Genomic DNA, 1,137,172 nt, shown 5'->3' on the forward strand with positions numbered 1-1,137,172 from the left:
GCCAGGAGAAAAAGTGGCAAAATGCTTGAATCAGGCGCTTGGAAAGGGCTGTAAGGAAGGCAGGCTAGCTTCTCAGCCATTTTCAGAAAACGCCCACAGTTCTTTTTCCAAGGCAGGTGAAATGAGACTATAAAAGTAATGAAATGTTTGCAGGGGGTGTGTCCACACCTCGGCAATCAATAAGGGGCTGCCCTCTGGGGTGGCGTGGGCCCTAACAAAGGAGAGGCTTCGTGGGGCACCAGGAAAGATGAGGCCACGAGGGAGAAAGGAGAACAGTGGCCTGGGAGAACGTAGAGGGTCTCAACGGCTCTTTGCTCCCCAGCAGAAGCCCCAAGTAGGCAGGACGGGGTTGGGCTCCTGACCCAGGAGCACCACCTTTTCTTTGGGGCCCATGAAAATGTTGTAATTTCTTTTAAAATCAGAATACATAAACGAACTTTTAGGTTGAAAAAAATGTTTTAATATGTAATATTAATATGTTTGTCTTTATGCCAACAGTCTTAAAATAATATTTTTACATATATATGTATATGTAAATTCTCCATTTTTTAGATGGAGAATGGAGTCCACGGAGGCAGAGCTGTCTAGTGCCCAGTAAACTTTAACTGGGTCCTGCAAACACTAACAGGCTCCTTCCATGGTGAGTGCTGGTCCTGCTCGTTCGTCTGGGCCACAAGGGAGGAAACCTCCTACCCTTCTCTGTGGCTCCCTCACCGATTTTCCGTTTTTCTACCCTTAGCAAACAGAGCTCAAAAGAAAAAAAAAAAAAAATGGAACAAAGAATGCATACGCCTTGGCACCAACTTCACTTTCTCAGCCATCTGTAAGTCCCAGGCCTCCCTTTTGTCTTGCTCTCGGCCCTGAGCGGTTCCAGACTCTTGAAAGCCTGACCTGGGAGGGGAAACTGGAATCAACCAGTTGACCGACCCCCTCTTCCCAACACACCCTCCACTGGTGTCAGGGGAAGGGTGGTGGGGGTCCGGGCTGTGGGAGAGATCGGGAATCAGATGAGGCCTGCGAGAGAGGAGGGGTGCGGGGCCGGGGCTGGAAGGCAAGGCTAGCCGAGAGGGCGGAGGGGCCCGGTGCGCATCTTTTCCCCGCGCGGCGCGAGGTTGGCACTGCCGTCCTCCGGCGGGTCCCGCGGCCGCGCTTGACGGACAGTGCTCCTGCGGGGCTCGCTCCCGGGCCTGGCTCGGGGCCGCCGCCGCCGCCGCCACCGCCGTCGCCGCCCCCACCCCTCCCCGCGCGCAGGCTGTCTCCAGTCGCGGCCACGGGGTAGCGCTCGGCCCCCCTCTCCGCGTCTCCGCCTCCGCCGCGCTCGTCCCCGGCTCACGCGGCCCCCGCAGCTCCGGCTCGGCGCAGGCAGGAGCGGCTCTCTGGACGCCGAGCCCGGGAAGCGGAGGGCGGCGGGCTCGGCGAGCGGCGGCGGCTGCGGAGGCGGGCGGCGGCGGCGGCGCGGCCCAGGCGCCGGGGCGGGCGCGGCGGCCGCTGCTCCTCGGGCCCGGGCGGCCGGCGAGCGCCGGGCGTCCGAGGAGGCGCCGCGCACCCGGAGCCGGGGCTGCCCGCCGGGCTCTCCGCGCGTCTCGCCGAGAGCTCCGGCCAGGGCGCGGCGGACGGCAGCGCCGCCGGGCTCCATCCACGGCCGGCAGGAGGCTCCGTGCCCGGACGCCGGCGACAGCCCGGGCCGCCGAACCCAGCAGCCGTCCCCGCCGCCCCGCAGCCGGCGCGGACATGGGCGCGCGGAGGTGCGCGCCGGGCCGCGGGACCCGCAAAGTTTGCTAGCCCGCTGGGCGCGGAGCCGAGGGCGCGCCCGGGTCCGGCGCCGCCTGGAGAGACCGAGCGTCCCCGGATTGGGCGCCACGGCGGTGGAGCCGAGAGGGGCGGCTCGGCCCCGCCAGATGCCGCCTGCAAAGTTAGAGAAGAAAACTTCAGCTCCAGGGAGATTCGGACCGCTATGCTAACCGCACCCCCCGAAGCCCGCGCCCCTGAAAGAAGACCCGCACCCGCGTCTACCGCCGCGCTCGCTTCCCGCCTGACCCCGGGGGCCCGACGCCTGGAACGGCGGTGATTGCGTCCGCCCGCAGAACCCAACCAGGGGGCGGGGAGGGGGCGGGGGGCGGGCAACGTGGCCACGGGAGGAAGTTTCCTGAAGTTGCCGGTTTATTCCGGAGCCCGGCCCGCGACCCGGCCGGATTGCGGAGGCCGCCCCGCCTGGGAGAAGTCGGAGTTCGGGTGCTAGGGGAGGGAGGAGCCCCGAATCCGAGAGCGGGCTTTTCCTCCTTCTCTTTGCTCTCCCTTCGCCTTCCGGGCGCGCCGCCGGGTCGGACTTGGACAGCTGACGAGAAGGAAGGTTGGGGTCGCTAGCGTTGCCCCTCCCGGGCATATACCGGCCCCGGCCGGAGCCGCGTGGACAGTCTCTTGGGACGAAGCCGCGGGGTCCCAGGACCACCCCCCCGGATTATAAAACAGTGCGGAGGACACCCCTCCCAAGGCTGGTCACCATGTGGGGGCTGCTGATGTGGACTCTGCTGGCCCTGCACCGGATCCGTGCGACCGGAGCCCAAGGTAAGGAGGTCCACCCCCACGTGGGGTTGGGGAGGGGGCTGAAGGAGGGGACACTCGCTGGCCCCCGGTGGCCTCCGGGACACCGGGTTTAGCCTGGGCAGAGCCCTCTCCAGGGAGTTTTAAGACATCCCCCTTCTTCGAGTTTGGGGGGCTCTCTTTTGGGGGGTGGGGCCGTTTTTCTGAGACTTGTGGTTTCCTGAGGAGGGAAGGCGGGGGGGGGGGGTCCGTGTTGGGAGGCGTCGTCCGGGGTGAGGTGAGGGGTAGCGACCCCCAGCCGCCCTGGGTGCCCTCGGGCCGGCGTGGGAGGGCGCGCCGTTCGCTGCCGGGCTCAGCGCCCGCCGCCCCGAGCTCCTCAAGCCGGGCTCGAGTCCTCGCCCGGTGTCCCCGGAAAGGGCCAGGCCCTGCCGGGCAGGCGCTGGCCGCCCCGGGCCGAGGGAGCGGAGCGGGAAGGCGGCCGGCAGGAGCTCGAGTCGGGCGCGGGGAGCCGGGTTGGTCGCCCCGGGAGGGCAGTTGCCGGGCCTGGCCACGTACGGGAGCCCGTGCCTGGCCGCCTGGCCGCCGCCGGGGCTGCTCGGCGGAGAGGGGCCGCGAGCCCATGTCGCGCGCGCAACTCGGGACCCAGCGCGGGGTGGTGCGCCGGGAGGGTCTGAGGCGTCGCCCCTCCCGCCCCCAGACACACGCAGCACCCTGTCTTCGCCTCCCCCTCCACCGGCCGCTCCTGTCTCTGACCTGTAGCTGCCTGGAGCAGCCTCGCGGTGGAGAAGGGCTGCTTTGGGGGTGGGAGCGTTAGGAGGGATGAGGAGGCGTGATCCGCGCTCCCCCCTCCAGAGGGCGGATGCCCAGACACCCCCGCCCCCAGTCCTCGGGCAGGTCCCAGCGGGGGAGGGCGGCTGCACCGGCGCTTCCTCGCCTTTGGGGTTCGCAGATCCAGACAGTGGTGCCAGTGGTGTCCGAGCGGCGCCTGCTGGGGGCGGAGGGAGACGAATCCTGGACCGGGCTTCAGGACTCGCGGGGCTTGGCCTCCCCTTTCCAGGCTCGAGAGCATGCCTGGACGCACCGGGCCGCCGGAATGCGGCGGCTGCATCTCGAACTGGCCCCACCCCAGCTCTGGGGTCTCCGAGCGGCGGGGAGGGGAGGGTGGAGGGACCCCGCTGCGCCCAGCGTCAGGCAGTCCAGAGAGCCAAGATCAAAGAGATGAGAATAATCGGCTCTCACTCACAGGGTTGAGGGGAGGATTTTACAAGGTGATTTACGTTAAAAGCACTTAGAAATTTTGTAAGGGGCCCTGTAAATGTAAGGTAATAAAAGTTATTATTAGTTTTATGATCATCATAAAATCTTCCAGCAGGCACGGACCTTAGAAGTCGGCTTACTCTAGCAGCCATTTAACAGATAGGAAAACTGAGGTCCAGAGGCATTAAATGACTTGCCCAAGGCTGCTGGGTGATCTGGGGGCAGAGTCAGGGACCAGGTGAGTTCTGGGCCCTTATTTACAACCCTTGGGAGCAGGATCATCCGCAGCTGGAGTACGTTTGCTTGCGGTGGGCCCTTCTTCTAAGGGTCCTAAGAGGACCTTGAGGCTGACAGAATAGGAACGGGGCGTAGCCTGCCCTGGGGCACTTCACAGATTTGCTCTGAGATGCCCGTGGGGCTCTGGGGGTGTCAGCCCCTGTCTGGAGGCATCTGTCTTAATTTCTGTATGGACTCTGGCAGTGGCATGATTTCCCCGGGGCATGTGGCTTACTCATTCTTGCCCATGCAGGCCCAGGCCCATAAGGAGTCCCCAGAGCACCAGAAGTTCCTTCCTTCTGGGTCATCAAGCCTCTTCCATGTCTGAGCCAACACCGTCCCATCCGCCTGAGGCCAAGACATAACAGCCCAGCTGAACTTAGGTTCGGCTCCCTCCTTTCTCTGTCCTCGTGCTGGAGGGGCTCACCCTGTCATCATCGCTGAAGGTCTCTGATTGATTCCCTCCCTCTCTGGTTCTCTTGTTTGCTGCCTTTCTGAATGAGGCTGCCCAGGTCCCCTGCTGCTCCGTTTGTGTTCTCTGGCTCCGAGAGAGTGTTTTCCAGCGGCCATGGGTATTCTCCATTTGTCTCCTGGCGGCAAACCATGCAGGGGATTGTGGGAACTTGGTCTTGCCCGGACTTGAGGGCAGTGCTGTGTTGTATGTAGGGGGCTGGGTGGGGGTCAGGGACAGGCCGCAGAGGGCTCGGGGGTCCTTTCCTGTCTGCTTTGGGGTTAGAGGGTGAAGTGTTTCCTTAGCTTCTGAGTTTGAGTCCATGCCCTTCAGCCTTTGGGGTAGTTGAAGCCACTGGCACTGTTTGTCCCTTCTGAGCCCATGAGCCCCGTTCTCCAGTCATGACACAGAGTGAGGGACCAGGTGGCGTTCCTCCGTGGGACAGACCTCACCTTGGCCACCGCTGGATTTTGTCTAGACTTTGGCTGGTGTTTTCAGCTGCTGGACCCGGGCAACATCATCTGTTTATACTGAAAGCCACTGTTTGACCATTTTGCCTGAAATTCACATGCATTTCCTAAAGTAAGTGCAGTGATGTTGTAGAAAGGGCAATTCCAGGTATTTGGGAGAACCCTCAGCAAGTGCCTGGCACTTAGAAAGTGCTTAATAAAGGGTAATCGTTTTTATGATGACGATGATGATTGTTTTTACACCGTAAGCCGGAGGACCATGAGGAATAGCCCTGGCCACCCACCAAAAAGGCCTTGCATGCCTTTTCCTCATCCAAGATGCTTCTTTTACTTCCTACTTCCGAGGCTGCATCGCTCTGTCTGCCGTGGCCCTCCCGATGTGCTGGGCTCCACTCCCAGGTACTCTGCCTGGAAATGTCTGGGTGAGCCTGGATGTCTGCATTTTAGCCAGCTTCTCAAAAGATTTTTCAGGTGCCATGAAAATTAATTGCTGGTGGACATCCCGAGGAGGCCCAGGGGCTGGAAGGAGGGCAGTAGCAGCCCAGCCAGCTGGTCCAGAAGGTTCTTTGGAGAGAACGGTGCCTGGGGGGGGGACAGAAGGGAGTGTTGTGAGCAGAGTGGGGCAGGCAGTGTGGAGAAGCCCAGCTTTGGAGGCTCCTGAAGGCTCCAAAGGGAGAAAGTTTAGTGCTGGGAGCTAATCACAATAAAAGCCAAACAGCACGCGAGGGAACGGGATGAAAGTTTAATTACATGGTGTGGCTAAGCTGTAATTATTAATTACTGACAGCAAAAAATAACTTATTGATCAGGGCCTCTTGCTAATTACCACAAGGCCGAGTGTCGTTCTTGCCTGGGGCTCAGCTGGTATGTGTCAAAGCCCTACACATGAGGGGCCAGGGGGCATCCCTCCTCCCTTCCGTAGCTCTCTACCCTGCACCCCTCTCTCCCTCACCCTGTGTGCCCCTTAGCTTCAGCTGGGGAGTCTGGAACATTCTGGCTCTGGCCAGATGGGTGACACAGTTTGGTGTTTCTCCTGGCTGCGGGATATGGCCCCTGCATGGGAAGAGAAAATTCGGGACCCCTACCCAGAGGCCAAATCGTGCTGGCAGCCTGACACCTGCCTCAGAAATCCTCCCTCTCATGCATTTGTTCGGCAAATAGTTATCGACCGCTCTCTCCCTTATGTCCTCTACTGGAAGGCCAGAGTAGGGGCCAGCAACCTTGTTCCATCAGGGAAGGGCGGCTGGGAAAGAGGCCAAATCCTTTACAGCAGTTCTCTGTTTAAACAGTGCCTGAATGGCCGACTTTAAAATGATGTGTTAAACTGCATATTGGTATGCATTTGACTTTGTACCACAGGACGCAGTCGGGCTGTAAGTTAAACAGTAAGGGAATGAACTTGTTCTCTGTCCTGAGGACTAGAATGATTCAGTGCATCAGACTTGAAAGAAAGACAAAAAGTCATCTAGTGTTGTCCTCTGCGCATAAACCTGGAACAAGTGGTCGTCCGGTGTCTGCTTGTATACCCCTGGTGATGGAGGACTCACTACTTACAAAACAAGCTGGTTGTTAGTCTCTCTGTGGCTGATTTTCCTGGGATTTGGCTGTGGTTGAAGAAGTCCTCTGATTGGCTGGAACACCTCCTCCCCAATCCTTCGGACTTCCTGCCCCTCAGGGAGTCAGGAGCCTGAGCTGGGATTGATGTTGGGTGTTACAGTGCTGCCTGCGGGATTTCCACCCCGGCTCCCCTCGGAGCACACTGCCACAGAGGGCCCTCGAGCTGCCTAAAACGGTGGGAATTAGTCATCATAATTCGGGGCCTTGGGATGCCAATAGCAACAAATGGGCCAGGAGTGACTGCCGGCAGCAGCCCCACTGCCTGTAATGGAAAAGAAAACAAGCCGGTTGCTGAGGCCTCCCGGTTGCTCCTTGTGGCCGCCGCCTCTGCTGTCCACATGCTGGGCAGAAGGCAGGGCCACTGAGCAGTGTCAGTGTCCAGCAAGGGGTCATCTGGGGCTGCTCAGGGTCCTGGTGGGGGCTGCGGAGGGCGCTGCACAGCTGGTCTCATCGGACTCCCCACCCAGGTGTCTGCTCCAGAAAGCCCCTCTCTCAGCCCTGGGAGCCCTGTGGGGGCCCCTCTCCCACGGGTGTTGGCAGGGACCTGGTGGGGGGCTCTGGGCCTCTGCCTCCACCACTGAGTGACCCTGAGCTGAGACTCTTCTCATCTGTGGAATGTGGAATCGGCTAAAAATCCCTATGTCTACTGTGTAGGGGTTTTTTTTGTTTTTTTTTTTTTTTTTGGACATTAAAGGAGATGATCTTAATCACTTCAAACTTCTCTCAATGACTGTTAAGTGCTTCTAATGCGTTGGCTGCGAGGCTGGGAGGATATCTTAACCCACACCTCCTGCCTCCCCCCTCCTCTCCAACGTCTCCACCCACCCTGTCCACTGCACAGGCCACCTCCCTGTTCCCAGAGCTGCCCTGTCGCTCTCTGGCTTCCCACCTGGCACCTGAAGGCCCTGCCATCCCTGTGGCCACACCCAGTCCTCCCAGCTGTCTGCAAGGCCCACTCCTTGTTTCCTTCAGCACTTTCCCCTGATGTCCCTAATCTGACCCTAAACCCATGAAAACATGGCATCTCCAAGCATGAACCCCCCCCCCACTTTGCCTTTTCCATGGCACTCAGCTTCACCTGACATATAGTGACTTACTTGTTTACCGTTGGTCTCTCTCACGGGGGCAGGGGCTTGATTTTATTCACTGCTGTATCCCCAGTCGCTAGGGCAGAGCCTAGCATAGAGAAGGAGCTCGAGGAATGGGAAAGGGCAATGAAGAATTAGTGAATGAACACATAGCCAAGGAATAAAGCTGTTTGTCTTCTGGCCTCTCCCTACTCCTCCAGCTTCCTCTTTGACCAGTTACCCTCTCTGATGGGCTCCTCCATACATCCCATCAGCCCCCTGTTGTGGAGCCCTCCTTGTGCGAGCTAAGCACCCCGAGGGTGGGAGCCCTGTCCTGCAGAGATGCCAGCCCAGGCTTACTTAGAATGGGGTCTTGTTCTCGAGCCCAGAGCCCACCTGCTGAGACTCCCCTTCACTCCCCTGTCTCTGGCCCTACAGGTGAAGTGGCTTCTGGAAGTCTGGCCTCTGGCTAGGGTGACCCTTCGGTCCTTATTCAGTCCCTGCTGCCTGCCCTGAACCTTTATGAAATTGGGAAGACAGGTAGGGGGTTTGGGGAGTAAGGCCCATTGTGCATGGAGGCCTCACTCGATATACATAGGAGAGGGAGGAAGACTTCCACCAACAATTAAATGCTGTGGCCTCCATCACTTCCCCTTGCAGCCCATTGGTCAGAGCTGATCACGTGGTCCTTCCCAGTGGCAGGGGGGCTGGGAGGCCCAGGCTTCCGTGTGCTGGAAAAAGAGACTGGCATGTCGAGGCTCACTGGTGATGTCCAGCATTCCTTCATAACCGCAGAGAGGACTCTGCGGTCTCTAGAAGTGCATTTCATACAGAGAATTACTTTACACCAGACGGGGCCATCCCTAAAGCATTCCCGAGTTAGCCCGGCTCTGGGCGGTTACTTTCTCTGCTTTCTGGGGGTTTTCCTTAAGCTGTTGAGTAGTGTCTAGTGTCTCGGTGGGTGCCTTGGCATTGGGGTGACCCGGGTTCAAGCTCTGTCACTTTCAAACTCTACCATGTCCCTGGGCCACTTTGGGGTTACTTTCCCAGCGCCCGATTCCTGGCAGGGACGGCAGGGGACGAGCAGGCAGAGTGCTCACGTGGAGCCTGGCCTATCACAGGCACTCAGCAAGCTGATGTGACTAGCTGTGCCTCTGTGGTGGCCCCTCCAGATGGTCTCAAGATAGGATCTCCGGTTGCACGGAGTTTTCAGATCCTTCCCCACCCCCTGACCCAGGTATCTTTATAATCCACCCACATCTTCCTTTTCCACTTTGTTTCTTCCCCGGTTTGAATGATCTGGTCTTTTCTCCCCATCCTAGGGTCACCAGAGAGGAGGCACACTCACATTTGGTGTGCAATTCTGTGTGTCAGACAGTGTTAGGTACAGTGTAACCATTCCCTGCCTCCGCCCTCCCTCGACCCCAACATGCAGGTAAACTGAGGCTCACAGGGACTGCCTGCCCAAGGCCTTAGAACTAGGAAGTCAGGATTTGAACCTCGGGCTCTGTGACCCCAATGCCTGTCACCTTTCCACTCACTCTGGCTGCGCTGGCCTCCATGGCATCCTTCACTGGTACCTTCCCTGGGAGGAACGACCATTTGCTGGTGAGATGCCCATCCCGTTGGGCTGTCGGAAGACCAGGGCTGGCCCGGGGACGTGGTAGAGCTTGAAAATAGCCCTCAGAAGTCTTCCTCCTCTTCCTCCTCCTGATCCCCCTGGCTCTTGCCTCCACCCTGACCGTGTCCTCACTGGACCTCAAATTGGCAGAATATGAGAGGTTAGGATGGGAACCCGGTCCTCTTCTGTGCTTCTCCTCCTTTCCCTGCCATCCCCCGCCCTTCCCCGGGGAACCTAGAGATGTTTGACGAGTCTCCTTAAGGTCACTTGGGCATTCATGACTAGATGCCAGTGACCAGGCCACACAAGAGTCTTTTAAACTGAATGGGGCGGGGAAGAGGCGAGTAAAGTTTGATGCCATGCAGGAAGCTGTTAGTGACCCAGAGGAGTAATGAAATTTTGATGATAGGATAATCCTAAGGGGAGGAAATAGTATTTGCCATCATGTGGCCCACTGAGGGAGTTCAGCTTTTGGGGCAGGCACGAGTGAGTCTCAAGGGCCTGCTGCAGCCAGGACCCTAGAACCCCCCACTCCCAACCCTGCTACCAGGACACCTGGTCCCGTAAAGGTGCTGGCAGGCGAGGCACTTGTGTGGCCCAGAACCTGAGGAATGGCCAGAAATGTGGCTGGACTCCTGGACGCGTGGGTTGTCAACCGCAACATGGGCGTCCATCACGAGTCTGCGACAGGCGCTCGGCTGCCAGCTTTGGGCCATGAGAGCCAGTCCAGAATGTGCCGTCAGAGGGCCCCCGCAGGACAGTAGCCCTGAGAGCCCGAAACGTGGATGACTCCCTGGGTGCAAATCCTACGTGTCCTTGACTGTCCGGGTGACCTTGGGTGAGTTACTTACATCGCCTGTCTGTGCCTCGTTTTCTTCATCTGCAAAGTGGGGAGAACGGGAGTCCTTACGTCATGGCGTCGTGGCAGGGTTTAATAAGATCTGCTAATCGCTTGGTATTCAGTGTATTCAATGCTTGTCATTGTCGTCATTACCGTCATGGCGTTGGGGACGCAGGGTCAGCTTTGGGCCTGCGATTTGGCACGTGCTGTGCCCCCGAGTGCCTCTGCCGTCTTTAGCTCTCACAGACCTGCTGGTGGTGTCAAAACGTCTGCTCTCAGGGGTTTATTTATTCGGTTAAGACGTCTTTGGCTCCAACTGAAAATGCAAGCACACCACGGAGAATCCACATATTAAGCTGTTCTTAGCTGGTCAGGCCTTAAGGTGAATGTTTTGATTGGATCCTTTCATAAAACCTCAAATTTCTGGGTGTAGCTTTCACAGACAACTCGTTAGGCGCCTCATCCCAATCTTGGAAGGGGTTTGGTCAGAAAGCATTCACATTATTAACGTTGTTTGCACTGAAGTTCGGAAATACTCACTTGCCAAGGTCACTTGATGTGTAAGAAAGTGGCAATGAATGTGGGTCAGCTGCCTTCCAGGCTGCTGCCTATGGTCTGGTCAGGAACGGCTCACCATACTGCTTGGTTGGACCACAAACTGGGTCCCAACTTGGGGGGACAAACGGGGTAGGGCTCAGGGCGCAGCCTGCAGCGGCCTCTCCTCTGTAAGGGAGGTCAGACCCCTCCCTGGATACCCCGTCTGCTCTTCCACGGGGTCTTAGTGATAGGGTCTAAATGCTGAGTCCTGTCACGTTAGCCCCTACGGATAGACCTTCGCCCCCGTGGCTTTGCCACTGTTGTGGGATCTGCGCCAAGCCCCCCACAGTCTGGCCCTACACACAGCCCCAATCTCCCCTCCCCAGACCCCCCCACAGCCCTCCATGTGCTCAGCTATCCTCAGCACCCCGAACCCCTCAGCACCCTCCCCCTCTCTCCCCCGCTCCGCACCCCTGTTCTCCCCCAAGATCTGACGGCTAGAACACATCCTCCCAAATGCCTCTCGGCTCTCAGGATGCCGACGGTCTAGATGTCTTGTTTGGCACTTTGGCCTTGTTGGTTCTGAATTCTCTTTTCATGTGTGTGTGACTGATTTCTTTAATTATAAACTCCTTGAATTTAGATAATAACCTTCATCAGCAAGGTTAGAGGCATTAGACATAAATTATTGTTCCCAATTAATGAACTTAACCCTTTGAAGAAGGGCACCGGGGGTAATTGTAACGTCAGGGGAAAGGTAACAGGCGTGATGCTGTGCGGGTCTCGGAAGCTGAGACCAATCCTCACTGGGTCCCTTTGGGCTTCCATGTCCTCGCTGGGAAACTCGGTGCCATAAACGCACGGTTTCCCAGCTGTAGAGTGATGGACATCGATGGTGGAGGAAGATGGACATGGGCCCTGGGGGAGCTGGCCGCGGGCCTGACGCTGCCCGCTAGCCGTGTGACCTTTTCCTCCTTTATATGTTCCATTTTAAATATATGAAAATTTGCATTCCATTCCATAGTCTGTCTGAATTCTGTTTTAACACACAAAGGGTATTTTAAAGGCAGTTGGTGCTGCTGGGAAGGTGGTGTATCTGCCCCACGGCTTCCTGGACCTCCTGGGATCTATGTCAAAACTTGGTTTTGAAAAACTTGAATGAGATGTTCTCTTGGGTCACATCATCTGTACGATTCCAAGATGCTTTACATATTTCAACCATTTGTGTTTAAACTTTTCTATATTGTTTCATAGACATATGTACTTCCTAAAGCAATTGTGCCCCAAACATCATTGAACCTGGGCCACCATAACCACCCGCCGTGAGTGGTCTGTGGCCATGCCTTCAAGGGTATCGGTGGGAGTGTAAGGCTGTCAGCCCCTCCGTCGGTGACCCTGTTGCTTGGGTGGTTGGAGTTTTCAGGGGCCCGTCTCCCGGCCTCTCCCTGGACTGTCCCCCCTCTGCCCCCCTTTTCATCACCAGCCACCGAGCCCATCAGCAGCACTGTGGGGCAGGGCACTGACTAAATGTTCCCCCTCCGTTTTGGTCACTCCCTTGAGATCTCTCTAGAGGCTCTTGGGCTTCTGGAAGCTGAAAGCATCCGTGCACTCCCAGGCTCCATTGGGCGGCCCGCCATCCCCATCGCCGCTCATGTGTCCCACTGCCCTGGCTCAGGCACTCAGACACCTAGAACGGGGGCAGCGTTGCTGCTCTGAGACCGTGCCCAGCACTCAGTCCTTCTTGCTCAGTCAACCTCGAAGTCTCCTGCCCACGGGCAGCCTGCTTTTGGCTTCACACAGCTCTGGCTGGCTCTGCCCAGTGGCCCTTGACCTTCCCACTTGGAGCCCCTTCTCCCTGGCCTGGCAGAGTGAATGGAGGCGGGGGGCGGGTTGGGGACAGGCTGTTGTGAGGCCTGGAGCTGCCAAGGAGGGTCGGGGGGAGTTCCTCATTAGCTCTGCCCCAAGCTCATTACGGGGCTGTGCCTCACTGGGTGAAAAATGGTTGTCATCAGGGCAGTAATAAATACGCTGCTGTCAGTGTTGATATGATTGCACTAATGAACAGAAATCAGCCAGGCCGAAGCGAGGGGAGATGCTTCTGGCTGTGGCTCTGGGTGGCTGGAGAGCTCTGTCCACTGCTTGCTGTCCCTGGCCCCAGGAAGACAGAAGCCTGGGCATGAGTGGGAAGAAGACAGGTGTTGGCATTTAACCCCTTTCTCCGAAGGCTTTGGTGGATGAAGAACCTAGAAGGTGCTGGAAAGCTTCAGGCAAAAGGACCATTGTTAGGCCCCAGGGAGTGAGGTGGGTGTGATAGGGGCCCCAGCCTCAGCCTGGGCCCGGGGCAGAGGCAAGCAGGGCCAGTTGGGTGGACCTCTGTGCTTTTGATGGCTCAGCCTTCCATGGAGCCCCGGTCGAGAGCACCCTCAGGAAGGCGTGGGGAGAAACACAGGGCCCATTGTCAGCGCGCCTCGCCTGCCACCTCGCCTGGAATGTTAGGCCTTATTGTCTGTCCAGGAACTTGGAATGTCCAGCCTCAGGGTGCAGGGAGCAGGCCCCCAACTCCAGCTACACTAGCACGTCTGCTGGGGAAGAGCTCAGGGAGCCTCAGCTCCCCTGAACCCAGGCTCAGTGTCAGAGCTGAAGCAAAGATGTGCCTCCGAGATGTGGACACACAGATGGGGGAAAGCGGTGGCCCCGTTTAGGGCCGGGCCTTGGGGCACCTGAGGATTGAGGGAAGGCCAGATGCTTGAGGGGTGCCCTTGCAGCTGGAACCCCAAGAGCACATTCTGGGAGCTCAGGTGTAGCCTGCCTTGCAGTGGATGTGAGAGGGTGGTCCAGAGCAGTGGGGCTCACACTAGACCCCACATTCAGTCCCCTGGAGGGCTTGCCAGAATGCAGATTCCTGGGCTGCACCCCCAGAGCTTCTGATGGGGCGGCTCTGGGGTGGGGCCGGGAGTCCGGGGGCCACACTTTGAGGAGGTCTAGCCTAGAGGTTGGAGGAGAAGTCGGGGTGCTGTGGTGGTGGCTATGCTGCTCTGGTGGGCTCTCCCTGCTTCCACCGCAGAGGGCCGTGGTCAGCCTCCTGCATGGCCTCGCACACGAGAGGTGTGCGACCACCGCTTCTTCCTTTCTTCCTTCCTCACCACCAGAAGCTGCTCTCAACGTGTTTCCTTAAAAGAAAACAGCAACAAAAACCCATCCCAGGGGTCTCCTTCCCGGGAAAGGAAGGGCGGACAGTGAAATTACCAGTGGCTGAAGCAGCTTTTGCTCGAAGCTTCAGAGTAACCCTACTGTGTCTGTGGATACCAAAAGCCCCGAACCTCAATCTGCTCATCAAGCATTTTCTAAGCACCTACTGCGCGCCAGGCACAGTGCCTGGGATCCAGTGAAGGCCGCGGCAGGTCCCTGCTCTGCCTCTTCACAGTCAAGGGAGGCACCGGAGGCATCAAGCATGTGGCCGCTAATACGCACAGTGTGAAAGGCGCTAAATGCAGGTGCAACCAGGTGATCTGGGGGCCAGCGGGGTGACCTGAGAATGCGGCCCCAGAGGAGGTGACCTTGAAGCCTAGGTCTTGCAGGGTAGGAGGAGCCCCTATCTTCCTTGGGGGACCCCGGAGGCTTTGTTTTTGTTTTGACGTAATAAACTGTACATATATAAAAAGTATATAACTGGATCCTTTTGTAAAATTATACCAAAATCAAGATAACGACAGCTGCATCACCACCCAAAGTTTCCCTCAGCTCTTAGCAATCCCTCTGTGCCTGGTAGAGAGCTCCCCCCCCCCCAAAAATGTGTATCTGTTTGTTCTAGCATCATTTTTTGAGAACTTTTCATTCAGCACCGAGTTATCTCTGTCCCTTTGTTGAAAATCAGTCACCCGTAGACCTGCGGCTCTATTTCTGGACACTGTATTCTGGTTTATTTCTCTGTTTATCTCTATGCCGATCGTGCTTACTATCGCTTTAGGGTCAGTCTCAAAACCCAGAAGTGTCCATTCTCTGCCTTCCTTCTTTTTTAGTATTGTTTTGGTTATTCTAGATCCTGGATGGCTCCAGGTGAATTTTTGAATCAGCTGATCTGTCTTTAGAATTAGCTTGTATTTCCCTGTGCATTTTAGAATCAGATTTTTCCCCAGAAAACCCGCTGCGATTTCTGATTGGGATCGCATGGTTGAAACAGATCCACGTGAGAGCGTTGCCTGCCTGACCACGTCGAGCCTTCCGGCCGTGAATATGGGATTTTCACTCTGCTCTGTAGCTCTTTGCTGTCTCTCAGCAGCGTTTTGTGGGTTTCAGAGTACAGGTTTTGTACATGGTTCGTCAGATGTATCCTGGAGTATTTCCTGGTTTTGATGCGATTGTAAATGTTATTTTTTATTTCAACTCGCAGCTGTTTGTCTCCAGGACAGAGAAAGGCAGCTGACTAGGACGTGTTGATCTTGCACTCTGTGACTTGGTCCGACTGAAGGATTCGTTCTAGTAACTTTCTTGTAGACTCCGTTGGATTTTCTGCATAGATGACTGGGTTTTCTCTGAATGCAGACAGTGTAACTTCTTTTCCAACCTGGATCTGTTTGTTTTCTTTCTTCTTGACCCAGTGCACTGACTAGAACCTCCATTTTCGTCCTTTTCTGTTGGTAAGCTGGCTCACGGGCAGCAAGCTCACACCTTAGTGGTGGCTGACCACTGAGGTCGGACTGTGCTCGGCCACATTCTCCAGTGGCCTCCTCACACGTGGCCCCAGCCCTAAGGGTGCTTCCATTCAGGGGCATCATCCCTCTCGTAGAAGCTGTGCGAAGCTTTGGCAGGGGAGCAGCCGACAAAAGCACAGTGACTCTCCCGCCTGTCCGCATTGGGGATGGGCACATGCATTTAGGGTTTGTGGTCTTCCTCCCATACGCCTCCTCAGCGCTGGGTTGGTGAGCTACAGCCATAGGGGAACTCAGAGAACCACTAAGGTCAGATTATAAAGGGCTCCTCATTTTTTGTAGAGGAGGACATGGGGCCAAGAGAGCCAAGTGAGGTGTCCCAAGCCACAGAGCTTGGGAGCTCGGGATGTCATGCCCCCTTCACAGGCTCCATCCTGCTGCATTTGGTGGCTCTTTGGTTTTCACCTGAATTGAGAGCAAGCCAGTGGCAGGGCTGTGATCTCTCTGAGCCTTCTTTCTCTGCTCCATCGGAGCGATGGGGATGGTCACATCGGCTGAACTGACAGCTGAGAGGACTGCTGTGCCATGAGCCACGGAGCAGGCAGCTGGGGTGCTGGGAGTCAGCCACGGAACAGCCAGGGCCTTTGCTGGGGGAGGGAGGGTGGGCCAAGGGTCAGCCCCTGGGCTGTGGATTTGGAAGAGGGGCCACCTGCTCACCTTTCCTCTATAGGCCCCAGGGTCGCTCCGGAGTGTTGGTGTTTGAATAGCCCTTTGCAGGGTTGGGACTCAGGGAGGCAGCACAGATGGCCACCACCATGCCCCCCCTCCTTCTCCTTTCCTTACAGGGGCAGCCGATTGCTGGTTTAGGCACCAGGCTCCCGGGCCCACCCCCAAGAGGTTCGACTTAGGCTCCCCTCTGCTTCCCCAACTTCTAGCCCCAGACACGAGGTCATGAGTGCGGTGGGGGGAGCCCGCTGCTAACTCTGGACAATTAGTGTAATTGTCTTTTGTGTAATAAGAGCTCCCGGGGACCGACACTTTTTCTGGAGCCAGTCGTCCTTCTAAATGCCTTACGTGGATTATCTGGTCCTCTGAACAACCCTGGAAGGAAGTATACTTTCCCCCGCGTACGGATTAGGGAGCAAGCCCAGAGAATTCAAGCAGCTTGCCAGGAGTTCCATAGCTTATAAGTGGTGGACTTGGGAACAGTCCTGGACCCAGAGCCTGGCTTCTCGACCACCACGCCATGCTGGGAGGCCAAGGTCCTGTCCAAGAGCCTTCTCTCTTTCTCCTGCTTCCCCTCCAACTGTGGATGAACAGAACAGCCTGGCCCCCTTTCCGTAGTGGGCCCCTAATTTGGCCTAGCTCAGCCCCTTCTAGGCTAAATGAATTTGGCCAAATTACTGAACTTTTCTGAGCCTCATTTTCCTTTTCTGTTAAGTGTGGTCGTAATACACACAAAACTCCCTCACACTCACGGGGCTGTTGGGAGGATCGTCTGAGATAGTACGTGGGAGCAGACCTAACACCAGACCTCCCGGCGGCTGGAGGATTACTGTGTGAGTCACAGGATCCCTGCCCCCCCAACCCCCAACCCCGGCACCACCACGCTCCTGGCCCGTGGGCCAAAGACTGTGCCAGCCCGTCATGGCTCTGCCCATGACTCTGCATTCATCCCCACCCCCGCAGCATCTTCCCTGGGGACCCCAGGTGCTTGCCCCATCCAGCAACCGGGACTTTTCCCATGGAACAGGGTGCCCAAGAGCACCCCAGAACTGCACTCAAATGGAGGGGTGTGGCTGGTAGAGATGCAGGCCTGTGTGTGTGCTCATTGTCATCACCGTCCCGTGTTTGATTGACCTTAAGACCTCAATTACGAGACACATCATTATTTTCTGTGCTATTAAGAAAGAAAAAATACTGCCATTTAATCTGCAGTAAGACGCGTCCTGACTCCAGAGATGTAAAGGTGCATTTGGAATCCAGAGAGTGGCTAATAGCACCGTGTACGTAGCGCTCAGCCCTTGCCAGTCTCCGTTCAGAGGGTCCTGCCTTTATGAACGCATTTGTTTAACCCCCATGAGTTTGGATTCGACCGTCCCCTCGGCCACAAAACAGGCTGGTGGAGTTGATTCAGAAAAAATCCAGTGTCACGGACATTTCCTGGAGATCCCCGGCCTCTGGCCAGTGACTGGTCGGTTGGGCCCAGGAAGGGCAAGGCACAGAAAGGCTGACGGGTTAAGGGGCCTCCCTGAACGCTGCCCTTCTGTCCCCAGTCCCAGGACCACCACAGAGTGGCCTCTGGGGCTCAGGCTCAGACCCCTGGGTGTGCCCCCAGCGCCCCCCAGGACTTTCCCCTCCCCCATCCCTGTCTTCCTGGAACGTGCTGGACTGGGCCTGCCTGTCCTGCCTTGGGCTCCACATTCCTTCCTCAGCTCTGCCTGATGCCAGCACCTGTCTCCTGGGGGACAGTGGCCCCAGAGGAATGAATGTCTGGCGTTGCTTCCTCACCAGGCCTCCCCTCTGAGCTGGGACTTCCGGGCCAGGCCAGAGCTTCTGAATCAACTCTGCTTGGCTCTTCTCTTCTTTGGCCAACCCTGAAAGCCAAGACAAGGGCTGGCCTCTAATTACATGGGGACCCTGCGACAGGCTGGCACAGCTGAGCACCCTGCATCCGCCCAGCCCTCAGGGTTTGGGCACTGTTGGCGGTGGTTTCCTTGGAGAGGCCAAGGCCCTAAAGACAGCTGGCCTCTCTCCTCCCGTCCCCAGCCCCGGCCAACCCGTTCGTCTGTCACCACAGACAGGGAGGACATGGAAGCTATTCTAGGCGCCCCTCAGGCACCGTTCTGGGCTATTACTTTCTTGGCCCTCGGAAGGTCCTGCCTCTCCGGAAGTTTCTGTGTGTGCCCCAGGCCTTCGGGCTCCGGCCTGCCCTCCCGTACACAGCTCTGTCTCGCTGCACGCCACCCCGTTACCACACCATAGGAGCGGCTCGGAAGCAGGGCCCAGCCCGGGCACGATCTCTAACCCACTGGCAGGACGGTGACATAATTTGTGGGGCCCAGTGCAAAATGAAAATGGGGGGTCACTTGTTAACACATGAAAAATTCCAAGATGGTGACAGCAGAGCATCAAAGCAGGGGCGGGGGGAGCGGGGTGGTGTGACCCTCTAAGCATGGGTCACTGGCCCCGGAGTCCAGCCCTGCCCACTGGCCGAGACCCTGGCCTCGGTTTCCTGGTCTGTAATAGCAAGAGTCTAGACACCTAGGATCCTGTTTCCCTCCTGCTGTCTTCCCTGGGCCCCCACAATCTCTCATTGGGCCAAAGAGGCCAGGGCTCCCTTGTCTCAGGCCCTGGGGGTAAGATAGGGTGAGGCAAAATGGTGAGCAAGCTCGGAATCTCCCCTGTGAAGTTCTCCAGCTGTGTCTGGGAGATTGTCTCCATCATCACGGGCAGGCAGGAGAGCAGTGGGGAGGGCTCTGGAACTCAGCCCCGTGTCTCAGGGGCCTGCGTGTCTAGTCCTGCCTGGTATGTACTCTTCTCGCTGCCTCTATCTGCTTACCCCAGAGAAGTCATGTACAAAATCCCACGGTCTTCAGAGCCAGAGCACACGTTGGCTAGAATCCTGGCCCTGCTCCTTGCTAGCCGTAGGACCTCAGTAAGCTACCAAAGCTCTCCCAGCCTCAGTTCCCCCATCTGTAACATGGGACAGCCATATGTATTGCCCAGAAGATGTTAATCCTCCTATGTCCACTTTCCTTTTTCCCTGTCGACTCTTTGAGGGAGATCAGGAAAATCCTTCTGCAACACTGGACAGATGCTCCTTCCTCGGTCGGTGGTGGCCTGGATCGACTGGCACATGGTAGGTGCTCAGTAAACACTGGTGACTACTAACAGCATTATCCCCACCACCGCTGTTGGGGTTGTGTCTTCCCCACAGTGCAGCCGGCTTCATTCAGGGCTTTTGGATACAGCTCTGCGTTGAGGGGACCTTCCACCACTCCGAGTGGGTTAGAAATGCGGACTCTCGGGCCCTGCCCCAGAGCTGACAAATCAGAATCCCCCAGTGAGATCCCCTGGTGATGTTAGTTTGGGACACTGGCGCTCCTTTGTGGCCGATGCTATCTCAGATCAATCTTAAGAGGACAGAGGCCCTCCCAAAATACGTGCTATGGGTTCCGTCCACTTTCATGGTGTAAGTGGGAGGTTGCTGGTTGCCTAAAGCTGGTCACTTTGGAACCCCCATTCTCTATGCTCAGAGGGCAGATGGCCTCCTAGCCCCCGGCGGCAGACAGGCCTGGGAAGGGTCTGGGGCCTGAGCTGGCCCACCCAGCCCTCCTCCTGGAAGAACAACCCAGAGGCCCTACTTTGTTAATGGTCTGTCTGTACAAGAAGGAGAGCATGGAATCACCCCCTTAAATAAATGAAAATAGAATTCTCCAGGGGACAAGTACAGGAGCTCCCCTGTGGGAGCTCCTCACTTTTTTAAGGGCTATCCCTACACAGCATGGATTCATTAAACTTCACGGAAGAGCACGGAGCAGCCCCACCTGACCCACAGGCGAGAGGGGGCTAAGAACATCAGGGTCTGGGAGGAGGTAGGATGTGGTGGAGCTGACTCTGCAAAGCCCTCTCTACTCATCCCTGCTCTTTCGGAGCAGAGAGGGAACTGAAGTGGGTGAGTCTGTGGTCTTACTTCTTCATTCGCTCTTCCCACTCAAGCTCTGTGACTCTCCAGGGAGATGGCAAGGCCTCCTCCCTCCTTCCTGCCTTGTCCTGCTATGGGCCCAGGGCAGGTGGCTGGGGTTCCCTATTCCTCTACTCAACGAATTAATGGGACCTCCAGCAGTTTAGTCAAGAGAGAGCCATGGAGAACTCAGGTTGCAGATAAGAGGCAGGCCCTTCAGGCCAGACTGCCTCCTTGGCTGTAGGCAAGCAACCTAACCTCTCTGAGCCTCAGTTTCCCTATCTGTAAATTGGGGGGGGTGGCAGTACTTGCTTCTTGACGATGTTGTGAGGATTACACAAGTTATTTTTTGTAAAGCTCTTGGAAGAGCTTCTGTCATATAGTTGGTAGCACGTAAGTGTTTGTTAAATAAATCAAAATGAAATAGGAAGCAGTAATGAAGTGGGGAGGAGATGCCTTCCCCCTGAGGGAGTCAGGAAGGGTTTTGCGGAAGATGGAGCGTTTGAACTGGGAGCGTGAAGATGCGTGCTAATTGGGAGGTGGAGAGCCAGCTCAGGAGGAGAGATCCAGGCAGAGGGCACTGCCAGGGCAAAGGCCTACAGGTGGGACCCTTAGGCAAGCTCAGGGTCGGGGAGGTAGAGGGTCGGGTCCCTGCTGCCTCTCCTGGGAATGACAAGGGAGAAGCACATCAGTGGTCAAGGCCCTTGAATTTCAAGCTGAGGACTTTGGAGTTCAGGGTCCCCAAAACTGAAGGCCAGAGCCAGCACCCTCCCTGCCAGAGTGGTGCCCGTGCTCTTGGGCCGTCCTAGATCTAAGGGGTCCCCTGAAGAAGCTGGTGCTTCTGGGGCCCTTGTCCCATGGGAGGAGTGGGTGAGGCAGGGGAAGAAAGGATCGCCTCTCCCTGCTTTGTCCAGGTGTCCTTTGCAAGTCACTCCCCTCCGCCGCCAGGTGATGTAATGGCAGGATTTCAGCCTCGGCACCTGTCACAAGGCCCTCTGCCTCCGTCCACTCAAGGGAAGAAGAGGAAAAAGACCGAGAACTACTACTTTCCTCCCTAAGCTAAGAGGACTTGTCCTAGCCATAGACACAGCCCCAGTTCCTATAATCCAGAGGGTCGTGCTGCAGGTCAAGAGGGAACCACGGAAGGAGTAGAGCCCTCTGCCTCTGGCTGAGGAAGTCAGCCTCAACACGCACATGGAGACAGTGGGGGCACGAGGGAGGGTCCTGGGTCCCCTTTCCAGTGCATTGCTGACTTTTGGGTATCCCGGCGATAAAAGGCTTTTTTCCCCCTGTAGTTGACCTCTCTGTTCAGCAGAGAGAAAGGTACCGACTGGCAGTGGCTGGGCAGAAATGAAACTGGGAGTTTTCTGAAGTTTGGAGATTTGGAGCACAGCACCCCCTGAGCAGCACAGGATGTGGGCAGTGGGAGGCTGACCCCAGAGGACAGGTGGCTTGATCCTCCAGGGCTGTGCCGGGTGCTCCTCCTTGTTCCGTTTCTGGGACGCACACACCAGTGTAGCTGAGAAGGGGACATGAAATCCTCTGTCCCCTTTATCTTTGGTTTTCAGAAGTTTGACTATGCTGGGTCTAGGCATGGTTTTATTTTCTTTGTGTTTATCCTGCTTGGGGTTCACTGACCCTCTCAAATCAGTACATTTGCCTTTCACCAAATCTGGGGAAATAGCCGTCACTCTTTCTTCAAAGATTTTTGTTTGGCCCCATTCTCTCTTTTCTCTCCTTTTGGTCTTGAGTAACACTTATCTGAGATGTGTTGATATGCCCCATGTGTCCTTGAGGCTCTGTTCAGTTTTTTCCATCTTTTTTCTTTCTGTTCTTCAGATTGAAGAATTTCTCTAGGTCTGTTTTTCAAGTTCACTGTTTCCTCTATTGTCTCCATTCCACTGCCAAGCTCATCCATTTTAAAATTTCATATATTTTATTTTTTTAAGATTTTATTTATTTAGGGCACCTGGGTGGCTCAGTCGGTTAAGTGACAGCCTTTGGCTCAGGTCATGATCCTGGAGTCCCAGGATCAAGTCCCACGTTGGGCTCCCTGCAAGGTGGGGAGTCTGCTTCTCCCTCTGACCCTCCCCCGTCTCGTGCTCTTTCTCTCTCTCTCTGTCTTTCTCTCAAAAAAATAGATAAATAAAAATCTTTTTAAAAAATTTTATTTGTTTATTTGAGAGAGACAGCATGAGTAGGAGGAGGGGCAGAGGGAGAGGCAGAAGCAGACTCCCCGCTGAGCAGGAAGCCCAACATGGGACTTGATCCCAGGACCCTGGGATCATGATCTGAGGCGAAGGCAGCTGCTTAACCAACTGAGCCACCCAGGCACCCATCATATATTTTATTTTTTGGTTCCAAGATTTCCATATGCTCTATATATTTTAAAGAAAAATACTGTATTCTAGCTCTCTAAAGATTTACAGTCTTTTCATTCACTAAGAGCATATTGTTATGTATCTCATTGAAAATTGTTCTAGTAGCTACTTTACAACCAATGCCAGCTAATTGCAACATCTGGTCATTTCAGGGTCAGTTTCTGTTGATTATCTTTTATCTTGAGGGTAGGTCGTATTTTCCTGGTTCTTTGTATGTATGGTAATTTTGGAATGTATCCTGGACATTGTGATTGTTAAATTATGGAGAACCTGAATTCTGCTATATTTCTTCAGAGTGTTGATTTTATTTTTGCTTTGTTGGGAATGAACTTAGTCGATTCAGACAACAAACTCTGTCCCTCTTGGGGCAGTAGCTCAAATATCCATTCAGTTCTTTTGGCTTCAGCCGGGTTACTTGTAGTCTGCCCTGGGCATGCATGGCTAAAGGCTCAGAGGTTTGGTCAGAGTCTCTACATGGAATTTGGGGGTTCTTCCTTTGGCTCGCTCCTTTCCAGGATTCACCCCTCACTTTCCACTGGCTGTCGTTGCCCCTTCTCTATTCTTCAGACCAAAGAGACTCTTGAGTTTTCTCGTAGAGTTCACAGGACATAAAATTAACTGTTTTAAAGTGAATAATTCAGTGGCATTTTTGGTGCCTTCACAATGTTGTGCAACTACCACCTCTAAGTTTCAAAAGATTGTCATCAGCCCAAAAGGAAACCTCGTACCCACTGAGCAGTTGTTCCCCATTTCCCCTCCCTCCAGCCCTTGGCACCCATCGGTCAACAGTCTGTATCTAGAGGTCTATCTATTCCGGATATTTCATGTAAATGGAGCCGTACGAAATTGATCCTTTGTGTCTGGCTTCTTTCATTGGGCATAATGTTTCTGAGTTTCATCCGTGTAGTAAGTACACGTACTTCATTCCTTCCTGTGTCTGAATAGCGTTCTGTACGTGTACACATTTGTTCATTCATTAATGGACATGTGGGCTGTTTTCCCCTTTTAGCTGTTGTAAACAGTGCTGCTATGAACCTGTGTGTACAAGTGTTTATTTGGGTATCTGTTCTCTATTCTTCCAGGGGAGTGGAATTGCTGGGTCATATGGTAATTCCATGTTTAACTTTTTAAGAAACTGAGAAACTGTTTCCCCTTTTCCATTCTCACCAGCAGTGTACGGGGGTTCCAATTTCTTCGCATCCTTACCAACAATTATATTCTGTTTGTTTGATTATTTGTTTCATTTGTTTAATTAATTTAATTACGGCTCTCTTAGTGAAGTGGCACCTCGCTGTAGTTTTGATTTGCATTTCCCTGATGAGTAATGACGTTGACCATCATTGTATGTGTTTGGTGGCCATTTGTATGTCTTCTCTGGAGAAATTTCTATTCAAGTCCTTTGTGCATTTTTAAAAATATTTTATTGATTTTTAGAGAGAGAGAGAGAACATGCGTGAGTGGTGGAAGGGGCAGAGGGAGAGAAAGAGAATCTTAAGCAGGCCCCATACTGAGCAGCCCCTACCTAGGGCTCGATCTCACAACCCTGAGACCATGACCTGAGCCAAAAACAAGAGTCAGACACTTAATTGACTGAGCCACCCAGGCGACCCCCCCCATTGTGCATTTTTTAATCATATTGTTGAGTTGCAAGTGTTCTTTATATATTCTGCATACTAGACCCTTGTCAGATAAATGATTTGCCAATATTTTCTCCCATTCTATTAGATGGCCTCCACTTTCTTGATAATATCCTTTGATGCACAAAAGGTTTTGATTTTGATGAAATTCAACCTAACTTATCTTTCCTTTTGGTGTCACATCTAAGAATCTACTGCTAAATCCGAAATTATGAAGATTTAACTGAGCTTTTTCCTAAGAGTTTTATGGTTTGGCTCTTATATTTAGGTCTTATATTTTAGGCTCTTATATTTAAATTCTGTGTCAATTTTGGTATACGGTGTGGTGTAGGAGTTCAACTTCATTCTTTCGCTTGTGAATATCTAGTTGCCTTGACACCATTTGTCGAAGAGACGTTTTTCCCCATTGAGTGTTCTTGGCAGTCTTGGCACTCGGCCATAGACGTACGGATTTCATTCTTAACCCCCTCAGTTCCTTCAGTCCCTGTGTCTGTCCTTACTATTTGGATGACTGTAGTTTTGCCCTGTGGGGGCTTGAGGTGTCTGTGTGGTGCTGACTTGAGCCTGCCCTCAAGTTAAAAGCCATAAAAAAACTAGGAAAACTTATCGCACCATGTGCTTCTTCCACGTATCACATTCTCTCCAGCTCTGCCCACTTTGGTTCACTCTCCAGGGCCTGCAGGTAGCTAGCTGCTTCTGTGGGTGCATGCCAGAGTTTGTCGTCGTTAGCTGTGGATGGTTGCTCTGGCCACAGTCGACCTGGCTGATGCCAGAAGCAGGATCTCCTCTCACCTGTCCCTTTTCCCACCATTGCTTTCCTTGGCTTTTGGTGACAATGGCAGAAGTGATGAAGGATGGAAGGCACCTGCCCAAGAGATTTCTTGCTTGGCCTGTGTCTCCTGGAACATGAGTGTAGAGGCAAGGGGTGGGTGGCTGCTTTCCTTACTCACACACCTGCCTCCCCATTCCTGGGCATGAAGTGGGTGGTAGATTTTGGAGAGAACTGCCCTTTGTGTTCAGAGGACAGAGGTGAAGGCTCCTCCTTGTTCCTTTCCTTCCTCATCCCTGTGCTGTGCACACAGTAGACTTTTAGGAGCCCCTCACTGAAAAAGTAAGTGTCTGTGACTCTAGCAAGGGCAAAGGAGCGATGCTTCCATGATTCCTGCTGGCTCTGCAGCCCCTGAGATTGGCCTCATGCTGCCCCCCCAGGAGGATCTCGTTTTGGCAACCATAAATGAGCCAGCAGACGCATCGACCTCTCCCTTTTCCACAGGGAGAGGCAAGTCGGTATGAATGGTCATTTCTGCCCCCAGCCAGAAGCAAACCTTTAAATGTGGCCGGGCAAAGGTCGGGGGCTAATTAAGGGGGGCATACCCAAGTAGCTGAACTGCGTCATTTGCAGACTAATGAATAGGTCTCCTTAGCAAATTACCATTTTCCCTACTTGCAGGTGAGGAAACCTGCTTATTCGATCAAGGTCTCCCTGGATTGCCTTGGATTAAACTAACCACGGCTCTGTCCCTTCGCGGGCTTTGCTCCCTGACCCACCACATTCCATGGGCCTCTCTGGCTTCTTGGCATGCTGGGCTCCGTCTAGCGGTTTACTCATCAGAGAGCGGTTTGCCGTGGTTAGGACTTGTTTCTCTTTGTTCTGTTTTGTCCTGGCCATTTCGATCTTGATGGTTTCTCCAAATAGGGTTGCTTGTCAGCTTGTTTTCTTTTTTTCATACAGCCCTACCCAGAGGCAGGGGGATGGAGGAGATGACTTCCAGAGGTCGTTTCAGGCTCCCTGTCCTTTTCTCCTGGAAATGCATCAAGAATTCTTTAGTTAATGGGCATAAAGTGCTTTGAAAACACAAACTGTTAAGTGGCATCGAGGACGGGCTCACTAATTATTTATGATTTCGGAAGAGCCAGTTAATTCACCAGGAGGAGTTACATTGCCAGGGGCGGTAAATCATTCAGGAGAACAATGCAAATAGCAGAGACGACCCCCCCCAAAGCTCCATGTCCCCCAGAGAACGGCCAAGCTGGATGTGGGGAGCCCTCTGCAGCCGGGTGGATGAGGTCTCCAGGTGGTATTACTGGGACCTTCCTCCCCACTTGGCCTGGACTTTGAAATCAGAGCCACGAGCTGGAAGGGACCCCAAGGGTCTCTGGGTTCATCCACTTGCCTTAGAGCAAGACTGAGTTTAAATGACTGTGGTCCCCTGAAAACTCCCCAGAGAGGAGTGTGGCCAGAGGCCTCCAGAAAAAAGCCCCTCCAGCAGCTCCCAGGGCGAGTGTCAGAAAGACGACCGGGTCCCTCCTGCGTCCCTAAGAGCCCTCTCCGTGCCCTCTGCAGCCCTCCACCTCCTTCTCTGGGTGCGAGGCCAGCTGTCTTGCTCACCCCCGCCTGCGAGGCTGCTCGGGCTACGGGCATCCGTGCCTGCCTTCCGTAAGTGTCGGCGGGCACCCGGTGCCTATGCAAACCCCCTTTCTCTCCACTCAGCCCGCCCTGCCCGCCCCCTCCATTCTCAGCTGTCCCCACTTGAGAAGGCGCCCCGCTGTCCTGAGCCCTGGAATCTGAGCCCTTCCCGGGGTACCCCATCGCGTCCCCTCAGAGACCTGGAAGGACACTGCCCTGCCTGCGCCCCCAGCTGAGCACCGCCCACCAGCTCTTGGGCACCTTTTTAAGGACTGGGTTGAGGGAGAAAGGAGCTTCGTATCCTTGCGACTCCTGTTTTTCTGCCCCAAGTAGCTGTACTTCAAGGCTAGTTAGTTTCTTATCTCCCTTCTTTTATACCATCTTGGAACGTTAATTTTTCCCAGCACCAAACACCCACGACTACGACTCCATTACTCTTAGAAAAAGGATCGACTGCCACGTGGTAACTCAGCCTGGAGAACAAAACAAAACAAAACAAAACCAAGACAAATACATGCTCGGGGCTAAAAATTACAGGCCAGGGCCCAGGAGGCAGCTGGTCAGCCTGCCCAAGTGAAATGAAGTCATGCTGGCCAGCCTCTTTCCTGCTTCTCCTCCTGAGCTGGCGTGTGTGCGTGCCCCCCTGCGCCGGCCTGAGAAAGCTGAGTGCCAGGGCACGGGGAGGCTCCCCACCCCGGGAGGGAAGGGGCCGCATGAGGCCAGGAAGCAGCGCTGGGAAGCCCGGGGCAGCAGAGCGCGGGGTTTGCGGTGTCCTGGGCGTGCTTTGCAAGGGAACATCCAAGTGGCTTGCCTTTCTGGTCCCTTCATAGCATTCCCAGGAGGGCCTGCTCTGTGCAGCCTGGCAGACTGGGATGCAGAGGGAAGGAGCGTGTGTGTACATGTGTGTACGTGCGTAGGTATGTGGGGGGCATGGGTGTACATCATGTGGGTGTGCATGTCTGTGTGCATGTTTGTGGGGTGTGCACATGTATGTGTGTGCATGCACGTGTGTGTGTGTGTGTTGCTTATTTCACATGACCATGGCTTAGAAACGTGGCTTCTGAAGGGTGGCCTGACCACCTTGCCCACTACCCTGTCTTCTCCCATCCTGGCATCACTGAGCTGCTGTGCTGGGAGCTTTATTCCAGACCAATCCCCGCAGCCACTGATGAGGCCCTGGGGTCATGGGTGGTGGAGAGTGACATGGAGAAAGGAACAGAGCCTGGGGAGAGTGAGTGTTTTCCCGCATTTCGGTGAGTAGCGTAGTCGCAGGGGATCTGCCTCGTCCCCTAACATGTGCTGAGTGTTTTACAAAGGGCTGAGTTCTGCAAAGACACCTGTGAAGACTTTGCCCTGCAGGAGCATATGGTCTGCGTGGACTTTGTCTTATGGTGAGGAGGGCATCCGGGCAGTGGGCAGTGGTGGGACGCGAGACCCTAGGCTCTCGGCTCAGCTCTAACAGACCAGCTCAGGGGCCTTGGACAAGTGACTTTCCTGCTGGGGCCCCAGATTTGTCCTTTACAACAGAGTGTTACATCAGTGATTTTTAAGGCTTTTTTTTTTTTGCTTTATCTTCCTAGGATTCTGACTAGAATCCCACACCACTGGGTCAGCAGTTTTAATGTGTATCAAGTACATACGCAGTGTGTGCCAGGCACGGTTCCAGGAGCAGAGAAATAAAAATGAGAACAAGAATCATAGCAGTGAGAGAGGTGGCCAGTACTTAATCGAGCACTCATCCTGTGTCAGGCAAGATTTGACCGGTCGACATCCAGCCTCTATGAACCCTGTTTCCAAGATGCTACGATACGTCTTGGGGTCCCCAAGCTCATCTGGCCTCAACTCAGTCTAGTCTGGGGTGGACCAGGTACACCCAGTTAAATCCTGTAGGGTATTTCATTCACATGGTAAGAAAGATGCATCAGAGGGTCCTTCAGGACAACCCCATGGCCCATCGTGGGGTAGGAAAGCTTTCTGGAGGCATGCGGTCTGTGCTGGGTTGTGAGGTGGGTAGGAACTAGACCATCAGGGGAAGGCAGCCGGGCACGCGGGGCTGAGCAGAGGCCTGGAGGCTGGGATGGCCATGGCTCCCTGGCTTGGGAAACCATAAGCAGTTGAATTTTTAAAGCACGGGGTGCAGAGGACGGTGGGGTGGGTGGGGAAGGGCAGAGGCCGGCCTGGAGGCCTTTCTGGGAGCACTGGGCTTTATCTTCTGCACTTTGTGTGCCAAGGGGGTGGGGGCAGTGGTTTTTCTTTTGTTTCGGTTTTAGTAGCCGGGATCTCTATGCTGTACTAGGGAGAGTAAGTTTAGTTAAGTATAGGTCCCTTTGCTTCTCAGAGATACCCCCCCCCCCGCCCTCACTTTCAGAAGGTAGCTAACAGTTAATTCCTTCCTTGGGAAATCTGAGGTCCCCCACACCCACCTCCAGGGTTCCCCCTCCTCCTCCTCCTCCTCCTCCTCCTCCTCCTCCTCCTCCTCCTCCTCCTCTCAGGGGGCTTGATCATGCATCCCACCCCTGTCCTGCTGTGGGCCAGAGATAGAAGGGAAGGTGGGGCAGCTGGCAGGGGACGAGGCCCGAGATGCCATTGGATGGGGGTTGGCTGGCCAACAAAAGGGTCCAGGACAGCGTGATGGATGGAAGAGCACATGCCAGCGGGGGAGGGGCCCACGGGTGGGGGGCGCACACAATGGCTCCGATTTCAGAAACCTGCCTCTCCCAAATGCCTGCAAACAGCTGACAGCCATGGAAAGCGGATGAAATGGGATTAGAACATCCTTTCCAAAGAGAGCACGAACTGCAGAGCATGACAATACGGTCCCTGTCCTGCTGGCTTCTCGGCTAATTCCTCCAGCCTCGAACCATCTCTCTCCAGGGGCCTGGGGCCAGGGGCCAGGGGGAGGTGAGCTGGAGACTCGCTGGTGTCTCCAGGGAGACAGGCTGGGAGGGTGGGTTCCTCCAAAGGTCGTCCTGTGCATCTCCCTGCCCCCTGCCCAGCCACAGGATTACGGAGATCTTTTTTGGGGAAAACTAGTCTTGCTGTCTTTCGCCCAGTCCTCACTTAACTAAGCAGGAGAGTCTCCTGGGTATCTAAGTCTCTTATGCCACCGTGTAAGCCACGCTCAGGACTGAGTGGGTCGGGGGGGGGGGGGCTCCCTAGAGGCAGAGCCTGGGAGCCAGGGTGGTACTATCCGCCGGCTTGCACCCCCTGCTCCCTGGCATGACCTGGAGCGGGAGAAAGGATTCTCTGTGCCTCAGTGTTTGCATCTATAAAATGGTTTTCACCTAGAAGATTATTTCGTATGCCATAGGGTTAGTGGAAGAACAGAGAACACGGAGCAGAGTCTGATCTATAATCAGCATCCAGTGTCCGTCGCTTCTGCTACTGTTTGTACAGTACACACCCCCCGGCTCAGGAGTCAGGCTGAGAGCAGGGCTTGGCCCCCGTGATGGGTGGTGGGATCCCGCCTGGGCCAGCTCCAAGCCGCGTGCTACCGCGTCAAGGCCAGTGGACACTCGTGTGGCTTTTCCCTGCTTGCAGAGCCCGCAGCAGGGGTGAAAGGCATTGATGTTTATTTTGATAACAACTCTTCAATGCGTTTGCAAACTAATAAAATCAACTCATTAGGCTGCATGTTTAATTCACAACTGTACTGTAGGGAGACTTCCCTGGTGGCTGATGGGTAACACTGGCTCCCTCCTGAGACGGGTAAAGTGTGCGGTATTTAAACTCTCCATGACCGGCAGCACGTGTCGGGGTCCTGCTCCCCGCTTTCCTTGACAGGGGCAGTGGAGACCAGGTCCTGCAGACCCCAGTCCTGCCTGGGGACACCTTCACCTGCACCGGGGGGCTCTGGGGCTGCTCCCTCTGCATAGCCATAGCTGGTGGGAGCCAGGGAGAGGCTGGTGGGACTGCCTCAGGGCAAGCAAGGACTTGGTCCCAGCGAGAGGGGTGTGGAATAGTGGGTCCCACCGAGCTGAAGACAGGAGACCCCCTTTCTGAGCTCTGACAACATGCAGACCCTTGCTGGGGTCTTTCGAGTCCTGCACCTCGGCGGAAGCAGCAGACCGCCCAGTGAGAAGTCGTGTGGGGACCATCAGTTTATAGATGGGGAAACTGAGGCTCAGAGGCCTTCTGGCAATTCACACAAGCTCTCACAACTGTTTAGCACACAACAGGGCCAGATCTCAGACTCAGGCCTCAGTAACTCCATCTCGTCCCACTGACCATGTGAACAATGGCATGGAGGGGCTGGTGTTGGGTCCCTCGAAGGCATCCGTCCCAGGGGGCCTGGTGTTCAGCGGGTAGGGGTACAGGGGCTGGCCCCACCTCTTTCTGTGCTGCGTCCTGGCTGCGTGGGGCTTTGTCTAGACATCTCTGAAGAGTACCTGTGGTGGTCCGCGTAGGCGTTGACCAAGCCAGAGAGAGAACTCTGCCTTCATCAGGTTGCCGTCATGGGCTAGACCCTCCGAAGGTGGCCGTCCTGCCCAGAGGGAGGTTCGGGGGCAGCTGGGGTCACAGTCCCAATGCCAGGAAAGGGAGGGACAGAGCCCAGAAGCCTGAACCCGGGTGAGGGGGTCTTTGCCCTTCCCCAGTGTCAGGAGACAGAGAGAGAGAGAGAGAGATGATCTGTATCCCCCTCTTTGGGGACTGAGTGCAGGGGGAGGGTGCTGGGAGAGAGCCAGAAATTTAACCCCATTTCTACCCATCTGCCTCAGACCTGTGACCCCAGGCCACACGATAGCCACCAGGACCACCACATTTGCTGGAGCACGATTACTTGGATTTCTAGTAAAATGTAATTTCTGTCTGTGCAGAAAATACAGAATTGAGACCCATAGCTGATTTCGCCTCTTTGGAGAGTTTTCCCACGATACTGACAGATCCTCACGCTCATCCCCAGAAGGAGGGGGGGTGCATCTCCCCTGCATGCCCTGTTGATCTCCACGCTCCAGTCCCGCCCCCCCCCCAGCCCCTAACACACACACACCCTCTAGTCCTTCCTGGACACACATAACACACACACACAGACACACGCTGTTTACAAAACGGCGTCAGGCACAGAAACATCTCACACACTTGCCAGCACACACCAGTTGCATGCACGCACACACACATTTGTGCATAAACACAGACATACGTCCACACGCCTGCTTTCCTCACAGCTGCTCTGGGGGAAATTAACCATGCCATCAGCTCTCCTGGCTGTCAGCGTCCTCATTGCACCAGAGCAGCCCTGTGAGTCACAGGGACCCAGAGAGTGACCCAGATACTGAGAATCACACTGTCCCTGGGATTTGCAGCCGCTTAGGACATGTGATGGGACAAAATTCAGGCTGGTAGCGAAGAGCCAATTGATTACTTTTCCCCTTTCTTCAGTGGCTGGGAGGGAGCAAGCAGCTTCTGGGCTTGGAGTGGGGGGACAGGGTGCCTCTCGGGGTGCCCCGTGTTCCTGGCCGGGCCTCTCTTTCTCTCCAGGGGACATGGACAACTTTGAAGGGCTGCTGAGGCCTGTGGTTTCCGGGGGGTTCTAGCCCCTGTCTGGAGCTCCCTGGCGGGCAGTGGGTCCAAAGCACCCTAAGCTTGCAGTGCCCCCTGGAGACCAGTGTCCTTCCCCAGGACTTGGAGGAGGGAGATGGGGTGGCTTCCCACATCTCAGGGCTCTGGAGGTGCCCGGGGAGATGCAGGCACCCCCTTCTCCTCATGCCCATGACAGTTGTTTCTAGTGCAGCTGGCTGGCCGAGCTGTGTGCCTCCTGTCACACCCACTCCAGCCCTGCTCCTGGCCTTTGGAGCCACTCAGAGCTCCGAACAGCTGCCCGTGTTGGCTGGAATGGGGCACATGCCCTGCCAGCAGGGGCTGCGTCCTCTGTGCCCTCGGAGGCTCTCAGATTTCCAGGGGGCTGTCCGTGGCTTTGGCCCCTTTGGGATATGGAGAGCCTCTGGCACATAGAGATGAGAGGGCCTGTCACCTCTCTCTGAGGTCATCCCCATTAGCAGAGAAGCATGATTTCTCCCACCTTGAAACACAAACCCCTCGAGCCACTTCCCCTGGGGCTCAGTTTTTCAGCTCTGTCCTTACACACGTGCTGATCTTATCTGGTCTCTGCAGCCCAGACGCCCACATGTATCCCTCCAGACTCCAGACTCTTCTGTCCAACTCTGCACCCGCTTGCCTGACCAGTCGTTACCCCAGACTCACACTCTACACCAAAGTCCTGATCTTCCGCCCCAAATGCCCTCCCCCAGCAGCCTTCCCAGGCTAAGTAGAGGACAAGGCCAAGGTGTGTGTGTCTACAGCTGAAACCTTCAGGCCATCCTTGCCTCTGCTCTTTGTCTTACAGCCACATCGAATCCGATAGGATAATCTAATTAACGGAATATATCTTATTAACGTACGTAGAATCCAGCTGCTTCTCACCACTTTCTCTGCTGCTGCGCTGGTCCCAGCCACCATCATCTGTGCCCTGGGCTCACCTCTAGTACTAAACAGTAGCCACAGTGATCCTTTCAAAATAAAAGTGATACCCCTTGGGGAAGTTTAAAGGTAACTTTACAGTGGAGAAGCCTGGTACCGCCCCCCCCCCCCCCGCCACCTTAGCCAGGTGATCAAGGTCAACGTCATCAGGCATAAGTCATATTGATAACACATCCTCTTGATACGATGTAGTGATAATGGCACTTTACCTCTGTGGTAAGGTAAACCCATAACCACAGCCTAACCATGAGAAAAAACATCAGGCGAACCCACATTTGGCAAACACTCTACCAAATACCTGACCGGGGCTCCTCGACACTGTCCAGGTCCTCAGGAAAAAGGAATGTCTGGACAGGTCAGGATCTAGAGGGGCCTGAGGAGACGTGACAGCTAAATCCTGGATGGGATCCTGGAACAGAAAAGGGACACTGGGGGAAAACGAGTGAAATCTGCATACACAGGAGGGACGTTAATAGTAACGTACCAGCCTGGTTCCTTAGCTGTAACAGATGTGCCATGGTGTGTAAGACGCCAGGAATAGGAGACCCCAGGTGATGGGGCGGATGGGGACTCTGTGTTCTAACTGTGCAACTGCTCTGTAATCTAAAACTGTCCCAAAGTCACATATTATTGAAAAAACAAAAACAACACAACAGCAGAAGCCAGAGCCTCTGTTCTCTGCTCCAAAGCCAGCAGTGTAAATAAAAGCCCCAGAGGAGGGGCGCCTGGGGGGCTCAGCCGGTGAAGGGCTGCCTTTGGCTCAGGTCATGATCTCTTGAGGTCCTGGGATCGAGCTCCGTGTCAGGCTCCCTGCTCCGTGGGGAGTCTGCTTCTCCCTCTCCCTCTGCCTGCCGCTCCCCCTGCTTGTGCTCTCTCTAGTGCTCTCTGTCAAATAAATAAATAAAATCTTAAAAAAAAAAAAAAAAGCCCCAGAGGGATGCCATCATCCTTTCTGTGGCTTGTGAGGCCATGAGATCCGACTCTGTTGCTTCTTGAACCCCTCAGCATCAGCAGAGTGGTCCCCAGCCTGTCATGTGTGTCCCACGCACCATGCAGCCCCCACCGGGGCACCTTTGAGCTAGCTGGTCTGGCTTCCCTGAACGCTCCTCCCCCCGAAAGCTGTTTGGTTCCATCCTACGTGCTTGCTCAGGTGTCACCTTCCCAGCAAGCTCTAGCCTAGCTGTCACCTGTCCCCAACCCCTGCTCTCACACCCCCAGACCCCTCACTGGTTGCTTGATTTCTTTCTTGTTTCACATCACGCATCCCCTTGCAACATACTCAATCACTTGCAAAGGTAGTGTGTGTATTGTATACTCCGGTCCCTGTCACTAGGGTGTCAGCCCCTCAAGGGCCAGGGTATTTTCTCAGGGTCCCTTTGTGAATCCCAAATGTCCAGAACAGCGCCTGGTACATGGTAGGCATTGGACAAATGGATATCTGTTGAACAAATAAATGAATGAGTGTGACCCTCACCTGCTTTGAGGTCAGGGAGTAATTAAGATAGTTAACAGTTGGTTAGTAAGTTAACAGCCACTTGGAGTGGGCACCTGTGACACTGGGATTTATAATAAGAATATGTATTTGGTCTTCATCTCTGTTTCTGGCACAGAGCTCCTAAAACCCTTGGAATTTCTGAAGGGATGAGAGCGACACAGGTGTCTTCTGCTGTCTTGATGAGGTGACGTTGGGACCGCACCTAAGGATGGGGCTGATGCCAGGGGAGCCGGTCTTGAGATTGGAAGGTTGGAACTTTCAGTCCCACCCCTGACCTGCAGGGAAGGGGAGAGGGGCCGGAGGCTGAGTCCCTCACCAAGAAGAGCCCAATGATTTAATCAGTCATCCTATGTAATGAAGCTTCCATAAAAGCCCAAAAGGACAAAGCACGAGGTTCTGAGACCATCCATGGGTGAACACATGGATATTTGGGGAGAGTGGGCGCTTGGAGAGGGCAAGGGAGCTCCGCTCCCTAGTGATCTAGTAACTGAAATGTTTCTCTGAATTCTGTAAGGTGCTCTGGCAAAGGAATCGAACCCAAGAAGAGGGTTGTTAGCACTGCCAGTCATAGCCGGTGGTTCAGAAGCACAGGGGACAACCTGGCCTCGGGACTGGCATCAGAGGGAGGGGCGGGGGACAGTCTTATAGGACTGAGCCCTTCCCCTGTGTGCTCTGGTGCTGTCTCCGGGTGGATAGTGTCAGAATTGAGCTGCACTGCGGGACACCCAGCTGGTGTCAGAGAAAAACCCCACACAGACATGGGGCAGAGTCCTTAGCACCTTCCCATGCTCACCTGCAGCCCTGCCTTCCTGCTTGGGTCCGTTCACGTCAGGACTGTCCTGGTGGGGAGGACAGCCCTTCCCTCCCTTCCTGAAGATCTGGAGGATTCCACTAAGCACTCTTGACCACTCCTTGTCCGCCTCTCTTATTTGGCATTTGAATTAGTGGTGGCTCTTAGGGATGTATCTTCTCTCCCAGAGAAAGTGGGACAAGAGGCTACTCAGGGAGAGTGTTAACAAATAAGGGAACCGGGGGCCGTCCTTCCCATGCTGTAGCTCGGAGCCCTGAATACGGGAGACCCTCAAAAACGTTGGCTGTTGAGCCAACCCCCTGCTTCCCTTCGTGGCATCCTTAACTCTGTCTTGGTCCAGTTGCCGTTCCGCTGGACTTGACCTTGGGAACCTTCCCCTTAACTTAGTCTTCACCAGCTCCTTGGACGCTCAGCCTTGGCGCTTTCATCACGAAGAGGACTCTTGTTCTTTACGGACAGAATCTATTATCTCTTTCTTTGATTTCCCCTTTCTCTCCCTGTTCTCTGGACTGAAAATCTGGATTCTCCATGGGGAGTAGATAGTGGCTTTCCAAAAGGAAATGGGCTCTGGAGTGAGCCAAACCGGGGTTAGAAACCTAATTTGACCGTTTGCTGGCCACATCACGTGAGTCAATTTATGGTACCCCATCAAGCCTCGTTTGCAAAACAGAAACAGCCACCCCCGCCTTCGCAATCGGTGTAAGGGCTGGAGGTGACGTGCAGAAGGGGACCGCGAGGCAGGAGGAAACCCCAACATGCATCACCGCCCCCTCCACCCAGAGCCCCTGTCAGCTCCCTGCTCCCCGGCCCTCACCCTTAAGCAGCCCCCCCAGCCCTACCTCAGAAGAGGGGCTCAGCGGGCCGCCCCTCGCCCCCTGCCACATCGCCTGCCACGTCTCACTTCCCCAGGAGGCTGCCTCCGCCGGCTTCCTGGGCTCCTGCTGCTGCCTCTGAGAGCCACAGTCTTTCATCACGAGTGCATCCGTGGTAGTCGAGGCGTGAAGCAAAGTAATAATAAGAAACAAGCATGACGTGTCCCCCCCAAGCACCCCACAAATAAATAGGATGTTTGCAAAGGAAAACCAACACAGCCCCATCTCTGCTAATTAGACCTCATCAGCACTTCACCAGGGCCACCTCATTTTGTTTGGTGTGAGTGGATTTTTTTTTTTCTTGTTTTCCTTAAAACACAGGAACTAAAAAAAGCAAACTCCATAATTTTCTGTGGTCTCGCTGGGTTGGCAGGGAAAGGGGGTGTCAGCTTTCTCAGACTCGGTGAATCCTGGGAGTCTGAGTCTCTAGGTGGAGAGAAGAGGCTGTGGTCTGTAAGTCACTCAGCAAGCATTTTGAGCACCTATCATGTGCCAGGCGTGTCATGACGGGCTGGTGACGTGAGTGTGACCTGTCAGCACGTGCTGAGGGTTAGTGAGGCACCCAGACGCCCAAACAGAATTGGGTTCTGATGCCTGCAGGTGGGGGCGGGGGTGTGTGCGTGGCGTTACTGGAACTTAGGGGAGTCATGGGAAACCCACCCAGGACTAGGTAGCCGGGAAGCCTTCCTGGAGGAGGTGATGCTGGGCTGATGCAGGAAGGGAAAGAAGGGAAATCTGGGACAGGGTTAGGGGTCACTCTTACTACCTCTGCCACCTCCTCCACCCCTTAGCTCACGGCCTCACCTGCCTTCTCCAAGAGAAGAGAATCCACTTGACTCCCAGCAAACCTCTTCTACCCCCCGTGTCTCTCTTCCACTCCCTTTTCCTGGGGTCCTGTCCAGGCCCTGCTGCTGAGCCTGGATCCTGCCCTGCTTACCTGCTCAGAGGCCCCCTGTCATCTGTTCCTTCATCCTTTCCCTCTCTCTGCTGGGTCCCTCCCAGCGGGGCACACCTGCTAATAAGTCTCTCACATCTTAGCAATTTCTCCTGACTGCTTTGGCTCCTTCTCTGTGTCTTTCCTTCATGCCAAGCTCTCTCCATCTGTTTGCCTCCCTCACTGCTATCATCACCCCTGCCCCACCCCCCTTGGAGCTTCCCAGGCAAGGTTGCCCATGATCCCATGTCACTAAGTCCAATGGACCTTTTGCATTGGAGTTGACCTTGCCTATAGTTGACCTTTCCCAAAGGTGACCTCTCCATTCTTGGTTTCTAGAACATCACGGACCTCTGGAGAGGGTGGGGTCCTCCTGCCTCTCTAATTCCCCTTCCCAGGCCCATTTGGGGGCCGCCTCTTCCTGTGCGATCCCCTAAATGTGTGCATTTCCTATTGTTCCACCCCTCACCCTCACCCCTATGGCTTTGGTGGCCATCGCTGTGCCGACAGCTCCTGCCAAAATGTCTGTGATGAGCCCCAGACCACCTGGACAGCTCCATTTGAATGTCTCCTGGCCCTTTTCTTAGCACCACCCCAAACTGAGCCCCCAAAATCTCTATACCCATGTGCCTGCTATCTCAGTGAGACACCCACCTGTCACCCTTGGCTTGGGCCAGCCCTCTGGCCCTTCCCTTGGAACAGCTGATCACATCCTGCCCATTCTGCTGGACTTCTGCACCAGTCAGCTAGCTGCCCTGGCCTTCAGACTCAGACTCAGCAGGGCTAGAAAAAAGAGGTGTCAGGAATACCAAAGCCACCGCTTGCTCCTTGAAGCCCAGTGCCCGTGGGGCCCTTGGGATGCTGTGTGTTGTGTGTTATTGGGACACTGTGTGTTGGGGGCCAGTGACTCCCGCAGAGCCAGCCAGGTCCCTTTCCGGCGCTCTTTGTTTGCTCCATCCTGCTGGGGAGGCTGGGAAGGATGTGGCGAAGGTGGAGGGGGGCTGCCTCCGACAGGAGCAGGCATTCGTCTTGGAATTGACTTTTCCACCCTTCCCGGAATGCGGGCTGTCAGCCACGCAGGCGGGTTCACTGGACACGCTGAATGGGGCTCTCTGTTCCCGAGGAACAGCCGAGGGCAGCTTGAGAGAGAGTGTGTGTGAGCACGCTCTTTCCACGGACCCCCACCTGGAAACCGCTCCCTGCCTCGCCCTGGAAATAAACACGGCCGTGGCCAAGGAGGCTGACGTGTCGGCGCCCGTGGCCAGGAGCTGACCGGGGCGGGCACTCCCTACATGTGGCAGTCTCCGGGGGACCTGCTGCCCATTTGGCCCTGGATTCTGAGACAGCCACTCTGAGACTGCCAAGGGACATTGTTGGTAGCTTCTGGGCCTCCCTCCTGGTCCCCGTTCTCCTCTCTTTGACACCTCTTTCCCAGGGCTGCTGTTGAAAGGAGGCTCATTGTGATCACCCGAGAAGGTGGCCAGGGTGGGGGACGTCGTACGAGGGTCTTAAGTGTGCTGGGGTCTGTGTCGTAGGAGCCAGACAGACCCTGCTGGGAGTCCTGATCTGCTACTCACAAGCTATGTGGCCTCTGGCAACTTTCTTTACTTCTCTGAGCCTTGATTTCCTCTTCTTTAAAGTGTGCTAATAATACTTCTCTAATAGGTCGTTTTAAGGGGTAAAGATAATGAGGTAGTGTTTGAAATGTAGGTAGCACAGAGCCATACAGCGTAGTGGTTTTTATATTCAGAGCTGGGGGGCGGGAAGGGTAACAGGGGCCCAAGCTCCCGGAGACTCTGGGAAGGCCATCCTGCCTGGTGTGACATCACGGACGTCCCCGTGTGCTGACCGTCTTGGGTCCCAGCAGCAGCTGCATTTCAGAGGAGAAAGGAGTCATTTCACTGTCTCATCAGCAGGGTAGCTGCTCAGAGCATTTTTTAGAATCTTCAAGGGGAAGAGTGAACCCTCCCTTCCAGAGCAGGAATCTTCTCTCCAGCAAAGGGTGGCCCAGCCTCCACCTGGACAGGCCCTCAGACAAGAAGCTTCTCCTTTGCAAGGCAGGTCCCTAGATCACCGGGCAGCAAGGGTCTCCCCTCTTCCAGGATGCATACCCGCTGTTCCGCCAACCCCTTCCTCTGCCCAGATGGGGAGGCCTCCAAGGCTGCACCCACTGGGACCAACACAAGGTGGTCTCATCAGAGGGTGACTTGCCCCCCCCCCCAGGGACATGGGACAATGTCCACAGACATTTTTGGTTGTTGTAGGTTGGCAGAGCATGGATACTCCCGGCATCTCGTGGGTGGAGGTCAAGGGCGCTGCTGACCGCCCTGCAGTGCACAGGACAGCCCCTACCATAAAGAGTGATCCGCCCCAACTGTCAGGATGATGTCACATCAACATCCCTGGTCAAGGGCTGTACCCAGACCTGAACACAGAACAACTTGTATGGGTCCCTGGGATTTAAGAGACGAGAATGGGAAGAAAATCATCCAGCTTCATTTCCAGTTGGCATCCAAAAGGAGTCTGCAAAGAAATGCCATTATAAGATCTAAGCCCCTTTTCTTCCCTGTATTGGCTTATTAGTGCCTACTAGGGCACAAGCATCCTGTGTCGTGCTAGGGAATCCGAGACCCTCGCTCAGAGTCTAGGAACTTTTGTGGAGGCCCTCTTCCAGAGGCTGGGCTTGAGGCGGGGGATACAGTGGGGGGAGATGGTCTCCACTCTTCCCATGCTCGGCCTTCCAGCCCTGGCCGCCTTCCTAACAGCGTGGCTGGAATGTGGGGCCTGTGTTCCTTGTTCCTTCTCCGTCTCCAGGACACGTAGAAGGATTCTTGGGGGAGTGGGGGGTGGGCTTTAAACTCCAGGCTCCGTGCGGTTTCTGCCTTGTTCTTGTGATCTCAGGGGGAACCACTCCAACTTCTGGGCCTCAGTTTCCCAAACCCACCTGTATTAGTCAGGGTTCTCCAGGAAAACCGAACCAATAGAATACACAGAGACATATATTTATTGAGAGGAATTGGCTCACGTGATGATGCAGGCTGAGGAGTCCCACAGTCTGTTGTCTGCGAGCTCCAGACGCAGGAAAGCCAGCAGTGTGCTTCCGGTCCAAAGCTGAAGGCCTGAGAACCAGGAGAGATAAAGGTGCAACTCCAGTTCAAGTTCAAAGGCCTGAGAACCAAGAGTGCTAATGTCTGAGAACGGGAGCAGATGGCTCTCCCAGTTCAACAGAGCAGATGCACCCGTCCTCCGCCTTTTTCTGGAGCTGGGGCCCCTAATAGATGGGAGGGTGCCAACATACTAGTAAGAACCATGTGCTTTACTCAGTTCACCAAATTCAAATCCTGGTATCTTCCAGGAAGGCCCTCACGGACACAGCCAGAAACAGGGCTTCACCAGCTGTCTGGGCAGCCCTTAGTGGTCAAGTGGACACAGAACACTAACCAGCCCCCTGCCGGACCCACTACCCACCTGCAGGGGTTTCCTGTAGCAGCCACAGCAAAGGAGCACACATTGGGTGACCAGAAGGCCACAGTCACGGTGTGGGCAGGGTTGGTTCCTTCTGGAAGCCCTGAGGGACAATCTGTCCTCTGCCTCTCTCCTGGCTTCAGGACGCTGCTGGCACCCCTCCGTGGTCTTGGCTTGGAGACACGTGCCTTCCATCTCTGCCTCCACATGGCCTCCTTCCCTGATCTCTGTGTCTCTGTGTCCAGATTTCCTTTTTCTTAGAGGCCCCACCTCATCCAGAAGGACTTCATCTCAACTTGATTGCAAAGGCAATAACCCCATTTCCAAATAAGGTCCCATTCTGAGCTTCTGGGCGAACAAGAATTCTGGGGACACTAACCCAGTACAACACCTCCAGGGGTCGATGTGGTTAAACTCAGGTCGTTACTAAAGGGACACGGTCTGAAGGCCTGGAGGCCTTTCGCTGGCGGGTTACCATGCACAAGACCCTGCCTCCTGTCCTGTCCCCTGGTGGAGCCAGCCTGCTTGGACAGAGATTGGAATGCACAGGAGTGAGTGGCCCTGGAGGCGTGGGTCTGAGCTGCTCCAAGGACAGGTGAAGGATACCCGGGGTGGGGGCAGGGAGGAAAGGAGGTGGGAAAGGCTAGGTGCTGGGGGAGGGGGCCTGTTTGTTTTCACAACAGTAAATGCCTCTTGATGGACTGTGGTTTGCACAGGGACTTCGTGCCAGATCAAGTTGTCCACATTGATTGGATGGCCACAAAGCCCTGTCACAGAGGGGGAGAGGAGCTGGCAAGAGCCGCCTTATGGCCTGTCCCCAAACTGTCCCCAGGCATCCTTGGAGTCACTTGGGGAGTCAGGGACTGAATGGCCAGAGGGGGTGGGGCTCTGCCCTGGAGAGGCCCTTTGTGGGACCCCGGGACGGAGGCCACTCTGCCTCCCCTCCTCCTTCCCCAAGGGCAGGCAGCAGCCTGTTGGGAAGGCAGCCCATTTTTAATGAACAAATTACTGTCCTTGTTAACAGCACGAACAGGGCTTTGGGGGATCAAGGGAGCCAGAGCTTGGGAAACAGCCACTAATTTAATGAAGAGGATGGATTCCAGATGTGGCCTCTGGCCCAGCAGACAGCTGCCATCCTTGGATTCCTGGATGGGATGGAGGATGAAGTGGGGGCGTGGATGGCAAGAGGGGGTCAGGCTGTGCAGGACCGTGGCTCTCCTTTTCGGGCATGAAGACGCACTTCCAGAGAAGGTCCGGGATCCCTGCTTGCTAGTGTCTGTTCATTTAGCAACCGCTCTTTGAGGAAACACACAACAAAGGGCTGCTGTGAATTCAGTATCACTCGTAAATGGATTTGAAGTATGTGAGGCATGTCGATTCTGCCAGCGGACAGGGTTTGGGGTACACATGCTCTGGAAGACCCCCTCCCAGGGGCTCAGGGGCCCTGGGCCCCCAAGTTGGAGACCCCTGGCTTAGCTCGCCAGATCCTGGAGCAGGCTGGGTTCCTCGGGGCAGTGGAGGGGACACCAGTTTTATCCTGGGCCCCGTGAGCTAGAGGATGGCTCAGGGCGGAGGAATGGTTTTGAGCTGTGTTTGAAACTCGAGGAAAAGGAAGATGAATGTGTGTTCCCTCCCCTGTCCTTCCTCCCTCCGTCCCTCCCTCTCTCCCACGCCTCCTTCCAGATACACACACGTATGAAGCACAGCTGGGGACACATCACTGAGCCAAGCTCATTGTGCAGGACACCACAAAGCAAAAGGCCCACTCATAGCCTTCCAGAAGCTCCTAGACTTCAGTTGGAAAAACAGGAAAAGGGTAATTGATCCGAAAGGAGGCATCTGCAGTTCCCACTTGCTCCGTAGCCAGAAAAGTCTGTTCTTAGCTGTCTTGTCTATTGAGGATCTTGTAAAATGTTATCCGAAGCAAGAGTCCACCACTTCAAAAATATAAAAGACGCAGATGCCACTGATGCTGGGTCCCCTTCCCTTCCTGGGTAAAATGGAGCTGGACAGCCCCCCGGGTCTTACAGCTCAGAGTCTGTGGCAGGCCGGGGCCAGGACCCAGCTCTGCTCACCACCCCATGTGGGCACCTCCCAGCCTCCCCGCAGGGGTGGGACCCCTGTAGGCCACGGGGCTGTCCTTGGAGGGGTCAGCTGCTCCCCGGAGGACCATTTGAGTCCCTGATAAAGGCAGAGGCCAGTGATGCATGTTACGTACCCGGAGCTTCACACTCCAGTTGTAGATTCTTCTCTGGGAGGGTCATTTACTGACAATGATGGGTTTAAAGTGGGTCCAGTTTAGCAAGTGGTTTCTATAAAGAGCAGAGCCGCGTCCCTGGGGAGTGCGCGCCAGGCAGGGGGGTGGGGGTGGGGGGAGCAGGCACTATCTGTGTTATGGATTTTATCGAGTCATAAACAAGGCTGGAGAACAATTAAAACTGGCTGATGCATGGGGCTGCCTCGCCAGCTGGCTGTCAGGGAGGCCCTTGCCGCCTGAGCTGCCCCGCCCAGCCCATGCAGCTGCTACGCTGAGCTGCCTGCCCCAGGAGAGCTGGGGGTTCGATTCCAGGGCTCCTCCCTCCCCCGTACCCAGCAGAGCTGCCGCGGAGCACCAGAGGACCCTTTCACTCTGCAGGTGCCTCGCTGGCTCCCACACAGTGACGGGGTTAGCCCCCTCCCCCGGGGGTACCAACTGGCCATGTGATCTCAGAGGAGCGAGGAGCCCCAGTGTTTTCATAGGCAAGGCTGGATGGAGAATATTTAGCCTTGCAGGGATATGATAAAAACTAAGTGAAATCATAAGCACAGAGCGCAGGAAAACACGCCTACGAAAATGCACCTCTAAGATGATGTCCGAGGGAGACTGCAAGGGGGCGGACGCTGGATGAGAGGCATGGCCAGTGAGTCTGTGGTTCCATGAACTCCGCTCCTTCCACGTGCCATATGTCAGCCAGCTGCGTACGTAATCCCAGGAAGTCCTGTAAGCCAAGCCTTATGGTCTCCTGGTTTACAAAAGAGATCACAGAAGTTAAATACTTTGCCCACAGCCTGACAGTTGCAAATGGCAGGGCTGAGATTCGATCACGGGTGTCCGAGTCCCGAGTCCAGAAATCTTACTGCATCAGACTTTCACCTTCCACCCTGGTCGGCTTTCTCTCTGGTGGCAGCAATGGGAGTGGCCGGAGGCCCATGCCAGGCAAGGGGGGGGGGTGCGGACCAGGGAGCTAGAATCAGGGGAGTCCCCACCTTGCAAGCCCCCCGTGAGATGGGAGAGAGTGGAAGGTACTCAAAAGTCAGGAGAATAAGTGTTCAAGGGAAGGGTGAGATGAGCAGTCGGCTGTCGGTAGGAATGAGCACAGGTGTAAAGCAGGTGAGCTGAGACCAGGTGCGCCGGGCATGGCGTGGGTTAGGAGAAGGTTCCTGCGACCCCCACTGCCCACCAGGGGCCCAGGAAGAAAGTGGTCAGGGTCCCACCGTGCTTTCCTGGGCAAGGAGTGGAGGGAGGCAAGCCTCCAGCCTCCAGTGATAAGGTCAGCCTCCCTCGCCCCAAACTCATGTGTCTGCCTCCTTTGCTCACGTGCCCCGAGGCTGTGATGAGCCTCTGTCTTTGGAAGCTCTGGAAGGAGGATTAGGGCTGAAGAGGTCCCAGATCCGAGTGGTGGCAGGAGGGTCTGTGGAGGCTGACACCAGACTGTCCCTGTTCCTCAGCTCCCTGTGGGGGTGGGGGCAGCAGAGTCCGCTGTGGCCCCACCGAGTGCTGGGGAACGCCGGAAAGGGAGTCGATCCCAGGCCCCCGACACTGCCCTGCACGAACCAGGTTCATCGTCAGTCAGAGCCCTCCCCTCAGAGGCCAGGATGGGACAGGGAGGAGACGCATAAATATAAAACTGCATACGCATGTAAATGGACGCAGTGCATCAGGATAGGTGCTTTTGTACAGGGGACCTCCCTTATATGCCTGCCCATCCATTTCACAGATGAGGACACTGAGGCTCACAGGGGTTGAGTGAAGTGACCCGCCGGAAGGTCTCCGGATCAGGTGTGGACCTCCCCTGGGCTTTCATTGCCATCCATGCATGCTCTTCAGGTCACCCAGCTTGGTGCAGTCAGAGTGGGGACGGGGCCAGGTGTGCTGAGCCCCGTTCTGATCCCTTATCACCGTGCTGAGATGCCTTCTCTCGTGGGTGCCCCCCTCGCCTGTACACCCACACCATGGGCCCCTGCTCTGGTTGTCCAGTGGTTCCGCTCCAAAGACCCATCTTGGCAAACTTCTTACTGCCTCTGGCCTGGCCTCCTGACCTGTGCATCTGTGCCCAGAACAGACCAGGTGTGTTGGGACAGGCAGGGGCTGATGGAAGGCCTACTTGGAACATGAAGCCAGGAGGGTCTCTGACTCAGTGGGCTCCCTCTTTCCCCCCACAAAAGGCCAGGTCTGTGATTTCTTCAATACCATGTCCCAAAGGCTTCCTACGCCTGGGCTGTGTCCCTCATGCCCCCAAGCTGCTTGGAGGCTGGTCCTGAGCGGCAGGGAAACAGACAGGATGGGGCCTGTCTGCAGCTCCCGCAGCTCCTCGCTCGTGGCTGCATCCCTGCATTCTGGGGCAGATGAGCCTTTGCAGGGCCTTTGGGAGAGCTGGGGGGGCATCAGGCCGTCACTGACACTGCACCCCAGCTTCCTGCCAGTCCCTGGGGCTATCGTGAGCAGCTGGGGCCATCTGGGGCTGGTCCCTTGACTCCACACTTCATTAAGAAGCAGCTTGCGGCACTGGCCATTTCGCTGACCCTCATAGACTACCCTGGCAGTGTCCTTGTAGCGGACAGTGACCAGGGACCCAGTCACACGCAGAGCTGAGAGCAACACGTGCGGCTACTGATACCTACGGGGTGTCTGGCAGCACTGGGGGCCATGCTGGCACCAGGAGGCCCCTCGTTTCCAGCCTGTCCTACTACCTATGCTCCTGGGAGCCTCGTCATGGCCCCCAGACTGTGCCCCGGTGTCCACAGGGCCCACCCTCGGTCAGGAGCCAAGGGCGAGAGAATCACACAGCCAGCGGCATTAACTCGCTGCTGTAGGCACTCGACACCAGCCACTCTCACGAGCATGGCTGCATTCTCGTTCATTCTGCAAATGCTAATTGAACATTTGCTAGATTCCAGGCACTGTGCTAGGAGTTGAGGATGCGGTCGTAGAAACAGGCAAATAGTCCTGTTCTCATGGCCACTACATTCTGGCTGGGAGATTACCAGCAGAATAGCTGGGTACAGTTTATCTGTGCTGGATGCTGGTAAGGGCTGCGGGGGCGGGAATAAAGCAGGAAGGAGGAGTGGGCCTGTTGGGTGTGTGCCTGCGTGTGTGTGTGTGTGTGTGTACATCTCTGTGTGTGTGCATGCATGTGTCTGCATGGTTGTGCATGGGTGTGAGTGTGGGTGTGCATGGCTGCCTTGAGGTGTCTGACCTAAGACAGCCTGAGGACACGTGACTCAGACCTCAGGTGCCCCACAGGGAAGGCAGTGCCCCAGCCTACTGTGGGTGGGGGTCCGTTGGGTTCAGGGGACGGGGGTGTCCTCAAGCAGCTTGACCCCTCTACTGAAGCCCACAGACCTGCACCAACACTGCCTCCCCCTGCCCAACATTCAGCCTCAGAGGCTGGCAAGTGGGGACAGTCCACAGCTGGACCCAGAAGTTAGGGGATTGCCCAAGACTAGGTTTGGGGGGACAGTGTTTGAGATGGAAGTAATATCAGACAGACCTGGATTGGAATCCCAAACTTATTTCTTAAACATGAATCACAGAGCATTTCTCTTAATCTCTAAGCCTCTGTTTTTCCTTCTGTTCAGTGGATATGTTGAAATGGAGCTTGTAAGTTTTCTATGAGGTTAACGGTTAAAATGCCCGGTGTCTAACACAGAGCTGGCCACGTGGTCCGTGCTCTAAGAGGGAAGGACACTGAGGTAGGGCCGGGGTGGGTATGTGAGGGGATGGGGACAAGTTAAGAGGCTGAGGACCCAGGGACCCCAGGCCCCCCCCCCCCAGCACCCTGTCACCCTGCTCCACCCCAGGAGGGAAGGGCTTGGAAGCTGGCCTCCATCACATGCCCAGGCCCCCGGGCTTGCTTATTGACTCGCCATTCGTAGCCAGCGTCCCTTGGAAGCAGTCTGCTTAATCCAGTTAACGCCTCCCGTGATCTGATTATTTCGTGTAAGAAACCCCAGATCTGATCAGAAGGCACCATGCGAGTGGTATGGGGGGGTGGTGACCCTGCAGAGAAGGTTCAAGTTAGGGTGCCCATCTGCTCCTCCCCTGAGGCCTCCAATGCCTGCACACTGGGTGTCCACCTCTGGCAGGCCGGGCAGGTGCCACCACTGTCCTCGCCGACGCCCCCGGAAAGCACCTGCTGCCCCAGTTACCCCTCATCCCCAAACACCTGCCTGTGCCCCCTACAGGGGCAGCTTCCCCCGTAGCCTGGCCCTCCAGAGTCTTCCCCTTCTGTGCAGCCTCCCTGCTCAGTCAGGAGGAGAGTCCCCATCTGGAAGAAGGGGATGGGCTCAGTTCTGAGGCTCCTTTTTCCTGCCTTCCCTAGTGTTTTGGGCTTCAGAGTTGCCCAGAAACTTGAACATGGGTGTTCGGGTTTGAAGTACGTAGGTATTTGGGCCGCTCTGTATGGACCCTTGGGAGCAGCCCTGAATCCAGGGCCGGTGGAAGGATCCCCAGAGCCCTGCCTTTGCCTGGGGAGTCAAGGATGTGGGCCTAGCAGGAGGACGAGGATGGAGGCCACTGGCTAGGGAAGATCTGGGGGAGAGACGTGACTGGGCGGGCGACTCTGCTGCGGCTCGGGGGGGCCCCTGCTGCTGTAGGTAGAATGAGCATTGCAGCAGCTGAGCTGCGAGCCCTCCCCACACCGCCCTGTGACCCTGTGAATCCACGGTTCTGTGGGTTGCCCCGTGTGCTGCAAGCACGGCGCTCCTGGGGTGAGCTGAGGATTTTAAGGCCCCACAGTATGATTGGGAGGAAGGCATGTGGACGAGGCATGAATCCGTGACCCTTTGATTCTGTGCCTCCACCGGAGCTCGTGGTGTCAGGCAGTGCTTGGAGGAAGCCCTCCGTGGCCATCCCTTCTCCCCTGTGCGTCCTTGGCCAGCTCCTTGGTCCGGGCCCTCCCAGCCTCCCTCTGCCCTCCCAGGCCTTCCTCCCGCCCAGAGCAGGACTCCTCCTGAAGGCTCCCGGTGTACCCCGTTAGACTCTAGACAGCCACATTTCTGGAAGCAAGCTAACCAGGCGGGAAGCTGGCAGGGGCAGATGGCTGGAGGTGCTGGCGGGGGCATAGGGAGGAGGTCAGCCCATCCTCCATGTGGCTGGCGTGCTTCAAAAATAAAAAAGCCTCAAACCCTTTCCCTCCAATGCTCCCTCTTTGGCTGGGTTCCGACTCCATTTTGATCATTTTTATTATTCCGATAAAATCTGCTCTTACATATTCTAATCATACAGGTTATAATCCTGACGGCCGGGCCAGGGCATCAGCGTGTCGCCAGCCTCTAATTCCCGCATGATGGGAGCTGAGTGGCCTTGGTCATTCCAAGGGGAAGATGGTGCCAAGCTCATCGAGGCTTGGCCGTGGGCTGCAGGACATGGTCCTTTTTTCTGGCTGCAGATTTACCTTTCTCTTTTTGTGGTGAGGGGACCATTGGTAGGACAATTGCGATTCCGTGAACACGTTCTTTGTGACGGATCGAGGCAGGAGCCCAGAATCATCGTCCAGCTTTTATGTTGAGAGGGGCCATCACCCTCCTCTCACCCGTGAGAAACCAAGGCTGGGCATGTTGGTAGTGCCCACCCTGTGTCCTTCGAATGGTGAGTGTGCTGTTGGCAGTCTGTGATCCCTAATTAGATGTCAGCTGCATTATCCCCTCGCTGTTGTCCCCAGATATCATCCCCATTTTGCAGATGAGCCGTGGCAACCCTGCGGAGAGCCAGAGGAGGCCCCAGCTGTCCTGGCGTCCGGCACACTTCGTTCCATGCTGGGTTTTAGTTCTTGTGCACCTGCTATCTCCGGGTGGCTAGGGTACCAGGTAGGATACAGGATGCCCAGGTAGATTGAAGTTTCAGATACACATGGACTCGTTCTCTGGTGTAAGTCTGACCCAACATTGCATATGCAAATGCTTCATTTCCTGCAGGCTTGGAGTGCGGGCCCCAGCTCTGCCAGTCTAGGGGCTGAAGGAAGTTCACATTCAGCGGGGCATCTGGTGTTTTGCCAAATCTGGCAACCCCAGCATGGGGCCCAGGAGGAGTGTGCTGGTGAGTTAGGGAAGCAGAGGCAGCGCTGGGTGTCCACGCCCCCCTCACCAACCATCCCGTCGTCACCCGTAGACTCCCGTGACCTCCGTAGACCCCTGGCCTGCCCTCTGGATGTGACCCCAGATCAGGAGCAGTAAGAACCCGCTGCCACCAGGCAAAGAAGAAGTGGGCATGGTGGTCGTGCCCAGGAAAGACAGAGTTGGTCACACCCTCCAGCCCCTGAGATTTAGAGCCTTTGATCCATATCCCCCCACATTTAGACTGGTGAAAACCTCAAGTCACAGACCGAGGTCTGAGGGGTAGAGCGCTCGTTCTCTCCCGTGGATGGTCTGGGTTTCGGCACGCATTCTCTGTGATGGGCAAGGCTGTTTTCGAGTCCTTGATGGGGAAGCGAATGCCTGAGAGGGAGGACTCGCTTGCCAGGCCCATTAGTTCTCCCGTGATCCTGGTGCCCAGCCACATTAGCTCACGCCCGGATGACGGTAATAACCTCCTAACTTCGAGCTCCGATCCAGCCTCTCGTCACCCCCCATCCTGCAGACAGCTGTCTGATTCGTCTCGCTAAATGTCCTCTTGCATCAAACGCCTTCCCCTTCTCAGAGGACCCCACTGGCTCCCTGTTTCCTCTGGAGCCAAGACTTCTGTTGCCTCCTCTTTGAAGTCTGTGATCAGCTGATCCTTTCTGTCCACCTGGCTTCCCCTTGGCCCTGAGGCCATGTGAGAGCAGCCACCTTCTGGAGAAGGGTGAGCACCTGTGCAGATGTTCCCGCCAGCAGCTGCCTGCTTTCTCTTTAAGGCTGTCCCCTTTGCAGGCCCTTTCACGATCACCTGATTAAGGCAAGGACAAAGGCGTAATTAGGTGCTAATGGCACTTAGCACCTCGTGAAACCTGCTAGTCTGGGTGGCTCTTTGGGGGGATGGGGACGCCTGAAGAAACAAGCTGCTCTGCCCTGCTGGCTGGGGATGGGGCTCTGTTGTTGCCCAGACACACGTACTCTTGTTCATCTTGCCCAATATCACAGCCCAAGTAGGGTTGCAGCCTCCAGCGCCCGGACCAGAATCATCCGTGACTCGGGAGCAGCCTGGTGAACGGGGTGAGCGTGGAGTGCTGAGCCGTGACTTCCTGTTTCTTTCCCTGCCAGCGCTGTGTGGCAGGTGCCTGTGTCCCCACGTTGGCAGATTAGGAAACTGAGGCTTGGAGAGGAAGTGACTTGCCCGAGATTCCCGCCCCTGGTAAATTGTGCAGCACGGGACTCCGAGCTGCATCTGACTGCAAAGCCTGGCCGCGTTGCCCCGTGCTCTTCCTTCCGTGTTGCTGGCCTCCCCTCCCCAGCTTGCAACTCTGACCCATATTTCAAGGCCCAGCTCCCTGACCCCATTTTATTTCTCGTAATGCGCCAAGCACCTACAGATGCACCTCAAGTGTGTGTATGTGTGTGTGTGTGTGTGTGTGTGTGTGTGTACATGTGCTGATCTCTCCCAGCTGGAGTGTGAATGTTTGTGGTGTGGAACTGCACCGTCATACTGTAGAGCAACTGGCTTAGAGAGAAGCATACAGTAGGCACTTAATAATGACTCCTAGACAGACAAAGTGAGCAAGAGATTGCGATGCCCGCATTTTCCGTCTTTGCTTAAATAGATGGTATAACAACATCCCAGCATCTCCAGTGGAAGGGACCGTGCATGGCATCATGGTGAGGACGCAGCTCTGGGCTCCTGTCCCTAGCCTACCACTCACAACTGAGACCTGTGCTGTAGGCTCCCCGTCTGGAAGATGGGTCCCCAGGGGAGGGCCCCGCTCCAAGGGCTGCTCCCTGCATGCATGCTCACTGTGACCATCCAGAGCTCTTGGGTTCGGGAGCTGCCCTGGAATTGTATTACTCTGGCCCTGGGAATGCTGGGGGACACTGTGACATCCCCCCACCCTTCTCAGATGCTATGGCAGGATAATCCCAGCCTGGATGGGTCTAGAGCAAGATTTCTCAGCCTCTGCACGGGGGCACTTTGGGCCAGCTCACTCTGTGTTCTGGGGGGCGGGGGGCGGTCCTGTGTACGGTGTATAGCAGCCTCTCTGGCCTCTACCGCTAGATGCCCCTTGTGACAACCCTTTCTGTCTCCAGAAACGGCCACATGTCTCCTGGGGGGGGGCACTCCTAGTTGAGAACCACTCACCTAACACATCGGCTCTTCCCCCTTGAGTGCGGGTCAAAGTCCCCTGGGAGGGCTTGCGAAACACAATGGCTCAGCCCCACCTGCAGTTTCTGCTTCCTTGGATGGGTCTGAGGCAGGGCCCAGAACCTGCCTTTCTACCAACTTCCAGGAGCTGCTGCTTCAGGGGTTCCTGGGGACCCCCACTTTGAGAACCACTGGGTGAGCCTACTCTACCTGGCCAGGCTTTAGAGACGGCGTGGTTAGCAGCTAAGGTGATGCTGAGAAGAGGTAGGACAAGAGAGGCATTTGTTAGATGCCTCCCTGCGGGCGTGAAGGATTATGGACAAACTCGAAGATTATGTAGAAAAAATAAAAATAAAAACAACAGTTTCCGCCGGTGAGAAGGCTTTGAAAGGAGAGCAGCTGCACGCTTAGGAGAGGAAAAGCTCACGGCACAGAAATTCTGTAAGCGAGACCTAGAGAAGTCCAACGGAGGGTTCGGTGGTCAGAAGGAGGGCTGTTTGCCCGGGTGCCCAGTCCAGGGGAGCTGGGACCTGGATGGAAAGCTTATTTCCCAAAGGGCCAGTGGAGCCTGGGGGGACGGCGACGCTCAGCCCTGAGTAGGGAAAGCAGCTCTAGGAGCCCCGCCGGAGTCCTGTCTCATCTACCAACGAGCATGCACTGGGATGGCACGCGCCATCCCAAGGCTTCCCACGGCCAAATGGAAATTGCTGGAGACTCTCAGCTGCTTAAGTGGAGCAGTGAGGGGGTGCCAGCAGGGCACCAGGGGGGGCTGCCTCTCAGAGTAGCTTAACACTGCAGATAGGCTGGCCCGCCCCATGTGCATGGGCCGCGCCTGACTCCGCCTCTGTCCTGGGGCTTGTGGACGCACGCTGGGGTGGACCAGGAGCAGGGAGCAGGTCGAGCTGAGCCTGCTCAAAGGACTTAGCCTCGTGACCCCAGACACCAGAGACTCAGGATGAAATTCTGTGTCCAGGCTCCTGTATTTGTAGCTGGAAGAATGGCCTTGGGCGGGATCCTTGAGTAGAAGAGCTCCTCCCGGTGCAGCGTCTATAGCCAGGCTGTATCCCATCTCACGTCAAAGCTGCAGGAGGCATTATCTTCCCCCTTCGGACAGATGAAGATACCAAAGGTCCGAGTGGCAGCTAGAAAGTGGCAGGGTAAGATTCCCATCCAGATCTGACTGTAAAGAACGTGTTGGACTTAGTTCTTCCATCTCTGAAAGGAGGTCCATCCCCTCATAGAGCTGTCAAGAGAATCAGATGGGGTAGAACATATCAAAGGCGTTCTAGTGTCAGAGATGATAATCGTGACAATTAAACTTCTGAACCTTCCGGTTTCAAGCGTAAGGCATGCTCTGTCTCCTAGTATCGGGGGAGGCAGCTCAGTAAACCCAGTTGGTTGACCAGGGGTCTGATGCTGGGACTCAAGGTGGGCAGCCCCCCAGACAGGTACCCACCCACCCCACCAAGTCTGCTAAAGCATCAGAAATTAAATTTCACGGTTGGGTGCACAGACATACCAAGTCGAGCTCCATGTTTATGGCTCGAGGAGGAGATAAGATTTGATTAAGAAGACCGCTATTAATTTATGGCAAGTACACTCGAGCTAAGGGAGAGGCTGCTTTTAATTAATAGCCAGAAGGAATTTACGCTCTTGGTCTCAGCGAGGGGGAGAAGGGGTGGAAAGAGGGAGGCAGTTGAGCAAAGCGAGTGATGTCGATGAATTCATTTAGCCACACGCACGCCTTCCTTTCGAAGACATATAAATAAATAAAGGACAATGGGAAGATGAGCAGTGCCAGTTCAGGAGACTGGCAGGTGGGCCAAGAGAGCCAGCCAGCTGGAGAGGGATAAGAAGGAGGAGAAGCAGCACTAACAATTTTTCGAGTGCTTACTATATGCCAGGCATTACGCTAAAACCCTTTGCGTGGATCACCTTACGACAGCCCCATAAGCAGGTAGAAAATCTCTTTTAGAAGAATACTACGAGCACACAATAAGAAATGCAAATATTCCCAAAGGGTATCCAGTGACTGGTAAATCCTCACCTCCACCCCCACTCCCACCCACCCCCCACCAGTGACCTTAACTTCCCTCTAAAGATCCAAATGCCCGTTTCTTCTATTTCCCAGTGATATCCTGCATATGACCGAGCCTAAATGGATGCATGTGGGTATATGTTTTCTGAATGTGGATGGTAGTTCCACTCTATCCTTTAGATTAGAGACAAGGAAATAGGGACTCAGAGGGGCCTAGTAACTTTCCCAGGGTCACACAGCTCCTAAGGGGAGGAGCCCCATTTCCATGCCGCAGTGCCTGGCTCCTGAGCCCTTTCTTGTTATTACTGCCCCCTATGGGCTCACACTGAGAGCTGCATTCAGGGTGTGGCAGAGGGGGGGCTCCCTATGGAGTGGGGTGGGGTGGGGGAGTCAGTCCTGGTGGAGGGCGGGTGGTGGTGAGGATGGGAACATCCCGATTGATGGGAGACTTGGGATTTTTGCCCAGAGCGTGCCCTGATCCGTGTCTTGGCTTCCTACTCACCCTTCCCCCATCCCAAGCTTCTAAGAGTCATTGCATTTTGAGATCCAAAAGGACCCCAAGAGTTCTGTGCTCCTCAGAGTATAGTTCATAGACCAGTGGCATCAGATTCATACCACTCTTGATCAAGTGAATCAGAGCATTTGGGGGTGGGCCCAGGAATCTGTACTTTAATACCTGCCCCCCCCCAGGTGATTCCTGTTTGCATTAGTTCGAGAAGTGCTGCGTCATCCAATTTACAGATAGTGCGATTGAGACTCATAAAGAGACCCTGCGTTGTCCAAGGGCACACAGCTTGTTTATGGTGGTTGGCGTGGGGGGAGGAGCGGGAGGCTAGCCTTGGACAGGCTCCTGATTCCCAGCCCCATGCCCTTTTCACTGAAGCACCCTAGACCCTCATCCTAGATCCTGGTACCCGGGGCAGGAAGTGCGTGGCATGGGGGAAAGAGTATGTCTTCTACATCGGAAAGATCTAGGTTCAGATCCTGGCTCTGCCATTAGCAGTGTGGCTTTGGGCACATTACTTAACCTCTCTGGGCTTTACTTCTTCACATCCCCAATGGGAATAGCACCAGCTTCCTTGCTGGGTGGCTAGGCAGACTCAGTGAGCTGGTGCCAGGCAGCGTGCTGGACACAGAGACAGCGAGAAACCAGTGTGGCGTCCCTGCTTCCTGACCCCTCTGTGCCTGAGAGCTGGACCAGACCCCTGAGCAGCGGGTGGAGACACTGGCCGTGCTGCTGGCTCTTTGGTCATGCTGTCTCTTTCTCTGCCCCCTTCACCCCCACCCCTTTATCTTCCCTCGGAGACTGGTTTCTAATCAGCAGTGAGCACAGACGAGCAGCCGCTAGCATCCATGACCTGTAACAAATCAACAGGCTCTGTGATCTTTGAACCCTCCTTTTGTAAATCACCCTCTCCTCTTCTATGGAGACCCAAAGGGCAGATGGGGTGGCAGGAGGGGCAGCGAAATTCCTCAGGCAGGAGGGAGTCAGAGAGGGCGAAGGACCCCTAGAAGGTCAGATCTGGGGGCCCCCATTGGTGTATGGAGTGTGATCCTCAGATTTTACAGTTGAGGACACGAAGGGTCAGAGGGGGACACGTTCTGTCCCAAGGCACACTACAAGTTGGTGGCAGAGCCAGAGTAGAGCTCCGGCCCCCGGAGCCTGGGTCTGGAGCTCGGGGTCCTCAGGCCAGCACATGGCAGGCACACAGAGGGTGCCCCGTGAGTACCTGCTGGTACTTTCCAGAGCCTCGTGCCTGCCGGAGAGCAGGACAGCACAGAGGTGGCACGCTGCTCCTGAGCGTCGGCTGTTGCCCTCTTTTGGGGGAGGGGGTCCTGCAGCTGGACATTCGGGCCTACAAAGTGGTGCCCTTTTTCTCCCGAAGACACCAACGTGTTTGGGAAAGGCGACCCTGAGTATGGCTACTGAGGTGGTTTCCTACTCCCTAGGCCTGGTCAGCCCTGCCCAACCCCCACTCCACCCACACCCCAAGCACCCCCACTGTCCTGTCCTGGAGCTGGGAGAAGGCTGAAGCTGGGTCTCCATGCCCAACTGCCAGCTCTCCAGTTTGGCCCATGTGCAGGACACAGCTGGGGAGTAAGGGCTTGCATACTTGGGGTGCAGCCAGGGGCACCCCCTCCTTGCCAGCCTGGAGGTGGGAGTCCCACTGGACTGAATGGGCAGTTCCCTCTGGGTGGCGTCTACACAAGCCCCGGAACTCATTTATTGGTAGGCTGGTCCCGGTGTCGGGGACTGTCCCCACAGTCAGGACACACCGCACAGGGTGGCCCATCTAACTTTTCCTCCCAGCCTTTGAGGTCTGGGGGGACGGCAACCTGCTGGGTCAGATCCCTCCCTCCTCTGCTTTGGGGAGCTGAGCGTGTCTTAGAATGGGGATGGGTGTGGTACTGAGATACAGGGACTATTCCAGAAGAAGGGGTCACTCCATCCCTACTTCAGAGCTCAGCGCACCAGCAGCCCGAGATCCCGCTTGAGTAGGGAGAGATGGTCACTGCTGCTGTGCAAGGTGAAGTCTGCGTGCATCAGCGCTGCTCCTGGGACACCTGCTTATTCTTCCCAGGAATATTGAGTAAGTGACTTCTGTCACTGATCGCTGAAGGGTGTGTGGGAGTTGGTAGGCAAAGAGGTGCATGATGAGTGTCCTGGAAGAGGAGATAGCATGTGTCAAGGTCCTGGGGCAGGTGGGAGGCAGCTTGCTATGTTCGAGGGACTGAAAAGAAGCTGATATAGAAGAGAATGTCTCAGCCCTAAGGAGCTCAGAAAGCAAGTAGGCTAATGATACACAAGCCTTCACCCCGACCCCCCCCCCCATTTCTATACATAAAGGTAGTGCAGTGCTGTGGAAGGAATGGAATCTTCTAGAAGCTTTCTAGGTGGATGGCTCTAAAGCCTATATCTGAAGGATGAAGGAGGCACCCAGGAGGAGAGGGAACTCTCTCTGGCCTGGAGGGGCCACCGGAGTCAGAGGAGCAGGTGAACGCCCAGTCAAGGGAGTGTGCAGAGCCTGTCCCTCCCCCAAGGCCACCAGGCAGGGTCACAGGTGAATGGGCAGGTGAGCAGGACCCCAGCCCCGGTAGGGCAGTGAAGACCCTTTCTGGCCCCTCGGTTGTCACGCTCTTTGCTTCTGAATAGGAGGCTGGCGGGGCTTCTACTTTATTAATAGTGACACATAGTAAACATTTTGATAATTGTCACAGCCACAGGCTCTGAGATCCAGCACCAGCTGTTGCCGGCATGAGAAAAAAAGGCAAAACGCCTGTGCCTGCATGACGCACGCCTCCAGACGTGCCTGCGCACCCCGCTCTCCACCTTGTATTCCCCCCCCACCCCAGAGATCAGACACTGCTGGGGTTCGGCCTGATGTCGGGTGCTGCTGAAGAGGGGCTCAACCCATAAGAGCCCCAAGTTAGGGTTCCTGCCCTGTACCCTCCCCCCCAGTGTGGGCCATGCAGTACCCCAAATAACCCAATCTGCTCAGCCCAGGCCCCGCCCACTCCCACTGCACTCAAGAGGGGACTGGCCTGTCTGCAGGGTCCTGAGTCAGGCTGGGGACAGGCTGGAGAGGTAGTTTCCCAGAGGGAGACAAGGAGGGGCACATTCCTCGAGGCCCTCGGCAAGGCTGGGATTCTGGGAGTGGTGCAGGTGGCTGCTTCTCCAGGGGTAGGGGGCCAGCTGATGAGCAGATGTGTGTCTGGAGGGAGCGAGGTCCACATGGTGGCGGGAGCCACCGTCCTTGGCTCTGCCTGTTCACCATTTCCGTCAGCCATCGGGGGAACATGTGGGAGGCGTGCTGTCCGAGCTGGGGTTCGGGGACTTCAGATCAGAAACTAGGTTTCTCCACAGCCCAGAGCTAAGGTGATAGGGGGTGCAAGAGTGGATGTAAAGTGCCCCCTACCCCCCCACCCCAGGAGGCTCAAGAAACCAGTGGGGAAGAGACTTACCTTACCAGCAGTGTTGGGGGAGATGACTTGGTGCCTGGCTACATAATTTGCAAGTCCCAGTGCAAAATGAAAACGGGGGCCCTTGTTTGAAAAGCAGGCAAAAAAGTGCCAGTTTACTGAAATCCCAAGCTTTTCCTTTCTTCTGCATACCTCTCCTGCTCTTGTGCGTGGGGCCATTGTTCCAGTGCTCTTCCCTTACAAGGCGCAGGTTTGAACATGACATTACTGTGCATTTCAGGACAGTGACCGCAGAGCCTTAAAGTGTGTGTGGCCTTCCTGTGCGGGGCCCCACGTGACTCCAGGTGTCGGCCCCTCGGAACTGGCCCTGGTTCCGCGTGAACCACGGTGTTACAGAGAAGTGAGTGCCGCTGTGGTCAAGAAGACTGTCCCAGCAAGGAAGGGGACAGACCGTGACACCTGGTCAGGATGGAGTACAGGGTGCTGAGAGATGCTGACACCCAGGAGTGGGTAGGACAGATTTCAGCACAGAGGACAAACCCTGTTCTAGGAGGGGCGGTGGAAGAAAACAGGGCTTTGTGGTCTGGCGAAGAGGACCGTGTGAGGACAAATCTGTACCCACCAAGAGGGAGAAGGACGGGGTGAGGCTGGAGGGTGATAGGAAGCCCGGCCACGGCCAGTGGTCAGGGAGGGGAGGGCTGCTCGATCACCGGGCTCGGCCTGCTGTCCCCATGCCGCGGGCAGGGTGGCTTAATCACGCGCATGGATTGTCACCTTTGGGGAGGCTGGAAGTCTGAGACCAAGGTGCTGGCTTCTTCTGAGACCTCCATCCTTGACTTATAGATGCCATCTGCTTTCTCCCTTTGTCTTCATGTGGTCTTCCCCCGTGCGCGTCTGTGTCCTAATCTCTTCTTATGAGGACATCAGTTATATTGGGTTAGAGCCCACCCACATAATTTCATTTTACCTTAATTACCTCTGCAAAGACTGTCTCCAAATGCAGCCATGTTCTGAGGTCCTGGGGGTAGGACTTCAACATCCGAAATCTGGGGGCGGGGTGACGCACATTTCAGTCCAGAATGGCTTCCCAGAGGAGGTGCTATTTGAGTTCCCATCTAAATGATGGCTAAAAGGTATTCAGTCTCGAGGGAAGTGGGAGACTTTCCAGACAGGGGGCATCATCTGAGAAGCACTGAGAGCAGGCTGGGCACTGTGCGCGGGCTACATGGCGGGCGCTGGAGAAGATTCCAGCAGTGACGCCTGGTGAGGTTGCACAGAGTGGCAGGGGCCCGACCCCACAGGCCCCGTAAGAACCAGGGTCTCTATTCTGGGAACGTGGTAGGATTTGATCTTGGAAAACTCATTACGGTGTTTGCCTGTGTTGAGGACAACGGACAGTGTTTTAGTCTGGATTCTCTGGGAGAACAGAGCCAACAGATCTCTATCTGTCTGTACACATGCAAAAGGACAAAGACCAATGTCCCTGCTCCAACAGGCAGGCAGGAAGAAAAGGGGGCAGCGAGGAGGCAAATTCCTCCTAGATCTGCCTTTTGTTCTACTCAGGCCCTCAGCAGGTGGGAGGACACCTGCCCACACTGGGATTCAAACGCTAATCTGATCTGGAAACACCCTCCCAGACACACCAAGAGATAGTCTTTCATCTGGGCAGCCGGTGGTGCAGTCAGGTGACACACAGAATTAACCTTCACAGACTGCAAAGGTTGCAAGAAAATGTGGGGCCAAGAAAGAGATCCCGGAGGGGGCCAGACAAGAGATGGTGGCCGTGTGGGTCGGGCCGTGGCAGCTGGGGCAGAAAGCCGTGCCAGGGCGCCAGGAGAAGAGGGCTTGGAGGTGTTATGGTGGCTCTTGAGATGGCCCACCTGGGGAGCTGCCCCCTAGGGAGCCCAACTGAAGAAGAAGCCTGAGTTGGGGATATGGCCTGGAAGGGGAACGAAGGGGAGAGCTTGGTTTGGGACATGGTAAGGCAGGGGTGGCTTGCAGACCCCAGAGAGGAGATGATTAGTGAAAATAACGGCCCAGGCAGGCAGTGATTACCCCGGGGTACAGCTCAGTATAGATCAGGGGGCCTGGCTTGGCTGTGCCTTGAGACAGGCCCGCATTAATGGCTGGCGAGGGAGGGCGAGCCCACCCTTACCTGTCCCACTTGCTTTAGCTCCGCTCATGCTCGCCCAACCCCATCCCTCTGGCCCTCTGCCTAGTGTCCCACTGTCTCCAAGGCTCCTGGATCTTCTGCTGTCTCCAGTGCGAACCCCACCCGGTGGGACCATGCTCGTGGTTCCCTGGATAATAATGCCCAACCCTGGGTGCATTTGCGCTGTGCCCTTAGGCCCTCAATTTGCACGACCACCCTCCCAGGTGGGCAGTGCTGCGATGCACTTTCCTGTGGCTGTTGGAGCAAATTACGGCAAGCGTGGTGGCTTCAGACAACGCAGATTTATTATCTTACCGTTTGGGAAGTCCAAAGTCCAAAACGGTCGCACTGGGGTAAACTCCAGAAGGTCGTGGGGCTCAGGCTCGAGGGGACAATGCATTCCCCTTACAGGGCTCTTCCACCGTTAAAGACCCCTGTAATGACACTGGGCCCACCTGATAAGTCAGGGTCAACTCCCTATTTCAAAGTCAGATGATTAACAACCTTCTTTCCATCTCTGCGATGTAACAGGACATATTCATGGGCTCTAGGGATTAGGACGTAGCAGTCTTCAGGTGTGTTAGTCTGCAGACCACCTATGATCACCATCCCTCCTTTACAAGTGGGGAAGTCAAGGGAGACATAAGAAGATCAAGGAGTTACTCGGTGTCCCCGGTGAGCAGGAGAGGAGCCGGGGTTCGCCCCCAGGCATGTTGGCTGCCCAGCTGTGCGATAACCCCCCACCCCTGCCTCTCCCAGGGAGGGCTGGTTGCAGAGCTGGGGTAACTGGCCTCTTGAGAAACAGCGCTGTAGAGTGGGGACCACCACCCTCAGTCTGCCCACCAGCCGCAGGGGCCTCTCCCCTCTGCTAAATGCCAGCGTGTTGAAGGCAGGGGCTGTGTTACTTTGTGCCTTTGTGTCCCTGGCAGGCAGCTCAGTGCCTAGGATGGGGCAGGTTTTGGGTATAGGTTTGTTAGGTAAATGAAAACATGAAAATCTAGGCCTAGCTCTGGGACTTTGGTGCCACCAGATGGCATTTAAGAGTCTTTTGGATAAACTCAGCTGAAGACTTTACAGGTCTCCAAAAAACCCTAAACCACTTGTGGACATTATTCCTTCATGGCGCTCGGTGCACCTCCGGACCTGGATTCCAGCCCCGAGGAGCCACTCTTGGGAGGGTCATTCCAAGTCTCCGTAGCCAGGCTGTCCTGTCCCCTAAGCTGGCCCTGTTGGAGGGGGAGGGAGAGGATGGAGGGGATGGTGTTCTCGTCTCCTTGTGTGTCATCCCTGCACGCTCTGCCGTGGGAAAGGAAGTAGGCGCGCAGGTGGGGTTCGAGAGGCCTGCAGAAATGGGGCCCGCTGCACTCAGAAGCCCAGAATTGCATAGAAGGGCAGGACGCCAATGAGGTGGCATTAGTGGTACCCCAGGGCTGCTGGCCATAGCCCAGCAAGGTGATTATGGCTGCAGGGTTTATGGCACTGGCTGTAAGAACCGACTGTCGGAGACAGCTGGCCAAAGCCCCACCAGTGCGTGGGAAGGACCCACAGGTGCTGGTGGCCCTGTCAGGAGGAAAGGAGAGCGGAGGAGGGGGACCTGTCCCAGGGAGCTCACAGCCCCTTGCCGGCTGGCACCTCTGTGGCCTGTGAGAGCCAGGAGGGGCTTTGGGGATCACATCCATTCTCTTCCTTTAACTCAGAGGAACTAGGGCAGCCAGTAGCTCAGAGTCAATGCAAGGTGGCCCGGGGCCTAGACTGGGACCAGTGCAGGGCTCTCCTGTGAACAGCCCACAGTTTCCAGATGACAGAAGCAAGGTTCTGACCCCCTTGCAGTGCTGTGGACCCCTCCTGGGTCATTCGGACCTGTTCCAGGGAAGCCAGGTCCCTGTGCAGAGACTGCCACCTGGAGGGGGTCAAACAGGGTGGACCTCACCAGCCCCTGGGCCCTGAGCCTCTGTCCTCGGGAGGCTTTCCTGCCCGGGGTCTCCTGGGCCGATCCAGCCCTCTCTGGCCTGGCCCCACCAGGGCTGCCAGCAGGGAAGGAGCCCGAATATCTGGGAACGTCAGCCGCCTCCTGTCTACCCAGAGAAGAGGAGAGACCAGCAGTTTTCCCCAATCTTTGCCCCACATATCCCAGGAGGCCCCTTTGCCTTGGGATCTGGCTGCTCTTACGTTCTAAGAGCCTGGCCCTGCTGCGGTCCTTGGTGCAAACTTTCTCATCCTCCCAGGCCCCCCGTTCGGTGCCTGGCACAAGATGGGCACCCACTGTGGGGGTTGACCTGTTCTTCACTGTGTGTCTCCTCTCTAGGCGGCCCCTTGGAATGGAGCCCACCTCCTTGTGAGCACCACGGCGCCAGGCTGGTCCTCGTGTTTCTCCCATCCAGGTGTCACAGCAACGGGCAGGGTGTGCACGCTCTCAGTCCCACACCGGGCTGAGCTCCTTGAGCACAGAGCCTGTCTATTCATCCTTAATTCCGTAATTACAAAGGCAACACTCATCTAGTACTTGCCGAGTGCCAGACACAATCCTAAATGCTTTACACACATTAACGCATCTAATCCTTAGCGCAACCCCGCTCGATGATTGCGGTGGCTCCTGGCTCTGCAGAGACGGCCGTGTGGCACAGACGGCTTCTGTGTTCGCCCCAGGCTGCCACACTAGCAGGAGGCAGGGCTTCACCCCAGACAGCGCCAGCATCCGGTTTCATGCCCACATCACCACGCCGCCTTCCGTGCTCTTGCGCAGTACCTGGGCCTCAGCAGGGGTCCAGGAAATGAGGGATGGATGGACGGATGGACAGACGGACGGATGAATGGAGTACTTGATTTGGAGTGGCTTCTCCTAAGCGGCCTGGGGTGGCCAGGTCAGGTGCAGAGTCCACAGGGCGGGGAGACTTACCAATTGCCACAATCACCCATGTGGCCCAGGACAGGTCAGAACTTAGCCGCCGCTCTGGTCTTTGCAAACAGCACGAGAGGGAGGGACCTGAGCACCTTCTGCGTGGTGGAGCCTGCAGCCTGGAGAGCGTTAGTGGTCGGCCTGGGTCCTCCGGGGTAAGTGGCCGAGCCACCAGGTCCCCAGCCTGGGTAGAGCCCAGCCTCCCACTCCAGGAGCTCAGGGAAGGCCGATTATCAGAGACCGTGGGGGCAGTTTATCAGCTAACCCCCCATGGAAACCTTGAGCAGGGAGGGCCATCCGCTTCCCGAGGCCTCCGGCTGGGGCCTGCCAGGTACAGGACCTGTACTCCTCGTCTGCCGGTATTTCCTCCCGTCCAGATGCCTCTCGGGGTGTGCTGTTGGGTTCCCACTGGAGAGCTGTACTCCTCCATAGTTGGGACTTGTCCTCTTGGTTAAGTGTTCTTTGGGTCATTACTGGAAGCGTCTGATCTTCCGGCACAAGCCGTGCTCATGGAGTGTCCGTCCAGAGCCGGGCGGAGAGTCGGGGGAGGCGCGCATGGCTCACAAGTTCATTGCAAGGGCAAGGTACTTAGCACATTGGGTCTAAAGGGGAGGTAGGAACACTGTGTTCATGGGGACATTGGCCTCCTGGCTGATAGCGGGGCCTAGGGGGAGGGACTGGCCTGGAGGGACAGCCCCACCACCCTCCCCCAACACACACTTACACACAGGTGATTTTCCAGAGCTGGTGCTGCTGGGTAAAGGGAGAGAAAGGAAAACTGAGGTTCATAACCATGGTGGCGCCAAGGGGTCGAAGGTACAAGGGGTTGAGGTCACCTCAGGGGGAGGTCAAGGCAAGGAGTGGGGAATGATCAGTAGGCAGACTGATGTGTGATCTCAGGTGTGATCTGGGTTGCGATCAGATGTGCCCCTCCAGACAAATTTGGCCAAGGGGTTAACTGATTGATTAATCAGTTAATTGACCCAAAAAATTATTCATGCATTTAATAAATATGCACCTTCTGTGTACAGGGCATTGTTACAGTCACTCTGGATAGAGGAGTGAAACAATACAGACAAAATCCCTTGTCTCTGTGGAGCTCACATTCCCCAGGAAGGGCAGAGACCAAAGTATGGAGACGGAAGAGGTAGTGTTGGGAACAGGCAAGACCCAGCCAGTGGGGGTGGGGAGTGGCATTAGGTTGCCATGAGGTTGGTGTAGATCTGGGAGGGCTTCTCACATTTGGACAGTGACCCCGATGAAGGGAGGAAGAATGCAGAGGGGCTGAGGGCACTTGGCCCTGGGGAAGGGCTGGGCTTGGCATGTGCTGGGACAGAAAGGCCCAGGGCGGCCTGTGTGAGTGGGGCATGGGAGGTGCTGTCCAGTCCTCGTGGGGCCTTGTGGGTCCTGGTACAGACTTCTGCCTTTATTCTGCATGGGAGTGGGAACCACTGGAGGCTGTAAGTAGGGCAGTGGGGTCGATCCAGTTTATGCGTTAAATTGATCCCTGTGGGTGCCACGTGGGGCAGAGGCCAGGGGTGGTGGTGCTCCGGGCCAGGGGCCTGGCAGCAGGGTGGCAAGAAGTGGTCGGATCCTAGGTTCATGCTGGAGGTAGAGCTGGCGGGATGCCGTGCGGATGGCTTGGATGTGAGGGAAAGATCAGAGTCAAAGACAGCTCCAAGCTTCGGGATCCTGCATCCGGGTGAATGGTGGAGGTGACCCAGAGTGACCCGCGGGGCACTGGGGAAGGCAGGGAACTTGCCGTCCGCTGGTCCTGGGTTACTGCTGCCCAGTACCAGTGCCCCCCTCCTGGTGAAGGAGAGACATAGGCATCACTGTCTTGTCATAAAGAGAGACCCTGGCCACCTGCTGTACCCACTTCCCATCATCCGACTCCTCCCTCCTGGCCTGGAACATATTCTTTGGAGAGTTCTGCTCAGGTTCTGGAAAGGTATCTAGAGGGTCGCTGACTGGGAGGAAGCCGGAGGATGGAGAAGGGCCATCCCGTGGCCAGGTCATCAGCCCAGAGCAGGTGGTGCTTCCCCTTAGCGGCAAGGCCATAGACAGTGTCCATTTATTCATCCAGCACACCGGCGTTGAACACCCGGCAGGTGTGGACGCCAAAGAGGCCACACCTCTCCCAGGGGGCTCAGAAGCCAGAGAGAAGGATGCCACTAGGGGCTGTCACAGGTGAGCATATGGGACATTTGAGGGGGCTGGGCAGCTTCCTGGGGGAAAATGTCTCAGCGGAAAGGTGAGGGGCGAATAGGAGCTAGTCAGGTTTGGGGGTGGACGCAGATGGAAGAAATGTTGGTCATGAGGATTGGAGAATGGGGAAGGTCATTGACAGTAAGATGTAGATACCCCTTCAGAAGGCTTTAAAGCAAGCTAGACATCATCTGCTTGGACCATTCATTCATTCATTCATTCATTCATCAGGTCTTTACTGAGCACCCACCGTGTGCACACACTGGGCTCACACTGAAGACAAGATGACAAAATGGACATGGAACCTCTCCCTCGGCAGCTCAGAGAAAAGTAGGGCAGCAGATAGTAGGCGAATAGAACTCTGATTGGAGAACGTGGTTTACGAAGAAGCAAAAGAGCTGGGTGATGAGAGAGAGGGAGTGGCACCCTGGTGGCTGGAGGGGGGGGTGGGAGGCTCCTACAAGGCGTGCCCCCAGGGTTGGAGGCCGATGGTGGGAATTAGCCATAAAGAGTGGGCTTGGGTTCCCCTGGCAGAGAAAACAGCACGAGAGGGTAGGTCTGTGGTTATTAAACAGTGTCCTGAGGAACCCGGAGTCCACAGAGGTGGCTCCACGCTCCTGGCAGGTGGGGGAGGGAGGAAGGGAGGCAATGAGGGCACAGCAAAACAGATAGGCCTTGGACCCCACCCTCACCCCAGCTGGGATGGAGTATCTGCCCTTTGCTCTGTTTTATCTGTTGGGACCCTATAGAGGATTTTATTAGGATCAAGTCAAAGACAGTTTGAAAGCTCTGATTTGGAAGAGACAGCACATCTGGACCGAGCACCACCCACGGTCTCAACCTGCTTGAAGTTTAGGCCCCAGAGACATACCTCTTCCCCAACGATGATTGGAATGCCCCCCCCAAAAAAGGAAGGGACAGCCAGTATTTCCAGGGTGTCGGGTGCCCCCCTCCCCAGGGGAGTCTGTCCAGCTGGCTGTCCTCCTGGTGGGATGTCAGGCCAGCTCGGCGTGTGGAAATCCTGGCTCGTGGTGTCACGGGGGCAGCTCGGGTTCTGCCCCAGGGAGTAGAGAACCACTTGCAGTGGGGAACCCTGGCCGGAGAGGGCAAGGCAGCTGGCGAGGCCCCAGCCAGCTCCCCTTTCCTGGAAGGCAGGCCAGCGGGAAGCCGCGTTTCCAGTAAGAAGGCACAGCCCGCACTCATTCGGTGTACACACCCCCTCACTCCAAGAGGAGTGTGCTCTGAGCTCCTCGGTGGCCCTAATGAGTGCTGCGGAGAGCTGTTTACAGCTAAGTGAGCTGTAATGGTTTTCTGCGGTCATTAGACACAGGCTGTTGCGAGTGCCTGAGGGACCCCGCGGGCTGGGTTCCTGCATGCTCCCCACCCCCCGGACCCAGATCAATAAGCTGGGAATGGGCCTGGGTGGGTCATCAGCTCCCTGAGCATGTGCAGCCAATGTGGACTGTGCTAGCACTCACGGTGGCCACCCTTGACCCCCAGGCCATGAGCTAGCACAGAGTGTGGAGCTAAGGGGGCACAGAGCACATGGCTGCACCACACTGCTGGAGGCCCCTGGTCCTAGTCGGGGGGGGGGGGGCATTTAGGATTAAATTTGATTCAGTTCAGCAGGGGTTTTGAGAAACATGGGAACAGAAGAATAGGGCTACTCCTGAGAGCTCTGCCGTTAGAGACAGACCTGGCTTTGGTCTCAGTACTAGCTCAGGAAAGCTAGTATTACCTCCGTGAGCCTGTTTCCCCATCTATAAAATGGAGCTAAAAGCGCACTTGGTGGGGTGGTTCTGAGAATTTGGTAAGTAATGTATATGAAGTGCCTCTCATGTAGAAAGTGCTCAGTGCAGGGTGTCTGCCATGTCATTCGGTGCCGTTGTCATCGTTAGCAATACCACCACCTTCATCATCACCGTCACTGCCATCACCACTACCATCACCACCGTCATCACCACCACCATCACTACCACCACCGTCACCACCATCACCATCACCACCATCACCAAATCATCACTATCATCACTGCCATCATCATCACAACCACCATCACCACCACCACCATCACCATCATCACCACCACCATCACCACCATCATCACCACCATCACTACCATCACCATCACTACTACCACCACCACCATCACCACCACCACCATCACCATCACCAAATCATCACCATCATCACTATCATCATCATCACCACCACCATCACTACCACCACCATCACCAAATCATCATCATCACTACCATCATCATCACCACCACCATCACTACCACCACCACCACCATCAGCACCACCACCATCACCACCACCACCATCACCATCATCACCACCACCATCACCATCATCACCACCACCATCACCATCATCATCACCATCACCACCATCACCACCACCATCACCACCACTACCACCACCATCACCATCATCACCACCACCATCACCATCATCATCACCATCATCACCACCACCATCACCATCATCACCATCACCACCACCATCACCACCATCACCATCATCATCACCATCATCACCATCACCACCATCATCACCATCATCACCATCATCACCACCACCACCACCATCATCACCATCATCACCACCACCATCATCACCATCACTAACTCATCACCATCATCACCACTATCATCATCACCATCACCCACATCACCACCACCATTACCATCATCACCATCATTATAAAATACCTAGTGAGTCTCACTGTCTTGTTTTTGTTTTTGTGTTTCTGGATAATCCAGTGTCAAATGACAGTGCTAAGCCAGACAGCAGTGGGACCCTGCCTCATTCATACTTACATGCATTCAGCGACTATTTATTGAGCAGCCACTCTGTGCTGGGCTTTGGGGAAACAGAGCCAGGATCCCACAATTGATGGGTCACATGGATTCAGGGCTGGGTGTATGGGGTAGTAGGAGCAGTGTCCTGAGGTGGGTTGGGTTTAGGAGGCCGGGTGTGAGCAGTGGCAGGGAGGAGAGGTGGAGGTGGCAAGGCTGCACCCATGGGCACTTGCCCAATGTCTGGCTTGCCCAGAGCAGGCAGGACTGTGGGACAGTCCTGAAGGGCTCAGAGAGAGTAAGGGGGGCTCTCTGATTCTCTGCCTTCCCTCAGCCAAAGCCTGAAATTAGGGTTCTGAGGTCTTACTCTCATTCTTCACCCAGAGTAAGTGTCCTGTGTCGGCTGCTGTAGCTTTCTGTAACCCAGGCCATGCCATAGAGAGTCTCCTTGGACACTTTTACCACCCCCGTATCTTCTGGAGCTGAGAGCTGGGGACAGCTGTGTGCCTCCTAGAAATCTGGGGAAAAGGCCAGGGATGGAGGGTTACAGACGTATAGGTCTGGGTTAGAGCTTTGTCCCAAGGGTCTTTCCCAAGACTTCTAACTGCCCAGCCAGCAGTGCAGGCTGGTCTGACCCAGGTCTCTTTCTGTGTCTGGTATTTACAGCCTAGTGTACAGGGGGGTTCTCAACCCATGCTGCACCTTCCAGTCATCTGGAGGGGCTTTAAAAGTTTCCAGTGCCTGGCCCCCCATTTGATTCTGATTTAATTCTCGGGTGGGAATTATTTTCAAAACCCCCCCACACCCATGAATCCAAAGTGCAACCGTAGCTAATAGGCAATAATATAAAGGAGAGAAAACGGGCTTTGGAGTTGGACTACCAGCCCTGACTCTACCACTTACTGTGTGATCTTAGGTGAGTTGCTCAACATCTCTGAACCTTATTGCTCGTGTCCGGTTTTTTTAAGTAATTAAGAAATTAATAAGTGAGGGGCGCCTGGGTGGCACAGCGGTTAAGCGTCTGCCTTCGGCTCAGGGCGTGATCCCGGGGTTATGGGATCGAGCCCCATGTCAGGCTCCTCCGCTATGAGCCTACTTCTTCCTCTCCCACTCCCCCTGCTTGTGTTCCCTCTCTCACTGGCTGTCTCTATCCCTTCAACAAAATCTTTAAAAAAAAAAAGAGTTCCTAGTGCTTAAGGAGGTATCTGTGAATGTCAGTTAAGGTGTTAGCCCATTTTCTTTATATGTATGTTAGACCTTTAGTCCCTGAGGCTCTGGGTGTCTTATTTTGTTTTGTTAGTCTTTTTTCTATCTGATCTTCAAGTTGGATATTTTCTATTGGTCTGTCTTCACATTTGCGGACTCGCTCTTCTGTTCTCTTCAAGGCACCAGTAGGCCTATCCAGTGAATTTTTTTTTTTAAGATTTTATTTATTTATTTGACAGGGAGACAGCCCGCGAGAAAGGGAACACAAGCAGGGGGGAGTGGGAGAGGAAGAAGCAGGCTCCCAACAGAGCAGGGAGCCCGATGCGGGGCTTGATCCCAGGACTCTGGGATCACGCCCTGAGCGGAAGGCAGACGCTTAATGACTGAGCCACCCAGTTGCCCCTATCCAGTGAATTTTTAATATCAGATACTGTGTTTTTAAATTCTAGAATTCTTACTCAGTTCTTTTTAATAGTTTCTAGTTCTCTATGAGATTTCCTATTTGTTCACTCATTACAAGTATATTTTCCTTTATGTCTTTCAGGACAGTTATAATAGTTGTTTTAAAACAAACAATCTGTACTGTTTTTTTCCTCTTATGCAGAGAGCACATTTCCCTCTTTCTTCAGGTACCTAGAAGTTTGGAGCTATGTCTAGACATTGTGGATGATACATTGTAGAGACTCTGGATTTTATGTTATCCTGAAGTGCATTGATACCAAACAAACAAAACAGTTAACTTGGCTGGACTCTGATTCCAACCTTTGTCTCCCCTGTAGTGGCCAGTAGCAGACATCTCTGGGCAGCTCCCCCGGCCTGTGCTGGGGGGGGCTTAAAGCAGCCCTTGCATGCGTATTTCAAAGGTCAGTCTAAGATTTGGGTGGAGTTTATATACAGATTTTGAACCTCCTCTCTCCAGCTCTTGATTTGCTGATACTCCCACCTTGACAGTCCAGTTGCCTTGGTCACTCCCAACTCTGGACTGTAGTTCTGCAAGCCAGTGAGAGTGTGGGTTTTCTATCCGGAGTTTAGCTGCCTCACTTAGTAGAGGCTGGAGCCTGCCCTCAAGCAAAACCCCATAAACACGGGAAACTGAGTGCTGTTCCTGTCTTCTGAGTGTTGAGTCCCCTCTCATGTCGCCTGCTTCTGGTTTTTCTCCTATGCCTCAGGCAGCTGATTATAGCTGTTATCCGTGGGAGGGGGGGTTGGGCTGAGAGCAGCCACCCCACCCTTACCAGAAGCCCAGGCCCAGATGTTTGGCTTCTCAAGGCCATGGGCAGGGAGGACACTCAGCATCCCTCTGGGTCACACCCGCATCCAGTACAACAAGTTAAAACAGTTGTCCACAACGACCATATAGCCCAGAGGCTCAGACGGGGAGAGAATGCAGACGAGCCTCACTTTAAGTGGAAACTGACTCAGAAGAACTTTGCACTGGAAGCCAGCACGGTCGAGTAGAACTTCCTTCCATCGTAGACATTCTCTTTCTTCTGCAGGCCCAACACGGTGGCCACTAACCACGTGTGACCGGTACAGCTGAGAAACTGAAATTTTAAAGTTTAGAAAAAAATATAGCGTGAGAATGAAGAAGAAAAAAAGAACACTCACCTAGGGCATTTGGGAAGTAGGATTTTATTTATTAACCTCCTCCTCCCTCACCCCCCACAAATGAATACCTAGAATTGAACCTTTCAGGACCCTGCTGCAATGCAAAGTGCTTCATGGTACTCGAACCTGACAGGTGTATTAGGGAGTAATTACAAAGGAACACAAAAGAAATGTTTTAAGTTACAAATTCCCGTAAGATATTTGAGATATGATGTGATTTATAAAAATTAGATTTGCCTGTTACTTCGGGGGAACACATTTCTGGCTAAAGCTAAGTTGCCCGGCCCTGGCTTTGTCTTGGCCCAGCCTTGCTGATAAGCCATGGGGCTCCTGGGTGGAGGGCTCTTGCCCAAGCCTCCCTGCCAGCAGGGAGCTGAGCACCAGGATGGGGGCATGGCCTCGCTCCCCACCCTCCCTTCCCTCTACCTGAGTGGGGATTCTGCTTTCACAGGGCTCTAGGGCCCTCTCTCCTCTCTCCGTGCTTCTGTGTGCCTTCATTTTCACATCTGTAAAATGGGGAACGTAAGTGGACCCACCTCCTTGGGCTGTTCTAGGATGAAATGAGCGAGCCTGTGTTAAAGCATCTGGAACATGGACATGCCATTTACAACAGCCCTTGGCACTGGGTAACCTGCTCAGTATGTCTTGGTGGTATTTTTCCCTTTTTTCTTACTCTGTCCTCTGTGCTCACGTTCTGTCCCCCTCTCCCCATTCTCTCTGATTGCCCCAGTCCCCAAAGCTCACCCCTTGTCTCCCCAGCCCTTGTCTAGGACCCTGGACAGACCCTGGCACCTGCCCCCAGCCCTCCCCACCGCCTGCCTCTCCCGTTCTGGTTCTGTTTCTCTTTGGGACGCTTCTGGCCTCTTGATGCCTCTGATTCTGCATATCTGTTGCTCTCCCATACTTTTGCCTGCCCTGATTCGTGGAGGGGTGTGGGCAGAACAAGTGAACTAACTGGATGTGAAAACAGAACCGAGCAAGAGCAGGGGGAGGGGAGGGAATAGGGTTAGGCAAGTAAGGCACTCGTCTCTAGTGCAAAATGGAAAGGGTGCCCGCAAGTTTGGTAATCAAGATAAATAACGTTTCAGTGCAATATTTTTTAAAACCCAAACTAATGTTACAGTTCCACAACAAATAAGATAATCAAAATGGACAATGAGGAGGAGATCTGACCCTGCACTTGCACGGCTGACCGTCCTCACCTCCCCAGTCCTGGCCCTGCTGGAGCCCGACTTTATGTAACATTTTGATTTTTTTGTTCATTGTGGAATTTCTTATGTTAATTTGTGTTTTGTGAAATGTCACATTAAAATATTATTTATCTGGATGACTAAGATTTTCAGCACCCCTCCCTTAAATGTTGCACCCCTTCCTTACTTTCCTCACCCTGGTCCTGGCCCTGGAAGAGAGAGCCCTTATGAGCAGAGACTCAGTCCAGAAGCAGCCAGCCCAGGGGTCTCGACAATCTCCAGGCGGCTGGCTCTCTGGCTCCCATCTCTCAGGCCAGTTGCTACTAGTCCAGCCTTGCGGCCATTGGAGGCAGGCCCTGAGCCCTACACACAGGAAGAAGGTCCCCATGACACAGTGATCCCAAGTGCTCCCAAATGACCCCTGTGACGTGCCCCTCTCAGGCCCATGACAACAACCACGCAGGACGACCTGAAGAAGGAAGCCGACTTCTTCTCTGTGGCAGACCAGAGAACCATGTTTCCCTGGCTGTTTCTCTGCAGCCACCTCACCATTTGGGGACCTCCCAGGTCCTGGCTTGACTTCTCCTCTCCCTAGCCCAGCCCCTGTTTTGGTCTCTCTTCTCCATTTCCTACTTCCCGCTCGACTTCTTCATCATTTATGCTGAGGCCAGACTGGGGACTGACCGCGAGCAGGGTGGCTTGTGTGGGTGGAAGGAGCCAGAAGGAGGGGCCCCGCCCTGCCAATCCCGTTCTTGCCTCCCTTGCACACCTACCGCAGCCCTCTTCCCGGACCCAGAATAGTTCTCCAGCCCCTCCCTTGGCCCCATCTGGGGGGTGGCTAGAAATGCCCAAGCCGTGGAAGGCCAGGGCAGAGCACTCACCAGATCCCCCCAAAATCGGGCAGAGTAAGCAGGTGCAAAGTGGAGTCTCCATGCTTCCGGACCTGTGGGCAGTGCAGTGAGGCAGGGGCGCCTGACGTGCTGCTGTGCCCCGCCTGGCCTGTTGTCACCCTCCCACACACCCCGCCTCCTGACCCCTAGGGGTGTCCTAGCTCCTGCAGCAAGGCCTCACGGGCAAGTGGGAGCCTTGGCCCAGATGCGGGGCAGTGGTGGGGGAGCTGGGTGTTTCTGAATCACAGCCAAGGAAGAGTGGGAGCCCACGATTCGGGAGCAGTGAGATTAACCATGCACGGCCACCCTGTAAGCGGGGCGCCTGGCCGCCCAGAGCCCCCCGTCAACACGCTGGATGTTCTTCTGTATTCACACAGCCAGTAAACAGCTGCTGTCCTGACATCTCCGGGACACCCCATGTTCCAGCGGCTAAAGGGGGGGCCTGAGGCACAGCCACCACACAGGGGCACCCAGCCTGCTCCACCCTGTTGCCCGTGTCGTTCCCGCCTGTTTCTGGTTATTAACAGTTTTCCTGGCCCCTGTCTGTGGTTTGTCCTCATGCCTTTGGGCAGTGGGACTGGTAGGGGCTGTGTCCTACCGATGAGGGCACCGAGGTTCTCCGGGTCTGAGCCACTGGCTGCGGGCTGGATTCGAACCCAGGTCTGCGTGGCTCCGGAGCCCATCCTTGTTCTCCCTGTTACTCTACCTTTCAAGGCGGGGCTAAGGCAGGACTCTGGGGGCATTGATCTGCCTCCCCCACATGACAACCTCAAGGACCCCCCCTCCTCCACGCTGACAAAAGACTAAGAAGAAATGCTCATGAAGGGGCCATGGCGCTTAGCGGTGCCCAGCCTTTGAGGGCTATCAGGCCCACGACTAAAGGGTTTGAGCTGTCTTACCCTCTCTTATGTTCTCTCTAGGCAAAGTCTTTGTGGCATCATGACTCGAGCACAGACGCTTAGGGGCACCTGTCTCTAGTAGGGCAGGGAGGTGCGCACAGAAAGAAGGGCTGAGAGGCCGACCTTACCTGACCATCCCCCTGGGTCCACCCACCAGGCCATGGGGAGGCCCTTGGCAAGTGGGAAAGCAGCCAGGCTAACACGTAATTTATAGAATAAAGAGGAAGAAGGGGAAGGGGGGGCGAGCTGGTGCTGGCAGAGGACAGGGAACCTGCCTCCTCCCACCCCTTCCTGCAATCCCACTCAGGGCACGGGGCTCTGGGCTCTCAGCTGCAGGTCCTCCCACCCGCCCCTTCCCTCCGCCTGTGTCAGCAGAAAGTTCTCAAGCTCGAGAGCCCGCACAAAGAATTATAACGCACATTATAACATAATATATTATATGATGTTGCATTATATTATATTATATCATATTAAATTATATTATTTTCCATTTATCAACTCCTTGCTCTGTGCCAGACAGTGTGGCAGCTGCTTTACATACGTTATCCCCTTTGGTCCTCAGAGACACTCTGATAGATGGAGTGTTATCCTCTGTCCTTCACCAGTGAGAAAACTCAGGGCTCTGAGAAGGCAGATCGTTTCCCCTGGGGACTCAGGGTGTGCGCTCCATGGCATGCGGTCGTCTTGTTGGGGTCCCTCTGCCCCCCGTTGGCCTTGGCCTCCACCCCCAGCCTCTGCCCCTCTCTGCACCTCGACGTCGCTACCGTGGGTCAGATGCTCACAGAGGAAACAGCCAGCCACGTGCCTCAAGTGCCCTTTGGATTGGGACATGTACGTTCTGGCCCCAGCCTTCGTGTGCGGGACATTCCCGTTGAGCCACAAACCAAAGCACCGTTTGACTTCTCTGTCTCCCCACAGAGAAGAGGAGGGGAACGGCTCGCACTTAACTTCTCACACGTGTTTTCCTATCTCGCTTTCTTGGCTGACTCTCCGTCCTTTGAAATGAGACCCCGTCCCAGGAGCCAGGCCACAGGCTAGAAGAGGGAGGAGGCAGGCGGCCTGGTCTCATCTCATAGGACCCATGAGTCCTGGAGTCGGGGTCAGGAACCCCCATTGTGGGGAGGGTGAACACCCCAACCAGCAGCCTTCCCTCCGGAGTCTTGGTGGCAATGACACATAGTTCAACGCCAGGCCACCCACGTCCTGTGAACTTGGCCCCTGATGCGGCACGCGGCCATGGGAGGGGCGCCTCACCCCTTCGGGCTTTGGTTCCTTCCTCTGTCTGATGGGTAGAAATTCCCAAACTGCGGATTTCACGGGAGATAGAGGTGATGTCAAAGTGCTTGGATGCTGTAAAGCGTGATACACATATAAGAAGTGTGCTTGGTTATAGTTCTAGTTTTTCCTTCCATTTTTTCCTTCCCTCCTGCTGAAGTTCATGTCAGAATAAGGCATCCAAGTCCTTTTCCATCTCTGCCTGGACAGGGTCGTTGTCATTAACGGAGATGTACTGGAAGGTTCCAGAGGAAACGTGGCAGAACCATATGCAGAGCTAATCCCACGCGCACGTTCTCAGATCACCAGCTCCTCCAACATCTGCCCGGTGAGGCCTGGGCTGGAAGTCTTTCCTCTTCGGTTCCTGGGCGGGACTTTGGGTTTTCTCCCTTCACGGCTGACCTGCACCGTTCCCGCCTTGATGAAGGTGTTTCCCTCACACGCTTGGAGCGGGTGCTGCCCAGTACCCCTGAGTCTCCCAGCCCCCTGGTCTGGAGGCCGGGGCAGGAGGCAGATGGATGGAGCGTCCGGCAGAGGGGGCCTGTGTGAGAGAGAGCTCGGGGCTTGGTTTTCAGGGGAGCTCTGGGTGGGATGGTGTGAGAGGAGGGGAGAAGCCACGTCGACCCCTGCTGCCATTTCTTCTGAACTCACAAAGTTCAAGGGACTGCTCTTAATGAGAGAGATGAGAATGAAGAGTGACAGGGCTTTGAGGCTTTGGGCTCTTAATAGTCTCCATCGTCTGTTGGAGGACGAGCTTCTAATGAAAAGGAAGGAGGGGAGGGGAGGGGAGGGGTGGAGGAAGGAAGGAAGGGAGGAAGGGAGGAAGGAAGGAAGGAAGGAAGGCAATGGAGAGAAAGAAAAGGGAAAGACCATTCTTTCCTGGTCCAGCAGCGCCCAGCAGGCTTTGGCTCTAAGGCTTGGCACGCTCAGGCCTCAACAGCTAGTCCAGCTGGTTTTCGTTGACCGTATACTTTGTGCTGTGTCATTTCATGGCCTTCAGTCACGTGGCCACGTAGGACCATGCATTACTGTTATTCCCATTCTACAGATAAGGAAACTGAGCTCAGAACCCCCCCCCCCCCAGAGGAGGCAGTAAATGGCAGCGCTCGGGTGTGAACCCAGGCAGGCTGGCTCCGCAGCTGGTCCGGGCAGCCTCCCTCCTCTGCTCCTTGGCAGGCACGCTGAGTTATCACCCCTTACTAAGTCCCTTTCAAAACTGGGACCAGGTTGCCACAGGGGACGAAAACGGAACCACCGCACAAAAATAACAACTGCGTAAGAATTAGCAAATATTTTTCAGCAAATGCATGTTTGAAAGAAAAGTCCTGTGTCAGTCAAACGTGAATGCCCGTCCGAGAAATGAGTCATGGTTGTAAATCCGCAGCCACAAGTGCCACTCGCCCAACCAGCACCCCGAGACGGTGTCGTCTGTTCCGGGCCGTGCCCGGCCACCCCTGGCTCTTCAGATGAGCGTGGCCGGGAGAACTCTTCTGCTTTCCTGTCTGGATAAGACGAGCTCGGCCTCATCCAAGAATGCCGTCTTCCCTTTATTTAAAAAAAAAAAAAAAAAAAAGCTGGTATCGTGAAAGCTCGCTGGCCTCTTGGAATTATTCGTACTATTTAACTAAAGCTCTGTGCTGTTTTGCTCTGTTGATCTGTTTGTTTGGAAAGAACCCGCCGCTTCAAATCCTGGTGATCCGCCTCAGTGGCTGTCCCTCCATCCCCAGGGTCTGGCGTCATTAAGAGGGAGAGGAAGAGGGGCCCCCAGGATGGCTCAGTCGTTAAACACTTGACTCTGGATCTCAGCTCAGGTCTTGATCTCAGGGTTGTGAGTTCAAGCCCCGCATTGGACTCCACGTGGGCCATGGAGCCTACTTGAAAATGGAAAAAAAAAGAGGGGGAGAGAAATGGTCCCTGAATGCATCATTTCCTGGGGGGTTTTCTGCTGAGTGCCATCACTCTGCCAACCGTCTGCCCCACACCAGGCCCCACGGGCAGCGGCCTCGCATCCCAGAGCCCTAGGCATTTCCCGGGAGCCTCTGAAGCTCGAGGTCCCCAGCACCTGCACAGCCTCCCTCCCTGCGGGGACTGCCCGCTGCTTCCAGCCGCCAAGAGACCTGATTCCCCCTTCTCCCTTTGCCCTACGCCTCATTCCCTGGACCCCCTTCCCGAGGTGCGAGGTGCAAAGCTCCAGCCCTCCCCAGGTGTTGGGGAGTCTGCGGCATTTCAGTGTTTGCTTTTTATGAACGGGAAGCAGTTCTGTCTGCAGAATATTAAGTGGCTTGGGCAGCTTTGGGAAGCAGAGCCGCTAATCCGCCGACATCTGCTGCTTCTGTGATCTTGGCGCCTGGCAGCCCCACTCCCTCTCCCCCCACTTGTGCCCCTCCTCGCCCCCCTCAGTTGAGCCCCAAGGCTTTGAGGCAGAGGGAGACCAGGAGATTGGGGCGAGCCCAGCCATGCCCAACTGATGACGGGCTGGAATAGTGCCCTCCAAGTGCCCTCTGAGGCCCGGGGCACTGGCCTGGCCAAGCCCAGTGACCTTGGGCGAGCTCTTTCCTCTGGTGGGCTTTAGCACCTTAAGGAGACAGAGGAGGGAACCGGCCGCATGGAGCCCACGGTCTGACATACCAATCCCAAAGTGCACCTCCTCCATCCCGGTGCCACGCCTTCCCACGAGCTGCTGTCCTCCCCGGATGTGCTTCCTCCTGCCCTCACCCAGTTGAGGTCCCAACCCCTTCAAGGCCAGGTTAATACTGGTGTCCTTCATGTGACCCTCCCTGGCTCGTGTCTGCAGACCGGGCCTCTGCTGCCCCTTCTACTCTCTCTGTCCCCACAGTGTCACCTGCTGCATGCAAATCTTCTAGGGGGCAAGACCGTGTGCCCCCAGCCCCTAGGTCAGGGCTGACACACAGCTACGTAGTAAATGCTCTTGTGTTAACTCGGGGTGAGGAGGGCATTGGCGCTGTCAGAGAGACAAACCAAGAAAAGCTCCCCATTCCTTTTTCCTCCCAGCCTGGATCCCCAGCCAGTCTAGGGGCCGAGCCCTGGGCTGAGTTCCAAGCACATGGAGGGGCTCCTGAAGAGGAAAGAGACACAGGCCTGGCGGGAGAAAGCTCACAGCTTCAGCCTTGTACTAAAACCCACACCCGATGACTTAGCAACACAGAACAACCCAGGAAGAAGTATGAATCCGTACCCCACAAACATGACACTGAGAGCCCCACAGCGTTACAGGACAAGAGTGGCTGTAATCAGGGCAGACTTCCTGGAAAAGGTGGGCTTCGAGGCAGGACTGGACGTGTAGAGCTCACATTGGCCGAGAAGGAAGAAGACAAATTCCAGGGAAGGGAAGAGAGAGAGGTACAAAAGTGTGTGTAATCGTTTCCTAGAGATGCTGTAACATCAGCAGAAATTTATTTTCTCCCAGTTTCAGAGGCTCAAAGTCTAACATCAGGGTGTCAGCAGGGTTGGTTCCTTCTGGGGGCCAGTAGGAAAGGATCTGTTCCAAGCCTCTGTCTTTGGTGTGTAGATGGCCGTCTTCTCTTCGTGTCTCCACATGGCCTTCCCTCCATGCGTGTCTGTGTCCCAGTCTCCTTTCCTTATAGGACATTGATTGTATTGGATTAGGGTCCATGTCAGTGACCTCATTTAACCTTAACCAGTGCTTTAAGGGCCCTGTCTCCAAATACAGTCACAATCAGAGATACGGGGGGTTAGAGTTTCAACATATGACTGGGGGGGTGGGACTAATTCAGCACATTCCAGCATGGAAGTTGTTGTGCCCTGCTGTTATGTATTGATTAACTGCTCCTTACATGCCTAGCATCTTGCAAAGCGTGGGGCTTCCAAGGGCAAGGACAACTTGGTCCCATCCAAGGTCGTGGGGAGAGCCCCCTGGAAGGAGCAGAAGACCTGAGAAGGGGCATCAGCAAGACCAGCCTGATGAAGCCACAGGCTGGCATGTGTCCTCAAGGCATTTTTTTTTTTAAGATTTTATTTTTATTTTCTTATTTGAGGGAGAGAGCGAGTGAGCACGCAGGAGGCGGGGAGGGGCAGAGGAGGAGGGCGAGAGATCCCAAGCAGACTCCCCACTGAGTACAGAGCCTGACGGGGAGGTGAGGGGGCTTGATCTCAGGACCCTGAGATCATGACCTGAGCTGAAACCAAGAGTCAATACATTGAGCCCCCCAAGTGCCCTGCCCAGGACATTTTTGAAGTCCTCTGAGCCTGAGGCCCCAGGAGGCCCCCACAGCAGGAGGCCCAGAGTCAGAGGCTATCAGGAGGCGAGGAGCAGTGTGGCTGTTCTGCAGGGAGGCCTAGGTGGTCCCAGCCCCACATGAAGGACGTAAAACCTCTCCCTACATGAGTTCAGGGCTCCAGCCCTCCTAGTAACCTACCATGTGTCCTGCTGTCCCTCCCCCACTGAGAAGGAGCCAGGGTTCCAGGAGAACATGTGAGGACCACCAAATGTCTCCCCCAAAAGAGGGCCTCTGGCGACTAGACCACACTTGGGGTAGGACCTGGGAGCCATCCTGAGAAGTCACCACTCCTGCATCCCAGCTCTTCCTCCCTGTATTGGAAACTTCCTTAAGGGCTCAAGGAAAACTGAGGCTTCAGGCCAGAGCGGGATGCGCCCCTGCACCTGTACCCCTCAGGAAAGGGGTGGTTGGTGTCCCTGGGTCAAGGCCTGTGCTGTAAGGAGGCAGAGGGCTGGGGCTGCACCTGCAAGCAGGGGGCACAGGAAGGAGGTCGTGGGTATGATGGGTGGTGTGGCCAGTGCATTGGCTCCAGGGCGAGCCTGACGCCCTCCTCTCTGTACTCGCATGTCCATCCTCCTGCCATCCTTTCTCTTTGTAGGGCAGCTCTCTGGGGGAGAAACCCCACAGTATAGAGGGTGTGCACCCAGCAAAGGCTTGGGGATGATCTCCACTAGGTTGCTCACTAGCTCAGTGACCTTGGACAAGGCTCATTTGAACTTTTGGGGCCTCAATTCCCTCGTCTTTGTCAGGAGAATAATAATATCCCCTTTCCAGGGTGGCCATGGGGATTAAACAGGTAATGTATGCGTAAAGCCCTTGACATGGAAGAGTGTGCACCCTTACCAGTTTCCCTACTGGAGGCAGCCTCAGGTTCCCGCGCCGGCCCCCAGTGGCCTGTCTCTCCCCTCTTGACTCTTACGGAGTTCAGGATGAACAGACACCACGGAGCGCGCTCTGTGCCCCCCTCTGCGCCCAGAGCTGGGTACCCTCTGGCCCTTCCCTCCCAGCCTCCACCCTGGTCTGCAGCCGTCCATCCACAGGAGCAGCAAGGTGCCGGGACCATTGGCCGTGGCCTGGATTTGGGACACTCCAAGAACCCAGGACGCAGACGGCCCCGAGCTTTTCCTGTAGAGCTACTCTGCAGACGGTCAGGCTGTCTCTGAGTGCCAGCCAGAGGCTCAGGGTGAGGGCTCTTGAGCTGAGAGCTTGCCAAGGGGAGAACTTGGAGAACAATGCAAACAAAGCCGGAGTGAGAAGCGCACACGAGTTGATCCTCTGAGAAGCAACCAACCCGAGGCCAGCTGATGGCCGCACCCTCCAAGGCTCTGGGGTCAGGTCAGGCTGGCTGGGTGCAAATCCCATTCCCCATGTCCTATTGGTGAGATCTGGGACAAGTTGCTTCATCTCTTTGAGCCACAGCCGCTCCTGTCCAAAGCGGGTGCCTGCTCTGTTGAGTCCGGGGGACGTAGGAGAGGCACCAGTAAGTGTTGGTCATTGTAATTGTCTGGCTGGTTGGTGGGACGACAGAGACAGAGGCCCAGGGGTCCTTAAGTGAAACATGCTCTCAGCTCTGTAGCAACAGGCTGTCCTCTGCATGCAGTCTCTGCCCACCTTTAATCTCTCCTCCAGGTGGCCCTGGGCTTTGGCTGTGTTACAGTGTAGCAGGATGATTTTTTTCGGAGGATCTAAGCTTCTGCTTCCCTCCACTGGTGCAGAAGGAGCTGCATCTCTAGCCTCCCTTCCCAGTGGCCATGGGGAACTCAGCCGAGTGGGCGCTGGATGCTGGCAGGAGGGGTTGGATGAGTCTGGCAAAGTGAACTGGAGTGCGCTTCTAGAATGTTCTCTGGGGGGCACAAGTTGGTGCCCTGGCAGAGCACTCTCGGTCATTGCCCGGCCGTGTGGACGGCCACCTCCTCGCGTCCCTTGCCCACTCCGATTTTTACTCATGACACAGATGTCCTGAGTCCTCTCCAAGCTGCCCTAACATGAGGGAATTCTATCTCAAATATGTTGCACAAATGAATAATAAAAACAAAGGAAAATTACCCTCTTTATTGAAACTCATTTTATGAATAAAACAATTATTCTGGTAATTGAAAAAATGTGTCGTTAAATTAAATGCAGTGGTTCCTATTAAAATTTTAGTGCGTTTTTGCTGCTGCCGGCTAGAGGGTGGTAATTATAGTCGAGAGTTTCGCTTTCTCTTTATTGTTTTTTAATCTCTCTGTGCTGCGGCTCTCTGACAATATTTTATGTCAGAGAGATTTAGAGCCGTGCTCCTGACGGGCAGGGGGAGGCTGGCCGAGGGGCGGGGGCGGCCAGGGGGGACCGCCACCACATCTGCCTCTGACACCGGGCTGGCATGCGCTCTGGCTGCCCAGCGGGCTCGATTGGTCTCCTCAGGCATCTGTCAGCCTGGTGGCGGCCAATCACAGTCCTCTGAATCTAGTGCCCTCCCACCCGCTCTCCTCTCTGATCCCCTCCTCACTTGGAAGGGAGATGGGAAGCCTGGAGGTGGGTCTGGGGATGCCTGGGCCTCAGCTCCTTCCTGAAACCTGAGTTTGGAAAGCAGCAGGGCGGGCAGACCTCCTGAAGTTCTTCCTGACCTCATGGGGGCAATCGAGGAAGGTTGTGTGGCTGTGCGCGCAAGCACCGTGAGGGCAGGGACCATGCCTGGCTCGCTCCCTGTTGCAGTCATAGCTTCCAGCATAATCCGTGGTGCATTGGAGCTTTTTAATTCTTGTTGAGGAAGGTTGGGAGGGAGAAAGGTAAGGCTCTGATAGAGTTAGGTAGGGAGTAACAGGACCAGAGAATGGAGAACAACCTGGAAAAGCTGTGGGTTTCCTTTCCAGGCGCCCGCCCATACCAGGCATGGTAGGAAGGGAGCAAACCAAAGACAGCTCCGTCTCCATTCCTGGCAGGAGCTGCAAGGCTCCTCGGCTGACTTAGACAGTTGGTACCTGCCCTTGATGGGTTATATGTCTCCCTGGCTCAGGCTGCATTTCTGTTCTTTGTCTGGGAGATTAAGCTTCTGGTGGGCAAGGTCTCTGGCTGTGCAACCTGCCACTGGGAGCCTGATGGATCGGGCTGGGGGTGGAAGCTTCGAAGCATTTATCACCAAGGCACCAGGAGCTGGGAAGGAGCCAGATGCCATTGTCCAGCGTTGTCAGCTGAGCCCTTGGCACTGGGCAGGAAGGAAAACAGGAGAGCATCTCTCAGACTCTGGCTTGCCCACTCCGTGGCTAAAGGCGACCATCTTGATTTGTGTCATTCCTATGGCATTCCTGGGCTGTTGCTCCTGGAATCCCTTCCGGTCCTTCCTCTGTTCTGTCCTGTATCACAAGGGACTGTCTTGCTGGTTTCCCAGGCTCCCAGGTCAGCTGGCTCAGGCTGGGTTTGGCCAGTGGGAGGCTCGGGCAAGAGATAGCAGGTGGGAGGAAGAGAAGCCAGGGTGTATGCCCTTCTTTCTGCCTCCACTGGCATCCCTCAAAGCAGCTGCGTTTCATTCATGACTCCAGCTCCTGGTGGACAGAGTGCCCTGTCCTAGCTGCCTGTGGTGATCTGCAGTGTGCTCAACCCCCCTTTTCTCCTGGACCCTTCAGTCCAGGATGGTAGAGTTTTCCTGGGTTGCTACTCGCTGGGTCGCTCACTGGTCCCCATTTGCCTTCTCCGCTGTCCTATCACCTGTAGCAAATTCCTTCCGTGCTAATACACCAAGTCATTTCTGCTTTCGTGGTTGGACTCTGGCTATCCACCTGCCCTATGAACATCCCAGGAAGAGAGACAGGTGGCAGAGGCACCATGGGGATGCAGGTGGGTGAGATTGCTGCCCAGGAGAGGTTGCTGTATCTGGCCACTCTCTGCGTTATGCCTCTGTCTCTCCAGACAAGTAGCAGCTCATGTCCAGCCCACTCTGCTGATCATTTTATGCTGGTCCGTCCACATGGGACAGTACCTCATTTTGTAGTAATTGAGCTATTTTCCCAGCGGGCCAAAGGGTAGAAGGTTAGGGCCCTTTCCTGGGAATGCAGCATCCAGCAGAATAAATTACAGAACCATTAACCCTAGAGCAGAGTGGCTTGGAGGCCAGGGACAGCCATGGCCCCCCACCCCTTCAGCCTGCCACCTCCCCTCCCCCTGTCCCCTACTGTGTCAGTTTCAGCTTGAGTCCTCTTAGCCACATCTCCACCAGTCATATTTTTAAGCCAGGCTGGCCCACCTTGATAGAGAAATAACCAGGGCAGTAGACCAGAAAAGAGCTCGGGCAGGTCGTGGAGGAAAGGAGCCGTGGCGAGAGGGGACGGATAGTGCAGCGAAATGCCAGCTGACCTGGCATCCGGGAGACACAGGGCGCGGTCCCACAGTAATGCAGTGCAGAACAGCAGAAGGGTGGGTGTTAGCTAAGCACCTACTATGTGCTAGGGACTTCGAGCTTATCCTGTTTAATCCTCTACACCCTGCGAAGTAGGAATCATCATCCGCGTTTGATAGATTGTTAAAACTGAGGCTCAGAGACATTCAGTAGCTTGCCCAAGGTCACACAGCGAGGACCCTGGTCCTGCCTTTCTTCACTAATCCTCTTCCTGAGCATCTCCTAGAAGACTTACTGAGTAGCCTGCGCTGGCCCCTCGCTCTGTCAAGTTCTAAGATTCTGGGTGCATGGAGTCTTAAGACAACAGCCCACCCCTAGAGGGGCACAGGTGCACGCGTGTGCTCGTCATTCATTCACTTGTTCATTCATTCGCTTGTTCGTTGTTCCATTTGTTTGCCAGACATTCACTGAGTAGCTCCTGTTTGCCCAGCACTGTCGGGGCATTGAGGGTAGAGCTGTGAGTTAGACATTTGTTTTCATCCTCAGATAGCTTACAATCAAGCAAGGAAAACTCACCCAGGAAGGCACATGCCTGGTGAGTCATGATGATAACGAGGGTTAGGCGGGGCGAGGCTTGGCCAGTCATCCCCACAGTCTGCTAGTTGGCCCCTGGCAGAGTTTGGGATCCTTTAGGGCTCAAGCCTCAGGCTCTCCTTGCCTCACTTCCCCCCCACTCCCCCCCCCCCCCGGGTAGCTCATCTCCTGCCATCACTACATTGGGTCTCTCTCTCTCTGTCTCCCTAAAAAAAAAAAAAAAGAAAGTTGGGGGAGCACCTGGGTGGCTCAGTCGGCTGAGCATCTGACTCTTGATTTTGGCTCAGGTCACAATCTCGGGGTCATGAGGTCGGGCTCCGCACTGGGCATAGAGTCTGCTTAAGATTCTCACCCTCCCCTTCTGTCCCTCTCTCTGCCACTGCCGTTTCTCTCCTCTAAAATAATAATAAGAAAATAAGCCCTCTCTAGCCAGCTTACCGTCCTGAGCACAGAGCCATCGTCCACCTTCCCGCTGCTTCCCTGCCACTTGACCATAGAGCGCAGGGAACGGGCCGTACTGGGCTGCCGAATGTCATCTACCAGCTCTGGCTCATGGGCTCATCTGCTGGTCTCTGTGGCGGAAGTGCCCCACCGTGGCCGACATCAGGCCACCACCCTGATGTTACTGAGCACAGAGCTGGGAAGAGGCGTGCAGGGTCTCGAGGTTTCAGTAGCCAGGACAAGCCGGCTCCAGCACACGCCGGGCAAGAGCACATGGACTCCCTCCTCGGGCGGGTATTTCGTCCGGGGTTCCCAGTCTCAATGGCGCCAGCAGCTCAAGCCAGTTCAAGCCAGAAGCCCAGGAGACATTCTCCTCTCCTCCGTCTCGGGCCACTTCCAGCCAGTCACCAAACGCCATCAGTTCTACCTTCGTCACCTTCCAGGTGTCGTGAATTCATATGCCTCCCTCTGTCCTCTCGGCCCTCACCCACCACCTCACTGTGGTCACCACCACCTCCCTGCCTGGTCATTGCCACAGTGGCCTGCTGGCCTCCTCTGTCCAGTCCACATTGCTGCTGGAATGATCTTTCTGGTGCAGGAATCTGGTCTGTCACCTGCTAAAACTTTTATTGCTTTCCCATTACCTCGCCTACCTCCTGGGCCTCCCTTCTCCCCACTGTCCCCTAATCCCTGCCTGCCATTCTCCCCCACCACACACCCCGGCAACTGGGACCTGCCATGTTCCCTCTGGCCTTCAGGTTGTTGCGTGTGCCTGCCCTCCCTCTAGAACATGCTCCCATCTCTGCTTGGCTGACTCCCATCTGTCCTTCAGGGCTTGACTTAGATACCCTCTCTTTCAGGAAGCCTTCCCTGATGCCTCCAGGCTGATTTACCCTGCTTGCCCCCACCACCCCAGTAGCACTTCATAGTGCTTTATCCAGATCCTGTTTATGTTCACCCTCTTCCCCGGTCCATTAACAAATGGAGGGCAGGGGCTAAACCTTTGCTCACAGTGCCCTGCACTTGCTAGGCTCCCAGAGAATGGTTTTTGGGTAAACAAATGAAGGATCAAAATACTTAAGTAAAAATTGATTAATCGAGTACAAGCTAAAGGGCAAAGAGCAGCTACAGAGTCCTGCGTGATGATGTTCTCCAACAGTCAGCAGCCCCCGGTGGCTGCCCACCTGCTCTGTGGTAATCAAAGAAGGCTGCCCGGTGGAGGCGGCCACCTCCTGTGTTCCCATCCTCTCTCCTTTGCCCCCTCCCTGCCCCCTACTCTGCTTCTGCTGTCAGCCTCAGAGCTTCCTCACCAAGGAAGACTGCTGCTTGCTTGGTTTTTCCTTTTGGCAGGGAAATCGCTCCTTTATCAGCCAGCAGCAGGGCCTGGGCAGGGCTCCTGGCGCCCAGTATCTCCGCGAACAATGAGAAGGCCGAGGGCATCAGGGCGACAGGAGTCCTTGACACGTCTCTTTAGAAGGCAACTGGGGTCGTCATTGAAAGCCAGAGTGCTGAGAAGGGGAAAGCTGGCAGCAGCTGCTGGCGTGTGTGACACATCTCGGGGCATCTGGGCCAGTCACCGAGGCCAGGAGGCGGCTGCTGGGCAGGCTGTGGGGGAACCACCTTCCAGATGCCCATTCTCCTCGGGACGGCGGCAGAGCCAAGTCTACGGGCCAGAGGCTTTTGTCACACGAAGGCTAAATACTTGCTTGGTGAGAGGGAAGCCTGATTTCCCTCCACACTGGTTCCCCGGGACAGGGCCAGGCCCTGGGCCGTGTCTGCCCAGTCCTGTCCTCCCCAGGGAGCAGGCACGCTGCCCTCTGGGCGCAGCGAGCCAGCTGTCGGGAGCCCCAGCAAGCCCGGGCTGCAGAGGGCTGATGGCAGGGTGGTGGACAGACAAAGCCCAGCCCTCCTGGCCCTTGTGCCACGTGGACCTTGGGCATCAGTTTCAATATTCCAGAATATTCCAAAATAGGATGGTGACGATGTGCCCGCCCCAGGGGGGTTGATCGCCCCGTGCTGTGGAAGCTGCTGGGAAGCTGGGCGTGATGCTGGGCTGGCAGGAGGGGCTTCTCAGGGGAGGGGGAACCAAGGCCGGGCAGCCGGGCCCTATGCCTGCTGGCAGGAGCCTCATTAGAATCCTGCAAGCTTTGGGGTCGCAGAAAGGGCACAGGCCCCAGGCTCGAATATCCCCATTACCACTTCCTCACTCTGAGACACCGGGCTCGTGACTTAACCACTCTTAGCCTCCGTTTCTTCAATCTGTAGAATAGGCCAATAATACTTGAACTGCTCTGATTAATTGAGATTTTAAAAATGTAAACAGCAAACATCACAGTCTCTGGCATGCTGAATGGCTCAAAACACATCTGTTCTTTCCTTTCTCTCCCTTCTGACCAAGAGTCTGGAGGAGACCAGTGAGCCTTTAGGGACGTCTTCGTGGCCTCTGCCCTCCTGTGGCAGGACAGGCAGGCCTGGCCTGGAGGGGAACGGGATGCAGGGACCCGCTGAGCTTCATCCCCTCATCGGCACTCTTTGGGGGCTCCCCTCACTGCAGACCTGCCCTGTCTGAGCCCCTGTCATACCAGCAACACGAGCTTGTGCTCCCTGCCCCCCTTGCCTCTCCCTCCCCTGGTTCAATGGTTGGTGTCGCTTCAGAGCCTTTTACCCAACGGGGCCCAGAGTCTGCCGCCTGTCTGGGCCCCGAGGGAGTGGATACTGAGGGACTGGCTGCTTCACTCAGCAGCCATGTCCAAAAGAGGACCCTTGGCTGAAGCCAGACTCAGTCCCCTAAGGTGGGCAGGAGCCCCAGCATAGCTGGACAGACTGCCTGGGGAAATGCATGCAAGGGGGGTGGGGAGGTGAGCACCTGGGCCCCAGGAGACAGCCCAGGGAGGTGGCTTCGTGCAAGCTGTGGGACCAGGGGACTGGGTGTGCATCCCAGCTGTGCCCCTGATAAGCTGTGTGACCAGAGATGATGTCTGCCCCTCTCTGAGCAGTCCTGTTGTCTGGCATGAGACACTTTGAGTGGTTGGGCATTTGAAAACAATCCACGGGCTCCTGGGGGGCTCCGTCAGTTAGGTGTTCGACTCTTGATTTCAGCTCAGGTCATGATCTCAGGGTCATGGGATCGAGCCCCGTGTTGGGCTCCGTGCTCAGCATAAAGTCTGCTTCTCCCTCTCCCCCTGCTCTCTCCCATGCAGTGTCTCCCTCTCTCTCTCTCTCTCTCAAATACATAAATGAAATCTTAAAAGAAGAAAGAAAGAAAGAAAACAATCCATAGATTCTGACATGTGAATTCCGCTCAAAATTACAGATCCTAGAATATCAGAACTGAAAAGCAAGGCCCCTCTACAGTGTTCAGAGGCTGGAAGCAGGTCTCCCCACCAACACTGACCTGCTCCTCTCTGGTCATCCTGGGATAGGCGGAAGAAGTGTGGCCCGAGTTGTGACCCGGGCGGGAGGCGGCCGGCCCTTCCCTGGCCCAACGATGAACACCTGGCCTTGTGTTCCCACTCTGCCTCTGCCCCTCTGCCCTGGGGAGCCGACCCCACCGCGCCTCTCTACATCTTTAAGCTCATCTCGTGCCACAGAGGAAGCAGCTGGCCCAGGTGTCATTTCAGAGTGAAAGTGCCCATTAAACCACCACTGGCTGCCAGGCCTGTCGAGTCCTGGGAGCGATGTTCGCAGACATGTCAGCCTAATGAGTTAATTGATTCTTTCCTCTCTGCCTGTCATGAGAGGGAGAGCAGGACTGAGCCCAGCACCTCAGCCTGCCCCCGCCCGAGTCTGGGGAGGGAAGGGTGAGGACCCAGGCTTCCCCCATCCCTTCCTCTCCCTTCCCTTAGGACTCCCCCCGACCCTTGCCTGAAACATTTTCTTGGCCACTTTTCCCCAACCTGTCTCCAGTTGGCATCTTTTTTAAATTAAGACTTTATCTTCGAGTAGTTTTAGGTTCCCAGCAAAATGGAGCAGAACGTACAGAGCGTTCCCATGCGCCCCATGCCCCCACACGTGCACAGTCTCCCCACTATCGACATCCCGAGTTGGGGCACGCACTGGTTACAATCCATGAACATCCGTGGTTGAACCAGTATCACCCAGAAGCTCCAGTTAACGCGAAGGTTCATAGTTGGTCTTGGACATCCTACGGGTTTGGGCAAATGTGTCATGGCGTTTTTCCACCGCGACAGCATCACACAGAGTAGTTTCACTGCCCTCAAAATCCCCTGTGCTCCACCTGTTTATCCCTCCCCCTCCCCCCCGGCAACCATTGATCTTTTCACTGTCGCCATAGTTTTGCCTTTTCCAGAATGTCATACAGATAGAATCGTACACAGTCTGTAGCCTTTTCAGATTGGCTTCTTTCATGTAGTGATATGCACTGAAGGTTCCTCCCTTTCTTTTCATGGCTAAATAGCTCATTTCTTTTTAGCCTTGAATAATATTCCATTGTCTGGATGGACCCCGGTGTATGTATCCATTCGCCTCCTGAAGGACATCTTGGTTGCTTCCAGGTTTCGATGATTGATTAAAGCTGCTGTAAACATCACGTGCAGGTTTTGGTGGGACCTAAGTTTACAGCTCCTTTTGCTAAATACCAGGGAGCGCTTGTGCCGGCTCGTGTGCTAAGAGAATGTTGAGTTCAGTAAGAAACGGCCCAGCTGGCTTCCGAGGTGGCCGCGCCATTTTGCCTTCCCAGCAGCCTCCGGTGAGCTCCCTGCTGCTCGGCGTCCTCACGGGCATGCGGAGGGGTCAGTGCCCCGGGTCGAGGTCATTCTGATAGGCATGTACCCGTATCTCATGGTGGTTTTAATTTGCGCTTCCCTGATGACGTAAGATGTGGCACATCTCTTCACGTGCTTCTCCGCCGTCCGACCGTCTTCTTTGGTGGGGTGTCTGTGAAGGTCTTTGGCCCGTGTTTTTAACTGGGTTGTTCGTTTCCCTAGTGTTGAGCATTAAGGGCTGTTTGTATAATTGCAGCACAGTCCTTGTGCAGATGTGTCTTTTGCAGACTCTTCCTCCCAGTCTGTGGTCTGTCTGTTCCCATGACAGTTGTCATCCATTGAGGGGGGTCCGGGTCTCTGGCGTCAGCCAAGTCCCAGTCACACGAGATCCACACGCTGCAGCCTGTGTCCTCCAGAACTCCTTGTCTGACCCGCCCAATCCTGACAGGCAGAAGGGTGCGACCCCTGGCCCCTCTCCGAGACCCCCTCCTCTCCCTGAGGCTGTTCCCTCAGCCCACTGAGGTCCCAGCTGAGAATCCCTTTGGTGCCTCCCTGATGTGGTTTTAAGACAGCCCCAGCTTTAGGGAAGAGATGGGGGTGGCCTGGAGGCTGCAGGGGCCCTCCAGAAAGGGGAGCAAGACCTAGAAGAATGAAGCCAGAACCAGTCCACACAGCTGGGCTGGTGTCCCTGGGGCAGCCCTGCAGAGCCAAGGGACACCCCCCGAGAGCAGCTGGTGGTCACATGAGCCTACTCAGTGGGGCTTGCCCTTAATTGGCACTACTCAGGTTGGGGGAGCAGCAGGAGGTGGCAGTGCTGTCCCCTGACCACCTCCCAGTGGGACAGTCATCAGCCTTCTGGGGCTTGGGACTGGGGTGATGGTGTGTGGTGGAGGGGGAGTCTCTGCTTCTGGGCTTTTGCCCACTTGAAGCAACAGCCTCTTTAGCTCAGTGTCCTAGTGCCCTCTGTCCCTTCCCTGGTCCTTGTTCCTCCCTTCCCCCCCATATTCCCAGTAGCCCCCCATCGTCTCTAATGCATATACATTAATGAATTAAGGAGAAGGTCTTACTGAGAGGATGACAGCATCAGCTCTCTAGAGGCCCCCCTCCTGGGGATGGCACAACCTACAGACAGTGGGGGTGGAGGGGCAGCTGGGGAGGAAAGGGTGGGAAGTTTGGGGAGTCCAGTAGGGGTGCACTCCCTGCATCTCACTCCCCAAAGTCAGGGGTGTCTTGGGGAGGGGAACCCCAACAAGACATAGAGGGTGTGACATCCAGCCTTGAGAAGAGGATGTGGGGTCTGGAGACCTTTCTCGGCAGGAGGACAAGGAGGGAGATTGGGTGGGCTGAATCCGTGGCCGTGACTTGTGACTCACTCCCACCTTCTAGAGGCCTGCTGCCCCAGCGTCCTGGGCAACTGAGAGGCCCTGGCATGGGGACCTGGGCTCCGACTCTGGCTGTTCCCCGATCTCCTCAAAGGTCTCATGTGAGCCATTTCTCCCCCCATCCCGGTGAGTCTCTGTGGTCCGCCTGTGAGATGAGGGGCTTGGGTTAGATGGTATCTGAGATGATTCTTGGAATGATTCTTGGCGTGGTGTGACATGATGATTCTGAGACTGTAGGTGTCTCCATCCAGCATGCATACATCATCTGTCCATCCTTCTGTCTGTCCATCTATCCATCCATCCATTTACCCACTCATCTGTCCATCCATATATACCTCCATCTGTCCAAAAGCTCATCCGTGTGTGCATGCATCATCTGTCCACCCCTCTGTCTGTCCGTACGTCCATCCATCCATCTCTGCATCCATTATCCACTCTTCTGCCCATCCACTTATCCATCCATCCATCCATCCATCCATCCATCCATCCATCCATCCACTTATCCATCCATCCATCCATCCATCCATCCATCCATCCATCTCTGTCCATCCATTAGCTTGTCCTTTCATCTCCCCACATACCTGTCCGTCCATCAGTCCATCCCTCTATCCGTCCTTCCCTCCACCCTCCCTCCATCCATCCGGTAGAGAAGCACCTGCACCGTGCCAGATCCTGTTGCAGACTCTGGCGATGACACAGTGATGTGTGAAGAGAGGAGACTATGTGAACACACAGGACGGGCCCCAACCCACCCGCTGGGGAGGAGCAGGAGAGGCTGTGAAGGAAGTCAGTGAAGCCTCACCCTTCAGGCTGGGGGTGCCAGGCAGGCCTCAAAGTTTGTTGTGTGAATTTAGATGAGTTCAGGGAGAGCAAAGGAAGTGGAGCGCCTCTCCGTAAGTGCAGGTGGCCATCATCACGGGACAGACCTTCTGCATCTCCTGGTCTCCGGGTGCCCTGACCTCCAGCTGCATCAAAGGACCTCCCATTCTCCACATGCATTTCTCTCCTTTGCTCACCTTTCTGTTCCTCTTTAAGACCATGCTAAAGTGTGACTTCCTCCATGGAGCTTTCCTTGTGTCCCCCGGAGGGTTCTCCCTACTTGCAGCTTCAAAGCACGTGTGTGTGGCTCTGAGGCACAGCAGGCAGGTGGGCCGTGGTGGTCACATGGGTCCCATGAGTGGCCTCACCCAGGAGGCACCCAGTCCATGCTTGCTGAAGGGCAGTGCCCAGGGTCCAGAGGCTGCCTCCCTCCCCTTATGCCCTGGGGCTCCTGGAGGATGGGCCTGGCTCTTGTACCCCACCCTCCACTGGAAGCTGACCAGGCTGGACTCTGGAAGGTGGCAGGAGGCCAGCTGACCCCATCCCCAGCCTCCGGCATGCAGAGGGCAGGGGAGCAGGCTGAGTGTGCCCCTCCCACCAGCCTGAATCAGTGGCTCTTTCTGGGGGTCAGGTGCACGGCCGCTTCTCTGTCCAGATGTACTTCCCAGCCCATGTCATCTTCCGTAATAGTAACTCCTGCATGGACAGGGGGAAAGGTTCGGGGAACCCACTCCCGACCTCTGCAGGGCGGTTCCCTGTGCAGTGGGAGCAGCGAGGGAGAATCTGGCTGACTGCTGCTGACCCGGGGCTCTGGTTCTACTCTCCGGGACTAGGGGGTGGGGCAGGGAACAGACTGTGCGGGGAATCTGTCCTCGGAGTGTGAATCCTTTCCCAAGTGCTGGGTGTCTACTGACCCCCACACCCCCTGCCAGCATCCTCCTCTGGGGACATAGGAAGGACACCCCCCTATCCCGTACCTGGGAGGTACCTTGGCCCCGAGCTTGCTTCCCCCTCATCCCTCCCTGCTCAGCCCTCTGGAGTCCCGAGTCCTGGACAGGAGGACAGGGGAAAGCGGGGGCTCCCTCCTCGCCAGTGCCCTCGTGAACCGCTTAAAAATATTCATAAAATCACAGAAGCAATAAAAACTTTGAAGAAGGATCACCAGGTCCTTTTCTGGGATGTGTGGCCGGCCCGCCTGCGCAGAGCTCACGCCAGCCCCGCTGCACTTGCAGGCCGTGGACCCCTGGGGCTCTGCCCTCCGGGGGCACAGAGCAAGTGTGGGTTTCTAATGAGTGTCATGACTTCTGGGCATGTGTGGGAGTCCCTAGGACCTCCTGCGATCCTAGGCAGTTTCCCACCAAGCTAATGAGGCTTCAGGGCCCCTCACCTGCATGCCCCTCTGAGGCTTTTATACATAATTTTATTTGATATTTTATATCTTAAAGAGAGTCACCAAATCATGGCTCTGCAAGCCTCAGGCCCCTTGCAGGCTTGGGGATGGAGGCCGAGTGTCCAGAGGCCCAGAGCCCAAGACCCCTCCATGGTGGGGGAGCGGGTCTCAGTCTCCCCAGCTGCTGAGAATCCAAACACACACCCTCCCAACTGTATGGCACTCGACAGTTTGCAACAGGAGCTTCACAATCTCACTACACCCCCTAAAAGAGATGCATTTGTCACCATTTAGTTGCAGAAGCTCAGAGGGTTTAGGGGTTGTCCTAAGGGCACAGAGTGAAAACCGGCCAGGACTTGCACCCCAGGCCTCAGACTCTAAGCCCCACTCGATCTCCACCAAACCATGAGCCCCGTTGACGAGGATCTTACTGTCGTGTCTAAACACAGCCCAAGTGTTCCGTGGGTGGATTCGTTAGTGACAGGCTGCTTTGAATTCGACGTCCGCTCCTTCCTGCCACTCAGCACGGGGCCACCCTGCACCCCCTTCCCTTTGCCGCTATGCATTCTGGGCCAGCTCATTTTCCTATCAAATCAAACAAAAGCAGACTAAATCAGGAAGGTAGGTCCGTGGGGAGAAACGCACGGCCAGCGGGGAGAGACAGGGAGGGCGGGCCGAGGGACGGGGCCGGCCTCGGTCTCCTCGTGTGTGAAATGGGGGTGCTGGGCATCGCCTGCTGATATGGGTGGGGATGCCCAAGGCCGTGAGAGTGAAGGAGCCAGCTGTGTACCACACCTGCTAAGGGCATGGTCAGGGTTCACTTGGGTCCTTCCGGTGTCATCTGCAATGTGGAGACTATCCGCACCTCTGCGTCCATGCCCCGGCGGGATTGCTAGTGTCTTTGGGAAGGGCACAGAACCCTGGGCAGTAGCCTCTGCACGTGCTGCGGCCTACCCCTCCAGATCCCCTTCCCCGGCGCCCCCAGCCCTCTGGCCCAGCTGCCTGTCCCCGGCCAGTGTTGCCCTCACAGCTGCTCTGAGCGTGCCCACACCACCTTGGCCAGGAGCAGGGAGGGGACATCAAGAAGGGGGTGTTCCCACAGCAGGGGCTGGGCAGCAGATGGCAGGGGCCCCCTCCCAGGGCAGCTGGCGGCTATCCATTGACGGCTCGCTCAGGCGACACCACACAGCACTGCTCTGTATCCGGGTTGTGCCATGGGGGGCTGGGGCGTGAACTTGGCAGCCAGAGCTTGGCAGCTCCTGCTGGGGCCGGGGCAGGGCCTCAGAGGGATGACCCTTCCCCCTGCTCTGGTGAAGACGCTGGACTCTGGCCTTATTGCTCGTCCCCTGCCTCCCAGAGTGGGCTTGACTTGAGGGGTAGGTGAAGTCCCCTGAAGCGAAGAGGCGCAGGGAAGGACCCTGGCCTGGGGCCCAAGTCCAGGGCCCTGCTACCAGGGATGCGTGTCTTCAAGCATCACCTTGCCAGCTAGCGTCCGCGTCCTCATGCATAAAGTGGTTGCTGTACAAAGTGTCATACCTAGTGCCACATTCTGTGAGGGACGTCAGAGAAGTTATCGCAGATAAAGCCCCACTGACACAACAGTGGTATCATCGCTGCCGCAGGAGGGATTGAAGTTAGACACAAAGAAGCGTGTGTATTTGGTATGTGGTGTGCGTGTGTGTGTGTGTGTGTGCACGTGTGTGTCAAATGTTCCTTCCCACTGGTCTGTAAGGATCACAACAAACCAGGCCACCCTTGTGGAGGGACCGTCTGCAAGTACCTGAGGTCATGGAAACTATCCGCTCATCAAAAACGAGGAAGTCGGAGAAGTTGGCAGTTTGTACGAGCCTAAGGAGACGTGATGACCAGACGTAGTGTGGCGTCCTGGACGGGATCCCGGAACCCAAAAGGACGTGCGGGAAACCCTGGAGAAGAAGCTTAATAGATTATGTAGATGACATCGTGTACTTAATAAGGAAGCGTCAGTATCGGTCGCTGAGTTTCGGCAAATGTATCATCGTGCTGTAGGATGTGAGCCCTGCGGGCGGCTGGGTGTGGGCTCAGTGGGAGCCCTCAGAACCCTCTTCGTGACTCTTCTGTAAATCTGGAGCTATCTTGTCCTAAAATAAGAGCTTCCTTCAGCACCATCTCAGGCTCGCTTCTCCCAGGACTGAGTGAGCGCTTTCTCTGTTTCCTGTCTCAGATTCGTATCTGACTTTAACCTGTGTGTGACACAGGCACGATAGTGTTTCCCCAGACCTTGCTTCCATGTCTGGTGGATTCCTGACTGTGTAGCAAGGCCATTGGGAGCGGAGGAGGCAGGGCGCCTGGTAGCTAGGAGTGGGGACCCTGGCTGCTCCCCATCTCGGCAGCTGCTTACCAGGGGTCTTGCTGAGCAATCCACCTAACCTCTGTGAGCCCCAGTCTCATCTGAGCCTCAGTTTTGTGTGGGAAGCTGTAAGGGGCCCAGCCTGTTGTAGATATGTGTTAGATGGAGATTGTGGGTCTCCCCTTATGCACGTGTCCACTTGTGTGCCCAGGGCCATGTCTATGTAGTCCCCGAGGCCTGCCCACCAGAGGGAGTCCTAAAGGGCTTGGTCAGAGTTCTCTGGTAGCTACAGGCAGCCCAGCCCCATGCCGGAGAAGTAGCTGAGAAATTCCTTCCCTTGCTATAATTCAGCAGGCTGGGAAGTTGCTGGGCACCTGCCTATTGCCCTGAGCCCCTCCTTCCACCCTTCCATCCTTCAGTGGAATGATTCATGCATCTGTCCATCCATACATTCGTCTGTCCATCCGTCCATCTGTCTGTCCATCTATCCATCCATCCACCTATCTATGCAGCCATTCATCTGTCCATCCGTCTGTCCACCCGTCCACCCATCTGTCTGTCCATGTGTCATCTGTCTGTCCATCCATCCATCCACCCATCTGTCCATCCACCCATCTATCCATCAGTCTGTCTGTCCATCTCTCTGTCCGTCCACCCATCTATCCATCAGTCTGTCTGTCCATCTCTCTGTCATCCGTCCATCTCTCTCATCCGTCCATCCATCCGTCCATCCATCTGTCCATCCATCCATCTATCCATTTGTCCATCCATCCATCCACCCATCTGTCCATCCACCCATCTGTCCATCCATCCATCTATCCATCAGTCTGTCTGTCTGTCCATCTCTCTGTCATCCATCCATCTCTCTGTCATCTGTCTATCCATCCATCCGTCTGTCCATCCATCCATCCATCCATCCGTCTGTCCACCGTCTGTCTGTCCATGTGTCATCTGTCTGTCCATCCATCCACCCATCTGTCCATCCATCCATCCATCAGTCTGTCCATCTCTCTGTCATCCGTCCATCCATCCATCCATCTGTCCGTCCATCTGTCCATCCATCCATCTATCCATTTGTCCATCCATCCATCCATCCGTCTGTCCACCCGTCTGTCTGTCCATGTGTCATCTGTCTGTCCATCCATCCACCCATCTGTCCATCCATCCATCCATCAGTCTGTCTGTCCATCTCTCTGTCATCCATCCATCCACCCATCTGTCCATCCATCCATCCATCAGTCTGTCTGTCCATCTCTCTGTCATCCATCCATCCATCCATCCATCCACTTCACTCCTTTGTTCCCTGGGCACCTTCTCTGTGCTAGACCACAGGAGGAGGTTCTGGTTTTACTCCAAGGGCAATGGGGAGCTGTGGAAATGCGGGGTTTTTGAAAAAAATTTCTTGTGGGATAGAAATATACATAACCTAAAATTTGCCATTTTTATCCTTTTCTTCCTAATTGGAGTAGAATTGCCGAACGGTATTATATTAGCTTTAGGTGGACAGCATGGCGATTTGACAATTACACACCCTACAGAGGCTCACCACGGTACGCGTAATTGCCGTTTTAGCCACTCGTTACGTGGCCACGTCAGGGGCATGGAGTACTCACGCTGCCGTGCAGCCATTCCTGCCATCACCCCCGGAGCTCTTCTCATCTTCTCCAGCCGAAAGTCTGTCCCCATCAACACTAACTGCCCACTCCCTTCCCCGCAGCCCCGGGCACCCACCGCTCTCCTCTCTGTCTCCATGAGTGTGACGGCCCTGCGCCTCCTGGGAGCGGACTCGCACAGTCCTTGTCCTTCGGGGATGGGCTTATCTCACTGAGTATAATGTCATCCTCGAGGTTCATCCATGTTGTAGCAGGTGCCACAATTTCCTTCCTTTTGGGGGCTGAATAGTATCGTATCATACGGACAGACCACATTCTGTTCATCCACTTACCCACTGATGAACATTCTGGATCGCTGGCCGCTCTCGGCTGCTGGGGATAAGGCTGCTGTGAACGTGGGTGTGCACACGTCCTAGACACCCTGCTTGCAGGTGTTTGGAGCACACGCCCGGAGGTGGAGTTGCAGGACCGTGTGGGAAGTGGGATGGTGTGAAGCAGGGGAGTGAACTGGCCTTGCTTGCTAGCTTGTTACTGGGCTCGGAGTTTATTGGAGGAACCAGGTTGGGGACAGAATATGGTCTTGGGACTTGTAGGGGTTTCCTGGGGCTGCCGTATCAAAGTACCACAAGCTGTGTGGCTTAAAACAACAGAAATTTCCTGTGTCAGAGTTGTGAAGGCCAGAAGTCTGAATTCAAGGTGTCAGCAGGGCCATGGTCCCCCGAGACCTTTTTCACCCCTTTGCCGCTTCTGGGCAGCCCTTGGGGTTCCTTGGCTCGCAGCTGCATCCCTCCCAGGCTCTGCCTCTGAAGTCACATGGCCTCCGCCGTGTGTGTCTGGGTCCAGACTCCCCTCTTCTTATAAGGGCACCAGTCACACTGGATGAGGGCCCACCTCAATGATCTCATTTTAATTTGGGTACGTTTGCAGAGGCCCCATTTCCAAATAAGGTCACAGTCATAGGTACCAAGGGTGGGGCTTTCAGGATATCTGTCTCCTGGGGACACAATTCAACCCCTAACACGACTCTTGCTCCGACCCAGGCAAAAGGCTTTGTAACCCTGGGGCTGTGATGCTTTTTTTTCACTGAAGGGGCCCTGGACCTGAGGCCCAGCCATGCTGTTTGTGCCCCCAGCAGCTAATGCCCTCCGGGTTCCCAGCTTCTGCCTCCTCCCCTCCCCCGCCCGTGGCCCCAGCACCCTCTCCCTGAGTCTTCCGTGCTCAGCAGAGCCGGGTTGATCTACGGCAATGGGCAGGCCGAGTGTTTAATCTCCCTTCCTTCCCGCTGACCCTGCCTGGCCCTCAGGGGCTGCCTCCCTTAGACTTCACTTCCCTTCGATGACAAGCGAGTGATTTCTCACTCTCCCATTTATGGTTGTTCCCCCCCCCCCCCCCCGTAAGAGGCCTGCTCAGCCTGTCCAGTGAGTGATGGCCAGACAAATTTCAAGCAACAAGGAAATGTCCCCGAGGCTTCTCCTTAGTTCTGGGGCAGATTTGGAGGGGAAGGGGCAGAAGCAGCCTCCTCTCCTCTCCGGGGCTGAGGCAGAAGCAGCCTCCTCTCCTCTCCGGGGCTGAGGAGGAAGTGAGGCAGGGAAGTGTGAGTGGTGCTCGGGAGAGTGGGGCCAACCCACCTGTCCTCTCTCTTGTCTTCTTCTGAGGTCACCTGCCCCTTTCTTCTTGGGGGGATCACTTTGCTCCGGGGTGTGCAGCGAGACCAGAACGGCGACTGAGGGATGGGAAGCCAAGCCTCCTGGAGGTTAGAGCAACGATGGGGTGGCCGCCAGAGCGTGGCAGGGGTGGGAGCGCAGGGAAGGGGGTGGCCCGGAGGCCCAGCGTCTAGCCCTACTGTGCTTCTCCTGGTTGATTCCCCCATCCAGAAGATGGGGACCCCATGACCAAAGTCCCGCACTCACCCAGTCATTTACATTTGAGAAGAGGTGGCCCCAGTGGGGCCCTCCTGGGCCTGGCTGTTCCTGAGTGTAACCTTGTTTGACATTATTCATTAGGAGGCCAGAAGGTGGTTCGCTTGGCTACTCATTTTCTCACGTGTCACCCGTGCACATTGACTTATTTATGTATTTATTGAAAAAGCTATCCTTGCACATTTTAGAACCGGCATCCTGGTTTGAGGCCCCAAGGCCCCAGCATCCCATGATGAGTTTCTGGCAGAAGGCCCTCAGTGATCCCTTTCAAAGGGGGCAGAGAGACGAAGGGGGAAGGGGGGGCCGGTGTCAGCAAAGGAGAAATGCAGTGAGCCTGGTATAGGGGCCACCAACTCGGGAGCCTGACAGACTGCTCCACCGATTATTAGCTGTGACTTCGGGAAGCTGCTTCACCTGTCCGTGCCTCAGTTTCTCCAAGTATAACATGGATACTGTCATGGCACCTAAGACAAGTCTGTCTGGCTTCTGACCCCTTCCTGCCAGGCCCAGCATCCCCGGGTGTCACGAATCGTCATCATCCAGGTACCAGCCAGTTGCCCCCCGGGCAAGGGACCTGCCCCCACACCTGTCACCTCCAGGATGGGAATAAGCCACGCGCCTGCAGGGTTCAGTGGGACCACTGCTTACCAGCAGCACGTGCCCTGTGCCAGGCAGGGGTGAGCAGGCCAGGCCCACGTCTTCCTTCCCTTCTCTGCAGCCAGTGACACGTTCGTGAATGGAGATGCTGGGTTTTTCTCCTCCAGGGTCGTTTGCACTTGTGAGACTGGGTGCCTCCTGGCAAGACAGTAGAGGGGTGAGGGGAATTTAAGGAGGGAAACTGAGTCAGTGCACCAGGGAAAGATGCTGTAGGATTGGCACATTGAGAAGACCTCTACCCCTGCTTTGGGGACAATTTTCCCTCCCTCAGTGGGTTTCTCTACCTTCCTTCGTCCCCGGTGGGCACGTGCCCACCTGCCTAGGCCTCAGTCTACTGGGGGAGAAGACCCTTCTCCCCGGCAGAAACAAACCTCCCTTTCTCTCCCAGCCTCTACCCTCGAGGCCACATGGCTACCCACTCCTCCCCTTCCACCCCCGCCTCCTGCTTTCCATTATCAGATCTGGAGCCGATGAAAGGAGCCCTTATGAGTTGGGTCAACAGATCCAACTTTGGCAGATAAAAGCATGGGGGGTGGGGAACAAAGTAGAGAACGGAGGCAGCAGTTGGGGCAGGAGGAGGGGAGCCATGGAGTTCTGAAGGCCCCAGAGCAAAATCATGGACAGATTGAAAATCTGCTTTGATGGGCTCTCCGTTTATCTCCCTCGTTAACAGGCGGGTCCATTTGGCAGGGGTGAGGGGAGCAAGGCGGGAGGCTGGCCGCGTTTCAGTTTGATTTCTCGGGGCTTACGATCCATCGTCTCTTTGCATAAAAAGGGATTAATATCTGGAGCTGAGTATTAACTGAACATCCAGACACACGCGCGCGCACACGCGCACACACACACACACACACACACACACATGCACACGCCTCGTTATCCCAGGCTGCCAGCTCAGGTGGGCACCCATCCAAGATCCAGCCCCTATCCGTAAAGCCTCAGGGTAGACCAGTGCTCCTGCACCCCAGATTTCACTCCTGCCCCCACCCCAGCTGCCCTCTGAGCTCTCTGGAGGCCTCCCTGTCCCCATTATGTAAATAAAGTGCAGGGCAGTCTTGATCCCTTTGGGAGGGATTAGTGTGTCAGGAAGGGGGAGGTAGGGACCAGGGAGAGGAGGGGGCTGGGCTGCAGTTACCTGCAGGCTGTTCATAATCTTCTAACATCAAAGAGGCCCCAGCAGCCCCTTGTCACCTGCCCCCAACGAGGGCAGGGGTAGGAGCTGGGAACTAGCTTTGCGCCTCTGAGTTCCCCTACTTGTTTGCTCCTGGAAAGGACACCCCTGTAGGCCTTGGGTAGGAGGAAGCAGAGAGGAAGTGATGAGTGATTCCGTGACCCCCTCATTAGTTTGGAGGGGGGTGTCTGTCTCTCTGTGATCTACCTAGGCCATTCTCCCCTTGTCCAAACAGACATCAGCACATCTGGCCCTGTTGCAGAGAGAGGTGGGATGTCCGGGTGGCATACACCACCCAGGGGGCTTGGAGAGCGTGCAGGGGAGAGGTGGGAGGTGGGACCTATACATCCAAGGCCTGTGATTGTCTCTTAACTAGACTGGGGGAACTTGGCAGTGGAAGGCCAACAAGAAATCAAGTCATAGCCTTTGCTGGGCTTGGAGAAGGGCCTCTGAACTCCGAAGCCCCCTGAGTCTTTCCCAGCCCAGCGCTGCTTACCTTCCCTGGGTAGCAATTTCCTGCTTCCTTCTCTGGCTCTCCCCCCCCAGGCCAGTGCTTCTCAAAGTGGGGTCCCTGGACCAGTGGCAGCAGCATCACCTGGGAACCTGTCAGAAATGCAGATTCTCCCTGCTGAATCAGGCACTCTGCCGATAGGGCTCAGCATCTCTTTCTCTAACAAGCCCTCCAGGGGATTGAGATGCTGCTGAGTCCATAAACTGTGTGGGGCCAGGATTAGGGCATGTTGGCTAGGTCGGCAGAGCGCCTGGAACATGGTATGAAGTGAGAAGATGTGTCCATCCTGTGTGAACAAAGGGAAGGTGTCAGGATAGAAGGGGAGGAATCAGGAGGAAATGGTGTGTCTGGTGGGTGGTGTAGGCCTTACAGGGGCGTCTGTCAGCCCTAGCTGCCCTCCGTTCCTCGCCCCTCCCATGCCACACAGAGGCCTAAGTCCACTCGTGGACAGTGGCCACCTGTGGGCAAAGCAGCCTTGTGTGTCCGGTTCCAGAACAGCCGACTGCCAGTCACACCCACCGACAGAGAGATTTCTGCTCCGGAGTCCTACTTCGGTGACCTGCAGGCGGCAGGGGGCCAGGGCTGGTACTCATCTTCCCAATCGCTGTTCAGTGGTGTCCCATCAAGAGCTTGGAACTGGCCACACTGGGAGTGTTTAGACCGCAGGAATTTGACAAACATGGCAAATTGGGGCTTTTCTCTTTTTTCCGGAGGGAGGGCTGTGAACAGTACAGCAGCACAGTACTGCACACGAGGGACGGCAGGGGAGGAAGGAAACCGTCTGTTCTCTCCCGGAGGCAGCCAGCCTGGAGCACACCTCCTCGCCCCCCTCCTGCCCTTCACTCCAGTTCATGTCCGCTACCAGGCACCGTGCTAAAAAGAGGAAACCATTGTCTTTGTCCTGACGGCCACCCCGTGAGCGAGACATTGACAGCCCCATTTTACAGATGGGTAAAGAAGCTCAGAGAAGTTATGCCATGTACCTTAAGCCACACCGTAAGAAAGTGGCAGAGGGGAGGTTTAGGCCCAGGCTTTTGGGTCTCCCGGAACCCTCCCTCAAGGAAGGCCCGGGTGAGACACGCACACGGCCCGTACACCTGTGAGAGCAAGCCCAGGTGTTTGTCACACACTGGGGAGGGTTTTGAGTTGAGGTAACCTTTGGTCCCCTGGCCAGGGCTGCAAGGGATGGCAGCATCTTTGGGGATGCCACCAGGAGAGGGGTAGAGATAAGGTTCCACTCTTTCCCCTTCAGACCCCAGGCTGCCCCGCGGCTTCCCTCGGATGAGCCCAGCTCATCACACCAGGGCCTGGGCTGGAGACCCTGCGTCTCGGAGGCTTCTGGGCTCCGGGCCTGCAGCCAGCTGTTCTCATGCGGTGGCAGTCCCCGGGGACGCCCAGAGGATACAAAGGAGCCGGGCAGCTGGCCCCAAGGCCCCCAGCCTAGGAGAAGGGAACTTGGGGGAATAGCAGCTTCTTTCTCTAAGATGAGAAGAAGGGAGGTCAGGGTCCAGGCTCTCGGCTCCAGGCTATCATGAAATGGATGGTTTCAACTGAGGCTGCCCGTGGGCCACAGAGATTTCCCTCGGATGCAATCACACCTCCTCACCCCGAGCCAGGGCACCAGCGCCAAGACTCCTTCCCTCCAGCCCCCTGCCGCCCTGCTGCCCTGCCTGCTCCCTCTCCCTGTGCTCCTCCGTCTGCCCCTGGCTTTGTGACTTCATCTTCCGACGTGCAAAACCTTGCCCCTGCACCCCATCACCCAGTACCCCAAAGGCCTTGCCAAGGTCCGGTCTGTGGCCTGCCTCTCAGGAATCCCCTCCCCAGGGCCCCACCCCATCCAGTGCCATCCCCACTGAGTCATGGGCAGCTCCTGGTCCTGCCCTCCTTCCCCCAGCCACACACCTGGTTCCGTCAACGCTTTGGTCCTCATTCATGCCCTGGCTCCGTGAGAATTTACTGAGTCTTTACCCTGAGCTGTGCACCGCACCGGACTGGGGTGCCTGATCAAAGAGGAGATACCCCCAGGCCCTCTGGGGCATCTGGGAAGAGGGGGAGGGAGGAGGAAGAGGAGGAGGTAGGAAAGGAGGCAAAGGAGGAGGAGAGGGGCGGGGGAGGAGCAGAACTGCACCTTGGCTCCTGGCTCCAAGCGGAGGTGCAGATGTTGCCCGATCGCCGCGCTCCTCCGGCTGCCGTGTTGTGTTTGGAAAGTGATGAATTTCAGCACCAGCTAATTAGTCTCTAATTAGCAAGTGGAGTGTAAACAATCACAACAGATGGGGGAGAAAAGGCATTAGCAATAATGACCCTTCTTCTGGGGTGCAGTCTCAGGCACTTCCTTGAAGGTGCTGGAGGGCAGGCTGGAGGCGGGCCCGGGCAGTGCCTGTGGGTGTCAGGTGCCCAGGGATCCGAGGGGCCTGCGAACAAGGTGCTGGGTGGTGTCTGTGGCGGGGGGCAGGTCTGTGGCACCGATGTGTCTGTACCTGGGGGAGCCCACAGAGCGGCACAGAGCACCCTGGGACGTGAGCTCATGAACGGACGGGAGCTCCTGTGGTTAGGACGATGGTAGAGAATGTCAATTCAGAGCTGGGCACGGTCCTTAGAGGCTTGCGTCCAGGGCCTTGGGGTTTCCTGGACCTTTTACACTCTTGCTGGGGACACAAACCTGGGTCGCTGGCCACGGCCCACGGACCAGACAGACTGCCAGGAGATGTGCTCACCTATTCTGGGGATGTCATCCTTCCAGGCTCGGCAGCCTGCCTCTGGAGCTGGGCCAAGCCACTGTGCCAACGGGCCCAGGTCGGCCGTGGGGGCCCAGAGCGTGCCCTGGCTCCACGCCTGCCTGGGTCTCGGGGCCGCAGGGCTGGGGAGGCTGAGGAACCGGGCTGGGAGGTGGTGGCTGGCACAGCCCCGTCAGCACTGCCAGCAGTAAGGGACGCTGAGGGAGGACTGGTCTGTGCTTGCTCGGCAGAGTGCCCCTCTGCCTGCGTCCGGTGGGGGCACCAGGGTCCCCCTGGGGGCTGGAGGGGGTGGCTCGGGCTCTGAGAGAGGTGACAGTAAGGGGGGGACATCCAGGGAGATGGCAGGAAGGACCAACACAGAACCTGAAAGGGGAGAGAGGGCCCTTTGATTTTATTTTCCTCTTTATTAAATGTCTTTATCAGGGGCCTGTCCGGCCAAATGTGGTGCTGAGGGCGCACGAGAGCTAACTGGTCTGCCCCCGTTCTTGGGGAGCCTCGGACTGACGACAGACCAACCAACAGCCCCCCCCACCCCCCACCCCAGGCTGCAACAGTCTTCCTCCTCCTCTGAAAAGTGACAGAGCCAGCCTCGGGCTCCGTCTCTGATGGGACAAGGGAGAGCCCCCAGCCCTCTCTTTCCTTGGAAAAATTGTCCTCTCTGCAGCTGCCATAAGGGGCCTAATTAACAGCCTTGTTGTCTCATCAGCCTGGCCGTCAGTGTTGGTAAGAAGGGCAATTTCATTGTCTGGCAACATTATCACAGCCCTGGCAACTTGTTAGCTGAGTGGGTCGCGTCTGCCCTTCTCCTGGAGGAAGCAGCTTCTCTCCGAAGGGCTGCCTCCCACCCCACAGCCGGATTTTCAGGGCTGAGAGACAGCTACAGCCTTTCTTCATGGCCTAGGCCTCACGCTTGGAGATGGCACTGGGTGTCACTCGGGCTGGGGCCCAGTGCAGTGATATTCCCTCAGCCAACATGTGTTGAGGGCTTACAACATGGTGGGCACAGGGGCGGGCCCTGGAGTATGGACACGGGCACATGTCCACACCCATGCGTGTCTAGACCGGGAGTTCTCAACCTCGGGATCGCTGACACTTGAACCGGGTCCTTCTTTGTCGTGGGGGCCCTCCTATGCAGTGTAGGATGTAGTCAGCGTCCCTGACCTCGCCCACAGGATACCAAAGGGACACCCCTGCCAGTGTGACAACCAAAAATACCTGTAGACATTGCCAAGTGTGTCCCCTGGGTGTGGGACCCCTGGTTGAGAACCACTGGTCTAGAGAGAGAGACAGATGCATAAGGAGATCATCCCAAGGCCACACAGTGGAGGTAATAACATTGAGCTGGAGATGGGCACCCTCTGGGGGGGCTGGGGCAGCGGTGCCCAGCGAAGGTGGGCGGGGAGGAGTCAGACAGTGGGTTAATAGGAGCAAAGACCCAGGGGTAAGGCTGTGTGGTTTGGTAGGAAACCACAAGTTGCTGAGCTCTTCCATTTAACCAGTATTTCCAGAACACCCACCATGTGTCTGGCATGACAAAAAGGGCCTTGTATTCTTGTAAAGGAGTATTTTATCCTATATGCAGTGGGTTCCACTGAAGGAATTGAAGCAGGAAGCACATGGTTAGAAATCCCTTTAATTAAGGAGATCAAGCTAATGACGGATGGCCAGGAGGCCAGTAAGGGTTTGGCAGATGAAACCTAGCTCAGAGATGAAAGAAGATGGGACGGGGTGGCTTGCAGTCAAAGGAGTGTCTGGGCGGGTGATGGGATGGGGGATAGGGAGATGAGGAAAGCGAAGGTGGCCACCATTGCTTCCGGCACTGAGCGTCCAAACACTGCTCCTCACTGTCCTAGAGCGTGAGTACGCTACGCTCTCGCAGCAGAGACCCGAGTTCAGCTTCGGATGTTTGAAACGTTTGAACCTGGAGGTCATCAGAACACAGCTGGTTCATTCGGGCAAGGTCTGAGCCGCACGAGCATCCAAGCGGTAGCTGCTGCAGGGAGAAAAAAGTAGGTGTTTTGACCAAAAGAGGAGAGGAGGGGAATGGCAAGGCTCAGCACGGAGACGCAGGAAGGCCAACACTTCAGAGCCCGAGGAAGAAGAGCAAAAAAGCAAAGGAGGCAGGGAAGTCAGAGGAGAACCAGAAGAAGGCCATGGAAACCCAGGTTTGCAGAGTTTCAGGGAGGGAGTGGCCAACGTAGGCAGACGCCATAAACAGGTCCTGTGAGACTCTGGGGGTGGTGAGGAGGGGGGATCTGATAGCCCTGGTCAGAGAAGACAGACAGGGCTACCTTTTCCCATGGGTGGTTGTTAGCCAGAAGCTCTACCCGGAGTCCCAAGGGGTGTGGTGGTTCCCACTAGCGCTTGACAAACACAGTTCTGTTCTGATTAACATGGCGCCATGACATTTGCTGAGAGTCTGACGGGGAGGGGGTCCAAGGCAGCTACGTGAGAACAGGACTGTGAACAGGAAGGAGTGCAAGGCGGGCAGATGGTGGTGCCATTTTCACACCACTGTTGTCATCCAACCTACAGTGTAGGCTCTGCCCCCACCCTGCCCTGCAGCCCCTCCCCCAGTTTCCAGGTTACGGGTATTCCCCGGATGCTAGAGACAAGAGTATGGACACCAGAGAGGTCAGGAGATGCTGGAGCAAAGCATAAAGGAACTCGTTCCGACCTCTCTTCAAGTGTTGGTCCAAGCTAGAATGGGACACCGTGGAAGGATGGTTCTGCTCCCTCCCTCTCCACCTCTGCACACCATATAGGTAGGGGTGGGTCCAGTGCTCGGGGCTGCCATAACAAATTACCACACATTTGCTTAAAACAACACAAATGGGTTGCCTCACAGTTCTGGAGCCAAACATCCAAAAGCAAACTTGGTTCCTTCTGGAGTTTCTGAGGGATAACCTGTTCCATGCCTCTCCTCAGTTCTGGTCATTGCCAGCCATCTTGGCCTGTAGGCATGTGACCCTGACGTCTGCCTGAGTCTTCACGGGGACTTCTTCCCTGTGTGCCTCTCTGTGTCTTCACATGGTCTTAGGAGGACACCAGTCATTAGACGTAGGGACCACCCTAATCCAGTATGACCTCAACTTATTATACCTGCAAAGACCCTATTTCTAAATTAAGGTCACGTTCTGAGGTTCCAGGTGGGACATGAATTTGGGAGACAAGCCTTCTCGAAGCCAGCTTCCTATCCTGTCTTACTTAACTCTCATACCATTCTTCATCTAGAGGTCACGACCTCCAGTTTCAGACAAACTGTCTGATATTCCAGAGTCTCCCAGCTCAAGGAGGTGGAAGCAGGCCCAAGCGAAATCTCTCTGCATTCCAGCCCGGTCTCTCCTCTGGCACTCCTCAGCGGTCTTCCTCCTCCTTGCAGGGCGCCCTACAGCTAAGCCACTTCCTCTCGCCAGAATCATCTCTCTGGCCAGGGGAATGTTTTCTCTCTATGACTGAGAGAAAAGCTAAGTCCCCAAAAGGAGATATTTACAGAAAGCTCAAGTGGACACAATTGTATAGGAGGACTCAAGACAGAGAGAAGAGGGAAATGGTCAGCAAGGCCCAGGAGAGCTACCCAAGGGAGCTGCAGAAATTGGGGAGAGTTCAGGGACCCCCAGGAAGGCACAGGTGCAGGGGCGGGGCTGCTCCACCAGCTGCCTGCACCTGTGCCTGGGTGCAAAGGGGAATGGAGGTACTGATTGGCCCATGAGTTATCTGGGACAGGGCCTGGCCAGAGGGGCTCTCCTCTCACCCAGAAATAAAAGCTTTGACCTTGAGGGGGATGGATGAATGTGGTGTGCGTGGGCGAGCCACAGAGAGATTGATCCGCAGCTGCTGTTGCCCATGATGGCTCCACAGCGTCCGAGATCGGCAGAGGGTGGGAGAGGGATAGAGGAGGGGAGGACTCCGCCACACAGGGAGAAGGAGCAGAAATGCGGGGCTGGGGGCAGTGAGTCCCCTGCTGTCCCCATTGGCGCTCTTCCTCTGGCTGCCCCTGTGGACTCTTCCAGGAGCAGTGGGGTGCTGCTGGGAATGTGGTCGCCATAGCCCTGCCCTCTGTGGGGGCTGGTGCTGGGGTGCACCCTCCCGATTCTTGAACGGTCTTGGGAGAACACGGTTCAGGCAGCCATCCCTGTTCCCTTGGGACTTAAGGAGGCAGCAGGTCTCCTTGGGATGAGACTTGGCCAGGCGTGGGTGTGGATCCCTCCTTCGCCGCTCAGTCTCGTGTGATCTTGGGCAGATCCCAGCCTCGCTGCACTGCTGCTTCCCCATCTGCTAGAGGGGCAGTAATGACCTTGAAGGGTGATTGCGTCGATTGGTGGAGATGTGCGCCTACAGAACCTGGGACAGCCTGGCAGGATGCAAGCACTTCGGCGTGCGGGCGCGTGCGCATTAGCTCTTCGCGGTGCCGTGCTTTGCCTGCCTGTGAAGTGGCCGTGTGAGTGCCGGTGACTCTGGAGCTCAGCTCAGCAGAGGCCACATGGGTCCCTCCCCACTGCTCCGCCTGCCTCTCTGAGGCATGCCCGCCACGGCTGCACTCCCCCTTCTCCAGCCCTGGGTTCCAGATCTGGACGCCCACCTGCACATCCAGCAGGCCACAGGACACCCGAAGCAGGAGTTAGGGTCTTTCCGCCAAATTGGCTTCTCCTCCAGCGTGTGGGTCTCAGGAAGTGGCACCATCATCGCTGACCTCCTCCTTCAGACAAAGCCATTCTACCTCCCAAGTAGCTCCCAAGTCCCTGTACTTCCCTCCACCTGTGCTGCTGGCACCAGGGTCCAAGCTAAATCCTCTCTTCTCTCCTCCATATCCTCCCTCTCTGGGCAGGAAGTATTTTCCCTTAGGCCCGGAAGAAAGCTGAGTCCCCCAAAGGAGGCATTTCTCCACAGAGATCATCTCTCCCTGGACTCATAACCAACACCCCCCACCCCCCACCCCCCACCCCCTGTCAAGCTGGACTCAGGCATCCGCTCTCACCTCCTTCCTCCCACACCCCCTGCACCACCCGAGACAGACAGAACTGCAGGGCTGGCCAGGTCGCTTCAGTGGGGGGAAAGTCTGGGTCCTGGACATGGCTCCCTTGCATGGCTAGCACGTTGCCCACACATTCCCTTCACTCCATCTCCCTCTCCTCTTCTCCTCACCTCCAGGGCTCTGGCCACAAGGGCCCCCTTCCCATTGGTAGCCTGACTTGAACGGGCCAGGCCGTTTGTCCCTTCAAACTCTGGCACACCTGCTCTCACTTTTGCTGGCTTCAGTCTTGGCCGGCATGTCACCTTTGGGGAGGTCTGTCCTTTGTGTCCTGTGTGCCCACCACCCCCTACACCTTGCTCTCACGAACCTTCATTCTTATAGTCCCTGGTTTAACACCTGCATTTCTTGGTCGAATCTAAGCTTCATAAGCTCAAAGACGGCCTGGGCTTTCTCCCCACCGGGTCCCAGCGTGTCGCAGGGTAGCCGGTGCAGAGCTGACGGTCCAGTGCCTCGGGATTTGTCAACAAGCAAATGACTCACATGATGCCTCCTTCCTCCATGGAGCTCCCTGACTGCCCACCCAATCCTGGGCCCCCCCGCCCCCATTCTGAGCCATGCGCCCATGGCACCTGGTTCTCCCATCCACAGGTGCTGCGCTCCTGGATGCCTCACGCCATGAGTCATCGTTGCCCCTGTGAATCCTATCTCCCCAACCAGCCTGCAGGGCCTCGCAGGGCCTGCCCACGGTCAGTGTTCCCTGAGCGGGATGGGGCAGCGTGATGAGTCATGACCCTGAGACCGTCTGTGCTGAGAAGGCAAGGGTCCTTCCTCCGTCCCCATCAAGGGTCGTTCAACACCACCTGCAACTTCTCTGTCTTCTCCAGCTGGGTCTAACTCTTCTCTGGGAAACTGGGAACAAAACGGACTAGAATTGGGAGAGAAGCGGGGGGGTGGGGCCACAGGCAGCCAAGCGAGCCCCCAGTGCCGACGCACACTGCACACACGTGTGCACATGCAGGGAGTCTCCCGTGCCCCTCTACTCGCTCAGGGTGACACCCAAACTCCTTAGCACGATGTATAAGCCCCTCGTTCTCTGGGACCCTGGCCCTCACCATTCAGTCACTCAAAGCCCGGCAGCTGTGCCAGGAGCCAGCTCTGCGTTTTCTCATTCTTCCCTCGACGCAGTTCCGTGAGGCAGGTGCTCTATCCCACGTCACTCCCCTCCAACGAGGAAACGAGCTCGGAGGGGCTAAGTGATTTGCCCAAGGTCATGCAGCTCCTCATTGGAGACGCCAGGGCTCAAATCTAGGTTCATCCCACACAGGCCCGCTCTGCGGCCACTGTGCCAGCCAGCCTCCTCTCCCGCCTTGCAGCCCACACCCCTGCACCCTCTCTCCCCATCGTGCCGAAACACCCAGAGTTCCCAGAAGCCACAGTTCCTCTGTCGCCTGCCGGGTTTGGCACAAATGGCACCCTCTGCCCGCGAGTTTTCCTGCAGCCCCCCACCTGGTGCACATCCTGCCTTCAGAGGGCTGCTGGGGGCACCTTCCTGATGGTCCTCTGTGGCCTGGGAGCTGCAGCTGCGCGGGAGGCCTGCTGTGTCACGGGCTTTGCTCTGGTGGCGGGGGGGGCTCATCCTCCTCCCAAGAGCCTCCGGGCAGCTGGAGATCAGAGGTTTTCTTCTTGCTCACCATGACATCTCCTGGCACATAGTAGGTGTCCAGACGGCATCTGAGGGAGGAGTGAATGAGCCTGAGTGAGCGCATGGAGTGAATGAGCGAAATGCACGCTCTGCGTTGTGACTGAGGCCAAGAGCATTTGGGTGAGGTAGGCACGAAGGGCAGCAAGAATCTAGGGAGGAGGTGGGGGGTTTGGAGCCAGGGGAAGCAGGGAGGCAGTAAGTGCTAGGGGGCAGGGGAGGGGGTGGAAGGGAGGCGAGGGGATGGCAGGAGGGTCAGGAGGCCCCCCTCCCACGCCGCAGGCCACCTCCTCCCGCCTCCTCCTCCTGCTCCTGGCTCTGCAAGCACCTTTCCCGCTCTTTCCCCCTCTGTCTTGCCTTCTCATTCATCCTTGTGACCATATGCATGGGGCTTTTTTGGACTACATGTTTTATCCCTTGTCACCAGCCAAACAGCCCTATTATATTAATTTATTGTCCTTTCCGATAACTTGAAGCCTTCCTGGAAACCCCTCCTTTCCCATGCTGGGTTTGCCCATTGCCAAACCACAGCCCCCAGCTCGTCCTCCTGCTCCCCGAGCCTGGGCACGGCTGGAGGGCAGTTAGAGGTCTCCTGCGACCCTCCTGGCCTCAGCCCTTCGATGGCGGCTTCTGGGGCCCACCCCTTCCTTGGGACAGGGTATCTCTTTGGGAGCCTCTCTTTGGTCTCACCCTGCTGGCGACAAGACCCTCACGCCTTCTGGTTTCCTGCCTCCACTGCCATCTCTCACTTATCCCTGAGCTCCCCAGGGGCAACGGGCAAAGATGGGCCTGCTCGTGACCTACTGGGAAACCGAGGCCTGGAGAACTAACCTGGCCCACCCAGGGTCACATAGGTCCTGGGGAAAGTGAGTCTCTTGATAGCCCCAATCAAGTGCTATGTGTCATGATTTGGGACCTGGCCCTGCCCTTTTCCCTGTGACCCCAGGCCAGCTCATACTTATGGGAACTTTGTGCTTATTGTAGAAGATGGAACTCTTGCCCCTGCTTCTGAGATTCGTGCCTGACAATGGAGTGCCCAGAGGTGGCTTTGTCACCTTTCCAACCCACCTTTCGTGTTCTAGCGGAAGGTGCATGGACTTTGGAGACGGACAGCCCTGCATGCAAATCCCAATGCCCACCCTGGCTTTTGCCGTAGCCAAGGCTACACTTCACGTCTCGGAGCATCTGTTTTTCTGTCTGTACAATGGGACGGTCGTACCTACCCGGGCTCGGGGACCACACACAGAGTGCACAGAGATCCTGGCCCTCACAACCACAGAGACTGGGCCTGGGGGTGCGGGACCCTGGCCAGGGGTCTCTAGCCAAGCCAGAAAGGAGAGGACAGTAAGTGTGTGACTCACAGATCACCCTCTCTTGATGGGGGTGTCCCTGCAGGAGAAGGGGACACAAGGAACATCTCTTCCACTTTCTGAGCCCGTGAATGCTAAACATCCCATCCACTGCCGTGCCCCAGTCATCAGGAGAAGGAGGGGAGACCGCGCAGCAAGCAGGGAGGCTGCTCACGTGCACGGGTGGGCGGTGGAGGGGTCGTGCTGCTCTCCTTCCCAGAAAGGCTTGGCTTCCGGGGAGTGAATTGGAAATGGCCACGCAGGGCCATCAGTCATGACGGTGTCTCCTGCCAACATGCCAATCCTGGCGCGCAGGGCGTCGTCAGTCATCATTAGCGGAGCTCAGCCCCGCAACAGGGCAGCTGGCACAATGTTGCTGCGGGGCCAGGGAGGGCACGTGGAGGCCTGGCATTGAAGTGACCAGAGAGACGGGGACGTGACAGGTTGGGGGCGGGGCGGGTTGGGGATCAGAACAGAGACCCCGGAAACAAGAAGATTCCCTTTCATTCATTCATTCCTTCGTTCGGTGTCGCATGCCCCGTCTGTGCACGAAGCCAGGTTAGGGACTGAGGACGCCATGGTGGCCAGCATGAGATGCCCCCTCTAACCACTTCGAGCCCCGTGGGGCTCTCTGACGTGTAGGGGGTGCCACAGGGGTTACTGGTGTGACGATGGTCATGCGTGTGGCTCAGTGAGCACAGGGGAGCGTCTGTGAAACCTTCAGAGAGGATGGGCTCCGAGCCATGCTGGCTCTTTTAGGGTGGGGGGGAGCAAAGCTGGGGAGGCGGGGTGAGTTGCCCGGGACTCATACACAGTGCCACCAGCCTGGGGGCTCAACAGCAGAAACGTCTTGTCTCACACTCTTGGAGACCAAGTCCAAAGTCACGGTGCCGGCTGAGCTGTGAGAGAGGGAGGGAGAGCCCTTCCTTCCCTCTTCCGCGTCCTGGTGTTGCCCGCAGCCCTCACTCCCTTGGCTGGAGCTGCACCCCACCCTTCATGCTCACATGGCATCTCTGTGTCTCTGTCTGTGTCGGTCAGATCAGGGCCCACTCGGACGTAATGACCTCATCTTAACTTGATCACGTCTGCAAAGACCTCATTTTACAACAGGGACACAGACCAACACGCAATAGGCGGTAGAGGAGGAGTCCATGAGGAACATTCCAAACCACCCCGACATCACTCCATGAAGAGGGGCAGCTCAGGCTCCCTTGGGGAAAAGAGGCTCTCCTAGCATCAGCTAGTCCTCCCCAGGAAAGCCCAGGTGTGGAAGCGAGATATGGAAGAGTACAGAGAACGTCTGTTCAGCCCTCAGCCCATTTTATAAAAGGGAAAAATGAGGCCAAGAGTATCAAGGGATACGGGGTGACCTGGTATCAGAAAAGCTGGGCTCAAGTCTTCCCTTAAACTCCTCTGCCTCAGTTTCCCCTTTGACCAAGCAGAGGGGTTGGACTAGGTGAGTTCTACAAATGCTTTCTGCTTGAAATACTTAGAGCCTGTGGGAGGCCACAGCAACCAGGGCCTTGCTTGCTGTCTAGACCCCACACCCAGGAGGAGGGGTGGGGCCCGGGTCGGGAACACAGACCGCATGTCCGTGTGAGCCATGGTGCCATGGACACACTCTTGGTTAAACTTGGCCTGTCTCTCATTAGTATGACTCCTGTCTGTGTCTGTCTCATTTGTCCTGCGGTATTTGCTGCCAGGCCCAGGTTCCAGGGAGAGCTGGGAGCCCCATTAGCTCTGGGGAACATGGTGTCGAGCAGGGGAAGCCAGGGGTGCTACTGGCCGGAGAGGAAACCACCTGACCTCCCAGGAGGACAACTGGCAGGGGGTCAACAGCAGGGCACCAATACTGTCACCTCCTGCAGCCTTGGGTCAGCCACCATAATGCACAAAAACTAAGCTCTTGGTTTTCAAAGCAACCATGCAAAGAAGCAGGGTGGGGAGCCTGGCTGGTTCTGTTGCAGGGGTGAATTATGGGGGGAGCCTGACCCTGTCCTCTGCCTCTTACCTCCACCTCCCCTGCTTTCTCCAGGCTCCCTCTGTTCCCCCAAGCAGGACCGCTGGGTGCTGCCCGGAAAAGCCACCTGCACCAGGGCACGTGAGCCCAGCAGCCAGGCCGAGGCGAGGTGGGCAGGGGGGGTTAGACAGCCTATAGTTGAACCTCGTGCCCCTTGAGCTGAGCCCACCATGTCTTTCGCATCCTCAGAGCTCACACTCTGGCCTGGCCTCTGGTGACACTGCATTCTATGGGAGAAGCAAGGGAGGGAGATCCTAGTGTCCACCCAGGCCACTTGTGGGTCACCGACCGTAACAGTGACTCAGCTCCCCCAGCCTCCATGGCATGGCTAGTAGTCCACGTCCAGGCCGATGAACGCCAGCGCAGAGGCCCCACGTGTGCCGAGCACTTGGCCAAGACCTTGTGTTCCCGGTGTCTAGGTTCTGTCACAGTGAATCCTAAAGAACCCCAGGCAAGGGGGGTGTTGCAGGACCCCTCCCCTCATGCAAGGGAGGAAGGGACAGCACAGGAGACCCTGGTGCTGCCTCGGTGCCCAGCAGTTTGTAAGCCCGGAGATGGGGCTCACACCCTGGCGTCCACCTGCGAAGCCAACGCTTCCTGCCCTCCCTCCAGGTGGCCCATCAGCTTGGGCAGCGGCTGGGGAGGGGGCTTCACGTATAGCTGGTACAGGCTTCTAGCCCTCTGCCTGTGACACTGCCTGCAACCCCCCACCCTCAGCGTCCCAGAGAGGACCCCGACGCTGACAAGGGAGAGGCCCTTGAGAGTCATGGCACATGAGAGAAGGCGGAAGGGGAGGGAGGGAGCCAGGTGACTTCTGGGGACAGGAAGGAGCCCATACAACCTCTTGATCTTCTGAGCTTCCCCCTAAGGACCGGCTGGGGCTGGGGAGACAGGTGCAGCGGGAGCCCCGGAGGGGGTAAGCAGAAGGGTGAGGGCCGGGGAAAGACCTTTTGTACCAGATTTCCTTGTTTGTTTGTAATGGAGACCAGACTCACAGAATATAGAATCAACCAACTTAAGGCAAACAATTCACTTGCCTTTAGTACCTTCACAGTGGTTTGCAAGCACCATCTCTGCTCAATTCTGAAACACTTCGATCACCCCAAAAGGAGACCCCATACTCATTAAGCACCCACTCCACACTCCCCGCTCCCAACCGCCCGGCAGCCACCAGTCTCTGTCCCATGTGTGGGTTTACCCATTCTGGATAGTTCACATACGTGACACCCTGTAACGCGTGACTTCATTTTACTCTTCTGACGGGAAGGAGCCGCGGCCGGAGCCCCTCCTCCTGGGTGATCTCCGGGCCTGCTCAGGGAGGCCACCCAGTCTGCCCCAGGCCCTCGGTGGGCCTCCCCAAGCAGCTCCCAATGTAGAGCCCCCAGGCGAGTGACCGCTCCCCATGTAAGGGGCCTCAGTTACTACTGCACCCCGACAGCGCCTGTGAACTTTGGAGGAGAGAAACAGGGCTGCTCTTGGAGACCAAGGCACGCTGCGGATCCGAGGAGATCCAGAACCCTTTCTGAACCAGGAGGAGGGACTGTGGCACCCACACTGGGGGCAGCAAAGTCTCTGCCAGGCGGCGGGGCTTTCTGCTAGTGAGTGCCAGTGAAGGGGGCAAGGAAAACTTCGGGGCAGGAGCTGAGCCCAGCGTCCAGGGGTGGACGAGGGCCCATCGCCTTCCAGATCGGGCAGAACCCCATGGGGTGGGGGCAGGGGGTGCCAGCAGGGAAGGCGGATGGCACACATGCCCACGGGAGGGCCCGGAGGGGTAGGCACGTGCGGGCCTGTGTGTGTAACGCAGCTTGCGAATTGCTCAGGGCCTGTGTCTGCTGAAAGGGCCGGACAGCCGCGTGGTGTTATTATTGATGATGAAGCACACGGGTACCTGCCAGGGAGTGGAATGGGCCGGGCGCCGTGCGGCATGGACGGCAAATTGAACTCCAATTTTCTGCTCCACGGTCTTTGTTACACGCCACAAAGCGCCGGTACACCGGGGTCACCAGCCTGATGAATGTGAGTGCTGCTTCTGCAGCGGCGGGTTCCCGCTCTTAGCCTCGGCTGTGGAGGCGGACCCGCCGCTCTAGTTTTCCCTTCCCCGGGCCCAGCCTCAGCCTCCCTTCCTGTGGTCTGGACACAGCACTGACCTCAGTGGCGATCAGAGGCCTCGCAGGGAGGCAGAGGGCTGTGGGTTCGAAACCCGGGTGACCTCGCGCCACTCTCCTCTGAGCGTCAATGAGAGAAATACAGGGGTAGTAATGATGCTGTCCCCCAAGGTGTCGGGTCGGGGGCTAAACAAGAAAACACGGGGAGGTTGGCATGGAGGAGGTCTTCGGCAAACCCCTTTCCTTTCCTTCTCCCCGGGCTGAGCTGCCCTCCCCGATGCCAGTGAAGGAAGGGCAAGGAGAAGCCATTAAACTTGGTGGCAAGCACCCATCCAGGGATGGTGAGGCTGAGGGGGAGCCCCCAACGTGCCCACCATGCAGCTCAGCTCAGACCCCCGCTCCTGTCTTCCCTCCTCTCCTGTCCACCCTTTCTTAGGGACGGTGGACTGTCTCCTTTAGGTGATGACCTTTCTCAAGGGCGGGAAACGAGAGGAGAGGGATTGCCCTTGGAAAGCTTGCTAGCTAGAGCTCGGAACCGCTTGCCCACTGCCCCTGGCACAGGCCTCGATGCCCCATGTCTGATGGAGCTATCACTGGGCAAGCTGGGCACTGGAGACCCCCAGGCTCTGGGCCCCTGGAAGCATCCATATCTCGGCTTTTTAAGTCCTGTGGGAGGTGGATTTTTCTCTGTCACCAGAGCTTAGGAGACAGGCTGATAGTGGTGACCCTATGACAGAGCTCATCCCAGGACTCTTCAAGACAGTCCCCTGCGGGAGTGCCAGATGCCAGTGGGACGAGTCTCCATGGGGCCACCCAGGCCTGGCCAGGAAGCTGACCCCCAAAGTTGAGCTGTGGCAAGTCCCTTCATGGCCAGGGGTCTCAGGTCCCACCTGTAAAACCGGAGAATTCCTCCAAGCATGTGTCCCGCCCCGGGGTCACCGAGGGGAAGACGAGCATCGTCCACGCAGCATAACGAAGCTTCTTGGGAGGAATTCCAGGAGTTAGTGAACATTTTACTATCACCGCTTTTATAGCTCAAGTGAATCTGAATACAGTAACATGATAATAGCACCGTTAGGCAAAAACATTCTAATCAATGGTGTAAGTTTAATCTCTTAACGCTCTTGGTGAAATGTAAGAAAAGGTTCCCTTCCTCTCTGTTACTTGCAAGATAAACCCGTCAGAAACGAGAACCCTCTTTCTTCCACGAGAGGCTGGGGAGGCTTGGGCGTTCTCTACAGGCGTGGTGCAGCGGGAGGCCCTGGCTGTGACGCGGCTTGCAGAGGCCACACCAAGTGAAGGGAGGATGGGCCATCTGTGCCCAGCGCTGGTCTGAGCGCACGGTCTTCTCACCAGGCCTAGGAGGCGGCCACTCCCCGTACCCCAATTTTCAGGTTAGGAAACTGAGCTGCAGAGGGGTTTCGGAGCTGCCTGGGGTCACACAGCTAGTGAGTGGCGGGGCGGAGTTTGAATGCAAGTAATCCCACTCCAGGACCCACAAGGTCATAACCCACACCACTACTCAGATCCCGCAACACTGGAGCCGGAAGGGAATGTAAAGATCCCCCAGCAGTAGCAGCCGACGAGAGGGAGGTGGCCTGGCCACGTTCAACAGCAAGTTCATCTGTCCACTTTCTCATTCATGGATCTGGGCCCTCCTGCACGCCAGACTCAGGGCCAGACCCTGGGACCGGGGAGGCGAGGGGGCCGCTGTCCCAGTGTTCCAGTGGAGACTAGCCTGGGGGCCAACACACGTGGAGCTATGATGTGTATCTTCTAGGCTAGGGGAGGTAACCTTAACAGTCTGAGGGATGTGGAGGAGGACATCTGGAGAAAAGTGAGAGAGGACAGGACATTTGAGCTTCGAAAGCACAAAGGGCAGAAATGAACACAGATTTAATACCTACATTTTCCCAGCAAAGAAGGAAAGAAGGGGCTCTCTGGGGAAAGGGGATGGCATAAGCAAAGGCCCTGGGGCATGGCAGACATTGAATGTCTGAAGAAGGTTGTGGTCCAGACCAGCAGGACTGAGGGCTCCAGACTCACTTCCTGGTGCTCTTTGTTCTCTGCCAGGCTGACTTATGTGGAACAACAGATTAAGCCTCTGTAAGGCATTGTATTAGTTTCCTAGGGCTACCATAACAAAATACTGTAAAGCGAGTGACTCAGACAGTTGTGGAGGCCAGTAGTCTGAAACCAAGGTGTTGGCAAGGCCACGCTCTCTCTGAAGGCCGGAGGGAAAAATCCTTCCTTGCCTCTTCCAGCTTGTGGCGGCTCCCGGCAATCCTTGGCGTTCCTGGGCTTGCAGATACACCACCCCAATCTCTGCCCCCTCCACCACATGGCCATCTTCTCCCTGTGTCTCTGTTGCCATGTCTGTCCTCCCGTAAAGGCACCAGTCACATAGGGCCCTCCCTGCTCCCTTCGGACCTCATCTTAACCAATGACAGCTGCAATACCCCATTTCTAAATAGGGTCTCATCCTGGGGTTCTGGAATTGACAAGATTGGCATCCCTTGGCTTCCATGTTGGGTCTCATCATCATTTATTCACCACTCATGAGTTCATTCATTCATTTCCTGAGCATCTTCTTCGCCCTGGGCTCCGTGCCTAGTGTCAGGAGGCACCTGCCCAGCCCTGGTGGGCTCTCCACGGTTCATAATCTTTTCTCTGTGACGTTTCGGCTGAAAGTACCATGGGCCAAGCGGGTTGGGTGGTGGGCTTGGGGCACACACACTTCCTTCCCCACACTGGGCCCCTCCACCCCACTCACAGTTCCCCAGGGCCATGTCGGGGCTCAGTCGCCCTGGCTGCCCTGGTGGCTAGGCCCCCCTAATCAGATTAGATGTGTATTCAAACAAATTGATGATCCGTTCTATTAGATGCTTTTTGAACACGCTTTTCCGAGCGAGAAATCCATTCGGCAGCAGCTGTGGAGGCCGAGGCATAATTGATTGTCCCACCCTCCCAGGCCCCAGCATCAGAAGGTGCCTGGCTCCTGAAGGTCACTGGTGAGGATTAGATTAAGGAGGGCGAGAGCCTTCTTTCCTGGCTAATGAAGCACTTGGCATGCAGGCAGCACTGGGGCTGAGCTGGGCCAGGCATCTGCCAGGAGACAGTGGAGGGGCATAAATTAGCATCTCATTTGTGGGAGGCAGAAGGGAAGCCAAAAGGGAGGGCCTGCGGGGCTGGGGTACCGCTGCCCTGGCTGGATGGGGTAAGAGCAGCCTTGGCCCTGCAAAGCCTGAGGATGGGTGGGGAGAGGGGAACATCCGTGGGTCCTGTGGTCTTTATCAGACATTCAGAGAGTGCCTCTAGCACCTGCCACTGTGTGTTCTCCCCAGACATTTCTGGAGGGCAGGGGCTCCAACAGGAGCATCCATGGCAGCCTCTCCTTGTGCCCACAGCACTGTATTCCTGAACCTTCCCTGGCCCAGGCAGTTCCAGGCTTAGCACCTCCCCATCTGAATTTGGGTGGAAGAGGGACATAGCAGGAATTTCTGACATTGTGCCACACGTCCTGCAGTTCCCTTTTTTCTGCTTCGTCCTGAGCCTTTGCTCAAGACCTTACAGGCCATCCCTAGCAAGACTCAGTTCTTGAGCGAGCTTGCAGTGGCCGTGAGGCAGCTAAATTTGGACGGCTCAGATTTGGGACATCTCTAAGATGCAGGAAATGAGGAGGGGGTGGTGATCATAGCACCCCCACCCCATTTCCCCACGCCCTCCCCGTTCGATCACCTCCAAAGTTCTGTTTTACAGAGGGAGCACCCTGGAGGTGTTCTGAACGTGGTATGCGTTAGCTCACTTGGCCTTCCCAGCAGCCTCTGGGGCAGTCATTGGAAGCTCTTCTACCGACAAGACAAGTTAAGGCTCCGAAGTTACTCTGCTCAAGGTCAAACTTTAGTTAGCGTAGGAACTGGGATTGAGACCCAGATTCTCTTCTCCCGCCGGGACTTTCAAGCCAGACGCCTGGGAAAGGTTGGCACCCGGAGGCTTGAGTGGTGAGCAGAGCTGTGGGGCGGGCGCCCGCTGAGCTCTAACCCTGCTCTTCTTACGTGATCTGTCACACCCACATCTGTTCATCATCTGCAGCATTTGGCCTCCCTTCTTCCCAGGCTTCACTCCCTGCATCCCACTAGCTCATACGCCCCCACCCCGAGGTGGCCAGTCTCCCCTGGCATGTTCTTCTCCCGACACAGTCTCAGCCAGCATGCCTCTCACCTCTGGATCTAATTCTGGGGCTGTGACATTCGAAGCTGGGGTGGGAATGGCCCTGCCACACAACCAGCATGACTGCTGCTTGTGGCTTCAAAACCAGTGCCCAGAGACAGGCACCATCCCTCACTCACCACCCACAAGGCCGCAGGTCGGGGTGTGAAGAGCAGGACAGCTGAGCATCAGATGTGGAAAGATCTGGAGCTCTGGAATCCACCAGATCTGACTTCACGTCTGGGAGGCAGAGTCAAGTGACCTAACCTTCTTGAGGGTCAGTCTTTTCATCTGTAAAATGGAGGTAATGACAGCACCTTCCTTGAAAGTCCTCATGACTCTTAACTGAGATGATGGACCTAAAATGCTCCCCATATGGAAAGTTCCAAGAGAAGCACGAAATAAAGGCAGTGGGAATAGAAGTGGGGGGAAAAGTGAGGCTTGGTGATGGGGGGGGCTGCCCTGAGTCCCTGATTGTTATGACCCACGGCCTGTTCAGCTCCAGGGAGCACAGGCTTTCCAGCCAGGACCAACTAGGAGGCCATGGTCAATCCAGAGCAAAGATGATGGTGCAGAGACCAGGGGATGGTGAGGAGAGAGGTTTGAAAGAATCCCAACCTCCCCCCGGTTCCCAAGCATTCCAGAGACGCCCCATGACCGGGCAGTTACAGTTCCTGTATGCTCAGAGAGGAGCTGTCAAGAGACAGGCCTTGGCGCGTTTCAGAGCAGGGAGGGGATTTGCCCCTGGAAGCTGACTCCGGAGGGTGATAGCCATCTCCTGGCCAACAGGCTGGTAGGCGGAGGTCTTCACCCTGGCTGTTGAGATTCTGGCTCCAGGGGAGGTGGGGTTCCCAGGCCTGGGCTGGCTTGGGAACTTAAATCCCAGGAGCGATGGAGGGACTCCAGAGAAAGAAGACGTTATGTTGCTGGGGAGGAGAAGGGAGGGAAGAGAGGTTGGAGTTGAGATAAGCTTCTGTATGGGGCCACAGAGCCTGGAGCCTGGAATGGAAGGATGACAATGGGGGTATTTAGTGGGAATATCAAGGGCAAGGCGGTCAGGGGCCACCGAGCTGTTACGGGAAACGAGAAGGAAGCCCAAGACCGAGGCCTCTTGTCTGCCTCTGAAGGCGGCTCTTCCTTCAAGTGTCTCAGACTCTTGGTGGTCAGGGACCCCCAGCCATGCCACACCCCGTGTCCCATGCACACACAGGGCCTGCCCTTTCCTCTGTCCCTGGCAGGACCGGCCTGTGACTGCTCGCCCTGCACGTTCACATACGTGGACGCAGACGTGGGCATAGATCTGATTATAAATAAGTAACGCATCCCTGTGCAACACAACAGAAGTTACCAGAAGGTACAGAGTGAAAAGTGAGTCCCCTCCCACCCAGTTCTTCTTCCTAAAGCCTCACTGAGCCCAGTCTCTTATGTAACCCCCTAGAAAAAGCCTCTGCCTAGACAAGCAAATATATTTTTATGCTTCAGGGAAAAACACACAAATGGTGGCAGATGACATGTCTGTTCCACACCTTGCTTGTTTTCACGTCACAGTAGTTCTCAAAAACCGTCCCAGAGCCCGATGCCGCACAGAATTCTGAAGTTTGGAAGTGCGAGCATTTCTTTAACCAGTACCGGCTTGATGGACATAGACGTCATTTTTGAGCTTTCTCTGTTACAAAACATAACGCTGCTATGAAGTGCGGTCCCTTCGCCCATGCACGTGTGTGACTGTGAAGAAGTCTCCAGAAGAGCTGGTGGATTGGGGGAGGGAGAATGCACGTGTGGTTTTGGTGGCACTGCTGCTCTCTGCAGACGCCGTCCCGAGCTGCAGTCCCACAAAGCCATGTGCACGCATGCCTGGGTCCCCGCGGGCTGCCTGGGTCCCCGCGGGCTGCCTGGCACCAGGCGCTATCTCGCTTTCAGATCGTGGCCCAAGTGATAGGAAAAAACGCTATCTGACTGAGTCTCGTTTGCCTTTCTCTTATCATGAGGTTCAGCATCTTTGTCTGGGTTTCGGAGTTATTTGTAATTCTTTTCTGTGAACTGTTCATATCCTGTGCCCATTTTTCTGTTGGTTTGTTCATTTTTTTCTTACTGATTTATGGGAATATTTTTTATATCGGGAAAATGAGCTCTTTGTCCGTGATAGAAGTTGCAAATATTTTCCCCGAGTTTGTCATTTGTTGCTTTCTTGTTTATGGGTAGTTTTTTCCATGTAGAAGTTTTATATAGCTGAAGGCATCAATCTGTTTTATGACTTCCTGGAGTTGGTGTAGTACTTAGAAAGTACTTGGCAAATACTTCACCTCCTCGAGATTATATATTTTTAAACCTCTGACTTTCTTCCACTTCTTTTAGAATTTCACTTTTCATGCTTAAAACATTGATCCATCTAGCATTTATTTTGAGGAAAAGTGTGAGGAAGAAATTCAACTTTTTCCCCCCCCAAATGGCTCCCTGGCTGTTCTAAAACCGTTTGGTGAATAATTGATCTTTTCCCCACCGACTTGAAATTCTGCTTTCATCATATATTAAATAATCCCATATGTATTGGGGTCTATTTCTAGACTCTGAGTCTGCCGTTTCATCAGAACACACTGTTTTAATTATTGCAACTTTATAATATAGTTCAGTATCTGGCCTAATCTTCTCTACCTACCATACTTTTTCAGAACTTCTTTGTTATTCTTTTGTTATTTTTTTTAAATGTGAACTTTACAATCACTTTAATTTTTAAAAATCTGAATTTCGCGTGCATGTGTGTTTTCAAAGTGAGGGAAAGTTTAAGGGAATGACACCCATGTACTATGGATTCTTCCTATCCACAGTTCTCTTCCGTTCTCAGTTAGCTCCTTCCCACTGAGAGGGTGGCTAATAGGGTTGTTGTGTACAGTTGTATAAGTTGTGTACTGCACAAAGGAGCTGCTGGTGCCTGCCAGCTGGGCACAAACTCTTCTCTCTTGTAGTCTGCCCATCTGCACATACAATCAATAGTAACAGTAGCCACACCTCCTATAGCATGTTCCAGGAGCTGTTCTAACTTCTTTGTTCTTAAATTTATTTAATCTACACCACAAACATATCCCCGAATTTATAACTAGGAAATTGAAGTGCAAAAAGCTTATGAGTATGTTGCCCAAGGCCAATGATTTGTGTCACCCACCCTGCATTCATGGCTCCTACACGTACACACACACACACACGCACACACACACACGGCTGTCCCCCACCCCAGTATCCTTTCCCTATCAGTGTCTTGCCCCCTAGAACACCCACAGTGCCAGCCACCCTGCCATCCCCTGCTTTTGGAAGATGGCAGGCCTATCAAGGAAAACCAGCTGGCTGGACTCCTGCCATTACTCAGTGTTGAATAGGGCCTCCCTCCCAAATCCCTGCATCAGATGGCGGGTGGTGGCGAGGGGGGAGGGGAGAAGAGCCCGAGTCCCTCCCAGGCCTCCTTGTGAGGATAATGTGAGATGGGGGATGCAGGGATGCTCAGGGCTCCGTGGTACCCAGCAGGTTCTCTGGGGAAAGGGCAGCCCCACCCTCCTCTTCCCAGCCTCCGTATCTCGGGCAGCCGCTGGACTCAGCCCATCCCCATGCACCTCGCTGGCCTCCCGCAAGCTGGTGCCCAGAGAGCCTGAGGAATGAGCTGGCACATGCGGGCCTGGGAGCAGATTGCCCAGTGAGCCGCTGTACGGAGGCGAGGGGGTCTGGGGGCAGAGCGCGCGTGTGTGCACACGTGTGCGCGTGCAAGCGCCCGCCCCGCCCACCCGCCCCTCTGCTGTTCTGGCTCTGAGTCAGCCCTGCATCCCAGGGATTGAATCACTGGGGGCTGGGAGTGTTATTGTTTTAAAACAAACGGGTGATGACAGGAACTAACAGAGGGTTTTTAAAAACGCGATTCAAAGGGCTCTTGAACACTGCTGGGGAATAGGAATGTGCCTTTGAAGTGCGAATGTGCCCATTTGTCAAACAGGGGGCAGAGCCGCTGCCTCAGCAGAGCCAGCTCCCAGCTCCCAGCAAGTGGGTGCCTGCTGGCCTCTCTGCCCTCCGCTGCCACCAGAGGTGGGCTCTGGCCAGGGACCGGGGGCTGGGGTGGGGGCTGTTCCCCGCCCCCAGCACACTCCCCAGAGAGGGCCTTCTGATGGGCTTTGTAAGGCGGTAAGCTCCGTGATGGCTGTGAGGAGCCATGCAGAGGGTCGGGAGCAGGGCTGGGGTGGGGTTCAGGGAAGACCCTCCCCAGTCGTCACAAGTTATCCACTCAGGAGATTGAGACCAGGGGTGTGGGGTGGGGGGCGATGCAGTCCAGCCAGTTGACCGGGCCCCAGGTGTGCATCATTGGTGCTGAGTCGTCAGACTGCTTGGGCCCGGGTGAGGCCTTGACATGAATGTGAACCCACCCGCGGACCACAGACGTCTAATTCTGACCAAATCAAAGCGTAAGAGGACAGAAGGATCACGCAGCCTGGTGGTGGAGGGAGTCCACCAAATGGACTCTGCCCTTGATGCTGTTGAGGGGCTCCCCCAGCCTCGGGGGCAGGACTCAGGACACCTCTGTCACCTGTCACTTATGTCAACCCACCCCCCTGTTTTCCTTGTGACGTTTATATTCCCTTTGACTGAAGTGCGGCAATTCCCCCCCTTCCTTCTGTCCTGGAGGGAGGAATCCAGAAGCACAGGGTATCTAGTGGATGGGGATCCAGAGGGGAGAGAGACAGAAAGTACTAGGAAGAGGGAAGGGGTGGCAGCAGCAGGACTGAGCCTGGCGTGATCTGGGAGGCGGGAGGCGGGGAACTGGTTGGTAGGCGTGGGAGACTCACTCTGAAGATCAAGCTCTGAAGTCAGACCACCCAAGTTCAAATCCCTGGGTAGCCACATGACCTTGAGCAAGTGACCTGGCTGCACCTGCTCTGTCTCCCCAGGGGCGTTAGGGCACTGCGCGAGCAACCACCCGAAGGTGAGCAAGTGATAACTGGTAGCTTTGTGTCTCTGTTTCCCACAGATGACGTGGCCCCCTATTTCAAGACGGAGCCGGTGCGGACGCAGGTGCACCTGGAGGGGAACCGCCTGGTGCTCACGTGCATGGCCGAGGGCAGCTGGCCGCTGGAATTCAAGTGGCTCCACAACAACAGAGAGCTGACCAAGTTCTCCCTGGAGTACAGGCAAGCCTCGCCTCCCCTCCCCTCCCCTCCCCTCCCCTCCCTCCTGGCTGCCAGGGGAACCAGGGTGGGGGCCTGTCTGGCAGTGTGGGGGCAGGAGTCCCCACGCCAGTGCTACTGCGAGGCTGGGGTGGCAGAAGTTGGGGGGCAAAGACAGCCCTGCCCCAGGAGTAAGAGGCCCTGCCCTGCTGAGTTCAACAGAGAATTGGGTTCAACCCAGACGGGTGACCCATGCAACAGGGAACAGAGCAGAGGCAATGGTTGGGGTAGGGGAGCCCACCACCAGCAGCTGGGCTGTGGTCCTACCTGTGACCAGAGCCCCTCCTCCCCAACCCCTGAGAAGAGCTCTGCTATCTCCTGCGGGCACTGAGGTTGGCCTGGGTCCGACACACGGCAGGGGTGGGGGCATGTGGCAATGTGGGGTCGGTGAGGGAGTATCTTGTATTTGGGGGCAGTGCAGGTGTGACATGGGGGTGGCCTGCCCATGTCCTTTGGGCTTGTCCCCACTCCATGTTCGTGCCCATGCCCTGAGCTCTGGACTGGCCTTCCCTCCCCAGGACACTGCCAAGTGGTGAGAAAGGAGAGGAGGGATAGACGGTCACAGGGTCTCAGTGAAGCGGGCTACTGCTAGAAGCCTGAGCTACCCCCCAGGCCCCGCCAGGCCTCCAGCACTTTCCTCCCGGCAGACCCTCCCTCCGGCTCCTATCTTCCCATCTCATCTCTGCCTGTTTTTACTGGCTCCCAACCCTGTGGCTGGTGATTAATCCCCAGGCCTGATGTGCGTAATCGGTTTTGTTGGGGAAACAAGATTGTCTTGCCCTGGGGATGTTGATACGGATCTGCCGCCAGGGACCAGAATGCAAATGAGCAGAGGGTATTTAATTGCTTAAGGATCTGTCCTTCCCCGAGAACCACCCTTTTCTTTGCCAAACAGAGAGGCCAGAGTCTGGGGTGCCCTCGCCCTCCCACCAGCCCCCAGGTTCCTTCTGCCCCAACCCTGGACTGGATTGGCTGGTGGGTGTGGATACTTTGTCAGAGGAGGGAACAGGAGGGTCTGGGGCAGGAGAAGCACCTCCCCTCTGGATGGTGAGAGGCCAGGAAGCAGGAGGCCCTCCGGTGCTGGCCACTCTGGACGTTGGGTCTCCAGGGAGCCCAGGAGGGAGACTAGGGGTGCTCCCATGAGCAGCCCCTTAGCAGTTTTCAGATGGGGGCCCAGAGCTCTCCTAGCTGCTGCCTGGTGTCCCTGGGGCAGTTTTGACAGCCCCTGTGAAGAGCCCCTGTGTCCTTTGGATACATGGGAACACCAGGAGCGTGTGGCTGGCACACCAGAGGTATAAGTGGTGTCCAGGCCTCTCAGCCTGCCCCTGACTTCTGGCTGGCAGGGAGCTGGGTCAGGATCCAGGAGGAGGAGGGCGGTTGGTTCTTTATCATTCAGTCCTGCCAGCAATCCTATGAGCAGGTTTAATTAGTTTTCCCATTTGACAGATGGGCAGACTGAGGCTCAGAGACATTAAACACTTCACCCAAGGTCAGATGGTCGAGCTGGGCTTCAAGAGAAGTCGTCCGGCTCCAGGGCTGGAGATCCTTTACACCCAGCGCCTCCTCGAGCAAGGAGCGCTTCCTTAATACGCATCCCAAGCAACCTCTGCTCACTGTGCTCTGCGGATTCTGGAAAACAGAGCAGAGTGGGGAATGCAAACACCGTCGACCCTTGAACAACATGGGTTGAGCTGCGCGGGTCCGCTTACACGCAGATGTTTTTGATAAGTACAGCACAGTGCTATAAATGTGTTTTCTCTTCCTTATGGTTTTCTTAATAACATTTTCTTTTCTCTAGCCTACTTTCCTGGAAGAATACAGTATGTAATGCATATAACATACTGAATCCGTGAGAATTGACTGGTTATGGTACCGGTCAGGCTTCCAGTCAATAGGAGGCTGTTAGGAGTTAAGTTTGGGGAGTCCAAAGTCATACGTGGATTTTGTATGGGGGGTCGGTGCCTGGCTCCTAGGTTATTCTGAAGTCATCTGGATGCTGTTTCCGACCTTGGTTGGGTGGCAGTTTCAGGGGGACACAAATAAGCTTCCACCGGGGGACCTCCTCTCCCTAGATGGCCTCAGAGCTCTTTAGGGTTGCTCCTGATGCCACGCACCTTACCCGCTGCTCTTCCCATCTGAGGCGACACCCCCACCAAACAGGACCCTCCCACCCTGGGCCCCATGGCAGCCCCCTGCTCGTGTCCTCTGTGCTGCTTTTGTTCAAACTGTCCTGTCCCCTCTAGTTGCAACATTACCTCTTCTAGAACCTTCTTTCTCTCCCTGCAGGGCCCCAGCTCCTTCAGAAAGCCTTTCCTGATAGTACACACCTGTGTCCTCAATCAGTATCTCTCTGTCTCTGTCTCACAACACGCGCGCACTCACGTCTGCCTCTCTCTGCCCTTTGTGATCGTCCACAATACATCCCATTACACCTTTTGCCTTCTCATCATTTATACACGACGCTGCGAGTAAGCCACAGACCTGAGGTCAGGGCTTCTGGAACCGTGGCATTTCTGGGGGTCTCAGGGCTCAGGACCAAGAACTTGATTCTGCCAGGAGCTCTCTCCCCACCCCACCCCCACCCTGGGCTGCTCAGCAGCACCACCTCTGCGTGCAGACTTCATTCTCACCGGGTGAATAACACTGAAAAGTTCACGGTCACAGGCTTACAGCCCCATGATTTCAGGACAGAAGGAGCATCCCTGGAAGTTCCACGTGAGAAGTCCTGGGGAAAGATTCTGATCAGTCCCGCTTGGGTTGTCCCACTTCTTTTTGCTAAGTTATTTAAGAATTTGCAGACATCATGTCACTTCACCCCAAGGAGAAATTTCCCAAGAACAAGGCATTCTCCCACAGTACCACAGCACAACGTTCACGCTGGGGAAATGTCACATCAATACGGTACCACTATCTCATATGCGGCCCATATTCACATTTCTCTGTCCCAGTGATGTTCTTCGTGGCCATTTTTACTATTGTTTGATACAAGATCTAATCAAGGGCCATATATTAGATTTACTTGTCAGAACTCTTAGACTCCTTCAATCTAGAACCATCCCTCATTGTTCCTCCCATCTTTCATGGCATTGACATTTCTGAGAGCCCAGCCAGTTTTGCAGAATGTCCCCCAGTGTAGATTTGTCCAGTGCTAACCTTATCATTAGACTCATATTAAGCCTTTTTTGGCAAGAATGTTACCCAGATATGTGTCCCAGTGGTGATGTTGGGTTTGATGATCGGTTGGTCAGGGTAAAGTACACCAGATTTCTGCATTGTCAAGGTATGGAGATATCCACTTGCCTTTGGGGGATAACTGGAAACAGTGAATATTCTCCCCAGGAGTCCTTCACCCGGTGATTGAGTCTCCATTGAGGAGTCTAACCTGGCATCCATTATTGCCAGTGTGGTGGTGATAAGCAGATTTTCTACTTCTATCTTTTTCTTTTTACTTGTATTTGTCATTCTTGTATAAAAGAGATCTTCCCTTTCTCATCTCCTTTAAAATAATATAGCATCAGGGCGCCTGGGTGGCACAGCGGTTAAGCGTCTGCCTTCAGCTCAGGGCGTGATCCCGGCGTTATGGGATCGAGCCCCACATCAGGCTCCTCTACTATGAGCCTGCTTCTTCCTCTCCCACTCCCCCTGCTTGTGTTCCCTCTCTCGCTGGCTGTCTCTATCCTGTCGAATAAATAAATAAAATCTTTAAAAAAATAATAATAATATAGCATCAGTATGAACTGATGGATAACTTTTCCTATTCAATGTGTCTTAATCTGTCCCTGTCATTCTTCATTCTGATGCTCACTAGTAACCCATAATTGGCCAGGGGAGCTTCTTCAGGTTGCATCCTGGGTCTTTTGGACGTGTCCGCACTGGATTTCTAGAACTCTCTTGCTTTTTTGGCTCAATAAAATGTTCCAGATTCGCCTTTGAAATACATGCACACCAGAAATTGCATCCCAGAGGAGGGTGGCCAGCTTCTCATCCCATGGTTCTCTGACCACTGCTTGCTGCTTCCTTGCAAACCCCAGGCTTTGAGTTGGGTGATAATATCCAATTTTCAGGCAGAAAGATGGCTGAATTTACTCAGCAAGTCAAGAGAAAATAAGATTCCATGTGCTGCCATAAATTTCACTGTTTCCTACCCGTCTCCAAAGGAAGAAGTTTGCATTCACATCCAGTCTCCACCGGTCTTTATTCTCAGTGGGATCTGTAACCAAATGGGCATGGCGTGTGTGTGTGTGCGTGTGTGCGCACACGCGTGCGTGTGACAGCTACACAAAGGACACCCTGTACATCCTTCTGAGCACAAGTTTCTGGGGCGAGTTTGTGGGGCCACATCCATCCCAGGGGGGCAGAGTGCAAATAGCATGGACTTTGGATTTCGGGCCACCTAAATATAATCACTGTCCTTCCACGCACTAGCTCTGTGACCTTGGGCAGAAGTAGCCACCGTGCACTTGTTTTCTCGTCTTGGAATCGGGCACATGCCTCCTTTAGAAGGTCCTAGTAAGAATTAAATGAGATTCTATGGTGTGAGCCCCGTCCCTGGTGCAGTGGAGTAGATGGTACTTGCTAGGATTGTACGAGGTGTTTGTCTCGACGGAAGAACAGGACAAGTCTGATAGCAAACCCACCAGATCTCATGTGCAAGCAAGCGATCTCTGAGGTGGTCGCGGGGCTCTGTACACATATTCCAGTGCCACTGTTACGGTCTGGGACCCTTCTTAGAATTCTTTTTTGGTCAACTGCTCTAAGAGCCCCTCGTTGGTGACCTATCTTACCTGTTTCGAAACCAACCTTGAATTCCTAGTTTGAGAAATAAAGTGCCTGTAACAGTTGGGGGTAGCACTTGGGTACAAAGCAAGATCAGTCCCTAAATGAGATCTCTTGTCCCATGTGGGTGGGGTACTGCATGGGAAGACCCTCCCAAAGCCCTGGGCGCCATCCTCACTGCCCACCTCTATCCGTGGAATAGGTGTGCGGCTTCCCGCAGTGACTCTCGGCGTGTGTGTTGGGGGGTGGGAGGAAGTTGAACACAATACTCAGTTGGAGGTCTAAGGTCTAATGTGTTTGTTGGCCTCTGTGCGTGTGTGTGCGTGTGGGGGTGGGTAAGTGGTGGGTGTGATTCTGTCATGCTCTTGTATGCACGTGTAACCGTTGCAAGTCTATGTCTGTGCAAAACACATTGGCGTGTTAGCCCAGCTTCCTGACCAGGTGGGATGGTAGCACATGGAAGGTCAGGGCCTCCTGTGTTGCCCCTGGAACTTCTTCCATCGGATCATTCCCCCCCTACTCCCTCCCCTCTGCCCCCATCCTCTGCCCTGCCTCGGTCTCCCCTCTCCCCACTCCAAGGCCATCTCCCCAAGCTGCATCTGTTCTGCCTAAGTTTGCTTCCACTGAACCAGCCAGGGCTGCATGGCTGGGGACAACCCACCAGCTCAAGACATGGCAGGTCAGGCAGGAGCAATGGGGGAGGGGGCGGGGGGCGGGGACCAGAACCACCTGTCCTTGTGACCACATCCTGGCAAAGCCATCCACCAGATTATGCTGTCCTGCCCTGCTCGTGCTTTCTCCTATAATTTTCCTCACCCTTAAAATCGTATCAGAAAAACAAACCAACTGGGTGGATCTCACACGCGCCCTCACACAGACACACACACACACACACAGACACACGCGCGCACACACACATTCCCACACATGGTTAACATACACCATCTCACAGCAGCACTAGGCCAGTGTTATTACCCTAATTTTGCAAATGAGGAGCCTGGAGCTCAGAGGAGTTCTGGAACTTGCCTGCAGTCAGGAAGAGAACAAGAGGCAGATCCAGGGGGTCTGTCTGACCGGAGTGTGTTCTTGAACCACCTGTAGAGACACACACGGGGTCCCGATCGGGCTTCTCCTGCCACACTCCTGTCACTGTCTGTCCTTCTTCTGCCCTGAGAGGCAAGAAGCCAGGGGCCCCCTCAGACCCTCTGACATGAAAGCGAGAGGGAGTGAGACCAGCAGAGGTGGAGTCCCGCCCCTGAGGCCCCAACTGGCCCCTGGCTGGCGTGGAGAAGAGCAGGTGTGTGGAGGGGAGCCTCAGACGAGCCAGGCAGGGCATCGGGCCTGCCCCAGGCTGGGTCCCCAGCCCCACTGCCAGGCTGATGTGCCTCTAGGGGGAGCCGTGATGTTGGGGCACCGCACACGGGCTCAGCAGCAGAGAGAATAAAGCCCCGTGGCTGAGGCAGAGACCCAGGCGTGCCACAGCCCTTGCTAGGGGCACAAAGCAGGGGACACATGTGGAGAGGCTGCAGCCTTTGAAATTCTTCAGAGGAGAGGATAAAGAGAAACTCTCCGCACCAGCTGCCTTGTCTCTGGCTTATGCTCTGGCCTCGCCTTAGAAGTGAGAGCAGGCAGCAGCGGCCGGGGACGCAGAGGCCAGCGGGCTTCCCAGAGGGCACTGCAGCACATGCCACGTGGGTGCCCGGAACAGAGCCAGGCTCTTACCAACAGCAGTTCTGGGAGATTGGTGCTATTATTATCTCTCTCTGCCCCAGAGCTAGGAGTCATAGCTCAGAGAAATTCAGCAACTTGCCCAGGGTTACACAGCCAGACCTGGGGAGTCAGGTTTTACCCAGGATCTTTTGGACCCCAAGCCTGCATTTCCCCCCTGTCCGCTACAAGCTGTCTGGCCACGTTTGTCCTCCCCCAGGACCCTGCTTTCGGAGGATGGCCCCAGCCAGCCTTCTAAACCCATGCAGGAGAGCCAGTCGCGGCTAACACGTGGACGTACGCGGGCCCAGCCCTGTTAGAGGGATTTCACATATGTGAACTCTTGAAAACGAGCACTCCAAATGATCATCTCCCTCGTGCCAGGCCCCGTGCCGGCCCCTTTCCCTTAGGCTCTGTTCTCCATCCCTGAACATCAGCAACTCCTGCAGGAGAGGCGTCTTGGTAGTGAGGGATGTGAGGCTTCATGGCTTCGTTCCCTGAAGTCGTGGAAGATCTTCTCCGTCCCGGCCTGATGGACGAACGTCAGGAGAGGCCTACCTTTGCTCAGTCACGGGATGCAGATTTGGGACCTTCTGCCCGCTGGGCATGGAACTAGGCCAGGACGACAGTAAGGAAGGGCAGTGCCAGCCAAGGGGCAAGAGGTACCCTCATGGGCCGTAAGTGCCTGGACTAGGGAGGGACAGCAGGTGTAAAGGCCAAGAGAGGGTCCCAGAGAAGTTTGGGGCAGCCTGTAGAAGATGTCGAACTTGAACTGAGAGGGGAAGAGGCATTGGTGTAGACGCGGCGTGAATGGGCGCCCCCACCCACCCACCCGGCACGTAGACACTGGGCTCTAGGTAAGCCGGGAGAGCCCTTGCCCCCAAGGAGCTTGCAGTCTGGAATGAGAGCAGAACACAGTCATTCTGCACGTACCAATGGACCCCAGTTTCAATGCATGCTATGAAAGCACAGGTCGGAGAAGATGTCACCAGGGATGCTGAGACCTAGAGGATGGGTAGAGTTAGCAGGGGCAAGAAGGGGCAGAAGGGGGCTTGTGGCCAGAGCCGTGTGCACAGACACAGAGGCTGGAGACCAGCACGGACGGGAGATCAGGACCCTGGAGGAGCGGATGGGGTCAGTTAGGTCAGGGCTTGCTGGCTCTCTTCGGGAGCTCTTATCTCAAGCCAACAGCAATGTGGGGCTCCTGACTGGTTTGTCACAGGGAAGGGACACGATCAGGTGTCCGCTTTCAAACCATGTAGCCAGGCAGCCAGGTGGGGAGTGGGCTGGAGGAGAGCAGGTGGGAGCCAGGCTGCGCAGTCGTGGCGGGAGGGGGGTGGCCGGGCCATCTTGGAGACAGCAGGATCGGAGGACCGGATGGGTCCGAGACCTATCTGGGAGGCAGAACTACAGGACTCGACGATGGGCTGGTTGTGCGGGTGAGGGAGGAAGACAGGTGGGGAGGCAGGTGGCGGAGGAGACGCTGGAAGGGACACTGTGGAAAGTCTCCATGCTCCCTTTGGGCACTTGGCGAGACTTCGGGCAGTGGCATCCAGCAGGAAGGCATGGGGGAGAAAAGCCCAAGCTGAGGGTCTTGATTTAGGTGTCACTGATGTCACCGTGACAGCTGACGTCGTGGGAATGAGCAGGATGAGAGAGTGGACACGGCACGGGGAAAGAGCCTCAGAGCCCCAGGAGGCAGATAAACAGAGGTGAAAACCTGCCCAGCAGCACAAAGCCATGAGGCCACGATGGAGATTGGGGTGTCACGGGGTGGGGGGGCTTTTGAGAAGGACCAAGTGGCCAGCTGTGTCCGCTGCTGGGGCACTAACAGCTCTCAGCTAGATATAGGGACAGAGGTGACCTCAGGGAGAGAGAGGAGGGCTGAATGAGGGGCCTGTGGGGGGGCCTATGTGGAGGCAGGGTGAACGTGAGTGAGAACATTCTGGGCTGCATCCTGCAGGTGGTGGGTGGTCTCTGGAGGATTTGGGTCAAGGGAGCTCAAGACCCTGTGTTCCCTGGGCCTGCCCTCTGTCCGGTCTCCTCTCTCACCAACACCCTTGGCTCAAGGGCAGAAGGAGCTCTTTCCCAGTGCTCTCTGCTATTCAGGACTCTTTGCTTTTCCCTCTCCCCGACCTGGCTTGTCCGTACAAACCTTTGCTGCTGGATCTCTCTAGACTCGGCACCGGCGTCCCCCGAGTATGAATCCCAGTCCGGACCCTGACTCCGTGTGACACCTGCCTCAGTTGTCCGATATGTCAAATGGGAATAATGACACCAGTCGCTACCTCCCAGAGGGTTGTGAGCGTCCTGTGAGGTTACGCGTGCAGAAGGGTGTCTGGTCATCGGTGGCTGTGTGAGTGGACACGGTGGCCCGGATCCAGCCTGTAATCACCACCCACGCACGTCCACGGCCAGGCTGTCCCCACTCCTTCTGCCTGGCCAGGGTCTCATTCCAATGTTCCAAGGAGATCCAGGCTCCTCTTCCATGACAAAGCCAGACCCACCCACCCCTTGCCAGCCTCTTCGGAGATGGCCTCTGATTTGGCCGTGAGTTTGGGCATCTTGTTTGAAAATTGAAGGCTGCCGGTGAGAAAGCCGGAGTGTAGGAATTAGTTATGATGGGCATAAATTGAATTTTAATAGAGATGTACATGGCACGGAGCCAGCGTACTCAGGCAGAGGGGAGGTAGTAATTAAAAGTTAACGAGTTTAGAAATGTCGTAATCCTTGGGGAGGGATGGGGGAGGTGGGCCGGGAGGAGGAAGAGGCCCCCAGCCAAGCGTGCTGTCCTTCCCCTGACCCAGAGGCCCTCCTCCCACTCCTGAGGAGCCCAGGAGGGGAGGAAGGCTGCGGGGAGCCCAGCAGGCCCCACGTCTGCACACGCAGGGCAGCCTTCCAACAACGGAGGAGGTAGAGTTAGAGGGACCCCCGGACGATGCTCGTGCTGCCCCCGAGGAAGACCGCAGTGGGGGCAGGGCTTCTCAGCCTGGGCCTGTTAGCATTTGGGGGCAGAGCATTTCTTGGTGGGGGAGCTGCCCGTGCCCTGCACCGTGTTTCCCAGCATCCCTGGCCTCCGTGCCAGTAGCCCCCTCCCCCCTCAAATGGGACAACCCCAAATGTCTGGAGAACTGCCAAATGTGCTCTGGGGGGGGCCACGTCCACCCCACTGAGAACCAGTGGTCGAGAGCGAGGCACCCATGCCCCCCAGGCCCTTCCAGCTGGAGCCAGGGCTGCCCCTGTGCGTGCAGGCATCCTGCCATGCTAGAGTCAGCGGCTGGCTTGGTGTGAGCACAACCGGCCGGGAATCGGAGGACCCGAGGGCATAACTGGCCACCGTCTTGGGGGGGTCCCTCCTGCCCCCCTTCTTTGTCTTTTCCTGACAATCCAAGTAGCAATCCAAGAGCTGCTTCCTTCCGATGCTTTATTTGATCCCGGGCATGGGATGAATGGGTGGGTAGGACAAGTCCATGGCACAGATGGGAAGACAGAGGCTTGAAGAGACCCAGAGCTTGGCCCAAGTTCATTCACTCAGCGGCAGAAGGGTCCGGCTCCCCTGTGTCAATAAGGCACCCTCGTCGGCTCCGGCAGTCCTGCTAAAAGCGCTGGTGAAGAGCTGGGGGCCCCTGCTGGGAGAGAACACAGCCTCTCGGTTATGGATAGCAGCCCCGACCCCATCCCCACAGGTGCCCAGGAACACTGGGGTGCAGGCCTCCCCCTGCTTTAGGATAGGTTCTTCCTGGACCTGAGGGGGCCAGCCCTGGCCTCAGGGTTTGCTGGTGAGTGACAGAAGCTGAGAGAGAGGCGACAGGGAGAGCCCTGGAGGGTCAGGGCAGGTGGTGGGCGGCGAGGGGCACAGCTGGCTCCCTGTGCCTCAGGCTGACGTTGCAATAATTATGTCAATTAAGATGAATAAGTTCAAAATGTAAGGGGAAAAAGGGAAACAAGAAGCAAAAGTCTCTGAAGCATTGGCTGTCTCAGTTTCCATAGCAACCCGGTTCTCACGTTCTCATTACTGGGTCCTGGCTGGGGGAGGAAGTGGGCCCCCCATTCCCACGGAGGAAGGAGATGAATGGGGGGGTGTCACCTTGCCGGACCCTGACGTGAGGTTGCGGGGCCTGGGCGCACACGCTCAGGGCCTTGACAGACTCACACGGCCCCGCTGGCCTCTGGGCTGAGCCCTCAGCCCTACAGCTGGGACACCCCGTAGCTAAGAGAGGAAAGTGGCTTTCTCCCAAGACCAGACCGGGTGTGAGGGTCAGAACGGCCACTCCACCCCAGACCCTCTGCGCCCCCAGGCAGTGCTGCTTGGGTCTGACTGGGCGCCTCAGTTGTGCCGTGTTCTGGCATGATCCAAGGCAGAGACTCCACGATCCAGCTTGATTTGGTGACGTTTTCCTCATCAGGCAGGCTGAACCCCTCAGGACATGGGAGGGATGTGCTGTGTTGGGGGAGGCGGCGCTGGCCTCGCCTCTCTGTCCCCTTGGATGTCTGCTGAGGTCTCCTAGTGTCCCCATGGGTGCAGATGGGTTCCGAGCATCGCTCCGAGGCATCATGGCCCTGAGAGCCCGTGCAGCTGGGGCAGGGAGGACAGGCCCATGTGTCGTGGGTCCCCCCGAGGCTGGAGCAGGCAGGGAGGCTGCTGTGTTCCTTCTGCAGACACGCTCAGTAGACACAGCTCTGGGTGTCCATCCACGGCCCGTGTGTGGGTACCCTGCAGGACCCATCACACAGGCGTGCACACCGTGTACTCACGCTGGCACTGCTGTGGTTGATGCCCACAGGCGGCCCGAGGAATCCACAAAGCAGTTACTAGGCTTCCCATTTTATAGATGCAGAAACAGTCACCCCAGGGATAAAGTGACACATCCCGGGTTACACTGCAAAGTAGGGATGCAAAGTAGGAGGTACACCGGCTGCCAGCTTCTCTGCTGGAACATTCTAGAACACACAGGTGTGTGCACACAAGCTATGTTCTCTCTTCTCCGCCTTCCCCTCCTCCCACTTTGCAGTGACCAACAGACGCTCCAGAGCCAATCCCAGCAGCCCCGGGACGGGTGGCCCAGGTACCCAGACTCCCCCGAGTGCGGAATAGAACACGCAGGCGAAGCGCTCACTGCCACTTTAATGAAAGGCTCCCAAAGAAAGCTCTTCTCTGATGAACTGAGGCTGTTTATTTCCACCACAAGGAAACTTAACATGCAAATGAGGAAGGGCTTGATCATTCATCACCCGAAATTGACAGATTTGAATCTGGCCCTGATCCCTGGGAGCCAGTGCACAGAGATGGGCGCGAGGCGGGCGTGCGCGGCCCGAGGTCCTTGGGGAGGCGGGGAGAGGGGGTCTCCGTCAGAGGCACATATGTTTTTTATCTGGGAGAGTCCAATATATGGAAATGAGATGTTCATTCTTTCTCCCCACACAGCTGGACTGGAGACCCCAGCGTGCCCCAAGAACTCCCCCTCCCCAGATCTTCCTGTGGGCCTCCCCCTCTCTGGCTTTCAGCCAGGACACAGAAACTAATTAGATCTTGACTCAGTTACGCGCTCAGGCAGGCAAATGGTCTAGACAGATGCCTGGGGAGTTGGTAATGACCCCTGCTTCCTGGGGGCTGCCTTGCTGCCTGACCCCCCTCTCCCCCACCATACACCTCAGAGCCCCTTTCTGGCCCTTGCATGGGATATCGCTATGTGGAAGGGTTCAAATGGTCTCTGCTCTGTGTCTTTGTCCTCCCAAGAGGAGTCTCTGCCATGGCGCACTTTTCTGCTCTCTGATTAATGGGGTGCCGAGGTGTTTGTGACTTTGAATTTCCCACCCTGGCCGAGGGAGAGGCCAGCTGCCCAAGTCTGCCACGCAGAGCTTTCTGGGAGTGAGAGGAGAGCAGGGGGTTGGAAGTAGGGGTCTCAGCTCCAGCTGGCAACCTCTGGGGACTCAGAGTCAGCAGGGAGCAGGTGCGGGCTCACAGAGGGCTTAGGGAAGGGGGAGGCCGTTCTTCCTGCAGAATGGAGAATAGTAACCAGGAAAGACAATCTCACCTGAGATCGAGCACAGACCCTAGAGGTCAACCCGCAGCACGTCCAGAAGCTCCACGCATTGTACCTGCTTCTTTACCCCTGACCCCTAGGGAACATACGAAGATGGGGGACCCCCACCCATTGGAGCATGCTCAGCCTGACCTCGGCCACAGCCTCTGGTCAGGTACTTACTGCTGCCCAGAAGAACATTCCAGAACTTCATGACTAAACAACCATGATTTCTCATTTCTCTGCTGGTCTGTGCTGGGCGCACATGAAGGTCCGTTTCGCTGGCCATCTGCTGGGCTGGGCTGGGCTGGGCTCAGCTGGGCTGGACAGCTGTGGTGCTGGTCTTTCTGCCTGTGGTTTACCATCCTTCATGGCCCGGTGGTCTTGGGGCCTGGTGGGCTGAGAGGTGAATGCAGAAGCTACAAGGCTCTCGAGGCCTGGCCTTCAGAATGTTCCACCAGATTCTGTTGGTGAAAGCAAGTCACAGGGTCAGCCCAGATTTAGCAGGAGGCATAGACCCCACATTTGATTGGAGCTGTTGCAAAATCCTAGAGCCGTGCTCTTCAGGCCCGCAGCCTCCGATCTGGCGGTGCCTGGCCATGCACAGAGGTTACCTTTTCCAGATGGCAGCTCGCAGGCAGGTCCTCGGGGCCTCATTTACGCCGTTCTGGCCCGATTCCCCCACCACGTTTCCCTGAAGTCACTTCTGAGGGTGACTTTAGAAAACCCAAAGCGAATGGGCAGAGGTGGCCATGAGTCATGCTGGACAGAGGCCAGAGAAGTCCAGGCCGGTGGGATGGCGTTCTGAGGCAGCTGCCTGGGGTCTGGGCAGGTGTTCAGAAGAGGGGGGAGCAGAGGCGGCTCTGGGCCCCCCAGGGCTCAGGGCCACTGCCATCACAGCTTCTAACATGAGATGCCATGGTCGCCCCAGCCTTGGCTCTGCTCTCTGGGCAAGGACTCATCCTGGATGAGTGGGCTTTGGGCCCCGGGTTAGGGGGCTCTTAGAGAGGGCAGAGGGCGGTGCTCCCTCCTCACAGGATGGATGACTAAGTGAAAAATAAAACATTAATAATCCCAGTAGAGCTCACACTCAGCGAGTGCTTAGGACACATCTCACACTGGCCCTGTCTTACGCCCATCACAGGCGCCCTGTCCTGACATCCGTACCACGTGCCTTCCGGGAGGGACTAGAGCCTGGTGGTTAAGAGCACAAAATCTAGAGGCAGCCCCCTGGGGCTCTACCACCTATTGGCTGCGTGATCTCAGACAAGTTACTTAACCTCTCTGTGCCTTGGTTTCCTCGGCTTGTACAGCTACCAAATTTGGATAAAATTAATTCTGACCTCACAGAGTAGTAAAGAGGAAAAAATGCATTCGCATAAAAAAAGGTGCTTAAGATAGTACCTGGTTTAGGTTATTGTTAATTATTATTATTACCTCTATCTTACAGATAAGGTCATGGAGGCACAGAGAGATCAGACAACTTGCCCAAGGTCATACAACAAGTAAAACACACTTACAGTCAGAAACCCTCCTTCTCCACCAGTGCCCACCGGCCCTGGGAGCATTTGCCCCCGAAGCCTCTAGCACAGCACTCGATGCGGCTGGTCGTTGGGGGCATGTTTCTGACCTCGGTGGAAGGGCAGCCAGGACTCTCAAGAGGGGAGATAGACCACGGAGCCAGGAGCGCCCTGCCTGGGTGCCTGAGCCTTGGGACTTGGGGAGGAGAATCGCTTTGACATCTGAAGCCTGGACCCAGGTAGAAAGGAAGAACATCAGCCCTGACCTTGAGCCAGGTCTCCCCAAGGACCGAGGAACGGAATGGGCATCTCATCACATGCCCCCCCCCCACCCTGCCGGACTTGCCAACAGCAGGCACTCAGGATGGCCAGGGAGGCTTCTTCCCAGCTTCCATCCACTTGGGGGGCCCCCGGGGAGACTGTGGTACACCCTCCAGCCTCATCAACATTCATTAATGCCACAAACATCTGGCCTGGGAAAATCAGGCACCTGGTGAAGGCCAGGGAGCAGGACGCGGCTGGGCGGGAAGCTCCAGCCAGCTGGGCAGAGCCTGGCAGGGTTCACACCATCACCCCTCCGTGCCCACTCAGGGCTCCCCCTCCAAGTGAGTGCTTCCCGTGCCCACGCGCCCCACCCCCTTGGTGTGAATTAGCCATTATCCTTTGTGGTGATTAAAGGGGCCGTAATAAAGCCCTTCTCGCTCAGAGATGAGGAAGTCCCTGCTCCCTTCTATTCCCTGGGACTCGGAGATGCCCAGGGGCCAATGTTTCACTCCCAGGGGCAGCACGTTGTCTCGGCAGATAGCAATAGGAGCGGATGGACTGGACGTGGAGCTGGGGAGCGGTGCGATTCTAAGCAGCGGGCGGCAGTGGTGGTAACATCTCCATCTGAACACAAGGCAGCACCGCGGACGCATGGTCTGGCTGTCGTGACTGTTGTTGCTGCTGACCCTGGAGCCTCACCCAGTGCCTGGCACGTCACGGGCCCTCCAGTCTGGGCCGAATGACTCATAATAATAGTACACACAAGGACACATTTCTTTTTTTTTTTTTTTTTAAGATTTTATTTATTTATTCTTCTTTTTTTCTCTTTTTACAAGGACACATTTCTTGAGTCCTTCCCAGGCGTCAGACACCTTGCAGTCAGTTCTGCTATCACGTAAAAAGCACGCTATGCAAAATCATGCACTAAAAACCACAGGGCTAATGGGGGAAAGGGGGTGAGGGAACAACACTCAAAAACTTCATTAGGGACACATAAAAAACAGAGCAGCCTGCTCAAGACAATCACAGTCTCCCGCATGCTTGGTGGGTGAGAAATTCGTAAATACTGCAATAAACCTGGCACTCCGCCTAGGAAAGGGCCCCGCAGCCGGCCTGGGGAAGTGGGAGGTGGAGGGCTGCAGCTCCCCCTGAGTTACTGTGAGCTGGGGGAGGGAGCGGTGTCTGGGATGGAAAGGAAAGTTGTGAGACCAGACCAGCGCAGGGGAGCTGAGGATGCTTGCGGGGGAGCGTGGCTCTGCGGCAGGTCAGCTGCGTGCGGTTTGGTGCATTTACTTGGGGTTTCTTACGGATGAGTCTCGCACAGGCAAATGCAGAACTCAGGCTATGCTCACAGTGTCCCTGCAGAGTGGAGGGGGAAGGCTCCCGGGTGGCCCTCCAGTCCTCCCTCCAGCCCCGGATCTAATTAGGAGGCCACTTCTCTGCCACGGGGGCAGAGAGGCCATAAAGGCAGCTTCTCCCCGGTGCACCTGGGAGGCTGGGGAGGCTGAGAGCAAAGCAGGTTGGTTAGTTTGCTCCGCCAGGCCCTCCACAATTTGGCCACAAAGCACAAGCAGCTTGGTTCCTGGAGGCTGGATTTCCTTGCAGCCTCTTACCAGGTGTAAAAATAAAGGGGCGGGGGCTGCAGAATTTCAGCCAGGTGCCAGCAGCCCAGGACAAAGGAGCCTCCTTTTCTGCCCCCCACCGCAGGCGGAGGAAGCAGGGAGCCCTGGGGGAAATTCCTGAGCATCCCTGTGAGCAGAAGACAGGCCCCACTTATGCCTTTTTGTTCTTCCTGTCTCTTTTCTTTCTAAAAAAACAAATAACCGCACTGGCTCCCGGCCCCCCTCAAACCTCAGGATTCCTTCCACCCCCGTCATTTTTTGAAAATCCACTGTGAAACATCTGCAGGTTTGAACTTCTTGAGCCCAGACAGGTCTTCTGTCTCTCTGCTCCCGGTAATCAAACCTGGTGTCCTGTCCTGCTCTGCACTTTGCGAGATGATCTCAGATCTAGTGACTCGTGGCTCTTAGATGACTCTCTCTGCGGGGCTGCTGGGTCAGGACAGGTCCTGGCAGCTCCCGGGAGGCATTGTCTCTCCGGAGTGTGCCTGCTGACCAGGTCGGGGGCAGGCGTGGGGTGGGACGGGTTTGGGTTCAGATGGGCCTGACATTGAATGTCGCCTTGCTGCCCTCTGGCTCAGTGACCTAAGGCATGCTCAGTCGTTCTGAGCCCACGGTCTCGGCTATAAAATGGGGTAGGGGCCCTTTCCCCTGCAGTGAGTGTGGAGGTGAACCAGATAATGTCTTCGGGTGTTTGCTTGGAACCGATGCTCTTATTGTTCGAGAGAGTGAGGGCGGTCCCCTCTTACTCTCCCCACAGTGACAGTCCCACCTGTGTCTGCTGAGTGGCCACATTGAGCCTCCCTCCTCCCCTACCTGTCTTCTTGCTCTGAGTCTGTGGGGACCACCCCGCTGATGGCAGCCCTTAATGAAGTCCTTTCTCTTGTTCATTGAGAGCAGTTAATTGGCCCAGAAGGTCACAGGGCGGACAGACACCCTCCCCAGCCAACTCTAGCCTGGGCTGTCATGGTGTCAGCAGCCTCCAGCTCAATAATGCCACCATCCTTCTCATTGACCACAGGCCCCAGGACCAATCTGAGCATCGCGGCGTCTCCCGGTGGAGCAGGGAGGCTTAGGGCCGCACACAGGGCTCAGGAGTAGCAGGGAGGCCTGGGGCAGGGAGGGGAGGCCCTGCAGGGGGTCCTGAGCCCCCCAGCCGAACCATCCATCAGAAAGTGGTCGTCCAAGCCCACAGGCTATGTCTTGTCTAAGCAGCCGCCTTGGGCAATTCGGCATCTAGCCCAGCTCAGCCCTCCGGCTGCCTGCTTCTTAGGCATCCAGAGTCATCCCCCCCCCTCCGCCCCCCCCCCCACATTGTCCAAGAGACCTTCCCGGCCCGGCTGCATCCCCGACCTGTAGGGGATCTGGCTGCATGAGTTTCCCACCAGCTGCTGTAACGAATAACCATGCACTTAGTGACTCAGAACAGAGCACACGGATCCTCCTACAGTTCCAGCGGCCGGAAGTCCTAAACTCGAGGCATTGACAGCGCAGCATTCCTGCTGGAGGCCGGAGGGGAGAAAAACCCTCACCTCCTCCCCTTTCCCTGCATCCCTTGGCTCTTGCCCCTCATGCCTCCAGCCTGTTTTTCTCCTCACATCACCCTTTCAGCAGGATGCTTGGGATCACGTCTGGGCCTGTCGAATCACCCAGGATCATGCCCCCATCTCGGGTCCGTAACTAAATCACAGCTGAGGAGTCCCTGCTGCCATCTGTGTGAATTCGCTGGAGCTGTTGTCCCAAAGTGCCACAAACTGGGGGGTGTGGAGGGGGTGGAGAGGGCTTAAAGCAATAGACCTGGATTCTCTCTGAGTTCTGGAGGCCGGAGGTTGGAAATCAAGGTGTCCACAGGCCCCCCTCTCTGAAGGCTCCCAGGCCCCTGCCCAGGCTCCATCGTATGGCTCTCTTCTAGCTTCTGCTGTGGTCGGTGCTCCTTGGTCTGTGGCCGCGTCGCTCCAGTCTCTGCCTGCAGTGGCCCATGGCCTTCTCCCTGTGTGTTTGTGTCTGTGTCTCTTCTTACGAGGTCACCGGTCACCTTGCATTAGGGCCCACCCTAATGACCTCATCTTAACTCATTACATCTGCTAAGACCCTGTTTCCAAATAAGGACACATTGACACATATTGGGATCAGGATGTCAACATATCTTTTGGGGGAACCCCATTTAACCATCATCTCCTATAAGGTGACATACAGGCTTTGGGAATTTGGATGTGGACTTCTCTGGGGGGCATTCTGTGGCCTTCTACACTGGCCATCTCATCCACTCATCCAGAGAATGTTCACTGAGCATGTGTTGTTTCAGGCACAGTGTGTGGGGAACATGGGGCAGTGTATAAGACATGACCTCAGGGAGACACGTACAAGTACATAGGACATTACATTCACTTGTGACAAATGCACCAGTTCTGGCAGGAGAGAATTCTGGGACAACCTTGGGAGATATTCAAGAAGGCTTCCTGGAGGGGACATCCTGTTGCCGAAACCCCAGTTCCCAGTTCAGCTGCCCATTGCTCAAAAAGCCACTACTCAAGAGACAAGTTTTGATTGTAAAGGAGTATGAGCTTTATTCAGGAGGCCAGCCACCTGGGAAGAAGGTGGACTCTTGTCCAAAGGCCAGCTCCGAGGTTCCTGCCTGGCCTAGAGATGTTTAACGGGTTTAATCAGTTAAGGGAGTAGAGCGTTCTGACGTTTCTTGATTACATGCAGATTTGACAACGCCACGTACAGAGTTGTCTCGGTTCCTGGGGGTTGTGCAAGCAGTTCTAGTTCCCTAATACCTGGGGGGGCTGGGGGGTGTGCAAGAGAGCCTGGTGATGTACACAAGTGCTCTGTTCTTTCTGCAAAGGAGGGCAAGGTCTTCAGATGCACCAAGGGAGGTCAGTGAAGTCATAGCGTGACCTTAAAAAAGAAAAACATTTTGCTAAAAGATCGTTGGACTAATCAGAGAGCCCAGGAGGCATCAACAGACTTGCCCTCCTCTGTGGCCTAGGAAAAGTTCTGGTCTTTCATTCTCCAAGGCCAATGGAAATCTGCATATCTTGAAAGAAAGCAAATTAACTCTGTTACGGATCAAGGTCAGCAGGCTAGGAGTGTGTTAACTGGCCGGAGTGCACTTACAGTCCTAGCCAAAAGTGGAGAGGGACCCTGTGGGCTGAGGGGCTGCCCGTGGAGAGGCGAGGGGCAGCTTGTTTTCATCAGAAAGCACCAGAAGTCTGGTAGAGCTGGAGAATGGGGCCAGCAGGGATCTTTCTACTTTCTGGACGCAGGCATCTTGCCAAGGCCCTGCACCCAGCCCCGTCCCTGCAGGCTGCAGGTGCCACAGATGTGATGGGAGCAAGTCCCGGCTGCTCCCACATCTCTGTCCCTTACCTGCACCCAGAGGGGGGACCCGGCGCCGCTGAGGTTCCAGCCACCCCCGTGTGGCCACAGGGGAGGCCCTGAGGCAGGAGAAGGGGTGAGCGCATAGCCCTGCACCTGTGAGCCAGCCTCCATCTCCCCCATATTCTGTAGTCAGAATCAGGGGTTCTCCCCCTCTGTCTCTTGTGGCACCCTCCACCCTGCAGCCCTCTAGGCGGTGGGGGCACCCACTGTACCCAGGTCCTCCACTATCCAAATGTCCGCGGTCTGTGAGGGGTGAGCCCTTGACCCTCTCACACCTTCCAAGGACCCTGGGGACAACGTTGCTCACCTGGCCTGGGCCTCAGTGCCACCTGTCCTACTCCTGCTCCAGAGGACCCCCAGGCCTCACTCAGCACCTCCCCGCCCAGGCTGCCACCTCCCTTCCAAGGGCGGCCCCTCCCCTGGTCGGAGCACAGCGGCTCCCTTCCTTCCCTGAAGCGCCATTAGCACAAGCCAGTCGGGTGCGTAACACTCTTACCAAAGGTGTGGGAGGGGAATTACAGCACAGGACAGAAACTGCTTAAAATAGAAGGAGAGAAATCACTGTTCCTAAATTGCCCTGCCAGCCCTCACCACGGGGTGTATCTTCCTGACATCATCCTCCCAGGACCAGCCGCCCTCGAGATCCGTCTCTTCCTGTGCGGGGGCAGCTTGTGCCTCTGTGTGTGTCTGTCTGTCTGTCTCTCTCCCCCGCCCCCTACCAGCCCATGAATTCAGGATTCTTCAGGCAGCTGCCAAAGCTGCCAGAGGGAAAACGCGACCTGCCAGTGAGGGCATCACACAGAACAGTTCGGCTGTTCCCGATGCTCTCTTACTGGATCCCGTTCCAGAACCAAAAGCCCCACTAAAGAGTTTTCCTGGGCAGTCATGCCCCAGGCCCCTGCATCTCCACGGATACTGAGTGGCCAGCACTCGGCACCAGCTTTCTCTGCAACGTGCCGCAGACCAAATCATCAGGTCCTGCCCAGAAACCCCTCTTGTCCCTCCATCAACAGTTTCTCTGCGTGTAAGAAGCAGAGTGTAGATAGCACTTCCTTCTTCCAAGCAAACCCCAGAAAGGAGAGACCCCAATGATTGGGTACGCGTCTCGGTGAGGTCCATCCTGTCTGTGTACCAGACCGCCCCTGTGCGCGAGGTACTCGTTCGCTCTGTGACCTGCAGCAGGTTACTTAATGACTCTGGGCCCAGTTTTCTCGGCTATAGACTGAGCTTCCATTAGCACGAGCCTCCTCCGGAATCGTGAGCATTAGCTGAGCTGATATATGTTAGATACATGACACTTTTTATCCTCATGCTAATTATGTTAATTATATAATGGTACATTACTATTATCTCTTTTCTGGTACATGTACTTTCCCCTTTATATCACTCTGGATGGAGTTTTGCTTTCTTTCCTGAGGAACCTTTGCAAAAGCAAACCCACGAGGTGGGGCCCCTTTCTAGCCTGCTGCGGCCCCGGTGGCCAGTGCTTGGAGGGCCCGCTGTCTCCCTGCTGCAGGAAGGGGAACGGGGCGTGTGTCCGCAGGTCTGGGAGGACACAGGCACACACTAGGACTTGCTGTGTCTCCCATTGCCCAAAAGTCCTTGGGAAGAGGGAAGGAAGCCTGCGTCCCCAGAGCTCAGCCTGTGTCAGCCTCGGCCGTCTGTGGTGACACCGGCAGGCAGGAGGCCCAGAGCCCTCGCTCACCCCCCAGTGGATGTAGAGGCTTGGCTGCTTTCCCCCCACCCGTCCCCCTGCCCCCAGCACAGCTCACTTGAAGAAAAGAGGCCTAGCGGGTAAGTCACGGAGAGCCCACACCCTAGTGAGGGAGCCCAGGGAAGGGGCACGGCTGGGGGATCTGTTTGCCCCAAACCTCAGTTCCTTCCCTGTCCAGCTTCCCTCCTCTCCACACACAGTGCCTCTGGAGAGAAAAGCCCTAGCACCAAGGGGTCAGTCCCCGGGGGCTCCCTTGCCCCTGGAAGATATGGTTTGGTGGGAGAGAGTGTGTGGTCTGTGACCGGACACCCGCGTGTCCTGAGCGCATCTGAATGTGGCAGCCCAGAGCGCCCGGGGCTTTAGTGTGAGAGCGCAGAGTGCCCAGGGCCTCAGTGTGAGAGCAGGGTGGATTGGGGTGCCCTGGGTGACCTCGGATAGGAGCGGCTGGACATGGGTTCACCCCAGAAGTGTTACCCGTGTGCATGAGTGTGTTTGCATGAGTGTGGGTGGGTGTGCCTGTTGTGTGCACACAGGCACGCATGAACACACGAGTGTGTGTCCATATGGGAGTGCGTGCACATGTGTACGCACGAGTGTGTGTCCAGGCTGTGTGAGCGTGTATGTGTACGTGTGTATATACACTGTGTGCCTTGTGTGAGTGTGCACAGGTGTGCATGACCATGTGCACGGTGTGTGTGGGTGTGCATGTATGCAAACGTGGGTGTGCGTGAGTGCTCATGTGCTGGGTGTGTGTGCACATGTGTGTGTGTGGAGTGGCATGAGTGCGCTTGTGCGTACACAACTTTGTTACACGTATGCATAAATGTGCGTCCGTGTGGGTGTAAGCGTGCACGTGGGTGGAAGCACAGGAATGTGGAGGGGTGGGGGAGCAGTGGTGCACGCATGTACACACGTGTGCACGCACACACACCCCCCCTTCCTCTGCGTGAGCACCAGCGCGTGCATCTCCAGGCAGCTGATTTATTAACGAGGACAATACAAGGAGAGTGTGCCTATTATTTCTAGTGTCCGCATCAGCTCCTGACAGCTCCGTGGAATTGAAATATCTTATTTAATGCGAGGAAGAATCATTTTAAATATCAACTGTGACACTCAAGGACTCGAACCAAAAAGGGCACTGTGTGTTTCCTCGTGTGCCGGAGAAGATGCCACGTTTGTTAGGGCCTCCTTTCCTCCCTGCCCAGCCCGTGTCTCCGAGAGTCCATCTCTCTGTCCTGGCTCCTCCCCGGCTCACCGTGCGCCCTGCACCCTGAGCTCTTCTCTCCATCTCGGAGGAGTGGACTGAGCCGGTGGGTCCTGCCGGCCGAATCGGGACACTGAGGGGGGGCAGGGAGAACCGTGTGGACCCTTAGTGCGTCTCCGTTTCTTTCCACCCTGGCCAAGCCCTGCCCCAGGGCTCTCCCCCCACCACCACCCCCCCCACTCCCCCCGCCTTCTCCATTTGACCATCCAGTGGGGACAAAGCAAGGCTTCCTCGCCACTGGCCACTCCGCCACTGTTAGGAAGCCTGAGGAAGGTCAGTTACGTGCACACACATGCGGTTATGGAAAGATCTCCTTGTCACACGCACAAAGGAGGGAGTAGAACTGCCGAAAGGAGGCCCTGAGTCTCCTGCTGGAAAGGGGAGGGATCGTGAACTCGCATGTGCTTGTGTTCGCCTGGAGAAGTTCTGAAAAGCGACCAGGAAGCTAGTCGCCGCGGTTATGTGTGTGTGGAGCTGGGAGTGACCGGGCAACTGGGGCACGGGGTGGGAGAGACGTTTCCTGTGCACCTTTTCTTCTAGTCTTTATGTCCCGTGCATGGGTTTCCCAGAAGAAATCAATAAATAAGTGGTCCTTCGAGGGGGCTCAAGGTGGGTGACTCCAGGTGTCCCTCAGTCCCTCAAGCCACGCCCCTGGGACTTTTTGTCATCAGAGGGAGAATAAAGCTGCAGGTCAGCCAGGAAGAGGTGCCCCTTACCCACCGTCGCTGCTCCTTGTCCGCAGAGAAGCCCGGCTCAGGCTCTGCACCCAGAGGACACAAACTGAGATTACCAGGAGGTCGGGAGGTCAGCCTAGTGGCAGGAAGTTCACTGGGGTCAGGAAGCTGAGAGGAGCAAACTTTGGAAGGGGGTCTGTCATTTTCACTGGCCTCGGGGTCCCTGAGGAGGCAGAAGAGGAGGGCACACCCTCTGTTGGCAGCTGAGGGGCTGAGGTGAGGCCCCTCTACCAATAAAGAAGATTGGGTAACCGAGGGGGCATGGCAGGTCCTTTGCCGGTGGCTGGGCACTGTTGGGGTTCACACGTCCATGGGAAAGCTGAAGGATTTGCCAGGCAAGGGAATCTGATGCTTGGTGTGGAGCCCCTCATGGATCCGCATTCCGGTGGGGGGTTCCGCCACACTCCCTTGTCCTCCTCTCTGAACCTCCCCACCTCACCCCATACCTTCCACTCACCGCCAGTGACTCATACACCTGCTCCTTCATTTGCCAGGTGCTTGTGCAGCACCTGCTGTATGCCTGGAGTTATATCCAGGGCCTCTTATAATCAGCCTATCAAAGATGGCCATCATTGTCACCATTTTACAGATGGCAAAACTGAGGCTTGCAAGGCTCCATAACAAGCCCAGCCCACATTCCTAAGAAAGAGTAGAGGGGAAAGTCAAGCCTAAATTTCTGAGTCAGAAGCTCCGGTGCTTTCTCCAATGCCATGCTCCCCTTCGGTGGATCAGGTGTAGGCCCTGCTGTACAGGGAATTCCGTCCATCCCCCTGCCCCTGGAGGGGACAGGGCTGGGCTCATCCACTTTCCTGCCAGGCCCGCGGCCGCAGGTGGGTGGGGCAGACGGAGCTGGGGGCTGAGTGTGTCCAGAGGGCCCAGAAGGGAGCATTTCAGGGATAATGAGCGCTGCTACTATCGTTATCAAGGCTGCGTACAGCGCGCTAGATTTGCAAGCTGAGATGCTGGCCGGCTGCCTCATCCACCCGCCTAGGAGGCAGGGAGACCGAAGCTGCAATTGGGGTGGAGTGAGGCGGGCTTCCCTGGTAGGAAAGGCAGTGGGCGGAACTGTTACTTTAAATAATGTTTCCATCCAGCCAGAAATAGGTCTCCCATGTGGGGAGGAGAGGGAGGCTGGGGGATGGAGAGGAGGCTGCACCCCACTCTGCCAGGCCAGGGAGCACCTGGCCTCCACTGCAGGGGGATGGAAGGGAGGCCCAGGGCCAGTGCTCCTCTTCGGGCCTTGGGGGAGGGGCCGGCCTGCAGCCAGTTGACCTTCCCCCGGGGCCTGGGGGATTCCTGGCTGAAGCAAACAGACATACAGCCTTGTGCAGAAATCTACTTTTATTAAAGTTTAAATTTCACCACGCATCACTGACATCAGCAAACAAACCCACATCCAATGAGTCCCTGGTGTCTGTTCTATAATGTATACTTAAATTATATGCTCAAAGTGCATTTTTACATTTTATTTTTAAAATAAAAGCAATATATGCATACAATGAAAGAAATTCTGATGACATAGAAAGACATAAAAAGTAGAAGTTTCCCTCCCTCCCTACCCAGCACTTCTCCCAAAAGGGAGATAACAGGTATCCATCGAGTATCCCCATCTAGAAAACGCTTTATGTACGTGTATCATGTTTATGCAAATATATACATTTAGGTACTTGTATCATATGCAAATATACACATTTTACGTACGTGTTTTCATACGTATGCAAATATATACAAATGTGTATTCTGTCTCATTTACCTACATGGTATCATACCATTTACACTCTTCTTTAACTTTTTTTTTTTTTTTTTTGGTCCACAAACTGAAATTATTTTTATTGGGTCGATTTGCATGATCCTAAACATCAGACGAAGGGCCTGGTAGCCTGTGTCCATACGCAGCAGCTTACTGAGAGCCAGAACCGTCCGTTATCACTCTGGTCCCTGACGCTCCGCCGTGGTACTGCTTGGCCGCTTCCTTCCTCGTGTTGTTACTTCCATAAGCATCTCCCCCTCTCCAGCTTCGACTTCCTTTCCGTGCTTTGTGCATCTCGGAGACCATTCTGTCTCATACGGACAGGGGCTCCTCATTCATTCGGCGGCTGCAACGTTGGTAACTGACCCAGTTGCGTTCTTGACGGATGTCTAGGTTGTTTCCGGTTGCATGTGTATCTCTGCCGTTCAAAGGAATGCCACCTTGAGCTCCTGGTTTTTTGTTTGTTTGTTTGTTTGTTTGTTTACCACATTTTTGCAGTATATCTAAGAGGCCAGCTCGCAGGAGTGCGGCCTCTGGGTCAAAAGGCTTGCCTGTGCTCATTCTGAAAGATTTTTCCCCAAAGGCTGGACCACTCTGCACTTGCACTGGCTGACCTGAGGGTACATCTCCCCTCCCCCCCACTCCGGCCAGCGCTGCGCGTGATCGAACACGAAAGTCTTCGGCAGTCTGAGATGTGAACGTTGTCTTGTTTTGCTTGGCCTTTCATTGTGATGGGAGTTGAGCATCTTTTTGTTAGTTTTGGGGGCTGTTTCCATTCATAGTTCTCTCCCTGCAGCTTTTTAATAATTTTCGGATTCCATTTTCAAAGATAGAGAGCTGTTCCAGCCAATCTCGCCTTCCATCTCTCCTGTCAGGTCACCCCATCGCTTTCGAGACCCAAACAGTTTCCCCAAAGCTATCTCCCCTCCTTGCGGTCGAGGCAAGCGAGAGTGGGAATGGGCTTGAGGGTGGGGTGGAAGCAGAACGGGAAATTTGCCAGAGCCTGGGCGCCCGCTATCTCCCCTCCATCACACTGTGCGCAGTCGCGAGGGACAGATAAGAACTGCAGCCGGTGGCAGAGATAAGAGGCTTAGACAGCCAGAAGGTTCTGAATCACGGTGCAGAGCCACAGCCAGAACCAGAGCATCCATGAGTCCCAGGACAGAAGGGGGGCCCTTTGGAAAATGACGTCTGTGTTGAACTGGTTAGCAGCTGGGGTCACGCAGCCTCTGTGGGACCCTGGCCCTGCCTCTTACACCTATGAGACTGCCTGTCAGTGAGGAAACATTTCTGAACCTCAGTCTCCCCACCTCTAAAATGGGGATACTGATAAATGTACCCGCTCAAGGATTAAGTGAAGGACTCTCATGTGTAGCCCCGCAGCTATTCGCCCTTGTTCGCATACGACAAGGAAAGTGAAGCTAGTGTAACGGGTTTGCATAAAATTTAAGTTTAAAAATTTGTTAGAATTGCTTTTATGCTGAGATTACATTTCTGCTCTGTGACCTCAAAATGTCCTTTTTAGATAAAAGGCTGACCTTTTCTGTTTATTTTTCTCTCCCTGCCTGGCACTTTTTAATATTATCCATTTGTGTTTTTTTTTTAAGTTTTTGGTTGCTGGATTGTTTGTCTGTTTGCTTTTTGGTTGGTTGGTTTTAATGATCTTACTTGGCAAAGTAAAATGTTGACAGTCTTATGTCAAGCCCCATTTTTTTAAGTGTTACTAGTCCATGATATCCAATAGTCTGGGAACTGCTGTGTGAAATGAAAAAATGTAGGGAAAGTACTTAAGACCAGGCCAGAGGCATAGCCGGTGCTCAGAAAGGGGCAGTGCTTGTTTCACTGTCGTGAGATGGTGACGGTGATGGTGATGGTGATGGTGATGGTGGTGGTGATGGTGATGGTGGTGGTGATGGCAATGGTGGTGATGATGATGGTGGTGGTGGTACTAATGGTGATGTTGGTGTCGGTGATGATGTTGGTGTCGGTGATGGTGGTGGTGGTGGCGGTGGTGGTGGAGATGGTGGTGCTCATGGTCCTGATAAGCCCCGGCTGGAACTTGTGTAAAAGGAAACTTAGCAACTCTTGAGAATAAGGTTGCTCTGTCCCAGGGATGGCATAGCCTAGGGCCAGGTGGCAATGAGCTTGTCCACCAAGTCAGCTGGGCAAACCCTAGGACACCCAAGAATGGAGAAGATGTCGTAGGCACAAGCCCCCTGATCCTCTGAGGTCCCTGCTGGGCCATCCACTGGTCTGGGACAGGAAAGGTGATCACAGAGGGGGCACCAGGGGAACTAGCCCCCTCCGTATCAGAGAGCACCACCTGCCCATGTCTTACCAGCCGGAAGGCCCTCTCACCAACTTGGCCTGGCCTCCTCCCTGCCTCTCAGCCAGGTCAGTGCCCTGCATACCTGCGCTCCAGCTACCTGTCCCCTACCACCAGACTCTGCTGCCCTTTGGGCCAGTCACGTGCTCCCAGAGCAGGCTCCCAACGGTCCTCCTTGGGTTCGTGCATCCTGGCCTCAGGGCCCACACATACAGAAAGCCACCCTGTCCTGCTCGGGAGGCTCTGCCTTTTCCCTCCACAAAGTGGCAGTGGCGCTGTCTGGAGTGTTAAGGGTGAGTTGATACAAAGCATTTGGGGAAGCATAGGAAGGTTCCTGCCTCCGCCACCCCCATCCATTTCGATTCATATTTACAGTACAGTCCTGGGCCTGGCCGAAACAGAATGCCCCCACCTTCCCAGTTATGTGAGTCACAGGCAAGGGAGGACAGCAGCCTCCAGCAGAGGACCTCCAGTCCCGGAGGCCGGGTCACCACCAGGGTCAAGGGCTCAGGCATGGCGCCTCCCGTCTACGGGAAAATGCAGGCTGCTCCCTAAGCACCTGAGCAAAAGCCTGGCTGCCCTCGGGAGGGACGCTTCCATTGATGGGGACCTTCCTGTGACTCCAAGACATGGCAGAGAATCCGGAACTCCCTGGTGCTCTCCGTTCAGGAAGAGGGTGACCTGGCGACCGTCCCCCTCTGATCCCACTCTGACACGTGCATCCCTGCACCTGCCCGACTTGCTCACTGGCTGTCTCGTCTGCCCCCAGGTACATGATCACCAGCCTGGACCGCACCCACGCAGGCTTCTACCGCTGCATCGTGCGGAACCGGATGGGCGCTCTGCTGCAGCGGCAAACCGAGGTCCAGGTGGCCTGTGAGTAGTACGCTGGGCGACTTGGGGGCAGGGAGGGGTGTGGAGCAGGGGAGGGTCTGCAGGGTCCTCACCCACCACCATGCTCTGGGGAGAGCCAAATCCAGCCGTAGCCTCCCCTGCTCATAGGGTGCTGATGGTGGCCCTTCTCGGCTGTCATGGGAGTGCCCTCGTTTTGTGGTTGACAGGTGCTCTCAAGGCGGCACCACTGACCAGGGACACATACGTCTGTCGGCTCAGAGTTCAGCACTCTTTACATGGGACCGGCAGCTGCTTTTATAAAGGGGGCCCTGTCACCTGGTTCAAGGGCCTTCTCTAGGGTTGGCTGGGCCTCACACTTGGGGCTCTTCTTGGTGGCCCACCTGAACCTCTTCAGCTCTGACGCTCTTCTCCGCAGACTTCCTGGTGCCCCCCATGACCTTAACCTTGCCATCCTCCAACTCGCTCAGCCCGGGAGCTGTAACAGCGAGCGGGTCCCGTGATCCGCGGGGTCATTGGGGGATGCCTCCTAGTGGCACCATGACCCTAAGAGGGAGGGGTGGGGATGACGAGTCTGGGTTCCTGGAGGAGCCAGGTGAGCAGACAGTAAAGTGTAGGCCCCTGCAAGTCCCTCTACCAGTCCCCGGAAGGACTTTCTCAAATGGAAGAAGGGAAGGCAGTTTCAGAAGATCCCAGGTGCATCTCAGGGACCAGGGCCCCAGAGCACCCAACAACACTCCCCTCCTGAGACTCAGCTTCCCCTTCCCGGGCTGCCCGCCATCCTAAAATAGCTGCCGTGTGCCACAAATGAGCCTCATTATGGGCTGTTTCATCTCGGGTTCTTCCAGGGGCAGAGGTCCGAGGTGGCACAGTGGGACATGGGAGATTGGAAAGCCTTAGTGAGCCTTGAAATAAAAAAATAAAAAAAAAAAGGGACACCTTCTCACCCGGAGCCTACAGGGGCTCGCCTCTGAATTAGCACAGGAGAGAACTTGCTACTTGAACAGAAGCAGGGTAGAGAAATCTAAAAGGAAACCTCAAGTGAGGCAAAGAGTGTTGATAATAATTATGGAAAACAACCGTAATCAAAAGTGGAGGACGGATTGTCTCCATAAATCAGCACTAAAGGCAACTCAGCTCACTCAGAGGAGCGGAAAAGCCCTGAGTTAAGATGATGGATCAGGGCACTGCCAGCGGCTGGAGAGCTCCCGGGGAGCTCCATTTAGCCAGCGCCCGGAGTCCCGCGGGGCAGGGGCAGGGGCAGGGGCAGAGCCACAGGCCAGCCTCCAGAGAGACTGCGTGTGCATGTGTGTGCCCATGTGCGTGCAGGTGTGCGTGCGTGCGTATGGGTTCCTGCACGTGTGTGCGAGTGTGTGTGTGTGCGCATCAGTCTGCTTCTTGGTCCCCTGCGTGTGGGAGAGAACACGTGTGCACGTGTGTGCATACACACGTATCCACATATCTGTGTGCAAGCATGCGTGCAAATGCGCATGCCTAGGTTGGTCTGCCCCTTTGTTCACCTTGGTGCTGGTGACGACACACGCGTGCGTGTCTGTGTGCATGCAGTTGGGAACGCCATCCAGGACACGATGTCCCCGACAGTCTAGGCTCATCCAGAGAATTCCTTGAGCTCATGTGCCTAGCGCACCCAGCCGGCACCTGCACGTAAGACGTCTGCAGTCAGCGAGCGTTCCTGCTGCAGTTCGTTTTCTGTAGCTCGTGGTAAGGAGAGAAGAAGCAGGCCACGGAATGGGAGGGCTCCTGGCACACACGGTTCTGGCCAAATGCAGAGCAGTGAGCTGACACTCGCACCTGGGCCGTGCGGTCAGCCCAGCGTCTGCCCCCTCAGCCGCCTCTCCCAGGGCATCGCTGTGCCCTCAAAGCTACGTGTCAGCTGGGCTCTGGGAGCCTGGGCACACGGTCACAACCGTCGTTGCCACCAGGCTCTACGGGGCTGCTGCTTAGCTGTGCCCGTGTGGCCACAGGTGGTCCCTGGCAGAGAACGGGGTACCTGGAAGGGCCCGAAGGACTGAATGCAGTGGGGAGGCCCAGGTTCTCCCCCTTCCTGACCACCAGCTGCAGCGCCCGGGCCAGCCCTGAGAACCACTCCTCAAATCACATCGAGCCGCCTTGCTCTGTAGCATCGTAAAGGAGAACCCACTCTTTGCAGCCCTTTGGACCTAACGCCAGAGGAGTGAGGGGAGCCCTGGGGACTCCAGCGGGCGCTTGAGAAAAACACTCATCCTAACAAGTTAATGACAGTTTCACCCCACCCCAGTGGCCACAGCGGGCCAGAGAAGGGAAACTCACCTCCCCGTCCCTTCCCTTGCTGAACACAACTTGTCTCATCCAGGGGGTCTCTCTCTCTAGTTATGGAAGTTGAAGAATTTGCTATCCAACCCGTCCCCCCCCCCAATCAAAACACTCTCCAGGGTCCTGGGTGTGGGGAAAGGGGAGACCTGGCAAAACCACCCCCACCCACAACCTCACTATTTACACCTGTTGCTGGGCAGTGCACACCATTCTCTCCCGTCCTTATCCCGCAAGGCTGATGGGGGCGGTGGGGGGGGGGGGGTGATGGCCGAAGTCACACAGTGAGGAAGTACCAGAGCGGGACTTGAACCCACAGCTGCCCGATTCCAAAACACCCCCCCCCAACCACACTGCCGTCTAAGGTCAGGAAGAGATAAATCAAAATGCAGTGGGGGTGGGGAGAGGGGGCTTACGGGCTGAGGTCAGGGTTCCCATGGAACCCGGTGGGTGCCCTGGACTGTCATGTCCCATGTCCAGACAGCGCTGCAAAGGGATGCTGTGTCCACCTAGGATGAACACCATCTCACACCGTGGGGTGGGAGTCACATGCTCTTCTTGGCTGTCAGCAGAGGCGAGCAGATGAAAATACTTACAAGTAGTTCCCGGGTTCTTTTGTGCCTAAAACATGGCCATGCCACGGGATGGGGGGGACGGTCAGGAAGTGTGGTTTCCAGCCCCAACCTCGGCGCTGAGTAGCTTAGGACTCTGGGCACCTGGTGTATGCGTGCAGGGTGGGGGCAGACAAAGAAAGAAGCACGGCCTCCATCCCCCTGGAAAGGTGAGCACGTGCCCCAAGACGCCTTGGAACCCACACAGATTCAAGCCCATGTCTCTCAGGAGACGCTAAAGGAGATATGGCAGAGCCTCCAGAAGGATCCCTCCAGTGTAATTGTGTGCCTGTCTTTCCCCCGTGGGTTCCCAGGACAAGTGTGGGAGCCAGGAAGGCGTGTGGTACAAGGCACATCTCTAGATGGGGAAACAGAGGCTCAGAGAAGGTAGAGGACAGCCCAAGGTCCCACAGCCAGCATTTCTACCTTCCATCTTTTCTTGCCTCGCTACTGTCACACTGTAGGGTGTAGCCATGAACTGCCCTCCCACCCCCACCCCCGTTCAAATCCAGGCTCCCCTCTCGCTAGCTGGGTGACCTTGGGCAAGTTACTTAACTTCTCAGTGCTTTTGCTTCCTCTTCCCTTTGCGTCCCGGAATAAACATTCACCTTTCTCACTCTGGCCGCCTTCGCAGGCATACTCCTCGCCACCGTGTCTGCTCTCCAGAGCTGGGGCTAGGGTAAGGCAAGTGAGGCAAGGAGGATGCAGAATTTAAGGAGGCGCCCCCCCTCGGGTACTCACCGTGCACTCTCAGGATGCCAGTAGCAGTGCCTCCTGAAACCTTCCACCTTGCTCACCCAATCCCAGTCCGGGGGCTCTCCCGGCTGTGTGCCCTGCAGACCTCCTGCGTCTGTCTGTCTGTCCACCTGCCTCTCTCACACAGTCACACAGATGCCCACAGGTCTAAGGATGGGTGGGCAATGGCTGCCTCTGCAGACCCCTCCGTCTCTCCCAGTGGGTTTCTGCATCCCAGGGGGCAGAAGGCTTTGCCCTGGGGCTCCAGGCAGCCGGTTCCTGGTGATGCTGCCCTTCCGGGCTCCTTCCGGGACTGGGCCAGGCAGGACCACCACCCCCTTCCCAAAGACGGACTCTGAATTGGGTTCTAACGAGAAATTAATAAGGCAGCTGTGCTAACAACTAATGATAATGGCAAAGTCGTTACAAAAAGATTCTTTACATGTTTTTAATTACAGCAATTAAGAGGAAGTCAATAAAACATCCACCCCCTCCCCAGCTCCCTTTCTGCCTGTACTCTTCACCATCACCACCACCCCCCGCCCCAGTCTCCTCTTTGTCTTTAAAGTTGCCATAAATTTCTGGCTTGCAGTAAGCTGGCTGAACGGCTGAGGGGTTAGGAGAGGCTTGCTGGGTCAAGGATCCTTCCCGGCTGTCCACATCCACATTCTGAGAGCAGCAAGCCCATCCATAGGCCCCAGGGCAAAGCGCCCTGCCGTATCCAGAAGCCACCTGTACAAGATGGGACATGAGGTATCAAGACTGTGGTTGGGGTTGATGCCCATAAGGCCACCAGTGGGCCCGTTTTTCTTAATTCTTGACCTGAGTGTGAGCATTGAATGCGGAATATTGAGGGGCTGTGCTACAGTTCTAGAGAACATTATTGTGTCTTTCTGGAGCACCCATTTTGCCTGAATGATTCAATCACTCGTGCAACAACTCCCGCTGTATGCCCACTGCATTGCTGAGCTGTGTTCTAGGCAGGGAGGACACGGGAGACGAAACCGGGACACCTGTTCCCGCCCTCAGGAAAGGAGTAGGGTGCCGTCAAAGTTAAAAGGTGAATATATGATAGAATACAGAACATAGAAGGCCCATGGAGAAAAATAAAGTACTATAAGGAAAAATGAAGCCAAGTAAGAGGAATGGAGCCTGGGGCAAGGGTCTTGTTTGCTGTAGTGGCTGAGAGAGGCCATCTGGGGAGGCGACATTGAGCAGAGTCTCAAAGGAAGCAAGAGGGTGAGTCACACAAAGGGATAAGATCTTTCTGGCCAGGGAACGGCAAGTGCAAAGGCCCTGTGGTAGGCTTGGGTGTCTGAGGCCAGGGTAGCTGAAGCAGAGTGAGGGAAGGAGAGAGTGGAAGGAGATGTAGGTGAGGAAGTGGGGCACTAGAGACAGATGGTAGCATTTGAGAGGGGGTCGGCACTTTTGATGTTACAGTGCAATGGAAATAAATATGCATGGTTGGGGGAGAGGCATGATACGATCTGTTGGAGGGAGAAAGTACTGTTTCCCTAATAAACAAAACCACAATGATCCACCATCTCATGTCCACCAGATTGGCAAAAACCAACGAGTCTAGCAAGACCAAGAGTTCTCAGAAACTCCCATCAGTGCTGGCGGGAGCGCGAAGTGGTAAATTGGTGATTTGGAAACAGTTTAGCATTATCTCGTAAAGGTAATGTGTGCATGCCCTAGGACCCAGCAGTTCCACGCTTAGGCTCATGCCCTAGAGACTCTCTTAGCCATGTGCGCCAGAAGATCCACGAGACTGTTCTTAGCAGGACAGCAAAACGCTAGAAACAGACCCAGCCTGCAGGTGGGCTGTGCTCCCTGGCCACATGGACATCCAGGCAGCATAGCTGGAGGTCAAAAAAAAAAAATTGCACCAAAAACAAATCGCAGCAGACATACAAAATAATTCCAGGTATAAAGGGCTTGGAACTAAACTACATTAACCCTAAATTGTTTAAGGATGCATTTCTATGTGGCAGAACTTGGGGGGAAAGCCATGTGTGATTGCCACAGTATTCGGGGTGACAGTTAACCTCTGGAGAAGGAGGGGAGGTGCCTGGGGGGGCCAGACACCATGGTGGGAGGGGGGAGGTTTGTTAGTGTTCTGTTCCCAAAGCTGGGTGTGGGTATGTGAGTGTTTGTTCTAGTCTTCTGTAAAGTGTACATATAATTATATGCACTCTTTTGTACGCATGACATATTTCATGATAAAAAAATGTTTTAGAAATAAATAAAAGCCATGAATGTATCCTGAAGTGGAATGCGTACTTCACAAGACCTTTTAAGATGTTAACAAAGACATCAGGAATTTGGAGGCCACTTCCATCTGTGCCCCAGGCTTACACTTCTTTGCTCTTTGGGGAATCCGTTGGGAAAGGTGGATCAGTGCTGCAGGCAGAACACGGTGTGTTAACAAGCCGGTACCTCGGGGAGCAAGTGCGAAAACTCTGATCTGTTTCCGCCTTAGTGTGTGTGCATTTTCCCAGGGGTTCCTGGGGCCCCAGGCTTTGCCAGCGTGTGGCCTCCCTCCTTCTAGCCTTCCTTTTGCACTGGCCGGCTGAGTGGACACCCCCTTGGCCCCTTGCTGCTGCTGTTCAGTGTGTGTTTGACTGTGCCTTGTGGCCTGTGAGCAGAGCTGGGGGCTCCTTGAGCATGTCCTGGAAACCCACTTGACTCCAGGCAGTGGAGAGAATGGGAGGGCGCCGGGGGCCTGCGAGCCATGGTGAGGCGGGGAGATGTGGGATGGAAACGTGGAGGAGAGCATCAGCTGCAAAACATGGGCCAAGACCAGCTGTGCCCTTCCTTCCGTCCCTCTCACCGTTCATACGTACATGCCTGCACCATGTACAGTCATCCGTCCTCCTGCCCGCCTTTCCTCCATCCGTCCCCTCCTCCCTCCATCCGTCCCTCCCTCTTCCCCATTCCTCCATTCATCCCTCCCTTCCTCCCACCATCCCTCCCTCCCTCTTCACCCATCCCTCCATTCAGCCATTTCTTCCTCCATCTGTCCATTCCTCTACTCATCCATCTATCCATTCATCCTTCCCTCCATCCATCCATCTCTCCATCCCTCCATCCCTCCATCCATCCATCCATCCATTTCTCCATCTTTCCATCCATCCATCTCTCCATCTCTCCATCTCTCCATCCATCCATCTCTCCATCTCTCCATCTCTCCATCCATCCATCTCTCCATCTCTCCATTCATCCATCCCTCCATCTCTCCATCCATCCATCCATCCATCTCTCCATCTCTCCATCATCCATCCATCCATCTCTCCATCTCTCCATTCATCCATCCCTCCATCTCTCCATCCATCCATCCATCCATCTCTCCATCTCTCCATCATCCATCCATCCATCTCTCCATCTCTCCATTCATCCATCCCTCCATCTCTCCATCTCTCCATCCATCCATCCATCCATCTCTCCATCTCTCCATCATCCACTGAACAAACCCGCTTCCCTGCCCTATCGATGTTCTTTTGTTTCCTCTGCCTAGCCCTTCTCTCCTGTCTCCTGGCCCTCACACACTCTCTTCCATCTGAACCATCACCCCACCACACACGCGCGCACACACACACACACACACACTCTTAGCTAACACCTACTCTTATTTATGTTTCTGCTTAGAAGAAGCCTCACCACCACCGCCCCCGGGCTAAAGTAGGTCTCCTGCTGCTGCCTCTCACAGAACAGCCCTGTTTCTCCTTCCTAACGGTTGTCACAGTATGTCACTGAACATTTGTCTGTGGGTTGGCTTGCTTGTGCCTGTTTCCACGAGCAAACTCTAAGCCCCACAAAGGTAGGGACCAGGTCTTTCTTCATTACCTACCAAGACCAGCTGTGCCCTTCCTTCCGTCCCTCTCACCATACATACATACATACCTGTATATGCGTGTACAGTCATCCATTCGCCTGCCCTCCTTTCCTCCATCCATCCCCTCCTCCCTCCATTCATCCATCCCACAGTAGGGGCTCAGTAAGAGTCATTGCGTGATGGCATTGGGTGAGTTTTGAGAGAACCTACCGTGTGCAGAGTACAGGGCCAGGTGCCTTGTAGGGACTTGCTGATGAACGCGATGCCTCTTGAAGTTTATGGTATAGTAGGGAGAGAGAAAGGGTGTGCATGAAGCATGTTAATGTGGGGGATGAGTTATGAAAGAAGCAGAGAGGAAATGCAGGGAGGGGGCCAGGTTTGAATGCTGGCCCTGCCCAGCCCTGACTGCTTAACGTTGGATAAGCCACTCTATCTCCATGAGCTTTAATTTCCTCACTGACGAAATGGAGCTAATAAAACTAGAGAGGGGAGAAAGAAACACTATTACCATGAAATTGCTTTAAATTGTTCAAATATATCTTCAGAGTTCTGTGAAAAGTTTTTTAAATAGATAAAATTATTGTGAGAACTGAAATCAATGTGATTTATTAATGCAATTTTTTTATAGACAGAGCCAAGTAATGGAAATTAATAAACAACTAAAAATGTGTATTTAGTAGAGTCGAGCTGGCCGTGGTAGCACGAGGATTACATGCATGTGAAGTCCACCCAGAAAGAAAGCTGTTGTAGGGTCAGTGTGCAGCCGTCTGTGTTCTTTAATTCCATTTGGTGGCATGGGGTAATCTTTGCTGAAGAGGTCGTTGTTTCAACTAAGCTGTGAAAAATGTATACGACTCTAATATTTTAATATTACAAACATTAGATATAATTTTTAGCACTTTAATATGCTCTTCCAGTTTCTATGTCTGCGTAACAAATTACCCCAAAGCGTAGTGGTGTATGGCGATCATTTATTAGGCTCACCGAGTGTGTGAGCCTTGGATCTAGACAGGGCACAACAGGGATGGCTCATCTCCACTGTATATGACTGCGGTCTCCACTGGAAGACTTAAAGGCTGGGGACTGAAATTATGTGAGGGCTCACACATCGATTCACATGTCCAGTGTGGGCGCTGGCTGTCCTCTGGGGACCTCACTTCCTCCTTTCATGCACCCTTCCCATGTCTGTGTGGGCCAGATTGAGCTTCCTTACAACATGGCGGCTGGATTCCAAGTAGATGTGTCTGGACAGAGAAATGGATCCAAGGGGAAGCTGCATCCTTTTGATGACCTAGCCTTGAAAGTTGTATACCGTCACTTCCAGCACATTCATAAGAAGAGCATGTTTGGATGGGAGATAAATACTGGTGCAGCCGTCTTTGGAAAGATAGATTGTGACACACACGTGTAGTATCTCCCGTAATCCTGACTACAACCTATGAGGAAGGTACTCTTCATAATGCCATTTTACAGAAGAGGGAATTAAAGTTCAGCAAGGTCAAAATTTTGCCCAAGGTCATGCCTAATAGACAGAACTAGGATTTGAACTCAAGTCTCAGGGACTCCAAAGCCATTACCATTACATTTACTGCCTGCCAAATATAGAACAAGGATGCCAACAGCACATCCTCTTTCTCGAGAACCTTCATTGGCTGGATCCCTCTGAGATGCTGTTGAATCATGGCACCTTGGTGAGTCATAGCTTGTTCTCATGGCATTCTAGGCAGGGACCCCACACAAGGACAGGCCTGAGATGAGAAGCGGGGTGTAATTCAGTGTGGCGGGAGGGCACGTGATGTGCTGTGGGCATGAAGACAGGAAAGGTTGATTGGGGTCAGATTAGGGAGGGACCTGAATCAAGCCAGGGGATTTAGACTTTCCTGGGACAATGAGGAGATCCCAAAGTTTCTGAGCAAGTCGGCAATATGTCCAGAAAAAATTAATTAGGAAGAGTGTGAGAGATGGAGGGGTGGGGTGGAGCTTATGGGGACCTTGTTGGGGGGTGTTCAGAGCAGCTGGAGTAACGGGATTCGCTTGGTGGTGGGCCTGTGGGAACTGGGGCCAGGGGGGGCTTGGTAAATGAGAGGGATATCCCAGAGGAAGAGTCAAAGGACTTTGTGGGGACAGGGAAGGAAAGCAAAGCATCACAAAAGGCTCCAGGGCTGGTGCAGGTGGGAGCTGTTCACAGAAGAGAGCAAGGAGGAGGTAAGAAATGCCAACATTTTCTGTTGGAAATCGAGTGTTGGGTGTTGGAGCTCAGAGAAGAGCCAGAGCAGATATGAGAGTCTTTGCAGAGGGCCCGTGGTCAGAGCCATTCGATGAGGGGAGGCCTCCAAGAGGGCAGTGTGGCCAGGAGGAGAACAGACCCCAGGGCTTTGGAAAGAGAGAGGATAGGCCCATGGTTCTCAAACTTTGGCCTGTAGCAGCATCCTGGAGAGAGTGAATCAAAAACTCAGAGATCCAGGTGCGTTGAAGCAGGGCCTTTCCGTGCCCTGGGGAGGGGGAAGGGTGGGAACAAATCTGCAGGCTTACCACGTTCCCAGGGGATTCTGAGACCCATCAAAGTGTTAAGAGCTGCTAGCCTGAGCCCAGACCGTCGTTCTCAACCTTGGCTCATGTTGGAACTACCTGAGCAACTTTAGAAATACCCACACCTGAGTCCCACCCACCCTTCAGCGGACCTTAAAGGCCCCTCGGGGGATTCTGAGGTTTAGCCAGGCTGGGGGATGCCTGGTTGAAAGAGAGGGAGAAGAGGCAGCAGTATTCGAGGGGTTGGAGAAATAACAGTGAAAGCAGCAGGAGACCAGGTGGCTTAGGACGTGGCCCCCTTGGCCAGGGAGGGGACGGCAGGCAGTGGGGACATGCAACTAAGTGTTCAGTGGTCAGAACCTGATTGCACACGGGAATGCTGATGGCCAGCTCACACCCCAAACCAGTGGAAACAGAAGTCTGCAGGTTCAAGAACTTGACATCAGCACTTTTTCTAACTGGAATGTGGCCAAGTTGGGGGCAGTGATGCTTCTCACACTTGAACATGGACAACCTTTACTAGGGGTCTGTCGAAGATGCAGTAGGTCTGGGGTGGGGCTTGAGACGGGCTCCCAGGTGACACCCATGCCGCTGGCCCACGGACCACACTTTGAGTAGCAAGGATGTATGTTAGTGTTCAAAGGTCATCATGTTCAGCACAGACCCCTTCCTGTACCCCGTTGTAACCCTCTGCTACTAGAATCAAACCCCACCCCAATTCTAGCAGGCAGGTGAGCAACCAGAAGTTTCCTGCCTTCATCTCTGCCGCTCTCTTCCCGTCCTGGCTGACATGTGAGAGCTAGGATAAATGTTCCCCTCCTTATCTGCCAGCGGGGAGGCATGTTTTTAAAAGAGCAGTATGGTGTTTCCATTCACACTTGCACGCAGCCTCATACACTTCCCACCCAAGGCAGAGGAGGGAAGTCATCTCCACACTCTGTGAGCATCCAAGACCCCACTCTCCCCAGTGTGCCCAACCTTGCCTCCATCAAGAACCTAGGAAACCATCCCCAAGATGTGCCTCACGCTGAAACCCCGAGTGCCCTGTAGGGCAGACTCCAGACTCAGATCTGAGTTCAAATCCAGGCTCTGCCCCTTCCTAGCCATGTGCCCTTGGACAAGTCAAGGAACTTCTCTGAGACTGTCTGGGCAGTTTTTCCCTTTGTAGAATGGGTGATATCATGACCAACCTCTTCGTGGTTGCTGGATGAATTGATTGGTTCATGGATATATGGATATCAGCCCCAAAAGCACGAAGCGGGCCATGTCATAATGATGGGCTTAGGGGGTGGGGTGATGGGGTCAGGTGGGTGGCCTGAGCCCGGTGGCCTCCTTCCCCCCACAGTCATCCTGCCGCCACCACTCCCAGCCCAGGAGCAGGCAATCTGACCCCCACGTATGCTCTTCCCTCCCGCAGACATGGGGAGCTTTGAGGAAGGCGAGAAGCACCAGAGTGTCTCCCACGGAGAAGCAGCTGTCATCCGCGCCCCACGCATCGCCAGCTTCCCACGGCCACAGGTGACCTGGTTCCGGGACGGCCGCAAGATCCCACCCAGCAGCCGCATGTGAGGCCCTGCTCTGGAGGGGGACATGGGGGGGGCTCGCCCTGTGGGAGAGGGGACTTGGGACCTCCCGGATGACAAGAGAAGGGTGGCTTCTGGGAACACATGTGTGAAGACTTAGAGACGCAATAGCTTGGTTGCCTTCCTGGGGAACCCCAGGGCGTTGGCCCCAAAGCACTTAAACCCCCAACAGGCAGCGACAGAAGCCATTCCCATCTGCGGCAGATGCGGGCATATCCCCAGCAGGGTGGCCACCCGGCGGCTTCCCGTGTGGGGTGCGGGTGTGGCTGAGTGTGTTTTGGCTGCAAGGAGGCGGGAGGCCAGGGCAGGCCCGGCAGGGAGAGAAACACATGGCCCTTTCAGCATGAACAAGGACCCCTCTGTGTGGCCCAGGGCGTGGGTTGTGGCAGCCGGGCTTGTGGGCAGGAGCCAGGGAGCCAACACCTCCAGAGCGGGCGAGGGGCAAAGCATTTCCTCCAGGGACGCTCCCGGCCCTCCTGCTCCCTCCTCAGGGCCTGGAGCCAGCCCAAGCTCTCCCCTTTGGACTCCAGCTCTCCCCACCCCTCCCAGAAAACAAGAAAGACCACCTTTGTCCTGGTCTCCTCGGGCCACAGGTCAGCTGTGGGTGGAGCCCGTCCTGGTCTCTGTGGGAAGTGGGAGCCGAGGTGGACGGTTCTTGCCTTTGGTGAGAGAGAGGCCTCATCCCGACACGAACAGCGGCTGTCGTTCATTGAGTGGCCGCTGCGTCCTCGAACCTGGGCTAAGCACACACACACGTCATCCTCTCCCCCAGGATGGGTGTGCACCTCCAAGCAAGAGACGCTCTGTCTCCTTCCCCTTTCGATCCCCAGAGCGCACGCTCAAAGAGCGTCCGTCAGAGGAACGACCCTCACAACAGTCCAGGGAGGGGGCTGGCTGTGTCTCCACTTTGGGGACCGTAGAGCCCCCAGAGCTGAACTGCGTTGCCAGGTCTCACACAGCTAGCTCCAGGCTGGCCGACTCCAGAGGCAGGGTCCTTAATTCTGTCTTATGTGGAAATTCTGTGACATCGGGGACAAAGACAAGGAGAGAAGGAGGATAACGTGATTGCTCGTGTAGGGAATTGGTCCTGGCAGTGCAGTGATTCTCAACCTGGCTACCTGTTAAAATCGTTTGGACAATTTAAAATGTGTTGATCTTTAGATCCTACCCCCTGCACATTCTGAGTTTGTTAAAATGGGGTGTACCCGGGCGCTGAGTTATTGGTTTTTTTTAAAGCTCCCCCGTTTCTGACGTGCAGCCACCACTGAGAACCGCTGTCCTAGAATATATCCGTAATGCTGCCTAACGAAAGGTCCCAGGGACCTGAGGCAGTAGGCTTGACCTGTCATAGGAATGTGCAGATTGGGACCTTGGCTCGGGCTCTCTGATTAGCCTGGGGTCGGCTCACTGTTGACGGGTTAGAATAACCGGGGGGCCCTGCTCCGCACGTCCCAGCCCCCAGCCAGCGAGCCATCTCCCGGCAATCGCAGAGGAACAGGGAGGAAGCAGAAACGTGGGTTTGCCAAGCCTCTGCTAACATCCCGATGGTCAAAGCGAGTCACCTGCTAGAACTCTGCCTCTTGAGTGGGAAGACCCGCAAAGTCACATGGTAAAGGGTGTGGCTCCGGAGCCAGGGGAGAATTGGAGTCGCCCCCCCCCCAGGTTAACAGGTGGACGGACTCATGCTGTATGAGTCGGCTCAGGCTTCCTCGCGCCTCACTGAGGGTCAGTAAAGCCAGCAGAGCCTGGTTTACCCTTAACACAGACAGTGAGGCTGCATTGCAGAATGGGGGGGTGCTCCCCGACACAGGTGCTGAGACAGGCGAGTCCTCAGCCCTCCCTAACCCCCTTCTCTGAGGTTATCACACAGCTCCAGGGGTATCAGTGATGGCAGCCTGCAGGCCAGTCGGTTGGCAGAGGCTGCCTGGAATACTGTGTTGAGAAGGATGCCGAGGCCCCATCCAGACTCTGAGGCAAGAGCAGTGCCATGACAGTTCCACAAGAGCAGGTGCCGTGGCTGCGGGCGGGCTCGTGGGCGCGTCTCTACTGCGTTCGCTGTGGCGGGTGAGAGCCTCTCTCCACCCTCACTCCCGTCGCCCCGCGCCTGACACCTTGCCACCCCCTTTTCTCACTCCCACCCTCTGTCCTCACCCCCTTTCCAATCCCAACAGCCTCTGGCACCAGGACAGAATGATCTTGGCGTGCGCGCACATGCCCGCCTTTACGGTCACACCCGCCACCCTCCCACCCGCTCCACACTCCAGCCAAACACATGGGGGAAGGCTGGAGAGATTGTATCTCAGCAAATTACAGCGGATTAATATTCATGGCTGAGAGGAAAGGTCCCTGGAAGCAAATTCTCCGGCGTCTGTTTGCCAGAGATATGTATCTGCTGAGCGCTATCAGCCGGAGGGGTGTGCAGGGGTGCCGACGGCGGGCGCTCTCTCCGCGAGGCTGCTCTCGCTGCCGGGACAGGGACGCCGATTAGCTGCGCTCCGCCGGTGCCCCGGTGCTCGCTGTTGAAAGGGAGACAAGATGCCTAACAAAGACACATGCTGGGGGCTTTGGGCAGGTTCTAGGGTGATTTCTTTTATTCTTAATTAAATTATCAATTGGGCCCCCATGGACCTGAGAAAAAAAGGGCTGGCTTGATAGGAGTGGGTGGAAGGTGGGGCGGGAGCTGGGCCAATCAGAGAAGTGGGAAAAATCTAGTAAATGGGAGCCTGAAGAGTGTGGCTGGAAAATGTAACCCCGCCCCGGCCCGAGAGTTGAATCCTGACCTCCATGCCCCGAGAATTCCAGCAGCTTCTTTTCAAAGTGGGTCAGTCTGGGGTGTAGCAGGTCAGAAGCCCTTCTGAGTGCCAGAAACAGCTCTGTGCACTTGGGAAGTGAGGTGTACAGGGTCATTCCAGAACCATCTATTGAGGGGGTGGTCATCCTGCAGAGGGCCAGCAGTCCAGGGACCTTCCTTAACCACCTTCTGAGGGCAGAAGGAGGGCAGGTCGAAGGCCATGAGGGCTTCCCAGTCCTTCTGCCACCTTCAGAGCTCCATCCCTGACTCTGAGGGTCCCAATCCAGAGTGTTCTCCTTGCCTCTAGTGCTAGTCAAGGCAACGCCAGCTGCAATTACAGACAGACCCCCAAATCCTGGGGGCTTAGCACCAGAGAAGTGTATCTTTGTGCTCATTTAAAGTCCTAGCAGAGGCGAGGAAGGGGAGGGACACTCCCCCACAGTCATTCGAGGGCCCCGGCTGGTAGGAGCTCTGCCGTCCTCAACCCAAGCTTCAGAGTTGCCCTGCTTTGACAGCGGGGAGAACCTAGGAGTTGCACAGGGGGTTCGTAGGGTCTGAGCCTGGAGTAGTGCACATACCTTCCGCCATATCCCACCAGCCCGGCCCCACTGCCCCACCTGGCTTCCCAGCTGCTTACATCTCAATGGAAGGGGAGCCTGAAACAGATGGATGAACTCCATCCACTATGCCATCCCACCTAGGACAGGGCATCTCCACTGCGGCATAATCCAAATTTGGGGCCCAATAAATCATTGTTGTGCAGGCTGTCCAGTGCATTGTAGGACACTTAGCAACACCCCTGACCTCTCCCCACTAGTTCCTATCACAGCCCCCCGGCTGTGATACCAGCATTTGTCCAGACATTGTCAAATGTCCTGGAGGGTGAAGCCATCCCTGACTGAGAACCACTGACCTAGAAGGATCCATCATAATGTAAATAAAATAGAGCAAAAGGAGAGATTGGGGGGTGAGGTGGGTCTTCCTGGTCAAGGAGAGAAAGCACTGGAAATGGGAACCCTCCCTGGAGGCAAGAGGGGGTTCAGGGCAGGCAGATGCACTGGGGAGTGGGACCCGGCCATGCCCAGTGCACCCACCCTCCAGAGACTTCATCCAGCCGGCTCCTCCAGTGCCGTGGTGTTGGAGAGGGTGGGGAGCTCCCGTCAAGTGGTCCGGGCGCACTGCTGGTCACCACATTAGTCCTGACATTGGACTGTGTGGCAGGTGAGGGCTGCGTGAGAGGCCAGATGGGGACAGGACCGAAGCAGTGGCAGGAATCAGCATCCCTCCATCTCAGGGTTGGGAGGGATCTTCAGAAGCATTTCTTCCGCCCCCTTCACAGATGGGGAAACTGAGGTTCAGCATGGAGGAGGGTATGTGCTCCTCAGAGGCTGGGGCCAGAGCTCATTCCAGGGCTGCCCCCAGCCCTTGACACAGCCCAGCCTTCCTCCCCTCTCCTGGCCTGCCCCACGAGCTACACTAAAGGACAAGGACCTCTGCAGGAGACTTCCGTGTAGGGAAACGGTCCCCGTTCCTGCCCCAGCTCATCACTTCTAAAATATTTTAGCCTGGCTTTTTCATACTTTCCATCAGCTCATTAGCTGGAGGGGGGTTTTCCTCCAGGAAAAAAAAAATGGATACCATTAGGGTAACCAAGAATTGGGGCAGGAGGGCTTTCCCTTCCTACTTCCCAGAGCTCCGCTGATGGTGTGAGACTCAGCCCATGAACCCCCCAAAACCAGGAGAGAGGGGACACCAGCACAGCCTAGCTAGAGAGGCATTAGCAGGGATGTTTATTTGAGAGCCTGTTTAAAACTCTGTAACATTCACCTAATGGGAAAATTTGAAAAGAATTCAACTGGGTCTGTCCTTGTTAAACTAACATTAAGGATGTTTAACAGCTGTCTCGGGCACATCACATTAAAATCCAAGATAGACTTGACAAACTAATGGTTTTGTTTGTCATCGAGAGAACGGGTGAGAGGGGGAGCCGGGCAGAGCGGGCGTGGGCAGTGCTCCCGGTGCTGTCTCCCCCACGTTGGGTGGGGTCCCCAGCTTCCCGCCTGAACCGGCCCCTTTCCCTGCCTGCAGACCAGGTACTGCGGGGCCGCATGGTGGGACCCCAGCAGAGGGAACCTGCACCCCACTGCCCGGCCGGACTCCTTCCTCAGCCCGCAGCCAGTCTCATCCTTGTTGACCAGCTTCAAGAAGGGAGCACCTGACACCCTGAGAAGGGGCTGGGGGGACAGATGAAGCCCCCGACATCGGTGTTACAGGCCACCTGTGGCTTTGGAATCAATCCCAGCCAATGTAGGATTAGGTTAAGGCATTGATTCTGGAATGATCCTGCTCGTTTCTAAATGCACGAGCATCACTCGTCATCCGTTCCTCATTCATTCATTCCACTGAATGGGTTTCTTTGGTGCTGGAGCCTCCAGTGCAGAGAGGGTCACACTCAGCATCAAAGCTGTGCCATGGGAGAGGACGGAAGGCCGCGGGGGCTCGGACGCCGGGGGCCAGGTGTGGAGTGGGGGCCGGGAATCTTCACGGGGATGGTCTCGGACCTCTGTGCACATGCTGAATTTGGGTCTGACCCCAGCACTGGCAGCATGTTGCGATTCTCTGCAGACGAAGCGTGCTGAAGTTGAGGCAGTGAGTGCTCTCGGGAGCTGGGCTGGAGGAGGGGCTCTGAGGGCCGCCAGCTTCTTGTCCCCGCGCCCATCCTCCAATGCTCAGAGCCCCTGGGCCCCTGTCAGATGGATCCTTTTCCTCTTCGCAGAGCCATCACCCTGGAGAACACCCTCGTCATCCTGTCCACGGTGGCTCCCGACGCAGGCCGCTACTACGTACAGGCTGTTAATGACAAGAACGGGGATAACAAGACCAGCCAGCCCGTCACTCTTGCCGTGGAGAGTAAGTAAGCGGCCGGGCCTGGGACGGATGGAGGAGCGCATCATTAAATCTTGGGAACGGGGCTCCAGGGGGTCGTTGGGAAGATGGAATGGTGGCAGAGGGGGGAGGCTAGAGGAGGGCAGCGGAGGGGCCTCCGAGGAACAGGAGGAGGAGTCCCAGCATCGGGAGCGTGAGGGTGGAAGCAAGGAGGGAGCCGTGCAGGACCCCGTTCCCATGACAAAGCTGAGATCCTGCCTCAGGGGAGGGGACGCTGAGCTGGCTGTTAGCAGGGCTGCCGGCGGCCCAGGGAGGGAGAGAGTGTGCGTGTGTGGGTTAGGCCACCTCCGGGGCTCAGGTGCCGACAGAGCACGCAGGAGCTGGGGAGCTCGTTTCGAGAGAACTACGCTCACAGCCTCTGCTCAGCTGGTACGTACACAGCACGGCTTCTGCTCAGAGCCAGGCCGTCTCCGCTCATGGGAACAGTGGTTCCCCGCCCAGGCTTCTGCCTGAAAGTGCCCATCCCAGAAACCACCCCGCACCCTGGAAGAGACGGGCCAAGCTCTCCCCAGTGGCAGAGAACAGATGGTAGCAAATGGAAAGGGGTGGCTCCTTGGGTCTCCTTTGGCAAAGAGGTATTTGTCCCGCCGAGACTGAAGGCAGGTGTCTCATCCCTGGTGGAAATGCTGGGACGCCCTCCCTGGCCTGATTCTCGCCAGCCAGCCTGGCCCCTCCCTCTGCGCTCCATCCCTGGGAGAGAGAAGGTGGGTGGGGTGGCTCAGGCAGCCGGCCCAGGCCCGGAAGCACCGAGTATGTGGGACCAGAGCTTGCCGCAGCAGCCGAACAGCCACACAAGCTGGGGGAGCCAGATGTTCACGTCCCTTCACATCTGTACCACTCCTGCTCCAAAAGCAAGTCTCATTTATCATCCATGGTCGCGTGGGGACACAGCTGCCAGCAGCAAGATGAGGGTGTGGGTCTCCATGGGGCCTTCCTGTGTCCTTCCCCTGATCTCTGCCTCTGTCTGCCAATGTCTGGAAAGCCCAGATCATTCCTCAGCCTTACCGTGTCCATTCCTGGGCCTTCTAAGCACCAGCAGAACCCCTTCCCATATCCCTGGAACTCTCTCCCTCCCTGACCCCAGATTCCAGTCGGCCTAGAAAGACACCTGAACGCACAGAGGAGGGTTCCATTCAGGATACTGACCTATTCTGACATTGACCTGGACCAGGGTCTCAGTCTGGTTCCCGTAGCCTGGGGCCCAGCCATAACGTGGGGCTGCCGTTTCTATAGGGAAAGGATTAATCATCAGAGGGAGATGTTTTCCCCCCTATATTCTCCAGTGATCAGAAACCTGGAGTCTGGTAGAATTCAGTCATTGGGAAAGAGGCAATGTTCACGGTCTGAGTCAAGGCCAGGCATCTTCCTGGGTGACTCAGTTTACCCTGGGACCAGAGGTTGGAGCCCCCCACTCTGTGCTCCTCCCCCACACCTCACCCACTCTTCACAGGCCTTAAGCAGCGCCTCTGCGGGCAGACCGTGGATGTCATTCACTCTCTGCTCCATCTCAACTCCCCACCCCAACCCTCCATCTGGCCCGAGGGAGGAGGGTCGGACCCTTCCGGACCCCAGTGTCTGCCCAGACCTCCCCCCGTTGTCTGTTTCTCCCACCCCATCACCCCTCGCCTTCTGCTCTCACGTGGTGATTTGTACTGGATTAAGAGCAGAATCATCTGATTTTCAGCTAATTTCTCCTCCCACGAGTGATTGCACTTCAAAACCCTGTTCATGTCACTGACACAAATCCCCCAGCCTGCCTGTCTGCCAGCCAATTTACCAGGAGCAATTGCCACTTCACCCAGCTCCAGCCCCCCTCACTGATCTCGGGGAGCCTGGCTCCTTCCTCTGTTCCCCCTCCTTACCCCTTCATCCCTCCTCTGCCCCAGGGGGCAGTTCTATTTCTTAGAGGCCCTGGGGCAGACAGGCGGGGGGTGCCCATGCTCTTCAGAAACAGAGAAGAGCAAGGCCAGTGCCCCCGTGGAGTTGGGAGCTGACTCCTGCCCAGGGGTCACCCTGGTGACCTCACACAGACTGTCAACCCTGGACCATGGCCCCACACTCAGGAATCAGCATTGCACTGTCCAACAGAAACTAACATAAGCCACAGGAGTAATTTACAATTTGCCAGTCGCTTCATTTTTAAAAAAGGAAAAAGCAACGGGAAATTAATTTTATTAATGTATTTTATTTGCCCCAACATTCCAAAACATTACCATTTTCACATACAATCGACAGAAAATATTAATGAGGTACTTTACGCTGGGCTTCTCTTTCATACTTAGTCTTCGAAATCTCCATGTATTTTATACTTCGAGCACATCTTCTGGTTGCTCAGTTTTCATCTGAAATACGTGATCTGCATTTAGACTTCATCAAATTTACAGCTGGAAAGGTGATGTTGGGTACCCGAGTTGTTCTACACATGCTTAGAAGTGTTCTAATAACTGATTTGGGGATCCGTTTTTAATTAAATGTAAATTAGATCAAATTAAATCCCATTAAATCAAAGGGGCGCCAGTCACATTTCAAGAGCTCCTAGCCACCTGTGGTTCGTGGCCTGCATGTTGGATGCCTGCCCAGGAGAGGGGAGCAACTTACCTCCCTTCCCCACCCACATGCACTTGACCTGTGGCCCAGGTGAGTCACGTGGTCCTTGAGCCTCTGTTTCCTGGTGCCTACGGCAAAAGTGTAGTTGGGAGGATTCGATGAGGTGACCTAGGGAGAATGCATCACAGTGTGTCCCTCCTGGTGCCTGGTATCATCCCAGGGCAGCAGGATCCAACTTTGCCTCTGTGTAGGGAGCCCTGTGCTTCCTGAACTCTGGGTCCCGTCCACGGCAGGAACTCACGTGGAAGACACCATTCCTCCTTGCTCTGGTTTGCATGTGATTTTTCTGGCTTGACCTTTGGGCACCCTTCACCCCACTGCCCAGAGCATGAGTCCAATGAGGCAGATTTCCTGCATTCCATCCCCGAGCGTGGTCTGCTGTCCTCCTCACCCCAGCTGGTCCTCCAAAGACCCGGCGGGCAAGGAGCTGCCAGCCCAGGGCCCCCAGCAGAGAGCACCTGTCAGCATGGTGTGTCCTGCTTAGGGCCAAGTCCGTGCCACCAGGGTCGTTTTGACATCCCCAGTCCACCCCGAGCTGTCCTTCTCTGCCTTCACACCACATCAGAATAGGAGGCTGGTGAGATCAGGGGGAGCCAGGGAACCAGGGGTGGGGGTGGGAGGGACAAGGGCCATTGACTTCTTCACATCCGGGGACCAGAGATGGGGAGAACTGTGTGAGGCACAGTGTGGGTGGCGAGTCCTGGACTCTCAGAGACAGGAGTACCGGAGAAGGGGGTGCATAGAGCTAAATGTCCAGAGCAGTCAAAGAGAATCAGAGCGGAGAAAAGGGGACTTGTAACCAGGAGGTCACCGGCGACGGGAAGGAGAATGCATACGTGGGGGCAGGGGGGAGAGGGACCAGGGTGCCAGTGGCAGCCAGGAGCTGGGGGTGAAGGCTGAGTGGGTGCTTCAGACGACTTCTGGCAGAGTGGATGGCAGCCAAAGGGGAGATTCGTTTCCCTCTGTGCCCGAGCCAGGACTGAGCCAGAGAGATGATTTGGGGAGTGGTAAATGGCTTTGGTTTGCAGCCCCGGAGACCCGGTCCCATTCCTGGTTGTGTCCCTCATTAGCGACTGTCACTGGGAAGTAAACTACTTAATGTCTCTGGCTTTCTCGGCTTTCTCATCCGTAAATTGTGGATGACGATAATGACCGGCCTCTGGTGGCGGGTGGTGGCTGTAATGAGGGAGGAGGCAGGTTCAGCAGGGTGCCGGGAAGGGGCGGGACGGGTGGGACCTCTTACCCTCAGTCGGAAGGCCCTGGAGGGTCTGTGGCTTCCACCTTCTGGTAGCGTCTGGGTCCATCACGTGGTTTGGGCAGGTGGGGGGTGGGAGACAAGGAAGCTGTCCCCGAGCACAGACAGGTACACCCCAGGGAGGACAGACTATCTTTTATTGAGCACCTACTCCACGCCAGGGACTCTGTGCTCACCCCAGACCAGCTTGGCAGCCCCACCGAAGCCCTTCTTCCCCGCATCCATCCCATCAGCTCTAATCCAATAAACTAAGCACTGATGTGAAATCCAGACCATGAGGACAAATCCCTGCCCGTCTCAGTGGGGAAGTCCTGGTGCCTGCCCCAGTCTGGCAGGTACCGAGCCCTCACCCAGAAAAGATCTCAGCCAGGGGCTGACCTCCCAGAACCCTGCGATGCGGTCATTTGTATACCCTTACTGCCCTGGAGAAAATCAAGACCCAGCTGAGGCTCCAGGCCCTCCTTCGCTGGGTCCAGGGGTTCCCAGCTGCAGCTGGTCCCTCTCCTTGAGCCCCAGGGCCGCTGCCAGGACCAAGGCATGACCTCCAGGGTCCCTGGGTAGGTGTCAGTCTCCCCCGACCCCACGAGTTGCCCCGAGGCCCTGGGGTGGCCCTCCTATTTTTCAACTCTGAGCTCTGTTTACCTGGCTCCGCAGTGGGGCGCGTCGCTTGGGCTCTAACTGTCTGTCTCCTCCTCCTGCCCCATTAATCTGGGCCTTGGTACCTGCACGCCCCGGCATGTAATAAACAACTTAGAGCACACTTTTATGGATTCAGCTATATCAGCAGCTTTCAATCCGATCGCGCTTTATGGCACCTACATGAGGCTTTTATATTGTTGCAATTATTTTGCTTTATACGCTTCCTTTCTTCCCTCTTCATTTTACTTTATTTTTTACATTTTATCCCCTTTTCTAGCAAAGCCTGGAGTCCAGGCAGGCAAACGTGCCCAGGGCTGACCGGGGTGGCCCAGGGCTGACTGGGGTGGCTCAGAGTGGTGGTGGGGCCATGACATGCTCTCCCCATAAAGGATGTCCTGTCACTGTCCCCCACGCCACCCCCCTCCCAGGGCCATGCCGGTCATTGTAGTTGGCTGTCTCCAGAACCTCCTGGGAAGGAGCCCAGTGGATGGATTTTGCTTGAGAGGAAAAAGCCCCCTGTGGTTGTATTTCCAGGAGCCCTGGAGCAGGTGGATGGAGAATATTGGAGCTTCTGCCAGTATGGGGCCTGTGCTGACCCACAAAGAGCCTGGCCACTTCCTTAAAGAACTCAAAAAGTACAAAAGGCAAAGCTACCGCCTCTGTTAGAAGAGTTCTGTGTTCTGTGCTGTGTTTATAAAGCCGTCTCGTGGTATGTTCTCTTGCATTTCAGTCACCAGTCCCGAGGTGGCGTAGGGATAGCGCCGGGTCCATTCGGTGCCTTCGCCGAACAAATATACGTGAGCCCCTGCTATGTGCCGGACGTCTCTCCGGTGCTGGAGAAGGAGGCGTGAGCAAGGCTGTCTTAGCTTGGGCTGCCCTAACAGGTTACCCGGCCGGGGGCTTCAGCCCAGGGAAGTCCAAGGTTAAGGGACCAGCATGGTTGGGTTGCACTGAGGCCTCTCTTCCTGCCTTGCAGACAGCCGGCTTCTCACTGTGTCCTCGAGCAGCAGAGACAGAGCTCTGGTGTCTCTTTCTCTTCTGATCGGGGCACCAACCCTGTTGGATTAAGGCCCCACCCTTATGACTTCATTTAAGGTGATGACCAACAAAAGACCCCAACTCCAAGTACAGTCACAGGGAGGTTTTAGGGCTTCAACATACGAATTTGGAGGAGACCTAATTCAGCCTGAAGCAAGGATCCGTGAGGTTCCTGCCCCGCGGATGTATTAGCCTCCTTGGGCTGCTGTAACAAAATTCTGCAGACTGGGGGGCTTGTAACAACCGAAGTGCACTCTGGCAGTTTTGGAGGCCAGACGTCTGAAATCGAGGTGTCGGCAGGCTGTGCGCTCCCCGAAGGCTCCGGGGGGAACGCTTTCTTGCCTCTTGGCTCCTGGCGGCGGCTGGTAAGCCTTTGCACGCCTTGCCTTGAAGGTACATTGCTCCAGGTTTCTGCTCCGTGCTCACCTGGCCTGCTCCCCTATATGTCCATGTGAACGTGTCTCCATTCACTCCTCTTGCAAGGACACGTCGTATCGGATTTAGGGCCCACCCGCATACAGAAGGACCTCATCTTGACTAGATCACACCTATTTCCAAAGAAGGTCACGTCCCCAGCTGCCGTGGACATGAGTTTGGGGGGATTACTATTCAACCCAGTATAGGGAGTTTGCATTCAGGTGGAAGAAGGGCCGGTGAAGAAGCAAGCTAACAAGATGTGGATGGAGGGAAGGATTTTGAAGGCACGGACAGGACAAGGGGCTAAGGGGGAAGGCATGTTTTATGACAGGAAGGTGGGGAGGCTCTGGAGGTCTCCAGTGGCACTCGCGGGACACCGCAGATAGCCGTGACCAGAGGTAGGAGGAGAGGTGAGAGGGACCCCGGGATCATGCCTGCAGGTTCAGCTCAGCAGAGGGGAGAGGGACCCCCAGGTCATGCTGCTTGGGTGGCTGTCCCGTGGTGACCTGCCCCACTCCATGAGGACCAAGGTCTCCCGAGTGGAGACAGGATTTCCGCCCTCTGTCTCCAGCTAACCCCTGACCTCTCCCCAGATGTCGGGGGGCCTGCAGACCCCATCGCCCCAACCATCATCATTCCTCCCAAGAACACCAGCGTGGTGGCCGGGACCTCGGAGGTGACCATGGAGTGTGTGGCCAATGCCAGGTGAGTAGCACGTCCCCCCACTCCCCCGCACCCTTAACTCCAGCTGGCGCTCCTGACCTGTAGGCTCCAGGGGACCCGCCTGAGTTCAGGAAGGTCTGCAAGTGTCACGTGAGGGCCCAGGAAAGGAGTTGGGGCATTTACCCTGGAGGAGGGGTGATGCGTGGATGGGCTGGCTCGTTCTCTGTGGCCTAAGAGGAGAGACCAGGCCCGAGTGGAAGTTACGGGGCAACAGATGTCCGTGCAGGATATCAACGCCTCACTTGTGGCCCTGAGAGCGACCCAGAAGGGGCAGGTGCGGTCCCTGTGCACAGGCAGCTGTGACAGGGACGTGGGGCTGGCAGGTGGCTCGTGTGGTGGCCTTGGCCGGAGGGCAGACCTGGGGTCGGGCGCAACTGCAGCCCCTTCCTGGCCAGGTACAACCCTCCCTTCTCTCACGCAGGAAACAGTCAAATAATTACTGAGCCTCATCACGTGTGGCCCTATGCTGTGCTTCCCACACGATTTCTGTTCTTCTGACAACTACCCCAAAGCCCAGAGAGGGCAAGCAACCTGCCCGAGGTCACCCAGCTGGCCAACAGCAGGGTGGCAATAGAACAGGCCACCTTCGAGGCCCAGGCCCATTGCCATGCTCTGGGCCTCAGTCTCCTCGGCTATGAAATGGGAATGATTCGAGCACCCACCTCCCCGGTCGGGTGTATAGGTAGACTACTGAGCCCACCTCCTAAGTACTCAGGAAAGGTGCTCGGATGCAATGGGCGGGGGGTCCGACCGAGGGCCCCAAGGTCACCTCCTGCTGACGATTCCCCGGGGAGCAGTCCTGTAGCAGCGTTCCTAGGCGTACGCTCCTGGAGACACAGGTTCCCCGCGAGGGTGGGAAAGGCCTTAGCGTGAAGCTCGCTAAGGGCACAGAGAAGACCTGCCTAACGGCACTCGAGCCAGTGTTGCCCAGACTCCCTCGACCACAGCCCTTTCCCAGAGGGCACACCCACACACCCCTTGACGCTGCGCCCAGCACTAAACAGGAGAGAGGCCTGGGGCGCCTGGGGGCTCAGTCGGTTAAGCGTCCAGCTCTCGGTTTCGGCTCAGGTCGTGATCTCAGGGTCGTGAGATCGAGGCCTCCATTGGGCTCCACACTCAGTGCAGAGTCTGCTAGAGAGTCTCCCTCTCCCCCTGCCCCTCCCCCTCTCACCGCCTCCCCGTGCTCTCGCACGCGCGTGCGCTCTCTCCTTCTCTTGCAGATAAATACACCTTTTAAAAATAGAAAAATAAACAGAAGGGCAGGCCTAACCCAATCTCAGGGGGTCTTGAGGGGCCGGGGTCGGTGATGGGGGTGCCCGACTCACCCTCTAAGTCGGGGGGCTGGTATGTCCATCTGCCTGCCTTTCCCTCTTTAACCCTTGGGTGTTCCCCCCGCCCCCGCTCCTCCCCATCACATGTCCCCACCTCTGATGCTGTGCTGCCCGCTGGCTTCTGTTGGGACGGGGCAGGAGAGCGAGACGCACGGCTCAGGCAGCTACGGTCCTCGGGAGGCCCGTGCACCAAGTTAGTGCCGGGCGGGGCTGCAGCTGCCTCCCTGCATTAGAGCGCCCGCCCTCAGCACAACCCCTGGGCACAGCTGTCCCATTTTGTAGACAGGAAAACCGAGGCCCAGAGTGCCGCCCCTCGAAGAGGCAGGGGCTGGGGTTCTGGGCCTGCACTCCCACCCACGCCTGCCCACCTCTCGAAGTCCCTGTGGCTGAGAACCTGTTTCCCTCTCGCCCTCCAGGCCCCTGATCAAGCTGCACATCATTTGGAAGAAAGATGGGGTGCCGCTGTCGGGCGGCCTCAGCGACTACAACCGCCGGCTGACCATCCCCAGCCCCACGGGCAGCGACACCGGCTACTACGAGTGTGAGGCTGTCCTGCGTAGCAGCAGCGTCCCCTCCGTCATCCGTGGAGCCTTCTTGTCTGTGCTGGGTGAGCTGGGGCAGGGCTGCTGGGGACCCCCCCCCCAGGGGTAGGGGCAGTAGGGCTGGGGCCTTCTTAAAGGTGACCCGCACAGTGGCTGTATCAAAAGGAGCATGGCTCTGAGCCCCTCCCTTGGTCCTTTCTGCTACAGAACCGCCTCAGTTTGTCAAGGAGCCAGAGAGACACATCACTGCAGAGATGGAGAAAGTGGTGGACATTCCCTGTCGGGCCAAAGGTAACACAGCGGTGGGGTTGAAGGGGAGCAAGGACACCCCCCCCCCCACAGATCTCCAGCCTTTCCTGTCCCCTTCACAAACTTTTCTAAATTCCACTTCCTTCTCCAGGCAGCATCACTGAGCAGGGAGTCAGTCTGGCCGTGAGCAGACACCCCAGGAAACAAACAGGCCAAATTACCATAATCTCAGGACTGGAAATCAACCCACGTTACCTTAACTTGAGGGTTACAAATGAATCCAAATCACCGTAATTTCAGGATAGGTGACAGACTGAAATTGCCCATAATTTGGGAGTTGTAGACAATGCCAAATTACCGTAATGTCAGAACTGCTAGAACTTGGGTACATCTCACCTGAGATGGGTCCTCAGGAGCTCCGCCTGGTTTCTGGGCCATTTTGCTCCATTTCCTCCCCTACTCTGTCTACTTAACCCCCCTTGTCAGAGCTCCTGAAGAATTTCCTCTTTCCCCACCCCCAGCCTCCCTCTTTCTGGCTCAGCTGAGCTACGGGACAGCGCAAAACCGGGGTGAAGTCTGGGGTGATGGGACGGGAGGTAGAGAGCATGCACCACGGCCTGTGGTCTGATGGTGAGCAAAGAGGCAGCACGTCGCTCAGGCAGGAGGAGAGGCTCCGTGGAGGGTGTAAGGACGCCCCTTCCGAGACCACACAAGGGGAAGGCAAAGCTCCATTCATTCACCCAACAAACAGTTTTTGGAGGCTTTACCAGTGTTCCGATGCTGCTCTCGGGCTGGGGAGGTGCGGACTGAACCCAACAGCCAAATCCTTGCCGTTACAAAACTTACATTCTTAAGAGGAAGGCAGACGAACCAGTAAGCAAACAAAGATACCTTATTTCATCTCATCGAAAATGCCGTGAGTTGTGAGATGCCCCATGATTTTATGTGCCACTAAGAAAGAAAAAAGGCTGTCAATGAAATTAGGACATGCTTTTGATAGTAAGACATGTCCTGATCGCAGAAATGTTACAACGTGGAAGAGTGTGCCCTGTGGAACAGATAGAAGAAATACAGCGTCCTAGAACGTCAGAGTGGAAAAGGGCTGGGAAGGAGAAGGGAGAAGTGAACAGGCTTAGGGGGCTTGGAGGGATGGGGTGCTCTTTCGAATGGAGTGCAGGAGCTCCTCTGGGGAAGTCACCTTTGAACAGAGAGAGAAAGAGCGGGGAGGCTGGGGGTACCTGCAGGATGACCATGCCAAGCCAGGGGTGTATGACTTGGGCAAGGCTGAGAGACAGGGAGCCCCCATTCACCTCCCCCTGCACAGCAGGTAGGAGGGGGCTCCCAAGCCGCCCCAGGAACGCTAGCGTCCTCTGCGTGCTCTTTGACATGGGACTCTGCGGGCGTGTGAGTTTGGGAAACCAGGCCCCGCCTGGAAGTTCCCAGAGCACACCACAGGCTCTGCCTTAATCAAATGGCAGTTAAAAAAAATTAATTTGTCCAATCCAGCATTTCCAAGCTAAACTAGTCCAGCTAAATTTTCTTGGAACCCCTGCTATTATAAAGAACTTGAGAAGTGCCACGCTGAGAACATCTTCCACCTCTTCCAAGACCATTAAGTGGCACCTCTGAGAATGCTCTAGAAACTAAGACACACAGGGACCGCCCACCCCCGCCCCTCGCAGTCTTCCAGGCTCAGAGGTGGGAGGGAGGGAGCCAGGATGTGGGCTGACTGTGGGCCCACGTCTGTCCTCCCAGGCGTACCACCACCGTCCATCAGCTGGTACAAGGACGCGGCCGTGGTGGAGGTGGAGAAGCTGAGCCGCTTCCGGCAGCGCGGCGACGGGGGCCTGCAGATCAGCGGGCTGGTGCCTGACGACACGGGCATGTTCCAGTGCTTTGCCCGCAACGCAGCCGGCGAGGTGCAGACTTCCACCTACCTGGCCGTCACCAGTAAGTCGGCCCTTCCCTGCCCTGCCCCTGAGGCCCTTCCCGCTCAGGACTCCGCTTTCCTCCAAGCCCGCAGCCTCTTGAGAAAAGATGCTGCATTTTGCAGGGATAGGATGCCAGAGGACTCTCCCCCGGCAGCCGGGGTGGCTGCCTCCAGCTATGCCCCCTGCTTTCACAGCCCAGGTCTGGCGCTGCAGAACCCAGAGCCAAGGACGACTGCGCTGGCTCTTTGAGAGAAGCAGCTGTGAAACCACAGGCCCCGCTTTGGCATCCGAGCTGTCCCTGGTTTCCAGAGCAGGGTGAAGCCGCCCCGTCCCAGCAGAGAAGGCTTGCTTACTTCTCTGAAGGGAGCCAGAGCTTGAATCTCAGTCCCCACTTCCAACTTTTTGCCCTCTCGGAGTCTCTTTTGATGGTTACAGCAGCTCTCCTGCCCTCTTACTGGAGTTGCCGGAGCGTGGAATGCTCCATGAGCGGCCACACCGTAGACGGCAGGTCACCCGTCTGGGCTCATCGCTCAGACCCACGGAGGTCCCCAAACAGGGCAGCCACAGAGCAGGGGGCAGGCTGGGTTTGCCCCAACGGGGCAGTCAGGGCAGCATCTTGCTTCTTGCTTCTGATAAGTGCCGCTGAAGCTGGCGCTGGTCCCTCCCTAACTCTACCCCCGTGCACGTCTGACCGGACAGTTCCCTGAGGGCTGGGCTAGGGAAGGCAGCCCAGAGCTCAGCCAGGCTGTGGACTGTCCAGGGCCAAGCCTTGTGCACAGGGGGTCACATTCTTCTATTGGCCGTTAGCACTCTTTCTTTTAAGAAACCGAAGCCTCAATATTCAATGAAGGACAGATCCCATTTACCTTGTCATGGAGGGCAGGAGCTGCCCCAGGGGTCCTCAGTTTCCCCCAAATGGAGGCCTAAGAATCAAGGCTGGGGGAGTAGTGTAGCCTGGGTCCTTCCACAGGGCAGATGGTACAGGGAGTCTTCTGGAGCCTTCTGGGCTTTTCCCCAGTGTCGGGCCCCATCAGGACACCTGTTGCCTTGTATGGCAGCAGCCACAGTGGCAGGGGCAGGACGAGGACCTGGCCCTCTGGCTGGGAGGCTCCTCCAGGATGTAGCTAAGAGGCTACTGTCTCTTTCTGCAGGCATTGCCCCCAACATCACCAGGGGCCCCTTGGACAGCACAGTGATCGATGGCATGTCAGTGGTGCTGGCTTGCGAGACTTCGGGGGCACCCCGGCCGGCCATCACTTGGCAGAAAGGTAGATGGGACTGATCTCCTTTGGAGGGTGTGGCCCTGGAACCGTCGAGGGCAGTCCTCAGAGCTCTGTGCTGGAGCCAGCCAGGTTGGGTTCCCTATGTACAGTTGTGAAGGTTGTGCACTGCACACCCCAGGAGGGCATCCATCTCTCACACCACAGTATGTACCGCATGCTGCCCTGCTGGGCTCAGGGCCCAGCTCTGCATTTTCTGACACCCGTGACCTGGGATGAATTATTTACTCACTCCGAGCCTCAAGGTCCCTATCTGTAAACTGAGGACAATAGTGCACATACCCCAGTCTGGCACAAGGACGAAACGAGAGCCTGCACTGTGCCAGGCAGCAGTGAAGCCCGATGAAGGATAGCTGCTTGGTGATCATATTGTGGTTGTGGCCGTTAGTGCTGGCAGGGGGGACCGTCCCTCCTCCTCGGAGGCACGGAGGGCTCCAGAGGCCTGCACCAGAAGAGCTCAAGCGGTCCCGCCCCGTGTGCCCTCTCCAGCCTTGGTTTGAAAGCTCGCCTTCCCCACTCTCCCCGTGCACACACACACGCACACGTGTGCAGACACCCAGTCACTCCCCCCACCTCCAAGTCTGCTATGATGAAGCTTCTCACAGGACTCACCTGCCCCCGACCCCCAGACCTTCCCACGACCCCCCCCCACTGCTTTATTTCTGCACCTCCAAATACACAAGCTAAGCTGCCTGTTCATGCCACCGACTGCCTGACGCCCCACGAGGTCAGGAGTTTCAGCTGTGCCCGCCGCCGCCTCCCTGGGGCCTAGGCCAGGGTCTGGCACATGGTCTTGCTCAGTAGGTATTTATGGAATGAGTGTAAGCACAGCCAGGCACACGTATGGACACAAACATAGGTGAGGACCTGCCACACTCACTGGTTCGATATTCCTGGCCATGCGTGCAGATAGACACCCCCACAGCCTGGCACGTGGAGATGCCCCTCTGCACAGACAGGTGGGATTTTCTTTAAAATGGTTATCATCGGGGCGCCTCGGTGGCTCAGTCGTTAAGCGTCTTCCTTTGGCTCAGGTCATGATCTCGGGGTCCTGGGATCAAGTCCCTGCATCAGGCTCCCTGCTCAGTGGGGAGCCTACTTCTCCTTCTCCCTCTGTGCTCTCTGTCCCCCCCAAATAAATAAACAAAAATTTTTAAAAACTAGATACAGTCTCCAAAACCTGCACTGTCAGGCTCCCGCCCGGGACAGATCCCCACAACCCCCCCCCCAGGCACCAGGCCTGCCCGGGTCCCACCGCAGACGGAGGGCTGCCCCCCACCCCCGTCCCTGTCCGCCCTGCCCCCGCTCCTGGCTGCTCCCACCCATCACTTTCTTCTGCTCTCCTGAAGGTGACTCTCCGGAAGCATCCTGCGGCAGGATGCCCGTCACCACCTTGTCAGAGCTGTCTGCCCCCTCCCCCCGGCCCGGGTACCAGCTGTCTCCAAGAGCTGTGCCTGGCTGCATCAGGAGACAGTCCCTGGCCTTCCCTGGTGAAGGGCAGACAGCGTGGTGGGTGGAGAGACGCCAGGGGACCCGGGCTCTGTGACCTGGTGTCCTTGTGCCCGTCACCGTGTCAGAAACCTTCCTGGGCCTCAGCCCCGACCCCGGCCCGGCCCCCACCGCCCCGGCCCTCCCAGCATTTCTAAAGCTGGGGGTCTGCCTGAGGGCACCTGCCCAGAGCCACCAGGGAACAGGAGATGCGAGGTCCCAGAGAGCAGGGGGCTGCGTGCCGCCGCCTGAGCCCACCCCGAGCCCGCCCCGTGTCGCCTTCAGGGGAGCGCATCCTGGCCAGCGGCTCCGTCCAGCTGCCTCGCTTCACGCTGCTCGAGTCGGGGAGCCTGCTTGTCAGCCCGACGCACATCTCCGATGCCGGCACCTACACCTGCTTGGCCACCAACTCGCGGGGGGTTGACGAAGCCTCGGCTGACCTGGTTGTGTGGGGTGAGTGTGCGGAGTGGAAATGCTTCACACGTCCGTGCGCACATGTGTGCTGAGCACGGGCTCTCACCGCCAGCACCTCCTCGTCGCACGGCTGTCTCACCAGGGTGCGTCTTGTAAGAAGGACAGGGACAGATGAATCCAGAGGAGAAGGACCGGGAAGGCCAGGGTTCTGCAGACGGTGCCATGTGAAGGGCCAGATAGGAACTATTTTGGGCTCTGTGGGCTAGACGGCGTCCGTCCCGACTCCTTGACTGACTTGTCTCTTTCATCAAGAAAGCGGCCGTAGATAATACGTCAGCCGACAGACAAGGCTGTGTTCCACTGTGTTACCCAGACAGGCTACCGGCCAGACTTGACCCTGGACTATAGGGGGCTGAGCCCCACTTTCCAGAAACTTCTCAAGCCCCTTGCATCATCAGATTGCACCGCTTGGGATCCGCACCCAAGATAGACATGCCCGTGGGCCCCCCGTGGGCTGGCATGCGAGGCAGCAGACCAGGAATCAGACGATCCTATTTTTACCCTGGCTGGACCACTCATGTGCTGATCATTCTCCAATTTCCATTTGTTCATCCCTCCCCAGGGTTTCCTGGGAGAAGATTAAATGAGTCCCCACTCTGAACGTGGCTTCCAAGAACGCAAGTACCATGGAGGCACACTGTTCTTGTTACCATTCTGGGTCAGCCACCACGGTAGAGCCGTCCACACGCTGGGTCTGCCTTCTCCTGCCCATAGAATTCAGCCACATGGGCCCGGGTCACCTGAAGACGCCTTTCCCACACCTGCATCTCACCTGTTACTCTGCATCTAGTCCCCTTCTCAGCACCCTGTCTCCCTGCTGTCTTTCAGCCCGGACCCGCATCACCAAGCCTCCCCAGGACCAGAGTGTCATCAAGGGTACCCAGGCCTCCATGGTGTGCGGAGTGACCCACGACCCCCGAGTGACCGTCAGGTACTCCCTCTGCTGTGGCCCCATGGAGGCAAAAGGGGAGGGCAGCTTTAGGGATAGCTGGGCGAGTGTTGACACCAAGGAGGTAAGTGTCGCTGTGGGGCCTTGGGGGGACCACCTGCAGAGCGGGTGCGGGGCTGAGCTAGCTTGAACTGAATTGGGCCGTGTTGGGGGTGGGAGCGATGTGGAAAAATGGAGGATGGAGGGATGCAGGAGGGAGGAGGGGAGAAAGAGGCATTTTGGTTGGTGACACGTGGAGACTCTGAGTTGCTCTAGCCATGAGACAGGACCCCATTCTAGCGCAATCTCAGACCCAGATCTTAGACCCTCTGCCCACCGTGTGGACAGCAGACGGATCTGGGTAAAGAGGCGTAGGAGCAGAGGTAGGCCAGGGCAGGAGACACATGTGAGAGGAAAGCACCCCAAAATGGGGCCACCCCACCACCCAGGACTTTGGTGAGCTACTTGGCTTGAAGGGAACCAGGTCCCCGACCCCCCCACCCCGGGGAAGCCACTGGAGACAGGACAGCAGCAGCCAAGCAGGGTGTAAAGGCCAGAACCCCTCCCAAGCATGGGCTGCGGACACCTGGACCAACCCCAGGAAGGGCTTCGGGAACTAAGACCAGGAGGAAATTGTCCCTTCGGGGCTCTCCCTTGAGCTCCGGGATGCCGAGTGAAAAAAATTAACTGCTTCCTTAGAAACAAATATTCCCTCCATGTTGCTTCTGTGTTTTATGGCCAATATCACTGCCAAAGCAACGGGCATCGAGGCTGGAAGGGGCCGGGCGCTGATGCCACTTGGGAGGCTTGGCCCCCACCGCTCTGGAGGCAGCTGCGTCCTGCGGCGCCATCTGGTGGCCATTGGGCATATGACAGCCTATGCCACCGCACAGAATGGGCCCCCGGAAGCCAGGGTGGGCATAAGGGGTGCTAGACTTTTCAACCCACACCCATTCTCAGAGAATCCATTGTGGGCCCCCAGTTTGAGAAACACCTCCTTGAACATTAAACATTGACCCTTTAGGACAGTCATGTGTTGCCAGCAAGCAGGAGCCTTGAAATCACAAGGCTCGTTAAAGTATTGTCAACACAAGAAATAGAATACACTTATTCCTGGGATTATTAAATTTTGTCAAAAAAAATGTCAACTATAAAGCTGTTCTCCAAGAGAACCCCGCATACCCCCCCCCCCCACCACCAGAGAATACCGCTGTGGGTCTCAGACCCACACATAAGTGGTAGTTATGATTTTAGCACGTATTAATTGAAAACTTTATAATAATAAAAAGCTACATTAATTCAGCAACAAGTTAAAATAAATTGGTGTTTTGGTTATTAAAATATTATCCAGCCAGCATTTGGAAAATACTGCACGTTTTATTCATTCTCTAGACAATTCTTACTGAACAAAGGGATTCAGTGACCTCTTGCGATATAGCTGCCCAAGGACCCCTAGGAACCCACAGATGGGAAACCCTATTCCAGCTCACTGAGGGGTGTTCGCCTGAGAATGGAACTCCCCATCTAGGGCAATCTTTTCTTGATGAGGAGAGAGAACAGAATTGGTCCTCTAGGCCCCAAAATTGTCAGTCTATGGCCAAAGCCACCCCCATATCTCCCACCCCTCCCTTGGACTTGAAAATCCTGTTGGAGCTTTAGGGAACACGCTGGGAGTTCCCTGACCAGACAGGCTAGAAATGACCCAGCAAACAACCCAGTCAAATTAAAGTGATGGCCACTTAATTCTGTGCTCTGTGCCGTCCTCAAAATCAAGCCAGGGTCCAGGGTCATAGCCTGAGCAGGTTTGGGTTGCCATCCCAGAAATCTTCCAGAACTGCCTTAGGAGAAACTCTTCTGTTCGGTATCTGAGCCCAGATCTACACTAACTCTGAGCAGTCCACTTGTGTCCACTATCAATACTAGTGAATATTTCCATTGGCTTTTTTTTTATTATACAGCTTATAGATATCCTTTTCAGGAGGAAAATACAGAAAATGCAGATAAGCCCCCGAAAAATGGGGAGGGAGGGAGAGGGAGAAAAAGAAGAAAAATAGGTTTATCTGTTTCTCTCAATTAGAGATAATAATATTAGAGTGTCATTTATAAAACACCTAGAAACACAGTTTCTGTGTCTGCTTTTTCCCTTAAGAACCCATTGTGAATGTCTTCCCCTGTCGATAAATATTCTTGCACAAACTTCATTATATGTTATTCACTCATCCATTGTGTGGATGTAACGTAATTTCTGTTACCAGTTCCCTAATGTTGGATATTTGGATGGTTTCTCAATTTTTTTCTAATATTAAGAAACATTACGGGGCGCCTGGGTGGCCCAACTGGGCATCTGACTCTTGATCTCAGCTCAGGTCTTGATCTCCGGGTCATGGGTTTGAGCCCCGTGTTGGGAAAAAAAAAGGAAACATCATGATGAATGTCCTTGTAACTAAATATTTTTATATTTCTTTGATTTCCTGAGGACTATCTAATATTATTTAAAGCTGAAAGGAGGCCTGAAAATTGCTCATCAAAATTGTTTAATAGCCAGCTATATAATTACAGATGATTTTGGAAAGTGTCTACCCTGAATTGAATGGACTCATGAGTTGTTTCTTTCTTTCTACTTTTTTTTTTTTTTTAACTTTCTACTGTGGAAATTTTCACGCATAGCGCAGAGAGACCCAGATCATTAAGCCTTACGCACCCATCTCTTTTTTTTTTTTCATTTTTATTTTTTTACTTAAATTCAAGTAATTAACATATAGTGTATAATTTGTTTCAGAGGTAGAGTTTAGTGATTCATCAGTTGCATATAACACCCAGTGCTCATTACATCACATGCCCTCCTTAATGTCCATCACCCAGTTACCCCATCCCCCCCACTTACGTCCCCTCCAGCAACCCTCAGTTTATTTCCTATGATTAAGAGTCTCTAATGGTTTGTCTCCCCCCCGCCGACTTCATCTTGTTCTATTTTTCCCTCCCTTCCCCTATGCTCCTCTGTTTGGTTTCTTAAGTTCCACATATGAGTGAAATCATATGATAATTGTCTTTCTCTGATTGTCTTATTTCCTCGCTTAGCATAATACCCTCTAGTTCCATCCACATCAGTGCAATGGCAAGATTGCATTTTTGATGGCTGAGTACTATTCCATTGTGTACATACACCACATCTTCTTTATCCATTCATCTGTCGATGGGCATCTGGGCTCTTTCCACAGTTTGGCTCTTGGGAACATCGCTGCTATAAACATTGGGGTGCAGGTGCCCCTCTGGATCACTACATTCGTATCTTTTTTTTTTTTAAAGATTTTACTTATTCGACAGAGATAGAGACAGCCAGCGAGAGAGGGAACACAAGCAGGGGGAGTGGGAGAGGAAGAAGCAGGCTCATAGCAGAGGAGCCTGATGTGGGGCTCGATCCCGTAACGCCAGGATCACGCCCTGAGCCGAAGGCAGACGCTTAACCGCTGTGCCACCCAGGCGCCCCTACATTCATATCTTTGGTTAGGTACCCATCTCTTGGACTCAGTGATTGTCAACATTTGGCTTAGCTGGTTCCTCCTACCCATCCCCCCACCACACACACACGCAGACACTTTATTTTTCACTGTAGTATTTTAAAAGCAAATCTCAAGCGTGTCATTTCACCTTCAAATATGTCAATGTGCATTTCTTACTTAAAAGGACTTTTCTTTAAGCGTAACAACCATGTCCCTGTCGCACGGAGCACAATGAGCCATCCCGTGGTGTCTGCTAATACCATATCACAGCATCCCCGATTGTCTGAAAGATGTCCTTTTAAAAGTTAGTTGGTTTAACTCAGAGCCCAAACAAGGTCCACACGTGGCATTTGGTTGGTGTGTCTCCTTAGTTCTACACAGTCCCCTCCCCCTCCTTTTCATTTTTGGTTTCATTGCTGCTTCATTTACCTGCGATTAATTAGTGGGAGAAACCAGGTTCTATAGGACAGCGATCCAGCTAACTCTTTTTATAAAGGGACAGAGTAAATATTTTAGGCTTTGGGGGCTAGATAGCTTTTGTCACAGCTCTCCAAGTCTGCTGTGCTATGCAAAAGCAGTCACAAGCAGTGTGCAAGCAAATGGGCATGTCTGTGTTCCAATAAAACTTTATTTACACAAACAAACAGGGGGCCGCAGTTTGCTGACCCCCTACTGTAGAAGACCTCACATCCTGGGTTTGGCTAGCTACTTTTTCTGGTGCCGTACGCTTGTTCTTCTATCCCTTGTATTTCTGATTAGATTCAAGTAACTGGCTGGTTAGATTCAGGCTTAGCTGTTTGGGTGCAAAGGCTCCACAGGTGGTGATACACCCTTCCTCAAACACCACGTCCTGGGGCAAAGAACGTCTGCTTGCCGTGGGCTGTTTCTTAAGCAGGAATTGCTCTCTGCACCTAGATTTGCTTTTAAGTAGAATTCTACGCATGCCATCCGCGCTGGCAAAGATGATTGTTTTCTAGCTACGGAGATGAATTGAAGGTGATTACTTCTGACAATTTGTAAATGTATATAAAAAGGCTTAAAATTTAACTCAGCAATTTCACCGCTGAGAATTTATCCTCGAGGAAATGATTTAGAATGTATGAAAATATGCTGCAAGGATGTTCCTCGCAGCATTAACTATAATATCAGAAAACAAGGAGCTGCCCCGGCCGCCCAGCCTGGCGGGAGCAGTCCCAGAGCGACGGTATGTGACGCACTGTGAGCCGATAAAAACCAGGGCGTGGAAGCGTCCCATTACAAGGAGTTGATGATACTTTGTTGGGTGGGAAGAGCAGCTTTGAATCAGGACGGATGGCCGTTGTTTACCTCCATGTGCTGGAACAGTTGCAGTACAAAATGATGACTAACTTCTACCGGAAGCATTTTATATGAACTCACACGATCCTTAGAGCAACCCTAGCAGGTGCGTGGTCTTAGTTTTCCTTGTACCACAAATGAGGAAACAAAGGCACAGGGAGGCTAAACAAACATACCCAGGATCACGAAGTTGCTAAGTGGCCAAGGCAGCACTGGGCCAGGGAGTCTGAATCCAGAACAGAGCAGCAGTGTGGTACGATGCCCCTTGGAGCAGGGGAGAAAAGTCTGGAAGGGAGATGTTCAGATGGTACTCCTGGTTACCCATGATGGGAAAGCTTTTCAGTTCTCTTGCCCTACATTTTTTTTTTCCTATTTGTAGTTGCAATTTTCTGATTTTTTTTTTAACTTAGCTTAAAAATATTACAGGCCCATCCTCCCTAACAGTCTTAGATTCTCTGACACAAATAGTTCTAACACCTCGTGGCTCAGGCCACACAGTCCCCAGCTGAGCGAGGGACGGGTCGTGTGCAAAGCCGCTCGGCCCCTCTCCTGCTCCCTGCGCTGGCTCCCGGCGCCCTGGCTGACCTTGCCCGGGGCAGGGGGCATCAGCATGGCGTGCTCCCCGGAGCTGGCACCCCACGTGACGTGGGTGACAATAATAGTTGTATTTCCTCCAGGATCATTCCAGAGGAGATATGTCTTATTGTCAGGCACGGGCATGTGTGTAATTTCTCAAGTCCCCCTTTGTACTGACTGACCGAAGCTAAAGTGATTTTTTGGACACTAAAGTCAATTTGGCACAGTGATGCATTGATCTCATGATTCCCCTCATAAAACTAATTCCAAAATGTAGTCTGTGCGGAAACTTTCATTCTTTTTCCAGCTGTAATCTTTTAACCTCTTCGGAAGATTACCTTTCGCCGGCTCTTTCATGCTGGCTGCTTGGCCGTGGCCTCTGGCCAAAAGCAACACGGCTCTGACCTAGACCTGAAGTGGAGATATAATGGCTTCGTGCGCTAACCCTCCTGGACAGAGCACCCTGCGACAGGGACGGAGGGCTGCGTGGGTGCCCCCCCTGCCATGCTGCCGCCCAGGATCAGCCCTGGCGGCCCGTGTCTCCTGGGGAGTGCCCTGCCACCTCTGGGCTCTCTTCCAGATCCAGCAGCGCCCCCTGCTTCCCGAACTCTCTTTACTGACTGCTGCTTACCCTTAGGTACGTCTGGGAGAAGGATGGGGCCGCCCTGGGCACCGAGAACAACCCCCGCATCCGTCTTGACAAAAACGGCTCCCTGCACATCTCGCAGACGTGGTCGGGGGACATCGGCACGTACACCTGTCGGGTGCTGTCCGCCGGAGGCAATGACTCTCGCAGTGCCCACCTGCGTGTCAGGTGAGGGCACCCCCCCCCAGCAAAGGGGGTACAGGCAGCAATGGGAGACTTCTGTTGGCGGATGCCCGGGGCCACGTGTGACCTGGGTCTGCTCCCCTCTGGGGACACACCCAAGCCTCCTCCAGGGCCTTCCCCCCAGGTCAGTTAAGCCCTCTGTTAAGATCAGGGGAGTCTGGGTATGGCTTTGGACAGGGGGCCCCCAAGCCAGAGAGAAGAGCCTCCAGGTAGATGGCCCGAAGGCCGAGCTGTATGGCTGAGCACAAGGTACCGTGACGTTCCGTCTGAGCCCTGGGCACCTGTGTGTCCCTGACCCCAGGCCTCACAGGTGGCCCCACCGCATCTCTCTCCTCCAGGCAGCTGCCTCACGCCCCCGAGCACCCCGTGGCAACCCTCAGCACCGCGGAGAGGCGGGCCATCAACCTGACGTGGGCCAAGCCCTTCGATGGCAACAGCCCCCTGCTCCGCTACGTCCTGGAGATGTCGGAGAACAGTAAGCCTCCCCGCCCCAGCCAGCTGGGAGCACAGATTCTGGGAGTCGGCCCGGGGCCAGGCTCCAGCTCCCCGGCTTCCCAGTTTCGTGCATTTGAGCAAACCTTCTGGAAACCCCAGCTTCCCTGCGAAATGAGCATTGGCATGTGTCCCCCCGCCCCGGTCATTGTGACAGTTGCACACGATGGCACGTGTGAGGGGCGGGGCTCAGGGACCTGCCACTCCAGAGCCTCCCAGCGGTGGCGATTTTTTGCTTTTTATCCTCCGAGACCCCAAGCTGTGAACTCCAAAATTAGCAGGCCTTGTTTGAATGGTGTTTTAAATACAGTTTGCCTGGAGCTCATCAATTTGAGGGGAAAAAAATAAAAGCTAGGAAAGACACGTGCATCTCAGTTCCTATGAGCCCTTGCTTCCTCCCCAGGGCGCTGCAGCCGCCTGGGACAGTTGGACTAAGGGGACCCAGAAAAATGATGTGATCAGCCTCTCATGGACCGAGTGGGGGAGGCTGTCCTCTGCTGGCCCAAACTGGGCTGGGCCCCTGCTGGAATGGGGGCAAGGCGCATGGCCTCCCAGGATGTCCACCTCCGCCTCTACCCTCTGTCCTCGTAGATGCCCCCTGGACCGTGCTCCTGGCCAGTGTGGACCCTGAGGCTACGTCAGTGATGGTCAAGGGCTTGGTGCCCGCGCGCTCCTACCAGTTCCGCCTTTGTGCAGTCAACGACGTGGGGAAGGGACAGTTCAGCAAGGACACGGAGAGGTGAGGGGAGCAGGTGTTCTTCCAGAAGGGGTGTGGGTGACTCCATCAGAGGGAGGGGCTGAGTCCCATGTGGCAGCGTGGGGCTGGCTGTGCGCAGACCCTGGCCACCACCTCCCTGGCCCTGTGGGCTTCCGTGTCTGCATCTGTAGAATGGGGCAGCGTTACTCACTCCTCCTCACAGGGACGCCGCAAGGATGACAGGAGGTGACACGGGAGGCACTGTGAGCAGTGCCTGTTGTGGGACAAGCACCCACCAGGGTTAGTGGTCCCTCTCCCTGGGAGCCGGGCACGTTCAAAGACTACCTCATTTCCGGTCTAGCTCCTCAGGGGCGCCATCACTGTCACGTGGACCCGAGGTGTAAGTGTGCCACGGGACCCACACGGGTCTCTGTATGCAGTGACTTGCACGATGTCAGGTCCTGTTAAGCGTTCAACAAAGATTTTACAAAATAATGAAAAATTAAGTGAAAACAGAGGGTCATCCATTTTCAAACATCACCCGGTAAGACCCACTTATGTAGGAGGCCATTCTGGCCACCTCAGCCCTGTAGGATGAAAGGTCAGAGTGACAGCAGCGCAAATCCCATGCACCCAAGCTGTGTGCTCCTCTTTCCCCTTTTAGGTTTCTTCTTCTTCTTTCAGATTTATTGAGATACAATTAACGCATAACATGGTGCGAGTTTAAGGTGGAGAACGTGCTTTGATACACTTAGTGCAATAGGATTACCGCCGCAGTGTTGGTAAAATAAAATTACCATTTCTTTTCTGTGGTGAGAACATTTAAGGTCTATTTTCTGAGCAACTTTTAAGTATATGATGCAGTATTATTAGCTACAATCACCGTGCTCTATTCAGATTCCCGAACTTACTAATCTTATTCCTGAACATTTGTGCCCTCAACCAGTATCTCCCCATTTCCCCCACCCGCTGGCCCTCAGTAACTACCACTCTCCTGTCTGGTTCTCTTAAGTCCGGTTTTTTCAGATTTCACGTATAACTGAAATCATACGGGACTTACCTTTCTCCATCTGACTTTATGTCACTTAGCATCATGCCCTCAAGGTCCATCCATGTTGTCACAAATGGCAGGATTTCCTTCTTCTCGTGGCTGAATACCATTCCACTGTATACATAGACCACGTCTTCCCAGTCCACTCATCCATGGACAGAGACTCCGGGTGTTTCCATGTCTTGGCTGCTGTGACTAATGCTGCAGTGAACATGGGGGTGGAGATATCTCTTCAAGATCCTGTTTTCATTTCCTTTGGATGGATAAATACCCGGAAATGGGATAGCTGGATCCTACGGTAGTTCTATTTTTAATTTTCTGTGGGACCGCCGTACTATTTTCCACAGTGGCTACACCAGTTTGCATGCCCACCCCCAGTGCCCTGGGGTTCCTTCTCTCCACATCCTCACCAACATCTGTTATCTCTTGTCTTTTTGATGATGGCCACTCGAACAGGTGTGAGGGGATATCTCATCGTGGCTTTCATTTGCCTTTCCCTGATGACGAGTCATGCTGAGCATCTTTGCACACGCCTGTTGGTCATCTGTGCGTTTCCACGGGAAAAATGCCGTTGCAGAGCTTCTGCCCATTTTTAAATTGGGTTGTTTTTCTTTTTTTGCTATTGGGTTGTATGTGTTCTTTATATATTTTGAATATTAGTCCCTTACCAGATACGGGGTTCGCAGGTGTTTTCCCCATTCCATGTGTTGGCTTTCCGTTTTGAGGAGTGTTTCTTCTGCTCTGCAGGAGCTTTTCAGTTTGCTGTGGTCCCACTTACTTATTTTTGCTTTTGGTCCTTGTGCTTTTGGTGTCATATCCAGGAAATCACTGCCTAGACCAACATCAAAGAGCTTTTCCTTATGTTTTCTTCTAGGAGTTTTATGATTTAGGGTCCTACGTTTTAGTCTTTAATCCATTTTGAGTTCATTTTTGTGAGTGGTGTAAGATAGGGGTCCAGTTTCATTCTTCTGCATGTGGCTGTCCAGTTTTCCCAGCATCAGGTATTGAAGAGACTGTCCTTTCCCCACTGAGAAGAATTACTATTATTAAAATGTCCGTGTTAACCCAAAGCCATGTGTAAATTCAGTGCAATCTCCGTGAAAATCCCAATGGCATTTTTCACAGATTTAGGGGAAAAAAATCCTTAAATGTGTACGGAGCCCCAAAAGACCTTGAGTAGCCAAAGCACTCCTGAGAAGGAGCGGGGCTGGAGGCATCGCAGTTCGTGATTTCACACTATACTCGAAAGCTGTAGTAATCAAAACAGCATGATCCTGGCATAAAAATAGACACTTAGACCAATGGAACAGAATAGAGAGCCCAGAAATAAACACTCACATATATAGTCAACTGATATTTTTACAAAGGAACCAAGAATGTACTTGGCTCTTTAAAAGATTCTCTTAGGTGTGTGTATGCAGACCTCTGGCTTAAATCGAACATTTGGTTCTGCCACAGTTCCAGTGAGCTTGAGTCGTTCGGCTCTCACGAGGGGGAATGCCACAGGGGTCATGACACCCGAACAGGAAAGTGAGGCGGCAGGGAGGGCAACAACAGGATTTGTTCCCTTGCTGTTTGTCGAACGCCTACTATGTGCCAGGTCGTGGGTAGACCAGCAGGGGTGCAGGGAACAGAGTGGACGTGGCCCCAGCCCTTCAGAACTACAAAATCCCAACAACCGAAAGCCTCCAAGTGTAGGGAAACCCCCTCCACTTTCTCCAGGTCTTTGGGCTTCACTTCAAGCCCCAATTCATCTTCCTGATGAATCTTCACACTAATAGCCCCGAGTCACAAAGAAAAAGGTTATATCCCCCTCGCTCACCGGCTTTACAAAGACATGGGAGTGCGCAGTACATTTTGGAAAGCTATCCGTCAGAAAGCAAAAACATAAAAATAAACTGAAAGGGAGAGACATCCATCAAAAATAATTAACTTCTGGTTCTAATGGATGCATGTCAGTTAGGCAAACAATACACCGGAATGGAACACTGCGTCCCCTAGCAAGGCCAGAGAAAGAAATGCAGGGATGCTCGCTTCTGGAAGCGGGTGATGCACGCCCCCTGCCCCTCCCCCCCGCCCAACGTGCCTGCCCAGCCTTACCCGGCCTGCCCTGCCCCACCCCGGGTCTCAGCTGGGCAGAAAAGGAAGCCTCGTCACATGGCACCACCAGCCTACAAGTGGGAAGTGACTATTAACACTCCTGCTTCTGAAATACCTGAGGACTCAGGACGTCATCAGCCCCCCATAGCAACTTCTCTGACATCCAGGAAACTGAGGCATGTCCCTCAGCTGCACAGACGACATACACATCTGGGGCTTCGCGGTATGTTAAAAGAATTCATCCAGGGGCGCCTGGGTGGCACAGCGGTTAAGCGTCTGCCTTCAGCTCAGGGTGTGATCCCAGCGTTATGGGATCGAGCCCCACATCAGGCTCCTCTGCTGTGATCCTCTTCTTCCTCTCCCACTCCCCCTGCTTGTGTTCCCTCTCTCGCTGGCTATCTCTGTCTCTGTCAAATAAATAAATAAAATCTTTAAAAAAAAAAAAAAGAATTCATCCATACATGGTGTCCTTTGAGCCCCAACCAGTCTTAGAAAGCAGGCAAGTGGAGCTTTATTATACTCCTTTAAAAGATAAAGGAACAAGTTCAGAGAGGTTAAGTGACTTGCCCAAAAGCACACAGCAGCTGTGCAGAGTACTCCGGGAACAGAGCAGCCTCCTTGTATCCCATCAGACTCCTGTATTTGCCCTCGAGACGAAGAGTGGAAAGGTCCACCCACTCTTATGGTTTCATGTCCAGGGTCTCCCTCCCCGAGGAGCCCCCCACAGCCCCTCCACAGAATGTCATCGCCAGCGGCCGGACCAATCAGTCCATCATGATCCAGTGGCAGCCACCTCCCGAGAGTCACCAGAATGGCCTTCTCAAGGGCTACATCATCAGGTAGGTGTCCCCTCCCCTCGCCCCGGGAAAGGAGGGCAGCCCTGACTTAAAGGGAGCGTCGGGAGTAGATCAGAAAACAGCCAAGTCACGGTAGGTCCTTTTCCATCTCACAAGGACCAGGCAACAAGAAATGACTTTGCTCTGGTAGGAAGGACTCAGGTTAGACATAGAGAGGAACTTCCAGAAGGCAGAGCCTTGGGAACTAATGGGAATGCTTGAAAGAGGAGGCACGGTGTGATGTCCTCAAGGCTGTGTGGATGGGCAGGTTGGCCACATGTCAGGGCTCCACGAATAGGGCACAGGGAGACGGGTAACTCTCCAAGGGTCCAACCACCCGGAAAACCAAGAGCACTCCATCTGAAGCCAACTACTGCGCCAAGGACTGGTCAAACAGTGGACCTCCTTTCGTCCTTACTACAAAATGAGGCCCAGTTATGAAGACTTTCATGTCTATACTTGACCGAGGGTACTTCCCTGGTAACCTCAAACTCCGTTATGAAGTGCTACTAATTTGGTGTCGTAAATTCAAATTAGCATAAAATGGAAGCTACTGAGCGTCCATCGATATTCGGAATTCTGGCTGGCTGCAAAATGCATGTTTCTTTGCCCGTATGTGTTCGCTCTCCCAGCACTGGGATGCCCCAGATCCGGAAGGAGTTGTTGTTGACTTTGCTTCGTGATCCATTAATTTTGTTGTGGGTTTTCGGTGAACGCTAATGGGGAGTGGTCCTCAAAGGGTGGTCCCTAGACCAGCAGCGGCCTCCATTTGAATGCACACTCTCAGGTCCAACCCCTGATCATGGGAAACTTTGGGGTGGACCCAGCAACCTGTGTTTCAGCAAGCCTTCTGAGTATTTCTGAGGCATGGGAAGACTCTGAGAACCGCCGCTATGGGGTCTTGTAACACATTAAAATCATCTGGGGCCTCTAATTTTCCAATAACGCAAGCGTTGTGGTTCTCCTATGAGCCGCCCATCCCCCCAGATTTTGCCCATACAGACCCCACTTGTGTATTACCACGTGTAGAGTGTGTAGCTCAAGGTTTTTCTCCCACTAAAGTGAGTCACTGTCAAAGGAGGGAGCCACTCCTTTGGAGGGACAAAGAACATGAGCCCAACCCTGGGACGTGGCTCTCCATCAAGGACCCCTCCAAGGTGAGACCAACGTCATCTGCCCAGAAACTCTTAGCGTCCGTGGTCAGCTAAGCTCTCCAATGTCCAACCCCATCAAAAAGAACAGACAGTCCTCTAGACCTGTGCTGTACGGGGAGGTAGCCGTTGGTCACCTGTGGTTCTTTAATTTAAGATAAATAAAAGTACACGTTCCCAGCTGCACCAACCTCAGTTCAAGTGCTCAGCGGCCATGCGTGCGAGTGGCTGTCCTATTGGACGGCACGGGTGTGGAACATTCGCACCATCACACGCGGTTTCCTGGGCCCGCACCCAGCAGGCTGACTCCGGTGTGCCGTCCCGCTGCATCCTGCCTTCCTCCCCCCAGGTACTGCCTGGCCGGGCTGCCCGTCGGGTACCAGTTTAAGAACATCACGGACGCTGACGTCAACAACCTGCTCCTGGAGGACCTCATCATCTGGACCAACTACGAGATCGAGGTGGCCGCCTACAACAGCGCCGGGCTGGGTGTCTACAGTAGCAAAGTCACCGAGTGGACTCTGCAGGGAGGTGGGTGGGGATCGTGACCGCGGGGAGCTGGTGCTTCTCTTTCTCCCTCCCTGGCCTGCGCCTGTCGGTCCTGCACCTGTCCAGTCCCGCACCTGTCCAGTCCTGCCTCGGCCACGGCACCTGTTTCCCCGAGTCCTGAGCTGTTGCCCGCTGTGCCTGGCCACCCCGTAGGACGAGAGGGTACCGAGGGGCAGAGGAGTTGTGGGGGTGCATGATGAAGGCAGAAGCTTCAGGGGTACAGGGACCTTCTGCGGAGTCCGTGTTACCTGGATCGTGAAAGGGCTCACGTCGAGCGTTGTACGTAACAACCTCCCCCAAGCACGTTCCCCTCCATCGCTTCTGTTTATTGGTACCCTGTGAGATGGGTCAGGCAAGTGTTATTAAACCCAAACTAACGGAGAGAAAGAGGGGGCCTCGAGTCCACAAAGCAAAGGGGGGAGGGGGTGGGGCAAAGCAGGGTCTGCAGACCCCATCCCTGTGTTTTCTCTACTTAACTGGGCAAGACTGACTCTGCCCCCTGCACCACCCCCCACCCCATCCCTCTGCTCTCCTCCAGTCCCCACCGTCCCTCCTGGCAACGTGCACGCCGAAGCCACCAACTCCACGACCATCCGCTTCACCTGGAATGCCCCCAGCCCCCAGTTCATCAATGGCATCAACCAGGGCTACAAGGTACGTGAGGCCTCTCCCTGTGCCAAGAGGAAGGCTGGGGATTCTGTGAGGGAGGCCGTAAGCCGAGGAGCGGGGAGCAGGTGAGGGAACCCCTGTGCTTCTGAAATCATTGGTTCAAGCCAAGCAGAGGACACGTGATCAAGGTGAAGCGTGTGCGGGCTCTCTTTCTGGCCCCTTCCAGGCTGGGGGAGGGGGGTCTGGACACCGCCCAGCCTGTGACAAGGTGCAGAGGACCTTTCTTGGGGAGACTGGGTCATAAGCAAAATCGGATTTGTTTTGGGCTCAGGAACAACTGGGCACAGCCATGGCCTCAGAAAAATCCAGAATCCACTTCTTCCTGCTAAGCTGTGGCTCTGTTAGAGCACACGTGTCGTTGGGCTGTACTCGACCCCACAGAGAGTGTGGTTAAGGGCACGGGACTGGGACCCTGACAGGTGTGGGTTAGAATCCTGGCTCTGGCTCTGCCTCTCGCTGGCTCCCTGGACACATCCTGCAATCTGTCTGAGCCTGGCTCCTTCGATAAATGTTTATCGAGCGCTCCTGTGTGCACCGTTCTAGCTGCCGGGGAACCAAATAAACTCCCCTTCCCTCATTTGTGAGTGAGGATGGTAATAACACCTACTCCTTAGGGTTGCGTGTGGATCAAATGAGGTAACATTCGTAATTCATGGAGCACAGTGACACACATGTGAGTGCAGGTGATCGTAGTGACGGTAGAGATGTGTTCGTCCGATCGGCGGCCCTAACCAGGGGCCACGGTCTGGGCAGAACAAGAATCTCTTTCCTCCCACTTCTGGAGGCTGGAAGTCTGAGATCCAGGTTTGGGCAGGGCTGGTCCCCTCTGAGGCCTCCGTCCTTGGCACGCAAGTGCCCCCTTCTCCCTGTGCCCACACGTGGTCCCTCCTCTTTGTGCGTCCCGATCTCTTCTTGTAAGGACGCCAGTCATGCTGGACTATGGCCCACCTTACTGACCTCATTTTAACTTCACTGCCTCTTTAAAGACCCTCTCTCCAAATACAGTCACATCCTGAGGCCGCGGGGGCTAGGACTTCAACGCATGAATTTGGGGGGGAACACAGGTCAGCCCATGACAACTATCATAGCAGTAATGGTCGTAGGTGTCATTCAGTACTGCTGGTATTGGTAACGGGGGGTGGGGGGCGGCAGTGGTAAATCTGTTGTCATTGTAACGGCGCTACAAGTTAGGGCTTCTCAGCCATCCCCTCCGAGATCCCAGACCTTGCTCCCACGCCTGGGTCTCTGCTCCCTCCCCTAAGAGAACAGAAGACAGATTGTACAGCACACGCGGGGTGTGCAGCTTGGGGCAGGTGGGAGGATGCGGTCGGCCCCCTCCAGATGTGGGAGAAGAGACAGTGCATTTGGGGGGTGTGCCACTGGGAAGCGGGCCGTGAAGAAAAAGCACAGGCTTTGGCTTTGAGCCCAGGGATCTGGTGACCTGGTGATGACCGCCGACACTTCCAGAAGGCTCCTGCACTTGCTCTGTTCTATGTGTGCACGTGCGGGACACAACCAAGATGATTTCTAGGACTCGCGGCCTTAGCCGTTATTCCTGCGAGAAGGGGGTGGCTTGAGCAGAAAGGGACTGAGATTAAATCACTAAGAGAACTTTCTGCTGGTGTCGCAAATAAAGGGGGGATGGTCTAGAGCCCGGTACGGCCGTACTACAGCCCCCTTGCTCCCAGGAAGGCAGGGCGCCAGGGCCAAGCAGGGCTGTCCTGGGGCAGGGGGCTGCAGCTGAACGCTGGCTGGCTGGCTGGCCAGAAAAGCCTCCTAATTGGGACTCTGGGGGGAGGCAGGGGAGGGAAGGAGTCTCGCTTAGTGCTGAGAAGCAGAGGAGCTGAGCTGGGAACAATTAGCTTCTTGCTGCCAATTCTAAGTTTTCTTTCACAAATTGGGGGTGGGGAGGATGGGGCTGGACTGCAAATGTCTAAGGCAGACGGCTTCTGGCAGGCCAAGTGGCTAGAACCATCAAGGCAACGACCCAGACGGACCAGGAGGAGGCTGCAGAAGCCCGCCTGATTTCCAGGTCTGCCTGGTGCCCAGCACCAGTGGCTGGTCCCTTAGAAAAATCCGCGGGAATGAACTGCCCAGATATTTTGAGCGCAGGAGGGCACTTTCACACTTGGCAGGGCGCTCGCTGCAAGCCCGGCAGGATGCTGAGGCTTGACTCACATTCTTCTCTCAGAAGAAGGAAGTCTTTTACTCTCATCCTATTTTACAGAGGAGGAAACTGAGGCATGGGAGGCAAGTAACTTGTTCAAAGTCAGAGTAACTGCAAAGCTCAGATTCAAACTTCAGAGCCTACACCTGTTCTTACATTAAAAAGAAAATGCATCAGGGGCCCCTGGGTGGCTCTGTTAGTTAAGCGTGCAACTCTTGATTTCAGCTCAGGTCATGATCTCAGGGTCATGGGATCAGCAGGGAGTCTGCTTAAAGGATTCTCTCTCTTCCTCTCCTCTGTCCCTCCCCCTGCTCATGCACTCTTTCTCTCTCTAAATAAATAGGTAGATAGATAAAGTTAAAAAAAAAAAAAAAATGTGTCCTATAATTTAACTGTAAAATAATAACTATGCCTTGATTTTTTTTTTTCCTAAGTACAAATGGATTCAAGCAGGGATTTTGTTTCTTGCTTCTTTGGCCTTTAGCGTCACAGAAAACAGCAATGCGTGGCCTTTGCATTCCCTCCAATGAGAATGGACGCCCCAACCCCTTTGAATTGATAAAAATTTTCAAGCATCCACCAAAGTAGAGGGAACACGATAATCACTTTAGAAGACCCTAATGTCTCCCAGCTTCAGCAATCACCAGCTCGTGGCCAAATGTGTTCTGTCTCTTCCCCAACCCTCTGCCTTTGCCCTGGAATATTGTTAAGCAAATCCCAGGCCATCATATCATTTCATCCATAAACACTTCTGCCAAGAAGTATTATAAAGCCTCTGTTTCAAGCACAACCACAGTCCCTGCACTGTCATCATCGTGCCTAAAAATATCAACAGTCCCCTTGATGTCATCGGAGATGCAGTCAGCACTCACATTTCTTTGACTCGTTGCTTTATTTGCTTAAGGACCCAAATGAGGTCCGCACAACTGCGATTCGTTGGGTATTTTTTAGGTCTCAGCTGATCTATAGATTCTCTCTCTCCTTTCTCTCTCTCTTTTTTCTTGTGATTTATTTAGTCAAGAAACTTAATCATTTGCCCTATAGAATTTTCCACAGCCTGGATTTTGCTGATTGCCTCTCTGTGGGGTCATTTAACACATGCCTCTGAACACTATATTCTCAGTAAATTAGAACTTAGAACAAGAGGCTTGATCAGATTCAGGTCTGATGCTTTTGTGTTTTTTCCCCAATGTCATTTCCTAGATGGTGCTGTCCATTGAAATCAGAAGGCATAAAGTCTGGCTGGCTCTCTTACTATCATGCAGTGACCATTGACCACCCTGTGTGATCTGTTATTTCAATAGGGTTGCAAAATGAGGATGGTCAAATATTATAATTTCTCCTTGATATATTAGCTGAAACATTTTCCAATAAAAATAATTTCCCCCTTACCAACTCTTTGGTTCCTAGAAGGTTCCAGTTCGTCTAGGAAAAGCCTGGTCAAAGCTTAGTCCTTTTCCATCACTTACCAATTCTCAGAGTAATGAATTTGTTCCTTAGTATCTTTTAAAGTGACAGATGAGTTTGGATGGGGGAGGGGGTATCTTTTTGTTTTATTCTTGGTATATTTTTGTGTACTCAAGGATTTTTAATACATCTGGTATGTTTCAACCGACGGCTGTTATTATTTGTGTTGATGCCAGATTGACCCATCGTTGTTGGCCTCTTTGGTTGCTGAGTCCTTTTGACAGGGCCCCGGGAGGCTGAGAGCTTCCTTGCAGTCTGAAAGGGTGGTCCAAGCTGTCCCTGGGATCAGCCGTGTCTTCAGGGAATCTTGTTCTTTTCAGTCGGGAATGATAGATACCACAGTCTAGGCACTGGAGGTGCTCCTTATGCTAGGAGAAGGCCATTTCTAGGCTCTGTTTATGAACAGCTCGGAAATGCTTCTCCTTCTCCTCCTCCTCCTTCTTTTCAGATAACACACATACGGTTACTTCCAACTCAATTTCAGGGCTATAAACTCTTTAATCATCTTACCGGTCTTTTGTCTCTCTTTTCGCCCTACTGAAAATCCAGTTCCTCCAACACCAACGTAATTACCTGCCTACTTTTTCCCCAAAACACCCACAACAGTCTCAGAACAGTCATCCCACCATGGGGATGACCGAAGATCGTGTCAGATTATTTACGGCACTTTCCTTTCCTGGGGTGTATCCCGCTAAGGGTGTACTTCCCCTGGCTGGGCTACAAAGTCTCTTGAAATAGTATCTCTCCGTGTCGAGTTTGCCACAGCTCAATACACCGTTAGGTTCATTTGTTTCATTTTGTTTCGATTTTTAGGGATTGATTTTTTAATTTAATTTTGTTCTATAATTATGGAACGTATTTACATGGTTCCAAAGTTAAATATACAAAGTAAATTCACAGAAAATCAGCCTGAATTCTGGTCCTTTCCCTCCCCTGTAGGTTTGATTTCTTTTTGTTTAGTTTGGTTTTTCCTTTCATCTCTTTAACAGAAGCAAATGCAAACATATATAAATGTGTGTCCTCCCCTCCTTCGGTAAATGACAGCCTGCTCTATACACTTTCTCCATCTTGCCTTATTTGTTATGTCCTGGGGATCACTCCATAGGAGCATAAAGATTCCTGGTTCCTTTTTGACATCTGTATTGAACTCCCATTATGTGGCTTTCCCATAGTTGGGTCAGTCAGCTCCCCAGCAGTGACATTTGGGTTGTTTCCAGCCTTTTACTATAATAAACATTCCTGCAGTGAATAGCTTTGTGCATATATCTTTTCATATTTTTCACATTTCACTTTGGAATAGATTCATAGAAAGGAGATTGCTGGATCAACAGATAAATGTAAATATAATTTTTCTACTACTGCCAAATCCTTCCATTATTTTTTAACTTTTTTTAATTTAATTTTTCAAATAGGAAGCCTAGTTACATGATTAAAAAACCAACAAAAGTAAAAAGATAAACATGTAGCAGAAATCCTCCATCCCACTCCAGGTCCTCATTTGCCTGGTTCTGTCCCACCCAGGCAACCCTGAAACTCTCCGCACTCCTCGTAACCACTGTTGTTAATGTCCTGCATATCCTTCCAGAATGTTCTATGTGAATCCATGCACATGCAAAGAGATAGGCAGAGAGAGAGGGAAAGACAAAAGAAGAAGGAAAGAGAGAATTTCCTCTACTTTTTTGTTAACTTCAGCAGCTAGCAGGCCATATATACCCATCCCCGTGACCCTCTCATCCCCATAACACGTGGCCTCCACCAGAAACAAAAGGCATATCACTTCACCCCTCCTCCTGGCAGCCAGCAAGGCAGCTCTCACTGATAATAGCCTGAGGCTCAGAGAGGCTGAGTGACTTTCCCAGGGTCACACAGTAAGTAGCAGAGCTGGGTTCTGTTCTTCTTCCCCCCCTCTGCTTTCCAAGGCGAGTTGCCTGGCCCAGGAACCTAGATCTGGTGCTGCTACCCACACCCCCCAGCCATGCTCAGAATGGCCCAGTCTGCTTAGGCTCTGAGACTAAGGGCCTGATAGAGTAAATCAGTGCTGAGCCTGGCTAACAAGGACAGGCATGCAGACAGCAAAGAGAAACCCCGATGCTCACCCCGCAGCTGTGCGTACCTCGGGAGGCAGAGGCCTTCATGCAGGGTCTTCAGGAGGCGGGGGGCAGGGGTTCACAGATCCGAAGCCATCCCCCGGCAGGCCCATGTGCACCAACCAGGCCTCAGCCTTTATAGTCCTCAGTTCCCTTCCGGCAACCGCACAGGGCAGTGATGCCCGTCCAGTCCTCACTGTGTTGGTGCAACAGGACTGCTCGGCGACGGGCATACCCCAGTGTCCGGTGCAGAGTATGAGCTCATCAGACGGCAGCCCTGCGGTGCGTTCACTGGAGCACAGAATGCACCCCAGGGCTGCCCGAGCCCACTTCCTTTCCGGGAACAGAAGGTGCGGAAGGCAAGTCTGTAGTCTTCCTGGCCTGAGGGAGAGGCCTCTTAACCGTACGCCTCCTCTTCAGACCCAGCTGGAGGATGACAAGTGGCTCACAGCAAATATTTTGAAGCCTCCTCAGTCCTGCTGCCCTCTTGGGCTTCGGGCCTGGAGCCCGAAAATGATGAAGCCGTTATTCAGAAAAACCACATGGCCGACACCCTGTGCCCTTCTGGGTCATTTTTTGAAGCTAATTCTGGTGATGTTGTTTTAAGGCACCTGTAAAGATATTCTTTGTCCTTTATTCCTGCAATAACGGTAGTGATTATAATTGGCCTAAACCCAATAAAATAATATTTACCCAGATTTTGCACATGCTGGGGAACACACCACACAATTAATTCTATTGGCGTAATTAATTCAAATTTACATTAATTAAATTAAATTAAAACATTAAACTTGTTTCTTAATCTACTCCAAAGAAGTTCGGCAATTTAATTGCTCTGAAACAAGATAACCAAAATAAGGAGGATATTTAACATCCTTATTAAGTGCCACTTAGTATTTCTGATTAGTATTTTTAGGGTCTAATTAGTGTCTAATTAACTTGCTATAGGCTATCTTTTCACAATACCAATTAAATTTCCAAACATCCTTTATAAACATGCAGCCCCGAAAAGGAGAAGATGAAGCATTGTTATAGGGGCGAGTTAATCAGGAGACATCAACATGGTACTGTTTTATATCTGTGAATACCCGTGCTTATTAGAACTCATCCAGTGTTGCTTTTCACCATAATTGCTAGTTAATCAACTTCAAATGAACAAGGAACTCTCTGAGACCAGCTGTCATTGTTGGAGACAGATGACGGGCCCAGAAAGCAGGAGTGTGAGGTGACAGTTCAAGAGGCAAGAAGAGCAGGGGAGGCGGGAAGCGTGTGTGTTACAGGTGGGGCGTGCGGAGCGGAAGTCAGACGGAAAAGCCATGCTGCATTTCCAGACGGGGCTTTTCTCGCCCACACCCCACCTCCAGGTCGGGTCTCAGACTGAAATCCCAGCTTGGAACAAGTTGAAAGGACTAGCGGAAGTGGCTGGTCTATGGGGAAACCCTGAGGGAGACCCTGCCTGGCCCAGACGGAGAAAGCCATAGGAGCCCCAGTGTTGGAGTCAGAGCCCCTCAGCTCCCGGCTAGCTGTGTGGTATAGTGGGAGTCGCTGAGCCTCTCTGAGCCTGTGCCCTCATCTGTCACCCACAGGGTGGGCTCCACGCTCAGAGTGGACCCACCACCACCACCACCACCCTGTTCTGTTCAATGCTCGGCTGCCGTCACCTTGAATTTCTTAAAACATTTTTGAACGAGGGGACCCTCCATTTTCATTTTGCACTGAATCTGCAAATTATGCAGCCGATCTTGGTAAAAACCTCCCTGGCGAGAGACCCCTCATGGGGAGCACTCAGCCCAGTGCCTCGCTCTGAGTAAGTTGATGGGTAAATGACCAGCACACCGAAGGGAACGCCCAGAAGGACGGGTGCGCCTCGCTTGGGGGCGTCTGCACAGTCATCCCTTCCCTGGGAGGAGGGACCCTAGGGAGCTGGGCTCCTAGACTCTCTCTGTCGGTTGGCCCAGCCTGTGGGAGAGCGCTCGGCCTCTTCTGGAACATTCTTGCTGCCCTGCCTGAATTGCTGGCCTCTCCCCAGCTGATTGCCTGGGAGCCGGAGCAGGAAGAGGAGGTTACCATGGTGACTGCCCGGCCCAACTTTCAAGACAGTATCCATGTGGGCTTCGTGTCTGGCCTGAAGAAGTTCACTGAGTACTTCACCTCCGTGCTTTGCTTCACCACTCCCGGCGACGGGCCTCGAAGCACCCCCCAGCTGGTGCGCACCCATGAGGATGGTAGGCACCACCCAACCCCTGCCGTCCCTGCGCCCCTCACCACCCACCCACCCAAGAGCCAGGCTGAGCTCTCCAGCTCCGGGGCGATCCCCGCCTTGTCTCCCGTCCCAGGGTGCCCCTGGAGCCCCGTGGGCTGTCTTGCAGACAGTGGTCTCTGTCTGGCTCTAATGTGCACCGGGTGGGGCGGGGGCCCTTTTGGGGTACAGTGCCTGGTCCTGTGGGACACCTGAGCTTCAGTGAAATCCTGGACACCTCGCTGAAGGTCAGCTGGCAAGAGCCAGGAGAGAAGAATGGCATCCTCACAGGTAAGGGTTCCAGGTGGGTGTTCCTGAGCCAGGGGGCGAGGCAGGGTCGTCCGGTCCATCCTGTGGACTGATGTCCATCCAGAACCTCCCAGCAGACCGCTCATTCTTAGGAAGTTCTCCGAGGAGGGTCTCAGCCCCTCTGCGCTGTAGCACGTCCCAGGTCCTCCGCCATAGGCCTCAAGCAGCCGCCATCATGACTTGCTCCCTCCTACAGTCTCCACCCAACCGGGGCATCCCACCCAAGTTACACGTGGGGCCCCAGCACGAGTTCCCAGCTCCCTCGGCCCCATTGCTCCCTACCCAGACTAGTGAAGAAGGGAGAAGCAGGGCAGAAGGGCCAAAGCCAGTGCTGGGTCACAGCCAAGCTCACACCACCTCTGGGGGCTCTCCCCAGGGTACCGGATCTCCTGGGAGGAATATAACCGAACCAACACCCGCGTGACCCACTACCTGCCCAACGTGACCCTGGAGTACCGCGTCACGGGCCTCACCGCCCTCACCACCTACACCATCGAGGTGGCCGCCATGACCGCCAAGGGCCAGGGCCAGGTGTCCGCGTCAACCATCTCTTCCGGGGTGCCTCCAGGTGCGTGCCCACTCGCAGGGCAGGACTCCTGGCCTCTCGTGGTCCCCCTGACCTAGAAGGTGCCCTTTTTCTCAGGAATACTGGCTTGCTTCCCCCAGAGCTCTCCCTGCCTTGGGCCTGTGGTCCCTGGAGCTTCTCCCAGAGCAGGCTTACATCTCATGATCCCAGGTCTCTGGGTGGAGGCTCGTGGACTCAGTGCTGCTCCCTCCCAGGGCTCTCAGAAAAGCCTAGTTCCCCAGAGGACCCCCCCCCATCTCATCCACCCCCATCCCACACCAGGTTCTGCATCGAGCAATGGTATCTCTGATTCAGGGGAAGAATTCTCACTGTCGCCCAGAAAGTCCAAATGGGACCCCAGCCAGTGGAAGTGTTGGTTGGGAAAGGGATACAATAAGATGGGAATCATCTTAAAGCTGGTGTGGTATAAAGAGCAAGCTGAGAACTACCTCAGCCCTGCTTCTGCCAAGCTCTGCGACCTCGAGCAAGTCAAGTGTCCCCTCTGTGCCTCAGTTTCCCCATCCGTATCTATGGGAGGTGGACTAGATCACCACATGGTCCTGGCTGGGACTGTAGTCTGTGCTTAGGGGACCCAGCCAGAATCCCTCAACCTGGCCCCCCACCCCGCTCCCGAGATGGTTGAGACACCCGAGCTGACTCCGTCATCCGCAGCTGATAATAACACATTAATCTACATCGGTTCATTTAGTCCTCACAACATCCCTGAGGTAGGTGATATTACCATCGCCATTTGACTGACGAGGCCACTGTGGCACAGAAGGGTTAGGTGGCTTGCCCAAAGACACACAGCATGGAAGCAGTAGGGTTAGATTCCAGCTCAAGACAGTCCAACTTCCAGAATCTATCCTCTTTCTGTTCATCCTGAATCCCAGGGTTCCTGGTCAGAAATTAGGGGCTGCCTCCTCCACGCAGCCCTCCTTCTGATCTTCTTCAGCCATGATTGGGTTTGGGAGGGCTGAAAGGGGCTGTGTGTGTAGATGGAGAGGAAGATTGCTTCGGGAAGCCCTTGCATGCCCAGCTCCTATTCCCCCACCCGGTCAGCCTCCCTGTGGCCCTGGGAGGCCCTCCTAGTCCCCAACCCTGCCTCAGGCCCCTGGTCTGGACACAAAGAGCCACAGATGCAGGAAGAAGACTGTCAGAGGGCGGGAGCCTCGGCCCAGCTCCTCCTACCAGCCCTCTAGAGAAAGGGTGACACAGAGCCCCCCACCCAGAGGCCTAGTCCACGTGGAAGGACCTTCTCAGTGCACCTCCTTTCCCACCCTGTTTTCCAGAACTCCCAGGGGCGCCCACCAACCTGGGCATTTCCAACATCGGCCCCCGCTCCGTGACCTTGCAGTTCAGGCCGGGCTATGATGGGAAGACCTCCATCTCCCGCTGGCTGGTGGAGGCCCAGGTAAGCCCTGCTGCCGGCCGCAGGCACGCCCGTGTGCTTGAGAGCACACCATACATGTGTTCACACCTGTGGGGGTTTCACATGCAGCTGTCAGGTGGCCAAATACACCGAAAATGCCCACCGTGGCCGGTTCTGCCTCCACGTCACCTGCGCACTGTGCACACACGCACGTGCATCACAGACATGCACACATATATGCACACGTGCACACGCACACACCAGTTCCCGTGGGGCGGGTGGGGACTGGCCGGCCTGCAGAAATACACAGGCGCAGCCCACAGCCCCGTAAGTGGCGAGTCTCCACTTTGGCTGCACGCAGGGAGCGTCCATAAGTTCCAACGCCTGGGCCGCACCCCCCAGAAATTCGGATTCTGATGTCGCTGAGGTTTGAGAAGCATGCCAGCGTGTTCAGAATCCCCTGGGAAGCTTGGTAAACACCCAGATTCCCAGGTACCACCCCCCAGGGGTTCTGATGGGCTAGGTCTAGGGCAGGGCCCTGGGGTGGGTTTCTAGCAAGCATTCCACCAGATTCTGACACAAGACGGCTCGGGGTCATGCTTGAAGTCATGTTTCAGGGCCTGCAAAGGTGGTGACCCCATTTGGGGCCCTCCAGGTGAGCCCTGGGGTGAAATCAAGGCTTTCCATGGGAAGCGCTTCATCTCCAAGAACCTGGGGCACAGAACATCTGAGCCCCACAAGCCGAGCAGGTCTAAGAGTGTCTCCTTTTTCCAGGTAGGCGTGGTTGGGGAGGGGGAGGAGTGGCTGCTGGTTCACCAGCTCACCAACGAGCCCGACGCCCGCTCCATGGAGGTGCCCGAACTCAACCCCTTCACCTACTACAGGTACGGCAGGGTGCGGGGGCTGCCCAGACCTGGACAGGCTTTGGCCCTGGGGTCCTGCCCTCATCACCTTGCTCACTCCCTTCCCCCACCCCAGCTTCCGAATGCGCCAGGTGAACATCGTGGGCACCAGCCCACCCAGCCAGCCTTCCAGAAAGATCCAGACCCTCCAGGCACCCCCTGACATGGCCCCAGCCAACGTGACCCTGCGCACGGCCAGTGAGACCAGCCTGTGGCTCCGCTGGATGGTGAGATTCCCACGAGGGCAGTGGGGGTAGGATGGCTCCTTGGTCCTTGTCACCCTGTTATGGTCATTGCCTCCGAGGGGCCACATCAAAAGCAGGGGTTAGCCAGAATACCCACAGCTCCCTTCTCTTTTCTTTACACCTAGCACCTTTAAGGTGCCTGATACTCAGTCTCAGCGAGTGAACAAATGCCTTTTGTGAGAAGGAACTAGAAAATGCTGTTGAGTGAGCATTGCCAGGTGCCAAGCGTTTTATGTGTTTTCTTCCATTTAATCCTCCCGGTCATCCTGCAAAGGGCACATTGCGACCCCAATTTACAGCTAAGGCAATGGAGGATCAGAGAGGTTAGGAACTCGCCCATGGCCACACAGCTCCCAAGTGGTGGGCCTGGGGTTCAGATGTAAGTTGTCCCCTGCACCAAGTCCGTGAGTGAGGGGTTGTTTCTGAGGTTGCAGGGCAGGTGCGGGAGACCATCCCCACAGGTCAGGGCTGCGTGTCGAGGGCCGTTACCCCAGGTGACCCTGCACCAGGTAATAATATGAACATCCTGAGGGCTTTCTCCTGCCAGGCACAGTTCTGAGCACTTTATTCAAAGTCGGGCCTGGAATCCTCTCCACAGGCTTGTGACAGCAGAGTGATCCTGGGCCCCTACTTTACAGCTGGGGAAACTGAGGCAGAGAGTGGTCAAATCACTGGCCCAAGTCCCACCCACCTGCCGCTGCCAACATCCTCCCATATCCTCTAGTTAACAGCAGGGCTCGGTTTCCCAACCCGGGGAGTCTGGTCCCCCCGAAATCCACAGCCTTACCCACTGAGCACACTGCCACCCCGTCTTCTGGGGATCAGGAACGAACATGTCTCCCTGGTGCCGTTCCCCCCAGGACAGTGTTTTCCCGACTGCTGCCCCACACAGCAGCCATCCAAGAGGTGCTAGGAGCATATGGGAATTCGGAGACAAACGAATGTGGGGAACAGCACCCCGCAGCCTGGCTCCTCTCCTTAGAGAGCGCTAGGAAGAGCCTGCCTGACCCCCCCCCCCCCTTCACTGGCCGGTCTGGCCACGCACAACTCGGTTTTGTTTCCACATGAGATCTCCTACCACTTGGTACAAAACACCATTTGCAGAACACCATGCTGTGGGATTGACTGGAAAGCCCTTTCCCTTTCGCTTAGGCAGACGCCTGGTAGAAGGAGCCCATGGCACCGTCAGCCCTGGACAAACGGTCTCACGATTATAAGTCTCCTCCCGGGGGGCAGCGCCGGGCAGAACCGTCCTTCCGTCGGCTCGGTGGCCCCCACACCACGGGCAGTGCTCCTATTACTGCTCGCTCGGCCCCTTCCCTCCTAGGCTCTGGCCCCCTCCGGGCCGGCTCCCTGCCCTCCTCCTGCAGCTCACTTTACGGTTTCCAAACACTAAAAGACTGGAGACTGACGGATGCCCAGGGGGCTGGAGCAGGAATAAAAAGGCAATTGGCACACTGCTCAGGGCCCCAGGCACTTCCAGTCTTGCTTAATGGTGCACGGCCCGTTACCTTTCCCTAGCAGGTAAGGAAGCGTGCGCTCTAGGCCCATCGATTGCTGTCTTAATGGTCTCTGGTCGGCTTCACTAAGTGTCTGTGGGAGCAGGGCTGGCAGGAGGCAGTGAGTACGCGGGGAGTGAGGCAGAGGCCGAGGAACGGGAGGAGGTGGGTCAGAATGTGGGGAGCCTGTGGACCATGGGCCCTTTGGAGCCCCCGGGGACACAGAACGCCCCAGCGCCGGCTCTGCCTCCTTCGGAGAGAGTCTGAAGGCTGAGTCCGCAGCTCACACCTGCTCCAGGTCACAGGTCCCCCCAACACGCACACACCCCCATTGCTTACCAACACTGCCCAGGTTCATCCAAACGACCTTGAGCCAGTAGCCGCAGCCCCAGCAGCCTAGGAAGGGGATCTGTCTTTTCTCGTGGCTGAAACTCCCCAGAAGGAGGAGGCTGAAACGGAGCAGGAGAGATTCAGGCCTCCTGCTGGAAGGACGGCTGCCAGTGACTGGTGCTTCCTCCAGGCTTGAGACGCTGTGCCCCCACGCTTGCTTCTCCAAGGGCGGCCGTGAGCTGAGAGCAGGCATGTTAGAGGCAATTAAGTAAGTGTGTGGTGGCAGCCCAAGCAAGGGAGTTAAGTGGTAGAGACAGCCAAGGCCAGAGGTGCTGTGCTCACCAGCCTGTTGGACAGACGGGCTTTGTGGGTCACCTCTCCAGTCTGACTGCCCTAGCCGGGTAGTGAGTTTGCCATGTGCACAGCAAAGAATGGGTGTTGCCTCTCCTCGGAGCTTGGCACAGACAGTCAGGGAGACAGGGGGAGCCGCCGGAAACACAGACTCACAAATTCTGAGCCCCACCCGGCGAGAGCACCTCCCATGGGCACGGACGGGGTGGATGGTGGGGGTGATAATCCTGTAGGGCTCCCTGGAAGAGAGTGCACAAGCCAGATAGTCCCCCGCACGGGGCGGGCCTGTCCTCACGGCCGCTCTGGACCCCACCTTCCTGCAGCCTCTTCCGGAGATGGAATACAACGGGAACCCCGAGTCGGTGGGCTACAAGATCAAATACAGCCGGGCAGACGGCCATGGCAAGACGCTGAGCCACGTGGTCCAGGACCGCGTGGAGCGTGAGTACACCATCGAAGACCTTGAGGAGTGGACAGAGTACCGCGTCCAGGTCCAGGCCTTCAATGCCATCGGGAGCGGGCCCTGGAGCCAGACGGTGATGGGCAGGACCCGGGAGTCAGGTACTGTGGCCTTTGCGCCAGCCCCCCAAATCCCCACAGCCTGTGGTGGGGATCCCCCCACCTCTGTCTCTCTGCCCTCACGGCCTTCCAAGGGCACAAAGGCTGGAGCTGTTGTTCAGAATAAGCCCAGGCTTACTTTCCTGTTCGTGCTCAACATCCCGGCAGAGTGCCCGACCTTGTTGCCGTGTTCCCCAGCTCCCAAAATTGGGGGGCTGGGGCATCCCCACCCCTTCAGGTTAGCCAGGCAGTTTTTCCCTGCAAACTGCCCCTGTGTCTGTGCCCTCACCTTTAACCCTGACACCCAGTAGTGCCTGAAAGTACCGGAGATGGGGAGGTCGGTTCAGCTCTCAGAACATTCCAGAAGCAGAATCAGCAGCTCATGGGCCCCTGGCAAGGGGTCACCCACAGAATATGAGCCCCCAGCCTTCAGGCAGCCCTCATGCATCCACATGTGGTTCACCACTCTGAGGCTTTTTCCTGGCCCCTTTTAAGGGATGTCCCTCCCCATCCCAGCCCCTCCCCCCCTCTCACTGCTGCGCAGACAGGAAACGGGGCCTCATCCTCACATTGGCCCAAGCAGAGGATAGCAGGGAGGCTACTCGGAAGCCAGAAGCAGCATCTGCGATGTTCCAGAGCCACCAAGAATCACTGCAGGATAATTTGCTACTTGGGGACCAGGTGTCACACCTTCTTCCCCTGTAGGGCCAACTGGGTCCTGAGCTCCTGCTCTCCGCTCCCTCTCTCCCTCAGTCCCGTCCTCTGGCCCCACCAACGTGTCTGCGCTGGCCACCACCTCCAGCAGCATGCTGGTGCGCTGGAGCGAGATCCCTGAGGCTGACCGCAATGGGCTCGTGCTGGGCTACAAGGTGAGTCCTGGCTCCAGGGTCGCCTGCGTCCCCATCCAAGGTGCCCTGTCCTCGTGACCCCTGGGGCCCACGTCTCCGCCTTCGGGAGTGGACACCCAGGAGATCCTGGCGTCTGTGGTCCGCACAGCACGGCAACCAAGGAATCCTGCCTCAGGGCTGGAGGCTTCCAGGGAGCCCCAGGTCCTTGGGAAACGCCCCCACCCATCCCCGTAGCCCCCAGGAGGCCCCGCTGGCTGCCCCAGCCTCGCTCAGCCCATGGGCCCAGTACCCGTCATCTTCTAGAACTGCTCCCATAGCTGCACCTAGCCACAGGGTTCAGCCTGGCCTACAGGTTTGGAGATGTGGCTTGATGTCCTGGCTCCGTCACTACTGGCTATGTGACCTTGTGCAAGTCGTGCCCCCTCACTGAGCCTGTTTTCCTAGCTGAATGCTCCCTAAGAAACCTTCCAGCTCCCCGGCCCAGTGCATCTTTGTGTCCCCTGCTCTCCCAGAGCCCAAGCTTCACCACATCCCATGCCCCTCAGGTTCACTTTGAGTAAAGGTCTCTGCGAGGAGCCACTCCGAGGAGCCACTCCAAGGAGCCCAGGGTCCACCGGCTCTATTCCTGCCGCCTCGCTCCAGGGATGGGACTTGGGAAAGGTGCTGGCAGGCAAGACCCAGACCCCAGGCCCTCACTCCCTGTGCTGTGCTCTGGCAGGTGATATATAAGGAGAAGGACTCGGATTCCCAGCCCCGGTTCTGGCTGGTGGAAGGGAACTCGTCCCGCAGCGCCCAGCTCACGGGCTTGGGCAAATACGTGCTCTACGAGGTCCAGGTGCTGGCCTTCACGCGCATCGGGGACGGCAGCCCCAGCCACCCTCCCATCCTGGAGCGGACGCTGGATGATGGTAAGTTTGAATCCCTGTGCGCCTGGGGAGGCTGGGAGCTCTTCTTCCTGCTGCCTGCCCGGCCCTGCCCCTCTGGGCTCAAACTTTGCCCCAAAGGGAACGGTGGCATCAGGCTTCTCCTGTGGGAGGCAGGTCACCGAGGGCCACCGACCCACCTCAAGGGGATACACATCGCAGACTGTGCATCCCTGAGGAAGAAGTGGAAGGCAAGGACAGTTCGACATCGGTTTCGGTCTCTTGCACACTCTCCGGAGTGTGCACGGAAGCGCACGGAATAGAGACTCGGCACCCGTCCTGATTTGGGTTTTGCCTGGGGCAGCTTCACTTGGAGTAAAGGTCTGTGCAAGGAAAAGGCTTGCTTCTTCCTGGGCACGAGCCTCCTGGTCCCATTTGCAAAAGAGCGATGCCAGTGGGGCGCCTGGCATTCATCCCTGCGGCAGAACTTTCTGTCAAAGGCTGACCGACAGGCCCTCGGCTCCCTCCCGTCTCCCCACACACATACTCTGACTGCCCACCACAAACATTGCTGGGGTCCAGGCAAGAGTGCAAAAGGAAGCACAAACACCATATGTCTGCATATTCTAAAGTTATAAATCAAGCTAATGACCCATTAAATTCAATATGTTTGACCCTCCTGCCTTGACCTGGGAGGCCAAGTTCAAGTTTAGAAATCTCAAGACTTTTGGGGGTTCTCTGTTCTGAAGAGGCAGCACAGAGAGAGTTGCCCGTCCTCCCCTGTGCCCTGTTCCCTTCCCCTTCTCTCCCCTGACACATGGCACTCAGTCTCCATCCACATGCCCCAAACAGCTGCCCCCTGGCCCTCCCTTGGTCCAGAGGTGCAAGTCTGGAGGGTGGACCTGGGGAACGAGCCCATGCAAACCCGGGAAAAGGAGGTTTTCGGGCGCAGGGTGGGCCCCACAGCCGACTCACCCTACGGGCGGAAGTCAGAGTGGTGCCTTGTAAAGCACAGGCCCAGGACAAGGCCCCTTGCCCAGTTCTGAGGGCAACCCTGCCCGTACACATGTGTGTGCGCATACGTGTATGTGCACACGGACACTGGGCCAAAGGAAGCTGGAGCCTGGTCCCTTCTGGTTCCTACCAAATAATGCCCATTTTTGAGGGTAGAAGCCTCACCGATAGCATCTCTGTGTCCCATGTTGGATCGCGGTGCCAGGCACAGAGCAGCCCTCCACAGGAGATCATTGAGCCGAGTGTGCCCTTCCCCCACAGCCCGCCCCCCTGCTTTGCTGGAGCTGGGCCAGGCGTGGGGTGGGGCTAAGCCGCAGCTGCACCGCCACCTGCTTCTCCTTTGTCCCCTCCAGTCCCGGGACCGCCCATGGGCATCCTCTTCCCAGAGGTGAGGACCACATCCGTGCGACTGATCTGGCAGCCTCCCGCTGCCCCCAACGGCATCATTCTTGGTAAGCCCCTACCCTCTCCGGTGCCCTGGCTACAGGTAGAAAGAGGAGGCATAAGGTGTAAGGGAGGCCAGAGGGAGACTAGGCCCAGGCAGTGTCCACATCTCCTCGAGAATGATTTTGAGTCTTATTGCTCCCACTAGAAGTGTCGTTTGGAGGGCATGGTCAAGGTTGAGGTTCCTCAAGGGCTATTCATTAGCTATGTGTTCCTAAATACTCCCCGATACCAGCCGACTGGCCATCTGGTAAACCTCAGCTGCGATTCCTATGTGTGGCCAGGTGAGGGCGCGCTGGCCAACTCAGCGCAGCCAGTCCGACCTAAGGCACAGAAGGAGCCTGCAGATCAGAGCATTTCATATTCAAGGATCCTCCCCTAACACACACACACACACACACACAGACACGCAGCCCCTCAGGGGAAGGCTCACGGGCTTGAAGTCAGCAGCCTTGTGAACTTGAGCAAGCCGGCTCCGTCACAGCCTCAGCCCCCGCACCTGGGAAACGGTGGCCGGCACGACCTGTGGCTGGCGTGGGGCCCTCAGTGGTGGCACCCCGCAGCACCCGCCCCAGAGGAAGGCCACACCTCAGAGGGCAGAGGTGACTGCCAAGAAGCCCTGCAGGAGGGCCTGGGGCAGTGAGAAGGAGGCCGGGCATGGGCAGGGCATCCACAGAGCCCCACCGGGGAGGGCATGCGCCTTGGACTTAGAAAGACGGGGGCTGGAATTCCAGCTCACTCACTTCCTAGCAGGTGGTCTGGCCCCTCGGAGCCCCTGTTCCCCTCACCTGAGGCTGCCATGGGGGTCACGGACTCTGTGTGTAGAGTGCCCCCACAGCCACACTCCCCACGTGGCAGCTGAGGACACAAGAATGACCAAGAAGGCTTCAAGCCGACGAACCACAGCCGGGGGAGCCCAGGGCACCGGGGACAGCTGCCCTGCCTCCCAGCACAGCCCATGTCCTTCCTTCCCACAGCTTACCAGGTCACACATCGGCTCAACGCCACCACGGCCAACACGGCCACGGTGGAGGTGCTGGCACCCAGCGCCCGCCAGTACACGGCCACCGGCCTCAAGCCAGAGTCCGTCTACCTGTTTCGCATCACAGCCCAGACCCGCAAGGGCTGGGGAGAGGCCGCTGAGGCCTTGGTGGTAACCACCGAGAAGAGAGGTGACTGCCCACCGGGGCTGGGGAGGCCTGGGGGCAGCTGAGGTGGTGGGGAGGGGGTCCCAGCCAACCCAGGTGCTCTTACCCTGTCCTCGCCTCACTGCCCTGACCTGGAGTGGCAAGTGGGCTGAAATCTGAGTCAGGGTCGGCAAGGGCTCTAGTGGACTTCCAGAAGCTGAGCTGGGAGTTGCCTTCCCGAGGATTCTGCTTTGCCTCAGCAACTGGTTTTCTGTAGGCGGAGGGTTGGTGAGGCCAGCTTCGTTCCCCTCTCCCTTCCCCTTATCAAAGATGGTGTCCAGTTGGGTGGCGGGTGGGGCTGCAGCCCGGAGCCCCGGCTGCCACTGGCCTGCTGCTGCGAGCCGGTGCCTGGCCAGAGGTCGGGCTCCCCTGAAGCAGGCTGACACCCCAATTCCTGTGAAAGTGGTTCATTGGACAGTGTTCCCAGGAAAAACCAATAGGGCAGCAGGTCTCCACGGGGAGCTGCTTTGCCGCCCCAGAGAACGTTAGGCAGTGTCTGGAGGTGTCTGAGTTGTCACAGCTAAGAGGGAGCTCCGACTGGCATCCAGGGGGTGGAGGCCAGGGTGCTGCCACACCCTCTAGTGGGCAAGACGGTCCCATCGACAGACTCGGCCGCCCCACGTGCCAGAGTGCCGAGGCCAAGAAGCCCTGCAGGAGGGCCTGGGGCAGTGAGAAGGAGGCCGGGCATGGGCAGGGCATCCACAGAGCCCCACCGAGGGAAGCGTGGGCTCCGTCCCACTCAATCAGGGATGGCGCAGGCCCCATCTCAGCCCTGGGGCAGGCGGGGGCAAAGGAGCTGGGTGTTTGGACCTCCTGCCTGCCAGTCCCCAGTTGGGCTGCCCTCAGGACGTCTAAATTCCCAGGCACCCAGGCCTCTAATGGCCTGAGGACAGGTCGTGGGCCAGGAGCCCCGGGTGCTGGCTGTGGGAACCTGTGTGCGCGGAAAGGGGGTGGGGCCGCGGGCCTCAGGCCTGAGCCCAGAGCACCTCCTTCTCTTCCTTGCAAAAGCTCACCCCCACGCCTTCCTGGCTCCCCGCCCCTGTCCCCCTGCCTCCTCCCAGACCGCCCGCAGCCCCCCAGCAAGCCGGTGGTGCAGCAGGAGGATGTGAAGGCACGCAGCGTGCTGCTGTCCTGGGAGCCGGGGAGCGACGGCCTGTCCCCCGTGCGCTACTACACTGTGCAGACCCGCGAGCTGCCCGGCGGCCGGTGGGCGCTGCACTCGGCCTCCGTGAGCCACAATGCCTCTGCTTTCGTGGTGGACAGGTGAGGCCGGGGCACCGGCAGCTCCGCTCCACCCCTCCCAGCCCAGACAGCACCAGCGGGGGTCCAGGTGGGGGAGGCCGGAGGGGGGAGTGGGGGGCTCCGAGCATGCTCCTGGAACCGCACCTCCCGGAACCCCGCCTCCGACTCTGTCCTGACCTCCCTCCCTGCTCTCTGGAGCCCTGCGAGGGTTGCCTGTTCATTATCCATTTCTGGAGCCTGGGAGCCCCCCGTAGTGAGGCGCTCCCCATCCCTCATTAGCAGTTCCTCCCAGCCAGACAGCAGCTCCCTCTCCATCTGGAATAGGGGAGCGGAGCCTGTTCCGAGATTCTGGCTTCGATTTAATTCCTAGTGGGTCGTATTTTTTCTATTCCGGTTGACGTGACCGAGAGTTTTGAGCTATACTTCCTCTCCTCACCCCACACTCCCAGTAAATCTAAAGGGAAGACGTTTGCCTGCAGAGGAACAAGGCTGATAGAGATGAAGGGCTGGTTAACTCTTGAGAACCGTGACCCTTCCTAAGTTTACTGAATTCTAGAAAGGGATAGCATTTCTCAGAGAAGGAGTTTGCTCAGAGTGGGGATTATCGGTGCTCTCATAGCAGCTTGCCCCTGTGAGGTAGGAGACGGGTAGAGAGAGCCACCTGGGGCTAGAGGTGAGGCCACACCCAGGCTGGCATCAGGCCTGGGAGGGCCTGCTGGGATACACCTTCTTTTTGAGCCTTGATGTCCCCATCTGTGTAATGGAGCAGCACCCTCTGCCCCGCCCCCTTTCCCTGCACGGAGATGGCCGGGTGAGGCATGAGGGGATACCTCTGCTCATTGAACCCCATCGCCCCCATAGGCTCAAGCCCTTCACGTCCTACAAGTTCCGAGTGAAGGCGACCAATGACATTGGGGACAGCGAGTTCAGCGAGGAATCGGAGCCACTGACCACTCTGCAGGCCGGTCAGTGCCCCCCCACTCGGAACTCTTTCTCTTGGCCCACTTGCTCTTCCTGGGCACTGGGCATTCTCTTCGGAGGGGAGGGGCCCCCAAAGGTGGGAGGGGCAGAGGGCCCACTGGCCCTTTGTCTAGCTCTCTGGGCAGGTCCCAAGGAGGTTTGGGCCAGAGGGGCCTTTGCTGTGGGCTCGGGCCCCCACGCCAAGCCCAGCAACCTAATGTGTTCCTTCTCTGCTGTCCCCAAGCTTGTGGCCAACCCCAGAAAACCAGCGAAGAGGCTTGGGAGGGGGGGCCTCAGCAGCAGCAGCATCAGACACCTGTGGCTGCCGGACCAAGAGGAGGGGGCTCTGGGCTCTTGGGTTCAGACTAGGGTCAGGGCTCCAGGCCCCCTCCTTCCAGACTTGCAGAAGAATCTACTCCCTGTGGCCTCCAGGGGGCCTAAGCCCCAGCCCCCAGAGCTCATGTGCCTGTCTCTCTCTCCAGCGCCCGACGAAGCACCCACCATTGTGTCGGTGACACCCCACACCACCACCTCCGTGCTGATCCGATGGCAGGTACGGCCCAGCAGGCAGGGAGGGTCCCATGTCCCAGGAGAGCTCAGACATGCTCTGTGTGGGGACCAGAAAGGCGACAGCCCCCAGCAAGGCTGGAACATCTTACACACACCCACAGACATGCCTCTCATTCCGCTCTCCAGATAATTCTCTCGGGCAAGCACTGCTCCAGCCCCCTGCAGACAAGGACCCAGTCCTCAGGGAAGTGACATGAATGGGCCTGGTGATACAGCTAGTAAGTGGCAGGGTCAGGCTTAGTGCCCTCAGAGCTGCCAATCCTGGGACAGAAAAGTGCGTGGGGTCCCCAGGAACCCTGTCCCACCGTCAGTGAAGGAATTCCTGATCCAACCAAACCAAACACAGCTGTACATGCCTGGCCGGAACCCTGAGCGGGAACCCATCGTCCGGGGACAGAGAACCCCCTTCCTCCACTCCTCCCCCCGTTGCCTGCTTTTTTGGTGGGCACGGTTTTGTTTTGTGGTTTTTTTTTTTTAAGATTTTATATATTTATCTATTTATTTATTTGAGAGAGAGAGAGAAAATGGGCAGAGGGAGAGGGAGAGGGAGGAGCAGAGTCCCCGTTGAGCAGGGAGCCCAACACGGGGCTCGATCCCAGGACCCTGGGATCTCAGGACCTGAGCTGAAGGCAGACGGTTCACCAGGTGAGCCACCCAGGCGTCCCTTGGTGGGCACTGTTGTCCTGCCATGGTCTGAGGAAGACCACCAGACATATCTGAGACCAGGCTGCCAGTCTCTGCCTGTGGGACCCTCCTGTATGCTCCCAAGTCCAGCCTCTGGACTCGGCAGGTCACCCACAGGGGCCCCAAAGCAGCAAACCCTGGTCTCCGCTTTTTGGAATGAGAGGGGCAGGCCTTTGTCCACTGGCAGTGTCCCCCTGGATGGGAAACCCCTTGAGGAAGAAACAAGAAGAGGCCGCAGCCCCTCCCCAGCCCGAGGCCTCACTGCAACAGGACACTCCCTTGAATGAAAATGACCTTGTGCAGCCAGAAGCCAGGACCAGGCCAGCAGAGCCCCGGGCCATCCTGGGGAAGGGTGCCGGGAGGCGCCAGCTGCAGTCAGGGAGACAGTGCAGGAGCTAATAAAAGGCTGAACCACTTCAGCGGGATTTTAAAAAGAGGTATCCTAAAAAGTAGTTTCCAGCTTCTCCTAAAGCCTGTTCTGTGGATGGGAGCAGAAAGCGAAGAGAAAACAATAAAAGGCGGAGCAGGGTCCGCGCATCCCAGCTCAGGGAGCGGCCTCGCAGGAAGCCCAGGAGACGCGGGTCAGGTGGGGGGTGGCGGGGTCGCTAGACCCAGGGAGGCTGCTGCTGTGGGAGGGTGCCCCTGGGCAAGGACCAGTCTAGGAGCAGAGCCCAAAGATGCTGTGTGCCCTTGGGCAAATTCCTTACCCTCTCTGAGCCTCACCTTGCTGTTCTGGGAACGGGAATGACAGGGAGATTCCAGTCCTTCCCTGCCCCACAGGGAATATTGCAGAAATGAAATAACCTCATGAGAAATGCTTCTTAAATTAAAAATGCTCAGGGTCATTTTGATTTCTTTTCCCGGGGGGGCTCAGGCTCTGCCCTGTGGTCACAGGCAGCAGGATGGGAGGGGGGCAGAGTGGAAGCGGGTGAGCCTCGGTGTTTCCTGCCCCTCCCCATTCTCCGCTCCCTTCCCTGCAGCCACCGGCAGAGGACAAGATCAACGGCATCCTCCTGGGCTTCCGGATCCGGTACCGGGAGCTGCTCTATGAGGGGCTGAGGGGCTTCACGCTGCGTGGCATCAACAACCCGGGGGCCAAGTGGGCCGAGCTTACCTGTGAGTGGCATCCGCATCCGCAGGGGTCAGGGGACAATGGGGCGGGCACACTCTCCCTGCCCTGAAGCTCTCAGCTTCCTGGAGCCACCCTGACCTGAAACCCGCTGCCCTCTCCTGAGCGCGCCTCTCCCCACCACCCCCATCCCGTTCAGTCACTGGGTGTTTATTGAGCACCTTCTGCATGCTCTCGGACACTGGGGGCACACCAGTGAACAAGATAGACGGCCCCTGCTCTCTCGGAGCTTACGGGCTCAAGGAGGAGCCGGTGCTCAAGAAGTAACTCAGAATAAATGTCTAAGACGGTTGGCATGACGGCCTCGGAGGCCTTTTCCAGGGGAGCCAGTGTCGGGTCAGGGAAGGCGGCCTCCCTGAAGGTGGCCTTGGCGCTGACCCTGGCGGATGATCCTGGGTCAACCCATCCAAAGCTAAAGGGAAAGCCCAGCAAAGGGCCTGAGGTGGAAAGGACCAGGAGCCAAGTCCGCTCACCCCAGTGACTGGCTGGTTGGAGGTCACTGGTCTGTCCTGGGGTCCTCGGAACCCGGCCTGCCTCTGAGCCCGTAAAGAGCCTGGTGGGAATCCTCCTTCCCAGGAAAGAGCCAGGAGCCTGGCGGGAATCCCAGGGAGAGTCACAGTCAGGGGAATGACGTGCTTGCCCTTTGGGGCAGGAGGCTGATGACTGGCTGTGGAGGACCAGAGGCAGGGGTGCCAGTGAGAGGCTTCTGCGGTCACCGAGAGACAGCAGGCAGCTGGGGCCAAGGCAGCAGCTCAGGATGGACTTGAGGGCCAGGATGGGAGAGGCCGTGGGCTCCGTGATCAGTTCACGGGGGGGGGCGGGGGAGTAGGCAGGAGAGAGGAACTCCAGGGGATTGGGGTCCCCGGGCGGGTGGGAGACGATGAGCATGCAAGGTGCTCTCCCATAATTCTCTGAAAACTTTTGTGCCTTTGCTTCTGACGAGTATTAGCAGACAACAAAATGAATGAACACAAAGCAAAGGAATATTCATAGAAAAACTCAGATGTCGCTGATCCAGCAGCTTGCACTCTTCTTATTTCTTGGCAGACCTGCGCTTGTGGTTGTGATTGTATATGCCTGTGGATAATGCAGTCCTATTTCCTGGCAGTAGAAGGGTTTCTGGTTCAGAGGAGAAAATTAACACCTCCATGGTTTCGGGATGGTTCTCTTGAAGTCCCACTGCAGTCAAGGGAGCGACTGGGGACCAAGGGTCCCCCAGAGCTGCCCTCAGGGGTGCTGGGCTCCAGGGGCTCGCAGTACCCTGTGTCCCCTCAGCCTCGTGTGCACCCTCTCTCGCTCCTGCCCGGGACCCCTAACTCACCGTCAGGCACCCGGACCCCCCTTCTGTCTGCATGTGTGCTGCTAGGTCCCGCCCCCACCCCACCCCTGTCCTGGGGTCTTTGCGGAGCAGGGTGTGTGTACTAACTTCCTCTGTGTGCTGTCTCCCTCTGGCCCCCTCGGCCTCCCGCCCCGTAGCCTTGTACTCCATGCGGAACCTGAGCCGGCCCAGCCTCACGCAGTACGAGCTGGACAGTAAGTCTCCCTGCATGGTGGCTCCCGAATCGGGCCCAGGCCTTCCACAGGGGTGGGGAGCGTGGGCCTCTGAGGCCACCCGAGCCCAGGTTGAATGGTGGGCGCGCCTCAGGCCGCTTGAAGAATGGGATCGCCCAAAGCACACGTGACTTTCTGAAACACGCAGAAACGTAGAGGGTGACCAGGGAAGTGTGCGTCTATCGGGTACAGAATGGAAGAGGGAGTAGCTCGGTCTCGTGCTCCGTGGGGTGGCTTCAGCGGGGGGACAGGAGGTCTGTGGGAGGAGCTCGGGGTCTGCTGCCTGGAAGGGCAGGCATCCACGGCAGTGCCCCACACCTCGTCCTGTCGGAGGCACTTTTCCGCACAGCTCTGTATGCCAGGCCAACTCCCACCCCCAACCTCCAGAGTGAGCAGAACCCCCACCGTCCCCCCAGGGACTTGGGAAGGTTCCTGATGGGTGCTGGTCCAAGTCTCACTCTCCTTCTAAAGTCTGTGGTTCTCCCTAAGGCTCAGAGCTTGGGCAGAGGGGCCCCATTCTCTGTTCAACACTAAGTGTGAGACTGTGTCGTCCTTCCCCTTCCTTCACCAGCCAGTGGCCCACATGGGCTGTGCGGCTGGTTAAGTTAGGGTGACTCCCCCACCCCATTTCAGGTGAAGGGCAGAACTCCCCCTGCCACCGAGGAAGGGGGAGAAGGGCAGGATGCCCAGGGAGAGCGGTTGGAGAACCTTCTAGCCTCCTTCACCAACCGGGGATGGCTGGCAACTCCCATCCAGGGTTTTGGGGCCCATTTTCTTTCAACTGCCCTTGTCCCCCAGCTTCCGTCCAGGCATCTCCACCCAGGACCCCCAAACTTGGCAAAAACATGGCGTTTCTTAGCCCAGAATTCACATCCAATAAGCCCCTTCCCTGAGGGCTGAGCTCCCTGTGTGAAGAGCTCCTTGATGGGGCCTGGGCAGCTGAGAACTTCAGGCATCTGCCGTGCTGGGGACGTGGTGACCCGTGACCCAGTGTGCCCGGGACAGGCCCGAAAGGGTGACCCATGACCCGGTGTGCCCAGGAGAACAGTATTGGTTCACACTAGTTGTCCCTGCATTAATATTAATAGTGTCTCTTTCAGTCTCCAAGTGTCTAGTAAGCTCAGCCTTGTCCGGGTAGGTGTCCTGTGTCCCGATTCCCAGGGAGGAGACAGAACATCCCCCGGCCACCCTACTCCTTACCTCTTCTTTCCCGAACCTTCAGGCAGGAACTAGAACCACATCATCACAGCCTCCGCCCTCCATGCTGACTCTGTCCCCTGCGGGGCAGTGACCTCTCTGTGCCCCTCCCCCCCCACAGATCTGAACAAACACCGGCGGTATGAGATACGGATGAGTGTGTACAACGCCGTGGGGGAGGGGCCCTTGAGCCCCCCCGAGGAAGTCTTCGTCGGGGAAGCAGGTGAGCCCGCCTGCCCTTCCAGCCCCAGCCTTTCCCAGCCCGGAAGTCCAGCCAGAGGACATACGGGATTCGGGGGCCCCAACCTACCCGCCTCCTCCCTAAAGCCCACTTGTGCCCCTCACTCACGACCTCTCACACGCTCCAGTGCCCACGGCGGCGCCCCGTAACGTGGCTGTCCACGGCGCCACGGCCACACAGCTGGACGTGACATGGGAGCCACCACCGCTGGAGAGCCAGAATGGAGACATCCAGGGCTATAAGGTACGGGGAGCTCCGGCAGAGAAGAGGGTCCGGGGGCAAAGGGCCAGCTTGGGGGTGGGAAGGAGAGGTCGGCAGGTCGACACCTGCTCCCTCGGCTGCTTGCACCCAATCCACTGGAATATTGTGCAGCACTGCAGAACGGCACCCATCCTCTCCAGCATCCTAGCCAGGCTGAGCTCAGATACAAGAAGCTCGGGCCTTGCTTCAGGCCGCACCCCCCACCCCAGTCCCCAACTCCCAGTGCCAGCAAAAGACCCCTCGAAGTGGTCACTCGGCCAACCCTAATTACAATATTGATTTGGCCAAGCAGCAAAGACCCCCGGCTAAGGACATGGAAATCTCTGTTTAAAATTATTTCCTGGTCCTAGACGATGTCCCGTGTTATAACAGAATTCAGTTCCTCTCCAGTGTTCTCAGAACCCTTTAGACCTCCTTCATCCTCTTGAATGCTGTGTGAAGCAGGCAGATTATAAACATTCGCACCCATTGTACAGATGTGGAAACCGAGACCCAGTTTAGGTTGTCCAGCAAGATCACAGAAAAAGCAGGTAGCAGATGGTCAGACGCCAGGTCTGCCAGCCCCGACCCTGTGCAGGGCAGGGGGTGGGGGGCACTGAGCGCAACTGCCAGAGGAGGTAGTGGACAAAATAATAATAATGCGTCTCCTGGGCCGGAGCCATTGGCGTGTCCGATGCCTGCCTCCTATGCCAGTACCCAGCGCCACTCTGATTCCTGGTGGGGAGTTGTTATTCCAGAGAGGAGCCCAGCGCAATGGTGGGGTGGGGAGTGCGAGACCCCCGCGGGGCCTCGTGGCTTACCCGGCTCAGCCCCCTCATCCCACAGGCAGAAGCCGAGTTCCCACAAGGGCCAGGGGCTTGCCCGGGTCACAAAGCTTGGTAAAATAGGTGGCCCCGGTTGAAGACAAAAACCCACACAGGAGTCTCTTTCTGCCTGGGGTGAAGGAGGCAGGAGAGCAGAGGAAAGGCGTCTTGCCAGGGAAGCGTAAAGGTGGGTGACACCCTGCAGGCCTGCCCAGAAGTGCCAGCTGGGAAAAGCTAAATCTCGCACCCCTCGCATAGGCCTCCCATGAGAAGGAGGAGGAGCCGGGGTGCAGCCTGCCACAGTCTGGTAGCCCCCGACTGTCCAGGTGTGGAAGCATCCGGCGAACGTGCAGCCCCGGGAAACGCGCGGACACACGGACCGCGTGTGTCACACGGCAGATGTCTGCGTGCTGGGAAAACATGGAGCTGGGGACACGGGGTGGCTGCATGCCAGACGTGCATTAACGTCCACGGTAATGAGCACGGACATTAACGATGGGCGGACGTCACCAGCCAGCGAGCACAGTCCAAGGAGCTGGGTGTGGGTCAGACCGAGCTGGGACGTGTGCACGGGCGGGCACGCCCATGCAGCTACAGTCTTTCGGGGACGCGTGTTTATGGAGCTGTTATTTTGTGCCCAGCAGTGTTTCTCAGTCTGGGAGTAAAGCAGTGAATCGAGAGGCAACATGAGCTTAAATTTTAGAGGAAGAAGACCAACAGTGGGCAAAACAAGTACCCCCTCCAGAGGGTGGCAGAGGAAGCCGACGAAGGGCATAGAGAAAGTGAGCCGGGGGTATGTTTGAATTTTAAATAGGGTTGTTAGGGAAGGATTTTAATGGGAAGCAGACACTTGAGCAAAAATGAAGAACAGGGTGAGAATCACATGTTCTTCTGGGAGAAGAACATTCCAGAAAAAGGGAAGGAAGAGCAAAGGTCCTGGGGTCGGTGGGTGCTTGGTGTTTACAAAGCTCAGCAAAAAGCCCCATGCGTCCCAGAGTGTGTGCAGGGCAGCACGATGGGAGACAGGTCCAAGCAGCGACCTGGCCTACATCACCCAGGGCCCTCAAGGGCTTTGGCTGTCACTCAAAATGAGAGGACAGCCGTGGAGGGTTGGGGGCAAAGGAGGGCCACAGGTGACTTGGGTTTTTAAAGGACTGCACTGGCTGCTGTGCTGAGAGCAGTCTGAAATGTGGAAAGCAGAAACCCCAAAGGGGACTGAATTATCTGGGTGAAGCGTGGTGGTGGCTTAGGCCAGGCAGTAGTGGCAGTGAGAAGTGTTTGCTTTCTGGCTCAATTTGAGCAGTGGAGCTGGTAGAATTTGCTGACCTGAATGTGGGGTGGGAGAGAGGAGAGGCAACAAGAATTTATAAGCAATTGGATGATGGAGCTTCCAGACACAGAACAGGAAAAGACAAAAGAGGGTGGAAGGAGGGGGCTTGTGGAGTCAGCTCCACACGTCTGTTGGACTCCCAGGGGGAGACACCAAATGGAGCTGGGTTTACGTGTCTGGAGTTCAAGAGAGAGAGTCTGAGCTGGAGATGTGAACTGTGGAGTCCTCAGTATATAGATGAAAGCCTGGAGATTAGACACATATACACAGAATACACAAGAAGACTGAACACTGAGATCTAGGACCAAAAAAAGGGACTGAAATCTCAGAACCTACATAAAGAATGTGCTTCCTGAAGAAGGGAGGACTCTGATGCACCAAATATTACTGAGAGCTCAAGCAAAATGAACTCTAGGGAGCAACTGTGCAGAGATTGTCAGACTACAGCCCCAGGGCTCAATCTGGCCCCCCACTTGTTTTGTAAATAAAGTTTTGTTGAAACACAGCCACACTCATCTGTTTATAAATTGCCTGTGGCTGCTTTTGAGTTACCACAGAGATGTGTGGCTTGCAAAACCTGTGATATTCATTACCTGGCCCTTTACAGAAAGCTTGCTGAGCCCTGGATTATTTCATTAGCCCCTCTGACAAGGGTTGGGGGCTGGGGATGCCGGTTGGAGGGATTCGAGAGAGAACGAGGGGAGGCAGCAAGTACAGGTACCCCTTTTAAGGAGTGTTGCTCGAAAGGGAAAAGGAAACGAATTAGAAACAGTCAACAGGGGGTTTTAAGACAGAAGAAGTGACAGCTAGTGAATCTGCTGCTAATGGTCCCAGGAAGAGGGGAAATGCGGTGATTCTAGGAAGAGTGGAAGCCGTTGGGGGTGAGGTCCTGGAGGAGGTGAGAGGGGCTGGGATTTCGTGCTCGAGTGGAAGGAGGTCTTACAGAGGAGCCTGCGGTGCAGCCAAGGTGGAGGGAGGCAGGCAGAGGGTGTGGACGCGGGCAGGAGGAGGTATAGACGCCGCCGGGAGATGGTGGAGAAAATCTCATCTGATTGCTTCTGATGAAGGAGCCGAGGTCGGAATGAGGAGGGGAAGGGCAGTGGGGAAGGAGTGGATGAGACCGGGTGTAGGAGATGCACACAAGGCCAGGGGACCAGACGGTGTAGCACCGTGAAGACTGGAAGTGTGAATTCCCTCCAGTGGCCGTCAGCTGCGGCGTGCGGCCGTGGACCTGATTTAACCGAGGCTGAAGTTGGCCTGTGGGATCTGATGAAGCCCAAAGGGCAGGGGATTGAAATGGTAGCTACAGGGGGGTGATGGTTCACTCCTCCACCTGCTCCCACCTGCAGGACGTGCTTATTCGTTCGCAAGCCTCTGTCAAGCACTGGCCGTGTGCCAGGCACGAGTCTAGGTGATTGAGACGCAAGGGAGCTCAATCTACCAGGACGTCAGCCCCCTGCGGAGTGTGCCTCCTCGTGGACACCTGACTACCTGTTGGCATACGCTGTGACTCGGCTGTGTGCCCCTTGGGGGCTGGGGTCAGTGCTCAGCCCTTGGTGCCATGTGCGCAAAGGCCAGTCTGTGGTCATGTGACAAAGGTCTGCTGAATTCAAGTGCTGAGTTCAAGCAGGGTGCCCTGCCCTGGGTCCTGGGCCCCAGTCCTCCCTCCACCCAAGAACACGGCTCCAGCACTGACCCTCTGTCCTGCACTATCGTTCTCTCCCCCTGGGCAGTGCACAAAAGCATTCTGAACTATATTTCCTCTTTTGAATGCCTTTTCCCGACATCTTGTAATCTGCCAGCTAGCAGCCATGTCTCTAGTTGGTCCCTTTACAGCAGAAATCCTCCAGTCTTCTGGACCCACCACCTCCAATCCCTGTCCTCCTGGTGTCTCTTGAACCCGCTCCAAGTGGCTTCTCACCCCCGATGAAAACCTTTCCTGTCTAGCCCTCAGTGATTCCTATGTTCAGTGGAAGTCAGATGGAAGCCTCACCCTATCTGGCTTAGCACCAGCGTTTGACCCGGCAGACCTGTCCCTCCTCTGAGAAGTGCTTTCTTATTTCCGCTTCCCTGTCTGGCTGTTCCCCCTCTCACCCTGGCTTTTCCAGCCTCTCCCCATTCCCTGAACATCGAAGCCCCCAGATCACCTTGGGACTCTTTCTACATGCATTGTTTCCATGTGCAATCAACAAGTCCCATCTGTGTGCTGATGTTCACCCTGGCCTTTCCCCTGCACCCCAAATTCAGCAGGACCTTCGTCCATGGTTGTGTGCCCATCACTATGAACGTTACTTAATGAACAGCCATATCTCTCTCTGGTATCTCCTCGTGTCGGAAGAATTGTTTTTAAAAGTGGGCGGAGTTAGATAAAAGCAAGCATTTCTGGGTGACAAGATGTCCTGAGTGCCAGGTGGGGACCCTTATATTAGCTTCCTCCAGGCAAATGGAGAAATTGACTTCTGTGGCACGCAGAAACCTCCTTGGCCAGCAGGTGGCGCCAAATACTCGCTGATCGTCCCGGGAGCCTGAGGCTTGCCGCTTTCCTGTGGTCCTCTGTTCAGAGTTCCTGACGCTAGTAAGGAATCCGAGCTTTGAGCTTCGCCGCCCCTGAACGCTAAGTAATCGGCAGCAGGTGGACTAAAACCTTCTTCACTCCTTACCACCTTAGCTCCTCCTCACCTTGGTCCTGGAAAGTGGGGTGTCTTTAGCCCCACTGGTCAGCCCACGAAACCGTGGCTCAGGGGAGTCACCTGGCGAAGTCACCGTGCTCGTGAAAGGTGCGCTGGGGTTCAGCCCCAGGCCGGCCTGCAGGTGAATTCGCGTGCAGGTAAATCGTCAAGGGCCTTGTCAGTCGGCAGGTGCTTTGCGGCAGGTGCAGGGCGGGCCTGACTCTAAGCAGCCCCCAGGTGATGTGGGCCCTGTGCACTCTCCTCTGGGTTGTGACGGAGTCTACGCACCCTGCACCTCCCTCCCCGGCTCAGGGTTCGGAAGCGCAGAATTGGCATCTTCCCCCGGTAACCATAGTCCGAGGGCTGATGTGCCCGTGCTGTGCTAAACCGTCCAGGCACCTCGGCTGTGCTCTCCCGGAGTTTAGTCTGGCAGAGACTGAAGTAGTCACTGTGAAAAGGAAGGTTCTGGAAGGGTTTCTAAAACAGCTCTTAAATACTTCTGTACTGTTCCTGAGTGACCCGTCCAGGGTGTGTGGACGGTATGCACGAAGGTGTCTCCGTGACCCTGGGGCTGGCAGGGGCAGGAGGAGAGTCAAACGTGTCCCCCTTACTCCCACAATTGGCTGTGCCCACAGATTTATTTCTGGGAAGCCCAGCGGCGCAACCTCACGGAGCGGGTGAAGACGCTTTTTCTGGCCGAGAACGGCGTGAAACTCAAGAACCTGACCGGCTATACGGCCTACATGGTCAGCGTGGCAGCCTTCAACGCCGCGGGCGATGGGCCTCGGAGCCCCCCCACCCGGGGCCAGACCCAGCAAGCAGGTGGGGGAGAGGGGCAGCAGGGGAGGGGGTGGGGGGCACCTGGCAGCTGTGCTCCCGGGCTGGGGGGTGTGGTGGAAGCACCTTAGCTGGGCTGGGCACCTTAGCTGCCGAGATGATGGGCTGGGCACCCAGGCCCCACGAGATGGTCTCCAGAGGGGGCGAGCACAGCCCAAAAAGAGGGGCCGACATGAGAGGGCTCAGAAGACAGGCTGTCCCCAGAGAGCCTTGGAGAGAGCCCGCAGATGTCCCCTGTGCTCCCCACATCTTGTAGCCCACCAGCCCATTTCTTCCCGTGCCTTGTTCCCACCTGGCTTTCTCACGGGGCCCCATCTTTGCTCCTTCGACGAGTATTTACTAAGCATCTTCTAGAGACCCTCACTGTGCTAGATGCTGGGAACACAACAATCCCGGTCCCCGCCCTAGGGAGCGAGACAGATCATAAACCCATACCTAGATGAAACGGCCTCAGGGGGCGGTGACTCTGAGCAGTAGAAGGACGAGGGCAGGAGCAGACACGTGGCCTGGGACAGGTCTGCCTGCAGCAGCCCCCGCGGGCTGACAGCTGAGACCTGAGTGGGAAGAGCCCAGCGTGGGAAGCTCTGCAGGAGGAGTTCCGGGCAGAGGGAGAAGCAGGTGCAAAGGCCTTGAGGCCGGAGGGGATTAAAGGAACAGAAAGCCGGGTGGCTTGGGAGGAAATGGCCCAAGAGGGTCGGGGAGCCTTGGAAGAAAGTCTGGGATTGGTTCTCGGTGTGGGGGGAGTCATTGGTGGGTTTAAGCAGTTGCACAACAGGATCCGGTGTATGTTGTTTTTTTTTTAAGATTTTATTTATTTATTCGACAGAGATAGAGACAGCCAGTGAGAGAGGGAACACAAGCAGGGGGAGTGGGAGAGGAAGAAGCAGGCTCCCAGCGGAGGAGCCTGATGTGGGGCTCGATCCCATAACGCCGGGATCACGCTCTGAGCCGAAGGCAGACGCTCAACCGCTGTGCCACCCAGGCGCCCCTGGTGTATGTTTTTAAAAGCTAGCTCTGACAGCCTGGCAGAAGACACAGTGACAGAGGGGTGAGGAGGGAGGCAGGGAGGCCAGTTAGGAGGCTGGACGGTGATGGTCGGAACCCTGCTGCCTGCACATGCAGAGCTGGGCCTATATATAGTGTCCAAAGACACTTCTCGGGCAGTGATACGCTAGCTCCTTCCAGAACCCCTGGGATGGGTGTGGCAGGTGTTACCCATTTCAGTGAGCAGGGGTGGCCCGGGCAGTGATGCTTCCTGCCCAGGCAACCCCCCTGGCCCATCAGTTGGGGGGGGGGGGCGCAGAGGCTGGAGGCCAGGACAGGTGAGCCTGTCCTGGGCTGTCTTCACTGCACGGCAGCTCCTTCGCCTGTAAGAAGCTCTCTCCTCATGGATTTGAATACAAGCCTTTTGTCCTGAGCCCCCTGGAGCATCGTTCCCAGCCTGTGCTTCCCATCCAGTAAAATACCTTCTCTCTGAAAGAGAGGGCCGGACCGTGGAGTCAGTTCCTAAGCATTGTCCTCTTTGGGGACGGGCCATGGCTCCGGGAAACCCTTTTCCTCCCGCTGGCTCCCGAGGGTCTGGTCTGTCTGCCTGCTCGTCCAGACCACTCTCCGTCAGTGTCATATGTCTGATGTGAGCCCCTGGAAGCCTGGAAGCTTCCGGCAGCAGAACAAAGTGTTCTGACCCATGTCCCCCTTGCTTAGGGGAGGCAGGAAAGGCCCCCTGAGCTCGCCTCCCTCCTTCAAAGACTGTGGGCTGGGGCTGCCTCCCAGAGCTGGAGCGGAAGCAGGGTCCAGATTAGCTTTGGCTCTGTGGGGGGGCGGCCCCCGGACAATAATAACAGCCTGGTCATCCCGCCTGGAGCCAGCTCTGTGCTTCCTTCCCTTCCCCTCTGGCCTCCCCAGCAGAGTCCCCCACGGCCCCCATGCTTTCAGGGTCGTTCCAGACTTCTCTGGCCAAGAAAGCATCTCTTCCAGATGGTTTGATTGTCCCTATTTTGGGCTGCTTCTGACAGCGTGGTCTCTCCGTGACAAACCCAGTGGCCCTCACTGGAGAAAGGCCACAGTGCCGAGGTTCTGGTATCTTTTTCTTCACCACCTGCCTCATGCTCTGAGGCCCAGATGGGCCCTGCCTTCCCCAAAAGACAAGCCCTACAAAGCCAGGACCTCTCCTGGCCCCACCACAACCCTGGAGGTTCAGGACCACTTAGCAGGAAGAAACGGAGTTCTCTAACTTTAGGGAGAGGATAATTCTTTTTCCTCACCATTCTTGGACTCTGGTATTGAAAAGAGAGTGCTAGCAGTGTCAGTGGGGGAGGGGAGGGGCACAGATGACCTCCGATGACCCCCTCCCCTCTCTCTCTTCCCTGGCCCAGACCCAACCGCCCCTGCTGGTTCCTGGAGGCCAAGCAGGGCTTTGAACGTCCACGGGAGGACAAAACAAACCCTTTGCTGTCTCCCCGCAGCCCCCAGTGCTCCCAGCTCAGTCAAGTTCAGTGAGCTGACCACAACCTCGGTGAACGTGTCCTGGGAGGCCCCGCAGTTCCCCAACGGTGTCCTGGAGGGTTACCGGCTGGTGTACGAGCCCTGCACCCCCGTGGACGGTGAGTGGGGCTCTCCCAGCTCGGCTCCCAGGGCCTTTCTCTCTTTGGGGTCACTGCACAGAGTTAGCTAGGCGGCCAGACCGTGCCAGACTAAGGAACGGGAAGGCCAGGCACTCACACCTCTCAAGGTCTGGGAGCCCCCTGGGTAGGCCAGGCAGAGGCCACGATGAGGAGAGCCTGTCCTGTCCACCTGCATCTTGTCCCCATGACCTCTGCCCTCTCCTTCCTGTCCGAGGGAGAGACGGCCCCTTTCCTGGGGCCTGCACCTGACCACAACTCCTGGCCTGCCCCCCGCCAGTGTCCCAGAACACAGTGCTGCTTTGCAGAATGAACAGGCTGCTGGCAGGCAGGTGATGGTGGGAAGACTGAGGGCCATTGTTAGCTCGGCTGGCCCAGGACTGCTGGCCCCCGCAGCTCTCCCAGGCTCCTCCCTCTGTTCTGACCAGGCTCTGTAGTCAGGGAAAGGTGAGCGTGAGGAGGTGACCTCAGGCCATCAGGCCAACACCTGCGAGCCAGCTCTGGAACTGGACCCAGGCAGCCAGCAGCCCCTCTAAGTAGATGGCCATGCCTTCTGGGCTCATTCTGGGCTCATTCACATCGGCGTGGGGGCAGAGAGCTGGCAAGCGTCTGACATCCACGGTCAGGGTCAGCACGGCCTGGCCTGGAAGCCTGGGAGTGGGCAAGGGTCCCCAACCAGGGCCCGGAGGAAGGGGTGGGGCAGGGGCCGCTGGGGGCACTAAGGATAGCTAGACGAACAGGGCTCTGGGTGAGAGGAAGGCAACTTGCACATCGGGATTCTTGATTGGAGGTTCACAAGGGAACAGGGGTGCAGTAACTCCCCCAAACTTGCGCTTTCCAGGGGGAGGCTCCAAGGCTCTTATCAGATTCTCAAAAGGGTTCCTGACCCCACGAGAGGCAAAGACCTATCCAGAATAAGGCTGACATTCTAAATTTTGGGGGGCAGGCACAGGAGGGGCCATCAGGGCCCCCCCCTTCCTGGGCCCAACAGCATCCTAGCCACTGTGGGACACCACATCTCCTACAGGCTCCCTTCCTTCCCTCCTCACCTTGGTGGGACTCGGGAGACCTAGGGCACTGCTCAGCTTTGCCCCCTGCTTGCTGGTGGGGAAGTGCTCCCTTCTTGTCTGGCCAGCTGGCTAACTTCATGCCCTCGCCTACTCCTGTGCACTGCGATGGCCAAGCTGATGGGACCGTCAGGCCCGGGGCGTGACTGCGTCTGCACCCCCAGTTCACGCCTCAGCCCCAGGTTCAGGTCAGCAGCAAACAGGCCTCACAAGAACCCAGCGACCCCTGCCCCTTTCCTGTTGGGAAAACCACAGCCCAGCCCGATGAGGGATTTGCTCAGAAATGTCAAGGAATGGGTCCCCAGCGCCGCTGTTCCAGGTCCTGCATGGGTGACTTCCTTCCCTCAGAAGGGCCGCTCGAGCAGCCCTTTTTCTGTCATTGGATACTGACTTATTCATAAGACAGTCTGGGCACATGCCAGGTGCCAGGCGCTCTTTTATTTAAGCTCGTAACCTCCTGTCCATGATGCTGTCGATACCCTCATTCCGTAGAGGGACAAACCAAAGCTAGGGGCAGGGGAGGGCCAGCAGCAGGCTGCGACCTGCAAAGCCCATCTCCCAGGGGTCACCACCATGCTCGGGGGACACGGGAGAGCACCCCCAGGCCCGACCCCTGGGGAGGGGCGGTCGGGAGGATTTTGACCCGTGAAGTACAAACCTGAAAACCATCCCAGCCTCCCCTCTAGTTGCCGTGATCTGGGGTGCAGTTGTTGGAGGGCCCGCTGAGAGCCCCCAGTCCTTGCAGGTGGACCCGAGGCTGTCCTCGGCTGTAGGGACTCGCTGCATGTGTCTCCCCTCCAACTCCGGACTCAGGTGGTGTCTCCCCAGAAGCCCTTCCAGAAAGGTGATCCTTGGGATTCCAGTTCTGTGGAATTCGGGGGGGTAGAATTCATTTGGGGTACAACAGTTCAAGGAAACAGGATGGGGGGTCGTTTCCCACCTGAGGCTGAAAGACCCCGTGTGTACTCCCTGGACAGATAGACCATAGCTCTTCTCAGACTTCTCCAGCCAAGGAGCCCTCTCTCCCGAGTACGGCCTGCAGAACTGTGTGTCGGGAAACACGGCTGTGTGGCCTGACATCAAGGCCCCCCCGCAGCCACCACCGGCCCCCACCGCCCCCCACATGCTGTGCTTCCTTCCCAGGTGTCAGTAAGATCGTGACCGTGGACGTGAAGGGGAACAGCCCTCTGTGGCTGAAGGTGAAGGACCTGGCCGAGGGGATGACCTACCGGTTCCGCCTCCGAGCCAAGACCTTCACCTATGGGCCAGAGATCGAGGCCAACGTCACCACCGGCCCCGGAGAAGGTAGGGGAGCACGGGGCGAACAAGGAGGCTGCTGCCCTCCACTCACTGCGTCCAGCCCCTGCGTCAGAAGGGGGTGTCCAGAGCTCTGCTAGATCCTGGAGGTGCAGCGGTGAGGGGGACGGGGTCTGGTGGGACACGTGGCAGAGCCACAGCCCGAGAGAATACAGGGGTGGGGCCTGGGGGGAGGAAGGGGGACGTCCAGGCCACAGCCAGGGGGACCTGCCGGGCCACGTCCTCCCTAGACAGAGGTGACAGAGGGAAGAAAGGAGCAGGGCGGTGAGAGGCGCACTGGGCCCGAGTGGGGAGGGGAGGGAGACGCGGGGGACCAGGGACCGCAGAGTGGTTCTGTCTGGTTTATGACACTTCCTGAGGTCAGCCTTGGGCCGGGGGAGTTTTTCAGGTACCCGCTGTGGTTACGGTTTGTTCTCCAAAGTCCTTGTCACCCAGGCAGGGCTCCTCTCCTGAACACAAGAGCCACCGCCCACCCACTGCTCCCTCCTTCCCTGAGAAAGGACACAGCCCATCTCAATCTTTCCCTGAAATCCCTCTTCCTCCCCTTCCTCCTCCTCTTCGGCCTCCTCCCTCTGTTTCCCCTCCTCCTGCTCCCTGCACTATGGGCCAGAGCCCAGCTGAGCTAGGCCTTGGGGGGGTGGGCAGGGCCTGAAGAGGCCACTTGGCCTTGCCTCTCACCTGTCAGGCAGGTGTGCTCACCTGTGCTGGGCTGGGCTGGCCCCCTGCCCTCTCTCTTCGTGGGCACTTTCTGTTCCTCGCCCCTGGTTCCGCAAAGAAGCCGGCTGGCTCCTGGGCTCCTGCGGACAAAGCCTGCAGGGCGGCAGGAGGAAGCCGCCCCCCCTCTGCCCTGCACCTGCCCCCAGCCCCTCCTGTGCCGCCTCTTCACCTGAGCCAACTTCCCTGGGAAACAAAAGCAGGAAGCGAGCTGGCAGGGACAAAGGGAGGCGGAGCAGTGGGGACAGGAGAAGGCTGGAGGACAGGCTGTTCTAACCTGAGGCTTGAAGTGTCCCAGGACGGCGTGGGAAGGGGGCAGTCAGGAAGTTCAGAGGAGGTGGTGGGGGTCCCTCTGAAACAGAGCTGAGCTGTGCCTGGTGAGTGTGGGTGAGGAAAGGACGTGCCATCATGCATCCTTTTCTCTCCAGGCCAGGCAGTCACTGGAAGTGCTGGAAGCTTCTAGTTCAGGAGTTGAGGACAGCTCTCAGCCTTGAGTTCTGTGCTGTGCAGAATGAGAACTCGGGGTCCTGAGAGCACCCCCACCCCACCCTTCACAGCCCGCTCCAGCTTGGTCCCACACCCCCTGACCCCTCAGCCGCCTTTGCCCTGAGCTGTAGGCAGGATGCACGTTGAGGAAGGAAGGAAGGAAGATGAGGCTCTCGGCGGTCACGGGTCGGGACTGGACACGGGCCGGGCGGTGGGCAGCCAAGCTCTGGCCGTGAGTCTCCAGGCTCCTTGCCCCTAGGCGTCCATAGCAGACACTCGGCACTCACTCGGCCCAGCGGTCACCCCCCCACCCACTCACCAACTTGTTCCCCTCGTCCCACAGATGTGTAGGGAGCACCTACTCTGTGCCCAGCCCCGGGGGTGCAAGGCTCTGGGTCTAGTGAGGAACAGACACATAGAAGACAGCACACAGGGTCCCGGCTCTGGAGACAGTAAGAGCTTGGGGGACAGGCACCCCCAGAGAGGAGGGCTCAGGACCCTCCTTAGACAGACCTGGCTCACTTCTCTGACTACACAAGCGGGCTCTCCCCTGCTTGGGCTCCTGGGGCTGGTGTCCAGGTGGCTGACGTGACAGGCCGCCACCTCCACGTACTGCCAGGTCAGCCAGCAGCAGAGCCCGCTCCTTCTTCCTCCCGTGCTCCCAGCCTCCTCCCTGGCTCAGCGGCAGTGGGCACATTTCAGGCAGGAAGCGGGGAGGACACTGCCATCCTAGGCCAAGAGACAAGATGTCAGGGAGCCCTTCGGCCCCCCAAAGTCCAACTCCCCACTTATTCTAGGCCCACTCCACCACCATCACACCCACCTCTACTGTCTCCCCAGGACACATCCCTTCAAGCCTTGCATTCCAAAAGGGCCTCACAGATGGGGAAACTGAGGCGCCGGTGGGCTACGTGACTTGATTAAAGTCACCCATCTAGTGAGTTCGGGTCTCCTGACTCTGCTCCAGGGATCTTTCTGGCATTACCCTATATACCTCTCCTGGCCTTGAATTTGGAACAGGGAGGCGGGTGTGGGTGACCCAGAGAGCATAGTTGGTCTAGCCTGAGACACTCTTGGGGCCTCGGCGCTCTCAGGGTTTCTGGAGACCCTGGCTGGGCTTGGAGGTTTGGCTGCCCAGCGCCCCTGCTAGAGCACAGGGGGCCGGGCTGGGGGCCATACGGCCTCTTGCCCACCGTGTGCCGTTTGCAGGTGCCCCCGGGCCGCCTGGAGTGCCCATCATCGTGCGGTACAGCTCCGCCATCGCCATCCACTGGTCCAGCGGAGACCCTGGCAAAGGGCCCATCACCCGCTACGTCATAGAAGCCAGGCCATCAGGTACGTGCTGCCCTGGGCTGAGCGCGTCCCTCTGGAGCGGGTTCTGGGTCGCGCCTTCTCCTCCTGCTGGAGTCCCTCCACCTGGCGGCCTTGTGTCCTCCTGAGAAGGCCCCTGTGCCACTCCAGATGAAGCTGAAGGTGGCCCTGGGGCGAGTGGGAAATGGAGCATTGCACCCTTAGGTGGGGGACACCCCGGGGTCCCCTGGGGAATGGCACTTAGCACCAGATGAGGACCAACTCAGAGGGAAGATCATTCAAGAAACCAGAGGAGCAAAGAGTCTGCCTCCCCCCTTGATGAAACACCATGTTTTTCAAGAAACCCCACTGACCAGTGTCTCGTCAGGAGGCCACTGTCCCCAGGGACACTGGCCGCCTCCTTGAGGTCCGCCTTTGCTACCCCGATGGTCTCAGCAGTTCCTGTAACTGTACCAGGGGGGTGGGCAAGCCTGAAATCGCATCACAAGAGCTTTCGGAGCCCAGGAGACCAGCGATGGAGGAGTCGCTCCAGGGGGCTGCTCTCAGCGCTCCCGTTTCACCTTCGCCGTCCCAGTGACATCTGCTTCTCCTGACTCCCCTTACCCGCAGGAGCCCTCGGCCAGCTCTCCCGGCTGCCAGGTTTCCCAGTGCATCAGAGGTGCCCGAGCCGGCCGAGAGCTGGAGGCTTGGTATTCCACAGACCTGTGATTCGCCGGTTGAACTGGAGAAAGGAAAACAGCACGAATAGCAAATAATAATCAGAATGGGAGGTAGTCAGACATATCAGTAGCTAATACTTCTAACGACAGCACCAAAGCATCCCAATGGCAAACTTAATATCTCGGTAACTGAGCGCTAATCATCTCAAGAGCAAAGAGTTAATGCCAGCTGTTCCAGGAAGCAGCCACCCCCCCCCCCCCCGCCGTTGCCCTCATCTTTTGCTAATAATTGCAGTGGCAAATAGCTATTTCATCTAGCAGCTCCCATCCAATGTGTGCCTGGAAGGTATATGTGGGGTTGGCTCTCTCCCCCACCCCAGATGGTCCCTCCCCAGCCGTCCGGTGCCATGCGTGAGTTGGCCAGGAGAGCGCCATGTGCTTCTCCCCACCAGGGCCCATGCCTCTGCTCTCCATCCAAGTGGGCCGGCCGGGATGCCAGGCTGCGGAATGTTGGCTCCAGACTCCGGGTCTGCTGATTCTCCAGCCTTCCCTGGGAGGCCCAGCATGGGACCTGGTGTTGTGGGCTTGGGGGCTGTGCCTTGGTGCACACAGGTGGGCTCAAGGCAGGACCCCCTAAAGGGTCGGGACGGGAAGCAGTGCCCGAGAGCTGCGACATCAAGGGCCGTGAGGATGCAGTGAGGGTGGAGAGCAAGGGGGAAGCCGGGCCACTCCCTGGGCTGCTGGAGACATCTCCCCGCCTCCGCGCCCCCGGGTCCTACATCCTCCTCCTCTCCAGGATGAGACTGCTCTTGTCCCGTGCTCCCCCGGCATTGCCGGATAGCATCGCCACGCACGCCCACTTTCTACAAACCGGGACCTGGCAGGCGCTGCAGGGCGGGGAGGGGCTCACTCGAGGTTTCTGGCCCGTGGAACCCGCCGTGCACATCAGCCGACTCCTGGGGCTGGAGGCCAGAGCCCCAGCATGGCTATTCCAGCAGCTTCGGGCCTGGCCCCGCTGCCAGGGCCCCACCCTTTGTTTCTGTGCAGGCCGAGCCAGGTGGCTCGCACAGCAGGCAGCAGGGTCCTGGCCGAGCCCGCCCAGCCGGCTCTGAATCCGCTGTGGATCTCACAGGGCACCATCCTGGACACCCGGCGGGCGTTCGGTGCTGGGGGGAGCCCGACAGCTCTAGGCCGAAGCCCCAGCTCTGCCTCTTAGAGCTGCCTGACTTGGGAGGATGGGTTCTCTGTCTCTCTCTCTACCGTCTGTTAACATTGGCACAACGGTTCTCCTCCCCGCCACTGCCGTGGATGTGAAAAGTGAAGCCCTTAGAACCGCAGTGCTTGATGAGGAAGGAGAGTCATTGCTGTAGTGTCCTCACCGTCATCATCGTCGTCACCATGACTGTCATTGAAAGTGAATGAGAGCTTTCGGGGCCATGGGAGGAGAATGGCTTTGCACCCCAGACCTCGGATCTCGGGGCACGTAGCACTGAAATCAGAGCATGTGATGTTCAGAGAAGGTCGGGGAAGAAGGTTTGCATTCAGTGAGGACCCCAGTGCTGGGCGCTGGGCTGCAGAGGCGAATCGGGCACGGTCCTCGCCCCGGAGGGACCGCACAGCCCAGCAGGGGAGAGCCACAGGGTGGGAGAGGCAGATGCCCAGAACGAAGACGGAAGATGGTAGATGAGGCCGAGCCCGGAACCCCGCGCCTTTGTGAGGACAGCAGGACGCAGACGGGCCCACGGCTGCCTTCCGGTTGGCGGGATCTGGATGGGGAGGGCTGAGAGGTGGCTTCGGAAGGCACCGGCACAGTCTTGGTCCCCAGTTCAGAGGGGACGAGGCAGGTGAAGGTGCCTCCGCTAGAGCTCCTGGCATGAGTGGATCGGTAACAGGTGTGGAGAAGGAAACAATCCGTCAGCCCCTGGAAGAGGCTGGAAGGGCCACGCTGGAGCTGGGGGGTAGCCCAGGTCCCAGCAGGAGCTCAGGAACAGACAAGGAGAAATAGTGCCTGGCTGAGGCTGAGGCAGGAGCTCGTCGGGGCCTCAAGGTGACCTCCCTAGAGTCCGCCACGGGATGGTGGACCTAGGAGCTCAGCCCACCGAGGTCCTTCTGAGATCTCGGGCCCCCTGGACCGTGTGAAAATGGTGATTTGACACCTTGGTTGTCAAATCAGCCCTTCCCTGGCCCGGGCGGGGGACTAACCGCCCTTCCAAGGGCCACGCCAGCCCCACTGGCCCTGCGTGGAGCCTCCGGCCAGGGCCCCCCTCAGCCTCCCCATCACGGGACCCCAGCAGGTGCTTGACCTTCTCTTGTGCAGGGTAGCACGCTCACCGCTCCTTTTGAATGAGGTGGAAATGAATTAGGTCCCAAGGGGGTGAGACCCAGAGAGCCGTGGACAAAGGGGCAGGCCTTGAAAGTCAGGAGCTGAAAGGGTGGGGTGGTTGGGGACGACGTGGGTGGAGAACAGATGGGGCCCCTCTAGGCTTGCCTGGGCTGCTCAGATCTGTGTTGCTCAGCCGGGAGGCCGCTGGGGTTGGGCCCCGTCAGTGCACCGCTCACAGGCGAGCCCAGCCCCTCCCGTGGCAATTTTAGGAAGGGTCTTCTTTTTTATCTGATGCCACTACTGTGTGTACTTTGACTAGGAAGGGGGATGAGAAAAAGAGGGGCCCAGGTAAGGAAAGGAGGGTGTACCCGCGTGCTACAGTCAGAGGCAGCCTGGTGAAGTCACATTGACCAGCACTTTCTACGGGTGTGAGAGCCGGCGATTTGGCTTCTACAGCGGCCGAAATGCTGAGTCTCCTCCTGTGGGTGGCGGCATGGGGTTGGCTGGAACCGTGTTTTCTACAAACCACACGTTTTTTTAATATTTTACAGGTGCTTTAATATAGGGAACAGAGGGTCAGAGACTCCGAAAAGGCACCTCCTGAAAACTGTCTGCCGAGATTCCATGTTGACAGGGCAGAGCAAACAGGCCCGGCGCTCAGGGGGTAACAGGTGGGATGGGAGGGGGCTCCCCCTCACGGGGCGTCTCCCTCTTAACACTCTTGCAGACGAGGGGCTATGGGACATCCTCATCAAAGACATCCCCAAGGAGGTGACCTCCTACACGTTCAGCATGGACATCCTGAAGCCAGGCGTCAGCTATGACTTCCGGGTCATCGCCGTCAATGACTATGGCTTCGGTACCCCCAGCAGCCCCTCCCAGTCTGTGCCAGGTACTGCCTGTGGCGGGGGGAGGGCACCCCATTGAAAAGCCTTGTGGCAGAGGCTGGTGGCGGGCAAAGAAGACAGAGGCGGGCAGCAGAGCAGCAGACGCATTGGGGTGGGGACCAAAATGTATTACCCTCTCCGTTCTCCAAGCAGTGAACTCTGGGCCAGGGCCTGGGTCAGCTTTGAGCTCTGGAAGAAGCTGGGGGCTGTGGGTCTTTGGGGTTCCTTTGCAAGGATTCCAGAAGCCCTGGGCAGGGGGCGTAGTGGGGCTTGTGGACAAATCAGTGGGCCCAAGATGAGACCTTCTATGAGCTCATCACCCAGGGGATTCAGCCGGGCCGTAAACTACACGTTTCTATGGAAACCACCCCAAAACACAGAGTCAGCGGCCTATGAAGCAGCGTCTGGGGATGGGGGGGATAGGACTGCCATCCTCCCCTTTTCCCTCTCATCCTGTCCATCGGCCCGTCTTGGAGGACTCACAGAGGACTCTAATGCCGAAACCCATGACCCCAAATCCAATCACTAACCAACTTTCAATACCAACTCCCCTTCCCTTAAGGCAGAAACATAGCTCAAAACTGTAACCCACTGGGTGAGTCTCGGAAACCTGGCTGCCTCTCTCCTCCCACACATGTTCTCCCTTGTCCAGATTAATAGAACCAGATTGTGGGAGATAGAAGAGTCAGCCCCTCGTCAGGCAGCCCCCTGGATTAGTAGTGGTTACATGCGAAAAGCATGGTACTGAGGGCTTTGAAGGAAGGAGAGGCCTGGCTGGAGGAAGCATTCCAAAGACCCACTCACGTCCACCCTCCTGGTTCCCCACTCTCTCTGCTACCAGACAAAGATGGAGTCCTGTCCCTGGGGAGAAACTCTCCCAGGCCTGCCACAGGCCAGATGGGTACTTTTCCAATACAAACCTGGGGCCTGCCCGTCAAGGTAGCCGGCCGTGGGTGGCAAGGAGGGGGGGAATACAGGAAAAATAGCACGCATACTGCCACTTCTCCATCCTGTGCCTTTGGCAGACATCACTAATCAATCCCCGCACTCTTTCCTGGTGAGTCCAGAAGCAACCTCAGAACTCAAAGCCGCCCTCCCTTTACCGAGGGGTGAGAGCCGGCACTGGGGATTCAGCCGTCCTTGCCAACCTTGTCTTACGTTCTACATCACTGAGACAGCACGGACCTGGCCTAGGGTCTGTGGTAGGCTCCCAGCTGGAGCGGGAGATGTGGAGGCAGGGGGCGGCTGAGCACCCCAGACCTGACACCCCCATTCATGTTGCAGCCCAGAAAGCCAACCCCTTCTACGAGGAGTGGTGGTTCTTGGTGGTCATTGCCCTCGTCGGCCTCATCTTCATCCTCCTCCTGGTCTTTGTGCTCATCATCCGAGGGCAGAGCAAGAAGTATGCCAAGAAGACCGACTCTGGTGAGCTGGCACCGCGCCCTGCCGCTAGACGGGTCTGCCTCCCCCGTGGCAAGGTGGGGGCTGGGGGTTCTCTCTCTCCTGGGAGGGCACCTGCTCTGCTGGGTCGGGCAGCCTGGGCCCCTACATACAATCTCCTTCTCCTGTTTGGTCTCACCTGTGACAAGAGAGAGAGGGCAGCCCGGCCAGGTGGGGTAGGGGAGGCCAGCGGTCTAAAGGGATGACATGAGTGACTGGATCCTGTCCCCACCCCCTGCGCCCCAACCCAGGGAACAATGTCAAATCTGGTGCCCTTGGCCACGGGGAGATGATGAGCTTGGATGAAAGCAGTTTCCCTGCCCTGGAACTCAACAACCGGAGACTCTCCGTCAAGAATTCCTTCTGCCGGAAGAACGGCCTGTATACCAGGTAGAGGGTGGGGGACAGAGGATGGCAGTTTGGGGGCCAGCAGCGCCCAGGGTGTGGAGGACTCTTGCCAAGGCGACAGAGCAGTGCCCACTTGGTCTCACTGTCCTAGAGATGGCATTCAAGCTCAGGGGCTGGGGACGGTCAGCAGGGCCCAAGCAGCACAACCAGGCTGTGGGGCCACGGCCTGGTGTGAGAGCGCGGTGGGGGGAAAGTCACAGGGAAGTAGGGACACAGGGCCTCTGCCAAGGACAACCAAATGCAAAGACCTTGTGCAATTTTGCAACCCAGCCCACTGCCCTTTGGAGCCAGCTGCTTGGTGGGGCAGGCCTGAGGCCGTGAGAGCCGCCTCTCACGCGGGCCAGCAAAGGTAGGCTAGGCAGACGCACTTGAGTGACAGGAGCCAGGAGTCCCCCTGCCCCCGTCATGGCTTATGCCTTACCTGTCTCCTCCCCATTCTGGAAAGAAGGGGCACGCAGAGTATGGCACCCTCTCCCCTGGGTCCTTACGCACACCTCTTACAGAGCAATGTTCTCGTACTCTCCCCACAAGTCCGTGCTCCCAACATCGTCCTCAAAGGGCAGCATCTGAGAATAGCCAACCAGGGAAGGTCCCGGCTGCTGGTGCCCCCGACTCCTGTTTCTTCCTGACTTCTGTCCTACCCTAGGTCCCCTCCCCCTGCCCCACTCCCTGGGGTGGGCTGGGCTGCCCATTTCCAAGGGCAAGGGCAGCTGCTGGGGCCCACCTGACCCTCCCGATGTGACCGGCAGTTTTATGCTCTGGGGAGCTCAGGAGAGCTCGGAGGGCTACAGCCCGGGAGTGCCTTGTCTGGCTGGCCTCAGCCCTATTAACATTCCCGGTTCATCGGAGGGGCACGCTGGCCAGGAGCCGCTCACAAAGCTTCTCTCTGTCTCGTCCTGGAGGGAAGAGGCGATGTGTGTGTTCACCGGGAGGACAGAGGGAGGGGGCACGCAGGCCGGCAGGCCCCACTCTCATCCCCCGCCAAAGCCAGCTTTGCAAAGAAAGAGCCATTTGAGGCCGAGGTGGGGGGCCCAGCAGGTCCACCGCAGCCCCGCCAGGCTGGCTCCGGGGCCCGGCCACATGGAACAAGGGGGTGTTTCATGGATGGCCTGGCCTCGCCTGCCTCTCACGCCCCCAGAATACACACACCGCGGCCCCCGCGTGTCCCCTACCCTGCTGTGGACACACACAAGTCCTGTTTGCCCCAAATCAGCCCCGGGCTCCGGGAGTCTGACCCAGCCCTGGTGACACCGTCAGCCCCCCACTCACCCTGCTTGTGGCCAAGACAGCCTGAGCCTGCCACCCCGTTTCCTCCCCCCTCCCAGCATCACGTATTTGCCCATCTCGTCTACACGAGGCTGCTGCCCATCTTGTTACGGTTTTATTTTTAAGTCGTTAAGGATGCAGCTTTGTTAGTTGGAATCAAATCAGTACGGATATCGTCCAAGAGGTTGGAGGTGGCAGGGAGGTTGCTTGTGACACACTCCCAGGCCGTGGGATTGTTCTCCGAACAGCATTTCATAGCAAAGCGCTGCTGGCCCCGGGTGGGGGCAGCTGGCGTTCAGAGCCACGGTTCCAGAGCCCCTCCCTAGAACAGGCTCGGCAGACCTCAGGGTGCCAGGCCCTGGGCAGGGCCTCCCTTGAGCCCGGTCCCAAGGAAGCACGAATGAGGCAAGGTCATGAAAGACCCCAGCCACCTGCTCAGTGTCCCCAGGCGCCCGCCCGGCCCACTCAGCTCAGGGGGTTCCGGAAAGCACAGCCCGTGCCTCCAGCCTCCAGGCCCCCATGGCAGGTGGAGTGCTAAGGTCCCTTGTCCTGCATATTTGTGCCGGTGACACAGACCCAGGTCTCTGACTCAGTGGGAAATGCACTTTCTCCAAGGCTGATCTTCAAAGGGCAGGACTCGGGACCGAGTCTGGTCTCTGAGCAGATCTGGAGGGGGGAGGCAGTGGTTTCCCTTTTTCTCTTGACCCTTTGCATTAACCCTCTAAAGCACCCTTGGTGAGTTCAAGAATGACATGGGGGGGTCTGTCTGCAGCGCGGGCATGCAGGCCTCGCCTGGGATTCTGACTCGGGAGGTCTTGGGGCGGGGGGTCCTCAAAAAAGGCTTTGGAACATTCCCCGCCAAGTGATCCCAGTGCCTGAGGCCTTGAAACCATGAGTGGAGAATCCAGTGGGAAATGGGGTGCTGCCCCCCATTTGCCTGAAGCTGATTTGGCTGAAGGTTGGTTCAGCTGAGCCTCTCCCACTCCTGGGGGGCCCCCAACCCAAGGCTACGCTGTCCAAGGCCCAGGCCCGTGGGGAGCAGACAGGGAGGAGGAACACAGGATGGAGGCACCGAGGATCGGTACCCTTCCAGGCCCCGCTGTGGGGGAGGCCCCCTCTTAGCCTCACCCCTCCTCCCTCTAGGTCGCCTCCCCGGCCCAGCCCAGGCAGCCTCCACTACTCCGACGAGGACGTCACCAAGTACAACGACCTCATCCCGGCAGAGAGCAGCAGCCTGACCGAGAAGCCCTCAGAAATCTCCGACTCTCAGGTGAGGGGCAGGAGGGCCAGGCGCCCTGCAGCGGGGACCAGAGCGGCCTCTTCCCAGAGTCTGGGCCTATGCGGTGCCCCGTCACCTGGGCTTCCTCGCCTCCTGGCCTTTATGGGGTCCCAGGAAACTAGCTGGGAATCACATGTGGACCAGCCGTCCCCCACTAAGCTCTGCTCAGTTTGCTCCAGGGCTAATGGGGGCCCTATAACCGTGACCAGAGAAGACCCCCCGACAGCTCAGTCCTCTAGAGTGTCCAGAGTCTCCCCACAGGCTCCGGCCTGCGGAGGAGCTCGTGAAGCCAGGAGAGGAGGCCTGCACTGCCAGGGCTGAGCTTAGCTAGTTCGGTCGAACTGAGCTCCCGGAGCCCCAAGGACGAGGGGAGCAGTGCAGACGAGCGAGGCCTTAAGCTTTGGAGGCTCAGGCCTGAGTTTGAATCCCGGCTCTGCTGCCTGTGGGCCAGGGTGTCCCCAGTGGGTAGACAACCTCTTCGAGCCTGTTTCTCCATCCGTAGAACAGGCAGGGCCAGTACGAGGCTCTGCCATGGGGCAGTGGGATTGCTGAGGTGAGGCCCAGAGAAGTTCAGCAAGCACACACAGCAACTGTCCGAGAGATGTCCGCTTCCGCATGAAGGAGGAGATGGTGCCTCTGGGAGGCAGAGCTTTGGAGAGGCTGCCATTAGGTGGGCCACACGGGGACACTGTCCCAGACAGTGGGGAGAGGGGGTTGAGCACATTCCAATGAAGTAACGTCATGGCCTCCCACCCAGCCCTCTTGGCCTTGGCCAAGCCTGGTGGTTGCCCAGGAGGGGGCCAAGAAAGGCCACCGTGTCCCACGCCCTAGACCTTTCTGCCCAGTCCTGGGAGAGGACAAGAGCGAAGGGATGCCAGCAGGGAGTGAGGCTGTCAGCCGGGTAGGGGGTGCCAGCGTGCCCAGGATCCGGTCGTGGGCCCGGTGGACCCAGGGCCTCTGGCTCAATACTGTTTTGTTCAGCTCCAGGGTTACTGGTGCGCTTGGCAGAGCCCTCAAGGCTGGAGCTAACACCCCAGCTCAGACAGAGCTGGCGGGGACAGCGACCCCAACTTAGCCTGGCTAACACAGGGACTCACATGACTCAGGTTATGGCTTCTTGTTATAAGTATTTAACTCTTTGTGGCCATATGCGTCCTGGGACTTCCAAGGCCATGCGTCCCTGAAACATGGTTTTTCTTTCTTTTTCCCCAAAGAGGCCAATGAGCATTGGGGTTCTAGGCACTCAAGGGAAAATTCAGAGAAAGTAAAGGGCCTCCCTCTGCCCCTGGGGTTCTGACAGACGCTCCTTAAGCCACGCGCCTGTCTATGGAGAGCAGAGGCAGTGACCAGCGGTAGGGACTCCCCGTGCTGCTCTGATCAGCCCCTTCGACCTCCTGCACAGGGCCTTGCTCTTGCATGCTCACTGGCTGGGCACTGACCTTGCCAGGAGGGAGCCTTCTGAGTGCGGGAGATCCTGCCCAGATGTCCTCAGATGGCCTGTGGTCATCTCTACAGAGTCGGGAGGAAGCTCCTCCAGGACGCAGAGCTGGTCCCTGAGGCCAGGCCAGGACCCCCAGCCTTGAGGAAGTCACTGAGAGGGGAATCCTCGCCATCCGACTTCAGTCACCCCCAAGGCGGACAGAGTCCCTGGAATCCCCCACTTTGCCCCTAATGTCTTTTGTTCGAAACAAGCCCATCAACTGAATGCAGTTTCCATAGCAATCTGGAACCAGTCACCTAGGGGGAGCACATGCCCTGGGGAGGGGAGGCTTCCTGGTTCCAGAAGCCAGTTGTCACGGCAGAACTCCTCTTCCCTTTCAGGGGGCACAGTGGAGCCCTGCCCAGGCCTAGAGCTCCACCTGCGGGCTTTGGGGTGGTTGGGGGTTTGACTTGGAGCTCAGTTGGGTTTCTTTATTTCAAGCCAAGTTCCATGAAGACAGAGACTTGTGACAGTCCTGAGGTCCGTCACCTCCCCACCGTCTGCGCACGTGGTGCATGGCATTCTGTAGGCTCTCATTAAAGCGTGGGAGGGTCGGTCGTGGGCGAAGCTAGTCAAGACCAAGCAGGTTAGCAGGAGAGAGAAACAAAGGTTCACGGTTGTCAAGCCATTCCTTCTGGGCCAAGGTCAGAAGGCACACTCTCAGAGAGGCTTGCTCTTCAAAGTAACTCTGATGGCCATGGTCACCAGCCCTGGGGGCCGCACTCACCGTCCCATGTGCCCCACTGCTTTATAATCACAGTGACCCTCTGAGCGGCCTTAGTGTCCTCTCTCGTACAGATGGGGAACTGAGGCTCGAGGAGCTTAACTGAGTCGGCTCAGGCCCGGGAGCCAAGAAGTGCCGAGGCAGACCCTGCCCACGGGCCCTTCTGACCCAGAGCCTAGCTTGGCTCCTCGGTCCTCCCCTGTCCTAAAGCCAGTAATGATGTCACCCTCGTGGCAGACCTTTCTGGAAAGGCCTTCGAACCAGCCAAAGAGACACTCTCGAGAAGAAGTAACTGTGGGGTTTTTTTGAAAGAAAAACAAAACAAACCTGAAGCCCGTCTTCAAAGGATAAAGACACACCCAGCAAGGGGCCGTAGGCATGAAGGTTGTCCCCAAGAAAGGTGCCCTGGGAGCTCTGCCCGCGGGTCGCTCAGGTGATCATCCCCACCCCCACAGAGGGCGGCTCTGAGCCGGGAGACGCTCATCGGAAAAGCGGCAGCACGGACTTGTGGCTGGTGGTCAGCGCTGGGCTTGAATCCCGGCCGCTCCCCTCACTGACTCCGGCACGGGGAGGGGTCCTTTGCAGCCCACCCCTGCTCTGCATGTGGCACCCTGTCCAACCGACTGTTCTAGAAGTCCACGACGGGGAATGGAGCCAGGCCCGTGCGGCACCAGGCTCGTCACTGGGGCCTGGGAGAAGGCAGTCAGGACCATTTGGGTCTGTTTGCTCTGGAATGGTTCTTGAAAACCGGGCAGTTGGCTTTAGGGCCGCTGCAGGTGAACTAGGGTCCCGGGGGCTGTTGCCAGAGCACCGTGCCAGAGGTGCACAGCTCAGGGGTCACTCGTCACCCGTGTCACCCCGCGCCCAGTCCCAGGGCACCAGTATGCTGTGGCCTTATGACGTGTGCCATTGTTAAAATGTCGAATTGCTTCCATACCCTTTGGGAAAGAGCCACCACCCTGAGCCCCTGAGTGTCATTGACAGGACCCCAAGCAGACTGCTCTGTGGTTCTGCTATGACAGGCTTACACCCGGCTCTGCGAGCGGATGACGGGCCCCGGCTTTGGCCAGAGACCTTGCCTCTCTGCCTCAGGTTCAGCAGATCAAACTCTGTGTCTTAACAGCTAAGGAAGCCTGATGTCCGCATTTGTCCAGGGCAGTGAGGGCGACTCCGGGGGGGCGGGGAGGGGGGGCGCAGACTGACTGCTCCTCAACACTCGTTCCTTGAGCGTGGCCTCTAGGGACGTAGAGATGATGGAGATGTGACCCTGCCTCCCATGGGCTCCTGGCGGGCTGGAGGGGACAGACTTAGAGACAGAGCCACTGGTCCCCCTCGGATGCCCTCGTTGAAAACACGAATAAGCAGATCCTGGTGCTCCTCTCTGGCCCCTGTGAGAAGTGGCACAGCGACAGGCCCGCGGCCGGCATGGAGAGTATCCGCCGTCGCGTCCTGCAGCGGGGGGCTCGTGGCGGATGCTCGGCAGCCCCCCCCCCACGGGATGGCGGCGTCCCCAGCATTTCAGCTGCTCTGGAGGGTGATGGCCTGACTTTTTGAAGTACCCCTCCCCCTAGGTCCTCTGAAAGCGAATTCTGCCTAGGCTGCCTGGGTTCTATTCCAAGGCAGACCACCCAAAACGGCTTCTTCAAAATCGGCAGAAATCTGCCCAGCCCTTTTCCTGTGATATGGTAATAAACAAAAGTCCACATTGCCGATAAACAAACACGCATGGTAAGATGTGAGCAAGGCCATAACGGGGCTGTGGGAAGCCTGGGGGGCGGGAGGGGAGGTGGGCTGTCCCCAGAGGGGTGCTGGTGAAGGGGGTTCCAGGCAGGGGGACCCACAAAGGCTGAGGTTGGAAGAGCCCATGGTTTGTTTGATGCAACTTCTAAATACGAAGTATGGCTGCATTCCAAGGTCATTTTCAAAGTAAGAGCCCAAGTATGGGAGAAAAATTACACAGCACACAAGTAAATCTCAGTGGAAAAGGAATTCCCGGCCAATGGCACGCCTCTTCTCATAAATATTCAGCCTTTGTGATTTCCTGGGAAGCTCACTGTAATGAAATTAAGCCCATGTGGAAAAGTAAGAAAATACACCGCACAAATTCGGTTTTATTGAACACCCGGTCGTAAGGGTGAACATTTATGGAGTGGCCAGAAATGACCCTAAGGATTGTCCAAGGATGGTAGCACTGGACCCTCGGAGCGCTCTGCGAAGCCTGGTGGGGTTGTCTGTGGGAGTCAGAGAGCCTCGGACGACGAGGCTAGGCCCACCCACCATAGCCCCCTACACCTCTACTGTGTGCCATGCTCGGATCGGGCCCTGGGCAGCACCTGGCTGCATTTTGGCCTCCCTGGAACCTGTTCATTCCTTTCTCGGTGCATTTATTCCACAACTGTTTTTTCTGCACCCGCTAGCTACGCAGTCCCAGGCACGGTGGGCACACGGCGGCTCCGGTAGCGAGCAGGACCGGCTCTTGCGAATGTTGCATGATGGTGTGTTAGGGCCCATTAGGGAAGACCACATGTTTCAAATAACCGCGTGTTTTCATTTCTCATTAAAATTTTATGACACCACGGTATCTAACTTCAGGAGGAAAATGGGGAGCAAAAGGCTTCCTGTTTCTCGTGGTGCAGGGACAGAAAGCCCTGTGAGGAATCTTGGGGGAAGGTCACGGGGGGCTACCTGGAGGAGGTGGCATTTCAGCTGGGCGTCCAGGTGTGAACAGGACTGGGTCATTCATCGAAGGGAGCAGTAAGGGTTTATAGGTTTGCATTTGGCTGAGTGGTTCTGTCAGCCCCTCCCTCTGAGTGTCCGAGGGTCTGGTTTTTTGTCCGTGTTTGCGTCTTATCCACTGAGTTGGGCCATGAGTCTAAGAGATTCACTGAGGCCCATCTCCTGCTTCTCCTGAGGCTGACCCGTACAGACCGAGGAAGCCCGAGCTTGTGCCACACTAGAAACACACGGGCAGGGCAGAGGGAGTCCGGGAGCAAGGAGGTGAAGCTACCCGTTGGGCCCCAGGCTGTATATGTTCTCATTTACAATCTAACCGCCCCATCATGCAAGTGACAGGAGCCCCGGTTAACAGTCGGGAAACTGAGGCTCAGAGAAGTCCCACAGTGGGCCCTTGATCACAGAGCTAGAAGTGCAGGCAGTGGGGATTCAGATCTGGGTCTAGCCGGCTCCGAGGGCTGTTTCTGCGGCAGCCTGGCCTCACGCAGATGCCTGGCACAGAAAGGAGATTGAAGGAGGCAAAGGTCTTCACTGACCCCAGTACCCTCTCCCATCCCTCCCCCATGCCCTCCCATGAGGCCCCCAGACACAGGCATGTCTAACAGCGGGATGGGGGGGGACACACATTGACTGTCGCTTCACCTGTGAGGGCACAGGTGACCTTGTGTCTCAGCTGACACTTTTTAAAAGATTTATTTATTTATTTGAGGGAGGCTGGGAGACGAAGACTCCCCGCTGAGTGGGGAGCCCAACACGGGGCTCAATCCCAGGACCCTGGGATCATGACCTGAGCCGAAGGCAGATGCTCAACTGACTCAGCCAGCCAGGTGCCCCTGAGCTGCCACTTTTAAAAGGACGTTCTTGGGAGGAGATTTCTAGCTGTTGTAGTGCAGGAAGCCCAGATCCTTGACAAAATTATGCGTAAAGGGGGGCTTCCAGGGAGGGAGACACCAGCACATCCTCGCCCCGCCTCTAAAGCCCAGGAGAGGCCCACTGGCTCAAGGGGAAGTGTGTCCAAGGGACCGAGGCGAGCCTGGCCTCTCCGCCTAGACCCACGCAGAGAGCCCCTGGGCCACAGATGAGGGAGGGGCTCTAGCTTCCAGCCTCCAAAGGAGCCCGTACAGGGCACCTCCTGTCATCTGGGGCAGCACATTCCTGCCAGACCTCGGGAGCCTCAAGGAGATGAGGGCACCCTGCCTGGGCCCCGGGTCCCATGCCCATCGCCTCCTGAGTCTGGTGCAGGACCCCCCCCCCCCCGCCCGCGCTGGCAGCCGCAGGAGAGCAAGAGGCTCTCCTTTGCCCCCCCCCCCACTCTTTTGTTGCAAGCTCTTGTCCGGGTCCCCCCTCCCACTGGCCCCCTCCCTGCTCTCCTTCCCAGGCCGGGTAATTGCTGAGTGAGTGGCTTTGAGGAGCTGTTAAGAGGCCCGGAGCTGGAGCAGTGGCCTGATTGCCTGGCGGCCTGGCGGGACTGCCCATGAAAGGTCCCCTTTGTGCTGGGTCGGTTACTGGGAAGCTGCATTCAATTACCGAGGCCCGCGTGAGAGTTGAAAGCAGGAATGGGCGCCCCGGGTCCCCCCTCGCCGGCTTTCTTCCCTTCTCACCCCACCCCCATGCAGAAAAGAAACAGATGTTCAAGGAGGTGGAGGCAGAGCCCCCCTGCCTCGGGCTTGGGAGAGCTGGGGGTGGGGCAGGCCCACCTCTAACCCCCTGCTCCTCCCGCTGCAGCTCTGCCTCCGTGGGCTCCCAGCTCTTGCTTCCGTGGCTTTTCCGTGCCCATCAGGAATGCCGCCCCATGGGGTCCCGCACATAGTAGGTGCTCAGCAGTTGGTAGCCGTCAGATCGTGATGATGCACATGAATGGGCTTTGGGGTCTGGGCCCCCCAGGGGGTCAGAGAAGCCCATCCCCACTCTAGTGATGCTTTATTTTGGGGGGCAGGAGGTGAACATTCTTCCCCTTTCCCAGCCGCCTGAACACTGAGCCACCCTCCCTGACCCCGGCTCCTTCTGACCCCTCCTGGGGGGCTTCCAGGCCTTTTTCACCCCATGAACTGCAGGCATCTACCCATTTTACAGACAGAGATACTGAGGCTGGGAGAGGCCAGGTGATGGGTCCAAACTTAACCTAGCTAGCAAGCGACAGAATCTGAACTTGGCCACACCACAGTCACCTCCTAGATACTTACTCACTCTGGGATGGGGCCATGGGGACGGGGACTCCCTTGTGGGCCTGGCCGAAGTTCTAGAACCGCCAGCAACGATGCTAGCAACTGATCAGGCCAGTTGGTGGGGAGGCCCGTCTGGAAAGACCCAACCCATAGGCAGAACTGTGGGGTGGCCCTCTCCCACCCCCCACACTTAAAGACCCTCGCTGCTCCTGGACCAGTCCCCCCACCCCCGCCAGCCCCCTGCCTCATGGCATCTACCACAACCTGCTCAGATTTCTCTTGCCCCTGGGCCGCCACCGCGCTGCCCCAGGCATCAGGTGCCCAGCTCTCAGCCCCCTCCCCACTCTTGGCATATGGAGCTCCTGTCTGTACGGGCCCCTTTGTTCCCTCCTGGGCCGGCAGCTGGGCAGTAGGCAAAGAAAGGGGCTCACATTGTGCTGTTCTGCGTCATGGGGAGAGCGAGGGACTTTCCATTGTCTCTGGCAGCCAGTTCTGCTGCCAAGAGGACTGAGGTCCTGGGAGGGGGTGCAGGGTGGTGGTAAGGAGAGCAGCCAGGACTGTGGAGGGGTGAGGCGGAGGGGGGGGTGTCAGACAACAGAAATTTGCAGATGGAGGAGGGAGTATGTAGTCCCCGCCGGGAGGGTAGAAGGGCTCTCTCAGTCCATCTCCAGACAGGAGGGGGTCATTCAGAGCATGTGTGGGCTTTGGAAAATCAGGCAGATCCGAGGCCCCCCGCTCTTCGTGTCTCGGGGTGAACCTCACCCTCTCCGCACTGGTGTTCTCAGTACCCACAGAGCGGTCGCAGCCACAACACGGAGGTGTGGAAGGTCACTAAGGCTCCGACCCCCTGGCAGAGGGCCTGCTCCCCCAGCTGGCAGCTGGAATTCTCCACCTTGTAGCTTTCTCCAGAGGGGCTGGTGCCCTACTGGACTTCGGGCTCCCGAGGGCAGGTGCACCTTGCACTCCCCGTAGCTCAGACCCCTTGCAGCAAGGTCAGCAGCTCTCCGCTTGCTGTCCCTGTCAAGCAGGACACAGTTGATCATCCCAAACGCGTTCGCATTGGGCTCACTGGGTTTTCTTGCTGCGGTTTTTATCCGAAGTAGGTTGATCAAATTTACTGCCTCTGCGTATTCGGGCCGGGACGTGGTAACCTGAGTGAGGCCTTCGGAGCTGCGTTTCCCTGAGAGCGTCCTGTTCACTCAAATCAGAGCATGTCTCTTCCAGAGCATTCTAAGGGTGTTCCATCTGTCCTCTTCTTGGTTCTCAAAACAGTGCTGGGCGCAGGGTGTGGGGGAGGGGCGCACGGTATTTTTAGCTCCACAATTCAGATCCGAACCAACGCGCGAGTGAGCGAGTGCTGTTTTCCTTCCCAGCCCAGCCTGACTCTCGTCTCCTGCTGATCCCCCCCTAGGCAGACACAGCAATGGTGGGACACCGAAGAAGCGACAGTTTTAGGAATAATTTAATATTTTGCGTTTAGGGGGGAAAGCCACAGGGCCGTCATCGTGTGAAGTTCGGACCTTCTGTTGATATTTTTCTCATGCTCGTCTTATGGATCACACGTGGGTGGGCACCAGCCTCCGTTCGGTGCCAGGAGCCACGGCAGGTCTGGCCCTGGCTTCGTCCCCAGTCACGCCGTCAGTCAGAGGTTAGGCTAAGGTTGGAACTCAGTGTATCACGCATGAATGTCTGTTCCAAAATGTAGGTTTTTGTTACCATCCGGGTATGACTGCCCTTGAAAAATCGAATTATTCAGTTCCCGAGAAGAGGGGACACACCACCCCATGCAGGGCCATGTCAGGGAAGCACCAGGGTCCCCAGGAGGCAGAGGGAGCAGGAGGGACACGTGGGCAGGAGCCTTCATTGTGGGGGCAGGCTTGGGCTCGCTCGAATAAACTCAGTGGGCTCTGGGGTAGAGGGGCTGTCCCTAGTCGTCTGGTAGCTGGCCCTGGAGTGACGAGGGACAGGGGAGAGTGAGGCAGTGTGACAGGAAAAGGCATCGCGAGCTGCGAGGATTGATCGACCGGCCCCGGGAGCCCATCGCCTCTCCAGAGTGGGCAAGCCCCCCCCCCCCCCGATGTCAGAGCATCAGAAATACAGCAGATGGAAAGGCAGGATGAACTCACTCTCGAAAACATTATGCTAAGTGAAAGAAGCCAGACCCCCAAGCCACATACCGTATGAAATGCCCAGAGTACGTAGACCCACAGACATAAAAGCGGGTCGGGGGTCACCGCAGTGGGGGCGGGGGAGGAACGGGGAATGACCGCCGGTGCGTACAGGCTGATGGAACGGTTCTGGAACCACCCAGAGCGGTGGCTGCACAACATTGTGGGTGGACTAAAAGCCGCTGCCCCTTAGCTCTAAAACGGTTAACTTTATATTCTATGAATTTCCCCTCAATTAAAAAAAAAAAAGGATTAGAACTCAGGCCTTCTGAGTTCGGATTCACGTCAGGGGCCTGCAGGCCGTATGCCAGCCCCACGGCAGACACTTCATCCCCACGATCTGCTCCGAAGGCCGGGAGGTGGGCACGACCGGGCGCCAGGCCCCCTTGGCCGTGAGGGGGTAGGCAGTGGCCCCCGTCTAGGGCTCGGGAGGTTCAGACCCGGGCACCTGCTGCCTTCCAGCCCTGAGCACGCTGACCTGGCCCCTCGGGGCCCCTGACTCTCCGATTCTCTGTCCTCGCAGGGAAGCGACAGTGAGTACGAGGCCGACCCGACCCACCAGAAGGCCCACTCCTTCGTCAACCACTACATCAGCGACCCCACGTACTACAACTCGTGGCGGCGGCAGCAGAAGGGGATCTCGCGGGCCCCGGCGTACAGCTACACGGAGAGCGACTCGGGCGAGCCGGACCACGCCACCGGGGCCAACAGCAGCAGCGCCCAGCAGGGCAGCCTCTTCCGGCCCAAGGCCAGTCGGACCCCAACGCCCCAGAACCCCCCGAACCCCCCGAGTCAGCAGAGCACCCTCTACCGCCCCCCCAGCAGCCTCACCCCCGGCTCCCGGGCTCCGATAGCAGGATTTTCCTCGTTTGTGTGACGTCGGAAGGGGGAAAAGGAAGAAAAGGAACGGCACCAAACTCCCCATCCGCCCCTCCCCGCACTGCCTGCCAGAAAACAAAAACACCAAGAAACCAAGTCAACTTTTCACCTCCTGAGTTTATTTTTCCAGAGATTCCAGGGCCAGCAAAGCCGGTGTTGAGGAGGAGAAGGAAGCCATGAGGGAGGCCGGGTGTGGCCTACGGTTGGTCGGCTCCAGATTGTGGGGTCCACTGCTCCCTTTGCGGACTGTGCAAAGAGTCAGGGCTGCAGTGGCCGGGCCTGAGAGAGGTGGGGGGCAGCGAGAAAGCTGAGGCCTAGAGAGCTGTAAGGCAGCGTGCTGAGGGGACGAGAAGCTTCTGGAAGCCCGATGGCTGCCCCTTCCACGTGTGCTGGGGCCCTGGGCCCACTGCTGGCTGCAGATGTGCAAGGCTGGTGTGCAAGGCTGAGCATCCCTGGGGGGCAAAGATCACCTCCTTTGCACCCGCTCACCGCTCCCCGTGCATCACCGGCAGGCCTTGGACGGACGGATGGCCCGGCCCCCTGGCCTGCTCTTCACACTCCACTGTCCCCTCCCTGGCTCAACGTCTCCACCAAGCATGTGGTTTATTTAGAAAAAGGAAAATAAGGAAGGGGTGAGAGTCTGCCTAGCTAGCTCTTTGTTCTTACACACTCTTTCTATGGTGAATCCAAGGCAGGGGCCCTGGGGAGGCGGGGCGAGGCCCCCACAGCACCGCTGAGCCCAGCCATGGCTTTACTTGAAATCACTTTCCCGAGCACAGACCAGGAGACGTGAACCCCGGGGGCAGAGGTGCAGGAACTGGCCAGGTACCACTGGGATAACTGGGCCCTAAGGCCCGAAATCAGAGCATAAGAAGTCTGCCTTCTCTCCTTCTTCCCTCCTGAAAGGAAGCTGCCTAGACAAGGAAGTTGAGTGAGCACAGGACTGGGGAGCTAGGCAGGGTGAGGGATGGCCATCTGGGCAGGCACACCCCTGTGCCTGGAGAGACCCCTTCCTCCTGAGACACACACACAGGTCCCCCATGCACTTGCAAGGAGAAAGGTCTAGAGATCCTCTCCAAGACAAATCCCTTTGGGTCCTAGCCAAACGGGACATTCACTCCCAGGTGTGTGGTCCCTCTCCCTCTCAACCCAGACTGATCCACGCCTAAAACATGCCCCCCACCCCCGCCAACCCAGAGGGGTGGGCCAAGCCCCTGGTCTAGAAGCCAGAGCTCCCAGAACTTACCCGGTCGGCCCAGCACCCGGTTTACAAAGAGTCAAAGACCCAACCCCGCAGTCATGTGTTCCCGGCTCTGCTCAGCCTCGCTCGCCACGGCTCGGAGCAAGGAGGGCTCCGTCCAAACTGGACACAGACCCTGAGGTGGACAGCCAGGCAGGTCAGATGGGACCAAGGAGCAGAACAGCTGGCGGGAAGCAAGGCTTTTACAAACACAATCTGCTCCAAGGAATGTTCTTTAAAAAAAGCCACTTGTGGAGGCCTGAACCTTCCCTTCAGCCCCCTGATGTAGGGATTGAGGGTCGAATTCCCCGAGTGCCCCTGGCCAGCCCAGCCACCCATCCCTCCCCAAGTTTGGGTGGATGGCAACCTCCGGGAGAGGAGAGGGCCCTGCAGGGACCTGTTCAGTTCATCGTGGGACCCCCTTCGTGGCACAGGGCTCTCTGGGGTTGCCGCACACAGACCCCATCTCAAGGTGAGGGCAACAGTTAGGGGAGGCTTGGGGGGGCGTTGGGGAGCAAGCCAAGGAAAGTAGCATGTGCACCCAGCCCCACAGGCCGCTTCAGCTGAGGGGGGTGGGAGCTGGGTCAGGGGCCTGAGGGATGGGCACACCTCCCCACGTCCTCAGCCCCTTGGGAGTGCTGGCAGAGGTCTCTGCCACCGGGGCCCAGACATCGGCTTCTCCGCAAGGGGCTCTAGGGACGGAAGCGCACTGGCCCCGGCCATGAGGCCACAGGCCCAAGTTCTGCCCGGTGCACAGCTGGTGTCTCCATGGTAGCACGTCTGCCGGCGTGTGATCTGCTTCTTCCTTCTTCTCATCTCATCTTTTTTTAACAGCCTCATCCTTCTCCTTATCTGCTGTGTGTTAGCCATTTATGGAAGTTCCCAGTTTGCATTGGGGAATGAATTGAGCCCAGCGCAGGGAGGGCTCTGGGTGTGGCAGGGGAGGGGGACGCCGGACGAGTGAAGCCGTGTGTGCGCACGTGTGTGCACTGCACGCGAGGCCAGATTTCCTTTGCCTTTCATGGATCGCCTGGGGCACTGAGATGTGCACCCTGCCCCTCCCCACACGCTCCTCGACACCCACGCTGACACACCCATGCGCACTGGGCACGGTGCCCATGCACGCCTGGGCTCACGCACATGCACGTATGCACAGAACACACATCCGGGTGTGTGTTCGCCAAGAGGCATGCGATTCCTTCTGATGGCCGGAGCTGTCTGTCCCCTGGGAGGCCCGGGCAGCCAGGGTCCCCTCCCACCGGAAGGCAGCTGGGATCTGTTGTCTCAGGGGCGAGGACACTGCGCAAGCCGGAAGGCAGGCGGGGCCCAAGGTGAAAGTCCAGCCCTTAATCCGCATCCACCCTCCCGAAATGTCTCCCTGCCGCCCCAGCCGCATCTGGAAGCCCAGGTCTCCAGCCGTGGAGCTCTAGATTCCTTAGAGGACACCTCTGCCCTCGTTTACATATCTGCTGGGGCAGTGGAGGCTCCCGACCCCCCAGCCAGACCCCCGGCCACATTAGAAGGATGTGCCGGGCACTGCCCATGGGAAACAGGGAACCTCCCTGACCTTGGGTTTCCTGGGCCGATGATGCCGGAGCCCCTGTCTGCGGGACCACCTGAAGCAGGTTCACAGCAGGACGCCTCCGTGTCCTTTGGCTCTGCTCCCATCCTGCCCTGGGGAAATCTGGTGTGGCCCCTGGCAACCCGCGCCTGGCACCCCAGCGCTGCCCTTCCCCCTCGCGGCCACGCCTCCAGTGTGCATAGCGGCTTGGCACCCAGACTGCCAAGACGAACCAAAAAGCGGCTCTGGTTCCAGAAGCACTTTTCTCCCAGGGCCCCAGGGAGCTTGCAAACCCAGGCTGCCTGTCCCGTCCCCTCACCTGACACTGCCGTGACTCAGAAGAAACAAGGACACTTCTGGCTGCCCTGCCCAGAGCACCGCTGCCTCGAGGCCTTCTGTCTCTGCCCACACCTCCCTGGGCAGAGTTTTTAAAGGTGCCAGAGCCTCCCAGAGCCCACTCTGGGCAGGGGCTCCCCTCACCTTCCCATGGTGCACATGGTGTGAGGGGCCAGAGGACAGGAAGGGAGGGACCCCCTCCCCCCACCCCGAGCAGCAGCCGCCCGATCCGAGTGCCTCTGTATGGTCCTGCCCGGTGGCAAACCTGGCCACCACCTGGAGCACAGATGCCCTCTCTTGGGACCACCCCCCTTCTCTTTGTTTCCGTGAGAATAACCAAAAGCATTCAAATGTGTTACCTTTCTTTACACACATAGACTCCAAAAACAAAAACCAACACAAATCTTTATTTTTTGATTTAAAAGATATAATGAAAAATTATGGGGAGAGTATTCATTGTGGCAGGTGTCTATCTGTAAGAAAAAAATATATATCTATATGTCATATAGCTTGTTAGCGGGTTTATTTTTTAAATGAAAGGTAAGAAAGAAATTGATTTGAAATATATACCACAAGATGTCCCATGGCCTGTCAAACTTGTCAGTATTTTATAAATAAACTTTTTTTTTTTGAAGTTCTGAATCTACATTTATTCTCCTCCCTGGAAGATAAGTGGGGACTGCTACCCTCGTATCATGCTGAAGCAATCTTCTCCTCCAGCATCCATTGTTAGCCAGGCTGTGTTTTTGCAGCGACAAGGGTCCCACTTACTTGCCTTCTTAATTCATAGGTGAGTGGACATCCATGCCTTCAAATGAAGTGCGCTATTTTATTTATTTTACGCTTTTAGGATAAGAGCCCCTCAGCTTACAACAAATTAGAGGCAAAATGGCAATGATTCATAATGATAGCTAATACCTGTGTGCCGTTCACCCTCGGCCAGACGCTGTTCTTACCACTTTACATTGATTAACTCGGGGAGTCCTGTGACAACGCCTTCAGGAGGGAAACGGGATCAGGGAGAATTTAAAGTGGCTTGCCCTTGAGAATGGGAAAAGCCAGGGTTTGTACTAAAGCACTCTGGCTCTAGAGACGTGCGCTGCGTCTGGGATATTTTAAGGCACATTCCTTGCCCGTGTTCATCTTCACTCCTGCCAAGCCAGCAGTGCAGACCCTAATGGTGCAGCAAGAGCCACGGGGTTGCTTGGTGGAACGAACCTAGTTAGTCCCCCCCGGGGGGAGAGCGAGGGCTTGAATGGCTGCGTTTAGGAGTACAATGGTATTACACGATCCCACATTTCTCCCACGTACAGTCAGATCCGAATAGAAAGGGAGCGAAGGACAAATGATGTGAACGGTTCATGGAAGGCCACTCGAGAAGCACACTTCCTTTACGGAGTCAACTGTAACGCACATCAGACATTCCTACGGAGGCTGTTCCACTAATCCAAACAAAGCAGGGAATTTAAAATCTACATATACACACCCTGCCACGCTATTTTTTCTTAAAACACAAATGTAAATTCATTCAGCAATCTGTTCGTGTTGGGCCGTAGCATCTTTCTTTTCTCAAGAATGGGCTCCATAGACGCAGTTCTTCGTTGCTTTTCTTACATAAATCCCATATCATGGATCATCAGTGAATTCTAGTCAATTTCTTTAAAATAAAGCAAAAATACAGAGAAATTATGGATCGAGGACGTGCAGTGTAGGGGGCATGGAAGTCACCGCGACTTTCTCACCAGTGGAAATCCAAGCAAACCGAAGAAGTGACAATTCATAGATCTGTGAGAGATGGGAAGTCATGGGGTGCCTGGGTGGCTCAGTCGGTTAAGCATTTCCCTTGGACTCAGGTCACGATCTGGGGTCCTGGGATCAAGCCCCACATCAGGCTCCTTGCTCAGCAGGGAGTCTGCTTCTCTCCCTCTGCTGCTCTCCCTGCTTGTGTGCTTGCTCTCTTTCTCTCTGTCAAATAAATATAATCTTTAAAAAAGAGAAAGAGAGAGAGAGACGGGAACTCAGGGCAAACCGCTGCACTCAAAGCACACGGGCAACTTCGGAGAATCTCTGATTCTGATTCTACCAGAGAATCTCTGGTAGAAACTGTGGGTTGATACAGCAGAATCCTAGATTTTATTATTATTTCCCTCCTTTTTCTACAGTGCTTGTCCACAACTAAAACAACACACTCTTTCATTTTTGCCACTTTCTTTTATCAAAGCATTCAGTGGAGTTTTCAAAGAAATAACTATTCGTTGGCACTCTTATCCATGACATCATATTTAATTAAATTATGTGAGTACTATAAAAAGTACAACTGGCAAAAACAAGTTTGGGAACAGTGATAATTGAATCTTTATAAACATACAATTTGGTTCAGTAGTAGCAGAAATATACAGGCATCACAGAAAGCAGCTCGTCATTAGCCTTCAGGATTCAGGGGACTATGGGCATCTTCGTGTTACAGAGAACACATGGGGAATCAATAAGAAGGCTGGTTGGCTAAGCAGAAGCCAGAGCAGAGGGTTTCCATGTATATGACAGTACAAACCATGCTTCCCGAACTTTAGGACCAATTTTCAAGGGGATTAGGGGTTTCCAGGTGTAATTTGGACTACACCTAGTCTTTATCTTACACATAATTTGGAGCCCAACTCCCCCCTAGATGCAACTCCACTCCAACTGATTTGAGGATGTTGGGGTGAAGGGTCATAACCCAGAAGGCATTCTAGGGACTGGAGTCAGAAGACTGGGCTCTGGTACTAGAACAGACACTGGCAAACTAAGTGCCTCTTAGTTTTCTCAAGGGAAACAAGCAATCTACCAGCAATTTGATCGATGAAAGGATCAAAGAAAATAATGGGATTTGAAAGGAAGGGTTTTGAACACCCAAAGGCATGTCCTTCGGGTGGCATGTTTGTTCTAGACCCAGGAGACCTCTCATTGTAATCTCTAATTCCAAAATTCTTCCTTACTCCTTTCTAATCCCAGACTGGCTCCTCCCCTCACTGCAGCTGGAGAGTGTGGACTTGGGCTGCCTCCAGCTGCATTACCAAAAACACTGTCTACCCCCCCCAAAATGAGACAAGTCAATCTGCTAAGAAGGAAGGGAGGAGGGAAGGGAAGGTGCTTTCCAAAGCCAAGGAGACATGGTGGGAGGGCATGTTCTAGAAGGTTTGGATTATACATAGTACTCCTCGGATTATACCCAGTACTTCTTTCCAGGTAACCTCACCTGGAAAACATCAGGAAAAGCCTCTCAGAATCCAGTGGACTTCCTTTCCTTAAAGCTCCCAGAGTGACTAACTGGGAGAACACTTTGGACTGGGGAGGTCAACCAAAGAGAGAACGAGTTCAGCAGACCTGAGTTCCTCGCTCAGTTCCACTGCAGCCGGGGTGGGGTACGATGACCCCAGATTCAGGGGAAGCTCATCGCTCTTGTCTCAGACCCTATGTCCTGACTCTTGAAGGTCTGTGCTGTCCTCTGTCCAGCTTTCCGGACCGTGGTTCTGGGACCCATGCACTGATGTCTGGAGGACACTGCTCTGCCCAGACGGTTCTGATGGAACAGGTCTTGCTAACAGTTGCCTAAGAGACAAGAAACACATCCTCCTTGGATAGGGCTTTCCCCACCCCCATCTCCACTCCCGCTCCCCCAGACTGACCGGGTTTGTGACATGGCGTAGGGCCGCTGGATAGAACACGACCCCGCATTTCCATGGGATATGTTTAACCCATGCAACATTATTTGTTGCGATCTGAACTTCAAAGTTAACTGGGCATCCTCTATTTTTATTTGCTGCGTCGGCCACCTGGCTTAAATCCCAACTCCAGACCAGATGCAGATACTCATACAAAACTTTTGGAAGCTCAGGTCCATTTCCAAAATGTGGGCGATGCCAGAAACGGCTCTGTCTCCCTCCCTGGAAGGTGTGTGGGTATTAGAAGTAAGATTACATGGGAACATAACTTGTAAGCTGTATGTAAGAGATCACTGATATTGTTCACGGATAGAATGACACTCGTGTGGAATCATCCAAGAGCTTCTGGCTTTAGGCACAATTCTGGCTCAATCTGTCCCGACGTCCAATCCCTTCACAAACCGTGTTCTACCTGCCTCCAGACTCCTCCTAGCTGGAAATCGCATCAATAGAAAACTCCTGAATCTTAGACGTTGGGTGGAGGGGGGCGTCCCTGGGAGGAGAGTGAAGCCTGCCTTTCAGAGTGTACCCGTCATGCTGGAAACCAACAGCACACTCGAATTAGGACCATTTGAGGGAAATGTCGCAAAGTTGCAGTAAAGCGCTGAGGAGCTCGAGGAGCGCCACGGGGCCCAAAGTTAAGGACACCTGGTACCGTGACCCACCCAGGCCTGCAGAGGCAGACGGAAGCGGAGGCTACTGGACCCTGCAGACAGAGGAGGCTGGGTGGAGAGAGAGATGCCACATAGGGGCCGGTCCGGAGCTAGAGACGGGCCATCTCCCAACCTGGGCCTGGCCCTCCCTCCGTTCTCCAGCCTCCTGTCTGGGCTCCTTAGGATCCCAATTCAGTGGGAAATCAGAGGGCTCTGGGATACCGTCCATGCGGGTGGGTCTCCCGGGGGGCCCAGAGCGAGGTGGACAAGAAGGCCACATGGGGGCTGGTGGGTCCACAGCAGCACTTGTGTGTCTTCTGAGGCTGATATCCCCGTGGAAATTTCCAGTCTTCCACCCAGTTCTCTTACTCTCTCCTCGACGTTGATGAAGAGTGGAACTAGACCCAAATACGCCTGCTGGGAGCTTCAGCCAGAAGAGGTGGGATTTTCTGGCGGATTCGAGAATTTAAAAGGTCTTTGACTTTCAGCTGGCTGCAATCTCCCACACCAGCTGGGGCAGCAGGACAATGACAGCAGCTGACTTTTGCTGACCACATGCCACACCCGGCACTGTGCTGAAGGCCCCTTTCTGCACTTTGTTAGTCCTCAGAGCGGCCCCATGATGCAGGAATTCGCATCCTGCCCATTTACCAGAGAAGGACACTCAGACGTGGAAAGTCAGGTAAGTCCAAGAGCCAGAACAGGACCCGAAGCCTGCCTGGCTTCACTGTGCATGACTCCCTCTCCCCCCCCAACCCCCACCCCTTAACTACCAAGCAGCCTCCAGCCAGGGGTCAGACCCTGCTCGACCTGGATGCTTGGGGAAGCCTCCACATTCTGGATGGGCTCAGACCAGGCAGGAAACATCGTTTCAGGATAGCGATGTTCACAGGGGTGGACAAAAATTTTCCCTGAAGGGCCAGGTGGTAAATATTTTGGGCTTTTTGGGCCACGTGGTCCCTGTCCAGCCAGGAAGCAGCCAAAGACGATACATACATACATGAATGGGTAGCTGTGTCCCCATCAAGTTTTATTTAGGGACACTGAAATTAGGATTTTCTGTAATTCTCACGTGTACTGCAATATCACTCTGGTTTTCATTTTTTCCGAATCTTTTAAAAAATTTAAAAATCGTTCTTAGCGCGTGGGTCATATAAAAACAAGTGGAGTTTGCTGACCCCTGTTCTAAAGTGGCTTCCGGTCAAGTCCACGTTTGCTAGAACCTCTATGGTGTGACCCCCAGATAAGGGAGTCGAGGGGACTGTAGTAGGTTGACTCGTGTCCCCCTGAAATCCAGGTCCACCTGGAACCTCCGAACGTGACCTTATTTGGAAGGAGGGTCTTTGCAGATACAATTATTTCAGATGAGGTCATACTGGAGTAGGGTGGGCCCTAAATGCAACGACTGGCGTCCTTATAAGAAGAGGAGAGGACACGGAGAGACACACACGTGGGAAAGGCCATGTGAACACAGAGATGAGAGTGGCGCATCGACAAGCCAAGGAACGCCAAGGACTGCAAGAGCCACCCGAAGTAGGAGGAGGCCAGGAAGGGGCCTCCCCTAGAAACTTCAGAGCGAGCGTGGTCCTGCGGACACCTTGAGTTTGGACTTCCAGCCACCAGGACTGGAGACAGTAGAATTGTGTTGGTCTCCCCCACCCCGGTCTACAGTATTTTGTCACGGCAGCCCTGGGGAGCGCGTCATCGGCTCTCCTTGGAGCTCCAGTGCGTGTCTTTTCTCTTGGAGGCTTTAGGTTCGACGGACCTGCGCAGGCTGGCAGCGTCCCAGGACCCGGCACCTCCCAGGCCTCAGGCCAGCCTTCTGCTCCCGCCCCCAGCTGCCTTAACTTTCTGTAGAACAGCACCAGCCCGCCCTGAATTAAATTGGCAGCTAGGGATGCTTGTTTTCCTGTTTCTCCCAACCCCCCTTCTTAAATTGTTTCCACCTCTTAGTAGGAGCCAAATAACAGTCATTCCCTGAGGTCAGGAAAAACCCTCACCCACCACCAAGCTGCAAAATATTAATCACAGATGCCGGTGACCAGAACTCAGGAGGGGGAGGAGGGGCCCCTCTCTCCCTCTGTGGCCCTTGCTGGTAAGCGCAGAGGGAGTGGCAGGACATACCTGCTTGTTTGGGTCTGGCACAGTGCCTGGTACACGGAGACATTGCACACCCTCACGAAAGCAAGGCTCCACATTGCCCAACTTCTGCTAGGACCCAACAAGACATCACTAGATGGAAGATACCCGGATGTGGTCAAGGACATGGCTGCATGCGAACAAGAGCTCACGCTTGGCCCAACACTTTCCTGACCACTTTGCATAAGTTAACCCATTCTGTCTCACAGAAGCGGGAACTGAAACACAGAGAGGCCAAGTAACCTGCCTGAAGTGACAGGTCCAGGGCCCCCTGGGGTACCCTGCATGCCTGGGGACTGCCCCAGCCAAAACAGCACGGGTTCCAGCTTGCAGAGAGCTCCTGCCTGAGACCCGGCACTAGAGCCTCTCCGCTGACTCCCAGGGCGGGACTGCTTCCCATCCATCGCCTCTTCTGCAGAGAAAATTATCGCTCAAGTTCAAGGCTCCCAGGATGACACTGAACTGCAGCTGGCAATCTTGGATTGTTTACTTTCGTGGCATGTGTTGTAAAGGGATTTGGCCAATAGCAGGGAAGATCCAGAGGGCTCTAGAAAACGGATGGGAATGGCGGGAAGTCAGAGAAGCCACCTCAGAAGTGGCCCTCACGTCATTTCTTGGAAGGAAATCGGCGAGGGCGGGGCCGACCCGTGGGGGCGGGGCCGGGGGACTGTGACCGCATCTGTTTGCAGTTTTCCAGCTCACCTCCCCACTCTCCTCACCCTGCCCTCTGTAATCAGCCTGCTGTCTGTGCTTGTCCAGCCTTGTCCTCCTGCCTAGACCCGTCCTGCATACACTGGGCCCTGAATCAGAGGCCGGCTCCTTTCTGCAGCCCTCTGTCGGCTTTTGGGGTGGGGGTGGGGGTGGAGTTGTTTCTGTCATGACACCCACGACTTCACCTGAGGGGGAGTTCCTGGGGTCCTGCCCCAGGGAGCCTCCTCTGCACAGCCTGGACCAGGGGGCGGGACACCCTCCGCTGCCCCCGGAGCCAGCAGCAAGGCCATACAGGAGAGAAGCCAGTTGAGTGTAAGGGACAGACAGCGATGCAGTGACAAGATGACAACTGACACTGGACCTCAGAGAAGGGAGCTCAGGAAGTGGGTCAGCTGCAGAGGCCGCTGCCTCCTGAAAGGCAGCTCTCCCTAACTGCTGCCACTGGGAAGGGGTGAGGTGGGGTGAGAGCACCGTGTTCTAGGCTTTTCTTATTCTTCAAGAACCTGAAACCCCAATTTTATGTGAATCTCCCTATGCCTAAATGTTAGCAACTATATATACATATCTTTTTTTTTAAGATTTTATTTATTTATTTGACAGAGACAGCCAGCGAGAGAGGGAACACAAGCAGGGAGAGTGGGAGAGGGAGAAGCAGGCTCCCAGCGGAGGAGCCTGATGCGGGGCTCGATCCCAGAACGCCGGGATCACGCCCTGAGCCAAAGGCAAACGCTTAACGACTGAGCCACCCAGGTGCCCCTATATATACATATCTATATCCATATATATAGTAAGCTTTGCTGTGGCAGATCAAATCTTCCCCAAATGATTGCAACAGATCTCCCGTCTCATGTGCTCTTCTTATAACGTAACTCTGACACCCCTCCATCCAAAGGGGCAGCCGATGTTGGGTGGGAAGGGCACAGGACTACAGCAGAAGTGAGGCTATGGGACTTTCAAGATCATTGTGACAGGATGAACTGTGTCACCACGAAAGATATCCGAGTCCTAAGCCCCAGGACCTGTGAATGTGACCTTCTTTAAAAATGGAGTCTTTACAGATGATTAAGTTAAGATGAGGTGGGTTCTAATCCAAGATGAGCAACGTCTTTATAAAAAGGGGAAATTGGACACAGAGACACATACGCACAGAAGGAAGACAGTGTGGAGATGCAGGAAGAAGACTAGGGGAGGACAGAGGATTAGGGCAATGGATCTACAAGCCGAGGGATGCCTGAGTCCACCAGAAGCTAAGAGAGAGCATGGGGCATCTTCTCCCTCACAGCCTCAGAAGGAGCCAACCAGGTGGACAGCTTGAGTTTGAACTTCTGTGAGAGAATTAATTTCTGTGAAGTCACCACTGTGTAGTTTGTGATGACAATGTAGGAGGCCAATACAGTCATGAAAGATCATGTAGTTTCTGTCTGGTTCTGGTAGGATGCTTGAACTTGACACTTGGCCGCCATCTTGTGAGGAAGCCCAAACTACCCCACATGGAAAAGCCATGCATGGGAATTTTGGCTGATGGCCAGCATTAACCACCAGAGTGAAGGTGAGCCAGTCTGATTCCGGCCCCCAACCCCCAAGTCACACCACCCATACCCACCCACTTCTAGCTGCCCCCCCGCCCCGTCTTCAGTCTTCCCTGCTGAGACCTCTTACATCACGAAACAGAAACAAGTCATTCTTTCTGTACTTAATCTCAATTCCCGGGACCCACAGAATCTAGAAGCATAGTGAAATGACTGCTTGGAAGGAGTTTGTTTTGCAGTAATAGTAACAGGAACAGCTGTGCATGCAAACAGAATATATCTTCAGGTTGCATCCAACCCCCACGCCACCAATTTGCCTTTGGATCAGATCACAAGGGTGTCGTGGGTTCTGCAAGCCTAAAACATTGCCCAACCTGGAGCCATGCCTTCTCCACACCTTTGGGGAAAGTGGGCCATGACGTGAAATGAAAAGGGTAGGAAAGAATGGGGATGAGCTGGGTTGCTAGGACATGGTCATCCAGGTGGGGACAGGGTGTGTATGTGTGTGTGTGTGTGTGTGTGTGTGTGTGTGTGTGTGCAAGAAGCCACCCTCGACAAGCAAAGATCCTGCATCAAGATCCCAAGTTCCAAGAGATGCTTCTTGCCAGGATGTATAGAAGACAGAGCTCTGCAAAGCGCCTGCAGCCCCCATCAGGGTATGGTCTCACAGGGCTTTCTGGAGTTCCAATGAGCTAATACATGCAAAACCCCCAGAGGAGTGCCTGGAACCTTGTGGAAACTGACCTGTCCTGAGGGCTTACTATCATTAGGATTGGTGTTGTAAATTTCCATGTCCCGAAGCCTTGGGGTCTCCCAGAAGACCCTCAAGAGGTAAAGCAGATGGGGCTCTGGGAGCCTCCCCCCACTGCAAATTCAGTAGGAGGACCACCTTGATCTGTTTTATATCATGCAGAGTTTCACTTGAGGGGTAGAGAGAAGGAGTCCCTACTTAAAAAATAAAAATCTTTGCAAACCACCCATGCCACAGGACAAGTGTTGGCGGGGTGTTAGAAGAAATCGTGCATTGCCCCAGGCTCTATTAGTAGAGGGCTGTGTGACCTTGGAAAAGTCACTTCACCTCTCTGGATTTTATTTTCTGTTCTGTAAAGTGGGTGGCCTGGGTGATTGCTAGCATTCTAATCATTAGCCCTAAAGTAGCCAAGCTATGTGCTCGGAAAGAAGGGGGAAATATTCTCTCGTACAAATTTCCATGCAATTAATTTATTATACATTTAATTACAAGGCCCCTATGCCTCCTCATCCCGCTCTCTCTTTCTGTTCTCTTCTGGTGGCCTTGCAGGAGCGAAGTGTGCTTTGCTGGAGGAATCCTGCTTGCCACTCAGCCAAGAATTCATTTGTCGCCCAGAAACTCCGCTCGTCTGGGCCTGGGGCAATCAGCTGCCTGAAACCGAGTCTTCATCGCTGGCTTACCTAACATGTCCACTGTCTTCAGCCACAGCTGGCTTGTGAAGGTGACAGAGGACTTGGGGAGAGGAGAAAGCTAGCGTCCTGCAGCATCAAGCCATCAAGCTGGGAAGTGTAAATTAGCCTTGACATCAGGCTGAGTTATTGTTATGACTCAAAGGCTTTGCAGGACCAGAGGAAGGACACACATACACATACACACACACACATGCACACACACACGCACACACACGCACACAAGACAACAAGCAAGCAAGACAACACTTACAGGAAACTGAAAACTCTGGAGAAAACCAACCCCCTAGCCACAACGAGGGGCTTTGACAATTACACCCAGCCCAGAAACACATTTTCTGGCATCTCTGCCTCATTCTCCCCACAAGAAGAAGGGACACCGAAATGCCAGACCCTTTTCCACTCTCGTGGCTTCTTTGCAGCCACTGGCTGGAGACACAATTGCATCGCCTTGAATGTGGGGACAGACTCAAGAGGATGAGACAGATGTCTCTTACAGCCTGTTTCTCCCAGAGGAACCTCCTTCTGGATGCCCGGGGCGGGGGGGCTAGGAAATCCTGGGGTCAGACAGAAGTACACAGGCCTCAGGTCAAGCCAAGGATCTGGGATCTGGGGGGCTCAGTGCCAAGGGAAGGAAGGAGGTAGACGTGCCCCAACCAAAGGCAGAGGCACAAGGACCTCCTGATTTGAGGGGCTGTTCCTTTAAGCGCTTGGAACATGCGGGTCCATGTGTCACATCACATAGGGTCAGAGAGGATGCCGAGTGATGTCTTCAGCTCTGGGCAACCTCCTCTTCACTGCTGGGCCATGCACTGATCTCCGGGAAGGAATTTAATTGGGGTCTTTGGTGTGGATGTGGGCTGGTAGAGACAGGGTGACGGAGGCGGAGGAGGACATCCGCCTGGAGTCGGGTGCGTTGGTTCTCCCTGACGACGTAGAACCCTCCTGGGCTTGATAAGGGTGTGTGTCTGCCTGAGGAGGTGGGTGCCAGTCTCCCCTAGCGACTTGCCCTTGCCCGCTGTGGCCAAGTATAGTAACGAGATCATGCATGCTCCAGCTGGAAGCAGTTTCCTTTCCTGCTGTCTTGTGGTTTTGTGGCTGGAACCGTGGGCTCGGCGGCTTGCCTGCTTAGACTTCCCTCAGTCTGGGATCTGGACGTGCTAGCCCTGGAATCTCGGGCAGGTTACTTCGCCTTTTCTGTTTTTAATCTGAAACCTGGGAGTAATAGCAACTACTCTATAGGACTGAGATGTGGAATTCTTAACTCAGAGTAAAGTACTCAACAGGTGACAATGACCTTGCCTTTTCTAAGTGTCCCTTTTAGCCCAGTTTGCCTCTGATTTGGGCTCTTGGGCAGGAGACAGGCTTTTCCGGGCACAGACAAAAAAGCTCTTTCCTTTCCCCCCGGTTGCTTTTCTTTTAATCTTTTCAGGGGCCCAGGAGGGTTTCTGGTTATCAGGGGCTGCCCTCCAGCAGAGCTGGGTGTCTACCCATCCCTCTCCAGAGACAACGACAGAAAGGTCTGGGCGAGCCCCTCCACGGCCACCCTGAGCCTGACAGACTCTTCTATCAGAAGTCCAAGACTGCCTCTTACAGATAATGTCATTCGTTCTTTTTCTGTTAGCTCAATTCTGGGAAACACTGATGAGAACGGGACCACTCTCTGCCCGGGGAGGGGGGGGTGGGGGGGGGGCGGCGCTTAGGAACAAACTTGTTCCAAAAGCTCTCACTTGAGCCCCTCATTTTGAAACCAGTCAGGGTCCACGTCAGGATCCCTCGTGGGGCCCCAGGCCCCCTGCATTATCACCCAACCTCATGCCAACTCCATGAGGTGGGGACCCACGTGCCCCCCCCCATTTACAGATGAGCACACTGAGCCCCAGGAGCTCAAGGGACTTCTTTCAGGTCATACGGTGACAGTTGGGATCAGAACCCAGATGGGCCGGCCTCAGGCATCTGCATTCCCAGTCGGGCCCTGCAGGCCCTTGAAGCGCCAAGAGAGGTACCCTCTGTTGACAGGCAAAGCCGGGCCTTCTTGCTTTTCCCGGGGCGGGGGCGTCACTGGTGGTCGAAGTTCTGGGCTTCGGAAATCTGGAGACCACATGAAACATTCCTTCCAGTGTCCCTGTTTCTGAGACTCACTGTCTTTACCTGAAGTCTATGCTCATTTTCTGAGGAACCCAGAACCCTGACTGTATCTTTTTCGCCCATCCTTTTCTCCCTCCCAGATAAACAGGATGTTTCATATCATCTCCCACCTCCCGGGAAATGTCCCAGCTCAGTGGTCAGGGGCAGCGTGTTAATAACAGGACAATGCCCAGTGACAGACAGAACCCCTGGTGGGGTGGGGGTGGGGGGCTATCTGTTTTTTCCCCTGGCAGAAGGACAGAGGAGGGACCCAGAGGCTGACGTCTGACTTAACAGCAATAATAGAAACCAGGGTCCCTTACCTTGGACTTGACAGTTCGCAAAGCAAGTTCCCACGCCTTATCTCCTTCCATCCTTGCGATAAGCCCCTGAGGTTGGACTGTTACTATCCCCTCCTTACAGATATGACTCCAAGAGACTAAGTGACTCCCCCAAGGTCATACGACCCAGATGTTCTGACTCCATATCTGGACTCATTTCCAGTAAATTCCATGGCCTCTCTGCTCTGTCTCCACCGCTTGACCCACCTCATCAACTTCTTAAGGTCCAGCTCAAGCCGACTGCCACCTCCTGCCTCCAGAGAGTCCCCAGCCTGTTGAGTCGCATGGCTCCCTCACTAAGGAGGGCCAGGGGGCCCCTGAGATGCAGCGCCTCCCTCAGTCCCTGAACCCTGGGACCTTCCATCCTGGGAGGGTCCCTGCCCATGTGGATGGCCCAGCAAGGTCACCGAGGGGTCACAGCCAGAGCTCAGCTCAAGGCTGGGGTTGCAGGTGGGAGAAGAGAGGGGTACCAGGGCTCTGGACTCTGCTCATTCATTCATCTTCCCAATGTACAGATGCCAACCCACACTGGAGAGTCCAACACCCATCAGACACCATCCTGTCCCCAAGAGCCTGTGGGGATGAATTCCTGTTTTACTCTCCGGGTACACTGGCTGCTCTAAAGCCCTGATGTGGGTTAAATACCTCAGAAGGGGGTTCATACCCCTGGGGCAAAAGCACCCCCACACCAGGGGCGGACTTTTCCCCCCTGACGGCAGGCTCTCTGCCAGTAGCCTGGTATCCTGGGGATCTTCCCCGTTGCACGGCAGAGGTTCCCCCCCCACCCCCACCCCCACCCGGCCCTGTGAAGGGGCTCCAGGTGGTTCCCTAGAGCGGGGAACCACGGCACGGAAGAGCCCCTGCCCAGCAGGGTGGGCGTGAATAGCCAAAGGCGGGCAGGGCCTCAGATCGCCGTGAGGACATCAGGCCCTGAGGACATCAGGCCCTGGTGACGCGCTGAGGCGTCCATCCTGGACCACCTTGGCTAACCTCAGTGGGGGGGAAATGGTGAGGGGACTCAGGATAGAGATGGGAAGCCAGAGGTCAGGTCCCTCCAGAAAGTAAAATGACCTGCCCAGAGTCATAGTTTAGGGCAAACCTGACTAAGGAACTAACCAGAGTGGCCTCTCTACACGGAAGTGGGATTAGCCGACCTAATGTAATGGACCCTCTTAAAGCTGGGACAAAATAACACGAACTGAGGTGCCCAGAACCCGGTGTTAACCAGGCAGGGAGGTGCGTGTTTGGGATGGGTGGGCGCCTTGGGAGGCAGGGGGTGGGCAGGCCCATGCAGTTTGAGGATCACGTAAGCCCAAGCCCTCAGGGCAGGTCCCAGCAGCTACGACAGGCAGAGACACACGCTCAGGCCTAAAAGCTTACAGGTCAAGTTACAGCAAAGGTGCAGTTAAGACCTCAAATCCCTCTCCGAAGTCAGGGGCTTAGAGCTTGCCAGAAATTTCAAGGTAGCTATTCAAGCTTCAATTTTGTTAACTTCCTCCGATGATCAGTAGACAGCTCTGGTCTGAAAGGTTGGAGCAAAACTTAGCCTCCGTAGGTACTCAGGAGGCAGACGCCCCTAGAAATTCACAGGCCCGGGATCCCAAACATCAGGGACAAGTAACGCTATCTTTCAAACAAGCCTCCCCACCAGGGTCCTAGCAGTACAGTGGGGACCACTGTCTAGTGGCACCTACTGAGCTCCGTGGGGGGGACAGCCTACATCCTCTGTGGACATCCTGAAGGCAGGGCTGGGTTTTACACATCTTTGTCCCAAAGGCAAACCACCAGGAACGGCCAATGTTTGAGGAAGGAGCCTCCCTGCATAACACTGCATTCGGATAAGGAGCCGCAGAATTACAAAGGGGTAAGGACTTCGTCCTGGAGGTCTGCTTAATTGCTGTGTCATCTAACTGGGAAGGCCAAACCCCAGGCACAGGTAAAAAGGAGAACAAATTGCTGAACAGCGGGCCCTAAAAGACAAAATAATGCGCTAAAAATCGAGGGAAGGAAGGGGCGGGGGCGGTGCCCCAGCGAATCAGGTGAGTTTTCTCCCAACAGGTAAGACTGAGCTGTGGTTTCAGGACTGTCACGGGTAGCATCAATAAGGGGTAAATAAGCAGCAGTCAGCGCGTTACCGGGGCCTGATGTCCTCAGGGCTTGGAGCCTTGGCGATCTGAGGCCCTGCCCGCCTTTGGTAAAAGACCAGCCCAAAGGGTCCCACCGAAGGATCCCACGGAAAGCAACGTGGGTTGGGGGGGGGGAGGAGTCCGGAGCCCGCACACCACCTCCGCCTGACTTGCTTTATTTTTTATTTTTACTTTTTTCTAAAAATTGTTTTTAAAAGTTGTTTTTAAGTAATCTTTACACCCAAGGTGGGGCTCAGACTTAACAACCCCGAGATCAAGAGTCGCATGCCCCCTCCCCAGGCCTGACTTGCTCTAAAATCCAAGGAAGCTGCCAACAGCAAGGGAACTGCCACTGTGTGCCCCGTCCGCTTTCCTGGGGAGGACCTCCCCACTGGCCTTTATTACTTTGGTAATAATCATTTACAAATGGGAGCTCTTACTCGATAAATCGAGCCCAAGGCCTGCTCCTCTGGGACTCAAGAGCTCATCGTCTTAGAGGTTCACTCGGAGCAGAACTTAGTCTCCGCGGATACTCCGGAGGCCAAGGACTCAGTCCTCCTCCGGAAAGCTGGCCGATCAAAGCCAGGTCACCCCGCCCAAACCCCTTCTTACAGCCGCTCCGGGGCTGGCCTCGAGCCGGCACCTCCCCGCCCCTCTGGTTTCCAGTAAGAGTCCGGGACGGAATCCACGGCCCTGGCGGCGCAGCCCCCCGGGCTCTCCTCTCCCGTCGGTGCCGGGCCGGGAGGGAGGGGGCGGGGGGGTACCGGTTCCTGGCCACCGCCGGGGCTCCCCCGGGACCCCACCGGCCCGGCTCCCGGCCGCCCTCCCCGCCCGGGCCGCCCCACATGGAGCTCCGACAGTCCCACACTGGCAGATTTGAACCGAGGAGGCCGAGCGGCCGGGCGGGGGTTCGCAGCCGCCATTGGCTGCGGCAGCGCCGTGACTTCAGTGCGGACGGCGCGGGAGGGAGGGCGCGGGAGGAGCCTGGAAGGGGAGTGTCCGGGAGGCTCGCCGCCCAGAAAGCCCGAGAGCCAGAGGGAAACCGACGCCGGCGCTGACATGGGCCTCTGGCTCCCGTGCCGGTCGGAGCCCACGGAGGGGACATCGCAGCTTCGCCGGTGCGGCGCTCGCGTCTCTCAGGACCCAGGTAGGCGACAGCCGCCTGCGCCCTGCGAGGCCTGGGTGGGCTCGAGGCCCCCAGACGGGCGGAGAGGATGGGAAACGCCTCGAGAGGGGACCGAGGGGCGGGGAGGAGGGCTCAGAGACCCCCACTCCTGCGCCCGCCCCCGGGTGGAAGGGCTGGGCCGGGGCGCGTGCGGGGCGGCCCGGGTGCTTGGGACCCGGAGTCGCGCATCCCGTGTCCGAGCCGGTCGGACTTTGGGGAGGAGGGGCGGCCGAGAGCCGGGGAAGCCGCGCTCCGCCTAGATTTCCTCTCCCCAGACGGAATTCGGCGTCCGGCCCAGGGCGCTGCTGGGGCGGGTGGCACGGGGGTCCCCGGTTAAAGGTCCGCCCGCTGGCCGGGGAACGGGGTGTGCGCCGAGGCAGACAGGGGCACCACGATCGCGGCGAGCCGCCCGCCGTCTCCGCGAGGGGGGCGTGTGTGCGCACGGAGTTCTCCATGAATAAGAACCGAATTCTTCGCCTGTAGTGGCGGAGGCGTGCACACACGCGCTCGCTCTCGTACACACACTGCAGCACACGCCACCCAGTGTCACCGGGCCGCCGAGAAAAGGAGGAGCTGCCTGGAAGGGACCGGCCGAGGAAACAAATACTCCCCCCCCCATCCCGCCAGGCTCCCGCCCCGCCCGCCGCCTCGAAAGACCTGGAGGCCGCGGCGGGAGAGGCCCGGGCGGGAGAGGCCATGGCGCCTCCCGGCGGGGTGGGGCGCACCTGAGCGGGCGGCCCCGGGAGGGGGCTACGCGCGGGGTCTGCGCGCGGGGTGCGCCCGGGGCCAAGCGCTGCTGGCGTGGCCGGCGGCCGCGAGCGGTCGGGTTAATGATTTAATCACCCGCTTGGGGCGGTGGAGCTGCGGTCAGCCATCTCTGGCTCCGCCCCCTCCCCGGAGCGCCCCCAGCCGGGGGTACAAAACTGCCCCTGTCCGCGATGCGCCCCCCCACTAGCTGCCCTGCGGGCTGGGCCGCCGCGGGTGAGTGCGGGACCCGGGGAGCCGGGCGGGAACCGGGAGCCGGGGCTGGAGGGCTGTAGCTGGGCGGGCTTCCTGGGAGAGGACTGAGCCGGAGCAGTGTGTGTGCGCGCGCGCGTGCGTGCGTGCGTGTGTGTGTGTGTGTGTGTGTGTGTGGCTGGGGGAGGGGTGCTTTGCTAACTCAAACCAGATTCCTGGTGTTTCCCGTAGAGATACTGCAGCCCGGGCTTTGGCAGTTTTCTTTCTGCCCCTGGGAGAGTGGAGGGGAAATACAGTGCTTTTGCTTTTCTTGTCACCCTTCGCAATCCGGCTGGCGCCCACGCCCTCAGCTGCGTCCACGACTCCTCTTTGCCCGCGTGTATCGGAGCAGCTGAATGGGGAAAGGGTCCCCGAGCCGCTGAAGCCTGCCGCTCCTCTCTAGAGGGTTTGTGGTGCTGGAGGGAGGGTCTCCCTCATCCTTACCCCCAGCAGCCATCTGGACCAGGGAAAGCTTTCCGCCTGCAGCCAGCGTAAACAATGAGGGGCCCGGGTGCAGGAGGGCCTCCTATAATGCAACTTCTTCGAACAGTCTGGGTTTCTAATAACTCCCCGCCGCCTCCGCCCCCTTTCTGAGGCCGGGGTGGAGGAGGGGACCACCAGCAGGATGGACTGAATTTTAAGAGAACAAAGAACAGGGCACAAAGGAAGGGGAAGCTGAGCTGTGGATTTCCCCCAGAAATGGGGAGTTCGCTGGACCAAGGCTGGGCCCATTCAGGCCTCTAGGTGGCTCCAAGGCTCCCGGAGCAATAATGGGGCATCCTGGGGAGTCCTGGGACGATGCATCCCTGTGAGGTAGCTAGGACCCTGCCGCGAGTGGGGGGGTGCCATGTGGGCTCCAGTTTTCACCAGCTGCCGTGTGTGAGCTGCCCATGTGACTGACTGATCAGGGTGGTTTATCGCCACCGAATGTGGACTTCGCCCCTCTCCGCCTCGAGCACAGCTGCTGCTTCCCACAATGGGGGCTTCTGTGAACCGACCGGAGGTAACCCCATGGTTCTGGTCTTCCCAGGGGTCCTGCTGACCCACGCAGGGACTGGGAGCGGGCTGGTGTGGTAAAGTGAGGCTGTTCCCAAGAGGTGGCGGTTTGGGGTGAATCCAAGCCAGTCTGATGTCTCCCTGAGCTCACAGACCCCTGCTGGTTGACCAGCCAGTGTTCAGATTAAACTCCCTAGCTCAGGGTCTCCCCTTGGAACGTTCTTTCCCTTCTCTGGGGTTTCTGCCCTTTTCTCTCTTGACCCCTCTTTTTCTCTTCATGTCTCTCTTGCACACGCCCACCCACTGATGCTCATCCCAGTCTGGTGTGCGGACCCACATTGACTTCTGTCCTGCTGCCCTCACAGGACTGGAGCCCACGGAGTCCCAAGTGAAGGACAGTCTTATTTACAAAATGGGCTGGGTCCCCCACCCCCCACCCCGGGCAGATGATGACCAGGGAGAGGAATCTGGACCCTTCTTGACAAGTCAGGCACTTTCCCAGAAGGGCGCCAGATTGGCTCCGGTTCAAGGATTCCAACCCCCTCCATCTTTGGAGTGGCCGATTGATTTCTGTGGCCAGGACAGGCTGTGTGCCCAGGTGTGACAGGCAAGGTGTTTGATATTGGCCAGGCTCGCTTGGCTGCTTTCTCTTTCTCCCTCTGCCCCCTCCCCCACTCTCCTACCCAATCCTCCTTCCCTTCTCCGGTTTGGTGGGAGTGGACAACCAAGAAGACTGACTCCTGCTGGGGCAGCGTCTCCAGCTTCCTTCAGCTAGACTAGACAGCTGGAAGTTCCATAGGCTCAGAGGAGCTTGGCCCTAGGTGGGGCGGGAGGAGTCTGTCCCTTGAAGGAATGGGAGCTGGGTTGATGCCAGAGATAAGGCTTGGGGGTGGAGGGACGGGCCTTGCGCAATCTTGCCCTGGAAGCTGAGAGAGGGCTGACCCAAGCTTAGGTCTTCTGACCTATGTACTGGAGGCTTTACCTCAACCTTCGGAAAAGGAACAAACCTTGGAGCCAGCTGGCAGAGTCCTGAAGGCCTGCTCTAGCGAAGAGTTCTGGGGTGCCCAGGAGTGGATCGTGGCCCCGGGAGGGAATGGTGTGTGGCTGGATGTGGCCGTCATCTGCTCGCCGTGCGTGGCGAAGGAAGTGGAAGCTGTTAGTTTCCCACATTCCCACTCAGCATGTCCTAGAAGCTCCTGTTTAAAATACGCTGCTTCTGGAGCCTTGGGCTCCCTTCCAGAAACGTACATCAGAGTCTCCCCCAGGCACTGCCAGCTAGCAGCTCGGGGCTCCATGCCAGGGTGGCAGGCACTGGCATCCAGAACCCCCCCTTCTCCAGGAACAGGGGCACCGGAAGTCTCCACTCAGCCTCCCAGGCTGAGGAAGGGGCTCCCTTTTGGGGCCAGCAAGGGCTGACAGAGCTGGGGGGAGGGGCATCTGCAAGCAAGGCGGCAGTGCACGGGCGAGAAACATCCCTGAGCGTGTACTCGGGAACGGCCTCTTTTGCTCAGCCAGGTCCACTCTGGCCCCTTCTTCTGCCAGGTCTTCTGCCCTGGTCATGGGGGCGTGGTGCCGGGGCCAGCCTTCTGCTTCCCTGGGAGTCTCCAGGTTCTCCTGATGCGTGTGTCTCTGCCCTTCTTGCAGTGACTGAAGGTGGGCTGCAGACCCCAGCTTCAGATTGCCTTGGGGGACTGTGAAGCCAGGCTCCACCTGCATACCCTCCGTCATACCCTCAGGGGCCCACTCCCTGCAACCCCTCTTTATTCCTTACATTGTTGCCCTTGACCCCAAAGCATCAAAAGGGGATTAGAGCCCTTGACCCTGGACGAACACAAAAGGAGCCTTCTCTGGGCTACACTGCAGCTTCTTCACCTCCCTTGAGAATTGGAGTAGGTCCAAAGAACCAGGCAGTGTTTTATCGGGGGTGGAGGGTGTGGAGGTTTCGCCCCTTACCTGTTGCTGGTAGCACCCAGAGCACCCCAGATTCCTGAGTTATCCAGCCCTCATCCTTAGAGGAAGGGCAGGAGGCTCTTTTACCCCACCTTCACCTCATCTCCGCCGCCCACCATGTCAAGCTGAAATCAGAGTATAAGTCCTGTCTGAGAGAAGCCAGGCTCTTCCCTCCTGCATCACGAAAGATCAGGAAGGAGGAAGTCAGGCGGGCACAGAAATCAAGTCTCAGGTTGCTGGGCCGGTGGCCGGTGGCAACTGCAGTCTGCCCCTGGGCCTCAGAAGCTTGGAGGACCCCTCCCCCAGCAACGCCTCATTCTGGGGACCCTCCAAGGACTAGAAAGGTCAGCCCTGGAGCCTTTTGGAGGGGGTATCGTCAGGTGACGCTGAGGTAGGTGACTCAGGTTAATCATGTGTCGTCCTGAACTTGGCCAGAGTGTCTGTCACTGGGGTGCTGGAATTTTCCTCCTCCCTCTCAGGTACAGACACGGGGTATCCGCTGAGAGCGAGAGAGAACACGTTACAGCACCTTCCTAGCACAGAGGCCAGCGCTCACCTGCGCGGTGCTGAGGGCTTGGCCTGTGTGAGCGTATTTAATCCTTGCCGGGAAGTACGCACCGTCACCCACGCGGCCAGGCCATGGGGCGTCTGGCTCGGGGTCCACGCTCTTCACCTCCGCGGCTCAGGCCCCGGCAAGGCCAAGACCCACTCGCCAGCCTGCTCTGGAGTAGGTCCCGATGGGCCGCCTCCCTCTGGAGAACCCGGAGCGTTCCCCAGCCCTCGGCTGAGCGCTGTAGTCTCGGAGCAGGCAAGTGAGGCCAAACGGGGCCTGGCGGATCTGATTTCAGGGCCAACCACTCGCTTCCTGAAGTAGAAGCTCTGGGCCGGAGGGAGGAGCAAGAGGGCCGCTCCCAGGTGAGGGACACCTGCCCTGAGCTGGGGCCCAGGGGCCCCCTGCCAGGCACCTCTTCCTGTCTCCCAGCTCTTCCGTCTGTGATGGCCACCCACCCGGTGCTTGTGTCCGTGCTTCTGTCGGTCCGGTCCGTCTGTCTGTCTGGTGGCAGGCTGGGGGAAACACGTCTCCAGGAAGGGCCCTGTAAACAAGCCGGGTTGCTGAATGCCCTTGAGTCACTACTCTTCATCTTGATTTCCCTTGTAGCTTCCTGTCACCCCCAGGGTCACGGGTCAGGCCTTCTCTTTCTTTCCAGGGCTGTTCCAACTCCCAGGTGGTGAGGCGGCTTTCTCCCTCCCCCTCCCACTGCCTTTGCCCTCTCCCTCTCCCTGGCCAGAGCACATTCTGGGATTAGGAGGGAGAGGGATACAGAGGTAAAGGGGAGGGAGTTGGTGGGGAGCGTGCGCGTTCCCAGCCCTGCCGGAGCAGGCTTCCCAGCAGGATGGGGCTTCTGGTGGCTCCTGTGGTCTGTGTTTCCCAGGATGGGAATGGAGTGGGGAATGGAGTGCCCACCCCAGAGATATTTTAACCTGAAATTCTGTGTAGAACTGTGTATCCTGGGGCACCAGGGTGGCTCAAATGGCGAAGTGTCTGCCTTTCGGCTCACGTCATGATCTCTTGGTCGTGGGATCAAGCCCCAGGTCCGTCTGCAGGCTCAGTGGGGAGTCTGCTTCTCCCTCTCTGCCTCTCCCCCTGCTCGTGATCCTGCGCGCTCTCTCAAATGAATAAGTAAAAAAAAAAAAAAAAGGGGGGGGGGCGCCTGGGTGGCACAGCGGTTAAGCGTCTGCCTTCGGCTCAGGGCGTGATCCCGGCGTTCTGGGATCGAGCCCCACATCAGGCTCCTCCGCTATGAGCCTGCTTCTTCCTCTCCCACTCTCCCTGCTTGTGTTCCCTCTCTCGCTGGCTGTCTCTATCTCTGTCAAATAAATAAATAAAATCTTTAAAAAAAAAAAAAAAAAGAACTGTGTATCCTGTGGGTGTTTATGCATCTAGAATCTTCAGATCTCAGAGGCCAGGGCCCCAGTGTGGCTTCTGGCCCTCCGAGTGGAGGGGGGCAAAGCCCAGGGGTCAGAATCAGGCAGATCCTGAGACCCTTCTCTCAGCTCTGTCCCAAGCAAGTGTGTGTGGCTTGGTGACGCACTGCTGTCTCAGCCTCAGTCTTCTTACCTGCAAGATGGGAATGATGATAACTCAGTGGGATTGTGCGGGAGAAGACAGGATGGGGTTATTTCTTGTGTTTGTGTTTTGTTTTTTTTTAAGGCAGTTTAGTCGAGATAAAGCAGCTGTTTGGTGCTGAATAAAAGCTCAGGGAATGCAAGTTCCCTTTCTCATACTTCCGGTGACCTATGGTCCAGGAAGGGCCTGTCCACCTGAGATCCGCAGGTCGGGGCTAGGATATCCCTGCCCAGGCTGGGTTCCTAGGCACTGGCCCGAGAGCCGTCACAGCCCACCCTGAGAGTTGTTACTCCACAGTTCGCCTGATGACAAGTCACTGTTCGAGTGAGGTTGGACACCTGTTTCTATGTCTTCCAGCCGTTAAAGGGTAAATTAAGCTGTAGTGCATTTTCCTTACTGTGACTCAGCCTGGCTAAGTTACTGGCTTCATGTTCTTACAAACTGTACGAAGTATAAATTCTCTAAAATGAACAAGAATGTCTACGAACCCAGTGGTGAGTGTCAGCATTAGCAGAGATCCCTCTGGAACAGCACTGCCCATGCAATACCGTGCTAGCCACATCGGTAACCTTCCGTCCTCTGGTAGCCACATTTTAAAAACTAAAGACAGGTGACATCAATTTTAATATGTTTTCTTTAACATAGTACATATCTGAAAGATTGCCATTTCACCACATAGTCATAAAAAAATGAATGAGATGTGTTACATTATTTTATCATAGAGAGTCTTCAGAATCCAATGTGTATTTTGCTCCTGTAGCAAGGACATCCTCATTTTGGATGCTAAATTTCACAAACACTTATTCTGAATTTGAATCTCCTCAAGTTCAAAGTTGAAAGAGTAGATTCATATACTCAGGGATGTTTTAAACATAAGTTTTCCAAAAAACTGTCTCTAGCATCAGTTTTAAGTTTAAATATTTAAAATAAAATAAAGGATTGCGTCCCTTGGTGACATTTGCCACATTTCAAGCTCTCAGCAGCCCTGCGTGGGTAGTGGCTACTGTATCAAATACCGGAGGTTGAGAATATTACTGTCAAGTGCCAAGAACAGAGGTGCTTTGTGTCAGCAGTGTTGCTCGACATTATATTGGCAATTGTAGCAGATGTAATAAGATAAGAATAAGGAATGGAGGAGACAGAATTATTATTAGTTGCAGATGATGGGCTTGTCTACTTGCAAGGCCCAAAAGATTCAACCATAACAATTTGAGACAGTAAAGGTCGGTAGGGTAAACATTAAATATATAGAGATCAAGACTGTAGCTTCCTCATTTACCAGCTGTAACAGTCAGAAACTACAGCTATGGAAAAACGGGAGGAGGCAGAACCCAGTTAGAATAACAACCGGCCATAAAATGACCCAGAATAAACATGACCAGGACTGTGTAGGACTTGTAGGAAGAAAACCCACCGCATTTAATGGAGGGTATCCAGAAGACTTGAGTAAATGGCCTGAAGATTTGATGTGGAGATCCAGTCTATTCTTCTCAAATTAATTTCTTATTTCCTTTCAGTTCCAACATAATCCCACCAGGATTTCTTTTGGGACTGTTCTTAAAGTCCATCTGGAAGAGTATCAACATTAGAAAAAAACAAGAACATTTTAGAAGGAAAAAAGTTAAGTAGGGATATTACCCTACTAGATACTCACAACACGTTTTACAAAGTGGCTGTGTAGACCTGGTTTAGGAATCAACAGACCCATGAACACAAAGGGAAGTCTGGAAATAGATTCATGAGTGGGAGACAATCTGTATATAAAGAATTTTCCTATCCAATGAAGGTAACATCTCATGTCTTACCCACATTTTATAACAAGCCTATATGGAATCAGTAACTAACATTATTGTTACATTTCAGTTGTTTTTCTGTTCCAAGTAATCCACAATCTTCTTTCCTTTGTTGTGTTTTCTTCTAGTATTTTCCTCTATGAATAGTTGTTCATTATTACCTGGGAGCTTTAGAGGAAGTGAATATTTTCATACTCTTAGAAGTGGGGAAGGTCTTTGCTTCATATTGTGAAAGCCACAAACCATGAAACAGATTTGGCTACGTAAAAATTAATAAGCAGTCTGGAAAAGAAAACAAAATCATCCCAGTGTAAACAGGTATATGATAAATTTGCAGAAATATTTGGAAACTATGCCGTTAAGTGTCTGCCTTCGGCTCAGGTCATGATCCCAGAGTCCTGAAATCAAGCCTCGCATCAGGCTCCCTGCTCAGTGGGAAGCCTGCTTCTCCCTCTCACACTCCCCTTGCTTGTGTTCCCTCGCTCGCTATCTCTCTCTCTCTGTCAAATAAATAAAAAATTTTTTAAAAATCTTTAAAAAAAATATTTGGAAACTATGATGGTAAAAAATGCATTTGCTTTAATATTTTAAAAAGTCCTACAAATCCATTGGAAAAGGTAAAGCTGCTTCCCCAGAAAAATGGGCAAAGGATTTCAACAAGTAATGCCCAAGAGAAAGGATACAGAAGCTAATGATACAGGTTTTAAATGCTTACCGTCCTTAATAATGAAAGAAGTACAAGTCACAAGTTTGCAAGTTTGCTGGTGACTGTTTATTGTTTCTAACTAAAGAAGGCGTAACACCTGGTACTGGACACCATCATCCTGTGCGGGTGGGACTGGAACTTGGTAGAACCTTCTGGAGAACAAGTTAACAGTAAGAAACAAAAGTTATTTAACTCACTCACATGTATCCTCCGGATTAAGGATTTGTGCCAGCTTAGGTAGGAAGGATTTTTTCTTACAGAGTTCAGGCAAAACGGAAACAACCTGGCATTCCTTAGTGGCCCACTGGGTGTAAAATTTAGGAATTTAGTACTTAATTTCAAATTTATTAACATGTAAATATTTTCACTCAAATGTGAACAGTGGGTTACTTAATTATCTGCCTGCAGTGGAAGATTCTGCAAGATTCATATATCATTTCTATTTTTAAAAAGTAAGAAGAGATAGGTGAGATTACTGTATTGGCCCAATACATTCAAAATATTATATATATATATATATATTTATAATTTTTTTAAGTGGGGGGCAGGCAGGGACTGAGGGAGAGAGAGAATCCCAAGCAGGTTCCACACCCAGCACAGAGCCCAACATGGGGCTCGATCCCACAACCCTGAGATCATGACCTGAGCCAAAATCAAGAGTCGGACTCTGAACCAACTGAAGCATCCAGGCGCCCCAAAATACTATCATCTTAACTTCTAATCAATAGCAAAATACAATGAGCTATTTTACATTTTCTGTTTCATTCTAAATCTTTGAAGTCCTTTTGTATCTTTCACCCCTTAGCACGTGTCGATTCGGACTCCCCACATTCCACGTGTAGCCACATAAGGCTGGTGCAGCCCCGTAAGACAGTTTCGCTGTGAATCATTAATAACCCGTAGAGGCAGCAGAAGGCGGAAGTCACAGAGAAGGCTTGGTGCAGAGTGTGGAGTGCACCCTGTGAGCCCTGCTCTGGTAAGAGCCTGGTGTCCTGATGGGCTGGGCTGGGCTCACCGCATGCCCTGCTTCCCCAGCAGGGATCCCCAGGGGAAGCAGGTATTGAAACAGGGCCTTGTTCACTTTCCTTTTCTTCCAGGAAGCAGGGAGTGTCCTCCAGGACATGGGATCTGCCCCATTGTGGCTGGGCAGTGGCACCCTTGGGTCAGTGAGCCTGGTTGGGAGGGGCAGGCAGGCAGGGGTGGTGGTGCAAGTGCAGGGCACCCAGCCTGGGTCGAGATTCTGGTCTTCCTTCTTGGCAGCTGGAACGACCACAGAATACAAGATGGGGCCTAGAGCCGGGCAGGCCTCGTGCTGAGCCCACTCCTAAACGTGCAGGGGACGTCCTCCTTCTGGGTGGTCCTCCCCACCCCCCTCCTCTCCCCTCCCAGGGAGGCAGAACATGGGGAGGTTCCTCTGAGCAGGAAGTTGGAATGAGATCTTGAGAAAGGAAGAAGCCATTTGAGCCATCCCTGAAAGCAGGTCTCTGATGGAAAGTCCGTCTGAGGGAGTCTTGGTTCCAAGGGTCTTCCAGAAGCAGCCTCCCCAATGCCATCCCGCCCCCATCTTCCGCGGGGACTTTACAGCTGGGGACATCTGAATGGGCCGGGAGGCATCACCTCATTCAGAAAACCATGTGTCCGGGGTCGGCCAGAAGTAGGCTCAAGTCACCATGAAGTAGCTGTGAGAGTGATCTGTGTGGGGTAAGGCTCGTGCCATCTGAGCCCCAGTTTCCCTTTCTGTAAAATGGGGGCAATCTCAGCACCCTCCTTGCAGGGAGAGGGGCGCGAGTTTCCCCTGTCCTAGCACAATGCCTGGCATGCGGCAGGCACCGGTAAATGACAGTATTGCTCTGTCTGCACACAAGACTTGATGGCTGGCTAATTGTGGGAGCACTGTGGTGCTGGTGGTCCTTCCGGACCCCGGGCTTTTTCTCTGCATCCTTGCAGCCACCAGAGGAGCTGAACTAGTCCTGTAGAAGGAGCAGAAGCAGAACCTTCACCTGCCCAGGGCATCTTGGATAGGATCCCACTGTGGGATCACCCATGTGGGAGGCTGGCCTCCAGCTTGGAGCTTTAGTGGCACTGGAAATCGGCCAGTCTCCGGGGGACAGTGTGGAGGGGATGATGGTTATCTTTCTTCTCCTGCTCAGTTGAAAAGGCTCAGGCGTCAGGAAGCAGCTGTTGGGGAGCAAGTTCTTTCGGGGGAGTCCTAATCTCCGTGTCTCCCCTTGATTCCAGGTTGCTATAGATTGCCCACGTTCTCCTCCCACACGACTTAGAATCCAATGCAGGCGTCCAGCTTGGGGGGACAGAGAACAGACATCCATGGGCGGGGCGGGGGGGTGCATATTGGCGCAGAGGGAGTGGAGCCAAGACCCAAGCTCAGGGCCTTGTACTGAACCTGAGAACCAGACCGGTCTAAGATGGTGTTGAAATTAACGTGTTTTCCTTAAGCTTTTGATGCTTGGGGATATTATTTATTATTATTACTACTATTATGATTATTATTACTAAAACAGCATTACCACATTAAAGAAAACAAACAAAATGCCTGTGTCCTCTCGAGCCTGACGTAACTCCTTTAAGTCTTTATTTGTGTAGACTTGCGATCACTCCGTATAAAGAGCGTAAGCCCTGCCTGCTTCTTCCCCTCCCACGTGATGATGGCATTTGGTCACCAGTGGTGCATGTGGCAGCCTGGTCTCCGTAAGCCCCCACTTCTCGTGGCTGCATGTCAATCCGTTAACAGCCCCTCGTCCTCTCAACCCTTTCCTTATTCCTGGCTGTTAGGTGGATTCCAGCCTTTCGAGCTTACAAAGAAGGCTTCTGTGGATATCTGGGTATGTGAGTTTTCCCCTGCTTCGACATCGTTCCATAGGGTAGGCTTCCCATTGGAGAAGTTGCTAAATCATACTCATTCTAAAGCCATTATTTACAGAAACCACCATAGTGGCCGGTGCCCCAAGGCCACACTTTGGGTCGTGTGTGTCTATTTTAGTGGCTGGAGCCCTGGTGTGGGAACAAAGGCTTGGCTCCCACCCATGACCTCAGGCGAGTCCCTTGACGTGGTTTCCTCTCTGAGAGTGGTCACTGTCCCCAGGGATTTTAAGGAGCTACTTGACACAGAAACGCAAGTGGGACAGGATGGGTAATGGTGGTCATTCATGTGCCCATCCTAGGCTTTTTTTTTTCCTTTTCCTTTTCCTTTTCCTTTTTATTTATTTATTTATTTATTTATTTATTTATTTATTTATTTATTTATTTATTTATTTTTGGTGGCTGCTCAGGCTCGGGTTATTTTAAGACCTCTCTTCTTAATGTCCGGGTGCAAATAGCACACTTTCAAATACGAGGGCTTTTGGCAGTGCCCGTGAAGGAAGTAAAAGATTGCAGAGAGGACAAAAGTCAGCTAAAACGACAGCACAGCCCCCGTAGAGGTTTCTCCCGGCGCGGGTAGCAATGTGGATCAAAGCGTCCAGGGCTCGCCCCCCAGTCACGGCAGCCCCTGTCCCACGGCTGGAGCGAAGCTCTCCTCTGCCGTCCCTGGCACTTCTTATCTTTGCAGGGTAAGGCTGCCAAGTGTTCCAGAAAGCACTGAATCTTTCTCTGGCCACAAAAGCCAGAGCCCGTAACCTCTTCCGGAGGAGAGCAGCTCCCGGAGGGGAGCAGCCCACGTTTCCCTGAGCTTCTTGGGCAAGCCCTTCTCCGTGTGGCTTCAGCGGGCAGACGCTGTGTAGCAGAGCGTCTCCCCTGTTTTGGCAAAGGGAAGCCGTTCCTGGTGGTGGGATGTTGCTTGCACCCCTGGGAGAAAGGTCCATAGCTCACCAGGTGAGACCTGCCATTGGAGAAGGCCTGTGGGGTTTGGCGTGGGGCCTGGCAGGCCTGGAGTCCCCTCTGATTTTGCCCTGTCTTTCTTCCCCACTTCTGGGCCCTCAGCAGCTCCTGGTGTCCCTACCTCCAGAACATGCCCCGAATGTTTCTGTCCATCTCCTTAACCACATGCATCTCCTGGCCCCCATTCTCTTTGCCCGGAGCTCCTGCTTGCTCTCGTCCACCCCTGCAGCCCCAGCTGCCGTGGAAACCTCCAAATACACAGACTGGATAACTTCCCTGCTCAGGAACTGCTTGTTGGTTTCCTTTCGTACCTAGAAGGCCATCCGAACCTCCTACCTGGTCTTCAGGGAGGGCCTGTGGGACCTGGCTCCCTGCCCCTGGGCTTTCATTCTGTTCCTCAAACTCTGCCAGCCTCTTCCCACCTCTGGGTGTTTGCATGTGCTGTTCCCTCGCTGGATTGCGCTTGACCTGCCTGCTTCCTTCCCATCATCTGGTTCTTGGCTCACAGAGCCCCTTTCTTGGAGGGGCCTCCCCCTGTCCTGTAACACCCACACTGGCTCCCATTTCCCTGTTTTCCTCTTGACACCAAGGACTGCGAGAGACTGTCTTACCTGGGTGTATACGGCTCTGTTCCCCACGCATCTGTATTCACACTACACATAGGCCCCAGAAGGCGGGGGGCCTATCCACCTTGTGATTCTCACTGCCCTGCTGTCTACGGGGCCTGAAGGAGTATGGGAAAACTGTGGGTATGCGGGAAGTCGATGAATGAATGAATGAGTAAATGAACACAGCCTCCTATAGCCATTCCCAGCCACGACTGAGGTCATCTTGTCACCCCATACCCCCTTCTGTTCAGCCACGTTGCTTGGGGCTGGCCCGGACCGGTGTTCGAACAGCTCGCGGAGCTGATGGAGGGCAGCTGCCCGTGGCAGTGGCGATGCAGTGGGTGTGGAAGCCTGTGTCCTCTGAAGCAGGGTGAGCTGCAGGTCAGCTGCAGAAGTGGGAGGCCTGCCCTGCTGCCCCAGGAGAGCTTCGTTCTCTCGCCTGCCTTGGTCGGGCTGCCAGCAACCAGCCACTGCCTGGGTGTTCGGGAGTGCATGTGTCCAGCCCGTCCTTCTGTCTGTCTAGTTGCTGCTGGACGGGCCGATCTGGGAGGCCCGTGCTGTGTGTACGGCATGCCAGGGAGGATGACTGAGGCATCCGGGCCAGGGCTCTCCTCTGGAGTCCAGGAACAGAGCTGAGCTGAGAGTGTGGTTGGGGGAAACCAACCAGGGGCCTGGCCTTTCAGGGAGGGCTCGCTGCGCCTGCCTTAAAGGAATGTTCTGTGGTTGGTGGGGTGAAGGGTAGAAGAGTCTAGTTCCATCAGCGGCTGGGGAGAGTGAGGGAGAGCCGTGAGTTCCTGCCCGGTTTTCCTTTGCCCTGCCAGGAAAGTGGGATATGGCTTCCGGGGTGGGGTGGGGAGCGGCTGCCCTGTCATGGGGCGGCCTATTTTAGCCGCTTCTCCAGAGCTGAGTCATTGCACTTAGCAACGCCCCCTGCCAAAGACACAGCTCTCTTTGGCAGGATCTCCTTCCTGGTGGGCTCTCTGGCCTCCTGACCAGCCCCCAGGACTGGCCCGGGCCACCTGCTGGTCCTTAATCTCAGTATTTCTCACCCCCGCATTGTTCTGTGCTCAAAGCTTAGGGTTCTCACCAGCCCTGAAGCCTGTCCCATCTGGTCTGAGCTCTAGGATTCCAGAGACCCAGACCTTGGCCGGGCTCCAGGACTCTGTGCTGGGCAGTGGGATGGGTAGGCGACTCCATACAAGCCCCAACTCTCTCAGGACTTTTTCATGCTGGGTATTGGAGATGGTTTGGTGTTTTATAAGCCAGGAAACCTCATTCCCACCCCCAGGGAGGGAGACCACAAGCAGCAGAGAGCATTGGCCTGACTTTCACTTTCTTTCTGGGGTGTAGGACCCAGCCAGTGCTGGGGTCCTGGGGGCTGTCCTGCGGATTTCCCTGCTGGCCTCTCTTACCTGTTCTCCTGTTTTACCTGCCAGGAGAGAAGCAGGGGCTGATGGGATGATGGGATGCTCCTGTCCCGGAGTCATGATGGCCAGAGTACCAGGTCCCTGTGAGTGGGCACAGAGCTCTTCACCGGTTCTCCTGAGGCCCTGGCAGCCAGGTCTGTGGTTCCTCTTTCTCTCCTCCTTGAGGAGCACTTCAGATCGGGAAACCACGGTGCAGGATGGAAGTTGCTCACTGGGTCTGGGGATTCTTGCCGTTACGTTGAAACCCTTAACACAACTCTGGACGTCCATGTCGTTATGTTCCCACAATTCTAGCCCTTATGCCCCCTGTCCTGCCTCCCCTCCATTTTTTGGTTTACCTGGTAAATAGCATAAGCTTTAGTTTCATAGCTGCATTCTCAACCCGGGGCAGTTTTGCACTCCCACTTCCCCCTGCAGGGGACATTTGGCAAGCCTGGAGACGCTGGAGACATTTGAGGAAGCAGCCAGGCTCCTCCTTTTTCTGGACTTTTCTGGCTCGGAAGCAGGGAGGGGCGTTCCAAGAGTCATAGGAGCTGATGAGGGATGCTACCCACCAAAGGCCAGAGAAAGGTCTGGAGCGGAGTACAGAGAGCACTGGACTGGCAGACCAGCTTCTCGCCCAGATCTGCCCTTTGGGGCACAAACTTGGATAAGTCACTTTGCTTCAGTACACCTGTTTTCTGGGGCTACCCTTCCCTCCCAGCTCTTTGAGATCCCGGGACTCTGTGACTAGAGGCAAGAGCTGGACCAGGCTGGTTGAAGACATGAGCCCTTTCCATTCTTGTCTGGTGTTAGGGATTCCCTAATACCAAGGTGTCGTTAGAAACCTGGTTTGGTTTCCTTCTGTTCTTAACCTGCCTGAGGCCAACTACAGAGTCCCTTTCTCTTTTTTAGCCAAAGAGAGTTTTCCCCCAAAGGTTGGCCTGAGAGTCCATGGCTGGTCCAGAGGGTCACATATGGTGACCCTTTTGTGAGCAGTGGTGAGGAGATGACCCTGAGGCCAGTACTTTCCATGAGTGTAGTTTAAGAGTCAGCAAAATATGGCCCACAGGCCAAAGCTGGCCCGCAACTCGTTTTTATGTATAAAGTTTTATTGGAACACAGCCATACCCTTTGTTTACATACACTCTGTTGCTGCTTTCCTATTATAAAATGGTATCTTCCACGAAGCCAAAAATCTTGAGTCTCTGGCCCTTTATAGAAAACGTTGGCCAGTTGGTCTAGCTGATGCCTGTCTGATTGTTCAGAGGTTAGATCCCAGGATGTGGGCCAGAGGGAGGGTTCGGGTTAGGGGTAGGGAAAGCTAACTCGCCTGAGGGTTTGGTGGGGAGAAGGAGGAACATGAGGAGGGAGAGCTGACTGGCTTTAGTGGGTCATCTCAAGGCCATCCAGGAGAGTCCTTCCCTGGCTCTGAGCCCAGCCTAGGTCACCTATGTGGCAGGTCTGCCCCGGTGCCTGGCTCCCACCGTATGTCCAGTAGGACTTTGTTTGCCGGAGTGACAAGTGTAGGACGGCCTGGGGCTGGCACGGGGTGGGTAGGGGTGACACTTGCTGGTGGGGGAGCCATCAGACTGGGCGTCAGACTGGACAAGGAGTGAGAGCACTGGGGCGGGGGTGGGGCATGGTTGGAGGACACAGAGGTCGGGCCAGGAACCTGGGAGCGGTCTATGGGCTGAAGTGAAGCCAGCAGTACCAATGGGCCTGGAGGGCAGGATGGAGGTGTTGCCATTCGGCGGGTCTGCTGGACGGGCTTCAGTAGTGAGCAGGCCCCTCAGAACCCCTTCTGGAAGCTCAGAGTCCGTGGGCAGATTACAGCCCCGTGGGTGGGAATAGAATGAGGGAGTGGTGCCTGCAGGAGGGTGGACATCCAGAGTGCTGGGATGCCACAGGAGAGGTGGCTGAGAGGGCGTTTCCCAGGAGTGACGTCTCCGCTGAACCCTGAAGGCCGGTGGGTGAGCAGGGTATTCGAGCAGGGACCTGCATGTGTCCAGCCTGGAGTCCAGGAGGCAGATGCTCGGGCTGGGGCAGAGAGCAGAGGTAGGGGGCCGCAGGGAATGGCATTGAGGAGGGAGGGAGCGGGGATTGGTTGCCAGATCCAGGGGTCTGTGCTGGGGATTCCTGCACGGGTTTTATTTTAGATAAAAGGTGACGAATGGCCTGGAGAGGGACAGAGGGGTGAAAACGGGGATCTGCCGGACTGGTGTCGGGCCAGGTGGGATGTAGTGGCTAGCGGGGCAGCCTTGGGGGTGCGGAAGAAACCAGCGGAGTACCCACGGGTTGCAGTTTGTAGTGGGAAGGGTGGGCCTGCCGTGAAGGTAGAGTTGAGAGCTGTTGGCAAGACTGGTGGCCAACACCAGGTCTCCCCACCCTGCTCAGCCCAGCACTACTGGGTTTAACATTTGGGGCAGGTCCCTCCGGAGGGGAAGGGGACAGTTTGGCTCCAACATGGTACCTCAAGCTTTCAGATAACCCAGGCTCTCCTGGGGTTCCTTCTGCTGATCTTGTGGTTAATCGCTGCCCCCCCAACCCAGGTCTGCAGATCTTGGGGGCCAGACCATCTAGTCCCTGCCCTCCCATACCCCTAAGTCAGGAGGCAGTTCTCTTCATCCCCAAGAGGCACCCAGTGAGTCTTCGGCAAAGAGCTTGGCCCCACGGTGGAGAGGTCGCAGGCGGCGTCCTCACTTATGGGACACCCAGCAAGGATTGGAAGCCTGGGGAGCTGGTTCTGTGGGTCCCGGCAGCCCCACCCCAGTTCTGATTCAGAAAGGGAGCCTGGCCGCTTACATCTGTGGAGGTGCGGGGCAGCGTCTCTCTGGGGCCCGTCCTGTTGGCTCCCTCCTCTGGGGACCGTGACTCAGCTTGAGGTGTCCACTGACCGCAGGGGTTGAGGTCAGACAGCAGGAAGAACTTACAGCATGTGTCCAGCCCTGGGCTGCCGCGTGCAGTCGCCCGTGTATTTCCACATCCCTCAGTGCGGTCACGTTCGCTCTGGCGGCTTCCCGGATGGGGAGAGACGTTGTCGTCCCCCCGGGTTCAGGGAGAGCAAGTCTGTGGCTACCCGAACATCCGGATTTGTGAAAAGCGCTCCTGTACCCCCAGTGCCGGTGTGTGAAGAGAGAGGCAGGGTTACGATGCCAATTGCCGGCATATTTCACGGAAGTTCATTTTGGTGGGAGAGCTGAGGGTCGAGTAGCGGCCCCTTGGCCGGTGGCCTTCGGTGCTGTGCGGCCAGTCCGGTTAACCCGTAGCCTGCTGTTCTCTTCTTGCAGCCCTATGATCTCCTCCTTGTCACCCCCTCCACCTGCCAGACTTCAGATCTGACCCCTGACCCACCTGCCGCCCTCGGGAGGCCCGCCCCCCCGCAAGATGCCTATCCTCAAGCAGCTGGTGTCCAGCTCCGTGCACTCCAAGCGCCGCTCCCGCGTGGACCTCACGGCCGAGATGATCAGCGCCCCGCTGGGCGACTTCCGGCACACCATGCACGTGGGCCGGGCGGGGGACGCCTTTGGGGACACCTCCTTCCTCAACAGCAAGGCCGGCGAGCTGGACGGTGAGTCCCTGGATGAGCAGGCCTCCTCCTCGTCCTCCAAACGCAGCCTCCTGTCCCGGAAGTTCCGGGGCAGCAAGCGGTCGCAGTCGGTGACGAGGGGGGACCGGGAGCAGAGGGACATGCTGGGCTCCCTGCGGGACTCGGCTCTGTTCGTCAAGAACGCCATGTCCCTGCCCCAGCTGAACGAGAAGGAAGCGGCCGAGAAGGGCTCTGGCAAGCTGCCCAAGAGCCTGTCGTCCAGCCCCGTGAAGAAGGCGAGCTCCGGGGAGGGCGGCCAGGAGGCGGCGGCTGAAGGGGAGCTTGGGCCCCGGCGGAACGGGGCCGCCGCCCCCCACTCCCCGGACCCCCTCCTGGACGAGCAGGCCTTCGGGGACCTGACGGAGCTGCCCGTGGTGCCCAAGGCCGGCTTGGGGCTCAAGCACGCCGAGTCCATCATGTCCTTCCACATTGACCTGGGGCCGTCCATGCTGGGCGATGTCCTCAGCATCATGGACAAGGAGGAGTGGGAACCCGAGGAGGAGGATGGCGGTTACCATGACGACGGGGACGCCGCACGCAGCGCCTTGCAGGCTCCCCTGGCGGCTGCCGCGGCCCCTCCGCAGGCCAGGCTGGAGGGCGCCAGGCTGGAGGGCGCCGTTGGCCCAGACCTACCCCAGGACGAGGGGTGGGCGGCGGCCCCCAGCCCCGGCTCAGCCCGCAGCGAGGGCAGCCACACCACGCGGGACAGCAGCTCCCTGTCCAGCTGCACCTCGGGAGTCCTGGACGAGCGCAGCCCGGCCTCCCGGGGCCCCGACAGGGCCCGGGCCCCGCCGTCCCGGCAGCCCGACAAGGAGTTCTCCTTCATGGACGAGGAGGAGGATGAGGAGATCCGAGTGTGAGGGGCTCCCGGCGCGGGGCTCCGTCTCCCCCCTGCCCCCAGGCCACCACCCCCTTCCCTGTCCAGTCCCATGCAGGGCAGCCAAGAGCCCGGCTTCGGACACAGACCCTGGACCTCCCGGACGAGAGGCGCTGGCGGGGGGCACAGGGAGATGGCGGGGGCTGCATGGTGCACCCAGCCCTCCTGAGCGCTGTGGGACAGGTGGGTGCTTGCGGCAGGAACCCGCTGTCCCTTTCCTCACCCTGGCCTCAGAAGGATGTCAGATGTCGGCCAAGTTCCTGCCTCCTGCAGCCGCAGCAGATCAGCCTGGGGGCAGCCAGGGGCCATGGCTAAGGACGCTTGGCGCACCTTTCCTCTCCTGGTCTTTCTGCTGTGACTGTGTGGCAGGAGGAGGGGTGGTCACAGCCCTGGCCCTCCGTCCCTCATCCCCGGCTCCTGCACCACAAGCGTGGAGCCCCTTGGAGCTAAGCCGGACCAGATGTGTGCACTAAACGCAGCCCCTTCCAGGGGAAGAGAACAGAATGGGGAACGAAAGGAGGCCCCAGGCTTCTTGAATTTTCTAGAAGGGGCTCTTCCAGGATGACACTAGCAACAGGCTGGGCGCTTGCTCGGTCCCTATTGATTTGTTTGTTGTTCTTGTCAAGTTTAAATCCTTCCAGAGCGGTATCTGAAACAGTGTGAGTAGGTCTGCCGCCAGAAGGAAAATCAGATCCTTTTAGAAAACCTTTATACTAAGTGCTTCCAAACTTTATTTAGAACCGTATGGGGTGGGTGTCTGTGCGTGTCTGTCCCTCCTCCCACCCCATAGCTGTTAACAATTGAAGGCAGCCAGTGTAGAAAATTTCTGGAAAAGGATTTTTTAAAAAATAATATATCATTCCTATGGAGGGATTAAAGCTTTTTTGACTGGATTACTCCCCCCATACACACACACACACACACACACACACACACACACACACACAACTTCCTCTTCCTTGAGGCCTCCGCACCAGCAGAACCCCCTCCCCCACTTCTGAGGGCCCTGAGGGTATAGGGTTGCCAGATTTAGCAACAGACAAAACTAGAATGCAGAGATAAATTAGAATATTGGGCATACAAAGGATAATTTTTTAGTGTAAGTATGCCCCTGGGCCATGTTTGAAACATACTTATGCTAAAAAAAAAAAAAGAAAAGAAAAGATTGGTTCTTCTGAATTCATATTTCACTCTGGTCCTTATAACCCTGCCCTAGGGGATTGAGTGGGGGCTTGGGTGTGTGGCCCAGGGTTGAGGGATGATGACTTTCCTGCCCTGGGAACAAGCCAACCCACCTTCTGTCCCCTTGTCGCCAGTGTGGGGAGGGGACAGACAGAGGCCGGCAGGGGCCGCTGCTCTGGTCTCCCGTGCTTTGTCAGATCCCTATCTGGACGCTAACCTAGTTCCCGATTCCGGTGCCCCGTCGGTGCTGTCTCCAGTAGCGTGGCTCCCACTAGGGGAGGAATCACATGGGGCTGTGCGGCCCCCGCCAGCAAAACCCATCCAGACCCAGTGGTCAGTTCCAGATTCTAAACTGTGTATTTTTTTCATGGTATTGTTAAAACAGTGAGGAAACATTAAAAAAAAAAAAAAAAAGGCCTAATGCACGCTGGGTGTCTGTCTCTGCTTCTGGGGAGAGCTGTTTCAGGATGTGGGTGGGTAGGGGTGAGGGTGCAGATGGGGGGGCATCTGGGGGGCTGCCTGTGCTCCTGTGGCATTCGGGGCCTGAGGTGGCTTCCCTCCCTGTCCCTTTGGAGCCTCTGGAGGGACAGGGTTCATTGCCCATGTGCCTGGGCAGGCCTTCAGGGCTCTGGGGTCGTGGTGCCCCACCTGCCACTTCCCAGCTGGGGGCCCTTAGCCACTTAGCCCCTTTGTGCCTCATTCTGCTCATGTGATACAGGAATCCCACAGCTCTTACAGGGCTGGGCTGCAGACACAGTCACTGCCGTGGGGTTGGCAAAGTTGTCGCTAAACCGGGGGAAGCCGCGTACCCCCCCAAGCCCCCAGGTGCCCACATATGTGGGAGCGATCACCACCGGCACACAACAGGCGTCGTGGCCAGGAAAGGGGTTGCTGTCCCTTCTTTCCCGGCCTTCTGTGTGACCTGGAGAATGACGGTCCAGGCAGCCTGTTCCCAGCTGGACACGAGTCCATCCTTGTGGGCTGTGAGGTGGACTGGTGTCCTCATTTCATAGAAGGAATGTTGCATGAGAGGCCACGTAGCCACCTTCCATAAGTCATGAAATAGTAAAATCAGAGCATCGTGGACTTAAAACCTTTTACGTCACTGCGCACAGGTGCCTCAAAGCATCATGCGTTCAGGAAGTGAGGTTGGGGAGTGAGTCTGTCCTGGGTGGGGACCTCGTGACCCCTCCGGCCTGCTGGCCCAGCTCCTGCCTCACCACCTTGCCTTGCCTACACCCACGTTCCCCTCCACGTCTGGGAGCGCCAGCCGGGGCAGGGCCGGCTCTGCTAGCTGAAGCCCCTTGCACATCCTCCTTCCTACCTGCAGCCAGTGTGGCCCAGTTCCTGGAAACCCTGCCCTCGCCTCAAGCAGCCACGGGGAGGTCGGGCCGGTGTTCATCCTCCCTGGGAAGCAATTAGAAGTGTAATGAAAACGTCTCCCAGGTCCCTCTGCCCCTTCCGGGGCTCATTCCCAGCTGATGAGGGACGTGGCTAAGGGTGGGAGTTAGAAGCAGGGTGTGGTGGCCCCAAGGTGGGGGGAGCGAGAGAAGGTGGGGGGGACAGGGCCCCTGGGGGCTGCATGAGCACCAGCCCACCCTGGTCTGGCCACCACTGGGGTGTCTCCCCTCCACCCCCCAGCCCTGCAGTGTGGGGCTCTGCTTGTGCTTCTCAGGCACACTGTTCTGTACCCTTACTGTAGTGAGGGCTGCATGTCAGCCCTTAGGACCACCCGTGCCAGGCACGGCCCTTTGTATTGGCCGCATTTATCCTCATGACAGCTCTGAGGCCCATACTGTTCATATTACCCCCATTCTACAGAAGAGGACACTAAGGCAACTGGCCCAGACCCACTGAGCTGGGAAACAGTGGAGCTGGGCAGACACCCGGGCACAGGCCCCAAAGCCCTTCCTCCCCCACCGCTGTCCCAACCTAATGATTTGCACTCGGGACCCGGGATGACCAGTGGGGCCAGTGAGCTGGCTGAGCAGAGCGGCGCAGAGGGAGGCGGAGCGGGTCGGTGTGTGCCTGGCTCACCTGGGCTGCGTGCCCAAGGGAAAGGGGGTGCTGCTTGCTGCCAGGTTAGGCGCTGGCAGCTGATTTCGTGTCATCGAAAGGGCCCGCCAGGAAGTGCAGAGGTCCTCCCTGGGGTCCCTCAGGGCTGGCCTCTGTCTCTACTGGGTAGGACCAGGCCCTAGGCTGGGGCCCTTGCCTCACAAGCCTGCAGCCTCGGACCTGTGTTCCTGCTGGTGTCCAAGCTCACCTTTGACACCATTCTCCCATGCACACAAGCCATTCCCCCCTTCCCCAGGGTGGCACCATGTTTCCAGAAGAAAGCAAGCAGACGAAAGGAATAGAGGGTGTCAGAACACATGAGGGAGGGGTTCTTAGGGTCTTCAAATTTTAGGACCTGGTTCACCTCCCCACACCCCCCCACACACCCCCGCCATCCCTCATTTTACAGATGGACAGACGGAGGCTGCGGGGAAGGAAGTGCTGGCTGCGAACCAGAGCAGAGACTGCGGTGGACGGGCTCCGGCTGCGGCTCGGCAGACGAGGGGCAGGCCGAGCTGGTGCACCGTGTGGGGGTTGACCTTTTCACCCCCCACCCAGCCCTGGCTCACCCCAGCCCTCACAACAGCCTCCCATAGGGCCTCGCCTTTGCATACTGGGGCAGGTCCTCCCCACCCCCACCCTCCCTCCTGCACACCCCACCCCACCCCCGCCCCCAGCCCTGCATGGCACTCAGCTGCAGTGCTAGCCACATGCGAAGTATCCCGGGACCCTGAAGGCCCCGACTGAAGATGTGGGAAAGGCAAGTTAGGGATAGTGGCGGGAGAGCATGTCTAGCTGTTTCCCCTTGGCAACAGCCAGATGGGAGATGGGAAAAAACGTCTGGGGGAGGGGGAGGTATGTGCAGGCAGATGGGTATCAGCGGCTCTCCCGCTAAAACCTGTTGCTCTAACCCCCCGAACTGTTCTTCTGCAAGAAGGGAGACTCCCAGGAGGGGACCGGCAGAGCCAGGGATAGCTGCCCTCCCCGGCAGGACTCTAGCCTTGAAATGACCATTTGGCATGTTATAAAATCCCCGCCAAGGCCACAGGGCTCTGCTGAATTTTGTTTTGTTTTTCTGGCCTGCGTTGTTGCCAAAAGGATTGGAGGCAGCTTACAAAAATATGTAAGATACAATAGGATAAAAATAGATCAGAGCGAAAACAGGGCTAGAACAAACAGTCCAATGAACCCAGGGGGTGGTATGCAGAAATGTTCTCTGGGTGGGCCTCCACCGTTCTCAAAGGTGGGCTGCGAACTGGACTCTGAGCTTCCCGTTAGTCAAAGTGAAAAGGGAAAACCACCCGTTGGCAAAACTCCCAGGTTAAAAGGATCCCAGAAGCAACTCTGCGTTTTCTAAGGTCTGAGAGGGATTCTTGCGAGATGGTTGAAGGAGCCAGAAACGGGATCTTAGGCAATGTCCTCATGAACAGTCTCCTAACCCATGCATTCACCCAAACCCCGTCAGGCTGCCTTTCTGCTCAGTATAAACCGAGCGCTTGATGTCGAGGTGCCGATCAATAAAATCAAGTGTATGGAGAGGCCCAGAGCGAAGTGACCCAAGTCATTCATCCAAGACATAGAGCCGAGAGCCTTCCAAAGCATGGGTTCTCAGCCTCAGCACTGTTAGCATTTGGGGCCTGATCTTTCTTTGTTACTAGGATCTGTCCTCTAGGATGCTGAGCGACATCCCTGGTCTCCACCCCCAGGATGCCAGCCGCGTCCCCCCAGCTGACTGCGTCAGTCCAAAATGTCCCCAGACATTTCCACCTGTCCCGTCGGAGGCTGAAAACCCCTGCTCCTACAGGAATGCCGAGACACCTTTTTTCCTTTTTTCTCCCATAAGGGCCAGTGTAAGACTAAACTGTTTTCAGGTCTCGTGTTTTTTATTCAAAGTGGAAAAAGGTTTATGGAGTCCCGAGGGGAACAAAACGGATCTACTTGCATCTTAAATTACCCACTTTCCTGAGCAAGCAAGCAGTCTGTCTAGCCAGCGGCACGTGACTCTCAAGGTAGTATCGAGAAGCAGCCCATGGCTTTCTGATTTCTCTCCCTGTGGGGCCAGACGGAGCAATGCGCTGAGAAGGTGGCTGGGGCCGGGCCAGCCCTCCGCGGATCTAGGGTGGTGAGTGGACCCTGTCGCCTCTCAGCTGACTTGGAAGATGCTCCATCAGCGTCATTTCTCACAACTGGGGCTCCTCCCCGGTCCCCAGAAAGTCAAATCAGGGCTTCCTGCGGGTTGAGGCGGTGTTCTCTGAAGACGGACACGGGCAGCGTGGATTCGCCCGGTGATTACTGAGCACCTGCCGTGTGCCTAGCGCCTCGAGAGGTGCAGAACCGTGAGAGTATGCAAGTATGCAAGGCAGTGGGCGATCGGACTCGGCCCCAGGGCGATGCTAGGGCTTTCCTGGGCCTCTCCTCCATGGGGATAGTTCGAATTAAATTTAGGACTGCGTTAGGAAAAAGATGCATGCATTAATACTATATATTAAAACTTCTTTCTTTGGCCTAAGAGATTTTCTTCTGATTTTAAGGAAATTAAAACATGTTCATGGGCTTCTGGAAGTCCTGAGGGCCCAGGGAACCGCACCTGCTGGGCCTGATGGAGAAGTCCCACAGTGGGAATGTGGGCTTGGGGTGAGGCGCGGTGGGGGGCGGGGGACAGACGGAGCATCAGCAAGCCAGAAAATAAGCCCCACACTGAACTTGGCACCAAGGGCTTTTCAGGGACAAACTGGTGGGTGCTGAGACAGGGGATGACCTGGGTCTCACTTTAGAGAAGACATAGGGAACTCTCCCTGAGAGAGGAGAGTTCGAATCAGACCCAGAGATGAGAGGAGCCTACGATGTGAGGGACAGGAGCGGCACATCTGGGGAAGTGAGGACATGCCTGAGCGACTGGTGGTGGTGACATTCCTGAGAGGTGATGGAAGGTGGCACCATTTTCAGGGAAGCTAGGGTTGGTCTCAGACATACGGAAGCCATTTCAAGTGGAAACGGCGAGAAGGCAGCTGTGTGGGCAGCGGGTGCCGTGGATGGAACGTTGGTGACCCTCTAAGTTCACACGTTTTAGTCCACCCCCCACCCAGTGTGATGGTCTTAGGAGGGGGCACCCTGGGGTGGGGGGTGACTAGGTCTAGATAAGGTCATGCGCGTGGGCCCCCACAATGGGATTAACGTCCTGCTAGGAAGAGGGAGAGAGACCAGAGCGTTCTCCACCATGTGAGGGGACAGCCAGGAAGCGGGCTCTCGCCGGGAACCGAATCTGCCTGTGCCCTGATCTTGGACTTCCAGCTTCCAGAAACTGTGGGAAATCCAAGCCTGCTGTTGCAGCCCAAGCTGAGTGAGGTGGTGGCCAGCTCCCTGTGTGTCCACAGCGGCTCATGTAGAGAGCGTCGCGGCCCCGAGATGCAACCCAAAGCCAAACCAAGGAGTGAGACCAAGGACAGCGCCATGGGTTTGATGAAGCCCAGACCGGAGGCAAGGTCGGGACTGGTGAGCTTCTCCCCTCCGGCACCACTGAGTCTCCCAGCAGCCCCCGCACCCAGGGCAGGGTGGTTCGTCCTGCCTTCTGCTTGGCCGCTCCTGCCACCCACACCCACTGGGCTTAGACGCAAAGTGAACACAATGGACTCCCCGTCAATAGTTGGGGCCTGGAGGGTTTTTTCCATCCGTAATATGTCTGTCTGCCTTGTGACCCAAGAATCATTTAGAAGTAACAGACTGGAGGGCACTCTGCCGGGATGGAAATGGAGTTTTTCTTCCAGACTCAATTGACCCAGAGGCAGATCGAACTCGTGACCTTGGCCCACAGTCCATCAAAGTAAGTGCCCCAGGTCGTGGCTGGGAGAATTAATCCATCATGGTGTCAACAGTCAGCTGGCAGTTCCGTGTCCTAGAGACACCTTCCTTTCCCTCCTGCACGTGGGGGGTGAGGGGGCACATGCCCCCCAGGAGGTGCACAAAACCATCTCCCGGGTGCGGGAATAGATACGAGAACTTCGCTAGTAATTATGGTGGATCCTGACCTTGGATGGTTTTCTCCTTTACAAAGCATACTTGGCTTTAGGGCTGTGGGGAAGAGGACCCGCTTTCCTGGACTGCTGGATTCCGGCATGCGGGCTGCTGCAAGGCCTTCTTCTGGCCCTTCCTTGGAGAGTGGCCCCAGAGCTTTGCAGCGGAAGCTCTTTCTAAAATCAGACCAGGGGGGCCTGGCTGGCTCAGTCGGTAGACTCCTCATCTCGGGATTGTGAGTTCAAGGCTCAGGTTGGGGGTACAGCTTACTTAAAAAATAAATAAGGCGGGGGTGGGGTGGGGAGGATGGCGCTTGGGTGGCTCTGTCGGTTAAGCGTCTGCCTTCGGCTCAGGTCGTGATCCCAGGGTCCTGGGATCGAGCCCCGCATCGGGCTCCATGCTTGGCGTGGAGTCTGCTAGAGATTCTCTCCCTTTTTCTCTGCCTCTCCCTATGTTCGTGCTCTCTCTCTTTTTCTCCCTAAAATAAGTAAACACATCTTTTTTAAAAAATCTATTAAAAATCACAATGAGAAATGAATGAATGAATAAATAAAATGCAGGTCAGACCCAACGCTGGAAGGCTGGCTCCCTCAGTGACCTCCCCGAGGCCAGCCTCCAGCACTGTCCCCTACCGCCTGACGACGCTCTCCCTGTCCACAGCTTTGCTTCGGGTCCTCCTCCTTTCCTTGCCACCCACCTGAGAGCTGGGTGTTCCTGTGGCAGCTCTGCGAATGCCCTGTTTCGCACCCGGCAGGATTCTACTGCCTGTCTGTGGGTGACTTCTCCCTGTCTTCTCCTGTACTAAATTGCTACGAATTCAGTAGCTTAAACCACCACACGTTTATTCTCTTGCAATCCTGCCGGTCAGAAGGCCGAAGTGGCTTTCACTGAGCTGAAACCAAGTCTGCATTTCTCCCAGAGGGGCGAAGGGAGGATCTGTTTCCTCACCTCCTCCAGCTTCTGGAGGCCGCCGGCCTGCCTTGGCTCGTGGCCCTTCCTCCCTCCTCAAAGCCAGCAGAGGAACATCTTCGTCTTCAAATCTCTCTCTCTCTCTCTCTCTTTCCTTTCCTCCCTCTCTCTGGCTCTCCTGCCTCCCACGTGTAAGGCCCCTGATGATGGCACTGGGCCCACCCAGAGAATCCAGGATAATCGCCCCATTTCAGGATACCTCACCACCTCCCCAAAGTCCCCTTTGCCACGTAAGTAACATGTCCACAGGGTTCAGAGATTAGGACGTGGGCATCTTTGGGGGCCATTATTCTGCTTGCTAGAACAGCGAGCAAAGCTGTGTCTTGTTCATTCTGTATCCTTCGGCACGAATGGAAGTTCAACAATATTTTTGAGTGAGTACCTGAGTGAATGAATGAATAGCTCCCTAGAGGCGGGGTGGGGGCAGAAGCCATTGAGCGAAGCTGGAGGGGGTGTGAATAAGTAGGAAGGAACCAGAGTGTCGCCTGAGCTGGCCCCCTCATGCCTCTTCCGCTAACTCATTTTTGCTGGCGGTCTGAGCCTGTGGCGTCCCCGAGGGCTTCTTTCCACAGGGCACAGGAGCCAGGGGCCTGTGGAAGTTCCTCCCCGAGCCCCAGGAGGCTCAGAGCAGCCTCTGCTCAGCCTGGGGGTGCTCTGGGTGCAGAGGCAGAGGGGAGGGTGACCTGATGACCAAGACAAGTCAAGTCACCAACAGTGGAGGAGGAAAGCTTTCAGGGCCCCCGGGCCCCAAATGTCCTGTCTCCTTGACTCTCAAACCAAAAGTACAGCCCACAGTCCCCCTCAGTGGCCTGAGCGCGCTCTCAGCTTTCCAGCCCCGGGGGTGGGCGCTTTCCTGCACTGTGGAGGGGTAGGCAGCCGTGGGCTCGCGTGGACCAAGCCTGTGATCTCTGGGAAGCTCTTGTTAGTAAGCCTGGGAACCTCAGTTTTCTTAACTGTAGAAGATGATGATGATGATGATAATAATAATGGCTCTCTTTCTGGGGTTTTGTGGGAATTAGAGAAAAGACGGTGTACACGGTGAACCTCAACCGGTTAAGCCCTAGGAACTGCTAGTGAAGGTCCTGCATCTCGGTCCCCAATCCGACGTCTCCTGGCTCTGTAGGCTTAGGCAGGCCTTTGCCCCTCTCAGTCTTCGTTTCTTAAGCCTTGGGTAGAAGTAACTTGAACATTTGCAAGCGAGGACAGGAGGAGATGAGAAGTGTGGGTGGGTCTTTAGTCCCGTTACGGTCCCCAGGCCCTTGGGGGAGAGAGTTGTCTTCCCCAGAGGACCGTTCCCAGAACGAGCAGACTCGCAGAGACCAAGCTCTCGGGCAAGGACGCAGCAGGACCATCTCGGCGGCTGGACCTCCCTACCCTGCGCTCTAAGTGGCTATTGTGAGGCCAACAGCTGTCTCCGCCGAGTGGCTTCTCTGGGCACAAAGAGTAGTGGAGAGGGCAGGGCACACTGGCTCATTGTCCTTGGGGCTGAGCAGCCGCAGCTGGGGGTCACCGGGGGTTCCTCTGACATCCACCCCATCCCGACACCATGGCTGTCCAGCCACCTGGCCCGTCCCTACTGGATTTAGAGCAGCCCCTCCAGCAGCACCTGAGCAGCGTGGAGCCCCCTGTCTCCGCACGGCCTTTTATCAGGGGCCCCTAGGAATGCTAAGCTTGAGGAGGGTGACCTTGGACCTGGGCGCAGGACACCGGTCCTCGTTCTTTATGGTAGCGACCTTCTGGGAGGATGACTCTGATACAGTTACCCCTGGTATCAGGCATCCACATGCGTGTCTCACGGCCGGCACCCCAGGTGAGGTCACGCTGGGGGTCCCGTTTCACTGGTGAAGAATCTGGGGCTCAGAGGGGTGATTAAATGACTGGCTGGGGGCCAGCGAAGTCCAGATTTGAACTGTGGCCTCCCCAATGCCACAGACTCAGGGTGCCCAAGTGGGGAGTGGGGCAGATGTACCGACACCAGGGAGGAGAGCCTAGCCACACTCTGCCCCGAAAGGCACTGGCTGCCATTGACCAAAGGCCACGGGGCAGGCACGAGGACCTCCCCCAGTTCCCGGCAGCCAGAGAATTCTAGAGCTCCCAGCACTCCCGTTTTTCAGAGCAGTGCATTTATAGAAGAAAAGGGGCAGGGTGATGATGATTCAGGAAATCTGCAGCCGGAGTTAAATAACGTCTCGTAATGATGGTGATTAAAAATTAACACCACTGTTTGCAGAGCGATGCAGGGCCACTCTGCAGCCGTGAATTAGTGCATCGATGAAAACACGGGTGCTAGGGACGGCTCCAGGGCGCAGAGAGAGGACTAAGAGGTTCGAGAGCGGACACCCCAGAGCTGGGGCCCCCGGCTCCCCGTCCAGCCCGTGTTCCGGGGCATCACCAGGGATTCTGTGGCCTGGGGCTTGTGTTTTGGTCTTTGCATAATGGGGTGCTTGCGGTGGTCGTATACATGGGGGGCAGCCCCCTGGTCTGAGTGACAAGAAGAGGAGGAAAGGACTTACAAGGTGGGAGACCCAGACCACCCCCAGTTGACACCAGTCAGCTGTGGGACCTTGGCAGTCACCCACTTCCCTGTGTATTTGCTCATCATGAAAGGAGTGAGGTCCTCTGCAGCTCAATGTGCAAGTGGGAGGATGTATGAGTTTGCTGTGGCCACCAAAGCAAATTACCACGGAGGGGGTGGCTTGGGACAACAGACACGTACTCTCTCCCATTGTGGAGGCCGCAAGTCCGAGAAGCTGGTGTGGGCAGGGCAGGCCCCTTCGGGAGCCTCTGAGGGAGAACCACCCCCTGCCTCTGTCTGGGCCTCTGGGGGTGGCTGGCCCACCTTGGTGCCCTGCGGCTGCTGCCCAAATCCTGCCTCCTCCTCTGTCTTCATATGGGTCCTTCTCCGCCTCTCTGCCATCTCTGTGTGTCCCGAACCCCCTCTCTTCTCTTGCGAGGAACCTAATTGCAGGCTGATCTCCTTGAGATCCTTCACTTCATTACATCGGCAAAGATCCAATTTCCAAATTAGGTCACATTCACAGGTACCAGGGGTTAGGACTTGGTCTACATTTTTGAGGGAGACCATTCAACCCCCCCCCCGAAAGCATCTGGGGGAAGCAAAAGCCACGAATGCCAGGTGTTGTCATTCTTGTGCCAAATCAACGATTGTGCCCTGGGAGTGAAACAGTCGTCTTCGCGACACCCTGGGCACACCCTCTGCAGGCCAGGCACAGGCAGGTACCCCAGGGAGTCCAGGTGGTAGGCAGGACCTTGACCGGAAGAGGCGGGAAGCTAGTGGTGGTTGGGGGGAGGAGTCTGTCCTGGGGCCTCCTCCCCGCTCACCTCTTGCCAATGAACCCTTTCGGGTCACCAGAGTGCAGGGAAGTATCCCTGGAGATAACTCCAGGGCTCTGATTATTTTTTTCATCCCTTACCTAGCTGCCTGCCCTGTCCTTCCTCCTCAATCCATTCTTCAGGGTGCTGCGTGTGGCTCTCCTAGCCCTTCCGGGTGTGGGGGAGCTCCACTGGCTTCATAATAGAAAATCAAGCCCTTAGAGACACTCCGGTTTCAAGTCCCTGCTTCTCCAGTCTTGTCACCCACACCCCCCTGCCAGAAGGTCTAAGCTAACTTTGACACCCCCCCCCCCCCCACTGGCCATGTTGCCTTATGCCCCGTGCCTTCGTATGGCTGGACTTCTGGAACACTCCTCTACCGCCCCTCCCTGCCCCTGCTGAGCACCCCCACTTACCATTTCTCACCCTGTTAGCCCCTGTCATCCCCTTGGACCATCTTGTACTCCCCACTTGACTGGGCTGTCCCTGAGGGCAGGAAGAGGTCCTTTGTTTTGGGGCCCCAGTCCCTAGTACACAGATGCTCTCTGGATGTTTATGGAAGGAAATCATCAAGAGACCCAGATTTGAATTCCCTTGTCACCGTCTTCCGAACTGTGTGCCCTTGGCCTTGCCAAGCCGATGTCCTCATTTGCCTGCCTGGCCTGCCTGGTTGGTATGTTGACAGACGAATGTGTTTCTGGGACTACTAATCGAGGCACAGGAATAGGGCGTCTACCCTAGAGGCCCCCTGTGCCCCAGCCTCCCACAGCACCCAGCTCAGCCTCCCCCCGCCCCCTCCCTGGGATTGAAGTTGGAGGGAGGCCCAGGCTTCTGGAAACTCTTGGATCCCCTCCCCGCCCCGCCTCGGCTCCAGGTGTCTCTCTCTCCAGCTATTTTCTTTTCTGATCCAGAGTTCAAAAGAACCAGGAGTGGAGGAGGAGCCATGCGGGAGCCCTGGGAAAACAAAAGCCAGCAGGCTCCTTCTTGTAGGCCAGCTCGGGCCTGCAGGGCGCTGCCCACCTCTCCCTGCTCTGTCCGGGAAGGAGGACGTTGGGTTCTGTGGGTTCCAGTGCGACTCGGAAAACATCAGCTCCAGTGGGAGGGAAGGCCAGTGCAGGGGCCCCCGGCGGGGGGAGGGGGGCAGCCTGCCCTAGTTAGAGCCCTAAAGTGCTCCTTTGAAAGCACTTTCAGAGGTCCCCAGCCCTGGGGGCAGGGATGGCGTAATAATAATAAAACAACATTTGCATAGAGATTTCGTTTACAAAGCACTTTCTCAGGGGTGGGAGGCGCTCGGGTGGCCTGTGGAATCCTGGCGGGGAGACCGTGGCCTCTGGTTGGTTCCACCCCCAGCCCAAGCTCCAAGCTCGCGGTTGTGTGCGCGTAAACAAAGCGCTATTCATCCGACGATTTCCGATTCCTCTGGATTTCGTTCCTTTTCCCCTCTCCCATGAAGAGCTCACTCAGGGCTTGTCACTCAGGCCAGAAAAGGGGTGTCAGGAGTCCCAGAGGGAGGGGTTGGCTGGGGCCTGATTGGAGGGAAGCACCCCTGCCCCGCCCCCCTCACCCTTTGGCCCCCAAGCTCCTGGGAATCGGAGCACTTGGTTTATGCAACTCTTCACAGAGCTGACCTGTGGCTTTGTCTTCATGTTGAAAGAATGAGCACAGGTCTGGTAATGTCTGCGCATTTGTTGTGTGTATGTCTGAAGACACCAAAGAGATAGCAGTGCGGGGGCCTTTGCTGATTCTTCCCCAGCAGCGTGTATTGTGAGCGGGATGTCCTGTCCTCTGTCCTCTGTGTGGGGGTGCGGGGCCCTGGGGCCTCTGCACCTGCATCAGGTGGGCATGGTGAGACATCTGTGCCTAGAGAGTAGCTCTGCTGTCACCTGGCTGCTGGCCCCCGGAGATGAGGGCCGCAGAGCTGGCCCCTGGCCCCTTAAGGGCCTCCCTTGAGGTATATAGGGCCCACCTGCAGGGGCTTAGACAGGTTTTAGCAGACCCGGCAGGAGATGGAAGATGCAAGAGGTCATTGCTGGGCTGGAGCAGCTCACCTTCACCTTCGAGAAGGATGTAGAGCTGCAGAAGGGCACTGGCCTCCTGCCTTTCCAGGGCATGGACAGTGAGTGAGGACAGGGTGTCAGCCGTCCCTCTGGAGGACCTTGCGCCATGCCCCCTCCCCCCAGTCTTCTCTGGAGGCCTGTCTGCTCAGCTCCGGAGGGGCAGCCCCTTCACTCAGGCTCACCAGGGAGACTGAGTTGGGAGCTTAGTCCCTCCCTTCTTATGGGCTCAGGCCTGGCTTACATCCTCTCCGGGATTCCAGGAAAATGGGGTTGACTTCCAGGAAGCCCGTTTCCCAGACTGGGAAAGCAGAGAGACACGGAAGGTGAATTGTGAGAAGCCAGGAAAGTCCTCTTTGGCCCCCTGAGCTCCCTGGGGCCTTGTGCCCCTCCTCCTGTCTGTTTCAGAGTTGGGGGGCTTAGGTTCTGAGGTCTCGAGGCTGGTGATGGAGGCCAGCATCCAAAGAGCCAGGACTTGGGGCCCCTAGGCCCAAGCCTTGGGAAATTCAGGGTTGGGGGGGCACTTCCTGAGGAGGAAAAGCCCCTCCGGCAGCTGCAGCCTGTCAAGAGGCTACCTTCCTTCTTCCCCTTCTAGAATCGAGCTCAGCTGTGTGCAACTTCTTCGCTAAAGGGCTCTGTGAGAAAGGTGGGTCAGCGGGAGAACCTGGCGGTGAGGGGAGGGGGTGCAGGGGCAGTCTAGACTACGGTGGGTTCTGCTTGGCCTGGAATAGGGTGTCGAATCTGCACCTGGGGAGGGGAGGCTGGAAGGGAGTCAAATTCATCTTATAAGGAGGCAAAGGGCGGGTGGGTGGGTACGTCCCTCAGGAAGTCTTCCCCCTCCCCGTGAAGGATTTCCCTGGCTCAGCAGCACTGATTAGGGTAGCCAGGGCTACCTGGAAGGGGACATTCCCTCCTCTCCGCCTGGCGGGGGGTGCACATGTTTTCAGGGTTTCGGCCTGCGTGTTCCCAGGAGGCCCCGGGCTTCTTGAGTTTCCTCCCAGCCAGGAAAGCGGCACCCTTCTCCCTACCCCCACTTCTCATCCTCTGGATCAGTATGGGATCTGACCATCTGTTCTATGCAGTCTTTATGTCCTAAGCTGTGGCCATTTCTGTCTCTGAAATGCTACCAACAAGAGTGCCCCGTTTCTCCCCCACCCCAACTTGGATCAAGCGATCCCTCCTTCCAAGCCCCTCTCCCCCAGTACTGGAGGCCTGACTCAAACCGGGGGTTCCCGACCTCTGGCTCATGAGCCACGCACAGGCTCTTCCTGTAGAAATACACAGTTGCCCCAAAAGTCTTGCCTTCAATCTGGGGGTTCCCAGGCCCCCTATAGATCCAGGTTAAGTAACCCTGCTAGTGTGAGTTTAGGACCAGTTTTTCGGATCCAAGTGACCCTGTTCTTGGGAAGCCAGGGGGCGCCCAGGCGGGGTGGGGGGGCCGGGGCATTACTGCCATGCACCTCGCACCTCATTTGTCTTGTCAGCCCTGGACGACGGGGTGAGGCTCGCTGCTCACTCGAGGCTCTGTGCAGCCAGGACTGGGACGCCCCCTTGGGTCCTCCCTGCAAAGCAGTGGGCCACAGTGACACCGTCTCGCCAAGAAATACCACTGCTCTGGCGGGAGGTCACACCCAAGCAAGTCACTGGCCCGGGTGAGGGGAGGGCTATTTACAAACAGCCTTCCCAGGTTCCCTCCCATTCTATCAGAGAGTCAGCCAAGCATGGGCTGGTCCTGCTCAGGAACTCAGGAACTGGGGCGTCCTTCCTGCTGATGGCAATACCCCAGTAAGGAGATAACAGAGTTACATAGAACATTTCCACTTCCTTCTAAGTTGTTACAAAGCTGGCTCTTAGGTCAGCACCTTAGGTCTCCGGACTCAGGACACAGAACCTCTTTGGCAGTTTTCCCAAGGCCTGATTTTCACGGGCCCTTCGGGAGCACTGGGTGCCCCGGACTGGAACCACGGCTCTGCTCTCTGGTAGGGGCCCCACCATGAGCCTGGAGGAGAGGGGGTCGTGAGGCACCGGGGAGCTGCCCTGACCCCTGGGGCTCCCCGGGGTTTGAGAAGGGCGAGGACAGGCCAGGCAGAGAGGAGAGTTCGGGCAGAGGTGTGGTTGTGCCAACAGCCGCCTGTTAGGACTACAGCGCGTTCTCCGTGTTCTAGCCTCCGATTCTAGCCTCCACCAGGGGTCAGGTGATGGGATCGAGGGAGGGCAGTGGGGGGTCTGAGCCCCAGCCTCTCCTGGGGAATTCCTTCCAGGGCTGAGCTGGGTCCAGGCTGTCGGCAAGCGGGCGCCCCTCCACCTGGGTTCTCTGGTGTCCCCAGGGAAGCTCTGCCCCTTCCGGCACAACCAGGGGGAGAAGATGGTGGTGTGTAAGCACTGGCTCCGAGGACTGTGTAAGAAGGGCGACCAGTGCAGTTTCTTGCACCAGTATGACGTCACCAGGATGCCCGAGTGCTACTTCTACTCCAAGTTCGGTAATGCCCCTTCCTGGCTCCAGGCCTTGCCCCCGGAGATTGGTAGTGGGGACTGTGAGAGAGGCGGAAGTTTTGAGGGGGGGCACTCAAAGGAGGTTGTGCATGCCTCGGGGGGCAGACCAGGCCTCTCTGAGCCTCGGGGGCCTGCTTCTCCAGCCCCCTAGACACAGGGGAGCTGTACTCTGGGGTCCCTGTGTCACTGCCCCTGCAGGCTCAGGTACACACGGGTCCCTCCGAGGGAAGGAGAGGGTGTGGCTGGAAGCAGAGGCTGACCTTTTCCCACGGCAGTCCTGGCTAATTGCCTACCCGGACTGACTGTCCAGGTGCAAGCCTGGAACGGGCCATCTCTCTGTCCCGGGGTGGGTCCAGGCCAGGGGGCCCCAAACAGCAGGCATTTGGAAGCCACTGTCACGATGCTTGCCCACAGAGCACCTGTGCTGCCGACCTGTATCATTGTCTGCTCTCTTCATTGTCTTGCTATTATTGTCTTATTTTAGAAGGAAACGTTACAACGCTTCTGTAAGTAGAAAACGAGCGTCTCTTATGGGCAGTGCACGGTAACTGTAAACAAGCAGTCATGAGGCTCAAGGCCCTAGCCTCTCAAATTATCTTGTGTGGTCAGGTCTGGACCAGTGTCCTCCTGCCCTCTGGCCTCAGGACCTCCTTTTGTCATCCACAGGGCTGCAGAGGGGGAAGCCACTACCACTTATCACCTCCTTTAAGAGTGGTCTGCGAATGTTTCAAATCTCATAAAATATCTTCCCAATAAAATTCTACAGCTCAGTTCTTTTCAGAGCTGGAAGGAGCCCTAGGGGTTATCTAGTCTGGTGCTTTTCAAACTCTGTTCCAAAAGAATGACCTGGGGGGAGAGAGCTGACCTAGTCTCCAGGGACCTCTCTGACTGAGACAGCTGCAGGGGGTCGCTGTCCCCCATTAGTGCCAATGGCGGGGGGCGGGGGGGGGGCAGTCCCAGGTATGCAGGAGGAAGGGCAAAGCATCCTCAAAGAGCTCCTCTCAGGCCAAAATTCCGTGTCCTGCCCACATGTGTTCTTTGAAGGGAAGGACAAAGTTTATCTGGAGCCTGGCTCCCCTTGGTCACTACCTAAACCTCTTTCATTAAAAAATGCCACTTATTCATTCCTTCAATAAAACTTGGTTTGGTTTTCTTTTGGGACTTGGATATTGTGCTGGGAACAGGTACAGGGATAGGACCAGGTTCCCTTCTGCCCTCAAATATCTCACTGTAAGGGGCATCCATGCAAATCATTGATGGTAGTTCGTAACCTCCGTTACTGCTCTTGGAGTAAATGAATCTCTCTAATATCCTATCAAAGTAATTATCGTTCTTCTTGCACGTAAATTGTTTTATTTAGAACATTATGTTGGGAGGTGTTGGAGCACGAAGGGGCAGCTGAAGGGGGCCAGGGTCTTTGGGCCCTGCCGCTGGCTGTGAAAGGCTGAGTGGAGGGTGCCACCTGCTGGCCATCGGAGGAACGCGGAGACGTGGATCCAGGCCGGGGCAGAAAGGAAGCTTGGCAAAGGTGACTTCCCACCACCTGACCTGTCAAATGCTCAGCAGCCCTGGGAGGGAGGGAGGCGGAATATGTCACTTCCATTCCTCAGGAGGCTGGAGCCCAGAGTCAGCGCTCTGCCAAGGGCTGCAGAGACGATGAGCATGTACATGCGAGGAAGCTGGGTGATTGTGGCCACGGCATTTCCCCTGAGCACTGGTGTTCTCGTTCTCATTCTCGTTCTTGTTCGTGGGAGGTGGTTTAAAACTCTTCTCCAGGTGAAACCTGCTTTGCAGAAGCACAACCTAGAAAATAGATCTCTGGAGCAGTTTGAAAACCAATGGGGGTGAACACTATAAAGTTCCTTTTGATTCTGAGAAGCACCGAGTTGTAGATTTTTAAGGAGGACGAGATTGGAAGCATTCACTACTTCTCTATTCAAATGAGGTGGAAAATGAGCCAAATCTTCCCCATGGCTCCTTCAAAGCCCCTGGGCCCCTAAGAGAAATCTAAGAAGGTTATCACCACAACTCTCAAGTGGTCTGTCCAACAGGGCTGGCTCCTTCAAGGGGACCCGAGTCCTGGTCCAACCCACAGACCGATTACAGCACAGGCGTCGTGAAACTACAGGTGTCCCTCTGTGTCACCTCTGGCCTCATCCCGGTGCCAACTTGGGAGCACTACTCTGCTCTTCTTGGCATTTCCACTAAAAAGGACTGCGCCCTGGTTCTGGAAGCACTGTAGGTCTCGTAGCAATGAAGACGAGAGGGCTTCGATCAGAATGCATCCACGATGTGTCTTCTTGGATCGTTAACTGCTTGCTCTGGGTCTCCCCTCCCCACCTCTCCTCTCGTTCCTTCCTCTCTGGTGGCCTCCAAATGCCTTCAGTTCCAGCCCTTCCTTCTGGATCTCTGGCCCTGCCTCAACTCTTCCAGATGTGTTTATTCTGACCCAAGCCCTGCTTGGCGATTAGTATTGGGATCCAACCCCTTAGACTGCAGGAAGGGTTAGAAAAACCTGTCTTGAAAAAGCAGCTGATGACAGGCAAGTGGCTTCTATGCAAGGGGCAAGGTCAGTCCAGTTTGGGGAGGGTGGAGGTGACAATGAAGCTGAGCCTGCTTTTAAAGAATGCTGGACTTTTCAGGTGACTGTAACAACAAGGAATGTTCCTTTCTCCATGTGAAGCCAGCTTTCAAGACCCGGGACTGTCCTTGGTATGACCAAGGTTTCTGCAAAGATGGTGAGGCCTCAGTGGAAAGGGAGCACTAGGTGATCGGGATGGGCGGCGGGCTGGCAGGGGAAGGAGGCATATTCCTGAGGAGGCCCCGCAGGGCCTTCCCAACAGGAGGTCCTTCCATCGTTTTCCCCCAGGCCCACTCTGTGACATTGTGACATTCAGCCTGGTGTGGCACAGACGGCCTTCTTGCAGGCTTACCTGGGTTCCGATCCCGGTGACTTTGGAGTGCATCAGTTGTGTGACCTTGAACAAATTGAACTCATTGCCTCGCTTATGAAAAGGGGAAACCCCTCCCTCGGAGGGTTACGGAGCTGGTCAGATCTAGGACCCCGCGGGAATCCCTCGGCATAGGGGCTGGCCCACACGACACAGTTCATCTACATTCTCTTCTCTATTTCTCTTACCCACCACCCCCCTCCCGGGGGGTGTGCTGTCACTGAAGCTCGCTCCCCCTGCCCCACTAAGACGCAGGGACCCCCACCGTGGTCCCCGTGCTCTGAGGACCTCGTGCTTTATTTTTCTTTGTCTTCAGGCGCGTCGTTCTGAGGCCTTGGCAGTGTTGGTTTTGGGGGATTTTAGGGGAGGATAAGTAAGCTGTGGGGTTAGCCTTTCCTCAGCTTGTACTTTCTGGAGCTAAATAAAGATGCCACATGACCGTCTACAACCACATCAATCCGCCAAGACGTAGTGTGTTTAGGGACGCTTCCAATGCCATTGTTTGGGAGCTGCCCCGACGTGTTCCGAGGTCGCCTTTCCCCTCTCAGTCACACGGCTAGGAAGCAGGTGCTTTGGGCAGTCTGGAAGGGACAGGGAGATTTACGCACCCTGTGAAGTGGAGAGCCTGTGACTCCCGGTGAGCTTTGTCATGTGTGTTTCTGGCTGTTTTTTGCCCGGCAGGTCCCCTGTGTAAGCACCGCCATGTCCATAAGACAATGTGTGTTAACTACTTAGTGGGCTTCTGCCCCAAGGGCCCCCACTGCCACTTTGCACAGTAAGTATGACCCCTGGATCAGCAACTCCCACCTAGTACGGGGCCCGTGCTCTGGCTTCTAGATCTAGATCCTTCCATACCTTCACTGGCCCAAGGTGGGAAATGAAGTGTCTGGTGAGCATCTGCCCAGTGTTTTCCTTGCTCGCTTACCTTGCACACCCAAACCCCCTCCCCTGCTGGGTGCTGCACTGAACTCTACCCCAGGCTGTTAATGTGCTTTCGTGCTGGGCATGGACATACAGCTCTTCACAGACTGTTCTCGAAATGAGTAGAAACCCTTAATACCCACCCCAACCTTCTGCAGTTCTTCCTCATCCCCTGGCTGGGGTCTGGGCTCCTTCCCCACGGGGTTCAGAAATGGGAAATCTGCAGCAGGTGGACACAGCATGCTAATGAGGCGGGGGCTGGAGCCAGGCTGTAATCGGCTCTCTCTCTGCTTCCCTCAGTCCCAAGATGAAGCTTTTATTCAACTCGAGCTCCTTGAAGGTGAGTGCTGGCAGGAAGGGGGCAGGTATCTGGCTCCCTTTCCTGCACATGCTCCCTGGGGAGCTCTCTCTCTCTCTGGCTCCGCACTGTTGCCCAGCTGCCCCCACTGTCTCATGATCTGCTCCAAGTACCCATCCCGGGAAAAGCACGTGCCACCACCCAAACCCCCTCCAACTCTATAACCTCTGCTTCAGGTAGGACTGCTCAGCTTATCAGACCCCGAGGCTTTCCTTCTCCTCAGCTGGGTAGCCTGTGTGTGTGTGTGTGTGTGTAATCTCTACACCCAACATGGGGTTTGAACTCATGACCCCGAGATTAAGAGCTGCATGTTCTACCAACTGAGCCAACCAGGTGCCCAACGTATGTGGTAATTCAATAAAGAACGAGGGGCCCAGCTCCGGATTTGTGGTCCAAAGGTGTTACTCCGATCTGGGGCTGTCCTGGTTGTGCCCAATCCCTGTGGGAACATAGACTCTTCTTCCTGCTATCAGGCACTAATGAGCACCTCCCCACATCAGGGGTCTGCAAACTTCAGCCCATGGGCCAGATCTGGCCACTGCCTGCTCTTTGTACAGCCTGACACCTAAGAATGACTTTTTAAAAAGATTGTAGGAAAAAAGGCAAACGAAAGAATATATTGTTAACACGGGAACATGAGAATGTCCGTTCTCGAAGTTTTACTGGGCCGAGCTCATTGCTTCCGTATCCTCCAGAGCCGGTCTCAGGCCTAGGCAGCGGGGCCGAGCTGCTGCAACAGAGCCCAGCTGGCCTGCAGAACCAAACATCCTTACTATCTGGTCTTCTACAGAAAGCTTTTGCTAACCCCTGGCCTAGCTGACTGCATGTTGGGCTGCTGGTGGAGTCTGAGAGGTCAAAGCAGGCGTGGGAACAGGGCTCTGCTCAGCGCTGTTAATCAGGGTCCCACATCCGGCAGCTCAGGGGGAGGGAAGGCTGGTGCCGGTTCGGGAGGGCGCCCCCTGCTGCCTTTGAGTGGGATCGGGCTAGAAGGTGGGAAGCCTCTTCCATGACGGTGGGCAACTCCCAGGCGCATTTGTAACTCATCAGGAGGCATGCTTTGGGCAATGGAGGCTGTCAATAACGGCGTCTCGAAACCTGGTTTCCGCCAGAACACCTGCCCAGAGCCTCTGCCCTCAGTTTATGTAAAGCCACCGTGTCTGCCCAGAGGGAATGTCTGCAGTGCTTTCTCCTGACCTTAGCAGCAGCTTGTCAGCTGGCCACGGCGTTCAGCACCTCCTGCTTCTGCCCGGGAGCCTCGCAGGCCCCCTTCCCCGACGACGGAGTGTCTGCTTCTCCACCCTCAGAGGAGGCTCCAGGAGCACCAGGTCTCCTACCGCTCGGGGCTCAGGGCACTGGAGCAGGGCCCGTGCTACACGGTGAGTAGCTGCGGACAGACCAGGCCATTGCCCCGCTGAGGGCGAGGGAGGGATGAGTAGCTGCTGTTGGTCAAGAACGAACACCACACGGGGGCGGGGGGGTAGGAGTGCGAATGAGGGGGTGGGGGGGCACCGGTAACCCCAGTGTTACTGCTAAGTCTCCTTGACCTCAGGTGACACATCTCCGGCCAGACAAGACTTTTTCTTTAAAAGCTAGTAAGTTAAACAGCTCTCACCTCCTCCTTCCCTATGAATTCTGAGTTCATACATCATGTCCTCAATATCTGGGGGGGGGGGCAGGATTTGGTAAGGAAGGGAACATAGCACCTTGTTTTTCTGGTTCTGTTGTGTTTTTGCTATTTTCTGGCTTATCAGGGAAAAAACCTAACTTCACGAGATCGTGTCTACGCGGTCCCGTGCTTCTGACTCTGTGCTGTCAGAGAAAGCTCCATCGGGAGGGAGGGGCGCAGAGCTCTTGCCTCTCCCATACATTTGATTTGGGGACCTTCGAACATCTGCAGCCCTGGAGCTTCATTAAGCGAGAATCCATCGCACTCCTTAGAATGACAGCTGACCAGCTCTCAGGGCTCCCTAGACCGGTTAGGGTATTTCTCTTGGGATCTGAATTTACAAAGAGTCACACCGCTCATCTTTTTCTTTTAGTGTCGAAACATGGGCCATCATGCCAGCCAGTGCAATAAGACTCCAACAGGTAGGAGTTATCAAAAAATAACCCCCGGTCTATGGGCTAACTGAAGACCCAGCGAAGACACCCAGTGGCCATTCTGGGGGGTCCTCTGGTCCCAGAGCCCCAGTGAGCCCTCGCGTCGGCCTCCACAGGTCAGGAGATGCGAAGCAGCCTGCGCCACGCAGGCTTATTTCCTCTAATCCTGTGAGTGAATGGGCTGCTAAAAATACAACAGGGCTGCCAGATGGACTGTGGCAGGACGAGGTACCCAGAAAATGGGGGAGCAGAATGTACGTACACCCAAAACCCAGTTTGTGGGAAATACAGGTGTCCCGGTCTGTGCAGCTCCCGCACCACCAGCGACAAGCCTGGGCCGCGTGCCACAGTCCCGTGCACATGGCCTCACCTGCTGCTACCAACTGATGATTAAATCCACGGTTTTCTTTAGCATGACAGCAGCTTCCCTGCGTGGCTTCCTTACATTTAAGGCAATACTCTGAGCCTGCCTTATGGAAGGAGTTATGGGGAAGGAGATGGTACAACAGGGCCTATCTTGGGGAGGCGAGGGAGTGACAGGGACCATTTCATGTCATACTATCTATGCTGATGCCTAAGTCAAAGGTCATTGTGATTTCGTCCACCGGGAGAGGAGCGCAGGGGCGAGGCCAAGCCTTTGGGGGAAAGGGAGAAAACAGGAGGAGGTGTGTGGTGGGACCAGGCGTACCCCACCCCCCTTTGGCAGATGTGACAGCTGGCCCCCCCGGAGCTGGAGGGTAAGGGGACAGGGCAGTCGAAAGCCATGCGGGCCCACAGCACCGCAGCTCCACCCGGGCTGCCGGGACAAACGCCACGTGGTCATGGAGGCAAACTGCTTCATGTCGAGCGTCCGCTTGCTCGTGGTGAAAAAGGAGCATAGCACCAGCCCCACTGGGTGGTCAGAGGGATAGAACGCGATCACGCACGTAAGAACTTAGCACAGTACTTGGCTTTGACAGAGCGGGCGCCCAAACGGTAGCTGGCCTTCCGTGGGAATTGTGGCGGGGTCTTTCTTGCTTGGTTCAAGTTTAGCATCTGAACATGGGATGCTGCCACAGAGGTTTCTGAATTCCTGCTGTACGTCAGCCCTTGCTGGAATTTACTGACGCAGGACTTCTCATCTCATCGAATCTCTGTGAAGTATGTATGATTGTCCCCACCTTACAGTTCAGACCGTCCAGAGAGGCTCCAGTAAGTTAGATAACTTGCCCAGGGCCACACCCACCCATCTCAAAGGTGAGGGTCTGGAAGAGGCAAATAATAGGGGAATTAAAAATATATATATTTTAAAATGTTGCTGTTGTTCTGAAGGGGTGGTAATGCATGGAGGGAGCAGGGTAATTAGGATAATCTGTAAATCAGGACAAACAAGGACTAAGAACACTGGCAGCAGATAGGGTTCCCCCTAAGGACTGAAACATCCCATTGCTAATAGAACAGATGATTATCTTTAATAGCTAAATACTTTTTTAATTTTTTTTTTTTTAAGATTTTATTTATTTGACAGAGAGAGAGACAGCCAGCGAGAGAAAGAGGACACAAGTAGGGGGAGTGGGAGAGGAAGAGGCAGGCTCCCAGCAGAGCAGGGAGCCCGATGCGGGGCTCGATCCCAATCATGACCTGAGCCGAAGGCAGACGCCCAAAGACTGAGCCACGCAGGCGCCCCTAATAGCTAAATACTTTAATGTGTATTAGACAAAAGTACTTTCCCCAGTACACTCAGCATTTCAGATATTCTCACTCAGGCTTAAACTCCAGGAGCTAACGCCAGGGTTAACCCACCCTGCAGACCATGAGGGCACAGCCAGGGCACTGGGGCCTGCCCGCGAGGATTTCCAGCCTTCCAGAAGGGTGCTCTCCTTGCAAGTCTTCTCGAAGGTGCAGAGGAGCCCGGCTATCGCAGTAACTCTCTGCAGGATGGCCGGGAAGGCGGATGGGGCTTGTTTGTATGGGTTCTCTGCCAGCTACGGCCCTGCAGGCCCTGTTGCTTACCCAAGGGGAGCTCCTGCCGGGCCGTGGAAGTCACGGAGCATCGTTTTGTGAGACGAAATCAAGGAGGCTGTTTAACATGGCCCATCCAGTTACGAGCATTCTTGACTTCTATTTCTTGGCTCTGTGAAAAGCAGAGCAGTTACTCCTGCCTCACGTCTGCAGGGCCCTGGCTTCTGGCAGCTCAGGCTCACTCGTCTAAAATTCAGTTTGGAAAGGAACCTCTAGTCTTGCCGGACGAAGCCTTGCATCTGCCGGGTCACACGCCTGATGGGGACTGGCTGTGCAAATGAACTTATTTTGTAGGGATATTTGCACGTATGAGTAATAAATGTACCTTCATAAACCAGAGTTACGTCACTCTTGCAAGCGGGAGCTATGAAGTGTATTCCCTTGATCATGCTGAGTTTGTCTGGACCCGAATCCTGGAAAAGAATCCATGATTATCAGCTGACCTCAATGACTCAGACTATTTGGAACATTATGAAGAAATCCTTAAAAGACTGGATGAAAGGTCTTCAAGCATGCTCCCCGCCCCCCCAAGATGGCAGCAGTGAGTGGACAGAACTTTCCCTCTCCAGCTGTGGGTGTTACCAAGGAACTCCAGAATCCGGAGACATGGCTTCTTCAAAGTCCCCCGGATCATTTAAGAGTCTGGACTGCTCAGTATCAAATTCAAAGACCTCAGTTAAGACTTCTTCTTCTTTCCTACTACATGTGAGTTAGGATTCTTGGTCCTGATCACGTCAGATTAAAACTCCTCTTCTGAACGCAGGATCCCACCTCTGTCTTAAACTTGGCAAAACGAAGCAGCTCTCCTTTTAGGGACTGGTGGGATGGTTCTGTAGTTCACTCTTCTGGTTAAGGAACTTATTTTCAGGGATGTCAAATATTTATCGTGATATAAATTTAAAACATTTATTGTGATACATAAATTAAGTGGAAGTTTTCATTGTTCCAGCATTCTGATTCTGACAAGCTAGTTTATTTACAGTAGTGGTAAGAGTGTGGAGCAGGCTGTGCTCCGGGAAGACTATTTAAAAATAGGTAGTGGGCTGGCCTGCGCCGCCGGCCATCGTAGCCTGCTGAGCCCAGCTTGAGGGCTTTGGGGGAAGTGGGCACCAGGCCATCACTGAGGCTATCACTGAGGCCATCACTGACAGTGTTCTCCTCTACGCTGGCAGCCTAAGGGTTTCTGACCTAGACTAAGGCAAGTGCAGGGAAGTGCAGGGAGAATCTCTCCCTAAGTGTCTCTCTTAAAGGGCATTTGCAAAGAATGGGCACAAAGCCGTTTCAAAATGAAAGCTACAGTTTTTGGAATTTCAATGAAGTTCATAGTAATACTAGACTAAGATAACCAAACGCAGTACTCGTTTCCTCAACCATGAATTTTTCCTTATGGAGAATTCTAGTATACCTTTCCCCTAATCATGAGCCATTGGTGCAGAATTAAATTACTCCCACTGGCGATAATTAGTGAGGGAGAGAGACCGGGGACTGGGAATAGAAAAGGTAGCTAATACAGAAGATAGAGCCAGAATTCAACTTTTGAGAAGAGAGACAGAAGAGATGTGCAAATAAATAAATGTTGGCTTTAGAACAGCACACCTGCTTGTTTGTGGTTTTGAAGGAGCTGGGACAAAACAGGGACTGACCTCATGTATTTGCCGAGGATATCACAAGCAAAGCTAAAATGTGTGTGTATTTGTGGCAAACAGGCAAACAGGTAGATATAAACAGATATAAACAGATCTGATAGATAATCAACCCCCGCGCTGGAAAAGGGGCTGGAGCAACAGTTATCCACCTGCGTTATCTAGGGACTTTCTATCTTTTCTATCAAGCTACTGTCTAGGGGCCAAAGCAGAAGCCATAAAATTAGAAAAGCACACTGAATATTTTGATGGGGAAAGAGACAAGGAAAACCCACCAGCCAAAAACAACCCTAACAAAGTAAAAAGGTCAAGAGTATTTCACAGAAATTCTTAGGAAGGGATGGGGTGGGATTCTGAGGTTTTCAGAAGGACATGGTAAACAGAAACCATTTGTTCACTACTATACTCACTTAAGATGTATAAGAGATGATTTAAAATTGTTTAGTGTGTGATTTCATTTTAATCAGCTTAAAAATACCTGAAAGATTTTTCAAAGGCTCACCTGCAACTCTGGACCCACCCTTACTGTGCTTTTGTTTCTTACGCCTGCCAAGATCTGGTCAGGGACCCCAAAGGGCCTGAGGTAAGCTGATCTTCTGCCACTTCACACACTCTTCTGGGTCAGTATGCATGTAGCCTGGTATCTTGTATGGATGAACAGTAAAATGCCAAAGCTTAGAGAGTAATTTTAGGGAGAAAGATTTAAAAGGGAGATATTATTTACTGAGAATTAAGAAATAACTATTTAAAACTTTTAATGATGACCTTTGTCATCTTCATGCCTCCCTGAATACCTGCAGCCTTTATGAGCAAACAAACGGAAGGCTTTGCAGTAACTGTCACTCTGGAGAGCCAGCCAAAGAAATGTCCACACCGAACCAGACCTGTCCACATTAAAAGAACCGACTTCCTCTAGAACTGTTTTAGATTCCAATTAATTTTATTCTTTTCACTCCCTCTCCCCCAAACCATTTTAAATGGTTAAATCTGCCCTGCAGGTGTCCCCCGCGTCCGCGCCCTGGAGGCTCCGAGCTTGCGGACGCGGTGTCCAGGTCCTCACTTACGCCAGCGCTGCAGCTCTTTGGATAAACAGAGAGAAGTGTAAGGATCCAAGAGGCCACTCCTAAGGACTGTTTCTGTCTCTTGCCTCTACAGATCATTTCGTTTCCCTTTTGTTTTACAGATTCAGCAATAAAGTCTTAGATGCAATCAGAAATTTCTGCTTCACTTTCTTCAATTCAAAGATGTGAAAAACAAACCTCGGGTATTAACCCACTGAGCCCTTTCAGACAGGTAAGCCATTAAGGGGGAGGGGGGCTTGTCCCTGGGAAAGAAGTGGAGTCTTCACGTAGGCAGGTCTGATCAGAGAGGAACTCCTCTTTCTCCCGAACAGACAAGTGGACCACCCAACACTCACCAGCTCGCCACCAGCAGCAGGTAGGGATGTACTGCAGTCCCATTTCTGCTGCCTGACCAGCGATCCCACTTACTGGACACTGAATTAGTCAAAAAAATCCAATTACAGTCAAGTCCTGGTTTTTGTTTTTTAATTTTTTTTATTTTAAGTAGGCTCCACGCCCAATGTGGGGCTTGAACTTACGACCCTGGGATTAAGAGTCACGTGCTCTACCAACGGAGCCAGCCAGCCAGCCAGCCAGCCTGGTATTTTAGAAGTCCTAGTAACCATTTGTGAATGACACTGGTATTAATGGTTATCTTGTACTTTTACACCAAAAGTTTTCAGAAAGCAACTGGGTTTTTAATTGTGGAAAAATACTGGGTTTTTTTGATATTCTTCTATATTCAATGTCTTTTAAACATTTTAACTATAAAAATATATTTTTACAAAGGCAAGACTTTAAAAAAATGAGAAAAGTCATCCTGAGCTAAAAGAGGGAAATGAATTTCAGACATTCATCCTCCTGGCGAGACCTGATGCAAGCTGAAACTCCTAACGAGGAGGATGTTTCTGTGTTTTACGTGGTGAAAGTAACGTTAACTAAGATTTCTGTGACCCTCAGACACATGAGTGAGAGCTGTATGGTTTCTCCTCCACTCTTGGGGTTATACAACGCTAAAAAGAAGTTCTAAGGCAGGAATCTGAAGGGTGCTGACCTGGCAGGCAAGTGACTTTCAGGAGAAAACAAGAGACCACCAGATCTCCGAGGACAACCTCACGTGGAGCACGGAAGCAATTATGTAAATTCTTGTCAAATCTTATGAAGTTCGTTATAACCATAACCTTTAATAAAAACCCCAGAGCCACAGGCAGTGGCTCACTCACGAGGGCATGTCAGATGATACAACACTGTCATATAAAAAGCAATTTGGAGAATCCCCTGGAGGCCCTTTAATGGGATGTGACCTGTGATTTCGATTAAAAAATATCAAAAAGGCTTACTCAGATGCCTGAAACTCCAGCCGCACCACAGGACGAAGTACCCCGTAAAGAGCATGGTGACGCCCCCGACTCCACTCCTCACCGTGGTGCTGCACCTGATCCAGCCTGTTCAAAAAGAAACACGTCTGGTTGCTATGGTGAGCTGTAATGAGGGGCTGCGACCTGCCAGTTATTCGAGTTCTCCCAGTTAGCATGGGCGATGGGCTTGTAATGCACAGAATTTACATACCACCACATACGTGTTTTTTAAACAGATGAAAAGGCTCGAATCCAGAAGACCTCAATTTCAATACATTGAGTTACTCTTGTTTTTGAGAGTTTGGTCGACATCTTGAGTTTGGGGGGGATTAATACGACTGGTTAACTCAAGGTGTAGAGTCCTCCTGGCTTTGGGACAATCAAGGTGGGCAAGGGAGCGAGGAGGGGAGGTGGCGGGGGGACAGTACTGAAACGAACTCTGTTCCATAGATAGCGGCTGCTGTTCCGCCAGCTCTGGTGCTCTCGATCGAGTCAGCTTCCAGGGCAAAAACAGACAAAGAGAAGAGAGCCTACGCACTTGTCTCTTTCTCTCTTTCCCTTAGCCCTGGCTAAAGTGAAGAGAAACTTCTCCAAATGCTTGGAACCAGCAACACAACCCAACAGGCCGTGACTCCAGCTCACCTTTCTGGACAGCTCCCAAGAGCCTCATCAGAGACAAGGTGGAGGTTGTAAGTCTGGTCGGGGGTTCCAAACTCCTGAGAGCAGTCGAGCTTCTTTCCAACAAAGGAACTACGGTTCCAAACAGAAGGCACTGTGATCGTTCGTCTAGACTCAGTCTCCTTCCCGACACTCCGTGCCCGCGGTTCCCAGGACCAGGCTGCCGGAAGTGGATCTAAGCCGCTGGACCACTGGCTGTGTGGGGCTGCAGCTAAGTGCAGTGTGATTCCCAGTCAGAAAGAGGGCCCTCAAAACGCTGAAGGAGCCCCTGGGGATCAGGACCCGGAGACGTTTTTGATCTGAAGAACAGACGGCGCAGCCGATCCGTGCACGTGTTTAATGAAATGAACGGTCTACATTTCCCACCGTTTGCTAAGCATTTGAGCGGAAGGCAGGACTTTCTATTATAGTCCCTACTGCTCCTTGTCACTACGTGTACTAGAATCAACGTGTGTGCCCTATTAGCCCACTGCTATTACTGACCAGCCAACGTTTCTCGTTTATGTTCGAGATTAACGAACAGAGAACCAGGAGGGAGGGTTTATGCTGCCTATTTACAGCTTTCCTCCACCTGTCCTTCTGTCTAATGATAGGCAGGGAATCTCTACTGTTGCTGGCCCTCTGGTCTTGGTGGGGTTCATCGGAATAAAGGATAAATGAAGCAAGTATTTAGCACAGGTTTAACAGAGGTAAAAGTTGCTACAGATGTAAAAATGCTATGCAAACACTCGTGACATTAAGTTAACATGCGAAAAACCACACTGGCTTCCAAGAAATTACACAGAAAATAATTATTTTGCGAGGTGAAGATTAATCTCTTAAAAAACAAAGGATGACATGATCCACTCTTCTTGGAAAAAAACGGAAAAAGATGGGAAGAGACACTTTCGTGAAAACTCCAACTGCAGAACCACTTCCCCTGCCACGTCAGGAAAGGGGTGGTCCCTCGACTCTGTTCCTTCTCCAGCCAGCAGCCTCTTTCATCAAGGGTTCAAACTTGTGTGAATAACATCAGTTCCAGCCCTGAGCTGGGGTGTAAAAAAGACTGAGGCCCACGAGAGGCCAGCTCAGAACCCACAGAAGTTCTGTTAGAGCTTCTCCAGTGTCATCCTTCCTGCTACTCAGGGACCCTGGGTACAACCCTTTCAGCCTGACTGCAGGCCCAGGACTGCTAACACCCACTGCCATCTGCTCTAGATGCTGTCCTTGGCCTGCCAGTGTTGATGGCCTTATATCCCAAACCTAGTGACAATGGCTCTGCTCTCTCCTAGAAACGCAGGAACCGTCCCTGGCTTGGGTACCTCTAACACTTTCTATCGCCTCTCTGGTCTGGCTGGAACTCCAGACATGTGACTTGACTGACCCCTCATCTCTCTGGCTGTTGTCATATGCTCTTTTATGTAAAACGTCCCCTTTCGTGGCCTCCTCTGGCTACTAGCAGACCTCACCCTGGCTTGTTATACTCCTGCTCTGCTCTGATCCTTCCCCACATGGGCCCTGTCTCAAACAGCTCACCAGGGTAGTTTACTGATGGAAACGCTATTTGATGATGAGAATGGCCTTTGAAAACCCGAGACCCGGGGCACCTGCATAGCACAGCCGGTTAAGCATCAGAGTCTTGGTTTTGGCTCAGGTGGTGATTGCAGGGCTGTGGAATCAAGCTCTGTGTGTGGATCCACACTCAGCGAGCAGTCTGCTTGAGACTCTCTCTCTCCCTCTCCCTGCTCCCTCCCCAGCTTGTGCTCTCTAAATAAATCTTTAAAAAAAAAAAAAAAAAAAACCCAAACCCATGACCCTGTAATTTTACCTTCTGCTATCCCTACCAGCCAGGTTTTGCTTTCTGTAGATCAAGGAACTGTGTTTTTTTCAGACCTCTCCCTCCCTTCCCCCCAACTGCTGCCACCCCCATCCCCTAATGCTGGGTCTGAGGCTCCCTGCTCCAGTGGCCTCCCCAATACCAGGGGTACTCTGAAACCTGGCTGCTCTGCAGAAAACACTTCAGACATGTTTGAAAAGAGGATTCTGAGACCTTACTTCAGGATCAGTCTCTGGGGCTGAGGTCCAGGAATCTTTAGTCCTATGTGAAACTGTCAGTTGTCCAGATTTGAAACCCAAGGACCTAGATCTCTTCAACTCGAGTCCTGAAAGCCTAGGCACCCGAATTCAGCCAAGCTCATGCAAGGCTTTCCTTTGAACAAAGGAAGCCAATTTCTATTGCCGGGGACTCTTAAGGCACTCGTATTTGCCGAGTCCCCAGGGATTGAAATCTTGAACTTCTAAAATCCATTTTTGCGAATGCGGGGAGAAACAACTTTTTTTGGGTAGTAAGTCTGTGAAAATCTCTCTCATTAGACCTCACAAGACGGCTCCTAATGCTGCCGAGTTCCCTAAGCCTAATTCTCGTTTCGACTTACTGAAACGTGATTCTGTGGCGTCCTCAGAGCCATCAGTCTGCCAAACCACTCATAGTACAGCAGACTGTAACCAATAAAAGAACAGAATAGCCCTGAACCTGGGGCGCCTGGGTGGCTCAGTGGGCGAAGCGTTCGACTCCTGATTTCAGCTCAGGCTCTGCGCTCAGTGTGGAGCCTGCTTAAAGTTCTTTGACCACCACTTACTGTATGAACATGTCTGGGGCTCAGACTCCTCATCTATAAAGGAAGGTGGGACAGTGACTTCAGTGACAGTCACCTGAGTTGTCCGGAGGGCTGAATGAGGTAATAATGCAACATACCTAGCAGTGTCTGCTACAGTCATCACCTGACCGTCAGCCCCCTCCCCTTTCCCTCTGACATGAAAAGATCAGAGACATTCCTCAGCACTGTGAAAGACAGTACAGGAAGTAAAGAAGTCCCAGAGAGATCTGCCACGGGCCACTGCAAATCAGAGAGAAGGGCAGAGATCTGACAACCACCTGTGTTTCCAGTTATGGCGCCCTTTCTGCAATAATGTTTGGTGGAAAGGGTGAAATGTGGTCTGAAGGGACTGTGTTCTACCTGCCGCTGTACCATCTACAGACAACATGACCTTGAACCAATCCCTCATCCTCTGCCTGCTTCATCGCCTGCCAAACAGAGGAAATCACTGCCCGCCTCTCAGAGCGGCGAGGCTGAAATAAGAAAACGGGTGGAAGCACTCTGAAAACAAAGCAACACAGATGTTAACAGTAATTCTATGTCAACACGAAGAAGGGACCGGGGGGCCCAACTCTGACCCTGAGACAGACTACAGCTCTGTAAAGAGGGCCCAGAGGTTAGGTCTGTTTGTAGGAAAACTGGTAACCACTAAGCAATCGAAGAAGATGTAGCTTTAGCTGGCAACACTCTTCCCTTACTATACTTCTGTTTTGAAATTTTTAGAAAGGAATAATTACCGTACCAAAAAAAAAATGCTTCTCAGACCAGAGGACTTGGGGTATAATGAATATGTAGTAATTTATAAAATATACCAGAGAGAGAAAGTATGTCCCTTTTAAGAGGAGATGTTGCAAGTTTTTCAGGTGCAAGGCTATTCTGAGTTGCTACAGGTCTCCCGTCGAAGCTAAAAGCTCGAGTAGATACTATACACACACACTTCTAGAAAAATTGACAAAGAGAAACATCTAAAGTTTCCTGATGAGGAAAATGAAGAAACTTTACATATCGTAACTAGAAGTAGCCCAATAACTGAAGGTCAGGTCGTGTAAGAAAAAGGGATTCCCTGAAATGCCAGGAACTTCCCGGCTCTGTGGGGACTGCCAAGGAGCCTCCGGAGGGCTTCCGAGGAGAAGGCCTCACAGTCTGTCCGCCTCTTTCCAAGACTCCTTACTTAATCTCTCAAGACAGTGAACACCTGCCCCATATCTCCTGGCCATGCCGCCTCCTGCTGTGGAAACACCAAGTGATCAACGTCACTGGCCGACCTGGGCTAGTCCGACCTTCAACTCTGCGTGGAGGGGAAGGGAGAGTGATAAAGCACTGGTACTACTTCTGGAGCAAGAACTAATGTTTTCAGAACAACTGTAAGCCTGGGATACTGGAGTGCCTAGGTAAAAATAAGCTAAATAAGCATGTTTACCTTGCGAGAGTCTCTCCCCCTGGGGATTGGTGAGCTGAGGCTTTTGGGCCATTGCATTCCAATACTGGGGCTTCCCTGGCAATACTCCTAGTCCAAGATAACCAGGATAGAGCTCTGGAAACCACTCCAGCCCCAGGGAGCTTGAAAGGGGCTTCCTATCAGCGATGCCAATCTGACTGAAGGGGCTGTAAGAGGCGTGAGGCAGTGTTGAATGTAAGGTCTGCTGGCACCCATGGTGTGACACTTGGAGCCCACAGCCAGATCCGTGCTGCAGAGAAGCTCCTTTACCACTCTCTGTTAACGCCTTCACGCCACGGACTCGGTTAGGATTGCAGGCTTTTGCTTTCTCCTCTTGAAAAAATCTGACAGCCAGAGAGGCAAGGCTTTGATTATGCGACTGTGACACAGAAAGCAGCTCACTGCAGGTTGTCTCCCTTGGAGCGCACAAATTTAAACTGGGACCTTCATCTGGACATTTCTTCTCTGTGGCTGAATCATCATTACTGAAATTCTTTGCATCACCGCTCACGGAAGCCCATTGCTGCATTTCTGTTACAGATGCTCTTTTCTCTGCATTTCCTCTGCTACCGTGTGCCTCTGTTCCAAGGTTCAGTCCTTTTCCTTGGTTCTCCCTGACTTGGATGTCACCTACTGGGCTAACCTTAAAATTTAAAAATTGTGATTCCATGTTCTTTTCTTGAGTCTCAGAGTCTCCAACATCAGAAGAGACTTCTGGGAGGTGGTCCCTGGGCTTGGACTGTCTCTCATTGCTTGACAACGATGTTCTTTCTCTTTCAACCCCACAATTGAGATTCATGGGAGAACTGTGATAATCATCAATAGGCTTATCTGGTAAATTTACCAGAAGCTCCCGTCTTGGGGGATCAATTTTGTCCAATCTTAAATTAGCAGAAGTGGTCTGTACATCATTGGGTAAGGCTGAAGAATATTTTCTATCGTGCTTTGATGAAGAAGGTGTTACTGGGCCAAGAGGTAAAGATGTTTCAATTTCTGAAAGGTTACTTCTCTTCTCCCCTGATGTAGGCAAATATTTGGCAAATTCTCTTTTAGGGGTGGTGTTCTCTGATGCATAAAACTGAGCCTTCGTTTCTCCCTGGAAAGTAATCTTGGGTTCAGTATTTTTTAACTTTTTGATGGAGCACTGAACTTGATTCTGGATGTCTTTCTCTGCCTTTGTATTACTTGCTCTTTCCAAACCAACAGCCAATAGCGGAAAAGACTTTGTTGCCTGTTCTGGTTTGTCCTTTACCAAGTTGGTATTTCTCTTCTTACTCTCCAACTCTCTGTCTTTAGTGTTATTTAAGTCTGCGATTGGCCCTTTCATTTTTTTAGCGTGTGGGCGTGTAGCTCGCTTGGACTGACAAGCTTTCTGATCAGCAGGTTCAGTGGGTCCTATCATCTTACAGTATGGCAAGTGGGATTTTAATCGTTTAAATGGCTTTTTACAGTAAGGACACACTTCCATCCTGGGTGAATATCACTCTCCTATTCCTGAAAAAGGTAAATGGGAGATTATGAGGGAGATTACCAACATAGTAGAGTCATTACTAACATTTCATTCACGGGTGCACCTTTCATTTGGAAGAACCTAGATTGAAGGAAGTTTTAAAAAATGTGTTTTGATTTATTCTTTTTCTTACAGAGGTCGAAAACAGAAGACACGGTTGGTTTTAAGATAAATATTCCTGGCTTCACTTCTGTTTGGCATTTTACATTTCATAAAGTCTTCCAAGAACCAACCGTAAGTAAAAAAACAACCAAAGGGGTTTTTCAACATCCCTAACTAGTAGATGAGCAAAGCCAAAAGACTTAAATCTAATAAATTAATGGTTAAATTAATGGAAGAAAAAGTTGTACAAAATACCAGGGAGGGGGCACCTGGGTGGCTTAGTTGGTTACGTGTCTGCCTTCAGCTCAAGTTATATCCCAGGATCCTGGGATAGAGCCTAAAGTGGGACTTCCTGCTCAGTGGGGAGTCTGCTTCTTCCTCTGGCCCTCCCCCTGCTCATGCTCTCTCTCTCCTCAAATAAATAAATAAAATCTTCAAAATACAGTCAGATTAAAATGTTTGCTGTTTAAGGTTACAGCCAGCCAACTGGTTATTACATGAGTATAAAGAAATTGTTAAAAGCCCTTAAACACACCATTTTAGGAAAGAATGGTGAAAAGTTAAAACTCAGGCCAGGATCTGAAAGCTTTTGCTTAGAATCATGGTTTTCAAAGTGGTATATGGAAGATCCACTACAGTGCAAGAAGAAAATATTAAACCTTCCATCCTTTCAGCATGAGAAATGAAGCTCTAACACCATATTAGTGATACGTGTATACACACATACATGTATATGTAACAGTGTTTATGATGCACAAATGACACACGTGGAGGGGACACAGTGCCCCAATTTTTTACTTATAGTTTGCAGTACAATGGACCACCAGCAAATTCATTGTTTGAAATCTTTGTGCTATTTATACCATGTAAAAACATGAAGAAATAATACCACGTATCATTTGTACCTCTTTGAGCACTGAGCCTGACATATGATAGTTGTCAAATGAATTCCTTTTCTATACATAAACATGTAAACGCTATCATCATAGAGCACTGACTGTAAATACCTTCTGACCACTGAATAGGTCAAAAAGTGAGGCTGAAACCATTTACAAAATAAATACATTGAATCCTGGCCAATCCATGTAGGATCCTATTATGAGCTCAGGCAAAACAAAACTGTTTACGGCCAAAAAACTTTAGTTATTCTTTCTTTGGAGGTAACGCCTTGACAATATAATCAAAGTTATGGGCCGCTGACTTACAAGAATACCCACAACTGAAGCCAGTCCACGAGCTTTGGGCTAATAACTTTAGACGTGGCCAGGGACCTCTTAGACATGTCTGCCTCTACATTACTCCACCACATTACTCCACCACTTTCCTACTGGAAAGATCCTGCACCCTCACGTGGTAACGTCTTACCGTGGGTGACTGACTACTTTCTTACTGGAGCTTCTCCAGAAGGATGCTAATTTTGAGGTTGTTTCTCTTGGATCTCCATGCCTCACGATCGCAGTCCCCGTGTCTGGCAGAACAAACTCTATTTTAATTATCAGCCTGCGCGAGACACAATCAGAAAAGTAACTCGACAGCACACCCAGAGAATGGATGTGGCGCGGCACAGAACCACGTACAAGCTAACTGGGTTATCGGCAGGGCAGGTCCCCCTCGGTGCTCCGGAAAGGAAACAGTTAAGGCCGCGCCCGCCTCCCGGGCGTAGGGCCCACGGGACTCCTCCCACCCCGCCGCGGACTCCACAACCCGTACCCCCCAACAGCCGCCGTACCTGGCCCGCCCTCCTCCCGGCTCCCTCACTTTTTCCGGAAGCGGAGCCGCCGCTTCCCGCTGAGTGGGCGGGGACCGCCGGGCAGCTTGAGGCTCCGGGCCCTCCTCCCCTGCAGCCCCAGCCGGAGGCGCCGGGACCGCACGAAAGCCGAAGGGGGCTCGTCCTGCCGCCCCGGGAAGCACCCCCCCACCCCCGAATGGCCCGCCATCCGATCCACTCCCTCTCGTCGCGGGAAGCACTCCCCCATCCCCGACCCAGCGCGTGGGGCACAGGACACAGCACGATCGGCCGCGACTGGCCCAGAACTGCATCCTCACCTCGCCAGGCGTGGAAGTTCCGGAAGCCCCCGCGACTAGCCCCCCCGGCGCAGCCCTCCGGTCGCTTCCCAACTCCCGGGCAGGCACCCACCGCAGGGCGTCTTCGACACTGCCTGATGCTTCTCAGCTGTGTTTTAAGAAACTGTTACCGCAGAGGGGCCTAACTCAAATACTTGTATCGTATTATGATGACATAATTTAAGTTAATTTAAACCTGGCTTGGCTTTTATGCCGTCCCCGCTCGGCGGCGAACCGGCGAAAGCTCAGGCCGCCTCTCTTGAGGTCCCCTCTCCCAGAAGCTCCCAGTCGCTCCTCCCCACTCCGAGCCCGCCTCTTCCCGTGGGCGGGGTTACCGGTCGGCGCGGTCGGGGTCGCGCCACTGCGCAACCGCGAGAGGGCGGTACCACGGCGCCTGCGACATGGGGGGGCGCGGAGCAGACGCCGGAAGTAGCGGTGGTACGGGTCCCACCGAGGGGTACTCACCGCCGGCAGCGTCCACCCGCGCGGCGGCTAGAGCCAAGGCCCGAGGGGGTGGGCGTGGCGGCCGCCGGAACACTACATCCTCTGTTCCCTCTTCTGGCGGAGCGGCGCCGCGTCGCTCCCCTCCACCGGCTGCCATGAGCGAGCGCCTCCGCCCCAGGTGAGACCGCAGGGACCCCCTTCCTTCCCATCCCCTCGCCGGGGGTTGGAGCCGAAGGGGCGCGCGAAGCGGGGGTCCGAGCAAGCGTGGGCCCTTCGGGTCTCCATCTGGGTGCTCTGCAGCCCGGGGGAGGAGGGAGAGAGATGCGCAAGTACCTGGTCCCTGAAGTACTGGAGGAGTGACTCGCCGGGGTCCACGTCTCCCCCACCCCAATCCCGTCTTTTTCCCTCTCGTTTTTCCCTACTTGGAATGCAGTCTGAACGATCCCGGAAGAGAGACAGTGGCCCTAAAGCTTCCCTGTCCTAAATTTAGGAGGGTGGGGGGATGGGAGGAATGTCTGATCATTGAGAGGGAACCTCTAGGACATCTTTGAGGGGCCGGGGCGGGGACCTGCCCTCTCCCCAAGGTCAGAAAGAAGGATTGGGTTTAGCTCTGCAGCAGGGAAGGATGGGTTAGATGGAAGAATTTGTGCCCTCGGACGGTTGTGAACATAGAAGGGCAGATGACTAAAGTGGCTTGTAGCCTTAACAGGCAGGATTCTAAACTGTTTGGATGCGGAGCCGTTTGACTCCGAAGGCGGGAGGTAGGGCTGTATCGCGATGCTCTACTTTTCCACTGAGCTTGGCCTCAGGACTCGGGTCTTCACCTAGGGGTGCTGTGCTTGCTTGATGAGTGCAGAATAGAGTCCGGATCAAGCTGCAATTTCTTTCTTTTTTTTCTCCCCATTTCCTTCTGTAAGAAGGTGGGGAGGAGAAAGTTGGGATTGGGTACCCCAAATGAAGAGGAGCAACTTTACTTCAAATTAGAAAAATCCCTCGTGGAATTTGAAGTGAAAACCTATAGATCACCGAGTGCAACACTGTCGTTTTTCCGATGAAACATTTAGAGAGCTCAGCTGGTTTACTCCAGTCTTTCTAGGTTCACTGCTCTTTCATTGCTTCCTGATAGTTTCAGTATGGCTCAAATGAATAAAATAGGTTTGCCTTGGTAGATTATGCTGTACCTTTTCTTGTTGTTCCATATTTTCATTGGCTCTGAATGTAATTGACAGTCTTCCCACAAAGATCTTGCTCTGGAGGGTGGTTAATTCAGGGATTAAGATTCTGGAAAGCATCGTGAGGTTATTTGGTCTGATAGTGAAAATCTAGGGTCACCCATACTTTTGCATTGGATTATTGATTTGGGTATATAGTGAGTGAGGCATAAAGCCTGCTTGTATAGAAAAAAAAGAGTGGACAAAATTTGAAATTAGGGGCCCAGTTACCGACTTGCTATTGGAATTAGGAACAAGATTGTTAGGCGTAGTAAGCCAGATCCAACTGCCATTGTTTTCCTTCCCAAACCCAGTTTATACTTCTAATAGTCTCTGATGATGTCTCATATCTGAAAAAGCCTAAATTTTAATTTCCTGCAGAAAGATTCCTATTATCCATCACTGGATAAGCAAATCTGAATGTGCTTATACTGGTACCAGATGCCTTTTATCTAGCTCGCAAATAACCTCAACATGTTTATACTGGTAACTTCATTGCTATAAAAGAAATCACGTGATTTGGACAGGGGTTTCTCACCTACTTTTCACCTCATGTTTCATGGAGTATGATGGACCAGCTCTGCCAGCTCCTGCTGTCATAATATCTCCAAGTCAGTTCAGTTTTCTGGATCTGTTTTGTCAATTTTAAGATGAGGGGTTGGTCTGAGATGGTGATTTTTCAGACTGTTCCAAAAGATACTGAGATAGCCATAGAGGGGGGTATATGTATGTCAAGAAAACCCCTACTTTAACCAAAACAGGTCCTTTATTTCACATATATATGTATTGAGTGATTTTTTTTTTTCTGATAGGGCTCTGTTACTTAAAAAAAAAAAGTTAGGCAAACACTAATCTGCATACTCTTAAGATTTCTTCTATGCTCAGTCTCTAGGAGATGACAGGAAGATTGGAAAGAAATGAAATGATGAGCAGTGATATAGTCAACCATCCTTAAAAGTAACAGATGCTAAACAACTATCTGTAACTAGATGCCTGGGGAGAACATAATCAATTATATGGTGGCTGCTAAAATTATAACCTGGTCTATGCATTAATGTGGAAAGCTGTAATCTGACTTTGTGGATACGGTTGAACATGAAGCTATAATCTTGGCAATTATTAACAATGTTATTGAAAGAAGAATGTTTCAAGGATGGAATCTACAAAGAGCCTAGAAAAGAGAAAGAACAGGAGGGCTCATTCTTACTCAGTACCATCCAAAGGAGAGGGCCGCCTACAGGAGCTGACTGGGGTACCTTGAGAAAGCAGCACATTATGAGGCAGGGATAGTTCATGGAACGAACTATCCCAGTTTAGTTGAAATCTGCAAAACCAGCCCATCCTCTTTGTTCTCACTCTGTTTTTGCCTGACAACCTCCTTGATGTTCATTTTCTTGTCACTGGAAAGATATGCCGTGGATTATAAATGAGGACATTGGAAAGTTTGGGTCAGGCTCATAAGTGGTTAGCAGCCCAGAGCACAGTCAGCTGCTGGCATATTGATAAGAGTTTGGGGACCAGCATTTGATGAGTTTCCCTGGGGTGTCAACTGGCCTTCTGTCAGACCTTGCTTTGTAACTGCAGCTCTCTTCCAAAAAAACTCTCTGGTCATATTAGGGTGAAAATAGTAATTACTTGGCTCAAATCTGCGGTAATAGCACATCGATTTAAATGAGTATTAAACCTGCTTTTCACCTAGTTTTTAATCTCCACATACTTCAGAGTAATGTATGGTTAAGATCTAATGCCATGAGAGAAAGGTTAGGGAGCAGAAATGATGATCTTAGAAACCATTGAGTCTTAGATTGAGGTCAGTGGTATAGCTCTTTGCAGGTTGGTTAATGCTTGATCGGAACTACACACTCAGAATTTATCACTCCAAGCCTAAACGGGATCAGTAGTCATTAATAAAGTTGGATGTACTCAGAGTACAGGAGTACTGCAGAATACAGGGAATTGTGCTCAGAGTGAAAACTTAAATTTTTTCCAATATCAAGACTTCAACTCAAAACCTTAGGATTACGGGCCTGCCCCGGTATGCCACGCTGCTCGCATAGAAAGTATGTGATTGTATAGAAGATACCGGGTGCTCAGATTTAATACTTGCCTAAAAGCTGTTTTTTCCTCTAGCTATAGAAATTTGAATCTTTTTTTTTTTTTTAAGATTTTATTTATTTATTTGACAGAGAAAGAGAGACAGCCAGCGAGAGAGGGAACACAAGCAGGGGGAGTGAGAGAGGAAGAAGCAGGCTCCCAGTGGAGGAGCCTGACATGGGGCTCGATCCCAGGACTCTGGGATCACACCCTGAGCCAAAGGCAGATGCTTAACGACTGAGCCACCCAGGCGCCCCTAGAAATTTGAATCTTTAAGAGTCTTCATTATAATAGATTATGCTGCTTTGTATAAATTGGCCTCTTGCCAATGCTGTCGGGTGGCATTTTCTGTAGTGATGGGAATGTCCTCTGTCTTTGCTGTCCAATGCAGTTGCCACTAGCTACCTGTGGCCTTTGAACACTGAAAATGTAGTTAGTGTGACTCAGGAACTGGATATTACATTAGATGTAAATCACCTCATGTGGCTAGTGGCTACCATATTGGATAGCACAGTTCCAGGCATTGTGCCTTCAAATGATACCTCCTCTAATTTATTTCTATTTTCTGTCTTCTAAATGGGGGCTTAGAAGTCCTTCTAGGAGCACTTAATTCTTGAATTGAATACATACAAATTTTGTCTATTGCACGTCTGAGAGCACTGAGGTAAATGTGTGGTTTTTCCTTAAACCTGAAAATTTTGAGCAGCTTGTGCTGCAGACTCAACGTAACAATGTGGTGACGTAACATACAATACTAGGTGGTGTAGAGAGAATAATGGAGTTGGTACGGTCCAGAGCAGCCTTTCCAGTGCCGGGCGTGAAGAGTAATCTAGTGCTTTAGAGGGCATCGAGCTTTTGTTGTATGTGATAATTTGGGGGAAATCAGAAAACTGCAGATTAGAGACCACATGAACCTCTGATGATATCCCTGTGTAGCACCATTTTCCTTAGGGTTTTAGGGGTACATGGGCAGAGGCAGCCACTCTTATCTTACATGTTGTCCTATAGAAGGGAGTAAGATGAGGTAACCTGAAATTGTGATTTCAGGAAACACAGAGGGAAGATAACCTTAATTAGGTGGAGTTTGGAAGCTTAGTCATTAGCATCACCCTGCACTTACTTATTCCCAGTAGGCATTTAAAGTTGCCAAGCTTCTTTTTAGAAATCAGTTGTACTAATTTAAGCTCGCCCCTACTGCTGCTATTTTATATTTTCACTCTTTGTGCCCAGCGATGGTGTACTTCCAACTTTTTACCTATTGGGATAGCATGTGATGAATTCTGTTTTCTCAGGCAAGAGGGCAGATTTGTTGTCATGATTTACAATTTTAAGTGTCTAAAGGATCAATTGTTGTATTTTTTTTTTCTTCTTGTGATTTAATTTCAGGAAAAGGAGAAGGAATGGCAATGAAGAAGACCATCATCTTCCCCCCCAGACCAAAAGGAGTAGTAGAAACCCTGTCTTTCATGATTCCTGGGACACAGAGGTAGGAAGTGTGGTCAGAGTCTCTGCTGTTTTCATTGACTTGAGCTAAATAACCCAGTTTCTTCGTGTAATTTAAATTATTCTTTGAATAAATAAAAGTGATCTTACTTGATTGCAGTGGTTTCAACTTTTTTTGAGTCATGGCCCCTTTGAGGAAGCTATGTACCTTCTCCCCAGCGAAGTGGTATATGTCTATACATATTAATACATACACACAGCCCAGAATCTGTTAGAAGTTTCATGGACCTTTGAAAATTCGTCTTTGAGCTGTCTAGTTGAATTTCAGAAACCAACTATTTTCTAACAGTTTATGAGCCATTAATTATCCTTAAACCAAGTATATTATGTTGCTTTCATTCACATGTCTTTATGAGGAACTATATAAACATTCAGAATAGGTAACCTATGTGTACAGAAAATCCTGTTTTTAAGCATTACTACTTTTTTACGTTATTCTAAAAGAGCTCCTGCGGGAGGCAGGGTGGAGGGGAGTGAGTGGGGAGAGGGGGAAGAGCTCCTGAAGTTTTGGTTTCCTGAAAAGAGAGCTTGCGTGTGCACACTGGCGGCAGAGTTTCTGTGTACACTCCACGGGCTGCCGTACAGAGGCTAACATTCAGATGACATCTCTGTTCCCGGAAAATTGTGACCCTTAACAAGTTGTCACCCTGCCTGAGAAGCTCCTCACTGGCAGAGATCCCTAAGCCTGAGCCTTACAACTTAAAGCAGAACTCTGTGTATCACAGAACTCTTGCATATCGCAGTTTTTGTACAACCAAAATAATTCGTACTTTAATTAGTTCTCGATAATAGGATTTGACCTACATCCAGTCTTTACCGGAAATCCACAGTTACTCCCCCCAGGGGGGTAGAAATCCGCTAACTCTCACATAGGTCATACACATTCAGGGACAGTTAATGAACACGTTTAGATTAGCTCCTTCTGTGTGGAGACTTGACCTTCCGTAACTCATATCCCGCCTTTAAAAATCTCTCATGGTTTTTTTCCTTATGTTTTAAAAAATGATTAACAGAAAAGCAGTTGAGCTTTTGTTTAATGCGACAATTGGAGGATGAAAGAAAAGCAGAGATTAGAGGCTTCCTTGAGCATCCAGTGATAAAACTGTGACAATAATTGAGTTTCCATTATTCTTTTGGATTATAAGTCTATTAAAAGAGTGTGCAGTGATTACTTTCACCGTATCAGTGTTTCTCTACTTGTGTGTCTGTGCAAATCCTGCTAAGTGATGTTTACATTAGTTCAGAGGTTCAGTCAGTCTCTTTGTATTGATCATTTGCCCTCGGTTTACAGTTGCGATGCTTGAGAACAGAATTATAAATTGTCATTTAAAAAAAAATGAAACACTTCCGATCTCTTATTTTCAGTAAGACTCTTAGTAGTTTTGTTTTGTTTTAATTGCTGTTTATAGAAAAAGATCTTTATTCCCTTTCTGAAATCTGCGCGTTGATATCACAGAAGCAAACAATGTATAGTTATTCAGCCTCTTGGTTCATGTGTCTTGTTCTTACTTGTTCAAAGAAATGGAGCAGCTAAACCGCTCTGTAATCATTAGTCTGAAAGATGGACTAGCTTGCCTTTGTTATAATTAACAGGCATCGCAGGCATTTTTTATTTGTTGTGGTATGAACTCACTGGTGGACCCCGCTTGGACGGTTAGGACCATCCCATTCAGCCCTGCTGACTGACCGGTTAGGAGCGCTCTGAACGTGTGGCCTCTTGTGCTGTGCTTCTCCGTGGGGGTGGGGGTGGGGGTGGGGATTAACAAGTAATGAGGCCGAGTCAACCAAGGGAAGGCTAGAGAAGCAAAAAGCAGGGGAAAACCTTTAAAATGGAAAGTTAAGCCCTGAGTAATTGAATCCTCATCCACTGGAATAGATCGTTGTGTTTATAGCACAAAAATATCAACTTTAGGGGCACATGGCTGCTTTTTGACAATTGTGTATAAAAAGGAAAACAAAATGATTCATGATTAGTGGATTATTATTTTTGTTAATTTATATAATCAAATGTTAATGAAAATGTTGTTTTTTTAATTCTAAGTCAGGGCCAATAAGGTAAGTTTCCTTTGGCCTAACTCAGTGAAAAGAAACTGTTTCTTGTGTCTTTCCTGAAATACTTAAGTAATTTTAGAATTCTTTTTCTTGTGACTTGAAGACTTTCATTTGGAATGAGTTTGCTTTAATTCTGAGAGGATTAAAGTAAAGTTTTTATAATTAATTTTCCGAAGTTACGTTTTTTTTTCCCTAAATGTAACAATATTGCCAAGTACTGGGAGATAAGATGGAAGGTGTTTGAATTATGTATGCCGCATGTAAATCACAATTACCTGTAAAATGGAGATAGTATATCTACCTCTTTTCCTAGATACTGTGAAGGTGAAGAATGTGAACTGACTTGCCAGATTAGTTACGTAAAGAGAAACTTTTAATCTACTTGTGCGTTTTCTTCCTGTCATTTTTGTAGGCGGTATTATCTCTGCTTTTCAGATGAGAAAATTGGGGCACGGAAAAGTAAAGTGGTTTGCCCAGAGACACCCAACTAGTAAGAGGCAGAGTTGGTGAGCCCAGAGCTTGGCTGGTGAGCTCTTTGCTCTTGACACATGGTGTGTGCCGTCACGCAGAATACGGGATAGAAGTTCCGAAAGATTTTGCTAAAGATATCCAGAGGCAGCTAGGTCCTAGACTTCTCTCAAATCATAGGAACAGAGAAGAAATTTTTCTCCTCCTATCTTTTAGCTGGAAAATATTTTCCCAAGTAAATGTTATGATACAGTGTTAGCCTGAAAGCAATTTTAGATATCTAGTTAGAAAAAGTGAAGAAATTGGGGTCTAAAGGTTTTTTTCAAAACTCTAATTGGTGTTTGAAACAAAGATCTTTAATTTTAACTCCAGTGACTTAGATTTAATGACTTGTGAGCCTTAGGATGCTTTTTTAAAGTTGAGGTACAATTAACCGGTATGGGAACAAATTTTTTTTGTAATGCCATGCTAGATGAATCGTATTAGTTAATGTATAAGTCAGGCCCATTTTTTTCTTCGTTGAGCAAAAAGTGAAATCGTTTATCAATTTGTGTCTTCCTTTTGGGTCCTGTACAAAGGCAGTGACATTCCCTGACCTTGGACAATTATTTGGATGGAGAAAAACTAGCTGGATTTAACTGTATTCAAATTTGTTCTCTTAGGGTTGGCCTTATTGGTTTCCATTTTATCTTTTTTTTTTTTTAAGATTTTATTTATTTATTCGACAGAGATAGAGACAGCCAGTGAGAGAGGGAACACAAGCAGGGGGAGTGGGAGAGGAAGAAGCAGGCTCATAGCGGAGGAGCCTGATGTGGGGCTGGATCCCAGAACGCTGGGATCACGCCCTGAGCCGAAGGCAGACGCTTAACCGCTGTGCCACCCAGGCGCCCCGGTTTCCATTTTATCTTAATTTGTAGTAGAGGAATGCTTTTTGCTTTCAGTTTTAATACCTTTATCTACAAATTACCGTAGCCGTTTCCACTTAAATGTGGCTTCTGTTCCAAGGGTGCACGTCTGGGAAAAGGTGCTGCTACCTAAGTAAATAGAAGCAGAACATTTTTTTAAATGCAAAGACCTCAGTTTGTGGGGTTGTTTTTTAAAGCTCTTTAACCTACCAAGACCATTTTAATTTTTCAGATCACTATAAAGTAACTAGGAAAGAGAGAGAGAATGTGGAGAAAAAAACAGAAGTGGCTTACCCCGAGCAGCCAATGCCTTTTTTTTTTTTTTTCCCCCTGCTGGAGGGGAAAGTTTTCATGTCATAACCATAAAATCCCAGGAGTATTCTTAGAGGGAGTACAGAGACTTGACCAAAAAATAACAACCAGGGGAACCATGTATCATTACAATTAGGGTTCTCTAAATCCATTTATCTTAACTGATAAGAATTAGCTGAATATCAGGTCATTTTTTTTAATAGTGCGAATTTAGATGACAGTGGGAATATTGAGCATAATTTTTTAAAAAGTATCTTAAGGCTTTTAGTTTTTGCCCATTCTCTCTCTCTCTCTTTTTAAAAGATTTTATTTATTTGACAGAAAGAGCAGGGGGGAGGGGCAGAGGGAGAAGCAGCCCCCCCCCCCCCCCCCCCCCCCCCCCCCCGCTGAAAAGGGAGCTGGATGTGGGGCTCTATCCCGGGATCCTGAGATCATGACCTGAGCCAAAGGCTGACGCTTAACTGACCGAATCACCCAGGTGCTCCAGTTTTTGCCCATTCTCATCTTCAGTCTGTTGTTGGGTCCTGGTGCATCCTAAGAGACGGAACTGTTTCTGACGAAACTATTAGGGTTTGTGTTGTGTTTAAAAACCCTGTAGCAAATGAACTCTGAAGTTACCTTTTAAAATGGTCCAAAGTGGAGGAACAAGCCTTTCCAAAATTAGTCTGATTTTTAGCATATGTTTTAAGAAACTGTGTTCCTGTTGTAAGTCCTTGAAGTGTTAGTAACACATCGCTTCGGTCCACAGCAGAGAAAGCTGCACCAGGTGGTTTATTATGGACACTGAATGTCAGGTTCGTTAAGAAATGACTGTACGTACACACGTTTTTCTACAGGTCAGGATTATTTTTTGGCCTGTTGGTTTTAAACAAAATGAAGTGATAATAGAACATTTTAGTTAGGAAGGAACTTAAAACATTGTGCAGTCCTAATTCATCTTGTAAGGGAAACTGAGGCATAGAAAGGATAGGCTGTTTACTCAGGGACACAGAAGAGTGACCACCTGCATTGTCTTTCCTTGCCTAGTTAGAAGTGGTTTTCATTAGCCCACTGAATTAATTTGGAATCTTATGGCCTCACTGATAATAGCAGACCTGGAGCTCTCTTCAATTGTTGGGCACTTCGGAAGCACAGAATTTTCCATTAGATGCTCTGACAGACTTGGCTAGGGTCATCTCTTGTACTTACTCCAGACTCTGCCGCGGACTTAGCTCTTCATCATGACCCTAGGAAGGGTGTGCGTGCGGTGAGCCCGAGTTCTTCGGTCTTTTGAGACTCACATAAATGTAAAAGCACCAGTGAATGGGGAGCTGGAGGCGATGGGAAGCTGGGGTTTGAGAGAAAATCAAATACACTGCCAGTCTGCTTTTCTAATTAAGAGAAAGCATCCAGCTCTAGGTAATAGACACATATACTCTGGTTCTCCTTTTATGAAGCAGAGAGACTCCGTAATTAATATTCCTGCCTGGGGGTCTTTCTGAAGATTATTAGCAGGAATTATCTTTAGAGTTGTTTTGTTTCTACCATGAGTATACACGGGTTGTCTCTTAAACCGACTTTACCCCCTGGGAAAATGGAACTGGGTGTGGGCCTAGCTGAGGGGCTGAGAGTTCTTGACCTCTGCTGTATAATTTGAGCCCTGTGGACTGAGAACATGAGCTCCTTCACGTCCCTGTGTTCTGCGTCAGGATTTATATATACACGTGCTCTTCCTTTCTGCTGAGGGAAGTGTCCCTCTGCCTTTCTTTGTCTGCTCTACCTCCTGTCGAGGCCCCTGAAAGCTGCCCTAGGATGCCTCCCTTCTCTTAGAATCTCTCCAGCGTTGTGTCCCCAGACACGAGCCCATGGAGGTGCCTGTCCCTTCCTCGCGGGTCTCCTCGCCACCCAGCCCATCTGTAGGCTTTCTCCCCCTTTCCCAGGAGCTGGCCCATACCTGCAGCCCGGCTGGCAGGTGTCCCACCTGCCTTCCCTCTGCCCTCTCTGGATCCCGGTTTCCTTCCCAAAGCCCCTGAACCGTTCCCCAAGGCTCACCAGTGCTCTCTGCATTCAGCAGACACGCACTGAGCACCTAGTACTTGCCAGCTCAGTTGTCTCCTTCGTTTCCTCACTCCTGTCTCCCTTTGGACTGTGACACATCCCCTTTGATTTACACTGCTGCGGTCCTCCTGTGGCCCTGCATTCCTGCTTGATGTGTAGAACCCTCACTCCTGCGTGGAGATGCGAGCATCTCTTAGGTGCAGACTTCCGGGCACTTGATCATCGAGCCATAACCTCTCCTGGATATTTTGTCTGACCGACTGTGCTTGGAGTGGCCCGCCGCACCACTCTATTAGCTTTACCTCCCCAAACACTCCTTCCTTCTGATTTTGCTGTTACCGTGCTCCCGGTTTGTCACATCGCTCTCTAAAACTCTTCCTCAATCTTCTAGGCCCAGTTCAAATACTTTTCATTCTACAGAGGCTCTCCTAGTTCTCTCAGCACCTGTTGCTAGATTCCCCAGTGATGGGATGATCGTTCTCCATGACTGGATTGCCACCATATTCGTGGTTAAGCCCAACACATTCTTGTTGAATGATTAAGTCGCCGTAGTGAAAATGCCATCTTGTACACAGCAGGCACATGAACATTTGTGTGGACAGTGGTTGGCCATCAGAACAGTCTTTGCACACTCGAGCCAGGTTTTCCAGAGCCATGTGGGACCCTGGCAGGTGCACTTTTAAAAGAGCCCACAGGTGATTCCTGAATAGACTGCATCGTGATATTCTCTTCTCTGTCCTGCCCAGGCATCCATACTTACAGAGACACACTGGTAGCTTTCATGAGTGCTTAACCTAACCTAGAGTCCTCGCTTCGCACACACATCTTCTCCACAGGGTTATGAGTTGCCTTGGTGTATTTAGAGAGATCCCGTTGGTTGGAATTGGCATAAATTTAACTTTATTGTGCTTGTACACATGGATGTGCAAGGGGTTTTTATTTCACAGAGTGTGACCTTATTCTCTTTTGATTTGTAATATAAATCTGTCTTGAAAATACCTGGGCCAGATGTCAGCATGAAGCCTAAACTGAAAATCCAGAGGAAAGAGAGGAAGTTTTGTCACTGCCCACTGGGACACATTGTCTGCCGAAGTGGTCTGTCTGAGGTGCAGGGGATGGGGATGGGGTTCCTGTTTGAGGACTCTTTCTTAGTCCCAAAGTCTGATAAAAGAATTCTTAAGAACAGTACTAGTAACAAGGTAAAGACTTCTGTCCTAGTTTAGCAGTTGTAATTTTTAAAACCGTGTACTATAAAGGAGTGCTCCCTCCCAAGCAATTTGATACTAAAAAGCTCCACTAAGTGGGGAAAATACAATTTCTCTTTTCCTCTCGTTTTTTGTTTTTTTTAAATAACAAAATGATTAACTTCTCTGCAGATCTTAAAACGTTGACAGAGACTTAACTTTTTGGGGTAAGGAGGAAATAGTGGTCTTTCCCTTGTCCCATAAAGTAGACCTGACTTGACGGTGTTCAGACCGACAACAATAACTTCCCAACTTTTTTGACCCTGTCCCATAGGAATGTTTTCTTTTTTTTTTTTTCTTTTTTTTCTTTTTTTTCTTTTTTTAAAGATTTTTATTTATTTATCCGACAGAGATAGAGACAGCCAGCGAGAGAGGGAACACAAGCAGGGGGAGTGGGAGAGGAAGAAGCAGGTTCATAGCGGAGGAGCCTGACGTGGGGCTCGATCCCATAACGCCGGGATCACGCCCTGAGCCGAAGGCAGACGCTTAACCGCTGTGCCACCCAGGCGCCCCTATAGGAATGTTTTCTTTTGTGACCCAGCACACACCAAATATATTCGTGAGCAATAAAACAAGTTTCACAGAATGGTTACTCTTTTCACGTTCCGCTGTGTTTTCTTTTTTGATGCTGGCTGCTGATGGGTTTCCCCTCAGTTTCAAAACTCCTGGTTCATCTCTAGAGACTGAGATGCTCCTGAAAGCCTCCCTGGTAGTGAGAAGACTGGTCACAAGTGGCAGAACATAGGAACCAAAACATCTTTGAAAGAGATATTTTGCTTTTACCTGTGATGGCAGCAGTATGTAGGTAACGTTTTGTAAATGTTAAAGTAACACGTAAGGGGCATTTACTCTGATTCCCGGTTTCTGGATAGGCTCTCTTTTATTAGCTTAAAAGTAGCATCGGCCTATTCAGTGCAAGTGAATATAACGGAAGCAGTTTTAGAGGTTTTCAAAGGAGGCAAAGTAGTCTTCTGCAAATCTTACTGACAATATCAGTATAGTTTGTAAGTCTCCGTCTTGGAGTTGGAAGTACCTGAAGACTGTTTTGTAGCAACCTTCTTTAGTTCTCTTACTTGTGATCAATTTTATTTCCACAGAAATCTTTTTTATAGAAGCTATAGAAAATAAAAATGTTATAAAAATGGAAGGTCCAAATTCTAAATATTCTGGCATATATATCCTTCCAGACTGTTTTTGGTGTACATTTATGTCTATACTAAAGAAAAACATCTAAAAAACCAGCTGGCATACTATACCTATAGTTCTGCAACCTGTAAAAAAATGTTGACGACTTTTTTCTTGGTATATATATACATCTCTACCATTATTGTTAATAGTTGAGTAGAATTTCATTGTTAAGTTATAATTCATGGAGTATATGTTATATACACGTGTTATAACCAGTTTCCCTATTGTTAGACATGTAGGTGGTTCTTTTTCACTATTATAAACAGGGCCACACTAAACATTTGTGTACCTGTCCATTATAAAGTTGGTATAAACCATGTTTTTACACAAGGTTTTTAAAGTGGACTAGAAGTCACAGGTATGTCTTTTCACGATATTGTACAGAAATCTTTTCTAACCTGTTTATTTTAAAGAACTTTTTACCTTTTCTCAGAATATTTGTGTCACCTTTGCTATTATAGTGTGAAATAAATAAAATTTGAGATGGAAACTTGACTTACTAGAAACTGATTCTAGTTCTTGCCTTAATTTTCAGACAGTACCTGTAACGAAAAACAGTAAAGAAAACAGACTAAGAGGAAACAAAGTGTTCTGCGCGGTGGGTTTCTCATCTAGTGTAGTAGCTGACTCGTTAACTGTTCACGACCGTACCAGGTGTGGGAGCGCTGCACATCTGGGCTGTTCCCCTCTAGGTTAGGAGAAGCTTTTATGGAAAACAACTTTTGGTTTTGAATTGTATTTGACTTCTTAAGAATTTTAGTAAAAATTTTTAAAAAGATTTATTTGAGAGAGAGAGCATCAGCGGGGCGGGGGGGGGAGGGGAAGGCAGAGGGAGAGGGAGAAACAAGACTCCCTGCCGAGCAGGCTCTATCCCAGGATCCTGACCTGAGCCAAAGGCAGATGTTTAACCCACTGAGCCATCCAGGCGCCCCAGTCTTGAAGTAAATTTGCTGCTGCTGCTGACCCTGCCATCTGACTCCATTCAGCCCACAATGCTTTTCATGTTTGTGTTTTTTTGTAGAAAGACAGATAGGTTGTCTTTTACTATCTTTGGGCAATGGGATATGGGACCTGTTAAGTAGCTCCAGATGACCTATGGACCATGCTGATTCTTCCTTTAAGACTTATTAAGAACGAATATCTTTCATGGACATGGCTTTCTTTGCTGTTTCAGATGTTTCTGTACATACTGTTATGTAAATGGATAAATTAGTATTTTAAAAAATCACTTTTACAGTCTCTATCTGGAAACATTACATACACGTTTATTTATATAGTAAAAATATATAATAACCACATTGTAAGAATGTTAAAGGGTAGGAAAAAAAAAGCAACTTAATCCCTCTGTTTTAACATAACTACTATAGCCAGTTTTTTTCCAGACCTTTTTCTTACATGTAGCTTTTACATAGTTGTATGCAGACTTTTCAAAATGAATGTCTTTGGACATTCATTGTAAGGGAATGTGTATTCAGTGTAAGGGAGCATGAATTAGATAGACCAAAGGGTGAAGTTAAGAAAAGTAGACACCAGATCATTAATTACTAGAATTCTAACTTTCTCATGCATTGATTCTTTCCAGTACAGTACTGGGTTGAGTTGTGAATGAATGGAGGAAGGGTACTGCTAGTCATTAATTTGAAATGCAATACTTAAATTGTAAAATACCATAATTCTGAAATGGATTCTTACCATTGCCTTCCCTTTTGAGAACCCTAGTTCTTAGGGATCTTAGTAGCTTCTTCAAGACAACTAAGACACCAAATCGTATTTGTTACATTAAAAAAAATTAAGCACACTTGTGCACACATGCACACACATATATCAGACTGCAAAATTGCTAATGTAACTTTATAAGAAGTATGTTGTACTCCCATCAAGATAGGTGTTCTGCATTCAGAGAATACCATTTTGTGTCCATGAGCTGATAACCACGAAATTGTCACAGATTTTTTAAAACTTGTGGCGAGTAGCCGTTTTATGTGTACTCATGATTCATACTTTCCCTTGGAGCCTGAGACAAGGCTGAGAATTTCCTCCTTCGATTATTTGGAAATTATTGGAATGAATGATGAAAGCAGGTAGAGAAGACGTGTAAAGGAATTAGGATGTAGTTGAAGGGCTTTGCAGTCGGAAGGCCTAAACCCGGACCCTGCCACTTCCTGGGGATGTGATGGGGATCATAATCCCGCTCCACCTCACGTGGCAGTCACGAGGACAGAGTGAACCATCTTAGGTGAACGTACTCTGTGAAGCTGCAAAGCCCAATATATGTTTTGATGCTGGTCCTCCTCAAACCGAATAGGAAGAATGCTCTTATGGGGTATTGTAAATGAAACCACAGTGAAGTTCTTAAGAAACCAGACAGCCTAATCGCGATCCTGTTTCTTTTTCCTTCCAGTCTTCAAGCAGCGATAGCGGTGGGAGCAGCAGCAGCAGCAGCATCAACAGCCCGGACAGGGCGAGCGGGCCGGAGAGCGGCTTGAACCACATGGCGGCCGGGTCCGGCCCCAACACCCCCCAGCCTGTTCCCGAGCAGTCTGCACTGTGCCAAGGCCCTTACTTCCACATCAACCAGACCCTGAAGGAGGCCCACTTTCATAGCCTACAGCACCGAGGACGGCCTCCGACATGATGTGCCGGCAGTTTCTTGCCTTCTGTGAAGGGACAGCGCTGTGCAGATTTGATATTTCAACTTATGATGTTTTAAAAAATTGCACAAAAATATGCCTGTTGGCTTTTCAGTCTATATTTGAAATAACAGGTTAACAGGCAGTTGTTTACTTGTGGTTTTGCTGCACTATTGCAATTTCAAAGGGGCTTTGAAGCAATTTTTTATAGGATTCTTTTGAGGGTGGGTATCAAATCCATGTCGAGGTAATGGTATGAGGAAATCTCATCTGCGTGTTGAATCCATCGTTTGTCCAGTTCAGATTGATTTCCAAATCTGTCAATTAGAAATTCTACTTTATGTAAAAAGGCCTTTTAAAAATGCGGGATCTTCAATTTTTTAAATTCAATAAACTAGTAAAGAGTATCTAGTTTCCATGAAAAAACCTAAGTTGTTTTCCAAAATATAGAAAGCTTGATTCAGTCTTGCACTGAAATTATTTGCCATACTACCTCTTAGTATGTAGATGTCCTGTTGAAAGTACTCTCCTCTGTAACAGGAGGACAATCAGATCCAAGTTAGACTGTGTCAGTGAAGCAGCCTTGCTAATAACTGTCTTCTCTCTTTGTTATATATTTGTATTTCCAGAGAGAATGTCTTTCAGACTTGTACACCCAGCTCACTTCCGCTACCGTTATTTCTCCAAAGCCTCCATCTCAGACTTAGTAGGAAACGGCACAGTTCTAACAGTCGAGAAGTATGTAATGACCTTTATCTCACTCACAGACTTGTTCTTTCAGCAGCTTCTGTGATCTCGCTGGGAATCCACCTTGGGGTTCAAGAATTAAGGTGCTGAGGAATGCTGACCGAGTGTAAGCTAGCTGAACTGTTGTCTAAAGTCACAAGTACTGTGAAACTGCTGGATAAGGATTCACTTTAGGCTTAAAGGAACCCCTAACAGTAACTGGGGGCCACATTCCACCGCTGAAACTGGAAAGACTGGTGTGGCTTAGAAACAAACAAGCAGAGGCACCGTTAGCAGAAATGATGTAGTATTTATTTAGAGAGAGACCGTTATGTTCCCGTGTTACTTAGTCATACTAGAGAGCCAACCTAGCTTGAATAATGAAGGCGTGGACGCGTCTTCTTCCTCACTGACCAGCTGTCGGAACAAGGAGCCAGGCTGTGTTGGGTCACCTGCTCGGGAGAGTGCCGGGGGGACAACCTGCCATGCATGTAGAGGAAAGTGCCTTAGAGTCTACCCAGACCCTCCTGCCTGCTCACACCCGCCACTGCTCGTGGAGTCCGCACGGCACACACAAGCGATCTCAGCAGCACGGACAGCTCTAGTCAGGGGACTCTACTCTTTGTCAAGACTGGCAAAGGACATAGGGGACAAAATGAGATCTTCTTACGGGACAGAACTAACATTTGAAGATGAGGACTATCCTAGGAAAAGGGTAAACGTAGGTACCTCCTTTCCGTGGTCTGAGCCTCTCCTACGGACAGAACTCACAGGTCAGTTACTTGAAGGAGAGGTTCAGAGGTCCGGGGGGAGCGCCGGCACAGGCCCCAGCCTGCGGAGGGGAGGGCCTGTGCGGGGGCCTGTGCTTTTCACTACCGCCTCCCACATTGTACACCCAGACGTTTGAGAAGAATTTTGGTCCGACTGGGTTGTATGGCAGGGAAGGTGGAAAGGACACGTTGCTAATATTTTGTCCAGCAAGAAAGCAAACAGAACTAAATGCTGTAAGAAGACCAGCTGTTTGGGCTCAAGCACACGCATACACAACACAACTCAGAAATACCCAGGAGGACTCCTGCGGGCTTAACGGATGGCAGGCGACTGAAACAAAACGTGTATTAACAAGAAAATGTCAAACTTGAGAAAGCAAATTCCCTTTTATTTCCCACCCAACTGCAAGAAATGGAAGATGAAACCACTACCAGAACAAAACAAGTTTTTTTTCCAAATAAGTATAGTCGTAGTGCTGGGTTAAGCGGTTAACTCTTCCACCCTGCAAACAACAAGAAGTAATCTCCATCCTGTCCTGCTTGTTTTCTACAGCCTTGGCAGCCTGAGATAACACTTCTATTATGAGGCTACTTGATAGTGTAAATGGGCATCTTTTAAAACTCCTCTCAGCTCAAGCTAGTGAAACCTTGTACTTCTATATTGCGCCGCCATTAAAAGCAGCATTAGTGCATTTTGTCATTCAGTTCTTTATCGATTATTTAAAGGGGAGCTAATCGGGTGGTTTGGTGGGAGACGGGTGCACCCCCTGCTGTCTGCACTAACCTGGGCTTTTGTTTCGATGCTTCTGCTGGTTGATTTGGCCTTTCGGGTACTTGTCATGCTCAGTGGAAGAAGTCCAAACCTCCAAGACAAGACGAATTTCAGTGGCATGAACAGGAAGCTTCGGGGCCCAGCAAAAGCATCTTAGAATCATTACCTGATCTGACTCGACGCCAAGGGCAGTATGTTATGGGGTTCTTGGGAGTTGAATGTGCAGCTCCTGGGGGTGAAATGGTTCTCTGTTCCAGTGACCAATCCAAACAGAACCTGACAGGAAACGGGGCACAGTGACAGGCTGGGTTTGTCCCTGTCCGGTTAAAAGAGAAAATCCCTTCTCTTGTTTATAATCCCTTCTCTTGTTTCTCGCCTTTTGGGGAATGTTCCTTGCAGCGTGTTTATGTTTCAGAATTACCTTTTTCACTGCCCACAGGTCAGAATCTCAGAGTCACATCGCTCTTTTGTTTTATTCCTCTGAGGCCTTGATAAAACCTTAATAATCCTTACTACAACTAGAGGAGTGAGATTGCGGTTGCCTCCCCAGTGAGATTTTATCTAATCCTCTTTCAGCCCTTACAACTGAACTGAGCTGTCTGCATCCAGCCCCCTCCCGACACTGCCTCCTGGAGTATTAGGTGCTGGAGCGGGTTTACGTTGTCATTTGAGCCTGTGGCTCCGCATTCGCGCTGAGCTCATTTCTCACGTGACTTACAGAAGTTCGCTGCACCAGGCGAGTAAGGTTGCTGTTGAGGTGTGGCGTGAAAACATCCAGGTCAAACGGGTCAATGAGTGCTTCCAGGTAGTCAGCCACTTTCTCAATTCTGAAAAGATGATTATGATTATTCTCCACATTTTTTTAGGTCATAAACCAACCTTATGGCATTTCCATGCTAAAGAAACCCTGTATTTGGATTTATTCTTACTTGCTGGCTTGGTACCGCTTGTCACTGCCCATGGTGCTTAAGTAATCCTCAAGTTTTAACCTGCTAAGATGTCTGAGTGAAGTCCTTTCCTTCCTCTTGTTGTCAGGGGAAGCGCCAGAGGCTCAAATGATACCCAAGAGCTGGTAGGCTGACTAAGAGAGAGGATGAGAGCCCACCTCCCCCACTTGAGCACGGGATTTACCCAGCAGGTGGCCATTGTTGATCTAGCTGGTAACTCGAGCACTTCCTGGCTAAAGCTAACAGTTAATGTACAACAAGAGGCTGTCTCTTGGTGGCTTCCTGGTTAGGGGCTGTGTGCCCTCGGCAGAAGCGGCACTGGGAGAGCCCGCTGGGGTGAGCGTACCTGGAGTCCTGTTTGCCGCGGCCACTTTTCACCTCCTCGCCCCTGGCTGTCAGAACAATGTTGAGATAGCGCAGATCATAAAGCAGCTGCAGGGCCCGATTCTGGGTCATCGGGAAGGCACCTTCTTTCTGTAAACGAATTTCCCGCCCCACCCATGAAGGGAGAGGACTTGTAACAGGAGCAAATAGACAGCCCATGTTTTGGTTGAGCTACAGCTTGTGGCTTCAGAAGCAGCAGTTCTGTACACTCAACAAGGGCCATCTGATGTCATGACAACAGGTTATGTTCAAAACTTGGTCTTAAACCAAACTAAAAACCTGCAAACAAAGGCCTCGGGTATTGCACACTGCCCTTTTCGAAGAAAAAAAGCTCCTTGCAGGAAGGAGAGGCATTTTGAAGAAGCTTAGGAGAGGAGACTTCCCTGAATTCTTTCCTAAAGCAGGAGTTGGTCCTGTTTTAAACATGTCACTAATGAAATGGGAACATCCACCAAGGGCAGAACACTCCGGGGAAGGGGTGGGGGGGGGGCGTTGGGAGACAGGTGCTCCCTCACGCGAGCACGTCTGTGTGCCACTGGCTACCCTGGGCACGGTCCCTCGCCACTCCTTCCAAGCAGTTGTCCAAATGACCACACCTGACCCGGGAGAAATGGAGAGAGCTTTGTGATTGGCCCAAAGCCGCAGCACATACATGGCAGTGCTGGGGCCCCGACACCAGGCCTTTTTCCTGCTGAACTGCCCTTTAGTGCAGACCTGCTTGATCCTTGAGAAGGGGCATGATGAACTCGCAGAGCAGGAAGCCAATACTGATTAGCCAGCGCTGAGCGTAGACACTTGGAATCCTTGATGGGAACTGCCTAAGCCCAAGGAAAAAAAGTCTCGGGTTTTTATTTCTGTTCTTAGTGGGAAAAAATTCAAACACCTACCTTCACCTGTTTTTCTTCTGCAAGTTTCTCATAGGCAGCTACCACTTGGACCATACAGCTTTTCAGCATCTCCTGCAGTGTCACTTTTGGCAAAGCGTGGCCTCCAACTCGATTAATTTCCTGGCAGAGGCTAAACAGGAAGGACTGGACGTACCATGATGGCTAAGAGAACAAAGGAATGTCAAGTCAGCGACTTGTGCCAATTGAATGAGACGTGGTAAAAGGGGGTCCATTTATCCTTACTAGGCTCATGCACCAGGACCTGGACCTCCCCAGGCAGCCCCTCCCAGGAGGCCAGTTAACAGAAGTGACCATCGCTGTCACCTGTTTGGTGGCTGGGGGCTGACCTGGCAGGTGGCACTGTGCGTTATGCTGTTTTTACTTTGGGGTGAGCAGCTCTCCAATGGACAGAGCCCAGGCTACACAGGAAACCTCATTAGCTGATGTCTTGAACAGTCCACTACCTACTTGGCCCTATGTCTACTGTACCCCCATAGTAGAAAGTTATCAATACCACTTTTGGCTCTTCCTCGGAAACTGTACGTTGGCTGATTTTCCTGTCTTTTTCCTCCCTGTAGAGTGGGCGATTTAGCCCAGTCCGGCCCACAGGTACTCTCCTGGGGGCACCTGCTCACCTGTATAGGGAGTCGGATTGTGGACGTGACACTGCTGCCAGACTCCGCTTCCTCCTGGATTTCTAGTTCATCCCAGCTGGTGGCTGTGGCCAGAACTGAGCCGGCGTCGTCTAAAAGTAACGACTGGGTGAATCCATGAGCCAAAACCTGGTAATAAAAGGCAAATATCCAATAGACCGCTTAGCTCCTTTAGAGAGTGTTTTAAGCTACTTGAGTAATCTTGAGCCCAGCTTCTGCTGTGTTGGTCACGTGCGGGGTGGCGAGTGGAAATATCACTCTTCTCGGGCTAATTATGTCAGCCATGGGAATTTTGTTGTAACTCCCTTACAAACGTCAGGGGCCACCCCTTAAGACACCAGGGGAGACCATAGGGAATATGACATTTGGGTGGAAGAGCAGGAAATCTAGATCCTTGTCCAGGGAGGTCTTTCATTCTTATCAGATGGAAGGACAAAAACCCAGAGTTTGTGTCTATAAAATCCAGGCTAGACATTTGAATGGAAAAAAGTTTTACATTTGCGCTCACTATCACAGAGAAGTGAAAGTAACTGCACGAAATAAGAACTGTTATTCCCTTGCTATGAAAAGACCTCCCTGAGTATGTGATGTACTGAGCACTGGGTATTATATAAGACTGATGAATCACAGGCCTGTACCTCTGAAACTACTAATACATTATATGTTAATTAATTGAATTTAAATAAACAAATGTAAAAAAAAAAAATAGAAGTAGACCAGAAAGTCAAGATATGCCAAAACTACACTTGCCATCTCTGTTACAATTGACATTCTCACTAGTTTGATACTTACAGGTACATAATAAAGATATAAAATAAAGTAAGTTTTATTAAATTTTTCTTGGGGGAAAAAAAAAGACTTCCCTGAGGTTGGCCAGCCTGGAACGTGATGGAAGGGAGCCAGGATGGGGCTGCCCCGTGAGCATAGGAAGACTGGGTGCGTGTCACTCACCTTCACGACCGCTGAGCTCCAGACACGGTAGCCCATCACGCTCTGCTGGAGGAGGAGTTCCTTAACTTCCTGCCACTTGGCCTGCGTGGGAATTATTTCCCGCGTTTTCCCCTTTCCCTGCTTTTTCAGAGCCCTGGGATCCCTTGCTGGTTTCTCGGAGCTCCCTGACTTTGCCAAGATGCACTGCTTCAGATGGGGACACAGTTCTCCCAGAGACTGGCAGAGTCTGGCCATGAAAAGGACCGCGTGCAACTTGACACCGCTGAGGACATCCTGCTGCCCCTGCACCACCTGTTCGACACTCTGGAGCTCCGCCCGGATGCACTCGGCGATGTGCTGGATACACGCCACCGAGTGGGTCTGCAGCATCGCCTGCACCGTCCCGGCATCTGCGTACCTGTCAAAGGCACAGCCCTTGGCTGGCACGGGGGAGACGTCCTTGGGCAGGGATGAGTCAGCAGTGGGGAGGTAAGCCAGGAGGTCATCCAGCTTCACCTTCAGCTTAGAATCTAGGGCGGAGCAGAAGTCCTGGACACAAGGGCTAACGGCCTGCGCTTTCATGGCGAGCCCACTGCCAGCAAACTGCCCCCGGTGCGCCACGCTGACCCAGGCGGCGTCAGGAGGCAGGTCTTGGGGGCTCTCGGACCAGAGGAAGAGAGACATGTTGTGCTCAAAGTGGATGTGCTTATTGGAAGTGGAGTTGCTAGAGTTGCCCTCAAGCTCCTGCAGGGCTGAAAGGAGCAGTTCCTTGGAGCTGGTGGAGATGGAGTCAAAGCCTTCTTTTGTCAGCGTCTGAAAGAAAGCGAGAGAAGAGTTCCAGTCATGACTCCTGTCAGGAAATCTCAAAGCAAGAGCCCCAAGTGACAGTCTGTCCTGGCACTCTGCGTGTTCTCCAGCATGCTCAAGAGGATGACATGGTGTTGGCGGAGGACAGAGTCGTCACTGATGGCCATGGACACGTTCCCGACCACATGACAGAGGCCTGGTCTCTCATTCTGCACCAGAGTCTGGATCTCTGCTCATGTCTATGGCTCGTTCTCCGGAAGAGCCATCCCTGAGTCAGTCAGCAGAGAAAGAGTACACTCAGAAGATGACAGAAGTCCCCCAGACATCAAAAGATCATGTGAGGACTGGCCAGAGAACAGCTGGACCAATGACCTCCTCACCTGTAATCGGTCAAGAAACAGCTGCTGCATCAGATCCTCCCAGAACAAGAGTGGCTTCTCCAGAAGCCGCTGACATATCACATCCCAGCTGTGACTGGTGGACTCGTTGGTAAGTAGTTCCCACATGGCATCGCGGATCCCTGCGAGGCCCTTCATGCTCTTCACATACATAAGCAGGCTGGTGACCCCATTTTTAATGTCTTCATTGCACCTGCAACAAAATCATTTCTCTTGGGCCTCACGAGATTCACATTTTTCACACCTTTATTAAGAAACACAGCAGGACTCCATTTGAAAACCTCTTACCTGGGTCCCAATATAAATAGCTCTATCTCTGAGAGTTTTTATAAATATGTATAAACAGCATTTCTGGCTAGATTGGGGGGTGGGGCCTACCCTTGCCTCCCTGAGGTATCTATCTGGAAGGAAGATTAGAGCCCCCTAGAATGGCTTCAAAAACCACTGCATTAAATAAAAGCTTAGGAGTAGCAGAATTCTTACACAGAATTTTAAATCCTGTAGGGTAATATTTTGAAAGGCGAATTCCCTCTTGGTCCTCCCACCATGGGCACCGACCCGCCATGAAGGCAGTGACTGGTGGCTGAGCGAGTGACTGGCATGACCCAGTGGGCAGCAGGCAGAGCAGCATCCAGAAGATCAGCCTTCTCCCTGCTTCCTCAGTGGCCTCATTGGCCCTCGTGTGGCTACCCGGGCGGCCTGCCAGCCTCAGGAAAGTTTGGCTACTTACATGTGGATCCATTTCTGCAGCGTGTCTTTCAGGTACTCCTGGCTGATGGGCTGCGCCAGGGTTCGGAGAGCCGGCTGGAACTGGACGATGGACGCTGGCAGGTGTTTGAACCAGCTGCACAGCTTCATCTCTTGCAGAATGCCGGCGCCCTTTCCTAAGAGAAGGCCAAGTGACAAGTAATCGGGGCCATCCTGTGAAAAGCATATTAAAAAATGGACCTAGAAGCAGCTTCCAAAAATCATCTAGTCTTCCCCTGGGCAGGTCAGACTTGACCCCGGAGATAGGGGAAAAGAAAGCATAGAATGTACGTTCATCAGGGAGCTGGCAGCTTCCTGCCAACTCTCTACACTGGTAGAGAAGAGAAGGACAGGCAGGAAGGGAGTGGGGGCGGGGCAGGGAGAGAAAGCAGTACTGAGTGCTATGCGGCCCTCATGTTGTCACAAAGGAAAAGGTGACAGTTTCCCTTTCCTCACCATCCTCCAACCAACCTGGAAGCGCTAAGGAAAGAATGGAAGATCACTCCTCCTGATCGGTGAGTTGTAGCTCTTTAAAGTCACCTCCCAAGAAGGATGCAGGTATCTCTGGGGCGACTCTGGAAGGCCCCTTCACCACGTTGTGTGTGTGAGCACCCACCGGAGCTTGCAACACAGTGGGCCTTCTAAGGTCCCTTGTACTTGTCCAAAGTTGTGACACATTAGCCCGTACTCACCTTTCATGAGAGGGATAAAGCATTAAGTGGAAGCACCTAGAAGGAAGCCAGGGCATAAGGAAGGGGCACCCTCGTTGAAAGATAAAGTAAGCCCAAGAAGAGGCTACATAATACATCTGTCTCTCTGAAAATGACCAGGTGGCTGGCTGTCCCCACTTTCTACCTGTTTCTCTTCTACCTTTGGCTGTGTCTTCTCCGTCTGACCTCTGAGTTCCGGAGTCCCCTGAGGCATAGTCCTCTGCCATCCTCTCTTCTTCCTGATGATGTCCCCTATCCCCACGGCTTCAGACAACAGCCATGTGCACGGATGTGTGCCTCCAGGCAGACCTCTCACTGCTCTCATCTGGACCCACGGTCACCTGCCCACTGACCATTCCTGTTCCAAGGGCTCAGTCATCTCCAAAGCAGTATTTTCAAGAATGTACTCATCATCAGCCCTTTCAAACCAGCTCCTTTTCTAGTAAACCTGGACACCTCCTTTCCACACCCTCCCCACTAATCCACCAAATCCTCTGCTAAACAGATGTCCAAGTTGCCCAGTTAGCCCCCATCATCTGCCAACTAGGTCGGGACGACAGCCTCCCAAGAGGGCTCTCACCATCCACTACAGAACCCATGGAGATCCACTGCCACATAAAAGCCAATTGTATTTAATTCCAATTGGGATAAATGCTATCAAATAAAAGCACAGGATGTACAGGAACACAGAAGGATGGACAAGCTGGAAGGTCCTAGAAGGCTATCCATTGTTCTCTGGATAAAGGCCAAACTCCCTAGCCTGGTCCACACAACCCTGCATTATCTGATCACATCTACTAGACTGGCCAGGTCTCCTCTCATGCTGCCCTTCCTCCACCCAATACCCCTTAGCCTCACCTGCTTACTTTTAATTTCTCAAATATACTAACATCTTCCTTGCCTCAGGACCTTTGCACATCCCATCTCCTTTGCCTGGAACTCTTTTCCTTGCCTTCCTCACCTGACTAACTCTCACCGAACTTTCAGCTTTCAGTTTATATACCATTCTCCAGGGAAAGCCTCTCTGGTGAGGTCCCTCTTTCCAATGCTCCCAAGTCAGCTTGTACTTTGTCTTCATAGCAGTGGCCACTATTGCTGTTCAGTAGATACGTATGTATTTGTGAGTTCAGGATTTGCCTCTACTATTAGACCATGACCTCCACGGAAGTGGGGTCCGTATTGGTCCAGTGCACCGCCGTATCCCCAGGGCCCATTGCAGTGGCAGGCAGATGGTAGGTGCTCAGTAAATAACAGTTGAAGAACGTGGAAATAAGAAAGGTTGGCTAAGAGCTCACCGGTAGGATGCTGGCCTGTGATGGTCTCCAGAGTTGAGAAGAGCAAGCCACATGGCAGGGATGGATCTGGCAGCTGACCTTCTGGCAAAGTGTAGAAAAGAGCATGAGCTTGGTTCAAAGTGGTGGCCAGCAGCTCCACTAATGAGCATATCTGGGCCTTGATGCCGGTACCTACGAGAAGAAACCATCCTCCTGTAAACAGTTTCCTTTAGTAAAGTTAGAGAACACTCTAGGTGCTTTGGTCTGCCTCAGCTCCCCCTTCTCCATTCCCTCGTTTAAGGACCATATTTTGGAAAGAAGGCAAACCCACCATGGTGCGGCTGGTTGAGAAGTTTCTGAATAGCTGCCTTTCTGGCCAACAGGAAGTCTGTTAGGGCTTGGCGAGGAGAACTCTCTTCTAAGAGCATTACGGAGCACAGGGCCTCAGCTACGGCTTGGTCAGACACGGCTTGGCACTTGAGCAGCATCTTACTTTCATGCAGAATAGTTGACCTGGAAGGTGATGACAAAGAGCAACAGGGAATATTTTACATCAGGACAGAAGACACATTCCACAAACCGGCAGTGGTGAAGTGTGGCCATCCCTAGAGCAGATCTTTATGCTGGGTGCACGTACCGGAAGTGGCTGGCTGCAGCGACCTGCCGGATGAGGATGGGGAACCGTGAGAGGACCGGGCTGTATCGGGAACTAGAAGAATCCAGCTGGAGCAGGTTGTGAAGGTGGCAGCAGAGCAGGTAGAGCTGTGTGGCGTGGAGATACTGGGAGGCCTCCATCGAGCTCCAGATCCTCTCCGGAATTTCTAAGAGTAGTTTGATCTGGGCAGCCATGCTATAGAACTTCTCCTGGGACGGCGGCTGTGGCTGCAGGGAAAGGCCCAGAATGAAGGCAGAAGAACCAACCCGTGTAAGGTCAGTGTCTGACAGTCTTGGGGAGAAACGTGGGTATGCTGTAGGGTACAAAGCTTTTATTACGCCCGAGTCCATGCCCCCCTTGGCAAGGTTTCAAAGTTAGGTATCGTAGAATGACTGGAGTCAGGAGTGCTGTACAATCCCACTGGATTGTCCTCCCAGTTGGGTGCATTTGTGCTCAGTCTCATGGAGATGCAAACTTAGTCTGGTCATCTCAGTCTGGTTATCCGTGACCCTCGAGATGTCTCCACAGCATGGAGCCCTACAGACCACCACTCAAGTGAGCTTTCTCCTCTGTTCTGACGTTCAGCCTCCCTACACTTGCTCCTGCTTCTCTGAGTGCATGACGGACTTCTCTGTTACTTGTCCATCAGCTCTTCATCTGGTGCAGTCCTCACGCTTCTCCCCATCTCAGTCCACCCTCCTACTCCAGGAATCCTACCCTCCAGCATCACCTCTTAGCAGAATACCACTCCCACCTCTTTTTTAGTCCTCACCACTCCCAAGTTCCACTGGAGAGCCTTTTCTGCTGCTGCCCTGCTCAGTTTCTCTGCCATTCCATAATCAGTATGTTCAAAACTAAATTCATCTGCCTACCAAAAATTTTAGTCATCTGACCTCCAAATGTATCTTAGCATACCACCACTCTGCTCCCAAGTTCCCAGGAGATTCATATCCTTCTGATGGTTCTGATCTGGAGACATCAGGAGGGGGGAGAAGGGTACTACAGGTGTTTAGGGGTTGAGGCCAGAGATGCTTATGAACATCCAAATGCACAGGACAGTCTCTACAACAAAGAATGATCTAGCCCCAATGTCAAAAGCACCAAGGTTGAGAACTCCTGCTTTAATTAAATTGATTACCTGTTTTTAATTGTCTTTTCATACTCCAGACCCATATTCCAAATCTCATCTGTCATGAAGGGCTCTCCTTACTGAGGAGGACTCAAGCCTGAAGTGACTTCCTTCGGAAATCTTATGGTAAATGTACATAATTATTTTCGAATCAATCACACATTATCCTAAAATGCTTTCTACTGTTACTCTGAATTATTTACATTTTTCTCATTAACTTTCCATGAATTTATAATTCCTTGAGTAGATGATAAGCTCCTTCAGAGCAGAAATTAGGGGGCTTCTGTTTCTTTGGGCCTGAACACACAAAGGGCCCTCAAATTTTTGTGGGGCTGACTGAGAATAAATCAGATATAACAACTGTAAAAAATAACACATTTCTAAAGTCAGGCACAGTACTAGTTAGCTTTTTAATAAACCATGAAGCATGACTTAGTTATAGGAAAGGCTGGCCACCCAGGAGGAGGCAGGGATAAATGCACAGCTTATAGAGGACAGGGATGAGGTCTCTCATTTCAAAAAGTATTTCCGGTCTTCTGTGGTTGTGTTGTGTGAGCCCTGCCTACTGACCCAGATTCTTCTAAAACACAGGTCGTATTAAAAAGTTTCAAACTGGAGCTAAATTGTACTTTTGCAAGTCGTTATAAGGTTCTTCCCCAGGGTCGTTAAGAACAAATTGCCGTTTACCTCTCTGACCCTCCCTACCCGTTCACTTAGTCATCCCTAAGTCAACATTCTTTAGGAATGCAAAATGCTGCTCTGGTATTAGGATGTATTTAGGGCTGAATCCTTCCGTACCAGGTCTAATCATTAGCGTTTGGGGGGAAAAAACACACTTAGGATAACTTGATTAGAATAACCTTAGTTCCCTAAAATGAAAATGTTCCGCTATTGAAAGAAGGCGGCTTGCTGGCTGGTACTGTCATTCAACAACTCCACCAAAGATAGAAGAGTTCTTTGGGTTTGTGGAGGTTTTTCTTGGGAGTGGGGTGGGGGAAAAGGCTGGGATGAGGAAATGAACGATAAGAGGGGAAGGTGTTAACACAAGGGAAAAATGTGTTCTAAGAATGTCAGGAAACGTTATATCGGGAATGAGCTGAGCTGTCTAGCGAGAGACCCCTGGCGTTTTCATCTAAAGTTGGGAGAGGCCAGCGAAGCCACGAGACAGGTGAGGGAATCAGGGCCCGGAAGTCAGGGAAGGCTCCTGAAGAGAGCTGCAAAACGACGGGTAAGCAGCCAGCGAAAGGAGCGCCGGCGTTCTCCCGGGAGGAAGGGAGTCCAGAAATTAGCCGCAGGCTCTTCCCTGAGGCAGGTGAGGCTCGCGCGGGGGGCGGGGACTGACCGGCGGCCGCGGGAGAGCCGGGGGCGGGTCCCGCGGGGGGTGGGACCGGGGGGTGCGGGGCTGACGTGCGGGGCTGACCTGCGGGTCCCGGGCCGGCCGGGGGGCGGCCGAGCCCGCCAGGCGAAGACGGGCGCAGTACTGGTCGGTGGCCTTCACGGCATCCACCAGCCCCTCGGCGCAGCGGCGCATCTGGCCGATAGTGTCGGCCGCCTCGATCAGGTCGCGGTACCGCTCGCCCACCATTTGCCGCAGCTCCTCTTTCTTGTGTTCGATCTCGGCCCGAACCTGGCGCTCCAACCCGCGGATTTCCTCCGCTCCATGTGTCTCGAAAAGCGCCGCGGGGTCGCGCAGATCCAGCCGCTTCAGCGCGGGGGAAGCGGCCGCGGCCGCCATGATGGACTCGTCAGCGTCCCGACGGGTCACTTCCGCCCGAAGGCCCGCCCGGCGGCCATCTTGGGGGGGGGGCGGAACAGCTTCCGCCCCGCTGCCGGCCTTGCTTGTTCGGGGCTCATCTGGGCGGCCGAGGGGCGGGGCCAGGATGGGATGGGCGGTGTTTTGTTGGTTTTTTTTTTTTTTTTTCCTTTTTTTTCTTTTTTAAACGCAGGCGCGGCGGGTGGGGTAGACCGCTGCCGCTGGCGGTCGGTCTGCGCGAGCTTGGTAGCGGGGATCCAAAGTCCCGCCCTGTGCAGGTGCCTCCTCCCCTCGTACGAGCTTTGCGTCCGCGGTCCGACTGCGCCGCCTGCTCGGGACGCCCGAGATGAGCTCTTCGGGGAGCCGCAGCCGCCAGAGGGCCCGCCACAGCTCGATTACTTCGCTCGCTGGCGCCTCCTGGCACCGGGTGTGCAGTCTTCTGTGGCGTTGTTTATCGTTTTCTGGGTCCTTGACCGAATGCGGTGCCCGGGGTGGAGTTGGGATCCGTTCGTGTTCATCGGCGAGAGCAACTTCGCAGTCGTTCCGGACCGGCTCTTCCCTAGGGCGCGCGTCCGCTCGTTTTGCTTAGATTTTTCTTTCATGCCCGTCAGTTCTTTGGGGCCTTCGTTTTTATTTCAAGCCAGTGTTTAACCACTAAGGATGCACTGGCACCCGCGTGGGGCGGAGGGTGGTGGGCTAGAGGAAGGGGCGCAGTGCCTGAGAAACAGCGCCTGGGGGTGCGGGGCGGGGAGAGTGGGGCTTGTTTCTTCTACGTACTTCCAAGACCCTTCATTAAAAAGAAAAAATTATGTAAGAGTTCATACTCAAACTGACATGGAGAGGGTGATGTAATGTGCCCACCGCCAGCTTTAACCCTAACCCATGGTCAGTTCTTTCTGTATCCCTACTCTCTTCCTCTCCCACCCACCGCCTCTTTTATTTTAAGGCAAATCCCAAACAGCAAAGATTTAAATTTGTATATCAAACCATTCATATATACCTCACAATAGCCCTGCAACGTAGGGAATATCCTCATTTTACAGATGGGTAACCTGGAACCCCAAGAGGCAAAAGGATTTACTCAGTATAATTGTCAAAGCCCGTACACAAAATTAACTAATTTGGTATACACATCAGCCTTGCAAAGTCACTAGGAATATTTCTATTCGTGCATATTCCATGCAAAAACCCAGAGAAGCTTATTTGCCCACCTGAGTTGCATAGCTAATTGAGGGATGGGATCTCACTGAGATTTTTGAATTCCTGGCTTGTGCCTTTACTGGTTTGTCACGCAACTTCCCACAGACTCAAAACACTCCATGGTGCTAGGTCTGCAATTTGCTGTCATGTCGTTTGCATTCCGTAGGGGATATTTTACTGATGTTAGCTGCCCAGCATCTGTGGAATGTCTTTTCTGTATTTGGGGAAATCACCTCTGTGTGACAAGATCTTTTCCAGGGACCCCTTACAGCTATGGCGCAAGCTTGGGGGCCTGGGCTTGGCTAATCAGCCAACTGCTTGGGACTTTCAATGGAGAGCCAGTGATGTCAGGAAGCAGCAGGGGCACTGAATCCAGCCGGAGCTCCCAGCTGCCTGTGCTGGCGGTGCTGCTGGTGGCAGCTATGGGTGACCATAGTGAGAGGCCCCTCATCAGAACTGATTGCCCGGTGGCCTGCTTTGATTGGGTTCTGAATGTTTTCGCTTCCCTTTGTCCCTGTCTCCTGAGCCTGGTTCTCCAGCTTTCCCAGAGATTACATGAGCTGTCCAGTATCTTACTGATAAGTTTCATTTCTTTGAAAATCAAAATCAGTTTTGGTTGCTTACCCTAGAGTCCCTAACTGACACACCCTTCTGAGTTTCCAGCCACTTAAGAGTTTGGCTGATGCCTGTCTAGCAGTAAGAGGGAGGCATGTCGAGCGATCAGTTTTGGTGGGGGGCCTGGGGTTTGTATGAGGGCGCTTGTACCGTGCACTCACCTGTCATCTCAGGGAGAGAAAAGGCCAGCTGGCCACAGACGTCTCCCCTGCGGGGTGTGTTCTGAAACCAGAGCTTCCCCTCTGCTTCCCCAGCCAAGTTCTTCTGGCTGCCCTGAAGATGCCACTGTTGCTCTTCTGCGTGCAGAACTGAGCGCTTAACAGAGGCTGTTACCAAACCTTTCTGCACTGGAAACTGGGCGCTGGAAAGGCTCCGGGGGCTGGAGGTAATGTGTCTATGACTTTGTCTCCTGCTCCTTTCCCTTCTGCATCAAGGTCCTGCATCCCCTTCCTCTTCTATGGTTTGTTTTTGTTTTGTTTTGTTCTCTGTCTGGCCCTCTCAGAACCAGGGTGGGGGCCAAGAGCTTCAGCAGCCAGACAAGGCAAGTGCTGGGGACAGAGGGGCAGAGATGAGAAACTAGTCCTTCTTGTTTTCCTCCAGGGGGTGCATGAGCAAAGGCACTTCAGAGCTTTATCGCCATCATTTTGTTTTGGTTTAAGGAGGAGTGCCGGGACTTGCGTGTGGGGGACGGGGAGGATGTCTTGGTGTCATTTTCTTCTTTTTACCTTAAAACTTCAGGGGTAGAAGACATCCAGTGTTAACATTCAAGAGATTATATTTAGATCATCCTGGGCTTCTGAGTTGAAACCCAGGCATTCTGCCAGTTATAATAACTGTAATTTTGAGCCCCATCTAGGCACTTTGCATATGTTGCCTTTGATCCTAACAATAATCCTACAGCGTAGGTGGTCTTATGCGCGTTTGATAGGTAAAGTCAGGTTCGGCAGAACCAAGTAACCTGCCTGAGATTACACAGTTAGTTAGCAGCCAAGCCTGTCTACACATCCTGGTCAGCCTGACTCTAAAGTCCTTGATCTTTCTACTTTGTCACATCATTAGCTTCAAAGAAAATTTTAGAACATCAAGAGACAGGTGGGCCAAACAATTCTGACCAACATTCAGACGGTTCCCACACTGCTTCCTACTTTCTGCAATTATCTCGGCAGTTTGGGACCTGAGCTGGAGCGTGATTTGGGGGCACGTGACACCTGCCAGGGTGGTCAGGCCTGGTCGCCAAGTGTCTGTGTGCTGGAGTGCTCATTTTCAAAACTGGGAACTTGTCCTGACACGTTTGCCTTCTCTGGGCCCATTGGCATTCTGGTTTCATTCAGACTGTTGAGGGGACAGCTTTGTTCTTATTTTTTTTTAATAGAAATGTGGAAATCAAGGCAACATAATGCCGAAAATAGAAGCGTTCGTAACTGGTCTTTGCAGAGACCACACGTTCTCCTTCCCTTATGTGATATGTGGTCTAGCATCTGGGAAGGGGTCCCAGAGACCTTGGCTCCCAGGCTGAGTCAATAAATATTTGCATGATGAGCAAAAAGCATCATGCATACACGTCACAGAATCACAGAGTATCGGCTCAAAGGGTGTGTTGGAAAAGGCGAAAGGATCTTCTGCCATCAATTACCTAATAGTCAAAACACCAAAGGCAGTGAGATGGTTCTCACCCATATCACAGCCTCCTCACGAACTTGTTTCAGTCCTTCTCCTTTGACGTACGGTGGCCTCAGATCAGGCAGATCCGTGTTCCATCGGAAGAGTGAACCTGCAGAAGACTCACCCCGGGACTCCCCCCCAACCATGATGTTGGAGGGAGGGGCAGCCCCTCACAGAGCTGGGATGGGATGGGGCCGGGCACACCTGGAGAAGAGAGGACAAGTGGAAGAAGCAAGCTTATACTAGAAGAGGCAAAAGGGAGAAAAAAAGAAAAGGAACGGCAGCAACAGCAGATTAACGGGGAGGGGAGGAAAGATAGGGGAATTGGATGCTGCAAAGGGCAGACCCTGTCGGTAAAAGGAACACCAGAGGCCAGACGGAAGCTTGGACTCCGCACCGCCGCCTGGTGGGATTCAGACGTTGGGTGTTTGCTCTGGGTCCAGATGCCAGTGGGATAAAGAGAGCCTAATGCAGCCGTCCTGATGTCTTATCTTCAGAGCCCCGTTCATCCGCTGTGTCTGCTGGGGCTGACATTTGTGGTCGGAGGGGTGGTTATTTGACTTAACTGTTTGCAGATTCCTGAGACTCTGCCTTGGACAAATAGCCAGGCAGGCCTCACCGCTGATGAAAGGAGCCTGAACGTCTGGGATACACATATTCTCCATACCTTGATTGAAAAAAAAAAAAAAAAAGGTGGCAGAGAGGTGATGGAAAGTTCATGCTGCACAGGTGATGTCCTGAATTCGTGTGTTGTCGAACAGTTACCGTGTTCACCAGCTCTGTGCTACATGCTGTGGAGAAGACAAAAGACATTTGATTAACAGTCGGTGACTCTGTAACAGGCTCGGACCTCTTTCCAAGTCCCATACGTTGTCTTTTCCCTTCGCTGCCGTTCCAGCCTAGCGGCTGAGCCTTTCCTGGCTGTATTGAGAAAATCGCAGTAATCAGACACGAATGTCCTCCTGGGAAATCTGCAGCATCTGCCAGCCTGCTTGAATACCTACTTAGTTCCTCTACCTGCTCTCTTGTTAGAGCAGTGTTCCTGCTCCCTTGACCTCTCCACTTGACCTCTGGATCTCCCTTCCCACCTCTCAGAGGCTTCACTTCCTTCTCTGCTGTATAATTTTCCCCCCCTCAGCCAGATCATTGCCATCATAAGCCCCTCCTGCTTTTCAAAAGTTCATGTTAGGCCCCTTTGCTTTTAAGAAAGACCTCCCTTGGAATCTATTTTCTCTAACCGAAAGAATTTGAAGAGGATTTTCACTTTTATGAAAAACAGGCGAAAAGCGCAAACAGTGTGCAGCGTCGGTTTTGCAGAAGCCAGGTCCCGCCCGATAGAGGCAGCACCCCAAAGCAGCGAGGGGGCGCCCAGCCCCTTCCCCCAAGCACGCTCAGCATCCCAGCATCCGACTGCCACAGCTCTGAACTGAGTTTGTGAGCATCCAGGCTGTATCTCCACCGGTTTTGTGTGTCCGTTACCAAGATGTGTCCCAAAGTATCAGAAAAGACTAAGGTGATTTTTTGGGTATGGGAGCACTCAAAATTTCTCCCATATGAATTAATGGTAATTGCTTCTTTGCAGCATTTTGGCTTCTGAAAGGTTCTGTAGGAACGCTTGACTTTCAGATGGCAGGTAAAACCTGATCTTAACAATATTCTCTGGTGTCTCCCGTCTTAAAAACTTGCTCTGTTGTTTGCACACCTCCTTTCCGCCCCTGTCCATCTTTCCTTTCTGCATCAGGACGGATGTCTCCAGGCCCTTCTGGTTCTCTTTTTTCCCCAGCTCCGCCCATCAGGGCTTCTCATATCACCTCCCCATCCAGTAAAAGCCAGGAAGACCATCTCACCAGCTTCAGCCGCTTCTCAGTTTCTGGGCCTTTCTGCATAGCTGACCTGCCCCTGTGGACAGTGTTTCCTCTTGGCTCCTGCGACAAGCCCCAAGGCCTTCCCTCCTACCTCACGGAGCACTTCTCCATCATGTTTGCTGGCTTCTCTTCCTGTTCTTGACTTCTGATCCCTGATGGGTCCAGGCTGGAGCCCTAGCACCCGTCCCTTCTTGGTCTGCATTCCCTGTCCAGGTGAGCCCCTCCTGCCCTGTGGCCCTAAGAGTTAGAGGGTCACTGTAGCGGTGGAAATGCAGAGCAAGGAACGGTGTCTGCAGGTGATGCCTGCATTTGTGACTCCAGCCTGAGCTCCTGCAATACCCCAGGCTGATCTCAAGCTTCACACGTCCCCAGTAATAACTCTCTGCCTGCCACCCATCCTGCACTCTCCCCCAGGGCATCTCCATCTCAGGAAATGGCACCACCCAGTTATTCATGGCTAGAGACCTAGAATCATCCTTGACATCCCCACCCCACCTACTTACAAGTCCTACAGACTCTTCTTCCTCGAAAGTAAGGGTTGATGAACTTTTGCTAGCAAAAACCAGAGTCAGTGGGCTTTGCACGCTCTATGGCCTCTGTCACCATTCAACAAGGCAACCATTGCAGGGGATCAGGACTAGACAGGATGTAAATGAATGGGCATGGCCGTGTTCCAATAACACTTTATTTATAAAAGCAGGCAGAGGGGCCATCTTTGGTCTGTGGACCATAGCTTGCTCATCCCTGATCTACAATAGATCCCTATGCTTCGTGTCCACCCACTGTCCATCCTAGTGCCTCCCCTGCTTCAAACCTCTGATGGTTTCCTGCCCCTTGGGGGCAGAGGCACACTCCCATCGAAGACCACCAAGTCCCTGCATGACCTCACCTTTCCCAGCCGTCTACTCCTACTTCACCCACCTTCCTTCTGTTTCATAAACAAGGTGTGGCGCACTTCTCCCTAAGGTCTCCACTCAGGCTGTTTCCTTTTCTTTTAAATTTATTTTAATTTTTTTTTTTTAGAGAAAGAGTGTGGGCAAGGTGGGGGAGGGCAGAGGGAGAGAGAGAATCTCAAGCAGGTTCCATGCTCAGCATGGAGCCTGACGTGGGGCTCGATCTCAGCACCCTGAGATCATGACCTGAGCCAAAATCAAGAGTAGGATGTTCAACTGACTGAGCCACCCAGGAGCCCCCTCTGGCTGTTTCTTTTACCAGATATTCACATGGGGGTCACTGCCTCTGAGAAGCCCACCTAGGCTGCCCCATCTAAAGTAGGAAGAGCTGACATTGATCCGGGGCTCGCTGTATGTCAGCCACTGTTACAGACTCTGAATATGAACGAACTACCTTATTTCATGCTCACAGTTCGCCGAATTCACAAATCCCTCCGAACTAGATCCAGTTCTTATTTTTACTTTATCGAGGAGGAAGTTGGGGCCGAGGGAGATTATATAATTCGCCCCAAGTCACTTAGGAGGTAGCAGAGCTGAGATATAAACCAGACTGTCTGGTTCTGGGGCATATGTGCTTAACCGCCTGTCTTTACCGTCCATGTATTTTCATCAGAGCATCTGTTACTATATTGAGACTTCGTGTTCCCTTATTTGTTATATTTGTTTGTTGAGTGTCTCCCTTACAGCAAGGAGGGGAGACTTGGTCTTTCATCTCACTGAATTCCCAGCTTCCAGAACACTGTCTGGCAACACAGTAGACACTCACAATGTTTTTAGTGCACGGATAATCATTTAACTTTGTAATAGACTATTGGTTTGCTAACAAATCAGCAAATATTCAAAGTACACCTTACCTTAGAATCCCTATGAAAGAAATAAAATAATCAGCTTTACTCAAATTTCAGAGGTGTGGAATGAATTCATCTTCTGATCAGCCCTCCCCTCTCCTCCAAATTATGCGAATTCTTTGCATTTTCGAAGGTTACTTGTGGAATTAGGGAAAAAAACCAACAACTCCTGTCCACCTTCACCATCTTGTTCCATTATGTTGGTGCTTCGGGGCTGTGTGTGAGTGTGTTCACACAGGTCGATACCCTAGGACAGTGATACCGGGGGTTAGCAGAAGTTCAAGGAGAGGCGGTCACTGCCGACCTGGTTGAAGGTCTTCAGCTTGAAGACGCAGATCTGTAAGAGAAGCTGTTCTAGGACAATACCGCTGCCCTCGCCTCACCTAGAAAAGAGCGGGAGCCTCCCAGGCACGCACAGGGGCCACCTGAGAATATCCGGCTGCGATAATACAGTTTGGTGGGATGCTTCCCTCTTGGATACAGCACACCTGAAGGAATAGCTCGGGAGGAAGCAGTTTCTAGTCTGCTTTTCCGTGGGATGAGCCAGTGGCAGGATCGTGCCCTGTCTTGGGATTCACTCAACCTAAAATCTAAGTATCAGCGGACGTCAGCTCAGGACATGTCCATTTCAGGGAAAGCAGGCCTCTGGGGACGCTGCAGAGAGGTAGGAGGAGGAGCTGTGTTTGCAGAAAGCGGTGCTGGGCTCTACCTCTCCTGGGTTGGGGTGCGTGTTTGTGTGGTGTTTTGTTTATGTCCTACCAGGAAAGAGATTCGTCAGCCCTGCTTGGCCCAAGACTGGATGATAAGACTCTGGCTCTGTAGACACAAGAAAATGCGGAGTTCGGGTGTTTGCAAATATAGTTTAGGAGCACGTGCAAACAGCTGGTTAATATGTATCGAATAGCCAGGTTGGTTTTTTAATATGCTTTTGGTGTAGGTGGGGGTAGGGGAAGAGCATCCTACTTGACTTTGACATTTGAGAAGTTGTGTACAGATGAATTGATACCTTCCACAGAGAGACCATAAAATTGTATTCTGAAGCAGGAGTGCCCCAAGCAGAGTTAAATCTTTGGGAGCTGACCACCCGGAATACTCTGTGGGTGGAACTCAAACCCTGGACCCCTTTTGCACCATCTAAGCCATCTGATGGTTATTTTCTGAAAATCCCGTTTATCCTCTTAGGAATTCGAGAGTGCTGCTAACACTGGAAGGCCCCCAGGGCCCCTCGGCTGCACCCGTACCTAAGGCGACAGTGTTCCTGAGCTCCCTTCAGCTATGCCAGTAGAGCGTGGGCAGCTTTGAGATGCTGGGGTCTCTGGGGCTGGCCCATGCATGGGAGTGCTGGGGACTCCCCTTGTGCCTCCTCCCTGCCGCCCCGTCCGTCTGTCCATCCGTGCTCTGTGCCCCTCTCTGCTCTGTGCCCTGAGGCGGGCCTCTGTGCACTGCCTCCCTTGGCTCTCTTACCCTCTGGCTCGGGTTGAGCTCAGCCATGGGAGGAGATCAGAGGGATCCACGGTGACGCTGGCCCTGGCTGAGTATGCTTTACAGCTACAGCTCCCATAGAGTCACACCGTCCCCGTGGCTGCGGCTCTCACGGCCCCAGTAACATCATCCCCTCCCTTGTCCCTTCAGCTCGAGGGCTGGTAAAGGTTTCCACCTGTACAGAGTGTCCGGGCGCCTCATCCGTCTCTTGCTGATGCCCTTACGCCCACCCACACCTCTGTACATGGTTCCTTCTTTACATTCATTTTAGTTAACCCCCTTTGAGTGCGCCATCTGTTTCCAGCTGGACCTAAGAGTGACACAGATGGTTACAGACCCGGGATTAGTGGCACGATCCTCTCCTTCTGGCTAGCAGCAGGCCCCAGGCCGACCATGGTCTCACACTGGAGGAAAAACAAAGAATGAGCTCAGCAATTTCTGACATGCCACAAACTGCTAAGTTTCTAGAATGTTTCGGCAACAGGAGGCTCTGTTTAGGGAGGTGGGAACTTACATCCCCGGTCCGATCTGGAGGAGACCAAAGTTTAGTTAGGCTTGGCAGGAGAGGAAAGCCCCTTCTGCAGAAAGGAACACCCCGTGTAGATAGGAAGCGTGCACACCTTATCGGCAGACACATAATGCATTTACTTTCCTGCCCTGGACCGGCTTTCATCTTGCATCACGTGGTTGGTGGGCTCAGTGCCCACTACGCTCTCCACTAATGGCAGGATGACGATAGTTTAATATTAGCCAATTTGGAAAATGGTCAGTTGTTTAACAACCAAAAAGTTTCTGGTCTTTTTTTTTTTTTTTTTTTTTTGCTGTGATTGAAGGTGAGGGAAACCTAATATTTACTGGGTACCTCTGTGTGCCTGATAATGTGACAAATTGTTCAAAATATTTTTCTTTCACCCAGTCTCTTACACAACTCTGCGCGGTTTGTGGTGTTATCCCTGTTTTGCGGACAAGGAAGCGTGGGCTGGGGAAGGTCGGGCATGTCTCGTGGGTAGAAGTGCGATGCGGCAGAGCGGTTCAGAGTGCCCGTTTGGGCAAGGGATGCAAGTTCGCCACGCCTCGGCTTCCTCGTCTGTCGAGTGGGCATTAGCTCCTGGGGGAACTGAATGAGATGACCCCTAGAAAGTGCCCAGCGCAGAGACTGGTCCGCCGTGAGCTCTCCAAATGTTAGCTCGCTTTCTTTTCTGGTGTCAGCAGATTTGTAGCTGAGACCCCGTTTTCAGCCCCTAGAAATTCTCATTATGTTTTGATTTTGAATGAATGAAAAGAAGATGAGAAGGTGAAAAATGTTCTTTGGCCTAATTTTAAAACGCTTGAGGTCTCCCTGTCATCGCGTCTGCCATCAGCAGGAACAGGCACATCCTCCCGGCACGTTGAGAGCACCCCTGTCCCTGCGTGCTTTACCGTGACCTAGCCATGCTCTCCCAGCTCGGCTCCAGAATCTGGAAGCCATCCCCTCGGCTCATGAAGGATCAGTCTGCAGACCAAGTGGGACTTAGCAGTGGCTGTCTATTTTTAAAATGTTGTTTTTCTTTTGCTACCAAATGATTGCTAAAACATCTAGAAAACATCTTGTAGGGTTTTCATGGGGCTTAGAATTAAAAAATATATATATATATCTCCTAAAGTTTCCAGGGTCAGTGTTTCAGGAAACCTGGAAAGTGTGGGTTATCTCGTGACCTAGGACCGTGGCCCATTTCCCTGAACGTGTAGTCTTTTTTCAGAGGTAGATGGGAGCAGAGGTGAGTTCACACAGGTGGCCTAGTGAACAAACTTCAGTCTGAGTCCCTTTGGTGGAGAGTATGATTTCATGGGAAGGTAGTTTATAGAACAGTACACTTGCAAAAAAAAAAAAAAGTCACTAAAAAACAATGTTTTCTTCTGGCTTTCTAGCATACACAGTCAGTTATAACAGCAAAGAGAGAGGCCAGTTTATCTGACATACAGAGAAATGCACACATTCACAGAGATAGAGCTTCTCTGAAGGCAAAGGCAGTTTTAGCAATTTCTTCTCAATACCGGACATGCAGGAATGACATGTTAAGAAGAGTAACCACATTCACAATACCCCAGGAATAATAAAAATAGCTTGCGTGCACATCTATTCTTGACATATTAAAACCATCTATCACATCACGGCATTGACACTGTTTTTGCAGTCGGGGGCTGCTAAAGGCTTTTTTGGATGTTCCCTGGTTTCCTTGTGTCCAGAGCGTGGAAGGAGAAAGAAAACTCCGTAAAGCCTTCACAGCCGTGGTAGGAGGGGGCCCGAAGGCTCGGATTTCTGGACCTCCACCACCCTCAGGAAGGGGGATGGCAACAACGTCAGCCCCGCTCAGAAGAGCAGAGAGGGGGAAGTGCAGTGTGAGTGCCCGTGTAGGACGAGTTTTCAGTCTCCTGTGAGAATGATTGATGTACTGTTTGTAAAAACCCTCTGTCGTTTACTGGTGAGTGACAGCGAGGGAGTGACGGACAGATTAGGGCACACGGAGTAAGTCTACATTCGGAAAGATGCCACACACCTTAAACTGCCGTTGAACACGTTGTCACAGTCAACTCCGTACTCTGCTCTTTCTTACTGACGTGGCCCTCAGGCTGTTGGAAAGTGGAATGGAGATTTTTTTTTTTTTTTTTGTCTACTGGAGAAAAGGCTTCCAAATCATTCTGGAGAGTCCGATTGTCTGCTTTTGCTTGCTATCGGAGAGGGTGAGCGTGGAGGCTGCTCACGGCATTTGGTTGTGGGGCCGGGCTGGCTGATTTCCTCCTCCAAACTGATGGGTAAGCAGCCTCCATTCGCTGGTGGTTCTCACTAGGAGCTGTTTTCTCCTGTTCAGCTGTGCAGTGGACAGCTTCTGTCTGAGGCCAGGCCACGGCCAGAAGCCGGGACGGACAGGGGCAAGAGTGAGGCCCGGCTCTGCATTAGCCCCCCGTGGGATTAAAGGCCTTTGCTGTCTAGTTCCTTCAAAATCTGTTCTCACGTTCTCACGTTGTGAAAACTAAGGTGTGCCTTTGTTTAAAGGTGGCATTGTGGACTTGTCAAGAGAAGGCATTTTTAAGATTTCAATGTATGTATATATTTCAATAAACATTAGCGAACATTGTTTTGAAAGACAGATGGAAGAAACAGCTAAAGCACAGGAACTCTGATGAGCTGGATTTTTCCAGTGTGAGACTCCTGCTTAAAGGCGCCCCGTCTCCTATGTTGACACTACCCGAGTATCTCCGGGCCTCAGCTGACTGGGTGGTCTGGAAGGCGAAGCCCACCTCCGACGTGAGGTTTTCGCTGCAGACGCAGTCTGACACTTCAGTGCCCTGCTTTGGTTCTTCTCCAGCACTGAGGGTTGACTTCATTGATCCTGGAGGCAGTTAAAGAAGTCTGTGAAATCCCAAACCCTCTAAAAACCCATTTCCGTGCTGACCCAACAGCCTAGAACCTTGTTGCTGACGACTGAGCAGATTTTGCATCTGCTCTGTTGGACTAGAAATGTTCTGTTTAAGGTTGAGGAGGAATGGGTTTCCTCAGCTGCAAAGACCACTCCCAGCAGAGCCACATGGAGCATGGCTGAGGATACAATGCTGTCACCTTCCGGCCGACAGGCCCTTTAGAGTGAGGAGAACGCAAAAGGTGGTCACGACAAGGTGCAGAGGAGAGGAAAAATGAACCACCTGTGGTCTGTTGCCCCCCTGAGCAAGCCTGATAAATACCACGGTGCCCATCCGCCTGGGAGTTTGGAAGAGAGATTTGGGAGACTAATCTGCAAAAAAGCGTTTAAGCCGAAGCCAAACAGAGTGAGTCTTTGTCCAGTCTGAGTCTTTGCTCCAGAAGTGTCTGGATTACAGATGGGAGGCACAGCTCTCTTCCCCATCACATACCGGCAGGTACTTAAAAAGCACACGAAAGGAGCTGACGTAGATATCCCGAACCCTGGAAATGCCCTGTAGCAGGAGGATGGGCAAGGGGGAGACTTCTTTTATGTTGGAGAGCCTCTTTGTGGAGGTGCGCTCATGCCTGAGGGAGAGAACTGAAGTTCATTTTCTTGGTGGCCAAGCATCTCCGCTTCCCCCAAACTGCCCAACCTCAGATTTGTATTAAGAAGCATGGGGGCACAGAGCTATTGTAATAATCAAAACAGTATGGTAATGGCATAAAAACAGACCCATAGATCAGCCGAAGAGCATAGGGAGCCCACAGATAAACCCATGTCTATATGGTCAACTAACCTATGACAAAAGAGCCAAGAACAGACAATGGGGAAAGGACAATCTCTTCAATACACGGTGTTTGGAAAACTGGACAGCTACATGCAAAAAAAAAAAAAAAAAAAGAAAGAAAGAAAGAAAGAAAGGAAAAAGAAAAAGAAAGAAAGAAAAATTGGACCTCTGTCTTACACCATGCACAAAAACCAACTCAAAATGGATTAAAGAGCTAAAAGTAAGACCTGAAACCATAAAACTCCTAGAAGAAAACATAGGCAGTAAGCTCCTTGACATTGGTCTTGGCAATGATTTTTTTAAAAAAGGTTTTATTTATTTGAGAGAGAGGATAGAGAGAGCAAGAGCAGGGGGAGGGAGAAGCAGACTCCGCTTTGAGCAGGGCTCCATCCCAGGGCCCTGAGATCATGACCGGATCCGAAGGTAGACACTTAATGACTGAGCCACCCAGGCGCCCCTTGGCAATGATTTTTTTGGATTTGACACCCAAAGCAAAGGCAACAAAAGCAAAAATAAACAACTGGGACTACATGAAGCTAAAAAGCTGCTACAGACCAAAGAGCAAAGTGAAACAGCAGCCTACTGACAGGGAGAAAACATTTGCAAATCATATGTTTGATAGGAGGTTAGCATCCAAAGTAGATAAAAAACTCATACAACTTAATAATAACAAAAATTTGGTTTAAAAAAAATGGGCACACTATCTATCTGAATAGATATTTCTCCAGAGAAGACCTAGAGAGAGCCAGCAGGTCCATGAAAAGATGCTCAACATCACTCATCATCAGGGAAATGCAAATCGAAACCACGATGAGATATCACCTCATACCTGTCAGAATGGCTCTTATCCACAAGGCAAGAAAGAAATGTTGGCGAGGATGTGGAGAAAAGAGAACCCTTCTGCACTGTCGGTAGGAATGTCAATTGGGGCAGCCCCTTGGAAAACAGTATGGTGGTTCCTCAAAAAATTAAAAATAGAACTACCCTGTGATCCAGCTGTCTCACTTCTGGGCATTTATCCATCCAAAGGAAATGAAAACAGGTTCTCAAAGTGGTATCTGCACCCCCATGTTCATGGCAGCATTATTTATGATAGCCAAGAAAGAATGAAATCTTGCCATTTGTGACAGCATGGACGGCTCTCGAGGGCATTATGCTAACTGAAATAAATCAGAGAAAGATAAGTGCGATATGATTTCACTTATATATGGAGCCTAAAACAAAAACCCCCACAAATCCAAGCTCATAGATACAGATGACAGATGGGTGGTGGTTAGAGGTGGGACATGGGGAAGGGGCGGTGGTGGGCAAAATGGACAAAGGGGCTAAGTACAGATTTCCAGTTATAAAGTCAGTCAGTCAAGGGGATGTAAGGTACATCATGGCCACTAATAATGCTGTATTGCTTATTTGAAAGTTGCTGAGAGTAAATCTTAAAAGTTCTCCTCACAGGAAAAAGAAAATTCTAGAGCTATGGATGGTGACGGGTGTTCAGTGGACTTGCTGCAGTGATCATCCCACAGTGTGTGCAGCTATCAAAGCGTCATGGTGTGCACCTGAAACGAACATCATGTGGTTAGACCTCAGTTAGACCTCAGTGGGAGAGAAAAAAAAAAACAAAACAGCACGGGGGGGGGGCGGGGAGAAATGTCTGTTAGAATCTGTCCTCAGTGAGAATCCATTTGAAAATTATTTTGAGTGATTTTTCTCCAAAGAAATTGTGTGCTTTTTCTCATGCAAAACTATTGCTGTTAGCAGAACACGTGCTTCCAGTTGGTTAACCGGTGGGGATGAATGGTAGTTTTGCCAACTCTACCTTTTTTTTTTTTTTTAACGGAGGTGGCCCGTTATTTGCAGGGACAGACAGCAGAGTGGGGCCAGGAATGCAGTCAATGATCAGGCATGGAGTGTTCTGCATGAAAAATTGGCTTATACACAAGGCCCCCCCCCATTTAAAAAAGAAAGGAAGGAAAAAGAAAGAGTGTATATCCCTAGACCTTCAACGAGTTAGTCAAATTATAGTTCTGTCCCTCCACCGAAAGTCCCGGAGAATCTCTGCGTCGGAAGTCTTGCCTACAAGACATAGAAGGCATATCGCATGTGAGCACATGTGTGTCACGGTGTGTACCATGCACACAAACGAATGTGTGTGCCACACGTGTGCTCCATGGTGTCGCCTGTGTGTCCTACATCGCGGGGTGTGTGGGCCTGGGAGCAGAAAGCAGAGCGAGCCTTGGGAGACCGTCCCCTTGTCCTGAGAAGTAGGATGTTGGGGAGCGTTGAGAAAACAACCAAGCCTTGGTTATAAGAGAACCGCTTGGGTTTCTTGTGAAAAATAATACCCATGAGGAAATATAGCCGCCCCCTCAGTAATGGCCGCACTCCCTTGCCTGGGGGGGGGGAACCTCCATGGGAACTGGTACCCCAGCCATCTGCGAGGAAGGGGGGAGCACGGCCCAGGAGTGGCCTTGCTGCTCCTTCCAGGTGCCTGCTGGGTCGACAGGTGGTCCGGTAGAGCTGACCTGGTGCGTTTATGGGTGGTCGGGTAGAGCTGACCGTCGGGCTTCCTCTTGTGAGCCTAGCAATTTCCCTCTGGGCCCCTGTTCTGGCTACTTTGCAACCTGATCTTTGTAAAGATCTGGGACAACTGTGTCTCCCCCGGAGTCCAGGGCTAAAGCTGTCTGACTGGGGTGTTCCACAGCTCAGCTGCCTTTCTTTCTTCAGTGACTGCCCTGTAAGGGACCTGCTCTGTGGCTTAAGCAATCCGAGGCCCCGGTCCCTGAATAATGGCAGTGCGCGACGCTGTGGGATGCCGTTTCAGATTTCAGGGAGCCACCTACCCTCACCAGACACCAGTATCCTGGCCAAGAGGTCTTCTTCTCTCCCTCATCTGTCCCCTCAAGAATGCCAGGAAAAGAGGGATGAAAAGTGAAAGCATCTCCCCTTCCTCTCCACGCACCTGAGGTTGGGTCTGTGTGATCCGTCTCATGCTGAAAATCTCTGTCCGATGGGAGGCAGACGTCCACGGAACCCAGTGAGCAGGCCACAGCGTTCCATTTAGTATGACGCTCACTTTTAATCTCAGGGGAATCGGTAGTTTTATATTCAGCTTGGTTAGGTCTTGGCTAATATTTAACTCTGTTTTGAAGCCCAGCCCAGATCCATACAACCTGACACATCTAAGGGGGAAAAACTAGGTGATCAGCCTGCGTCTGGTCACCGCGGAGTTAAAGGAAGCGCGGTGGCCGGTGGGGGTGGGGGGTGTGAACACTCGTCCCTTGCTGTCCCCAACCCTGACGGTCTGCTAACTTGTGTAATGGACCCACGAAAGCTTTTCGGCTGTTAAATAGAATATAATCCCTGGCGCTGACTTTCCAGATGAACGGCTAGAGAAAAAAAATTTGAGACTCTGCCTATGGGACTATTCTAAGAAATCCACATATGAGAAGGGGAACAACCCGTTTAGGTGAAGGTTTGCTCCGATAGAACATTTGGTAGGAAATTTGGTGCTTCTGAATCTGGCAAAAGTGGGGGTCAGACAAGTGACCAAGTATAAATTATAACTTACAAAGCTCAAATGCTTGGCTTGCCACCTATGGTGATTTATATGATGCCATATGGTCCAGAAACACTAATGGGACCCCCAACCATATATGGAGCCCTTTAGGGGTTCTCTTGCCACATTCCTTCACTTCTGCCTTCCGTCCTGACTTAGCTGTCTCGACTGAACAGTCACACGTGGAGCTGATTGGGAACACGTATCCCGACAGACATTCCTTCCTACCTCTCAATGACCAGACTGTACACTTTTCCGGCACAGGGCTCCTATCTAGCCAGCAACACTTGTATTCTGCCACGGAGAGGAGGTTAAATCTGTGTAAGCAAACGGACTCCGGTTCACGGCCAGCTCTGGAAGTCCCACGCACCAGCCCACATTTTCCTCTCTGCATACCATTTGTGATAGATAAATAAATCCATGCAAAAATAAAAGGAGGTATAGTTTGAAAATGAGACTATAGGAAAAGCTGTGACCCTCAGTGCCTGCAGTAAAATCCCACACTATTACTTAATGAAAGGTCGGCGACAAGCTCCGCTCAGGACTTCCTAGCAGCCACAACTAATGAAGAGTAATGATTCCTCCTCCTCCTCTTCTTCCACCTCTGCTTCCTGTCTCCTCCTCCTCTTCCTTCTTCCAAAAACAAAGGAAGGAAATGCAGTGTCCTTCTATCCCCCAGTGTCCCTCTCCTTGTCCGCCTAGACTGTCCCAAGCTATGGCACGAACTCCACCAAAGTTTCAACTCCACGTTCCATATTCAACTCTCCGTGTTACTGAAACACAAACTGACGTCATTCAACACAGGCCACAATGTCACATTCTCCTCCTGATGCCTCTCTTGCCAGATCCACTTAGGTTTAACCAGCTCTTAACTACCCGTGCTAACGGGTAGGTTTAAATAGTAGCTCGTGTAATCCAGATGACCGGCTGCCCTCAAATCAGTGGAGGGGCCTTACTTTTTGTTCTCTCCCGGCATCCAGCAGATTCATGTTCATAATTACATGTTGAGTCAAGGTGCAGCTTGCATTTTGGAATTAAAATTGTGTTCACATTTAAGTTAAAATGTTTACTCCTTTTGGAAGAACGAAAACCACCAGAGAGCAAGCTATCCCTGAAAGAGATATTTCAAAAGGTGGAGAATTCCTTTTCAGAGAGTAGCAACCTGCTGGCTGATTTGGACCAAATTACGGCTTCAGTCTTAAAGGCCCCTTAGAATGATCACCGTGCTGTTAAGCAGCGACCGTATACCTGGATATGCATTTTGTTTGAAGACTTTGGATGGCTGCCGTGGGCCGTGGCCTCCTTGGAGGCTGTCTCTGATTGCAGGAGCCTGAGTGCTACACAGTCTGTCTTCCCTGAAATTATTTCCATCTGTTCTTGGTCCCTTGGAATCACTTCCCTAAGTAAAAAATGAGCCTTTATTCAAAGACCCTGGAACATTTCATATTATTAGTAATGGTAATATTGGGTTTAAAGCATTTCCTTCCAAATCTTTGCTTGTTTTTATGGAGGGGGGTAAGCGCAGTCACCTTCTATCCGTCGTGGCTGCTAGGACGTCCCGAGCAGAACTTACAGCTGACCTTTCCTTCAGTCATAGTGGGAGGTTGTACTGTGGGCACTTTCGGGTCACAGCTTTCCTAGAGTCTCATCTTATAATTGTACCTCTTTTAATTTTTGCACGGATTTATTTATCTATCATAATATTACCGAACACATTTTCCTGGGCCTCGATAAGTACTTTTGGGAACGAGGTGGCGTGAATAATATGGACAGAATGAAGGCAGCCCATTAACAGCGACCGCCACAGGTGGAGTTCTTAGTCATTCTGTCAAACGGCCCTTGCTCAAGGAGCCAGGAGAGGAAAGCTCATTTTTCCGGCCACATCTATACATGAGACACTAAGAGTGCGGCTTTCCTCAAAACCCAGAGATGATGGCATCCTCACAAACACCCGACTGTATATTACTTCAGACCCTGGTGATTGGTGAAATGGGCATCATCTCTTACTAATGGGTTGTAGGTGAGCTCATCTACCATTTCAGGGACAGAAAAATGTCATTGATGGTGTGAGGTGCCTGTCTAGTATGCCTGTGCGTGAGGTACAGCTCAGAGAGCCCGTGGCATTAAAGGTGGATGTTTAATGTGTCTACTGGGCGAGGAAGGTGGTACAGGTGTACCTACGAGGGACGGGACTCTCCGACACTCCTCCTCGTGCACCTGCTACGTGCTACACATTGCTGGGCTGGCACACGTGCCTGTGTGTTAGGAACAGGGTCCTCAGGTCTTTAGTACACTGTGAATTTTCTTTTTTTAGTGCCTAGCTTTGTATCCACTCCTTAAAAACAAAAAATTATAGAGGAGTCATTGAACTATATTTCCATTTTCTTTCATTAGGAAGCCAAGTCTGGCATTTTTTAAAAAAAGAATTTCATGGTTTCTTATAAAAGTGTAATTTTGCTTTATTCTTACTCATTTATTTTCATGGTGGGGAAAATAAAATGCTTTCCCCACGAGAATCACAGTCCATTTTTTTTTTTTTTTTTTTGCCTTTTGTGTCGGTGATTTCCTCTACTCTCCCCATCCATGGCTCCCTAAGAAAGACTAAAGCAAATTAAGGAGAAAAAAAATGCAATCGTATAACAAAGCAGACTTTGTTTTGATAAATACAATAATCGATGACCCCAACCATTTATGTCCTTTTGAGGAAATGAATAATTCTTTGATTATATCCAAGAAGAGAAAACACATGAATTTGTGTTCTGGGTCCTCAACTCTCTTTTCCCTCTTCCTTCTTACTTTGATCTAACTTGCCTGAAATTAGTAAGGCCAATTCGCAGGGGCAGAGGTGGGTTTGAGAGACTGGAAGCTTTAAGGAAACCTCTTTAAGAAAAAGAATACAAAAATATCTTACTTTTACAAATTTTTTTTTTTTTAAACGTGTGGTCATGTGAAAATACTGCCCAAGCATGAGAGATCCCTGAAGCTTAAACTTTATTGGCTTCATGGCAAGTCCATTTCTGCAGGTACCACATTGTAATAAACGTCCACCTATACTAGGCATACTTCAATTTGCTACTTGTGTACTTTTGAACACAGGAAACATAGGTAATGACTATACAGGGGCTAGCGAGGAGTAGAATAGAGAAGTATAAATGTAAGACCACAAGGTTACATATTAGGTTTTAAACACATAGATAAACTTTTCTATTTTTGTTGAGCTTCACCACTTCTACAGATCATACCCAGGCATGATCTCTTCTTCTCCTGACTTGGAATCATCTGCCTGCATTTAAATATTCACTTTAAGGGGAGGGGGGGTGTAATCAATTTAATACATTATCATTCACTCAGATAAGCCGGCTCAAACACTGTTCTCTGATTGGACTCATGCTGAGCAATTCCCTATTCTAGAAGCCAGGTGTGATGGGTGGGAGGAAGGAGAGGGGTGGGGGCAGGGAGCACATGCCACTTGGCAGAGCTTGGCGTGTTATTTATTTATTTTTCAGGCAGTTCAGATACTGGTCTGGAGGTCTCCATTGAGGAGGGTCCTCTGGGTCTCCGTGGTCTCATTCAGCCGGGATTTGTCCTGCTTACTGTCACTCCGTTCCCCGTCATCTGTGCCGCTCACCTTGACCAAGCAGAGGACATTCTGGAAGCTCTTCTTGAAGTTGTCAGACAAGAAGGCATACAGGATAGGGTTGGCGCAGCTGTTAGCATAAGTGAGGACCACCACAAAGTCAAACATGCCTTTAAGGGCTGGGGTGGGACTGATGGCCACCGAGACGGAGGAGACATTGAAGATGTAGAAGGGAAGCCAGCAGAAAATGAACACAGCCACCACTATGGACACCATCCGTGTGACCTTCTTCTCAGACTTTTTCCTCTTGGAGGAACCCACACGGATTCCAGAGGACTTCACCTTGATGATAATGAACAGGTAGCAAAGACAAATGATGGCGAGGGGCACCAGGAACCCCAGGATGAAGGTGTAGATAATGAACCCCGTGTACCATGCCCCAGATTCACCTGGCCAGTTGATGGTACAGCTGCTTCTCCCCCACTGGTTGCTCCGAAGCCCAGCATATATCATGATAGGCAAGATGACCAGCAGGGAGACTCCCCACACGGCCACATTGACCATCTTGGCCGTTCGGGGTCTCCTCCACTTGGCCGACTTGATGGGGTGGACCACAGCCAGGTATCGATCGATGCTCATGACGGTCAAGCAGAAAATGCTGGTGAACTGATTGATGCCATCCACGGTCATGACCACCCGGCAAATGGCCTTGCCAAAGGGCCAGTGGACCAGAGCCACCTGCATGGCCAGGAAGGGCAGACCCAACATGAAGAGCTCATCTGCGATGGCCAGGTTGAGGATGTAAATGTTGGTGATGGTCTTCATCTTGGCATAGCGGAGGATGACATAAATGACAAGTGTGTTGCCACACAATCCAATGATGCAGACCACAAAATAGATGAACGTGAGGACTGCATTGCTGGTCAGATCATAGTATGGTTCTGTCTGGTTTGAGCTGTTGGCCGCCACCACAGAGCCATCGAGGTCAAATGGAGGGGAAAGCCAAGTGCGGCTCTCGTTGAGTAGCTCATACTCCATATCCATGGCTGCCTTACACCCTTAGGCTAGTCCCAGCCAGCCAGAGATCTTATTCTCACCTTAATGTGTCCTGGAGACAAAGGGTCCACTGTGACATCTGCAAGGAAGAAAGGAAGATGGGCCCATCAGTCAGAGGCTACTTATGCTTTCACCAGCCTTCCGTGTTTCTGGTTTACCCTCTCAGACAGACTCTTCCGTTGACAATGTGTTATCTTTCTGCCTCAGTGTTAGAGCTACCAGCCCATTCTCATCAGTGTGCAGACTTTTTGAGTTGTTTTTCCAACAGGGGGGAAGGGTTTGGGTTAAGTCATCATAGTTTATCTTGTCATCTTTGGTGACGCACATGTGGGAGATGGCTGTGGCTGCAAAAACAAACAAACAAACAAAAAAACCCCGGAACAAAAAACACCCCACCCCCAAAACAAAAACAAAGCCCGTACTTTGATTCCTAAGAAATTGACTGGTCCAGACTGTACAAAGGCAGAGCGTGAAGTCCAGCCCTGACTCAGAGGGATCTGACACCGGCATTCCTGGCCTGCTCCCCGTGAGGACATCGCTGACTTGTCGACTGCTTTGGAGTCTTTCCATTCTGAAAACCCCAGAGTGGAAAAATCCCAGACTTTAGAGGTAAAACAAACCAGGATTCCACCAGGAAGCCCACGTGACCTCATGCCAGGCACTTAACCACCCCGACTCTCATTGGTTAAAATGGTGGTGCCCAGAAGGTTAAGGGATGAAATGTATGTGGAAGCACCTAGCATTGTCCTGGGCTCATAATCAGGACTCAACAAGTCTTATTTTTCCCCCTTTTCTCCTCTACCGTCTCATTTATTTGTAATCTACTGAAAGCTGCCCATAGAATGAACAAATGTATGGTCCTAAATATTAAAAAATAAAAATCTGGCTTGCTTTTATATTTAAAACGCATGATTTATTTTATTTTTTTTTCTTCTGTTTTCGTTTCTCCAATACCCAGTGCTTGACCTCCACATGCCTCAGAGAGTCCCTCGGGGGGATGCTGCTTCAGAACGCTCATCTTCTAACACTCCAGAGGATTTGCCTGGGATCCCCCGATGAAGGAGGAAAACAGGAGCCAGGCGTGAGAGAGTCAGGCTCATTCACAGAAGTGAATTCCAAATGCGAAGTAACTCATTCACACTCATCCCCTTGATCTTCCCAACCGTCCTATGAAGTGGGATCACCGTCCCCATTTTACAGATGAGAAACCAAGGCTTAGGGAGTTTAAGTAATTTGCTCCCATTCCGTGTATATAACTGGCGGAGCTGAGATTTAAACACAGGACACCCGACCCTTCTGCACTTTCCACAGCATCCTATCTGCTGCTCAGTGGGCTGGAAAACAAGTGACTGATAATTGGGCTTTGGTTTAAAACAGCTGACTCGTTTTACCATCATGCTGGGAAAGTAATTGTAACACTACCGGCTTGGCCTAAGATCTAAAACAATAGCTCATCACATAAGTAAATGATTTGTCTACTGTCATGCAAAAGCCAGCGCTGGGGGCTTCTTTGTTCTGCACACCGGGGATCCAGGCTTGAAGGAGACACGGCTGGGGTGCCCTCTAGGAGGTGAGAATTTAGGAGGGGAGACAGGCAGAGGAAGCCAGCTCATCTAGGGTGTGAATTGCATGGAGAAATGAACACAGGGCTTGAGGATGCCTTCCTTTCCTGGAGGATTCAGGGGAGGCTTTGGAAGAGGAATGTTTGGGCTGGGTCTTGAATATATGAAGAGTGAAGCAGGGAGGGCAGGAAGGAGGTGATTCCAGTAAGAGAGAAGATGGTAATGGGGTGGTGTGCTCAGCACACAGAGGGAATAATTCACTTGGTGGAGACATTTCTCCTGAGCCGGGCACTTTCCCCGGGGCCTGAGTGAAGACTGCAGATTGCTCCTTTATGCTTGGCAAGACTGCTAATTAGCTAGGGGGCACTTCCCCAGCAACAAGTACTCGAAGATCCTTGCCCACCTTTGCCTCTGATTCCTTCTGCACTGCCAGGCGCATTGTTTATCTTCTCTGTGCTAATTTCCCTGCCAGACAACTGTCTGTAAAGTGGGGTCTGGGCTTTGTGGCTGACCTTTCTGCTAAGTACTTTGGGGACCCAGGATTTAAGTTCTGCATTGGGTAAAAAGCATAAACCGGCAGCTATCAAAAAGTGGTAAAGATACCATTTTTTGGTATCCATGGATTAATGTGGGTTGTTTCCACTATTTTTCTAACTGTCTTATCGGTACTTTAATTCTACAGACCCAGAATCCTATTGAAGCTGCCTGTACTGGAGTGTACATTAATCACTAGCATTTCCAGGGTCGCGTCTATGTAACATGCAAGCTCACACTCCAGTGTCTGGGTGAGTGTGAAGACCCCTGGGTGGCAGAAGCTCTATCTAGAGCTTTCGGAGGTATAGGGATGTTGATGGTGCAGGTGAGGGAGAGTCAACTTCTGACCTCTTGCCCTAACTCTGCCTTGTTGGCTGGAGTCTCAGTGAGCGGCATGGAATTGCATGGGGTCAATGCTTCTCTAAAGAGGCTGAGAAGCAGGAATAAACAGCGGGCCGAGCTCGGGGAAGGTGGCAGAGGAGGTAAGCTGCGGAGCCAGCCCAGAGTGCGGAGGCTCCTCCAGGGAAGAAATGAGCTTAAATCACGGTGACTCTGATTCCGTTAACAACGAAGTCTGCCGCCTGAGGTCTCCCAGGGACTTTTGCTTCATTTGGGTCCCAGTGAAAGTGGAGCCCAATGCCCGGCAATCAATACTTGTTGGATTGTGGTTCGATTAAACGCACAAGGAGGTTTGGTTTTCTGCTTTTGCTTTATTTTTCCAGCCTAAGAGTTACAGACCCTGGAAATGGCTGGTTGTTGGTGTCCTCTGAGACTGAGTCTGGGCTGTGTTGGAGAGGAGGGTGACAATGGTCTGGAGCATCCCTTCCTTTTCCCAGAGCCTAAGAATTGAGCGTGGGGATGGGGACTGGGCATCAGGAACGGGTGTGAAATCCTGTTCGCCTTCAGCTTTTCCTTTCTCCCCAGCATTCCACCTCCGCATCACCCCCCCACCCCATTCATTCCCCACCGTCACTTCTCCAGTGGCCTGTTAAACCCAGTAGGTCTCAGCCCCACCTGCGGGAGAGACAATAGCCAGGTGTGGGCCAGCGTGGCGCTAGAGCGCCCCAGAAAAGCCCCAGCCTCGCTGGCAAAGGGCATAGGGGAGAGGTGAGACTCTGGGCAGCCCATTCGGTTCCCCGGGACGGGCACAGAAAATCCTCATCACTCAACTCGATGGCTCTCAGATCCAAGGGTTTCCTAAAGAATTTCCTATTTCCAGGAGTACGATGGGGGGGATTAAAGATGGTCGTGCCAGCACCCCAGTTTCTAAACGCTGAGAGGGGGTGGTGAGACATCAGGGATGGCTGGGAGAGGGGAACAGCCGCTTGGGCACTTGGCCAGCGCCTCGGGCGCGGGCCACTCAGGGATTTGGTCTTTCCAAACATAGGCAAACTGTCCTCTCCTTCTGGGTGCTGGGGGAGCGGACCCTAGACCATCTCCCAGGCCGGGAAAGGAAGAACAGAGAAGCGCTCCCTTTTCTCTGCTCCGCCGCCTGCCCCTCACAGGCTCCGATCTCGGATCTCGGGATGCAAGCCCCGCAGAAGCCCGAGCAGGGACACCCCCGTCCCCGCCCCAGCAGACTCGCTCTCCTCCCCTGGAGGCTCTTTTGCAGGTGGCTGGGAGAGAAGTTGTCCCTGTCGCAGCTACCACCTGGACGAGTCGGCTGGGGGACGAGGACTGGACAAGGGCGCATGCCACCCACACCAGCATGCCGTGGTTCGGACACGTCCGTTCCTGCACACACGACCCACAGCCCCCACTCACGCCGGACAGCCGCTGTCGTTCATTGCCACAAAAATCACCCCCCAAAAGGCACAGGGCAGAGAACCACGCACCCGGACCTACTCTTGGGCACACCGAGGTGCGCACCACCATGCAGCGCAGATGCACCCAGGTGCCCAAGTGCGTCTCCTTTTCTCTCTCTCACACACAGACACACCCGCGCGCGCGCACACACACATACACACACACTCTCCCACACGCCTCACCTTTGCTTTTCCGCTGCAATCCGCTAGCTTGGCTCGCCCGCACCCAGCGACCGTCCCCAATCCAGCCCGGCGTCCAGGAGCGCAGCAGCTTGACTGGCACCTGGCGCTCGTCGTCCAGCGCTGCCGGCTCCCGCCTGCCCCTCGAGCCGCCCGGAGCCCGAAGGGCCCGCAGACCCCCGGCGCCAAGCGCGGACTGGGGCTCGGGACGCCGGTGGCCGAGCGAGCGCGTGCGCGCGCGGGTGGCTGCGTCGCCGGGACTGGCCCCGCGGAGCCCCGGCCCCTCGGCACATTTCCCCACGCCCCCCCCCCGGGTTACGTCACAGCAGCCTCGCTCCGCCCGCCGGTCCGTAGGAGGACCGGGCTGAGCCGCGTGGAGAATCCGCCGGGGGCTGCGGGCGGAGCTAGCGGGCGGCGCTCACGGGCGGCAGGGGCGTGAAGGGTCGGCGATCTTGGCCGCCCCTACACTCACACTCCTGGCAGGGACACGCGCTGCTTTCCCTCTTACTGGTTTCACAGAATCGTTTGTGTTTCATCCAGCATATCCCAGGCAGCTGGGGTGGCGGCCCGGGGGACCCAGACTCGCGCCAGGACCCCTGCCATCTCCTCCGTCAGACAAGTTGGCAAAGCTGTGTCTGCCGTTGGTCGTCCCAGGGCGCAGGGCTAGGGGGAGGGCAGGGAGGAAATGGGTTTGGGGAAAGCACTTCTCAATGCAGTGGCCGGCACCCCTCCCCGCCCGCCCAGTGAGCGAGGGGGCACACGGGTTCCAGAATTCGGTTCAAGGAGCCGCCAGAGGCTCAGCAGAGCGGCGACTCCTGCCCTCTCCCAAATGTCCGTGCTCAGAGGTGCAGCGACCGTACAGCCAGTCACCAGGCTTTGTAAGCCTGCTGTTGGTCCGCACCTGCTGGTGCGACTCAGCTCAGCTCCCCTGCTGCGTGCTGTGTGCGAAGGGGGACACGCAGGCAGTGGGAGCTGAACCGCCCCAGTTAAAGCGATTTCATTTTTGACTGCGATGATTCAGCCTCTGTTCCAAATAGATTAATAAGTCATAATCCTGCAGCCTCTCCTTCCTCATCCTCCTCCAAGTCCATGCCCACAACTCACCATCCTGGGTCCAGTTTTGGAAGATGGGGAATGGAAAACAAACATCCATTACAGTTTTTGGTATAGGCTGAGCTGCCTTGGTCTTTCCGTCCTATTATCTGACTTCCAGATTCACCAGTTAACAGTTAAAGTCCAGAGGCTGTTTAGCAGGTAGGGTGAACCCTAGAGATGGGTGAGTGACCTGGGAAAGAAGCCACCAGGGAAGGTAGCAGTCAGCTGCAGGTTTCTCTCTAGGCTTGGCTGTGTCTTGGGGTGCCCACTCTGCTGGGGGTGGGGATCAGGGCTTTTCATTGTCTCTTTCTGAGATGTTGGTTATGATGGGGCTTGCATCCCTCATCCTGGAGCTTAGGAGCTAGACAAGAATTTGAGCTAGTGGTTACCTCTTGTTCCAAGCCATCGGGGAGCCAGCTTCTCTTTAGACTCCTTTGTGTAGGGTAGAGGGGCTGGGGCGGGTAGCGCACCAGAGGGGGGTGCCCCTGCTCACGGGCGGCTGGGAGAGATGAGGTGGTGAGAGTCCCAGGAGGGCAGAGTGGCATTGGGCTCAGAACTCCGTATGCTCGGGGCATACAGTTACTACAGCCATAGCTGTTGTCCCCTCCAGTTTAAAACCAGTGACCCAACTGGTGTCTAGGTAAAGTGAGACCCACAAAGTGCCCACTCCACTCTCAGATGTCTTTCCTTGTGATCATGTTATCTTTTCGAAGGTCTTGAACAGGTGTCATTTTAAAAAAGAGTAAGCACAGTTTTGTAACCTACACAAGAAATGAACTGCCGGCCTTCGTTTCCCCGATCCCCCCTGATAGTGACCCTGACGGGACGATGCTTGGTTTGTTTTTATGTCTATTTTAGTATGAGGACGATTCCAGCAAAAGCAGACCGCTCCTGTAAGATCAGGGTCGTCTTTCTTCAAGGCTCCTTGGGTGGTGCTTGGGCACCCCTCTGTGTGCTTGCTGGTTTGCAAACTCGGAGTTCCCTGGGTGACCTGTGAAATTGTCCCTATACACAGAGGGCAAAGAGAGACTGCAGAAACAGGCAGGCCACTCCAGATTGGCAGGTGGCGGTTTTAGGAAGAAGAGAATCTTCTTAGGAGGTTTGTCTTAGGTACTTAGGTACTTCTGCACCCGCGGCAAAAATCTTGAAAGTTTATGTAGAGGCTTTAAAGGCCAGATGGTCTCAGTGATACATTATTCTCTCAATGCTGCATCCTTGCAGTGGCTCCTGGTATGGGAACAACGGGCAGAACGTATATTCCAAGGGCATGGAAGGAGGGTAAAGAGCCTCCAATTGCCTGAGGCCAGCTTGCGGGTCAACAAGCAGTAACACCCTCCCTTGACCTACCTCCTCCAACAATGTTCTTTATCTCAGAGCTGGACCAGTGAAACGCCCCTTCCTGTCCTTTTCTTGGGACGTCTCCTCTCCTTGCCTAAGTCAGGTTGGGTCCTGGAAAAACTACTGGCCCAAACCACCTCAGGCACACCTGTGTCTTCTGCAGGGCAGAGTGAATGGGAACTGAACAGCATTGACCTTGACAGCAGAAAACATGTAATCAAGAAGGATTGTTGATTTCGTCTAGATAATGCCCGCCTCCCCCTCCCCGCCTTGAATGCCTCGAAAGACCTGTTTGGCTTTGCTGCCACCGGTACTTGGCAGCTACCCTGAGGCTCGGTTCCCTATTTGACTCCTAATGGCTATTCTTTCGACTCCCCCCCTCCACCCCCACCTGCTGAATGAAGTCTGCACTGCCCCACCTGGGGCTGCCTCTACTTCTCTGCAGCTCAGTTAGTAACTAAGTAACAGAACCTTGAGCCAGGAAAATCGAGGGGGTGGGTAGGAGATAACCCCGGGGCTGGCTTGTTTGATATCTTTAAAGCAATTAAATAATCCCCTTCCCTCTGTCAGCACTTATCAGAGAGACAATAGACAACAGGAAATCGAGAACAGAAGCAGGACAAAGGGCCAGGCTGGTGCTCAGCCTGTAACCTGGGGAGATGCTAGTCCATTCGCTTTTTTGGTGAGAAGTTCACAGTCTAGGAGCACAGTCGTGGAGGCAAATCCCAAATAGGTCATTTATGTCTCCTCACGGCTTAGTAAGTTAAATGGGGGACATTGTTTCCCTGCAATCAGTTTAGGGGACGGAAGTCTCGCAATGAAGCCGGGAGGGGAAGCAGGAGATAGAAGGGTTGGACCTGGTTGGGAGTGGTGGAAGCCCGTCCAAGCGTCCAGGATGGGTTTTACCATCTCTGTGGGAATGCTGAGGATGAAGTTCGCCGTTCTATTGATGTGGAAAGATCAGCACTGCTGTTGTGGAGAACATACTGACATGTAGAGGAAGAGAAGGCCCCGGGCGTGATGATATTACCCCAGCTACCTGGAGGGGCACCCCTGTTTTCAGCTGTTCTGTCTCTTGTCACCCCTAAACCACCCGCATTTTTTCCAAAATTGGGATGTCAGCTTCCACATCCTGTCGCTGAGACGGCTTCTTCTACCTAGTGCCACAAAAAATCCTTTCTGACATTGTGGTTTTGATACTTATTTTGGAAAATATGGAATACGGTCACCAGATTTCTTTGAAAAATCTGGCCATTCGGCAGAACGGGTTTCACGGTCTCTTTAGATACAGAAGGGGTTAAGGTGAGGACCAGTCTTCGTTTCTCTCTCCCCCACCCCCCACCGCTTAACAGGTGCGGTTTGGCTTAATGCCTTTACCCTTTCTCTCTATTCACATCCTCAATCCGTATGGATTACAATGGCTGAGTGAGTGAGCGGGCATTAGAACATCAGTGGAAACCACTGCAAATCAGTATAGCATCTGGGATCATGGGTGGAAGACACCACGGCTTAGACTGTATTCCCTTTTCTTTTGTCTCCCCCATTTTGACAGAAATGCACATAAACAGAATCCTGGACCCAGGAGGGAGTTTAGAAATTCTCAAATTTATAACCCACCTCCCATCATGGTACAGGGAAAGATAGCAGGCTCTAAGAGGTGCCGTGACTTGTCCCAGCTCACCCAGCTTGAGAGGGGCACAGTCAGGAGTCAAATCAGCTCTCCCGGATCGCAGACACCTGCCCCTTCCACAGGCACCCCACCCCACACGATGTGTGGGAGCTGGCGGAGACGATTCCCAGCCCTTCCCTTCCAGCAGGACATGATTCCCGATGACCAAATCCCTGCTGCTTGCGCCCTAGCCAGGCTCCTCTTTTTCAGTCCCTTGGCAACAGGGTTGGAAGACATGCGGCCACCCTGCCCTGTGATTTTTTTTTTCCCCCAGAGTGTGTGTCCTGGAGCACTGATTCTGTAAGATGCTCTGTAGAAAAAGAGCACAAGTATGGAAAATTCTTCTCCTTTTCTTAAAGATCCACCATGCTTACTAATAACACTCATAGGTAATGTTTCTTAAGTACCCATTATGTGCATGGGGGGCTGAGGGTCTCGTACATTCTTTATCTCATTTAATCCTCCCAACTTTTGAGGTACATATCATTATTATTTTTAATATTGTTATTTTGAGAAACTTTGCAGTGAAGGAGGCTATCTATCTCAAACTCTGTTTCCTCGATTTATTTAACCATGGGAACTTGCCCTGTGAAAAAGTTTTAGCACTAAGTGTTCACTGTGTGTCAGCCCCCCTACTAAACGCTTTGTTATTTACTCATTCATCCTCACTGCAGCCCTGTGAGCCACATCACCATTATTACTATCTCCATTGGTGAATTAAAGCAGCCAAGGTACAGAGACGTTAAGTAACCTGCCCAAGGCCACACAGCTACAGTGACAGAGCTTAACCACTCTGCCCTCCCAAGGGCTGAGGCATGATTTGCAGAGCCACTCATGTTAGAGAAGGGGCTCCTTGCCACCTGTAATCACTCTCAGAGGCTGATTAAGGTGAGGGAGGGACTTCTCCTTCCCCCATGAATAGCTTTGGTTGTTTTAAGGTCTTTTCCCTTCAATGTACCCCCCCCCCCGCCCCCGCAACCTCATGATGTGTGTTGGTGAGTTCTGGATTGCTTCCAAGTTCTCTGAGGCCCTGACAACCATCCAGTCCTCCGAGGACCCCTTTTCCCTCTCCCTTCCAGACAGAGCCAGGTAACAGCAGCTATCTGGTGCTCTCCGGCTGCATGACCTGGCCCCCCGTTTTGAACTGCTCCTGGGGTAGCCCTTTCCTGGCAAAGGGGAGCTGCCTATAGGGTGGGATTTATAGACTCACAGAAGCCCAGTGGCCCTCGCAGAGCACCTGGCTCAGGGCTTTATAACCAGGCTGCTCACCAGAATCACCTGGGAAGTTTTAAACACTGAAGATGCCCTGGCTCCATCTTTAGCATTTTTGATTTAATGGAGCTGGGATGGGGCCCAGATAATTTTTCAAAGCTCCCTAGATGATTTTAATGTCAGCTAGAGCTGAGCACCATGGATAGTACCACCTCATTGCACAGGTAGAGGAACTTTGGTGGGGGGCTGGGGGGTGGGAGTGAAAAGTCTGTCCCGGGTCAGACAACATCCCACTCAGTCTCTTTATTCCAGGGCCACTGTGAACTCACAACCCACCCCCTAAGCCCAGGAACCCTGCTACGTGGCTAGAGGGAGCTCTGGGCAGAGTTTGTGCAGGCTGGGGCCTGGGAGCTTTTGCTCTACTGGCAGATGGGATCACAGCTGTCCCCTCTCATAAGGAAAAGCCCTGTCGGGTGGCAAACGCTCTCGTCTCATAGTGAGATGTCAGGGTGAGATGGGGGGCAGCACCTCAGTTCCCTTTGGCAAGTGTCCACTGCAGACACACTGTCTCTTGGAGGAATGGGTATTTCGCAGCTATGAGAGGCAGGCAGCAATTTCATAAATGGGCCAGAACCAGCAAATAGGTCTCAGTGGTTTTGTTTGTATTAAGAGCAGGGAAGATCAGAGCCAGATTTCATCCTGGCCGCAGTGCTAGAATCACTGCACTGAATTACGCTCTTCTTTCTGGCATGTTCTTTAGCTGGGTCTGTGTACCTGTGAGAAGCCGGGACCTTGCTGAGGAATCCCACTGGGTCCTTTCTCCACGAATAACTCCTGCCAGCCCTGGACATTCTTCTTGTCCTTTTCTCCCTGCTCTAGTGGCTAAAATGATAGTTCTTCCTTAATGGGACATAGAATGTTTACATTTTAACAGGATTTGGGGGAGGCACAGATCCATAGGAAAGGCTCTCCAAGTGGAGACGCTGGCCTGATGTTGGCAGCGGGGTCTTCACTCCTAGCGTCTCTGATGGCAGAGCAGTCGCTCTCTCTCCTAAAGTCAGACATTTCTGTTGCCCAAGGGCCTCTGTTCCCCAAGAAGCAAGAGCCACCTGGAGTTAATCCAGTAATTGAGGTTAATAGATTTAAATCCTGTTTCCAGAAAGGCTGCAGTTCCTCTGTTGGCCTCCAGGTGGAGTGAGCGCACAGAACTCACTGCCCCATCGGGTCTCTGCGCCGGCCGGTTCGGGCCTTGCAGGAGGGGGCCCCAAAGCCCATCTCTCCACTTTTCTTACCCCCTCCCCTCCGCACCCTCCTGCAATCCGGGGATGGGACGTAGCCCGGATAATCCGAATCAAATGACTGCAGTGCCCGGAACCCCGGCGTTTGCCGCAGATTCTGAAGTCCTTCGGAAGAGGCAGCATCTCCCCGTGTTCCTTTCCCAGATAGTTGTGTCCCCTCCGGCATCACTGACCAGGAAAATCTCCTCTCTCCCTGACCCTTGTGCCAGATCAGGGTGGCCTTGCTGGGAGTGAGGCAGCCACAGTCTTGCAGCCTTGGTGGGGCTGAGATGAGGAGGCCCTGAGGGCCAAAGCAGGTCGTGCAGGGGAGATTTACTGCTGGAGAAGGATCTTGAGTGCCTGTTCTTGGGCTGCGTGCTGAAGCCCCAGGTGAGGCTGTCACTGAGCAGCACAAAAGTCTCTGCAAGGCAGAGAGGGCAGATTTTCCTTCCTTCCCAAGCCGGTGGCTCCACAGTGACCCGTGGGCATTGATAGGGGTCTCAGGTGCAAGGGCAGGAGGGGCTTCGTTGAGCCAGGTGAAGCCCCAGTGATGAGACTTGGCCACTTTCCAAAAGCGAGTCGACTGAGGGCTTCTCCCTTGTGTGGGGGAGGTGGCCTGTTGGTTTTGTTTGCTGGTCCAGCTGCCAGTCCCCAAGCTTCGTGGTGCCTTCCTGCCTGCCTGCTCATCGGAGCAGAGCAGATGGCTGGACTGGAGGGGGGACCGGGGGTTTCCATGTCCCCACAACATCTTGTGTCCTCCCTTACCCCCAGAGCCGCCAGTGGCTGCTTCTGCCCCCTCCTCCTCCCCCCTTCTTTCTCCGCCCCCCCCCCCCCTCTCCTTCTGAAGCCAGCTCTCTTCTCTGACAGATTGTCCCTGTGCCTGCCGCCAAAAACTAATTTCTCGGTGCCACTTCAGACACTCAATCTTTTTCCCTGGCAAGACCTTTTTATTAGGGGTTGCGAAGCGTAACAATTCCTGGGTTTTGTTTCTAGCCTGCTGGAACATGGAACCCTTTTGAGTAATTGGAGTCAGGGCTTAGGAGGGGTGTTTGCTCCTGGTAGAGGTGGGCGAGCGCATGGTGGGGCCCGAGCCCAGCCAGACCGAGCCAGGGACAGCAGAGATAGGACTTGACCTCACCACACGGGACGCTCCAGAGCCACTCACCTTAGGATTCTTTCAATCCCGAATTCATTTAAATGGAACTTCAGAAATGTCTTTTCCATACAAGTCTTCTATGTGTGCACAATGTGGACAAATTTTAAGTTACTTACCAAAATACCCTTGGTTCCAAATATCAGATCATCCTTAAAAAAAAATGATGACTTGGCATCAGCGAGTCTATTCTAAACATCGTGCTTTGGACTCCAAAGTGGGTTTTCAAAGAAGAGTTCCACAACATGGCTTGGCAGTGGGGATACTGAGTGAGCACGTATGTAGTTTTCCAAGAGGAGCACCTCTCCACATGGTTGGATTGTCAGACTGCCCGGAAATAGCCAATCCTCACTTTGGTGTTCAGCTCTGCTGTGATTGGCACTGGCCACGTGATCGTGCTTCCGAAGGTTATCCCTGTCCGTGAACCTGCTACACAGATACACGCCTTCATTCACTCATTCGTCCCCCCGTCCATCTGTTCATTCAGTAAACACAAATAGCCGGTCAGAGGAAAGGGGAGAAAGAGTAAGTTTCCCAAGCTCTGTGATCAGACTTTTGATTGTGTCCTCTCCTGGTGAGGAACCTCGGAAGCCCCCACCTCAGGCCCCAGCTCCTTAGCAAATGCTCAGAAAGCATGCGAGGCAAGAACTGCATCTGAGATGCCCCTGTGGACTTTTGGAAATCAGCTATTTTTTCATGGTCTCTTCTATCCCACACAGGAGAAAGGCTAAAAGGGCTGTCATCTCTAAAACCGTCTTTGTCTCCGTTCTTGGCATGTTGCCACAAAGCTGGCAGTCCATCAAAAAGCAATTAGTGGTGCCTGGCTTAACGAGCGTGTGATGCATTTCTGTAGTGGGGCAGGGGGGCGGCACCGGGGGCCCTGAGCAGACAGAGGCTGCCTAGTGGGCTGGAGTTACTCATCCTGGGTAGTTTCTTCCAAAATGATATCAGTGCCTATAATTTGAGGTCCAGGGAGTAAAAGATAGGCTGACACAATATGCTGATCTTTGGTTCCAGCTGGTAGAAGGATTTGTTCAGCCAGTCACATCTTTTTATTTTAAATTTAATTTTTATCTAGTTCTGTAGGTACGTGGTCAGCAAGTCAAGGAGTAGGAGTAGGCTTCCAAAGTAGAATAAAGGATCGCTGCTCCGTCCTTTTCCATTTCTCATACACTGTTGGAGGGCGAACGCTTCCAATCCTTTTCGGCTTTTTTTTCCTACTTATTTACCTCCACGTTTACAAATGACACGCTCACACTTCTATTTCTTGATTTTCCTGTTTTCGGTTCTTTTGACTTCCTCCGAGGAAAGATCCCCAACTCACCACTTAAACAATGCATCTCCCCCCAGGTATAGTTACTATCCTTTTGGTCATATCGGTGGTCAGTGTTTGCATTGTTATAACTATGTAAATATTACTTAAAGCTGACCCAAGCACTATTCTCTGCTGGTCTCTTCTTTCTTGTAGAGCCTGTGTTTTCCCTGGAGTTAATGATTACCTCTTTTAAAAAAAAAAAGATGAAAAAACTTGCTCACTAGTCTATGTAACTATCTATAACTCATCCTCAAATTCTGGCAGAACTGAAAGTCTTCTCTCAAGGTATTCAGACTATTGGTTTCATTTTTGTCTTGGAGGCATCCTTCCTGGAACTCTTGGTCCTTCTGCTCAGTTTGGACCGATTGTCCTTGATGTCGGCCTTGTGGCTCCTATGTCGAACTTCACCATCATCCTGAGGCTTCTTTCTTGCTTTCCAGCATTAGTTCTCTGTTCCCCTCCCCCACTCTGGGTCTGGATTGCTTCTTCATTTTGGTGGAACAGCTCCTCCAGGAGCTTCTTGAAAAGGGGCATGTGGTAGCCAGCCTCTAAAACAACGCCCAATAATCCCCATCTCCTGGTCCCCTCCCACATTGTACTAGGCTTGGTCTACGCAACCAACAGGCTATGACAAAAGTGACGGTATGCCACTCCGGACATTGCGGGGCGCGGGGGTGGGGGGGACGGGATACAAGACACCGTGGCTTCTATCCTGGTGACTGGCTTGCCTTCCCCTCCCCTTCTCTGATACCCCTCCCTCCTCCTCTCCCCTCCTCCTCCTCCTCCTTGTTTGTCTTCCTCTTCCTCTGTCTCTCTCTTTCTCTGATCATTCTTTCTGAGGACAACCTGTTGCCATGTCATGAGCGGTCCTGCGTGGTGAGAAACAACAACCCTAAGAGCGAGCTCCAGTCAAGCCTCAGATGACCGTGGCCTCCCTGACACCTTCACGGCCCCCTCATGCGAACCGCCCACCAGTACCACCCACCGAAGCCACTCTCAAAATTCCTGACACACAGAAAGTACGAGACCGTGCATGTGTACTGGGTTAAAAGCCACTAAAATTTGGGTGTTTTGTTTTGCCAGCTGATAGGAAGGGGTAAATTTTTTGGATACTCTGCTTATCTAAAAATGTCTTTATTTTATCCTCACTTTCAACTGACGATTTGACCGTGTGTAGAATTCTATTCCACAGCCGGAAGTCCCCTTCCCTCAGAATTTTGAAGGCAGCGTCCTCGTTTCTGGGGTGGATGTCGATGTGCCTAACTTTCCCCCAAAACTGTTTTGAATCTTCTCCTCCTAACAGGTGTTATGACATTTCATGCGGTTCTGCTTTGGTGTAAATCACTTCTGTTTTTTACCGTTTGTTGTGTTTGGCCTCAATTCAGCGGGCCTCTTTAATCTGAAAGCTCATGTTCCTTGTTTTTAAAGATGCTGTTACATGGGTTTTTTGGAAATTATTCCACTGCTATTGTCACTGGTCTCCCTTTCTGGAACTTGTATTATTCAGATGGACTATTTCTCCAGTTCTCTTGGTATTTCTCTATTTACCGTCCCTTTGTTGTTTTCTGTTTTACTTTCTGAGTGATCTTTTATCTTCTCACCCTTCCGTTGGATCTTTTATTTCAACTATTGTATTTCTAATTTCTAGGAGTTGGTCCTCTTCTCTGAACAGGCTCTCTTTAATAGCCTTCTATTCGTGCTTCACGCGTGCAATATTTTACCCTCAAGTTTCTAAGGATTTTATTTATTTTTAGTTTTCTTCTACTTCTTGCTTATTTGTTTCCCTTAAATTCCTTTTCCTTATTTATTATTATCTGCATTTCAAGGCTTTCTGCAGGGGTCCTTGGTGATTACTGATTATATTTAAGAGTGAAACGTTAAAATGCCTGTTGAAGGCTCTCTGTCCACAGGCTTGGCTGTCGGGTGGCGGACTCACTGTAGAACTCTCAGGTGCGGGAGACAGGGTCACTTGGTTGAGTATCACCCATAATCTGTAGATTGTTTTGTTAGCCTGCCAGCTCTCCAGGAAGACCCCACGCTGGATCTTAAGGGCTTTATAAGCCTGGCTACCATGCTCTTAGAGCCATGCCCGAGGAGGTGTTTGAGGATTTCACTAAGCTTTAGACATTCAGACATTTGTTTAGTTTCCCACCTGGCAGTGTTGTACCGTATCCTGACCTTTCCATGGACCCGGCATCCCCAAATCCAGAGCCTGGCTGCTTCAGCCACTTCCCTGAGTAAACATCATTTTGTTTTTTTAAACTGGGGTAGAGGAGGATGTACAGTGGTGGGGAAGGGATCTAAGGTTCTGAGCACTGTCGTTGTTGTTTTTTTATTGAGCTATAATTGACATTCTATTAGTTTCAGGTGTACAATATGATCACTCCCTATCTGGAGATGTTGCAAGATGGCCACCACCATAGGTTGAGTTAACGTCCATCACCATACGTAGCTATAATAAAAAAAATTTTGTGATGTCTACACACTTATAAAGTCATTCAACCATCTTCTTCTTTCCAGACCTACCTGGAGCCTCTGACTCCTGGATCTTTCTGGAGATCGGCAGCTTGAATTGGCTTTCTCTCTGGTTGGCTTTACCCATTTAAGGTCATATTTCATTTTCTCTATCCTACAGAGTCACTTACCTCCCTGGCCCCTTTCCAACTTCCTGGTTTTTTTTTTTTTTTCATTTTCTTGTGTATTGTCATTTTCACTTGTGTATTGTCAGTTTCTTGTGTATTGTCATTTCCACTGTATTTCTCTTTACAAACTTTTGCTTTTTAAAATTCCTTTACCATCACTTTAGAGGAATCCAGAAGGGAAGAGGAGAACTACATGTGTTTAATCTGTCATGTTTGACCGGATGCCTTCACGGGCAGTCTGCACTGGAGTTTTATTCACTTGTTCATTTGGTTTTATTTTGTTTATCTATGTGACTGTCTTTCGTTTTTGTTTGTTTGTTTGTTTTTAACCAGCTAAGTATTAATGACTTGGTTAGCTTTGGACTTGGTTATTGCTGTGGTTCGTGGAGTGTTACTGATCATGGATCAGCTCACTGCTTGGTCCTCACCACGGGGTGATTTGCTGCCCACTCCGTTCTGCATTCATTCATCTGGTAGTGGTAGGGATGGCAGCCACTGAAGCCTCCAGCCCAGAGAGGAACTGTTATGGTGTCCATAGTGCTTTTTCCCTCTGGACTGACTTAGCCTCTGATGAACATATCCTTTGCTGGGGTTGGTTGGAACTATGACTAGCAAAGTGGAGTGGCTCCCTCAGATTTGTGAAAATGTAACTTTATTCTAGTCAGGACACCTCCACATGGCAGATAGTTGTCAACTGGTCTTCAGGGCCAAAGGATATAATTGACCAGCACCTACTTCTTGAAGTCTCTTCCTTGAACTGTCCTTCAAGCCAGCTACCTTCTCTTGTTTTCTTTCTCCTGACTCTCTGATCCCTCATCCGTCCTTCTAGTCACTCAACCAATACTTCTGAGCATGTGCTATGTGCCGGGTCCTGTCTCAATAAGATACAAACACTGACATCATGACATTTGCAAAGAGGCAGTGGTGCCCGTGCTATGCACATCATGCTAAGAAGTTTGCATTTTATGCTGAAGGAAGTGGGGGTGTTGGGGATTCTATGAGGACTGTGATGTGATCACTTTCTCCTTTCATGGAGACAATTGGGCTGGGTATGGAAAAATGGATCAAGGGTATGTGACACCTGTTGGGGGAGACGGTACCAGAAAAGTCTGTTGGGGGGATTCAGGACAGAACTGTTCAGGGCTTGAACTGTAACACATGATGTGAAACCAGGGCTACAGAGGAGAGAGTTAAGAGGGAGGACTCTGGAGAGCTAGAGACTGTGGGGTTTAGGGAATGAGGGAGTGGGGGTGCAATGGGGAGACAATCCCAGGTTTCTGGTCAGTAACCAGATGGATGGTGGTACCAGAGACTGGAAGAGGAATAGAGGAGGAGAGCACAGTGTGGGCAGAAGAGAACGAGTTCCATTTAGGTTGTACTTAGTTTGAGATGCCTTTGGGACAGCTGAAGGAAGTGCCCAGCAAATAGTTTGATCTGTGAGTCTAGATACCTTGGGACAAAGAAACTAAGCTAGACATTTAATTTGAGAGTTATTCTCTAAGGTGATAGTTGGAAATCACAGAGTAAATAAGGTCATCCAGAGAGAATATAGGGATGAGAAGAGAAGAGAATGGGAAATGCCAATGTTTAAGAGACAAGTCCTCCAGGACAGAGAGGGAAGGAGGGAGGGAGGGAGGGAGGGAGAGAGAGACAGAGACAGAGACAGCATGAGCACCAGAGAGAGAAAATCAGGAAAGGAACCTAATCATTGTCTTAGATGGCAAGAAGAGAGAGTCTCCCAGGCAGGGAGGGCTAAAGAAGTAGGGTTATAAAGAGAACTGAAAGATGCATTTTGGATTGAATACCCAGGAAGTCATTGGTGGCTTCGGGGGTAGTGTGGGCAGAAGGCAGATGGCAGAGTGTTGAGGAGGGAGGAGGTGTGGATGGAGAGGTGGTAGAGATGGCAGGTGCACTCCATTCTTTCAGCACCTTAGTTGGGAAGAGGAAAGCATCTGGCTGAAAAGAGTGTTTTCTTTTTTTTTTAAGGTGGTAAATGTTATTAAATGTAAAAGGAGAGAGAGGGAGAGAGAGATTGAGGAGATGGGAGGAAGGATGGACCTGAACAGCAAATGGGACTTCTCTTGCATTGTATTTGGAGAAGCTCATACATACAGAAGTGACTGCAGGCGTTAGAGCTATGTGGGTGTGAGTGTGGATACAAGGTGCATATGGAAGAAGCAGGAAGAATATGAGAGGGATGTTTTTTATTTTTTGTCCAAGAATCATGCATGTAACCTTATTTATTTATTTATTTATTTATTTATTTATTTAAGCATTTATTTAAGCATTTACTCAGTTCCAGACATCGTATTTCTCGCTGGAGATAAGGTAATGTAAAACACACCCGGCCTTAGGGAGCTGTCTAGTGGAGCACACTGATGTCAACAGACAAGTGTGCAAGATGTTGGGGGAATCCCACCTCTGGAGTGGGGTGGAGGGTCAGGAAGCCTTCACTGGGTGACACTGGTGCCTACCCTGGAGTGAGGTCTTTAAAAGGATGAAAATTTTCCAAGTGGGCAAAGAGGGAAGCACATGCCTGGCCATGCAGTTTAATCATAAATATTTATTAAGCACCTGTACGTATTAGACATTGAGCTCGGCACCCTGGATGTTAAGGTAAATGAGATGCTACTCCCACTGAGCAGTGTACCACATCTGGTGGAGGAGACTTGCAGGTGGTTTCAATGTAATGTGCTAAGCGTTCAGACAGTAGAGTGAGTGTCCTTTGGGGCATAGAACATAGTTCGGTGTAAAAGGAACATAAAGTATGGCAGAGGGAAAGGCAGACAGGGCTGAGGTCAAGGTTTAAAAGGTTTAAACGGTCTTGAACTATTGTATAAAGGGTTGGCTTTCTGGGTTGGCTGCAGACTGTGGGTCAGAGTCCTATTTTTATATATGGTCTGGCCATTGTCTGTTTGCATATGCGGTCTCTCACAAGTGAAGGATGAGGTCATTAGGGTGGGTCCTAAATCCAATGTGACCGGTGTCGTATAAGAAGAGACACAGAAACACAGACACACAGGGAAAAGGCCACGAGATAATGGAGGCAGAGATTGGGGTGATGCATCTTACAAGCCAAGGAACACCAAGATTGCGGGCCACACCAGGAACTAGAAGAGGCAAGGAAGGATCCTTCCCTAGAGCCTTTGGAGGGATCATGTTCCTGCCAACACCTTAATTTCAGACTTGTAGCTTCCAGAACCATGAGAAAATACATTTCTTTGGCTAGAAGTCACCAGTTCATGGTTCTTGCTATGGCAGCTCTAAGAAACTAATATGGATAGCCAATGACATGTTAACTGGGGAGGGGCAGAGTTTCTTGTGCATGTGGTCTGTGGGCCACCTTCTTCAGACTTACCAGGAGGCTTCCTGAGGATGTTGATTCCAGGGCCCTTGCACAACCCTTGGAACTGGAAATCTGAAGAGGGGGCTGGAGAACCTGGATGGTAGCAAGATTCCCGGGTGATTCTTCAGCCCACTGAAGTTCCATACTGTGTTCATGGGGCATTAGGGAAGGGCTTGAAGGAAGGAAGTGACGCCATCAGACTGTGCTTAAGAAAGGTCATCTATCTTACGGGATAAGCAATCGGTTTCAACAAATATTCTACAAGGAATATAAGAACAAGATGGAGGGGAAATCTGTAGATCAAAAATGTCTGGAAAGATATATCAATGAATTTAGTGGTTAGTAAGTGACAGAGTCAGGCCTGTCTGTCCCTGAAGCACCCACCAGTTCTCAGAGAAGCCTTTCTGACCCCTCATGATAGAAATGCACCCCTTCTTTTGTGTGGGGAGCAAGGTTTGCTCCTGTTTCCCATGTCTTTTGTCTCTCCACTAGTCCTTAGACATCAGTGTGCACAAGAATGGCCTGGGACTCTGGCCCAGACCTAATTGAGTGGGTGGAGAGGAGCCCAAGAATCTGCATTCAAATCATCTCCTCAGATGACTTCTCTGAGGCCAGCTGGTTCCTGGTCTGCAGTAGGCAGTGGGTGCTGGGTGGGTGAGCCCTTCTTGCATCGGTTCCCATCTGTGGGTAGGATGCAAGCCTCCATTCCACCCAGTCCTGCTTCCATATCTTGCCGCCTGTCTTAGTCTGTTTGGGTTGTAAGAGAGCACCACAGCCTCTCTCTCTCTCTCTGTGTGTGGCGGCGGCGGCGGTGCTTAAACAACAGACATTTATGCTCTCACAGCTCTGGAGGCTGGGAAGTCCAAGATCAAGGTGCTGGCAGGTTCGGTGTCTGGTGAGGACTCTCCTGGCTCCCTGCAGACAGCTGCCTTCTGGCTATGTCTTCACGGAGAGAGAGCGCCCATATTTCTTATGTCTATTTTATAAGGGCCCTTTCCCAAAGGCTCCAACCTCATGACCCAATCACCTCCCAAAGACCCTACCTTCTAATCTTGTCACGTTTGCCGTTAGGACTTCAATGTGGATTTGCGGGGGACTCAAATACTGAGTCCATAGTACCAGGTGGGAATGAAGCTTTGGGCCATTTTGGGGGGTGGAGGGGGAGGGATGGTGGGAAAAAGGAGTTCTATGTTTTGTCCCTCATGTACATTTTCAAGAGAGTCCTCACTTGCCCTCCTCCTTCCCAGCTGTGACACCCGCCCATACTCACTTTCCTGTTTTGTCATAGGAGCACATCTCTTCTTTAAAAAACCCAAATTACTATTATTTTTTAAATATAAAAGAATTATGTGCGCAATGAAAATACCTTGAAAACATAGAAAAGCAGAGTAAAAAACTCAAACCAAGAAACCCTGGATATCCTCTTACCTGGACCCAACCTCTGTAAAAATGCCATGCATGGCCTTCCAGTCTTTTCTGTGCATGGTGTAGCTTCACATAAACACACCCTCTTCCTCCAAGCACATCCAGCAGCTCGGTTTCCCCAGCCTCCCCACTCTCCTTAGCACCCCACTCGCTTCTCCAGAATTCAGACCCATCTGTGCCATCCGCCAGCTGCCTGCTCCCCCGCTTGCTCGCTCCTTCCATAGGAATCGCTGTCTTTGGGGGACACATTGCAAGCTGATAATGCCAAGTGCTTTACTGACAGTACCTCATACACCATCTTCCCTTCTCCTGTCCTCCTCCTCCCTGCCCATGGACTGGGGGGTGGGGGTGGGAGATATCTTCTATATTAATACTGTAAAATTTTGCTGTAGCAAGTGAAAAAGGTCAAAGACCTAGGTATTCCTTTTGCTAACTGAGAATTAAACATCTCTGCGGGGGGTTTCCTCTGTCCCTCTCTTCCTTTAGCAGAGATGTCCTCTTGAAGTCTATAGACAGTCTCTGTCCCATCTCTTGTTGAGAGCACATAGGCGGGCATCCACCCCCTACAATCCCCATGTCTGACGTTGCCAAGAGTCAACGGATCAGAGTGCCTGGAGAGAGTTATGGTTTTATTTGGGGGTAATAAACATGAGCTGCTTCGAAACAGAGAACAAATCCTGTTTCCATGCAAATATAGTTTGTAATAAAAACCTGCCAGGACAGAAGTATGGGGGCTGCTCTTCCCAGCAAATTGCTCCCTTCGACAGAACATTCTTCAGAGCTATCCTGGGAGTGATCAAAACGGCTGCCGAAAAGGTTCGTGTCTCAAGGATTCAGGTGCGAGGCCACTGCTGTTGAATTATGAAGTGGCGGGGAGGCAGGAAGCTGGGCAGGGTGGCGAGGGATTGTAGCATGGAAGGCAGGCTACTGGCCCTCTTGCTTTCTCCACATTGTCCGCAAAGCCATATTTTGAAGTCATATTTAAATCTCTACGTTTAATAGTCCTTCCAGAGCGGGCAGAATGAGTGCTTCACGGATTCTCAACTCTGAAGTGCACAGAGATGGGTGAAGGAAGAGGGGATACAAATTCTGCCCTTGTTCTCTCTGCACCTCTCCCAGTGATGTTGCTTTAGGCGCAGAAGCCCGGCGAATCCTCAAAACAACACAAGGACTTAGGGCCCCGAGAGACATGAATGCCCCATCCCACTCCAGAGAGGTCAGTGCCTGCCTTCTGTTCTCACAGCTAATAACGGCGCGGTCAGAGCCACCCGATGCTGAAGCCGGAGCTCTCCTCCCATGCTCTTGCTCACTGCCCTCGATCCTGGGGGATGGAGCCCAAAGAGAGAGTCACGTTTACCCCAGAAGCCAGAGAGGATGTTATTATCTCAGAGCAAAGACCCCAGCTCTACCTGGAACCAGACCAGGGTTTTCAGGAAGCAGAGCAGAAAGCAGATAAGACCCCTCAAGGGCTCTGAGAGGCCAGAGGAGCTTCTCGAGGAGGGCAGTGCCTGGGAAGAGGGGGGCAGAGCCTGGTAGGGTGACGGCAAACAGATGGCCCAGGCCTCGCTTCAACTTCATCTTCCTGACCAGCTGTCACTAGGAAAATGTGCCCCAGGCTGGAAAGAGGCCAAATGAGGAGAGGAGAGAAATGCAGCGTCCAAAACTTATTTGCTTTTCATTCTTCTCCCCCTCCCACTGCCAGAAGCTGGTGGTCTTCATGGGGCAGAGACAGCAGCAAGAAAAATTCCAAGTCAAGCAGGTGTTGGCTTGCTGGGCTCTGAGGGTTGCGTCTCCAGTCAGTGATTTGTCTGCCCCACCACCGCCCACACTCACTGTGGGGTCATCTCCTGTGGTCTGTGGTGCCAGGCTGCTGTTTGCATATGCAAGCACTGGCCATGCAACCAGCCAGCAGGTGATTGCAGGACCCCAAGGGTCATAGCAGCATTGCCAGGCAACCCGGAGGAATTTCCCACAGATCTGAACTCGGCTATTGCAAAGCCCCATCTCTGTTCAGCGTGCTGCAGGGCCCATATCTATGCAGGGTCAAAGACAGTAGGCCTCCTCCGCTCCTTGAGCTGATCACAGGAGATGTGGTCAGAAGCACTTTGTTTGTGTAAGATTTTATTTATTTGAGAGAGTGAGAGTACAACCAGGAGGAGAGGGAGAAGCAGGCTCCCTGCTGAGGCTGATCAGGGAGCCTGATTCAGGACTCGATCCCAGGACCCCGGGATCATGACCTGAGCGGAAGGCAGATGCTTAACCGGCTGAGCCACCCAGGTGCCCCAAAGCACTTTGATTAACAGGACAATTATCGTCTCCAAGTACTGTGTGTGATATATGTGGTACGTGTTTGAATCAATAATTTTGGTGGACCGTGGTCGCAGGTTCACAATATTTTACAAAGCTTTTCAAAAAAGATTTTTGTTTTTTGAGGTTTTTTTTTTTCTTGGACGATTGCCTCCCTATTTAAAAATTTCTGATTACAAATAGTTTTGGAGGTGTTTTTTTGGCATGTAATTTCTGCTCCATGCTGTTGGCAATCGTGATATTTGGAGACCCTTAGGTCTCCAAATTAGGAGACCAAGAAGCTTGATGAAATGTGCCATTTTTGTAAGAATAACTAGACCCATGCGTGAACAGGACTCTGAAGTAACAGCCAGTGTTTTGGAAGCTTATTTTATAGGGGTTTGGCGGGTCTTATTTCATTTCATCCATACAGTCCTGCGAGGGAAAGGACATTACTATTCTCTTTTAATAGTAAACGGGGAAATGGAGGGCAGGGAAGTCAAGGGACTTACCTTGGGTTTTGGGGGTTTTTGTTCAGGCAGTTTAAATCTAGAGGGTGGGCTTGAAGCCACTGTCCTGAACTCACACTCCTTGTCAGTGGGCTGTGAGATTGGGGGCATATTCATATCCGTCTTGTTGTCTGTATTTTCTTACTTTTAAATGCTCATGTTGCTTCCACAATAGGGAAAAATATCCCAAAATATATATCAATATTACAAAAAGAGTCTGAGAGCTCCTGGGTGGCTCAGTTGGTTAAGCATCAGATTCTTGATCTCAGCTCATGTCTTGATCTCCGGGTTGTGAGTTCAAGCCCCACGCTGGGCTCCATACTGGGCATGGAACCTACTTAAAAAAAAGACTGTGAGTTTTTTGGACTGGGGGGGGGTTCTAAAAATTTCCAACCCACTTTCATCCAGTTATTCATACTTCATTGTTTTGGTTGTGCTTCATCAGTTTTAAAAATCTGCAAATTTGTTGCAATAACCAAGTGTGTATTTATATCTAACTTTGGTATACATCTCACTTTGTCATACACCCTAGTTTGTTTTCAGGAATTCATGGACAGTAGTCTGTAACTTTTTCCTGTTCTATACATAGAGCTGGAAATAATTGATTGGAAATAGATTAGAAGTAAACGCCACAAAGTAAGAACAAATGGAATTATAGAAAAAATAAAATGTTATAAAATATCATAAAACCACTTAAGGGTGTTCCGGAATTGCTAATACTAGGGAAGCCATTGGGCAGTAATTTGGAGCAGATTGCTATCCTGACCAATTTATACTCAAATATAGCCAAATCGCATTGAAATGGATACTTGTTTTTGTGGTTGCCCACCATGAGAACTGTTTTGTGTATGGGGAGTTTCCCACCTTATGAGACGGAGCTCACCTCTGGAATAACCAGGTGTGGGACTTCATTGGGACTAAGTTGTGGGTGCTGTCATATGGGAAATGCTAATCAGATACACCTACACATGGCTTTGGATGCGAAGTTGGTGACCGAAAGAAGCAGGGACTGTGCCGAATCCATTCTTGTTAGGCTAGTAGCAACAGCAGTGATTATGTCCAGGTTCTAGAAGGTTCTAGAAATGGTGTCCAGGGCTCTTCTGGTGATGCAGATGGCAGTATCCAGCTCCTGGGGTTTGCAGCGTGGCTGTCCTCACTGGGTTAGTTCTGTAGTGTGATTATTGGATTGTGCCTGGCTCTTTAGTCTTTGTTCCTCCTGAGGATTTTGCTAGCAACTCAATAACCATTTAATAAAATTTATTTCTATTTAAATAAATCAGAGTTAGTTTCTATTACATGCAAGTAAAAACGCTGAAGGATACACACATGCTACCATTTACTTACATATATTTACCATGTATATCTTTCACCTAATACTCTCTTTATACAATAAAATGATAGTGGGGCCAGGAAATACATTAAGGACCAAGAGAGTTTTTCAGAATTTTGGAGCCTTAAAAATGAATAGAAGATATTTGCATGATTTATAATTTATGAGTGATTTAAGCTTAAGATTTTATGGAAGTTACTGAAAAGTATTCTAGAGGGATCTTGTTTCTTTTAGCTAATAAATTGGGTCATATATTGAAAGTTTCCAAGAGCTGTGAAGGTTGGAATGAAAACATTATTTATAATGAATCTTATACTTCGTCATTTTCCCAAGTGGTGGTGCATTTACATAATAGTGGGAGTTTTGTGATGAAGTCTTTTGATTTTCTATGTTGCTGCAATGCCAGCTCATTTAGTCCAATACCATATTATTAATAACTCATCCTTGCACACCATTGAAATCTCAGTATCTGGGGGATATCCAAGAAAAAGAAAATATCCTTTTCCTAGCTATTCTCCCCTTCTCTTACAGAAGTATAAAATTACATTTAGGTGTACTTAGGTCAAGGATTTGGTGAGTTATTTTTTTTAACCATTATTTTATTGGGGTTTTACATGAGGAAGCTCATGGACTAGAATCTGGAATGCAGGGAGTTGTTCATATATATAGCAAGCATTCTTTCAACTACCTTTCCCTGAGTCCTTCTCCAGTGCCTCAGCACCTCCCTGCTCTAGGTGCTCAGGTCAGGCATAACATGATTAAGTTCAACTCCAAGTAATAGAAACCCCAAAGAACAATGGCTTAAATTAGGTAGAAAAAGGTCTACAAATAGTCCAGGGCTGATATTGTGTCCCACAGTATTAGTGACCCAGTTCCCTCCTGTCTTCTTGCTCTGCTGGGGGTGCTTTCGTCCCTGAGGTCCCTTGTGGTCCAAGAGAATTGCTACAGGGACAGCCATTGCATTGCCTTTCTACCAGCAGGAAAGAGGAAGCTTCCTCCTTTCAGGACACTTCTTGGTTAGAGCATAGTCAGATGAGCTCGCATAGCTGCAAGGGATCCTGGGAAATGTAGTCTTTATCCCAGATGGCCATGTTCCCAGCTAAGAATAGGCATTTCCTTTTTGTTGTTGTTGTTTTTAAGATTTTATTTATTTATTTATTTATTTATTTATTTATTTATTTATTTGAGGCGGGCACAGAGAGAGAGAGAGAATCCCAAGCAGGCTTCAGGCCCAGCGCGGAGCCTGATGCAGAGCTCAATCTCATGACCTTGAGATCATCACCTGAGCAGAAATCAAGAGTCCAATGCTTAACCAACTGAGCCACCCAGGTGCCCCAGAATTGGGGTTTCTTTAACTGAGGATAAAGAGCAGAAAGGATTCCTGAAGACAGCTGAACAATTATAAAGAACAGGATGATTTTTTTTCCTAAGGAAGGAATCAACACATATACTCATTGACTGCCATGCAATGTATTAAATGTGCTAAGAGTGATGTATTTGAAGGACTTTGGGAAGGTAAGAAGGGAGAGGCAGAATGAAATAGTGTAGAGGCCCACAAAACGTGATTTAGACTTGACCACCTGGGCTTGAATTTTTTTTGACATCTTGTAGCTGTGTGACCTCAGGCAAGCTCCTCACCCTGGACCCATGCTTCCCAGTGTTGCTGCATAAAATACAGGACACCCGGTGTCCCAATACTTGGGACACGCTTACACTAAAAAAACCCTGTTATTTATCTGAAATTGAAATTTTACTGGGAGTCTTATATTTTTATTTCCTCTGTCTAGCCACCCCATTACCCCTTCCCCAGCTGTGAAATGGAAGTTATTCAACTTCACAAACAAATATATGTTCCCCGGGAGTTTACTATACACTGCATACTGTTTTAGAAATGGTGATAAAACTTGGGCTATGGGGTCACTAGAGGGTTAGACAAGAAAGCTCATGCGAAGAGCCAGGCCTGGCCCAGGATCAGAGCTCATTGACTAGTTACACAGCTGCCGTCCCTGCTTTTCAGTCTGGGGGAGCTCTGCTGGGGAAGAGGCTGAGGGATCCCAGCACAACAACTTCTGAAGGGTGGTGCTGTGGAACCCGTGACCGAGTAGATGGACACAGATGTCTGGAATGGCCAGGGGACGTGTCCTGCCCACCCTGAGATCTAGTCCAGGTTCTTGCTTCTCTGGGAAGCCTCCTGGGGCTACTCTGACTGAAAGCCCTGTCCTCTTGCTTTGGTTTCATGGTACATGTTTATACCTCTCTTTTCGCCATTAAGAAAAAAGGCCTTATACCTTTCATTCCGTAAAAGGTTTGAGGTAACTTAGTCGGCAATTTCTCATTGACTGCATTGGCATGGCTCTTTTATTTCTCTCTCTCTCTGAGCTCTTGCATTGGTATTTGACATTCTGTGTTCTCCTGTCCTTGTTTGCCATCCTCCCGCGTTCCAGGGCCATGGAGCGCAGCCACGAGAAACAGCCCTTCCAGGTTCAGTAGCTGGGAGGTGCCTGGGTGTTTCCTAAGAGGTAGACCCCACCAGTCTTTCAAGTCTTTGGGTGAAGAATAAGTTTCAGCCCCCGTCCCCCCATGCCCCTCTCCCTGGACGTCCACCACAGATCTGTCAGCCCACTGCATGGATCTGCCAGGAATGACGGCAGAAGGTGCCATGGTGGGCGGAGGGAGCAGAAGGAGGGAGAGGAGCCCTGCTTTAAGATGCTTTGAATATCGAGCCTCTCTGTGACATCTCCATTGAAGACAGGGTTACTTGACCGAATAAAAGGAAAAATTAAAGCCTCTGTTCTAGACGAAGCGTCAACCATCTGGTTGGTGTTTATGGAAACATTTCAAGGCACCACGTATCCCCTGAATTTATATGCAAAATCGGGATGTGTATATATGTTTGCACCGTTCTGGAGAGCGCATCCGTAATTTTTGTCAGCTTTTCAAAGCAGTCTCTACCTAAAGAAGTTTAAGTGATTATTTTTAGGGACAACTCCTGTTTCTTATTTGCATTTCAGCTTTCTCCTGGCTCTGCGTGGTGCGGCCCATGCCTTTGGGGTTCAGCTCCCTTCTGAGTTCACCTCTGCCTCCCCACTTTGCAATCCGTGGGGTGGTGGAGGGTGCTCTGGGCGTGAGGATGCATCTTAACATCAGCCTAAGTCATGCATGATTAGCAAGAGAAATCCGCTTGGGGAGCGGAGGTAGATGGGCGACTCCTATTGGCATCTGAAACCAATTATAAATGTTTTGCGTTATCTGCAGCTTGGGATTTTCTGGGCCATTGCGTGCACAGTTGGGAGTTGGCTGCACTAGGATGTGGAAGAGCGGAGAAAACAAAAGGGAGCAGGGGCCTTGTTGGTCTTGGAATAAGGAGTGAAGCATAGACCCTCGCCTCCCAGAGCACACTGATTTCTTTCCCTAGAGCAGAGGTCAGCCAACTTCTGTCCATGGTCGAAGAGTAAATATGTTCAGGTTTGTGGGCCATGTGGTTGCAACTACCTCACTCTCACATTGTCGCAAAAGCAGCTTTTGTAAGTGAGTGACAGTGGCTGTGTTCCGATAAAACTTTATTTACAAAAACAGGCAGTGACCAGATTTGGCCAGTGACCTATAGTATGCCCACCCGTGAACTAAAGTGTATGAGGGCCCAGTTCACCCTTGCTTCCTCCCTTCCTTTGGAAGTTTTAAATAGTGCGTGTCTGCATGCCACCATGGCCCTCACTCAGTCCCTCCTGGGTCCCTTTGCCCTCTAGGAGAGACCCTCTTTGATTATAAATTGATCCTGACACTTTCTGGGCGGCTGGTGGGTGCAGCCGAGTTCTTGGCAAAGAGCGCATTCGCCGACTCTTCTTGTTAACAACTCTGGTTTCATAAGCTTGTTTGGATGGTCCCCTGGAACTCCATCCAACTATATTATGTTTTTCCAATCTGTGCTGATGGGCTCCTGGAGGCAAGAGATGGAGCTCAGGCCTCCTCAAAGGTGTTGCTGTCCAAAGCCTCACCAACCAGGGCGGTCCACTCTCAAAGCGAGGCAGCGGGGCTCTCATAGCTGCACCTGCTCCCTCCAAGGCCCACTTAAGAAAAAAAAATTAAAGATATGTAATTACATGTTCATCTATACATGTGTCTATAGCTTTTTAAGATTGTGGTAAAAACCAGAGTGCTTGGGTGGCTCAGTTGGTTAAGCATCTGCCTTCCGCTCAGGTCATGATCCCAGGGTCCTAGGATTGAGCCCCACATCGGGCTCCCTGCTCAGTGGAGGGTCTGCTTCTCCCTCTCCCTCTGCTGCTCTCTCTGCTTGTGCTCTCTGTCTCTCTGTCAAATACATACATAAAATCTTTAAAAAAAATTGTGGTAAAAACCATATAATGTCAAATTTACCATCTGTGAGATAATAGAAAATATATATGTCCCCAGTTCCTGGCATAGAGCTCCAAAACCCTTGTAGTCTCCTAAGTGATAAAAAGACTAGAAACATCTCTTATCCTGATGTCTTTGACCCTGTCCAGGACACAGGCTCCTGAATCCCTTGTGAATTCCTGAGAGCTAAGCACCAGGAGCATCTTTTGTTCTAATGAGGTGACTCTGGGTGGGCTCTGCATGGGTCCTGGATGGAGGCTGGTTGCTAGAAAGACCGAGCCATGATTAAAAGCTTGGTATTTAAAAAAAAAAAAAAGCTTGTTATTTCCAGCCCCATCTCTCACTTCTCTAGAGAGGGGAGAGGGGCTGGACATGGAGTTCATGATCAATCATGTCAATGTGAGGAAGTCCCCCAAAAGCCTTGACAGTACTGGGTTTGGAGAGCTTGCAGGTGGGGGAACACAACCTCGTACCAGGTTGCCCACCCAACTCCACGGGAACAGCAGCTCTGGCGTTGGGGACCCTCCTGGGTCTTGCCCTTTATGTCTCCTCACCTGGCTGTCCATCTGTATCCTTTCTTATATCCTTTAGGGAACTGGTACATGTTAAGTATTTCCCTGAGTTCTGTGAGCCACTCTAGCAAATTACATGACCCCAAAGCAGGAGGAGGTCATGGGAAACTCCAATTTGTAGCCAAGTCAGACAGACGTTGTGGGTAACCTGGGGAATTTCCTTCATGTAAAGGCTGAATCATAGTCCATTGTACGTATGTGCTGCATTTTCTTAACTCATCCATCCATCGATGGACATTTAGGTGGTTTCCACCTCTTGGCTATTGTGAATAATGCTGCAGTGAATGTGGGTGTGCAAATATCTTTTCAAGACCCTGTTTGCATTCCTTTTGGACGTACACCCAGAAGTGGGTATATGGGTTTGCTGGATCAAATGGTAATTCTATTTTTATGTTTTTGAGGAACTTCCGTTCTGCTTTCTGTAGCAGCTGCACCAGTTTGCATTCCCAGAACACACTTACAGCTTTTTAAAAAAATATTTCTTTTTCTTTTAAAGATTTTATTTATTTATCTGACGGAGAGAGAGAGCTAGAGCGCACAAGCAGGGAGAACAGCGGGCAGGCAGAGGGAGAAGCAGGCTCCCTGTAGAGCAGGGAGCCAGAGGCGGGGCTCGATCCCAGGACCCTGAGAGCATGACCTGAGCTGAAGGCAGATGCTTCACTGACTGAGCCACCCAGGTGCCCTAGCTTTTTTTTGAAAGGAAAAAATGCAAGTGGGACAGTCTATATATTCATTTAAAAATATTTACTGAGCCTGCCCATGGCTAGGCACTGGGGTACTGTATTAGACCGGGTAAATCCTTGCCTTCTTGGTGTTACAGTCTGGTGGTAGAGACAGTCACTAACCAATAGACATATGCTGCCACGAGCAAAATAAGAGTTTAATTTCGCTACGTTTGGTAGTGGGGAGTGTCACTGGGGCTTCCAGCAGAGAAAGGAGGGAGTGGGCCCCCCTACCACCCTTCCTTAGCCAAATAACTGCGTCTGCAGAGGCCTGCAGTTGGAGCTTAACTGTGGGAAACCTACTTATCATAGATTTTTAAAAAAATTGGAATGAAATCCATGTAACATAAAATTGACCATTTTAAGTGAACAATTCAGTGGCATTTAGTACATTCACAGTGTTGTGCTCTGCCAGCTCTCTGTGGTTCGAAAACATTTTCATCATTCCAAAGCAAAGGCTTATACCCATTAAGTAGCTACTCTCCATTCCCCTTCTTTCTGGTCCCTGACAACCACCAATCTGCTCTCCGTGTCTGTGGGTTTACCTGTTCTGCCTATTTCATATAAATGCACACATGCTGGGGCGCCCGGGTGGCTCAGTTGGTTAAGCAACTGACTTGATTTGGCTCAGGTTGTGATCTTAGGGTCATGGGATCCAGCACCCCCATCTGCTCTGCTCTCAGTGGGGAGTCTGCTTGGGATTCTCTCTCTCCCTCTCCCTCTGCCCCTCCTGCTTCTGCTCTTTCTCTCTACAATAAATACATAAATCTTCAAAGATAAAAAGTGGACTCATACTACATGTGTTCTTCATGTCTGGCTTCTGTCACAACCATCGTATTTTGAGTTTCGTACACACTGTAACATGAATCAGTACTTCATTCCTTTTAATGGGCCAGTACCATTCCATTGTACAGATAGACCCATCTTGTTTATGCCTTTGTCCATCAATGGACACTTGGGTCGTTTCCACATTTTGGCTACTGTGGATCGTGCTGCTGTGAACTCTTATGTACCAGGATTTGCCTGAGGGCCCGTTTTCATTCTGGGGGAGGGAGGGATCACAGGTGTTTGTGGCTTCATGATCACTCAGGTTCCATCCCGTGGTAGGAAGCAGAGCGATGGTGTGAGCCGCCCCAGTGAGCTGGTGGGAAACGGAACCAGGCTGAACTCGCCGTTACTTCTGCTCCTTTCCTTCCTGGCTCGGCCAGCGTTCACTCTCTCCCTACAGTTCTGAATCTTGAAAAGTCCCTGCCCTCCACACAGTCCCCAACTCCCATAAGCCACCTTCACTCAAAGAGAAGAGCAATCCACGGTCAGCCATTCTGGAGTCCAGAAGGCCCTGCCCACTCTGGCCACCTGGCCCCATCTGCAGCCTTTGCAGGGACCTGGACGTAGGACCAGGCTGTGCTCAAGGGTGGGAGTGGGCTCTGACTTCACATCTGCCCCCAAATAAGTCCTTTTGTGAGGTGTCCTTTGCTCGGGGGCAGTGATAGATGTTATGGGCCAGGGGAGGGGATCAGGGGCTGTTGTGGAAGCCCCTCCCCCCAGAGGAAAGCACACTCTTTCCGAAGGTGGATTTCCTACCCCTACGGGATCCCCCCCGCACCGCCGGCCTTCTGCTGGTGGATTCCCCAGGATAGGTAAGAAATATTTGTCTTGAGATGGAGATTCAGAAGATTCAAGGAGTCTTTAATCAGGTGTCAGAGGAGGCCGAAGTCCCTGGTTCTACGCTTCTCTTTTTAAATGCTTCTGTTTCAAGGTTGAGCGATTTGTTAACACCTGAGACACCTGAGAGGGCCATCACTGGCAGGGTTAAATATAAGCCAGAAGGAGGAAAATGAAGAATGGGAGAGAGAGAAGAGCAGAGCACGCACAGTAGGAGAAGACATGCGCCAAAGAGAAACATATGATGGTGGGGAGGGTCTTGCCTCCATGGGTCCAGTAGCCCAGGGGTCTTCCTGTCTTTGGCTGTTAGGGACTGACTTTTCTCTAGTGTTGAAGCCTCTCTAGCACTCAGCAAAAAGCCCAGCGTGGGGTCAATGCTCAGTAACAAGTCAATTACTATAAATGATGATGTCTTGCATTGAGATGAGGCTGGGATGGGGCCCGCAGAGCTGACCAAGCTGCCATCTTGGCCCAGACCATTGGGATCTCCCTGCCCCAAAACTGTAACTCTCCTGTTGGGCGAGCAAGTAACGCAGTTACCCCTGCTCCAAACAGAATCAAAATGAAATGCCAACTAGTAGTTTGGGTTCAGTTCTGGAAACAATCATGTCTCCTGCTCAGGTCAGGCTGCCTTCAGGTCCTCAACGGTCTGATTGACAAGAGTTGCGAGAACTCTGTATTCACTTATTAGTCTAATGGACAGACTGGAAGGTGGCTTCCCAGGGCAGAGCTGCTTTTATGTTCCCCTGTTTTCCTTGGGCATAACTTACCCCTGGGGAACATCTACATTATCTAATTTATTCCTTTGAAGCATTTCATTTTTGTTGATTGCCGCTTAAAGGTCATTTCCAAATAAACATGGAAGGAAAGGTCACTGCATCCAGTGGAAAAATCGGATTTGGTCCTGTCCAATTCTAATGCTGACCTCCTCACTGGCAGAACCTGTTCTTTTGGTTGCATGTGGCTAATTGTGTTGCCCTTTGCTTCTCGGCTCTGGATTTGGGGATGGGGGTTAGCAGTTGGACAGCAACAGGTGCAAATCACACTGCAAATCTTTATTTATGGAAGTGTAGGCGAAAGTGTGGGGGCAGGAAATGGGAATTAAGTCATTTCCAGAAATCACTAGGGAGTAATACAAGTTCTGGTTGGCATGACTGAACAACTGTGCTCCTGGCCCAGAAGAATCGGATGCCTCCAGACTCGTAAATGAAACTGTGGGTTTGCTGAGCAGAATTTTGGAAGAACACAAAGACGAGAGATGATGGCAAAACACCAGGGATGTTCACCTTTGTCTGTGTTTTGCAAATGGTAAAGAAGGAGAAGACTTCCAAACCAAGGCTTGTTGATTACCTGCCAGTCCCGCATTAACTGCATTCTTAGAACAGATTAACTGCAGATGTTTTGTGTGCACGGAGAGGGAAGACTTGAGCTAAAAAGAGGAAGCTGTGTTGACGTTATCCATTTGTTTTCTCTGTTGGCCTAGTTGGTAGATATGATGTGGACCTGGGACCAGGGGATTTTAACAGGGCATTCCCTACATGGGCCTGAAGCTCGGGCAAGCTGCAGGGGGACTCGAGAGCTGCTCACAGGGGTCACATCCCAGGCAGGTGTGGGTGAAAACAAAGGGAAGGGCGTCAGCACGTAAAGATGGGTTGCCAGGGTAAGGAAAAGGGTTTGTGGTCAGGAAGATTAAGAGGATTAAGGAGGAAGATAAAAAGGCAAAGAACAGTGAGAAAACCGGAAGTGAACTTCGGTGGCTGGGAGAGGTGAGAGAGAGAGGTGGCTTGCGTGGAGCGTGTGGAATTCCACAGGCGAGCTTCAACATCAAGAGTGGACCGAGGCTCTGCACTGAACGCTATCCCTGTGCCATTCCCGTGTCACAGCAGCTCTGAGTTCTCCCATTTTACAGATGATGAACTAGAGGCAGCGGTCCATGAGAGGTAGAGGTGGGTGAGAATCCTGGTCATGGGACACTGCGGCTCACACCCTCCAGCAGTGCCCCACATGCCTCTCTGAGGACACGGCTGGCACCTGAGCCCGGAGGAGGGCCTCCCGCTGTGGGTGCCCCAGTGACGGCCCGTCCTTGTCTATCAGGTTGGGCAACCGCAACAACAACAAAGGAAGAATTCCCACTGGCTGATAACAGAAGTGGAATTTGCAGACCCCCTTCAGAAGTGTAGTTCCGCCGTATCTATCAAGATAAAACACGCGCATACCCTGTGACCCAACTTGCTTCTCCAGGACTGGCTCCTGCAGAAATGTCCCCAGCGCTGCTTAAACACGTGAGAGGAATCGTCAGAGCGTCCTCTGTACTAGCAAAAGATTAGAAACATCCTAGAAGTCCGTCAGGACGTCAATTCGAATACAGTTCACCTCCTCAGTAGAATTGCTGCACGGAAAAGAAGGAAGAGGTAGAGTCACGTGGGATGGGCTCGGGGAGAGGCCTGTGGTGAGGAACACTACATATAGTATCATACCATCATATGATTCCATCACTGTGTCATTATTATATTTATGTATTATATAAATGTATTTTTATTTATCCATTTTTTAAGTAGGCTCCACGCGGGGCTTGAACTCACAACCCTGAGATCAAGACCTGAGCTGAGATCAAGAGTCAGACCCTTAACCAACTGAGCCACCCTGGCATAAGAAAATATGCATAACTATACATAACATTATAAAATTTGAAATTATATGGATATATATGTTTGTGTGTATATATCTGCATAAGTACATAGATATATGAAAATACATATGTAAGTATACAGATACGTATATACGTATTTTCGTGTCTCTGTGTACTCACGTATACACACACATGCACACATGGACATCTCTGTGAACTTTTGGGGGATGATATAGAGGACGCTTGTGCATTTTGATGTGCCACACAGCTCAAGAGATGAACACTCATTCGGTTCAGCCACTGACTTAGATAAACTAAGGCGGGGGATCTTAGTGTGTCTCTGCCCTGGCACACCAAAGGATTTGTGGCCCCTCCGCCCCCAACAGCATCCCCAGGGCAGTTACTCTCAATTACAGGATCTTGCCAATTGAGGGGTATCTCAGACACTCTGGTCATTAGTGTGGGGTCATGCCTCAGTCTCTTTATCTGTAAAGAGGGCATGGTGCCAGGGGGCCCCTGCATAAGGTGGTTCTGAAGATCAGGTACTTTGCAAAAGGTAAAGTACTTAGAACGGCACTTTGTGCAAGGTCACATGGTAGCTCTTGTATGTAATTTTTAAAAGTTCCCGAGATGGTCCCGCTACACCTCCCTGCCCTCTCTACCCCATCCCTAACCTGACTGGTCAAGAATCTCCAGCCTAAGCTAGGTCTTTGAACCAATGGATTCATTGGGGGAACTTAGCAAATTTATTTACTGAGCCCCTACAGTGCAGATTCATTTCTGTAGGTGATACAAGGCTGTGTGCTTGGGAGCTTTGGTTCTCGTAGGGAAGACACCCACCAATCAGACAGAAGGCAACAGCAACCCTTCCCCTGGCTCCCCACAGCTGAAAACAGATCGATTACATGTTGCAAGTGGTTTAAGTTTTCGTATGCTGATCCCAGGATCCCCACCCTTATCTGTGCTCCCTTCATTCAATGACTATGTCATGATTGCCTCTAAGTATTTAAAATCCACCGTGATGGGCAGTGCCATCTGCCAAGCCCCCAGCCGTTATGGATGATTCAGGTTCTTGAAGTCTGCCTTGCTGCTGAACACCCTAATTCCCTGATGCCCAGTGACAAGAAAGGGGCCACCTCTCTCTCTGGCCAGGCCGGCGGGCTCAGCCCTCTCCCTGACACGTCAGCCACTAGGCTCATGCCCCAGTTCCCTCTAGGTTGTCCTGATCTGGCTGTACAGCAATTATTTTAGCCTCTAGTCAATTCTTGTCAGATCACCAAGGGACCTTAGCACTCCCACAGGCCCTAAGAGAGAAATCTGGTTGAAAGGTTGGGCAGCAGATAGCTGGCAGCATAAATGTCAGCTAGGACTGCTTATCACGCTGATGTGCTAAGTGCCCTCTCTGGGTTCATGACTCACTTGAGAACTCTGGGGTCCTGGGTCCTAAGGAGGGGTTCGTGTCTGGTTCTCAGGCCCTCACAGTGCCCTAACTCAGCTCATCTTCAGAAGCCAGCTCTGCCAGCAGGACCCAGCTGTGTTCCAGAGGTCTAACTCACTCAGCCTGGCACTGCACGCTATATATATATATATATATATATATATATATGATATAAATACATACAAAGGAATAGAATTACAATTAACTGCAGAGGAATCACTTCTTGAAACGCCTTCATATTTCTGCCTGATACTTCTCAGCCGCTTTTCAAGTTATGTATTTTTTCCCTTATACACAGTGTAGTCCCCATCTAGAGTGCTGCTGAGGCAGCATTTCTGAATGAATCCGTAAAGAAGGGGCTTCTAGGTGGCTCAGTCTGTTAAGTGTGTGCCTTCAGCTCAGGTAACGATCTCAGGATCCTGGGATTGAGCCCCAAGTCGGGCTCCCTGCTCAGCAGAGAGTCTGCTTCTTCTTCTCCCTCTGTCCCTCCCCCCCTGCTTGTAGCCCTCTCTTGCTATCTCTCTCTCAAATAAATAAAATGAAATAAAATAAGAATCCCTAAAGAAATAAAAGCCATTGGGGCTAATCTCTTGATGTAATCCAACCTTGTGGATTTAAGCCAAATGCATGGAATGCTTCCCAGCTTGAATATCGTCAGAATACCCTGAGGGGCTGGTGGAAACTCACGTGGTTGGACCCCACTCACAGAGATTCTGGCTCAATCAGTCTGGCACGTGGCCTGAGAATTTGCATTTCTTGCAAGATCCCGGGTGATGCTCATATGCTGGTCCAGGGACTGATGTAGGACCGGCACACTCTGCTCCCTTCAGGAACGTTACCGAAGACATCAGATTTCTCACCTCTGTGCTCCCTGACCATCTATCTCCCAGGGGCCAGAAGAGTTCCCCTCTGCTTCTTCCCCACCTCCAAGGTCCTCCTGCGTGTTTCCTGCCTCCGCTTCCAATGTGGGCGCATGATCAGGCTTTGGTGGCTGCTTCCCACCTGCCACCTGGCTGATGGCAAAATGAATCAGACTTCCGAGATGCCAAATTGGGGGTGGGGCGGTGGGGCGTGCATCTTAGAATCAACAAAATACAGTAGTTAGCCTTGTCTACATGCCTTGAGTGAGGGTGAGGCTCTGGCCAGCCTGGAGGCAGAGGAGGGAGCTTCTCCCCTGTCCCCAAGCCTCCTGGGGCTACTCAGACAGAAACAGCATTGCCAGCAGTACGGTCCCCCTTATGTTACCAGGGCTGAGGATTGGGCCAGATGGTTTACTCTGGTGATACTAACATGCACTAGCCAGTCTTTTTTCTTTTCCTTTCTTTTCTTTTTTTTGGTTAACAGTGCTGTTAGAAACTCTCCAATATCATTCAGCATGGCATTCCAGTAAAAAGGCGAAAAGGCCTTCCTTGCGCTCTGCTGGTTAGAGAATAAGGAGCAGCCGTAAGCAGAGGGGCAGGCGGCACGAGCTGATGGCAGTGGGGCTGCTCGTCTTCATCAGTGTCATCTACAGAAAGCTTCGCCTTAGACTCGAGGAGGCCCTTAGGCCACCCAGCTGGTTCTCCCCAGGAGGCTGCAGGGATCAGCTTGGCTTGAGTTTTGAGACTTTAACGAGCTCCCCAGCAGGCAGAACGGCTCCCCTCACTTGCTGTTGCCCTAAGAGTGCTTCTTCTTTGTCTGCGATGGACGTTCTCAACTGGGGGCTGTTCAGCCCCTTGGGGAGAAGCTGGGCAATGACTGGCAATGTTATGGGTTGTCACATTGGGAGGGGGCGCTCCTGGCGTCTCATGGGGAGGGGCCAAGGATGCTGCTAAGCATCTGATCCCTCACAGGACAGCATCCCCCACCGCAAAGAATGAGGTGGCACAAAATGTCACTAGGGCCGCGGTGGGAAAATGCTTGCCTAACAAAGCAACCCCTGAATCCAAGATGCTGTGCTGGACCGTTGCATTATCCTTCTTGAAATCTGGAGGAGAGAACGAAGAGAGGAAATAAAACGATTCTTTAGGCGGTATTGCTCCGCAGTTCTCCTGCAGCGTGATGCTGTAATTGCTAATAAAAAGCTATAATTCACTTGGCACCCCTTTTGGATGGTTTCCCCTGATATTTAAACAATAAAAGAAATGGCGCATGCACAGACTCACAGACTGTTTAAGGAACAAATTTTATGCAAAAAATCTCATGCTCCTGACACTTGCGTGTTTATAGGAACATCCTGGGGCCGGGGGGGGGGGGCGGGGGTTCTACTTACACTGTTTGTTCTGGTTCATCAGGTCGAGATGGGGGCTGAGATTCTGCACCCCTCCCAGGCTCCCCACCTGGGAGCTGCTAGAGGGGCCTATGCTGCAGGTGTGTGGCTCACACCCGGAGTAACCGGGCACTGGCGACCTTCAGCTGCCCCTCATGTGTGTGACGTGATGTGGAGGGACCCACTCATCCTGGTTTGCCCAGAACTGTTCCGAAGAAAACCAAAAGTCTTGCATCCGAGAAACCCCTCAGTCCTTTGAAACCAGGAAGGTTGGTCACTCTGGGAACCCCACCATATCCTCAGGGGAAGGACAAGGTTGGACTGTTCAGATTTCCTTTAGTGAGGAAGGTCTGAGTCCCATGCCGTGGGGACTCAAGGAAAGCTCTTTATGTGTTTTAGTTTCTCTCCCATTCTGGGGATAGAAGCGGGTATTCAGTCAGGAAATCCAGCTGCTTGACACTGGGGCACATTTTTGGTGTCTCCAGGACCGTGTTACTCATCCTCTCCCGGTGAAATGTGCTGTTCCCTAAAAGGCCCTTCAGCCTCCAGTCTTTTCTTCTTCCCATCCCTGTTACCCTCTGCTTCCAGATTCTTCCCCACCTCCTCCTTGGAGCAAGCCATTCCCCCGTGCCAAACTCCCAGTATTTCCTGACTGATAAAATTCTTGAGGGTTTTGCCCACAAGGAAGTAAGTTTTGCGGTGGGTAGAAAGCATGAGATGTTTCCAAACTCTTAAGTAGCTTATGTTCTCAATGGGTAACAAATACACATGACTTAGTTTTTAAAAAGGTCCGAGATTTTATATAATAAAGGGCTGCCATGCTGCATGGAGTGTAGGGTCTGTGTTGATGTGGATTTGTGGGTGAATTAGGGTAGACTCGGGAAGCACTTCGTCCTAACCCTCTGTACTATGGTTTGTCGAATTTCCAGGGAGTTGGCCACACACTCTGGTTAATTTCTGCCTCTGGGCCTTTGCTTAAACTGGTCTCCCCATCATGATTGTCTTTTCCTCTCCTCCCTGTCTACCCACATCTCTCTCTGTCCTAGAAGGATCTGGCCCTCACCATCCCCTCTACTCTCCAGCTTAAAGACCTCTGCTCTAGGGCTTGCAGCATGTGGTCATCAACCTGGCACTGGTTTCCAGCTGATAGTAACCACAACCGGGACTGATGAGGGTTCGAAGATGGGAAAGCCTCCAAGAGAAGAGGTTGAATTAGCATTTACAGGGAGCAGATCATCTGAGGGTGAGCTCCTCCCCAAGCCCCCCGCCAGGCTTGTCACCTCAAGCCTCATGGGCCCCCTAGAGCAGCCGCTGCACTTACTTCTTTGATTAATCTTGTGCTTGGGGGTTTTCCTGAGGTCGTGTTCTGAAAGTCCTGCCTGGGAGTGTGCACTGTAAAAATGAAGAGTCTTAAAAAATAGTAGGTCACCCCTCATTTATTTGACAAATATTTATTAAGTATCTTCTCTGTTCACCAGAGGGAGAGCACGCATTCATTATAATTCCCTTTAGAGCTGGAAAGCCTAATTGGTCTATGTGTTAGAGCAGCAGTGGACAAGGGCTGGGAGCTGCTCGCATAGTTAACTGTTTTGCATTGATATATTTATATTGTTCTCCCGGTTTCTGGAAGCCAGGAACTGTGTGTTTCATTTATTCTTTACCACCCCCCCCCCGCCACCATGATTCCCAGCTTGGGGTTCCTGAGCTTCAAGGAGCTGTCTAGTATCGTGTTTATCAATTATTGATATTTCCAAAAGCCAAATGAGGCAAAAGCAAATTAAAATCTAATTTCTTTGTTTTGGGCTGGAATGACAGCTTCTCAGCTCTGTCGTTCTGGTATCTCATGTCGATCTGAAGGTCTGATCAGTAGTTACATCAGTGTGTCTTTAATGAATTTAAAAATGGGGAAAATAACTCTTGCTTAACATCATTTGGTTGACAGAATGCTTTTAAGCTGTTTCGGGGGGAGGATGGGGTTGGAGAAATAGTAACAGGTGGCTTAGAGTCAGCATAGAGACAGTTACACACTGGATAATCAATGCTCGCTAAAATGAACACAAAGTAGATTTTGGTATGAACATGGACCAGAGAGTGCTTCCCCACTATGGCTATAGAAGCTTCTGGAAGAACTCAGCACAGCCCTCTCAACCCCAGATGGAGGCATCTCAGGAGACGACGTTCTGAAGTCCAACTGCCATGTGGCCCCCTGACAGCAGCTGGGTATGTGTCAGGGGTCCTGCAGGGAGAGCCTCTTTTTGTACTTTCGTGTGGAGGGAAGAGAATGGGCGCATCATTTGCCCCATACTTGTGGGTACTTCCCTGGGAAGATCTAGGGAGCATTTGGGACGGCCAGAGGAACAGGGTCTCTGGTGGGCAGTGGGAGCTCACCCGTCTGTGGGTGCCTCAGGGCTCAGATGTTCCGTCTGAGCCATGGCCCCGCCAGCCATCTGTCTGTGAAACTAGAAGGCAAGAGTGTGACAGGCTCGCCTGGTGGTGACAGGCGGTCCCCAGGGGCTCCTGGAGGCGCGTGTGCGTGTGGGAGGGAGGGAGGGACCTTCCTTGGGCCTTCGGTTCTCATCACTCAGAGACGACCTCATTCTGCAGCTGGCCTGGTGAAGAGCTAATGAGGTGAAGACAATTCTTGGAAATGATTAATTAAAATAAATCGTGGAAAATTTCCAGGGAACCTGGCTTTCCCAAGAGCTGGGTGTTTTAAACATCCAGGTGGCTTTGGAAACACGCGCAGGGTCTGTTTTATGGGCTGGTAGTCTTCTGCTGAGAATTCCTTGTACCTGGCTGGGGTTTCTCCGCTGGCTTTCTGCATTCGGATTTAAGCTCAGTGAGCCTTGTTTCCTGTGTTCGCCTCCTTTAAACCTTATTAAAATATTTTAAAATTATAAACGGAACACAGCAGTACAGAGAGGGGGAAAACTCAACATTCTCATCTCCCAATGCCCCAACTCATTTGTGTGAATTCCCTTCTAGGCTTCTGCTACTTGCGTATCTTTTTTGCTAGTGTAGTAACAAAATGGCATATTTTTTGTCTATTGCTTTTTGCGCAAAATATGATATAAATATTCCCTATGTTGCTACGATACGTATCGTTTTTACTAACTGCACGGAAGCCCACTGCGTTTATGTTCTATAATTTAACCATCTTTTTGTTGAACATTAGGATGACCAGTATCTTTTTCTCCCTATAATTTAAATAGTTTTATGAAGCAAGTTCCTGAGAAATCATCCTGATGAGCCAGCCCCATTAGCAGGAGCAGAGGGCACAGGGCAATTTGTGAGGCTCCATCATTACGTTTAATTAGGCAAATGATTTATTCGAGTGCCTTTTATCTGGAAGGGCTTTCTGTCTGTATTATTCTTGCAGATCCCCGTTGAGGTTTCCTGAATGTGCGGCAAGATGGTAAAGCTTTGCCAATTATGACGACTGTAGGTAAAAGGCCAATGTGAGTCCATGTAAAGTTTCGATTGCATCATATTTAAAAAAAAAATTAACTAATTCTTTTTTAAAAAGATTATTTATTTATTTGAGAGACAGAGAGAGAGAGAGAGAGAGCGGGAGGAGGGTCAGAGGGAGAGGGAGACTGAGAAATTCTCAAGCAGACTCCCCACTGAGCACGGACCCTGAGATCATGACCTGAGCCCAAATCAAGAGCCGGAGGCTTAACCAACTGAGCCACCCAGGCGCCTCTCAATTATATAGTATTTTAAAACAATTTTAGAACTCTTACTATGAAAATAACTACAGTAGTCACACCTCTTGCTTTGGGGATGTGTTAAGACACAGAATGGGAATGTCAGTTGTTTGCAGTATGCCTGGAAAGGACCTGAAATATTTTTATTAGCTCTGGTATCCTGACCCGTGTCCCTGTAGTTTTGCTTACAATAATCATTTTCATGGTTGAGCTGCAAGACTGTGACTCTGATCCAACAGCCTAGGATGATTAAGGACTCACAAATGTGTGACATGTGGGGGAGATGGGGCCAAGGGGTGACCTGGGGTCCACCCCCAGCTCTGGCACAAACCACCTGCCAGCCCCAGGTTTGCGTCACCATCCGGGAAGGAGGAGGCTTGGACCAGAAGCCCTTGGAGGTGCTTCCCAGCGCGAAATTTCATAGTATAAGCCACAGTGACCTTCTGCCCTGTGTTGGTTTGCTGGAACTGTCATAATAAAGCCCCACAGACTGAGTGGCTTCGACAACAGAAATTTGTCGTCTTGGCTATGGAGGCTGGGAGTCCGAAATCAAGGTGTGGGCAGGGTTGGCTCCTTCCGAGGGCACCGAGGGTAGGATCCGTCCAGGCTTCTCTCCTTAGCTTGCAGACAGCTGTCTTCTCCCTGTGGCTCTTCACGTCGTCTTTCCTCTATGTGTGTCTGTGCGTCTAGATTTCCTTTTTATACGGCACCAGTCATATTGGGTTAGGGCCCAGCCTATCATGATCTCACCTGGACTTGATCACCTCTGTAAAGACCCCATCTCCAAATAAGGTCCTATTCTGAGGGACTGGGGGGCTCAGTGGGGGGTGGGATGGGGTGGGGGATGGGACACATTTCAACCAATAAGGAGCCCAAGAGTAGAAGCTGAACTAGGAAGCCTGGTGACCTCCTGTTAGGTTGAGAAAGTCCCTTTTAGCACAAAGAGATGGCTTCCTCCCTCCCTCCTTTCCTCTGTCCCTCCCTCCTTCCTTCCCCTCCTCTTCCTCACTCCCCCTATTCCTTCTTTCCTTCCTTCCTTCCTTCCTTCCTTCCTTCCTTCCTTCCTTCCTTCCTCCTTCCCTCCCTCCCCCCCCCTCCCTCCCTCCCTTCCTTTCTTTCTTTCTTTTCTTTCTTAAATCAGGACACAAAAGAACTCCACAGGTACACTTGGGTAAAGCCTTGGTCCCAGTCTGTGGTCCAGCACTGTTCTGCTTTGGCGATTCAATCAGAGAATCCACACTCAACATAGGAGGGGCCTCAGAGGTCTCCTGGTCCAGCCCTTACATTTTGCAGTTTCAGAGAGGGAGAGAAACTGGCCCAAGATTGCCCACTGAGTTATTGGCAAAAATAAAAATAAAAATAGATGTGGAGCTCAAACAGCAGTGCCCCAACTCCTTGGAAGGAGCCTACATGCTTCCTCCTTGATTGCTTCTGTCACTGCTGTGGCCCTTGGCAGGTCCTCGAGGCCAAGGGCACACCTGGCTTAAGTGACAAATGCCTCCGTTCGTGCTCACCTGGGTTGTCACGCACAAGCCCGCAGAGCCAAAGGAGGGCTTTTCTGAACAAGAGCTCAGGTGTCTGAGGAAACTCTCCAGCTAGGAGGTATTTTACTGTTTTTATTCACCTGCCACAGACTTTTTTTGGGAAAAATTTGAAGGGATGTGTTTAAAGATGAATTAGGTTTCCCTACAGTGATTTGTCATGGGGAGTGGGGTGCGGGGCTGGGAGGGGGAGGTGTGGGCAAGGAAGAGACAGGAATCTTGGCCCAGCTGGCAGAAAGGCTGTCAAGAAAATAGGACATGGGTTCATTTAGGGCTGGATCATTGGGGAAAATGGAGAGCCCAGTCAGACGTCTGGGGATCCGGCACAGTCTGCCTGTGCAGCCCTCTGATGGTGGCAGAGGGATGGGGAGGATGGGGTCGTTGTGCATTTTGCTCAGGGCAATTCCTGGGGCCTGGGGCTTCCCCACCGGCTTGTGGTAGAAATGACTGGAGTCAGGGTGCCTTGTTCTCCTGCCGGCAATAACAGAATACGATAGACTGGGGGCCTGAAACAATGCAAATTGATTCCCTCACGGTTCTGGAGGCCAAAAAATTGGAAAGTGAGATGCAGGCAGGGCCGTGCTCTCTGAAGGCTCTGGGGGAATCCTCCCTTGCCCCATCCAGCTGGTTGTGCCTCCCGGCCCTCCTTGGCTGTGGCCCTATTACTCCGGTCTCTGCCTCTGTCTCCATATGGCTTTCTTGTCCCTGTGTCGTGGTCCTCTCCCCTCTGTCTCTTGTAAGTACGCTTGTCCCTGGATTTAGCACCACCTGCTTAAACCAGGATGACAGCCCCTCCAGATCTTTACATCGGCAAAGACCCTGTTCCCAAATAACGTCCCATGCACAGGCACCAGGGTTAGGATCTGAACATATCTTTTTGGGGGTGACCATTCAGGGCACTACATGGGGCTTCTTGGGTGACACCACGCCACACCCACACATCTCCAGTCCTGGCCTTGTTCCCACCCAACCCAGTCTGATGGGACCTGGAGAGACTTGGGGGTCTTCTCCTCTCTTTGACTGTGGATGGCTGAGGGGTCCCCTCCTCGCCTTCTTCCCTTCTGCACGTGAGGCGGGCTCCCTCCCCACCAGCCCATCTTCTGTGGTTCCTGCTTTGCTGGTGCCATTTCCTGGGGTGTTTGACAGTGGGAGACCACCGTCCCCTCTGGAAAGGTTCATCCACCCCTTTCATCAGCCCCCCATGAGCCTCAGCTGGTGAGATGACTTTTGTTTCTGCTCCCACTTGGAGAGAGGAATAAAGTTCCCTACAATTCTGCCTCCTTCCCCACCCATTCCCTGGGGCCTCTTAAGATCTTTGCAGGCCCCTAAAGAGCTGCATTTCTTTTTAAAGGTTTATTTCTGTATTAGAGAGAGAGAGAGAGAGAGAGCATGAGTGGGAGGGGCAGAGGGAGAGAGAAAGAGAATCTCAAGCAGACTCCCTGCTGCGTGCAGAGCCTGACGTGGGGCTTGATCTCACCACCCTGAGATCACGACCTGGACCAAAACCAAGAGTCGTGGGCTTAACCAGCTGCACCACCCAGGTGCCCCAAGAACTCCTGCATTTCGAGATCTCACCCCATATTGCACCAAGCATATTAAAATGTTCCCACATTCCATATTAAGTATGTTCTTTCCCTCTAAAATGATCAGGAAGATTTTTATAATTTTGCCTTTGAAATCATTTGGCTCCAAGCTTATTTAATTTACGATTGGCTGTGGTTTCTTGGCCATTATTGTGCATACTTAGGAATTCTCCTGAAGTGAGAAAAGCTAAGCCTGAGATTGTTTTTTGAATGTAATTAAATTTTTATGAACACCAAAGTCAACAATTAACAAGGTTTTATAGACATTTAGTTAAACACGTACTAATTTAAATTTCCAGGTTTTTTTTTCTTACTGAGCCAAAAAATCCAGGACTTTTTCAATTCTTAACCATGTCATAGGCTCCTAGAAAAGTTGGGGACCCCAGATACTGGTCCCCTAGTTTCTGATTGCTGAGACAGGTCTGCTTTTCCCCTTGCCTTGTCCTTCCTTCCCACAAGAATGGAATTTCTCCCTCCCAAACCCCAGCAGGGTGTCCAGCCCCTCTTGCCAGTCTCCTGGGACTGCCTCTGTCCCCTCCCCAGGCTGGCTTACACCACTGCTTTCCTTCCATCCCGAACATCCTGCTTCTGAATCTCTCTGTGGACTTTTTGTTTTTGTTGAATCACCAACCCTGGCCCGATTTCCTAGTTTTGACATAGTGGCCTTCCTCAGTCTGGCCCTGCCACCCCAGCACCTGTGATAGGGCCAGCTTCACGGCGTGAGACCTACACAGGTGTGAGTGCGTCCTCACTCAGAAAGGCTCTGTCCTTGGTTTACTGCCCTGCTGTCACCACCGTGAGATTTCCTAATAATTTTATCTCTGAACTTGGGTTTTGTAAGCAAAGTCTGGTGGGGCACTGGAGTCCTCAGTGAGTGGAGGAGAGATGCAGAAGAGAAGAAGGGCTTTATTAATTAGCACTTTTGAAAAAAAGATTTTTTAACTTATTTTAGAGAGAGGGAGAGAGAACATGGTGGGGAGGGGCAGAGGGAGAGAGAGAGAATCGCAAGCAGACTCCATGCTGAGTGCGGAGCCTGGTGTGGGGCTTGATCTCATGACCCCAAGATCATGACCTGAGCTGAAATCAAGAGTCAGACGCTCAACCGACTGAGCCACCCGGGTGCCCCAGTTAGTATTTCTGAGGGCTTTTTTTTTTCCTGCCTTTTGAATAAGAGGCCTCCGTTGTCATTTTGTGCCAGGTCTCACAGTCTGTCCTGCCTAGTCATGACAGTGGGCAGGGACCCAGTGTCGGTCCTGGTGGTTCCTGGTGCCACTAGAGAAAGGTACCAGTGAAACTAGATGCTTCCAGGCAGAAGGGAGTGTGTTAGTTTCCCCGGGCTGCTGAAACTTAAAGTACTGTAAACCTAATTGCTTAAAACACCACAAATATAACACCTTACAATTCCGGATGTCAGAAGCACTAAAATCAAGGTGTTGGTGGGGCTGTGCTCCTTCTGGAGGCTCTAGAGGGAGAACCCATTTCCTTGCCTTTCAGGCTTCTAGATGTTGCTGGCATCCCTTGCTCCGACCTCTGCTCACGTCCTCATGCCTCCTTCCTCTTTTCCCTGATGGGGACCCCTGTGATGACACTGGGCCCACCCAGATGACCTAGGATGATCTCCCCACCTCAAGAGCCTTCACTCAATCACAGCTGCAAAGACCCTTTCTCCGTGGGAGGTCTCTATTCACAGGTTTCAGGGATGAGGGCGTGGATGTCTTCTGGGGGCCCACTGTTCTGCCTACCAGAGGCAGCTCTTTGCTTTCCAGCTGAAATCTCTAAATATGCACCCAGGGCACATCAGGTTTGTGGGTTCTGAAGTGTATGCGATTTTAAGGGTCCTCTTTAGGGAAAAAAAATAGAAATGTTGGTATCAAAATGAATATTACTTTAGTATGAGGAAGAAATCACAAGATCTTAGCTTGAGGTCCTTTTCTTCTGAGGCTTCTGGGCAGTTACCAGCAATGACATGTGCGCTGGTCTCCTCTCTGCCTAGAACACTCGCCACTCCCAGCAACCTAGGTGCTCAGTTGACCTTGGAGTACCAGGGTCGCACAGCGTGCCTGGCACAGAGGCTTGTGAAATAGCTATCTTGTAAAGGCAGGCAGGAAGGAAGGAAGGAGAGAGGGCCAAGGAATAATCATTCAGGCTGCCATGATGCGTGCTGCGCTGGGCGTTGGGGGGTTTGCTCCAGTCACTGTCTCAGGATGGGGAGGCCGAGGCTGGGAGCCGTTGGGATGTTTGTCCAAGGACACTCATGTGCCAAGCTGGGATTCCTCCTAGACTGTCAGGTTCCAAAGCCTGTCCTTAGCAGCTGTAGGACCTCATAAGAGATACCAAGAACTCAGTCAAGGGAGGGAGGGAGGAGCTGGAGGGGAGGCAGGGGGGGAGAGAGAGAGGGAGAGAAAGAAAGACCCAGGACCCATTGTGCAGTGCTGCCACTGCCCCCACCCCCAGCTCCACCCCACCCCCATACTCCAAGGGGGAGGTGCTGCCAGCTTGCTTACCCAGATCAAACCACAACAATTCCTCTGGAAAGGGCCACCATTCCACTGCCCTGGGGTTCCTTTGCTGACTGTCAAGATCAGTTAGTTTTATGGCCTCTTGACACTTGGGAAGCAGCCCTCCCTGCCTGCCTAGTGCTCTGCCCCCCTTTCATTAGTGTCTGCTCTGGTCTATTCATGCACACCCCATCCCTCCTCCCCTGCCCCATTTATGGAGGCTGCAGGGCACCTTTGCTCTTTGGGGAGAGACTAGGGAAGGGCGGGGGTGGCGGGAGGTAAAGGCCAGTGTACTGAGCTTTAAGGAAATAACATTCTCTTCTGTCCCCACTGTGAGCACTTCTTACAATGGGGATGTGTGAGAAGGACAGGTGGTTTGTATGTTTGGGTCAGTAGTGTGTGCAGTGTGTGTGTGTGTGTGTGTGTATGCAGGGTTGACTGAGGGAAAGGAGGGAAATGGTGGGATTTGTCCCTTGGGGGTTGGCCCCCCAGCCCGAGGCCCACCCAGGGTTCTGCTGCCCAGGCTGTTCAGTCTGTGAACCCTGTATGTCCCATGCAGGAAGAGCACTGTCTCTGGAGTCAGCTGGGCTCGGATTCCCACACTACCCTGTCAACCCAGGCTCACTACAGAGCTTTCCTGAGCCTCAGTCTACCTATCTGTAAAATGGAATGTCTCAGCCCATTCAGGGCACTGTCACAAAATCCACAGACTCATGGGTGGCTCATACATGACAGAGATTTATCCGTCACAGTTCTGGAAGCTGGAAGTCCCAGATCAGGGTGTCAGCATGGGCTCAGGGGCCTCTTCTGCGTCACAGACTTCTCACGTGTCCTCACACGGAGGAAGGGGTGAGGGAGCTTTCCTGAGCCTCAGTCTCCTTTGTAAGGACACCAGTCCCACGCAGGGGGGCTCCACCCATGACATTCAGGTATTGCAGCCCTGACCCCCCAAGATGACCGCATTTGGAAATAGAGCTTTTCGGAGGTAATTAAGCTTAAATGAAGCCATAAGGGTGGGGGTCCTCATGCAATAGAATTGGTGGCCTTATAAGAAAGATGAGGAGGGGAGAGAGGTCTCTCTTTCTCCACATGAGGACGGTGAGAAGGCAGCTGTCTGCAAGCCAGGAAGACCAGCTCTTACCAAGGACCAAATCTGCACCTTGATCTTGGACCGACCCTGGACTTACTGCTTCCCGAACGTGAGAACATACATCTCTGCTGTGCAAGCCCCCTTGGTCTGTGGTCAGACAGCTGAGTCTGGCTCTCTTCGTGGTCTGAGAATCTCCTGAGGGCAGAGAGCACCCTGCAGTCACCATGCCATCTTCCTTCATGACACTGCACTCAGGCGGGGTCGTCATCGGCACGGATGGCCGCCTTTTCCTGGACAGAAGCCAGCTCCTGTTGGATCCCCTGCTCCGTGGCCACTGTGATGACAGTTTTTCTGACCAGGTTACCCTCTGGTAGGTTCATGAGATAAAATAGGTTAAATTAGGATTTCTGGTAAACAAGTATGAAATTTGTGTTTAGCCTAAGTGTGTCCCAAATACTGCCCAGGACACCCTGACACAAAAACACTCTTTGTCGTTTATCTGAAATTCAAATTTAACAGGGCATCTTGTTCTCATTTTTGGCTAAATCTAGAAGTTCCACCCTCTGGTCTATTTATAGAAGGCCTGGAGAGCAAAGCCCTTGACCTGCTGCAGTGGTTCTCAGAGAGGGGTCCCAGGACCAGAGCATCAGCAAATCCTGGTGCAGAACAGAAAATCTCGGTCTCCACCCAGACTTCCAGAGCCAGAACCTCGGCGGGTGCCTGCATTCTGCATTTTGACATTGCTCCTGGGGGTGCTGACGGGAGCTATAGTTTGAGGGCCATTGACCCGGAGAAGGATGCTAAGGGTAGGAGGTTCCAGCCCACCTCCCCCCTGCCCTCCCCTCCTTGCCAACTTCCCCTCCCTCTCCCCAACACATCCTGCTGTGCTGCTCACTCAGGGCCTCGGACTCAGCTGCTAAGTGTGGTGACATAAACGATGTCAGGGACCTTACAAGGCGCTCTTTCCGGGGTTTCTGTGGCTTCACGGGAGACTGTGGAGTCTTATGTATGCGAAATGTTCTCCGCTTGGCCTCGGGGCTCGGTTCTAGCCGCCCCATCAGTTCCCGAGCCTGCCGAGGGCTGTGAACCAGAGAATTTATTCTTCAGGCGGGATCAGCCAGTCGCAGCGGGCGGGGAGGGGCCTGATGGCTGGAGGGACACGTGTGCCGGGAGGGAAGCAGGAAGTGACTTCGGGAGTGGAGCCGGCCGAGCCAGCGGCAGCGGGGCTGATGGAAGTGGAGTGGGGGCTTGAGAGGGCACCGTAGTGAGTCAGCTTTTTCTCCCTTCAGCGCCTTGGTTGGGCTGGAGGCCCGGGGTCTGGGGCCAGCAGGAGAGTGTGGGACTTGGAAGGGCAAAATGGAGTTTGGAAGGGGGTGCCCCTGGGGGTAGAGGAGGGGGTGGGAGGAGAAGCAGGGACGCTGTGGCAGGTGGCAGGTGGCAGGGGAGGGGCAGGCTGCCTGAAGCCCCCTCTGTCCCTGGCCAGGGTCAGCTGGAGGGTGTTGACCAGCCTTCCTTAGACAGTGGCTCACCAAAGACTCTTTGTTCAGTGCTTCCCGGTGGGCATGTGGGGCCCGCCCCTCCCTGGAGCCCCGGGAGCAGAGGTCCCTACAATTCTCCTTCCGGGGGTCTGCACCGCCTCTCGAACTTGACTGGGAATCTGGTGACTGTGCAGCAGGCCTGAGCTTTGTGCTTTGCTAACCCCTCCCCGGGCCAGTGGTCTGCGGACCACACTTGGAGCAGCGAGGTATTAGAGAACTTTCTACAGTCCCATCGGCCCCAGGCTGAGTCCCGCTGCTGGATTCTCCTCTTGGAGTCAGGGTGTATATGTGTGCAGTTTCATTAGGTGCCAGTTCCTCCTCTAACATCACCAACATCTTGAGGCTCTTGGAAGCAGGGCAACAGGTTTGCGAGGGAGGGAAAAGCAAGAAATTCTGTACCAGCCAGGGGCCCCTCCTGTGCTGCCCTCGCAGAACGTGGACGCACGCGGGGTGGTGTTGGCATCTTTAAAGTTGGGGAGGGCAGGGAATAATTCTCCCTCTTGCAAGTTAATCAAGGTTCATGTGCTAACATCCGGCTCACAAGGAAGTCTGAGCCCCATTGTGGAAGCTGATTTGAGGGGCTGTGACTGGCGCTCTTGTTCTCAAGATGCTACTGGTCTACCTGTTGGAGCAAACTTTTCCTCCTCTTGGGACTCTGCGTCAGCTTTCCCAGTCCCTCCCTCGTAGGGGAGGAGAACTCACTTTCAAAGCTCTGGGTCTCTGGTAGGCCGGTGCTTTCCACTGTAATGCGTGCGAGAACCCCTCATGGAACTTGAAAAAAATGCACATTCTGATTCAGCAACCCTGAGATCCTGCATTTCCCAAAGTGGGGCCAGCTCAGACCACCCTTCCAAGTAGTGAGGATTTAAAATAGCAAATGGAAGAAACTTCTCCCCGGGGGCACTGGGCTGGCATTATCATTGATAAACAGTGTGATTGTTGGGATGGAAAGGGTGTGCATGGCCTTGCTGTCCCTTGTCCGCATGCCTCTGGTGCTCAGGTAAACGGAGACAGGCTAGGACAGTGCTTTCCCTCTCACTAGCCCCCAGGAACACCCCACGCTCTCTTGTTGGCTGGCCCCAAAACGCCGCGTTGACTTTGGCCCGTTGGCACATGTAAATGGCTTCCTCTTTTCTGTTTTCTTAGCTGTTAAAAGGCACATTCAATACTGGAAAAAAAAGTTGTTTTTCTGTGATGACCTGTCTTGGATGATAAGTACTAAGAGGATGATAGCTATAGGCCTTTCTTTGTAGATGCTGTTTCAGATTTTATCCACAAGCAGATAGAAATAGAAGGTTGGTGTCATGATCCAGATGTCTTGGTTTGCAAACAGACACGAACCACTCATTTTAGGGTGACATTTAGCAAGATGAAGTATGTAGATGGGCGGGTTTTTAAAAAGTAGAGTATTTTTTCTTTATTTGGTGCAGTCAATGTCCTGAGTTTTATTTAGACACTGTCCGAATCCATAGATGCTGTTTCTCTTCAAGGCGTCCTGGCTTCGGAGCTGAGCCTGGGCTCCTCTGGGCTCATCTGGGTTTGCCGAGACTCACAGCCTTACCCGGTTGGCATCCTAGCTGTGCTGCCGAGCCCCTTGGCATACCCTCTGCCACCGTTTCCTTACAGGGTCAACAGAGTCAGCGTCTTCAGTTTTCGAGCTGCAAGCCCAGGGTGGCTGGCTTCCCCCAGAGCGCTGGGACCTGGCGGGCGGGAGCCCCCTGGGGTCGTGTCCAGCTCTGTGGGTGCTGGAAGACCAGTGGGCAGCTGAATGAGCCCTTTGAGATGAGGCTCTGAGCACTGGTGTTTGTGTACCGGAACACAGGGCTTTTCAACAAATGGGTTTCTCTGCCCTGTAACTTTCCACAGCAACAGTCTGATTCCCTATCATTTCAGAGCTAGAATGTAAACTGTGCTGGAGTCTAGAGGAGGTTCTCTGAGCAAAACCAAGAGGAAATGGTACTTCCCTTCCTTTCCTCGGTGGGTAGTGGTGTAAGCTCCATTTCGGCAGCGGTGTGCTCGGGTGACGGGGAAATGCCACTTACGGCTCTGTCTCCTTGTCCTTGCTGAGCGCCCTGTCAAGGTAAGCTGGCCCTTTTCAATACAACCAGTATTTTTTTAGATGCCAGGAAGCCCGATTTTATAGGGGTGCCAAGTGTGAAAAGGCATCATCCCTGTTCTTCAACTAATGATATGAAAGATGAAGGAGGCAAGCCCGCACAAAGAAGGCCCCACAGATGTGCACTGGGATGGGAGTGGAGGGGGGTCTGGAAACATGTAGTCCAAGTTGGCATCAGGTGGGCAGCAGAATGGGCTCTGGATTGGCCGGCGGCAGAGAAGGATGGAGGGAGGCATTCTGGGAGGGGACCAGGTGAAGAGTGACTTGGAGCCGGGACCATTTGGGACTCGTTGAAGGTGCCGTAAATGACTCAGCTGAGGGGGAGTATGGTGCCCAGTATGGGCGGTGGTGGAAGAGTCGGTGGGCTAGGTGAACGGCAGTTGGTGGCATGTGCCCTTGGCAAGTCATGGGGGGGTTGCCACAGGGGCCTCCACTGAAGGTTTGGTCAGGACTTAGGAGGGAGAGCTTCAGGAGAGAATCTGAGTTAGTCACCTGTCTTTGGAGGAGAGAGCACCAGTGCTGGACAAGTGCAGATAGAGTAGGCAGAATGTGCTGGAAGGCTGTAATCACACCCTCCTGTGCTCTCTTCCTCTTGGCTAAATAAGCCACATTCTGTGAGCGTCTTCTCTTTGGAACTCTGTCCCAGTGTCCTAACCTCTTCCATGGGCTCCCCTGGCATCTCCCTAGGTATCCCCAGGTCTGTCCTTTCAGGGTTGGTTGATTTCTGACACGTGGTGGGCCTGGATGAGGAGGCTCGGCCCGAGGCCATTGACGCAGTTGAGGGATGGCGTGGCAGAACCCAGATTACAGGCCAGGCCCGGGTGGAGGGTATTGGGACACCTTTAGCGCATGGGGGCGTCCCTGAAAGAGACTGCGGGTGGCTGACCCTCTCCCCCTCCTCCGCACACAGCTGTATCCAGCATGCTCCAAGGCCACAGCTCAGTGCTCCAGGCGTTGCTGGGGACCTTCTTCACCTGGGGGCTGACGGCAGCCGGGGCAGCTCTCGTGTTCGTATTCTCTAGTGGACAGGTAAGTTGCCTTGCTTTGGTTCTGAGGTCCGGGGGGGACTTTGAGCAAGCTGGGAAACCACAGCCTTGGCAAGGTTGCAGACTCTTTCAGGCCACTGGCCACACCTCCAGGATGTAGGCAATGTTTGTTCTCTGTCCTGTTTTTTTTCTGCTCCTCTCCCTGCCAGGCCAGGAGAGAAGGTGTCTACAGCTGCTCTGCTCCTGGTGTGAAGGGAGTAGGAAGGGTTATGAAGTTATTAGGCCTGGTCTAGCCCCTGTGTGGTTTCTAGCTTCTGGCTAGTCTCCTTTAGGCCTGGTGCAGGTGTTCGGTTTGGTTGTTTAACTGGCCTGGCTGGGGGATGGCAGACCCTTGCGGGAAGGAAAGTTATCTCTTCCCGTTCTCATGTATCCCATCTTTTCCTTCCTTCCCCAACCCCTTTGGGATGAATACACACAGACTCATCTCCCCATACCCCTACAGACTCCCTTCCCATCCCCTACCCCTGCACAACTTCTTCCCATCCCCCTAGCACCCTCACTCACCCCTGTACCTGGATGCCCCAGCCCCACATACCCCATGTGCCCCTGTATCCTATCCCCCCACATTCTCCCTCCCCCATACCCTACACTTGCCTACATACCCCACACGTACTCCGCTCCCCCCATCCCTCCACATGCACACCCCAACCCTCCATATGTCCCCACCCCATACATCCCATATACCCTCATGTACCCCACACACATATCTCAAGCCTCCGCACTCCCCACGCATCCCCCACAATACAGGCCGCGTACCCCGCCCCACTCCTTCACAAGCCCTACCCTCACCTGCTCAAGATTCCTTTCCTTTCTGCCCCTTGACGCCCTCAGGCCATAGGCCTAGAGCTCCCATCCATCTGTGTCTTGAGGAACTCGAAGGCCCTGCAGGTGCAACAGGTAGCCTTAGAAATTGCAGGAGTGGTAAGCCAGTAAGGGATTTAGGATCCATTTAAACATGCTGTGAGCCGGATCTGCAAACGAAAACACTGTCTAGGAAGTTGGCGCGCCAGACGCTCTTGTGTTAAGACCAGTAAGACAGGTGTTTGATGTCACATAAGATCCAGCCTCCCCCCCGCCCCACTCCTCTCCTCAGTGGGAGGTTGGGAGCCTATCAGAAACACAGAACTCAAGACACACAGCCTGGATCCTGCTTGCTGTTGACAGGTAGTGAAACCCTTCGAGAGCTAGTCCCTGAATGAGAAGCACCCAGGAGGCAGAGAGGAGGGCACCGGGTCACCTAACCGTCTTCCTTCACCACATCTTTGTGCCCCTCTGGGGCGGAGTGGCCCATGTTTTTATCTTCCCCAGTTATTTTGCACTGAGGCGAGGCCTAAGCCGCACTGGGCTGGGCTGGGCTGGGCTGCCCTGCGGAGGCCTGAGGGAGAGGCAGCCCTGTGGTGGGAGGGGCCCCAGAGCCCTGTGTGGCCTTGGCCAATGCTGTGGGGGCTCTTCGGGAGGGGAGAGGTGCCTTCCCTTCTTCGCACAGTTGCCCTTGTCCCCTTTGGAGCCTCGAGCCCCTCATTTGTCTTGTGTTAGTGTAACCACTGAGATCCGTAGGAGAAATTGCTGAAAATTTCTGCGTGGAGGCATATTCCCCCAGACCACCATCACGTTTGATGATTCACTGGAAGGATCCATGCCACTCAGCTTATAGTCGTACTCAATGCTAAAGTTTAACACTGGAAGGATCAGCCGGAGGAAGAGACAGGTGGAGTCCGGGGAGATCTGTGCACGGGCTTCTGCTCCCCCCTCCTCCTGAGAGGGGCACCCTGAGAGTTCTCCTTCTCTCAGCAACCGAAGTGCAGTAGCACATGAGTGATGTGTCCACCCAGGGCATCTTGCGAGCCTCAGCCTCCAAGGATTCTACCTGGGGCTGGTCCCGAAGGCGCTGTAGGCTGCTGAAATTCGAAACTTGAGGGGGGGAAAGCAGGTGTCCCGTCCCCATCACCTTGTTTGGAAACCGGTTCGGGCACACTAACCCACCCTTACCCAGGAGTGGAGGGAGCGGTTCAAGTACCAAGTCCCCAGGAGCCAAGCAAAGACCGGCTTTGCAAGCAGGACCTTGCGAAGCTAGCAGGCTGGGGCGGGCTACGTTAATCCTTTCTGCACAGGAAGTGGGCGTGAGGAGCGGGAAGAGGCTTGTGGCCCAAGACAGGAGCCCACAGAGATGTGCTCTGGTGCCCTGAGCAGACCTCCCTTTTCATTCGGCCAAGGGGGGCTGCAGTGAGGTCACTTGGGGTAGTAGACACACGGACTCCAACCTCCACTGCTGCTCCCGAAAGTAGCTTCACTCAAAATTTCCTTTCTTGCTTTAAAATATATTTTAATTGTAGGAAGCTTGTAAAGAATGGAAAAGCTTAAAGAAATAATAAAAAAAGTTTCTTTTTAATTTATTTTTATTTATTTTTTATTCATTTCTGAGGTAGAGTGTAGTGTTCCTGAGTTGCATAGAATAGCCAGCGCTCATTACGTCACGTGCCCTCCTTAATGCCCATCACCCACTTACCCCATCCCCCCACCCCCTCCCCTCCAGCAACCCTCAGTTTGTTCCCTAGAGTTAAGAGTCTCTCGGGTTTGCCTCCCTCTCAGTTTTCATCTTATTTTATTTTTCCGTCCCTTCCCCTGTCCCTTCCCCTATGTTCATGCTTTGTTTCTTAAACTCCACATATGCATGAAATCATATAGTATTTGTCTTTCTCTGCCTGACTTATTTTGCTTAGCGTAATACCCTCTAGTTCCATCCACGTTGTTGCAAATGACAAGATTTCGTTCTTTTTGATGGCTGAGTAATAGTCTATAGTGTATATAACTGTATAACTATAAAACTCTGTACACACACACACACACCCCACACACACACCCCACACACCCCCACACACACACGCCACACACACACACACCCCACATCTCCTTTATCCATTCATCTGTCAATGGACATCTGGGCTCTTCCCATAATTTGGCTATTGTGGACATGGCTGCTGTAAACAATAAACGATAAAAAAAGTTTCCGATCCCACTTCTCAGAAAAAACCCCTGAACCTATTTGGTCAGATTTGTTCAGTTATATTTGAGTATACACAAATTTATGCCGATCTGTTTCTTTCCATGATAGGGATCAGATTGCGTGTAATGTTTTACAACCCGTTTTCCTCCTTGATATCATAAGCATTCCTCTTACATCCCTAAATGGTTTTTTGATGACTTTGATTATTTCAGTCACTTGGTTTCCTTAACTGGCTGTGTCCTGTTTGTCACAAGGATGCACCGTAGTTTAGCCATTCCTCAACTGTTGGACAATTAGGTTACGTCCTTTTTTCTTGATTCTTTTTAGAAATACCTTTATGATGAACATAAACCTTTGAGCACATATCTGATTAGTTCCTTGAAATATATGTCTAAAAGTGGAATAAAGGCCTTAGTGACATTTAAAAAAGTATAATTTTTCTCCTTTCAGGATCCAGATGAATGCTGGTAGAATAATGTTACGTGACTTCTTTATTAGATCTGTCTGGTTTGATTAAATTATTTGGTTAGGCCAACTTTGCTTCTGTCATGGCGTGCCTCGAGAAGAATGTCGTTTGTACGGCTGCCTGGCATCAAACCCTTTCATCCACCCCGCAGCCCCTCAGAGGTGGGAGAGGGCTGAGCCAGTGATCCTAGCTACCCAGCTTCCTCAGGAGTCTCAAGGATTGGGGCCATCAACCACGTGGCTATAGATGATACCCCTAACTTAGACTATGAAGTTAAACAAATGCTTTTAAGTTGAAATATAAAATGCATATAGAAAAGTGCATATTTTACAGTTTGATGATTTTTCATGGCTTCCTATGAAACTAGTACTCAGCTCAATAACTAGAACCGTACCAACCCCCCAGCAGCCTTTCAGGCTCCTTTCCAGTCCCTACCCCCCAGCTCTACCCTCCACTGCAAGGACAGTCCCTCTCCCGGTCTCTGACAGCAGAGATTAGTTTTCTGTGTGTTTCTGCATTATATAAATGGAGTAATCATATAGTATGTGCTCGTCTGTGTCTGGCCGATTCCACTCTGTTTATTTTCCAGTTTACCCTTGCCCCCGCCTGATTATGGGCTTCATTCTGATATATATCGTGTGTACTCTCATTGCCATGTGGCATTCTGTTGTATGAATACCTCCTAATTGATGTATCATTCTACTGTTGGTGGGCATTTGGGTAGTTTCTTGGCTCTCCCAAGTACTGCTGCTGAGAGCTTTTTTGTGCATGTGTTTGCTGTTCCGAAGTATGCACTGCTGTCAGGTGATGATTTGGGTGCTCAGGAGTGGTACTGCTGGGTCATAGGGTACGCATATGTTCATTGCTAATGGATGCTGCCAGTTCGTTTTCCAATGTGGCCGTGCCATTTTGTACCCCCAACTGCAGCGTGGGAGAGTTTCGGTTGGTCCCCATGGTCCCCATGAACACTTGTCAATGTCCATCTTTTAGTCCAGCTACATACTAAAGGTTTATAGTTATAATTCATAGGAGAGCTAGGTCAAAGGCAACACATGGGCCAGTGGAAGCCAAGCGTCCCTGAAAAAACACTCTGATGGGCTGTGGGATGGATGGAAGGTTCAAACGATTTTTTTTTCCCCTTGGTTCTTGGCCCATGTTATAAAGGCTCCAATCCAGGCCTACAGACGGTTGGCAAACGCAGGCATGGGCCAGTCTTTATTCATGTAGCTCTCTGAGGTCTTATGGTTTCCTTTTATCCCCAGAAACATCCCTTAGAATCTGAAACATCTTGTTTATATTTTCAGAGGCGGATCTTGGATGGAAGTCTTGGCTTTGCTGCCGGGGTAAGTAATGTGTGGTAGGAGCGATGTAAACAGAGTTGTGTTTATTCTGACATTTCTCTGCCAAGGGGGTATTTCTAGGCTCTCCCCAGGCAAGCTGGATGCATCTCTGTGGTCTCCAGGCCCCTTCTTGTGTCTGCTGCTGTGTATTGACCAACTTATTGAATGCCCCCGCCTCTGAGACCATCAGGGAGGCTTGCTTGTTGGGCAGTTGTCTCACGACCTGTGAAATAAGAGGGTATTCAGGAAAGGCCTCACTCAGGTTCTCCTTGGTGCTAATTCAGTATTCTCTCTTTCCCTTCCCTTGAAAAACCCTTTTGTTACTGACATCTCCAAACATGTAAAAAAAGTGGAGAGACTCCCCTGTAGCCATCATTCAGCTTCAAGCATTACTGATTTGCTAATCTCGTTTCTTCTGACTTCCCCCAACCTTCTTGAGAGGTTGGAATATTTTGTAAAAGCAAATCCAAGACATCATGTAATTTCACCTGTAAGTTCAATCCATATCTCTAACTGAATGACTTTAATTTTTTTTTCTTACAACATAACTGTCTTATCACACTTGCCCAAATTAGCATTTCCTTATTGTAACCTAACATCCAGTAAACGTTCAGATTTCCTCCATTTTTTTTTTCAAAGGGGCATCGAAAATTGTTTTGTTAGAATCGGCATCCAAACAAGATTTTCACATTGAATTTTTTGTTACATCTTTTCAGTGTCTTTTATTCTTGAACGATCCCATTGTTTTTTTTCCACTCCAGCAATTTATTGGAGAAACTGGGTCATTTATACCCGTAGAGTAGTCCACATTGTGAATTTGGCTGATGGCTTCCTTGGGGCGGGGGGTGGGGGCTGTCTGCCTTGTTCCCCAGCCGCCTGATCTCCTGTGAGCTGGGCGTTAGATCCTGGGGTTTGGTGACTTCAGAGCCCGTGTTCCAGGCATGAATGTGCCGTGGTGATGCCGCGTGGTCTGAGTGTGTCCGTCACATCAGAAGTCATGTAATATGTGGTTTTCTCTTTCGGTTGATCAGGATTTGGTTCCTTTGTCCTGTTTGTATAGTCCTATGATCTGGGGTCTCCCAGAGGTCACCTAAGTCAGCAGCCATCAGACTGGGGTCTGTGTACCTTCCGGAGCCTTCCGGGTGGTGCAGAGGGGCACGGATAATGTTCATAAAATCCGTTCCCAGGTCCGCGGCATCCATAGGCTCTCTTTCCTAGAACCTCTCCTCCTGAGGATGCTATGATAGCCGGTTCTCCTTTCCTGAATTCCCTTACGCATTTGTCCTCCCTCCCTTTACAAAAGAAAGACACAGTCTTCCCTCATTACCTTGACTCTGGGTGGCAAAATCTCCACGTGTAAGGGGGACCGTTGGGATGTTGGTGCTGGTGTGGAGAAAGGGAGGCCTCTCATCACTGACCACTGGGCATAAATCCTCCGGTGGTTCAGACACTGTCTGGCCCTTTGACTGTGGACCTATTCCAATTATTAGCAGAGAGATCCTTAAAAGTAGTTTTCTACGATGGACCACTCTGGGACTTGGGGCCTGTAATTTGGATAAAATTCGGAGAACAAAATGACAGTATTGTAACAAAGTATCTATTTTTTCCCATCCTTTTCTTTACGCGAACACATTTTCTTTTTGCTTACGTTTAAAAAAGAAAAAGAAGAAAAGAAAAATAGAAATAAAGCTGATTCCGAGCTTTGTCTGATTCTAGCAATGACCACTTCATATTTGCCCGTGGATATACGAATGAATTGAAAAAACAAGGAAAGGGCCCCATCCATGAAAATATGCATTTCCAAGAATATTTTACTTTTCAATGCTTAATAATTATGAAACAGCGTATTATATTTTTGTGGTTAGAAATCTGTTCTCTCCCACTTATAGTCATAATGGTAACTCAGTCCAGGAAATTATTACTTAAGCAGTTAGAGCCCTAGGCTCACATGGATTTTCCTAAAAATTAAATTATATTGCAAAGAAGTAGGATAAAGAAATCAATAATAGACTTCCTAGCATAAAATATAAGTTGCTGTAGGAGAAAATTCTGTGGGGAAATGGATCGAAACGTAAGTCCAGGAGAAAAAGGAATGATGTGAGTTTTTGGACTTTTGAAGAAGGGCTTGCCTGTGCATTTTTGTGTGTTTAGAATAGAGCCTGTGAGCAGAAGAGTATGTAACACATGAGCCTACAACTTAGTTTATGTGCATATTTCAGGGGATGTGGGGGGACTCGCATCCCTCTGCCATTTAGATCCCAGCGGATACATTTAATTGACCCATTTAACAGTTTTATTTAAAGAAATCCGTATTTATAGGCCAGAAATTACATCTTTTGCAGCTCTTTAAACTCAAGAAGAAAACGTTTTAAGTGTCAATTTTAAAAGGAGTGAGGGGGTACCTAGTCTTTAAAATTCTTACAGAGGTTACATAGATGCAGAGTTTGAAGAACTCTGTTCTGTGCTATCTTTCTGCTTTTGACTAGGCATTTGTGTCATCTGTTCTAGTTTGTTCTTTTTTTTTTTTTAAGATTTTATTTATTTATTTGAGATAGAGTGAGAGAGAGAGCGCACAAGCAGGAGAAGTGGCAGGCAGAGGGAGAAGCAGGCTCCCCACTGAGCAGGGACCCTGATGCGGGGCTCGATCCCAGGACCCCGGGATCATGACCTGAGCTGAAGGCAGATGCTCAACCGGCTGAGCCACCCAGGAGCCCCTCTAGTTTGTTCTTTTAGGGCAAAATCCACTGGAAGATTTGCATAGCAAAAACCAAAAACTGAAGTGAAACAAGAAAGGAAACAAGCGAAAGCAGAGGACTGTAGTCTTCAGGACATGCCGGAATGAATTCGGGAGCACGAACCATGAACATTTAAGATGAAATCATCAGGCCAATATATTGTGATCATTTAAGTATGAGGATCTAAAACAAAATAGTTTCACTTCTGATTTTTAGTGTAGTTGGTAAAGAAAAAAGAGATTCTAAAAATGATCTGTGTGTGTGCTGCCTTTCCTTCTCTCCTTTTCTCCTTCCTCTCCTTCCTTTTCTTTTCCTTCTCCCTCTCCTTCCTCTTCTCCTCCTCTTTCTTCTTCTCCTTCTTCTTCCTCTTCTTCCTCTTCCTTTTCTCCTTCTCCTCCTCCTCCTCCTTCTCCTTCTCCTCCTCCTCCTTCTTTCTCCTTCTTTCTTCTTCTTCTTCTTCTCCTTCTTCTTCTCCTTCTTCCTCTTCTTCCTCTTCCTCTTCCTCTTCCTCTTCCTCTTCAGAAAAGAGCATTTACTTTTCTGAAATTGACCTTGAGCTACTTCCATAAGAGGAACTCCTGGAAGGTCAGCAGATACAGGGAGAAAAGTGAAAGCATGGTGTGGGAGACAGTTGAGGCTCAAACACAGGAAATTTCAGTGGCCTTGGTGACTAGTAGTGGGTTCTCATAAATGCTTCCCCAAACTAGGGAAAAGGCAGTAGAGCCCCGGGGGCCGGAGCTGTAATAACTGCTTATAGTAATCATGGAATAATTTATAGTGAATATAGCCATTCTTTTGGCTAGGACAGTAGTGCTCAACTGGGGGGTGGTTTTACCTCCCAGGGGACATTTGGCAGATTTGGTTGTTGAAACTGTTATCTAGTGGCTAAAGGCCAGGGATGCACACCTAAACACCTTCCAGTGCCCCGGATGGCCCCTACCACAAAGAATGTTCCAGACCAAAGTGTCAGTTGTGCCCCACCAAGAAATCCCAGTCTGGAGCATTTTGATGTATCCTCTCTAGTCATGGAGTGGATATGTAAAAATACAGATGTATTTAAAGTTAGAAGAAGAAGGAGAAGAAGGAGAAAGGAGAGAAGGAAAAGGAGGAGGTCATCCTGCCTCTCCCCCTTGCTTCCCAGAGGTCACCACTGTTAGGCCTGAGCACATCCTTGGAGAACTTTTATCATGCACATACTGAGTGTCCAGAGAAACATGCCGTAGTGCTTGGTATCCTTCAACATGGCTTTTGTATTTATTTTCAACACAGCTACGAGACACTTTGAATAAATATCTTGGAAAGGGAAAACTAGCAGGGCACCTGAATGGCTCAGTCAGTGAAGCATCTGTCTTCAGCTGGCGTCATGATCTCGGGGTCCTGGTATTGAGCCCTGCATTGGGCTCCCTGCTCAGCGGGGAGTCTGCTTCTCCCTCTCCCTCTGCCCCCCCCCCACTTGTGCAATCTCTCTTTCTCTCTCAAATAAATAAATAAAATCTTTTTTTTTTTAAGATTTTATTTATTCATTTGACAGAGAGAGACAGCCAGCGAGAGAGGGAACACAAGCAGGGGGAGTGGGAGAGGAAGAAGCAGGCTCTTAGCGGAGGAGCCTGATGTGGGGCTCGATCCCAGAATGCTGGGATCACGCCCTGAGCCAAAGGCAGATGCTTAATGACTGCGCCACCCAAGCACCCCTAAAATCTTAAAAAAAAAAAAAAAAAGGAAAACTAGCCATCAGCTGGTTGCCTGGGGTCCCACTGTACCTGGCCCAGATGTAACATGTTTTCATGGGCAGCCGTGTGTACATTTATGTATGTGTTGTGCGTGCACTGAAATACGTATCTGCTATCACGCTGCCCTGGCGCGTCTCTATAGTATATAATTGTGCGTGGAGAAAGGAGCTTCCTAAGAGTAAGGACACGGTATTTTAAATGTGCTTAGCGGGATATTTCACAGGTGGTTTTTTCTCATTAGCAAGGCCTTGGAAGCATTAATCACTTCTTAAATGACTCCTCTTAGAATCCATTTGCCTTTTTTGCTTTTCCTCCTGACTCCTTAAATCACTCTTTAAGTCTTTAATAATCATTGTCTTGTTCTTCTCAGTACCCACGTCTGCCGTTGATTTTTGCCTGAGGTGTGAACTTCATGGGGAGAAATGTTACCATTAAAAAAAAAAAAAGGCAGCAAATGAAACCTAGAGTATTACAACATTAAAGCTGGAAAACATTTTAGACGGTTATAATAGCTAATATTTATCGTGCCTTTATTTTTTACAAGGTGCTCCGCTGAGCACTTCGCGTAGACCATCTAATTGAATTTTTGTAACGGCTCTGCGAGGTATGTAGCAGGTAGTGTTATTTACCCCCACTTTACAGGGGAGGAATTAGGCATAGTGAGTGTAAGTAAATCCTTCTGGGTCCCAAGGTGAGCAGAGTCCAGCTGTGAACGCACAGTCTGACTCTAGAGTTTCTGCTCTTAAACCACAGTGCCTCCCAGCTGAGGTCTGGTCCAGTTGCCTCCATTTACAGGCAGGAAACAAATCCAGAGAGAGTAAATGACTTATCCAGAATCGAAAATTGCTAGACAGGGGCAGAGCTAGGACCGAACTCAGAGGAGAAGTCAGGGGCTGCTGGTATTTAGCTGTGTGACCTTGGACAAACGCCTTAGTCTTCCTGGACCTCCGTTGACGGCTGAGAACTGACATTCGGCTTGATGGTTCCTTAGGGCTTCTTGGTTCTGCGTGGTTAAAGGGGTGGGTTCCAGCACTTGCTAGCATTTGTCCTCTCCTTGTAAGGCATTTGTGAAGCATTGTGATTGGTTTTGGTTCACCTACTCACCTATTCAGTGGCAAATTTAAACATGCAATTGCATATCTGTTTATCTGAGTGAGAAAGAAGTCATTGTCCTGGAAGAGAAACGTTAGATGAATTTGAAGAGGCCAGAACATCCAGGGTCACCATTTTAATTGTCTTCGCTCTGGTTCTGATGTCTGTTTTTGGTGACAATCGCTGCATCAATGTACATTCTCTCTCAAGGAAGAAGCACTGTGTGGAATAAACAGGGCCAGGAACTGGCAGAAGAGCGAGACAGCCTACCAATCAAGAAGCTTACTCGTAGGCACGAAAGAGGCAGCTTCGTATCTGTTATTTAATCCCATAGGGAGCCGCGTTCTTAGGAAAGACATGATTTTCTTAAGGAGATTTTGGCTGAGTCTGTTTTTGTGCAGCACATGGTGAATGATATTTTCTCCAAATAACTGGCTCCCTGTTGGAAGTTAATGACACTCTGCAGTGATGGCCTTGGAGTCTGGAGGGATCAGGGTGACCAGCTGTTCTCCATTTCCATGGAGAAATGGATGCACGGAATGGACTCAGATTATAGCGTGAGGGACTCAGGGAGGAGATTTCAGGTCGATCCACTAGAAAGGTTTATTGGAGAGTAAATAGTAGAAAGAAAAGAGCCGGGTGTGGGGAGCAGCCATCGAATGGGGTCTTTGGAAATCCTCGCTTTCATGCTTCTGGCCCCACAGATCTGGACTGGATGTAGTAATTGCTGACACCTTTTCTCCATCCTCCTGCCTGAGGAGTAGGGAGGCCTGATATGTCCTAATGGAGATTTTTCCATGTGAGGTCTTCCGGACAACATTGACACGGGCTGGGCCACAGCCAGTGTAACACAAGACGGTGTGAGAGAAGCGTGCGGACAGGCCCCGATGGGGCTCCTGCCAGGATCATTGCTCTCTGAGCCATGATTTTCCTCTTTATGAGGCTGAGAGGAATGGAGGGCCCCAGGATGACCCCCTGGGGATGTTGACCATGCTCGGACCTAGAGCAGACCCTGTCCCAGCGTCACTTTGATTGGACAGACCACCTGGGAAGTATCAAGGCAGTTGTCCGAAGCAGAGCTCCTCTCTTAAATTGCTTTTTTAAGATTTGAGGAACTGAGGAGCCCCAGGGCCTCCTAAATCCTGTTCTCTGCAGGCTGTCTTGTTTTGCACTGAGATGCAATGACCAGGGAGGTGATGTTTTTCTGTTTTAGGATGAAGACCACCCTTGAGGTTGGTCCTCAGCCAAGAAGTGAGGAGGAATACCAGGTTGGCTTGACAGGAGTGGGGGCTACCTGCCCCTGGGGTCTCATTTGACCAGCTACACGTAGCGTGGTGTGTGGGGAAGACATGGGGAAGGGCTCTTCTCTAACCAGGACTGTTCCCAGCCTCCCTCCAGGTTGTCGGCACGGTTGCTAAGGGGCACCTGCCACTTCTGCCACCACACGTGGCGATCAAACTCATAGTCAAGGGGCTGGGGCCCTGAAGGTTTGCATGATGAAGATTTTATTATTTTTATTATTATTACTTTTTTAGAGAGGGAGGGGGTAGGTGGGAGAAGAGGGAGAGGGAGAGAGAATCTTAAGCAGGCTCTGCACCCAGCATGGAGCCTGAAGCAGGGCTTGATCTCACGACCCTGAGATCGTCACTGGAGCCCAAATCAAGAGTCAGACGCTTAACTGAATGAGCCGCCCAGGTGTCCTGTGAAGCATCCTATTTTTTTTTTTTTAAGATTTTATTTATTTATTTGACAGAGAGAGCGAGCACAAGCAGTGAGAGCGGCAGAGGGAGAGGGAGAAGCAGGGTCCCTGCTGAGCAGAGAGCCTGATGCAGGGCTCGATCAGGACTTGGGCCGAAGGCAGACACCCAACCAGGTGCCCCAAAGCATTCTAATTTTAAAGCACTCATATGGCCAGTTTACAATAGTAAAACTTCTGTGTCTCCACCGAGTGTTTTTAAATCTTGCCACGCATGGGCAGGACACAGACGCTGGATACATCATGGGGGACAGGCCTGACTTGTGACTTGGCGCTCCTGGACCCCAAATAGCAGTGGTACTTGTGGGCATGAGGCCGATGTGGTGGCAGCTCTGTCCCCAGGCCCTCCCCTCCTCTGGTGCAGCATGTGCCGGCAGGATGAGGGCCTTCCTTCCCACTTGCTGCAGGGAGAGGGGTGGTCAGGTGAGGGAGGACGAGAGGAGAAAGGGAAGAAAAGCAGGTCTGTCAGGAAGAAGACAGACCATCACTGTTATTATTATTGTGCTTTTTCTTTTCAATTTCATGCTTCAGATTTCCAGTGTCATTATAAACAGTGTGGGAGAGGCAATGATATACATTACCTTCTGTCTACGGTGATGGAAAGTAACAGCGTTTGTCTGGGTGGAGGAGCCCGTGTGTGTTCTCTCGCCCTGCCAAGTAGCTGGCCTATAGGGCCCCGAGGCCTGCCCAGAGGCCCCTGGATGGTTGCCTCACTTCCCTGCCTCTCCCACCTCTCTCCCTGCCCTCCCCACGGGCATCCTCAGGCTCTACTCTCATGGCCCAGGAACCCCTGCGTCTGCCTTGTTCCCTCCGCCCTTCCTTGCAGACCTGGGCCTATCCTACACATCAGGCCAGGCATTTTCCTTGGGGAATACCTGTTCCTCTTTGTTTGGGGCGCCCTTCCCTGTTCCCATGAAGGGGAAGGCGAGAATGTATGTAAGTGACCAGCAGATTAAAAAGGGCTTTGAGATTTAGTTTCGGTAGTTGGACGTGAGCTCTTCAAACACAATAACTCTTATACATCTCTCAGTAAATGTATATAGATATTCCTTTAAGATGATTGGCTCCCTTCCTTCCTTCCTTCCTTCCTTCCTTCCTTCCTTCCTTCCTTCTTCCTTCCTCCCTCCCTCCCTCCCTCCCTCCCTCCCTCCCTCCCTCCCTTCCTTCCTTCCTTCCTTCCTTCCTTCCTTCCTTCCTTCCTTCCTTCCTTTCTTCCTTCCGCATTGATAGAGGATGATCTGTTGTATTCCAGGCACTTGGCCAAGTGCTGAGCGTTTGAGGAAGTGCTAGGAGATGGTCTCTGTCTTTAAGGAAGTTACGATCTAGTGCAGAGACGGGGGCACACTGCCTGTTTTTGTAGGTAGGGATTTACTGGAGTCCCAACCTGCTTGTTTGTTCACACTGTCTGTGGTGGCTTGTGCATTGTAATGGCAGAGTGCAGAACCACAATGGAGCTATATCGCCTGCAAAGCCTGAAGTGTTTACTTTCCTGCCCTTTATAGAAGTTTGCCGACCCCCAGTTTAGTGTTGATGGTAGGGTTTCTGAGGCCTGGTTGTGGTGCCAACAGCCCGAGCAGCTGTCCACAGCTCCGTGCCGTGCAGGGCCTGGGCTGGCAGTCTCAGAACGTTCCTGGAATGTCGGGTGTTTCTGAGCAGGTGATTTCCTGGGGGAGCTGGGTTTCGTAGGTCGGGGGGCGTCCTCCCCAAGGGGGCCTGGCCTTGGCTCATGAAATCGATGCCACTGCTGCCTTTGCTGGAGTGGGCCTTTGAAGGATCTTCAGGGGTGGCTTTGCAGGGAAGCACGGGGAATTATGTGCACCATTTCGCTCTAATCTCCTTGTCGCATAAGGCACACTGTGTCAAGACAGATGGCCGAGGACAAAAGCGTGCAATTTGAGATTGTGAGCTAAAACAAGGTTTCCCAGCTCAAATCAACCTCAAGTTGGCAACTGTGCTCAGCATCCATGGTCTAGCAGAGTGAGCTAACTTGGCCTCACATGCTGGGCAGTTTGGTTCCAAGGAGCGCTCTCTCTGGCTTTGGAGAAACTCCCTTCATTCTGATGCCGTGGCTCCCCTTGGGCTGCATGATGGGACCATCTGGAAAAATGTTAAAAGCCCAGTGCCCCGGACACACCCTGGACTAATACATCCAAATCTCTGGGGCTGGGATGAGGCTTCAGTAGTTTCTCGAGCTCCCCCAGTGATGGCAGCGTGCAGCCCGCACCGAGGGGCCCTGTTCTACTGGGGATCGCTGTGCAATGAAGGATGGGCTGGTGTTTGGAAGCAGTGGGCTCCCTTCAGAAGCTCCAAGTGGCTATGGGTCTAAGAGTCCAGCAGAGCCCATATGTGGGGTTGCGGCCCTGGTTAGAGGGGCACTGGGTGTGGAGGATGGAGGCCTTGGAACCTGGACGGGGAGGCTGGGGGAAGGCTACTGCCCCTGCTCCCCAGCCGCAGGCGTGCCCACCGCGGGCTGCTGTGGTGGTCCACCCCGTGCTTGGCCGTTGTCTTGGCTCCCAAGGCTGGTTGGTTTTGATACCAGCCTGGGCTGGGAGGGGGCAGGTGTACTCTCGGCTACATTTCCCAGTTGGTCAGGTGATACTGGACGGCTGCCAGCCGGGAGCTCAGGCTCTCCCTCCGGGCTCCGTGGCACGTGCAAAAGAAGGACCGGGGCTGGATCTTTGCTGCTTGGAGAACTTGAGCGTGAGCTGAAATTCTCACTTGATGCACAGTCCTCGTTAGATCGCATGCTGTGTCTGAAAAATCTCAGTGCAGGCAAGGCCTTCTGGGAGTGATCTCAGGCATCCCTGTGCCATCAGACAGGGCAGGGTTTCACCAAATGCAGATAGCTGGTGGGAGTGTAGCTTGTTCCTCAAGACTTTTATGAAGCAAGTCTCCCCCCCCCCCTTTTTTTTTGGTAACCTAATTGAGTATTTAGCTAGCTTGTTAAAAACTTATCCAACCTAAATGCCTTTTGCTGCAATTTAAATAAGTGAGAATTGCTGACATCATTTCTCATAGACATCCTAGTACAAATCACATTACAAAGCATTCGATGAGGGTCAGCTCTTTTGCAAGATACTCTGAGTGCAAGGGATCAAAGTTAATATTGGTTAAGTCTTGTCCTTTAGCCTTTGCCTGCCAAGACCAAATCTTGACACGTGTTATTAACACAAGTGCTTTGTGGAAAGCCTGCCACGAGATTGCTCATGATTGCTTTTCAGGGGGAGCTCGCTCATAAGAGGGGAGAAGAGCCAGTCATCAGAGCTTTGACAAGGGCCTGTGCAGTTTTAGACATGGCCCAGACACGTGCTCGGTTTGCAGAATAACCATTCCTTTTTTTCCTTCCTTGGGGAGTGGCTGCTGGGAAGGTGGGAGCAGGGAGAGGATTGTCTTCAAGCCAGTCCATCCACCAGTTAGTGAGCGCCTACTGTGTGGGGGGCATTATGGGGGTATGTAAAGAAGCAAGATGTAATCCCTCCCTTCAAGGGGCTACTGTTGACTGGGTTCCTGTCCCTGTGAGATGGGTCAGCATGTGGTTGTGCGAAGGTCATGTACACAAGGTGATGGGAAGCCTAGGGCAGGGAGGTTACTTCTAGCCGGGGAATTAGGGGAGACTTTTTCAGGGATGAAACTGAGGTTGGAAAAATAGGTAGAGTTTGGGGATGGGCATGGAGCAGGGGAAGGAAATGAATTCTGGGCAGAAAGAACAGCTTATTGGAAGCATGGCTGTGGAAAACACAGGACTGTTGAAGGCATGGCGATTGGTTTGCTTGGAAGGTGATGGCTGAAAGGTAGGTTGGGGCCCCATGGAAGGGAGTCTGTGCTCTGTTCTCTCTCTCTCTCTTTTTTTTTAAGATTTTATTTATTTACTTGAGAGAGAGGGCACAAGCAGGGGGAGCAGCAGAGGGAGAAGCAGACTCTGCTAAGCAGGGAGCCCGACGCAGAGCTCCAGTCGAGGACCCCGGGGATCATGACTGGAGCCAAAGGGAAATGCTCAACGTACTGAGCCACCCACGTGCCCTGCACTCTGTTCTCTCCATTGGTGGGGATACCCGAGAGGTTTTTTGAGAGGGTGAGGGGACTAGAGTTGTACTTTCAGGAAGTGCATTCTGTTGGTGGCAGAGAATGCAGCCGTAGGGAGCGTGCAGGGGGAGGTCACAGTGGAGAGGCCGATTGGAGGCTCTTGCGTTACTTTAGATGATGCCTGGACTCCTTAGGGCTTTAAATCAGGCAGAGGCAGAGGAGTTGGGAAGGGAGAGAGCAAAGGATGGCCCTGCTGGAGAACCGAGAGGACCTGGCAGCCCTCTGATTGCGCAGGTAGCCAGAGAGGTTCAAGCCCATCACTGCTGCTGTGTTCCTGGGGCTCCTTCCCCTGGGGCTTTTGGAGAATTTGCTCTCACCTCCTGGCTTATGGGCTGAGTGAGGGGGACTCTGCCAGAAACAGGGAGGTGGAGTTTAACCGGGCCTTCCTCATTTGAGTGGGTTTGTACTTTGGAATCTGTGTGGTGGGGTGGTCTCCATGGCAACCAGACACCTACAGCTAGTCGTACTGATGGTGATGCTTCCTTCTGCTCACTCTGCTTTTGACTGAGATTAGCTGAGACCCCCCCAAATAGTGGCTTAAACAAGAAAGGCTCCTCTTGTGCAAAAGAATTCCAGAGACCGTGGCTGGAGTCCCCAGGGATCTAGGCTCCTTTTTCCACTCAGTTCTTTGGCCCACAGGGAGGACTTTGTCTTTCTGGCCCAAGGTAGCTGCTGGAGCTCAGGTCATCACATCCGCCCTCCAGATGGTAGGTGGGAGGGAGATTCCCTGCAAGTCTTGCCTGACAGCTCCACTTGCAGCTCATCAGCCAGAACTTATTAGAAGACCCCATCTTGCTGCAAGGAAGGCTAGGATACGTGGTCTTTCAGCTGTGCCACAGTGTGCCCAGCTGGACAGTGGGATTCTGTTACCGAAGGCGGGGGAGAATGGAAACTGGAGCAGGCAGTTAGCCCTCTTGGCCATGCAACCCATTGTGGAGAGAACTTTGAGCCCTAATGCTATGATTGATTTACCTTCCCTGGGTACGTTTTGTGTATGTGGTTCTATTAAATGAGCTGTGTTATTTCTTTCTGAAGAACTTGGCGAGAAATTCAAGTAGTACAAAGGGTATGCAGTAAAAAATAAGTCTCTCCATCTCTGTTATCAGCCAGGGCTTTGGAGGCCATGAATGATGGAAAAGTTAGCTCCATCTGGCATAGGACAAAAAGAAATGTACTGGCCTATGCATTTAAAATACCAGGCATAGAACTGGCCACAGATAATACTGCTAGACTCTTTAGATCCAAAGATGTACGGGGGCTTGCGTTCCTCTGTTTCCTGGCCTCGTTCTTCCCTGTGTGGCTCCACGTTTGCAAACTCTGTTGACATTCCCTCAGTCTCACATCCGCGGGGAGGAGGAGTCTTCCTTCCCCAGCTTAAACGGCCTTGGAATTGACTTTCGTGGGCAGGGAGTGACTTGAGTTGTGTCCTCATCCCTGGACATGAATCCCCGTTGCCATGGGGATTGGCCAGGCCTGGGCCACCTGCCCCCATCGACTTGCCTCCTCCTCCTCCTCCCAGTAGATAAAAAGCAAACACTAAACACGATGAGTAAGTGGGGGGGTGGTGGTGGGAGATGTTTCCTCTGAAGCAAAATCAAGGTGCCGTTGCCAAAGTGGGTGTAATGGAGGTTAGGTGGTCCGCATACAGCAAGTGTGCCCACATGCTTCAAGATGCAGCAAACATCCCCCACGCTCCTTGTGCCAGTTAGAAACCACCCCAAAATGTAGTGGCTTACGTCAACACCAATCTGTTGTTTCTTACAATTCTGGGTTGGTGGGGCTCAGCTGGGTGGTTCTTCTGGTCTTGCATGGGGTCATTCATGAGGCGGGGCCATCTGGTGGCTCAGCAAGGCTGGAGGGTGTAGTAGGGTTTCCCTCACAGTTGTGGGCACTTGGTGCTACCTGTCCCCTGGGTCTCTGTCCCACGCGGTGGCTCATGGGTCGGTAGGTGCGGGTAGAAACTGGAAGGCCTTGGAGGCCTGGACTCAGGAGCTTACATGACATCTCCAGTCATGTTTTTGGGCCAGAGCGAGTTGCAAGGCCCACCCAGATTCGAGGGTTCTTGGTGGCAGGAGCCTGCAGAGTATCATGGCTCTGCTCCACCCGCTACCGCCTCACCGTGCACGCAGAGGGGATGCCTGGTGACAGTCTGCCCTCCCAGGATCAATATTCCTTTCCTGTCGCTGGTGCCTCCTTGTTGCCATTTCTAGAGGTCCCTGGCCCCTGACGCTGGGTCTCCCTTTGTCCTCTGTTCTCTGTCCTGCTCCTTCACTTCTCTTTGGGCATCACTCCCACCGAGTGAGAGGAAATTTCTCTTTCTCGGTTTTCATTCCATTTACTAACAAACACCCAAGGAAGCCATCTGAAGACCCTGTGACACTTAATTCCTGCTCCGTGGGCGGCAGAGAAGCAGAAACTTCAGGGGCCCAGATTCATCATGGGTGTGTTCCGGTCTCCTGAGAGGAAAGTGTCTGGGCTAACCTCTCTGGACAAGGGCTGCGCTGTTCTGGAAGCAAGAATGAGCTATTGAGGGAGGTGACAATCTGTGGCTAGCAGTCCTGTAATCTCCCTGGAATCTTTTCTTGGGGGCACATGACCTTTTGAGAGCGGGTGTGTCCACACTGTGGGATTGGAAGGGCCGGGGAGAAATACCAGTTCTGACATTCCTCGCTTCAGCATTGCTTGGTTTCCTTAACCTGTATGCCTTTGACATTTTTTTTTAAGGGTCAGAAATTCCCTTTTAGATTCAGGCAACTGTCTTACTCCATCTTTGCGGGGGGAATCTCTGCTTCATTTTAGGAACATAATTTAAGGATATAAAGGGCACATTGCTGAGGGCAGGGCGGTGGAGAGAGGGTCCATCCTAGTGTTTCTCAGAGCAGCTGAACGGGGCTGAACTATGGATTTATGCCTCTCCTTGCCCCCCACGGGGGTGGTGAGTACATGGACACCACGGAAACTATAATCAGGCTGAGGATCCTGACCACTGCTTCTCCCAGGACCTGGAGAGGGGCGTCAGCCTCAGGCTCTCCCTCCCTGATGCCTCCTACCCCAAGGAATGGGACCTCAGGAGCACCTCTGTAACACCCCTGCTTTCCTGAGCAAGAGGAGCCTTCTCTGGGCAGCTGAGGCCGGGACGCAGAGCTCTGATCTTGCACAGTAATAAAGAGCGCTGGGCTGAGACAGGGAGGCTGGGGCCCCGGGTTGCATTTCTGGCCGAGCTGTTTACAATCCCTGTGATTAGTGGCAAGTCCTGTAACCTCCAGGCCTCTCCCGGCTCCATCCAGACTGAAATCCTTCCCCTCCTACCTTGTGCATGGAGTGGAAGGGAAAATCAGGGCATGACTGCTTAATGCCTCTCTGCTCTCCAGAGCGAAGAGAGAACACAATACCAAGGAGGCAGGCGCCTTAATAGCTTGCTGGTGGACGCTGCTCTTTGCTGTCAGGGTGCCCTGGCTTTTAATCTCACATTTGACTTTGGCTTGGGGCCATGACGAGCTGTTTCTCCAGACAATCAGAATAGAACCATCAAGCCGGATGGAGAGTGAGCACCATGAGAATTGTGCATTTGACAAACGAGCGAAGGGAAGGCTTCACACTTACCTTGCACGGATATTTTTTTTTTTTTTTTTTTTTTTGGGTAGCGTTTCTTTGGAAACCTCTTAGTTTCTGAAGCCCTGGTCTTCTTGTAAGAAATTAACCATGACAGCCCTGGGGTAAGTGAGTTAGTTGTTCTGGGTTGGGGGGGTGCAGAAAAAAATACGTAACTGTTAAAGTGCATAAGCAAGGGGAAAATAGATTAGTATTGTATTTAAGGCAGGAGGAAGGGGCAAAGAGTCATTGCCTGTGCATAAGCTTTAAGTAGATTACCCATTTGAATTTGCAGAACACTCTGTAATTATGCGTGAAGAGATCTGTGGGGTGGGGTTTGTCCATGAGCTGACTGCAGGGAACACTTGCATCTTATGGGCTCCTGAGTCCCAAATATTATGTGACAATGGTTTATTGCTTCATGTTTTTCAAAGCTTTTTCCCATCCATTACCTCATCTGACCTTCATAATAATCCGGGCGCTCTAGGCTTTCTTTTTTGCACATAATAGATGAAGGGTGCACCACCTTCCATGCTGCACTTCTTTGTGTGATCTGTCCATGGGATGCATGGGGCAATGCAGAAAAGAAGGGAGCCTCAGTCCTCCCCGAGGTCCCCCCCAAGGTGTGCCGAGCATTGAGGATACACACTAAACAAAGCAACCCCAAATTCCTACTCTCCTGGGACTGCCATTCTAGCAGAGAGAGTTACATGCTGCACTCTACACGGAAACATAAAGTCTGTCAGACAGATGAATGTGAATAAGCACAACAAAGAACGGAGGAGGATAGAGCGTACCCTGGCAGGGGTGGGAGTCATGACTGTTACAGTCTTAAAAAGAATCAATCAGTGATGTTGGGGAAGTGTTCCTGACATATGGAAGGCTCTCAATAAATTTTTTTGATGTATTGAACAAATAAACAAATGCTCAAATGGATGGATGGATGGATGGGTAGGCGGATGGATGGATGGATTGGTGGGTGGGTGGGTGGATGGATGGATGGATGGATAGAAGAAGAATGGGTCCTATCCATCCACCCGCTCCTGCCCCCATAGACCTGTGCTTCCTATGAGAGCCTTACTGTACCTAAATATTTTCATAGTCCCATGCTCCATTTCATGAATCAGTGTGGAGCCCCCTAAGTGGGACCTCATCTCATGTAGCCCCTGGAGAGGGTGAGCCCCTCCCTGCTAGAGAGAGCCAGCATCCAGCTGCTTTGGAATAGGAATGCCTCTGGTTCTGTGCAGGTTGAGTTGGGAGGTCAATTGTTGCTAACTGGTCAAGGGAGAATTTGCCTCTCGTTCATTCCAATTCAGTCTTCTCATGATGGACCTACTTCCTAGTCCTGAGGGCTTGCCTGCTGTCTCTCTGGGAGCCTGGTCCCTCCCACATCCTCGCCTCTCGTTCATTCCAATTCAGTCTTCTCATGATGGACCTCACTTCCTAGTCCTGAGGGCTTGCCTGCTGTCTCTCTGGGAGCCTGGTCCCTCCCACATCCTCCTTAACAGACTGAGCATCTCGTTTTCCCATTCTTCATCTCCTGGCCCCTAGTAGTAGTAATCTGAGATGGGATTTCCTTGACAAGCCTTTGAAGCTCTCTTATTCTGTCTGGTACTTACCTCCAGATCCTAATTGCTTGTTCATTTCTCTTCCCTCATTCCCAAACTGGAAGCACCTGGAAGGCAGGGGCTGTCCTTTTCACTGTTGGGACTTGGTCTCTAGTACAGGAACTCCAACATAGTTGGCACTCAAAAATATTTTTAATATAGGAATCGAATGAGCTCCTGAGAGCATGAGAGGTTTTCCTTGGGGTTGGCTGCCCTTCGGCCCAGGCCAGCTTCTCCAGACCGTCTGTGTGCACTGATCGACAGCTCTGGAACATCAGGATGAAATCTCAAAATAGGCAGTGAGAAACCCTCTGAGTCTATGAGGAAATCCGTCTTCCCGATTCTTCCAATGAAGGAAGGAATTAATTGAATGTAAACTCATTATATCTCTGAAGTACTTTGAAAATTTCCCCATGATTAAATTATGATGAACTTCTCAGGATGTAGTCATGCCAGGAAATGTCTCAAACTGTCAGTGGCATGGGGTGAGCCAAGGGCAGGGGGTGTTGGGCACTGCGGGGTGGAGTCTTTTCTCTAGAGGACCTGTGCTTTGGTATTATAATGGGCTCTGGAGTCACCTTGCTGGGGTTTGAGCCTGGTTTCTCTCCTTACTGGTTGTATGAGCCCAGACTTTGTAAACCTCAGTTTCCTTGTCTGTAAAACAGTATTATCTCCTCTATAGGGTTGTCGTGCTCATGAAATGAATCAAAGTATCTGAAGCCCTTAGCACAGTGATTGGCACGTAGTAAATGCCCAATACATTTTGATTACTCTTATGTCCTGTCAAGGGAAATGGGTGGAGGACACACATGGAATTTGGAATTGACCTAAGTGAGCAAACGTGGGCACTAGGGTTTTGGGTCAGCTTTCCTTCAGTACGTGGCCCCCTTAGACTGAGTGTCCCTTGCACACCCACAGTTGATTATCTTCCCTACACAGACTCGTCCCACCTTTCTTCTCAGCAGCGCCATCTTGGATGCTTGGATACATTTGGAACTCAGATACATTTCTTTGTTCATCTATAACTTAAAAAGAATGGGATCGTACCATACATAACGTTTAAAAACACATCCTTTCACTTAAGGTTTCCTGAACTTCTTGTTGTCTTGGTGCTTGCACGGTTCCCCATCACAAGAACTGGCCATATTCAGGTATAATTGAAATGCACTCAACTGTGCACTTAACAGGGATATTTTTAGCTAATGACTTGTTGCTCATTTAAGTTGGACTTGAGTGTTTGATTGGTTGTTTACTTTTCTCAGGGTCATCGATGCAAAGGTCTAGAAAGAATAAATGTTAATAAAAGGCTTAAAAAGAAAAAACCAGCATTCCCCTCCCCTGCCTCCCACAGCCCTCTTTCCTAAAAGTAACCACTTTTGTCTGTTTCTTGAGAAATTTTCCCCCATATTTCTAAACAAATCTATTCTGCAATTTTTTTGATTTGGAAACCAGTATCCTTCAGTTCTGGTCAGTGTTATCTTTAGGTTTCTTTAATAGTTTCCCCAAGTGGTCCTCTGCTCGCTCTCTCTCGATTAATCTTATTGGTTGGCTATGGGGCTTCCTGCGTGAGCCTCACATTTTCCTCTCTTCTCTCTTTATTTTTTAATCTCTCTGCTGTTTTGTTCTGCATGGTGGGAAGTTTCACTGACTTCAACTCCATAAAAAGAGCAAATGTGTCTTTTTTTTTTTTTTTATGTTTTCATAGTTTCAGTTTCTAGAAACTTTCTTGTTCTCCCTGTTTCTTTCCCCCCTCCATCACCCTGTCCTTTTCCATGGATTTTTTTTTCATGGGTTTATTTCATACATTTGTACCTCTTTGGTATAAATGATAGATTCTCTTTATAAACATTGCTTTCCTGAGTTTTCTGAGGTCTAAGAGCCTTTTTTTTTTTTTTTTAAAGATTTTATTTATTTATTTGACAGAGGTAGCAAGAGAGAGAACACAAGTGGGGAAGTGGCAGAGGGAGAGGGAGAAGCAGACTCCCTGCTGAGCACGGAGCCAGACATGGGGTTCAGTGCCAGGACCCTGGGATCATATCTTGAGCCAAAGGCAGACGCTTAGCGACTGAGCCACCCAGGCGGCCCTAAGAGCCTTCTTTCTTCCTGTTTAGTTCCTGGGGTCCCCCACGTAGCTCTGGGGGCATGCAATTATTTTATTATTATTTTTTAAGACTTTATTTATTTATTTGAGAGCAAGCAGGAGCAGGGGGAGGGGGAGGGGCAGAGGGAAAAGCAGACTCCCTGCTGACTGACGCGGGTGGGAAGGAAGATGCTTAAATGAGTGAGCCACCCAGGTGCCCATGGGACATGCATTTAAAAACAGTTTCCAGGGGCACCTGGCTGGCTCAGTCAGTAGAGCATGTGACTCTTGATCTCAGGGTCTTGAGTTTGAGACCCATGTAGGGCGTAGAGCTTCCTTAAAAAAAAAAAAAGGCAAAACCAGTTTCCAGCTGGGTAAGGAACCGGTGGCGTGCAGTCGTCCTAGCCAACATCCTGAGCGCCTTGTACGTGCCACGTGTACGTGGTAGCTCCCTTGGCCCTCAGGACACCTGGGTGAGCTAGGGCTGCTGTTCGGTTTTGCAGATGATAAAACGGAGGCTTACGGAGGGGACAGGATGTGCCCAGGCCCTGTTGGAATTTGTCTGAAGTCTGTCCGATTCTGGAGTCTGTGCCCTAAGCCTGGCGATACACATTTCCCTGATTTTTCTTTGATGACAGGTGAGGTCAAACATCTTATTAGTTCCTTCGTACCTTTGGGCATGTCTTTGATGATGAGCTGGTTATTTACATCCTTTGCCCAGAGCCCTTGATTTTGGACTTCCAGGCTTCAGAATCACACAAGAATACATTTCCCTTGTTTCAAAGCCCCTGGTTTGTGGCGTGTGGCCAGGCCACCGCAGGAGACTCACGCACTCTCTTTTACATGACCCTGACTCTTCCGTTCCACCGACAAGCCCTGTCTCTCCCTCCAGAAGACAGCCCAAACTCGACCCTCCTTCTTCACCTGTGCCATCAGGTCTGTGCCACCGTGATCCCCCAGGCGCGCCAGAGATGGGCTCTCTGTGTCTCTGCCTCCACTGCCGCCCCCCTGCCCGCCCCGCGTCTGCACCCCTTCATCCACGGCAGCCAGCGTGAGCTTCTGTGAATGCACATCAGCCCTGTCGCCCCTGCCGGAAAGTCAAGTCCCAGCTCCCCCACGGTCTGCGAGGACCTTGCCCTTCTCTCTCTTCTCTGGTACCTTTCCCCACCTTGGTCACCATGCCTCAGCCACGGCCATTTCTGTCTCCAGCTTGTTCTGACCTCAGGAATGTCTTCCCTTTACTTGGAACTGAGTACTGCCCCTCTCATCGTTCAGACCTCTGTTCAAATGTCACCTCCCCCGAGAAGCCTTCCCTGACTTCTCACGCAAAAGAGCTCCTCTCATCACTGTCCATCTCAGGACATTCGTTGCTTTATTTCCCTCCATTTCATTCATTGTTCTCCGAATTTCTTCATTTGTTTTCTTGTGTGTCTCCTGTCTGCTCTGACTAGAGGGGATGCTCCTCCCGGGCAGGGTTCGCCTGGCTTGTATATTATGAGCCTCAGTGTCTGACTTCTTAACTGCTTCCTGAATTAATTAATGCTGCCCCCAGAATCGTCTTCCTAAATCATAGTTGAGACCCTTTCCCACGCTCCCCACCCCCCACCCCCTGAAGTTCTCCACGGCTCCCTGTTTCTTTACTGAATAAAGTTTAAACATCTTGGCACAGTATTCCTGACTCTCCTGGCTTGTTCCCATCACCTTTCTGTGCTTCCTGTTATATGTGTGTTCTGCCTGGACCTTGGCTGTTCCTTGAACTTGTCCTGCCATTCCTGGAATGCTGAGTTTCTGCTCCGTTTCCCAGCCCTCACCCGCGTGTCAGATTTCACACACCCTGGGGCGCAGTGCTCTGTAGAAGGGCTTCCCCCATCCCTCCAACCTGGGCTTCTCCCAAGTGCGATGCCTTCAGCCTCCTGGTATGTCTTCTGCCGGCTTCCTGCCCTCCCTGAGACGGGCTAGGATCCCAGCTCGCTGCCGACTGTCTCCCACGACTAGGTGGCACGGTTCTTTGCGCTTCTAGGCATGTGAGCACAAAGAGACCCATCTATACATGTTATTGAAGTGGATTAGAACTGAGAGGGTCTGTGACCTGGTGGTGGGAGTTTGAGGGTCCTCTGGTGTCTGATGTCTCCCCTTTGTCGTGTGTTTTACATGTGGAAATGCATGGGTACACAGCATTTTATTATCCACTTGCAGACAACATGTCTATACACCATTGTCAGGATGGGTCAGTGGGGCTTCGGTCCCTGGGAGCTCTCGTCTGATGTCTCCCCTTTGTCGTGTGTTTTACATGTGGAAATGCATGGGTACACAGCATTTTATTATCCACTTGCAGACAACATGTCTATACACCATTGTCAGGATGGGTCAGTGGGGCTTCGGTCCCTGGGAACTCTCGTGTTTAGATCCATAAGGCTTTGATTTAAATTCTCCCTCTCAAATCCTTTGCTCTAATAAGAGTAAAAAGAGAGACCTATAACAAGCATTATAATATTCAGTATTTATTGAGTGTTGAGGCCCATTTTTGTGTTAGGCATTTAAGGTGAGCTGTACGATTAACCCTCACAGCTGTTGTAGGAGAGAGGCGCCACTAGGGATGGTGTCGTGCTCAAGAGCAGGGACTCAGGAGCCACACAGGCTGGATTTGAATCTTGGCTCTGCCACAGACGAACTATATGACCTTGTCCACTACTTAACCGCCCCATGCCTCAGTTTCCCCAAATGTGGAGTAGGGACCATAGTAGTATCTAACTTTTAATGGTGGGAGGATTCAGAAAGTTCCTGGCTTATGGTCAGTCTACCTATAAATGTTGTCATAATTAATTCCGTTTTACTCATGAGTGCCACTGGTCCACTATCGTTTCTGTTTCCCACGTGAAGAAAGAGTAGCCCTGGAGAGGTGACTTTCTTCCCCAAGGTCTCCCAGCCGGGAGCTTGGATTTGGCTCAGTCGTGCCTTCTATCCACTATGCTGCACCGCGTTTCATAAAGAGGGAGGAAGCGGGGGAAAATGGGCGGATGTGCCCCAGAGTGGCAGGTGGGGTTTGCCGGGTTTCCAGCAAAAATACACACGTGCCTCGTTAAATTTCAGATAAACAAGAAATCTTCCATATAAGCGTGTCCCAAATGAAAAAAATATTCGTTGTTTATCTGAAACTCAAATTCGACTGGGCTCCCTCTGTTATTCTTTGCTAAATCAGGCAACCCTAGGTAAGGAGGCCCTTTCATACTCTGGTGCCTTCCTGAGATTCTGCTCCTGACCTCCTGGCCTCCACCTGCCAGGGGTCGGTGCCACCATACTGATGGGAGTCTCTTGCGTCCCCCAGGTGAGTTAGGGCAGAGGACACTTTGGGAACCCGTGTTTTCATGCATGGTAAAAAGGGAATGTGATTTTGTTTGCAATCAGGGATGGCCTCTTAACTTCTTGACCATGAAGATTGTGTCTCTAAGCCTCCTTGCTAATTTTCTCTGAGCCAGGAGAGAGGCACAATGCCAGTAGTTTGGTGGTTTCTTGCCGCTGTTGAGGGAGAGTAGTGCAGTGGGAGAACATCCTCAACGAGATCTTTGTGTTTTTCTCAATGGAGCCAGACAGCTTACTCTTCTGTCCTCTGAATGCCGGCAGGGGCGGCTTCCTGAGCAACCAGATCTGGGACAGATTGGACCAGCGTGAGTGAGTGGTGGGGTGGGGGTGGGGGGGAGGCTTGACCAACTGGTGCGATTGTCCATCAACAGGCCCGAGTTGAGAGGGTGCTGATGGATTGGTGGCTGGGTGCCATGAGAGGTGTGCTTTGGGCAGCGTCACGTTCTCGCTCTCTTGGTGACCAGCTGGTGAAGGGGTCCAAGAAGGATGCCTTTCCCGTGTTTTAGAGTCCATGGCTTTAATGATTTTGGCAGGCTGAAGGATTCTGGGAGTCTTCCTTTATCTAGCTAGAAGACCAGAGTTGTTAGTATACTTGCACCTCTCTGTTATTCAGAATAATGGGTCCGTGGAAGAGGAATGGTGATCTCAAACCAGAAGTCTAGCTATGATTTGACTCCGGAGCACTGTGGTCTTATTCTGGGTGCCGCTGAGTCGTTGCCAGTAGGTGCATCCTGCGCAGGGGGGCACCTCACACCATAATTGCTTAATAAATGTTTGTTGAGTTGAGTTGCGCTTGGGATGGGAACAGGAGCTTAGGTTTGGAGCAGGACTGAGCTTGAGGGCTAACTTTTTCAGCTCTTTTCCCTCTGTTTTGGCAGGGCACGTTACAGTTGGGTTGTTGGTCGGTAAATTGGAAGCCCAGATGTGTCTTGGGTGATTATTTTTTGCTCTAGCCTGCAGTCTCGGGCCTCACCAGTGGAGACTTGTGGTCACCGAGAATGGATGCGAGGGGGTCCTTTTGAGTATGATTATCATATTTATCTAATACTGCTGGCCCTTCATGTTTAATAATGGCCTGACTGTCGGCTCTGGGTGAAGGCTGTGTCAGGTACTTGGTAACTGTGTGGGACGACCCAGGCCTATCCCCAGAGGGACCATTTTAGGGTGGGCCCTAGAACCTGGATACCCAATAGACTATAATAAAAATCTGGGCCACCTTCCAGGTTTGTTTGTTTTTTTTAATTTATTTATTTATGTATTAATTTATTTAGAGAGTGAGAGAGGGGAGGGGGGCAGAGGGAGAGAGAGAATCTCAAGCAGACACTGCCCCGAGAGCAGAGCCCGACGCAGGGTTTGATCTCACAACCCTGAGATCACAACCTGAGCCGAAATCAAGAGTCAGATACCCACCTGACTGAGCCACCCAGGCTCCCCCTAAGAGTTTTTAAAAAAGGGACATCATTTGTGTATAATAGCGTGCCCAGGTCTAAAGTGTCGGCCCAGTGAGTTTTGACAGTTGTACACACCTGCTTGACCACCACCCAAAATGCAGTTGAGAGCATTGTGTCACTCTGGGAAGAACTTCTTTTACCTAAGTTAGTTCTTCCTTTCTTCCCAGGCAACTACTTTCTGATTTCCGTCACCATGTGGTTTTGCATATTCTTGGGCTTAAATGCAAGAATATATCCGTATACATATTTAGTGTCGTCGGCCTTCTTTCACTCAACGTAACGATTCGGAGATTCATCCGTGTTGCTGCGATCTCAGCAGTTTTTCCCTTTTTATTGCTCAGGAATATTTCATTTTATAAGTATAGTACAGTGCATTTATCTGTTCTCATCTTGATGGACATTTGGGTTCTTTCCAGGTTTGGGCTATGAATAAGGTGACTGTGAACATTCTTGTGTGAGTCTGTGTGAATGTATATTTTCATTTTTCTTGGGATTGCTCTCCAAGAGAGGAACTACTGGGTCATACGGTTGATTTTTTTTTTTTAACAGGTATGTTCTTTTTTTTTTTTTATTTTAAGATTTATTTATTTATTTGAGAGAGCGCACACACACGAGATTGTAGGGGGCCGAGGGAGAGGGAGAATCTCAAGCAGACTCCCCGCTGAGCGCAGAGCCTGACATGGGGCTTGATCCCATGACCTGAGATCATGAGCCAAAATCAAGAGTCGGCCGCTTAACTGACAATGCCGCCCAGGCACCACTTAAGCTCATGGCTCATATGTTCTTTCCTAGTGTGGAGACTGAGAGCGAACTTGTAGGCCAAGACCTTGCCCATCATTTTCACTGAGTAGGTGTAGCTAACAAGAGTCAGGTCATTCAAGCAGGTCTGCGTCAATTAATAACTGTCATTGAGGCTAAATATAAATTATTAAAATTTTGAGTTGTTTAGACTTAGGTCCATGAAATTATGTGAAGCTGGTCTATTATGAGCTTTTTGATAAAAGAAAATTAAGTACAGATATAGCCTCCTTGAGAATTTGATTCATGCTTGAGTCATGAGTAATAATTGACCTGCCAAATTTGAAAGCTGGTTCACTGCAGAATACATGTGACCACCCATCATGGGTTTCTGGCGGGTGGCATAGTATTGAATGGACATGGCCAGCCTCATTCTGGAGGGTTGCCTGCAGATTTCTCCCTTCCTCCCGGGCCCTGTGCCTCCATTCCGGTCAGGTCTCCACCTGTTGGTTTCCAATCTAGGCGTATCTGTTCCATTGGATCCTGGAGGGGCCTTCGCTTCTGTAGTTAAAAAACTCCAGGTGATTCTCATGTGCAACCAGAGTTAGAAACAACCCACCCATGTCTTGAGTCCAAGCCACTCTGCCTGGCTTCTGAATTGTACCGGACTGTCTCATGGGACCCCAGTGCACACCCTCTCTTCCAGCCGGGCTGATCACCCGGCAGTCCCCACAACATAAGCTTTGGTGCGCTTGCCTCCCAGACTGTTAGAAGGTCCTACCCTTGTTTTCCTTCCCAAACCAGGTCCAGCTGTCAAGAGTCCTTTACCACATTTCCTTTGACGTTTGACTTTTTTTTTTTTTTTTAAGATTTAACTAATTTATTTATTTAGAGAGAGAAAGAGTGTGTGTGCATGCCCCTGGGAGCAGGGGGGAGGGGCAGAAGCAGAGGGACAGAGAGAGAGAGAATCCCAAGCAGATTCCACGCTGAGCACAGAGCTCAACGTGGGGCTCAATCTCATGACCCTGAGATCATGACCTGTGCCGAAATCAAGAGTTGCACACTTAACCGACTGAGTCACCCAGGCGCCTGATGTTTTCCTTTTTGAAAGTGTTGCCATTCTCCTTTCTTGGGGTGACAGAAGCCTTCCTTCCTTTCTTGTTTCAGGCGCCTTCCACAGTCTCTCTTCTTACGGTACACAGCCTGCTCCTCAGAGGCAGGACCCGGATCAGCTTTTGTACCTTCCTTCCTCCGTCCTGGCCCCCTAGGATCCAGCATAAGGTTGGGCCTGTAATAGTCACTGATGAGGTACTTAGCGATTGACTTTTAAAAGTTAATTTCATATCTGATTTGGGGACAGAAGTTGGAGACATTCCTTGGCTTGTGTACTTTCAGAGTAATTATGGCCTTGACTTTTATGGATTGCAAGTTTGTGCCTACTTTTATTTATTTTTCTTTTAAGATTTTATTTATTTATTTGAGAGTGAGAGAGACAGAGACAGAGCACGAGCAGGGGGCCGGGGGCGGGAGGGGCAGAGGGAGAAGTAGACGCCCCGCTGAGCCCAGAGCCCGATGTGGGGCTCCATCCCAGGACCCTGGGATCCTGACCTGAGATGAAGGGAGACGCTTCACCAGCTGAGCCACCCAGGCACCCCAAGTTTGTGCCTCCTTCTTAATTCTGCAGTGGCCTTAGAGGTTCGAATCCACATCTGTTTGCTCTAACAAACATTTACGGAGGACCTTCCCTCCAGCATGGCTTGGGTTGGGTGCTGTTACTTTGTGCTCTGGGCTCTGTGTTCTGTAGACGTCGGTGTACTTCCCTTAGACGCGCGCACGCTGAATAATACTGATCATCCGTGCATTGTAAATGATTGTAGTGAAATGATTTCCTCTCCCCTTTTCATTAAGAAGGAAATTTTGTTCTGTGGCTTGGATTTTCTTCCAGTCTTTAACTGTCTCTCCTATCATAAAAGAAATGCTTAGCTGCACTCATCATGCTGGAATATTCTGATCCTTAAGGAACTCTTTACAAATTCATTTATATTTCCAGAGCGGAAATTGTCTCAGAACGAGCACTGAAGCAGAAATGAAAAGGTTTGCCTGCTGTGGGCGGGGTGGTTTGCTGGTTGTTTTTGATTATTCTATGCTGATACCTCTGACACCAGAGGGAAATTAATAGCATTATAACGTATGCATCCCTGTGGCATTTTGCACGATGCTTTGAGAAAAGAAGCATCATGAGTTTTGCTAGGTTTTGGGAACTGCAGAAGTGAAATGGGGGATTTTAGTCTCCAGCAACATGAGAAAGAGCTCGCAACTCTGCTGATTTTAAATGTCTCCTCCAGTCCCTTTCAGCGTGCTGGTGTTCAGGCTGTGATTTAGGGGAGCCCTTAGCAAATGCACGCCATCCAGGGGGGTGTCTCATTATCCTGCAGAGACATTTCTGGAAATGGAGTTCTTGTACACAGGATCCTTTTCTCCCATTGGCTTTTCACTGTGCGGTCAGGGTCTCCTATTACCAAAACATTCAAAAATTGTATTATACGTTTATTTATAATATTTACTTACGTATTTAAATCTTTTAAAATATTATCAATTTATTTTGAGATTCTCCCCAAAGATATGTGCATATATAGTTTTAAAAGTCAAGTTGTGAGGCGCCTGGGGGGCTCAGTCGATGAAGCATCTGCCTTCGGCTCAGATCGTGATCCCCGGGTCCTGGGATCGAGCCCTGCATCCGGCTCCCTGCTCTCGGGGACCCTGCTTCTCCCTCTCCTCCCCGCTCGTGCTCTCTCGCACTCTCTCTCAAATAAGTAAGTAAAATCTTTAAAAAAATAAATAAAAAGTCAAGTTGTTTTCGTAGGTTGACAACAAAGCCAGCAGCCTGCTGACCTTCCCCACGCGATTCCTACTTCTCAGGGATGAGCACGAATAGCCCATTTTTAGCTGTGTCTTCGTCTGTGGGCCTCCGCATTTCTCAGCTGCGTTCCTTCTCTGCCGCTGCCGGACTCTTGCAGCTGTAAACATAGCCAGTGACTTGCGGGACTGGAAGATGAGGACCCGGTTCTCTTATCTCCAGCTGCATCCTTCTCTGTAGATATATTATATGCTTTAGACTCGCTCCGTAGTTACAGCTTAATAATGCAATATTATCGAGCCGTTGTTGAGTGCAATTGTGACACCCGCTGCAATGCGGGTGAAGCTCAAAAGCATTATGCTAAGTGAGATAACCCAGACACAAAGGGGCAAATAGTGCACGCTTCCACTTACACGAAACATCTTGAGGCACATTCGTACAGACGGAGAGTGGATCAGAGGTTCCCGGGGGCTCTGGGGAGAGGCCGGGAGAATGGGGAGTTCTTGCTCAATGGTTATAGAGTTTCTCTTCGGGGTGGTAAGAAAGTTTTGGAAACAGGATGGTGGCACAACACGGTGAATGTAACGAATGCCTCTGAACTGGATGGACTTTAGCATGGCAACGTGTATGTATATTCTCTCACAATAAATACGTAAATTACTTAATAAGCCCCAGATTAGTCCGCTGACATGAAGACTGTAAATAGCATTCATGAATTTCCTTTCTTGTGCAGTTGTGTTTTCCAGCCCTTAGTGAAGGTCTCCATTTTCCCCCTTTGCCGGCCACTGGTCTCCCACCTAGAGGTCTGTAACTCTCTCCTCCAGACATCCGCAGCGGCCAGGGGCTCTATGATCTTGCCCTTCCCGGGAGCCTCCCAGCTCCTCTTCTCCTCTGGGCTCTTGACCCCGGGCCTGCTGGACTATAGATCCTGACACTGGGCACTGGGAAGTGAAGGGCACTGGGAAGTGAAGTCTTCAGCCAGCTGCCCTGGAAGCAGAGCCTGGCCTGGGGTCACGTGTGCAGGGAATTTGGGGAGGTGGTGTTCTCGAAGAAGATGCCCAGGGGGTGGGGGGCGGCCGGGGCAGCAGCTGCACTGGGACATGGGAGCACACCGGGCGCTCCCATGTGCACACAGGCTTTCACGTTCTCCTGTTTTCAGTGTGGTGCTCCGCCCCTAGCTAGGCGTGGAGGGGGGACCAGTTGCATGGCCACATGTGGTACAGGAGGAATCTGGGGTCCGATGGCTCCTCATCCACACTTTCCACCAGGCCTCTTTGCCACCCCATCTGCATGCCCAGGCCCCGGGGCCCCTCCATCCCTGGGCTGATCTGGGTTCTAGGGGGTGAACCGCCTTACTCTGACTCAGGGGTCAGTCTCCTTGGGGTGTCTGTTGGTCCTTACTTGCCCCTTCTCTCCCTCTCCTTTTGACTTTGTGGTCGAGATCCTTCGCATCCCTATACTTTTTTTTTTTTTTTTTTAAGATTTTATTTGTGATAGAAAGAGAGCACAAGCAGGGGGAGCAGCAGGCAGAGGGAGAGGCAGGCTCCCCGCTGAGCAAGGAGCCCCATGCGGGACTCCATCCTAGGACCCTGGGATCATGACCTGAGCTGAAGGCACACACACTTAACCGACTGAGCCACCCAGGCGTCCTGGCCCATCCCTATACTTTTAAGTCCAGCGGGAATTCGGGAGCCAGGAGCTTGTGTTCGATTGGCCACATTTAACTGTAAGTTCCACGGCTTATATTCCACAATATTCCAAAATGGGCTAGGATTTACACATCAGCACAGTAAACATTGCTATTGTAAACACAGTCAACACCGACAAGTATATTTAGGGGAAAATCATTCTCTGGTTGGACGTACTGAGTAGGTGACCTCTTGAATGTTGTTGTTTCTGAGGAATTTCAGTTGTCTAAGAGATGGAATGGAGCTTTGGGATTAACAGCCTTGGCCTGAGTTTTAGATCCCAGCTCTTGTCACTTCCTGCTGGGTGTCCTGGGATGACTTACTCAACCTCTCTGAATCACAGGGAGGAGGCTGTAGGTTTCCCAGAGGTGAAGCTTGTGAGGTATGTAGCCTCCCCCCCCCCCCCCGACTATCACAAGTAGTGCCGCCCCACCCAGTCCCTCTGCTGATCCCACAAAGCAAACCGTGGGTCCTCTTGCCTTCTAGACTTTGCTCTCACAGTTCATGTTCCTCAGCTGTCGTGATCCCCCTCAATCTTCTCTCAGGCCCTGGTAACTGTTACTATTAATTTTTAATAAAATCTTTGTTTGGAAGTATTTTAGATTTTGAGAAAAGTTTCAAAAACAGCCCAGGGCATTTCTGCATATTCTTACCCATTTCCCCTAACCGTGTTACATAACCACAGCACATTTGTCAAAGCCAAGAAATTAACATTGGTACATCGCTGTTCCCTCAGCCCCAGATGCTAGTTGGATTTCTCCATTTTTTCCCACTGTTGTCCTTCTGCTGTTCCCAGCATCCAACCCAGGATACATGTTGCATTTAGAGTGTTCTTGTTTTAAAGTGTGGTCTGCAAGAGAGGAAGGTGTGCCTTTCATTCAGAGCCCTACACTGAGAGCATAATATACGTAGACTTTGTTTTAAAACTGCCAGCTTTAGCCATGCTGCTAAGGGGACATTATCTTTGGAGTTACAGAACTGCTTGTTTCCCTACCTTTAAGGCAGTCATGGGCTATGGGTTTGGGTTTTTAAGGTTTAATTCGGTTTGTAACGAATGCTGCAGAGAAAAATGTTTAACAAGATCATTTCTCCTGTTGATGAGTTGCCAAATATTTCCTAGTGCTGGGTTTTCTTGAAGCAGCTTATATCCCAGTGGTGGGGAAAGTCCATGGGATCAAGGTTACATTTGATGATTGCTAAAGCTGATTCATCCCAGGCTGTGGCTGTGGGATGCTTTGCTTGGTGATAAGGGAGGCACTAACTTCAACTTTTGTCTTCACTCTGTAGCTCTTAGAATTTCTTAAAAGACTCCGGGTCAGTGGAGGGGGGAAGGATGGTACGAACTTGATGTGGGGCTGATGCAGTTAGCTTTGGATGACTTCAGCTGGCTCTGGGGCTTTGAGAAAAGCCACTGGATCCCTTCGGGTCTCAGTTTTCCCACCTGTTAAATGAAGCATTTGGACTGGGCAGCCTCCTGAAACCCCTTTCAACTCTATCAGCAGACGCTATGCAACAGATTTTCTGTGATGCTCTGCAAATTCTATACCACTTTCTTTCCACACCTAAGAAAAACTCTGCTATGTTAAACAATGACTCATCTAGTGTTTGTCAAAGGAGTGAAGGCATTTGGGTATGAGCCTGCATAGTACTTAATTTGGAAGGTAAAATCACTTTAAAATTTAGGTAGTAGACTAAAAAAACGAGTGCTGAATCACTTCCTGATTATGCCTTCTTTTGATTTCTCCGCCCCCGTTGCTCCCCATCATTAGCAGGGATAACAGAGAATTCATTTAGGTACCCAATATTGGAGACCTGCTCTGTCCAGGGCTACTCAGACCTGTAGTGCCAGGATACAAAGATGCTCATAGCAAGGCCCTCGTCCTAGTCTCCGGGAGAATATGGACACAAATAACGAATCCAGTGTGTTGGAAAGGGGCCACCCTGGAGGAGGGGGAGGGAGCAAGATGGGGCCGATGGCAGGAGCATGCTGAGTACAGGCAAGCTCAGGGAAGAATCCAGCAACACCAACCTGACCCTTAACTTCCCGCCAGGAACTAGTCGGTGTGGTATATGCATTGCCCCATATCATTTTTAAGACAATCTTCATACAGTAAGCTTTGCCCCTACGTGTGGTTTGCTCAGAACTGAGCTGCAGAGAGCTTAGGTTATTCGCTTGGGGCTACCTAACTAGTAAGTGGCAGAGCCAAGGTGCAAATTTGAACCTGATTCTAAATCCTGAGTTTCCCCATCCATTATTTATGTATGAGTGTGTGGTAATGCGTTTTGGATGCTTGGAAGAAAAGGCATGAGAGGTAGGTCTTGGTGTACTGGCATTTTTGCAGATAGAAGTGCTTGGGCCAAGGGATGGGGGGGGCGGGGCTGGAGGGTTCAGCTTGCAGTGGGGTGCAGTCGGGCAAGATAGGCTTCTAATGGTTAGGGCTAGCTCAACTTTCATTTTTTTTTTTTTTAAGTGAGATAAAATCCACGTAACAGTCACCGTTTTATAGTGTACAGTTCAGAGACATTTAGTACATTCACAGTGTTGTGTGACCATCACCTCTGTCTAGTTCCAGATATTTTCATCACAAGGAGGGCCCTGTACCCGTTAGACAGTTGCTCCCCCATTCTGGGCTCCCACCATCCCGTCAATCACTAGTCTGTTTTGTGTCTAGGATTGGCTTGTTCTGGATACTTTGTGTAAATGGATGTATCGTAATGTAAATATTTATTTTTTATTTTTTTAATTTATTTTTTATTTAATTTATTTTTTATTTTTTAATCTTTTGTTTTTTAAATTTCATTTTATTTTAATTCAGTTAATTAACATATAGTGTATTATTGGTTTCAGAGGTAGAGTTCAGTGATTCATCCGTTGCCTGTAACACCCAGTGCTCATTACGTCACGTGCCCTCCTTAATGCCCATCCCCCAGTCACCCCATCCCCCCACCCACCTCCCCTCCAGCAACCCTCAGTTTGCTCTCTATAGTTAACAGTCTCTTATGGTTTGCCTCCCTCTCTAGTTTCATCTTATTTTATTTTTCCCTCCCTTCCCCTACGTTCATCTGTTCTGTTTCTTAATTTCCACATATGAGTGAAATCATATGATAATTGTCTTTCTCTAACTTATTTCACTTAGCATAATACTCTCTAGTTTCATCCATGTCATTGCAAGTGGTAAGATTTCATTTTTTGGTGGCTGAGTAATATTCCATTGTGTGTGTGTATATATATATATATATATATATATATACACACCGTATCTTCTTTAATTGCAGTCTAATTCTATGTGACCTTTTGTGTCTGGCTTCTTCCACTTAGCATATAATTAATGTTTTTGAGGCTCCCTTATGTTGTAGTCTGTACGCAGCGCTCCACTCCTTTTCATGGCTGAGAAGTACTCCATCGAGGAGAATATTTTGTGTCTCCATTCACCTGTTGTTGGACATTTGGGCTGTTCCCATCTTGTCAACTACGAACAAGATCAACATCCCTTTTTAAAAAATTAACTCAGGTCATCCATTCTTGCATTCGCCCCTCTGTAGGGATGGACGTTGGGGTCAGTCATGGGGCTGAGATGCCCTGGGCGGTGTGTCAAGAGGAGAGCCAGGGTCTCTCTTGGATCACCCTTGGTCATGGGAAGTGAGGAGTAGACACAGCTTGTCTGACAGTCACTCTGTTCCATCTTCAGGTTTCTGGGCCCTGCGGTAAGCCTATTAAACCAGCCAGGCGGAAGTGAGACTTTCGGTCCTTTTTTAAAAAAAACTGTGTTTCCTCCTTAGCTCTTTTCGCAGGAATTGTCATTGTTACTGAAATGCCTGCTCCCTTGAGCTGCTTTGATTATTTGGTAAAACTTTGGGCTGCTTTGCTCTTAGCAACATCTGGCTTGGAGGATGGGCTTCCCCCAAGCCTTCCCACAGTGCATTTGATGGATTGGGCTTCACGTTTTATTCTGGGCAAGAAAAAGGCAAGAAAAGGGCTTTGGGGGAAGAGTGAGGCCCCTGCCATGTGCCCTAAAACCTGATTATGCATCCCTTTTCTAGACAAAGGTGGGAAGAGGAAGGTGCTCGTTGTCTGCTCCTCATGCTTCTGTCTGCTATCTTCAGGGCTGGTGCTGCTAGACTGGCTTTTGCCTTTATAAGCGGCGTTGCGGCAGTCGAAGGGCTCTGGGTATCTGTCATCTGGGGTCCTATGACAGGTCCTATGCCAAGGACTGGCTGGCAAGGACCTCCCTGTGGAGCTCATTACCTGAAGTCTTGGGCCTACTTCTGACCACCTTCTCCTTGGGAGCTTCTCCCCTCCAGGCCCTGCTCCGTAGGAGTAAATCGGAGTTAATCAGATGCACAACTTCTGCTACTATACAGCTAGTTAATGTCATCCAGATTCAAAAATGCTTAACATTTAAAGGAGCTTTGCCAGTGTTGAGAGTTTCAGGCCGGCCACCTATGTGGAGGTAAATTATTAAATCAGGCTTACCCTACAATCCGGCAATTGTACTCCTTGGCATTTACCTGAATGAGCTGAAGAGTTATGTCTCCACAGAAACCTGCACGCAGATGCCGAGAGCAGCCTTATTCATTATTCATAATTGCCAAAACTTGAAAGCAACCAAGATGTCCTTCCGTAGGTGAATGAATAAACACACTGTGGGCCATGCAGACAATGGAGTATTATTCAGGGCTAAAAAGAAATGAGCTATCCAAGCCACAGAAAGACATGGGGGAACCTTAAAAGCATATCACTGAGTGAAAGAAGCTAATCTGAAAAGGCTACAGACCGTGTGCTTCCAACTGTATGACATTCTGGAAAAGGCAAAAGACTGTGGAGACTGTAAAGAAATCAGTGGTTGCCAAGGGTGGGGGGGGATGAATAGGCAGAGCACCCAGGATTTGTAGGGCCATGAAACCACCCCGCGATGATACTGTAATGGCGGGTACCCATCCTTATGTGTTCATACAAGCCCGTGGGACGTACAGCAGCAAGCCTGAGCTCTAATGTAAACCGTGGACTTTGGAGGATAATGGTGTGTCTGTGTATTGTAACAAACATGCCACTGAGGTGTGGGCTGCCCATACTGCGAGTTCGTGCACGTGTGGGGCAGGGACTTCTCTGTACTTCCTGCTCTGTTTTGCTGTGAACCTGTGACTGCTTTTTAAAAAAGTGACGCATGCCTTCAGATGCTGTATCAGTTTCTTGTTGCCACCGTAAGAAAATACCACAAAATTAGTGGCTCGAAAGGACACACATACACTATCTGAAAGCCTGGGGTTCAGAAGTCCAAAGTTGTCTTACCTGGGTTACAGTCGAGGTGTTGGCCGGGCTGCGTTCCTTCTGGAGGCTCTAGGGGACAGTCCATTCCCTTGCTTTTTCCACTTTCTGGAGGCCGCCTCTATTTCTTGGTTCATGAACTTTCCTTCGTCTTCAAGCCAGCCCAGCAGCATCTTCCAGTCCCTTACTAACTGGGACCTCTGCTCTTGTCATCACATCTTCTCTCTGACTCTTCTTGTCTTCTCCTAAGAACCCTGGGATCACTTTGGCTCTGCCCAGATCATCCAGGATAAGCTCCCCATCTCGAGGTCCTTAATTTAATCACAAGCACAGAGTTCCTTTTGCCACGTAAGGGGGACATAGTCACGGGTTTTGGGGATCAGGATGTGGCTGCCTTTGGAGGGAGGTCATTACTTGGTCTCCCCCATACGCCCTCTAAATAACTTTTCTTTGGGCCCTGTTTTCACTTCAGACAGGCAACCCGGTTCTATTTCATGGTTGTTCTTTGGTCATTTTTCTAGTTTATGTGGGAGGCAGGGTATCTGGTGAGGAAAAGAAATGAAGGAAATCCAGTTGGGTCCTCGATTTCACTGGAAGGATAGAGAATGGTGATTCTCGAGGGGCGCCCATCTGAATCATCCGGCATGCTCTTCTCTTTCAAGCGTCCCGGTGCCCCTCCGTTGAGAGGCACATCTCTTCTGCACTACCTCGTGTCACTTGTCCATGGCAACATTTTGTATCTCTGTCTGCTGGGCCAAGGAAAAAGTTGGCATCCAGGGATGTAGAGGGATGGAAAGGGGCTTGGGCCAAAGAGATTCCACTTTGTGTGGAAGAGGTAGACAGGGAGCTGAGGCTGAAGACGTGCCCCCCAGTGGCATCAACGAGGATGGGATGCAGGGAGGGGTTGGGGGATGACATGAGTAGCCTTCCTGGATGGTGTAGCGTTAGCGTCACTGCTGATGGGGCTGTTTGCAAGGCCCTGGAACGTGCACACAGAGAGGTTGCTGGACAGGTTGTGTGCAGATCCTCCTTGGCGCAGAGTTTACGGTGAATAGCAGCTCCCCAGGGCTGTTGAATTCTAGAGCCGGTGAGACAACAGTCTGGGAAAGGGATGGGTTAGGCTGTGGCACGGGGAATGAATCCACAAGCTTCCTTGGGTGGTCTCATGGAACTGAACTGATGAGGCGTTTTCTTCCTTTCTGGGGTTTCTGAGGCAGATACAATCTTTCCGTGGGAGGCACTAAGACTTTTGCTGGGAGAATGGGGCCCAGAGCAAGTGACCGTGTGTGGATGATGGTTGGCAGAAGGGAAATTACTTTTTGCATGGATTTGTTCTTTATTTTTGCTTTCGTAATACCTGGTTTTGTCTCCGCAAATGTTATTCTGGAGACGGGTGATGCAGATTTTTTTTTTTTTTTCAAGGCAGGGCATAATTAAAGCATTTTAAGAAACCCATTCAACATTTTACGTGTCAGTGATGCCTGTCCTATGGTTATGGTGGGTAGTGGGTGTACTCTCGCCAAGGAGGTGTCACGGCACCTTTAAGAGTAAACAGCCGTGGGTGAGCGTTTTAATTCGGTAAACACTGGAGAAATTCTATCCAGCTGACCTCAATGAGATTGGGTTCCACTTCGTTTTTCTCTTCCCTTTCATGGTTCTGCCCTCATTCAGGTGATTATGGTCCTACTTGCTCAGGTCCGTGGATCTGCCGTTTATTGGCGACCTGATCTCCACCTTATCTTATCACTTCTGATTCAATATCTTTATCTATGGATAGCAACAGAAGACAGCATCTGCCTCCCAGCTTTGTGGCAGTGATAACAGAAGCTATCAAAGATCTATTTCCCTGGACATAGTAGGTGATCAATAAATATTAGTTCCCTGCTTTCCTTTTAGAGATAACAAAGTTGGCAAGACTGAGCTGACATTGGTCAGCAGTTGACTTCAAATATTTCAAAGGCTGCCACATATCCTAGAGGAAAGATACCTTCTTTGGTGCCCCAGAGAGCAGACATGGAGCTGACAGGTAAAAATGGAAGGGAGACAGATGTGTGTGACTCATGTCTACTGTGGCAACCAAAAATGTCTCCACCCATTGCCAAACTGTACCGGAGGGTAGAGTTGCCAGTGGTTGAGACCCACTGAGTTAGAAGCTAGATGAGAGCAAACTGGACTCCATCCCTCCAAGATCACCTCCATCCCGCGCCATATTGAATTCCCATGGCATTCATCCCAGGCGTTCTGGTGGTGGCTTTGTGGTTTGAGAGAGTACCAAATGCTGAAGATAAAAGGCCTAACACCTGTGTAGGGTTCGTTTTGGGCCACAGAGAGCAACTGAGGTCGACACTTGGAAGGGCTTTTGGGGTTGTGCTTGGTTTAATGGCTTGTTCCCTGTGGTTTTGCAGGTCATGTTAGCAGCTTCCTATTGGTCTCTCCTGGCCCCGGCCGTTGAGATGGCCACGTCCTCTGGGGGCTTTGGTGCCTTTGCCTTCTTCCCTGTGGCTGTTGGCTTTACCCTCGGAGCTGCTTTTGTCTACCTGGCTGACCTCCTGATGCCTCACCTGGTGAGTACCACTCTTCAGACTTGATGTACCCATTCATGGCTCTGTTGAGTAGCCAGTGGTATCGAAATAGATATTTCAAGCCACTTAGGGCTTTTACCAAGAATTGTACCTTGAATTGGGACTTTTCTTCCTAAAAGAAAATAAGCTCTTGGTAATATGACTAATCATCCCCTTAGTTACATTTTGGTAAGTTCAGATTTTAAATGTCAGATTTCCCTATAAATAGAGAGTGCAGCTGACGTTGTACCGTGTGGCACTGTGTCTCCGAGCGGACCTGGCAACTGGGAGAAGTGAGTGATTATGATCACGGTCTTGACCCTCAAGGAGCCTACGCTGTCATCAGGGAGATGACGACACACCCAACTATAGCATAAGACCAGTGACAGCGTCACATCGACAAGGGCTTCTTAACAGGAGGATGAGGTGGGGACACTGGGTAGCAAGAGCCTGAGTTCGAGTTCACTCCTGCTGTCGCCTGGTTGTGTGTCCCTTGGCTCCAGTCTTCCTTCCTATAGCCTGAGGCTAACTCCCTTGAGGGGCTGCAAAGTAAACATTTAAAAATCTAAAAAGGCACTAGAACTGGGGGCAAGCCAGAGATTTTAGGCTTTTTTGCTGAAATGGGGCTGGTGGGTTAGGTGTGGGGAGCGAGCATGTACTCACTTGCTCACGTGTGAAGCGTGGTACGAGCCACAGCCTGAAATCTGGCCGTGAGATCGTAACCAAATGCTCTTGGCTAAAATCAGGTGGTGTGCATATGCTTCTGTCAGTGGAGAAGGGTCAGTGTCGTAAGGACCCAGGACAGGAACCTATGCCTTCCCCGATGCTGTGTCCCAAGCAGCCCTAGAGATAGGCAGAAGTCCTCTGTGAGATCTGGGCTGGTGCTTGAATTCTCTGCTCACCCAGAAAGGGAGGAGGCACAAGAAGGATGCTGTAGGGGAGAATGGGGTTGGGGGTCATTTCTTCTGTTGGACTGTGACAAGCGAGGATCCAGTCTGGCTCTCTGGAGTCAGCTGGACACCTAGCCCAGGAGGTGGTCTGACATTCTCTTCCCTGCCTACCTGCCTTCTTTGCTGCCATAAATTCCTGACCAGAGAAAGAAAAGGAAGGGTTCTCGGGAGAACTTGTCCTTGGGGGCAATGAGAAACGGATTCCTCGTGTCACAGAAGGACCAGCCTCTGGACCAGACAGCCGGATGTGATGGTTGGATGGAGAATCATGACACTGTCTTGGAGGAAAGACCCCGTGTCAGTTTTTTCATCAGCAGCTTAAATGTCAGTGTCAGTTTCTGGCCCCTGGGCCCTTGGCTTCCTTGCCATTGATTATTTCTGCATGATAAGAACTTTGAGAGGTCCTCCGTGTGGGCGGCTGTATTCTGCTCTCGGGTCCACCCTGGTCATGTGCGAACTTGCCCTCGGGATATATTCTACTAGCCCTGGCAGGAAGATCTTGCAGCCTGTGGCCTTAACTCTCAGAACAGCAGACCAGGGGGCTGGCTCAGCGGCTCCTCACAGCCCCCACCGGGTCTCATTCTGCCCTTCCCACCTGGGCCCCACTGGGCTTCTAAGACTATCTCGTGGAGGGCTCTTTGCACTCACGATGGGGCTCTGCTCACTGGTACCGGGGTGGCGATGGGGGCAGGTGTATTTGATCAGCTGTCCGAGTGTGGGGACTTTCTCTGGGCAGCGTCAATAGTCACTGGCCAGTCTGCGCCATGCGGCATCATTGTGTTAGCCTTCTGCTCGGTGTTTGTTCTAATATATGCTTTGAATATGGAGACGATCGCGGGGGAAAGTCGTGGATTGACTGCACAGAAAATTAGGAATGGCTTGGGAGTGGTGGCTGCGTGTCCAGGGAGAGAATTTGAAGGGGCTTGAAAAAGGGCATAATAACCATGAATGCCCAGAACCAGGCTAATTGGCAGAAGGATCAGCCTGACAGTAAACATCTGTTCTAGGGCATTTGAAAAGAAATTAATTCTTGCCGTTGATGTGAGAAGGGGAATTTGTTCTGGAAGGTCTATAAACAGATAAGAATTATTTATGAGGGCTACAGTCGCTGAATACAGATGTTGCTGTTGAGAGTCGCAAACTCAGGCCACCGTCGCTGTGAGACAGCATGCGGTTCCGCTAGGTTTCACTCTTAATGTGCTTTCCCAACCCAGAAGGGGCAGCAGCTCGGGTCTGTAGAAGGTGCTCCGTGGAGTGTGACTTAATGGGTTTTGATCTTGCGTTCATGTGGTCATCCGACTGATTGAGTGCCCCCGGGGAAGGGAGTCTTGTCAGGCAGCTAGAAGCCAGTTTGAGAACCCAGACCCTTGGGTTTGTGGGAACGAGATGGTTAACCGCCAACTCTGGTCTCCCAACTCTATTTCTGTTCGTTCAACTTCTCAGCTTTATCTGTCCCCCTTTTGGAGCGAAGCAAACTACTGCTCATGAAAAGGGTTTTACTCATAACAGCCTGTCAGGTTGAACCCGTTGTGGCTTTGTTAACCTCAGATACATCGACTCACTCTCTGAACTGGGTATTTGTTTTCATTTCTTTATCTGGGAATGAAGCAGAGAAGGCTCAGGAGTAACCGTTAATGGGAAGTGAGCTTACAGAGATGTATGGAGATTTTGCCAAATGGTGTCTTAATGGGAGAGGGGAAGAGGCAGGGGGTAGGCACGGAGGTGCCAGCTTTTGGACCTCAGGAAGACGGCTGCCAAGAGGGGGCTGATGGGGAACGTGACTGGGGCCAGCCTGAGCCCAGGGTTCCCCTGCGGAGGCCCTATGGAGAGAATGGATAGTAAGCAGCTGTTTGGAGACATTGACGTTTTTGCAGTCTTTGCAGTTCTGCTTCTGTATGAAGTTAAGGATGGCAGTAGGTGGGTGGCTTTTACCTTGAGTTCAAAGCAGTGATTTTCTACTGGTGGGTAGAAGGGTAGGGTTGGGAAGGACAGTGGGGTGTGTGTTCCCAAGGCCTCCTGTCTTTCTTTTTAATCATATTAGTATTACAATGGCACAACACAAAAATCTCATCATAAAAACTAAAAAAAAAAAAAAAAAAAAGTTATGTGAAAGTCCCTTCCTGCTATAGACTGTGTCCCCCTCAAATTCACATGGTGAAATCCTAACCCCCAGTGTGATGGTATTAGGAGGTGGGGCCTTCTGGAGGTGATCCAGTCACGAGCGTGGAGTCCTTATGATGAGATTAGTGCCCTTATAAAGAGGTCCCCAAGAACTCCCTGTTCCTTCTGCCGTGTGAGGACACATGGTGACACAGGGATGCTGTCTGCGAACAAGAAACCAGACACCGATTATGCCAGCCCTTTGATATTGACCTTCCAGCTTCCGGAATTGTGAGAAATACATTTCTGTTGTATATAAGCCACAGAGTCTATAGCAATTTTTAAATTTAAAAAAATGTTATTTATTTATTTTTCCCAAAGATTTTATTTATGTATTTGAGAGAGAGAAATTGAGAGACGGAGCAGGAGGGGCAGAGGGAGAGGGAGGAGCAGACTCCTCGCCGAGCAGGAGCCCGATGCGGGGCTCGATCCCAGGACTCCGGGATCGTGACCTGAGCCGAAGGCAGATGCTTAATGGACTGAGCCACCCAGGCGCTCCTATAGTAATTTTTAAAATAGATTTTATTTTCTTCAAGTAATCTCTATACCCAGCATGGGATTCGAACCTGTAAAACCGCAAGATCAAGAGTCACAGGCTTCACCGACTGGACTGAGCCAGCCAGGCGCCCCCTAGAGTAATTTTTTATAGCAGCCCGGAATGGACTAAGACACTTCCATCTTCCTGTCCTGTCCGCAGACCGACCGTTGTTATCAGTTTAGTGGGTATCCTTCCAGATATTTTCTCTTTTCTTTAAGAAAATGAACTATGTTGTGTCTTTTAAATACTGAAATGTAGACACTTTCCTCATTTGCTTGTCTTGCTCGAGCGTGCTTTAAATCTGCTCTGTAGCAATCCGAGCTCTGCCTCGTTTTGAGCTCCTTTCTCTTGTGTGCGTGCGTGCAATGCGTTTTCACACCACTGGAACCGGTGTGTGCATCCTCTTGTGTGTAATGTTTACATTTGGAGTGACTTTTATCTACAGTCGTGCTGCTACCTGTGCAGCGACCCCCACCTTCCTGTATGTAGCTCCCCCGATAATTTCCCTACCATCGCGTAGCCGGATCGCTCAGTGCTTTTACATATGTATCTATGTACAACTGGAAATGTAATTTTGTTTTGTGTTTTCTGAAAAACACATGGTAACATACTGTCTGTGTTGTTGCTACTTGCTTTTTTCAGCTTGCTTTCCATCTTGGCAGTCTCCCCGGGAGATCTGTGCTCCCCACCCTCTCTCTCCCCTGTCGGGCTGTGACATCTTGAGGAGGCCGCCCAGGGACTGCCGGAGGAAGGGAAGGTGGTGGGTCTGCGGATTCCCTTTGAGATCTCTCATCTGAGAGCGAGACTGGTGGTCCTGCCTGGGGCAGGGTCATTTCGCAAGCGGTGGGGGGGTACTGCCTTCTTCTCCGCTCCCTCCTTCAGTCATCTGTGTCCGCAATCCTGTTGAGTCTCTTCTCTTTCTTGTCTCTGTAATGGCGAAGAAGATGCTGCTGCTGGCAACCTTAGCTAGCGGCGTGCGCCCGTACTTTTAATACGTGGCCAACTTTGGCTGATGTCAGTATTGCTTGGCTGGGGTTGCTCGGAGGGGCCACCTAGGACACGTGTCTGGAAGCGACACAGATAGCAGGAGGCGAGTATTTTTCCCCCGTTTGGATGGTTTTTTCCTCCTGTATAGGTGCTCTCCGTCTTCAGCATTCTGATTCTACTTCACTAAAGAATACCTTGCAGAGAAAAGGTGGGGTTGCGGAGGGTGGGGGGTGGCAAGAATATCTCACGGAACGCCACAAGGAGAAGCTGGGGTGGTAACCACCCGAGCCTGTAGCATAAGCCTGACATTGTCTGATAAGCCCAACTAGCTTCATAGAGGAAGACGGGCCCTCTGCCTCAGTGTTAGTGCTTCCTTCTGTTGTTGTTGTTTTTTTAAGTTTTTATTTATGTATTTGGGAGAGAAAGAGAAAGCGTGCATGCACCGTGCATGAGTGGGGGTGGGGGTGGTAGGGGTTGTGGGTGGGGGTAGGGCAGAGGGGAGGGGGAGGGGCAAAGGGAGTGGGGGAGGGGCAGAGGGAGAGGGACAAGCAGGCTTCCTGCTGAACGGGGAACCTCGATGCGGGGCTCCATCTCAGGACCCTGAGATCGTGTCCTGAGCCGAAGGCAGATACTTAACGGACTGAGCCACCCAGGCGCCCCTGAGTGCTTCCTTCTTTCTCTTATTCAGCTTTGGCTGATGCAATTCTGCTTGATACTGGAAGGTATGCTGGGTTTGCTGGGTTGTGGACATCGTGGCTAGGCTGGAGAGAGCCTCTAGTGCAGGGGCTGGGGCGTGGGGGGTATCAGGTGGCTCCACTGGCTATAGAATCCAGTCAAAGAGGGAAGAGGTTTTGCCAATGGGCGTATTGCTTCACCGCCTGCACATCTGTAGGGCCAGCGGCAGGGTACTGCAGACCAGGGGCCTTCGACGACAGACATGTGTTTCCTCCCAGTTCTGGAAGCCAGAACTCCGAGCTCAGGGAGCCAGCGGGTCGGTCTTCCTCTGCGTCGGCTTGCAGATGCTCCCTTCCTGTTGTGCCCTCGCGTGGCCTTGCTTCTGTGCCTGTGCGGTCTCATTTTAACTTAATCACCTCTTTCAGAGACCTTTTCCTCCCTCTAAATACAGTCACATTCTGAGGTACAGGGGTTAAGGCTGCACCATAAGAATTTTAGGGGGTGCAGTTCAGCCCCTAACAACATTCTCTTGGTTTCTTTTGGTATTTATGGTACTAAGGTTGAGAGGTGAGCCCGATAGGGATAGTTTATCCCGTGGGCGTCCCTGGAGGCCATCAGTTTAGGCACTGGGTGTTCTGAACAAGGACAAGCCGAAGTTCTGGCCGCTGAACGGGCAGGCTGACCAAGTCTGCTCCCTGAGCGGCAAAGCTCGCTGACCAATACCCAATACTGGTTAATACGTTTGTTGCTGATGGCGCAAACCCATAGGGTTGCCAGCAGCAGAAGCAGTGGCTTATGAGCCCTGGCTAGAGAGCATCGTAGGTGGTCTTTCAGAAGGATCCACCGCCAAGGGGGTTTTGATCTTTTACAGAGTGGACAGGATATGTCATTGTACCAGGGGCTCTTGGTGCACGGAAGCTGCCGGCACTTAAGAACGTGAGACCTGTAGAGAGTGACATGCGGGGCCCCCGGGGTCCGAGCACCCGGTCCCAAGGTGCAAGCCAGAGCCAGACCTGAGGTTTCTTTTGCTGGTGGTGCATTCTGCAGCGTCTTGTGACTTTGAAGAAGATGTTCAGGTGTTGGTTTTGGTCTTGCCGGCCCGCAGAGGGGCTGAAAGGGGGGGACGCAGTGTCCTAGTCTGGCTGCTGCCTCTTGGAGAAAACCGCGGCTTCCGCCATTCCCTGGCTGTCTTGCAGTGCACGTTTAGCTGTGCACACACACACTGCCCCAGCCGTTTGTGCGCCTGTGAGTGTTAGCTGTGCACGCAGTCCTGGCTCCGTGGGGCTGCGGGAGAGACATCTGTAGCTTTGCAGCCGGTGGCCCAGAGCGTCGGACACTGTCCGCTCTGGCTTTTGACCAGGGTTCAGAAGCCCACCTCTGTCAGCGTTGTGTCTTCCCGGAGGGAAGAGGGTCTGGCATGAAAACGTGTACATGCGTGGGCACACGCACTCACACACACCACACACACACACACACACACACACACACACACGTGCACCAAAGCTTCCGCTGCAGTTAGGCTATAAAGCACTGTAAAACCAAGCACTAAATGCTTTTTATTTTTATAATAAACTGGCAGTTTATAATAAACTGACATTTTAAAAAAGTTTTATATATTCATTTGAGAGAGAGGGTGAGCAAGCACATGAGCAGGGGAAGAGGCAGAGGGAGAGAGAGAGAGAATCTCAAGCCGACTCCCTGCTGAGCACGGAGCCTGAAATGGGGCTCCATCCCACCATCCTGTGATCATGACCTGAGCCAAAATCAAGAGTCCAGGGCTTAACCGAATGAGCTACCCAGGCACCCCAAACTGGCAGGGATTCTTAAATGCAAATAAGTTGGACCCTTCTAGAACTTGGGTTTTGTTCTTCATACTTAGAACACATTTTCATATTTTACTTTATTTTATTTTATTTTATTTTATTTTAAAGATTTTATTTATTTATTTGACACAGAGAGAGAGAGAGAGAGCACAAGCAGGGGGAGCAGGAGGGAGAGAGAGAAGCAGACCTCCAGCTGAGCAGGGAGCCCGCCGTGGGGCTTGATCCCAGGACCCTGGGATCATGACCTGAGCCACAGGCAGCTGCTTCATGGACTGAGCCACCCAGGTGCCCCATGTTTTCATATTCTAGACCACAAAGTTGTGACGGAATACTTGTCAGGTCTTGCTGTTTGTTGAGCCGGGCAGCGTGCTCACGGCAAAGATGACAGTGGCAGAGATTTACGAGGCTGGAATGGGGCGTGCGTCTCCTGGGAGCTCCTTCTTCCCAAACGTGGCAGTGCATCTGTCCGGCTCACAGTGGCATCCCGAGCTAGGCATCTGGTGCGTCCTTGCCAAGCAGAGCAGACCCAGGCCCCGCCCCTGTTGTCGGTCTCTTGCGGGATCATGGTGCTGCTGCTGCTGGTGCTGGAGAAGCCAAGCCCCAGCGCAGCTAGACATCTGGTATCCAAGAAGAAAAGAGGAGTGAAGCGTGGGGACGGAGATGTGGTTTGGCCAGTTCTGGGAAAGGACAGAGTTGGATTAAAGCCACTCCCACGAGGATCCCTGGGGATAGATGACAAGGCATAGCCACAGTAGTAGCCTATAGTCCCTCCTTCCAGAACTGCTCTCTGCTGTTCTAGGTGCTGCAGTTCCTTTCGCTGTCCTGTATCTTAGGGGTGGGTGGAGGGGAAGGGGCTTCATCCCCGTGTCTCAGGGGCACACCGTGGCCCAGAATCATAGCCAGTCCCCTCTGGAGCCTCCTTTTTCCAATGACTTGGGTGAGCAATTGTAGGACTTTTCCTCACCTTGACCAGAGCCAGACGGAGGTGTTCTGAGTCTAGTGCAAAAGCTAAGTGATAATTACTAACCCGTTGGCAGTGGTGAATAGCTCAGAACACTGTTCTCTTCTGCTTCCCCTAGGGGATGTGGTTGGTGTGTTCCTCCTCCACAAAGCTTCCCTGCCGCCCCATGTCTTGGTTCCACTTGGAACTTCTCCCACTGTGGCCCTTCTTTTCCCTATGCTGCCATCACCTGTGGCCCCAATCCCCTGTGGCCTGAATGCAGGTGCATGGGCGGGGGATGGATCTGCTGTGGTGCCCCCTGTGTTCTCCACACCAATCAGCACAGTGTCTGGCACACACTGGGTCTCCAGGAGGAATCTGATGAATGTAGGAATGGAGATGTTGGGAAGATCGAATGGGATCGTCTTTGTGAAAACTCCCTCTAGCTTCTAAGTTGAAAGGGCTTCATACCTGTGAGGTATTTTCTGGAAGCAGATCTGTGCCCTTTGCCAGGACCACTTTCTTGGCACAACAAACATGAGGCATGGATAATTAACCATGTGAGTGAAAAATAGGAAAACTTAATTGGAGATTTGAATCTATTCTACGATTTGCCATGGCTTTACTTTCTTAATGATGTTTACCTAAGAAGCTAAAGACCTATCCTGCCATTTAGAACAGGCATTTTCTTTTCTTTTCTTTTTTTTTTTTTTTTAAGATTTTATTTATTTATTTGACAGAGAGAGACAGCCAGCGAGAGAGGGAACACAAGCAGGGAGAGTGGGAGAGGAAGAAGCAGGCTCCCAGCGGAGGAGCCTGATGTGGGGCTTGATCCCAGGACTCTGGGATCACGCCCTGAGCCGAAGGCAGACGCTTAACGACTGAGCCACCCAGGCGCCCCAGAACAGGCATTTTCTGAGCCAAGTTTTACTATTGCCAAAGATTCAGAAAAGAGGGGAAGAAGGGCTTCCTGCAGGGGATGAAGGGACAGTCTCAAGATGAAAGGGGAGAGGATCTGGTTCTCTGGGTTGCAAATTTCGTAGCTCACCAGAATCACCTGGCAGACCTCCTTTACCAGAGAGGCTCTAGCTCCTTTTTGCACACATTCCCATTTACCACTGCCTTTCTCCTCCCCTGGTTCTCTGGGCAGCCTTTGTAAAAGTAATCACCTGCCTTGTCTAACACCCTGATCCTGATTCTGCTCACCCCTCCCCATTTTGCCAGAAGCTACTTGAATATCAAGTTTCCATATGGCAGAGCAAGTGGCAGTTGGTGGCGTCCCAGGAGACTGGCTCATGAAGATGCCCAGAAATGGTTTAGGGCAGGACCTGTAGGTAATGAGCCGTGGGAAGTGCAAGCTAATGCTGGGTTTTCTTGCCGAGTGAGTTGTAGTTCGACATCACAGTTGGAGGTAGAAGTGGGTGATGTATATTATATAATGATACTGTATTTTGCGATGGCATATTATATGAGGATATATAAGGATATTCTATAATGGTGTTATGTAACAATATGTCGTTATATATATTATATCTTAATTCTTTCTTTTTTTAAAGATTTACTTATTTATTTATTAGGGAGAGGGAGAGAGAGGGAGAGAGCTCTCGAGCAGGGGGAAGGTCAGAGATAGAGAGAGAGAATCTCAAGCAGACTCCCCATGGAGCGAGGAGCCTGACATGGAGCTCGATCCCATGACCCTGAGATCACCACCCGACCTGAAATCAAGAGTCAGATGCTCAACGGACTGAGCCACCCAGGCACCCCATATCTTAATTCTTTCTAACACCCCATGCTTCCCACCCTAGTCTTCATTTCTAGGTTGGCATAAAGCTGCTTTAGAGACAACACATCGTAGGGGAGCAAGCATGGGTCTTGGACCAAATTGCCCTGGATTCCTGGGGCTGCCTGTCTATGGGCAATTACTTATCACTCTGAGCCTCAGTATCCTTATCTGTAGAATGGATATAATCCTACCTGAGCAGGTGGCCATGAGGATTAACTGCAATAATGCTTATAGAGCACCTAATACACAATTTGGCTTATGTACAGTAGGTGTTTAATAAATATCAGATCCCTTTTATCGGGCAGTGTGGATGCTGTTGTGATTCAGCCTTAATCAAATGTGTGTGTGTGTGTGTGTGTGTGTTGGGGGTCTTCAAAGGAGGAGGGCTTCACTGTGATGTTCATCCGTCTTGCCTCTGGGTTCCAGAAGGTGAGATGTCCTTTCATAGATGTTTGGATATCCTATAGGCAGCTGGCCCCTTCTTCCTACTGCTCCCAAGGGAATGGGTTGAAACGTTGTGCCTATAAAACTAGACCCTTAGGACCATCGCCCATCTTTGCCACTTGTCCCGTGGTGTCTTTCTCTCGGATGGATTGTTGTTCAAAGGAAGAGTGACCAACTGGCCACGTGAAGACCCAATATGATTTGACTAGGTGACGTGGAAACCTTCAGTTCTCCCTTACCTGTTAGTAACTAGAATTGCTTTACTCATATAACAGGTTGCTAGTAGGTCGCCCACCTGGTTTGACATCTAGGTTGTTGCTACCGACTGATGTATGCCTCCTATTTGGAGTGAAGTCTTTGGGAGATGATGAGGCTCAGATGAGGTCCTGAGGGTGGGCCCTCTGTGGTGGGAGTACTGCTCTCGTAAGAAGAGACACCGGAGAGCCTGAGCTCACTTTCTCTCTCTGCCATGTGAGGACCCAGTAAGAAAGTGGCTGCCTACCAGCCAGGAAGAAAGCTCTGTTGTGTGTGTGTTTTCTGTACCACCAATCAGTTCTTCAACACCAGCTGGCTATCCTACAGTTCAAGTCCATACCAACGCTATCTACCCGCAGATTATCTACGTACCTGCCAATATCAAGTCCTGGTTGTGTCGGGCAGCTACAGCTCAGAGGTTCCCTCCCCCCTCCTTGGATTTGATTAATTTGCTAGAGCAGCACACAGAACTCAGGAAAACAGTTTACAGTTGACTCTTGGACAATGCAGGGGTTAGGGGTGCCCACCCCCACCACCCCCCTACATACACACAGTCCAAAACCCCCTATAACTTTTGAATCTTCCAAAACTAAACTGTTAATAGTAAGCTTCCAGTGTTGATTGAAAACCTGATAACATAGACAGTTGATTAATACATATTTGGTATGCCATATATATATATATATATATATATATATATACACACACACACACATTATGTGCTGTATTCTTATAATAAAGTAAGCTCGAAGGAAGAAAATAGGACGAAAATCATAGGGAAGAAAAAATACATTTACAACACTGTACCGTATTTATGGAAAAAATCCTCATATAATTGGACCCACGCAGCCCATTCAAGGGTCAGCTGAACTCATGAGATTACCGGTCTATTACAAAAAGACAAAACTCAGAAACAGCCAGTGGGAGAGAAGTATAGGGCCAGGCACGGGGGAAAGGTGCGGGGAGCTTCTATCCCCTATCCCTGCACCTCGGTAGGCCGCATCTCTATGTGGTCACCGAACTGGTCACCGAACTGGAGGCTCTCCGAACCTGTCCTTTTGGGTTTTTATGGAGGTTTCATTACCTGGGTACGACTGATTAAGTCATTGATTCAATCTTCAGTCCCTCTTTGCTTCCCAGAGGTCAGGGGATGGGGCTGAAAGTTCCAGCCTTCTAATCACATGGTTGGTTCCCCTGGCAACCAACCCCATCCCGTGGTGCTTTCTAAAGGTCACCCGATTAACAGAAGCTCAGGTGTGGTGGAAAGGTTTTGTTACGAATATCAAGACACGGTAATCTCTCTTATCACTTAGGACTTCCCAGGGGTTTTTAAGAGCTCTTGTGCCAGAAAGAGGGGCAAAGACCAAACACATATTTCTTATTATAAATCACAGTATCACAAAGGTCCTCACCAGAACCCAACCCTCCCAGTACCCTGATCTTGGACTCTCAACCCCCAAAACCGTGAGAAACCAATTTCTGTTGTTTAAGCCACCTGGTGTGGGGGACTTTGTTAGGGCAGCCCACCCTAAAACTATTGTCTCAGATCTTGGGTGACCCAGTCCTTCTTTGCCCCTTGCATGGGTCTGTGCCCCTCTCTGCAGCCACCTCAGCCCTGGCTCAGCGGTCTTGTCACCGCCTGTGCAGGACTCACCCCCAGGACATCTCTGTGGAGTGTCCTTTTGCCCCTTACTAATGTGGGGCCAGATTGTGTTTTCTGCCTGTTCCTGAGGCCTGGCTTCTCTCTAAAACAGTCTCCTCCCTCTGGTTTTTTTGTAAGGGTTCTAGTTTTCCATCTGATGTAGGCTGGCTGGGTCCAAGGACCCAGAGGGGCTCTTGCAGAACCAGCCAAGAGGGTCCTTGACTTTGTGAAGGAAAGAAATCAAAAGTGAAGAAGGGAGAGTAGAGTTTATTAAAGATATAGAGAGTATAGATACGGACAGAGCATCCGGGAGACTCAGAAAGGAAAGAAGGGTGAATCTCCTCTTTGCTTGGGGTCTGGGGTTTTTATTGAGGACAGTGGTCTGTGTCTTTTCAGCAATCCAGGAACAAGGACGTGTGTTTAGGTGTTCCCTGTGAATCACTTATGCCCCAGAGGCGGGAGTCTTGATGAGTCAGTAGTCATGTCTACTCCACCTTGGTCCCTCCTTAGATGTTATCTGTTGTGCTGGAAGACTCCAAAGAAACCATTAAATCCTTGACCTTTATAAAGAAGACATACATTATCTGTTCTATTAGGTGTACGTAAGGTGGGGGTGCAGGTCCTCGCAAGAATAGAAACAGGAAAGGAGTGAAAAAAGCAGGTTTTCAGGGCGCCTGGGTGGCTCAGTCCGTTAAGCATCTGACTCTTGATTTCGGCTCAGGTCATGATTTCAGGTTTGTGAGATCCAGCTCTGCGTTGGGCTCTGTGCTGGGCGTGGAGTCTGCCTAAGATTCTTTCCCTCTCCCTCTGGCCCCCACCCCCCAAGCAGGTTTTCATGGGGTCCCTTTTGTTTCCCTATCTCAAGTCCCCATCCAGGACTCTGCTCCACAAGTCCCATCAGACCCGCCCAAGGTCATTTGTCAAACCAGTCCTTTGTAGCATTAGCAAACGAAACCCTGATTTCTTTTTCTTTTTTTTTTTTTTTTAAAGATTTATTTATTTATTTATTTGACAGAGATAGAGACAGCCAGCGAGAGGGAACACAAGCAGGGGGAGTGGGAGAGGAAGAAGCAGGCTCATAGCGGAGGAGCCTGATGTGGGGCTCGATCCCACAATGCCGGGATCACGCCCTGAGCCGAAGGCAGGCGCTTAACCGCTGTGCCACCCAGGCGCCCCCCTGATTTCTTTTATAATTATTCCAGGCACATCTAATTGGAGCAATCGTTACATTTCCAGATATTTTGGGTAAAGGTTCTCTTCCATCACAAGTTTGGAAATATTAAAATATAGACGAACATTTCAAAAACTTGTACCTATTTGCTTAGATATCCAGGCTCGGAAGGCCCTAGAAACATGTTCCGCCTTTGGTTTGGATGGTCAGCTGAATAATGGCCCCCAAAGATATCCAGGTCCTCATCCCGGGAACCTGTGAATATTACTTTATATGGAAAAAGGAACTTTGCAGCTGTGGTGAAGTTAAGGACCTTGGGATGGAGAGATCAACCTGGTTTCTCCAGGCAGACCCTACAGGAAGTCACACGTGTCCATAATTATAAAAGGGAGGCAGAGGAAATTTTGACCCGGAAGAGGAAAGGGCATTGTGACCCTGGAGGCAGAGGTTGGAGTGATGAAGCCCTGAATCAAGGAATGCCAGGAGCCCCCAGAAGGTGGAAGAAGCAGGGAATGGATTCTTCTGTAGAGCTTCTCTGATGGGAGCTTGGTCCTATCACACCCTGATTTCAGCCCAATGATACTGATTTTGGATTTCCAGCCTCCAGAACTGTGAAAGAATGAATTTCTGTTGTTTTAAACTATCATTTGGTGGTCATTTGTTAACTGCATCCACAGGAAACTGATAGAGTTTGCATGGTTAATTCTCTCCTTGGTGCTGCCGCCCCTCCCACCCCTCACTGCTCTGGGAGCTGGTGGTGTCCTATGCCACTGAAGCAATTCAGCGGTGAGGCCTTTCTCTGACCAACTTACTGCTTGTGGGTACTCTCAGGGCTCAGAATAGATCAGCGGCTTTTGCACACATTCAGTGAGAGTTTGATCCCTGACTTCTAAATGGCTTAAAAGGCTGCAGAGCATAATTGCCAATAGCATGGGCTCTGGAATCCCAGTGACTGAGATCAGATCCTCTGCGACTTTCTGACCACAGGACCTTGGACTAGTAGCGCAGCCTCTCTCCTGCTATGCCCTGCTCTAGCTACTTCACAGAGATGGTTATAAGGATTGAGTGAGCAGCCAGGTTTGATTGGTCCTAGAAACATTTTTGCACATCTTAACCTCTCTAAAATTGGGGTGCATTATACAGGCAAGGGCAGGTCATTGTCTGTGACCATATTTTTCCTTCTTAGTGATACCTTGAGGAATGGTGTATCTATAGCAGAAGGCATTTTAGAATCGATGAACATGGTAATCCATGCAGATATGCTGAACTCAGTGTCTGCACATTTTAAGAGCCCAGTAACAATTTGCAATGATGCAGTTGTTTCAGTTGTAGCAAGGAGGCAGAGGGTTTTAGGTATGAACTCACCATCTTTTTCCACACCTGACACCTGATACTCTTCTCTCTCCTCCCTGTGCTCAGGAACCTCCCCTTTGCCACACCTGTCCTATCTCCAATCATTTCCATTCCCCTGGTACAGCCTCGTTGCAGAACTGGGTGCAGGAAAATAAGAATCTGTGGCTCTGAGTGATAGGTCTGGTCCTGCTCTCCTCTCGCCTCCCCATCTTGCAGAAACTACCCAGGTGTATTCATGACCTTGCCTGCTGGACTTGTATAACTTGAACTTGCTCCCATGGCCTCTGAGTCTGAGACCTTAAAATCTTTTTTTTTTTTTTAAGAGTCTTTTGAGACCTTAAATCTTGACTTGTCTGTAAATTTTTCTTCCTTCTTATTTTTGCTTCTATGCTCTCTGGTGGCATGAGATGAGGTACTCATTCTAGCTTTTCTTAAGGCTGGGATGCTGTGTCCGTCACGGTCTAGTGGTCTGGCAGAGAAACCATAGCAGTCATTTGAACACGAAGAATTTAACATAAAGAACTGCTAACTTGGTATAAAGTTGTTAGCTAGGGTGAAAGGAGGGCCCTGAGGTATCAGAGGTGGCACCCGCTGAAAACAGCTACCACCCTTAGAATGGAGAAATAGAGGGAGAAGTTAGAACTATGGAAACTTAGAGGAGGGTCCCCTCAGAGCGGAAACTCCAGTGTCCAAGGAGGACGTGCCAGCAGGCGGGTGCTGATGTCTCGGGCTGGGGCAGAGTGAAGCTAGTCCTGCCAAGTATCGGAAGAAGTCTGGAGGGCTTCAGCGGATAGTACAGGAGGGAGCTGCTGGTGCATGGAGAGTCTCTGCTGGAGGGATGGGTGTCACGGCAGCGGCCGGCACGCGGGAAGGAGCGTGTCCCTCCTCAAGCCCCATGGTTCCCTCTCGTGCGCCTGGTTCGTGGAACCTCACGAAGAATGACCGGCAAAACAAAAATAGAGTTCGCAAAGCCTCCGCCCCAGGATTATGGAGATCGAGAAACCTGCACGGGGGCTGGTTAGGATTTCAACCAACTTCGGTTGGCCCATGAATCCTGTGATTCTGTGTATGAAAACGAGCGCGCCCATCCATCAGGGTTCTGGATCTGAGCAACAGATACTGCCTCTGGCCGATTAAACAGACGCGGAGCTTGGAGAAGCTCACCGAGTAGCTCTCAGAATGTTGGCGGGAGAGGAGGGAGCTGGAGGATGAGGCTCTAGGCTCAGATTTCGAGAACAAGCCCCGAAACCAAGTCACTGCCCCACGTCTTTGCCGGATAGGCAACTTGAATGTACCTGCTGCTGCTTTTGCATCAGCCAACACTGGGAGGACGGGGTTGGGGGGGGGGAGGGGAGGCCCCCAGCTGACTTCGCTACCTTCTTGGTCAGTCCGGCTTGGGTAGCATTTGAGTGGCAGAGCTCAGGCACGTGGCTGTGCCCCCGCCGCACCTGTGCCGTGACCGAGGGTCTAGATTTTCAGCTCCTGTTGTGGGACAAGCTCTTCATTCTCTATCGCTTGTCAGAAAGTGGGTGGTTCCCTAGACACGAAGGGGTTCAGATACAGCACCACCAAAAGAAAACGATCCACTGTACTAGGCAGTGTTTGTCTCAGTAGGAAATGGGTCCATGGCCTCTGGTGGGTTCTCAGAGGAGTCTGCAGTCGCCAATGTGCTAAAAATGGCTGAAGATTGCTCTTAGGGAGTGCTCATTACACACCTGTAACCTTCCCTCCGAAGGTAAGATAAAGCCCTGGTAGTGAGAACCCTTGGATGGTTGAGGTTTCAAGGTGTTCAGCGGGTTTATTAATGTTGAGCAGCCCCAAGACGACCTTACCCTGCAGAAAGCTGAACCGGACGAGATTCCTGGATGGAAAGGGTCTCTAGGAGCCCAGTCTGGTTTTCATTAGTCTCCCAGCAGGCCTGCCGAGGGGGAGGACAGCTGTTCTTGCATTCCGGACAAAGGCAGGGCAGGGGGAAGAGCACGTTTTTGCGGGTGGCATGAGGGAACGAGAGCCAGTCAGGAGGGGAAGAATATAATTTGGAGAACTGATAGCTCCAGAAAGAGATACTCGTGTCGTCACAAGGACGTGTGAATTCTCTTTTCCTGGTGGGCTGCTTCCAGAGCTCCTAGGGCTCGAGCCGTTGGCCACCACCTTCCCCGAGGGAGATGGGGCTGGGCTTGCGTTTGCAGACCTGTCCCCTTCCTGCATCATCATCGTCATCTTTGTTGTCTTTCCCAAACTCTTACCACATGAGGCCAAAAAGTGCTATTTATTTATTTTTATTTTTTTAAAAATTTTTATTTATTTATTTGTCAGAGAGAGAGAGCACAAGCAGGGGGAGTGGCAGGCAGAGGCAGAGGGAGAAGCAGGCTCCCCGGTGAGCAGGGAAGCCCAGTGTGGGGCTCAAGCCCAGGACCCTGGGATCATGACCTAAGCCAAAGGCAGCCGTTTAACCAACTGAGCCACCCAGGCGTCCCTAACTACCAGCTGTTTAAAACTGCTGCTCTTCTCCTTGAATTCCTTTACTGTGGTTATTTTCACAGAAAATGGCATCAGCTCCGTTGAGTCTCAGAGTTGGCAAAGCCCATCTGTGGCCTGGCTTTCCTGGTGTCTTCGCTAAGACGCTTCAGCAGGGACCACTGGACTTTTGCTTCCCTTTCCCACTCTGTTCTGTGGTTCAGTAGGATTGCATGAGTTTTTATTCGGGGACTGGAGGGAATACTCCAAAGCAGCCCCGTGTGTCAGGATCACATTTTGATGGTGTCTGGATTTGCAGATTTTTGTTGGGACTGTAGTCTCTCTTCCTAGGCTGTGATTCTTCTTCCCTTTTCCCCCTTACCCCCCCACTGCCCTGTTCCCACCAGGTCTTTTTTCCTGTAGTTCATTCAGTGACAAATTTTGGAACCAGGCATTTTGCTAATGCCAGGGATCAAAAGCCTTATAATTATATAAATAAGCAATTATAGAGCAGTAATTGCTGTAATGGAAAAGAGTAGAAGATGGGAGCACCTGATAAATAGTGACTCAGTCTGCTTGGGGGATTCATAGAAGGCTTCCTGGGGTTGATGCTTATGTTTAGACTTAAAGGTGAAGTTGGGCTTTGTCAGGCTGACGGCCTTGATAGGAGGTGGGGTATACATTTCAGACAAAGGGAACATTACATCTAAAGAGACACTGCAGTAGGCTGACTTGTTCATTGTTGCCGTGGTACAAAGTGTATGTATTAGTTAGCTATTGCTGCATAACAAACAGGCACAAAATCCCAGGGGCATGCCACAATCAATAAGGACTCATTTCCCAGCCGTCGGCAAATTGGCAGCATGGCAAGATAGCAGATGGGTGGGGTGGCTCTGCTCCAGAGGCTTGTCTGCCTGAGACCAGAGCATGTTCTTTTCCTCGTGAGGGCAGAGACATAAGGCAAGAGCAGAAACAAAGCCCTTGAGGGCCCAGGCACAGAAGTGACACACTGATACTTCCATCCACATATCACTGGCTCAGCAAGTCACCTGGCAGAGTCCAAAGTTGAGGGGTGGTTGTTTGGGGGTTGGATAGGAATCCCCTCAAATTCATGTCTTTCCTGGAACCTCAGAGTGGGCCTTTACTTTGGAAATAGGGTCTTTGCCAATATAATTAGCAGACGTCAGGTTGGGTCCTGAATCCAAAATGACTGATGTCCTTAGAAGAAGAGAAGAGACGCAGGTTCCAAAGGCAGATGGAAGATGGCCATGTGTAGATGGGGCAGAGACTGGAGCTCTGCTACCACCAGCCAGGGAATGCCAAAGATGGCCCAGAACCATCAGGAACGGAAGAGACAAGGAAGACTCCTGCCCTTGCAGGTGTTAATAGGAGCACAGCCCTGCCTACACCTCGATTTCAGACTTCTGGCTCCCAGAACCACAGGAGAATATATTTCTGTTGCTTTAACTCCCCCCCCCCCCAGTTTTGGGTCTCAGTAGTTTAAAACCTCTCCAGGTGATTCTAATGAGTAGCCAACTAACGATAAAAGGAGGCATTTAAAATTTGATAACGTTAAAGGAAACAAACAAGAAACTTCTCTATGCCGAGAGATACCAACAAGTTAAATCCAAGTCAAAGCCGGTGAAATATTTGCAGTGCATATAATTGACAAAGTACTGGTGTCTAGAATATATAAAAATCAATGAGAAAAGGAGAAACCATACTCAATACAAAATGAACCAACTATTTGATTAGGAATTCAGAGAAGGGAACCCTGAAGGACCAACAAATACACGAAAAGATGCTCAATATCCCTAGTCATTAGGGAAATGCAACTTAAAATCTCACCCATTACATTTGACAAAAAATGGAAACACGTTTGACAACACGAGGTGTTGACAAAGCAAGATCTTGGCAGATGGGAACGTGCATGTGCTGTTGGTGGGAATGCAAATTGATACAACCATCTCGGTGAGCAAGTTGGAGATATCTAGTAAAACTGTAGACGCACATATCCCATGACCAAATAATTCCCATTTCAGGTATATGCTCTCTGAATGTTCTTGCAAAGGTACACAAGGAGATATGCATAGGAATGTCTGTGGCAGCATGTCTCATGATACTGAAAAATTGGAAAAAAAATACTAGTCATCAGAAGAACAGATAATCACATTGCGCTAAATTCACAAAATGGCATGCCAACAGCAGTTAAAATGCATGAACCAGCTCTATATATCGATGCAGATAAATGTCCCCTATTTAGCAGAAACCAAAAGTAAGTTGCGGAATGCTACATAAAGTACTGTTTAACTTAAGTTTGAAATTATATAAAATCACATTATATATTTTTATGGGTTTATAGGAATCTATAAGCATGTCTATTAAAAGTGTAAAAATGTGGTTATGAAAGGGACTCGTGAACTTCTCCAGAAATTTAGTACCTCTAAGTGTGCATGGGGGGGGAGGGAGCTCCAATTCTTTTTGCAATCTTTTATTTAAAAAATCTGAATCAACTATAGTTAAAGGTTTGCCTTTATGAAGTTAAGGTGGGAGGTACATGGATGTTGAGCTTTTCTGCATCTCTGAAGTAGTTCTTTAAGAAGGAATGTTAATGACTATAGGGGGCGCCTGGGTGGCTCAGTCAGTTAAGCAGCAGACTCTTGATCTCAGCTCAGCTCTTGATCTCAGGGTCGTGAGTTCAAGCCCTGCGTTGGGCTCCACACTGGGCATGAAGCCTACTTAAAAACAAACAAACAAACAACCCCCCCAAAATCTATAGATAAAATTGTAAATAATAAAAATAAATGACATCAAAGGGAAGGGGAAAACAGTGGATCAGGGGGCTTCGTGTTTTCATGTAATCGTTACCAAGACATCTCTCTCACATTTTGTGGTAATGGTCCTTGACCTTGGATGGTCATGCAATTCAAGTACGCTAAATTTTTGAATATAGCCTACAAAAAAATCTGTCAGATTTTGATGTAAGAGAGAGAGAGAGAGAATGAGTGTGCACACGCACGCACACATGTGCACCTGCGTGTGATGGAGGAGACAGAGGATTATTACAAAATCCAATATTAAAAAGAGATGCCTACCTTGAATGTTTTCACACCATTATACTTGAGCCCCTCCTGTATTTTCTTCCCAGTCATTTTTTAGTGATTATCGTTACATTTCTAATTTTGATAACTACGGAGAATCAGGTTGTCCATATTTGGCAGTCTTTTGAGTTTGTAACCAGTTGTAATAATTTACCCTTAGTAGTCATCAAGGTGTAGTGCATTATGTGAATCTCAGTGCTCTCACTTTGAAACCAAGCAGGACACAAGGGTAGCGGCATGCCATCAATTCTTATTTTGTTTAATTAAGTTTTCAGCCTCTGCTTGCTTCTAAGATGGAATATTTGTGATGTTATGCCTTTCATGTAATGAGATGGATAAGCCATTTACAGCATCATCTGCAAATAGTCTGATAATGTGTGCGGCATTATCCATTTTTATGCTGGGTGATTTAGGATGACTTCTCGTGGAAAGAGAAAATTGCTCTAGTGATGAAGACAAAAGAAATTACTGGAGCACCTCTTATAAGAACATTCATTTCCTCTTAGGTGACAGTAATGTCCCCAGATAATTAAGTTTTATGATATCCATATGTTGAGCCCATTGCTGGAAGAGCAGCATCCCAGGACCCAAACATTGATGGATACGCCGTGCAGCGGCCTGTGTTTAATTTTCAAGGTGGGAGCTTATTACTTTTCTTTTAATAAATGCAAAAGTCTAAAACCTTGGAACAGTAAGAATAAGAAAAACTGTCTTCACTCAGAGCCTGGCTTGATCAAGTGCAGGAGGTGAGGACGCGTGACAGCTTGTCATTACGAGTTAACGTACTTCCCAAGTACAGTGGTAATTTCTTAGAACAGTAGATGCCCTTTAAAAATTCTCTTAAAAGGCAAAAATAAAGATACCAGACTAGATCGTTTAAAGGTAATCTATATCCTTAAGACCTATCTGGCAATGGCGTAAGCAGACTGATTTGACATAAATGGAATATTTATGCCCTTGCTATTACTGTGTCATAAGGCATCATAGTTGCTCCAAACAATTTAAGAGAAGCGGGTACCGCAGGCTGCCTGCTCCTTGTTCATTGTTATCACAGTAAAATCCCTTCATTGCAAATAAAAGGATTAAACAATTAGAGGAAAGGAGATACCAGAGTAAGGAAAACAGTGTACCGTGAAGCCAAGATCCTGTTGTGCTGTGAAAACTCCAACCTCTAGCATTTAGCAAGGACGGCTGACTCTTCCCTTTATTATCCTTGTTTTGTTTTTCTTTTTGTTTAACATGGTAAAAAACACAGAACATTAAATTGCCCATCTCAGCTGTTTTTCGTATACAGTTCATTACAATGAAATATGTTCACCGTCTTGTGAAAAAGGATCTCCAGAACTTGGTCATCTTCCGGGTCTGAAACTGTATGCATTCAGCAGCGAACCCCCCCCCCCCCGATTTTCTCTCCCCCCTCCTGCCCCCGGGAACCGCCCTTCTACCTTCTGTTTCTTTGGATTTGACTACTTCGATACCCCATATATTATGTGGAATTGTATAGTATCTGTCTGGCTTATTTCACTTAGTGCCATGTCCTCGAGGTTCATCGATGTCGTAGCAGGCGTCAGAACTCCCTTCCTTTTTCAGGCCGAGTAATATTCCACTGCGTGGATTTGGCACATTTAGTTTACCCACTCATCTGTTGCTGAATGTTTGGGTTGCTTTCACCTCTCGGCTATTGTGAGTAGTGCTGCTGTGAACATGAGTGTGTAAATATCTCATCGAGACCCTGCTTTCGATTCTTTGGAAACCCAGGAATGGTATTGCTGGATCATAAGATAGTTTCATTTTTAATTCTTTGAGGAATCACCATACTTTTTTTCGTAGCAGTTGTCCCATTTTACAGTCTCACCAACAGTGCACAAGGGTTCCAACTTTTCCATATCCTCACCTGCACGTTGTTTGCTGTTTTGTTTTTTGTTTTTTTGATAGCGGTCATCCTAATTAGTGTGAGATGATATATCATAGTGGTTTTCATTTCTCTGATGATCAGTGATGTTGAGCATCTTTTCCTATGCTCATTGGCCATTTGTATGTCCTCTTTGGAGATATGTGTATTCAGGCCCTTTGCCCATTTTTTAATAGGGTTATTTGAGGTTTTTGTGGACTCTTCCTATCTAGACTTTTCAATTTAACTTACTGGGGGAGACATTTTTTCAAATATGGCACTTCCATTTTTAAAAGTGAAAATCATTGACGAAGTAGAATCTTCTTTTAAAAAAATTGACCAATTTATAGTTAGCCTTAGAAAAAGACATTAATTTCATAAAATGAAAAATAGCTATACTTGCAAAATGAACACTTGGCTTTTTAAAATAAAACCCAGGTCTGGGGACTTTTTCATTTGTTTTAGGTCTGCTCAGCTAACAAAGAAACAGAGCAGAAACTGGTTGCTACTTTGCATGTGAATCTCTTCTGGTCTGTAGACACCCTTTTTAAAGAAAACAGCTGTGCTCCTTGTAGTTGCAGATAGTAACTAGGCCATCCCTTGGTTTTTATCTGGGGCCAGATAGCCCTTACTGGGTGTTTAGTATGCACTAAGCACTGTCCTAAGCCCTGCCTGTGTGTGAACTCACTCAGTCTTTGGTCCTACAAGGCACGTACTGCATTATTCCCAATTTACAGATTCAAGAATTGAGTCCCAGACCAGTGATGTGAAGGAGCCCAGCTGCAGTGCCCATGCTGTTGACAGCTATGCAATGCTGCCTCTTAAATCCCTCTAATATAATTCTCCTTTCCTCTTGATCATTTGTCTTACGTTCGTCGAGCATCTGCAAGTCAGTGTTCATCTGGAGGGCTTGTTAAAATGCAGATTCTGGTTTGGCAGGTCTGAGGTGGGCCTGTGACTCTCTAAGTCTCACGAGCTCCAAGGTGAGGTTGATGTTGCTGGTCCGTGGGGCCCACTTCGGGTGGCTGGGTAGATGGAGGGTACAGCAAGCAGCAGTGGAATCCCACGGTTGGAGGGGCCCTTGAAGGTTCTGTGAACCAGTGCCTGGCAGGTGGCATCTCATACCTGACCTTTTGATATTCTGATTGAGGAGGCCTGGGGTGGGGCTCAGATGCCTGTATTTCCAAAAAGCTTCACGGAAGGCTTCAGACACATAGCTGGGTTTGGGAACTGGTTAAATGCGTTCAGCTCCCCAACTACGGTTTGGATCACCGCCTAAACATCTCGCCCTAAAGGTTGTGCAGACACTGGCCCATCCTGCTTTCACTGGTAGCTCCCAGGGCCATCCTGCTTTCAGGGGAGCCTAGGGTCTCACTGAAGAGGGTATTAGTTTCCTAGGGCTGCTGTGACAGAGGGCCACAAAGTGAGTGGTTTAAACAACAGAAATTTATCATGTCAGTTCTGGAGGCTGAAAGTGGAGATCAGGGTGTTGGCAGGGCCTCCCTCCTTCAGGAGGCTCTAGGGAAGGATCTGTTGCAGGCTTCTTTCCTGCTTTCTGGCAGTTCTTTGGGTCGTGATGGTGTAACTCCTTACTTTGCATGGCGTTCCCCCTGTTGTGTGTCTCTACCTGTGTATTCACATTTCTGTCTTAACAAGGACATGGTCCTATTGGATTAGGGCCCACCCTAATCTTAACTTGATCATCTGCAAAGACCCTATTTCCAAATCAGGCCATTTTCACAGGTACTGAGGGTTGAGACTGTGACATCTTTTTGGGGAGACACTGCTCAACCTATAAGAGGAAGGTAGGGCATAGATAGCTGGAGGCTTAACAAATGCAATATTAAATGTCAGACATTGGTGTTGCAGGAGGGAAGAATGAAAATTGGAGCCCTATGGAAATAAGAAAGGCTTGGATGGAAGTGGACATCTCAAATAAATACCACATGAGAGTGGGGTAGACCAGTCAGCCCTGTCAGCAGAGATGTAGGCAGACTTCAGAGAGCAATGATGTGACTTGTCCCTCCCTCCATAAGCACCCCTGCTTTTTCTGCCCAGCCCTGGTGTGGCTCTCCCTCGTGGGCCCCTTCAGCTCTAGCAGATCATGGCCTCATGCCTGGTGCCTGGTTGGGGGTGGGGGGTGCATCCTAGGAGGGTTGTAGTCCCAGAGGAGTTGCTGTGCTTGTGCCTAGCCCCAGCCTGGGCCTCCCAGCAACCTGATGAACTAATTGATGCAGGCTGTGTTGTTAGAGGGAGAGACTTCTTTGTTCCTAACCAGCGAAAATCAATTCTCTAAGAGGGTTATTGCTGCTGCACACAATTCATTGGAGTTATTGGTTGGCAGAATCATTAGCTTGAGAAGTAAATGAAATAGGCTTGGGATATTGCTATGTTTCAGATAAATAGTGGTCCTCCTACTTATTCGTTTAGCATTCTCTTTCTGGGGGGGAACTGGTGGGTGACTCAGGGCCCCGTGAAACCCTTGGTGGTACAAAACACAGGTCACCAGATGATATGTGACTGTGCTTTTCTTGGCTCCCAGGGCTTTGCCTGTCTGCAGTGGTCCTCACACGTTAGCCTGTGAATCAACCTGGATTACAGGCCCACCCCCAGAGTGTCTGGTTCAGGAGGTCTGGAATGGGGCCTGAGAATTGGCATTTCTAACAATTCTGGGGTGTTACAAGGGCTGGCCCAGGGACTCCACTTTGAGAATGTCTGCCTTACTGAATAAAATCCAGGCTCTTTGTTGACCTTGACTCAGTGCATTGTTTGAGTAACAGATGCTCTGCCTTTCTGTTCCCTGTAACACTGACTGCGTGTCATCAGCTCACCCAGTGTCCGTTGTCTGTTAGCGCAAGTATTTGTGCCGGTTATAGTTGTTGCAATAATTGGATTTAACCAAATATTACACAAACCGATGAAATAGGGTGAAAAGGAAAAGAAATTTGGATGCTGGTGTGGTCGACTGCTTTGCATAGATTTGCTAATGTCTAATCACCAAATTTCCATCAAATAAGGCACAGAAGAGACAGCTGTCAAAGACCGGGCAACAAATCCAAAATATTGAGAACGGCTGTTTTCAGATTTCTTCCCGTGTGTTAAGTCCTTGCACCACTTCAAAGAAACCAAATCTGAAGGCTGTAAATGAAGTATTATGAGTAAGGTTTCTCCAAGACAGATGAAGCTGAACTCGGTCAGTTAACCTGAATGCACCAAAATGGCCTCTGTGTTACATCATATATTGAGCAAGTTAATGCACATTTATTTACTTGAAATTAAAAAGTTATTTTTGGAGGGAGATTCTTCCCGTCATCCATTTAAAAAATTTACCCACTAAAGGCCAGCTAGGGCTACATCGGAAGAGAGAATATCTACTGAGTACCGAGTGCGTTTAGGTCCATGTGAACAGGTCAGTGGTATGAACTCCTAGAACAGGATTACATGATGTTTTATAAATTTTCCATTTTTATAGGAATTCTCAGGTTGCCCTCTGTAGAGCATGTACTGATTTACACTTTGACCAGCAGTACTGGAGAACGACTTTCCCCACACCCTCATCATTATGAGGTTTTAGCCTACTTTTTGTTAGTACGGGCAGGTGAAAAGGGTATTTCATGGAGTCTGAATGGGCATTTTTCTTCTTCTTTTTTTTTTTTTTTTTTAAAGATTTTATTTATTTATTTTGACAGAGAGAGATAGCCAGCGAGAGAGGGAACACAAGCAGGGGGAGTGGGAGAGGAAGAAGCAGGCTCCCAGCGGAGGAGCCCAATGTGGGACTCGATCCTGGAACGCCAGGATCACGCCCTGAGCCGAAGGCAGCCGCCTAACGACTGCGCTACCCAGGCGCCCCGCATTTTTCTTCTTCTAAGTCAGCTTGACCATCTTGCCATAGGCTTCAAAGCCATTCACATTTTCCTTTTCTATGAACTGTATCTTTCTTTTCTCTTTCTGTCACTGTTCGTCTCACTTGGGAGTTGCTTATCTATTGAGGAAGCGAACTGTTGGTCTCACTTGGGAGTTGCTTATCTATTGAGGAAGCGATCTGTCATCCTTTCGATTACTTTCTCAGTTTCTCACTTATGACATTGCTTCTGGTGCTTTTAGCTACATAGATTTTCATTTAATTTGCACTTATTTGAACTTACTCATTTTTCTTGAGGCGTACTCAGTAAAGTTTTCCTCATTCCAGGATGATTACAAATATCATCTGTCTTTTCTATGGCTTCCCACCTCCCCCATTTTTTCCATGTAAATGTTTGACCCATCCAGAATCCATTTTGGTATAAGAAGTGAGGTAGCGATTAAGATGCGGGTATTTCCAGATGTCTGCTAGAAGTCCTAATACCTAATTTGTTGACTAATACACCTTTGATATGAAATGCCAACTGGATTGTTTACTAAATGAGAGAATATATTTATTGATTCATTTCTGGATTTTGTAGTCATAAAGTGGATACGATACTAGCCCTTAGCCACCTGTAGCTATTTAGCACTTGAAACGTGGTTGGTCCAAATGGAGATGTGTTGCAAATGTAAAAGACTCATCAGGTCTTGCAGATTTACTAAAGTATATATAGTACCTCAGAAATTTTTATTGTGGGCTTTATGGCTGTTTCACCATAAAGTGAAAGTTACATGTCGGAGTGATGCTGTTTTGGACATACTAGATAAAGTATATTATTAAGATGAATTTCACCCATTTCTTTTTACTGTGCTTACTTAATTTGGCAACTAGAAAGTTGAAAATTGTATTTGTGGCTCAGATTGTATTTTCATTATAGAGCACTGCTTTAATCTTTTCTGCTCTGTTCGTGTTCTATACTGTTTCAGTGACTGGAGTGTTGTTTTATTATCTGTTAGATCCCCTGTATAGCTCTTCCTTTTCAAAAATTCCTTTGTTGTCCTTTTTTTCTTTTTAAGATTTTATTTATTTATTTGAGAGCCAGAGAGAGAGAGAGAGAGAGAGAGAGAATGAGCAGTGGGGAGGGGCAGAGGGAGAGAGAGAGAGAGAGAGAGAGAGAAGCAGACTCCCTACTACGCAGGAAGCCCCATACAGAGCTCAATCCCAGGACCCAGAGATCATGACCTGAGCCGAAGGCAGACCCTTAACCTACTGAGCCACCCAGGTGCCCCAGTTTTCTTTGTTATTCTAACAGCCTGTTTTTCCATGTGAACTTCAGAATCAGCTTTTTGGTTTCAAAAACATCCTCTAGGTATTTTTATGGAGTTTGTCTCACGTTTTTAGATTAATTTAGGCAGAAGTGGCAGCTTTATGATGATGAGAGTTTCTAAGAACAAGGTGTGCCCCTCCTTTTATTCAGGTCATTGCTTATGTCCCTCGGTAGCATTCTCCTCATAAGGATTGTTCATATTTCTGGTTGAGTGTATTCCTGGGTATCGCATTTCCTTTTGTTTCTAGGGCAAGTGAGATCTTTTCTTTCACTATATATTCTATCTGGCTACTGTCGTTGCGTAGGAAAACTGCTGATTTTTCCAAGCTCTTTGTACTGAACCGCCACACTGAGCACTGTTATTGGTAGTGGTTATTCTTTAGGTAATTCTGAGATTTTACATATAGGTACAGTAAGATCATCATAAAGAATGACGGTTTACTTTTTCCCCAATTTTTATACTTTTTTCCACAATTTTTATACTTTTTATGTCTCATTTCTTTCTGTCTTCTCTCTTGTCTTCTTGCACGGATCACCCAGCTTTGAATGATCAGCTCTACCGCACTATTCCATAGGTTTATTTCTATTTTCCCCGCTGCTACTCAGAGAAAGGTTTACATTTTATTTTTAGTGATTATGCTGAGGCAGTTAACCTGAGTGATGGGGTTGCCTGCCTGGGAACAGCAAAAAAAAAAAAAAAAGCCTATGCATACATTGAAGTTCTGGAAAATAGCCCAGTAATTCAGACTATTTGGAGCTGAAATTAGGGCAGATGTGGGGAAGTTCATTAGCACAAGACTTCTTTTTTTTTTTTTTTTTTTAAAGAATAGGTAAGGGATATTTCAGTAGCTCTCATGTGAGCACTAATGTTTTTGTTGCTATGCTATTTTAAGAACACGCAGTCTAGGGGTTTTATGGCTGTTTCACAGTAAAGGCAAACTTTGAGAAGTGAGGGACTCTCTCCTCAGTGGGTTTATATGACCTTTTATTCCAAGTTCAGACCTGTAGGGTCCACGGTATGTTTCCTGTTTGGTTCCGGCAAGAACCGTGAAGCCAGAGCTGCTCCAGGGATGGTAGAAAAATAGAGGAGAGAGGGAGGTCCATGTCCTCCAGGAAGGTACCGACTCTGAAGAGACAAGAGCCACATGCCCAGAGGGCAAGCGGGCAGTTGGTGACCTTTAGCAAGCTGGAGGGAGAGGGGGTCGTGTGCACTGCTGAATGTGCTGTGTGGGGGGGCATCTGTGAGCAGAGCATGGAGGTCATGATGAGCAGGGGCCTGGAAGAAGCACAGCTTTGGCTGCCAAGAGGAGGAAAGGGCCGTTCAGGTCTGGGGAGCACTTCTCCTGAGCGTACCTGTCAGTCAAGGGCAAGGCGGGTGGGTGGGGGGGCTTGTGGTGGCCAAGGCAAGAAAAGCACACGATGGGGGCATGAAACCTGAGACAGGTCTCCTTTTGCTCTCTCTGCTGCTGGAGGTCAATGTCAGTTATTAAGCAAGGAGGGGTGGTGAGAGCCTAGACTGTTAGAACCAGGAGGGACCCCCAGAGTCTCTGCTCCTGTTCCCAATCCATTCAGAACCCTTCTTAACAGAATCCTTGGCAGGGGACATTCAGCCTGTCTCTGAACAATGCGGAGAGCTCATCACCCCATGAGGTAACCATCTCTAGTGCAGCTCACATTGTTAGAAGATTATCCTTTGACCCCAAAGTCGAGCATATAGTTTTAAAAATCAGGTAATGTCAGAGGAGGCACCTGAGTTTTGATCTCTCTGATTGAGGCCAGTGTCCAGCCTGGCAGGGGTCAGCTGGAGCTGGGTAGCTGCTGCCCTGCCTAGGTGGGACCTGAACTTGTGTCCCATCATGCTCCCCCGCCCCAGCTCTCAGCGTGAGCACAGGTGTGCTCAGACGGCTTCTCACCTGGGCCCTGCCAGGCATTGGATCTGCGACCCCCGGCTTTGAATTTTGGGGAGTGCATTCTATGCCATGCTTGGAAGCAGATAGTCTCCAGAATCTAATTTACCTTATTTCAAAAAAAAAAATCAGGTGGTCTCTCATTACTTCTGACCCCTGGCTGGTGCTCACATTCCAGCTCGTTTTGTCCTTTCCCATTTTTCTGCCATTGCTCATTTGGTTTCTTCTGTCCCTGGACTCTTTCTGTGGACATCCTCTCTCTGTGACACCTAGCTGAAGTGACACTTCTAGCAAACCTTCTCCGGCGACCTCAACCCCCTTCTGACCCTCCGATAGTCTTTTTGTTTCCATCCCCATCACGTGGCACTTTTCGGATACGTGGTTTGTTGTGTCTTCATTTGCATGCATGGGTTACAGAGACTGTTTGTAATGCTTCTTTGTCTCTCTTACAACTGCAATTTGGTGCTTTCAAAATACTGGCTGTTCAGCAGATATTTGATTATTGATTGGAAGCAAATGGGGAAAAGAGAAGCTTGGGAGCAGCTGCAGTGGGGAGGGCGGCAGGAAGTTGAAGGCTGGATGAAGACTTGCCAGGCATGTCTGGCGCTGGCTGGTAACCTGATGGGACTCAGATCTCTCTGGGTGTGTTATTTCGTCCGGGAGCAACCTACAGACCAGGAGGAGGCACAGAGGAAGAGCGCGTGCAGGGATGGGGTCGGGGAAGAATGCACGTTTTATGGATGCCCTTGGTGGCCAGGCGCTGCGAGCAGCACAAAGCAGAAGCGGATTTATTTGAACCTCAGGGCCGTGAGCAATATTCCCTCGTCTTTACAGTCACTGAAACCTCAGTCTGGAGAGTGAAAAATGTACCCAAGGTGGAACAGCGAAAATGTGGTGGGACTGTGCCTGGACCCCAGTGCTCTCTGACTCTAGAACCCCGAATCCTGCTTTTTCAGGACCTCGGGGACAATTTAGTGCTCACGTCGGTGAGGCCGGCTTCATGGAAGGTTGGGTGACGGTGAGCCTAGCATATCAGCAGGAAAGGAGCACCGGAGCTGCTGCCGAAGCTCCCTGTGTGGGGAGGGATTCAATGGGGATGACGTGAGCTACAGGGATGAAGCCTAACGGCAAAAATGACCTGGTGGCCCCCAGTTGAACATTCTATGTGGTGCAAAAATCTTGGCTTCACCTTGTTTAACAGATGGTCATCCTGCTCTCTGCTCTGGACAGTTCTGTGACCTGGAAACCTACTATTTTACAAGACAGCATGTTCTGTTTTGGGGCAATTTTAAAATTAAGGTAGTCTTTTTTTATTTTTGAAGATTTATTCATTTATTTATTTATTTGGGAGGGGGAGGCATGACTGGGAGGAGGGGCAAAGGAAGAGGGTGGTGGGGGAATCTTCAAGCTGATTCCCCACTGAGCATGGAGCCTGACACGGGGCTCGATCCCAGGACCCCGAGATTCATGACCTGAGCCCAAATCAAGCGTCAGCCGCTTCACTGACCAAGCCACTCGGGAACTCCTAAAATTAAGGTAGTCTTCTAATTTCTCTGTTAAAATGAGACCAAGGAGTGGGACAAAGGAGAAAGTGAGGAATGGATTCTAGAAAACTCTTTGGCTTTAGTGTGTGGATTTTTCTTATGAGGCAAGCCACATGAAAACTCTGCAACTTTTCCTAGGTGCCACGCTTGCCATCAGAGAGCTCTTGAGAGCAGTTTAATGGCTGGATTCCCAAGCAGGGACACGGTCTTGAGTTTTATGACTGCTGAGTATCCCAGTCTTGGTGGTGGAGGACCCCTTGGAGGTCAGAGGAAATCTGTGGCTGGGGGAAATAACTTCTTTTCCTTTTCAATTCACATGGGATCATCTCTAAAAGAAACACAATCAGAGGAGACCCCCCCAGAGACCTCCCAGCATCCTGTTTCTGTCCCTGCTGCTGGCTGCCCGCTCTGTGGCTAAAGGTGGGACTCCATGTACTTACTGAGAAATAGATGTTTGTAAGGACTTTGCCTCTTCGATTTATTTCCCAACCCCCGGAGGTTCTCCTGACTTCAGCAGTAACCTTTTTTTTTTTTTTTTTTTTTTTTTAACCACAGGCTTTCTGAGTCACTTGAGGGACAGAAGGCATTTTGCCAACCAGGAAACATAGCTTAGGATGTGTCCATTGGAGACCTTTTAGCAGACTGCAAAGCATCTGCAGGGAAAAAAAAACAAGAATACAGAAGCATCCCAAATGCCAACCAGACTAAAGCCTCCTTGAGCTGGAGTGAATATGCTTGATGCCAATCAATCAGCCATTCGACATGATTTTCTTTGGCTTAGCCTGGGCTTGAGGATCGAGGGGGCTTCTGGAGTCCCTGGTTTTGTTGTGTTGTGTTTTAATTCTTAGATTCTTTTGGTAAAGACTCACCAAATTGCAACTGGAAAGGGAAAGTAAACCAAAAAGGGGTTGTCAGATCCCCCACGTAGACAGAATGGGGTTCCTTTAGTGATGGTTCATGTAGTGATGGCGGGCTCCTGAGGTGATGGGTCTCAAAGCCCCGTGAGGTGACACTCCCGCAGCCTGTGTCTGGGGCATGATTGTACAGGTACATCAGGAAGAGAGAACTGTGCTTCATACCTGGATCGAGCAGGAAATAAGCTCATCTAAAACTCTTTTGGGGTGGCTGTTGTTGAGATCACTAGGGATTCCTGGGGCAGACCCTTCTTTGAGGGCTCCTGGCAAAATTGGTGGTCATCTCTTCTTCCTGACACAGTGGCGGCCTCTCCCACCATTTCCTGTTACTTCCGAGCTAATTTTGGAGCCATGGTCATGGTACTGGTACAGCATCTTTCGTGGCGGGAGGTGGCGTGGGAGATGGTTGTAAGAGTACAGGTCTGGAGTCAGACTGCTGGCTTTTATTTCCTAGCTCCTCCGAGATCCGCCAAGGGTCCAGCCCTTGGAGTCTTAGCTTCCTCACTGGAAGAACGAGGATAGACATACGATTTGCCCCACAGGATTGTTCGAGAGGACAGAATGAAATTTTCTGCTTAAAGCAGTACTTTCAGTGCCTGACATTTTGTTGGTCTTAGCTGTTGTTATCTTCAGTGAGACTCTCCTAGCAGAAATAACTGGCTTCTGATGGAAGCAGAGCTTGGCGACCTGAGGTTTCAGACTGGGGGGAGACTCCGTTGCCAAGCACCTGACAAAATCCTACCCTTTCCCCGACTTTCACTTTTGGTTAATATCACTCTCCCTTTCACAGAAAGTTGGACTTGAACACCTGGTTCTTCTTCACTGAGACAGGCTGACATTTGAAAAGAATTTATTAAGCGAGGACAACTGGGAAACAAAAACCTAAGGGCAACTAGCTTGCAAAGTGAGATCCAGTCCCTGCAGCCACTGTGGAGAACAGTACGGAGGGTTCTCAACAAGTTAAAAGTAGAATGCCCTACGATCCGTCAATTGGGCTACTAGGTATTTACACAAAGGATACAAAAATACAGATTTGAAGGAGCACATGCACCCCAATGTTGATAGCGGCATTATCTATAACAGCCAAATTACGGAAAGAGCCCAAGTGTCCATAGACTAATGAATGGATAAAGATGTGGTATATATATATATATATATATATGATGGAATACTACTCTGCCATCAAAAAGGATGGAAACTTGCCATTCACAATGATGTATTATGCTAAGCAAAATAAATCAGAGAAAGACAAAGACCATATGATTTCACTCATGTGGAATTTAAGAAACAAAACCGATGTAGGGCGCCTGAGTAGCACAGTCGCTTAAGCGTCCAACTCTTCATTTCGGCTCAGGTCATGATCTCAGGGTTGTGAGATCGATCTTGCATTGGGCTTTACCCGCAGCAGGGAGTCAGCTTAAGACTCTCTCTTTCTCTCTCTCTGCCCCTCCCTCCTGTGTTCTCTCTCTCTCTAAAAATAAATAAGATTTTTTAAAAAAAATGTGAAGTTTTTTTAAAAAAAGGAACAAAACAGATGAACATAGGGGGAAAAGAGGAGAGAGAGAGAGAGAGAGAGAGAGAGCTGCAAATGAAGAAACAGACTCTTAATGATAGACAACAAGCTGCTGGTTGCCAGAGGGGAGATGGTGAGGGGATGGGTGAAATAGGTGGTGGGAATGGGCACTTGTGATGAGCATTGGGTGATGTCCAGAAGTGTTTTGTTTTTTTTTTATTTTAATGATTTTTTATTATATTATGTTAGTCACCATACAGTACATCCCCGGTTTCCGATGTAAGGCTCGATGATTCATTAGTTGTGTATAACACCCAGTGCACCATGCAATACGTGCCCTCCTTACTACCCATCACCGGTCTATCCCATTCCCCCACCTCCCTCCCCTCTGAAGCCCTCAGTTTGTTTCTCATAGTCCATAGTCTCTCATGTTTCATTCCCCCTTCTGATTACCCCCCCTTTCTTTATCCCTTTCTTCCCCTACCGATCATCCTAGTTCTTATGTTCCATAGATGAGAGAAATCATATGATAGTTGTCTTTCTCTGCTTGACTTATTTCACTTAGCATTATCTCCTCCAGTGCCGTCCATGTTGCAGCAAATGTTGAGAAATCGTTCTTTGTGATAGCTGAGTAATATTCCATTGTATATATGGACCACAACTTCTTAATCCAGCCATCTGTTGAAGGGCATCTCGGCTCCTTCCACGATTTAGCTATTGTGGACATTGCTGCTATGAACATTGGGGTGCATATGGCCCTTCTCTTCACTACGTCTGTATCTTTGGGGTAAATACCCAGTAGTGCAATGGCTGGATCATAGGGTAGCTCAATTTTTAACTTTTTAAGGGACCTCCACACTGTTTTCCAGAGTGGCTGTACCAACTTGCATTCCCACCAGCAATGTAGGAGGGATCCCCTTTCTCCACATCCTCTCCAACAATTGTTGCTTCTTGCCTTGTCTATTTTTGCCATTCTAACTGGCGTAAGGTGGTATCTCAGTGTGGTTTCGATTTGAATTTCCTTGATGGCTAATGATTTTGAACATTTTTTCATGTGTCTGTTAGCCATTCGTATGTCTTCATTGGAAAAGTGTCTGTTCATATCTTCTGCCCATTTTTTGATTTGTTTATTTGTTTCTCGTGTATTGAGTTTGAGAAGTTCTTTGTAGATCTTGGATACCAGTCCTTTATCTGTAGTGTCATTTGCAAATATCTTCTCCCATTCCGTGGGCTGCCTCTTAGTTTTTCTGACTGTTTCCTTGGCTGTGCAGAAACTTTTAATCTTGATGAAGTCCCATAAATTCATTTTATCTTTTGTTTCTCTTGCCTTTGGGGATGTATCATGAAAAAGGTTGCTTTGGCCGATGTCGTAGAGGTTGTTGCCTATGTTCTCCTCTAGAATTTTGATGGATTCCTGTCTCACATCGAGGTCTTTCATCCATTTGGAGTTTATTTTTGTGTATGGTGTGAGATAGTGGTCAAGTTTCATTCTCTTGCATGTAGCTGTCCAATTTTCCCAGCACCATTTATTGAAGAGACTGTCTTTTTCCCACTGGATGTTTTTTCCTGCTTTATCAAATATTAGTTGCCCAAAGAGCCGAGGGTCCATTTCTGGGCTCTCTATTCTGTTCCATTGGTCTATGTGTCTGTTTTTGTGCCAGTACCATGCTGTCTTTGTGATCACAGCTTTGTAGTACAGCTCGAAATCCGGCATTGTGATGCCCCCAGCTTTGTTTTTCCTTTTCAACAGTTCCTTGGAGATTCGGGGCCTTTTCTGTTTCCATACAAATTTAAGGACTGTTTGTTCCAGTTCTTTGAAAATTGTCCTCGGTATTTTGATCGGGATAGCATTGAAAGTGTAGATTGCTCTGGGTAGCATGGACATTTTAACTATGTTAATTCTTCCAATCCATGAGCATGGAATATCTTTCCATCTTTTTATGTCTTCCTCAATGTCTTTCAAGAGTGATTTATAGTTTCTAGAATATAGGTCCTTTACGTCTCTGGTTAAGTTAATTCCAAGGTAACGTATGGTTTTTGGTGCTATTGTAAATGGGATGGATTCCCTAATTTCTCTTTCTTCGGTCTCGTTATTCATGTATAGAAATGCAACTGATTTCTGAGCATTGATTTTGTATCCCGCCACGTTACGGAATTGCTCTATAACTTCTAATAGTTTGGGAGTGGCTTCTTTTGGGTTTTCCATATAGAGTATCATGTCATCTGCGAAGAGAGACAGTTTGACTTCTTCTTTGCCGATTTGAATACCTTTGATCCCTTTTTGTCGTCTGATTGCTGTTGCAAGGACTTCTAGTACTATGTTGAATAATAGTGGCGAGAGTGGGCATCCTTGTCGAGTTCCTGATCTTAAGGGAAAGGCTTCCAGCTTTTCCCCATTGAGAATAATATTTGCAGTAGGCTTTTCATAGATGGCTTTTATGATATTGGGAAATGTACCTTCTATTCCTACACTCTGAAGGGTTTTAATCAGGAAAGGATGCTGTATTTTGTCAAATGCTTTTTCGGCATCGATTGAGAGGATCATATGGTTCCCGAGTCTTTTCTTGTTGATATGATGTATCACGCTGATTGATTTGCGAATATTGAACCACGCTTGCATCCCAGGTATGAATCCCACTTGATCGTGATGGATAATCCTTTTAATGTACTGTTGGATTCTATTAGCAAGTATCTTGTTGAGGATTTTGGCGTCCATATTCATTAGGGAAATCGGTCTGTAATTCTCCTTTTTGATGGGGTCTTTGCCTGGTTTGGGGATCAAGGTAATATTGGCCTCATAGAATGAGTTTGGTAGCTTTCCTTCTGTTTCTATTTTTTGAAATAGCTTTAGGAGAATAGGTATTATTTCTTCTTTGAATGTTTGGTAGAATTCCCCAGGAAAACCGTCCGGGCCTGGAGTTTTGTTATTTGGAAGGTTGTTTATCACGGACTCAATTTCTTCATAATTAATTGGCCTGTTTAAGGAATCAATTTCTTCCGGTTTCAATCTTGGTAGTTTATAGGTTTCCAGGAAGGATTCTATCTCTTCCAGATTGCTTAGTTTATTGGCATATAGCTGTTGATAAAAATTTCTAATAATCCTTCCAATTTCAATGGTGCTCGTCGTGACCTCTCCTTTTTCATTCATAATTTTAATAATCTGGGTCCTTTCTCTTTTCTTTTGGATAAGTGTTGCCAGTGGTCTGTCAATTTTATTGATTCTCTCAAAGAACCAGCTTCTTGTCCTGTTGATCTGCTCTACTGTACTTCTGGTTTCTGCTTGATTGATTTCAGCTCTAATTTTGGTCAACTGCTTCCTCGTGCGTGGATTAGGCCTGTCCCTCTGTTGCTGTTCCAGCTTCTTGAGGTGAGAATATAAAAACTGCATTTTAGATTTTTCTATTCTTTTGAGTGAGGCTTGGATGGCTATGTATTTCCCCCTTAGGACTGCCTTTGCAGTATCCCATAGGTTTTGGACTGTTGTATTTTCATTCTCATTGGTCTCCATAAATTATTTAATTTGATTTTTGATTTCCTGGTTTATTGAGTCATTCCTGAGCAGGATGGTTCTTAGTCTCCAAGTGTTTGAGTTTCTTCCAAATTTTTCCTTGTGGTTGAGTTCCAATTTCAGAGCGTTGTGGTCTGAGAATATGCAGGGGATAATTTCAATCTTTTGGTATCGGTTGAGACCTGTTTTGTGTCCCAGAACATGGTCTATTCTTGAGAATGTTCCATGGGCATTAGAATAGAATGAGTATTCTTTGGTTCTGGGGTGTAGTGTTCTATATATATCTATGAGGTCCAACCAGTCGAGTATGGCATTCAAAGCCTTTGATTCTTTGCTTAGTTTTTGCCAGTCTATTTCTGATAGTGGAGTGTTGAGGTCCCCTACTATTAATGTATTTTTATTTATATGTCTCTTTATTCTGGTTAAGAGTTGGCTTGTGTATCTTGCTGCTCCCCTGTTGGGGGCATATGTATTTATAATTGTCATATCCACTTGTTGAATACTTCCCTTAAGAATAATATAGTGCCCTTCTGCATCTCTAACTATAGTCTGTAGTTTAAAATCCAATTTATCTGATATGAGAATTGCTACCCCAGCTTTCTTTTGGGGTCCATTTGCGTGAAAGATGGTACTCCATCCCCTTACTCTCAGTCTGAATGCATCTTTGGGTTCGAAATGAGTCTCTTGTAGACAGCAAATGGATGGGTCATTTCTTTTTATCCAATCTGCAACCTTGTGGCCTTTTATGGGATGGTTCAAACCATTTACATTAAGACTGATTACTGAGAGATATGATTTTAATGTTGCCATGTTGCCAGTAAAGTCTTTGTTTGTATTGGCTGTGACTTTCTGTTCTGTATCACTCTTGGGGCCTTTTTACTTTTATAGAACCCCCCGTAATATCTCCTGTAGGGCTGGTTTCGTGGTTACAAAATTGGTTAGTGACTGGCGATTCTGAAATGTCTTTATTTCTCCATCAATTCTGAATGACAGCCTTGCTGGATAAAGGATCCTTGGCTGCATGTTTTTCTCTGAAAGAGCTTTAAATATGCTCCCCCAACCCTTTCTCTCATTCCAGGTCTGTGTAGACAGGTCTTACGTAATTCTGATGCCTTTGCCTTGGTACGTGAGAAATTTCTTTGCCCTGGCCGCTTTCAATACTGTATCCTTGCATCTAATATTTGTGAATGCACTATGACGTGACGTGGCGTAGGTTTGTCGTGGTTGAGCTTGGGAGGGGTCCTCTCTGCCTCTTGGACACGAATGTTTGTTTCCCTCACTAGATTAGGGAAGTTTTCAGCTACAATTTGTTCAAATATCTCTTCTAGACCTCTGTTTTTCTCCACCCCCTCGGGGATGCCGATGATTCTAATATTGGATCGTTTCATTGAGTCAGTAATCTCCCGTAACCTACATTCGTGGGCGTGGATTTTTTTAAGACCATCTTCTATTTTCATTTTTTCCTCTATTAACCCATCCTCCAATTCACTAACCCGTTCCTCTGCTTCTGCGACCCTGGCCGTCAGAGCCTCTAGTTTTGCCTGCATTTGGCTCATAGAATTTTTAATTTCTGTCAGATTCGTTCTCATTTCTGTCCTTAGGGATTCTATATTCTCAGTAACCTTTTCGTTAATAGTTTTTTCAATTCTACTCATCATTTTGACCATGGTTACTCTGAATTCCATTTCTGATAATTTGGTTACATCCATATCCATTATTTCTGTGGCAGAGGCCACAGACTCACTGTCTTTTCTTTGCTGGGGGGGGCTTCTCCTTCTTGTCATTCTGATGAAGAGAGGTTGCGGGGTGTCCAGAGCCCAAATTATTGACTGGGTCCCAGGCCGTGCCCCTTGTTTTATAGGGATCTTAGGGATGTGGGCTTCTTCTTTAAAGATTTTATTTATTTATTTATGTGGCAGCCAACCAGCGAGAGAGGGAACAGAAGCAGGGGAGTGGGAGAGGAAGAAGCAGGCTCCCAGTGGAGGAGCCCGATGAGGGACTCCTTTCCGGAACGCCGGGATCACGCCCTAAGCCGAAGGCAGGCGCTCAATGACTGCGCCACCCAGGCGCCCGGGTTGTGGGCTTCTTGATTTTTCAGCCTGCCTTCTGTGTTCTGGGGGAGGGGCCTGCCGCGCCGATACTCAGGCAGCCATGTTTGGGTAGAGTCTCCGTGTCCCCTGCGAGGGGGGATGGGGATGGGCACTCCCTGAGCCGGTATTTCCAGGCTTTTGTTCTCTGGCGGCTTTCCCTGGCGGTTTGCTGTGCCTCTTCTGAGCGTCAGAGCAGCAGCGGCTGAATTTCAGCCTCTGTCACAGAACAGAAGGATTGCGGCCCGTTCTCTACTAATGTTCTGGCCACTTTAACTCTGTTTCTGTTGGTGCTGCTCAACCCTGCAGCGTCCCGGGATGTGCGCCCCACACCCGGCGTCCCAGCCCTCACTTCCAGGGCCGGCGCGTCTCTGTCCTTTGTGTTTCTAATGCCGCCAGCCGCCAGCCGCCCCGCGCGCGCTCCCGGAGCTCCCGGTCTCAGTCTGGATCCAGTGAGCGCACCGGGATTCTGGGGTTCCGCGAGATGCCTGGTGGCGCGCGCACCCGGCTCACGGTCTCAGTCTGCTGTTTTGCGGGTGCCGTCCGCGAGCCCCGCCCGCTCTCCCGTGCAAGTGGCTACCGCTTCCCGGCGCCCGAACATGGCGGCTCCCTCCCCCTTCCGTTTATCTTCCGATATCTGTGCGCAGTTTCATGGCTCCCCGCTTCGTACCTCAATACTCAGCGCTGGAGATGTTCATTTGTAGAGATCCAGATGCGTCTTCCTGCGTCTCAGGCTGGTTCCGTGGTTGTTTAGGCTGGTCTGGTACCTATCCAGCTCGACTCGGGGGACCGGCTGAAAACGGTGTCTCCTACTCCTCCGCCATCTTCGGGAGCTGCACCCAGAAGTGTTGAATCACTATATTGTACACCTGAAACTTATGTTACACTGTATGTTAACTCACTGGAATTTAAATAAAAACTTTTAAAAAAATGAGGTCCAGTCCCAGGACCTTGGGACGTCACTCTTGCACATGACCCGTGCAGTGTCTGGGATCCAGGCCCAGAGTGCCCAGACAACCTCGCAGGCATTTTGCTTTCTGTTCTTTCCTTCTTTACTCTAGCTCTTCTCTGGTGGGGGCCAATTGAGGTGAAGGACCCCAGAGGGTGAGGAACCCCCAGGGCACTTTTCTCTGCCTGAAGATTCTCCTTCAGGTGCCAGACCTCAGAAGGTCTGGACTTTGATGACAGAACATGGCCTTCCCTTACACCTTGTATTTCTTCCTCCTTAACCACCCAAAGACACTTGTGACCCTACAAGTAGGAGGCATCCAACTGGCACATTTGCATTTCTTCCTGATTTCTCTAGGTCCCCTGATTTGTTGATTCTCTGCTTAGGGGCACAGCACTGTCCCCTCCCGGTGTGCTGGCAGGTGTTTGCCCTTGTGTGGTGTTCTGGTTACACTCCAGCTGGGAGTCCAGTTACGTGACAGCAGGACAGAGAAGGGGCTTCAGTTCCTAATGTGTCTTCCGGCCCTGCATTTGGTGACAAGTGGACTGTTCCATCCCTCGTTCATCTTTGGACATGAGGAAGGCAGTTGAGTGGAGTAAATGTTGTTATTAGGGGCGCCCTCCGGCTCTCGCAGCAATCCTGGGGGGGCGTTCTGCTGTTTACTCACTTATGTTGCCTGGTGGGTTCTTTTGGTCAGCTCTGTGGATGTTGGCTTGCGTTACAATGACTTGAGCATTTTCCTTAGGCGAACCCCATTGCCGGGACCACTCTGCTGAGAGCCTGGGGCCTCCTTCCAAGGCCTGTAATGTTTTTGCTTTGAACATCTTCAGAAATGGGGGAGCAGGTCACAGGAAGTGGGCGTGCCTCTTTGCCTCCGCATTCTTTGGGCAGCAACTCTGGTTTGGGAATCTGCCAGTTGGTTGGTCTGAGGTCTTAGTTTCCTGGAGCACCACCTGGTTTAAGCACGGGTTAGGTCCGATGCTGGAGGTGGCACAGCGAAGTGAGCTCTGTCGAAGGACCTCTCCGCAGTCAACTGAGTAGGGAGAAGGCGGATCATTCCAGAACAATGTACAGCATTGGATGTGTCCACTGCTTCCCAGTCCCCTCACTTGGAATGTTCTCCTGTCTCTTCTCTGCTTCTCAAGAGCCAGGTGGGAATGGATGAAGCTTCCCCACCCGACACGCTCTCAGAGCTCATACCCCCTCTCAGCACTGCCCCAGCATGAATTCTCAGCATCGCCTATTTGGCCCCGAGTGAGTGCCTCTGTACTGTATCTTTATTTGTCCTGTGCCTAGTGTGATATCCCCTGTTTGAGGGCAAGAACCAGGCCTGACCCCCCTCGTGTCCCAGGGCTGCGGGCAGCACCTTGTCCAGATTCGGCATGCGGTGAGCGTGGATGGGAGTAAAGATGAACTGTCATTTCGTCTCATCCTCACATGCAAGTGCTGCTGGCTCCATTCCCAAAAGGGCTGCTGAATCCATGCTCTCCTCTCTACCTTCACTGCTGACATCCTAACCCATCATCAGCTCTTTCCTGGAAGTCCCTCTGTAAGCGCCTCCCTATAAGTCTTCCTGCTTTCGTGGTCTGCAGCCCTGTCCAGTCCTTCTCTGCAGAGCAACCAGAAAGCTCTTTAACACATATAGATTGGCATTCCAACTACAACACCCCCCCACCGCCTACTTAGAGCCCTCTGACAATTTGCCTTTGCACTTGAAACTAAGGACAGATGTCATTCCACAGCCTCAGCTCCTACATACGTGTCCTGCACCATCTCACACATATCTCCCCTCAACTTGTTCTGGCTCAGCCGGCCCCCCTGTGCTCCTTGAGCTCACCAAGCCCCGTCTCACCTCCAGACCTTTGTGCCTGCTGCTCCTTGCCTCTGATTTAGGCCTCCGGCGGCTCTGCGCCTGCCTCCCTGCAAGTGTCATCCCCCTGCCCTCCTGTGGTTATGCGGGCTCTTCCAGTTCCTTCTTTCTGGACCTGCCATCATCTTTCATTCTCCAGTCTTTACCTTGTGTGTGTGCTTTTCTACATCTTTACCATCCTCCCCACCATGGTAGGTTCCTCGAGGACAGGCACCTGTCCGGCTTGCTCTCAGCCCAACCGTCAGCTCCCAGCAGAAGGACTGACCTTGGTAAATAATCAATCTCAGATGAAGGAAGGAAAGAAGGAAAGCCCCAGGGGCAGGGAAGACGAGTGCTATTTCTGGGGTTTACAGATGGGAGCCCAGGCCCCAGGAAGTGAGGGGCTACCGGGGTCTCTCTGTGGTTTTGTCTGTGCCGCAGGCTGGAGGGGGGGCCTGGAAGCTTTCCAACGGCCATCCCAGCCAGGAAGCCAGCAATGATGGAGAACCCTGGGGACCAACACTCTGTTCGCTTTTCTCTGGTGGCCCCGTGACTCACGGCTGGTTTTCATTCCCACAGTTTTGTGATTCGGAGAGGCTCCTGGGAGCAAGTGCTGATGGAACCTAATTCCTGGGCACCTCTGCTCTCCGAGGCAGCTGGCTGTCTGATGGAGTTTTCCAGAGCATCTCAGTTTATTGCTTTATTGAATGAAGGCATTCATTCACTTGGGGAGCTGTTGCCCTTTGGATATTACCACTAATGTGACTCTCATTTCCCCAAACTCACTGTTGCTGTGTAGGTTTCTATGACGGCTGTTTATTTGGTGTATATTATATAAGGGGCCAGCGCCTCGTGGTTATTTTCCACACATCTTCCTGAGTCCCTTTCTCTGGACAGTGTGGGGAGCTGCTCTTCGTCTCTTCCCGTGCTCTGATGCTTGTGCAGGTGGTTCATCTAAACCTTGCTACTGGTTTATCTCACCAGGGCAAGGCGGTGCTTTCCTACTGCCTCAGTGATGTGCAAGACGGGTCTCATCCCGTACGGATTAGGCCCCGGGGCCACACCTCTTTCCCTGCCCTGGTATGTTAGCTCTCTCTTGCTCATAACAAATGAACACAGACTTGGGCTTTACACAGCACCCGTTTGTTAGCTCAGAGTTCTGTAGGTCTGACGTCCGGGCTGATGCGGCTGACTTCCCTGCTTGGGTCTCACCAGCCAAAATCAAGATGGCGGCCGGCAGTGTTCTCATTTGGAGCCTGGAGTGCTCTTCCAAACTCATTCCTGCAGGCAGAAGAGTGAGCTCCCTCCATCCCCTTGTTGGCCATTGGCCAAGGGCTGCTCTCCGTTCCTTAAGGCCACCCAAGTTCCTCCTCAAATGACCTCCCATCTTCAAACCAGCAGCGATACATCAGCTCCTTCTTACCTTTGAATCTGTCTGACATCACCCCAGAAAGCTCTCTACTTCCGAGGGCTCGTGTGACTAGAGGAGGCCCCTGAGGTCATCTCCCTTCCTAAGGACAACTGAGCCAGACAACTTCCCACAGTCATGGGACTGAGAGCTTGTTTTAGTCCCAGGTTCTGGTGTTCAGGGCAGGACATCTTTGGGGGCTGTTTTAGAAATTCCACCTACCACGCCTGGCCCAGGAGTCACTGAAATGTGTGATCCAGGGACCTAACAGAAAAACTTGCCTGCCTTCCTACAAACTAAGACCTTCTCCCCCAGGGGACTTTTCTGAACAGTGATTGCCAACCGATGACTCCTACTTCCTCCGACATGTCAGTTACTACTTTATAAAGGATTCTCTAAATGGAAAACTGGGATGGGAGATGAATGCTAGACCCCGGGGGCCAAGTTACCCTCCGCGATGTCCAGACTCCTTTGTTCATTTACTAGGGATCTGTGACCCTAGCATGGTGGTTCTCAAAGTGTGGTCTGGGGACTCCTGGAAGTTCCTTGAGATCCCTTCAGGGGAAATGAGAGGTTAAAATAATAATAATAAATCAAATCGTGAAAAAGCGAGTTAACTTTTATAACAATACAGAGACTTTCCTTTTTTCAGTCTCATCCCTTCCAAGCCTGATTCCTTGCTGATACCTGCCTTATTCTCCATACCTGCCCTAGATCGACTACAAGGACCTTTTCCTGAGAAAGAGTCTCTTGTCCTTCGGCCATTGCTAACTTTCTATTTTTGTTACAGCAGCTGAATGGATTCCCTGCCAAACATGCACATACCCGACCTTCCTTTCCAACAGAACTCCAATTTTGGTTGACCTCGTGATGTGCCCAGCTGTAAAGCCTCAATCTGGCAGCCTCCTTTGGGGCTAGACCCAGATGACGGGGTTGGCAGAAGTCTTTAGGGGGTAGCTTTCCTTCTCATCTTCTCCTCACCCCTTCTCCTTCATGGAACAACAGGGTAGCACCTGGGGATGCAGCCCACATGGCTAAGGATGACAGGGCAGGAAGCCGGAAGAGCCTGGTTCCTCTGGGCAGTGTTGGGGCCACGGAACCAGCTTGATTGTTGACCCCAGGCCTACTTGCTGAGTGAGACAGATAAGCCCTTTATGTGTTTAAGTCACTGCGATAGGGTTTTCTATCTCCTCCTCCTCCTCTTTAAGATTTTATGTATTTATTTGAGAGAGAAAGCAGGAGCAGGAGCTGGGGGAGGGACAGAGAAGAAAATCTCAAGAGACTATTCACTGAGTGCAGAGCCCAACATGGGCTCGATCCCACAACCCTGAGATCCTGACCCGAGCCAAAATCAAGAGTTGGCTGCTTAACTGACTGAGTCACCCAGGTGCCCCAGATTTTCTGTTTCTTCTACTCAAACCTAGTCTTAACTAGTTATTTGAACTGACTTTTGTGCGAGGAAAAGAGGGATTCTGTAATTTTGCTATTATACCGTTAGTTCAAATTCCCTTAAAAAAAAAGACAAGCAGAAGCAGGCTTGGAGGTATCCATGGCAGGCACAAGGGCTTAGCTGGAAGCCTGTGTGTTCGCTCTAGAGGAAGGAGCCAGGTTGAAGGAGCTGGTCATGGTGTCTAGCAACCCACGGCAACCCCCCCTTCCTGCCCGACCTCCCACTGAGTCTGCTATTTGTTTTATGAGTTCTGGACAAAGAAAAAGAATGTCCAACAGGAGGTCTGCCCAAAACCTGACCCTGGCAGAGGAGGTAGGGGGTAGGAGCCCAGGCAACCGAACGTGATGACTGGAGTGCTTTCCTTGCGTAGAACAACATCCTTTTCCGAAGTCAGCTCCGCAAAGCCCTGTGCGGACTGACTTTGGTTGTTGCGATCTGGGAAGGGAGCCTCACGGACCCCAGGAAATAATCCGTAGTTGGCAAATAGCAGAGAACAAACTTAGAAACAGCGACCTTTCCTTTTTAAGCTTCTCCGAGGGAGGTAACAATGGAAAATAATTATTAAGTCTCCATGGGCCCAGGGCCCCTGAATGGAAATGGGCGAGGGGTATTGATTAGCTCAATGGCTCTTTAAAGAGCTGGCCGTATTTGCCCTCATGCCTCATAAGCAGGCAGCCTCTTTTCTGTCTCCATACTTATTGGATTTTAGATGGCAACGCACACAAACACTGCTTTCGCTGGGTAAATATTAGGCTTATGGTTGGATGGGGAGACCGCAGAGGGAATCTATCAAATGGAAGGGTTGGGGGGGTGTCTATATTGTAATGCTCAAACCTGGCCTGGCTGTGCACCCTCCCCCGCCTCCTTCTGTCCACTGATCCTCACCCTCACTTTCCTAAAAATGATGGGCCACGGTGGGGCCATCATCCGCCACGAAGGGAGAAAGTGGCGCTGAGCACCGTGAAATGTCTTTTTCTCTTCCACAGTGGGAGCCTGATAACATCGAGTCCATTTTCTTTCCCCTTCCCTGTGATTTCCACTGCGAAGACAGCCCCGGTCACAGTACTCCCTGTAATAATGAGATGATGATAATCACAGCTAACATTAATTGAGGGCTTATTACATGCCAGGTGTCCTGCTAAACTCGTTACATAAACGTCTTCATTCTCATTCCAGAGAGAAGCTCACGTCCCAGCAGGTTGGAAGCAGAACTTGCGTCTGCACACTTTGCCTACAGTCGGGATTTCAGCCCCTTTTTGCAAGCCATAGGTGCTTTGTTAGATAACATCTTGACTCCCCGAGTGGCTGTATTGGAGGTCCCCTCCACCACCTGCAGCTTCTCTTCTTTAATTAAACCACAAACCGTTTAGGTCTCATGTGACCAGTTATACATAGGGTTGGGGGAGCCATGGGCTCCTGACAGCAGCTGTCCCAGGGGTGGGGGGTGGTCATCCTTCTGGGGAAGGAAGAGTTTGGCCCACAGGTGTGCTCCTGGTGCCCTGCCCCAGCCCAGGCCGAAAGGGAGCTGCTCAGAACCTGTCACATTTGCTCATGTCACTCTGCTTGAGTCGGAGCCAAACTTCCTTGAAGAGTGCTGATCACAAGGGCTGATGGCGGTCTCATTGGCATGATTTTAATGCCTGCTCTCCATCTGGATGGAAAATAGGAAAAAACACATTCTGCATTAGGAGGGGTTTGGGAATAAGGGGGGAGGTTTTCATGAAAATTGGGGGTGTCATGCCGTTTCCTGTGGGAGATAGAGTTGCGCAGTCAACCCAGAGCTGATTTCTGGCCACCTGAGAAATAAACTGATTTTCAGAGAGAGAGAGAAAGGGGAATTGAGTGTGTGTGTGTGTGTGTGTGTGTGTGTGCGCGCGTGTGTGCGTGTGTATTTGTGCACACGTGTTGGATGAGGGATGGTGAATACAAACCTTGATGGTTTCTATAAGCAGATTCTAGGAGTCACTGGCTACTGAAAGTCTCATTTTAACTCCGGTTCTCAACCCGACCCCAACCTGTCCTAAGAGAGGGCCGTCGTGAGTGAGTGTTCACCGTCACTCTGTGCGTTACCATCTCTCTCCTCCTGCCAAGTGCTTTGGTGAGCAGAGATTGACGGAAAAGCATGAAATTGGAGAAACAAGAGGTCTGGCTGATTCAGAGGCAGCCTCTTGGTGATCCTGTCTGGTGAGCATAGGGAGGCACTGCTGGCCATCAGCCTGTGCCCTGAGCGCTGGAGGGGCGAGCAGGGACACTGAGTCCCGGGCCCCACAGGGGTGGCGCGGACAAGGAAACACAGGGGAGAGCCTGCTGGGCGCGGCGAGGTGAGCTTGCAGGAGTCCTTTCAGGAGAAATGACTTTCCCCTGGTTCTCTGCTCTGCTTTTGATGGGGAGCCTTCCTCTTACCCCCTGGAGGGGTTAGAAGCCCAACATGACCCGGGACTCACAGCCCTTTGACCAGGCCCCCGTGGATTGCTGTTCTCTTGGCTAATCCTCCAATCGCCTTTTTAATAGGCATAAAATGAGAGCCTTCCGGGGCAAATCCTGGTGTATTACAGTGGACTTAATTCCCTTCGATGAGTTTTGCCCTCAGGAAGATGTCAAAGCTTGATTTTTCATGTAGATATTAAGTTGATAGGGCTGTTAATATATTTTCTGTTATTAGCGCCTTCTCTTCCCTGCCTCTCTGGCAATTCAGCACATACACTCAGGCTTCTCTTTGTTTCGGGCATAAAAGGGAAATCCTGTGTTAGTGTGGTGTGGCTGGCTCCTGAATGCACAGCTTCTGATGAAGGGCTTGTCACCTGTAATGTGCTCATGCTTCCCAGCCCAAGTAAATACTATTGCCAATGTAAAGGTGAGAACTTGTGGCTCCGAGAAGCAGAAAGTTGCAAGCTTAGGTAGCACGTTCCTGGTTAAGAGGAAAAATGTACTTTAATTTAGTTTTTTATTTTTATTTTTTTTTGCAGGGGAGGGGTTTGGGTGCAAGGAAGAGAGAGTATAGTCTGTTGGCATCTTTTCTCTAACCCCACAAAGGACTCTGACTTAGGTAGTGGTTATTTGTCTTATTGTTTAAAAGCTGGCTTTTTAACTATTGAAAGCGCAAAGGTCAAATGGTTTGGGACCATTTGGGTACTGGGAAGCCCTGGCTCAAGTGTCGTGACCTGGTGGTACCAGGCACCCCTGGCCTCTTCCTTCCTGGGCACCAAGCCCCAGGCTCTGGCAGGAAGGGTCCCTTTTAGGAGGAGGAGCCCCAGCGGCTGGAATGCCAGGCTTGGGGAGAATATGCTAGAGACCATAATATTCTGGGATGAACTCTGTGTCACATTTGCCCTCTGGGCTTCATGATTTTACACAATATTGAAGATAAGAACATCTCGGGGCGCCTGGGTGGCACAGTGGTTAAGCGTCTGCCTTCGGCTCAGGGCGTGATCCCGGCATTACGGGATCGAGCCCCACATCAGGCTCTTCCGCTATGAGCCTGCTTCTTTCTCTCCCACTCCCCCTGCTTGTGTTCCCTCTCTCGCTGGCTGTCTCTATCTCTGTCAAATAAATAAATAAAATCTTTAAAAAAAAAAAAAAAAAAAGAAAGAACATCTGTTGTCTTCCATCACCATCGTCTTCTCCCCAGAAACCTGGGAGGTGAGTTTGGTGTGTCTCCTTCTGGATAGTTTTTCTTGTGTATTTACAGGAGTCTTGAAAATACCCATAGAAAATATAGTGTGTGTGTGTGTGTGTGTGTGTGTGTGTCAGAGAGAGAGAGAGAGGAGGAGAGAGAGGGAGAGGGACACAGACACACACACACACACACACACACGTGTACAGGAAGGGGGAGGGGAAGAGTGGGAGGGAGAGAGGAAAAGAGGGAGAGAGCAGTGAGAACATACATGGCATATTGTTCATGCTCATGGTTCCCTGGCTGGTGCTCTGGACCTGCCCTGTTTTTGTCCCAGGGGGTTGCTTTAGTGGACAGTTGCCATGGCCCATATCTTCTGTTCGTCCCCCTGCCCCCACGCTGGACCCTCTAAGAAGTTAGAGCCCTCCCTGGGAAGCCCTCCCCTGTGAGGCTGGATCCTGGTGGCCACAAGTGAAACCAGTTGTGTTCTCCCTGGAACCAGCTGGTTTGCCCATCCTTCCCTTAGGCCAGGCCCTTGTGTTGGGCTCTGTTAATAGGTCTAACCCTGAAACTTTCCTGTGGTCCTGCTTCCTGCCAATAGCGTGGCTCCGTAACTGGGGGAATGTGTCCCAGGCATCGGAAGAGCCACCAGGGCTCTGTGACCTCCCCTTCCGTGGCACTGGCTTCCTGCCATGAGCTGTGCATTTCAGGTGGGGGATGGAGGTCTCTGGATTTGATCCCCTGCTCCTGCAGGCGGCTGCTAGGGGCCAGAACAGCCCTGGCTTGGGAAGTCAGTACACCACCTCCCCTGCCCCCACATAATAAATAATATATTTTTTTCTTTTAGTTACTCTTTGGGAGGCCCAGAGTAGAATAACTGGGGCTGAGACTGGTTACATCTTGTTTGAAGTGAAGCTCTCGCATTTTCCCCCATGGCCTCGTGGACCTGGTGGGGAGGGCTCAGCATGAATGCAGGCGTCACATGCTCTACCCACCTGGTCCCACAGGCAGGGGGGCAGCAGTCAGGTGAGTGGGGGGATCTGACTGCCTGTTAGTCGTTTCTCTCCGTGTGACCTTACGTGCTGTCCGTAGCCCTTCAGCCTCTCATCTAGGTCCCTCCATGCAAATGTCTTAGTCATAGAAGTGGGGGGAGAAAGAGACAACATCAGGTAATCAGTTTGCAGTGAATCCGTCCATGCTGTTTCCTGCGCTGAGCCCTGCACTGTATGTATTTACTTTCGTGGAGGTGCCCCTCTTAATTAGATAACAGACACCTGCCTTCCGGCTTGCCCCCTTAGCTCATGGGATTTTGGGGGCAACAGCTAATTTTCCAGTTATGCATTTGCTCCTACTACCAAACCCGAACTTTGCTTTCCAGGTCCCCAGAGGAACACATTAATCTTGTCTCCTTGTGCCCACGTAGGCATGCAGGATACTGTTCCGGGTCAGATGAGGGATGATGCCCGGGGAGGAGGGGGAGTGGGGAGAGGGGTCTGAATGCTATTAGTTGCTCCCCTGGAGAAACAGCAACAAAGAGGGTAGAAAGCACTCTCCTTAGTCTAAGGGCCAGGACACAGTTAACCCTGCATATTAACCTCTCTCCTTGATCCCACGCATCCTGACAATGGCTGTGTCTCCAGCCAGCACTCTGGTTAAGCCGAGGCTGATTTGCTGGCCTCCTGCATCCGCTAGGAAGGTGTTCAGTGGGAATGCCTCCCATATTGTTCCACTTGCATATACGTGCTGGAGGAAAGCAATCAGGCCCTTTTCCCCTCTGACGAGTTTGTGTTTTGTTTTTTTTTTTTTTTTTTGCAAAAGGCTCTCTCTGCTGACTGTTGGAGCTTTCCATGATGGATTGCTTTTCTAGTTTGGGAGGAGATGCTTGTGCTTTTTCTCTCTTACATTAGGCTCCCCCTCCCGGGTAACTGCAGGCACATCAGCCCTTTGGTCTCCTTCCCGGGAGGGCACTGGGATGTGGAGGCCAGTTTCAGACATGCCCCGGGATATATTTGTTTTTTTTTTTTTTTTTTTTTTTTAAAGATTTTTTTAATTTATTTATCTGACAGAGAGAGAGACAGCCAGCGAGAGAGGGAACACAAGCAGGGGGAGTGGGAGAGGAAGAAGCAGGCTCCCAGCGGAGGAGCCTGACGTGGGGCTCGATCCCAGAATGCCGGGATCACGCCCTGAGCCGAAGGCAGACGCTTAACCGCTGTGCCACCCAGGCGCCCCCCGGGATATATTTGTTATCTGGGTCTCCCACGTAACAGGGACACACACACACGCTGGCTCATATGCAGATTCATCTCACCAGGGTGCTGTCTCTGTAATGAAAAGGTATGGTTTCTCATCATAGCAGGTCCCTGAACTTCTGGAAATACCATCACCTTCAAAACCTGCTTATCTTCCAGCTGTGGGTATTTGCTCAGCGTCCCTGTGTGGTAGGGAGGGAGTTGTGGTCCACAGAGAATCCTCACGGGAGAAGTGCCCATGCCTGGAAGCTAGTCGGGCTAGCTTGTGTGGGTGTCCCATTTTTCTCAGCCTGGAAACCCAGGGAATTCATTCTCAGGAGAGCTGGGCCTTCTTCCTCTACAGAGCCCTCTGGGTGCGATGTTCCCACGAGGAACCTCTGCCTGAGAAAAGACAGTCCTGCAACCCTATCCACTAGAGGTGGCAGCCCCTTGTCCCCCATTGATGCCCCTTTGGGTCTAGAGTCACTCTGCTGTTGCCCTCTGCTGGTCTTGTCACCTGGTGGGCTTGTCACCCTGATCCAGCTGGGAGGAAGTCCCACCTTGCAGCCGATGGCTTTTTGCTTCGATGCACCGTTAGGGGGCTTGGAAAGCTATGGGGAGGTGTGGCTGGTGCAGTTCTCCCGTGGAGTGAGAGCAGATGCCTTTGTCTGGAATGAGGCATTTGTAGATTTATCGAAGGTTGGGGGTAGAGCATGCCTTCGGCGTGATCTGCGCCAAAGCCCCTTGTTTTACGAGCAAGAGTTGAAGTGTGGTTATCAGCAGAGCTTTCTTCCTGTTAGGCTTCATGGCTCTTGGGGTGGCATTGACCCTGCCTGTCTCGGCAGCTTCCTGTGGTCATCCATCCTGCCTTCCTTCCCACTCAGGAAGCCTCTCCCTTATACTTGGATCTTGATATCAACTTTCCCAAGTCTTGCTGGCATTTCCGTACCCCCTTCATCCTACCGCCTAAGTGTATCACGCAAATACTTAACTCAAGTTAACATCGAGGGACACACAATTTCTTCTTCCTCTTTAATGGGATTTTTAATAGGATAATAGTCTTACTGACATTGTTAGTAATGAGTAGTTTTATGCCCACTTTCTGGTGTTGAAGAAAGATTTTTAATTGCTTCAGTTCTATCCTTACCTCCCCCTGGAGCCCATTGGCTCCCAGCTGTGAGGTAGTTGGTGGGAATCAGGAGTCCAGCATAACCACGGACTCCGACAAAACCAAGTGGCTCATGCCAGTACCAAACATGGCCTTTTTAGTCCTGTGTTTATAACTTGAGGCTAATTTGTTCCCCTCACAATAGTTAGCATATCAGTACTGTCCTATAGTGGCCCGGGGACTATCCTGGTTTGTCACTTAGTCCAGAGGTCAGCATCATAGGACCACAGGCTTGACTGGCTCCCCTTGCTCCGATAAGCTCTTTTGCCCTTTTTTAATCGCCGTGGAGCTGTGCAAGGAAAACCAGTGTGTAGGGGCGCCTGGGTGGTGCAGTCGTTGAGCGTCTGCCTTCGGCTCAGGGCGTGATCCCGGCGTTATGGGATCGAGTCCCGCATGGGGCTCCTCCGCTATGAGCCTGCTTCTTCCTCTCCCACTCCCCCTGCTGTGTTCCCTCTCTCGCTGGCTGTCTCTCTGTCACATAAATAAATAAAAATCTTTAAAAAAAAAAAAAAAAAGGAAAACCAGTGTTTACCCCAAAGAGGCATCACTACCCGGCTTACCTTTGGACTTTCATGGGCCCCTTCCTCCACCAAAAAAAGACCAAAAGAAAAGACTAAAAGTTACATTTTACAGCTAGGTTGGTATAAAGATGAATATAATGCAGGCTGGATTCTTTTTTTTTTTTTTTTTTTAAGATTTTATTTATTTGAGGGAGAGAGAGAGAGTGCATGTAGGACCAGAGGGGATAGGCAGAGGGGAGGGGCAGAGGGAGAGGAAGAAGCAGACTCCCCACTGAGCAGGGAGCCTGACACAGGGCTCCATCCCAGGACCCTGGGATCATGACCTGAGCTGAAGGCAGACGCTTCACCGACTAAGCCACCCCGGCGCCCCGGGATTCATTATTATGCATTCATTATCACTCATTTTTTTTTTCTTCTGATTTTAAAAGAAATCAAAATATTTTCGGGGGCCCCTGAAAGTGGGCCCCTGGGCACTGCACTTCCTGTGCCGAGTGGATCAGTTGACCCTCAAGCCACTACACATTTCTTGCCCAGACAGAGCCTGTGGAATACTTGCCATGGTTTACGGAGTCAGAAGACTCTCTGTTCTGTGAGGTTGGGACTTTGATGGAAAGTTTGTGTTACAAAGAATTGGTGGAACACCAGATCTTGTCCGTAATCTGTGGCTCCCAATTTAATCATCAAAGGGGAAATTTAGACTCCAGAAATCTCAAGGTGATGGAGATGTCGGAGGAAAGAGGTTTGTACCCTATAGGCATGCGGTGGCCCCTGAGAGTTGCAGGCCCTGGTGTGCACTCTATAGAATCCCCTCCCCTCCTTGCGATTTCATCCCATTAGGTCACTGCTCCGGTTATCCATCAGTTGACTTTGAGTTCATCAAAAGGGAGGTTACTCTGGGTGGGCCTGACCTGATCAGGTGAGCCCTCAAAAGTGGGATGAGGCCCTTTCTGAGGCCAGAGGGATTTGATCTGGCCTTGAAGGAACACAGCCATGCTGTGAATAGCCTACAGTTGGGGGCCACATGTCAAGGACCAGCCGGTGGTGCCTTGTCCGTGGGAGCAGTCCCCAGACCACAGCCAGCAAGTAAAGGCAGGGACCCAGTTTAACTTATTCCTGGATTCTTGACCTCTGGAAACTGAGATAGGAAATGACGGATGCTCGCAGCCCCGAACGGGTGGGGTTTTGTGCCACAGTGGTAACCTCATACAACCAGGCCGTGTGTCTCCCGTCGGGTGTGTGCTTTGGAACTTAGGCTTAGGGAGGAAAGAAAAGGGGGAAGATGCAGGTCTGCACGTCCCCACGGCAGGAAGCAGAAAATAGTCCCTTCGACGCAGGCAGCTCCCGTCCCTGTTCAGCTGCCAAGTGCTCGTCAAGCCCAGATAATGTTGAATAATTAATTCTGCTCCAAGCAGAGTGATGCCTTGGATAAAGCCCCATTAAAAAAAAAAAAAAATCAAGTCTGTTCTTCAAAGCCAGAGCTTCTCTTTTGAAGTGGTTTGCATGTCATTTGCACGCTGTTTCCTTAGCATAAAAACGCTTGGGGGTTTGCGCCCTCACCCACGGTGCCCCCCTTCCCTCTCTGCCCTCCTTTGAGTCACTAAGGGGCTCCTGATTCCACCTTTCCCAGCCGGCTTTCTCTGGGCCCTATACCCTGGTCACAGTCCTGTTTAGGAAGCTGTGTGTCTCAGCCTTGGAGACACAGTCATCGGGAGGCAGACAGGGAAGCTTCAGACCCTGGTGGTCAAGGCCTGCCGGGACCTGGGTGCTGCTGAGCCGGGCCCCACCACCGCCCTGTCCCCACCTCCCCTGTCCTTCCAGATGGCTCCTGGGTGGGCTTCGGGGGAAGCCAGGCTCTGCCGAAGTGGCTCAGGACACAGACACTGACGCTGTGCTGAGGTCTCAACCACGCTCCCTCTTTCCTGTTCTGTTGGAGTTGGTGCTTGTGTCTCTAATTCCCTGGACGATGTCTGATAGTTCAGTGCCCCCGGCATGGCGTTGAGGGCACCTGTGTCCCTTCTGACGACCGACCTCTGTGTCTTGCTTTCCATTGTAAGCCATCTTTACCAGCAATGAGATTTCTAGGCTCTTTTCTTCTTGCCTGGAGACCCAGTTATGAGGTTGGGCCATTACCCCATGGAGTCTTGCCTTAGCTTCCATCTATCTGTACCCATGAAGTGAGTGTTCACAGGTCATGTGTAGGCTGAGATGTTGAAGGTTGTGATTCCATATCTCGGGGATTGTGCCAGGCCTGGAGATGCAGCAGCACCGATGGCCGCTGTGTGAACACTACACTCAGACAACTCTTCCTGCCGAAGGAGCGGCACACGACTTTGCACCTAGTGTGTGTGGGCTCCCACACGCCCGCCTTGGGTCAGTATCGGCCGGGTTGCTTCTTGAGGTATATGTTGCCTTAGTACATTCCTGGTTGACCACAGCCTGGTGGTAGGAGGAGTCGAGAGAGTTGGAGTCAGAAGTTCTGGGTTCAAATCCTGCTTATGCCTCTGCCTAATGGTGTGATGTTAGGTAAATCATTAGCTTTTACAACTTAATTTCCTCAAATGTAAAATGGGGGGGGTTGCATCAGTCACCGTGGACTGCCATAAGAAAATACCACAGACTGGGTAGCTTAAACAATAGAAATTTATTGCCTCTGTTCTGGAAGCTGGAAGTCCAAGATCAAGGTATTGGCAGGGTTGGTTCCTTCTGAGGGCCCTGAGGGAAGGAGCCATTCCAGGCCTCTCTCCTTGGCATGTCACCCGCCATCTTGTCTCTGTGTCTTCACATTGTCTTTTCTGCATGCGTGTCTGTGTCAGATTCCTTTTCTTCTAAGAATACCAGTCAGATTAGACTATGTCTCATCCCTGGGGCGCCTGGGTGGCACAGCGGTTAAGCGTCTGCCTTCGGCTCAGGGCGTGATCCCGGCGTTCTGGGATCGAGCCCCACATCAGGCTCCTCCGCTATGAGCCTGCCTCTTCCTCTCCCACTCCCCCTGCTTGTGTTCCCTCTCTCGCTGGCTGTCTCTATCTCTGTCAAATAAATAAATAAAATCTTAAAAAAAAGATTATATCTCATCCTAAGAACTGCGTTTTCATTTAATAACCTCTGTAAAAATCTTACCTTCAAATAGGGTCCCATTCTGGGGTACTGGGGGCTAGGATTTCCACATAGGAATTTTAGTGGTGGGGAAGTTTAGCCCGTAATGGGGCCATGATGCTACCTGTCGGTCTTCATCAGAAGAAGATATGGAGGATCGCGTGTGGTGATATAAGAGGGCACGTTAGCAGCTGAGCATGGTGTAACAAGAGGTTTTGTGCAAACGGAGTTGCTCTCTCTAACACTGGTTCTGGCAAATGTGTCCAACAAAAGCTGCTGGATGGAGTCAGCTCTCCAGCTGCTCTTCTAGAACTACTTGGAAGCCTCTATCATCTGGACGGGGCTCCATGACGTCATTTGGTCTGAGCTTGGCTCAAACATATCATCTGTCTGTTGAATCTGAGCTAGGCAGTTAACTTGGACCAACTCGATCGTAAGCACGAATGCAAACAAGGGCGCTGAGATCGAGCAGTAGGGATTCGGTTATAAAGGGGTCACCTTGGTGATTCAGATTGTTGGTATTATTTTTTTTTCTGTAGATTATCATTTAAATGAAAATACAAAATTAAAAAATTTTTATATCAAACTTGCAGACTGCTGAGAATGTGTCCTTGGGTCCCCATCAGAGAAACACTGTTTTGTTTTTTTTTTTTTTTTTAAAGATTTTATTTATTTATGTGACAGAGAGACAGCCAGCGAGAGAGGGAACACAGCAGGGGGAGTGGGAGAGGAAGAAGCAGGCTCCCAGCGGAGGAGCCCGATGTGGGACTCGATCCCGGATCGCCAGGATCACGCCCTGAGCCGAAGGCAGACGCTTTAACGACTGCGCTACCCAGGCGCCCCCAGAGAAACACTGTTTTGGGCAAATGAGACTGAATTTGCGGGTTTAATCGGGAGCAGTTGTTTATAGGCCAGATCCACGGGGGGCTGCGTGCGGTTCCTGGGCTGCCTGATGTCCGGTGCCACATTTTATGTGGCGGTGCCTAGGTGCTGTGGTAGACTGCAAACACGGCCACAAATCCCTCCCCTGTTGTCATGCATACTCTGGCAACATGACGCTAGGTCCTCCCCACGAGAGGTGTAGTTGAGGTATCCTCGCCTTTGGTGGTCACTGGCTTGGCTGTGGTCAACGGGATGGTGGCACATGTGCTCCAGGCAGAACGCTGAACGGCACTTGACATCGGACATCGCCTTATCTCGCTGCCCCGGAAACCCTGGATTCACCGTATGAATAATCCAATGTTGTCCACAAGAGGATGACAGGCCACGTGGAGAAGAATCCGCGTTTCCCAGCCAAGAATCAGACAACCCCTGGCCAGCAGCCTGTGGGCCTCCGATGCGTGTACCGTCCTGGACACTCCAAGGCCTGGGCGAGCCGGGATCCAGGAACATTGACTGAGGCCAGACAGCAGATCAGCAGCAGCGCCCCGTTGACTGGAGACTCAAGCGTTAATAACCGTCGCTTTAAGCTACTAAGTTCTGGGGTGTTTTGTTACCTAGCAATAAGCGTCTGATACACATGCATTTTTTTTTTTTTTTCGGGGAAGAGAAACCTTGTCTTTTAGCAGATTTCTGGAGGGATCTGATATCTTTCAAAAGGAGAACATAGGTAAGAAAGAGTTGCCTGAGAAAGCCCAGCTGGGGATTCTCAAACTGCTGAGAAGCCAGAAAAGGCCCAGGTGGATCATTGGGGTGTATGTGAATGAATTCCAGGCCTAGGCTGAGAAGGAGGTTGAAAGTGATGGATAATCATTGAGGGTTAGGAAGAAAGCAACTCATTATACCTGGGTACCTGCGTTTCTTTAGGTTTGTATTTCTGTTTTAAGGAAAACTGATATTTTGAGTTATAAGAAAACACACAAAAGTTTGGAAAGCTCTGCCAACCCCCATCTCTCTGTCAGCCACACGAGCAGAAGACTTAGCTCTTTGGAACGCAAGCATAGAGCCACTTACCTGGGCCAGCGAAGGGAGGGAGGGCTGTCTTTGCAAGCTCAGAGAGCTGTATCTTTGCAGAGCCACGTGGTGCTTTAAAATCAGTTTTATATGATTAAATAGGCTTGATTATGAATAGTAATTTGGCATCAGAAATAGGAGGTTTTGTCCCTACAGAGACAATCTGAGTAATAGCAGATTTATGAAGCTTAAATATAGCTAGAAGTTTGTAATTAACCTCTGCCGTTGTAAAGCTCCAGGCCGAGGTCACGGAGGACGTGGCAGGAAGGTGGAAGACATGACCTTGGAGGGACTATGGGCTTCAGCGTGGAAAGGTCTTCCCTTCAAGGGGAGCGAGCTGGGCTGTCCCACTCTGAGCGTTCCTGCCAGGAAGGGGCGTGGACATGGAGCCTTTGGGTGGCGAGTCACAGGGTAGGGGGCTACCCGTCCTCACGTGGTCTCGGGGCTGATGTTGAGGGTCACACGTCATCATCAGGAAGGCCGAAGCGGGCGTGGGGGAAGCCCTGCTCCTTGCCCTTAGCTAGACCACCTTGAATACTCTGGAGCCTTTGCTTTCCCATTCTGCGCGAATCCCTCTTTCCTTCTTTCTCAAGGCCTAAAGGTTTTGTGGTCACCTGGGTCTTTGTGTTGTATGTTATGCAACATTTCCCCTCTCATTTTGGAGGTTTGGGGGTATTGTTCATTCCTGGAAATTAACGGGGTTAGTGAACGCTGACACTGCACTGAGCCCCAACAGAAGAGCCAGAAGACAGCATGCCTGCATTGAGAATCCCACGGTTTTGAGGTAGCCAAGGATGCTGGAAGATACCGTGTGCCGTTTGGTAAATGTGGTAACAGAAGCACGTGTGTGGGATGTCCAGGGAGCACAGAGAGGGAGGCGTTTCTGATCCAAACTAGGTTGGATCTATCCAAGAAGGCTTCCTGGAGGAGGGAGCTCTGCCTTCCTCAGCCCAAGTTTTTAAAGTATCCAGTATTGAGCAATTAGAAGCTTGAAAGCCTGCTTTGCTGGCCATTGATTGGATGCTGTGTTGCCACAGGGAGAGGGGACATAGGCTGAATTAGAGGTGCAATCCTAGTGTCCTCAGGCAGGGTAAACCAGGGGGGACCAAGTTCTTTGAGCTGTGCTTTTCCTTGTCTGTAAGGCTCCTGGTTATGACCCATGATTGCTAAACATATAGGGAAACAGGTAAGAAAGAGGGCAGCGTCCTGCCTGGGAGAGCCTGAGGCAGGATTGTACCTTCTGCCTCCATGTCTACACTGCTCTGTGTCCCTGTTTGCTTTGAGGCCAGCCACTTGTCACCTTAGGCCAGCCAGGCCCTGGGCAGCAGGCTGCTGCTGGGCTCCCTAGGAGAGAAGGTCATCTTTTATGTAAGTGTCATCCCTATTCTGGCTAGTGATCAGGGGTGACATTTAATTTTTTTTCCATTATGTGGAATAATTTAAGATTGTGTTACGAGTGTCATTATTATTGCAATTTCCCGGTAATAAAAACAGCATCAATTATTTATTGTCACCTTGTGTGTCTGGGTTAAGTGGGGATGATGGGAGGCAGAGGCTGGGCGGGGGAGGAGGCACAGCCCACAGGGGCTCCAGGCACCTTCCCTAGCATCAGCTCGCCCTGAGTCCCCAGGGAAGGGCTGCGGCCCTGCTCGGACCCTCGTTCCCTTCTCCATTGGGGTGTACCCTTGCCTCGTTTCACCTGTGGCTCGGTGGCTGGCAGGGGCACCAGTTAATCCTCTGACCTTTCCCTTCACCCCTCATAAGAGAACTCTGACCCCCTGGCCAAGCTCAGTTAAAGAGCCCGCACTCTGTGGGGTTGGGGGAGCTCAGAGTCATCCCAGAGCCCCCGAGCCTGAATGAACATGGCTGGCAGCGTGCCCGTGAGTATCAGAGGTTGGTCAGCTCTGCCCTGCCCTGACAGTTACTCGTAGTAATTGACATCCGAGTAGGAGAAGAGCCAGAGGCAGGTGAACATGTGGAAGTTGGCCCCTGAGACTCAGAGCAAACGCAGCAAACTGTTTGCAGTGAGTTTGGGGGCCCGCAGTGCCTTGGCTCCTAGTGGCCTGTGTCCAGTGTGCTTTGGCAGGGGGCTTCCGTTTGCCCTTACAGACTTCTTCATCTGGACGTGGCTGCATTCTCCTGGCTGTCCTCTAGGCTTTTCCTTGTGGGACTCATTTCTCTGGGGCTCTAGAAACTTCAGTGAGCAGCGGTTCTCCCCCTCGTGCCTGGGACCGCAAGCCCTGCTGAGCAGCACCCAGATTGTATTTCTTAGAGGTATATGCATTACTTTCCGAAGCCTTTATGTTTTCATGTAAGGCATCCTGGGGGGGCTGCTTGCCTCTGCCCTCCCCCCCATTTTATTTCTTCCTTATTGCCTTTCCTCTCCATTCTTTCTCTTTCGCTTCTGGAAAGTGTTAATTATTCTCCAGCTCGTGCCCCTTTGCACAGCCCTTCTCGAGTGGGTGGAAATGGCTTTGTTTGTTCTGAACCACACTTGCTCTGAGACATTAATAATAATAATAATTAATAATAATTCTGTCGCAAGAAGACAGCAATCTCAAGTTCCATGGCCCTGGGTGGTGTTGCCTAGTGCCTCCCAGCAGCCCCCTCCCTTGCTTTCGGGACCACACTGGATTTGGAGGGGTGGGTAGGGAAGGGGAAGAGCTGGAGGAGGACTTGGGGGGGAGGGGGTGGTGCAGAAGAAAATCACGATTTGTACTTTGATAAGGAGCCTGCTTGTCTGGCACCTGACATTGGGTGACACAGCAACCCTGGAGCCCGACTGAAAGTGGCAGACCCATCCCCCGCTGATGGGTGGCCGAGCTGGCTCTCCGGGCTGTAGGTGGAGAATCAAGAGCAGCTTGCATCAGTCAGATGTCTGCCCTGGAAGGGCTCATGCTGTCACCTTGCTGTCCTCGCAGGGCCGGCAAGGATCGAGTGGGGAGCACGATTGGAAAGGCTTTGCAGAAGATTGCAAAAGAACAGAGAAGCCCCAGAAATGTAAGGCAGTGATAACAAGGAAAGAGGGCTGTGCTGCCGTCAGCAAAGCAAGAGGAGGATGTAGGGAAGGACTCTCTCCCTGGGGTCTTGGGCACTGGCGCAAAGGCCAAGGCTGTGTTCAAGGCAGCGCCCCCTCCACCTGCAGTCTGTGTACTCGCTTGGGGAGCAGTTGGGGCTCCAGGGAGCGAGGGGTGGGGTCAGCCCTGCAGGATGGTCCCACAGGTGCTTCCTGACTTTTCCCTCACCTTCATGGGCGTGATGATCAAGCCACCAAAGCAGCACTGGCATCTCCCGCGGGGGCCATTCCTTGAAATTCCGAGGGATGTATTTCTATTTCTGTTGTCCTCGTCAGCAGTTGAGTGGGGAGGGTGGGGGGACGTTGAGAATCCCAGAAGGGAGTGTGGAAGGAGTGCTGGGAGGCCTGCTGGTGTCTGGGCTCGGAGACGTGCGTGGGGAGCGTTGCCAGGCATGGGGTGCGGAAGCGATCCTGGGCTTCACTCTGGGCACGCCCCGTAGCTCTCCTGCTGCACCGCTGGTCCCAGGCGAGGTGTGGGGTGGGGCGCACGGGAGGAGGCCAGGACGGGTGGGATGTGCTGGGTCCTTGTCTAGCTTTTAGAAGGACAGCCTTTAAGTTAGTTGGAGGTGGGATAAAATGGTGAAAGGAGATGGCAGGGCAGAGGGGTGCTTGCCTCACTGTGCCTTGCCGGAAACATGGTCTTCAGAAAGCAGTGTGGCTCCTTCCCTTACTTCCAGGTCTTTGCTCAAACGCCATGGTCTCAGAGAGGCCTCCCTCCACATCTTAGCTGGAGGGGAGTGCCCCATCCTTAACATTTCCCAGCCCGCTAGCACACCTGTCAGGTGCTGGAACAAAGCCTCCACCAACCCTGAAACCCAGGGTGCATCCCGTTCTGCTGGGAACACCGCCGGGCTAACTTGGCTGGGATTCCCGTTTCTTCCTGCCTTATCACTTCCTGGCATTCTGTTTTGCATTTATTGTTACTTTGTTGTCTGTCTCTGGAAGGAGAACTCAAGATTCATGAGGACAGGGGACTTGGCTGATTTCATTTTGCCAGCACCTGGGATAGTTCTGGGACATGGTAGTTGCTGCGTAAGAGTTTGCCAGGTACACGAAAGCAGGCAGGCTTCCTAGAAAAAGTGGCAAAATTCTTACCTTCACGGTAAAAAGAGGGTCTGTGAGTTTCCAGCATCACCAGCAACACGGGGAGCTTTGGGGCCCTGACCATCCTAAATCGTTCGAAAGCAGTGTTCGTCAGCCTTGGTCTGGTGACATCTGGCTGCATCATTCTTTGGGGGGGAGGGGGCTGTCCTGTGCAGTTAGGGTGTTTAGCTGCTCCCCTGGCTTCTGCCTGTTAGATGCCAAGACCATTCCTCTGCCTCACCCCTGCACAAAAGAGTGCCGGTTGCCAGTGTCCCCTGGGGGGCCAAATCACCCAGGCTGAAAACCACTGTTCTCAGTGAAGACCGGTTCTCTCCAAGCCGCACTTTGCTAAATGGGCCAAATAAGCAGCATCGGGGGTCTGAATGCCGTGGCATTTCCGCTGTAATGAAGTGGGCCTCTTTCCATATCCTTTCCCCCTTGTGCACCAATCACATGATAAAAAATCACATTATGAAGGAAGACGAAGGAAAGTCAGCCGACACATTCTCATGGTGAAACACGTCTTTTCTTGCTACAGGAATTCCTCAGATGTCAGCGTGAGGCAGAGAATTAGAAATAATTAAAGCGCATACACAGACAAAGAGCTGTGACTCGATGGCCCAGGGCACAGCGCAGATACCAGCCGTCACCCCGGGGGTGCCGAGAGGGAGTTTCTACAGGGGGAGAGACTGGCCCTCTCAAAGTCCCTTCTGTCCCCACGATTCCGTCCGTCTGTAGCGCCAGCCTCGACTGTGATACGGTGTGACAGGCCGCCTCTCTTGGTGCTGCTCCCAGGGACAGAGCAGGGTAGATCCTGCAGTCCCTGGGACTCCATAAAGGGACCCGAGGACCGGAACGAGGGAAGCTCAAACAGAGCCACGAGGCTTTTCTGCCCCCCTTTTACAACAAGGTTCAGTGAGGTGTCGCCATCCTTATTTAAAGTGTGTTACGGAGGACGTTGCCAGTAGAATGATTAGGACAATATTGATGTATTGGACAAATGGGAAGACATGAGAGGAAGGGCTTATGTTTTCATTTTCAACATGTCATTGGAAAGAAATGATGAATTAAAATATCGGAATTATTAGATTCTCTTCGTACTCCTGATCCACAGTGACAGTGGAAAACAAGGAGGCACGTGTGCGTGTCTGCATGCGTGTGCGTGTGTGTGTAAGACACAGCCAAGTATAACTTTGATGAGACACCTTCATAAAAGAAGCTCAACCAAGAATTTTAGTAGTTGCTTATAAATGGATGCATTTCAGTGATCAGATCGGCATCGAGCAGTCTTCTCTCCCATACTAGATACGCGTATTTTAGATGGAAACTTCTGTTTGGAACTATTTTTGCCTGGATTCCAAAAAATATCTTGGTGGGGTTTTTTTTTTGTTTTTCTTCCCCGCATCGAGATGATTCGACTCACCTTGCCTTAGCGACTGGCATCCGCGTGTTCGGATGAAGGTGGAGGAGGAAAGCCCTTTTAGCGGTGCTTACCCATTTTCCTCCTTCCCATCAGGGTCCTGTGCATTTGTAAGCTGTCGGCGGGGTTGGAGGGGTTTCCACGGATGCCTTTGGCCCCCTTATGGATTCATTTATCTATTCCTACTGGGATGTAGGCCCCATGACAGGCTGTGACTTTGTCTTGTTCACCAAGGAGCCGCAAAGTTGGCAGTCTCTAAGTACTAGTTACATACACCTGGGGAACAAACTCAAGATTTTGCCTAGTTAATGCAGAGACAGTCACATTAACTAGCTGGGCAAAGCACAAGGATGACATGGCCGTCTTAAGGTCCATCTGGACTTAACTCCAAGTATGTTGGGTCCCTGCAACTGGCACTCTTTCCTTCTTTCGGGATGCTTCTGTTTGGATCGCTTCTCCTTTGGCTCTCATGAGAAACATGAAGGGGGTCAGTTCCTAAGAAATGTTGACCTTGTTCCTGTAGCAAGGCTGCCATCCGAGAGAACCTACCACATAGCCTTCTTGGGACTGTTCGGGAGCTGTGTCCCTTGTGCCTTTCACCCTGCGGTGATGAGGTAGGGGCTGGGGCCCCCCTCTTTCCCAGTGCACGTTCTTCCTATTTCTAGGATCAGCAGCGATCGGTCCTCAGATCCCAGGGTTTTTGTCACCCCGAAGCTCTACAACCAGAAAGCTCATGGTCTTCCTTGTGAGCCAGCCCTGGCGCTTTTGGGAGAGACCAGCTGGCTGCCCTGGGTGGCTCGGAGCTGGAAGGGTCTGGGGAGTGAAGGTGGTGGGGGTGTTGCAGTGACATCACTGTTTCTTGTTTCAGGGTGCCGCAGAAGACCCCCCGACGGCCCTGGCACTGAACTTCACCCCTGCGTCGATGAAGAAGTCTGACACTGAGGGCCCCGGGCTGCTCTTCCCTGAGAGTGAACTTTCCATCCGGATAGGTAGAGCTGGGCTTCTTCCAGGCAAGCTCCCTGCAGACCTGGGGCTGAGTCAGGCAGCCTAGGCTCGGGCCTGGTGGCAGAGGAAGGACAAGGGAAAGGGCTGGTGTTCTGTCCTGTCCGTGCATGTGACTTACCCCACCGTGGCACGGGGCCGAACCGGTGTCTGGCCCCGTGCCTTCCCTTCCTGTTGCTCTCCAAATCACCTGCTTACCGCACAGGAGCTCACAGGGCCTTCTCTTTGTCTTTCCAGCTGGGCCAAGTGCACTGGGACCCCTCTGATGGGCCTGGGCTGATTTGGGTTACAGCACCTAGCATTTTCCATCTCCTGCTGTCTGACCCACCCCGAATGCTCCTTTCCATCCACACGACTTTCTTCTTTTTGATGCACCTGGGAAACTGTGGCTGTTTCTCTCACCGATTCAGTTGGGAGCCAGAAAGCCCCCAAACACCTTTTCTCTTAAGGTAGAGGGAACGCACTCCCCAAGAGGGCACACCTTGCAGTGGCTAATCTCTGCGGGGGAGGTGCAGCCAGGCCGTGGCCCCCCGAGAAGGAGCAGAGGGTGCACTGGAAGAGGGGTACACGGTTTTCCAGTCTCCAGGGAAGGCTGCCCCTCCCCATCTCATCATCGCGGACTCATTCAGGGCATCTGGCCAGTTAGCGTAAGGAGAGGTGGATGCCTTTCTTTCCCTTTGAATTTATTGAAGTCCCAGGCTGTGAAGTGTATGCCCCTGCCCTCCCCACTTCCTCCATAGACCATGGACTTGGGGCTAAAACCAGGAAAAAGATGCTGAGAATGGGGTGCCTCGTCCCTTGCACAAGGTTCTCTCTCGGTGAATCGGGGAGTAACAGACTGGCGCCTGGTCACCGTCTTCGCATTAGTGATTCAAGGGAGGAGAGTCCTTTCCCGTTTCCGCGCTGGTATTTGAATTTGATCTTCTCACCACGTGTAGGCTAAGGCGCTCCCTAGACCTCAGGGGGAGTAAATGTGCAGAAGTTGCAGTGATGCCCGTTCTCGTCGATCTGTGTTCCGACCACGTCCGGCATGCATTATTCATGCAGAACTTGAATTTCTTCGATCCTCACCGCCTCTTACACCTTCCTCGGTGGGTTGTAATCAGGAAGTGCAGACTCATCTAACGTCAGCCCCCGTAGGAGAGGGTTAGCGCGAGCATCCTGCCCCCTGCCTCCGATCACACGTGCCATTCCTACTCCAGTCAGAGCGGCTTGGGTGTTTCCTGCTGTTCCCCTTCTGTTGGAGAGTCAGGAGCTATCTAGAGACCAGGACGGAGTCCCACCCTCCAGGAAAGCTTGTCATGTGTCATGCCAAACCATGGGAACACAGAGACAGAAGGCTTCTGTCGCCCCTTACTAGCTATATGATGCATACCCCTCTGAAGGCTTTATAATAAAGTTCTGATTCTGAGCCTTCTCTCAGATGAAAAAGTAGGCCAGATTTTATTCTATCCCATTTTTTTTAATGTTCAAGCCATGGGGGGCGTGGGGGGAAAGGTTCAGAGCCTGTCAATCAAAAAAGATTGAAACAGTGGTAGTCCCTTGGGTAGACCTCGTCCAGTGGGGCCAGGAGAACATAGGGCCAGTGGGAGTTGGCTCTGCAGGAGAGCTTCCCAGGACTCTTGGATCTTCTTGGCAACCCAGGGTGAAGGGCTGAGTGGGGGGCTGTGTCGGGGGGAGATGCAGGCCTGTCCTCTTCTGAGGAACAAACACCTAGGCACAGCCTGTGACCAGGCTACCCTCAGTCGCCATCAGTAACTGGTCAGATGCAAAGGCAAAGATCCCTTGTGAGAGCACAGAGGTGGTCTGCCGAGCCGGAGGGGGCCCAGCCGTCTCCAGAAAGGTCGCTCTTCTGCTCACCTGGACACACCTGTGGGTGTCAGGCAATTCAAGACTCTAAAGCTGATAATGGCTGTTTGCTGACCGGCCGCATGCAGATTGGAGCCCAAAGATGCATTATTTGAGCCATCTGGATTTGCCCTTCAGCGGGCTGTAAATGGAGCAAGGAGATCAGTTTAATGGGTATTTAGTGAATAACATCGGCCTTTAAAAAATAATATTGGTGCTGCTATGATAATGTTCCATAATTGGTTCAGTGAGAGAAAAAGCCAGGAAAGCCCCACTGTGGGAGAGGTTCAGCTGTTCTGAGCGGCAGCAGCCCCACCGAGCTGGGGGAAGCATTTATGAGATACTTTCCTATTTATGTCTTGGTGCCAAATGTTTTACGATATTATTCTCAAGGCTGGGGATATTTTGGGACTTAGCGAGACCAGAAGTTCTTTTAAAACCATCAGTCTCTCTCTCTCTCTCTCTCTCTCGATTCAGCCATTTATTTATCTCTCTCCAACTAGTTTTCTTTTAATTAAAAAAGTAATAACATGGATTAAAAATAGAAAAGCAATTTTTCTTCCAACTTCAAACCCTTTTTGGTCCAGGCTTTCAACTCAGGCACACACACTGGTTCTAGTTCCTTGTGTGCCCTTTTAGAAATATTATGTTTATACAGTCCTGCTTGGCCCAATGTTGCTTACTTTGGGTTTTTCGGCGAAAACACATTTTTGGCCTTTGTGTCCTGGAGTGCTCATAGATTCATTGCATTCTTGTTACTGGCCATGATCTTAATTAATGCCCTCTTGATGGCACTGTGTGCTTTTATAAAGAATGTGGCAGAGAGCCTTTTTATAGGTACCTCTCTGTGGGCAGTTATATTGATGAGTAAATTCTAGAAATTAGGCCAGAGGTTCTATACTCTGGGGTCCATGAATGGGCACCAAAGGGTTCATATATCTCTTGACATTTTATGCAAAATAATATGTGTTTTTCGAAGCCAAAGGCCGGGAACACCCGTCACTTCAGGTGGCTCCGTGACCCTGGCATTCATCTAGATCTTGGTGGTTTTTTTGTTTTGTTTTTTTGTTCTTTGTTTTGCCTTAACCTTCCCCATTCAGCTGCCCAGTTGGACTTCTATTTTTATTTTTATTTTTTTTATTAACACTCCCTCTAGGTTCAAAAAAGGTAGTAAAAAGTGAATCAGTCCATTCTTTAACTGCCCGTTTCAATCTGTTGTTTGTTCTGACGGAGGGTGTTGAAACTCTTCTTCAAGAGTGAGGTTTGGTTGTTTTTTCCCACTGACCCATTAGCATGGCAGATGGAGAATCATCTGTAATTCTGTGTATCTGTGGAAGGAACAGGAGGAGGCATTATTTTCCGGTAGGGAAAGAGGTGGATTTAATTTGGGGAATTAGTTAGTTATGAAGCGGCACCTGTTTATCTTGCGTAAACCTTTCCAAAGCTTGTCGAAGGGTAAGTGAATGGGGACTTGAGTCAGGAAAGCATAAGCTATGAGAAACTCTAGTTAGAAACAGATTTTTCCTTAACGTCCTGTTCTTTTCTAATAGGAGAACTCGCCCGGCAGGAATAATTCTAACTAGACAGCCTGGCCCATTAGAAGCCGTGTTTTGCAAAATGAAACCGATGCAGACCTGGTGTTCAGTGGGTGCTAGGTTTGCACGAGCTGCCGTCACCAGCCCGTCGGCAACATTTATTTGCTGTTACCTACATCTCGAATTCCTTCTTGGTTATGCTACTTTGCTGGGTCGTATCCCCCTGTGGAGACAGAACTGAGCTTGGGGGAGAGGATTTGCCTCTTCTGACTCAAGGTTCCCACGTGCCTGACCCCCAGATCAGCACCCAGGGGGACTTGCCCATTCAGACCCAGAATGGAATCCGGGTGTTCTCCGATGCCTTTGTCCTTCCTCAGGATACCCTCTGTTTTCCTCCAGGTATCCTACTGTCCCCTTTTAACCTTGGGCTCTCCCCTATTTTCCCAGTTAAACATCCCCCCTTAGGTGCCTCCGGGAAAAGATTGGCTACAACTGCCAAGCACTGAGGTATCCAACAGTCCACAGTGTGGTACTCAGGCGTTTGCATTTTAACCGGGGACAGATTCTCTATCAGGAGTCAGAGCTAGCCCCTAGGAGAGAGTCTGAATGTTTCTTTGGAATCAGGTCTCTAAAATCACATGTTCAGGTTTGTTATGAAAGGTTTCTTAGTAACTTCGACTTTTGATCAGTAAGATCGCTAAAGATGAAAGAACAACGTCACCGTTTTTAATGTAAATTTAATGTCTTGGCATGTGGTTTTAGCAATTAGACTCTTTCTTTTCCCCCCTGTAACTGGTTGGTGAGGGGACACTTGAAAGTCTTCTCCTGGCCTAAGGGAGAGTTGTCTGGGGCCCGGAAAATAGGCAGGTCCTGGCATTGCCACCTCCCTTCCGGACTAGGGCCTGTAGCCTGGGTTTCTTCATTAAAAGGTTGGGAATGAGCCAAACCTGCCAACCCATGGCAACAGTGCTGGGGCTATTAAAATGTGCCCCATCTTAATACAGGGAAGTAGGAAAATGTTTTGCAGGAGGACAAAGAGCAGAGTGTTCAATAAAAACAATCACCAGGAGCGCTTGGCACCGTGGACGTGGAATAAAAGAAGGAAGTCACACAGAAATACCCCCTTGGCCAGGGCTCTGCGTGGGTGGGGCGAGCGACAGTTCGCATGTCCCAGCTCCTGGGAACATTATTAGGTGCATACATTTTATAGATTCTTGTGCTTCTGGAAGGCATCGTGTTTCACCTGATGTTGAACACCCAGGTTGCACTTCTCCCATCTGTGTTGCCTCTTCCCAAGCGAGGCAGTCATCTGGGGTGTGTGCATTTTCACACGGCCTGGACTTAGAGGCAGTTCTATTCGGGCTGCCATAACAAAGTCCCACAGGCTGGGTGGCTTAAACAGCAGAAACGTATTTCCCCCCAGTTCCGGAGGCTGGAAGCCTAAGGTCGAGGTGTCGGCTGGACTGGTGTCCTCTCCGGCCCCCTCCTTGGTTTTTGTAGGTGGCTGCTTTCTCTCTGGGACCTCACCCGGACTCCCCTCTGTGCGTGCAGTGTCCTTCTCTCTCCTTACCGGTTAGATGGGATTAGGGGCCCACCGTAATGACCTCATTTCCACCTGATTACCTCTTGAAAGATCCTGTCTCCAAATCCAGTGACGTTCTGGGGGTTAAGGCTTCGACATAGGCATTTGAGGGGCACGCAGTTCCGCCCATAGCAGCGCTTCACAATTTTTTAAAAAGTCATCTCCCTGTGGATAGTAGTCAGCCTAAAGGAATACCAGGTGGCAAGAGAACAGGGTTCTCCTGGTTTCTTTCTGTTTTTTAGATCCTCTCACCATATTTCTGCTTCCTCGTCTGTTGGACTCATAGCCGGAGGGGCTGGGGACGCAGAGAAAGGGGTACGGAGCAGGGCTGAAGGAAGCTGAAAATGTCCTCAGGGTCAGCGCCAAGAAAGTAGGTCAGGTGATTTGAAGTCTGATGGTGGAAGGCTGCTGGCAGGTGCACTGCCTATGCTGATGAAATTAAGGGGGCGGGACAAAGCTAGCTATCCCACAAAGTGATAGGCCCAGGTATCTTTGGGGGAGATCAGTACGAATGCACAAGCAAACTTATAGACGTCCTCTCCTGACAATGTTCATTTGCTAGGGCTGCCATAATGTCGTACCGCAAACTCGTGGCTTCAAACCACAGAAATTTATACTCTCACAGATCTGGAGACCGGAAGTCTGAAATTCTTGTCAGCAGGGCCACGCTCTTCCTGAAGGCTCTGGGGGAGGAGTCTTCCTTGACTCTGAGAACTGCTGGCGGCTCTGGCGTTCCTTGGCTTGCGGCTGCACCCCTCCGGGCTCTACCGCTGTTATCAGTACATGGCCTCGTTCCTTGTGTGTCTGTGTCTGATCCCCCTCTTCCTTCTCTTGTAAAGACACCGATTGTGGGCTTTAGGACTCAACCTCATCCAGTATGACCATCTCTTAACTAATGACACCTGCCATTCCATCTCTGTTTTCAAGTAAGGTCGCATTCGGAAGTTCTGGGTGGATGTGGAATTTTGGGAGGACACTTCTCAACCCAGGACGCTGACCGGTCCCCTCCTCCGATCGTTCCATGACTGGGCTCCAGGAACTTGGTTAGTCTGGAGGGGCCTGTGTGTCACGCACAAGTGAGGGAGGTGGGAGAAAACGGGAGGAGACAAAAGGAGGCTAATCCTGGCAGTACTAAAACCCCATTTGATTCATCAGGAGCCCATAGAGCAGCTGCCGGGGCTCTTTGAAATATTCATTAAGTGTCTACTGAGGAGTTAGGGATACTGTCTTCTTATGCAAAATTTAACATTTGCTGGGCTAGCAGGTTCTATGATATTTATAAGAGTTCTGACACATTCATTTCAGCTCATAAGTCCATTACGCTGGGAAATGTGTTTTTAATGTGCTTTTGGGACGCAGAGCAGACAAGTGGCTTGGGCAGTGCCAGCCCCCTGTTAGGATATTCCTGCCAGGCTTTTATTACCCGGAGATGGAGGGGGCTGCTGCCAAAAAGTCATGCAACCTGGGCTCCTTTCAGACTGTTGTGTTTTATTTTTCGGATGGGATTTTTTTGCAGAAGCCCCTTAAGCTGGAGAAGCACAGGGTAGCACTCTGGTTTCAAGTATTTAAGATCTTTAGGAGTCCCTCCACGTATTCATGCCCATCGCCATTGTTTGTTTATTTATCTTTTCCTTGGGCCCATTAAGGAAAGTGCCTAAGAAGGAATGGAAGCTGGTTGTGAGCCCCCAGAACTGGGAGGTGCCACTCACTGAGACAGGCAGCCTTAGAGAAGGCAGGGGCTGCTGGGGAGCGGGAGGAGTAGGGTTTGAATTCGTGTAGTCAACACCAACAACTCTAGCATCCGGGATGGGGTCAGTGCAATCCTGCCTTAAAGAGAAGGAGTCTGTGATGTGCTCCATTCGTCCCAGGCGTCCTTTGTTAGCACGCACGGTTTGTCTGACCTGCCTTCTCTTATTCGTGTTGTATGCATTATGGTATTTTGTTCTCCGTTCTTCTCTCTAGTGCGTTTCCCCTCCTAGGGCTGGAGAAAGAAAATAGCTCCAAGTGTCTTAAAACTAAATCAATTGTCTCAATGAAACATGATCTCAAGGGTTGTAGCATTTTGGAGCGGGAGCTATTAAGGGATGTGCCAGGGACTTCCTACTTGATCACCCAGACAGATCTAATTCCCAGGGCTCCTTGACTCCTTGATTATCCCAAACTAATCATCAGCTGGTAGGGGAGGCAGAGGCATTCAGCGGGGATGGCAGGAGAGGATGCGTACGATGTCTCTTGCAACTCTTAGGTACAGTAGGCCAGAAGTCTGCTGTCTTTCAGAGCAGATCAGGGCACCCCTGGTGATTTCACAGCACCAATCCTCAGTAAGCCTTGGTAAGGTTTGCTCAAGTCAACCCTAGTAACCATTGATTATGTTCTTTCCAGTAGGGATGCTCCTGTTGTACATATAAAAACAATTAGGAGACATTGAGCACTCAAGGAGATTCAGATCTTCTTGGAAAACCAATGGGCCTTTTAATATGGTTTAACGAAACATAAGGAAGCTTCTAACAGTCCCATAAGTGGGTCTTGAATATGTCCTTGGTGCTCCCACGCAGAGCCCTTCATTTTGAGTTACTTATTTATTTTTAGATAAGGAGTGGGGTACACTTTGAGGTTCAGCTTTTTCCATATAGATGTTCCATTGTTGCAGCACTATGTATTGGAAAGACTGAGCTTTCTCCATTGAATTGACTTTGTGCTTTTGTAAAAAAATTAATTGACCATATTTGTATGGGTCTGTTTTTGGACTCTGCATTCTGCTTCTTTAGTTTATGTGCTTATTCTTTTACCAGTATCACCCTCTCTTAATTATGGTAGCTTTATTGTACATCTCAAAATCAGATACTGTGTGTCCTCCCACTTTGTTCTTTTTCAAAATTCTTTTGTTTATTCCTTTGCCTTTATATGCCAATTTTAGAATCAGCTTGTTAAAATCTACAAAAAGTCCTGATGGGCTTTTGGTTGTGATTGCATTGACTCTATAAATCAATTTGGGGGAAATTGACATCTTGCTAATATTAGTCTTCTATTTCATGAACATGGTATATCTCTCCATTTATTTAAGTTGTCTTGGATTTCTTTTATCAGCATTTTGTGGTTTGCTGCATATATATCCTACACTTGTTTGGTTAGGTTTATACCTGAATATTTCCTTTTATGGTGCTATTATAAGTGATACTGTATTTTAAATTTTGACTTCTGATTGTTCATGGCTATTTTACAGAAATATAATTTATTCTTGTGTGTTAGTCTTGTTCCTGCAACCTGGCTAAAGTCATTTATTAGGTCTAAGAGGTTTTTTTTTTTTTTTTTTTTTTTGATTCCTTGGGATTTTCTATGCCTTATCTGTGAATAGTGGCTATTTTATTACTTCCAATCTGTATGCCTTGTATTTTTTTTTTCTTGTCTTACTTGCACTGGCCAAGACTTCTAGTACACTGTTGAATAGGAGTGGTGAGAGTAGACATTCTTGCCTTATTCCTAATCTTAGGGAGAAGGCATTCAGTCTTTCACCATTAAGTATGGTGTTATCTATAGGCTTATGGTAGATGAAAGCATACATATTTGAAAAGTCACCAGGTTCCTAAGAGATGTCACAATACAGAAATGATACAGAGTTGAATGGGTCAGAAAATAGGTACTGCAGGGGGATTGGGTTTGAATTCTGACTCCACCCCTTAGCAGTAGACGTTGGGCAATTTCATAACCTTTTCCCCCTCAGTTTCTCTCTCCAAAATGGGGGTGACGGTAATTACCTCATGGAGCAGCTGTGAAGCTAGGTGAGGATGATATGTGTAAAGTGCTTAGAATAGTGCTTTAGTGTTTTGTGTGCTCTTGGTGAATATCAGTCGTCGTTATTCTAGAAGGACAGCTGCTCACATGGCCCGGGCTCAGGGTGCCTGGATGTGGGATCTTTTTTTGGCCCAGATTGTGGCGATTTTGCTGCCCATATTAAAAAGTACAGAAAGCTTTCAGTTTGCGTTTGTATTCTCCAGTCATTGAGCACGTTCGGGTCTCTAAGGCCCGCAAGGTGCTCAGACAGATGTGTGGCATTTACATTTGGGCCAACTCAGGGATGGAGTGGCCACACTGGAAAAGAACGGGTCATCCCTGAGCTGGAAGAGGAGGTTTTTCCCAGGAAAAGGAAATCCCTAAAGGAATTCAAGAAGCATAAATGTGTGGTTAAGGAAAAATATGCCATAAGATAGATGTGAAAAATTAGAGAACTGGGAAGTGAGGAGGAGAGAACCTCTGTGTATGTGTATGTGTGTGTGTGTGTGTGTGTGTGTGTGTGTGTGTGTTGAAGAGCAAGGGGGTAGAGTCCGGGGGTGTGCTAGTACCCTGGACTCATGGCTCATCGGCATGAGAATGGACCTTGCTTATCTTCCCTTTTTCTCTGCCCAGGACACAGAACAGTGTCTTAGCTCAGAGAAGGAAAGTTGAAGTGGTAAGCACCGGAACAGTGTAGAGGGCTAAGCTGCCCATCACTGGAAGGATTTGAGTACAGGCTAGGTGACCAGTGGTCTGGGAAGTCATAGAGGGGCTCACTGTGCAGTGTGGAAGTTTGGGCTGAGTAACTTGCTGAGGCCCCCTTCCTGCTCCAAGATTCCTCGTCTGTCCCTGAGCCTACCAAGGACCCCTCTGCCTGTTGGGCTCGTGGGACCTGGAAGTCTGGGGCAGTGGCCTCTGGCTGAGATCCTGGAGTTGGCGAGTGGGAGCTCAGGCACCGGCCACCACACAGTCTCACCAGTTAGCAGGGGCAGCGTCGGAGTGGCTATCAGGGGCTGCAGGTGCCTTCTCTGGGCTCATCTACCCGGCCTGCTCTTTCTGCTCAGTGTTGCCATGGTAACCTCTCCCCTCCTTTCCCGCAGTCCAGCAGTACCTCTGAGCCTGGCTAACACAAGGACGGTTCCCCTTGTCTGGTCTCGTCTCGTCTCGTCTCGTCTCTGCTGGTGTCTCACACTCACCTCTTCGGATCTCACCCTTGGAACTTCTTTTTGTGCCCACACCCCTGCTCATCTCCTCCGTCCCCTCCCTTTCTTCCTCTCTCTCTGAGGCCAGCCCCTCCTTCGCTCTCAGTAGGGGCAGACCTTGGGGAGTCCTCTCCGGCTCTGCCGCCTTGGCCCCAGCACAGCCCTTCCCGGGAGCTGCAGCAGTTGGAAAGGCTCTTCAGAGGCACTCACTTCCCTCTGTGTCTGGAGAGCCACGTGGGCAGATTCCACCCGCCCCTCTTTCCGGAGAATCAGATCTGGGTGAAGTTCTCCCCCAGGCCTTCGCTTGGGGTTGGCTTTGCAGAGCGGAAGCCCATTAGCTTGCAGTGCTAATTAAACTCATCTTGGCGATCTGTTTGTCAGTGTCCCTGCCCTATGTTTGGGGTGGAGCCCCATGAGAGTCTAGACCCCACCCTTGAGGTTTATTATGGAGAGCAAGCCTCTCCCGGGAGTCATCCTGCTTGGTGTCCTTTCTGGGTGACAATGCTTCAACCCACCCATCATCCGGCCCTACTGGATTAGAGGTATTACCCGCTTGTGTCAGAATGGACTTGCTGCTTGTGTGTCTGCCGCAGCCAGGGGGTAAAGCTTTGCCATATTAATTCTCTTTCTTTGTGGGTCTTATGATCCAACACTATTCACCCTGAGGAGTCTAAGAGTACCATGTTTCTCCCCTTTGAGCTCTCTCCCGGTCTCGGCCTGGAAAAGAGCACTGGGGATGAGGGTAGGCTCCACGCCGGCATATAACGGGATCCTATTAGCTGACCGAGAGACTTCAGAGCCGAGTTTTGCTAGTGATTGGATCACAGGGTCCTGCTGCTCAGCCAATTTTCAGGATTGGGTGCAGGGAGTGAGGCCTTGGGGAGGCGCGCTGTTTAACACCAAAGGGAGGGAGCAGGAAGGGCTACAACCAGAACCAGATTGAAACGGCTCTCCCAGAACTAATGAGCCCTCCTGGCTTCCCCGCCGTCCTGCTAATGGGATGTCGTGGGGCTCCGAAAGCTTGTTTAAAATTCTGAATGCAGAAGGCTGCTCAGAGGCAGGGTTTGATCACAGGACTTGACCAGCAGGACCGGGCGTTTTAACCACAGACCTGCACTCTGAAAGTCTGGTGAGGAGAGCTGTAGCGGGGGGCTGCGGGGGCTCTGTTCTCCCTCCCACCCTCATTCCCCTTTTAAGTTAGATGTGCAAAAGTCAGAGATATTTCCCTGTCACCTCTCCCTGGGCACGTGGAGGCAGACAAGCACGCCGCCTTGCCCAGGACGGGACTCTAGAGCGCCTCGCATTAAATGCAGCAATGGGTCTTATCTTCACAGCACCGTGTCTTCTTTGACCCAATTACTAATTATTTCCTTTGCTCTGTAGGGAGCTTAACAGAAATGAAATCCACGGCTCCCAAGGGTTCCAAGACCCCCGGGACCCCACCGGAGGGGTCCAGGGGGAGGTGAGTCATCTGCCTTGACTAGCAAAGGGCTCTGATACCAGTTTTCCTCTCCCTTAAGAAACAGAGATGCGCCTTTAAACTTAAAATGTAACATTTCAGTATTTGAAAAATTTTGAATTGAATAGAAATGGTGGCTCGAAATCAGGTCACAGTTCTTCTAGGGGTTTCCATGATGTCCGTCTAGGTGCTCTGAAGTAGCTACTCACCTCTGATTTATTTGGCCCCTCACGTGATGACCCCTCTTCCCCCGAGCCCCAACCCATCATCCTCAGAACATCTGTCTTGACTATTTTGTAGGGAGGAGACCACCCGAGTGCCTGATGAATGCCATACACTGTTGGGCTATTGGCATTTGGGGTCTGGATGTTTCCTTGTGGGGCTGCACTACATGTGGCTCAGTGAGCCCTGGTCCCCCGCCACTAAACGCCTGGAGTACCCCCTCGTCGATGTGGCAGTGGGGCAGAAGTGCCCCGGACATTTCCAAAGGCCCCCTGGAGCACTGTGCGTAGGGAGCAGATAAGACAGAGCAGGCAGGGGCTTGCAGGAGGATGTCAACTCGAAGAGTTTGAATTGCAGCCTAGCTTCTGCTTGTGGAGGGGGCAGCCTGGGGCCAGGCTGGGGCTGCTCAGAGGAACATACTTCGGAACATACTTCTGAATGTACTGAATACACTGAGTGCACTACAGGCCACCTGCCATCCTGCCATTGCCCCTGGCTGAGACCCATTGCTGGTGACCCTCTCCCCAGAAAAAGCACACCTAAGTGGGTTCACAGACATTTTACTTTGATTTCCAGTATGTCAGGACTGGCCAGCACAGTGCCTGGTGCCCACCAGGCACTAGAGGCATGTCTGTTGACTGAGTGAAATAAAGCCCATTCATGCTTCTGTCTGGTGGTCCGAAGACCCCTGGCGATGAGCTCCCGATGCACGCACTTCCCTTCGTTTGCATCACCTCCATCTCAAAGGCAACTTCGCCTTGTACTCCCACTTGCGGTGCAGACAGTGGGAAGCCGTGGTGCAGCTAGGGACACTCAGGCCGCGAGACTATTGGCACGGACTCGAGGACGAGACAGACTGAAAACCAGCAGGTAGGGCACCGAGGACCTGGAAGCTCAATCTTTTCCCTTCGAAGCCACACCCTAGCCTTTTCGGTTTTAAGAGTCTCAGTCTCTACTTTCCCCTACCCACTTCTCTGTTTGGCTTCTCTTTCCTAACATCCCATGCTCATCTCCTATCCTAACGTCTTCATGGGATGTTTTGGAATTGTGTGTTATTCTTGGAGCTTGGAGTAAGGATTCCCCATTATCCTTTTGTTTCCTTGTCTTCCCACCAGGTTTCTGGTGGGGTAGGACCAGTCTTGGTGCTGCAAAGATTCGTTGTTTTCTTTCCCTTTTGTAAGGCACTTTCATGTTCTTCGTCGTCTTTTTTTTTCATTAGTTCATTAAATTCATTCATTCATACTCCATCAAGCCAACCACTTTGCTTGGCTGAGTCTAATCCATGAGCTTGGTCTCCACCTACAAGGCTTGTGGTAGCAGATGCCTGAACAAGCCATTACGCAGCAATTACAAATAGTCATAGTACGATTTTGATGCTTGATTTCTTTTATAGTCTCTGGAGGGTGGTTACAGTTGTCTAAGAACCCAATCATTAGACCTGGGATCCCTTTCTTTGCAGGAATTTTATCATTGTTTCTGGATCAGTTCCACCTTATTGAGAATCAGATGGTTCCTTCCTTCATCAACCCATGTTCTTTGGACTAAGGTATATGCTTCAGGAAGATATTGCAAATACTCCCTTTCATTGATAGCCTCTGTGTGTGAAGGGGGAATGAGGCCTCTCCAGTGTGTGTGGACACGTGTCCATGTTCGCATGCATGTGTGTGCATGTTGACGTATTTACTTCCTGAGAGAATGAAATATTGCTGCAGATAAGCAATGAACTTGTCTATTGATTTGATAGACTGGGTCCAATGCACTTTTTTCCCTCAAACCTGATAGGAAAACGAAAGGTAACTAACTTTCACAGGATGCCTTCTAACACGCTTGTAGGCAGGGGAACACGACTGCAGCATGGAGTCGGCATTCCCACTAGTCCTTGTCAGTGAATGCTCACTTATGAAATATGTGTGCTGCTTTCTATAAGCTTTAAAATCACTAGAGTTTTGTTTTGTTTTGTTTTTAAAACAGAAACAGTATTTCTGAAACTCATGGGCTACCTTCCAGTCTGTGTTACATCAGTAAGATCGTCTTTGGAATACGTGTTGAGATGTGTAGACATAGGAACATGCTGACAGGTTTGAAAATGCTTCCGTGAACACTGGTTCAGATCAAGGGTTGGAGCCAGGTGTAGTCACCCGCCGGAAGCTTGGCGTTCAGGGCTCTCTCAGTGTTGGGTGCTATTCAGATTAGGGTAAATGGTCTCTTCGTCCAGCAACGTGGATCCTAGCTCACATGGGGCATCTCCTTGCTACCAGAAGACTTTGAGTCTGCTCTTCACCTTAGTCCGGTCTGCAAGTGTCTCCTGGGGACCTGGGTCAGGAGTAAAAAGAGCCACTAGGGTCCACATGCCCCTGAGCTCCATTCTGAGGTGCTCTGTAATCCCTTTTTGAGTCAAAAGGAACAACTGATTAAAAAGTAATAAGACTGACACGTGAACAAACACTATAGAACTGCTCTGAACGAGTGAGTTTGGGCTCCCCCCTCCCCCTCCAGGAAGTGATCAATTTGGGATGATAGCATTATGCCAAGGATGTCTGGAACTTTCTTAGGAGCTTCTCTGGGTTGATTTACAATCCAGATTTACAATCTGAGTTCAAAAAAACCCCGAAAACCAAAAACAAAAAAAAAAAAAAAAGAAAAGAAAAGAAAGAAAAAACCTACAAAAACCCAGTCTATTTTTGTTGTGATTGGGTATGATTTTAACAACAGCGGCATTCTCAAAACATTTTTCTTTGCCTAAGACGTTTAACTATCCCAGAGCCAGAAGGGCCTGCACTCATTTGTCCCTGCTGCTCTGCAGGGCTTCCCAAAGCACAGTCGTTCCCTGGTGCTGGATTTTCAGGCTATTTTCTCATGTCTGTTTGGCCTTTGTGGCTTTAGCTGGCCTTCCCCTGATCTCTGGAGTTGTTGAGGTTGGTGAGAAGAGAGATGAGGACAAGCTCTAGATCCAATTTTTTTTGTCCAAAACATAGCTGGTTAAAAAAAAAATCATATTTTGAATTCTTGTTTTCAACATTATTAAGTTTCACTGCTAGATGACTCACAGAGATGATGGCATTTGCTCAAAATTTGAAGAAGCATTTATATAGAGCCAGTTGTGCTCTAGGCTCGTCCCCAGGAAAGATGAAGATTTAAAGGCCTGAGGGCCCACATGTGACTCCAGGCATTGTCTGCATGAGACTGTGTACCGCCAAGACTTCTAGCATTGACTTCATTTATCTGAGTGTAATAGGCTGCAAGAGTCAGCTTTGCCTTCTGACGAGCCACTCTCAAATCTCAGAGGCTTACAACCACAAAGGTGCATTTTGCTTTCAGGTTACATGCAGGCTGTAGGTTGGCTGTCTCTGTTCCACCTGTCTTCTCCTTCTGGGTCCCAGCTGAGGAAGCATCCCTATCGGGACATGCCCAGTGTCATGGTAGAGGCAGAGAATAAGAGAGCTGGTGGAAACAAGGCACGCCTTGTAAGAACTCGGGTATGGTATCCATCTCCACTCACGTTCTGTGGCCCAAGATCCTATACGAACACCGTCCTTGTGCAGGGAGGTGTACTTGACATTTAGGGAGGCACTGCGAGTCCAGGTGGGAATGTGCAAATCCTCTGTCAGGGAGAGAGGCATGAATCACTGTGCAGGTAATACAATTTGCTACAGTCTTCCCTCTCAGTCACAAATAAACACTTCCATTCCTTTCATACCCAAAATAAATTCAATTTTGACTCAACGAAAGATACCTCAAAATTCTTATCCAGTCATGGAATCAGGTATGAATTTCTTTCAGGGTCTTATGGTAACTTTTAGGCTCTTCCTCGGGTCTGGATTTGGTTCCTCTTGATCTGGACACCCACTGACTAAAAAGTTTCCTGTCCACATAGATAAAGGATATAGCCTTCCACTTGGAAGGAGGAAAAATGGCAGCCACGTAGCCATCATTGGTACATATCAATTCTGAAATCCTATTGGACAAACACGTGAGGGTTCCCTACCCAGAGCATGGGGAATGTTCCTTGAGTGGGTCTGTTTCTGGACCCTGGAGGAAGCTCCATTGTTCCCCATGGCTCTGGACTTCTCACTTTGGGAGATCCTTCCTTCTTGATGATTCTCTTTGGACACATCTGAAAAAATAGTAGAGCATATCCCTTCCTTGGAGACTCAGCAGCTTTCCTAGCCTGCTTCCTGCCTATAGAAATTTGTGACCCCCTAAAGTTATTTTTAGGTGTCCAGTGGTTACAGTCTCTTTTATGCCAGGGTGGTGTCTCTTTTGGTAGAATAACTCATTCTGAATCATTTTCAGTTTTTATTTTCATTTAATTTCAGTTTTTCCATCAACCAGTAGCCACATCCACATTCCTTTTTGACATAATTCTTTTCCAGACACATGTCCCTCTCTAGATTTAATGATGGGCACTTTGAGCTCATCAGGTGTTGGTGAGACTGTGTCACTAATCACTCTTCCTGTAGACATTTTGTCCAGGTATAGAAGGATTTGCCAGGTGTGGGGTGGGGGCTGTATTTTAATCCATTTAGAGATTTTAACATGCCCTTGGTTCTGTGTGTGTCCTGAGGCCAGGTCTTAGTCCTCTTTCCTTCAGAGAGTGTCTGTCTGTCTTTTGTCTTTATTAATAGGAGATGAGAAACAGTTGCAGCTTCCATCCTTTGAAGTTCCAAATTTTCTAGATTTCCTTTTCTTCTCTCAACCCTACTGGAAATGAGTTAATACTTTTCTGAGCTCTTCTCTTTCTTGTAGCACTTTGTCAAATGCATAATCGTTAAGTAACATTTCTGGTGCTCTGTTCTGCGACCTCTTCATCCAAAGCCATACAGTCAGCCATGCTGGAACGACATACGTCTCAGTGGCTCACAGGCATGTGTAGGCTGCAGGCTGGGTGTGGTTCTGCTCTGCATGAATTCTTATTCTGAGACTCGGGGGCCAGGAGCAGCTCCTGTTGGTCACACCCGGCGATCCCTCCTACACCTTCTGCTTGGATGCTGTGACCTTCACATCCATTCTTGTTCCATTGGCCCAGGCAACTCACATGCCCAGCCCTGACAGTGGGGGAGGAAGGGAAGTAGAGGTGGCCTGTAGCCCCACACAGCACATGGCCCTGAGTGGGGATGTCTAATTCTCCCACAGCAAAGGGGAGGATTGAGTAGTTGTGAATAAAAACTAGAAGCTATGACCAGGCCTATTCAGTGTTCAAAATAAAATGAGAAGAAATAGCTTAATGATGACACCAGAGCTTACGATAAAGTCATACCCATCTCACCAAACAAGCAAGTAGTTTCCTTGGAGAGGTTTCTTTCAGGTTCCCTCCTGGTGGTGGTTTTACTCACGGAGTTCCTAAAAACTCCTTGAGGGAGTGGCAGCATACTCATGTTTGTGAAAATACCCAGGGCGATGGGTGTTTTTTCTCAAGACCTCTCTCTTCGGGGTGCCTGGGTGGCTCAGCCGGTTGGGCGGCCGACTCTTGGTTTTGGCTCAGGTCATGGTCTCGGGGTCCTGGGCTTGAGCGTCATGCGTAGGGCTCCACACACTGCAGGAAGTCTGTTTCGGGATTTCTCTCCCTCTCCCTCTGCCCTGCCCCCGCGTGCACGTGCGTACGCTCTCTGCAATAAATAAATAAATAAACCTTTAAAAAAAAAACCAAACCAGACTCCTCTCTCCTCACCCTCTATCGTGTACTACCCCTCCCGACCTTCCAGGACTTTCTTTTTTGTTCATTCTTTGATAATAGGGACGCATTTTAAGATTGACAAGGAACGATGCACCTTTTGTTTCTAAATCCCGCTTTCAACACAGAGCACTCTGTGTTCTGGATTATTAAATCCACTTGAATGGTTGTTTGTTGAAGTGAGAGGAGGCTATAAAGTTGATGGGAAAGAGAGAGTCCTTAGAATCATAAATGCGAAACTCCGCTCTGGGCATTGGGAAATTTGTTTGCAGTATTGCTCCCGAAGCCAGCCGGATGCTTGTGCAGTCATCTGAGACCCGAATAGTTACTTGTCTGCGCCACCCAGCCCCGTGGATGGCGAGAGGTTCTTGTCCTGCCTGTCATTGTAAGATCTGCAGAAGTGGAGCCACGTCTCCGTTGGGAGGTAGTGCGCTGACGTGGGAGGCTTTCAGACAGACCTAGATGGGAATTCTTGGAATTCTGGCTGTGTCTTCGCTTATAAGATAGGAAAAGTAATAATGTGTTACACTGGGACTAAGGTAAAATGTCTAAAGGGACTAGCACAGCGCTTGCCAGACACCACAGTTTACAGATTCGAAGATTCACTCTTTTTTTGTATTTTTAGCATCTCTGAACTTAGTCTTTGTCTTCCATGACCGATGGCATGTCATAGCGGGATTGACATACTGCATAAAATAAAGGTGTGTCGAGGTGCAGAGGGGATGGGGCGCCTCCTGGGAGAGCGCGTGCTTGGTGAAAGAAGCCAGGCACGCACAGACCTGGGAAGACAGCCTCAGTGGCCAGGGGGCAGATGGGCTCTTGGGCTCTGTCCCTTGAACTTGGCTCCTAGTCCAGTTCGGATTGTTGCATTCCTGCCTAAGTACTAAAGCAAGAGAGAGGACGGGAGGAGATGTGTGAGATGGGAGTGACACTCTGAGAAGTCGCCGTGGCGCCTAGCTGAGCTGCTACTGCGGGGGCAGCTGGACGTGGCTGCCTCTTGTGCAGGAGTCCCAGACAGGAGGACTGGGAAGGAAAAGGAAGCTGTCGTGCTTGCTGTCCGCACAGCAATCCGCCCTCGGCGCAGCTCCTGGGGCTGACCTGGGGACTTCCAGAGACACCTGCACGAGCCTGGAGGCGTGCCTCAGCCAGTGGGGCAGGAGTCAGTGACGCGTGGTTATATTTATATTTAAGGTGATCGAATAGCATTTTAAGGTCTGTTTTCCCCTTCTGCTCTAAGGCTTCAAGCGTGTGTGCAACTGCGGGTGCAACTTACAACATGTCATGTCTCGGAGATGAAATGTAGTGTTGAGATTAATGGAGCATTCAAATGCAATTAACTTCAGGGCTTGCTAATTGACTGAGCAGAAATTCCTATTGTTCCAAAAGATGGAGTGGCTCCCACACGTGATCCCCTTTTGAGAAACAGAAAGCCAGATCTTCGGGTGAGGGAGTGTTCCTGGGTAAGGCCAGACATGTGCATGCGGGGCTCTCAGTCGGCGGCACTAGACTTCAGCATATGGTTATGTGGGTGTAGGTGGCTGGTTTATGTTTGTACAAGGAGACAGGGGAGGTTTCTGAAAAATGTCTGCTTAGCAGACTAAAAAAAAAAGGAATTCAGGGCATTTTAGTTAGAACAGTCACAAACGGGGTCTCCTGCATGGTTCCATCAGTTGAGTGTCTGATCTCAGCTCAGGTCTTGATCTCAGGGTTGTGAGTTCAAGCCCTGCATCGGGCTCCACCCTGGGCATGGAGCCTACTTAAAAAAAAAAACAAAAACCCAGTCACAAAGGTGTGAATAGGAGCTGCTTTGGTGTGAGCGGCTCCAGGTCGCTGGTGCTCGGGACCATCTGGGTCTCTGGTATGTGGCTGCTTATCAGACTGGCTCAGCTTTTGTCCACTGCCGGGATTAACAAGGTGCTGGCACGTGAGCTGGTTGTGGGGTGATGTGGAATGGAGCCAGGGTAGTGGGGGCTGGAGAAAGGCTAATGTGGGCGGCCATGGGGGTGTTGCCTCATTTGTACTGGTGGGATTTTAATTTATGGAGGTGACTCTCTTTGTTCTTCCTTCCCAGAGTCAAGCTCCTTTTCATGGCCTATGAGGCCTTATGCACTCTGAGTCTAAGCAACCTGTCCAGCCTCAGCTTACACCCTCTCCCCTCCACTCACTTTGCTCCAGCCATTTTGGCCTTTTTTCTATTCTACAAACACACTGAGCTCATTCCCACCACGGGGCCTTTGCACGTGCTGGGCCCTCTGGTTAGAATGACTGTCCTTCTGCCCTTCTCATGGCTGGCTCCTCTTCCTTCTTCACACATGAGCTCCTATATCACATGCCATCTCTCTACATTAACCTGTTTCTCGCTCAGTACTTATTCTCTTGAAACAATCTTGGTTATTTCTTTCCTGACTTTCTGTCCAGCTCCCCTAGGGCGAGGGTCCTGTCTGTCCACCTTTTGTTTTTTATGTCATATCCTGGGGCCTGGAGCTGCGCTTGACACATAGTAGGTGCTCAGGGAATTTTTGTTCAGTGACTGAGTGTAGGTCCCAAAGACCACCCTGGTTTATTCACTGTCGTTTCTGTACAATATCTAATACGATCTCAGTTCTTCCGAGAACACGACAAGGCACAGAGGTGCGAGGTAACGGAGAACACGGGATGTTTACAAACAATGTTTCAGTGCTGAAGTTTTGAAAAATGGCTCAATTTCCAAATCTACGTGGTGGGGGAGGTGAGACTCTATTTTGCATGGGTGGGGAAGATCTATTCCTAATGGTGTAATTACTCTGTTACCTATTTAATAAATGGGTTTGAATACGTGTTCAGCGAGAGAGAAGACTCTCTATCAAGTTGGGGGTAAAAGTCCCACAGACACACGGTAGGAGGCGTGGCTGGTAGAATGTGCTGCAGAGAATGGTGGTTTAGAAGCCAGGAGACTCAGGTTCTAGTCCAGCCTCCTGCAGCACCTATCAGAGAAGCTTGAGTAAACTGGCTCCGTGGGCCTCAGTTTCCTGATTTGCAAGTAAGGAATTTGGCCTAGATCAGTGACCTTTCATCTCTGTCCATTTGGCCCTGCGGGGGACTGGCTGGGTGCTGAGGACCCTCTCCCCTGTTCTGTCCCCTTAGGATTTGGGACGGTTACTGGACCTTTGCAGCCCAGCTTATGAACCCCTGGATGAGCTCTTCCTTTATAATTTTCCAGGCTGTGTGCCATGGAGACCCTTCTACTGGGTGCTAGTTGATGAAACACCTCAGTTCAGTTCCGGGGTCCCACATACATGGATAAGATGGTGGATACGTGGTCTGACTGGTCTCCCGTGGCTCGGAGAACGTGAAAACATCCCAGTCATGGTTGCAAGTCTGGAAACTTCTCTGGTCAGCATCCGTTCTTGCCTCAGTAGATCTGGTCGTGGGTCAGCATGGGGGCGGCTAGAGGTCTCTGCTACCCATCAGACTGCATTTGCCACCGTTCTGGACTGCATGTTTGTGTCCCCCCAAAATGTGTATATTGAAACCCCCATCCCCACTGTGGTGGTATTGGCACGGAGAGGTACTGGGCACCTTTAGGAGGTAACTCGGTCATAAGGGTGAAACCCTTACAGTGGGATTAGTGCTCTTGTAAGAAGAGACAGGAGAAAACTTGCTTTTCTCTCTGCCCTCCACCACGTGAAGGTATGATGAGAATGTCCGGGGGGCGCCTGGGGGGCTCAGTCAGTTAAGTGTCCGACTCTTGATTTTGGCTCAGGTCATGATCTTGGGGTCGTGGGATCGAGCCCCACGTCGGGCTCTGTGCTGAGCATGGAGCCTGCTTGGGAGTCTCTCTCTCCCTCTCCCTCTGCTCGCCCCCCAACCCCCAACTTACGCATTCTCTCTCTCTAATAAAAAGAATGTCTGCAAACCAGGAAGAGGGCTCTCGCTGAGACCCAGGCCCGCCGGCACCTTGATCTTGGACTTCCAGCCCCCAGAAGGGTGAGAGATGAATGTTTGTTCTTTCAGCCACCCTGTGGTCACTTGTCATAGCCGCCTGAGCTGACCAGGATGGACACTTGGACACCTCAGGGTACAGATCTCACCCACGTGCTGCAAGCCCCTGTCCTGGGGTCCCCTGACCCTCGGTTATATAGCACCCACCTGGTGTCATCCTGTGGCTCCCCCTTCTCTCTTACTGGGCACTGGTGGTCATTTCCATCAGGTGTGGACACTTCTTCAGAGACCCGTTTACCTCGATGAGCCGCGTGGATCTATTTTCATCGAGAACAAGCCTGGCTAGCCGGGGGTCTCTGGATAATTCTTCCGCTCTTGGCAGAGACAGTGTGGTCGTGTCACACAGCCAACCATGTACTGTCTTGGTCCGATATAATCATATCGTTCAGGTTCTAAGGTATCGAGCATGGCCCTGTCCTGATGGGATGCAGGTCGCAACAGGGACTTGAAGGGGGCTCTAAGCCCTTACCTTGAGAGTTTGTTTGGAGATTCTAGCAGGGGACCACAGCTACTCATATACCCTTGACCGAAGAACGGCCCTCCTCTATCGGGGAAGGTCGTCCTCTACGACTGAGCGCGCAGCTTTGGGAGGGACGCACATGGAGCGGTGAGGGAGGAAGGGGACACCCGCCTAGCCAGCCAGATCAGCCGAATCAACCCTGGCGACCAATGGGGTGACAGATGTCGCAGCCAGATCGCCCTCACATCCTCTAAGCCCTTACCTACCCCCCGAAATCTCTCTCCCATAATTCCTCCTGTCTTCTGCCTCCAGAATACTTCTGAAATGTTCCTGTTTGAGAAAGGATGGAAGGCTCCTAAGTTCCTCCTCCTCACACCTGTGGATTTGTTAGGCTGGATAGTTGATACCCCAGGAGGCAGAAAGCACCTGTCCACAGGGATCTGGCCACAGAAGCCTCGGATTTCAGTGAGACAGCCACAGCAGGGACAAGCCCGGATGGCAGAGGATAGTCTGGGGTCTTGCCTGTGGCAGATCCAGGAGAAAGGAACTTTTCGGAAGAAAGGACAGAAGGAAAGTTCCCACACTACAGTGTTATCAAGGGCTAGCCCGCCCTGAGGTCTCCGCAGGGACATCACCGCATGCTTTGAGTGCTTTGTGGAACAGGGGAGAGCCAAGATCCTGGCTGATCAGCCGGTCTGTTCCTTCTCCCCCTTCTTCTTTGCGTGTGGAGCTTTCTGCTGCAGAGTGTCGGGGGCTACGTGTCGCGTGGGGCTGTCATCTTTATCTGCGGAGTTGGACACACCCGGACCCACTTAGGGGGAGCAGACCTGGAGCCCCTGAGCGGAGGTGGGACGGGAGCAGTTGGATCCCTTCGTTGTTCTACGGGAGGAGGGGAGGAAGGACAGCTATTCTGGAATGGGTGTGAGGCAGAAACATGGGCACCGCTTTCCACCCGGGTTCTGCCGGCTCTGCGTGGGAAGAAGGTCTAATGCCATCTTCCTGAGTCATTCTCTTCTGACAGTGTTTCCCTTCCGCACCCCTAGCAGGACTGGGAGAAGTGAGCAGGAGACAGCTGCCGAACGAAGACATGGGAAATATCACGGCTTCCTAAATGCCAGCTCCCCCCTGCGCACATCCCTCCTCTTGTGAGTGTGGGGCCTCAGTCAGCCCATCTTCGTGCTTCTGGAAGGCACTCTCTTGCCCCATGGTGGAATCGGCTGTCAGAGCTTTTCCCTGGCTTTCAGGTGCTGGAGTTGGCTCGGGGGCGCTGCTGGCGGGATTTGTCACTCGAAGGGTGGTCTGGAGTCACCCTGTCATGTTTACTTGGCGGGTCTCCCACTAAACATAATGAGGAGGAAGAGAAGAAACTCTGCAGCGATCTGTAAAGATTGCTGTAGAGGGGAAGGATTTTCTGGGACATAACTGGATTTTGATTTTAGGCCTTTAATGAGATTTATTTCAGGAAGCTCTGCCAGTGGATATTCTTCTGAGTTGCCCATTAAAGCCGTGTTTCAATAAACAAGGTCTGTTTCAGATGAGTTGCCTTCTGTCCTCGGTTGGAGTCATCAGGATTCAGTGCACATCTCTTGCAGCACAACAGGTGCACCGAAACACACTCGGCGTGGATGTCCTTCCAGGCGCCGGCTCCGGAATCGCCTGGCACCGACCTCCTAGCCCTCCGCTCTGGCGGTTGTCCACTTTCTCCTCCCGTAGGCTCAGATGCAGCAGAGCCCTGAGTCTGGGTCCGATTCTGCGCAGGAGGGAAGTCTAGGAGATGACGTGGCCCCCAAAGGCAGGGGTGCCATTCTCACCTGTGATGCCCATGTGTCTGTCCTGACTTGGTCAGATGCCTTGGCCAGGCTTCTGGGCTGTGGGTGGCTCAGACCTCTGGCTGACCCCCTCTCCTTCTCGTCTGGACTCCTCGACGGGGCTCTGGACGCAAACCCCCAGCTCGTTTCCCATCTGCTTGCTCTTGCATCCCTGACCTCTTTGCATCTGATCTCTTTCCCGTGTGACTTACAGGAACCTCTAGGTGTCCTCGGGACAGATCTGCCCATTCTGGCCCTTCGCGTCTGCTCTACCTCTCTGTGAGCTTAAAACAAGCATTTGGTATTGAGACGTTCTCACTCCTGGTGCCAGGATTGCTGGTCACAGGGGTGGGGCCGAGATGAGATGTTAGCAGCACAGAGACTGCGTGGCCACAGCACAGGGGACTGGAAGAGGCATAGAAGCCCCGGTCTCGGACAATGAAATTTAAGCGCAGAGCCAAGCAGCATCTGCTGGGGTCAGGTGAGGAGAAGCCAAACCACGGAAAAGAACCAAGGTGACTTGGAGCTGGGGGCTAGCTTGAGACCGCGTGTCTGTAGAGGCGTGCTTTTACGCCTGCACCGTCGGCTCCAAGAAGCGTTTCCTGGGGGCGTGCCCCATGCTAGGCCTGTGCTCCTGCTCCCGAGTTGCTCACTGTAGGGAAGACACCTGGAATATTTGCAGTGCCTTTTATAAAGAGCTTTCTGTGGACTGGAACCTTGTGTTGCAATGATTTTTCTGAAGACCCATACGGGGTCAGCATGCCCCTGTGTTGAACAAGCACGAATCATCTGGATGGACGAGCATGTGGGTGGCAGGTGACATGGAAAAGGCTGGCAGAGCTGGGGCTGGGACGCAGGGCGGTGTAGTCCGTGGGACAGTTGAGGGCCAACTAGGCAGCATCTCTTTGCTTGGCCTCCCTCTCGGCAGGGGTTCCTTCTGTAAAGTCCAGGGGAGCCTTATTCACGGTGAGGAGGGGCGGGGCAGGTGGTGGGAAAGGGAGCTTGTTGCCATTGAGCTGAAGTTTTGTCCCCTCTGGGTGGGCAGTCCAGGGTGGCTCTTGTCCAGGCCCTGCTGGTCCAAACTTTGGTGTTCTCCGGAGTGACAGACGGAAATGGGGAGCAGAATTCTGGGGAAACTACTCCTTTCCAACCCCACTGCAGATTGCTGGGCCATCCGCAGAACGTGCTGGCTGTGGCTTTCCGCACAGGAGTGTAGCACAGTGGGGGAAAGCTTGAGAACAATGGGGTGAGAAGCTAGAGCTTGGTCAGCTGCAACTTCCGGCTTTCCCGCTGACCCACAAGCCGCTGTGACCCAGAGTGGCATCAGCCACGGTTGTGTTCCTCTGCTGTCAGCGGCCGCTCCTCTCTGCCTGAGCCACCCAGAGTACGAAGGCCTGAAGATGGGCAACAAAGACTCCCTTCCTTGACCGAACTTTAGTTAGCGGCTTTTGAATGCGCTTGGCCCGCTGAGCCCGGTTTCCACAAGGAATCCTGCTAAGTCAGTTTATGGGGAGTCCCCTCTTCCTTTGTTATCTGATCAAGTTTCTGGGGACCACCACTATAGAAGGATGTCTTTGGCTGAGTGTTCCCTATTCTGGTCACAGGATGGGGAAAATCCAGTAGACAGAATAGGTATCAGGTTCCTCTGCCTGAACTGCCCTTCCCCCTCTGTCTTAGTTTGGGTGGCTGTAACAAAATACCATGGACTCTTATTTCTCACAGTTCTAGAGGCTGGCAGAAGGAGCTCAGGGTTTCCCTGGGGGTCTCTTTCATAAGGACACCACGTCCATTCTTGAGGGTGGAGCCGATCACCTCCCAAGGGCCCCACCTCCTCTTACCATCGTATTAGGAATTAGGTTTCAACACCTGAATTTTGCGGGGGACACAAGCATTCCATCGCTAACACCTGTATTCCTGGAAAATCATTCCCGGGCTTTCTGTCCCTGGGCCCACTCATCACGTCTTCCCCGGTCACTGCTCCATCATCGTCTTCCCCTTTCCCCAGCAAGGCCCAAACTGTGTCTTCTTCCTTTCGGGGTCCCCGGTGCCCAGCACGTGCTGGGTGAGTGACCAGCGTCCGTTGCTGCAGTGCCCAGCAGCAGGACTTGGGGTTGGCAGAGCGTTTTCCTGCCTGGGAGCTCATCTGCTCCCATTCCATCCAAGAGGCAAGAGTGCGGAGGAAGGCAGGGCAGCATTTTTAGGGTGAGGTCAGCTGAGTTTAGGGGCTCTGGGAGGAGGCTGGTTATCAAGACCTCAGGATGTGCCCTATTCCTCCAGGCACACAAATCTTTTCAGACAGACAGAAAGAAAAAAACAATTAAGCCCCGTTACTTTGAAGAATTCTGATTGTTTCCCTCCATTATCTGCTCCCCCCTCCACTGCCCGCTTCCAATGTAATGGAAAAAAGACCTGAAGATAAACGATCTGGTGCTCCGCAAGTCCGGGAGCTCTGTGGCTGCCGAGGACTCTGAGGCTTGGCTGGCCCTTCGTGCTGGGGGCTGACGCAGCCTCCCATGGCCGCAGTCCAGCAAACAAAGCCTCTCGAGAGACTCACAGTCGCTGGGCTCATTACGAGTGGTCTTCAGAGCGTGAGCAAGCTTCAGTTCTTTTTCTCTCGCCTGACAAGAGGCATCGTGGAAGCTGGGAAATATTACAGATTGGGATGGGCCTGAAAGACGCCTACCAGGATGCCCACCAGCATCAGGGGCTGAAATGGGTTTTTGCTGGGGAATGTCCAGCCAGAGAGCGAGACCTGCCCCTGCATGTGTGTTCCATCCGTGTCCCCTGTATATGTTGATGGAGCTGCTGCCTTTTTTTTTTTTAAGGATTTTATTTATTTATTTGAGAGCGTGCACATGCCTGAGAGAGAGAGGGAGGGAGAGAGAGAGAGAGAGAGCACATGCGTGCAAGCAAGGAGGAGGGGCAGAGGCAGAGGGAGAAGCAGACTCCCTGCTGAGCAGGGAGCCTGATGCAGGGCTCGATCCCAGGACCCTGGGATCATGACCTGAGCCGAAGGCAGACGCTTCACTGACGGAGCCACCCACGCGTCCTGTCAATGGAGCTTCTTAATGACCCTCCTTCTCAACCCATTCCTAACTACCATACACCATTCTTAAGGGGGAAAACAACACAATGATTCTCAGGTTCCTCTGCCGATTTGTGAGTCTGGATCCACTCCACCATGGCCACGGGAGAGAGAGTGAGAGCCAGGGAAAGGCCTTGGGTCTTGCTGTGCATCCCTCCTGGGCGGAGGGGTGCCCGCCAGAAGAGAGCAGTTGTCAAGCTAAGACCACATCTTCTCGGTTACTTTCACTTGCTGCATGTGAAGTGTTTCTCTTACTGGCTTTCAGAGCACGTGCCGCCATTCAATCTGCATGTCGTTCGTTGTCCCTGGCATGCTAGTATGGACCAGCCTCCCTTCCCCTTGCTCCTTGGTTCGTTCGTTCACGCCTCCCTGAGCTGCTGTGTTAGTTTCCGAGAGCTGCCATGACTGATTACCCCAAACTTGGCAGACTTCAAACAACAGACATTTATACTCCCCTAGTTCTGGAGGCCAGAAGTCTAAAATCAAGCAGTCAGCCGGGCCAGCCTCAGTCTTTGTGTGGGCTCTAAGGGAGGAAGGATCCTTCCTTGCCTCTTCCCCTTCCTCTTCTGGTGGCTCCCGGCAATCTCCGCGGTCCTTAGCCTGGGGGTGCGGCACCCCGATCTCTTGCTTCTGGCTTCACATGGCCTTCTCCCCTGTGCGTCTCGTCTTCTTACAAGGACACACTCATTGGATTTAGGGCCCCGTCTGCTCCCGCGTGACCTCCTCTTTATGACATTTGCAAAGACCCTGTTTTCGGATAAGGTCACATTTGAAGCCCCAGATGGACATGAGTTTTGTAGGGAGGGACCCAGTACAGCCACTATTCATTAAAAAGCTTGGCGTGTGCCAGGCCCTACGCCGGCTGCTGGGAGTATGTTAGTGTCCAAATACAAATGGGGCCCTGCTCTCCCAGGACGTACACTCTGGTGGGGAAGGTGGTGACTGCATCGTCATGCTCACGACCAGCTGCAAACCAGAGCTTCTCTCCTTCAGCTGCGTTCCCAGCCCTGCCGTCCAGGTAGCCGTCTTCCTCCGCGTCTCTGCCAGGCCTCCACTTGTGGTACATGGAGTCAGTGCACGTCCCATCCTGTCGTCTTTACCCCCAACCCCAGAGGGCAGGGCTCTTGTTGCCAGGCCCCCCTCCCTTCCACGGCAGCGCGCGCCTCTGATGGCCTTGGGATTGGACACTGAGCCACGCACGGATCACCTTCAGAATGCGATGGGCCTTCACCCCAGTGGAGGGAGATCACCCATGGTTCTGGCCCACATTGGAATTCTGGCCGCCTAGGCCACCTCGTTGGCTTTCAGCCTTCATTCTCATAAATCTGCAAGGGGAAAGTTTTCTCTCCAGCTTTGCTTGAAGGCTGTTTTTCCAATTTCATCGGCAGTGCTGATAATCTGATGGATTTTCGTTGGTGCTGGGACCTCCTGCAACATAATCCTTCTGGGGGCCAATGTGTTTTCTTTCTCTAATAGACATAGACACGTGGGTGATACTTTGAAGCTTGGGTTCAGCTTAGGAAAAGGAAGATGCTAAGAGCAAGGAGCCCCCTGTGCACTGTTGCTGGTGGATGCCAGACCCTGTCAATTGCTGCTGTTCTGTAATTAGGGTCCACGGGCCTGGCAGTCACTCAGAAACGCCCGGAAGCATGGCTTCTGTTGTTTATGGTTGTTGCATTCCTGACCACAGATACTGATAAGGCTCTCTGAGATAATTGCTTCCAGGTACTTACCACCCTCTTCTCTGCCCTGGAGGGCTGTGCCTGCCGCCTCCCCCACCCTCTGTCCCCACCTTTCCCTCCCACAGCCAGTTCTCTGCCCAGGCACCAGACTGACCCTAGGTTGCACCTAGCTGTAGACTTCCAGGTCCTTACCGTCGGGCTCCTGGTTGCCCCTCCGGCCCCATCTGCAGTCACCCTTCCCTCCATCCTTCCTCCCACCCTCACCAGACCATGCAGGTCCTCAGACACTCCCAGAACCTTCCTTCCAAGAGCCTTTGAACTTATGCTTCCCTCTGGCCATCCACGGGCTTGTTCCTCCTTCGTGGACTTCTCTGCCCCCAATGACCCGCTGGAGAGGCGAGCGCTTGTCTCCAAGAATGTGGCAGGCCACCCTCCCTCTGCCTCCCTGCGCCACTGCACCTCCCCGACCATGCTCACAGCGCAGAGGCCCCTCAGACCTGCGGTTCTTGGTTGCCAGCTCCCCTCCTGGACAGAGTCCCACGAGAGCCTGGAATGTCTCTGTTTTGCCACCATCATCATCCCCGTGCCGAGACTAGTGCCTTGCAGGTGGGGACCACGGGCGAGGGGGCTGTGCTCCATGCAGCACGGTGCGGCTCGTGCCCGCCGCAGGCAGTCCCCGTGTCTGCCTTTGCCATGTTTGGGTTTGTTAAAAGCCGTTGGAGTACCTGGGGAAGGCAGAGACAGTGCAGCCCACGTACGGGGGCTGATGGGGTTCAGCAGAATGGCTTTTACTGCAGCCAATTCTGGACCCTCAGCAAACCACTCCAGCCTGGTCCCTGCATCGTCTGTGAAATGTCACCTCCCGCCCCGGCACAAAACCTGCCTGCTTCCTCTCCGCACTCACTGCCCTGGGCGCCGAGCAGCTGCTGTGGAGCAGGGGGCTGGCTTGGGGGTCAGATCTGGGCTCTTGACTGGGCTCTGCAGAGGAGGAAGGGGAACAAGGAGGGACGGTGCGCGTGTGCATCTATGCACATGTGTGCGAGTGTGTGTACGAATGTGTGTGCACAGCCGTAGGTGTGTATGTGTGCATGTGCAGGCAGAGATGCGTGTGTGTGCCTGAGTGCAGGTGTGCACGCGTGTGTAGAATGTGTGCATGAGTGTTGCATGAACGTGTGTGCACGTACACACACGTATGCAGATGTGTGTTCACGAACATCGTATACATTTCTGTGTGTGCGCACATGTTCACGTGCGAATTTTATGTGTGTGTGCACATGTGTGTGCATGCTAGTGTGTACACATGCCCGTGTGCGTGCCTATGTGTATGTGTGCATGGGTGTGTGTGACTGTATATATTGGTGTATGTACCTCTGTGTGTGTGTGTGTGTGTGTGTGTGTGTGTGTGTATGTGTACTTTCTTTGCCAAGCTCAAGAGCTTTCCAGGGAAATTGAATCCCTGCCTCTAAGCCACAGCAGGTTTTCGCTCTGTTTTTCACTGGGATTCTTGGGTTTGGTTCGGGTAAGGGGAGAAGCCCAGTAATTTATTCCTTCCCTCTTTTGGGGACCACCTTGGGGCTGTCCTGAAATGCTGACACGAACGATAAAACATTCCTTCCCTAATAGCAGTGGTATAACAAGGAGTGGGTTCCCCAGGCACCTGAACCGTTCTGATCAATTCTGCGCTCATGAGATCGGGTGCTTCAGCCCCTCAGAAATGCCCCGTGTGTCCCCACTTTTTTGGAGGCTGCCAGTTGAAAATGAACATTTCCTTCGTGGTTATGAGCTTAGTTGTCCTTCTACCATCTGTGCACCGGAGCTGCTGTTACTAAGGTGATTTCTTAATTGCTAAATGCGATGGATGCTTTTCCGTGCGTTGTTCGACTTTCTGCTGCATTTGGTTCACTTGGCATTTATTCTTTTTTCTCATAAAATTCTCCAGCTTTGGCTTCACAGGTACCTTTTGTTTCTTGCTCTCCCCCTCTGCTCTGTTTTTCCAGTGTCCTGTTCTCCTGTGGACCCTGTTCTTCCCATCCGTCCCTGAAATGTTGCCTTCAGCACCCCCCGGCTCCGTCCTCTGCCCTCTTCTCTCAGGTGAAATCTTTCCCATGCCAGGTGCTCCATCTGCTCTCAGAATGCATTCCCTTCCGGCTCTGTTGCCAGCCCACACTTCTCCTTGAGTGCCACACCCCCGTTTCCACCTGTCTGTCAGGCATCTTCAGGATGCCAGGCTTTCCCATCAAACTCATCTTATCCAAAGCACAGCTCACCAGCTGCCCCAAACCCATGGCTTCCCTGGCATTTGCTTACATTTATGGCACCGACGTCCACCTGTTTGCATCAAGCCTGCAACACTTGGCTCTTCTAGACCAGCTCTGTCCAGTAGAACTTCGTGTGTTGATAGATGAGGTCTCTAACCGCACTGTCCAGTATGGGAGTCACCAGCCCTGTGTGGCGACCGAGCACTCGACGTGTGCCTAGTGTGACTCTTTGAAATCAATGTCATTTAGTTTTAATGACTTTACGTATTTAAAGGGCTGTATACATCTGGTGATTTCCACATTGGACAGTACAGTGCAGATGGCTTCCTGTCCCTCACTCTCCCCACTGGGATTCCCGCAGTTCAGGCCTCTGGCTTCTCTCCCAGGAATGATCTAGTAGCTTCCAAGATGGTGCCCATGGTCTGATCCTTTCCAAATGTGTGTTCTTGGAGTGGGCTTTCAGGGCTTTGCTTGAGTGTTGTCTCCCCAATGAACCCCTTCCTTCTCTCACTCCCAAGAGCAGGCAGACCTGAGCCCTTTCTCTTCTGTGTCTCTTTTTCTGCTTCTGTTATTACAATTAACGATTGTGTTATACATTTTATTTTATTTTTTAAAAGATTTATTAATTTGAGGGAGAGCATGCACAGAGGGAAGGGGAGAGACTCTCAAGCAGACTAGACTCTGTCCTGAGTGTGGAGCCTGCCACAGGGCTCGATCTCACAACCCTGAGATCATGTCCTGAGCCAAAATCAAGAGTCGGCTGCCCCACTGACTGAACCACCCTGGTGCCCCGTGACTTTGTGTTAAATTTTAAAAATACAGCTGTGCCCCCTCTGTGAACTCTTCACGAAAGAGCTGCTTGGTGTTTATACATCTCCTGGTGTGTGTGGGGTGCAGCACTAATAAACACTTACTGAGCGAACTCTTCTGATAATTTGTTGTAAAAATTCCATCCCTTGAAAAATCATGTAACTTGAAAACTGAGTTTTCATAGTACCATAAAATAAGTTAGATTCACCGAAGACTGCATACACACACCGAAAAAAAATTTTTTTTTTAAACTCTGTAATAAGGCTCTGGGATTAGGTGCACTTTATTAAGCACTAATAACACCAATTCTTTCCCCCCAAATAGCAATTTGCATATGATCTGTATTAGCAATTTTCATTGAGCTACAGTAGTTGGTTAAATAAAATGCCCCTTTCCAACCATCCTTCACAGAGAAGGAGTTTCGGAACATTCTCAGCCGGGTTTTGCTGAGGGTAATGATGAAATGGAATTTTCTTTCCTCGAACTCACAGCCACCATGGTGGGGGGCCCTGACTCGGAAGAACAGAAAGTAGTGAAGGAAGGAGGAAGGATGCGCTTCGCTTGTCTTCGGAGGAAGGGTGGAAGAGGGCTCTTCCAGATAGAAAGGGCGTGTGTGGAGATGTCTTTAGTCCGCGTGGGCAGTTTTCAAGCCAGGTCAGGGAGCTTTTTTCCCCCATGCACTAAGGTCTCAGGAACGTGTTTCCAAGCTGGCTTCCCTCCATCCCACAGGAGACGGCCAGCTTTCCCTGCCGTCCGCCCGTCCCTTCGTGTTTCCACCTCCTTTCCCAGCTGTGTCAGCCTCAAAGTAGTCAAAGGAACAGTCTTCCATTTTTAGTCAGTTGAGCAAAGATATGGATGTTTGTTCTGGCACGGTGCTAGATTCTGGGGGTGGGGGGGGCAGGGAGTGTGGCCAGTAGGATGGACACGGTCCCCCATTTACAATACTCCCTGGAGCTTAGATCCATCCTGTGCCAATAGCAACAAGCCCAAATTGCAGCTTTGCCCATGAGGCCTTCCCAACCCGCCTTCCCCCTCCCCCCCAGATGCACCTTCTGTGGCCCCGCCCCACACACTACGCTGGGACTCCCTGCCTCCCTGTACTCCCCGCTCCACCCCTGGTCTGGCAATTCCAGTCATTCTTCGAGACTCAGCTTAAATATCCCTTCTCCGTGAGGCTTTTCTGACTCATTCGGGCTGAGGCATCAGCATCTTCTAGATTCGACATTCCCCCTGCTATTATTAGCATTGGTTATTTTGTATTGTACCTGATGAATTCTCTTATCGATCTCACTGTGGTTCTTGAAGTTCGAGTGCTGTGTCCTATCTGTCTTCATATCCCTGAAACAGTACCTGGTATGTGGCAGGTATTCAGGACACATCTAAAAGGAGAACAATATACTTATTGGCGTCGCACGTGCCCTGTCGCCTGAGAGAGCTCACTTTCCTTCTCTAATGCACAGTGACTTATCCAGTGCATTTCTATCTCTTGGCCCCTTCTGCTTCCTCACAGTCCATTAGAATAGTGGCATCAAGGTTTAGAACTGTGTCTTTTTAAGTTCATATCTCTCTTCTTTAGAAGATTTTATTTATTTGAGAGAGAGAGAGAGAGACAGCATGAGCGGGAGGGGCAGAGGGAGGAGGAGAGAAAGAATCCCAAGCAGATTCCCTGCTGAGCGTGCAGTTGGACTCGAGGCTCGATCCTAGGACCCCGAGATCGTGACCTGAGTCGAAACCAAGAGTCGGACACTCAACCGACTGAGCCACGCAGGCGCCCTTAAAGTTATTCTCTTTGTAACCATGGTTTTTTCATATGTGTGTATTGTGGGTTTTGACAGCAAAGTAAAGCTCCCCCGCCACCCCTTCGTACCCATTATTCTGCTGACATAAGCATCTCAAGCCATCGAGCAGGAGCGAGGTTTACAGAACAAATTGTGTAGCATCGCTGGCCAAGGAGCTTACTTCTCTGTTGAGCCTCTGTGGTCCATGTGCTTTTATTCAATAGTATTGGTTTCTTTTTCCTTTTTTCTCTTATTTTTGGGGGGGGTGAGGGTGGGAAAGATGGGTAGAGGGTATTGTTGTCTTAGAACTTTGGATAAATGATCATTTTGACAAAGGAACAAAAGCCCTCATTCTGACTGGCACCATATTTGAAATCAGAGTCACAGCTATCATTATGAAGACCTCATTTCCTGGTGATTGATTTAACATAATTGCTTCTTGGAGAACTTACTCCTGAAAAACACATCGATGCAGGCGAGGAGTGACAAGCTGCGCTCATTCCTCTCCCCCCCGCTCCAGCTCCTCTCTTGGATCCAATGAGGCCATTAGTTGGAGGAAGCGGTTGGGTGAGCAGTGGCCAAGAAATCTCCCAGAACCGTGTCACGCTGAGCTCTTTCTAACTCCAAAAATTGTGTGCGAACCCACCTCGGTGCATGGCTTGTGCGTGGTTTGTGGACCAGTTTCTTCCGCATTGTGTCATCTCACCTAGAATTCACGGAAATTCATAGCCTCTTTTATCCCTGGAACTAAGAGATCCAATTTAGTCCACTGCTCACTTAGACAAGATAGGAAAAAAATCACCCCGAATCGATGGGGAAATCAGCGCCTCAGTCTGGAAGGAGCAGTGCAATATTATTAAACTATTTCTCTTCCTGCTTCTTTTACCACAGGAAGATAAGTATCTCATTCTTTCCCCTCCTCAGACTCTGAAGAGAAGGAGATTCTATATTTTTCTCTCTCACCTATGCTGGTCTCCCAGTAATGTTTATAATTTAAGAGGAAAATTACAAATGTCTTCTTTTCTATTGCTATGGAAGCTCATTTTATCCTGTGCGGTCCTTGCCAGAAATCAAGATTCTTGTCTCTATATTGGTCCTTCAAAGCATTCGTTCAACAAATTTTCACTGAGCCTCTGCTGTGGGCCTTCCTGTCCAAGGTGAGGCTCCTTCTCTCAGCCCTGCTTGCCACGGAGCCGAGAGGCGGGTTCATATCACTCTTATTTTGACCCTTAATTAAAAGCCCTTCCTCTTTGGGGCTTCTGTTGTCTGCCTGTAGCGTTCTTGTTTCGGTGAGCACAAGCTGAGTGCTGTAACAACCATCCTGTAAAGCTCCAGGGCAGGATTCTCTCTTGCTCAAGCAACAGTCCCATTGAGGTAAGTTGGGAAGGGCTGTTCTGCTCCATCCCTGCCCCGTGCTCCCTGCTGTGTTCCGGTCCCCAGACTTTGTTCATCTGGTGGCTCCCGCCATCTTGAAGGTCTCCCCTAGATCCTCTGCTTCTGGCCTGCAGACGCGGAAAGAGCATAGCGAGGAGGATTTTGTGAGAGGTTTTTTAGGTGCCAAGAGATGTTGCCTCTGTCTTCTGCCCGCATTCCCCTGGCCAGAACCGAGTCACGTGGCCCAACCTGACTGCCGGGAGTGGTGGGAAGGACATCCAGCTGGATGCCCAAGAGGGAGAGGAGATGGAATTTGGTGAGCACAGAGCAACACCTCCCCACTGCTGTCAGCTTGTGTGGACAGTTCTTGGTGCTCCCCTCACGGTGCTCCCTTGTGGTCACTCCCCGAGCCTTGTTCTCAGCTCAGACTTACGCTTCAGTGTCCTGTTCTCTGCCCTCAGCCTCCTGTCTCTCTACGCCCCTTGTCCCCTCCCTTCCTCCAGAGACCTCACGCTGGGATGTGTTCTTTCTCGTGCCTTCTTTCCCTTCTCCACTCCCTCACTCGGGCTGCAGTGCAATCCCACACAAGCTTTCCAGGTTCCAGGTCACCCACCCAGCTGGGCCCTCACGGCTTGGCCAGCTCTTTCCGTCATGCATTCGGTGACTATTTAAAGGTTCACCAGACCCCCGAAGCCCCTTCTCAACCTTCATCCCCTGGCTCTCAGCCAACAGCTTTGTAATAGACAGTAAGGCAAGGGCACCCTCCCCTTCCCTCTGCCCTCACTCCATTTCTTAACTACCCCCTTTTTATTAGCCTTGGAAGACAACGCGTCTGCTCCCCCAACGCAAGGTCCATTCTTTCTTCTTCCCGCCCTTTCTTCTTCCCCTTCCTCCTCCTTCCATCAACTACCCCTTTGTCCTCTGGATTCCATCCACTCCTGGCTCTGATAGTCAGTCCACACACACTCCTATGTCTTTTTATCTTGACAAAAAAGGTCTTCCCTCAACCCTGCTACCCACCCCAAGCTGTCATCCACTTTCTTGTCTCATCGTTCTGGCGACACTCCTGAAAGGACAGATTCACATTCAGTGTTCCCGTTTCTTTGCCTCTGATCACCTCCTGACAAGCGAATCCTAAACATCAGATCTAGCGGGAAGTCGTGTCACTTTGCCAACATCCCCAACACCTCTGCCAAGGTGAGCCTCCGCTTCTTCTCGAAACTTTCCTCCCCTTGCTTGTGGGACGCTTCCGCCCCCCGGTTCTCAGCCCTCCTTTCCGGCTCTGCCCTGCCAGCCTCCCTGTGGGGCGTCCATCCATGAATTTGGCGTTGCCCCTCTTCGTCTCTCATCGGCAGCTTCTTTTCCTTTTACTCACGTTCTCTCCGGGGCCTCTCACCCAGGCTCAGGGTTCTATTTAGAACTCGATTACTGAGTCAGGCTTTGTTTCCCGGATGCCAGATTCAAATGTCCCCTCCCGGTGTGGATCTTACTTGCTCGTCCAGCAGCCACTTATATGGAGTGGGCCTAAAACAGAATCCCCGGCATCCCTTTACCCTGACCTTAGCCTTCTCTGTCTCCTTTATTCCTCATATCAGGAAGAATATGATGGAACCCAGCCCACTCAGCCTCTCAGGCAAGACACCTCAGCATCACTGATCTCTCCTCCTTTTTTCTAATCCCCCCAAACCACTTGGTCATCAAACCTTGCTGATTGTGCTTCATAAATATTTCTTGAATCCCTGCTCTGACTGGTCTGGTTGAGTCCCTCATTACGACTTGCACGGACCATTCCGACAGCCTCCCTATTACGTACCTCCCTGCCTCCGGTCTCACCCCACCGCTCACCCACCTGAGTCTGTGCGTTTACTTGCTTTCAGCCCGTCACTGGGTCAGAGTCTGTCGCTCGTTACTGGCGACCAAGGATACCACACGTGGTTACCTGGTGCAGATCAGATGTACTCGTCTAGGAACGAATCAGAACAAAGCAGGACAACTGTCCTATCCTGGTGCCGTGCATGTGGGTCCTTGTGGCTCAGGATAAAACCAGTAGTGACAGCATCATATGTAGGTTATGAAAGCACCGAGCTTTACATCATTTACATGAAAGTAAAAAGTACTTTCTTCAGCTGTTGCTGTTGAAATTGTCTGATGACTCAAGAAACCTGTCTTGGGGATGCAGCCATGCGGGTGTCAAAGACCCAGAGATGAGATGTGAGAACGAGCAAAAGCAGCATCTCTAAGGTAATATATCCTTTTATATGCATCTATGACTCAGTTAATGGATTAAGTAGTAGAAATGGACATCTGACTATCCCTCGGCATCTTCCCAAGCTTTTATATTCAGTTGGCCAATTCCTGCCTTTTTGATGGGAAAATGGAGACGCGCGCCCTAGTTGGAGTTCATGTTGACCTGGGCTGTATTTATGTATTTAAATGTTTTGCTTATGAGAATTTTGCTTGACTGTTGGGCCTCCTGTGACTGTGCTTGAGCTCGCTGGCGCCGTGCCTCTGCAATGGTTCCTGGTTACTCCTGGGGGAAACGGGCTGTGAGCTGATTAGGTGGGCAAAGTGATATTGCAGCATGGGATCGTGCCTTGTAAGACGTGTAGAAGCTTCTCTGTTTGGGCCAGTGGAGGTTCCAGAAGGCCTTTTGAAAGACCTCTCGTTCCTAAATCCAAGCCAGCCAGCAAGCACGGACCCCATCTGTTGGCAACGTAGACGCAGTGTGTTTGGGTTGTGTTAAGTGGCTTTGTTCACATCCGTGAAAGCGTCTGGGTTGAAAGCGCGTCAGAAGTCTATACAGCCCTTTTCCTATCACTGCGGTAAGATACCAAAGAAAGAGAAGGCATATTTTAGGCCTTCGAGTCCCTTGTAACTTAGTGGAGCCCAAAAGGTAGAAAAAAAAAGATTGTCAGTCTCAGGGTCTGGAGAGGAGTGTAGAAGTCCTGCATCCCACGCACGTCTTCGCCTCGATGTCCATGGAATAATGATTCAGGCCTGGCTCGTATGACTCTGGTAAGCATTTTCCAGTTCTTAACAAAAACAGGGGAAAAAATGCATATTTTTAGAAGCCATGATTTGAATGCAAGAGAAATGAGGTTTCCAAGGCAGGACGGGAGCTGTGAGGGGAAGTTTCATTTCTAAGTCCCCCTCGGTAACAGGCCAGAGATGGGGGAAATCGTTCTTTTCACAAGCACGTTCCTATTTAGGATTGAGGTTTGTATTGAGCGAGGACTGAAAGAACAAATGGGAGCAGAGATCTGCTGAGGGGAGCTGGCATTTTTAATGAGGTCCCCTCCCTTCTCTATTTGCTGTCGTCCAGGCAAGCGTGCACACAAATAGCCACACTTTGTAAATTGTTCCTGACATATTTTCTGCTCTTTGAATTCGCTCAGTGCCTGCAACATAATTAGAAAGAAGCAATCTTTTACATCAGTAATAGGAAAAAGGACATGGTTTCGGCATGCAAATAAGATGTTACCTAAACAGCAAATTATAGATGCAACAGCGACCGTTCTCGTCATGGAGACGGAAGAGGAGCTGTTGACGGCAGTGGGAACAGCTCGTAGCTCTGCACGCTGGCATTTCCCTCTGCTGCTCTGAGCCACCTACTGCGTACACAGGCACCAGGAAGACGGTGCAGACGAAAGAGCAGGAAGACAGAAGCCCCCGGAGAAATGCACATGGCCTCTGTGGATGTTTCCTTTTGCAGGTTGGAGGCTCTCGAGTTGAAAACAAGAGTTTTTGATGTGCTTCCTCTGCCCTGATGCAGAGTCCCCCTTCTGATGCAGATGCGGGAGCTAGACAGACTTCATGAGGGATACCCCCCAACTTCAGTGGATGACCAGTGGATGGATGGATGGATGGATGGATTGATTGATTGATTCATTCATTCATTCATTCATCCATCCATCCATCCATCCATCCATCCACTCAGCATCTAGTTGGTGCTATCCTAAACTCTGGGGCTGCATCAGCATACTGAAAAAGGACTTATATCTAGTGGAGGGGGGGGCTGGGGGATGATTTTCCCTGGTTCTGTGGGGAAAAATAAAGCAGAGTACTAGGATGCAAGTATGACTGGGCTGATTTTTTGGATAAGGAGGTTAGGAAGGCCTCTCTAAGAAGGTGGCTTTTGAGAAGAAGAAGGTACCACTAGAGTATCTATGGAGAGGGTATTTTGGTCAGAGGGAGCACCCTCATTAAAGAAAGCATCAGTGAGAAGGTTCTGGAGCTAGGAAGTGCTTAATGTCTTTGAGGGACAGCCAGGACACCATGTGGATGAGGGGGACATGGAGAAGAAGCAGCCAGCTCAGTGGACAGGCCTTGGACCACTAGGGCCTTTAGATTTCATTCTGAGTATGATAGGGAGCCATCAGGAGGTTTTGATCAGAGGCATTACATGAGTTGATGCCAGTTATACAGTACTGATCTGGTGGCCAGGTGGGAACTGGAGGACAAGGGTGGAATCCGTGTTATCAGTTGGGAGGGTATGTTCGTAGTGAAGGAGAGGGTCACTCGGATCGAGGAAATAGTGGTGGAGTTGAATGAGCTGATGGGATGCACTGATGGTTGAGGCTATGAGGGAAGGGGAAGGACCAAGAGAGACTCCTCGGATTTTTGAATTGAGCAACTGGGTGAATGGCTGGAGAACAAGCTTGGAGGGGGAGGAATCGAGAGTTTCGTATCTGAGATGGCTCTTAAATATCCATGTAGCAGTATTGAGAAGGCAGATGGAGCCAGGACTTGGTAGTTCATAGAGATGTCTGGGCCAGAGATGTAAATTTGGGGATGGTGAAAGCCATGGGGTTGGCTGAGATCACCTTGGGAGTGGGTGTAGGCAAGAGGGAGGGAGGGAGGCCGAGGACTGAGCACCAGGGACCTTCATTCACAAGTCAGCAAGTTTAGAAGAGTCCAGCAGAGGGGACTGATGAGGAGTGGCCAGTGAGGACGTATGGGGATCATGTCTTGGAAGCCAAGTGAGGAGTGTTCATAAAGGAGGGACTATGGACTGTGTGAAATGCTGAGAGGACAAGCAAGATGCAGTCTGGGCGGTGACCACTGGGTTGGGCCAAATGGAGACCAGTGGTGTCCCTGACAGGAGCGGTCTCAATGGAATGGTGGAGATGAAGGGCTGATTGGAGAGGCTCAAAGAGAGAAGGAGAGATTGGCAAGTGAAGATAGAATCTAGAAGCTTCTTCTGAGGAGTTTCCATTGTAAAAGGGGGAGGCAGAGGGATAGAGTGGTGTGTGAGGGGCTGTGCCATTGGTGGCAGGATTTATTTTTAAGAGGGACATATTATGGAAGGTGAATGCTCAGAGAAATAATCCAGTAGAGAGGCAGAAATTGATGACCTAGGAGAATGGCAGGAGCAACATGGCCGGCTAGGTGAGAGAGGAGGGAATGAATAGGAGTGAAGATGGGCCGGCTGTTCACCAGGACAGAAGGCAGAGCAGATGGTGCGGACACAGGAACACGGGTGCACTTGGTAGTGACAAGCTGATGAATTCTTCTTCCGATTTCTCAGGGAAGTCAGATATAAAAAGAACATCAACTGGGAGGAAGGAGGATGGGAGGACTGAGGAGAAAGAAGATAGGCAGTAGAGACCTTTGGAAGTGGTCTTCTCGAGGGGACTGTAGTGGAGATTCCAGGCAGCCCAGGGAGATTTCAAACCAGGCCAGGCACCATGCTGTTATTTTTGTCTCCAGCCACCTTCAGCTTTTGGGGAACAGGTGTAGAGAAGGTGGAGGGTTGATGTCACCAAGATAGAGGGTTGACGTCACCAAGGCATGTGTGCAGGTGGGTGCCAGGGGGTGGTTGTGACACAGAACCACTGCTGGATGAGGAGGGAGGTGAGGACATAAGGTTGGAAGTGAAGTGGTGGTTGGGTCACTGGAATAGAGGTGCCAATGGAACCAACGAATTCTTGGGGGGAGGGGGAGTTGGAAATACAGAAGGCAGGTGGGTGGCCATCTGGGATGCCTCAAGTGGACATTTTGGAGGTAGTTCCTTTATTGCGGTTAGTTGGCTGAAACAGAGTGTGGGACAAGTTCATTGAGGGTGAGGACAGGAAAGTACCAAGTAAGGGACGGAAACCAAGGTGTTGGATGGTTTCTCTACATGAACCAAGAATGCTGACATCGCTAATTATGGGGTGATGATGGTGCTTACATCTTCAGTGACTGGAAGAAGGGTCTAGGTGAGAACTAAGTGATTGCAAGAGGTGACCTCTTAGCCAGCAGTAGGAGAGGGGCGTAAAAGGTACTAGCACAGTCGATGCCAGCTTTGGGGGAGCCACAGCTGCACGGATGGACCCCGGGCTTGAGCTGAATAAATAGGAAATGTGAGTGTGCAGGAAGCACGGGCATTTCAGGCCCCAGAGCAAGCTGTTCGATCCGAGGGTGGTGAGGAAGCAGGACCTAAAGAATCGTGGGTCTGAAAATGCAGGAAAAATCTGGAAGTTGCTTTTACAATCTGAAGCTAGCCCCCAGGAAATCTATTTTGATAACCTACAGGTATTGTCAGAAGCCCTTGAGACAACTGGATAAGAATTGCCGTGTTTTGAAGGCACTCTAGAAACACACACAAAATCATTTCATTCCTATAGTACTTACGTTGTAGGCTTTTTAAGGTGATGACAAACCTGGAGAAATTAAGTCTCCTTCTACAGCAAGAAAGATGTTTTAATGATTCCTTTTTTTTTTTTTTAATCACCTATTTGGTGATGAGTCCTACTCACGCTGCGTTTCCTTTTTCCAGCTGAGCTCTAGAATCTCTATTCACTTAAAACATTTTATTGTTATTTTGACTGGAATTAGATTAAAGCTATTAATTTGAAAAGAGTTAGTAGCTTAGTGGTTTGCAGCCTTTCTGCTCAGGAACACAGAATGCCTCTTCGTCTACTTTGTATTTTGTATATTTTGGTTTGTCCCATGTTTTCCTGTTTTATGAAAACCCACTGTTCCAGAGAGACCCCCGAACTTTCCTGCTTATATATCCCCACCATAGCAGCAGGGTCTGATCATTCAGCTACGTAGGATCATTTAGCCCAGAAGGCTACTTGACAAATCTAAAGCAAAAGATGACACAGGTATATTAATGGGGTGTCGGTTTCTTCCCACTAAAGCTGAGAGTGGATTATCCGCTTCCAGGTGGTTTGCTTGCTACAGCTCTGTGCATGGGGCTAGATTATCTTCCAAAAAAATTTAAAATGAAAGGCTTCTGAGCACAGCCTCATCCTATAGTAGATATGGAACAGGGTGGATGGAAATAATGCTCTGAGGATTTACTGTCTGAAATGCAATGGGAAGTAATTCACTGTTCCTGCAAGTGTGTGGGTGACAGTCCCACGGGACAGGGACTGGTGCCTCACAGGATCACCAGCAGTGACGTGCTGCTTTATAGAGCCAAACCGTGGGGCAGCCAGCAGGCTCCGGGCCCTGGGGTCAGTTATAACAGGTTCTCCTTAACCTGGGCAGAGTCAGACCAAAGACCGGTTCCTGCTTGGGCCCAGGCTGATGGTCATACTTCAGTCTTTCAGCTGTGATAGCATTTCCTTCCCTCCAAAATAAGGAGGGGTGGGGGCATGTATGATAGCCATATTCATGGCTTGCCACTGGGTGAGGTCGTCTTGGTGAGGCCAGAGCACATTTCCATCGTCTGTTCCTCCCTTACAACTTGCTGATGATGGAAATGGAGTCCCCTCTCTCTGGCTCAGTCACACGCACCAGGAGAACAGAGACTTGAACCTGGAATGCCTTCCTTGTAACTAACAGGCTCCCACCTCCATGAAACTTTAAAAAGCTTCAGTTTTAATGATGCCTGAGCAACAGCTTCTCACCATTTAAACATCACCCAGGAGCATGCCTCAGCTGGCTTGGTTGTCAACAAGGTGCCATTCTGGGTTGTCTCTGATTTTCATCGAAATTTTCAGCAGCGGCCCTCAGTGGCTTTATAGAGGTTTTGAAGAGGATGCAGTATTGAGAAAACAGAGGCGGCACAGACAGGTCTGATACCATCCAGGCCTACAAGCACAGGCAGACTCAGGTATGCACCTGTTAATAGGGGACGGAGGGGTCAGTAGTTACTGGAGGAGCGTTCTGTGTCGAACACAGCCCTTGACCACGTTTTATGCAGTTTTTGCCCACATATGCCTATGATTCCATGGAGCCAGTCTGCCCCAGTGACATGTGGCACAGAGACGGACCCTCAGTGATGAACCCTTTATCCTTAAGTGGATAATTCCACTGAAAAGCATCTTCTGCCTCAAGCAGCTTTTCATTAGGAAAAGCGGTTGACCCATCCTGCCGAAGTCAGACATTATTCCCTGCCCATGGTTACAGCTTCAGATCAGACTCAGACTGCTAGATTAAATGATTGCAGTAAGTGCCTTGAATAAATGAAACAGCAGAGCAGGCCAGCTTAAGAACATGGTTTAGAGATATCCATGTAGAGCTGCAACTCTCGGGGTCAGTCCCGGAGCAAAGAAAATAGGAATGGAGCCGTAACATGAGCGACATGTTATGTCATCCTAAGAGTTCAGAAATGTCTTTCTGATCATGGCACTTGGATTTTCTGGCCTTTTCCCTTCTCTCTGTCTCTTGAATTGTGGGTATATGTAGTGTGTCTCTTAAAAAACGAGTTGAAAAAGCAGCTGATTTGATCGCTTCCTTAGAACGTATCTTCTGTGGGGGCGCCCGGGTGGCTCAGTTGGTTGAGTGACCAACTCTTGGTTTCGGCCCAGGTCATGATCTCGGGGTCCTGGGATCGAGTCCCGCGTCAGGCTGTGTGCTCAGTGTGGAGTCTGCTGGAGATTATCTCCCTCTGCTCCTCCCGTGCTCATGCTCTCTGTCTCTCATTCTTTCTCTCTCTCTCTCCAAAATAAAAATAAATACAATCTTAAAAAAAAAAAAAAAAAGAATGTGTATTCTGCGGTGCTCAGGAAATTCAGTACTATCGTTATTGATCTAGCGACCACCTCGAGCCGATGTCTTGGGATGGAGGAATAAAACAGACTACTACATCCTAGCCAACAGCTTCTTATTTAATAGAAACTGGAGGAAAAATAAGCATGATCCAAGGCTGCAGGAGAGAAGCCAAAGTAATTCTGAAGCCTGGGAGGCATTTATTCAGACACTGGGATGTCTTCACATACAGCCGAGCAGGTTTTATGAAATTAGGGGCGTCTCTTGTTTTGAAGACAATATAGAAGACATCACCTTGCCATTTGCCACTTATAAATTTCTAAATCAACAACAGATTTTGTCATATCTCTCCAAAATGATCCATGGGATGCCAGCTCTGTGAGATACTCATTAAAAGAATATAAGGGGAAAAGAAGATGCTGTGGCAGAATATGTCTGGGAAATGACATAGATGATATTCTCTTTTGGCAGAATAATAGTGCCCACCTAGAGGCTCTGGAAATCCTACCATGAAGAAACTCACTCAGCATGGTTTAACCCAGAGTTTTCCAGACGCTTTCCATAGCCTTACTGACGTGCTCTCGACACACGATAAAACAGTACACATTTAAAGGGCGCAGGGTGATGAATTTTGACATATGTGTACATCCGTGACACCACCACCACAATCCAGATGGTTCCTTCTTGCTTCTGATTTGAATTTCCTTGTGCGGCTCTATCAGGTAGGCTCATCTGTTCACTTACTGACAGACATTTAGGTTGTTCCCAGTTTCCAAAGCTGCCGTGAACGTTCGCGAGCATGTCTTTCTATGGACATACATTCTCATTTCTTCTGGATGCAGACCTAGGAGTGGAAAGCCTGGGTCACGTGGGAGATGTATGTCTCACTTTTTACCAAACTGCCAGGCTGCTTTCCCAAAGTGGTTCTGCCATTTTACACCACAGTCAGTAGTGGGCGAGCATTCCAGTTCCTCCACGCCCTCACCAGCGCTTAGTATGTTCCGTCTTTGTAACTTGAGCTCACTAGGTGTGTCATGGTTTTAATTTGAATTTCCCTGGTGACTAAGGATGTTGAGCATCCTTCCACAGGCTTCTGTGGTGCCAGTGTTCTCCTCAACTCAGGGAGTCTGCCAGGCTTCCCTGAGGTCCCTCTCCTCACTCTGCATCATGGGAACTTTCAAGGCGGTCAACTAGGATGGTCACGGGGCTCCCTTTATTTGTTTCCCTCCCTCAGAAGTCATTGTCTTTTATTGCCTGTTGCCCACTCGAAAATGGTGGTTTCATATATTTTTGTCTGTTTTGTTTTGGTGACTTCCGGTGGGGGAGTCCACCCCATCCCCGTTATTCTATCTTTGCCATAAACAGGAGCTTCTAAACATATTGCTTATGTTGATTTGACTGAGAAAATCATTTTTTCTTGTCTGTTTTTGTAATCCCACAGGACTTTTGTTCGATGGAACACAAATTGGCAAAGATGAGATTATATTAATATCCTTGGTCAGGGAACTCTATGATTTTAATTAATGTGCCAGATTTATTTTAATTATAGTCACAGGAATACTTCCTGGCATTTTCATTACGTGAAATGTATGTGAATGTATGTTTCGTGTTCACAGAGCAGGTTGAAATTGAAACAGATGTCACCTTTTCCGTTTTAAAAATGGGAAGAATGTCACGTAGGTTTTTAATGAACATTCTCTCAGGCATACCGATCCTTAGTGAATATAGATCTGGCAATATCCTTTTGCCTTTATTCTGCTCATGTTGAAACCTCCACGGGATGGACTGCTGGATTTCAGGACCCATGTGGATTTGATCTCTAATCCATCATCATACTTCTAGGATGTGAACTTTGTAAAAAGGCTGAATCGATGCAATGACTTTTCTATTTAGAAGCTTAACATTTCCAGCAGTTGCAGGATAAAGTCCAAGATCCTGAATGTGACATAAAAGCTTTTTATTATCTGTGTTTGTAGGATCATTTCTTATTTTCCCCCTTGTACACCCTACAGTCCAGCCACACAGGGACTTCTCTTCTAAAAAGAGTACCTCATTTTTCAATAGTTCCCTGCCTGAAGAAATGTTCCTTCTGTCTAGAGAGCCCCCTGTCCTTCAAGATGGTTCAGCAATCTCTTCAGATCTTACGACTTCTTTGACTTTCCAGGCAAAGTCCTGCCTCCCCCCTTCCACCACATGCACTAGACGCTGAGTCTTTTAAAGGTAGCGACTTGGTTTCTGTTCGTGCCTCCATCTCCAACACGCCTTCGACAGAGGCTGGGATGCAAGGGCCCTCAAGGATTAGATGCACCAAGGCTGTATTTTCTTCCTAGCACAGACCTAGACTGTTGGAGAATGAGCAAATGTAGGCAAAGCCTCCTACGTGTGCACACTTAGCGTGCGTCCGTGGCCTGTTTGAGCCAGCTGGTCAGTCCAACCAAGGCTTCTCAGAAGTGTTCAGAGGAGTGGATTCCTACGGGTGGCATGTCTCTCCATGGACGGTCTGTCCCAGAGGGGATTCGGTGTGTTAGATTTCACATCCAAGTCTCAACGCCCTTCTGAAATTCTACAGAATGAGGGGGTGTTTTGGTGGTGGTGAAGATTTGTTTATTGTTTTGAAAGAGGTTGTGCATTTTGGTATTGAACTTGGCCACCTTGCTGGTTCAGCACAGAACATTTTGCTCCACGTTTAAACAAGGGTTTAAAGAAGCACTTTCAAGATGTTTTCCTGCATGGAGGTAGTCACTCTCACAGGTATCCAGGGGCACCACGTTGCAACGAAATGGGCTGTTTTAGGAAAATGATAGAACAGGGGGATTTTTTCCTTTTTACCAACAGAAATTCAGACTAACCACAGATTGATGCCACCATGTCTCAAAAATATTTTTAAGTACTCTTCCTACGAATGTGCAGTTTTGCCCTTCCACGTCGTTGATTGTACTTACTTGCGTTGCTGCTTTAGACCTAAATGGTAGCAGGTGTTGAAAATCTTAAGCAGCCATACTAAAAACTGTAAACTTTCTGCGGGTGGGTTAACTTATCATTGGATTTAAATTTCAAGTCTAAGGAAGAACTGTAAGCACAGTAAGAAGCGAACTTCCCTTTGCTCAAAATTTAATGCTGATTCTTTAGTCGGTTGACTTTCAGACTCCGCTGAGCATCAGCTCCAGGATATGGGGTAGGGCTGGGGTCTTGCTGGCCCAGGACCCCCTTCACACAGCATCGTGGTGCTTCCCTGCCATCCGTGGCCCCTAAGACAGGAGAGGATAGCCCAGGATTAATTAATGACCATTTGGAGTTGCAAGAAATGTTTGTGTATACGTACATTTTCTAAGGGGATGACCAGTACTTTTCAGCAAATTTTCCAAGACATCTGTAGTCACAGGAAAAGCTAAAACTCACTTTTATGGACAAGATGTGGGGGCCATCTGGGGAAAGATGAAAACTAACATCTGTTTGGCACCCTGTTGATGTGAGGTGACATGCACTGGCAGGTAATCTGTCCTTGCTCTTTGAGGCAATGACATCCAGGGGCCTAGGGTCAAGGTAATGACCTGGGGCAGAGCCAAGGGTATAAACGCAGAAGTAATAACACCACCACTCGGACGGGTTTTTTTTTTTTAGAGTTCCTATTCATCAGGCACTGTCCTCCAATCTCAAATTTCTTAGGTGGTTGTCAGGAGAAGCTAATCCTGGTCTTTTCAAGAATCCACTTTGAAGACAGGAACATACTGAAACGTGGATCCACTCCAGGCTCCAAAGATTCCGAATGACAGCAAGTACTTCTGACAGACCCAAAACCAAAGCAGAAACCCTTGATAAATGGAATGTTTTTTTTTTTTAATCCCAAGACCATCATGCTCTCCATGATAGATGAAAGAGCCACTTAGATCTTGGCACTTAGCATCGTCAATTTATCTTCCTAATTGAAATTTAAGGAGCAACAGTACAGACCACTTAAGACGCTCAGAACATTTAGAACAAATTCATTATTAAAGAAGAGTAGAAATTACTTTAAGCCTGTTTCCAGAAGAAGAATGCAGAACTAACGATTGCAAAAAAGGTTTGGAAGTGAGAGAGGAAGGGGAATCGCTAAAACAGGGAGAACAAGAGAGACCCCTACCTTTATATTACCTTGAAATACCACCGCTGCTCTGTCTGGGTCTACGGCTCCCAGATGGGCCATATTCCCATGGGCTTTGAAGGAGGATTTCTGTGGTCAAGCAATGGAACCAGCATGGTAGCCATCCCCCCCCCCCCCAACTATTTAGGAACCGGTTTTAGGAAAGAATCAAGAGCTACAAGTCATTCTGTTATTTATCTACATGAAGGTATTGGAAGAAGCAACTCGTGGAGCTGAAATCCATCCCATTCCCCCAGGAATATGAAAGCATTTGTTAGGGGACAGCTAGCCCACAAGTTCTCCTGGAGAAAAACTACAAATGAAGCCCTGTGAGTTTCTCAAAGTTCAGTCTCTGAACTCAGGGAATGTTCTGTCATTTTATACATCTAAAAGAAAAAAATAAGGGGCTCCTGGGTGGCACAGCAGTTGAGCGTCTGCCTTCGGCTCGGGGCGTGATCCCGGCGTTACAGGATCGAGTCCCACATTAGGCTCTTCCGCTATGAGCCTGCTTCTTCCTCTCCCACTCCCCCTGCTTGTGTTCCCTCTCTCGCTGGCTGTCTCTCTCTGTTGAATAAATCTTTAAAAATAAAAAATAAAAAATAAAAGAAAAAAATAAGACAAGATCAATCTTGGTGACTTTAACTCTAGGAAATATATAAGCAGAGAAGCTAATTAGCTTGCTTCTCTATGTCCTCTCTTCTGAGAATATGGGGTGCGTGTGCGCCCACTAAAGGCCAGTTGCCTTCCTGGCCCTGCCCTCAGGTCCTGCAAACCAGAGGTGGAAACAGATATTAAATAAACACATGGAAATAGCTATCACTTTTGAGGGCTATCATGACAGAAATAAACAAGGTACTACTAAGATCAGGACCAGAAGGAGGTCTACTTTATTATTTTTTTTCATTACAATTTAATTATTTTCACAGAAATGATGTGTGCTCTTTGTAGATATTTAAGCAATATAGAGAGTCCAGAGAAAAATTCAAGAAATCTCCCCAAATCCCACCTCCCAGGAATAATCAATATAAACATTTTGTAAACATAATTCTAGACATCTGTCTCTGCATATTTATAGATGGATGGATGGATGGAAAGAATTAACGTAGAAAGGGGAGTACCTGCTGTTTTAAAAGAAGTATTGAATTTGATTATATTTGAATTTAACTACAGCAAAAGAAAGTCTAGCTAGAGGAGTTGCTAAACTTCAGATAAATATTTTTTTGACTAAAAGATACTCATTAAAAGAAAAAAACCTATAAGAAAAAATCATATGAGAACTGTTTGTATATATTTTTTTGACTTTTTTTTTTTTTAAAAGATTTTATTTATTTATTTGACAGAGACAGAGACAGCCAGTGAGAGAGGGAACACAAGCAGGGAGAGGAAGAAGCAGGCTCATAGCAGAGGAGCCTGATGTGGGGCTCGATCCCAGAACGCCGGGATCACGCCCTGAGCCGAAGGCAGACGCTTAACCACTGTGCCACCCAGGCGCCCCTGTATATATTTTTTTGACTTCTATTTTCACTTGTTTTTGGAAAATAGGAGTAGAATTGCCAGAGCATAGGATACATGTGTATTAGGCCATATAAGAAACTGTCACATGGTTTTCCAAAGTGGTTGTACTATCTGACACATCTACCCAAGGTTTATGAGAGATCCAGTTGTCTCACATCCTTGCCAACATTTGGTGGTTTCGGGCTTGTCAGTTTTAGCCATTCTGTATCCTTGTGCATATGAAATGGTATCTGGGAGAGCCGTTTCTATTTCTCTGATGACTGAAATGTTGAGCTCATTGGTATGTTCTTATTGGCTATTTGTGTATCTGTTCCTGTGATGTGTCTGTTCAAGTCTTTTCCCATTTTATTTTATTGGGTCCTTTGTCTTTTCCTTATTGATTTGTGAACATTCTTGATATATTCTAGATACAACTCCTTTGTTAGATATATGGATCGTGAATATTTTTTTAACCCTTCTGTGGGTTGCCTTTTCAGTTTTTTAATGGCGCCTTTTGAGGAGAAAACATGTTTAATTTTGATAAGGTTTTATTTATCAAATTGTTCTTTTAGGATATGGGCCTTTTGTGTCTTCTCCAAGAAATCTTTCCCTACCCTCAGGTTGTGAAGGGATTGTTCTATATTTTCTTTCTAGATTTGTGTCTATAAGACATCCTTAATTTTTGTTTGTGGTGTGAGGTAGGGGTCAAGATTTCAGGTCTGCTTGTCTTTCTTTCTTTCTTTCTTTCTTTCTTTCTTTCTTTCTTTCTTTCTTTCTCTCTCTCTCTCTCTCTCTCTCTCTCTCTTTCTTTCTTTCTTTCTTTCTTTCTTTCTTTCTTTCTTTCTTTCTTCTTCTTTCTTCATATTGAAATTCAGTTGTTCCAGCACTATTTTTGGGAAAGATGTTCCTTTCCTTATTGAATTGTTTAGGCACCTTTGTCAAAAATCTACTGGCCACCTAAATGTGAGGTGGGTAACAGGTTGGATCTGTAGCTCCAGCAAGACTGTGCTAAGGGGTCCAAATGTCTTTGGCAGACTGCAGATGGCATGTGCCTTTTCCGGGTCAGCAGGGCTGTTGCTTAGGAGGGCTCATAACTACTGCTCGCTTCCTCTCAGCCCACGTTCCACCCATGCTTGGAGATGATAGGGAATGGGGGCATAGGCAGGCTGACAGAAATCCCAGGGCAGCTCTGAGAGCTCATCGGGTTCTATACTTAGGAACGGTTGTTCTCAGCATTCACCAGTGCAGTCCAAATGCCTCCAGCCTGAACTAGGACACCCCTGTTCTGAGAGCTGAGGGGGAGTTCCCTGACGCCTCCTCTTCCCTCCTCTTTGCTCATTTCCTCCCTGCGACACCATGTTCCTCCCTCATTTGTAAACTCTATGATGAGTAGGACTCTGCCTTCCTATCTCCAGCCCTGTACCCCCCACCAGTGGGGGGGGGGTGTCTGATAGCAGACAGGGATGAGGAGACGAGCAAAACCCAGCCTCTGCGTGAGCCATGGCTATGATTGAAACCTGCCACTTTGTCTGGGGGGCAGTCTCTGATGCTCTATGATTCTGGCTGGGTTCTCCCACTGGGGACCCCTGGAAACAGCCTCCTACCCGCGGTCCACCTCCTCTGCCTGTGTTCATTGGCTCCCTGTGGTGAATGTGACCAGCTCTTGGCTATGCTCCCGGTGCAGGCGTTCAGCAGAAAGCCACCATCCCACCCTCTCCATGGTTTTGAACACATGGTAAGCTTCATTGGTATGGAGGCCAAGCGCTTGCCCGCCATCCGTCGCATGCCAGCTGCTCGTGGCTGTTAAGTTCCTATTAAATTTCCTCTCAATCTTCTCTCCCCATTTTCTACCAAGTAAACTGGGAGAAGAGCCTCCAGTAAATGGTCAGGCAGTTGTTTGTTGTACTTTGCTTTACCCCTGGCCGATGATTAGCAGGATCACGTGTAACGACGTACATATTAGATGTGTGTAGGCTGTTCCACGGACAACTCTCTATCGAGTCCCCAAGAGTATGCACAGACCTGGGCCGGAGGGCCGGACTGTCTTCGGTCCATTAGTTGCAAGACAGGTGGTTTCCCTTTGGAGTTTACTTCTCCTGACAATTACCCGAAGAAAGTTGAATTTATTACCATTATTGTTATTTTGGAGATTTCTCCCTTTGATAAGGTCTGCCGAAATGAAGCCAAGGTACCGATAGGCATTCGTTACAAATATTCAGAACTAATGAAACAGTTGGGGAAAAAAGCATAAAGGCCCTGAGCAAGCATGAGCCACTGTTTCTGATGATGTCCGTTCTCCGCGAAGGCTGTCATAGCAGGTTCATACTGAATCTGGAATGGCTGGGAGTCTGAACATTCTTGGAATTCCCAAACCTGTATTTGTGCTCAGAGGCAAGTCGTTAGAGAGGCACAGCCTCATAGCATCTGGTGGGGTCCCAGACCGTCTCCATCTAGTGAGTGCCCGTGCAACTGGGGCAATGGGGCTGCAGCAGCCAGGAGTGTGGGACCGCGGCCAGGAGGCAAGACCTGGCTTCCTGGGTAATTCTGCGCACAAAAGCAAATGCAAAGCAGGACTTGATAAGGGGGACAGTGACTTTGTTCCTTTGTTGGATGTCCCAAGCATAAGAAGAGGGTTGTAGGTATTTTATTTTATTTTTTTAATAATTTTTAATTATGTTATGTTAGTCACCATACAGTACATCCTTAGTTTTTGATGTAGTGTTCCATGATTCATTGTTTGGGTATAACACCCAGTGCACCATGCAATACGTGCCCTCCTTAATACCCATCACTGGCCTATCCCAATTCCCCACCCTCCTCCCCTCTGAAGCCCTCAGTTTGTTTCCCAGAGTCCATAGTCTCTCGTGGTTCATTCCCCCTTCTGTTTACCCCCCCTTCATTCTTCCCTTCCTTCTCCTACCAATCTCCCTGCTATTTCTTATGTTCCATAAATGAGTGAAACCGTATGATGATTGTCTTTCTCTGCTTGACTTATTTCACTTAGCGTAATCTCCTCCAGTCCCATCCATGTTGCTACAAATGTTGGGTAATCGTTCTTTCTGATGGCTGAGTAATATTCCATTGTATATATGGACCACATCTTCTTAATCCATTTGTCTGTTGAAGGGCATCTCGGCTCCTTCCACAATTTAGCTATTGTGGACAATGCTGCTATGAACATTGGGGTGCATATGGCCCTTCTCTTCACTACGTCTGTATCTTTGGGATAAATACCCAGTAGTGCAATTGCTGGATCATAGGGTAGCTCTGTTTTTAACTTTTTAAGGGACCTCCAGGTATTTTTTTTTAGATTGAAAATAAGACTATGCAAAATCTAGCACCGTTACACTATTGCCTCTAACCCTTCCCTTCCCCTATGCTAGTTCTAGCTTTCAGGGTTTTTGTGTGTGTGTGTTTTAAAGATTTATTTATTTTAGAGAGTGAGAGAGAGTGTGCGCTGTGTGCAAGCAGGGCGAGGGGCAGAGGGAGAAGGAGAAAGAATCCTCAACAGACGTCCCACTGAACATGGAGCCTCACGTGGGACTCTATCCCAGGACCCTGAGATCACGACCTGAGCCAAAACCAAGAGCCAGCTGCTCAACTGACCAAGCCACCCAGGTGTCCCTAGCTGTTAGTTCTTTTAATGGAGAATTCATGGCATCAGTTGCCACCATTGTGAGAGGTTTTGTGATTTGACCACTTTCCTTAACCCGATCTTTTCCAGGTCTTCTGGTCCTTACTTTGCATCCTACATAGTACATCCCATTTGTCTCTCAACCTGCCCATCAGCCAAGGTCCTCAGCTCCAGAGCATGGTCTGTATTCTCCTTGTAACTCGTTGTGTTCCTTCCACATATTATTATGTAAGGGGCCAGGGGACCCTCACCACCACGTCCACCCTTCTGGATGGCCTCTGGGGTGGAGCCAGCCAATGAAATGCAAGTCCAGACCTTGACTGGACTCCACATGTGGGCCTCCCAGGCCGGAAGCTGTCTTTGGGTTCCAGTCAGTTCAAGGGAGGGTTTTAATCACGTGTGAATTGGGAACACCTTCTGAATGCTTTCTGAAGCCGACTGTGAGTCATGAATCCCTTCTGATCCCATGGTAAAGGTTTTTAGAAATAGTTCCCCTCTTTGAAACAGACTCTCAAATCCATTCCACGTGTATTTCCTATTTCTTGACCATTCCTGAGATTGTGTTTTCCTTTTTTTTCTCTGCATCGAGACTTATTTTTTTTTTCTTCCGGGAGGTTTCATGTATAAAATTCTTCGTTCATGTTTAAATGCTGCTGGTGCCAAGGAGCGGCTCTCAGGCCCCTGGTGATGTGGAATACCCCCTACTGTGTCAGTGACACAGGTTGTAATGTCCATTCGTGCTTTGACTGATTCAGTATTGTTCACTGAGCGTCTGCGTGTCAGGTCCTGGGGATATAGCACTAAACAAATGGACAACCCCCCCACCCTCCTAAAGCTTGTGTTTGCAATGGGGGGGGGGCGTATGTGATAAAGTAAAAAGGTAGAACGTGTAGGAACTAGATAGCATGAATGCTGTTCGGAGAAAGAAGGCAGGAAGGAGGGTGCTGGGAGACTGTTCACCACAAGGATGGTCTGTGAATAAGGGCATGCAGGAGGTAAGGGGACGAGCCACAGGGATGTCCAGAGGAAGAGAATATCAGATTGAGAGGGAAAAGCAGAAGCCAAGGCCCTGAGGTAGAAGCAAGCTTGGTGTGTTGCAACAGCAGGAAGTCCCCTGGGGCCCGGGAAGCGTGTGTTTTTTTCTGAAATAGAAAATATACTAACGGGCTGTCATTTTCCTGAAATTTCCAAGAGAAGTGAGCATCGAGAATGCTCTCTGCAGTAGAGACAGAAGCTGGCAGGGTGGAGTGAATGTGTCTCTAAGACTCATTTATTGCCACGGGGGGACCCTGGTTCTGGAGAGGAGGGATCCCCTTGTGCCATTTTCAGAATGAAGAGGTCCCAGCCGCTTGGCCTTGGCATGAAAACATGAGTCTGCCACGAAGCCGGGGTAAAACACACTTGTCTGAGGGCTCTGTCCAGATCCTTGATGGCCCCGGGGAGTGCACCGGACAGGCTCCCCACAGGGACAAGCCCTGTCACCGGAACTTACCTGCAATTTTTTCCTCTTGCCCCGCTGCAGATTTTTCCTCATTCCAATGATCTCTCATGAATAAGTGGGGGGAAATAATGGATACATTTCATGAGGGCATCACAAGCCTATTGCAAAGGAAAGGTTTAGATCTCCTTGTCCCCATTTCATTGTGACACTGACAAGAGTGACAGTAATTGTATCAGAGAGTCTAATTGCCTGCCCTTCAAAGGAATCAGGGAAATGGGCCCCATTATAAAGACACCTGTCATTTTGCCTCATGTATTTCCATTCAGAGACCCAGTGGGCAAGGTGGTCACAAAGTGACGCTGGACGGGGTGAAAGGGAATGGAAGCATGGATCTCAAAGCCTTTTCCAGCATTTTCCTTCAAAAGCACACCCTAACAGGCACCAGCTTTCTTCAGTAAGACTCAAGACTGGCATGTCTTTCTCAGATGCCTACGACAGTCTTTGAAACATCTGTTTCTGCTCTCCCTTATTGAGATGGGGATGCTTTTCGATCTTTTGATAAGATGGTGCTTAACTGGGTTTTTTTTTCTAAGCCAGGTGGAGCATTAACTCACATTAGGCATTTTCTCTTAGCTTTCATCATTACAGAGGATCTGAACATGCTGGGGGCCCGGCGGGGGCCCAGGGGCTTACTTCCTGGCTGTGGGTGCAGGGAAATTGAAAAGGTCCCTGTAGGCTCTAAGTCTCTGTGATTGTGGCCCCACCAGCACTATATGCTAACAAATGCATCAGACGTTTAAAACTTAGTAAGAAGCTCCCTTGGCTCTTCTCTGCTTGACTTTGGTCTTGGGGTCGGGAAAAGTCAGCCCCCTCCCCTCCGTAAGTGTTTCACAGCTGTTCTTCATTTATTCTTTTCTCGACCATCATAACCCAACCTTTATTTCCACCCAGAGATCTGGACATCTTGGGCCATGACAGAGCATGAGATGATGTCTCAAGAGAACAAAAAGGAAAAGATTCCAGGTTGAACTTTGCCCCCCGCAGGAGGTTTACTATATTAGTAAAGCACTGAACGTGCTCTAAGGAACAGACAGGATGTGGGTTAGGGAAGAAGCCCTGACTGCAGGGTGGTCATGAATTCACAGACACTCACAAACTGGGTAATCATTAAGAGCCGCGTAAATGCAGGATGACGGACACATGCGTGGTGGTGAGCGTGCGTGTGTGCACGTGTGTTCTGGTGGAACATGAGCAAAGGAAGGATGGCTGGATGGATGTATCGGAGAGCATTTGCCATCACTGGGTTTGAAGAGCTTTTCCATAGATCCCTGTCTTGCTTTGCAAGTTCTCTGGCACATGCTGGAGAGCCTGGGGGGGTGGGGGCGAGGGGGCGGGGCTCCAGGATCCCTCTGCCCTCCTACGAAGTCTTCAGGAAGGTGGTGTCTGTGTCCAGAAAGGTGGCCCCGTATAAAACTACATCTTTCTCATCTGGCAGCTCCCAGGGATATGAAAAATGCTCCACTCTGCCTGGGTGTAATTAAACTTTGGGCTGGAGTTTCACCCTGCAGCTTTGCTGGCAAATTCAATAATGATGAATTAAGTAGAATATTTACAGCATTAATGCGAACAGGATTTAAAATAATATATATAGTTCACTTAATTACATTCCTTGTGACTTCCCTCCGCCCTCCAAATGTTAGCTTAGCATCTAGTCTAATTGCACCAGCTTTTCTGTCTCAAAATAGCCCCTGTCTCTTCCTTTCCTCTCTCCACGGTCATTTATTCTCTGTGTTTGTCTCCAATCCTGTTTGAGATATATTTGCTCGCCTGGGTGTTTTGGTTGTAAGGTTCCATTTCTTCCCCCAGTGCACTCAGTCTGCAGCCACTCTAACATTCCTCAGCTTTACTGGGGGTATAAAATGAGGAGGCTGTGTTTTCAAGGGAAAGAGCTAGAAACCCCTGGTAGCCACTGCGTCCTTCCACCCGTCAGGAGCACCGCTGCTCATCTGTCCTTGGCTCTCTCTTCCCTCTCAGACCCATCCCTGGGGGTTTCTTTGGGGGTGAGGTTTGGAAGGTGAAAGTAGTACATTTTCTCTCTGGACTGGTAACTTCTGGCTCCTCCGTCAGCGCCTTCACCTACAAAACGGGAGGGATTTATAGGATCTTGAATTATCGGGAAGCAGGTTTTTCCCCTTAACCCTGGTGCCTGAGCTTTGCTCGGCATTCCTGCGACAGCCTGGCAGATAAGTGCTTTGCTGTCGTGGGCTGAGTCTCCAGCCTGGCTCAGGGGGGGGCTTTCTCACCACTCACGCAACAGACCGCAAGAGGGAACTGCTTGGGTCTGAGGTGGGAGACCGTCAGGAGAGGTGCCCTGCGTGCGGCGGGGAATGCCGAGTGGACTCTGGACTTGTCTCTTTGCTTGGGAGCACAAGTCATCCGTGCTTGCCGGCCCCAGAGGCTTGCTTTCCCTGGGCAAACATTTCAGTGGTTATTTCCAACCTGCTGTTCTCTTGTTCGGCCGACAGCTGTCAAGACTTTATCATAACTGCGGTTTTGTCTTGATCAAGGATGGAGCTTGCGGCTGAAGGGGAGGCAAACCCCCTTCAGACTAGCTAGATGAAGAGGAGAGAGTGCATTTTAAGGACACAGAATCAGGGTGAAGGGATCAGCCAGGCCTCTGGGGACGCTGGAATTAGAAAGTGGGAAGCTGATGGCGTGTGTCTATTCATTCCTCCCTGCCTCCCCACCAAAGTCTGTTCTTTCTGCTTTCCATCTGCATTCTTCACCCTGCAAGCTTGCTTTCTCAGCTGTGCCCTAGCCAGTTAAGGGCTCCCCCGTGGTTCCTGGGTCACTGTGTCCACAGTTCAATAGAACAGTGGAGGCTGAGAATCTGGCAGAGTGCGTGAATTGTACCTGCCTGGTCCCTTGACCATCTCTGGGGAGCAGAGTAGAGCATGCCCACCCCAGGCTCCCCTGCATGGGGTGAAGTCACCCCCAGAGGATGCAGGGGGGGATGTGGGTCTCGGCTGCCAGCTCCCTTCCCCTTCAGGGTCCTGTCTTCTAGGTGGGACCACCTGCCTTCCCCGGTGCTGGGACAGGAGCGAAAACACCATCCTTGGGCATCACTGTTCTTCTCCCCCTGCAGATCTCCCAGGGACAGGCATCATTGCTACAGCCAAGGAAGAGGGATTGCTGAGGATTTTCAGAGATAATTAGGTGATGGACATCATAGGCTCATTAGCAGGCAAAACTTTTCTAATTAAAAGACAAGGGAGGCTGGAGAATGCCTCAGGCCTCTCGGCAGCATTATCTTTGGAGCCACTTAACGGTCAGCCAAAAATCTGCAGGAGAGTGCAGCCAAAGGAGTAGGGGGAGAGGGGTCCTTGCGCATCTGGATAGCATCTGGGGCCCTGTGGGACCATTCTGTCCCTGCTCCCTTTGCTTTGGCCTGGAGCCGTGATTGAAAGCCGGTGGTGAGTGGTGAGTTGGGGACCCGCCCACGAGGCTTTGCAGATGAGCGAATTGCCCGCGGGCACACCGTTTTCTGAGGTGAAGCCAAGAACAATTTCCTGCCGGGTGCCGCCTGACCCCCGGCAGTTACCCTGAGACCGTTGCAGGTGGATAAAGCAAGTCTGGCTGGGAATATTTACCCAGTTGCCCTGCGACAGGATACGCAGGGCTATTGTGTAAGCGCAGGGTGTCAGAGGTATTCTGGGGTTCTGCTTGCTGGGGACGTGTAGAGCGCACCTCCAAGACCTCTGCAGGGATGGACAGCGCAACCAGAGTGGGTTTTGGGTGACAACACCTATCTTCAGGTCCCGATTTCTCAGCGTGGTCTGCTGACCGCTCCCCCCTCCCGACACCTCACTGCCCTGTTAGAATCACCGTAAACCTGTAAACCCTGATTGAAAAATGTGATTCCTTCCCTGTTTTAAACCTATATACGTGAACAGGGTAGGTTTTTAAAAATGCAGATGTAGAAAAATCTACATGTTATAGTAAAGAAAAAAAGCAAACTGCAAAACTGGAAACAGTATCATCACTTTTGAGTTTAAAAAAAAAGGAACTGTTGGAAAGGACATGTTTTGTCTTGGTATTACTGTGGTATTTTTTTCTGGAAGAATACATTAGAATCTGTGATGGCTGGTTACCTTGGAAGGAGACACTCGGGGCAGGGGAGGGAGACTCCTGGTTTTTGTCTAAACCCTTCCTGTTTGCATTTCTAACCACATATCTGTGTTACTTTCATGCTTTTAAATGTCATCAGGGATTATCTGGGCAGTGGGACCACACACCATTTTCTTCTCTGTGCTCTTTTTGTGTTAAGAAAATCAATTTTTAAAAATGCACTTCACAAAAATGAACCTGTCACTGGCTGACAGGCCAGATTCTCCGAGGGAATCCCGGTGTTGCATATTTAACAAGCACACCGATGTTCGAGAATGTGGTGGATCAGAGCCCGCCACCCCAAAATGTGCCCCTGCGGCGTACGGATGATTTGGAGCGGACACTTGAGAAGCGGCAGATGCAGGACGGGCTCTCTGACCGTCCCCCCCCCCCCCATCCTATCTAAAAACGTGACAGCAGATATCCTGTGAAGCAGGTGCCCACCTTGCACCTTGCACCTTGCACCAGGGAGGGCAGAAGGCCTGAGCCTCACCAGAGACGCTTGTCAGCCCAGGGGAGGTCCCCACAAGGTGCCCCGTGAAAACAACCCTTGTCTCCCATGGGTTCCTGCAGATATTTACCTTTCCACTGTCTGTCCCACTTTTTTTTCTTTTAGATTTTATTTATTCATCAGGAGAGAGAGTACACCCCAGCAGGGGGGAGGGGCAGAGGGAGAGGGAGAAGCAGACCCCCACTGAGCAGGGAGCCGACTCAGGACTGGATCCCAAGAGATCATGACCTGAGCCGAAGGCAGATGCTTAACCAACTGAGCCACCCAGGCGCCCCCCCCCCCACCGTCTGTCACCCTTAAAGGCATATTGTGCTTTCCTTTGTCTTGTCACTTCCCCACAAATCTGTTGCTCTTTGTTAAGATGCTCCATAAGCCCCAAGTTCTAATCACCCCTTTGAGTTACTCATCACCAAGCTTCCCCCGTGTATATACGTGCCGCGCATGTTCATAAGCTCTGTTTTTCTCTGGCCAATCTGTCCTTTGTCTGTTTAATCTCCAGGCCCCAGATACAGAACCTAGGAGGGTGGAGGAAAAGGTATTATTTCTCTCCTATAAAAATCTGATGCTTCCCAGATCCTTCCAAACGGGCATCTTGACAAACACCAGAGCAAACACTGTCTGGTGTTTTCTTGTTCCTTTCACTGCTACCACTTGGGGATGGCGACGGAGCTCATTTGCTTGGGGATACCTACTTCACGTGCACGCTTCTGAGCCTATCTGCTGAGAAATCGCCGGCTTCCCCTTCAGGAACCAGCTGGAAAAAACTCTCTCTTTTAAAGAGCTCCTGTGATAAGCAGGCTACCTGGCTGATCTCCCTATTTTAAGGTCAATTTTTGGTAATCACACGAGTGAAATCCATTGTATTCAGAGTCCCGGGGATTATGCAAAATGAGCATACAATGGGGAGGGGGTAGTTTGGGTGCTGTCTTTAGAATTCTGCCTAGAATTCTAAAGAGAATGTTCCTATTTTTCTTTTTACCGTTAATATATTTACTATAGATTTTTGAGAGATGTCTTTTATAGAAACTAAAGATAGTCTTTACCCACAGTAGTTTGCATCTATGTTCTTAAGTGGATGTGGCTTAAATTTTTTATTTATGTTTTGTTTCTCTGGTTTGAATATTAAGGTTATAGCAGTATCATCCAGTGTTGAGTTGTTGACCTTCTTTTTTTCCCCCATTAATTCTCTGGAATAGTTAACATGGAACTGGGATTATTTATTCTTTGATAAGTTGATAGCATAGAGGAAGGGAAAAATCTTTACTCTCTTACGTTCAGTGCCTGGGACCTGTGAGTTAAATTTACAAAAGACAGACTAAAAGGAGAAAAGCATACAAATTTTATTTTTAATTTTACACGCACCAGGGCTCCACAGAAAAGACGTGAAAACCCAAAGCAGTGTTTCAGATTGACAGCTTATATACCATTTTGACACAGGATAATTCATTATGGAAAAATGACTAAAGGAAAAAAAGATCTGAGCTTTTAGGGGCCATACATTGTGGTAAGAAAATATCTAGGGGCAACTAATGGTAAAGAAGGATTATTTCATAAGGTTTGTTATGCAGACTCTAGTCATCGCTGGTGTTCTCCTCTTTCTGGTACAGGGATGGGAGAAACCATTATGAAGGGCGGTTTATCACCTGCTTTTAGGCAGAAGGGGAGAAAGCAGAGAGTTCTTCCTGCACCTGCTGTTTCTCAGTTGCCTTAAGCTCAAAATAATCCTTATGCCAAAATGGTGTATTTTGGGGTGGCATCTTCTGATCACCTTCAGTAGTTTTTACCAATAATACCATCTTGCTTCTACCCTCCCCCCTAGCAATCTTTCTGGACCCTGGAATGCTTCAAGTTGGCTTAGCCTGGCCCCTTCCATATTATTATTTTTCTACTATTTTAGTTGTACGTTTTTTTGATACCTCCAAATTAGCTACTAGTATTGTTATTGTTGTATTTTTTAAAGGATTTATTTATTTATTTGACAGAGAGCGAGCACATGGGGAGAGGGGCAGAGGGAGAGAATCTCAAGCAGACTCCCTGCTGAGCGGGGACCCCCCCGACGCGGGGCTCAATCTCTTGACCCATGAGATCACGACCTGAGCCGAAACCAAGAGTCAGACGCTCAACCGACTGAGCCACCCAGGTGCCCTGTATTGTTGTATGTTAAAGAAAAAAACCTTAGACTTTATTATTCAGAGCGATTTTGGGTTCACAACAAAACCGAACTGAAGGTTCAGAGATTCCCTGTATATTCACTGCCCTCACTCATGCACAGCCTCCCCCATGATCACCAGAGAGGTATGTTTGTTCCTTTTGAAGAACCTCCATGGGGCACCTGGGTGGCTCAGTCGGTTAAGCGTCTGGCTTTGGCTCAGGTCATGATCTCAGGGTCCTGGATCGAGCCCCACATTGGGCTCCCTGCTCGGTGGGAAGCCTCCTTTCCCTCTCCCACTCCCCCTGCTGTGTTCCCTCTCTCGTTGTCTCTCTCTCTGTCAAATAAATAAATAAAATCTTAAAAAAAAACCAAAGACCCTCCATGGATGTATCATTACCACCCAGAGTCCACAGTTCACACTGGGGTTCACTCTCGGTCTTGTTCGTTCTTTGGTTTTAGACAAACGTATAATGCCATGTATCTGCCATTATAGTATCGTGCAGAGTAGTTTCACTGCCCTAAAAATCCTCTGTGCTCCCCCTATTCACCCCTCCCTCCCTGCCCCCCCAACAACCACTCATCTCTTGACTGTCGTCATAGTTTTTGCCTTTTCCGGACTGTCATGTGGTTGAACACATACGGTCTGTGTTCACATACGGCCCTTTCATTATTGGCTTCTTTCACCAAGTAGTATGCGTTTAAGGTTCACGCATGTCTTTTCATGGCTCGATAGCTCATTTCAGCATTGAATGATATCCCATTGTCTGGACGTGCTAACATCTGGATGTTTATCCATCCACCACGTGCTCCAGGGCATCTCGGTTGCTTTCAAGTTTTGGCAATTACGAATAAGCTGCTGTAAACACCCTTGCGCAGGTTTTTGTGCAGACTGAGTTTTCAGCTCCTTTGGGTAAACACCAAGGAGCGTGATCACTGGGTCATTTGGTAAAAGTATGTTGAGTTTAGCAAGAAACTGCCAAACTGGCTTCCCAGGTGGCTGCGCCATTTTGCATTCCCACCAGCCACGAATGAGCTCCCTGCTGCTCCACGTCCTTACCAGCGTGGGGTGGGGTCAGAGTTCTGGATTTTGGCAATTCTAAGAAGGGTGTAACAGTATCTCATTGTTGTTTTAATTTGCATTTCCCTGATGACATACCCTACGGAGCATCATTTCATCTGCTTATTTGCCACCTGAAATCTTTTGTGAGGTGTCTCCTAAGGTCCCTGGCCCATGTTTTATGGGTAGTTTGTTTTCTTACTGTGGAGCTTTGAGAGTTCCTGGTATATCTTGGTTAACTGTCCTTTATCAGATGTGTCTTTTGCCAAGATTTTCTCCCAGTCTGCGGCTTGTCTTCTCATTCTTGACGTTGCCTTCTGCAGAGCCCAAGTGTTTAATTTTAATGACATCCTGCGTATCAGTTGCTGTTATTGTTTTACGGCATCAGTGTTTGCTGGTATTTTCCAGCACCTCTGCTTATTTCTCTGCTCACCATCGCTCCTGGCATTGCCCTCCTCTCCGTTGTCTTTCTTATTTTAGTATTTCCTCACTTAAGATCCATGGGGATAAAGCCTCTCATCTAAAAGTATCTCTATTTTGCTCTGACGCTTGAAAGAAAAACTGAGTTTCATCTAAATGCCTCGGTTGACAGCAGTTTGTAGTTCCTTTGACACGTCGGCAACATCATTCCGTATCCTTGCGCTTAGACCATGTCCATCAGACAAGAGTCGTGTTGCGTGTTGTGTTCGCTGTGAGCATTATCAAATTGTATCCAACAGTGACCTCATTTATGTTTTCTGTCTTTCAGTTGCTTATCCATCTTCTTCATTTGTCTTTGGCGTTTCAGTTTCAGCATGATGTGGTTTTGCGTGTGCACGCACGTGTGTTGTTCTGCTGAGTCTTAGAGTGCTCTTTTAAGCTGAATACTCATTCTTACTACGATTATGATGATTTCTGGAGAGTTTTTAACAATTGTCCCTTCAAATTGACCTTCTCCCTCATTATTTATTTCCTTCTGCAGCAATTAATAGATGTTTATTCGATGCTCTTCCTTATCTCCCGCGTGTCTTACACTTTTCTTGATGTCGTGTGTCCCTTTAGCTCTCTGTGGGCTCTTCTCTGGTTCAGTGATTAGTCACTAAGCTGATTCTAACCCCCTATTTAACTTGTCTGTTGAATTTATTTATTTATTTATTTAGAGAGGGCGTGAGTGGGGCAAGGAGCAGAAGGAGAGAGAGAGAGAGAACCCCAAGGAGACTCCACGCTGAGTGCGGAGCCTGATGCGGGGCTCTATCCCACTACCCCAAGATCATGACCGGAACCTAAATCAAGAGTCACATGCCCAACAGACCGAGCCACTCAGGTGCCCCTTGTCTCTTGAGTTTTTAATTGCAAAGACTACAGTTTTTGTTTCTGAGTTGTCCTAGTGGGCTCTTTTTTTTTTTTTTTTTTTTTTTTTTTTACTATGTCTGCTTTTCCTTTGTTACAACTGGTTTTCACGGTTTTAATTTTTTCTTTTATGTCTTTAATCGGGTTAGGCATATTTTATATTATATTTTCAATGGTACGTCTGTTATAGAAAGCCGTGTTTCTCCTTTGTGTGTCCATGGACTCCGTTTGTGGTGTATTGTTTTCTCCTGGGCTTTGTCGCTTTTTCAATCAGTACTTCTCTGGTGGGGTACGCTTTTCCTCGAAGGATTCCCAGGTCCCCGGTTGGTGGGAGAGCCCTTCAGCATGGTTTTGTGTTTGTTTAGCGATGTTAGCCTGGAACCGATGTTTACAGTCACGTCCAGGTTGGGGTTTTCCCAGCTCGTGCAGAAACTAGAAACTCAGCACTCTGAACTGTTTGAAGTGAAAGCCCGTGGTTTTTGTTCTTCGAGCATTTTTTTTTCCTCCAGAAACCAGGCAGAAGCATGTCATCATTCTTTTTGCCTCTCTGTGCAGCTGGATGGATGTTTTCTTCTATCCCCCCTTCCACATAGGGACAGAATTTCGTGACTCTTGCATTTCTAGAATTTCACCCCCTGCCTGGTGTGACACAAGGGCCTCCTCTTTGCCCCACGTGGACAGTCACCCCCAGAACCCATCCATGGGACCTCTTTAATCCCTAGGCAGTGTCTGAATAGGTTTTGATGTTTCAGCTCCGGTTTATAGCTTCCTTATCATTAACGATCCCCTTTCTTTGTTGCAAGCTCAGATGTGCATTTGAAACCTTTTTGTTTATTTCACCTGTCGTTTGGAGGAGGTCGTGGAGGGAGATTTTGGTTTTATCTTAATCTCTAGTCTTGCTGGAAACAGACATATCTCCAGGAGAAATGGAAATTTGCACAACTGTGCCTGTGTCCTGTCTTCTGCCCTTCACCAGATGCGATGTGTCCCCGCCTCTGCCCTGTAAAACAGGCCAAGCCTCTCAGTGTCACCGAGCTTTGCGAACTCGTATCTCTTTCACGACTTGTGACTTGACGTTTCCACAGCTTTGACAATGAAATGAAAATACAAACAAGAGTTCGCATTCGACAGGACCGATGTGAGTGGCAGGTTAGGACGTCTGTTAGGCTGTTCGGCAGGGAGGGAATTTTTCAGTGGGGACTTGTTTTATGCGTGGTGAGTGCATTTGTAAATATTTTGGGGTTAAGAGCGTGTTCACTTTCCCGTTCTGCCTTGCGATTGGAGGTGTTTTCCATCATATTCAGAACCCCGTGGTAGGGAACTTGGCATTGCAGTAGTGGGGGTAGAGGGGTGGGAAATCTCCTGTTAACCCTTTCACGACCCACGGCTAGATTGGTGGGCTGCTGTGGCTGAACTCAGCCTGCCCCATAAAGGACAGAGCTATGGGAGAAGCCCAAACTGGTGGCCCACATTTCTCAATTGTGGATCTTGATATGTTGCCGTCAGGATTCCTTGGGGCACTAGAGGAGAAAATGCAGTTGCTTATGCTCTGCTCCTGATTTGTCTACATCAGCTCTCTTGGGAGGGGCTGGTGAAGTCCCCCAGGTGATTCTCAGTCATACTGCAGCATGAGAGCATTGGTCCTGTGCCTCAGTGAGGTGGTGATGGTGAAACCAGTGCATGCCTAAGAATCTTTTTGGTAAATAATTTCCTTTGAGATGGATAGGCTACTCACAGAGAGAACCAGAATCCTGGGCCCTGCTTCAGTGCGGTGTAGGGGAGGGAGCTTTTGCTCAGTGTTTTATCAAAAGTCTTATCTTTGTATGTGATTTTCTTTTTGGGAGGACGGGAATGGTTTAAAGCCACTTGGTGACATGAAAAGAAAGAAGAGACAGAGGACAGGAGAAAATCTAGCTGAGCATTAACTTTCTTGGGGCTGATGCTAAAACGTTGCCCGGGTTTCAGTTAGCAGAGCACATTCCTCTCCATCCCTGGTCGATCATGAGTTGCCATGACGGCAGGCACACTGCTGTGTGGATAGCCCACCTACCTGCCTCTGGCAAGGGCTGTCCTAGAGCCCAGATCTGACACAGGCCCAGGGCTGCAGTGGCATAAAGTGGGACAGGTTTTGGTGGGGAGGTGAGAACCTGTCACTTTGGGTGGTTTATGGTTTCAAGAAGATGTGTCAGGCAGCTGTCTTGGCCGGATGTTCTGTTCCTGCCCACATGCTTTGGACTGGATTCAGGAACCTTATGAGCAAAGGCATAGCAGGTTATCCCATGGGTGGGCACACCTCTATGTCACTTCCCTTTGGCACTCACTCACCCACTATCTGTCTGTGGGTTTCCTTTGGTTGGGTCCTCCTGGAACAGGGTTTTTCAGAGTGGGTTCTACGGGCTTTCTGCACTGACGCTTGTTCCCACGTTCCCGGTTTGGTGAGTGAGGAAGATTACGGAATCTGTCATTCTAATAAAAAGTATAAGAGGAGGAACGCGCTTTGGTCATAAGGCAATGTGTTCCCTTTGGTGCAAGGTGAGCAAAATGATAAGAGCCCCCAAGTGAAGATTGCCAGTAAGCACTTGCCAAGAGATCTGGGCTGAACGTAAGGAGCCTGGGAGTCCATTCTCAATGGGTTTCCATTGTGTTTTTCTGGATCCTTCTTTCTCCTCTAAATTGTGTTCCCTAGAGTGCCTGTCTTCTGCTTAGGATCTCCCAGAAGTTCCAAGAAACTGCACTTAAAAAAAATTTTTTTTAAATATGATTTTTGTAAAAGTTATTTAGACAACACTTTTTAAAATTTTATTTTATTATAACCTGGGATCTACCTGCTTAACAAATTTCTTTGAAGCATATAATCCATGATCATTGACTTTGGTATGATGTTGTGCAGCAGATCTCTACAGCTTATTCATCTTGCTTAACTGAGATGTTACCCCCGTTGATCAGTAGCTCCGTCTTTGAAGAGTATGGACTGCTTCACCAATTTGCGTGTCCTCTTTGGACAGGGGCTGGGCTAATCTTCCCGGTATCTTTCCAATTTTAGGATATGCGCTACGGAAATGAGCAGATGTACTTGTCCGCTTATGTAGTACGTGTGTACGTACGGACGTATGTGTTTTTGCGTGCTCAAGTTTGAGAACCACTGTGGAAGACTCTACACTTGGCCGGGGCTCGCTTAGCGTCTTTTTACCGTCCACCGGCTCCCGGACAGCCCTCAACACACACCCACGCATGCGCACAGGCACGCGCGCGCGCACTGCTTCAGCCCCGCACTTCTCGTGTAGTGAGAGCTCCCGTGTGGGTTGGGGTAACTGGCACTCCACCTTCCAGCTCTCTTTGATGTTGGTCCTTTTTTACATTCATGATCCCTCGTAATCTGGGCGTCGCTTGGAGAGTCTGTCCTTCTGAGGCCTTCGTTTTCATCAAGGCATTTCTGCTTTTAGCGGAAGCTGAAGGAATACAGAGCACTCACCAGCCGCACATCTCCCTTCCCCTGGACCTCTGCTGGATGATGGCGTTTGTTTTCCCACTGAACGCCAGGCCAGTCTTCACGTGTCCCTCGTGGTCGCTGTCTGAGTAGGAACAGCATGAGGAGGTCTGTTCCCCAGCCTGGCAGACATTTCTGCTCTGCCCCATTTAATCTTATCATTTCGCCAAGGGGGGTCACCCTTGAACGTGAGGGCAGCGCTGACCTTACTGGTAAGCCCCACTCCATGTGACTTCCCATGGTTTCTATCCCTGCTATTTCAGAACCGGGGTTTTTGTTTTGTGCTTGTGTTTTTTCTTTGCTTTTTAGCTCCAAGCGACCTCATGTCAGCACGGATAGCTTTGCCTGTCAGTCTTCTCCGGTCTGACCCAGCACTTTTGCCTCAGAAGGCAGAGGGCTCAAGAACTAAGCTTCCCACACTGGGGTCCACGCTGGAGTCCACGCAGAGCATCCTCCAAGGCAGCCGGGCATCTGGGCGTCGTGCCCCCCTGGAGTCCTTACACAAGGACAGCCACCCTTTGAAGATGTGGTAGCCCTCAAATCTTAACCAAAAATCGTAGAGGGGCGCCTGAGTGGCACAGCTGGTTGAGAGTGGGACTCTTGGTTTCCACTCAGTGGTGTTCTCCAGACCCGCGTGGGGTTCAGCATGGAGTCTGCTTGAGATTCTCTGTCCTTCTCCCTCTGCCCCTCCTGCTCGAGCTCTCTCTCTCTAAAATAAATAAATCTTAAAAAAAAAAAAAATGGTAGAGAAGGAGATGTGTCTCCCTCTTGGGAGCTGCATGGGTTCACAGAAACCAATTTTCCTCCTGGTCATTCCCCTTCTTACTTACGTTTATAGCAAATCTAGGGGGTAAAGAGTGGTGCTCATTCTTCCTGGCAATTAGCTGTCAGATGCTATTTCACCAAACCATTATGTTTCCGTTTCCAAGGTGACTTTCTAAAAATTATATGTACAGTTTTTAAAGACATTAAATTTAAAATGGAAATATAATGGTATAATGAAATACCATTGAATATATAATACATATAGTATATGAATCACGTATGTATTTATGTATGCACATGTGTGTACATGTAGAGTTTGTCAGTCTATCTGTCTGTCTATGGATTGATAATAAGCAACCATCCAGCACACTTCAGGGACCCTACGACCTACTCTGCATCTCTCTGGTAGTACAATTTTTTTAGGAAGTGCAAGCCAGTATTAATGTTAGTCTAAGTAAACTACATTAGATGAATAAATCTGCTATTCAAAAAAGAAAGAAGGAAGGAAAAGGAAAGAAACAAAAAGAGAGAGAGGAAGTTACTTCGTATTCCAAAGCAGCATAGATGAACTTAAAGGGCACCAGCCCTCTCCTTGTATTTGATGGAAAGTCTCTATTATCTTTAGCAGCTGGTGACCCTTTGTGAAAGTTGAAAATGTCAACATGACTGACTCTTAAAAAGCACTCCCAGTACAGCCAAGGCCCGGCTCCACTCCACAAACAGAGTATGGGGATCTGAAGGTATTTGAAAAATCTGCACCAAATCCTATCATGATCTAATTTTTTTCTCCCCCACCATGGCCTCCTGCCCTTTTGGATTTAAGTTAAGAACGGATTAGGTGTACCAAGCACACCATTAGCCTTTCTTTTTATATTTTTATAAATGCAATACGAGTTCATTATGGGAACCACTACAATACGGTTTGTGTTGCGCTCGATGCGTGCCGACCAGGGAGGCCTGTGTCTATTCTCATCTCCTCCCCACCATGGTCCTTTACAGCGGGTAATATTTTTTTTAAAAGATTTTATTTATTTATTTGATAGAGACAGCTAGCGAGAGAGGGAACATAAGCAGGGGGAGTGGGAGAGGAAGAAGCAGGCTCCCAGCGGAGGAGCCTGATGTGGGGCTTGATCCCAGAATGCCGGGATCACACCCTGAGCCGAAGGCAGACACTTAACGACTGTGCCACCCAGGCGCCCCTACGGCAGGTAATATTAGCACCCCAAATGACAAACATGGAAACTGAGGCACAGGGGGTGTCAAGTGACAGCTCCAAAAATACATAAGCAGGAAGCAAGCTGTAGGGCTGGGGTATGAACTGGCGGGGAAGCTGTGAGTGAATGCAGGTTCTCAGGTCCCCAGAACCATCCTTCCTTTGCCTTTCCATGCGAAGACACTGAGAGTCCTCTGTGTCCTTGCTCTGGGGAGAAAAGGGAAAGAGAAAAGCATGAAGAGGTAAGAAAAGAGGAATGTGCCAGAGTGTCTGCCGTGGACTTTCCCCTCGTGTCCCTGGTGTGTACTGCTGGAGGACAGGGTGCCATCGGCCAGCCTGCCAGCTGCTTAGACCGTGTCTGCCTTGCCCCTGCCTGCCCACGCCATCCATCCGTCTCTGATGGACCGTCCGTCTCTGATGGACCATCCCCAGGAGAGGATCAGGAGAGACTACCAGACCACCTCAAATCAGATTATTGGTGATAATCTGCATGTGGGCACACATGCATATCTCCTCTCTCTTTCTCTCTCTCTCATGCACACACACGCCCAGGCACACACACACAGCATACACGTGCCAAAAAAAGGTGAATAAAAGGAAAACTTTTGGGACTCACATCCATTGTAGCTTTCCTCCCTGTTAATCCTGGTGAGGGAAACAGGTGGCTTCCACGTCTGGATCACGTTTACTGCTCCGGTGAACAGGGAGGCGGTGGGGAAGGCAGGAGACTAGTACCGGGGCTGCCAGGCGCATTGGCCATGCGCCCCTCTGGCAATGACACCAGATTTTTCTCCACCACCTGCAAGTCAGACCTTGGCTGAAGTTTACCCAGATAGCATGTGACTTGCGTCCTTTTTTGTGTCGAGCACCCATGAGTCTGGGGGAGTGGTTTTTCTATATCAGTTTGGTCCCCGTTCTTGTAGAGCTGTTTTTTTCTTAACGGAGTGGGTGGCTGTGCTGAAGTTTACCTTTGCGCTCTATCTTAATGTTTCTGGAACAGATTAATAGCATGAGGATATTGCTGGGGAAATAGTTAGCTAATTAAGAAAACAAACTTTCGGAGACAAACATTTAGCTGCATTTACATAATGTGTAAATTATTCACATCTCGATGGTGTGCTAATTGCTCTTTACTTAGAAGCCCAGGCTGATTGGCAGTCGGCCCACCCAACCCATGCATGTCCTTGACGTGGCTTCACCTTTCGAGGTTTGTAGGGCTGCACCAACCACAGGGATTCTTCTCTCCCTGTAAGAATACAGGTGCTTCTGTCCACTGAGGTTCTGCGGCGGGATGTACTTTGTCAGGAGCGCATGCTCTCCCCCAGAGAAGATACTGACTCTGCTGATCCTTGGGGAGTGCTGTGCCATTTGCTCCCACCCTTTATCTGCTGGGACGTCTTCCTGGTCAGTGAGTTCGTCTGCTGAGATGCAACTCGTCCACCTGTCCCACCTCCCAGTGATCCCGTGTTACCCTTCATGTGGCTTTCCGTGAATCCGATCAGTGTCTGGGAGCCTTTAGTCTTGGCGAGGGAGGGCTTTCTCGAGGCAAAAGAGTTGAAGGCATAGGAGGACACTGTGCTTACGTGTACACACTGAGCTTCTCCTAAGCTCCTCCAGGCTCCTCCCTTCCCAAACCTGCTTGTCTCTGGATAGGCTTTTGGACTGGGTTGAAATGTGGGTGGCCAAGCACCAGGACCAGCTGGCTTGAAAAGACTGGCTGCTTTCGGGGACTGAATCGTTAATGTGGCCAAAACTCATGGCCAGAAGACCATGCACTGGGGAATTGCAGGGGCAGCGAGCACTGGGTGAGAAGGTGGACCCCAGTCTGAGCCGGCAGGCCAAGTTCGAGTCCTCTTGGCCCTCAGCTGTCTGTTCTGTTTGGCAGCCAGGGGTGAAGGGTACAGAGCTAACAGTCACCGGAAGTTGGCCAGTTGTTTTGGAATCACAGGGTTCTTGCAAGGCTAGGAAGATAGCAAGGTGCCTGAAGAGCAGAGACCGTCAGGAGCGCTCCGAGGATGGTGGTCTGAAGGGGGCCTGGCAGCAGCAAGGGCATTCCCAGAGCCTGTTACCGGGAAAGATGCCAATGTTAGGTGACCCAGTGCTTGTCACATGCCAGCCGGCTGGGGGCCCCGCTGCACCAGCCCCACCCCAGAGCCTTCAGGGATGCCCACTGGTGGCCTCGTCCCGGGAGGTGCAGACCCACTGGGTCTACTGCTGAGGCTGCGAATCTGGATTTTTAAAATTTTTCAGATGATTCCGACCTGAGGCCTGTTTTCAGAAGCGCCAATCCAATCCTTTCGGGAGACTTGCCCCGCACCAAGGCTCCTGGAACAGGCGCATCCTCCCTAAAGCCTCTTCCTGTCCCGCTGGGGAGTGAACACAGGGAACTTGGAACTTGCAGCAGCGGGTGTGGTGGTCAGCTGCGTCCTGAGGCACCTGCGTGGTAGAAGGAGCATTCGTGCCCAGATGCTTTGGAGAATTAGTAGGTCGAGGGGCTTTGGGTTTTTAGGGGAAGTGGAGGCTCTGCCGGAGGGGAAAGATGGTGCTGGAGGGACGGGTGGGACCAGCCCCAAACTGGCAGGCAGGAGCTCGCGGTTGGGCTGTCCATCCTGCTACTTCACAACAGGTCGTCCTCCAGATCACTCTCTCGCGGAGGCCTTTCTGTTTTAGTCAGACCTCTTTTGGTTGCTGATGACAGGAATCAGTGCAACCAGCTGAAGCCAAGTGAACTTTTATTTGCTTGCGAGTGGGGAGAGGTTCGGAAACCTCACAGAATCGGGGGGAGCTGCAGGAACAGGCCTCGGGCTCTGAACAGCGAGGCCGCACCATCGAGATAGCCTCTCCAGTGGGCGCGTTTCCCGTGTGTTTGCTCGCGTGGCTGGGCTTCAGCCCACCGGCCAGTGTCCACGAGGCAATCTCCAGAGACCAAGGGCTCTGACTGGCTGGCTTGAGTCATACAGTTCAGCCCCCAAACTGACCACCATGCTCCGAAGACTAGATCAGACTTAGGGTCAGCAGCTGGGTTTGGAGAGACCGTGTGCTGAACACCTCAGTCTTCACTCTCTGAGCTCTGAATCCACTTTAAGACACGAAGGAGATAGAGAGGAATAAAAACTCCACCCTCGTGCCCAGTGAAGATTGGGCTAGAGGCAGCGGCTTTCATGTGCATCAGAGCGGGATTCAGGATGGTGGGCTGCAGAATTAGGCCGATTTACCCACCGACTCACAGACGTACTATGGGGCCCCGTGCACCTTGCAGCATGGAGGCCTAGACCGGAAGTGGGGGCACCCTGGCACTCAGGGCAAGTAGGGGAGGCTGGGTGGACCTCCCCAAATTCATCTCTCAAGAAACTCACTCTGTCTCCATGGGGACAAAAGGCCAGGAGTATTTAGGGGAAAGTCTTTCCTTATGAAAACAGGAGTGGGGAAGAAGCGTTCCATACCCCACCCAACAAGGGGTAGACCAATCAGTTCCATGAAGAAGGCAGAGCTGGGAATAATGGCCAGGTGGCTAGTTGAAAGGAAGAATGTTGGGGTAGGTTGCTGAGCTAACTTATTCCTTTCCCATAACATAGGACTTGGAAGAACCTATCTCACAGTGTTGCTTCTAGGATTAAAGAAGAGAAGTTCTCCAGGTGGCTGCACATGTGGGGTCTTGCATGGTGCAGAATAGCCACTTAGTCAGTGATGGTTGAACCTGAATTGGGGAGGGAGAGGAGGTCATGAGGCAAGGTCCTGAGGTCATGTGGGGCTGCCATGTGTCGTGGTGGGGTCGGCGATTACATAAGCCTTTGAGGGTTAGATTGTCCTTTTTTCAGGTTGTCCTCTACTGTCCCTGAAACTGTTCTTACCTCTTCTTTCTTCTTTTCTTTGTCCCCTGGTGGGGATGTGGTCGAAGTGGTATCTTCTGTTAGTAGGCACTGCTAACAGTATGCAAAAAAGAGTCCACAGTGAGATTTGTATAGTTTCTTCCACTGCATAGTGTTTCCTGGAAATCCGCATACGCTGAACTCAGGATCGTCCATTGGTTTCTCAAGTCCCAGCCGGTCTGGATGGGCCACACAAAGCTCGGAGTGTTGGGGGAGAGGACAGATAATGCTCGCCAATGTCAAGGCAAACTGTTGCATGGGCACCACGAGGGTGCCTTCTCCATAGGACGCAACATTCTGTCTTGGTGGCCACTCTCTGGACCCTTCTTTTGAGTTAGTCAAGCTGACCAGTGACTTCCATGGTGATTCACGCATAGCTGGATTATCCACACCAGCTGCTGGGTGGACCCAGGTAATTACCTTCCTTGGGGGACAGAAAGGCTTTGGAATAATTCTCATGAGGGCCACCGATGACCAAGAGATACGAATCTTAAAGAAATCTTAAAAATCCTGCTTTTAATAGTCTATATCAGGGGCCGGCAGAAGACAGTCTGCAGGCCAAATGTGGGCTGCCACCTGTTTTTGTAAAAAGAGTTTTATTAGAACACGGACCTACCAACTCATTTACCTATTGTCTCTGGCCTGCTTTGTGCAGAGTTGAGTAGTTTGCCAGAAGGATAGAGTGACCCACAAAGTCTAAAATATTTCTTATCTGGACCTTTACCAAAAAAGTTTGCTGACCCTCGAGATGTATGTCCATAAGATAGGCATTTGGATAAATAAATGTTGGTCTGTCAATAGATAGGATGCTGCAGAACGAGGGTCTTAACCTTAAGTAAAACCAAAAACTCTCTGAAAATATGTGCAGAATGTTCTGTGTAGATGTGTGTGGACACTTTTCTGGGAAAGAACACCGTTGGCTTTCATTATCCATTCCACAAATATTTAAGTACCTCCTGTGTACCAGGCACTGTGCTTGGCACTAGAGATGCCATTGTGAGCCAGATGGACTCGGGCCATCACGGCGCTCAGAGACCCAAGAGGTGCTGGACTTGCACACAGACAGCAAGCAAGTGATACACTGGAAAATGGCTAAATAGCATGGCAATCAGGCTGCAGAAGAACCTCCCCCCTCCCTCACCCCCACCCCCACCCCCCACCCACCACCAGATACCTGTTCTTTCTAATATGGCATTTAAATTGGGCCTGAAGAGGAAGGGCTCAGAAACCAGCCTGAAGATAACATTTATATCATGGAAGTCTCAGAACAATAAATATTGACCCTTTCAAGTTCAATCAACATTTGGCCAATCGTGAAGTGCCCGGCTTGCTTTTTATTACTCTCAACCCCAAAGCTCCCTGGAGGCCTGGAAGGTAACTGGTTGTGCCAGACTTTGAAATGACTTGGACAATCCACACATCTCTTCTTCTAACAAGAAGCAAATCTTGAGTATATATTCTTAGTTCTCTGTTTGGCTCCTGGAAATTCTGCATTGTTCCCATCTTGACCTCTAGAGCAGGTCATGGAAATGTGGTTGAGCACAACCACACGGGAGCATTTGTTATCTGGAGTGTGCTTACACCTGACTGCTGCGTGAAGTCCCGTCTCAGAACCGGTGACCCACCTAAACGTCTGTGCGTGCCCCTCTCTCTAGACGCAGAGTAAATAGAAACAAGATTGCCTGGACTTTTTTTTTTTTGAAGGTGATCCCCTCCTGGGTAGTGAAGGATTTTTTTTTTTTCTATTTTTTTTTTTAGTTTTTTTCTGCCCTTATCAGGATAGTCTGTATTTCCTGTAACGTATGGGGAGTTCTTGTATTGTCAGAAAATATTTTGTATTTAATACATTTAGAGGGAAAATAATGCTTTTCATTTTAGGGCACAAAGAGCTGTCAGTTCCTCTGGGCAAATGGATTTCCTCCTCATGAGGTGGACTTTCTTATTTTATGAACCGTTGGAACGTGCTGTCCCTGAAGGTCATCTTGGGGAATTTCTTGAGCTAGAACAGGGTTCATTGAACACTGGTGCTGAAAAGAGCCCCTCTCTCCTACTCACCCTGGACGAGCGATCGTGTCAGCCGGCTGTGACAGAGCATAGAATGAGTCCTGGAAGGGACCCTGAAGTCTACTTTGTTCTGCTCATTTACAGTTGGAAGAAGCTGAGACCTTTAGAGGTTGGGACTTGTGTAGGGTTATGTACAGAAAATTGGAGATAGAGTTGACCGGAGAATGCTATGCCATGGTTTAATGCATTTAATTGTGGCTTTCTAAAGAGAGCAGGAAACCTGGTGCAAATTGACTATAGACCAGTGTATCAAAGACATGGATGTCCAAGGATGTGCATGAAGCTCCCCTGTGGTAGTCTTCCCTACTCCTTCCTTCCCTCTCTCCCTTCTTCTCCCCCTCTAGCAGCTTAGCCTCTGAACTCCTTGACTGTGTTTGAGACTCTCCCTTCCCCCCACCTTGGGCGTCTTGGTGGAAGACAGAGCCTGGCTCTTAGGATAGAAGTTGGACTTCTAGCCTCTTGCAGCTAGAGCTGACCATGGCTTAGCCAGTTGGGTGGACCTGAGAGGGAAGTCATTTCAGCAGGAGCAGCCAACATTCAGTGCCAGTGACCTGAGCTGGGGCATTTGGCGTCCAGCACTGATGACAGAGGTGCTGCCACGAGGGCATATGGTGGCATTTTGGTGGAGCAGGAGTTCTGGTCTCCCTTGGTTCTGTTGGAGTTCCAGGGTGGGTTCTGTGGCCTCCCTGGGTGGGTTCCATGAGCCCCCAGTACACTTCCGGTGATTGACTTGGCTTCTGTTGCCCTCCACCGGGCTTGTGCCGAGTAACTGTCCCTGCTGAATGTGGACATGGACTTAAGTTCTCCCCAGCATCCAGGTAAAGTCTCAGCTCTCTGACCTTCTTGTAACAAAGACAAAAAACAAACCATAAATCTTCAGACTTGTGCTTATCTTTTCCTTCCTTTGTTGTTGTCTCCAGTGATTACCCTCCGTTCCAGGGTCAACTGTTTGTATCCTGAAAAGCAAGAAAATCCCCCAAACAGAGAAATGTTTATGCAATTTGAGTCTCATGTGAACCTCTCCAGTACCGCGTTTTCTACTCAGGTATGTGGCCCGTGGCAAAAGGAAGAGTTCGTTTCCTCTTGGAGTTTGCAGACGATGGTGCCGTGAGTTAGCACTGGCCATGTGTGCGCTCTCGCTGTAGCAGCTGACAGTCCTCCTGGCTAGTGTCAGGTTTGATTCCTGGTGACCAGCTCCTAGGACTAGAGAGGAACTGGGAGATAGAAATGGAGGGGTTATGTAGACAGAGACCCTGCAGAGACCCTAGAGAGACCCTGCAGAGGTCCAGGAAAGATGAGAGGGTACTTGGTTTGGGGGAATTGGTTTTCCTCTCAAGTTTTCTGCTGGTGGTTGTCTTTCCTTGTGATGGTCCATATCCTCTTAAAAAAAAAAAGGATTTTCATTTGATAAGGAAATGATGGTTTCTATCAAGACAGTATAATTCCTTTTCACTGTCTAGTCTTAAATTCCTTTGCCTTCCCCACTGTCTGTTTGGCTTCGTCCTGTGTCTTCTTAGGTGCCCAGAGAGAACTAAGGATCAGGTATATCCCTGTGTATAACCTCGAGATATCTAATTGGGCAATAATATTTGGACTGACATGAATTTAGAGACTGAGGAAGTACCTGGATTAAGTAGTACTTATGTGGTCTCAAACATTAATTTTCAAAATCCAGTCTCTATCAGAATTACCTTGGGGGTGAGGGCAGGAAATGGCCCATGGCAGATTCCTGGGCTCCTCTCCCACAGGTTCTAATCCAGTAGCTCTAGGATGGGCTCCAGGAGGTGGGTTTTATAAGCTCCCACGTGACCCAGCAATGGATGGTCTCTACTCCACACTTGAAGATACAGTGGCCTAGGCTATTAACCTTTATTCTCAGAACTGGATGGGGTGGCAGAACAGCATTATCTCAAAGAAGAAAGTAAGCCAAGCGACTATAAAGTTAATATTAGCTGTTGGATGCAAGCCCTGAAATGGGTGCTATCCTGCTGGATGCCTTCTCCCTGACCCGATCGTTGACAACCATGTTAAGTTACATGCTGGCTCCCATCTTTCTAGAGTCGGCTGAGGGTCCTTTGCAAAGCTCCTGTAAGCATGGGTGCTCTCCAGAATGCCCTTTCTCTCTCTGATGAGTGTGCTGGGACTTTCTTGCAGCAAATGTCTTTTGCTGGTGGACTCCCCCAAAGCTATGATGATCTCTTTCCCACGGGCACATCTGTGCTGAGCACACACGTGCAGGGGGTCCTGAGAGCTAGCGAGATGGCTCTGGGGCCCACCTGGGATTTATTTTTAGACCACAGTCAATTCATCAGGAATGAGTTCATGTTGATCAATCAGTTGGTTGTGCCTTCAAAGCAGAAGCCCTGACTTGGTAGGTGGACGTTTTAATCTTATTGGATATTTTGGCTCCCTTGACTGAGAGTAAGAATTATTACCTCAGTTAGAGATCTGGAACAGGCCATGTTTTAGTGGGTGGTCTGCTTAGTGGATGAGAAATCTTTCATAAGAGTGAAGCCATCTCTTCTTCTGATGTATATTTAATTTTTACCAATTATGCAGATCTGTTTGGGTCTGCGTTGTCACTAAGCAGTTACTTGCCTAATTGTAAGCGTCATAGGTGAGGCTTGGATTACTTTCAGTGCCTGGCAACTATGGACTGAAAGGACGAGGCAATCAAAATAGCCTCCTTACTCAGGCAGCGTTTGACCCTCTGACAACTGTGTGGCTGGTGATCTTTGGAATGACAAATGGAGACATCTATGTATTCTAATGACATATATTGTAAATAGGTTTTGCATACTATTTCTGAAACTCCAGATGCTTCTCTGCTCAAAGGTTAGTAACTAAGCCTAATAAATGCTTCCGTTATCTTCCCATGAAGTTTCCTTCATCTCCAATGGCATCTTTTCCTGCCCTGGATTACAGACAGCCCATGCAGTACCTCCTTGGAGAGTTTTCCCATGAAGTTTCCTTCATCTCCAATGGCATCTTTTCCTGCCCTGGATTACAGACAGCCCATGCAGTACCTCCTTGGAGAGTTTTCCCATGAAGTTTCCTTCATCTCCAATGGCATCTTTTCCTGCCCTGGATTACAGACAGCCCGTGCAGTACCTCCTTGGAGAGTCTCATACTGAGTGTGTGGCTGCTTTCAGATTGTGCAGCATCTCCCCACCCTAGAATTCAGACCCTGAATGGGCCACACATAGGACTGTCTGATAAAATACAAGTATCCAGTTCAGTTTTAATTCCAAATAAAGAATACCTTTTAGCATAAGTATATCCCAGGCAACATTTGGGATATACTTATACTAAAATAAAAGCTTCGTTTTATCCAAAACTCCATTACTAAAGCTGAGCCCGCCATGTTTTTATTTGCTGAATCTGGAAGCCCTCGCAAGGCTCCTGTCCACACGAGATTCCTCTCACCATATATATAATGTTTTCAGGACTGCTGTGTTGCTCACAAGAATCCCAGGGTCGTTGGGTAGAAAGAAGACAAGGGAAGCAAGAGAAGCTTTCATATACCCTGCTTTTGAAAAACGCCGTGTTTCAATATTGAGAGAGAAAAGTAGCTTTTGGACCAAATCAGCTAGCAGCATAAATAAAACAGATGACCCCCCCTTTTTTTTAAAGATTTTATTTATTTATTTGACAGAGATAGAGACAGCCAGCGAAAGAGGGAACACAAGCAGGGGGAGTGGGAGAGGAAGAAGCAGGCTCATAGCAGAGGAGCCTGACGTGGGGCTCGATCCCGGAACGCCGGGATCACACCCTGAGCCGAAGGCAGCCGCTTAACCGCTGTGCCACCCAGGCGCGCCCCCCCCCCCCATTTTTTAAAGGCTGTCTCGAGGAATGTCAAAGAGGAGCTTTTAAAACGGAGGCTAGAGGGGCGCCTGGGTGGCACAGCGGTTAAAGCGTCTGCCTTCGGCTCAGGGCGTGATCCCGGCGTTCCGGGATCGAGCCCCACGTCAGGCTCCTCCTCTATGAGCCTGCTTCTTCCTCTCCCACTCCCCCTACTTGTGTTCCCTCTCTCGCTGGCTGTCTCTATCTCTGTCAAATAAATAAATAAAAATCTTTAAAAAAAAAATAAAATAAAATAAAACAGAGGCTAGAGGGGCGCCTGGCTGGCTCAGTCAGTTAGGCAGCCAGCCCTTGGTTTTGGCTCAGATCATGATCTCAGGGTCGTGGGATCGAGCCCTGTGTCGGGCTCTGTGCTCAGCGAGGAGTCTGCTTGAGGATTCTTTCTCTTAAGTAAATAAATAAATCTTTAAAAAAATAAATAAAATGGAGGCTAGAGCCCCAAGTTGGCCAGGTGGATACATTTGTCTGGCTTGTGAGGACGCCTGGTGCTCTCACTGGCCATTGACAGGCAGAACTAGATCACTGGAAAATTACCCGTGGCTGTCAGGAATTAGCTAATCATGTGTCATTAAAGAGGGCTCATTTGGACAGAAGACCTTGCACAAAAGAGGAGAGAAAATGCCCGAAACTCTGAAAAATGTTCAACCTCACCTGTAGCCAAAGAAATACAAACTAAGGGAAATGTCATTTCCTTCATAAAGGAGTACGTTTATTTTTAAATGCGAAATACCCATGCAGACCAAGAAATGCCAGGACGAGAACTTGCAAACCGCCTCACAGGAGTGTGAATGGCATGACCTTTTTGGAAATTAATTAGCCAAATGTATCACAGCCCTCTGATCAACCCTTCCCCTTCTGGGAATTTTGTTCAAATTTCTCATTGTTTATACAGGTGAAAGGTTTTGCAGTGATATTTATAGAAATAAAATTAGAAATAGCCTAAATGCCCAACAGTATGAAAATGTAAATAATAATTTGTATTGCTTGAAATGCCTGTAAGCGTTTTCAGTCATAGAGGGGAAATGCTTGTGTTTAGCAAGACCAAAAAGCAGTCTACAGTTGTATAATATGATATCTCCGTTATGTAAAAACCGTACAAAAAAGCATGGAAGGAAATACACCAAACTCCAAATATGTGTGTGTGTCTGTGTGTGTGTGTGTGTGTGTGTGTATGTATGTATATATATACACTATATATATATATATATATATATACACACTATATATATATATATATACACTATATATATATATATATATACACACACACTATATATATATATATATATATATATATATATAGTTAGGTGATATGGTTATGTGCAATTTAAGTTTTCTTCTGTATATTTATAGGGTTTCCAGGGTTGCTTTGATATGCACTTGTATCTTTATAGTCAGAATGAGGTTACTGGCAGGAATATCGTATTTCGGGCACCTGCCCAATGGTGAGGTGGGTCAAATGGCTGGCCAGCCCTGCCTTGACTACTGAAGCCCATCAAATGTATTAAATGGGCAACATTTAAATGAATGGCGTGCTGTTGGCTTTATGCCAGGACTTCACGTTTGCAGCACATTTCCAAGGGCTTCTGGGGGGATCGAAGGACACTCATGGGTGAGTAGCCTCGTAGGGTTCTGGGAAGCTAAGGAACTTCTCCCCGGGGGAAGGCACCGTGAGCGTCATCTTGGCTGCACTGTTTGTGTGGAGAGAGAGACCGCTCCATCGCCACCCTTCAGCACTCAAACCTTCCCACTTCCTGACGGCTGAGTCACGTCTCAAGCGCCCAGTGGATTCTAAAGACAGCATTTGAGGCAAAAATGTCGCAGAGTCAAAATGACCCCCTTGAACATCCTTTTTCTCCCTTAAACCACCAAGATTTGCCCCTCCCCCAGAACTTCAAAAGCCAAGAATTAAATTTTCTTACCATTTTCAACAAACACCTCTCTTTTTCTGGGAGCTCGAAGCCTAAATCACTTTGAAAAGATAGTGGAAGGGAGAAAGGGAGTGATAGATACATGAAGGGAATTTTCATGTTTTATCTTCAAAGGCATGTACTACATTTACATTTGTAAAATGCACCCATGATACAGCTCCACTCTCGTTCAATTTTAGCAAAACCAGTTGTTGGCCAACGATGAGTTATAAGCAAGCACATGGAAGATTCAAGGATCGTTGCACAAAGATTCCCTGTCTGCAACAGAAACTTCCTCACATGCTGGGATGCGTTTCCTAAGATAGGTCAGTCCTGTGCTCCCATGGTCTATATGAATCATGAAGCCATAAAACAATTAGTACCTGAGGTGAAGAAGGTACTTCCCCTGAGTGGGTGCCCATTCTGGGCAGGAGGGAGCAGAAAGAGTATGCCCCCATGTGGCAAGACGGGGCACTGCATCTTTTCATATCTGGGAAAGAGCGACCATTCAAACTTGAATAGAGAGAAATGGTTTTGTAAATGATGGGCTCAGAACCAAGCAAAATTCCCTCAAGGCTTTAAAAACTAGAGTCACAGAGGCTGAGAAATGTAGGAAATATTTCTGTAGTTTTACGTGAAACAAGTGGAATATGAAACTGTATGTTAAGATGTATAATCAGGGGCTCCTGGATGGCACAGTCATTAAGCGTCTGCCTTTGGCTCAGGGCGTGATCCCAGCGTTCTGGGATCGAGCCCCACATCAGGCTCCTCCACTAGGAGCCTGCTTCTTCCTCTCCCACTCCCCCTGCTTGTGTTCCCTCTCTCGCTGGCTGTCTCTCTGTCAAATAAATAAATAAAATCTTTGAAAAAAAAAGATGTATAATCAATAGGGATTGCTAATATTCATTGTGCTTTTCGTGTGCTAGGCACTGTGCCAAGCACTTTACCTATATTTTAGTTCTCATAATAACCTTACTAAGAAGATGTGATTATTTTTTTAATTTATTTTTTTAAAGACTTTATTTATTTACTTGACAGAGAGAGAGACAGCCAGCAAGAGAGGGAACACAAGCTGGGGGAGTGGGAGAGGAAGAAGCAGGCTCCCAGCAGAAGAGCCTGATGCGGGGCTCGATCCCAGGACCCCAGGATCACACCCTGAGTCAAAGGCAGATGCTTAACGACTGAGCCACCCAGGTGCCCCAAGAAGATGTAACTATTAAACCCATTTTAGTACAAAGGCACTGAGGCACAGACACAGCATTTCCCTGAAGCCTTATGGCTAATGATTGACAGAGCCATGATCCCATGGTTGGCAGAGCCACGATCCCATGGTTGGCAGAGCCACGATCTCATGGTTGGGAGAACCACATCCTGTGGTTGACAGAGCCACAATCCTGTGGTTGACAGAGCCACACCTCATGGTTGGCAGAGCCACATCCCATGGTTGACAGAGCCACATCTCATGGTTGGCAGAAACACATCCTGTGGTTGACAGAGCCGCATCTTGTGGATGACAGAGTTACATCCGGTGGCAGGCAGTGTGATGCTGCATCTGTTCTCCTCACCATTTGCACTGACTGCAAATATGCAACACATGAATATGCATGGACTGGACGAGGGGTAGGAACAAATGTCAGTCACTATGGTAGGGATATTAGGGGCTTTTTCTTTAATGGAGTTACGTTTGCAGCTTTATAAAAGGGAAGCAGGATGAGTGTGGATAGGTTTAGAGACAGTCATAGCCTTTAGTTTTGGATGTCTTTGAGCAGAAGGGGCATCTGCCAAGACTGGGAGAACCACCTGGCTCTTTCTTAAATTTCGTGGGGCTGTCAAGAAGGGCTGCCATGGGCCTTGATTGCTCTGCATGCCAAGGCTGATGCTACCCCATGTCGAGTCATTACTTCGTGTTCAAATTCGGCATTAATCATATAAAGGAAGTCATGCTAGTCGCATAAACGCGTAAAGAAACAGAACCGAATTCTTAGCAAGCTTTGTCACACTCACGATGATAATTGAATTTCTTTCCCCAACCATTCTGATTCTCTGGGAAACAAGAAGGAAGGCAAAATAGAAGTAAACAGATCCTCCTCTCTCCCCGCTTTGGATCGGTCTCTTGATCTTGCTTGTGCATGTGTAGTACACAGTGGACAGGTGTCACCGACTGCTCTTCATTGTATGTTTGGTAAACGGGGTTTAGAAAGAAGGTATTTCTCCAGAGGTTTGAAGTTTTCTGTGCTTAGCGGACGAGGATTTGCCTATTTGTGCTAATTCAACCAGATCATTTCCATTGATGTCTTGGGGATATTTTTTAAAGCTCTCATGGCTGGTGATCTGTTAATTAGTGTTGCCGCATTCACTGGGGACTGAGGTTCCATCATGGGGCCCTGGTAGATTTGGCCAGTTACATCATCAGAGAGACGGAGGGACAACATCCTGTGTCCCTGGGGGCCTGGGCCCGTGGGTTATGAAAACAATGGTTAACATAGCATTCGTCTTGCATGATGTTCTCAGTCTGAGGTCCTTGAGTCCATAAGGATTCAAACATTTTTTTCAAAATTGTATTTTTTTTTTTTTTTTTGCTGGAGAGATCATCATAGCTTCCACAGTACTTTCAAAAGCAGTGCTGATGCACAATGGTTTAGAGTCACTGATCTGGAGACTTCAGCACCTTTCGCTTCACTGGGGAGGCAGTCAAACCCTGAGGGGCGAGGGATGGGGCTTCCCCAGGCAGCTGGGTTCGTGATGGCCCTCCAGCTTGTGCCCACCGGACCCGGGACGGCTTTGCTCTATGATACAATGTGCTGGGATGAAAATCACCTGCGTGATTGTGTGAATGTGTCACGTAAGTTCGCCCTGTGATTCAGCGGGAAGAATGAGCCTTGGACAGGTCTGTCTGTTCCTTTGCGGTCCTCAAAGAGCCACATCGTGCCTCCCCAGAAAGATGAAACTGGGGGACAACAGGCCAAGCCCTAGCAGTGGGTCCCTGCTTTATGTGGATTCTTAGATGCTGGAGCCTAAATTTAAAAAAAAAAAAAAAAAAGCTCTTTTGATAATGGGCAGCTTTGAAGTCTTTCCTTCTACCTTCCTGAAAGAATTGTAACCCTGTGTTCTGTGCTTTGTGTTATTAACTATTTTCAACTTATAGCTGCTTTACACCTGGAAATTGTAGAGCTAAGGGGTTAAGAAGCAGTGTTTCTGTGGATCCTTTTCGGGTTTGTCTCTGAGTGGGAATACTATAGACAGATTTCCACGGAGCCTTTCCCACCTTGGGGGTCACGGGACCCTGTCTGTACCCTGGACATTTCCAAGCTAAACATCTGGGACTTCAAGCCCCTAAATGTCGTGGCAGTGACTGCTCTCACTGCCCTTCTTGGGGAGCAAAGGAGCAGATCAACACTCTATCCCCACCCCAAGTCAACAACAGGACCCTGGGTAAGAGGTCGCCCTCCGGAGGCAAAGACCTGGCTTGACTCCTGAACCCGTCTGGGACTGGTTGTGTGACCTGGGACCAGTTAACTCCACCTCTCGGCTCTTCAGGTTCTTTATTTGTTAGAGGGAATGATCTCTGCTTCGTGGGGCCTTTGGAAGGATCAAGGAAAAGTTCTTAGAAGCACCAATTAGTTGATGTCACTGATGCCATTTTGCATTTCTGAACTGACATCGGCTGTTCCATCTCTAAATGTCCTTCCTCTTTGCCAGCTCCTACTTCAAAAGTGCCCGGACCTTTTCTCTCTCAGACAATCTCCCAGGGTCTTGTCACTATGGCCACCCCGTCACCCCACCCCGGGGCTTGGCAGTTGCCTCCGTGAGGTGGTCAGCCTTTGCCCACGGCGCCGGTATTCTGCTTCTCGGCATGCAGTGGTTGAACTCGTTTTGCCGGGAGAGGCAAGAAGATTCATTGCTCAGGAGGCAGCCATACTCTCTGTAGTGATTTATTTGGACTAATTTTCCTTGTTGCAGACTCATTAGAGGCTGTTACCAAATGGTGCTTATTTACCTTGGAGAAGCATGTCAGGTGTTCATACCCCCCCCCCCCCCCACGTCCCACTAGGGAAGGCGCCGACAGCAGCTCTCACACGCTGGGACCCCAAGGCGGAGCATGCAGCTTTACCTCTATTAACAACTCTTTCTGCTTCTCGATCGTTCCTACTACATGCTAGTACGCCACTGGAATTCCCTAACGGTGCCCCCATCCCTGTTGCTCTCTGTGCATATTTTGCGGGAGAGTCTGAGTCCGATCGTGTTGTGGCCCTGACAAAACTAAGTGCTGGCTTCAGAGACTGCCAGAGAGTATACATTTCCGCCCGTGGATTTAAAGGAGTTATTCATGTCCTCCCCGTCTGTTCTCAAATTGTAAAACCCCAAAGGAAGAGTTGCCTCACCCCCACCCCACCCTCCATCACCTCCCATTGGAGGGCTAGGTCAGGGGCGTGGACTCAAAGGAAGCCCAGTGAACTGGTGGTGTTTTGGACTGGTCCGGGAGGAAGGCGAGTGCCGTCCGCCACCACATGGCTTAGTTGCTGGACAGCGCTCGGCCGGGCTTTGCTTGCATCTTCAGCGTTCATGGACTTGAGGTCCCAAATGTGCGCTCGGTTTTCCACCCAGCCTCTGCAGTGCCTGAGACGTCAAGTGTTGTCAACTCAGCATGTACAAAGACCTTCCCCCTCCGGGTGTCGGGAACACCTGTGCGTACGCTCACGAAGGCTGTGTGATATGTGAGGTACCTAATGACACTCCTATGCCTGTGTGTATGTGTACAGACACGCACACGCACACACATGAACACATGCACGGTGTGCAGACCGTGTGGTGAGTGTTTAGCTTCGCCCCGTGCAAAAGCGTCTGGGAGGAGGCGTTGCTTTCCCTCAGAGACAGCAGCGGCCCTAGAGACCAGTTATGTGAGCTGTGGCCGCCGACGCTTGGGGGGCTGGTATTGCTGCATTTTGGAGGATCCATTGAAGGCCGCTTCTCCCTCTGGGGACTGGATTCAGCTGTTGGGAGAGAGAACAGGCCGGGACCTGGGGAAGCCTGAGTCTGCCTGCCTGGGGCACTTGCTTCCTCCTCAAGCTGACCTGCTGGATTTGAGTGAACAAACACACAGTGATTGTCAAAAGAAGTGTTTTGGTTTTATTTTTACTTTTGGTTTTTTTTCCTGTTTTGGAAATAGAAAGCAGTGTTCACTTAGGCGGGTTCTCCCGAAAAGGGCATCAAAGACCTGATCAAGATTATGTAGCGAGATTCTCTGGCCTGTAAGTGAAGCTCCTGAGAGGGTAAGATAAACACCCCTACCTTGCTTTACACGAAAGAAGTAAGGAGAGGTGCTGCCAGAAACCCAGGGTCAAGGCCAAAGGAGTCCTTACAGTTGCCCGTGGTCTCTTAATTTGACTTTGGGAAACATTTTCTGCAACTTTCAGCTTAGAGATGAGAATTCTTTTGCTTGTGGAGAATTTATAGAGAAGGGAAGTAGAACCACTGCCGAGAGTCCCTCCTACTCTTCAAGTCGATGACCATTGGCTTCTGCGAGCGAGCGATGGCCCCCGACACAGCCACGTATCCCTCAACCTTTTGCTGTTTCCTGCAGCCCAAGGAGCCACACTGTTTGTTGTCCAAACCAGGACGCTTTGACCATGAAAGGGGACACTCCTAATCCCCCCGGGATGGTGAGCCCAAGCTGGGAGGTATGGTTGCCCGGCTCCTGATGGGGATCGTACAACATGTTCAAGGGTCCTGCTCGTGACCTCTGAGTTATGACTTGCGGGTTCTTGTGTTCACTCATGCTAGAGAGACTCTCCTTTCCATTCGTGCCACTAGGTGTCTGTGATTTGCTCAAGGCTCTGCTGCTCCGGGATGCCGCTCGCACAGACGCATCCCATGCCAGGCACCACCGCAGACTGGGTGCTCCGCCTCAGACCTAGGAGACCACGGGTAGTTGGCATCACCTGGGTCTAGGAAACGACACCCTTCAGATATATCCCCCCAAGGAGAAGGTTTGGAAGGAGGGTTAGCTGGAAGTCCGGTGGCAGGGTACCATAGTCAGCCCGTGAGGGTCAGAATGTCCTGTGACACTCAGGCTGCTATTTGTCTGCCTGTCTGTCTTTGTGTCGGTCTGGCTGGCCGGCCGGCTGCATGACTTCCCATCTCTGCATGCCTCTCTGTATCTGCTTCCTTCTGTCATCTCTCAGGCTGCTTCCTTGTTCCCTTCGTGCGTGGAATGTCAGGCTGTACATGACCTTTTGGATAGAGAATCCGCACTTGAATCACTGGCCCCGTCCCCACTCCAGTCCCCCGTCCCCGGGGAGGAAGTCTGATTGGCTGGGCCTGGCATGTGGATGGGTTCCCATGAGGCGGCGAGACCAGGAGAGCAGGGTCACCCACGGTGTCATGCTGTAGGGAGAGAGGGACCACGTGACAGCCACCACGGTCCACACCTGCACACCTAGTAGCAGCTAAGCAGTTGCCTGGAGCCTCTCATTTAATCCTGGCACACTCCTGTGGGACAGGTACCATTATTATCCCATTTTGTGACTTAGGAAACCAGGGCACAGAGAGGGTAAACGGCTTGTTTAGCGCCACACAGCTGATAAGTGGACGAGTCAGCAGTGAGCCCGGCAGCCTGACTTCAGAATCTGAGCTCCTAATCACCACTCACTGTTGTTTCTCCCTCATAAGCATTGCTAGGGCACCCCCAGTTTCATCTTTTTTATCCTTTCCGGTCCCTGTGCATTGGGCACTGAATGTCTATTCGATGAGTGTTTGCGGAATGAATGAGTGAGTAAGCAGAGGAAGGGAGAGGGGAGAAAAAGAAACAGAAGGACACACAGTCCATTAGGAAGTTAGGGAGCAGACCCTTTCCCAGGGTGGAAAGCTTCCTCCTGCTGCTGCTTGCCCAGGCACCCGTGTGCACATTTTCAAAGTGCTCTCTCTCCCTGTCCCTCTGTCTTTGCTCAGACAAGAGCGAGAACGGCGAGGCCTATCAGAGGAAGAAGGCGGTGGCCACTGGCCTTCCCGAGGGCCCCGTCGCTCCGGTGCCTCCTCGAGGGAACCCGGCACAGACCGGAAGCGGCAGCTGGAGGAGGATCGCACTGCTCATCTTGGCCATCACCATCCACAACATTCCAGGTGAGGTCCTGCCCCTGCGCGGTCCAGCCACTGGCTCGAAGGGAAAGTCACTGTCAGCTCAACTGCCTGGCAGGAAGAGGGGCGCAGACAATCTGTGATGTGGATTCTTTTTTTGAGGGGTGCAGGGACAGAATGCAAATCTTCCTTGACTTTGTATTTAACTTGCGTTATCCCTGTGAGGGGCAGCTTGTATAAGCGTGGGGTGTCTCTGGTTCTGCTAATGCCCTTTCAAAGTATTGAGTTCCGTACAGTTCAGCACTAACGCTTACCTTACCTGCCTTCTCCCCGTGGGGACACCTGTCTGGAATGCCCTTGCCGGTCCTATCCTTTTTAGCATGCTGCAGTAATTTGCTTTGCGTCTCTGGGTTTATTTTAATTGAACAAAATGTGTTGACGCTCTATTTTAAAAGTAATATTATGTCTCATTTAGAGTAACGAGAAAACACAGATAAGCATAAAAAAGAATAAAGAGGTTCTTAAAAAAATAAATCGAGGGAACCTGAGGAGCCCCTTGGGTCACATCTAGGAATTCCAGCTCTGCCACTTACTCACTAGTATATCTGGAGAAGTTACTCGAGCTTTCCGAGCCTTGGTTTTCTCATCTGTGAAATGGGCGTAAGGTTACTACTGAGAGAACCGGGATATCTTTTGCAAAATGAATTACATTTATTTTGATATTTATTTTTCTTAGAGATTTTATTTATGTATTCGAGAGAGACAGAATGAGAGAGAGATCACAAGTGGGGGCCGGGGGGAAGGGTAGAGGGAGAAGCAGACTCCCCGCTGAGCAGAGAGCCTGATGTGGGACTCGATCCCAGAACGCTGGGTTCATGACCTGAGCCGAAGGCAGACGCTTAACCGACTGAGCCACCCAGGCGCCCCATTTATTTTGATACTTAAATGAGATGCTGTAGTGCACACACACGCATTCACAGATCCTAGTGAGGTACTTGGGCCGCACGAGCATTTGGAAAATGGTACCGGTTATTAGCATTAATAATACTCCTGTCCTCCCTTCCAGCTGTGACTTCCTCAGGCTTGAGTTCTTCAACGTTCTGACCCATCATTGGTTGTGCCGGAACTCAAATTACAGGAATGACCTCACTGAGGGAGTGTCCCTGGGTGATATATTACCTGAGCCCTTGCACAGTTCATAATGCCAACCTGTCACCCCTCCCCTCACGTTCTTCTCTTCGAGGCTCTTGTAGGTGTTGCTCCATGACCCTCTGGCTTCAATACTGGGGGAACAAACCGGCCAAACTGAAATTATTCTTCTTTGGGTAACTCTGTATTCTTCTGCTTACAAATGAGGACTTGTTTGTCTGGTTAGTTGGTTTTTTTGGTCATTTTTAAAGAATGAAAATTTTGATATGTTACGTATTCCAGTATATACTAAACCTGTCTAGAACACTATGCTTCCAATCACTTTTTAAAAAAGATTTTGCCCATTTAGTTATTTTAGAGAGAGTGTGTAAGCAGGGAGGAGGGGCAGAGGGAGAGGGACAAGCAGACTCTGCACTGAGTGCAGAGCCTGATATGGGGCTTGATCCCAGGACCCCAAGATCATGACCTAAGCCAGCCACCCAACCAACTGAGCCATCCAGGCCCTCCATTTCCAACCAGTAAAGCTCAGGTCATCCCCTAGATGAGAAGCACGGTCCTTATTGTCTGTATCCTGGTCTTAGGAATTTCTATCATGTGATTGTGTAGGCTGGTTTGCCCCCCAATTTATCTTTAGCATGTTTCTCTCATTTCCCTCTTGGCTCTCTCCCTTTGGGTCATGGGCAGACTCTCTGGTTTTTCTAGAGTTTGCTATGCAGTATTCCTTGAGACAAAGTCTTAGGGGGGACCCCAACACACAAAGCTGACCAAAGCAGATTTGTCCTGGTGGAAGGGTCTGGCCACATTCACCCCCAGAGTCTCAGCAAGCTCACTGGAAGACCTAGGGCTTATAACCTCCACAGTTGCTTCAACCTGTTAAATACTAATCAGTCGGCAAGAGAAGGTACTTATCTTGTCTTTTCAGTCATAATAGTTAGTAGCTGTCTTTCTGCCATTCAAGGCTTCTCCTCTAACCATTTGGAAATGAATAAAGATCTGTCCATTGGGCTTACAGTCACATAAGATAACTATACTGGCTTGAGGTGTTCCATGGTGATTCTCGTCTCCCTGAAGAATACAAAAGTGTTCTAAAATCCAGATTTCACAGCACTGGGCTTTGAGAAGCCGGGAAAAAGCTTTCCTCTGATGGCACCCTTCCTGTTTCCCACCTGCCACGACCCTTCTGGGTTTCCATGTGCTCAATTGGGACTGTTTCCTGGTTCATGTTGACAGAAGGTTAGGAAGAGTTCGCATCTTTAATGTTTATTGACTTCAGTAAGAGCTTTGATTAAGGCCAGAAACAAAAGCGTGTTAGCAGGAAGGTGTATGGGATGACACCAGCGTTTGATGATCCGCTGTCAGCACAGATTCAAAGGTTACTTCTTCCCTGAGAATAGACCTTCTTCTGGATCCTTGGCATTCCCGAGTTTGTGTTCAACCTGTGTCCCTATTATGGTGAATGTAGAAGTGTGTTTTTGAAATGAGAATTGAGTGGCTCGTAGGAACCTCAACTAAGTTGGCTTCATCAGAAGCCCAGTGTAAATGGTCCGTGACCTGGGGAGCAGCTGGCTTGCCCGGATTGAGAAGTTTGAGGGTGAATTTCTTCCCCAGTCTTGCTTTTTATTAATTGCATTTGAGTAATAAATTTTAGGTACTTGAGTTACATCAGTCATAAAACAGACCAAGATCCCTAATCTCCTGTAACTAACATTATAGCAAGGAAATAGACAATGAACATAGGGTAATAAGTGGATTATATGTTATGTTTGAAGGTGGTTGGTGCTCTAAAGAATGGACAAGTCCAGCAGGGCTGATGAGATGCTAAGGTGTTACAGAAAGGAGCTGCAATTTTAAATAGAGTGGTCAGGGTCAGTCTCACTGAGACCTTGCATCTGAGTCAGACATGCAGCTGTCTGGGGCAGAGTGAATGTTCCAGGCAGAGAGCAGCCAGTGCAAGGGCCCTGAGGCATAAGCACGTCTGGACCTCCAAGGAGTCCAGCATGGCCAGAGCAAGGTGAGTGGGAGGGAAAGGCACAAAGTGAGGACAGAGAGGTCAGCCCTGCCCCAGGTGGAGCTCACAGGCATTGTTAGGATTTTCCTTTTTACTGTGGGAGATGGGCCACCCCAGGGTTTTGAACAGAGAGGCATATGACCTGAATTGTGCTTTCAAAGCTTCTCTGTAGGCACTGAATTCAATCTGGACCCAGGAGGGGCAAGAGTGGCCTCGGGGAGACTGGGCAGAGGTCACGGTAGGAATGTGAGTGGCAAACAGGTGTCTCAGACTGGGGCAGTTGTGCTGGAGGCACTGACAAGGCCCCCATCCCGGTGTCTGCTAAGGGTGGAGCCGTGGGGTTGCTGATGTAGTAGACGGGGGGTGTGGACAAAGACGGGAGCCAGGAAGGACCCCGACGTTCCAGGACTGACCGGCTGCGAGCAAGGAGTCACCACCAACTGGGACGGGGAAGACCCCGTCGGGCAGGTTTTAGAAGCGCAAATCAAGCACTCGGCTTCGAACGGTGAGTTTTGGTTGTTGGCAGACATTCAAGGGGGGATGCGGATCAGGTAGTTGCATGGACAGATTGGGAGACAGGAGCAGAGTCTGGGCTGTAGAGAGAAGCCCAGACCGGATGCAAATCACTGGCACATAGGTGTCGTTGCAAGCCCTAGCGCCGATGACATCACCAGGGTCTAACTGCAAGTAGACGAGTCTCCGAGGTCCCCCTGGGGCCCATCCCCGGAGCCTCGGGCCACTAACTCCCGTCCAGAGCAGTTCAGTCACCCGCAGTTACAGGCAGCAGCTTCCTGCCCTTTGATGGGAACCATATCGAGAGCTTGTCTGTCGCCAGCTTACTTTTGAAAAGGTCTCTTTTTAAACATTATCCTTTATAGTGTATTAAAAATTTAACTAGAGCTTTGACGTTCCCTGAGACTCTGGGTTTTAAGATAGACTTTTCACAATGTCTAAAAGGATCATTGATTTTTTTGAAGTTTTTTTGTCTTTGCTGATTCAGGTTCATGTGTCCTGGGGATGACATTTTCTTAATTTTCTTTTTTTAATGTGGAAGTAAACAGCAGAGTTTGTTTGCAAGTGTCCTGTCTTCCTGAGGTTCCTGGCGTGCGAGGACACACACGTAGGCACACACAAACACAGACACACAAACACAGACACACACACACACACACACACACACACACACCCGGGGCGATGGGTTAACATTTAATACACGTGTGCAGGGATGGATGCGTTCTGAAACTTCTGTGGCTCATCGTCAACCTCAAGAACCTGGGAAGAGCTGGTGTCCCCCTCACACGCAGCCCACAGGCAGATCTGGGTGTTTCATGGGCCTCCTGAAGACCGTCCATGGCCCTGAAGCAGGGAAGAATCCCCACTTTCGAGAAGCAAAGGCACAGTCATGCGAGCAGTGTAAATGTTTTAGGAGGAAACCCTCATGACTGATGAGGACCATCAGACGTGAGCCCCTCCGGCTCGTGTAGCGGACACAAACTCTCCGCACGTGGAGATGCTGCCCCTCACATTCCCCGTCCCTCCTCTGGCTTGGCCCGTGGGCATGGGCAGCGGGCTGGGGCGCTCGAGTCCTTTGGAAAATGTCCTGGGGAAAGGACATGTTTTCTGCAAAAACAACTCTGTAGCCTTTGGAGCATTGTCTCTTAAAGTGATTTTCATGCAGTATCATGCAGGCTCAAGGGCTCTGAGCCTCCAGAGGTTCCCGGGCCTTTGGAAAACAAGCTTCCTCTCTGCGTCGGAGTGGAATTAAAAATCAACTAGCAATCGAGTTCCTCCTAATCTCTTTTCATGAGTGGCTTATGGTCTCGCCAGTGCACTATAGCATTGCTTTGCATGCCAGAAAGTTAAATTTAGAGCTTAAAGGGATCTTCCAGAGGTTATCTCCTTCAAACACTACTCCATTTGGTGATTCAGGGCGTGTGTGTGTGTGTGTGTGTGTGTGTGCACGCACATGTGTTAAATTACCACTGTGATTCCTTTCAGCCCGGGCACTGGACGAGTCTGTGAAAAATAATACAGATAGTACAATATTCTTTTCATGTATTTTATAGTGTTAATCATCCCTTCCTTTGAGACACCCTGCTGTATCCTGCGTCTGCGTCTGTCGTGATCTTATCACTCTGAATGGCAATTATTTAAATGTGTCTCCCTTCCCCCGATTGGTGGAGTTTCTTGCAAGGAGCACCATGCTGTCTGCCTGTTAGGAGCTCACATGCTGCCTGTTGGAGCTCAGTATCTATTCGAGCATGTGGAACGACCGGCGCACTTGGTACCGAGCCTCATCCCAGGAGGGCGTGTCATTCGAGAGCGTGGGGGGGGGGGGGTCCCAGTTCCCCTTCTCCCTTGGCCAACCAGGCGGGCTAAGGGACGGCCTGCAACTCCTTTGGGTCTCCGGGACACGGTGGGCTTTCCTTTGCATTTGAAATTATTTATTAATCCATAGAAGAGGCAAGCTGAGTCACATGCTTTTTATTTTCCTCTCATTAGAATCAAGAGTCAAGTTTACTTTGCTGGTTGCTGCCGTGACCTAGAGTGAGCTAGGGTCACTGCCTGTGTCCCCAGAACAGCACGACAGTTGATTTTAATTACTCGGCTTGTCTTCCTCGACAGTTCCTATTAGGCTACATTTCGTGGCTTTACATGAAATGCTTGACATTTTAATCAGAAGGGCTCCTTCCCCCCCAGGGAAAAACACCCCACCAGTTCACAGACTAAAATATTAACAGTGGCTGGTTATTCCTGAGACTGTGGCTGATTTTTATCTTCTTTATGTTCTTGTGAGATTTATCAACTTAATCTATAATGAACGACTCGTAGGATAAAAATGGTTTTGGGAACGAGACCCTCCATCCCCTAACCACCTCAACATCCCCAGCCCCCAAAACACACCCAAAAGAGGGTGTTACCAAAAAAGGAACAGTTATCCCTTCATGCCAGAGATCATCTTATAGGCGTTGTTTTCATGACAGGTTGGGAACACAACGAAGGATCGTATTAGCTTCCCGTGGCTGCCAGAACAAACGACCACAAACATAGTGGCTTAAAATGACCCAAACCCGTTCTTTTACTGATCTGGGCACCAGAAGTCCAACATCAGTTTTACTGGGGTAAAGTCACGGAGCTGGCAGGGCCATGATCCCTCGTGGGGAGAGTCTGCTCTTGCCTCTTCCAGCTTCTAGAGGCTGCTGGCCCACCTGGCCTTGCGGCCACACCTAACTCCAGTCTTTGCCTCCGTGGTCACATTGCTTTCTCTTTTGTGTCTAATCTCTTTTGCTGCTTTTTTTTTTTTTTTAAGATTTATTTACTAATTTATTTGAGAGAGAGGGAGAGAGTGAGTGCATGAGCAGGGATGGGAGGGGGACAGAGGGAGAGGGAGAAAGAGAGAAGCAGGCTCCCCAGGACAGTCCTGTCAGCAAAGTCTCCTTTGTCACAAAGTCTCCTGTGTCACGAAAGGTGGCATTCACAAGTCCCAGGGCTTGTTGGCGCCACAAGCCTGGACATCCACTTTACCCTCGTGTGGTGTCCACGTGCTGCAAGGGCAGCTTGGATCTGGCAGGGAGAGGCCAGAAGCTTAGAAAGGACAGCTTTCTGACTCTTCATTTTCCTGGGACCAAGACTGGATAGAAAATTCTGTCATTAAACAGGGACTTGTCCAGTGAAATCACTGAAGCAACAGGCCCTTCTTCACATTGTTCTGCTTCCAGAACCTGGAGGAGTATTTCGCGCAGCCAGAGACCCAGGCTTGGGTAAGGAGTGCTCAGAGCACCCCTCAAGGCCACGATGCATTGGCAGTAACAAAAGCCACTGCTAATGCTGGAGGCAGTCGCTCCCGGGCCTTCTTAAGTGCCCTGCGCATATGAGCTAGCTACTTATACCCCTGCTTTACACTTTAGAAATCGAGACCCAGGGAGGCTGAAGAGGAGGCTGGAGGTTGCGTGAGCAGGCACGGACAGAGCTTGACTCATGCTCCGTCCCTCCGTTGCTGCCAGCCCACCTCCCGCTATGGTGAGCTCTGCTTCCTTCCTTCCGGACCACAGCATTTTCCAGAGCCACTTACAGAGACATTCAGGAAATGCTTCCCCTTTTTTTTGAAGCTTGCCACATTAAATGTTAACGTCTGCAGCACGTTGGTGCGATTATCACTCCAGATGCCACAGCTCAGTTCAGCAAAGAGGTTTCGGCGGGGGCAACGTGAACCGCCTCTGTGGGCACCCTGCGGACAGGTGCGCCAAGCCCCCACGCGGCCCTCACGCTCCCGCTGTCACCACCGCGGCCTCCACACAGTGAGAACCGTCCAGGACCCGGGCAGGTCGTCAGCCCTTTCACATGTCAAGGAGGGTGATGGAGGGAGAGGGGACAAGCCCAGGGTTTAGAATCAGAAAGGCCAAGGGCGTGGATCTTGGAGCCACCAAATGCTTTCTGAGCTGGGTGACCTTAGGTAGGACTCCGGGAGTTTCAGTGTTGCTGGCTGTAAGCTGGAGATAATATCCATCTTGCGGTTCAAGTGCCAGCCACCAGCGGGGCCACTCACCGTGTCACCTGCTATGACGTGTGATTCACGGGGACTAGAACACGGTGGGGCCTGAAAGATGTCAGCTCCCTCACACCTGGTCCTCTCCCCCTGCCCCTTCTCCCTCCTACTTCGCCTTCACTTTGCTCAGATCCTGAAAGATGGTTTGGTGCTGGCCTTGGTGGTCTCCCAAGGGAATGTCTCCAGCCACTTTAATTTCTATCTCCAGCAGGTTACATTTGAAGAGGCTTCTCATTTACCCCAGGAGTTGGGAAACACTGTAATATTCTCCTCTAATTATCTGCGTCTCAGTGGGAAGCCTGACATTATAATTAGCTCAGACTCCTGTCTGGGATGACATTTTGCTCAGCATATTGTGTTCCTGGGTGTGCGCTGTAGCAGAAGCTGGTAGCACGCTCCCCAATTACGCTGTTGGGTTTGAGCACGAAAACTGGCGTAAATGCCCCGAGGGTGAAGCTGTAACTCTGGGATTCCTGCAGAATCCACCGCACCCCACCCCCATCTCCATAAAGCAACAGGGCAACTTTCAGATTGGCTGCCAACTCCTGCCACCAGCTACAGACTCATGCCTGTGCCCTACTGACTGGCCTTCGGACCACGTGAGCTGTGCTCTCAAGCTGCGTGAGGCCTAGGGTTAAAATTAAGACTCCTTTCCACATCTATTAGGTTATGTCATCCTCCTACCTATTATGTAAATTAAAGGAAAAAATTAAGGCAAGAGAATTTGAACATATTTTTGTATTAAGACTCTTCCAGTAAATTCCAGTTGTCTTTCTACTCTGGCCAGGCAGGTATCAGCTCGAATGTGGTGTTGCTAAGTCCTTTTGGACCCGCACTGTCTGATACAGCAGCTAGGTAGCCAGCGGGACAGATGAGCAGAGGCTCTGGAGTCAGAAAGGCTTAGATCCCAGAGCCACCAAATGCTCTACTCTTTTATTGACCAGATTTGAACAAAATGCAAAATTTAGATCCTCAGTCATACCCAGCCACATGTCAAGCGCTGAGTAGCTAGCCATGTGCAGCTAGTGGCCACCATGCTGGATAGCACAGATACGGAACAATTCCGTCACCGCAGAAAAGTTCGATTGGACGGCACTGCTCTAGACCCTTGGCAAAAAAAAAAAAAAAAAAAAGCAACTCCACAAAATATTTAGCGCCTACCCAAGCTTGCCTTGGGCTGAGTTCTATTTAGGAGAGGCATTCTGTTTCCTGAGACAGCTGGTCTTAGCCATGGGGTGTGTCAAACATTGATTGCAAATAAAATGCCTTAAATTTCAAAATTAAGAGTAGTACAGTCGCCTCTGTGGTACCGTCGTCTTGTTCCCATCGGTTCTGACCTGGCTTCTTGTTCCAAATGGGGGACAGCACGGGGTGGAAGGGGGCGGCTCGTGCGGGGAAATCACAGCGGGCTCGTCACCGCATCTCGTGTCGGGAATGGAAAGAGCTGCTCCAACGATGAGCTTGTCATCCTCTCCTCTGGGTGACACACACCCGTCCCCTGAGCAAGGCAGCATAGTGGTTCGTGCCAGCTTAGCCTTCTCACATAACACCTTCTCTTGCCTCCAGTTGGGCTTCAAAGGAAGGACATTAACTGTCATGTGAAAACCACCCCAGCATTTATTGTCACTTTTTACTTTTTTCTTTTTTCTTTTTTCTTTTCTTTTCTTTCTTTCTTTCTTTCTTTCTTTCTTTCTTTCTTTCTTTCTTTTTCTTTTCTTTTCTTTTCTTTTCTTTTCTTTTCTTTTCTTTTTTTTCTTTTCTTTTCTTTTTTTTGCTGGGGACAATGCCCAGTTCATCCCGCAATGCTCTCAAGTAAGATATTTATTGTAGAATGCACTCCCTGAGAAAGCTTTGCCTCCCTCGTGGACACAGTATTCATAATTTATTGTGTATAACATTTCTTTTCTCCCTTGGCTGCTAAGAAGCTGCTGTGATGAGATGAAGTGCATTTTCATGGTCTCACCCTTGGAGCCCTTCTCTCCTTTCACAACCTATTGTACTGCACTTTAATCCATTTCAAAAGAGGGGACGTGATTCATTAATTGGCACACACGATTTTATTCCTTTGTCCCCATTTTTCTTTGTGTCCTGAGCACAGATTTGATTTCTAATCCTGATACCTGGCCTGAAAAATGCTTTCCTCTGGTTATAACGGAGACTGGGGACCAGGCGAGGGTGATGGAGTCATCTGTCTATAATGTTCAACCAAACGATCGACCGATATGCTCCATGTGGGAAGCCGCTAGATCCCCCGCGTCCAGTAGAAATACAGCGCAAACCCCGGACCTATTGTCAGCTTTCCCGTAGCCAGGTTTAAAAAAAAAAAGTAAAAAGCAAATGAAACTAATTTTTAAAATGTACCTTCTTTAAACCAAAAATAGTCCAAATAGTTATTTCGACATAGAATCACTATAAAAAATTGAGACAATGTACATTCTTTTTTTTCCCCCCTCACACTAAGTCTTTGAAAGCCAATGTATATTTTACACTCTGGCACATCTCACTTTGGATGCTAAATTTTTAATGGTTCAAGCGAAACGTAGTCCTACTAAAACAAAGCTGTGTATAGTGGAGAAAAAAATATTTTCTACTTCTTCAGTTTTCAAATTCAAACTTAAATTAATTAAAACGAAATATAAGTCTTCATCTTCTCCGTTCCCGCTGGCCAAATTCCAGGTGCTTCATTGGCCACATGTAGCTAGTGGCTGCCACGTCCGATGACACAGATCTCGATGCTCCGAGAAATACAAAAAAAGGGCTTCCAGTCTGACCGCCGAGGTCACGTTTATGCGTCCACATGTTATAATGCGGTGCAGAAGGAATCCATCGTCACGGGAAGTCAAAACAAGTGCCAGGCTCCGGAGCAAGGGCGTAATTTCTTTAGCTCTGGGTGGTTTAAACAATAATATTTACTGTCCTCTGACTTGGGATTGAACCCAGGCCTTGGAGGACTGATGGGCTGCCACTAATTCCTCCCGCACACGTGCAGTAGAGGGGGTGGAGGAGGCAGCAGGAATGCGGGGCACAGCAGCACGCGGGAAGGGTCAAGGCCACTGTTCTCTTTCTTCCTGCGAGTTAATGAGATAAGGGGGAGGAATCTGGAGGCACAGCCCTGACCCTCCTGCAGGGGGCCAGGCAGATCAGTCCGGATGGGGAGGCATCTTTCCCACCAGAACCGCATCCCTGCGGCTCTTTGCAGCCAGGCGGCTCCACCCTAGGCCAAGGCTGCAATGCGAAATCCCTTCAGACCCTTTCCTCCTCCTGGAGAAGCCACACCGAGGACAGTTGCTACCGCCAACTGGCCCCTAGCTCAGAGATGTTGTTACCCGCAGAGTCTCATGTGATCCACGTTGGCTTTACCCCCAGAGCTCGGCTTGTCTTGGCTTCACTGTAAAGAGGATTGTAGCTTTTCTAAAACTTTGGTTCATGAAACACCCTGAGCCTTTGCTCGCAGGATAATCCTCGGGGAATGTCTCACCTGCTGATGAGTCCCTGTCCCCTGGTGAGATGGCCTCGTTTGTTCAGAAGCTGTAGCAGATAGAACAGTTTAATCAGGTGATCATACTGGGGGTGCAGACTTCCTAATAGTCCCAGCTCATTTGTATTTATATATGCGAATTTTAGGGCACATTAATTATGTATTTAATAAGTCCCTGTTTATTCTATTTTGTTGCCATTCCCTTGATAGCTGTTATGGTGTGGAGTTGAAAATGATTAAAATGTTACTTGTGTTCTGCAAATAACAATTAGCCAAAGATGAATTCTGAAATCAAAATCCCATTCTCTTTCCCTTTCTGTGATTAAATACAGTGAGTGAAATGATACCTAGATGCACTTGTAGGTCCATGCCTCACTCTTCACTCAGTCGGAGGGTAATTACTCCTTTTCCCGGGTGGTAATTGCCAGAGACGCATGAATGACCCGCCTGAAATAGCTTCCGAGGCCTTGGGCACCTCTCTTCTTATTGGCCTGGAGACACACATTCAGGGTGGTGAGCTCAGCATGGGGCCGTGGGAGAGGCCGGGAAGAGGGAGGCTGTTCTCCGCAGAACACACAAGGGGGTGGAAGTTGGTGAGTCCCATCTGTAGGAAGCCCCTCAGGTGGGGGATTGTGTTGGACCCAAGCTTCCTCCAACACCTGGATTTCCAAGCCATGTCGAACCACCCGTCCTACCACGGCTCAGCCCCTTGGAGAGTAGGCAGCCCCTGGCCTGTGTTTTTTGCATATATTACCTGCCCAAAGGGTGGCCCCATATCCTTACACGGGAGCTCATCCTGGTCAGTCACGATTCTGCCTGCTCGTGCAGTGGTTGGTCGCTTCTGGGAGTAGACATTGGGCCCCGTGTCCTTTTGTCTTGGATTTTGTGCCACATCTTGCCGTCCTGCCGATTGCCAGCATATTAGTAGCTCTTCCTGCCCCAATCTCCTTCTTCCCCTACTACTTCTTCTTTTTCCTGACCCCAGGAGTGGCCCCAAGCTGTCGATCTTTGCAGCCCATCCCCAGGGCTTAAGCCCCACCGTCAGAGCTTTGTAGAGCATGGATCCCTCCCCTTCAGCCAAGTAGCTATTGGAAGTGGAACTCACATGAGCGCTCAAAAAGGAATTCATTGCCCCTTTTAGTCAGTAATTCTAATCAAGGGGAAAATGCACAAGGAGAGGAGGAGTCTCAAACAGCAACAGCAAGATTTGTCTTGCTGTTGCACTACCAGAAAAATTTAATTAGAAAATAACTCAAAGCTCATGGAATTTGGAATTTGGAAACTGCCTTTGAATGATAGCAATTGAAACTAGCCCAACTCTCCCTTACGACGGGTAAGCAAGAGCTAGGACTCAGAATCTGTAGCTTTTACTTTATTCTGAAGATAACTGTGTGGTTGTACTTTAGCAAATTGTGATTTTCAGATCTGTGAGGGAGGTGAAACATTCTGGCCCCACCTTCCCACAGGTGATATGAGGATAAACTCGGGTCCTGGACATGAGCACACACCCCCCCCCCGGAGTAAAGGGACCAGCGAGAGAGCGGTTTCCCTGATGATCAGACACAGCGTTAAAAGCAGTGTTAGTGCGCCCCTTCTCCTCCCAGATCGCCATTTCCTTTCAGCCTCAGAGCTGTGCACTCATCTTCTCTTGCTCTGATTGAAGTTCAGAGCTGTCATTTCCAGAGATGTTGTTCACTTGCCCCCCTTCTGTATATTTTCAGAAATCCTTCCTGGTGCAGAGATGTTAGGGAAGAGGGAGGGGCGTGCTGGTGGGGGAAAAAAAAAATCTCTGACTCCTATTTTCAGGTGCAAACAAAGTCTTCCCAAGTGTCAGTCCTGCAACAGAGGCATATTCTCTCATCTGCTTTTAATCAAATGCTTTTCTCCAGCAAAACCATTCGTTTGCAAGATCAGCAAGTCACAGAGGCATCTTAGCTTTCCTTCCTGGGCCCTGGGCTCAAGGGGCAGCCTCCCCTTCACACTGGGGCCACGCAGGGCTTTCCTGTCGGGAGTGGGGTACATGATGAACTCAGCCACTGACGCCTCCAGAGGGCAGAGGAAAAAGCCAGGGGGAGGAGAGTAGAGAGGTGGAATGTTAAGGCACTGAGGACGTGGGGGGTGCCGGCTGGCGTTTGGGGTTTGGGGAGGGTATTTGGGGCCATGCACCTTTCCATGCTGTTCGGGCTGTGCCCTGTGAGGGGCATGCTCTGCCCTGGTTGCTTGGTCCCTGGGGGCTCAGGATAAGCTCTGGGTTTTACCTCCCTGTCATTCTAAAGAGTGCCCTGTTGCTTAGAGACAGGGGATGGTGCCTGGAGTGAAGATAAGGTTGTCAAGGAAACCAAGCCACAAATTCCCTTGTTTTTCTCCAAGTTGCTGGACAGAGAGTAAAGGATTTTTGCTCTGACAACTGGAAGAAAAGTATCTTCTTTTCTGTGCATGCTTTAGACAAATATCAATTTGTTGTTGAAGACACAGCCAAGTTAGCACCTGAGTTGACAGAACAGGCTTGAGTTTTCCATTGTTCTTTTGTTTTCTGTTTTCCATCAGTGAGCGTTTTTTGTGCTTGTAAGTAGGCTCCATGCCCAGCATGGAGCCCAGCACGGGGCTTGAACTCACGACCCTGAAATCAAGATCTGAGCTGAGATCAAGAGTCAGATGCTTAACCAGCTGAGCCACCCAGGCGACCCAGTGAGTACTTTCTGAAAGAGACAGAATTCAGCAGCCATTTTAATGCGTTTGTTTGTTTAGATGTGTGGACGCCAGGACCCAATCCCTCTGTATTACACAACTGAGCTTTTTCGAATTCTGAGTTTTCATTTTTGGCCCCAACTTTTCTCTTTGTGTGGCGTTGCGATGATCTTTCTGGAAATTCACAGCAGCAATGACCCCCTTTCTGTCCTCCGTCTCTGGATTATTTGCATGTTTCACATGGCAGGAACCAAAAAACCCACACATTTCACTCTCAACTCTGGTGTTCATAGTTCAGAAAAACAATTCCTTGTTGGGGTCATCCTCAAGGGATCCCTTGTTGAAGCCACGGAAGTTCACGTCTGCTCTGTGCTCTCGTGCCCGTGATGGTAGAGTTGGAGTCCACACAGTGGCGCCCCAAATGCCCCCTCCCCTCTGGGGCATTCCAGGCTTAGGTAAAGCGTTCTTCGTTTGTCCGTGGTGGCAATTTTCGCTCCTGCTGGGAGCTTGGAGAATCACCTGTGTAGTGAGCGTGCGTGCGTGTCTCCCCTCACCTTCTGTAAGCTTATACCTTTTCCTGCTTGTTGAGAAATGCATCCTTGGCCTCTCTCCTTTTCTCCCCACCTCCTGGCTGTGTATTCCTCTGGAGCAGTAATACAGGGTTTCTGAGCCTCTCTGATTTGTTTTTCTGTGCCATCCCCTGACCTCCCACAGAACTTCAGGGCCATTCGGTGAGCTTCCTTAACCACTCAGTCCTGCCCCTTTCCTGAGTTCTCAGAATTGCCTCAGTGCTCTCTGCAGACATGGGAGGGCCACTCAGCCAAGTGAGGGAGGTTGAAACACAGCCACCGAGGGGGAGGACTGCCACCCTAGTGACCTCGAGGCACCAGTTAACTTCCTGTCAGGGGCGTGAGTACTTCGGGGAGCTGGGGAGGAAGGGCAGACCAGGGGAGTCAGACAGTAAAAGATGCCTAGGATTTTGATGAATGGAAAAGGGAGAGAGAGAGGAGGGGCCTGGATTTCTCCGGAACCCCAGACATGGGTTGTTCTTGGCGAAAATATCCCTCCAGTGGTAACACACTGTTTTGTCTGACCTCCAGTGGGGGGCTGAGGTAGAGTCTTTTTTTTAGGTTTTTGCCCATGATCCCCTTCTGTCATCCAGTGTCCCGGTGCTCCTGCATTCACACACCAGCCCTAGAAATGTGCTGTTTGGGGAAACCGACCGGGATTGGCTTTGTTCCCATCTGACATGGGGAAGAGCCTTGTACAGTCCCTGGTGAGCAGGGAGGTGGGACAGGGGAGGAAGACATGCGGAGCTGAGAGGGAGCCAGGGCTGCTGAGCAACTTAGCACAAACCAGGGGCCTTAAAGAACTGATTCTCACAGTTCTGGAGGCTAGAAATCCAAAATCACGGTGTGGGCAGGGTCGGCTCCTTCTGAGGGCCCCGAGGGAAGGATCCGTCCAGGCCTTTCTCCTGGGCTTGCAGATGGCCGTCTGGTCCCTGTGGCCCTTCACGTCTTCCCTCTGTGCTTTCGTGTTACAGAAGGACACCAGTCATGTTGGGTTAGGGGCCCACCCCATTGCAATGTGACCTCATCTTAATTACATCTGTAACAACCATATTTCCATTCTGAGGTCCTGGGGGGTTAGGACTTGAGCATATGAATTTGGGGGGACATGATTCTACCCATGACATCCTCCTTCCAGGAAGACCAGACAAAAATGTCTAACCTGCTTCTCCAAAACTTGTAATATGAACAGAAGCCAAGTATAATCTAGTTAATCACTCCGATCAGCCTATCGGTGGCGTGACAGTCTGTAGCTGACACGAAGCTGGGAGGGGACAGGGAATTTGTGGGATGATTAAATCGTTAAACCAAACCATTTCCACATGCTGGAATTCTGATGTACTCTAACAAGGTGCAAATGAACAGAAACAGGGACCTGAGTACAGTCCCGAAATTAGATCTCCCCCCAAACAGGTGATAAACGTGTATTCAGGAGGAGGAAAGTGAATTTGGGGTCTAGTTCAATGAGGGGCTTCATCATCCAGTCCCATCTTGATCAAGATGCTCGCTGCTCACATCTTCTCTGCGAGGCGTGAGGTAGCCTCGGCAGCCTAAGTCAACCGGGGGAAGTCGTTCGTCCCAGGATTCATGCTGTGTCTGCCATCACTTGGACAACGGGAAGCACAAAGAGGGGCACCCACCTCTGAGAACCCAAGAATAGAAGAGAGGCCCACATCCTTGGCCTTGCCAACGAGGGCCCCCCAGCATGCTGGGCTGGCAGCTCAGATGGGAGCAGTGACTAAGATCACCGGACCTTTTAGACCAGAGTGAAGAAGACAGGGGTGGTGCTGGCTACCTAAGGTCTTGGGAGGACCTCCAGGGGGAGAAGAGTCTGGGCTTGTCCTGTGCTCCCTCCCAAGCCGGAAGTAGAACAAAGGAATGAAAGGTACAGGAGAACAGATATTAGCACAGCATAAGGAATAACTTTTTCATAATTAGAACTGTCTAGAAATGAAATATTCTGATTTATCTTGGGAGGTAGTGATGTTGGCATAGCCAGCATCATGGAGTGCTTACTATGCGCCAATGTGCTCTTAACACTTTCCGGGGAAGGAGACCTGGGCATCTGCCCTCGTCAGCCATTCCTCTACCTGCTGTAATAACACACTGGCCTCTCGAGAACCCCTGAAGTCAGAAAACGCTCACGATTGAGCTCATTGCTTTATTTCCCAGAATACAGAGTTTGGAAGGAACTAGTAACTTGTTTATTAGTGGATTTGAAGTAAATTTTTCTTTTGGAAAAAGAACTCTCTTCTTCCTATCTTTCCACGTAAGCCTGGGCTGGGCTGTGGTGTATGAAATCTAATCTCCTACCAGGAAATGATTATTTATTTGAACGCTTCCCCCAGATCCATTAGGCACTCTGAGTGTTAGCTTGGGATGATAGATCTCATAGCTGTGCTGTTGACACTGGGTTTGTTCTGATTCACGCGAGCCCTTCTTCCACGCGTGGCCAGCAATGAGCGAGAGGATTAGGAGGGCCCCCAGCCGATTGACAGACGCCTCTACAGATCTGGATCACCTTATCCACTAGCTTGGAACATGTTCTTCGACCCCCATTGCTTTCCTTAATATGCTGGCTTTGCGCTCGTGGATAATTTGCAAGTGCTTTTCCAGTGACTGCCACTGGCTTTTCAAATGTTTTGCTCCTTCTAATTAAGAAAGGGAATTAGATGTACTCTTGCCTGGCTAATTTTTTTTTTCCCTCCCAGGCTTTGGAAGGGGGTGGGAAGGAAGAGCAAAAGAAATAGCTAAGAGGGCGCCTGGGTAGCTCAGTCGGTGAAGTGTCTGCCTTCGGCTCAGGACATGATCCCGGGGTCTTGGGATCGAGCCCCGCGTTAGGCTGCGGGGAGTCTGCTTCTCCCTCTGTCTGCTCCTGCTCTCTCTCTCTCAAATAAATAAATAAAATCTTAAAAAAAAATAGCTAAGAGGTTTTTAAGAAAAGTCTGATGCCACCAGTGTTCAAAGCTGCGTCTGAGAGTTCATTGCTATGAGAGAGGTGTAGGGATCCCCAAGTTCAAGTCCAGTCTGAGAAGCACATTTGTGGAGACAGGAGTACACTCCGCAGCTGGGTACCCGCCTCCAGGCACTTCTCTTGGAAATGTGGGCAGATGATTTTTAAAGGGAGCATGCAGGATTCGAAGACCACTATGGCTCTCTGCCTTCCCAGTTGGGATAAGGGGTCAGCAGCATATACAGAAAACCAGAAGCAACAGCATCTGTTCTCATTTAGAAATCCAGAGACAAGCAGTTCATCACAGGTATGATGACTACGAAATACATTTAGGGACACAGGCCCCTTTTCGTTCTCTGCTTGGCATATGCCTTCGATCCTGAGTTAGCTCATAGTCAAGGTTGCCATTGGAACTCCAGTCATTCCCTGCTCCTTCATGTAGTACAGAGGACAACTTCAAACTCTTGCTTTGCCTTCCGGAAAGTTCTAGTTCACAGTGTTCCCCTGCTGAGGAAAGAGGGAGAATGGATATTGGAAGGCAGGAGCAGTCTCTGCCCCACCCAGACAGTGGTCGCTCGGAGTCTTGGAACCAGTGGTGTGTCTGAGTGACCTCGTGGAAGGGGGTCCCCATTCAAGACGACTCCTTGCAGAAGCAGCAAAATGGTGGTTAAGAGCCCACCTGGATTTGAAGCCTGGCTCACCGGCTCACTGCAGTCTTTGGGCAAGTTACTGAACTTTTTTCCGAATTTCCCTCTGCATGAAATGGAGCAATTACCCATGCCTCCTGACGTTCTTGTGGCCAGCAGTCTGTGTTCCAAAGCCGGCAGGTCATTGTTAATTTAGTGCTCTTACCATCGCCTCCTTGTGGGCTAATTGCATCCCCGCAGTCTTACCTGGGCTGCGCTTCTCTCATACATTCCTTCTAGAACCTTCTGAGTCTGTAGGGTGAAATTAGAGAATGGTTTTATAGTCTGTCTATCACTATCACTGTCTATCTAACTGCTCTAATGGTTCTCCCTTCCTGCCCCTGGACGATTTCACGGGCAGACATCTAAGTTTTCTAGCACGTTTGATGTGGATGAGTACTTTTCATTAGCCCGTTTGATGCTGATGAGCCAATCTGGTAATTTCAGTCTCTCATTCAGTATAACACAGGTCCTTCTCTCCACTCATAGCTCCTCATCTGATTAGCCTTTGAAGCCTGCCATGGGTCAGAGGTGGGCAGTCTGTCTTTTCCTTGTTTTTTTACCCTTTACCCTGCTCATCTTGCTGGTGATGGCTCAGCCATGCCGAGGAATTGGAGGGAGAGGGAAAGAAGAGGCGGTGATGGGATATATAGAGTTGGTGATGGTGCCAAACGGTCTTCCCTAAAGATTACAGTTGTAATTTAGGGTTGCGTCCTCAAAGTGGCAGATTCTCGAGTATGGACCCTTTGTCTCATGGGGTCCTAATTTTGAGGGCTCGTCCAAGCCTCCAATGGGAATATATTACTGGTATAAGTAGGGTGCCCTGTGGTTGATCACCTAGAAGTTCCCTCTCCTCCCCTGGTGGTCCTCTCTGCACAAATTCCACTAGAAATTCCATTTGCTCTTGTAGGTGGACCTCTGAGGGGAGAACCTTTACACGTTGTATCTGGTCACCTTCCCAAATGTCAAGTTCGCCCTTTGCTCTTTGGAAATGCAGGCTGCTTCCCTCTCCTCGGTCAGCCACTGGAATTCTCCCAGCCACCTTCTCCCCTTGGGACTCTTCCAGGAGATGTTCGGAGAGCAGTTCTACAGGGAAACATACTAAGCTTGGCAAGCTTATTTCTTAGAGTGGCCTTTTGCTTGGCTTGAGTGCAGAGAAGTTCCCTCATCCTCAGGGCATACTCTGATATCTCTCTCTGAGGGGGTCCTTGATACTGTTGTCCTCCTTGCCTCCCTCACTTCCCATGGGACCATTGGGAGCAGCACCATTTTGGAGGGATGACTCCCCGTTAAGACCTGCATAGAGTATCAGCCACCTCTGTGTAGCTCAGCACTGTCCCAATAGAACTTTCTATGATGATGGAAATATTCAGTGTATGCACTGTCCCATATGGTAACCACTAGCTATCATATTGGATATGCAGATACATAATCTTGTTAAATTTTAATTAATTTAAATTTAAATAGCCAGATGCAGCTACTATATCAGAAAACACAGTTTTGGAATGAGAAGGTAATGCCAGCTATTTTTCTTAGCAATGGTTCTGAGACCAGGTAGGTCCCATTAGATATCTTGTTCTGCTCTTTCTAGAAAGTCATCCTCAAAGTCTCTCCCAATCATAAGTAAGTAGCACTGTCCGTGACAAGTATTAAATGGTTGGTTCCCAAAGCCACATTGTTAAGGATATTGACTTTAGTCTTTGTTAATGGGGAGTAGGTGTCTTTCTTTGAACCTCCCTCTTTCCCACTCTGCCCCGACTGGAGGCATTTTACTCTTTTGAGAGTTATGACAGAAGTCTTAGCTCCAGCATATCTTTTGACCATCTATTAAAAAGAAGCTCATTATTTTCCTGGAGGAGGTACTCCCAGCGGGGCCACAAGCGGTTTTGGCTGAGTGATCAGCTTCTGCTCTTCTCTCCAGGAAATGCTTGGTAGATTGGAGGCTGCCAAGTGTTGCACAGGATTCTGGTGACATCCGTGATCACAGGGAAGGACAGAACTAGTTCCAGAGTTTGATACTTGAATGCAGTTGACCTTAGTTCAGGTCCAGCATGATGAGGAACGATGCTGTTTGACCAGATTAATCTAGTACAGTCTACAGTAGCAGAAATGAAGATTATGACTCTTAGTGTGCAGAAGCTCTGTTTATTCTAGTTAGAGAAAATATATGTCTGTGAAACAAAAAAAAAATCTAGTTTTTTAGAGTACTTTAAAATGAATTAAGTTTCACTAATTCAGAGGACAACCTAAGATCCCACAAGGGATCTGGAAAGAGTTCGAGGTCAGTTAGGATTCTTTCGTAGAGAGCAACAGAGGTCAGCCCTGGCCAGCTTAATCACATCAAGGAGATTATCCAAAGTATAAGAAGGACCTTCCCCCTCAGAGGGAAAGTGGAGTAGCCAAGCCGTGGAAGACCCTAATGAGGCATCCTAAGGTTGCAACGACAGAGACGAGTTCATGGACAGCTCTTGAAAGGGCTGACAGCAAGATGACTCAAGAACGACGGTTTTCTGCCTCTGTCCTCGAGCTCGAGATCAATTCTGGAAGAGAAAGTCTGATTGACCGAGTCTAGTGAGGTTGGGCGGGGAGTGGGGAGGACATTCTCAAAGAAAAGCAGAGTGCTGTTTTCAGAGATGGGGTAGGGGTTCTGAGCATATGAAATCCGAGACCTTCCCAAACACATTGCCTCTTTAATCAGCATTGAGGTAGCTACAGACACAGCAGGCGGTTAAAAGAACCAACTTTGTGTTCACCTTTGCAATTTTTATCCGTGTATTAGACAATAGTTAAGTTCATCATATAAAAGAGACTTTGGAAATTATTTCATTTATCCTAATAGGCCCACTTTATGGATCAAGAAACCGGATGACTTGTCCAAGGTTCCACAGCTGGGTAACGGCAGAGATGGGACCAGAAACAGTTCTCTTGATGTGGTTAGGATGTCCCTGCCACTATACCAGCTACTCTGCCTCTCCCGTCAGCAAATGCTTTTCAGTTGCTTACAAGCGCATTGTCTTGCGGCTAACCATTCCTTCTTCTTTCTTTCTTTTTTTTTTTAAGATTTTATTTTATTTATTAGAGAAAGAGAGAGAGAGAAAGAGAGCATGAGTAGGGGAAGGGGCAGAGGGAGAGGGAGAAGCAGACTCCCTGCTGAGCAGGGAGCCTGACATGGGGCTTGATATGACCTGAGCCAGAGGCAGGTGCTTAACCCACTGAGCCACCCAGGTGCCCCAAACACTCCTTTTTCAATCTTACACCTGCAGTTCAATTGCTTAGACATCTTCGTACCAGCAGAATCCAGCCTTAGACTCTAGATTCTAAAGGATTCAAGTTCATCTTACTTTGTACTATCACTCTGATTTCAAATAGCAACCAAGATGTCCAGGATACAATGGTGATAATTCTTGAACTTGACTCTGGCGGAAGATCTGCAGAGAGAAGAAGCTTCCAGGCCCTCAAATTGGCAGCCCAGATACTTTTCCCCCCTCCCAAATGATCTCTGGTTAGAAGAAGATGACCTTGGGGAGTAGCTTTCTCTCCAAACATAATATGTGTTATTTTTCTTGTTTGTAGCCAAAGGAAATAGAATATCATGTCTGTGAAGGCCAAGTTTGGGGTGGGGGGAAAACAGGCAATTTCTTCAGTGGCTCATTAAGTTGGCTAGTAGAAGTAGTAACTCTCTCCAAAGTCTTGTATTGTTAGACACCTTTGCTGATGGGATTTTTATTGTGGATGCAGTTTCATAACTTTATAGATATAAGGCTTTGTTCTAGATCCAGTATACTTTTGGCAAAATAGGTTCTTTCACCTAACAGCATCTGCTATATTCATCTCACTGAGATAGTTGAGTGCAAAAAACATGAGTGATACGGGCTCTGACCCCTGTGTGCTTTATCTGGTCAGTGGTAAGAGGATAAAAGCAAAGGAATCACGCGTCTAGTTGAAAAGGAGGAAAGAGATAACATATCTTTTGTTTAAGAGAAAAGAAATCCTGACTTTTCTCCAGTGGTCACAGAATTTTAGAATTGGACCTCAGAGGTAATGTACTTCACCCCCTCTGGTTTAAGAGAAACTCAGAGAAAGTGTAGCTTGCCAAAGATCACAGTGCTGATAGCAGAACCGGGGGGGAAGGAGGAGGATTGAGCTCTGTGTATCAATTCAGCATCTCAATGACTGCACCTCACCTGCTGAGATCCAGGTAGGTTTTTGAACACATCAGATCTCTTTTTTTTTCTCCCCAAAAATCTTTTCTCACAAAGCTTTACAATTATAATCAGCGATATTTTATTTTTTCTCTTTTTATTTTATTTTTTTAAAGATTTTATTATTTATTTGAAAGAGAGAGAAAGAGAGCATGAGCAGGGGGAAGGGGCAGGGGGAGAGGGAGAAGCAGACTCCCTGCTGAGCAGGGAGCCCAATGTGGGGCTCAATCCCAGGACCCTGTGATCCTCACCTGAACCGAAGGCAGATGCTTAACCAACAACCACCCAGGCGCCCCAACTTTTTCTCTTTTTAAAGTCAAGTTATAACATGTGCACAGTAAACAAATCTCCAATATACAGCTCAAAGAATTTTTATGTATGTATGCATCCCCAGGACCACTATTGAGATCAGGGCGCAAACCATTCCTAGCCAACACAGAAGGCTTCCTCCTATTCTGTCGCGGGCGGTAACTTCCTCTAAGAGAGAACTACTGTTGTAACTTACTTTACCCAGAAATGGGTTCTCCCGGTTCTTGAATATCATTTAATGGAATCATCCCTGCATGTTCTCTTCTTTATCTGGTTTCTTTGGCTTTGAGATTCATTTATGCCTCTGTTACATTAATTGATTAATTAAAAAGTTGTTTCTTTTTCTGTGTAGTATACCATGTACTTATGTGCTATTACAAAGTACATAGCAGTGTATCCATTCTGCTGTGGATAGACACTTGGCCATTTCCGGTGTGGGGCTATTAGGAGAAAAGCCACGGTGAAGGTTTTATTTTCTTTTTTTTAAATATTCTTTTTTTTTTTAAGATTTTATTTATTTATTCGACAGATAGAGACAGCCAGCGAGAGAGGGAACACAGGCAGGGGGAGTGGGAGAGGAAGAAGCAGGCTCATAGCGGAGGAGCCTGATGTGGGGCTTGATCCCATAACGCCGGGATCACGCCCTGAGCCGAAGGCAGACGCTTAACCCCTGTGCCACCCAGGCGCCCCCATGGTGAAGGTTTTAGACATGTGTTTTGGTGGGCAGGCACTTTCATTTTTCCTTTATGTGTATTTAGGGGTGAAACTGCTGGGACATCGGGTAAACCTATATTTGGCTTGAATAGTTTCACCAGTACTGTTTTAGAATCGGGAAAGACATTTTTTTTTTTACCAGGGTATTCAGTGATGATTATTATTCGTGGCTCTTCTTTTTTTTTCACTTAAATATAAAAACAATAGAACAGAGGCTTAGAGTTAAGCTGACTTCCTTTAAATGTGGTAGATTTAGCACATTTATTTCTGCCCCGTTCCCAAATCCCACTAAAATGACAGTAAGGAAGTAAAAATCGGTATGTAGAAGGACAGAGACCTGGAGTGGTGAACAGATGTTTGGTAATGGAAAACAGATGAAAAAGTGCTAATCTATTGGCTTCAAGTGGAGAAAGACATAAGCACCTGGAGAAGGGAAGCCCCCAAGAAGCCAGCTGACATGTGCCACATCTGTCCCGGGGAAGCCTCAACAATCCTGGGACTAGAGTGGGGACAAGACGGGACAGCCAACGGGGTGGCTGGTCATCGTCCTCTGTATCAGGAGTAGTCAGCTCTTTGTCCCACGTCTACCAACTGGATGGTCACCTCCCATGCAGCACGGCAGGAGAAACGTTTATTATCTGCATAAAAGAGTCCAGAGATGCATCTGACTTGATAGACCAGGAGAAAATAAAGATGATGATCCGTGTGGGGAATGATGGTGAAACCAAGAGCATAGCATCCAAGGAGGAAAGGGAGGGACTTTTTGCTGGGTAAATAGAAGAGTCTTAGGCAAATGATCTCCAGGCACTGACACACAGGGGAGTCTGCCTACCAAAAAGCCACCACCACCATGCAGTTCCCTGGGCTTTCATCTAGTACCCAGCAAGCCCCATGTGTCCTGGGCCTCCAATGAGCTTTTTAATGTCTTGCAATGAAATATGACAGGACAGCCAGAGTTACTTAGACTTCTGAGGAATGCTTTCCTTATGAAAGATAAAGTGCCAAAGCTAATTTGAAGATCACAGAAACAATGTAGCAACCACAAGAAAACATGAAAACAAACAAAAACAGCATCCTCAGAGGAAGAAGAAGAGGACTAACAAAAAGGGATGATCTGACAAAGAAGTAGCTCTTGGAAATTAAAAACAAAGTAGCTAGATTTAAAAAGTAGAAAGGTTAAAAGAGCAAGTCGGGGCAATCTCTAAGAAAACAGGATAAAAGACGAAATACCACAAAGCAGGAGAAAGGAAGGTAAGAATCCAGCAGGACCAGCTACTGACTAATCAACATTCCAGAAAGAGGGAGAAAGTAGAGTTCAAACATGCCAAAGTGGTCTGATAAAAACGTCCCCAGACCAAAGGAGACTCACTTTGCAGACTGGAAAGGAATCCTGAGGGGCAGCCCCGTAAGTAGGAAAGGGATCCTTGCCAGGAAGCACCATCCTGAATTTTTAGGGTACCATCAACAGAGCTTGCAGAACAGGGGACACGGTTCCGAATGAGAAGGCCATCAAACATCCCAACAGCAGCACATCAAGCCAGAGGATGGTTGAAGGAGGTTTTCACGTTCCCAAGTCTCCAGCTTTCCAAGGTCTGAGGATTCTGAAACTGGCACAGATCTCGCTTCTCATTTCCGTGCTTTAAAAGACCACAGGCCAGAGTGGTTCGGTGCAAGTTAGCAGTGTGTCACTTCTCCTGGTCCCCACTGTGGGGGCATCAGCCTGACCTGGGAGCCCATCTGATCCTGGAGCAAACGATTCGGCCGTGTGATGAGCGAGGCGTGAGCCTGTGTCTCACACTGGTCAAGGGAAGGAGGGAACACCAGCCAGGCCTTGTGCTTTCATGACCACGAACATGCCATCCTCAGAGGCCCGACAGCACGTATGACAACCAGGACGTCAGGCATCGTATGTGGCCAACTCCGTGCGCTAATGGCAAAGCTGTTGCCACCCAGGTTTCCCCATCAGTCTCCTTTGCACTTGGCCTTTGTGGAGGCCGGGGGTGTCTACCAGGCAGGGCAGCTGGTTAGGGCGGACGAGCGTTCACGTGCAGTCTGGCAGTGGGGGTGGGGTGGGGTTTGTTCCGCAGTTCCATGAAGACCACATGGGATGGAGGTGGGGGTCCTCAAAGAAAGGTGGGGGGTGCTGCCACCAAAACTAGGGGGTAGGAATGCTGAGTATACAAGAACCAGCCTCCCACCCCAAATCCACAATGCCTCTTCAAATAGTATCGAAGCTATCACATACAGGAGGCTGACTTAGCATCAGTCACTGTAATTTTGTATGATCGAGTAGTAAGGTTCATCATCTTAAGGGCACTTTGGAAATTAGTCGACCCTGATAGGCCCACCTTATGGATCAGGAAACTGGATGAATTTTCCAAGCTTCCCCAGCTAGGAAGTAGCAGAGATGGGCCCCGAAGCAGGTCTCCTGACATAGTGTGTTCTTGCCGCTCTGCCAACCACTCCGTGTCCCTCCTCAGCGGATGCTTTTCAGTTGCTTGAAAGCACATTATCTTCTCGTGTGATTAACCATGCCTTTTTTCAGTCTTACAGTTTGCAATTAAATAGCTCAGGTGTCTTTGTAAGAGACATTATTTCCAACTCTAGGCTCCAGATGCTCAACCTGGCTACCCACCCTTGCCTGCCTGGGCTGGGAGTGGGGGTGAGGTGGGACACACACTGCTGACAAGGGGGTGTGTCCCCTTGTGGTCCTTAGGTTGGCAGGCCTGTGTGGCCACATCTTTCCGTGCCAGTGGCCACTGGGCAGAGCTCTGTGCAGGACTGGAGGGAGGTAATAGGCAATGGTTCCAGCTTCCTAGGACTATACACTCAAATGGGAACTCAGAATAGAATTGTATCAAGACAAGGTTTACAAAGAAACGCAGAAACAGGTCCAATGACTCTGGGTGTGAAATGGAGGCATTTGTCTTTAAGAATTCATTTTGCATATAAAGTTGGTGTGAGTGGCGTAGAATTGATGACGACTGGTCTCAGAAGGCATCTGACCCAGGGCCAGCAGGATCACCTGGATCCCAGGTGAATTGTTTTCCTCCAGCGGGCTGGCCACCTTCAGCCCCTCCAAGGCCATTACGGGAGAGCTAGGCCTGGAGGGTGAAGCCAGACTCCCTTTATTCTAACAATACTTACCAAGCATCTGCTCTATCCCAGTGCAGAGATATAAAGCCGAGAAATCAGCTGGGATCTGCCTTCAGGGAGCTGAGGACCTGGCTGGGGATGGATCCGCTATTGGGGGATCTGTTTCCAAGCAATTGAAAGGAGACGCCAGAAGTAACCTCACAGCTCTCTTGTGGGGCTTTTAAGCCTCTGTCTTTGAAGTCCTTTAAGCCCTTCACCCCGTGCAGGAAGCAGCATGTGACAACTGTCCAGAGCTTCACGCACACAGTGCCCCCTGCCACCCGCACGGTGGCCTCTTTGCACCTCCTGAGGGTGTCACTTCCCTCTGCCTGAGAGGTCACGCCCCATCCGATGGCGCAGATTCTGAGTGGGTTGGTGCAGAGACCCATGGGGTCCCTTGCCAAACCCTAGGCTGGTGGGAGCGTGGGGCCCTATCACAACACTGCTGGCCCAGGAGTCGGGAAGTGGTGCTGGGGCTACACCCCGGGGAACGGGCTGCCCTGGGGGTTCTCAATAAGGGGCAGCAGGGGAGGGAGGCCCAGGTACGTCGGGGATACCGGGGGGCTTAAAACAGCAAACCCCTTCATCCAGCCCTCCAGCCCTGGGGGACTCTCCTTCCAGCCTCCTCTGTCAGCGCTCCCAGCAGGAGGCCCCTGCAGAGACAGCATGAAGGAGTGGTTGGGAGCATATACCTTGAAACAAATTGGGTTTGGGTGCTGAGTCTGCCACCAACTAGCTTGGGCTGGACACTTAATACCTCTGAGCTGCGGTTTCCCGCTGCGTCGATCTGGACCGCGGTGGTAGCATCTGGAGTGAGCAGAGAGGACTAGGCGAGGCGGTCCGTGCCCAGTGCCTGGCACTTACAGAGAGCTCGGTAAATGCAACTACCGGCAGGGGTAGGTATGCGACACTCAGTTAGTCTTTGCCCGGCCCTTTCTTCCGCTATTCCCTGGAATAAACAGAACCCCGTCCTTTAAAGCCCTCATCAAATGCAACCTTCTTGCCTCATCGCCTGGAAGGAGGAGGAAGGAAAGGCATTGAAATGCCCTCCGCCTGCCAGAGGTCACCCTCTTCCTTATCTTATTCCATACTTCTACAGCCCCATTCTACAGATGAGGAAACCAAGCCCAGCAGGGGCTCCCTAGTGCCCCCAGCAGTAGAGTACTCTGCTTGGCATTCCTCAGGCCCATCGTTGTTATTATTATTTATTATTATTCACAGTAACATGGTCTCACGCGCTGCTTTGGGTCACAGGTGTTTGTGCACATGTGAATCTTATGTCCTCAGTAAGCCCATAAACTCCTGGTGGGCAGATCCTTATTTTGTATCAGGCTGTTCCAGCATGTGAATGCACGAGCTCCTCACACCCAGGCATTCACCAGCCCAAGCCCTGTTCTCTGGACGTCATCTTCCCTGGAGCTCTGCAGGCAGGCAGGAAGTTTCAGCCCCAGCTCCCTCGGGAACTCTCAGGGACTGCCTTAGCCTGCGGACAGCTCCCTGCTGACAACTCTTGTGTGGATTGCTTATTTGGCCTATGGCATCTGCCATCTTGTATATATTGTCATTTATCCTTTTTGCATGTGTGTTGTTTTCCCAAGTGACTTTGAAGATCAGGAGCTGGGGGTAGTGTCCTTTTTTTTTATACTGAGTACTTCCATTATCTTTCACAGGGTCAGTGCTAAGTCAGTATTGCATATGGTGCGGTGATGCCGTTGAACGTTAATGTGTGTGGTTTGTCCCTGGACACACCCACACACTCTCCAGGGTCTGGGCTCTGTTTTCCCAGCCTCCCCTTGTAATATGCTCTCTGTCCTGCCCTGTCCCTCCCTTTCTGCCACTGTCCACCTCTGCCTCCTGCCCTCCCTCTCATCTGGCATTTCCCCAGGGGAAGGTAGAAGGTTCTGCCTGCAGAGACCACATCTTAGGCTGCTGCTTAATTGTCGATGACAGCCCCGCTCCACGGGGAGGGCATACTTCCAAGAACCTGGAGCAAGGATGGTGGAAACAGCAGAGAGGCGAGCCCTCATTCGTATGGGGTGACCCAGAGTAAAAGGGGGCAGGGCACACCCAGCTGGCTTCACTGGGTGCTATGCATGGGAGCAAGTGGATTTGAAGCCCATCACTACCAGGAGGATGATGATGGAAGCCTCATTTAATAAACAAGATGTGACCTCCAGGCTCCTCTGTCTCATGTATTGGAAAATGGGATTTCTGTTGTGCCCAGAGGCCTGCTGAGCCAATCTGAGGAGCTTCTGCTGCCTGAAGCTGAGACCAGGGCTCCCTCCTCAACACCCGGAGCATCTGAGCTGCTGGTCAAAAGTCATGGAGGCTGACTGGCCTGCTGCTCGGGATGGAATGGCATTTCATGACATTGCCCTTGTGCTGTAGGAAGGTCATCCCAGTTTTTACTTCTTTCTCTTAGTCAATGTCTGTATCCTCCTTCTTTCTCCCCCTTCCTTGTTCCCCTTGCATTTGCCATTTGTCCCGTCTATTCACTCATTTATTTTTTCATTCATCCAAGAAATCTGCGTTGACCCCCTATTATATACCAAATGCTGTGTTATTCACCAGGGGTGTAACCTACAACTGTCCTCGCCTGGCTGGAATCCTGTATTTAGAGAGACAGTACCCTGCAGTTCACACACATAATTAGTTACATGCCATTGTGACAAGTGGTGAGAAGCAGAAGTGTGGTATGGCGTGACCGCTGAGCCGTTGAGCGGGGAATTCTGTGCTCTCTCTCATGATCTCACATGCCAGGTGGATGTGGCCGTTTTAGAAACATGTGCATAAATTCTTTGACATTCCTCCCTTTAAGAGGTGGAGCCTAATTCTCCTTCCTTTGGAAGGGGAGCACCGGATTTAGTGATCTGCTTCTAACCAAGAGGGAAAAGCAGAAGTGATGGCGTGCCACTCTGGAGACTAGGTCATCAGAAGTCTGTGTGGTTTCCATCTCGGTCGCTCTGTTGATCTTTTTCCCTCTTGGATCACTTGCTCTGGGGAAAGCCAGCTGTCACATCGTAAGCGCCCTGGGGAGAGACCCATTTGGTAAGAAACTGAAGGCTCCAGCCAGCAGCCATGTGAGGGCGCCATCTTGGAAGCAGTTCCTCCAACCGAGACCAGCCTTCACGTGACCACAGCCCTGGCCAGCATGTTGACTGGGGCCTCATGAGAGGCCCTGAACCAGAACCACCCAACTAAGCCTCTCCAGAACTCTTGACCCACAGAGCTACGAGATAAGACATGCAGTAAGTCTTGGGCGAATTTATTACACAATAATAGGTTATTAATACATAGTATGATGGAGATTAACTCTTTGATACCCTACCTATCTGAAAAGTCTTTAGCACGCCCTCACTGTGGACGGATGCCTTGACGGCGTATAGAATTCTGTTCTACGTTGGAAATCCTCTTCCCCCAGAATTTTGAAAGCATTCATCTATTGTGTCCAGTGTGGGTGTTGATGTGTCCAAGGCCTTTCTTTCCCCACCCTCATCCCACAGAAACTGTGAGGTCATAAATGTTTTGTAAGCTGCTAGATTTTGGGGTGCCTTGGCACACAGCAATAGATGGACTAACACAGAGAGGCAGAGAGAAGAAGGGGTTGGGGGTGGGGACTTGCTCAGGGAAGTGAAAGTTACACAGAGCCCTGCCAGCAGAGAAGGAATTGACGCAGGTGAGGAAGTGGTTTGGGGGTGGGGGGCAGGCCAAGGGCACAGCATGAAGGAGCCCCACACCAGGAAGGAATGTGTTGAGATGCAGTTCGAGAAAGGGGGCTCATTAGCTGGAGTAGAGGAGGGGGGGCAGAGAGTGGCTGGCCACGAAACCAGGGATCTAGGGGAAGGTCAGGGCACCAGGGCCCCAGGGACTCAAGGCTCCCACTCTTGTGAGCAATGAAAAGCCAGGGTTTGAGTCAGGAGAACAGCATTACCAGATTTTCTTACCAAACTAGCAAAGTGATTGCCTAGGACCCAAGAGAAGAGGATCTGGTTGTGTGTTAGTCGTGATCTGCCCATCACCAGAGCTGCAACTGGACCAGCAGCCTTTGCGGCTTTTACAATTGCGAGATGCCTTTCCACAGTAACCTTCGGAAACCTTCTAAGAAAAAGGTTTATTACTTACAAGACCTGGGAATTAGGTAGCCCTCTAGCGGCCAGGAGCAGGGTCATGGGGAGAGAGAGAGCAGAGAGCTAGCAAGAGTACAAGAGCCAGCGCATTGGGCCTTGGGTTCTGCTTTTATTGGGGTCGAGGGTGAGGCCTAGGACTCTGTGGGTTCACTCTTTATTGGCAAGTTTAAAACCTGAGAGTGGGAATTTAAAGTGTGGGAAGAGAAAGGCAAGTGGCCCAAATGGCCAGTCATCAGCATCAACCAAGATCTCTAAAACAAAGGAGCCCTAGGGTAGGGAGGAGGCCTGGCTCTTCATCTGTGTGCCTGGCAATGTGTTTATTCCAGAGAGACATCTTTGAAGCGGATGCCCTCTTCGAAGTGCGTGTTTAGGCAGTCAAAGCTGAAGTCATGCATTTGCACAACAACAACAAAAAATAATGTCAGGCCTTACACTACAGATCCCCACTGTGCTGGTCCTCACTGCTCCACTGGCTCTATGGGGGCTGGTCTGCTCTTCTCTGTTCTCTGAAGCCGTGCTGCCTCCTTTGGAGCAAGCTCTTTGCCTTATTCTGGGTGATTTGTACTCCTGAACCACCTGGCTGTGCTGAGCACGAGCTTCTGAATTTCCTCTTCTAGGCGAGAGGAGGTGGCGGGACCAGCCAGCAATCAGGTGCAGTCTCATTTCCCCGGGAAGGGGAAGGGTGCTCTCGGGGGACAGCGCCGTGAATCCTAGCCACAGTTGGATGCTAACAGCAGCCCAGATCTTGCCGGCTGCTATTACTGGTTGGAGATAGGACCGTGGGTCCCTCGGGCTTCCTTCCAGCCTGCAGACTCTGTCTTTTTCCTGCACGGCAGCCTGGGCAGCTCACCTGGGGCTGGGGGTTTGCAGCGAGGGAAGCTGTAGGATGTCTTCCTGCACTACGGGGCTGGTTCATGTCTGCAGAGCGGGACTGGGTTGCTCTACTGGCCCTGTGTGAACCCGCTGAGGTCCTCCCTAAAGCTCAGTCCCAGAGAAGCAGAACTTGTTCACCCTGTTGTTCCTTCCCTTTCTGAGCGCCTTATGCATTCATCCAGACAGAGCAATGTGCACATCAAGGGACATTTTACATACTACACACCTCCGTCCACTCCTCCCTTACTCACCCATTCCTCTGTTCCACAGAATTTATCCTGTCATCCAATGCTATGTATTCAAGAAAATTCTGTGCAGTCCGAGGGTCACAAGTATAAAGTTGGTGGACCGGGCCAGCTGGTCAAAGACAGTAGTGGGGTGTGGGCCCCGTGGCTAACAGGAGGATGCTTGCCCAGCTACAGGACTTTTTAAAATGTGCCTTCTGTGGCCTGCCTCTGGTTCCTGTTTGCCCACCCTGTTCTTCCACCCTGGGAGTCAGGGACCCTGCACCTTGTCATTGACCCCTTCCTCTCTCAACAGCCTTTTGTCTGGAAGCCTTACCAGAAGCCCACCCTCATCCCAGCTTTGCCCACACTCCCTCCCCAGAATCACCTTCCCCAAATGGCCAATCTCCCTGTCCATCCCCCACGAGGGCCTCTGCTGACTCAGCAGAGCCTGCAGGAGACTCGGAGATGAATTGAAGCCCCTTGTAGTTTTCTCCCAAAGCTCCGTATGTACTTCGGATCCCCCTCCCCAGCTGGGAGTTTCTCGGTGCCCCATTGTTAAAACGTTGCCTTGGCACGTCTGGCACCGAGCACGGGCCTGGCAAAGGAGGGAGTGCCGTTTGCTGAGGGCGGGAATGTTGCGTATATGAAGTGCACACTGGACGGTGTGTTCGCCCTTTCCGATCTGCAGCGGGGCGTGTGGGGGGGTGAGGAGGAACCGCAGCCACAGTGTGAAGGAGCACGTGACTCCGTGGAGGCAGACCTTTGATCTTGGTGTCCACAGCCTCCCTGACACAGTCTGCTTTACCAAGTACGCATGGGCCCCAGAGGGATCACGGCGAGTCCACCAGCAGTGTGCCGTGCGGTTCAGGGAAAGGCGATGGGGACTCCGGGACCGATGGGCTTGGTCGCTGTCACCCCCTACCGCGTGACCTTGTGTGTGTTAAAGCCTGAAGTCCTAGGTGCTACCCTGACCTCGCTGAGCCTCTGGGAGGCTAGAGTTCTAGCCATCAGTTCCCTGCTCTCATTAGACAGGCTCCACACTCAGTTGGCGGGGCTCCCCTCCCAGCCAGTCCAGCTGCTCTCTGCCTGGTCCTCAGCCTGCCCGCACACATGTTCAAATAGGCCACTGACATCTGCCCTCAGGAGTCAAGTGCTGCTCCCCCCTCTTATCATGAGGAAGCCTGACTCTGCCCTTGACTACAGTCCCCAAGTGGCCCTTCGTGGCTGGTGGTGTCTCCCTCCACGGGCCGTGACTACATGTGGTTAATGAACCGCTGTGAGTCTCGTCCGTCCAGTGGCTGATGTCCTGTGTCTGGCCATCTCGTACTGTGTAGGGTGGGGAGCCCTCCCTCCACCGGGTAAAGAGGAGGTGGTCAGAGCACCTTGTGAGAGCAATCTGACCTGTCTGTGCCTCAGTTTCCTTCTCTGTAAAAGGAGAGGTTATCATAGTCCCTCCCTCATAGGGTGGCCGTGAACACTGAATGACATAATTATCTATAAAGCACCTGAAACAGTGCCTGGACCACAGGGAACACTGCGTTTGCTGTTAAGAAGTGCTATTATTGACCTAGTGCAGTGGTTCTCAAACTCGGGGCGGCATCAGGATCACCTGGAGGGCTTTGCTGCACCCCACCCCTGGAGTGTCTCTTTCAGTAGGTCTGGGATGGGGCCCAAGAATTTGTACTTCTAACAAGTGACTATGGTGCTGATGCTGCTGATCTGGGGACCCCACCTGGAGAGCCACTAGGTTCATGGGGAGCTCTAGCAGCGAGGGAGCCAGACCTGTTCTTGACTTGGCTACATGACTGCACGGACCTGGTCTAGCTGTTTGCATTTCAGCTTCCCTTCCGCCTGCCGTTCAGCATCCCACTCGCTTTAAGCGTGAATGTGATACAAATCCCAGAAGTCCATCGCTTCCTTTGAAAGGCGGCTTTTCTTCTTGTGATCTCACTCCTTGGACATGCAGTTTCAGGTCTCTCCACGGCACAGAACATGCTGGCCAGGGACCACGTGCCACCACCTGCTGTCTGTTCTGCGCGCTGCCGTTCTTTCTGGAGGGAGGGCCGCCTGCTTCCTTCCCAGGTTCTGTTTGTCCAGGTCACTTGGCGTGTATCCTGGATGTTCGTTTGTTTGAGCTTGGCCACAGGCAACCAGGATGGAGTCTTTTTCACAGTCAGGAAACCTCTCGGGGGGCACCTGGGTGGCTCAGTCAGTGAAGTGTCTGCCTTCGGCTCAGCTCATGATCCCAGGGTCCTGGGATCGAGCCCTGCGTTGGGTTCCCTGCTCAGTGGGGATCCTCATTCTCCCTCTCCCTCTGCTGCTCCCCCTGCTTGTGCTCTCCTTCTCTCTCTGTCAAATAAATAAATAAAATCTTTAAAAAAATAAGGAAAACAACCCTCTGGGATTAGCCCAGCCTAGAGCCCTGGATGTACCAGTCTGCTCTCCCAGGGGCGCAGGAAACGTTGGCGCTACCTGGTCCTCAATGCCCTAGCCTGCAGAAAGAGGAAAACAAGCAGAGACTTGTCCCGGTTCGTAATTGCCAGCTCCCCTCTGTGCAGCCTCAGGTAGGCCGGCTTCCTTGCGTGCAGCACAACCATGTTCCATTGTTGAAGCCTTGGCAGGGAATAGACTTATCATAGCGGCCTGATTTCCCCCAGCCTAATCTGCCGTCTGGGGGATGGCAGAAAACCAAACCAAAGTCAGGTTCCCTGCACAAGCCCCTCGGTTCGTCAGACCAGACATGGAGGGTGAAGCTTGATCGGTGTCATCCGTGATTTATTCAGCGTGATGGGAGGCCCATACCTGTGAACAGATTTCTCCTCCTTCTCCAGTAATGCTTGAGCACTGAGCCTGGGCTTCTGGAGGTCGACACCTTTACGCTGCCCCAGGGAATGAGGTTCCATAGATTCCCACGTAGGGAAAGGTTCTGTCTTACAGCTAATTCAGATGTTTCAGGGCGAGAGTGACTTTTACCCGGATTGCTGGTTTAGACCATGTGTCTAGACTATCCAGATCCGCCACAAAGCATTGCTCCCGTGAGCGAAAGGGTGAAATCAGAGGGCTAACCATTATCTTCCAGGTCATAGACCTTCTTCTGGGGGAATTCTCACCTTGGTGCCGCTGAACCTGCTTCCACATCCAATCTCAGAACCATTCTTCATCTCACACACCCTTTGCCCCAACACATTCTTGACTTGAGTTTCAAGGTGGCCAATCCCGTATTGTTCTCCACGGTCCCCTGGCATATGCGCAAGGGTAGTAACAAATATGGAGAGATGGTGTGGCGTGGGTGGGGTAGAATATTGCTCTGCCCACGAAGTCTTTGTCTCTGTGAGAAAAATGGAGCGCTGACTTCTGAGAACTTGATACTCAGTCACACGAAGATAATGCCATCCGGACAGACACGAGAAAACAGGCCAGGGTGAGACAGCTGCGCCCTGCGCTCCCTCTGCCCCCAGCCTTCACACAGGATCTTGTCCCAGTGCTTGGGATCGGGGTCTCTGCCTCCGGTGTCATCAGGGGTTTCTGTTTAGGTGGGGGGCAGATGTCCTCTTCAGTACGCACCCCTGACATATGTCCTCTCCATCAGCTTTTGGATGGAGCCGTTGTTTGGCCATTGTAATGATAAGCCCTCCTGTGTCTCAAGATTAGGTGTGTCTCATTCTTTTTTTTTTTTTTTTTTTAAAGATTTTATTTATTTGACAGAGATAGAGACAGCCAGCGAGAGAGGGAACACAAGCAGGGGGAGTGGGAGAGGAAGAAGCAGGCTCATAGCAGAAGAGCCTGATGTGGGGCTCGATCCCATAACGCCGGGATCACACCCTGAGCCGAAGGCAGACGCTTAACCGCTGTGCCACCCAGGCGCCCCAGGTGTGTCTCATTCTTATACTCCCTTTTCTGGGGTCAGGTTACTGAGCATGCCTGCCGAAAACATGGGGCTTGAGAAAGTGAGCCAGCAAAGAGCGTTGCAAAATTGAGGGGTAGAAGCGTACACTGGAGCTGCTAACCGGTTGTGTGAAGGTAGTCAACTTCCTTGACTTTTTTTTTTTCTTTTCTATATAAAAGAAAATGGATAGGGGCGCCCAGCAGGCTCCGTCAGTAGAGCGTGTGACTCTCAATCTCGGGGTTGTGAGTTCGAGCCCCACACTGGGTGTAGAGATTACTTTAAAATAAATAAAATCTTTTTTTTTTTTTTTAAGAAAAGATTAAAGAAAATGGATGAACACTAACTGATCTTCAGACATGCTCCAGATGCTAATATGGTTTCATTCTCAGATGAGAGGATCACTAGAGAAAACTTAACGCACGGGGCCAGGGAAAGGATGGATTCAGTTGGAAGTAATGGCAGAGAGCTGTCAGGAGAGCCTGCTGCAGAATGGATGCTGGGAAGGGGCTAGGCCAAGAGTATTCTGACTGAGGGATCTGGGAGGTATGGAGGAAACAGCCCGGGGTGTTAGTTAGGGTCTAACTAACTAACCGGGGAAAGGACCTTGGTTTCCTAGGCCCAGAGGATGCAATTAAAGGCGACTTGACTTGCAAATTGCTGGGGAAACAATGATTCACAAATTAAAGGCCACTTGAACTGCGCTAGGTGTTAGGGATGCAGTAGTTAGGAAACTTGCTGTCCCTGCCCTAATGGAGATTTACAGTTCAGTGGGGAGGAGGACTCTAAAGAATCATACAAGTAAATGTGAACCTTCAACCTGAGAGATGTACAACAGAGAGACACATGGTGCCGTGAGAACAGGTAATGGGAGGACCGGCCCAAGAAGGGATCCAGGGAAGGAGGAGAAGAATCAGCTGGGGTAGGCAGTGCATCCCAGGAGGGGAACAGAATGTGCGAGGGAAGAGGTGCATGTTGACTTTGGTTTGGGCAGGAGTATGGCTATGGAGTTGTGTTTAGCTGGATAGAGTTCGATTCTCTCCGTACTTGACCTTGGCTACTTTTCAATTACCTTTACCCCAAGATTCAACAGATATTATTGGCTGAGTGTATGATAGTCTGAATAGTTGGAAGGAAGGGCTCCAAGAGAAGGGGAAACCACTGTAGAACCCCAAGATTTCAACTTAAAGGAGGAGAATGGCCTTGAAACTTTGGATGGGTACAGCAAAAGTGACAAATTGTAAATGCCAGAGGTGTGCTATTTCAGAGTCTTTGGAGGCGTATTTGTCTCAATAAGCTAATACCAGGCCCCCTGCACTCTATCTTAAACATAGAGAGGCTAGGACCCTGGTCTCTAGCATCCCTCACTGCTCCCAGCGTCCCCGTCCCTGAATCTCATTGTCCACTCAGAGGTACTTCCCACCTCCTACCCACACAGAAGGAAGGGGCCCCAGACAGATCAAGACATGGCTACGCCTGGTCATCGAGGAATGTCCTGGGTGTGTTCTAATCTGGAAAAATACCCCAGAGTTCCTCCTGACATCTTCTGTTCTTGTAACCAATGGAACATTTTGAGGCATAGGGAAGGGGGCTTATTTTGGTATCTAGGACTCCTTTCCTATCTTGTTGAAAAGGCAATATGTGATGTATAAAATAAGACACATATGTGGGAGGCTGTATGGAGCATTTGCCTTTGAAATTGGGTTATTTACAGTAAGACAGGAAGACAAATGTAAAAATTCCCCTGGCACACGCTGTAGATTAATTGTCTGGAAGAGCCAGGATCAAAAGCATCTGTACTTACAGTATTAACTAAGAATAGAACTTTCCATTGGCGGTCCTGGCACACTCAGAGTCTTCACAGAAGCTCCGATATGTTTGTAGATGGGGTGGGGTGATGTTTCCATCAGATCCCAGTTGGGTGCCCAGGCCCTGACTCCTGGTTTCCCCCCGAGTAAATTACTAGGATCCAAGTTTATACCATAAGCCCTCAGCATGTGCACACCACCCTTTGAGGGTGTTTTCAACCTCCCTATAGGTTTCTGATAATTATGATCCGTAGGTGGGGGAAAGATCTCATCTGATGAGGTAAAGAAAATGAATATTCAGTAGTTGGAAGAGTGGGCTTTGGTCAATCCAGTTAAACATTTTTTTTTTTTTTTTGGAGCATAAAAGATCATTTCCAGCCGAGCTAATATATTTTCCTGGCTCAGAGTGTTTTTCATACCTATATGTGAAATGCATTTAGCATCTCTGAGTAACAAGACAAGACCCGGAAGATTCAGATACGTACCTACCTAGCTCTTCCAGTTCGTCCGGGAACGCGAGGAAAACACATGGAAGGAAAGAAAGACATTTGCCCAGCACTCTTGTACTTGGCCTCTCAGCTCTTGTCCTCCTTCCCAGCAGACCCCCAACGCCTCCACTTCAGGCTTATCTCCTCTTCAGAGCTAAAGGAGCCCAAATATTATGGGGCTGGTGCCTCTACATCCCTATGGGCTTTCCTGCCATCTTTCCTTGATTCTCTCTCTCTCTCCCAAGTTTCGTGAGTTCCTGTCTTGCCACATCTATTCTCCGTCTCTGGCTTCTTCCCATCAGCCTACAAACATCTCTTCTAGCCTTAGAGGAAAGAGGGAGGGAGGGAGAGAAGACAGAAGGAGGGTGGAGGAAGGAGGAAAGTAGGGGAAGGAAGGAGAGGGGATTATCCTTGGCAGTAATTGCTCCTCAAGCTCTCATCCTATTTCCTTGCTTCTTTTCATTTCCAGACTTTTCCAAAGGAGCTCAACACCCTAGAAAATGCTCCTGCCAGCTATGCTCCCTGTGTTGACATTCTGGTGACAAACCCTCTCTCTTGGACCAGTTTGCCCTGCCTTGTTTGTCTTCGGAGCACTTCTGAATGCTTTATTCACGTGTCCTTTGCTTTTACTCGCTACCCGGAGTTACCCCCGAAGCCTCCTGTTCCCACCCCACCCGCTTCTACTTTTGACCCACCCTGCAATCATGAGGCAGCACCTGTCCTGGCTCCTGAGAGACCCAGGCTTCCTTAGAGCCTTTTCTCCACTGGCTGAGGTGGAGGCCAGGGAGGCACTGAGACCGCACCTAGCTTTTTTGGAAAAGTTGCACTCATGACTGCTTTTTTCTCTTCCTAATTCTTCAATCCGTTACATTCTGACTCGGCCATTTATTATCTCTGCCTGTTCCCTCTCCCTTCCCTTTGCAGACTGCCTTCCGCCTGCCTTTTAGAAGTTCATGTTCCATTTGATCTGGTCTGTAATTCTCTGGATTTATTGTCTCATCCTGGGCATTTTTATCTGCCGCCGTGGCTTCAGACTATCTGTAGGCTGATAACTCCCGAATCAATATCTACCATTTAAACTTGTCTCTCCTGCCCCAGGTCAGATGGCTCATTGCCTTCCAACCACCTGGCGGGGGCAGATTCATCTGAATGTTCTCTTAGCTTCAAACTCAACATGCTAAAACCTTGAGCCTACTTCACTTGCCATAAGCTCGATTTCTGTTCATATCAAAACAATTCATTCCCCAAGAAAGAAACATGCTGTCCTTGATCTATTTTCTCTCATGTATAATCTCTAGTTGATATTCAGATCCTCTCAATGACACCTTAGCAATGCCTATGACGTGCATCTCCTACCTCCCATCCGTTCTGCCTCCAGTCTGCCTTCGGTTAAAATCAGCCAAGCAGGGGCGCCTGGGTGGCACAGCGGTTAAGCGTCTGCCTTCGGCTCAGGGCGTGATCCTGGCGTTATGGGATCGAGCCCCACATCAGGCTCCTCCGCTATGAGCCTGCGTCTTCCTCTCCCACTCCCCCTGCTTGTGTTCCCTCTCTCGCTGGCTGTCTCTATCTCTGTCAAATAAATAAATAAAATCTTTAAAAAAAAAAAAAATAAATAAATAAAAAATAAAATAAAATAAAATCAGCCAAGCAGACGATTACTGGGTCCCACTCTGTGCTTTGCTACAAAAGGCTAATTAGATGTGCTCCCTGTACTTCGAGGAAAGGAAAGAATCCTCAGATGGATTTTTCCAAACCGGTGTGATTGGTGTGACCGTGGAGGCGAGTGTGCTCGTAGGAGAGCACAGAGGAGGGGTGTGGGGGAGGCCAGAGGGGTCCCCTGGAAGTAGGGACATCCGTGCTGAGTCTAACGGGGATTGAAAAGTAGAGAAGAAGGAGGGCATCCCGTGGCGGGTGAGGAACAGCAGTCGCTCCGGCTGGATGTAAGACAGCCCGGGCTCACCCTGTGGCTGCAAGCAGTTAGGACTCGCGGAGGAATGATGTCTGAGGGAAGGTAGGGCCGGGGGGCAGACCGTGCCCTGCTCTGAAGGATGTCCTATGCCGTGCATGGGAGTGGGGGCTTTCTCCTGTACGGGCAGGAACCAGCCCTTCCCACGGGTCACTTAGGCAGTGTCATGGGGAGAAACGGTCTGAGAGGGGGTTGGGAAGCCATGGCAACAGTTCAGGCAGAAGTTATTTAGGGTTCTGGCTGAGGGCCTGTCACAGGCCCCTGAAATACAGTGACTGATGTCAGATAGAAGTGTGTTTGTGTTTTGGTAGTTTATATACTTTATTCCAGTTCCCAGGGAGGCTAGAAATAAAGTCTCGAGCTTGACAGCCCTGTGCTCAGCGAAACTCTGCTCCTGAAGAAGGAGGGGGAGCTGGGGGGAGGAGGAAGGGACTGGCTCCCACAGTCACGCTCTTAGGGGCATCTGCTGGATAGAGTCAGCATGCGCTGGGCTTGGCGGTTGATGGGTGCGGGAAGCGGAAGAGAGGACAGCCCTGAAAATGGCCCCTGTCCAGCTCGGGCATCAGGTGTTGCCCTCAGGAGAGGCAGGAAGCACAGGGGAAGGAAGGAGCACAGAGGAAAGACCAGCCATGCTGGTTGGGATCATTCTCTTTGAGTTTCCAGTTGCTCATCGGGGGGAGCCGTCCAGCTCTTAAACGGGAGAAGCCAGCCTCGAGCCAACCAGGAGGGAGGTCCTGCCAGTACCATGCTAAGAGCTTGGGCTGAGATGATGCGTGTGGGAGAGGGAGAAAGAACTTTAGGAAAGATGTTAGAGAAGCAATGAATGCTGATCTCACGTAGGAGGAGAGAAAAGAGAAAGAGCAGTCACCGGCTCCGTGCAGCTATGAATTTGCGAAGTCCTGCGGTTGCTCTACGTGCTTCTATGTCCCCAGTGCCTCCAGGACAGTGCCAGGTGGGAGGGAGACGTGGAGTAGTCACCCACCCAGCAAATATTGCCCCTCTCATCCTGACTGTCAGCTCTTAAAGCAAAATTGAGAAGTTCTTGCTGGACCTCTCAGAAAACCACTACATCTTCTTGATGGTTGTGCCCAGCTTGGGGACAATGCAAGTCAGCCCCCAGACCAAGGAGACAGGAGGTCTTGCCTGGGAGCTGTTTTTGGAGAAGGCCTGGTTGGTGGAGCATTTACCCTCTAGTGAAATCAGTTTCTCCTCACTTCTTTCTCTGAACAGGGTTGGCCCACTCAGAGCTCTTCCTCTCTTGTGCTTTTTTTTTTTGTTTTTTTTTTTTTTTTACTAGAGTCCACAAACTGTTTGGGTTGAAATAAAGAAATTAGGGTTCAGCCCTCCTTCACCTTGGACACTTGGTAGGCCTGGGGTGTAGAGACCAGCTGGATAGTCACTGCTCAACCACCATGAGAAAGACGTCCATGCTGACCTTGCTCTTGGGCCCAGGGCCTTCGGGAACAGCATCCCCTGATGCCACATACTTAGAGAAGGGGGGTGAGCCATAGGTAGTTGTGCCTTCTGGGGCCCCTGGACAACTTGCCCTCTTGGGGGGGGGGGAGCAGCTGTAGGACAACCTAGGAGGAGCCCTGCTATAGGCAGGGCCAAGAGCGGGTGTGATGGCCCCAGTCTACAGGCAGTTCTGGGCTTGGATGCCCCTCCCCATAGATCATATGTGCCATTGGGACACACTCTGGGGACCACACATTTCAGCAAGAATGAGGCAACTGAGAGGAGAGACCAGAGGTGTGAATCTCCCCTTGAGCCTGAGATGCTGCCGTGACAGTGTCGAGTGGGTGGGGGGTGCCGGGGGGGGGGGCATTCTTCCCCAGCGGCTGCAGTGCATGCAGTGAGGGGGTGGTACAGTCAGACAGACCATCTCCTTAGCGCTTGTGCTGGAGAAGTAGAAGGCAGCCCAGAACTTCTTAAATACCTCTCATGTCCCAGGACTGGGGGGAGCTCACTAAGCCAGCCCCCCAAGTGCCTTCTAAGGTCCAGCCTGCCAACTGGAGAAATAAAATAGATGGACACCAAGAGAACACCTGTTTTTCATCCTGCGAGCCCAATATAATTCATCCCCTGCCCCAGAAAGTGGGTGCTTATGCGGCTCAGCAAGGTTGGAAGGGACGGTAAAAGCTCTTTCATCATGAGTGCTGCCAGATAATAGGAAATGAAGAGTAAAAGGCCTCCGCATTCCAAGAGAGAGATCAGAAAAATCCAGAAGCAGACGGATTTGACCCATAAGAAGACCCGAGCCTCTGATCAATTCTAAGAGAGTTGGTTATCTGCTTCCTGAACCTTCATCAGATGAGGAAGAAAAACCAAATGAGACATGAAAGGGGAAGGTCTTGCTCTATGTGAATCTCCTGACAAGGGTGAGGTAGGAAAGCAGATGCCCTAATGACAACGAACGGGACATCAAATCGGTGGCATGTGTCATTCCTGCAGGTGCTGTGTCAATAAACAGGCCAGCTGGGAGTGGCTCTAATGAGGGACCTGACGTCCCCTCCTCCCTCCAGATGTCCGAGGCCATCGTGTTTCATGTCCTCACACAGTAAGGGATGTCTCTGAGATGAGTCTGAGTCATCAACGCAGAAATTAAATTTAATTAAGGATGCGAGGAAATGAGGCCGCCTTTGAGAACAACCTCTGTCAACATAAAGGACAAGATCAGAGCTCACGGGTGGACGCTTGGCTGTAGGAAAAGCCACGTTCATTAGGCTGCCTGGCTGCCCCGTGGTTCTGAGTCACTGAGTTTCTCCCCATCCACACGGGGCGTGGGCACTGGTCGCTGGCCGTGGCTGGCCGGGAGAGGGGCAGAGGCGGCCTCCACAGCTGGGCAGCCCAGCGGCTCAGCCTAACTAAGGCCGGCAGATCGGGCCGCGAGTCCTGTCGTGTCTGCAGGGCCAGGTGAGCTGGGCCAGCTTCCAACACCTTTCTGAGCCTCACGGTCTTCTCTGTGAAATGGGGTTCTGACACGCTGTCCCTCATCAGCTAAAGGAGAAATGTACCTGAAGCCCAGACCGTCCCAGAAACTTCCATTACTAGTTGTATTCGATTCCTAGGGCTGCCAACCCACGTGGCTTAAAAGAACAGAAGTTTTATTTTCCCACGAACCTGAGGCCGGCTCCCGAGAGCCATGCTCCTCCCAAAGGCTCTGGGGTGATCCTTCCCGGCTTCTTCCAGCCTCAGGTGGCTGCTGGCAGTCCGCGGCCTGTAAGACACGTCACTGGAGTCTCTGCCTGAGCTCACGTGGCCAGCTTCTCTCAGCGTCAGGTGTCTTCTCTTCTTATAAGGACATCAGCCATTGGCTCCAGGACCCCTCCCCCCCACAACTCCACGACAGCCTCATCTTCATTAATTACCTCTGCAAAGACCCTGTTCCCAAATAAGATCACATGCTGAGCCTCAGGGTGCCTGTGAATCTTGGGGGTGGGGGACACTATTCACCCCCATATAGAACTCCCTGGCGTGATTTACAATTTTCTGAGAGGGTCCTGTCGAATACCGAACTCCCTCCCCTTCCCCACCCTACTTCCCATCACCTCCCAGGCCACATGAGACCTGAAGCCTGTGGCCAGAACTTATTTCCTTTGGCTTAAAGTTTTGTTCCCTATTAAAGTGCCCACGGGCCAATGAGGATGTTGTCCTTGTGTTCATTCGGGCCTCCTCCCAAATACCCGATAATAACAGCCCTCAAAGCAGATCCATGTCACCTCAGCCCAGCCTCCCAGCCTCCCAGAGATGGAGGCAGGTGCCATATGACGGGTGAGAAGAAGGCAGTTGAGAAAGGTCACGTACCGTGAACTGCGCAAGTCAGCTGCAGAGCTGTTACTCCAGCAGGTGCTGGTGACCAGGTGAGAGGAAGGCTCTTGCTCTACCAGACAAGCAGCTGACTCCACTCTCTGAAGCACTGTTTTATTCCACCTGTAGAATGGAATGGATCGCATCTTCTTGGACATGCTGCTGTGAGAATTGGGTTAGACATATGTATGTAGTATTGTAAATTACTCAGCGAGTGCTCGTTTCTCTTCTCCTCCGTCTCGTGGTTATATTATCAGCAGCCCATCTTCCGGTTTTGCTGCCTGCCTGCCTTGCGTGGTCCCAGGAGGGTTTGCATTTGGGGAGTGGAAAGTGTGCTGGTGGGGGTGTGTGGGAAGGGGAAGAATGGACGCCATGGTTGTGGGTCCCCCCATGATCCTGGCAGCTTTCTGGGGTAGGTGCCAAGTGGCCTTCCTGGAGGGGGTGACTCCGCCGCCATCTGGTATTTCGAACACGTGCCCCGGTCTTGCTGTTTGTAATCACATCTCCCCCACGCAGGGGAGCTGGCCCATCTGTATTTCCTAATTCTTCCCAGACCAGCCTGATCCAAGGAGACGTAACATGTGGCCGCTCTGTGGGATCTGCCTGGAAAAGAGGGTTTCATAAATAACTTAGAGCCACAGGGTACCTCGGGAAGGGCTGGCAGAGGAGCTCTGTGTGAATATGCATGGTCGTTCAGAAACAAGCGTGGATCCAGTGCAAGTGAGCTCCCAGCTCCCTGCAGCAGAAGCGTGAGAGCTAAGATCTCACTCCTCATTTCTAGCCCAACTCTGCAGTGGGTTTTCCCATCACTGGACTCCAGAGAAGTGTGTCAGCTTGGTCCTTCAAGGCAGACCAGCAGAAGGGCCTTGAGGCAGAGTCGGTCCGGCCTTGAGCTCAGGGCAGGGTGGTTCCCGTGTGTTGAGGCCTGAGGGTCACCCACTGAAATGAGCGGGTGCCTTATTGCCCAACTCCCTGCAGCTGCCCCCAAGTAATGACTCCATCTGATTGGTGCCGGGCCCCCGTGATCATCTTGCAGGATGTGATCCTTTAGGGAAGACTGATTCTGGAGGCTTCTGTTAGGGTGTAGATCGTCCTGCTGCATTGCGTGCATGTAAGCTCAGAGAGCTCACCTTTTTACCTTGTCTGGTTGTGCCCCGGACCTGATGCGTCTGATAGGCAGTACTAGAATGACTTCTACATGCTGGTGACACACACAGCTTCCCTGTCCCTCCTGTGTCCCTTCACGGAGCCCAGGTGTATATTTTTGAGGAGGGTCACGGATGATTCAGATTCAACCCACCCAAGGACCAGCCAGTCCCCTCGTAGAATGGTGGCCAGTGGGGCCCCTCAGCCACCTGAAACTGGGCTGCAAGGGGCTGGGGTCATGGGAAGGGGCTCCAGGCTTAGAGCCACAGAAGCTCATAGACAGACAAAGCCACTGTGTGGGGTGAGCTCCACAGTGGAGGGTCTCGGGCTAGAAATGGGTCTGTTGAAAGTGAGCAGAGGAAAGAAAAGAGTGGGGCAGCAGGAGAAATTAGTGCTCACAACATGAGACAAGCTGGATTGTTGTTGTTGTTTTCCTTTTTTTGGTGATGTGTAGCCAGGCACCATTACTCCTTTGACAGTGAGTGCCTGCAAGTTAGACAGGCATGAATGGAACGATGGGTGAAACAAAACAGAGGGGAGATGTCTCATGCCGGAGCCTTGTGGAGAGAGAAAGAAGGGAGAAGAGAGTAAGAAGGGGGTGTTCTCCGAGCTCTAAGTCACCCTGGGCTCACGGGATGAACCCCTGACCTTGACTTAGAAGAATAGAGCAATCTAGCTATCCATGGCAAGTGCATACAGCTAGATCCAGACAGATGGGGGATGTTCAAGCCAGGGGCCACTGTTTCCTTTTCAAAGAAGCTTTTTAATTGTTTTAAATAACGAAGGGGACACACGAAATGGCCCGCGTGTCAGCAGTCGATGGGGTCACTGCCTGGCTGATTGGACTCTTAAGGCCAGCTGACACACCCAATTAATGCAAGGTTGGGAGCCCCCACCCTCCAGGCATGATTTCAGACTAGTTTACCTTTACTTAGTAAAAAGCAGTCTTTGCAAGGTCTTAGGTTATCCCAGAGAGATGTAGCCTTGGCCAATTTAATTACATGCTGCTCTGGGGCTACTGTTTTGCAAACCGCAGAACTCTAATGGAAGACCTGTGATCTGGTTGCTTGGAAACTCATGCTTTTACTACCTAAAGTCGTCACCAAGCCCTTCTGGGGAGGCAAGGCAAGCTGCCACAAGCCCTCCTAAGTTGTAAATTTCTCAGGAGCCAGGCATGCACTGTGCAGCAAGATGATGGTGATCTGGGTGGTAATTGTCCCATTCCAGACGACTCCGGTCCATGCAAGGAGCACGAGCCAGGCTGCTCCCTGCTTCTGGCTCCGGCCATCTGCCACCCAAGTGCACCCTTGTTTGTTTGCATTCCCCGGACTAAGCCACCGTGCCGTGTAAGGATAACTGCTCCAGAAAACACCAGAAACCAGGAGCAACTCCACGACCTTCTGCAACCAAAGAGACACAGAGGCCCGAAGTGTTTAGTCGGGAGCCCAAGCAGCTTTGGCTTTCAAATTGGTCCCCATGTCTGGCCTTACTAATACCATCCCTCGCGCTTTGCCTTTTCAGGTACACGTCCAGGCCGATAGGAAATAAACATGTCCCAGGACAGGCTGCTTCTGCGGGCCGGTCTGCTCCTGCCAGTTCAGAAGCTGGGGGGAGCGGTCAGTGCTTTGGCCTGCAGCCCGCACTCCTCCTTGAAGTGTCTATTTTGTGGATGGTTAAGCCTGGAAAGGTTTTTCCAGCTCCGTAGGCCAGCGATGGTAAAATCGATCAGGTCCTGTTCTCGCGGTTGTGGAAGTGTTCACGAGCTGCGACGGTCAGCCTGGAGCAAGGTCACAGCCTCTGCTGTTGGCCACGCTGCGGTGGGTACCACGCCATGCTATCCTGTCAGTGTGTGTCTCAGCTCGTCTATAGATGGTAACCTTTCAAAGCAGCAAACCAGTCTAGGGCTGACACGTGCCTCTCCCCAGGTGAATTTCAGGATAATTTGTGCCAAGGCATAGCTTCTACCAACCTCTTCCAGAACCAAGAATATCTGTGCATCTCTCCTCCATCTTCCCCTTTTTCTCTGCTCTTTTCATCGTTCCTTCTGTTCATTTTGCTCCTTGGCTTCATTCATTCGTTCATTCACCTGCCGTGAGCCAAGCCCTGTGCTGTGGGCAGCAGGTCTGTAGTGTGGGTAACAAAACAGAGGAAGTCACCTTCTCTTTCTGTCTGACCCCTCAGCTGAGCCCTGCCATGCGGGGACTGGGTTCCGTTACGCAGTGTCTCATTCCGCCAGAACCACAGACAGTATTTTGTCAAGTGGGATCAGTCATTCTGCCCCGGAGGTTTGAACATTCACTATGCGCTTCCAGAGCCGTGGAGATGTAGAAGATGCCCCAGGCACGGTCCCCAAACCCAAGGGGCTTGGAGTAGGGGTTAAAAATTAAAGAAGAATAAAGGGAGGTGTATGTCATTGTGCTAAGCCTGGGAGTACTGATGGGCTGGACAGTCCCAGAAGGTCTTTTTTTTTTTTTTTTTGAGATTTATTTATTTGAGAGAGAGAGCTCAAGAGAGCTCTAGCAGGGTAAGGAGCAGGTGGAGAGGGAGAGAGAGAATCCCAAGCAGACTCCCTGCTGAGTGCAGAGCCTGATGCGGGGCTCGATCTCACAACCCCGAGATCGCGACCCAAGTGGAAACCAAGAGTTGGCCACTTAACCAACTGAGCCACCTGGGCGCCCCAGGAGGTCTTGAACTTGGATGTGCAGGTAAGGGAACAGAGTGCTCAGGTGTAATGAGGAAGGAACAGGTGTGACATGAAGGATGGGAGCCCCAAATATTGCCCTTACCGTGGTAGAGGGATGACTGCAGATATGGGTGGGGGTATCCGGGAGTGAAGCACAACCCTTTCCAAATGACTCAGTCAGTCTTGCTCAGCCCTGAAGCCCAGTCTTGCAGTGAAGGTTTGTTGAGTGAACACTAACCTTCGTGCGGTGTTGTTGGAAAGGGCTCGTGGGGAGGAGGGAGAACCCCGGGAAATAGCTTTTCACCTCAGCTGTGTCCCCAGGCCAGGTGAGTGGATGATGGGGAAGAATAAAGAGCCAGGTGTCTGACGCTCTTACTTCCATGCGAGAGGGGGTGGCAGGTGGAGATGGAAGGAAGCTCACGGGAAGGGGTAGCTGGTGGGGAGGTGCCCACCCTCTCGAGAGGCGGGGCTGCGGGTCAGGACGCGCTGTCTGCATCATCACTTGCTCTTTCTCTCTAGGCTTTTGGCACCGGCTCCATTTCTTTCTCTGATGACTGGTTTATTGCATTTTAAAAATTAACACGATGTGAGACATCCCATTTTCCTTGATCGTCTGACATCTAAACGACAAAAATTGTCCTCTCTGTAAATCACATGTGGATTTTTCTCATTTCTGTATCACAGTTGGTCTCAGCCGTGGCTGACGGGTGCATGACAGCGCAGTCTCATTTTATTAGGAGTCTGAACTGTGTGCGTTATTACCCATTGTCACGTCTTCTCATTGAGCATCTGGTGTGAAAGCAGAGGTGGCTGCGTGAAACTCTGAAGATCCTCCATCAGACCACAGAGCCTGTGTCATCAGGGCAAGGCTGATTCACAGGGAGTGGAGGCAGCCTCCTGGCAGGTGAACCTGCAGGTGCGGGAGTGCTGATTCCCCCGTCCCTCGTCCGGCCCACGCCTGCAGAGCACATCTGTGCTTCCGGTTCCTCATCGTTCCCTAAAGCACAGTGCTGTTTTCAGGGTTGTTGTTTTTGTTGTTGCTGTTATTGTTTTAATGAGCAACTCATAAAAAGTATAGGACAATGCCTGGCATAGAGTAAAAGCTAAATGACGTGGACTGTTATTTTTATCATCATTAATTATCACCGGATTGTACATTTATAGTAATCCTTTACGGTTTGCTCATGTGAAAAATATGGGTGAGAATGCCAGCCTGCCTTGGAAGTGGAGGGTGCTCACACGCTTGCCGTCAGCGGGGGCTTACTACGCATTTATTGAATGGGTAACATAGACGTTAAACTGTTGAGTTCTGGAAAACATTTAAGACAAATTTTTGCTGTTCTTCCAAACACATACTGATCATTGCGAGTGTGTGTATTGCTCTGTGCAGGATTTATCAGGCGTTTCCCTCTCTTTTGGCCAGTGTGATGGTCTGTCAGCTCAGGTCCTTCGAGGAGCGGGTGCCAAGAAGGGCTGGATGTGCAAGAGATCTGTTGGGGGACGTAGCTGTAAGGATAGAGGGAAGGGAGCGGAAGGTGATAGGGAGAGCCTTCAGCCTGTGGTAAAGGTTTGACACCTGTGCAAGGAGATGAGGAAGGAAGAATTTCCACCTGTGGCACACTTCCAAGGATGTCTCAGCCAGGACAACGTAGGGACAGGTCCTCCAGCCACGGGAGTCCTCTAAGAAAAGCCCCACGTCCTGTACTGGTCACCCCACATTCAGTCGCTGGCTGGGAGCAGCTGGGAGGGGTGTGGGGATGTGGTGATGTGTTCTGAAAAGCAGCAGCTGGGGCCACCGGTCACTGTGCTCCCCACAGCAGGAGATCTGAAGGACGCATTTTCATGGCTACCGCAGATGGTCAGTGGGACAGGCTGTAAGCTCTTGAAGACATGGAAGTGATTGTCTCTGGTTTTCTTTATCCACCTCTTCAGTTTCTACTGCTCAGCTGTAATTGGTAGACAGGACTGTGGGTGTGTTTGCTGAGGCTTCCTCAGGAAAGAACCAAGAGACTGAGCCTGGCCTAGGCGTGGGCAGGGGTAGTTAGAGGTAAGACAAGTGGTTATTGTGGATTGGTTGCAAGGCACTGTCCGGCATCTCTAGTGCTGAATTCCAATCGAAGGACAGCTAGTGAGGTTCCTGGGTGGCTAGGTCAGTTAAGCATCCGACTCTTGATTTAGGCTCAGATTGTGGTCTCAGAGCTGTGGGATCAAGTCCTGCATTGGGCTTCACGCTTAGTGCAGAGTCTGCTTGAGATTCTTCCCCCCTCTCCCACTCATGCTCTCACTCGCTTTCTCTCTAAAATAAATAAATCCAGGAAGGAAGGGAGGGAGGGAGGGAGGGAGGGAGGAAGGAAGGGAGAGAGGGAGGGAGGGAGGGATGGAGGGAGGGATGGAGGGAGGGAGGGAAGAAGGGAGGAAGGAGAGAGAGAGAGAGAAAGAAAGAAAGAAAGAAAGAAAGAAAGAAAGAAAGAAAGGAAGGAAGGAAGGAAGAAAGAAAGAAAGAAAGAAAGAAAGAAAGAAAGAAAGACAGACAGACAGCTAGCACTAACTGCTTCCGAGGAGAATTGGTATCCTAGGAAAACACTGAAAATGTTGGCCACAACCCTTTGGCTGATAAGGAAACTGAGGCTAGGAGCCAGAATGACGCATCTAATTGCCACATCTTAGAATTCACCCTTGGTTTTCTGGCTCCTGGTCCACAATCTCAAGCACCATGAGGGTCATTATAGTTTAGTGGAAGGATGATTTACCTAGAAATCTGAGTATCTAGACTGGTATCCTGACTTCCTAATGAGCTTGCTGAGTGATTTATTCAACCACATGTCAGGGTGGGAACCGTACTCCATTGCTGTTGGCGATTACCAAGGCATTAGGAACAGAGCCCCTTCCCCAGTGTGCCTGTGATTTTCATCACCAGCGTAGCTTATCTATAAAGTAATGCTCCACAAAGATCAAGGGTTAGGAGCGATATATGGCAATAAAGGAGGTCTCTTTTCGTATTTCCTTGGTGGTTTACCAAGGAATTGATTTATTTCAAAATTTGCTACATATGGTGCAAGTTTTACATGTACGAGGTCATGCATGGTTTTTTTTTTTTCTCTGCACCATGTATTTTTTATGGTGATAAAGTATATATAACATAAAATTGGCCACTTTAGCCATTTTAAGTCTATAGTTCCATGGCTTTAAGTACATTCACATTACTGTGAAACCTTCACCGCCACCCGTCTCCAGAATTTTTCCGTTTTCCCAAACCGAAACTGCACCCATTAGACAATAACTCCCCATCCCCTCCTCCTGCCCTGTCCCTAGCAACCACTGCTCTATTTTCCATCTCTATGAATTTGGCTACTCCAGGTGCTCGTATACTTAGAATCTGACAATGTCTGTTCTTTTGTGACTGGCTTATTTCACTTAGTATAATCTTTTTAAGGTTCTTCCATGTTGTAGCAGGTGTCTCAGTACTATTCCAGTGTATGTAACTAATGGGTTTTTAAAGGTTGTGAACCTCTGCTCTGTTGTTGTCATAGATGAGAGACACGCTGGAAAGATGCGCACTGTGCAGACCAAAGGGTGGTTGACTATCATGGGCTCTGGGGTCTCACTGCCTAGTGTGCAGGTGCTCTTCTGAGTCAGAGCCAGTGGCTAATAGCGTGAGCTCCAGGCCACTTAGGGAGGGTGGCAAATGGGGAAGGGTGGAGGGGAGAGAGGGGGCAGTGGAGAAGTTTGATCTAGAAGGCCAAGCAGCAGCCCTGCGAGCTTTCACCTGGTCATCTCTCAGAGGCTGGCTGGGAACCAGCTGCTCGAGTGACTCTGCCATATGCTGGCATTAGAGAGGCGAGAAGAGGCACAGAGAATGGAGGGTAGGTCTGGTGGTGGGAACAGGAAAGCTCCTTGGCTCAGGGCTGGGAGACTGCTCTCTGACTCTGGGGTTCCCTCAGGCTACCCTGTGCGCCCAGAGGTGGCCATGGGGACAGAGTTTGCTAGGGCTCCTTGAGGGCAGTGCCATTTCATTTATCCACTTATCCTGTTAATGTGCCAGGATTCACCTTGGTGCTGGAGATTTGCATGATGATGCATGAAACAGACACAGGGACCCCTTACCCAGAGCTCATGGTCCAGTGGGGGTGACGGGTGTTTATCAAAGCCACCTCATCTGTGAGGCTCCGGGGTGATCCCACTGAAAATATCTCCCCGTGGAATACTCTTCCCAGCCCTGGATTGTTTATGACACTCATCATTACCTGACCTTATATTCTATCTCTTTGTGAATCTGGTCTTCTCTTCCTCCTCTACAAAAAAAGCAGACCCCTAACGGGTGGGACGTGTTTTATTAATTGACGTTCCTCAAGCACCTAGAGCAAACTCCAGCCCAGTGTACATGCTAAATAAATACTTCCTGAGCCAGTCAACAAAAGAAACACTTGCAATCAACATGCAATTCACACTGTGGTGAGGGACAAGCACAAGGTGCTGTGGGGCCACATACTGGCTGTGCCTGAGCTAGTTGGGGGGTGGGGAAGGCTTCTCTGAGGAAGTTACATGAAAACTGAAATCTGAAATACAAATGGGGAGAGGGAGAGACACAGCCAAAGGGAGCAACGGCCCAAAGGCTGTTGGAGGAAGCAAGACTCCTTGCAAAGTCCGGGTCGCTGGAAAACAGAGAGAACATGGGGTTAAGATGGACAAGGCCAGATGTGCAGATTACCATTTTCACTTCCCCCTAAGTGCAGGGGGAACCGTTGGAGGGTTCAAAGTAGAGGAGAGTGATGTTGATTTCGGTTTTCCAAAGATGCCATTGACCCAGCAGTTCCACTCCTAAGAATATACCCCAAAGAATTGAAAACAGGTAATCAAAGAAACTCTTGCACCCGAGTGTTCACAGCAGCACTATTCACAATAACCAAAAGGTGGGAAAGAAGCCAAATGTCCATCAGTGGATGAGTGGATAAGCAAAACGTGGTTTGCCACGTAGAGGAATATGGCTCAGCCGTAAAAAGGAGTGAAACATGGCTGAATGCTGCCAGATGGGTGAGCCTCAGGAGTGTTCTGCTCCGCGAAAGAAGCCAGACACAGCTGGTCCCATCTTGTGTGATCCCATTTGTATGAAATATCCACAGATACAGAAAGTGGACTGGCTGTTGTCGGGCTGGGGTGAAGGGGGAGAATAGGGAGTGACTGGTTCTCTTTGGGTTTGGGAGCAAGGAAAATGTTTTGGAACCAGAGAGAGGTAGCGGTCATAAAACATTGTGAGTGTACTAAATGCTACTGAAGTGTATGCTTTAAAATGATGACTTTTCTTTCTTTTTTTTTTAAGATTTATTTATTTGAGGGGGGAGGGGCAGAGAGAATCTCAGGCAGACTCTGTGCTGAGCGCAGAGCCCGACGAAGGGCTCGATCTCACAACCCCGAGATCATGACCTGAGCCGAAACCAAGAGTTGGCCACTTAACCGGCTGCATCACCCAGGCACCCCTAAAATAGTGACTTTTATGTTCTGTGAATATCACCTCAATAATAAGAGAAAAGATTCCATTGGCTTCCAGCTGTTCAGCGCTGAAGGGGGAGCCCTGCACCAGCAGACTGTCAGGGAAACGTTTGGAGACGGGGATAACTATAGAAGGAGTAGTTGTGACATCCCCGTGTGCCCAGCTACCTCCACGGCACACACATTAGCCTACTTGAGTCCATCCTTGAGAGCTTGGAGACAAAGGACTGAGCCCGCCATGGCCTTGAATCTATGATGCATGGGCATTGCTGACATACTGATCAGCCCGTCTTCACCGTCAGACAGCGAGGGTAACGGAGGAGCCCCTTCGCCCCATCCACAGGTGACAAAACCAGGCGCCTGTCTGGGGTGGATGCAGGCTGCGGTGCCTTCCTTGACCCTTGGTCTACAAGAAGATAAAAGAACGTGTGGCTTCTTTACCCCTCTTTCTAGAAGAAAAGTGAATCCATGAAAACCAAAAGTTTCAAGGACTGGAAAACAAGACATTTTCCCAGAAGACATGTTTGAAATGACTGAATCCCTAAGGTTTCTTCCATCCAGGGACGAATAGGGCTATGATTAGACCCCCTTTGGGCCAGGGTTCCTTCGGCAATAATTGTCTTTCCATCTTTAGTGCAGCTGAGCAAGGGATGGAGGTAGCGGCCTGTATCGCATACTGCTTCATAGTTGCAAACCTTGCATACACCTCCTGTCTCTGTGCATCCTTGCTCCAACCTTGGGGGGTAGGTGCTGCCACTCCCCACCCCCCAGTCTAGTGCTGAGGTCACTGGGGCCTTCGATAAAAAGTGAGTCACTGAAGAACACTCAGCTGGTGAGTGATCTGAGCCCACTTGGCATTATCCTCATTCTTCAGCTTACGTCCCACTTTCGCCATCGGGCCTCGTGGCCTCTTCTGCCGAGAGTTGCTCCGAGCAGCGTGGTGATCCCCACCCACCCTCTAGCCGTCAGCGGTGGAGGATCCCGGATGGGCTGGTAGCTGGAGGGGTGTCTGGGCGCTTGCGGTGGATGAAAAATTTTCCATTATCTTGCAGCCAGCACTGGGTCAAGTTCTGAGTCAGACTGTCCTTTGCAGGATGGAGGGGGGAAAAAAATCTCTCCTTGGGGAGAACCTTAGAACACAGAGATAAAGATAAAACTGACAAATATGTCATTACGAGATTAAAAACTAGCCAGCTTGTGGTTGACCTGCTTTTAAAAGTTTGTGGCTGCAGGGCAGTATTGCTTTTTATTGTGATTTTATTTGAAAGGAAAGCTCCCCAGCCCTGGCTGGCCCAGCTCCCCAGAGCTCCTGGGCACAGTTCTCTGCGTGCCAGCAGTGCGTACCCCAGCCAGCCTGACCTGATTCCACCCTCACTGGACAGATGACCCTTTGTGGCAGGGCTGCGGAACTTTGTACCCGAACCTCTGCTCCCACCCCCGCTGTTACTCATTTTTCTCTCCTATTTCTGGGCTACAAATTGCACACATGTAATGCAGCTCCCACCGGATGCAGGATCCGACCCAAACTCTTGGGCTGGGAGCACCGGAGTCTGGTAACGTCCCCTCCAGGGTCCCCTGAGCTTATGTCTGCGCCCCGTCCCCTTCTCACCCCGGCCAGCCCCAGCTACCCATGAGCTGCCTCATTGGTAGTGCCACTTAGGCTCTTCTTATTGCACAAGATAGATCGTGGGGCTACCTGGGGGGGGACGGAGGGGCATTGAAAGGGCACAGGTGGGCTGGCAAGCTGTCATCCCCCCTAATGATGCAGTGCCCATAACCACTCCTGTGGTTACCCACCACGGGCGTCCACTTCGTTATGGTTATGCATGAACCAAGGGAAAGTGAGGGAACATCGCACCCAGCTATAGAAATCTCCCTTTGCCCGGGGCAAGTACAGAAGAGCTTTGCCTTTGTTTCCACCATAGCTTCCTGGCTATGAAGGTCCAGGGTTTGAAAACCAAAGGGGGCAGAGCAGTGCACCCCTCCCCTGACCGGTCTGCTTTCTGTGAGCCACAGTTTCCGAGACCCTACTTGGGGTCCCCTTAAGGTCAGCCGTCCTGCCAGCCCCTCACTCTGCCCCACGGAGCTGCCTGAGCCAGATAACTGCATGCGCTCCGAGAAAGACAAGAAGACAGAGGGCAACGGGGGCTGTGGCTAGTGCCCCCGGAGCCCCCACTGGACTCTAACTTGGGAGCATATGGCACAAGAGTATCACACCGGAAGGAGATGAGGTGCTGAATCCACGTGAAATTGAACAGACCTTTACCGGGGTAGCCGGGCAAGGGCGATGGGAGCAAGCAATGCATCGTCACGCTGCCTGGCAGCCTCGAGGCTCTGGCGGGTGGGCTCTGAGAATGCACCAAGGCATGAGCAGGTGAACGGGGTCTGCCTCGCTGCACTGGGCCCTGGCCATCAGTTCTGTCCTGGAAAAATCCACCAAACCCCAGCTCAAAACTCACAACTCCATGCAGCCCTTACTGACTCTTCCGAGCCATGCTGGCTGTTCCCTTGAGAGAACACTCCTGTTCCCGCACGTCCCCAGTTCTGAGCAGACACTAGTGCAGAGTGAGCACGTAAGACATGGATGAGTGAATTTCCTTTCATTCAAATAAAAGTGATGTGATAGTGACGAGGGCAGGTTTGCAAAAGGCTCAGAAACATCTTAATTATTTTTGATTCTCCCAGGCAGTATTTCCCCAAACGAGTCCCACAGAGCACAGGTTCTGCAAGATGTAGCAGGTGCCACCCAATAAAAGGGTTCCCTTGTCAAATGCGTTTGGGAAACAAAACCGTGCAGGTTTCTCTACCTTTGACTTGGTGGGGAATTATTCCAGCCTTTAAAATGTTACACAGATTCTGAATCTTCGAGAGAAGAATATTCGAGGTTTTCAGACTCATTAGGTTGGACTAGATGAAATTGCTATTTTATAGTTTAAAAAAAAAAGGCAATGCTTAAGTAGCAGTCATTTCGTAGGATTCAACCCAATATTTGACTATTATATCTTTTTAAATTGTACCTGGTGTTCCATAGAATGCGGTTTGGAAAACGTGCATCTAGGACGTCGGTTTTCCTTCAGAGGTAAGGAAAGAGACGGAAGGGCAGGGTTCATGGAAGAGAATCTAACTCCCATCGAAAGCCTTTTCACAGTGCACAACCCTAGACTCCTGTCCCAGGAGAGTCTGCTGTGCCTTTAAGGTTGTGGGTGGGATGGGTCTTAGAGAATTCTCTCCCTGAGATCCAGGTCTGACTGTCCCCACCTCCACCCCACGGCAGCTTGCTGAAAGCCACAGCCTATGGAGAGAACCCCTAGAAAGACCAAAAGTGTCTCAGCTAGAGTCAAGGCTTGTTTCCTCATCCCAGCCAAGCCAGCAATCTAGCTGGACCCTAAAAGTCAGAAGAGCCACAGTGAGCAGTAATGGGCACAAGGGATCACCAGTGGGACACGAGCGAGGCCGGAGCTTCCTGGGCATTCTGGCTTTCTGTCTGTCGTGGATGAAGGGGGTTGTGTTTGCGTACAGATAGTGGGAAGGAGACAGTGGGTCTGAGGGAACAAGGTCATGGCAGTGCATACCTACTCCTTTGGGGGAATCCTGGCAACAGCACCTCCATAGATCCCGGGGTCCTAATCAGAAGGCCAGGCTTTGCCAACTCGTTATCTCTGGAATATGCCAGACTCTCCTAAGGCTGGCTTTACATCTGCCATCCAAATCTACCCATAATTTGCCCCAGAATGGAGCTCTGGTCCTTGATTCACAGCGAATTCCCTGTACTCTCCCCTCCTCACTGTGGAAATAGTGGGGTGTTGTCTTCCTCTTGCTCTGTCCTTGCCCTTCAGTGCCTGTGATCTGAGCACAGCACTGTGCTTGTAAGGACCTTGCAATCAGCCAGCACACAGTATTCCTTTTCCCTGGGGATGAATGGCGATGGCTGCGAATTCTGGACCAAACCCACACTTGGAGGTTAGACAAGTGAAGATGAGCAGATGGTTGGGGCTACACAGACATGAGTGGAAAGTCTTCTATGACTGGGAGTAAGTTACTTACCCTCTCTGCTTTCTGGCCTTTAAAATGCAGACATTGATCATATGTATCTCCACCCCATGGTCATTGGAAGGATTATGTCTGAAAATGCGAAATAAAGTGACTTAAAAATAGTGCTCAACAGACATCACCATCCCCTTTCATGACTCCTGAGGTTCGGCATGGTGTTCCAGCTCTTCAGCAGAAAAGTTGGGAGGCCTGGGGTAGAGCTCGGTTAATATGTTTTATTTTGCTTCACTTGGTTGACTATACCAGGGGCGTGCACGCTACAGTTCGTATTGTGTCATAGACTAGGTCAGGAGTGAGTACTGGGGAACAGATGACGTGACGGCATTGATAGGACAGCTGTGTGACAAAGGGGCCGTCGTGGCCGTTGTAGGAGATTCAGGCAGAAGGAATAGTCAAGTAAGTTGAACAGTTGCCAGAAGATTATATCCTGGGGGTTTTGCTGGTGGAGAGGTGGGGGGAAGATTGTGAAGACACCCCGTGGCACAGGGGGTGGCGTGAGTTGACAGCCGCAGAGGGAGATCACTGATTGGAGTTGCCTGCAGAGCCAGTTCTGGCGTGGCCGTGGGGTGGGGGCTGTGTTGCCGGCTTCCTGGCTCATGAATATCCCATCTCAGTCGAAATGAAAGGCTGCCCCATGCAGTGATCCCGTCAACCCCACTGACATCTCAAGGCATTTTTAAAATAGTTTCCAACAGGGGGCCACGTTTATGCCAAATCAGCCCCATTTTCACACTCAGCACTACTGAGAGGCTGGTGTGTGGGCGATAGGTGGCTGGGCTTAGAGATGGAGCCACTGAATGGCCGCAGGACAACTCCGTGTCCCACATGGGAACCGAAGCTGCGTGTCTGGCTTACAGCCCGGGGCTCGACTTGACAAACAGGAGGAAGCGACCAGCTCAGACACCTTCGTTTGACACACTCTGCACAGAATGGAGATTGTTTTCCTAAACAGCATATGCTAAAATAGACCCCACAAAATCCATCTATCCTGGGATCTGCGAAGAAAAGAGCAGAAAAGGATTCCATGGCCAAAGCCATTTGGACAGTTGCATACTCCGTACTTCCGTGGGAGATTCACAAAACGTGTATACCGATTAGACGTCTGCTTCCATAGCCACACACTGATATGCATCAATACATATGTGTGCACACACAGAGATATATGCATATGGACATATACACCTACACGTGTATGTATATATGTACATCGCCGTACATGGACATATGTGTGCATATATGTGATATATATATATATATATATATATATATATATATATATATATATATATATGGATATGTATTTAGGGTCAAATATGTTTGACAGGCACTTCCATGAAATGTTTGTAAACATGCACCAGACCTTGCACCCCCTCAGAATTCACTTGGGGAAATGCTATCCTAGACCACTCATTCTCTGTGGGTTGTAGGTGAGCCAGACTGCGGACTAGAATCGTAGGCAGAGCCAGCTGATTTGAAAATAGGGCCCCTACTGGACATAACCTTAAAGGCCCATCCAAAGCAACGCTGCAGAAGGAAAAGCCTGTGGACGTTGGGCAGGTAAATAAATCCGAGACTGGGCCAGACGTAAGCGTTTAGGGAGTGGTGGCTCGTTCAAGGACCAGAGAGGACACACGCCACCTAAAGGCATTTGGCATTTTAAGCCCGTGAATCTCCTTGTCGACCAAGCTGATTCCCCTGCGGATCTAGCACAGCCTGCGGAGAAGGGGCCTGTGGCCTTCCCCCTACTTCAGCCGCCACGGGAAGTTTCAGAGTAATACAGGTGTAGGGTTGGGGGAGACCTGAACTTTCTGTCGCAATATCAAATGTGACGCCCCTGAGGTTCTGTTTTCTGACTCTGCCAGCACATTTCTGGTATGGAAACCCCGATTCCCAGGGCACATGGATCTGTACCGATAATTCTGATCACCAGGGGCCACCTCCGTGTACGGAGCCAAGAGCTGGCCACCCCCGTCTTCTCTTGGCCCGTTCTTTATACCTAAGTTTGCAATGCTACACTTGCTTCTCTTCGATGCCGTATCTGAGCTAAATGTTCTCGCTCATTGTCCACCCTTCACGATTTCTCTATCACGTGTCTGTTGAGGGTACAGCGTTCTCAGCGTCCCCACCGGAGCTGTTGATGTTCACACTGGACGGACAGTAGCAACAGCCGAGCCGTGTGGCTTAGCTCTCCCTGCAGGGCTGCACGAATTTGTGAACTGACACACACTGAGTATAGTCTGTTGGCCAGTCGTGAACGCAGTTACCCGCACCGTGATGCATTATTTTATCTTGTTCGTAGGGTATTGTGAGAGCCAAGAGCGATGATGATATCCAAATGCACGATACATTTTTACCCTTCGCATTCCCCTCCTCTCCCAGTCACATTTCCATCTAAGAGTTTTGTACTTCGCGTGACGCGAATTGTTCATGCATCCATGCTGGTTTCTCTTGCTCGACACTCCTGTTTGTTTGTTTTAGAGATTTGTGAACCAGATTTTTAATAATCTATTTTTTGTTCTTTTGGCGGAAGATCACTAACAGTGTCTTTGGCCACCGTCTGCCATCAGCTAACTCTCAGCTCCCTGCTGCTCGGGGAGCGCCCACATCTGTTTTGGATCTCCCTCATAAAAAACCCAGTGTTTCACACGCCAGGCACAAGAGCAGATCCTCCGCGGCGTGACTGAGGAGGACAGCCTGTGTGTGGGGCCTCATGATGAAGCTGGTCAGGGGGGTTCTCCTAGTGCCTGCAGATCTCTCTCGGGAGTGTCTTGAATCGAATCCGACATTAATTAAAAGAAGGCCCCAGGCTTTGCGCACCTTGCTAGCTGAGTTACATATTTTATTAGTTTTTGACATTTACACTGGACCTTAAATGGGCCAAATGTTTCACCGTGATTTATGAGATCATCTCTACTGCGGCTCTGCTGGGCGGTACGTCGCGCAGCCGCTGTCACCGACCCGGTGCTGGTGTGCCAGGAGACCCGGGGCGGTTCTCCCAGCTCCCCTGCTCACGGGCTGTGCCTGCTTGCACGTACTCATTTTAAAGACTCCGTTGCTTCATCCTGAGCAACTCAAGCTAAGCTTCCTTCTTGCTTCTCTGGCACAGAGTCCAGAGTCCATGCCCTGCTTCCTCATCCTTCACCCCTTTGTGATCTGACTTTCATATGACTCTATTAACACATTGCTTGCAAAGATTTCCTTGAACTTGTTTTCAGACAGATTCCCCCGACCTTGCTCATTTCTCATCTGTGACCCCAGCAGCTACTCGAAACCAGTTCCCCTACCTTCTGCCCCCTCCCCCGTCCCAGATCTTTCTCCTCCCTCAGGGCTACTGTTTGCGTGCAGTCCTGAGCTTGGTTTTCCCAACCCGAGAGATCAGCACTGAGTCTGCCTCCCATCAGGGTATTGTGTGGATACAGGGTGGGCTTTGTGCAAGGGGGCCAGGGTCTTAGCATTCAGACAACTGATGCACGTTTTTGTTTCCATGCATTGAAGCCATCTCTCCAGTCTATTCCCGTTAACGCATGTGTGTGAATTTGTCTGCGTGTGCACACACATCTACACAGGCTCCCTGTCACTCATACCATCGCTGCACTCCTATGGGTGTGAGTCACACCTGCTCACACCATTGTTGGACCTATGTGGGTATGAGCTCATAACTGCTCACAACATTGCTGAATCCCTGTGGGTGTGAGTCACACCTACTCACACCCTGGTTGGACCCCTGTAGGTGTGAGCTCATACCTGCTCACAGCATTGCTGAATCCCTGTGGGTGTGAGCTCACACGTGCTCACACCATTGTTGGACCCCTTTGGGTGTGAATCATATCTGCTTACACCATCACTGCATCCCTGTCTGGGATTACCACAAAGTTTCTTTGTTTTTGTTTTTGTTTTTTAAGTTAAATAGATAGACTGATAAGAACATTCTGGATGAAGGGCCAAGCTGGTCATCAGGGGGACGTTAAGTAGAAAGCAATCCTCCAGTTCACAGACACGAAGTCCAAGATGTAAAATATGAGTAGAGATGCTGAGAAATATTTAAGATAAAGAGAATGCACAACCTTGCAGATTTAGAGGGCCCACCTAAAGCTGAGTATGAATGAAGAAAGACCTCCCCGTCAGACAGATCTTGGTGAGATTTTAAAACTTAAAAAAAAAAAAAAGGAAAGAAGAAAGAAAAAAAAAAACGAAAACATTTAAGAGAGAAAAAGTAGTTTAACTACCAGGAACTGATAATTAAATTAACATCAGACTTCCCAGCAGCAGCACTCGATACTGGAAGACAATGGAACAATGCCCTCGATGTTGAGGAGAGGTCATTTGGGACCTAGAATTTTCTATCAGGCCGAGCAGAGGAAAATCAAAATTATTTTTATACATGCAAGGACTCCGAAATTTATCACCATTCATCTCACGGGCTCAAGGAGGCCCCGTTACGAAACAAAGAAGGAACACATGTCATCTGAGAAAGGTGGCATCACAAAAACTATGTGATTTCTCCTATTTTTTTTTAAAGATTTTATTTAAGAGAGTGAGCTAGTGTGAGTTGGGGGAGGGGCAGAGGAGAAATGATTTAAGAAAGAAAGAGAGAAAGAAAGGAAGAAAGGGAAAGAGAAGGTTTCTAATATCTAGAAGATAAGAAGAACACCAGAAAGAATCAAGAAAGAACCCAGTGGGCCTTGATCCCTGGGACCATTTTCTTCAAATGGAAAGAGGCCTTAGGAGTATCTTTCCTTCTCTTCCGATGGCAACCTGACTTGTAAAGAATGTTTGTTAGCACCCCACTATCATAAACTCCATTTTTATTTGTTTTGACATTTTTTGAACTGACCTGGGAGTACACCTTAGATGAGATAGACTGCAGGACAAGTACCAAATGGGATAGCTTTCATAGAGTAGAGGTGGGAAGAGAGCAGAGGTGGGAAGAAAGTACACTGAATTCTTCCACTTTGACAAGGCTCAACGGAGTAGGAAGTAACAGTGCTGTCAGCGGACTAAATCAAGATTGTGATACATTAAAGAAACAAATGTATTAATAGTCAAAGTTATGTAAAGTTACAGTGGTACCCACTGGAGAAGGAAAAGCTAGAACTTAAAAAAGGACATTGCCTCTTAGGCGTGGAACCAGGGATGGGGCGTGGACATGGGGAAATTTATTACTTTAGACTTTGCTGAACATGATGTTTTCTTCCATGTGTAGGTGTATTGCTTTGGTTACAAAGTAGCGAGTAGCGTAACTTAACCATTTTTTAGGTTCAGAGTAAGAATATAAAATGAAACATTTTGAGTCTTAGGAAAAGTAAAAGGATGTTGGAATATACAGAGATAGTAGCAGCTGAGGTAGTGATAGTGCTAAGGAGAATTCCACTGGGAGTCATGGAAGGCTGTATGGACAAGGGGGAGAACGTGGAGCCTGGGCTATAGATACGAGTTCCCACGTCTCTAAAAGGACTAAGAGCAGTACCCATCTCGTGGGATTGTTGAAAAGACAAAATTAAATATGGTGCCCCCATGGGTGCTCTTGTTGGCATTACCACCATTCTCAGTCCTTTGAGTGCTAAGCAGGAGAGGAGGCATGATGGTCAACTAAACAAAGGAGTCAATGTGGCACGCTATGAAAAAGAAGGAACGCGTAGGCTGAACTTCTTAAGGGCTGTGTGACTTTGGGTGTGTTGCTTGACCACTCGGAACCCTGGTTTACCTCTCTGAAAGATACAATGACAATATCAATTTTGCAATTGAATTAGGGTTAAATTAGACCAATTTAGATAATCAACATAGAGTACCTAGGGCAGGCTTTGGCTAAATTATTGAGTCTTTTGGTTGCAAGTTGCAGCGCGAGAGCTCAGACAGTTTTGGGAATATAGTGGGGTATTGAAAGGATGTTGATGTATCTTACATACCCCCAGAAAGGACAGAGGTGCAGCCAGGCTCCAGGCCTCAGGGATAAATGAAAAATAGACACAGACACTTCCAGAGTCCAGTTTGCTTTACCTGTCACTGCCTCTCTTCACATGCGGGCTACGCCGGCTCCTTCTGTACACCAGCTTCTTCTACGAGACACAAAGTAAGGATGATGACAGCTCCTGACCTTTCCGTCCTGCGTCTGCCTGGCCCTCTTTTTCCCTTGCTCTGCAGAAAAATCCCAGCCCTGACTGGGCCCCGTTGACCAAGTGCCCGGTCAGCCCTGGCCAGGAGGATGGGTTCACACGTAATGGCCGTGACCGCCTGGGGCCCACCCTGAGGAGCCCGCAAGCCACCCCTGGGCACATGGCAATGGCAGAACTGGGGTGGAGAAGGCAGGCAGTTATTTTCCTCCTCTGTTAACATTCTTGTGAAATGCTTCTGCTCCCTTTAAGAAAAATACCGCCCCTGCCTTCATACCGGCATTGTATTACACGCCCTGCCATCGGCAGAGCAAAGCACAGCAGTGTGGTCCGAAAATCACTGCTTGCCTGGCTTTTAGAAATACTGTGCTGGGAGTCAGGTGTGGGGAGTGATAAACGAACCTCTGCTTTAGTTATTCATCTTCCTGAAAGAGCTGCCAGGGTCTCATTTCGTTCATAAGTCCTTCGAGGGGGTTAAAAAAGTTCTTCCCTCCCAATTTCTTTAGGCCCTCCAGTCCATGTGAGTTACGAAACCAGGAGTCAGCCCCCCATGCACCTCCAAGGGTCCCGCATTCAAGCGCGTCCGAGAGCTCGCCATACCCCATGTGCACGGCCTGCAGGACAGAGCGCACGCAGGTGCACCAGTGCATAACTGTGCTTCCGAGGCAGGCGGCCCCAGGCTGCCCGTCCCTTTAGCAAGGCAGCTCCGCCCTGCGGGGACCGAGGCTGCAGAGACTCTTCCTGCAGAACCCGGGGAGAGCTAGCAGGGGTCAGCTACTGCCTGCCTCCCTAGGGTGGCGAGATCCTCGGGGCAGGTAAATCCCAGGGAGTCAGGAGGGGTGACCGCAGCGTGCTGCGGGGAAACAGCCGGCTCCCTGCTCCCTTGGTTTTGCCTGACCCCAGGAATCCCCTATCTTTTTTGGGGAGAAGCCGCGAGACGCTGGGCTGTTAGCTGTGTGTATATGTGTGCGTGCTGTCTACTGCAGACACTTCTGGGGAGGCGGGTTCTCGGGCTGAGTTCCTGCTATGACTTCCTTCCAGGGGTTTGTGGACTTTTGAGACAAGGCCGGTGCCCTGCGGTGGCTTTGGCCATGCTTTCCCCTCTCTCTCCTGTGACTCTGTCCCACCTGTGGGTAGTTTTCCCAAACTGGGAGTTGGGGGGAGGGAGTGCAGCGTGGTGCTGGGGGCCTCCTCAGTGACTGGGGTTGTCAGGCAGCACTTAGCAGAACTGCAGCCCCAGCTTCAGATAAGCCTGCTCATCGGAGGATATGCTTGTGCGGGATGTGCTTATCCAGGAAATGCTGGAAAACCGTTCAACGCCAGCCACGCTCTTGACTGCCTAGTATCCATCGTGCCACGTCTTTGTGGCTATAGGGCTTCTCAGGTTTTCAGGGCTTCCCAAACCCCCAAAAGGATTCATGGGTAAATTACAGAACAGAACTTTATGCACTTAAATAGTGTGAATTTGTCAGATCGGAGCAACCAGGTGCTTCCCTGCATGCCAGGACCTTTGGAAGTGGGGAGAGGAAGCTCAGGGACCAGGTGGTTGGGCAGAGGCTGAAAGCAGAGACCACAGTACTCTCTGGCCCCTCGACTGCACCTGATCTGACCCCCTACCGCACCTGGTCTGACCCCCTACCGCACCTGATCTGACCCCTTACCGCACCTGGTCTGACCCCTCTACCACACCTGGCATGGCCCTGGGCCTGCAAGTTAATCCTCTGGCTGGAGGGCAATGTCTGATGTGGCCGCAGGAGTGCACGGTAAAGGAAGCCGGCTAGAAGCCTCAGTCTGGGCATGAAGCAGGGCTTGTGGGTGGAATAGCTCAGTATTATCTGTACCAGCAGCAAAGGCATTCCCTCCCTTTTTCTCCACGGGAGCACAAGGATCTGATCTTTGTCTAGTTGCTGAAAACTGAAGCAAATTGAAATTGATTCTTGGATGTGGGTATTAAACAAGATGCCTTCACTTGCTGTTTAAAGATGTGGCTGTGTTGTCTGTCCTCATTCCTACCGATGAGGAGACGCCTCTTTCTCTGCTGTCTGCTGGGGTGGGAGGTGGCAGGGGTCACAGGACAGCAATTTCTTTGGATCCTTCACTGGAGACAGTAGATTATGCCAAAAGAACACACTTGCAAGCATTAATTACAGAGTGCTTATTTTAATTAGAGGGTGATCCATGTTGGAGTATCTTCAATTATCAAGATCTCTTAATAAACTCTTAAGACATGACTGTTGACATTGATAGGAATGTGAGTTAAATGTAGCTCTTCTGGTACATCTGTGTTTCTCGTCTTTCCCAGCACTTGACTTTACCCAATACAGATAGCAGGGTTAGTACTCCATGTTAGAAAGTGTATCGAACTACTTCTTCAGAAAAAATGACACTAAGTAGATCATTTTTATCCTTCATAGGGGATTGCCAGACTCCACAGGGATTCCGTGGCAATACCTAGCTAGTTGTACCAACGTTGTGTTTCATAAACGTGTACTATGACGAGAGATCCCACCTTCCTGGTTTTCCTTCCTGCTGGAAATCTGGCTGTGGCCAAAGACGGGCCAACTGGGGGAATCCACATATTGTGGGCCAGTCTCCCCAGAAGGCTCAGCCAAGCTGAGGGTTCAGTGTAGAAATAAAGATAGCAGGTGTGTCTACGCCAGATGGGTCAGCCCTCCTGACAGCCAAAAGCAGGCCCTTACGGCCAGGAAACCCCCCCTGTAGTATGATGGACACTGCCCCTCTCCCAGCCCAGCGACAGTGCCCAAATGGGCAAGAGTGGGGAGGAATCAGAACTGAGGTCGCCCAGCACCCCTGGAGACTCCTGATGCCACCGGGGGTGGGCACGCCCCCTTCTCCCGGCCCCCATTGCCCACATGGTCCCCTCCAGCCACAGATGCTCCAGATGGTTATATCTCTATATTTGTTTAAAGATTTATTTATTTTTGAGAGAGAGAGAGCACACGTAAGCAGGGAGAGGGGCAGAGGGAGAGAGAGAACCGTCAAGCTGACTCCCCACTGAGCGCAGACCCTGACACGGGGCTCGATCCCAGGACCCTGAGATCACAACCTGAGCTGAAACCAAGAGTCGGACGCTTAACCGACTGAGCCACCCAGGTGCCCGTCTATCTTTCAGTAAGTAGCTCATGAACGTGCCAAGTGGCTGCTCAGCCTTGCTCCTAGGACTGAGCCCATATTTAATATTGAAGCCTCATCTGGCCAGAAGGGTCATCTTGATGAGACCAACCTCCCCCATTCCTTTCAGCCCGGCCTGCTCTCAGCATCTGCAGTCATCCCAGCCTGGGGAGCAGCTCAGCAGCTGCAAACACCCCTCTTCTCCTGGGGAGGGATGTTCTCAACGTCCCTTCAGTGAGGTAGACGTTTCAAAACCTTCCTCCCTCAAGGTAGTTTCTCCCCCTTGCCCGCATCCCTCCAGCTGCAATTTGAGAGGCATCTTCCTCTTGTTCTGTCCTCGGCGAAGGTGAGAACAAGTAAGTCATCCTATTTCACATCATTGCTCCACCTTTGGGATTGGTGGTGGTGGTGTTGGTGGCAGCTATGTTGTTTGTCTGTTGGTTGGTTTTTTAAGATATTATTTTTAAGTAATCTCTATACCAACACGGGGCTCGAACTCACAACCCTGAGAGCAGGAGTCAGCACGTTCCACTGACTGAGCCAACCGGGCTCCCCTGCAGCCGTGTTTAATATTAAGCCCTCACAGGATGTGAGCCCCTGTCTTACTTTTCATACTTTGTAAGTCAAGGAGAAAAAGTCATCACCGCACCCCTCATTTCCTGCTGGCCATTGTGCTACCTTCTCTAGACAGCTGTGCCATCTAGAAATGATGGCATGAGCGCTTCTACCAGCGACCCAGCTGGAGTGCTGAGTGGCGCGTACCCGGGAGACCCCGTGGCCCCCGCACGGAGGCCAGATGGAAAACTGTGGCTTCCCGGCAGCGCATCAGTGAACACACTGAGGTTTCAGTTCACGGTGAGCCCGGTAGCAGCCCCCAGCACGAAAGCCACCCAAGAGGCACGTGATTAGGAGCTGCGGTGGGACAGTCGCAGAGCCCAGGGCAGGGAAATGAGCCCCCCACTGTCTTCAGCCCTGGCCTGAGCTCCCCGGACACCTGGGTTGTGTTTCAGGAGCGTCTCTCTCGCTGAGACCCCGTGACAGCCGTGCCCACGTGCAGAACGTGGTACAACCAGGCAGGGAGAGGAAGGGTGTCCCCACGGCAGCTCTGCGGAACCAGACACCGCATTTCTCTGTACCCTGTCCTGGCGTTCCCTCGCATCCCCCACGAGACCTGACAGCCCTGAATGTCAGGCAGCGCTGAAATGTCACAGATGTCACTTTTTGGAGGCTGGCAAGGTCTCCTGCAGAAGACCGGGGATCTTCCCCCCCCCCCCCCCGTCTCCGCCGTGACCTTAAAAGCAAAGAAATGGCTAGCCCTCGATGGAAAATGGAAATATTGGCTGCTGTGGTCTGAATGTTTGTATCCCCCCAAAATTCATACATGGAATTCCTAAACCCCAATGCGATAGTATCAGGAGGTGCTTAGGTCACGAGGGTGGAGCTCAGGGATGAGTGTCTTACTGCAGAGGCTGAAGACAGGTCCCTGTCCCTTTGACCGTGTGAGGACACGTCTGTGAACCAGGAAGCACGCTCTCACCAGAGGGCCCGTCTGCCAGCATCCTGGTCTCGTGCTTCCCAGCCTCCAGAACCATGAGAAATAGATCCACGTGACCTATCCGCCACCCCGTTTATGGTATTTTTGGGATGGCAGCCCAAACGGACCAAGACACTCGTTTTTAACTGTTCACTTTCCTACCACCTACTTAAACACTTGGAGTGTTCTGGAATAGTTTGAAACTGATGAGAAGTACCTCTTGATGGGAGGCCGGTGGTTCTCAAATGGGTATGATTGTTCCCCGGGGGATGTAGGGCAGAGCCTGGAGACATTTTTGATTAGCACAGCTCACGGGGAGGAGGCCTTGCCAGCATCCAGTGGGGAGAGGCCAGGGATGGCGCTCAGCGTCTGGCAATGCGCAGGCCAGCCTCTTACAACAACAACACGATGTCAATAGTGAGAACGCCGCTCTGAGCACAACATCCTGTCCGCAAAGCCTCATTATCCTTTCATGATTCTAAGAACCTTGAACAATATACGAGGACTTGAGCCATCGTCTCGTTGTTCTCTTCCCCAGTGGGTGACAAGGAGAGATGGAGATTCAGGGGGGTGGGGAGCCACAGAAGCAGACACCCCCGCCGCCCTGTCCCCGCAGAAGAGTGGAGGGGGCGGGCTGGGCTTAAGAGCCTGTTCTGCGGCGGGTCCTCGGGACTCCGCCTCACCCTGCCTCCACCAGACGCCCATCTACGAGCCTGGCGTTTATCTTCTCTGTCTTTGCACCCAAGTTAATAGCAGTAGCTGTGAAAAGAGGCAATGGCTTACTGATAATATTCCAGTCACTTTGGTTTCTTGTCTTAATTACCTTCCTAATTTGCACTTTGGTGGAACACCTGGGGTGTGAGCTCCAGTCGGCAATTTTTTCCTCCGCTCCTTTTCCACCCAGCGGGTTCTTTCTACCATCTGTTGATCTGAAGTAGCCGCCTTAATTCTCTTATTTATGTTCTTTCCACGTGGGTAATTTGTCTTGGTCTCTCATTAGTTTCTCTCCCGGGTATTATTCTACCTCCAGACAAGGTAGTCACTGCGTCCCCTTCCCCATTGCCTCTCCTTCCCCTGGAGGGGAAAACTGCTTTGGCCCCCTCCCATGGCAGCCTGTGCTTTGGGGGCTGGGGGGCTATGTCGCCTCCCCTAGGGCAGAGCCGAGAGGAGGGACAGGCTCATTTTACAATTCATCATGGAAGGTTCCCTCACCGTTGGCCCAGGTACAGGGTGGGGGCAGAGGGACGATGCATTCACTTGGCTCCAAACCTCTTTGAGGTACGGATTCCGAGGCCAGCTCTTGCCACCCGCCCCTGGGAGAAAGCCACGAGCGCAGGTCAGCAAATGGAGGGGGGGGTGGCAGGGGAGAGTGGCTTACTGAGATTCAAGGCCTGGCTCTGCTTCTCGCGGCTTGTGTCCCTTTGAGCAGATGCTTTTTCTCCTCCCTTAACTGGGTACTGCCCTGCCCAACCTCCCAGAGCTACTGAGGGCATTTATGTAAGTCAGAATGTTGGGACTTTGGCCAAATAACAAGAAGGCCTTAGTTTGCTAATTAATATAGGTCCTGTGGCTCTGGGCTGCACTATCATTTACATTAAAATGACTAATTAGAGCAAAATCTTTAACAAAAGAGCAGACCAACTGTTGTTTATAGTTTAGAAAAGGAAATTTTTTTTCAAAGGAAGAGATATGCCCTCTGGTATCATAAAACACCCCCTAGTCTCTCCCTGGCTTTTGACAGCTCCCTGGTGAAGCACTTTGCCTTGGAGACCCACGGTTACCTCTGAGAGTGGGTTGAGGTCTCGGCTGTGTTGGCACAAAACAAAGTTGAGAATAGGCGGTTTGTAAACACTGGACTCTCTGATGGGAGGAGAACCGGCCAGATGGAGGCATCTCAGATGTCCCTCAACTTGCTGAGATTCAGAAGATGCATAGAAGAGGCTTCCTCCATCCTGCTGGAAAGGATGCCTGGAACCCCCAGACGTACCCCTCACAACCCACCCTGAAATCCAGCTCTCGCCAATATCCAGACCTCACCTAGGACACTCCTTCTTTTGGAATCTTGTCAGAGGCCTCAGGCAAATCTGGGAATGGTGAACATGCATCTGAAGCCCTCCCTGGAGTTGTGGCCTCCTGTCCACCCTCAGAGGACATTCCTGAGGGAGACAGAAAGGAACGCACGGCCGGGGAGAACGAAGAACCTGGACCTCAGACCAGCTCCCCCTCACCTTTCCTTTCCAATGTGGGAGCAGAGGTGACGATTCCCACCTTTACTTCATGCTTCCAGCCCAGTGTCTGGCCCACACGTGGCCACTGGCCCCCTGTTTCTCAAAAGAAAGACCGCAAAGACACTCAGACCTTGAGTACAAGGCCTAATTTAGCATCGGAGTCATCTCAGAGGAAAGACTTACTGAATGAAGCCTCAGCCTTTGTGAAGAATTTACATCAGGAGCCTTAAAAATTAAACAAAAATAAATCCATTTTTATTTTTATTTATTTTTTTAAAAGATTTTATTTATTTATTCGACCGAGATAGAGACAGCCAGTGAGAGGGGAAACACAAGCAGGGGGAGTGGGAGAGGAAGAAGCAGGCTCCCAGCAGAGGAGCCTGATGTGGGGCTCGATCCCATAACGCCGGGATCACGCCCTGAGCCGAAGGCAGACGCTTAACCGCTGTGCCACCCAGGCGCCCCATAAATCCATTTTTAAAAGCTCCATTTGGAAACGTCTGGTTCCTCTGGCAGGGTTGACTTGGCCGGCCACTTCAGCCCAGAGCTTGTGGGAGGCGCTGTAATCAGGGGCTTCTCAGCAGTCGGCTACGGTGCGCGCCATGCATGCTGGGAGGATGCTGTCTGGTTTGGGAAAGAGACCCTCCCAAACCCCTAAATTCTGAGTTTGACAGTGGCCCAAGAGTCATGCCACATGATCTGTGGGGTTTCTTCCACCTCCAAAGTCCTAGGATTCTGTATCCCGTCATTGGTCATTATGCGAAATATGGGAAGGTATTTGACGGAGCATCAGAATCCCAAACCAGCAGCCTCCAGTGGCGATAGCCACGTGCTAAGGTCCCCACAGGAGACTGGAGCACAATAGGGTAAGGTGAGGCAAACAAAGAGCCCTTTGTGCCTTAGCAGGGTCTTTGGGCTCCCAGACCCATTGTGGTCTCTTGGTGAGAGACTGGATTATACGTGAGCTCTTAGGCCTTAACTCAGGACAAGTCTGAGCTGTCCTTTTGTCTCCAGATGCCTTCTAGAGTCATCACTGCAAGCCCAGCATCCTTGGCCCACCCCAACTAAACAGGACACAAAGGGCAAAAAGAGGCTTTTCAAAGAGACAGTGAATCCCAAAAGAAGACAGCCCTTCTCACTCAGTAGATTTTTCCCTCTTCCCTCTTTACAACACAAAGTTCCTCCTGGCCCCACAAGCCCTTGGTCTTGATTCTGTCCAATATTGGTAGTCCTCTTTCCTGAACTCTGGATTCAGAGGGTTCTTCAGACTGTCCCATAGATATCAGAAAGTATTTTAACGTTTTGGGTCTGTTAACTGTCCCACGCCCCTGGGACAGTTCCATTTTCCCCATAATCTTTCCCTCTCCATCGGATACGTGTAGACTAGCATTTTCCACCACATGTGATCAAAGTCAGGGTGTCAGTAAGCTTGGCGGGCTCACTAGTCCCTGTGGAAAGGACCTAGGGAATTATCCTGTCCATCCCCAAGCTTAAGCTAGACTATAGCCACACCATCTCAGAGCAGATTGAAACAGTCTACCATTTCAAGATGGCTCCTCAGGCATCTGCGAAGACATCATTGGGCTACTGCATCAGTCTTGGATATCTTGTCACTTGAGCTAATAAAACCCTGCGTGTTTAGCTCAGAAGTCCGTCATCAAGCTCTTTCTGTAAAGGGCCAGACAGTAAATATTTTAGGTCTTTGGGCCATACGGTTTCTGTCACAACTACTCATCTCTGCTGATGTTGTGCAAAACCAGCCATTGACAGCTTGTCAACCGATAAGCATGGCGGTGTGCCAGTGAAACTTTATTGTGAACACTAAAATTATATAATTTTCATGTGTCATGAAATATTATTCTTTCTCTGATTTTTTTTCAATTATTTAAAAATGTAAAAATCGTTCCTAGCTTGCTGGCCCTACAAAAATAGGCAGTGGGCTGGATTTGGCCCCCAGACCATTGTTGGCCAACCCCCACTTAAACTCTTGTTATGTGGGTTTTCTGTTCCTGGCAGCCTCATGCAGTCTCACCTGACACAGTGATGATGATGAACCTTATTTGAAAGTTACTCCTTGCCCCTCATGGTTTTTTATGTCTGTTTCAGAGGGTCTTGCTGTCGGCGTTGGATTTGGGGCTGTAGAAAAGACGGCGTCCGCCACCTTCGAGAGTGCCAGGTAAGCTACACCTGCTGCTAGAGCGGGGCACGGCACCCCGTGGTGCTCTGGAAATGCTTGTCACCTGGATGGGCACCCCCAGCCCATGGTGGAAGTGGGGGCGAGGGCAGGCGAAGCTTACCTGAGAGAGGACCTCCATCAAAGAAGGAGGTTTATGCCATTTGTCCGACGAGCTGTCTAATGGTAACCACTTAGAAAGCACAACATGGATATAATCACCTGCATCCCCCAAATCCTTTAAATGTATAAAGACTAAGGACCAAAAACAACAACAACAACAACAAAAACCACAAAGCCAGCTCCGATGCTCTCAATGGCTCCCTCCTTTCGAAGCCCCCCCTTCTCTTTCCAGACATTGCACTCCCCTGGTTTCCCCCTTTCATGTCCTGTTCCTCGGCCAGTTCTCCTGCAGGCTTCTCATCCTGTGGCCCCTTCTTAAATGTCATTGTTGCCCAGGAACCATCACTGGGGCACCCTTTCTCCCCACTTAGTGCAGTGCCCCTGGGGAACCTTCTTCATTCCTGAGACTTTATTTTCCGTTTGCTGGTGATGCCAACATTGGTCTTCAGCCTCGATTGTTCTCTGGAATTCAGCCCTCCGGGCCCAGCTACCTTGCAGACATCTCTGCTTAGATGTTTCTCAGGGTCCCCACACTCAGCTGATTGCTTCCATCTGCCCTCATGCAAAACAGGCTTCCCCAGCACCGCATTGCCCCTGGCTGACCAAACCAAACTCACTGCTATCCTTGAGTCCTCATTTCCATAGACAATCACCACGTCTTATAAATTATTCTTCCCTTCTACCTCCCTGGCATTACTCAGGGCCTAGATGAGGCTACAGCCTTGGGACCACAAAGGGGCTTATCCTTTAGCCATCATGGAGATGGGCTGTACACGGTTCCCCGTGCCTGCAAAACCATGAATACTACAGCCTCCGGGCTGGAGGGGAGCAGGGAGGAGCCTTCCAATCCAAGGCTGGCAAAGTCAGGTGCATTTAGGAGACTAAGGGGCAAGAAAACGGGTGGACAGCGTCATTGGGTGGAGATAGCTGGGAATGGTGAGGACGGAGGTGAATCTCAACTAGGCAGCACATGCACTATTGAAAGACACAATTATTTTAGAAATGGAACTCACGTTACAGAGATGGCCCGGGGCTGCTGGTTTCTGACCCCCGCATCTAGCTCATTTCACTGCCTTCTGATTGATGCAAAATCGACCTTTTTTTCTCCCTGAGGCCATGGCACTGCCTCCTTCGGTGATCAACCTTGTGTCTATCCCCCATGCTTGTCAGGAACTCGCTTCTCCCAGAGCCCTACCCCCGCCCCCCCCCCTTCCCCGGAGGCCGAAACTGCATGAGGCCTCTTTATGCCCCATCAACTCCATGTAGCTATTCCCTCGGCCGACGCGGGGCCCCGTGTGTTAGGTGTAGTCTTTGCCTGTCTTTCAATTCTGCTGCTGCGTGTTAGGGGACATGTGTGCTCCTTGAAGCCCCAGACGTGCGTGTGGGCTGGCATGTTCCAAGTCGAAATTTTCCCCGTTCTCAGCTTCTCATTCCCGCCTGTCAGGCTCGCAAGTCACCAGCGTCATCTGTTAACATGATGTCTATTGTGAAAACCAAATGAGAGGTAGATGGGGGGGGGGGGGACTGTATAATGTGAGAAATGTCACCAAAATCAAGGGCTAATGGTGAGTCATAATGCCCTGCAGACTGCTCTTCTAGCATGGCGTGGGGGGGGAGGGTAGGGGACGGTGGCTCTGTGTCCCCTGCATAGGCATGTTGATCTTGGCCTTGCTTAGACCACGAGAACTTCAGAGTCGGCGGGAGCCAGGGGGGCAGAGCAGCCCCAAGGGGCTGGCCCTGGAAGCGTCCACAGGCCAGTTCCTCCCAGGGCACAGGCACCACACATCTTACAGTAAGTCTGTGGCCTGCAGGTGACAGCCCTGCCCCCCAGCCCTGTGCTAACAGGCCAGGCATTCAGTCCTGGGACATCAAGATGTCAACTCAGATGGCCCTCTTCACCTGTACTTTCTGCTAATCTTGATAAATATTTCTGAAGAAAGTAGAGCAAAAACCTTCCCAATACAGCTCCTCCTCCCTTCCCTTTGACCAAAGGCTCTCTTAGATTTCTATAAACCCTCCACAGGACCCTCCAAGTGGGAATGAGCTGGGGCTGCAGGCCTCAAGATTATCAGCCTCACAAAACCCCCTGCTGAATGAGCTGCCGGGGGGAGGGGTTCCTCACGCCCGCACACTGCACCCACCCCCAGCCACGGCCTGGGGGGCAGAGCGCCATCACCACGTTATGCAGCAGTGGACGCAGGGAGGGAGGGCTTTCCCTCAAGCAGACCCCACCCTTCAGCCCATTTTCCCCACCCAGAAATCCATATCTCGTTCGTGATTTGGGTTCCTCCTTTCCAAATGCCTGTGATCTTACTCTTGAGTGGGAGGCAACGCACAACAACCTCCAGGCCAGGCTTGTGAGCTTTCTCGGCCCTTCGCTCACCGTACAGATGAGTTTCCATGAGAGGATGGGGACTGGCAGGCGGTCGAAGGGGAGTGAGGGAGAAGGAGAAAGAAAGCGACAGGCAAATAATGCCGGAGGGTGGGCTGCAGAAGTGAAGTCATCAGATGATTAAACGCGTCTGGTAAAAGAGACAGGTTTTGCTTGATAAGATTCCAGCTTCGCGTGATACAGAAGCAGCTCGCCTAACGCACGACACGGGAAGCTTGAAAAGAAAGGCATGAGAAGAGATACAGGGTGCACGCTGACCAAAAGAAAGCAGGTCTGGCAGTTTTAGAATCAGACAAAACAGACTTTGAGGCAGAAAGCCACATAAAGAATAAAGGTCAGTACTTCCCAAGAAGAGAAGCTATAATCCCCCTGCATCTGGGAGCACCTAGCAACGTTAATTCTCAGACTGGTTAAGAGCAATGGTCAGAATTGTGAGGGGGAAGAAAAAAGACAAAAGCGCCGTCGTGGGGAGGGGTTCTGATTCCCCTCTGCAGCACTGAGAAAAGAGAAGTTAGCACCATGTACCTCTCGGATGGATGTTGGGCCCCAACCTAGCGATTAGAAGAGCTCCCTTCTGTTTCAGCACACATGCGTGTGTTTCCCAAAATTGAGGAGAGCGCTGTGCTGCAAAGAAGGTCAGAGGGCCCCCAAATCAACACCGTTCAGACCACAGTCTGTGACCTTAGTGTGACATAACTGAAAATCACTGAAAAGATGGCCGAAATGTTGGTTAGTGGGCAGTAAAACCTGGAAGCGCTGTACGATCAGCGGAGTGTGAGCTCCAAGGGAGGGGTGCAAACCTAACGTGTGTGTCTCTTCCCTCAGGTCGGGGGCGCTTCATAGAACGTGGGGTTCTGCATCAGGAGGGTGGGGGCGGGCAGCCTGAAAAGGTGGAGACAACAGAGGCAGGGAACGCTGTGAACATGTGAACCAGGTTGGTCCCAAGGCGTTTCTAGGGCCAGTGAAGGGTGGAGTTCACATGGTGCTTTCTAGAAGGGAAACCTGACGGCTGAGGAAGCCCATCATTGAGCAAGAGGTTGGCAGTTAGGGTGGGTTCTGATGCAGGGATGTGACAAAATCCAGGAGGTGATCTGAACAGTGATCTGGCTCTGGTGGAATAATTTGGGAGCAAGAGGGAGGTGGACCAGTGTGAAGAATTCAGCCCTCGAACAGATAGGTATTGACCACCCGCGGTGGTACGCCTTCATAGCTCCCAGGAGGACGAGGGATGCAGTGACCGTGCGGGAATGGAGAGAGACCAGTGGGAGGAAGAGGTCTTCAAGGCAGAACCGCCGGACGGTACCTGTTGGCTGAGTTGGTTGTCGTATGGAAGGAAGAAGGGAGAATTCAGGTTCGGGCAACAGGGAGACACAGGTAATCCCGTGGCTCAGTGGAAGGGCCCAGAGGGAGACAGTACGCCTTTGCATGGACTTGGGAACAGAAGTTACCTGGCATGTGCCTGGGGTATGTGTGGGTCAAGCTTGCGGCTGTTCATTTTGTGCAGGGGGTCAGCAAACTGTAGCCCGTGGGCCCAGGCCTGACCCAACACCCGGTTCTGGAAATGGCATTTTCTTAGAACACAGCCAACACCCGTTTGTTTTACATATCATCTGTCGCTCCTTCTGTGCTGCGATGGTTGAGTTGGGTAATTGCCATAGAATCTCGAGGCTGAAGTCTGAGAATATTTATGATCTGGCCCTTTGCAGACAGTCTGCAGACCCATAATTCAGTGGAAGACCATAATTTTAGTCCAGGTCTGCCATCAGACACCCTGACACGCACTAACTTTTGTACGACCTCTTTCTTGTGCCCTGTGTATAATGCATCTGGAAGCAGGAGGTTCGCTTCTCACCTACGTGGCATCGCAGCCACCAGGAGAGAAGAGAAAGGTACAAAGTAAATACTCCCAGGAAGGCACCGGCTTCAATTCTGACCAGGACTCGGAGGGATGCGGGTGTATGATTTGTGTATGCCTGCTGCCACCTAGTGTTCTGACACGGTCACTTCACCTTTATGGCGCCCTCCCCAAGGCCCTCCCCAAGCTCCATGCACCTTCCTTCCTCGCTGCAAGCTTGCCTGGCGCTCTTCATCCCAAAGTCAGTGTCCCCCTGAATTACAAAGAATATCAGGCCTCAAAGGGCAGCCGTGGTTCAAGGGAAACACGGCTTTCTTCTTTCTGATCTGGCCCCATAGCAATGTCTTCTGGTTTCACCACAAAGAAATTCCTGAGACCCTATGTCCTTGGGGAGTTTGCTGCTTGAACAGTCTTCCTTTCTGAAGTGGCATTACCGCCAAAGAACGTGTTCCCCAGAGAGGAAACATGCCCTCCGCTCTCACTTGACTCCGTGGCAGGTGTAATTCCAACCAGCAGGGAGAGCGAGGTTCCGTACACGTGAGCATTTCGCTCCACACAGCACTTCCCAGTTAGGCTCTGCCTCAGCACACATGTTGGGAGGCATATGTCATCCTCGAACACACCCCAACTGGCAGGTGCAACAGGCTGTGCAGAGCCGAGGAGGCCGGCTGGCTGCAGACTCGCGGTGTGCCACGGCTGAGCCACAAGCCACATCCCCAAGGTGCGCATGGACGAGGACCCCAACCAGCTAATGCTAACCCACACCCAGGTGCTCGGGAACGGATGGCCGCTCGATGAGCCTGCGTTCCGACCTGAGATAAAGTCGTTAAGTTGCGGGGCGCGGCGGGGACATCAAAATAAAATTTTAAGTATATGTTTGCCTCCCAGATCAAGGAGTAAGTCATAAGTCAGATATATGCTTTCCCCGCCTTAAAAACCAATACATATGTTGGTATATTGATGATCACTTAAGACAAGCAGTCATTGGTCAACTAAGCAGCCATCTGTTTAGAAACAGAAATGGCAGGAGACACATTTTTCTGGTCATTAGTCAACGGTCACCAGTCGATGAGCATGTCTGTATGTGGAAGTCACCTATTACTTAGTGCTTCTGTCTGTCCAGCTAGCCCCCCTGCTTCAAAAACACTCTTGCAAAGTCAGTGTAGAGAAGGTCAAGAACAGAGGTCACTGTTGCGGTGGGGAGGGGTCTTGGAGAGCTCAAGCGTAAACTTCGTCATAGTTTGCTCACATCTGCCGTAACCACCTCCACGGGTCCAGCCGCCCTTACGAGGCCCCTAGACCTCCCTGTGGCAGGACCAGCTCCCTGACTTCCAGAAAGTTCTGAGGAGACTCTGCGTTCCTCAGGCTGCTGGTCTTGACCTCCCCACCCACCCATGGAATTGGGCCTCACCATCCCCTCCCCGCCAAGGGGAGGCCAGAGCCCAGTCCAGTCTCTCTGGGGGGTGGTCTTCGGCCTGAGAAGCGGAACCCCAGCATGGGGACAGGAAGGTGCCTGGGAGAGGAGATACTTTCACACCTTGACCCAACCACCCTAGAGTGACACAATCACACCCTCTCCCCCTCCCCGCGCCACACACCCCGCCATCCCCCCTTCACTCACTCCAACAGAACTGGGAGTGAATTCTTGTGCTGTTCTGTATTTGCAACAGCAGATTGTGCTCTCAATGCTATTTTCTGCCAACAAGCTCATCTCTTGAACCCATCAAGCTACCTTGCCTGGCATTCTAGAGTTATCTGTTGGCAGCGCTGTCTCTGAGATTTTTCTTTCCAGCCCTCTGCCCCACTGATCACTTAACCCCAACGCTGAAGACCGGGAATGTGCAAGTTAGGCAGGCGGAGGGCGCATAGCGCCACCATGCGGTGGTTTGACGTCATCGTCGCCAGGCGATGCACAAACTGACGGAAGGAGGGGGCAGAAGGCCGGGGAGACACGCTGATGTCCAAAGCAGTGGGCGTCTTCCGCGGAAGCCGTACCTACAAAAGCTGAAGACCATGTACTGTATATATACAAGTTTATAAAAGTCCTGTGTGAATTTTCATAGCGTCTTTATATTCCAGCTGAGAGTTCACTCATGTCAGCACCGACGGCTCTTGCCCTGCCAGCTTATTTTCCATCGTCCGCCTAACAACAAAGCTTTTGAGTGCCCCCCGCCCCGCCCCCAGAGAGGAGGGGAAATGTGGAACGACAGGGAAAGAGCAGGAAGCCCCTCTGCACCTGACTTCAGCACCTGTAGGAAAACAGTGGTGCAAACGGGTCTAACTGCAGAACACCCCAAAATCTGTTAGCGTTTTCTCTAGGACGTTTTAGGGGGTAACGCCTTTATTTTTCTAATGACTTTTTAAAAAAAAACAGTGTTATAAAAGTTATTATATTCGTCGTGAACGTAACGAGGATGAGCCTAAAAGCCTGCCACACACTTGGACCGCGCCAGACGTGGACTGAGCAGTTCTGGTGGACGACTGCAGAGCCCTTCACTCCACAGAGCTATTCCTGAGCGATTGCCACAATGTTTTGGTTTTTTGGGGGGTTTTTTTTTTTGACATTTTTTCCCCTTGTCCCCATGGAACCTCAGGAAGTGCCCCTCCCATCCTTGGAACGCCTGGGGGCTCTGGACCCGACCTCTGGAGAGCAGTCTGCAGGTGCGGTGCTCCAGGAGGCTTGACCGCCAGGAGCCCGAAGGGCTGGGGACTGGGAAGCGAAGGCGAGAAAGGAATAGTCTCGGCTCCCTCTCCAAACCCCACCGTTCTTACTGTCCTCTGCCACTCTCTTTCCCGGCCCCTTCTTCATTCCCGTGGGTTTTTATGCTTCCAGCAAGAGCAGCAAGAGACAGAAAACAATGAAAAAAGTAACAGTGTCTTATTAAGACACCTCCGGCTCCTGTGTTTTGTCCCCTAGTCCCGCCAAGAGTTTTCTTTGACCGAGTTATCCCCTCGGGGGACAGGGGCCTCCTCGCAGACGCTTTGCCCCCCAAATCCCCAGGCCTGTGCAGACAAACAGATGTCATTGTTACCTGGAGATCTGGGAACTCTCTGGCTGATGAGGCAGGGAATCCGGACCTTCACAGACATTCATCAGCGAAACATGGCCCTCGTGGGGCCTGCTGCCCTCACATCCCGGCATTGGCTGGATGGAGAGATGCACAGATGGATGGAAGCCTGTTTATTGATCACTTACCTGTCCCCTGAGATTGTCTGGCTTCACCCACGTATCTGGCAGACTTTCCACACTTCCCGGGACAGCTCTGTTAAATAACGTTATTTTAATCAAAGAGTCACCGGAAAGGATACAAAGAAAAATCCGATTGATTTGGGGGTGTTCTGGAAGTCAGGACTCTTCACACCTCTGCTCACCTCTCCTGGCACACATCACGTCTAAGGTGACCGTCAGCTCTGTTGGAGTGACCTTGCCGGGAAGGCTAGTGACAGTCATTCATCCCTTCCTGCTGGTACGAGAGAGGGGAGCCATGTCTCTTCTGAAAGATGGTTTCCTTTGAAGGATGGGGACATCCTCTGATGTGAATCTCCAGGGGTTCTGTGTGCCTACCCACACGCCCATCCCTCCACACGCACAGTGCTACAGAGACAGAAAAATGCCTGCAAGGATTACTAGGAAATGTGCTCATTTCGGCATGCTGTCCTTCCGGTGGTACCTTGTGTCAAGCAGGTGGGACTCGGGCAAGCAAGCCCCTGGCAATCTGACCATGTCCTCGACTCTTCCTGCCTACACCGCGGTTTCCGTGGGCGTTTCATGAAGAGGGGTGGGTTGTATCCAGGGTCCCAGCACTGTTGGGCTTTGTGGGACATAAAAATGTCCCCCGTGTATGTGAGGACAGACACTGAACTGCCACCTTCCGTGTTTTGCATAGTAAAGGCATTGAAAGAAAGTCGTTCTCATAGACTCTCGCTGTCAGTCAGTTCTTTTAGGAGGGATCTCTCTGTTCAAAATGTATTTATCACCAAAGAAATTAGTTCATCTGCTTGGGAAGAAACAAAGTCCTTTCTGCCTTCCGGATAGGAATTTGCTTTTTCTTCATCTTTCTCTCTCTTCCCATTCAAATTCAGAGCAACGTATAACATGAAAACCTTGTTCAATACTACTCGAAATGTAATTATGTCTTTCATACAGATTCGTGAGTTTGAGCCCCACTGGACGATACAAGGGCGTCTTGGCCATCCACTCTATTCTACTGTGTATCAAGCTCTGTTAAAAATCTTACAGTGTTGTAATCTCTGTTGAAAATCAGTTTCTCTAGGGGCGCCTGGGTGGCTCAGTCATTAAGCATCTGCCTTCAGCTCAGGGCGTGATCCCGGCGTTCTGGGATCAAGCCCCGCATCAGGCTCCTCTGCTGGGAGCCTGCTTCTTCCTCTCCCACTCCCTCTGCTTGTGTTCCCTCTCTCGCTGGCTGTCTCTCTCTCTGTCAAATAAATAAATAAAATCTTAAAAAAAAAAAAAAAAGAAAGAAAATCAGTTTCTCTAAATCGGGATGGTATATTTGCAAATATTTTCCTTTGCATTCTCCTTCCCTATCGTCTTCCCCTGTGTGCAGAAGCTATCCCGGAGAGGAGGCAGGGTGAGAGAAGGAAGTCATACCAGGGATCTTGACACTTGAGTTCCTGGCATTAGCCAGAAAAAGAACACCTTCTCTTGGAGAATAACCTGTTACCGGAAGGCACTAAATTCCTTTTAATTGACTAATTCTGTTTCTGCTACTGTGTGGAAACAGGGGCTTCAGGACAGGATAATATCATAGGAAAAAAGATTAATTTTTAATTCACGTCTGAATTGCAGGGTATAAATCTTGATACAGACACACACGGAGTGGAGTGCTTGCTTTGCCTGATGTGGGTTTTGGGGTGTGATCTGAGAGAAGGCAAGGAACAGCAACACAGTCAATCCCAGACACTTGTGCACCGATTTCAAAGGCCGGGAAGATAGCAGGTGTCGCTCACAGGAGGGAGATAGAGCGCCGCCTGTCGACTGATGCATGTGCAGGGCACCTTGAGACAGACCTGTGAGAAGGCATTTGGGGTAGGGGGAGCTGGTGCAACACCCGCCCCTCCCCAGCCCAGCGCACCAAAGAACACGTGGAATATTTAAGAGCGTGGATCTTGGAGCTAGACCACCCAAGTTCGAATCCTGGCTCTGCTACTTGGTGGCTGTCCAACCTGAACGGGTTGATTTTTGTTCTATGCCTCAGTTTCCTAATCTGCAAATTACCATGATACTAATAATCATCAGTAGTCATAAGAGTAGTAACGATAACAGTGTCTTTGGCCTGCCCATTGCAGACACTCCAGATAGATGCCCAGCCCATTCCTGTCCCAGCCCAGGTTCCAGGACAAGAGCTCCCAGCCGCCTGCCTCCCCAGAAGGAGAATTGGTTTGGAAGTGGCTTCCACAGTCTACATGGGACCACACAGGCCTGGAGGCCCCAGGCCAGGAACACGGGGTCTCTTGGTGTGCATGGCTTGTCCTGACATTGCTTCTGCTGGCTCTGTCTTGGGCCCTGTGCCCAGCATCCTTTCCCTGATTTCCCCTTGGCCCTCCAAGGCTGATTTTGCTGTCAAGTCTCTGTCCCTTGCTCTGGGGCTGCTCAGCCTTTATTGTGTGACATCTGCTTTCCTCCATCCTGCACCCTTGCCTGGAACAGAGCCTGGGCCACCTTTTCTGTTCTGTGCATGGGACCCAGGTCCAGGCTGTGCATGGTCGGCTCTGCACCCGGGACGGTGGAGGGGTAGGGGGCTTTGACAGCCTGCCTGAAATTCTGTAGATGGTTTCATAATGGACAGCCCCTGCCAAGGGCATGAGTTGCTTCCCCCTTGCCCCACAATTCCCTGGACTCGCTTCCAGACCTTGAGTTGCTTGTCCCAAGCTGTGCAGGAGGACGGACAGGGCAGCGATGGGAACGGAGGAGAGAAAAGTCTGTGTTGTCTCCAGTGCCTGGGAAAGCCACAAAGAAACCACACTGCTGTTCTCAAAGAGCTTTGTAGGGTCCGTGCCTCCCCCAAGCCCCTGCAGGCGAAACAGAGTGCACGTTGTGTGGAGATCGGTCCCCTGTGCCAAGATGTCCAATCCTGTCGCCAGGGACTTGGGTGGGGGTGGCTGGAGGCAGTGGTGGGGGAGGAGGAGGGGGCCACAGCATAAATGGCCCCTTGTGTGGCCCACAGGGAGAAGCTGCTGCCCGCCTCCCTCCCTGTTCAGAGCGCGTCACTCGCGTGGGTGCGTTGGAGGGGCCCATCACTGCCCCGTCCGGCCTCCCTCAGCGAGGACAGCAACAGCGTTTCCCAGAGCAGACACGCTAAGGGAGCCCTAGCATGGCTTGGTTGGGGTGTTGGTCTTCATTTCAGTTCGTTTGCCTTTGTGACACTCTTAGGGTCAGCTGTCGTAGTCCTCACTGCCATCCCAGTACAGAGACGAGGATGCGGAGCCTAGGAGCTTTCTGTGAGGTCATGCTTATGGCAAGTGGAGACTCAGGGTTTAACTGAGGTCCGCCCGATGCAGAAGCCCATGATTACCCACCTCCCCACCCCCCGCCTCTGGCAACCGTGGAACGGTCATGAAAGCTGACACTGACAGAGTGCTTTCCACGTGCAGACCCTCTGCTCCTCGACTTGCCTGTCAGCCCGTCCTGGAGGCCCCTGTGAAATTGCCATCCCCATTTTACAGACGCAGAAAGCGCCCAGAAGCAGACAGCAAGCAAAGGGCAGAGGTCGGATCTGCACCCCGGCAGCCTGGCTCTGGAGTCCGTGCCCTAAACCACTGCCCTCCTCTGCCACCCAAGTCACCTACCCCCCGTGACCACAGAGCCTTCAAAACCCACCCCCCAGAGTGGTGCAGAAAAGAGTTTCAGCTTAGTCGCAAAACATCTAATGCCCCGTGCAGATGCTCTCGAGTTGGCGGTAGGAGGTATGATTCCCTCACCATTCGCCTCTCTACATCCTGCCGCCCTGGGTGTGTTGGGAGTCAGAGGCGTATGTAAACTGTCCGCAGTGAGGGGCAGACTTTCTAGACTGTCCCACGGGCAGCAGGTGTTTCTGTCAGAGTTCGTGCTGAGCGTCACTCCGGACGTCTGTCGCTGCGGTAAGAACCCTACCCCTTGCCTGGTGTCTCCGTGCAGCCAGATGCTGAGGGAAGGAACTGGGGAGAGGGGAGGGCTCCAAAGGGACGGACCAGAGATCATCTGGGTGCCCCTGTGTCGTGACCCACCCCCCTCACCTCCTGGAAAGCGTGGACGGTTGGGCCGCGTCACTGGGAAGATAGGGCAAGTTACCTGTCCTGTGGCCTCCAGAACAAGAGGAGGTGTTTGGCGGCTTGGAAGGAAGCCCCAGGTGTTTTGAGCGATGGTGTTGTGGTCGGATTGTGCCCCCCAGAAAGGTGTGTTGCAGTCCAACCCTCCCGCACCTGTGAATGCCATCTTACTGGGCGATGGGGTCTTTACAGGTATAACTAGTAAAGATCAGGTCGTGCTGGAGTGGGGCGGGTCCTAAATCCAGTATGGCCAGTGTCTCTACAAGATGAGGAGAAAAGGCGCGCGCACACGCAGAGGGGACTGCCCCGTGACAACACAGAGACAGAGGGAAGACTCTGGGCCCATCAAGACAGAGGCAGACATTGGAGTGACGAGTGAAGTGGCCACAAGCCAAGAAATGCTAAGGAATGGCAGCGGCCGCCAGGAGCTGGAGGAGCCAAGCGTCCTTCCCTAGCGGCGTGGAGGGAGCAGAGCCCTGCCGACCCCTCGCCTCTGCACGTGTAGCCTCCTGGGCCATGAGAATACGTCTCCGTGGTCCGAAGCCACCCCACTCGTGGCACTGGGCTCCGTCGGCCACAGGCACCTCGCACGCCGGGTCTCCGCCCTCCCCCTCCGCGTCTTCTCCATCCTCAGACCCCACTCGGCTTTCTTCGCCTCCACCCACGGAGGACACGGAGCCCGGAACGTCACTTTTGACCCACGTTCTTCTCTATCCGGATGCGTATTGTTCCCCTCACCCCTTGAGAGCTTTCATTTTTTTATTTAGGGAGGAGGTTATGGTTCTATTTCATTGGATTCCTTAAGTCTCTCTCAGTTCAGTTTGGACCGAACTGGAGAAAAGCGGTGGCTTTCTTCTCTGCTCAGCAGCTGTCTGCAGACGCGGGCCCATGGGACAGTCAGGGCTGTCCCCCGTATTGGAGCTATTAAACTGTCATAAGAAAGAGGCCTTTGTCACAGGGAGCACGGCGCTCGGCTCAGAAACAGAGACAGATTGTGCCAGAAAACAAACAACAACAAAAAAAAAGGTTCAACCACAGAATTCTTTGGGACTTCAGTCATCAGTCCTGTCGCTTGTTCTTAAAAGACACGTTTCCTTTCCTGATGGTGTAATTCCATCAGATAGGCCGCCGGGCTTTAATTCTGCCTAGACCCATGGCTGGGAGCCCCACCCAGACCACCTGCACTGGGCCTGCACCCCGCTCCCTGCTGGGGTGACCTCATGCCTGCCTGCCGGCAGGGTGGGGAAGCCAGAGCCCCCCCGGGCCCGGCTGCTCAGGGGGCTGCGTGGGAGAGCGAAGACCTGAGTCTGCTCAGGGAGACGCGTTTGGAGAAACCAGGGAGGCCACGTTACAGGTGCCTTAGTTACGTGTGTGAAGAGTTTTAGAACTTTGCATTCAACCTGGGAGAGCCTCCTTTTATTGCAGGAGGAGAACAGAAATAAAGTGACTTGCCCAAAGCCACCCCATTCACTAACATCAGACCACACCTGCCGGCTGGGGACCAGAGGCCAAAACGCCCCGTGTCCCCACATGGCACTCAGGGACTGCTGTGGGCCCTGAGGCCTGAAAAAGCTCCTCTTCTGCCTGTTGGCCACAGGGCCTCAGCCACTCTTGGCCAGCTTCCCCCTTGACCGTCTCTGGTCACAGCAGAGGTAACATCCCAGGTGCTACTCGGGTGTCCAGCACCAGGGTGCCCCCCGTCCAGACCCCCCGAGCCGAAGACAAAATGAAGATAGCAGAGGGAAGGGCTCTGCCGGGGCCTCAGGGAGGGGTCCGCATCTGGTCCAGGACACCGGTGCTCTCCTAAGAATGGTTTCTTCAAGACAGCAAGGCAGAGCGAGCATCTCGGCATTCAGAGGAGGTGGAAGAAGTCAGGGTTGGTCCCGTCTTTCTTCTCCAGATCCCAGAGCAGCAGCACTTCTTGCACCCTGGCTGAGGACCAGGCGTGACCGTCACACCCCAGACACAACCAAGAACATGGTTCCACAACACAGGCTCAGGGTCGGGTACCCAGTTGGCATTTTGAGCACGCTCCCCTGTGCTGTGGGTGCACCAGCGTGAGAGGCTCTAGAAGGAAAGAGGGAAGGGAAGAGGGGCTTAGCACCCCCCCCGAGTCCCCCATTTCAGCTGTCTCTCCTGAAGGGGGATATGCTTCCCCAGCCCTCATCTCTGGCCTAAGGTGAGCATTTCATTACAGATGAGTCACAAGGAAGGAAACACCGGCTTTATTTTCCATGAGGGCAGATTATTACATAACCTTTAGGACTTTATACAAAATGAAAATGCAGGGTCCCTTGTTCAAAAAGCAGGGGGAAAAAAGGGGGCGCCTGGGTGGCTCAGTTGGTTAAGTGTCTGCCTTCGGCTCAGGTCATGATCTCAGGGTCCTGGGATCAAGGCCCCCCCCCCCCCCAGCTCCCCCCTTCCTGCCCAGTGGGGCTCCCTGCTCAGCGGGGAGTCTGCCTCTCCTGCTGCTGCTTCCCCCGCCCCAGCTTATGCTCGTGAGCTCTCTCTCAAATAAATAAATAAATAAAATATTTTTTAAAAAAACACAGGGAAAAAAAAAGCTTTATCATTCTTCCATGAGTCCTCGCTCAGCCCGGCATGGTGTTTTGTTTCGTTTTAAAATTCGTTAATTGCATTAAAATATACATAGCGTAAAAACCTACGGTCATACGCATTTCGAGTGTGCAGTCCGGTGGCATTTAGTACAGCCGCCTGGTTGAACAGCCGTCACCACCATCCCTCCCCAGAACTCTTTGACCTTAAAAATGGAAACTCAGTCCCCATTAAACAAGAGCCCCCCGAGCCCCCCTCCCCGCAGCCCCAGGCCCCCACCAATCTGCTGTCTCCGTGAATTGACTACTCACTCTGTACCTCACATGAGTGGCTGTGTCCCAGGTGCAGCAGGTCAGAACTTCCTTCCTTTTCAAGGCTGCATAATATTCCCCCATCCGTACGTACCGCACTTTGTGTATCCGTTCATCAGCCCGTGGACACCCGGGCTGCCCCCGCCTCTTGGCTATCGTAAAAGGCAGCTACAAACGTGAGTGCACGACTATCTCTTCAAGACCCTGATTTCAGTTCTTTTGTGCATTTACCCAGAAGTAGAATTGCTGGATCGCAGGGAAATCTGATTTTTTATTTTTTGAAGAACTTTGCCCTGGCGTTTCTGATTCACTAGTTCATGTTGGGCCCCCTCGGGCACAGGGGTTCTGCCCAGAGGAGCGCAGACCCTCACAGGCTCCCAGGGCCCAAGCCCTGGACCCCGACCGGGTGCTCGGGGTGTGTGCTTCCGACCTGACCTTCCTGGTGCCCGGGCCCCCGAGTGGCTGCATGGTTCGCTTGGCCCTTCATGAGGGAGAGTAGAAAGAAGCTGGGGAGAGAAAGTGAAGGTGAGCGGTACCGTGAGGCCAGGTGAAGTGATTTGTAATATGTGCATAGAAAGGTCTGTGATTCCAGACTTCTCTGTCAGTTGTTTGGCCAAACGAACCTTTCATTGTTGGCCCCACGCATCCAGCCACGTTCCCTCTTCAGGTAGGTGGGAGGCGCCGTGACCCCAGATCTGAACCTGGGGTAGTGCACATCGCGGGCTCCAGGGAGGTCCCGCCTTCCTGCCAGTTTTGGAGCAGCGGCCCTGTAAACACAACGGGGTCTTATTCGTTGGAGTCTAAGCACAGCGTTCACGCGTCTGCTTTCTTCTCCAAGCCTGAGTTTCTGCATCTATAAAAACGGGGTTGCCTTGAGGAGTAAATAGAAGTGACGGTCAAGGTCTTGGATGGTGCTTGCGGTGTAGCCGGAACACGCTCGGCAGCAGGGGCGTGGATGTTTTTGGCTGCGGCTGCGTTCCTTCACCCGTGGCTGGAGCGTGCAAAGGCAGGATGAGGAAGAAGCTTCTCCACGGACTGGCTTGCTGCTGGAAGAGCATGTCTCTCTGTTCGGACTTTACGTTCTTCATGGCGTCTGCTGTTGGTAACACAGAAGCAATTTATGTCATTAAATATGACCGTGATGCCATCGCCATGACTTGGGTGCCATATAATGTGTGGACGTCTCAGTAACTCGACATGACCCGTTGGGGCTCGTTCCCCGCCTGAAGACTAAAATAAAAAAGGTACCTGACATGACATGTCTCCGTGTGCCAGACAATGGTTTAGAAATTAACATTTATTATAACCACTATAAATATACCTAATAACATTTTTTGTAACAGCTTTATTGTGATATAATTCTCACAGTATATAATTCACCCATTTATAGTGTACAATTTTTAGTATATTCACAGAGTTGTGCAGCGATCACCACAATCAATTCTAGAACATTGCATCACCCCAAAAAGCATATCTGTGTGCTTCAGCCATCACTCCCCGCTCCCCATTTTTTCTCAACCCTTCAATCCCTGGCAACCACTGAACTACATCCTTCTCTATAGATTGTCATGTTTGGGACATTGTATATATATATACATATATATATATATATGTATATATATATATGGAATCCTATATCACGTGGTCTTCTGTAGCTGGTGTCTTTAACTTAGTATACTTTTGACCAAGTTAATGCATGTTGTCGCACGTACCAGTACTTTTCTTCTTTTTATGGCCAAATAATATTCCAGGGTATGGATACACCATATTTTGCTTATCCATTCCTCAGTTGATGGACATTTGGGTTGTTTCTACTCTGGGACAATTGTGAATAGTGCTGCAAGGAGCATTTGTGTGCAGGTTTTTACGTGGACATTATTTTCAGTTCTCTGGGGTAGATACCTAGGTGTGGAATTGCTGGCTCGTATGGTCAATCCACATGTAACATTTGAGCCTGCCTCAGTGTCTTCCAAAGCAGCTGCACATTTTCCATTCCCACCAGCAGGAAATGAGGGTCTGATTTCTCACATCCTCGTCAACACTTGCTGTTGTCTGACTTGATGACAGCCATCCCGGAGGAGAGTGGGATGCCATTGTGGTTTTCATTCGCAATTCCCTGATGATTAATGGTGTTGAGCATCTTTCCAAGTGTCCCTTGGCCATGTGTATGGCTTCTTAGGAGAAATGTCTATTAATGTCCTTTGCCCAGTGTTTAAATTGGATTATGTGAGTTTATTACTGAGTGGTAAGAGTTCTTGATGCATTTGGTCCAAGTCATTTATCATATGATTTGCATATGTTCTCCTATATATCGGTTGTTTTTTCACTTCCTTGATGGTATTTTCTGAAGTACAAATTTTAAAAATTTTGATGAAGTTCAATTTATCTCTTTTTTTTCTTTTGTTGTTCGTGCTTTTGGTGACAAATCTAGGAAACCATTATTTGATCCCAAGTCATAAAGATTAACTCATTTTCTTCTAAGCATTTTATAGTTTGGGCTGTTAAAGTATTTAATTCATTTTGAGTTAATATTAGTGTATGGTATGAGATAGGTGTTCAACTTCATTCTTTTGCATGTAAATGTCCAATCGTCCAGTACCATTTATTGAAAATAGTCTTCTTTTCCCTTTGAATTGACCTGGCACCCATATTGAAAATCAGTTTACTATAAATGGGAGGGTTTTTTTTTTTTCCCCTGAACTCTCAACTGCATTCCATTGATCTCTATGTCTATCCTTATGCTGGTATGTTATAGTCTTGAATACTGTAGCTTTGTAGTAAATTTTTAATTCAGGAAGTGTTAGGCCTCCAAATTAGTTCTTCCGTGTCAAGACTGTGTTAGCAATTCTGTGTCCGTGGTGTTTCCATTTAAATTTTAGGATCAGCCTATCAATTACTGCAAAAAAAAAAAAATTCAGCTGAGATTTTGAAAGACTTTGCGTTAAATCCGAAGGTCAATTCAGGGAGTGTTGTCATCTTACCAATATTAGTCTCCAATTCATGAACATGGGATGTCTTTCCATTTGTTTTGGTCTTCACTTTCTTTCACTAATGTTTTGTAATTTTCAGGGTACAAGTCTTTCACCTCCTTTGTTAAATTTATTCCTAGAGATTTTTAATTCTTTTTAATGATATTATAAATAGAATTATTTTCTTAATTTAATTTTCAGATGGCTCATTGTTAGTGTACAGAAATACCCCTTTTTGGGGTATATTTGTCTTGTATCTTGAAGCCTCCCTGAACTCATTTATGAGCTCTCATAATTCTTTCTGGTGGGTTGCTTAGGATTTTCTCTATATGTGCTTAGTTATCTTTAAGCAGAAATAATTTTACTTCTTCCTTTCCAATCTAGATGCCTCATTTATTTTTCTAATCTTGTTGCTGGCTAGGACCTCCGGTATAATGTTGAATAGAAGTGGTGAGAGTGATAATCTTTGTCTTGTTCGTGACCTTGGGGGAAAGCATTCAGTCTTCCACCATTAAGTACAATGTGTGATATTAGCTGTGAATTTTTAATAGATGCTTTATATCAGGTCAAGAAAGGTCCCTTCTATTCCTAGTTTGTTGAAGGTTTTTATCATAAGAGGGTATTGGGATTTTGTCAAATGCTTTTCCTGCATCTGTTGAAACGGTTGTGGGTTTTTCTCCCTTTTATCCTATTGATATGGAATATTGCATTGATTTTCCGGTGTTTAAAACCCACCTTGCGTTCCAAGGATAAATCCCACCTGGTTCTGATGTATAATCATTTTTTATATGTTGCTAGATTTGGTTTGTTAGCACTTGATGGAGGAATTTTCCATCCATATCCATGGGAGATATTGGTCTTTAGTTTTATTTTCTTGTGATATATTTTTTTAAGATTTTATTTATTTATTTGACAGAGAGAGAGAGACAGCCAGCGAGAGAGGGAACACAAGCAGGGGGAGTGGGAGAGGAAGAAGCCCGATGCGGGGCTCGATCCCAGGACTCCGGGATCACGCCTTGAGCCAAAGGCAGACTCTTAACAACCGAGCCACCCCAGTGCCCCGTATTTTCTTGTGATATTTTTGTCTGGATTTGGTGTCAGGGTAATCCTTGTAGTCCAATTAAATACAGGAGATGAGAACAACTAGAACCTCCCCCATTTTTCTTGGATTTGTACAGCTAGGTAGATGTTAGTGCCTGTCACGGAGATTGAGATTCCAAGGGAGGAAGAAGAGAATGACGAATCTGATCATTAAGATCACAGTATGAGAACCATTTGGGTTTCACCCCTGTTGACCTAGCAGTTGCCAGTCTGTTTTAAGAAAAGTGTGGTCCACAGCCTCCACTTCCTCCGGAACAATTGGCACCTACCCTCAGAAACTCTCCCGTCCACCTTCTGGTCCAAGAATGCAGGAGTGTTTCCTGCTTTATAAAATATATGTTCAGTATCGAGGTGAGACCTGCTATCAGACCCTCACCTAAGCTTGGCACCTCGCTACTCCCTTTGTTACCTTGGTTTCGGGTCTCTGGCTCTGAATCCTTCCAGCTTGGATTCTGACCCCATTACCTGCCTGCTCTGTGGATACAGAAGTCCTCACCTCGCATTGCATGGGCACTGAGCCTCATCACCCCAGGGTCTGATGGCATCTTCTGCCTGCTCGAACTGCTTCTTCTCGTCTACCTTTCTTTTTACCAGGATTCTTCAGACTGTCTTGTCTGTTTGAATTTGGAGCTGCTACCCTGTCCTTCCTCATTGGTGCGGCCTGTCCCCACTGCCCCCTTAGCTCCAGAATCCTGAGGTTTGTTTCCCCACCTGGACTTCACTCTTCTTATATCCCATCCCAATACCAACGGACCTCACCTCTCCCCATTCCCCCCACTTGTCCATATTGTTGGTCCTGGATTTCCCTTTCCTGTCCTGTCCTGTCCTGATGCTGATCATATGTCAACTGGGACCCCATGGTATTGACTGTCAAGGTGAAATATTCAATTTGTTTCCCTCTGTGATTGAGTTATACATGAAAGCGTATCCTTTAACTGAGGGTCTTTGTAGATGGAGAAACAAGGAACTGACAGCTTTCCAGGGGAGGATTACCTTTAAGCTCTGTGGAAGGTTCCTCATATCACCCAGCAAAGCACTGGAAACCTTTCAGAGAAGACTGAAAACAAACCTCAGAATCACAAACACTGCTTTCTGGTCGGGCCATATCCACGGTTTTAACTGGGTCCAAGCCGTCCTGTGAATGTTCTCTCCATGTCGCCTTTCTATTTAAAAAAGTGAGAAGAGGGAAACAGTAGATTAAAATCATATGCAGGGTAAGTAACCGGTGTGGTCGGCAGGACAGATCACCCTGAGGTTTCTACATGTTCCCAAAGAAGCAGTCAGATCAATTCGAACAGGAACAACAGTCTAAGTATAATGGAAATACAACTTCTGGGAGCTGGGCGGGGGCGGGGGTTATATCTGAGGATACGGTGCAGGAGGACTTACCACATTCCAGGTGAATTTAATGAAGAGAAACTCACGGTTAAACGTACCCTGGAAAATTTTCTGTATTACAAAAATAAATAAAATGTCACAAACCCATCCAGATAGGAAAAACAGGTTACTTAAAAAGGAATTAAATTCAGATTAATCAGAAACTAGCTCAAGTGAAAAGGGACATTCATTGAAAGGACACAGGAAATTTGGAGCAGGAAAACCCACAGGCTCATAAACAACTGAAACTGGGCCTAGGAAATCTCCTCTCCTCCTCCTCCTTCCCCCTCCTACTTCTCCTACCCCTCCTCCTACCCCTTCTCCTCCTCCTCCTACCCCTCCTCCTCCTCCTTCTTCCTCCTCCTCCTTCTTCCTTCTCCTCCTTCTTCCTCCTCTTCTTCCCCTCCTTCCTCCTTTCCTCCTTCTTCCTCCTCCTCCTTCCTCCTCCCCCTCTTCCTTTTCCTCCTCCTCTCTCTCTCTCTCTCCCTCTAATACATACACATACATACTTCATTTATTGTGCACAGCTCAATAAGCCTGTCGGCCTGTAATTTCTTTACCCAGCATTCATTGGATACACCTCTCTTTGTCAAATTTTAATTAACTGTAAGAGAAAAGCTATGTGGCTCAGCTCATCGGTGTTCAGGAGGGACCTTAAACAGCAGGTTGAGGACCAGTCTATGTATCAGTTCACCTTGGAGCAGGTGCCCACTCCTGATCTGATCCTTCTGGGCACTCCAAACAAAAAAGAGCTCAGCTCTTTCTTGGTCAAGCAAATGGGTTTAAAAAGAAAAAGCCTGGGGCGCCTGGGTGGTGCAGTTGGTTAAGTGTCTGACTGTTGGTTTTGGCTCAGGTCGGGATCTCAGGGTCGTGAGATGGAGCACCATATTGGGCTCTGCACTCAGCGGGGATTCTGCTTAATTAAGACTTTCTCTCCTACTGTGCCCACCCCCACTCTGTCTCTGTTTCTCTCTCAAATAAATAAATAAATCGTTAAAAAAAGAAAGAAAGAAAGAAAGAAAGAAAGAAAGAAAGAAAGAAAGAAAAAGAAAAAGGCTGATTGTCTTAGCCTGGATTTCTTAGAAACGAGAGCCAAAGGCAAAATTTACGTGCTAAAATGCATTGGGAGGTATACCAGAGAAGCAAGAGTGAGGGGGGAAAGGAAGGGAATAGCACGAGGAAGTCAAGAAAGTAAATCTGAGGCATATCATTGAGCTGGCCGTAGCTTCTTAAAAGAGTAAGTCTGGATGCTCAGTCATGGTTATGAAGCGCTGCCTTAAAGAGACGGAAGGGGACTGCTGAGTCTCAGAACTGCTTGTTGGGAGGTGCAGAGGGGGTGAGAGAAGACACGTGCACGTGCTTTATCTCATAATGCCTTCTCATCCCCTGCTGCTTTGGTCCAAGCCCACCTCCCCCGTGCTTCTGAATTGCATTACCCGTCCCTCCAGGCAGCTGCTGTGGGTCTGTCCGGGGGCACGTGGGCACTGCACCTGCTGTGGGTCCAGCCACCATGGAGAGAAACTGAGTCTGTGCTTCTGAGCAGTCTGAGACCGTTGTTGATGTTAGGAGGTAACCAGCTGCAGGTGAGACTTTAGGAATGGCACATTATATTAGTCATGGTTCTCCAGAGAAATAGAACCAATAGAATGTGTACAAAAACGGAAAGAGATTTATTATAAGGAATTGGCTCATGTGCTTATGGAGGCTAGCAAGTCCTAACTTGCAGTATGGGCAGGCAGATGTGAGAACCAATGGCACCATTCTGGGCCACGGGCAGTCTGCTGGAGAATGTTTTCTTACTCTGGGAAAGGTCCAGTTTTTTTCTTCTAGTCAGTCCCTTCGCCTGATTAGATGCGGCCCTCCTACATTATAGAAGACAGTTTGCTTTAGTCTACCAATTAAGATGTTACTCTCATCCAAAAACACCCCTGCAGAAACAACCAGAATAATAGTTGGCCAAATAACTAAGCACTCCATGGACTAGTCAAGGTGACACATAAAATGAACCATCATGCCTGAGAATTTCTGGGCTTGCTCAAGAAATTCTCTGCCAAGGTCCAGAATTCAGGCAGGATCACTCGGAACTGGGGTGGAGCAGACTGGTCCTAGACACTGGACTCAGCACACAAATTGACCACCATGTCTGATACCAGATTATTACCATATGGTTCATTATTGTTGTGCAGAGATTATCACTGATCATGTGTTTATCTTTAAATTCTGTTGACTTGCCTCTTGCTGATGAAAACTTGATGGTTTAAACTAGTTATACTTTGAGGATATTTTTTGCCATGCTTGAGAAGAATGGATAAAAAAGAATTTTCAAAGCTGAACTTTGTCTTTTGCTAGGAAACTATCGTTCCAAGCTATAGCCTTTGCCTTCCTAATCATGTTTTCTTTGGTGGAAGGACAATGAGCCATGGCCTAACCCTGATAGACCAGAGCAAGCATACCGTGTGAGCCTGAGTGTGAGTGTGCCAGCAGAGGACTGGGAATGTGTGCTCCATATAAATGGAAATGATGCTGTCTTGAGGTCTTACTGTAAGTTTGTCTTCTTTCTCTTCCTTGAATGATTCCTTATAGATTTTTGACCTGCCCCGCAGCACCGCCCACTCTTCTGTTCATCTGCAGATGCACATTCTCACTCACGACAGGGCCCGCTTGTTTCAGTTGTAAGCAACCTAACAAAATTGCTGATGATGTAGTCCGATGCAACAAAAGTGTTAATGATGATGTGGCATGCATTCTCTTTTTCATGCTAACTCTTGGAAATCTGGGGTGCATTTTCCACTTACAGCACGTCTCAGTTTGGATTAACCGTGTTTCAGATGCTCATTAGCCACTCGTGGCTCGTGGCTGCCATATTGGGTAGCATGGCTCTTGAACGACGGATCCAAACCTTGGCTGCAGGTCGGGATCGTCTGGGGATTTAAAATACGAACACCGAGGTCCTCCCCTGCAGCGATTCCGATTTAATGGGGCTGGGTTGAGGCCTGGGCTCCTCAGGTGACTTTTATACTCAGGCTTGAGAAACACTGGTCTATAGGGCGTTCTCCCTGGGAAGGTGAGTCCTTCCCCCCGCCCTCCCCTCCCCCTGCTCTGGCCAGACCTCTCTTCCCTCCATCCCCATGAGACCCACATTGTAAACAGAAATTAAGCAAGCTCTAACTTGGGTCACGGGGAGAAGAAAAACAGAAACAGGATGGTATTAAATTCTGTCTGACAGGCAAGAGTGAACAAGCTGAAAACATTTGTCTTCTCTGGGTCTGTTTACCAACAGGCTTGGTAATTATTTGCTTGCGACTGCCCTTTATGCTTGCAGTGTGTTTCCTGATCTCTCTTTGCCAGAGCGTTCTCTGAGAATTGAGAATCACTGATGGACACTAGAGATTTGGCAAGATGTCCCCCCACGTTCCACCGGGAGCTTCCAGCGGAAACAGAGGCATTCTGTGAGGGATCTGGGTTCCCGGAGACCCCTCCAGGAAACCAAGGGTATCGTGGCTTCTGCAGAACCCATTTTTCTCTGTGCCCGAGACAAGCCAACTCTCCTTCTCCACAAATAGAAACCAGTCCAGACAAACCACAGAGACTCGGGTTTCCAAATGTGTCCCGAAAAGATTGTTTCAGGGAAGTGGACAAATGAGGCATGAGTAATTCAATCAGCAGGGAAAAAAACAGTGACGTCCCACATCTGAAACCCAGGGTGTCGGCAGGCAGCTGTCTGGCAGTCCCAGCAGCCCACATACACCTGGGGCCCCATCTGCCCCATCGGGCCCTCACATTCAAATTAGACTTCCTGGGGAGGGTGCAGAGCTGGAGGCCATGCGTCTTGGGGAACAGAAAATTGCTGAGGGCTTTCTGGGGGCTGAACAATATATGGAGAATAGAATCACTGGGATGATGTCATGAGTTGCTTGGTTTTTACTCTGTTTGGATGTTCTCAATCTGGAAGTCATAAAGTGAATTATCTGGCCCACGCGAGAGCTTTTTGCTTTAGCGAACATGCCGAGTACACATAGCCCAGCCTTTGCCACAGAGCTGGACAGCCCTCCATCTGCTAGGATGCCAAACCCTGTATGTTGACCTCCGGGTAGAGGAAGTGAGCCAGGCTGTCCACCCTTACCGATCCAACCTGTCACCCAGAGCCTGTAATTGCAAATGCCAGTTGGTATCAAGGGTACAGTGTGGCTGTGGGTAAGACAGTCGGTAGAGCTCAATGAATAACTCACACAGGAACGCATCCCATGAATTTACTAACGACATCCACAGATAATCACCTTGCCTACCAACACGGTTCACATAAGGTCAACCACATTCCCTATGCTTTCCTAGAGTCTGTGTTCTCCTTTCATATACAGGTGCGGAGACAGGGAACAGGATCTTGATGACCAAACTTTTCCTCGCTCTGTTCCCAACCAGCATAGTGTACTTGTGTAACTGTTTTAACGAGATAGTCTCAGTGTTCATTTCTGTCATGTGTAGAAACAGAACCACGGTTCCCATAATCCTAAGCTAAAAAGAGAATTAACTGGTTCACAGAGCTGAAAAGTCCAGGGACTCTGGCCAGCTTCAGGCGTGATCTGGTCCGGGGGCATCAATGATATCATCAGGCCTCTGCTTACTTTTCTCTTCTTCAGCTCTGCTGTGCTCAATGTTGGCTTAATTCTTGGGTTCTCCGAGGTGGCAACATAGCCTCCTGCTGACAGTTCCAGTCCTGTGAACCTCCAGCTTCAAGTCCAGTAGAAATAAGGCCATCTCCTCTCAGTAGCTCCCTTAAGGTCTGATTAAACCAACTTATATCACAAGTTGAACCAGTTGGACCAATGACTGTCACTAGATGATTGGAATTACACCCATCATCTGGAGTAGGTCCATAGTCTGCTTCCTGGAGCCCAGAATGGAGCTTCAGCTGAACCCCCACGGTATGAGAGTGGGCAAGGAGGTCTCCCCAGGGGGAGCTGCCTGGTCTCTCCAAGAGGGAGCCTTCATACTCTTGGTCCTTCCTGCTTGATTCCATTGCTCCTTCTTGGATGGGACACACTGCAGCGATTATGCTCTGGCTGTTTTTGGTGGCCGTGTCCTGGCCTGCCCAGAGGCTACCATCAGATTGAGGGCCTTGCAGGACCCACTAGAGATCATAAGAAAAGTGCTTTGTAAACTGTCCAGCGCATCACAAACTCAAGTCCTCTTTCTACCATTATTTCTTAGGACCTGTGAATTTCGCTCCTTCCTTTACTTCTTTAGTCTGAATGACTGAAAACTTGGGGCATTATTCTCCAGAGAGGCAACAGAGCACGGACTCTGAAGCCACCGTCCCCAAGTCCAAGTCTAGGCTCTGCCGCTGACTAGCCTGGTGGCCTTGAACAAGATACTCAGGACCTCTGTGCCTTGGTTTCCTCATCTGTAAGTTGGGGGCAATAAGATGATCTCCCTCATTAATGAGTTATTACCTGTCAAATGCCCAGAGCAGTGTCAGGCATCTTGCACGTGCTCTGTAGTGAAAATAACAGCTTTTACTCTTTCTTAGGAAGTGTGTTCTCCTGTCCAGGGGTCATCAAACAGAAATTAATTTCTAAGCCTCTCGTAAAGAGACGCTGTGGCAGGAGGCGTTCATTCGGGGTCTTGGTGTCTAAAAGCCCCGAGTCTATCTTGTTGGCAACGGGATGTCACCATTTTTTGAAAAGAATTTAAACTCAGACTCGGTCTGGCCTTAGTAAAGCTGCTTTATTTAGCACATCAGAAAAGTAGTTGGGAGCAAGGAACTCTGCACCGTGTGCTTCATGGGTCTGGTGTCAGGACCCAGGCATGACCGGGGCCCATGGGGTAAAGGTGCCCCGAGAGCCTGACCCGCCAGTGTCACCCCTGCTGGCACCACCTCCGCCCTGGCAGGAAAATGCTCCTTCAAAGGCGTTCTTTTGCTCGCTGTGTATTCTTATCCTAACAGCCCTCCCACCTCTGGCCCCCACAGAACCGCTGTAGCGAAAAGGCCGTCAGCTCTGCACATCCTGACTTGGCCGGGAAAGCTGCTGCAGGTTGGGGCTTGTGTCTGGAGGGATTTGGTTTTGATGCGCGGGCTTGGTGTTGTCGTCTCTCTCTCCCTCTTGGAGCACAGACACGACAGGGACATCGGTTCCACGGGAGGGACTTTTCACTGCCTTACGGTTTGGATAGGATCCACCACTGATGGAAACCCCCTAACATTTCGGGGAAAACCTGGGCAGTACATCCGAGCAGGAGGAAGAGGCAGAAGAACGGAGACGTGACAACCCGCAGCCTGGTGACGATGGGGCTCAGGGGACCAAGCAGGCCATTTAAGTCTCCCTCGCTCCCCCCAGACTCCTGAACCCACAAGGACAGCTGGAATCCATTCCTAAAATTCCTTGGAAAGAAGAAATCCACACCCTCTCCCAGGCTTGTGTGCAAGAGTGATCGCCAGAACTGGGCTCCATCAGTCTTTGGGACAGATGGTTCTTTGTGGTGGGGACAAGCCTATGCATTGGAGGCTGTCGGGCAGCACCAGGTATCAGAGGCACCCCTCCCACAGTTGGAACCCCAGATGTCTCCGGATCCTGCCCAGTGTCCCCTGGGGGGGGGGGCAGAGCTCCCTGGTTGAGAACCATCGCCCTAGATGGTACATCCTTCCCACACTTGAAGGCCTACTGTGTGCCAGGCTTGTGCCAGGTGCTGGTTAAATCAAAAACAGTAGGCTCCTATCCTCAGACTCGGAAGAACAGAGTTGAAATCGCGTGCAAATTAGTGTAAATGCATAGAGCATGGATTGGTGCATCCAGGGTAAATGAATCCTGTGTCCACGCCAAGAAACACCTATGTTCCGTTCAAGGCGTTACTTACTGTCTTCCGAAAGAACCCTCACTGGCCCCAAGGCCTTCTTACTTCACCACCCCTCGAAACCATCCTGTCCACCCTCCCCAGTGGAAAGGAAGCAGCTGCTCCCAGTCTCCTGAAGAACCACACTTCAGAGGCTTGGCCAGCGTCCTCTGCGCCTCCCTCTCTCCAGGCAGAATTCCAGGTCTCTAACCTCCTGGGAGGCATTGTGGGTAATGCCGACATCGTGCCAAACATCTGGATGAGAACAGCAAGATGTGGCCAGTTCTTCCAAAGTTTCCACGCTGTGCTGCTGGGATAGAATGTGAAAGTGTCCCTCTTCGCCGTGCCGGGACATCCGTGCTCGATCGGCAGCCCTCGGCTTCCAGCTCTGCAGGGGGGCCCCACACATGGGCTCCACTGCCCTCTCCCTACTTGCTTGGCCTGCTCAGCTCACCATGGGACCGAGGGCAGCTACAGTGCCATCCTGACTCCCCTGGTCCCTTCCCTGGCAGCCCCAGCCCCGCTTTTGTGGTAGTGTCTCGAGCGGATGCTCAGAAACCAGTCAATACCTCTAGGTGTCTGATGTGATGTATAAAAACAGTCAGACGTCCCCCCGACACCTTAGCTCCCCCCGGTTAGAGAGAAACGATGTATGATTCTGAGACTTAGCGTCACTTCTCCATCCTACTTTTTGATAGAAAACTATCAAGAAAACCTGAACCAAGTTCCCTGTCCCAGTTGAACTCATGAAAATAATCACAGATGCAAAATAGGAGCTCTAAGTAAAAAAAAAAAAAAAGCAGTTGGCTCACACCGTGCCCCTCTCCTGGCAAAGAAGCCAGCGACATCGCGGTGCTCCGGCCTTGGAAGGGCTCCTCTCCCAAGACATTCTGTTCTCGAAGAGACCCCGTAGCTTATTTTCTGCGTGGCCCTGGGTAAGATGTCAGAGGAAGGGCCCCAGAGCCGGCTGACTCCCCCAAGGGGTCGCCCGTGGACTGACTGTTAGGTGTGGGACTCCACCAAAACCCGGATTCTGGAAACAGCCTCCTGAAGGTTGCACATACGTGGCAACCCAGAAATCTGGTCGTTCCCGGCTTTCAGCTGCCCGTGCCTGGGCCAGTGAAGGTGGATCACGGGTGGTGTAGTTAACAACACGGAGCAGCACGGAAGGCATTTTTCCTCTTGCTCTGAAGCTGAGAACGTCCGCAGCCCCGGACATCCTGGCCAGCCGCAGTCTCGAGGGTGCTCCGCCCCCAGAGACCTTTAAAAACAGCGTAGATAGCTGTGTCCTGAGTGTTCCTAGCACGGGCCCCAAGGTGAGAGGTAGATTGGACCCTCCGTGGAAATACCTTTCGGCCTCGGGGGGTGGCTGTTATTGGTGAATGACGTGCATGAACGGGCCCCGTCACACATCGTGGGGGCTCCCTGAAGCCTCTCCCCTCTGTCGTAACACCATTTCCAAGGGGCCAGGCCAGAGCTGCTCCCGCCTCCCCGACACCCAGCAAAGTCTGGAGGGATCGCATTCCCCCTCCACAGATCCTTCCCAGAGGGGAGGGTAGCCTTCATTGCCCGGCCAGAGGTTCACCCTGGAGGAATATTTGCACTCTGGGGATAATGTCAGCTCCCTGGGGATCCAGGGACCCCCTGTCCCATCCGACACCATTTCCCAGCCCCGAGAACAGTATGTGGCACAAAATAATATTGGTTGAATGAATGAATGAATGAATGAATGAGAGGAAAGTGGGTTTAAAGCATTACTTTCCAGCCAAAGTTCTTCCCCTCCCTTTTTACCCTGGAGTGCTTTCAACAAACATATGGGAAGAAAAATGTTATAATCAATCTCCATATGCCCATCACCAGCTTCAGTCATTATTCAGCCAAATTCGCCTGGTTTTATTTTATTTTATTTTTTGCTTTTATTCTGGAAATGTATAAACATACAAACAGGAGACTACCATAATAAACCCCATGTGCGCATCACCCAGCTTCAACTACTACCATGCTAGCGACCCAGCCACAGTGCACTGAGCTCACGGGACACAGTTTTAGACCCCCCCCCCCCCCTTGTAGGAGTAACCAAATCCGTTCATTTCTGGGCTGTTAGGAGAGAAACAAACCTAACATCTTATAATTACATCCAACTTCCTTTCTGGAAAGAGATCCAGAAAATGGCTTTTCTTCTTCTTCTTCTTCTTCTTCTTCTTCTTCTCCTTCTCCTTCTCCTTCTCCTTCTCCTTCTCCTTCTCCTTCTCCTTCTCCCTTTGATCTGAGAAGCAGCCCCCAGATGTCAGGCTGTGTGCATGTAAATGCAGACATGGAAACACATATAAAAGTACCCCCCCCAGCGGGTCATTATCTATGTTTATCTTATCAGAATACTCCTAAACCAGGCCCACTTAGAACAAGGCGTCCCCAGTTCAGTTTATAAATCCAGCATCCCAGGCGGAAAACAATTTGAAAGGCAGCATTGTTTCTGGACAAGGCTGTGACTGTGATAGCAGAGTGTGTATGGCTTCTGTCTGCTAATAAATTGCCGGCCCCAGGGTTGTGGCCAGGGACCTTGGCAGGATGTTACGCCCTGTGTCTTCCCCTTCCCAGGCCCATCAGCCCAATGGCCATGTAGAGATGCAGACAGAAGAGCGTTTAGGGAGCTCCTGGGATCATGGAGTCGTAGATTCTGCTCTCAGGGCCTTGGTCCCCACCACGGGACACGTCCCTGGCCATGACTCCGGGCTTCTCGGAGGGTGGACTCAGCTGGGGAGATCGAATCCAGGGGTCTGCTCTGTGGTGTAGTGAGCTCCTCATTCTGGATACTTGGCTCTTTGGTTTCTGTGCGATGGTTTGGTGGTGGCAGTGGGCACGGACAGTGATTGTGGGAGGTAGTGGGCCACAGTCTTTCCCGCCTCCCTCCCACGACCCAGCTTCACCCTGGGCTCTTATTGGGAGCACATCGAGAGACATCTTCATCTAGGGGCGGTCAGGGAAGTTTTTGCCAAGTACATATACAAAAGTACTTTGTAAAACCATGAAAGGCCAGGTGAAAGTGGATGTCGTCATTAGGGGAAGAAACAGACAAGAAGTCTTGTCCCGCATCGGGCTCCCTGCTCAGCGGGGAGCCTGCTTCTCCCTCACCTCCCTGCTCCTGCTCTCTCTCTCACTATCTGTCTCTCTCTCTCCAATAAATACATAAAATATTTTTAAAAATAAAAAGGAAAGCAAGTTTATGGAGGTGCTAAAAAGAGACTAGTAGGTGTGTATGGGTAAATTGGAAAATTCTTGATGGGGAATGGCGGTAGATGAGAAGCAATTTTCCATGGAAATCGCAGAGTTGGGGGCAATGAGATTGCCCTAAAGATAAGAGTTGTTTTTATGCCAGGCAGCAGGCAACCCCTGAAGGCTCTTGAGTGAGACAAGCATGGTGAGGAATGACCATGAAGCCCAGCAGGGAAGAGGAACGGACTTTGGAGTCTGCTCTTAGTGTAACCATGCAAGTGCCCTTCAAGCTCCCGGCCTTGGGTCTTTGATGGTAGAGCGGGAGCGAATATTGGCCACCCCCATCCTGCAGCTCTCCTGGTAGGACACCTTTGAAATAGTGGCCATTGTTCTTTGTGCCTTAGAAAGACCATCTGTGAGTGCAGTGGAGAATGGGGGTGCTTTGAAGGAGGGAGCAACGAGAGGCCGAAGCTGAGGTCCGGATCCAGGTGGGGACCCGAGGGAGGACCCAGGCACAGGCCGAAGCTCTGCTGCTCCTTCCCACCCCAGAGACCCCCACGGAAATGCCGGCCCCTCTGCAACCTGCCTTCCCCTCCACCCCCACCCCTACACCCATTCACTCTTGATCCCACCAGTTAACCTGTTTCCTTCTGAGTCCTTCGCAGGCTGTAATTATATATACTTTCCTCTCTCCTTAATTATTATCTCTGTCTCTCCTCGCAGACTCTGTGCCCCGCACCAGGGTTTGTTTCACCACACCTGGCGTCCAGGTGTTACAGATGCCCCCTCCCCGCCCCCACTGCCCCGGACTAGTCTCCTCGGGCCACGGTAACCAATTACCACGAACCGAGGGGCTTAACACAACAGAAATGGGTTCCCTCCCCTTGCTGGAGGCCGGAAGTCTGCAGTCAGGGTGTGGGCAGGGCCACCCTCCCTCCGAAGGCTCCAGAGAAGAACCTTCCCTTGCCTCTTCCAGACTCTGGTGGTTCCAGGCACCTCTTGGTTTTGGCGGCATTGGTCCAGTCTCTGCCCCCACCCTCACGTGGCCCTCTCCTCTTCCGTGTGTCCCTCTTCTGTTTGTCTCTTCAACAGACACTTGTCGTGGGATGTAGGGCCCTCCCGGATAATCTCAGTCAGTACCATCTCCAGACCCTTAACTTAAATACATCCACAAAAACCCTTTTTGCAAATAAGGTCACATTCACAAGTTCTGGGAGATGGGTGTCCCTTTTTGGGGACCACCATGCAGCCCACCACGCCCTCCTTTGTGCAACGTTCTCCTGGAATAAAGATGTTTTGAGCAATAGCGACTTGCCACGTGCCCACTGGGTGCAGCGCACTGTTCCAGGCCCAGGACTAGCCTCACATGACCCAGGAAGTGTCCGGCTCTCAAGGAGCTTGCCTTCTTTTTAGTGGGAAGGGGCCTGCGATGAGCAAATGCAAATGAGCATGAATGTGTCAGATGATGGACAAACGTGAGGAGGAGGAAAGTCAAGCCAGGAACAAGGTGGAGCGCGTGGGATAAGTGGTGGAGGCGGACTGTACTTCGATGGGCGCCCAGGGGAGGCCTGCAGGGGTGGGGGGGATTGGGTACAGTAACCAGAAGTGGATTTCCCATTGCTGCCCTTCTTGGCATTCCTGACCTCTGACCTCTGTGTAGGCCATTTCCGTGACTTCCAAAGAATTCAGTACCAGACCCAGGAAAGGGGCAGATCTCTCTCCAGGGAGGAGAGAACGAAGGAAAGACCTAGGGTGGGTCTGGGGATGCTCCCAGAATGGGGGAACTTGAGTTGCAGCTGGCTCAGGGTCTATAACCCCACAGAACTGGCTCTTTCTTGAGGAACCTCAAAGCCAGGGCAGCTACCAAACCAGGGGCTCCCCGGTGGTGAGGGCCGTGGAGGGGAGCGCCCTGGAGACGCCCCAGAGGTGGCAGAGTGGCAAGCCGCTGAAGTCACAGGGACTGTGGTATCTGGGGGACATGGAGGAGACAGTTCCTTTGAAGCCTGTGAAACAGGAGCAGAGCAGGAAACTGCAAAGGATACCGGAGCTCAGGGAAGTGTCCCGAAGGAGCCAATTCCAACTTTTTGGACTACGGTTTAAATAAGTAAGCAAACTGTGCTGAGAATGAAGTACCGTCTTCAGCCTAACTGTGCATGTTCTGGGTTCTGTGAGGTCGGCCACCCAGCACCCAGAGACCCCGGGCGTGGTCTTGGGCGCCGGCACATCTCAGCAAGCAAGTGACTGCAGGCCGGGGACCCCAACACTGCCTTCTCTCTCTCTCTCTCTCTTCTTCCTCCTCTCCTTCCCTCCAAACTCCCTGAGCATGGCATGTCCCTTCAAGAGTCAGAGCACGAAGCAGGGCACAGCAAGCTGACCATCTTTTTCTCCAAAGAGCCAGAGGGGCATTTTAGGCTTTGTGGCAATCACACAGTTCTGCCCTTTTAACCCCAAAGCAGCCGTAAATAGTAGACGTGGATGGGTGTGGCTGGGTGCCAGTTAAATTCGATTTACAAAAGCAGGACAGGTCAGGTTTGGCCCGTGGCCAGAGTTTGCCGACACGTGATGCAGACAGTGGGGAGCTATCGAGTGTTCTTGAGCAGAGGAGTAGTCTGCTCGGAGAGGACGGCTGCGGCAGCGGTGGGTGGCAGAGACGGGCCCCGGGCAGGGAAGACTGCAATTCCCTTGGCTCGGGGTCTCCGACTGAGCTCTGGCTCCTGAGGACGCAGCAGTTTTCCTAAGATAACGTGGCCTCTACCACACTTCTGGAAAGCAGGATGTTCGCTACTCTGGGACCACCCAAGGAGCGGACGGTTTACTGATCTCATTTTTAAATAAAATATTTTAATAACGTTTACGAGTTCTCTCCAGGCCAGGACCCTCCCGGCATCTGGGCTGCGTCTGGTTAAAGAGTGCTTTGCGGGCAGCTCTGCCGGTCTTGGAACCCTTGTGTTTGGGTTAAAGATGGGAAGGAGGGAGAGAGGGAGGGAAGGAAGTCCCCCGGGCCACAAGCATGCTGGTTGGTCGGTCGGCGGCCTGCGCAGATTTGGAGAAAAGCAAGGCCTGTGGGGAGCCAGGTGCCTGGGGCAGAGGGCAGCCGAAGAGCAGGGTGGGCCCAGGCGAGCGGTGGTCGAGGTACCTGCTGAATTGGGAGGCTTGCCTTTTGACCTAGATTGGGGCAGGGGGTAGGGGGCGGTTTGCTTTGGATTTTGGTTGTTCCTTGTTTTGTTCCATTTTCATCTGGGGACTCTCCCTAATATAAAATTGATCCAGATGTTTGGTTTATATGAAGATATTTGGCATCTGATAAAGCCCACAGGATGCTGACGGAATTTAATATTCTTTTAGTGCTGGGTGGACCCAAATCGCGTTACCACCACCACTTCCTGGCAAACAGGTCTTGCCCGAGGAAGTGGACCCTGCAGAGGCCAGAGCCCAGTTCAGGCCCCGAGGGCGGGTGAGGCAGCCGGCTGCTCATAAGAAACGCAATGCCATTCTCTCTGCTTCCCTTCTCCCCGCAGCCCCCCTCGGGCTGTGTGTGCAGTGGCTCGTGGACACTGAGACATGTGTCCATCCCTGCTCTCCTTTCTCTCCTCACCCCACCCCATCTCATGGCCCGAGTTGAGCAGTTTTACGAGAATGCACTCAGCATGGATGGATAGACATACAGTCGAGGCAGACGGGGACAGACTGCAGTCGGCTTCTGGGTGGTGGGAGAGGCCTGTTCCCTGTCCCCTGATTCCTCAAGGCCAGAAATCACACCCCCTTTGAAGCCCCACTGACCCCATTTTGACAGTGTCCTAGCTGGGAGGGAAGTATCTGGTCCAGAAACCTGTACGTAGGCCCTCAGGGCCCCGTGAATGTTGCAGAGAAAACTTCCACAAACAAAAGACATCCACACGTGAGCATGAGTCAGGGGTGAGTCAAGTGACATCACTGGCTTTATTTATATTTAGTTCCCACTGGGGAATAATTCTCAAAAATGCCACCGGTTCACTCTCGTGACATTAGTGGCATTAATCTTCAATGGCTGAAATTATTTCAGGCACTGTTTCAGTTGCAAACAGCATTTGGTCCAGCCCCCAGAAGGTAAGTGTTCTCAGGGAAAAGAAAAAAAAATTAGCTCTTGCATTTCTGGCTAATATGTAATTGTGGTGTTAACCCTTGTATCTAAGTCTGTTGGTGGGATGCCCGGTCATCCGTTTCCAGAAGGTTGGACTAGCTAACCACTTTAAGAAAAAAAATAAATCTCGGGAAGGCTAGACCCAGGGTCAGGTAGAGATGTGTACAGATACGCAGAGGACGCTTAGGACCCAGCGCAGTGCGTTTTCCACAGAGAGAAGCAGAGACGGGGAAGGTGGTGACCTTCCTGCCGAAGGTCACTGCTGGGAGATGGGTGAGTGGGACTTGAGCTGCAGGGTTGGCTGTGTCTCTTGCCCTGCCCTCGGGGGCCTCAGTGAGGACCTCACTTCTGCATCACCTGGGGTACTTGGTCAATAGGCTTCATCCTCAGGGAGTTGGCATCCACGTTTTGAAAAAGCTCCCAAATGCTCCCCCATCCCTAGGCTGCCCTTCTGCTTAAAATCTCCATTTATACGATCACTCCTTTCAGACGAGGGTTCAGGAGGTCTCGATATGTGCAGAGACAAGATCTCACCTAAAGTGGAGTGACCCTTTCCATACTTGCCCCTTCCCACCAAGGGCGCGCTCCCTTGCATGTTTGGAATGTCTGGTCTGGTTTTTCTGCTCTGGAGGTTTCCACGGGACTGCTGCTCCCCAGGGCTGTGCTTTTGTCGGCCTTCCTGCCCCCCTCTGGCGTGCCTAAAACCATCCCTTGCCCTGTGGGAAATAATTTGGCTATTTAAGGCCACTGTGAAGTCTGTGAGCTGCTCCTGCCCTAATGATCTCCTTCCATTGCTAGCTGAAGCCCTGTTAAAGTCGGGGAGCCCCTAGGGGACATCCGGGGGAACTAGTGTAACACACACACACAGTGTAACACACACACACACACACACACACACACACACACACACACACTGTCTGGAAAGCAGCCTTCAGAGGGGTATTGGTCTCAGGTGGAGGGCAGCCCAGCTGTGGATATACTCACGCCTGCTTGTCCAGCATGAGGTCATGGCTGTGGGGCTCCCAGTTAGAAAAGTTGCATTGTTTGCCCAGAAAAATATTAACCTCTTTCCTTTCCTGCAGTAATGCTTGGCCGCCGGGCCGCCCTCTCCTCGCCTGGCACGGCTTCCGTCGCCAACAATGGTGATACTTTGCGCTTCCCCTGGGCCCTTCATTTGGGCATCTCAGGGCCTATTCTTGTTGTGCGGGTGCCTGCAAAGCACAGCTTCCTCATTCAGAGGCTGGAAACAGGCCCCAGCAGGCCTGGGAGGGATCCCTGGCGTCAGTGCACACTTGTCTTCTCCGAAGTTCACAGTTAATCAGCACAGAGCATTTGCCAGCCAGCTCAAGGGGGCTGAAGCCCCTGGGCTCTTCCTGATGTGGGGCCAGCTTTGGGCCGTTGTTCAGCAGAGTCATGCCAACCTTGTACACCAAGGGGCCCTCTGATGCTCCCTGTTGCAAGCAGGACACCCCCAGGGGCCCTCTGATGCCCCCAGTTGTCAGCGGGACACCCCCAGGGGCCCTCTGATGCCCTTGGCTCTCCAGGCGGTGTGTAGCCTCGGGGATGTCACTGAGCCTCTCAGAGGCTCAATTTCTGCTTGTGTCCAATCGGAGTAACACACTGGAAAGATCTGGAAGCTCCAGAGTGGAACCTGCAGAGCGTTTAGCTCGGTCTGGGCAAACACTGGCTCAGTAGAAGGTGGCTTCTGTTACTGTTCTGTCATCCCCATCATCATTAGCATTGCGGACCTTCTCCTTTCCGTGCCTCATCCACATGGGGGCTGTGGCTCCCTGCTTAGCGTCTCTGCATTTTCAGCCAGGATTTGCAAACCGTGTCCCACAGGCATCCAAAGTGTCCGTGGTGGAAGTGGGAGCCGGGCTTTGTTCTCATCTGTTTTAAGTACTGTGCTTCTACCCAAGAGCTCATCTGAAGAAAAGATTCCCCAGCCTGATGAATTTGGAAAGTAGCTATTCTAGAAGCTTCTAGAGGGTTTGTTTATTCCTTTAGCCAGGCTTACTTGCCTGGCCATAGGGCAATGGGATGGATGCTTGGCCAGGCAGCTCAGCATTCCTTTAATGGTAAAGGACTAACTGTGGCAGTCCCGTTATGCCCCTGCTTCAAGGACACTCTCATTTAAACCCCCTTTCCTGCAACTTGAGCCCATTCAGTAGAGAAATCTGCTGGCTGTCAGACTGCTTTTGAAATCCCCCTAGAAACTTGAAGGCTAGTGTCTCAGGTGGGCACCCTGGGTAGTTATATCTTGGGCCACTGTGGGCATTCACAGCGGCAGCTGGAGAAGAGGTGGACAGAGGCCTGGCCCTGGTAGTCAACCTCCTCCCTGGACAGAAGCCCCCAGCTGCCCGTGCCGAGAGGGAGCCACTTGCCAGGCTGATCCAGGACATTGTTTGGAGGAAAGGGACCTCCAAGGTGTGGTCAGGCCACAGGCAGGAAAGGCTACAGGTGTCTTTACCAGCAAGAGCCAGCCAAGAGTAACACATTCCATGGGCTCCCGGAGCGTGGTGGAGCGTGATGATGGTGGGATCCAGGATCAAGTGCTATTTGAAAATGTGGGCAGACCACAGTCAGCTTGTTGCCACATAGCAGGATTCTAGACATTGGACAATGTCTAGTGGGGCTGCAGCTCTCAGAAGAGGGGCAGGTGACAAAGAGCAAGTATGGTGAGGCACCAGTCCAAAATCACTGTGTCAGACCAGGAGTGTGCCGGTGATGGAGCTGGGTCCCAGGGACTCGCTCAAGCTTAGAATAATGACAGATACCCTCTTTGCAGAACTGCGAAGAAGGGATGTTGAGTGTCACATTATTGGACTGGAAACTCCCAAGTGTATCTTGTGGTCAACTAGTAATGGCCCTGGGGATGAGAATCAGTCCTGCAGGTGGGGAGCAAGGATAGATTTGCTGCAGAAGGGGCGGCTGGGTGGCTCAGTCCATTAAGCATCTGCCTTCAGCTCAGGTCATGATCCCAGGGTCCTGCGATCGAGCCCCACATCAGGCTTCCTGCTCAGAGAGCCTGCTTCTCTCTCTCGCTCTCTCTCTCCCCCTGCTCATGCTTTCTCTTGTCTGTCTCAAATAAAGAAATAAAATCTTGGGGCGCCTGGGTGGCACAGCGGTTAAGCGTCTGCCTTCGGCTCAGGGCGTGATCCCAGCGTTCTGGGTTCGAGCCCCACATCAGGCTCCTCTGCTATGAGCCTGCTTCTTCCTCTCCCACTCCCCCTGCTTGTGTTTCCTCTCTTGTTGGCTGTCTCTATCTCTGTTAAATAAATAAATAAAATCTTTAAAAAAAAAAAAAAAAAAGAAATAAAATCTTAAGGAAAAAAAAAGTTTTGATGCAGAAAACAGAAATCTGGCTGTTTCAACATCAGAAAGTTGCCCGTGCTCCTAAATCATTCCTTGGCCCTCGCTGACCAGTTTACATTTGTAGTTGTGTTACAAGGGAAGCCAGCCAAAAAGGCTGAGAGGCCTAGTTCAGCCCCGTTGTGAACGCTAACCTTTGCCGTGTTCCTGACGTTAGTCCTCTTGGGGCTCATTGCATTTGGAATAAAGTTCAAGTTCATTCCCACCCCCAGCCCCCATTCCTCAGTAGACTCCAGCTACTCAGGACCTCTTCGGATTTCTTGAACATGAAGATCTTGCTCGCCCACAGGCCTTTCTTCTTGCTTTGCCCTCTGCCGGGAGCGCTCATTTTCCCTAATGCTCACTCTCTAAACTGCTTCTCCCTCCCGTTCATTCTTCAGCTCTCAGTTTCGATTTCACCCCGTCACCAAGCCCAACTCTGGCCACCCTAGCTCAGTGAGGTCCTCCCTGAAATTCCCCATCAGCTCCCATGGCCGTGTCCTTCCCAGCCCTGACCACAGTTCCCCGGCATGGAAGTGTTTGCTTGCTGGCTTTTTTACTGTCTGTCCCTGTCCTCATGAGAACATGGAATGAGTGCACTAGGTAAGATTTTGTCGGCTAAATGAGTGAATCTGTGCGGCAGGGTTTAACAGAAGCCTTTTCCTGCTCGGCACTGCTTCTATCCGTGGCTTGGTCCATCCTGCATCAATTTAGTTGGAATCAAAGGCCACAAGGTGCTTCATGAGCTTAATGAGTCATCACACCCCCCCAGATGGCCTGGGACAAGTCTGTGTACCACAGACACACTGGCAAGTTCCAGCTGCTGGGGACCCAGACGGCAAAAGGCCAGGTGTACAATAGCGTGCTAGGGCCTGGAGGAAAGTCCTCTGAGTTGTCCTTGACCATTGTTGTCAAGACTGGCCGCGCAGGCCTGCCCCCAACCCGAGGTGGTGGCTCTGTTAGCTTCCCTGGTCACAAAGAAAGGTCTTCTGTCCTGGCTTGTCGGCTCCTTAGCGTTTGCTGCTTACTTTTACGATGTGTTACTTTGCTCGTAAATTGTCTGCCCGTCCCACGAGCCTGGGCAGAGCCTCCAGACCACAGGCCGGACACTCGCACCATTGACTTCACCAGGGTGCCGTGCAATAGATGTTCCGCTGCCCCCTGGTGTGGTGAGTCCAGATGCTTCCCAGGCGGGGGAGCGGGTCAAGGAACCCGGTCTCTGACTCATGAGCGGTTCAGGGAGCCTGACAAATCCCCTTTTGGACAGAGCCTGTAGGTAATCTCGAGCTGTTAGTGGGCCCTGGGAAATGACCCTTGGGGGCCAGAGCTAGAGCAGAAAACCTCTCTTGGGAGTCACTGCAAATATTTACCCTCGAAAGTTTGTGCAGTCTTCTAAGCTCTTGGATGGTTCTACTCCTCTTTCTGGGCCGAGCCCCAAGCTGCCAGATCTCCAAGAGGAAATCTTGGGGCTCCCGCTCCTCTAAGAAAATGCAAGTGATGGGGTTGCAGCTACTCTGGGAACATCCCCTAGCGGCAAATCTATCGGCTGCACTTTGGTTTCCTGGCTCTGTGTTTACCTAAACGGGGTTCTCCCCCAGATCAACCCTTTGCCTCCAAGGAGGAGCTTTTATAGGCCAAGCACTAGGTGCAAAATCCCCAGCTGACCTGATTCTGTCCTCCCCGCTCTCCAGATCAGCCTTGAAGAAATGCAGCGGCAAACCCAAAGCCTTCGTGGCGCTGGATGTCTTTCTCTTTCTTCCATGGGTGTGTCTGTCTTATGCGTTCACTGGCGCCTTCCTTCCCGCCAGCCAGGACCTACGGAGAACTAGCTACACGGGAAAGGTCACAGTGGGGCCTTTGCCCATAGTCGCTTGCGGTGAATTCGAATGTAGAGGACACCCAGAAGATTTTGCAGGAAGTAGAGCCTCCTTGAGAATCCGCCGGTGACCTGGCCACGTGGCCAACTTTCCATCCAAGGATCTGGTGCCCGCCTTTCCCTGCACCACTCCCAGGACAGAACAGGAATGGAAAGAACTCCTTGTAAAGGCCATGGGCAGGAGTCCCTTTGGCAGGTGCCAGTCCCCTGCAGAGGGGCCGGGAGTTCCGGCGGTGGACAGTTTTCGTTTTGTTCTGTTTTGCTGACATTTTGTTTTTGTTTTCAAGAAATGGGTGCCTCGGGGTGATGGTATAGGTCTTAGGTTATTCAGATTGGAATTTTTACCCTGTGCATGAGATTGACTCATAAATCAGGCAGTTATATAAATAAGGGGACCGATAACAAGACAGCTGAGGCTCGGTTTGAATAAATAGCTTCCTTGGGGGTGGAAATCACCTCCCATCTGGAGGCAAAGCGCCGAGGTACAGCTCCAGTGCAGGCATGAGTCTGGAAGTGAGGGTCCCTCAGACATCACGGGGGCTCCACTCTTGGCCAAAAGAGCCCATGGAAAGCTCTTGGAGGACAGTGAGTTTCTCAGAGTCCAGCTGAGAAGAAGTTCAAAATCAGCTTGACGCGCCCGTCTTGCCTGTGATTTCAGGGGAGAATGTCATCGGGGGAAATGGCTCTTTCTCACTTGTAGCGAGATGTCCACAGCAGGGGCAAAAGAGACGAGGAGGATGGGACCTGCCACTTCTCTCCTTCCTCCTGCCACCCTATCTGGTCTCTCATCCACCCTGGCCACTCCTGCCCCCTGTCACCCTCTGCCCACACCAGCCACGGCGAATGCCTAAAAACACAATTCTACTAATGTATCTCCTTACGTGAATGGCCCCCAGGTCCTCTGTGACAAGCACCAAATCCTTCCCACGTGGCCCAGCCATTCCACTCCCGTCACGTGCCCCCAGTAACTGAAATGGGTTTTCCAACAAAAGCTCATACGCCCATGTTCCCAGCAACTCTGTTCACAATCACCAAAAAGTAGAAGCCATCCAAATGTCCATCCACGGACGGATGGACAAACAAATGGGTCTGTCTCTACACAGGAATATTATTCAGCCGTAAAAAAGAACACAGTACTGAGGGGCATCTGGGCGGCTCAGTCGATTAGGATCCAACTCTTGGTTTCAGCTCAGATCATGGTCTGAGGATCATGAGATGGAGCCCCAGGTCAGGCGCCACGCTCTGCATGAAGTCTGCTTGGGATTCTCCCTCCCTCTCCTTCTGCCCCTCCCCCCAGCACTCATGAGCTTGCTGTCCCTCTCTCTCTCTCAAATAAATAAATAAATCTTTACCAAAAAAAAGAGCAAAGTACTGATACACAATGCAATGGGGACGAACCTTGAAAACTTGCCAAGTGAAGGAAGTCAGCCACAGAAGGTCGCATATTGCACGATCCCATTTCTGTGCTCCCGCGACAGACAGCAGATTCGTGCTTGCCAGGCTGGGGAGAGAGGGGTGGGAAACTACGGCCAGTGAGTATGGGGTCTCCTTTCGGGGTGATGAGAGTGTTCTGGAATTAGGTAGTGGAAGTGGTTGCACGATATTGTGAGTGTGCGAAATGCCACTGAACTGTACACTTAGAAATGGTTGGGATGGTAAATTGTATGCCATGTGAATTTTACCACAATTTAAAAAAAAAATCTTACCGGGCCCTCCGAGCCCACCTCACATCAGGCCAGTGTCCCCTTGCTCATGCCCGTCGAGTCCTGACGAACACGGGGCTTCATCTCCGCCCCTGGCCAGCCTCCCTCAGGAAACTCTCCAGAACCCCAGCATCCGGTCTGCTTGTCCCTCTTTGGTTCCAGCAGCTCTTGCCCTTCCCTGCAGCATGGATTCTTTGGGGTTTTTTGCTCTTTTGAATCGTCAAGCCGACGTGGCCGAGAGAGAGAGAATAGGAAGTCAGCGATGACTGAGGATTGATTAATCCTTGAATTGCTTCATGATCATGACCCCAGCGGCTAAGGAATGTTCTCCTTGGAGTTTCGAATTCCTCCCGTCTCCACATTCTGTCTCATACTCATTTCTTTAGTGCTTTCTTCTTGCCTTCCCACTGTTCAGAGTAAAGGCCTTTTCCCATAAGGGAAAACAAACATGTTTTAAATGGTGATTCAGTTCCTGACCTCCCCCACAAAGCTTGACGTAAGCCGTAAGGGACTTAAGGTACTTAGAAGCCATTAATGGATGAGTTAAACGGGCTTTTGTAAGCTGAGCGGGCACCCAGCCTGCCATTTACAGCAGAGCTTTATAGGGAAACCTGCTGGGAGCTCAAAAAAGGTATAAATGTGGTGTATTCCAAAAATGCTCTAAATATCTGGACTCGCTCCCTCTGTGAATGAGATGTGAGTTGATGGATATGGTCGTCCCTGCTCCAAGACGCATGGAGGGAGAAGGAGCCGAATGAGCTTGGAATTCAGGCTAAGAGAGGAGGGCAGTGGGCCTTGCAGGGCTTGTAGGTGGTGGCGTGGTCTCCAGGTTGGCCTTGGCAGTGGGGAAGGGCCCTCCGTGGGCTTCCTCCGCCGTCTCCCTCCTTACGCAGCCTCCTGCACCAGCTGCGTCCTAGCCGCCCTCCAAGGCGCATGGCTGAGGACTCTTTGGTAATTGAATGGAGACCTTCTAGCTCCATCTCCCCATTCTCACAAGTCCCCGCTGGTGCCTACTGCCCTCAGAGCCTGCTGTGCATGGGTACAGAGTGGGCATTCTCACCCCTCCACACTTCTGACGCCTGGAAGCAGAGACGCCGGTGTCACGGGGCCAGCTCGTGTACTGTGGGAGTCTTAGCAGCATCCCTGGCTTCTTCACACTCCATGTCAGGAGCCCGGCCCCAGCTGTATCAACCAAAAAAGTCTCCAGACATCGCTGATGTCCCCTGGGAGGCCGAGTCGGCCGCAGCTGAAAACCCTTGGCCTAAGGAAATAGGAGGGACTGTCCCTCTTCTGGATGCCTGCAGCCTTTCCTGGAGCCCAGAACTCATGCCCATCTGTTGGGAGAATCCCCCCCAGCAGGGCCAAGACACGACAGGTGTGAAGGGTCCCGTCTGGACTCAGGCTCGGGCTGGGATATCCCACTACTGCCTGCACTGTGCAAGTGCCTGAGACAGGGTGGGCGGCATGTGCCTCTTCTTGGAAGGCTCTAGAATATTTCCGATTCCCCAGAGCTCTGCCAAGACAGCCTTACTGGGGCTTTTGACGAGCCCGCCTCCCCCTGAGCCCGGCCTCCCCACACAGCTGCGGCCTGTTGGAAGGGAGGATTCATGAAATTCCCCTTGCCCAGGGTGGCTTATGCAGTTTGGGGCAAACCATTCTCCCTCCTGCACAGCAGAGGCCCGTTCATTCTGATCGTGACATGTAAAGCTATGTCTCTGTGTCAGTGGTTCTCAAAGTGTGGCTCCTGGCAGCTGTTACCCGTTCGAAGTGTATGTTCTCAGGCCCCGCTCCGATCTACCAGATACTCGGGGTGGGCCCAGCAGTCTGTGCTTTCACAAACCCTCTAGGTGATTCTCATGGACCGTCAAGTTTGAGAACTTGTCCATGAATTTAGCCTTCGTTTGTCTGGATGGTAAACACGTGCCATTTAAAGATCATCCTGTCACCTCTAGTCTTAGATATGCTAGGCTCGGGTTATACACACAGGCAATTTGAGAGTCCCCTCCCTCTTCTCCTCTTCCCTAAAGGAGATCAGAATTCTCAGCATTAGCCCTCTCCTGACCAAGGGGAGCCTCTGGTGGGGTGCTGTCCTTTCTCCTTATATCTTCTCTGTGATGTGACGGGCCCCCTGGTGTCAGGCAGGGTCTCGAATGTGCCTCCATCGCTGGTCCCTGTGGTCCCATGGTGACCTCTGGCCTTGGGTTTCATGTACTGAGCCTCTTCCAGTCCACCAGCCCTCTCAGCCCTTAGCCCCACTTTCCAATCCACGAAGGTGGGGGACCCTGGCTGCCTCCCACTCGCAACCCTGGGATGTGATGGGTGCCGTGTGCAGCTTCCCTTCGGTCCAGCCACCTGACACCAGCCATGGTCACCACTGCTACTTCTTACACTGGAGGTCCCCCAAGCCTACCCCGATTGGGTGAGTCACTGTAAGGACCCACAGGACTCAGCATTCAGCCATACTCACAGATAAGATGTATTGTAGGGAAAAGATACAAAGCCAAATCAGCAAAAAAATCTGTGGGGCAAAGTCTGGAGGGAGCCAGGCACAAGCTTCCAAAAGTCCTTTCCTTTGCTAGCTCACAGCGTGTGCTTAATTCCTCCAGGGATGAATTTGTGACCACATGTGCAAATTCTTGTCTACCCAGGACACTCATTAGAGACTCCGTGCCCAAATATTTTACTGGGGGCTGGTCACATAGGCACCCTCTGACTACCGCATACTAAAATTCCAGGCTCCCAGAAGTTGAAGCAGGTGTTCAGCGTAAACAATATGATTTGCACAAACAGTTTGGGCACAGAGAGACACCCTCATCAGGTTCCCAGAAGCAGCAAAGGGCCAGCCCTACAAACAGACCTTTCTGAGGAGGGCTGTCTCAAGCCTGCTCTGTTAACGCTTTTCTTTTTGCACACGGCTCCTCATCGTCATGGTGATGAAGGAAGCAGCTAGCGTTTACTGAGCGCTTACTCTGTTCCAGGCGCCAGGCGCAGCTCTTTCAACATGCTAATTTCACCTGCCTGCCAGATGCCATCTCGGAATACTGTGACCGTCCGGGCCACAGACTGTATTTGCACTGGGAACCCCTCCCCCCCTCAAAAAAAGATGATCGGGAATTTCCATCTGGGATTTTGACTTCGGCAAGTGGCAGGGGGCTGGGGGCCCTCGCTGGACCATCTACCCGGACACCAAATCTGGGTCTAGATTTACATCACAGACACGCCAATTCACTGTTTCGGATTTGCTTTCCCCCTGTTTACCTCTGTGGTTATTTTCTGTGTCGGGCAAATAAGGCAATGTTTTTTTTCCCCTGACGAAAGTATTACAATTTGATTTAAAAAGGCATTTGAAGAGCAAAAGGTGGGTGATTTAAAGTAAGTAATCATGGCACACATTGTGAAGGTTGATGGGGAGTGACCAGGCCTGGGGGGCCCACCTTGAAGACCTTGGCTAGACGGGATTCCAGGAGACAGGGACATCGTGGCTCACCTGAGTGCTCTGTCAGTTTGCCGGGCTTCCTAGGGATGTGGCCGGCCCGTCGGCATTGAAGTCCTTCCCAGAGTGACTTGTCGTGTGGAAGCCGTGAAGGCAGAAGGGGAGGCTGGGCGATCGAGCATGTTTGCTGCAGCTCTGGGAGGGAGCACGGTGGCTGTTGACGACTGACTCATTTTGTGTGTATGCGGAGAGGGAGGAGCTCTGTGTGTGTGTGTGTGTGTGTGTGTGTGTGTGTGTATGTGTGTATAATAAGACTATTGTTCTCTCCCTGGATAGATAAACATATATGCTCACACACACACACGCACATACACACACACATCCTTTTCTTCCCCACTGAACTATTTGACATTTCAGGGCCCCTCACCTCTATGTACTGCAGCTGCATCTTTTAAGAATAAGGACGTTCTGATAAAAAAAAAAATAGAGGAAAAGACATGAACACGTATTCACAAAAGAGGTATGCAAATGTCCTTCTGGCATGTAGGAAAAATGTTGGAACTCCTAATTAGAAAAATGCTAATTAAAATAGCACCACGGAAAAAAATAGCACCAAGATATCATTTCTTACCTATCAGATGGGCACAGTTTTACAATATGACACCATATTCCGTGATGAGGCCGTGGAGAAACCAGCCCCCTCATACCTGCTGGCAGGAATGCAAATTGATGCAGCCCTTCTGGAGAGAAACTTGTCGACATCTAGCAAAAAGAAATTTGCTTTTCCCTTTTGATCTGGGCAGCACTTAGCAATCTACCGTGCAGATACACTTCTAAGAATGTGAAAATGAGGATATGCACAAGGTTATTTTTTCATTGCAACATTGTTTGTGATTGCAAGGGATTGGAAGTAACCTAACTGGGGTTGAATAAACTGGTACGGCCACAGAGTGGAGTAGTATGCAGCTGTAATAAAGAGTGGGGAAGAGCTCTGTGAACTGATTTGGAGGGATTACCAGGACATACTGTTAAGTGAAAAAGGCAAAGTAAAAAGGAGCATCTGTAGTATGCTAACATTTGTGTAATAAAAGGGGGGGAGATAATAACATAGAGATATGTCTGCTCACCTGTACAAAGATAAACCAGAAACTAAGAAGACTGATTACATAGGGGGTGTGGGAAGGGAGGGGATGGGGTGGGAGTCCTTCCTTCTTTTTCACACCGATGTAAAATGTTGTTCTCCTGGTTTTGCTAATTGTACCAGTGGTTATATCTTTGTTAACATTAGGGAATCTGGATGATGGGGACATAGGACATCTATACTATTTCTAAAACTTTTCTGTGAATATATATATATATTAAATTATTTCAGAATAAAAAGTAAAAAAAAATACAGAGTACCTGGCACATAGTAAGGACTCTTTAAATATTTGATGAATATAGGGGCATCTGGCTGGCTCAGTTGGAAGAACAAGCAACTTTTGATCTCGGGGTCGTGATTTTGAGCCCTACGTTGGGTGTCAACATTGCTTAAAAAAAATTAAATATTTGATGAATGATTAAATTTGTATATCAAGTTATTTGAGAAGTCTCAGAGCAAAGCAACCTACTTAACTTTGAGGGAAAAAGAAAGGATAAAGATTATCTCACCCAAGAAATTCAACATTGATCTAATGAAATTATCTAGGACACTGACCCTATCCAATTTTTGTAATCACTCCCGAATGTCCTTTATAGATGTGTCTGCTGATGTTTTATTTGTTGATTTTGGCATTGCATTTGGTTGTCACGTCTCCTTAATCGCCTTTAATGGGAAGCAGTCCCTGTCTCTGTGTCTTGGATGACACTGGTGCTCTTGAAGAGGCCAGAGGACTGGCTGGTTTTGATAGGACACAGCGGGGAAGGCAGTCTTCTCCATAATCTCCTATTCACATGGGATGATCCTTAAGTCTCAGCTCTGCCTGGATGGGCTCTATACTGAGTGGCTCCTCGGGTGGGGACCAAGCAGCTGTTGGCATGATCGTGCTTTCTTGGCCATGTGATGGACACTATCGGTCCTTCTTCTCCTTTTGTGCCCCAGCAGAGCCTGTGGTTATGTCCTCCCCTCTCTCTGGACTTGCACTGCTTAGTTACCCCTCAGAGGGAGTGCAGGGGTCAGAGATGACAGTGTTTAATTGGCTTCCTCCCACCAGGAGGACTAGGGGTTCCTGGCACCTTGGGAATGGCCCCTGGGGCATCCATCGGAGCCCACTGAGATCTACATATAGTAGCCAAGGAATTCTTTATAGTTACTGACTGAGAAAAGGATCCAGGATATGTGTCAGAACCCAGCCACTCATTTGAAAATACTGGGAACCTCTTCTGATTTTACAGAGAATTAAAGAACAATATTTTAAACCAATAGGATCTTTTACAATGTTTGTGCTAGGTCCCCATCTCTAACCCCTGCGGCAGAAAATTGGTACCAGACGGCTTCGTGGTGTGAAACCCTGCCCATAATCACAGGTTACCCTCATAAACTGAGATGACAGGAAAATCCACCCTCGCTTTGCAAGGTTTCTGCAGGAGTGTGAGGGGGCAGCACGTGGAGGTGAAGCCCATGAGCTCTAGAATCAGCAGACCTGAGCTGGGATTTCAGCTGCCTGGGGGCTCATGAACTTGGGAGAGGTACTTCACCCTCTCTCGAAGCCTCAGTTTCTACATCTATGAAACGGGTTACTGGCATTTCTCATGTAGGGTAGTTGCCCGAGTGAAATGAGATGACTCATCAACGGCACTTCTCTCTGGATCTGGTGCAAAGCAGGAGCTTATTAAGTTAGCTGCCCGGTGCTCTTGCCACGGTTGCTGCTAGCCAGGCGCCTCTGTGAGCAGCTCCAGCTGTTTCTAGAAGGAGGGCGGCTGCTTCACCCGCCATCTTGGTGTCATTGATGGCATCCACACAGAGCAGGCTCAGAAACTCCCAGCAGATGATTATCCGCAGCCCGCCTCGTTGGCGCTGGTTTCGTGGACGTTTATCTTGCACTCCCCTTCATCCACACTGAGAAGCCAAGAAGACATAGTGGTTTCCCAGCAGCAAAGCTCAGCGTCCCCAGCTAGGCAGGATACAGAAGGAACAGGTTTCTTTTTTTGTTAGATTTCTTTCCAGCGCCCCGCCTGGTTTTCTTCGCGTCAGTGTACACTCAGAGGCAGCAGGCTGGGGACTGGGGGCCATGTGAGCTCTCCGTCTGTCGTCAGACTTGAGAGCAGAAGGCAGTGGCCTCATAGATGGAGTGTTCTGAGTCCTGGGGAGGTGCCGCGGTTTGAGAGTGAGGGTCTAGGCCTGGGCCTCAGGGGGCCATAACTCCTTGGATCTTGCTCCTGCCCTTCACCTGCACCCTCAAGAGACCTCTAAAGAATGATGGTGAGGAATGACCAGACCCCCTAACCCCCAGGTCTTCGCCTACCCTCATCTGCTCCTTGCAGGCATCCCCAGTTGTTTGCACGACATTGACTCAGTGCACACACTGAGTTGCAGCTCGAGCCTTCCCGTGCTCCAGGTTGTCTTGGCCATCAAGCCAGTGACATCCCTGACCGTGAACTTGGAAGTGGGTAGAAGCGCACGTTTCCCTGTCTGCCCCTCCCCCACTCCCTGCACTGCTTATCTTTGCTAGCGAAGAGAGATAGCAGGAAGTTCAGAGCCCCTGAACCTCGCTTCATTTGCAAAGGAATATCATACCTCTTTGTTCTGGGGGCCCAGGCTGGTTGTCCAGCCACACACTGCATGGTGACAGGCGGCTTTCTCTGCCCAGCTGCAGTCAGAACTGCATGCAAATTGCCCGCGATTTCTCACCAGAGCTCAAAGCTCCCTGTCTGGCTTGTTCAATTGCTGTCCCTGAAGGAGGAGGAGGAGCAGGTGGTGTTCAGCTTTGAACTCGGTCCACATGCCCCAAGGATAAGTGAAGGTATCGTTTGGTCTTAACAAGGGAGTGGGGGGAAAAATCCCTGTTCTCTGAGTTTTGCATTGGCCAGGAGCCAGGCAGAGAGAGCAACGTGACGGAGGCCGCAGTGGAAGTCTGTTGAGAGCATATGGTATTCAGCGGTAGAGAATTCAGCCTCCAGTTTCGTGCCCAGAAGATTGTTTGGCGGGTGGAAAAGAAAGGAGCCTTTCAGCCCCTCTCATTTGGCCTGCATCACGGTTTTTCGCTGAGCAGCCGTTTCGGAGTTTCCTCTTAGAATGATTGGTTTATGCTGTCCAGATGTGCACAAGGCGATGGTTTTGTTTTTCGGCTTTCCAGATGTGCACGGCCAGGGAAACGAGCTTTGGCAAAAGCGGAGGCCTGTCTCTGCAGCCCCGGGAATCCAGAGAACCCACAATACTGCCCTTGTTTAGGAATCACAGAGCTTAGGATCTGGAAAAGAGCTTACGGGTCGCCCAATTCAGCCTCCTTATTTTAGAGCAGAAGACACCATGGCCCAGGGAGTTGTGACAGGCTCGCTGCTGATTGATGACCTGTAGCTGGGAGCAGTCGAGACCTCAGCCTTGCTGGAGCTCACGGGCCGCATCTGCACGCATGTCTGTTTCATGGCTGTGCACCTGGCAGCCTTGTAAGTGCTCGGGACGCCATCGGTGCACAGAGATTCCTAGCTTGTTCTGATGCCGGGTCGGATGTGGGGGAGAGAACGAACCATACCCATGAAAAATGAGTACATTGCACAGTAGGTTAGATGGTAGGCAATGCTATCAAAAAAACACAAGGGAGAGGAGAAGAAAAATCAACTAGGCTTAAAGGGGCATGGGAGTGCTGGATGGTTTGTAATTTTAGATAAGGGGACGAGGGCAGATTTCATTGGGAAGGTGACTCTTACAACCGCAGAATAACAAAATGGCTCAAAGTTTGGTGGTTCAAACCAGTAAACATTATCTCACGTTCTTTGTGGGTTCGGAATTGGAGAGTGGCTTTGCTGAGTGGTCCCTGCTCTGTGTCCCTCTTGAGGTTGCAGTCAAGGAGTCAGCTGGAGCTGTACTTCTCTAAAGGCTGGACGGGGCTGGAGGATCAGCTTCCAAGATGGCAGACTACATGGCTGCTGGCTGGAGGCCCTCCGTCACATGGGTGCCTCTGTGTGGCTGCTTGAGGGTCCTACAACATGGCAGCCAGCTTCCCCCAGAGCTCACGGTCAAGAGACATAGACAAACGCCACAATGTCTTTTATGACCTAGCCTTGGAAAAGTCAGATGGCCTAGTTTTGAAAGAGGTGAAGAGGTGAGCCACAGCTACCTGAGGAGGAATATTCCAGTAGAAACGCCCAAAGCAGGAGCAACCAAGCATGCAGAGAGAGAAGGGCAGAGAGAAAGACTGGACAGCTGGAATGGAAGGAGGCAGGGAAGAGGAATAGAGGAGGTCAGAGAGAGAACAGAGGGTGGGGACATGTAGGTCACAGAAAGCCAGGAGAAGGACCTGGGCTCTGCCTCTGGGTGAAAGGGGTAGCCACAGCAGTTTCAAGCCAAGGAGAAGGTGTGGAGAGAACAGACTGGAGGGGCCGGGGAAGAAGCAAGGAGACCGGTCAGGTCGCTGCCACTGTAAACGGGCAGGAGATGGTGGCGGTCCCCACCTCGGTGTAGCCGTGGAGGGGGTAGGAGGTGCCTAGATCCGTACAGGCTTGGAGGATGGATCCCCAGGATTCCCTGTCAGGTTGTGTGTGAGGAGCGAGAGAGAAAGTGGCCAAGAATGACCTCAAGGTTTGTTGTCTTCCTTCCCCGAAGCCGTCGCCGGCCACTATTCCTTCCCGCCTCTGTGGTGTTATACGGAGATGGCACCTGGGGAAGGCTTGGAACCCAACATGGGTCGCCCTACTGCAGTGACCCGTGCTGTGTTTTTCAGATTAGCACTTGCCCTTTGCGGCACCTTGGTGACTCCGTCTACAAAATGGAAAATGAACTTACACCCCGTAAGTGAAAGAAAGAATAAACGTTAATCAAGGCTCTTTAGAGGAAAGTACCAAAATGCTGGAAAATTTTTTCAGTGGTTTGTAACGGCATTTTTCGTGCTAGAGAACAAAATGTTTTCGTTGCATCCCCTCCCCTCACATGGTGGTCCTGCAGATGGAGTGACTGACGCATTCAGCGAATGAGAGACTGGAGTAAAGCATGGCAGGGGAATGGACGTAGGTATCCCAGGAAAGACCCTGCAGTGAGGGGTCTCCCAATCTACGGCCGGGGGGAAACCACCCGCATGCCAAGTTTACAAAGTGTTCAGCACCCATAGCCCTCATGGGATCCTCCACCTGGGTCTTGTAGGGCCTCCTGAACTATTCACAGAATGTCCCCAAGCAGGAACGACCAAGCTGAGTCATCGGAGGCAAAGACAGGGGCTCTTCTCCACATTTTCTGCTAGAATGCATTGTTTTTAAAAATCAATTAGTTTTTTTTTTAATTTATTTATTTATTAGAGGGAGAGAGCTGGGCAAAGGGCAGAGGAAGAGGCAGAATCCACAAGCAGACTCCTCGCCGAGCAGGGAGCCTGAAGTGGGGCTCGATCCCAGGCCCCTGAGATCCTGACCTGAGCCGAAACCAAGAATCGGATGGTCCACAGTTTTGCCTCTGAGATGCTTCCTACTGTTGCATGTAGCTCTAGATTGTTCACCCTCGTGGCTGAACGCTATCGCACTGGCTGAACAGACCACCGTTTCTTTCTTCATTCAGTCCTCGACGGGCACTTGCTTAATTTTCGGTTTGCGGCTACTGATGGAGCTACTGAGAACCTGGTAGAGCCTTTTTATGACTATATAAACACGCGGCTCGCGGGTACATACCCCCGGGTGCTTTTAAATCACATGGAGGCAGCCTCTCACCTGGCCTGTAGGTAGGACTGATTTATTTGCTGGGAGACTTGGCAGGTGAAGATCCCCAGGGCGTCCCTCGGGGAGTGAGAGAGCCCCTTGATCATCCAGGAGGCTTCTGTGCTGTTCTGCAAGGAGGAGTGCGCAGTGGTGGCCTGAATCACCCTCCCACGCCACCCTGCCTTGTGGCCTGATTTCCCGGGGCCTTTCCCCGCCCTCTTTGAGAAGGGCCGCAGACTTTAAGGGAAAGGATGGGTCATCTCGGCTTTCCAGCCTGTGGCAGTAAGCCTCCCAAAACCGAGGGAAGGGGGTGGGGGAAGATCCCTTCTGTGCTAAACCAGCTCCACGGAGCAGGTAGGGCCCGGCGGCCCCGCGGGGAGCATCCAGCCCCTTCCCACCTGCAAGCTCGTCAGACACCTCCTGCGGCAGCCCGAGTGGGAAGCCGGTGATGTCACCGCCGAGCCTGAACACTCAGGCCTTTCAGGGCAGGACGATAACAATCAAAACAGTATGTAAGGGCCTGCCGCACAAGAACACACACGCTCACGGCCCGGGGAGGATCCGAGAGCCCGGGTGAAGCGGGGCTTGTCAGGAATATGCTGTTCTTCTTTCATTATCGGCGGGCCAGAGAACATAGCCTGGAGAGCAGGCTGCGGGTTGCAAGGACGCTCCCCTGCCAGCTCTCAGGGAAATCGGTGACTCTCCCGACTGTAGCCTCCCTGGGGACGCCTTGCCTCCAACCGCAGAACTAAACCCCATGCTGAGCAATGACGTGCAGCTGGGGTTCAAGCAGGAATGTCCCATTGCAATGTCCCATTTCACAACTCCGGGGGGGGGGGTGCGGTGCTATTCACAGATTGCACGATGTGCATGGTTCCCCCGGAATCATGCAGCTCCAGAGTCCAGAGCAGAGGCCCGGTCGTTCCCCAGTGTCGATTTTACCTTGAATCCCAGGAGTCTGTCCTGCCACCACTAAGTTCTCTAGCCGACTCAACTCCACCGAGCCTAGACATTCTCAAATAAGATGAATGGGATCAGATATTGTCCTGGCTGGGTCCAAGCCATTTTTTCTGGTGTTCAGCTACTTGGTGAGGAAACCAGCTCACCTAAGCCATTGCTTACTCTCGGGTCAGTGGTTCTCAAGCAGGGATGATTCAGGGAGTCCCCTCCCCGAAGATGTTCCGCGGTGTCTGAGACATTCTCGGTTGTCAGGACCGGGAGGATGCTCCGGCATCGGGTGGGGAGAGGCCAACGATGCTGCTACACACCCCACAGGGCCCGGGACAGCCCCTACGGCACAGAACGATCTGACCTAAAATGTCCACAGTGGCAAGGCTGAGAACCCCGGATACAGGGGAGCTGTTCCAACTCCCTGAACTCTGGAGGTCTCTAGCTAACACTTCCCCGATCCGGTGTGCTCCCCTTGCCTCCAGAGTGGGCCCCACCTGCAGGTGGCTGCAGCATCGGCTCCACTGCTGGGGACTGGAGCCCAGGTAACCGTCTCTCTCCAAGATGGTTTGATGGGTCCGCGTGAGGCCCAGAGGACCCAGAGTATGTGACCACTGTCACTTCGTGGCTGGGTGACCTTGGGAACAGCTGCTTGTGCATCAGCTTCCCCATCTGTGAAATGGGGATATTAAAGGTAGGTAACACCTACAAGGTGGTCGAGAGGACTACGTGTGTTGCGACGTGTAAAACACCCACGACCACGCCTGATGCTTCATCACCTTCAGTAAATGGCCGGGATGATTATGGTCGTTTCTATTCCAGCCGGGGGACCCCAGGAGCCCTCTAATGGGTGTAGTATCAGGAGATGGGAGATGAGAGAAGAGCTGACTTTGGCCGCAGGTCATCGCCGCCAGGGGAACTGTGTGCTCTGTGCTTTGTGCTGCTGCCCGCAAGGCACATGCAGAAAGCTTTCCCCACGTGCAAGGCCCAAGACGTTAAGTAAGAGGTCGGGCTGGACACAGCCAATAAATGGGTCTCGAGGGACCCTCCAAGCATCTCATTCAGCATGTGAGAGTGCCTCCAAAGGTGGGCTGGACACCCCTGGGGTGCATCCCCACACTTGGCCTTGGGGAGACCATTGGGGTGGGCCTGGGGCTGGGGCACTGAGCACTTAGGTTTTCCCTCAAAAGCCAGCGGACTCAGCGGGCTGTGATGCTTTCCCATGCACAGGAAGGGTTTTTACAAGACTGATGTCTGGGAGAGCTGGGCTGTGACTTCTGCGCGTGTCCTGTGTGTGTGTGTGTGTGTGTGTGTGTGCGCGCGCGCGTACGTGCATGCGTGTGGGCTTTGAACTGGGGAAAAGCAAAAAAAAAGGCCTGGATGGCGCCCGGCTTGCTGTATTCCTTCTTCCCATAGGACGTGCATCTCCCCATCTCTCTCTGTCCATTAAAGGGTTCCCCGACCTTCAAAGTCCATCTCGAATGTCACGTTCTGTCTCCGATCATCTTCTTCTCCTGGAATGTTCTCCGTGCGTACCTCGTGCTTCCCTTACAGCCTTGAGCCAGTTGGGCACCGTCCTGTAGTTCTTTGTAAGCAGGGGTTTGCCCTCTATTCGACTGTAAACTCCTTGAACATGTGGGGGGCCCTTCCTAACATCTCTCTTCACTTATGACATAAGCTCTTGCACATGGCCAGGGCTCCGTGGTGGATTGGGAGTCACCCTTGAAAGGGGGCTCCCGGCTGGCTGTCGGTTGCCATTGCTGGCCTTGGTCCTGACCAGGAGGAGGTCACAGAATCAAGAAGGTTGAGGAGCATGAGCTGGAGAAGTTCGTGTGGGGTTGGGAAGGTCGCCAGGCAGTGGGGAACCCGAGCACCACCTCATTCGGGAACCCCGGGCAGTTTTAACAGTAGGACCATTCAAGGAGCCCGGCTCTGGGCTGTGAGCTGTGACCAGCACATCACGGCAATTGTCCACAGAAGAAGCCCAAAAATGAGGGGAGTTTGTGCCTGGCTCACAGACAGAGTGAAGTCTGAGTTGTGTATAGCTTGCACTGGGTCATGGTGGTGCCCCTGGGGGTCTCCCCCAGGTCTGTCCGGCGCACCCACTGTCTGTCATACTGTCTCCAAAGACATGCAGCTTCTCTGTGTCTTTGCTTCTCCCTTAACCATGGAAGTGTTGAACAATGGGGCCTGCAACGGCCCTAGAACCCGAGTGTTCTCTGACCTACTGTGGGGGCCATGGAGGAGGAGATGCAGAGAAGCCAGACCTGGTCGAGGGGAAATGGATTCAGGCCTCTAAGAAAAAGCAGAAACCACTGCCCACCGGCATGGCCTTTCCTCCTGTTGCTCATCTCTTGGGATCTGTGGTATCTGAAGATAAGGGCAGGGAGGCCAGGCCAGCATTGCACCTGCCAGGCCTCTAAGAAATAGCAGAAACCACTGCCCACCGGCATGGCCTTTCCTCCTGTTGCTCATCTCTTGGGATCTGTGGTATCTGAAGATAAGGGCAGGGAGGCCAGGCCAGCATTGCACCTGCCAGGCCTCAGCCCCCCTCCACCCTCCTTGCCTCTGCTCTCCCTCTCTCCTCCCTGCCCCTGATCTCCCCATGGATGGCCTTTCCTGGCCTTTCTCTCCCCTCCCTATTAAGCCTGGTCCGGCTCAAGTGACAGATCACTGTGGGGCTTGGCTTGACACCGAAGGGAAGGGGTGCCGTCAGGGGAGAGCCTGTGGTTTCTCCTTAATGAGCCCTTCATCCCCACCTCCCTCTCCCTGCCACTAATTTGCCACAGTCTAGACTGGCGATGGTGTCTTTGTGCTCCCTCCGGGAAGAACAAAACACAGAACACAGCAGCTTTACTGTCTCGGGAAGGCCAAGGTTTCGGTTTTTCCCCTTGCTTTTCAATCCTGTTTGGAATCTTCATAGCCCGTCCTGGAAAGGAAACCTCTCATCTGGGCTTTCCCTCCCCAAAGTCGAACAAAAGAGGGGATGGCCCACCAAACCCCACTCCCTGGGGATGCGACAGAGCATGCCCCTTGGGTCAAGTGGTGCCCGGGGAGAGCAGAATAGAGCTGCAAGAGGGAGGGAGCACCTGTGGCTTCCTTCCTGGCAGGCTGCCCTCTTGCACCGCCTTTGCCGGGCCCCAGCCTGCTGATCTAGCCCCCTCCCCCCTGCTAAGTCAGCTCCAAGCTCGTGCTTCCAAGGGACCAGCCCTGCCAGCCCGAGCCCCTGCTTCCCTTCTGCTCCCCTTCTGCTCCTTTGCCCTGGGTACCTGGGAGCCAGTCTTCTGTCTCTGCTGTTGCTAGTCCTGTCTCCCCACTGTCACCCCCACTTTGCTGCTTCTGTTCTTTGTTCTTCAGAATCCCCTCCAGGGCCCCCCCAGTTTGGGTTTCATACACAGGAAGGACCCAGCCTGCAGGCCAGCTGGTGCATTCACAGGAGCTGCTGGTGTCCTTGGCTCCCACCTGGGGCCACCCCCATGATGCTTCTCGGTTGGGTGGCAGCATAGCAGGGAAGGGGCTCCTGGGGCGGAGGTGGGTGTGGCCACGATCCTCACCCTCACCCATTTTGGTGATGTCTGACATCATTGGCAATCAACGCCATCAGCACATTCTTCCAAGTTCTGCCAATCTGGAGCCTGACACCACAGCGATTCACTGGAGCCCCGAGGGCAGGCCTGGGCGTCAGCGTTTGCTAATGCATGGCCAGGGCCGGGAGCTCTGGGCTTTAACTCAGCCTGGAGCTGATGCAAGTGATGAAGTGGAACAGGGGGTGTGGAGGGGACCAAGCCTGTCCATTGGGTCACCCCTAGCTAGCTGATGTCTCACCGATGCAGGCCATCCAGTGGAGCAGGGGGACGAGGTGGGTGACACGTGTGGGCCCATGAAGAGCAGAGCCGGGTTAAGAAGGGACATACAGGAAGATGGGAGGGGTGGAGAACCCACGGTCCAGTCCTTGTCTGGGGGTGAGGGGCCCAGGAGCTCTCGGGGGGGCGTGGAGGTCACCCGACGAGCCGGTGCTCTGCTGAGGACAGCCTGGTGGGATCCCGAGGGTGTGGCACCTGGTTGGGCTGGCAGCGCCATGCCAGAGCCAGGGCAGGGCAGGGGTCATGTGGCTTGCCAGGGATTGAAGAATGGGGTTTCTGTGCTGCTTATCAGGACGGTGGCTCCCGGACAGGATGCGGAGGAGGCTTCCATAGCCCGCCTGGCGGAGGGCTGCAGTCAGTGCGTCACCATGAGGACTTTGGACGGGGAGCCCCACCTCTGACTTACTGGTGACATGGGGCTGGCAAGTCCGGGGTTAGGCTGGGGGGACAGTGTGCGCCAACCTGTGAACGTGGCGGGGCAGGCGATGGCCATGGACAGTGAGCCTGCCGCAGAATGCTGTTTCCGCGGTCAGAAAAGGGGTACAAGAACTGGTCAGACGCTTTGCTCTTCCTCAAAGGAAAGCTTGGATTCAGGGCTTTGCAAAAGGTCAAGAAAGCTGGTTGTATTCACTTATCCATTTGGGGAGGGGAGGGATACTGGAAAAGTGTGGGGAAAAAAGGATCACCCCTTTGAGGGTCTGTTTGAGAAGGCAAGGCAGGAGCCAATGAAATATTGGCAAATGGACCCTTAAGGTTCATTTCTTAAAAAGGAGTATATTTCAAATGCCCCCTGCTCCTGAAACGGGAGCTCCCGTTTAGCAGAAGCTTCTAGAACAAGTTGCATTTCTGCCCAGGGCTGGTGGGAGTTTACAGGGCCCTATAACTCAAGCAGGGCTGGACGGTATGATCCAAAGCTGGGTTTGGATTCCTAGACCTGGGACCCAAGAAGTGAGACTCTTGACCCTGATCCCGAGGCCGGCCCTTTTCACCCTCTGCAGACAGCAGGCAGTTTGTCCTTGAGCCTGACCAGTTCCCAGAGCCCAACCCCTCTATGTCCTGCAGGAGCAGAGGAGAGAGGATCACGGTGAGCACCACAGGGGCCCAAAGAAGTGTGGTGCCAGGGCCAGACCCGCAGAGTCAGCGGGATGGCCAAGCCCGGGAGGTCGGTGTGCCTGTTGGAGTCCGCTGAGTACTCCCTTGTCCCGTTTCTGAGCTTGACTCACAGTAAAATGCCAGGTACCCATCTCCATGCCACAAGGGAATAAAGCCCAAACCGTACTGAGCACCTCACCCGTGCTGGGAACGTTCCAGGCCTGAGGTCACTGGGCCACACAGCCGTGCACAGTCCTTCATGGGCGATGTTACCATCCCCGTGCAAGCCCGGCTGTGTTATTCGTAAGGATCTGAGATGTCCAATGGTAAATGATTTGTACAAGGTTATGCAGCTCAGTGGCAGAACCCGGGTCATCTTCATGCCCAACCATCACGTTCTCTGCTTATGTGACGCCATAGAGATCGAGTGTCCCTGGGGACCAAGGACAGCATGAAGGGGTGGACGGTCTACGTCAGCCCCTTCCTCTCCGTGTGCCCTGCACCTGCACACAGTCCCTAACCTTTCTCCTTCCTGCACCTGCCACAGGTCTCACCAGGATCTCTCACACCCAGGGACGGCGTTGGGTCTAGTCCGGGGTCCCAGGTGTGTGCGGGTGCTCCTTCATGTGCCTTCTTGCTCTTTCAGGAATTTAGCCATTGGAATCGGGATCCAGAATTTCCCGGAGGGCCTGGCTGTCAGCCTCCCCTTGCGAGGGGCTGGCTTCTCCCCCTGGAGAGCCTTCTGGTAAGTGCTCCAGAGTGTCTGCTGTCAGAGTCCGCGGTCGTGTCTGATGTAAAGCTCAGAGCAGCCCTTCGTATAGGCTTCTTTCTCCGAGAGCCACCTCTTCTGACCCGGAAGTGACCCTGGAGCTCCTGCTAAAATGCCGACAATCTGTTTGAATCTTGCACCCCCAAGGGTGGAAGGAAGCTTAAGAAACTCATTCTTGACCTTCGACCTTTACATAAACTAGCCCCAATGGTCATGTTTCCTATTTCAAAATGCCTCCAGGTGTAGCCACGCCATGCCTGTTCAGTGTTGGGTTTTCTCCCCGTCAGGTAGGAAGTAATCCATTGTCTACTGTCAATGTCACACACCTTTACGTAGGCCCATCTGAGCACAGCCTGTCCCCAGGAGTCATTACATTGGCCCCGGTCAGAACCCTGGTCAATGTGAACACCAGGGTTGTGTCAGTAGGGTCTGGGAGATGATGCCTCTTGCACTCCAGCTTCATGTTTTCATAGTCCCCGTGGCCTTTCTAGTCTATTCCTTTGTGTTACTTTTTCAGTGACACGTAAGGTGAGTCCTCAGTTTTCAGAGGGGAGAACCATGGCCCAGAGAGTCAGACAACCTGCTCTCGGTGGTGACTCCAAGACTAGAAGTCTAATCTGTCCCTCGACTCAGGACTCCGAGCCCCAGAATACCTCTTTGTCAAAACAATCACTGCTCTAGAATGTACGGTGAGGGCATTTTAAAAGACTGTTAATAACAACAATTTAAAAATGCCTTCCGTTTTATGGGACCTTATGACTTACAAGTTCTTACACATACTTACATTATTTTATTTTCCCCTCTCTTGTCTCTTTCTCCATTGTTGGAGTCTACAGAACAGAGGACGGAGTGAGGGCAGGCAAATGGCCTTAGAGATTTGGTTCAAATGTGAGTTCCGGGAGCCCCAAAGCTGTGACTGGTGTCTCATATAGGAGGGGCACTATGGAACAGGAGGCGAGGGAATGGGGGGCCTTGTGGTCAGCGTCTGGACCCCAAGATTAAACACTTTTTCTTCTCAGTCCAGTCTGGGCTTGACGTCAAACTCACTCTTTTTCTGAAGTGACAAGGCCAAGGCCAGGAATTGTATACACACTACAGAATTGCAAAGTCTGCTGACCCATGCATACAGCATAAGTCTGGAAGCAGTGTGCCCTTAGAGAGTCCTGCAGTGTAGACAGTGTCTCCTCATGCCAACAGTCTACTCCTGGCCAGGGAGAAGCAGGAGAGTGGGGAGCTTCACAGCCCTGTCCTGTCACTGAGGAGGCCAGCTGGGCAGGGAAATGCCCCAGTGCACTTCTGGGTTTCTCTAGCCCCATTTTACAGATGGAGAGATTAAGGCTCACAGGCAGTATATCTTGCCCAATGCCCACACAAGAGATAATGGGAAAGATGTCCCAACTCCCTTTGGTATTCAACGCAACAGCTGGCCGGGCTCAGCTGTGGGGAGCGGGTACTGGCTTCTCTCCTGCTCTCTGAATCCTCAGGGCTCATGCAGGCTGCTGTTTTCATCCGGGCTCCTGTGATTTCAAGCAACAGAGATCCACTCTCACTATAGCTCAAATAAAGGGATTCTTTTTAAAAGAAGAAGTCTCACCTTAATCCAAGATGGGGGCAGTGGGGACCAGCTCTCAGTAGATACCTGGCCGGGTAGGTCCACCTCTTCGGCCAGGGGGTGTGGTTACAGCTGCTTCGGAAGGGGTGCAGTGGTGGCTTGAACCCCCAAACCTAGCAGGCACAGCCGTCCTTGGGAAATGTCCACACCACTCCTAATCAGTGTCCTGCCGGTCAAGAGACAATGTCGACGTTGGCCGGTGAACAGACAGAGGACATGTGGGGTATCTGTACAGTGGGATATTACTCATAAAAAGAATGAAGTGAACGCTGATATGTGTTATGACACGGGCACACCTTGAGAACATTATGCGAGGTGCAATAAGCCAGCATTGCATGAGTCCCTTTATATGAAATATCCAGAATAAACAAATCCATAGAGACAAAAAAGCAGATCAGTGGTTGCCGGGAGCTGGGGGAGGGAGGGCTGGGGAGTGGCTGCGAATGGGTATGGGGTTTCCTTTTGTGGCGATGAGAATGTTCTGGAACCAGGTCATGGTGATGGTTGCACAACCCTGTGACTATACTAAAACCACTGAACTGTACAGATGAAATGGGCGTGCCCTATGGTATGTGAATTAGATCCCAATCATGCTGTTATGGCAAACAGACAATGCAGAAGACTTAAAACCCTACAGGACACCCGGGAGGGGGCACCTGCCGTGTCGGAGAAGGTCGGGGAAGAAGGAGGTGGCTGCAGACGCAACGAAATCCTTTTGCACTGCCAGGCGCAGCTACGATGCGGAATGAGGCGTCTGTGTTCTGGGGCTGAGTCAGCAGTCTGAGCACGCTGGCGATGTGTCTGCCTGACCCTCCCCATGGTGGCACATGTCTCTGGTCTCTCCTTAGGTACGGGCAGCTGAGCGGCATGGTGGAGCCGCTGGCCGGGGTCTTTGGTGCCTTTGCCGTGGTGCTGGCTGAGCCCCTCCTGCCCTATGCCCTGGCCTTTGCTGCTGGCGCCATGGTCTATGTGGTCATGGACGACATCATCCCCGAGGCTCAGATCAGGTTGGAGAGCAAACCGTCCCTCATCTGCCCCTGGCCAGTTTCCCATTCCCGGGGCCTCAGCCTCCAGATCTTACCGTCCTTCATCTGTTACTCCTTTCTTTGCTCTTACCGCTTCCCGCCCCCTCCCAAGATCATCCCCCCCCCCTTTTCAGCTGTGCTCTCTGAAATGAAAGAGAGACAAGTAAGGGGTGGCGGGGGCGGGGGTGAGATTGGAGAGACGGAGCAGTAACACTAGGAGCATATACACTCCACTAATCCAGGTGATTAGTTTTGCGTATGTCCCTTTCTCTCCCCACCCCTCTCTTTCTGGGTTTTTCTGGGGCTGGAATGAGGGGAGCGGTGAGCTCTGATAGCCAGAGCTATCCATCCATAGTCTCATTGTGTTGCTGTGGGCCGGGTGTCAGGGGGTAGGGGCTCGCTTTCTTTGTTTCATTTGGTTTTTATAGCAGAATGATGTGGAGGTCAGACTCAATAATACCATCGAGAATTTAATTGCCACTCTGTATTATTCAAGGATATTTTCCAGAGCCAGGAGAGGTATCTTTGGGCATGTTACTTCTGCATGCCTCAGTTTCCCCACGAGTAACACGGGAATAATGACAGCACCGATCTCATGTGACCATCCTTTGTGGTTACATGAGTTAGTTTGCCTGGCATGTAGCAAGCCCCAAGAAATGTTACTTGTCAATATTGTTCTTATTAATCGTAGTGGTGTACTTTCTGTTGGAATTGGACCTCACAGAGGATGCTTTCAGCTTGGATGGTGTCCCAGAGTGCATTAAGGTCTTCCTTCCCTTCCTTCCTAGTGGTAACGGGAAACTGGCCTCCTGGGCCTCCATTCTGGGATTTGTGGTGATGATGTCCCTCGATGTTGGCCTGGGCTAGTGCGAGATGCTTCAGACCCCAGGAAAAGCAGCACCAGGAAACTGCAATGGTTGGCTTCAACGGGACCACAAGCCTCTTTTCTTTACATTAAAACACTTTTCCTTTCTCTCCTTTTCATCTCATTATCCTGATTGACTCTGATTATAGTAAGACAATTTTTACTCTTCTTTGGAGGGAGATCTTAATTTTATTTAGAATGTCAAGGTGTCACGGAACTCCAGATTTTCGTTTGGCCACTAAATAGAATCTTTCTTCGGCGAGATTACCAAGGACACACAGATCAGGGAAATCTCTGCTGTCATACCCTCAGTCTCCCTCGCTGGGCTCAGTGGCAGCTTCTCAAGGTCACCACCTGCAGGAGCAAGCTACCAAGAGAGAAGCCTCCTAAGCATTTTTGCCACGTGACTCAGAGCCGAATGGCCAGGACATCTCTCGTCTGTCCCTCGTGATCGTTCACCACTGATCATCTACCCGTGAGACCGGAACTGGAACGTCATGGACATAGCAACCCACTCTCCAAGGTCCAGCCAGCCCAAGAGGAATATGCCTTCCTCTGTGTCCCCCGAGGGAGATGGTGTACGGGAGGGGACACAGACAAAGGGAAGGAAATCGGTTAGTCTTTCTCTTTCTTTCTTTTTTATTTCACTTTTTTTAAGGCGAAGATTGGCACTGTTGATGTTAAGGGGATTAGGGAATTCAGACAACCATGAACACAGGGTGTGAGTGCAGCTTTGGTGAGAGACCTCTGCTCTCTATGGATTCCAGAGCAAAGGGGTTTGTCATGGTGTCCAAATCCCCTAGACATTCATTTTGATAAATGTATAGCCTTCCCTTTTCTAAGAGACTTGGGGACACCAGCGGACAGCCGGAACTCAGACTCCTGTGTGGTTATGGAGGGAGCCACTTAAGCTAACCTGAGTGAGAGAAAGACATTTGGAATCTGCACTAGGTCCTTCCCTGTTGACCAAGTGACTTGTAACCTTGGACACTTAAGCTGTCGCAGGCTTTGCTCGAGTTTGGCCAGAAAGCTTAGGATGAAGAAGGAAGAAGGGGTAGGAAGAAAAAGAGAGATTTTTTACATTCCCCTTGTAAGGTAAATCTTAGCCAAGTCATCATCCTGAAATGACTCTAAAGGGATGACTTGAACTACACTAGAAGCCAATCTGCTCCATCCTACACGTAGTTTCTCGAGCAGGGGTGATAGAATTTGTCTGTTTCAAACGGAGCTAATGCCTGCCGTCCTCTTGGTCAAAGTAGCATATGGGACCTTGAGTGGGCTCTGCCAGCAAGGCAGGCAGCCCAAGACCCGGGTGTTCAGGCGCTGTGCTTATCAGTGCCTGCCCTCTGAGTTTACATGTCGACTTGCTTCCAAGGGTGAATACCTTGCTCTGTGAAATCTCTAAGACCTCAAAGGCCAACCGTACGCTGGGTCTATGTATGTTCTTCTGGAGCACTGATGATCACAATGGAAGACACATTCAGAGATTCTGATTGGTTGAAATTAATTGGTTTGCTAGTTGGTGTATGTGTATTTTTATGTCTTTGTATGTAGTTCTACATAATGCAAACTTTCTGATGGACAAGACCTCATAACTGTGATTAATATCAATAAAAGGGATATTGTTGTGGATACGCTGTGTCCGGTCCTTCTCCAAGCTGCTTCTTGCCAGGGTTGATAATATAAGTAACTAAAGTTAGTCCTAACATCTCCCCTACCTCATATTAGTAGAAGCAAAGGCTTACACCAGTCCATGTGAACCATTTCCACGTGGTGATGGAATTTGATGAGTGTGTTAGATGACCCATACATAATGGACAGCCTGGGTCACACATGACATTCAGTACTTTAGGGACAATCGCCTGGTGTCCCGTGCTTCTCATGCTAGCACAGCAACCCCAGGACCTCTATAACCATTATATGTCAACAAATTCAGACTCATTTAGACTTACATTCTTCCCTCCATTGTTGAGCACCCTAAAAATCTATTCCTACGCATAGTTTCCCCCGATTTGTCAGTAAAATTAGAAAAATCCCGAAATGATGTTGGTTTCAAATCCTTATTCTTCCCGGTTTGAGTTTGCCATTGCCCTTCCTTTGGAGGCATGCTGGGATATAACTGATCATTTCTGGAGACAATACAGGGTAGTGCATGAGGAGAACTGGCTTTCTTTTGCAGGGTGACGCCTTCAGGCAAAGCAATTGCAGTGTCTTCAAGAAGTGTTTCAGAAGACTGGAGGAAGGGCAGTGTGTTTCAGCTGACAAAGGAGGCTCTTTGAGGATTTAGAATTCAGAAAATTCCAAGGTTTTCAAATCTTCCCATATATCTCTGTTTTGCTTTTCTGGGTCCCACTGCTTCCTGACCAATGATTTCTATGGAAAGGCTGTAACTTTACCAGCACAGACATTCAGCCACTCATTGGGATCAAATTTTGCATTTGTTTTTCTACTTTTCTCAGCCTTACGGACACAAGAGGTAAGAGGATATTTAGGAACTATCATAAGAGATCTCAAGGTTTCAGTCTTTTCCTTGAGCTAATATTTCAGGACTGGAGCTTACAAGTGTATCTTCTCTAAGCTTCTAGCACTGCCTGACGGGACTGCTTCTCAGTCCTCATATCCTTGACTGTTTGATGGTGGCAACTTGTTCCCTCAAGGCTTTGTCTTTGATGGGCCCTTCATTCTAGGTGACTGTAAGTGAGAGATGGGGGTAGGTGTTAGCCTCTGGATCTTCTCTGGGAACCTGTCAAAAACAGTCTCAGCCTGCTGTTCTGAGGGAAGGACCAAAAGGCCATTAGGTGAAGACTGTGGGTCGGACAGGGTGCTATGCACCCTCTCACCTCCTTTAAAGCTCGACTTCCATATTATTATCGCCCCACTTTGCTGACAAGGAAGGTGAGGTCCAGGAAGTCTTACTATCGCCAAGGTGGTGATAGGCAGTGGCAGGATTGGTTCTGCTTTGCGCGGAGGAGGCAGAAACCGACCTCCCAGACCCTACTCCCTAAAGCTTTCCAGGTGCAACGTTCTGCACCCCTCCACCGTCTAATAAGTGGTTGAATCTGTGAAAGTTGGAAGCACCTGGGAGCCCAGGGGGTCGTTCTTTTCCCGCCGTCCTTCTAAACTGAGGTATGATTTACATATAACAAAGGCACAGATCTTAAATGTATACAGTTCCACCAATTTTTACCTACGCGCCCTTGGGCCGAGCCCCGCGACAGGGTCTTGGGAAGCCACAGGCATGGGTTCCCCAGCTCTCAGGTGCTCTCCACCCCCTGGCTACGTGCCCTGGTCAGCCGCCCGGCCCGCAGGTGCCACCCGCCTGCCCGGCCAGGTGAGGCTGGGCTGCCCGCGCGGGCGCACGTTCTGGGGCGCGGCGGGCGCCGGGTCTCTGGGAGCCTGCTGGGCCGGCCTCTCCCGGGTGCCTGGCGCGGCGCCGCGGGCGGGTCCCCCGGCTGGCTCGCGGGCGGCTGTTTACCTGCGCGGGGCGGGGCCGAGGAGCGGGGGCGGGGTTCCGGGATGCTCTGGGACCCGCCCCTCTCGGCCGCCCCCCTGCAAGGAACTCGCGAAGCCTTCACCCCGCTAGGCTGCAGCGAGGCCTTTGCTGCTCCACCGAAGGGACCGCTGGCTTTCCAGGACTCCTGGCTGTCTGCAGGCTTGTCCGTTGCAGGGGTGGGCCCGGATTTGGGGGATCCGAAGTTTATACAATTTGAGGAGCGCTCTTCGGGGAAAATAAAAGGGCACACACACAATTAGGCACCGGGCTTTGGAAGGGGCACCTGAGAGCAGGGTCCCTGCGGTTCAGGCCTCAGTGGCTGTAAGGTAAGTTAACCTCTGTAAGTACACCCCGAGCTGTAATGGACCCTGCCTGACAGCGCTAGGGGAGCTTAGAGGTTGCAGAACTAACAAAGTTTCATTGAGTTCACTTTGTGATCATCTTCCTGACACGGCCCAGCCCCTGCAGCTGTGACGGGGGGGTGCTTGTGTGTTCACAGGCAGGAGAAATACTACTCAAAATTGTGCTTCTCTGTCCTGGAGCCAAAGGAGCTACACCAGGAGGGAGTGTTTCCTTCTTCCCGCAGGAAGCAGGAGGAAGGCTGGCCCTGGGCTGCAGTGAGCATGGGGGAGACAGCAACCCTAAGCCTTCCTTTGGAGGCTCCACTCAACCCTCTTCCTTTCTAGTTCTCCTCTTGACAGTACCTGGGCTTTGCCAGCAACTTGGTAGCAAAGGGGCCCTGCGTGGCCACCGTCTGTCCCCAAGAACTGTCACTGAGATCTATGCAGTTTCTGATGGGGCTGCTCACTCAACCTCAGGAACCCCAAGCGTCCTTAGGGCATCTGGCTGTGCCCTCTGTTCCAAGACATGGAAGATGTAAGTGGATGGATGAGGGAAAAGAGCAGCTGGATTACGTGGGCCCAGGGAAAGGCCTAGGATTCTTTTGGCACAGGGTAAACCTTGGGACCTGTATCCCAGCACGCCTTGATTCTCCCCCCAGATTAAGAGATCAGGCCAGAAATTGTGTGGCATCTCCTCTGATGTAGTCTCCACTCTCTGGCGAACTACGAGCCGCAGTGGTAACAAGTCTTTTAGTGGCCTTGCTGGCTAGCATGGAGGGCGATGGGTCTAGCGTGTTTGCAGTTGGTGAGGACCCAGGTCTGGGGTCTAAGGCCAGGCTTAACTCCCTTCACTGATGGCAAGCCGTGACCTCCAAGCAGTCCAGGATGTGTCAGGGAAGAAGGAAAATGTAGGACAAGCCTGGGGGAAGCATCCTGAGCGAGGGGACCCCTTGGGCATAGCTTGGTTCACTTTCTAGGTGTGCAGTCAGGGTGTTGGAGGTGTACCCCCTTCTCAGACCTGGCCTTTTAGCTTTAGGGTTGGACATGCACTTGGGTCTGCAGTCCACACTGGTCACTACCGCACCGTGGAGGGTGTCCCATCGCAAAGAACAGTCTGCTGTTTTAAGATTAGTACTTAGATTTCTGTTTCATCAGAGTTTCTCTTGAACAGAGGCCTGCTCCCTTTCTGCTGTTGCAGTGAAAATGCTGGTCAAACTTACTATGTGAAATTATGAGGAATATAAAATTGGTCGTTTACTAACAAGCCTATAACATAGGTTAAAAAGAGAAAAGACGGCTCGTAAATAAATGGTTCATGAATGTATAGATTTCTTCCTCGTGGGCATTGGTCATATTTAGTAACTTGGTGGGAGATGGTCACTGTATTAGTTCTCCAGTGTTGTATAACTACCACCAGCTGTGTGGCCTAAATCAACACACATTATTGTATCAATTTCTCTGGGTCAGGGGTCTGGACACGGTTTAACTGGATCCTCTGCTCAGGGTCTCACAAGGCTGTAGTCAAAGTGTTGGCTGGGCTGTATTTTCTGGAGGCTCAACTGGGGAAGAGTCCACTTCCAAGCACATGCGTGTGGTTGGCAGAATTCAGTTGTTGGCAGTTGTAGGACCGGGACCCAGCTCCTTGCTGACTGTTGGCTGTGGGCTTTCCTTAGCTCTGAGGGGCCTCCTGCAGTTCCTAGAGGCCGCTCACAATTTCTTGGCCCACGGGCTTTCCAACATGGCTGCTTCCTTCATCAAACCGGCCTCTGCGGGAGTGTGCTAGCAAGAGGGAGTCTTTTATCATGCAGCAGAATCATAGGAGTGACATCCTATCACCTTTGCCGTGTTCTCTGGGCTCATAAACCCAGGTCACATGAGTTGATCTCATAGGTTCACGGTCATCCTTTTCATCAATCAGGCTACGCATGGTGCAGTAGACCACGTGGGTAAGAGATGACTTTATTCTCTCTCGCACGTCCACTTCAGAGTGGTGCAGTGAAAACCTGGAATGGTTGAATGAAGGGGGGGGGGAGACTGGAGTCAAGGGTGCCCACCTGGAGAGATGGACTGTGCTCTGTGAGCCCTGGGGATCCTGGTCCTTCTGCCCTCCTTGGAGGGATGTCCGTGGGCTGATCCCCCAGACCTGTGGGTCAGAGCTGTGACCAACTCTTGACTTCTTTACATGACCCAGCAGCAGGAACTGGGGATGCTGAATGCTTGGGGAGGATCACCTGCAAGTCTACTCCCTCCTACCCCATCTTCTGTCATTAGCAGAACAGAGCTGAGTAGACATGCTTCAGAGTCCAGTGACAGTTTCCCTGCAGACATGGGAAGAGGCAGAGATGCCTGAATGTTGGTCACTCTCTTTAGTTTGTTCTAGAAGCTTTTACAGATCAGCTCCTGTTACATATTTCACGGCAGTGGTCACCCGTGTCTCAGCCATTGGCTGTACTTTGCAGGCAAGAGGGAAGGAAGGGAGATACAAAGACAACAATGACCAAACACCAGTCTACACCTATAAGAGTGTAGAGACCTAGCAACCTCCCAGGGATTTTTTAATGTATATCTGTGTGCATTCACACCTTGTGTAAATAGACTTACATAATAGCAACAACAACAACAAAAACCTTGGAGATCAGAATCAAGCCTTAACTTTCTTTCTTTGGAACCTAGACTTTAATGTCAGGGAGATGTGAGATGCGTAGACTTTTGGGTCATCTGGGAGAGCTTAAAGTGGACCACGCTCTGGAAACGGGAAGGGTTCATGAACCTATACTGTCCTCCTTCCTCGAGCTGTTTCTTTACCCAATAGGTTATGCATCTTTAGGAGGAGGGGTGAGGTAGGCGTGTGTGTTTGTTTAATGTAGAATTCTTGGCAAGTGTAAATTTCTTGGCAAACCTATCAGTTTGGCAGGTGCTGAAAGGTTCTTTTTCCAAACCAGGAAAACTGTGCTGCCAGTTTCCCTTCATCATCTTCACAGCCCCACCAGGCAGAGCGCCCACGTCTCCTAGCCCTCCGTAGACCCAGGCACGAGCCACAGCGACAGTCTCTGGGTGGATGACGCAGCCATCAAGGCTCAAGCTTTTCCTCAATGGGCTCTGTCATTCTGAACATGCGTTTCCCAGGTGTGAAAGACAAGGGTGAAGACGGGTGGGTCGTTTAACCTCATCGTAGGGTTGGGGTTGTGGTAGGGTTGGGATAGAGGAGGCAGGATAAAGAGGAAGGAGAGAGGGACGTTAAGAGGGATCCAGACTGGGACCATTGGCACCATCTTCACCACTGGGGACATGTGCTACCGCAGCCCTGGACGGCCAGACGTCATGGCTGCAGGCAAAGGCAGGATTCTTGAAGGCAGCTCCGCGAGAATTCACAGCACTGACTGCATGTCCGGGGAAGATGACGATGCTGATAGCCTGGCAGGTCGTGCTCAGCCTTGGCAGGGGAGCTCCAAGCAGGGCTTTGTGGTTTGGAAAAGCACAGCAAACAAGTAGGGCACAGGGCCACCTCGGCAATACCACCTTCTGTGCCCAGGGCTGCCACCGCCACCCACACACCAGCTCCTCCCACTGAGACCCGCTTTCATTTCCTCCCCACTTTCATTGATGGGGGAGGCGGGTCCCACCTGTTTGGTCCCTGGGGCTGTTACCCATAAGCACCCGATACCTTGCTTTTTCTGGGTCATGGACTTGCTGTGTTGCTGGAGCCCCGTGAATTGGTTAGAGATTTTGTTGGCAGGTGTAAAGAGGAATCGAGCCAGCCCAGGGGATGATATGTCTGCATACGTAAGGGAGGGTAGGGTCTTGCCAATCAGGAGAGAGAGGGCACTGGTGCGTTTGGATGTGACTGTGACATTCAGGGAGTGGACGGGTGATTTTTGATATTCCCTCTAATCTTGATCTCCACCAACACAATCCACGAAGAACAAAAATAGCAAGAGGAAAAGATTCAGTGGGCAACGTCAGCTTGGGGGAGCACCAGCTGAAAATGGAGCTCTTGCAAACAGCCTGCAGAAATGATAACAGTGTCCTTCAGGCCATGTGAGATGCTTGACCGAGGGGGGCTTAGATGGTTAGCCGGGGTTATGCCCGGCAATCTGCCCTTTCTCCTGCTCATAAGTCTTTGTGAAGACTCAGACAGCTTCCTTCTGAACCATGCCCACGGCTTGGACCAAATGCATCCCGTGTTTGGGAACGGTCTCAGTCCATCTGATCTCTGCTGTGACAAAGTCTGGTGCTACAGCGGAAGTATTTGGGGAGTAAATGTCACCAGATGCTGCTCTGTCCCACCGAAAATGACGAGCGGTTTACTGTCCACCACTGCAGTCACTGACTCCCCTTCCTGCTGCTCTCTGGTTACAGCCACAACGACGACAACAACCAGTCTCCTTTAGCCGCTATAATTTCAAAGCAAGGCCAGATCTGATCATTTGCTTTACAACGCATATGGAAGTCTTATGTTGGCAGATTTAGTCTTTCCTCTGTGTTTTTGATCTTTCAAAGTTGTTTCTGTTCAAATTTTATTATGGAGAACTTTGAACCTGCACCTTAAGTAAATAGAATGGTATCACGAGCCCCCTTGTATCCGTCAGTCAGTTCCAGCAGCCCCAGCCTGTCTGGCCCCCCTTACCTCCCTCGTCCTCATTATTTTGAAAAAAAAAAGGAAGAAAGCAAGAAAGAAAGGGAAAGAAAGAAAGAAGGAATGGGGGAGGGGAGGGAAAGGAAAGGAATCCTAGACATTTGTGTCATTTTGTTCATAAACAGGTCACTATGTATCTCAAAAAAGGAAAGCATTTATTTTTTACGTGACCCTGATACCATTATCATACCCCTCCCCAAAGTGACATTATATAATTTGTTTTAAATATTTCATATACCTTATTCCCTCTCTTTAAGTTGAGTGGTGGCCTTTGGCCAAAAACAATACAATCTTGCCTGATATTATTTAGCTCACATATCCTATATTTCTAAAGGAATTGGTGCTTTTCTCAAAACTCATTCATTGGCTCATTTCCTTTCCCTAAATAAGCCTATGGGGGTAAGCGTGAAGAATGAGACCCAGGGAGCGTGGCTTGCAATCAGCACTAATCCTAACCGTGAACTTGCCTTGCCCCCATGGCCGAGGCAGCTTGTGCCAGTGACCCCACCCAGAGGGACAGCGAATTTGAACACACCCTCCTTGCTTGTCCCTCCCTCTGTGCTGAGTGCCAGAGCCCAGCTAGGAGTCTGCAATGGAACGGTTGTTGGCTGAAGGAAAAGGCTTGTATATTCCTGGCCACGTGGCTAGCCAGCATGTGGATGGACAGTGGGAAGGGGGGGGGGGGCATCGGACAGAACAAGAGCCAAGAATGATTTGCAGCCCTTGTCGAGAAACACACACACTAATGTGGACAGCGGCAGCACTGGCTCCCTCCGGGCTCTCTTGGACCACAATATCCCCCAGCTTCTGTAGAGCCTGCCACCTCTCTGGCTGCAAAGGATGGTGGCCCACCTTTCTGGTTGGTGTTGCATTTGTAGGGAATCTCATTTGGAAATCTGTCCTTCCATGTTCCCTCTTCCCAGATAGGGTTGTTGGTTTTTTTGTTTTGGTTTGGTTTTTTAATTGCCAGGCCTGTGAGCTCATCATGTATCATGTTTGTTACCATAGCTAGAAGAGCCCTCGGCCTGCCTGGAAAAATGATTTTTTCTTCCTGCAGCTCTCATGGGGCTGGTTTTGAGAAAGGATGTGTCAGAGTTTCAAGGGCACCTTCTCTGGCCCTGGTTGGCTTCTGGGGATGACAGCCTAGCCGCTTCCCCCTTCGCCCCCCCCCCCCCCACACACACCCAGGTCCCCACCCAGGGCTTTTAGGTTGACTGACACTTTGCGTGTCAGGGAGAGCTGCCTGCTACAAGCCTGGGGCTCTGCCGGAGAACGTGGATCATAACTTGCATTGTGTTCATCGAGGGCCCTGACAAGTGCTGATGGATTCGGCTTCCTTGCAAAGCCTAAGCTCTGGGCGGGGACAAAGGGGAGCATTGTGTGGCAGGGCAGGCCTCTGCGTGTGAGCCCACTCATTTGCCTGGCGGTGGAGACAGGTGCATCACACGCTCAGCGTGCCGGAGCGACGCTGGGTGATTAAGATCTTGGCTGTGTTCCCTGGGGCCAGGCGTAGAGAAGTAGATGTGCAGAGAGGAACGGCTGTGGTCACTGTCCTCTCCCTGGAAACCGGCCCCTGGCTTTTCTTCGCTGGGCTTGCTCTTCTGAGCTCTGCTCCTAAACATGGCATCTTGCGGGGATGGGAAAGCTCTGGATCCTGTCCTGACTCCCTGCCCTTTCCAGCTCAAGGGGGAGCAGTAGGGTGCTGGGCATCGTCAAGGGGGAGGCACCCTGAAACCTTCTGGGTCGTTGCCATAAATGTGTAAAACCATTTTTGTCATTTTAAAAATTAAAATGTTAGTGTACTAAGTACCAGGTAAGTAACGCTTAGTCAATCGAACAGCGTGGTGACATTGGTAACGAGTCAGTCCTGCTCTGCCCTTTTCTTCCTCAACGGTGAAGCTGCTCCCTGCGAACACTTTTTCAATTCCGATTATATGTTTCTTTTGATATTTACCTCTGATTTCCCAATACCATGCTTGTCCTGGCGTTTCTCCCAATTTTGGTTTCAGATACTATCTACTGACTTCCTACCTTGCAAAGTGAAAGTTCCCTTAGCCTTACGTCTGGGCGCATGGCTAACAACCTAAAAACCTCCCTGCAGTGTCTTAACCAAATAAGGAGATGTTTCTCTCCTGTAACTGGAAGTGTGCTGGGGGCTCAGCCTGGGACCGGAGCAGAGGTCCTGCGGTATCCCTGGGACACTGCCTCCCCCTGCCACTCCACGCTGGAATCCTCAGCACCTGCCTGCCTGACAGCTACCCTTCTTCTAGACAAAGTGACCCCGATTCTGTACAAAGCTGCAGCATGCCTAGTATCGTAGACAACGATGTCTGCGTTCTAGGAGCCCCAGAACCTGTGAGTGTCTTCTGTGACAGGCCTGAGAAGCAAGGTTGCCAGCAGGATGAAGGTTGCTAGTCTGCTGACCTTGAGATGGAGAGATCACCTTGGATTATCAGGACGGGCCCAGGGCCATCACAAGGGTCTGCATCGGTGGAGGACGGAGGGGAGGACACTGGAGGGATGTGTTGAGAAAGACTCGCCTGGTCATCGCATGCTTTCATGGGTGGAAGGGGCCGTGAGCTGAGGACTACAGGGGGCCGACAGAAGCTGGAGGGGCAGGCAGGTGGATTGTCTCCTGGAGACTCTAGAAGGAAGTTAGCCCTGCTGTCGTTACGTAGTTAGGCGCTAGTCCGATTTCTGGTCTTTCGGACGTGATCCCTCTCCCTCTGTTCTTCCCCTCCTACCTCCTTCCTCGAAAGGTCTCCTTTTCATTCCTAACGAGATATTGGTGTGAATCTGGCTTCATTCATCACACTGGGCCCTTGACATGAAACTTTCAACCCTGGAAACATGGGTCTGTCCATTTTCTTAAATTATTTGTCTCCCAGCTTCTTCCCCTCAGCTTCTTCTATTTCTCTCTTGGAATGTTATTTGGTGGATCTTGAGACCCCTGGCTCAACCCTCTTCGTTATCACCCCTCTTGTTTCTACCATGTCCTTCTCTGCCTCTCCACATTATCTTCCAATTCTGCCACTTTCTTTAAATTTCTGAAGTCACGTTTTTCATTTCCGAGAGCTCAGATTGCCATGATAAGCCTTCTTGTGGCCTCCTCTTCTCACTTCTTGGATGCAGTACTTTCTTCTGTCTCTCCCAGGGTGATAATGGAAGGAGTTAGTAGGTTTTATTATGTTTTTGTTTTCTTCTGCTCCCTGCCGCGGTTTCCCCTGGGTTTCTTTCTTCTGCCCCTACCCCATTTTGTTGTTTGGTCTCTGTCCTACTTGGGACTTTGCCCCAATGTCTGGTGATGCCGCATGAAAAGCTTGGACATAGGATTGGAGGCAGATGGCGCCAGACGGCGGGTCCGCCCCACCGGAGGGCGTTTGGGCAGAGACTAGACTTTTCACTGTGAAACCTCGATTGTCACAATCTGTAGGTCTTTTCTCTTGGAATGATCGATGTTATCATAGAGGAATCTGGATTCTTCTTGTCAAGGGGGTTGTCCATTGGTTGCTAATGTTCAGAGCACTAGGTTGAGGGACCCAAAGCCATTCCTTTGACATCCCTGCCTCTGCTGCCTTCTTTGCCCTGCTTCTGCAGTGCTCACATCTGGACTCTGTGGGTCACTTTCTCTGGAAACTAAATTGTCAGTCTCCCGGGAGAAAGGGGGGGACATTGGCCGGATGCACGGGGTGGGGGTATGCGGAGATCTGAGTGCTCCGACACCCTTTTACAGACCTCCAAGGAATCTGCTGGTCCCTTCCCACCCCACACCCTGCCTTCGGAGGTGACCAGAGCCTCCAGTTCCTTTGTCTTTCTGGTGTTCCCAGGTGCGGGTCAGCTGCCTCGCGTGGTCTCCTTCTCTGCAGACAGGTGGACTTCAGCTTTCTTTGCTCAATTTCATCAGTTGTTGACTTTCAGAATTGCTTTATGTCTTCTCCTCTCTCTTTCTCTTTGCCCTTCTGACTTTTTTTCACCTTGTAAATACACTTGCTATCATTTCAGTGGTTTCGGGAAGGAGTGGAAGGAATCACACGTGCTCAGTCTACCATGTTTTACTGGAAGTCTTTCTGATCTTTTTTTTTCCCTTCCCGTATCCCAGTACCATACCCCAGTAACCTGGTGCAACAGATCTCTACACATCACTGGTAGGAACTGAAACCCAGAAATATTAAGAGCAGCCAATGACACAGCCAGTATTTGGTTGGTCAGTTTAGGCTCACAGCTATTAATGAATTGCATAGGATATGCTGGACACTGGAGATGTAAACGTAAGACAAAGTTGCTGTTCTTAGGGGGAAAGCAGGAAGTGAGAGAATTATTGAGTACTTACTGGGGATTCATGCATTATCTTGTGTATTCCTCAAATCAGGCTTTCAGAGAGCTTAGGTAAAGTTTAGAGAGATAAGATAAGCTGCCTGGGTTTCCCTCTTGAAAGTGACTGTGGCCTGGAATCTAAGCCCAGGTCTGTGTGACTCCATAGGCAATGTTCACTGCTCCGACCTACTCTGCCCTTATTGTTTTGGCTTTTTCCAGACCTGACAGCTCATGACTCTGCTCTCAGAATCATATCTTAACATTTAGTGATCTGTTTTTCTGCTCTGCCATTCTCAGCTTGTTTTTGTTTTTCTCTTCATGTCTGCAACTCAGTGTCACAAAATGGCTACTGCAGCTCCACGAATCACATCCGTATCTGTTGTGGGTTGAATAGCATTGCCCCCAAACTCACGTCCACCCAGAACCATAGTGTGTGACCTTTTTGGCTCTTTGCAGTTATAACTGAGGTAAAGATCAAGATGAGATTATGTTGGCTGAGAGTGGGCCCTAAATCCATAAGCAGCAGAAAGGAGGACACAGAGCTGGAATAAGGCCACGTGAAGACAGAGACAGAATTGGAGTGATGCTGCCACAAGCCAGGGAATGTCAGGGGCCACCAGAAGCTGGACATGGCAAGGAAGGATTCTCCCCTAGAGCTTTTGGAAGGAATGTGTCCCTGCCGACACCATGAGTTTGACCTTCTGGCTTCTGGACTGTGAGCGAAGAAGTGTCTGTTGTTTTAAGCTGCCGAGTTTGTGGTCATTTTTTGTGGCAGCCCTTGGAAACGAATACACTACCCAAGGCTGGAAGAAGAGAGGGGAGGTCAGCGCCAGCAGCATCCCTCCCGTTTGTTAGGAAGCCAAGGATTTCCTAAAAGCAGTCTCCCTGTAACATCTCCTTGGTCAGAAATACATAAAATGGCCAATCTTGGCCACAAGAAAGTCTAGAAAAACAAGAGTAGAGTTTCCTAGAATTTTTCCAAATATGGCGGTTCTGAGTTTTGATGACTTTCTGCGCTCTTGTACGAAAACAACCAGGACACACCAAGGAGTCAGCGTATCGCTTCCCCAGAGCCAGGTGCCTAAGAAATATCTTCTCCCTGCAGCTCCTTTTCCTACCACCTCCTTTCTCCTTGTTTTCTCCTGTTTCTCTAGCAGCGTCCATCCTGTATGTAGCTCAGAGGAGCGCCTCGAATGTTAACTAAGATCATATGCGGTGACCTTGCCCCGCACATCCTTTGTGCTCAATAAAGGTCCGGGGAAAGGAGGCTTCTGCAGGTGAGATTAGATGTGAAAAATGAAAGTGGGAAAGGACTTGGTGAATGCTGAGAAAGGAGCAGGCTTAGAGGTGTCTAAGAGTCGAATGAGGCACCATGTGCCTTCGATTAGTAAATGCTGTGCTCCTGGAGGCCAGGTCATGATCTGGACCAATGCTCTCGCACTTGAATGGGCATTTAAAAATCACCCATAGAATTTACCAAATGCAGATTCCCAGGTTCCTGTGCCACCCCACCCTGCTTGCTCATTGGATGGGTCTGGAACAGGGCCTGGGATTCTATATTTTTAATAAGCCCCACCCAGGTGGTCCAGCTTCTTCCCATCAGCGACCAGATCCCTGAGATTCACTCTAGTCCCACGATGGCGAACTTCTGTAAGCACTGCCTGAACTGACTGTTGGGTGCTTTTTGAAAAAAGCACGATGCAGCTCTCCCTTCCTGGCTTTTTGGCAGAGATTGGGGCCTACGAGGCCTTCAGTCCCAAGGAGCTCTGCACAGAGGGGGTCCTGTGGTGTATTTGGACCGCCTCAGAGCTGAAGGCACACGGGGACCGGAGGCGGGGTGTGCTGGGTTGTTGCAGGCTGGGTGGGATGAACTGCAGTGTTCGGGGTCTGTTATTACAGGATCCTGTCAACACCCCGGGGTCGTGCAGACACGTATGCACAGCCACCTGCTGGAACAAAGGGAGAGGAGGTTTCTGCAAGGGGGCCTGTACCTGCTTTCCAAGCTCACGGTTCCGAGGAAGTGGGGGAAGAAAGCTGGTTAGAAACGAAGTTGGACAGTGTCCCCTTTTAACATTCCAGCAGTGATGATTCCTCTGCCTTGCCCCGTCCAGACCTGAAGAATGTTCCCGTGTGGTTGTGTGAACCCCTGCATCTCTCCACTGCCCACCTGCTTTATGCACTCTCTCCGTACCATAGCACACAGCCCCCCAGATACACCTGCTTCTCTCTCTGACCACCTCTTCCATCTTCCTGTCTGTGCAGAAGGCACCGAAGGCAGAGCGAGGCAGCACCTCGCACACGGGAAGCACTAGGGAAGCACCCGCAGCCCCCGGCACACCTCCTGCTGACCTCACGCTCACCCAGGTCTCCCTGGCCGCCTCCCTGCCCCCGCCCCCCTCCGCCCACCTCCCTTACCCACTCCGCGCCCCTGCCGTTCCCAGCTCTGTGGGGTCTGGCACTGTTTTATTGCCAGCCCGTTTCCCTGCTGCACAAAGGGGGCCTTTGTTACAGGCCCTTCCAGATGTTGAGTATTTGGAAAACATTCCAATCAGAAGGTGTTTGTCCTCTAGATGCCCTCGGAAGGGTGCAGGACAGGGGTTCCGGAGTGGCAATCCCGGGCCGCAGGAGTTGGGACTCCCTGAGAGAACTGGGGGGGAAATCATGAGTGCTTTTCAGTATCGTTTTCCCCGACCCCATTAGTTCGATGCCAATCAGTGCACTCACCACTTAACCCAAGTGCCAGCGAGGCCCCACACCCGCCTCTCTCTGGCGTGGGCGTGCCTTGCAGGCAACTGAGCTGGGTCACGTGCCTGTCGTATGTGATCCAACAACGGTGAGAAGCCTGGGGTGCCGTGGACTGAATTCTGCCCCTAAAATTCGTGTGTTGAAGCCCTAACCCGCAGTGTGGCTATTTGGAGATGGGGCTTTCGGGGAGGTGAGCAGGGTTTAGTGAGGTCATGGGGCAGTGTCTTAAGCCAGTAGGATTAGAGACCTTCTAAGAAGATGAAGAGAGAGATTTCGTGTGCCCTCTCTCTCTCTGCCATGTGAGCACCCACAAAAAGGCTGCCCTCCGCCAACCACAAAGAGAGCTCTCCCCAGAACCTGACCATGCCGGCACCCTGGTCTCGGACTTCCAGCCTCCAGAACGGTGGGAAGGAAATGTGTGTTGTTTAAACCCTCCCCTCCCCAGTCTCTGGTATTTTGTCACAGCAGCTTGAAGTGACTAAGGCATAAGACAAGAATTGTGATTCATCCTCAAGAGTAACCATAGCTTCAAGAATTCGGGCGACTTTTAAATGGCAGCACATAACCAAGACCTGGTGTTCCGATTCCAAATTCAGTGCTCTTCCATTACAACATGCCTGCTTTTTATCATTTCTTGAAGAAAAAAATATAAATATCATCCCTTCTGGAGGTTCACCTGCGAGGTGGTGACCAGATGATCTGTAACAGTGTCTCCTGGCTCTAGGCAGCTCTCTTGTTCACCTTCCCCCTGAGTCTTGGGAGGTCAGGGAGTTGATTCATAAACACAGAAATTGAGGCCCAGAGAGGTTGGACAGCTTGCTGCAGGTCACACAGCAGGTAAGTCAGAGGGAGGGCAGGACTGGGATCTGGCTCCAGTGGGTCAGCACAGGGCACTTTTCTGAAGGTCTGAAGTTATGGAAGGGTGGGAAACTCCGTGGCGAGGTTCAGCCATTCCCAGCCAAGCCTGGCCAGTGAGCGGGCCATGCCAAGCCGTGCTGGGCGTCCTCTTTCCTGTCTCTTGGGGACTCTGCCTAGTTATAGGCTAGCCCCTCTGTTTCCGAGGTTAACCCCCCTCGTTCCTGTGTCACTCTCTGCTCCACCCTGACCTGAGAACTCCTCATTCCTCATCAGCGGGAGCCCCCTTTACCTGCCTGGACCTCAATTTCTCTCTTTACGCAGCACCTGTTCTCCTCCAGAGGGCCGTTCGTAAAGACCAGGGAGCAAGGACCTCAGGAGGGAAGGGCTTCGGAGGTAGGGGGTTTGGGAGAAGTGGGGCAGTTGGCGACTGTTGCTGGAGAGGGGTTCTCCCACCGGCTGTACGCGTAGCTGCAGAGAAGTTGATTTTCGTTCCAGAGGTGTATGGATAATCATCCTCCTCGTAATACCTAGTTGGGGGTTGTTGGGAGGATTGAGGGGGCCGTTGAGGTTGTTAGTCCCCAAACCATCCTACAGGACTGAGGGATGTCCTGGGATATGAGACCTTCAGTGCTAAAACCAGGAAAGTCCTGGGGCACCTGGGTGGCTCAGTCTGTGGGACCTCTGCCTTCTGCTCAGGTCATGATCTTGGGGTCCTGGGATCGAGCCCCGTGTCAGGCTCAGCAGGGAGTCTGCTTCTCTCTCGCCCTCTGTCCCTCCCCGCCTCACCTTGCCCATGTCCACGCGCTCTCTCTCAAATAAATAAATAAATAAAATCTTAAAAAAAAAAGTAAAACCAGGTGAGTCCCAGGCAAACCAGGGTGAGTTAGTCACTGCCTGAAACAACCCTCTGAGGGAGGAGTTCCCCCATGTTTTTCAGGCAAGAACTAAATATTCTACGTTGCAGAGGGCCTATCAGAGCGTGGAGTATTGTTTCATTTATATATACTGGCCCACACCCTCCACTATTCCCGCACCATGGATGTGGGCCTTGGCCATATCACTTGCCTGGCCGATGGAATGTTAGGGCCATGCCAGGAGCAGGAAGCTTCAGGGTTTGGCTTGGTTTGGTTTCCTGTTGTCTACCTCAAGAAGAGCACATCCCAGGTCTCTACTGGCCCTTCAGTCTTGGATCCAGAGAAAAACACAAGTGGAGCGGATCTGAACCCAGCTGTGGTAGATCGTGTTGGTAATTAACTCTCTGCCTCGCCCGGTCAAGTGAATCGTGCCACCCTGAATCCATGCTCCTTCGTAATGTGAAGTTGCCATTTGTGTCATCAAGAGAGGGAGCCTGTTTCTACTGCCCTGCCTGCTTTGAACCTGGGCTGACCACTTGATGACTCGTACTGACCAGAAGAATGTGGCCAAAGTGATATGTGCGGCTTCCAGAGCCCTTAACAGACCTTGCTCACTGGACTCTCATGAGCTCTTTTGGAACCCTGAGCCCAACCTGTTGTACAAACGTCAGTCTAGCTTACTGAAGAATGAAGCCATGGGAAAGAGAACCAGTGATCCCCAAAGGATCGCCAGCACCCATTGCCGGACATGTGAGTGAGACCACCGTGGACCCTAGACACCTGAGTGAGCCCAGGCGAGATCAGCGGATCCGCCCAGCCAGCCCCAAGAATCATCGTCAGAAAGAAGTCGTGGTGGGAAGCCGTCAAGCTGTGGGGTGTGTTAGGCAGCAGTAGAAAATGATCAACCCACAGCCCAGGATCCAAGTTGGGCCAACAGGCAACCTCAGGTCAAGTTGCCCAGCTGAGTCCGTCCCAGATTGGCAGAATCACCGTCAACCTGCAGGCCTAAAAATGTGGGAATAAATGCCTCGTACTGGAAGACAATAGCATTCCATTGTCTGTCACTCCATTGTGCCAATACCTTCTATCAATACAGCAGCCAGAGCGAGCTGGTTCCAAAGCCCAGTCTTCACCACATTGCAGTCCTGTGCTGTCATCTCACAGAAATATTGACCTGGGTGCCCAGTGACTTCCCAGCCTGCCTCGAGTGCCCAGAAACCCTGTGTCAGCCTGGGTCCCCTTTTATTTTCGGGTCCTCATTGTAGAGAGCCTTCCGCATTGTTAGAAAAAGGAAGAAGTAAGGGCTGCAGACCCAAAAGAACTGAGGGATGAAGAACTATTTTTATAAATGTAAAGCTTTGCAAGCAATATATCCTTAAATATAAATTAAGACAGCATAGATCGTACCCAGGAGTGTAAGAGCAAAGAAAAGCATAAAAAGTAGAGGAGCAGAGAAGAAAATCTCAGAAAATATGTTCAACGACTTCAGGGTAATGAAGCACCAGACTCCAGGGAACATAAGACCATTTTAATGAGGTTCAACAACAAAGCTGGGCAGCATGTTGTTTAGAGAATGGCACATATGTGTTAAAACTGCAATGAAAATAAAGGGAATACTAAACAGAATTTGGAGTATTTGTCTATCTGGGGAGGAGGAGGAAGGACAGCTGGACGGCTGGGAAGGACTGCCCAGTGAAGAGCAGTGGTCTCGGTCATGCTCTACTCCCTTCACCGAGCTGGGTGGTGGATTCCAGGTGCTCGTCTTACTGTTGCGGTAAGAGTTACATCCGCACAGGAAGCAGGAGTGTATGATCTGTCGGTGTGTGGACTCTGTCTGGGTTTGAATCCTGGTTTGCTCCTCACTGGGCTCTTGGGCAAGTGACTTAACCTCTTCATAAAATAGTCCCTAGTTTCCTCATCGGTAAATGGAAATTGATGGCCACAATACCTACTTCAGAGTTAGGAGAAGAAAGTGCTGGAAACAGTGCCCGTCAGGTACACGCGGTGAGTTACGTGTATTATTTTGTATCAACTATCATTCAACAAATGAGGTTGAGTTGGAGAGGACGCTCATCCGTGTCCATTTATCCATTCAACACGGATTAAGCACCTGCTCTGAACCAGACTCAGGGGCTTCGACATCCTCGGAAATGAACTCGTGAGTTTCGTGGCAATATCGCTTATTGATTTGCAAGCAAGAGCTTAGCTGGCACAATCTCGCTCTTGCACAGAGGTATCTGCAGCAGAAGGGTTGGGAGAGGCCTCATGGAGGAAGAGTTTCCCTCCGTTGCTTCGAGCCCCCTCTGAGGCTGGGACTGAATGAGCTCCCCTTAGCTAGTCTATGATGACGGTGGATTCCACTTGGGCTTTCAATGGGGCTTATTGTCGTGTGCGTGGGGAGGAGCAGGCTGTGGAGTTCAATAATTAATTTGCCACAATTAAACCAGAGACTTCTGTCTCCAGCAGCAGATAAGCAAGCGGCGAGCTAACAACAGGGAAGGGAGGGGAGGCTTTGACAAACCCGTGGTGAAGGGCAGGCGGGGCTGATTGAACAGTGATAGTGGCCCGTCATTGCTTTATGGTGGCAATAAGTCGTCATCAGGCATCTGGGGGTTTTAGGAAGCAGGCGTCAGCTGTAGGCATAAGGGAGGAAGCTCCAGCCAGGCTTTCTTTGCGGTCTGGTGGGCCATCAAGGAAGGCTTTGGGGGCCCTCGAGGTGGCAGGTTGGTCATCAGCTTACCTTGTTCCCTCGTGCGTCTGGGCCAGGTGGACCAGATGCCCCAGCTGCTATGTGGGGGTCAGACGTCTCCCCCAAAAGGCCACTGGAGTCAGAAAGGACTCTGTCAATGGTGATCAACCCAGGGGGGAGGGCTTTCCCTGGGAGGCAGGGAAGGGAGCAGACAGCATTAGGTTAGACTCCAGGAAGAACTTTTCTCCCGAAGCAATGATAATCAGAACATTTGCCCTCTACTGAGTGCTTGCTACGAGCCCAGTGCTGGGTACTTCACACATATTCACTAATTCCCGTAAGACACAGGGTGGATGATTTTATTATCCCTTTATGGAGATGAGGAAATGGAATCCGACAGAAGTTAAATACCTTGCCCAAGTTCACCTAGCTCCAGAGTAGCAGAGACAGGAATTGAACCCGGATAAGCCTTTTCTTGGAGTTTCTAGGCTCTAGATATCCTGTGTCCCCAAAGGTACCCACCAGAGATGTTTTAGGACAGTCTTCTCTCTGGAGTCTTCCTTGGTCCTCTTGCTCTGACATTTATCGTCTGTGGCCCTGCACACACTCCTCACACGTGTGCACACATCACCTGCACGTATATAACACACAAGAACATACATGTCACACACACACGCATCACCCTCTCCCACCTAGGCACACACTCCTTTGAGGAACTGGCATGAGGGCAATGGAGGCATGGACCCGCAGTGGCAGGTTGTCTGCCCCGGGGGCAGCCGGGTAGGATGGTCTTCCTGGAATATAGACCACCAACGCTTGGTTGCCACAGCCACACTGGAAAACAAATCTCATCCTGCCCCTTGAAGTTGTCCACGCTTACTGCACACTTGGCCACAGTAATTGGGTCATGCTTCATCTTGGTAGGAGGTCTGCTGGGAGCACTTTACACTCCAGAAAGAGCTCATTAAACTTCGCAGTGGTCTTGAGAGGGTGACTGGGGACCATCCCTGCCCACGCTGACTTTATTAAATTGAGGCCCCGTGAGGGTAAGAGTCACGTGTAAGGTTGTTTGGCTAGGGAGCAACAAATTCAGTAGGAAAAAAATAACCCCAAATGCAGCCTCACCAGCCCCCAGAGTTGGCAGAGACTGGAGACAAAGTGATAGGCGGCCACACCCCCTGGGTCCCGAAATTCCTCGGGCAGTCTGTCAACTGATCAGACAGTGACTGCGGGATGCTGCCGTGATCGAGGTGCCTCCTCTCCCTTGTGGTGGGGGATGTGTCTGCTCCGTGGGTCTGTTCCCAGCGTTACTCCGAAGGAGATCAATGCTTTGGTGCATGTGCGGGTCTAGCGTCTTCCTCTCTCGTTCACCTGGAAGAACAGGGCGGGGAAGCGGCATTTATGGAACTGTTATGGGCTGGCGGGCTGACCGATGCCATCTACAAAATCGGAGGTGGCCGTGGCTGGGGACGGGGCTCTGGGATGGAGATTTATAGTAGGTTTTCTCAGCTTCAGCACCGTGACGTTTGGGGCTGGAACGTTCTGTCTCGTGGAAGGCTGTTCTGTGTTGTGGGGTGTTTAGCAGCATCCTGGCGTCTACCAGATGCGAGTACCACCCCACCCAGCCCGCCCCCTGCCAGGAGTGACGACGAAAAATGTCTCTAGACATTGCCTAGTGTGCCCTCGGCGAGGGGGGAGAGATGCCCCTGGTGGTATCGATATATTTAAATTGGGGGGTACGACTGTCTTCCTGCCCACCGTTGCCCTGCCTCTTATCCCTTCACCCTCTCCATGCACCCCTGCCCTCCCCATCTGTTCGGTGGGCATCGTGGTGGCAGAGGACGGAGCCTTTGCTTTGGGGGTCAGGAGGAAAGCAAAGCTCACCCTCCACCTCACAGAGCCTCTGCCACTAGCAAACGCGGTGGCAGTTGGTAATGTCAAGAAGCAAGCCAGGCTGCAGGGGTTGGGCATGGCAGCTGGCGAACTAGGGCTTTCTTTTCTCTTCCCTCAAAGTCCTCATTCTCTGCAAGGTCCGCGAGTGGCCAGCTGAGACCCGAGGCCACGCTGCAGGCGAGGACGGGCACCAGCACAAGTGCCCCTCTGTCCTTTCTCCAAAGGGAGTTCGCCTTCCTCCTCCTCCTCCCCCTCCCCTTCTAGAGACTCTTGTTTTTTTCCCCATCCCCTCCCCTCATCCCCTCGCACCGCCACCCCTCCCCCACCCCTGTCCCGGAGTCCTGGTACACCTGACTTATTTATTTATTTACGGCTGGAGTATTTGAGCTGAGGGTTAGTTCGGGTCTATTAAGTTTGCTCCTTTTCCTGCCTGGGAACCCGGGTAATGAGTAACCATAGCGTGCTACAGGCAGCTGTCTCGGACAAACCCAGAGACGCCGTGGGAGCTGCATAAGGGAGCGTTTGTTCTGTCCCTTCTCAATAGTTCCTTGTGCAGGAGGCAGGGTGATGGGAGGGAGGGAGGGAGGGAGGGAGGAAGAAAGAGACAGACACTAAATCACTGCACTTTTGACAATTCCTCTCTTCTCTCCTCCCCTCACCCCATCCTCCTCCCACCTACACCCACCATCGTGGGCTCAAGGCTTTCAGACTCTTCCCGCTGGCTCATCCAAACCTTGCAGGGCCCTTTTTGGTGAGTTGCAGATGACATGGAGCCTGAGGGCTGATTTTTACTGTGGGGATGGTTTAGGTGCCCTGGGTCTCTCTCTCACGGTGTAGATGAACACAATGCCCATTGTCCTCCAGTTCATTTAATGATCCAATAAATCTCTAGATATCTATTCCCAACCTTGTGTGCCTGGCTATGCTATAAAGCTGTTTGAAAAGTGCTTCCATAAAGCAGTTCAAGTATATTATGGGCTTAGTCATATGCGCCACGATCAGTGTGGGGCTCATTAGGGCTGTACTTGATGTGTATTATTGTGGAGACCAGAGAGACAGACCAAGAAATATATTGCCCCCTTGGCCCTTGGCGAATTTCCCAAGTGATACTCACATCCATTCATTCAATGTGTGGGTATTAAATATCTACACCGAGCCAGCCGCTTGGCTAGGTACTAGGGACAACTACAGAAATGAATAGGGCATGATTCTTGCCCTCAAGTTTACAAAGTGGTAAGGAAAAGAGAAAAGAACTCTCATGGATTAGGGTTATATAAAGTTGAATGGGTTATATGCCCTAAGAGGAGTACGATCAAAATATCCCAGGAGAGCGCAGGAGGGAAAAGATCAAAATCTTTGGTAGCATGAAGGGAGGTTAGGCTCCAGGAAGTGACGATGAAGGATAGTCCCTCCTCCAGGCAAAGGAAAAGTTTAAGCAGAGAAGCTGAAGCAGGCAGGCGTGGAGCATATTTGGGGAACAAGGAGGGACTGGGTCGGTTAAGTTTCGGGCAAATGAATCAAGATCTGAGTTGGGTTTTAATGAATGAGGCTATGGTGTGTGTAAGATGCATTTAAAGGGGAAGACGTTAGAGATGTGGAAACCAGTTAGAAGGGGATCCTCCAAGATAGAAGCAAATGAGTAAAGAAAGAGTGGGTAAGACAGTGAGCGCTAAGATGGTGGGGGTTTAGGAACCATGGAGACCACAGCATGGAGGTGTGCTGAGCTCTTAGCCTGGGTGGCCAGGAGGACAGAGCTGGAGAAACATAACACATCAGGAGGTCCAGCGAAGGATCAGAACATAGCAGCAAGATGAGCAGCGTGGTTTGGATACGTTGGGTGTGAGAAGCCAGCAGGACACCGAGGAGCATGTGCCCAATAGCCAGTTGGAAATGGAGCTCTAGAGCTTGGATGGGAAGTCAGGGATGTGATCTCTCTCTAGCTTTCCACTCTAACGCTCCCTGATGGGGGAAACAAACACGGGGCTGGATCTCTTCCCTTGGCCTGTCATGATCCTGTCGCCACCCTTCCCCACCCTGCTCCCTGCCCCAAGAGTTGCCCTATCTTGATGGCACCAACTGGCTCTCTTGGCCTCTGGATACCAGTTGGATTCAGCAGCCAGAGGAACAACGGGCAAGAGGTGGATGGTAAGAGGAAAGTAGGCACGCTTGTCAGCAGGTGGGTCTCCCAGTGTAGCTGCCCTCTCTAGCTTCTGGAAACCATTGCCCCCCATGTGTCCTCTGGCTTAATTGGGGTCCGGCCTCCTCACTGGCTGGTGCTGAGGCCCTGCACTCTCTCTCATTGGTCTCCCTGAAATTCACCCATCCCCTTGTGCCCAGTCCCTGCCTTAAACTCTCTTCAACCCCACAATTGGGATGGGCCGTCTGTATCCTATCGGGACCCTGAATAATACAAAAACTAGAGTCAGGGACACACTGAACACATCCTGTCTCTTTCTCGTGGATGATATTTGTAATCAGCAGAGACCTTCAAGACATGGACAAATAATCATTACGATTGAGAAAAGTTCTGCAAGCTGGAACGACTCACACATTTTCTAGGATTCTTCCACCCTTCCGAACGTTAATGGGTCGGTTCTTGATCTTTTGCTTTCTAACATTTCTAGATTCTTCTGTCTCATGCTGTGGCCGTTCCCAACTTCACCAGGTAACTTCAGAGCTTCTTCTTAACACTGAGATGAGCTGCTGTTTTAAGCCAAAGCCGTGCCTTTTAGAGCAGCTCCTACCTTCTTTCCACGGTGCCGATGGTGATGCTCTTTGCTCTGACGAGCCACCCAGGGTGGAACAGCATTCCCGAAGCAGAGAGGGATTCTGAGCAGGAGCGTTTGCTTTTTTGTTCAAGTTTATTAAAACGTCTTCCAAAACGTAGCGAACTTCTAGCTGGAAGAGAGCCTCTAAGTACCCGTCTGTTTTAAAATGCGTGCGTGCCCATCCTGCGACGTTTGCTGTCCCGCCTCCGTGGTTGCCATGATTCTCTTGTAACGACCTCTTCACACATGGTCTGGGAGATCATAGCCTTTTTCATGGCAAGTGATAGACACCCACATGGAACTAGCATGGGCCCAAAGAGGAATTTACCGGAAGGATTTGGGACAAAATAATTAAGTAAATAAACCCAAAGAAAAGAATGAAATCTCAAAAGGCAGGTTAGAAAGGATATAGTCTGTGTGCAGAACACACGTGGAACTGCTTTGCTCTGCACTCGAGGTTGCTGCTTTCTCATTGCAGATCTGCGTTCTCCGTGTGGTAGGAAGAGGTGTGGTTCTCAGAGAAGGGAGGACTCGAGGCAAATTAGTGTTCATCACAGGTATTGTCCAACAGCAGCTATTTTTAGAAGCAAAGTAATCAACGTTAAGAGATTTTACTGGGCTTCGCAAACACCATTTGACGTATTCACAATTTAATAGAGAGAAGCTATCAGTTAAGCAAATAAATAAATCAGGTAATTGGCAATGTCATTATTTTCTGATTGCTGATGGATGCACCTTAGTTATTTGATAGGGTGGTGATTGAGGGTGTAAGATAATGGACCATAAATGAGATCACACAGGTTTAAGCCTTGGCTTATGTGACCTTGGGCAAGTCACTCAACATGCCTGACCTTGTTTCCTTATCTACAAAAATGGGAATAACGGTACTGTCATCTCAAAGCGCGTTGATGTGAAGTTTCAATGATGTAATGTTTGTAAAATGGCATTGCAAAGCCTCTTAGGGTTTAAGGTCAAAGAGGGAAGACACTGTGATCCATAAATCCTGGCCCCTCTCAGGTTTCTGTAGACCCTTTGCATCTCATTGGGTTTGAGTCATCTTGCAAAATAAGGACAGATGGAAAAATGTATCCCCATGTTTGAGAGGGAGTAAACAGGTCCAGAAAGGTTGGGTGACTTCTTGAAGATCACACAGCAGAGTCAGTCCCAGAGTGGGCTATGGGTCCAGACCTCAGCCTGGTGTAGTCAGCAGGACTGGTCATCAATCAAGGTCACACAAATCCTGCCATAAGCTGTAAACAGTGAGGACTCGTACGACATCACATAGCAAGAAGTCCAGAGGTAGGATGGGCTGCAGGGCTAGTCGATCTGGTGGATCAGTGATGTCATCAGAGCCCCGGGTTCTCCCAGCTCTAGCGTCACTTTCGTCTTGAGGCAGGTCACCGGCATGGTTGCAAGATGGCTGTGCCTGGCAATTGAGGCTGAACGTTTTAGATCAGGAAAGAATGTTGCCCCCCCCCTTTCATTTTATTGGTGAGCTCTGGATGCCAAGCCCAAAGTCCCATGGTAGACTAGAAGTGTAATACGCGATTAATATGCAATCGAGGGCATGTTTGCAAGTGCACCTCAATGGAGGGGACTCAGATGGCCAGGAATGGTGGGCACACTGACTTCTCAGTGCCTGCCTTGTGTTAGAAATTTCTGGGTCTTACCATTTGCCATTAAATAGGTATTCCAACTGTTTTAAATATTTTCAGTGGGGGCGCCTGGGTGGCACAGCGGTTAAAGCGTCTGCCTTCGGCTCAGGGCGTGATCCCGGCGTTCCGGGATCGAGCCCCACGTCAGGCTCCTCCGCTATGAGCCTGCTTCTTCCTCTCCCACTCCCCCTGCTTGTGTTCCCTCTCTCGCTGGCTGTCTCTATCTCTGTCGAATAAATAAATAAAATCTTTAAAAAAAAAATAAAAAAATAAAAATAAAATAAATAAATATTTTCAGTGATACTGGTTTTATGCCGTTACCCCTTCAGGTGACAGTGAAATTGCAGTGTTTCCCAAGTGTGCCTTCATTTGTCAGGTTCAGAGGGAATGCCAGAATGCAGCCAGCCCATGGCTCAGATGTAGGGTTCTCATTCCACAGGGAGGACTTGCGTTTCCCTTATCTCCTTAGTTCTGTGTCTCCCCCAAGTCCCTGGCCGTCACCACCCTACTTTCTGTCTCTATGGATTTGCCTGTTATGGACATTTCATACAAATGGGATCATGCAACGAGAGCCTTTGTGTCCGATTTCTTTACTCGGCATATTTTCGGCGTTCCTCTTTGTTGTAGCATGTATCAAAACTTCCCTCCTTGTCATTGCTGAATAATGTTCCATTGTGTAAACATATCACATTTTATTGATCTGTTCATCTGTCAATGGGCTGTTTCTACTTCTTGGGCTGTTTCTACTTCTTGCTGTTATGACTCATGTTGCAATGAGTATTTATGTCCAAGTTTTTCTTGTGTGGACATACGTTTTCACTTCTCTTGGGTCAATACCTCGCAGTGGAATGCCAGGATCATATGGGAACAATATGTATAATCATGGGAAGATTGCCAGACTGTTTCCAAAGTGACTGCACCATTTTACATTCCCCCCAGTGGTGGTTGAGCATTCCAGTCTCTCCATATCCTCACCAACACGTGTTATTATCATGTCAACTTTAAATAGAGATAGTTTTACTACTTCCTTCCCAATCTGGATACCTTTATTCTCTTGCCTAATTGCCATGGCTACAAACCCCAGCACAATGTTGAGGACACATGGTGAGAGTAGACATCCTTGTCTTGTTCCTGACCAGAACACATCCAGGCGTTCACCCTGGTTTTTCATAGACGTCCTTAATGAGGCTGAGGGAGTCCCTTGCATTCCTAGGTTGTTGAGTGTTTTTTTTTTTTAAGACTTTATTTATTTATTTATTTATTTATTTATTTATTTATTTGACAGAGAGAGACGGCCAGCGAGAGAGGGAACACAAGCAGGGGGAGTGGGAGAGGAAGAAGCAGGCTTCCAGCGGAGGAGCCTGATGTGGGGCTCAATCCCAGAACGCTGGGATCATGCCCTGAGCCGAAGGCAGACGCTTAACGACTGAGCCACCCAGGCGCCCCTGTTGAGTGTTTTTATTAGGAAAAAGTTTTAGATTTTTCAAATGCTTTTTCTGTGTCAACTGAGATGCTCAGATAGTCTTGTCTGTCTTTCTTTCTTTCTTTCTTTCTTTCCCTTTTCTCTCTTTCTTTCCTCCTTTCCTTCCTCTTTCTTTCTTTCTTTCTTTCTTTCTTTCTTTCTTTCTTTCTTTCTTTCTTTCTTTTCTTCCATGTAGTGAATTGCACTGATCGATTTCCTTATGTTAAATCCACTTTGCCTTCCTGGGGTAAAATCGCACTTGGTCATGGTATACAATCATTTTTATATGTTGCTGTATGTGGTTGGCCAGCATTTTGTTTATGGTTTTTGCGTGTATATTCACAAGGGGTGTTGGTCTGCATTTCTTTTCTTTTGTCTTGGTAACAAGGGAATCCTGGGTGTTACCAGGTATCAGGATAATACTGGCTTCATAGACTAAGCTGAGAAGCGATCCCTCCTATTCTATTTTTTGGAAAAGTTTGCAAAGAATTAGACATTTGTGAAGATTTAAATGTTTGGTAGCTTTTGAAACCATCTGACCCTGGGCTTTACTTTTTATGAGTTTTTTTTAAATTACTAATTTGATCTCTTGTTCTAGGTCTATTTCAATATCCTGTTTCTCAGATGGTTTTTGAAAAATAAGTAGGTTAAAGGTCAATTTGCCAGATAAAAGAATTATTAAAGAGGTACACTTTCCATTTGAAAATACTGCTGTTGACAGTGTTGAATTTCCAAGGTGGCTTCAAGTGGTGAAAAGCATGGAATGAGACCCCTCCCTGCTCTTCAGGCCCCAGCTCTGCCACTCAGCATCTGTGTGACTGTGGGCAGGTCACTCTGTCTCTGAATGTGCAGTTTTGTCATCTCCACCTGCTTTGCTGTGTGTCCTTGAGGAGTATCTTACCTTCTCTGGGCCTTACTTTCCCTATATGTAAAATGAAGTAATGCACAAATTCCTTAGGAATATCTGGGTTGACTTGGAAGTCTCTCAGCAACTATTTAATTGAATAAAGGAATTAAAATGTGATGGTTTGTTGTTCTAACATCTGGGCCTTTTCTCCGGACCCTGTGAAAAGTCCTGGTGACTTATGGCCTCATCGGCAACCTGCACGTAAGGCCAGCCCCTCATGTCCCCGCAGGGAACCTAGCTCTGTTAATGAAGGGCTGACCCAGAACTTGGACCGGAGCCTCTTCCTTTCTTGTATCTGATAGTTCTTCACCCGACAGCCACTCCTTCGGGTGATCTGACTTCCGGCAAGCAGGGAGCCAGGGGTTGTCAAGGGAAAATCAACAGGTTGTACAGAACAACTGATATCCAAAGCCCGCTCAGGCACCCACCCACCCCATGACCTTGGTCAAATTCTTCAGCCCTCTCTAAGCCAATTTTCTCTTCTGTATGGGGGGATAGGGCAGTCACGGGCAATAATGGCTTGGGGGGGCAGGCTTACATAGACATGTTGGCCTTTATTAGCTACCCCCTCTTCCTGCAGCTCTCTTCCTCCCTCCGCAGTGAAGGAGAAGGAGGGGACAGAACTTCCAGTGTTGGATGAGGTAAGCGAGGAGGCTGATTTCAGAACCGCTGGCGAACAAAGCCTCAGTGTTGCAAGGGGAGCGCCGGTGTGCACCTCCCCCTGACCAGGGGGTGGGAGGAGTGGGGTGGGGCCGAGGCATTTTCCCAGCACTGCTCAATCCCATCTCCCACCCATCTGACCTGCTCCCTGGAATGGAAGAAATGACCTGAGAGAGAGAGAGAGAGAGAGAGAGAGAGGGAGGGAGGAGAGAGGGCATCTCAGGTGAATGCCTTTAGGATGTCTTAGAGAGTATTTGCATTACAAAGCTTCTTCCAGAATCTGGGTGGGGCTTCCTGCTCCCCGGAGGGAGAGCCCTGTGCAAGCCCCAACCTCTGTGGCCCCTGCACACAACCATACCCCCTGCACAGATGCCTGTTTGGCTTTGCTAGCTCCGTGGAAGCGACAAGGTGTAGTCTGTGTCCCATCCCCGCCTTCTGTCACCTTGTGCAGGCATGCCTGGGTGTCTGGGGCTTTCTGAAGCCACCCCACTCCCAGGGGAAAATGTGGGTTCTTGGCTGAGCGGCTTTCTGCCATCTGTGGGAGACGTCAGGGACAACTGGCTGCCACATTTCACCCGGACTTGGGACCCTGTGGCACGCGTGCTGCCTCCCTGCCCCCGCCCCCCCTCCCCCAGCAGGCACCGCCTAGTCCTGGCCTCCAGGTCATGCTTTCAACAAACTTCTCTGTCTGCTTTCATATTTCATTTTTTATTTTTTTAAAGATGCTTAAAATTTTATTTATTTTAGAAAGAGAGAGATTGAGTGAGCGGGTGGGGTGGGGGGAGAGGGACAAGCAGACTCCATGTGAGCCTGACATCGGGCTTGATCTCAGGACCCTGAGATCATGAGCCAAAATTAAGAGTTGGACGATTAACCAACTGAGCCACCCAGGCACCCCTCTGTCTGCTTTTATCTATCTATCTATTTATTTATTTTCAAGATTTTATTTATTCATTAGAGAGAGAGACAGAGCACAAGCGGGGGGGGGGGGAGGTGCAGAGGGAGAAGCAGACTCCCCACTGAGCAGGGAGCCCAATGCAGGGCTTGATCCCAGGACCCTGAGGTCACTACCAGAGCTGAAGGCAGATGCTTACTTGACTGAGCCACCCAGGCGCCCCTCTGTCTGCTTTTAAAGCCCAAGTCCAGGATGCCTCCCCCAGGAAGCCTTCTCTGGCTTCTCTACCCCTGTTGCTCACACTGCCACCTCAGATGTATGTGTCTGTGTGTGCCAGAAGTGGTCTAGATTTGATCAGTTTTGTAACTTGTTCTTAGAGAAGCCTTTCCAAGTCAGACGCTCTTTTTCTTCCATTATAGCCTTTCTTCCTATACTTCTTTATTTCTGCCCTTGTTTGTTTCATATCGTGATCTGCAATTATTTAATTTGGTTGTTCACTTACTTGTTATCTGTCTCCCCCACGAGGACAAGGGCCTTGACTGTCAGCTTTGTAATTATACCCCCAGTGGCTAGCATAGGGCCTGCTGCTTGCTTGGTGCCAAACAGATGTTTGTTGAATGAAGGAAAGCAGGAATGAACGGTCGCCACTGTTCGGTCTAGAGGCAGAAAGCTGTGGTGACTCTCACTCTTCCTATAGGGTACTTCTAGGGCAGACACTACCCTTTCTCTACATGGTAACACCACCAACTTTAACCCCCTCATGATGCAATCAACCAGCAAAAATATTGATGGGTACGAGGACGCTGGCATGTAGATGCAGGTTCTACTTAATCATCGGGAGCACAGGTGAAGGGTTGGGGGAGAGGGAATAGGAGGGAGAACAGGCAATAGATGGTGGGTTCATGAGAAATTACGCAGGGAGACATACAGGGCTGAATCTCCCTGGAGATCCTCTGAGCAACTGCATAAACTTCAGAATTGTCAGGTCGAAGGATAATCCCATGATTTCTTTCTTTCCCCCATTGCTTGAGGGGTTGTCCTTGGAGGACACGTTTGAGATGCTCCTACGAGGAGCCAAAAAAGCCCCAGGAGCCTCAGGACCGAGACAACACAAGCACAGCTGGCCAAGGCAGGAAGCAGTCACTTGCTACAATCACCCACTGGTGGCGAGGTTCTGCTGGGGGACGTTCGGATCGACGGTACGTGGGTAAAGGTGCTGGCTCTTAGGCAGCCTGAGGTGGAGACCTCCAGCAGGCTGGTGGGAGACAGCTGAGGTCGAGCCAAACTCCTAGTGGGCAGGACTGGGTGCAAGAGAGTCGAGAAGGCACCCAAGGAGGGAGATGAGTGGGTGGCTCGGCACCAGAGCGTGGCACGTGCCCCACATTGAGGGGGCGGGGATGGTAGCACAGTCGGTGAAGAGCGCAGACACGGGTGCCTGGCATAGGACTGCAGAAACCAAGGGAGGAAGGGATTTCGAGAGGCGAAGAAGGGCTCCACAAGGTCCCCAGAGGCAGAAGCGGGGCTGAGTCGGCCATAAAGCCAGGTGGATGGGAGCAGGAAGGTGGCAGGCCAGGCTATTCAGCCCAGGCAGGTTACCCTGTGTCTCATCTGTAAGACAGCAGTGGTCCTATTTCCTATCTTTTAAGGTTACCGAGAGCATTAAATGTTGACATGCTTGGCACAGAGCCGGACATTTAGTAAGTGCTCAATGAAATTTTTAAGAATGATCATCTTGTGACATGGAGAGAGCAGTGTGGGCTCTGATGACTCCTCACATGGTCGTCCATGTGACCACACACACACTTGGAATTGTCCAGAAATTGAATGGCCTGGCTGATCCTTCTTGAAACTTCTTGATGGTTTTGGAGCACTCACTTCCGTTCAATGATAGCATTCTTTTTTTCTAAAATCTGTTTGAGTTTGCCTGTCTCTTAGTTATTTGAATGTCTGTACCAAGCATAGGAAGCCCAGCTAACCGGGTTTCATAAGTCGAGCCCACAGATAGGTGCTGTCACTTCTTAAACATACCCCAGTGCCTTTGACTCTCTCCTGTGCAATCCCTGCTTTGATATTTTTGGACATGGGCACCAAGTTCATCTGTATATTTTAGCTTGACAATATGCATAGCCCGTGATCTGCATGCACGCGGAGTGGGCCATCGGGTCAGTCCTGGACTTTGTTGAATTTCCTTCATGTCACACTATTTCGGAATGCTGTGCCTGCCTTGAACTGCTAAATGGAGGAAGGCTCTCCAAAGCTAAGGCTGAGAAGAAAAAGGATCTTGCAGAATGAGATGTAGGGCATTGTTCCATTTGTTTAAAATCAACTCTGTCCAACCCTCTTATTTCTTTAAAGTAGGATTATGTATGTATGTACGATTATTGCAAATTCAAAAAAAATTTGAATGTACATCAGACGATGTGGGTGCTGATGTTTGGGGGGCAGCCTGAGAGTCTGCATCTTGAGACCTCCTTCTGCGTGGTACCGACCTGCATCGGTGATGGAAATGTTCCGTATCTGGGCTGCCTAGTATGTTAGCCTCGAGGCACCTGTTGCTACTGGCTGTTGCTACTGCGGAAGTGACTTCTAAAGTTTATTTACTTTTCTTTTTTTTTTTTTTTTAAGATTTTATTTATTTATTTGACAGAGATAGAGACAGCCAACGAGAGAGGGAACACAAGCAGGGGGAGTGGGAGAGGAAGAAGCAGGCTCATAGCGGAGGAGCCTGATGTGGGACTCGATCCCGTAACGCCGGGATCACGCCCTGAGCCGAAGGCAGACGCTTAACCGCTGTGCCACCCAGGCGCCCCTAAAGTTTATTTACTTTTCATGACTTTAAATAGGCACATGTGGGCTCTCGTGGCTACTGTCGGAGACAGTGCAGTTCTCAACTGGAAACTCCCCAAGGGCCGGGATTATGTCTCATTTATCTGTGTACCCTCTTCAGGACTTCCACGTTGTGGGAACAATTACGATGCCAATAATACTTCCTTATATTACACTCAGATTGTGTTTTAGGGACTTCTTCCGCCTCTAGGATCTTCTAGAAGCTTTCTGCCGCTCCTCTTATTGCCTACACAGAGTCAGTGTTTACTGAGTGCTTGCTTCGGGCAGGCTCTGTTGCACATGGCTTCCAGGTACTGACTCCTTTGTGCCTTGAAACAACCCCCTGAACTGGCCCCACTCTGCGGGTGATGACATTGTGACACAGACTCATCAGTACCCTGCCCAAGTCACTCAGCTAGACGGTGACAAAGCTGGGCTTTGAGCTAGGATCTAGTCTGGCTCAGATCGCCCCCATATAACCTGACGCTTTATTGCCTCAGAATGCACCCCCTCCTCCACAGGGGTTCCCTTTTCAACAGGTGGAACAGGGGAACTTAGATTTTCCCAAAGGTGTGACCCGAAGACCAGTGCCTCGCTACTGCGTCTTGTGTACGTTGATTGCTGTAGACAAGGTGACTGGCTCTGAGCACTCCTGTCCCAAGCCAGGTCCCCCCAGCACACTGGCCCTCTGTCCTGCGCTCAGGCCCTGTTACATCCATCACCTCGCTTGTCGCTACCCTACCCTTAAGGGGTAGAAAGCTATGCTCTACTTCCTTGAGGGCAGAATACCTACATAAATTTTTAGAATTGTTCTGCACAGATTTGTTTATTTCCCCTCATATATTTATTATTCAATTATCTATATCAGTGTGGACTCAGAAATATATATATATTTTTACTTTGGGTCATAATTCAGTACTATCATACTTCTGTTGTTACTCAGATGTTCCCCAACTTTGGGTATTAGGAACACTTTCTGTTGGTTTCTCTATCCCTTTGTTGTACCCCCCCATCATTGTGTGTGTGTGTGTGTGTGTGTGTGTGTGTATGTATGTGCGTGTGTGTGCTCACGCTTTCTTACTTTTTTGAAAGATTTTATTTATTTGAGAGAGAGAGTGAGAGAGCACAAGCAGGGGGAGCGGCAGAGGCAGAGGGAGAAGCAGGCTCCCCGCTGAGCAGGGAGCCCAACATGGGACTCGATCTCAGGACCCTGGATCATGACCTGAGCTGAAGGCAGAGGCCCAAGCGACGGAACCACCCAGGTCCCTCTCACTTTCTGGCACTGCAGGATGTTCCCGTCTCACCTTGCATATTTCCTGCTCCAATCCTAAAATCGGCCATTTCTTTGAGGAGCCCTCGTTCCTTTTATTGGGCAGCAGGATTAGAAACAGATCATGGATCTAATGCTCCTTGCTGCTGGGGTGTTATTGTCTCTACACCCTCTTAGCAGAGGGAGCAGGGAGGGCTGTGTGTGGGTAGGAACCCGTGTGCACATGTGTGTACATATCCTCCAGGACTCTGAGATGATAAACGTCTGTCGCTCTAAGCCACCCGGTTTGCACAGCAGCCGTAGGAAATTGATACAAGACCCTTCCCCTCCTCTCCAGTGAGCCCCGCTTCCTTCTTTTATACCCTCCCGGTGTCTTCCACACAGCCAGCTGTCTGCCTGCCTTTGTTGCTTTCTGTTTTGTGCGTCTCTTTGTTTGGTTACTTCCTACCCATTCCTTCCAGACTCCGCTCAGACACCAGCCCTCTGGACGCCTTGGCTGCTGCCCCCAGGCACAGTCAGGCGCCCTGGTCCACACAGCCCCTTGCACGTCCTTCTCTCACTTAACTGTGAGCTCCTTGAGGGAGGACTCGCACCTTTGTGCTCCTAGTGCGTGCCGGTGCCCAGGTGTTGGATGCACGAGGCGGCAGCTGCAGAAAATGAAGCCTGATTACGTGCATGGCAGCCTCAGAATTTTAATCTGGTGGCGGGCGGGGGGGGGGGGGGTGGTGTCCCAGAGTGGCATTTGGTTTTCAGAGGTGGAGCCTTGAAACCAAATTTGCTTAGCACTTAACAAACGAAAGGAAATTACAGTTCATATTAGAGATGGGGAGATCGGGCCACCCTGTGCAGGCGGGCCAGCAATGAGTGTGGTCCCCTCCCTCTCTAACCAGGTGGAAGCAAACTCTAATGTCCTGCGTGTCAGATGAAGAAGCCGAGGTATACATGGTAACTCCTCCGTAGCAGGCTGGGACTGCAACCTAGCTGGGTTTGTCTGACTCCAGGGCTACCAAGATTTGCCATCCTGGGCAGCATTTAGGGACTTGAGGTGACCCACCTTCTGCACAAAGACCAGCCTAGACCTAACGGAGTTGACAGCGAGGCCGGAATCCCAGCTTTATCTACGAAGGAAGGGTGCAAGGGAGCACAGCTGTTTCGGGTGGACCCCAACCTTTCCTACAGCTATTGGCGTTTGCGGTGACTAGGTGGAGGGAACTACACCTCCCAGGAAGCAATGCGGCCCCCAAGCTGCCCCCTCCCCACGCCCCGCCCACCAGGCCCCGCCCCGCCTCGGGCCGGCTGGTATATAAGGGCCGAATGGCCCAGCAGCTTGCAGAGCGCGGAGGTAGCGCGGGCGCGCGGTGAGGTGCTGGGTCCGGGAGGAAGCGGCTAACACAGCAGGCACGCCGCCCCGCACTTCTCCCTCCGCCACTCCTGCCGCGCGGCGCCCACCCTACGGCGCCCGGGCCCCGAGGACCTGCGAACCCGAGGCCGAGAGCGGAACTGCCCCGGGCGCTTTCCCGGGCTTGGCTGAGAGGATCCCGGAGGGATCTCAGGGCTCGCGCTGGCGATGCGCAGCGAAGAAAGACGAGGAGCTGCGTCCGGACTGGGTGCCCTTGGAGCACCAGGAGACGGGGTGCGTTCGCCCCTCTTGCCAGGGGGATGCTGCCAATTAGGAACGCCGCGGCGGGGTCCCCGCCATCTCCGTGGGCCCTGAGCGCAGAGCCCGGGGCTGCCGGCGCTTTGGCCTTGGATGGAAAGTGGGAAAGGGCTCCGGACCTCCTAACGTGGATTACTTGGTGTGTGTCAGCCGGGGTCAGAAGACCCACGACCTCGTCTCCATCCTTGGATTGATTCATTCCACCTGGCAGTCGGGGCGCTTACCTGGAGGTGAGTTTCCCTGCGAGATTCAAGGGAGGGGGTTTGAGTTGACTCGTCCCCCCACCCCCCGTCCTCCCCCGCGACGCTCTCTGAAGGTCTCGGGTTTGGAATGAAATTTTTGTTCTTGTATTGACGTCTCAGAGGTCATTTGGCCATCCCTCTGCCTCCGGGCGGAGCCGTTTGGCCCGGGTCGCGGTGGTCAGCGTTCCTGCCGGGCGTTGCGGGTCAGCGCGGTTCGCGCCCCCAACGCCGCGAAGCCGCCGGCTGCCCTGCGGGACAGACCCTCCGCCTGGGGGGAAAGGCCCCTCGCCCTTACCTTTGCTCTCGTGGCCCTCCGGGGCCCGGGGCCCGTTACTTCGGGAGCGGAACCGCCTCGGCGAGCTCCAGGCCTCTGCTCACCGGCGACCCAGAACGCGGCTGGGGCGCCGCGCCTCTTGCCGTGGGGGGTGGGGGGGCCGTTTCTGGATGTCCCTGTCGCCGGGCCTTGGGTCAGCGGCTGTACTGCAGCGGCCAGGCGGACGCCGGGGAGGTGTGGACAAGGCTTTCTGAAGGGGAGGGAGATGGAGGGATTTCGGCCCACTGCGTCCACCGGCGCCTCTACCCGGTACTCCACCCCCACCCAGCGCAGTCTGTTAATGGAAGGGGTTCGGGGCCGGCGTGGGGAGGGGGCTTAGTCCTGAGTCCTGAACTAAAAGCAAACCTCTTCTGTATCTGTAGCTCTGTCCTCTCCCTGTCCTTTTGTGTCAGCGCTGTTTGGGGCAACTCTGTGCCTGTCACTGAGTAGGCTCGGAATAGATGTTTGTTCAATGACTGAGCGAGTATGGGCTTGATGTACAGATAAACCAGGGTCCTCCTTTACCTTCTCCCTCCTTCCCACTTGTCCTCAACTCAAGGACTCCCCCCTTCACTTCCCCGAAGATGGCTTCCTGGAGATGCTTTCCCAGATGTGGGATTCCCTTCCCTCCCCACAACCCTGTTGGCAGCCTGTCCTTGCTGATCCATTTCCCGCCCAGAAGTCCTTCCTGCGCAGACAACTTCTGGAGGCTGTCAAGGGTCTCCCTGGGGATGTTCTCAGGGCACCCTGCCTCCAGCGAGCACCTGCTTGGGGAAGGAGGGAAGGCCAGGCACCACAGGAGGAGAAAAGCTGGTCTGTGTTGGTACTGTCCCCTCCCCCCTCCCCCAAGGAGCCTGTGCCTCTGGGAGCACCCAGGTCCCTGGAAGTGCTCACGTGGGCCCTTCCCCACCCTCTCCCCCTGCCAGCACCCCGGGGAGAGGAACTCTTAAACTGTCCCACAATTGACCTGCAACTCCACCTCTGTATCTCACTTGATTTTAAAAGTAATTAATGCTCTCTCTCTTCTTTAGAAAACCACAAAAAAGTGGAAAAAGCAGGAAAAAATACCCAGTATCTGACGCATTTCCTCACTGCTGAAACCCTGCAATGTATACAACGTCGTGTACTGTTTTTTTCCTTTTTGCCCCCAAGTAATGACCGTATTCCTCTGCCCTAATCCGACAACTCCCCTCTAACATTGGACACTAAGGTATTTCTAGATTTTTACCCTGAGAAGTGATGCATTGGTGAGCATCTTTTGTACATAAAGATTTGTCCACTTTTAAGATATTTTCTTTGGAAAATTCCCTGAAATACTCTCTTTGCTTTAAGTCAGAGTCACGTCTGAAGTGAGAGGAAGGCCCCTCTGGGTAGACATTTCCAAGGTGGGCTTGGAGGAGCAGAGCCGCACCATCCATCACTTCCTACCACAGCTAGGAGCCGGCACAGGGTAGGCGCTGGAAGACACTTGCTGAGTAAACGCAGTGTTGTGTTCGCTTCGGTTTTCCTGAAGCCGGTATTGGTATGAGAGTCACTTAAAGTTTGCGTCCAGGACTACGATGTAAATTATTTTAGCAAGGCCTCAGGGGAAGATTTAGTAGGCAGCTGGATTAAAAATGCTGTCCTTTTTTTTTTAAAAAAAGGAATTCACTTTTGATTTTGATAGAAATCTGATAGATTTACAGGAAAGTCACAAAAATAGTGCAAGGAGTTCCCCTGTACCCTTCACCCAGCTTCCCTCAATGTTAACATCTTTCTAGCCACAGCGTGGTGATCAAAGCCAGGGGATTAACACTGACAGAATACTTGCAACTAATCTTCGGGATTAGTTAGGGAACGAATACCCTTTTTCTGCTCCAGAATCCAATTCAGAATCTTGAATTGCAGGGAATTCTCTTATAAAAAGATGGGAGTTGAGAGGGCTTCAGGAGACGCTCCTCTTCTTCTTCTTCTTCTTTAAAACCACTCTCTTGAGGTGTGACTGACCTACGCAAAGCTGGTCAAATTTAACATAAACAACCTGATGAGCCCAGTCACGGGTGGACGCCGTGAGACCTTCACCACAGCCTAGGCCATAAGCAGGCATTGCCTCCAAAAATTTCCTCCCACCCCTCTTTATCATCATTATTATTTTGTTGATAAGAACACTTACCAGAAGATCTTCCCTCTTCGCAAACGTTTAAGTATACAATGCCGTATTGTTCACTAGGGACGCAGTGCCGTTCATGAGAACACTAGGCCTTATTCATCTCCGCAGAGCGTCTTTCTCCTGGAGGTTTTAAATCGAGACTTCTTCCACTTTCTTCCCCAGGTTGACTTGCCCCTCTCCCTCCCTATTTAGGCCAGCAGCGCAGCTGAGACCCATGAGGGCCTGGAGGGGAGAGGAGCCCGGACCCCAAAGGCAGGAGCTTCTCTGGGACCCCCTCCTTCCTCCCCCCTCCCACACCTCCACTGGGAGTGAGTCGTTTAGTAAAAATGGGGTTATAGCCTGATCTGTCCTGACACGTCGTGCAAGGGGTAGGTGGATGGATGACATCCGGTGTGCGTGAGAGCCAGGCGCCAAGCACCGAATCCCATGCTGACAAGCCCAGCGTGCGAGGCCTGTGGGGGTGACTCACGGTGGCCGGGGCAGCAGGTGTGCTGGGCTGCTGAGCGTGCAGACCCGGCAGAGACCGTGTTTCCTGGTTATCTTGGCACCTTGAAAGGAACAAAGGCTTCTGCTCTTACCTCGGACTGGGTTTTGGGTAGTGTCAAGCCCCCAGGGCCAGGAAGTGATCCCCCTTCTCTTTAGGGGACTTCTTTCTCCCGAGGGCGTTTTGGAAGCCGCTGGCTGAGGCTGGCTGACCAGACAGAGGCTGGCCCCAGGGTCTTTGCATAAGAGAATCCTGAGGAAGCCCACAGCAGAGGCCCTTCTCCTGCCCCTACAGCAGACGCCACGTTAGCCTAAATCTCCTGCCGACAGCGCACCCTCGAATTAGGGCCGTCCTCTCCAGCGTGGGGTGGCTGCCCGCACAGAGCGGACGGGATGTTTGTTTGGGATCAGGAAGTTTGGAGTTACCTGAATCGCAACACAACAGACTTCTCTCGTCCAGATAGAGTTTCGGTGTCGTGAGGGTGTGGTCGCCTAGGGTCGCTTTTTCCTTTCTTCCAGGCTCTTCCAGCCTTCCTGGGGCCTGCTCATCCTCTCCCTCCTGCCCTCTCCCGTGCACCCTCTCCCATGCACCGGCCCGGACGTCTCTGTCACCAAGCAGCTCCAGCGAGGAGCCTGACAGGCAGTCTCCGTGGGAGCTGGGTTGGGGATGTTGTAACTAGCTCGGAAACAGCTTCTACACCCGCCTTGTCCCTCTCCTCAGTGGCTCCTCATGGGCCCTCCCTTCTCAGGAGCCTCTGCTCTTCCCAGCTCATCGGGGCTCATCGCGGGTCTGGCCCAGACTCTTCACTTTGAGCGGCTCCACCAGTCCCTCAGGTTGTGGTTTGCACAAGAATGGATTGGTCCGGGAACTTTCGAAAAATGAGTCCTCTCAGCAGCCACCCTGCCCTCCCCCACCTTATGCGTAGGGGCAGGGGCCTGCTCAGGGGCCTGCATTTTTAACAGGCGCCCCAGGCCATTGCAATACTGATGGACACTTGAAGAATCAGGGAGTGGACTGACTTCTTGGCCGGCAAAAGCCGGAATGGAGCCTTTTCCCTCTGAAGCTGCTTTCTTTTTTTCTCCTCGGGGAAGCCTTCCAGGCTTGCCTCCACCTGGTCTGGGTCCCCACATTTGTTTGTGCCTGTTTTGAAATCAAAGTCTTGCAATCAGGTATCCTTTGCGCTTGGTGAGGACAGAAATGGCTGTGTTTGGGTGAGTGATAAAGGACCGGCAGTTCTGGGCTTTGGAAATAAATTAGATCTGCAGGCTCTCCCCTCGGATTTGTGAGGTCCCTGGGAGCTTGGAAGAAGATGCCCCGGGATAGGCAGGCTTCTGGTACTTTTGTTTTTTGTGTGCCCAAGCAGACCACCGTTGCTTCTTTTCTGGACATTGTCGTCCTAGGCGATGTCCACTGTCACCATGGAGCCGTTCGGGGTCCTCCATGGCCAGGTAGCACCCCCTTCTGTACATGGGAGATGCACCCAGCTCACTTTACAAGAGTAAGAGAACGGTCCTGGACGAATGTCCGCGCTTTGATCCATGCCATAGGCTAAAGACACCCCGCTCAAAATCGTGTGCTTTACAGACTAGGTTTGAGCCTGGGAAAAGGTCTCTACGAAACCAATCTCGGTTGATCACATGACGTGCGAAAGGCCTGGAGGAAGCATCCAAGCGGAGGAATGCTGAAAAGGCTAGTTTCTGTGGAAGCATTCTTTTTGTGATGTGAATCATCGCCTCCTCCCGCATTTGGTTTGTTGGTACAGGTTTTCACATACAAGTCTTGAAACCAGGTGCTTTCTGGGGTTGGTTAAGACAGCAGTGGCTGCAGGGGGACGGACGATAAAGTTCTGGGTCTCCAGAAATGAGTCAGACCTTCAGTCTCTCCCCTCGGGTCTGTGAGCCAGCCCCCACCCCCAGCCCCACTGTCGTTTGGAAAATGCCCCTTACAAGGGGCTGGTTGTAGTGATTTTCAGACCCCTTTCCTTTCCTAAAACGTGACCTTGTCCCACTTTAGAATTGTCTGTGCTTTCCTTGGACTGACCGGAGAAGCCTGAGCAGTATGGCACAGGACAGACCATCTCTGCCTGTGCCGAGATCCATCCGGCAATGCGCTCGCTATGGCAGTGCCTGCCTGGTGAGCCACCAGTGGACTGTTCCCTTTCCCTCACCGTAGACACGTGGCCTGTCATTTGCCAACACACTCCCTCTCTCGTAACTCAGCAGGTGTTGAGTTCCTCCTGGATGCTTCCTCAGACACGGCTGCTGCCCCTTGGTTCTTCTCCTATGGCCGGAAGCTGGCTTGATTTCGCTGACTCTGGGGTGTGTGGGGGGAGGTTCTGCTCTGCCTTAGGCCTGGAAGGGAAGGTCTCTGAGAGGCCGGCCTTTGGGGACAGATCCTTCAGCGTCTGGATGTAGGCCTCAGGAGCTCTAAGTGACAACGATCGTCTTGGCAGTTGTACTTTCTTCACTTAGCTAATTTTAAATTTTTTCACCTTTCGTTATGATGGCAAATTTTACCAGGGTAACCGGGTTTCATGTGCGCAACTAATGGCATTCACACTGCCTTTCCGTCTGGCCGCCATCCATCCCCAAACCGTCGTCAGGATCCCCAGCTGAAACTCTGGGCCCTTTCAACACTAACTCCCTGTCCCCCTCCCTCAGCCCCTGACGACCACCATCCTGCTCTCTGTCTCCACCAATAGGGACCTCATGGAAGCCCAGTCACAGGATATATGTCCTTCCGTGTCTACCTTACATCACCGAGCGTCCCGTCCCCTGGTCGACCCACGTTGTAACAAGTGTCAGAAATTCTTTCCATCTTAAGGCTGAATCACTTTCTGCTGTGCATGAAGAACGCATTTTGTTTATTTATCCGTCCGTTGATGGACACTTGGGTGGTTTCCACCTCTTGACCACTGTGACCGTGCTGCTCCGAACACGGCTGTGGAAATGTCTGTTTGCGTCCCCGCTGTCAGTGCTGTGTGTATGCCCAGAAGTGGGATTGCTGGACCAGGGGGTCATGTCATGTGTGATTTTTTTTTTTTTTTTTTTTTTTTTTTTTTTTTTTTTTTTTGCGGAGCCACCGGACTGTTTTCCACAGCAGCTGCAGAATTTTACATTCCCACCAGCGAGGCAGACGTGCTCCAGCTTCCCCACATCCCTGCCAACACTTTGTTTTTGTTTTTGATAATAGCCATCCCATGGAGTGTGAAGTGGCACTTCCATTTTAAAGGCAGATAGAGCAGGATGGTTAGATTGTTTCCTGCCCGGATTTACGCTCAGGATGTTTGTGGATCTCCTTTTCTCTTGGAGGAAGGATCTTCCCTGGGAGCTCAGGGCCCGGGGACATGAGGAGCAGCCGGAGTTCACGTGGGCAGCACTCAGCTCTGGGTCTGCTCTGTACGTGAAACGGTTTGGGGATCCAGTGAGGTCTTTAGGTCCTGCTTCTTTGCACTGGAGTTTCTCAAGTGATTTTTGTGTGTGTGTCCATATCCCATCTGGTACCACCCTGGACCTGGCGACATAGCCAGCTGTCATCCCCATTTTCCGGAAGAGGATATCAAGGCACAGGGGAGTGATATGATACAGGTAGAAATTGACCCAGAAGAATCGTCCCCCGTCTCCTAACCTAGCGCACCCCGTGAACAGTGAGTGTTTTAGAAGTGTGGGTGCGGTGGGCGGGGGGGGGGTGAGGGCTGGGAAGATGGAGATTGCCATTGGAGAGGACTCCAGGGGGAACCTTCTTTATACAGTCAGGTTTCATATATGAAGTTTTCTGGCTGTGTGTGTATCTGTGTATGTGTGAAAAAAAATTAAATATTTTTCAATGGAACTCTTTTCTGCACAGCCACATGGCTTAAGAAATGTCCTTTGGAGCACAGTGGTGCCATGTCAGATTTCTGTCGCCACTCCCATGGAGACCCCTGGCTAGCGTCTGGGTTAAGATGCCCAGCTCCCTCCTCGGGTTTTCTTCCCGAGGCCGCCTGTGAGCCCCCAAAACTCACACCTCTCCGAATGGTCATCAGACATCCCAAGTGTGCGTCCAGCCACGGGTGGGGGGGTGGTGAGGTGTTTGCAGTAAGTGGTCTTCTTGGCCTGGGGACAGATTATGTCTGTGCCTCAGCTGTGCCTCTCCCGGGCCTCTGCCCCTTCCCCCAGGTGGCAGAAGGAAAGCGACCTTGCTTCCGTCCCAGGAGCCATTAGTAGTGTGGTGGTTCTAGTTCATTTTGATTTTTGTCATTCTGATGTTTCTTTTTATTTTTAAAATGAAGCAGCAAGAAACAAAGCTCTATTCCTCTGCATGGGGTGACAGAACAGGATGGTCCGGAGCCCCAGGAGGCTTTCTTCTCCCTGGGAGGGGAAGAGCTGAGGCACCTACCCATGACATCTCCCCAGTGCAGCCCGGCCTGTGCGCCTCCCTCCTCTGACTTTTCAGAAGACTTGTCTAGTGGCCCCAGGGTCACCCTGGGGGAGGCTTCTCTGAATCTAAGGGACTCTGTGGCCACTGGCAAGCCAGTTGGGAAATTTAGATGTTTGGGTTTTAATTAAATTTCTTAAGTAGAAACCAGGACTGTGGTTAACCAAAGAGCTGAGATGGTCCTGGTTTTGAATTCCACCCTGACCATGGGCTTCTCTGCCTTTCCTGGAATTGTTTTCCTGGTCACTTCCCGCTGACCTGTTTTTATCCTGTTCTCCCCCCGCCGTCCCCCGCACGTTGTATTGGGAAGAACGCCTCTCCTCTTTTCCTGATTCTTTCTCTCTGCGCTTGTCCTTCTGGCATCTGTCTGTAGCGCACCGCCTTGGGGAAGATGCCCGTGTGACTGCACCCATGGTCCGCAGGCAGAATGGCCATTTGTTATCCCCTGTCCCCTAAACCAGGACCTTGCCCCCTTCCTTCTGCCTCCCTGGGTAAGGGGTCAACGAATACAGTCCGCCAACCAGTGCAGCACTGGTTACGTTGGGAAGGAGAGAGAAGCCAACCTTCTGCAGGCTGGGAGCAGGTGGTTCCAGCGTCTCTTTTTCATTCTCACAGGCCTGGATGTGGGTGGGCATCATTATCTCTGACGTCAGAGGTTTAGAGACTTTAAGGAACATCCTTAAGGCGCCAGAGCTTTGAAGGTTGGAGCCATGGTTCAGACTCATTCTTGGCCCGTTCCCGACACGGGGATCCCATCCCGGCCCAGTCACCAACCTCTGTGTGACATTGTGTAACGTCAGCGGACCCTCTGGGCTCCATTCCTCATCCATAAAAGAAGAGTCTGTTTTTAGATTGGGTGCTTTTGGTTTCAAGTTACAGAGAAGCCATTTCTACCTGGCTTAAGTCATCAAGTTTGGGTTGTTTATTTGACCGGAAAGTCTAGGTGTTGTGCTGTTGGGTGATTTGGGGTGATTTGGCTCTGTTTTTCTCCAGTGCTTTTCGTTCTTGTGTTTTAATTTCCCGGTGAAAGCAGAAAGGCAGAAGTATTTGCAAACCCCTGCCTCCACGGACCCAGAGCAAGAGAATACCTTTAGCTCAGCTTTCCAGAGGCCTGACCCCGCGGGAGCTCACCCCTGGATCCATCTGTGGGGCCAGGAGGTGGGAGACACTGATTGGCTGTCCTGCAGTCACATGCCTCACAGCCCGCCTGTGGGTGGAGGCAGCTCCCCTCCCCAGAGCCACTGGCATGTGCCAATGGAAATTAGGGCCTGAGGAGCAGGGTGGGATGCAGAGAAACAGCAGATGTTTGCTCCGAATGAACTGGGGATAATCCTCAGAATGAGTGGTGGGCAGGGAAGTTAATTGTGTTTCCCGTTGTACAGCTAGGACCTCGCAGGTGTAGGGGCATGGTAATGCTCAGTGACGGGTGGCAAATGGAGGAACCTTACCAGTTCTTTCCTCCTGTGAGTCTCTGAACCCGGAAGTCTATTTGACCAGGCACCCAGTTAGACCAGACAGAGGGCTTGTCCTGGACCAGCCACCCATGGGGACTTCTTTAGCTGCCTTATCTAGATGGTGTTCACACACATAGGGGCCAACTTGGTCCCCAGCTTCTGGGGGCTTCTTTAGAGAGATGGCTGTGCTCTCTGGGCTGTTGAGCTCCGGCTGGGGGCCCTCCTTGCTTGCTTTTTCCGGATGTTACACAGATAGGCTTTGTTTGGGGAGCAGTGACTCATGCTCCCGGGTCGTGCAAGCTCTTTAGGGCAGCCATGCTGCGCTCACAGGTGCTCCCGGCCGCCGTCCTCATTTGCCATCGAGAGGGAAAAGGTTCATTGTCTTGGTGATAGATTATTTCTACTCTGAAGCTGGCGTGTCAATGGCCTCTTTAGGAATGGGGGTACAGTGGAGGAGAGGGGTGTCTGCCATGTGTTAAAGCGATGGACGTCCTAGGACATGTGCTCGCTGCTACATTTGGTATTGCCCCATTTACTAGATGAGGAAGCTGAGGCTCCCAGGGCTTAAATCCCTTGCCCAGAGTCACTCTGCTGGTCAGTGGCAGAGCCAGACCTTGATCTGCCTCCAGGTCGGCACATGACTGCTTCCGCCTAGCTTCTGGCGGCAAGCTTGCCTCCCAGCCGTCTTTGGAAAGTGCTGAAAGTCACACATAGACTTGATAACGTCTCCATAGCTCTGATTCATCCTTCTCCACTCTTGCTCCCGAGGAACCCATGGGTGAGTTTAAACCTGTGTTTCCTTCTCCCTTCTCAGTGAAGTCAGCGTTAAAAAAATTGACACCAAATTCATTCAAAGATTCATCTGCTAGAGTTTCCCCGATGAGGACTTATCACTCCCTGCTCCCGGGGTTCCAGGCCTTTCCCTGACTTCTACCTCTTCTGTCTTGCCGTCCTCCCATCCTCTCTGCAGATGTAAAATCCGGTGGGGAGAGCTAGAAGTCCTAACACACCAGCTCCCGACCGGCAAGCGTGGAGTCAGGATCCGGGTGCAGGTCTGTTTCATTTTGAAACCACTACATTTTCCTGTAGTACTGTCCTGACTCTGTTGGCTTAGGAGATGCTCGCGTCCCAGACATGCGTCGACGTGCATCGACGTCATCAGTCCCTTTGTTGTCGACATCCCGTGAGGGATTCTGAGGCCATGGCATATCATAGCATTCCTGTCACACTTTCCATCTCTTGCAGTCATTGGCATTTAGAGTGCTCGTTCTGGGGAGATCTAGCATCCTCGCTACAGGAACCTTGTAAGGTTGGGTGCACCTGTTTGAGTGGAACAGGGAAGTAGACTGGCCCACGATCAAGACATTTGGTGGGAATGTTGTGTTGAAGGGGGTGTAACCCTCCATTACCAGGACAGCATTGTGTGCACCTGACTCCTTGAGCTCAAAGCTGAGCTGAGCTTTCAGACCACACCTGTAGCTAGGCCTGCCCTTCTGATGTTCTACTTGGAAATCGGACAGAGTTGTCCTGGGCTGTACCAACATCACCTCCACACGGGGTTAAGGGCAGGGGAGAAATCCTTGCCCCATTTGGGCTGCACTCTCATTAGCCACCACGCACTCTGTCCTTTGCTCAAAGAACCTTTTAACTGACATGATTGGGAAGGTGGAGAATGGAGCCGGTGTGGCCTTGGGGTTGGGGAGCGGTGGCAGTCAGGGTGTGTCTAGTTCAAGGATCGGGTGGACTGAATCTTGGATTCTTCCTCCCCCTTCTTTTCTTGTCCCTTCTTGTCTTAAAACCCGTGTCAGTGTTACAGAAATGGACGTGCTCCATGGCTGTCTGCTTGGGCTGTAGTTCTCTCTCTCTGCTCTGCTGTCGCTGGAGATGAAAATTCCCACTTTCTAGTCAAGATGTCTAGTTCCCTTTGGGTTTTCTTCTTGGTAGCGAGGAACTTGGGCTGCAAAGAGTAGAATTTGGGAGGCCCAGGACGGGACTTCCATTGGCTTGACTACAGCGACCCGTGACTATGGTGACCCAGCAGCTCCAGGAGCCCTGTTGGCCTGGGTGGACGGACGGCAGTGGGGTGTTGGGGAGGACTCAGTGAGGTGCCCTCGATGGTCCTCCTTCCTGGGGTCTGCAGTGGGCTTGTCTCAATCCACTCTTCCCTGTGACGTGTTAGCTACAACTTTTCCTGAGGGGCTGTGTCCTTCTCGAAGTCTCCTTCCCCTGCTCTCCTGGTGCTTAGTCAGTGACACTGACAGGTGGAGGGGACCTAGAGTCCAATATCGCTGTCCAGTGGCTGCTCAGGTTATCCTTAAACTCACCGATGGTGCTCACTCTCTCTTTTTGCTCTTATCCAGTCTTTCCCTTCTCTGAATGTCTGTATTGCTAACAGTCTAATGTATGCCGCCAGGATTGGCTCACATACGTGGATTTTTCTTCTTCAGTACAATCGGAAGTGTGCATCATGGCACCTGGCCTGATGCCGACTCCAGGATAAACAGTGTATACTTGGGGAGGTGACAGGTGACAGATCAAAGGCCCACGCCACCCTGCCATCTTGTTGCTGCGTGTGGCTGTGGGTGCGGGGTCCAAGGACTCGGGCTGAATCATCGAGACACATTGCGTTGGGAAAATGGCTATGCATCTTGCCTTTTTGGAGGGTGTTACTAGTCTTTGCTCCAAGTGGTCCTGGGCATTGCACACCTCTGTCCCTTGTGCGTAGAATTGGTGGCTCAGCCAAGAGCCCTGGTTTTGCCCATTTTGCAGTCTTCTGATTTGCCTGTGGCTTTGGGCAGGTTCTGCCGCATTTCGGGGCCTCAGCTTCCTTAGAGTGGACTCGATGCTCCCTTGATTCATTTCGGCATGGAGGGTGTCTCCTTGTTTCCCTTCCCTTCCCTGTTTTTCGGCAGATGGCCCAGAGCAAGGTAGGCAAGAAGAAACGCCCAATTGTTCTTGGTGGACACAGCTCTCTCCGCTATTTCTGCTGTACCACACAGCTTCCTGGAGAAGTACTGCACTGAACAGAAATGAAATCAAAACACACAGCCCTCTCTTGGGGCGGCCTTTATTAAACATCATTTGTGATATTTGGGATGTCTTCAGAAATAAGTTAGGGTGACCCTGTACCAAAATAAGCAACTAGAGGAGTAAATTACCCTCCGTGCCCGGTGGCTGGAGAGGATTGTGTTTATCGAGGGGCCTGGGGTGTCCTGCCTCCCCCCACCCTTTCCACCGGGAACCTTTGGACTCAAACTGCCTTTAATCCAAAGGATCGATCCTTTACTACAACGGAGTGAAGGCCCTTCGCTTAGGTCAAAATGAGATTCTTTTCTGCTTGCTGGTGGTTCCCGACCTGGCTTTGGGAGGCAGACCCAGCTCCAGCGAACACAGCCACGCCACCAGCAGCCAGCAGAATTCTGCTCTGCGGGGTTGCCTCTCTGCGGGCCTTTCTGTTGCCCTGGAGGCAGAGATGCCTGGTTATAACCTGAATTGTTCTGGGAGGGAGACGTCCTCGCCACGCCCCCTTTTCCTTCCCGCCCTAACCTCCCTCCCCTCCTCCTAGGGAAAAAAAAAATCATTCCCCTTTTCTGCATCTGTGTCTTTAAGAATTCCCTCCATTGTAGCCCGGGGACAGAGACCCTTCTGTGAGAGTCTGTTGGAGGCCTGTCCTCCGTGACACCCCGCCCCCCATATTAAAAGACCATCGGAACAAGCTCCCCATTCTCCTCTGGAGAGGGTCCCTCTGTCCCAAGCCAAGCAACTCTTAAGGGAGCGTTTATCCTGGGATACTCAGCTTACAAAGCCGGCTGCAGCGTCAGATAAACTCGCTCAGACCCGCGGGGAGAAGGACAAAACCCCCTTTATTTTCACCCCTGTGGGGAGACCAATAGAGACTTTGTGCTGGAGAGCAGGGGTCTACGCAAACAGGAGGGGTCTGTGGTGGGGCTGGTAGGGGACAGCCTTGTGGGCCATTATCTTATCAGTTTATCTTTAGGGGCGATCTCAGCAGGGGGCAGGGGGCTGTACTCAGCCAGAACCGCCTAGGCTCTCCGCTCCAGGTCCCCACAAGCTCTTGGGCGAGTTTGTCTTGTCTGCCAGGAGGAATCCCTGGTTTCCTTCTTTGACCTCTTTGGATAGGGCAACACTCAGGCACTTGGCGGGCCAGTCCCCAGCTCTGTGTGCGCGTGTGTGCGTGCACCCCATTGGGGGGTCTGCAGGCACCCCCGGTCCCCACATGTGCCCCTTGCCATAACTCTGGCTTAGCCTTTGTTCTATGTGGTGTGAGGCTTTCACTCAGTCATATAAACCAGAAGTTTCTGCGCTTGGTTATTCCAACGGAGTCTTGTTAGTTGAACACCTGCGGAGTGCTCTGCAGACCTGGGATGGAGGCCCAGAGAAGGAGAGTGCCTGGCCTCCCGTCACCGAGCCGTGGGGAGCTTGGGGTTCTAGCCCCGCTGTGTCTGAGCCTAGAGCCTCTGGCTGCTGCCCTGCAGGAGGGCCCAACACAGCTAAAGGGCGGGTGCGGAGGAGCTGAGGGGGCCGGAGTCACAGCAGAAGGACGGTGCTGCCAGGCCCTCAGCTTCTGGCCTGCTTTGGTTTGGGTTTTGTCCATTACCTCCTGCTGCTCCTTGCTCCCTTCCCCAACACTGGCTGGAACCCTGCTCTTTCGTGCTGGAAAGTGAAGCAGCGTGTTAGAGTCTCTCTTGCACCCCCCCCCCTGTACCCTGTGCCCTCGGCGTGCTCAGCTCCCATGGGTGCCTGCTCTGGTGGGGAAACAGCAGAGAGCCTGTGCTGCCCGGTGGGGGCTGGGAGGGAGGCGCCTGACCGCTGCGGCAAATAGGCTGAGTTAAGGAACCTTGCTGGAGCTGTGGTCAAGAAAGAACCTTCTCCACGAATGTCTGGGACAGAGGAACCCTGGCCCAGCTCCCAGCGTCTCCCCCTGCCCCAGCCCCAAATTTGTCTCTGTCTTCCCATTTTCTTTTCTTACGGTGAGGGTGCTAGACCCTAGGGGTTGACCTGTATGTGGGAGTTGGGGGGAGGGGGGCAGGAGGGATGGCTCCTGAAACTCCTGAGTCGCCTGTGTCCCAGCTCTGCACAGCCCTGCTCCTCCTGCCTGTCCCAGGAGTGGGTTCCTGGAGGGGGCGGGGTTGGGGGTGCAGTGAGCGCCAGGAGGGCTCTCCCGGCACTGCTTCATGGCCTAGTTCAGGGTCCCTGTTCCCATATCACAGCTGCCAGGGCCATCAGGGCCTCATATCCCAGGGCAGGAGGCTCCCAGGCCTTCCCCATGTCTGGTGGAGCCTGCCTTGTCCACAGCCGGCTGGCTCTACCCTGGGCCTGCCTGCAGGGTGAACCTGAAGGGCGACAGTTGCCCCCAGTCGCTGGGAAAGTGGTAGAGGAGCAACCTTGGTTTGAACTTGACCTGCAGACAGACAGACAGCAGGAGCCCAGGGCTCTGCAGGTAGACTTCCTGCAGGAGGAGGCAGGGTCTCAGAAGCAGGTGCTGGGCACAGTAGGGGTGGGGGAGAGGGAGAAATAACAGCCCCATCTCAAACAGTTGGAGGGTGGGTCTCTGCATCCGTGGTGTGTTCCTAGACTAGTCTTGCAGGACTGGACCAAGAAAATGAGCATTACGGGACTGGAGTCCCTGCTAACTGTGCGGTGCGTGGGATCCAGAATATTCCCTGGGGACATTTACACCACAATGGCAACCTGCACCAGGGGGGACCAGCGGCAGGTGGGTGTGGATCAAGGTCACTCTGGGCAGCGGCTTTCAGGGGTGTGCCCTGGTTCTTTCTTTACCTTTACTCTTTACCTTTCTTACCTTTGTCTCTCTTGTCTCCCAGTTCCTCATGCGCATTTTCCTGTGTCTCAGGTCCCTCCTGCCCTGGTAGATGGCATCCCACCTCTCCACCCCTGCGCAGAGGAGGGTGGGACCCTTGCCATGGCCACAGTGAGAATGTGAGAACCCGTTGGCGCATACAGGCTGGCCGAGGGCAGGGAAGGGCTCAGAGGTCAAGATGCCGGTCTTCTGGAGGGTGGCTGACCTCTGTGGTCTCGGCCCTGCCGGGGAGGGGGGCGTGGTTTCGCAAACAGAGGTCCGGGCTCGGAGCAGGTGATTGAGGACATAGGGCGGCTGCTGGTCCCTTGCGGCTTCTTTCACACCCAAGGAAAGCTGCAGGCTCTGGGAATGGTTTGGGAGGCTCGAACAGCGCACGTGCGGGTCTGTGTCTGGGCGGGATGGCATGTGTTGCACTTCGGCTCCTCGCTCCCGCACAGTGGTGCAGCCCACATTCGAGCAGCACAGAAGAAGCCCTTTTCACCGGTGATCACCCTTCCTAGGGCGCCCACATGCCCTCCCACAGCGTGCCTGGGCGACCTCATCAATTTGACCAGGGGAAAAAGTTGGTCTGTGCTTGGCTTAATCCCTCCTGTCATTGACTTTTGCAGCGGGCGAGGGGAGCCCTCTTGTTAATGAGAGGTGCATTCTGGAAAGTGGACTGAACATCCTCCTTTTATCATCGTCATTGTTAATTACCACCCCCGTGTGTTCCCTCTGGTTCCAGGCCTGAGCAGGAGGAAGGAGGCTGGGTTTTGGAGTCGCCCACCGACAGGGCCTCTCTCTGGACCGCACCTTCACGCACTCACACGCAGATGGGGAGGCGCCCTTTGCCAGCAGGTTTCTCTCTCCCCTGGACATAAGCCTCCTGTTCTTGCTCTGGGGGAGGGCGACACTTAGCACAAGGGAGACTTCAGCGGGAAAGGGGGAGCTGGGCGGGCTGGTGGGGTAAGTGGCAGGGGGTGGGGGAGTGTTGTCATTTATTAGGTCCCTGAAAACAATACGGGGCTTGTCTCCGGGGGATGGTGGTGCCTGGGGAGGCAAGCCAAGATGGGCCCAAGCAGAAAGAAAACAAGCACAGGTCTGACGAAAATGTGGTGACCCCGAGCAGCAGGGAGAAAAGCACCTTTGTTTAGGGAGGTCAGGGCAAGCAAGGGACGGGGAGGCAGGGAGAAAGTGTGTGGGGAGGACTCCCGCGCAGGATGGATCGCGGCTTCTGTGTCGGGAATATGAGCCCCTCGAAGGACAGCAAACTCCGCGAGAATTTGTGGGGTGGCTGGCCCTGATGCCTTGCATTCTGGGCCTGGTTTGGGGGAATCCGTTCCTCATCCGCTCTGCTCCTTGAGGGGGTCCCGAGAGAAGATCCCACAGGAGAGTCTTCCTGGGGTTTTTGGGAGGGAGGATGGATAGAGGGGTCTGTCTTCCTTTGGGGGTTCCATTTGGATGGTCTGACTCTGAGCAGAGAAGCCCTCCCAGCCTGGATCCAGGCCCTATGGGACATGGAGAGAAGGGCACTGGTGGGGTGCCGTTCACCTGGCCACAGATAGTGACAGAGACCTCGGGTGTGTGTTGACGGCAGGAGGAGCACAGAGACCTTCCTGCTGCAGTGCTTTCCGCCTTGGAACCTCCTTGACCACCCCTGTGAACGTCCCCCATCGCATCTGGTCTGCACACACCCTGCTGCCCCCTGTGGACGGATCTCCCCAAACCCAGTGACTCACTTTGGTTTCTAGCTAATGATTTCTCGGTTTTTAACCAGAGGGGCTTGTAGACCCCGAGCTGGCTCCCCATGCCCTCTCTGGTAAGACCCTGCGGTTTTTGGTGTCGGGGTGAATTTGCCCTTGCTCAGGCGCTGCATGCTAGCGGGACCCCAGCAGGAGACACGGTCCCCAGGATCTTGTTCCCAGGACAGCAGCCCTCACTGCCCATAAGGACCCCCCCTCCCCCGGGGCCCCCTGCCTCGAGCTGGGTGAACTTGGACTGCCAGCCAGCTGCCAGCAGGAGCCATGATGGAGAATCCTGGGAGTGGGTGTGGACACTCAGGTCTGACACACTCCCGAGGCGGCGGCAGGAGTGGGGAGGGCCAGGGGGTCAGAATCACACCGGGACAGTTCAGCCCCCTTCTGAGGGAGGAGTTCTGCACCGTCGAAGCTCTGTGTTTGAACGTTAACAAATGCTAATGCCCTCAGCGGGTAGTAGCAGTTGCTAACACACTCGCTCATCCTGTGTTCCGAGCATCCATGACTGTAAGGCGTGCGCACACTCATGCCCACATAGGCCTACGTGGGAGCTCGCTCAGACACGGGTGTACCCATCCATGCACTCTCATGTATTCCTCACGATGGCCCTATGGGGAAGGAAGACAGCATCCTCCGTATCTCACCGAGGAGGAAGGTCAGAGGTTACCCCGCTCGCCGGTGGTGCAGGCTGGCCCCCCAGGCGAGCTCCTGGTCTCAGAGGTGGTGCCAGTGAACCAAAGGACCGCTCTGAGCCAGGTGGTCATGCCAGCCCTCCCCATAGCCTTGCAAGGCCTTTGTGTGTCCTCTTTTTGCAGTGGCAGAGCTCACCAAGGTTAAATGACTTGGCTCAAGGTCACCGACTTGCCCACTGAGCTCTGTCGACCGTAAAAGCCAGTGCTCCCTCGCAGAGACACGTGGGGTGGTTCCCACTACCTCTGGCAAGTCATCTTGCAGGAGCGTTCGGATCACAACATCCGTATGTTTTGTGTTTGAGGGAGGGCCCGGAGAAGCCAGTGTTTCCTTCCCTCTTCGCTGCCATGGGAGGAGGACAGGGTTCCCTCTGTCCCCTGCCCCGGGGAGGAGGGGGCGCTCTGCCCTGCCGTTCTCCCTGGGCCCGGCCTGCTGCGGGGGCCACTTCTGTTTCCTTGTCTCCCCCGTGGGCCCGCCCTCCGTTTTCCTCATCGAGGATGACGCGTCAGCCTCATGAAGTGGCCCGCTGCTGTGGAGACTGTGCCGAGCGGGACCCGTTGTTCCTTGAAGGAAATCGTCTGGTCTTCCCTGTTGTTTGGGGTCTGCCCTGCTTAGCGGGGCCTCCTTCGTTGTATGCGGGGAGTTGGGGGGACCTGGAGCGACGGTGGGAGGAAGGGGAGCAGATGCCGCCCTGGGCTGGGTTTGTGGCCTTGAGCTGTGGGGTCCAGCAGGTTTTCTGGGGGAGGAACAGGAGATCAAGGACACGGTATTGGGCAGGGCTGGTCCCTTCCAGGCCTCTCCTGTGAGTCTCCGTCTCCATTGACTTGGGTTTTCCTCCTGCCCCTTCCGCTGGCCCTCCTTCCCCTTCTCACCCTCTCTCTTCCTCCTTGTCCTTGTCCCCCTCCTTTTCCTCCTCTTCCTCCTTGTCCTCCCTCCCCCCTTTGCCCTTGCGTGGCTACCTCTCCTTAAAGGCACAGGCACCTGATGATAACTGAGCACCTACTGTGTGTCGGGCTCGCCACATCCTAACCACGTACTATGTCCCTCCTCCTGACACAACTATTGGAAGGGATTCCATTTTGCCGCTGGTTTTACTGGTGTGGCTTGAGATGTTCAAGTCCTGCCCAACAGCATCACAGCTGGTGAAGGGCCGAGCGGGGCTTTTAAACCCAGTCTCGGGACATGTACTGCCCTGACCCTCCTGCCTCTGTTCAAAGCCAGCTCAGCCCCCAGTTCCTCTGAGAGGCTCTGCTGGGGACCCCTCCCCTCCAGGCCATGGCTTGACCTTCGGATTTTTCAGGACTGACTTTTTGTACCCTGGTTATGAAGTTTTATTCTCAACTACCTCGAGCTGCTTTTTTAGTGTATCTATCTACAATTTAGTGTATCTTGTAAACTTGAAAATAGAGAGCACTTTCTCTATTACTTTTGTGTCCCCAGAGCATCAAACACAGGGCCAGGCACACTGCAGAGATCTCTAAGTACTTGTCAAATGGAAAGAAAAAGCAGTAACGTGGCATTTGAGTGTGTATGACACGCTGCCTTCTGCGGGCATTCCACGTGCAGGTGAATACTGCTAGCCTCATTTTATGATGAGAAAACAGCTAAGGCAGACCCAGGATCAGACAGCTGCCGAGGGGCTCACCTTCTCTGACCTGGAGACCCACGGTCTCTGCAGCCCACCACTGCCAGTGACATTCGGGGAAAGGCTCACTGGCCTCCGGTGGCGGCTCTGAATGTGGTGTTTCATTCTTTTCCCTTAGCCGCCTACGTGGCCACCAGCTCCTTTTTTTAAAAAAACCAGCTTTATTGAGAAATGACTTGCGTCCTATAAAGTTCATCTATTGTAATGTACAAGTCAGTGAATTTCAGTAAGTGTGTAGACTTGTGTGACCATCACCACAATGTAGTTGTTGTCCCATAATGCAGTTTTGAAACATTTCTAGCAACCCCCCCACCTCCACTGGCCCAAATTTCCTGGAATCTATTAGCAGCTGGTCCCCACTCCCCGGCCAGTCCTTGGTGACTGCTGATCTGCTCTGTAAATTTGCCCTGTGTGGACATGGTGTGTCCATGCAATGACACATCTGGCTTCCTTCTCTTAGGAGGATTCTAAGAAGTGGCCAAGTGGCCACCACCGACTTTTCATTGAGTCATGTGTGTGTGTGTGTGTGTGTGTGTGTGTGTGTGTCTGTCTGTCTGTCTAGACTTACATACAGGGCCTCGGATGGGTTAACCGGGAACTCGCAACCCGGGTGGAGTTGTGGTGGGAGGGTGGGGGCCACACCTGGGGGTCTTAGCAGTGTCTTGTCTTCTCTGCTTCCTGCCGGGCTCCCGATCGGCACGCCCCACCTTGCCAGCCAGCTTTAATGGACCTGGCTTCCTCCTTCCGGGCGGTTTCGGCTTAATTAAGTCATAATGACAGACGGAGAAGCTCTGTTTCCTGGCAATTAAAGTAAGTGGAAGATTGGAACTTGGGCCAGCCCTCCTCCCAGACAGGAAGGACTTGACCCTCCCATGGCCTCGTTCCTGCTCCCCAGAGAAGGTCTGGGAGGATGTTGGCAAATTCCCTCCTCTCTCCAAGGCTCCCCACGGCTGCAGCTGAGTTTTCTCTGCCATGGCTGATTCTCAAGGCTGTTGTATATAAGGGTAAAAAAAAAAAAAAAAAAAAAAAAAAGCCCATTTAGATGTATTTTCAGGTTTTTTCCTCCCTATGTCCCTTGCCCCAGCTCTCAGCCAAGGAGACAGGGAGTGAGGAGCCGTTTATTCATTCAGCAAACTGGTCCTGGGTGTCTGGCAAGGGGAGGGGAGGGGAGGGCTGCAGAGCCAGCCCCAGCCCTGTGGAGGCCCTCCTGCTGGGAGGGGAAGGGAAGGTGCAAGGAGGACAGCCTGAGGTGGGGTGAACAAGATCACGGGCCCCCAGATGGGGGAGGAGACCACGGTGCTCGGTGCTCGGAGTGGACACAGCCTGAGGGCTAGGTTGTGGGGAGGGTGAGCAGAGCTCTGGAAGAGGGCAGGAAGGTGAGAGCTGGCTGGAGGGGGAGAGGGGGCACATGGCCAGAGCAGCGGGCAGAGCTCTGCTCCGAGGCAGGTCGCCCACAGAGGTGCCATCAGGACCACTGAGCTGCAGTCAGTGGGAGAAACCTGGGCACAAACACCTGGTCACACATTCTAGATGGGTATGGGCCGCTGGGGACGCCCGCCGCACCCTGGGACACGTAGTCACCGCTTGTCTCCACTGCCGTCCCCCAGAGGTGCTCTGGTGAGGTTCCCTCTGTTTTCCACCACGATTCAAAGCATGCTTGTTATTCCAGACCCTGTGCCCTTGGAAATCGTCTCCGCGGAACCCCGCCTCCCAGCCACGCGCTCATTCCCGTTCTGCATCTGGGTTTTGCAGAGTCCCGATCGATCTCAGAGCAGGTGGTTTGATTCTCGTTCTCAACGTCACGTCAGTGTTCGTTTTTTCTTTCCTGCTCTTATGTTCCTCGTCTTTGTGTGTAGTTTTCTTGCCTGTATAATATCTGTTAAACCGATATCACAGTTCGCTTCATTCCACAGCAGACCGCCAGCTTTCGCTTAGTCTCCTATAAACAAGGCTGTCCGACTTCTTTTTCTCCGTTTTACCTATCAGTCCAAGTGGGTTTTTCAGTAGCAGGATGCGAGCTGCTGGCGCCTTCCTGCCCTCTGGTTTCTCCTTTTTTTCCTGCTCTCGAGCTACACGTCTTGGAAATAATACTTGGAGATGCTTCAGTTTTGTTCTTGAACGCGCCTGGCACGCAGCTGTGCCGAAGGACCATTCATCCCCTTCAGTGGATTTCCAGGCTCAAGGTGGGGTGCAGGAGTCTTCACATTTGAAGGAGAAACTTGAGTCTCAGGCTTGCTCTGTGTCCCCGAGGAACCCTCTGTCCATGTTTCCATGTTGGCTGTACCCCTCTCTCTTCCTCCTTCCTGCCTTCCCATCCTGGAAGGACCATTGGGCACAGGAGGGATGGAAAGAAGGGAGCAGCCTGCACTGGGATCCCTTCCAGGCGCTGAAAATTCTTCTTTTTTGTAACCCGGCCCGGGCTCAGGAGCTCTGAGCATTGAGCAAACACCCCTTGAAAGAGAAAAGCTGCTTTGTGCTCCCAGTGCTGATGGCCTGGCCTCAAGTGCCACCAATTGCCCCGACTTGAGAATCGCTAAGTGGTCCTGCAGAATGTGTGTGCATATGCGCGTGTGTGCGTGCGTGTGGGCGTGTGCAAGAGGATACACACGAACACATTTGTAGTGGGGGTGGCTGAGCTTTTATTCCAAGAGAGTTCTTCTAGGTACGGTCATAGGAGGAAGGTGATGGGAAATGTCACGGAGGACAATGTGACAGTGAGGAACTGGGAGGCTCTTCCTGTTCATTCTCCTGGGAAAGGACGTATTAACACAGTGTCAGAAAACACGGGCACGTGGCAGCAGCCTACGGATGAAATATGTCTGATGTCTCCTTGGCACGCTTGAGCAGAGACCCACATCACAGCGGTGCGATAGCTGCAAGTATGGATTCTGTTCTGTTCTGTCACTTGTACAACAAGGGAGGCTTCCCCGCGTCACTGCGAACCTTGGTCATGATCCTTCATGGCCCGAGGGCCACTGCGTCAACAGACCATTTTCTTAACAAGCCCCCAGTGCTGGGTCTTTGGGTTTCCATTTTTCACCCCAAGGCTGTCATAAACGTCTTTGTACTTTTGTACTTTGGGTTTTTGTTTTTTGTGTTTTTTTTTTTTAATAATAAGAGCATCTGAAGTGACCCGAGTCTCTGACTTGACGATCAGAACCCCATCCCGTTCCTTTAAAGCTCCGGCGAGGTTGGGAAGAGAAGTGGGGCCCCCTGTTCTCTCCCCGTGCGGAAGCCTGGAGACGTGGTCCACGGGAGTTGACCTTTCCTGTGGCCAGAGAGGTCTCAGCTCGCTTTCTCAGGGCTGTACGCTCTCCGTCTCTTCATCCTCCTTCACTTCCAGTAAGAGCTCTCTCAGTGTTCACAGTGCGGAGCCTCCCTCCTGCCTGGGCCTCTCGAGCACTGTGGAAGGAGCCCCATGTGGGCCGTGTTCTCCAGCCTCTTCCCCTCGTCTTCCTCAGCTTGTGGCGAGACCCTCCTCTCCCTTCTGCCCTCTCCTGCCTTCTCCCCTCCTGAGTCTGCTTCTCCCCAGACCCAAGGCTGGTCCTCCCCGTCCTCGTGGAAGAGGGGGGCAGGAAGGCCAACCCCCCCCCCAGCGTTCACCACAGGGCCAGGTGAAATGGGTTTATGGCCAAGACGGTGGAGCCCCCACTCGCCTGGCTGCTTCTAGAATCCCCTAAGTGCTGAGTCGGCGCTCGGCTCCCAGGCCCTGGAGAATGGAGCAGAGAGGAGGATGTCGCGGGGTGTGGGTACAGATCTGGTTTTGTGCAGGTGGATGCCCCCTGGCTTACAGGACCCGTAGCCCTGACCGTGTCAGGTGCTTGCAAGTGACGTTGGTTGGTGTCGGTCATGGAGGGTTTCACTTTCCTTTCGGAGTGCTCTCCTGCCTATAGAGGGGAGAAAAAAATAAAAGGGAGGGAACAATAGAATGTTCCTCGGCTCTAAAAAGAGTGAAGTCTTGACACGCTGCAAAGTAAATGAATCTTGAAAACATGCTGCTCAGTAAGAGAAGCTGGAAACAAAAGGACCACGTGGTGCGAGATTCCACTTCTGTGAAGGGGACAGCGGGTGAATGGCCGATGGTCAGGTCCTGGAATAGGGTGGGGGTGAGGGGGGCGGCCCTGCTTCCTGGGGGTGGGGTGTCCTTTGGGTGGGATGAGAATGTTCTGGAGCAGAGCGTAGGGATGACTGCACAACACTGTAGGCGTGCTAGGTGCCACTGAATCATACATGTTAAAATGGTTAAAATGGTGAGTTTTGTGATATGAATATTCTAAGAAAGATGGAGAGGGGACGCATGGAGCTTTGCGATAGGATTTGTCTCAGGAGAAGGCTCAGAGTTTCATCTACTTGGTTTTCTGCCCGCATCCAGTCCTCTGTGCTCAGTGGGAAGGCGCTCTGAACCCGGAATTGGAAGAGGCCCTTGGCAAAGTGGACCCAGTTTTTGGAGAGTCTCTCGGCAGCAGGGAACTCTGTGAACGACGTGGAACCCACGTCCCGGTGTGGTGGGTGCAGAAGCTCTACCCTCGGGGCAGAGAAGGGGCTCCTGCTGAGAGAGGGGCTTCCTGGGGCCCGCTGGCAAGGGTGCCGAAGCTTTCCCACTCAGGGACCCCTCTCTCCCAGGCTGCTCCCAGCCTCGCGCCGACCTCCCAGGGCGCTTCTGCCTCCCTGGGCCTCCTCCTCCCTAAACAAATCGAAACCAAACAAACAACTATGTTGGTATCGATACAAACATATCGACATTATAGGTGAAGACATTTCCTTCAGCCTGCAAGCTTGTGTTTTTTTTTCCTTCTGATTTCAAAATACATTAGAACATTTTCGTGGCCTTTAAAAATACCGTGGACCCTGCCCCTGTGCCTCCAGCCCATTACCATGATCAAGCCTCTTGCCCTGAGATGAAGGTCCCCAAGGAGGGGTTACAGGTCCCCCCAGGGAGTGTCCGCAGGGCACCTGGGGGGGGGGCAGTACTGAGGGTGGTGGCTGGGAACGGGCTCTCCTGCGGCTCCAGGAGCAGGCCCTACCGAGCCATGGTTTCCGCATGTGGTGGGTGTTCTTCTTGGGCAAAGAATATAGTCATCTACCCAAAGCAAAGCTCGTTTCCAGATCCCTTGCTCCCAGCATTTGGGTTCATGCATCACGAGGGCACAGGGAGAAGCCGGGCTGCTCCCTTCCGGGAACGATGGTGTATTCACACTGGCTGAGCTTGTGTGCGGCCCAGAGTGTCAAGGCCGCGTGCGATGCACGCCACCGATGTGGACCCGGTGGGAACTCACAGGCGCCTGGGGCTGGAGTGGTGGTAGCTTTCATGACGGGCCAGAGATGTATCTTCGGGGACCTCCATGGATTTCAACAGACTCATCCTTCTGGATGTCGGAAAGATCAACCTTGTCATTCTCTGCCCAGAAACCATTTTGGGGGATTGTTTTTGGCATAAAACACTGATTAGGACAGGACAGAAAGGGAATAGGTACAGAAAATTGGAGCCAGAGTATCTAACCCATGTTTCTCGTCCTGATGTGGAGTAGCTGTGAAAATCGGTGGCTGCTCCTTGTTGGGCATTTTTGTCAGGGGGGGAATCTGGCCTGTTGCTCCCATGTCAGTTGCTTGGGGCACCAGGCTGGGTGGCAGGGAGGCCACGCTCTACCATTGGCCTTGGGGCAGGAACAGCGCCTGGAGTGTCCATTAGTCCTCTGGGCTTGCACACCTCTGTGGATTTGGGGCAGGGGCCTTGTCTGTTTCCTGTATTTTCTAAATTTCTCTGGGGGCAGGACCTTGCTGAGTGGTGAAGGGGAATAGGGCACTAGCCCTGGTGGCCGGACTGGGTGCTGGAAGGGACAGGCAGGTCTCACAGGGCCCCCAGTGGGGGGTGGGGAACATGCACTGACACCCATACCCGTTCCTACCTTACTTTTTGTGGAGTGAGATCCAGCAGCAGATGTGACGTCATGGGGAGCACAACGTGCCAGTGTTTTTAAGAGCAGAGGGAAGTCTCGGGGCAGATAAAGGGGCTGCAAACCTCCAAACGGTGGCTCCCCCCCTCCCCCCGCCGCCGTTTGCTGGCAATGGGCCAAGGCTCCTGGGGACCCGCCCTGGGCTCCATCAGCAACATTCACCCCAGGTTTATCCCAGCTCCGGGTCACTGAGGCCAGCGCTCCTGAGAACAGGCTCGTGTTTGCCTTTTGGGAGGTGCTGTGCTAATGTGAAAACCACCTTGGCCGGGTGATACTTCCCCAAGCTCGGCCAGCAACTGGCCCAGGCTTCTGGCCATGGAAGTCACTTTGTACTTTCGGGATTTATGCTCCCCATCCATAAGTGGGATGATGGACCTCGCCCTCCAGGGGGCTGGGGCTGGTGTCATGAGGTGGTGTGCACCTGTGCACATGTCTATGTTGGGGGGAGGATGTTCTGTAAAGCAATGCGATCTCAGATGTTCCATGGCATCGTCTTTTTATATTTGAAGCACTTGGCAAGTGTGAGAATTTATACAAATGCAGACTGAGGGGCCTGGGTTTGCAGCTCCGCGTATCCCCAGGTGCCTACTTCCTGAGCTAGGCCGAGAAGGGCCTGCATCGTCCAGCATCTTGCAGCTCAGATGGTTATGGGGTCTGGAATGGGCCTTTTTCTTAGGAGTGTTTCTGCCCCTGGAGCCTGCCCAGGGCCTGGGCGTCGCCAGCCAGACTCTAGGGCTCTGGTGCCCTCTGGTGTGGAGGTGAGAGTATTGCAGGTGCTTCTCCAAGTTGTATGAACTGTAGGCTGGGGCTGAAAGCCTGCAAATCCAAGCTGCCTTTTCTCTCCCCAGTTGGATGTTGCTTTAAAGAAGTTGTGTGTCTTTGAGGCCGCCTGGGTGGCTCAGTCGGTGAAGCGTCTGCCGTCAGCTCAGGTCATGATCCCGGAGTCCCCGGAACTAGTCCCCCATTGGGCTCCCTGCTCAGTGGGGAGCCTGCTTCTCTTTCTGCCCCTCAGCCTGCTTGTGCTCGCTCTCTCTCACTCCCTCTTTCAAATAAATAAATAAAATCTTAAAAAAAAAAAAGTTGTGTGTCTTTGCAAAATGTTAAATATACTTATACCTGGCCTTGTCACCAAATGAATGTAAGACAGTTTACTTACAATCTTATTTTTATAAGTAAGGCAAATAAAGGTAGAAAAAATAAGATGAAACCGTGGACAAAGCTAGGATAAAATGGTCATCTGTAATCCCTATAGGTGGCGTGGATGTGGTCTAGAGTAGTCTAGAGCTTTCCAGATCAGTTCTATCGTGTCTGGGTAGATGACATTGTCCATGGCTTTGGTAGAGCTCCCCGGGCCCTCTGGGCTCCCCCAAACTGCCGTATGGCTGAGGCGTCCTGTTCTTACAGGGGATTTGGACTTTCAGGAGCTTTTGGGTTCATTCCCGGTCACATCCCACCTTCACGGGAAAATGGAGGGACTTGCGAGAACGGGAGGCCTTGTTTCTGCTCTGCTCCAGCTCGACTGTCTCCAGAAAACAAGTCACCAGAGTAGCAAGCTCGAGGGCCAAGGGTTGGTCACAAGCTGCCATATCGTAACGAGTTGTTCCTAAACATTCACCTTGACCTATTAAAAACCAAAACCAAAAACCCCGCCTCTTGGTAAAGCAAGGCTAAAACGTTGCCACGTTGCCATGCAAATTCCTGGAGTCTCCCTCAAGACACAGGACATTGCCTAATGTCCTCCCTGCGTAAGGGGACGGTCTGCCATGGTGGCTTCTTCGAAACTGGTTAGAGGTTGAGATTGTCTCCCAGGAACCGAGTCTTCAGTTCTCGGAACTGGAGACATAGCAGGGCAAGTGTTAGGCTCCTTCTAGGCTTGCCACAGTAAGAGCGTACCCTCTCCATACAACGGGATGGGGTGGGGGGCTGAGGGGTGGGTAAACTCAAGAGAGAGAAACAACCACCAAAAAATGGCAGACATTTCCGAAGCACTGATTTAAGTGACTTGCAGCTGTTAACTTATTTTTTTAAGATTTATTTATTTTAGAGAGAGAGAAAGAGCACGCACAAGCGGGAGAAGCAGAAGGAGAGAGAGAGAGAAAATCCCAAGCAGACTCCACACTGAGTGTGGAGCCCGACATGGGGCTTGATCTCGAGACCCCGAGATCACGACCTTAGCCGAAACCAAGAGTCGGATGCTTGACTGACTGCCACCCAGTCGCCCCACCTGTTAACTTACGTAACCATCACTGTGCAGCTAGTGGGCTCAGCCCTGCTCCCGGCTCCAGGAGCTGGAAGGGGAAGGTGCGGCCCTCAGCTAAGCCAGGTGCCCCAGGTCACTCAGATAGGAAGTGACAGAGCTGGGATTCAAACCCAGGCAGTCGGGTTCTCGACCTGGAGCTCTTGAAGTTTAAAAGATGGGGGCCAAAACCTCTGCTTCCCACAGTGGTGATTGTGAGTGTGCTTGTCAAGATGAGTTCTGCCAGCCTGACTCTGAGGAGTGAGTGTAAAGATCCCCGTGTGTGTGTGTGTGTCGGGGGGGGGTGGTATGCTCGTAAGAAAGGAACTCAGCTGTCTGCTTGTTTCTACCAGTGGCCAAGGAATCACTGACTGGCCTATAAAAAGCTTTGCTGTTGGGAAGTCTGAGGCAAAGAACAGTGTCTGAGCGCGGGGCAGCCTCTGTTTTTGCCTGCACAACCTCTCCTTGACATAGGTGGGGTCTGTCGCCACCTAGTGGCTCTTCCCTGTATCAGCTCTCAACAGAACTCTCCAGTGATGGGGACCACGAATCTGTCGGACAGAGGACCCCTTCCAGAAGGGGGCTCATCTCTTACAAGGCACTGAGGGCTCTGATAGGACGAGGTGGTGGTCTTCCAGGGTTCTGGTCTGGAAGGGGCAGTGAGGCTCGTGGACGACAGCATGTGCTTGAGGGCCAGCTCTGGATCAGAGGCACACCTGAATGCCATGCGACTTAACTCCCCCCGCTGTCCGTTCCCCATTTATAGGGAGGCTGGTGTTCAAGGCGGTTTGGGAATTAGGGACAGTCAGTTGCCTGGCACGCAGTAGCTGGTCAACTGCCTTTTGTGATGGACCGTGGATCTGCGTGTATACAGCTTTCCGACAGCAGCTTATCGTATCATTCCTGGGGTGGGGGGAAGGGTGGGTAATGGTTTTGGCCAGTTATCCCCCTGTTGGATCGAGTACAGTTTTTAAAATAAACTTTTTCTTTATTCTGTAATAATTCTGGATTTACCGGGAAGTCAAAAAGTTAGTACAGGGCGTTCCCCTAACATCCTCTGTAACCCTGGGATAGTCGTTGAACTAAAACATTAACATCCGTGCCATGAACTACAGACTTGATTTGCATTTCCCAAGTCTCGTCACCAATAACCCTTTTCTGCTTGAGGATCCAATCTGGAATCCCTCACTGCATTGAGCCTTCTCTGCTCTGGGCAGTTTCTAATGACCTTGACGATTCTGGAGAGTACCGGTCATGTGTTTTGAAGAATGTCCTTCAATTTTGGTTTGCCTGATGTTTTCTCATAATAGACTGGAGTTTGGGGAAGAACAACACAGAGGTGAAGTGCTCTCCTTGCTTCCCGTCTGGGGTATGTGATATCAGCGTGATCTCTCCCTGGTGACTTTGACCTTCATCACTCGGATAAGGTGGCTCAGCCAGGTGCCTCCACTGCAGACTTGCTATTTTTTCCCCCTTCCATACTCTGTTCATTAGAAGAGAGTCACCAAGTTCAGCCCACACTCAACAGGAGGGGAAGCTAGCTCATTTCCTGGAGGGGGAAGTACCTGCCTATACTGTTTGGAATTCTTCTGTAAGGGAATTCTGTCCCCCCCCCCCCCCCATTAATGAATCTGTTGGGTTGTTCGTGTATATCAGTGTGGGCTCATGGATGCCGTTAAAATGCATTTTTCCTTGTCTTGAACACGGAGTAACTCTTTCCAAACTTAGATAGATAATCCCTAAGCTCTGGTTTTGGGGTTTGGGGTGAATATTTCTTTGTAGTTTCTTCTGTGTTTTTAAAAAGCGCGTAATGTGTAGGTCTGATTACCACCTGGATCTGGACTTGCGGGGTTGTTCGGTACAATGAGAACTAGGTTTCGCATGGGGGTCTGTTGGTGGCAGGCGAGGCGATACCCCAGCGGTGATTGAGGACTGTGGCCGTGTCGTCTGGGGGACGGGCTCCACTCCCTCACGGAAATCCTGGTGCTGCTTCGAGCCAGTGCGCGTCTGGGCGGGTGGCTGCCCCGGTCCCCGCTGCATCTCCGTCATCCGCAGACAGAGGCTGGGACTGGAGGTCATGTCTGTACACCGCTGGGCCTGTAGGTCTTTGTTATTAACCCAGAGCATCCTGTGAGCAGGACTCAGCCATTGCTCCCTGTTCCCAGTGAGGAAGCCGATAGGCCAGACTGCTCAGGGCCCCCTGCAAGGTCATGGCCAAACCACGGTAGGACTGGGTCTAGACCATCACCGCTCATCACGTTTCAGCCTGAATGGTTTCCGTGGTATCCACAGTGGCACCTCTCGGGGGCTGCTGACCTCGGATAAGTGTGGGGCCACCCCTCACCCCTTCCCTTGTCCTTCCCCCTGACCCTCCAGTGCCCCAGCATGAAGAGGTGGTCTCAGCTGAGAGGCAGGGGTGACCCCAAGGGGGTGAGGGAAATCCAGAGGGGGTCAGAGGCCTTGTGATTCTCCATGGTCTAGGAATTAGCCTTGTGGGTCCTGGCTTCATCAGGATCGGCAACGACCAGGCGCCTGGAGCAAACAGGACGGACGTGAACATCAGGTCCTGGTGCATCTCTGAAGGTGGCAGCCGTCCTTTCTCAGGTGTTGGAATTCTTGGAGCCTCTGCCCTGGCTGCCCGCTTCCTGGTTTCAAGGCATCCCAGAGGCCACCTTCTTATTCGGGCTGTTGCCTGGTGAACGTGGGATTAGCAGTTAGAGGAAGTGCCCTCAGGCTACGGGAGTCGGCCTCATTCTCCTTGGATGGAGCTGGCTATCACAGCCTCGGTCGGCTCTTTGAACCGGGGGTGAGCGTTCCTGCGGGTGGGGGTGTCTGCACATAGCAGCTGTGTGTGTGCATGTGCGTGTGTGCATAGAGCAGAAGTGCATGTGTGCACGGGTGTGTTTCTGTGAATGCATGTGTGTGGGGCATGTGCAGGTGCGTGCATGGAAATGTGTACACGCGTGTGTCAGCGTATGTGATGTACGAGTGCATGTGTGCGTGTGTACGAGCGTGTGCATGCACACCTGTGCATATAAATGTGTGTGCGTCAGGTGAATGCATGAGCGTGCAGGTGTGCACACGTGTGCACAAATGCATGAGTGTGTGTGTGCGTGGGTGAGTGTGTGTGATGTGAGTGTGGGCATACGTGTGTGTGCACACTTGCAAATGTGTCGATGTGTGTATGTGTGGGCTGTGTGCATACGTGTGTGATTGCACATGTGTGGCTTGTGCATCTGGAGGCCATCGCTTCCACATGAGGTCTTCCTTAGCTGCGTCAGTGTGACCTGCTGAGCGCCACCATCCCACTCATCGAGGGGTCTGTCTTTTCCCTTTATCTGCTGCTTTAATTAGTTTGACTTCACAAGAAGCCTCTTTTCTTGATTTTTTTCCAAGTTTCTGGGAAGGTAGCTCCTGTGATTAGCCCCCGGGTCACTTACAGAGGTGTTCCCTCCCATGAGCCTTTTGTGCTTTCCCGTGGCTAAAATTTCACTGACTTCAATTAAACACAAATGGGCATGATGCTCGTGTCCTTCACAACTGGCTCCTAAGTTGTGGGACAGGAGCCCAGCTTGGGGCCAGTGTGCCTGAGTGTGCGTGTGTGTGTGCGTGTGTGTGTGTGTGTGCGTGCACCCACACGTGCAGGTGAGTAAAAGGAGGAAATGGATCTGAGGGGGTGAGGGAAGAACTGGGTGAGGCAGGGGCTTTAGGAGCTGGAAGGAGATTCTCTTTTCCAGGGGGATTCCACCCCGCCCCCCAGGAGTTCACGGGGTGGTTGGGCCTAAGCCAGCATGGTCACGGATGTGTAACATAAAGAGAGAAGGGACATCACCCCTCTCAGTGGGAGGTGAGGGAGGCGCCAGCAGCAGTGGGGTTTCCAAGGGGTTGGTGGGAGGGGAAGTCAAGTCACAGCCTACTGGTTTCTTTCAAAGAAAGGGGGTTAGGGACAGTCCTCTAGACATCTCCCAAGACCACTTATCGAGGGGCGACACTGGAGGTCTAGGAGTGAGATGATTAGGAGGGTGTGTAGGGTGGGCAGGGTAAGGGAGGGTCCCGCTAGGGTTGGGCCGACAGTGGAAGGGCCAGTGTTGACCAAGGTGACGTGGCATTCCCTCTCAGGTCTCACCAAGGCATTTGTTCTCCTCATAGCAGGAAAGGCTTTAACCGAATCAGGAGATGGAGAGCAATTTAGAGGGTGTTCTGGTTAAGTGCCCATAAAAATACATTCATTGAGGACATTCTGAGCCCGGGAGCCAGACTGCCAAGAGCAGAGAGGTGAGCACTAGCTGTGGGGAGTGTCAGGCACAGCCTAGGGGTGCCCTACTTAACTTTATGGACTGCAGGGGGAGGGTCAGCGTGGAGGGTGGGGTGGGCGTGAGCTTGCCAGCCTGAGGAGAGGAGTCAGACTTCCATGGTACATGGGCTCAGTGAGTGAGTGTACAGTAGACTTGTAATTCACCCAGTTGTGTCCACTAGGCTGTGGCAGAAGATGTGCCCAAAGTAGATTTTTTACGCTTTAGACGCTGCCAGGCAGGGCAGGGAGGTGGGCGGTGAAGGCGCCATTGGGAGGGCCTTCCATGCTGACTTACAGTTTTGGCCTTGATGATGCTGGGTTTGGGAGATACTGGGAAGGCTTTGGACAGGGGGCTTTGGGGCAGAGAAATGTGCACCCGGTCGGTGAGGGTGGGTCGGGGGTGAGGAGAGGAGGGGACATGGGTCAGAGGCTGCTGTCTCTGCACAGCAGCGTGACACCGTAACCAGGACAGTAGCTGCCCGGCAGGCAGAGAGGTCCATCTTTCTACAAGTGTTAACTTAGACCCTGCCTTCGTCTAAAAGAGAGTTGAGGTGGTACATCATCACCTTGGTATCTAATTTGCTCTCTCTTCACTCATTCAGCGAATATCAAGTACCTCATACATGCCAGGCACTGGTCTTAGAACTTATGTGTATTCGTAACCAAATGCTGCGTAACAAATCACCCCAAACTTCGCGGCTCGAAACAGCGTGTATTGTGTCAGGCGTCTGTGGGGCAGGAGTCTGGGTGTGGCGCAGCTGTGTCCTCTGACTCAGCGTGTCTCCAGAGGCTGTAGTCAGGGTGGTGACCAGGGCTGCCGCCATCTGAAGGTTCAAGTGGGGTGGGGTCTACTCCCAAACTTGCTCGAAGGTTGTCGGCCAGATTTAGTTTCTTATAGGCTGTTGGATGGAGGGCCTGGGTCTTCTCACAAGGGGCTCTCCATAGGACAGGTTACACTGTGGCAACAGGGCTAAGAGAGAGCAGGAGAGAGCGTGAGAGAGGGGCCAGCCCCATGGAAGTCACAGCCTTGGGTATTCTTGGCGCCTGTGTTCACGGAATGCCGCACAGCCAGTTGGACAGTGAATGCTCTCCTTTTTTTGCTTTAAAATAAGGGTAATTAATGTTTGCCACGTTAAAAAAAAAAAAAAAGCAAAAAAACATGTTTTGAGCAGGATGTACTGAGAGACCTTGGGTGTAAAATAGAAAGAACACCACATGTGTCTTGGAGAGAAGGGATAGAAATTCTGGCTGGTGGCACTGTGATGCTAAAATCCTCATCACGTCTTCACATAGAAAGATAATTAAAGTAGAGAGCACATATAATTATAGGCAGTAAATATTTCATTCCCTTCCAGAGTGATGTGCTGGGCCTTGGGAAGCAGAGATGAATAAAGATGGAATCGTGTCTCACACTCAGCTCGTGCTGGTGAGGGGAGCGGACATTTCAATGGATTATTGCGTGGGACGGGTGGGGGTTATGGTTCAGCTCTGCACTAGCAATGGGGAGTGCACAGAGGCGGGAAGGACCGGCTGACTTTGCAGACTGGAATGAAAACACCATCCTTGTGAAAAAACCAGACGCGAGGAATCCACCTGCAGGCCTCAGGGATGGGTGGACCCCCCCCCCCCTGTGAGTATTAGCCTGAAGAATTGGGTTGTGGCCTCTGGATGACTCACAGGACTTTTATAGGTTTGTGGCTTCCTGCTTTGTGGGAAAGCAAGAGGACACAGGTTGAAATACGTACATTTTCCATCTGTAAAAACCTGCCTTATAGAGGACAACCTCAGGGTCCCCCACCCAGGAGTGGCCTTACCTGGACAGGGCCAATGTGTCCTGTAGGTGCAAGAGGCCTGGGGCTCAGGGCCCATGATACTTTACAGGGCCCACAAAAATGTTTCCATTTCCATTTTTTTTTAATCAGAAGAAAAATGAATATAATACATTATATGTAATAACATATCCAACCTGGATCACCTTTATGTTGTCTTTCTATCAACACAGTAATAAGATAAAATTAAAATTAAAAAAAAAAAAACATTTTTAAAGAAGGAAATGGCCCTCAGAGGCAGAAGTATGCCCACCAGTGTCAGAAGGCAGCCCCGTGAATGCATCCTAGCCCTTAATGTGGCCCCAACCTTGAAAATCTAGAAATTGTCAAATTCCAGAATACCCAGAGAAGGTATGCTCAGCCTCTGGGTCGGTCCTCGGGGAGGAACTCGTGGAAGGTCCCTGGCATAGCATCGCTGTTAACGACGTCATAGAGGATAAAGCAACTGTAAGAGCCGACCACCCTTCGACTGCCAATAGCGTATCAGCCCGTCGTCGTTTATTTGTTTGGTTTTTGATGAGGGAAGGGACTTATGTGCTTGGCATGTAGAAAGTACTGAGTGAACGAATGTTGCAAATGGCTCTGCCAAGACCATTGCATTATGCTCCGTGTTTTACTTTGCATATACTTGTGTTATACTCAGACTCCAGATACATAAGGAAAACCAACTAAATCCAAGGCGCCTGGGTGGCTCAGTCGGTGAAGCGTCTGCCTTCGGCTCAGGTCATGATCCTGGGGTCCTGGGATCGAGCCCCACAACAGGCTCTCTGCTCAGTGGGGTGCCTGCTTCTCCCTCTGCCTGCTGCTCCCCCTGCTTGTGTTTTCTCTCTGTGTCAAATAAATAAATAAAATCTTTAAAAATCACAGTTAACTCAATCCACAGTGACCAAGGAAGAGAGGATTCTTGTCTATTCACTTAAAATGGGGGAGACTCCCTTGCACAGATTCTCACCCAAAGTCAAGGTCCCCAGGAGGCCGCACCAGGAGTTAGGTGGTGGCCTGGCAAACATGAGACCCGGACGTTGGCAGACGGGCTGAGTCAGGGACCCCAGACCACACCCAGTTTCAATGGTTGACTGGAACTCACAGGACTCAGCCTTATACCTGGACTCACAGCTACGGTTGATTTCAGTGAAAGGATAAAAAGCAAAAGCAGCCAAGGGAAAGGGGGAAACCGGGCGCAAGCTACCCAGCGTCCTTTCCCAGGGGAGCCCCCCCCCCCCAGCACGCTGCCACCTGTGGCCTCCAGGAGCCACACACGTGAACCGAGAGGTACTCTTAGTGTGAAAATGTACACTGGATTTCAAAGACTTGCTATGAAAAAAGAGCACAATAGCTTATGAATAATTTTGAAGATGTTGATTTCATGTCGAAACGATAAGACGTGAGCTATATCAGGCTAAACAATTTATTAAAATTAACTTTGGCTGCTTCTTTTGAGCTTTTCATTTTCTTTTAAAATTTTATTTATTCATTTAAGAGAGAGGAAGGGAGGGAGAGGGAGAGAGAGAACACAAGCCTGGGTTAGGGGCGAGGGAGAAGCAGACTCCCCACTGAGTAGGGAGCCCAACACGGGGCTCGATCCCAGGACCCTGAGATCAGGGCCAGAGCTGGAGGCAGATGCTCAACTCACTGAGCCGCCCTGGTGCCCCTCTTCTGAGCTCTTTAAAGTAGCTGCTGGAATATTTTAAATAAATTGCTTGTGGGGCTCACGGTCTGCTGCTCTAAGTGCCGGCCTATGTCAGGTCTTTCTAAGCCAATTTATCCCCCCTCCTCACTCTGAGGGGAACCCCACCCTTATCCCATGATACAGGTGACAGAATGGAGGCACTGAGAGGTGCTGTAACTTGTCTCCAGCGTGTCGGGTTCCAGAACTCACCCTTTTGACCACTGTCCTCTCTTGCCTTTCAAGATGGCCTTGCTCTTGGAAAGCTCACCACATAGCCTGGGAAACAGGAAATAAATCCTAATGTTTTAGGGTTTGAGTAGTGCTGTGATTGGGGCATGCACAGGATGCAGAGGGAATTGGTCTCTTTTTGAGGAGGCATCCTGGAGGGCTTCTAAGAGGAGGTGACATTTGCATGGGCTCCGACAGGAGTTGGCAGAGAAAGGTGGGGGGAGCCTTCCAGGTGGTGGAATAGTGGGCACACAGGCACAGAGGGGAGAGGCGCCTGGTGCCATGTTTGGGAAATGCAGACAGTTTGGGATGTGTGAGTGAATCTTAATTGTGCAGGGGGCTTTAAGGAGCAATGAGGCAGGCACAGGGGAGACAGGAGTCCGGTGGTCCTGGGCTTTGTGGTTGGGCTAACCCTTATACTGATGGAAATGTGGACGGTGCATCTTCAGCAGAGAGACAGCATAATCTGAAATGTGTTTGAGGAAGCAGTGTGTTTGGCGAGCAGGAAGGGTTGGGGGCAGTGGGGAGGCCGGGGCCGCAGGGATGCATATTATGTAGACGGCTGTTCAGAGGTCTGGGGCAAGATCAGGAGTACCTGGGCAGGAGCCAGAGGGGATGGCCCGGGCTGAGGGAGGGAGATCCTTGGCATGGTTGATGGATCCCAGGGAGATGGTTGGTGCAGCGGAAGGTGGATTTGGGAGGGATCCTGGATTTCTTGTCTCCATGTAGTGTCACCTGTGCCACTCAGAAATCAGCGAAGGGAGGGCACAGCCTTGAGGGTGACACCACGAGCACTGTAGACAAGATGAGGTCTTCAGAGGGACCACAGGTGAGGTGATTTTGTAGGCACTGAAACTGGTCATCTAGGGCCTCAGAGAGATGAATACGCCCTTAGGGCTGACACTGGCCCTACTGTGTGCTGGGCATCCTGGTAACACTCTGCATTTATTATGTCATTTAAGCTTTTAAATAACTTATGGTGTTTATATATCCCAATTATACAGAAGAGAAAACAGGCTCAGAGAGGGTGACCGACTTGCTGATGGCCACACAGCTCTTAAGCAGGGACGGGGGTTGAACCCTGGCTATCTCAGAGGTAACACTCTGTCCTCTGCCAGGCTCACCTGGACATTGAAGGAGCTGGTGACAGGAGCTCCACCAGTGAGGGACAGAGAAACAGTGGCTGATGTCGAGAGGAAAACCAGAATGGAGTGTCCAGGATGCCTGAGGAGAAGAGAGTCTATAGGAGGGGAAATGTCAGGGGTGGACTTCTTCCAGGGGGGAGGGGCAACAGGACACTGTACTTGGCAGTTGGGGTGTCATTGGCGACCTTGAGACAAAGCACTTTCAGGGACAGGTGGGGCATGGCTGTCCATTGCAGAGGCCAGAGCCGTGGCTGGGAGGCGTGGATGCAGAGTTGCAGGAAAACCGGCTGCAGGGGAGGTGGGGGCGAGCAGAGGTGCATCTGCCCTGGAGGCAGTGAAGCAAGAGCCCCTCACCTGCACGGACCCTCTACACCCTGCACTGAGCTATATTCCTCTCATCTCCTGTGTAGTTTAAAACTCGCTATCTTTCTTAAAGAAGCTGCCCCTCCCTCCAGAAGAAGGTGTGAGCTTCAGGTCCCGCCAAACCCAAATCTACCCTGGGAGACGGGGGCTGGATGGCTAGAGGGGGTTCAGGAGGCAGTAAGCAGGGGTGTGGGCCCCGGGCTCTGAGGTCCCGATGCGGCTTTGCTGATCAGCTGCAGACCTTGGGCAAGTCATCTGACCTCAGAATACTTCCCTTTCCTTTCCTGTAAAACAGAAGTCATGCAAGTGTCCATGTCCTAAGGTGGTTCGCAAGATTAAGTAAGATAGTGTGCGTAAAGGAATTAGCACGGTGCCTTTGCTATGATTTCCTGTTCTATAGTATTATAAAAATGTATTTTCCCCGTCGGGGTTCTGAGGATTTGTCATTTTCCTGGGCTGGGTTCGTGCTGCAGTTTGTGGATGGAGGGCATGTGCTCTTCTCTTGCGGTCCCCCATGGTCTGTTTCGGAGGACCAGATCCTGTCCTGGGACGCGCACACAATCACGCGTCATGTCCCAGGAGAGATGCGTCCTACTTCGCGGCCCTTGCAGGGCTGTGGGCTGTGACCCAAGCCCACTCTCTGGGAACACGTACTGAGTGGCCTGTAGCACAGGCCTGGGGCCACGTACCTGACTCATCGCTGTTGTGTGTCTCTGCACAGCACCGCCCCCCCGAGGGTGTGACCGGCAGCCCTGCTGCCCATCAGATCTCCCCTTTGCTCTGGCCCCACTCTTCTTGGGAAACAATCCTTTTTAACTTGGAGCAAGTTGCTGGAGGAGAGGGTGGGTCTGGGATTGCAAAAGCAGCCCCTGAGCATCCTCCAGGGCAGTCGGTTCCTGGCCAGCCCTGGGTTGTGTGGTGCGCCTGGACAGCTGGTGTCCGTCTGCAGGCTCCTGCCTGCGGGCCTGGAGTGACAGCTTGGCAGGCCCAGGCCGTGCTCCAGACTCTCCCTCAGAGCCAGTTGGGGCTGGGAGCCCTGGACCTCTTTCCTGGGCTCTGCGCGGCCGTTCTCCAGGTGGCCGCTTGATGGCGCTGTGGCTCCACGGTGCACGGGCGGCGGGTTTGCTGGCGGCCCGGCCGGTGCTGCCGGTCACCCCGGGCGCCTGGCGGCTCTCCCCAGCTCGGCTAGGCTGGAGGCGCGGACCCCCGGCCGCTTCTCCCGGGAGCGCGGAGCCCAGCGCCTCTCCACCCACACCCCGCATGGAAGAAGCTTGGGGCTTTGGGGTTCTTGCCCTCGTCCTTGTGCTGGCAATGCAGAGAATCCTGGCCGCTGACTTTATTCTTCGTAAAACATGTTTCATTTTTTTCTTGTTTTGTTTCCTTGCCTGCACCACGTTTCTGCGGTCTTACTAATAGCTATTTACCGGGTCCGTTGCCCCAAGCCCCCAGGCTTGCTGAAGAACTGCAATTTAATTTAATCTCTGCTCTGATTTGGGGGAGGAATTGAAGGGAGAAACGGCTGGGCTGGCCTGTTTCCTCTTTTCAAAAGCTTTCCTGTGGCTCTAACTTTGCTCCAAAAAAAAAGCCCTTCTTCAGGCTGGTGCTTGGGAGGGAAAGGTGTTTGAATATAAGGTGCAAGCACGCTGGCTAGCGTGGAATGCAAGGAAGAAAATTATGAAGAAGAAAGGAAGCTTTTTAAAAATGGACTTTTTGTCTGACTTGAAACACGCTGGAGTGCACTTTTATAAAATAGTGAAAAACACAGAGGAAGAAATAGAAAACATTCATGCTCTTCACCCCAAGAAGACTTCTATTTAAGTATCTTATTCTAAGATCTATATTGTCGTCGCATGGATCTGCCCTCCCTAATTCCCCCAAATTGGATCCCTTGATTCTGGGTTTGGTTGCCGGCTTTTTAATTTAGTACACCGCGTCCGTTTCTCCTTGGGCAAGCCGGCTTTTGGAAAGCTGAACTCAGGCAGGTCGGCTTTGGAACTTTTACGTGCAGACGGCTCTCCGCGAGGTGTCTGTATGAAAAGGTCTCCTAGAGTCGTGCTGCAGACGTTTGGAAGAGGATGATTGAACTGCAGCTTCCACAGGGGGCAGAGCTGGGAAGATGTGGCACGTTCGGAAGGCCGGAGCGGCCCCATTTCGATTTGCAGAGTGAGCACCCCACTGAACTCGGCAGCTCTTGGAACACCCAGAGCAGGGTGTTTGAGGCCCCTGAGCTCTGAGCTCGCCTCGCAGAACCTGGGGCATCTGTACCTAGGCCGGAGCCTCTCCAGGCTGCTCAGAGTCTGGGGACCGAGAGGCGGGGCTCGGGGGTCACCATCGCAGGCCCTTGTCCCTCTGGAGGATCCCAGGGCAGAAGCGGAAGGCCCGTGTGTGTGGGTGTGGGTGCATGTGTGTTGGAAGGGGTGTCAGGCTGCTTCTCCCAGGTCCGCCTTCCTCCCCCCCGGGCAGGCACAGCAGCAAGGCTGCCCGAGCCGCCTGGCCTGTCCAAACCCAGGACTCTGCGAGCCTGTGCTCCCGCCTAGAGCAGCGAAGGGCAGGGGCAGACAAAGGCGGAGCTGGCACTGCTTGGTCCCCTACCCGGAGGGCAGCGGGGCACCAGGAGAAGGGAAACGCTCTTTTATTTGTCTTCCTTCTCTCTTTACTTTTTTTTTCTTTTTTTTTTTTTTTTCCTGCTGCTGCCACCCTGTCTGGTTGCCTCCTGGAGGCACGACGGGGTCCTGTGGTTTCTCAGGACTCTGGGAAGAAACCTCAGGGGATAGGGACAAAGGAAACGGAGCCTTGATGGCTCAGATGGCATGCAGGTCCCCTGTGCCTGTGGTGGCCCTGGAGTAGGATGGGGGCGGGGAGGGGACAGCATTCCGCAGCCACATTGACCAGAACTCACAGCCCAGCTTTGCCTGTCTCCAGCTTTGTGTGCTTGGGGGAGTCATACAACCCTCTCGGTTTTGGTTTTCTTACCCCGAAAACCCAGAAACGTCGACCAGTGCATAGGCGTGGCGTGAGGGTAGCTGAAGCCCTAGAAATACTTTCTTGAAAGCTCGTAGTTATTAGATGCTTCCCACGAACCACACACCGGGTAAGGGTTTTGCCTAGATTATTCTAGTGAATCCTCACAAGACCCCAATGACCAGTGTGTTTTCATCGTCCCTGTGGTGGGGAACAGACACCCAGACAGGCTTTTGTTACTGTGTCCGAAGTCGCTCAGATGTCAAGCATTGGAGCCTCTGAGCTCGACTCTGACATTTTGCTGAGTGGCTATGCCCCCCACCTCCCCAACATCACTCTCCCCTCACACCCCCCTTCTGCGGGTGCCCCGGCGTGGGCGGCAGCCAGTCAGATGGCAGCGCATCCCACCCCTCGCCAAGGACCTTGGCTTGGGAGCTTTGTGGGTTTCTTCCTCCCGAAGTCATGGGATCCACTTCCTGTTTCCGAAACTACACAAGAAACAACAACCCAGGAGCTTTGAATAAAGGAGCAGAGTGTTCGGTAGCGAATATGCACCACTGTGGTCATAAGACATGAAAGAAAGTCTCCACCGTATCCCGTTTCCACTGAGGAACAACATGCCTTCCACGGATGTGTGCGCGTGCGTGAGTGTGCATGCGTGTGTGTGTGTGTGTGCGTGCGTGCATGAGGCCATGCATTGTGCGTGTGGAGAACCCTCACCCCTGAAGGTGGAAAGAGCGCGGGAGCCGAAGATGTGACCCAGGGCATCAGGCAGAGAAAGCTTGTCCCTGGAAGGAAGGCAGGGGAGGGGAGGGGCGGGGAGGGAGAAGCAGAGTAGTAGGAAGCCTTCCAGGGCAGGATGAAAGTCCTGGGGTGACTCCTGGGGGCTCCCCCGCCTAAGTGCCTTCTGTCTCCGTGCTGTGGTGGTTCCTCAGAGCCTTTAGAGAAGAAGTCCTTTCCCTGGACTCTCGGGGGCAGGCTTTCCGGGCGGTGGCTGAGACGGCACCGCCATGCGGGTGAGTGTCGTCGTCAGGGAGCTTGCGCGCTTCAGGCCCAGCCACCGGCCAGCGCGGCGATGTGATGAAGGACTGTGGCCTGGTGGGTGGCGAGAGGAAGGCAGACACACGGCGCACACGGGGACCCAACTCAGCCAGGGTGATGTTACCCCCGCTGGGCCAGGCGTCTGTAGGGAGGGGACCCGGTGATAGAGCTGTTCCCTTCCTGGAGCTGGCGACTGGCCTGCAGTCTTCTCCCGAGGATTCGTGTCTGAGGTATCTTTCCGCGCCGTGTGACAAAGCGTGCGAGAGAGCACAGTACAGTTTCAGAAAACACACACACACGCATACACACATGCACGCAGGTGGTTGACAGAATACATCTCCAGTTGAGAGGGGAGGCAGTCCTACCCTGGGAAAGCCACAGGTGGCCCCAGGCAGATGGAGATGGCCCCTTGAATTCCCCCCATGTCCCACCCTGAAAACCCACTTGGGGGGGTCCCACATTCCCCTGACGTTCCCACAGGTAACACTGTGCTCAGTGAGGATTATCACTGTTCTCATCTTACCGATGCTGGTGGCTGGCCTGGGGATTTACAGGATGGAGACACTGGCTTTTCTTTTCACTCTAGAACAACCCCACGCTGGTAGTTTGGGGAAGCGTGAGGAAAATGGTCCCAGGTGGATGTTGGCATTTCCTGTCTGTCTCAGGTGGGGAGGCCGAGGCTTCCGTTGTGTTAGCTTGACTGTCATGGCAGGGGCCTCTCGCAGGCCTGTCGCAGAGACCCCTGTGCACTAGCAGGTGCGTGTGTCACGATGCGTTCTGCTGCCGGCAGCTAGGGCAGGGTATTCCAGTAATGCTCTGTGTGTGCCAAGCCTCGGCCGAGAACAGTACCTCGTAGAAACTGGGGAAGGCTGCCCTCCTGGGCTTATCGTCAAACACTGAATGTAAATACTGTAAGTAACAGCGTCTGTTTATTGACTACATGCTATAGGTTATCCTGAGATCTCTCACAATTCTGGATGGTAGGAATTATTTACATTTTACGAATGAAGAAGCATATTCAGAGAAGTTAAGCAACTTGCTCGAGGTCACACAGCTTGTTGGGGGCAGAACAGAGAACTTGACTCTCATCTGTCTGCCTCTCCAAAGAGAAAGTGCCCTTCCTGCTCAGCACCAGGTGATACTGGGGTCTGGAGGCAGGGGTATGACCCCCAGGAGGGGCTCCACTCAAGGAAATGACTGATTTGCTCAACTTGACCCCCTTGAGAGCCTGCTCCAGCTAGAAATGCCCCGTTGGACTGACACCACAACCCACTGCCCTGCTCCCGGGGGACGCTGAGGAAGGGGGAAGTGTGGACTAGCCCTCTGGGCAAAGATGACGGAGCATGTGGCCGTCTCCTGAGATTTGATCTTTGTTGTCTGGCAGCTGTTCAAAAACCAGCCGGACAGCTACGTGCTGTGGTCGGACCCCTCTGGGGTTTCTGCTTCCCCATGGGATCTGCAGGCAGGAAAGTGTCTAAAACACAACCCACTGACCTCGTGGTGACAGCCATGTGCGCATACCTGAGTCCATTCATCTGTATGTCGCAAGCAGGAAGAGTTCGCTGCCCTTCTCCCTGGCCTGTTGACTCGGGTCCAGAGTCGGCTTCATCCGCTTGGGTTATCCTGCTCGAAGACCTTCCTCTCCTTGGATCGAGGCATGAGAATCAAGATGACCCTGCTTGGGCTTCGGACTCAAGCCTTAGGTGAATACACTTCTCCTGTACCCTCCCTCCCCCTTCCCAAGTTCCTTCACGTAGTAGGGGTCACTCTCTGAAGATTGTAAGTAAGCAACAGTGAAAAGCGAGCAGGTGTTTGCTTGGGTGAGCTGGACAGCGGAGAAATTTGCTTGAGCAAATCGCAGGCTGAGCACGGTCCCTGCGGATCGCCCTCGGGTGGAGGTGTGGGTCTGACACTTGCAAACATTTGCACCTGGAATGAGTTTTGATCCATGTTTTGTGTCTAAGAAAAGAAAACCTCTTATCTGTAGATCTTCATGGGAGAAATTTATTCATTTGTTAATTTATTCAACAAATATTTGTTGGGCATGTACTATCCACCTGGCCCGGGGCTGCATGCTGGGGATACAAAGACGGCTGCAGATACATGCCCTCAAGGGCAGTCCTCAGAGAGCAGACAGGTAGACCTGGGAGCCAGAAATCACAGGTGTGTGTGGTCAGTGACTGAAGAGAGAAGTCTGGGCTTCTCGAGGTCCGCCGAGCCACGTGTGATGCTGTCTGTGGTCCGTGGGAGGACACTGCCAGGGATATTCGTTCAGTAGGCCTTGAAGGATGAGAGGTATTCCAACAGGGTTGTATGGAAGAAGTGAGAGGGGAAGGGCATTCCAGGCAGAGGGAACAGCGTGTGCAGAAGCCCAGGGGCTTAGAAGGGCGAGTTTAAGCAACACTGGAGGTTGGGCGTACACGGGGGGGCGCGGGTCTGGGGGAAGAGAACACGAGATCGGGCAGGGCAAGTAAAGTGCAGAGCTCGGGGCTAGGAAGTAAGGCTCTAAGAAAAGGTTTGCTCTGTCTTTTCTGCGATTAAGATAACATCATCATTTCCCTCTTCTCTCCTTGTGAGAGTTTTTCTTCCTTCCTTTTGTATTCTTAATGTATTTCTTTATGGTAACATGAGAAACTTTATGATGACAGTTGTCAAAGGAAAACTTTACGTAAATACTATCTTCATGAAACTGTTATTTTGAACATGTTCATATCACGTGTTGCTTTGGACTGATGTAAAGTTTCGCTTTCAAGAGAGATCTTAACAAAGGGTGGGTTAAGAACAAAGAATGAGTTTTGGAGATGTAACATTATTATGGATGACCAGTGTGTTTGGATGGTAGAAAGAAATGTGTTTTTAAATCGCTTTTCATGCCTTCTGTGCTCAGTGAGTTTAGGGTAAGAACCTCTCAGAAAGCATTCCTACGTATCTCAGAGTTTGGAGGGGGGCTTTATTGGGACGGCTGAGGTCAAGGGAGAGGCCAGAGTGGGTAGATCCGAGAGGAACTTGAAATTGAGATACACAATCAAGATACAGAACACAGTCTCTTCCTTTAAGTAATTTTCAAGTTTTTAACATCGAAATCCTCCTGGGAGGTTATAGGCACAGAAAGGAACGGATATTCTCAAGAGGTCTAGCAGCTTGGCCTGGACATTTCTTTGCAGCCTGCAAATTTCTTGGAAGTCACCTTTATTGATTCTCAAAATTCCTGGGAATTCTCCAACCTCTTCCCCCGTGAAATGTCACATTTCACAGTATACTCATTGTGTATTTCCAGTGCCCTCTTGTCCCAAACCCCAGCACTGCCTGAGAAGTTACAAAGGATGCTTCCTTCCTGACCTCCCCTCTCTATTAAATTAATTAATTAAAAGGCGCAGACCCTTGTAGCCAGAGAACATTCTCCATTTCTTTCTGTTGACTTCTGTGCATGCAACAAAAATCTTCCCACCATGTGGGTGACTTATGAGCTGCAACCTGCAACATTGTTTAAGGCTTTGTTCTTAACATCAGGGGCTCCAGATAGCTCCAGCAGCAGACTTTGTCTGTTTGTTCATACAGTGCTTAGGTAGGTGGAAGGGAGAGGACCTCCTGTTCTTTTGAAAGGAGAGAGATGGAAATGAGAAAGTACGGATGGCCAGGGAACCAACCTCCTGCAAGATAATCAAAATGAAAAAAGAAACAAATGTTTTGACAGAGAGTTACTCTGAGGCATCGCATCGCATCAGCTGCAAGATTTTGACCAGTGGGTGGGTGGGGAGGGGTTCCGAGTACAAAAAAGAACCTCACTTGGGTTCTCCCTGGCTCGGTTTATCTCTTCTGCTGTGTCTTGGTCCACAGCCATCAGTGAAAAAATATCATTAGGAATATTTCCTCTGTCCTCCAGCCCCACCCCTGTGAGATGATCTGAACTCCCAGTCTCACAGGGTCTCTCAGTGGATTGTGCAGACCCAGTGTTTCCCAAATAGCCGGGGGGGGGGGGGGAGTTCCATCCTGTCCAGGGCGGGGGACTGCTTTGGGCGTCAGTCAGTTTCAGAGGCTGCGTGTCATTTTCTTTTGCTGTCCCTCCATTTTCCAAATTCTCGGGTTAATTAAGAGAAAAGCAAGAAAAATGCTAGAGTTTATACCATGTGCACTACTGTGCGTGACTTTGAGAGCTGATTAGATTGACTAGATGTTTATTTTAGGGTTGTTTCTGGAATCAAAAATCGGAGGGTTGGTCGCTGCTTGTCTTATGGAAACAGTGAATGGACCTACTTTAACTGTGCCTTCCTACAAATGAATCTTGCTGCTCCTGTGTGTGTGTGTGTGTGTGGGGGGGGGGGGGGTGTGTGTACGTACACCTGAGCCCTTGCTTCCTGGCTGGCGTGGCTGTTTGTGCACAAACGTGCAGGATTATAAATAAAAACCACAAATGAATGCCTTTGACTGAAACACGAGGGCTTCTCTTTCAATTTTGTGCAGTAAACGAGGCATGCAAATCTCCTTCGGAGACCAAGTCCGAGGGGAACAGCAGCTCTGGGAAGGGGCTGGCAGAGGGTGCTGGGGCTCCCGGGGCCTTTGTTTACCCAGTGGGTGTATTTTCCTTGTCTGGACTTGAAGGGTGAATCCTTCCTTGACGCTCCAGGGTAACACGGGGTGAGCCTCAAAGACAGGCTGGTCTGTCTCCCATGTGTCTTCCTACGGGTGGTGCTGGAGGGTTCTGAGGCCCCCAGAAGACCTGTCAGAGGGGCTGTGTGGGGACTGGCCCTTGTGAGCAGGTATAGTACGTCCAGTGAGCATTGTTCGAGCGCGTAAGGTGTCCTGAGCCCCGGGCGAAGAGTGTCATCTCAGCACTCAGAGCACCCTGGGAGGTAGGTCGTATGGTCCCCAGTTTACAAATAGAGACAGCGTCCCGGAGGGCCAGGGTGTCACCCGTGTCCCCCAGATTGAAGCAGGGCTGGGATAATAACTCCGGGGTAGGGGTAGAAACGGCACAGTGTCAGGCCTACATGGACCCAGCATCATTTCCCTTCCCTCCGAAAGGGGATATGTACTAAAGGAGAAGCCGAGTCAGTGCCTACTGAATAAACGAAATATTAGAGCAGTTTGAGAAGTTAAAATACCCTCTCTCTCCAAGTTCACGATCTAGACGTTAGCTGGGCACCTTTAGGCAAGTGATCTAGCTTCTCCGTCTCTGTGTCTTCGCTTGTACAATGGGTGGACTCAAGTTAGCACACACATTGGTGAGGGTGAAACAGGGTAATAACCACACAGCACTGGGGCTGGGGGTGCCCAGCCTGCACTGGGCATCTGCACTGGTCCGGGGACCATCGCCGCGGTTACCGTTAGGTGTGGTGGAGGCCCATGGGTCAGGAGTGGCAGAGACCGCACGTCGCGAGCAGGGAGTGGCACGAAGGCAGCCGAAAGCAGACGGGGGGCGGGGCGCAGGTGCACTAGCTGATGGACGGCTGGTGTGCATGGGATCAGGTTCCCAAGAGAGAAGGCTGACACCGGAGAGACACGGGGTCCAGGACAACATGGGGAGTGTGGGTGACAGGAGGGAGATGGGCCTTGCCAGGAAGGTCCAGGCCACAACCTCTATGAGAGTTGTTACTCCAGAGATTGGGTGAACCCCCAGTCTGTGAAAGTGCCATCCAAGCAGAGCGCATGCAACTTTGCTGGGGCAGGAAATGTGTTGGGAGGAGGCAGAGCAGGGCCAGGTCGGTGGGTCCGAGCTGAAGAAGCATCCAATGAATGGATGCTGTTGGGTTTGTGAGGGGGCAGCCTGGGAGCTGAGACAATGGAGGGAAGGGTGAGGAGAGCTCTGCAGGTGCCCAGGTCCAGGACCCCCGTGCACACAGTACCGGGTGCATTCTGTGGAGGTGGGTAGAGAGTGGCGGTGGGGGGGGGGACAAGGAGGTGGGGGCACCTCCTAGGTTCGGTAGACTGACTGCAAGGGCTATTTAGAAGCAAGATGATATCGGGAAAGTGGGCAAAGTTAGTTGGTGGAATGCCAGGCAGGAGAGTGAGGGTTTGCGAGTTCAGGCAAGATGAAAGCTCTGGGTGATCACAGAGGGAGCTGGGCCTGGGATGGATGGGTCTCAGGGAGATCTCTGTGTCTACACCCCAGAGCCAGCCTTAGCCCGTGTTCCCAGGGCACAGCACTTTCTGCTGAGATGCTCCCAGCGCCAATGCTGAAACTCAGCCCCAGAGCCCGACTCTGGGTCTGAATCAAACACATGCTGTACCGACCTAAGAGCTGAGCGTGACACATACCAGAATGGTCTCTGCATAAAACGAAAGCATTACATTTCCCAGAAGGAACTTTAGCAAGACCAATGGGGACATGAGGGATGACAGAAGAGAAGAGTACACAAGACCAAGAGAGCAGTTTCCTGATTGTGGAGCCGGGGGCTGAGGGGTGGTGATGGACATGGAGAAAGGGAGTCTGGAACCTCGCTCACGCTTCTGATAGTTGTACAGCAAGCATCCTGATTTCAGGCAGTAGGGTGGTTCTTTCTGGTGTTCTTCTGGAGGAGATGAAGAATTGCAGGGTGGATGGGAGAAGACTTCAGTATATTTGCATCCCCAGTTGTGCAGGTGGGTGGACTAGTTTTTGACCACGTGGGCATCTGCAGTGGCTGCTGGGATGATGTTTGGATGAAGACCAGAGCTTTCCCATACAAAGATGGCCCCAAGCTGGGAGGACAGCTGGCACACCAGACATTCCGGTTCCAAATGGCCACCAGGGGCAGGGACCATGGGATGAAACCAGCAAGACGAAACTCAGCGACGTTAGGTCCTACGCAATTGCACAAGGGAGGAAAAGGGGTGCATCTCTGGAAGTCAGTCATGCGATTAAAATATCAAGCTGCAGCAAGAGAATCACAATGTCCAGATAATGAAAAGTAGAGTCATACAATTGGAGTGTATTTGGAGGAGGGTAGCCAGGACAGGGAGGGGGGTTTGAAAAGTCAGACGCGTAAGAAATAGTTGTCCTATCGCTGTCATCCAATAAATCTCATATGTTGAATGAGTGGATTGTCTGAATGAGACAGTACCAACGGATTTTGCTCTCTGAAAGGCTGCCATGCCGAGAAGAGAATGTCCACGCCACGTCACTCTCTAATGCAGGAAGAGGACACCTTTGTTAAAGTTCTTGAGTGACAGATTTCGGCACGATTTGGGGAGAGTTTGGTAGGAATCTCTCGTTCCTTTTGTCACGTGTTTCAGTCTACCGCTTCGCAAACCCCATCCGAACAGGAAATAAGCTACTTGGCTGGGGTTTCGGTTACTCTCCTTCCGACCTGTTGGGAGAGCCAGCTTGGTTGGCAGGAGTGTGGGGCTCAGGGGAGGAGAGGTAGGAACTTGGGAGAATGAATTAACTATCGACGGGGACCCTTTTTAACAAAAAACATGGCTGTCGTTGGACATGAAATAAACCCGTGGGGCTTTAAAAAAACCTGTGTGTAAAAATAGTAATGTGTATGTGTGTGTGCATGTAAAGGATAATGCATGTAAAGTAAATGTTCAATGTAGAGCTTAATTAATTTTTTGCATATGTAGACACGCATGTGACCACCATCCAAATCAAGATACAGAGTATTTCCAGCAATCCAGAAGTTGCTGTCTTGCCAGCCCCTCCCCACCTCCCCCAGATGACCATTCTGTGGTCAATTGTAGTGTTCTGTCGTAGAAAGGAAGGTTTGCACGCTCACAGCTAGATGGTCGGTGGACAAGCCCAGCCAACAAAGAAAGCAGGAGTGACAAGAAGAAAGCTTCTTGGGGCGCCTGGGTGGCACAGCGGTTAAGCGTCTGCCTTCGGCTCAGGGCGTGATCCCGGCGTTCTGGGATCGAGCCCCGCATCAGGCTCCTCCGCTATGAGCCTGCTTCTTCCTCTCCCGCTCCCCCTGCTTGTGTTCCTTCTCTCGCTGGCTGTCTCTATCTCTGTCGAGTAAATAAATAAAATCTTAAAAAAAAAAAAAAAGAAAGAAAGAAAGCTTCTTGTCAAGATGTGTCTAAAATGACATTAAAACGGAGCTACATTTTGAGTTAGAATGAATCTTGGTGGATCCCAGGACCTTTTTTTGGCTGAGATATTTAGACGCTGTGTTTTAAGAAAACTGTTTTGCTCATGTGTAGACTTTTATCTGGCTAGGTTTCCATCCGGAGGGTTTTCCTTTCTACTTATCTGACAAACCATAAATTTTATTTCCTTTAAGGGCGAAACCAACCTTCGAGGGCGTTCGTGGCCCAGGTTTTAAGAGCCGGCTGCCCTTTCGATCCTGTATCTCTGGTTAAACACATTCTCTTTTTCTTGGAGCAGAGATCGCAGAGAGGGGCCGAGGAGATGTATTCCTCTGGAGAGAGCTCCTGCCTGCCCCGCAGGGGAAGAGGAAGCCACATTCCACCTCATTCCACCCCAGTAGCCCCATCCCTCCTGCTGGAAATCTTACTCCTGGGGCCACGGGGGTCCTCTCCCTACCTTTTGTCCCTTGTCCTTTCTTGTTTTGGTTTGTTTTCCTTTCTTGGTTTTCAATTCATTTTCCTCTGCCTCCTTTAAAGAGTGGCAGATTTTTGGACACGGGACAATTCACGTGCCACGATCCACGTTGGTCTTCAAGAGTCCGTTTGTTTCCAGGACTGCAGGCTGCTTTTCCAGTGAGCTCCCTGGCAATCGGTTGATGAAATGAAAGGAACAGTTAGTCTCAGAATGCTGGGGAGGGCTATAACTCCCCGTGTGTTTTCTCCTTGCCTTGTGTTTGCGATCCTAGAGGCGGGATAGGCACCAAGCCTTGGAGATGGTGTCTTTTCAAGGACTTTCCTACTTCTTGCCCTGTTGGGAATGAGGTGGTTGAAAATGCATTTTCTCTTTGAGCATAGAGGTTTCTTTTTTTGTTATTTATTTACCTGTAATTGTGGTGACATTCATATGTAATATGAAATTAACCATTTTAACCCTTTTATGGGTACCGTTCAGTGCCATGAAGCTCCGTCACATGGTTGTGCAAACATCACCACCATCCACCCACAAAACCTTTTTCATCTTGCAAAACAAACTCTGTCCCCGTGAAACAGTAGTTATCCATTCTCAGTGCCCCCTCCCTGTGCTCCCTGACAACCACCGTTCTACTTTGTTTCTCTGTGACTTGACTATTCTAAGGGTCTCATGTAAGTGGAATCATACAATATTTGGCCTTTTGTGAACAACTTATTTCCCCGAGCATAGTGTCTTCAAGGTTTATCCTCATTGTAGGATACGTCTGACTTCCCTTCCTTTTCAGGGCTGAATAATATTCCAGTGTGGACAGACCACATTGAGAGCATCATTTCTAATGCAAGTGCATCACAGATCCAGTCCTTCTAATTTCACGTATATAGAGCACCTACCGCATTCCCGACCCCACACCCGTTGTCTTGTGGGGGGGCCTCCAGGGGTGGCTTCAGTGTTTCAGATGGGGAGGCAGAAGCATGCATGAGTGAAGCTGAGCTCTTTGGGGGAAATAGCCCCTCGAGCGCCTCATTTCCAGTGTTTGTTGCACAGAAAGCTTTGAGGTGTGGTCTAATACTTCTCTCTTTTGGCAAGCCACCTTTCTTAGCTTTCCAGAAATATGATTAGGATTGTTTTTGTGGGCTTCAAAGCCACAACCAGTGACGTGGTTTAGGCAGAAGTTATTGGCAAGGCTGATGGAATGTGGGATCATTGTCCCCTAAGTAAGTATTGTCTGCAGGCTTTTAATGTGATGTGTAAGAGATAGATAGATAGATAGATAGATAGATAGATAGATAGATAGATGTATATAGATCTATCTGTGTAATTTTTTTTGAGAGACTAAAGCACCATTTTAAGGGAATTGAAAATACCAAGGAAGGAGAGCAAGCTGAAAGCCAGGCTAGCTCTTCTGTTCATTCGTTTTGAGATTCTAGGGAGGCTTTTCATTGTGTTCCCTAGTTTTTCCCTTGGTCCTATGGGAACAATAATCAATCCTGCCCTCCCTGTGTCACAGAGGGCTTCATGGAGAAGGATGGTTCAAAGCCCAAAACCCTTTTTTCTTTCTTTCTTTCTTTCTTTCTTTCTTTCTTTCTTTCTTTCTTTCTTTCTTTCTTTCTTTCTCCTTTCTTTCTTTCTTTCTTTCTTTCTTTCTTTCTTTCTTTCTTTCTTTCTTTCTTTCTTTCTTGTATTATTTATTAGAGAGAGAGAGAATATGAGCTGGGGGAGAGAGAGGGAGAAGCAGACTCCCCATTGAGCAAGGAGCCTGACATGGGACTCTACGCCAAGACCCTGAAATCATGACCTGAGCCAAAGGCAGACGCTTAACTGACTACGCCACCCAGGTGCCCCAAAGCCCAGAGAGCTTTAAACAGGGTTTCCAGTCAGTTTGAATGGAGCTCCCAGCCCATCCCCAGCCTCTTGATCTGTACAAGGAAATGTATGCTCAGGTCACGTGCATTGATCCACCTCCTGGTTTTCCCTGAAAGTCTTCCCTTCCAGATCCATTCCCCTCTTCATCAAACATTCATTGATGGGTTCCCTGTGCTAGGAACCAAATTAGTGTCCCGGTGAGAGGGGGGGCAAACAAAATTGCAGATTAAGTGTATGTGGATCAAACTATTTCTGGGGAAAAAGGAGGATTCTGTGAAATCATACCTCCAGATTATTGTAATGCTCAGAGGTTAATTCACACTTTGCTCTGTCCCTCCCCCTCCACCAAAAAAGAAAAAAGCTGAGTTTGACTCTTAGCAGCTCTTTGTCCCCTTTGGATGAGTGTCCAGTATGTTCTGAATGCTCACAGATATTACTTCAAGATCCTGGATGCAAATAATCTTTCTCTGCCTCCAGAGTTTTCTCTGTCAAAGGGGAGTGTCAACAGGTTATGGATACTCAAGGGTTGGTGGTGATTTGGGGGGGCCGGGGTGTGGGGCGGATGGGTTTTGGTAGATATTTGGTGCAGGGCTGCATGCTGTCTGAGAAAGAGACTATCTGAACCCAGACATTCCAAGTTCTTTTTGCAAATGACACCTTCCCCTTGGGACTGAAGCTGTGACAGCCGTACTTGGTTCCCAAACTACCAGTCCCGTATTAGATAAGACACCTGAGGAGTAACCAGAGGTAGTCCTAAAGATGCACTTTGCTGAGTAGGGATCGTGATTGTACCCTGAAAATAAGAGATTCGTGTGAAGGAACCCTTTTGTGCGGTGCTTTCTTAGCCCATACAACAGGAGACAAAACCTCATCGGGGTGCTGTTCTAAGTCATGGAACAAGACGAAACGAGCGACAGATAACCTGGAAAGTGCAGGGTGCACCTTGTAGAGACCTGCCTCTCCCCCCGGGGCCTCTGCTTCCCCACTGATGAAATGCAGGAGGTTGACCAGATGCCCCCATGGCTCTTTTGTTTCTGATCCTTCCACCATGTTTCTGGCGGTGTTGGCCCGCTCAGCTCTTGGGCATACCACCTCGGGCCTGTAGCATGGTCTTTGCTACGCGCCTTTGGGACCCGTTTCAGGAGAGTGTTGAATACACAACCCTGAAGACTCTTATGAACCTTTCTAGGTAACACTTACTTCATTGCACTTTTAAAAATGAAAAAGAAAGAACACACCGCTTAGCAGACTCCTGGTAATCGGGGCTGACAGATGTCACTCAGAATTTTATTACTTAAAGCCACAATGATTTTTCCAAATAACCTAAAAATATATAATCCAACCTCAAAATAGTGTCCTGTAACACAGGCCAGGGAACCCTGTAGGAAGTGAAGTCAGAATTTTGGCACCCCTCATGTGCTGGTTCAATGGCTTTGAACGCTTTCACGTCCTCCCAGGAACACAAGCACATGGAACCATATCGGGTTGCTCAGAGCGGGGGCCAAGCTCCCAGAGAGCGGTGAGTGTCTTGGGTGTCTCACTCTGGTACCTCAGTCAAGGTCCCCACGAGGAGCTTGCCCTCATTCTATGAGAGTAGGGGTGGAGATATAACAACCCTAACACAGTTTAAAAAAAAGTTAAACCCCTTTCAGCCTGTAGGTTGTTCAGGCCTATTTGGAATCCGGGCCGGGGGTTGGTACAGGCAGTTACAACAGGGAGCTACCATGTATCGAGTACCTCCTCTGATCCAGGCAGGGTGCCTCGTGCAGCCTTGGTGTGGTTTATTTCTTCCTCATAATTATTTAATTATGTATTCAATATCATTAGTATTTGTATTCACTATGTTCACACAGGATTAAGAATAAGTAACATGTTCATTAAATAACTTTGTGGGAATTACTGTCCCATTCTACAGATGAGGAAATCGAGGCCCAGGTTGGTTGGTGAGGGAACTTACCCCATGGATTACAGCTGGGAGATGACAGAACAGAGGATTTGAATGCGGGGGTGGGGGTGTTGGTATTTGGGAGTTGGCGTGAATTTCATGGCTGGCTGACCGTGTCCTGAGCCAGCAGCCCCAGGATGGTGGGTGGGACCAGCAATGTGTCTTTCTAGGACTAGGAGACAACAGAACTGGTCTGGTTTGCAGTGGGAGGGAGGACAGGCATTGGGCCCCGTCGCCCGGGGCCCCACCCTCTGCAAGGAGGCGTCAGAAGCCAAGCCCTCTGTCCCCAGCGGCAGATCCCACGGGGTGCACTCTCTCCAGATTGATCTCCAGGAAGCATCTCCCGTGGCTTCCGAGCCGGGGGAGAGGCAGGCGGGGCTGCCAGCATCTGACTGGCCGTTATTTGGTTTTCTCTGACTAGATCTTTGTTTCCCTGAAGCCCTTCGCTGCTCGAGCTCTCGTGCCTCGGCTTAATCGCACCGCATGGAGCGCTAGCCTGGTTAAGTCAACACCGTTGGAATATTACCTGTCTGTTAACCTGTCAAAATTGCTTTACAGCCCCCTTTTATCTCCCCCCCATGGAATTTCCCCTGGAGTTTTCTGCCTGCTCTCTGGTTCCTTTCCTCGCTGCCCTCCATCCTGCAAAGGCTCCCCACCCCGAGTCATTAAATATTGTCAGAGTTCCGCCACTTACTGCGGCCTTGTTTGCCCAGTGCAGATAGATGGCTGTTGACTCTGTGATGCAGACCAAGGACACCAGGCTCCCGGGCCCAAGAAAGGAACCAGGATGCCTGCCAGGTGGGCGGGGGCCAGGGGGGCCGCGGGTCTGGAGCTGCCCCAGCCTGGGGGAGACTGCCCGGGGAGGGAGCCCTGCCTTCCGGTTCCCCACGTCGCCTCAGAGCAAGCCAGCACTCCGCTCTGGCGGCCGCGCATGCCTGCCTTCTTCCCTCTCTGTCCACTCCACCCTCTCTGTAAACACTGAGTTTATACATTGGAGGGTCTTACGGGGGAACATCCAGTTCTAAGTCTCATAGAGGCTAAGACCTGGCCCTGTGGTTTGCTCTCATGCTCGACTGAATCAGTTCAAGGATCCTTTGGAGATTCCCTTTTTTTTTTATGTTATGGTAAAATACACATAAACGTGAAATGTATCATTGTAATCATATTAAAGTGTACAGCTCCGTGGCATTGCGTACATTCACAGCGTTGTGCAACACTCACCACCAGCTAGTCCCAGAACTTTTGGAAGCCCCTCCTCCCCAAAAGGAAACCCCATACCCATTAAGGAGTCCTTCTCCACTCCTCCCTCCCGCCATGAGCCCCTGGCTACCGCTAATCTACATTCTGTCCCCGTGGATTTGCCTGCTCTGCATATTTCGTGTAAACGGGCTCCCACAGTCCGTGGCTTTTTGTGTCCGGCTTCTTCCCCTCATATAATGTTCTCAAGGTGCTGGAGATTGACTTGCGTCTTTTGCTCAGGGTGGGGACTCCTCTAAGGGACAGGGGGACAGTTGCTGAGAAGCCTCGGGTCTTGTTCCTGGCAGGCTTGAGCCTCTGATCTCTCCCTCCCGTGGCCTTTCCCCCAGAGACGGCCCGCGGTCTACTTGGGGAGGCCATTCTGACTTTCAGTGAAGCCGCCAGGCCCTCTCTGCCAGGCTGGGCAGGGGCGAGTCAAAGCCTCCCCAGGGGCTGGGAGGACTGCGTGAACAGGGACCTCTCCTGAGCAGCCCTCCACCCTTGTGGTCCGGCCAAGTGCTACTACCCTTCCGTCCTCTGCTTCAGAAATCTGACAGGTCCTTGGACCAGTTCCTCTTTGGACAGCGAGCTCAGCACGTTGCATGGAAGAGCCCTCACGTTTAATCAGAGAGGGTAACGACGTCACGGGTGTGGGCTTCGGAGTCAGCCGGGCGTTTGAGTCCTCTCTTAGCCGCATGATCTCAGTTTTTCCACCTGTAAAATAGGGATGACAATGCCTTTCCTTTAGGGCCGTGGTGATTCCATGGTGATTGAATGCGGCGCTAACCGTAAATCCCTTCATGCTGAGTCTAGGGCCTGATGCTTAGGACACGTACGTAAATGGCTATCGTTAATAAAATCTAGGATAAACTAATTAGCACTTCGCCTCCGCCTCCACCCCCACCCCCACCCCATGTCAGCATTTGCCATTCTAGAGTTCTGGTGACTTCTAGAAAGTGCACAGGGCTTTGGGGTCTCATTTAATTAGATGTGTTTGCTGGTTTTCAAGATTCTGAAAAGCTCTAAGCTCAGATCATGGTTTGCTCTATGACAAGGTGAAAACCTTGCTTCTCTTCAAGTCAGCAACAAAACAGAATGTCCCCATTTTTTTTTCTTTTGCTTCACCGTTTTTGGAATCTCTCCCATTCTAAGGCCATTCCCGACTCATTCATGTTCCCGTTGCGGTAGGCTGACCCCTGGGACGTTGGTGACACGGCACTCATTAATCACATGTGACACAGAGGGGCTGCAGAAAGTGTGGGAGAGTCGATAAGCATCCTGAGTGCCGGGTCCCTTACATGGAAGCCCGGCACAGGGTCAGTGGAATTCCATGAAGTTTCTTGAACACCTACTATGTGAGCGGGCGCAGCGGGGGTGTTGGCGGGCGCATTGATGGCTCCTTTTTTTGGCTGTTGTGAAACCTCTTGGTTTGGTCCCATGTCTGTGAATCATTTGCCCTCAGTCTGTGTGTGTCTCGTGATAGGAAGAGAGGGCGTGGCCGCTCCTTGCACGGCACCCGCTTCCCTCTCTTGGCTGGCGCTCCGTGGGCCTTTTAGGACACCGGGGCAGAGATAGGCCGGGGCTTCTAGCTGCAGGCTCCTTGGAAGGCTTTCTTGGCAGCTTTTTATTTTTTTATTAACACATCAGTCAGGCAAAAAGATGCTGATTTCCTTTGTATTTTTCCCCTAGTTTGTGTGTGTGTTCATTTTTTCTTTAGAAAGGATGAACCTGTAGATCTTTTTCTAAACTCAGGTTTATCAAGATCTAATTGACACACAGTAACACTCACTTTGTGTGTGTGTGTGTGTGTGTGTGTGTGTTCAGTGGATTTTCATTTTTAACGCAAGACACCCTTCCTACAACATCCCCTGAAATCCAGTTGGGAGCCCCGTGATTCCTATACGTGTGCAGATTTGCACAACTGGGAAGACAGTGCCTGATGCCCGGACCTTGAGATGAGGTTGTTTCAGATATAATTAGAAAGTGGTCCCAGGGGGACCGATAAAAGCAGGTGAAGGGAGTGTTTGTCTTATGGGAGAACTGAGTGAAAATGGCTAGGTTATTTGCCCTGACATTTTAAGGAAGACGGTAAGCGGAGAGCTGAGCCGGAGGAGGGAGAATGTATGTCAGGGGGGTGGGTTCAGGTAGACTTGCCACAGCCTGCTGAGGCTGACCCTGGCTGTGAGTTACCTGGAAGCCTCCTAAACCACCCACTCCAGGGACCCAAGAAATGGGGAGGGCGGGCCTGGCTCAGCCCCTCTCTGGGTGACCTCATCTTGCCTTTGACAGACTGGACCTCGTTTTCTTCTTTAGCTGTAAAAGGAGCTTCCTGGGGCGTTGGGCTCTGAGCAGAGGCTGTGTCTTTTTCTCCCTGTGTCTGAGCCCCCTAGGCGCTGTGCTGGGGGAGCTGTGAGCCCCAGTGACCCCCAGTGCCTTCCAGTTCACCGGCTCAGTGATAACGTTCCAGTGGATTTCGTGTTGCGTTGCTTGGAAACATGTGGAAATAGGCCAATCGCGATCTAAGCCTGAACTTTCTGGGACCACCTTTGTGCTAGGCTCCCTAGCCTCACCTTGCCTCTTCCTTCCCTGGCTCTGCCTCAGGAGGAGAAAGCAAGCAGAACTCCGTCTACACTCAGATGAGCTGCCTTCAACAGGAGTGGGGACAGAAGCAGAGACCCCCTCTGCCTTTCCCAGCGGCTGCCTGCCTTCCCTTCTGGGGCCGAGGCAGGCGATTGTCTTGCCTTCAAGCCGTCAAGACACCAGAGCCGGCCTTTGAGTGTCCACTTGGGGAGCATGGCTGGGGCTTTAGAGGGCTCCAGAGAATGGCTTTGTCTCTCACAGCAGCTCGTGGGCTTGCAGCCATATCCTGGCTCAGTGATAGTGCGTCCAGCTTCTCTGGGGCCGGGGCTGAGTCACCACAAATCCCCCACAGCGTTGGCTGCTTAAAGAGACCCCGCCTGGAGTAACAGGAGCGCTCTGGGCTTTCTCTGGAATCGGGCTAGATGAGGGAAGGCAGAGGGGCAGAATCTTCCAGACTCTTCCAACATAAATGAGTGATCCCAGAGCCCCTGCCATCAGCCTTTCTGCCATCTGGTAGACCCCAGCTCTGCCTAGGCTGGGCACATGCAGAGTCAGGCCCTCTGAACACGGGAGGCCACGTTACCCTCCCTCTTGAGTGATAGGCGTGGGGGCTCAGCCGCGTCCTTGACACCATCTCTTCACTGCAGCCTGGAGGCTTGGGTGGCCGATGCAGGGGTGCCATGGCTCTCCCTTCTGCCTCCTCTCACTGCCCACCTCTAGGTAGGCCCAGTAAGGAGTGCTGATGAGAGGGACCCCAGGGCTAGATCACCCTTTCTGTCTTCTGGAAGGGTGGAGGGGCAGGGACAGACTGGGAGTCAGCCTTGGGATTAGGTGTGCCCCCCACCCCCCAACTTCACTTTCTTCCTTGTTCCTCTCTGCCCGGCTGCAGGGAGCACAGAGCACTCACGCCACTTGATGGGTTACGGCTGCCCCTGTATTTCTTTCCTGAAGTGCCCTTTATTGCACTTTGCCATCTGATCTTTCTGCTCTGGGATTTGGGAACGTGACAACTTCCTCAGGTCCAGGCAGTGCGGGGGGGGGGGGGGGGGTTGGGCGGCATGGGACCTGAGAGCAGGTGAAGGGAGAAGGGGGTGGGTTTTCTGGAAGCCCGTGTCCGTATATATCAGCCCACACTTCTGTGATTGCTCCTGGCCCGGAAAGTCAACTGCACCCTGGACGGAACAAGACAAGTTCTGAGCTATTGAAGGTGCTCTGACATTCCTGCAGACGCTCGCTTTAAATGCAAGGGCGTACGTATGGCTAGGGATTACAGGGGATTTGAAGGCAACTCGGCATCTTTAAAGCAGGAGGGGCCCAGTCATCCTTGCATTAGGCTTCCCGCAGTCTCTGACCTGGACACTTGGGGAAGAAGGGGACCCTGAGGTCCTCTACCCCCTTCCTTCCAGCAGGTGCTCCCTTGCCAACTCCCCGGCTTCAGCAATGCCACCTACTGAGGCTGGAATCAAAACCCTGGGAGAAAGAGTCATGTGGTTTTGTTTACCCTGTGACACAGCCCCAGGGTGGCATTCAGAATCCAGGCTGCCCCAAGTTGGAGTCCTGGCTAAAGCCTCTGTAATCCAGCCTCTAGAGGGACTTACAGGGAGTTCTCTGCTCTCCCCGGTTCCCTCCCCGACCCCCCCGACCCCCAGAGCTGACTTTAAGTCACCTCTGTACGAGTTTTGTCTTTTATGCTGGAGTTGTGTGTAGCGTAATAACACTATGGTTATTCCTAAATGTCAGGCCTAATTTGCTGCAAGTTTTATTTGATTCCAACAGCATGTTTCGTTTACAGCACGAAGGTCTGTCCATGTATTCTCCCTCTTTTACAGTTTGTGCTTACAGAGCATGCATAACTCTTCACAATTAAAAGAAAACAAACACACACAACACCGAGGGAGTATTGCTTACAGCTCGGGGCTTTGGTTAAAGCGTGGTCACTTGGCAAATTCTGCTCCATAAGGCACACTCCTGTACCCTCCCACCGTTAGAATCCTAAGGTCTGATCTTGTCATGGCTTGGGTTTTAATTTCAGGCTGGTAGCTTGAATCACCTAAACGTCAACGATCTCCAGACTGGCCTCACAAGGCTCCGTTAGTGGCCATGTGCTGGCTTCGCCCTGCAGGACACACACTGAATAATGGTGCCTTGGTTTTTAAGGCTTTAGTTTCTCTATGTGGTTGCTCGCTCCTATTGAATTACTGTAGTATTTTATCAGCTAATGAGGAAAAGTGTGCCCTTCATGGTAAAGCCCTTTTTTTTCTTCTTCTTTGCAACCAGATTCCATACAGTGAAGTCCTCTCCTCCCTAACAGCCAGGGGACCCTGTAGGAAGTGGGGGAGGTCTTCTGGGCAGGCCCTACATCCCTGGAACCAATCAGATTTTTCTCTTCCCTGGGAAGATCCTCCTGTAGTTTCTGGGCAGAATTCAAAAGTGAAATGGGTTTTTACCAGCCACAGAACCAGACCACAGAGGCCCCAGGGAGCTGACAAGCCGGAGACCTTGGGCATTGTTCTTCTTGGGGAAATGAACTGGCATCCTTTGCCGCAAAGATTTGATCCCTCCTGACCTGAAGGTGTGGCCTTGACCAGAGTGACAAGATTGCAAACATTGGGGTGAAGAAAGTATCTCATGTTGCAGCTCTTGTCCTCCCAGAATATTCTGAACTTCCTGTCGTTTTTAATCAGTTGCGTTGAGAGAAGAAACTCTGAGTTTTAAAGCAGTGTTTCCCCCTTTAAGAGGTTGTGTTGTGTATTAATTCAAGCTGAGCTTGGCATGGAAGAGCATTCCCTCTGACCAGTAGCTTGTTTTTTCTTTTTCTTTCTTTCTTTCTTCTTTTTTGCAGGCCAGGATGGCACTTAAGAATTCCCCAGCATGGGGTCTGGCCCCATTTCTCAAAAACTTGCCCTGCCTCCCTCTTTTCCAGGCTTCTCAAATATATAACATTTTACAGCGCTAAGCACGGGGACAAAGTGTTTTGCATCGAAGAACAGGAGTCTGAAAATAAAATATGGGCTTCTTTTGGAAGAGAGACCATGACTCCAGCTAGCATGCTGGGCGGGTTCCTGGTCCGGCTCACCGCGAGCAGAGCCGAGCCCTTTCTAGATAGGCAAGCTGTTTTGCGGTCTCCACCCCTCCCCCTATTTCTTTCACCATAAAAAAAAAAAAAAAAAAAAAGAAAGAGAGAAAGTTAAATAGAAGGCTACAGCTTTGCTGACTACCAAATCCTTTTGTCCTTCCTGTTGCATGCATTATCGCCCAGGCCTGCTCAAGCTTTCCTTCAGGGCTGAGAAGGAAATTAAACCCGGTGGGGGTTGCCCCCACACCCCAAAAGCAATTCCATGATTGAAATGCCGAAGATCCATCCGAAGATACCTCTCTCTGTCAGACCCAGAGAGAGGAGAGTGGGAGTAGCTTGAGCTGAAGGGAATGAAGGTTTAATTTCTGGGTGGTTCTTTGAAATGATGAGTTCTGGGGGGAGTCGGGGTGGGGGGGGAGAAGGCCTGTCCTGAATGTCCATTAACTCTCTCCAGTCCCACGGTTTTCTCTCTAGGGTATAGAAGAGTCTTTTCTCGCCCAAATGAATTTAAAGTAACGCATCTAAGCGTGATGAGGCACATGGGCTCAGGCTTTCTGGAGGAGAGTGTGGCAACGTGTGCGAAAAGCCTCGAAGGACATGCTCCTTGTCACGCTCGCCGTGCGCGTCTGGAAGTTTATTCTGACGACGTCCTTAGAGATGCCCAGCCTGGGTGGGTGCACGCATTAGCATTTAAGGAACAGAGAAAAACCAAAAGCAATGGGAGCAGCCTTCAAGAGGAGGGGGATTGCCCAGCCATTGAGTAGAATGTGTGCTAGGAAGCTACTGAAAATAATGCTATAAATGTCTATTCGTTGACTTAGAAATACGTTCACGACACGTACTGTTCAGTGAAAACAATCCATTTACAAACCCTACGGGGTGGTACCCCAGACTGGATCCTGAAACAGGAAAAGGATAGTTGAAAAAACGGCAGTGATGCACGCGAAGTCTGCAATTCACAACGTCATGGGAATTTCTTAGTTTTGACAGATATGCCGTAGTTACGGAAAGTATCCCTGACGTTTATCTTTCCTGGGCGAAGGACACATAGGAACTCTGTACTGTCTTGGCAACTTTTCTGTAAATCTAAAATTACTCCAAAATAAAAAGGTTGTTTTTTTTTAAAGCATATGAGCATGCGTAAAACTTTTGGCAGGATTTTTAACAAAAGATGAACAGATTACCTCTGAGTACTGTGATTATAGGTGATCGTAATTTTCTAGTTTGCGATGAGAATTATTTTATGTTAAAAAAATCGGGGAAAGAAAGTAGAACATAATATAATTTTGTTATTGTTTGGTATTATTGCCTATCTCTCTCCCCACTAGACTTTGGGGTAAGGGTTTTAGTTCACTCTTTTTTTTTCTTTTTTTTTTTTAAGATTTATTTATTAGAGCATGTGTGCACTCGCGTGTGGGGTTGGGGAGAAGCAAAAGCAGAGGGAAAGGGAGCAGGAAAGAGAATCTCTAGCGGATTCCCCACTGAGCGTGGAGCCTGCTATTGGGCGACGCGGGGCTCGATCTCACGACCCTGAGATCACGACCTGAGCTGAAACCAAGAGTCAGATACTCAACCGACTGCGCCCCCCAGGGGCTCCTAGTTCACTCTTTTGGGCACAGCCAGGCAGGCAAGGTATGTTGTGATCAAGAACGTAGACTTTGCTCTTTAAAAAAAAAATTTTTTTTTAATCTATAAAATGGGGTTAATGACTCTGTTCTTTTAAGGCCATGGCAAAAGCTAATCAATTAGTCCGTACAGTGTTACTAACAGGGGAGGCCACAGTCATCCAGGGAGGGACTCTGCCCCTGGCAGCTGATGGTGTTGGCTGTATCTTACCCCAATGTATCCCTTCTGAAAGCTTATATGCTTATTGTTACCACTCCTGTGATAGGCGAGAGTGTGCGTTGTATTTATTTGTTAATTCACTTAATAAGAATTTATGGGTTGTTGCTCAAACATTAAGTATTTGAGGACCATGATTATGCTGTTCCCTGCCCATCCCACTGTCCCATGCTCTGTGCCCAAATAATCTTTGTGGGTTGTGTTTGTATATGTTGTGTCTAAATTAGGCCAGTTGAGAAAAATCCTTCAGAGGTGTGATTTTTTTTTTTTTTTTCTGAGCCCCGATTCCCTCATAAAGGTTCATTGACTCCACATGTCCTCACCCTACCTTACCTCTAAGCACTTGTGGAGTCTCCGTGTGTCCCTGGGGAGGTGGCCATTGCCATCTTCCCTAGTGGTGGCTGATAAAAGACATTTCTATAAACTCACATGTTCACAAAGGGTGGCCCCAGGATGGTCACCTCAGAGCTGAGCTGGCAATTCCCCGCAGAGATCGGAATGCTCTGCTCATGGCCTTGGAAGCCAAGCCACCCCCCCATCCTGATCCCAGCGGGTCACTGCTTACCTCTCGAGCAAGGTCACCAGAGCCTGTCCGAGCCTCCCTCTCCCCCACAATAGCATCCTGGCCACTTAGGCTTCCTGGGTCTAATGTTCCACAATTCTAGAACATTTGGCCAGAAAGAGGCACCATCCTTACGGGGCCCCCAGAATGCAAAACAAAAAACATCCCGAACCAACATCAGAGGCTTAAGGGCTTTGAACATACCCTTTCAAAAATGTTTATTTAAAATTGGATAAAAATATACTGCCTTACCTTTGAAAAAAATAATTAAATAACCAGGAGGGCTTCAAAGCATTTCCTTTCCCCTCTGCTTTCCAGGAGGAGAAATATTTTTCAAAGTCATTTGCATATTAAAGAGTGGGGCCGCAGAAGCCCTTGGTGTAGGGGGACTGAGATCAGCAAGTCAATCAAGTATTTCTCGGACGGTGGTTTTGTGCACAGTTTGAACCAGAGACCCTTTCCCCTCCTCGTGACGTACCCTTCTCTCCCTTTGTATTTTGTTCTTGAAGCCCGTATGCGTGCTGAGAAACTTAATCCATTTGTTTCTGATTCATTTACACTTAACTCACCCAAACGCTATTGAGGGAGAGGAATTTCCAGTCAAGAGATGCTTCATCCCAGGGAACAGGAAATTGCGTCTTGCACGGAGTGACCGAACGCAGACCCAGGCTGCCGTGACTGTTCTTCACCCAGACCGTAAAGTGACTCTCTGCATCGGGAGGCTCGGGGTCCAGCCCTGAGCCCTCGGAAGCTTTCCCTTTCCCTCCTCTCTCTGTGCAGCCGCCCACGGGTTTGTGGGAGCAGCTTTGAAAACTCAGCACATTGAGGTGCTGTTCCCACGAAGCCGTTTTGGGGTGCCCTTTCATTTTCTCCCCCTCCCAATATATTATAATGGAAATCTGTAAATATATATAAAAGTTGAAAGCATTCTGCAACGACCATCCGTATACCCGCCGCCTCGATTCCATCATTGACTTGCCAACTCAGTTTATCACACAGTCAGCCTGATATCCACACATCTTGCTGTCCCATTTTCTCTGATCCGTTCCACATAAGTTGCAGACATGAATTCCTGCAAAAGCACAGCATGCATATCATTAATAGAATTCAGTATTTGGTTGTGGGCATTTTGCTTCCTTTAAGGCGATATTTGCGTGTCTTGTGCTGCACACGTTTCCAGTGTCCCGTAGGTGTGGATGCTACCAGCTCCCAGCCAAGTTCCCACCTGGCCTTTGCCAGTCCGTCCCTACCCCCATGCCCCCAGTGGCAACTCTTCCTCTGATTTTGTTTTCTCCCTAGATTAGTTTTGCCCGTATTAGGGGGAACTCCACGTAAATGCAGTCATGCCCTATGTAATCCATCATGTGATGACTTTTGACTCATGTAACGTCTCTGAGATTCATCCCATTATTGCGGGACTGGGGCTTTGTGCTTCTGCCGCTGAGTGCTGCCCCGTTGAATGACGAACCCACGGGCTGTTTATCCGTTCTCCTGTTGATGGGCACCTGCCTTGTTTCCAGGTTCCGGCTGCATTGACTCAAGTTGCCGTGGACATTCTCAAACAAAACTTCTGCGGACACACATTTGCATTCCTCTCGGGTAAATGACTGGGAGTGGAATCGCGGGGTTATAGGGCAGCTGTCAGTTTCGTTCCGTAAGAAACCGTCAGACCTCTTCCCCACGTTGCCCGCACACTTCTGCACCTCCGGTGACCACAGACAAACGTTCCCGTGGTTCCACTCCTCTGTAGCATTTGGGGCTGTCACTTTGGAGAAGTCCAGGCTTCTGGCTGGTGTGTGGGTGGATCTTGTGTCCGCACTGTATGTTACGTGCGGCGCCTCTGCTTGGACGCAGAGCAGGATGTCATGGTGGGAAGAGGGATTCTTACACGAAGAAGCACCTACGAGCCAGCTTCCCTCGGGTTTGACTTCTGGGGACCTCAGGAGCCTTCCTTCCTCTTAGCAAGTTAGAGCTTTCTGATTCCATTTTCCTCTCTCTCTCTCTCTCTCTCTCTCTCTCTCTCGGAGATCTGCTCCCCCCCCCTTGGGTAATAAGCACCCCCACAGCAGGGACTGCATCTCTGTCAGGTTCCCAGTGCCGGGGAGCCCAGCAGCTCCCGTCGGGGATGTGTGCAGGCACTTTCCTGGGGCACCAGCATCACCCTTGTCACCAGACTGAGCCCCTGAGACCTGGGCCCTCCCAGCTCAGCTGGCTCCCCACGTCTGGCCCAGTCAGAGACACGGAGTAGCCGCTCAATAAAGACCTCAGTACAGGGGTAGAGTGGCCTTCTCCCTCTCGCAAGTTTTTATCCGTTTATTTCAACAAACACGGTCTAGGGATCTCCAGTTTCGGTGCTAACCCAGAGGCTGAGGGGCGTGTAGAAGTACGTAAGGCCTTCGGGAGCTCCGTCCATGAGCCACTTGACTTATGGGCAGAAAGTGCTGTGAGCGTCACAGGAGGGAAGTGCCTTCAGCCAGCACGCTGTCACTTGTCAGCGCTGTGACCCGGGGCGTTGGCTCATCCTCGAGCCTCCGTGCGCTCACCTGTGCAATGGGATAGTAGAGGTTTCCACCTCACAAGGTGGTTGTGGGGATCAGGACCCCTGCCTAGATGGTCCTCAGCATGATGCCTGGTACACAGTGACACTCAGAGAGGGCCAGCTCGTGGTCTCCTGACGTTCACAGGTGTGTCTCCGAAGAGACAAAAGCCACTGAACTCCAGTGGGTCGGTTGGCTCTCCCCCAGCAAAGGTATCAGTTCCTTAAAAGCGGGGATCACACTGTCTGATTTTTCTGGGCCCTCCTCTTGTATACGGCACTGAGTCTACAACTGCAGACCAGATGCACACGCCGTGGTAAATGGAGATTAATGTGGAAGGGATTTTTTTTCTTCTTTTTTTAATTTTGAAAAGGCAGCCTAAGATCCCACAACGGGCGTGGCGTTGGCTCTGCCCGCAGACCTGGGTAGTGTCAGACAGGCTCTTCAAACCAGGGCTTTTAAATTGCGTTACAACAACGGATGCTTCATGAGGATTTGCTGATATTCTTGGACGTGGGACCTAGACTTTTCCTGCCGAGCCGCAGGCTACTGGGCTCACCCGGCGGAGTCTCGTCTCTTCTGAGTAGCGACGATTGTAAATAATCGCCGTCAAATGCCTACCGGGGCCGAGCCTGTGCACAGGATAGAGTCCCAGTCCCGCTTCTAAGGATATGAGCGAGGAGGGACATGGTGAGTGGCCGTGACCTGGGAAGGTCACCCCAGAGCCGGCCCTTCTCCCTACGACGTTTAGTTCACTCTTACTTGGCCTCTCCAGGCTCCCCAGATCGAGTCACCCTTTGCAGTTTCCTTCACCCACCTCGCCAGGCTGTCCCGGCTTCCCTTCTGGGTCACGTCTCCTCAGCGCCGCTTCTAACAGCTGGGCCTGATGTCAGAGGCCCAGAACTGTCTGGATTCCCGTCCCTGGCCTCCCTCCCCACCGCCCTTTTGATCCAAGATTGAGTAAGAGACGTTGGCAAGAACCAGGAGAGACAACTCAATTGTTTCAACTTGCAGAGAGGGGGAGATGGGTTCTCATCTGCAAGATGACTCAGGCCCCCCCATCCCCCCCACCCCTCTCGCCCCGCCCTGCCATTAGAAAGTTCAAAACCAAATACAAAACCAGCCACAAACCACAAGCAAGTTGCCCCCTTGTCTGTGCACACACTTGGGAGTTCAGAGAGCCCTCGGAGAGAAGCTGTCCAGGAGGACCTCCTCATGGGCTTTGCACTGCCAGCTCTCTTCTGTGGGGTTCAGTTCTCTGCTTTGGGGGGTTGCAGTTTGGAGACAGGGCCACCCTGGTCAAAGCCAGGTTAATGGACTGGCTCTCAGGCAGCTTGCTCCCCCTGCTGACACCCCCCCCCCCCCCGCCCCAGGTCCCTTCCCAGCGGAGCTCTGAGAACAGCTTTTTCTCTGTTTCCTGGACTCTGAATGCGGTAGCTGTCGTCCCTGGGCCTGCAGGCAGGCCTATCATGTAGCTCCTCCAGGCTTCATTCCTATGCAGGACAGGTAGGCTGCAGGCTCTAACACGCCGCCAGCCAGGCTCCACTGAGGCCTCGGCACCAGTGGAAATTAAAAAAAAAAAAAAAAAAAAAAAAAAGAGGGAGCAGGAGGGAGTGAGTGAGAGGAATTATTTTGTTTCAACGTGTTTGAAAGCGGGATCTGTGGCCAGTTGGGGTTTTTTATCCCCCTCCCTCCCCCCTCCCCTTATTTACACAGTCTGTTCGGAGGCACACTGGGGCCTGTTTGGATTGGGTGTTTGCTTCGGAGCCCGGCCAAGGATTTCAGCACTGCGCGTTGGCACTGCCACCTCGGCGGCACCAGGAGGCCCCGTCGGTCACAAGACCTCACGGGGCCTCCTCGCTCTCTGCTTATCCTCCTTTTACCTCCTCTTCCTTCCTTGCAACGGGGCCACGGCAGCCCTGGGCGGCCGGGAGAGTGAAGCTGCCCTCTGAGAGGGCCTCACCTGCAGAAGGAGGGCTTTCGGAGGCAAGGGCTGGGGTGCAGACCCTGGGGTAGATGCCTCTCTGGAAGGTCTGGACCCCCCCCCCCGCCCCCGCCCCTCCAGGGTCGGTGATGAAACATGCAAGATGTGGATGAGTTCCACGTCTGGGGAGGTCAGCGGTGGCCGGGCCCTCTGGAAATCTGCATCAGGGGTGTTCTCTTGGGGCCGACGAGCTGGACTAAGGCTTGTCTGGGGAGGCAGTGCAGAGCAGAGCCCGCCAGCGCGGTGTTCCAGATCGTCGTCAGGCCAAGTGTGATTCAGCCTCAGCATCAGTTGGGAGCTTGCTAGAAATGCAGACGCTCAGGCCCCACCCAGACCCAGGGAATTAGAACCTGCTTGTGAACGAGATCCCTGGAAGCTTCATGTGCATGCTACAGTTTGAAAAGCACAGTCCTGGGCCCACGGTTCCCCAAGGGGGAGAGGAGTTCCTGGCATCCTCATCCTACCTTGAGATGCTCTGGGACAAAAGGATCCTGTGGCCAGGACATCTGGAGAGTGTTGCGACATGCGCCTTCCACCCCTGGAGATGACTGTGTACATTTGCTGGGGCAGTTCTGCGGGAAGCAAGCTGTGCCGTGTGCCCGAGCTCAGGATTCTCCACGTTTGATTCAGACCATCCCCTACCACTCCTCCCCCGAGGACCACGTGTTGATAATCTTGAGAACGAGCAGTGTGCAGCTTCTTCTTGGAGGAAACAGTGGACCAAACAGTGTACCCTTAAGGTTTTTCGCCATAGATCAGAGGAATAGGGCATCGTGGTTCTGATGTAGACTCGAGCTGAGGACCTGAGTTCTAATCCCGCCTCAGCCCCTTGACTAAGGGAGTGGCTTTTGCCATGTTACACAGCTGCTCCAAGCCTTAGTTTTGGCCTCCATAAAATGGGATGGATAACAGTGCTGACTAGAAAGAGTTGTGGTGAGGTTCAGATCATTCAGTATTGACTTAAATCAGAACAGCGTTTGGAACGGAGAAGCCCCTTAATCAGTATTGGCTAGAGAATCATTTCATGTCTTACTTGCTGGGGGGCCGCCTCCCAAGTAGTCTAGATGAATAATCCCGAATCCAGCTGGGCATCAGGATCACCCATGGAGTTTCCGAAGCTCCATGCCAGAGCTCCTGAGTCCGTTTCTAGCAGGAAAGGCCTGGGGATCTGCATTTTGTAAGCTCGGGGGCTGATTCCAGTGCAACAGGCTTTTCCTTCAGTGGCCGGGGAGCACCTGCTGCAGACAGCATTCCATAGGTAGGTAAGGCCTGCCCTGATTGCTCACACTGGTTTCCGCTTCCCTGGGGGAACATGCAGTCCGGTCTAGGGGACCTGGAGTTGGTGCTGGAATCTTCTCTCCGTACTTCATTCTCCTCCTCTATAAAATGAGAGCTGTGCAAAGTGTGGTCCTAGGATCACCAGCAGTAGCATCTATTCGGGACTTGTTAGAAATACAGACTCTCAGGCCTCAGCCCAGACCTCCCGAAGCATAAACTGCATTTTCCCAAGATTCCCCAGGAGGTTCTTATTAAACAGAAACAGCGCCGCCCCAGAAAAAAGGTTGAAAAAATCAGTTTGCAGAAGTCAGAATGCAGTAGCCTTCTTTCTTGATGAAAAGAGAACTCAGTTAAGCCGAGGATGGTGCCGCGTTGGTGGATGTGGGGACAGTGACCAGCTGTTATCCATCCGACTGGGTAAGAGGAAACAGGCTTCAGGAGCCTCAGGGAATACGATGGGATCGGTGAGAACATTTCCTGACATTGAAGCTTGCAAGTTCCCAGGAAGCCTTGCAGGAATAAGTAAGCTTCGGACCGGCTTCTCTAGCATCTGTTAAAATCCGGTTGATTGCTATGCATCCATTTGACAGATGTTTCTGCGGATGCCAACTATGTGCCAAGCTTGGAGACCAGCAGGCTGTAGATGGCAGTGATTCTGTGTTGCTGTTTATAGTCATGCTTTTCACCACTCAGCGTAAGCGTGCACCTGCCCGTGCACGGAGCTTTGCACGGACCAGCAGGGCACTCTCGTGTAGCTTGATGGCCTTGTGGAGGTGTACCAGCTCTCTATTGCTGTGTAACAAACCACCCCAAAACTTGGTGGCTTAAAACAGCAACTCGTATTTGTTAATGATTCTGGAATCTGAGTTGGGGTTGGCTGGGCCGGTCTTCTGCTAACTCTGGTCAGTGGTGCTTACTCAGGAAGCTTCATACAGCTGGAGAGTTGGCCAGGGCTGGGCTCAGCTGGGACCCTGGGACCCTGGGACTCTGGGCCTTTCTCTGTTTCTTTATCATTTTAGGGCTTCTCTTTCTCCACGTGGTCTCTCCACATGATCCCTGCGTAGGGTAGCATGGCTCTCTCGGATCTCCTTAAGACTTAGGCCTGGAACCGGCCCAGCATTACTTCTGCCACATTATGCTGGTGAAAGCAAGTCCCAAGGCCAGCCTAAAATTCAAGGGTAGGGAACTAAACAGAGCCGTCGTGTTAGGGGCCAAGTTTCCCTGGGAGCCCCCGACCTCACGGTTAGCATGGAAGTTGCTGCTGCGAGCCTCCCAAAAGCCAGGTGACGGGAAGGGTCTCATTTTGTATCTGAGAATGACGAGAGTGTCTCTGAACCACAGCTGGGACTCTGATTAGCTTTTACTGTCCCCTTGACGTTTCTACCTAAATGATTTGGGGGCTAAACTCCCCTTCCTCAGTGGGTTTTTGTTTTGTTTTGTTTTTTTAATGAGCAGTAGTACCATCATTCTTCTGGTTATTGGATTCGGAAATAAGAAGTGGGATTCAACCCTTTCTCTTCTCTCAGCCCCCCGGCGGGATTGGCAGGGCTTGGTGGCTGATTTCTGTGGGTACTGTCTGTGAAGTCTCTTACTCATGGTGGATTCATGGGGAGGACTTCTAACTGACCCATCACCCCCACCCTCTCTTGTCCAGTCCATTCACTCCTGAAATGACCACTTGCATCTCTCCTGCACTCAGGAACCTATGGTGGGTTCCGATGTCCTGCAAGGTAGATTGGAATTCCTTGGGTATAGATGAAATCCTTCCTCAATCCTGTGCAAACTGCCTTTTTAGCCCCCCCCCCCCCAACTTCCTTCTGCTTTGAAAAGATGATCCTGTGATGCATCCAGGGCACTTTCCTGCATGCCCCTCACCTTGGCCGGCTGATTCTCACTTCTTCACACTTGACTTTGTTGCCCTCTTCCTCTTTCCTTCTTCTGTGCTGATTGGAATCAGTTCCATCCCTGAAGCCTGGTTAAAGCCCTGCTTTCTTCACGATGCCTTCTCCAAACACCTGAGTCACAAAGAGCCTCCCATGGCGTTCTGCTCTTGGAACACGTGCGATCGCTACTTGCTGTTTGGTGCTTCTCATGGTCTGCTTTATTCTAGTCACCCTCTCTCTTCTCCGGCCTTGCAGCCTTTGAAGCAATGCCTCTACCTAAAAAAATAATAGTAAAATAAAGCACTTCTTCATAGCACTACCTTCAGAGCTATAGCCCCTGCAGGGAATACTTCTTCAATATCAATATCTTCAATATCATTTCTCTGTTGGAGACATGCACTTGTCATTCTAGATCGAGATCTCTACATGCTGAAGTTACTAGAAGATGTTGCCAGTACAGGACAGCCAGTCATTGCACCGGGAAGGAGTCCACGCGGTATAAAAATGTCTCTGAACCTGCAGAATGGAGTAGTGAGAACAGTGGGGGCCCTTGAGGCCGATTTGCCCCAGTTCAGACGTGGGCTCTGCCTTTGCTAAAAGAACAAAAACAAACCCCACACCAGTGTTTCGTACCCGGGAGATGCTGTTGGCATTCAGGTGGGGAAGTCCTGCCTGAGGCAAATATTCAGCATCCCTGCCACCTGCCTACCATGAACTGTGACAACCCAAGATGTCCCTGCCCCATGTTTGCCCAGATCCCCCCACTTAAGAACCTCTGACACGGGCTCCATCAATTTCCTTGGGCAAGCTCTTTATCCTCCTAAGACTCTTCATTGGAGCCCTGTGGGGCTGCTGGAAGAATTACCTGAGCTCCTGATGGGAAGTGTCTGGTACGTCGTTAGCGTGTAGTGAGCACTTAGCTCAGTAACTTATTGAATAATCATCAGAGGCTCTCGGGAAGTAGGGTTTTGGAGTCTTACAACCTGGAACAGGTCCTGCCTCTCACCTCTCCATCTGCCCTCTGCCCAGGTGGCCTCAGGACCTCTTTGTGCCTCTCTTCCCTTGTCTGGGGACACCTGTCTCAGCCTGCCTGTGGGGTGTGGTGAGATTACACATCCTGGGTAGTCGCTCGTGTCATCCCACAGCAGCTCTTTGCATACGGGAGACTCTGCCATTTATATAGGACATTCAATAGGTATTTATTGAGCACTGACTGTGTACCTGCCTGATGAAGATCTAGAAAGTGGGTGCTGAGGCCAGGAGACAGGAAATGGGCAAATGTATTCCCAGCCGTGTTTGTTGCTAGGTTGTTTCCACCTGTTCACGCTTGGCATTGGTGAACGGATGTGTGTGCAAGAGATGTGTTGAATGAGGGCCGTCGGAGAGAGGGAGTGAGGGCAGAGGCGGGGAGACGGTGTCGGTGCTCTGTGGTCCGGGGAGAGGTAGACGAGAAGAGATCAGTGGCCCGCTTCAAAACGCCATCATCATAGACAGCTCAGGACACGGACGTGCGGAGGTTGCACTAATGGGAAAGTAGGTCAGATTTGCGAAAGGGGGAGTGTCTTCTCATTGATGACTTCTTGCGTGGATAAATTGCTTTTCAGGTTGTACTTAACTTCACCAGATGTAGTCAATTCCAATGGATCCTGCCAAGTGCAATGAGGCCCCGGGGGCAGAGCTGGCGACCTGCGGTAATTACACGGCACCTCGCCGCCAGATGTAGGGGCAAGAACAAAAAGAGCTCACCCCTGTCAGGCGTGAGGCACCTTGTCCGAGGTGTTCATGACGGTTAGGGCTTTCGGTTGAATGTTGCCTTAATCAGGGTAGCAAAGAGGGTCATTGATAAGGAGGGAGCCCATCCACGTAAGAGAGAAGGACTGTGGTTCTCGGTGCCTCTCTGGAGAGCTGTCATGGTGATTTCCATTGGGGGCTGCTCTGGGCCGCCCCAGAAGGCCGCCTCTCGTGAACACAATGTGCTGAGTCCGCCTAAGTCACAGGTGGTCCTATCCAGGGCTGGTTCTGGGGCCAGATCTGATCTCTAGATGTGTCTTGTTGGGCTGACAGCGTTCAGCGGTTTTTGTTTTTGTTGGTTTTTTTTTTTTTTGGTTTTTTGTTTTTTTAAAGTTAGTCACCAACATTACAAATTGCAGTATGTCATAAAAAAAAAATCCAGTTTTCCAGCTTCCCTTGAAAAGTCAGAAAATCTGGCAGCAGTGGGGTCTTCTTTCCCATATGGCAGAAATCAGCAAGCTTAGTAATAAATGTTCCTTTAAGACTGGACATTCGCTCTCAATTTATTCAAATCCCCAGCACTCCTGACCTGATCCCCACCATGCCTGGCCCTCGTGGTCTGATTGAAGTTCCTGCTGGCCCCGCAGGCATTCAGGCCCGGGATCCCCGTCCAAATGCAAGCCATGTCCTCTCGGATGCAGGGGAAGCTGGCGATACCACACGGCTGCCGGTTTCCTGGGGCCGGTGGTGCTGGCAGGAATGCGAGTCTGTGCTGCTGGGTCAAAAGGCCATGAGTTCAGAAGTCCCGTTCCAGCTGTGCCCTTGACTTTCACGATGACCTGTCAGCTGTCATTTAAACCAGGTCAAGCCGGGTGGCAGCGGGCTGGATACCAAGACTGACTCATACGTCTGCAGAGGAATCATTTAAGAAGGGGGAAGTGTCACCGTACGGATTTTTACCGACATTGTTCTCCTTACTCATCTCGTTCTTCCCCAGGGTCTCATATCTTGGGGGCAAAAATTGTTCTGGGTGTCCAATTAAAAATCATTCTGAAGGGATATGATCACTTTATTTTTTATTTTTTTAATTTCTTTTATATTTTTTAAAATATTTTTTTAAATATTTATTTTGAGAGAGAGAGAGCATGAACCGGGAGGAGAGAGGGAGAAGCAGGCTCCCCACTGAGCAGGGAGCCCAGTGCAGGGCTCGATTCCAGGAATCCAGGATCGTGACCTGAGCCGAAGGCAGATGCTCAACTGACTGAGCCACCCGGGTGCCTTGGATATGATCACTTTAGAAAAGTATTTGGCAGCACTCAACAAAGTTGACCGCATGCACACACACACACACACACACACATATATATATATATATATTTTTTTTATGTACATTAATCTATAACCCAGCAAAAAATATGTTCACATTTTGCCAAAAGATATGTACTAGAAAGTTCATAGCAGCCTTGTTTGAAATAGCCCCAAGTTACAAAGCACCCAGATGACTGTGAATAGTACAATGGCTAAATAGACCATGATAGACTCCTTCAATGGAATAGTATACAGCAGTGAAAATGAATGAGCCACAGCTACACATGGCAGGAGAGAGACATCTCCCAAGCGTCATGCTGGGTGAGACGTGAAGACTAAACCTGTATTACTACGTTGACATAAAGTTCAGACACAGGCCGTGTGCAGCGGCAGACGTCAGGATAGCGGTTGTCCTTGTTTGGTTGTGATGACGGGAAAGTGGGCCCATGGGAGTACTGGTTGCATGGGTGTGTTTACTTTGTGAAAATTCCATGAGCTGGACTCTCATGTACATTTTTTTCTATTGCATATTTTATTGCAATAGAAAGTGAAAATTAATAAGGGCGAGAAGCAGAAAGAGGAAAAAGCCCGACCTAAGAGACCTAGTGTTGTAACTTCCAAGTACCAGTGCTAGGATGCTTGCGCAGAACCCTGTCTCCATCCCAGTCCTTGTTTGCAAGCAACAGAAATGACTTCTGGCTAAGTTAACCCAAAAAAGTATTTATTGAAAGCAGCCTGCATTTGCTCAGCGTCTCCACGAAGGGAGGGAAACCAGGTTTGGAGGCTCTGCATTGGGAACGTGTCTCAAATTCTGCAGAGCTGGTCTGATGACAGGTGTCGCCTCCACCGCTGGGCACATCCGTCACAGACTATACCACCGACGCTGGGCACAGGAGGTCACGCCAGAGCAGCTGCCTCCCTGAGCAGACCTTCAGTCCTGGGACAGCTGTCACCCCAGCTCACTGGACAGGGTCTCTCAGGACTTCCACTGCTCTATGTTACGGCTTTGTGCTCAAGGTCAGGCCCTGGGTATCACTGATGAGGGGAACCTAAGCCTGTTGCTCTTGCAGAGGCTGGGAAAAGAAGGACCTACATCCTCGGCTTAGCACCGAGCTCTGCTTCTTGAAGTGGGGCAGCCCCCAAGCTCGGGAGGTTGACACATGTCCACCAGCCTGGCGATCTGCCTGCTAATGTCCAGCTCGATCTCTTGGCTGCCAAGGGAAGGGCACCTGCTTCAGCCTTCCGCCCACTGCAGGAATGTTCTGTGTTTATCTGATCACATTTCATGGTGCCCAAGCCTTTCTGTTGTTTTAGAAAATAAATTTATGTATCCCCAAACTTACCCATAGAGGAAAAACAAAGCATTTTTTCAGTGGTCAAAATTGAGCTCCGCTCTATATTTAAAATACCTGGGCTTGGGGGAACCCCTGGGGGGCGCAGTCGGTTAAGCGTCTGGCTCTTGCTTTCAGCTCTGGTCGTGATCTCAGGGTCCTGAGATCGAGCCCCACGTTGGGCTCCACACTGAGTGCGGCCTCTGCTTGAGATTCTCTCCTTCTCCCTCTGCTCCTCCTGCTTGTGCTTTCTCCTCTCAAAATAAATGAGTAAATCTTTAAAAAAAAAAAAATATGTGTGCTCAGAGTTGTTAAAGGTGGATGTGGTGGCTTCTTTGTGCTTGTGGTCTTTGTTCGCTGGGGGAAGTGACCTAGTCTTCCTAGTCACGTGGATTCACTGGGGCAAGTAACCTGGTCTTCCTACTAAGCATGAGGACAGTAAGCTTGTTGAGAGAATGAGCGATGAGGAAGCTGTTCAAAGTAGTGGTAAGAATGAATGGGTTGTAGTGATCCGTACCCTGGAGAGTTTGGAGATAAAATGAGATAATGTATTAGAGCACTTAGTGTTGGGTATGGTTTGTAGTAAACACCCAATAAATTACAGTAACAATAGTGATTATTTACAGATGCAGACTGCTTGCTCTGAGCTCTGCCGCCAGGTTATTGGTGGGATGGCGAGCCTGCTGGACTGTGGGAGAAAACTTCTCTATTCCCGGACTCTCCCTCCCCACTGCCCACTCCCTCAGCTGACAGTCTGTTATACAGACGAGGAGACTGCCCGGGTCCTCTTTAGCCCTCTAGTAACTGCCCTGACTTTGGGCAAAACGGGGAGAAACACGTGGCCAGGCTGTCCCTCTGCAAAGCCAGCTCTCCCAGCTGGATCCTTCGATCCACGGAGCGTGCTGGCCAATCGCAGACCAGCCTGCTGTGCAGAAGCCCATGGATCTTTGGGCCACAGGATAAACAGGATGGAGGGAAGGCAGGGTGCTGGGGGGGGGGCACCACGTGTGGCCAGTCTTCCTTTCCGTCCCCTCCCTCGGGCGGCTCCTGTCCCCTCGCTCATGCCACACTGCAGACAGCCTGGTGGGAGAGCAGCCTGTTTCCAGGGACAGGACGGGCTGCAGGACCGGAAGAAGCCTCACTGGAAGCCAGGCCTTTGCCAGCAGCCCTGTACACCTGAGCCGGCCCCAGCAGGGAAAGCTCTGTGACTGCAAGAGGTTAAAACTTGCCCCTGTGTTTACTTTTGTTGGCTGCCACACGGCATAATAATCTGTCAGCACGTCAGGTGCGGATTTATTTGTGCATTAAAAATTGCCTAGAGCGGACGGATGCAGACGCTCTACAGCGCGCTGGAAAATGTGCCTCCAGCACAAAAACAGCCTCCCCAAATATTTCACCCTTTTAATAAGTGCATTTAATTAAAGTCATATAACTTTTTTTATTATATTTAAAAAAATCCTTTCGCTTGCTGAAGCTGAAAGTAAACTTTAGAACACAAAGAACGGGTATGCTTCTCCGGTCCCTATTCTTTACGATGGAAAACTCATCAACCGGTGTGTTCACTCTTGCCCTTTCCAGGCTTATTAGAAGAGGGTTTCGTGATGGCTTGGGTGGGGAGTGGGGTGTCCTTGTGGCCCCGGGGAGTGTCCCCAGTTGGCATGGAGACAGTAACAGTGTTTGGTTGTGTGTTTCGTGTTGCTTGTCAGACGCGTGGGTATGAGCTTGACCCCGCGTTCAGAGCCCAGGTACGTATAGAAAGGGCTTTGGCCATGCCATCAGCCTTCTAGAGACGGACAGCAGTTTTGCCCATTTATTTTGAGGACAGCCCTGGCCAAAGGCAGGAGGATAGAAGAAACGACCTCTTAAGACCTTACCTTCCAGTCGTGGGATTGTGATTTTCATTGGGGCTGGGGACGGCAGGAGGAGAAAGAGGGAAAGAGACAGGACAGAATCCAGATGAGAGATAAGCCTTCCTTGTAGTTCCTGCATTTTCCTTCTTCCCACCATAGCTTTGAAAAGGCTCTGAATGGGTTGAGACTAAGTTTGGCTCCAAGGTGGTGACAGCAGGGCTTTGTAGACTCGCTCTGCGTTTGCCAGCGGATTAGGGAACGTGTCGGTGTGAGGGTGGCGGTGGCGGGCTCCGGGGCTGCCGTGTGGGGACCCACAGTTGGCGAGGTGGGGCCCGGGGTGGGGTGGGGGGTGGAAGGAAGGGTGGGGATGTGTGCGGCGTGTCGGCAGAATTGGCGCCGGTGAGGAGGGGGCTCGAGGGCTGTGTTTGGGAGTTGGGAACCACAGCAGACCAGGCACGGCGGCCCGAAGCCCGCTAATTATGCAGCTCGAGGGAGCAGTGCGGACCTGCCAGAGGCGCCCGGAGGAGAGGTGGCTTGGAAAACCTCAGAAGGGGTCTGTGTGCCTTGGGTCTGCCCAGGGAATAGCCTCAGGGGCGGGGCCACTGAGCCCATGGGGGGAACAAGACTGGATGCTCTGGCTGCTTGCAAGTCAGCAGGAATAGTTTTCAAAACTAGGCTCCTGGAGGTTCTCCATGCAGGAGAGGCCCTAGCTGGAGAGGTCCCTGGAGCTTCTGAATTCCAGGATGCCCATTCCAGAAATTCTTCAGAACCAACCACCTTGGTCTTTAGCATGCTGGTTCTCACTGCTCCCCTGGGAATGCTCATTAGCTCCTTTTTCGCGGCCACAGGAACAGACATCTCCCGGGGTGGTTAGTCAAAAGGCCACCCAGAAAGAGCCAGGTGACCAAAGACCAGGCAGGTTTCTTTCTAAGTTATTCTTCTCCCAGCAACTTCTAATGATATGGGAGCATTGCCATTTAGGATTATTTTCCCTGTTTGCGGAGGGTAAACAATGCAGGCTTCAGCCCTCTACCTTCTTTTTGAAGTAGAAACCCCCATACCCAACCTAGGCGTAGTGTTAGGACTTTGCTACTTTTTTTCCCTTGGCTTTAAAAAAAAAAGTTTTCATCGAAATGATCCTGCTGTTTCTGGTTTTTGTGAATTTAATCCCTCCCCCACTTGCCAGACGAAAATAAATTTCATTTTAGGAATCGTTACTCTGGACCTAAGCCCAGGGTATGCTCCAAATATTGTTCTTTGCGTTGCGGAGACAGTATTGCACACACGAGCCAGAGAAATGTTATGCCTGCGTATCTTTACATACCCACGTCACCTGCACTAGGTAGTCACAGAAAATTAGAAATAGAGGAGGAACCCAGAGAAGAAAATAAAATTGCTGGTATTTGCCATCATCTTTGATAATCTGTTGTGTTTTTTTTTTCCCCTCCTCCTTAGTGAAATCATGAAATATTCATCTCTAGCCGTGGTTCTCCCATTTTAGTCTCGGGCCTCCCTCTTAGATTTCTGAGAGCCAAAGAGTTTATTCTTACTGGCATTTACAGTATTGGAAATGAAAACTGAGAAATTTTTAAAAGATGTTCGTTCATTGAAAAATGACAATAATGCAGGCATTGCGTTTTGACCTTATAATATCTTTATGAAAGATAACTGTATTTTCCAAAGCAAAAAATTGGGAAGAGCAGCCTTTTTTTCTGCGTTTGCTGAGCTCGCTCTTGTCTGGCTGGATGGCGGGACTTGCTTCTGCAGTCGGTCTGCAGACACGCATGCTGCTGTGGCGTCCGCGTAGCAAACCCAGCTGCAGCCGGATCCGTCGTACAAGAAAGAGGCACATTCCTAGCCTTTTCAGATCATTGTGGGTACTCTTCTTTGATATGTCACCAAAACTCGACAAGTGGTTGTCTTGTTTATTTTTTTTAAGTTGGTTGCAGTGTAAATTTGAAACCATTTTAATGAGCTTTCTTATTCTCACACATTGAGGTCCTTTTGTTCTCTTCTCTGCCTCATGAGGGTAGATTTCCTTTCCCAACGTGGGCCTTGGGCCGGAGTAACAAAATGGCGATGGGCTATTTTTGATGGAAAGCTTAGGAAAAAGAGCCCCCATCCTAACTGGTCTTTGCAAGCATCCCAAACGAATGCAGAAGGAAGTACTAATAGTATTTTTGGCTTTTTTTGGAAGGACAAAGTTTTGTGTGTTTTTTTTTTTTTTTTAATTTTCAAATTCCCCTGTGACTCCAGGTTTTTTTCTTCCTATTAATGCCCCCCCCCACGTCAAAACCCAAAAGACATCTGTTTACTTATTATCCTGCTCTGAAAAAGCTCCATGATATTACTCGTACAACTAATATCTGGAAAAAGCATGAATAGGAAGGGCCTTATGTGTCCCTCACAGAGAGACCAGAGCTTGCCGGTTATGAAAGGTCCTCTTGCACTCATCTGGGCTGAGTTAGAATGACAACTGCCTATTGACCAAATGCTGTAATGCATTTTCACAGAGGGCCCTTGGATCTTAGAGTTTCTAAAGAAGAGGTCCAGCTGGATCTTCTCTGTGTGACCTCAGTGTCATGAATGTCCTCAGGTGTGTCAGGAACATGGCAAGCCTTGGTGGCAACCACCTACTGGGAGCCACTGGCTACCCAGGGGAGCACTGGCCTGCCAATAGGCATGACCTCCTTGTGTTGAGGCATCCCAAATCATCACTCCCTGTGCATCTCACCTTATATGTCTTGAAGAAAGTGCTAGCAATGGGGGATGCAAAAAAAAAAAAACAAAAAACAAAAAAAAACCCCACACACAAAAAAACGGTCACTCATTAAAAATTTAGGGGCATTTTTAAGGCAATATACTTTAGCCAACAGGAGCACAGGAATTTCCCTTCAGAGAAAAATCCCATTTTTTCCAAAGACAAATCATGATGGACTTCTAACTCATGGAGCCAATGTGATATGTATGAAAGGCCATGGTAGCCCAAAGGGAGGGTGCAGGAAGACTTTTTATTTGCAAACAGTGCTCTGGAATTAAAATACAGTAGAATGTTCTAGACTTCCCTGCTTTTGAGGATAAGGACTATGATTTTATTCATCCCACCCCAATTTTTTTAAGAACCTCCTATGTGCTAGGCATTCTCCTTGCTGGAGTTCTTAACAGTAAATAAGCAGAACGACCCTCTGCCCCGAGGAAGCGTACATTCCAATGGGGGAGACACATGATACCCAAGTAGACAAATAAATATATAAGGCTGCTGAGCAATAAGGCATGTGGAGAAAAAGCAAGCAGGTCAAGAGATGACAGAGGGATAGGTGGAGGGTTCAGGAAGGACCATTTTGATGGGGTTGTTCTGGAAACCCCAAGGAGGTGATATTTGGGCAGAGCAGATGTCTAACAGAAGTGTGAATGAATGAACTCACAACTCAAGCCCGGAGTGCCATGTTTTGTGCTACATAAGCCAGATTCATGGGCAACGTGGTTGATGAGAAATGGGGTTGGATGTGTCCTCATTCATTTCCTAGGGCTGCTGGAGCAAATTGCCACCAACTGGACAAAACAGCAGGAATCTATTCTTTCACAGTTCTGAGGCCAGAAGTGCAAAAGCAAGGTGTCAACAAGGCTGTGCTCCGTCTGAAGGCTCTAGGGAAGCGTCCTCCATTGCTTTTGCAGCTTTAGGTGGCCACGAGCTTTCCTTGGCTCAGGACAGCGTTGCTCCAACTTCTGCCTCCATCTCCATGTGTTCTTCTTGGCGTATCTGTCTTTTCCTCTTCTTGTCTCTTGTAAGGATACCTGTCGTTGGATTTCGTGCCTACCTGGGTAATCCAGGATGATCTAGTCTTGAGATGCTTAATGTAATTCCATCTGCAAAGACCCTTTTCCCCAATAAGATCGTATGCGTAGATTCTGAGGGTTAGGATGTAGGCATATCTTTTGGGGGCCACTATTCAACCCCTTGAAGTGTGCACTCTGGGAAATCCCTCCAACAGTAGCTTTTAAACCAAAATGAAATGTAGCCCCTGACCGGAGGGAGTCCTGGTACTTCTTCCCCATAAGCCGCGAGGTTGTGATGCAGCTGCGTTTCAGTGGTGACGGGGGAGGAGGCAGCTCTGGGCACTGGACCCATGCACGAGGCATGCGTTGCTGAGATGTGGAGCCACTGGGTGGCCTAGCAAGCCTACCACGCTCAGTGGACGTCTAGTTAGACGTTATGACCCAGGGGGGAAAAATCACAGCAGTAAGACACGGGGCTGTGGGAGTACCTTGTAGAACCAATAACACTTCTTCCAGAATGGACAAAATACTGTCAGGCCCAGAGGAACAGAGCCGAGAAGTAGTGAAAGCAGAGGCTGGGAGAGGGGGCAATCACGTTCTGTCCGGACATTTCCCAAGCGTAAAGGTGAACAATACTCATGGAGGCAGGAGGCTGGGTAAGTTGCAGAGGTCAGCAGCTTGGGAAAGCTGGGAGCTCAGCCTAGGAGGAGATTTTACTGCGTTGAGCAACCGACTCTTCCGGGAATGTCCTTGCTGGCGTGTGCAGGTGTGCCAGAGGCGGCCATGGCATGGAACCCACCTCCAGAGGGCGGCCACTCTGCTCCGAGACTTTACTGCTTAGTCTTTTCTCAGGCAAATCTTTTGCCAGAGGAAGGCAGGGAAGAGCAAGTCAATATGCCCGGAGTCTGCCTGAGTTGGGGATGATGTTTGCTCAATTCTCTGCAACCCCAGCTGTTGCTCCAGGTGCTAAGTTAGAACCTTGGTAATTAGCAGAGCTAATTTATTTAATCATGTTTGTACTGTGTTTCTTCTCCCAGTTGTTCTTCTTGCCCTGATCCTTCAGGTTTTCCTGGATCTACTCCCAGGTGTGTTTGTTGGAAGGCGGTGTTGAGGGAGGATGGATGCTTGCTGATGCCAGAGATCAGAGCAAGCTCTGGCTTGGCGGTGGGGGGCGGGGGGGGGGGGGATGCTCTCCTCCTCCGTATTCTAGATCAGAGTTTCTCAGCCTTAACACCATTGACCTGTTGGGCCAGATAATTCTCTTTTGTGTCAAAGGATGTTCAGCAGCACCCCTTGGCCTGTGCCCACTAGGCGCCGGCAGTGTCCCCCTCTCCAGTTATGACAATCAAGAAGGACTCTCCAGACATTGCCACAAGCCCCCTCGAGGGGTCAGAATTGCTCCCAGTGAGAACCCCTGTTTGAGTTATGGTACTGATCACCGATATATTTCACTTGAACTTTCTGGATGAAAATTGGTCTTCAGAGTCCACACAGGGTTGGGATGATGAATGCCCTTTCTCAACCATCTCCCATTGCTCTTCGTGGGCCTTCTCTGACTTGACAAACTGAAGCCTTCAGCCAGGGCTGAGGGTTGGTGTAGGGGACAAGGAGCTACAACACAATGTCCTCAAACACAGGTTCTTTTCTCCAAGATGTACAATCCCTGTGTCAGATGAGGAAAAAGAAAAGAAAGCTGTGGTATATAGAGAGACAACTGGTGGCAGGGTTAGTGTCACCAGGGAGAGAAAAGAACCAGAAAAGCCACTTGTGTGTTGAAAGTGAAAACTAAGCTTCACCAGCTGCCCACATGGAACCAATCCAACATGGCGGCCAAGCCTAGAAGGGAAGGGCGTTTTCAGTTTCTGTGTTGGTGGGTTCCCTGAAGCTGGCTGTCTCAACCTCACTTCTTAAAGGGGTAAGCCAGGTCCTTCAGAGCCTTGGCCTCCTATCCAAGGGTCTGATTCATTTTGGGGTCCCCCACAGATCCCAACTTAGTGCTTTACGTGCAGAAGCCATCTTGAATGTCTTTGGCAAATGAATTAAGATTGATAAATTCTTTAAAAGGATCCAGATAATCTGAGGCAGCTCTGCGAGGAAGGGAGGAAGTAAGATAGGAGATAGAGCAGAAACTGAGAACCATTAGCCCAGAGCAGCATTGTCCCGTAGAAGTAAAACTCAAGCTATGTATGTAATCTTAAACTTTCTAGTAACCACATTTAAAAGAGGACAAGAAAACAGATGAAGTTGATTTTATAATATATTTTATATAACCCAATATATCTCCAGTGTTATCGTTTCAACATGCAGTTCATATAAAAGAAACCTGTTAGTGAGATATTCTACTTTATTTTTTATTTTTATTTTTTTGTTTTTACTACTTTGTTTATTTTCGTCATACAAAGTCTAGGAAATCTGGTGGGTATTTTACCCTAGAGCGCATTTCAGTTTGGACTTGCCACATTGCCAGTGCCCATCAACTGGTGGTGCCTTTACTGGGCAATGCAGTTCTGGAGAGGAAGTTTAAGCAGTTAAATTTAGGGAATAAACCATTCTCCCTAAACAGGAATAGAAAATGAATTTAAAGACGTACATGGACAGATTTTACCCATAAGTGCTTATTACTGCCTTGGTAAGCCCCTGTCCCTGTAGCGCCTCTGTCTCCTGCAAATAGGGTCCGTTCGCAGGAATCCACTGGCTGTCCCTCTCCCCTCCCCCTGACCCTTTTGTAGCCCACTCTGTTCGCTTTTGTTTCAAACGAATGAGCACAAAGGGCCCCGCATTCCGCTGGGCAGTCTAATTCAAGCGTGGCATGGCTGAGTCTTCTCAATTAATCCGGAGCCTGCCCCCCATCCCTTTCTCCTTCTGTTTTCTCAACCTCTTTATCAGGGTCCTAGCTTGGCTCCAGCTTCTGGGATCATTTCAGGGGCCAAACTGGCACCTGCCCGGGTAAATGGAAACCAGCTCAGGCCTTTCCAAATGTCTCTTTCCTCCTATACTAATGAGAAACCTTCAGCAGACTGTCCCTTAGAAGGGACAGAGGGACACATCGGGAGAGGGGGAGGGAATGATGGTAGACAAGTCGTCTCCTTTATGAGGTGAGGATTTTAGAAGGGGCTCTTGGCTTCTTGGAAAGGTCTCCGTTCAGCTGTCACTCCACAGTTCTCATCCCTCTGCTCCTGATGAGGATGGAGCGCTCTGGAAAGCCAATTTTGCTCTGGCTTTTCCTTCTGATATAGAAGGCGGTTTCATCATCTCTGCTGGTATCACCTTGAGGTTTCCAAAATGCCCTGTGGTCAGACTTTGACAGGTAAGCCCGATTAGGCAGCTGCCCTAGGTGGTATGATTTGATGGGGTCCCTGCTCCCAAGTCTCCCTCGCCACCACCATTATGTCAGTGGTCTCAGCCAGCGGCGGTCTTGCGCCCCCACCCCGGGATCTTTGGCGATGTTTGGTGACATCCTTTTGATTGCCACACTTAGGGGTAGGGGGTTCTCCCTGGCATTTAGTCAGTGGAGGCCAGGGATGGTGCTCAACTTCCGACATTGCATAAGGCTGTCCCCTCAATGAAGAATGATCCAGCCTAAAATGGTGGTCCGTAGTGCCGAGGTTGAGACACCCCATGTCAGAACATCTTTCCTTTGAATTGTTAAGACTACTTTCCCCAAAATAACCTTTTAACCTGTAAAAGCCCCTGGGAGGGGCTGGCTACACTTAGGCGTATAAATGGCTAAATTATTACCTTGCTTATCAGCTAACATCTTCTAGGGCTTCGTGGGCAACCAGCGGACAGTAAGACTGGGTCCAGGCTGGATGCCGGAGGGAAGGGTGGGTGGCCCTGTTAGATAATGAACCAGCCTTCTCTGCTGTTGCACGGAAGGTGCCTGTGTCAATCAGGCCAGGCAAGCTCTCAGTACCTCCCACTGCTCTCAGTAAGGTCAGAGGCAGCCAGCAACATTTGCTTGGAGGTCTGTGTGGAGAAAGGGGAAAATAAAAAATAAAAGTAAAAAAAGATCGGCCTCCTGGTCTACCAATCCTGAGGTCTGGGTTGACCCGTGAAGTGTACACAGGGTGGGTGGAGACTTTGGAGCCTTTGTGCTGGGCCACCTGGTCTGGAATTTGTCTTCCTCCAGACCATCCCTGCTTCCTGAGGTTCTCACAGCTGACATAGGCGTGGACTCTTCAGAAACGTGCGTTCTACTTCCAGGCCACTCAGTCAAGTGGCCTCTGGCGTCTGTCATCAGGGTGGGTATATCCTGGGTCCAGGTGTGGAGACACATCTTTCTGAGACTCGGCGGGGGGGGGGGGGTGTCTGGAGCCTGAAGACCACAGAGCCACCTTGACTCTGTGTTGGCCCCCCCCAGAGGAGACTCCTCCCAGAGGAGCCATTTGGCTGACTTGGCCGCTAGGGAGTTTATCCAGAGGGTTTCCCCCCAAGTTGTGGGAAATCTGGAGTCCGTCACGTCTGACAATCTCCTGCCCACGTCTCCCCTCCTTGTGTAGCTGTTGGGAAGATAGAAAGGCATTTGGGGCCTGAAGGGAAGGGAGAGAATATAAGTCTGGGATGCTGAGCAGGGAAAAACCTCTCCTGTTGTTGAAAAGAAGACAAAATCAGACTTGGCCGGGTACCGCTCGGCGGCTTCTTTGTCCCGGTGTCATCTGAGTTGGGCTTTGCAAAAATCAATTTGATCTGTAGATTTTTTATTTTAATTGTGAATATTTGCATTTGTTCTCGGTTAGGAGAATACATATATATATATATATATATATATATATATATGTATGTATGTGTATATATATATGTGTGTGTGTATGTGTGTATATATATATGTGTGTGTATGTGTGTATATATATATATATATATATATATATATATGTATTTTTTTTTTTTTTTTTGGCCTGCCCCAAGACAACTTTGGTGGGTGTACTTAACGGAGGAATAATTCCAGACTTGGGCTGAGAGGCTCTGTCACTAGCTAGCTGTGTGATGTGGGGCAAGTCATCTGACCTCTCTGGGCCTCGGTCCTCCTTCAGCGGGTGGAGTCCTGCTGCCCTAGCAAAGCTGTTGCAAGGATCAAATGAACTCATGTCGGTGAAGGAGCTTTGTGACAAATGACAGACAAGTGTCTAATTACCTGGACTGGGGGATTTTTTACTCTCCCCCTGTGGAGACCTTCTTGGGATCTCAGGTGGGGGCCTTCACTGGCAGGTGTGTCCCTTCTAAGACCTTCCCTCACTTTGTCACGTCTGGCCTCCTGGCTTCAGAGCAGTGGCTTATTGGAAAAGACAAGAATCTTGTGAGAGCAAGCAAGGGGAGGAATTTGGAGTCATTGTAGTGGTGGTCCGACTACAGATCCTGGTCCCTATTCGTCCTGGAGCTGTGTGCAAGAGGCAGAAATCATTTGTGTCCCCCTCAAGGGGGACCCATTCGCCCATCCCCATGGCCCCCTCCCCCACTGTCTGCTACGTTCCAATTTTCACTAAAGGTGGGATTATTCACTTTAATAAGTTCTTTCCCCAGTAAAAGCCAGGTGGGAGCCTGGGCCCACACCTGCCAGGCCAGCCCCTTTCAGGCTGAGGCCGCCTCCTCTCCTGTCCACTCAGCCTTGTCCCTTTTGTTCTTGGACCATTTTGTTCAGCCAATAGCATTCTGTCGCCCTGACATACTGGCTATCCCTTGGAGGAGGAGAAAGCAGAGGCGGGAGAGGGTGAGCGAATGCGGAGAGGAAGAGATTAGAAGGAAGGGGAGGCAAGGCAAACCATTAAAGAGAAATAAATTCTGCAGAGGGGAAGTGAAGGTCCCTCCCTGTGTCTCCGTAAATCACCTTGTTTTATGGACGGGATGCAGAAGAGTGGGGGGATGCTGTGCCTCGATAGCGAGGGCTGTCTGTCCTGCTTATGTCCGTCCGCAGTTCAGGACGTTCCGACTGAGAACCACCTCGAGCTGTGAGCTGCTGGGGCTCCTCTCCCTAATTTATCATGGCGTTATTACTCCACAGTCAGAACTGCCATTACTTCAGGGGCACGTTTTAAGACCTTTATTAGAAAAACATGGCTGGTTTGTTTCTACTGTCTGTTTTCCCCAGATGCCCTCTATCCTGAGCTGCTGAGTGGACATTATGGACACAAGAATGGGATTTTGAAATGGCCTCACTTTTATACTAAATTTTATACTTTCAGACCCAAAGTTCATTAAGACCTCAAGGTCTCAGATCTTGCTTCCCTTTGCCTGGCTAACGCATCTTTCAACCAGAAAGGCATTCTCAAGAGTCAAAATGCACCCATCAATGGCCCCAGAGACCTGGGCGTGGGTGTGTTTGTTTTTTACTTGCCACAAAGGTTTGCGTTGTTCGACAATACTTAAGTTGTGGGTATTCCATATAAAATTTTGGATCTCCAGCTTTACTAGGAAAAGTGAGGCACTTGAAGACGGAGCCAGTATTCTCCTTTGGCTGCAGACTCTGGGAGTTGCAAAGTGCCACCTCCTTGGGGCTGTCACAGCCCCCCGACCTCCTAATTCATTCTTATGCTCAGCCAGCTTCACTCATGTCTGTGTTGCACCTGCTTCTGAGTTTGAGACCCCTCTGTCTTAGCAGAAGCTTGGAGTTACCCACTGAAGGAAATGAGGTGGATGATGGAACCCATGGATGCAGTGGGAGTGGCCGTGGGTGTGCCATGGGGACCCTCTCAAATGGGGACTTACCTGGCAGGTGCAGTGTGTTGGCCAGTTTGGAGGCAGATCTGCCCTACCCTCACCGGTAGCTGTGTGTCCTAGGGGCAGGTCACCTCCCTTCTCTAGGCCTCACTCTTCTCCTGTATAAGGTGAACTGGCTGGAGTATATTAGTAGTTTAAAAAAAAAAAGTATCCCTTAGCCACTTATCCCTTTGTAGAAACAAAATCTTGCATAAAAGTCAAATAGATGCAATGGTCGAGTGTGGCAGCTGAAGGGACCGGCGGGTCAGGAGAGGCATGCTTGGGTTTCCCACCCATCCCCAGGTTCCCACGGCAGATCCTTCAGAGGTGCCAGACCTACTTGCTGTGAGCAAAGGTGAACCTCGCTGCATCCCAGGTGGTCACCTGTAAAGGGCTCAGAGCCTATTCCAGGGGCTGCTGCGTGAGAAAAAGAAAAGTATATTTATATGTCCTCATACACATGTATGCTCACAGTGTATGAGTGGCTGCCGTGGGCAGAGTGTTTCTTCTAGGCCCAGAAGCGCCAGAGCTGGTTCCCATCTTCATGGTGCCGGCAGACCCGTATAACACATGGCAGAACACACGTGCAGTAGGTCAGCGATGCAAGCGACTTTAGCGGAAGACGGAGGTAGGCAGGAGTGCCTAGGAGAGGTCCGGAAAGTTGTCAGGAAGGAAAGCTCTAAGGAGGCCGTGGAGCCTCGCCGGCTTTGTCGGCAGAGCTGGAGCAGGGAGGCAAAGTTGGCTGTTCTGGTGGAAGCCAGCTTTGAGCCTGGGGCCACGGTGGGTTAGGGCTGGGCTTCCCAGTAGCCGGGTGCGGCTGGAGGATCCAAGCCGAGGAGATAGGGTCAAAAAGTAGGAGGATCCCAACAGCTGGGCCTGGGAGTTTGTAGAACCAGGAGGGCTTTTGAGCTGGGGACTGACTTTACCTGCCCCTCTGGCAGCAGGCTGAGGGGAGGGATGGCCATTGAGCAAGGAGCTGGGCACCGGGCCATGGAGCCAGGACCAGAGAGTCAGCAATGGTGGAGAAAGGAGGTGATGGAGCAGGCGACCTTGGCGGCCGGCAAAATTGGGGACGGAAAGCTTGTGGGGGAGAGAGCGATGCATCCAAGATGGTGTCAAAAATGGAAGCCCAACCCTAAACTAATGGGTACGTCCTCGTGATTTCCCGAGTTATTTAATCTGCATTCATTTTCTGTCTCCCTGTGCTAAGATCTGGGTGTAACAAGGAAGCCGGGATAGAGAACACAGGAGAGGTTACAGTAAGTTTCTGGAATTGCCTGCATGGTGTATGTGGGAAGATGTCTACTCGGCCACTGGAGATGGGAATTGGGAGTTAGGAAGAGAGGCCCAAGGTAGTGCTTTATTTGTTGAAGCGTTTCCTGGGTTCCTTCTCTGCATCAGATAATGCCCAGGAGAAATGCACGTGTGGCGTTTCATTGCTTTGGGAGCCTAGCCAATGACTGATGGCGGCAGATAAGCACACGAACAGAGAAATTATGAAAGGAATAGAGCAAAGGGTGCAGGGGGCCCGGGGACACTGGGGAGCCTGGGAGCGTGCATCCACTCCCAGGAAAGCTGTCGTCTAGAGCAGTCCCATGGCGGGAGGGCTGGAGGAGAGGGCATGGAGGAGAGGAGAGGTAAGGATGGAATCCTGGAGAACACGGTGGTGGTAAACGTGGCTGGAGGCTGATGGGCCACCGGGGTCTCAGGAGGAAGCCAAGAGTGTGTAGGGTAGCAGAGGGGGAGCAGGGCCTCGTAGTCGGGGTGAGGACTGGTAATAATAACAAACATTTGTAATCCTGGTTGCATGTGAGCAGTGGGCCACATGCTCTTCTCAGGGCATCCCATGCACCGCTTCCTTTAGTGTATTCAACAGGGGTAGGCGTTGTTTCTACCCCATTTTACAGATCGAGGCCCAAAGAGCAAGCAGAGGTCCCGGACTCCCGAGATGCTGGTTTCTTGCATTTTGGGTGCTTATAGCGCAAAGATCTGAACAGAGGCCCTCGGTGCTACTAACCCCAGCTAATGCCTCTTCGTGAACTCACCTGCACCTCAGCCGGTTCCTCCTGGCCTGCCCTGACCTTGCCACACACCAGCTAACATGCCGGCAGAGGCCCCGGGGTTGCAGGGGAAGTGCTGTGTTAAAAACGTCCCGTCTGTTTGGTCAGAGGACTTTGGCTGTTCCAACAAGCCCTCTGAGCCCTGGCGTTTCTCAGTGCAGGACAGAGGACTTGGTCTTTGTGCGCCGGGCTGAGCGGGATGAGGCAGGGAGGGCGAATCCCGCAGGTGTGGTTGCCGGCCGGGCTTGGTACGTTTCACTGCACAGTTCACGGCTAATGACAGGGCACCGGCAGGTAGGAACACGACTGAGCCCTTCGGCTTGCACATGTGTGGTTGGGCAAAAGACAATCGCAGATGTTCCTGGAATTCCCAAACCGGATACAAAATTGCTAGCAGGATGCAGAGAAAGAGGAAGGAGCCAAGCGTTTTACATAATGAGAAGCTCGCCTCCCGCCCCATCAGCCTGGTGGAGCGCCGTGGCGGGTCGGGCCTCCTTTTCCTGAAGGCCCGGGGATTAGGAAACCCGCGTGCGTGTCTGCAGGGCAGAGCCCTGCTCCAGCAGCTCCTTTCTCTGGCTTTTGGTCGGTGTCTGTCCAGGATCCGCGGTGTTCCAGCAGCTGTGGTGGGCTCGCAGGCGGCCAGTGCTCTCCCAGCCCGGTGTGCCTTGCTGCCCAGGACAGAGAAGAAATCGGGCAGCGGCCCTGCGAGGAGCTGAAAGGAGCCACCCAGCTCTCCTCCCGGCTCCCACCCCCTTTTGAATGGAATTCTGTCTGGGTGGCAGCAGAGGGAGGCTCAGCACCGACGGTGTTTTGCGTCCAGCTTAGAAGGTGGAGGCTGGCAGCGGGCAGGCAGGCAGAAACAAGAAATATTCGGGAGACCAGAGTGTCTGGAAGGCGGAGGCCTCTTGTGGGGGAGTTGTGTGTGGGCAAATCCTACTTCTGGGGATCCCGGGGTAGAGCCTCAGGGTCAGTGAGCCAGTGTATCCACCAGAGCTGAACGGAGGAGCCGAGAATCGGCTCGTGTCCCTGCACTTTGCCCCTTCACGGCTCTTCTTTCTATGACCCACCGTACGAGGGGGCCCTTGTTTGTAAAATGCACCACCCTCATCCCTCGCCTCAGTGCTTCATGATTCCCAGAGTCCCTTCAAGCTCTGTTGCACTTGGGAGAATGTTGGAGAAGGAATTGGTGCAGGAAGGGGATGGGCGTCCCCCCTCCGCGGTGGCTCTGACGGGAGGCTTTTCTGAATTAGTCCTGCAAAGCCCCAGGCAGCTGACATTTCATCACGTCCTCCTTGATATGTTCTGTTAAGGATGCTGACTGAGTGCCTCCTCGTCTGTGTCTGGAGTCAGACTTCTTAGGTGAACATCCTTGCCACGTGAACTTGGCACATTCATTGTCTTCTTCTGAGACTTAGTTTCCCCGTCTACCCAACCCTGTCTACTCTGGGTGTTACTACCAGCGAGAACAAAAGGCAGTTTTCTTTGTTGGGTCCTTCTGTTTAATCAGCACTCAATAAATGTTCGCTATTCCTACCATTATGATTATATTGCTTTTCGAAAGAAAGAATTCACAGAGGGTTTTCTTTTCCGTGGGCTCAAACCAACCTGCCGCCTGTTTGCGTGCGCCTCATGAGCTAAGAATCCAACACGTGAAAACAATACAAAATTTAAATCTCAGCGTCCGTAAATAAAGTTTTATTGGAACTCCGCCGTGCCCGCTCGTTTGCACGTTTGCCCAGGATTGCTCTGTCACTACCAAGGCAGAGGAGAGTGGTTGTAATGGAGAGCGTACAGCCCACGACGTTGGAAATATTTGCTGTCTGGCCCTTTGTACAAAGCTTGCCAATCCTTGTTCTAGATCGGGGATTGTTTAAACAGGGCGGGTAGGTGTAGGCACTCAGCGCAACAATCTGAGGGCTTCATACACTTTGGAATAAAGCCCACTGACAATCAGAAAAGTCGATAAAGCTTTGCTACGTGAAACTAAGGGAAGAGGAAACCGGGTTGGAGACTCGGAAATTCTGCAGTGATGCTTATGACATATTTTCGGAAGTAAGCTCTGAGTTTCAGGACGGGGGCTGCCGGTGTTTGCAGAGCTATACGTTCTAAAGTCCCCTTAAAGAGAGAAGACCCCGGGTCGTGGAGTGGGTCAGTTCTAGGGGGTGGGGGTGGCGGTGGGGGGGGTTGGGATGGGACAGAGAGCAGGGACGAGGTCCAACATATCTCCATGCCCCCTTCCTACAAGTGGGGTCTGCTTGTAAAAAGAGAATGTGGCTTGGGGGGGCCCATTTTATTTTCCCTGCGGTGCATATTTGTGTGTTGATCCTCTGTCTCCTTCCACCTTGGTCTTGAAAGGATTTATGGCAGCCGGGACCCTCGAATGTACAAAATCACAAATCCCAGAAGAGGCAAAGCTTAGAGGCTGTGGTTGAAAAGAGTAAGCTGGGTAGGGTGTCACTGGTGATTTTAAGAAGGTGACCCTGGGGCTGGGCTTAGGCGGGAACGTCGTTTTCATGCCTTTCTCTCTGTGCCCGCCGTGACCCCCATCGCCACTCCGCAGAGGACCAGTTGCATGTGCTTGGGTCTCGTTGACTGAGAAAAGAGGCAGAACTAAAATAGAACAGAAGCATTTATTTGGGGGTCTTAGGATTGCAGTTTGGGGAGCACAGAGTCAGGGAGCAACCCAATTTGTGTCCCCTCGAGGAGGACACACGGGCCAGGGGTCTTTTTTAGCAAAGTGGGAGACGTATCAGGAAACTCACACAAGTTGTTTTCCAAAAATTATGATTGGAAGATGTAATTACATTTTTACAGTTCCTCGGTGTTCTGAGTGCATTATGACAGTTACTAGAAGAGTCTATGGTGCAGAGTGTCCAATTTTTATCAAGAATGTGCAGGGCCAGCCGCTGTCTGTTCAATCCTACACCTTTGCCCCATTTGATAGCTAAGTGTGGTGTCTTTTAAAAAACAGAGAAGCAAAAAAACCAGGATGAAGTTGTAGTCCCCCAGTAGAATCTCTAGTGTTGAGAAGTTTCCCACAGGTTCCCTGGGTTCCCAGTCTGACGGAGGAGAGAAGGCAGGAACGGAGCAGAGGCGACCCTGGGCAGGTGCCCATCCCTGCACCGTGGCTGGCCTGGAGCAGCACCGGCGGCCCTGACCCCGGGCATGGGGCTGGGCTCGAGGGGAAACTGAGTAAGGGAAGCTGCAGAACCATGGGTGAGCGGGCAGAGAGCTCAGTTTGTGAATCACCCCAGCAGCGGCTCTCTGCTCGCATATTCCCAAGGGAGCCAGGTGTCTGGGAGACCTGATGTCGTCACTGGGAGGGCAGTTTCAGCCACGTGTGGCCTCAGAGGAACTTGTTCCCACGGGTAACACCCAGATCCTCAGCACGAAAAATCCCAGGCAAAAGAGATGGGGCTCTGAACCCTCTTGTGTATGTGTGTGTGTGCATGTGTGTGCGTGTTTTAAAGGACGCATCCTGTCCGTTCTGGGACCTCATTATTAGCTTCTGGCTCTGTGGCCGTCGAGGGTGATGAGAACCCTCGTCTGCACAATCATGGGGGAGGAGGTGGCTCCGACAGATAGCCCGCCTGCCCGTAGCCACCCCAGCATTTTTCTCCTAGACTCTCCCTCCACAAAACCCTGCTCCAAACCCATGATTTGCACGAAACATTCCCTGTCCAACCACGATGTCTCCTCATTTGGCGTGCACCCTCCAATCCTGTGGTTAGAGGGGCTGGCCACCTTTAATTGATTTCAGAAAGTCAAGGCCAGCCCTGCGCAGGCTGCTTGCTTTCTCCCAGCCTGAGCGCTCTGCAACTCTTTCCATATAAACGGTCCCATCAGGCCTCCTTACTGCATTGATGGTGGATAGAGAAGGAATAAAGCTCACAGCAGCCTCACACCACTGCACTTTGTCCTACGAACTTAATACGCGCCCCGAGCAAACCAAACCAGCGGATGCCATAGAGCCTTTCCCTGTGCACTGTTACCCGTCATCATTGCTTAATTAAATCATTCTTTATATTTTTATAGAATCTCCATTCTCCTCACCTGTGATGCTCTCCTATTAAAAAGGCTCGTTCCTGCCTTCTTGGGTAGCAAGAATATGAAAGCCTTTAACATACAGTGTCTCATAGATAACAGAGCCACGAAGAGGACGAATCTAGAGTATGCCGTCTTAACAATTAAATGAAAACCCGGGGGGCTGAGATGGGGTTCCAGTGAGGGTCAGCGGTGTGGCATGTGAGTCGGGGATGTGATTTGGTTGGGGAAGCCCACCGATCCGCAACACTTGCCGTATCGCTGGTTTGCAGCGCTCGCTAGCACAGGATACTTACTGAAAACAGAACAAAATTCCCCAAAATAATAAGCAGCAGTTACAGATTCATCTTTACAAACTCATGATCTCACGAGTCTGTCTGTGTGTGATGGCCCCTGCGCATCCCTATGGAAGTTCATCCTAACATGGACGGGGAGGATTTTCCAGTGAATTCCTTACTTCCTCGTGTTCTTTCTGGGTGGGTGTTGCTTTAGTGGCTTCCCAGTTCCTCGGAAGCAGGACATTTGCAGGTGCTAAGCCAATACTCAGGAACTGGGTTTGGGTTTGTTCGCCCCACCCACTGCCAATGGAGGGGTAGATAGAACGGTTGCACTGTGGGCACAGCAAACATAGAAATGACCAGCACTGTGGGGCCAGGTAGCCCACAGGCCGTGGCTCTCCTTGGATCCTGGAGGTTATCTGGATCCTATTTGAAAACCACTTTCCTTTTTGTTCTAATCACAGCCTTTGCTTTCTCTTTCCTTCCGGCCACACTCTTCCTGAACGTGGAAACCTGCGTCCAGCTAACCTGGTACAGGGTGATTTGCAGAGTCTCTGGGGCCGCCGGCCTGACTGTGCTTCCTTCGTGGAGGGCCGCCTGTCGGCCCCAGCTCAGCTGTTTTCTAGGTTATTCTGTCTTGCGACAGGTACAAAGCCCTGGTCAGTTTTCTCATCTCCTGAGGCCACTGCTTTCCTGACACTCTGTAAGTGGTGAGGGTTGCATACAGGTGGGTTCCTTCCCTTCCTGTCATCCTTGTCACCTGGACATTACCATGGCGATAATCCTCCCTAAAACAAAAATAAGGGACAGAACCGGTTGGACAGAAAGTGTGACCGCAGACTCTTCCCTTGAGAGCGAGTGGCGACAGAGCGGGAGGCTGCCTGGGGCTCCCCAGGAGGCCGTGTGCAGAGGACGGGGAGGTAGAAAAGTGAGAAAGCCGGGCATCAAGAGAAGAGCCAAGGATTGAGGCTCCATCAGACTGTACTGTAGGGAAAAGCTTCAGCTGGGTTCCTTCGTGGATTAGGTGGGATGATTTTCCTTCTGCAGCCGGCAGTCCTGTCTGGTCTCCCTCTGCCCTTGGGAGAAACAGAACAGTAGATCCATAATCTGTCAGTGGAGATGAGCTGGGCCGTGAGTCACAAGGCGGGGAGGGAGGCCCGGGGATTGTAATCTGCTCTGATGTCTCCCAGGCTGTGTGATGGTGGAGGTTCTGGCTTCTGGAGAAGCCCCGAGGTTTAGGAATAGGCAGGTTTCACTATGTCAGCACTGAGAAACCGGTTTGGAGTTTAGGGAGCAAGGACCCACAATAGGGGGACGAAGAGAGGTGGATTTTATTCTTGGGTGAAAAAATGTATTTGCTCAGTGTCCGGAAGAGCCGCGAGCTGGCTTCTGGCAGATGGAGGGTGAGCCATCGTGAGTTGCTTCTTTTCTCTTCTCTCTCTTAGAGCCCTCTGTGGAATGTTCTGAAGGGGCTGGCAGGTTCTAAGAGAAAATGCTGTTGGCTTACGGGATCTTCTCAGCGGTGGCACAGAACAATGACCTGGGATCGCTACCAATGAGCATTTCACTGTCTGGTTTCTCTGGAGATTCTCGAAAGAGGAAGGAAAAAAAAAAAAAAAAAACCAACGCAGAGATCTGTGCAGGGTGGTTTGGCCTGCAGCCTCCCTTGGGGCAGGGAGGTGGTCTGGTAACCCAGCTGCCCTCTGAGTCTTCCCTCCTTCTAAAGTCGGAGACACATGCATGGTTGGGTGACGTGGCGGATGGATGGGGCAGCTGCCCCTTCATTCACCCAACACATAGTCACCGAGCACCTACTAAGTGCCAGGCACCAGGCACAAACAAAACAGAAGATATCTTGACATCGCTGGAGGGGCAGCGGACTACTTACGATAACACATAGATCAGAAGCCATCCATGCTGTGAAAAAAATGAGACAGGGGTGAAGGGAAAGAGTGATGGCGGGTGTTGTTGAGTGTGGCCAGGAAAGGTTTCCGTAGGAGATAACCTTTGAACAGAGAGCAGGCCGGTATCTGGGGGAAGAATGTTCTAGGCCACTGGTCAGCAGATGATGGCCCTCGGGCCAAAAACTGACAGCCACTTGTTTTTGTAAATAGGGTTTTATTGGGACCCGGCCACTCCCATGTGTTTATGTATTATCTGTGGCTGCTTCCTCCCCACCGCAGCAGGGTTAAGTAGTTGTGGCAGAGATGGCCAGGCCGGCGTCTGGCCTTTGACAGAGTTCGCCAGCTCCTGATCTAGGCAGGAGCAAAGAGCAAAGTGCAAGGTGCGTGCGCAACTCTGTGTCTCCTCTCCTGGTGACAGACACCTGAGTTGTCCCCAACTCTTGGGCACAAGACACCAGTTGACACTAAGCACCCTTCCCATGTCACTGGGTTTGCGTGTGTGAGATTCCAGGAGTGGAGATGCTTTCTTTATTAGACAGAGGATGAGCCAGGGGACGTAAAGCTGCGGACTGGAGATTTTAATCCCATTATAAAACCTGCCTCGTCCTACCATACATCCTGCCACTGGGGCTGTTGATTCTCTCGGGGGCAAATGTGGCTTCTTTGGGCTTTGTCACGGGGCGATGAGAGACCGCCGGTTCATTCTCAGGGATTTGTGTACATCATCGAAAGGGACCATCTCCGTGCAAGCGCCTGGAAAGCCAGGAGGGGCTAATAACTGTTGCAGGTGGGAGAGAGTGATCTTCTTAACCTCAGACTTATAACTCATCCATCGTACAGGTTTTAAAAGTCTATTTATTTCTCACCTTCCCTCAACATCTCCCGGTCTGGACCGAAAGCTTCCTGAGAGTGGGATCTATTCTTTCTATTCCCAGGGCCTCGCAAAGCATTGGCTCTGAAAAGGGCCACAAGAGATTCTTTGTGAATGAAGACCTGCCATTTCCTCCTTAGCTCTTCTAAGCAAAGTAGAAATGTAGTACTTAAAAATAATCATTTAAATCATTTACTTTCTAAAGCTGAAGGAAAATGAGTTCAGGTACTGTTGTTTGGGGTTTTATTTTTTCCTTTTGTTTTTGTGTTTAGAGGGGACGTCTCGTACTTTAGAGACTGTCGAGAGCTTTCTGGATGCAGCTGATGGCATAAAGCTGAACAGCTTCATTGCCTGGTTGCAGAGAACGTGGACAAGGGCACGGAATTATGTGTTCTTCCATCATGGTCTTGGCCCACGTCCATCCTCCTGCGAGGAATGCCCGGCCTGGGTCCCCTGTGCAGGCCTGTCCTTCCCCGACCATTCCAGAACCCAGCTCTTCCGTAAAGAAGCTCTTCCTTGGTCCCCAGAGATTTTCCTCTTGACTTCACAACATTTAGTAACTGTGCCATTCATTTGGCAACAAGTCACACATCGCCCTGTGGCATCTCTCTAAGAGGATCCTAGGATGCAAGGTTCTCAGGGATCAGACTCTGGCTGTGTGGCTGCCTGGTCCTTGGGGGGCAGGCTCCAGGCTCTCATGTGTCAGCTAAGCGAATACTGATTTGTGGATTGATAGGATCGTCCATGGATGGTATAACTATTGTAAGTTGCCATGTTAGTATCGGTCACTAGCCTGCATTGGTTTGATTCTCCAAATCACAAAGTAGATGAGTTGGATGCGTGGCCTTCGGGTTCCTTGTCTGAACAATGGGAACAGGAAAAGCTGCTTCCCCAGGCTGGCCTCAGGAATGCGTGGAACATAGGGCTCAAGGGGCTCCTGCCACGACGCTGAAGGTGAAACATAGGGAGGAAGGGCTCACGTGCTGCGAGGACGTGCTGTCCACGTCTCCCTCGGGTCCTTTCTGCTGATGGTTCACAGAAGCTCCTTCCGGGAGTTGTGTCTTTGTGTTAGATGCCGGTGCTGGCCTCTGAGATAGAGAAGGATTTCGGGCAGATCTGACACCAAATTTTCGCAATTAGACTATTTTTTTTTTCTGCTGTCTGTGTAATTGACAGTCTTAACTTTGTATGAACCAGGAAGTTTGGCCATTTAACTTCCTTGTGATCTCGGGAGAAGGGAGGTAAGGAGTGCAGATGCCACATAGGAGAGAGAGACATGGAAGGAAAACATCCCGTGGAAAGCCCAGAGATCGCCAGGCCAAGGAACCCGTGACAGCAGCTGCTCATCGCCTGCACCTAGTGGGTGCCGGGGCCATCGGTGGTGACGGCATCGGCTTTCCTCGTGCCTGCTGGGCGGCTGCCAGGACAGGCTTTAATTATTTCATTGCTATAGCTTTGCTGCCACTGGTGTTTCAACATTGAAAGCAGCCCATTTATAAGCCCTTTGCCTCATATCGCAAGTCTCAGGGCACCGATGTTTTCTTTAGCCTGCCCATTGCCGTGCACGGTGCGGTGCTGGGGAGAATGCATCGCCCAGGATGCCTTGCATTCTAGGCCTGTTTTATTACAGACTGAATCTGTCCTGGGACACATGACAGAGCCTTCTGTCCCGGGCCGCAGCTTCTCCGTTGGAAGAAAGACTTGAAGGATCTTGTCAGGCCCTTCTGGGGCCTCCGAACCTTTCTGAATGGGTTCCACCCATGTTTCCCAATGACGGCCCTGATCCCATCCTTTTTCTGGCTTCTAGGCGGTTAGGCCAGTCGTGACAAGCAGGTGGCCACCGAGGTCTGGAGATCTGATAAGCGGGGCATGACCCCTCGGAAAGGCCTGGAATGAAAATGGTTTCTAAACATTGTTGTTTGTGACTTCCAGAAATGGTTGAAACTCTTGTCCATCAGTCAGCTGCTTCCCTGTTACAGGTGTTTCCACACTGAAGTTACGTCAGTTCAGTCTTTATTATTTAAATCTGTTTTTGTTTTTGAATGAATTGAACTAAAAACTGATCTTAGTTGGCGGGGAGACACTGGATAATGTCTGGAGGTATTTTTGGTGGTCCCCACTGGGGTAGAGCGATGCTGCTGGCCTCTAGTGGGTAGACGAGGCCAGGGAATACTGGGAAACATCTACAATGTGCAGGATGGCCCCACGGCAGAACATTATCCATCCTCCCCCCGCCCCCCCGAGCCAATGGCTGAGGGTGACAAACTCCGGTTTAAAGAAACATTATTTTTAAATGAAATGTAGGAAACCCATTATGACTTCCCATACAAAGTAAATCTAAAAATAATGAGCACAATGAAATCAAAACCCTGTGTGTAAATTCCAGGGAGATGGCCTTGTCTGCCAAGCCTCTGGCCTTGAGCTTATCTTTCTCTTTGCCATGAAGGGAAATGAGCACGTGCAGAGATGTCGCAGACCTGCCTTGCGTGCATCCGACCCTATCCCCTTAAATGCTAGCGGTTGGATTCAAAGAGAAAGTAAAGACAGTGCTTCCTTCCTTGTGATTTGGTGCTGGGTCGTGCTGTCTGCCCGGCACCCCCGCCGGTGTTCCCCATCCCAAACTTTGGGAACTGGTGCCTCATTGCCACAGACATAAGGATAAGCTGTCCAGAGTAATTGCCCACAACGATCTGCTCCCTGGACCTCTGGCTCCGTGGGTGCTGGGAGCTGATCATTAGACATAGATTCCCATTCTTTTTTCTCTTTTTTTCATAGGTAGTTATAATAATAATAGCCCCCTTTAGGCACGGGCTTTTTCATCTTCAAAGCGCTTTATAAACATGAGCTAATCTCCCTGCTCCCCAGTGAGGTCAGGAGTCCCACATTTTACTGGATGCTGCCACCAGGGCAGGAGAGATGAAGTGAGTCACCGGCTGTCCGGGCTGGGAGTTAGGCGAGGTTAGAGCCGGGATTCAAGTTTACGGTTGCTGGCCTCCTGGACATGTCCTTCAGCGAGCCACACCTTTCTCTTGGCCAGCCCCATCCTGGTGTTTGAGCCAAACCTCAAATTCAGGCGGGTCTGGAGAGAGAGAGAGAGAGAGAGAGAGAGAGAGAGACATTTCTTTTCCCCTAGTCTCCCTAGGCTGCTCTTATAGGGGCAGCTTTTCTGTAAAAATAAAAATAACAAAAATAATAATAATAACAACCCTATGGCAGGTAAACTCCCCAAACCAGGGAGTTACTTTAAGAAAATATTTTCCTTGTAGACCCTGTCTCCCAGGATGGTGGTGGGGGTGGAGCCGAAGCAATTCTTCTTTTCAAAGGCTCTGTTTGAAGACGTCTGTGGTTGGCAGGGCCCGAGCCCTAAGGACCGAGGGTGTCTGGCCGCGGGCCGTGACCGCTCCGACAAGGACCACCATGGCGCACGCAGCCTCTGGGTGCCTGTGGGCGCTGGGGTATTTCCTTTGCGCTCATCCCAGACACTCCTGGACCTGGCCGGGAGGGGAGCCAAGGTGAGGTGTCAGGGAGAAGCAGCGGGGCCGGCTTGAAAGGAGAAGCTACGGGGCAAGGGCAGCCATTTCATACTATTTCCCGAGGGTTTAAAAAAAGAAAGAAAAAGTAAAATCTGGAGCATTCAAGAGATATTGAAACCTGCCCGTGGATCGCCAGGGATCTCTGGGTTTCCTGCCTCCTGGGGAGACGATGATCCAGTTGGAGGTGGCCTGGGGCCCTCTGCACAGGACTGAATAAATCCAGAAAATATACATTGAGTTCAGAGCCGAAGGGTGGGAGCGACTTTTTTTATGTTGGTCATGCCACCAGGTTTGAGCTGAGTGAACTCTGTGTGGCACAGACCCTCGCGTGGCCAACATAAGGCTTCCGACATGAGGGGTTGCTTTAAATCTTGGGGGTGGAAGAGTGGACACCCCCCACTCAAGACTTGACCTTTTGTCTTAGCTTGGGCTGCTATGAACAACATCTCCATAGACTGGTGGCTGAAACGACATTTATTGCTCAAGTTCTGGAGGCTGGGAAGCCCAAGATCAGATTGCCGGCACAGTCAGGCTGTCGGCGAAGGCTCTCTTCATGGTTTGCAGACGGCTGCCTTCTACCTGTATTCTCCCATCGTGGTGGGGGAGGGGAAGAAAGCAAAGCTCTCTCACGCCTCTTCTCACGAGGGCTTCAGTGCCATCATGGGGCCTCCACCCTCATGGCCAAAGGCCCCGTCCTCAAATCCCATGACACTGGGGCTTAGGGTTTCAACATACGAGCATTGGGAGGGATATAGTATTCAATCTGCAGCACCTTGCTGTCTGATTTGGGGGTTCGAAGCACTGTGTATGGATGGGGATAAAGATGCAGAGCAAACAGTGACTGAGATCCCCGAGCAGCAGCAGAGTCTAGCCCAGGTTTCTCCTGCATCCCTTGACGAAGTAGATTGCTTGTTACTTGTAGGATACGAAGAACGACCCGGAATGCGAGCAGGGCTGGGGTGATCCTGGGCACCTGGGAGTGAGCTGGCAGGAGGGGCAGAGGCCTCCTAGCACAGAGTCCCCAGAGCTGGGCTGATATTGGGAACCTGCGCTTTAGTTGTGCCTGGCCCCTCGCTGCGGCCAGCTTGTCTGTCCCGTAAAGGTCAGATCCGGCTGTGGGACAGTCAGCAGCAGCCTGCTGGACATCTCACTCTTTGTTGCTAAAAGGATCCAGTTCCCCAGAAAACAGAAGTATGGCCCCGTGAGGCACGGTGTCCTCCTAGCATTTCAGTCATTTCTTCAAGCTTCCTGTTGCCATGGTTTCTCACTAAACCCGTAAGCGATACGCAGGTAGAATGGGAGGAAGACAAGGGATGGGATTCCCACCGGCATTAAAAAAAAATACCACTATCAGCGCACATCGCCTGGTCTCCTCATGTCCTCTCCACTCTATGCAGGCTCTGCCTGCCTCTCTCCCCTGGCCACTTCTCTTCTCCTTTTCCCTTCTCCCACTTAACCCCTTCCTTCCCCAAATCGCATATGCAGGCAAGAGAGCTCAGCAGCACTGCCTCTCAGGTGTGGCCAGGCCTCTCCTCACATGGACCCTCCCCCCGCCCCATTCATTCTGTCTCTCACCGGCTCCGCCAACATGTCCGAGGGCCTTTCTGAGCTGAAAAATGTTCGTGGACGTTGCCACTGACTTTCCCCCTTCCTTGAATGGAGAGGTAAAGATTTCTGTGAATCCTGTGTGTGATTTCTACAGCTCACCCATCCCTTCCTCTTGGAAATCCCACTCCGGCTTTTCCCGCTCTTCCGCATGGTTCCCTCCAAACCACTTCAGATCTAGTTGCCTTTTCTTAATTCTTCCTGTGTTCACTCTGGCCTGTTCAACACTGACCACCCACAAATTCCCCCATCCCGCCTCTGCTCACAGGGGATGAGTTTCAGCCCTAGGTTTCTATTCTAGAGTCCAATCTGCTGCCAGGGTTTTGGCCACACCCCTCATAAAACACACACACACACACACACAGAGCTCTGAAACTTGCATCTGTAGCCTTGGGATTTCTTCAAATGTCAGCTCTGTGTATCTCTTTTTCTACCCACCTCCTCGAATTCATTACCTTTGAAGTCCAAGGTACTCTTGCCCCCAGGCTGGGCTCTGCCCTAGGTTTTTTTCTCGTTGGGGTAAAACAATTTGTCTGGACATCCACATTAAGTTTTATTACCTATTTACCTTTTGGCTGGCATTCTGCTGGTCACTATAACTTAATATATACCTGCAATGTTGGCTCTTTAAAAACAAGGGTTATTATGTCTTGTGCCTCTCTGCACTTCCTGGGAGTACGTTCCACTCTGCTGTCTTTAACAAATGTGTTATAATTAAACTAAAAGTATTGTTCCCCAAACTTGTACAGCCCTTTTGATCCACCCTTCCATCCCCCCCACCCCCGCCCCTTTCTCCGTGGCCCTGCCCTGGGCAGGAACTTGACACCCTATCCCCAGAGCTCCTCACCCTTTCAAATGTGAAGACCCACATTACTATTACGTATTTTCAGACTCCTGTTGACTGAGTCATGACTTAATATTTTATCTACTAAGTATTTGAAAAACACAGCATGTTTGCGGAAGGCATTATGCTGTCAATCTTTTAACAATGCTTAGTGGGCCTTCCTCTTGTGGGACACTGATGTTCATCTTGTGGCCATTAGGCGACCACCAGCCTAGGCTTTGACAGTGGCCCCCAACTGGTTTTCTTGGCCAAGTGCCCGTCTCTCTAGTCTGTCCTGCTCACTAGTAGGTTACACATCTTTTCACATATGCCCCCTGGTGCTCCTACCCTACACGTGATCCCAAAAGTAAGCTCCTTAACCCGCCATCTTGGTCCGCCACTGGCTTTGAGTATTTCCAGACCTTGAGTCTGTTTGGGGAAATATTCCCCCCACCCCCAGTAGACACTTAGGTTCCAGTTGCTTGATCTTGGCGCCTGCTCTTTCCTTTGTCTGGAAAGCTCCACCTTTTTAACTCTGAGAGCTACCTGTCTGTAAGACCCACGTTAAACCTTCCCAACTTCGCCAGTTGGCGTTCACCCCTCCGCTCTGAGTGGCTTGTGCCACAGATTTGTGCCTAAAGTATGCTCGTGCGCTGTCTTGCTTTTACACACACACACACACACACATGCGTGCTCACACATTTTTAAACGTTTAATGTGGAAATAATTCAAACATTCTCAAAACGGTATGAGGCACTCCTGAATCCTTTACCCAGATTCACCTGTTTTTAACGTTTTACCCTATTTCCTTTATCATTTCCTCTATCTCTCTCTGTATTGTTTTTGTCCTAAACCACTCAAAGGTAAGTTACACACTTCATGGGCCTTTGCCTCTAAATACATCGATGAGCATTTCCTAAGAAGAGGGATATGTTCGTAAGTAACCACACTTGGGCGACCCCCTTCATAAATTTATACTCACGGGATACTTTTGTCTACTCTCCAGCCATTGTCTGGTTTTGTCAGTTGTTCTAATAACGTCCTTTTTGGTACCATTTCCCTCTGGTACAGAATGCAGTCTAGAGTCCATTACTACACGGAGGTGTCCTGGGTCCTTAGCCCCCTTTCATGTGAAACATTCCCACAGCCGTTGTTTTTTATGACACGGGCATTTTTGAAGAGTACAGTTCTCCCCCCACCCCGCATCTCCATTTTGTTAATGGAAAATCCCTCATTTTGTGCCTGAAGTGTTCTTGTGGTGAGACTGAGGTTATGTGTTCTGGAGCTGCTGGATAGATGGTGTGGTGTCTTTTTCAGCATCACACAGCTAGAGATACCCAGTGTTCATCTGTCCAGGATTGATGATGTTAATTTTGACCACCCATGTAAGGTGTGGTCTGATTTCTCCAGTGTATAATTACTGTGTTTTTTCTTCTTTGCAACTAATAAACAGTCTTGTTGGGGACATACTTTAAAGTCCTGCGAAGATCCTCATCGAAATTTCTTCCTAGAATTAGCATCCAGTGATGATTCTTGCCTGATCCGATCTTTACCGCAATGGTTGCAAATAATTTTCCACCTCCCGTGCTTCCTCAACATTGATCATTTGGTTCTTGGCATTCTACTGTTGCCCAGAGTCCACCCGTTTCCCTGTTTGTTTATATAATAAACAAGTGAGTCTGTTCACTCTTGGCGTGGACTCATGAATACCTAGCTATTCAGTCGTTTATAATTCACTGCTTTACTTAATTATTTTGGTGCTCAAAATGTCCCAGATTTGGCCAGTGGGAGCTCCTTCAAACTGGTTCCTGGGTCCTTATACAAACACACGGTTATTGTATTATTGCCCCTTGAAAAGACCGTAAGCCCCTTGAGAACACATTAATATTGTGATCTGCCTATGACGATAACTCAAATGTGGGGGAGAGAGAGAGAGAAAGGTGACTAGCGTCCATTGGATGCTTTCTTGGGTCCCTTCATGCTGCTGTCGAGTAACATCTATAATGCACAGATCTAAGACACACCTGCTTCCAATCATTCATGGTCGGACTTCGATGTATCATAGCGCTAAAAGTTCTACTGGCTTGCACCAGGAAATCCAAGAGGGTCAGTCACTGATGTTATATCTTCTCTTATCTTTGATCCCCTTTTTACCATGCTATGTTATTTCTATGTAGGTAGGAGGGCTGAGTGGATCATTCCATCTTTGACGTTGCCATGAAAGAGATCAAATAAGAAGTATCTAGTGGAGATGCTTTTGGCCAGGAATTAGAAATTCAAATGCCTACAGGGACCACAAAGGTAACCCAGGAGAATGAATGAGGCCGGTGATTTGGCATAGTGTAGATTATCGGGCACTGGAGAGCACACACCCCGCCTTCAAGAGGCCACTGCTTCTCAGGTGGCTACTGTTCTAATGTAGGAACACATGTATGGGGTCGTGGATCTTCTCATTTTCACAAGACCATCCAGAAATCCGGATTTTTATGTACAACCTGAAAGTCTCCCATTTTTATATTTCATCACATAGTTCCAAAAGAATGCCAAAGCACACTTCAGGTCCGTACACCGAACCAACTAGCTGCATGCCTCATGCCCCCATGACGTCAGAGTACAGAGGCAGAGAATTGATAGTTGACCTTTCATGAATCTTCCTGAGGGCGTAATTCAGTGATTCTGTGATTTCTTATCACAGAAGGAGGAAATTTTTCAGGTCCGTCTCAAAGTTCCATTTAAGAACAGAACAAGATATAAAATGCGTATATGTCCAACCCAAACCGTGCAAGTCCCAAGCGCGTCACTCATGAGCACCCCCAGAGCGACAGCTCTCGCCGGCTTCCTAGATCCGGTTTTCATGCCCATGTAGGTGCGTGACTCGATGTTTGGAGGTGAATAATTCGCCTCTTCTCTGGAACTGAACAAAAGTGGATTGTAGTGACCACTGCCCCTTGCTGGTCCACATGCCCAGCCTGTCACCTCGCCAAGCCATTTCCAGGGGGAATATCTTCAGTATGTGCAGTTGGTCACGACTCCACAAATATTTCCACTGAATTGTTACCAAGAAAGCCTTTGCCTTATGAATTTTTGTTTTATTACTTTGCTAAAGCAAATACACTCCAAAAAGACATGCGGTATTCCACTTCGGTCAAACGCTACGCCTGGGGCTCAGTCTCTTTCTCTCGCTCTCTTTTTTTTCCCCTCTAGAGAAATAGCAGAAGAAATGCCAACTTCTAACACATCGCATTTTTCAGAGGGGCATGTTTTTTTTTTCTCTCTGCTTCTCACTATGGATAGGTCAGCTAGACTTCTGATTTCAAAGGCTCCCAAGCCCCACTAGTTTTTTGACCCTCAAAATTAAATAAAACCTATGGGTTCATGGTTGGAATAGACAGACCTGTCCGCTTACACTTGACCCCTTTGCCTCTTTTTGGAACTCCTCCCTGTCTCCTCTTTCTGGATAAATGATACCAGCAAAGTAGATCTTATGATAGGGATGTTTAGAATTCTTTCTGATCTGAAGACTTTCCCCCACCAGCCTGGCGTCCTAGTCCCAAGTCGCAGGAGAACACCGCTGTGACCGCCCCTGGGCCAGAGGGGGACCGGGCTGTGAGTGACTCTGGATAAGGGGCCAAATCCCTGCATTCCAGTCCTTACCCTACGGTGTCCAGAGGACCTGGGCCTCTCTTTCCTGCTCGGAACAGCATCCCTACCTTTAGGAAAGCTATCTACCTCCCAGTGTCTCCTTGAGAAGTGCAAACAAGTCTCTCTCGGCCTTGGTTCTGCAGACTCAGCCTCACAGGGCACAAACCTGAAACGCGGTTGCTCCTGCCCTGTGTTGACTTTTCTTTCCAGCCACATCTGGAGGCCAAAATTCATAAATTTATCGCCAAGCCTGACAACAGTTTACTGAGTTCATACCTTAAGAGAAGGGGGAAAAAAAAAAGATCTCCTGACTCGTCGGGTAGGAGATGGATGGAGAAATCGATGCGCAGACCATAAACCCCAACTGTGTTTATTAGCATCTGCGGCCTGTCTGCCGATGGCGCAGGCGTGAGCCGGCCGTGTTTGTCTTGGGGGTTTAGCCCAGAGAGCTCCATGGTGTGCTCCCCGCATATATACAGCCGGGCGTTACTTTAACCCACCAGAGACCGAGGCAGGGAAACAAGGGCCGTTTAGAGGTGGAGGACCGCAGATCCGATAGGGGGAGAGCGGCGACGGGCACCCGGCCGTGTTTACAATTGGGGCAGTGCAGTGGGTGGGCCAATTCTTGTGACGTACTTGAGGCTTTAAAAAATGATCATAAATCTGATGTCTGTCAAACAGGCTGGCATTTTCTTTTCCTTTCACAACTGGGTTTTGTGTGACCAAAAAAAAAAAATTTTTTTTTTTTTAAGAAGTAATCCACTAAGCTCCCGTGAAGAGTGTCCCTCTATCCCACCATGAGGGCAGAGCCACCAGGAGCACGTTGGAGTATTCTGGTGGGAGGCTCACAGGGGGAAGGGTGTTGCCATTAGATTTTGCATTTTTTCCAGAAATGTCGGTCTGGTTGCAGCAGCCCTGACTGACGGAGCCGAGACCTGAAGACCTTGTGTTCAACGGCTTTGGCTCCCACCGGAGATTTGCCCGACTTGCGCTGGGTCAACCTGGAGCACCCTGAGGGAGCCAAGAGCTCCTCCAGGCAACTGCCCTTTGGCCATAAATAAAGCAGGAACCAGGGGAGCAACTCTGGAGGGCCGCAGGATGGGGGACGTGCTGTTTGTGGCCGCCAGCCCTGGACCCTCTGACTAGAAAGAAATGTGCTGGGGATGTCCTTTTAGCCGGCGGTTTGGCTCTCCAGCACCTCACGTCTGAGGTGAGCCCGCCAAAGAAAAGGGCACTTTTTGTGGTCAGAGCCTGGGGCTTGGACGAAACACTTGGACGGAGGGAATATGTGCCTTGGGAAGGCGTGGCCCACCGAGGAGGAGAAAAGCCCCCCTGTCTGTGAGGAGCGCGGCTGCCAGGCCTCTGCGCTCAGGGAACAGTGAGCAACTGTTGGAGAGCTTGGCCTGCCCGGCGTCCAGGTGTGCCCTGGCCAGTCAGGTGTGTCGTCTCATGAAAAGAGGCACGGAGGTCCTAGTGTCCACCCGTGGCCCCCACTGCCCACCCCTGCCCTTCCCGTGCCAGAGCTTTCGGCTTGCGTGGGAAGCGCCCCCTTCACGGTCACCACGTGCCCCGTGGTGCTGGACCCTGAGGCCGCCGGTCTGCAGGGTGTGGAGGGCTCCTTCCCCTCCTCACTCCGCCAGATCTTCATGTTCGTTGGTTTTCCACCCCGGGTGGCGTCCCAGCCAAGCTGCGAGCCGTCGGATCTGAAGAGCTCACTGCTTTTCAAGGCATTTTTCCTGGCCCCTGGCCACACTTGACTGCCTGGTTATTTGGGCAGGGTTGTTCCAGGCTGTGAAACCAGGCAGGCCAGAGAGGGAGGTTGGGGCTCAACCCAGTGTGGTGGGATTTCCCTGCAGCATATGGGCGGGAGGGGCAGGGGTGCATAGACATGTCTCCAGTAGGGACCCCTGGAAGAAACCCAGCCATTGAGATGTTAGTACTTTTCCATTGGCAGGTGGGGCCAAGAGGAGGAGAACTTTGAGCCCCAGTGACCCAGCAGCCGAGGGATTTTCCAGGCTTGCCTTGGGGGTTATCCCAACGAGGGACAAGGAATCAGGAAGACTTGACTTTATTTAATTTCATTTTAACCACGCTTCCCTCATGGTGATAAAAGGTCGACTGGTCATGCTTGAGGCCCTCATCAATGCCTTCCCAGAGCCCAGGGGACTGGAGGGGTAAAATCTCACATTTCTGCTCGGTTCCTTTAAAACTCAGTTCTGTGGTAGGTGCTAGAATGAGGCACTACTCTCAAGGACTCTCTGAGTTTCTTACCTTACCTTGAGGTCATGTCTGCCCTGTGTGGAAATGAGTGTTCCCCTGGCTTGTATCCTCATGGGTCTTGTGTTCTCTCAAGCCTAGTTATTTTTTGCTTTAACTGTTTCAGAATTTCCACTCTCTGCAGTGTGGCCCGGGAGTGGGGTACACCTCAGTTGTGCCTGGGGGACAGCCAGAGGCCGCAGCTCCCTATGTTCCCTCGCATGGCTAACTTAGTCTCGTCCCTCAGGTATCCTGTCAGTCCCCGAGACGGTCCTTTGCCATCGCTGTGACTCGCTTCCCATCCCCTATCGTTCTTCTGTTCTTCTTCCCAGAAGCTTCATGCTTTATCATTGAATGCTTGTGTTTACTTGCTCACGACCGGTGTCCCTGCCTGGGGCATAAGCAAGCGACGTGGGCAGAGGCGGTGTCGGCCGTGTGAGGGACGAAGTCCCAGCTCCCAGCACAGCACCTGACTCTCCATCGATGCCCAAACACTCTTGGGGCTCCCACCTCCAGGATGGGAGCTGGCAGGACGATGTGCGTGGCCGCGGTGGGGCACTTGTGCTTTCTGGCCGCCTACATTTCTGTGGGCTCTGGTTTATACTTGGCTACTCCCAGAACAGGGAGAGAAAGAGGATGGTTTTACATTCAAGCCTCGTTATCGATCTCTCAAACTACGGTTGTGATCAGAGGTGTGGGACAATGGTATATTTATTTTAGGTGGAAAAAAAAATGGAAGCGGGATCATGAGTTTGGCGTATTTGTCGTTGTTGTATGTTGCAGAGGTGAAAGATTACAGGGGCATCTTCTGAACCAGAAAGATGGAGTTGCAGTCTCTCGGTCCCTTGGCAGTATCTAAAAGTCCTGGGTTGCGATCTGGTGTTAGTATTAGGTGAATCTCTAGTTCCTGCCGCTGTGGGCTAGTGAGAGGCCGAGCGTTACGTGAACATGTTGGGTGGGTGCTTCTGGCAGGACTCAAAAGGGTTTGTGTGTATGTCACTCACCAGAGCACCCTTCCGAGTTGAGAGTTTGCTTTGGGGCGTGAATTCTCAAATCCCTGCGTATTGGAACTTCGGAGCCTGCTCTAAGCACCTGGAGGTAGCCAGAGCCTTCTGGTTGAAAGGCCCAGTTGGTATGAATGTCTACACGAGAGGCCAGGACAGTTTTTAAGGGAGAACAGTGTGAATCCTGCCGGCTCTGAGGTCTAAGTAATAACACCATCGCCGAAGGAACACAAATTCTTCAGCAAGTATGTCTGCACGCCCTACGCTGCAAGGAGATTCAGGAGTGCAGAAGACAGTCACCAAAGTAGCGAATGAATTTGAGATGATGTATGAGTTTGCTAGGGCTAATATAACAAAAAAGACTGCAAATAAAGTGGCTTACACAACAGAAAGTTGTCGTTCACAGCTTTGGAAACTAGAAGGTTGGTTCCTTCTGAGGAGTTTGAAGATCTGTCCCATGCCGCTCTCTGGGCTTCTGGGGGTTTTCTGGCGATCTTGGGCGTCCCTTGTTGCGTTGAAGCATCACCCCGTCTCTGCCTCACCTTCACATCCTATTCTCCCTGTGTGTCTGAATTCAGATTTCCCCTTTTTATAAAGACCCCAGTCCTACAGCATTAGGGGCCCACCTTACTTCAGTATGACCTCATCTTAACTGATTACCTCTGCCACAACCTTCTTTCCAAAGAAGATCACATTCTGAAGTACTGAGGATTAGCACTTGAACCTATGAATTTGTTCCGTGGGGGGCACAATTCGACCCGTGACAGATGACAAATGACCAACCTTTACAACAGAGCTATCGAGGGAACTTGGATTCAAGAATTTCCAAATGACTAATCTCATCTCCTGTCTTGAGGTTCTCACGAGGCACCTGAGAACATGTCCAGTGGGCAGTTAGAAATCGATGGGGGAAGGGTGGCGTTAACCCTTCCAGCGCTTCCTAAGACTTCTATGATTTTTGCCATCCTGGCACACATACTGTTATTTTCTTAATATTTTTCTGAGTGGGTTCATAGTTTACTTAAATAAACATACATTAAGGGGAAAATCTGCACCACTATCATAAATGGAATTAGGAGGTCACTGGACATAAAAATACAGTGAAATCATAAAAGATTGAGATTTTGTGGCCTTCCCAAGTCTCTGTGCCTGAGAATTGCTCTCTCTTCTTATGGTCAAGGTTGCAGGTTGTATTACTTAAGGCACCAAATGGGGACGCTTTTCCTGCTTTGATCAGTGTGGAAAGTGACCAGAAAAGGGAAGAGCATCTCTGTGTGACTCAGTCATATTTAACGCCACGTCTGAGTGGCCAGCAGTTATCTCAGGTACCACTAGGAGATGCTTCGCCCCTCGTGTGGGAAACACTGGTGGAGTCTCCAGTGTCCTCATCTCGTGGACGAGAACGTTAAGGAACAGAGACCTCTGACAGCCTTCAGATCCCATTGCTAATCCGTGGCCAGCCTGACTCTAGTCCTGTGGTTCTCAACCAGGGGTGGCTTTGCATCCTCCTGCCCCCGGGGGACATCAGACAGTGGTCTGGAGATAGTTTTGATTTTCACAAATGGGGGATGTTCCTGGCATCTAGTGGGCGAGGTCAGGGAGGCCACTAAACATCCCATAGCCTGTAACGCACAGGACAATCTCCAGCACAAAGAACGATCCAGCTCCAGACGTCTCCAGTGCTGTGGCTGAGAACCCTGCTCCAGGGGAAGCCTTCTTGCCTCTTGTCTTCTCTTACACCCCTTGCTCCCTGCTGCCTCTTCTACTTGACTACAAATGCTGTCTGTTTTCAAAACTAAGCAGTAGCTCTCACTTGACCAAAGAAGGGTTGGAAGATACTATCTTCTCAAACTTATGAGGCTTCTAAGCCACTTGGGGGTACAAGTTACAACCTCTGATTCTCCAACCATCTCTTGACCAGGTAGTGTTAAATTTTGCCTGTTATTCATTGGAAATAGCCTGGAATCAGATTGTGGCAAGATTGGACTCCCCTACATCTTCCTACACACACAAGAGTAGAGTGATCTCCATCCTCATCCTGAAAGGAGGAAGTTTTGGGAAGTGGGATTTCTGAAAGTGGCACTCTGAAGGGTTTTACATTAATCCAATGGCACAAAAAGATGAGTTGGCCTATGGACTGTGCCCTCAAGGGGCATTCATCCTGGTAAGGATAGTAAGACAGCTCCCATAAGTTCTCATAATACAGACCCAGCTAGAAATTTTCAGGAGCCATGAGAGAGTTGGGGGACAGCAGCTAGGTAGGAGGAGATGAATGTCCACCGAGTAATACTGGAAACCACTGGTACTAAAGCTTGTATTGATGCCTGTGCAAATGTCATTCTATCCAATTCTTTCTGAACCATCTAAGGCCATGGGCATACCCAGTTTCTCCCCAGTTATGAACTTGACCCTTCACCTCTGTAAGTTAATGAAACTTTGCTTGCTCATATCTTGGTGTGATGTGCGGCTCTAATGTATCGGTCTGCATTGCGCACCCTGTTGAGTTGGATTCCGTTGAGTTTCTGCATCAGGCTCTGAGCCGTTGCCTGCAAGGCCTCTTTATTCTGTGCTCCTTTGTACACATGCCATCGTGTGTGATCACTGCTCCCCGGCAGCCTCTTTGGGTATGTGTATGGGGGTTTCTGAGCTTTTTGGCAGAAGGTCGGACCTCTCCCAATTTACCCTCCATCTCTCCGGAGCCCACGGCCCCCGCAGCCTTCCTCCAGAGTTAATCGTGTCTGTCGATGGGCTCGCAGGTTTGGCTGAGTCCCGACAGGTCCTGGGTCTTATTGGAAGCCTGGAATGACCTCTGACTCTCAGTTTAAGTAACCGTGTCTGAAGATTATACTCCAAACAGAAGCCAGTGGTGCCACGCTGCGTGAGGAGCCAGGCTGGATCCCTGGGCTGCCCGGTTCCTGAGGGAGGCTGGTCGCTGTGGGGTGGGGGAGCCAAGTTCAACAGCCTTGTGAGCTGTCCGACCCCTGGTTACAGCTCAAGGCTTTAAAATCGGCCGAGCTTGGGAAAGGAGGCGTTGTGTTATGGGGCTTTAGGAATTCCGTTTAATATTTTAAAATCTCTGCACATTCTTTCCTGGTCTCGGTTAAATAACCTCTTTTCTGTTAGGATTTCCTGATAAACCCGAAGAAACCACAGCCATTGCCCACACATGGCTTCCACGAGTAAAATAATCATCCTTTCAGCTCATGGCTTGCCTTTCTTCTGAAATCACACATCTCTTACCCCGCTCTCTGCCCCAGCTTGGTTCTCATGTGTCCCCAGACATCCCCGGGAGACAGGAAGGAGGAGGAAGGATGGCCCAGATTTTGCTGATGGGGGTGATAAAATAGCATAAATGCAGGGTCGGGGCCGTGCTGCCCCTGGGCTCCCAGGAGGGCCTCTCGCTTGCGCGTCTGACTTCGAGCACAGCCAAGTACCTCCCGACGGCCTCGTTTGAACACCACCCCTGCCAGGCTTTCTCGCTTCCTCTCCCTTGGCATTTAATTGATCACCTACTGCCTGCCTGCGTGGGGGTGTCTGTGCATTGCACGCTTTTTACTGATGCTCAGCAAAGTATTAAAAACCCTGGTGCCCACGATTGTACAGCTAGGAAGTGCCAGACTTATAATTCCTATGCAGAAATGCCCTCCATCCTGCTTTCCATTAAACCAAGTTAACCCTCTGGCAACTGACCCCGTAGCCATTTCCCTTCTCCGCAGCCCGGATGCCCCCATCCTGCCAACCCCGGGAGGTGGGAGCCGCCTTCTCCCCCAGCTCCTCGCTATGGTGTGTATACATGTAGACAGCCACTCGTATGACACGTGTGTTATAATAGATAATATACACACGCATAATACATAACACAGGGTATGAGTATCGGTTGTTTTGATGTCACCTTTTCTACCAGTTTTTCTGGGGAGCCTGGCACCTGCCTTCTCTGCTTCGTATTTCTGGTGCCTACAGTAACATCTGGGCATGCAGTAGGTGCTCCATTACTACTGAAATGCGCTAGGGGCATGCAGTGATTTTAAACAAGGTCTGTGTCTGCCTGTGTCGTGTTTTGTTGCTCTAAGTCTGCTGCAAGGCTTTGTGGTGGTTTTTCCTGAAGAAAACCCCTCCTTCCCTTCAGGGTGGGGGCTGCGGTTGGGGTCCATCATGCTGGCGGGTCACGGTGTGGTCCCAAGGAGGGCCTGGGTGGTGAGCGTGCACCTTCACACGAGCCTCACGCCTCTCCCCCTGGCCGGCCGAGTGTCGTCGGCTGCCCTGGACGCGGGGGCACCTGGAGAGGGAGGCCACCGTGCTCCGCGTAGCCTCCCGGCAAAGCTTATTTGTCTTTCCATTAAAGACTCTGTGGCGTGGGCAGGCTTACGGTGTCAGATGGAAAGTTCAGTGCCTTCGGTCCCCAGAAGGAGCAGCGGCTATCACATGTTGTGCCTGGGACCCTGCTGGGCCTTGGAGGGGCCTTAGTGCCCCCCCCCGCCCCCACCGCCGAAACAGGAAACTGGGGGGAATGGGCAAGGCCCGGTTCTCAGTGCTCCCGTCAACCAGGGCAAATTCAACTGTGTTTTCACTTAAATGCTGGGGTTCTTATTTGTGTGTAGTGGGGAGGAGGGAGGGGTCTTAAACTTCGAGCATTTATTATGCCCCAGACACTGTTGTAAGTGCTTTACCAATACATTTTTTTTAAGATTTGAGAGAGAGAGAGAGATTGAGAGCTCAAGCGCGGGAGGGGTAGAGGGAGAGGGAGACTCTGAAGCAGACTCCCCTGCTGAGCGCGGAGCCTGATGCAGGGCTCGATTCCATGACCCGGAGATCATGACCCGAGCCAAAATCCAGAGTCGGACGCCTAACAGACGGAGCCGCCCAGGCACCCCGCTTTACTAATATTAATTTGACCTTCCAATCAACCTTATAGGCAGGCATTATACTTATCACACAAATTGCTGACGGATGAGGAAACTATGGCGCAGAGAAACCCAAGACTTAAGTGGTTGGGGGTGGGGTTCAAACTCCTGCAGGCCAGCCTGAGTTCTGGGTTCTGCTGGCTTAAGAGAGAAGTTTGAGAGTTTAAGAGCCTAGTCCCCACTGCCCCCTGCCTCCTAAGTTGGCTGAAATAGGAGCCCCCCCACTGGATATTTGTGCAGGAAGTAGCCCTTCTCTGGTAGAGAGGGGATGCGGATGGGGTGGTATGCAGCCTGGAGCAGAGTTTGGGAGGTCCCGTGGTGCCGCCCGCCCAGGGGAAGCAGGTTGCTGGGTGTTGGGAGAGGGGAGGAGGATGGATGAAGCTGTGACGATGCCCTGGGGCACTTCCCTCTTCACCAGCCCAGACACCGACCCAGGGAGGTGGGAGCCTCTTTCTCCCTCCAGGCTCACTGTACAGCTATGAAGTGGGGATTTGCCAATCAATAAATCAAGGCACCTGAAAAGTGAACCGGGGAACCACACTGGCTCCTTCCCTCTTCTTGATTAAAATAAACATTATGAAATGTCAACCTGTCAGTCGTTTGGAAAGTTGGTGGCATGGAAAGGCGATTACCCAAATGACTTTTTAAAAGTATGAGAATTTGCCTGGCTGAACGGTTTTTAATTAATGCCCCGAGTTAATGTTAATAACTATTCATAGCTCAGTGAGCTGGGCCTGGGGTGGGTTTAGGGAACATTTGGTATCTCTGGCAGAGCACAGTGTTGGCCTGGCTGGCAAGGGGGCCGCCGGCAGCTTTCGCAAACCTGAGGGACCTCAGGGTCCATTTGGGCCTCAGCAGGGGGGAGGCTGTTTGCAGTGAGGGCGTGGGTTCAGGTAGCATCGTGACTTTTCACGGCACTGTGAGTGTTGCTGCTGCCCAGGTGGCCTCTAGGGTCAGGTCTCCCCACATAGGTACCTCCACCCCCAAACTTGGTGAACGAGCCTCTCGGGGGATTCTTTGAAAAAAAAATGTGGCTTGGGGTTACACCATTTAAACTTACCTCCCTGATTTTCTGTGATCTCATTTTCCCTTAAAATATCATTGGAAAAGTGTTTTTGAGTTGAGCATTTTATTTTCCATTAAACATGGTGAAACCGACGCAAATGGAGGCCAAGGTTTGGCGGGAGGGTGAGGGCGCGGGGCCGCACACCTCCGCGGGTTGGCCTTCAGCAGGCGCTCAGCCACAGACACATCCTGATCCTGATCCTGATCCTGATCCCTGCCTGGGGTTGCTCCACCTTGATGCTCTGGCTCAGAAGGGGGTTACTGACACCGTAGGGTAGGCAGAAGGTGTCCCCAGGGGCAAAGACATGGTTTCAAAAGAGAAAACCCTATGGGCTTGTAAACTAACTTTCTTTCTTTCTCTTTTTCTTTCTCTCTCTCCCTCTTTCTCTCTCCCTTTTTTTTTCTTTCTTCCCTTTCTTTTTCTTTCTTCCTTCCCTACCTTCCCTTTTTCTTTCTTTCTTTCTTTCTTTCTTTCTTTCTTTCTTTCTTTCTTTCTTTCTTTCTTTCTTTCTTTCTTTCTTTCTTTCTTTCCCTTCCTTCCTTCCTTCCTTCCTCCCTCCCTCCCTCCCTCCCTCCCTCCCTCCCTCCCTCCCTTCCTTCCTTTCTATTATGATTTTTTAAACCACAGTAGGTTGGGCTCGGTCTTTCGGCTGCTGTTAGAGACTCTGCCCAGGGAAGACCCAGGAGCGAGGTCAGAGTGTTAGCAGCTCTAGGTGGAGGTGCGTTGTTAGGAAAGACTTGAGGAGTCCAAGAGCCTCCCAGAGCAGCAAGCACAGCCTGTCTGGCTTGGCACTCGGGAGAGAGCTTTGCCATTGTTGCGGCCAGCCACCCACTTCTTTGGAGCACTGCGGGCCGGAGGGGGACACATGGCACTAAGGCTCCTCTCATTAAGGTTTTCTGTGCTCAACGGGGCTCTAGGGAGCCACACATAGGAGGCATATGCCCACCCTAAAGGAATGGAAGATCTCCTTGTGGAGGAGAGAGGATAGGTAACCTTTCCCATCTGTTCTCATGGTTGGTGCATGTGGGGGGGGGCGGGGGTTCGAGCAGTAATACTGTGGGCCTCAAGTGCCAGCCACCACCGAGGGCTGAAAAGTCAGGTGGCTTCTTATAGAAGGTGGTACCCGGGCCGGGCCTAAAGGGAAGGTGTGAGGGAGGCGCAGAGGGAGGGAGGCCTTGCAGGTGTGGGGAGCAAAGATTAGATAGCAATGGAGAGGTCCTATAAACAAGTCTGGGGAGAGGAGGGCCGGAGCATCGATGGCCTCTGATTTCAGACGGGCGGGTTTGGTCTGTGCATAGAAGGCAGTAGGGAGCCGCTGACGACTGTGGAGCAGATTTTGGTAGATGCAATCGATACTTCAGAATAATAACCTGGGAGAGCAATAGAGAAGGGGCTGGATCAGGCCAGCTGCAAGGCAGGAAGCCCAGGTGGGGATTTGTAGCAGCAGTAGAAGGCGGAATAGCAAGGTCGCTGTCAGCTTTACCCCTGGTGCCAGAGGAGCTATTGACTAGCCTCAAGACCTAGAGCTAGTTTTAAATCTTTCTGCATGTCAGTGACCTCATCTCCCACATAGGGATACTAACATTCATTCGTTTATTTGACCGAAAGAGGGGGACATCCTACAATGGATGCTGATCTTACAGTGGAGAACCAGATACATTCTCTGCACGCAGAGACACAAACTAAAATTAAATAAACACATGCGATCATTTCAGATGAGGTTAAGTGCTGTGAAGAGCAGAGTGGCTTGTACTGCTTGGGTGGCCCGTGTCATAGGGTCATCATGGACGGCCTCTCTGAGAAAGCACAGTCTGAGCTGAGACTCTGGAAGTTAAAGTGTTTCAGGCTGCAGAAACAGTAAGTGCAAAGGCCCTGAGGCACCAGAGAGTGTGGAGCTTTTCAGGCCAGACATAGAGCTAGTATGCGGAGGGATGGATAACAGTGTGAGACATGGTTCAAGATGAGAGAATTAAGTAAGGGAACACATGTAAAGGGCTGGGACACAGTCAGCACTCAACAAATGACATTCTTATTACATGGACCTTCTGGACCAGAGGTTGACGAGAGCCTTGGCTGTGGGGATGTAAGAAAAGATGGATTATGAACCACCTTGGCGGGAGAACTGACCAGAGGTAGTGACTCATGTGATTTGGGGGGATATTGTCCATGTGGGTAACTGAGACAGCAAAGTTAAATTCACTGACATGGGAAGGTGCCAAGGGGAGCCTGGTTGAGGGGGACAGAAGGAGTTACCATTGGATGTGGAGAATTTGATGTTCTTTGGGAATCAGTGATCAGCCTGTCTTGCAGGCAGCTTTGCACTCTGTGGCTTAGGAAAAAGGACAGGGGCAGGGATTTGGGGAATCTTCAAGGACCAGGGGAGAGGATGGGTGTTCAGCTGGAGCCTTGGGGTACCCCCCAAACTGGACCCAGGAGGAAGAGGAGGGGAGCGGGGAGCTCCTGAGTCTGGACACCCACATTAAGGCCCATGAGGATCCCGGTTCTCAGGCTCAAATCCACTCTCCCTGTTCCACACTCTCATGGAGCAGCAGGCCCCGTATTTCTGGCGTGGCCTCAGCTGTCTCCATGGAGCTTGGCCTCTGTTCCCAGCCAGGGGTTATGTAACAGGCTCCGGGAAGTGCACGGAGCCACAGGTCCTGATCCAAAGAGCTAGTGTCATCAGAGCCCTCTGTCTATAAAGGCACAGGTATTTGGAAAATGCCACGGAGCAGGTCTGTTAGCCCTCTGGCCTGCAGTGTGTCAGCTGGGTTAGGATTCTTGGTCAAGTTTATAGTTCAAGCCAGTATGGACTGCATCCTTCAGTGGAAAGTGCTGCTGGCCTGTTGGTGAAATCCACGGCTGCCTCTGAAATCACCCGCACTTGTCACCTGGGAGCCACTGTCCCCTGGTCTGCGGATCACACAGGAGATGCCAGGCACACCCCTGCCAGATCTCACCTCGAACACCAGCTTGGGGGAAGCTTGCCATATCTATTTCTGATTTCACAAGCAATCCTGCAACTTCTGTTCTGACTGTTCTTTTTAAAACTGCATTTATAGTTTTATTTCTAATTTAAGACTCTGGAAGTCCATTTTATTTGTATTATCTTTTTAAATACCGAGGCTTCCCCCCCCTCTTAACCGAACAATGCCTATTCACTTTAGACCTGTAGAAATAAAACAAATCGCCCATACACTCGCTACCAGAAATGACAGTGGTTAACCTTTTGCCTTCTCCTTCCAAGTTCGTTTTTGTAAACTGTGCAACTCTGTAATCGATTTATTTTTACACTGCTAGCAGTTCACACTTACCAGTTACTTACCGCTGACCAGGAAGCACGCGACGCAGTTGAACGCGTGGTTTAATTTAGTACCAATACCCAGCGTGTGAAATACAGACAAGCATAATCCTATTTTCCATCCTCAACCAGAAATAACAGGCATGACCATGGCTAACAGTTGTGGAAGGCTTACTAGTCACAAAAACGGTCACCGCTGCGGCTCCCATTTTTCAGGTGAGATACCCAGGAGGGGACCCAGGGTGACACAGCTAGTTGGTGGCCAAGCGAGGATTTTAGTCTGAGACCTTCTGACTCTAGAACCTGTAAGTGTATGACATTGTTTTGATTATTTACCAAGACTCTTGTGTCGTCCATCAGCAACACTCGTGCCGGATACTCGACAGCCCCTCGTCCGTCCTCCGTGCTCGTTGCCCAGGCCTGGAAAGGGCCGCTCTGCAGAATGAAGCCCGTGTCCAGCACATTCGCTGTTCAGGAAGAGGGACGCTTTTCTTTGCTGCTTCCATCCTTCCTCCAAGACTCCTAAATGTCGTCGGCACAGATTGGATGTTTGTCTCCTTCCAAAAAGTGTACGCTTGCCTCAACCTTTTTGGAATCAGAAGCTGAGATTTGGCTAGAACTCTTTACGAAGACTGTAACCCAGCTGACAATAAGTTGGCACATTCCAGCACCCCTTTCCTCCACTCTGAAGTGGGTCACCTAGAATCCTTCTGGGTTAGGAGCAAGAGAACAAGATTTCTATTGTTTTAAGTCAAAGGCTGTTGTTTAGAGCTGGCTTGCTTTCCCATAAAGTCATCGTCCTGGACAATACACATATATACATAGCTACGTGCACACACACACACCCCCATACATATATTTTTGGTATATGGACAACGACACAGTCCCATGCCACTTTGATTACAGAGCAAAAGTACCATTAGCTCCACGGATAGGCTTAGAAAAGCCAGGTCAGTCTCCTAGAGAGGCCTGTTGAGATAATTTCACAGGTAGATCACGCCGGCACGAAGCACTCCTCCGCCCGCGTCCTCATCACCGCCTCATTCCTCAGACCTCACTCTGCAGTAGCCACAAACGTGTGAGCACTAAATACCCCCGGACTGACTGGAGCTTTGTCCCCCAGTTGCAACGCTGACCTAGGAGTCCGGCTAGGGAATTTTTTCCCCCAGGGGAAACCCCCAGAAAGGTGCACTAGGGAAGAGAGGGAAAGCCTGCTGCCTGGCCACAGTGCTGGTTTCGGTGAGATGAAGGGTGAGCCTCACTTGGTGTCTACTTGTCCTAACATTCCAGTAACAGTGCTTTGGTGTTCCAGCTGTTTATGGGCGAAGGAGATGGGCACCAGCTCCTGCTAATAGGCATCTCGTCTCCAGAGACTCCTTGGAGGGGAGGTGGGAAGGAGATGGAGAGAGAGACAGTGTATTTAGGGAGATGTGCATATATGAGTGTTCTCCAAGTACACATTTCACAGTTGGGCCAGAATAATTAGGAGGTAAATTGCCATCTGGGCATGTCAGTTCTTTTGTTTACTTGTTCTGAGTTAGCGCCAATTAATAAAGCCCTTGATTTGGGTTTGAGATGTCCCAACTTTTCTTTTGTGAAAAAATAACTGCCTCCCTCTCTCTCTCCCTCTCTGTCTCTGTCTGTCTGTCTGTCTCTCTCTCTCTCTCTGTGTTCTGGTTGGTGCTTTATTTGGATTTTAGCTGGAGTGAGTTAGTTTGTGGGAAAGACCACTGGGCAGCTGGCTTGTCTGAAAGCCAGACCGAGATGGCGTGGGGAGGAGAAGGGGTGGGCAGCAGAGAACGCCCTTCCACCCTTCCTCAGCAAGAAAATGAAAAAAGATACATAAACCCTAATCCTGACCTGGGGGCAAATCCCAGTAAAGATCCAGGTTGATTTTTCCTGCCGATACAACCCTTGAATTCATTGTACGAAGTAGACGGTTCTATGGGCCTAATTTGCCAGGTCAGATTGTGTAATTATCTTTTATAGGCCTGGCTGGGATGTATGCTCGGTGTTTATGCTGCAGGGGGCTGAGCGTGTGTTTGGACTTCAGAGGTGCTGCTCTCCCTGCCAGGCTCAGCTGCTTCCACACAAGCAGGGCTGGGAGCTGCTGGAGTGTCTGCCTGGTCCAAAGCAGGCCCAGCACACCTGCATGGAACAGATGAGCTGGGAACAGAGTCAGTGGAGCGTCGCTGGGGGAAGGCCTTTGGGCGGGGGCGGGGGGCTCCGGGAAACAGTGGTGGCGTTGAGGATTGCCAAGGGCCTTCAACAAAGGGTCTGTGTAAAGGGTGGCAAGTTTGGAGGCTGGAAGGAAGTTGAACTCTGAGCTGGACTAGATGCTCATGACCTAGGCACTTTTGTCTTCATGAGTCCCTTCCAACATTTAAAAAAAAAAAAAATTTAAGAATGACATTTTATGATCGTAGTGGTGTGAGGATGACTGTTATCCAGGCTGGATTCGTTGTTATATAGGCATTCATATTATACTCATATTATTCCTTCTAATTTTATAAGAAATTAGAACATTTTCATGGGCCGGGGTCCTGGGCACTGCCTTCTGAGCTCAGTGGGCGTCGGCCTTAGGTATGTTCCGAAGTGGGACCCAGTGGTTTGGCCTCCTGCCGGCCACTTGACCTGCTCTATGGAAGTCACTCCCCTCTGACATTGGACCCATTCAGAAGGTCCAAGAATTCTCCCAACCTGCAACCCTTATTTTGGCTAAAGAGGGGCCTCTCACTTAGAGTGTTAAAAGCCTGTGTTTGATCTCACCTGTATTTCCTGCCTTACCCTGCCTACCCTTCCTCTGCTGCAATGTGTGGCTTTCTGTTGTCTGCATGACTGACAGCGTAGGTGGTGTGCTTTCTGGAAAGGCTGTGGGCTGGGTGGGACTGGACATGTTCCAGGCCAGTGTCTTCTTGTGGCCTCATCTGCTGGGCCTTTTGTTCCTCAGGGGGAGGGATCCCGGCGGACCAGCCCTTTCCATCTTGGATGGAGGTGGTCAGGCCAAGAACCACTAGGTGGTGTTTGGCTCAAGACATCCCTAGAGACTCCTGGAATGAACTAGTTGGGGTGGGGGGTACAGATGGAAGGGAGGGACCTTTGGGGGCTGGCTGTGGGTAACCTGTGGCAAGCTCTGGCCTTCCGCAGAGATTTGGTGCCAGGTGTGGGCTGCTGCCATTGGCCTGTTCCGAGGGAGTGCCATCCACTCCCTGTCCTGCCGTGGTCCACACGGATGACAGAGAGGCAGTGGGAAGGTGGGTGTGCAGGGCTCCACATGGCAGATGCTGAGCCAGTGTGCCGTGGGCAGGGAGAGGCTACATCCACGGTCCCCCAGGCTTCCCAGAGGCCCTGCAGCCTGCCTGCCCTGGATAGGCCTGTGGACACAAGAAGTAAAGGGGAAGAACCCCACTCATTTTAAGGGACAGAGCAGAAACAAACCATTCTGTTGACGGCCCTATTTCTTAGAGTATGTTTCAGGCTGGGGGTTGGATTGCCGAGAACGGGATTAAGGGGAGGAGGGGAGTGGTGGAGGGGCAGCTGTCTCTTGGGATGTGAGTGATGTCTCTTACCGTCTGGCACTTCAGAAGTCAGCTGGGCAGGCCTCGGGGCCTACTGTACAGGCGATGGGGAGGGTAGATAGGGTGGAGTAGGGTCCGTTTGCCTGAGGTTTCTGGGGAAGGAGACATAGGAGGGTGTTTGAGGGCATCCCTGCTAAGCCCTGGCTACTCAGAGTGTGTTCTGTGGACCACCTGCGCTGGGTTTACCCAGGAGCTTATTAGAAATGCAGGCTCTCAGGCTGCCACCTCAGACCCATTGAATTTGAATTTTAATAGAATCTCCAGATGATCCTTACATTTCGGTGCATGTTAGACTTACCTGGGGAGCTTAAATTTTTTTTTAACCCATGCTCAGTCCTGAGTTTATGCCAATCAGAACTGCCGGGAGTGGGACCCGGGCTTCAGGATGATTTCCCAGCTGCCCAGGGGAAGGGGGGCAGTGGTTTCAGCAGGTAGCCAAGTCTGGGAACCTGGACTGTGAGAACCGTTTCTCCTGTCCAGATCTCGTCCCCCTCACCATAGGGTGTAAGTTTCCCACTTCCCCACTCCCCAAGGTCTACTCCCACATTGGTTGTATTGAAATGCCTTGGGGCCAGGTGAGCTTCGATTGACTTGTGTTGAATTTCCTATCTCCCCCGGAAGGGTAAGACTGGAATCATCTGGGCTTTAGCTTAGATGAGGTTATGGGATGCTCCCCACCTAACAAACTGATATGGGTTGGGCATGGGGGTGGCTTTATATACAGCAGTAATAGGAGTGGGAATCCGTTCTATTGCCCGACTTGGAGTTGGAGGGTTCGTTGTGGTTTTGCTTGCTTCTTTTTGATGAATTTTCTAGCACGAGGCATCTAGTTAGGTCTCAGGCATTGCATGGTACATCGGAGCTCAAATGGTTGAGTTCCCTGCCCTGTGGTCAAGAGCCCCACGTTGCATTTGAGGTTGGTCTTGGGATAAGTTGGTGGGCGTGGCGGAAGAAGCTAGTGGAGCAGACGTGTGTCCCCAGGTCGGGGGGAGAGGGTGCTGGGGCCCAGGGGATGCTGCCCTGGTGGCGGGCATTGGTTGATGGGGACGGCCGCAGAGTACCAGCCTGGACGCTGTCCTCCGTAACTCTAGAAACCACGGGAGTGATCCAAGCCCCGAGATGATGTATGCGTGCGTCCAGTGAAAGAACAAAACACCACCCAAACAATCCTCTCCCTTGTGAGTGAAGGTTACAGGTTTTCTGTTTCAAATCTGATGGTTTTATTTTCCCGCTTTTTCTCTTTCTTCCCTCTGTTTTCATTTGCCAACGCAGGGATCTAGAGTGATTTCTTTGAGCCTAATGATGGGGAAGCTTAGAATGGGGCTATTATCTTAAACACCTTTTGAAATACTACTCTTCCTGGTGTCTGAATCAGGTTGGACAGGGGTCGGATTTAAAGATTAAATATCTATTTTAGCAGCAGCGGCAGCTCTGCTGGTAACCTCACGCGTTTGCTTAGGAATTATAATGATGACACTCAATAGCCTTGCGCTCCAGAAGCTCGTACAGGAGGAAGCGAAAGAATAGTAATAATGACAGCGACTGGGCAGAGCTAGATGTCCCGCGTGTGCTGTCCCATGTCATGAACTCAGACATGCTATGAGGTCAGAACATAAAAAATTCAGAAGTAGTGTCATAGGAGTCTTGGAGTAAAAGCCCCCCCCCCAAAAAAAAACACAGAATAACTCAGGACTTTGGCAATAGATTATTATTTTTTTTGGTATAGGTCCACTGTAAATTTAAGTTTTAACTTGAAAAAAAAATTGCTATCCAATGTAATATTTATTTCCTTTTATTGTAGTTCTAGTTATTAGAATGATCCCCTGTATTTCTTTGAAAGTATCCTTCCAGTTTGCCATGTCTGTGACTGACAGAGGAAATGGATTTTCACCTTTATTCAGAATGAATGTAGTTTTAGTCTATGTTGAGGAGTGAACAATTATTAGACTCCTATGTCCTTGGGAGGCGTCCTGGCATTCAGAGACCACTCCCTCTGTATTTTAAGTTGAAGATGAGTTTTACTATCCTGTTTCCGGGTGTAACTCTCCCTTTTTCTTCTTCTAGGGGAAATCAGAGGTTTGAGGCTGACCTGGGGAGCTGCTCCAGAACCAAGAAAGAAGGACAAGAAAGAAGGTGAGTGGCGGGTGGTAATCAGAGCAGAGCCACACCCCTGCAGCTCCTCTTGCTCTGGGGGTTTCTACTCCTTCGCAGCAAACCTCCTTTTTCCAGACATCCCTGCCGCACCTGCCCCCGAGCGCTCGCCCAGAGGGCTGACTGGCAGGCGGGAGCCTTGCAGTTAGCTGTCGGAGAAGGTCCAGAGACACAGGTTAATAAACACGACCAGTCATTGCAGTGCGTTCCAGGCGGGCTGGGTTCTCACGGCGTCTACCTGGGTGAACTCGTTCTCACCTCTCACGATGCCAGCGGTGAGCGTGTCATACCCAACCTACAGATGAGGAAGCAGAGGAACGCTTCCTTACCCGGGGTTGCCTTTTCTCACTGCCTCTTTCTCTAGGCCACTGACCTTCACTTCCCTAGCCCTAGGTTTTCCCATCTGTAAAATGGGGATGATGAAAGAGCCATCCCTGCCATGTTGTGGCGTGAGATGAGGGGATTCAGAGTAAAGTGCCTGCATAGTCCCTGGGATGGATTAAGCACACAGTGTCAACAGGGTTTTTACCTCGTTAGCTCTGGATAGGATCTTGGGTGAATTATTAAGCCTCTGTTTCCTCACCTGGAAGATGGTGGTGCTGATACCTTGTCCTCAGGGGAGGTCGTGAGTTACATGAGATAATACAGTGAATACTTATAAAAGTCTAGACCATGACAGGTGCTTTGTCTCTTCCCTTCCTTATGTATCTTATTCTGCATGCATTAGGCAGAAGGAAGATATCCAACAGTGCTAACGCTTCCATCCCTTAGAACACTAAATACTGGCAATCGCTCCATGGCAGTTTTCAGATTTGATCCTTCCCCTGCCTTCTCCCAGCCACCCCGCTGATCTTGACTTTGGTAGCACAAGCTGGGATCCTCAGGAGAGGCTCAGACCTTTGGATTTCCAGTCTTTCTTTCCCAAAATAATCCTACCTGTGTCTTCTCTAAACTTCTTTCTTAAACCCAGTATTCATCATGCCATTTCTGATTTAAAAAAAAGAAAAAGGCAAAACAAAACCAAAAAGCAACCTTGTCGTGGTTCCCTACTGGTTATCCCGGCAACCGGATCTCACCGGACACTTAACCTTAATTGCTACCACTTCCCACCCAAATTCGGATCCTCACAGCCAAACTGACCTGCTTTGTATCCGCCCCCCCAACCCTGGAATATTTCTACACCCTGCCTCTGTGCTCACCTCCTGGCTCCTTGCCAGGTCGCCGTCTGTGTGCTCACTTCCTCAAAACCCCACAGCCACAGGGGCTCCTTCAGCTGGAACATCAGCTCCCCGTCGCCTCCCCCCCCCCCGCCCCGCCGTGCCTTGACAGCAGTCGGGGGGGGGAGGGGGCTGGTTTTCTATTACTTGGGTGTTTCTTCCACCCCGTCCCTCTCTCCCTGCATGTTTTCTGCAGAGACAAGGCGCTCAGATGATGGTATGGATCATGGGTGGGCTTGGGGGGGAGTCCGCTGGCGAAGGGGTTCCTTAGCAGCTGGGTGTGCTGCAGTGACTGGAGGGCTGTGTGTGAGTTGGGGCGGGGGTGTGACTGAGGCACTCCAGGGGAATTTCCAGGCCAATTGTGGACATGGCCTTTGTGAATACAGCACCCTCCACCTTGCCCACCCCCCCCCCCAGGTGACCGCAGCGTGAATAGCAGTTCATTCCCTAAGATACACGGCCCGTTGCACCCTCGGGAATGGCCTAACAGAGCATTATTGGAGGCCCACTGTGCCAGGACTGTTCTAGGCAGAGGACACCATCTTGCTGCCTTGGGACTGGCCTTCTTGTGCGGGGGAGGGTGGATGATAAACTGTAAAATAGTAAATATGTTAATTAGCTTGTACATAAGGTGATAGTGTGGCGCCAAACAGCAGGTGTGGGGGCAGGAAAGGCAGGCCGGGTGTGCAGGGCAGGGAGGGGAGGGCAGGCACCTCCCTGCGGTGACCCCTGAGCACAGGCTTGAAGGAGCCAGCCCGTGAACACCCTGGGGAAGAGTGTTCTGCAGAGGCAACAGCGACATTCAGGCTGAGGACAGGACACAGGAGGGGTTCGAATGAGGCCCAGGCCAGGGAGAGCCTGGAGGGATGGGGGAGAGCATCAGGCTTTCCCACTGAGGGAACTGGAAGCAGGATTCTGAGACAAGTGTGCTGTGGTCGCACTTAACTGGGGGCTGGTATGGAGACCGAGAGGAGCAGAGCAGTGGAGGGACGATGGCACGCACGGAAGGGGCATTGAGGTGCCTGTTTGTCCTGCCTGATCCCATGTGTATGACAACGGAATGGCATTTACAGTAGGGGTGAGCGGAGAAGCTTCCAGGCCATTCCTCAGGGGGTGATTCTCAACAGCTGTGATCACCTGATGTAGGATAGCCTCTTGCACGGGGGTCGCGGCTTCCCACATGGGTTTGTCTCCTGCAGAGCCACCAAGTGTCACGGGCCTGCTGCGGGGTCAGCAGCAAGGAAGAGAAGTGAAAGAGGAAACAGAAGGGAAGGGGGGAAGTTATGGGAGGAGGGAGCCCGGAGGCCCTCGTTTTCCCGTTCTAATTGTGGGATAGGGAGTGCGGGGGGGGGGGGGAGCAGGCTACCCTCAGGGACGCAGCTCGAGCCATTCCTCTGGGGGGCTGTCCCCGTTGCCCTGCAGCCTCCCTGCCTTCGCCTCATCTTCCTCTCCCTCTGATGACAGGGAGCCTCACAGCTGCAGGAATGTTCTCATGCGCCATTAGTCCTTCCTGTCCTGCGGTCGCAGTGACCATCCAGGTGGGGCGTCTTCCTTAGAATGCTTCCATGAGGACCTGGTCTTGGTGGTTGTTAGCTAATGTCCTGTGATTTTAAGTGCACCGAAAACTTAAGCCCATCAGGGTACACACCTCGCGCCTGTGTCCAGGGACGTCACTGTCACCTGTGCATATGGCAGAGGAACCAGCTGAGGCCCGAGGCCAGGACCTCCTTCTCCCCAGTTAAGCCTTAGAAGTGTGTCCATGCTCTGTCGTACACGCTTGGAGAAAGGAAAAGACGATGAGCGGGGTGAAGTCTTCACCTGCGTATTTCTCCCAAGCTCAAGCATATTTCTGAATGACTCTGCCGAGCTCCTCGGCACCGACCCTGCTGGGACTTTCTACCCACGGCCGTGCTCTCCTCTACTTCCAGACCGTTGGCCCCCGGGGACATGGAGGAAGACGGTGGCCCGACGGCTGGGCCCGCATGGCCGTAGTCATGAACAGTAACAACACGGCGGTCCCGACTGGCGCTGGCTTAGCGTACTTCCTTCCCAAGGCCCATCACAGCCCTGCCTTTTGGTCCCCGAGGCTCCTGTATGAGATCATCAGGAGGAAGAACTTTTTTTTTTTAACAGATGAAAAAGCCTGACACCAGGGAAGACACGCTGTCCCCTCAGGTCCATCCATCATGTGTGTGTGGTGGGTAGGGAGAGGTGCTGCGGCCGAGATGAGGATTTCTGCCATAACCATAATTGAGAGTGAAACGCCGGGGCTCTGGGGGAAAGAAGCAAGTCCCAGTTCTGAGCGGCAGCAGGGATGACCTCACCCGGGGGACGAGAGCCATCCAGAGGACTCGCAGATGGAACTTCCCCTCCGGGTCCAAATGTGAGTCACCGTGGCTCGCGTCTGTGCAGCGGGCTCCGTCCCCAGGCCTCCCACTTCACCCTGGGACATCATGGTCACCGCTCGGGCCCGATGACTCACTTGGTCTCCCTGAGCCAGCCACCGGGGGTGGAGCCTCTCTCCCCTCTGGCATCTGTCCCCCCGGCACTGGGGACGCAGCTTGGCCGGCCGCATCCCCGGACACGATGTGCAGGACGTGTGTAGCGGAGAAAGCCCCTCACGCCCTGCGAGGCCATGCCGAGGCCACTGCTGCCAAAGCCGATTTCAAAATTCAGTCTGGAAAGTCCGGGGGGCTCCGTGGGGCACACAGCAGTCAACCGTGCTTTCTGAGCCCCGTGGACAGATTGCACTCTGATACCTGAAAGGTGGGGGACACGCAGCCGCCCGCCCCCAGGGAGCTCCCTGTCGCCCCATCCAGACAAGGGGAGTTCACCCAAAAGGCCAGCGGCTGGCGGCGTGTCACGTTTCCCGCCACACCCGGCGCGCGGCCTCTCCTGTCCTTCCCCACCCCCTCGCTTTCCATCTTCTGATGATAGAAATAGTGTCATCTCTTCTCAGCCTGTCAGTCTCACACCTGCCGGGAGCCCCTGGCGGTGAGACGCCCAGCGCTGTCCAACCTGATGTCATCTGTGTTTATCGTCTGTTTTAGAAACCAGGTAGCAGGAGGGACTTTCTGGGGATTAAAAAAAAGTAAATCCCCAAACTATTTCAGTGAGGTTTTCGGTTTTGTTTTTTTGTTTTTGTTTTTTTTCCCCCTCCTTTTTTTTTTTTTTAAATTTTTCATATTTTTTTCTCTCTTTCTCTTTTGAATAAAAAACCTTTTTGTAGGAAAATACCATACAAGAGTGGGGGAAGGAAGGGTTCCCTGATGGTTTGTTCTCCCAGGCGAGGTTTATTTAATATGTGTCTCCAGAGCACGTGGAACCTGGTCCCGGTCCTGCCAGGCCAGGCCTGCCTCTCGCCTGACACAGCACACAGAGAGCATGTGGAAGTCATGGGACTCAGTTTACCACCACACAGCCTCTGTCCTTCCCCAGAGTGATGGAGCTAACGTGGCTTCACAGTTTTGTCCTTTGGTTCCTCGTCTAGAACTTTCCACGTCTAGTCTTCCTTTGTTTGCCTGCAGAGGGCTGGGAAGGTAGCTCTTTAGGGTAAAGGGCCAAGGTGACCGAGACCTAACCCAGTATCGGGCCCAGGGGACCACCTGTCAGGCACCCATCTCTCAGACATCTCTCCAGACTCCTCTGGCCCCGGGGTCACTGTCCCTGCTGAGGGAGTGGGTGGGGGCGGGGGCGGGGCAGAGGCTGGGTCACGGGGATGCTTTGTGGCCTCGGCCTGTGAGGGTTGGCTTCACAGGGCCCAGCTGACTGGAGAGTAGGGGGTCAAAGGCATGGGCACGAATGTGACTTGGCCCAGGTGTGAGAACTTGTGTGGAAGGCTCGGCCTCTGGGTGACTCAGTCTGCTAGCAAACTGTAAAAGGGAAGTGACTCACTGTCAACCCTGAACGAGATCTCCTAAGGCCAGGCCGCCAGCACCTGTCTGGGACGTGGTTAGCTATTAACGCTGCCAGTAAGAGTGTCATGGGAACCGGACGCTGCCCTAGATTGCTGGAGGCAGCCGGGCTTTCCACGGCCTGCACACCATGCACTCACCTTCTTAGGGCTCCTCTCCAGCCTGAATCCGAGGGCAGAGGAGCCCCTGCAGCTCGGGGTTGTACCATGTCCTCCAAGGTGCTTTGAGGATGACAAACTCCACACGGGACAAGGAAGGGGACGGAGAAATGGCTTGGTAAGGGGAAGCCTTGGCTGGAAGATCAGGTCGCAGGAGCCAGCCTGGGCATTCTGGGCGGCGCAGGCTGTGGATGGGGCTGGCCTTGCCCTGCCCTGCCCTGCCCTGAGGGGTTCCTGTAGAGTCCTGGTTCCTGGGTGTCCGTCAGCTCGGCCGTGCATGCCTTGGGGTGATGTGGGTTCGTCATGCCGGGGGCTGCAGCACAGGAACCCTGTCTCCTCCTCTGGAGGCCTGACCCAAGGATCATTAGCTCCTGCCCCACTGACCTGTGACCCCAGAAGAGGGTAGTGTTCTTCTTGCTCTGTCCTTCTCTGAAGTCACCCAGCCGCTTCCTGGGGCTGCTTGAGACAGCTTGGTGCAATAGAGGGTCATTTTCGAGGACCTCTATGGGCAGGTCAGCAAAGCTTCAAGAGCTGAGCTAGGCCTCCAGGTCACCTCTGCTTGTCCCCTTTCTTTCTCCATGCCTGGAAAAGGACATGTGTGCATGAGAGCTTCTCCTTCCGGATCCCAGAAGGCATGCTTCGCGGCTCTTGGGAAAGGCCCAGCCCAGACACAAGTCCTGCCTGCCCCTGCCCCTGCCCTCCCACTTCCAGCCGTCAAGCAGGAGGAGGAAGGTGGATGGAACAGGAAGAGGTGGGAGTTTTAGGAAGTCATGCTCTCCAGTGTCTCAAAAAAGCAGCCCAGCGCCCAGAGGGAAGAGCCACCCCCTGATATTCGTTGTCTCCTGTGTAAAGCCCTGAAGTACTCATGGGCAGTACGGGGGCGGTGGGGGCGCCATTGGCCTGCCTGGGCTGCGGAAGGAGCGTGCCGGGCTGCTGCCCGGGACACAGACTCCCTGGGTGGCCCCGAGCAAGTCATTGAGCACTCGGGCAGTTTCCCCATCTGTAAAGTGGGTAGAATAACATCACTTGTCCTGCTTATTTGACAGGGTCTGTGTGAGGCCAGCTGAGATCACTGAGCAATGTGGTGAGGCTTCGGGAGTGGCTAAGGGCCACCCAGATCGGGGGCGAGGCACCGCGGTACTGACGGTGATTCGCAGCCCAGCAGGGCCTGAGGTCTGCGCTCCCCTGGGAGGGTGGCTTAGAACTCCTTGGGCCTCCCACAGCTGATACATCCCCACCTGGTAGGCGTGCTTTGTCTGGGCTGCAGCAGGAGCAGACAGCCTGCCCTTGGCTGCTGAGGGAACGCTCCTCTGCCTTCTCTCCCTGCCCCAGTGCGCCGAGAAGGAGCAAGGGCCTTATCTGTTAGGCTTCCCTGAGGAACCCACCACCTGCCCATATAGAAACTCTGAGGGTGCTGAGTCTCAGTCCACATAATCATGGAGGTGCTGATTTAGGTGTCTCTGGCCATGTGGTCTGTCACCATCTTGCCCTGACAGAAAAGAGAGGCATATAGAAACGTCGGATTGTGTCTCGTAGGCGGTTTACCAAGGAGGCCCTCCACAAATAGTCGTTGAATATACAAATCGTCAAATTCTTTGTTTTGTTCCAAAATGTTCCACACGTTCATTGAAAGGAGGAACGTTGAGGTTTGCGGGGGCCTCTCTGGTGGGGCAGTAAACATCTGGTGAGCGCCTTCTCCTTGCCCAGCACCGTGCCAAGTGGGTTGGGTGTCCTTGCTCTCATAAAGCCAGACTCTTCCCTGACCATCTCATTCCCTCTCCCGTCCAGACCAGAATCTCCTCTGAGTCTCTCCGGAGAGGTGTTCTCTGCGGGAACCCTTGCACAGTGGAGAATTCCATCTCTCCTGAGGCTACCCGCCCTCGTCATTTCAGGAGACTCTGTCTGCCTCTGGGTTCTTCCAAAAGGGACCGGGAAGGATCCAAGAAGACCTTGTGGAATTGCTGAGACCTGAAATAAAGGAAGCTTGAGGAGAGAGAGTGATGAAGGCCATCTGCAGTGCATGAGAGAGCATCCCCCAGAAGTCACGGCCACCCAGAACCTCCAATATGACCTTGTGTTTGCAAATAGGGTCTCTGCAGATACAATTCGCGAAGGACCCACTGACAAGTCCTGGGCGGGGGCGGGGGGGGGACAGAGAGACACAGAGAGGATGGGGATCTCCAGATGGGAACAGAAATTGAAGGGAAGCGTCCACAGGCCAAGGACGGCGGGCAGCCAGCAGCTGCTGGGACACATGCCTGGAATGGGTTCCCCCTCCCAGCCTCTGGAAGGAACCAGCCCTGCCCACACCCTGATTTTGGACTTCTGTCCTCCTGAACTAGGAGAACAGGAGTGTCTGTTGCATTTTGCTGCCAGACTGTAGTCATTGGTTATGGCGGCCTCAGCGTAAGCATATGAAGCAGACGAGAACGTGCTCTGTGGTGGGTCAGGGGACCAGGCTTGAGGGGAGGAGCCCAGGGGACCAGACTGCGTGTAGGGAGACAGGACTGGTTCGTGCGTTAGGAGAGCCTGCAGGCCCGCTGGCCCGCGATGCCAGGCCGAGGTGTGTGGGGAGCAGAGCCCTTCTGCTAGGGGGCAGTCTTCACAGCCCAGAAAGGTCCTGACCCGGGATTCGACTCTCTCTGCCAAACTGTGACGTGTAGGGTGACAGAGGTAGTTATAAGGTGCTTACTGTTACATTTTAAAAAAGGCAAGGGAAATATTAAGGATCCATATTCCATTATATAGCCATCTCTTATTTTTTTTTTTTAAATATTTCAGTGTTTTTATGGTTGTATAGTATTTCATCGTAGGACCCACGGCGTAGGTATTTTTGAACAGTTCTTTGATGTTTCCCACATTTTCTCTTTTGCTGTGAAGGGCTCTGAAGACCATCCTGGTAGCAAGAACTTGGTTCATATCTGTCCTAGTTTTGGGGGGCTGCTGTCACCACCAACGGGGGCGGGGGTTTAAAACAACACAAATGTAAGGTGCCTGGGTGCCTCTGTTGGTTAAGCGTCCGACTCGATTTTTGGCTCAGGTCATGATGTCAGGGTCATTCAAGTCCCTCGTTGGGCTCACATGCTGGGTGTGGACGCTGCTTGAGATTCTCTCTCTCCCTCTCCCCTTGCCCCTCCCCGCACTGTCCTGCTAGCACACGTGCGCTCTCTCTCTTAAAAAGGAAAAAAACAAAAAAAAACCCCAAACCACAAATGTACTCTCTTACAGTTCTGGCAGCCGGAAGTCTGAAATGAGTCTTATGGGACTAAAATCAAGTTGTGGGTAGAGCCAGTTCCTCCTGGAGCCTCCAGGGAAGAGTTGCTCCTGGCCTCCTGCAGCCTCTGGAGGCCGCCATGCTCCTTGGCTTGTGGCCACATCACGCCAGCCTCTGCCTCTGTGTTCATGTCCGTCCTTCTCTCTGTCCTCAGGCCTCCGTCTGCCTCCCCCTGATAAGGACCTTTGTGGTGGCATTTAGGGCCCATCTGGGTAATCCAGGATCCTCTCCCCATTTCAAGACCCTTAACTTAATCTCACCTGCCACGTCCCTTTTTTCACGTAAGGTGACATTTACAGGTGCCAGGGATTAGAACGGTGACTCTCATTTTTTGGGAAAAGGGGGTGTCGTTGACGAGCCTGTCCCAATGTCCATGACTGCTTTCTCACAGTAAATTCCTGTAAGTGGAAACACGGGGCGCAAGGGTCCGACTCATGTTGTGTGAAGAGCCTGGAGAAGGTGCTTCGTGTCGCATAGGTTGACTGGCGTGGTTTGCTGCTGGCCCTTTAAGAGCCCTTCGAAGCCCTCCTAGGAGTCCGACCCCATAGGGAGGCTGGGGACTGAACTCCCCATTACAGGAATCATTTAGAGTCAGCCTCTGGGAAGCTCGGGGCTAATGAGATAATTCACATTAGGAGAGGAAGGAAGTGAAGGTGGCCTGACATCCTTTCTGTCTCTAATTTATATGATTCACTGAAGCCTCCCCCTCTTCCCCCATGGGGCCCCCCCCTCCTCCGGCTGCCCCTTTGAATTCTGGTTCCACTGTCCACCCTCGATCTGCCAGCCAGGGCTCTGGTTTCCAGCAAGTCCCAGCATGCCCAGGAACCTGGGAAGGCTGCCTTCCGCCCAGGTGAGGCATGCAGGCTCTTTCCTCCACAGCTGCGCCGCAGAATCCGTTCTTCACCTCTTTCTTCTCTTTTCTCAGAGCCTCACCCAGCTCCCCTCCACCCCCACCCCTGCCCCAACCAGTGACCAACCAACTGGTGTCTGCAGGACCAAAGGAAAGAGAAAAGCTTTCAACAGAACACAGGCAGGCTCCAGGGGACCGAGAGGCCCAGGCTGCCAAGATTTTGTTTGCCCCCTCGTGCCCCCCACCCCACCCCATCGCTCGCCCTGTACTTTGAGAGGGAAGGGAGCGGGAACAAGAGAGAGACTTCTCTTCCTGTTTTGTTCCACTGCCTACACTTTTGGTCAAAGCTGTCTCTGCGAACGTGAAAATCCAGTTTTGGGTCTTTAATTAGAAAAGTGTGAAGTAACCCAAGGTTCAGGCCGTTTGAAGTTCAGATCCAACCCTGGGAGCTCTCTGGGGGCTGCATGCAGAGCACAGAGAGGAAGACCCCGTCTCATCATGGGCACACTGCTGTCACAGTTGCCGGTTTCCTGTGTGACGCCCTCCTGCTTTTCTCAGTTCCAGCCTCCCCTCCCCCAAGCCCGGGAAGGGTCCCTGGTGCCCAGAAGGAGGTGTGGCTCTCTCTTGCCCCTGGTTTATTCTTTTCCTCCTCTCATCCTCCCTGAGGGAGGCCATATGGTGGAGTGTTCCGAGTCAGGGCCAAGGGCCGGAGCCGCGCTGTCCCCGGGGACAGTCCAGAGGCCCTGATGTGCCGTGTGGGTGGCCTGTCCTGTGAACTTGCTGCCTGACCTCCTCCGGCCTCTGAGAGCCCAGCTGCAGCCTTGGGTAACAGCCTGGCCGTGTCCTGATGGGCGGGTGCTGAGGCCCCACGTCCCCGTCCCCTTGGCACCTGCGCCACATGCCGTCTGGGCAGTGCTGGGCCCGGGCCCCAGAGGCCCCCTTTCCTGTCGGGGTGGCCTGAGCTGGCTGTCCGGGCGCTAGTGTCTCCAGTGAGAGGGGGACAGAGCTGGCGGTCCAGAGGCTCGAGGAGGAGTGGACACAGGTTGGAAGGAGGAGAGAAGCAAGGGCAGGACCCAGGAGCTGGAGGCGAAGGACATCCATGCGCTTCCAGATTGAACAGCAAAGCTAGAGTCCCGGTTTGCCTCAGCCCCGTCCTGTCAGCTCGGTCTGCCTCGTTCACGGTGGGGGCTCTTTCAGAGGGGCTGTCTTCCCTGCTGCCTGTACCAGGCACACCCCCCCCCCCCCCACATTTTAGGGAAGAGCATGGAAGGAATCTAAATGCTACAGAACAGAGTTATTGATTACAAAAGAAAAAAAAAAGGTAACATCAGAAAGGTCTGGAGTTCCTGTACACCTGTGAGGCCTGGTCTGGACCAGGAAAATAACCAAGCAGTGACTCATCGTCCTTCCTTCCTGGGACACGCGCTCATGTATTTCTTAGTACAGATAGGGATAGATGCGATGATAGTGACAGATGGACTTAGGGAGCCTTTCCTATTTCACTCAGTCCTCACAACAATCCTACGGCGGGCGAGGTGCTGCTCTTATTCCCGTTTAACACGTGGGTTTGAGAGAATTGAGGGAACTTGCCCGAGATCCGGACTTGGTCCTTGATTTGACTCCGTTCCTATAAGTGGAGATGTCTCCAGTGAGATGTGCTTCCTGACTGTTTCCCTCTCCGTAGGAAGGAGTGTCTGTGGCCCACGTCCCTCCCGCACCCGCGAGGTAACTAGCGTATGTGGCCAAGGATTCACCGGTTCCGTCGTTCGTTCGTTCGTTCCTGTGCCTCCTCGGGACCAGACGCTAAGCGGGGTGCTCCGCACGCAGACGGCAAACACGGTTGCTGCGCGAGCCCCCAGCTGCCCCGTGACAGACCTCCGAGGTGCTGAGGAGGAACATTCGGGGCCCCCGAAGCCTGCCCGCACCACAGTCTTTGAATGCATGTGCTCTTTCTCTCCCATGACAGCGCTTGGTGTTCCAGATCCAGCCAAGTCAGAGGTCCCGCTGTGTCCTCACTATAGGCTGGCCACGGGCCCTCACACGTCTGGGTAGACAGTAGAGTCCCACAGGGACTTCAGGGACCCGCTGAGGGCACCTGTCCATTTATCCCTCCCGAGGAAAGAGGGGTTCCACCAGTCGTCCTGTGGAACCCCATCCCTGGCTTGATTCACAGAGGACAGAGGAGCTCCTGCATGGCCTCCAAGCAGGTGTCCCTCTGTCCCCGTGGTCCCCATTGTTACAGTAGAGCCGGACACTTTCTGGCCCAGTCCCCTATTAGCCGTTGTTAAATGGGCCATCTGAAGAAGGAGAGGAGAAGGGCCTTGTGATTGGCCATTGGGTGGCCCCGGAGGGACAGGCTACATGATAAGGGGAGGACAGAGGGGAGTGTTGGACTGGGGTCCCTATTATCTTTAAACTCCATCTTTTGGAACAGTCTCCTGTGGATAAACAAGGGACCCAGGTTGGTTGGTTCGGAAGGGTCTTTGATCCACCTAGAAGTTAATGCTTTTCAGTGGAGAACCACAAAGCAGCCCCACCCAGGGCCACAGAGATAACAGGCCGGTGCAATCACCAACCACCAGCTTCTTGATAATGCCCGGTTTTATTGAGGTCTGGGTTTCACCCAATGGGAACACATCCGGCGAGCATCAAAGGGAGCCGGCGTCACCTTGTGCAAAGAATCCTCTGCCCTCAGGTGTGTATGTACTGGGAAGGGTGCGTGTGGGGCCGTGTGTGCACAAGGCTGCCCGTTGGCAATTTCCTTTCCATAGATCAGAGGCCGTGAGCTCCAAGGGGCCTTGACCAGCCATGAACACCATTCCCCTGTTCCGGCTGGTCCAGCTGCTCCGATGTCTGGTGATAGTGATTTCACCCCTTCCACGTAAGGGACGCACTGTGTTATTGCATGCTCAACTCTGTGTCAGAGGCAGTTGGTATGAGGATGTCAAGGGAGTGATGAGGTGGGTGCTCTGAGGACACGAAGCCTGCAGGCCTATTGTTTGGCGACCTCTGGCTTGCTCTTTTGGGGTCGTTTGGGGAATCTCTGCACTCCATGGAACAAACCTCAGGGATGTCTGTCTCACCTAGGAGGATGGAAGGAGAGGGCCGTGGGGGATGGTGGAAGAAGGAAGGGGAAGCATAGGGTCACGTCTTGGCAGGGGGAGGGTTGACGGACCAATCGGTTGAGAGTGGTCCCACGGGAAGAGGCATCCTCCTCCCCTACCCCCAGGCCGTGCCTCTTGGCCGCCTCCTGTTTCATCCGGGCAATCAGGAGGCTGGACATCACGCATTGGCCTCTGGAGACAGGAGCAGAGAAACACCACCATACAAACAGAACATCTGGAAGCTTTTTAAAGTTTATTTTTTAACACATTTGTAAGAGTCAGGACATTTGCACACGAGGTTTACAGGCTGGAGAGAACCAGGGGTTTTGTCAAGTGAAAGAGAGATTTGGAGTCTGAAGAAGGGCGGTAGTATAGGGAGACGGATGGGGGAGCCCTGGAAATGACCAGTGTCGGCAGCCAGTCCTGCACACTTTGGACTGGTAGCCCAGGGACCTGTTAAAAGGCCCCCGGAAGAGAAAAAAGGACCTGAGTTCCTTCCTTGCCTCTTCCATACCACTGGTACAGAGCAATTGGAGTTCTACCTTGTTCCAATCGGCCACATGAAGTGGACTGAAAGAACAGAGGGCAGGACCTCCGAGAAAGGACGGGAATGTGCTGGTGGGCTCCATCGCGCTGAGCCTCAGCCTCTAAGAGACTCACCATGGGGTGGGGGGGGCTTTTCCTCTGAGAGTTACAGACCCATCTTTGCATCTCGGCTAGCCAAGCAGGACTGACGGCTAGCCAAGCAGGGCAGACGTAGGCAGGGGACGGAGAGGCCAGCTCATCCGGGTGCTGCCATGAAGGGATACCTGAGAACGTCAGGGCCCTGTGAGCTTCTCTCTCGCTCTTCCCCCTCCTCCTCTTTCTCCTGTCCTCTCCTCTTCACCTCCTCTCCTCTTCCTCCTCCTTTTCTCCACTCCCCCCACCCACCTCCTCCAGTGACATTCTGGAGTTAATGGTTTGGGCCCAGGAAGAGCTTGGCTCAGCATTTTAGGCAGGGCAGGAAGGGAGGAAAATAATGGAGGAAAAGACAGTCCCAGCAGGAGGGACAATTTACACAGACTTCATCTTTCTTTTCAAGGATCCAGAGCACCAACCTGCCTTTCCCTTTCTTCATTGCTGGTTTCTCTTTGAAATCTTTCCTTCCCTCCTGCTCCAACCCAGTGCGAAGCCCCAGCCAAGCTGATTTGCAGGGCTGCGTTCAATATATGGGAAATCTCGCCTTGCTCCGAGTGCATCCTTGTGGGAGGATTGTGGTTTCAGTGCCTGGGGAGTTTACCCATTGGAAGAAGAGTTAATGCTCCCCGTTTCTAAACAGGCCCCACTGCTGTACCACTGTCTTTATGAAGATGGTTCTTTTTGTTGAATGAGCTCATGTTTCTAGCTCATGGGAGCCGGTTCATTGTGTGCTGTTTATTAGGGGAGGGAACTGAGTCTTTGTGTGGTTATTCATGGGAGACACTGAAAGGTGTCCGCCCAGTTCTGATGGGAAATGGGGTGACACAGCCACCAGGAATTCCTCCCCATCTAGTCACCCCATCTGGCCACTAGGATGCCCGTTGCTGGGCTGACAGCAGTCATGCTTTTATAGTGTCTGCTCGGAAGCATCTCGTGGGCTTCCCATAGTCAGGATTGTGGGGTGTCACCTTCCCCTTTTCGGAGCCGTCTCTTCTCCGGGCCTGCTGGCCCTCTGCAGCATGCAGGGGCTCCCAGCATTGGCCTCACACTGGAATTACCTGGAGAGCTTTAACTGCCACCTCGTTCTGCCCTAGTAGATTCTGATTTAACCCGTCTGGAGGGAAAAGTGGAATTTTGAGAAGCGTCCCAGGTGGTGCTAATGTGCAGCCAAGTTCAAGAACAGACCACCACCGAGAGAAAGCATTTCTCAACTGGGAGTTATTTTTCTGACCCCCCTCCCAGCCCTTACTCACTTACAATGTCGGAGACACTTTGGAGGGTCACACGGAGAGGAGAGTGCTACTGGATCTACTGGGTAGAGGTCAAGGACGCTGCTAAGCATCTTGCAATGCATAGGACAGCCCCCCCTCCCATAATGAAGTTATCTAACCCCAAATATCATTACATCCAGAGTTAAGAAAGTTTGCTCTAGAATGGTGGTTCTCACACTTGAGTGTACCAGAACCACCTGGAGAACTTGTTAAAACACAGACTGCTGAGCTCCACTCCCAGGGTTTTAGATTCAGTAAGTCTGGGGTGGGGCCTGAGAATTTGCATTTCTAACAAGTTCCCAGGTGCTTGCTCAAGCTGTCGGTCCAGGGCTACACTTTGAGAACCACTAGCCTAGACTGACTGTGAAACCTGTTTTTCTAGATCTGTGATATATTGTCTCCACTATGGTTACTAGAAAACTCTAAAATGGCAATGACTTAATAACTAAGAACATTCTCTCCCGCATAACAGAAATCCAGAGAAAGGCCATCCAAGGCTAATATGGTGGTTCTGGAGTTACCAGGGACCCAGGTTCCCATCTTCTTGTTAGATCATCTTAGTGCATGACTCCCACCTTCAATGTCCCTCATGGTCCAAAATGGCTGCTGGAGCACCAGCCATCATGTCCTCGTTGAAAGCAGAAGGTAGGAAAGGCAGACAGGGGAAGACAGTGGCATCCTTCCAACACCTTTCGAACACACTTCCCAGAGATCCCACAACACTTTTACCTACATCTCTTTGGCCAGATCTTAGTCACATGGCCATAGCTAGCTACAATCTTTTTGCTTTGGGCCACAGTGTGCCAGCCAAAACTCAGAGTTATGTTACTAAGTAGAAAAGCTAGGATACTGTGGTGGAGTAGTCCGCTAACAGCTTCTGCCCATATGTCCATGCCTAATCCTTTCTGAGTTACCATTTGTATCTGTATACTTGGCATCTGTGGTGTGCTTTTCATGCAATGTATCATTTAATCCTCAAAGCTCTGCAAGGCAGATAATAATATCATCTCTGTTTTTCAGATGATGGAACTGAGACTTGCAGAGATTAAGCCACCAGCCCAAGTGACAGTCACAAATGGTATAATTTGAGAACGTGCTTCCAAGCCTGGGCTGCTGCTTGCCTCAGTGGCTCTCAGGGACCTGAGCTTTTCCTCCTGAGCCTGCAGGGTGTCTGTTAGACATTTCTAAGCCAAATGCGGGACCCCGTCCCTTCTGAACCTCTGCATGCGCACCGCGATCTCCTCTTCTGTAGATCTACCGGGAGACAGAGGCGTGGTATGCCCGATGGACAAGATTAGCTCCCTATGACCGCTGTAAAATTACCACAAACTTCGTGGCTTAAAACAACACAAATTTATTCTCATACATTCTGGAAGCTCATTCCGCTGGACTAAAGTCAAAGTACCCGCAGGGCTGGTTCCTTCTGGAAGTGCTAGGGAAGAATCCATTTCCTTGCCTTTTCCAGCTTCCGGAGACCTCTGCGTTTCCGATTCCTCCCTGAATCACTCCAGACTCCTGCCAGCATTTTCACATTTCACTCCCTCTCCTGCGTCGTCTCTCCTCCCCACCTCCCTCTTGTAAGGACCCTCGTGCTGACCCTTGGGGCCTACCTGGGTCTTCCAGGATCATCTCTACACATCAGACCCCTTCTGCCACCGTGGGTCACATTCACAGGTTGCCTGGATTAGGACGTGGGTGTCTTTGGGGGCTAACAGTGAGCCAGCCACAGGCTCTCTTGCTCCTGTGCTCCCTTTCCTTTTTTTTTTTTTTTTTTAAAGATTTTATTTATTTATTCGACAGAGAGAGACAGCCAGCGAGAGAGGGAACACAAGCAGGGGGAGTGGGAGAGGAAGAAGCAGGCTCATAGCGGAAGAGCCTGATGTGGGACTCCATCCCGTAACGCCGGGATCACGCCCTGAGCCAAAGGCAGACGATTAACCACTGTGCCACCCAGGCGCCCCTGTGCTCCCTTTCCTGGTCCTCAGTTTTGCTTCCATGGGCTGTTCCCGACACAGACGCTATGTACATTTCACTTCTGTCCCGGGAGTTTTCAGAGGCCAGAGACAGGTTCTGAAGGGCAAGGCGGTGTGTCGGAGGTTTGTCTAATCAGCGCCAGTGGCCATGGCAACGGGGATGAAAACACTCAAGTGGAAAAGGAATGGGGGAAGGGGATCCTTCTCTGGAGGTGGCAGAGTGACTTCACCTGGGCACGATGCACACTGGACAAGCATAAACAGCAGGTACAGTCACCCGGCGGCAGGCTTTGCAACCCCTCCGGGCTGCGTGTTTCTAGGTCATCTTGCAAATCTCTAGGTGTCTGTGCATCTGTGAGCCCCCTCTTGCCTTTCTCTAGGCTCATGGAGGCGTGTCTCCGGCCAAATACAAATGCTACACCTAGCAGAGTTTATTGGAGGAGGGAGGGCAGGAGTGTTAGGCTCTGTTGGGCTGGTTCTGTCCTAACCTTATTTTCCTTCCCTACAGTGATTCCCTCCTCTCCCCCTGCACCCCATCCTGACCCCCTCCTCCACCAGCCGCCTTGGCTGGGTCTGCGTGCTGGGATGAGTCTGGGGTGTTGTATGTTTTGCTTTTTATTTTATTTTGCAAATGCCTCCCAACATTCCCCTCTGTGTTTAATGTCCCCCTGCCAAGTGCATGTGGTTGCCAGGCAACAAGAAGGAAGTCCCTGTGTGATTCACCCGCTGCTGCCAATTAATCTGCTAGCTGCGTGCGTCTCCCTGGGGAAAAGGCTCCTCCTGGCCCTCTGGGAGACAGCGCGGAGGGCTGCTGCCCGGGAGGGGAAGGGAACCAGAGGAAAGTTAGCAGACCTTTGGGGCTCTTCAGGGTATTTTCAGGTCCAAATGAGAGAGTGTCTGGAGAGCCCAGGCAGCACCTGGGTGAGACTTACGGTTTCCTCTTGGCGGCCAATCAGAGAGCCTCTCCGAGCGCCGGAGCGCCTCTGCGTGGGCACACCGCCTGGCTTTTGGTGGGTAGGTGGTTCTAACACGCACACTCCCCCCTTGCAGCTCTCCTGCAGAGGAATGCCTTCTGCGTTCTCTCTGCTCCATCTCCCCGGAGCAGGCCCTCACTGGGACCTCCTGCCGCCTCTGACAGTGCCCAGTTTCTGGGTGTCTCGGCAGCCACCCACATCCCTGCCAGGGGGGTGGCAAAGCCCACGGGAAGGAGAGCGCCCCTGCACAGGCTGGGCTGCGACCCCCATAGTGGGTCTGCAGAGGGGCCGATGGGGGCCTTTAGCCCAGACCGCCCCCAGAATCTGCACTGCGTGTCCCTCAGCACCAATGTCCTTCCAGCGGCGTGCTTGATCAGGATCTCCTCTGTCCCGAGGCCTGCGAGGGCGGGGCTCGCCTGTCTGCTCTGTGTCCGTTTCCACAGCATCTCACCGGGCTGGTCCTTGGCAATGCACGCATTTGCACGTGTCCCTGTTGGTCCTTATGGGCGGATGGCGATTGCCGCAATCGTGAGGCCTGGATTATCCATGCTGGGGAGTAGGCCCCTTGCTTGCCTCGCTGGGTCTCACCGATTTTAAAATGGGGAAGTCCCCTGAGGGCATTTGGTGGCACTAAATATATTTGCCCCTCAGAAATGGGGGTCACAGGGGGTGGTGGGAAGTCAGGAAATATGTGGAGCCCACGTCCAGCTTCGCTTATTTGCAATCACCATAGGAAAGCAAATGTGTTAAGCCACGTCGTCCTGTTTCCTCCAAGGGACCCCATCTGTTCTGGATAATTTGCTAATTTTTTGTTAAGGGATTTGTGAGAACAGACAGAAGTCCCAGCTAAAGTGAACATTAGGGACTACGCCCTGGCCATCCTGGCACCCTCTGTGCCTCAGTTTTCCTGTCTCTACAGTGGGCGACCTAACACCTCCATGTATCCTGTGCCGAATCTCCCGTGCAGTGTCATGACATGCTGAAAAACAGAAGCTTCCACTTCCCCTGGGCTGGCTATATTCAGTGTTTTGGGTTTTTTGTTGTCGTTTTTGTTTGTTTAAATCGGCTATGTGGTATAGTGGTGAGATCTGTGTGGAGGGTTCCTGGTGGTAATTCAGTGTAGGGGGAGTTCCTTGAGTGGTATAAATAGGCCTTCCTTTTTTTTTTTTTTTCTTCCCCTGTCTTAGCCCAAACAGTGCTTTCCGCACTGTGGGTTCTGTGCGCCAGCTAGAACCGTATGGACTAAAGACAGGAGAGTCCAGCTCACTGCTGACGAAAGAGAAGGCAGAGTCTAACTCCGATGCTGTGTTTCGGTCTACAGGCCTGGAAAGGAGGAGCAGCTAAGGGCTCCTCTTCCTCGCCATACTTCCCACCGGGAACCTGGGGGGAGCCGACGTATGCCATCAGGACCTTGCAAAGGACCCACCTAAGGTGGGACCATCTCTTAAGAGGCAAGAGCTCTGGGTCTGATTAAGAATTCTTATTTTGGACAATGAAGGAACTTCTGGATTTGAGAAGACATTGGAGGGGAAAGGAAAGACCCTCGCACTGAGGAATAGTCTCTGTGTGGACCGGCATGAACTGGACGTGACCTGCGGTTGGACGTGACCTACTGTTGGACAAGTTACCGTCATCACAGACCTTGTCCTGCCTTCTTGTGGAAGACGTTTCCTCTGCTGCCTCCTGCCCTTAAGCCTCCCCCCAGTGCCCGGAAACCAAAGGGCTTTCTACCACACCCTTTCTTGCCCCCCAGCTCCCCCGTCTGCTGTGCCTTTGGACTCGGCAATTCTTGTTTGCTCCATTATCTTCCAGCCGGATACAGAGTGAATTGTTAACCACACTTAGGCCAAATGGGATTTTAATTTTTGTTCCTGTTCCTTCTGGAGAGGCCAGTGTTTGTGTGGCTATGTGAGCAGCATTGGAATAGAATGTCCTCTCGCTTCTTCTGGATCTGGCCCATCAGGTTCCAGAGCCATGCAGGTCAGTGCCGAAGTTCTTCGGGACCTCGGGTGTCAGGGACATTGGAGGGGGCTCCTGTAGGGGCGCGGGGTCAGGAAGGCGGGTATCCTCCATGTCCAGCTTTCTTTGCTTGGATCCCACACAGGTGTTTGTCTGGAAGAGCAAAAACTGAATGCTGTGTGTTCATCCCAGCTGTTTTCTCTCTTTTTTTTTTTTAATGTCATTTTGGTGTACAATTGACATGGTATTCTATTCGTTTCCCAGCTGTCTTCTGTTGACACAGACGCACCGCCAGCCGAGAAGACCCCTCCTCTCAGATGGCAGCTGGGGCCCCTGCCCGAGCATGGTGCTTCATCATAGACCATCTAGCTACCAGAGCTGGTGTGTTTATTGAAGACCCTCTTCCCCTCGGATGCTGACGACACTCCTGACGGCAGATCGGGCCCCTCGAAACACGAGTCCTGTGTGGTCCTCCCCTCCAGGGCCACCGTGCACATGACTGAAATTCTAGAGTCGACCTTGTCTAAATTGCAGAGCGAAAGGTGTCCGTTCGTTCAACTTCGAAAGCAAACGGATGGCTTGCCTTTGTAGAAAAATTAAAGCCATACACACATATCTTCTCTTTGTTGTAGCTGATGTGTTTCTGTGATCATAGAGTGACTTCAGTGTCTGCTCAGGGGAGCAATGGGGTCCTTCTTGGCCTCTCAGATTCCCCACAAAATGAGTGAGGAGCACCTCTTGAGGTCGTTTCCTGCTGTTGAAACGTAAGGTTTGTTTGGGGGCTTTGGTCTTCCTTCCTTGACATGCACACAGACTCGTCGCACTGGTTAGAGTCCTTCAGGTTTCAAGGAACAGAGACCCGCTTAGATCACCTCCATTAACGTGGGTTTATTCCAAATTGCTCTCGAAGTAAGGTAGACAGGAAGAGTCTGCCCAGCAGCTGTCCAGCGAGGCCTTTCTAGAAGCCCAAAGTCATTCAAGACATCCATTCACTAGACAGTTTCCAGGAACAGCAAGAACTCTGACGCCGTAGTCATTCTAATCATCTGCTCAGCAGCAGGACTCACTGCTCCTGATTCTAGAATTCTCCTGTGACAATGAGCTGAGGGGTGGTAGCCATCCCAGTTTACCCTGGGCTGAGAGGTATCCTGGGACACGCGACTTTTTGGTGATAAACCTGGGACAGTCCTGGGCAAACCAGAAAAATTGGCCACCCTCCTGGGTGGCTTGCTGACGTTGCTTCTGCTGCTAAGTTCCCTGCCGTCGCTCGCTTGATTAGCCTGGCCAGCTGCCATCCAGAACCCTTGCGTCTGACCACATCATTGACCACTGGGCAGGCTACAGATGGAGGCCATTGGATCAAGCACCAATCCCGACCATGTCAGGTGTTTCCCGGGTGGTAGGCTTGCATGAGATTGAATAAAAACCTGGGTGTAACGAACCAGCTGAGACCACTTCCTTCACAAGACGTGCTGTGGATGATGGAGATGGGAGCCATTCAAGGGATCAGGGATTCCTCTCCAATACAGTCCTACTTAAAAAAGGTGACGCTAACCTTTCTTGTTAAGAACAGAGCAGATCATCGGGAAACAAAAATTACCACAACCACTGCGAACGGCGGGGAAACAGACTACGCATGTCTGACAGACATGCACGTACCACGTAGAAGGAGCCAAGAAGAAAACTCTGCATCTTTGCTAGAGAGAGAGTTAAGAGCTAAAGTCATCGGGACGGGGGACGGGGTTGTCTAGGGAGCAAAGGAGTTGGCTGGAGGACTTCCTGAAATGCCTTTGAACTCTAGGATTCTTTGAAATATCAAGGGCATGTAAATGGGGCCCAAGTGTGTACTTTCCCTCTAAAGTCTCCCAGATCACCTTTGAGTTCCACTCCAGTCGTGTCGAATGGGGCCTCCCGGCTCCCTCTTCCCTCTCCAGACACTGACTTTATCTGGGATCAGGGAGCGGAACTTGGTGGTGGTCGTGGGCGGTGGAGGAGGACGGGAAGGTTGTACCTGCCCAATTTTTGGTGTTCTTGACAAGTAAGAACAATCCAAAGGCAAATTACAGGTTCTTTTCAGGTTAGTCAAAGCCGGGCTTTCGGGATTGTATGCCGTCCCGAAGCTGTTGCTTCTTGTCGGGGGATCAGGCCTCCATCTTTTCTGTTGAAAGACGGGCATGAGCGTCTGTGGTGCTGGAACGCGAGCCTCCGGCTCATCCCGCCCCTCTTGCTCGCTGTGGCTACACGGGGGGTCATTGCCTGCTAAGGTGGAGATGCACATGCAAACATCTAGAAACCCGTCTCTCGTTACCCGTGTGTAAAGATCGAGATCCCCCATGCACCCGAGTCTTTGCCCCTGTTCTGGCTCTTCTGCCTTCACTGTGTTGAGGGAAGGCTAGCCCAGGGCCTTGGGCACCACTTTTCTTTTTAAAAAGATGGACTCAGGGGCGCCTGGGTAGCACAGCGGTTAAGCGTCTGCCTTCGGCTCAGGGCGTGATCCCGGCGTTATGGGATCGAGCCCCACATCAGGCTCCTCCACTATGAGCCTGCTTCTTCCTCTCCCACTCCCCCTGCTTGTGTTCCCTCTCTCGCTGGCTGTCTCTATCCTGTCGAATAAATAAATAAAATCTTTAAAAAAAAAAAAAAAAGATGGACTCATTTCAGACGTGCCCTTCGTTCATGTCCCATGTACGGTCTTCAGTTCCCGATGTCTCACTGTTGTGCCAAAGGCAACAATCTCCTCTTTCTCGCTCTCTTATCTTCTCATTCACATAAAATCACAGAATCCCTGAGTTCGAAGTGGTCTAAAGGCATCACCTTTATCTAAATTTACCTCTGACTGAGGCAGAGATCCCCTTTCCAACATCAGATGCGGGATCGCCCAGGCCTAGGGGAGGCAGCCTTTTTGGCAGAGCGGGAGAGGACGGGGAGAGGGGGCTGGATGGTATTCAGCCTGGTAGGGGAAGCAGTAGGATTGTGAAGAGCAGTTCGTGGGCTCTCTAGAGACCCTGAATGTCAACTTCCCAACGAGATTTTGAGGCAGGTGCACTTTGCCCCCTCCCCAGCATGTATCTGTCTCTTACTTCTGGGTCCAGGGTGACTTCTGATAAAAAGCACAGAGTAGAGAGACAAGGAAATCTGAGATTTTGTCTCCAAAAGCCCCTCCTCTTCATTCCTTCCCTGTAAAATAGAGGAGTCGGGCCACGTGATCCCTGAAGCCTCTTCTGTCTCTGACATCCGGAGTGCCGTCATATTTAATCGAGTCCGTGATTGGAAGGTTTGCTGTGTCTTTGCTCCATTTGAGAAGAGTATATCAGGTGTTGCCCAAGGTACCGTGGAAAGGCATTTATCCACATGCTGGACACAGTCATCTTGCTGCGATCCATTATACATATAATCTCAAGTCAGGGCCCTGTACTGAGATTTTGTTCAGGCTTTCCTGTGAGATTTTCCCGTGGCATTGAAACTTGACCCATAGGGACCTTTCATCCTCTTCAAAGGGTCCCCAAAACCCCGGTGTTGATGGAGAGATGGAAGGTCCTAATGGTGAAGTACAGCCCTCTGCTCAGAGGAATATGGTCTAAAGGGCATAAGGGTGACCTTGGGAATGGCCACTGACCTTGGACAAGACTCTCACGCCAGGCTGGTGGGAAGCAGGGCTGGGTCCCCCTACCCCTGCTTCAGAGTGAGACCTTCTATGCCCAGGCTGACAAAAGCTCTGAACTGGGGGGGGGGGGTTCTGGAAGTCTATACTCTAGTCCTACCTTAACTTCAGCCCCAAGATCCTTTTCGGTGGGTCTCAGTCTTCTCATCCACAAAGTGGGAGAGGGAAGGGGAAGTGGGTGGCGTGGGTGATCCTCTAAGGTCCCTCCCATGTGTCAGGTTCTAAGCCTCACCTGACCCAGTTGAGGGCTGCCTGTTCTCTGACAAGTAGCTCGTCTCCCTCTGCCTGTGGCTGCACAAGCCAGAAACAGGGCTGTCCCGGGAAGTCCATTACCAAAGAATACTTCAAAGCTGTTTGCACTCGTTGTCAGTTGCACTGAACTTGAGTTTGTTGAGGGAGAAGGCAAATAGACATACAGACTGATGGCAGCACGGGGAAGGGGGACTGCTATTTGCCCGGGGTGACAAGGAGGGGGGAAAAAACCTGCCTGTAGTTAGTTTTGACCAATAAATAAAAACTGGGAGCTCTGCGTGGCTACAACTGGAGGGGATTTATTAGTTTGCTTAGTGAAAGGCAAATATTAAGTCTTAAGTTGACCCGTCCCGGGACCTGCCTTTTGGCTTTTGTACGCCGTGCCGCACCGATCACTGCGTACTTCGGGTTATCAAGTTCTGTCAAAGGGTTTGGGATTTTTTTTTTTCTTAATTGTTTTCCATCTCGTTCTCCTTTCTTCCCTCCTTTGCCTGCCTTCCCCCACTGTTACCGCAACTCAGGGTACGGAAGACACGTGGCCGCGTTGTCCTGTTCATGAAGCTGGCTGTAATCAGGGCTCCCGTGGGCTTCAGAACTGCCCAGCTGCCGGTGCAGAGGCTCAGGACCAGGTGGTCCTCGTGGGTCCCTCCGTCCTCGGCCCTGAGCATAAGTCTGGGCATCGGAAAAAGATACACATCATTTGTTTCTCTATGTTGTCACCTTTCCTTCCTATGTGACTGTTTGTGCTGAACCCTGGCTGGTGATTTCAGCCAGATGCCCTCCAAGAGGAGCCGCTGAAGGTAGGGCCATGAGGGCTAACTGGGGTCTGACCAGGACTCGTCACCATCCAGGGAGTGAAATGTCCAGACCAGAGGGGCTAGACAGGCACCCAGTCTATCCAGTTTCCAAGTATGAGCTGCAATGAAGCTAAACTACATGGAACATTCTTTACCCTTTGCCTCAAACGTCCTCGGTGCAAAGCCAGTCTGTTCTGAACACTGAGGTTCTCGGGTCCTCGGGCCTCACGGGTGGGGCTTGCTAATACCCACCACCATGGGGTCCTGCCTACCAAGGCACCCTGAGCGCCACTGCCACCCTGGCAACGGTCCACAGAGGGTACACCTTCCGGGCCAGTTCAGGGTATAATGGCTCACCACCACTCTTCCTGTAGCCAAGAGTTGGGAATGTTCTGGAACTGCTTAATTAAGAAAGTTCCTTTCACATTCCAGTGGTGATTTTCGATTGAACTCAGCGTGATTTTTAATCCTCTGGCAATTCTTCCTGGATGAGTCTATTTTTAAAAAGGTCAATGTTGGGTACCCAGGCTACTGACGTCCTACTAGTCCTTCAAGGATCCGCTCCAAGTCTCCCTTCTCTGGGATGCCTTCCTGAATTCCTTCTTCCCTCTTGACCAGGCACATGTTCTTTTAACGTATTTATCTGGCATTGGATAGGTACTCATAAAATGCTGATCCCTCCTTTCTGGACCACAGCGCTTTTCATACGGCACTGACTGTGCTTACACTGAACTTGTTTTAAGTACCCCCTTCTTCCCAACCCTCCCTCCCCATCCCCCTACCCTTATCAGAGCAGGAACTAGGTCACTCCTTATGCATTGAAATTTATCCCTGAGATAATCACTCATGTTCATGATCACATGGCAGGCACTGTGATTGACACTGGATGCTGGCAGAAAACAGAACCACATGGATCAGTCACTTGGACCAAGTCTTACATGTGAGGGTTGGGATCACAACCAAGGTAGTTAGGGGGCCTCAAGTTCGGAGCTCTTCAGTTGTGGCATGGCGATTTGAACGAGGTAGATATACAAGAAAGGTGTTGGGTTGACTTTTCCTACTAATGACCTGTGGCTGAGTGTCCCACCAAATTTGCCAGTTTCTTATATGCCCATTATTCATCAATAAAGTGTTTTCTGAACAGTGGAGAAAATGTGCTTGTTGCTTGATGGGTTGCTTTCCCTGCAGAAACCTTTCTTGAAATAGAATGTGCCTGGGTTTTGCTGATTATTTGAGAGCCAGGTTCATTTTTAAGGTCAGAATAAGAAGGGGCGCCTGGGTAGTGCAGTCGTTAAGCTCTTGCCTTCGGCTCAGGGCGTGATCCCGGCGTTCCAGGATCGAGTCCCACATCGGGCTCCTCCGCTGGGAGCCTGCTTCTTCCTCTCCCACTCCCCTGCTGTGTTCCCTCTCTCGCTGGCTGTCTCTCTGTCACATAAATAAATAAAATCTTTAAAAAAAAAAAAAAGGTCAGAATAAGAAATTTAAATTCAGGAGTTCAGGTCGAATTTCTGAAGAATTTCACAATGTCCCATAGGAGAAACACAGAAGGAAAAAAACCCCACATATAAGATATTCTCTGCCTTTGGGATCTTATGTACAGGTTTAATTTCATTTGCCAGATGAACTCTTTGTTAGGGTTCCCGGAGAATCTGAATGGGTGATGCTGCCTGCCCTTCACCTTCACGCAGACTTTTCCAGTAAGTCACAGGCAGAGAAGATGGGTAATGATGGGCAGATGGGCCCCGGGGGTTCAAGGGCTTACCACCTGGGGACAGAAGGCAAAGAGGAAAGAGGTGTCAGTCAAAAGCAAGCAGGCTCCGGAGAGAGGGTCTGTTCCCAGTTGCTCTCTGATTACCCCTCCCAAGGGGAGGAGCATAGAAAGGAAAAGGGAGTCCCAGAGATATAGGCGGGAAGTCCACCGTCTTGGGGAAGAGGGCAAGAACTCAAAAGTCCACCCCCTCGTCTTTTCACTTTGTACAAACTAGTAGAATTAGAGTTTTGGACAAAGGGGGATGCCCTCTGTGGGCTGCAGTCACTGGCACCAGTTTCAAACATTTGAGAGATGATAGGACGTTCAGCCGAGAAAAATCAGGCAATTCAGGAAACAGTATGTCCTGTGTTCTAGAGTGCTTTACAATTTCACAGCTTCTCGTTGAAATCTTACAGCCCCTTCGTGAAAGGTATTGAGACCTCATTGTTACAGGTGAGGATATAAAGCTGGGGGGGGGGGGTCAGTGACTCGCCGTGGAACGTACCCTATCCTCCATGCCCTGTTTTGCTTTCTCAACCAACATCTCAGGAGGGACTGAAAATGCAAGCTGTATCAGTCCCGGTTGGCTAATATAACAAAACACCCCAGATCTCTGAGTTTTTCCCATTTACACCTTGGTGGTATGTGAGGAGGCAGTGGTGGGGATAGAGGACTCTTTTTTGTGCCAAAATTGAGGGACTCTGGTGACTATATTAGGACCCAGCAACCTTAAAGAGAGGCTAGATGGAACAGACCACCTCGGCCTGAACCATCCTACCCATTCTAGCCGTGAGACCTCTGGGGAGTAACATTGCCTCCCCGGGCCTCAGTTTCCTTCTCTTTAAACTGCTCCGTGGGGGTGTTAGCAAGGCATCCATGTGTTATTGCAGGCGTGGCACTTCCCACAGTGCCAGCGACTCTGCGCTCAGGCAGCGTGCCTCTGTACTCTAGACACAGAGCCCAGTGGCCCGGCTGCCATGACTCTTGGCTCAGATGATCTCTTTGCCTGGACCGGAAGGGAGACTTCAAATGTGCACTCCGCCACCAAGTCTGTGTTTCTGGCTGCAAGCAAGCTCTTTGGCCTGTTTGGTTTGGTCCTGGGGAGAAAGCGGAGCTGCTGGCCAGGAGTGTTGATGGGGATGATGTCTGGCCCCTGACTCTGGGAGCAGTGATCACCTCCGGAGCAAGCTCAACACCACATTCCCTTCGGCTGACTCTAACCCCAGTCCCGCTTTTTCTCCCAGAGGCCGCGTTCTTTCCAGACTCTGTCTGGGGCCTTTACTGACCAAGGGACCCCTACCGAATACTCCCATTAGACACACACCTTGGCTACTTGAGGCCCTTCAGTAGCCTCCTGCCCGGGGAGCAGAGAGAAGAGCCAATTTCACAAGCCCAACAGGCTTCTCCCAGTTTCCACACCTAGAGTGCAAATCACACCCTTCTTTGCTGCGCCCCTCTCTCTCGGACCCCCAGCTGGGTGCGGGTTCTTGTATGCAGGAGACCTCAGTGGCCCAGGATTCTGGCAGCAGCTCAGGCTGTTCCGTCCTTGGCCCTCCTGGCACCGCTGGAGAATGGAAAAGCTGGTCTGTTTACAGGACACGGGGCCAGGACAGCATTAAAAACTAAGGAGCAAATAAAATGTTGTAAACAAATTTCCTTTCCAGTAAGGATCACTCCTCCCCCCGACCCCGTCCTCCAACACGCACCATTTTTCTCATGTGTTTGGATAAACTTTCATCCTGTGCAATTACCATTCCCAGGGAGGGGCCGCCTATTTCCGTTGGCTATTTATTTTGATTTTGACCATTCCCCTGCCTTTTGAGCATCACACACCTAAGAGTAAAGAAAATAAGCTCCCTATCGGAGCCTAGGGAGCAGCTCTCCCCTACCCTTCTTTTGTCCGCCGGAGTGTTCCCCTTCGTGCCCACCATACCCTCACCTTCCGACCTCACCTCAGGGTGTAGACGCGGCAGATGGATGGTTGGCGAAGGAGGGGTAGGGGTGAAGCAGAGGAGAGACGTGGTTTCACAGAAAAGCTGGAACTGATACAAAGGGGTGGTTGTGTGGGGGTGACCATCTCTCCGCAGAAGCTCTTGTGTACGAATCCCCCTCGTAGTGAGTTTTTGTGTGAGCAGAAAGCCGTTGAGCTCAGGTTTCCTGACCCCAGCAGTAGCTGATTGTAAAGCAGTTTATCCGGAGGGGGGGAGATACCTTGTTTCAACATTTTAATTTTTTGGGGGGGGGAGGGGTCTGAACCAGATTTGTGAGAAAGGAGATAGAGAGGAATAGCTTTTTTTCCCCCCTAGCTTTGAACTACATGAGATCAGAGAAAACAAAACAAAACAAAACAAAAAAATCCCCCCACCAAACAATTTTGAACAATGATTATTCTTGTTTATAAGTGCGCTGTGTTATTAAGGACCCCTATTTGCGTGTTTCATACTCTCCCTCTGGTCTCCGCGTTCCCCTCTTCCGTGTTGGAGTGAAGGAGGTAACACCCCACGCTGTCAGCCATACGTGTTGGTCATCCCCACTTCCCATGGAAGTTCACTTTCTAAATTCCTTTCCTTTGCCTGTTTGGATGAATTGGCATTCTTGGAGGTGCTGAATTCAGGGAAGCCGTGAAGGACAGGGTGGCGTGACTCATGGACAAGTCATGGAATCCGTTTGACTTTAGATTCCTTCAGATGTAACTCAGTGGGGGCATCAGGAAGTGGCCTGGGGTGGAGGGCGGGGTCTGCTACCCCCCCACAACTTCCCCATGAGCCCCCCAGCTTCCTCTGTTCTTCCTGACTGCCACTCCTACACCCTTTATCTAAAGATGTCCTAGAGCTGTCCCAGGGTCTCCTGACCGAGGTGTGGTCCCTGGGTTACGAGTTGGTGGCATGATGAAGGGGGGAGCTGGACGTCCCCTTTGGAGTAGTGGGGGCCTTCCTCACAGCCATCTTCTGAGGGGCTGAAGGATATGATTCTTATTCCAGAGGGTGTGAGAACCTCATTAGTAAAAGCTGGTTGACGTCGGAATGATGCTCGGCGTACGTGCGAAAGGGTGAAATGCACAGGACCGTGTGCTGTGCCTGGGTCCAAAACCACACCCCTGCTACCGTGCCAGGTCTGTCGCAGCTTTGGGGAGACGTTTCCAGAATGGAGGAGGAATGTCTCAGGATCCACCCCCGGTCTGGTGTGCGGGCCCCCTGAGAGCACCAGGAGACTCTAACTTAATGCAAGCTAGTATTGAACAATCTCATGTGGTAAGAGAGAGCCTGCAGTCCTCGCTCTCGGACCTCGGTTCTGGGGACGCTGAGGTTCAGCTGCCCCTCGCCTCACCCAGCAAGCTAACGGTGAGCCTTGATGGGAGTGGGCCTGCGAACCCCAGCCTGGAATAGGATCCCCTCGCTGTAAATGCAGGGACAGGAGGCCTGAGAAGGCATCCGACATGCCTGGGAGGGAGGAGGGGTCCAGCCCAGGCAAAGTGCTTCAGAGGCAAAATCCATTTGTGGTGGCTTCGCGCCTGCCGTCAGGGTTGGGCGCTCCCGGGTCAAGAATGCTTTGAATAAGAGGCGCTGGGGGTGGACCAGCCCTCCATGGGGGACGCCGGGCTCTCCAGGGAGGGGAAGACTTCATCCGGGCTGCGGCCCCATTCTCAGTTCCGCTCTATTTAGAACACTTTTTTTTTGTGGAAAGCAGATTGCTGAGGAGGGAAGCAGCAGGCCAGCGGGGAAGATGATTCTGCAGCGCTTCCAGAATAGGGGGCGGGGGGAGGCAGAGAGAGAGGACAGGACCTAGTGCCTGCGGACTGGCCCCATAGGCTTCTCCCCTGCCTCCGCCTCTCAGTCCATCACCCTTCTCCTCCAGCCCAGCAGCCCAACACCAGACAGAGCTTATGGAGGCGAGGGAGAAGCACCTGAAACTATCTCTACTTGTGCAGATAAGATAGGCAAGCAGAGGTTTTAATTCCGTGCCTCCATGCAACAGAAGCCCCACTGCAGTAAACGTCCCCTTCCGTAGCATGTGTCACGGAATGGGACTCATGGCACAGCAGGCCAGGCTGCCTGGGTGCAGAATGGCATATGACGTGATTCTCTTCTGGACGTGCTGCCTGGGTTCACGGTGACCCCAGAGCATCCTGGAGGTGCTCGCCAGCAAAGGTGGCAGGTGAGGTGGCTGACGTTTTGCTTCGGGCCTTGGTGAGTCCTTCTCCCCCCGGCCCTCCACAAAGGGACAACTGTGTTGACTACACAGTAGGTCGCTGCAGATTCTGTAGACGGAAAGTGGTGGGTGGCCACGGGGTCTCTGAAAACAGTGTCTTTAAAGAATCATTCCACAATCACCCTGCCCTCTCCTTAGTCTGTGCCTTGCAAGAGAAACTTGATGTCTGAGAAGTGACTCTCGCTGGTCCTACATGTGACTCACTTTGGAGCCCAGGGAGGCAGGTGGCTCTACCTGCTGGACTCCAGGTGGCATCTGGATGTGCCTTGTTCCTTGAAATGGGTCATAGTCACTCACCTTCCCAAGCAAGGCAACTTCGAGACCAACAGTGACTGTTCTTCCAGAGCTTTGGAAGCTGTGTAGATCTGAGACTTCATTCTTAGGGCTTCCTAATCGACAAGATCCTAGTCATGTTGGTCTGGGTGCCAGCGGGTGGCTTCCTGCTGAGGTCCTGCTATTAATGGTCCAGCCATTAATGACCAGCAGACGTTCAAATACATGAGATGCCCCATTCCTGGCCAGCTGGCCAGTTGTCTGGCTCTCTGAGCCCCTATAGCAAGCTCAGATGTGACTTTCAACCTCAGCCATGCTCCTGATTTTAACCAGTGGTTCTCCACCAGGGGTGATGTTGCTGTCTGTCCCCCACCCCGGGGCCATTTGCAATGCGTGGAGATACCTTCGGTTGTCATCACCAGAGGGGAGGATACTACTGGCATTTAGTGGGTAGAAGCCGGGGGAGCTACTAAAAATCTTGCAATGAACAGGACAGCCCCTCCCCTCACTACGAAGTATTATCCAGCTCCAAATGTCAATAGCGTTGGGCTGGAAAAGCTGTGTTTTAAATCTCTGCTTCAGGGTTGAACCAAGCACCAACCCCAGTCCCCTGCACCCTCAACCTCACTTTATTTACCAAAGGGGAAAGAAATCTGTTATTTTTTCCGAGTGCATTTCCACCTGTATCTTATCAAGAACCACCAAGTTCAGCACACCCTTGATTAGTCACTTCCATTAACAGTGTTTATTTTGGGGTTTGTGTTTATTTTTGAAACGTAGTCTCCTTCTCCCTGCCCGGTCCTTACGCACCAGCAGTGCTCAGCCAGTTCCCTAGCGAGGTCTTGTCCACACTTTCCTGGGCCATCCATAAACCTCCTTGGCCAACTTCTGAGGACAGGACGTCTCTCTTCCTCCCTTCCTGGGGGGGCGGTGCAGGGGTGGGGTGGGGGTGGTGGGGGGCGGTAGAGGGGGGTCTGCAACTATCTGAGTTTCTCTTAAAGCGGCAGTTGTCTTCCCCCCTACTTATTTCCCAGATACGCTTGAAAATCCTTTTCATTAGTGACTCCCTTGACCAACCGACCCATGACAGAGCTGAGACTTTATTCCTAGCCCTCCACATTCCGTGAAACCAAAGACTCTCGGTGGTTTTCTGCATTGAGTCAGAGGCAAGGAGGTTTTTGCTTTGCCGGGTGCCTCCTGTTTCCCTGCACCCCTCCCGTCCTCACTGCAGGCTGGTCTCGGGGCTATATTTAAGTGTTTCTGAGTCATAGAGAACTGGTCCCTGTTCCTCCACACTCACCCATCCATCCTCTCTCCCAACGGCACCTAACACTCCATCCGCAGTGGGAGGGATTTCAAGGCTTAGGGCTGAGTAACGAGCTCAGAGAGGATTCCACACTGTCTTTGGAGGTCTTCCCCTTTGACCGAGCACCGCCAACTGTCCCTGCCTCCCTTCCCCTGAGCTCAGGCAGTGGGAACCTCCCCGGAGGTGACTCACAGAACCTCTTAGCCCGTGGAGTCCCTCTCCATTCTGGTGGGTCTCGTGGCTAGTCTTGCACAGACCCAAGGAAGCTTCGAGGCAGGCACCCAGCAGAGAAGGCCCAGCGTGCCCTTCCTCCTTCCCCTACCCTCCTTCCTGGGACATTTATTTGAATACCACCGGGGAGTGGGTCACTTTGGGGTATTTATTTGTTTAAGCATGGGTGGTTCCTACCGAGGAGGGTGTCGGGTTTCAAGGTTGGAGGACCAGTGCAAACAGAGAGTGGGTGGTCTGGAAAAAGTGGGCAAGGGGCAGGGGGTGAGAGAACCCATTCGCCCTTTTCTGTTTGTAGGTGGAAATGCTGAATGAAGGGTGACCTTATGTGTGACCCAGTTATCTCTGAGACAGAGTAACTTGGGAGGGGGTGTGTTCAGACTCTGGGAGAGTCTTTTCGTGGATTGTTGAAGAGTATTTGGAAATCATAGGGCAATTATTTAGGGGCAATAACTCTCTTATTAATTTATCTCGAGGGCTCTCTGGTGTCTATCTGAGTGCCTCGAGGAGGAGAGGAAGTGGGGTTAGAACCGGGCTGCACTGGTTCTAACCGCAGACCCAACTCAGGGATTCTGGAAGATTCCTAAAAAGCTGCTGGGTGCAGTAGTGGGATGACGTGCTAGTTGTTGGCCAGAATGAATGGTCCTGCCTTGTGTCCGAGGGCCCGCCTCCTTTCCGGGTTAAAGTAGTCAGAAAACTATCTCTGATTCGTTTTGGGGTTCACATCAGCCCTGACTGACAGAGCTCGGAGCTTTATATTGGGCAGGTCACTGTCAAAAAGAAAACAACACAAAAACAAAGAGAAGATGAAGGAAAACCAGATGCGAAGGTGACCTTGGGGCTCTCTGGTCCACAATATTCTGAAACCCAGCAGCAATGAGCAATGGCAACATAGCATGTTGTCCGAAAGTCCATTCCAAAGTTCTTGACTATAGAATTGGAAGTTTGTAATGACAGGCTCGCCATTAGTCTCCACAGATGGGATGTGAAAGAACTGAAGGGTTTGCCAGGAGGGAACACACCAGGGAAGGTTTGGGGACCATGGCGGTATCCAGTTAACGCCATTGCTAAGTACAAGAGATGCAGGGAGCTAGGAGGAGTGGCCATTGTCTCCATGCCTACCAAGGGAAAGAGGAGGTGGGGTTCACGGAGCAATGTGGAATGAAGTCACACACCAGAAATTCTCCCCTAGCCCAGGGAGCCACTTTTTTAAGAGTTGGAGGGAGAGGACCACTTTGTGCCACGTCCTAAGTCCTGTTCCCTCGGGACAGAAAAAAAAAAAAAAAAGACTCACTAGATGAATAGGGGCCCCTGTTGGAGACCTTGGTAGAAATTCCTGCTGCGCGTACTGAAGTGTTTAGGGATGCAGGGTTCGGATGTCTGCAGTTGGCTTGGACATGCATTTAGAAAGTGAGATGCATTGGTGGATAGATCCGTGCACAGGTATGTGATGAAACAAACATAGCAAAATCTTGACAATCATAGCATCTAGGTGGTGGGTGTGTGGGTACAACATTTCTCTGTGTTTGAACATTCTCAAATAAAACGTTGGAACAAAGTACCAATCCCTGGGCCACCCATGGTGATTTCGATTCAGTGAGATGGTGATGAGATCTAAGAATTTTTTTAAGCATTGCAGGGGATTCTGATAGAGAGCCAAGTTTGGTCAGGCATCTGTGGGATAGACTGGTATTCCTCCAATTGGATGTACACAGGAATCCCCTGGAGATTCTGTCGAAACACAGAGTCTGATCAGCAGGTCCGGGGTGGGACCCGAGTCCCACCTTTCTCACAAGCTCCCAGGTGATGCTGATGCTGCTGGGGCAGGGACCCCACCTTGAGTACTCACCGCTCTGAGTTTGAGAGTCGCATACTCGGATGCCTGAGCCAGCCAGTAGTCCCTATAAACAAGGCTTTGCTAGAACATGGCCATGCCCGTTCATTGCCATATTGTGTCTCCTTCCATGCGACAGTGGCATTGTTAAGCATTTGCGACAGAGACCCCCATGGCCCCAAAGCTAAAAATATTTACTGTCTGGCCTTTTACATGAGAGGTTGGCTGACTTTTGATGGATTGGCGAGGCAGCCAACCAGAGCCAGGGTGCAATCTTCAGCCGTGCTTTCCAGCAAGAAGAATAGCCCGAGGAGGATGAACTTGAACTCAGCACCACTGCAGCTCTGGTTTCTGCTCAGATTTTTTGCTTCAGTCTCGTGGCCTGCCTTTCACTCCGAGGATTACTTGCTTCTCCTCAACATATTTTAATTTGATGCCAAAATTTCCGATCTGTTTTCTTAAGAGCAGGAGGTCTTGATCCCAAAGCCAAGGCCATCACACAGCTCTCTGTGGAGTGGCTGAGGGAGGCCAGCTGCTGGCCACCTTCCACTCCCACACTGTGGGGGGCCTTCGTGGACCCTCTCTGAGCCCCGCTGCTCCTGGGAGATGGCAGCAGCTAGAGGCTTCCGTCCCATCCCATCAACCAGCCACAGTGAAACCCTACAGAGAGGTCAGGAGGGAAGAGGGAGGGGAGGAAATGCCAATCAGTCCATCAAAGCCCCACCCTCCCGCCGCTTCTAGTCTGGTGGTTATCAGGGCCTGAGGACCCTTGGCCCACCCCCAGGGGCCGAGGGCAGGGCAAACAGGGGAAGTGCATTTGGTAATGATTCTAGATTTCCTGTTTGGTTTCTGTGCAGGGGGCGTTGGGATATGCTAACTTGCTGTATGTGTGTACCCACGCACGTTGTGTTCCTCTTCTCCCAGGGTGGTGGTGGTGGTTTTTTTTTTTTTTTCTCTTTGCTACTTTTTCTCCTCTAGGGCTTGTTTGCATTTTTTTCTTTTTATTATTGTCAAATGGTGTGAGGCAGAACAATGGGCCAGTTCCCAGCCTCCTCTGGGGGAAATTTGTGGAAAAGGAGAGGTGAAAGGAAAGGAGAGGCCAGGATCCCCTGCCTGGATTCCTGGGGATTTGGCTGGAGTGCCAGATAGATTCTGCACCCCTTGGACATACCCGGTCGTCAGGCTGTAAAGAATCTGTTTGGAGGGGCTCCTGGGTGGCTCAGTCCGTTCAGTGTCTGCCTTCGGCTCAGGTCATGGTCTCAGGGTCCTGGGATCGAGCCCCACATCAGGCTCCCTGCTCAGCGGGGAGTCTGCTTCTCCCTCTGCCTGCCACTCACCCTGCTTCTGCGCTCTCTCTCTCTGACTAAACAAATTAAATCTTAAAAAAAAAAAATCTGTTTGGGTAAACATTTATTTGGTGCTTCCTGTGTGCATGGGCTACAAAGACACACAGAAAGCCTAGTTTTGTCTTGTAAGAGGTCAAAGGTGGGAGGGAGAGAGAGAGAGACTTCAAAGTCGTATAATAAATGCAGTAAATAGCAGAAACAAGCAGGGATGGAGGTGGGGGTTTGAGGGGGCATGTTAGGATCTTTTAGCTCAGCTTTCTCTTCCTAGCAGGACTGAGCCCTACTCTTGAAGATGGTGAGGACATCTCTCACCAAACAGTTGAGAAGTAGTAAGCCCCAGCATCACCGCGAAGCCCCTCCCAGCAGTGCTGGGTGTCCCAATGTCCAGAAGTAGGACGGCCAGGCTCCATAGTAGTAGTCACCGTTTGCTCCCTGGGGATGTGAGCTTCTGCCTCTGCAGGGCCAGGGGTGGGGGTTGGGTCTCAGGGTCTCTGTGCCTGCTACCTAGCCTCTGGGAGCCTGGGGCTCCAGGGAGGAGGGGCCTGCACTTCCTTGGGGGCACAGACGTGATCTGCCTCCTTTTCATTAAGTGCGAGGACTTTGATCCCCCAACAGGGAGAAAAAGAGAGCCCTCCTTTTCAACACCTTCCAATATCCTTCCCCCTCGCTGTGCCTGGCCCCACTGTCACCTCACCTTGAAGGAGACAGGATGTGTTTCCAGCTGGGCCCTTTCTCTTCATGATTTAGACAGGGAGTGAGTGGAGTTTATTATACTGATTGTGGCCCCAGCCACGTGGCTCAGGTTGTCCCTGAAAGCAGCAGGTGGAGGGGAGGGGACAGAGACACAGGGTTCTCAGTGCCCCCCCCCCCAGGCCTTGCTCAGCTCAGGTTTGCGGGGCGGGGGGCAAGCTGCGTGTCACGCAGCCATGCCTCTGGGTTTCCAAGCTGGCAGGGAGAGAGGATCGTGACCCCATTGTCATCTCTCCTCTTTCCCTCCTGTCCCCTCTCACCTGTTGTTCTAAATGCTAAATGGTAAAAAAAAAAAAGAAAAAAAAAAGAATCTTGGGCAGGATTCTATGATGTGAGTGTTTTCGATTTGCTTGGGAACTCGCCACCTGAAGTTCTTTCGGAGCTGGAGAAGCCTGAGCCAGTCCGTGAACTCTGAACTGAGGGAGGGCGGGAAAATAAATAGAACGCTGCTGCTGCTGTCTCGGTGTATCACAAAGGGCACCTTAGAGAGCCCATTCAGTCCCATCGTGCTGCAGTGCACCCCGGAGCCTTTGCAAACACCCCCTCCTGACAGCACTTCCTCAGACAAATCGCTTTCGGGGGGACTCTCGTGGATGCGTGGCGGGGCCAGTGCAGGTGTGCTCTGCTTCCCATTAGAAAGAGTGCAGCAAAGCTGGGAGCAAGAATCTTCTAGAAGCTCTGGGGTTTCCCCGGAAATGAAAGGATCTCAGAAGCACACGGATTTCCTGTTGCTTTCCCATCTGTCAGCTCGGTCTCTCTGGATTGTCCTTCCACACCCTAGCATTGTACGGAGGAACGTCACACTTGGTCATTTTGCCAAGTGAGGATTCTTGTAGAAATGGGAATAATTACTTCCCAATATATCTCTTTGGAAAATTCATATACGTATACGTACGCACGTGTGTGTATGTGTGTGTATATATACCTTTTGGGCGCATATATAATGTAGAAAGCATTTTACAAAGGAGGGAAGCCCCCTGTATACACAATAGCTGCCCCCCCAAGATGAACGCGCTGTGCCTGAAAGGGTCACCGACGTGTCCCGGTTTGCTGGGGGATGTCCCTATTTGAAAACTGGAAGTCCTACATCCCGAGATGACACCGTATGCTAGATGGGTTTGTACACAGAAGGAACTTGAGACAGACCTGTCGAGTGTGTTGTCCAAGGCCCCACGCAAAGCCCGTGGCTGAGGCGAAGGTTCTGCTCTTAGGCCTCATTCTGCAAGTGCGTGTTTTATAGGGACGCTTCAGATCTTGCAAATATAAACAGGAGATCCCGAATGACGGGCAGTGGCTCTGGGGGTTGGAAATCTGGAAATGATGAGCTCTCAAAAGGGAGGGCAAAGCCAGGAGGAGGATCCAGACCCTCCAGGCTCTCGAGCCTGGGGTTCTAAGGAGGATCAAGGACCGGCCTGGGGCCCAGTTAACCTTCTGCATGGACAGAAAGCCACCCTCCAGATGCCTGAAACTCCTCCCTCAGGTCCAGTGTGTAGCCCTCTTCCTGCGGTCCGGCCCATGAGCCCACGAACCAGAGGAGCCAGGATTGGAGGAATGAGGATTTGCTGAGGGCTCTCCTCATGTGAGCAGCCTGCATCCCTCTCCCCCCTCAGCCCCCAGTCCCATCCCAGCCCTTCTGCTCCCGCAGGGGCTTCCAGAACAGGCCCTCCTTGCCTGTTGGCCAGACCTGCTCAGGGCGGGCAAGCAGAGAGATGGAGAGCTAATTACTGTTTTCTCTTTTCAGTCCCTGTAGCGCTGCCAAATGAGGAGCCCTGTTCTGTAGGGACCCTAATCCTTTGCTGGGGCCTGGAGGTGTCCTAGGCAGGTTTCCATCTTGCTCATTATCATGGGCCCGCTTCCAGAACACGTCCACTTGCTTTCTGTGACTCCGCCCACCTCACACACCTGTACTTCCTGCGGCAGGGTCCCCCTCCCCCCACTGCCCCAGCCACCTAGAGGAAGGGATGGTTGGCTTTCTGTGGGTCTCCTAATCTCCAGAGTGGAGCTGATAGGAAACCAGGCCGGGCCATTCCACCTACTCGGCCGAAGGAGCAGGGGCCCTCTTGGGAGTTTCCTAGTTTCAAAAGAAAGGGATGGCAGGGGCCTGGGGTGTGAACATCCCGGAGGACAGAGCTCCCTGGGATAAGCAATAGTTCCAGAGAATGCGAAAGCCAGCAGGAATCCACCTCTGGATGATTTCCTGGGCTGCTGCCTCCCATTTTGAGGGGAAAAAGCCTAGCTCTTGCCCATGCAGCTGGGTATGGTTCCCCGGCACCCCTCTGTCCCAGCCCCATCTGCCCCCATCCCGTTCCCATTGAAATAATCACAGGGTAGGCCCAGCCTGGCAGCGTCGTCATGACAACTGCTCTAATTTCTTTTAATCCCAGTGTTCTTTCCTAAAGGGACCTCCTCCAGCCCCCTCTCCCCCCTGCAACGTGTTTTAATTGTAATAACTCCTGGGTTTTCGGGAGGTAATGACCGTGTGTGGGGAGCCGGCGTTGGCCTGGCTCCATCCCCAGAGCTGCCCGCCCAGCGGCGCCAGGCGGCCCTCCGCCTCCCAGCGGGAGTCCTGGAGGAGCCCAGGGCAGGCTCGGGCAGGGTCTGCCAAGGGGGTCTGCGGCCTCGGCGCTAATGAACACAAGCCGGGGGAGCCTCAGCCCTGCAGGGTTTGTGTCCCGAGGACATTTTATGGCACACCACCCCTTACCCCCCATCTGCACACTCTCCCCCCGCTCTGCACACACCTTGAAGGGAATCCACGGGCCATTACTCTGCTCCAGGCCCCAGCCAGCCACACTGCTTCAGGGATGTGACCCCGAATGCCTACTCAGATCACCTGGGGGCTTGTTATGATGCAGTTCCCAAGTCTTGGTGAGGCCCGAGATCCTGCCTTTCTCACCCCCTCCCCGGGGGACGCCCACGCTGCCTCACCTCAGACCACGTTTCCCATAGGAAGAATCTGGAGCGACCCTGTGCCACGGATCTTTCTGCAGAGACGGAGATGCCCCATATTTAGACTGTACAATGTATTCCCTAGTCGTTACCCACAGGCGTTATCCACAGGCGTTACCCTGTTGAGCAGTCGGGATGTGGCTAGAGCTGCTGAAGAAGGGAACTGTCATTTGATGTCACGTTCATCCGTTGCAATTTAAGTAAGCACATGGAGGCCGGTGGCTGCCATACTGGTGAGCACAGAGGGCCCAGTGTTCAGCGTGGATACGACTTTGCCCAACGGTCTCTGCAACGGAGACCATTGGATGCAGCCACCTGGTCATCATGCAGCCTGCATCTGCCCCCTGGACCCTCCCGTCCTGTTAACCTTGCGCTGCGGAGACCCCCACTCCTTTGCTCCACGCAGCGCTCCTCTCTGGTTTCTGTCCCGTTGAAAAGGGACTGCAGAGACAGGAGCATAAGGTCTGATGGCCCGGCTTGGAAGCAAGAACCTGAAGTCTGACCAAAGCCTGCAAAGGTCTGCAACACGCCCAGCTCTTCTGGGAAGCCGGTTATTTTCAAAGCAGCCCTGAGATGCCCGGGCCGCTATGGGCCATCGGACACTGCCTTGTGACCACTCTTTCTCTAATAACCTAAGGGACAGTTTTGGGGTTGACGCAGTAAGGCTGCGGGAGCACTTGGCCCACTTTTGCTTCCACCCAAGCCTTCCCATTCGCACGCTGAAATATTAGATGTGCAGTTGGGAGTCCAACAGCAAAATATTTCTGAAATTGTGTGTGTGTGTTTTTCTTCTAATTTAATGTGCCAGACAAGCCTCCCTGTAATTAAAACCAGAAACAAGGACCAGACTTAGACAGAGATTTGAAGGCTGTAAAATTCTAGGACAGGTTTATGTAAAGCAATTAAAAAGGGAGTTAAAAATTGTTAAAAAATTAAACACTAATTACTTTTTTTTTCTCCTCTTATTTCTGCTGAGCTGTTTTGGCCGTGGAGCTCGAAGAACGGTATAAAAAGGAGAAAGTTTTGCCTCGTTGCTGTAAGTCATGTTCAACAAATGCTTCCCTGCGTCTTGCAGCTGAACCCATCTGCTGTCAATTAGCCTAAATCATGCCTTTTCAATTAAATGGGCTTAGGGAAGTCTGGTAGCGAAACGGTGTGCGTGCGTGCGCGTGTGCGTGTGTGTGCGTGCGTGTGTGTGTGTGTGTGTGTGTGGAGGGGGCCAGGGCGGTGGTGGTGCAGGGTGGGAGAAAGGTGAAGTCTGATTTCAGTCTGTGAGGTGGAAATATCTTTTAAAAGGTGTGATCCTATTTTAGTGTTTTCCATATAAAATGGGGTCTTATTTGCTGTGCTGTGGGGAGCGGTGAAGGGTGGAAACACCGTGAAGGAGGTAGCCTTGAGAACTGGGAGTAAATTAATTCTCGTGAGCTCCAGGGGAAGCAGCCGGGCTTAGCAGGCTGCCTGGAGGTGGCGTGGGGGTCTCCGAGACCGCTGGGTTAGGGGCATCTAAGAAGGAGCGATGGCTGCAGCCAGGGGCCCTTGGGGCTCACAGACAGACGTTCCTTTCAGGGATGATGGGCTGAAGTTGAGGACCGGGTGACACATTCTGGCACACGCCAGTGAGCAAGGAGGGAGGGGGAGGTGGTATAGTCTTTCAAAATAAAGCGGACTTCTAATACCAGTAGACGGTCTGGGCTTTGTCCCGTCTCTAGGGACATCATGGGGGTATCTGTGTCTGACTCTGTTCCTTTTAGAGTCCCCAGGCCATGTGGCTGCCTACGGTGTCCTGGGGAGGGGAGGGGGAGCTGGGTTGTGATTCTCTCAGAAGCCAAGGGCCTTTGAATTTCGGAGCAGCTGGACGGGAGTGTGTGTGTGTGTGTGTGTGTGTGTGTGTGTGTCTTTGCACGTGGGACCCCTCTGTGCGCTCACATGCCCACCTCTGGCTTCCCAGACTGTGATGGTCCCAAACCCTCCCAGCTCCTGGCTCCTTCCCAGCTCCGGGGTCTGTCACGTGAGGCTGTACCGAGACAAGGGGACATTCGGGGTGGTCATTTGTCGTTTGTGGCACTTCGCCTTTCATTTCCTGTGTCCGTCTCTCCCTTGAAGAAGAAACACGTTTGCCTTGACTCAACGCGAAATTTGCATTCTCTCCTCCCATCCGCAGAGGGAGGGGCGGGCATGAAGTGTGTGGTCTGCTGATGAGTGTTTATTTTTAGTCACCCAGCGTCCTCTCCGGCTGGTCTCCGCTCCCACTGCAGGACAGCCCCGAGCAATCAGCAACCTGCTGGGAAACCTGCAGCTTGTTTGGGGTTTAGAGGGGGATTTGGTAAAGGGAGGTCTGGTGACAGGAGCTAGGTCTTTGAGATTCAGGCTGACGTTGCCTTGACCAGTAGTACCGATCGCTAACATCCATCGAGCACGTACAGCGTTCAAGCACTGGCCTCAACACTCTACCCCCATCCTTCATTTCCTCCTCACAGTTGAGCCCCGAGGATAGAGCATCCATAGCTCTGTTCTTCAGAAGAGGACACAATGCCACAGAGAAGTTAAGACACTTGCCCAAAGTCACACAGCCTGTAAGTGCAGCATCCGGCTTTGAACTCCGCCTCGTGCTCTTGACCCGACACTCGCTGCATCTTAGAGTCAGGGTGGCCTCTGAGAATTCCCACGCCGGCTGCTGCGGTGCCCCGGGGCGGGGGCAGTGCCCAGAGGTGGTCTTGGGTGTCACGGACGGAGTTCTGACTCGGGAGTGACGGGCACCTAGATTTGCGTCCTAGCTGGGCCACCTGCTGCTTCTGTAACCGCCAGCAAAGCACTGATGGTCTTGGCTGGCCTGTAAAATGGGGCAAAGCCTGACCTCCCTGGAAGGGTGCCGCTGCACATGTGTTGAGTAGGGCCGGCGTGGAGAAGACACTCCATAAACAGTGGGCTCTTTGCCTTCCTTCCTGGTGGCCTGATTCCATGAAGCTTGACCTGGTTTCTTTCTGGCTCTTGGCCTGTGATTTCCTGTAGGATACAGTTTTGGGTCTCTTTCCAAGTGATTCACTCTAAACAAGACCCGGGTGGGACACTGTCCACGGTGCAGGCCCACACCCTTCCACAGGGACTCTGACCACACGGAGCTTTCCTTTCCCTAGGAAAGGCCACCTCCGGACCCCAAGGGCTCTGCCCTTTGTGGCAGCTGGAAGGAAGAGGTGAGGCCACGTCACCCCCTGTTCTCTGTCCCCAGCCTCTTCAGGCTGCCTGGCATCCCACTGGCTGGGCAGAGGAGGGAAGGGCCGCCTGGCCTTGCTCCAGAGCCGCCCGGCAGGCCCAGCCATGCAGGCTGCCCTCGTTCTGAGCCCCTTTAATCCGATGGCTGAGTGCAGTGATCCGTGCCTAGGGCTTCCAGGAGCCTCCCTGAGCCAGGCACCAGTGTTCCCAGCCACGTCTGAGGGTGGTGGAGAGGTTGCTGCCTGGCTCCACGGAGCTGGCAGGATGTGGGTGAAAGAACGGGGGGCCAGAGGCTTCACTGGGAGGCACAGAGGTGCCTAGTCCCCTGGGAGGTCCTGTCTGGGTCAGGGGACAGAGGCTGGGAGCTGACGCTGGGAGAGGCTGCCCGGGGAACAAGGGATGGACGAGCTGGGGGAGCCCACTCTGCAGGTGCTGCTCCCTTCCGGTCATGGGCTCCCCATCCTCCTCCTCCCCCCCCAAGCGTGGCGCCTAGCATTCCCCGGCCTGAGCGCCCATGACTGCACCGTTGAGCCTTGCCGCAGCTCTCGGTCGCCCACTTCCTGTCCTTCTCCTCTTCCCTGACATTAGGATAATTTGAAAACTACCTTTTGAGCAGGAATGCTGGTGTCACATGAACCAGGTTGTGACTTCAGGTGCTGTCACCTGGGCTGCTGGACCTTCGGCAAGTTACTTAGCCTCTACGAGCCTCCGTTCCTTCATGTGTGAACGGAGGACAAATCAGACTTCTGAGCGCGGCTCAGATGATCTGCAATGATGCACACAGAGCCCGTAGCCGAGCGCCCGCACAGGTAACCAGCGAGCAGTCAGCTCTTCCATGTCCTCTCTGTCCCCCCAAAGTCACCTGCGCTTGGCACCCCCCCGCCCACCCCCGTGTGGTCATCACGGACCCTGTCCCATGGGACGCTGTCGGAGCCTGGTGGCCAGGCTGCGTCTGCCTCCCCTTTGGGAGGAGCCCGGCTGGGCCGACGCGCTCCTCGGCCTGTAGTCGGTCACAGGATGGGGTTGAAATCAAACTCAGCGCTGCCGGTCCCGCGCTCCTGGTGGCCAGCTGGGAGGCGGCCCTCTCTCCTGTGTGCAGACACGGTCTCTGGGCACGGCCACGCCGCGCCGTGACTACGGGGAGAAGCTCGGCGTCTGGAATAACACCACTGGCCTTGAGGTTTGTGCTGCGTCTCCTCACCTGGGAAGCTGGCCAAGCCAAATCGGCCTCTCGCTCTCCAGGGGCCTGGAGAGCCAAACTGGTGGTTTCTCCGCGGGTCCCCATGCCCTCGCTGCCTGGAGGCAACAGTCCCCAGTAGCCCAGTTCTGAGGTTCTTCCTTCCAGCCAGCACTCCCCTTCATGAGGACAGCTGTCATCAGAGCCCTCCCCGCTTGCCTCAGCTTCTTGGTTCTAGGGAAACCGTGATGCTAACCCCGGAGAAAGGGCAGACCAGCTACCAACGGGGGAGCAGGGTCCCCAGAGACCCTGGTAACATTCCCGGGAGACCGCAGCTACCGGCGTGAGCCTGAGTGCCCACTTGAGCTGGTCCAAACAGAGCCAGCAGTGCCTTGATTGGAAACAGAATGAGATCCAGGTGTCGTGATTCCACTCCAGCATCACCTCCTCCAGGGAGCCTTCCCTGAGTTATATCCATTCAAAAAATTTTTCCCCTGGGTTATAGTTTACCCTGTGTTTCCCCCCTCATACGGTGGACATGACAAGGGTTTTAAAGATGAGCCAGGTACCCCGAATGTGCTCCTTGCAGGCAGAGTCTTGGGTTTGGCTGCGTGGGTCTCAGGTGTCTGGGAGTCTTACCTGTGCTGGAGACACAAGTTGGGCAGAGGACACAGCAGTCAAGAGACACTGCTGACAGCCCCCACGTGAGGGACTGACGTTGGGTTAGACGCCACGTGGCAGGACGGACGCCCAGTTTCTAAAGCGGGGAGAGGATGGGGCTCGTCTGGCGGGAAAGCCGCACTGCCCGCTAGCCGGGGAGCCCAGGAGCCCAGAAACACGGCGGCGGGGAGGAGTGACAGCCAGTGGTGTGGCCGCTCCTTCCAGCACAGCGAGCATGAGTCAGGCTCCTGGGCTACTTTAAAGGGGAAAAATGAGAGGCATAGTTCAAGTTACCAGGTCTTAGACACACAAACACTATTTTGGAGTCAGGAGCTTGGGTAATTTGAGGCCCTCCGCCAGCAGCCCTGGGTCTCTGGGGTTTTGGGTATCCTGGAGTGGAGGACTGGAGCTGGTGACTCTCCTGGGAGGCTCCGACCGCAGTGTGGGAGAGCCACCGGCTGTAGTCAGGGAAGGGCTGTCCGTGGGTCCAGGGGCCCTGGGCGAGGGCAGGCTTGGCCCCTGCATCGCTGGGTGGCTTTGGAGTAGTCCCTTAACTGTCGGCAGCCTCACCTACGGATTGCAGTTGGAGGACTCTGCCTCACTCTTGTGAGGTTCCACTCTTGGCATGACAGTTAACGTCAGGGGGTTCGCGTTCAAACGTACCTTCCAAAAAAATACTCTAAAAAGGTCAGATGCTGTTGATATCGGTTTCAAGGGGTGGTTAGCAGGGCGCAGGAGAGCTCAGCCCTGACCCTCACTGGCACCCCCTGACCAGCACCTTTAGCTGGGTTCTCTGGAACCTTCTCTAAATCAGGAAGTTGGTTTTGCCTGTTTGTTTTGGCTTCTGATGGAGACGAAAGCCTCATGAGAGGTGGAGAGCCTCCTGACAGCCAGGCCAATGCCCAGGACGCCTGGCCTGGACACCACCTCCAGGAAAGTGGGGCTCTTGTGACCGGTGCCACCACATGGGATTTCTCTGCAGAAAGTAGGTGGACGTGGAATTTGGCAAGCTTGCTGTGTCATCGACCCTTCCAGCTCCTCCTGGAAAAGTCCTGGCCCGTGTGCCCTAGGGGAGCAATGGTCCCTTTGAGCTGGGCCACGTTATTGTTGAACCTGTTCTGGGTTGTCCTGTCCCTGCCCAGTTGTCGTGAAATGCCACTTAAGCCAACAGTACTGTCTTCCCAGGGCCTCTGACTTAGCCCAAACCCTTCGTCTTTGAGTATTGGCAACTATTTATAAAGAAATATCATTTTATACATTCAGCTTGAGTGGACCCTATAAGCCAACATATAGAAGAAGTTTACGAGTAAATTAGTGCAAAAAGTACGAAGAACAACAGGCTTCCTATCAGGGACCGAGAAATGCGAACTTGGACATGAAATGTAGTGTAGCAGAGGGATTACGAGGCAAGACTCAAATCCACGGATGTTTTCAGATCTCAGCAACCCCTAAGCTTCTTACTTTTGGAGGCCCCACCCCTCACTTTATCAAAAGTCTTAAAATGTCCCCACACCCCACATTAAATATAATTTTATGGGAGGAGGAGAACGAGAAGACTTTTATTATTTTTTTGAGATTTCAGAATAAAGGTCTATTCTCATGATTTAAACTTGATTATATTCATTAATAGCTATTTGAGAATTGAGTTAAATTGCCATTGGCCAGTTAACAAGGTTATTTTGAAGATACTCAGCTAAACATTTGGTAGAAATAGGTTTTATAGTCCTTTAGAGTCCGCAGCCAACATGTTTTCTTTACTTGAAGGGTTCGCACGTTTTGTCATGGGCTCATGAAAAGCCTGTCGGCTTAAGTCCTTGCGCCTGTGTGTCCTAGCAAAAGAAAGTCTTCCTGAAGTTGGGAGGCCTGAGTTTGAGTCCTGGCTTTCTAGAAACTATTACTCATTGTGTGATCTGTCTCAGCCCCCCTGTTTCCCTCTGTAAATGGGGCTGATTTGTTCTTGCTGTGAGGATTACCAGGGAGAATAAATGAAGGCCCACAGCCCAGTGCCTGACTCCTACACAGAAAGCTGTCCAGTTAAATATGTTAGCATTAAAAACCCTATATTTTAAAAAAAGGCGGCGGGGGGTGGGGGCGCCTGGCTGGCTCAGAGGAGCAGGCGACTCTTGATCTCGGGCTTGAGTTCAAGCCCCACGTTGGATGTGGAGATGACTTAAGTAAATAAAAAAAAAAAAACTATAAAAAGGACACATGATTCTAGAGTCTGAAAACAAAATAATTTGGACAATATTCTCCCATTTTCTAGTAAGGTCCTGGAAGCTCAGATTACACCATATATATTATACACACACACACACACACACACACACAGAGTAATTATCAGGGATTTCATTCATTAAGAAGTGAGAATAGTTTCACCATGTTTTAGGTTTACCTCTAGATTTCCTATGATAAAAAGCATAGCGCAGGGAGTTAATGATAGAAACAATATTTGGTGGAGAGAGGGAAGGTTTTGGTCTACTTGAGGGAACAAGCTTCTCAAGCCCTTAGAAACATCTTCTTGGAAACAATTAGTGTTGTTAATTAGGGAGAATTCTTATCAGATCTCACAGAATCTCTTCTTGGCCACGCCGTCTTAGATGGGGTACTCAGCCGTTGGAAATGGTACAAGCATCTGTCTTTGGCAGCTTTTGGTACCTGGGGGTTTTCACTAATTCAGAACAGCCTTCCTCCCTGAATTTGACCTTGGGAACTGTGTGGCGGTGGACCTTGTTGGGCGGCGTCATGGGAGTCCCCGGGAGGTCTTCCCTGGGCACGTGATGAACATGCACGTGACATGAGTCACACCTGAACGACTTCAGGCAGTTTACCCAACGCGATACTTGGCAGTCCTATTTCTTGTTTTTCTAATTGGAAGGGCAGAAAGGAAGGTTGATGGATGGGAGGCTGTAAGCTGGAAAACATGCGGGCATTTCAGGGGAGGTCCCAATCGACGTGTGGGACCATTTTGGTCAGGTCAGTTTCTGTTTCAAGACCATGTGCCTTGGTCGTCTCAATGTATTCTTGATGGTGTGGGATTCAGGACACCTACATTCTACAGGAATCCTGTTAATAATAAGCCGTGTGGGCTTCAGATTAACTAGGGTTTATGGCATATTGAATTCAATAGGAATGATATATTGGGATACGTTAGATACTTTCCAAGAGCAAGCTCGGAATGAATGAGGTTGCATTTGACTTTATCACCTGGTTGAAAGAGTGAATGTGAGCTGGATAACACTTTCGCGGGGCAGATCCCCAGACAGTTAAACAACCATACCCGAAGTAACAATCAAAGGCTCGTTGCAAACATAGTTGTGCTTTAGGCCTCCATCGGCCTCTGAATTTTTATCAGTGACCTGACGAAAGATCAAGAAAGTCTAAAGATGACCGTAGGCTAGAATCGAAGTCCAGATGATGGATGCAAGCCTTAGTTAGCATCCCTGATAATCCCCGCAGACCCAAATGCTCAGCCAAACCCAACAAGATGGAAGACTTTCAACTATTGCTGTTCAATTTTGTGTGGTTTCAAATTCAGAAGCACAAGAAGTAGATTAGAGAGCCCTCCGTTGGCAGCAGTTCACATGAAAGAGATCTGGAGGTTTTAGTTGACCACAAGCCTAATATGATCCAACAGTGTGACTGTTGCTAAAAATGCAAAAATCCTTGTAGGCTGCTTGAATGGACATATGGTACCCAGATCCAGAGAGGTGATGCTACAGGGTCTCCTGCACTGGGCCAGGCCATGTCTAGAGGAGTATGTTTAATCCTGAACATCACATATGAGGAGAAACAGGGTGACCGTTGGAGGCATGTGACGGAGGTGAAGCTGAAGTTATCTAAGTGGATTACCTGGTATGGAAAGACCCCTAGATGCTCTTCATCCCGTGTTTTCTTCCTAGGTATGCTGGATGTCAACATTTACTGGCCTCCCCCCACCCCCCAACCCCCGGAGTTCGTTTGGGCCAACAGCTGACTGGCTTCTGGATGATGGAATATGGGTAGCTCTGATGCACTCCATTTCTGCTGCCCATGAAATGTCCTCACGATGCTACTTCTGTGACTGCTCTTTCCTTTCCCTGGTCCTGAGAGTGTGACAAAATGATCCAAGGAGCTGGGCACCCCGACTCATTTGAAATCCCACTTGGAAGGCTCCCTCTCAAACACATCCATTTGGTCTGTGGCAGAATGAAACATACACGTTTCCAGTGGTAAGGGAGCATTTTGTTACAGCAGCTCGCATGAGTTGCCCTGATTACTCTAATACAGCCGTGGGAAAGAAAACCCAAGGGAGACGTGATGGTTTTGCACTAACAGTGTGGGTGGCAGAACAGTCTCTTAAGATACTGCCTTGTTCTCCCAACTACACGGCGCTGAAAAGAATGTAAAGGTGATTTTATCCTCCCGGAAATATTCCTGGAAAACGGCTCCTGTCTGACTGCACCCCCTCCCCGAATGCCCTCTCTAGGACAGTTTCTTTTGTAATCCGACTCCCCCCACTTGCCAGTTATGTGGCCTCCAAGCAAGTTACTTGAATACTTTGTGCCTCAGTTTCTTAATCCATAAAAATGGGCACAAAGCAGTGCCTATTTACCGGAGCTGTCACAAGGGTTGAATGTATCAATCATATACCATGCAATATTGCCCATCTGTGTTAGTTTTTATTGATTTTTTTTTTAAACCTTGTTTAAGGGGCTGTCCTCAAGAAACTCCTCGCTCAGGTCTTTAGAAAATTTGGCAGATAGGGTTCCTCACCAACGAGAAAGAGATAGGTTTTGGTTTTTCCATGGGGGATGGAGTCAAAGTCTGGCTGGCCCTTGAGTGCCCCAGATAAGGGAGAATGGTGACTGCAGGGATTCCTGCAGGAAGGGGCGGGGCAAGGGGCCAGATGCTCAAGCCAGTGGGGGAGCTTTTGTTCAAGTTGGGAGAGCAACCACCGTTGAACCCAGTGCTGTGAACTTAAATGATGGAGGCCGCTATCTGGGACACAAGGACCAGAAGCTCTGTTCAAGAAGCCACGTGAGCCCCAGGGTTTGGAGAGAATGTCTGCAAAGGATGCCACTAGCCGAAGGTGGGGCTTACCCACCTCTGGGGCAGATCAGTATGTGGATAGGGGGCCACAGTGGATTGCTGAGGGCCAGAGCCTCATGCCACCCCGGCCCCCCCATGTGCCCCCATGACCTTACCTTATAGTTGCTGTGTGCCCTTGGAAAAGCCACTTGACCTCTGTAAAATGAGGCTAACAGTACTGCTCCGTCATCTGCAAGAGGAGGTGATATTGAGTAAGACCGTGGGTAGAAGACTTACAAATGCCCTTGTCAATCACAGAGCACTGCCCCCCCCCCCCCGCCCCGCCCAATGCAGGTGTCTCTCCTGTTATAGCTATGAAGGAACTTCCTAACCTCCTCAGGGGACTCGAGATGTTTTTCCAGACAAGGGGCGCCGGGGAACCAGAAGGGACCAGGACCAAGGAGGCAGGGCAAACGTTTTCGGGCAGGAGTGATAATGGAACCAGCCATACTCTGGGCTGGTCCTCTTCTTGGGGAGTGTTTTCAGGGCCCTCGAAGGGGCTGCCGCCTTGGGTCAGGCTCCCTGCCCCGTTTCAACCACACTGTGCTGCCCTGCACTTCTTGGCCCTTCTCAGTCCTCTCCCGATGGGGTGGGCGGGCGGTGGGGGGGTGCTGTGGGGAAGGGGAGAGCCCAGGCGCCTGAGCATCTCACGTCATAATTCAGGACTGCCTACAGCCCAGGGAGCTGCTCCCCACTGCAGAGGCAGATAATGAAACAGTCTTCCAAAATACGAGAACGCACCTTTTCTTTGCTCCCCCACCACCTTTCCCAATAAAATAATTAAACAGGGATTTCTGGAGGCCTGACACCTCACCTCCCTCCCAGTTTCTGGCAGTTTCTGTGGGGAGGGCGAGAGGAGGGGAGAGGCTGGGCTGGGAAGGGGCCTGCTGGTGACAAAGAGAGAGCAGGCCCACTGAGAAGGGTGTGGGGTGTCAGAGAGCACAGGGGAGGGGCCTGCTGATTTCTCACCACCCCAGATGACATATGACTTAGCACGTCCCCAGGTCTTCCAGGCTGCGGCCTGCTGTGTACTTTCAACATGTGTTTGGTATTATCAGTGTTTTTATAATAATAACTGTGGTCTTGAAAGGGACTAAAATTAATTAAAATGCAGCACTCTGCCACATTCTACATTATTATCATAGGAATGCTTGCCTGGAAAGGACCTCCCTTGGGGGGGGGGTCATCTTACCCATCCCCCTCCCTCTGGCTGGGTCTGTACCCCAGTTGGCCCTACCAGCCAGCCTGGAAGGTTGCCAGTGGGGGAGAGTCTGCCATCTGAAAGGTTAGATTCTCTCTTTTAAGGAAATCTTTCTTGGTATGTTAACGACAGTTACGTAAGACGGCGCAAACATGCAGACCTGGGGCTTGCAACGGCAGGATCGCACAGAGGAAGCCCAGTTGGTTGTGTTTATCAGGCTCTGTTGCAGGCTCTCAGCAGAAGGCACCTGCCTGAAATCACCCTGTGGTTCGGATGGGATCACTGAAATCAGGAAATAGTGGGGGAAGAAAATTCAGGAAAGCTGGGGTGGGGCCCGGGCCGGCGATTTGCATGTCGAACGTGTTCCCAGGTCAAGCTGAAACTCTTGGTCTGGGAGGTGGATGGGGACAGGGCCTTCTCCGAGGCAGGCTTCCCGCCCCTCCTCGGCACCGCTGACGTTTGGGGCCCCGATCAGCTGGGTTGGGAAGCCGTCCTGTGTTCTGCATCCCCCTAAATTGTAAAAACCAGAGATGTCCCCAGACATTGCCAAATGCTCGCCGGGGCGCAAAATCACCTCTCGTCGAGAACCACTGATTTCGGGAAAGGCTCTCTGGAGTTGCTGCCAAGACCCAGGTGTCCAGGTGGGGAGAGGGGCTGTTCATCGTTCCGGAAAACCCTGCCCTGCGACCCCACCTCCAGGGAAGCAGCTCTACTCCAGGGAGAAGTGACATGCGAGTGTGTCAGCGTCACTTGTGAGGAGGGGAACAAATGACTTGCTATGAATAACATCCTGAGGTTTGTGAGTGATTCACTTCTGAAAACAAATTAGAGCAGGTACCGACATAGCAACGCCGTTTGCAGTCTCTCGAACTCCAGTATGGTTTTCCAAATAGCCAGAATTGGCCACCGCTCCGGGCCCGTCTCACTGAGGTCACAGCTCGGATTGCGGGGGCAACTTTTGCTAATATGCCCTGAGTCGTGTTGCAATTACAAGTGACTGTCATGTTGCACTGTTCCGTGACATTTGGGTTTGTCCAGGGGCCATGCTGCAGATAGGACAGCCACCCTCCAAAGCCACCGGAAAGAGAACCCCGGGCTCCTTGGTGGTGCTCAGGGGCCACGAGCCCTGCTGGCTCCTGTCCTGTGCCTCTCCTGTAACTCGGTGGCTCTGCCTCTGACATGATTCTCCTTCCCCACACCGCCTGGAACCCTCTCCCTGGTCCTCAGGGCATGGCTGATGCCCCTCCTCCTTCCTGTCTCGGCTCCAATGTCACGTTCTCAAGAAGGTGGGTACAGTGGACCTCTAGCTGACGTTGTCCTCTTTTGCCAAGTCCGCTGCTATCATTTTGCCCTAATCTCTTTCTGGAACACCTGTCAGTCACCACGGTTTGTGTGTACGGTGGGTTCCCTGGGAAGCAGATGCTGAGATGGGGGCGGGGAGGGAGAGCAGACTTGGAAAACAGGGGCCATGAGAACGTGGACCTGAAAAGTGTCCGGTAGCCACGAGGAGCTCTGGAGCAGAGATTGCCCATCACAGAAATGCCCTGTGGGTGGAAATGGCTTGGCTCTTGGCCCATCACCTTGCTCAGGCATCGGCCAGGGGCTTCCCCAAGAAGACCATGACCTCAGCTAGAAAGCCAAAGAGGACCTAGGAGATACTGGGGCTGGGGGCTGCGAGCCAGTCAGGCTCCTTCAGCCAGGCCAGGAGTCCTCGGTAAGGGGATCTGAGTGGCACAGCTCCGCATCAGCCCTTCTGGGCTAGAATGGACATTCTCCAAGGGCAGGGATCTTGTGGCTCTTCCTTGTGGCTGATCTCCACTGCCCAGAACAGAGCCTGCTGCAGAAGGGGTGCGCAGACAGCGCTGCGGAAAGACAAATGCATATTTGGGGGGTGGGCAGAGAACGGGTGCTAGGAGGTATGTCAAGCTCCTTTCCGCCCTGCAGATGCAGGTTTTAAAGGCTTAAACAATTATCATGACATTGGGGCACCTGGCTGCTCGCCTCTTGTAGGGTGGCCTCTGGCAGGGCGGGGTGACCTGTGCTGCGCGCCTGCGTTGTGAGTCAGGGGTGGGGAAGGCCGGGGAGGGGAGGGGAGGGGAGCAGCGGCCCAGGGATCCAGAGGAGAAGGAAAAAAGAACTATCAGGTGGGCCAGAGGCACATACCAGGGGGCCGTGGGTGCCTGTCAAACCGGAATGGTTATCTGGTCTGGCAGAGCCCAGCACCTTGGGTGGCCAACAGACCTGAGATACGGTGTTCCCAGAGACGGCGAGCGGGGGAGATTGTCCTTTTCTAGTTCAGCCTGCCTCCCTCCCCAGCAGTTTCCACTGCCAGTGGATGGGGCTGGGATGGACTTGTCACCAGAGCTGCTGCCTTTGTGAGCAGGCACCTTGCAGCTCAAGGGTCGGTGTGCAGCACCCCATGCGTGCGCGGCCTGCAGCGAGGCACAGGGATCTTCCTGGGTGGCAGAGGTGCCTGGTGGCAGGTTCTCCAGGGGCTTGGGGTAAAGAGCGGAGCGTGTCAACTCCATGCACCGTGAAGACGGGAAAGGGGGGCAGGGGTCTGTCCTGGAGAGATGCCTGGCGTGGAGAACAGAGGTGAGCCTCTGTTTATAAGTCAGAAATGCAAGAACTAGGCTTGATTTTCTCACAACTACATTCTACCAGGACATTTCGGCACCCGCCCCCTTTCATTGGGGCCCCATTGAATTTCAGGGGACGGGAAGGTTAACAGAGCAGGGTGGCATTAGGGGCCAGCAGCGTGCTGCATCTGCGTCCACACTGGCCTCCCCTGACCCTTCCATAAACTAGTCAAGAGGTTTTTGGCCATCAGTCCCCACCCATCACTGCTGAGTCATCTTTTGTTCCCAACCGAGACGCTCCGGGGCCACAGGCTTCCAGCTACTGCTTCAAGGAGCCTTGGAAGCACCCCTGCCCTTGTTCCCAGAATGTCGACTCAGTCCCTCCCCCCCAAACACAGGGACTCTCTCCTAGTCTTGATCCAAGAGCTTCTTGGCTCTTTCTCATCCTGTGTTCTCCCACATGTGTTGTATTTGCCATACATTTCCAAAGCCTTCTTTGAAACTCAAACTGGAATTGATTATTTCTTTGATTTTCTGCTGTGCTGTCCATTCTCCGATGCAGCGGATTCCATCGGGCCTCACCCACGAGCCGCGGAGAAGCCAAGGAGGGCAAGGCGACATTGTACGGGGAGGCGGGACTGCGAGCATTGGTTAAGACTTCCAGAACATGATCCCACCACACCTGCTTTGGGGAGCTCATCCTGCTTAGAGCCCAGCTCCTTTCTACTCTCACCTAAAGCTTCTTTCCCCGTTTGCGCAGGTCAGGCGGGCCCAGCCCGGAGAACTTAGCAGCTGGTCATCTTCCTTCTCTCCACTGCTTCCCTTAGCAAGTCCTTCCTGTGCTCTGGCCAGACCTCCTTGTGCTGGGGAGGGTGGACAAAGTGGTACAGCCCACGGAACAGACGCATACCACGTGACACCATGCTGGCACCTCCAAAGCCGTTAGATCCAGATCTGGTGCCCCCGAATCCACATCTAGTTAGTGTGCTGGGGTGGACGGGGCCCGGGCTCCCAAGTGAGAGTGCGTCAGGCTTAAACAGGGGCTTTGCAGGTTAGCAGTGACCCTGGGAAAATCGATTTCCTTTCCCAGGGAATGTCTCCATCTTTAAATGGGCATAATGATTGTGAAGATAACATACGGTGGTGTTTATGAAGCTCTTTGGCCAGTCTATTCATGACCCCTACTGTGCGTTCCCTTCTCTTTCTCCCAGGATGTCCACAGATGAGAGGACGGCTCTCATCTTCTGTGATCCTGAGCGTTTAATGCTGAGAATTCGCGGGGCATTCAGATAACCAAATCAACCAAATGTGGAGGAAGAATTACTCAGAGCTTTCTATCTTTTCTTTCCTAGCTCTGATACCTGGGGAGCTGGGGAGATGGGTATCTCAACTTGGCACAGGCCCCAGCAGGGTGTGACTCAGTCTCTTGCAATGCCCTGCATTGCTGGGGACTTATTTCATAGCTGCGAGTGTCCTGCTAGTAAGACATGTTTCTTTATTCAGTATCAATTTCCTCAGCTGATTGGCACCGTCCCATCTCTCCTGTTATGGGTACTCATGTAGCAGAAGTGCAGCTGTAACACTGTAGAAGGAAATGCGCCGTAAAACTCCTGCCTTTAAGTGAACTCGCCATCGACTGAAGCCGAAAGTCTGCAGCAAGGGCGGTGGGAGCGCTTTGTCTTTAAGTCATGGAGGAAGCATTTGCCATCAGCACTATAGCTCCTTCCAGGCATGAAGCTGGGTTCTCTGCCCTTCTGAAGTCAGATGACTTCACAGGTTTTGTGTGCTCCTGGTTCAAGGTCACTGCTAAGAGCTCTTCTGCTCTGGAGGGGTAAAGGAGAAGTCCTGGGATTTCAAAGGAATGGCTCACTTCGTGAGAGAGGAGAGCTCAGAGCCTAAGGCCTTGGAGGGGGCGGGGCCAAACCACAGTGGGGTCACTTGGGCACTGGACCATCCTCCTGCTTGGGTTGTAAGGGGCCCAAAGAAAAGGTGCACCACGCATTCCATTCCTCAGGCGTGAGTCTTTGGTTGAGGAATGAGGGTTCTTGGCAACATTCCTCGGGAATGGAACTGTCTTTATTCTGACTCAGAGGGTGGGGGTTGAGCAGGGCATAGAGGAGAAAAATGGCTCTGGACTAGGTGAAAATCGTTTACCTCTTTTTACCTTTACCCCATCACCTGCCCCTTGTCTGAAAGTGGTGACTCGCTAACCCCACCTATGGGTTCAGTAGTGCCCATAGGATACCACTTATGGTCCTAGAGCACCGGCAGAGGGGGCGTTAAGGACTGTCCCGTTTTTGCAGAGCTGTTCTACCTTCTTTGTGCCAAGCAGAAGGGGCCGTAGGTGCACCAGTATCTCTACAGCCTCACGACCTGCCACAGTCCTTCAAAGCTGGCTGCTTCCCTGCGGCCGAGGTGCCGACGCCGTGCCCCATACTTACCCGCCAATGAAAGGGCTCAAGGCTCAGGCAGAGCTCCAGACTCAGACTCACGGACGTGAGAGCTGGAAGGCACCTAGAAAATAATCAGATCCACTCAATACCTCATCTTACAGATTAAGGCAGGAGGGGCTCGGGACTGGGGTAGGAGGGGCCGAAGGGCACAGAACCAGTTCGTGGTGGATATCCAAGTAAGTGGGCATGTGATCCTGGAGCTGAAAGTCCATTGTGATCAGGCGTGTCTTCTGCATTCAAATGGACAACCGTGGGTGTGCATTTCCCCAGTCTGCCCCTCTCCACCGTGCCCCACCTGCTCTGTGCCCCAGGAGACTGACCTTCGCGAACTGCATCTAAAGGCTCCCTGGTCCCCTGGCTTCTGGACTTTGACTCTGGACCATGGCGAGTTTTGGAGGAAGATGGGAAAGAGGGAGGACAGTGAAGCCGGGGTGTTCAGCACCTCGTTCTATCCCCCTGTGCTCACTGGGCCGCAGTTGAGCCCCAAAGGATGGTACCACCCTCCCGATTTCCCTACACCTGCCTGCACCTTGTAAAATAATCCTTTTACTAACTCACCTCCAATTACCTAATTCGAGTGTGTCATCCATTTCCTGCCGAGACCCTGACCGACACCATAACTGGAGGTTTGATGGAAGAATTTAGAAATTGCAGTGGCATTTATGGATCCCTTTTGCTCTCACATTCCTTAAGAGTAAGCTAAGCTTCTGAGAGCCTCACCCAGGAGAATCTGGGGAGCAGGGAGGGGGAGGGAGGACAACGCGGAGATAATCACAGGAACTAGCAAAAGGCTAGTGACTCTTCAGTTTCTGCCTTTTATTTAATACTGTTGTTGCCATTCTTATTGTAATTGAAATTATGCAGCCAATATAAACAATACAAGTGCTTGTAGGGTGAATAATTCAGGGCCTCCTTGTGCCATCACCTCTGTCCTTCATCCTAGTGCACTTTGTTCTAGTCTTTCTTTCTAGATACTTTTGTACACACACACACACACACACACACACACACAGCTTGTAAAACAGAACTTTGGCTCATGCTGCTTGCATCGTTCTGCCATTCTCCCTATCCATGTATGTGGACCCCTCGTTCTTTAACTGTTGCATAAAATTCCATCACCTGGATATGTAATCAGTTATTTAACCATTCTGTGGTTTCTTTGTATTTTTTTGCTGGTAGCCACAAGATTGCAGTCAGCATTCTAACACATATGCACCCCAAGGTGGGCACTTCCTAGGGATAGATATCTACACGTAGAATTAGGTTGAAGAACATAAACTTGGTAGATCTGCCCAACGGACCTCCAAGAAGCCCGCGTCGACAGTGCGAGAGAACCTTTTCCTCACGATACTTTCCAAAGCGTTGAGTTCTGTGATTCCTGCGTTTTGCCGTTTGGATCCCTTCTGCAAGCCCCCTGTTCCCCTTTCTGCAGTCTTGTCTTTCTCCAGGGTGGCTCCTTGACTTCGTAATCTTCCGATATGCAGACAAGTATACGTTCTCTTCAGACTGTTCTCTGGAGCTGTATCCAAATTCGAAGCATATGTTTTTGCCAGAGGTTTTCAGCAAGTGTCCAAAGAGAACCACGGTTAAGAAATGAAAGAGGAAAATACAAATCTTAAAACACATGGATCACATATCCCCTCGTGTTGGCTTATATAATTTTATATTCTGGTTGATGTATTGAATTACAGATTTTATGTCTACCTATCTATCACCTACCTACCTACTTCCTGAATTTGCTCAGATGCTCTCTGCCACGTTCTTGGGGTACCACGCACACACAAGCACACGTACATACGTACATATCCCACTATTGGTTCTGTTTCTCTGGAGAGCTCTGCTGATCAGAGCACTACTCCCTTGCCCAGCTTTGCATTTTAAGAAGAGGAGACTGGAAGCCCCAGAGGCTGCCGAGACTGCACACTGGAAACTCACGAGGCCAGTCTGGACCATGCCCCAGCCCCGTTCCTATCTATGCTCAGCCATATTTGGCTCTTGGGTTTCCTCCATGGCCGGTCCCTGGTCCTCCTCTGTCAGCAAGAGAGCTCTTCTCCAGACCTTCCTGGTGTCAGCAAAGACCATGCCTGTGACAGGCCCATGTGGCCGTTCTGCAATCCTTGTCATCTGCAGGGAAACATGCCTCAACAGCCTGCCCTCTCTGACTTCTTCCAAGTCACTAGCTCCAGGAGTGTGCCCAGCTGTCTCGACTGGGTCAACTGCTGGCATCCCCCCTCCCCCACTCCGTGGCAGCTTCTCCCCCCCCCCGGGGGGGGGGGCTTGTGCCACATGAGATCTGCAGAGGTCACGTGACGGGTAAGGGGGAAAGGGGGCAGGCCTCCGGCACCATGCTCCCGTGCCCCATGAGCCAACAGAGCAGTCACGGCTCCCTCTCACTGCAGCAAAATGACACCAAAAAAAAAAAAAAGTATCTCGGAAGAGATTTGCCCCATTTAAAAATAATAATAATAATAAGTGATAAAAGGAAAGCCTCTTAGGCCGTGTCGCTTTGGGGTAAGGAAGAGGTGGAGATCTCGCCCGAGTAGGCCTCCGGAGCTTCCTGTTTTCAGGCAAGCGGGAAGCATAGTGCAAACATCCTTCTTCGTTTATGGTCTTTGTTCTTGCTCAGCCAGTGTGCCCTTCAGCAGGGTGGCCTATCACACGCATGCTCCCGTCGGCGTTATCTGCTTCAGATCAAAAGAGAAAATGCATGAGAATGCGCTTGGAAGGCCTGGTTACCACACACATGCCACTTATAATCATAATCATAAATGCTTGGGCTGGGACCTCTTGGGGAATCTAGGACTCGGTCTCCCCCTGCGATCGGTCTCCTCCCTCGAGCTCAGCCCACCGATGCAGCCTGCATATTAATGTGCCAGGCGCCAAGCTGTGCCCGGGCGACTCCCTCCCCAGTGGGACTCTTGAAGAACCCAGTTAGAGGACAAGTGTTTCCATTCCTCTCAGGCAGCGCCGTGACGGAGGGATCCATTCCTTCTGCCCCTGTGGGCACCCAGCTTTCAAGTGCCATTTGAGAAAGTGCACCTGCCTTCTCCCTTCTCCCGAGATCTAGAAAATGCGAAACCACACCTCCCCATTTGCTCCAGACAGTCCCAGTTCACACGAGTTTTCCCAGTGTGGTTATGGATAGCACATTTCTGCTCTCAAGAGTGTTCCAGTTTGGGTGAACGGGTCTGTGGCTCCCTATTCGTAGCCCTCCTGGGCAGCCATAACCACGTCAAGGACCTTTTCTAGGAACTAGCACAGGGCTTGGCCCCGGGAAGGACCCTTGGAAATGCCGATTATCAAACCCATTTGGGCTGTTGGATGATCTTGGTGACTTGAGACCTGTGAAAAGTACTAGACCGGGGGTCTGGGCATGATCATGTGGGTGTCCTGTACAGCCCTCGAGTGGGTAACTGTGCAGAAGGAGTAGGCGGCCAGAGGAGTAGGGGGCGACGTTTGTGTGGTATCCTCACATTGCGAAAAATGAGCCCCAGCTCTGAAACTCCGTCAGCGGGATGCCTGAATCAAGTCAAGGTCTTCATGGAAGACACCAGGCTTTAGGGGGCACCTGGGTGGCTCAATCGTTAAGCGTCTGCCTTCAGCTCAGGGCATGATCCCAGGGTCCTGGGATCGAGCCCCACATCGGGCTCCTCCGCTGAAAGCCTGCTTCTTCCTCTCCCACTCCCCCTGCTTGTGTTCCCTCTCTCGCTGGCTGTCTTTCTCTCTGTCAAATAAATAAATAAAATCTTTAAAAAAAAAAAAAGACACCAGGCTTTAGGAAAATGGCACACGAGCGTGAATGGAAGCGGTCGCTGCCTATTTGTGGCAGTCCCTTGCCACACGTCCAGTGGCCTGGAGAGCTAGGAATATGTGTCATTTGTTTCGAACTTGGCACGGAAGGAAGTGTATTTGCATATATTCTCGCTCTGGGCTGACGGCACCGGGAGGCAGGAAAGATCAGTGCGCTCATCCCCGCTTTTGGTTGTTATCGTTGTTGTCGTTGGTAAGACAAGGGATCTTTTGCAGCTGCACAGCTCAAGGGTGGTGGAATCCAGGGTCTTGAGGAGTGCTCCTCGAAGGCCAGTGCTCCTTCCGTTCATCATCGTAGGAGTGGCCCTGGAGGGCTGGCAGAAGCACTCTGCCTTCTGAGGGGTGCTTAGATGCTCTGTGCCGGGAGAGTTCGCTCGCGGGACCAAGGATGGGGTTCTGTTCTAGCAGTTCAGGCAGTGACCAGACAGACTGGGGGCGGGGACGGGAGGGGGTCACGCCAGCTGATTGCCCTGCACAACTTGCCTCCTGGGCGGCCCCGGGAGCGGGGGGCAGAGGACAGACGTGGCCCACGTGTGCCAGGCGGGCGCTCCCCGCTACGTGATTGGGAACATGTGAGGGCAGGGTGAGTGAACTGCGGATGACCCCGCGGAGCAGGGAGGCTAATTAAAGCTTCTCTTCCCCGCACTTTCAGTCACAAGCCCCCCTGCCCTTCCTCCCGATGGTGCAGCTGATAAGGAGGGATTGAATTTATGAAAAGCGATGAAGACGTTTGGATAAGCCACAGTACCAAGGCAAGCCGGCCGGACGAGTTAGGGCCTGACAAGGCTGCAGGGGTGCCTGAAAGCTTCCGAAGCGACCAGCGAAGCCAGGCCGAAAGGAAGGGGGAGAGCCAAGGTGATTGAACCGAACGTGACCCTCTGGGGGCGTGGCCTCGGGCCTGCACACCTTGTCAGGGCTGGTGGAATTGGGCTTGCTGAGCGCGGGCCCTGCAGGGGGGTGGTCTGGCTTGGCCCAAGGCTTCCAGACCTGCCACCTGTGTCCCAGGTTCCCAGGAGAGCCCGTGTGAGCTGAGTAAACAGGAGAACATGAAGCCGATGAGTAAGGAATGGGTGGGAGGTGAGGAAAGAGCACCTCCCTTCCAGAGGTGAAGGGGTGAGACCGCCCCCGGGGGAGAAGCAGGGAGATGAGAAAAGCCATCGATTTTGAGCATTTGCTGTGTACCAGGCACTGTGCAGTGGGCCTTATATGAAGGACCTCACGTAATCCTCTGGTATGAGTGCTGTGGTTGTTATCATGCCCGTTGTACTGATGTGGAAAAACGAACCTCAGAGAGGGTAGGTAGCTGGCTCAAGGCCACAGAGCTAGATCTAGGAATCAAAACCAAGCAGTGAATTAAAAAACAGAAAAGGTGAGACTCTGGAGGCTTTGTTCTAAATGAGTGTGTTCCCAGCCCATCCCCTGTGCCCCACGGCCGGGTGAGGGCAGGGGGGGTCTGCCAGGATTGGAGGGTGAGCTCCATCTTCTGTCTTAGGATGCCTCGATTCCTTCCATAGCTGGGCTCCTTAAATGTCTTTCCCCGCCGGTTCCTCGAGTCCTCCCCTGGGAGGAGGTGCTATCTGCCTACCGGAAGCACCCCCAAACCCTCAATCCGGCCTTGTGGAAGCACCGGCTTCGTAGGCCTTTGGGGCAAAATGCCCTGATAGCTGCCTCACCCCGAAGACCCGTGCCCTCCCATCACAGAGGAGCCCCAGGATCCCGTGGCCAGCTGGCCTCCTGGTCTGGCCCTCGTGTGCCCGCTGGAGGGCGGCCAGAGAACCAGGGCTGCCCGTAGCTGTGTTTCTCCCAGATGCCGCGCACCTGTGCGGAGTCTGAGTCGCAGGCGGAGGATGCAGGCTGAGCGGCTGTCTTGGGGTGTGTCCCTGAGGCCCGGGGTGGGACCAGGCAGGCTGCCTGGCGTGAGTGCGGGGTTCTGGGGGATGAATGCATCACTGACTTCTAAATTCAGGGAGACCACCAAGCCCAGCATGCTTGGGAAAGGGTAAGGACAGCAGTGTGGCAGGCTTCACATTGTTGGCAGGGTTTCTGCCACTCAGTCCTCCTGGATCCTGACTTTCTCTTGCCTCCCGGAGGCCAGCCTGGAGGAGTTGAGAACAGCAAGCAACACCTGCTAAGTTGTTTTGTTTTGTTTTTTAACCAAAGTGGAGACTCAAACCATTTGAATGAGCTGATTCTACTGCATGCTCGTCATGGCTGATTCCAAAGCCACACGTAGCACGGTATTTTCAACCCTAGATTTTCCATGAAATTTCCCCTTTGTTGGGAATCCCTTTTGACCAAGGAAGCAGAACTAGGATTCCAGCCCTTAAGGCTGGAACCGTCCAGTGTGGTCCAGTCTGATCCAGTTGGCGCTGGGACATAATCAGAAAGAATAAAGCCAGGGTGGGAGAAATGTCCATGCATTTTGATATAAAATACCCTCCATTCTGGTTAAATGCAAGGCACGGCGTATAAATCAGCCTGGGTCCCGGAAGTTAACAGTGCAGACTTGGTTTTAATATTGGTCATGGTGCCTGAGACTCATTTCATTAGTGTCAGTTTAACAGTTGGATACGTGGGCCAGGGGTAATATTAATGATTACTTGTTAGTTAAGTGGACGCGGAGCTCTTCCATAAAATCCCAGCGGCACAGGGACCTTCCCGGGCGCTGTTTCTGGCAGGCGCTGCCCTTGGCAAGCGCCCGGGGAGGCAGGGTGCGGCCATGGGTCTGGGAGAGCTGGAGCTCCCAGGAGGATGACTGGTGAAGGGTCCCCGAAACCCCAGCAGGCCTGGCCGGGCCTCACCTGGAGCTCGGCCCATGAGGCCCCTGGGAAAGTGAGCTGCCGCCCCTTTGGGGCTGACTCATTGTCTGAGCAAGAGCCTTCTCTACGGAGTCAGAGAACCTGTCACGAGGCAGCTCCCTAGGGTCCAGAAGAAATGAAGGGAGCAGCCCCTGGGCCTCTCTCTTGGGGAAGAAGCCACTTTTGCAGCCTGGGATGGGTTTCCTGTGCCAAGTGGGAATGCTCCCCAGTGATTTATGCAGACATTTATAGAAAGCATACAGGCTTGTTCATTCATAAAATAGAAGAACAGCATGTTTTTGCCCTGGCAGGGCTCTGGGGCAGCTCTCAGGGTAGTGTGGCTGATCGTAATCATTTCTAGAAATGCCCCGATTTGCTGGGGGGTAGGGGAGGCCAAGGTTGCATGGGAAGGGGCCACAAATGGAGCCTCAGTACAGGTCACCTGCCCCAGAGAGCCGAGCTGAACCGAACTGTTAGTGAGGATACCTTCCTCTCCTGCAGCCCTAGGGCCCTCCCTTTCCCTCAGGCCTCCCTTCTAGACACTCTTCTGTCTTCCAGAGCTTCCTGGCTGGTAGCGGGCTGCGGCCAGGGCCACGCGACGTGAGCATATGAGGGCCACCTTATCAGAACACTGAAGGAAGGCCATTCTTCCGGGCCTTGTCTGATCAGTCAGGCCAGGGGCTTCTGGGGAGCCTGGGCTGCCTGTGGACGCTGGCCCAGTGGGGCTTCAGGCCCGGCCCTCCGCAAGCAGCCCGCGTCCTTGGTTGAGCTGCCTGGTGACTCACCACACCCGTGTCTTCACCACGCGGTCTCGCCTGCGGGCCTGGTGGGTGGGTGGGCAGCAGAGAACCAGTTTTGTCAGAAGTCAGAGACCAATAAATAGTGATTTTATTTCAGTGTTGTTCTGACCTCCCAGTTCTGGATGCCAAGTCCTAGGCCATGGGTTTTGGTGGTGTATGGGCCACGTGACAAACGTGGCAGGCAGTAGATCTGGAATTTTTAAGTGAAAAACAGAATCCAGACAAAATGGAAAGTCCTATTTTTTGTGTTTTTTTGCCATCCACTTGAGCCAAAGGCTCAGAAATGGGAGGCTGGGACCAGACAAGCCCTCTGAATCGTGTCCCTGGAGGAGCGGTATCAGCAACACCTCAGCCACGAGACGCTCTAGAAAGATCCATGGGAGCCGTGAGCAGGGCAGGAGGAATAGAGACAAAGAGAGAAAGGAGAAGGAAGAAGGAAAAGACAGTAGGAGCTGAGAGGAAGGGCAAGTCTGCTCGAGAGCACCACAGCCCAAGCAGCTTAAACCAGAGACATTCGTCTGCTCATAGTCCTGAGGCTGGAGCTCCAAGGTCAAGGTGTCGGCAGGGTTGGTTTCTTCTGCGGTCTCTTGCCTTGGGTTGCAAACAGCCCGTCTTCTCGCTGTGTCCTAATCTCCTCTTCTTACAAGGCCACAGGTCAAGATTAGATTAGGGCCCACCCAGATCATCTCGTTTCACCCTCATTACCTCTTTAGAGGCCCTACCTCCAAACATAGTTCTGGTTTCCCGTCCCGGGGGATTTCTCTGGGCCAGACTGAGCGAAGCACCAGAGGGAACTACGGTGTCTAATTTAACCATAACACACCCCTGGGGTGGAGGTACCCTTGTTCCCACGGACAGAGGAAATAGGCTCGTGGGACCTCAGGTTGAAATAAATTGTTCCAGTTGCCTGATTTCCAAAGCTCCACCCCTTAAGCAAAAGAAAAATAAAAGGCCGTGGGAGGGAAAGAATAAAAAAACCAGGTTTCCAGGGGGCTGGCATCAGAAATACCCCTGCAGACTCTCCGTGGGCCTTAGGGAGGAATCTGAAGGCCGTTCCCTGTGGTCCTGTGATGGGGGACCGTCCTCCAGCCAGCACTGCCGACCCATGTGGCAAGAGCGGAGAGTCTCCCAATCTGTAGGCTTTGTCCTCATTCTGACCCCAGAGAGAGGGATGCATGGTGTCACCTGAATGGGTTCCCTTCTGCTGGAACATCTGGTGGCCTTCTTGCCCTGCTTTGGGTGTGGTTCCTGGACACCTGCCCTGGTCTTGTCAGCGTCTTAAAGCTGCTCCAGCGGGGCCCCGGGGCTCATCCCACTGTTTGCTTTCGGATGTAGCCATAGTCGCCTGCCTCGTGCTGGGGCCCATTTTGGCGTGAGACGCACAGCAGGGTACTCCTGGGTGCATGTAAGGTGAGTGGGAGTGAAGAAGAGCCCATTAGTATCTGCTTGCTTTGGTTTGCTTCCTGCCTACGTGAACTGACCACATCACAGAGTGGCCAGGATGCTGGCACCCAAACACCTGGTTGTGTGACCTTAGATAAGTCTCCTGATGTTTTGGGACCTCAGTGTCCTCCTCTGTAAAATGGGAATAAGAAAACCTTACCCAAATGTTGTGGGGGGGGGTTAAGATTTTTTTAAAGTTATTTATTTATTTATTTATTTATTTATTTATTTATTTATTTATTTAACAGAGGTAGAGAGAGCACAAGCAGGCGGAGGGGCAGAGGGAGAGGGAGAAGCAGACTCCCCACTGAGCAGGGAGCCTGATAGGGGGCTCGATTCCAGGACCCTGGGATCATGACCTGAGCCGAAGGCAGATGCTTAACTGACTGAGCCACCCAAGTGCCCCCCAAATGTTTTTTATTAGGAGATCATGTTGGAGAGGGCAATAATACGAAGAATTAGCTCCAGGGCCAAAAATGAGGGTGGTAATAGGGACTCTTGTGTCCAGGCTGCTAAAAACTCACAGAGCTGCACAAAAATTACAAGAATGTGGCATTTTTGAGCCATAACAGTGCAAGGAAATGGTGCCTCCCCACCTCTGCCCTGCACCTCTAAGCCTTCTACTCTCGGCTCCAAGAAGCGTCTGTGAAAGGAAACGGCCAGAGAGCCTTTTCTGTAGTCATTTGTTTGACTATGTTTCTTCGGTTCTCGTCACGGTTTGTGTTAAGAGGGGCGCGTCAGTTCCCCCACAAGGCAGATTCCTCTCCCCAGAATGTTGGAAAGCCAAGCGGTTTCTTTCCCGAAACTTTCTTGCCTTCCCGAAGTCTTCAGCTGCCTCATGATCCCTTTGGAACATCCAAGTAAAGAAGGTCAGCTTTGGTACCACTTGAAAACACGATATACATTTTAAAGAGGTTGGGGGCTTGTCATGAGGACGCAGAAATCACCATGAAGGAGCACTCCCCTTGGCCGAGTCTGGCACAAATCTGAACACCACCATGATCGATTTGGAAATGAATTATTATCTTAGCTCCAGCTGCTATAACAGAAATACTAGCGACTGGGGGGCTTACACAGCAAACATTGATTTCTCACAGTGCTGGGGGCTGGGAAGCCAAGGTCCAAGCATCAGTAGATCTGGTGTCTGCTGAGGCCTCGCTTCCTGGTTCAGAGATGGCCGTCTCCTTGCTGTATCCTCATGTGTGGAAAGAAACGGAGGGCTCTCTGGGGTCTCTTTTCTAAAGACACAAATCCCATTCATGGGGTCTCCACCCTCATGACCTAATCCCCTCCTAAAGGCCCCACGTCCTAACGCCATCTCACTGAGGGTTAGGATTTCAACATATGAATTTTGGACACAGGGGACACAACGTTCAGTCCATAAACATTACAAACCATGAAAAATAGGAATTCACGAGTCCATGCTAATGATATCGCTAGACGGATGATAGATAATGGATAAATTGCTAACACAGTCCTGAGGGCCCGAGGGTAAATTTGTGGGGGATCAGTAAAGCCCAAAAGCCACCATTTTGAAGCCATTTGTTATTTTTAGCCACAGCGACTTGGGGGTTATTCGTATTCTTCGCATAACCCATCCTTATACGCTACGTCTTTGCAAATGGAGTTCCCTCTACGTAGAATATTCCCCCTCCTTCCACCTGGCGAATCTTTGTGTATCTTCCAAGGCCCTGTTTAGGTATCACCTCCTTGCTGATGTCCTCCAAAGAGAGAACCATCCTTCTAGGCGCTGCTTCTCTTTGGCCATGCAACAAGAATTTATTGAGTGTCTGCTATATACCAGGCCACACACGGGGTGCACACCATCAATACAACCGAGTCCATGTCTTCCTGGGGCTTTCAAAGGGGGCCATTGTCTGCACAGCCTCAGTGTCCTTTCCTTGATCGAAGTGCTGCGAGGGTAGAACTCAGACTTAGCCGTATCTCTATTTCAACACCTGCCACAGAGTAGGAAATCAGTATTTGCCAAAATAGGGCTGTTCACCCCTTCTCTCATGCGTCTCTAGCCCTGATTCATAACACTCATGTGTGCCATTTGCACATATTTTCATGACCCCTGTTTGTTCTCCCTTCCCGGAGGTGGGCCCCTCGGGAGCTGGGCTGTGCCTTCCGGTCCTGTGCGCGTCGGGACTGCTGGTCAAGGGGGAGTTGGGTGTGCGGTCGATGTCTGCAGAGCGACTCTCGCTCACACCTCATAGGGACGGGGCTGGAGATCATCATCTGAGTCCAACACCGTAATGACTTATGCAGCAAATGGTAAACAGGTGATGCTGAAAGTGAAGGCTCTCTGTCCTCCAGGGCTATCGCCGTGTCGGGGGCTGGTCTCGAAGAATGACCAGTGTGCAGCCGACAGAGTTCTGGGTCCAGCTCCAGGTCTACTGGTGACTCTGTGGGTCCTTTGGCCGGTCCCTTCCTTCTCTGGCCTTGATGCTCACATCTGCATAATAGGGAGTGGACACGGATCTTGGCTTCTTTATTTCCTCAAAGGCGACAGAGGTGGGTCTGTGGGGGACAACTCCGGAAAGAGTTCCAAAAGACCACTGTGGGGGAACCTACACGTTTCGCACTGTCCAGGGGCAGGGAGTGGGCCGCCCTGGCCTGGTCTGAGCCCTTGGACACACTGTTCCGGGGCCTGGACTCCTGGGAACATTTTTGCGAAATAACACCGCTTCCCAGTCCCAAGAGAAAAATCTGGCAGAAGAAAGCCGTGCACACTCACCCTCCCCTCTGCGTAGGGGTAACACATCAGTAGGCGCTCTAACGAGCCAGCACCCCTCCCTAAAGCCATGGCTTGTTTGCTTCTCCTAGGAGCCTGGCACCAAGCCCTAGATACTGTCATTGTCTTGGGGACAGACGCCCCTCCCCCAGCACCTTAAGTGGCCCGCACCGCCAGGTTGGGCGGCTTCGCCCCAAAGCAGGCTCCCACCCTGGAGCACCTAGAGCATTTCCTCCAGCCCCGTGGCTGCCGAGAGCCGCCCGATGTGCTCAGCTGGTTGGGTGTGAGTGTGTGCGTCTTTCCGTTCAGAAAGTTCTCAGGCTGGGTTGGTGGGGGCTGATCTGCAGACACTTCATTCACAACTTGTTGTTGGTTGGTTTTTCTCTTCCAAGGGAGGCGGGGGTGTGGCTGCAAAATAAATCTCAGGGTTTTTTCTTCTCCCCAAAGAAATCATTGTGTTGTAATGCAGGGAGAGCCCAAGCTGATGACATTTTTATGGGGCTGCCTCTAGTGAAGACTGTAGTGTCTGCTAGGGCCATCCAGAGAGCCGGTAGATCTCTCTCTCCCCCCTTTGCCGTTGCCCGCCCTCTTTCTCTCACAGCAATACAACTTGAGCTCAATACTTGTCTAGAATTCTCAGTGGGGCTACCTAGGCCAAAAGGGGGTGGGGGTGGGGGAGATGACATCATATCCTCATGAGCCGATTGGCTGCTTTCAGCCTTCAGGAATGATATCATCTCTGCTTCTGCCTCCCCACCCCCCTTTTACTTCCAGTCCTTTCCTGGCCGGGCAAGCCCCCCTCCCCAGCACCCCACCACAGGACACCCCGTTGCCTTGGAGACCACGAGTTTTCAACCTCGTTGTCTGAAGGAATGGTAATTCATTATATGTCTGACATGGGGGTGAAGGGTACAGGGAAGGAGACCCGGGCTGGACGGTTGTGAGGGGAGGTTGTGGACAAAAAAATAATGAACAAAAATATGTTTCACGCATGAGAAACTGTCAAAGATGGTGGAGAGGGAAAGGTCATTGCAAACAGCGTTTGTGAAATCAAAAAACGGAGACAGAATTCTAAAAAAACAAGCAGTGGCTGAAATATGGTTGAAAATACCCCACCCCCCACCCCCCCAGACAGCTCATTAGGAAGGTTTTGGAGAGAGAATCACTGGCGGTCTGGGGCTGTTGTGTTATCTTTGGAGGAAAGGCCATTCCCCTCGTTACCCCCTCCCTAGGTGTATACACTGAGACAGTTCTCCCCTCCCACAGGCTTTGCTCAGGGTGCAAGCCGCTTCTGGCCAAAAAAAAAAAAAGGACCAGATAAGGGCCCACCCACACCCTTGGTGTTTGTGGGTATCTCCAAGAACGGGGCACCAATGCCTGGGTTTGAATCGCCAGGAAACCAAGGCAGGAGTGAAGAGTCTCACTGAGGTTGCTTGCTTGCTTGCGTGTGTGTGTGTGTGTGTGTGTGTGTGTGTGTGTGTGTGTTTCAATTATCCATAGTTTCCCTGTCTACATGGACCATATTCACTAGGGGGTAATTCAATCCCTGATTTCCCTGGGGGCAGTTTAAAGGCAACATACAAGTTCCCCTTGGTCGTACCCAATCTCATCTTGTGTCTTCACTCTCTTTCCTCCGCGAGGCTCCTTCTTTTCTTCAGGTGCTGCTGATATGTGTCTATTTGTGGTTTCCCCATGTGTGTTCAGTGTTTGTTTTCTTGTCGGGAACATTCCAGATGTGTGGTTTAGAGTATTGGCGGGGCACCTGCCTCCTTTGGTCCCTACTCTTTACTCCTAATCCCCAACCGTTGCTCCTTCTGGGTTTTCTCGGTCCCTTACAGGGAATTCTGAATCTTCAGTGGTCTGGGTCAAAGGAAGAAAGCAAATGATGAAGAGAGGCTTTAAAGATGTGCTTGCTGGGCAATGAGGGGAAAGTCTATAGGTTCGTTTTAGGAATAGACCCTTCTAGATGTGCTTGCGTACGGCGATTGATGACTTTTTTCCTATATGCCCAGAATATACTAACAACTCAATTAAAGTTGGGTACTGTGATCTTCTTATTTATTCATACGGATTCTTTCAGCTAAAAATGTATTTTAAAATACCAGCTAGAAATGGATGAAAACTATAGCTACATAAATACGTATACACATACACATGCATACGCCCGCACATGCACATGGAGGTCTGTGTGTGTGCGTGCATGTGCGTGTATGTAATTGCATTCCCCTATTTCTGTTTTTGAAGTTTCCCAATGTTTTGCAGTGAGTAGGTATTACAAATATAATCAAGAAAATAAAAAGCTATTTAAAGAAATCAGTCATTGGGCAGGATGTTCCAAAGGGCAGATGAATATAACTCCCAAGATGAAGTAACCGGATGTCTGTCAACTCAGCGTTGCAGAAAAAAAACAAGGTATGCGTTTGTCCCCAGTGGGGTGGTGACGTGCACATCTCTGGAGTCCTGTGGCTTCTCTTCCATTCTGCCATGGCCTACTTTCTCAGCCTCAGAGGCAAAGCAAAGTCACTGAGTACCAGGATGGAGGTGATCTTGGGCGGCCTTCCGAACCACCCTCCTCCCATCTAAATTGGACATTTAGTGGCTCTTGAAAAGTGAGTATTAATCCGAGATTTACACAAGCTGTGGCCTCGGAATCCACATGGCCAAAACCAAAGTCATAATTTCCCAAAACCGTCTCCTGCCACCCCTTAAAGTTCCCAAGTCTGCCCCCAGAACCACTATTTTTGTCCAAGCTAGAAAAGTTGGAGTCACTTTTGATTAATCCCTAAATGTCAGTCTCCAAGAGATCTGTCAAGAACAGTTTGTTTTTCCTTCCAAGGCTGTCATTGCCTTCATCCTTTCCAGCTTCCCACTGTGCTAATCCAATCCATCCTTCCACTTCCAGCTAAAATGCCATCTCTTCCATGAAGGCTTCCTTGATCATTCCTGCTTTTATGGATAAACATCTAACCTGAATTCCAACAGGATGAACAGACTAGTTGTACCGTCCATCCTGGATCCTGCAGCCTTGCTTTGTTCGATGGATTTGACTTGGTTTCCCACCCAGACCATATGGCTCTGGAGAGCAGGGACCTAATAAGGTTACATTATAGGCACTTGATACAATTTATTGATTAAACAAGAGGAAATCACCTGCTCTCCTGGCAAACCGTGCTGGTGTTTCACCTTGCTCCCTTTATAGGTATTTTGCCGAACACCTGATCCGAATAGACGTCTATTTTTTAACTTAAGCAAACTTTTCTCTCTTGCATTTCTGCTTAGTCTGACTTCTTATATGTTCTTATCCTTGAAAATATTAATTAAAATCTACCTCTAGATTTTAATTATTCTCCTAATAAATAGATCCGAATTCTCTCAATTGATTTAAAAGGCAAGATAGTCTAGTGTTTAAGAGTATGGATTCTGGAGCCAGACTGCCTAGATCTGGGAGCCCAATATGGTAGCCACTAGCCACATGTGATTACTTGCATTTAAATACATTAACACTAAGTAAAATTAAGGGTTCAGGTCCTTAGTCACACCACTCTCAAGGGCCCAGTAGTCCCATGTAGCTAGTGGCTTCCGTATTGGAAAGCACTGATAGGGGACACTTCTACCCTTGCAGAGAGTCCCATTGGATAGCTCAGACCAGAGCCATATCCCAGCCCTGCTACTGACCTTTTGCATGAGCTTAAGCAAAGTATTTGGCTTTCTGGGCCAGTTTTCTCATCGTGCCTACCTCCTTGACTTGTTTGAGCCTCATATGAGTTAATACATGTAAAGCACTTATGTCCAGAGCGTAATAACGGACCAATCATCGTTAGCCGTGATGGTCCGCACCAGTCTCCTTTCCCAGCTGTTGACTCATCTCTATGACCTGAACTCGAGTCTGTGGATCCGTATCACATTTTTCATAACCACATGCTCACTACCTCCTGCCAAGAGTTCTCTTTGATGTCCCTTAAAACACAGCATCACCTGGCCAGAAGCTCTTCATGGAGACCACCTTCTTACTCACCCCCATTTCAATTACTCTATAAAACCATAGCCAACCCTGGGAAGTGAGAATCACGGTGTGTTGGACCCTCACGGCCTTTCGGCTGAGCTCCTGGCCTTGGTTACCACCCATCCAGCGCTTTCCCTGCCTTGGACCTAGGGCAGCGAGTGGAGAAGCTTGGGTGTCGTTGAGCCAGGCTGAGCATTCTTCACTGGTGACTTAATGAGCCGGCATGACTAAACGACCATTAGCTGTATGTTTGTGTGGACTGCAATAGAAAAGTTCCTCTAAACTTCCTGAAAAGGAAGATAATATATCTAAATAGCTTCCTGTCTCTCTGCTGCCAAGCAGCAGAAGCAAAACAGAGTCCCCGGCAGGGAAGTATTTAGCACGTTGGGTGAGGGAACCAAGCAGGGAAACGAGTGAGACTGCAGGTACTCCCAGCTGCCTGTGACGTTTGGCGACGTGTTTCTGAGCAGAGGCTCGGACGACATCGAGGATGTACGGAAGGTAGGAAGGGACATGCGACAGAGATGGGGTGACCTTGAGGCTCTCAGTGCTCACCTCGACATGGTGTCATCTGGGCCCGGAGCGATCTTTGCTTTGGTTCTTAGAAACCTCAGTTCATGTCTTAGCAGGACAGGGAAGAACAGATTGCTTCCTGCCTGCGGGATGATTGCTTCCAAGCCTCCGTGCGTGTTGCTCTGGAAGACCTTTCCATTGCTATTAAAAACATGTTTGGGGGCTTGACTTTAAATAGAAACTGCTCCTTAACGTAGCCAAACCACAACACGGACGCCAGAAAAGCCCCTCTTCCATTCGCCGTGGTTGAGTGTGGGCATGTCAGAACTTTCTCCGAAGTCCACATCATGTGTCCCTCCAACCCCCACTCCCTGAGGTGTTCGCAGTGGGGCGAGGCAGGTGGTTTGAGAAAGACAAAGAGTGCCCTGTCCGGGCAGCCCCGCCGGTTACATCCCTGAGGACTCCCTGGGGTCAACTCTGTTGGAAATGGCCCAGATGTGATCTTTGGGTCCCTCTCTCAGCACGCCTGCCCAAGCACCCTTTCTCCCTTTCTCTGACTGCTGGCGACCCTGAGCCCCATCAGCGGCTGTTCTTGGGATCTAGACCAGAAATTGGCAAACTTTTTCTTAAAGGACCAGAAAGTAACTATTTAGGCCTTGCGGGTCAAGAGGCAAAGTCAGTTCTATTATGTAGGTGCTTATATAACCACTTAAAATCTAACCCTTTAAACATTAAAAAAAAAAAAAAAAAAAAAAACCTGAAACCTTCTTAGCTCAAGCGCCATGCAAAACAGGGGGTGGACCGGACTTGGCCTATGGGCTGTAGTTGGCTGACCCCTGATGCAGGAGTAAACCACGATGAAGAATTGTTGTTTCATAGATGACAAATATTAACTGAGAAGTTACTGGGTGCTAGATGCCATTCCGGATGTTGGGGACACCACTGAAAAGTCAAACATGGTCAAACACGGACTGTGTCCTCAGGGTTCACTCTGTAACGGGGATGACAGGTCGATAAAAAGATCGTTAAGAGACAAATGCAGAAAAGCAGATGTTCACAGAGACGAGGTTACAGAAGGGTCCCCAGCCCAGCTCTGGGGTGCGTGGTGTACATGTGTGAGTGGGGGAGTGTGTGTGTATGAGAGAGAGACAGAGAGTAGGGGCACTAGAGAGGAAAAGAAACAGCTTCCCAGTTCCGGGGATTCTCAAGCTGAGGCTCTGGGATCTCTTGAATTGAATGGGAACCACTGAGCCCGAGGCAGAGGAACAGGGAGGCCAGGCGTTCCTGGCAGAGGGGACAGCATGGCGGTGAGAAACCGCACAGAATTCTGAGAGCAGAAAAGCAAGCCAAGAAGAGCGGGACTTCGGAGTGGGCCATGCCAGCTGTCCTCCTTATGCTCTGGTGGAAGGGGTCCCTGGGGCCTCACATGTGTGCTGGGGACTTGGCGTCCATTATCAGGGCCTCAGACATGGCCCTGAGGTGTGCTTGTGTGAGTGTCTAGAGCAGTACGGAACAGCGAAGTGACACGCAAAGCCGCACAGACAGAAGATGGGACCGCATCCCAGTGGAAGGCTGTATTATTCTTATGCTAAACCATCCTCTGTCCCTCACTCCCATCACAGAGCCACCAGACTCTATGGCCGTCCCCTCAGTGGTTCTGCCAGCTCAAGCCACAGGGGTTTTGTCGGGAGCCCTGGTGTTCTAAGCCATGAGCCATGAGTGGCTGGCGGCTGCCATATTGGACCGTTCTGCTGGATGGCACTGGTCTACAGGACCTGAACTGTGTTCCTAACTTGGCTTTGGGGAGCAGTTAAACAACAGTGAAAGAAAGAGAAAGAGAAAGAGAAAGAGAAAGAGAAAGAGAAAGAGAAAGAGAGAAGAGAAGAGAAGAGAAGAGAAGAGAAGAGAAGAGAAGAGAAGAGAAGAGAAGAGAAAGGGAAGGGAGGGAGGGAGGGAGGGAGGAAGGAAGGAAGGAAGGAAGGAAGGAAGGAAGGAAGGAAGGAAGGAAGGAAGGAAGGAGAAAGGGAGGAAGGAAGGAAAGAAGGGAGGAAGGAAGGGAAGAGAAAAGAGAAAGAAGAAAAGAAAAGCCAGCTCTTCTTCACAAAACAGGCAGTCCCTCGTGATGTGGGAATGTCAGGGCCTCTCAGTGAAGTGAGCAAGACAGAAGAGAAACAAATGGAGCTGAGGTGAGGACTTGGTGTTTTCCCCAATATTACTAAGCAACCGTGTCCTAAAATTTGCAGAGCCAGCGGCAGCATTTTGTTTACCAGGAAGAAAACACTTGAAAAGGAGAATATTTGGCGGAAATGCGCTTGGGATTAGCAGGGGTTTTCTTTCTTTCTTTCTTTCTTTTTTTTCTTTTAATGCTGTTTTGTTTTTCTTCTGGGTTGTTCAAGGTACTGACCTAGCGCTCAGCCCTCTTTGCCAAGAAACTCCTTCCCGGCCTAATTAGCCTGTGGTATTGTGCGAGGGGCTGGGGAGGAGGGAAGGCCGCACAGCCAATGGGGGCCGCAGTTGGCCCCGGGGACGAGGTGGGGGGGGGGACTGGGCTGGCCATTAGATGCCGAGGTCTTGAAAATCCTTCTGTAATTAATTTTCTCCTGCATTAATTAGAGAAATGTTGGAACGGGTGCGAGAGGGAGGGGTTTGTTGCCCCTGGTCTTCTTTTCAGGGCGACTTAAGGGAAAGATGGTAATCTGCGGGAGAGTTGGAGACGTGGCCCGGGGTTTCAGGAGAGGCTCCTGCCTGTGGGAGGGGAATCCAGTTTAAACCGGGGTACGGGGAGCCACCAGCTTTATTCTGCCTTGGGCTGGATGATGGTAGGCACCTCTTCCCAAGCCTGGGGTGTCTGTGGGCGCGTGCGCACACACACACACACGCGCGCACACACACACACACACACACACACACACACACAATCAGCTGCTTCTCCATCACTTGCCCACGCACTCTGAATGCACAAACATTCAGCCCAGTTCTCCATGAAGAGCTTCATTGCCCTCCTCCCTTGCCCCATCCCTCAACCAGTGGCATTCGAATATAAATTGGAACACCACTAGCTTGTATCCCCTCAAATGACTCCCTTTTAGCCCGCGCAGAAGCTTGAGGTCATTTTCCCTGTGCTTTTTCTCTGTTTTTAAAGAATCCGCTACGGTGACCCGCCTGCAAGGGAGTTTCTAGCCCCGTGGAAACGACAGCCCTGAGAAGATTCTAATAAAAGCTTCTGGAATCTTCCAGCCCACAGATTTTTCTATCCTGAGTCCCAGTGTGTTGAAAATGACGTTTGGAAGGCAGGAAGCCAGCACACTTCTAGAATCCAATGCCAATTCCCTGGTCCTGTTAGCCGCTTTTATGGAAATTTGAATTGAGCCCAGTTTCTTCTAAACTCTGGTCCCGTATGGATTTTATTAATTCCACCAATGGCTTAATAGTTGTGTTCGAGCTGGTGGGCCCCATCCAACAAGCAATAACCCTATGTCTTCAAGCCTGTCCCTGGGGCCAACACCTTTAGTTTATAGTTCGATGGAGTTCTCCCAAAGAGGGAGGGCCTGTTACTATTCTCAAAGTGGCCAAACCAGTGCCTCCGAGGTAACAGGGTAAGCTCTGGGCTCACATGCAGGAGGCTTCTTCATTGATCGCTAACTAAAAAAAGTACGCCGTCAGTAGAACGAGGCCTCCTGGGATGGACGGGCCTTTTGCTGGAATGGAAGGAGGTGGCCTGAGAGGAGGTGATGGGCAGCTTACCTGGCTGAAAGTCTTTGACTCAGCTTTCTTCCTCTATAGGCTAGGCCCAAGCAGCTGGACCATGGCTCCCAGCCATTCCATCTGCAATCATTATTGCCCACTGAATGCACTGCTCCTTTATAAACCTTTCAGGCTCTAGGTTTCTTTGGTAGGGCAGAGAAGCACAGAAGCTCCACATTGCCTTCCCAACCCCATTCCCTGCTGCTCGTCACCAACAAGCCGCCCAGTGGTGGGAAGGATCTTTGACCCCATTCTACTCGGCCCACGTGACTCTTATCTCCCCGGAGGGAAGGATGAGTGGAGAGAGGACAACAAAAGAAATGAGGAGCTTGTGGGGCAAGTTCTGGGCAGGAAATGGGGCTGGGAGTGAGGGTGATAAGAACAAGATGGAATCTCCTGGAAGCTATCAGCACCTCTGGGAAGCTGTCCGTGCCCTCTCTCTCCCTGGGCCCATCCCCATTGCATTCTTCACAGCAGCTGTTTCAACTCTTCTCCTCCCTCCTCGGGCCTCTGAATCCACCCCCATCATTCACAGTGGATGACTTCACCTCCGGCTCTACCGAGAGGACGAAGCCACTGGTCTACACGGACGGACTCCGGGTGGCCTGCGAGTCTGGCCGCGCCATCTGGGAGGACCTGGGTTTCAGTCGCTTCTCTGCCACTTCCACAGTTGCTCGCCGGCAGTGGACTTCACCTCCCTCGGCCTCAGTTTCCCCACCTGTCGAATGGGTGGTGGCGAGGTTTCAATCAATGCGCGGAACTTGCACGTCAACAAGAAGTCATCGTCGCTATTAACTGTGGCGAATTGTGACAAACGAAGGCCACCTCTGCTGCCACCACCACCATCACCACCATTCACTTCCCCAACCTCACAGCCTGCCCTCGTGTCACAGCCTCACTTCCTTCCAGCCTTCTCCATGCCGTGGAGTCCTGCCTCTTCTCTGTGGCCGGCCTCTCCCCTGCAGCAGGATCCAGCAGCTCCCATTGGATTCCGAATGAGCCACTCCCTGTCCTCTTGGTGATCAGTGGCCCTCAGGTTCCACTGAACTCCCCCGCAGTGCCTGCCTTCTTGGTTACTCCCTCAAACCGCAGTCCCATCTCTTTCCTTGCTTCCACTAGCAGATCGATCCAAAGAGCCGTCTCTGCTTGTTGACACCACTTCCTGGCCTCCCACGCCCTCCTCAGCCCCCTGCAATTTGCCTCCTGCCCCTGCTGCTCCGGCGAAATGCAGCTTTCAAAGGCCTTTCTGATGGCCCTCCTCCAGCCTCCTCAGTCCTTCGGGAGCGTCCGGCTCTGGGGAGGCCAGCGGCCATGCCCAGACTCTCCTCTCCCCTGGCATCCATGATTCTGTTGCTCCCTGGCTCCTCATGTCTTTTGCTCATGACTCATTATCATCTGTCAGGGAGCCCCGAGTGTCATCCTGTTCGTCCTCTTCCTGGGTGGTCTCCCCCCACTCCCTCTTCAGCCACCATTTTACCCACGAGTCTGCCAGGGCCAGTCCCCAGCTCTGACCTCTCCTGCACTCCGGATGCGTATTTCCAGCTCCTTGCTGACTCTTCCCCCCCAGAGTGTGTGGCTCACCCCCGGATTCAGATTCAACTCACCGAACACTGAAAAAACCGGCCCCCCCGTGTTCCCTCCTTCTCGCCTCTCCCACTGCACAGGCCCTGTGGACCCCACCTTCAGAGGGGGTGTCGATCTGTTACTTTCTCTCTGTTCTCGTGGGTTCTCTGCCTTTGGAGACTCTCATTTCCTCCCGGATACTCGAAGTGGCTTTTGAACGGATCCCTCCAGGGCTAGCCTCTGTTCGTCCCAGTGTCTTTCTCGCATTGACAGCAAGGTGAAAAATGGGGGTGACTATGTCATTCACCATCCACACACAAACACTTTGTGAGTGCAAGGGGTTCTGTTAATAAGTACGCGGCCGGACCGTCCTGGGCAGACAGAGAAGCGGGTTCACCCCGTCAGCGTGACGTTCTGATGATGCCATTTCCTGGTTTCAAAATCTCATGGCCCCGTAATAACACGAGGTCTCAGCACAGTGCTCGTGGGTCCCTTGTGATCTAGCCTCCTCGGTGATTTTAGCCGACCCTTCTTTCTGGGCTCTCTGCTCCTGACTGAGCAGCCACCCGAGTGCATCATCGTGGCCTGAAATGCTGTGTCCCTTTCTGTCTCTGACAGGTCCCCAGCCCAGAAGCCTCTCTGACATCTCCATCCCTGCCCCTTAAGACTCAACTGAAACGTCACACCCCCCGTTCCCCCCAAGAGGCCTTCACTGATACTGCTGGCTAGAATGACTCTCTCCCTCTTCTCTGTTCTAACAGCACATGACACAATCCTTCCTGGCATACCCCACATTTCAAATGACCTGTGCATATTAATATTGTTCCCTAAAGATCCAAGGCTTGGGAGGGGGGTGGCAGGGCCAGGTGCCATTTCTCCCTGCATCTCTTGGAGTTTTTAGCACCATTCCCTGCTTAAAGAAGGGAAGAGGGAGTAAAATGTTCTGTCCTACCCTGGGCGTTCACATGCGGTCTCTCGTTCCGACTTTGCAACTCGGCGTGACGGATATCATTGTGCCTCCCACCCCCACACTGTTCCTTTTTTTTCTTCAAACAGGAAAGATAAGGCTGGGAGATTAAGTAATTCACACAGCTGGGAAGTCATGGAACTGTATTTCAAACTGGGGCCCGTCTTCTGTAGCGAAAAATGCCTAAAAAGCAGGCTGCATGAATTACTTCTAATCCTGTGGGCTTTCAATACACCCTGCTACTCCCAATATTTGTTTATTGAATACGATTTAATAAAAAAAGAGGGCCTGGTGTGCAACATTGCACCTCACAATGGGCCTTCAACGCGCCCTTGTTCTGACGAAACAGTAATCAAATGCGTCTATCCGGGGCAATCGGAGTGGGACCTGCAGGACAGTCTTGAGCAGGAAAACAAGTCCTAGGCAGGCAGCCTAATGCAGAGTGCGAGGGTTTGCTGTAAATATTTTCTGTCTTAGCGAGGGTGTGAGAGACATTTTATGAGCAAAATAAGCTAGTGGGGCTTTTGATTTTTTTTTTAATGCAAAATCTCCTTGTTTTCCTCTCTTCCCTTATCACTGTGTAATTAATTGCCAGGATGGTGGGTCTCGATGGAAAGCTGGTGCAGGCCAGCGCCTGTCTCCTGGACTCACAGCCTGGATTCAGAGTTAGGAGAAAATGCGGCAGTCAGGCCGAGCCAAGTCAGGGGTCCTCCCGAAGAGGATTTTGGGAGAAGCCCCAGATGACTGCTTTTTCTTTCCACTTGGGCCATTCTCACTTGGTGGTTCTCAACTTGACATTTGATTTGGTGACATTTGATTAGAAAAGTGACAAGGTAATAAAGAGCCCTGGGATGTCACGTTCATTTTATCACCTCCTGTCACGTCCACTGGGTCTGACGTGCAGCTGCTCTGAGAAGCCATTCCTGCCTCCTGGACAAGTGTCCAGTGTCTGCAATGGTTTAGGTCAGGTGTCCCCATTGGAAACACACACCAGGGGTTGGGGCAGGGAAAGAGGTGGGATTGGGGAGAAAGACTGCCTGTACTGCGATGACCTGTGTCCATGCCGAGGTGAGTGGGAAGGATTCCAATCCCAGGAAGGGGAATTGCAAAGCTTCATATCGTAGATAAGTGTAGATACAAGTGCATCGTGGGCTCTCACCGAGGGCTCGGTTTGTCTACAAAACCGAGCACCCCCCGCGCAAAAACACATCTCTTTGCACCCCTTTGAACATGGCTTGGAATGCAGCTAATGTACAGTCAACCTTCCAACACAGTGACCGGAGGAAAACGCGACAACAGACCTAGGACTCTGGGAGCCTCTGCGGCCACATGCATGGCAGAGAGTGGAAATCTCAAGTGATCAGCGGTGCCAAGTCTGCAGCCCCTCTGCTGTCATCACTTAGACTCCTGGCTTCCTTCACTCCCCACCCCACCGCCTGCATGAAGGGCTCACGTGGGGTGCGGAGCAGCCTACTTGGAAGGTGGTGCTGAGGATGGGGAAGAGGGAACACCTTGCGGTGGTGACTCAGCAAGGCCCCTGAAGACTGCCCTTCGCCGACTGCTTCTGAATAAAGGTTTCCGATGGATTGTCCAGAGAATGGGGAAGAACTTGGCCTCCTCTGATTCTTCTAGAAGTCTCTCCAAGTATATTTGCTTGAAATTATAGATTTTTTTTTTTTTTTGAAGCTGGGAGAAATTCCAATCATCTAGGCTAGGGGTCAGCAAACAAAGGCTATGGGCTCAAAGGAACTTGCTGCCTGGTTTTGTAAATAAAGTTTTATTAGAACACAGCCATGTCCACTTGTTGACGGATTGTCTATGGTTGCTTTCGCCATACGACAGCAGAGTCGAGTATGTGCAACAGAGACTGTGTGATCCACAGAGTTTGATGCGCTTGCTCTCCGGCCCTTTCCGGAAAATTTCTGCAACCCTTGATCGTCCGATGTTTAGATTCTAGAATGTGCTATGGCAGGACAGGGACCGTGCTGAGCTACCTAGAAACATATATAAGGCCACGTGAGCTCTTAAACAATTTTTTTTAGTTATAAAATTATGAAGAAGCAAATAAAAAGGCACCCATAACACCCACAATTCTGCCACGCTCTAATAAGAACCGTTAATATTTTGCTGTGTTTGCATCTAGCCTTTCCCTACGCACATTAAAAGTATAAATATATGTCATTATATCATTAAAATCCTACCGTGTTTATTTTTGATCCTGTTGTGTGTGCTTGTGTTTCCCATTTTAGGGTGACCACTCTGCGTGTCCTCAAATATTCCTCGTTAACATGACTTTTAATAACTTGTTAATATGTGTCACGGCATCCCTGAACTTCTGGGTGGTTTTACTTATTCACAAATCAAAATACCGTGTGTTAGAGCAAATCCCACGGAGCAGAAATCTGTGTCCGATTCTTTGATTATTTCCTTGAGATAGATTCCCAGAAGTGAAATTACTGGGTAAAAGGGTAAGGACAATTTTCAGGGTCTTGATAACATATTGCCAAATTGCTTTCCAGAAAGACTGTACCAATTTATGTTCCCACCAGCAATGTACGAAATTGCCGCCTTACCCTACTCTCACCAGCATGGAGTACTATCATTAAAAAAAGTTACCAAATTGATAGGCAAAGATTGCATTTTGTTGTTTTGATTTGGATTTCTTTGATTACCAGGGAGGTTAAACATTTTTTTCATCTGTTAAACACTTCTTCATATGTTTATGGCCAAAGGGAATCTTAATAATGGTCTTCAAGTGTGCAAAGGGGTTATTTAGTAGATTGGGACCAGCTGTTCTGGAGAAGAAACTGGAAATGTTGAAACTTGAGCAAGAAAGCAATCGGCTGAAGGTCCTTCAGTGGAAGATGATCCCAAGAGTGGTCAAAGGCTCATGGAAGTCGCCATGCTGCTCAGCGCCTCTTCTCTCAAGGTACGAAGGAACAGATGACAAGTAGCTACAAGTTGTCCGGGGTTTCCAAGTGCTAGGAAGGCTGCTAACAGTTACATATGTTTGCATTTAAATGCTCGCAAAAGGCCTAGGGGACACAGGGGACTTGGGCGTAATTTATTATGAATTATCCCAAGCAGGATTAAAATCCTCACCCCAAACCCTGGCTCTGTGACCACTTTACTGCACTGCCTCTAGAGAATGGATTAAATGAGAAGTCCCGGCTGAATAGTTTCGCACAGTCTTCATCGACAGGATGAAGGAAGTGTGAACCAAACCTCCGCTCGTAAGACCTCAGCAAGCCATCTCGCACACAGATCATGGCTTGGGCATGGTTGTCTGCTACCAAGAACCTAGTCGCTGCTCTGAGGTTTGTGCTGTTTTTTATTTTTGTTGAATCCATGAGCTTGCACTGCTGGGCTTGGTTCTTTCTTTTCTCATCTTTGTCTTCTGTCCCCACCCTGCTCCAGAGGAGCCACAAATAGCAGGTGCGTGCCTCCCTGTGAAGTGTCATCCTTGGCAGCGCGTTGACCAGTGGGCTATGCTTTCTTCCTTCTGCGTCCTCCCCTGGCCGTGGAGATGGGGGTCGGGGTAATGAAAACCGTCCCCGGGCTCTCCTCCTCCCCACCACTCAATGGGAGCTTTGTTTTTGCAAAGAACAAACCTGAAACCCATCCGGCCGTGGCAATTGTTGTCTGTGGACTCCTGGGCATTTGGATTCTGACTCTGTTAGAGATCTTGTAATTTAAACTTCAACCTGCTTGTTAGAAATTCAAGGAAATCATCTAATAATATTTTAAATCTAAGGAAAAGCAGCCAAAGCCTCTCCTCCCCCATCCCCCTTCCTTTGCCCATCCCTCATCTCTCCTTTTAGAGGCGCTCTGAGATCCGGGTTCTGGACATGGTGATGGGAAGTTACTCATTTTCCACAAATATGGTGAATGCCTCTGGCGAGCAATGTCCAGGGTCACAGAAACAGGACGGCCAGAGTTCCTTTATTTGGGGAGAGGAGCTGAAGGCATCAAATCTGCCCCCTTTGGTTTTTCAACTGAGAATTTTAGTAGTCTCATCTTCTAGAAGCTTGGAGTTCTTTGTCCTGTGTGGTCCAACAGGAGTTATTGCTCTGAGAAACGATGATCCTTCATCTTCCCTACTTGCCCATTTCCTACCCTCCGTCTCTTTGGAGTGCTGACCCTCATGAACCGTGTGTGTGTGTGTGTGTGTGTGTGTGTGTGTGTGTGTGTGTGTGTTTGGAAGGGGTGGATGGAGGGAGGAGCCATGTTTTGTTCACTTCCCGTTGAGATGACAACTCAAGCATCATCATTTCAGGAATGGGTTTGCTTCTGCCCTCTTCACCTCTGAGCACAGAAGTCACTTGTGCTGCCTTGAGCAAGGGAAGAGTAGCTCTACTGCTATTGAAAGAGCCAGAAGATTGAGGTCACTGTGGCTCTGCCCTGGTTTGCTGTGTGAGTTGCTTCCACCCACTGGGTTCACTTCCTGCCCTTTTATAGCAAAGGCGTTTTGGCCACCACAATCCATTTCATCTCCCAAAGTCTGTATTTCCACAGTAGGGAGCCATTTCCAGAGTAGCAGGTGACTTGCGTGCCCAGTGTCAAAGTGCCAGACTCCTTGGCCCTCCTGCCCTAAGTTCAACCTTCCCTAGCTCTTCCATCTAGCTTTTTCTTCCATCTGAGCAGTGAAGGCAAATTCCTAGTGATGGCTTGGGTGTGTTGGTCGCATGAAGGATAATCCTCTGGGGGATTCACGACGTGCCCAGGACCAACAGCATCTCATCATCTGGGAACTTGTTAGAGAGTTCTACTGAACTCAGACCTACTGAATAAGGCACTGTGGGGGTGGGTCCTAGCAGCCTGAGTTTTAACATCTAGGGAATTTGAATGCGTGCTCAAGTCGCACACCCACTGCTGTGGGCTAAATCTGGGCAGGAGAATCCAGACATATCCCAGGTCCCCTCTTGTCCCACGACACACTGGAAAAGAAGAGGGACAGGATCTTTTGTCCTTCTGTGCATGGGAGGGAGCCAGATCCTGCTGGAGAGATCTGATACTTTCTAAATGAGCTCAGGCTCTTTAACGCTACTTTTTTTTCCCCTCTGGAAAAAAATGGGCTTCTCTTCTCTCTGGGGTGTGGCAGCAAGCATGTTTGGATTTGGGAAAACAGCTGCCTAAGGAGCAAGGATACAGTAAATAATCAAATGGAGACAAGAAGGTTTTCAGTTGGGCCACACAATTTAACATTAACTGATGGTTTAGCAGTTAATCGTGATTAATATTCCTTTCACATGTATTATCTCAGAAACTTCCCATAAGGCATGGCTAAGTTGAAAGGAATTGAGGTGCAGAAGAAGACACAGCGTATGACCCCTCGGCAGGTTTGATGCTGAGACATCCTGACTCCTTGATTCTGGCAGTGAAGGGGGTTATGCCAGGGACGTCCTTTCCTCCAGTTACGAACAAAGCTGCTCTCATAGGAACTGGGTCTATAAGCAGCTGACCGTTAGATCCTTGATACATAAAATGTTATTTATCGAGTGTTTGTCCACGATGTCTCAGTCCTGAGCATTGGTAAAAACAACCAACCAGATAAATGAACAAAACTCCCAAATAAACAAGGACGGTCTTACAGAGTTTAACACAGTTTTACCATGCAATCCAGCAACCGTGCTCCTGGACATTTACCTAGCTGATTTGAAAACGTATGCCCTGCACACAAATGTTTATAACAGCTTTATTCACGGTCACCAAAAACGGGAAGCAAGTATGAAGTCCTCCAATAGGTGAAAGGGATCGAGAAACCGTGGCGGGTACCTACAATGATCAATGGAATACTATTCGGTGGCAAAAAGGAATGAACTATCAGGCCATACAGAAGCATGGGTGGGTCCTCCATGCATATCGCTAAGTGAAAGGAACCAGTCTACATGCCCGCGAGTCCATTTTTATGATATTCTGGAAAAGGCAAAAATACAGATGGCAAAAACAGCGAAAAAAAAAATCAGTGATTGCCAGAGGTTCAGGAGGGAAGGACCGCTGAATAAGCAAAGCACGGGGGAGATTTAGGGCAATGGAACAATTGTGTTAGGTTTGGTAATGGTGTATACATGACCCCGTGCATTTGCCAAAACCCATAGAACTTTACAGCCCAGAAACAAACCTTAATGTATGCAATTGAAAAAATTATTTGGGGGGCACCTGGGTGGCTCAGTCGGTTGAGCGTCCAACTCATGATTTCAGCTCAGGTCAAGGTCCCCTTGGGTCATGGGATTGAGCCCCATGTCTGGCTCCATGCTCAGTGGGGAGTCTGCCTCTCCTTCTGTCCCTCTCCCCTGCACTCATTTTCTCTCTCAAATAAATAAATAAATCTTAAAAAAAAAAAAAAAAAAGAAAGAAAAATTATTTGGGAATTTGGAGGATGCTAGGCTGGATTGCAGAATGCGATAGAAGAAACTAACCATGTTGGAAATACATGCAGCAATCTCACGGAAGGGTTGGGGAGCGAAAGGTGTGGACCTATGGGACTTTGGAAATGCCTCTGTAAGACTAAGGGCAAAAGGGACTGCACACAATGGTTCATAAAGCTGGTCCCCATGGGGGCATGGGCTAATAGTTCTCATACTGCTATACGTGTTTACTGGAACTGAACAAGTAAATAAATGGACAGCGGATGGTGGGAGGCCAGCTTCTCACTGTGGGAGTGGGCTTTTCAGATAAGCAAAGGGAGGAGGCTAGAATGATTCATGCCGTAATGGATTAGAGTTGGAAATATCAGTGTGAACTCAAGTTTAGCTTAATATAGATACAGATGTTTACATACAGAAACGTTTATAAATGTGTGTGTGTGCAAACATGGATTAGTATATAAATATGTTTCCTTGCTCTGTCTGCTGAGAGGATTTAGAAGTAACATTGCTGCACTACCAGTGAGCACACTGAATCCCCCTTTGTTTCTGGTCCTATTCTCCAGTAAGAAGAACCAGGGTCCATCGAGAAATGGCTGCTTCCAGGGCCAAGGCAGGAAATATCCAAGATGAGCCTGGAGCGTCTGTACTGCCAGAAAGTAAGGGAATGCCTAAACTACAAACAAATAAAACAAAACGAAAACCAGAATACACATACACACAATGATGAGGGTACGTCAAGGGAACACGGGAACCAAAAGGAAAGCGCTCTCAATGGCCAAAGCTGAAACAATTTGAGCAAGAAAATAAATAATGTGGTATTGGATTATAAACCAAAGTATAAAATAAATATCCATGAGTCCATACTGATGTAAATAAATGATTGAATAAATAAATAACTGGGGAAGACCATTCTCTGTGCAGAAGAATTTCAAATAATTTATGTAGATACTCTGCCATCATGGAGATAGAACCCAGCGACTTCCCTCCGAAGAGCACAGTCAGGAAAGGAGGCGAGAGAGGGATCTTCGCGGTGGAGAAGCCTGATGAATGCTACCTCAGCCGGGAGGTCAAGGTCAGTATCAACAGCAATAAAACATGTCCAGAGCATGTAGCCTTGAGATGAGGTGAGAAGGATGGCACTTCCCCTCCATGGTCTTCTTTCCCCAAACTCGTAACTCCGGTCTTACCAGGAGAAAAACGTCAAATAAAGCTGGAGGGAAATTCTACAAAATATCTGACCAGTACCCTTCAAAACTGCCAAGGTCATGACAAACAAGGGAAACTTGAAAATGTCGCAGCCAAGAAGCATGTAAGGTGACGTGGTGACTACACGTGATGTATCCTGGCTGAGAAATCGGCACAGAAAAGGGACATCAGGAAGGACTAGGGACCTCTGAAAAATGTATGGGTTTCATTTAATAATAATAATGCATCAATATTGGTTCAATAAACCATAGTAATGTCAGGTGTTCGTGATAGGGGAAATGGGGTGGGGTATATGGGAACTTGCCATACCAACCTCACAGCTTTTCTGTGAATTGAGAACTATTTTAGAATAAAAAGTTCCCTGAAAAAGACCCGAGGAGATTCTTGCCTTTGAGATTAAAGTGAAGCTCATGGACACTGATGTGGAGTCATCATACAATACCGAGAACAGACTGATACTGAACTATGAACAAAATAAGGGAATGAAGGGAATGTAGTTGACGTCCAAGGAAATATGTCCGCTCCCATGAGCTCCGTGAAAACAACAGCTCATCAGTCTCTAGCTGCCACGTCCCCAGCAGGCGAGATGATGGGTTGCTTGGGCGTCCCAGGGGAGATGCAACTTTAAACACCGTGGTCAGAGAAGGTGGTGCGAAGAAGGTGACATTTAAGTAAAAATCTGAAGGACAGAATAAGCCAGGTGTCTTTGCTGGGGTGGCATGGGGGGGACTGAGCTTCATACCATAGAAATAATATTTTTGTTCATCTAATCATCCCAGGATTTAAAAAAAAAAAGGCAATCCTGGATTTAAACAATGAATATATGTTCTGCTGTATGGAAATGACCATACCTGTAATAGAATTTGATGAAGGGAAATGTCATCGGGGGTTGGAGAAATTCAACAAGGCTTTGGGGAAGGCTGAGTTTGCGCTGGGACGGGAGGAATGGGAAGGGAGTGGGGAGAAAGACACGCACTGCACAGGAAGATGTAGCTGGAATGCATGACGCAGAATGCAATGGGACAGGACGCATCTTAGGGATGCAGGACGTATGGCTGCCAGTGTGGGAAGGTGAAACAGGAGAAAGGGGAGTTGAAAGTCAGTGAAAGGTTCTTGATTTGGGTATATGGAACATCAACGTGGTGTCCGGGGAATGTTGTCTTTTTTTTTTTTTTTTTAAAGATTTTATTTATTTATTTGACAGAGAGAGAGACAGCCAGCAAGAGAGGGAACACAAGCGGGGGGAGTGGGAGAGGAAGAAACAGGCTCATTGCAGAAGAGCCTGATGTGGGGCTCGATCCCATAACGCCGGGATCACGCCCTGAGCCGAAGGCAGACACTTAACCACTGTGCCACCCAGGCGCCCCATGGGGAATGTTGTCTTGACGGGAGGAGATGGAAGGATTGAAGGAGGAAGATGAGAAGACCAGGGTCTTTCTCGAGAAATTTCTAGGGTGTGTGGATGAAGGATGCACTTTGCCTCGGGTGGTGGCGGTGAGCATGGAGAGGAAATGGCAAATGGGGGATTAAGTACTGAACTGGGCCAGGGAGCATCAGAGAGCTGATGGAGAGGGAGGGGTCGGAGGGGAGGCCGGCGCTTCTGTCAAGGGCTCTTAAAACTGGCAGGAGAGGAGTCGCCCGGCTGGCTCAGTGGGTAGAGACTGTGACTCTTGATCTCACGGTTGTGAGTTCAAGCCCCATGTTGGGCGTGGATCCTACTTAAAAAATAAGAGGAAAATTTTTAAAAATTGGCAAGAGGAGGACAATGGCAATAAGTACACTCCATCTTTGGAATCGGTAGGAAAGTCTGTTGTCTGCCCACCTTATGCCGGTGCTATTGGAGGTCGGCGGGCCAATGTCACCGCCTGATTGAATGGATTGGTTGTCGTCACTGGATAGAATCAGAAGAAAGCTGCATGTCTTCACCACCATAGTTACAATCCTTCTAGCCCCACTACAAACCTCGTACTGTTCTGAGTGTTCTTGAACAGTGGTTCTCAACTGGGGGCGATTTTGCCCCCCAGGGGACATGTGACGATGTCTAGAGACATTTGTGATTGTCACATCTTGGTGGAGGGGTGCTCCTGGCATGTCATGGGTGGAAGCCAGGGATGCAGCTGAACGCAGAGCACACAGGACAGACCCCCACGATAAACACTCATCTAGTCCACAGCGTCGTGGTGCCGAGCTTGAGAACGCTTGCTCTCTGTAGTTGGAAAATCTCTAGGCTCTCAGGACCTGGACAAAAGGATCGTCTCTTTCTCATTCTAGGGGCGAAGTGGAGGAGACTCAGAGGGATCCAGTGGCGCTCCCCTAGGTAGGGCAGTGTCCCCTAAGGGATGTTTGGAACATGTGGGACGATCTGGGAGGCCCTTTAAGAAGGTGTTGCTTGCAATGAGTAGGTGGGTGGGTTCTAGGGATGCTGAATTCCTATGATGCATGGACATTCCTGTGAATACCCTCTTCATGGAGAAAGCTCTGGAATCCATGTGCCCAAGGCCAAATGGCTGTTGGGGGGGGGGGGGGCGTGCAGAGCCAGGCTTGGAACTTTGGCCTGACCGCCTACTTCTTCCTCGTCTGGGATGTGTTTCCTTGGGTCGGAAGAACTCACAGCTCCATGAGCACCGTTTCCCACCAACTATGAGCAGAGCTCTTCTCCTGAGGACTCTTCTTTGGCCGAGGTGCTCCAGAGTCCCCAGCCACCCATCATTAATGTCAGGTACTAACTAACGTCCTGGTTTCCTCACCTGTAAAGCGGAGGAAACAATAGCACAAGGATGAAATGTCCTAGTCCTCACATAGTGCCTTGGACAAAGGGGGCAGTGAGGGGGCCGTGTCACCAGCGCTCACTGGAGAACCAGGAGCGGAGAGCCCAGCACCTTGCGTAACCGTACGGGAGTTGTCCACAACTTCAGTTCCATGAGCGTCCTCTGCAGGGAAGGCCTGGGGAAACACAACAGTCACCAGAGACAAGCCGTGGGGTGCGAGCTGTTGTTGGCGAGTGTGTCTGTTCCCTGGGCTGCCATCACAAATCCCAGATCGGGAGGCTGAGACAGCAGAAACGTAATGTCTCACAGGTCTGGAGGCTGGAAATCTGCCATCTAGTTGTCCATGGGCTTGGTTCCTTCTGAGGGCGAAAGGGAACCTTCTGTCTGAAATCATGCCCTCCTTAGCCCATGCAATTCCTCTTCACACCATGCCGAGACACACGCCGAGGGTCCAGCGTTGAAGGAAGCCTGGAGCCTGGCCCCTCCGTGGCCGAGTGCTGCCCCAGAGCAAAGCAACGGTGCTGGCTGTTATCCTGGAAAGAGAGACCTTCCAGAAGACTGACCTCAAGGAGAGGAATCAGAGCCGTGTGGACCCATTCACTGCCACCTCTGCACCTCGCGCCGACCCAGCAATTACTTTGTGCCTTTGAATTAGGTGTCCCCTTGCAGTGTTAGCAGATGTCTACACAGCGGGGGCATGCAAATAGTTTTGCATTGGGTGTTGCTCACGGGAACGTGGAGAATCACATTTGGTTAAGTCCAGTCTGCACCCTGATTAATCCAGCTCCCTTTTCGCTTTAACACATTACCTCTCACCCTTATCATTTCCTCCTTTGGGATGCCCTTGCTCTCTGTGCCTGGGTTTCCGTTGTTCCATTGCAATGAGTTACTGACTGCTGTTATCTCATGCAAATAAGCAGGGACGGGTGGGGGGGGAAGCTGGTGGGAGGCACCTGGGCCAACTTCCCTGTTCCCTGGTCTCTGTTCTCGGCTGCTAACATGCAGATTGCAAAGGGGGTAAAGAGAGGAGTCGAAGGCCAGGGCAGAGCCCTGGCTGGGTCAGCCTGGGCTGTTTCTGCGCGGCTCGGGGAAGTCAGCAGCGGCTGGCCCTCGAGCGAGCCAGAACCTGCTTCCGTGACCAACCGCTCCCCTGCCACTTCCCACCTTGCAAGAGGACAGTCCCAAGTCTCGGCCCTCGCTGCCTCCCAACCTCATGCCCACCCTTCCCCTCACTGGTCTTCAGTCATTTGCTCGTACCATTCTGTTGCCTCAAGTGCTCTTCCCCTAGAAGGGCCCAGGGCTGGGCGCCGTCTGTTCGAATGTTCTCTCCCCAGGGAGGCCCTCCCCGCCGACTTTGTGCAAGATGGCATCTCACCAGCTCACCGTCACTTGTCCTGGCCTGTTCTGCTTTTCCTCCTAGCCCTTTGTACCACTCACCTTAGTTCTCTCTGCGTTGTCCGCTGGCAGCGTGCCCCGGAGGCCTTGACCTTCGTCTTTCCTGGTCACCGCCAGGACTGGCCCGGAAGGGGCCCGCGGTGTGGATTTGAAGAAGGGACAACTAGACCACGCTCTCCCCTTTATGAAGCTCTTTCATTCTTTTTTAAAGATTTTATTTATTTATTTGAGAGAAAGAGAGAGGGAGAGAGAGAGAGAGAGCAGGAGCAGGGGAGGGGCAGAGGGAGAAACAGACTCCCCGCCGAGCAGGGGGCCGCGCTGGGATCATGATCTGAGCTGGGATCATGACCTGAACCGAAGGCAGACACTTTGCCAACTGAGCCACCCAGGCGCCCCTGTGAGGCACTTCAATAGGACATGTCATTTGTCCCTCACAGTGGCCCTGCGAGGTGTGCAGGGTCGGAAGCCTGAAGGCCATTATGTAGACGAGGAGCAGGTGGGGAGAGGGTCTCTTGGTCTGAAGGGTCAGGCGGCCCCGGGTTTGAATCCCAGGGAGCGCAGCCATAGAGAAACTATGTAATGTGCCTGGAAGGCAGGACGAGTCCACTTTTGGTCTCATAAATTGTTGGCAGATGAACTGAGATCTTGAACGTGAGATGCTTGGCGTCTTGCTGACCCGGGAAGCCCTCCAAACAGTCGGTTATTATCATTATTGCTCCTGTGGTGGTTATTCGTGCTCTCCTGACCAGTGTCCTGTAGCCGTCAAGGCAGAGTGGCGGGGAAACGTTAGCTCCCCTGGCTCTTTCTCTGACAGCAGTGTCACCGGCTGTGGCGGTGGCTGGAGTAGACTGGGCTCAGAGAAAGCAGGGAACTCATGGGTCTCACCTGCACGTGTCCCACCCGGCTTCAGGGCATCCCTTTTCTATCAGATTCAATAACGATGCTTCAGTCTTGTTCTATTCTTTCTAGACTTTTCCATCATAAGTCTTTATTTCCTCATTTCCTGCTGCATCTTGAATCATCACTCTTTTCTTTTCTTCTCTGATCAGATTGAGTTGGTCACACATTATCTTTATAACAAATTTTTAAAAGCCCGCCGCCATGCCAAAGTGCCTTGAACCCAGCACCAGGCAAGCCAAAAGGGATGCTTGTGCTGCTGCAGTGGACTGCTGGGGAGGGCTGAGTCTGTGTGCTGTGTGTCACAGGCTGGTGGCGACGCTTTCTCTAAGCTTTGAAGCTTTGGTGTCAGCAGAGAACTGTGCTCTCATTGACTTCATTTTGTATTTCCCAGCTTTTCTCGGTAAGTTTTGGAATTTACATTTTACACTGTGCCTCTAAATGGCTAGAGCCCCTGTAATCTGTCTTAGGAACTGCTTGGGGGAATAAAGGGGGGCTGGTAGAAGATACTCCGGTTTCTGCTCCCACTTCCGTGGCACCATCGTGACTTTGTTTTGCCTTGTTGCTGGGCATTCACATCTGAGTTTTCTGCGACTCTGCAGCTGCTAGTTTAGAAAAATCACCATGTTGTGTTTTTATACGATTTGGAGCCGTTTTCTGAGATTTCACTGTACATTGGTGTAAAGTTCTTTTTCCAGAGAAGCACATCTTCTCCAGACATTATCCTACAATAAATGTCATCAGGGAAAGACGATCTGATCCTCAGGACTGTACTTAGGGGAGCCTTTCCAGGAAAGGGAGATGCTGCAAGTGCGGTATTCATGTCATAGCCTGGGAGGGATTTGGACAGATTATGTTGCACTCTGATATTATTGTAGCATTTATTTATCCACTTAATATCCATTGTGTACTTATTATATGTTAGGCATTAGGCATATAGCAGGGAACAAAAAAGCAAAGTTGGTGCCCTTATGAGGTTTACTTGCAGTGAGGGAGACAGATAATAAATACATCTGTACCATTCATGTCAGACAGTGATGCACTGGGAAAAAAATTAAGCAGGAAAAGAGGACAGATGGAGAAACCACAGGGCTGTCCCAAGTAGAATGGCCAGGGGGCCTCCCCAGAGGGACACAGGAGGGCAGAGACTGAATGAAGTATGGGAGCAAGTCATTAGCATGTCTTTGGGGAGAACATTCCAGACAGAGAGAATAGAAAATGCCAAGTCCCCAAGGCAGGAACATTCTTAGCATGTTTAAGAATCGGCCAGAAGACCAGCATGGCTAGAGTGGAGTGAATGAGGCAAAAGTCATGTGGCATCTGTTCAGAAAAGTAGGTGGGGACCAGATCACATAAGGTCTTAATGGTTAGAGAAAGGAGGATGGATGTTATTGTCATTTTAAAATACATTCGTTCATCTGTTATCTTTAGGGACTCTGTCCTCCTAGAGAGGAAAGAAGGGAACATGGGTTCTTTGTTTTGCATTTTTGGCATCTGGGGACAGAGTGAGTGCTCAGTAAGTAAATGTTAAGGGGTCTCTTTTGCTTCAGTGTTACAAGTGGGAATAACTTCTCTCTGTGATCTGTCTCCTTTTGGCCTATGAGCTCGGAGGAAGGGTGTGGCGGCCATCAAGAGAGGAATCCAGAATGTCTTTAGGGTGCAGGCTGTATGGCAGAATCTCTTATCACTGCTACCCACTCTTCACCGTCCTTTCCTTGAGCGTTCTCAACACGCTAGGCGCCGGGTGGGGTGTGCGTCTGTGCGGACCCGGGGCGGAGAGTCCCGCTGATCCGGATGGAGAGGAAGAACAGGCCACTTTGCATCTGTCTCCAGCAGTCTTTTTTTAAACGATTTTACTTGTTTATTTGAGAGACAGAGACCATGAGCAGGGGGTGGGGGGTTAGGACAAAGGCAGAGGGAGAAGCAGACTCCCCGCTAAGAATGGAGCCCGACGCGGGCCTCGATCCCAGGACCCTGGGATCATGACCTGAGCCGAAGGCAGACGCTTCACGGACTGAGCCGCCCAGACACCCCTGTTCCCGGCAGGTTTGAAAGGACTTTTACTGCCGTTGTCTAATCAGCTCCGGACTGCTAATGGGAGTACGTGTGTGCTGGAGGTGGGAGGTGGGGTAGGGGAAGCGTGGGGTTGAAATCCAGGAACGAAACTTGCACGCGGGCTGTGGCTTGCATGAACCAACACGCACGATGGCTGAGAAATCACAGCAAGCATCAAGCGTTGGACTTCTCGATTCCTTGAAGGCCCTCTCAAAGCCGGCTGGATTCAGCTGTGGAAACGGTCCTTTCCCTGGTGGCCCGGGGTGCGGATGGGGCTCGGCAGGGGAGAGATGCTGGATTTCTCTCCTGAGTGACTGCAAGAGCCAGTTAGTCTCAGCCTCTGACCAGAAACTGAGATTTATTCCTCACTGGCCAGAAGAGAGTTATTTCAAAATCTTCTTCCTCCATTACAAAACTCCCCCTGGGAGCGCGGTTGGCTGAGGCTGCCGCAGTCTTGGTCTCTCTGTCTTCGATGGATCTAGAGTTTCGTGCTGGAAATGAGGGGTTGGGTTCTGGAGGGCCAGGCCCGGGTCCCTGCCGTCCCTGAAGCTGTCAGCGGGCCGCCTTGGAAACGGGGCCCTGCTTCGGCCGCATTCTGGAAGGCCCCGCCCTCTTGTGCGGGCGGGTCAACATTCCCTCTTAGCAGAAGGGCCAGCGAAAACAAACCTCCAGCAAAAGTGTGGGGTTTTTTGTTTGTTTTTACATTTCTACTTTATTTTTTTGTGTGTTTTTGTTTGGCTTTGCATAGCTTTCTCAATAGAATGCTCAGTTTTTAACCACAAATCGCTATATTTGAGTCCCAGGAAGTTGGGGAATGTTGGAGCGAAGACGGAGAAACATCCACACTGGGGAAGCGGTGATGTGTCCACGGCAGCGTTTTCTCGATTATGACCAACGTTCGTGCCCGTGTTCGCGTGATGCCTGGCCCTGCTCACGATTCTTCATGGCTTTCACAGCCATCTGAGGGGACCATCGCGTCGCTCGGTTGTTCGAGTGTGCTCCTGTCTCCCTCCCGTCCCCATTGGAACATACGTTCCATGAGGACAAGCAGTTTATGTTATGTTGTTCGACGCTTTATTCCCAGTGCCTGGCACAGAACCGGCCCACAGCGCGCTCTCACTCAGCAGTTCGTGGAAGGACAGACAGATGAGCGGTTGCGGGCAGCCAAGCCCTCGGCTGTGCGCCTGAAAGCGTTAGCTCACGTTTTCTTTGTTCTCCCGGTCCACACTCGAGCAGCGAGGCGTCGCTGTGTTCCCAAGTTATTGGAAGAGGAAACAGCCTTAGAGAAGCGATAGCACCCGCCTGCGTGCCCGGGGCGGGTGAGTGGTGGAGGGGACCCGAAGGCCGGCCGTGGGACCGGGACCCGCCGGAGACAGGGGACCCTGAGCATCAGTGCCCTTGGCATCTCACTCGCTCCGCCCTGGTCCCGCCCCGCTCAGAACCTGAGCTCTTCCCAAGGGATAGAACCTTCTCTCGTAGGGGCGCCTGGGTGGCACAGCGGTTAAGCGTCTGCCTTCGGCTCAGGGCGTGGTCCCGGCGTTATGGGATCGAGCCCCACGTCAGGCTCTTCTGCTATGAGCCTGCTTCTTCCTCTCCCACTCCCCCTGCTTGTGTTCCTTCTCTCGCTGGCTGTCTCTATCTCTGTCGAATAAATAAATAAAATCTTTAAAAAAAAAAAAAAGAACCTTCTCTCGTGGAGGGATTATTCCTATACACGATGTCACACACCATGACATGCACTCACCCCCATGCTCACACATATTCACACACACACACTTGCACAGTAACGCGTTCACACTCACACACTGACACACCCTTGCACACTCACACGTGTGCACACTACTGTGTTTGTCTTCACCACACACTCACCCACAAACAGTCTTATATTCATGCATGCACACACGTACGCACGCGCATACACACGCACACTACCTTCAAGAGTGATCATGGCAGGGGCGCCTGGGTGGCTCCATCGGTTAAGCGGCTGCCTTTGGCTCAGGTCATGTTCCCAGCGTCCTGGGATCGAGTCCCGCATCAGGCTCCCTGCTCAGTGGAGAGCCCGCTTCTCCCTGTCCCTCTGCCTGCTGCTCTGCCTACTTGTGCTCTCTGTCTCTCTGTCTAGTAAATAAATAAAATCTTTAAAAAGAAGAAAAAAAGAGTGATCTTGGCCTTCTGGTCTGACTTCTTACCGGGGGCCAAGGAATGGACCCCTATCAGCTACCTTCCAATTTGTACCATAAACAGGAAAAATGACTCCTTTGGGCCTCCGGGCTTTAGAATAACACCTTCAACCTAGTTGAAATGAAATTTTCTCCAGCTGGGCCTCAAAGAGACCTCTACTAGGGGTTTCTGAGTCTGGAAGCTTCGGCAACTACCCGGGTGCTCATTAACAAAAACCCTTCCCGGGCCCCCGCCTCAGTTCCGGGCGGGATCCAGGGTCCGGATTTCTGATAGATGGCTCTCACAAGTGACTCTGAGGCTACCAGTCCGTGGGCCGGCCGGCATTGGGCAGCCTCTGGAGCAAACTGAGGGATGTCTCCTTAAGGATAGAGCCGGCCCTTGGCATCCAAGGGGAGAAACATGCTGAGTTTCACTTACTGCAAAACGAACAGCGTACCCCTAGGAGACAGGCACGGCCGAGTCACCTTTTAGCCCAGTGTCTTATTTGTACTAGAAGGTCCTCCTTAAATAGTCGTTGAAGCCATTAGCCATCAGAGGAGGGAGCAGTAGCCAATTCCCAATCATTGCCAACTCTGTAAATACACAGGGTTTCTCCCAACTTTGTCTGGACCTTAGCAGCATAAAAATCTCTCCATGCCCAAGGCTACTGCTGAACTAATTTGGAGCGGACCCACATGCGTCATTTTTGCAACTTCCCAGGTGATTCTAATGCAGTGTTAAGGTTGTCGCTGTTCTAGACCAGAGGCTGGCAAACATTTCCTGGAAAGGGCCAGGTTTTGAGGGTCACAGGATCTCTGTCACAGTAACTCAGTTCTGCCATTGTATTGCAAAAACAGCCATAAACAATATGTAAACAAGTGGGGGTGGCTGGGTCTCAATAAAGCTTTATTTATAAAAACAGGCGGTGGGCCACCTTTGGCACCCGTGCTATAGTTTGCCAATCCCTGTTCTAGGTTATCCTCGCCTCCAAAAATCTGTGGCCAGAATCACCAGAAGGATGTTTTAAAATGCCAGTTTCCTCGCCCCCTTTGATGCTCTCCTCCAAAGTCTGGATGGCAGCCTAGGAGTCAGTATCGATCAGAAACAGCCCAGAACAGGGGGCTATCCTGATGTGGGAGCCGACGACCCACACTTAGAAACTACCCAACAGTCATCTGGCTGACCCACCAAGGCGCTAATTTTTCTCCACGCTTTCCCCCTGCCAGGGCCTCTCGCTCCAGAGGTGAGGGACCACCTGGTCTGTGTCACCTTCCTTCTGTCTTTCCTTTGCATTCTTTGCGCTTTTGTCCTCGAAGCCCTTCTCAGACATCAGTTCCTAAGTCACACCAGTGTGAGGGGAGAGGTGGTGCAGGGCCTTTCGGCTGAGCGGGTGGGAGAGCAGGCGGGCCCTCCTGCTGTCCTGCCTAGGGGGACAGCAGGAGGGGGGTCCCTTCGAGGCTGCTCTGGAGGGCACTTTTCCTAGCTGCCCTTGCCCCATCCTCCACGGCCGTGACTCTGGTTCCTTTGGAGCCCCAGTTCCAGGCCCCTGCACCCTGCTGGTTATTGCTGGCTTATTTTCACAGGTGAGGTGACAGGAGCCTCTTCCAACTTTCTGCTTCATGATAAGATACGTATCTCCCTGGCCTTCTCCAGGCTCCGGGGTGATGGCTCTGTGGAGGCCTCAGCTTCTGCTCGGTTGTTCTTAATTTAGTCTGAAGTCGACTTGAACAAGAGGGCTTTGGGAGCTTGGTGGGCTGCGGGCCAAGGGCCCGAGCAACCGCCACAGAATAGCACCACCTCCCACAGTCCTGATCCCCGGGACATGTGTACAGATTATGGAGAAATCCTCCTGCAATGAAGTTATGTTAACTCTTTCACCTGGGTGCTGGATTTCAAAAGCAACCACAGATCAAGGGCCAAGGCTCTGGCTTGGCTTGCCAAGTATAGGAACGGGTTATCTGGAGCCACAGGAATCAAGATCCCCCAGAACTCCCAGTGTGATGGGGGGGGGGCTCAAGTTCTGAGACACGATTCACCCCACCAACTGTACCCGTCCAAACTTTATTAGAGGGTTTTCCCCTTAAAGTGACCCAAGGAATTGGTATATTCAGAACAGAGTATTTGGAGCCTGGGGTACCTGGTTGGCTCAGTCCGTTAAGTGTCTGCTTTCCATTCAGGTCATGATCTCAGGGTCCTGGGATCAAGCCCCACGGTGGGCTTCCTGTTTAGTGGGGAGCCCGCTTGTCCCTCTCCCTCTGCCCCTCCCACTGCTCCTGCTCTCTTTCTCTCTCTCAAACAAATAAATAAAATCTTTAAAAAAAAATATTTGGGACTTCAAGGAAGAGTGCGGGGTGCAGAGGTGGGCTTCTAGGGACAGGGACAAGAAGTCTGGGGCTGATTTGGGGTCAGCACTGGGAGGAGAACGTTTCCTAGTGCCTCCATCTGTGCAGAGCAATGGCAGGTCACCATCATGCACACGGAAAGGAGCAGGAGTCGTGCATCGCAGAGCGGCAGGGAACCCCAGCCTCACTCCACACACACATGTATGTGTTTTACATATGCTCTCTTATTGAATCATTACAATAACACAGAGGCTCACCATCATCTCCACCAGGAAGATAAAGAAACCAAGGCACAGAGAGGTTAAGTAATTTGCTCCGGGCCAAACAGGTGGTAAGTGACAGAACTGGTATTGGACTTCAGGTTAGCCTGTTGCCAAAAGAACTGAAAAATGTCTTAAAGTAGACAGGATCCGCCCCCTGGTCACTACTGGAAGGTATTTTGAGGGCAGCCCAGGAGCAAAGGCAATGTCACATGTTGGGCTCTGGAGGGAGTTCAGTGTGGGAGCAGGTTATTAGAGTGACGGAGGACTTGGAGAAGGGGAGTTAGTGAATACCTCCACGTTCTGCCCTCTTCCTATAGCTGCAGAGCACCAGTGCGCCCGTGTCACCCGAGGGGCAGGTGCAGAGGGAAATGGTGGCAAATGTAACAGCGAAGTGAAGACTGGTAAGGACCACCGGGCACCGAGACCGAGTGTGTGTTCCCCTCCCCGCCGCCCCCGGGGCTACTGATCCCTTCTTTCAGGGCCTCTGCTGACTGGCAGGCTTTCTTTCTCCTCAAACCTCTCTTTGTTTTGCTTCTGTCCCAACAGAGGGAGATTGGTTAATATGGGGAGTTAATTGCACTGTGTCCCCCCTCCCTCAAAATGCACATGTTGGAGCCCTAATCCCCATCCCCTAGAAGGAGACCGTATTTGGAGATGGGGTCTTTGCAGAGGTGATCAAGTCCAGGTGAGATCATGGTAGGCTGGGCCCTAACCCTATATGACTGGTGTCCTTATAAAAAGGAAATCTCTGGACACAGGGACACACATAGAGGAAAGAAGACATGAAGAGCCACAGGGAGAAGGCGGCCCTCTGCAAGCCGAGGAGAGAGGCCTGGACAAATCCCTCCCTCGGGGCCCTCAGAAGGAGCCGACCCTGCCCACACCTTGGTTTCGGACTCCGGGATTCCAGAACTATAAGATGATACACTTGGGTGAAGCCCCCCGGTCTGTAACATTTTGTTACTGCAGCCCTAGCAAACTCAAGCAGTAAGTAATTCATACCCAGCGGGCATCTGGGTTCCAACAATCTCAGGAGCATTTTAAATTTAAGAAGAGAAAAAGTTCAAAGAAAATACATCAGCGGGGTTGGCATCCAGGGTCCTCTGAACTGTGGTGAGGCAAGTGCTGGGACGGGAGCGGGTGTTACAGATCTCTGCAGGCCTTGGGCTCCCTTCCACTCACTGCCTGACTCCCTCCTGAGAACCGTCCGGCTGCTTCGTTTGGTATCCTGGAAACTGAGCCAGGCTAGCACCACCACCCCGAGCAAGCAGGACTCCCTAGAGCTGTGACTTCTGGAAACAGAATGCTCCTGGTCTCCGGCAGGTTAAGAAGCTCCGTGGGGGGGCGCCTGGGTGGCACAGCGGTTAAGCGTCTGCCTTCGGCTCAGGGCGTGATCCCGGTGTTATGGGATCGAGCCCCACATCAGGCTCCTCCGCTATGAGCCTGCTTCTTCCTCTCCCACTCCCCCTGCTTGTGTTCCCTCTCTCGCTGGCTGTCTCTATCTCTGTCGAATAAATAAATAAAATCTTAAAAAAAAAAAAAGAAGAAGAAGCTCCGTGGGGTCACTGTCTCCTCAGCGGCCAAGGAGTCGTGTCCAAGCTCCGTGTGAGTTGTATCGCGCGGCCCCACAGCCAGGGGTGTTCTGTGCGGGGCCCTCGGGGAGATCTGCACGTGTACACGTAGCGATGAATAAATCACTGGGGCAAGTTTGGGAAATCTTTGCCAGTGTCTTTCCCTGTGTCTCCTCTGCGACAAGCCGAGGTCGTCTGTGTAGCCCCGTGCTGGGGAGACAACCGTGAACGAGTCTGACCCTCTCGTGCTCCATCTAGGAGGGAAAAGCCACAGTGACGGCGGATTTTCAGAACTGATGATCGTTCGGAAGGGGGACGTGTTGGTCCCGTGCCCCCGGCTCTGCACTTGGTGCCTGTGGTCCTTTGTGGGTCTGTTCCCATCAGTCTTAGATTACAAATGTTGAGGGTACAGCCGTGCTGCGGGCATACTTCTTCCCAGAGGCTTTTCGTGCTCCTCGTACCAAGGAGATGGTTTCTGTTTATTTATTTGTTTGTTTGTTTGTTTAACAGAGAAAGAGTACACGTGGGGGGAGGGGCAGAGGGAGAGGGAGAAGCAGACTCCCCGGGGAGCAAGGAGCCCGACATGGGGCTCGATCCCAGGACCCCGGGATCATGACCTGAGCCGAAGGCAGACGCTGCACTGACTGAACCCCCCAGGCGCCCCGAGGAGATGGTTTTTACCGAACTTGAGTACACAGGATCCCTTGGGGGAAGTTGTGGAAATGTAGGTTCCCTGTCCCTGTCCCTAGAGGACCTGAATTCATGGATTAGGGGGAGGGCCCAAGGATGTGCGTTGTTAACAAGCACCCACACCCCCATCCCCGCCACCCAGTGACTGCGATGGTTGAAATGTGTGCACTGCAGCTTGAGAATGTTCTCCTGGGATACGGGGCCACTTGCTATTTTTCTTTGTATTTTCACAAAATAAAATAGAAGACAAAATTGTGAAAAGTGAAACTGGCAAATGTCAGGGAGAAAAAAAAATTATATTGCTGAAACTAGCAAGTCAATTAAATGTTGGTTGGATTAAATTGGATCCCTGCCACCACAGGATTTTTTTTTTTTTTGAGCCTTTTTTTTTTTTAGAGCAGTTTTAGGTGTGCAGCAAAACTGAGAAGAAGGTACCAAGATTCCCCATATATCCCTGCCCCTCGAATGCACAGTCTCCCTGACTGTCGACACCCGCCCCCCAGAGCAGGACATTTGTTCCAATGGACGAGTCTCCGCGGACCCACCATTATCCCCCAGCGTGCATAGCCTACCTGAGTTCACTCTTAGTCTCGCACATTCTAGGGGTCTGGATGAAGGTTTGAGGACATGTATCCACCAAGACAGTATCGTGCAGAATAGCTGCACTGCCCACCAGACCCGCTGGGCTCCACCTGCTCACCCCTCCTGGCAACCCCTCGTCCGATGCGGGTGGTACGGTGTTTCCATCAGCCGTGGGTCCCTTTCCTTTCTAATAATAAAGAGCCGTAAGAGTCTCAAGCTTTACAGTGTTTGATTGAAAAACTTTCCATCACGGATCCATGTTTAATCACGTCGATTCCTTTGATTTTTGTAGGATCGGGACCTTGTTCATCACAGATCCTGGACTCTAACCTGGACTGAGACACCACGGTCGGTGGATAACATCAGCTCTGTGGCTGTCCTGAAGCATGCAGGTGGCAAGGTGCTGGAGAGCTGTGTGGAGGTCAGTGTTCCCCCGGAGACAGAGATGTGGGGTCACGCACTGCTTTTCTGCATTGTCCTTGCACACTGTATCGTCCTAGGGGCCAAAAAAGGCAAAGTCTTGCCAGTCGGCTGGGTTGCTGTGTGTCTTAGGTAAACTCCTTGCTCTCTCTGAGCTTTGGTTTCCTTATCTGCAAAACAGTGGTACCTGAGAACGGCTCTGAGTCGGATATTCTATGGTGTAACCACATCAAAACCAGGTCAGCACCCTGGCCTCCTTGTTCCCATCCAACCTGCCCCGGTCCCTTTATCAGCCTAGATCAGGAACAGAGTGAGACACTGAGCAAGCAGTCAGTACGGACCTGGAGATGGCTTTGTGGCTCTCAGACCTGACCACCCTTTATCAGGCATATTTCTGAAACACCGGAGTAGGTTAGAAAGAAGGAAGCTGGAGACAGTGATATTTTTTTCCCTTAGGGATCCCCTGCCTTTTCCGTCAGCCCCATCCAGCTGGGGGCCCCCTGGGCCCCCCGGAACCTGGAGCCCATTTCCCTCCCACTTCTTCTGACTCATCTCTTTCATCATGTCTCAGGAGCGCGACGTCTGTCACTCCCTTCTCCTGGGGAACAGGAGGGCCTCGGGCAGTCAGCTGCAACTCAGCGGGGCCAGGACCAGGCATAAGCCTGGAGCAGTTCACGGAGCGGGGAGGTCCGCTTCTAGCGCCGGCCCCATGCACATCTGGGTGAAGGAAGTTTCCTGCTTTCTTAGCCACCTTCTTCCCTTCCCCGTGAAGCACGAATTAGGAATAAGGAAGCATTCCTGCTTCTTTTCCCTCTCCTCCTTGAGCTGCGACTCGGCAGGACGCTATAGATGATTCTCTCTGCTGTGGGGGTCTAGGCATTTTTCACAGACAAGTGCACAGCAGCGCTGAGCTCGCTCAGGGCCAGTAAGGACGTTAGAACCGCTGGAGTCTCACCTCCCTCCACACCTCCGACCTCTTTTCCATTTGATTTCCAGAACCGCTCTTTGCTGAAAACCCAACCAGAGCCCTTGCCAATGTGTTTGGGAGAGAAAGCTTACTTTAGATGGGCTTTCCAGTGCTTTTCTATAATTACAGCTTGATTCTAAAGCACGAAATGATTATTATTATAAAACCAATGTGTTTGCTGCCAAGGCGATAGGAAAGACACCACATAAGCCACACCGACACAAGGTTCAGGGAAATCAGGACTTTCTACTGGATTTGAGAGGAAGGCATACCGGGTGAGAACAGAAGACGGGGATTGTTAGCCATGTATGCACACTCACGGGTTCTTAGGGGGACAGGAGAGAAAGAAGGAAAGAAATGGAGGAGAGAAACACCTTAGTACTGGTGACGGGGAGAACAGTGACTTTGAGCGCACAGACACAAAGCCAAATAGCCATTTGCAAGGGTTCTGGAATATATAGACAGCTGTGATGTTGAAATGTATATTTCCCCAAACTCTTACTCATTTCAAAGTGTTTATGCAGCTCACTACGTGCCGAGCATTGCCCCTCACCCTCTCCATACAGTAACTCATTTAATTAAATTTCCACTGAGTTTCACAGTTTCTAGATTTATGCAATTTTCACCTGGAGACTGTGAGTGAAATCTGTGAGCACTCCTCACCCAAAGAAGCTCTTGGAATGGTGACAGATCGTTCTAGATTCCAGCCCACACTTTCCCTGTTAGCACCTGCACCTCTGCCTCCTGGCCTCTCTAGTTCTGGGAATGTTTAACCCTTTGTCTGCTGGGCAGGACAAGAGCTAGTGAACAGGAAAGGGGAGGCAGGAGAGCCTAGAGAATGGGGGAGGGGAGAGGTCCAAGGGATGGGGAGGGAAAGACCCGGACCTGCAGGCAGGCTCAGAGGAACACGGAACGCATGGCAGCCTGATCAGCTGAGACTCTTTTTCCGAAGACCTACCATCTCAGCAGCAGGAGGGAGGTCTGTTCAAACCAGCAGGGCAGCAGAGAGCTTGCCACACCCCCCACTTAGCTCCCTCCTTGCAAGTTCCTCTCGCGGCCACGGAGGCGAGCAAGGAAGTTCTGATGAGCTAATGCTTCCAGGAACTGAGTAGGAGGGGATCACCTTTCTTGCCAGGGCACTATCCCACTCTTTGACGGGTTGGTTTTGAAGAAGGACCAAACTCAGGCTTGACGCAACAGAAACAGGGCACGCGGTGGCATTGCTTTGACCCTGGGACGTACGTCTGTCCATCTCCAAGGTCCCTTGCGGCCTTCCTTCCCCACTTGGCACCATCAGTGCCTGTGTGGGACCGACTGTCGGAGCCCTTCGCTGTGGCCCCTCTTGCTGGTTTTGAGGGGCCTGGAGCCCAGAGGAAGGATCACAAGGGAAAAGCAAATCAGAAGCCTATGAAGAGTCAGAGATCAAATTCCAAGAGGTCACACTCAGAGGGCCGGAGGTAGGATTCTTTGGAAGAGTTCCGAGCCTGGTTTGGATGGAGCAGAGAGTGCCCCAGGCAGCTGTGGGGAAAGGTCTAGGAGGCATGTGCTTCCCTTCCACGCTGCAGGCTGGGGGCTGGGGGCTGGGGGCAGGGGTCAGAGGCAGGTGGGCAGACGTCCCTTTTCCCTTGGTTTCCTTCCAGAGTGTGGCAAAAAGTCTCTCGTTGCTGTTAAACGACCCAATTCATGACAAGTGCCTAACAGAGCTCCGGATATAAATATTCATTAGGTTGGCTTCTAGGATTCTGTTTTGTTAACCAAAGTCTTTAGAGGTCATAATAAAATTCACTACTGGAAGTTGGCCCACTTACCAACAAGCACATGGTGACATTTGCTTGAGGTAGCAGGAAATAGCCGGATACGTTTTCTTCACCTGAAATGGTCGTTCTGGAGCCCGGGTTGGTGGGCCGTCTGCATGGCACCTGAGTACATGCTGTTGAGTTTGGGGAACCATAGAAAACTCTAGTTTCGGGTTTGGTGGTTTGAAAGAGGAGTCACCGAGAAGGTGGCACTTGTCTTTGGCTGTTCTCCGGCAGTAGTCTGACAATGACCTGGAGACGGAATGGAAGACGCTTGGTATATACATATTTGAACTCCAAGTTCCTTTGGTGTGTCTCGGGGTAGGGTGGGGGAGTGGAGGGGTGAAGAGCTGGGAGGTAGATAGTAGGGGGCTCCTCCCTATGGAGTCATCCAAAACAGTATTCCCTAACTGTAGGCACACCCCAAATTATATGAAATGGGCTAAAACCTTTTGGGATTCCTTGCTCTAGGAGAAGCGGTGACATGATAAAGTTCTTTTTTTTTTTTCTTGAAGCCATTTCTCTCACGCCACCTCCTTTGACGTGGCTCTGTTCCCAGGAGCCTTGCTTGTCCAGAGGTCTGGAAAAAGCAAAATATCTTAGAAGCTGGAAAACCAGACTGGAATCGGGGTACGCCCCTTCCTGGCTGGCTCCCCCTGTACACGCTTGTTCCCCCCGCCCAGACTTGGTTCCTTCCTAAGTCACCCTGGCCCCATGTCCCATCTCTGCTGGACTGGGGCAGCCGCTGACTCCTGCCACGACCAACAGGAAGCCTCAGTTTCAGGAAATTTGAAGTCAGGGTAGAAAGGGTCTGTGGGAGCGGCAACCCAGCACGTAAGGGGGCTATCTGCTCTCCGGGGTGCAGACCGATCTGCTCCAGGAGCCACGATCCAGCGGCCAGATGCTCAAAGGCAAGGCTTTTATTTCTGGGGTGGTGGAGAAACCGAGTCAGAGGCTCAAGGAGGCTTGGCACACAGTGAACACTCCACAGATGGAAGGATGATTTGGTATCAGCAATCCCATACTTCAAATAATAGGGACTCATGCGTAGTCAAGGGTCTTCTTACAGTAATCTCGTGCTAATTATATGATCCATTTTGCAAAATAATATTCTAGATAAAGACCTTCATATTTGGACCTGGCTGCATTTATGGCTGCGGTCCCCTTCCCTTTCCTCCTGCTGGCACATTTGTTCTCAGTTGTCTATACTTGAGATGAAAGACTGGGAACAGTGCTGCTTCTTTTATTTCATGTATTCATGTATTCGCGCTTCACGCAATGTTATGCATACTCACTCAGCCTGACTCTAAGCCCTTGGAGCATAAAGGTAAAAGAACACGACTCCTCCCTTAGAAGAAAGAAAGGAGCAGATAAACAACCCCAATGCCATGTGACGGAGTGCCAGAATCTTCTGGTGTGATCAGGAGAGGCTTCTCAAGAGATGAGATCCCAGAGCAGAGACCCCTTCCCCGCCCAAGACAGGCAAGAAGGCGGAGGAAGATAAGGTTAGAGACGAGCTATTTCAGCCCAAATGTCAAGGCACCGAGGTGGTCAGAGCAATTACAGATGGCTGGAGTATCACACGCAAGGAGAGCCATGGTGACAGGGAGCCAGACAGGAGCAAAGGGGCCAGGGTCCCAGGAAGTCCAATGCCATGAGAAGAAGAGCACGCTTCACCCTGCTGTCAGTAAGGAGCCAGTAAAGAGCTTTACCTGCATGGGGATGAGAGGATCGGGATTGCAGGCTGGAAGGGTGACTCTGGCGTCATGCAGGGGGTAACGTATAGCGAGTTAGGCTGGAGGCAGGAAGACCAGATAAGGACATTCTCCAAATCCCAGGCAAAGGAAGCTGACAGTAACGATGTGCAGATGGAGGTGCCAATGGGGTGGGGGCAGTGGTTGAGAGATTCCGGGATCAACTAGATTTAATTTTCAATTACATGTGAGTGAGTAGGGGAGCATTCAGCATGCCTCTTGCTTTTCTTACTCGGACAGTGGTGGGTGGTTCTATTCATGGAGGGAGACAGAGAGGTCATGAGGGAAGCCAGTAGTTAAGGGGGGGTCTCTGAGGCGCTCCAGGGAGGTCTTGGTGGAGATGTCCAGCATGCTGTTGGCTCTGGGGGTACAGAGCCCAGGGGAGAGTGTGCATGGGGATAGTCATTTAGAAGTCGTTAGCATGTGGGTGGTGGTAACCGTCTCAGTGTGAGTAAGTTCCCCCCGGGACAAGAGGTAGTGGCAAGAGAACTGAGTCTTGGAAAACAGCCACATTGGCAAGATGGGGAGAAAAAGTGAAGTTTCCATAGAGCTAAGGGGGCGCGATGGGCGTAGAAGGGAGCTGGTTAGGAAGTAGTGACCAGGGTCCGAAAAGGAAGCGGGGGCATATCCAAAGGAGGATGCATAGATAACACGGAAGACATAGCAGAAAGGGCAAACAGGACCGCCGAAAATCACTCTTACGTCGGGGAGTCAGGAGCCCGCGTGGACCTTGGAGCGAGTTGCTTTGGTGCAGAAAAGGAGGGGACACATCCAATGAGCTGAGGGGCATTGACAGCGAGAAAGTAGCTACCCTAAATGTAGGCTTCACTGCAGAAAACCTGGTAGTGTGCATGTGGGGAGATAGACCGGCGATTGATCAAGGAATAGGTAGAAGATAAGCAGACAATGAACCGTATTTAGAGGGGATGCAAAGTTAATAGACCCTTCAAGATAGAAAACTCTTGAATATGCCAATAGACCAACAGGAAGAAGTCAACGGAGAGAGAGAAGGAAAAAAATGCAGGGAGGTTATCGGAGAAATGGGCACGATGTGTGGGTTTTCTTGGATGGAAGGCAGGTACCACTCGTATTAGAGACGCGGGAAGGAGGTACGGATGCAGTGAGGGTTGGGCACCGAGTGAGGAAGTTCACGTCTACTTGCCTCTTTTTTCTTTCCTTTTTGTTTTTGGCGAAATAGGCAAGATCCCCTCCCCTAGGAAAGATGGCAGAAAGGGCTTCGATCCTGGCATTGCTGTGAAGAAAACGGGGGGGTGAGGTTGGTGAGAAACTTGTGAGAGGATGGCTTAGCACTAAGGAAGTCACGCTGGCTCTTGGCAAACGCTGCCGTCCTGTCTGTGTGGGGGTCTGTGAGCCAATCTCAGTGGTCCTGGGCCCCCGGGAAGTGGGGGCAGAGCAGATCTGTGGTTGGCCTGGCGCATGAGCGGGGCTGGAAGCGGAAAGACCTCATCACTGTTTGAGCTGTTGGCAGGAGCGCGGCCTTGGCTGGTTGGGCTTACCTGGGAAGAAAAGGACAGGAGGGGAAAGGTGACAAAGTGAGAGAAAAGGGAGGAGTCCAGAGTCTGAAGAGCATGACGAGGTGAGAGATTGAGCAAGAGAAAGAGCTGGAAAGATGGGACACTGTGTCAGGGATCTCAAGTTTTAAATGTCAGAGGCGGGACTGTTTTGGGATGATGGCAAGTCCAAGACTCGGCCATAAAAATGGGTCGGTGAAGAGCAAAGACAGTGACAAGCATTGAAACTGGGGTCAAGAAACCAGAAAGCTATAGTGCCCACTGGACTTCAACCACCTCTGGGACACTCACGGGGACTGTCTTGGGAAGAGGCCACAGGGCAGCAGGCATGACACTGAAGGGCTCAGAGAACTCAGAGACGAGTCTCATGTAATTAAAAAGTCTCTATAGTCAGAATTCTTGATCAACACGGTCTCCCGAGCAGAACAGATGAGGGGAAGGGTGGGCCCCTTCTGCTTGGTTCCATCGCCCTGAGCCTGTGGACCTCTGCTTCTTTTAACAGTCAAGGGGCAAAGCTAGTTATTCCCAGCATCCGGAGAAGTGGAAACTTCGACAAGACTGTCAGTGACTTTGCCCAAAATGACACCACCGAAGGGCTGACCTCAGTCTGTCACTTCATCTCCCTCTCCCTCCCTGCTTGGCTTTCCCTCTCACATTTGACCGACTGCAGCAGAGCTGGTCCCCACGGGCCTCCTCAATGCACGCCCTCCAGAGATTTGGCATGGAGAGTTGATACAGGGATGTGGAGGGGAATTTTCCCACTTGGCAGAGCGGTGTGAAAATCAGGAGGGAATGTTTCTCCTGCTCGGCAACAAGGGGAATCAGATCATTAGCGCGTGTTTCTCCCTCCAACTCTGTTGCTATTTACGTACATGTATGGGTTCCCTAACAATACCTTTTGCTTGGAAAGCGCCTTCTCTTACTAAATGTCAGGAAAAAAAAAACCCACCTATAGTTTCTCATTCCAGAAGTAGACATGTTCAGTTGTCTTTCCACTTCCACTTTTTTAAAAAATAAAATGATCTATATATGCATTTGTCTCCCACCAATCTGACCCCTGCGTCGATGGGAGGTCCTCGAAGGTTGGGATCTCCTGCCTCATTGATTTCAGAGCCTTCTAAACATTCTAGTCCTGAGCATAGAGCCAGCGTGTTTGTTGAGTGAATAAGGTAGTGGTTTTGCCCACCGTTCTAACCAGGTGTTTTGAGGCTTGAATAGCTGTTTCAGGGTTCATTCTGCCCAGGTCCCGGCTCTAACCCGTTGTTCTCTGTGGTTAAAGGCAACCTCTCTAGTAAGAAGAAGGATCAGGTCTCAAGTCAGCTGGGTGTGATCTTGGCTTTACCGCTGGCTGTGTATCCTCAGGGAAAGCTTGGAGCCTCTGAATCCAAGTTCGTTTGGGGGAAAACTAAAAGAAATAATACGTCCTTCGTTTGAGTATTAGGAGGAGTAGATGTGATGATGTGTAGCTAGCCTGGTAACCGAAATCTAGGAACTGATCAATTGAGAGAAGATTCTTAACTCCCATCCATTTAGACATCCATCTACCTGTCTTTTGGTCTTGGGGCAAGAATCTCCGAGATGTCGAATTGATTAAGAAGTGGTTTCTGAAGCTGTGGGAGAACTTTTTCTCTGTATAGAATTAATCTGGGACTGATTTCCTGATCGGGACCCAGTACATGCCATGCTCTGAGAACACTGATTAGCTCAGATGCCCATGTGGGAAAATTGAGGCTGAGAATAGAAGGTTCCCTATAAATCACCATCTCTCCTGTCACCAGGCAGTAGTTTGGTTAAGAACACAACAAGAGGAACCTCTTTCCTAAAAGGGATGAGGAGACATGCCCGTGGTGGCCAGGAGACTCAAATATCAGAACATGGGAATTTACTTCTTGTGGGTATTTACCATGGCTCAGGCACTGTGCTAGATGCTTTCTTTCTTTTTTTTTTAAATATAATAATGTTTTTTTATTATATTATGTTAGTCACCATACAGTACATCCCTGGTTTTTTATGTAAAGTTCGATGATTCATTACTTGCATATAACACCCAGTGCTCCCTGCAATATGTGCCCTCCTTACTACCCATCACTGGCCTATCCCATTCTCCCACCCCCCTCCCCTCTGAAGCCCTCAGTTTGTTTCTCAGAGTCCATAGTCTCTCATGCTTCATTCCCCCTTCTGATTACCCCCCTTTCTTTATCCCTTTCTTCTCCTACCGATCTTCCTAGTTCTTACGTTCCATAGATGAGAGAAACCATATGATAATTGTCTTTCTCTGCTTGACTTATTTCGCTTAGTATTATTTCCTCCAGTGCCGTCCATGTTGCAGCAAATATTGAGAAATTGTTCTTTTTGATGGCTGAGTAATATTCCATTGTATATATGGACCACGTCTTCTTGATCCAGTCATCTGTTGAAGGGCATCTCGGCTCCTTCCATGATTTAGCTATTGTGGACGATGCTGCTATGAACATTGGGGTGCATATGGCCCTTCTCTTCACTATGTCTGTCTCTTTGGGGTAAATACTCAGTAGTGCGATGGCTGGATCATAGGGTAGCTCAATTTTTAGTAGCATCAATTAGATGCTTTCAATTTATAACATCTTTTGATTATTTAACAACACTCCTTCAAGGAGTTGGGAAAGCTGGAACCCTGGAGGAAAGAAATTCTGGGTATGTCGAGTTTTCAGACTACCTCTGAGTTTTAAAATATATGAGTACAGATTGAATTGTGCAAAGCTGTTTTATGCAATCAGGATGGAACGGCATCAGAATCACTGTAGATGGCCATGTCCCAGGACATTCTCTGGACTAACAATAGACTGTAAGACACCAGAAGTCAGGGATCTCCTGTTTGGCTCGTCCTTGCATAGTGCCTAGCAGACGACAGGTGCTCAATACAAGATTTGATGTTTGGAGCTGTGGTGGCCATTTTGTGACCATGAGGAAAAGAGAGGAAAATTTCAGGGACTGTGACCCAGAGCCCGGAGATATTCAAGCTTCCAAATTAACTCACCCTGGGACCACCTACCTTCAGACCTCTTCCTCTACGACATAATTAAATGTCTTTGTTTTTCAAAGTCACTTTTCTCAGGGCTTTTTTTTTTTTTTTTTTTTAAATCCTGGCCAGAGACAACTTAATTGACCCCATCTATAAATACGAGCTTCGGCTGGCCATTTCACGTTTCCATGCTTCAGTTGAATGACCTGGCCACCATGTTCTTTAATGGAACCACACGTGATGAGAATGATGGCCGACATTTATTGCTTAAGGCTAAACCCTCAAGTTTGCCGAGACCCTTGGGCTGATCTCCCCTACTTTTAAGCAAACTCTCTTTTTGTCCAGAGGTGGATTCCCGGCAGCACGGGTGGCGGAGAATGAGCCTGGCAGTTTCGTGTTTGGTTTGTCAGGGTGCCACGCGGAGCTGGGTGCCAGGGTCATGTTATGTGGTCGGGGCCATCCCTCTGACCCGCCCGCTGCCAGGCCTCATGGCAGCCCAGCCGTTGAGAGAAAAGCATAGTTTGCATTCTTCCCTCTCCTGGAGAATTCTAGGAGGAAAGACACCTGAACTGGTCTAGGAGGGCATTTTCCCCTCCCTTTTCTGGTGGGATCTGCAGTCTCTCGAACCTAAACTGGGGTGGGAGGGGGCGTTGGTGCGCCCGCGGCCTTATTAACCAGTCATCAGAGAAGACGGGGATCTGAGTAAGTGTTTGGGGCAGATATTTGGGAGTGTCTGTGACTCTGGTGGGTGAGCACCTGTGTTTCGTGCCGATGGAGCGATCAGACTTCTTTTCCTTAAACACGCTACCCTGACATGCGTCCGGCTGCCTGGGAGGAGCCATCCCATCCTGGTGGCCACTGGGTCCCCCTGTTATCTCCTCTGTGGTGACTCAAAGTGGTAAGGATAAAGAGGTGACACAAGGCCTGGAATGTATCTGAGGGCCTGCTGCTAGAAGGTTGGTTAATATTGGACAAGCCGGAGCTGTGTTTCCAGCACCTCTGTCATTGTCCCCGTGAGCTGCAGGCCACCGGGCCCCACAGGGAGGAGCGAGGAGAGGGGCCGGGTGGGACAGACACACAGCCGCACCACCACAGACGCAGCCAGCTTTCTGGGAAGCGTGCTGTAGGGGAGCAAAGGAGCAAAGCCTTCCCCAGGACCCCGCTGGTAAAGTCAAGGACGTGGGCATGGTGTCCTGGAGCAGAAGAAAATCCGCAGGGAACCAGCACCAGGACATCTGGTTTACCTGCACTGATTATGAATCATCACAAGCTCTTTGGGGAGGAGGAGCTGAGAAGGGCCCACCTGAGAATTTTGCGCATCACCTCTGTGCTTCATTGACACGAAGTTGCACAGGCGAGCCCGTAGCTCCCAGTTCAAGTTTGGGCCCCCTCAGTTGTACTCAACCTCTTTGTCTTGGTAGAATCCCAAATCCAGTTCCCTCACGATTACCTTTGGATGTCTGTATCTTGTCACCCTATGAGGCTTTTTTTTTTTTTTTAATTTTTAGGTTTCTATTTTGAAACAATCTCAAGCGTACAGAAAAATTGCAAATACAGTACAAAGAACTTTTGTCTTAGGAAGCACTTGAGAGTTAGTTGCCAACGTGATGCCCCATCATCGTGAAAATCTTAGTGTGTCATTTCTACAAGCAGCATAGCTTCCACACAGCTGCATTCCCATAACTGCATCCTACGTAAGCTGGGGTACAGCCATCCTGATCCTGACGTTAGCACCCAAGGCCCATTCACGTTTCACCAATGGTTCCAATAATGGATCCAGTTGTGATCGATGCGTCTCGGTAGGCCCCGTTGAACCATCACAGTTTCTTAGTCTTTGCTTGACTTTTGTGACATTGGCATTTTTAAAAAAAGATTTATTTGTTTATTTTGAGAGAGAGAGAGTGGGGGGGGTAGGAGCAGAGGGAGAAAATCTCCAACAGACTCCATGCCCAGCGTGGAGTCCAACATGGGGCTTGATCTCGTGCCCCAGGAGATCATGACCTGAGCTGAAATCAAGAGTCATTTGCTTAACTGACTGAGCCACTCGGTGCTCCTGTGTCACTGGCAATTTTAAAGACTACAGGCCAGTAATTCTTAGAATGTCCCTTAGTTTCAGTTTGTGTAATGATTCTTCACAATTACCTTTACGTGGTGTATGTATTTGGCAGACATTATCATAGAAGTGGTGCTGTGTCCTTCTCGTTACATCCTGGCACGTGATACACACCGCTTAGCACTTGAAGAAGGTGGGCCTACCGGGTTCCGCCATCAGAAAGTTACCACTCTTCCCTATGTAGTTAGTAAATATCTTTCCTGCATGGGGAGGCATTTTGAGACAACGCAAATAATTTTGTTTCTCCTAAAAATTTCGATTTATTTCTATCAGTATGGACTCATGCATTCCTATTTTCATTAGCCATAAGCCATTGCTTCATTGATTTTGTTGTTCAAATTATCCCAGATTTGGCAAGTGGGAGCTCCTTCAAGCTGACTTTTTGGGGCTTTTCAGTGCTGGGCCCGAGGACTCAAAGATTTGCTATAGAGAAGCACAGGATAGCAATGTTTCCACCTCCGGTCCTCATCACATCCCTTCCCTGCCCCAAGATTCTTGAACTGTGTAAATCCTTCCCCAGAGAACATAGTGGCATGGTCATAACTTGTTAAATACCGTAATTAAAATAGTTCTCTTATTAACTTCGTGATAACGCTTTTCCCCCCTCCTCCTCGAAATTACATGTTAGCATTTTGTTAATTAAATTTCCAGTTCCAACAGAACTTCTTGCTGCTGCCATGAGCTTTACAGGGGGCCCTCTTCCTGGAGGGCGGGAAGGTGGCCCAGCAGGTCAGACAGGCTCTCATCTTTTCTGCTGGAAGGTTGAGGGAGGGAAACAGAAGAGATTGTCAACAGTCTGTGCCTAAATCAGGTGGCCAGATTTAACAAAAACAAAGAAAGAGCACTCCATTAAATATGAATTTCAGATATACAACTCATATTTTTTTAGTGTTAAGTAGGTCCCAAAAATTGCATGGGGGGCGCCTGGGTGGCACAGCGGTTAAAGCGTCTGCCTTTGGCTTAGGGCGTGATCCCGGCGTTATGGAATCAAGCCCCACATCAGGCTCTTCCGCTATGAGCCTGCTTCTTTCTCTCCCGCTCCCCCTGCTTGTGTTCCCTCTCTCGCTGGCTGTCTCTATCTCTGTCGAATAAATAAATAAAATCTTTAAAAAAAAAAATTGCATGGGCCATACTTGTGCCAAAAACTTCATTGTCATTTCTCTGAATTTCAAACCTAGCGTGATATCTCGTACTTTCTCTGGCAATCCTACAGCTACCTAAACCTTGGCTCACGGCTCCAGAGAAGAGAGGTTTTCCACTCTTCTTTCAATGTATGTTGGCTCTGCAATTACTGAACTAGCATTGGAAGTTGTTGGGATTGTTTCGGTCAGCTCCTTAAGGCACACAATCTCAAAAAGATTTTATAGCTACCTGTTTTACTAATACTGGTGTGATGATGATCATGGATCCGTTCATCTATTAATCATTTAAACAGTGTCTGCAATGCACCGGGTGCAATAAGACACAGGCCTTGACCTCCAGGAGCTCACTGCTCAGAGCAGAGTCCTAGGCCTGGCCAAATCCAGCCGCCATCTTTTTTTTATAAATAAAACTTTATTGGCACATAGCCATTTGTGTACTACTGTTTATAGATGCATTCACCTACAGCAGCTGAGTTGAAGAGTTGTAACACAGACCCTGTGGCCCCCCAAAACATAAAATATTTACTTTTGGCCCCTAAGAAAAAAAGTTTGCTGGCCTCTGATCTTGAGAAAGAGCAAGTCAGAAAGAGGAATAGTAGGGGCCCCTGGGTGGCACAGCGGTTAAGCGGCTGCCTTCGGCTCAGGGCGTGATCCCGGCGTTGTGGGATCGAGCCCCACATCGGGCTCCTCTGCTGTGAGCCTGCTTCTTCCTCTCCCACTCCCCCTGCTGTGTTCCCTCTCTCGCTGGCTGTCTCTCTCTCTGTCGAATAAATAAATAAAATCTTTAAAAAAAAAAAAAAGAAAGAGGAATAGTAGGCTGAGAGAGAGACAAGGAAAGCACATAAGAACACAAAGAAGACAGCACGTGCCTCTGTTTCTGGGACGCTGTACCAGTTTGTGAGAGCAACACTGGAACTGAGTTTCAAAGGATCTGTCAAAGGGTGAGAAGGGAGGGGAGCTAGGATTCTAAGTAGAAGAAGCAGCATGTGGCAAAGGCCCAGAACCTACTTCTGGGCCATGATCCAGGGATGTGGAAGGTGTATGATGAGGCTTAGGAAAATCGCATCCCTTGAGGGTCTCCGCACGTCAGGTATGTAGGGATGTCTGTCTATCTAAAGCACATGGTAGGGCTTGGAGTCGTAATTAGAATTCGTATTTTACAGATGAGTACCCAAAGGCTTGGAAAGATTCATGAAACTGTCCAAAGTCCCACAGAAGGAAGCAGAGGGGTCAGGACACTAACTCAGGTGACCCCATGGAAACGCTCATGTCCTCAGGGTCCCCCAGGCTGCATTGCACAATCTGAGTCCATCACTTCTAACAAATCACGGGCAGGCTCTCAGAGGCCAGGGAGCATATGTTACTCTAGAGCTGTGGTTCCCAACTGTGGATGATTTTGTCCCGCTGGGGGACATTCTTGGTTGTCACCACGTCGGGGGGAGTTGCTGCTGGCATCTCGTGGGTAGAAGCCGGGGATGCTGCTAGCGTCCTATCATGCCTGGGACGGGCCCCCACGACAACGAATTCTCTGTGCAATGTGTCAGCAGTGCCGCAGTTGAGAAACCAACCCTGCATCCCTATGCGCAACACGGGGCTTGGCAAATAAAGGGGCACTTGGTAATGTTTGTGGAACTGGGGGAAAAAATCGATGCCTTTAGGGAATGGGGGAACCACAGAGCAGACATGAGTGAGTAGAAGACAGGGCAAGAACGTAGATTAGAAGGGGGCTGGAGGCATGCAAGGACTGATCTCAGAGAGGTTTAATTTCTTCTGAAAGCCTGGTGACATCGGCAAGGCATTTTAGTTCGGAAGAGTGAACTGATTACATGGGTTTGCTGGAGAGTCACTGACTCGAGCATGAAGGGGAGATTCAAGGAGGGAGGTCCGATGGCAGCCTTGATGAGGCAGTGCCGGCAGGAAGAGAGAGGCCGAAGGAATCCTGTGAGAGGGTGGAAAGTACACTCAGCAGGATTTGGGGTGTGCGGGGTGAGAAGAAGGGGCATGAAGACACTTGTTTGAACGATTACAAGACGGGCCGAGGTAAGGAATCTGGAAGGGTAGACCAGGTGTGCCGGTGCAGGGTGGGGAGAATGAAGATTTGGGATTTGCCGATTTTGGGGCGGCTGCGGGATTCCCGTGTTCCCACGAGGCAGTTTTCAGGAAGCCACTGCGAATCTGAATCTGGAACTTGGAAAATGAAGCTGGGACGAGACTATTGATCTATCTACGTATGTTTTTCCCATTGATGTCGTTCTTTCTTACCTGGATTTGCCCGTTGTCTCTCGCCAGACCATAAATCCTCAAGGTCAGGCATGATGCAGGGACTATGAGCTCAGACAGGATGAGGGAATTCCGGCTCCCCCGTGTCCTAGTTACGTCATAGTAGGACCTTACTTTGCTTCCACGAGCTGTAGAGTTTCGTCATCTGTAAAATGGGGATAGTACTAGCTACCTATAAAGCTGTGGAAGGGAAGCACGTAGAATGCCCTCAGGAATGGTAACGACTTAGCATCTTACTCTCCGGTCCTAGTGTGTAACGTGCACATGTGTGCGCACGCGTGTTCACACACACGACCTGGTGCCTCTCAGCACTGACCACGTGGTCTTGAAATTTGGGGCTGGGGTGTTCATCTTCCCCAAAGACTCTTCCAGGAGAGGTGGTTACCTTTGCGTTCCCAGCACCTAGCACGGCTCCGGGACCACAGGCGCGGCACCCACATGCCCAAGGCTACCCAGCTTGCAAAGGGCAGAGCTGAGGCTTCGCCTTGGCAATGTTGGCAGATGGAACTGTCTCTGATCCTTCTAACCAGCAGAGAATCCAGAAAAACAACAGCAGCGATTAGCTTTGGAGCACATGTACTTAACTTTGAAGGTGAACTCACATGCATGACTGTACACTTTTCTTCGGGCTGGTGTGAGGATGAGCGTGCACTCCTGAAGGCTACCTAGCTGGACAGTGATGGGAAGAGGCGAGTCTGAGATCTCAAACCCTCCCAAGGGGAGGTGAGAGTTAATTGGGTCTTACCTTGGCGTGGGCTTGGCCATTTCCAAGCCCAGCCCCTTGGGACTCTGGATACTTGGAACCCACTCTGAGCTCTGTTGCTGCCTGAGTCATCCTGGAACACACATTGCCCCACCCAACAATCTGCTGCTTTCTGACTGGCACCATGTCTCCTCCGTAGAACGGCAACGAGCCTGCTTTCTATGGTGTGTTCAGCAGGAAATCCCTACCTGTCCACTTCTGGACACCTCTTGTCCACATGGGGCCTCACGCACAGATCCTTTTCGGTGTCAACCTGGTTAAAACAATGAGCGAGGTCCATCTGATGAAACAGCTTTAAAAAGCACTCTATGATAGATCTCGAAGTCAATCCCACGTTATTTTTCGACTCACCCATGACCACGGTTTATTTCCTCTTTGGTACGGCAGCAGTGTAAGCCAGAGAGGGGGTTGACTTCTCCTGGTTTAAATCAACACACGTTTACGGAGCTTCTGTGACAGTGCCAAGCGCTGTTCTTGCTTTTCCCCTGGGGATCCTCAGCAAGTGGCAGCAACATCTGTCTTATCCTTGGTACGCAAGTAAGACATCTCCTGGTGCCCTGGGAATGTCACACCCTGGGGTATTGAGGTGTGTTCCGCACTCATCACCAGGGAGCTCCTAAAGCCCGAGTTAAATTCTGCCCCCTCCTAGACTTTTCGAAGGATCCAGCTTCGGATGCCGAGCACTGCAGAGTTTTAGGACTTCCTACCTCGGCGCCCTGCGGTGTCTCATCAAGCAAGGAGGCTCCCCCCTAAGCCTGCAGGCTCCTTGCTGTCTGACCCCAGCCATCTACCCTCGCTTCAAATTACAAGTAGGACTGGAAGCCAAGAGCCAGCCAAATGCATCATGGTTCCCACTAAGGAGACGCACCAAGCTGCCAGCCAGCAGGGCTTGGCTACAAAAGCCCAAGAAGCAGGGAGCTTATCCTGAGAAGGTGCTTTTGTGTGTTTGTTCCTACATGTAGCTTCTCTCTCTGCAGAAGCTACGCATTTCTCCAACTGCTTTTCTATTTATAGATGAGCGGTGTCGTTGGGATGCCATGGGGTGGGGGGTTAACGCGGCATGCAACTGGCTAATTTAATTGGCTTCAATAAGGTAAGGACACCATGGTTGGTTCAGTCCCCTTTAAGTGCTAATTAGCCTCGCTGTAATCTTGAGTCACAAAAGGCGCTTGCCAATCCAAGGTGGCACTTTATTCATTCATAAATGAATAACCCCGGTCCAAAATGGGACCTCACACAAAAGGATGTGTAAGGATTACGTTCTCAGTCTACTCATGCCGCATGCAAGCAGCTTCCCTCCTCACCGCCCCAAAAATGCACACCGGAACTAGAATTTGGTTCATCGATCATTGTTATTCCTGCGATGGGTGGAGTGGGGGGCACTTATTAATGAGAACCCTGGGAGTTCTCATTTTCAGCAAAGGTGGCCACACCTGGAGTCCTGGGAGAGGGCTGGCGCTGGGTGAGTTATGAACTGGGTAGTTAGGGATGCAAGGTCTTTGCAACAGGTTATTTCATTGCTGTGAGTTCACTTTGGAATCCAGAAACCCTGGAAAGAGAGAGCTATCCATTCTCTGATTTTGCAGTCATTCATTGATTCATTGATTCATTCATCAAACATCTGTTGCCCTCCTCCATGTGTGGGACAGACACAGCACTTCCTATGAGAAGTAGGTCAGTTTCCTAGACCATCCTGGGGGATGTCCTTGCCATATATGTCGAAAGGCCCTGGATGGGAGACGGGAGATCAAATCTGTCTTTGCTGGGTGACTGTGAGCAAGTCACTTTCCATCCTGCGGATTCACATTTCTCCCTGGGGTGCCTCGCCACTCTGCAGCTCCGTGTTTCTGCTTAGTCAGGCAGGGTAGACCAGGACGCCAGGGCCAGCCTCCCTCTGCCTTCTGCTCTGGGCAAAGACTGCAGGCCAGGCCTGGCGGGGCCAGCCCCACTCTCTCTTCAGGCTTGTCCTGGGGCTGTTGCCACCCCCCCCCCACATCCTCTCTCCCCGCAGAGGTGAGGAACGGATGAAGAGAGGAAGAGGAACGCAGAGAGAAAAACAGAACACAAAGTAACTTGCGACTTCCTGTAGCGAGATAGAACTCTCAAGTTTCAACCTGAGCAGAAACATGCCTTCCTGCTCCCTGGCTATTACCTGACTCTGGAGCCCAGACGGGTGTTCTCTGTCAAGTCAGCGGTTGTGGTTCAGAGTGAAGACCGACTTCTATACACATCACCGTGGCAACGTTTAGGCAAACTGGCTCCAAGGCCTGAGGATGGATATTATGGGATAGCTTCCTTCCCTTTTCTTTCTTTCTTTTTTTTTTTTGTCCTTTCCTCTCTTACCAGTAGCCTAAGGTAAAGAGCAGCGGGGTTGGCTGAATTGCCTTCTTCTTAGAGATTTCTTACCTCTGGATGTATTTGGCTCTGGAATTGCTAGTGGAGGTCTAGCTAAGGCGTCAGCCCAAAGCATCCGGGGTCCTTGAGTTGTATTGATAAGTACAGGGTGTGACTGATGCGTCATGTTGAACGTGACTGATGGTAATACTAGAGGGACAGGGGGCCACGTGTATGCATGTGTGTGTGTGTGTAACTGCGTGTGTGCGTGTGTGGTTCTGCTTGTGTGTGTGTGTGTTTGGATCTGTGTGCATGTGTGTAACGGTGTGTATGTGTGCACGTGTGGATATGGACGCACACGTGTGTGCGTGTGTGTAACTGTGTGCACGTGTGGGTATGGACACGTGGGGGGGGTGAGGATGGTGGCGTGACATTAATTCAGATGTCTCCGTTCTCCATTCAGAGGCCATCTTCTGGTCCCAGATTCCCCTGTAACGGTCGTGTCCAGTGACACCCACATTGCCTTTTGTCTGCTTAGCAAGGATTTGAGCCACCATCTGTCTAGTGCCCCATGATCATATGCTGGCCAGATCCCGGAACACCAAAATGAGCTTCCTCCAGAGAGGCCCAGAGAAGATGCAGGAGATAAGCCGATACCCCTTATCCCCTCTGGGGATTAACACTAGAGACCTCTAAAAGCTTCTATGGAAAGCAATGAGTCTCTTGGACTTCCCTGACTGTTTTATTTAATGTATTGCTTTTCTGACCTTGACCTTCAGGTTGCAGGCTTAAAACATTAAGCTTACCAGCATAGAAAAAGATTGGCCCCGTAAATACTGATACAGGGTTTCCTGAGCTCATCTTCTGGAGATGGGTGGTCAGCCTCCACGGAATAACAGAAATCTCCTTTGCCAGGGTTCCAAGAACCCCACAGCCGTGGGCTCTGGGGAAGAGCTCCACAGCAGCAATGGGGAGAATTTGGTGGAGCCAAGTCTCCACTCTACTTCCTCCCAATCTCCCCTGTAACTAACTATAAATTGGTGAAGGGTAATTTTAATTGTCTTATCAAATGAGATACAGATATTTTTTTCCAAAGACAAAACATCTGAAAAGTTACAACTTCTACAGATGTGGGTGCCTTCCGTTTGCAACGGACAGGTGTTTAGACATCCACGTGGATGTGGAAAATTTGAAGTGGGTGCAGTTTACATGTATTTAAGGAAACCACCCAAGGAAGTCTTCGGTGCTTCCTTCGTAAAGTGCGTCGTTTCTTTCGATATTCATTACCCAGATCTTTCCGCCTTCGGTTGGATGGGAATAGAGTGTCCCAAAGCTTTGGACGAACAAAAAAAATGTGCTTGGCCTGGGTAGAATTCAGAGTAAGCAAAAATGGTCTTTGGCACCTACATGTCTCTCCTTTTGATACCCACTTAGCATTTTTGGGATGCGTGGACATTTTTTCTACCAGCCTCTACAGTTGCTTAGGTCACATTTCTTCTTCTTTTTTTGAAAGATTTTATTTATGTATTTGTCAGAAAGAGAGAGCACAAGCAGGGGGAGCAGCAGGCAGAGGGAGAAGCAGACTCCCCACTGAGCAGGGAGCACATGCTGATCGATCCCCGGGATCCTGACCTGAGCCGAAGGCAGATGCTTCACTGACTGAGCCACCCAGGCGCCCCACATTTCTTTATAAATCAAATGCCCTGGTCAAAAATTCTTTAATTCTTTGTGTGTTTGTTCTTTGTTTTATTTGTTGGTATTTTAGAAGCTTCTATGGCACAGAGACTCCTGAGAAACTGAGCCTTTCTAGAATCACCTTTAACGTATTTTCTGCTTCGATGTATAATCTACTTTTCAGAGAAACCTGACCTTTTTTTTTTTTTGCCACCTCTGATAATAAACCCCATTTTAATATTCAAATTATTCAGCCAATAACTTCGCCAGGAAGAAGTGACAGGAACTAATTAGAAGAAGCTTGCAGGGGATACTGGACAGAGATGGAATAAACCCATTTCAGACGTGGGGCGTGCCTTCCAGCTCCAGGTTTGGGTCCATACGGGGCTCCCAGGACCCTTTCAGTTTAAAGAGCTAGTGGCATCTCTTCTTTGGTCTTGTCTGGCCTCTGATTGATTTTAATATAATTCAGCTCTTGGCAGTGTAGACTTGGAAGCCAAAAGTGGACTCTTTATACTTTGATCCTTAAGGAAACGGGAACAAATCAAGTTTTGCTTATTAAAAAGAAGAAAAAAGCCAAGGGTGAGGTCCCCTGGGGTGTGGTGTGAGGATTGTGCTGGAAAAGGGAGGCCATGGTCCAACAAACACTGCTGAGAAAAGTCTTCCAGCTGGACTGGGTTCCTAACAATTTCTCCGGGCAAAGGGGAGATCCACTCCCCGATAAAAAGCAGCTCATCGCTCTCTGAGCAGCAGCTGGGCGGGCAGCCAGGCTAGGAGAACAATGATTTCCTCGCTTTTAAATTTGATTGTTAGTTCCTAGTTATTGGAAGACTGTGCCACATTTCGCCTCATAGCCAACATGCAAGAGGAGGCAGCCCTAATGGGATTCATTTTTTCCTATGAACTTTTTCCATATTTCATCAACTGAGTCAGCATCTCACTAGTTAAGAGATGTTGAGCCAAAACTCATCTGATTGCCATAAAATGACTCCTGCCTCCTTGTCATTCCCAGCCCAGCCCGTGCCGGTCCCCCGCCCAGCCCTCCCTTCTGCATCGGTTATCAATGAGGTGAAATGGCCGATTTCATTGAAACGGCCTCATCTGTCGAGAATTTCCTATTACTGCCCGAAACAAACCATTCCAGTGTTTAATGTAGTATTCTCTCTAGCTTTAAGGATAGAAGGAAAGAAAATGGGTCAGGATTATAAGCGGTTTTTTTTCCCATTTGTTTTTAATATGGACTGATGGCTACTGTCTATTGGACTCAAGGCTTTGTGAATTCTCTCACCGCTCCGCACAAGCCTCCTTCGGAGACAGGCCATGTTCTTGGCCCCATTTCCAACAGTGGAATCGGAGCCTAGGAGAGCTATAGGAGATTTCAAGGCCTGGCGGTTGATGTTGGTCTTCCCACCGACAACCTGGAATGACCCACGCTGCATAGCGTCTCCCGTGGCTTTGGACACTGGTCAGAGCCCGGTGTCCTCAAAAGTCAAAAGCCAATGGAGAAGTACCATGTGGCAACTCCACTGTCCCTCTAGGAAAAGAACTGGGCAAGTGCATCGAAAACTCAGGTCTGTAGAAATGTTTACAATTGGAGGTGTGACTCGTAGCGTATCTTGAAACGAGGCATCCGTTCCAGAGTGCACGCTCATGCTCGAGTGTGCTGTCACGACCAAACTGTAGCTGTCTTATTTTCAAACTGCCCTTGTGAGCAGTGCCTTGAAATCCCACGTTGCCACGGCATGTGCTCGGCTTCGACGCACCCAGGGCGAGAGCTGCTGGCGGCCTTGTCGGACAAGCTGGTGGCTGTCTGAAGGTTGAGCCATCTCGCCCCGCGCGTCCAATGGAGCGTACGTTGGCGACCATCCCTGGGGATTGCTGGTTTGGGTGCTACCTAAGGTTGACCCTAATGAGTTGTTGTTTCAGCTCCTATGTTTGCCCATTAGGTGAGCTCTGGATGCAACAATTTGGGTATGACTAAGGGCTATAGGGGTTTGCATGTGAGGCCAAGATTTTTGCAATACGTCGATGTTTATTCTTCTGGGGCTACCGTGGATTGTGGTTCACGGCCAGGGGTAGAGCCGTCATCGACCAGCCGTAGGGGAAGCCAAGAACAGAGGGAGCCGACAGCAAACATTGGGTCCTCTGGGGTATTTGACGAATGGCCCGTGGTTGTCCCTGAGAAAGTCAATGTAAAACATATAAAGCAAGTGTCCACACAAATCACTCTGGGTCCAGAAGAAAGGTTTCTCATGACGGGAAATTAAGTAAACACAGCGCTGGGTGTTCAGTGGCGTCTCGGTGGGGGAGCTAGTTGGACAGGAGTGGGGTGACTTCCTGTTTTCGGAAGGGATAGTAGACGACAGGTGTGGTCCAGCAGGAGTCCTGGCGCCCGTGGGTCCTTTCTAGGCAATCGTCTCCGAAACAAGACTTGAGTGCAAGACGCAGGCCTCATGCGCTTGAACTCAGGGGTGAAGCAAGGCAGACCCCAGAGGCTCTGAGATTCTAGAGGGCTGGGCAAATAGGCACTTCCTCCCTGGGCAGGCAGGGCTCCGGAGCCATACTCAGCCTGAGGCCCCACGATGGGACGGATGGCACCGTTCATGCTAACAGCCACCGACCGGTCAAGTTCCAGACTGCTCCTCGGACGATGCTGGTGATGTCACCCAAGTCTGCCAGCGTGGCACTCATGGGTACACGGAAGCGTTGTTCTGATGGACTATACTTAGCTCTAAATCTGCCTAGATTATGGCAGGACAGACCTGCAATTTGCAAATATTTGTTTTTGTATTCTTGTAGGCTCTTATGTCTAGCCCAAATCCCCTCTTTATCCCATAAATATTTTAGATAGTGAGATTTCCTGTTAATTCCTCCCCCTGGACCTAATACGAGAGGCTACAAAGAGCGGGTGTGTGACCAATTTTATTGATGGCCTGAGATCTTTCTTCTAAATGTTCTGTTCAACTGCTATGCCCCCTTGTCATTGTCCCCATACCTGGGAGGTGGCATTCTAGGACCAATAACCAGTCATCGTTCCAATTCCACATAACTCAGGGAAGTTTAAAAACTTCTTAAATCTCCCTTTCCTCACTGGTGAAAGAAAAGGGTCATTGTTGGAGATGACATTTATCCCCACGCTCACCTGTGTGACCTCATTTAATCCCTATGATGACCCCATGAGATTGTGCTGGGTATGTTCAGTTTGCTCTTCAGATCCGCCCTGTTCTGTGCCCCAGGAGGCTGAGCTGTAGGGACAGAATCAATATCTTGCCTTGCCCTTGGCATCCAGTTGGGTTCAGCCAAAGGAGGGCGGGGGACGATGGTGAGCCAGTCGCTACCTTTCAGAGTTACCCTGGCTGGTTGCATCCCTAAATCCGAGTTCACAACTACTGTTAGGGCGTGTCTCTCTTCTTCTGCATTCTTGTCCTTCAGTCCTGGGTGATGGCCCTGCTCTTTCTAGCCCTAGGCGAGTGTACTATCCCCCCTATTTCCCTACACTCTGCTCGCTCCTTCATACGTAGTTCCTTCATTAAACTCTCCTTAAATTACCTAACTGGAGTGTGTCATCTGTTCCTGCCAGAACCCTGCCTCTATGGAAGTCGTTTCTAAGATGATCCCCATTTCACAGGCAAGGAAACTGAGGCTTAAGGAGAGCAAGCCACTATGGCCAAGGACTCCCACCTAATAAGAGGTGTTCAGATCCCGGTTTGTCTGAGCTCAGAGTCTAGTGATTGAAGACTGCACCCCAGCCCCTGACAAGGACACCAGAGACTCACCAGCCACAGAGCATTGCTCTCAAGGCCTACTCCATACCCCCGGCCCCGGAAAGGGGAATCGTGCAGATCCGTCTGCTCTCTCATTCCGTCTCGTTCGGGACAAAAGACGTGAGTCTGCGTGGCAGACGATCTGGTCTGGGATGCCGACGACATGGCAGTGTTACAAAGCCCCTTGAGGGGGCTGAGCCTGGCTTCCCTGGCACCGTGTCCCCTATCAGAGGGGCACGCACGGCATGGAGGGAACGCTCCAGGAGGCGCAGGCACTGCAGAGTTGCTCAGCTCGTACTGGGGTCATCCCTCGGAGCATATATTCGCTTCCAGGGGGCCCAGGAGTCGGCTCAAACCCTGTCCCGCACTTCTTCAGGGCTGGGTCATAGAAGAGGCAGGTGCACGTGGTTGAGAGGATGCTGGGCGCGCTCCTGCTTTTGCGCGTCTCCATTATGCTCTTTTCCGTTGATGCTTGGACACCCGTGGGCATAGTTTCCTCGGTTAATACGCTTGGTATGCAGTAAGCTCGCAATGTTGTTGGAAGAATGAACGAACGGGATAAGGGATCACACTCTCAGACTCTGAGAGCGCTATGAGGCACTGGAATCACTTCCCATGTCTCCTTTAGAACGCAGATTAAGGGCAGGGCCAAGAGAAGACATTTGCTGGGAATTTAATCATGCTGGGAATACTTTCTGGAGAGATAGGAAATGATAACAGTACCATTTTTGAGAGTGCGATACATACCAGGCATCATGCTTGGGTTTAACAGGCAATATCTCATTTACTCTTTACAACTCGGTGGGATTGAGAGAATGATCCCATTTTACAGATGAAGAGGTTGAGGCTCAGTGAGAACATCTGCACTGCATCCAGACGTGCATTTCTAAGTGGCTGCATTAGCATGAAAAGCCAAATCTGTCTTCAGACCTCAGAACTTTGGCTAATTATTCAAAACTCTGGGTTGGATGTCTGGCATTTATGGTCTGTTAATCCGATCTTGTGGGTACGGTCTAGATGCCGCCCGAACGTCCCACCACACCTATAACCTCGCCACCCAAGCAATTTCTTTCCCCACATGATTCCTTCTCAACCTGTCCCCTTTTCCTGAGGTTTCTTTCTTGCCAGTTTCCTCTTCTCATTGTGAAATGGTTTTCTCTCTGTTGCTGCCTGTCCCAGCCCTTAGGCAAGAGGCCCTGAAATGGATTCAACAGCGTTTGTCCTGACCTGTCTGTCGCATCTCACAGCACACCGGGGATGCCTTGCCTCTCAGCCTTATTAATCATTTCAATTTGACAGTGTGTGTGTTTTATGGTCTTTACTTCCGCCCCCACTTTGCCCCCATTCAATTATGTTTACCTTTTAAAGCAGCACTGGAAGGGAAAAATCTATTTCTCCTGCCAGATGTTTAAAAAAAAGAAGAAAAATACCCCCTACACACACACACACACACACACACACACACACACACACACACACGTATGTTTCCAGTTTTCCTCTTTAACACACACAGATAAATAAGACAGATGAGCAAGCCCCACCTCCTTGTTTGTAATAATGAGCAGCAGGGACGTTGTCCCGAGTGCGAGGACCTCTAAAGCAACATGTCTCACGCTTGAATGTGCGTATAAAGCCCCAAGGGTATAATGTGAGCATTCAGATTCTGATCCGGTAGATCTCAGGTGGAACGAGAGATTCTGCATTTCATGCCAGGGGCGGGGGGGGGGGGGGCATGCAAGGTGAAACTTTAAGGAAGGCTCCCGAGTTTCCCCAGCCCTGTTCTGCAGGCCTCCAGGGCCCTGGGCATGATGCTTCTCGGTTCCCCACCATGCAGGGAAGCGTGTCCTTGCCCAGGAAACTCTTCCGGGCGCCCCAGCTGGGCCACGTCTCCCACTAACGCTGTTCCTAACTCAGTGGCACGGCCTTCTTTACGGCTGAGGGCCTTTTATGGTTTAGGTTGGAGTCTCCCTACTAAGCCCTTCGGAGGATAACAGTTAGTTGTCACTGGCTGGGAGACAAAAGAAATGCATTTTGCTGGAGCCAGTTTTCCCCCAAACGCTAATGGCACCTTTATCTCCGGGTGATTAAAGCTCTGACTGATGAATGCATAATTATGCATAAGCCCGACTGAATGATTACCTTGCTCTTTCATCTTTTCGCTTACTTCATCGAGAGGTAACAGTCTCAGGCCTGCTTCAGAGAATAGCTGTTTCGAGGTGTCTGAGTTGGGTGGGGTCACTCGGGGGCCCAGCCGTCGCCACAGTGACTGCAGGGCGTGAAGGCCGGAGCTGTCTCCGTGGCCAGGATGTAGTGGCTTCTGGTGGCTGCAGGGGCCTTGGGGAAGGCACAAAATGTGTCAGGATTTGCCAGGCTGTGTGGAAGTTCAAACTGTGGCCCATGGGTCTGGTCCAATTCTGCCTCTGGAGAAATGAGGTGACGGGGCTGGGCTCAGTCTCGGTTACTCGGGCCACTGACCTCCCCTCGGGGCCTCCCTGGTTGGGAACAGGCTCGTTCTTCACTCTGGCCGCCCTTGAACGTAGCTACGTGAGTATTCCCACAGTCATCCTGTGACTGTCACACCTCTCACGGCTGGGTCAGGGCTGCCTCTCCTCCTGGGCAGACGTTCACGGAGCAGGGAGAGCACAAGGAAAGTTCCGGGTCTCCACACACCTCAGCAGAAAGGAAGCCATCGAGTGATGGCACAACGCATGGGTTTCAGACCCGAACTCAGCTCCAGACCGTCTTCCCCCCACGAGCTCTGCACAACTTGTGAAGCTCTTCTGAGCTCCTGATTTCTCACGTGTGAAATAGAGAAGATCATTGTGCCAACTTCTTAAGATGAATTAAGGGAAATAAATCTGTCTGGGCTTAGCACATGGTCCAGCTACCGTACGGGGGGCCATCGTCTACTCCTTGGGCACCGGAGAGCTATAGGAATGGTTCTGGTCACCATTTTTGAGGTTTCTCTCCCCTGCCACAGGGTCCCCAAAGCCGCTGAGAAATCTGCGGCCACATGGGATTCGGGGCACAGGTGCAATTGGACTGTTGCCTTAAGTGGTTGGTCTGGGTTCACGGTGAGCCCGCATCTGATCTCCACGAGCACAGGGACGTTCATCTGAAAGGCAATTAGCTAGACCTAAAAGTGCATGACGGAGAGCTCATCTGAAGGCTCTGAGGAGGAAGATGTCTGGTGGGTAACTGCTACGTGACAGGTTCCGTGCTGTGTATTTTCACAGTATTCAATTATCTTCGCCACGATCCCATGTGGTAGATAATAATACTTTCATTTGACACGCAAAGATACCAAGGCTTAGAGGGGTGGCTCCTCCCAGTTTATCTCAGTGCTAACTAATCCATGTAGGGCTCCCCATCGCAAGCAAGACTTTGACACCACTGACCTCTTAGGCTGACTTGCTAGCTCCTTTTTTCTTTTTTCAGTGCATACACAGCTTTCTTAAATGTACCTCCCTTTACCTATTAGATAATTATTCTTCAATCCCCTTAAAGCAGGCTTTCATTCTCAGCCCTCTGGTGACACTGTTTCTCAAAGGCCAATGATGACCTATCTCTTCATTGTCAAATTCAATGACCTCTTCTCATTTAGTCTTCTTTTCTGGCACATTCCACTGTTGATGGAAGCTCGATCCTTGGGCTTAAAGACAATGTATCAAACTGATTTACTTCCTCCTTCTCTCTCTCTCTCCTCACCACTTCTTTTTCCCTCTGCTGCCCCCTTTTCCCTCCTCATGCTTATGATTTTGGTCTGATTCTCTAGAACATTCCTTGGCAAGCTCATCTAATGTCACAATTTCAACTCTATCCTTTATGCTCACCGTTGTCCGAACTTCTATTTTTTGACTTGTCCTCTGTCAAGCTACAGGCATGGACGCCCCAGCTATCTTTTGCTAGACGTGTTGCCATGATCTCCAGCTTCATAATTCCAAAGCAGAGGTCCCCGTCTCCCTTTGATTTCTCTTGCACTTGCTGACTTCTCAGTGTTGGCCAACGTACCATGGCCTTTCACAGAGAAATCTCAGTCACCTTGGACTACTCTGTATCCCAACCCTCAATATCAACTTAGTGTCTGAATCCTACAGCTTCAGGTGCTGACTGCTCGGTCCTGTCCCCTCGGTGAGGCCCTGAACACCTCACGCCTGTCTGACGGGCATGATAGTCCCTTCGTTCTCCAAACGGGGACACTCCACGAAACACAGCCGGGGTGTTTAGGCCTTGGGAAATGCCACTTTTACTCTACTTGTCTGCCCAGAAACCCTACAAAATCACTAACAGTTGCCTTAACTTGACTCGAAACTTCTGTTTAAGGACACTTTCTGGAAGTTGTAGAGACAGCTTCCACTTAAATCTTATTGGTCAGAATTTATTACATGACCACATCTGAGCACAGAGGAGGCTAGGAAACGTATGCTTTTCTATGGTGGGGCGTTGTGCGGGCCTGGCTGAGACTCAGGGCTTTATTACCAAAGCAAGAAGGTGGGAAAGGCTGTTGGGAACAACCCAGTAATCCTTGTTAGAGCCAACCCTTTCATTTCCCCACAAAACATGATATTTTTGGTAACCGTGTTCTGCTGCAGAATGGTCTCCCCTGCCTGCCACACTCTCCTGTTTATCTAAGTCCTTCTTGTCAAGGAAACGCTCTGACTGCGAAGGATGAGCACCGACCCTGGAGTCACAGAGAACGCAGTTCAAATCCTGCTTTTACCACTTTCCCTCGCAGTGAGACCCTGAACTCATTCAATGTCTCTGAGCCTCAGTCTTCACCTCTGTCAAATAGGACGACAAAACTCACGTTGGCTATTCCAGGAGAATTCCATGGGGGCAGTTCTGATTAAGCACAAAACACCTCGTCTGGCACAACCCACACAGCTGAGAAATGAAGGCAACTTGTCTCATCAATAATCGTGAGATTTACCGTATTTTCTCAAAAGGCTCAACTCAAATCCTTTTTCTTTGGCAGAGACTTTCCTATCCGTTTCAGATCAGGGCAGCCATCCCTGCTTTCAGCTCTTTCTAATAATACAAATACCATTTAAGACACTTACGGGAAAGTGAACATAACCTGCTTGTAACTTGTGTATTTGTTACCCTCCGAAGAGCTGAAAGAATAGGGCTCTGACTTTTCTGGAATTGTTACGTTATTACCTCTTCGTGCGCCGTTTTCTCAACGAGATGAAGTATCTCTTGAAAGCAATGCCGATTTGAAACAGGAAGCTGCTTTTGTTTTTGATCCTTTTTTTTTTTTACTCGCTTAGTACCTCCAGTACTGCTTAACGAAAATGTGCAGTTCACTTTTCCTGTCTTCTCCTGTGTTTGATGATTTCCACGGGTGTCTGAACAGCTGAAGGCAACAAGGAATGTACAGGATAAGATTTTGAGACTTATCGAAATTGTCCATTATTGCTTTCAAGGCACCGTCCTGGGGCAGATGTGTCTTTCTGTCACTTCCTTGTACATATCATAACACCCCGTAGTATCCTGAAAACAGACAGACAGCTGCTAAGGGAGGGAGGGAGGGAGGGAATGGCTAGAGATCCAGCATATGGTGATTGGGGCTAACTCAGGTGGTCAGTGAGAGAACACAGACTGGCTGTCCATAAGTCAAGGGCTTGAAACTCTGTCGTGCAACAGCGAGCTCACCCAGAGGCAACAAATGGTCCTGAGGATGCTTTGGATGCAACTGCCCACTTTCCTTAGGGAAATACAAACTAATTTCTATCCCAGTTTCCTCTTTTAAAAGAATTGTATTGTTAAGAGGTATTCTCCAAAACTCTGCAGAAGCTTGATTGGCTGTAATTGATTGTCTTTCTTTCATGACACTGCAGGGGGCTAAGACGACCTCCCAAAGGCAGTCAGAGAGCCACAATCTCCTTCAGTAATTTACTCCCTTGACATAGCAAGTCGCATCTATTCCACAGTAGGTGGGAAGGGTTTAAAGGCTGGAGTAAAACCACTCCCCAGTAGTGCGCTTGTAAATAACAGACAATAAAGCCATATGCAGTGTCGAGTGCATACAGGATAAAACTTCAAGGTAGGAATCATTATTCCATCTTGCAGATGAGTTTAACTGAGGAGCGAAGAGGATCACACAAGATCACACAAGATCACACAGCTCCCAGGGGGCAGAGGCAGGATTTGAACCCAGGTTTGTTTAAGCCCGAAGCTTTTTTTTTTTTTAATTCTACTGTGGAAGACCCTCCATAAATATTTCATTAACAGAGAACATGTTTCAGAAAACAGCCACAGAAGCCAGTTTGCTCTAGCAGGTTTGTAAACAGGAAGTGAGCATGCAACAATGTTTCTCTTTGGTAATATGCTGGTCAATTTCTCACCCCACCCCCACCCCTCCCTCACTGCACTCCCAGAGAATAGATTTGACACTAGATGGCAAGGAGAATCTTTTAGCTTGTTCTTTGTCCAAGCTCTTGAATGCAAGAATTAACATAGTCAGTCTTTATTTTCTTATGTTTTAATTATTTCTACTTTATGAAATGGCCTCTTCTCAAAATCACTACTTGGCTGGTGATGACCATCACAGGGTGCCCGAAGGCTGGCTCACCCAAGAGAAAGCAAACTCTCACTGAGTCACAAGTATTTGCATTCTATCCTCTCTCCCTGGCACGTAGTCTATATACTTTAGAGTCCATAATATGCATGTACACCCATGACACACACACGTAATAAACCGAGAAGATACAGTGCATTATTATGCCTTGTCTAGATCACCAAATAACGTCCTGACGGAACAAAGGCTTTTAGCGGAAAGATTGCAGAGTACGTTGTCCTTTGTCTTGCTTTCCTCTCCTCTTCGCCTTCGCTCTCCCCCACCCTCCACCTGCCCCGCCCTCTCTGGCTCAGAGCGCTCCATGTCAGGGCTACAAAGCATGGAATTCCTCACCAGGTTTAAGCTCTGCAACATTCTGGCCTTGGAGTTATTAAGAGGAGATTGTGCAGAGCCGTGATGACGGCTAGATGGAGACTTTTCCTGGATAAAAGGTCCTTGCCTGGGATTATCTTTACTTCATTTGCGGTAATCCCACCGCCCCTCGGCTGATTTTGCCATTTTGGGGGCTAGCTGGGGTGGAGGCAGGTGCAGAGAGAGGGCTTGGCAGGGCCCACAGAGTGGTAGCCATTAGGGGAGCTGGGGAGGGGTCTGGGACCTCTACTCTGGGAGAGTAGAGTCTGAATGAGGCCCCGTTGCAATAGCCTGGGTCGGGCTGGGGAGGGGGTCCTCTTAACACTTTTCTTCAAAATGCAAAACGAGGCCAAACCATTTGGTTGGCTTTGAGGTTGATGTTAACAGTGGGTCCCAGTGCGCTGATGGCCACACCCAGGTCCGAAATATGCAGTTCAGTTTTGCTTCTGTTCCAGCCCTTTCCATGCTTTTTCCACCTGCTGCCTCCAGTTGTGTCTGACAGGGGCGTGCCTCACTCTCTTTCCCCAATTACTTGATTATTTCCACTGATGTTCAAATAGGTAAAGGCGACAAGATCTATGCAAATTAAGATTTGAAAGGGCTCAAATGTGATTTGTCCTTCCTGCTGATAGGAGCAATGGGAAGTCACTTTCTGATAAGGATTTTAGATGTGGATGGCAGATTGCTCGTCTATGAAAAGGGTATCGGGGTAGCTACGCAACAGCATTGACATCGAGTGCTGAGCAAATGGCATGTGGGAAACAGGGAACAGGTAGGGGCTACTTGTGGAGACTGAGAATGTGTCCCAGGAGGTACTGTGACAGCAGAGACCACCACTCTTCGAATGCCCGCTGGGTGCAAAGGGTTTTTCATCATGGCAAATATAAAGATCACCTGGCGAACTTATTAAATATACGGCATCCTAGGGGCGCCTGGTGGCTCAGTTGGTTGAGTATCTGACTCTTGATTTCGGCTCAGGTCATGATCTCAGGGTCCTGGGATCCAGGCCCGTGTTGGACTCCCTGCTCAGCAAAGAGTCTGCTTGGGTTTCTCTCTTTCCATCTCCTTCGGCCCCTCCCCATGCTGACTCTCCACACACACCCCCAAATAAATATATAAATTAAAAAATATATGTAATATCGCAAGCGTGATTGTTTCAGTGAGGTGTTGTTTTAATTTCGACAAACTAGTACTCCCAGCTAGTATGAGAATGATCGGGAGGGTGGGAGGACTGGAACAGGGAGTGAACAGTGGCCGGGAGTTACAAGACTGGTGGTCCAACCACCGCGGGCAAGACCTCTTCTTTGTGGGTAGCAAATAGAAAGGGAAGGAAAAGATAGATACATGAGACATTTCAAGGAAGAAAGGGCACATTTCAGTTACTTATTGCTGTGGGAAGTAGAGAGGACAGACAAAAAGTCCTGTGCCTTCAAAGCTGAGTGCCTGGGAGAATGGAAATGAGAGGAGCGGGAATCATGGAAATGTGTGGATGGAAATAGGGAAACTGGGAGGAGAGCAGAGTTTGAGGGAAGATCGTCCAGATATGTAGAGTCACAGGAGAAAGTGTAGAGACTAATGAAAATACCCAACAGGAAGCCTGGGTAGAAGTATAGAGCATGGGAACAAACATGGGAACCAGGTCACAATCATAGCTCTAAGAATGAATGAGCTCTCCGCGGGCTGGAAAGAAGAAAGATCACATGACTGAGAACTCATCCCTAAAAGCAGGGGCGAAAGCCAAACCAAACCCACAGAGAACTCTTATTGTGAGTGCACAGTGAGCCCACCAGGTACCCAGCATGACAGAATGAGGACAGTGTCTCTCATAAACGCTGGGGCACTCTTGTGGTCATTGAACCCTAGAAGGAACCCAGTGAGTGGCCTTGAATGTGGCCACCACAGGCCTGTTTCCTCTCGATGCAGGGACCAGGTTGGAGTGTCCAGCTTCCTCCTCAATGCTGGACATCTGGCTTATCAAATTTCCTCTTGATGTCTTTCCTGGAAATCCGCCGTCTTAATTTCTGCCCCTTCCCTGAAACTTACACATTAGAGACCCTCATTTGCAGATGCCTTTAACTCGTGGCCCTGGTACCTAGAACCGTTTTTCCTCCCAGAGTTGACCACCCAGGTTAAATGTTTATTCTGGTCATGTTGTTCTAAGGGCAGGGGCTTCAGAGGAGAAGAGGTGCCTTTGTCCAGAGACCAATCACGTAATTTCTCTGAGTCTCATTTTCCTCATCTAGCTAGAAAAGAGGTGGAATTAGATTTTTAGAATCTATCCATCACATTCTCTTTCAACAGTGCCGTATTACTTGTTTCTTCATATCTGATTTATCTTTGTATCTCCCGTGCCTGTCATCCATACTGAATTCTCAATGAATGTTTGTTGAATGAGTAATTGAGGTATTGGGGTATAAAGGCCAGAATCAAGCACGATGTGGCTTCCTCCTAAGCCCCTACTGCGCCTCCTTCCTTCTCTTTTAACTCAGGGTTTCTCAAAATCTGTTCCTCAAAATTCTCACTCTGTGGGATCAAATATCGCTGTGACATTATCAAGTGGTGGAATGTGTTTGTATGTGTAATTTCTTGTAGGGAAAGGCTGTGTTCTACTTCCTTTGGGGGATTCTGTGTTCAAATCAGCGATGAGCAAGGCTCTCTTCCTGCAGGACTTCTCAGAGCCTTTTTCACACTAACGTGTATTGTGAATTACTAGAACCCGTATCATATAGGCAGCATTTCCCAATTAGGTTTGATTGCAGGAATCACTCCCCACCCACTTTTAAAGAATATTTCACTCCCCACTAATTTTCCATATTCCATTTTGGGAATCACTCACTAGTTGCTAGGATATAGAATCGTAAGGAAAAAAATATCTGTGTATACTAGCATTGCGCTAAAACAACTAGAGTCTTTTTTATTTCGTTAAAATCTTTCAGGATCCCAAGTTTCAGATGTTTTCTCTTCCCCAAAGTGGAATTTGAAAGAAGCAATGACGTAAGTTTTTAGCGGGCTGCCAGATCGGGATATTTCAACTAAGGTCTCGACAGTGTCCATATAGATTTTTGAAGCATGTTTCATTCCATTCAAAATAGTGTTTGTACTGCAAGTTTGAGGCTCCTGTAAAGAGAAGTGAAATCAAACCCCTGGCACACCCTGAGTGCTATAAAATTACTCAGGAGAAACTTGTTGTCAATTACCAGAGTAAAATAATAGGGCGTTTTTTTCTCTCTCTTTATTTAAAATACCACTTCGCAGCCAAACAGTCATGAGAGTGCCGTCAAGGCCGGATGTGTTGTTTCCCAGCAGGGTTGGACAGGTTGCTGGGGCTCACCCAATGGGTGGATTTATGGCTTAGCTGGCATTCTGGGCTACACAAGGCAGTCTCGTGAGGAGCTGCAGGAGGAGAGAGTGTGTGCATGTGACGGGTCCCATTTTGTTTCCTAAGATGGTACCAACCAACCTCCTGGCCCCACAGTGGCTGTCCATGCCCTTGAAGATTTCTGTTCTGATCTTGATAGGCTTTCTGTGAGCATGCTGGCATGCCTTCCCCATGCTGCCCATTGCCGCCTCCTCACTGTGGAGATGAACGGAAAGCTCCCACAGCCACTGGGAGGCTGCCATATTGGTCTCTGGGGGAGGCACTCTTTTTCTCCATTCTCCGGATCGATGGGAAGGCAGCAAATGCCTTGGCAATTGAGCTGGGGTTTGTTCACGGCTCAATCCAGATGGCAAAAAAGGAAAATCTCAATGAATTCACCATATTATAACATTTATAAACACCCCCCGAATCACTGGCTCTCAACTAGCAGGAAGCATTAGCTAAGAGACCCAAGCTATGTTCTTTACTATTTTAGTCACTAGTCATTTGAACATTATTTCACCTCTTGAGTCTCAATGTTCTGAGCTAGAGAATATCGATGTTTATAAGGAATCGTTTACAAAATGCTTTCTGGCACTGAATACTTTTACTCATAGTCTACAAGTATGATCCTTACAATAATACTGCGTGTTGAGTGTGGTCACTTATGTCCTACACGGTGGAGAAGTAGGGCTCAGAGAGTTTGAGTAATTTGCCCAAGATCACACAGGGAATGAAAGACAGATTCAGGAACTAAACCCAAGTCTCTGACTCCAAATTTTGGACCCTTCTTCATCATTATACTGAGGAAATTAAACTTGACATTTCAGCTCTTAACATCATCTTACCGTAGGGTTTAATGCCTGCTTAGAAGAGGCTGTCTCCTGTTAGAATGGCAAAAATAGACAAGGCAAGAAACAACAATTGTTGGAGAGGATGTGGAGAAAGGGGATCCCTCCTACATTGTTGGTGGGAATGCAAGTTGGTACAGCCACTCTGGAAAACAGTGTGGAGGTCCCTTAAAAAGTTAAAAATTGAGCTACCCTATGACCCAGCCATTGCACTACTGGGTATTTACCCCAAAGATACAGACGTAGTGAAGAGAAGGGCCATATGCACCCCAATGTTCATAGCAGCAATGTCCACAATAGCTAAATCGTGGAAGGAGCCGAGATGCCCTTCAACAGATGACTGGATTAAGAAGTTGTGGTCCATATATACAATGGAATATTACTCAGCTATCAGAAAGAACGAGTTCTCAACATTTGCTACAACATGGACAGCACTGGAGGAGATAATGCTAAGTGAAATAAGTCAAGCAGAGAAAGACAACTATCATATGATTTCTCTCATCTATGGAACATAAGAACTAGGATGATCGGTAGGGGAAGAAAGGGATAAAGAAAGGGGGGGTAATCAGAAGGGGGAATGAAACATGAGAGACTATGGACTATGAGAAACAAACTGAGGACTTCAGAGGGGAGGGGGGTGGGGGAATGGGATAGACCGGTGATGAGTAGTAAGGAGGGCACGTATTGCATGGTGCACTGGGTGTTATACACAACTAATGAATCATCGAGCCTTACATCGGAAACCGGGGATGTACTGTATGGTGACTAACATAATATAATAAAAAATCATTAAAAAAAAAAAATAAATAAAAAAAATAAAAAAAAAAAAAAAAAGAAGAGGCTGTCTCCTACACAGCGGCCAGAATTCAAGAGGGCCATCAGAGGTCATCTCAGCCTTTTAGCCAATAATAAATGGACTCAGAGTTCCCTCTTCTAGTGTAGTCCTGAATCATTTGGTCTTGCTCTTAATCAGCCTCACTATTGATGAGGCACCTTTCCTCTACTTTCTCCTGCTCCAGAGCTCAAGACAGTTTTAAATTTTCACTTATTTTTAGCCATTGGGGCTTAATTACACAGATCATTAGTTCAGTAAATGCTATTTTTCATCAAAGACGGAACACATACTCTTCAACAACCAGTATTGTTTCTCCCCCTTTTGATAAGACTTACTTTTCTCTTACTTTTCTCATGTGTGGTTTCTATCTGAATCCCTCATCTGCTCCCTACTTTTTAAGGCTTCGGATGTGCCTGGGTCAGCCACTGACACGGCCATGACACCATACTGTTCTCTTAGCTTCATCCAACCCCTTGAGGTTTCTACCTTCACACTTCCTGAGTCTCTCTCAGGCTCTCTGAGTTATCTTTCAACTTCTAATTTTCTCTTTGCCCCTACCACTTTACCCCTTCCTGTCTCGCTGTCAGTTCAAGCCTGCATGCTAAGAAGAAAAGTGAAAAAGTGAAGAGTCTGAAATCTGATGCCCAAGCAACCTGTCCAATCCTGTCCCCTGGTATAGCAGAGGCTGACATAACCACACCGCAGAGCAAAGAGGGGGTGACGGGCACCCCTCTCTTTCTCCTTCATTCTGACAAATGTCTGTCAACACCCACAGGGGTGTCATAAGGTCAAGAGGCAGTTCCAGATTGTTATTTCCCTTCGTATGGTTTGGGAAGGAACTTATTCTCCTTGGAAAAGGAATGATCGAGATGGCGTGAACTAAGCTGAACTTTATGTTCTGGGAGGACAGGAAGAACTCAAGTCTCAGTGACAGGATTACAATCCTGGACATAACCTCTTTTAGATTTTAGATAGGAGACCATGAGAAGTCACTACCCTTACCATCCATTTAATCACTCAAAACCTAGAGATTACAATGTTCTCACAAAGACTGTGAGGTTAAAATTTCAAGATGTGAAGAGATTGAGATAAGACGTACATCACACGACGGGATGGCATAGTTAACTCTTCTCGCAAGCATCGCTTTTGTGGGTGGAGTCTTTCAAAGGAGAGTATCAAATTCCCATGGGCTTTCCCCGTTGGCTATATTCTGTTGTTGATTGAAAAAGACCAATCGATTTTGATTTATTTGTGCTGTGTTGTGTAATCTATTCCTATCTGTTTACAGATGTGAGAATAATCTGTCACCCACTGATCACAGGGTTTATCTGAATCATCTGGCTGGCTAAATGAGCCACCATTTTCTCTTTAATGCACGTCCTTCCCACATCCGTATGCTCAGTGGAGAAGAGCATTCTTCTTCCACAGAAAAGGGCAATTTTTCCATCAAGTTATGTGAGTAGCTGACCTCCCCTGTTAAAACCCTCACCTCTTGCTTGCTGTTATTTTGCAGTTATATGACACATATCACACAATGGGGGAAGTTTCCAGAACTTTTTTAGTGATTCCTTTACTTATATTTCATGTCATCCTGAGGAGGAGCTCAACGCAAGCTTTGTTCCTAGAAAGAAGACCCTATAAAACCACCTCTCAGTGATCAGATTGCAGTGAGATAAACTGAGGAAAGATTCGGTCACCAGCACTACCTAACTGCAGCTGTCACCACCCAGCCCCGATATGAGTTATCCACTCTTAACATACGCTCCTTATGTAAGTCCGTCTCTGGGATCCAACATATTTTAATATAATAATTCCAGTATTATTATTTTCAAAAGAAAAATCTAAGCCATGCTATTAGGAGAGATGTGTTTTCCTCATGTAAGATGAGATGGGGCATCTCTGAGAAAAATGCCATGTTGCTGGCTTCGAGGAGAAGGGCTGGTTTCTTAGGTAACTTGTGAGCATAGCAGTGGTGGCTTCCTATGGAAGCCACAAGTGTAATGTACACTTGAGTGCCCACCTTCTACCCAGCTCTTGGGGACTCATTTCCTTGAGCTTCCAAACACACATAGATGAGATCCTCATTAGCACCTAGGAGAGTGCTATGTGTGATAGATCTAAGTACGAAGTGAGGGGAAGGGTGGATGTCTTGAGGTAAGAGTATGGGGTGCATTCTGGAGGGTTCTATGGGAGGATAAGGAACATGAGGAGAGGGACGGGTCAGGAGAAGAGGAATCTCTACACGGGCTCTCTACTTTCCTGAGTTCTGTAATACGTCTTCATCTTGGCATGGTACAAGGAAACAAGGAAGGTGAAGTCCCCAGTATGGCTCTTTGAGGTCTTCCTGACCCTTCAGTGTAAAAATGTGGATGTTCAAACAGATGGATCGGGGAAGACCGGAAAGGCAGAGGGTCCCAGGGCTGGGAGGGATGTCCGCTTCCCCTTACCTTGTGGATCGTTCCAACTGATACGGGGGGCGGGGGGAGCACCAAGCCTCACCTCTGTGGCTCACCAGCCACATCACCTCAGGGTGGCGGCCGTTGTGGAGGGACAAGAGATCGGCAGCAGCTGAGACAGTTCCCTGAGTACAGGGAGGCATTAAAGCTAAGCGAGGATGCTCCTTCCCCTCCGGGCTCAGAAAGGAAAACCCCCGGGAGAAAGAGCCAAGAGCTGTATGCCGCGCAGGTCCTTCACGGGTGCCGTCCGCGTGCCCCGTCCTTCATATTCAGTCCGTATTCCCCACACGTCATTGCTTTGCTTCCACTGCACAACTGATACACGATCAAATGATGCAGAATAATATAAATGGGAGCCAAAGCAGCTCTAAGCAGGTAGAGAAGCCCTTGCAAAATAAAACATACATTACTGATCTCAAAATTAAACATAAGTTCCTCTTTATACGCTCTGTGTTAAACTTTGTTTAGATGGGTCATAGAGAGTAGCCTTTAAATCTCCAAGTAGGAACACGAGGTGTTGTTGTTGCTTTTGTTTGTTTGTTTATTTCTGTATGGTTCAGCCAAGATTTTCTAAGAAATCCGAGACGACTGTGACCAACGCCCTGTCGCTTTTCCGTGGATCTCTGAGCTCCGCTGGAATCATTGGCTGGGCTTCAGGGGCTCATCCAAGGGCTTCTTGCCTTCGTCTTAGAGGATGGGACAGGTTGAGCTGGTTGTTGCCAGGTTCTTGAAAACATTCCCAGGTAAGAGTGAATGTCCCTGCCAGGTGGTTGGAACAGAAAGAATTTCTAGAGAGGAGTTCATGTTGGGTCTAGTTTTCATTACTAATTAAAATCTGTAGGTAATGGGTTACTAATTTGTTGGTTTCTTTTATCGTGCTACTGCTTTTTAAGGACTTGGGGGCTAAGAAGAATCCATCTGTGTAGCTCTTGTCTGTTTGGGGTGGAAGGATCTGGCAGTGGTCTCCAGAGCATCTGCCCTTGGTTCTTTTTCTCTGGCCTAGGATTCTGGCTGATGGAATTCAGAAGGGCCTTTCATTCTGGGTCCCTAACCACTGGAAATCCAAGCGAAGCTGAACCAAGTTTCTCTTACGTTTAAGCAAAAGAGAATCGCAGCTCATTGAGCAAGACTCTTTTCCCAGAGGGAAATTCATAATCCATTCCCATCAGCCTGCTTGCCCGTCAACTTTGCAGGAAGTGGGACCAGTGGTGACTCTTAGTCTTCTAGAACAGGCTAGGGTGGAAAGTCTGAGCACTGGGCTGGGCATCAGAAGGTTTGAGTCTGAATCTGGACCCTGTCATATGCATCTGGGAAAGTCATTTGAATTTTCTGAAACTCAATTTCTTTATCTGTGAAACCAGTAAGAATCCCTCCTGTTGCCCACTTCAGACGGTTGTTGGAGGGAAGAACATTAAGATGAAATATTGTTTGTGAAAAGGCAGTGGAAAGCATGAAGTGCAAAACATAGTGGGATGAAAATCGCCCAGGGAATGAGAAGCCAGGGCATGTGATAACTTATAAGCGTAATCCAAATAGAAGACGCACCACCCCCAGCTCATTCCCTAATACCTCCTCTCCTCTGCGGCAACCCTCGGAGGACTTTTGCTAGAAATACTGAGTCTCGGGTCAGGAGAATAGCAGACTTGTTCTCGATTTCACACTTCTGCACCCCCCTGCTGTACAAAGACAGCCTTGTGCACGCACGGACTACCCTCCTAGCGGCTGTTGGGGCGACTTCAGATGAATCTGAGCATTTCTACAGCATGCCTGTCTCCTTACTGAATTCTTTGCTTTGAGAGCCTCATACGCCAGCGTCGTAGCGCGAGTGGCTCCCAAGGGTGAATGTTCCAGAAGCTCATGGCCCCCCCAGGAACTGCTGTGGAAATGCAAGCAGATCTCAACAGGCTGATGAGCCGGCAGGTCCAGCACCAGCCACAGGGAAGAACGTCAGGCCAGCTGCCAAGTTTCAGCCAGGAGGGAACATCTCTTCTGGAGTTTCTAACCCTGCAAAGGAGGGAGTCAGTAATGAAAAAGCTGCACCACGCCCTTAATACCACAACATTACTCACGAACACCTTGCTGTTAATTAGCAGCGGTAAATACCACTGTTATTTCATTTTGCTCACCAGTCTTCTCAGGTAGCAGCCCGGAGACACCCGGCAGTGGGATGAGGGGCAGCTTGTCCTCACAAAGTTCCGGGGGTCCTGCTGACCCCAGCGCCCCAGCGGCTCCAATGGGTCTCTCATCAAGGGGCAGACCGAATCCTAGTCTAGCGGCCCACACTCTTACACCAAATGTAGGGTATGTGGCCATGGCTTCTCTGGAAAGTTCAAGTTGGAACCTGATGATTTTTGAATACTCCAGCAAGTGCTTATTTGATATAAACAAGTCTCCAATCGCCTGTGAGCCTCCCTGCTCCCCGAGAGGGCCTCTGGAATGACGGGGCAGCTCTCACCCGGCATTGACTTGTGCTCATCCCCACTGCCCATGACCTGGAAGGTCTGACTCAGGGAACGGTTTTCAACTCACTATAACAACCCGGGTTTCCCCATGTAGACACGTCCCCATTGGATGTTCCGATTGCTCAAGGCCTGAAATTGTTGTTTTTCCTTTTCTCTTATTAATTTATTTCATTCAATCCAAGAAACGTGCATTGAGGATGACTTCACGCCAATACTAGAGAGACAACAGATGAGTAGGATAAGAGGCAGGAACTCATGGTCGAGCAAGGTACCCACCTGTTTATCCAGATGGGTGACAGGTTCAACCATAGTGTTAAGTCATGCATATGACGATGGTGGAAGTTCAAGATGCGATGGCAATTCCCAGGACAGCGGTCAATTTGGGGGTGAGAGATGAAATGAAAACTAAAGCTTAAAGGCTGAATAGGAGTTTTCTAGAAAGATAAGTCTTGTCATTGCAAAGAGAGAACAATTCTAAGTCAAAGATCTCAGGGTATAAGAAAGCAAAACACGTTCCCTCCAGTGAGAAGAAGCAGATGGTGACTGCTTACCCCCGTGGGGCTTTTCCTGCGAACCTGGAGTGATGGAGCCGACACCAGCCGCTCTGGGTACCTCTTCTGCCTGTGCTGGTGGGTTTGTGCCAACATGCGATGCGTCCGTAACACATTCTCATATCACCCTGCAATGATAGTGAGCTTCTCTTATGCTTTGTTTCTTCTTCTTCCTTGCCTCCAAATATGGGGCTCAATCTCCATTCATCCCAGATTTATTGCCTCTGAAGGTAATAAGCTCAAATGCTTCTCTTTCAAAATTCACCTCGATGCCCCCTTCTAACCTAATGTGTAGGAGTGGGGTGGCAGGGGAGAAGCGTATGGAGGCTCGTTGCTCTTTCTCCAGCTCACGAGCCGTTTGCCTCCATCCATCCCTCATGGGACGAGTGTCTAGGTCTTCCGTGGCTGTTTCTCCCATTCCGTGGGTCTCCAGCTACAACCTTGGCCTCATGTCTCACCTCTATGCTCCATGGACACAGCGAACGTCCTCCATGAGGTCAATATGACAAACGAGGGCGGAAAGGGTTCCAGGCACCAGCCTCATGGGACTACAAAGGTCCACAAAGTGCTTCTGATTTGTTTATTCCTTCATTCATTCTTTCACTCACCCGCTGGGCTCCAGGCAAACTACTCGGTGCTCGGGTTGCCACACCGTACAAAGCAAATGGTCCCTGCCTCTGTAAAGCTTCCACTCCCTCTCGTGTTGTGGCCGCCAGTCAGGCTCAGATCCAGGCTCTCTGGTACCCAGCCATCTTCCACGAAGGGCGCTGCCTACACTGCAAAACTGCGGGTGCGTGTCGGGAGGGCTCAGCGAGCCACCACTGACCTGGGGCAGCCACAGCTTCCAGCGAGGGGCCAAGGCAGCCTCCGAACCGGCCGTAGGTTCCGAGGAGCAGGGCTGCTGAGGAGAAGAGGCTCTGGAGAGTTTTGGGCTCCAAATAGCTTTACCACGACTATTCCTTTGGGCCAGAGATTTGGAGATCTGATTCGTTCGTGGAGAAGATGCATCTCACGTGATCTAAACTCAGACTCCTGCCCCCAGTGGCCTCGAAACCGTACACATCTAAGTCCCAGTAGCAGTTTTTGGAAAGGAGCATATAAAATGAACAGTTTTTTGCTTGTTTGTTTAAAGATTATTTGTGTATTTATTTGAGCGAGAGAGCACAGGCGGGGGTGGGGCTGGGCGGGGCAGAGGGAGAGGGACAAGCAGACTCCTGCATGAACAGGGAGCCCGACGCGGGGCTCGATGCCAGGACCCCGGGGATCATGACCTGAGCCAAAGGCAGAGGCTTCACTGACTGAGCCACCCAGGCACCCCTGTTTGTTCGTTTGTTTAATGAACAGGGTTACGGCAGACTGACGATGTGGTGGCGGGACTGGGGTTCCACATGTGTGGCTGTATCTGCCACCAGCCTCTGTCCCCACGCTTCTTAGAGCCCCTCTCCAGTACCCTCTACTTGGGGCAGGGGATTCTGCCTGTCTCGCTCGCTGCCACACCTCCAGTGCCAAGAACAGTGTCCGCGCCGTAGTGAGAGCTCAGTACATTTTTGTGGGCTGAGTGGCTGAGTGTTCCTTTTGACCCAGACACAGCCACCCAGCTGCCAACACCTTGTGAAAAGGAAGGCGAGGTGCTTGCTCTTCTCTGGCTTAATAACAGTCTTCAGGAACTGTTGTCTTTTATATGCCTGCTTAGCTCATTGTGAAGGCCTAATAAATATTAATTGATGGACAAGAAACTCCGGGGTTTGGCTCCAGCCAGATCCAAGTACTGTGTTTTGAGGACGTTTATAAGAGCAGGGGAATGTAGGGTGTTGTGTTGTGAGTCTACAGGCCCTCAGGACCCCCTCCTCCTTCTCCCTTACCCAAAGCCTGGGAGAAGTGGGTGGGGACAGAAGGGAAGCGCCTAATTATATTCGTGGGTTATGTAATAATTACACTTTCAGGTTCCCACTGGTGGTGGGTTTTAAAGAAGCTTTGAGTAATTTCAATTTTGAAATGCTTTGTTTTCCTGGGCTTTGTTTTACCCATGCCTTGCTCATCATCCTTGATCTTTCCCTGGTGCCCTCCAGCGGGAATTATCCGGAGATCCGCAGATATTATGTTACCTAGCTGGGGCCCCCGATGGACTTGGTGTCCACACAGAGCAACACGGAGGTCTGGAGAGCCTGGCTTGCCGCTGGTCTCAGCACAGGACTCACATACCCTGAACCAAGCCCACGCTCCTCTGTCTGCTCAAGGCCCTTTCATGGTCCGACCTCATGGTGTACTAAAATAGTGGTTCTCACAGTCTGGTCCGCAGCAGCCCCAGCAACACCTGGGAACTTGCTAGAAAGGCAAATTCATGGGTCCCACCCCAGAACTCCCAGAAACTCTAGGGTGGGGCCCAGCAATCTGTGTTTTAACAAGCCCTCCAGGGGATTCTGATGCATGGTAATGTTTGGAAATCACGGCTCTAGATTCTAGAGTCTAGAACAACGATTCCCAGGCCAGGCGACCGTGTTACAATAATCCGCTGCCTGGTTGCCGCGCCAGACCTACTAGACGAGCGCACCAGGAGTGTGGTCCAAGCATCAGATTATTGTTAATTCTTTTAAGGGGTTCTGAGGATGCACCGTCAGGGCTGAGCACCTCCACACCCTCTGCACCGGACAGAAGTGAGGGCTATCCCCATGAGCCAGACACTACAGAGGAGGTGCTGGTAGGAACAAAGGTGTGGGCCTTCCAGATCCTGCCCAAGACCATAACCAGCTCCTGCACGCTGACCACACTGCGCCCCAGGGCCTGACTGCAGCCAGCGAGGGTGCCTTTGAACATGCAGACGCCGGGATCCGGGGACCTGTGTGGGACGGCATCATGCCACGGTTTCAGGAGGAACTGAAATGATTCTAGAGGCATCTCAATTTGGAGAGAGAAGCCTGTTGGAATCTGTAGCTCCGTGGGGTAAAAGACTGGCAGAGAGCGAGAGAGACAGAGAGAGAGAGAGGGAGAGAGAGATAAGAGGGCAGCAGGCAGAACTCCAGCCCAGTTCCTGCTGATATTCCCCCTTGGGTGCTGCTTGCCCTGGTCTTCCTCATCAGGCAGGCTCGGGGGTCTCCTCCAGGATGTAGCAGGCTCGCTCGGGCTCTAAGAAAGACTCAGAGGCCCAGGCTCATGGAAGTAAGAAAGGGCCCTGGCCTTTGCATTTTTTTAAGACTTTTTTTATTTATTTGAGAGAAAGAGAGTGAGCCAAAGAGAGCACGAGCTGGGGGAGGGGCAGAGGGAGAGGGAGGAGCAGACTCCCCGCTGAGCAGGGAGTCCGATGTGGGGCTCGATCCCAGGAACCCGGGATCATGACCTGAGCCGAAGGCAGATGCTTCACCGACTGAGCCACCCAGGCGCCCTAAATGAGTCTTTTTTCAAAAACCAGAAAAAAAGGGAAGGGGTTTCACTTTCAGGATTAGGCTACAAAAAACCTGGGATTTCCATCTTGCTTGCTCTGGTTCTCTCTGTATTAATCAGGGTTTGCTAGAGACACAGCAAACAGGACAGCTGGACCGATGACAGGTGGGTAGATGGTAGATGATGGGTAGATTTTAAGGAATTAGTTGTGCAATTGCAGAGGCTCAGTGAGTCCAAAATCCGATGGAGGAGGCCAAGAGGCCGGAGGCTCAGGGAAGAGACGCAGTTCAAGTCTGAAGCCCATCTGCTAGCGGAACTTCTTTCTCTGGGCAGGTCGGTCTTTGCTGTGTTAAGGCCTTCACGTAATTGGACGAGGCCCCCCTTGTACCACAGAGTATAATCTGCTTGATTCAAAATCCACCCATTTAAATATTAATCTCACCCAATAAGCACCTTCACAAACACATCCAGATTAATGTTTTGAGCAAGTATCCGGGTGCCATGGTAGGGCCAGGGTGACGCGTCAAATTAACCATCACATTTGCCCCCCCCCCCCCCGGTGTTGTAAGGGAAGCCAATTGCTAAGTTGTGAGCCATGCTCTGGAGAGGCCCGCAGGACAAGGAACAGGCGAACAGCCCGTGTGAACCCAAGTCCCTCTGTCCAGTAGTCATGATCCTAGCAGAGGGGATTAGAAGTAGGTAGGACCCCCACTCCCCGAGTCGAGGCTGGAGATGAATCCGCTCTGAGCACGAACCCCAGCCACGGCCACAGCTGAGCTGAGCCCAGATTCCTGACCCACAGAAACTGTGAGAATAAATGTTGGTTGTTTGAAGCTGCTAAGTTTTAGGGTCATCTGTGTACTGCTTAAGTGGGCTCTGAGATTTTCCCTAAAGTGTCATCGTAAGTGTGGGTGCGTGTACTGGGTCTCCAGTCTAGAGAATGATTTGCAACCCTTCCAACATTGGAATGGATTGACCCCGTAATATTTTTAGTGCTGTCCCTCCCCATCCCCATCGCTACTGTGGACAGTTTTAATCCAGTTCCCAGAGGCGGAAACTGAGTTTGGAGGGGCCTGTCCAGAGTTATAGAACAGGAACTGGGCCTCCCAGTACTGGGGTTCACATTTGGAGCTCCTCGGCCCCATGGATCTACTCTTCCCCTGTCAAAGCGTGGTTTTCCTTCAGTCAGGGCCCTTCAGCAAGGAGGACATGATCAAATTCGGTATTGAAGCGGAGGCGCACTGCATCTGGGGAAGGAATTCATTCTGCTGAGCGCTCAGTGGTGGGGCCCTCGCGGTAGGCAGTCCATCCATGTTAATAAATGTCTCACCTACCAGACAGCTTCAATAAGGTGAACCGCCAAGGGGAGGTCATGCTTGTCAGTTTAGTTTTACTAAGACATGGAGGGCCCGTCTGATGAGGCTCCGGAATTTAGCTGTTGTCCTGAAGGAAAGACAGACTGGCAGCTTCTTCCCAAAGACCTGGCCCCCTCCCTTCCCAGACACGCTCTTCTTCCGTTTCCACTCTTCGAGCCTGGAGACTGCTGGAGTCACATTGCCCTGTGCGTGTGCCCCACATGTGTGTATTATTAGGTACAATATGTGTAGAGCCTTTCTGTTTTTTTTTTTTTTAAGATTTTATTTATTTATTAGAGAGAGCGAGGGAGAGAGAACACGAGCAGCAGGCAGAGGGAGAAGCAGGCTCCCCGCTGAGCCAGGAGCCCGAGTGGGGCTCGATCCCAGGACCCCAGAATCATGACTTGGGCTGAATGCAGACGTTTCACCGACTGAGCCCCCCAGGCGCCCCCAGGCTTTCTATTTTAAAAAGTGCTTCCCTAACACCTATCTCATCTGTTGTCCCAATAAATAAACTGCAGGGATTACTCCCCCATTTTACAGGTGGGTACAACAGAGGCTCAGAAGTTACCTGCTTCCCTCGGGTTACGCTGTCTTTGAGGAGGAGTCCCTCACCACTCAGGTGTCTGATCACCAGTCCTCCCAGGGACTAGGTTCTCTTGTCGGACATGGTATCCCTTTGTATCATCTTCAAAGAAAATCTTAGGGTTCAGGGGTTCCCTACGGTTAAGCAGGGCTTCAGATTTTCATGAAGGGCAGTCAGGAGCAGAATACCCCCAAGCTTTAGCACGTGGGGCAACCGAAAGAAAAGCAGAGCAGTTCAGGGCAGAAGCCGACGATCAGAAGGACTGTAAGAGTCGTTCAGATGAGGCCCTGCACTTGACAGATGAAGAGACAGAGCTGTGTATGGGAAAGTTAAGTCAGGCAGGTCAAGACTAAACTGTGGCCCTGAACCCCAGCCGCGGCCACAGCGCTGTCCCTCTGATGCGACTGAGATGGGGAGGTTTCAGTGGTCCCGAAGGATCTGCATAAGCACCCGTGTCTTCCTGTTCTCTCCTTCCCACGTGTACGCGCCCCTGAAACTCTCTGCTCGGCTCAGGGTCAGCTTTGCACTTGCTCTGGAGCCTGGCCTTGTTGGACTTCCCTTCCCGCCCAGCTGTCCCTCCCTGCCCCCCACTCCCCTGGATTCCCAGAGCCTTCACCTGCCAATCAGGTCTCCTCTTCTCCCTCTGGCCCTCCTCCCCTCTGTTCACTTTGTCAGGTCATGAGTCATGGCGCCTCTCCTTGAAAGAGGAAAAAGATCAATGGCAGAGGAAAAGGCCAGGGAAGATTCCTTCCCCCTGCCCCACCAATTCCAGCAGAAAATATACCTGTTGTGTGTAGGTTTATGAAGTGGCCGCATTTCCCCCTTCCAGATAAAGCGTGGCAGAGACTCACCTGCCCCTAGTCACATGTCCTCTCTGCAGCCAGGTCCAGGGAAAGATTCTCCAAGGTGGGTGTGCAAATAGGACCAACAGGGAGCAGAGGCTACTTTTTCAGACAAAGAGAGATTTAGACAACCATGCAGACATTCTCTGGTCTTCCAGTCCAGCCTGAATTCTGAGAGCGCTTCAGTGGGATGAAGGGGAGACCTGCCTTTTTTGTTTTCAATTACAGGTCAAATCCTGCTCCAATAAAATGGAATATTTCTGCACCATGAGAACATCTCTCTGGGTTTTCTCCTTATGTGATCACTGCGACCTGAACATAGTGTTGCCAAATAAGATACAGGATCCCCAAGTAAATTTAAATTCCACATAAACAACCAGTAAATTTTTTTAGTATAAGTATATCCCAAATATGACATGGGATATATTTATACTAACAAAAATGCATTCCTTCTTGTCCTTGTTGCTAAATTGGACAGCCCTATCTGAAGAGCCATATGGCTTGTCTCTCTTTTGTCTATGTTCTTTTTTTTTTTAAAGATTTTATTTATTTATTTGACAGAGAGAGAGAGACAGACAGTGAGAGAGGGAACACAGCAGGGGGAGTGGGAGAGGAAGAAGCAGGCTGCCAGTGGAGGAGCCCAATGTGGGGCTCGATCCTAGGACCCCAGGATCATGCCCTGAGCCAAAGGCAGACACTTAACGACTGAGCCACCCGGGCGCCCCTCTTTCGTCTATGTTCTAAGGATGAGTTTAAAAGCACTTTGGGGCAACAAAATTCCCTGAGGTCGGGACCTGGGGGCACCCTTCTTTGTATTTCCTTCCTTGCTATGTCGCCCAGGGCCCCACTCCTCCTGCCTGTCCAGAGAAGGCCCTTGGGCAGCTAGCATGGTCAGGGGGATGGCGTTGACTGGAGGAGGCAAAAGGGAGAAGAGCAGTGATTCTCAACTGGGGAAGATCTTGCCCCCGGGGGGACATTTAGTAATGCTTGACGATACCTTCTGGTCGTCACAGCTGGGTGGGGGATGCTGCTGGCATCTTGTGGGTAAAAGCCAGGGGTGCTGCCCAATACCCTGTAACACAGAGACACACCCAACATTACAGACTCGCGCACACACGGGTGATCTGGCCCCGAATGTAAATAGTGCTGCAGATGAGAAACTCCAGAGTGAGGGAGAAATGAGTTTTATTTCCTTTTTTATTTTTTTTTTAAGATTTTATTTATTTATTTGTCAGAGAGAGAGAGAGCACAAGCAGGGGGAGCAGCAGGCAGAGGGAGAAGCAGACTCCCCGCTGAGCAGGGAGCCTGATGCGGGACCCGATCCCAGGACCCCGGGATCATGACCTGAGCCGGAGGGAGTTGCTTCACTGACTGAGCCACCCAGGCGTCCCGAGAAGCTAGTTTTAAATTAAAGGTCTTGGAGCGTCTGGGGGGCTCAGTTGGTTGAGCATCAGACTCTTGGTTTCGGCTCAGGTCATGATCTTGGGGCTGTGAGATGGAGCCCCTCATCAGGCTTTGCGCTCAGCGGGAGTCTGCTTGGGAGTCTCTGCCTCTTCCCCTGCTCTCTCTCTCTCCCTCTCTCTCTCTCAAATAAATAAATAGAATCTTTTTTTAAAAATACAATATAATACAATAAAGGTCTTGAGTAAGCTCTCTGCCCAGTGTGGCACTTGAACTCACAACCCTGAGATCCGGAGTTGCATGCTCTACTTAAAAAATAATAATAATAAAATACAGGGCTTGAGCCTGTACAAACCTTCAGCCTCAAAATACCCTCAGGCCCCCGAACACCATCATCAAGGATTGGAGACATAGCCTGGGACCAGAGACCCCACCCCCTCCTCTACTCAGACCCCCAAGGCTGCAAGACCCTGCTTCTGATTTCCCCTTCAAGGCTACCCTGGGTTAATTGTAATCATCTTTCATGCAGAGAACAATGTTGGGGGCTGGGCAGTCTACATAATGTGGGCTGAGCCCTCTTCTCCTCTTCCTCGCCACCAGGCCTCTCTGACATGAGCCAGTTCAGGCTCTGCTGTGATTCCTGCAACCCCTTTCCAATGACCCATAGAAGGTTCTTTCTGCCTGCATGGAGGCTGAAGGTGAGATGTCCTCTTACTTGCTGCCCCATGGGAAATTGGAAAGTCCTGAGACAACAAATCTCAGGCCTGCCATGCTCTGGGAACCCACCACGCCACCCCACTCCCCAGCACGCCCCACTCCCCAGCACCAGAGTCCCCAAGCAGGACACTTCCAGAGTCAGGATTTATTCTGGCCTTGAAGTTATCCTAGCAAAGGAGAAGCTCTCACCTTCAGCTAATGAAATGGTTTCTCGATAGCTTCTAGTTCGGGGAGGTTTCCAAGGTCAGCTCTCTTGTGTGCCTGTTCGTCCTTGTTTCATCTTCTGTACCCTCAGCAGAGATGACCCAGCAGCTCGCGAGCCTGCCGAGGATGGAAATATGAAAACTCCCCCATCCGCTTCTCTAAGAACCCCCTGCAATGCACAGACACACACAAAATCACACACACACGGTATAGGCGAGGGAAATCCAGTCCTTCCCTTAGAATGCAAAAAAAAAAAAAAAAAAAAAAAAAAAAATCCCCAAACCAAAAAACAAACAAACAATAAAATAAAGGGCAAAACGAAGGCGGAGACAAAAATAAGCAACGCCCAAAGCAGGGGACTTTGCTTTTTACGTAAAATCCTATGATATATAACCCTGAAATTGTTTTTGGAACTCGTAGAATTAAAAAATGGTCTCATCTTACGAATTAGATTCGCCACAGCCTCCTACTGCTTCGCCGATCACTGGAGAAACAAAATACTTTATCTTATGTGACTTGGGCCTTTCCCCTCTACCAAGCACATGAACTAGTGGCGGCCTGTTGGATTGTAGCAGTGAGACTCGGAGCAGCCCGCACCCCTCCCTCTCCTGACCCTTTCTCCGTCTACCCCTCACTTTGCCCCCCACGCCCCCCCCCCACTTAGCCCTCGCCGAAAGATTTATAGAGCAGAGTGGCTTGAGAACAAATGAGCAGACATTAGGCTGATGTGTTCTGCATACTAATGACAAGATACTGCTTCTGTACCTAGGGGCAAAGCCAGGTCAGGCCAGTTTAACCATAAACTTTATTTATGGGCTTATAACCTTGCAGCTGCAATAGCTCTGCCCAATCTTGGGGCCGAGATCCGTCTCTCTCTGTAGATTCATACATATCTCCTCAACCAAATTAGGGGGATGGGAGAGTGCTGGTAGACCTGCCTTCATGATCTCCTGGGCAGATCCAAAGAGAAGTTTAAGCCAAAGGGAAACATCGTGAAGCAGACAAGAATATCATAGCAGTAAGAGTAGTAGCACCAGTGATACTAATACTTCTCATAAAATAATGACGAAAGTGCCCAGGTCATCGGTTTGGTGCCCCCTGAAATGGATTGGTCTTGCATGGCGTCGGTGCATGGACTCAGCTCCAGGAGAGAGACGGTGTAGAGAGTCTCAGGCATTCACTAAAGATGGATGGGTCACCTGCTATGTGCCAGGCACAGTGCTTGGTGTCAGGGACACCACAGTGCACAAGATACAATGAGCCCCGCCCTGCACTGAGCCCAGTGGGCATAGGAGAGCCCACTCCCACTGCTGAGAACACATTTCAGAGCGTTTGCTGGCCCTCTTCTGGTTCCTGACCTGTTATTGGTACAGCAAGTCTGTCCTGTGGGTTCCAAGACAAGTGGTATCGGATGAGTGGTTGGATGGCAGCCTCAGGATCCTGGCGACTTGGATCATAATCGCTGCCCGTCCTCAGAGCGGTTAATCCATTTTATCTTCCTGCACTTCAGCCTGCCTTTCAGAAAGCATCTAAGACATTCTGAGTAAAGAGCAGGAAGAGTTTGTAAACACCTGCGGCCTTCCACAGAAGCTCAGGAAACCCATGGTCACCTTTTGACACTGCTGCTTTTCCCAGGTGTTGGGAATTCGCCTGTCTGTTCTGCTTCCTCTGAGGCGGGAAGGTGGATGAGGTCGTTCCTTGAGATTTGTTCACAGCAAAATATCCCCCTCTGGGGAAGGACCCTGGCCAACCTGTCATGAGATGCCAAAAACGGCTCTGTCAGTACAGGCTCTGGTTCCTTATGCCTTGGGTGCTTAGCTGCTGCTTGGTGTTGAAGGAAGGTAGTGAAAGATTCTCCAATGTACCTTTTAGGGAGTCTACTCCAATTTCCATCTCACCCTTCCTTGTTTATCCCCTGGAAGTGGTAGGAAATATGGTATGGAAGACACCAGAGGGGCGTGGCAGGATGAGAACAGGGGGCTGGTGTGTGTGTACCTTGGGGAAGGGTGAGGCAGTGGGTTGGGGCCACAGGACTTTGGAGTTGGACCAGATTCACTTGCCTCATGCTAAGAGGTCCATGGGAGATGCCCTGGCCGTTGCGTTGGGAAGATGCCTGCTGAGGCTCCATGCTCCACAAGTGAGAGGTAGACTAGATCAGCTCTGGTTCTGGGATTGGGAGCTACCTCGTTCTGCTGGCCACAGGAGAAAAAATTACCAAACACTTCTAGGAGAGGCCATTCAGCTTTGAAGTTCCAGGAGAGAGAAGGAGATTCTCATCATTGCGTGCTCAGTGAGCAAGGAACTGTGGATTTCACATGGACAGAGAGAAAAGATTAGCACATTAAAGCTCTGGGGACCTGAGGGTAGTGGAGGGAACTGTAAGCTAGTGGACAGGAGTTGGCTTACTAGCTGTGACCTTGAACAAATCATTACACTTACCTGAAGCTCAGTATACAAAGATTTGAGATGGGTACAATAATAATTCCTGTGCTAGGTACTTTGTAAGGCAGAAAATGTATTTGTAAGGTCTGTGTAAACTCTAAGTACTATAAGAATGTTAGTTTTTTGTTGTTGTTCTTATTGTTTAGATGACTAGACAGTGGCAATCAGATACTGTTGAAGATTTGTTGTATAAGTGAATGCACCAACAATTGGAGAGTTTGAGGACCCCACAGTTGAATCATACCAACTCAATGCCTATATATATATAAATCTGTATAGTTATGATCACCTGTCTAAATGTGCGTTTTAATGAATTCATTGACTCTCCTGGTGGAGGTACGTGTACATGCATGCTAGACTCCCAAGGAGAACATGAGGTTCCTGTGGGTAGGAAGTAGGTCTCTCCCTTTGCTGATGTTCCTCCAGTGCCTGCTATGGAGGGCTGTGCACTCAGCTGGAGTCACCCCCTTGGTGCCCAATCAACTGATTAATAAACTAGGAGCAGGGATGGACTTTCATGGACGTAGAGACATGTCTGCTAGTCTCTTAATGTCTATGACATGCCTGTGAGATCCCTGGAGTTGGCATCTATAGATACCAGCCGTAGGATAGCAGGGAGCTCTACAGCATATCGTGTTGTTTGCTGGCACTCGCATTGAATGTGGCCGAAAGGTAACATGTGGATCAAGATTCCTTTATACCTCCTCCCCCAGTTAGTTTTGTCTCTGTTACTTCAAAATGAAGAGATCTTGAAGGAGTCACTTTGCTCTCTGATTCTTAGTTTGCTGATCTTAAAAACTGGACCACTAAGAGCTACCTTGCAACTATTGTATGGTTTAGAAATAGTATGTGTAAAAACCCTAGCATGAAGCCTGGAGTGTGATAATGCTTAATAGACATTCTTCTCCCTGTTGCTTTGGTACTGATCCAGACTCAATTCAAGACTGCATTTGCTAAGTGTAGAAACCAGTGTTCATGTTACCTGTTTGCTTCCCTGGGAGTCTCAAAGGACCATCTTTTTTATGTATCTGCTGCTAGCTACATGGCTCATGCATCTGTCCATTTATCCCCAGTTTCATAGCTCCTGAGGATGTTAATTCTGCACTTCAGCAGACCCCAGAGGATTCTTTTGTTACACATTGTTCATTCCTTATATCATTCTCCCACCAAACATTTATTAAGAACCTCCTGTGTTTCAGGTGCTATGATGGGCATTAAGATACTGCTAGGCCAACAGCACTGAGTTAAGAACATGAACAAACCTATAAATAATCTACTTCTAAACTCAACCCACAAAACCTTGATAATGAAGAAGTTTCCTATTGAGCCTCTGTTTACTGCCTGAAAGGGAGAATTTTTAACTCATTGCTGAGGTTCAAGATGCCCTTATTCCTTTTTAGATGATGTCTTCTTTCCCAAAGCCAACAAAGAGAAAGAGATAATTGAAAGCAGGGTTGCAAGAAAGATGCTCGGCAATTTAAACTCTGCATTAGGGATCAGAAAACTTTTTTCTGTAATGGGCTGGATAGTAAGTTTAGGCTTTGTGAGTTGTAGTTTCGGTTGCAACTACTCAAGTCTGACATTATAGCATGAAAGTAACCACAGATAATATATAAATGAACAAGCGTGGCTATGGACCAATGAAATGTTATTTATAAAAACAGGCAGGAAAACAAAAAACACTGGCGGGGAAAAAAAAAAGATTTAAATAAATGGAGAGCTATACTATGTTCATGGATTAGAAGACTCCCTATTGTTAAGATGTCAGTTCTTCCTAACTTGATCTGTATCAAAATCTCAGCAAGCTATTTTGTAGATATTAATAAACTGATTCTAAAGTTTATATGAAAAGGCAAAGGACCTCAATTAGGCAACACTATACTGAAGAAGAAGGGCAGTTGGAGGAGTTTCAGATTTCAAGAGTTACTAAAGGGCTAGTCAGGGTCACCTGGGTGACTCAGTAGGTTAATAGCACCTGCCTTCGGCTCAGGTCATGATCTCAGAGTCCTGGGATCAAACCCCACATAAGGCTTCCTGCTCAGCGGGGAGTCTGCTTCTCCCTCTCTGTCCCTCCCCTGCTGCTGCTCTTTCTTTCTCTCTAAAATAAATAAATAAATCTTTAAACAAACAAACAAAAAGCCTCAACAATAAGAAAACAACCCAATTAATGAGTAAAAGATATGAACAGAACTTCACCAAAGAAGGCATATAGATGGCAACTCAGCACATGAAAAGAATTAAAGAATGTCAGTACATCATTAAAGAATTAAAAATTAAAACAAACTTTTTCTTCATATCTATTAAAATAACTAAAATCCAAAAACTGACAATCCCAACTTTTGGCAAGGATGTAGATCAGCAGGGACTCTCATTTGTTCCTGGTGGGATTGAAAAATGATACAGCGTCTTTGGAGGACAATTTGGCAGTTTCTGATAAAACTAAACACAGTCTTACCCTACAATTCAGCTATCACACTTCCAGGTATTTACCCAACTGGTTTGAAAACTTATGTCCACACAGAAATCTGCCTCTGCATAGCAGTTTTATTCATAATTGCCCCAAACTAGAAAAACCAAGATGTCCTTCATAGATAAAGAGATAAATAAATCATGATATATTCATACAATGGAATATCATTCAGCAATAAAAAGAATGAACTATCGAGCCATCAAAAGGCATGGATAGATCAAATGCATATTGTTAAGTGAAAGAAGACAGTCTGAAAAAGTGTAAGATTACAGTTATATGACTTTGAGAAAAGACCAGAGAGATGGTAAACAGATGAGTGCTTCCAAGCATTTCAGAGGGGATGGATAGTTGAAGAGGTGGAACACAGGGAATTTTTTAAGGTGGTGAAATTGTTCTGTATGATACTGTAATGACGAGTACAAGGCATCAAACATTTATCAGAACCCATAGAACTTTATAGCACAGAAAGTAGACTTTATACAAATTCTTAAAGATTACTTATTTGAGAGAGAGAGAGAGAGAGAGAGCACAAGCAGGGGGAGGGGCAGAGGGAAAAACAGACTCTCTGCTGAGCAGGGAGCCTGATGCAGGGCTCGATCCTGGGACTCCAGGATCATGACCTGAGCCGAAGGCAGACGCTTAACCGACTGAGCCACCCAGGTGCCCCAACTTTATACAAATTTTTAAAAATCACGTAAGCATTTGGGGGAGTCCCAAGATGGAATGTAGAATGTAAAGGAAGAATCTCCAGTGTATTACAAATGTAAGCACATAAATGAAGGCAGTGGGGGAACAAAGTACTAACCTAATTAACTTTGGAAGTGAGTGGAGTTTGTAAGACCACAGGCCGATGAGTTAAGAACTCTGAAGCCATTATGCATGAATGCCAGAATTGGACAATTAAGCTGATGGATGGAGGATGGTGGGAATCTGGTTTCTTGTTGTTGGAGTGGGAGATTATAAATAAATAAGAACAGGAGGCAAGAAGTATCCATGTGGTAATGCATTAGAGACACCCGTGTGACCTCATATGTAGCTTACCACAGATACAGATGATTACATATAGAAATATTTATAGATGCATGCGTGTGTGCAGAGGTTAGTGTCCATGCATATGTCTCCTGGTTCTGTCCACCGAGAGAACCTAAAAGTCACGACACCTCAGAAGCAATGAACGCACCTAGTGCTCGTGATCTTCTCCAGTAAAAAGAACCAGGGATCTTTGGAGAAATGGCTAATTCTATGGGAACAGGAAATATACAAAGTGACCCTGGAACATCCTGTTGCATCAGAACGTAAGACAATGTTCCAAAAAACAGAGCAACAACAACAAAACAAAAACAAACACCCCACAATGATGGGAGTATGTTAAGAAGATACAGGAACCCACTGAAAGCTGGTTGAGCAAGAAAATTAAGTAATATGATGTATACCCCAAGTAGAAAATATAAATACCCATGAGTTCATAGTGACGTTAATAAGGAATTGAATGAAGAACAGGCAAATCTCCTGGGCAGAATTCCAAACAACGTATGCAGCTCCTGCCTCTTAAGTGTGGGTTGTGCCTAGTGACTTTCTTCCAAAGAGTACAGCTCAGGCAAGAAGGGGAAAAAAGAATGACTTCTCAGTGGACAAACCTGGCAAACCCTCCCTCAGCCAGGTGATCCAGATGGACATCAACAGTGATACATCTTGTGGATTGCTTGTGCCCTGGAAACGAGCTGATGAGAATGGCACCTCACATCTGTGCGCTTTCTCTCCAAAACTCATTATCCCAGCCTAATCACGAAAAAAAACAAAATCAGACAGATCCCAACTGAGGGACATCCGACAAAATGCTGGACCAGTGCTCCTTAAACTGTCGAGGCCACTGGGGCGCCTGGGCGGCTCAGTTGGTTAAGCGTCCGACTCTTGATCTCAGCTCAGGTCTTGATCTCAGGGTTGTGAGTTGGAGCCCCACGTTGAGCTCCACCCTGGGCATGGAGCCTACTTTAAAACAAACAAACAAAACTGTCAAGGTCACCAAAAACAACGTTTTGGAAAGTCAATCCAAGAAATTATCACCACCAAGAGGAGTCTGAGGAGACATGATGACTACCTATGATGTGAGATCCTAGGCAGGATCCTGGACTAGAAAAAGGACATTGGGGGAAACTGAGGAGATTTGAAGTATGGCCCTAAGTTGATAATAATTTATCAATACTTGTTCATTAATTATGACAAATGTATACACTGCGGCAAGATGTTAATAACAGGGGAATTACTGGGTATAGGATACACAAGGAATTTCTGAGCTGTGTTCTCAATAATTTTGAAAGTCGAAAATTATTCCCAAATTAAAAATTTCCTTAAGAAAAAGAAATACAGGGAGCAGGCTGGGTTTTGTCCACAGGTTGTAATTTGTTGACTCCTTTTCTAGAAAAATCTCTTCAAACCTGGAGACTCATTAGAATCACGAGAGGAACTTTTTAAGAACTTTATTTGTTTTTAAATAGGTAATTTAGATATTTCAGAAATTAAGATGGTGTACAAGGTCTCTATTCCACCCTTGTCCCCAAATATTTGTCACCCCCTGCTCCTTGTAGTCACCATTTTCGTCATTTTCTTGTGTATTCTTCCTGTCTTCCTTTATGCAGATATGAAAGCATAGTCTTGATTTTTCCCCCTTCCTATAGTAATTACTCTGCCTGTTGCTTTTTTTTTCCCTTTACCTATATCCCCAAGATCTTTCAATATCAGTGCAATCAGAGAGATCCTTCTCATCCTTTTTTAATGGATGCACAGTATTCTAGGCTGAGATTGTACCAGACTTTACTTAATGCACCTCTTCTAGGTAAACATTTGGCTTGTCTCCAATCTTGGCTGTTACAAATTATGTAGGTGTGTGGGGCACCTGGGTAGTGCAATCGTTAAGCGTCTGCCTTCGGCTCAGGGCGTGATCTCGATCAAGTCCCATATCGGGCTCCTCCGCTGGGAGCCTGCTTCTTCCTCTCCCACTTCCCCTGCTTGTGTTCCCTCTCTCGCTGGCTGTCTCTCTGTCACATAAATAAATAGAATCTTTAAAAAAAAATTATGCAGGTGTGAATAATCTTGCATGGATGGAAGTATAAGCTTGTGGAGGGATATCTTGGATGCCTACATCGCACTTCAAACCAATTAAATCAGAAATTCTGGGGACAGGTCCTGGCCATCCTCATTTTTACAAAGTCCTCGGGTAATCTTAATGTGTACCCCAGGATGATCAGCCTTGTAGCTGAAACACACCCCGCAAAGTAAGAGGGCGGTAGGGATCCTTTGAGTGGATTTTCCAAGCGGGACAATGGTTCTCAAGCCTGGCTACGCATCAGAGTCACTGAAGAGCTGTTTAAAAATACTCACATACAAGGCTCACCCCAGAAAAAGAAAGTGAATCATAACAAATGGGGGTAGAGCCCCCGCACAACTTCGTAAAGCTTCCTCCGAGGTTCTAATGCATGGTGGTCAGAGTTAAAACCCGTCACGCTGGGGGAAATGCACCTCCTTAAGAGAAAGGAGTTGTTTTCACAGTCAGACCTCTACCCATGCTTCTCCGCTGAGCTCTTCCGCTCACTTTCTGTCTCTCCATTCCCCTCCCTGGCCTCGTCTCAGAAAGTAATTTGGGGGTAGATCCAGAACAGAGGATGCATGGCGCGTCATGGTGAGTGCCCCCGGTGCAAGGGTGGGCTGGTGGGCTTGTCCAGCCCACAGGTAGCAGGAACATGAAGGGGACGCCTGCTGCCGGCGAGCCTGCATCACTGCCCATCCGTGAGCTTCCAGATTAATATTTTGCCAGCCCTTGATGAACTCCCGTTTCCTTCCGGCAGCCTCTCTTTCCCATCAGCAGAACTATGTGGCGAGTGATGAGGACATGGGTGCATACACAGAAACTTCTCTTTCCTCATCTTGCCTCGATTTCAATGAGTTGGCTTGAAATCAAGACATGACATGCTTTGGGCATTGCTTCCTCATTGTGTCCTGGGGAAGGATGTATTTTCGAAAGAGAAACAAAGAAATAGCCCTTGATAATTGATTCTTGTTGAGTGCTTGCTCATGGAGCCCTTGCCCCAACTGCATGCTGTTTTATCATCCTCATTTATAGTGGGAAACTGAGGCCCGGGGAGGTTAAGAAATCTGTTCAAAGTAACACAGCCAGGCAGTTTCAAAGCAAGTGGATCTCAAAACCAGGGGTACACAGCTCCCAAACCCAAGCTGTATGCTATACCATCTTCTTCCCGTAGGAGCTGAGAAATGTTTCCTCATTTCTGTGAGCTACTTTAAGCCAACAGTATATTCTTGACAGTCGCCATCTTTGATGGAAACCAAAACGTTGTTGGCCTCCACCTTGGGGAGAAATAAAAGGAGTCTTTTACATTATCTGCCATGATTTCCAAATGAACTTTCTACACGAGGCAACAAGGACTGCTTTCCATCTCCAGTAAAATCATAGTGGCTTTTCATGGTATTGCACCCAAATGTTCCTTGTCAAGTTCCTCCTAAAACACCGCAAATGCCACCTGCTACAGCACGGTTCCAGTTACCTTTATAGTTGCCAGGTGCATAGAAGTGTTACCCTCGTTCCCTCATTTAACCCTCATTCCACCCTATTCAATAAGCAAACTGGGCTCCCAGACCTTAAATAACTTGCCAACATCACACTGCTAGGGAGTGGTGTATGGTCAGCTTCAAATGCAAGTCTCGCTTGACACCCATGCCTATGCCCAGCCCAGCCCCGCGTGTTTTCTAGGGAAATGTTCTTTTCAGCCCTGGTGCATCTTTCCACCTTCCTCTTACTACCCCGAAAGACATTCAGATGTTTGGAGTCTCTATTTCTTCTCCTACCCAAGCCAGAGAGCATTAGGACACCGCATGCACAACCAAGCCCCGTCTTCCCCAACCAGAGCCAGAAGAATTCCAGACATTAGAATGGAGACAAGGAGCTGGAGTGAGAACCCAAGGGTTAATATTGCTATAGTGGGAAAGTTATCTGCTTTGTTGTACAACACAGCTTCCCAGCACTGCAGAAGGGGCTATTAGCATGCAAATGTACTTTGCCTCTTGCTCTTTAATGTTTTACTTCTCTTAATTGCTGAAACCGGTTGTAATTTCTGAGCACTGCTGGCTTCAGGGAAGTAGTTTCCACTAAAGGGATCTATCATTGCACCTGGAAAGATTTTTGAATTCTAATTTTATTAACCATTTGCGTGAGGCATTTTCTCTTTTTACCAAAAGGGGAACAACAACAACAAAAAGTCCAGGTTGAAGTTAGAAACCTTCTCGTTTTGCCTTAGTCTGATTTAGTGCTTAGCTTCCCCTGAATTCCTTGGTTTTGAGTTTGACGTTCCAAATAAGAGACCAGAAATCATATCTGATATTTGATGAAGGTAAGAGGGAGCTTATTAAAGATCTCAGGTATCAGATCCCTGGGAATGAATTTGTAATGAGGAATCTTTCTGAGGGCTACCTGGATTGGAGTATCTTCTGTTCTCTTATTCAGACGGGATTCCAGATGGGTGCATTATTTCTCTGGTGCTCTCTGATGCCCAAACTACTTCCCGTGAAGTAGAAAGGACTGGAGAGCCTCTGTCATGGTAAGACACATGTTAGCCCGAGCAAGACATTCTCAGCCAGTTTAAGGAATAATTGCCTCCCCCTCCCCCTTCACCCATGCATCCCAACTGAATTTTTTGGAGACACTCTGAAACCAGAAGTGGGCTCTAGAAAGCAAGTCACTCTTGTTGACCCTCCCCAGGTGCCACTGTTGGCCAAGCCATTCTGCGTCCCGGAAGTATGTTACTAAGCAATTCGTGGAGACCATTAGCCTGACGTGGCACTTCTTTCTGGTTGAAAAGCAGTCTTACGGAGGCTGAAACCTGGCAGAGGCCATCACTCCGTGCAGATCCAGGACCACGGTATGCAGAGGTGGGTACTGGAGAGAAGGTGGGAGCAATGCGGTGGCATCCTATGTGGGGAAGGAAGCAGCGCCCAGTCTGCCCCACCTGGTGCACAAAGTCGATATTAACATTCTACCTCTGAGGGACGCACGCACGCTCAGGGGCATCTTCTTGCCGCGCTCTGTAGAAGACATCATCAGGGGCTTTTACTGACAGCCCTTTATCCACTGCTTTGTTATTTAGCTTGCAGTTGGATTCTGAGTTTCTGGGAATCCCAAGTGCAATGAGAAATGGTGGAGAGCCACGATCTCGTGCCTGGCCGAACGAAAGGGCAACACAGGCACAACCGTAGAGCGAGGGCCAGCCCGCAGGGCGTTCCTTTTCTTGTCTTCCCACGCACACTTCTCTGCATCCCCATGAAGCCCTTCCTGCCCGGTGTGTGAATGAATGCACAGAAAAGAAAACCACAACAGAAAATAGATCGTGAGCTTACCCGTTGATTTATTTGTGGACACATTTTCAGGGCTGGGGGATGGTAACATCTGAATGGGCTGAAGTTAAAGCAAAAAGAGGCTGTGGCAGAGCTGAGTTCTGGACGGAGCTCTGGAAGAAACCAAAAAGAAGGTAAGAGGACTGTACTCCCACGGCAAGGAGGCTGGAACATCTTAAAGGCGGGAAGTGACATTAGTCCACTGTCTCAAAGCCCACCTTTTTATATGCCTTTTTAGTGGTAGTTGGGAGTGGGGTGATGGTGGGCGGAGAAAGGCTGTCCCCTTTCTTTGCACCTCCTTTGTACCAGGCACTTTGCATTCACCGAGGCTGCTGAGGAATTCCTGGTGTAAGTTTTATCTCCATTTTGCATTAAAAAGACACAGGTTCAGAGAGTCCTCCAGACGCTCCAGGCTACAAGACCACAGAGAGAGTGGCAGAACCAGGGCTTACATCAGTTCTCCCTGAGTCCCAAACTTTCCCCGCCACACCACACCCTGGACATGCGTGGAATCTTCCATCTACCCTGGCAGAGCCTCAGAATAGAAGTGCTGGTGGGGAGGGCTCCCTAGAAGGTGGACTTAGTCCTAAGTGGCCTCGCTCTGTCCCCAGCCACCCACCAGCGTTTCCCCTCCCCAACAATTTCACCTTGTTTCCTTTGGAGAAAACATGACTTTTCCCATTGATGAAACTCCAAGGCCAACAATACACCCATTGCAAGCGCACCCCACCCTTTTCCCCAGACCAAGCTTTAAGGCTGGCTGTTCCCTCCTATCCCCCACCCCACCTGCCTTGACCTTCCTTTGCAGGGGAATTTTCTGCATGACAATGTCTGGTCCCCGCTGCCTGGAGCTGCCCTTTTGCTATTAGCACCTAATGAAAATGTAACCGTATTTAACCCCCCACAGTCCCAGATTAGCAGGAGAGAGACCAAGTGGGTTTAATTCCTTTGTATGATAAGGATCCCGCTCTCCATTTGGACGGTCCAGCCCCTTCTCCCTGGAGAGGACGCAGAGCTGTGCAGGGCTTGCTCGGACCTCTCAGCTGTCCGGGCACAATGGGGAAAGTATCTTTTGTGGCATTAACGGCTTTGGGGAGGGGAGAGGGGAGGGTACGGGCTGGTGGGGAGGGGTGCAGTTGAAGAGGAGGAGAACAATGTGTGAGAAGCTGAGGCTGTGGGTTTCCCACACGGACCAATATGTCCCCCCCACCCCCCTCTGGGAGAGACAGATCTGCAGCGACCAGCCCACAGCTGATCCCGCCTTGATTGGCTTTTTTTCCCATTGTGCTCTCAAGGGACGAAAATCCTTTTGTGGCGTGAAAGGAGAGGCGTTCCTGCCATCCCCTCCCTCGAACTGATTGGCTATGTCACAAGATGGCCAAATCCACCCGGATTAATGTGCGGCCGACCCGGCCCAGAGTGAGGATGTCTGAGTCCGCCCCTTTGGGCCAGCGTGTCTGCTGCCCTGGGAGTAGGGGAGGGGGACCCCGAGGGGCAGGCCACCACCTTCTTCATATTTATTATTCTCCCCACCCCCCGGCCCCGCGGGGATGTTTATTCATGGGCCACATCTGCTGGCTGGCAGGCGACATGTCTCTTGTTAGAATGCCTGGAGTCCCCAAGGAGCCAGGAAAGTGGGGCACATTCCTTAGGACCTGCCTCTTCGCTTGACTCACATCATCCTTTGGCTTTTGAATCCACCTGTAATCTTAGCCCTCCCCACCGCCCAGTTCCCGGCCTTCACCTGCCCAGAGCTTCTCCCCTGGAGAGTCTGGGTTCTCTTGGCTGCCTCCTATTCCCCGCGCCGGACTAGAAGGAGACTGCTTTCTCTCTCTGCCCCTTGCGCCTCTCTTGCTTCTGCCTGAATCACATGTCTCCCCGTGGTTTCTTGTAGATCAATCCAGGCCTTGAAGAACCAGCTCGGATTTTGTCTCTCTGACTCTCCTAATCTGGAGGGGAGATACACACACACACACACACACACACACACACGTATATATATTTACCTCTTTCATTGTGTGTACCGTTCTCTACCATAAGTAATCATGACTCCTCTCAGAACCTACAGGGTCCTGAAGGACAGGCTTTGTCTCTGGTTTACCTTCGTCACCTCACCTGCCCGCACCTAGTGCCAATTCATTAGGTGTGTACTTGGGACGCGTCACTCTGCACCTGCCGGGAGAATGAAATGAGCAAATGCAGCTGGACCCCAGGTCTTGGACCTCTCTTTCAGACCTGTCATGGGCACTGGGACTAATCTAGAAAGTATGCAATTGCCTTTTTCCCCCATTTGTAACGTGACACAAGTTTGCTTCAACATAGCTTTCCGTTTGTCTGTCCTGTACGTGGTTTTAGCAGTAGTGGCCATTGGTGCCTGACATTTCCAAGGACGAGAGGGAAAGGGAAGATGGGGGAAATAGGAAGGACCCAACACAAAGAGGATGGAGAGACCCATGCCCAGATTTGAGGGGACGGGACACTCAGTCGAGCCACTCCCAGCTCTGTCAATAGGACCAGCTCTGTCTGTAGGACCAGCTCTAAGAACTAAGCCACCCCCAGCTGTAGGACCAGGCTAATAAGTACTTCTGTGTCACAGCTGGGAATGTCTTTGCTATTTCCTATGATAATCAGTATTTGGTTTTGGGAAATGGGACACCCTCCAACATACTTAGGAATATAGGCAAAGAGGGAAAATAGGAAAAAAATGAGAGAAGTTGTAGTATTTTTATGGATAAGCCCCATCAAATCATTACAGGTTTTGAGGGAAGAGGTAATAGCAGACCAGGCTGTGTGGAGTTACACGATGTCAGCAGTGCGATCAAGGATTCAGATGAGACAGTAGCTAGTTCGAGATGTGAGTGAGGAGTGGTCAGTGAGATCCTGGCAAGGGGTGGTGGGTGTGGCTTGTAAGTGGGGTGGCCGACTTTAGAATGATAAGTAGGACATCTTTCAGGTACGCAGTTGAGGGACTAGAAGAAACCAGAGAATTGGACTGCGATTGGCCCAGGGACGCTTTTACCTCTAAGCACTGCTTAAATATTGCTGCACTCTATCAGTCATTTACATGTTAGCATGAACTGATTCGATCAAATGGCCATTCTTTTCAATCTCAGCTGACATCACCCGCCCTAGGTAATGGGAACTGGATTACCAGGAATAGATGTGGGAAGGCTGGAAAAAAGGCTAAGAAAGCCCTAAGATCCTCCAAGAAAGGATCCCAGGAGGGAGAAAAATGCAGAAAGGCAGAGGTGTGGCTTTGGAGCAAACTCCACCCCCTCGACAAAAAAAAATTTCCTGAGAGCATTCCTATTAGGGTAATATGACTTTTTCACCTCTCTGTTCCCAGAACAAAACAAAAAAGTCCCATGAGTTCTTAGTTCCAATTAAGCTGGACCAAATACTATTTGGAATACAATCTATCCGCAAACTGGGACCAGTGCATTAGACTGAGCCTGGGAGCTGAAGTCAGTTGGGGGGGGGGGACACGACGACACGTGGCTCCGCCCCTGAGTGTATGCGGTCCTCCTCCTCCGGTTAAGGCACAATCCCAGGGCTTACACGCACCACACCTCCCACTGGGTTTGCCAAGGGGGACTTGCAGCAGTGACCCGGGGGCGCTAAATAAAATGCAAGTCTGGGTCCCCAGCCAAGACCTGCCTCTTCAGAACTTGAAAGTTGGAGGGCCCTGGGAATCTGCATTTTAACAAGTACCCAGGTGATGCTTAGGCACACAGGAGTTTGAAAACAATTGCATTGAGTAGAAGAGCTCAATCCAGACCCTCCAGAAGTGCACTGCGGACCCCGCCGCCCTCCCGAGGACACGAGGACACGCTGAGCTGTAGCGAAGCTGACGTGGGAGCTCGGAGTTAAGCAGCCATAGGGGTGACGAACACTTAAAAAGGAAAAAAAAAAAATCCCACTTTCAATTCAATTAATTAATTCTAAGAGCCTACTTATTTTTTTTAAAGAGGACTGGTTTTTAATAGAAAAACGTTAATATTTGCACATGGAGATTCATCTTCCAAGGCATAGAAGGGGGAAAGGCAGGTTTGTGAAAGTGATGGGGTAACGGAAATGTTGAGAAACGTTTCTTTTTAAAGATAAAATGTTTGTCTCTGGAATGAATGTCGCTGGTTGCCATCAAAGGGTTGGGTGCCTCTCTCTGAGTAGGCTTATGCAAACTTCCATGCTTCTGTTATCCGCTCACCTGCATCGATCTATAAGTAAGGCATTTATTCATAGCTTTCTAAGAACTCAAGCGTCAGGACACAGTTTTATCTGAGAGGGAATTTTGCAAAAGTCGGGCTTTACTCTGGATGTTTATGCCTCCGTTTCAAAGCGAGTTGAATTAGGCTTTCAATGGTTGGGGAGAAGATGGCGCAGGGGTTCTGTTAGGAAAAGATCTCAGACGGATTTTGGTTTATCAAAAGGAAGCATTAAAATTGGCATTATTTCTCTCAATTTAATTAGATAGCCACTTTATAGCTAAACATATATATTTTTAAAATAAGAAGAAGCAGGTGCCTGGATGGCTCAGTCAGTTACGCATCTGACTCTTGATTTCAGCTCAGGTCTTGATCTTGGGGTCTTGAGTTTAAGCCCCATGTATTTAAAAAAGAAATAAATGAAATAAGAAGAAACAACTTTCGTTCTGTTCCTAGTTTTAAGAAAATCTGCATACCTCTTGTGAAGGTCCAGTTCGAGCTGAGTTAGCAGTGTCCTAATGAGTTACTTCTCAGTAAGGTGCATGGGTTGGAAACAACCTCCTAGGACAGAATTTATAACCCAAAGTCAAAAACCACAGTTTTCAAAAGCAACCATTCGAATGAAGCAGATTCCTATAACATTCTTTGTCTCAATGGTTCAGAATGATTGTATGGAGTACAAATACCGTAACCCTCAAAGTTGCTTTGTAAAATCGATGTATGTTCCTAGGTATTATTTTCTGTTTACCACAGTTAAACACAAAGTTCTTTGCCTTTTTATTGAAGTATCAAAATATACATACCGAAAAGTGTTCAAATTACCAAGGCGAGCTGCTTGATGGATTTCACGAACTGAACAGACCGGGTAACCAGCCCTCAGATCAGAAACAGAACTGTAGAAACCCCTTCATGCTTCCTTCCAGTGACTCCTTCCCCCCCTTCCCACGGAGGGAAGCCCCTAGCTTGACTTTTAACACTATCAATTTGTATTGCTTATTTTTGAAACTTACATAAATGAAATCACACAATACGTGTGGTTTTGTGTCAGGCTCTTTGTCATCCAGTCTGATTGTTGCATAAAGTCAGAGACTGTTTATTCTCATTGTGGTAAAATAGTCCATTGTGTGAAAATACCACAATTTATTTTTCCATTCTGCTGTGGATGGACATTTGGATAGGCTCCAATCTGGGCGATTATAACTGGAACATGCTTAGCGTTTAAACAGTCAAAAGCAGGTCGACAAAGCTTGCAAGATGAGTACATTTTTTTAATTGAAAAAATTCTAATTTTTGGAAGACGATGCTAAAAAAAAAAAAAAAAAGCCCTCCCAAGTTGCAAACGTGTCCTCGTGCTAACATGTTGCACCATGGGAAACAAAAAGAAATTGTCCGTCGTCTCCAGAGGTATGATCTAAAATAGGCAAAACGTTAGCATGAAAAAAGACATAGAAGATACAGAAGTGCTGAGTGAGCCGGGAAGATGACATAAAGGTCACTTATTGAAATACTCACAGTTTGCACATGTAAATTTTTATTTAGAGCTAGTAACATACTTTGTACTACGGGTGCCTCTAGGGGACTATATTTGCCCTTGGCCTGGTTTGCCCTGGGAGCCCGGTAATGCTGGACTTCATGAGAACCGCGGACTGGGCTCACCCTCCCGTTCCCAACTCTCAGGAGCCAGTGCTCTCTCATTTCTGCTTTGCTGAGAGATGTGCTTCACGAGCCCCTCTGCGAAGTTGCTTTGGATGTGTGTACCATAGTTTCTGCTGTGCCATAACATTGTGCCCATGACCGTGGTTGGCTCCGCGCTGACCCAGCCTAGACTCTACTTTCTCACTTCTTTACTCAGCTCCACCCGGTAACTGGAACCACTTCCAGTGCTCTGTGTCCTCTGCCCCAAGCCCCCAAGGGTGCAGTCTGCTTGGTCCAGCTGCTCTTGTGCTCACTTGGTGAAGTGGACGGGTTGCCTGTGAGTCAGGGGATGCGGTCGACTATTATTTGGGTTGTGGGTCCAGATGACCGGCCTGCGTATCGGGGGGCGGGGGGTGGAATTAGCTAAGAGATCCCTTCCAACCTGGACATTCTGTGAGCCCAAGAATGGTGGCACCATCCATTTCTGGCACGGGGAGCAGGAAGTCCTTTGGGGACACTCCACTCACTGCCTGGAGAGACCTTCAATTGTCCTTCACCATTATCATTATCGGTGATTTTGATATTGAAGTTCCATGATTCACTTACTAATTTTCCATTTTTATCTAAATGCACCATTTCCTTTCAGGCCAGACACAAAAAACACTGCTCAAGTACCCACAAGGGGTAAGAAGTGCACGTGGGGGGTAGTAAGTCTGGAAGAGTCTTCACCGAGCCCTGTCTAGACTGGCGCTGGGGAAGTGATTTCAGGTCCCCATGCTCCCTGGGGGCCCAGCTCTAAAAAATAATGACACCGTCCAAAGAGCAGCAAACGTGTTCCTGGCTCTAACTGAACTGTGTGGGTCCTTTTTTTTTTATGGAAAAGATACTCTGATTTAGAACATTGGTTCTTAACACTATTTTTAGGTGTATGTATGCATCCACATGTACATGAACATATATGATGTACGTATGTACATAATGCATGCCCATAATTAAATAGGGTGCCAAATACACAAATACATATATGCATACATATATATACATGTGTGTGTGTTGTGTACATATGTGTACAGATAATTTTATTTTTATTTTATTTATTTTTATTTTTTAAAGATTTTATTTATTTATTTCAGAGAGAGAGAGAAAGAGAGAGCATGAGCAGGTAGAAGGACAGAGGGGGAGGGAGTAGCAGACTCCTCACTGAGCAGGGAGCCCGATGTGGGGCTTGATCTCAGGACCCCGGGATCATGACCTGAGCGGAAGGCAGATGCTTAGCTGACTGAGCCACCCAGGCGCCCCTTATTTGTGTCTTCTTCAACTTCTTTTATCAATGTGTTATCACTTTCAGTGTATAGGTCTTTTCTCTCCTGGGTTAAATCATATAAATTATTTCATTGCATTAATATATATTTTATTAATATAAAATATATTACTATAATTTATTATAGTAACATTTAATATTAATTATACTCATATGTAATTTTGTACAAAAGCAGAGTGGTTCTCTGAGCCAGTACGATTTGCCATCTCATTTAATTCCCGGAACGTTGGCGCTAGAAGGGATCTCTTTGCTTTTATAAAGAGAAATTGAGGCATAGAGAGGAAAGATGACTTGCCCAAGGTCACAGAGCAAGCAAGCAAGAGCAAGAAGGACCAGACTTCCGGTCTTTAGCTTTTAATCTGTCAGCCCTCTGCCCCTCGTGCTTCTTCCCCACCATGGCTTCCCCTAAGCAGTGGGATGGAGAGGGTTAAACTCATGGGCAGGCAGAAAGAACTCCCCCGTGATCGCGTGTGCTGGAGAAGCCCACCAAAGGGGGCTATGGAAGGGGTGTTTTTTACTCTTGGGAGGAGTGGGCGTCTCTGCGGTGCTCTAATGTCAGGACTCTGGGAGGCGGACCAGTTAGCCGCCATGGCATTAAGGCAGGAACTAGGCATTTCTCTCTACTCTGTATTCTCAGTGCCTGTCCGAGTGCTCAGAGCAAACCAGGGTTCCAAAAACGTTTTCTAAGTCAACTTTCTTATGTAATTATCTTTCAAATAGAAATAATGGTGGGGTGGGTTTATATTTTAAATTGTCACCGTCATCCATGCATTGGCACAGGTGCATGAATGAAATGTTTGGAGAGCAGGCTTTCTATCAGGCAGAGGGAGATAGTGTGAAATCACTGGCTTCTGGGAAATGGGGAGGGAGAACAAATACGGACCAGGAAGACAGTATCAACAAGGACAAACGTGGTGTGTTTCACAATTTGCACCTAAACTCTCCCAGCCCCCAGGGCCACGGTGGCTGGGAGAGATTCCTCTGCCAGGGGCTAAGCTCGTGCCCCACAGGTAATCCTTCCTGGGTATTTGTTCATTTCCGATTTTCCCTGAGTTAATAGATGCTTCCTTTCTTTACCTTATTGGCTTTAATGTCATAATTAAGACATATTTTTCAGCCATGGGTTCTTATCTATGACACACTGGTTACCACCACAGGTCCTATCCCCCTGCACCCTGGCACGGGTCTGCTGGTTCCTTCAACCTGTTCCTTAGCTTCCCCCACAGTATGACCGTTTGTTGAGCCTTTCCTCCTGTCAGCTTCCATGTGCGTGTTCAATTTCATCTCCTTCACATGACAGCCTTGTGAAAAAAGTAGGTCGTTTTTTTTCCCCAATATTTTATTTATTTATTTTTGAGACAGAGAGAGAGTGTGAGTGGGGGGTGGGGGAAGGGGGCAGAGGGAGAAGCAGGCTCCACACTGAGCAGGGAGCCCAATGCGGGACTCAGTCCCAGGACCCTGGGATCATGACCAGAGCAGAAGGCAGATGCTTAACGGGCTGAGCCACCCAGGCGCCCAAGAGTAGGGACTTGTTTCCACACCTTATAGGTGAAGAAATTGAGCTTTCCAATCCAGTAAGTGGCTGAGTTTGAATTCAGATCCTCCGTGTCTGGTGGTAAAGTCCCGGCTCTTTGAACGACACCACGTACGGTCTTGCCCTGTGAATTCTTAAACTCTACAAACCTCCATTAACACCACAAAGTGGCCGCTGGTGGGTCTTCAACAATCCAGTCTTACTCAGATCTGCTATTCGCTATTCCTTCCAGGCTGGACACATCCTCACAGTCCCAGCACCGGGCCAGGCGTGCCACACCTCTGCTCTCCTGCTAGTCACTGAGGCGTGTCAGTAACTGTCAGTGTCTTTTCTTGGCATCCACCAACATCAGTTGGAAAGTTTCTCTAGATTCAAGAGCTGAGCTGACATTTTATTTTTTATTTATTTGTTTTTTTTTTAAAGATTATTTATTTATTTATTCGACAGAGATAGAGACAGCCAGCGAGAGAGGGAACACAAGCAGGGGGAGTGAGAGAGGAAGAAGCAGGCTCATAGCGGAGGAGCCTGATGTGGGGCTCGATCCCACAACACCAGAATCACGCCCTGAGCCGAAGGCAGACGCCCAACCGCTGTGCCACCCAGGCGCCCCTGAGCTGACATTTTAAAATGAAATCTAGGAAAAGGGATTTGATTATAACTTTGATGTCATTGGGCAACAGTGAGTTGGGGGGAGAGAAAATCCTGATTTGGGATGTGCTTGTCATTCGTTCATCGATCATGCATGCATTCAACCCACCAGACATATTAAGCATCACCCAACCTGGACACCTCAACCGAACTAAGATACCAGCATCTTCAGGCCCCAGTCTGACAACCCTGTGTAGGATGCCACACACTGAACAACTTGAAAGGACTTTGGAGGGCACTTGGGTGGCTCAGTCAGTGAAGCTTCTGCCTCTGGCCCAGGCCATGATCTCAGGGTCCTGGGATCAAATCTCGCATGGAGGGGGGGTCCTCTGCTCAGCAGGGAGCCTGCTTTTCCTTCTCCCTCTGCCCCTCCCCCCTGCTCATGCTCGCTGTCTCGCACTCTCTCTCAAATAAATAAATAAGATCTTAAAGAAAGGACTTTGGAGGAAGGTGTGAAGGCGCCAACTGCATCTTGCAGTCACTGTCTTGATCAGCAGTGCTAGGTTAACCTGCATTTAACGAGTCCCCTTCTCTCATTTATCTGCCTCTGCCCTTTCTCAGATCCATAAACAGTGCTGACAAGCTTGCACGCATTTCTGCTAACAGCAGACTTATATTCCAGATTAGGAAAGAAACAAAACAGTTTGACCCTAATGTTCAGGGCATGGAAGGTTCATCATTCCCTCCCCCCAATTTATTTATTTATTTATTTCCAACACTGACCATGAATCCATTACATCATTACATAATAACATCAGAATTTTTTTTTTAAGATTTTATTTATTTATTTGACAGAGATAGAGACAGCCAGCGAGAGAGGGAACACAGCAGGGGGAGTGGGAGAGGAAGAAGCAGGGTCCCAGCAGAGGAGCCTGATGCGGGGCTCGATTCCAGAACGCCAGGATCACACCCTGAGCTGAAGGCAGATGCTTAACGACTGAGCCACCCAGGCGCCCCCTGAATTTGTTTCTCTTCCTACTTTCTTTTTCTTTTTTCTTTTTTCTTTTCCTGGGGGGGGGGGGAGGGACTCATCTTTAGGCAACATTTCTTGTCAATCAGTCCTGCCAAGGCAACATTTCTTGTCAATCAGTCCTGCCAAGAAGGTGTTAAGGGAGAATAAAAGACGTTCCCAAAAAGAGCAAAGAAAATGGAACTATTTCTGGGAGGTTGTTCTCCTGGAGCAGAGTGACGGGGAGGCCGGGATCAGTAGCTACCTGGATGCTTGTGGAGGGAAGAGGACACCCCCCCCCCCCCCCCCCCCAGGACGCAGATGACGGGACAGGCATTTCTGTGCAGGTTTCTCCCTCGGACCCCCACGGTATCAGTGAGATTGGTGCCACCTCCAGATTTTCACACAGGAAGAAACTGAGGCTCGTAGAGGGTAGGTGATTGGCATAAGGTGCTCAGCCTTCAGGGTGGAGTTCCCCAGGATTCCAGAACTAAGCCCTGATCAGCGAGCCTTGCATGAAATGAAACAGGAACAGCCAAATCTGCGTTCCCAAACTGAGCCTCCGCTGTGCCTACAGGCCCCCCCTCCGTGCACCGGAGCCCTCTTTATTGCCCCGCCACACACACACCTGAGCAACAGCCTCCAGCCCCTTACTCTGATGGCAAGTGGGGACCTCGAGCAGCAAATGCCCCTACACTGCGGCCAAAGCTCTCTGGACACGGCGGGCTGGGGGTTTTCGATGCGACTGGATTTTCCCAATGGAGGTGACGTGGCCTCGGAGGCCCCGTGGGAGGGGCGGTGGCGGGAGGCGGGCAGCCAGGCCGGACTGGGACTGTGTGAATGTGGCCGGCGCATTGTTCCTCAGCTTTGTGCTGCGGGCCTCGATGGGGCCGATTTAGAAATCCTAATCAGGGAGCGCTCAGGGCTTCCCGGGTGTGACATAACTTGAGCGGCTCTGGGGGATTCTTTGTTCTCGATGACAGCTGACTCGGTCTCCAGTGGGAACAGTGGGAACATAACCCCACATCGCACGCCCTGGCAGCTGCCGCCTTAACTCTTTCTTGCCCACCTCGGGGTCCCCTTCTTGCCTGCTCCTTCGGCAGCGGGTCAGCTCTTAGAGTCACCTTGCTGCGGGGGGGGGGGGGGGGGGGGTGGTGGTGGATGCTGACGGGGGGAGGGGCGCGCCTCCAGCGCCCCCCGCCCTGCACAGGCCCACTCTGCTAGCTGGAGAGGCTGCCTGCCCAGACTTTGGCGCCGAATGTGACCATTCACCTCTCCACAGGGGCTGGGGTAGATTCCTTTCCACCCTGCAGAAGGGACTGCAAGCAGAGAACAGGGATCTGAAAAGCACGCGCACACTCTGATGTACAAACGGAGCCAATCAGGTCAGGAAATCTGACGAGAAGGCCATGACGCAAACTCGTAAGAGCAGTGGGTTTGGAGCCAGGTGGACCCCGTGCGGTGGCGAGGTTACGGACATCACGTTGGTGGTTTCCTCCCCCGGGCCTCCCGGTGTCCATGATGTAAGGACGGCCCCGCTGGACCGTGGGGAGGAGCACGTGAGCTCACGCACGTGCCCGTCGGTGGTGGGCGTTACTAGATGCCCGCTGCCGTTGCCGTGATACCGGAAACTTCCTCCGGAGAGAAGGTGCTGCTACCCCAGGATGCATGGGAGGGGTGAATGCTGCGGACGTCTCTTAAATTAAATCATTATTAATTTCCTCTTTGGTGATGAGCTAGCAAGGAGAGGGCTAGAAACCTGTATCTGACACCAGATCAGTTCTTCATTCCAAGACCTTTGAGTGCCAGTGCTGAGTGGGCACTGAGGGTAGCGGAGGTGACAGAGACGCAGACCTACCTGGTCTCAAGTGGCTGAGAGGTAAGGGTGGCGTTGCATAGCGAGGACCCTGGGTTGCAAATATAGGAACGCAACTCCAATTAGCATACCTCAAAAAGGGAATTGAAGAATACTACCGTAGCTCATGGGATCCAAGGAAGAGTCGGACAGCGATGCACCTGTCAGGGGAGGGAACAGCTAGGACCAGAGATTCGAGTGTGATCAGTTCCCCTTCTCTCTAACGTCACTTCTCACTTACCGTATTTGCTGACTCCACCATTCTGTCTCACGGCAGGTGAGTGTGGAGCATAGCGGACCACACAGGCGGGAAGTATTCTCGAGTTCAGCCTTGCATAGAATTCCTCGTGAGGGAACTCACGACCCCAACAATGATCAAATACCCAGTCAGGACCGAGCAGTTCTGGCCATGGGACAGGCTCATGTCCTGATGTGGCCATTTCCTCTGAACTGCCCCAAATGTGGATAGAGGGATTTAACGAATTCTCAAAAGAGTTACTGGGGAGACAGTTGTACGGGAAACCACTACAGAAGCAGGTCAGAGTTAGGAATGGAGTCAGCACTCTATCTCCAGATCAAAGGGAACCATTGAAAAAATTTAAGCTGGGGAATAAAAACGGCCATGTATATATTTTCCAACTATCACATTAAGAGCAAATGGAAAGGAGGGGATGATTTTTAGAGGAGGAGAGATCTATCAGAAAGCTATTGCAATAGTCCAAGCATGAGCTGCTGAGGGCCCAAAGCAGGACAATGAAAGATGGGGATGGCCAGGTGACAGGAGACATATAGGGGGTGGAATCAACAGAACCAGTTAAATAGATACTGGAAGAGAGAAGTGAAATGTTGAGGATGACCCTGAAGTCTCCCCTGAAAACACATGCTTATAGACGTGGGCTAAAGCAGTAGTCCAGTACTGGCCATAGCTGATCAACTAGCAGGTCAGTGAGGCTCCCACACATATATTATGTATATATATTATATACATTATATATATTCTAGAGAATATGTACATATAATATAAAATATATACATATAATATATATTTTAGAGAGAGAGAATATCCTCTTCTGTCTATCTGGAAGGGTATGATGGGATTGCTTTGGTCCCTGGGAGAGAGAGGAGGAGACAAGGCTAAGTTGCCACCAGAATGGTGACCATTCCCTAGCCTGGTCCCACATACAAACCCGGTTCCTATAGAAAAAAGCAGCTGTGAGCAAAAGCTGGAAATCAGAAGTGGGGTTTATCTAGCTGACACTATGAGATCCAGAGATGGGGAAAAGGGAATACTTTCCATGGCTTCAAGGCTCTAGAAGGGATCACAGGCCACTGAGGATGGAGGGACACTACCGTCTTTGGCATCTCAAAGTCCTGTGCTCTCCGCTTCAGCTCAGCCGCCTTCTCCTGGAAGGTACCAGTGGCAGCAGTGGGGGTGGACTTTAGCTGTGGGGTGCTGCAGAGTTATCACGGGGACTGTCATGGGGGGCAGTGCATCACCTGCTGCTCCACCCCTGTTCCAGCGCTCTCCAAAGAAGCCTTGCTTTTTTCCATCTTGTGCAAGACTTCAATTTGGGGCAAAAAGGAGGTTCTTTGGAACATATTTTCCTGTGGTGGGTAAGGCTGGATATAAGGAGACCAAATAAGATGCAATTATATTGTCTAAGTGATAAGTTAATGCGAACCTGAAGTCGGAGGTGGTGGTAGAAGAGGAAAGGAGGAGGCAAGATGAGAACCAATGAGGAGATGGGCTCTTCAGAACTTGCCAGTTGCATGTGGGGGCCAAATGGGAAGTGAGGAACAATTGTGATTTCCTAAGTTGGGGTCTTGGCCCAGAAAATGGTGTTTCTATTAACAGAGTTTGAGGGGTCGACAGTTTGGTTGGAATTCAATGAATCTGAGATACATACAAGTCCTCATATTTGAGAAGAAAAAAATCAGAAAGAGGTATATGTGTTAGTCAGATGCTAAGGCCTTGTAAGGCCAAGACACAAGAGGTAGGCTTCCACCATGAGATTTTCTGAGATATCTGAAACGGTGAAGATTTGAGGACCTGTGTGAGTGATGAACGCTATTGAAGAATGTGTTTTGGACTAGCAATCACAGAATTAGAGATGAGTTCCTGCCTTTGGAAAGAATGTTTCAGGCTAGATGGTGTGGTATGGATTAATGTTCTTTCCAGTGCGCGCTCCACCTGTCATCTGTACATCCATCCATCCATCTATCCATCCATCCATCCATCCATCCATCCATCTGTTATTTCTTGAGCATCTCTTATTTTCTTAACTCTGCGGTTGTGGCGAGTCAAAGAACAAAGCACAGCTTCATCCCGGGATTAGCAGAATACAGCCAGTAAATCACTAAATCTCCAAAAAGAATATTTGGCATTAACTTCTCAGTACTTTCACTTGTGTTGCTGGTCAGAGTAACTAGGGGGTCTTCTTGCAGACCAACGATCAGTTAACATGTTCTTTTCAGCAACACGACAGATAGTTTAATTCCAGTAGAATGCCAGAAAGTTTTTCTCAGCAACTGGCATTGGGATTATCTACATTTTATATTATTCGTTTCTAATTTAAATTCCTTATCGGTTTCTGGAATGTTTGAGCACTAGCAACATGTGTTCTTCACAACGGTCCCCATTTCATGCTTAGAGAATGCAAATTCATTTAAATACGAGCGTTAGCTACATATAAAAGGAATCTACTTTTCACAGTACATACAGTGCACTGCAAAATGTTCGCTCTCTTCCCTGACTTTCCCCCCGCCTTTTAACAAGAACTATCAAGAGTTCATGGTGCTTTGATATCTTGGACAGTATAAGCTGGGGAGAGAGTTTGATGGATTCACCAGCTGTACATCTCCAAGCAGGAGATTTCTTTGGTTACCTCAGTCTCCAGATCTTCAAAACTTCCTTTTGTTGGTCATTAAGAGCAAAATTGTCAAACAGATGACAGTTTTGTTAAGTATGTTGGTTAGGACTGTTTACTACTTTTAGAAAATTTTAAACAATTTATGAGGAGTCTTTGTTTTGAAAACAAAACAAATGAGTAAACAAAAAGATGGCCCATCTCAAACTGGCTTAAACAACAGAGGGGATTTATTGGCCTCTCCTTTGGAAGAATGGATAAAGTGGAATTCAGGGTTGGTGTGACCCAGTAGATTAATTAAGTCATCAAGGACCTGGTTTTATTTTGACTCTTTGTTCCGTCTTCGTTGGTGTCATCTTTATCTTCAGGACAATTTCCTTCAAGGTGGTCAAGTGTCCAAAGCTCTAGGATTGTCGTCTTCAAACCATGCTCTCCAGGAGTGAGGACATTGGCCTTGGTGGCTCTCCCTGACAAAGTTAAGAACTTATTCTCTCAAAAGTCTCAGCCAACTTTCCCTCAGGACTCAGGAAAATGCCACATGCTGATTGGCATAGATTTTATTTACCCGAACCAATCGTTGTGGCCGGAGGATCAGAATCTAATCGCTGATTGGTTCGACCCTGCAGCTGAGTGGGATCATCTCGATTCAAACCCCATGACTGTTATACAGTGGAGGAGAGAAGTGCTTCTGGGGATTCAGCTACAATTGCTATTACAGCAAGGCTTAGAGTCTTCCAGTGTTCAATCAACCAGCATGTTTTGAGTGCCTTCTACAAGCAATGAACCCTGCTAGATTTTTGGCAACTCATGTTGTGCAAAACCAACTGCAAAAATCTTGATCTTCACGACTATTGCAGTGACAAAACAATGACCCGAAAGCCTAGAGCAATGGGCTGAATCTGTCCTTCAGCCGCTGAGGTGAGTGCAATGAGTGTCTTGTAAGAATCACGGCAGGTACCTAGAATTGGAATGATTCAAATGACTGAGTTTCAAAGCACCTAAGTAGGAACATGTTATTTGCATTAAAAAAAAAAAAAAGGTAGGAGTACCTGAGAAGTTTCTTTCCTCCCATGTTTATGTCTGATGACAGTTGTTTGGGGGAAATAACATCCACTAGACCTATTGAGCTGTGATACACCTCCAGTTAATATTTGACTATTAGCTTCCTGTTAGACAGGAAACTGATAGCAAAGAATAAACCACAGTTTGAATTAAGTCTCCTCTTTCTCTCTCTTGAACTTGGGTGTCTGTACCCTTTTAAAAAGATGCCTTTCTGCCTGTACATTTCGAAGATGTGTTTACTGTCTCTCTCCCAGAGTGGGGAGAATCCTTTATCTGTATTCAGGTCTCTACTTTCCAAAGCGATTGAAGGAGTTTCCAGTGACCAAGTCTTCTCAACATTCTGCCCGATTTCAAGGCTTCTTGAGCATACATCCCGCTGCCCATCTGAGAGGTTATGCAGATTTGCAGGTGAAGTAAAGAGAGAAGAAATGGAGACTGAACATAAAACAGAGCTTTGGAGTGTGGCATTGACGTGTATCGGAATGGCACGACTCCCAGTGGGGAGAAAAGAGCCCCCTAGTCCCAAGGACAAAGCCCACCTGTGTTAGTTAGTTCCCCGTTCCCCATCTCACTGCCTTTCCCCCTCCAACCCTCAACAGACTAAAGGATCTTGTTGGCTCGTATTGGATTCCCCAAACACCTGTGTCCACCAGACTGTCTTTTATGGATATTTCCTGATCTCTTGGCTTCGGCTGGCTGGTGTCTCCATGGTAACAGGGAAAGGGGAGGGGGACGTGGGGGCAGCTCGGCCCATTTGTCATCAATTGCCACTGTTTTGTTCTGCCTGGTGTGTGCTCTCAATTGAGTCCTGGAGGAGGCAAAGCAGAGCAGAGGGATTCAGCTGACGGGCTGCCCCCCTTCTGAAACTGGGGGTGGAGGGACATAACGGAGGGAACTGCCTCCCCAGAGAACCAAGGGGATTGTCACAGAATGCCCAGCTTCTCTAGGAGAGTACTTTTTCTGTAACTGAGATTTTTGTTTTCGGAGGGAGGGTGGCATTGGTGTCAGCCCAAAGACCTTCACTATTTTGTTGAGTGAAGAGGGAGGAAATTTTGCCCATTATAGGGAATAAGATGTTCTCTTTCTTTTTCTGGGTTGGAATTTTATGCTAAAACCAGCGACTGGGCTACCTTGGAACTGCCGCCTTACACAGAGCCTGAGCTCTGCATCCTCTGTGCCGGGCATTCATTTCGATAATTCACAAAGACTGCTTCCCCAACCCCAGCCCCTCGGTCAGGCTTTGAAAGTTCAAGCCAGGCCCGACGGGTGGAAACATTCCTGGTTGGACCAGCCTATGAATGCCTCTCTTGCCACCGTTCATGGCCCCGTGAACTCTGTTTTGTTTCGTTCCCATCTCTGCCCGTAGCAAAGGTTCAGAACAAGCTTCTCCCAGTCTCGTGGCAAGTGGGGTGATGCCTTCTCTCTCATTCCATAAGGAGCTCACCCATAAGGGGTCAAATGAAGGACTCCTTCTCCACGTGTTTCTATGCGGCCTCTCTGCCTCGTGCACAACATACCCCTTCTCCAGACTTCTCCTCTTCAGGCCCCATTGCCCGAGGTCCCGTGTCCTCTTTCTTCCTCTCTGTTGGCTCTTCTTGACCATCCTTTTTGGCTTTCGTTTCCTCCCACTAATTGAAGTTGCTATTATCCAAGGATCTGTCCTTGGCTCTCTCTTCACACTGCTCTCCACTCCTCTAAGCCGCGTCACCCTCCCAAGCAGCCAGCTCCGAGAGACAGCTCTGCACGGATAGGAACAGTCAAGCCACTCAAAACGAATGTGACTTTCCCCCATTTTCTTTGGATGTTGTTAGCATCTTTCCTCTCCCATTGCTCAGACCCAAAGACTTGTATCATCTTTAATGACTCCCACTCACGACATGACTCTGTACTGGCTTATCTGCCTACTCCCCCTCCTTGTCCTTTCCCTCCTTCTTTCTCTTCTCCTTCTTCTTCCCCTCCCTCTCTCACTCCCCGCTCTGTCTGTCTCTGTCTCTGTCTCTCTCTATCTGCCCCCTTGTTGGAGCCCATCTCAGTACTCCCTTTCCACCCACCTAACCAGGCGCGACGCTCTTCCAGTTTCTCCCCCTTCTCTTCTTGCCACTTCTGGCCAAGTCAATCTCTGCTCAGAACCTAACTCTCTAATACCTAGAAATCAAAGTCCAGTCTTTACTTAATGTCAACCAAGCGCCCCCCCCCCCCCAACATGGCTTGCACTCTGACCCTCCGGCCATTCTCTCCTACTCACATGTTCTCTGACTAAGCCTTCTGACCCCTAGATACTGTTGCTGGGATTTACAAAAAGGCACACTTTTTGGCAAAATGCACTGAAAACCTTGAAGGTGTGTTTTGACCCAAGTTATTCCCTTTACAGGAATTTATCTTAAAGAAATAATCAGACAGCTGCACAGAGATTGGTGCCTAAGAAGCTTCCTGACAGCACGATTTGCAATTATAAAAAGATGAAAACAACGTTCGGTGTCCAATAATATCAATGCAGCGGAACACTAGGAAATCATTAACAAATCATGTAGACCTATTTACTGACATGGAAAGATAGTTCCAGGACTTTTCTAGGTTTCTCAGTAAAAAGGAAGGTATGCAGAGACAGGAATATATAATTAATTCTTATTAACATATGATCTTTGTATGTAATGTTTATATGCATGAAGAAGAGCTCTGCAAGGATATGGATGTACAAATGTATATATGTACCTACTTCCTGTGGCTGGAATTGTAGTTAATGGTTTATTTTTTTCCTTTTTTCTTCTCGGTGCTTAACATTTTTTTTTTTTTACAATAACTATGGACTAACTGCATAAAGTAATGAAAGTTAAATTTCCACTACCCTGAAAAAAAGCAATCCAAAAAATTCTTAAAAGGAAAATGTCCTCCACTCTTTTGTCACCTTGTCTTTGTTAATCTCATCATTGTGCCTATCAGTCTTCACCTCCTCCTGTTGCAGTCAAGTATTATCCATTTCCAAGTATGATTAAATTCGCTCTTCAAGGGAGGAGCAAAGGGTCTGGGGTCAAAGGTCCAAGGTTAGTGTCCTCGTTCTGCTCCCTACTATCCCAGATTTCTTCCTCTGGAAAGGAGAGAGAGATAATATCTACCTCATAGACATGGCATGAGGATGAGACAATACATAGGAAAAGTGTTTAAGGAAGTACAAAGTATCGCGCGGCAGTCAGGGAGCGTGGCTTGTTATTTCTGAGGCCCTCGGGTCTCACTGCATGGACTGAATTGCCACACGAGGATTGGAGCCTTTTCAGCCTCAGCCTTGAGCCCAGTATGGACACAGCCCAAGCTGCACATTAGTCTGAGCCCTGGCCCCCAAGAGTTGGCTGTGTGGGGTGGAGGGGAGGGCAGGGTTCCTCCTCACACGCCCCAGGACTTCCCTCCCTTCCAAGGTTTCCAAAGCGATGCTAAACTCCAGAGGTTACCGAGAAAATGCTGTGTCCTGGGCCAGTCTGTCTGGCACCCACACGGAGACCCGCGTTGCCTTCCCGATCTCGGGATCGGAGGAGCTGACCATCCCCGGGAGCTGGGGGCCCTCAGTGCCACTGGCCCTGTGGATGATAAGGAGGCCTCCATTTCCCATCTTAGCCCTGGTTGGAGCGCAGGCCAGGCTGCTGTGTGTGTGTGTGTGTGTGTGTGTGTGTGTGTGTCCCTCACCTGGTTTAAAGTCTCTGTCCACAAGAAGACTGGGCCTACTGCGTGCTTTCTAAAGTGACCAAAGACTCAAAACCACCTACTCAGCGTCCTGAGAGATCGAGTGGGAAGGAGAATCTGGGATGAAAAAAGAAGGGGCCGTGAGGATCCGTGTCGAGCTCTGGGTAGCCAGGGCCGTGGGCACGGAGAGCGGAATCAGCCTTCTCCCTGTCGGCCTGCTCCTGAGCCTGTGGAAGAAGGGGCAGCTGGAGAGGACCCACGGGGAGTCTTGGAGGGGGACAGCAGTCCGGGAGGAGGACTCGGAGGCATGGAGGGGTGCGAGCGCTGCAGATCATTTGTCTTGGCTTCATTGGGGTGCTGTTTGGCCCGCCTGACGGAACCTGTCAACAGCTCGAAAGTGAGGTCAGCTGGGGGCTGGAGGCCTCATTAGCTATCACCAGAGCCTGCATCGCAACCTCTTGAATCATGCATGATGAAACCCTTTATCAGCCAGGGAGGAGCAGCCCCGGGGAAGAACACTCCTGTATAAGGCTCGATTTTGAGCAAGGCTACATCCGGAAGGACTGGCCAGGGTGAGTTAGCCCCAGTACACGCTCCAAGATAACCAAACAAGCTGACTTGCCGAAGGGAGTTATTCAGTATTCTCCATCTGGGATCAGGGGAATGCCGATGTTCTTCTTCCAAAGCCAGGCTCACTTAACCCTTCAAGTCCCCAGCTCCATCGCCAGTCCCTGTGAGCTCCAGCCTCCCTGGGGAGAGGTGGGGGAAAAGCACCAGCTGAGGGATGGGGCATGGAAACAGTTTTACTTGTGCAGAAAGATTAGGGCTCATAGTGAGGCCGGGAGCGATAAACCTGGGGGAGAATTAGGCGTTTTGTCCGAGAGTTTCTGCTAAAAAGAAACAATTGTAATCCTCCAGCAACACATTGGATAGATAGGAGAGAGGGGGAATGTCCTGTGCCTCCCGCATCTCCAAATGCTTCAAGGCCGCCCCCAGCAGCCCCCCGGGGTTGGGGGGAGGCTGGCCTGGGGAGCTGTCCCGTGAGTGACAAAGAGGGACAGGCTGCCTGCACTGGTGATCCTGGGGGCTCGAATCATGAGGGAGGCTGGAATTTTTAGTACAGCCTTGAAAGAAACTATCAGCCCACCCCACCCCTGGGATGGGAATAGGGTAGGAGGCTAGCAAAATAAATGGAATCTGCGGTCCAAACTGACCAGGCAGAAATTGTTACTTGAACAGCAAAGAAAAACATATGCCAGATAGTCTTCCCAGGCTTGTTTTCCATCTTCTCATCCTTGTGTCCCTTATCAATGTGTTTCTAGAAGAGCCCCAGAGGGAGCAACCGGGTGAAGGCTGAAAGGGAGCGGTCTCCGCGTGAGGCTCAGGGGAGCCGGGTGAGGGAGCTCGGGGTCCTGCAGCACCCTCAGCCTGGCACTGCCCCCACAGGAACCCCCCTTCGCTGGTAACCCCAGAGCTACGACTGGCTGTTTGCATTCAGGGCCAGCATCTCCGCGGACCGCCCAGAGAAAAGTGGGCTGCACAGTGCTGCTCCAGGAATTTTGGTTGTCATTAAAGGGACTCTGCAGCCCCAGGGAGTTTCGAATTGTCCTCTTTTGAGCTTGAAGTCTGTTGTTCTTTTAACTTGTGTCAATAAGGTTGCCTTCGTGGGGAACAAGAAAGATGGCTGAAGACAGTCCCCTGCACCGAGCTTTTCAGCCCTGCTGCTGGGTGATGGCCGAGCTGCAGGCTTCTGGCTGAAATTAATTTCATTAAAAGTGATTCTGTGCTTATGTGGTTGTTCCACTGTTAGGCCAACCGTAAGAGCCAAGCCGATCACCTAAAGGGGTGGGTTCATTCATTTCAGTGCTTGCCGCCGTGTTGCCAGATAGCGGGGCAAAGGGGGGCTGCGTGGGAGCTCCCTGGGTGGGTGGGGGGCTGAGGTTCGTGATCTCTGCCTGGGTTCCACCAGCACTGGGGGACTAGAGGAATATGTAAGGGGACATGCTGTGACCCTCCCCACGTGGAGACAAGTCAGGAACTGGAGGGAGCACGGACTCTGGAAGGTGTCTCTTAAATCGACCCGGCACCTTGAGCTGATACTGAGACACGGCCAGGGGTCCTGGGAATGAGTTAGCTGTGAAGGTTCAGAAAAATAAGCTGTGTGATCTGGTGCTCCCTAAACTTCCTGTGTTTTCTTCGTTTGTTTTCCTTTGGTTTTCTTTTCTGTCTCTCTCTCTCTCTATGTCTCTATCTCTGTGTCTCTGTCTCTCTTTCTTTCCCTCATTGAAATTTCATCTCTCAGCTGGACGAAAGAAAGCCAAGGGAGCAGATGGTTGGCCACACTTGGGCTGGAACTCTGAAGGGTGAACAGTAACTCGGCGCTGGGCTGACATAGTCATGGCTGTGAGAGTCAGAGAGAGGAGGGCCAGGGAAAGAGGAAACTCGGAAGAGGTGTGGGCCCTGCTTGGTCAGCACCCCTGCCCCACCTGGAGAGTTGGCTTCCAGCTTTAAAGCCCTGGGGACTCTGTGTTTTGTTTAAATAAGGCAAGCTGTTTCCCTTACATCCTTTCAAAAATAAATAAATAAAAAGGCTGTCATATCATCTTACAGATGCTGCTACCAAAAACGAAGGTTCAGAACTCTGGCCATTTTTACAAAATCGAAAGATCAGAAGGTGGGAGTGGGATGCAAGGAAGGATTTTAGAGACAGAGAAAGCCAGTTACCTGGTGTATTTACATCTTGTGTTACTCTTACTGCCACCACAAGTAACAACAGGAGCATGCCACCGACACCACCACCATCACCACCATTACCACCGCCACAGGCACCACCACCATCACCACCACCATCATCATCATCACTATCACCATCATCATCACCAATAATATCAGCACCACCACCATCATCATCACCACCACCGTCATCACCATCATCACCACCACCATCATCATCACCACCATCATCATCATCACTACCACCACCATCACCAATAATATCAGCACCACCACCATCATCACCACCACCGTCATCACCACCATCACCATCACCACCAACATCACCACACCACCACCACCATCATCATCACTACCACCATCACCATCACCACCACCATCATCATCACCACCACCGTCATCACCACCATCACCATTGCCATCACCACCACCGTCATCACCACCATCACCATCACCACCAACATCACCACACCACCACCACCATCATCATCACTACCACCATCATCAGCACCACCATCTCCAGTACCACCACTATCTCCACCATCTACCACACTGTAATTACCAATACTACCAATCTACCATCACCACCTCCACCATAACTACCACCACCACCACTGCGGCCACTGCCACTCCCCCTGACACCCTAACTACTACCATAGCCACCACCAAGTAGCTCTTAAAAACACCAAAGTTAGGGACTTCCAACCTTAGCCAAAATGATGCATTTCAGATTGTTGGACCAGAGGGGGGGCCCTGAGACTATGGATGCATCATTCCAGGTGATGGGACCAAGAAAATATATTCTAGAGGAATCTCCAACTACTGGGCAACAGCAGAACTTGATGGATAGTTTCTATCCTTGGAGCCCAAAGACTCGGGTTCTTGCCTTGGCTCTGCCATATACCAACTGTGACCTTGAGCAATTCACTTCTCTTTGGGGCCCCAAAGTCTTATACGTCAAACAGGGATAATCAATACCCATGGCCTTATAGATTTTAAAGGAGGAAACCCATGTAAAACACTTTTCACAGTACTTATCAAGATGCAAAAAATCCTTCCTTTTTTCCATCTCTCCCTCCCCCCCCCTTGGTTCTTCCAACTTTTCCTCTTCTTATTACGCTCAGATTTGAGACCCTTATCCATCCCCATACCTCAAACTCAGGGCACCATGACCATAGGATAATAATAAGCATTCCTACATGTGAGCCTCATATCTGCTCCTTCAGCTCCCACCATCCCGTGTGCCCAGGACACTCTCTTTTTCCTTGAGAGGACAGAAACCAATCCCAGGCCTTGGGCACCCAACATGTGGAAGATGGGTGGGGGCAAGGACAGAGGAGTGGGGTGGGGGAGGAGGTCCAGTTCCTCTAGAGAATGGGGTCAGGCTCTGTGCAAGGGCTAATTAAAAGGTTAGGCCTCATCTCTCGTGTCTTCCAGGAGAGCCCACAGGGTGAGCAGGGGGGAGGCCGAGGCCTTCTGAAACGGCCTGCCAACTTCGTATTGCAGCTGCTCACTGGAGAGGGCTCCGGAGAGCTGTTTGCTTTGGCCAGACGCGCCACACGGAAACAGTAGTAGGACAATGTAGGGGGAGTGGCGGGGACTGGGGCAGAGCGGGCCCTGTGCATTTTCCACGGGGAGAAAAGTTTTCTTTACAGGTGGTGTCAGGCCTCAGGCTGCCTCAAGGAGCCAGCTGTGACTTGGGTTCAAGATGCTGGCCTGTGGGGACATACGGGATGCTGGGGCTGAGCGTGGCGAGGGGAACAGCTGCGCCTGCTGGTGCAGAAACGGGCAGTGTGCCGAATGCGAGTGAAGCAGGGCCCAAGGAGAGCCAGACTTGGGCTTTTCTTCTCCTTCTCCTTCTCTTTGTTTTTTTCCCTGCCTGTCTCCATTTGGGTTGAGTTTTCATGGGATTGTGAAGCGTTTGTGGCTTGTGGTCCTGTGTGTGTTCTCGGCCCAAAGAGGAGGTGAACTTGAACCCGAAGATAGGGGCAGACTGGCCAGGAGATGGCACCTGTAAATGTGGCCAGCCCAACGGGAGCTTCCAGATCTCACGCCTGCCATTTTCCCCCTTCGTCTGCAATCCTAAAATCAGATTTCTTGAACACCGCATGTCCTAGGAGTGTGACGTTTCACCTACATATTCTCTTTCAGTCTTTTAAAGATAAACAAGGGACAGCAGCTACCCTAAAGCTCCAGATGTTCAGAGGGATGGTCCTGGCAGCTGAGACCAGGTCTGGGGCAAGTCCTGGGAGCCTGGCTGCTTAGTAGCCCCGGGAGGCCTCCCCAGGCAGTGATAACCTCTTCGTGGCAAGTCGCAGAGCTTATCCAAGGACCACGCAGGGCTGAGACCTGTGGGGTTGAAGGTACTGCGCGTGGTACGACAAAGAGCCAAAGTCACAGTGAAGCCGAACAAAAGAGGGATAGCAGCATCCTCTCCTGACCCTGGGGAAAGGGAGACGGTGCTCCCGTGTCTTGGAGAAGAGGCATCTTGGCAAGCCAGCCGTGATCTGCAAGAATACTCTGAGGTCCTTCCTCACGGCTGGGGCCGAGGGGAAGAGAGGGCCAAGCCTGGCGACAGAGGACAAGCTCGCGCCTATGGTTCCTTGAGGGGAACTGCTGAGGCTGATCTGAGTCTCCTACTGCAGCCTGACGAGCAACTGTGAGAGGCCAGAATCTTCCACGTGAGCCCAAGCAACTGCAAAACCCCAGCGGAGCTTCCAGGCCCCCCAGATTGTGAATGCTCCTTCCCTTGATAGAACCCAACAGACTGTTCCTGGCCCCTTGGTCATGTACCTTGTTGCCCTCGGGGGCAAATAAATATCCAGGAAGGATTTGTCTGCTTATTCTGCTCTCTCAGAAGAATTCAAAACAGCTGGGAGGGGAAGCAGCCGCGTTTGGCTGCGGGGATTGTCTGGGGGGCCTCAGAACAAGTGGAGGAGGAGTTAGAGAAAGGTTTGCTGCCCCACCGTTTAAGGAGAACCCCAACTGCGTCTGCAGCCTCTTAACTTCCGGTCCCCAGAGTGGGTCCCTTCTGCCTGCCCAGTCACCAGCTGGTCACCACAGAACTGACCACCCCCACCCTCTGTCCAGGGAGGAAGTTCGGACTTGCAGGCTCCAGCCCAGAGCCTGACCCCGGCCTGCTGCATGCCTGTGATCTTCTCCTCCCCCTCCTTCCTCTGGTCTGACTTTCTCCAGGTCCCAAGGAGGGGGTTCCAAAACTAAGAGGCTAACACACCCTTGGCAAGTGCAGGGAAGAGGGAAATGTGTTTGACACATGCTCACCCAGAGTGCACGGGAGAGCTCCCAGCAGGATACAATTAATGATCAAGGAGAAGGAGGGGATTGCAACAATATGGGTTTTTTTTTTTTTTTTCCTCCTCCCCATACCCCTAGTTCCTGGACTTTGGCAACATTTCAGGGTGGAGAGAAGAGCATCCCGAAGATCTGTAAATAAATCACCAGGGCACATTGGTCTCTGGGGGTAAGCGGAAGGGGGCTTAAGCTATGTTACTCATCCTGCAGTGGAAATCCAAGGATTTCAGAAGAAAACTGGGTTTTAAACTAGAAACCAGCTTAAAGGCATTGGGAATTTTCCTCAATCTTTTGAGTCGCTGGGTTAATTTGGAAAAAAAAAAAAAAAGGAAAAAATGCAGAGGGGAAGCAGGATAATTGAAGTTATTAGAAACTGTTTAAATTTGGACTAAGTGATCCATGAGCATCTGAGTCTGATAGGAGGTCAGCATGAAAAATGGGAACAGGACCTTCTCTTCCCCGTCTTTACGAGCTAAGTTTGGTTCCTGGGCATCCGAAGACCCTAGAAAGCCAAAATCATACCCCCTTTGAGAAAATCTACTTTACAGTCCCCAAATCACAAAGTGTGTCCTTAAGCCATCAGGTCACAACGAGATGGAAGAAGTTATTAATGCTGTGTGTATCCTACCAGATGCTGAAGGAGCTCTGTGTGGACAGAAAGACTCCAGAATCTGGAGTTTCTTCCCTCCCACGTCTCTAGGAAAGAGAGAAAGAAACAAACAAAGGAAAGAAAAGAAGAAAATGCTACTGATCAGAAACCGGGGGAAATGAGATTTAGGATGATCAGAATAACTCAGTTTTGGTGGACCTGTTGGGAAAAATGTTTGCGGAGTCTGCTTTCCTGGGGAAATCACACTTTGTGACAGGTGGCTGTCCCAGTCAGCACCTGTGTGATTGCCTTTGTGATTCTTGACCGTCTAAAGTAGGGCAGACGTTAAAATCCCCGTTACGTAAGGAAGAGACGTAAAATCCCTGGGGAATTAGAACGGCCTGAGCAAATTCCATAGCTTCCAAGCCTTAGGGTTAGGATCCGACACCAGTGTTTTCCTTTTGCTCTTCTGTTTTTCTTTATTCCAGTTTTCTCTCCCTTGCCCTGATGCTCAGGAGTTGTGGGAAGACCCACACGATTCTGTAAAGACCAGGTGGGCAGTGCTTGGATGAGGCCAAGCCAGGAAGGTCTAGGATCCCCGCCCTTCCCTCTCACTGCCCTCCTGTCACCTCTGCTGGGGACACACGGCTCTCCTGGAAGCTGGGCTGTATCAGGTGCCCAGCTGCACACGCGGTAATCAGCAACTAGTATTCCGGGTCCATATCGAGGAAGTTGGGAAGAAAGAAACAGAGACCTTGGACATTGCTCCCCAGTCTCTCTTCATGAGTGTCCTGCAGGCTCGCCCGATCTTCTCCTGGAAGGTTATTACCTATTGTTTGTTTTATCTGAGGTGGCTCAGTAGGCTTCATGATCTTGCTCTGTGATCTTTCTTGGCACGATGCTAAAGCTAAGATTGGAATATCTGGGTGTGGGCTCAACAGAGCTTTGGGGCCAAGGCAACTTCCTTCAGGCCAAAAAAACATGGGAAATTTCAAAGACCAGCACCAGGAGAGCCAGCTGTGGGTGGAAAGGCCCATTTGGAAGTGCCTTGAGTAGAGCCCAACGTTGGGAGTTGGAAAGCGACTCTTGACCAGTGCCAAGGAGAGCTCTAGTTTCTCATTCAAGGACAAGGTACAGCTTGATGGCTGGAAGTCCAAAGAGGTTTGTAAACGTTACCCTCTTCTAAAGGGCCTAGCGCTGCTTCATGGCTAGCCCGGGCCGCGGTGGTGGGGTTAATGGAAGAAGTCCACATTCCTTCTTGCCCATCCCTTCTTTTGTCCAGTGGAGTCCCAACTCCTCCCGTTCTCCCACATGACACTGGCTGTCACAGAAAAACCTTCAACAAATATTAGCTCAACCTGGAACAGGCTGCAGCGGCATATCTTGCTCCCAGGTTCATCCCGGGGTTTGGCCGGGCCTGCCCTTCAGTGCCTGGCACCCTGCAGAGATTTATAGAATTCCAGAACTAGAAGCCACTTGAAAGTTCTTATTGTCCTACCTCCCCTCCTGGGAGCCAGGACGGAGCGCGACATCCCCCGCTCCAGCCCCAGCCACTTCTCCATCACCATTTTGTATCCTTTTCACCTCGGCCAGTATATAAAGAGCTATTTTAGGTGTCCCCGAGCTTCGAAAACAGTGGAAGTTGAACAAAACTACTGTGGGTGGGACAAATCCTCGACCATAATCTTGGCCCTTGAAGTGAGGGCTGCTTGAATACAGCGTGCTGTTTATGCAAATCCCATGCAAATCAGGGCAACTGGATTAGCTGGGGAGAAAAAAATCCCATGGTCTTTCTGAGCCTTCCCAGCACTCCATGTTGGCTTCAGAAAGGATTTTTTTTTTTTTTTAAGGGCTGTTTTCTGTTAGAAACTTCTCCCCTGCACTGGTAGCCTCAGCCGGCCAGGGTTGGTCTCCCAACTTGGCTCTTTCTGTCTCCCTGGCCCATGTGTGAACAGGGAGGTTTGTTTAAAGCTCTGTCAACGGGGACTTGTTGGAAGTTACCACACCTTAGCTGGGCTCGCCAAGGTCTCAGGAGGGGGTGAGCGTGGGGCCAGTGGCTGCTGGCAGTGCCCAGGGCATAAGGAGGACCGGGTCAAAACACATCTACTCAGGGTCAGGGTTATCTCCCCATTTCCAGGCAGATGAAGAACCTTATTTCGGGTGGGAATCTGACCGTTTGTAAGATCCTGGGTGTCCTATTTGAAAACACCATTTCAGTTGCCATTTGACATCCTTAGAGACATCAGCTCAGCCACTCGGCTTGCATATTTATGCAGAACGAAATGCAAATGAGCCCATTGAACCCTTTGTCTATGTCCTGCCAAGCTGGGAACCTGGGTCTCCTGACAAACTCCTCCTCCCCGCCTTTATCCTCTCCAGAAGAGTTTTTCTAATTAGGACATGGAGCCTCTGAAACTTTGCTTGTTCAGCGAAATTCAACGGTATAAACATGTTTCCTGAACTCCTATTTAGTGCAAAACACTGTGTGAGGCTTCTAACGGAGTACAAAGAAGAAGAAAAAGATCTAGCTATTGACCGTGAACAGCTCGCTATCTCCTTTAATGGGATTTCCAGTCTCAGTTACTTTTCCCACTCAGTTATCCATTCATCCCATGTGTCGTGAGCACCTACTATGTGCCCGTCTGTCAGCTTGGCGCTGGGGATCTACAGCATCAAGCAAGTGTAAGACGTTTCCTGCCCTCATGAGCTCATGTCCAGAAACGAACAAGACAGACAAAACCAGGTGCTAACAAAGGAAACAACGAGATAATCACTGATGGGAATAAGGGCTAGGAAGAAAATGAACAAGGTGATGCTTAATCATGACAGAAACGTGCTGTGGGTCGCTTTGGTAAGACTTTGTAACAGTTAAATCGTACATTTAAGTGAGTTACATGCAGTTACAGAAACGGCAACGTGAGGTAGGCATTTTTGCTTATTACACGCATCCTCTTGTGCCTTAATCGGAATAATTATGTTCTATTAATTAAAGAATTCAGTAACGACTTCTCGGGTGCCCTCTTGGCTCAGGAAGTGTTTTGGGCACTGGGGCCCCGTTACTGAATACAACCTGCTACGTGCCTGCTCTCATCGGTCACACGATACAGACCCTCAGCAAATGCGCAAGACCCATGATACGCGGGGAGGCGGGAGAGAGTCGTGGGGCAGCGGTGGCGGGGCGCGGCGGTAGGGGGCAGGGGCGGCGCTGAAAGGAAGCACAGGCCCGGTGCCAAGAACATCAGGAAGCAGGAGTAAAGGGTCTAATGGACCTGAGATGTTTGAGGGACAGCCCCTTGTGGCTGGTGTGCGGTCAGCAAGGGAGAAAGTGGAATGAGGCTGCAGGGTCGAGGAAGGCAGAGGAAGAGGATGGGCTGAGGCGAGAATTTTTCATAAACGCAGTAGGAGCCTCCTGGGAGATTATAAATAAGGGAGCGATCGGGTCTGATTTGCCATTTTGAAGAGATTGACCAGTGGTTGCTGAGCAGAGATAAGGCTGCAGGAGGGCAGAAGGGAAAGCTGGAAATACAGACGTTTGCAGTAGGTTAAGCAAGAGGCAGTGGTGGTTTTAATGAAGGGGGCGCCCCAGGAGCTGATATGTAGGGAGCTAACTCAGCTGTCCGTGGAAGGTCAAGCTCACCTGCCCGGTAAATGGATTGGATTTGGGGTGTGGCAGAAATAGAAGATTTAAGAATGATCCCTAGGCATTTGCCGTGAGCAGCGGGGTGAGCCGCGGTGCACTTCAGGCTCCGGGGAAGGTTAGGGCAGGAGCGGTTGGACCGGCGCTAAGAGTGGTGCTTCAGACATAAGGACGGTTGAGATGCCTCTGGGTCATCCGACGGGAGGTACTGAGAAGGCAGCTAACCCGTTGGTCTCGAGCTCACAGAACACAGCTGGTTTAGAGCCAATGTCTTAACTCCTACCCTGACCTATTTCCCACCATTTCATAAAGAGACTGGATGGGGGGAAGCGAGAGCTTCACAGGCCATCAAGGGACAGGAGAGGCTCAAAGAGTTGGGCAAGGTGGGGCTGCTCCCGAGGGCTAAGGGGCTTGGGTCCCACTTGAAATTTTCTGAGGCAGGGAGAGGGCAGGGCCAACTCTCAAAGCCTGCTCGCTGCCAGTATCCTGACCCTCCATGGATTTATCAGGCTTGCGTCACAAAGGTGACTTCCTGGAGACAAAGTGAGGAAATTCTAATTCTAATCTGAGGGAGTGCCTGGAGCCCCAGGTGTTCGTGCCTGGGAGGGCCTGAAATGAAGCCAGCTGGGAAGAAGGTGGCCTTGCCTTCTGGGCCAGAACCACTCACGGCTTCGCAGATGAGAAGGGGCCTGGAGAGGAGCTGTGCTCGGACCAGAGGCCTACCGTTCAGTTGTATGCAGACCTGGGCCTCGAAGCTGGGTCTCACTTTGGTGCCCACAGCATTCCTCTATGTGGGGCCCGGCAAGAACGTGCTGTCGAAGGCTGTGACGTAAGAGACGTGCAGGCTCTCTAGATCCACCCTTGGGTTGAGAGGCGACCTGTCCTGAGGTCTGCAACTTGTCCTCAAATGGTTCAGCGACCAAACAAAAATAAAAAATCACGCACGCGTCATAGAGACAAAGCAAATGTGGCCAAAGAAGTGAGTAATTGCTGAGTCTGGGAACTACAGAGATTCTCCCTGTACTATTCTTTCAAGTTTCCTATTAAAAAGTTGAGGGGCGCCTGGGTGGCACAGCGGTTAAGCGTCTGCCTTCGGCTCAGGGCGTGATCCCGGCGTTCTGGGATCGAGCCCCACATCAGGCTCCTCCGCTAGGAGCCTGCTTCTTCCTCTCCCACTCCCCCTACTTGTGTTCCCTCTCTCGCTGGCTGTCTCTCTCTCTCTGTCAAATAAATAAATAAAATCTTTAAAAAAAAAGTTGAGACAATCTTTCGAGTGGCAAGGCTATGGTCATCTCCTTTTGAAAGATACAGTTTCTTGTTTAAAGTTGTAAGTTGTAACTCCGCTTAGTCACAATTCGGTTGTAGAGCTTGTTAGCGGCCAAGAGAATACATAGGATCATGTTTTAGTCGGCAAAGACTTGCTGACAGTCATCAGTTGGAAGTGGGGGGAACTTAAAGCAAACCTCCACCCAATAAAGAAAATAAAGGAAGGAAGGTAGAAAGATTTAGATGCCAGAAGACACTCTTTCAGTGGCTATCCACTGAGATCCGTATCTCAGTGGATAATGAGACACAACACAACAAAATGCTCTTCTTGCTTCTTCCACATGGAAGATGAAGAAGGAGATCTAGAAAGGAAAGGAGGGAAATGTTGGGAAATGAAAGCATCACGGGGGAGCGGGATGGAAGGGGGTGTGACAGCATAAAAAACAACAACAACAAAAATCGAAACAAAAAACCCCAGCAACTGCAATGCTTTTTTAATGCCTGACACTCAATGGGAACTAAAAAAAAAAAAAGAAAGAAATACTACCTAAAATATTTAATCCAAGCTGAATGAATCTGAGAGTCATGAGAGAAGTGTTTGGCTTTGGGAATTACAGGAATACAGAGAAATATTCTTATCAATTCTCATCCAAAAGGTAAGATCTTCATGGGGACCCAGGAATTAAATATTGGTATAGAAGTTTCCAAATTATACCCATTTGGATGTCTCTTTAAGAAGAGGTACTAACTCTTTTTATCAGTCTTTTAAGCTGTTGAATACAATTTCTATTTTAATTTTAAAAGATGAGAGGAGAGGGGTACCGGGGTGGCTCAGTGGGTTAAGTGTCCGACTCTTGGTTTCGGCTCAGGTCACGATCTCAGGGTCCTGGAATCGAGCCCCGCATCTGGCTCTGAGCTCAGCGTGGAGTCTGCAGGAGATTGTCTCCCTCTCCCTCTGCCCCTCCCCTGCTTGCACTCTATCCCTCTCTCTCTAAAATAAATAAATAAAATCTTTTTTTTAAGAAAAATAAAAGATGAGAGGAGAAAATATGTTATTCTGATCTTGGTTTTGGATTGAAATCAAGGGAGCCGCAAAATAAATCTTGGTTTTCTTGGGCTGTGGACAATGTAGGCAAGATACCAAGGTTCTCTTGGTGGTGAAATTTTGCAGCACGCAGGCAAAGAACTCCAAAGAGAGACAGCTGATGAATTTGGTTCTGTACTTGGGTTCAGGATCAGACAGATTTGCCAGGGAGAGCCCTGACTCTGTTTGTTCCCTGTCTATGTAATCTCAAACCAGCTACTTGCGCCTCCAAACGTCAGTTTCCTTATCTGTAACCTGAGACAATAAGAGTATATCCTTCATAGAGTCTGTGAGGCTCAGAAGTGTCCGTGCAGGTGAGTTACCATCATGTCCCAAATATGGTAGCTTTCGATAAATGTCACTTGTTATTATGTCACTCACTACTCATAAGAAGGACCTAGGCCTGTTGAACTGGATTAAACGTTCAGCCTTAGCCGTATCTCTTTGCGCAGAGTGATCTCACATGACAGAGAAGTTGACTAAATCCAGGAAAACGCATTTTGAGGACCACGGGATCCTCTATCAATGTCTTTAGACCCACACAGTGTTCTTCTGGGGCTATGACCTTGTTTAAGTATTTGGTTCTAACCCATAGCACTTTTTTCTTTCCTGAAACCACATGCTCTCATTTCGAAGGACCTGAAAACGTCCACGGTCTTGGTATTTGGGGTTAAGTCCCGGGAATGAGGGGAATGAGAACGCAGGGTTGAACTGGGGAGGAGTGGGGGGAGCGCTGTACGAGAAAACCAGAGAAGCAATAGTCTGCCCCAGTTCAGGAATACCTGGCCCCAAGCACCCACTCTGGAAGGCAGGTGAGCAAGAAAGGGCGCTGGGACCCTTTATGGAGTATAATAACCGCTGCAGCTGTGCAAGCAGAGATCAAAGATCAAATCAAATTTCAAGCTGCAGGGACCTCAATCCGATCACCTGCAGAGGTCAGGGAAAGGAATTTTTCTTCCCTGAAGAGCCCCAAGATTGGCTGAATTCCCAACAGGGGGGTTTGGCAGTGCCTTGAAAGATCACATTACTGGCTACTGCCCAGAAGCAAGGGGACACGGCCTCGGGGCTGATGGGACTGGTGGGGCCACTCCATTGTTCCCAGGCAGAGCGTCTGCCAAGCAGAAGGGAGAAACGCAGAGAAAGCCCAGGACTTGGCATCCAGGGGCTCCAGGGTGGTCAGTGCTCAAAAGCCTCCTTTGAGTGTCCACTCTCAAGGTTGGTCCCCAGAATGCTGACTGTTGGCGCTTTTGTGGGTGCTGTGCTGGCCTCTGGCCCGCCCTCCTTTGATGAGCCCCTGCCGAGATGGGACTTCTGCCAGAAGGAGGATGGGCAGTTGATGGCATGGCCATCTGCACCGTGCACGTCTCCCACCCCACCCCCCACCCCCAACCCCAACGCACACAAAGGAAAGTAGCCGGAGTCTGGACGCCCAGGCCTGGGCCCCGTTGGGTGGATCCTCGCTCCGTGTGCCCCAGTGGAGACAATGCCATCTGGTCAAAAGGAACACCCTGGCATCTCGGGACTGTGGGAGAGAAGCAGTAGTCCCCTCCACAGTCCCCACATTAGCTCTGAAAGGCTCCCCGGAACCACCTGAACTGGGACCTTCAACCTCCGATCTCGGTCTTTGCTTCGCCTCTCCCACTCCCACCTGAGGACATCCCCCGTCTGGGAGAAATGAGGAAGATTTACTGCCATGCTGGGGAGAGGATTTCATTTGATGATAAATAAAGAGAGGCCAAAATTTAGTTCTCGAGAGATGGAATAGGTTGTTTGTTTAAAAATATTCCCCCAGTGGTATTTCAATGGTCTTTGGCAGAAAGTGTCCTTCAGAGTGCGAAGGAGGGGTGTGTAAGTCATGGGGGGGGCGGTGTAGAGTGAAATGTATCATCCAGTGAACCTGGAGAACCCAGTGAGGGTGAACTTGGCCGCTTGGACTGTGGATGTCAATCACAGTAATGTGTTGGGGGAAGGGGGAGGAAGTTTGTCACCCGTTTTAATATCAGAAATTCCTTGACGTGGGTGGTAACTGGGGAGCAGCTGCAGGTAGCTGACTCAGAGCCCAAATCCTTGCAAAAACGCTGGCGGGACCCCTGCCAACAACTGAGCAATGGCTTTTCAAGCTGGAAGGGAGCAAGTCGAACTAAGTAAGACGAGGGGGGGAGAGGGTGGGGGCGGGGAAGCCAGTTTTTAAAAAGCTGAGTTTGGAAGCCGGTGCATATTTAATAGGATTAGAACACGGGAGTTAGAGCCTGAACATTCTCAACCTGCCTCGTTAAACAGCCAGCCTGCAGGAAGGCCCGACTCTCCCAGCAACGGCAGGCAGGCGAGGGAGGGAGGGAAGTGAGACACCTAGGAATCTTCCAGGGCAGCCGGGCAAGGCCACAGAGAGGTTTTTGGAAGTTCTTTTGTCCTCCACCCTCTCTGCAGCCTGGGAGCTGCTATCTGCCCCACGCTCGGGTCCACGAACACACCCAGTTTGTCAACAATGCCTTCGGATGCCCTGTCCCTGTTTGACTTGGCCTAGGCTGGTCTACCCACTGCCTTGGCCGGTCCGGGGAGGGAAGCGTTTGCTTTCGCCTCCTCGAGTGGGTGAGCGGGCCCAGCCTGACCTCAAAGCTCTATTTGGATACTTGTTGGAGGTGTCTCGGATGCGGCTCTGAGTCTGGGGGTTTGGTGGGGGGCGGGGATGGCAGGTGGTGGGAAAGGGTTCGAGTCAGCTGGACCCTTCTCCTTCTATATGGGGATCCTTATTTACTTCCCTGCTGACTTCAGCCTGCAGGTTAGAGGGTCGCCTGGTCCCCCATGCCTCGGCTGGATGGCCCACGATGCCGGGAGTCAGCTGGCTCTCCCTGGCTGCGGGCTCCTGCACTAACGCAGTGAGCCATGCCAGACAGCCCCTCTCAAGCCCTGGGCTGCTTTTTTCCTCACTGTCTGACAGAGGCCAGAGGCCAATGGAGCCTTTCTTATGGTGGCTTTCAGTGCCACTGAAATGAGAAACGAGTCCCAGCTTTCCTGCAAATATTCACTGGAGACGCTCTGAAGATCATGTGACGAGGGTCAGGGATTACAGACCCGGCCGCAGTGTGTGTGACTAAGGACCCCTGGGCACTTCCTGTGATGGCACCTGGACTTGTCCAAACCATCCAGACCATCCACACGCTCTTCATGGCACCCGGGTACCGCAGTCTGCAGTCAAAGGAAATACAACTTCTCTGAAAAGAACTACCAGACGTTCTTGAGACTTGGGTACATGACTGCTGCCCTTCCTTGGTTCTTCATGCTGCAAACTGTCCTCTTCCTCGTGTGCTGGAGTGGAAAGAGGGACGTCAGTCTTGCCTACAAGACCAGAAGGTGTTTCCTCTGTTTTACCCTCCAATCTAGATTGAGAACCCACGTGTTAGGCTCGGACAGGCTTGGGTTTGTGCTCTGGCCACCACTTTCTAACTGTGCCATCTTGGGAGCAGTATGGAAACTTTCTAAACCTCAGTGTCTTTGATCTAAGAGAGGCCAAAGATAGGATCCTGTGGAAAAACTTCAACAACAACAATAACAACCACAACCACCACCTGTATGTAACATGCTTAGCATGCAGGTATGGGCTTCCAGAACCTGGAACACAGTCATGGAGTGGTTATTACTACTAACGGCTGACAGTCAGCCCCTCCCATGGCTCAGGCACTGCAGTTAGGGTGTGACGTGAGTCATTCCTATGCTAGCCTCAGCTCAGCGGCCCCCTCAGCCCCCTTGCCCTCCTTCCCAGCTGAGGCAGTGAGCCTCCCGAGCCCTCCTTCCCCGATGTGACACCCAGGCCCCGGACGCGGTAGATTAAGATCTGGACCAGGCCTACGGAGGTCCTGGGAGGCCCCCGTCTTTGGACAACCCAAGGGGATTCTGGAACCCCTGTGAGGGGTGGGGCTGAGCACCCGGATGCGGGGGCCTCAGGAATCCAGGGAAGCAGGGACCGTTCCGACAGCTCTGGGGAGCCCTGAGTGCACAGTGTGTGTCCTGCCGGCTGTGTAAACACAGTAACCAAACACGCTGATGATTTCCAGGGCCCACCAGATGGCAACAAGTTCAGTGGGTGATGTGGTTTCCGTTTCTTCTCCTCCTTATTTTTATTTGCTCCTCGTGCCTCGGGGTAGGACACAATGTGAACCTCCCTGGAACCTTTGTTGTAATCCTAAATCTTTGCTTTATAGCTTTGCACCCGCCCTCCTGTGGTCCTTCCCAGCTTTGCTAAGAAGGGTGCAGCCCTCTCGGACCAAATTAATCAACCAAGTCCCCTCTATACACAGCCCCGCGACTGTCTCTTCCTCCTTAGTGACCCCCCCCCCGACACCCACGTATTTTAACTACTCGTTTGTCTTTTTAATTTTCTTAGCCCTTTCCCCGCCCCCAGTAGAAAATAAGTTCCTAGAGGGCAAGAATTTTTGTGGAACTTTTTTCCCCCATATGTTACCATATCTCAGAGCCTGTAAGAGTGACTATATTTTTTGAATGAAAGAATTTATATGTGTCCCTCCTGGGCCAGGCTGACATGAAGCTGAATCCTGCGGAAATATCTCCTGGAGCCTGAGTTAGGGACATCATATGCCACATTTCCAGACTCTTCCAGAGCTGGGAGAGAGGTCAACATAGGATCTTCACATCCAAGTTTCTAAGACAGAGAAGCCCTCCTTGTTCAAGTGCCAAGCAAGACCACATCGGCAAGCTTGCTGGAGTCAGGCTGGCAGGATCCCCCGAGGGGTCCTGTTTTGGGGGCCTCAGCCTGAGCATACCCTCCCCCACCCGGCTCATTCCCCCCTTACCAGTGCCTGGCTCTCAAGCTTCACCCTCCTCCAGTGAACAGCGGAGGGTTCTGGATGGCCTCTGGACGTTCCAATCCAGACTTTTCTCCTCCTTAAAGCTTTAATCCACTTTCCCTTTCACAGAAGTGAAATGCACTTTTCTGTTTTATATCGTGGGTATTGTTTTTGTCCCTTTAGGCGGTGAGAACGGAGGTAACAATTGTGGCCCGTGGCCCTGGACACTAAGCAACGGCCCATACACCCAGCTCGCTCTCTGCACTCAGCGTGAGCTCATCAAAGAAAACAGAGCGAAGGAAAGGGAACGGGTCTTAGGACAGATGGAGTCATTGAATAGGAGAGCTGGGGACTGGGGACGAGAGGGGCAGGAGCGGACCGGCTGAGGCAGGACTGTAAGGGGTGGGCTGTGCTGGTGTGGTCGCAGGGGTCTCTGGGTCTGAGGTGTCCTGAACACCCTGCTGCGTCTCCGTCTCCCTGCCGCTCCTCGCTGCCACTCCAGAGAAATAAAAAGCAAAGCCCAAAGTGATTTCCTGTCCGGTCTTGGCCTCCCGCCAGCTTCATTCGCGGGACATGCGCAGCCGCTCTGCATGGGGGGGGGGTGATTTTGCCAAGTTCTCTGTCATCTGAGTTCAGGCTTCAGTTATGTAATTGATGTAACGAAGAAAGCAAAAGCCAGTTATTTATTTATTTTTTTATTTCCTCGCTTGGCTGAAAAATGCATCTTTGAGTGATCTCTTTATCTTCCTTTCTTTCCCCCTTTTATGATTTCTCTCCCTATATTTTTTTCTGAACAAATAACAGGCCCCAGGGGAGGGGGTATGAGAAGCAGAGTTGAGAGATTTAAAGTTTGTCTTTATCTCATTCACAGCCTATGTTTTATTTTGTGATAAGAAACGTTAACATAAAAAAAGAGTTTCCCAGCACTACAAACATGGAGTGTCTACAGAAACAAGATCACGATACGGTCCCTGCTCCGAGGCCAAGGAAGGACGCGGACAAAGACACAAGTGCGTGCTCCACACTCCGCGAAGTTTCTACGACCTGTACCAGGAGCGTTGTGTCAGCTATGCCGAAGGGGATGATGGAGGGCGCCGGGTGGGTAAGGGATGGATTTTCAGAGTCCGCCCAGCAGTCAAAGGGAGGAGGGCCATTGTAGGCCTAGAAAGTATCTCCCGCGAAGGTACTGAGTATGGAAAGAACATGGCCTGTTGGGGGAACCCACAGTCATTGCCCATGGTGGCGTGCTGGGTCGGTGAGGCCTGGGGAGTTGGAGGTGAGCGTGGAAAGGAGGCTGCAGGAGTGGCGGGCTGGGCCCTGGCATGCTGTGGTCACCATGGCAGCACACAGGACTTACTCTGTGGGTGACCAGAAGGCGTGGAAGCATTTGTGTCCATCGAAGAATGTGGTCAACTCTGTGTTTCAGAAAGTGAGTCTCGCCGATACAGAGGATGGACGTGAGGGTACGTGAGAGTGGAGGGAGGGAGACCTGTTTGTTGGTTTATTAAGCAAATATTTACAGAGCTCCTTTTGTGTCCAGGCATCATTCCAGGTCCTGGGATACGGCAATGAACAAAACAAGGTTGTTTTCTGGAAGGAAAGGGCAACAACAAATATATGATACACATACAAGTAAATATACAATATACAAATGTATCATATGTAGTTACATGGTATATACGCATGCGCGTGTGATGTGATGAGAGGTGTGACTAGGCGCTTTTAAGAAAAATGAAGTGGATAAGAATAAAGAGTGATAGGGAATCATATTTTATTTTATTTTATTTTATTTTATTTTATTTTATTATTATTTTTTTAAATATTTTATTTATTTATTTGACAGAGATAGAGACAGCCAGCGAGAGAGGGAACACAAGCAGGGGGAGTGGGAGAGGAAGAAGCAGGCTCATAGCGGAGGAGCCTGATGTGGGGCTCGATCCCATAACGCCGGGATCACGCCCTGAGCCGAAGGCAGACGCTTAACCACTGTGCCACCCAGGTGCCCCTTATTTTATTTTATTTTTTTATTTTATTTTTTTAGAGAGAAAGCACACGTGAGCAGGGGGAGGGGCAGAGGGAGCAAGAAAGAGAAAATCTTTTTTGTTTAAGATTTATTTATTTACTTGAGAGAGAGAGAGCACATGAGTCAGGAAGAGGAGCAGAGGGAGAGGGAGCGAGAGAATCTCAAGCAGGCTCCCCACTGAGCATAGAGCTCGATGCGGGGCCCATCCCAGGACGCTGAGATCGTGACATGAGCCAAAATCAAGAGTCTGCCGCTTAACCGACTGAGACATCCGGGCACCCTGGGAGTCACATTTTAGCTTGGGTGGCCGGAGAAGGGCTCTCTGAGCAGGTGGAACTGGAGCCTGGGCTGGATAAAATTAGGGATCCAGTGATGCCAATATTTGGGGGAAATTATAACAATATTTTAGAGAGAATAAACATGACCCAAATTAAATGGTGATGATAGGGAAAGATGAGAGAAAATTTTAGGAGGTCAGATGGAAAGGACTTCTAGCTACAGAAAGTGAGAGAAAGGGAAATGGCCCAAGATGGGACCTGGTGTTCTGGTTTGGTCATCTGGCTGGCTGTCCGTATCATTAAGTTGGACAGAGAGTGGGGAGGGGAAACTATGTCTTTAGAGAAAAATAATGATTCATCTTGTCTTTCAGTGGCTGGTGGCACATCCTAGGATTCTCATTCTCTTCCTTTCTTTTCCTTCCTTCCTTCCTTCCCTCCCTCCCTCCCTCCTTCCTTCCTCTTTTTCTTTTCTTTTCTTTCTTTCTTTCTTTCTTTCTTTCTTTCTTTCTTTCTTTCTTTCTTTCTTTCTTTCTTTCTTTCTCTTTCTTTCTTGCCATTGTTCTTCCTGGTAAGTCACTCCAGATCTTGGGAAAGTCATATAATATCAATTCTCCTTTAAGAAAATGATGGAAGAGCTCAACCCCAAATGTCAGGAGTTTAGGGACTGATCTAAGGGTGACTTGGGGTTTTTTCTCTCCCTTTTCTTTTCAATTCCAGTCAATGAGACCACTTACTAGACAAAATCAAACTCTCTTATACCTCCGAAGAATCTAAACCAGACAGCCTGTGAAAATAGCACCATCTACCCCAAAGCACAGGGACTCTGCTGCTCAGACAGCAGATGTCCGGAGGCCCCCAGTCTGGCCACCAGCCTGACTTTAAAGCCATTCGAAGCAGATCCTGGGTTCTGAAGACCCACAGGAAAAGGTAAAACCAATGTCAATTTTAGCCTGCTCGGGAATAGCTGAAAATGAGTTTTCTGAGCTGAATTCTTGAAGAAGTGTTTGAACCAAAGGATTGCCACCGTCTAGAGAGTTCTGAAAGTCATTCGCAAAATCACGATGGTGTTGGATCCTTGCGTCTTTGCATCGCGCACCGAGCGCTGTTCGTGGGTTCACGCGCGGGGCCTCCGGTGCTCCTCGAACGGCTTAGCTATTTTCCCATCGTTTTGCTAATTACACCGCGGCTCATTTTGGATCCTGTGCAGCTGTTGAGCAGGAAAGGGTGGCTGTTGGCAAAGCTGCTCTTCCGGGGGTAGGGGCCTGTAGCCCGTGTCCAGATGTGCAGGGAGTGGTCGGCTAACCCACGGATTTGCCCGAGTGAGTAAGTGCTAGCCCCACGACGGGACGCTCAGTCTCAGCTCTAACGGCGAGTATCGTGCCATCTTGACCCATTTCCAAACAGAAAAGGGGAGCTGTTGGATCACCTCTCCACTTGTCTCCCAGCTGGGCTGAAATTCTGGTCCAGGCTGGGGGCCCCCAACTCTTTGGAGCCTTCCCGTTGCTGATGTTCAGGCTTTGAACACCCACTCTGTCTTCTTCATGTGGGGCGTGTGGTGTCAGGGGCTGTTGTGGGTGGCATGACATGAAACGCTCTCCGGTTTGGGGGAAAGACTTTTAGTGTGGACGGGAGTAAAATTTTAACTCAAACCAGACGGGCGTGTCCCTTCTGGAGGAGCATGGGGGCAGGAGCAGGGAGGGGGCTAAATGCATGACATCCCCCCTGTTCTTAAGCTGAAACCAGAACCCTTACAATGGCCTCCAGGGTTTCCTAGTCGTTAGGAACCAGCCCTTGCCGACCTCTCAGATTCACCGTGTGCCCTTCCTTTCCTCGGCCGCTGTGCTCCATTAGTTTGGGCGTTTGATTATTGTCTGTCTCCCTGACGACGTTGTGTGCTCTGTGAAATCAGAGGTCATGTTTATCTGCTCACTGTATTTGCTGGTTGAATGAATGAATGAATGAATGAATGAATGACTTGGGGAGCTTGAAGTTGGCGCCATGTGCAACAGCTCAGCCTTCCAGGCTGGGGCTCCAGGAAAGGTCCTTTTCCAATAAACTACCCAGGACTGAAAAGGTTACAGGTTCCTTTGGTCAAGAAGACACCTCAGAAACCCAAATGACTTAATCCTACGGAGACTTGGTAACAGGGGGTCCTGCGCTGTGGGGAAGGTGTTACCCTACAGCCCCTCCATCACGTGGGTCTGAGTGAACAGTGCTCCTCCAGACACACGTGCAGCAATAGGGTCCAGTTTTGAAAAACATTCGGAAGTGCATGCTGGCCAAACACCATGCCGCTCGGGGAAAGGGATGCTGAGAAGAATTTGGCATTTGATTTCTGAAAATGTGACATGGACTTTGCTTTGAAGCATTAAAAATAAATGAAGGCAAAAAAAATGTTTTAAATAAAAAAGTAAATGCACCGCCAATTCTGCAAAAGGAAAAGAAAAAGAAAAGCAGGTCCAACGCTAAGCCTGGATCCCCCGACAGAGTGTGTTTACTATCTATATAAGCGGTGGGGTTTTAGGCAGCCAGTTTTCTTCTGTTGGGAGTCTGGAAGGGGGCAGTCCTGCCGACTTCTCCAGAGGGAGGGAGGAGCCGGGTTTATACCCCTGTAAAGGATGGCTTATCAAGGCTGACTTCCTTCCAGCAACTTTCATCTTTTTATACTATTTGTCTTGCAACTCCTTAAATCTAAAAGGACCTTGGAGTTCGAAAAGCAAATTTTCCAAAAGATAGGATATGTTTGAATTTGGATTGGAGAAGCCGGGGAAGGGGTGGTGCTTGGCTATCAGAAGATCCTGGATCAGACCTGGCCTCTTGGCCAATAGAGGTCTAGTGAGGATTCTAAGTCCATTCTGTAGAGCCTTCAGGAATGATTAGAACAGATACAGCGTGTTCAGCTCCCAGGCTCTCGTACTTCACCTCTAAACGCTCTTTAGGCTGTCAGTGCATTTATCCAGGATCTGCTTGCTATAAATCCACCTGTGAGAATCCTGTCTGGGGAGAGGGGCTCTGAGGGGGAGGGCTTGTGGAAGCAGTGGCTAGAGGTGCTGGACATTGGCCAGCCATCTGGGAACTTGTGCGGTGGGAAGGGCACGGGGCTGGGAGTCCAGCTGCTGGAATTCAAGTCCCACTGTCCCCAAGACCCAGCAGCATGACTAACTCTGACCAGGTCACTTCTTCTTGCTGGGTCTCCGGTCTCTCATGTGTCAAAAGAGACAATTAGGGGGCACCTGGGTGGCTCAGATGGTTAAGCGTCTGCCTTCGGCTCAGGTCATGATCTCCAGATCCTGGGATCGAGCCCCACATCAGGCTCCCAGCTGAGTGGGGAGTCTGCTTCTCCCTCTCCCTCTGCCGCTCCCCCTGCTTGTGCTCTCTGTGTGTCTCTCTCTCAAATGAATAAATAAAATCTTAAAAAAGAGAGAGAGAGAGACAATTAGATGGGAGGGCTTAGCAATTTCAGAGTCCATGAGATGTCCCTGTCTGTGCTGGGCAGATAGCCTCATGCATGTGGTGGTAGAGATCAGGGAATCACTTTGACTCTTGGTGTCCATTGTCTAATGTGGGATCCTTTCTGAAAAAGCCACATGGCCCGGATGATTAGGCCTGTGCTGAATGTGCCATATGCAGAGAGATGTGTGTGTGTGTGTGTGTGTGTGTGTGTGCTGTGTATGCAAAAACATTTATGTTTGATTATATCCCCCCGGACTAGCTTCCATGACCACCTGTCAGAGGAGCAGGGCTGTGAAGGCAGGACATCTCTGACGGTTGTCCAAGCGCTCTTACAGGTTTGTATCGAGTGACCGAAGCCAGCAGGTCCTAGCCTGGTCACGGCGTAAGACTGGGGACGGGAGGGTGTTAGCAGCCCAAGGAAGAATCCGTGCCTGCTGGGCGGTCGGAAGCTCGCTCCCGCCTCTGTTCCTGCCCGTTGCGTGCTCCCCCCCAGCCCACCAAGCTTAGGCTGGCCCCCATGTGGCATGAGGCCAGGGCGCCTCTGAGCGTGTTTACCGCTCCCAGCTCTGCCGCCGCCCGGGCCTCCGAGAAGCCAGAAGGCCCGCATTAAAGGCTGTTACTGGAGCCAGAAGGTTGCAATCAGGAGTTAGCTGGCGAGGCTATGGGTCACCAGAAGGGTCACCCCTGACTTATTTCCATGTCCTCCAGTCCTGTCAGGAGGTCTGTGGGGGCACAGAAAGCAAACACAGCGGCGGGCTCCAATCAGAACCAGCCCGTGACCTCCCGCAGCCCAGAGCCGGCGTGCAGGTCCACTTGCCTACAGCTCCCTGAGGACTTCGGCGGAGGCACAGAGAAGTGAGGCGCTGAGTGTCTCTGGGCACGTCTCTGTCCTTCGTGCCCCTCTGCAGAAGCGTGCAAATCCGTGCCAAACGCGCAGGCAATGCGTGTCAGCAGGAGACTCCTGGGAAGAGGACTTGCGGGGACACAAAAGCCTGTAAAACTCCCGCGTGGTGCCAGTGAGCTCAAAGTGACCAGCCTCACGGCTGCGCGGTGTCCCTTGCTCTTTTGTGAGAAGGCCTGAAGGAACCATCCTGAGTAGCGTGGCTAATGGACGAGCCGATCAGACTGCCGCCCCGTCACTCAGTGGATTTGACCCACCCATCAGTATCGGGTCTGATCGGTTTGGGAAGGCGATGCGGAGAACGTGCTCTGAATACAGCCCCAAGGGACGGAGAGAGCAGACAGCGGCCCGCATTCTCCTTCCTCTCTCCATGAGGCCTCGCGGTCCCTGCTTCGTGCTTGGTGACATTCTCTGTCAGCACAGTTCTCTCTTTGACTATCGGATTCCTTTTGGAATGGAAGGTCCCCTGCTAGTATTATGGGCCCCTTCTAGGTCTTTCTGTGCTGTTGTCCTGTACTTTTAATATGCATAGTACCTCACCTATTGACTTCATATAATGGTTCCCATTTACATGTTGCTTTGCATGCGATTTGCATGACATTAGGTCCATTCCCCCTTCAATGAATATTTATCAACAGTCACATACCACGGGAGATGTTATATAATGAGAAGGAGGACCAAGGATACAAAATCCTCTAAATCTTTGTTGCTTTTCCCCAGCGGCCTCTACCCCTTTCCCCCCTGGTCCACTAATCCATCTCGCCACCTACGTTTCTTTGACAACTTCTTAATAAAAGTTGATCTGCTTGGGATAATTACTAGTTTGGCTTCTCAGAGCTGAGCCCCGCCTGGAATATATACCTGACGAGTCAGAGCATACCGAAATTGTACCTGCGTGTGCCTCTTGAATAATTTCTACCAATGACGTCATGGGCTTCTTGGACCCCTTCCTTTTAGGCTGACGGAGCGTTGGCTCTGCCGTGGCACTTCAGAACACTTCAGAAGGGGAGCCTTGATTCCACCAAAGGAAGAAACTGAGACGTGTACCCTAGGAGGAATTTACCAACGGCTATTACACCAAGCTCAAGCCCAACGTGAGGCTACCCTTGCTTAGACTCAACATGCGTTTTCCGGATTCTATTACGTCTGAGTACTAAGTTAGTTAAAGAGGTTTGGCACAAAAACACTATGCCCTAGAGAGTTCATAATATGCTTTCCCTGTCCTTCTACATACAATCCGTCTGAGCTCATTTTGGGGTCGTTTCACTTGCGTGGCTCTGTAGGGCACGGACCTATGCAATATTTGGATCCAGTTCCTTCAAAGATTTCTCCCTTACTCCACGGAGTAGTGTGTCATGGACCCTCTGTAAAATGGGGCTTTGTATAAGAGAGAGGAGTATAGATCATGCTTCAGCAACAGATAAACTTAAAAAATATCAATTTGCACCATCCAAAAAGATGGCCAGCTGCCCTCTAAGCAGTGGCTCAAAGATCCTCGTTCCTGTTATTTGGTGGTTCCGCCATCTTGGAGTCTTTTACTTCCAATTGTAGGGGCAGGATGGTTTAGAGGTCCAGCTGAGAGGTGGTGTGCTTTGCTTCTGTTCAACACAATTGCAAGGAAGATTGGGAAATGGGGAGATGCACAGAAATATGGGTGAACATCGACGATCTCTGCCATACACACTCAGCGGCGGGTCTCACCTGTTCTCTCCAAGCCTTCCTTGTTTACGCATAAAAAGGGGACAAAATCCCCTCGCTTCTGGAATTCTTATGAGGATTAAATAAGATAATACGGAGGAAGGTACCTATCAGTTTAATGCCAGACACAGAGCAGAGGCTAAAGAAATGCTCCCCTCTCTTTGCAATCCCACCCCTCCTCCCTCTTCGTTGCATCTTATAACACATAGGAAAAGAGGAGGCAGGCAGGATGGTCTGCATATGGTTTTCATTGGATAAATCAGGATGTGAGGGGATGCCATTTGCATTCTTTGCTGGTCTTCTCGAGGCAAATGAGTAATATCTAGCTGTTTGGGAAGAAGAGGTTTTCTTAGCCCATGTTGAGCCCTTCCTGACTACTCTGGTGGCTGTTTCCAGGTTCTGTTGGAAACAATAACGGCACAAAATGATACTGCCTCGGAGCACCAGGGCATGGAAATCTAAAGTAGTAGCAGTCTTCTGGGTTGTTCTTGTGAGTTGTACACAGAAAAAGGCAGGCTGCGTGCCCCCCAAATTATTAGCACTGCTGTAGGGAGCTGACTCAGCTACACTCTGCTTACTGGATAAGCTGCAGGTGGGTGGGGGATTGTGTATACAGATGGGCGCTCTCTCTGACTCAAGTCTCAAAGGTGTTGACACCTAGGGCACAGCTTTGGGAAATGCTGTATTTAGAAAAAGTTGGCCGATGGCCTAACCTATTTTCTCATCCTTTAGAATATGTTAGAAAAGTCAATCAGATTGAAAGTCTGGCCTTGTTATCCTCATAGGCCTCTTCCTGCATCCCCAAACCCCCATTTATCCTAGCTGCTGGGACTCACTTTTTTTTGTGACCACTTGACAATTTAGATTTATATCTTTAGCACTTTTTTTTTTTTTTTTTTAAGGCCCAGTGTAAGGCAATTCTGGAAATCAGTATGGGTCCTTTGCCTACAAAGTACCAAATTATAGCAGTAAGCTAAATGATTGTATGGAAATACATTAAGTTGTAAATAATAAAAACTTTAATAACAGTGTTTTAAAGGTAACAATCATTTAATTGCCTCACAAGAAAATCTGGGGGATGGTAGTGCAGAGCTAGTTTGGCACTTAAGGATAACTGCAAATTCATGCTTCTATCTGCCTTTCTACATGTCCTTCCTTAACTTCACCTATTGGCCTTTTGCCCTCATGGATGTTGCCTCATGGTCACAAAACAGCTTCTGCAGCTCCAGGCATCGTATTTGTAATCAAGGCAAAAAGACGGAAGAAATTAATAGTGCTAGTTTCATCTGTCCCTTTTATTAGGAAAGCAAAAGTTAATCTTAAAATGTAGATCGGGATGAACAAACAATTACTTTCAGTAAAATCAGTGCAATCTGACTTCACTTCCAAAATCTAAGTTCATTCATGTTTTTCGATTCTCTCCCCTTCTTCCTTGCTTCCTTGCATAAGGGACCTTGGACTATAATTCAGGGTTATGTTCTCCCATTTCTTCTGGTATGTCTCTTAAAGCTGGACAAGGAGACCTCCAAAGTAGGAGAAAGGGAGAGAGAGAGAGGGAGGAAGGGGGGGAGGATAGGAATTATCCAGAGAGAGGTGTTTTGACCTATTTCAGTCAATGTAAGTTCATATTTCACCTCCCCCACCCCAGCCTTACCTTTAACATCATCTGCTGTGAATTCACCTGCTTTCCCTGTGAGCTCCTGCACCGCAGTCTTTGATGGTAAGAGTTCAGATTCAAGTGGTGACACCACAATGCCCCTGGATAGGTAAGTGGCTGGCTAGTCAAGCTTACTGATACATTTATTTTAGGGCAGCAGAAAATAAAGTCGGCTACAGTTGTAGAAATCAACTTTTACTGAACTCTCTAGGATTAGATCTGGTATTCGGATAGGAGGGTTTCCATGCCTGCTTTCACATATATAAATAAAAACTGACTTCAGACAACAGTTCATTAAAACATTTTTTAAAAAATTAACTCTTCCTTCTCTTCTCCCTTTTATATTCTAAGAAAATGGAAATGAAGGCCTAGGAATTTTAAGAAACTATTCAATGACTCCTTGGAACAGTCATATTAAAACACAAGGAATTTTATTTTATAATATCCAAGGCACCTATCCACGGCCACCACTCCCTGCAGACATTGATGACCAATCACTGTTAACTTCCTCCCCCACACATGGTAGACATTTCTGACCAATCACCGCGAACTTAATGTTGGTTTATGGTTTCACAGTCCACCTGTGCAGAGTGGTTCAGGAATCCACTACCAAACCGTCAGGGTCGGTTGCTGAGATGTGAAGAAACCTATTTGCAACACCTGTCACAGACATCTTCCATGGCTGTCTTTGGGTAGATCTAAAACCAGAACACTATTTCATTCATTCAGTTAAATTCTGTTCAACTGTTTTGTGAGAAATTTCCTTTGTCTGGATATTCTGTGCCCGTCCCCCATCATAAAGATCTCTGTTAAGTCAGCGAGTCAGAGACTGTATGGGGTGTGCCCCAAACTCTGCGATTATTGCTCTGGGAGCACACAGCCGGCCTTGGAGATGTGCCCATGGAAAGGTATCAGCTTCCTCACTGCAGGAAGCTCCTCAGAAAGGAATAGCTAGGGGGTGATGGGTGGCATGGAAGGACCCCCAACTCGCCTTCCCACAGCTGGGAACATTTGTCAGCAGGTGGGATGTCTTGTGTAAAGAGACTTTGCCCCAGAATTAGTGATGATAGCATACCCCCTTTCTCACAGGGCTCCAGCATCACTAAGCCTGACGCCTGCGCAATTGATCCGCATGGAGCTGGGCTGAAGGGACCTGAGAATTCCAGGGCTTTGGACTATGTGAGAAAAGTAGCGAGAAGCTGATTTGGAAGTGGGGGCGGGGGGTGGGTGGACAGAAGGCATGATACTCCCTTGGTGGTAAGGCAGCTGGATAACTAGTGGTTAATGTTTCTAACTATCTTTGCTGACTAAAGAACAGGTTAGAACATGACCACAACTAGAAAGTGCTAGCAAGTGTGTTCTGAGGTATGCTTTTCTTCCCAAGGCAATTATTTTTGTTATTTTAGTTGCCTTTGACCTTCATTGGATGGGTTGCTGAGCCTGGCTTTCAATGTGAAGAACGAGGAATTTGAAATTTGCATGTGTTTGTACAACACAATTTTCATTTGCAAATTACTGTCACATGATAAGGACTCTTTGCGTTGGGAACTGTGAACACACACACAGCGCTTTTGATCTTGCCTTCCCTCAGGTGGACATTCTAGAGAATGTAAATTTATTCTTACAAATGTATGTCAAAATAGTCGTTCACATCTTCTGAGTTTTTACTCTTGCCACGCACTGTTTCAAGCAGTATGTATCCTGAATCCTTACAACCTTTTTTGATAAATACGGTTATGCACCCTATTTATGGATGAGAAAACAAAACCCAGAGAAGTTAAGTGACTTTCTCAGGGTCACACAGCCATGACGCAGCAACACCCAGATTAGAACTTAATGACTCTGACCCCAAAGCCAGTAATCTGAAACCCAGTTCACGTCCCTGTCCTTTTCACCTTTAAAATGCACTCATCATTACTCAGCATCGCTTTCCTTGAATGCAGGTGAAGAGATCTGCTCTCAAAGTAACAGCGCTGGTTCCAGGTGTACCTCGGGGCAGTCTGGTGCATGTTTTCCGTGTCTTCACCGCGCTGGACAATGCCCCCAACCCTGGAGGCATCAGACCAGTTTCTGGATCTTTGGGGTGGTTGTTTGGTTTCCCCCCATTTCTTGTTGAGGTTGCCCTGGTCTCTCCTCCGCTTCCTGGTCGGGTCCACCGGGCGAACATTCCAAGGGCAGCAGCGACTTCAGCTAGCGAGCTGCAGTTGTTGTTGTTTTTCAACTTCCTTTGATCCTATTTTGTGGTTGACTTGGCGAAAGTCCACATCTGTCACCAATGAGCTTTAAAGCGGCTGCAACTCAAAGCCCATATCGGATTTGACCTCCACACACCCAGTTCCGAGGCATCCATTTCCTCCCCACGCCGGAGGGGCGCTCGGGGTGTCTCGGATGGGACGCTCATCCGTCTTGCTCTCTGTCTCTCGCTCTCCTCCCCCTCGGTAATCCTTCGGGCTCAGGAAGGACCTTCACATGTTTCTGTCGCTGTGCGGCATATGTTGTGTTCTAATCCTTCCTGTGTTCGCTGTAGGTATGGCGGGTCTCCAAGACAAATTACTGGTGTTGTCGAGGAGGTCACCCGGGCGGCGTGCGGGTGGGGGTGGGGGCGGGAGATGGCTCTGGGGACGCACCCCTGGGGCCGCCTCCGCCTCCTGGCCTCGTTGGACGGCTCCGGGGCCGGGCCCTGGGACCCCAAGCTGCGAGCTGGCAGAAGGGGAAGGAAGAGAAGGGCTTTACCTACTGGCCCTGTCATCTGATGAAGGGGAAGCTTGCATGGGGCAGACCTCGGGCAACAGATGTTGGCGGAGGACCTGCCAAAACTGGGTTGAGGGTAGGGGAGCGATGCATATGTTACTTGACACGGGAGGATTAGAGAAACCATGAGGAAACATGCCTCGTCCCTTCACACCGTGACACCTCGGGGAAGTGAGTTATGAGAACAGAGAAGCACAGTCCACGCACAGACAGGGAGTGACGGGCCAAGGCAGGCAGCTTGAATGATGCCTTGGCTTTCCTCTCCACCCCCCCAACAGCCACCCCCCCCCCTTGCTGGGGCGATTGGCAGGCGTGGTGAGATCTTTTGTGCAAGCTGCAAAATCAAAAGCAGGAGTCCTCTGATGGAAGAGCTGCCTTTGGGGTTGTCTTGCCTTGTTCTGCCCAGTCAGCCTCCCCCCCCCCCCACTCCCCGCATCCCCTGCATTGATAAGGGGACCGAATGCCATGCCCGGTCTTGTGCTTTTTCCTGGCCTTTGCAAATGGAGTCATGGGGAAGATGGCCGGAGGATCCAACCAGGCATCTCTGTTGATGGCATGAGGCACGAGGGAGCCTCGGTGAAAAGGAACAGGATTCGGCCGGGCTCAAGTCATTGGGAAAGCAGGCATGCGACCACGGGAAACTCACTGTGGGCTAAAAGAGATCCAGGCAACAAGGGGGAAGATACGGGCTTGGTTCCAGGGTTCCTTTCTCTCCCTCTGTGTTTGTTAGGTCTTCACGGGACTCTCCATTCTCCTGGAGCTAGAGGCAGGCAAGTGATGAGAGAGCTCGTTTGCCTTCCTCCACCTGTGAAATGGTGGTGGGGCATGCAGGGCCAGTAGCAGAAAGAGGGAGCCCGGAGGAGACTGGCCTGGGCAAAAGCACATTCTGGAAACAGAATGGCTTGTGGAAATGAATCCAGGATCGAAATTTCTTTCCCTGGTTATTGGATTCCTGGAGGAGGGAGAAGGACAACCCGGTTGAAGTCCATTACGGGGTCCAGTGAGCCACAGGACGTCTCTAAGCTGAGGGACCCCTACGAAGAGAGATCGGGACTGTTTATCCCCACCAAGGGAAGCAAGTCTTTAGGCCAAGTCTTGGTTGCCTTCCATAATTTCACCAGAGATTCTAGAAGGGATAGAGAGAGGGAGGAATAATGATGGTTGAACAACATGGGGACAAAACAAGAAACGTGGAGAAGGATGGAGAAGGACAGAGAGTGAGTGCGCGGGACAGAGAATGAGGAAGAAGGGGGCACAGAAAGAGAAAGGATGACATACACTATGAGGGAATGTTAAAGTGGGGGAGACCTAGTGGCTGTGTTGATTCTGTCATACTCAGCTCCCGGACCTACCGTGTCCTGGTTCAGACTGGTGGAAGCGATGTGGAGGCACTGAACCAAATAAGGCCTCAGACAAGAGGAATGCCAAGGGCATACGCACTGTGGCTCAGATATCTCCCCGTATCTTGCCTACTGCCTGCACATCTGACTGAGCGTTCCTCAGACTCCACAGACTGTGTTCAGAGCACAAGAAACAGTATAGGAAAATAGTGCCAAGATGGAGGCAGCTTTTTATACGACAAGAATAGGCCGAGTGTGTTTCTTCTACTGCTGGTCACTGTAGTAAGAGTTTTCCCAGTAGAGACTGACTCCTATAGACCTCAGAGGTGTTCTAGAAGTTACTGTGAAACTTTTAAATACTCTGGGAGCAAACCCACGAAGAGATATCACCTCACACCTGTCAAAATGGCTAAAATTAACAACACAGGAAACAACAGGTGTTGGTGAGGATGTGGAGAAAGGGGAACCCTCTTACACTCTGGTGGGAATGCAAACTGGTGCAGCCACTCTGGAAAACAGTATGGAGGCTCCTCAAAGAGTTAAAAATAGAACTGCCCTATGACCCAGGAATTGCACTACTAGATATTCACTCAAAAGACACAAAAATACTGATTTGAAGGGGTACGTGCACCCTGATGTTTATGGCAGCATTATCAACAATAGCCAAATGTCCATGAGCTGATGAAGGGATAAAGATGTGGTATACACGTATAAGGAGTATTACTCAGTCATCAAAAAAGAATGAAATCTTGCATTTGCAACAACATGGATGGAGCTAGAGTGTATCATACTAACTGAAATAAGTCAAAGACAAATACCATATGATTTCACTCATACGTGGAATCTAAGAGACAAAACAGATGAACGTAGGGGAAGGGGGGAAAAAAAGAGAGGGAAGCAAACCGTAAGAGACTCTTCACTATAGAAAACAAACTGAGGGTTGATGGAGGGAGGTGGGCAGGGGGATGGGCTAAATGGGGGATGCGTGTTAAGGAGGGCACTTGCTGTGTTGACCACGGGATGTTGTATGTAAGTGCTGAGTCACTAAATTCTACCCCTGAAATCAGTATTACCCTATATGTTAACGAATTAGAATTCAAATAAAAACTTGAAACAAAAAAATAAAATAAAACTCAACATGTTAGGCTCTTACAATAAATTAGCTCCTATCCTCTCAGTAACTCTGTGGACGATGATTACCGTCCATTTACAGACAAGACAGGATGTCTATTATGGCATACTGTGCAAGAGTAAAAAATTGGAAACAAGCCCATATGCTTGCAAATTATAAATTCTTTATTCTTACCTTTTTGTGCCCTCATGTGAGTTCATTTAGCCTGGACTCTGTGAACTTGAGGAATGCGCCTTTGAGCTGACAGATACTGCCATGCAGTCCTACAAAAGGCCATAGTTGCTGATACACTCACGGTGTTTGGGGACACCTGTCTTCCCATACTCTCAGCCACGCTGGATACTATCAATCCTGTAAGTTTTTGCCACATGTTTAGATCTATGCTATCTAACACGGTAGCCGCTGACCATGTGTGTCTGTGTAAAGTTCATTAAAATAAAATTAAAAATTCAGCTCCTCAGCTGTGCCAGCCACCTTTCTAGAGTTCCACAGCCACACGTGGCTCTAGTGGCTACCATGTTGTAGACCGCAGGTACGGAGCCTTGCCGTCGTCACACTCCATAGACCGTGCTGTCCCTGACACTCAAGAGCTGGATCAGCTTTTCACTGAATAATTACAGCAAACTCAGGCACACTTGCTACCTAAGAGCCACTATCCTAAGTGTGTGACAGAGGCCATCCATTGAACGTCTTTACAACTCGATGTTTGCTGAAGAACACGCACAAGGAGGGAAGGGGAATTCGAAGGGGTCTCAGAGAGGGTCTAACGAGGCAGCAAGGTCCCAAGGAGGACTCGGAGCAATTGGTGTGTAGGAGAAGGAACAACGTATCCTCCTCTGAGCACTAGAGGAGGGGAGGACAGATAAGGTGCGCGTGAGTCCGTGCCTTTAGTGGGATGGCTTCTGTTTTCTGTTTTTCTGTATGAGGCATGGCATGATCATTGCCCTGGAGTGAGGAAGCAGAAGGGAAACAGGAGAATGGAGGCAAGCAGAACCGTGACACAGCCATTCCCTGGAATGGGAACGTGAGCTCACTAAGGAAACACACGTGATTTCTGGTTATTTTGAGGGTCCAGAACCCTCAGGGGCCCTTCCCAGCCCGATCAAGAGCCCCTGAGAGTTTTGTAGTTGCGCTGGCTGGCTCTTGACCATGTCCTTGATGTTCACACTTTCTCTTGGCTGGGGGTACGGGGAGGAGGGTAGAGTGGACAGAGCATTCCCTTCCATGGAAGAAGTTCCTGCAGGAATGTCTGCTTCCCAAGGTCTCTTTAGCCTCTGACCCTTGCCAAACAGGTGAAGTGAACTCTTTTGGAAAATTATATGCACCTTTGAATCTTTATAATGAATTCCAAACTAACCAATCAGAAAACAAAGTGCAGCTTGAGAAGCAGGGGACAAGGGAACGAGAATGTCTCCTCAAGGATTTTCTCCCTAGGCCCAAGGTATTTACATTAAGATTTGCATGTGATTTGCATATAATTTGTGTCTGGCACAAAGCCTGTCTGTTGTTCAGATAATGTTTAAGCTAAAGTTAATTTCTAGAATGTCTTTCTCTTCCCATCTTTCTTTACCTCATCCACTCAGATGCATGGTAGAAATGTCAGGATTTTCAGGGGACAAAGGTAGTCCCTGGGTCACCCGCGCTCTGCGTCGGCAATGCTTTGCGTTATTAGGAGTTTTATTGTCCTAAAATGTCTTGGACAGCAACAAAAACTGGGACCAGTCTGCCCAGAGGGTTAGAAGCAAGAAGTAGGGGAGCAAACTCTGCTGAATTAGAAAGAAGAGAGTTAGCCAGATAAACCTAAAGAAGGAAAACGTCTGGGGAAATTAATGATGCTAGCTAACACTTAGTGAAAAATGCTCACAATATGCAAGGCATTGTTTCCGGTGCTTTACCCGTATTATGTGTTTATCATCACAGCAGCCCTACTAGGCAAGTACGTTTGTTACCCCCATTTTATAGATGAGTCAGCTCAGACACGCAAAGGATAAGTAACTTGCCTGAGATCATGCAGCAAAGAGAGGCTATCAGAGTCCCAAACTGTGGTACTGCTGGTCTACTATGCTGTGCATAGAACAAGAAGGCATAGCTCTGGAAGTAAGGGTGAGGCCAGTTCTTCACTTTAGGGAGAAATCATCAGGCCAGGAGAGGGGCCGGGGGAACGTGTCTGGATTTCCGGGGAAGGGGGCAGGAGCTGGAAGGGGGTAGCTGAGCCCACGCCTGCAGCACCAATGGGCTTAACTCTGCTCTTACTCTGGCTTGGTCCAAAGCCATCCATGTTTACTCTTTCTTTTGACAGAGAACTCCCGCCCGGGGGAGACCTGGTCTCAGCGCCGGGGCAGGGCTAGCGGAAGCCTGCAGATGCGGACAAGTGGGAAACACTTGGTCAGTGGCCTGGAGTAAGAGGTTGGCAGGCAGACAATGGTAAGAATGACTCAGCCCCTTTGTAGTCAAGCTCAAAAAGAACCCGTCTTATCAGGCCCCAGTGCCCAACGGGAAAAGGAGATGCGGCTTAGGTAGTCTCCCCGAAAAGGGACAAGGGAATAAAGGGGCCGCTGCTCTGTGGGTGCCTGGAAGTCACCCCACCTCCCTCTTCAGGCAGATGCTTCCTTCTCAGGACTGCTCTGAAATGCGGATTGTCCTCTAGCTGTTATTTACTTTCCTTATATTTTATTTTGCTTATCAGGGTGTTCAAGCGCTCTCCAATGAAAAGTAGCCCGCGGCAGCTGGGGAGTGAAGGGGGTCATAGCCAAAAACAAACCTTGCAGGAGTGAAGGGGGTAAAATAATTAATGAAAGATGGGTGGAGACCACCAGTTAGCTCTGGCCCAGGCAGTGTGAGAAACTTCCCCGTGCCCGGGCATGTTGTCGAGGAGAGAGTGTTGTCATCTGAATTAATTTGCATGACAATAGGCTGAGTCCTTATTATGCATTAGGGATGCTAATGGGCACCGGCCACAGTGCATTTCCATGGGAAAAGGATCTTTGAGAGGCAAACCTCTTCCTCCTCCCCCTTCTCCTCCTCCCCTCCCCCTCTTTCTCCTCCCCTTCCTCTACCTTCTCCTCCTCTCCCCATCCTCCTTCCTCATCCCACTCCTCTTCGCTCTCCTCCTCCACTGCCCTCCCCCCATCCCTCCTTCCCCCTTTTCCTCCCTCTTTCCGTCCTGCCCCTCTCCCTTCTCACA

General features: G+C 51.5%; 9 protein-coding genes, 2 long non-coding RNA genes and 1 other non-coding gene across 64 annotated transcripts; 7 read left to right on the plus strand and 5 right to left on the minus strand.

Moving 5' to 3' along the window:
• Positions 1-1,625: 1,625 nt before the first annotated feature.
• SDK2 (sidekick cell adhesion molecule 2) lies at positions 1,626-256,361 on the plus strand. 2 transcript variants are annotated; one of them, XM_057318008.1, is made up of 45 exons: positions 1,626-2,565; positions 124,270-124,429; positions 152,316-152,422; positions 163,836-163,983; positions 169,569-169,702; positions 176,288-176,399; positions 178,165-178,355; positions 178,498-178,581; positions 180,295-180,489; positions 181,622-181,738; positions 183,524-183,691; positions 184,541-184,643; positions 190,671-190,847; positions 191,201-191,337; positions 191,946-192,093; positions 195,901-196,041; positions 197,539-197,720; positions 198,277-198,392; positions 206,158-206,353; positions 206,560-206,658; positions 207,053-207,244; positions 208,534-208,655; positions 209,388-209,497; positions 209,592-209,742; positions 212,264-212,501; positions 213,252-213,367; positions 214,065-214,254; positions 215,577-215,675; positions 216,645-216,839; positions 217,916-218,117; positions 218,958-219,061; positions 219,539-219,609; positions 221,291-221,426; positions 222,916-222,972; positions 224,309-224,410; positions 224,556-224,671; positions 230,127-230,313; positions 232,794-232,931; positions 235,160-235,321; positions 237,743-237,868; positions 241,554-241,718; positions 242,998-243,138; positions 243,405-243,543; positions 245,971-246,097; positions 255,900-256,361. In XM_057318008.1, the coding sequence occupies exons 1-45, from the start codon at positions 2,502-2,504 to the stop codon at positions 256,251-256,253; spliced, it is 6,519 nt and encodes a 2,172-aa protein (XP_057173991.1). In that variant the 5' UTR covers positions 1,626-2,501; the 3' UTR covers positions 256,254-256,361. The 2 variants fall into 2 exon arrangements, with proteins under 2 accessions (XP_057173991.1, XP_026368105.2); XM_026512320.4 differs by lacking the exon at positions 1,626-2,565 and adding an exon at positions 61,992-62,126.
• Positions 62,120-75,694, plus strand: LOC130544722 (uncharacterized). 2 transcript variants are annotated; one of them, XR_008961246.1, is made up of 4 exons: positions 62,120-62,787; positions 64,058-64,161; positions 64,411-64,509; positions 74,262-75,694. XR_008961246.1 is itself a non-coding variant. In XM_057318009.1 (3 exons), the coding sequence occupies exons 1-3, from the start codon at positions 62,602-62,604 to the stop codon at positions 75,145-75,147; spliced, it is 1,176 nt and encodes a 391-aa protein (XP_057173992.1). In that variant the 5' UTR covers positions 62,120-62,601; the 3' UTR covers positions 75,148-75,694. The 2 variants fall into 2 exon arrangements, 1 of the variants encoding a protein (XP_057173992.1); XM_057318009.1 differs by lacking the exon at positions 64,411-64,509.
• Positions 234,435-239,232, minus strand: LOC130544723 (uncharacterized). 2 transcript variants are annotated; one of them, XR_008961248.1, is made up of 3 exons: positions 237,727-239,232; positions 236,033-237,262; positions 234,435-234,881 (listed from the first exon to the last, which is right to left on the minus strand). It is a non-coding gene; the product is annotated as an uncharacterized LOC130544723 (long non-coding RNA). The 2 variants fall into 2 exon arrangements; XR_008961247.1 differs by having other exon boundaries at positions 234,957-237,262.
• Positions 256,362-274,855: 18,494 nt separating the features above from the next.
• CDC42EP4 (CDC42 effector protein 4) lies at positions 274,856-295,796 on the plus strand. Of its 4 annotated transcripts, none has more exons than XM_026512324.4 (2): positions 274,856-275,306; positions 293,032-295,796. In XM_026512324.4, exon 2 carries the CDS (start codon positions 293,129-293,131, stop codon positions 294,188-294,190), a length of 1,062 nt encoding a protein of 353 aa, XP_026368109.3. In that variant the 5' UTR covers positions 274,856-275,306; positions 293,032-293,128; the 3' UTR covers positions 294,191-295,796. The 4 variants fall into 4 exon arrangements, with proteins under 4 accessions (XP_026368109.3, XP_026368110.3, XP_057174075.1 ...); XM_026512325.4 differs by lacking the exon at positions 274,856-275,306 and adding an exon at positions 275,326-276,305; XM_057318092.1 differs by lacking the exon at positions 274,856-275,306 and adding an exon at positions 276,355-284,869.
• Positions 295,797-307,564: 11,768 nt separating this feature from the next.
• CPSF4L (cleavage and polyadenylation specific factor 4 like) lies at positions 307,565-314,054 on the plus strand. Its single transcript, XM_026512259.4, has 5 exons — positions 307,565-307,873; positions 308,407-308,457; positions 310,139-310,291; positions 312,947-313,042; positions 313,937-314,054. Exons 1-5 carry the CDS (start codon positions 307,771-307,773, stop codon positions 314,032-314,034), a joined length of 501 nt encoding a protein of 166 aa, XP_026368044.1. The 5' UTR covers positions 307,565-307,770; the 3' UTR covers positions 314,035-314,054.
• Positions 314,055-315,363: 1,309 nt separating this feature from the next.
• LOC130544725 (uncharacterized) lies at positions 315,364-321,494 on the plus strand. The gene is made up of 2 exons (XR_008961251.1): positions 315,364-315,910; positions 316,574-321,494. It is a non-coding gene; the product is annotated as an uncharacterized LOC130544725 (long non-coding RNA).
• On the minus strand, positions 318,301-331,441 carry CUNH17orf80 (chromosome unknown C17orf80 homolog). Of its 27 annotated transcripts, none has more exons than XR_008961250.1 (7): positions 330,427-330,704; positions 327,432-328,943; positions 323,340-323,447; positions 322,680-322,784; positions 321,696-321,774; positions 318,961-319,048; positions 318,301-318,747 (listed from the first exon to the last, which is right to left on the minus strand). XR_008961250.1 is itself a non-coding variant. In XM_057318032.1 (7 exons), exons 3-6 carry the CDS (start codon positions 328,915-328,917, stop codon positions 318,981-318,983), a joined length of 1,767 nt encoding a protein of 588 aa, XP_057174015.1. In that variant the 5' UTR covers positions 328,918-328,943; positions 330,427-330,529; positions 331,108-331,396; the 3' UTR covers positions 318,301-318,747; positions 318,961-318,980. The 27 variants fall into 27 exon arrangements, 26 of the variants coding, with proteins under 26 accessions (XP_057174015.1, XP_057174014.1, XP_048081904.2 ...); XM_057318032.1 differs by lacking the exon at positions 321,696-321,774 and adding an exon at positions 331,108-331,396 and having other exon boundaries at positions 330,427-330,529; XM_057318031.1 differs by lacking the exon at positions 321,696-321,774 and adding an exon at positions 331,108-331,393 and having other exon boundaries at positions 330,427-330,561.
• Positions 330,822-349,401, plus strand: FAM104A (family with sequence similarity 104 member A). 2 transcript variants are annotated; one of them, XM_026512340.4, is made up of 4 exons: positions 330,822-331,747; positions 336,261-336,360; positions 345,119-345,181; positions 346,985-349,401. In XM_026512340.4, exons 1-4 carry the CDS (start codon positions 331,527-331,529, stop codon positions 347,216-347,218), a joined length of 618 nt encoding a protein of 205 aa, XP_026368125.3. In that variant the 5' UTR covers positions 330,822-331,526; the 3' UTR covers positions 347,219-349,401. The 2 variants fall into 2 exon arrangements, with proteins under 2 accessions (XP_026368125.3, XP_026368126.3); XM_026512341.4 differs by lacking the exon at positions 345,119-345,181 and having other exon boundaries at positions 330,844-331,747.
• COG1 (component of oligomeric golgi complex 1) lies at positions 348,230-360,770 on the minus strand. Of its 3 annotated transcripts, XM_044389089.3 has the most exons (15): positions 360,423-360,767; positions 357,856-358,100; positions 357,550-357,731; positions 357,240-357,410; positions 355,218-355,371; positions 354,470-354,680; positions 353,304-354,095; positions 352,335-352,481; positions 351,700-351,861; positions 350,775-350,902; positions 350,200-350,308; positions 349,648-349,757; positions 349,494-349,572; positions 349,003-349,040; positions 348,230-348,419 (listed from the first exon to the last, which is right to left on the minus strand). In XM_044389089.3, exons 1-14 carry the CDS (start codon positions 360,735-360,737, stop codon positions 349,023-349,025), a joined length of 2,823 nt encoding a protein of 940 aa, XP_044245024.2. In that variant the 5' UTR covers positions 360,738-360,767; the 3' UTR covers positions 348,230-348,419; positions 349,003-349,022. The 3 variants fall into 3 exon arrangements, with proteins under 3 accessions (XP_044245024.2, XP_026368114.2, XP_057174007.1); XM_026512329.4 differs by lacking the exon at positions 349,003-349,040 and having other exon boundaries at positions 360,423-360,770; XM_057318024.1 differs by having other exon boundaries at positions 348,230-349,040.
• Positions 360,194-925,502, plus strand: SLC39A11 (solute carrier family 39 member 11). Of its 18 annotated transcripts, none has more exons than XM_057318035.1 (11): positions 360,224-360,314; positions 435,085-435,203; positions 439,995-440,033; positions 465,421-465,561; positions 476,470-476,628; positions 540,119-540,260; positions 627,726-627,896; positions 699,944-700,013; positions 757,853-757,951; positions 760,436-760,594; positions 761,401-763,109. In XM_057318035.1, exons 2-11 carry the CDS (start codon positions 435,096-435,098, stop codon positions 761,477-761,479), a joined length of 1,167 nt encoding a protein of 388 aa, XP_057174018.1. In that variant the 5' UTR covers positions 360,224-360,314; positions 435,085-435,095; the 3' UTR covers positions 761,480-763,109. The 18 variants fall into 18 exon arrangements, with proteins under 18 accessions (XP_057174020.1, XP_057174023.1, XP_057174018.1 ...); XM_048225880.2 differs by lacking the exon at positions 360,224-360,314 and adding an exon at positions 431,665-431,784; XM_048225884.2 differs by lacking the exon at positions 360,224-360,314 and adding an exon at positions 431,683-431,784 and having other exon boundaries at positions 540,119-540,239.
• On the minus strand, positions 379,727-386,075 carry SSTR2 (somatostatin receptor 2). The gene is made up of 2 exons (XM_026512330.4): positions 385,881-386,075; positions 379,727-381,875 (listed from the first exon to the last, which is right to left on the minus strand). Exon 2 carries the CDS (start codon positions 381,782-381,784, stop codon positions 380,675-380,677), a length of 1,110 nt encoding a protein of 369 aa, XP_026368115.1. The 5' UTR covers positions 381,785-381,875; positions 385,881-386,075; the 3' UTR covers positions 379,727-380,674.
• LOC113265704 (U6 spliceosomal RNA) lies at positions 606,569-606,673 on the minus strand. The gene has a single exon (XR_003320112.1). It is a non-coding gene; the product is annotated as a U6 spliceosomal RNA (small nuclear RNA).
• Positions 925,503-1,137,172: the final 211,670 nt, after the last annotated feature.

The sequence above is a fragment of the Ursus arctos genome, unplaced genomic scaffold (assembly GCF_023065955.2).
Source record: "Ursus arctos isolate Adak ecotype North America unplaced genomic scaffold, UrsArc2.0 scaffold_24, whole genome shotgun sequence".
Classification (NCBI taxonomy): domain Eukaryota; kingdom Metazoa; phylum Chordata; class Mammalia; order Carnivora; family Ursidae; genus Ursus; species Ursus arctos.

Excerpts from the sequence above, each read along its gene's own strand:
- SDK2 (XM_057318008.1), top strand. The coding sequence starts at position 2,502 with ATGTGGGGGCTGCTGATGTGGACTCTGCTGGCCCTGCACCGGATCCGT. Across the intron at positions 207,245-208,533 it reads CTCTTCCGGGGTGCCTCCAG|AACTCCCAGGGGCGCCCACC; the intron begins GTGCGTGCCCAC and ends CCTGTTTTCCAG. Across the intron at positions 215,676-216,644 it reads CCCCAACGGCATCATTCTTG|CTTACCAGGTCACACATCGG; the intron begins GTAAGCCCCTAC and ends TCCTTCCCACAG.
- LOC130544722 (XM_057318009.1), top strand. The coding sequence starts at position 62,602 with ATGGGGACATTGGCCTCCTGGCTGATAGCGGGGCCTAGGGGGAGGGAC. Across the intron at positions 62,788-64,057 it reads GTGGCGCCAAGGGGTCGAAG|CACACCGGCGTTGAACACCC; the intron begins GTACAAGGGGTT and ends TTATTCATCCAG. Across the intron at positions 64,162-74,261 it reads GCCACTAGGGGCTGTCACAG|GGTCGTTGTCATTAACGGAG; the intron begins GTGAGCATATGG and ends CTGCCTGGACAG.
- CDC42EP4 (XM_026512324.4), top strand. The coding sequence starts at position 293,129 with ATGCCTATCCTCAAGCAGCTGGTGTCCAGCTCCGTGCACTCCAAGCGC.
- CPSF4L (XM_026512259.4), top strand. The coding sequence starts at position 307,771 with ATGCAAGAGGTCATTGCTGGGCTGGAGCAGCTCACCTTCACCTTCGAG. Across the intron at positions 310,292-312,946 it reads CTACTTCTACTCCAAGTTCG|GTGACTGTAACAACAAGGAA; the intron begins GTAATGCCCCTT and ends TGGACTTTTCAG. Across the intron at positions 313,043-313,936 it reads CCAAGGTTTCTGCAAAGATG|GTCCCCTGTGTAAGCACCGC; the intron begins GTGAGGCCTCAG and ends TTTGCCCGGCAG.
- CUNH17orf80 (XM_048225929.2), bottom strand. The coding sequence starts at position 328,917 with ATGGAAGTGTGTCCTTACTGTAAAAAGCCATTTAAACGATTAAAATCC. Across the intron at positions 323,448-327,431 it reads GGGGGAGAGACTCTCGCAAG|TTCCTTTGTTGGAAAGAAGC; the intron begins GTAAACATGCTT and ends TTGGAACCGTAG. Across the intron at positions 320,953-321,695 it reads CTGCTGCTGGTGGCGAGCTG|CTTTGGCATTTTACTGTTCA; the intron begins GTGAGTGTTGGG and ends TTACTCTCTAAG.
- FAM104A (XM_026512340.4), top strand. The coding sequence starts at position 331,527 with ATGGGGGGGCGCGGAGCAGACGCCGGAAGTAGCGGTGGTACGGGTCCC. Across the intron at positions 336,361-345,118 it reads ATGATTCCTGGGACACAGAG|ACAGTACCTGTAACGAAAAA; the intron begins GTAGGAAGTGTG and ends CTTAATTTTCAG. Across the intron at positions 345,182-346,984 it reads GAAACAAAGTGTTCTGCGCG|TCTTCAAGCAGCGATAGCGG; the intron begins GTGGGTTTCTCA and ends TTTTCCTTCCAG.
- COG1 (XM_026512329.4), bottom strand. The coding sequence starts at position 360,737 with ATGGCGGCCGCGGCCGCTTCCCCCGCGCTGAAGCGGCTGGATCTGCGC. Across the intron at positions 355,372-357,239 it reads CACAGGCCAGCATCCTACCG|GAAAGGGCGCCGGCATTCTG; the intron begins GTGAGCTCTTAG and ends GCCTTCTCTTAG. Across the intron at positions 349,758-350,199 it reads GCCTGGTGCAGCGAACTTCT|GTTCTGTTTGGATTGGTCAC; the intron begins GTAAGTCACGTG and ends GTTTCCTGTCAG.
- SSTR2 (XM_026512330.4), bottom strand. The coding sequence starts at position 381,784 with ATGGATATGGAGTATGAGCTACTCAACGAGAGCCGCACTTGGCTTTCC.
- SLC39A11 (XM_057318034.1), top strand. The coding sequence starts at position 435,096 with ATGCTCCAAGGCCACAGCTCAGTGCTCCAGGCGTTGCTGGGGACCTTC. Across the intron at positions 476,629-540,118 it reads ACCTCCTGATGCCTCACCTG|GGTGCCGCAGAAGACCCCCC; the intron begins GTGAGTACCACT and ends TTCTTGTTTCAG. Across the intron at positions 627,897-699,943 it reads CACCATCCACAACATTCCAG|AGGGTCTTGCTGTCGGCGTT; the intron begins GTGAGGTCCTGC and ends TGTCTGTTTCAG.